The sequence below is a fragment of the Schistocerca nitens genome, chromosome 1, assembly GCF_023898315.1.
Source record: "Schistocerca nitens isolate TAMUIC-IGC-003100 chromosome 1, iqSchNite1.1, whole genome shotgun sequence".
In the NCBI taxonomy this organism is placed as follows: domain Eukaryota; kingdom Metazoa; phylum Arthropoda; class Insecta; order Orthoptera; family Acrididae; genus Schistocerca; species Schistocerca nitens.
Genome location: NC_064614.1, coordinates 199397711 through 200430123, shown reverse-complemented (window position 1 = coordinate 200430123; position 1032413 = coordinate 199397711). Strand labels below are relative to the sequence as shown.

General features: G+C 41.3%; 2 protein-coding genes, 1 non-coding gene and 3 pseudogenes across 3 annotated transcripts; 5 read left to right on the top strand and 1 right to left on the bottom strand.

Annotated features, from left to right (window-relative positions):
* Nucleotides 1-178943: 178943 nt before the first annotated feature.
* On the top strand, nucleotides 178944-823318 carry LOC126235080 (sodium-dependent dopamine transporter). The gene is made up of 14 exons (XM_049943817.1): nucleotides 178944-179066; nucleotides 465761-465939; nucleotides 605686-605820; nucleotides 646752-646906; nucleotides 656808-656941; nucleotides 666952-667090; nucleotides 672365-672499; nucleotides 711009-711112; nucleotides 712808-713045; nucleotides 734902-735030; nucleotides 744123-744222; nucleotides 790574-790674; nucleotides 806302-806469; nucleotides 822775-823318. Exons 2-14 carry the CDS (start codon nucleotides 465786-465788, stop codon nucleotides 822889-822891), a joined length of 1809 nt encoding a protein of 602 aa, XP_049799774.1. The 5' UTR covers nucleotides 178944-179066; nucleotides 465761-465785; the 3' UTR covers nucleotides 822892-823318.
* Trnat-ugu (transfer RNA threonine (anticodon UGU)) lies at nucleotides 244927-245001 on the top strand. The gene has a single exon. It is a non-coding gene; the product is annotated as a tRNA-Thr (tRNA).
* LOC126206817 (5S ribosomal RNA) lies at nucleotides 386407-386524 on the bottom strand (annotated as a pseudogene).
* Nucleotides 606098-606215, top strand: LOC126211112 (5S ribosomal RNA; annotated as a pseudogene).
* A 24611-nt stretch (nucleotides 823319-847929) lies between the features above and the next one.
* LOC126236812 (MORN repeat-containing protein 3-like) lies at nucleotides 847930-985671 on the top strand. Its single transcript, XM_049946445.1, has 6 exons — nucleotides 847930-848105; nucleotides 848154-848302; nucleotides 848406-848557; nucleotides 881248-881407; nucleotides 984911-985098; nucleotides 985612-985671. The coding sequence occupies exons 1-6, from the start codon at nucleotides 847930-847932 to the stop codon at nucleotides 985669-985671; spliced, it is 885 nt and encodes a 294-aa protein (XP_049802402.1).
* Nucleotides 906497-906614, top strand: LOC126208942 (5S ribosomal RNA; annotated as a pseudogene).
* Nucleotides 985672-1032413: the final 46742 nt, after the last annotated feature.

The window sequence follows — 1032413 nt, the reverse complement described above, 5'->3', positions numbered from 1 at the left end:
TGAAAATTACCAAACTATCAGTTTAGTAAGTCAGGTTTGCAAAATACTAACGCAAAATCTTTGCAGAGGAATGGAAAAAAGTGGTAGAAGACGACCTCGAGGTCGTGGTTTAAGTCACATCTACAGAACAGGAAGCAAAAAGTCTCTTTATATGCTTCAAGTGGTTCAAAGGAGTTTGCCACTTCATATAACTGGGATGAAATTACATTAGGTATTCCACAAGGTTCGATCATGGGTCCCCTCCAGTTCTTGATATATGTGAATGACATCCCTTCTTATGTGAAACAAGATGCTGAACTGACACTGTTTTCTGATGATAAAAGCATAATTATTAATCCAGTAAAAGAAAGTCCGATAGAAAATGATACAAATAAGGTCTTTGGAAACGTCAATAATTGGTTTTCCTGCGAATGGGCTTGCTCTGAACTTTGAAAAAAACACAGTACATCCGATTTTCTGCTGCAAAAAGTATAATTCCTTCAATAAACATAACACATCAAAAGAAGTCAGTAGCCAGGGTAGAGCATACTAAGTTTTTTGGTGTACATATAAATGAGAATCTTAATTGGAAAAGTCATATTTTGGATCTCCTAAAGCGATTAGGTTCAGCAACTTTTGCAATCAGAATAACTGCCAATTTTGAGGATGTAGAAATTAGTAAGCTAACATACTTTGCATACTTCCACTCTCAGATGTCATACGGAATAATATTCTGGGGCAACTCAACACTTAGGCAAAAGGTATTCACTGCTCAAAAGAAAGTACGAGGCCTGTTCAGAAAGTAAGCTCCGATTGATTGCCAAATTGAAACCACAGTGAACATCAGAAATGTTTTACTTGTAACAATTAGCTACACCTTTCAGCTACTTCTCTACGTAGTCGCCGTTCTGACTTAGACTTTTGTCATAGCGTTGTACCAACTTTTCAATAGCCTCATCATAGAAGGCAGCCGCCAGTGCTTTCCGCCAATTCTCCACGCTGGCCTACACCTCGTTGTCTGTGTCAAAATGTTGTCTTCAAAGACAGCGGTTCATGTGACCAGAGATGAAACTCAGGGGGAGACAATTGCGGACTGTATTGTGGGTAATCTCACATTTCCATTTGAAAACGATGCAGGTGCATCTTCATTGCCCCTGCAGAATGCGGCTGAGAATTGTCTTGAAGAAGAAACAGCACGACAGTTATGTAATGTTAGCTGCATAGCTTCAGGCGAAATTTCTCACCAGGCCCTCGTACTTGGCGGCAGACACTATTTTCTAGACATCTTTACGCACTCACTGCGAGCTCAGAAATGAGAAGAGCGACGTGATGCTAACTGGGGTTATACTAGAGACACTACCCAACACATCTGTGCAAAGCTTTATCGGATTTTCATAGTCGTTTCCATTTCGCGACCGATCGGAGCTTACTTTCTGAACGCCCCTCGTAGTTATAATAATGTGTGGGGTTTATAGTCGCACATCTTGTAGGCATCTGTTTAAAAGGTTAGGAATTCTTACAACTGCTTCACAGTACATTTACTCAGTAATGAAATTTTTTCTGAACAACATGGACCAGTTTAAAATCAACAGCGACATTCATGATTACTATACCAGAAAAAAGAAAGACCTATACTACCCTTTACTTAACCTATCTTTGGCACAGAAAGGAGTAAAATATGCTGCTATAAAACCTGTTGGTAAATTACCAGATGAAATAAAATGTCTGACAGACAGCAGTAATAGTTTCAAAAATATATTGAAATCATACCTCCTTGACAACTCCTTCTACACCATAGATGAATTCTTGAATATGACTAAATAAATCTGGAGATATAATATACGCATTTTGTGGCATTTAAGGGAATGGGATAGATAATAGAAAAATTTAGGTATAAGGCTATAATGAAAAAAAAATCTTGTTTCCTGTGCACATTTCTTGCGCATTTGACACATTCCACATCATAACGGTTTTTCCGTGCTATTGATCAATGGAACACCTAACTAACTAACTAACTAAGATCAGTTTGGATTTCGGAGAGATGTAGGAACATGCACTGACCCTACAACTTACCTCAGAAGATTGATTAAGGAAAGGCAAATCTATTTTTAGCTGCAGAGTGAAAATCTCATTATGTTTATTGTATTTGTAGACTTAAAGTAGCCTGTTGACAGTACTGACTGGAATACTCTCCTTGGAATTCTGAAGGTAACAAGAGTAAAATACAAGGAGCAAAAGGATATTTACAAGTTGTACAAGACCCAGAAGGCAGTTATAAGAGTCGGGAGGCATGAAAGAGCAGCAGTGATTGAGTAGGGAGTGAGACAGGTTTGCTGCCTATCCCCGATGTTATTCCATTTTCACAGGCTGAGTCAAAATAGACTTTACAGATTTGGAATGATATAGAAATTTATTGAGAAAACTTACAGAATCGGTAAATGCGTCATTTTGTAGCAAACGACTTGAAGTTTCACCTAAAAGTGTCAAGTGTCATTTTGGTGCGATGTGACTCACCGATAACCAATTACTTCCCACATTCGTACAGAAAATTGGGCGTAACTCGTGCAGCGGCATCGTCGATTCGGTTTCGCAGGTCGGCTAAATTTTTTTGTAGGGAAGGAACATACACACGGTCTTTATGAAACCCCAGAGAAAGAAATCCGGTGGCGTCATATCTGGAGAGCGAGGTGGCCATGCGAATGGGCCTTCACGCTCCATCCACCGACCTGGGAAGCGATTATCGAGGAATGCTCGAACTTTCGTCAGTAAATGAGGTGGTGCACCGTTTTGCTGGTGGTAAACCATCCCATCTCGGTCATCTTCATCGTTAAAAAGTTTTCAAACATATCCAGACACGCAATACCGGTGACAGTTTCTCCCTGAAGAGGAAAGAGCCATACACTCACAAAGTTCTTACAAAAGTAAGTTGTAGGCCTTGTTGGAGTTTATTTAGCATATTCGGTGCGCAGTTTGCGCCGAACAGTTGTTGTGGAGTTCGTTTCATGAAACTGAAACACACAACACGCTCCACACCAATGAAAGTAGATATTTTAACTGTGCCCTACACTGGCGCTCATGGTGGCGGAATGGGGTACTGACGCACTACGTAAATCAAACTTGAGGTTGTTATCACAAAAAGACACACCTAAAGGTTTTGTAAATTATCTCAATAGCTCTCTGTGTCATTCCAAAGTTGTAAAGTCCTTTTTTGACTCACACTGTACATTGAGCAAGCCCTAAAGGAAACCAAAGAAAAATGTGGAGTAGGAATTAAGGTCCAGGGAGAAGAAATAAAACAGTTTTGGGGTTTGCCCATGACATTGTAATTCTGTCAGAGATAGCAGAGGACTTGGAAGAGCAGTTGAACGGAAAGGTCCGTCTCTGGAAAGGAGAATATAAGATGGACATCAATAAAAGCAAAACGAAGATAATGGGGTATTGTCGAATTAAATCAGGTGAAACTGAGGAAACTAGGTTAGGAAACGAGATACTTAAAGTAGTAGGTGAGTTTCGTTGTTTGGGCAGCAAAGTAACTAATGATGGCTGAAATAGACAGGATATAAAATGTAGACTGGCAATGGCATGAAAAGCGTTTCTCGAGAAGAGAAAGTTCTTAAGATCGAATATGGACCTAAATGTTAGGAAGTCTTTTCTGAAGTAATTGTCTGGATTGCCGGCCGGAGTGGCCGTGCGCTTCTGGGCGCTGCAGTCTGGAGCCGAGCGACCGCTCCGGTCGCAGGTTCGAATCCTGCCTCGGGCGTGTGTGATGTCTTTAGGTTAGTTAGGTTTAATTAGTTCTAAGTTCTAGGCGACTGATGACCTCAGAAGTTAAGTCGCATAGTGCTCAGAGCCATTTGAACCATTTTTTGAACTGTCTGGATTGTAGCTATGTATGAAAGTGGGAAAACAACGATTAACAGCTTAGACAAGAAGAGAATAGAAGCTTTTGAAATGTGGTACTACAGAACACTGAAATGAAATGTGCTTATGGCATCGTCGGCCGGGAGGCCCTATCTGGGGAAGTTCGGGCGCCAAGTGCAAGTCTTATTTGAGTCGTCGGCACATTGGGCGACTTGCGCGCCGGTGATGAGGATGAAATGATGATCAGGACAACACTACACCCAGTCCCTGAGTGGAGAAAAGTCTCCAACCCGGCCGAGAATCGAACCCGGGCCCATGTGCATCGGATGCGAGCACGTTACCACTCAGCTTAGTAGGCAGATAGAAGAACGCTCAAGATTAGTATCTAATGAATAGGTACTGAATAGAACTGGGGCACAACCTGACTAGAAGAAGAGATCGGTTCATAGGATACATCCTGGGACATCATGGGGTCAATAGTTTAGTACTGGTGAGAAGTGTGTGTGTGTGTGGGGGGGGGGGGGGGAGAGGGTAAGAATCGTAAAGGGAGACCAAGAGACGAATACAGTAAGCAGAGCTATGTAGTTTGCGTTAGCTATTCGGACATGAAGAGGCTTGCACAGGATAGAGTAGCATGCAGAGCTGTATCAAACCAGTCTTCGGACTGGAGTCCACAACAACAGCCACTTAGAACTAAGTATAAGAAGTTATTAAAGATAAAAATTAATTGGAAACTACTACTTGTTAAGTACGGAAATTTGAATATTTATGTCATTTTTTTTCCTTGAGACGATTGAGAGACGACGTTAACAAACTGTTGTACCTTACCCGTAAATGTATTTTTCCTCGATGCGGCTCAATAGCTAATGGTATTAACACGCTATAAATTATCACCGTGATGACGACTCCTGTTAAAATTGAGTCTTTGAGCAAGAGCCCACGTTCACACGCAGGGACATTTGTGAAACGTGAAATTTGCGGTAAGTAGTCGCGAGAGCCAGGAAACATAACATTGCAGAGTTCTTCTGAAATTGCTGGAGAAAAACTCATTTCAGCTGGTCACAAAATTAGTTCCATTCTGGGGAATGGACTGTTTTTCTTTGGATACTAGTCTTTAAATAAGATCCAGGGAGAACGGGAGAACGACCATTCTCACTTGTTACATGGATTTTTAGGAGACAACACGCGGCTCTGCGTTAGCACAGAGTCTTCTGCTCACAGTCAAAGCCCCAATTGTCTTCTCTACTGCGTTTCTAGTCCTTAATCTGAGCAGAGTCCACACAACAAAAATACAGCCCTCAAATGAAAAAAACGTGCCCCAAATTCTGCCCCATGAGGTAATTGTTAAGCCACTGTCTGTTCTACCACCAAACAAACAGTGGGAAAGAGCTCCAGCCAGTTTCCCGCCGACAACATTTCTCGAACATTCTGTCTGGCTGTCCTACGTCATCGATTTCTTTTTTAGTCTGCCAATCCCCAGTTGTACCACATGCAAAATTTCCAGAAAGTCAGCTTCTAGTCTCCCACTCTCATGTACTTTTTTAAAGAACGCCGAATTGGAGTATCTCCCACTTTTTGGCGTAAGAAATACTCATACCAAGTTGGATGGCGTCAGGTTAAGGCAACTTGCTTTCTCCAGGAGACCGAAAACGCAGCAAATATAGCTAAACAGCGTTGATTCCCTCGAAGCGGCAGGAGATAGGAGTCTGTTCAAAACCTTTCCGTTACGCCTTAAGCCCGAGAAGTCATTGGTCTGAGTACATTGCCGTCCGTGAAGCTTGCCTTTACCGAACTGGTCTCTGGTTGTAGAACGGCCATTTACGTGCTGCGGGCGACTCTCTCTACTGTTCATTTTTCTCGCGTTTTAGCGGGACCTGAGTGGTGTGCACTATTTTCCTACAGCAGACGGAAAAAGATTCACAGGTCCGTAAAAACGGTTCCCAGCAGTACAGTGCTGGTCCACAGAGTATCTACGCCCCAGCTGACCATAGGTATTAGCCCTCATCCTGTCGGCAGGAGCCTAGAAGCCAACCCACGTCGTTCTGAACGTATCCCTACAGGGATCCAAGCTCGCAGTACCTGCTGTAGAATATCGCTGATATCCCACACCAAGTCTCACAAGTGGCATTTACTACTCCACATGAAAAAATTCCCAATCAGAACAGAGAAGGTTACATATAGAAAAGGATGGCCTGACCTTTACAGTCACCGACATTTACTGTAATTAGCAAGCAGTATAAGTCGAGTGTTAGAAACATGAGTCTAACTGTGATTAAAAAAAGTTACGGAATACATATGAGATATGTCAGGCTGGGATTGGACTGACCTCTCTCAAGCGATGTATGTGAAATGAAAAGAGCAGTGTGGATGAAGGTATGGTGTGAAATTCAAAGTATGGTGTGTAATTCAACGACGAGCCGCTCTGTTTCGCCCCTCCATGTAATCGACGCATCACTATAGCAGTATCGCCCACCTTCACTGAGACTATGTACATTTACATCTATACCTTCATCATCTTCACTTTCACTCTCATCTTCATCTACACGTACATCTACATCTACATCTCCATAAAGCACATTACAGTGTACGGTGGAATGTACTTTGGATACGACTGTCACTTCTGTTACATTCGTGAATGATGCGATGGAAGAGCGGTTGTCAGCAGGGCCTCTGTGAAACAATTTTATTACCAGCACGGTCATTTCCAGTGAAGCATATGGGAAGGGCGCACTCCCACTAAAGCTTCGACTCACAACACAGCTCCCCCTGTGCCACACGCCCCTAACCACGGGGTTCTTCTTCGTCCAGTCTCGGAATTTTGACTTTAAATCTCTCTAAGGCATACAATACTACACTTATAGCGCCTGCCGCTTGAGATGCCTGACCATCTCCGTGATGCTCTCACGCTTTCCGAATGAACCCGTGGTAATAAGTGATGCTCTTCTTTTGATGTTCTATATTCCTCGATTAATTCTACATTTCAACGGGCCAAACAGATGCGCTATAGGCAAGATTTGTTCGAACTAGGGTCTTGTGGATGAATCACGTGTCTTTAGATGACCTTGATTCCAAGTGGCTTGGGACACGTTCCAGGTACACGGTGGCCTCAGAAATCCCTGAGCAGGGTGGGGACTGTAACGTCCTGTCTCGTGGCCTTGTCTTGGCCTAAGAGTTCAGTAACTCCCTCGGATGTGGTGAAGCTGACATGAAAAGGACCGTCCATGCATGACGTCATCAGGCTAGAACATCCCAGGGCGCAACTTCTGCACCGTAACCTACACTGCAGCTCTAACTCAATTAACAAATGGCGGAGTATGGACTCAGGGGAGTTCTTCCGTACAAGTGGTGAGCCTTATTGGGAACGTTACACGGGAACGCAACCCCCGCACTCTCTACTGATGAACACTACAAACATAAGACCCATGAGTCTTAGATTCGCTGTTTCTCTTTCTGTCGGGCTGTGCGTTTTGAATGATGAGTTGTCTCTTTCTCTCCTCTCTCTCATTGGTTTTTTCCCTCTTCACCTACCCTCCCCGCTACGGTCGCAGGTTCGAATCCTGCCTCAGGCACGGATGTGTGTGATGTCTTTAGGTTAGTTAGGTTTAAGTAGTTCTAAGTTCTAGGGAACCGATGACCTTAGAAGTTAAGTCCCATAGTGCTCAGAGCCATTTGAGCCTACCCTCCTTTCTTTTTAGGTAGTGGGATCCAACCATACTGGCAAGCAAACTAGGGGCATGTGGCACAGGGGGAGCTGTGTTGTAAGCGGAGCCTTTAGTGGGAGTGCGCCCCTCCCCCTACTCCCCCACCATATTAATTAGCCGCACACGGGTAGGCAGGCTATGCTTCCGTCTTCCTGCAATAGTTATGGGAGCAACACGAAGAAGATTGAATACAGCAGTAGTCAAATCAGGTGGGAGGAAGTTTACAACTCCTCTCTGTACACACATGGGGACACTGACGACTACCAGCCAGTGAAAAGTTCAATGATAGGCTGTGCAAATTGTAACAGAGAGGAACTGGGTTCAGATGTACCTTCCATTTCACCAAAGGACGACACCAACCTTTCTGACAGAATGCTAGGGCCAGAAACGTCTGCAGCAGGGCCGAGAATAGTGAGAGCTGACAGGGAAGGAACAGCAACAGCTATCCGGGGAATAACAGACAGGGAACCAACAATGAGTCTGTTTGAGTGGCCATCCTCTGCAGCAAGCACAACAACAGCTGATGTAGAGGGAGGACACAGACTAGGTGAAAACGCAGTAGCAAACAGGAATGTAGGCTCTAGGATCGTGGTTGCCACGTTCCCATTCGAATCAACCCTTTGTGTGGCATGTCTGGAAACACACGGTCCCTGGAGCGAATACCGGAAAGTGAAATCTCTTGGCGAGCACGTGCACGCTGCAGATAAAGGATGCCGGATGCAATACCAATGCAGCTGGTGTGACAGAGCTGGTGAGGGACTCCGTAGCATGAGATCACACTTGGCCAAATGTAAGAGCAGATGCCCAGTAGAGGCAGAGCGTCCTTGCAGGTGCAATGAATGTGGTCTCAGCTTCAAGACCCAAAGAGGTCAGCTCATGAAAGGCAAAAATACCCTGCTAAGTGCAATGAAACCCTCACGGCACAGGCGGAAAGTCCTACGCAAAGCCAGATGAAGATCAGAAAACATGCGCATTCTCATTACAGAACCTCCAGGCGGTAGCTTAACTGGAAATTAGACTGGGGCTTGATGCATAATACATCACCACCACTGTTGCAGCAGAACCAGGGAACAAATTCACCAACAGGAAACTCTCAGACAAGTATAGAGAGGAAACATAGAGAGAATTTGAGATGCTGCACTGAAAGGACTGCAACAACCAACCAACTCAGGTGCAGATCTTGATTTATCGATAGTAAGGCAATGAAGAAGGACAGCTGGGGCTTTCCCCAGCAGTGGTAGTAGTAGCAGCAGCAGCAGCAGCAGTAGAAGTGGGGAGGAAAGCTATCCTGGTACCTCTAGACCCCATTAGGGTGGTTAATGAAGCAGACTAGACCAAGGATAGCATGATGAGGATGAAACAATCAAAAATGGGAGGGCCATCCACCACTGAACTAGATGAGAACGAACAGGGCAGGAGGGATCTCCTCCAAATGTTTCTAGAGGATGATGGGGAGAGCCTGCCTGAGGAAACTAAAACACTGGTACAGAAAATAAGGGACGCCCTGGTCGCAGCCATGTGTGAGGTTCCAGCGCCTGAGCAGAACAATAGGTGATACGCACCATGATAATAACGAACCTGCAAGCCAGACGATAAAAGAGACTCCAAAATCGCCCAGAAAGAGAAGAGGCGCAGGCAGGAAAGCCCATAACAAGTTCACATTTGCCATCACACAGGAACTCCACAAAAAAGATTCAGAGACTCTGGCAGCCCATCTGGTAGAGGACACAATCCCAGCAGGCCAGAGACAGAAGGCTACATCGGATTGGCATCAAGTTAAAGATCTATACGAGAAACTGTGGGGCACAACAATGGAGAAACTTCCTGGCAGATTAAAACTGTGTGCTCGACCGAGACTCGAACTCGGGACCTTTGCCTTTCGCGGGCAAGTGCTCTACCAACTGAGCTACCGAAGCACGACTCACGCTCGGTACTCACAGCTTTACTTCTGCCAGTACCTCGTCTCCTACCTTCCAAACTTTACAGAAGCTCTCCTGCGAACCATGCAGAACTAGCACTCCTGAAAGAAAGGATATTGCGGAGACATGGCTTAGCCACAGCCTGGGGGATGTTTCCAGAATGAGAATTTCACTCTGCAGCGGAGTAGGAGACGAGGTACTGGCAGAAGTAAAGCTGTGAGTACCGGGCGTGAGTCGTGCTTCGGTAGCTCAGTTGGTAGAGCACTTGCCCGCGAGAGGCAAAGGTCCCGAGTTCGAGTCTCGGTCGGGCACACAGTTTTAATCTGCCAGGAAGTTTCATATCTGCGCACACTCCGCTGCAGAGTGAAAATCTCATTCTGGAAACAATGGAGAAAATCGACCTGTCTGTGTTGGAGTCGAATAGCATCACGCGACTCGCCTTTGAGTCCATGTACCAACTATTCTCTCTTCAGAAGGCACATAGATGGTTCTCGTGCCTCAAAAGGAATTAAGCTTCTGTCTTGCAGCACATCATACTTCAAACAGTAACGAAGAGGCCTATGAATAACATATCTAGTGCCCTGTACAACGTCGTTGCCGCAATGGGCGAACATCCGACTGACTGGGGCACCAACAGTATCAAGCTTGTCCCAAAGGCCAACAAAGATCAAAAGAAATCAGCAAATTGGTGACCAATAACAATAAACTCAATCCTAATTAGAGATTTCTTGGGACTGATAGATGAAAGGATTAGGAGTACTATAACCATGAACCCTACACAGATGGGATTTTTAGCTGACTTGCGGAAGTGCTGAGGTGGTGGAAGATCGCAGGAGGCCTGTTGGTGGTATAGCTGGATCCTTTCTAAGGTCCTCGACACTGTGCCAAATGCAGCCACTGGCAGATTTTATGACAAAAAAGCCTTCCACGACTTCTTACCAATATGGTGGCCACCTACAGTGCAGGACAAGATTGAAGATCTAGTGACAGACCAGATAAGGCAGGTGGTATAACAGGGATACCCCCTGTCACCCATGCTATTCTATTAGTAGTGGAGCCCCTACTTAACAAACCAGATGCTATAATGTTTAATAAAACAATAAGCATCATGAATATTATATTCAATACCAAATATATTTAAATGCTCAATAACTAATTATAATAGATAATATTTACCCAACTATTTTGTGAATTATCAAAACCTAACCATTTAACATATCATTTATTGCATATTTTTTCAAAACTTCTGCAACACAATAAAAATTCATTTTCTATAGCTCATGTTCATAAAAATTTCCTTTTAGTTCTTCACCATTTAAGTCTTTTAATTTATATATGACTGGATTAGAAAAAAACCTTTTGAATTAAAAAATTTCTGTTGAACAATTATCAGTGTAACTTTTTTCAAAAATTCTTTTCAATTTACTTATTCTTACTTTATCACCACTTTTATATTTAGTATTAGCATCTATCGAATTTGTTACATAAAGCATTTTCAATAAGTTTTTCATTTTCTTTATTTTTGGTTTGATTTGTGTTGTTGAATGTTTTGTGTTATTATGTTCATCAACTGATTTCGAAACTAGTTGAACCCATTTATAATTTCTTTGTAAGTCAATTTTTTTCGAAATTTTTTCTTTTAATGTTCTACTTAATCTGTCAACAACAGATGCTTTTAATTCACTAAAAGTTGATTAATGACTAGTATTAAATTTTTCATGAATCCTTGAAAATCTTTATTATAGAAATCTTTACCACTATCTGCTTGTAAATGTTTTGGATTTCTTTCTCTAAATATTTTTTAGAGGAATCAACTGCATTTTTCCCTGTTTTTTCTTTAACTCAAATAGCCCACACAAATTTTGAAAAAAAACGTCTATAGCAATTAATAACCATTTACATGCATTACTTATTTTTGAAATTCCTTTATATTTTCCAGAAACCGTTTCGACTAAAGCAGCTTGCTACTAATAAACTATTTCAACTGTAATTACATTTTTTCTTTTAAAATTTTTTGTCATTAGCTTATGTAATTCACTTACAATTTCTTGATGAATGCATCTTTAAGGACGTAGCTCATTTTCAATGAACTTATGTAATCCATTACCTACAATTTTTGTAACAAATGTAAGTTTCTAGTTTTACAAATTGAAGAAAGACCTTCAATTCTTTGTTTTCCATTTTTAGTAATTACTCTATGAGGATTATTTCAATACTCGAAATTGTACTTTTTTCACCCTCAGTCATAAAAGTAAATTCAATTATTTGTACATCATATACTTTTTCTTTAAGACTAATTAACACATTTTAATATGGAGTTAAAGCTGCTTTTGAGAAATAACCAGAAAAAGTTTTTGCAGTTACCTTTTTTGTAATGTAAATTGATAGATTAGTTTTATGTGGTTGATTACTCTTTCCTTTAAATTATTTTAACATAATTATTTATGTATGTCAAAATCATGTATATTCAAGTTTTATAATATATTCTTGTAATATATTGGTTAGTAACAGCATCATAACCATTAACCGGTTCTTTTATATCTGCTATACTTCTTCCTTTAAAATCAACATTGCCCTTAGTTGCTTTAAATATATTACATAATGCATTATGAATTTATTTAATTATAATTTTGGTTTCTGAATTAATTAATGTTCCTACATTTACTGTTTCAACTGATGCTAATTTCTTTTTTGATTCTGCATTGCTGTATTTATTTATCTTATTTCCAAAAACATCAATTTATTACATTTGAAATACCATTTAACTTACAATTCATACATAATAGTTTTATAACAAGTAAACACAAATATCACATTTTACTGTTCTGTACTCTTTCAACGATAGAATATAAACAATTTTTTCCTTAATAATGTGTTATTTGTTTTGGTATAATTTCTCTAAATAAATCATAAATAAGTTATATATTTTTATTCTTATAATAACAAATCCGATGAATGGTCAGAAGTATCTAAATTTATTAGTCCACATTCTAATTTTGGATTATCTGGTAAGTCAGCAGTCATAAAAACGCTACGAAAATATTTAAGTTTTAATTGTTTAACTAATTCTACAAAGTCAAAATTAGATAAACTATAATTAAAGTTTTTGAATTTTTCTTTGAATTCTTTTACTGTTTTCATACATTTTCCTTTATTTTTGATTCCTAAATTATGCATTTTGAGTTCTTCTAATTTTTTGCAGCTATTTTGTTATTTATAACTGGAGATTTACCAGAGAGTGAACGAATAGTTGATAAATATGGCAATGCAGGTTATAGTAATGATAAAAATCCACTTTCGTATTTTGTTTTCATTCCTGAACCTTTTTTCTTTTTAGTTAGCTATTCAATAATTTTTTCACACTAGTAATAGCTGATGTAACAGGTAAATTTCCACCATTTTTTCCCTTTCTTTCTTTTTTGAACATGAGTAAAAATGATTCAGTACTATGTAATTGTTCATTATTCAGTTGGAATTTAATTGATTTAGATTTAGTTTTGCACTAGCTAACAAAATACAAACATTTAACAAATTATTCGTTTGTATAGATTAAAAAATTAATACAGAATTTTATATACCAGATCTCTTTTGATCAACATATCTTCACATTACTAATTTTCTTTTTCCATAAATAATTACTCTAACTGTAGTTGCAGCTAATTTTTCACTAATTGAAGCATCAGAAGCTTGCATTCTTCCTTTTAAATAAATGATTTTTTTTCAGCTTCACCTCTTTTTCTGAATCTTTATTCTGTCTATAAGCATTATCATGTTGTTTAGAAGCTTCATCTAATGGATTGGTAGCTTGATTTTCTCTAGCTATTCTTTCTTCTAATTAGCTGCCTGGATCACAAAATTGAGAGCCTGTATGATCCATTTTGAATTGTAATTTGTTATTCAATGTATTAACTAATTCTTTTCTTTAGTTTTCATGTTGCTAAAATGTGTGAGGAATATTAATCAGAAATCTAATCAAATACACAGTTCCTTTGGAAATAATAATAATTTAATCACAAATTTGTTAGTCAACATTTGCATTATTCCAAGTTTTGATTATGATAGTTTTTATTTCCTGCTAATTCTTCAGCACGACTTACTGTTATTCTATCAATTAGATCTCTAATGTCATTCATTAATTCTCTAAGATAATTAATTAATTAAACTCTCACCCAGTTTACATCTACATTTGAATCGAAATCTGCTTTCAATTTTTCAAAAGATGAAGATTAACAATTCCATTTATCAAATATTTACATTTATTACCTTTACTTGATTGTATTTTGTTTGAATTATCATCAGATTGTATGCTCCTGAGTGAATCGCTGTATTTGTGTAGTTTGATAAATCAGAACTTGTAAATCCATATCATTCATATTTATTTGGTTTTTTTAGTTTTAATCCACGAGTTCCTTCATATGTTCTATTATATCTCATAGAAATTTTAGTAATACTTTACAAACAATTTATATGACCCACCAGCTCTCAATCCAATAACAGTATCTTCACTAGGATCGATAAATTTTAACATTCTTTCCATTACATTTTTTTAATACTAAATTTTTTTAATTTTTAATTCTTTTATATCTTTACTTTCATCAAATTTATGCAATAAATTTTGTATTTGTGATTCTTTTAATGTATTATATCTTTTACCACTTTCATATTATTTATTTGTTGGAATATCATTAAATTAGTCTAAATATTGTTGGTGACTAATATTTTTCCATTCTAAGCATACTGGAGCGAGAACATAATTGCAAATCATTAATGTTGGTGTTCTATAAGCACTTGGTCCTTTTATTGAATATCTAATAGAATTTGGCGAATGTTTATCATGTTTGTTTTTTTAATTTTTTCAGGAATTCTTATTTTTGGTTACCAATCTGTCACTTATTTAGATAAATTTTATTAATATAAGTGAGTGGATTATTTCAATTCATAATTCATCTTTTCTGAAAAAAGGTTAAATGATCCAATAAATGGAACTTTTAAAAATGTTTCACTAGTTTGTTTTTACTCAACTTTTTTAAATCCAAATGTTACAATGAAAACAAAATTATGTACTAATGAAGAAACAATAGAAATTCCTGTTGGTCAATTCAATCGAAAAAATCTAATATACACGTTAAATAAGATAAAATTTTAAATAGAGTTGTTGAAAGTGATATTAAATTATTTATAGACGTAGAAGATTGTATTGTTCAAATTTTAAGATTTTATAATCCAATTATGAAAAATCAGTTGTTAATAATTTCCCAAAATTATTCCTCTTGAATTAAATATCAATTTTAATCTAAGTAATGGAATGACTGATCAACAAATGATAATTTTCTTCATATAAACCAAATGGTGAATTTGGTGGGCCACTAATTTATGAACCAAATTATCTTGGAGATACTAGGAGGTTTCAGATAGATTGTGTAATGGTAAGACAGAGATTTAGGAATCAGATTTTAATTGTAAGACATTTCCAAGGGCAGATTTGGACTCTGACCACAATCTATTGTTTATGAACTGCAGATTAAAACTGAACAAAACTGCAAAAAGGTGGGAATTTAAGGAGATGGGATCTGGATAAACTGAAAGAACCAGAGGTTGTACAGAGTTTCAGGGAGAGCACAAGGGAACAATTGACAGGAATGAGGGAAAGAAATACAGTAGAAGAAGAATGGGTAGGTTTGAGGGATGAGGAATGCAATAGTGAAGGCAGCAGAGGATCAAGTAGGTAAAAAAACGAGGGCTAGTAGAAATCCTTCGGTAACAGAAGAAATATTGAATTTAATTGATGAAAGGAGTAAATATAAAAATGAAGCAGGTAAAAATGAATACAAAAGTCTCAAAAATGAGATCGACAGGAAGTGCAAAATGGCTAAGCAGGGATGGCTAGAGGACAAATGTAAGGATGTAGAGGCTTATCTCACGAGGGGTAAGATAGATACTGCCTACAGGAAAATTAAAGGGACCTTTGGAGAAAAGAGAACCACTTGCATGAATATCAAGAACTCAGGTCTAAGCAAAGAAGGGAAAGCAGAAAGGTGGAAGGAGTATATAGAGGGTCTATAAAAGGGTGATGTTCTTGAGGACTATATTATGGAAATGGAAGAGGAGGTAGGTGAAGATGAAAAGGGAGATATGATACTGTGTGAAGAGTTTGACAGAGCATGGAAAGACCTGAGTCGAAACAAGGCCCGGGAGTAGACAACATTCCATTGGAACTACTGACAGCCTTGGGAGAGCCAGTCCTGACAAAACTCTACCATCTGGTGAGCAAGATGTATGAGACAGGTGAAATACCCATGACTTCAAGAAGAATATAATAATTCCAATCCCAAAGAAAGCAGGTGTTTACAGATGTGAAAATTACCGAACTATCAGTTTAATAAGTCACAGCTGCAAAATACTAATGCGAATTCTTTATAGGCGAATGGAAGAACTGGTTGATGCCGACTTTGGGGAAGATAAGTTTGGATTGCGTAGAAATGTTGGAACACGTAAGGCAATACTAACCCTACGAGTTATCTTAGAACATGGAATACTCTCTTTCAAATTCAGTAGGTGGCAGGGGTAAAATACAGGGAGCGAAAGGCTATTTACAATTTGTATGGAAAGCAGATGGCAGTTATAAGAGTCGAGGGACATAAAAGGGAAGCAGTGGTTGGGAAGGGAGTGAGACAATGTTGTAGCCCCTCCCAGATGCTATTCAATCTGTATATTGAGCAAGCGGTAAAGGAAACAAAACAAAAGATTGGAGTAGGTATTAAAATCCATGGAGAAGAAATAAAAACTTTGAGGTTCGCCGATGACATTGTAATTCTGTCAGAGACAGCAAAGGACTTGGAAGAGCTGTTGAATGGAATGGACAGTGTCTTGAAAGGAGGGTATAAGTTGAACATCAACAAAAGCGAAACAAGAATAATGGAATGTAGTCAAATTAAGTTGGGTGATGGTCAGGAAATTAGGTTAGGAAGTGAGACACTTAAAGTAGTAAAGGAGTTTTGCTATTTGGGGAGCAAAACAACTGATGATGGTCGAAGTAGAGAGGATATAAAATGTAGACTGGCAATGGCAAGGAAAGCGTTTCTGAAGAAGAGAAATTTGTTAACATCGAGTATAGATTTAAGTGTCAGGAAGTCGTTTCTGAAAGTATTTGTATGGAGTGTAGCCATGTATGGAAGTGAAACATGGATGATAAATAGTTCGGACAAGAAGAGAATAGAAGTTTTCAAAATGTGGTGCTACAGAAGAATGCTGAAGATTAGATGGGTAGATCACATAACTAATGAGGAGGTATTGAATGGGATTGGTTCAAAATGGCTCTGAGCACTATGGGACTTAACATCTATGGTCATCAGTCGTCTAGAACTTAGAACTACTTAAACCTAAGTAACCTAAGGACAGCGCACAACACCCAGTCATCACGAGGCAGAGAAAAGAATAGGATTGGGGAGAAGAGAAGTTTGTGGCACAATTTGACTAGAAGAAGGGATCGATTAGTAGGACATGGTCTGAGGCATCAAGGGATCACCAATTTAGTATTGGAGGGCAGCGTGGAGGGTAAAAATCGTAGAGGGAGACCAAGAGATGAATACACTAAACAGATTCAGAAGGATGTAGGTTGCAGTAGGTATTGGGAGATGAAGAAGCTAGCACAGGATAGAGTAGCATGTAGAGCTGCATCAAACCAGTCTCAGGACTGAAGACCACAACAACAACAATAATTTGGGAAGGAGATTTAACAGCAATTTTTAGTTTGTGTTCAAGAAAAGATCAAGAAGATTCTCTATTCTTCGATGGACTAATAATAATGATAGCATAAGAAAGATTTAAAAATCCCAAAGTTCCAATTCCATCTTTGAACTACAAGCAATTGAATTTTCTGGATTAAATGGAAAGAGAAATTTTGAACTAGGTATTATTAATGATTTTAAATTTGCTGAGTTTGTTATGCTTTACTTTATTTTCGTTATTTAGCAAACTAATCGAAAAATTAATCAGTTAAATAATTCTTCTTTATTCAATCATGTTAAATTAGAAATATTAATGCAAAAATGGAAGAAAAGAAGTATTCTCTCAAGAATTATTAAATCTTGCTCCCTCAAACTTTTTAAAACTTTAGGGTACTTTTAGAGGTTTTAAAAGAATAACATGATTAAAAACGATGTTAATGTAAATCTATTCAATTTTATTCCAAATTATCCCATTTATGTCATAAATATGACTTGAAGAATGAATGTTTTAACTACTCAGAAAACAACAATTAAATTATATACATTTTTTTAGGGAAGTGTACAAAATGATATAATTGCATATCTGATTATGTATGGCAAAAATAAAGTAATTTATGATTCACAACATAGAATTTTAAATGAAAATGAATAATTGCACAAATGAATAAAAAATAGAAAATATGTTTTTCAAAAATTAAAACATTATCAAACTTTTTATATTTGAAAACCTGTATTTTCAAATTTTGTAATTTTGCAATACCAAAACCTTAAATTTTTAATAAAAAATATTTTATTCTATATAAATAAAAGAAAAACAAAATGAGCATGAACGACTTTGGCAATAGTCGATTGAATGAACTTAACATTTATAGTAATGGCTCTGTAGAAGTGTTCACTAAATTATGAGAAGTTAAAATAAATAACTCTCACCATATTTCAAAAGGTGAAATTTTAGTAACTAAACGTTGTTAAATCTTTTATCACTGTTATATAATAAATATAAAATTACTCTACCAGACAGTTGTATTAACACTTTCAACGCTGCCCTCTTTACAACCGACACTTGTCTGTGAACTGGCATATTTAATGGATGTTTGAAATTAGATTGCAAAGAATAGAGAAATGATAGGAATATGGTTCTTGCATCATTTAAAAGGAAAAAGTAATAGCCTTACATGAATGTGAGTTTATGTTACAATATAAAATACAAATGAGTCTTATAATTAAAAAAAGAAAACACAAAAATGTCGTGGGTAAAAAAGTTTTACATGATCTCTCTCTTGAGTAATGCCATTATTACTGTATCTAAATTTAAAACAAAACATCACTGGACTGTCTCGCTGCAGGTACCTGTAAACTAGAGTATTTTAATAGTTCAGATATAGTTAGCCTTTGTGTGAAAATCCTGGAAACACTGTGGGACGTAAAGGCCAATGTCACAGTCCTTGCATCACCATCTACTTTCCTTCCTCATGCGCTTACCCGTCTCTTTCTTCCCCCTGTCTGAACATACTTTGCAATACCTAGTAGTATTCACCTTGTTTGCAGTGGGTGGGACCTTCTCTGGAAAGTGCCTTGCAAATGTCCTCTCAATTTGTGAGGATGAAGCCGCATGTTGCTGATAAACATTTCCGCCCTTCTCAGCCATTTTCTTCCCCATTCTGTGAATAAATTCTACTAGGGATACATTCTTCCTAGTCTTCTCTTTATATAAAATGAAACTGTTGACAGTTGCCACGATAAACAAGTGGAAAAACAGCTATTCCACCTTGGCCATCACTTGAATACTAGAGCTGGTAGACTTATGCTTTTTGGAAAGACAAAAAACATCTCGTTTTGACTTCCACTTCACTGCCAGGAGATGGTGTTTCCTTTGAAAAACTATCTTTTTTTTTAGCTTTAGTGTTCTGAATATTCTTCGCAAACCTTTCCTGTTTTTCATTACAGTTCCCACTCCAAGAGCTTTATCTTCCCACAACATGTCCAAAAGAGATGGACTGGTGTAGTACCTATCCATATAAATGCAATGTCCTTTGCCAAAGTACTGTGAACCCAATCTTTTTACAAGGATACTACTGTCAATACTGCCTGCAGAACCTGTATATACATCACAGTTTAGCATATAACCAGTTGATGAACCACAGAGAGCATGCAATTTTATTCCATATTTATTGGGTTTGTTTTTCATGTACACTCTGAAGCTTGTTCTACCACGGGCCGGCCGCGGTGGTCTAGCGGTTCTGGCGCTGCAGTCCGGAACCGCGGGACTGCTACGGTCGCAGGTTCGAATCCTGCCTCGGGCATGGGTGTGTGTGATGTCCTTAGGTTAGTTAGGTTTAAGTAGTTCTAAGTTCTAGGGGACTTATGACCTAAGATGTTGAGTCCCATAGTGCTCAGAGCCATTTTGAACCACGAAAGGGTCACATTGCCTCATCTATTGTCAGATTCGTGCCTGGACGAAAACTAATTTTTCTTTTATTTACAAAGAAACCAAAGAAAGGCCTCACTTTGTGAAGTGGGTTGTGCTTTTCTTCTCTCTGCTAATGAACGTAGTATTGTCATTCAAGTGTAACATCGACAATGCAGCGCAAAATCGATCGTGACTCAACAATTTACTCGCAAATCCCGTCTGCGGAAACGGGTCTGTTGGCCAATAATCACTGATTTTCGGCAATTTGACGACGCACATATGCAAAATAATACTGACAGACCAGTAAATCTCTTGCAATTTTACTGCAGACCACTTATGCCAAACAGAGTTTATTTTCAGGCTACCTTTGCATTTCATTGCCGCAATAACGTTACCAGCGTACCGATTCGTTTCACTTTTGATGAGTCGAATAAGGTCGTCATCAAAGAAATAACTAAAACATCGAAGCTCCTCAGTGGCCTCTGAAAAATGCGATGCTACGCCGACTACTTTCTGGAAATCCGGCAGTGCTGGCTGATCGTCTAGTTCCGACCAATCTTGCTCTTTGTGCTCAGTGAGGCACACACGACCAGGTACCACAGATGGTGTGACTGATGGTCTGTACCATTGTCTGCATAGAAAAAAAAATGCTAAGATTGGTACTACAAGGTACTAAATGCAAGTGAAGTAATGAACTCTTCACTTTATGAACAGTTGAGACATATACATACCTGAATCATCACTTGTACTTTCGTCTGGAGAGTACGAATCCTCTTCGTCAGAATCGTCAATTTCAAATCCCGCATCTCCATAAAGAATATCTAAGATCTCTGCCTCCGTCACCTCGCTGCGCGATATTTTCACGATCGTAAACACCTGTGAATGAACTGCAGGTAACTTCGTCTTTGCAGTGTTCACAGCCGCTCCCAGGATGAGACAGCTGATAAGTACTTGCCCCTTGCGGAAGAAGAATGAACTACCTCCACATTAGTTGACGAAACTGCTACGGAGACCCGCTAAAAGCGCTTACGGAGCCAAATAAAGGCTCGCCCGTACGGTATACGGGCGCCGTCGCCAACGTCAGGGCGGCCGCGCCCGTATGGTGTACGGGCACCGTGCTGAAAGTGTTAAAATCTTTTTAGAAGATGATGATAAATTAGAAAAAATTATAAGGTTAAACTTTATTTATCGAGGTAAAAGACTTAATAAACATTGTTCGATTTGTGTTGTTGAATTTGCATATATTTAAGAATGTTTTGTTTTTAATTTAGTTTTTAATATTAGTTTTGATTTTATAAATTTATATTTTTTAATTAATTTCGTTTTGAGGGTATGGATAAATGTTTGACTAGGGGATACAGCAAAACTAAAATCTTGGTTTGTATCATGGAATATGAAAAAAATGCTTTGTGGTCCAGAATTGGCATACTTGCTTCAGCAATATAATGCCAGATCAGCCATTCAGGAACTACAAAAATGAGCAAATCTTCCTACTCGAGGGAAAGAAGTGATGTCCATAGTACAGAAACCTGAAAGTGGTGTGAAATTCCAGAAATGGATTCTTCTGATGCCATATGCTCTCAGTATTATCTTGCACCTGCAATCAGATACAGTGGGAACAAAACTGCCCTAGCCGGAAGGGGGGGGGGGGAGGGGCGACACAGCATTTGTGCTGATGTGGCCTGCCACAGATGTGAAGTGTTGGGCCATATCCTGGGACAATGCCTTGCAACAAGCTACAAAGAATCAGCTGTCATGTTATCAGAGACATCATAGCAAAGAAAGCTCAATGTAGAGGCCAGAGGGTGGTAGTTGAGATAGAACAACCAATCTGGAGCCATGAGGAGGCTCCTCAAACCGAACCTGGTTATAACCACACAGGACTGGTCTTTGTGGTTGACATCACATTCCACCATAAAGATGGGAACTGCTTCTGGAGGGCGTCGGAAGAAAAATATCAAAACTATGACATACTACTACCTTCTCTCTACCAGGCCAAAGAGCGACCTTGTGGTAAGTTCTCCTCACGTATTGAGAGTCAGAAGGAAGTTACCTAAATCCACAATCAAAGCCTTGATGTCCAGTGTGGCGCTTAAACACTGATTCGTCATTTATCATGTCTTCATGGACTGTTGCATGTCTGATCTAAGCCCTGAAGTCGGTCAAGCATTAGTTCTCCAAGACCACACGAGTGACTTCACTCATCTCTGACCAATCCTTGAAAGCACGAGGCCGCAGATAAGTCCCACTTCCAGATCAGAACGACCAAACCCATCTTCCTATCCCTTTCCCATACACCTCTCAGTTCGAGTAGGCCTTGTGCGACTTTAACTCTTTTCACCAAGAACTTATGAGAATACCAAACATCTGAGAACTCAACATGAGTCGAGACCCTGTCGCAAACAACACCTAGTCAAGGACTCGGCAGTGGTTTAACTATGGCTGAGTGAAGCCTCCACGTGGATTTCCCTGGAAGAGGATGCCTTGCTGCCTCCTGCTAGCGCCCACCCCCTGGAGGGGCCCCCTCGAACCTAATTTTTCGTTGCCCATGCAAAGTTCGCGAACGATTTGTGACCAGTGCTAAGGCAGATATCTCAGTCAAGATCCAAAGGCAAGGTGACATCCACATGTTCATCCATGAGGGTCATAGAGACGAAGAAGACAAACTACACTGCGGTGACAAACGTCGTGGGATACCTCTTAATATCGTGTCAGACGTGTTTCCTTTTGCCTGCCACAGTGCAGCAGCTCGATGTGGCATGAACTCAACAAGTTGTTGGAAGACTCCTGATGAAATACTGAGCCATGCTGCTTCAATTTTTTATTTTTTGAGTCATCAGTCTTCTGACTGATTTGATGTAGCCCACCACGAATTCCTTTCAGTTCCAACCTCTGTATCTTAGAGTAGCACTTGCAACCTATGTCCTCAATTATTTGCTGGATGTATTCCAATCTCTGTCTTCCTTTACAGCTTTTATCCTCTACAGCTCCCTCTAGTATCATGGAAATTATTCCCTGATATCTTAACAGATGCCCTATTATCCTATCCCTTCTTCTTGTCACTGTTTTCCATATATTCCTTTCCACTCCGATTCTACACAAACCCTCCTCATTCCTTACTTGTCAGTCCAGTTAATTTTTAAAATTCGTCAGTAGCACTACATCTTAACTACTTCGATTTTCTTCTCTTCCAGTTTTCCCACAGACCATGTTTCACTAGGATATAATGCTGTGCTCCAAACGTACTTCTCAGAAATTTCTTCCTCAAATTAAGGCCAATGTCTGATACTAGTAGAATTCTCTTGGCCAAAAGCACCCTTTTTGCCAGTGCTAGTAGCCTTTTGATGTCCTTCTTGATCTGTCCATCATGGATTACTTTGTTGCGTAGGCAGCAGAATTCCTTAACTTCATCTATTTTGTAACTATCAATACTGATGTTAAGTTTCATGCAGTTCTCATTTCTGCTACTTCTCATTACTTTCGTCTTTCTTTGATTTACACTCAGTTCGTATTCTGTACTCATTAGACTGTTCATTCCATTCAACAGATCCTGTAATTCTTCCTCACTTTCACTGAGGATAGCAATGTCATCAGTGAATCTTGTTATTGATATCATTTCACCTTGAATCTCAATTTCGCTCTTGAACCTTTCTTTCCATCATTGGTTCCTCGATATGTAGATTCACCATTTTTAATCTGAGCATTTCATTCTTGGTCTTAAACTCTTATTATTCCCGTTTGGTTCTTGTACAAGTTGCTTGTTACTCGTCTCTCCCTGTGCATTGGTGAGCTGTCATTTGTACTAAAGCGACTCGTGTGGAAAGTTTCCTGACATGCCACACAATGGCAATTGACAGACTTTCATCTTGGAATGGTCATTGGAGCCAGACACATGGGCACTCCAGTTCCAAAATCATTAGCAAATTCAATATTCCACGATCTACCGTGTCAAGACCGTGGCAAGTATACGAAGTTCAAGGAATTACCTCTCACCACGACAACATAGTGGTTGACGGGCTTCACTTAACGACCGTGAGAAGCGGTATTTGTCAGTGCTAATAGACAAGCAATGAAATGGCCGCAGAAATCAATGTGGGACATATGGGGAACGTATCCATTAGGTCAGTGCAGCGAAATTTGGCAGCAAATGACTGACGTAAGCACCTTCGGTGACATCACCTACAACACCTTTCCTGGGCTCTTGACCATATCGGTTGGCCCCTAGACGACCGGAAATCCGCGACTTGATCACATGAGTCCTGATTTGAGTTGGTAAGAGCTGATGGTAGGGTTCGAGTGTGATGCAGACCCTTCGAAACTGTGGACCCAAGTTGTCAACAACGCACTGTGCAGGCTGATGGGGTCTTCATAATGATTTGGGCTGCATTTATTTGGAATTCTGTGGATCCTATAGACCAACTATGCTAATCATTGACAGGAAATGTTTATGTTCAGCTACCTGGAGGCCATTTGCAGCCATTCATTGATATTGTGTTACTAAACAATGATGGAATTTTTATGGATTACAGTGCACCGTATCACTAGACCACAGTTGTTCATGATTGGTTTGAGGAACATTATGGAAAATTTGAGCCAATGATTTGGTCACCCAGATTGGCAGACATGAATCCCATCGAACATTTATTGAACATAATAATTTATGGACAAAATCCTGTGTTGGCAACACTTTCGCAATTATGGATGGCTATAGAACCATCATGGTTCAATATTTCTGCATGGGTCTTCCAATTATTTGTTGAGTCCATGGTATCCCACGACTTTTATTACCTCCATGTATAAGCAGCATGAACAGCATAAGATGTTGAGTGATTGCAGGGAAGGACACGGAGATGCAATGTGCTCATGTGAGTGAGCGTTATCAGTGCCTGACGGTTTGGAAGGGGCCTCATCATGGGCCTCCTTTTGGCCAGCTCGTCGAATTATGCATCATCTAGATTTATAGGGTATTCAGATGTGACAGTGGACCGATATTCAACTGCTTGGAAGCTGTGAACAGGTACACCCATCATCAAGATTCTTGTCAACCACATCTGATCACCAAAAGGAACAGTCGCCAAATTGTGCACCAAGTATCGCAGTCCCTTCAAATCTGCGCCTGCCATCCGAGAACAAGAAGCGGGGTCCATGAAACATTCTGTGTCATACTGCACACTGGTCAGAGACTAGCAGCAGCAAAATTTGGAAATTAGGAGAAATTACAATCCCATGTGTAGAGTGTTGTTAACACAACACTGTAAACGACTGCATTTGGTGTGGTGTCGTAATGTGAAATGAAGACTGCTGATGAACAGCATCACTGTGTGATCAGTGATGAATCACAGTTCTACACTACCCCAGATGAACATCCTCGGTACGTACGATGTCAGCTTACAGAGAAGTCCCGTACTTCCAATGTTTTGGAGATGCACAGCGGTGTTACTCCTGGCATCATGATGGTGGTAGTCATCACGACTGGCGGTGGTTGAGGGAACTCTGACATCTCAACGGTACATATGAACTCCTTGCGTCCTTACGTGTTACCTCTCATGCCACAGTATCGTGGTGCCCTGTCTGTACAGAACATTGTTCATCCACACGTGGCAGGTGTGGCTGTGAACTGTCAGACTGATGCTGAGGTACTCTCGTGGCCAACAAGATCCACTGATCTGTTCCAAATAGAGCATGTATGGGAATAGCTCGGCCGTCAACTCCGTCTTAGTGGCTGTATCCAAGAGATGAAAGATCAGTCACAGCAGTAGTGGCATAGCAACGATTTTATAACACCCTTCCCAACCGCATTAGAGCATGCATGCAGGCGAGAAGGAATGCAACGTCGTATTGATATTTGGGCTCACACGGCTAAGGACTTTGTAAATTTCACTCATTTTGTAATCACTGAAATAATGTCATATATCCTCTCAATCCGTGATGTTTCATTTGGTCTCCTGCTTCCTTTTAGGGTGGTACACGTTTTGGTCAGTCTGTGTATATGGCTATAGAGTCACATAAATTAGCCCTACCATATTAATCCTTTATTTGTCTATGCCTCACTAATTTCGACACAGAAAGTGGCTCTTACTGCTAAGAGTGCTGGAACCTTTGCGGTACTTACCTGTGAAAAGTAATTTTTCCTCCTTCGACGTATTTCGAATTACATCCATAGTAGCAACAATTACTTACTATTACTGCTACTGATGGAAAAAAAATCGCATCGCCCAGAAGGAGTTGTGTGACATAAACTAAAGTTGGTAGGCGTATTTCTACATCTGAAAGATGATGTCTGTTCAAACGCCGCACCAGTCGCGTAAGAGCGGTGGTAGTAGCGCCACGATGAGGATGTAAATCAGGTTTGCTTTAAATACGCGCTGTAACGGTCGTGAGAGTTAGTTACCTTTGAGATAGGACATGATGAGTTGATGTTAGGCAAGGATGCCTTTAAGGAGATAAAAAGCACAATTATCGTCTCCTCACTGAGTTTGAAGTTTTGAACGACTTGGCAGGAATATAGCCACTGTGCATGATTGCTGGTAGCGGTGGTCACGAGAACGTATTGTCGCAAGAAGACCGGACTCCGTTCTGCCACTTGGCTCTACCGAGAGGGATAATATCATGTTCCATGTTCTGCTTATAGCTCTGGCACATCGTACTGCACCTGTAGCAGTAATCTGATCAGCAGTTGGCACCACAATGACACAATGAACCGTTACAAAACGGTTACTTCAAGGGTAGCCCCAAGCCTGACGCTCTGTAAAATGCGTTCCACTGACCCCAAACCGTCAGTTTTCGACTTCAGTAGTGTCAACTTAGAGCTCACTGGAGGGCGGGGGGGCGGGAGGGGGGGGTGGTCTGTTGTGTTTTCTGACGAAATCCGGTTCTGCTTCGGCCGTGGTTTGGTTCGGAGGAGGCCAGGTGAGCGCCTGCAACCAACCTACACCTGAACATATGGCCTGCAATGCAATTTCATATTACAACAGGAGCATTCTCGTGGTTATCCCACGACCCTGAAAGCAAAGTTGTACGTCAATCTGATGAGTCGACCTATTGTGCCACTGTTCATTAACATGATTCCAGAGCGTGTTTCCCAACAGGATAACGCTCGCCCACATACCACTGTTGTAACCTAAATGCTCCACGTAATATTGACATGTTATATTGGCCTGCTCGATCTCCAGATCCGTCTCCAACCGAGTACGTATGGGACATCACTGGACGACAACTCCAGCGTCATCCACAAACAGTAGCAACCATCTCTGTACTGACCGCCCAAGTGCAACAGACCTGGAACTCCATCCCACAAACTAACATCCGGTACCAGTACGACACACTGCATGCACGCATGCATGTTTGAATTCAACATTCTGGCATTTACACCGGTTATTAATGTACCAGCATTTCACATTTGCAATGGCTTATATTGCTCTTACATTAACCTGTCATCTTGCAATGTAATCACTTAAATAAGTTACCTGGACAAATATATTCCCGAAATTTCATTACTCTCCATTAATTATTTTTTGGTGTTGCAATTTTTTTGTGTCAGTGTACGAAAAAACAAGCCAAGTATGTGTAATATCAAAGTTTCAGTCTTAACTTAAATATACACAAACTATCGTAATACGTACGCCACGTCACTATTTCGGTTTGTTGGCGACATGCGCAATACGCTACGCTCACTCCGTAGACATTACTCCTCAGTAATTATAATCTGTGTTGGAGTCTCCTCCAAACTTGGGAAAGTTTGAATTTCCTACTGATGTTTTTCCTTTGATAATGCGCTCTTACAAATTCGCAAACTACCTTAGAATATGGATCAGTGATGAAACTGGGAAGTATTTCTCTTTTCCCCTGCAGACCGACCTTTAGCCTTTTGTCTCTCAGTTTATGGCACCGTAAAGTGTGACATTGCGGAGTTGTAATGCAATGAAAGAGCAACTGAGCCACTGCGCTCCGTTACCGGCCGATATCCTTCTTCAAGAAATTTTGTTTTGCATTTTATTGTTAGTCGATTATGTAGACGACTAAAATGTACTGTTGAAATCCATATTTATAAATTACAGTTTTAATCAAATATGTATGCCTCGTATTTCAAAGTGCCACGGTTTTCTGCTTCTACTACTACTATGCAAATGCTAGTAGAATCACAATCGTTTTGCAACTCCGTATACAGTTTCTCTCTGGTAACAGTTTTAATTCTTAGTATCCCTTCCTACTGCCATAAAAGAAGCAAGACATTTCTACCGCCATCATGATCCAGCATGCACGTTATTATGTTTCATAAGAATTACGAGCTGTTAGTGTTGAAACTAACACTATTATTACTGATACTTCTACTTCTGAACATAGTCAATAACTGCTCCTAATACCACTACTGCCTCTTCCGCTATCATAGTTGTGTAAGTAAAAATTACTAACACTTTTACTTCTGTTATGATTACTATTAAAAAGACTGCCTCCTATACGTTTTTGGTACAAGCTACATTACTGTCCCTCACAACATGGTACTCTGACGCCTGTCTGTGCACTTCATGTTTACCATTGTTCTCACTTTATTGGTTAGGGATGACAAACAGCTGGTCAGTACGTTTCACACGAGATGTGCCGTAGTTTCTAGTTCAACGTTACCCTGTTGTACAAAGACCGTATGTAAAGTCATACTCAAAAGTATCCGAACGACCTGAATTTCATTTCGCCTGATTCGCATGCAACCCACATAACGCAACTGTCTAGAAGGTCCTCTAATCGCTCCTTGGTACAGAAATAAATAATTAGTATAAGAAAGGTCACTGGTGATAGAGTTTCTACATGTCGCCACTCCAGACTTTATTGTGGCTCAACCTAACGTCTACTTGGTAGAGAAGGAATATCATTTTTAATGTAAATTTCAGAACACAATGCCATTATATCTTCTTCACTTGGTGTAGCCAGAAGAGAATGGAATCTCTCTTTCCCTATCTAAAATCACTGACGAAAGTCGGAATCGAACACAGACCATACATATATGAACCTCTCATCAGCCCAACAGACCACCAAATCCTCTCCTCTGTGGCTCATTTTTGTATCGTAACGCCATTGTGCCACACTGGCAGAGAATTCTGACACACAGGCTCCCTGTATCAATTTGCAGCATGTTCAGTAAATTCATTTATTTGGTTGACCGAATCATCATGAACTAGCTGCCTCGGCTACCCAGTGCATACATTCAACTTTATTTTGTAATCACCAAAATAAAATCACCTAACTGCCACCAACACAGAACTGCCAACAGTGCAGGATGCATAAATTTAAATAGGAAGTGTTCCTTTCCATTGGAGCTACTCTATTGCGCTATCTGTTTGTTGAAAACGTCGTGCAGTGCAAAAGAAAAGGTATAACTGTTTGTCTCTCATAAGTATTGACCTGGCCATATGCATTATCTCACAGCACTGTGGAATGCAGAAGTTCTGGAGGAATTGTTGTTTACTTCTGGAACTGTTGTAGCTACGTGTCGGCTAGTAGCGTAATGGTAAGTATCGCGCAAGGTAGATAAGATGTCGTGAGATCGAGTACATTCACTGCTATATTTTTTTAAAACGCAATTGTGCTGTCTGCTAAAGTTATCAATCTAATGGAACTTGTAACATAATTCCCTTCACTTCTCAACCCAAAATAGTCGAATGTAGAGAAAGGGCTAAGTTCTGCGACGTTTTGTTCATTTCAGGTTTAACAGACAGCCAGACAGTAGATGCATCTCAAAACTTTTGTACTATATATGGGTAGAGCGCATCGTGCCAAAATACGTCGGAAAAGTATTTTCTACATTAGCTGTCGTCAGGTAGTGGCATTTTATTCTTCTTCAAACCTTGTTTGAGAGCTTTAACTCAGAACAAGTTTTCTACATGCATGTAATCAATAAACCGCATGTACATTTACATACTGTTACAGATAACATCAGAGAATTCGCATATATCGTTGGTGATTAATTTCTCTCTCATGTTTACTATTGTTTTAACAACACTAAAGGAAACCTTACGAAAATTGGGAGCTGTATTATTAGAAATGTAATAAAACTACCCACAATAATCTTCCGACGAAAGTCTGTTTTAATAAAGCTGAGTATCTGTACACAAAGTGGCTCTGTCGACACGAATTGATAAAATACTACTAACATAGATTTTGATTGGGTCTGTGTTTAACTGGTATGCTGTGTCATACTCAAGATGTATGCAAATGTGGCATTTCATAAATAAAGTTATGTATTCCTAGAAACCAAAAATTCCCACCATTGCACTATGAGCCGAAAATATTTTCTTCCGATTTCCTTATCGATATTTGATCTGACTGCTTGTAGCTCTTTCACAGAAGGGATAAAAACGCTACACTCAGTGAGACTGGAACTGCGAACCATAACAGACGCTGTTTCATTGGTGAGCACGTGAACACAGAGCTACCGAAGAAGTATGTGTCTCAGCTTCCTCTTACGAGACCAATAGTGGCTAGAACTCGTAAACCGCTTTTTAAAAGACGAGATTAGTTGCGATTTCCACGTGCAACGACTTTCCTGGACTGAAAACCGTAAATTTACAATCTTTTGTTACACCTCAAGCGATAATAACTCAGATTATTCAATGGAAATGACAGGTAAAATCAAGTGGGCTTTGATGCTTAATTCAGTGCACACCAGGAAGTAACTCGTCGATCACAGAGTTGCCAAACATACATTGCCTTGTTGCCAAATCTCAGTTACAATACCAGCAGGAAGAAGACGAACCGATGGGATCCTACAGCGGGCTGGGAAGTGACCATAGCTGGTGTCTCCAGGTCGCGGCTGCTACGGCCTGGAATACCTAATGCGTCTGATTCGCATTTCTGTAACTAGGTTTAGGAACTGGAGCGTCGTTACTAATATTACTCAGAACTGACTGCAAACTAAGCATCATAAATCAGTAACTCTCATAGTTGTTTTTATATTTCTTTCGTAAGTGTACTCAAAACTAAGAAACTCATTCACAGACGTTTTCGTGCCTCGCCGATAGTCGAGCACAACAAACAAATAAAAATAAAAAAAGAATGTGTGTGTGTGTGTGTGTGTGTGTGTGTGTATGTGTGACAGAGAGAGAGAGAGAGAGAGAGAGAGAGAGAGAAGAAAGAGAGAGAAATCAAAAAGAATGAGAGAGAGAGAGGATAAAAAATTGTAAAGAAATTGAATCATGGTATGAAATAAATTTTTCATTAAAATGACACGTTGCACATCATTACGAAATACCGTATTCATGATTTATGAAACAAGAATTAATTAGTGTAATCTAATCTAACCATATCATATTGATGACTAGCCATGAAGAGTCATGAATTACCGAAGTTTTTGCCAACACCAGTAACTAAATCTAAACTTGAAAATAAAAGACGAAAATTTTTGTAATAAACCGGGACTTCTATCAAGACCCTTTCTTCCCTGTTAATTAACCACGAAAGATGTCTGATATACCTCTATTCTGAAGTAACAAAGTGTGCATGCATTTAAAGATGATGTGCATGATGTGAAGTTCTGTGATGGAGATACGAACCCAGCACGCAATCGGATTGTAACTAAGTAAAATCAAATGTTTCGTTTCGGTTTTTCTTACCAGCTGCTAGGTGTTTGAATCTAAAATAAGGATACAAACTTTTGTTCCTAAGAGACAATCGAACTGCACACCTACCGTGCATCCACGAATATAGCTTAAGTAAGATGTGTACGTGTTTGACCGGAAATAACACCTATTGCGATTGTTGGCAACAAATGAACAGACATTAAAAATGTACGTTAATTTTCACTAACAGGACGGTGTGCACGTGATAGGGCTTGAAATGAAATTATGAATATTTTTGTACTGGATCAGGATTCGGACCCACATACTTACCTTTGGAGAAGACTTGGAGAAGATTGCAGTCTTGAGAAAAGGAACGAAATGATTGAACTAGACTGTTCCGAGAGATTCAGATCTTAGAAAGAGCAGATACGGATTCGAATCACAGTCCAGCAACAAATTTTTCAACGCCTCTAGTTCAATCAAGTACAAGTAAAGTAAGAGCCCTGTTCCTTTAAATGGCTATCGGTTCATCAAATAAAATAAAATTTTCTGATGTAAGTAAGTTTACTGGCGACTATATTTCTGTTTACCATGACTTCCGCTATGTCATTTCCAACGTAAACCGGCTCTGCCCGGTTGGTAATGAAGGAATGTGATGTTTAATGCGGATTCTGGATTATAACGTCTTTCTCATAATGTTACCAGGGGTAAAGTAAATCTGTTTGCGCCTCTTAAAAGTAAATGCCTGAACCCGCGCATTGCACCTGTGATAGTTCGTTCCGCCAGACCATTGTGGCCACATTTCCCAGCCCCAGGAGTGTGCTGTAACAGATGATGTGCTTAGCTTACAAAATTAGTCACGGTGGAAAAAACGCGAGTCTATTAAATGGTTAAGTAGAAGCAAGCTTCTGAAGCGGAGATTATGCTATTCTCATGTGAGCAGGATGTAAAGACTCTTCTAGGCGTCATAGGCTCGATGTGAACAACATGACCTTCCAGTGGGAGACATTTCGTCCCCCTTTTCCTTCTGTAAAATTTGTCAGTAAGACTTTTGCCTTCCAACCAGTGAAATGCGTCAGAGTACGGCCGGTAAATGATTCACAAACCACGATTTAGTGCCGTTAAGACTATTTATTTAAACGTCACAAGACTGCACATAGGTTCAATCGATTTCTAGGAGCAAAATGTTTGCTATATTTTCCTTTTGTGACAGGTCGGAATAAGTGATTTCCAAAGACTTTTTATTGTACTGAAATAATATTTTGTCACAAAGTAACAAGGTAAGTGTTTTATCCGTATATATATATATATATATATATATATATATATATATATATATATATATATATATAGGATTCTGAGAGGAGCACGACTGTATTGCCCACCTTACGTGAACGACTCGGCGGTCAATTTTTTGCTCTAAGACTGTATCTACAACACGTATTGCAGGCTGAAGACCCAGAAGAATTAAAAAGCAAAAGTAGTTTATGAGAGCAACGTTGACTATAGCGTTCGAAGTATTCATAGTATTGTATACGTGTGTGTAAACGCCTTCCAATGCCCACTCAAGCAAGACAAGGATACACAGTCTAGCTTCAATATTATAAATTCGCCTCAGTTTGCAGATGAACTCAGACTTAGGTTGATAATCATTTAGAATATTTAGCAGTACTGTACCCATTGGTGTTAAACTCATTTTCAACCAATGATTCCCACAGCTACAGCAACACTACTTGTAATACCTAATAGACAAAATACTTGCGCAGTACTGTCAGACGAAAAGATCAACCTGACACAAACTGTGGGAACTTTGTTTTACAACCTTCATACCTGGATAATGACCTTTTTTCCTATTTGAGATGTCTGTAAACATTGCTGATTGACACAATTTAAGACGAAACTAAATTCCTTCAGCTACGACAATGTTTAAAGAAATCATCTTAACGGCACTAAATCGTGGTTTGTGAACCGTTTACCGGCCGTACTCTGACGCATTTCGCTGGCTGGAAGGCAAAAAGCTTACTGACAAATTTCACAGAAGGAAAAGGGGGACGAAATGTCTCCCACTGGAAGGTCATGTTGTTTTATTTAAATGATTACAAAATCAGGTAAAACGAACAGTCAGGTTGTCAGTATAAGCACATTACTGTTGTCAGTATGATGTTGCACTGCCCAGGGCCTGTAATGATAAAGGGCCCGTTTACGTCAGGCATATTGTATACAGAAGTGGAAGAGAGAGCACCACTAAATTCTAATTCGTATGTATTGCATACACACGGAAATTACTGTTACAGTGTACTTATGGAGCCCAATGAGTGAACTGGGTAATTTCCGGTGAGAGCGAGCACTGGCAGACAGTATTCGCTACATTAGGTTACTTAATCTGGTGTCACTCTGAGCTAGAATTTATGGTTAGTGACTAAGTGTAAGGTCAATGAGTCGGATGCGAGTTTTGCAACTGTGAAATACTTTCCTACATAATGGAAGCAAATATTAAATTTGAACTAATGTAGCGAAAATTTTGTACTTGGATACTTAGAATGAAAATCTTTCTCTTTATTGCAAAGGAAAACAATTGATTTTCTAAAACATTGTCCGTCATACACAACTTGACACAGGTCATGTCGACCAAATCATATGGAAGAACTGACAGCGACGTATATCGGAAGGCAGTAAGATCTCTTGCCTTTTGGTTTGGCAGTACTCGATAGCCATTTCTAGGCGCAAGCAAATGAAGAAAGGCAGCGCGTTTTCGTTATCAAGTAACGTCTTCATCTCCTACTTTAGTTTTAATGTAATCTACGAATAATTGCTGATGTTTGATATTAACATGAAAAGGATTCCGTAGACGGGGATACAACCGTGTTGGTTAGTATCTCTGTCACACAACTTCACATCATGCACTTCGTCTTTAAATGCATGCACACTTTGTTACTTCAGAATAGAGGTATATCAGTCATCTTTCGTGGTTAATTAACAGGGAAGAAAGGGTCTTGATAGAAGTCCCGGTTTATTACAAAAATTTTCGTCTTTTATTTTCAAGTTTAGATTTAGTTACTGGTGTTGGCAAAAACTTCGGTAATTCATGACTCTTCATGGCTAGTCATCAATATGATATGGTTAGATTAGATTACACTAATTAATTCTTGTTTCATAAATCATGAATACGGTATTTCGTAATGATGTGCAACGTGTCATTTTAATGAAAAATTTATTTCATACCATGATTCAATTTCTTTACAATTTTTTATCCTCTCTCTCTCTCATTCTTTTTGATTTCTCTCTCTTTCTTCTCTCTCTCTCTCTCTCTCTCTCTCTCTGTCACACACACACATACACACACACAAACACACACACACACACACACATTCTTTTTTTTATTTTTATTTGTTTGTTGTGCTCGACTATCGGCGAGGCACGAAAACGTCTGTGAATGAGTTTCTTAGTTTTGAGTACACTTACGAAAGAAATATAAAAACAACTATAAGAGTTACTGATTTATGATGCTTAGTTTGCAGTCAGTTCTGAGTAATATTAGTAACGACGCTCCAGTTCCCAAACCTAGTTACAGAAATGCGAATCAGACGCATTAGGTATTCCAGGCCGTAGCAGCCGCGACCTGGAGACACCAGCTATGGTCACTTCCCAGCGCGCTGTAGGATCCCATCGGTTCGTCTTCTTCCTGCTGGTATTGTAACTGAGATTTGGCAACAAGGCAATGTATGTTTGGCAACTCTGTGATCGACGAGTTACTTCCTGGTGTGCACTGAATTAAGCCTCAAAGCTCACTTGATTTTACCTGTCATTTCCATTGAATAATCTGAGTTATTATCGCTTGAGGTGTAACAAAAGATTGTAAATTTACGGTTTTCAGTCCAGGAAAGTCGTTGCACGTGGAAATCGCAACTAATCTCGTCTTTTAAATAGTGGTTTACGAGTTCTAGCCACTATTGGTCTCGTAAGAGGAAGCTGAGACACATACTTCTTCGGTAGCTCTGTGTTCACGTGCTCACCAATGAAACAGCGTCTGTTATGGTTCGCAGTTCCAGTCTCACTGAGTGTAGCGTTTTTATCCCTTCTGTGAAAGAGCTACAAGCAGTCAGATCAAACATCAATAAGGAAATCACAAGAAAATACTTTCGGCTCATAGTGCAATGGTGAAAAACCTACAATGCTGCACAACAGATAACGCCTCATTCCGCTGCTGACAAGCATATTTTTGGTTTCTAGGAATACATAACTTTATTTATGAAATGCCACATTTGCATACATCTTGGGTATGACACAGCATACTAATTAAACACAATGCCAATCAAAATCTAAGTTAGTAGTATTTTACCAATTCGTGTCGATAGAGGCATGCTTGTGTACTGATACTCAGCTTTATTAAAACAGACTTTCGTCGTAAGGTTATTGTGGGTAGTTTTATAACATTTCTTATAATACAGCTCCCAATTTTCGTAAGGTTTCCTTTAGTGTTGTTAAAACAATAGTAAACATGAGAGAGAAATTAATCATCAACGATACATGCGAATTCTCTGATGTTATCTGTAACAGTATGTAAATGTACATGCGGTTTATTGATTACATGCATGTAGAAAACTTGTTCTGAGTTAAAGCTCTCAAACAAGGTTTGAAGAAGAATAAAATGCCACTACCTGACGACAGCTAATGTAGAAAATACTTTTCCGACGTATTTTGGCACGATGCGCTCTACCCATATATAGTACAAAAGTTTTGAGATGCATCTACTGTCTGGCTGTCTGTTAAACCTGAAATGAACAAAACGTCGCAGAAGTTAGCCCTTTCTCCACATACGACTATTTTGGGTTGAGAAGTGAAGGGAATTATGTTACAAGTTCCATTAGATTGATAACTTTAGCAGACAGCACAATTGCGTTTTAAAAAATATAGCAGTGAATGTACTCGATCTCACGACATCTTATCTACCTTGCGCGATACTTACCATTACGCTACTAGCCGACACGTAGCTACAACAGCTCCAGAACTAAACAACAATTCCTCCAGAACTTCTGCATTCCACAGTGCTGTGAGATAATGCATATGGCCAGGTTAATACTTATGAGAGACAAACAGTTATACCTTTTCTTTTGCACTGCACGACGTTTTCAACAAACAGATAGCGCAATAGAGTAGCTCCAAAGGAAAGGAACACTTCCTATTTAAATTTCTGCATCCTGCACTGTTGGCAGCTCTGTGTTGGTGGCAGTTAGGTGATTTTATTTTGGTGATTACAAAATAAAGTTGAATGTATGCACTGGGTAGCCGAGGCAGCTAGTTCATGATGATTCGGTCAACCAAATAAATGAATTTACTGAACATGCTGCAAATTGATGCAGGGAGCCTGTGTGTCAGAATTCTCTGCCAGTGTGGCACAATGGCGTTACGATACAAAAATGAGCCACAGAGGAGAGGATTTGGTGGTCTGTTGGGCTGATGAGAGGTTCATATATGTATGGTCTGGGTTCGATTCCGACTTTCGTCAGTGATTTTAGATAGGGAGAGACAGATTCCATTCTCTTCTGGCTACACCAAGTGAAGAAGATATAATGGCATTGTGGTCTGAAATTTACATTAAAAATGATATTCCTTCTCTACCAAGTAGACGTTAGGTTGAGCCACAATAAAGTCTGGAGCGGCGACATGTAGAAACTCTATCACCAGTGACCTTTCTTATACTAGTTATTTATTTCTAGTGACGAAACAAACGCTATGTAGGCTCACAGAACACTTATTCCATCTTTTATCTGTGCTTCTGTATGTCGATAAAATTGGTTCTGAACTGGGAATGCAACTCAGACCACCCTTAACGCGGAATTTGTTCCCTTCGTGACAATACAGCTCGGCTACAATTTGTTGTTTGTTCAAAATTGCAGATTCCTCAACATCTCCACATATTGCGCGTGAATGGGTTCGAAACCTGGCCCGGCACTGAAGATTTCATTACGTATTATCAAGATCTATCATGAGAACACCTATCTGCTGGTGGATAATAATTTCAATTTTTAATGTATTTTCATTCGTTGTTAACACTAACGAAATCTAACGTTTTTGACTCGCAGTGAGACACTGAACTATTTGCGAGATCACAGTTAAGTTCAAGATGTTATTCCGAGCTGCTGGTGGAGAAAAATTCGGTAGCTGACGTCTCTTTGCGTGTAGTCAACAACAATATGTGTGGGGCTCTATTCCCAGTCAGCACTGAACTCTTCGTCATATTATTTCTAGGTCAAACATGCTCCCATGTCGCTGCTGGTGAAACAAACCCACATTTAACGTTCGTTTTCTCTAGAATAAAACAGCGATAGGTGCCGGGTTGGAGTCCTGGGAAGGAAAAAATTAATGTTTCGTCTCGTCTTTCAGTTAAAACATCTAGCTACTGCCGAGAAAATGCGATATGTCACAGTTGATTGTGCTTCGATATCTATCCGATTAGGTTCTGGGTTCGAATCCCTGTCCAACACAAAGCTTTACCTCACGGCATTTCAAATAAGTTACTTGTTAAGAAGCAATATTTAACATCTCTCGTAGTTCGTTAACAGGGACAACAGGTGCTGGGTAGGAATTCAGGTCCGTTAAAAATGTTTGCGTTATATAATTTAAAGTTGATATTTGTTAACTGATACTGTCTAAAATCGAGGTATATCACTCTCTGTATGCCTAATCAGGTATGACTGTTAGTTTCCGTCAGTCAAGAAATCTTTGCTTAGTCTGCATGACCTGGGTATGAATCCATATGCAGAACGAGATGGTTCGTCGTGTCATTTGAAGTTCATACATATTCTCAACTAGCTGCTCGTGAATAACTTAAAATTTTAATGTCATTTTGTGTTAAATAATAAGTACGGTATGTTACTTTGAAGAGGATCTCATGAATACGACGAACTTACTACGTGCATTACCTATCTGACGTAATAATGAGAGTGGTGACATTTCAGGTATGTCATTTATTGTAATAAATGTGAGCTAACAAGCCTTAAGGAGAGTCTCATCTGTGATAAGGTGTTCCCTGATATTTGTAGTATCGTAGTAATACTTTACATCTTGAGTTATTGCGATACAGAGCAGTGTTTTCTAGTGGTGACTTGTTGAAACCATTTTCACTAGTCAAACGACTGTACCAAGGAGCGATTAGAGGACCTGCTAGACAGCTGCGTTATGTGGGTTGCATGCGAATCAGGCGAAATGCAATTCAGGTCGTTCGGATACTTTTGAGCACGACTGTACATAGGTCTGATTACTTCCCATCATGCAGACTGAGTGATATTTTGGTCTCACACAATTCAGTTTCTCTTTCTCGCTCAGTGACTGGACCGAGTGACTGTGAGGTCCAACTGTGATAATACTGTATCACAATTTCCTCGATGTTGATGTGACGTTAACCACTAGATCTTCTCTTTTCGTCAGTTGTAATTTCTGCAACAGGCGGTGCAGTTCCGCTAAATGACATGAAGTTTACTGGGGAAAATAAACGGACGTGCAGATAAACAGGAAATATTTGATTTTTCAAGATAAAGAGCTGAAAGAGGCATCAAACGCGTAGGGCTCCAGAGAATGTAGGTACTCAGAACATAGAGGAATTGTGGGTTAAGACCTTCCGCACGCCAAAGCTCTTGTTGGTAGCTCTAGAGAATGCCTTCAACGGATTACGCAAGAAAAAAGACGAAGGAAGGTGTCGTAATGGAATGTGTCCGAAGGCTTTCGCTTTCCTGATTCTGTTATTTTGTTAACCTCTTGTACACATAATCTTCATCAACCAACAAATGACAGAGAAACTTTAGAATGATTATACAACTTAATCTGTATTGTTGATCACCGTGACCTCTAACGATGAAATTCGAAATCTACACAACACGAATTTCTGTGTTGTTATATTTATTATTATAAGACGAAAATAAAATATTATCAGTGCACTGGAAAGTAATTTCTAATAATTAACACCGAACTCATAGAGTGGGTTGTATTTACAGCAGTTGAAGACGGGAGATAGACTGGCAAAACATACTGATGAAATATATCCTCACAACATGAATTTCTGTTTTATTACGTCTGAAAATCAGTTATAATAAATACAACGAATTACCAATGCAGTGAAAAGTCAGTTGCAATATTAAGTATTTCACCAACTTGCTCTTATGAAAGGTGAAAACCATTGAAAAATTAAGGTTGCTTAACGAGGAAAGGGAAGATATATATTGAGAATTACTGGGAGAAAGAAGAAAACAAATAAACGGATCAGGGAACAGATGTAACTACGACTGTAATCAAAAATGAAATGGATGTGAGCTAAACAGGATCCGACAGACAAGAAAACTTCGCAGCGACAGTCGAATGCAAGTAATCGACGTGGTAAAAACATCAATATGAGAGGAGAAGGAAACACTACAGATACTTGCATATTATTCTGACTGAACGATAATTCTTTTTTTCGCGTTATCCTGACTCTCTGAAGACCGCTTAAAAAGCGAAAAACTCGTCTGGAGAAGTACGAACTCTTCAAGGACAGCGACAAAGTACGTCGCCAGTCATCACATTATGAATGTAAAAGTTCTAAATTGCTATAAATAAAACAGTTTAGTGCATCAGTCAGTCACTTGTTTATTTTCCGATTACGCGTTTCGATGGTTCATCCCATCTCTTCAGGTGCAGAACTATGTTGTTACATTATTCACCCGAAGAAGATGGTCCGAACCATTGAAATACGTAATGAGAAAATAATCAAATGACTGACACAGTAAACTGTTTTATTTACATCTATCAACAGTTGGAGCCCTCATTATGCCAACTTTTATCGACGAAATATTGGTTCTAAATTATTGTCAGGGACTATTTCATATATCCCTTACATATATTTATGTCACAAATCTCGTTTAGAGACTTGTTGTTGTTGTGGTCTTCAGTCCTGAGACTGGTTTGATGCAGCTCTCCATGCTACTCTATCCTGTGCAAGCTTCTTCATCTTCCAGTACGTACTGCCACCTACACCCTTCTGAATCTGCTTAGTGTATTGATCTCTTGGTCTCCCTCTACGATTTTTACCCTCCACGCTGCCCTCCAATGCTAAATTTGTGATCCCTTGATGCCTCAAAACATGTCCTACCAACCGATCCCTTCTTCTAGTCAAGTTGTGCCACAAACTTCTCTTCTCCCCAATCCTATTCAATACCTCCTCATTAGTTACGTGATCTACTCACCTTAACTTCAGCATTCTTCTGTAGCACCACATTTCGAAAATTTCTATTCTCTTCTTGTCCAAACTGGTTATCGTCCATGTTTCACTTCCATACATGGCTACACTCCATACAAATACTTTCAGAAACGACTTCCTGACACTTAAATCTATACTAGATGTTAACAAATTTCTCTTCTTCAGAAACGATTTCCTTGCCATTGCCAGTCTACATTTTATATCCTCTCTACTTCGACCATCATCAGTTATTTTACTCCCTAAATAGCAAAACTCCTTTACTACTTTAAGTGTCTCATTTCCTAATCTAATCCCCTCAGCATCACCCGATTTAATTTGACTACATTCCATTATCCATTTTGCTTTTGTAGATGTTCATCTTATATCCTCCTTACAAGACAATGTCCATTCCGTTCAACTGCTCTTCCAAGTCCTTTGCTGTCTCTGACTGAATTACAATGTCATCGGCGAACCTCAGAGTTTTTACTTCTTCTCCATGAATTTTAATACCTACTCCGAATTTTTCTTTTGTTTCCTTTACTGCTTGCTCAATATACAGATTGAATAACATCGGGGAGAGGCTACAACCACTGCTTCCCTTTCATGCCCCTCGACTCTTATAACTGCCATCTGGTTTCTGTACAAATTGTAAATAGCCTTTCGCTCCCTGTATTTTACCCCTGCCACCTTCAGAATTTGAAGGAGAGTATTCCAGTTAACGTTGTCAAAAGCTTTCTCTAAGTCTACAAATGCTAGAAACGTAGGTTTGCCTTTTCTTAATCTTTCTTCTAAGATAAGTCGTAAGATTAGTATTGCCTCACGTGTTCCAACATTTCTACGGAATCCAAACTGATCTTCCCCGAGGTCCGCTTCTACCAGTTTTTCCATTCGTCTGTAAAGAATTCGTGTTAGTATTTTGCAGCTGTGACTTATTAAACTGATAGTTCGGTAATTTTCACATCTGTCAACACCTGCTTTCTTTGGGATTGGAATTATTATATTCTTCTTGAAGTCTGTGGGTATTTCGCCTGCCTCATACATCTTGCTCACCAGATGGTAGAGTTTTGTTATGACTGGCTCTCCCAAGGCCATCAGTAGTTCTAATGGAATGTTGTCTACTCCCGGGGCCTTGTTTCGACTCAGGTCTTTCAGTGCTCTGTCAAACTCTTCACGCAGTATCTTATCTCCCATTTCATCTTCATCTACATCCTCTTCCATTTCCATAATATTGTCCTCAAGTACATCGCCCTTGTATAAACCCTCTATATACTCCTTCCACCTTTCTGCCTTCCCTTCTTTGCTTAGAACTGGGTTGCCATCTGAGCTCTTGATATTCATACAAGTGGTTCTCTTCTCTCCAAAGGTCTCTTTAATTTTCCTGTAGGCAGTATCTATCTTACCCCTAGTGAGACAAGCCTCTACATCCTTACATTTGTCCTCTAGCCATCCCTGCTTAGCCATTTTGCACTTTCTGTCTATCTCATTTTTGAGACGTTTGTATTCCCTTTTGCCTGCTTCATTTACTGCATTTTTATATTTTCTTCTTTCATCAATTAAATTCAATATTTCTTCTGTTACCCAAGGATTTCTATTAGCCCTCGTCTTTTTACCTACTTGATCCTCTGCTGCCTTCACTACTTCATCCCTCAGAGCTACCCATTCTTCTTCTACTGTATTTCTTTCCCCCATTCCTGTCAATTGTTCCTTTATGCTCTCCCTGAAACTCTCTACAAGCTCTGGTTCTTTCAGTTTATCCAGGTCCCATCTCCTTAAATTGCCACCTTTTTGCAGTTTCTTCAGTTTCAATCTGCAGTTCATAACCAATAGATTGTGGTCAGAATCCACATCTGCCCCTGGAAATGTCTTACAATTTAAAACCTGGTTCCTAAATCTCTGTCTTACCATTATACAATCTATCTTCCAGGTATAAAACCTTCTTTTATGATTCTTGAACCAAGTGTTAGCTATGATTAAATTATGCTCTGTGCAAAATTCTACAAGGCGGCTTCCTCTTTCATTTCTTCCCCCCAATCCATATTCACCTACTATGTTTCCTTCTCTCCCTTTTCCTACTGACGAATTCCAGTCACCCATGACTATTAAATTTTCGTCTCCCTTCACTACCTGAATAATTTCTTTTATCTCGTCATACATTTCATCTATTTCTTCATCATCTGCAGAGCTAGTTGGCATATAAACTTGTACTACTGTAGTAGGCATGGGCTTTGTGTCTATCTTGGCCACAATAATGCGTTCACTATGCTGTTTGTAGTAGCTAACCCGCACTCCTATTTTTTTATTCATTATTAAACCTACTCCTGCATTACCCCTATTTGATTTTGTATTTATAACCCTGTAATCACCTGACCAAAAGTCTTGTTCCTCCTTCCACCGAGCTTCACTAATTCCCACTATATCTAACTTTAACCTATCCATTTTCCTTTTTAAATTTTCTAACCTACCTGCCCGATTAAGGGATCTGACATTCCACGCTCCGATCCGTAGAATGCCAGTTTTCTTTCGCCTGATAACGACGTCCTCTTGAGTAGTCCCCGCCCGGAGATCCGAATGGGGGACTATTTTACCTCCGGAATATTTTATCCAAGAGGATGCCATCATCATTTAATCATACAGTAAAGCTGCATGCCCTCGGGAAAAATTACGGCTGTAGTTTCCCCTTGCTTTCAGCCGTGTTTAGAGACTATAGAGATTGAATAACATCGGAGTTAGGCTTAAACACTGTCTCAGTCCTTTCTCAACCACTGCTTCCCTTTCATGCCCTTTGACTCTTATAACTGACGCCTACTTTTGTACAAGATGTTCCACTCACTGTTCTCAAAAGCATTCTCCAAATCCGCAAATGCTATAAACGTAGGGTTGTCTTTCTGTAATGTATCTTCTAAGATAGGTTGTAGGAACATTATTGCGTTGCGTGTTTTAACATTTCTCCGGAGCCCAATTTGATTTTGCCCAAGGTCGGTTTTGCGACGGTATCTAACGGTTACTACTGCTGAGTTGCTCTTCCAAACAGTGTTCCATCCGAGCAAACCAGTTGCGTGCTTATCTGCGGTTACTCAAGATAAATGAATAATTTAATAAAAGGCTTTCTATTCTAACGTCTGTAATTTATTTAGACTGAAACACAGGCAACGGGTTCAGAATAGGAAAGGATGAAACATCAACACATGGAAGGGAGAGCCATCAGATAGTTTGTCGTTTTCACGAATTAACATTTATTTAAGAAAAATATACTCATCAGTTAAATGACAGATTAATATCAAAATGAAAACCATCAGAAATATAGTGACACGTAAAGTAACAAACTACTGAAATTTACCAATATAAGCAAAGGAAACAGTATTCAATGAACACAAAGCATCTGAGTTTATGAACAATACAATTTACAAGAGTTCACGAGTTAATCCCGCTAAACTCCACAGCCTACAACCCTGACGGCAGTCGTTCAATCCATAGATAGCTCCAAGGAACAAGACAGCTACTCAACTTTTGCTGGGTATGACAGGCGACACGGCAAAGCGCTCCCACGGCAGTAGCTTAGACCTCGGGCGCTGGGCAGGATGCCGCCAAGGATGCGGCCCAGAAGTCACGGCTGCGAACACCCAGGTAGACTAGCTTGTTTCGCAGTCAACTGTGAACATAAATCACGCTCAAGGCAGCACCCTCAAACAATAACAGAATATATATATATATATATATATATATATATATATATATATATATATATATATATATATATATAGAGAGAGAGAGAGAGAGAGAGAGAGTGAGAGAGAGAGAGAGAGAGATAATAAGAATGGATTTTGTCGTACACAGTAAATACAAACGCCTCTGGATAAGCGAGTACATGTAACTGACAAGGTTGTAACCTCCCCACAAAAACAATAAAATTTAATAAAAAATATTATTATTATTTGGTTAATGATTCTAATTTTAGTGTAACCTCAGAACAAAACTGGTTCCCATTTGATGTACCCACAAAATTCTTTTCTCATTTAATGTAAGCTCGAAACAGAAAACCTCGTAATAAAAAATAAATTCAGTAACCTGGTAAAATTTGGACGACACCAGTCCTGCGTCATGGCCCTGTAAGATCATTCTGAATAAAAAGCAAAATTTCTCACCTCGATAAAGTCGGCAACTATCTGCTCTTACAATAGCTCTTTCCCGGCACAGCTCTGTGCAATGCTGGCCTATACATTTGTTATTTATGAAAGGAAGCAAATGATTTTTCTTTTGCAACAATCGGAATGATCATGCATTGAAAAAAATATTAAATTCTTTAAATTGAAATGAATGCTTGTTATTATTAGGACATTTTTTTAAAAGATATACATGGGAGTTTACATGATATTACTAGATAAGCGCGAGGCTGCTTTTTTTTACCTTATACAATAATACTCAGGCTCCGGCATCGCTGCTCGCGACTGGCCCAGCCAGCATAATACACCAGACAGGACTGACTCCAGACAACCTCAGACTAGCTACTAGCAACAACTTACTGCTACTGCTACACAGTTCGTACAGTCAACATTACTCTCTGGTCAGCGATTCTCTTATACCGTGCATATCGCAGGCAGCGCATACCTCTTACAAGGTGCAGGTACTAACAAAGCAGTTGCTGATAAACCGCCTGAGGCATGAATAACTATGGTAAAACGCCTTAAGAAACACTAGTTAAGGGGAGCTTAAGCAAAGTAGAAAATTTCATGTAATCCAGTTATTACTAAGACACATCAACGTAGGTACCTAATACAGCACCATGACATTGGCACCGGGTACAGTGCCAGTCACCGGTGTTACCACTTCAGTTCATAACATCGCACCCCAAGCGGGTGCACACTAGCGGTTTACCAATTAACAGAATCACGTGGCTTCAAAGAAGACGCACTAACAACCATTGGCCACTCTCAATCCAAGGCACACTGCAGAACATACAAATACACATTATTCGCTGAACACGACACAGTAATATTGCACCAATTTTCCTTTAAACAATAAAACCACAGGGCCAGAATGTCCATAGGCAGTATGCTCGTTTTTCCCGCGTGCCGTTCGAGAGTGGAACTGTAGAGAGACAGTATGAAGGTGGTTCTTGAACCCTCTGCCAGGCACTTTATTGTGAATAGCAGAGTAATCACGTAGATGTAGATGTAGATGAGATGTTACGGTGCAGTCTCCCCATCGTGAATTATCCTTTTAAATCCTCTTCAAATAACAGAAGGAGGCCCCCGCCACCAGAGCTCCAGAGCACGACCGTTGTCACTTTCTTTGGCGGCTGCCCAAAATTCGAGAAGTCGCTCGGCGATCCGACTGGGTACATGCGTTGTCAAATCCCCGCCGCCAGGCACTGCTGCTCCAGCCCTCCTCTTTCCGTCACGTGCCGTTCACCACTCACTGCCGCCGTGCCGAGCCTGCACACCTCAACCAGGAAAGCCAAAGATAAGTCACAAGGGAAGTGACTATCGATACCGGTGCCAGAGGTAGCTAGGCTAGCAAACCGATCCGCCACGGCCCATAGACGACAGAGAGTTATGTGGAATATTGTTCATTCAAGAAATGACATCTCAACTAAACGAAAAGTGGTCCTACGATATTGAGTTAAAACACAGGCAGAAGATACCCTTATCAAATGCAGTAAAGTTGCATTGAGAGCGTTACAAGAATAGTAGCAAAATTCCAAAATTAAATAGTCATCAAAGTCTCGCGAAAACTAAATCGATTTCGTAACCAAAATAAAATAAATATTCACCAGTTCAAAACTGTTCAGAGTTCAAAATGATGAGTCACAATTAACACACGAGTTGCAAAGAATAGCAACTTATACTCTGTCTATTCTCAGTTCTGTAAATCAAGCGGGAATAGAGTCCTACTCTGGAGCACGTTCACACCTCTCGAAATATAAAGTCCCTTCGGAAGTTAAAGTATGGTAGCGGCCATTCACCACCCAGAATCAATCACCTATAAGACTGAATCATAGGCAGATCTGTCTTCTTCCAGCACTCGACACCAAGTGTCTAGATTCGATCCCTTGACCTCTTCACTCGGAAAGTCCCAGTCTCCACTTGACGTCCATACTGTTCCGCTCCTGTCTGCTTTTCCATTAGCTGAAGGCCATCCTCACCAAAAATGCATCGCTCTTACAGGCTACAGACATGGTTTGACTCATTTTGACCAGTTTCCCACACTAAACTAACATAGTTTAACAATATTTAATTAAAAGAAATGTTATACACATCTGGTTACATTCAAGTCATTTACAGAAAGTGTAAGTAATAATGTATTCATAAATAAATAAGCCACTATTCCGGCGCAGGTGCGCTCATGGTAAATGACTACAGATTATCGCTAAATGTTATTTTAAGAATTTTATGCCTTCTTAACAGATGTGTTTTTGGTTCTCTTTTCAATCGTGGTGTCTGCTAACACATGCGACTGACCGCTTTTAAACTAGCACAGTTTTTAATAGCACTTGCAGTCAACATTTAAATAAGGTTACTGACAAAATAGTAAACTGTTCATTAATAACTACACAAGTATGAGAATATATGAGGTACTCTTACTGTATTCATTAGCTGTTTAAATGTGGAGAATGCGATGTTCTAACAAAGATTTGCATAAATAAGATATAAAGGATCTAATAAATCAATAAATAAAATCGATGAAGATACATAGCTTTCAGTGATGATAGCTGTACTACAATTCTATCATCTGAGATACTGTTTGTTGCAAGCGATTAAAAGTTGTTAATTCAGAGCTTTATTGTGTACGAAGTGCGACAATAAAGTAATGAGACTGATTTTCTTTGCAAGATGTAGCAACCCTGCATGCTTGCTTAGGCACTCTATCTTTGACCTTGGTCTATAAGCTGCTTCTAGTCCACACAGTACATCAATGCAACTGCTCAGTCGTGAGTTGTGGTGTAATAACTTAACACGTGTTTGTGTGTCTCGTCACGGAAATGAAACTGCATAATACCATTTCTTTTTCCGTTAAACTGGGTGAAAACGCGACGACAACATACGGTAAGCTTCAGAAGGCTTTTGGAGAGGAGGTTATCTCAAGAGCTCAAGTTTGTCGTTGGCATAAAATGTTTAGTGAAGGCAGAACGAATGTTGAAGATGAAGACCGCAATGGACGACCATCAACCTCATGGACGGAGTCAACTTGGCCAGGGTGCGTGAATTCGTAAGATCTGATCGAAGATTATCCGTGAAAAGGATTGCAGAAGAACTGAACATCAATCGAGAAACGGTTCGTCTAATAATAACTGAAGATCTTGGTATGAGAAAGATGTGTGCAAAAATGGTACCCAAAAATCTCACAACACACCAGCGAGAAACGTGGAAAAAATGTGACAGCCGATTTGTTAGAGCAAACAGAAATCAATCCAGAAATGTTGAGCCATGTTATCAATGGTGATGAAAGTTGGTTTTTTCAGTACAATCCAGAGACAAAACGCCAAAGTTCGCAATGGTGCTCAAAGGGATCACCCAGACCAAAAAAAAGCTCGCATGTCAAAGTCAAAAGTAAAATGCATGCTTGTGTGCTTCTTTGATTCCAAGGGAAGTGTTCATAAAGAGTGAGTGCGTCCTGGAGAAACAGTTAACCAATATTACTACAAAGAAATTTTAGAAATACTTCTTAAACATTGCTGATAACTGGATTCTGCATCACGATAATGTGCCATCCCATACTGCTCTGTCAGTACTGCAATTTTTAACCTCAAAACAAATTTCAGTACTATCACAGCCACCTTTCTATTTCCAAGAGTCAAAACGGCGGTCAAGGGACACCATTTTCAAACAACACAAGATGTCCAAAAAGCTTGGAGGATATTACAGAAGATGAGTTCCAGAAACATTACCATCAATGGCAGAAGCGCTGGAAAAAATATGTGCAATCAGAAGGGAACTACTTTGAAGGATAATCAAAATATCCACGGGTGTACTGCCGGTCTACAGTGTCCAACGGGCACAATATTTCGGCGATCATACATGTCGCCATCATCAGGTGAACTGACGGACTGAGCTCCTGTGAACGTGCCGGCACGGAGATCCGTACACTATGGCTGCTCAGGGGGAACTGGGTTCGGTCGCGGCGGCGGCCGATTTAAATACCCTCCGCCCGCGGCGCGCTCACTCCGCCGTCCGCGCCCCGCGCCACGGTCGCACGGTGGAACAGATTGCGACGGCGTCTGAGATGACGTCTGAATGATGGATCTGTCCGCCGTGGTCGTCACAACTATACGTTTGCTCGATTTACTCTTGATTAACCCAATCGCTGGTTCCCAAGCCTTCCTAAGATTATAGCCACAGCCACGGTTAATGAGGTCGTCATTGGTGCGAATTTCGATGACCTCTCTAACAACGCTGTCCCAGTATCTCGACGTCTGTACCAGAATCCTCGTGCGTTCATACTCCATAGCGTGATTTTCCGACAAACAATGTTCAGCGACCGCCGACTTGCTCTGATACATCAGTCGAGTGTGCCTCTGGTGTTCACGGCATCGATCCTCGACGGTACGCATCGTCTGACCAATATACGACTTGCCACATTGACACGGAATCTGGTACACACCGGCCTTCCTCAAACCGAGGTCATCTTTGGCGCTCCCCACCAGTGCACGAGTTTTATTCGGACAGTTCCGACCCGGTGTTTCTTCAAAGTGCGCCTGTATATGGGATAAACGCAGTGCCTACCTCCTCCCTCGTGATTTCATCCATCTCCACAGGTTGTGCTGTAAGGGTGGGCGGAGAGCACGTTGAATCTGCCACTCTGAGTACCCATTTTTTTGAAATACAGTTCTCAGATGTTCCAATTCCTGGGGTAGACTCTCTGCGTCAGAGATAGTGCGCGCCCTATGTACTAGAGTTTTAAGCACCCCATTCCTCTGTGAAGGGTGGTGGCAGCTGTCTGCGTGCAAATACAGATCAGTGTGCGTTGTCTTCGGATACACCCCATGGCCTAGGGTGCCGTCAGGCCTTCTCTTGACCAAGACGTCAAGGAAAGGTAGTTTACCCTCCGTTTCAGTCTCCATAGTGAATTTGATGTTGGGGTGTATGGAGTTTAAATGTGTAAGGAAGTCAAGGAGTTTATCCATACCATGTGGCCAGATGACGAACGTGTCGTCCACGTAACGGAAAAAGCAAGTAGGTTTCCATTCGGATGACGACAGGGCTTCCTCCTCGAAGTTCTCCATGTACAAATTCGCTACCACCGGTGAGAGTGGGCTACCCATGGCGACTCCCTCCGTTTGTTCGTAGTATTCTCCATTTGAAGGAGGTAACACTAAACGTGACTAAAAAAATAAGCAACATTTTTTACTTTACTGTCGCACCTCGTAAATGTGAAATATAAACTTACATGGTTTTAAAGATATTGAAATGTTATTATGTCATTGGATACGCTTTATTTTTCTGAGATCGCAGATATATTCAGATTCTCTTTTATATGTAACTGTGATTTATTATCGAAGTTCATAGAGTTGTAACTTAGCGAACTTTAAGATTGTCTGACACTCCGCCATTTCTTGCAGGCTTGTTGACCTCCTGAGCGACTATCTGTCGCGAAAACTCCCTGTACTGGAATTTAGCCACATCCAGTCATTTTCTGCTAGTCTTTGTACATGGACTCGCTCGTATCATCAGATAACAGGAAGCCGGAACTGCCGCAGCGCGACCTGAGACCTGGGGGCTCTAGCGTTCAGCCATACAACAAATTCATACCATCTCGAACCAACAACGGGCGGACGATCAGCTCGCCAAAACATGAGTAACATTACAATTCCTACCATTTTTTCCATTCTTCTGTAAATAATTCGTGTCAGTCTTTTGCAACCATGACTTATTAAACTGATAGGTCGGTAATATTCACAACTGTCAGCACGTGCCTTCTTTGGATTTGGAATTATTATGTTCTTCTTCAAGTCTGCGAGTATTTCCCATGTCATACACTTTGCGCACAAGTGAAATAGTCTTGCTATGGCTGACTCTCCCAAAGAATATCAGTAGTTCTGTGATTACGTCATCTACTACAAGGGCCTTGTTTAGACTTAGGTCTTTCAGTGGTCTGTCAAGTTGTTCCCTCAGAATCACACTCGACATACCCAGTTAATATTCAGCATTCTTCTGTATCACTGCGTCTCAGAAGCTTCTGCTCTGTTCTTGTCTTTGTAGTTTGTCCTGGACATTTCACTTCCATATAAGGCTACTCTCCAGCAAATACTTTCAGCAAAGACCTCCTGACAGTTAGATTTCTTTTAGATGGATGAATATGTACCACAGATTCGCAGAACTGAAACCCTGCTTAGGGATTACCACAGTATACAAGAGAATAAGGAACTACCCATTCATCACGACATACCTGTCTTACGAAGAAATAGACTTCGTCCGAGACACCCACCACTACTGTACACTGAACAGCTATCTGCAAGTAACACCAGGGTAAGAGATCTCTGGAACAAGAACTGCCAACACATCGAAAAATACCAAGAACGGGAATGGTTCGAGAAATATGACTGTGATACTGTTGGTGTCGAACTTGATAGGAAGCTGTCGGTCAAATTAAATGCAATCCGTACTGGATGTGGTCGGTGCTCTGACTCACTGTATAAATGGGGTACTGTGGAGTCTCCGAGATGTGACTATGGTGCACTGAAATAATCTATCAGACATATAAGAGAGGAGAGCGTCCTACTATGCTGTAAGGGCACGTGGAATGATTTTATTAATGCCAGTGCTGCGACGGTGAAATGGATTAGAAACCTAAATATTAATATTTAATCGATTTATTTTTGTTTTAAGCAATGACATTCATTACATATTATAAATGTACTGCATGTGTGTGCCTTACGAATGATGAATTCGATTCAATACGCAGCTGAGATATAGCCACAGCCGCTGCCAGGGGTGCTAAATTTCGCACCATGAAGACATCCAAAGTCTACAAATTTAATCATGTATTCTTCTTACTATATTATATGCGCCAAATGAGTAAAATTGCTATTATTCCTAATGTAGCGTTTATAATTGCCGGCAGTTTAATATGGCTTCGAAATTATCGAAAATTTTCCACTTGAAAGTCGATACTGTTTACACTACAAAACAGTTGCTTTATTTCGTGACAACCAATATAGCAACTACTGGTCCCATTCTTCTCCTTCAATGTTGCTCTCCAGCGAAATTAAGAACTTCCTGCTGAATAAGTTGGTGCTGTACTAGAAATTGAGCCAACGGCCTTGCCACGGTGGTAACACAGGTTCCCGTAAGATCACCGAAGTGAAGCGCTGTCTGGCTGGGCTAGCACTTGGATGGGTGACCACCCGGTCTGCCGAGCGCTGTTGGCACGCGGGGTGCACTCAGCCCTTGTGAGGCAAACTGAGGAGCTATTTTATTGAGAAGTAGCGGCTCCGGTCTCGGAAACTGAGCTACGGCCGGGAGTGCGGTGTGCTGACCACATGCCACTCCATATGACGCCTGTGGGCTGAGAATGACACGGCGGCCAGTCGGTACCTTTGGGCCTTCATGGCCAGTGCTGGAGGAGGAGTACCAGAAACTGAACTCTAATTCTGTAGTGGTGGGACTCAAATTCCATTTTGCTCATCCAGATTTACGATTTGCATGTTTGCCTAAATAGCTTAAGGATAATGTTACGATGGTTCCTTTGGCCTGTTTTCCCCCTTGTATTCATTGGTTTAGAATTGACACTTCATTCCCGATGACCACGTGGTTGACTGGACTTTAAAAGAAAATGATCTTTGTTTAGAAAAATAACAGTAGACTACAAACAACTAAAATATTACAAAACTTTTTCATGATGCCAACAACTAAAATATAACTAAACTTTTTCAAGATGCGAACACAAAATTAACTCAAAGGTATAATGGATGTTGAGGTCTGTCATGTTGTAAAATAACTGTCACTGGACGATTAAAACCGATGTTTCGGTAACTGCCGTACTGGGTTCTCCAGGGTCTACTAATGAAGAAACAGTTCCTTCATTGGTAAACCTAGAGGAAGGCCACTGCTAGTTGCAGACTACAACTGTGCCCCATTTTGTGTGTGTTTATTCATACAGTGACAGTTATTTTACAACATGAAACGACTGTACGCCCAGTTTCAACAGACGCTGCGCCTGTCGTCTACAAACTGACAGGGGTTGAGTGAAAACACGGAAACAGCACAAACGCAACACATTACCACGATAGTGTAGAGAAACTGTTGGCATTTAAAACAGCTTTCAGACGTCTCGGAACGGACAGATACAGGTCCTGCACGGTTTTCAAGGAAATGTTACACCATTCTTGCCGCAAAATAGTGGTAAGTTCAGGTAACGATGATGGAGGTGGATAGTGATCAAGTTCCCTCCTCTCCAAAATAGATATTGAGATCTGGTGGCCACGGGAGGATTACTTATCCTCGTGCTAACAAAACCAGTGCGGGAGGGGGGGGGGGGGTGGGAGGGGGGGCGAGCTGAGTGGACAGGGATCCTGTCGTCTTGGCACAAATACTGTACTGTGGGATGGATCTGATCAGCCAGAACGGTCACATAATCGTTGGCACTAGTGCAACCTTGCACAATAACTGGGGGTGGGGACATGGAATACCACGACAAGGCTGGCCAATTCATCACCGAAACCCCGCTATGTTTCACTCTTGGGACGTAAACTCGGCCAGAAGTTGGAAACAGTGTGAAACAAGATTCATCCGACGAAATGAGTTTCTTCCATTAGTCCATACCCAAGGTTTTAAGGCTGCGGCACCACGTTTTCCTGTTGCGGACATTTGCATCACTGACGAATGGTTTCAGAATTCCATCTCGCCCTGCAATTCCCGACTTATGCTGATCCCTTCGTATTGGTCTGGTGCTAAAAAGTTCGCGAGTGCGACATTCGGTTCTGCAATGACTTTTACAGCTGCCGTCCTCTTATTTTCGCCACAATTCTCTTTAATGAACGTCTATTACAATAACTCATCACACACTTTTGTCCACGTTGTAACTTAGCGCATGATATTTTCCCGCTTTCCCCGTATGCGGTATGAGTATTCGATACGGTGCATCCTGAAACACCAAGCAGTTCGGCTGTCTTGGTTACGGAAGCACCTACCATAGGTGCACCAACAATTTTCTCGCTTTACAAACCAATTATCTCCGAATAGTGCAATCACAACTACACAGAACACTATTCTGACCACAACTGACACGTGCAACGTGTCGAAGACATTGTACAGGTGTCGTTAATGGGAAAATCCAACAGTGCAACCTGACAGCAAGGCTAGCATCTGCATCTATGTTCTCGCATGCGTTTCTTGCAACGTTCCCATATTTTCGTCCAACTCCTGTAAATGAGTGTCACAATGCTTACGAGACACGAAATTCAGAAGGCAATTTTTGAATGTTCAGAATGATTGCGTATTAGTAATCAATGGTATATACCTCATGTCAATCTCGTGAGTAGAAAATTAGATATAATCGCAAACTTTGATTGTAGGTTTCGTGAGAGCGTGGGAAGCACTGGTTTAGCTCGAGAGAACAATTTCTCTGTTGCCTAATGTACTGCGTGCCACCCTTTCATTTGAAAACTAGTGATTCAGAGAGGAAAAACAGGGAAATATAAAGGGGATGGTAGTAGAAATATATCTTTCCCGATTCTGCGGCTGGAAACGAACGGACGTCTGATGCCTCGACGACTAGACTGGCGTCCTAAGGACAGGTTCGTCTATCTTATCGCGAAGCAGCCGCTCGGCGCTTGTTCCGCCTGAGAACAATAGCAAGCGTCCTGCATACAGAGTGATGACCAGCTGCTTTATCACTGGGCCGCCTAGGACACATAGTACGTCAGCACCACCTTTCTCCTCTATAACGAAGCATACATCGAGCAGTAGTTTCTTAGTTTCTGTACTTCGGATTTTACGGTGGCGAGGCAATGCGTTGAAAAACCAGTTTGCTCTTTATAAAAATCTGTACGTTTGTGGAAGTTGCAATTCCAAGAAGGTTACATGTGACTCGAATGCGCTATAGGCTCTCTGATCAAAAGTATCCGGACACCTAATAGAGGACATTAATATGGGGTGTGTTCACCCTTTGCCTCTATGACGGCTTGTCCTCTGCTGGAGAAGCTATCAATGAATTATATGAGGAATGGCAGCTCAGTCTTCCAAAAGAGCCGAAACCAGAGATGGTGTGGAACGAGGTCGATTTTCTGACTCATCCCGTCCATTGTGAGGCCTTCCAAAGAGGCACCTGATGACCTATATACCTGCTGAAGACCTCAGGTTGCTGGATTTTCTCATAAAAAAGGCGAGCAATCTGACGGAAACGGTCTTTCAGGAGTGAGATGCTGGTGTCTTCATGGAGTTGGCGTGTGGGGAGATGTCCACAAGGAGCAAGGTGAGCGGCAGGCTCTAATCAAAATGGTTCAAATGGCTCTGAGCACTATGGGACTCAACTGCTGTGGTCATAAGTCCCCTAGAACTCAGAACTACTTAAACCTAACTAACCTAAGGACATCACACACATCCATGCCCTAGGCAGGATTCGAACCTGCGACCGTAGCGGTCGTGCGGTTCCAGGCTGTAGCGCCTTTAACCGCTCCAGGCCCTAATCCTGCACAACCTGGACTCATTCGATGTTCGTTGTAGTGGCATTGCCCAGCATTACAGCTGTGTACTCCAGCATGATAGGACCAGCACCAGGTGAAGAGTGATGCCACATTGTGGAATCAGTGTCGACACCAGATTAAAAAGGGATATAAAGTGTCAAAACCCCTTGTTCCTGATGTCCCTGGTGAGAGGCTGCCATTTAAACGGCTGTCCAGTGTCACCTACCAGTATGTGGTCATTCTAGACCATGAGATGGAGCCTCTAGAGATGATGACAGGAGCCAAGGCAGGAGGCAGCGCCCGTCTGGTGAACACAAGCACCTGACTCTTGGAGGCGTTACATTTGAGGGGTCACTTTGTCGACCACGAGCCAAGAGCATCGCAGGCGAGCTGCAGACGAATCTCTGCATTCATGCTCCGAATGAATAGCGCTATGTCGTCCCTGTAGAGTGCCAGCTGGAAGTGTGCCACGTCGTAGGAGAACAGCAGGGGACCGAGCACCGAGCCCTGCGACACCCCAACATGTATTGTCACGTCATAGATATCCCACCATCGCAATGAAGTGAAACGTCCTCCTGGAAAGCTGGGAGCGGAATTGGTGGCCATGTGTTGTCGAGACCCCGTGCAGGAAAGGTTTGTGTGTGAGGCTACCACGTCACATGAGCTCAAACTCCCTGAAGATATCCAAGAGCATTGCTCGAAGGTACTCATGACACTCCCCAGCTCCCGTGGCCTGCTTCATCAGTGGCAGCAGCTGATGAGATGCCGAGCAGCCCCTCCAGAAACCAAACTGCTTGTAAAGGATGAAACCCTTGGCAGCAATGTGTTGAAGGTGTCACTTTGTGTAAAGCCTCTTGAAGGCTTTAGAAAGTGAGGGCAGTAAATTTATCAGCCAATAGTTCTACTCCAGCTGAGGATCTTTGCCACTCTTCGAGAAGGTTACCACTTCCATATATTTCCAGATGGAAGGGTAGATGCCAGAGCAAAGGACACTTTTAAAGATGGTGGACAGCGAGTGATGAGTAGCAGAAGGTAGCTGCCACATGATCATGTTGTCAAGCCCATCAGGTCCTCTACTTTTTTGGGATTGAGGTGCCAGTGTTGCTGTGCACTTCATTCTCAGTGACGGACTCGATCTTGTTGTCAACATCTGGTGCCATTAAGAACCAGGGCAGCCGCTCCTCCACCAGGCTGATGTGCTCATGATCGACTAGATCCATCATTGGCGTAAAGTTTTCTGCAAAGGTGTCAGCCAAGACAATGGTCTTTGCATCTGGCTTACTGACAATGTTTCAGCCAGTCTGCAGGGGCAGGATCCATTGCATCGATGAAGGAACCTCCAGATGAGTCTTCAGGAGCTGCCACCTTCAGCATTAACTGTGAAAAAGTTGGCCCCTCCAGTCACAGTTGCGATGCTCTTCCACTGCAGCCCAGATGTCATGACACAGCCAGTTGAGGAGACTGAAGTGAAGAGACTGCAGCCACAACCAGCTGCTGGCCTGTCAGTGTGGTAAGGTAATAGTTCGCTGCATGCTCAGTGCCTCCTGGTTTGAGGTGGATTTCGCTAATGAGTAGATGTTGCTGGCCTCATCACGGAGGTACTGGCAGAACACACCGGCCTGGGAGTGGAGGCTGTTGGCATTCCATGCTCTAATTGTGAATCCATGGATAATTGAGTTAGTCATGTTGCTGCTGGTGGAGTGAAATTTATTTTATTTATTTATCGGCTACTTTCTTTTAGTCTGTTATCTGTATAAAAGAACAGACCAAACGTTGCACGTGAATTGACAGGAATACAGCACTAATATTTTAACATAATTTCAAATGAGTTAATTATAACTAAGCGTTACGCTGCTTAAGGGATAAAAGATCTACAGAGAATCTACATAAAAGGAATAATAATAATAATTATTATTATTATAACTAAAAAAGTCTACATACTGCTCTTTGACTATCTGGCTCGATGATATCTGTTCATTTGGAATCCAGAATGCACACGCTACTGGTCTATTGCACTGTGCAGCCTTGGTAGATGGCCGGCCGGTGTGGCCGAGCAGTTCTAGGCGATTCAGTCTGGAACCGCGAGACCGCTACGGTCGCAGGTTCGAATCCTGCCTCGGGCATGGATGTGTGTGATGTCCTTAGGTTAGTTAGGTTTAAGTAGTTCTAAGTTCTAGGGGAGTGATGACCTCTGACTTTAAGTCCCATAGTGCTCAGAGTTATTTGAACCATTCGAACCTTGGTAGATCACAAATTTTGTAATTTATAATTCTGGAACACACCACTACAATACAACACTACATGACACAACAATACAGTACACTGAATTACACTACTGTGATAAGTATTAGAACCTAGATGGGTTTTTCATTTGTCTGTATAGTTAGTCCTGGCGCATTGATGTGCAACTCAGGATTCAGGGGTGCTGTGCGGCTGTGCCACCCAAGATGCTGAGATTGGGAGATGACAGTCAGGGTGTCAGGAAATGCTTCCTGGCCCTCGCTCAGGCTCATCTCCTCACTGTTTACAGAAGGGTTTGCAAGTAGATATCCTGACGTGGTGCGTACCGTTATCATGATGTGTGGCCTCTTCTCGGTTGTCTCTCAGCCATATAGGCTTGCAGTTCATAAGACGATATTTTAGCTGTCAGCGAGTTCAGCTTATACCACAATTCCTCATTCCTCATTATATTATAGACTGTTGGATTACCAGATATGTTTCTGTCCTTGTCTGTAACACCTTGTCTAATGGTACATTCCCAAACGATGTGATATGCTGTGGTGATTACTCAACATTCCCAAGTGTCTTTGGTGTGCTGTCGTATGTTTAGTAAGTAGCTGGGATATAGACCATGCCCCGACAGCTAGCGTATAGCTCCCTTGGCCAGAAGGAAGTATGTCATTCCTGTTCTTTTTTTTTATTTTAGGAAGGAACTGGTAGGTGCTTCTCCCTGTTTCTGCCCTGTCCCATTCTCTATCCTTATTCTATACGGCTCTTGTGCCTAGTACCTCCTTTACCTTATCATATTTGCGCTTTTTGAGTCAATATTGTGCACCTCTCTTTCTAGATCAAGAGGTAGCAAGCTTAACATTACCGGCAACGCCTCAGTGTCGTTCTATACGCCCCTATCAGGCGCAAGAGTACACTTCTCCTTGCTCGTCGTAGAGCCTGCGCTGTCCTTACCTTTCCGACTCTACCAGACCAACCGCTCGACCCGTAGCCCACAATAGCGAGTAAGATTGCGTTGTGGCACGTTCTTATTGTACTTATTGGCAGAGGAAAACTTCTTTGGCCAATTTTTGCTACTTTATTTATGATATTAATGCCCCTCTGGCAGACGATTTCTACATGTGGATGAAAGTTTTGTTTCTCATCGATGTTCATTCCAAGGCACCTATATACTGCCTTACTTTTCACAGACTGGTCATTTATTGTGATTGCAAGATTCCTCGTCGTTGATAACGTTCCTTTCAGTAACAGATAAACTGTTTTGTGTTCTGCTGTCGTTAGTTTCTTTTCTACCCACCAGTTATTTAGTCTTTCAAGAACTATTCTATTATTCTCCCCTAAATTATCCCTTGTGCTGGCAGATACTATAATCAGATCGTCCGCGTAGGCGATGCAGCCTCTAGTGTTTGTTATACTCTGAAGCTGGTTCAATAATGGATCTATGCCAACATACCACAACTCTGGAAAACAAACAGAGCACTGCGGCAGTCTTTGGAGATATCTTTCACAATTTTCTTTCCAGGATATTCTAACTCCACCTGCCTGTCGGTTCACTGATCTCGTAGACTTTTATAGAGACACCTGGGACAGCCCATCTGTTTCAGTCTTTCGAACAGGGCATGCCACCACAAATTATCAAACGTTGCAGCTATATCAGTCATTATGCCTATAAAATACTTGTCGTCTTAGGTGTTCACAATATTCATTCCGTGACTTGTAGCACCCCCAGTGGATTTCTCTTTCCTGAAAATGTACTGCAGGAGGCTCAAGCCTACTATCTGTCTGTGGTCCCTCAGACGGCGGTGGCTACAGCATTTACGAAACAAATCGGCCTGTAAGATTTCGGTTCTCTTGGGTCTTGGTCTTCCTCTTTTTTTATTATAATGATATCCGAGATTTTCCAGATTCTGGGCAACCGACCCTGCAAAAGACATTCGTTTAGTAACACTGCGTTACACTCAAGAGCCAAAGAAACTGGTACACCTGCCTAATATGTTGTAGGGGCCCCACGAGCACACACAAGTGCCGCAACAAGACGTAGCATGGACTCGACTTATGTCTGAAGTGATGCTGGAGGGAAGTGACACCATGAATCCTGCAGAGATGTCCATAAATCCGTAATAATACGAGGGGGTAAAGATCTCTTCTGAACAGCACGTTGCAACGGATCCCAGATATGCCCAATAATGTTCATGTCTGGAGAGTATGGTGACCAGCGGAAGTGTTTAAACTCAGAAGAATGTTTCTGGAGCCACTCTGTAGCAATTCTGGACGTCTGGGGTATCGCATTGTCCTGCTGGAATTGCCAAAGTCCGTCGGAATGTACACTAGACATGAATGGATGCAGGTGAACAGACAGAATGCTTACGTACATGTCACCTGTCAGAGTCGTATCTAGGCGTATCGGGGGTCCCATGTCACTCCAACTGCACGAGCCCCACACCATTACAGAGGCTCCACCAACTTGAACACTCCCCTGCTGACATGCAGGGTCCATAGATTCGTGAGGTTGTGTTCGTATCCGTACACGTCCATCCGCTCGATTCAATTTGAAACGAGACTTGTCCGATCAGGCAACATGTTTCCAGTCATCAATAGTCCAATGTCGGTGTTGACGGGCCCAGGCGAGGCGTAAAACTTCGTGTCGTGCAGTCATCTAGGGTACACGAGTGGGCCTTCGGCTCCAAAAGTCAATATCTATTATGTTTCGTTGAATGGTTCGCACGCTGACACTTGTTGATGGCCCAGCATTGAAATATACAGCAGTTTGCGGAAGGGTTGCACTTCTGTCTCGTTGAACGATTCTCTTCAGTCGTCGTTGGTCCCGTTCTTGCAGGATATTTTTCCGGCTGCAGCGATATCGGAGATTTGATGTTTTACTCGTGAAATGGTCGTCCGGGAAAATCCCACTTCATCGCTGCCTCGGAGATGCTATGTCCCATCGTCATGCGCCGATTATAACACTACGTTCAAACTCACTTAAATCTTGATAACCTGCCATTGTAGCAGCAGTAATCGATCTAACAACTGCGCCAGACACTTGTTGTCTTATATAGGCGTTGCCGACCGCAGCGCCATATTCTGCCCGTTTACATACCTCTGTATTTGAATACGCATGCCTACACCAGTTTCTTTGGCGGGCTTCAATGTATATTGTACAATTTTGTCCACAAGCTGATGCAACACTTCTGACAGTGTTCTATCAGACCCTGGTGCTTTCTTCTTCTTTAACGTATTGGGTAAGTGGAGTCACAACACTATTGTTCACGTGCTGCTCTAGTAATTCAGAGTGAAGATGCTGATGACACTATGTCTCTTCCGTCGTTGTATCGTTCGGCAACAAAGTTCTGGGTAGGTACTGCATTGATGTCCCGCAGTCTGTCGTCATCGTGCCGTCTGATCGTCTCGTGGTTGATAATACGTTGGGTGATCGAGCCTTGTTTGTTGCAAGTTTGTAGGGAAAACCCCAAACATCTGTTACCATTTGGGCCTTAATGTATGCCTCCATTTTTGTACTCTAGTCTGGTGTAGTAGTTCTTTCTATTGTTGTTCGACTGTTCGATAGAAACTCAGCCTTCTTTTTCGTTCTGTTTCCCCTAAGGATCTTTGGTAGTATCTCCTCACCTGCCTCGCTCTGCGTTTTAATAACTGTACGGCGGGAATTTTAAGTCTTTTTGACTTGCTAAGAAATGTTGGGATCGCCTGGTCTTGAGCCGTCTGCATCGTTCGCACCAATTAGATCGCTTTGCCATCAACATCGAATCCGCCCCTTTGAATGGCTGTATCCTGAATTATGCCTTTAAAAGTTGCCAATTCGCTTTGCGTAGATTATATTGTCGCTCGGGCTGGATGTTAGCGTCTAAGTTATTGTCTGCGTTTGTAATTGTGAAGTAGATGAGATGATGGTCACTTGTTGCAAGTCCATCACAAACCTTCCAGTTGGCAATGTAATCACTGACTGTCGAGTTTGTGAGGGTGATATCCATGTTTGCTGCAGCACCTGCGCGACTCTGGAAAGTAGGTGGGTTGAGAGGCCCATTCATGACATGAAGGCGAAGTTCTTGTATAACGTCCTAAAAGCACGGTCCTCTTTCATCCGTTACTCTGTTATGCCACAACGTTTATTTAGCGTTTGCGTCCATTCCGAAAATTCGTCAGTCTTGTCGATCTAGCATTTTTTTGAGTTTTCTGGATGTGGCTTTATCTCCTGACTGTTTTGAAAATTTTAACTAGTTATATAAAATTTTCTTCTGTGTGTCACCGCATGTTCGTCATTGAGTTGATGTTATCTTTTTCACTATTATGTCTTTATCAAGCACCAAAATGGCGGCCATTGAATGATGACCTGATGTTATGATCTGTGCTGACGGGCGTGTGGGGTAACGCCCCGTTTCTGGAATACAGCTATTGTTTAAATAGTATGTGTAGGTCCAACTCCTCTAATACTTCCTCGAGTTCTTGCATCACCATGGCACAGAACATCACATTCATATGCCCGATTTTAAGATTTTAACCTCTTCATCTCAGAGTAGCATCTGGAAAATACGTCCTCAATTATTTGCTGGATGTATTCCAATCTCTGTCTTCCTACGCAGTTTTTGCCCTCTACAGCTGCCTCTATTACCATGGAAGTAATTTCCTGATACCTGAACAGATGTCCTATCATCCTGTCCCTTCTCCTTGTCAGCATTTTCCATGTATTCCTTTCCTCTCCTATTCTGCGCAGAACCTCCTCATTCCTTACCTTATCAGTCCGCCCAATTTTCAACATTCGTCTGTAGCACCTCATCTCGAACGCTTCGATTCTCTTCTGTTCCGGTTTTCCCACAGTCCGTGTTTCACTACCAGTGATGTGCACCAAACGTACATTCTCAGAAATTTCTTCCTCAAATTAAGGCCTAGGTTTGATACTAGTAGACTTCTCTAGGCCAAGAATGCTGTTTCTGCCTGTGCTCCTCTGCTTTTGATCTCCTCCTTGCTCCTTCCGTCATTGGTTATTTTGCTGCCTAGGTAGAAGAATTTCTTAACTTCATCTAATTCGTGACCATCAATCCTGAAGTTAAGTTTCTCGCTGTTCTCACTTCTGCTACTTCTCATTATTTTCGTCTTTCTTCGATGTACTCTCAATCCATATTCTGTACTCATCAGACTATTAATTCCATTCAGCAGATCACGTAATTCTTCTTCACTTTCACTCAGGGCAGCAATGTCATCAGCAAATTGTATCACTGAAATCCTTTCACCTTGAATTTTAGTTCCACTCCCGAACCTTTCTTTTATTTCCATCATTGCTTTTTCGATGCATAGATATAACAGTAGGGGTGAAAGGCTACATGCCTGTTTTACACCCTATTTAATCCAGCATTTCGTTCTTGGTCGTCCATCACAACCATAGATGGAAGTATAAGCGGCCAAAGACACTACTAGCTAGGGCACAACCACCTATGTCAAGCTAACATACACCAGTGACAAACGACAGCAAGCCCCTGCATATCAGCAAAGTTGACTGGAAATACCAGCTGCTATTAAAGCCAACCAACAGGCTACAGCAGGGAAACCGACGAGCTCGCCCACTGACGCACAAACAAATTGCCCACATCACCCTACACCGTGCCTCTGATATATGACCTATCGGACACAAAACGACGATAAACCTAAGTGTTGCAGGTTGCTGACGCAGACCGAGAGTTCAACACCGTCACCCAGCGGCAGCGGCCGAGCAACAGCACCGCACAACGTCAAGGTATCGACATGCATGATACCAACTACTAACAAAGCCTACCCTTGCATGACCTATCGCAGGCAGCAAGACATCTGCTACTGCTCTTACCATCCGACCTAACTGTTGCAGAGGTTTTCTTCCCTTGGCTCTTGCCTTGGTACTTTTTTTCCTCTGCCCTTCAAACCGCTACCCTTCATTCGACTTTCGACCCAATCTACACTCCTGGAAATGGAAAAAAGAACACATTGACACCGGTGTGTCAGACCCACCATACTTGCTCCGGACACTGCGAGAGGGCTGTACAAGCAATGATCACACGCACGGCACAGCGGACACACCAGGAACCGCGGTGTTGGCCGTCGAATGGCGCTAGCTGCGCAGCATTTGTGCACCGCCGCCGTCAGTGTCAGCCAGTTTGCCGTGGCATACGGAGCTCCATCGCAGTCTTTAACACTGGTAGCATGCCGCGACAGCGTGGACGTGAACCGTATGTGCAGTTGACGGACTTTGAGCGAGGGCGTATAGTGGGCATGCGGGAGGCCGGGTGGACGTACCGCCGAATTGCTCAACACGTGGGGCGTGAGGTCTCCACAGTACATCGATGTTGTCGCCAGTGGTCGGCGGAAGGTGCACGTGCCCGTCGACCTGGGACCGGACCGCAGCGACGCACGGATGCACGCCAAGACCGTAGGATCCTACGCAGTGCCGTAGGGGACCGCACCGCCACTTCCCAGCAAATTAGGGACACTGTTGCTCCTGGGGTATCGGCGAGGACCATTCGCAACCGTCTCCATGAAGCTGGGCTACGGTCCCGCACGCCGTTAGGCCGTCTTCCGCTCACGCCCCAACATCGTGCAGCCCGCCTCCAGTGGTGTCGCGACAGGCGTGAATGGAGGGACGAATGGAGACGTGTCGTCTTCAGCGATGAGAGTCGCTTCTGCCTTGGTGCCAATGATGGTCGTATGCGTGTTTGGCGCCGTGCAGGTGAGCGCCACAATCAGGACTGCATACGACCGAGGCACACAGGGCCAACACCCGGCATCATGGTGTGGGGAGCGATCTCCTACATTGGCCGTACACCACTGGTGATCGTCGAGGGGACACTGAATAGTGCACGGTACATCCAAACCGTCATCGAACCCATCGTTCTACCATTCCTAGACCGGCAAGGGAACTTGCTGTTCCAACAGGACAATGCATGTCCGCATGTATCCCGTGCCACCCAACGTGCTCTAGAAGGTGTAAGTCAACTACCCTGGCCAGCAAGATCTCCGGATCTGTCCCCCATTGAGCATGTTTGGGACTGGATGAAGCGTCGTCTCACGCGGTCTGCACGTCCAGCACGAACGCTGGTCCAACTGAGGCGCCAGGTGGAAATGGCATGGCAAGCCGTTCCACAGGACTACATCCAGCATCTCTACGATCGTCTCCATGGGAGAATAGCAGCCTGCATTGCTGCGAAAGGTGGATATACACTGTACTAGTGCCGACATTGTGCATGCTCTGTTGCCTGTGTCTATGTGCCTATGGTTCTGTCAGTGTGATCATGTGATGTATCTGACCCCAGGAATGTGTCAATAAAGTTTCCCCTTCCTGGGACAATGATTCACGGTGTTCTTATTTCAATTTCCAGGAGTGTATCTCCGGATGAGCGCGTATTAATGGTTAACAGCGCAGTACCCACATCCTGTGACACCTCACTTTAGTGAAAACTAGCCCTTATGCAGAGATGGCAGTAGACCTTTTGAGTTGGCCATCATGCCGGTGTGGGCGTGGAGGAAAAAAAAAAGTTGGTCGTCCACTCTTATTATTCCCCCTTGGCTCTTGTACGTATTGCATATTACCCGTCTCTCCTCTCCCCGGGAACGTCTCATACCAGACGAGAGTAACTCCAAATGTTTGCGTCGTAAAGTAATTATGGTCTACGCGTAAGTGGATACAGTGTTTGCGCAGCAATCGCCGACATAGTGTAACTGATGCGGAATAAGGGGAACCAGCCCGCATTCGCCGAGGCAGATGGACAACCGCCTTGAAAACCATCCGCAGGCTGGCTGGCACACCGGATCTCGACACTAATCCGCCGGGCGAATTCGTGCCGGGAACCGGCACGCTTTCCCGCTCCCTATAGCTTACCCCTATTTTTCTCAGAATTTCGAGCGTCTTGCACCATTTTACATTGTCGAACGCCTTTTCCAGGTCGACAGATCCAATGAACATGCATTGATTTTTCATTAGTCTTGCTTCCATTATCAACTGCAACGTCAGAACTGCCTGTCTGGTGCCTTTATCTTTCGCAAAGCCAAACTGATCGTCATCTGACACATCTTCAATTTTCTTTTCCATCATTCTTGTCAGCGACTTGAATTCATGAGCTGTTAAGCTGATTATGCAATAATTCTCGCTCTTGTCAACTCAGGCAGTCTTCGTAATTGTGTGGATGATATTTTTTCGAAACTCAGATGGTACGTCCCCAGACTCATACATTCTACACACCAACTTGAATAGTCTGTTTGTTGCTACTTTCCCCAATATTGTTAGAAATTCTGATGAAATGTTATCTATCCCTTCTGCCTTATTTGATCTTAAATCCCCCAAAGCTCTCTTAAGTTCTCATTCTAGTACTGGATCCCCCTCTCTTTTAAATCGACTCCTGTTTCTTCTTTTATCCTATTAGGTAAATCTTCCCTTTCATAGAGGCCTTCAACGTACTCTTTCCACTTATCCGCTCTTAACAGCGGAATTCCCGTTGCACTCTTAATGTTAGCACCCTTGCTTTCAATTTAACAATACGGTGTTCTGCTTCTTTTTCGATTTCTTCACGTTTTTCATGCAGCCATTTCGTCTTAGCATCCCTGCATTTCCTATTTATTTCATTCCTCAGCGAATTGCATTTCTTTATTCCTGAATTACCCTAAACATATTTGTACTTCCTTCTTTCGTCGATCAACTGAAGTATTTCTTGTCCTACCAACGGTTTTTCGTAGTTACCTTCTTTGTATGTATATTTTTCTTCCCAACTTCTGTGATTGCCCTTTTTAGACATGTCCATTCCTCTTCAACTGTACTGCCTACTGAGCTGTTCCTTATTACTGTATGTATACCCTTAGAGAACTACAAGCGTATCTCGACATTCCTTAGTACTTCCGTATCCCACTTCTTTGCGTATCGATTCTTCCTGAGTAATCTCTTAAACTTCAGCCTAGTCCTCCTCACTACCACATTGTGATCTGAGTCTATATCTGCTCCTCGGTACACCTTGCAGTCCAGTATTGGATTTCGTAATCTCTGTCTGACCATGATGTAATCTAACTGAAATCTTCCCGTATCACTCGGTCTTTTCCAAGTATACCGCCTCCTCTTTTGATTCTTGAACATAGTATTCATTCACTATTACTAGCTGAAATTTATTACGGAAGTCAATTAGTCTTTCTCCTCTCTCATTCTTTGTCCCAAGCCCACATTATCCTGTAATCTTTTTTTCTACTCCTTCCCCTACAACTGCATAACAGTGCCCCATGACTATTTGATTTTCATCTCCCTGTCGCATTTGTGCGACAAAGGAGTCGCTTATGATAGTGTGGTATGCAGACAATAGGAGTTAGTCTTTTCAGTGTAATCAATTGCGATTCTGGAAGATTGTTTCATAATGTATTTGTCCAAATTAACGAATTAGTGTGCTGAGCTATGCTGCTGGCAAAGAATTAATCAGTGTTTTTATATTCTCTGCTAGCACTAACAGCACCACTATTTCTATTCATATTTAATTATAGTGTATTGTCAGACCAGGAAATCCACCATTTCAGGTAACTTGCTTCTTTGAGTTAAACAAAAGCGAATATTGATCGTAAGTCTGAAATTAGAGTTCATTCTTGTTCTAACGGACGATTCCCATTCCATTTATTTGATGTTATATATTTACGAGGGTTGATTGAAAAGTAATGCCTCCACCTTCGTAACTCTTCAACAGTTCGCAGCATTGGTATGCGGCAAGGACTGGCTTGTTCCATAGCCTCTTCTCTACAGCTCCAGTTAGCGGGATTGAACGGTTGTGTTGTTACAGTGTAAAGTATGGAACCCTGTGCAGACGGTCGGTCAATGCGATTTAAGCAACGTGCAGTCATTGAATTCTTGACAGCAGAAGGTGTCACCCCAAAAGAGATTCATCAGAGATTGAAATCAGTTTATGGTGATTGTGTTGATGTGAGTACTGTGCGTCTTCTTTCTCGTAACGCGAGAAGAGTTCCTGGCAAATTTCAAGTCTGTGCGCTCACATCATCACAGTCACCATAAACTGCTTTCATTCTCTGATGAACCTCCTTTGGGGTGACACCTTCTACTGTCAAGAATTCAATGACCGACCGTCTGCGTACGGTTCCATACTTTACACTGTGAAACCACAACCGTTCAGTGCTAAGGCTTCCCGCCAGCTGGAGGCGTAGAGAAGAAGCTACGGAACAAGCCAGTACCTGCCGCACACCAATGCTGCCAACTGTTGAAGAGTTACGAAAGTGGAGGCATTACTTTTCAGTCAGCCCTCGTATTTGTGTTGCATTTCCATTAACTGTGCCTTATGCTACCTAACTCTTACATAAAGAATTCCTTATGTGCATAACACACCAGCGCACGACCAGGCCCATATGTTAGCAGCGCTAAAAAATTATAACGCGGTTGCGTGCTAGCCCGCCTGCTGTTACGTGGTACCAAAGTGATTCGTTCTGCGATTGATGTCACTCCATTTTTTCTAGTTGCTACAAACCAACCAGAGCACAGGAAGTTGCGTTTTGGTTTGTCTGATCTAGAATAAACTGATGTGGTTACGTATGACTTTTCAGTTTGGTGGGAAAAGCAGAAAAATAAACTGCCGTCTCAAATCCAGAGAGCAGTCAAACCTGAACAGAATCTATACGTATCTATTTCCTATAAATATTATAAATTAAAGTCCCCTGGCGCGTTTTTCTGTCTCTGTGTGAAGGTTATTCTCAGAAACTACTATAGGGATTTTGACACCATTTTCACTTATAGACAGACTGATTCACGAAGAAGCTTTGTGTATTTGCGACGGCTATTCGGAAAGTAAGGTCCGGTCGGTCGCGAAATGGAAACCATAGTGAAAATAAAAAATGTTTTACTATGTTGTATTCACAATAATTTGCTACACCTTCCAGCTACTTCCCTACGTAATCTCAGCCCCGACTTAGACATTTATCGTAGCGTCGTTCCATCTTTCCAATATCCTTGTCAAATAACGCAGCTGCCTGCGCTTTCTGCCACTTCTCTACGCTGGTGTGCCAAAGCGTTGTCTTCAGAGTCAGCGGTTCATGTGAGCAGAGATGAACATCAGAGAGAGCCAAGTCCGGGTTGTATGGTGGGTGATCAAAAACGCTGCAGGGGACGTCCTCATTGCCTGTGGGGTTGCATGAAATCAGGCGAAACCTCGCAGCGGACACACATACTTGGTGGGAGACACTATTAGTCTAGGCATATTTACATGCTCACTGTGTGCTCAGAACTGAAGAGAGCGAGTTGACGCGATCGAAAGGCATATTAGAGGCACTGCCCAGCACATCTTTGCAAAGCTTCAACGGATTTTTACTGTCGTTTCAATTTCGTGACCTATCGGACCTTACGTTCCGAATAGCCCTCGTAATTTATTACCATTGAGCCAGACAAGCCGTCCGGCTGTAATTACTTGCACCTACCAGTGCGAAGAAGTAGGGGCGAGTCACTAGCTCGGGATATGAATGAAAGAAAGGGACATGGAGCTGACGAAGGTGTGAGAGGAAAGGTTAAAGTTTAAAGCAATACAAAAGGAAACTGAAGAAATGTGTACAGAATGTCTGTGTTGGGTGACAGTTCCCAAAAACTGGGATGATGCTGTAGTTGTTCTACCTCATTAGAGAGGAGACAGACAAAAAATTAAAAAAACTACACACCTATCAGCGTCCTCTGCGTAATACTAAGCAAGATTATGCAGCGACTGAGGAACTGGACTAGCATTCGGGAGAACGGCGATTCAAACCCCATTCGGGCAACGCGATTTCTGTTTTCCGTGGCTTCCGTGAATCCCTTAATGTAAGTATCGGGACGGTACTTTTGAAAAGGACACGGCTACTTTCTTTCCCCATTCTTATCTAATCGGAAATTACGCAACGTCTCTAATGACTTCATCATCGACAGGAAGTTAAGGCCTTCCTTCTTTCCCCTCCGCATGGCCAAAGATATTTTATTCGTGCCTAGCATGGACATACGGTAAGCATCCTCTTCTAGTTGCACTGTCGATACGGAACCTGAACGAAAGAGACTGGCTGTATCCAGCAACACTGACGTGATACTGTCGTGTCCGGTGTCATATAGCCGTCCATGAATACGCCAGTGAGAGCCGAACATGGCATTCCGTTATCTTATGATGCTAACGTTTAAGTGTCATATTGACATACGTATTATCAACCTTGTTGTGTTGTGGACTCGTTTTGGAAGTCTGCTAGGAAGGACACATCGTCGCTTATCGACGACATTCGCTGCGCTCAGGTGTTTGTTCTCGGCTCACTGTTCAGTCCGTGAACTCTCTCGTCACTAACCTCTCGGTATTGCCTACCTTGGCGTTCCCTCGGTCACAGCTTAGCTGTCTTCCAAGTGTCGTACAGACAACAAACAAGACGTAAGATTTCTCTAAATTTATTACCTACCACATATAAAATATTCGATTTTAATCGAGCAAAGGAACATGCTGGCTTTAGCAGTAGGAACATCTGTGAATTAAAGAACGGTACATTGAGTATGAATTACCAAGTCAAAGAGGGGTCATGTAAAAAGATTTCATATCAGCAATATTCTCAGCAGAATTAGAGGAAGTTTTCAGATTCCCAAATTTGGAAAACCAAGAAGGAATACGAATTAAATGGAGCTTGTCTGAACCACTTTCCATTTCGTGATAACATTACACTGTTTACTTCTGCTGCAGATAAATTTCGACGACTGGTGGACGGACTTAACACAGCAACCTTGGAATTTCTGTACCATATGCCGTTTTCTGGCTGTTGTTGGATCGGAGTGTCGTCTTAAATGATGAAATACGAATCCTATACGGCATACATTTATTTTCTGCTTTCTTCATCATCTATTAGGTTGGTGCATAAGTTCATAGCGCTTTCGTTTTGCGTGTTGTTATTCCGCTTGCTATCGGTTTATTTATCGATATCATTTTTTATTTGTAGCTCACTGTTGTATCTGAATTTATACAGTGTGAACATTAATAAAACCGAGAAACTGCAGGGACGGTTTCATGACCGGAAACTGTGGAATAGTTCGGAAATGAATCGTTGCCACTGTAGATGGCTCAGATGAATGAAAGTTCCTCTGACCAAGTGCCATGTGTTTCTCGTGTTGCAGGCTGTGTGATTGACGCAGCGTATTGTAAACAGCAGAACGGTCCATTTTTCATGTCGGGAACAAGCTGAGATGGTGTTTGCGTATGGGCAAACAGATGGAAACGGTCGAGAGGAAGCATGTGTTGTAGAACCCGGTCACCGAAATCTCGTGTACCCATTATTCGCCGTCTCCCTGACAAGGCCCATAATCACACAAACGCCCAAAAAGGGCTTCAAATGTTGTGTGAAGTGGTTGGCAAGGGTACTTGTTTTTATATAGCTGTACGAGTTCTCAACCCTATCCATCTGGTTGGCGGTACACAAACACCATTTCGGCTTGTTCCCGACGTGAATACGGATCATTTTGTTGCTTATGGCACGCTGCGTCAATCACAGAGAAACGCAAAGAATAAACGGCACGTGGTCAGAGGAACTTTCATTCCTCAGCGCCATCTACAATGGCAATGATGCATTTCGGGACATATTTTCATAGAACCTTTTTTTTCTCCATTTGAACTTTCATACGTCAGCGCCATCTACACTACTGGCCATTAGAATTGCTACACCAAGAAGAAATGCAGATGATAAACGGGTATTCATTGGACAAATATATTATACTAGAACTGACATATGATTACATTTTTACGCAATTTGGGTGCATAGATCCTGAGAAATCAGTACCCAGAACAACCACCTCTGGCCGTAATAACGGCCTTGATACGCCTGGGCATTGAGTCAAACAGAGCTTGGATGGCGTGTACAGGTACAGCTGCCCATGCAGCTTCAACACGATACCACAGTTCATCAAGAGTAGCGACTGGCGTATTGTGACGAGCCAGTTGCTCGGCCACCATTGCCATTGGACTGAGCACGACGAGAAAATAGTTTTCTCATTTAAAGAGGATCGTTTCGACGTTAGTGACTCTCCATGTTCAAGAAGACCTTAGGGGTTTGATGAAGTTCATTTAAACGTATTAACCCACAATGATCCACATCAGTGTAGTCGATAACTGGCAAATGAGATGAACTGTGGTCATTCCAACATCGTGCATGCAAAGGGGAAGGTTCAAAAATCGGGTTTATGAGTACCGCATGCTCTAAGCCATACTCACAAAAATCAGTATGTGGCTGTATGTGCATCTCTGCTTGCTCGTCATCAGCTGGCTTGCGAACTACACTGCCCATTCCTGTCCTGTATCGTTACTGGTGACGAGAAATAATGTCTGTTTGCTAACAAAAGGAAAAGAAAGGAATGGCTGAGCCCAAACAAAGCAACAATTCCTCGCACAAAGACTTGCGCGCATCCACAAAAGATAATGGTTAATGTTGTGTACTAGGTGGAACAGCAACCGTGGCGTGTACTATGAATTGCTTCCCCGAAGTGAAACTATCACTGCTGACATTCATTGTCAACGGCTGAGACGTCTTGCAGACGCAGTCCAACAACACGATCAGGAAGACTGCGTGAAGTGATGCTACTCCACGATAAGGCCCGCCCGCGTTCTGCTAGACTGACAGAAAACACAATACAGGAGTTAGGCTGTGAAGTCATCTGCATCCACTTTATTCACCTGATATTGCGCCCTCAGATTTTCATCTTTTCCCTTCTCTATCGAACAGCGTTCAAGGAACTTCCTTACCGGATGAGAAAAACCCTTCGATCATGGTTCGATGAGTACTTCGCCTCAAAACGACGTTACTTCTACAGTCGGCGAATAGAAAAGTTACACCAACGTTGGCAGACTATTGTAAAAGTGAAGGATATGGAAATGGCGTGTGGCTAGGGCCTCCCGTCGGGTAGACCGTTCGCCTGGTGCAAGTCTTTCGATTTGACGCCGCTTCGGCGTCTTGCGTGTCGATGGGGATGAAATGATGATAATAAGGACAACATAACACCCAGTCTCTGAGCGGAGGAAATATACCACCCAGCCGGGAATCGAACCCGGGCCGTTAGGTATGACATTCCGTCGCGCTGACCACGCAGCTACCAGGGGCAAAGTGAAGGGTAATATTCGTATATCACTGACGCCTAAAGGCTCTGTTATGTGTATCTGTTGTGTTCATTAAACTTATGGAAAAACGCTACGAACTTATGTAAATCGTCAAAATTTTCTTTAACAGCTCTGTTGTTCCATTTGAGAAATTCATTTCACTTACCTTAAACGCATCTGTAGCTTTTTCTGTTTGCCTAATTAACCTCGTAAAACAAGTTACCTTCCGTCTATGTCTGCATAAACTTAATTTTCAGTCATGCTGACCTTGCTGCTTAAAGTATGCTGTTACACCTTTCCATTCTTAAATTAATTCTTATGATCAACATTTTTTATGTCTCGCGTATGAATACGTTTCTTTAAATCTTTGTTTCCATTTTTACATTCTATCTGATTAGTCTGCGCTCATCTAAAATTATGAAGTGGTTTAGGACCGTCACACGCTGTAAAATGTGTTTATTGTTTTATAAAATGTAGTCAGTTTCATTTTTAATACCATTCCCTCCTTTCCAACTACTTTTTCTATTTGTTTTCTTCTGGAAGAATGTGTTAAGGAAAACGCGTTGTCCTTCACCATGGTTATCAGAATGATGTTGATGATAAAGTACTTGTTTTGTTTATCTCGTAGTCGCTCGAAACCTATACGGACCTTCAGTTTACACTGCCATTAAGTAGCACTTGAAGAACATAAAATCAGCCAGAAAACTCTTCTGATCGCATAACAAACCACCTCTGAATTTCACAACTGCTTATAAATGGCGTGTATAACTTCGGTGACCATCTACGTTATATGGATTTACTGGTCGAGGAAGCGACTTGTCGATTAGAAATTTTATCACCTCGAGAGAACAGGGAATGAATGAATTCATAACACAATGTGGCCATATTTAGTGATGATATTATCTGAAAAACTGGGTCTCTACCATTGCAAAAGATGCATCAGCTATATTGCTGACAGGCCAAGTGTCGACTGAGGCTGTATGTAAGGATATTAGCACTTGCTAATTTTTCCGTTAGGAACGTCTCCCGTTGAAGAGAATATTTTTGGATTGTATACTTTCTCCACATTTGGTTTCAAGGTTGAGGACACTTAGCACTTGGTCTCGGATTCCACTCCCTTCTACGGTCTAGATCGATAATTTGTGGAGTATGCTTCGCTATTTTCTCCAGGTATAGAATGCCCCAATGGGTAGCTCCACTAGTAGTAATTCGTAAACCACGCCAATACTTCGCACTTCAGCGGCGATTTTTAATCGACCGTAAATATGTGATCTCAGATTCTTTTAATATACGTGTACACCACTCGGGAGAGCTATTCTCAAGATTTCTATGAGCTCAGTACTTCTTCAAAATCGTACTATACGGTGTGATTCTTATCAACGTTTAAAAACCCCGAAGCGATGCAGATGACACTGAGACAAGTAATTTATTACAAGATACATGGGGCGCAAATATCGCGAAATACGTCAAAATTGAATGTCAAAATATCGTATTTTACGGACTATAAGACGTACCTTAATTCTTAAGCAATTTAAAAAATAACATTTTTACCATTTTTATTAGTAGATTGCAAAGCCAGACTAAAAAAGTCATAGCTTATAAAACCGAACTAAACTCTAAAATCCCTGTAAATCGTCATTTGAACTTTCTTCTTCTTCTTCTTCTTCTTCTTCTTCTTCTTCGTCATCGTTGTCCTCTTCGTATATAAGAAGTTCTTCACTGCCATCGAGAGCGTTACTTATGCCGCACTTCTTGAAAGAATTAGCAATAATGTCTTCTCTCACTCTAGACCACGACTGCTTTATCCACTGACACCTTGTTTGATTGTAAGTCGTTTTAAAGCTCCCTTCGACATGAATTCATGTTGGGTTTGATCCATCATCCGTTTGTTCCATTCCATATAAACTTTAAATGGTTTATTTATCAAGACATCAGGATGTTGCAATTGTGAAATAAGTCCTCCCGGAATAACAGCAAGCTCTATATTTGCCTATCTCAGTTTCTCCTTCACAGATTTTTCAAATGGCTACTAAACTGATCTAGAACAAGAAGGGAACTCTTCTTCAATAAAACAGCATTCCTTCTCTCCCACACTCTTTTAACCCATAATTCCATACCAGCCTCGTTCATCCAACCCTTGTCATGTACGTGTACTGTAACGCCGGAAATGCATATCCTCGTATTTCCATCTATTGTACTATAATTTTTTCCTTATTTTGTTACCTGAAGATATAACATTTCTGTGTCTTTGTATATTGTAGTTGTTTTACTATTTGTATATATATGCATTTATGTCGATGTATGGTTCAAATGGCTCTGAGCACTATGGGACTCAACTGCTGAGGTCATAAGTCCCCTAGAACTTAGAACTACTTAAACCTAACTAACCTAAGGACAACACACACATCCATGCCCGAGGCAGGATTCGAACCTGCGACCGTAGCGGTCGCGCGGTTCCAGACTGTAGCGCCAGAACCGCTCGGCCACCAGCGGCCGGCTATGTCGATGTATAATTGGTTTGTTTTGTAAATATTATTTGTATTTTACGCTGGGTCTTGCGTAGGGAAAACTATGCTATCGAACGAATACATCGATAGGTCGTGTGAAGAACGAAAGTGTTTAGGATCTTTGGTAGTGTTAACTCTGCCGCGTGGAGCGCGGGGCAGGGAGGGTCGGGCTGGAGTAGTGCAGTGGAGCAGGTGTGTTGTGTGACGCTCCCGCGAGTTGCCGCGCTTTCGGGGTTTGGCAGCATGTAATTGCGCTCGACTTGCTATGATAGTTTCTGACACGGTGTCGCGGACGGGAAGCATTAGCTGGCGCACATCAAGAGCCCGTTTCGCCTGGCGACCGTGTCGAGAAGAAGGCGCGCCAACATCCAGCTTCTGCAACAGCGACGGCCGACAATGAGTGACTGTCGCCACCTCCTCGATCGACGGCTCCAAACTTTCAGTCAACCAACAAGGAAGACTGGTAGCACGTAAAGTTTTAGAACTGTATGGCAGACCTCAGCTTTTAAAACTGTTCAAATCACAAAATTACATTAACGTATCATGAAGCTTTGTTGCTCATTGTCCCAATTGCATTACCAAGCAGGGTCCCTTCCTTTTCCGGAATGAACCCGAGTGTCGTTGAAATTCAAACGCGAGCATTAAAACAATATTATTCTATTTCACTGCTTTAATTTCAAAGTTCAGTTAAAGTATTCATAGCTGGCTACAATATTTAGATTACACAAGCACAAATTATGAGTGCGAGTTTTGTTACCATATTTTAGCTTACCTGTGACTACAGCTCAGCTTGGTACGTACTAAAATTTACTATTCTTAATTGTTCAGAATCATTTAATTCAAGTTCGAAGTTAAATCTCTTATTTCTAAATTGCGTAGATTCAAGTAGCTTTTGAAATGATTGTTGAGGTAGCCCAAGACTAACTGTATTTTACTGAATTTCGATATGCTTCAGAAACAAAGTTCACTATTAATTTCAGTCACTAAATTAACTTTCAATTTTCCGGTTTTATTAATTCTTTTGCTAAATTAAGTCGGAGTGCAGCGAAATTTATTACTTCTGACAAACTTTCAGTTTTCACACTACACGTGTCAACCTTCAGTTGCCACGCTTCTAGTGCTAATTATATGTGTAATAACCTTTCTTTTTCAGTTACTATAGTAATTGTCCTTAGGACTGGCGACCGTGATTTACCCCAAATCTCAAATACGTAATTACCGCTAGTTAATTGTTGACGTAACGGCCGCACATTTACTTTCTTTATTAACTTTATCCCTTTTCAAAATTAATTTCCACCAATTTCATTTGCATTTTTCCTTTCATTTAGATGTAACCCTTTCCTCCCTCTTTACTGACAGATTAACTTCGGTGACGATTGCTTTTCCCAAATTTCCATTAGGTACACGCGGTTTAATTTTTCACTGTCATTATGGTCGATAAGTGAGGCGGAGGTTACAGTACAACAACATGTTGCGATATTTAAGAAGGTTTTGGCACTGTTTTGCGCTTGAACATGGTTATTGGATTAAGGTTTGTACCGTCAGCACAACGTCAAAGGACAACAGTGCGGTGCATCTTTTCATGTCCACTTTTATTATAGTTATAGTTTTAGCACCTTCCGCGGCAATAGTTCTATTATTCTGCACTTCAAATGTCAGAGGAGTTTCGTCCATATTCACTATTTGGCTTAGTTCCATACTGTTTTCTTTCGATGTAATAAAGCGATAAATAGGTTATACAGGGTGTCCGAAAAGTCTTTCCCTGATTACGTAAATTGATAACTCAGGCTAGAAGTAAGATACAAATATGAAACTGGTGTCTAATTGTTTACAAACTATCAAAGTTTTCTTCACACATCAGTAAACTTCCACCTGAGCACCCTTGGTAGCACGTAGCACATCTAGGTGATATTCAATTTCCGTCCTCACATTAGCCAACGTCACTGGAGGGATCGATTCAACGACTGTGGTTATCCGTTGCCACAGGGTTTCAACATCTGGTACACGTGTTCGGTAGACCTCGTCCTTGACATAACCCCATAAAAAGAAGTCTATTGGGGTTATGTCAGGAGAGCGTGGAGGCCAAACCGTTGGCCCATCACGACCAATCCATCGCCCAGGAGAGGTCATATCGAGATAGGCACGGACGTCCAAACCCCAATGAGGCGGTGCACCGTCTTGCTGAAACAAGACATCGCGGTGATACTGAAGCAGCTGAGGAACAGCATACAGTTGCAACATGTCCAGATACACTGCAGATGTGATGGTAACCTCAGCGAAGAGGAATGGCCCGATAATTCGATCGTGCAATAGCGCGCACCAAACATTCACCTTTGGACTGCCTCTGGTGCACTCTATGACTTCGCCAGGGGGTTGTGAACCCCAAATGCGCACATTATGGTGATTCACTACTCCACTGACAAAAAAGGTCGCTTCTTCGGAAAAGGCAATTCGTCCGAGATAACCATCATCGTCCTCAATACGTGATAGCATTTCGACCGCAAAGTCATATCGACGTGTACTGTCATTGGGCAACAAGGCCTGAACGACTTGCACCTTGTATGCACGAGACAATAAACGTTTATGTAAAATGTCATGGAGAGAGCTTTTTTGTAATTCACGTGAGGCCCTGCGCACCGATTTCTTCGGACTTCGCAGAAAAGGCTGCCTTACAGCTTCCACCCTGTCTGCTGAGGTTCTTGGTCGACCAGAACTCGGTAGGTCAGCAACCGATCCTGTGTTCTTGAACTTCTCATACCAGGCTTTAATGCTCTTGACATCAGGTGGTTTGCTTCCAAATGTTGTCTGGAATTGTCTCTGCACTGCCGGCCGCTGGTGGCCGAGCGGTTCTAGGCGCTTCAGTCTGGAACCGCGCGACCGCTACGGTCGCAGGTTCGAATCCTGCCTCGGGCATGGATGTGTGTGATGTCCTTAGGTTAGTTAGGTTTAAGTAGTTCTAAGTTCTAGGGGACTGATGACCTGAGATGTTAAGTCCCATAGTGCTCAGAGCCATTTGTCTCTGCACTGTGGTTGGTGATCGTGTCTCATGGTACCACAGGACTCACTGTGCCTTCTCCTGATTGGTTAACAAGGCTTCTTGGGCACTGCACCTCATTCACTACTTACGTACTGCGAACCTAAAACAGAAAAAAACTTTGATAGTTGTAAACAATTCGACACAAGTTTCATATTTGTATCTTACGTCTAGCCTGAGCTATCAATTTATGTAATCAGGGAAAGTCTTTTCGAACACCCTGTATTTTTCCCTTCCTGCTCTTGCGGCATTTTCTGAGATATTTTGGTTCTGGTTCTGGTTTATGACACTTCATAAACCTGTAGCACAAACCAATTCCAACCTTAAAGTCTTCTAATTTCCGCTGTAGCGCTAGCTTACGAGTGTACTTTTGAATAATTTTTGTATTAATTCCAATGCCATTTTGATGGTGTCCTTGAATCCATTTCAGTACGTTATCCTCTAGTTTTCGCCATTTTTAATTCAGTCCTCTATTTGCACATTTAGTCTTCCTCACTTTTTTCAGTTCTTCCTTATTAGCCAAACAATCACGAATAGTTTCTTTCTATTGGCGGAGGTCCAAAATGGCGCTCAACTGCTGTGGTTCGATGTTCTGCATGGGCTATCACTTTCAATTTATAGCCCGCATCAAATGAATATCTTTTATTTTTTTCGATTACAAAACTAGCTACTAACAAAATGTTGTTGTACTGTTATCGATAACACAAATCACTTTCAGTTCAAGTTCACTGGCACCGTAGACAGCAATGACGCATCATAGGCTAGACAGTGTTCAGGGATTGTGATGGCGAGGCGGGAGGGAGATAGTATTAGCACGCTTGTTAATACCCGCAACTCATGTTCGTCGCATCGATGTACTGTTGCTGCCAGTTGAATCCAATTTTGACAGATAGAGATAAGTTTCTTGCGATGTAATATATGGCCATTTTTAAGACAGGCGGGAACTTTTAATCAAACACCGGCCATATTTACATTAATGTCAAGTGTAAGACGTACCTATATTTTGGAGGCAATTTTTCGAAGAAAGAAGTGCATATTAGTCAGTAAAATACGGTATGTTGAACATGTGACGTCACCAGATAACGTACCTTGGCGCTTGCGCAGCAGTGGAGTCTGTCGGTCTGTCGCGACTTCAGCGCGTGGGGCTGTCCGAAAGTATTTTTTTTTTTGCATTGCGTTAGACAATAATGTGCTTACATTGAGGTAAGATTTGTTAATTTATTTACTATTCTTGCGGTCTCCGGTGGTTTATTGCAAAGTACAGGACAGCAAAAACCTACTGTATTGCGTCAGAAGTACATGAGTAGAAACTTCCAAATTGCTTCGCTACCAGTAAATAACCTACGTTTTTCTTTACTACATGAGGTCTGTAAAGAAAAAAGTGGGATAAAATGAAAGAAACACAAAATAAGAACAGCTTTTACTTGGTTCCTGCGAGGGCAATACTTTTTTGGCTTCTGTGTTTACAACAAATCACATTTATAAAAGGTGTCCGAAATTCGCCCCGTTTGCTTGAAGGCAAATGTTGAAAGTAGTGTGAAGTCATACACATGAGTATCAAAAGAAATCCGATAAATTTCGGTTACACGATAAATCACACAAATCTAAAGGTTGTAAATTCAACTAGATACTTAGGGATTACAATCACAGTAAGTTAAGCTGGAACGATCACATAGAACAATGTTGTGGGTAAAGCAAATCAAAGATTACGGTTTACAGGCAGAACACTGCGAAACTGCAACAAGTGCGCTAAAGAGGCTGCCAACGCTACGCTTGTACGACCTGTTGTGGAGTATTGCTGCGTGGTGTAGCATTCGCATCAGATACGATTGGCGGACACCGAAAAAGTTCAAAGAAAGGCAACTCGTTTTTTACCATCGCGAAATAGGGGAGGGAACGCCACGCACAGGATACATGAATTGGAGTGGCAAAAATTAAAACAAAGGCGTTTTTCGTTGCGGCAGGATCTTCTCGTAAAATTTCAATCACCACCTTTCTCCTCAGAGTGTGGAAATATTTTATTGGCGCCCACGTGCATAGGAAGGAATGAGCATAATAAAATAAGAGAAATCGAAGCTCTCACAGAAAGGTTTAAGCGTTAGTTTTTCCTGTACGTTTTTCGAGAGTGGAACGGTTGAGAAATAACTTGAAGGTGGTTCTATGGACCTTCTGCCAGGCACTTAATTACGAAGTGCAGGGTAATCACGTAGACGTAGATGTAGACTGCATCGCTCAATCATCGGTTACGGCAAGTGCTCGAAAATGTTATTTTGGGTTTCCGCTGCAGGCGTGGCGAGGTACGCTATCGGGTGAAGTCACATGTTCAATATTTGTCATCCACTTTTTAGGCATTCCCTGACATTTGCGGCCCCATGTGCTCTATATTAAATTACTTACCCCAACGTTATCTATGTCGCTTTGGAAGTTTTAAAACGTTAATAAGAATTACCCTGTATGAATACGAATCCCTGTCTTTCGGCAATACAAGCGTTCTTGAGAATTAGCATCATTAGCTGGAATAACTGATTTAACAACTCTGTGTTTGTATGAAAGGAACACATCGCTAATCATTAGACACTATTTATCACTCTTGAGAAAACCTGTCATTAATATAGTCTAATTGTTCCTTGTAACAGATGCTTCAGTACATGGTGTAGAGGTGGTATTTTCATGGAAAAATTTTGAGGACTCGGAAAAATCTAGTTGCGCACATTTTCAAAACCTTGAATCTTGCGAAAATCAGCTATTCCCAAAACGAGAAAGAGGCTCCGCTTTTATGTAAGGAGTGTGGATGTTTCATGTACAAGTGTTAACTGTACATATCCATATTTGAATTTACTGTGAGTGTACAGTTTGATCCCGGCCTCGATTTCTAGAGAGAACCGCCGAGTGGCTGCAAAACGTCTTGAGCAAGTACCAGTCCGAAATTCAAACCCACATGTCAGCTGCTAGCACGGAAACGAGGAGGCTTTGTCTAATTTGTTTATGGGTTCTTATCCTGAATTTCATGCCCAGTTAATCGTTTGTTTAGAAATAGAAAAATACAATAGGTGGTTTTCCTATTATGGACTAACATAAAGCACGATTCACCGTAAGAGGCCACGCGCTACAGCTGGTAGTGTAATTCATTCTAGTGTCTGGAACATCTACAAGCAAGCGCTCCAACAGAAATGCTGACCTACTTCAAGTTGTGCTAGCGCTTAAATGTGGTATAACGCACCACAACTAATAGCGACAAGCCTCGATTAGCACAGAGTGGTTACCTTAGGTCTTTCAAACCAGGATCCTATAACTTCTTCATTGAACATCTACATATATATTGACCAGGAGCAGACGCCAGCATAGAACGCACGATAAGTACTTGTGAAGGATGCGTGAAAATGCAGTGTTAGTGTCGTGTATTTTCTCTTCCTGGCAACACCATAAGAACTGTGGAAACGAAGTAGATGTAGACAACACCAGCGCATTTTTAGAGCTCCGTGCCTCAATTGGCAAAAAAGGAACCGTTATTGGATCACTTGGTTGGCTGTCTGTCAAAACCCTTTTTCCAACTGTTCAAAACCCTTTTTCTCTGGCTCGGATAGGCTATCAAGTTGAAATATATGACGCAGTGAGGTCTACTCTCGCTTGCCGATGTAAAAAAGTGAAACTTCTTAGTCAATGCAATCAAAAGATACCGCCATTTATGTCACATATTTTGACACTCCCAAAATAAGACATCAAAACCTGTAGAGTACTTCCTTTTCAGCCAGAAACAGGAAATTTGCCAAGAACAAAGGTTTCACCTACAACTAAACGAAAAAAACCAGAAAACTGTTAATTTGTAATTAAAATACACGAAAAAATTATTATAATTTGTTATCAGACTGTCTCTCCGTGCGTCTGTTGAGACTTTTTTTTTAGGAACGGGTAGATGTATCAAGCTGAAATTTGTCACACGCTTAGGTCTGTAGCTGTTTGGTGGTGTAAAAACGTTAAGCATCTGAGTCAATGCAGTCAAAAGATATATCCATTTATACACTCCTGGAAATGGAAAAAAGAACACATTGACACCGGTGTGTCAGACCCACCATACTTGCTCCGGACACTGCGAGAGGGCTGTACAAGCAATGATCACACGCACGGCACAGCGGACACACCAGGAACCGCGGTGATGGCCGTCGAATGGCGCTAGCTGCGCAGCATTTGTGCACCGCCGCCGTCAGTGTCAGCCAGTTTGCCGTGGCATACGGAGCTCCATCGCAGTCTTTAACACTGGTAGCATGCCGCGACAGCGTGGACGTGAACCGTATGTGCAGTTGACGGACTTTGAGCGAGGGCGTATAGTGGGCATGCGGGAGGCCGGGTGGACGTACCGCCGAATTGCTCAACACGTGGGGCGTGAGGTCTCCACAGTACATCGATGTTGTCGCCAGTGGTCGGCGGAAGGTGCACGTGCCCGTCGACCTGGGACCGGACCGCAGCGACGCACGGATGCACGCCAAGACCGTAGGATCCTACGCAGTGCCGTAGGGGACCGCACCGCCACTTCCCAGCAAATTAGGGACACTGTTGCTCCTGGGGTATCGGCGAGGACCATTCGCAACCGTCTCCATGAAGCTGGGCTACGGTCCCGCACACCGTTAGGCCGTCTTCCGCTCACGCCCCAACATCGTGCAGCCCGCCTCCAGTGGTGTCGCGACAGGCGTGAATGGAGGGACGAATGGAGACGTGTCGTCTTCAGCGATGAGAGTCGCTTCTGCCTTGGTGCCAATGATGGTCGTATGAGTGTTTGGCGCCGTGCAGGTGAGCGCCACAATCAGGACTGCATACGACCGAGGCACACAGGGCCAACACCCGGCATCATGGTGTGGGGAGCGATCTCCTACACTGGCCGTACACCACTGGTGATCGTCGAGGGGACACTGAATAGTGCACGGTACATCCAAACCGTCATCGAACCCATCGTTCTACCATTCCTAGACCGGCAAGGGAACTTGCTGTTCCAACAGGACAATGCACGTCCGCATGTATCCCGTGCCACCCAACGTGCTCTAGAAGGTGTAAGTCAACTACCCTGGCCAGCAAGATCTCCGGATCTGTCCCCCATTGAGCATGTTTGGGACTGGATGAAGCGTCGTCTCACGCGGTCTGCACGTCCAGCACGAACGCTGGTCCAACTGAGGCGCCAGGTGGAAATGGCATGGCAAGCCGTTCCACAGGACTACATCCAGCATCTCTACGATCGTCTCCATGGGAGAATAGCAGCCTGCATTGCTGCGAAAGGTGGATATACACTGTACTAGTGCCGACATTGTGCATGCTCTGTTGCCTGTGTCTATGTGCCTGTGGTTCTGTCAGTGTGATCATGTGATGTATCTGACCCCAGGAATGTGTCAATAAAGTTTCCCCTTCCTGGGACAATGAATTCACGGTGTTCTTATTTCAATTTCCAGGAGTGTATCATATATTTTGATACTGCTAAACTCACTCATTAAAACCTATAGAGTACTTACCTTTGACGTAAATCATTCATTTTGGTCTTGAAGACAGGTTTAACAGTACAAGTAAAGGAAAAAAATCAGAAAATGGTTAATGTGTAATTAAATAACAAGAAAAAAATATTTCTTTTGTAATTAGTTATGCGACACCAAACCGGAAAATAAAACATTCTCGTAAGTGCTGGAAATCCTGGGATCGATATCTTGCCAGTAACAACCTCGACAACAGGCAAAATTCGATCCCAGGAATGGACGAATTGTCTTTATATATAATTAAATTTGTACGAAACTTACAGTGCGGGAGTCCTGTTCGCACCGTATGGGTAGTAGTATAGGATGCCATGTTAAACTTCCTATACATTGCATCTGAAATGTCCACTAACACAGAGGCCATTATAAATGATTTGCTGAAAATCATCGCCACAAACAGTTCCATCCTGCCTTATGTCAGATAATGAATTGCGTTTTATGGCATCTTGAAACTACGAGGGCAGTTCAATAAGTAATGCAACACATTTTTTTGTTTTTGAAACAGGGGTTGTTTTATTCAGCATTGAAATACACCAGGTTATTCCCCAATCTTTTAGCTACACAACACTATTTTTCAACGTAATCTCCATTCAATGCTACGGCCTTACGCCACCTTGAAATGAGGGCCTGTATGCCTGCACGGTACCATTCCACTGGTCGATGTCGGAGCCAACGTCGTACTGCATCAATAACTTCTTCATCATCCGCGTAGTGCGTCCCACGGATTGCGTCCTTCATTGGGCCAAACATATGGAAATCCGACGGTGCGAGATCGGGGCTGTAGGGTGCATGAGGAAGAACAGTCCACTGAAGTTTTGTGAGCTCCTCTCGGGTGCGAAGACTTGTGTGAGGTCTTGCGTTGTCATGAAGAAGGAGAAGTTCGTTCTGATTTTTGTGCCTACGAACACGCTGAAGTCGTTTCTTCAATTTCTGAAGAGTAGCACAATACACTTCAGAGTTGATCGTTTGACCATGGGGAAGGACATCGAACAGAATAACCCCTACAGCGTCCCAGAAGACTGTAACCATGACTTTACCGGCTGAGGGTATGGCTTTAAACTTTTTCTTGGTAGGGGAGTGGGTGTGGCGCCACTCCATTGATTGGCGTTTTGTTTCAGGTTCGAAGTGATGAACCCATGTTTCATCGCCTGTAACAATCTTTGACAAGAAATTGTCACCCTCAGCCACATGACGAGCAAGCAATTGCTCTTTATGGTGTTCGGTTAGACAACGAGGGACCCAGCGGGAACAAACCTTTGAATATCCCAACTGGTGAACAATTGTGACAGCACTACCAACAGAGATGTCAAGTTGAGCACTGAGTTGTTTGATGGTGATCCGTCGATCATCTCGAACGAGTGTGTTCGTACGCTCCGCCATTGCAGGAGTCACAGCTGTGCACGGCCGGCCCGCACGTGGGAGATCAAACAGTCTTGCTTGACCTTGCGGCGATGATGACACACGCTTTGCCCAACGACTCACCGTGCTTTTGTCCACTGCCAGATCACCGTAGACATTCTGCAAGTGCCTATGAATATCTGAGATGCCCTGGTTTTCCGCCAAAAGAAACTCGATCACTGCCCGTTGTTTGCAACGCACATCCGTTACAGACGCCATTTTAACAGCTCCGTACAGGGCTGCCACCTGTCAGAAGTCAATGAAACTATACGAGACGAAGCGGGAATGTTTGAAAATATTCCACAAGAAATTTCCGGTTTTTTCAACCAAAATTGGCCGAGAAAAAAAATGTGTTGCATTACTTATAGAGCTGCCCTCGTAAATTTACTACCTGACGACTTCCTCGATCTATCAACAGGATAACGACGATGTGGAACGGATGGTGAGGACATTTACGCAGCAGATGTTGAAAATTATTAGAGAACCATCCACTAAGCACTATCCCCACGATTTCCAAAGGCTAAACTCTGATAGATTACAAACGTTATGCAGGCTACAGCACAGTTCCAAGAAGTTCATTTGTGCCATAGACGCCGGTCCAATAACAGCCCCACATTTTCATCTAAGGACTACTGTCACGGTTTACACATTCTAGTTTTGATACCCGCAGTTGTAGTCAACCATTGCACACGAAGAAACGTCATCGCTAATTCATAAGGCGGACGATTTTGATGGACGGTCATTGAAAAAGATTGTGACAGAAAAAAAAAGATTGCTGCTGCTAAAATTATAGCAGAAAAGATTGTCGCACACACGAACCCTGTCAAAACAGCAATAATGGAGCTCCAGAAGCAGGGAATTTCAAGGCGAGGTGGAGTTCCAAAACCATTCATCACTGATTCAAATGTCCGCAACAGGAAAACGTGATGTCGAAGCCATGGAAATTGGACTATGGAGCAATGGACGAAAATAATTTGGTCGGATGAGTCTTTTTCGCACTGTTGCTAACTTCTGGTCGAACTTATGTGGCAAGAGTGGAAGATAGCGGAGTTTCGGTGATGATTTATACAGCCATGTCGTGGTATTCCATGGGCCCCATAGTTACTCTGCAGGGTTGCGTTACTGCTGAGGATCGTGTGACCGTTTTGGCGGATCAGGTACATCCCATGGTACAATCTTTGTTCCTCAGTGGTGGTGCTGTGTTCCAAGACTACAGGGCCCCTGTTCACACCACTCGCATCGTCCAGGACTGGTTGTTCGAGAACGAGGATGAATTGCTATATCTACCCTCGTCACCCCAGTCACCAAATAATATTATTGAGCCTTTGTGGTCTGCCTTGGAGAGAAGCGTTCGTGATATCTATCTTCCTCCATCGCCGTTACCTGCACTTGCTACTATTTTGCAGGAATACTGGTACAATATTCCCTTCAAAACATAGAGAATCTGTATTTATTCATCCCAAGACGACAGAAAGCCGACGGTTTTCCTACGTCGGGTCAGGCACGGCAATGTAAGTAGTTTTGTTGTTTCCGAATTTTTGTACACCCACTGTAGAAGTTTCTCTTGAGCAGCCATTTTATTACTGCAAACATCGAAATTTCTCGCGGACAAAGGAATATAGCTCTCAAGGTACAGATGATGTGTCATTACCGCCTTTTCCTGCAGGCAAAATTATTTCGTCGCCGAAAGGTTTGTCTTCCAACTGAATCATCAAAGGTGGAATGCACACGTCTCAAGGATTCTAAAAACTGGTGATGAATTATTTGCGACGATAATTCACGATGTTTCGTCGAATATTGCTTCCGTCATCCTATTACGATCATCATGTGGGAGGGCGGGGGGGGGGGGGGGGGGAAGATTATTTAGGAATCAGAATCTTTCAGAAAGTTCTGTCTATTACACGCCGAATGATGTGGGCACGGTATGAGATAAATTGTGCATTCACGAAACAAATGACTCAATTGATTACAAGTTCGCTTCTAAGATAACCACTTTGAAAACAGAAACATAATGACATGGGCTGTTCAGGTTGTGGTGGGCAGCATAATATTATGAAGCTGTTTTTATAGCTCATGTATTCCACAACACAATATAATCAAATCGGCGAAGATTCAACGATTACTGTCTCACTGACTATTGTAGTGTTCGTAGTGTTCGGTGCATTCTTCAATGCTTTGAGACATGTTGTCCGAATCTTCTCATTGTTACGTATTCTATCATATACGAAGGGAGTGGATCGTATCAAATAGAAAAAAACAACAACAAGATCTCTATGCACCACATCGAAAGAGCAATATAGATGTCGGAATCTGCCGAAAACTGACTTCATCACTGCACGTTGGTTATATAGAAATGAATAAGTAGTCCATAGATTCGAAACACTGCACTCAGATCAGAAAGGACAAATACTTACAGGCTTTGAATTGCTGTTGATTAAAAAAAACGGATTTTTATTTCTCACTATTTCTGCACAATGACAGAATAGCAGAAGAAAAACCGAGTCGAGCTATCCCCCTTTTCTAAGAGCCACTGCTAAAAAGTTTCCACAAAAAACTCAGTCTTGAAATAATGCGACACAACTTTGACGCCCAGTCGAGTAAGAAAGAGTACGCTGTTGAAACTTCCTGGCAGTATAAAAGTGTGTGCTGGACCGAGACTCGAACTCGGAACCTTTGCCTTTCGCGGGCAAGTGATCTACTATCTTTTTTTTTTCTATCCGCTTTTTTTGTTTTAGTTCAACGCGCTATTTTTTTACGCCTTAACCACTTTTTTTTTATAATAAGCACCGCGGGAGCAGGACAGAGGGTAGGGCAGGTGTCGATAGATGAGGCCTGGCCAGCCCGTCGCCACACCCCACACAACTTACTCTTTAATCTAGGATCAGGAAAGGGAATAGGTAGTTGTTTTTCTTTTTTCTTTTTTCTAAACATAAGACGACCTACTCTACATGGATACAATTGCAGCCTAGTGACTGCTTCAAGTTTGTCTTCTCGAAGAATTGGATTCCATTGAGTCCACTATCATGTCCCGGCGGGGTCAGGGATTTTCTCTGCCTCGTGATGACTGGGTGTTGTGTGCTGTCCTTAGGTTAGTTAGGTTTAAGTAGTTCTAAGTTCTAGGGGACTGATGACCATAGATGTTAAGTCCCATAGTGCTCAGAGCCATTTGAACCATTTGAACCACTATCATGTCCGGAGTGTCCTGTGCGTCGTTTTCCAGATTAAGTTTACTATTTCGGCTTATAGTTACTTGGAGCGCGCCACTCGCCCGATGGTGCTTACTTGAAGTTTCATCGTCGTTGCTCCAGACAATGACGAAGGTACTCTCCTGTTTTTCTGTTCGTTTTGTTTTTGTTTGTAAGAATTTAACTCAAACAGAAATAGTGGTTTCGGGCATGCCTGTTGCCTAAGAGGTAAAGGTGCCTTTATATTTCTCCAAATCAGAAAACGTTATTCTAAACGCAATAACCGTGTGCTGTGCACTTATAAAGAAACAAAGAAACTTGCTGAAAATTGAAACATAGACGTTATGTGAATATAAATAGACGTTGAGATACACTTCTTCCATTTAGGATAAGAATACTAGCGTTAAATCAAATTCCTTCTGTAGTGCGAGAAGGCAGTATCTGTATTTAAATGTATCGTTATCACTTAGTAAATCTCTTAACTAATTTCCAAACTACCATGGATATTAAGTGTGTGAGCTGCAGTAGGAAAGTTAGTTCAGGGGTTTTGGGCAGCTGTTGTGACAGGTGGTTTTATTGGGTAAATTGTAGCGGCGTAGGAATTGGGGAAGCAAACGAGACTCTTCCATTCTTTTGCAGAGTTTGCTCAAGAGATAGGATTATAGCTGAACAGGAGGAGAAAATTAGAGCCCATCAGGCTGATTTGGACAGAGCGCTGGAGGAACTGAGGAAGTTGAGGGGGGAGGAGGGTAAACAGTGGTGGGAAGTGGTAGCTGGGAACAGGGGCCACAGAAAGAGAACAGTGTCTAACAGTTTCCCAATTGACACAACCAATAGATTTGCCTTGTTACCATAGTTAAGTAAGGAAGAGGCTCCAGTAGAAGTAGGTGTAATCAAGATGCAACAGAATCTCATTAGGAAACAACAGTTTCAAAAAAAAAAAAAATAGAAAGTAAGAGGAAAGTTCTGTTGCTAGGTAGCAGCCATGGAAGAGGTGTGGGCCAGATTTTGCAGGAAAAAATAGGAGACTGGTACCAGGTCACAAACTTTTTCAAGCCAAGTGCATGTCTTAGCCAGGTGATAGAGGATATAGGTTCCTTGTGCAAAGGTTTCTCAAAACAGGATCATATGATGATAGTGGGTGGAGTGGTAAACAGTGTTGATAGGGATCAGGGCTACAGTATTGAGTGTGATCTGGTGAAAATAGCCTCTGCAACGACCCACACCAATGTTGTGCTGGTGCCTGCTTTTGTGCGGTATGATCAGCCCCAGTTGGACCACTTTGTCAGGAGGGTAAATATGGAGTTGGATCAGTTGCATAGGGCGGCCACTCTGTCTGACATTGGATTGGTTCCTGTCGAAGCTACAGTAGGGGGGATTTCACAAGGCATGGCCTACACCTCAATAAGAAAGGGAAGGGTAAACTGGCAGGGTTATTAGCGAAATCCATAAGGGGGAAACTAGTACTCATGGATGTACCTCTTTTGTAGACTAATAACAGTGTCCGATGAGAGGTTCAGGCAGGCAGGTGCTAAAGAGGTTCAAAACTCGCAAGATTCTCACAACAGTAAAGTACATAATAATGTTACCATATTTAACCAAAATATTGGTGGATTAAAGAAAAAAGTAGATTCTCACAAAAGTAAAGTAAAAAATAATGTTACCATTTTTCACCAAAATATTCTAGGATGAAGAATAAAGTAGATGAGCTCCTGGTTTGTTTAGATGACACTGAATCTGATAATGTAATAGATATACTATGCCTGTCTGAGCATCACATTGTGTCTGATATGGAAAAGGAAAATATCAGTGGTTATAAACTAGCTGCACATATGAGTAGTGAGAATAAGGTGAGAGGAGGAGTTGCCATATATGTCAAAAGTTATCACTGTGTAAAAAGCTTAGATACAAAAAAGTTTTGTCTAGAGCAACATATAGAAGCATGTGCCTGTCAACTTAAACTGTAGGAGGGCTCTTTTATAATTGTAACAGTATATAGGTCCCCTTCAGGAAACTTTCATTTATTCCTGGCAAACTTGGATGCCTTGTTGTGCTATCTGTCAGATAGAGGAAAGCAAATTATTATTTATGGGGACTTCAGTGAGTCAGTTATAAACTGGAAGTCTTACTCGGTTCTTCCAATTTGACATCTGTCATTAATTTTCCTACTCGTGTAGTAAAGGACAGCAGCACATTGATAGATAACACTTTTATAGACCAAGATAAGTTTAAAAACATAATTATTGTCCTGTTGAGAATGGCCTTTCTGATCATGGTGCTCAGCTAGTTACAGTATATGACATAGCTCCATTCAGTAATTCAAAACTACCCTCCAAAGTTGTGCATTAAATTAATGATTCAACAATTAGAAATTTCTGAGAAAATCTTCAGCAGTTAGATTGGGATGAGGTTTACAAGGAACCCCATGCTAATTTAAAATATAACTTATTTCATGATACACTTGTAAGAGAATTTGAAAACTGTTTCCCCAAGAAAGTAGTTAAATCTAATTATAAGAAACTATGCAAAAAACCTTGGCTTGCTAAAGGAATAAAAATATCTTGTAACTACAAAAGGGAACTGTATTTAACAACAAGAAAGGGTAATGACCCCGAAACAGCAAAATATTATAAAAACTACTGTGCTACATTAAGAAAGGTTATTGAAAAGTCCAGAAGCATGTGCATCATGTCTGAGATTAATACCTCAGATAACAAAATCAAAACAATTTGGAATATTATTACAAGGGAGACAGGGAAACCAAGAGTACAGGATGACGGCATTACCATAAAAGCGAATGGGAACTTGACAAACAACAAGTCGGATGTCGAAAATATTTTGAATAATCATTTTTTAAATGTTGTAGAGAAAATATGATATAAATGTTAATTAGAAGAAGCAAGACAGCTAATGGAAGAGGCCTTACCCACACAATTTGATAATTGAAATTCCACCCACCTCTCCTTTTGAAATTAGGAAGATAATAAACTCTCTCAAGAATGAAAGCTCACATGGAATTGATGATATTTCCAGCAGGATAATAAAAGCTTGTTCCCAAGAGATAAGTGGGATTCTTAGCCACACATGTAATAGCTCTCTGAAGCAGGTTATTTTCCAAGATAGACTGAAGTATGCCATTGTTAAACCACTACATAAAAAAGGGGATACGTCTGATGTCAACAACTACCGCCCAATCTCTCTACTGACTGCCTTATACAAAATTCTTGAAGAAGTAATATATTGTACAGTAGCTTGACACCTTTATAAAAATTTTTAACAAAATATCAGTTTGGTTTCCAGAAAGGTTTTTCAACGGAAAATGCTGTACATACTTTCACTACAGACAACACGAGCCGCGCACATCCTTTCTGGTGGAATGACTAGAACTGATCGGCTGGCGGACCCCCTCCGTCAAATAGGCGCTGCTCATGCATGGTTGTTTACATCTTTGGGCGGGTTTAGTGACATCCCTGAACAGTAAAAGGGACTGTGTCTGTGATACAATATCCACAGTCAACGTCTATCTTCAGTAGTTCTGAGAACCGGGGTGATGCAAAACTTTTTTTGGTGTTTGTACTACGATCGCCGCTTGGCTGAGGCGTCACGATACGGTTGTTTGGCCTTGTCTCAAGGCACGCAGTGCGCAATTGGAGCGGGAAGTGATGATTTTAGATGTAACATTTGTGACGTACCGAAAGGTACCTTGCAAGTGCATATGATGAACTTTGAGCTGACCTATCTGATTTTATCCAGAAAGTCAAATGAGTTGCTAGTAAACTGCGCTGATGACTCGTCTTCCTCACGACGGAAGCTTTGGGAGATTTTGAAGCAAGCCTTCTCATGACAAGCAGAGAGATTACTTTTTGTGTAAGCATCCCATTCCTTGCTGAATCTGATGAATAAATTTCGCTACTCATGCTAAACATAAAAATAAACTTCTTCACCAACATCAAAATACAGAATAAAATCATCCACAGTACCAAAACCATTATGCAACGGTATGAAAAGTCGGGTGTGTACAAACTGTTTTGTAACTCATGTCCAGGCTTCTACATTTAAAAAATTGGTAGAAGCTTTATAACACGATTTAAAGAGCACATGGATGCATTCCGTCTTAACAAACTGAACAAATACAGCTTTGCAACACATCTTGCCCAAGCAGTCATTCTGCAAATAACATAGAACAGAAACTCCTAGTACTTCATCTGTCCAACAAAGGCATGAAACTTCGCCTTTTTGAAGAAACTGAAATCTTGATCAACACAAATGCAGCATCTGCCTAGCGACTCAGTGACCAGATGGAATTAACAACTGTTTCCTTCCAAATTTCGAGGATCTACTTGTTCAAAACTGCTATTCAGCCAACTCTCCCCCCCCCCCCTCCCATATGTCCTCCCTCTATCCCTCTCTTTAAATCCTAACTACGCTAATGTCAACGTCAATAATCTACCATAGAATAAACCCTGTATTAAATGTCTAAATATCCAAGCCTTCTAATGTTAAAAAATAAATTAATACACATTTACGTATCATCTTTTAGCTGCAATAAATAGTATCTGGTCCCACTAATATTTCAGACCATGTTAACAGCATCTTACATTTGGGACAGGCTCTTCAGTGTGGCTGTTGAACTCTTTTTACGTAGTAACTCTCTTAGCAGTTGCAAATAAGTATTCAATTAATAAACTGGAGCCGGCCGAAGTGGCCGTGCGGTTAAAGGCGCTGCAGTCTGGAACCGCAAGACCGCTACGGTCGCAGGTTCGAATCCTGCCTCGGGCATGGATGTTTGTGATGTCCTTAGGTTAGTTAGGTTTAACTAGTTCTAAGTTCTAGGGGACTAATGACCTCAGCAGTTGAGTCCCATAGTGCTCAGAGCCATTTGAACCATTTGAATAAACTGGAAATAGCTTTGCTTTATAAACATGTGCTCATTGAAGTTATTTTGTCTACTCACGTAAGAGACCCGAGGACGTATAATCAGTCTGCAAAATGAAAAGCGGGCAGCACGGCGGATTGCTAAGCAAAGGGGCCCAGGTTCGAATCCTGGCCGCGTCGGAGATTTTTCTCCCCTCAGAGAATGGATGTTGTGTTGTCCTTACTTTCGTATCTTCGTAATGAATTACTATTGAGATGACTGAATTGACACGGGCCGAAAGCCAATAAATTGGGGAAAGAATGAAAAGCGAACAGCGTTCATAGTGGGGGAAGTTGCTTTTCCCGGAAGAATGCTACAATTGCCCTTCAGGATGACTAAGAAACATCCCTCTAGCGGTCTAGAACAGTGTGCAGAGATTTGCTCAGATTCTGTCCATATGAATTTCTTGCGTTAGTACTGTTAGTGACTCATGTCTGCATTCCATGTAGTGTTAATGCACTATGTCGCCAGTGTTTCACACTGCGCGCTATGGAATTATTTGAGGCACTATAGAATTATTTGAGAAAGACATAACAAATGATCTTTAACTAAACACCCCATTCACATGTCTACGCTCTCATCTCACCGGTGCTGATTTTTAGTATGTTGTTTATGACAGTCCCTCCTACCACTCTACAAAAATTTGAGATTATACAATTTCTTCCACTTTTCGACTTGTTATTCATTGATTGGGCTAGAAGACCGGAGCTTCATAATGTCTGCAAATCCTTAGGGAAGCACGCAGTATCACAGCTGTGGCTCCTAGGAGATACCGCTGTTTGATAACAACTAGTCAAAGAACTATTGAACACGGCATTGTTACGCTATGTAATGACGTAAGTGCTGCTAATGTAAGGATGAGATGCCAGGGCCGGTTCGAGAAAATTTTTCCACACAAGCGACATATAATTTGGCGCCCTTCTCGCTTCGCCCCTTTCCACTCGTATACTTTCACCAGTGTCAGTGTGCGCTACTGATATGCACTGTATACAATCTTGCTCTTTGGCTTGACGCCCTAAGCGATCTCTGTTGATTGTGATGCGTCGTACATGGAAATCATGTTTTTGGGGACCCCGGCGCCCCTCCCGGCTTGGCGCCCTGTGAGAGGCACATGCAGGGTGCGATTTGTGCTTTTACCAGTTGGGGGGATGTCTTAGGGGGTTAGTAGAATTATATATGTTACTAGCTTGGCTAAACAGCTACTTATAAATAGATGTTAATGCCGAAACTCACTATTCGCGCGTATGCACTATCAGAAAAGCCATCCCTTGTTATATCTTTAAAAGTACATATAGGTAAAGCTTATTTACAAAATCGTCTATATACAGGTATACGAGGGGAGTTCAAAAAGTAGAGGCACATTTGTGAAAAGCTGTACTTATTCTGATGATAGAAAACTGAAATATATTAGTAATATTATTAGTAACACTTATTAAAAACTTTCAGTGTTCGGCTCCACAAATTTAAATTATATGTAAAGTTTTACTCCAGTGCGTGGGAAATGAACATCCCAGGTTGGGATGCATAAACTAAAACCAGAGGAGGGGATGGTCTGATGCAGAGGGGGGGAAATCCCGCCCCCCATCCCCCCCTGCAAATCGCACACTGGGCCCATGTTCACCCTTTCCATTGATTTTCCAGAAATACTACTGGTGAATGACGTAGTTGTGCCTGGAATACGATCATGGGCGATTTGTTTCTTCTTGTTTCTTATACTGAGTCCTTTGATGTAGATGTGGAGTTAAATTCTAGTCAACCTCATTCTCCATTCTCTGGGGGTGGAGGGTACCTAAATATGAGAAACACTGATTGAAACAGATACCATTTGCATCCACGTGGACACACACGCCCCCCCCCCCCCTCACACACACACACAAACGCATATCAAATAAAGAGGTTTAAATGTCCAGTCCTACAAACAATACAGACCGTTAATGGTCACTTTTCGTGTATTATTGTATCCACTGCGACTGGCATAAGACAGCGCCGAGTGTAAAAATGTGATGTAGTCAGTAGTCTTCAATTGATTCACGAAAGGGGACTACAGTGTGATATAGACGTGAACTTCATGAAACAGTTATCTATAGCATCTTTTATAGAGATTTCCGAAGTTTGATATGTAGTGTTAAAGAGCTTGAAGAAGAGATACTATGCTACAGAGTGAAACTATCTCCTTTCGAAATTCAAATTCTTCTGGACTTAGGAGTCCGCGAAGATAGCTACTCAGAATTTGACAAATCTATGAAGATGGTTACATACTTCCTTCTTCGCACTGCGGAGTTTGAGACAAGCTCCCTTACTGAAATGGCCTACTTTTGTTATGATAAACTATCATAAAACACATCTATATGTTACAGCTTAGTTAGCCTGTGAAAACTGATACCAACGTTTCAGTCTAACAAAAATTGCTTTTTCAAGAAGTTGATCTATCGGAGACTTTGTTTATACTTCCAAGAAGTGTTCTACACTAGCTCTTTTCACTATACATATACCTTTCCAATGTGAAATACGAGCAGATAGTAGAATGTCACATGTGACATTTTCAAAAGTGTACTAAAACGGGTTCCTGAAACGAAATTATAATTATTAGTCACTGTGACATTTGTAGAATGTATATTTTGTACAGAAATAAATCATACAAATCAACTAAACTGAACTCATTTGCCGTCTTCTTAGTAATGTAAGAATATTTTGTGACTTTTACGTCGGCTGCGATAGGAAAGTCCTGTAGAGAACTTCGAGAAAACAATTTTTCATTCAAAACTGCCTGAAATATGTCCAAAATGTCTTTTCAATCGGTAATTTCTTTCCGTTATTTTTTGTTACATTTAAAGTATGTATTTGAAAAATAAGGATGGTAAATCACATGAAAGTGATGTGTGGATCTAACAAAAGAGAAAGAAAGGAAAGAGGACTGTAGACAGCAGAAGTGACGTTCTAGGAGTAGCAACGTACGCGAGAACACACTGGGAAACAAATCTGGAATTAATGACGGAATTATAAATACAATGTATAAGAAATCTCATAGATACTGTCTACAGGGAAATTAAAGAGATCTTTGGAGAAAAGAGTACCACTTGTATGAGTATCAAGGAGCTCAGATGGAAAACCTCTTCTAGGCAAAGAAGGCAAGGCAGAAAGCTGCGAGGCGTACATAGTGGGCCTATACTACGGCGATGTACCTGAGAGAAATATTATGCAAATGGAAGAGGACGTGGATGAAGATGAAATGGGAGATATGATACTGCGTGAAGAGTTTGACGGATGACTGAAAGACCTAAGTAGAAACAAGGCCCCAGGAGTAGGCAACATTCCATTAGAACTACTGACAGCCTTGGGAGAGCCAGCCCTAGCAAAACTCTACCATCTGGTGAGCAAGATGTGTGATACAGCCGAAATACCCCCAGACTTCAAGAAGAATATCATAATTCCAATCCCAAAGAAAGCAGGTGTTGACAGGTCTGAAAATTAAGGAACCAATCAGTTTAATAAGTCTCAGCTGCAAAATACTAACACGAATTCTTTACAGATGAATGGAAAAACTGGGAGAAGCCGACCTCGAGGAAGATCAGTTTGGATTCCGTAGAAGTATTGGAACACGCATGGCAATACTGACCCTACGACTTTTTTCAGAAGATAGATTAAGGAAAGGTAAACCTACGTTTCTAGCATTTGTGGACTTAGAGAAAGCTTTTGACAATGTTGACTGGAATACTCTCTTTCAAATTCTGAAGGTGGCAGGGGTAAAATACAGGGAGCGAAAGGCTATTTACAATTTTTACAGTAACCAGATGACAGTTATAAGAGTCGAGGGGCACGAAAGGGAAGCAGTGGTTGAGAAGAGAATGAGACAGGGTTGTAGCCTATCTCCGATGTTATTCAATCTATATACTGAGTAAGCAGCAAAGGAAACAAAAGAAAAATTTGGAGTAGGAATTCAAATCCATGGAGAAGAAATAAAAACTTTTAGGTTTGCCGATGACGTTGTAATTCTGTCAGAGACAGCAAAGGACGTGGACGAGCAGTTGAATTGAATGGACGGTGTCTTGACAAGAGGATATAAGATGAACGTCAACAAAAGCAAAACGAGGATAATGGTGTGTAGTCGAATTAAATCGGGTGATGCTGAGGGAATTAGATTAGGAAATGAGACACTTAAAGCAGTAGATGAGTTTTGCTATTTGGGGAGCAAAATAACTGATGAAGGTTGATGAAGAGAGGATATAAAATGTACACTGGCAATGGCAAGTAAAGCGTTTCTAGAGAAAAGAAACTTGTTAACATCGAGTATAGATTTAAGTGTCAGGAAGTCTTTACTGGAAGTATTTGTAGCCATGTATGGAAGTGAAACATGGACGATAAACAGTTTAGGCAAGAGGAGAATAGAAGATTTCGAAATGTGGTGCTACAGAAGAATGCTGACGCTTAGATAGGTAAATCAACGTGACTAATGAGGAGGTACTGAATAGAATTGGGGAGAAGAGGAGTTTGTGGCACAACTTGACTAGAGGAAGGGATCGGTTGGTAGGACATGTTCTGAGGCATCAAGCGATCACCAATTTACTATTGAAGGCAAGCGTGAAGGGTAAAAATGATAGAGGGAGACCAAGAGATGAAATACACTAAGCAGATTGAGGAGAATATAGGTTGCAGTAGTTATTCGGAGATGAAGAGGCTTGCACAGGATAGAGTGCATGGAGAGTTGCATCAAACCAGTCTCTGGGCTGAAGACCACAACAAAAACAACAAAGAGAACAATATCCCATACAGACAGAATGGATTACAGCCTAATGTTTGATGAAAGGAAAAGAAAAAGTAACTACACAATTATACACTTTCTCAAGACACTTGCGCAAACTTCGTAGAATGAAAGCGAATTTGATTTAGTGACTTGGTTCAAAATTAGTTTCCACAAAGTTCATGTAATGTGCTCAACCGTATTTACTTCGCGAATAGATGGAAATGACAGATTGAAAATTCGGTGAAGCACGCTGATTAATGAAGATTAGTTGAGAATTATTACAGAAACACACTAATCGGTGTTAGGGAAGTGGTGAGTTCAATGCTGTTCACATACAATGCAACATATGTACTCAATGTACTCACTATATAGAATGTTCCAACGAAAACCAAATACCATATTACATTTAAAATCTATCCTTTGTTGTACTACCTTAAACCTCAGTCTTCCTTCCTTATCCACAGAACGCCTTTGCCCGCTGAGAATAACACATTATGTTTGCACGTGAATCAGTGGGGCCTTCAAGCTGTGGACATGCACTGAGATGCGATCGAATGCTATGAGTTATTATTATCTAATAACTCAGTTTTTCTGAAACTTGGTACAATTTTTGTGCAGATGAGAGTTTATATAAAGTAACTTCTGATATAATAAAATGGCCTTGATAAATAACTTCCTGACATGTTAACGTGTTTTGGATTGTTAACTAAAAACTGATTCTTAAATAAAAAACTAAAAAAAACATTTTGTTAAAAACACTAAAATTTACGTATCATAATAGTTTCGAGTAAATGAATGAATGATGGCGGTATGTACGTGAAGTATGAATCATTGTAATTGTGAATAAGTGTGGATGAGTGTGAGAATCTGGTTATGCAGCCTTGATGTGAGCCACATACATGGAAGAGAATGAAAGTTGTAAAGCAGGAGCTTTTTGTGCCCTTTACACAATTAAAATGGATTTAATTTTTTTTATTTGACTTTTGGGATGTATTATTTTGTAATTCCATGTAAAACAATCTAGGGAAGGGACTGCTCCAAAATGGAAGCGTACCCGGTTATGTGAATAGAATACTGATTGTCTAATGTGCTAGCCGACAAATCAGAGAAGAGATCTTCCACGCGATTTGGTACTGGGATAAGAATCTCACGCGAAAGTCGGGAAGATTCCATGGTCAGCTTTTGGGACCAGACGTAATTGTAAAGCGGACCCTTAGGCATTTTCGTTAAAATTGGGTAAGATCGATATTTCGGAGAAATTAGATTCCCGATAATAGTTTATGATCTCTTGTAGATGACGTCTGCCGAATATTCGGACTTTTTAGTGAGGACTGAAATTGTCTTTCGGAAAGTATAAATTCCGCATTACGTGCAGTGCACTTATTACCGTAAGCTTCCAGATTCGAGTAGTGGTGATCTGCATAATATTTGAGTGGGCGTTCAAAAGTATTAAACATAATACGAATTTTTACAAAATGTTTGTTAAATGATAAAAAGTGCGTTTTTAACAGCATCAGATCTGAGTTAAAACCTCAAAGCGGCTTCTAAAGAGATAGAGATGGAGTGTGCTGAAGAGGATTAGTAAAAATTATCTATGTGCTAGTAGGACTCGCGCACTGAGGTTGACCTAAATTTCAGCTTGATACCTCTACCCATTCCTGATAAGAAGGGGTCTTAACAAACTGACGGACAGTCAGATAACAAATGACAAAACACTTTTTTCGTGAAATATAATTATAAATTCACCATTTCCGGATTTTTTTTTCTTTGGCTGTGCTGTGAAACCTTGCTTTTTGCCAAATTTCATAATTCTAGGTTGGCCGGAGGGTGTTATTGCGCAGTGAGTTTGCGAGTATCAAAATATGTGACATAAACGGTCGTATCTACTGGTTACTTTGACTTAGAAGCTTACATTTACCGTACCGCTAAGCACATATACACCTTAGTGTGCGACACAAATTTCAACTTGCCAGAATGAGATGTTCACTCTGCAGCGGACTGTGCGCTGATATGAAACTTCCTGGCAGATTAAAACTGTGTACCGGACCGAGAGTCGAACTCGGGACCTTTGCCTTTCACGGGCAAGTGATCTACCGTCTGAGCTATCCAAGCCTTACTCCTGCCAGTACCTGTGTTCGCAGCAGAGCTTCTGTGAAGTTTGGAAGGTAGGAGACGAGGTACTGGCAGGAGTAAAGCTGTGAGGACGGGGCCTAAGTCGCGCTCGGGTAGCTCAGATGGTAGAGAATTTGTCCCCGAAAGGCAAAGGTCCTGAATTCGAGTCTCGGTCCGGCACACAGTTTTAATCTGCCAGGAATTTTCAAATTTCATCTTGATACGTCTACACGTTTCTGAGGAAAAAGGGGACATAGCAGACGGACGGACAGACAAGCTGATAACAAGTGACAACTTTTTTTCGTGTGATAAAATTACAAATTAACAATTTTCGCATTTTTTCTTTGGTCGTATAGTGAAACCTTGCTACTGCCAAATTTCATGATTCTAGGTCAACAGTAATACAATAAGAAGAATCAGGAGAATTTAAGTTGCAGTAGCTGTTCGGAAATGAAGGGGCTTCCACAGGATAGAGTAGCATGGAGAGCTACATCAAACCAGTCTCCGGACTGAAGACCACAGCAACTGTAGAACAACGGGAATAACACTATAGGTTTTGATAAGTGAGTTTGCGAGTGTCAAAATTTGTGATGTAACTGGGCGTTTCTTTTGGTTGCTTTAACTTAGAAGCTTACATTTATTACACCGACAAGCAACTATAGACCTTAATATGTGACACAAATTTCAACATGATGCTTCTACCCGTTCCTGAGAAAAAGGGGTCTTAACAGATGGACTGACAGACAGCACTCTCATAACAAATGACGAAAATATTGTTTCAAGTGATAAAATTACAGATAAACAGTTTTCGTATTTTCTCTTTGGTTGTACTGTGAAACCTTGCTTCTTGATAAATTTCATTATTCTGGGTCAACGGGAAGTAGCCCATAGATTTTGGTGATGAGCTAGCGAGTTTCAAAATATGTGACTAAATGGCCGTATCTTTTGCTTGGATTCACTTAGAAGCTTCATTTTTTTATAACGTCAGTGGACTGTAGACCTTAGCGTTTGACGTAAATTTCGACTTGCTATGTACAACTGCTCCTGAGAAAAAGGGTTTTTCATAGTCGGACACAGAAACAGACGCACAGCAAAGTGTTCCTGTAAGAGTTCCGTTCTTATTGATTAAGGTACGGAACCCTGAAAAAGTGTAGTTATTTTCTTTCTTTCGTATCTGGAACTATGTACTAGACGGACTTCTTAACAAATATGTGTACACTAAGTGACAATAGAGAAGAGCTATTTTAGTGTAAAGACTTTTTTTCTTCATTTATCAGTTGCAGCAGGACCTGATGGAATGAATTATACGTAGTTTCATGAAGCCCATACCTCTGTAGACCTCACTAAAGAGAGTACTTACTATATTAGCACGAAGACAGAAAATAAACTGCTCCGTGGCAGAATTTGCGATACACTTATCAGGATTTCAGACAGTCTATGGATAAAAGAAAGTATCGATATCTCAAGTGTCTTTCTCTGAAAATAAAAGAAATCTTGTGAACGCAGCTATCTTGTTTTTCTCTCAGAGCACGTCAAGCAGAGAACCATCTGCAACCAATTCGTGATATAAAGAGCCCAATGGAGGAATATTCGCACGCGGTGTACTTTGCCTTCGTTTCTTGTTCAACAATTCGCGACAGCGGTTGCCAGTCTGTAAGTACGCCCTCCGTGAGAGCGTTGAGAGATAATACACGCTGTCTGACAGACACGATAAGGGACCTGCGACAGCTCAGAGTGACGCCAGAAGTGGCCTGAGTGGAGGACTAGTTAGCGGATGGGCATCAAGTTCAGTCTTTTTTGGGTCATCACTCTTCTGGCTGGTTTGATACGGCCCGCCACGATCTGCTCTCTTGTAACAGTTTCTTCATCTCAGACTGGCACATGCACACAACACCCTCAATTATTTGTTATACAGGGTGGTTATAATTAAACGAAGACAGAAAATTAACCACTCCGTGGCAGAATTTGCTATACACTTATCAGGACAGCCTATGTGGGATACTTCAGATGGCGCCCATGAAAAAGAGTGATCGTAGGACAATGAAACTTTGTGGAAACATTTGTAAGGACATGCGGAAGAGAAATAACGAATAAACCACTGAAAGAATCTTTTTAATTTTCACATGAGGGAATAACATTTATTAATTGCGCGCCGCGCCGGCCGCGGTGGTCTAGCGGTTCTGGCGCTGCAGTCCGGAACCGCGGGACTGCTACGGTCGCAGGTTCGAATCCTGCCTCGGGCATGGGTGTGTGTGATGTCCTTAGGTTAGTTAGGTTTAAGTAGTTCTAAGTTCTAGGGGACTTATGACCTAAGATGTTGAGTCCCATAGTGCTCAGAGCCATTTGAACCAATTGCGCGCCATGTTTACGTTCTAGGTTGCAAACGTTCCACAATGTGATGACCATCTGCATCGACGACGGCCTGGAACAGCACTAGAGACTGCTCTACTGCTGCCCGATACGTCTCAGATGGGCTGTTGACTAATTCACTCGCTATGCTAATCCTCGGTCCCCAATCCTGTCCTTTAACTAGCTATACAACCAGAACTCACACGGATTCAAATCTGATGATCTTGGTGGCCACGCAGTTTGGAACAATCGGCCAATGATACTGTTTTCTCCAACTGTATTACGGAGTAACCGAATGACCTCTCGGGAAATGTGAGGTGGAGCTCCAATGTGCATCAAAACAGTTGAGTCCAAAGCACCTCTCTCCCGTAGATCAGGGATCACATATTGGCGAAGCGATTCACAGTAACGTGTGCTGGTCATGCTGCATGTCCTCGGTTCTTAGGGTCCCAGTTCCTCCAACGTCGCTGCACCAGTACAGGCCCCTAACAGCAGTCCGTCAACACCGACATTGGACTCGTGATGACTGGAAACATGTTGCCTGGTCGGACAAGTCTCGTTTCAAATCGAATCGAGCGGATGGACGTGTACGGGTGCGAACACAACCTCACGAGTCCACGGACCCTGCATGTCAGCGGGAGAGTGTTCAAGCTGGTGGAGCCATTATAATGGTGTGGCGTGTGTGCAGTTGGATTGAAATGGGACCCCCGATAGTCTAAATACAACTCTGACAGGTGACATGTACGTAAGCATTCTGTCTGATCACCTGCATCCATTCATGGCCATTGTGCATTCCGACGGACTTGGGCAATTCCAGCAGGACAATGAGACACCCCACACGTCCAGAATTGCTACAGAGTGGCTCCAGGAACACTCTTCTGAGTTTAAACACTTCCTCTGTCACCATACTTCCCAGACATGAACATTATTGGGCATATCTGGCATCAGTTGCAACATGCTGTTGAGAAGAGTTCTCCACCCCCTCGTACTCTTACGGATTTATGGACAGCCCTGCAGGATTCATGGTGTCAGTTCCCCACAACACTACTTCAGACATTAATCGAGTCAATGCCACGTCTTGATGCGGCACTTCTACGTGTTCGCGGGGGCCCTACACGATATTAGGCAGGTGTACCGGTTTCTTTGGCTCTTCAGTGTATTATAATGCCTGTCTTCCCCTACAATATTGACTCCGCTCCTCCAGTACCGTGATATCGATTCCATGACGTCTTAACACATGTCCTATCATACTGTCCCTTTTTATAGTTACTGTTTTCCATACACTATGTGATCAAAAATATACGGACTCTTCTGAAAATGACTTATAAGTTCGTGGCGCCCTCCATCGGTAATGATGGAATTTAAAATGGTGTAGGCCCCGCCGGCCGCTGTGGCCGAACGGTTCTAGGCGCTTCAATCCGGAACCGCGCTGCCGCTAAGGCCGCAGGTTCGAATCATGTCTCAGGCATGGATGTGTGTGATGTCCTTAGGTTGGTTAGGTTTAAGTAGTTCTAAGTCTAGGGGACTGATGACCTCAGATGTTAAGTCCCATAGTGCTTAGAGCCATTTGAACCATTTGTTGGCCCCCCTTAGCCTTCCTCTCTCTCAGACATACGTTCCATCAGGTGCTGGAAGGTTTCTTGGGGAATGCCAGCCCGTTCTTCACGGAGTGCTGCACTGAGGAGAGGTATCGATGTCGATCGGTGAGGCCAGGCATGAAATCGGCGTTCTAAAACATCTCAGAGGTGTTCTATAGGATTCAGATCAAGACTCTGTGTAGGCCAGTCCATTACAGGGATGTTACTGTCTTGTAACCGCATCTCCACAGACCGTGCATTATGAACAGGTGTTCGATCGTGTTGAAAGATGCAGTCACCATCCCCAAATTGCTCTTCAACAGTGGGAAGCAAGAAGGTGCTTAAAACATCAATGTAGGCCTGTGCTGTATAGTGCCACACAAAACAACAAGAGGTACAAGCCCCCTCCATGAAAAACACGACCACACCATAGCACCACCGCCTCCGAAATTTACTGTTGGCACTACACACGCTGGCAGACGATTTTCAACGGGCATTCGCCATACCCACACCCTGCCATCGGATCGCTACATTGTGTACTGTGATTCGTCACTCCACACAACGTTTTTCCACAGTTCAATCGTCCAATGTTTACGCTGCTTACACCAAGCGAGGCGTCGTTTGGCATTTACCGGCGTGATGTGTAGCTTATGAGCAGCCGCTAGACCATGAAATCATAGTTTATTCACCTCCCGCCTGTCATAGTACTTGCAGTGGATTCTGATGCAGTTTGGAATTCCTGTGTGATGGTCTGGATAGATGTCTGCCTATTACACATTACGACCCGCTTCAACTGTCGGCGGTCTCTTGTCAGTCAACAGACGAGGTCGGACTGTACGCTTTTGTGCTGTACGTGTCCCTTCACGTTTCCACTTGGTTATCACATCGTAAGCAGTGGACCTAGGGATGTTTGGGAGTGTGGAAATCTCCCTTACAGACGTATAACACAAGTGGCAGCCAATCACCTGACCACGTTCGAAGTCCATGAGTTCCGCGGAGCCCCCCCCCCCCCCCAATTCTGCTCTCTCACGATGTATAATGACTCCTGGGGTCGCTGATTTGGAGTACCTGGCAGAAGCCGGCAGCACAATGCACCGAAAATGAAAAACGTATCTTTTTGGGGGTGTCCGGATACTTTTGATCACATAGTGACATAGTGTAAGCTCTATTCCGTTTCTCACCGACTTGGTGAAGAACCTCGTCACTTCCTATTTTATCAGTCCGCTTAATCTGAAGCAGCCTTCTCTAAGACCGCATCTCAAACGCTTTGATTCTCTACTTTTACGGTTTTTGCTGTGCGTGGCGGAGGGTACCTTGTACTACTACTAGTCATTTCCTTTCCTGTTCCATTCACAAATAGAGCGAGGGAGAAATGACTGTCTATTCACCTCCGTACGAGCCAAAATTTGTCTCATCTTCGTGGCCCTTATGCGAAAGTGCGTTGGCAGCAGTAAAATCATTCTGCAGTCAGCTTCAGCTTCAAGAGCTGATTTTCCAAATTTTCTCAGTAGTGTTTTACAAAGCGAACGTCGCCTTCCCTCCAAGGATTCCCGAAACATCTCCATAATACGTGAGTGTTGATCGTACCTACCAGTAACAAATATAGCAGTCCGACTGTGAACTGCTTCGATGTCTTCTTTTAATCCAACTTGGTGGAGATGCCACAGACTCGAGCAATACTCAAGAATGGGTCACACTAGTGTCCTACTCGCCACCTACTTTACGCATGAACCACACTTTTAAATTCTCCAATGTACCGAAGTCGACCAATCACCTTCTCTAGTGCCCGTTCGATTTCATAGCGCTTTCCAGCGTTACGCCTAGACAATTACTCGGCGTGATTTTGCCAAGCAGTACTCTGCTAATGCTATATTCGAACATTAAGGAAATGTTTTTCCTTGTTATATGCATTAACGTATATTTTTTTACATTTTAACCCTTTCAGACCCGAAATTTTTCTGGAGGAAGAAAAAATTTTCTTTATGTGGTAGTGGTCTTAGGTGATTTTTTAATGATTTTAGGAGCAAGATTTATACAAAAATATGTACCCGTTTCCAAAATGTACTTTGTTCACTTGGCCTCACTTTAAGGACTAAAATAACTAATTATGAAATATTCTTTATTGTAATAAATAGTAAAATGATCATTCAATAATTTCCATGCCAAATAACAACAACAGTATTCAGTTATACACTGGAATATAGCGAACCGTGTATTCTGGTGACCACGAGTTGCAGCGGACTGCTACATTGACTTGCTGGTATTTTTATAGTGATGCCCAACGGTTTGCAGCACTTGCACGCGATGAAAAGGTTGATTATTTACAAGTATGTAGCTCAGGTTCGCCTAGGGAAGAAATACTTTTGTTGCAGCTAACAGACTGTAAAAGCTAATGTACACAATTGTAGCCAGAGGGTCTGAAAGGGTTAAGCTAACTGCCGTCGTCACACCAACTAAAAATATAGTCTAAGTTATCTTGTATTCTCCTACAGCCCCTCAATGACGACTCTTCCCGTACACCACAACATGACCAGCAAACAGCCTCAGGTTGCTGCCCACCCTATTCGGCAGATGATTTTTACGAGGGCCGTTCAGAAAGTAACCTCCGTTTGATTTAAAAAAATACACCAAGTTAAAAAAAAATATTTTAATATATACATCTTACAATTACATCTTTGCACTATTTTTCTACATAGTCTCCATAGCGATTGAGGCACTTATCGTATCTCTTCACAAGCTTTGAAATTCCTTCTGCATAAAAATCACCCGCTTGTGCCTGGAGCCAGCCTGTGACCGCATCTTTGAGCTCTTCGTCGTCATCAAACCGCTGTGACCCGAGCCATTTCTTCAAATGCATGAAGAGGTGATAATCACTTGGCGCCAGGTCTGGGCTGTAAGGTGGATGGTTGATAACGTCCCACTTGAAGGACTCAAGAAGGGCCGTTGTTCTGTGAGCAGAGTGAGGACGGGCGTTATCGTGCAAAAAAACGATACCGGAAGTCAGAATACCACGGCGTTTGTTCTGTATAGCCCGTCGTAACTTTTTTATTGTTTCACAGTACACGTCTTGATTAATGGTCGTACCACGTTCCATGAATTCAACCAACAACACCCCTTTGGCATCCCAAAACACCGTTGCCATCACTTTTCTGGCAGAAAAATCTTGCGAGGCTTTTCTTGGTTTGGTAGGCGAATTTGAATGTGCCCACATCTTTGATTGTTCTTTTGTCTCAGGGTTCACGTACTTAATCCAGGTTTCGTCACCGGTCACGATTCTGTTTAACAATGGTTCTCCTTCGTCCTCATAACGTGACAGAAAGTCTAATGCAGAGGCCATTCTTTGAGTTTTGTGGTGGTCGGTAAGAATTTTGGGCACCCATCGTGCACAGAACTTACGGTAACCCAATCTTGCTGTCACTATCTCGTACAAGAGAGTCTTAGAAATCTGTGGAAAACCAGTAGACAACTCCGACATTGAGAAACGTCGATTTTCACGAACTTTTGCATCAAGTGTCTGAACGAGTTCGTCAGTCACCAATGATGGTCTACCACTCCTCTCTTCATCATGAACGTTTTCTCGTCCACTTTTAAATAAACGTACCCATTCACGGACAACTCCTTCACTCATAACTCTTGGTCCGTACACGGCACAAAGCTCACGACGAATAGCTGCTGCAGAATATCCTTTGGCTGTAAAAAACCTTATGACAGCACGCACTTCACATTTGGCGGGGTTTTCTATTGCAGCACACATTTCAAACTGCCACAAAAACTAAACTAGCGCAGGTACGACGTTCACTCGACCACGGCTTGATGCTGACTGACCTGTTGAGTGCGTGAACGCACAGATGACGTCGCTACTCCCCCCACAACCCGCACTGTGACCAATCGGAGGTTACTTTCTGAACCGCCCTCGTATATAAAGAATCAGAGTGGGGCTGCCACACTTCGCTGGTGCACTGTTGACGATACCCTTGTCTTTGTTCAACACTCTCCATTGAGGACAACGCACTGGACTCTATTACTTGAGAAGTCTTCGAGCCACTCACATAAGTGGGAATCTTTTCCGTATGCTTGTACCTTTGTTAACAGCTTGCAGTGGGGCAGCGTGTAAACGCTTTTCGGGAAGCTAGAAATTCTAAAAGGTTTCTTTGTAAAGTTAAGGACGAGTTCAATACCATACCTTTAATAATTTAATTTCGATGGAAAGACGATGTTCTGTTGCTCATTCGTTTTTGTTTCCCCTCGAGAAGCATTTAATCCAGCTGTGAATGAAGGAGTGATCTGCTGAGAAGAAAGGAAAACGGCAAGTCCATCTCGGACTACAACCTCTGAGGTCGGTTCTCGAATTTTTCTAGCGTTCATGGCGAATGTCAACCCCGGAAATGTCTTTTGAAAAAGAAAGATGATCGTATTTCGCACAAAATTCTAGGATCCTCCAGTAATTTTCTGGGTAAGGAGGTTCACAGGTGGAGGAAGGGATGATTATACAACTTCCAGAAAGACAATGCACAGTAAATCACTGCGGTGGTCAGACTGCGAATTCGGTTCGATAAGTTAACTACTGAGAGAATTATAAAATTTTTTGCTAACCCTACTAGCGCACGCGACGGAAAACACTTGGAGGAATACGTAAAAGCCTACTCATATAACTGCGTGAGGGTACATTTCAATAAAATGTTCAGAACTGTAAAAGTACAGAAATTTGGTGTTACATAAGAAGCTCCTGAAAGATGTTCTTCACGTGTACAATCCAGATGGAATGGGAGTGATGGGATGAGGGTGGTGACAATTCTGGTACACTAAGCAGTCCACGCCACACACCGTGACGTCACATGCAGAATACGGAGTACAGATGTAGACGGTGCAGTTCCCAAATATTGGTAGTGTTGTATTCATCGACTCTGCCTTTACAAGGAATCTGTGACACATCTTTCAGAGCACAAATTAGTTCGAAAGATATGGTTTCTTTTTCGATTAAAATCAGCTGTGTTAGGTAAGCTCTTTTTATTTTGATATCTATAGAGCGGTTCCTTCTAGAGTATTTCTGTGTCCGTATCTAATAGTGGTAATGACGTATCCATACAGTATGAGTAACGCCCAGCCGCCACTCAAAGTTTTCACTTGCCTTTATCGCTTATGAGCAGCAGGTGATAGTGCGTTGTCTTGTAGAGAACTGCACGGTTACACGCTACTGCCATTGAACGCAAAAGTTCTGGTTGTTTGTCAGTTTCTGAATGCCTCTCGACGAGATCACGCCACGAGTGGAAGAAGTGTCTGATTAGAGGCGCGTCACGTAGTCGGCCAACACCCGTCATGTTGAGTCAGTATATATTAGTAATATTATTAGTAACACTTATTAAAAACTTTCAGTGTTCGGCTCCACAAATTTAAATTATATGTAAAGTTTTACTCCAGTGCGTGGGAAATGAACATCCCAGGTTGGGATGCATAAACTAAAACCAGAGGAGGGGATGGTCTGATGCAGAGGGGGGGAAATCCCGCCCCCCATCCCCCCCTGCAAATCGCACACTGGGCCCATGTTCACCCTTTCCATTGATTTTCCAGAAATACTACTGGTGAATGACGTAGTTGTGCCTGGAATACGATCATGGGCGATTTGTTTCTTCTTGTTTCTTATACTGAGTCCTTTGATGTAGATGTGGAGTTAAATTCTAGTCAACCTCATTCTCCATTCTCTGGGGGTGGAGGGTACCTAAATATGAGAAACACTGATTGAAACAGATACCATTTGCATCCACGTGGACACACACGCCCCCCCCCCCCCCCTCACACACACACACAAACGCATATCAAATAAAGAGGTTTAAATGTCCAGTCCTACAAACAATACAGACCGTTAATGGTCACTTTTCGTGTATTATTGTATCCACTGCGACTGGCATAAGACAGCGCCGAGTGTAAAAATGTGATGTAGTCAGTAGTCTTCAATTGATTCACGAAAGGGGACTACAGTGTGATATAGACGTGAACTTCATGAAACAGTTATCTATAGCATCTTTTATAGAGATTTCCGAAGTTTGATATGTAGTGTTAAAGAGCTTGAAGAAGAGATACTATGCTACAGAGTGAAACTATCTCCTTTCGAAATTCAAATTCTTCTGGACTTAGGAGTCCGCGAAGATAGCTACTCAGAATTTGACAAATCTATGAAGATGGTTACATACTTCCTTCTTCGCACTGCGGAGTTTGAGACAAGCTCCCTTACTGAAATGGCCTACTTTTGTTATGATAAACTATCATAAAACACATCTATATGTTACAGCTTAGTTAGCCTGTGAAAACTGATACCAACGTTTCAGTCTAACAAAAATTGCTTTTTCAAGAAGTTGATCTATCGGAGACTTTGTTTATACTTCCAAGAAGTGTTCTACACTAGCTCTTTTCACTATACATATACCTTTCCAATGTGAAATACGAGCAGATAGTAGAATGTCACATGTGACATTTTCAAAAGTGTACTAAAACGGGTTCCTGAAACGAAATTATAATTATTAGTCACTGTGACATTTGTAGAATGTATATTTTGTACAGAAATAAATCATACAAATCAACTAAACTGAACTCATTTGCCGTCTTCTTAGTAATGTAAGAATATTTTGTGACTTTTACGTCGGCTGCGATAGGAAAGTCCTGTAGAGAACTTCGAGAAAACAATTTTTCATTCAAAACTGCCTGAAATATGTCCAAAATGTCTTTTCAATCGGTAATTTCTTTCCGTTATTTTTTGTTACATTTAAAGTATGTATTTGAAAAATAAGGATGGTAAATCACATGAAAGTGATGTGTGGATCTAACAAAAGAGAAAGAAAGGAAAGAGGACTGTAGACAGCAGAAGTGACGTTCTAGGAGTAGCAACGTACGCGAGAACACACTGGGAAACAAATCTGGAATTAATGACGGAATTATAAATACAATGTATAAGAAATCTCATAGATACTGTCTACAGGGAAATTAAAGAGATCTTTGGAGAAAAGAGTACCACTTGTATGAGTATCAAGGAGCTCAGATGGAAAACCTCTTCTAGGCAAAGAAGGCAAGGCAGAAAGCTGCGAGGCGTACATAGTGGGCCTATACTACGGCGATGTACCTGAGAGAAATATTATGCAAATGGAAGAGGACGTGGATGAAGATGAAATGGGAGATATGATACTGCGTGAAGAGTTTGACGGATGACTGAAAGACCTAAGTAGAAACAAGGCCCCAGGAGTAGGCAACATTCCATTAGAACTACTGACAGCCTTGGGAGAGCCAGCCCTAGCAAAACTCTACCATCTGGTGAGCAAGATGTGTGATACAGCCGAAATACCCCCAGACTTCAAGAAGAATATCATAATTCCAATCCCAAAGAAAGCAGGTGTTGACAGGTCTGAAAATTAAGGAACCAATCAGTTTAATAAGTCTCAGCTGCAAAATACTAACACGAATTCTTTACAGATGAATGGAAAAACTGGGAGAAGCCGACCTCGAGGAAGATCAGTTTGGATTCCGTAGAAGTATTGGAACACGCATGGCAATACTGACCCTACGACTTTTTTCAGAAGATAGATTAAGGAAAGGTAAACCTACGTTTCTAGCATTTGTGGACTTAGAGAAAGCTTTTGACAATGTTGACTGGAATACTCTCTTTCAAATTCTGAAGGTGGCAGGGGTAAAATACAGGGAGCGAAAGGCTATTTACAATTTTTACAGTAACCAGATGACAGTTATAAGAGTCGAGGGGCACGAAAGGGAAGCAGTGGTTGAGAAGAGAATGAGACAGGGTTGTAGCCTATCTCCGATGTTATTCAATCTATATACTGAGTAAGCAGCAAAGGAAACAAAAGAAAAATTTGGAGTAGGAATTCAAATCCATGGAGAAGAAATAAAAACTTTTAGGTTTGCCGATGACGTTGTAATTCTGTCAGAGACAGCAAAGGACGTGGACGAGCAGTTGAATTGAATGGACGGTGTCTTGACAAGAGGATATAAGATGAACGTCAACAAAAGCAAAACGAGGATAATGGTGTGTAGTCGAATTAAATCGGGTGATGCTGAGGGAATTAGATTAGGAAATGAGACACTTAAAGCAGTAGATGAGTTTTGCTATTTGGGGAGCAAAATAACTGATGAAGGTTGATGAAGAGAGGATATAAAATGTACACTGGCAATGGCAAGTAAAGCGTTTCTAGAGAAAAGAAACTTGTTAACATCGAGTATAGATTTAAGTGTCAGGAAGTCTTTACTGGAAGTATTTGTAGCCATGTATGGAAGTGAAACATGGACGATAAACAGTTTAGGCAAGAGGAGAATAGAAGATTTCGAAATGTGGTGCTACAGAAGAATGCTGACGCTTAGATAGGTAAATCAACGTGACTAATGAGGAGGTACTGAATAGAATTGGGGAGAAGAGGAGTTTGTGGCACAACTTGACTAGAGGAAGGGATCGGTTGGTAGGACATGTTCTGAGGCATCAAGCGATCACCAATTTACTATTGAAGGCAAGCGTGAAGGGTAAAAATGATAGAGGGAGACCAAGAGATGAAATACACTAAGCAGATTGAGGAGAATATAGGTTGCAGTAGTTATTCGGAGATGAAGAGGCTTGCACAGGATAGAGTGCATGGAGAGTTGCATCAAACCAGTCTCTGGGCTGAAGACCACAACAAAAACAACAAAGAGAACAATATCCCATACAGACAGAATGGATTACAGCCTAATGTTTGATGAAAGGAAAAGAAAAAGTAACTACACAATTATACACTTTCTCAAGACACTTGCGCAAACTTCGTAGAATGAAAGCGAATTTGATTTAGTGACTTGGTTCAAAATTAGTTTCCACAAAGTTCATGTAATGTGCTCAACCGTATTTACTTCGCGAATAGATGGAAATGACAGATTGAAAATTCGGTGAAGCACGCTGATTAATGAAGATTAGTTGAGAATTATTACAGAAACACACTAATCGGTGTTAGGGAAGTGGTGAGTTCAATGCTGTTCACATACAATGCAACATATGTACTCAATGTACTCACTATATAGAATGTTCCAACGAAAACCAAATACCATATTACATTTAAAATCTATCCTTTGTTGTACTACCTTAAACCTCAGTCTTCCTTCCTTATCCACAGAACGCCTTTGCCCGCTGAGAATAACACATTATGTTTGCACGTGAATCAGTGGGGCCTTCAAGCTGTGGACATGCACTGAGATGCGATCGAATGCTATGAGTTATTATTATCTAATAACTCAGTTTTTCTGAAACTTGGTACAATTTTTGTGCAGATGAGAGTTTATATAAAGTAACTTCTGATATAATAAAATGGCCTTGATAAATAACTTCCTGACATGTTAACGTGTTTTGGATTGTTAACTAAAAACTGATTCTTAAATAAAAAACTAAAAAAAACATTTTGTTAAAAACACTAAAATTTACGTATCATAATAGTTTCGAGTAAATGAATGAATGATGGCGGTATGTACGTGAAGTATGAATCATTGTAATTGTGAATAAGTGTGGATGAGTGTGAGAATCTGGTTATGCAGCCTTGATGTGAGCCACATACATGGAAGAGAATGAAAGTTGTAAAGCAGGAGCTTTTTGTGCCCTTTACACAATTAAAATGGATTTAATTTTTTTTATTTGACTTTTGGGATGTATTATTTTGTAATTCCATGTAAAACAATCTAGGGAAGGGACTGCTCCAAAATGGAAGCGTACCCGGTTATGTGAATAGAATACTGATTGTCTAATGTGCTAGCCGACAAATCAGAGAAGAGATCTTCCACGCGATTTGGTACTGGGATAAGAATCTCACGCGAAAGTCGGGAAGATTCCATGGTCAGCTTTTGGGACCAGACGTAATTGTAAAGCGGACCCTTAGGCATTTTCGTTAAAATTGGGTAAGATCGATATTTCGGAGAAATTAGATTCCCGATAATAGTTTATGATCTCTTGTAGATGACGTCTGCCGAATATTCGGACTTTTTAGTGAGGACTGAAATTGTCTTTCGGAAAGTATAAATTCCGCATTACGTGCAGTGCACTTATTACCGTAAGCTTCCAGATTCGAGTAGTGGTGATCTGCATAATATTTGAGTGGGCGTTCAAAAGTATTAAACATAATACGAATTTTTACAAAATGTTTGTTAAATGATAAAAAGTGCGTTTTTAACAGCATCAGATCTGAGTTAAAACCTCAAAGCGGCTTCTAAAGAGATAGAGATGGAGTGTGCTGAAGAGGATTAGTAAAAATTATCTATGTGCTAGTAGGACTCGCGCACTGAGGTTGACCTAAATTTCAGCTTGATACCTCTACCCATTCCTGATAAGAAGGGGTCTTAACAAACTGACGGACAGTCAGATAACAAATGACAAAACACTTTTTTCGTGAAATATAATTATAAATTCACCATTTCCGGATTTTTTTTTCTTTGGCTGTGCTGTGAAACCTTGCTTTTTGCCAAATTTCATAATTCTAGGTTGGCCGGAGGGTGTTATTGCGCAGTGAGTTTGCGAGTATCAAAATATGTGACATAAACGGTCGTATCTACTGGTTACTTTGACTTAGAAGCTTACATTTACCGTACCGCTAAGCACATATACACCTTAGTGTGCGACACAAATTTCAACTTGCCAGAATGAGATGTTCACTCTGCAGCGGACTGTGCGCTGATATGAAACTTCCTGGCAGATTAAAACTGTGTACCGGACCGAGAGTCGAACTCGGGACCTTTGCCTTTCACGGGCAAGTGATCTACCGTCTGAGCTATCCAAGCCTTACTCCTGCCAGTACCTGTGTTCGCAGCAGAGCTTCTGTGAAGTTTGGAAGGTAGGAGACGAGGTACTGGCAGGAGTAAAGCTGTGAGGACGGGGCCTAAGTCGCGCTCGGGTAGCTCAGATGGTAGAGAATTTGTCCCCGAAAGGCAAAGGTCCTGAATTCGAGTCTCGGTCCGGCACACAGTTTTAATCTGCCAGGAATTTTCAAATTTCATCTTGATACGTCTACACGTTTCTGAGGAAAAAGGGGACATAGCAGACGGACGGACAGACAAGCTGATAACAAGTGACAACTTTTTTTCGTGTGATAAAATTACAAATTAACAATTTTCGCATTTTTTCTTTGGTCGTATAGTGAAACCTTGCTACTGCCAAATTTCATGATTCTAGGTCAACAGTAATACAATAAGAAGAATCAGGAGAATTTAAGTTGCAGTAGCTGTTCGGAAATGAAGGGGCTTCCACAGGATAGAGTAGCATGGAGAGCTACATCAAACCAGTCTCCGGACTGAAGACCACAGCAACTGTAGAACAACGGGAATAACACTATAGGTTTTGATAAGTGAGTTTGCGAGTGTCAAAATTTGTGATGTAACTGGGCGTTTCTTTTGGTTGCTTTAACTTAGAAGCTTACATTTATTACACCGACAAGCAACTATAGACCTTAATATGTGACACAAATTTCAACATGATGCTTCTACCCGTTCCTGAGAAAAAGGGGTCTTAACAGATGGACTGACAGACAGCACTCTCATAACAAATGACGAAAATATTGTTTCAAGTGATAAAATTACAGATAAACAGTTTTCGTATTTTCTCTTTGGTTGTACTGTGAAACCTTGCTTCTTGATAAATTTCATTATTCTGGGTCAACGGGAAGTAGCCCATAGATTTTGGTGATGAGCTAGCGAGTTTCAAAATATGTGACTAAATGGCCGTATCTTTTGCTTGGATTCACTTAGAAGCTTCATTTTTTTATAACGTCAGTGGACTGTAGACCTTAGCGTTTGACGTAAATTTCGACTTGCTATGTACAACTGCTCCTGAGAAAAAGGGTTTTTCATAGTCGGACACAGAAACAGACGCACAGCAAAGTGTTCCTGTAAGAGTTCCGTTCTTATTGATTAAGGTACGGAACCCTGAAAAAGTGTAGTTATTTTCTTTCTTTCGTATCTGGAACTATGTACTAGACGGACTTCTTAACAAATATGTGTACACTAAGTGACAATAGAGAAGAGCTATTTTAGTGTAAAGACTTTTTTTCTTCATTTATCAGTTGCAGCAGGACCTGATGGAATGAATTATACGTAGTTTCATGAAGCCCATACCTCTGTAGACCTCACTAAAGAGAGTACTTACTATATTAGCACGAAGACAGAAAATAAACTGCTCCGTGGCAGAATTTGCGATACACTTATCAGGATTTCAGACAGTCTATGGATAAAAGAAAGTATCGATATCTCAAGTGTCTTTCTCTGAAAATAAAAGAAATCTTGTGAACGCAGCTATCTTGTTTTTCTCTCAGAGCACGTCAAGCAGAGAACCATCTGCAACCAATTCGTGATATAAAGAGCCCAATGGAGGAATATTCGCACGCGGTGTACTTTGCCTTCGTTTCTTGTTCAACAATTCGCGACAGCGGTTGCCAGTCTGTAAGTACGCCCTCCGTGAGAGCGTTGAGAGATAATACACGCTGTCTGACAGACACGATAAGGGACCTGCGACAGCTCAGAGTGACGCCAGAAGTGGCCTGAGTGGAGGACTAGTTAGCGGATGGGCATCAAGTTCAGTCTTTTTTGGGTCATCACTCTTCTGGCTGGTTTGATACGGCCCGCCACGATCTGCTCTCTTGTAACAGTTTCTTCATCTCAGACTGGCACATGCACACAACACCCTCAATTATTTGTTATACAGGGTGGTTATAATTAAACGAAGACAGAAAATTAACCACTCCGTGGCAGAATTTGCTATACACTTATCAGGACAGCCTATGTGGGATACTTCAGATGGCGCCCATGAAAAAGAGTGATCGTAGGACAATGAAACTTTGTGGAAACATTTGTAAGGACATGCGGAAGAGAAATAACGAATAAACCACTGAAAGAATCTTTTTAATTTTCACATGAGGGAATAACATTTATTAATTGCGCGCCGCGCCGGCCGCGGTGGTCTAGCGGTTCTGGCGCTGCAGTCCGGAACCGCGGGACTGCTACGGTCGCAGGTTCGAATCCTGCCTCGGGCATGGGTGTGTGTGATGTCCTTAGGTTAGTTAGGTTTAAGTAGTTCTAAGTTCTAGGGGACTTATGACCTAAGATGTTGAGTCCCATAGTGCTCAGAGCCATTTGAACCAATTGCGCGCCATGTTTACGTTCTAGGTTGCAAACGTTCCACAATGTGATGACCATCTGCATCGACGACGGCCTGGAACAGCACTAGAGACTGCTCTACTGCTGCCCGATACGTCTCAGATGGGCTGTTGACTAATTCACTCGCTATGCTAATCCTCGGTCCCCAATCCTGTCCTTTAACTAGCTATACAACCAGAACTCACACGGATTCAAATCTGATGATCTTGGTGGCCACGCAGTTTGGAACAATCGGCCAATGATACTGTTTTCTCCAACTGTATTACGGAGTAACCGAATGACCTCTCGGGAAATGTGAGGTGGAGCTCCAATGTGCATCAAAACAGTTGAGTCCAAAGCACCTCTCTCCCGTAGATCAGGGATCACATATTGGCGAAGCGATTCACAGTAACGTGTGCTGGTCATGCTGCATGTCCTCGGTTCTTAGGGTCCCAGTTCCTCCAACGTCGCTGCACCAGTACAGGCCCCTAACAGCAGTCCGTCAACACCGACATTGGACTCGTGATGACTGGAAACATGTTGCCTGGTCGGACAAGTCTCGTTTCAAATCGAATCGAGCGGATGGACGTGTACGGGTGCGAACACAACCTCACGAGTCCACGGACCCTGCATGTCAGCGGGAGAGTGTTCAAGCTGGTGGAGCCATTATAATGGTGTGGCGTGTGTGCAGTTGGATTGAAATGGGACCCCCGATAGTCTAAATACAACTCTGACAGGTGACATGTACGTAAGCATTCTGTCTGATCACCTGCATCCATTCATGGCCATTGTGCATTCCGACGGACTTGGGCAATTCCAGCAGGACAATGAGACACCCCACACGTCCAGAATTGCTACAGAGTGGCTCCAGGAACACTCTTCTGAGTTTAAACACTTCCTCTGTCACCATACTTCCCAGACATGAACATTATTGGGCATATCTGGCATCAGTTGCAACATGCTGTTGAGAAGAGTTCTCCACCCCCTCGTACTCTTACGGATTTATGGACAGCCCTGCAGGATTCATGGTGTCAGTTCCCCACAACACTACTTCAGACATTAATCGAGTCAATGCCACGTCTTGATGCGGCACTTCTACGTGTTCGCGGGGGCCCTACACGATATTAGGCAGGTGTACCGGTTTCTTTGGCTCTTCAGTGTATTATAATGCCTGTCTTCCCCTACAATATTGACTCCGCTCCTCCAGTACCGTGATATCGATTCCATGACGTCTTAACACATGTCCTATCATACTGTCCCTTTTTATAGTTACTGTTTTCCATACACTATGTGATCAAAAATATACGGACTCTTCTGAAAATGACTTATAAGTTCGTGGCGCCCTCCATCGGTAATGATGGAATTTAAAATGGTGTAGGCCCCGCCGGCCGCTGTGGCCGAACGGTTCTAGGCGCTTCAATCCGGAACCGCGCTGCCGCTAAGGCCGCAGGTTCGAATCATGTCTCAGGCATGGATGTGTGTGATGTCCTTAGGTTGGTTAGGTTTAAGTAGTTCTAAGTCTAGGGGACTGATGACCTCAGATGTTAAGTCCCATAGTGCTTAGAGCCATTTGAACCATTTGTTGGCCCCCCTTAGCCTTCCTCTCTCTCAGACATACGTTCCATCAGGTGCTGGAAGGTTTCTTGGGGAATGCCAGCCCGTTCTTCACGGAGTGCTGCACTGAGGAGAGGTATCGATGTCGATCGGTGAGGCCAGGCATGAAATCGGCGTTCTAAAACATCTCAGAGGTGTTCTATAGGATTCAGATCAAGACTCTGTGTAGGCCAGTCCATTACAGGGATGTTACTGTCTTGTAACCGCATCTCCACAGACCGTGCATTATGAACAGGTGTTCGATCGTGTTGAAAGATGCAGTCACCATCCCCAAATTGCTCTTCAACAGTGGGAAGCAAGAAGGTGCTTAAAACATCAATGTAGGCCTGTGCTGTATAGTGCCACACAAAACAACAAGAGGTACAAGCCCCCTCCATGAAAAACACGACCACACCATAGCACCACCGCCTCCGAAATTTACTGTTGGCACTACACACGCTGGCAGACGATTTTCAACGGGCATTCGCCATACCCACACCCTGCCATCGGATCGCTACATTGTGTACTGTGATTCGTCACTCCACACAACGTTTTTCCACAGTTCAATCGTCCAATGTTTACGCTGCTTACACCAAGCGAGGCGTCGTTTGGCATTTACCGGCGTGATGTGTAGCTTATGAGCAGCCGCTAGACCATGAAATCATAGTTTATTCACCTCCCGCCTGTCATAGTACTTGCAGTGGATTCTGATGCAGTTTGGAATTCCTGTGTGATGGTCTGGATAGATGTCTGCCTATTACACATTACGACCCGCTTCAACTGTCGGCGGTCTCTTGTCAGTCAACAGACGAGGTCGGACTGTACGCTTTTGTGCTGTACGTGTCCCTTCACGTTTCCACTTGGTTATCACATCGTAAGCAGTGGACCTAGGGATGTTTGGGAGTGTGGAAATCTCCCTTACAGACGTATAACACAAGTGGCAGCCAATCACCTGACCACGTTCGAAGTCCATGAGTTCCGCGGAGCCCCCCCCCCCCCCCAATTCTGCTCTCTCACGATGTATAATGACTCCTGGGGTCGCTGATTTGGAGTACCTGGCAGAAGCCGGCAGCACAATGCACCGAAAATGAAAAACGTATCTTTTTGGGGGTGTCCGGATACTTTTGATCACATAGTGACATAGTGTAAGCTCTATTCCGTTTCTCACCGACTTGGTGAAGAACCTCGTCACTTCCTATTTTATCAGTCCGCTTAATCTGAAGCAGCCTTCTCTAAGACCGCATCTCAAACGCTTTGATTCTCTACTTTTACGGTTTTTGCTGTGCGTGGCGGAGGGTACCTTGTACTACTACTAGTCATTTCCTTTCCTGTTCCATTCACAAATAGAGCGAGGGAGAAATGACTGTCTATTCACCTCCGTACGAGCCAAAATTTGTCTCATCTTCGTGGCCCTTATGCGAAAGTGCGTTGGCAGCAGTAAAATCATTCTGCAGTCAGCTTCAGCTTCAAGAGCTGATTTTCCAAATTTTCTCAGTAGTGTTTTACAAAGCGAACGTCGCCTTCCCTCCAAGGATTCCCGAAACATCTCCATAATACGTGAGTGTTGATCGTACCTACCAGTAACAAATATAGCAGTCCGACTGTGAACTGCTTCGATGTCTTCTTTTAATCCAACTTGGTGGAGATGCCACAGACTCGAGCAATACTCAAGAATGGGTCACACTAGTGTCCTACTCGCCACCTACTTTACGCATGAACCACACTTTTAAATTCTCCAATGTACCGAAGTCGACCAATCACCTTCTCTAGTGCCCGTTCGATTTCATAGCGCTTTCCAGCGTTACGCCTAGACAATTACTCGGCGTGATTTTGCCAAGCAGTACTCTGCTAATGCTATATTCGAACATTAAGGAAATGTTTTTCCTTGTTATATGCATTAACGTATATTTTTTTACATTTTAACCCTTTCAGACCCGAAATTTTTCTGGAGGAAGAAAAAATTTTCTTTATGTGGTAGTGGTCTTAGGTGATTTTTTAATGATTTTAGGAGCAAGATTTATACAAAAATATGTACCCGTTTCCAAAATGTACTTTGTTCACTTGGCCTCACTTTAAGGACTAAAATAACTAATTATGAAATATTCTTTATTGTAATAAATAGTAAAATGATCATTCAATAATTTCCATGCCAAATAACAACAACAGTATTCAGTTATACACTGGAATATAGCGAACCGTGTATTCTGGTGACCACGAGTTGCAGCGGACTGCTACATTGACTTGCTGGTATTTTTATAGTGATGCCCAACGGTTTGCAGCACTTGCACGCGATGAAAAGGTTGATTATTTACAAGTATGTAGCTCAGGTTCGCCTAGGGAAGAAATACTTTTGTTGCAGCTAACAGACTGTAAAAGCTAATGTACACAATTGTAGCCAGAGGGTCTGAAAGGGTTAAGCTAACTGCCGTCGTCACACCAACTAAAAATATAGTCTAAGTTATCTTGTATTCTCCTACAGCCCCTCAATGACGACTCTTCCCGTACACCACAACATGACCAGCAAACAGCCTCAGGTTGCTGCCCACCCTATTCGGCAGATGATTTTTACGAGGGCCGTTCAGAAAGTAACCTCCGTTTGATTTAAAAAAATACACCAAGTTAAAAAAAAATATTTTAATATATACATCTTACAATTACATCTTTGCACTATTTTTCTACATAGTCTCCATAGCGATTGAGGCACTTATCGTATCTCTTCACAAGCTTTGAAATTCCTTCTGCATAAAAATCACCCGCTTGTGCCTGGAGCCAGCCTGTGACCGCATCTTTGAGCTCTTCGTCGTCATCAAACCGCTGTGACCCGAGCCATTTCTTCAAATGCATGAAGAGGTGATAATCACTTGGCGCCAGGTCTGGGCTGTAAGGTGGATGGTTGATAACGTCCCACTTGAAGGACTCAAGAAGGGCCGTTGTTCTGTGAGCAGAGTGAGGACGGGCGTTATCGTGCAAAAAAACGATACCGGAAGTCAGAATACCACGGCGTTTGTTCTGTATAGCCCGTCGTAACTTTTTTATTGTTTCACAGTACACGTCTTGATTAATGGTCGTACCACGTTCCATGAATTCAACCAACAACACCCCTTTGGCATCCCAAAACACCGTTGCCATCACTTTTCTGGCAGAAAAATCTTGCGAGGCTTTTCTTGGTTTGGTAGGCGAATTTGAATGTGCCCACATCTTTGATTGTTCTTTTGTCTCAGGGTTCACGTACTTAATCCAGGTTTCGTCACCGGTCACGATTCTGTTTAACAATGGTTCTCCTTCGTCCTCATAACGTGACAGAAAGTCTAATGCAGAGGCCATTCTTTGAGTTTTGTGGTGGTCGGTAAGAATTTTGGGCACCCATCGTGCACAGAACTTACGGTAACCCAATCTTGCTGTCACTATCTCGTACAAGAGAGTCTTAGAAATCTGTGGAAAACCAGTAGACAACTCCGACATTGAGAAACGTCGATTTTCACGAACTTTTGCATCAAGTGTCTGAACGAGTTCGTCAGTCACCAATGATGGTCTACCACTCCTCTCTTCATCATGAACGTTTTCTCGTCCACTTTTAAATAAACGTACCCATTCACGGACAACTCCTTCACTCATAACTCTTGGTCCGTACACGGCACAAAGCTCACGACGAATAGCTGCTGCAGAATATCCTTTGGCTGTAAAAAACCTTATGACAGCACGCACTTCACATTTGGCGGGGTTTTCTATTGCAGCACACATTTCAAACTGCCACAAAAACTAAACTAGCGCAGGTACGACGTTCACTCGACCACGGCTTGATGCTGACTGACCTGTTGAGTGCGTGAACGCACAGATGACGTCGCTACTCCCCCCACAACCCGCACTGTGACCAATCGGAGGTTACTTTCTGAACCGCCCTCGTATATAAAGAATCAGAGTGGGGCTGCCACACTTCGCTGGTGCACTGTTGACGATACCCTTGTCTTTGTTCAACACTCTCCATTGAGGACAACGCACTGGACTCTATTACTTGAGAAGTCTTCGAGCCACTCACATAAGTGGGAATCTTTTCCGTATGCTTGTACCTTTGTTAACAGCTTGCAGTGGGGCAGCGTGTAAACGCTTTTCGGGAAGCTAGAAATTCTAAAAGGTTTCTTTGTAAAGTTAAGGACGAGTTCAATACCATACCTTTAATAATTTAATTTCGATGGAAAGACGATGTTCTGTTGCTCATTCGTTTTTGTTTCCCCTCGAGAAGCATTTAATCCAGCTGTGAATGAAGGAGTGATCTGCTGAGAAGAAAGGAAAACGGCAAGTCCATCTCGGACTACAACCTCTGAGGTCGGTTCTCGAATTTTTCTAGCGTTCATGGCGAATGTCAACCCCGGAAATGTCTTTTGAAAAAGAAAGATGATCGTATTTCGCACAAAATTCTAGGATCCTCCAGTAATTTTCTGGGTAAGGAGGTTCACAGGTGGAGGAAGGGATGATTATACAACTTCCAGAAAGACAATGCACAGTAAATCACTGCGGTGGTCAGACTGCGAATTCGGTTCGATAAGTTAACTACTGAGAGAATTATAAAATTTTTTGCTAACCCTACTAGCGCACGCGACGGAAAACACTTGGAGGAATACGTAAAAGCCTACTCATATAACTGCGTGAGGGTACATTTCAATAAAATGTTCAGAACTGTAAAAGTACAGAAATTTGGTGTTACATAAGAAGCTCCTGAAAGATGTTCTTCACGTGTACAATCCAGATGGAATGGGAGTGATGGGATGAGGGTGGTGACAATTCTGGTACACTAAGCAGTCCACGCCACACACCGTGACGTCACATGCAGAATACGGAGTACAGATGTAGACGGTGCAGTTCCCAAATATTGGTAGTGTTGTATTCATCGACTCTGCCTTTACAAGGAATCTGTGACACATCTTTCAGAGCACAAATTAGTTCGAAAGATATGGTTTCTTTTTCGATTAAAATCAGCTGTGTTAGGTAAGCTCTTTTTATTTTGATATCTATAGAGCGGTTCCTTCTAGAGTATTTCTGTGTCCGTATCTAATAGTGGTAATGACGTATCCATACAGTATGAGTAACGCCCAGCCGCCACTCAAAGTTTTCACTTGCCTTTATCGCTTATGAGCAGCAGGTGATAGTGCGTTGTCTTGTAGAGAACTGCACGGTTACACGCTACTGCCATTGAACGCAAAAGTTCTGGTTGTTTGTCAGTTTCTGAATGCCTCTCGACGAGATCACGCCACGAGTGGAAGAAGTGTCTGATTAGAGGCGCGTCACGTAGTCGGCCAACACCCGTCATGTTGAGTCAGCCTGATCCGGCGACTTCAGGCGACTTCATCACAATGACGGAGATCACTGCAAAACAAAGTCACCATGACTTAGTTCGTGGGCAGATTACTTAAGATGAGAAGCTCTCACTAGAATTCATTCTGCAAGCTCGGAACAGACTACCTTCCATTTTCGTTCCGTTTTATCTTAAACAATCCTTGGATGCTTGTAAACGTTATTTATTCGTAAAAAGTTATTGAGTAATTAAACAAAGATACCACGGTTTACTCCAAGCTAAAAGCCTCTTCTCCACATCTTTCTTGACTCTGCATCGTCAGACTGTGTCACTGGAAGTATCTGACATCCACTTTTTTTTTTTATTGGAATGCTTTGTTAAGTGCATTCAGAATATCAGGAAAAATACTGAAGACGCGAACTGTGCAAATGTACCATCGCATTCCTCGGTGTGAGTAACAACTAATAAATCTTCTCGTTGTCACTGAGAAAGTCTCGACAGAAAGACACATCGTTTCAAGAACCACCTGTAAGTGAGGGGCTAGGAATATACTGGACCCTCTTATGTATAGGTTCCTTAGGGAACGCGAGACAATATTACAGTAATTACAGAGCGCACAGACGCGTTTAAGCAATCATTGTTCCAGCGCTCCAAACGCGAATGGAACGAGAAGAAGTCCTAATAAACGGCGGAATGGGAAGAACCCTCTGCCATGCACGTTATGCATGCTTACCAACTGTAGCTAAATAGCGATCAAATTGTGAGTGATCTGCTATACCTCGGTCGTTCTAACCACTATTCACAATCCACGGTAATCAAAAGGGTTAGCTGACATCAGTGCGTACTACCGAAGACAGGTGAGTCTGGCGGCGAGGTGGTTTGAGCTGAAGCCTGCCTAAAAGTATCTGGACAGCTGTTGGTGGACATTAATATGGGATATGTCCACCATAAGCCTTTATGACGGCTTGAACTCTACTGAGGGCACTTTCGACGATGTGTCTGAATCTCTATAGATGAATGACAGCCCATTATTCCTCAAGAGCCGAATCAGAGACAGTTGGACGCTGTCATGTGGAGCGAAGTCGACATATAACTAATCGAAACGCTGTACCATTGGGTTCAAATCGGGACCCCGAGCAGGCTAGATCATTTCGGGAATGTTTTTGTCCACAAACCATTGCCCCACGGATGCTGCTTTATGACAATGTACATTGCCATGCTGATACAAACGGTTACCGTATCCGAACTAATCCTTTACTGCACGCAGTAAACAACGTTGTAGCATTATCTTAACCGCAATAAGGGGACCACACTCTAACCATAAAAAACATCCCCATGCCGTAATACCATCTCTTCCATACTACCATGTAGGCACTACACATGATGGCAGGTAACTTTGTCCAGGTATTCGCCAAACCCAAACCATTCCATCTATTTGTCACAGGCTGTAGCGTGATTCATCACCCTACATCTCTCGTTTCCAGTTATCCACTGTCCTGTGGCACTACCCCAAGCGTCGTTTAGCACTGACTACAGAAATGAGTGGCTAATGAGAAGGTGCTCAACCATTGTATCCTATTATTTTCAACTCTCTATGTACAGTTATTGTGCTAGCAGGGGTCTTGGTAGCACTGTGGAAGTCAGGATTGATTCCTTCCGCTGAATCCATAAGAATTTTTACAGCCACTCCCTCAATGCCAGTACACAAGTTCTCCTTGTTGTTGGTTTCAGAATCAAATGACCAACAGTCAAATTGGGCAGTTTTGAAAGGTTGAAAGATCTCTAATGGATCTGTCAATCAGGTGACGTCCAGTGACTTAGTCTACGTTCTAAGTCACTTAACTCTACCGACCCATGCTGGTGTTACTGCTTTTCTGCTAACGGCATAATACTCCCCGCATCCTTCTATGCTGACGGGCCCGCTTCTCATGACATCTACAGGTCAATTCCACATTACGTAGAGGTGTCCAGATATTTTTGATCAGACTGTGTATGTAGTCGTTATCAGAGATTGAGTATCCAATGCGTCTCGTATTCACGATTTGATTACCATCAGATGGTATAGCGCATCTTGAACTCAGCTCTCATATTGACGGCCTGTACGAGGTCTGACAACGTACGAGCCACATGACACGCCGAACCTTTCCACTTACTATCCCTCAGGAGCTTTCTTTGGTTCAGCTACACCTGAATGTTGAAGCCAGAAACGGGCATTGGATAAACACCCAGGGATGTTTCTACCACCAGGCAAGACTAAGTCGCCGCCTAGGGCGAAAAAATTTTAGGGATGGCAAAGGGCACAAAAAATTAATTTCAAATCAGACAGCGAAAAAATTTGAGCAAATGACAAAAAATGAAAAAGAGGGAAAATTAAAACAGCGAATTGTTTTCAAAACCATACGGAACAATTACTTAATAAGTCTTTACTCACTTTGACGAAAGTAAGCACATTACCTCTATCTGCCTCAAACTAAAGCAGCCACTAATGATTACGAAATGGAAGCAAATATTTTTTTCTTAAATTAGGGTTTAACGACCACCACAGTTAGTGATTCGATGGGCTATATGCAGTCGCCCGTCCCTAATTTAGGGCCACACTGCAGGGAAGGGAGAGAGCCAGTACCCTGAGAGAAAAACAACATCCATGTCTCACCAGGATTCGAACCCAGACCCATCTCCCCAGACCCATCTCCGACGAATGATCAGAAGTCGATCGCTTACACTACCGTACCATCGAGGCAGCTAATAAAAGTAGCAGAGCTCTTAACAGAAAGTACAAACAAGGCGTCATTTATTTATTTAATCGCTGTTTCAATTATTTAGGGAAATTTCAAAAATCGAAGACGAAAAATAAGAAATTGAGGATACTTGTTGTTATCAATCAGCTTTAAAAGAACTAAGGACAAAGCATGAAAACTTTAACGATTAAAAGTATAATAGGAAATTTGCATTGTTGTGCTGTTGGATGTTGGTAGTGGTGAAGGGGGATGGGTTATTGGGGAGACGGATGGTGTTAAAGAGGGGCATCATTTTTCGATTCTCATCTAGGGCGGGAAAAGCCTAGCACCGGTCCTGGAAACACCTAACTTTTTCTCCTAAAACATCTGTTCGTAATTAAAGAAACAATTAACTTGAGGTCATCAGACAAAATACTGGTCACCCCGTTAAAACAGCACATTGGTCGTTTTGGATCGCAGTACATGGTAAAGGATCAGGTGGTCAAGTGGTCCTCTACAGCTGATGTCAGTGGTCCAATGAAGGTGTGTGTCTCATCGGTGAAATAATACGGGTTGGTGTGGAGACAGACAGAATAGCAGAAAACAGCTATCGTGGACGTGTCCATGACCACACCTTACATGAAATTACCGGATTTTATGGTGTATCAATTCGGACTGCCCACGTATCCGTCAGGAATGTTGGACCACTTGCAGCTACGTAACACGGCGTAAGGACGGTGGCAGTAAGGAGACTGTACCGACAGCACCCGGACACGAGTGTCACTCCTTGTGATCTCTTGCCAGAGACAATCAGTCTTAAACGCGAGAGCAATTACTGTTGTCACTGAAGGAAGGACCATCTCAACCAGTTTTCTAGCGAACATTTCGTAGCGCACTGCAGGCAACTAACATATGGAGCCGGGTCCTTTGCAAAAGGGCGTTGCTCACAGTGACACAGAAAACTGCACGCCTTAGATGAGCCAAACAGCCTAGAAACTGAACACTAGCTGACTGAGACGTGTAGTGTGCCGGCCGCTGTGGCCAAACGGTTCTAGGCGTTTCAGTCTGTTTTACTCGATGATTTTGCGTCAATTACTACGAACTGTGACCTCTCTCACAGGAAATCACAAATTCAGTCACATAACTGAGCCGATATTCCATAAGCACGCAATTTCACTACAAGCCGCTTGTGTGGTACAGTGTCAAAAGTCTTCCGGAAATCCAGAAATACGGAGTCGATCTGAAATCTCTTGTCAAGAGCACTCAACAGTTCATGTGAATAAAGAGCTAGTTGTGTTTCACAGGAACGACGTTTTCTAAATCCTAAACGATCAATTCCTGTTTCGTAGACCGCGGTCGACCACTGTCGGATCCACAATCGCACCCACTCTTGTAGTTCCTCATCCGACTGGAACCGACGTCAACGCATGTATTTCTTCAGGTCGCCAAAGATGTGAAAGTCACGCAGTGCAAGATCAGTACTGTACGGAGGATGCTGCAATGTTTCCCAACCAAATCGCTAAAGTGTAGCCCTCATCCGATTGGCAGCGTGCGGAAGGCGTTATCGCGCAATAGCACTCCTGGATGTGTTGTCTTGATGGTGTCTCGCAGTTTCTGCAAAGTGTCTTCATAGCGCTGCACATTGATTGTGGTTGCACGCTGTTCGCATGCTGTTGCACGATAACGAATGCCAATCAGACGAAGGCTAAACTTCAGCCATTTTATTGGTTAAGACTGCTAGACCGTCCGTACAGCCCAGATCTTCCACCGTGTGGTTTTGACATCTCTGGCCCTGAAGAAAGACAGCAGCCGATTGTCTTCTATGTAACAGGAACAGATCGTCTCGTATCCCAGTGGGATGAATGTCTTAACGCGTGTGGTTATTGCTTTTGAATGGAATCATTTCGTGGTCCCACTGTGCGAATGTTTTCTTCTCCCTTGACTACCCCTTGTATAAAAGTACTCACTCGCTACGCCTGAAGGGGCTGATGCCAACAGATCTAAGTGTATCCTAACGCACACGGTATAAACTGACTTAAAATCACATTTCTACATTTCAGCAGAGCACCCATACTCGCCGGGTCCCCCCCAGCAGAGTGCCCTCTAAATCTGTTGCTAGAAACCTCCGATGCAACCCTCGGCGTCAGTTCTCTGTGGAGGGGGCGGCTAACTTACCAAGCTACAGCGACGACCGAAAGTGTGATGCGATGGTCACATAAGTGGGACTGGAAAAGCGCGGGTGTTCGTTGGCTTCAGTACTTTCAGGGCAGAGAAAACTTCAAGAATGTTGAACATTTTACGCAGTAAGCTACAGGACCAATGAAACGAGAAGATATTAAAAACGGTGAGAAATCTGAGCTATGCCGCTGATTCTTGACCTGCCAACTAAGTTTGAAAAGAAATTCTACGTAGCCTCCCGCAGAAGGAAAGCAAGGCAATAATTGCACTGAAGTCATGACTATTATTTTGGTCCCCTCCATGTTACAAAAGTTGGGATGTGAATCTTAATAGCACGTGCGGTCACCACTGACGGCAACACATGCTTTCCAATGCGCTCCTTTGCTGGCCACAAGGCTTGTAAAGAGCTCGTATTCGTGTGGTAGAGCGTTCCATGCCTCCTACACCGCGGCTGACAGTTGCTGCTTTGTCGCTGGTGCATGGGGACGCGCTGCAATACGTTTCCCAAACCCATCCCAAACGTGCTCGATGGGATTTAAGTCGGTGACGGGCAGACCAATCCATTCTTCGCGTATCCTGTCGTTCCAGGAGCTCCTCCTCGAGCGCTGATCGATGCAGTCGCGCACTGTCATCCACTCAAATGAACTCAGGGCTGAATGCACCCATGGAAAGATGCACGTGGAAGGAGAGCAGTGTCACAATAACGTTGAATGGCTGGTCCGTGCACGGCTTGTATTCATGCCATTTATTGTTTGTCATCTTCTCTTACGGTACTGCCGCCTCGTTTTCTTATTCGATTTACTGGCGTCACTAACTTCTGCCTTACTTGCCCGTGAGTGGCAGCAGCAGCACTTGTCGATAAGTGCACTGTCGTAGCATCTCTGGAGCAACCGATAGTATTTCCGGGACGTCGTGTCTCTGGAAGTCAGTTGGAGACAGACCAGGAGTGCAGTCGGGCACGGAGCAGCGTCGGGGACGGAGCGCCAGTGAGGTGCTGACAGACAGTACTTGCCGACAGCTGGGGACACATGCACTGTCCAACGGAAGGAGACAGGAGTGAGAACGAATGCTGGTTGGTCGTACGATCGGTCGTCTCATCGGCCGACGTGTATTTGGTCTTTTGACCGTTTCCGTGTGTGTGGCAGTCGGTTGGTTGGGGTAGAGCAGCAAGGAAGTCTCCAGCGTGCGTGGTCAGGCCGGACCCGCTGACGGCGCGCATGTGCGGTTGAAGTTGTGAGGCGCTTCTTGCGAGGGTCACGAAGTTTGTCGCCCACCGATCCTGGACACTTAATCTACTATCAAGCCTCAATTGCTATCACGTCTCTTCGTTTGGTCCTGGTTGTCGCTTTCTGGGATTTTCCCGCTAGCAACAACGTATGTGCATTGAAGTCAACTAGAATTGAGCCATCTTCTATGTGGTGTTTAACTTAATTTAATTAATTCCTTCATTAATGAAGTGTTCCAGCGGTATCTTCTGCCTTGTGGCCGTTGACAGTCCGGTTACCTGCCCTGGGCGTTGACGTAATTTTCGGCAGTGCATTTTACTCGTCATGTTGATGCTGTCCAGCACAGTGCGCATTTCGACAGCTGAGGTGTGTTGGTAGTTTTGGACGTTTATTCTGACTTGGCTGGATTGGACACCAGTATCCAGAACGTTGTGCTATTGACATCTTGTTGTCATTGCCGGTCGGGTGGAGCAGAACGGATCTTGTTGGTTGGTTCATCGGCTGGCTGTCGGTTGGGTTGCCTTCCGATTAACAGGCCTTAAGTCATTAAAAAAATTGTTTCTTGTTTGGTTTCTTGTTTGGTTTCAACCTTTCAAAATTAAAATTGAAAATTCCTTGTGCCTAGGCCTTAAGCAGTAAATTTGTTTCAAGTTGGTATGTGGCCTTCAGCCGAGTTTTCAGCGTTTTCAGATCAAAAGTTGAAAAATGTTGTCTAGGCCTTAAGTCGTAAGAAATATTTTCTAGTTTGTATATGGCCTTCAGCCGAGTTTTCGAGCTTAAATTAAACGGTGGACTTTAAGCCGTGAGATTGTTTGGGTTTCGTATGTGGCCTTTAGCCTATTTTAGTTGAAATTTAGAAGCTCCTCCCTTTAGGCCATTAGCCATAAAATTGTTTTCTGCATGGTGTGTGGCCTTCAGCCGAATTTTAATCTCTCTTAAATTAAAAATTAAAAATCCTTGTCTTGCCCATAAGTCATAAGAGTGTTATTCTTCAGTATGAGGCCTTCAGCCGAGTTTTACACGAAATATTTTAAGATAAGGCCTTCAGCCTTTTCAAATTGAAAGCTCTTCTTCATAGGCCTTAAGGGGATACGGAATCGGATTTTGGGTTAAAAAATCGAATTTTTTTTTATTGGCGTATTATATTCTGCCATGTTTCCTCTTTAAAATGACGTATCATACATAGCTCTACTACAATTATAACTATTTTATTTTTATATATTTGTGAGATCGGGTATTGCGCTTTAGTTATACACGTCTCTCGTGGCTGACCATGAACTTTTTGGCAGTACCTTTAAAGTGACATGAATTCAAATATCCCGGTTTCCAGCGACTATTTATACACTAGTTGCCCGAAAATGTTTCTCTCTGGTTTCCTCAAGCTACTCTTTGACTTTGTGGCGGGACTGTTTTGTAAACAGTGTGATATAAGAAAGTAGTTGTTGTTGAGTTATTTCGTATTTAGTGCTTCATTTTTCGCAGTGAAAATGCCTAGAGCTAAAGCAAAAGTATTTAAAAAGCGTGTGAACTGGCAAAAGAAAAGAAATAATGATTCATTAGCAAAGCAAAGCAGTTCATCATCATCACTGTTGGAAAATGTGAATCCACTTATTACTGATTTGCCGAACGAACTTACACCAAATGAAAACAGTGCTTCTCATAAAAAACTAAGAGATTTGGAAGAGAAATATAATTTACTTGCTAGAGGGAATGAAGTTTTTGAACTCATTGATACGAATATATTGTGTGAAGCTCTTGAAAACAGTTTGTGCTGCAAAAAATGTCATGGAAACGTTTCTCTGAAAGTAGAATCCCATGTTGGCCTGGCTGCCCAGTTTAATTTAATATGCAGTGTTTGTAAATACAGCTGTAAGTTTCCAAGTTCGGTTTCAGTAACTGTAAATAATGGATACAAGAAAACTGAACTTTATAGTGTAAATATTAGGTTAGTTTATGGATTGCGAGCAATTGGTAAGGGCAAAGCAGCTGGTGATATGCTATGTGGTGTTCTAAATCTTCCAAGTGCACCTTCAAAGTTTGAAGCTTACAATTATGTACTAGGATCTGCAGTTGAAGATGTCGCACAGAAGTCAATGCAGGTTGCTGTGGAAGAAGCAGTGGAAGAAAATGACGGCAGTCGTGACCTCACAGTGGCGTTTGATGGCACGTGGCAGAAAAGGGGCCACACCTCCAACAATGGTGTTGTAACAGCAACTAGTGTTGATACTGGCAAGGTTATTGATGTTGCAATAATGTCTAAATACTGTAGGTGCACAGGCAGGCTGAAAAATGAACACAGTGATGACTGTATTGCTAATTATTATGGTAGTAGTGGTGGCATGGAGGTTGCTGGGGTGAAGAAAATTTTTCATCGCTCTTCACAGTGGTATAATGTTCGCTATGTCAAATATCTGGGAGATGGTGACTCTAAAGCATTCAAAGAAGTTTTGGAAAGCAAACCATATGGGAACAGTGTAAATATAAGCAAACTTGAATGTATAGGACATGTGCAGAAGAGAATGGGTGCCAGGCTGAGAAGGTTAAAATCAGTTATGAAAGGGAAAAAACTAGATGATGGGAAAACCTTGGATGGCAGAGGAAGATTGACTGATTCCATAATAGACCACATTCAGAACTGCTATGGCCTTGCAATCAGGCAAAATACAGGCAATCTTGAAGAAATGAGGAGAGCTATATGGGCTTTATATTTCCACACCGCATCCACGGATGAGCATCCACAACATGGTTTGTGCCCCAAAGGTGAAAACAGCTGGTGTAAATACAATAGGGGACTAACAACAGGAGAGAAATACATTCACCACCACAGTCTACCATCAGCCATCATGGCAGAAATAAAGCCCATTTTCAGAGATCTGGCTGACATAAGTCTTCTGATGAAATGTCTTCACGGAAAAACGCAGAACCCCAACGAGTGCTTGAATAGTGTGATATGGCATCGTCTCCCAAAAACAGTGTTTGTCGGAATTAATACACTACATTTTGGTGTGTATGATGCTGTGGCAACCTTCAATCTTGGAAATATAACTAAATGCCAGGTCCTTCAAAAGTTGGGTATGTGTGTTGGTTCCCGTACGGTACGTGCTATGTTCTTTTTAGATCAGCACAGACTAAGGCATGCTGATAATATAATCAAGACATTAGTGAAAAAAGCAAGACAGGTGCAGAGGGGTGCCAAAAGAAGACTTGAAGATGATTATGAAGACTGTGAAGGGGGTATTAGCTACGGATCAGGAATGTTTTAATCTTCTTTCTCCGTTTCCCGTAAGTTTACTTTTTACTTCATCTAGGAACATTATCTCAGGTACTGGTCAACCTAGAAGTCTGAAATTTTTATGACGTAGTGACATAGGTCCCTATTACATACTGAAACAACGATTTTTTAATTACTTGATTTACAAAAGACTTAGGGGTGATAGTCTAGTAAAAAGCGATGGAAAAAATTTACTTAAAAATAAATGTACAATATCTCTGTAAGAAAATACTTTGACAATAAACTGTTGTTTCAGTATTGTTGTAACATATGAATGCACATACAGTAAAATTTTTACCTCTCTGTCTCCAGTAGTTTGTGAGAAAATGTTCCCTATAGTAGGCATATATTAACATTGCGGGGATAGGTGATTCCGTATCCCCTTAAAGCGTTAAACTGTTTTGTTGATCGGTGGCCTTCAGCCGAGTTTTCAGCCTATTTAGATTAAACATTGAAAATCTTTGTCTCCGCCTTAAGCCGTAACACTGTTCTTGATTAATGTGAGGCCTTAAGCCGAGTTCTATGGGAAAAATTTAAGCTAAGGCTTTCAGCCTATTTATACTGAAGATAATTTTTTTTTCTAAAGACGTGAAACCTCCAGAAGAACTTCTGTATCTCAGTTCCTTGCTTAGGCCTTGTGCCTTGGATTTTCGATGTGGCCTTCAGCCGATCTAAATTAAATCAAAGGAGGTCTTTCGTTAAAACCTTGAAAGTATTTGATTCTCACTTGTGTGATGGTCTGTTTTAAGAAATAAAGTTTATATGTTGAGTGCAACTGACAGTAACTTATTTTGGCCCCTTTCCACAAGTATAACCGCATCCGCTCTGTCCCGCTAGCCCAGGGATTTCAGCTGGTGTATCATATTCAAAGATTTACGAGTAGGAGTCAGTACGTTCATGCAACATTACGCCTCCTCACATCATAACATCTGGACAACCAAAATGATCATCATAGACATGGCTAAACATATTCTCACACGTCGAGATGTAAGAACACGTAATGCACCTTGTCGAACATGATCGTTTATGTGGTCTCGGGCCTATGGTGTGAGGAGGTATAATATTGCCTGAGTGTACTGTACATACCAATGTGGTTTACGCAGAAACAGATCCACATTAGATCACTTATTCTCCCTAAGACAAGTAACTGAGAAGGCGTGGGAATTCAATGTAGATGTCCACATATTATTCGTAGATTTTAAAAAAAAGGCCTATGATAGCATACACCGACAGACACTCCTAAATATAATGAAGGAATTTAAAATACCATCAAAATTAATCAGATCAGTTAAAATGTGTATAGATGAAACTTTATGTCGGATAAAGACATCGGTAGGAGAAACTGAAGATTTTAAGGTGTACACTGGACAGAGACAACGGGATGCCATTTCACCTATTTTATTTAACCTTGTCCTAGAGAAGATCGATAGAGAATTTTCGAAAACCAGTCCACAAGGGATCCAGCTACAGGATGTGAACATTACAAGACTTGCCTATGCAGATGATGTAGCACTAATAAGTAGTTCCAAAAGAGAATAAATCAGAATGATGCAAAATTACTACAAAATTGCTGAGAAAATAGGATTACATGTTCATGAAGAAAAGACAGAATACCTGCCCATAAGGAAGAAAACCAGAAAAGATGCACCTCTGATTGTAGATGGATTCAATTTCAAGACTACTGACCACTTCAAGTACCTAGGAAGTCTTTTTAGTAATAACAACAGAACAGATATAGAAATAGATGCCAGTTTATCAACAGCAAACAAGACACTTTTTAGTTTCATCAAAATTCTAAGAAAAAGATCACTTAGCAGTAACTTGAAAATCCGCTTATATGAATCGACCATTATACCTGTGATGTTATATCGATGTGAAACATTAATATTTAGAAAGAAAGATGAAGAAAACCTGTTAACATTCGAAAGAAAAGTACTAAGGAAAATTTTTGGACCTGTATACGACGAAAATAACATGGAATGGAGAATAAGAAGAAATGAAGAATTAATAGGACTGTACAAACACCGTAACATCGTCGAAATGCTCAAAACGAGAAGGTTGAATTGGGCAGGCCATATAGCAAGAATGACAGAGAACAGGCTACCTAAAATAGCATTCAGCAGAACAATACATGGAGCGAAAGGAAGAGGGAGACCCAGAATCAGATGGCAGGATAACATTCGGGAGGACACAACTGGGATGAACAACAACAGCAACTGGACAAACAGCGCATTGGACAGGCAGAAGTGGAAGAGGCTCATAGAGCAGGCGTATGTTCGATAAGGCCCTTGCCACATGTAAAGTAAAGTGAAGGTACTGACCTCCAAATCTTTAAATACTGTACCCTCACCGGTAAACATTATTGCGGCAGTGCACTCCGTCCCCGTGTGCACCTTTTCAGGGGTGAATTCGGCCCAGCCTTCATTTTTATGGATGGCAGTGTGCGAACCCATCGAACAGCGCACGTGGAGGAGCTGTTGGAATGAGAATATGTTGGGTGAATGGACAGACGCGTGTGGCATGCGTTTGGAAGTCGTATTGCAGCACGTCCATATCGGCTGTCCAGTAATTGTCAACCGCGCTGCCGCAGGAACAGAACGCACCACTACTAGTACTCATTACGAATATGGCCAACATGGGAGTACGTTGCAGAGCGTGCATTATTATCCACGGTTATCACGCACTCTATTAAGGACCATGTCCCACCTTTTGTAATGTACAGTGGAACAACATAAATCGCAGTCACTTCAGTGTATTATTTTCTTTGAATAAAAGTGTCATTTCTGTTCGTCTCTTGCGTATTTCTTTCAGTTCCCTTCTGGTGGGTTATGCTGTAGCAGTTCTTTCTTTACATAATCTATGTTTCATCGAGCTATGACAATACATCATATGGAGGTTACTTTCGTTCTTAAGTAACCTCTGAGCGCTAACATAATGTTAACGAGAACTTCGTTAGTGAACCGTACAATCCTTTCACAAACGATAATGTCTCTTCATTTCTTTGCTGAGTCCACACTTGAGTGAATAATTAATGATAGTTAATGCCAAAATGTTTTGTTGATAAGAAGGTTCTGAAATAGGTTGTGATCGAAACAGGCCGTCACGTATTCACGTATGATGTTAAACATCCCTGTTGCCGTCAGTAGCCTAAAGGAGCACGTGTTCTTCCAACCGGGACCTTGGAAAACGGCTATCGCTAGGGTGACCAGAAGTCCGGATTAATTCGGACATGTCCTCCTTTTTAGCTCTTTGTCCGGGGTCCGGGCGGATTTTTACAGTGTCCGGCTTTTTCGTAAAGTTGAGCGTAATACAGTTAAATTTACAATTCGTCCCGTTCTGTTGCTCTTTTCTTAAATACTTTAACTATTGGCACAGCCTTGGTGATAAACACGCACGAAGGCGGTGTTAGTAGGTGGCATCAGGATCGTCGATGTTGTCGTTGATCGATCTATAAGCGAATGCAAATATCAATTATTTAAAATTTTCGTTTCGTATCTTCGCTTGGAGTTACGTAAAATATTTGGCTATGACTAAACGAAAGTGTACATTTTCTGATGTCCTTCCCTGCAAATATCCAGCTTTCAAGAAAGGGAGTAATGAATTTGAAGCGGAGTGTAAGATATGTGGAGCTGGAACGTACGTCTTAGTGAGTGGCCAATAAAGGTAAGAAATAACTCGACAGATCAACTGTCATGGTTTTATTTCATTGTTTCATAGACATTCAATTTATTCAATTTCGGACAATATGGCCGAATTGTATTCGGAAGGTTGAAGTGCAGTTTACATGTCGTCAGCTGCTGCTTGAATTGTAGATGTTGGTAGCCGTGCGTCGAATGAAGGGAGGTGAATGGTCTTACGTTTTTCGCTTTGTAAACAATTCCGTGTTGTTGACATAACAAAGCAATTGACGCCACACTGTCACCACAATCAATATTTTTAATTTTTTTTTGTGTTGCTCAGTTAACCACCACCTGACCATCAGTAACAATCAACCACTAGTTTTACCGGTAATTCCCGGCAGTCACGTGACTTGTACAAAGGTGACGGCTGGTATTATCATCTGCAGTTGACCCGTTTGATGTGCCCTCTTTTTTCTTCCTTTGTCCTCCTTTTTAAACAATTGTATCTGGTTACCCCAGGTATCGCTCCATCATCCTTCACTTGCACCTGATGTTAAGATTTCTGGAGTTGAGGTGTGGGAGAAGCTCATTGAGTATATTTTTTGCGTGTCGCCAAAACACAAAAACATCGCCCACAAAACGGAAGACGCAGCTAGGATTCCGTCTTGATGACTCCGGGGCACCTTCCTCGTACAAATCTGTGGCTACCGGCGAGAGCACATTGCCGTCCGTGGCTGCTCCTACAGTCTGTTCATCGTAAGCTCCGTAAGAGAAAGAATGTCGGTTTTGGGACATGCTTCAAAAGGTTGGTGGTTTTCAGGTAAAGCTTCTGGCCGACTAGTTCCAGAGATTCTTGTAGTGCAACTCTGGTAAAGAGCGAAACGTCATCAAAGCTTTCAATCATTTTGAACACTTTCAGCGTAAAACTGTTTATGCAACGTACAAAGTCCGAGGTGTTGCAGGGGTGATGTGGGCATTTGTCCACATTAAGGTTGAGCCTGTCTGTCTGCTGGACTTACTGGCGTGAGCGTTGATCTCCCGCTTTGTGTTCCCATCTAGCAGGCGCGGAGTCTTCTCCATGCAGTCCCTCTCCGTACCCCAGATCTCTATTGTCATGGGTTTGGTTTCTATGAGGGCTCGAGGAGTTTCGCGCACGTCAGCTGCTACAAGTGAAAGTCGCGCCGCGACTTATTCCGCCTCCTGTGTGAAGTTAGGAGTGGGTGGCAAGTTGAGTCCCCTCACACGAAATCAAAGAGCATCGTCATCAAGTTACTTCGTTGTAAGGTTAGCGACGGCCTTGCAGGGAGCCTCCTGTGGTTGATTTTTCGAGATTTAACATCTTGTTGTCTTCCTCTGTGTGGAATTCGCAACGTCCTAGGTTACACCATTAATCCAGAGTTGAACCGGATGACTAATTGTTAATGTTGTTGAAAGAGTGCCCTGCTGGTTGTATTTAGTCTCCAGCACGTAGAAGTACTCTGTACCGTACTCATTTCTTACACTACTGGACATTAAAATTGCTACACCAAGAAGAAATGCAGATGATAAACGGGTATTCATTGGACAAATATATTATACTAGAACTGACACGTGATTACATTTTCACGCGATTTAGGTACTTAGATATTGAGAAATCAGTACCCAGAACAACTACCTCTGGCCGTAATAACGGATTTGATACGCCTGGGCATTGAGTCAAACAGAGCTTGGATGGCGTGTACAGGTACAGCTGCCCATGCAGCTTCAACACGTTACTACAGTTCATCAAGAGTAGTGACTGCCGTATTGTGACGAGCCAGTTGCTCGGCCACCATTGACCAGACGTTTTCAATTGGTGAGAGATCTGGAGAAAGTGCTGGCCAGGGCAGCAGTAGAAAATTTTTTGTATCCAGAAAGGCCCGTACAGGACCTGCAACATGCGGTCGTGCATTATCCTGCTGAAATGTAGGGTTTCGTAGGGATCGAATGAAGAACAGCCGCCGGCCGCGGTGGCCGTGCGGTTCTAGGCGCTTCAGTCCGGAACCGCTGGACCGCTACGGTCGCAGGTTCGAATCCTGCCTCGGGCATGGATGTGTGTGATGTCCTTAGGTTAGTTAGGTTTAATTAGTTCTAACTTCTAGGGGACTGATGACCTAAGATGTTAAGTCCCATAGTGCTCAGAGCCATTTGAACCATTTGAAGAACAGCCACGGGTCGTAACACATTTGAAATGTAATGTCCACTGTTCAAAGTGCCGTCAATGCGAACAAGAGGTGACCGAGACGTGTAACCAATGGCACCCCATACCATCACGTCGGGTGATACGCCAGTATTGCGATGACGAATACACGCTTCCAATATGCGTTCACCGCGATGTCGCCAAACACGGATGCGACCATCATGATGCTGTAAACAGAACCGGGACTCATCCGAAAAAATTACGTTTTGCCATTCGTGCACCGAGGTTTGTCGTTGAGTACACCATCGCAGACGCTCCTGTCTGTGATGCAGCGTCAAGGGTGACCACAGCCATGGTCTCCGAGCTGATAGTCCATGCTGCTGCAAACGTTGTCGAACTGTTCGTGCTGATGGTTGTTGTCTTACAAACGTCGCCATCTGTTGACTCAGGGATCGAGACGTGGCTGCACGATCCGTTACAGCCATGCGGATAAGATGCCTGTCATCTCGACTGCTAGTGATACGAGGCCGTTGGGATCCAGCACGGCGTTCCGCTTTACCCTCCTGAACCCACGGATTCCATATTCTGCTAACAGTCATTGGATCTCGACCAACTCGAGCAGCAATGTCGCGATACGATAAACCGCAATCGCGATAGGCTACAATCCGACCTTTATCAAAGTCGGAAACGTGATGGTACGCATTTCTCCTCCTTACACGAGGCATCACAACAACGTTCCATCAGGCAACGCCGGTCAACTGCTGTTTGTGTAGGAGAAATCTGTTGGAAACTTTCCTCATGTCAGCACGTTGTAGGTGTCGCCACTGGCGCCAACCGTGTGTGAATGCTCTGAAAAGCTAATAATTAGCATATCACAGCATCTTCTTCCTGTCGGTTAAATTTCGCGCCTGTAGCACGTTATCTTCGTGGTGTAGCAATTTTAATGGCCAGTAGTGTAATTATTCTGACAGCCGCTGAATTGCGATTGTGCATGACATCGGCGAACTATAAGGCAGGATATAAGATTCCATTAGTACTGTAATAAGACATGAATTAGGAAATTTATTTACCTGTGACAGTATAATTAGTAAATGTTCAGTATATAGCAAATTTTTTTTATCCAGAAACACATAATCTACAATTGAATACTATATATAGTTCAAAAGTGATCATTGTGTGTCAAAGACTAAAAAGCGTCGTTAAAGGTTATTATCTGTTCACGTTACTGCATATTAGAAGCTGTATAGCAGGAAAACCACAGTCACTCTTAAATTAAATCAAATCTTAAATTACGGATTTCGTATCTTGTGGTTGATGAAAACATTAATATGTATTAATTTGTGTGTTTCTTTGTCTGATATACTGATATAAACCGCCTTCGTACTTGCCTTTTTTTGTTTTGTGGTGCAACATAACAACACTGAAATGTTTGTAGATAGTTAATAGTCGGACGTATTTAGAAGTATGTGTTAGCGCGCGAAAAAGAATAAGTCATGATAGTATAGATCCTGATGATTAATTTCTATGTCCGTAAGTGATAGAGGAGGAGGTATACTTGGAAAAGGCCGGGAGATACGGGAAGATTTCAATTAGATTACATCATGGTCAGACAGAGATTCCGAAATCAGATACTGGATTGTAAGGCGTACCCAGGAGCAGATATAGACTCAGATCACAATATAGTAGTGATGAAGAGTAGGCTGAAGTTCAAGACATTAGTCAGGAAGAATCAATACGCAAAGAAGTGGAATACGGAAGTACTAAGGAATGACGAGATACGTTTGAAGTTCTCTAACGCTATAGATACAGCAATAAGGAATAGCGCAGTAGGCAGTACAGTTGAAGAGGAATGGACATCTCTAAAAAGGGCCGTCACATAAGCTGGGAAGGAAAACATAGGTACAAAGAAGGTAGCTGCGAAGAAACCATGGGTAACAGAAGAAATACTTCAGTTGATTGATGAAAGGAGGAAGTACAAACATGTTCCGGGGAAATCAGGAATACAGAAATACAAGTCGCTGAGGAATGAAATAAATAGGAAGTGCAGGGAAGCTAAGACGAAATGGCTGCAGGAAAAATGTGAAGACATCGAAAAAGATATCATTGTCGGAAGGACAGACTCAGCATACAGGAAAGTCAAAACAACCTTTGGTGACATTAAAAGCAACGGTGGTAACATTAAGAGTGCAACGGGAATTCCACTGTTAAATGCAGAGGAGAGAGTAGATAGGTGGAAAGAATACATTGAAAGCCTCTATGAGGGTGAAGATTTGTCTGATGTGATAGAAGAAGAAACAGGAGTCGATTTAGATGAGATAGGGGATCCAGTATTAGAATCGGAATTTAAAAGAGCTTTGGAGGACTTACGGTCAAATAAGGCAGAAGGGATAGATAACATTCCATCAGAATTTCTAAAATCATTGGGGGAAGTGGCAACAAAACGACTATTCACGTTGGTGTGTAGAATATATGAGTCTGGCGACATACCATCTGACTTTCGGAAAAGCATCATCCACAATTCCGAAGACGGCAAGAGCTGACAAGTGCGAGAATTATCGCACAATCAGCTTAACAGCTCATGCATCGAAGCTGCTTACAAGGATAATATACAGAAGAATGGAAAAGAAAATTGAGAATGCGCTAAGTGACGATCAGTTTGGCTTTAGGAAAAGTAAAGGGACGAGAGAGGCAATTCTGACGTTACGGCTAATAATGGAAGCAAGGCTAAAGAAAAATCAAGACACTTTCATAGGATTTGTCGACCTGGAAAAAGCGTTCGACAATATAAAATGGTGCAAGCTGTTCGAGATTCTGATAAAAGTAGGGGTAAGCTATAGGGAGAGACGGGTCATATACAACATGTACAACAACCAAGAGGGAATAATAAGAGTGGACGATCAAGAACGAAGTGCTCGTATTAAGAAGGGTGTAAGACAAGGCTGTAGCCTTTCGCCCCTACTCTTCAATCTGTACATCGAGGAAGCAATGATGGAAATAAAAGAAAGGTTCAGGAGTGGAATTAAAATGCAAGGTGAAAGGATATCAATGATACGATTCGCTGATGACATTGCTATCCTGAGTGAAAGTGAAGAAGAATTAAATGATCTGCTGAACGGAATGAACAGTCTAATGAGTACACAGTATGGTTTGAGAGTAAATCGGAGAAAGACGAAGGTAATGAGAAGTAGTAGAAATGAGAACAGCGAGAAACTTAACATCAGGATTGATGGTCACGAAGTCAATGAAGTTAAGGAATTCTGCTACCTCGGCAGTAAAATAACCAATGACGGACGGAGCAAGGAGGACATCAAAAGCAGACTCGCTATGGCAAAAAAGGCATTTCTGGCCAAGAGAAGTCTACTAATATCAAATAACGGCCTTAATTTGAGGAAGAAATTTCTGAGGATGTACGTCTGGAGTACAGCATTGTATGGTAGTGAAACATGGACTGTGGGAAAACCGGAACAGAAGAGAATCAAAGCATTTGAGATGTGGTGCTATAGACGAATGTTGCAAATTAGGTGGACTGATAAGGTAAGGAATGAGGAGGTTCTACGCAGAATCGGAAAGGAAAGGAATATGTGGAAAACGCTGATAAGGAGAAGGGACAGGATGATAGGACATCTGCTAAGACATGAGGGAATGACTTCCATGGTACTAGAGGGAGCGGTAGAGGGCAAAAAAAAAAAAGTGATAGTTTCATCGGTATCCAAGTTTCTTGTAAACTTCATTTCTATTGAAATTTGTTGAAATAGTGAATCGTAGGTGAGAAATGATTGTAATTTACGTAACAATAGTATTTGCGCAAGACATAAGTAATCTGTCTAATGATAGCTAAGTTGCTTGTGAAAGCCTGTGTCTTCGTGGTCTGGCGATCTTTCTTTTCGATTAATTTCAGTGTACTCGATACTGTATGATTAAGGCCATTTGTTTAAAGACACGTCTCTCGATCCTTGTGTTCTGGACGGCGCCAACCTAGCTTCAATTGAGAAGCAACGCTTACTGTATGATTCATTCGAAACAGGGATGTTACAACTACCGACCAGTGTTCATTTTGCAGAGTAAACGTTCTTCAAACATTTATAGAGGACGGTAAGATAACTCATTTTAGTTTCGCAGTGAATGATGAAATAGTTTTGAGATTTCCTGACAAATTGTTTTGGCCATACTTGCGAGAAACCGCTATCCATTACATTTTCCGTCTTTTGGACATAATTGCTACTAGTGAGTATTCATTACATTTTCTGTCATTATCTGAATTGTTAGTGAGTGACACGTCTATGTGGCGGAGGAGACTGTCAGTATTTAATTTTTTTTTTTGGGTGGGGGTGGGGGTGGAAGGAGAGTCAGTGATAAGAGGCCCCACCTGGGTGCGCACTTAAAACCTACGAAATTTCAGTGTTCGCTGACAATCGCTGCGCTTTGTCACATTCTTGTCAATGTTTGCTATGATAATATCGTCCAATAATCTGTTGTTTAATAGCCCATCAATATGCTTATTACGCTTGTTAACTTTTAGTATCAGCTCTAATTCAAAGCTTAGGATTACGTGCGTCACGATAAAGTTAGAGATGATGGTGATTGACTGAATTTGCTGGCCTCTCCATGAGAAGCTCATCAATTGCTGTCGGCAATTATCTGATATAAATCTCGCTAATGTAAAATATTAAACTGTAGAGTTTGGCTGGCTATAAACTATTGGAACATTTGAGCCACTACTTCGCTCGCTCACAGATACACACCCAAACGCACAGGCACGTATGCAGACATACATAAGCTGTAGGTAGCACACACGGTGTTTCAATCTTGCACCGATAACTTCGAGGGGGTGGCCTATAGTAACAAAATGAGGACAGGAACACCTGTCCGTAAGTCATCCAACGAGGTTAAAGAGCGTCTACGTTATAGGAGCCGCGCTTGTATATGTATTTATATGCAGAGTGAGTCTGTGAGGATGTTACAAACTTTCTGGGATGACGGAGACGGATATATGTATGATTTTCAAGTAAGCGACCCTGGTCCGACAGGAAACGTTTGGAAAGTTATAAGTGAAAACCGTTCTGTTACCTCTGACAGTGGAATACATCTACCGGTACTGTTGTTGCTAAAACTAAAGGGTAGGTAACTTTCAGAGGTGGTAGTATGGACCAAAACAAGAAAAAAATGTCCGCTATACATCTCTCTAAAACGCACTTGTTCGTTTTCTCTATTGTGAAACACATCTCCTGTACTGAACAAGTGTTCGTAACTCTTAAGATATGCGTTTTAGGGGCCATGTTTGCAAGACACTGTTTCCTTCTTTTTGTCCATACTACCACCTCTGAAAGGTGCTTACCCTACGAATCAAAATCAGTACCAGAAGATGTATTCCACTGTCAGAGCTATCAGTACGATTTTCCCTTGTAACTTTCGACTCGTTCTTTTCCGGACCAGGATCCCTTCTCTCAAATTGATACATTTATCCTTCTTACCGTCTCTGAAAGTTTGTAACATTATCACGGGATCACCGTGTATATAAATACAAATACAGTCGCCGGTGCCTACAACTTCGACGCTCTGTAGCGTCGTTGGATTATGTTTCCGGACATGGTTTCCTATCCTCATTTTGTTCCTCAAGACACCTTCCACAGCCCGTCGAAGTTTGTCGGTGTAATTTTGAAGCACCCTGTGTATCTACATCTACATCTATACTCTCCAAGCAACTGAGAAGTGCGTGGAAGGGGGTACTCTCCATTGTACCAGTGATTAGGATTCCTTCCCGTTCCGTACACGTAAGGACCGTGTTAGGAAGGAGTGTTTAAATGCGTTTGTGCGAGCTAATCTTGCTCGCACGATCCCTACAGGAGTGACATATAGGGGGTAGTAGTATATTCCTAGAGAAATCGTTTAAAGCCGTCTCTTGCAATTGAATAAGTAGTTATTCTCGGGGTAGTTTCCATCTATCTTAAAGTGTCTGCCCGTTCAGTTTCTCTATGACACTCTCCCACACGTCAAACAAACCTGTGACCATTCGTGCTTTCCTCCTCTGTGTGGGTTCAGTATCCCCTGTTAGTTCTGTCTGGTACATCCAAGTCCCACGCAAGTGAGCAGTATTCTAGTATGGGTCGCGCGAGTGATCTGCAAGTAATCTTGTTTGTAGACTGATTGCATTTCTCCAGTGTTCTACCAATAAACAGAAGCTGCCACCTTCACTACCTACCTCCGGGGCAATGTGATTGTTCCATTTCACATCCCTACAAATTTTTACACCATGTATTTGTATAAGTTGATCGATTTCAACTGTGACTCATTGATAGGATACTACGTTTTTTCCTTTCGTGATGTGCATAGTTTTACATTTTTGAACATTAGCCACGTTTCTAATCTTTGCACCACTTTGAAATCTTGTCAAGATCTGACTGAATATTTGTGCAGCTTTTTTTCAGACAAACTTTACTTCAGAGACCTGCTTACTATTGTTATTGTCTGCAAGGTTATTAATATACAACATGAACAGCAGGGGTCCCAACACATTCCCCGGGGAACATTCGAAGTTACTTTCCATCTGTCATCGACTCTTCATCCATGATAACGTGCTGCGTCCTCACTACAAAAACATCCTTACTCCAATCGCAAATTGCTCTTGAGATCCCATATCACCGTACTTTTGAGAATTCAGAGTGAAGTATTTCACAAAAACATCACTAGAAATTAACTTCACAAAGGAGCTCCAGCTCACTTGTTGTACTGTTGGAGAACCAAGTAATGCAATACTGGACAATAATCTCTGGAATGAGGGATTAAATTGACTTACGTGGTTACGACATATTGTTATTTTTCCTATTTCTCAGAAATTCTTTACTTGCTATTGCCAGTCTGTGTTTCGTATCCTACTTCGGCCATCGTCAGTTGTTTTGTTGCCCAAATAGTGAAACTCATCTGTTACCTTTAGTGTCTTATTTCCTATTCTAATTCCTTCAGCATCGACTGATTTAATTCGATTATATTCCATTACCCCTGTTTTACTTTTGTTGATATTCATCTTATAATCTTTTTTCAAGACATTATCGATTCCGTACAACTGCTCTTCCAAGGGCTTCGCTATTCCTGACAGCATTACACTGTCATCGGCATAACCTTAAAGTTCTTACTTTTTCTCTCTGAACCTTAATTCCCTTTAATTTCTCCTTGGTCCCTGCACTGGTTGCTCAGTGTGTATATGGATTGAATAACATCGAGGAGATGCTACACCGCTGTCTCATCCGCTTCTCAACTACAGCTTTTATTGTATGTACTTTGTCTCTTGTTACTGCAGTCTGGTTTCTGTACAAGTTGTAAAAAAACATTTCCCTCTCGGTATTTTATCCCTACTACCTTCAACATTTAAAAAAATAATGTACTCAACATTGTCAAAAGGCTACTCTAAAACTTCAAATGCTTTAATTCGTAGGATATATTGTCCCGCGCGATCCTACATTTCTCCAGAAGTCATTACCATTCTACCGTAAATAATGCGTGTCATTATTTTCCAAGGATGACTTGTTGAACTGGTGGATAGGTAGTATTCACACCTGTCAGCGCCTACCTTCTTTGGAATTGGAATTATTAGTTCTTCCTGAGATCTGAGGGTATTTCGCCTGTCTTATATATATTGCACACCAGTAGGAATAAGTTTGTCATTGCTGGCTGTCACAGTGACCCCAATAATTTGAAGGAAATGTCATCTATGCAGTGGGCCTTCTTTCCATTTAGGTCTGTCAATGCTCTAGCAAATTCTGCTCACAGTATCATGCCTCCCTTCTCATCCTCACCTACGTACTCTTCTCTTTCTTTAATATTGTCCTCCAGTATGTTTCCCTTATACATTCAGCTTAAATACGGTTCAATTGATAGGTTTACCTTAAAGTCAATATATACACACAAACTGTGAAATTAAGGCGATAACGTGCACTATTTATCCCTCGCATCTCCCGATGAACAATTGAACATGATACAATAGCTCAGATAGAAAGATGAAATCTGTAGAACATTTTTCCTATTATAAATTTTGTTACATGATATCGTTGTGCACAAATTTAAAAAATCACCCAGTTAAAATGTCACATTCCATAAATAAGTAGACATTTATAAATTTGTGGCAAGATAGCTTTTGTAAATGTTCGAAGAACAAAACAAAGCCTCAAATATCAGTGTACTTGGAGACTGTGGTTTGCTGTCCAGACGCTCATTTCGGTCGTTACTTCAAGACTTGCAGATAAGGCGAGAGTCCATTAAATTCTACAGCGCTGTTTGTTTCTTTCCCACGGCCTCTGCCAGGTAGCAGCGTGCAGATTTCTCAGTAAACATACATACGTAGCTTACCCAGGTGGCTCCCACGTTCCCGTATGCCGTGCGATAAGAGCTAATTTGTCAGTCATTAACTGAACCAAGATAGGTAAATAAACAGATACCACAAGATGAAAATGTTTGTTTATGCTAGGAAAAACAGTAATCGAGAAGCAACGGTGTAGCAGCGTGAGAGAAAGAACGTATTGGGTCACCGGAGGAAGATTCTGCGTGTGTGACACCACTTCCATCATTTGTTACGGCACTACCCAGATAATAAAACTTTTCAGAATGAGATTTTCACTCTGCAGCGGAGTGTGCGCTGATATGAAACTTCCTGGCAGAAAGTTTCAATAAAACTTTTCACACATTCAACCTTCTCTCCTTCCAGTATGATTTTATAAGGTGTGGGTGTCTACTCATCTTCATTGCCACTGTCTTGCTGTTACATTCCATTTGGGTTCTTTAAATTTTTTATTCCAGTGATTCAGCCTCCTCTGAAGCTCCATTTCCGTCTGGGATTGTCATCAGCAAAAGCAAAAGCACTGAGATCTTAATTTTCTGCTTCCTTGATATCTTTCGTGATTGCGTCCATAAGTGCAATGAAGAGTAACAGGGAAAGCAAACTGCCTCGCTAGACACCTCTCTTTGTCTTAAACCATTTTGATCTTCTACCTCCTACTACTACACTGCTTACACAATCTTCATATAGTATCTGAACTTTTTAAATTAATGAATCAGGAACATTATGCTTTCTCAAACATTTCCATATTTTACCCCTTGGTACACTGTTGTATGCTTTTTTACAAAATAGGGAACATTACTATCAGGTCGTTGTCTTTGTTCTCAATATTTCTCCATTAACTGACGGGAGGAAGAAATGATGTTTTGAATCCATGCTGCTGTTATTCGAATTTATGTCCTAAGATTTTCCTCAGTCTCCTCTCTATCATCTTTTCCATTATCTTAAGAGAATGTGATAGCACTGCGATTCCTCGATAGTTAGTGCGCTTCCTATTTACTTCCTTTCTTAAACAAATATAAATTATAAATCACAATAAAAGGTCAATACGCTTGAAAAACAAAAATGAAGTCGACTCTGCTTTTACTATATGGAACTATCACATGTAAACGACAATCATGTGTGTCATCTCTACATGGCGAAACTTGTCTCTTGTAATGAGCGAAAGAAGCCAGATGGGATAATCAACTTCGTCCAGTGGCGTAGGAGCATCTTTTACCTCACTGATTGGTATTTTAGGGGTCGGATTATTGAAGGTAGATGAAACAAAGGAGTCACCAGGCGTTGCTCATGCACAGCAGAGGCAAGTTTGGCACTGAAATGTTAACTCAAGGAAGTCCAAGGGCTGCAACGGGAGCACTGGAAGTAGCGAGGGAAGGTTAGAGAGTAAATTCGAACCCATTAGCCAGAGCAGAGTCCCGCCCTGGACAGGGTTGGGGGTGTCTACGTCCACATGGAACATCATATGGTCTGGAGACAGACTGTACCAGTCACCGAAATACCGATAGCCTGCAGGAGAAGTCTGGTCCGAGTGAGAAAGAGCTCGTGCTGTGGTAGTAATTTAACCCTAGATTACTAAACCCTCGTAAAATTTACGACTGAAATAAGGTACAAAACAGAACATTTAGTACTTAATTTGGTATGTAACATACAACTGGAGCTTTAATAACTGTAATTAACTAATGCATAACCTGTAAATTATGATTTTCATTGAATAAAATGTGGAATAGTAAACTTCACGATGATTTCGTAGCAGTAAGATCACCGCCCCCCCTCCCCCTTTAGTGTTATAGCATTAACATGCAGTGTTCAGAAGAAAACGGTTGGCTGTGCGGGACGTTCTGCTTTTCATAGCCAACTACATCTCCATCACCTGCTTCAATACTCAGCAAGCTGCCTGACGATGAGTGTCCCAGGGTACCATTGGTGCCACTAACTGCGCTCGTCAACCCTGACCCATTCGCGAATGGCAAGTGGGAAGAATTACGTCGGGAAACCTCTCCATTAGTTCTAATTACTCGAATTTTCTCATTGTGGTTATTTCGCGAGACATATATGGGAGGAAGTAATACGCTGTCCGACAGTTTGCTGGAAGTGCTCTCTCGAAATTTCAGCAGTAACCCTCTTCCTGATGCATAATGCCTTTCTTGTAACGTCCGCCTATGGAGCTTGTTGAGCACCTCGGTATGCTGTCGCGCGGACTTAACGATCCTGTGACGAAACGCGCCGCTCTTCGTTGGACATTCTCTTCTCTAATTTCTACCTGGTAAGGTAAAGTGATGAACAATAATCACGAATTGGTCGAATAAGCGCACTGTAAGCCAGTTCCTTAGCGGATTAATTACACTACTGGTCATTAAAATTGCTACACCGCGAAGACGACGTGCTACAGGCGCGAAATTTAACCGACAGGAAGAAGGTGCTGTGATATGCTAATTATTAGCTTTTCAGAGCATTCACACAAGGTTGGCGCCGGTGGCGACACCTACAACGTGCTAACATGAGGAAAGTTTCCAACCGATTTCTCATACACAAACAGCAGTTGACCGGCGTTGCCTGGTGAAACGTTGTTGTGATGCCTCGTGTAAAGAGGAGAAATGCGTAACATCACATTTCCGACTTTGATAAAGGTCGGATTGTAGCCGAACGCGATTGTGGTTTATCGTATCGCTACCTTGCTGCTCGCGTTGGTCGAGATCCAATGACTGTTAGCAGAATATGGTATCGGTGGGTTCAGGAGGGTAATACGGAACGCCGTGCTGGATCCCAACGGCCTCGTATCACTAGCAGCCGAGATGACAGGCATCTTATCTGCATGGCTGTAACGGATCGTGCAGCCACGTCTCGATCCCTCAGTCAACAGATGGGGGTCTTTGCAAGACAACAACCATCTGCACGAACAGTTCGACGACGTTTGCAGCATCATGGACTATCAGCTCGGAGACCATGGCTGCGGTTACCCTTGACGCTGCATCACAGACAGGAGCACCTGCGATGGTGCAGTCAACGACGAACCTGGTTGCACGAATGGCAAAACGTCATTTTTTCGGATGAATCCAGGTGCTGTGTACAGCATCATGATAGTCGCATCCGTGTTTGGCGACATCGCGGTGAACGCACATTGGAAGCGTGTATTCGTCATCGCCATCCTCGCGTATCACCCGGCGTGATGGTATGGGGTGCCATTGGTTACACGTCTCGGTCACCTCTTGTTCGCATTGATGGCACTTTGAACAGTGGACGTTACATTTCAGATGTGTTACGACCAGTGGCTCTACCCTTCATTCGATCCCTGCGAAACCCTACATTTCAGCAGGATAATGCACGACCGCATGTTGCAGTTGCTGAACAGGCCTTTCTGGATACAGAAAATGTTCTACTGCTGCCCTGGCCAGCACATTCTCCAGATCTCTCACCAATTTAAAACATCTCGTCAATGGTGGCCGAGCAACTGGCTCGTCACAATACGCCAGTCACTACTCTTGATGAACTGTGGTATCGTGTTGAAGCTGCAAGGGCAGCTGTATCTGTATACGCCATCCAAGCTCTGTTTGACTCAATGACCGGGCGTATCAAGGCCGTTATTACGGCCAGAAGTGGTTGTCCTGGGTACTGATTTCTCAGGATCTATGCACCCAAATTGCGTGAAAATGTAAACACATGTCAGTTCTAGTATAATATATTTGTCCAATGAATACGCGTTTATCATCTGCATTTCTTCTTGGTGTAGCAATTTTAATGGCCAGTAGTGTACATTTCCTTATGATTCTTCCTAGGAGTTTCAGTCGGGCATCTGCTTTTCCTATTATTTGTTTTATGTGATCATTCCACATAAGGTTGCTCTAGATAGATACTCTTGGACTTTTGCGGTAGTTATAATTTCCAGCAATTTGTCATCAACAGTGTAATTGTACAATAGTCGATTTCTTTTTCTATGTATGCGTAATATATTACATTTATTTAAGTTCTGGGCCAACTGCCAGTTTCTGCACCATTCATAAATCCACTGTAGGTCCTTCTGCAAAGCATTACGGTCTTCTGGCGTTGCTTCATTCCTATGGACAGCCCCATCATCTGCGAACAGTCTTAAAGAGCTTCCGACGCATTTATATACATCGTTAACAGTAACTGTCGTATCACACTTCCTTGCCGTACTCCGGAAATTACCTTCACATATCTTGATTTTGTTCCGTTAAGAGTAATGTGCTGAGCTCTAACTGCAAGGAAGTCTTGAATCCAGTCACAAATCCGGCCCGATGCTCAGTAAGCTCTTTATTTTTATTTTTTTACCAAAAGGAAGTGCGGGACAGCGTCAAATGCCTTTCTGAAATCGAGGAACATCAACCTGATTGCCATTATCTACAGCGCTGTGGATATCTCATGCAGGAACACAACGAAACGAGTTTCGCAAGATTTCTGTTTACGAAATCCATGTCGATATTTCTGGAAGAGATTTTCGTTCTCCAGAAACGTCATAGACGTGAATAAAAACCATGTTCCACAATCCTACAAAAGATTAACGTCAACGGTACAAGGCCGCACGGGGTAGGCGTGCGGTCTCAGGCACCTTGGCACGGTTCGCGCCACTGCCCCCGCCGGAGGTTCGGGTCATACCTTGGGCACGGGTGTGTGTGATATCCTTAGTGAAAGTTAGTTTAAGTTAGATTAAGTAGTGTGTAAGCCTAGGGACCGTGACCTCTGTAGTTTGGTCCCATAGAATGTAGCACAAATTTCCAAAATTTCAACGGTACGGGCCTATAATAATGTGCATCTGTCCTGCGACCCTTCTTGAGAACGGGAATAACCTGCGTTTTTCTCCGGTCCTAGGTACGCTTCGTTGCTCCACCGACCTACGATAAACTGCTGCTAGTAATGGAGCAAATTCTCTCGCATAATCTCTATAGAGTCTCAGAGGTGCCTCATCTGATCCTATAAAGTTACCGTGGCTTGCTTTAGGACTAAGCCGTATTCGCGCACTACGTGATACAAGCAAGTCACGGAGAATGTAAATCAGGATGGTCCGAAGGATTTTAATCTTGGTCTTTCCAATAACGGTGAGATGTCATAGGTACTGTTGCGTATCGCTCGAGAAAAAAGTAAAGCAGCAATCCAAGTTAGCTTACGTTTCGCAACTTCTCTTGAGCAGCCCTGCTCCCACCAGGGAAATGAAACATCTTTCGGTCGCAGAATGGGTGTGACGTGGCGTCTCTAAGAGTTGGCAGCCTTGATAGCGCGTCAGAAGAGAGTTGGTCTCACACCACCATTTCAATCAGCATTTCAAGATTCTTTCTAATGTTCTGAGCATAGAGGAAGAATGAGCGATGGGACGGCATCAACTGGCCGAACAAGGGGCTTTGCCAAGTTTGAGTATAGGAACAATTTCATAACTGTGCCATTCGTCTGGGAATTTGGCTCCTTACTGCAGTGATTGAAAAAGTAGATCAAGATGTGTAATGCTTCATTTGGGAAACTGGCGAGCATTCAATAGTGTATTTCGTCGCAACCAGGAGCAGGAACGCTGGTATCTTTTACGACTTTTCTCAGTTCTGAGAATTGACATGGTTTCAGTAGCGGTCGTATCGAGATCGGAGAAGTAAAATGAACGGCGTCCAAGGTTTAAATTTGTTCTGGGATGAACAAAAAATTCTTTCTCGTATGTTCTCTTGTATAGCTATAGCTAGCCACGTTTTGAAACTTCTCTTGAGAAACCCTGGTTCCATCACACAACTAAACACCTTTCGGCCTCAGGATGGGTTCGACTTGACATCTCTGAGAGCTGGCAGCCTCATTTATTATTGAAATTAACTGACAGTAATGGTCATTTGCTGACCCTTGTGATAAATCTGAACGGAGGAGTTTCAGTGTATATGTTTCATGTGCCTCCCAGTCTGCTTCCTGCACGTTCCATTCCGATTACGGTATGTGTGGTCCCGGAGTGCACTCATTCAGCATTGGTGTTGGTAAAATTCCCATGTTATGTTGGGAAAACACAGGCTGATTTGCATCGCAGACGGGCGTCTTCTGGGCACTGGGATGAGAGTTGGACAACCGCTGTTCAATATAAATAAGTTGAATTCATCACAGTGTCCACAACAACTGATCCATATCTGCCATTCAGCTCGTATTCCCAGGTCGTATAACGTTGTGCCCTGGAATCTCAACAACCATTCATCAGTTTCGAGATTTGTAGAGCAGTATAGTGCCAATATGAAAAGGTCTAAAGTCTCGCAGTTCTACTGCCTCTAAAAGTCTTGTATGTGTGTTGTCTATATATCTAGCTGAGGCTGGAACTGATGAACTATGGAGCAATGATTTTCCATCGTAACCGTCTTGCCGAAAAATGTGAAAGCCTATCAGCGAGAACAATGAACTTGCTTTAAACCAGTTTTCCGAGATGGCTACAATATATACGTCTTACGACATTAATTCTCTTTTCAGGAATTCTCCGTATGATATGATCGACCTAGCGTTTCGTTATAGAATGTAATTGCCATCTTGTTATGTCAAAGTTGCTAGCAACATCTGACGTATCACTGTGACATTAACTGGTCCTTTTTTTTGGTTGATCTCAAAGAAGACAGTCTTCCTGTCTCTAGCTTTGGAACTGAACTTCCGTTACAATAGTTATTCTGCGGAATGGAGGGTTGTCGTTGCGGCGGCTATGGATTGCTACTAATTGGTCCAGGTGACAGGGTGTTGAGGAGCAGATTCCATCACGGTGTGGGCACCGTGCGTGAACCTGACGTCGTTGCTGTGCGACTGAAATTCTGAACGCATAAGTACGTTTACACGGGCTATGAGTATTGCACATCGCCGAAAGTATATCCTGGCAATGTTGTCCGGCAACACTGCGACCACACGAATTGCAGAACGCTGTACTACAATATTACCAGCCAGTGTTGCCTGGCAATGGTTGTGGCAATACGTTTCCGGGTCAGAAGTGTTTGCACGGAGACATTATTGTTAAAAATGGTGAGACGCGAGCAACTGGTGGTAAGTTCCTCTTTTCTTCTGCTTGTAGTAAAAATGAAACAACTGGTTGGCCCAAGCATGATGCATTTCAACACACACACACACAGATACAGTGTTTATGGCAAAAACTTTCAAGTTAAGTGGTATTTATGAACACCCATGATTCAATCTCTGTACTACACTTGGTGAGTGCACAGTGGATCCTTAAATTAAACGTTTTCTCTCCTAAATTTATCTACAGAACGCATGATGCTTGTCAAGTGCCACAATATTAATTCACTTCTGCAAAAATTCGTAAACTTCATTAGCAACAAATTGATCATGTCATGTTATTTCCGCATCTAAAATACCCACCAAAACTGATGCTAAATATGGCTGCAGACTCTCAAATTAAGTTCCCTACTGCTGTTTCCATTTCTAAATTGATACAAAACACAGGTTATAAAAAAATAACATCTTAAGTAGGTAGCTGACAATTTATTTTGAAGCCTACACTTGGTGTAAGGCACAACAGACCCTCAAATTGAATATTCTCACATGCTGATTGTTCTATGAAGCACATGATGCTCGTCAAGTGCACAATGTTATTTCCACATTTAGAGGTCTGCAAAAAATACGCCAACGTAAAAATGCAGTACTTATGTCAAGTATCACAATTTCCACACTCACATATCCGACAAAACTGATGTCTGAAACAGTACTGTGGACTCTCAAATTAAGTGCCCCCATGCTATTTACACATCTAAACTGTTACAACACACAACCCTAAATGAGGTTGTAACAATCTATAATTGCACAAAACACATGTTGGCTATAATGCTATGCTAATCAGGCAATCAGGCAATCGCTCAAACAAATAGGTGGTCTGTATTAATGTCAACTACTGGAAGAATACAATTAAGGCGATTCCAGACCTAAATGAGGGAATAAACAAAAATAAACGTGACTGAGCACCATTTTAGACGGAAAAAGATAATAACACATGCAATGTATATGACAAGTATCACGATGTCATTTTCACGTTTAACATGACCATCAAAATACGTAAAGGGTCTAGCTTGCAGTGTTTCCATGTCTAATACGTTTGTAAAAAAATAGTAGTTTTTCAATAATCTATCACCTCAAAGAGCATCATTCTAGAGAAGAGAAAATAATGCATCATGTTCAATACTAGAAAAATATAATTGATGATACTGGCCGGGTAATTTTACTTTTTACTACATTTGATCTAGTATTACTGAAGGTTATATACAAAAAAAAGCTTTCGAGGAAGGCTGCAACATTTACTGATGGGAACTACGGTGCCAAGTCTCTCTAAAACGTTTACTGACTGTATTTCCAAGATCAACTAATGAATAATTTCAAAATCTAAAAGCAATGCTTCAAAGTATGTGATGTAATACTACACAAAAAGCCAAAGACAAATGAATTGAGAAAGCACCAATTTAGAGGGGATGAAGGTGTTTGACGAGATCTTTATTGTAATGTATCATGTAAGCTAGATATTTTTGTAATGTGCAAATATACGTACATATTTCTCCAAATATGAAAGAAAATCTGACCAAAGACAATGATGGAACAAGGTTCTGCACACAAATATGTAGTTCGATACCTCTTTGCTCACCATATCTCTGATCACAATAGAAAATTCGATCTTTGCACCAAAAGAAAATTGTTTCTCATAATACGAAAACTTCTAGCACGAAACACGTATTATACTACTGTCATAACTAAATTGCACTATAAGATTAAAATAAGTGCACTAGGCTCACATATTGGTGCTGCTTAGAAAACTTACAGGTTAAGATGCAGTGGCAACGATCAAAGTTAAATTATTGTACCATACTTTTCAAGACACAATGGACCCTCAAATATCTCCACATATAAATTGTCTGTATTACTTATCAAAATACACACGGTTTACTTATCCCTACTGAAATAATTTATAGGTTAATCATTGAGCTTCATTTGAGCTTCCTACCACACATTTCATTTATCAGTATACATAAAAATTGCTTCTACAGCATTACAAAACACACATGGGTAATATTGCTGATCTAAGTTATACCTTAACGTGCACTTGTTGTCGAGTATAGTTTTATCTTTGTACCAGCATAAACAGTATTATTCCTATGTCTAAATCAATCAGTGATATTGAAATTATGTTAGCACAACATATGGTATTTAACTTTACCTTCAATATGGAGTTAGAGAAACAACCATTTCAGAACCGAGCAGCCTAAGCAGCCCTGCTCCAGAACCAGGCCACAGCTCGCAGACCAACACAGCAAACAAAGCAGATGTCAGTAAGAATTCCGCTCAAAGCTTATAAAATTGTCTTTCGTGCGGGCCGCTTTTGCGTTGCCCTGCACTGAGCTACCCTGCTGTCATACTGATGCAGGCAAATTTTAATGGATGGGGCACTTCTTCTTTACCTTTCGCTCGCCATAACATTGACGACATTCTCTGAGTAGTAACTTTTGACTAGGGGCGATGGGTATGCCTATGATCTTTTAACACTTTTCACCTGATGAGGCGGCTTAAAGCCGCGAAACCGTTCGTGTTTTAATAAAGAACAATTTTACCAGCTGTGAGCGGAATTCTTCCTGACACCATGCCTTTCAACAGCTGCGGTTGCCTGGAATATAAAATTGTTGGTGAAACACAGTCAGCAGAACTATAACTTCCGCAGTTGACGCCTCTGCGAGTCGACAGGTGGGGACGTCACACAGCCATTGTGGTTTGCGTGACCTATTGTCGGTCACTCCATACCTCAGACATTGCCCCTCTTCAGAGACCTCGACACAATCCCAAAACGCGTCTCTTTCGCAGCAGTCAGCACTAACCAGCAGGATTTAGACTTAACACCAGTTAGTCATGGTTCGACACTGCTGGGCCAACTCATGATGCACAGCCTACGTTAATTATTGCTGTACACAAGACATCGTCGCCATTAAGGCCGTGAACCAGCGACAGCCATCTGGGTGTCCAGGCTCTGGCACCCATGACTCACCCTCTGCTACCCTCCAGCCTGCGATGCCATGTTTGTCACCTGTGTGGGCCATGTGAGTGAGACTGTCTCACCCTGGCTACCAGCTGCGGCACAGTTGTTCCTCCATTAGACTCCAACAGCAGCTGCTCATCACCATGCAGTGGTAACAGGGCCATCCACTACCCAACAAGGAGAACACCTATGTTACCGTGCACTCAGATCCAAGGATCATCTTCCGCCGTCCACAGTGTATCTGCTTTGATAGTGGTTGTCAATACAATGGTCTATCAACTGACTGTCTGCATTCATCGTCCACATGTTCGCCAACCTCCAGCAGAGAGCTTCTAGCCTACGCCTCCAAGTAACGATCAGTTACAATGTCATTAATTTCTTGTATCTGACTGACGAACGATAATGGTGTTCATAGTTTTAACACACACTTTAAGCCCACCTTAGCTGATAACACCATCCACGATAATTCTTGCCACCCACTAGCTCGTAGCAAAGCATTTTACCGTTCTCTTATTCACAGTCTTTTTCTCAAGCACAGCGAAACTGATAAAGAACTGAAAAGAACTTGGAATCCTCAAACTTGCAGCACTGGACAATGGCTTGACAGTGCAAATGATATATAAAATGTTTGCCACAAAATTACATAGGTACTTTATAAGCAATGACATTGTGTTGTAAAAATAAGAGGACGTTAAAGTTAAATACATATCTTTACCTTGTAAGTAGGCAGTTTAGGTTTTTATGTTGGTAACGCCACGTAGCGCTCTGTATGAAAATCACTGACTGTGCTGTGTGCAGTCTGTGGCTGGTTGGACTCATTCTTGGTATATTCGCTATTGTAGTGTTCGGCAGTTGGATGTGAACAGCGCATAGCGTTGGGCAGTTGGCGGTGAGCCGCCAGCAGTGGTGGATGCAGAGAGAGAGATGAAGAGTTTTGAGAGGTTGCTATAAGCGGACGACCTGGATGTGTGTCCGCCAGAAAAAGGAAATTTGTAAAGATGGATGTCATGAATTTATATATATGATGACTTTAGAACATTATTAAGGTAAATACATTGTTTGTTCTCTAGCAAAATCTTTCATTTGCTAACTATGCCTATCAGTAGTTAGTGCCTTCAGAATCTTTTATGTAGCTGGCAGTATTGGCGCTCGCTGTATTGCAGTAGTTCGAGTAACGAGGATTTTTGTGAGGTAAGTGAGTCATGAAAGATATAGGTTATTGTTAGTCAGGGCCATTCTTTTATAGGGATTATTGAAAGTCAGATTGCGTTGCGCTAAAAATATTGTGTGTCAGTTTAGTGATGATCAGAATAAGTAAAGAGAGAAATGTCTGAGTACGTTCAGTTTTGCGCAGCTGTTTGAAAATCAAATAACGTAAGAGGTTTACCAGCACAGTCATTCATAATTTCTCTAAGGGGACGTTTCAACCTCATAGGAGATCTATGTGTGACAAAATAGCTAGACAGTACCAAAACACCAAGGTACGAATGGACTTCAATATTAACAACATATTAGGTAGGACCATATGATACAGCATCAAAAATAACCAACCAGACACTTGTTCTGTGGTGTTGCAAAATCTTTCATATATGACAAACAGGTAGAAGTTTTGCCATTATACTGTTTTTAGAGAACACATTACACCAGTGGCATCTGTAGATCTTCGCTTGGGAACAATCTTTGGACAAGCAAACTCCTTGAAAATTCTTTATAGAAGCAGGCAAGAAGGATAGCTTTACTATTTAGAAGACATCGAAATTTACAGGGCGTTTAGGGAACAGCCAGAAGATATCTTGAATAAACAGACTGACCTCAAAAACAGGAGTTCCTTAGACAGTTTCAGGAACATCTTATTAGACGATGTTTTCATATGTAAATGAAATTTGTGCACTGTTGGTCTTGGCAAGTACTCCAGCCCATACCACACTTTTTACAAATTTATTCTTCCTAGCTAAGTTGACATTTGTGCATAAATTACATGCTATCACACTCTTCTGCGATTGTATGCGCCTGCTTCATGTGAGTGGACCGCGCTATCTTTAATTTGCATTTCGGATTCTTGACCCTGATGCACTCGTATTTTAAGATGTTCTTTTAGTTTTACCAAATAATATGTCAGTTATGATTAGATGTACATGCAGATACGTGTGCTGGTGTTCTCTGATTTTTATTCTCAATCGTTGTGTTATTTACTTACTTTATTTGCTTATGCTTACATCCAATATATGTATCACTCACATTCGTCGTTCGTGAGTACGCTTTCTATGAAACATATGATACAAACTCTACATAGTAACATCTGTATACTTTCAAGCTCACACTCTTTGCACGTTTACATCTTTGTCATTTTTTGGCTGTTGTAATTTGTCCACCACATTGGCTACACAAGCGTTTGCTTTGGTGTAAATGGTGAATGTTGTATTTACTTTCGTGCTAGTTGTTCACTGTTATTGTAAGAGTTACATGGTGTATACTCACATAGTGTGTGGAATAGCAAGTGTATTTACACAATCACATGTATTTGGTTTTAGACTGCTGGGAATTATGTTCCAGCATATCACCACTTACGTTATGTCTTGTTAAAAACTATTTATCACCTGAAGATGCGTCTTCAATCGACGCAAAAACAGTCATTACTCTTAATAACAAATATTTTACAGCCAATGTGGATCATCTCATTCAGAATGTGGAAGTTTGGCTGCTGTTATCCACATTTTAAAATATCATGCTTATGTTATCGAGTAGATTTCAACATCTTATGTATGTATTCTTATGTTTCCAGTTTTAAAGATCTTTTGCTTACATTTTAAACATAGCGTGCTTCATTTGGTGACTGTATGCTTTTAGAATGCTTGACAATGACTACGTTTCTAAACTGCAATCGCAATAAATATTAACAGCCAAATTTGCAATGACGTCACCTAATAATTTACATATTCACCAATGGTGTAGACTTGTAGAAAGTTACGTTGACATCCGACTATTCTTCTGAAGTGCTGCACCTTTTTTTCAGGCAGGGCGTTTAAGTTATTTCCCATGAAAATTAATGAAATTCAGCTATTTGGTCTAGATTAGTAATGTTGGGAGGCTGCGGGTTTCCACATGATTCTTTATTACCTGGTCCTTCTGTGTTAGCATTTTCCGTTGCAATCTGTATCCAAAATTCCAGACCTGATTCCTTTAAACTATTTCTCTACAGAAGGCAGCAAGCCTCCTTTTAATAAGTTTTTAAGGAAAACATATAGCCCTTCATAGCTACTGTTAATGTGAATCTTATTGCAATATATGAGTATTTACCCACTCAAAACTTTATCTGGCTCCTCTATACATCGTGTGTGATAATGCTTGCCACCAGTAACCTAGGATAACAGTATACAGGGTATTCCAGAAACAGTGGGCAATACTCAGGGTATCACAGGAACGATCACTTGAAGCAAAGATGTTCATATGAAAATATGCCTTATTTCGAATGTTTTCCGAGGTAGAAGACATTTAATGTACACAGTTATTAATTTTCTTATTGTTCGTTACATTGTCACTTTTACACATGTACGAACCCATCAATTATAAAACATTACAACATGCATTCTACAAAGTATCAATAGAAAATACATCTTTTAATACATTCACCATTATCGAAGACGTCACTTTACAGCTGTTCTACAGCTCACCATAAATGTTCAAGTATCCCACTACCAACTTCATAACATGTGTGCATTCTTGAAAAAAAATGTGCTGCTAGTCTAAGCGTCTCTGGACGTTCCCTAATAGAGCCAGCAGCGTCCATGATGCGACCAAGCATATGATGTCGCATATTCACCTTTAGTTTGTACACCTCAAGCTTCATGCAACCTCATGAACAAAAATTACTGACGTAATGTCTGACGACCTTGGTGGCCACTTAACTGTGCTACCATGACCAATACAGCGTTTATTTAAATGGAACTGTGATGTTCCCCCACACATCTGATAAAATGTGAAGGAGTGGCGCCATGCTAGGAGTACACAGCGGTCCATGTGGCCAAAGGAACATTCACAGGGTGTTCAACAAAAATTTACCAAAAATTTCAAGTAATTTTGTCCTGTCATTTGCTCTTTTAAAATGACGGGACCAGTCAACATGTTCCCGATCATGCCACACCAAACATTGATCGGAAAATGAATTGGAAATTGGTTTCCACCGTAGCGTGTGGATTATCCTGCGGCCATCGTCGATTATTACGTGTGTTACTGATTTTATTTCGTGTAAGCGGGGGCTCATCAGTGGATAGTATTACCGAAACCAAATGACGATTGCCATTTAATCAGTGACATAATTCACTTTGTGAGGCATTGTCGCCAATGTGAAGATAGTAAACACACTGTATGCGAAATTGATACAAGTTTTCCGTATGTAATTTTCGTCAAACAAGTGTTCGTGAGACACTGCTACTTGCAGAAATCGCCGTGTGCTGGCAGTAGGACTGCTCTGCACCATTTCAACAGTGTGTTGCTGTTCTTGTATAGGTTGTTGAACAGCAGGTTCAGAAGAAAGGTGGGAGCTTGGAACAAAATCTGTTTCACACAGTGTGCTGAAGATTCTAATAAATACTTTACGCTCAGGAATTCGACATCTCGGAAGACGGCAGCGATGTTCATCGAGGGCAACAGGTGCATTGCCATTGCAGAAGCCGTGAACATACACCAGATCTGCATTTTTGTGTGGCATTGTAGCCAGCGTGTGTAAGGCAACGAGGTGGATTGTGTAACACCTCCACATCGATAGAGCAGCGTTTAGAAACCTTTATTTACGCTCTATGATGTATCTCGTTTAAGAAAATGAATGATTTTTTTTACAGTATACGTTGCTACGAAGGAGACACACTTTTGTTTTACCTCTAGTTACGACTAGACGTTTCCATTGCAGGTGCGGTAACCATTTTGTAGCATGTAACATTTACGTAAATATCGTAAAATATGTTAATTGAGTCAGCTGTTCTAATAATTTAAGGAACGTTAATCACTACTAGATTAAATAAGTATTATTACAGCTTTAGATTTTCTGTGGGACTGTCGCCATACGCCGATAACAAAGAGATGCCTATGGCCAGCAGAAATTGTCAGTGCTGTTGGTGCAAATCGTGCGGCCAAAATATCTAAGAACCTCGTCTTCTAGAACATTTATTTCTGGGATTTCAAAGCCCGATACCTTCAGAATATTCTGTCATTACTTCAGTTTCAAATAACACGCCCACAGCATCCCTTTGTTAAATAGGCAATGGCATAGTTGCTAATATTTTCTTAATAAGATTGCAGGTCTTTCAGCTAGTCCCACGCACTTACGCTGTTGCGTAAGTAAGATGCTTCTTTATGACTGATCTTCCCATTTGAGCAAAATTTTATTATAATCACTAATTCCGATCATGGGATCGTCAGGTAAAAATCATTGCCCTCTTTTCATGTCATCCCTTCTTAGTAAAAGAATAGATATACAGGGTGATTATAACTAAAGTTAAACCTTCAAACCTCAGTAGAAATAACACCACTGGTCAAATTGCAACGGAATACTATCGAAGAAGAGGGAAAACGTATGCCAGACGAAAAATAAATAGTTACAAAATATAGCAATAGCTAGCGCTGTAAGCATCATAATTTAATAGTGGTCGACTACAAATGACAAATGAATCGTGCAACAATGCCTAAGGTGTACATTTGACGTTAAGCAAACTGTGCTACTGAGTTTGGATGGTTGTAGAGGTGTGATACTGTTAGTTACGGAAGCCCATCCACCACGGCAAGGTCATATCACACCAGATGGGAAAAATCGGTGTTTAATTGTCCTGAGGCAAAAAACCGCATAAAAAGCATCAATCACGTCGGTTTTTAATTGCCATGAGGCCAAAAAACGCATAAAAAGCATCAATCAAAATCAAATCGGATTATTAATTTCCTTGTGACGGGCGCAAAACATGTTCAATATGCTGTCCACCGTTTTCTGCAACAAGTTGAAATCGAGAAACAACATGTTCCACAACTGATCGAAGTGTTTCCGGAGTCACGTTCAGACTGTGTTGCGCAATGCGTGCCTTCAGTGCAGCTAAGTTTGCAATCGGAACACTGAACACAACATCTTTCAGATAGCCCCATAGCCAGAAGTCACACGAACTAAGCTCAGGTGATCGGGACGGCCAGTCTGTAGGGAAATGGCGGCTGATAATTCTAGCATTTCCGAAATGACACTTCAGTAGCTGTTTAACTGGATTTGCAATGTGCGAAGGTGCGCAATCTTGCATAAAAATGATCCCACCCACCTATCCACGCTGTTGGACAGCTGGAATGACGTGGTTGCGGAAAAGACACCCATTGCGCTTACCAGTGACGGTATAGGTAACAGGACCGAAAGGATCTGTCTCTTCGAAAAAATATGGTCCTGTGATAAAAGATGCCGTAAACCCGAATCACACAGTGACCTTTTCAGGATCATGTGGTACTGGTTGATTTGCGTGTGGATTTTCCGTTGTCCGTAATCGGCAATTCTGTGTATTGATATCCTGTCAGGTGGAAGTGGGCATCGTCTTTCCACAAGATCTTCCACGGCCAATCATTTTCCACTACCATGCGAGCAAGAAATTCTAAAGCAAAGGTCTCTGTTGCTGGCACATGAACAGGAAGCAACTCGTGCAAATGAGTAATTTCGAATGGATAGCAAAGAAGGATGTTTAGTAGGATTTTACGCACCGTGCTCACGGGTATGTCCACTGTTGGGTAAATTCTCCGTGCACTACACGTTTGCACACCTCCACTCGTCTCCTCCTGCATCGCTGTGGTCACTGCTTCCACTGACGTCGAATCAACTCGTTTCCTCCCTCTACCAAAAAAATGGTTCAAATGCCTCTGAGCACTATGGGACTTAACATCTGTGGTCATCAGTCCCCTAGAACTTAGAACTACTTAAACCTAACTAACCTAAGGACATCACACACATCCATGCCCGAGGCAGGATTCGAACCTGCGACCGTAGCAGTCGCGCGGTTCCGGACTGAGCGCCTAGAACCGCGAGACCACCGCGGCCGGCCCCTCCCTCTACTAGGTTGCACACCAAAAGAACCTATCTTTTCGAATTTCCGAATAATTTTCTCCAGACCCACGGCAGTCATAGGACCAACGCCTTTTTTCAAACCCTTCAGTGTCCGGAACTTGTGCACAGTCATCATTCTTGTAATACAGTTTTAGAAGCAGAGCGCCATGCTGCATTGAGACAGACATGGCGATCGTTGCAGACGCGAAAGGAATAAAATCCGTGTACCCGGCGTGTTTATACGAACTTCAATAGGTCGTACGCATGACAGGTGTTTTCATTTGTTTTCTGAGACATACAGCGCCATGTATTGATCAATTTTCACACTATTTTTATTCTTCTGCCATACGTTTTCCCCTTCTCCGATAATATTCCGTTGCAATTTTGATGCCATTCTGAGCAGTGGTGTTATTTCTACAGCGTTTTGAAAGTTTAACTTTAACTATAATCACGCTATAAATTGACGAAATGCGTGAGGGAGAAAGAAACAGTTATAGCTGGGCTGAAATAAAACGTCAATGCACATTGTGTGATTGGATTGAGGAGTTCCTAGATAACAGGACGCAGCATGTCATTCTCAATGGAGAGAAGTCTTCCGAAGTAAGAGTGATTTCAGGTGTGCCGCAGGGGAGTGTCATAGGACCGTTGCTATTCACAATATACATAAATGACCTGGTGGATGACATCGGAAGTTCACTGAGGCTTTTTGCAGATGATGCTGTGGTGTATCGAGAGGTTGTAACAATGGAAAATTGTACTGAAATGCAGGAGGATCTGCAGCGAATTGACGCATGGTGCAGGGAATAGCAATTGAATCTCAATGTAGACAAGTGTAATGTGCTGCGAATACACAGAAAGATAGATCCTGTATCATTTAGCTACAAAATAGCAGGTCAGCAACTGGAAGCAGATAATACCATAAATTATCTGGGAGTACGCATTAGGAGTGATTTAAAATGGAATGATCGTATAATGTTGATCGTCGGTAAAGCAGATGCCAGACTGAGATTCATTGGAAGAATCCTAAGGAAATGCAATTCGAAAACAAAGGAAGTAGGTTACAGTACGCTTGTTCGCCCACTGCTTGAATACTGTTCAGCAGTGTGGGATCCGTACCAGATAGGGTTGATAGAAGATATAGAGAAGATCCAACGGAGAGCAGCACGCTTCGTTACAGGATCATTTAGTAATCGCGAAAGCGTTACGGAGATGATAGATAAACTCCAGCGGAAGACTCTGCAGGAGAGACGCTCAGTAGCTGGGTACGGGCTTTTGTCAAAGTTTCGAGAACATACCTTCACCGAAGAGTCAAGCAGTATATTGCTCCCTCCTACGTATATCTCGCGAAGAGACCATGAGGATAAAATCAGAGAGATTAGAGCCCACACAGAGGCATACCGACTATCCTTCTTTCCACGAACAATACGAGACTGGAATAGAAGGGAGAACCGATAGAGGTACTCAAGGTACCCTCCGCCACACACCGTCAGGTGGCTTGCGGAGTATGGATGTAGATGTAGATACGTGTGCGCCACTACCCCAACACCAAGTGCTCGGAAACCGTTCGGAATTGGGCATATTATGCCCATACGAAGTTTTTTGATTCAAATGAGCGTTCCTGTCATATCCCTAGATAGCGGCCATTCCTCCTGGGATACCCCGTAGATCTCAAACTACACCGAGGTGACAAAAGCCACGGGATGGCGATATGCACATATACAGACGACGGTAGTATTGCGTACAGAGGATACAAAAGGGCAGTGCATTGGGGGTAGTCATTTGTACTCAGCTGATTCATGTGAAAAGGTTTCCGACGTGATTGTAAAGGAACGACGGAAATTAACATACATCGAACGCGAATGGCAGTTGGAACTAGACTGATGGGACGTTCCATTTTGGAAATCGTTAGGGAATTCAGTATTCCGAGATCCACAATGTTAAAAGCGTGCCGAGAATACAAATTTCAGCCGTTACCTCTCACCACAGAATTGCAGTGGCCGACGCCCTTCATTTAACGACCAAAAGCAGCGACGTCTGCGTAGAGTTGTCAGTGCTGACAGACAAGCAGTGCTGCGTGAAATAACATCGGAAGTCAATGTGGGACGTACGACGAACGTATCCGTTAGGACAGTGCGGCAAAATCAGACATTTATGGGCTGTGGTAGCAGACGACGACCGACGCGAGTGCCTTTGCCAACACCTGCAGCGCCTCTGCTGGGCTCGTACCATATCGGTTGGACCCTACAAAACTGGAAAACCGTCGCCTGGTCAGATGAATTCCTATTGCAACTGGAAAAAGAGCTGATGGTATGGTTAGAGTGTGGGGCAGACGCCACAGAGCTGTGGACACAAGTTGTCAACGATGTACTATGCCTGCTGGTGGTGGCTTCATAATGGTGTGGTCCAGATGAACCAATCATTGACGAAATGGTTATGTTCGGCTACTTGGACACCATTTGCAGCCATTCATGGATTTCATGTTCCCAAATACACTCCTGGAAATGGAAAAAAGAACACATTGACACCGGTGTGTCAGACCCACCATACTTGCTCCGGACACTGCGAGAGGGCTGTACAAGCAATGATCACACGCACGGCACAGCGGACACACCAGGAACCGCGGTGTTGGCCGTCGAATGGCGCTAGCTGCGCAGCATTTGTGCCCCGCCGCCGTCAGTGTCAGCCAGTTTGCCGTGGTATACGGAGCTCCATCGCAGTCTTTAACACTGGTAGCATGCCGCGACAGCGTGGACGTGAACCGTATGTGCAGTTGACGGACTTTGAGCGAGGGCGTATAGTGGGCATGCGGGAGGCCGGGTGGACGTACCGCCGAATTGCTCAACACGTGGGGCGTGAGGTCTCCACAGTACATCGATGTTGTCGCCAGTGGTCGGCGGAAGGTGCACGTGCCCGTCGACCTGGGACCGGACCGCAGCGACGCACGGATGCACGCCAAGACCGTAGGATCCTACGCAGTGCCGTAGGGGACCGCACCGCCACTTCCCAGCAAATTAGGGACACTGTTGCTCCTGGGGTATCGGCGAGGACCATTCGCAACCGTCTCCATGAAGCTGGGCTACGGTCCCGCACACCGTTAGGCCGTCTTCCGCTCACGCCCCAACATCGTGCAGCCCGCCTCCAGTGGTGTCGCGACAGGCGTGAATGGAGGGACGAATGGAGACGTGTCGTCTTCAGCGATGAGAGTCGCTTCTGCCTTGGTGCCAATGATGGTCGTATGCGTGTTTGGCGCCGTGCAGGTGAGCGCCACAATCAGGACTGCATACGACCGAGGCACACAGGGCCAACACCCGGCATCATGGTGTGGGGAGCGATCTCCTACACTGGCCGTACACCACTGGTGATCGTCGAGGGGACACTGAATAGTGCACGGTACATCCAAACCGTCATCGAACCCATCGTTCTACCATTCCTAGACCGGCAAGGGAACTTGCTGTTCCAACAGGACAATGCACGTCTGCATGTATCCCGTGCCACCCAACGTGCTCTAGAAGGTGTAAGTCAACTACCCTGGCCAGCAAGATCTCCGGATCTGTCCCCCATTGAGCATGTTTGGGACTGGATGAAGCGTCGTCTCACGCGGTCTGCACGTCCAGCACGAACGCTGGTCCAACTGAGGCGCCAGGTGGAAATGGCATGGCAAGCCGTTCCACAGGACTACATCCAGCATCTCTACGATCGTCTCCATGGGAGAATAGCAGCCTGCATTGCTGCGAAAGGTGGATATACACTGTACTAGTGCCGACATTGTGCATGCTCTGTTGCCTGTGTCTATGTGCCTGTGGTTCTGTCAGTGTGATCATGTGATGTATCTGACCCCGGGAATGTGTCAATAAAGTTTCCCCTTCCTGGGACAATGAATTCACGGTGTTCTTATTTCAATTTCCAGGAGTGTATGTAACTGGGTCGCAATTGTTCGCAACTGTATAACACTATTGCTGCCGTTGCGCGTGCGTTTCCAAATAACGGAACTTTCAAACTTGTCACAAAGAAGCCAAATATAACACTACCGCTGCAATTTGCCTAAATATGACTTAAAAGCACATTATGTATTACCCTCTGGGAGGATTTTTGAACTTGACCATGTGTTGCCTAACAGAAAGAGGGTATCGAACATGAAATTCTTAAGTGTAGCAGTTGGCAGACAACAGAAAGACTTGAATCTTCGTAAGAAATTACACTAAAAGATTTAACGTAAATGAAATAATAGGCGGTCGCCAGCCTAATTAGGCATAATAATCTGAAAACATTATTTACAATAGATTTGTCTTTACTCTTGCAAAAGGGATCTTTCATAAGTACTTTCCTTGTAAGTGCAATGAACACCTGTTACAACTTGACGAACTGTACAGTGAGTAGCAGTGGTTACCAACAGCATATGTAAGTAATCATAGAAACAAATAAAAAAAATATGTGGACTTTATCCCTATTGACCATAATCTTCACTTTTACGTTTCACTGCCTTAGCACAGGAATTGTTCCCAAAAAGAGTTACACAAGATTAAGTGACATGTGATAAGAATTAAAGTTTGGACAACATCCATACACACATCATAAATGCGATAAGATAACACTGAACACAAACCTTTTATATATATTCTTTTAAATGATTACTTCAGGTTTCTTTAGCTAGAAAACAACTATTCAGTTTGATTTCTTCCTGATATAAAAGGATGAAATGGGGACCCACAAACTATACTTTCTCTATATATGCGAACTATGCACACTTTTCGTAAACATTTTGCATTATGATAAAAGCTGAATTACTGCCCTACTTAAGATCATTCATTTTGCAAACTTTTAACGGTATTTGAACTGACAATACTCTCTACAACTACAGAAATGACTTCAAGTAAAAATTCAACTTCATTTAACTTCAAGACCAAATGCTTTATAACACCACTTGTGAAGCAAGTGATTTTCACTGACAATGTTTATACTGCTCAACATTAAGACACTGATATTTGTAAAATGAAAGCAAACCGAAACACATTGGAGATTTTCGTGGATTCAATAATTAATGTCTCCGTTTATATCATTGAAATTAATAATCTAACTACTCAGTTCTATATATTTTTGCATTCAGAACTATACTTTGTTAAATAACACAGATGAATATTATTTTTTCACACACAGGGTACTCGAATGTTGGTCATTATGAGGAGAGAACCCTGACAGGTACCTTGAAAGGAAACAATTCATGGTTCGAACACAAAGTTTAGTATTATTTGCATTATTATTGCATATTAATTCACACAGATACACTGGTTCATACTGATATACAGTTCTAAACTCTGGAATCTGATGAAGTGGTGACGCAATAGCGGTGGCGAGCACGTGGCGGCTACCTGGTCTCTCCTTTAGCGGTAATATGCTCTATTTAGTTCTTCTTGGTGAGGTGAATATCATTTTTACAGCCATTTCCAATGCGAGAGCACCATTTTACAGCCACAATTACAGCCGAGGCCATTCCATCTCAAATTTGATATTGAATGCCTCGGTCGGCACCTGCACTGTTGTCTCATCGGATGCTGGCTACTGACTCCTTACTCTGCTCTCTCGCTTGCCACCCAGATTGAGCGCCAATTCCACCTTTTGGCGTGCGCCAACTCACTTCCGTTGCGGAGGGGAAGTACTATGCCTTTTTCATTATACAATGCAAGTTCCTAAGTATGGACCAGTCTTTAATTGTTATTTCCTTTACATAAACAAAGCTATTTTAGAAATTCTCATTATTTAAATACACAGTTGTTGTTGTTGTTGTTGTTGTGGTCTTCAGTCCTTTGATGCAGCTCTCCATGCTACTCTATCCTGTGCAAGCTTCTTCATCTCCCAGTACCTACTGCAACCTACATCCTTCTCAATCTGTTTAGTGTATTAATCTCTTGGTCTCCCTCTACGATTTTTACCCTCCACGCTGCCCTCCAGTACTAAATTGGTGATCTCTTGATGCCTCAGAACATGTCCTACCAACCGATCCCTTCTTCTAGTCAAGTTGTGCCACAAACTTCTCTTCTCCCCAATCCTGCTCAATACCTCCTCATTAGTTATATGATCTACCCATCTAATCTTCAGCATTCTTCTGTAGCACCACATTTCGAAAGCTTCTATTCTCTTCTTGTCCAAACTAGTTATCGTCCATGTTTCACTTCCATACATGGCTACACTCCATACAAATACTTTCAGAAACGACTTCCTGACACTTAAATCTATACTCGATGTTAACAAATTTCTCTTCTTCAGAAATGATTTCCTTGCCATTGCCAGTCTACATTTTATATCCTCTCTACTTCGACCATCATCAGTTATTTTGCTCCCTAAATAGCAAAACTCCTTTACTACTTTAAGTGTCTCATTTCCTAATCTAATTCCCTCAGCATCACCCGATTTAATTTGACTAAATTCCATTATCCTCGTTTTGCTTTTGTTGATGTTCATCTTATATCCTCCTTTCAAGACACTGTCCATTCCGTTCAACAGCTCTTCCAAGTCCTTTGCTGTCTCTGACAGAATTACAATGTCATCGGCGAACCTCAAAGTTTTTACTTCTTCTTCATGAATTTTAATACCTACTCCGAATTTTTCTTTTGTTTCCTTTACTGCTTGCTCAATATACAGATTGAATAACATCGGGGAGAGGCTACAAGCCTGTCTCACTCCTTTCCCAACCACTGCTTCCCTTTCATGCCCCTCGACTCTTATAACTGCCATCTGGTTTCTGTACAAATTGTAAATAGCCTTTCGCTCCCTGTATTTTACCCCTGCCACCTTTAGAATTTGAAAGAGAGTATTCCAGTTAACATTGTCAAAAGCTTTCTCTAAGTCTACAAATGCTAGAAACGTAGGTTTGCCTTTTCTTAATCTTTCTTCTAAGATAAGTCGTAGGGTTAGTATTGCCTCACGTGTTCCAACATTTCTACGGAATCCAAACTGATCTTCCCCGAGGTCGGCTTCTACCAGTTTTTCCATTCGTCTGTTACAATTGTATAAAACATATTTCATAAAACTCTATTTCCTTCCAGTAAATCAGTGACATTAAGCATTATGGAGAAAACACTTTACAATTCACATCATTAATTACGCTGAACAACTACTCCCTATCGATCATGGTGTTACAACTAGTTTGAAAAGCATTCTGGACAATTTGAGCGCCTGATTTGACCACCCAGGTCACCCAACAAGAATCCCATCGAATATTTATGGGAAATAATCGAGAGGTCAGTTCGTGTACAAAATCCTGCCTCGGGAACACTTTCGCAATTATGGACGGCTATAGAGACTGCATGGCTCAGTATTTCTGCGAGGGACTACCAACAACTTGTTGAGTCCATGCCACGTCGAATTAGTGCACTACCCTGGGCTAAAGCAGATGTGGCGCGATATTAGGAGGTATCCCATGACTTGCGTCACCTCAGTGAATTTAACGTTGAAGCTGTATTAAGGCTTGTTACTAGGACGAAAAGTCTGACATACCTAGCATAAAATGTTAAGTTTCACAGAGGAAGACTGCACTGTAGTTCCTTCTCTAGATTTTCGCACAGATGACAAAATGGTAGATATCGAAATAGACGACAGAGGGATAGAGAAACAATTAAAATCGCTCAAAAGAGGAAAGGCCGCTGGACCTGTTGGAATACCAGTTCGATTTTACACAGAGTACGCGAAGGAACTTGCCCCCCTTCTTGTAGCGGTGTACCGTAGGTCTCTAGAAGGGCGTAGCGTTCCAAAGGATTGGAAAAGGGCACAGGTCATCCCCGTTTTCAAGAAAGGACGTCGAACAGATGTGCAGAACTATAGACCTATATCTCTAACGTCGATCAGTTGTAGAATTTTGGAACACGTATTATGTTCGAGTATAATGACTTTTCTGGAAACTAGAAATCTACTCTGTAGGAATCAGCATGGGTTTCGAAAAAGACGATCGTGTGAAACCCAGCTCGCGTTATTCGTCCACGAGACTCAGAGGGCCATAGACACGGGTTCCCAGGTAGATGCCGTGTTTCTTGACTTCCGCAAGGCGTTAGATACAGTTCCCCACAGTCGTTTAATGAACAAAGTAAGAGCATACGGACTATCAGACCAACTGTGTGATTGGATTGAAGACTTCCTAGATAACAGAATGCAGCATGTCATTCTCAATGGAGAGAAGTCTTCCGAAGTAAGAGTGATTTCAGGTGTGCCGCAGGGGAGTGTCGTAGGACCGTTGCTATTCACAATATACATAAATGACCTTGTGGATGACATCGGAAGTTCACTGAGGCTTTTTGCGGATCATGCTGTAGTATATCGAGAGGTTGTAACAATGGAAAATTGTTCTGAAATGCAGGAGGATCTGCAGCGAATTGACGAATGGTGCAGGGAATGGCAATTGAATCTCAATGTAGACAAGTGTAATGTGCTGCGAATACACATGAAGAAAGATCCTTTATCATTTAGCTACAATATAGCAGGTCAGCAACTGGAAGCAGTTAATTCCATAAATTATCTGGGAGTACGCATTAGGTATGATTTAAAATGGAATGATCATATAAAGTTGATCGTCGGTAAAGCAGATGCCAGACTTAGATTCATTGGAAGAATCCTAAGGAAATGCAATCCGAAAACAAAGGAAGTAGGTTACAGTACGCTTGTTCACCCACTGCTTGAATACTGCTCAGCAGTGTGGGATCCGTACCAGGTGGGGTTGATAGAAGAGACAGAGAAGATCCAACGGAGAGCAGCGCGCTTCGTTACAGGATTATTTAGTAATCGCGAAAGGGTTACGGAGATGATAGATAACTCCAGTGGAAGACTGTGCAGGAGAGACGCTCAGTAGCTGGGTACGGGCTTTTGTTGAAGTTTCGAGAACATACCTTCACCGAGGAGTCAAGCAGTATATTGCTCCCTCCTACTTACATCTCGCGAAGAGACCATGAGGATAAAATCAGAGAGATTAGAGCCCACGCAGAGGCATACCGACAATCCTTCAAAAAATGGTTCAAATGGCTCTGAGCACTATGGGACTTAACATCTATGGTCATCAGTCCCCTACAACTTAGAACTACTTAAACCTAACTAACCTAAGGACATCACACAACACCCAGTCATCACGAGGCAGAGAAAATCCCTGACTCGGACAATCCTTCTTTCCACGAACAATACGAGACTGGAATAGAAGGAGAACCGATAGACGTACTCAAGGTACTCTCCGCCACACGCCGTCAGGTGGCTTGCGGAGTATGGATGTAGATGTAGATGTAGACGAACGAGACTTCGGGCCGGCACGACAGGTGCTGACTGCTGGGTAGGTCTCAGTCTGAGCAGAGCAAAGCTGATACACAAATCGGAGGCTAGTGCGGTTACCTCGTCCACGGCAGCCAGAGGCGGGTCCGGAGAGCGGGAGAGCAATTAGCGCAGCTTCCGGGAGGCAGCGGAAACGGCCGCAGCCGGTCTCCACGCCACGCCATGCCGAGCTTCAGAGTCCAGCACTCGCACACAGTTCCCGTGTCGTGTTTTATCACCTCACCCCACATCAGCATCACTGCTTCTGTGACGGCAGTGAATGACTCCAGCCACTTTCATTATCTCGTCAAAAGTATCCGGACCCCTTTTAGTGTACGTTACTACGGAGTGTGTCCACGTTCCGCCCTTTAGATGACTTGGACTCTGCTGGGAACATTTCCAGTGAGGTATCTGAATGTCTGTAGAGCAATGGGAGCCCATATTTGCTCAAGATCCAAAACGGGAGAAGGTAGTGATGTTGGACGCTGGGATCTTGGAGCGAAGCAGACCTATGTCATCCCAGAGGTTTCCAGAATGAGATTTTCACTCTGCAGCGGAGTGTGCGCTGATGTGAAACTTCCTGACAGATTAAAACTGTATGCCGGACCGAGACTCGAACTCGGGACCTTTGCCTTTCGCGGGCAAGTGCTCTACTAACTTTTTTTTATATCATTTTGTTTGCTTCATCTGCTCGGGGCGGACGTCATAAGACATCCGTTTAAGTTCGTTGTTAATCGATTAACTCAGTTTTTTATTACAGAGGGCAGTTAAACACGCTGAGCTACCGTGCCGGCGCCGACTGAGCTACTCAAGCACGACTCACGCCCCGTCCTCACAGCTTTACTTCTGCCAGTACCTCGTTTCCTACCTTCCAAACCTTGCAGAAGCTCCCCTGCGAAACTTGCAGAACTAGCACTCCTCAAAGAAAGGATATTGCGGAGACATGGCTTAGCCACAGCCTAGGGGATGTTTCCAGAATGAGATTTTCACTCTGCAGCTCTGAAGTTTCATATCAGCGCACATTCCACTGCAGAGTGAAAATCTCGTTCTGGAAACATCCCCTAGGCTGTGGCTAAGCCATGTCTCCGCAATATCGTTTCTTTCAGTAGTGCTAGTTCTGCAAGAGTCGCAGGAGAGCTTCTGTAAGGTTTGGAAGGTAGGAGACGAGGTACTGGTTGAAGTACAGCTGTGAGGAGGGGGCCTGAGTCGTGCTTGGGTAGCTCAGTTGCTAGAGCACTTGCCCGCGAAAGGCAAAGGTCCCGAGTTCGAGTCTCGGTCCGGCACACAATTTTAATCTGCCAGGAAGTGTCATCCCAAAGGTGTTCCTTGGGTTCAGATCGGGATTCTGCGTAGGCCAGACCATCTCACGAAAGTTATTACCCAAGCACTATTGGCTCACAGATGCTGCAGCATCATGCTGATACAATCAATCATGGTCTTAGAAGCGTTCCTCTACTGCTCACAGTACACAACGCTGTAAAATGTTTTCACATCCTTCCGCATTTAACGTTTTCTTAAGTACAATAAGGAGCTAACCCTAAACACGAAAAACACTCTCATACGTTTACTCCTACGTACTTCACTATTGGCATTACACACGATGGTAGGCAACTAAATACTTAGGGATTACAATTACATATAACCTAAATTGAAACGTTCACATAGATTATATTGTGGGTAGAGCAAACCAAAGACTGCGATTCAATTGCAGAACACTTAGAAGGTGCAACAGGTCTACTAGACTGCTTAAACCACGCTTGTCCGCCCTATTCTGGAGTATTGGTGTGCGGTGTGGGGTCCGCATCAGGTGGGACTGACGGATGACATCGAAATAGTACAAAGAAGGGCAGCTCGTTTTGTATTATCGCGAAATAGGGGAGATGGTGTCACAGACATGATACGTGAATTGGAGTGGCAATCATTAAAACAAACGCGTTTTTCTTTGTGACGGGATCTTCTCGTGAAATTTCAATCACCAGTTTTCTCCTCCGATTGCGAAAACATTCTGTTGGCACCCACCTACATAGGCTACATAGGCTACATAGGCTATTCTGGTACTGCGAATGGCTGAAAGCAAGGGGAAACTACAGCCATAATTTTTCCCGAGGGCATGCAGCTTTACTGTATGGTTAAATGATGATGGCGTCCTCTTGGGTAAAATATTCCAGAGGTAAAATAGTCCCCCATTCGGATCTCCGGGCGGGGACTACTCAAGAGGAAGTTGTTATCAGGACAAAAAAAAAAAAAAAAAAAAAAAAAAAAAAAAAAAAAAAAAAACCTGGCGTTCTACGGATCGGAGCGTGGAATGTCAGATCACTTAATCGGGCAGGTAGGTTAGAAAATTTAAAAAGGGAAATGGATAGATTAAAGTTAGATATAGTGGGAATTAGTGAAGTTCGGTGGCAGGAGGAACAAGGCTTTTGGTCAGGTGAATACAGGGTTATAAATACAAAATCAAATAGGAGTAATGCAGGAGTAGGTTTAATAATGAATAAAAAAAATAGGAGTACGGGTAAGCTACTACAAACAGCATAGTGAACGCCTTATTGTGGCCAAGATAGACACGAAGCCCACTCCTACTACAGTAGTACAAGTTTATATGCCGACTAGCTCTGCAGATGCCGAAGAAATTGATGAAATGTATGATGAGATAAAAGAAATTATTCAGGTAGTGAAGGGAGACGAAAATTTAATAGTCATGGGTGACTGGAATTCGAGAGTAGGAAAAGGCAGGAGAGGAAACATAGTAGGTGAATATGGATTGGGGTAAAAATGAAAGAGGAAGCCGCCTGGTAGAATTTTGCGCAGAGCATAATTTAATCATAGCTTGATTTTAAGATCATGAAAGAAGGTTGTATACATGGAAGAACCCTGGAGATACTAAATGGTTTCAGATAGATTATATAATGGTAAGACAGAGATTTAGGAACCAGGTTTTAAATTGTAAGACATTTCCAGGGGCAGATGTGGACTCTGACCACAATCTATTGGTTATGAACTGTAGATTAAAAGTGAAGAAACTGCAAAAAGGTGGGAATTTAAGGAGATGGGACCTGGATAAACTGACTAAATCTGAGGTTGTACAGAGTTTCAGGGAGAGCATAAGGGAACAATTGACAGGAATGGGGGAAAGAAATACAGTAGAAGAGGAATGGGTAGCTTTGAGGGATAAAATAGTGAAGGCAGCGAGGATCAAATAGGTAAAAAGACGAGGGCTAGTAGAAACCCTTGGGTAACAGAAGAATATTGAATTTAATTGATGAAAGGAGAAAATATAAAAATGCAGTAAATGAAGCAGACAAAAAGGAATACAAACGTCTAAAAAATTAGATCGACAGGAAGTGCAAAATGGCTAAGCAGGGATGGCTAGAGGACAAATGTAAGGATGTAGAGGCTTATCTCACTAGGGTTAAGATAGATACTGCCTACAGGAAAATTAAAGAGATCTTTGGAGAAAAGAGAACCACTTGTATGAATATCAAGAGCTCAGATGGAAAACCATTTCTAAGCAAAGAAGGGAAAGCAGAAATGAGGAAGGAGAATATAGAGGGTCTACACAAGGGCGATGTACTTGATGACAATATTATGGAAATGGAAGAGGATGTAGATGAAGATGAAATGGGAGATATGATACTGCGTGAAGAGTCTGACAGAGCACTGAAAGACCTGAGTCGAAACAAAGCCCCCGGAGTAAACAACATTCCATTAGAACTACTGACAGCCTTGGGAGAGCCAGGCCTGACAAAACTCTACCATCTGGTGAGCAAGATGTATGAAACAGGCGAAATACCCTCAGATTTCAAGAAGAAAATAATAATGCCAATCCCAAAGAAAGCAGGTGTTGACAGATGTGAAAATTACCGAACTACCAGTTTAATAAGTCACAGCTGCAAAATACTAACGCGAATTCTTTACAGACGAATGGAAAAACTGATAGAAGCCGACCTCGGGGAAGATCAGTTTGGATTCCGTAGAAATATCGGAACACGTGAGGCAATACTGACCCTACGACTTATCTTAGAAGAAGGATTAAGGGAAGGCAAACCTACGTTTCTAGCATTTGTAGACTTAGAGAAAGCTTTTGACAATGTTGATTGGAATACTCTCTTTCAACTTCTGAAGGTGGCAGCGGTAAAATACAGGGAGCGGAAGGCTATTTACAATTTGTACAGAAAGCAGATGGCAGTTATAAGAGTCGAGGGGCATGAAAGGGAAGCAATGGTTGGGAAGGGTGTGAGACAGGGTTGTAGCCTATCCCCGATGTTATTCAATCTGTATGTTGAACAAGCAAATTCGGAGTAGGTATCAAAATCCATGGAGAAGAAATAAAAAGCAAAGGACTTGTAAGAGCATTTGAACGGAATGGACAGTGTCATGAAAGGAGGATATAAGATGAACATCAACAAAAGCAAAACGAGGATAATGGAATGTAGTCGAATTAAGTCGGGTGATGCTGAGGGAATTTCATTAGGAAATGAGACACTTAAAGTAGTAAAGCAGTTTTGCTATTTGGGGAGCAAAATAACTGATGATGGTCGAAGTAGAGAGGATATAAAATGTAGACTGGCAATGGCAAGGAAGGCGATTCTGAAGAAGAGAAATTTGTTAACATCGAGTATAGATTTAAGTGTCAGGAAGTCGTTTCTGAAAGTATTTGTATGGAGCGTAGCCATGTATGGGAGTGAAACATGGACGATAACTAGTTTAGACCAGAAGAGAATAGAAGATTTCGAAATGTGGTGCTACAGAAGAATTCTGAAGATTAGAAGGGTAGATCATATAACTAATGAGGAGGTATTGAGCAGGATTGGGGAGAAGAGAAGTTTGTGGCACAACTTGACTAGAAGAAGGGATCGGTTGGTAGGACATGTTCTGAGGCATCAAGGGATCACCAATTTAGTACTGGAGGGCAGCATGGTGGGTAAAAATCGTAGAGGGAGACCAAGAGATGAATACACTAAACAGATTGAGAAGGATGTAGGTTGCAGTAGGTACTGGGAGATGAAGAAGCTTGCACAGGATAGAGTACCATGGAGAGCTGCATCAAACCAGTCTCAGGACTGAAGACCACAACAACAACAACAGCAGAGTAATTCACGTAGATGTCACGATGATGTAGAATATTTCTTCAGGGGCTTCCAACGGTGAGTTGAGCCCATGCTAAGCAGAGATGTTGCTCTACGCCGGGCAAAAGTAGAGGTATCCCGTGACTCGTGTCACCTCAGTGTGCAAGACATATGGAAAGGGAAGTGGAGCAGCAGCTGAGCTGCGACACAGGAGGGTGCCTTGGAGCGCAACGAGGCGAGCGTGTCCACGGTAACGAGCCGGCGGATAGGCGGAGGGCCTCCGGCGCCGGAGCCGTGGGGCTGCCGGGGGCGGCGCCGGAGGCTGCGCCGTGAGGCGGCGCGTGCGCGGGGCGGCGGCGGCGCGTGTATAGGGCGCGCGGCCGCGGCGGCAGCCCTCACACGGCGGCGAGCGGCCAGGCAGCGGGCAGCGGCAGCCAGAGCCAGGACAGGCCAGCATGCGCGCTGGCGCCGCCCCCGGACAGTCCGACTCCAGCTTCAGCCTGCTCATCACGCTCTGGCGCGCCATGCCGCCCCTCCTCCAGTAGCCGCACCGCCGCGCTCCACGCTCAGGTGAGTCGCCGCGAAACCGCGACAAAAAGAAAAACAATTCGCCAGGTGCGAGCGGGAGTCGCACACTGAGGGTTACGTACAAACTTTATTATATACATAAATATATAATTCTTACATTCCGGCACTCGAGAACCTCGGCCAATTTTGCCTGTTACCCACACTGGTACCGGCAAGATATCGGTCCCAGCGATTCCAAGATTTTGTAGAATAATTTCAACAATATAAATGTGACATAAAGTCATGCAGGAGGCAAGCGATCATTATTATAATAACCAGTAGTTCTCCATTCAGGCTGACTGGGTAGCAATGGCAATAGTAAAACATCAGGCAAAGAATGATTTTATTGCTCATATGACGCATTTCGGAATTTAGCCATCATCTGGTACCCAGGAACGATTACTGGAAGTTTTATGTATGCAAATGTTTGTTTCACAAACAAATTGTAACGCCATATCCACGTGCAATAATCGCTCCTGGATATCTCAAGATGGATAAATTCCGAAACGCTTCATATGAACAACGATGTCATTCCTTGAAAGATGTTTGACTTTTACGATTGCGATGCAGTCAGCCTGAATGCAGAACTACTGACTGTTTCAATTTCAAGTCTGACATCGTATAACAAATAACAAAAAAATTTTTCGTCTTATATTATTACAAATTTACAGTTTTTGGATTTTTTCCTTTGGTTGTACTTTGAAATCTTGATTCCTGTCAAATTTCATGATTGTAGTCCAAAGGAAGTGTCCTATAGGATTTGATGAGTAACTTTCCGAGTATAAAAATATGTGACATAAATGGCCGTGTCTTTTAATTGCACTGACATAGAAGCTTCAGTTTTCTTACACAACAAAGGAACAGTAGGCCTTAGTGTGTGTCAAAACTTTCAGCTTGATACATCTGCCCGTTCCTAAGAAAAAGGAGTCTTTACAGACAGATGAGCAGACAGAGTCAGTTCAGAAATCACAAAAAAAGTTTTTGGCGTCATATAATTATAAATTTACAGTTTTCAGATTTTTTCCTTTGGTTGTATTGTGAAACCTTGCTTCTTCCCCAATTTTATGATTATAGTCCAACGGGAAGTACCATATAAGTTCCAATGAGTAAGTTTCCAAGTATCAAAGCATATGACATTATTGACCGCGTCTTTTAATTGCTTTGACTTAGAAGCTTCAGTTCTTTTACACAGCCAAGGGATCATAGGTCTTAGTATGTAATAAAAATTTCAACTTCATATGTCTACCCATTCCCAAGAAATAAGGGTCTTAACGGACGAACAGACAATACGTCAGATAAGAAATGAGAAAAACATATTTTTTGTGTGATAATTACAAATTTACAGTTTTCAGATTTTTTCCTTTGGTTGTTCTGTAGACTCTTACTTTGCGCCAAATTTCGTGGTTCTAGGCAACGGGAAGTTCCCTATAGCTTTTGATGAGTGAGTTTACGAGTATTAAAATATGTGACGTAAATGGCCTTATCTTTTGATTTCATTGAATTAGCTTACATTCATTACACCGCCAAGAGACCGTAGACCGCACTACGTGACTTAAATTTCAACTTCATATGTCAACCTGCTCCTGGGGAAAAGAGATTTTAACACTCGGACGGACAAACTGACAGACAGACGAACAACAAAGTGATACTATAAGGACTCCGCTTTTAGCGATTGAGTCAAGAGTGGAAATTTTAAACGTTCTAACTGCAATTTTTTCACAAAACGTCTTTTCAGTGCTGTTGCTTTTTCTCTACCTGCATGTTCCCTACACTTATTCCTACTGCCGAATCGTGGAGAATATCTTTCAGACATTCATTATTTCGGAACTCGCCCAAATTTATGGTATATGCAGGGCTTGACTAGAAATGAAAGTGGCAGAAGTGGGAACTCCAGATGGCCGAACGTTTAGAAGAAAATTGTCCAAATGCGAGTAGGTCTCACACACTGACGGGTCCACCCGAACTTGAAAATGTATATGTGTAGTTAATCTAGCCTGGGAATCAAGAAACTTCACGATTTTTGCCTGTTATTGAAATCGATATTGGCATCATATTGGCCTCAGGGATTCCGTGAACGTATTAAAATCTCTACAGCTACTCAGACTAGTCCGGACTTACAAAAAGAAGCGAACAGGGAACTTCAGTTTACGATCTAGAGGGAGAAGATTTAATAAAACATTTTTGTTTGCTTACTAGAACATGACTACAACTTAGTTTTATGTTTCCATGCAATAATGTTCTTCTAGGCTTTTGACGGATGATGGATGGAATGTATCTTCAAAAGGCAAAAAGATATTTTTATATGATGTAACTATAATTTAACAAGTATCAGATTTTTTGCTTTACTTGCACTGCTAAATCCTTTTTCCTGCCGAATTTCATGATTCTAGGACAACGGGAAATACCGTACGGGTTTTGATGAGTGAGTTTTCGATTATCAAAATGTGTGACAAAATGTAGTATCTTTTGATTGCTTTGACTTAGAATCTCAGAATTTTTATATCGCCATGAGAGCATAGATCTTAACATGTAACATAAATTAGAACTCGGAACGTCTATCCATTCGTGAGAAAAAGGATTCTTAACAGTCGATTAGACAGACAGACGGACACACAGACAACAAAGCGATACTGTAAGGCTTCCGTTTTTACGGATGTTACATATGGAGGGGCGGAACCCTAAATACAGAAATTTTGGTACAGGTCGGGCAATAAATGAACCATTTAAGTTAGCGTGGTTTCCACGCAGCGCTAGGCACAATGGTAAGGGAATGGAGCGATAATCCGAAGGTCGTGGGGTCGACTCTCTATGCGGAAGCTTTACTTTTGTTTTCAGGTTTTAAGTGACTTATACCGAAAATAAACAGAAATAATCGTCAGTATATTGCATTTATTAATATTTTCATGAAAGTTATTGAAACGAAAGGTAAAGGAAAAATTTGAAGTTGGTAATAAATTTCCAGGGACGGTTTGTAAGGCGTACACGAGAATTATTTTAATTTGGGGTGATATTTATGGTAAAAAAGGGGAAACAGTAATTTTCTCAGCATTGTACACATGTTACACATGGAGAATTTTCACATCTACATGGGTGTTTTAAAGTTGATACAGAAAAACAAACGTGGTTTACATTCGTAAAAGATTCCCTCTCTTCGGAGAGATGGCAGCAAACCAGGTCGAAGTAACTCCTGCATGGTTGAATTACAATCCCTAGTTGGGAAATTATTTGGAGAGCCTCGTGTACGCCGCAAGTATAATCCCTTCCTGGAAATTTTCCTTTGCCTTTCCTTTCCAGGCATTTTATGAAAATATTAATAAATACAATATACTGAGCATTACTTTGGTTTATATGCAGAGTTGAGAGTAAAAAAATGTTTCTGCACACGGACTCGACCCCACGACCCTCGGATTACCGTTCTCTACTCTTTCGGCTGCGCCAATCGCTGCCTGAAAATTACGCTAACATAAATAGCTTAGGTCCGCCCAATCCGAGCGGAAAATGCTATATTTTTTCTAAATGCTTGGCCATCTGGTGCTCCTTCTACTGTCACTTTCATTTCTGGTCAAGCCCTGCGCATTCCATAAATTTGGATAAAATCGTCGATGACTAGTAGATGCGGTTCCGTTGTTAGTGCCAAGCAGTAACCTCTGCAGTTCGGAGTGCCATGCGTTACACTCTCCTCCGTTTTAGCTGATGGACAGTTCGTGTAGCAAGAACAATACATGTAGGCTTCTTTTGTATCAATGAAACACCTCTTTAATGAAGGAGGTAATTTGGGTTCTGAAAATACTAAAAGCGGTTGGAGAAATGAACGACAAAACAACTTGTGTCTGGAAAACGTTACGAATACCCAAAAAAATGGCTCTGAGCACTATGGGACTTAACGTCTGAGGTCATCAGTCCCCTAGAACTTAGAACTACTTAAACCTAACTAACCTAAGGACATCACACACATCCATGCCCGAGGCAGGATTCGAACCTGCGACCGTAGCAGTCGCGCGGTTCCGGACTGCAGCGCCTAGAACCGCTCGGCCACCTTGGCCGGCTTACGAATACCCATTTCTTCTTCAACAGCACAGGGAGTTCCACAGCAAACTGTGCAACATGTGATCCAAGAATGGAGTTGTGTTAGAAACAAAAGTCAGTACTGAATTATATTTCCATGGAATCAGTCTTATTATTCTTTTTGTAAAAAATTTAAAATATATGGTTTTCTGACGGTTGTAGTAGTTGAAATATTACTGCTCAGTTTCTGTACTTTATTATTAAAAAAATAAATCTAGTGTCTGAGTATTAACGGGACTTGAAACAAAAGCTTTCTTATTGGCACTTCCAACGTTTTTAATAAATTATTTATTTTATATTTGCCTGATCATTTTCTCCAGTGATGACGAGAGCATCATAATTCTGTGGTATCAGAATATCTTCTCAGTTTTTTAGATACAAAAATGTTATAAAGAAAAGGAGATACACTGGTTTTTTATTCTCCATACAAATGTGAGATTAGGCACTTACTATGTTTAACGTTTCTACATCTACATCTACATCTACATTTATACTCCGCAAGCCACCCAACGGTGTGTGGCGGAGGGCACTTTACGTGCCACTGTCATTACCTCCCTTTCCTGTTCCAGTCGCGTATGGTTCGCGGGAAGAACGACTGCCGGAAAGCCTCCGTACGCGCTCGAATTTCTCTAATTTTACATTCGTGATCTCCTCGGGAGGTTTAAGTAGGGGGAAGCAATATATTCGATACCTCATCCAGAGGAAATCTGGGCAGCAAGCTACACCGCGATGCAGAGCGTGTCTCTTGCAGAGTCCGCCACTTGATTCCTACAGAGTAGATTCTGGGTTTCCAGAAATGACATGATACGCGAGCAAAAAACATGTTCTAAAATTCTACAAAGATCGATGTTAGAGATATAGGCCTATAGTTTTGCGCATCTGTTCGACGACCCTTCTTGAAAACTGGAATTACCTGTGCTCTTTTCCAATCATTTGGAACCTTCCGTTCCTCTAGAGACTTGCGGTACACGTCTGTTAGAAGGGAGGCAAGTTCTTTCGCGTACTCTGTGTAGAATCGAATTGGTATCCCGTCAGGTCCAGTGGACTTACCTCTGTTAAGTGATTTCAGTTGCTTTTCTATTCCTTGGACACTTATTTCGATGTCAGCCATTTTTTCATTCGTGCGAGGATTTAGAGAAGGAACTGCTTATGTCTGAGCATTTTAAATAAATTGTTTCATAACGGTTGCCATAACTAGAAATTTATTAAAAAACAAATCCATTTTCCACCGGGCTGGACGTTCAGCTAGGTATCCATTCTTAATGAATGGATACCTATGACGCTCAGAATCATATTGGCGTGACGGGGTGACGAAAATTGATGGAATGTGACGGCATGCCACCAAATATGAAACAGTCTGTCGTGGAGCTTATCGTTAAACTGGCTATCCTTTAAGGCGCAGCTGCAGATAGTGTGATAATATGTTTTATATACTCGGAAAAAACAAACATCCAGAGGCTGAATAGGTCGAGTGGTTCCACGTGTTATCAATTCCAATGTCACACACTTTTTAGAAGGGATAATTTGCTCTGAAGGACTATGATGTTTATACGCAGACCAGGAATCAAACAAAAGCAAGTTATTTTGACCAGGTATTGGCCAAAAGCAATGCTCGTACCATAGTTATACTTCTCTTACGCCCATTTTGCCACTCTTTCTTGCTGTGACAAATATTCCCTACTGCCCTTCCAACATCACGCACACGAGGAAGAATCGTAGAGGGCAGAGCACCTCCATCTTTTCACAGCACAATAAGTAACTTTCCAGCCAATTTACCATCCGGAGTAACAGTCGGCATAATTGTATATGAATGCGATAAGACATTGGTGTTAGTTAATCTTGATACAACTCTCTTGGTACCTCTAATCCCAGGGTTCCTTACATATGCATTTCCTCTTCAAGTCCCGGTTGTTCGGAGTTGAAACCAAATTCCTTACTGAACGGTGGGATAAGTTTGTTTATCTAACTACAAATTTTCTGGCCGATTCCGCATTTTGTTGTGCAGCGTCAAGGTGACACATTGTTTGAATTTTAGTTACCTTACATCGTCCATATCTGTAACACTGTATGAGTTTTATACAACCTTCCACTGCTTCCCTTGAAATCACTGTATTCTATGTCGCGCACAATTTGATGCGCATAACGTAGTAGGTCACTATCAGTCACGTCCTGTAAACTGAATCGAGCATCATTGAGACGTGGGAACAGAAGTTTTTGTAACAAGTTCGCCTTGTCCTCCCTTGAATATCCATAATTTTTGTTATGCACTATACGGTCATATTGCTGCGAACTTATTCGAAACCTGTTCATAATTATTTTTACTATGCTGCGGATGATCTTTCATGTACGTAATTATGTTTAGTTCAAATGGCTCTGAGCACTATGGGACTCAACATCTTAGGTCATAAGTCCCCTAGAACTTAGAACTACTTAAACCTAACTAACCTAAGGAGATCACACACACCCATGTCCGAGGCAGGATTCGAACCTGCGACCGTAGCAGTCCCGCGGTTCCCGACTGCAGCGCCAGAACCGCACGGCCACCGCGGCCGGCAATTATGTTTAGTACCCTCTCCTTGAACAAGCAGTGTCCTTTAATACATTTCACTGGAGTCAGGATTTGTGGCTCCCTGTCGGATAATGATGATGGACTGCATGGCTCCGCACCTGCTTCAGTATCTCTTTCATTTATTAAGCACGTTTCGCCATCGTTGTACTCCTCATATTCGTTGACCGCACAGTCGAGCTATACGGCACCACATAGTCCACTGACTCATTTTGCAGGAAAGCTAATATTTCTTCTGCCACTTCTTTCTCGCTCTGAGAAATTCCTTGGGTTCCTTTCTGACGAAATGTCAACATTTCAACCACGGCAACTGTTGTTGTAGATATAATGCAGTGTTTGCTTTGTTCATAGTTGCCATTGCCTGCTTCGTATCAACGCCGCTAACATTGCAGCACTGTTGTGATTTATTCGTCGGCTAAGCAGTTTCATCTGCGCTCCGTAGCCTCGTACTTTGCTCACCATTAGACATCTGCAATCCCGGCCCCTTTTGCCATTGGTAGCCAATATTGTGGCTGAACGGTAGACAATATGTGGGGCGTCGAACGCCGTGAACATCATTGGCCTTTTGTGACCTCGCACTCAAGGGGTCCCTTATTAGTTCTCTAGGAAGATATGAGCTGCAGTACGTCATTATAAATAGTGCATTATGTGTTTTATTCGGTAATCCACTTTCTCTCCTCAAGACCTGTAAAAAAGCGTTATCACAGCGTGACATACTCGTGAATTCCACATCTATATCTGTACAACGTAAGTCACCTTGCGGTTTGTGATGGAGAGTGTTATTGCTTCACCATTTCCCTGTTCCATTCACGAATGGACAGCGGGAAGAAAGACTGCCGGTGAGCATCCACACCCGCAACATTAATTTCTCTGTTTCTACCGTCGCGCTCGTTTCGCAAGGCGTATTGTGCTAAGGTAGTAATAGGCTGCCTGACCATTCTTCACACTTACTCTCTGGCAAAGTTAACAATAAACCACTCCGCGATACACAACCACTCTCTTGGAGTGTCTGCCATTGAAGTTTGTTGAGTAAGTTTTTTTCCTTCTCCTCCATTAATCTTTAACTTGTATGAGTCCCAGAATGTACTCAAGAATCGGTCGAAAGAGGATTTGATAAGCTACTATTTTCATGGGTATATTACATTTCCTTGCGATTCTTTCAATGAATATCATTCTGGTACCTGCTTTTCCTGCGCCTATTTTTACGCGCTCGTTCCACTTTCAATAGCTCCGAACGCTTACTCCTGGATATTACGGGGGGATATAATGGATTTTGGTCCAAAAAATCGATTTTTCAAAAATATTATCTTCTTGATCTATACAATTTAATCTATGTCGTGTGTGAATTTTATCGTGATAGCAGCTTTAGAAATGCCTTTAAATTGTTAAACTGATTAACTCTGCCGGCCGCGGTGGTCTCGCGGTTCTAGGCGCGCAGGTCGGAACCGTGCGACTGCGACGGTCGCAGGTTCGAATCCTGCCTCGGGCATGGCTGTGTGTGATGTCCTTAGGTTAGTTAGGTTTAAGTAGTTCTAAGTTCTAGGGGACTGATGACCACAGCAGTTGAGTCCCATAGTGCTCAGAGCCATTTGAACCATTTGATTAACTCTGCACTGGCGGCCACTACCACCTTTTCCGACGTTTGGGAAACTGCTTGCTTCAGCGGAATTTCTGTCAATATGAAGACTATTTTTTTCGATATCTTTGCCTGACATCTATATCTCTGGCTGACATCTATATCTTTGCCTGAAAACTTTCTTGGCTGTGGTTTATTTACGTTTCTTTCTGACACATATTAGTAGGTGGAAGGTTGAATTCGCAAACTTTTAAGTGGAAGTCAAGATTTATGCATATTGGGTGGTGGAAAAACTGTGTTTAGGAAATGGAGGTTTCATGGAAATCGGTTTACCAACAAAAAAGAGGAATCATTTCGAAAGAAGCTTCAGCATCGAAATTTGGGACAGCAACATTGTACAGGTGCGTGAATGATGTTGATATGGATTCCACTGGATTCAGACTTATTGATTTAGAGCTTCTCTGCCAGGCTATAAAGTTTTCATGTTCATGTGTTAGCTGTAAAAATACGGAATGCATGGTTGTTGTTGAAGAAAGAGGAGTGGGAATAGCTTCTGATTTTAAATTAATTTATAATTCCTGTGGCCATGAATTGTCATTTGCCTCCTCCAAAAAGACTGACACTGGTGCCTATGAAAGCAATTTTAGGTTAGCATATGCGCTGAGATTCCTGAACATGGCTCCACCTTGTGCAAGGTTTGAAAAAATAAATAAAGAAACGTCTTATGCTGTATGCGATACTGCCAAAGTTTCTTTGAAAAAAAAAAACAGTGGAGGAATTGTTGGAAATAAACGAAAAAGAAATAGATCCTTGGCTAGATATTCATGACAGTGAATCTCCTACAAATGTTACTGATCTGTGTGTGTCTGTAGATGGGACCTGGATAAGAGGGGTCACACATCTCTGTATCGAGTTGCATCTGTTATTGGTATTGACTCAGGTAAAATTTTAGATGTAGAAATTACTGCTAAATACTGCCAACAGTGTGCAACAAGGAAAACGTCCAACAATGAAGACAGTGACAAACTGCATGAAAAGCATGCAGTAGTATGCTCTAAAAATTATAGTGGCTCAAGTGGGGCCTTGGAGGCTGCTACAGTTGTGAGGATGTTCTCCAGATCTAAGGATCAGTATGGTGTTAAGACATACTAAATACCTTGGTGATGGGGACTCCTCTTCGTTAAAGCTGTAACAGATAAAAATCCGTACAATACAACAATTGATAAGTTGGAATGTGTTGGCCACATCGAAAAGAGGCTTGATGGTGGTCTCCCTCGCTTGCTGAAAGAGATGAAAGGTGAAGTAATTGAGGATGGAAAACCACTAGGACGAACAGACAGGCTTACTCTGAAAGAAGTTGATTTTCTTCAGTTATTTTATGGGAGAGCTATCAGGCAAAATACACATAATTTAGAGGCAATGAGGCGTGTTGTGTGGGCAATTTTTTTTCCACAAACGTGTTGTGTGGGCAATTTTATTCCGCAAACAATCCACTGACCAAACATCAATGCACAATCTGTGGACGGTGGTGTAAGTTCAACAACAGAAATGAAACGTATTCACATAAACACTCATTACCAGAACCTGTTATCAATTCAATTAAGCCCACGTTCAGGTTTCTTGCAAACACAAAAAGTGTCTTCACGGAAAGACACAAAATGTAAATGAAAGCCTCAATAATTTAATTTGGATTAGATGCTCAAAAAGGACATTCTGTATACTTGAAGTGCTCGAAATAGGTGTCTATGAAGCAGTTTTATGTTACAATAACGGAAATAATGGCAGTATTGAAGTACTGAAGAGAGTTGGTATAGATCCTGGTGTGTTTACAACAGAAGCATTTTACACCATCGACGAGAGCAGGGTCAAGAAAACTAACAGAACAGTACCTTACCTGCAAATACAGGCCAGGCAGATTCGAAGAGGAGAGAAGAGAAACCTGGAGGATGAGGAGTATCAGTATGGAGGATTTTAAAATTGAGGGAAGCTTATTACATGTAGAAATATGAGAAGAAAATCTTTGAACCGCATTTTCTCTGTTTCACATTTTTTACTTTATTAGAAGTCTTTTCTCAAAAAGTATATGCGCTAATGCTATGAAATTATCAGGAACTGTTCGTAACGTGTTGCTGTCTTGCTGGAACTAAAAAATAAGAAATCCTGCAATTACAACCTGATTTTTAGATGATTGTATGTAGAAAAAGTTAATTTTGGATGAGCAAAATTAAAAACTCTGTTAATGATATAATTTGTACCATAAATTAAAAACTGTAGTTCAGTGGTCTTATAACATTCTCAGGAGACTACAGTAAAATTCTCAGATTAATTGCATGATTAGAATTAGAGTTATGGCTTTGTATAAAAAAAACAATAACAAAATTGAAAATTCAAATTTATGGCAAAATATTAATCCTGCATATTAAATATACGAAGTTAATTTGACATCTGACAAATTCCCCGTCTGCTAGTAACCCCTGAATCCAATCATAAACCTGGTCTGGTATTCCGTAAGCTCGTCTTTCGTACATTAGGCAACAATACAAAACTGTACTGAATACCTTCTGCAAGTCACGGAATACAGCGTCAAGCTGGATGTCATGGAATAATAAAGCCAACTACACTCCTGGAAATTGAAATAAGAACACCGTGAATTCATTGTCCCAGGAAGGGGAAACTTTATTGACACATTCCTGGGGTCAGATACATCACATGATCACACTGACAGAACCACAGGCACATAGACACAGGCAACAGAGCATGCACAATGTCGGCACTAGTACAGTGTATATCCACCTTTCGCAGCAATGCAGGCTGCTATTCTCCCATGGAGACGATCGTAGAGATGCTGGATGTAGTCCTGTGGAACGGCTTGCCATGCCATTTCCACCTGGCGCCTCAGTTGGACCAGCGTTCGTGCTCGACGTGCAGACCGCGTGAGACGACGCTTCATCCAGTCCCAAACATGCTCAATGGGGGACAGATCCGGAGATCTTGCTGGCCAGGGTAGTTGACTTACACCTTCTAGAGCACGTTGGGTGGCACGGGATACATGCGGACGTGCATTGTCCTGTTGGAACAGCAAGTTCCCTTGCCGGTCTAGGAATGGTAGAACGATGGGTTCGATGACGGTTTGGATGTACCGTGCACTATTCAGTGTCCCCTCGACGATCACTAGTGGTGTACGGCCAGTGTAGGAGATCGCTCCCCACACCATGATGCCGGGTGTTGGCCCTGTGTGCCTCGGTCGTATGCAGTCCTGATTGTGGCGCTCACCTGCACGGCGCCAAACACGCATACGACCATCATTGGCACCAAGGCAGAAGCGACTCTCATCGCTGAAGACGACACGTCTCCATTCGTCCCTCCATTCACGCCTGTCGCGACACCACTGGAGGAGGGCTGCACGATGTTGGGGCGTGAGCGGAAGACGGCCTAACGGTGTGCGGGACCGTAGCCCAGCTTCATGGAGACGGTTGCGAATGGTCCTCGCCGATACCCCAGGAGCAACAGTGTCCCTAATTTGCTGGGAAGTGGCGGTGCGGTCCCCTACGGCACTGCGTAGGATCCTACGGTCTTGGCGTGCATCCGTGCGTCGCTGCGGTCCGGTCCCAGGTCGACGGGCACGTGCACCTTCCGCCGACCACTGGCGACAACATCGATGTACTGTGGAGACCTCACGCCCCACGTGTTGAGCAATTCGGCGGTACGTCCACCCGGCCTCCCGCATGCCCACTATACGCCCTCGCTCAAAGTCCGTCAACTGCACATACGGTTCACGTCCACGCTATCGCGGCATGCTACCAGTGTTAAAGACTGCGATGGAGCTCCGTATGCCACGGCAAACTGGCTGACACTGACGGCGGCGGTGCACAAATGCTGCGCAGCTAGCGCCATTCGACGGCCAACACCGCGGTTCTTGGTGTGTCCGCTGTGCCGTGCGTGTGATCATTGCTTGTACAGCCCTCTCGCAGTGTCCGGAGCAAGTATGGTGGGTCTGACACACCGGGTCAATGTGTTCTTTTTTCCATTTCCAGGAGTGTATTTACAAAAATCCATGCCGTTTCCTACAGTGAAGATTTTCGCTTTCCAGTAAGGTTAGGTTATAATGACCAGAATTGTGTCGAGCCACCCCCAAAGACTACACACAACACGTAGAAGAAGGCCACACCCGTGACTCCAACCCACGACCAAATGGTTGACGAAATCTCTGCGAGAACGGCGTGGCGAGAGCGGCTAAATGAGGGCGCCGCAATGGTTAACGATTTTTATTGACTTTCCATCTCCTAACTGTTTGCTTATATCTGCTTTATAACGCTAATTCCTTACCTGTTACTTGAGAATAATTTCAGAACAAGATGAAAAACTTTCTACAGCAAATTATTAATTTTGGAGTAGAGTTGCAGTACTTAGCAATACTTTACAATATACTCTGATGGATATGCTTCAACACTCTACGTATCTCGAAAATATTAATTTTCATTGCCTGTGCACGTAACAGCGCAACAAAATATGTTATCCTAGCTTTCTGGACAGTAAAAGCAAAGAGACAGCATTTCAAGCAGAAAATAAATGCTAATGTCACAACTAAATGTGTTTATTGTTCAAAGAAGTATTAGCAATACGTATAAAAGAGACTATTGTAAATCTGAAGTGAAAAAGTGAAGTTCTTTCTAATGTTGAACTGAAATGAAAAAAATTAGACTTTTAAACTGGCATTAAGAAAGCAAAAATACATTCAGCGCTGTTTTGTCTCCCATGTAAATTTAATGTCAGTTAATTGTAAAGAACGTACACATCAGGAAGGAGAAAAAAACAAACCTTGTTGTTTACATCAGCCGCGCGGGATTAGCCGAGCGGTCTAAGGCGCTGCAGTCATGGGCTGTGCGGCTGGTTCCGGCGGAGGTTCGAGTCCTCCCTCGGGCATGGGCGTGTGTGTTTGTCTTTAGGATAATTTAGGTTAAGTAGTGTGTAAGCTTAGGGACTGATGACCTTAGCAGTTAAGTTCTATAAGATTTCACATACATTTGAACATTTTTTTGTTTACATTAGTTACAGATTAAAGAAAGGTTAGACAACATATTGATTGACACGTTTGGCATTATTCGTTAAGGCGAGTCGTCGGTAATCAAAGGGTTAACGCTCTTATGCCACTGGTGACATTAGTTTTCTGTGCATGGTTCGTCTACATTATGACCCGCTTTGTCTTTTAGTGATAGTTATGTGTGATCGCGACCATACACACAAAGAGATCAGCCGCTCTGTCACTGGCTAGTGAAGTGTTGAGGTACCTCGTGGCCGGCACTGAATCACTGCAGAATTTCACCGTTCAAGGCGTCAACGTCAACACTTTAAACTGCCTGCAGGATGAACACTGCTCTGGACTAGGTAGCATTTTGTGGAAAACTTTGAGTCATGAAATTCTGGAAACGTTTTTAAACTAGCTATTGAGAACTGCTTACAGTTATTTACTAGATACGTCAAGTACGTCTCGACCTAAGGCTATGGACACTTGACTCAAACCTGTGGCGTGGAATTTGTTACAATTCTTCATTAGTTTTCTTTTTTTAAAAGGGGTAGGGGGGTATAGTAAGGACTTTTTAACAGCACACTCACACACACTGAAAGTAACGTCGTTGTTCCATTAGCCGCCTCTGTTCAAGAACTTCACACTATGACGACGCTTTCGAATGAGGACACAAATAAATAATTACAAAATGTTGTATGTGTATTCCAACACCATTGCTACCATTGGACACATCAAGTTAAAATTTAAGTCATGAATAAAATTTCCTTATCGCAAATTATAATGCATTTCTCTACATGTTAGACCCCAAGCGTTCCATATCAGATTATTTCCTCCACAGTCACATAATACGTTAGGAACAGGTGTAAACAATATTTTCATGCCTAAAACTACGGCACATCAACGACTTAATTCTCTCTTTGCTGTATTGAAATGTATGTATGCTTCTCTGTCCTGGAAAATTTTTCTCGATTGTGTCGCTCGTGTGCAAATAACTGTGTGTTAACAGAGTTTATGTCTCTACCTCTTGCAATATTACAGAGAATGCTGTAAACTTCCAATATCTAAAAATAAAATAAGCAGGAAGTTCTGATTAATTTTCAGATCATACATATCCTTCCAATGGCACAATTTGCGTCCAATGAAATCCGACTACCGTGTTCCTGTTAGCTCGCTCATTTCATACTATCAGTCCCCACTGTGTGACACAAACTGCCTCATGTCAGGAGCAACCTACCACCTCAGCTACAAGAAAGGAATACACTTTTCCTAATTTTTTTTGCCTTAGAATCATGATTATTTATAATATTAGAATGTGCGAAATCTGACTTTGTGATTAAAGATAAGTTTTAGTTGAGAGGAAAATGAAAAAAAAAGTATTTTTTCCGCATCCGCAAAGTTATATAAACATGCAGTTATGTGTATTTTAAAAAATGCGTTGTAAATACCATTATTATTTACGGAAGGATTCCTGGTTAGTAGTCAACACATTATTAGCAGTATTTTAATTTTAGCTATAAAATTTCAGCTGTGTATGCAGAGTTTTTTATATAATAAGAATTGACGATTATTAAAACTGTTTTAAAACGCAGTTTTTGTTTTATAACCTACACCTGAAATGTTGGTCTATGAATACAAAATAAATATACTCCTGAGACTAATAAAACAATAAAATTAGAGAATGAAATTTTCACCCGGCAGCGTCGTGTGCGCTGATACGAAACTTCCTGGCAGATTAAAACTGTGTGCCGGACCGAGACTCGAACTCGGGACCTTTGCCTTTCGCGGTGGTAGAGCACTTACCGCGAAACTCAAAGGTCCCGAGTTAGAGTCTCGGTCCGGCACACAGTTTTAATCTGCCAGGAAGTTTAATAAAATTGGACGTTTTATGCGTTAAATTTTATCCTAATTGAGAATTATGTTTTAATTTGCACACAAGAATACCACCATTCAAAAACAGTTTTTTTAATTTTTTTATTTATAGTTATCACTCATCCCGCTAGTGTTATGGCGTCATCTACCTCACTCTACCTCATGTAAATCTTCGGATTATTAAACAACTTTCACAACTAAGATCCGCAATATTCCATTTCAAATATTTCTATGTTTTAGGGACTGGTTTATTACTTGACCTGTTTAGAGTGGCTGCGGAAATAGTTTTGAGCACATTTCTATAAAATAGCAGCAGCGGGACTCGCAGGATACAGATTTAAATAGAATAAAGTATTACGTATTTAAATCACTCAAACGAATTTGGTCTCTATGTTATTCTGTATCACAACAGTCCAGTTATTTCCAATTCAGTCTTCAACAGTTTTGCCACAATCTGTGTTTCACTTTTACATAACGCTGTGCTCCAGACACCAACACATTCCTAAACTTCAGGTCAGTATATGACGTAACCAGATGTATATTCCTAATAAAGCGTCCTTTGCCTGTTAGCTTCATTGCTACGACCAGCTGAAAGAATGTTAACTTACTAATTTTACTCTATCCAAAAATTGCAATAACACGAAGTGCAGCAGTGACTGAAATGACCTATTTAAGAAGCCCTGAAACGAGTATTTTCCAGTTTAAATTCTCATAAATACATACACCAAAAATTCAGTTGTGTTGTTTCTTGTTTAACTATATTCCATATATATTTAATTCAGTCATCCAAATTATTAATTTCGGACGTGGTGTGCATACATGTTATAAACAACTTGGGGCGATGCTTGTTCTTGTTAACATATTTCGTTTGCAAGATACTCTAGTCCCATTAGTGACGCATAGTTTCTGGAACTATTTGTTAGTACTATTTGTAGTTACTTTCCTGGAAAAACTATTTTAAAATAATGACAAAAAGTTTTCCTTCATCTGAAATGTCAGCACCCCTTGCGGTTGACTGCGATTGTAAATTCCAAATTCTGTAAATGAATTGAAAGTTTTAAACAGTGTGCTTCATTAACCTAGTCGTTGAATTTCCGACGTCCTATCAATGAGAGGATACGTGGTTACCAAGGGAATCTCCGTCAGTTTATTATTGATAATTGTCGCGTTCCAGCAGTAATTCATTACTTATAGAAGATGCCAGCGACATCTTTGTCTACTTGAGTTTCCTTCTACCGACCTTTATTGGAAAGCTTCCTAACCAAAGCATAGAGTAGACGTCGGAATTACTTTCTCAAACTTTTATTACCTGAGAAAGACAATATGAAAATGTTGTTAGTATTTCCAGCCATTCTTTCTCAGTTGTTGCTTCAGTTTTGTTTATCACAAATTTCGTCTTTTTCAAATGAAAATTTATTTTGTTTCTACACAAATACAAACATTGAGTTGCAATAGACGGAATTTTTCTTAACTCCTTGATAAACAGAAGTGACAATATGAGAACTTGCCTTTTACTCAAAAATTATTTTCTCAGATCGTCACCTATTGTGCTGTCTCTCTTGGAGCACCCTTTAACTGCACGTTGACATCCCCTGTCTGCGTTTTAGCACTCGCGCCTCGCTGCCACGCAACAGAAATGGGACAGCCATCGTTTTGTAGAATTTCTTGTTTCTTTTCTGCTGTTCCTGTCCAGCGTCCTACATAATGTGCCATACATTTTTATATTGAAAAATGCAACCTTGTGTGCAGACTTTCCTTCACACCTGTGTCTGACACTATGTCCAAGACATTCGAAGTGTATGGCTGTTCTAAAATCACCTCAGTACTAATGCAGTCTTTCTACAGAAACGTCATGGTCTTGATTTTTGGAATTATATCTTTCAGAAATTTTGTTTAGCAGATGAGCGACCGTTTTCTGAGACTGCTAAAACTGCCAAGTCATATCCGACTAAGACGACATTCACTGTTTCTGCTGACTTAGCTGAATCCCAGTAGGAACTGTTGATTTACGTTCTCGAAGCATTTAGTCAATTTATAGAGTGAACGATACTGTTTACAGATGCCCAACTTGCCTAACTCTCTAGTTTACTGTGAGTATATTTACTATACATGACTTGGAAAGCCATGGCGAAAAGCATTTTGCACAGATTTTGTCTTATGACTCTATCGGACGTTTTATGCAGTCAATGAATGGGATGTGTGTTTCCAAATTATATTCTCAGCGTTTCTCAATCATATGTTGTATATTGTATACAGAGTCGACACACGAACCATCTTTGCGGAATCCATTTTGATCTTCGTCTAACAGTACATCCGCAGCTTTTCTGACTCGCATTGTAATCATTTTGGTATAGAGAAAATATCTCGTGTTCAGTAAACTTGTTTGTAGTTCTTCGGACCCATTTCACCGATTGAGAGTTCACCAAAAATTTCGTTAGCAGCTTCTGTACAAGTGCGAACAATATATGCACCGCATTGGGGAACTGCACTTCCGTCGTTGATAATGCTAGGCGAAGTGAGAACATCTCGTGGCTCATGTATAACACCATAGGCTTCCAAACACTGACGTCTCAAATAACGTACCCAATCACTTGAGCAGGTATCATACGGTTCTCCGAAGCATGCTCTTGTGTGCACTATGTGTATAACTAGACCCGTATTTACGCTCTTTAGACCTCTAGGCCGAGCCTATAGTGCGGGCCCTGCAACGGAATAACAAACCCGCAAAAATACCATTTTAGATCACTTATGTTTATAACTAGCTCTATCCTCGTGGTTCCGCTCGTTTGCGCATACTTCACATATATTTCATACACGTATTTCTCAGATATTTATTGATTATTTCCTCTGTATCTGTACGCCCGTGTTCCCGGGTTTGATTCCCGGCGGGGTCAGGGATTTTCTCTGCCTCGTGATGACTGGGTGTTGCGTGCTGTCCTTAGGTTAGTTCGGTTTAAGTAGTTCTAAGTTTTAGGGGACTGATGACCATAGATGTTAAGTCCCATAGTGCTCAGAGCCATTTTTTGAGCCTCTGTATCTGTAGTGAATTTCGCTGTGCGTTTTCTTCTGACACTGAGGAAGCTTATAGTTTACCTGGGTAATAAATATGAAAAAATGGGTGTACAATGGTTCAACTTTTTAGGTTTGAAAATGGAACCAACATTTTTTACATTTGTTATTTCCTCTCATTTCTTGACATTTTTAACAGGGTTTTCCATAATCTTTGTATGCACCACTCCTCATCCCCCCTCCCCCAGGGTAGTATTGGTGTTTTACTCGAACAGAACTTCTACACAAATAATGAGTGATGCATACACCAAATTTTGATGATATTTTTCCAGACATGCCTGAGCTATGCTTTTACGTCACCACTTTTTACGTCAATAGTGAGCCATTAGTGTGTTAATAGTGCTCTACTCCCAAAGTAATTTTTTCAGGATAGCAGATGATACATGTCCCAAGTTTAATGGAAACTGCTTCAGGCATTACAGAGATGCACTGTGTGATTAAAAGTATCCGAACACCTGGCTTAAAATGACTTACAAGTTCGTGGCGCCCTCCATCGGCGCTGCTGGAATTCAGTATGATGTTGGACCACCCTTAGCCTTGATGACAGCTTACACTCTCGCAGGCATACGTTCAATCAGGTGCTGGGAATAGCAGCCCATTCTTCACGGAGTGCTGCACTGAGGGGAGGTATCGATGTCGGTCGGTGAGGCCTGGCACGAAGTCGCCGTTCCAAAACATCCCAAAGGTGTTCTATAGGATTCAGGTCAGGACTCTGTGCAGGCCAGTCCATTAGATAGATGTTATTGTCGTGTAACCACTCCGCCACCGGCCGTGCATTATGAACAGATGCTCGACCGTGTTGAAAATTGCAATTGCTCTTCAACAGTGGGAAGCAAGAAGGTGCTTAAAACATCATTGTAGGCCTGTGCTGTGATAGTGCCATGCAAAACAATAAGGGGTGCAAGCCCCCTCGATGAAAAACACGACCACACCATAACACCACCGCCTCCGAATTTTACTGTTGGCATTCGCCATGCCTACACTCTGTCATCGGAATGCCACATTGTCTACCGTGATTCGTCACTCCACACAACGGTTTTCCGCTGTTCAATCGTCCAATGTTTACGCTCCTTACACCAAGCGAGGTGTCGTTTGGCATTTACCGGAGTGGTGTGTGGCTTATGAGTAGCCGTTCGAACATGAAATCCAAGTTTTCTCACCTCCTGCGTGAGGATCCTGATGCAGTTTAGAATTCCTATGTGATGGTCTAGATAGATGTTTGCCTATTACACATTACGACACGCTTCAACTGTCGGCGGTCTCTGTCAGTCAACAGACGAGGTCGGCCTGTACGCTTTTGTACTGTACGTGTCCCTTCACGTTTCCTCTTGACTATCACATCAACAGTGGACCTAGGAATGACTAGGAGTGTGGAAATCTCGCGTACAGACATATGACCCAAGTGGACTCAATCACCTGACCACATTCGAAATCCGCGAGTTCCGCGGAACGCCCCATTCTGCTCTCTCACGAAGTCTAATGACTACTGAGGTCCCTGATATGGAGTATCTGGCAGTAATTGGCAGCACAATGCACCTAATATCAAAAACGTTTGTTTTTGGGGGTGTCTGGATACTTTTGATCACATAGTGTATACTGATATAGAGAACTTTTACATTCACAGCTTATGACCCTCAATCCCCCTCCCAGGGGTGATAGGTCTGTTTTAGCCTCCACCCCCACAGTATTTTTATGTACATTATTATACAAATAACGAAAGTAATGAGTTGCGTATAATGTATATAAAAATTTGGTTTAAATTGCTCCAGCAGACGTTCCTGAGCTAAGCTTTTACGTCACCCCCCCCCCCCCCCATCCTTTCTTTCCCACCCATACTCCTATGGGATGCAAATGCTTCATATTCCCACAACGCTTCTTTCCAGATAGTAAATGATGTGTATTTCAAGTTTCGTTGAAGTCGATCCAGTGGTTTAGAAGGAGACGTGGAATGCACATACATACACACGCAACTGATACAGATTTCATCAAAATTTTCCATGCAATTGTGTGACTTAGCGAATTGATAAGATTAAAAAATAAAAAGAACTGAAGTCATTATGCTTTATTAACATTACTATGAAGAATTATGTATTAAAAAAGGTGCAAAAAGTTGAATTTCACGTCCACGCAAAATCGGTATTTTAGTTTTAAAAAATGTCACGTTGTAAGAATAAACAATCGGCAACAGTGTAATTACTACGACTAAAATATTGTTGAGTAGAAATTATTCGTATTTGTATAAAAACGCTTTTGTTTCTTTAGTCTTAACACAGTATCTTGTTAGGAAATAGCTTTACCTCAACACGGATTTCCCCAGCTCCAAGAGTTAAAGAATTAGCATTTTTCAGCAGGAAGTAAAATATTTTGTGGGTCTTGATTTGGAAAAATGAGGTATGGAGGAAATTACCTTTTCACAAAATCGAAATCACTTCAAACAGCGAGGAAGCGCGGAGTTCGAGAGGGGAATGCTGAACTGTCCACTGCAATATTCAGCCGCATAAGCTCAAACAAAATAATCACGCACACGTCTTTAATGAATCTGACAAGGAGAGGTATCCAGGGATGGGATCAAGTTTTTGAGCCCCTCTATATGGTAATGTAAGTCAGGGTCCCACGTATCTCATCCTGCAGCCTTTCACGCTGGTGGGCGCTCGTTTATCTGTAAACGGCGAAAAAAAAGGTATAATAATTTTGAGTGTTTGCTACAGCCGTAAAATTCATGGTAAATGGTGGCGTTGTACCGTAGTGGCTTGACGTGCAATGGTCACGGGTTCGAAACCTCTCAGATGCTTTGAAACTTGTTTTGTATATTTATTGAAATGACTTTTATCATTATTCTTGTTCAGTTACTTGGTTTAAATGTATTTTTTTAAATTTCTATTCCTTTGTTAAGTCACTTTAATTATCGAAGTAACTTTTTAGATTTGCTCTTATTTTTTTTCGTATCTTTTTCTATATTTGGAATCTTTATGCATGTGATTTCCATTATTTTTTCGTATTAATTTCGACTTAATTTCTTTCGTTTGATCATCTTACATTTTCGTCCATATTATTACATTCATATGCGATTGCAGGCTTTCTCGGCGTCTTTCAGCTATGAGATCTTGACGAGTTATCACGGCTGATAACCCGTGAAGATTTCATTATTACATTCATTATTTCAATTTCTCATTTCGATTTTTAATCCTTTCTTTCGTTTAAATCTTCATCTGTCTTATTTTGTCCATAGCGCAACAGAAATTTATTTTTTCCACCTCAATTTTTCGAATTTGTCGGCTAATGACTCTGTAAACTGAGAACTGGTCAACAATTTATCTCTGTGAAACAAACATACTGTGTCAGTAACATTTACAAAAAGAAGTCATTGTAAGTACACCAAAGAAGTACACTTTAAGCCGATTGCTGCAAGAAGAAGTGTCCTAACGAATAACACATCGGATTATTTCTCTGATAAGTAGTCTTCACGCCACAGTTGATCAAAACAGACATCAACAAATTCAACGACTAGATTTTTATAGTGTCTGTCGAATAAATAAACTGATGATCGAACAGTTTAAAACGAGATCTAATAGCACATTTTACGGCCACAAGTAGTACTCATGCTACAAACGTGCTGCAAAAGGTTTCAAATGACAGATGAAAGGTGCATAGTGAGTAAACTTCCTCTTTAAGGAAGGAGAGCGGAATAATCCTAGCATTACTGAGATCTAGCTTTCCACCTACAGCATATAAATCATACGGTAAAATTGTAAATAAAAGAGTAGGAACAGACTATGATTCTGTTTTAACTTAGGAACAATCACGAAACCGGACGTTCTTATGGTATTCAGTGTAAAACAAACAACAAAAAAAGAGGAAATTTAATCTCAAGATTCGATTAAAATTTATAAATTTGGCGAAAAAATCCACTGTGTAGGCAGAAACAAGCTGACGACCATCCAAAGAGCCTATACTAACACCATGATTATTGTATGGAGCGGAAGAAAGATGCCACCTGAGATACAGACAAATCAGGGAGCAAGATAAGGGTGTAGTAATCTTCAGTGATAGTTAACATCTAATTTATTATAAACCTAGAACAAAAATAGGTCCCCCTTGTATACAAAAATTGGAAAACACACACACTACATGATCAAAATCAAGTAATGACAGAAAAAGTGAGGATAATCTGCAAATGAGTGTGTACAAACTACATCTCTTAACGTCCCAATAGAATTTAAAAATTTCAAACTAAAGTAATTATGCTCTTAGGAAAACCTTGGAGGAAATAACACATTTCCAATATCTTGAGCGTGGTATAATTAATGAGGGACAGATATACATAATTAATAAGACTAGAATATAAGCCGTACTCTCAAAGAAGAAGCAAGAAAATAGACTTAAATGAAATTTTGGCAGTTCCTACGTTATAATGTGGGCCGAGGATGAAATACGAAATACAAACGTCCGAAATGATGTTCCGCAGACTGGTAAATGGAAAAATTAGTAATATCTCTATCGGGAAACGAGAAGAAATGCAACCGACAACAGAAAAGAAACAATAAAGACAATAGAGGAAAAAAATGAAATGTGCATGTATTCTGAATGTCGGAATCAAGGATTTCAAAGGAAATCTTGCATTTAAATCCTGAGGAAGAAGACAATATGTGGGTAGACCTAGATGACGAAGCCTGAACAGTCTATCGCAGCCTAAACCAGGCAGGTAAGGTGAAAAACAAGAAGTCAATGACAGGCTGTATCATGAAACATAACTTGTAACAGTTCTGTAATATTTCAGAAACGGATCAATATTGAAATATTTCAGTTTATCGTTAGTAACGGAAAACATGTCAACTTACTTTAATTTCAGCGTAGCCTACATCTTCTTACTTTATACTAAAAAAATCACGTGTAATAGCAAAACTTTGTTAAAATCTTATTACAAAGGTGAATTTTCCAATATTCCGTGTCTAAAGAAACGTTGTAAAGGACGATCGTTGTCCAAGGCGCGGGTACCAAACATAATTACGTACATGGAAGATCATCCGCAGAATATAAAAAGAAAGCTGATTTCGAACAAGTCCTCAGCAATTTTACCGTATAGAGAATACGAAAAACTTCGGTTATTCAAGGAAGGAAGAAGTGCACTTCTTAATGAAACTGAGTTTACGTGTTTCAAGGCTGCTCGACTCAACCTACAGGATGTGCGCGACACAGATTACAGTGATTTCAACGTAAGCACTGGATGGTTGCATAACTTCAGACTGTACTGCGGAACTGGAAGACGTAAGATAACGAGATTTCAAACAATACGTCAACTTGACGATGCACAGCAAAGTGCGGAATCGGTTCGACAATTTGTAGATGAGATAAACAAACTTATCTCGTCATTCAGTAAGGAACTCGTTTTCTACTCCGAACAGTCGGGATTTGAAGAGGAAATGCATGCAAAAGCAACTCTGGAAATTAGAGGTACCAAGAGTTGAATCAAGATCAACTAATATCAGTGCCTTAACGTACTCGTATACAATTATGCCGAATGTTAATTTGGATGGTAAATTGGCTGGAAAGTAATTTATTGTGCTGAAAGGAATTGGAGGTGCTCTGCCCCCTATGATTCTTCCTTGTGTGCGTGATCGTGCAAGGGCAGATGGGAATATTTATGTCACAGCGAGCAAGAGTGGAGAGAAATACAACTATGGTATGAGCTGTGCTTTTGGCAATTAGTTTTTCAAAATAACTTGCTTTTGCTTGATTTCTTGTCTGCATATAAAAATCCTCCTCCTCTAGAGCAAGCTATCGCTCAGGAAAAGTGTATGATATTGTAATTCCTACCACCTTGAACCATTGGACAAATTCAGTCTCTGGATGCTTGTTTTTTTCCGTGCCTAGAAAACGTAGTGTCGCACTATCTGCAGCTACGCCTTAAAGGACAGCCGATTTCACGATAAGCTCCAAGACGGACTGTTTCGCATCCGGTTGCATGCCATCACATTCCATCAGTTTTCATCACCCCGTTACACCAGTATGATTCTATATGCAATCTTTAGCAGTGGATACCTAGCTGAACGTTCTGAACGATTTGTGTTCGCCTTCGATCTTGATGGTGCGAACCTTTGTGATAACTGTCACGCGGAATTTTTCATTCGTTAATGGTGCAAGTTAATGGATTGTTTTGACCTTTTTGAAATGTCTTCGGTGTCCATTTTGTGAACTGTAGGACACACATCCCATAGAAGGCTGATCTCTGCACCTCCAGGACACTCAGTTTCTGTCGCCCTCCTGATGTATATGATGAGTCATCAGCAGCAAATATTTTTCCTGTCATAACTTTCCAAGGAGCCTTACTACAGTTTGTACTCTCGACCTCGCGCCCATGGATTTTTTTGTTGCTAACATGCTGAATTTGACTTTTATTGATCTAAATGTTGGACAACAGGTATTTATGGAAATTAGCGGTACAATTACGTCCACATCACTTAATAAAAAGGGGGAAGTCAATGTATTTATGAAATTTTTGAAAGGAAGCAATGCATAAAGCTACATTACATTTAGTAAAAACGTGAAAGTATTACGTGAGCAATTTTGGAATTGTCATTTTCTCTTTTTACAATAAAGTGACCCATCCCATCAAAACGTCACTATCCAGAACTTTCTTCCTAGAGGTCTGCGACAGTACTGATCTGTTAATGTTGCTTCTTGCATCGTGTCCAGTTTTCAGATATGACGTGGCAATGTACATTCGAATATCTTTGATACTTCCAGAATGAGATTTTCACTCTGCAGCGGAGTGTGCGCTGATATGAAACTTCTTGGCAGATTAAAACTGTGTGCCCGACCGAGACTCGAACTCGGGACCTTTGCCTTTCGCGGGCAAGTGCTCTACCATCTGAGCTACCGAAGCACGACTCACGCCCGGTCTCACAGCCTTACTTCTGCCAGTACCTCGTCTCCTACCTTCCAAACTTTACAGAAGCTCTCCTGCGAACCATGCAGAACTAGCACTCCTGAAAGAAAGGATACTGTGGAGACATGGCTTAGCCACAGCCTGGGGCTGGCAGAAGTAAGGCTGTGAGACCGGGCGTGAGTCGTGCTGCGGTAGCTCAGATGGTAGAGCACTTGCCCGCGAAAGGCAAAGGTCCCGAGTTGGAGTCTCGTTCGGGCACACCGTTTTAATCTGCCAGGAAGTTTCATCTTTGATACTCTTAGCCTCCCGAGATGCTTTGTTGTAGAATACATTCGTATTTATCACTGGAATGTCAACAACTATAATAGAATTTGGCCAATACTTCCACGAGCTAAGATTGTAAGATTTTCCGCCCATGGAGATCTGCGCGACACATATAATTGTTGTACTGACTCACCAAATTTGTTTTCACCGTTTCACAGGTGATGTCATAACATTCTATCGAGGTGATGTGATTGTGTCAAAACAGAAATAATAATATCCTCGGTCTTTCTTTACTGAAATCTTGTCTGATTCAAACGGGAAATGAGCAGTCCCATTTGGTCTTGTAGTGCCTGTGGCACTGAATCGCACTAAAAAAATTATGAAAATATGCTGCATGGGTGTTCGGGTCAACGATAGAGTCTATAATTCCTATTCTAACTCAAGTTCTAGAAGTTGAGAATCTTCTGTGACATCCCTCCGACAGTAAAGATCAAAGTTATAATAGTAGCCACCACTTCCACCAAATCCCAAAATTTACACCCAAATACAATGTGTTTCCCTTTTAGAAATTGCTTCAGGTAATGGCGACCATAATACTTGAGTTCATTTCATCCATGGAAAGATTTGGAAAAAAATTCCATACTTCTGGACTTTTTTATTCTAGAGGAAATCAGATATCCGGCTTAGAACTCGCGATCACTTTACTGACATTGGTTTCATTACTATCTACAAAATTAAGCATTGTTTTTAGCACTATTTATTTATTACGTGGCATGCCACTTTTTACAAGCAGTAACATCATGATGTCATTTTCCGATCAATAATCTCTGTGGTTGGGCAATGTGTGGTACCTTGATAAAATTATCAAACTAATAAAGATTATCATTTACTCAGGTAGAATAATGTTTTTTCGCTGTTTTACATACTTTACAGCCGTTTTCATAGCACTATACAGCATCTCATAACTAAGAGACTCTACGAAAGTGTTCCCTGGGGTGTAGTTTTGTAGGTCGTTCACAGTATATTTCACGTTAGTTTGTGCCAGAATACCTGTAAATAGGATCTGTCTTAGATAAAGTATATTGCTGTTGCCTCATAGTTTTTCTGTTTGGACGATTGATTTGCGTTGGGAGTGAACTTCGTTTTCGTTGTCACTAGAGAATGATCCTCCGTAATGGCTTGGACTGTCGTCCTCTGGTACGTTGATTTCTACTCTCCCTGGAATACCCAGGTCCATAGGGCATCCTATTTCATCTGTCAATTCTTATTGGGTGATGAAGACATTATATCATGTCTCTCTACTCAGAACACAAGTATTCTGCAGCCTCCTCGATCAATGGGTAAGTTTTCTCGCGATATATATTACGATTTCGGAAAGAAAAGGAAATCGGACTCAGGTATTATAATAGCCCAGGATCCGATTTATGTGATACTATTTTCAATTTGATCTTTTAGCACTAAGTTATGAGTTCTCACTGGAAATTTTGTGCAGCTGCTATGACTTTCAACATTTAAATATAAAATAATGTAATTTACTTACTCTCCTATTTCTTGCAAAGCGTAAAGTAAATCATGTGCACTGGAGCACATCATTGATATTGTCATGAAGCGTAATAAACATGGAACAAGAAGTTTAATCTCGGAATAGACTGTAGTTACAGATGGAAGTGAGGGAGTACCAATGAATGAAGTTTTTTACTATGAAGCGTTCATTGTTGCATAATTCAACAATGAAAGCCACTGTACAAATAGGACGCTGTGCGCTATTGGACCATATATAATTCACACGTTTCCGTGGACTACCAAGTTTTAACGCGTTTTCGTAGTCCCATGTGGCCTTCTACTAGCTGCAACCTTTCAGAAGCCAGCCAAGGTCGGTACCGCTCTCGCTGCTGTGACCATGGAGCGGATACCGAGAGAAACCGCATTTCTCACGGCTTTCGTAGCACGGGATTGTTCAGCTTGGACAGGTCCGTTGGGGCCACATTAGCCGCCCACACAGCACGCAAAGTTAACTATAATGTAACACCCGCTAAGTTAGCCACTAGGAGTAAGAACAAAACATTTCTTAGCTCCATTTATGACATTCACTTGCATTCTGGGCAATCCAAAAGCGAAAGAAAAATGGACATTATTTAAAAATATGCCAGTAAAGCTATACGGCCACCCAGCAATGTACAAACGTTCTTGGGATTTTAACACATAGCACGTAGAAACTGCTAGGATTCAAATCCAGCTTTTCAAGGAAATCACCTAACAAACTGGGCTGTAGAAATCATTGAAAAAACGGAAGCAATGACTAACACCGAAGATGCCCGACAGAACCCCGGACGAAATGTGGAGACATAAGTAGAGAAGGGAACTGTAGGTTTTGGAGTGTATTGATAATTTTTACCTTTGTCTAATTACAACTGAATGCAACAGAAGCTTTGTGCCATACGCGTTTCGCCTTTATTCATTGCAAAGCACCTTCAGTAGCCTGGGATTTGCCACTGAACACGCCTTGCACAGAATAAAGGCGAAACGAGTATGGTAGTAAAATTGTGTTTAACTCAGCTGTGATTAGACGTACCAAAAGTAAAAATTATCAACGTATCGTAATATTATAAGCAACTGACAACGACAGGACTATAGAAGTCGAAAAAAACTGACTTGCCTGCTTGAAGTCATTATGAAAAAAGGACAGGACAAATAAGCACTTCAGAAACGAAGATTTTAACTTCAAATTGCCTACCAACTTCGTCGACGACCTGCAACAATAAAGTACTGCACAAAACAATAAGATTCATCACTATGAAGTAGTTCTGAAACCAGTAGTTATATATGCAGTTGGAACACTGACAATAAATGCAAATAAAGGCCTCCTCGAACAACGGGAGAAAGAAGAGCGCAGAATGAGAAGAAAGATCCAACAAGCAAAACTATGGCGAAGTGGAGAAAATTACAAACACAATCCACATAAGACCTCTATGAACGTGCGGACAGCTAAAAATGGACGGCAACAGATTGACCCAGAAGATATTATACTTTTGTTATTCACACCCGAAAGCCAGACTGCCCTGGTTTAGAAGTACCAAAGAAGGCTTCCAGCTCCTGCAAATCAAACCTGAAGACGTCTGTGAGAACGATCTGTTCCGCAAGAAGATAATGATGAAAGGGCTACACCGAGACGAGCAAGCAAAAACAAGACACCGTGCTCCTGGCATTGAGCTAAGCAAGCTCACTCAGAAAGATTAAGAGGAAACCTGAGCTTCAAAGAAAACTAAGCTCACTGCCAAATGTAACAAGCCCTAACGTGCTCCTATATAGTCCCAGCAAAATAAAGAAATAATAATAACAATAGAAAACAACAACAGTATGTAATAACGCATATATAGAATTTAAGAAATGCCAGCGTCATTTACATTGTGTTAAGCAATTTTCTCTGCACCCTCTTGTCGAATGTGAGTAATGACATCTAACAGAAATGAACGGCAGCTGTACAGAAGGAATAAATGAGCAGAAGAAGTTGACTGATCATAAGAAGAGCGAGAAATAACAGTGTAAGATTAGCAGATGAGACGGTAGGAAGAAAGATATAAAAAGAGATGGGTTTGCTATGTGACCGAGGTATTGGTTCCACGGCGTACAGAAGAAAGGTAGCTGGGCCATACCGAGAGGGAATCTGCGACGATGATGACATACAGAGTGGTTATACTGTAATTAAACTTTCGCTACTTGAGAGAGTGTAGACGGAAAACTGTTTACCATATGGATACCCAACTTTACTGGAATGATGTTCAAACTGTGATCTGCATGATTGGCGTTGTTAGTAGTGTTAGTGTCATGATTTACCGTTAGGCAGCGGTTCTGGTACGGCGACTTAGCGAGGAACTCACAGTCAGACCCCAAGGACCAAGAACATGCAGCGTGAACGGCACAAGTTACTGTGATCTGCTTCGCCAACGTGTGATCTCTGTCTACGGGAGAGAGGAGCCTTGAACTCAGCTGCTGTCATGCACGATGGAGCCCGACCTCACATTGGCTCGTGAGGTCACTCGGTTACTCTGTAACACATTTGGAGAAAACCGAATCATTGGCCAATCGTTCCAAACTGTGTGGCCACCAAGATCACCAGTTCTGAACCCGTGTGATTTCTGGCTGTGGGTTATCTGAGGGACAGGATTTATCAGCGGGGCCCTAACACATTTGTAGGATGAAGATGAGCGTAGCGAGGAAGGTAGCCAACATCCCACCTGAGATGTTTCAGTCAACAGTAGGGCAATCTCTAGTGAGGGTCCGGGTTGCCGTGGATTCAGATGGTCGGCACACTGAGCAACGTTTGTAACCTGGAACGTTAATTTGGTATTCAATAAACAAACGTTACCCAATCATGTAGAAATTAAAATGTGTTTCTTTCAATGGGTCCGCCCCGGTAGCTGAGTGATGCCGGCACGGTAACTCAGCGTGTTTGGTCAGAGGGCTAGCTGCCCACTGTAATAAAAACACTGAGGTGATGGATCAACAACGAACTGAAACTGGTCTCTTCCGACGTCCGCCCCGAGCAGATAAAACGAACGAAAACAGAAAAAAATGAAATTAAAAAAAGAAGGTGGTCAGCGCGGTGGTCTGTCATGCCAAGGGGCCGGGGTTCGATTCCCGGCTGGATCGGAGATTTTTTCCGCTCAGGTACTGGGTGTGCTGTTGCCCTCATTATCATTTCATAATCATCAGTGGAAGGCAACGGGAAACCACCACTGGAATCACTTCCCTACACGCTCATGCGGTGGACCTCTCTGACGAGGCTGCCCCCATGACAAGACCTGCCGTAAGGTAGAACACAAAGCTTTTTTTTCTTTCATTGGTTTATTCGTCATTTCTCTTCCGTATGTCTTCACACAGTTTCATTATCCTACGATCACTCGGTTTTCACGGGAGCCCTCCCAAGTAGCGAAAGTTTAATTATAACCACCCTGTATAAAGCCTTAATCTCCTCTCGGGCACAGAATTGTTTTTTATGAATCACAGCTGACAGCGTAATTTGTTCCAGAGCCGTATGGCTGTGAAGAAGGGGCAGATGGAGAAAGATCCGACATACAGCAGACAAGAGCTGGACGTATCCGACCTGTTATTACAGTTATTTAATGACGATAAGGGTTTCATATACACTCCTGGAAATTGAAATAAGAACACCGTGAATTCTTTGTCCCAGGAAGGGGAAACTTTATTGACACATTCCTGGGGTCAGATACATCACATGATCACACTGACAGAACCACAGGCACATAGACACAGGCAACAGAGCATGCACAATGTCGGCACTAGTACAGTGTATATCCACCTTTCGCAGCAATGCAGGCTGCTATTCTCCCATGGAGACGATCGTAGAGATGCTGGATGTAGTCCTGTGGAACGGCTTGCCATGCCATTTCCACCTGGCGCCTCAGTTGGACCAGCGTTCGTGCTGGACGTGCAGACCGCGTGAGACGACGCTTCATCCAGTCCCAAACATGCTCAATGGGGGACAGATCCGGAGATCATGCTGGCCAGGGTAGTTGACTTACACCTTCTAGAATACGTTGGGTGGCACGGGATACATGCGGACGTGCATTGTCCTGTTGGAACAGCAAGTTCCCTTGCCGGTCTAGGAATGGTAGAACGATGGGTTCGATGACGGTTTGGATGTACCGTGCACTATTCAGTGTCCCCTCGACGATCACCAGTGGTGTACGGCCAGTGTAAGAGATCGGTCCCCACACCATGATGCCGGGTGTTGGCCCTGTGTGCCTCGGTCGTATGCAGTCCTGATTGTGGCGCTCACCTGCACGGCGCCAAACACGCATACGACCATCATTGGCACCAAGGCAGAAGCGACTCTCATCGCTGAAGACGACACGTCTCCATTCGTCCCTCCATTCACGCCTGTCGCGACACCACTGGAGGCGGGCTGCACGATGTTGGGGCGTGAGCGGAAGACGGCCTAACGGTGTGCGGGACCGTAGCCCAGCTTCATGGAGACGGTTGCGAATGGTCCTCGCCGATACCCCAGGAGCAACAGTGTCCCTAATTTGCTGGGAAGTGGCGGTGCGGTCCCCTACGGCACTGCGTAGGATCCTACGGTCTTGGCGTGCATCCGTGCGTCGCTGCGGTCCGGTCCCAGGTCGACGGGCACGTGCACCTTCCGCCGACCACTGGCGACAACATCGATGTACTGTGGAGACCTCACGCCCCACGTGTTGAGCAATTCGGCGGTACGTCCACCCGGCCTCCCGCATGCCCACTATACGCCCTCGCTCAAAGTCCGTCAACTGCACATACGGTTCACGTCCACGCTGTCGCGGCATGCTACCAGTGTTAAAGACTGCGATGGAGCTCCGTATGCCACGGAAAACTGGCTGACACTGACGGCGGCGGTGCACAAATGCTGCGCAGCTAACGCCATTCGACGGCCAACACCGCGGTTCCTGGTGTGTCCGCTGTGCCGTGCGTGTGATCATTGCTTGTACAGCCCTCTCGCAGTGTCCGGAGCAAGTATGGTGGGTCTGACACACCGGTGTCAATGTGTTCTTTTTTCCATTTCCAGGAGTGTATGAAGAAAGCTATTGAGGACACTAGTGACTAAGAAGTCTATGAAGAAAGCAGATGCTCGAAAATCACGGTACATGACCAGCCAAATCTCTTACAAGAGAGTATAGGGACGAATGACGAACCGAACGTTGCACACAATCACTTATGAGACAATCGCTAATGAACCAAAAACTTGTGACTACAGCATGGTGTCATTGAGAGCACTTGACGCGGTGATGTACGGGGAGCAGAGATGAATGGAAATCATTCTAGTGACGATACTGATCGCAGATGGGGAAGTCCACTGCCGTAAGCAGCTTTGACGGAGGGCCACCACATGGGAACAAACATCTCGGAAAAGACAAAGGTGGTCATCCGTCGCGAAGTACTGTTGTGAGCATCTATGGAAAATGGCTGAAGCACTCTGAAACCAGGAGTACCCGACAGTGTGTTGCACGTCCACGCCCCATCACAGAGCATGGGGGTCAGAGACTTGACCGCTCTGTAAAGCAGCATAGGAGGCGATTTGTAGCAGATCTGACGTCAGAGGACAATGATGGTCCACACACAAGTGTTTATGAGCATGCCATTCGCTGCGCATGATGAACACAGGGAATCCGCGGCAGACGTCCCTCACATGTACCCAAGCTGACTCAGCGATATCGTCAGTTACGACTGGAATGGGCATGGAATCATCAAGATCGGACCATGGATCAATGTAAACGTGGCGGCTGGATAGATGAATCTCTTGTTACACCAGGTCAATGGTAATGTTTCGCGCCACTGACGCAGAGTGATGGGGGGCACTCACCTGGGCTTCGATGGGACTTGGGTAGTAAACGAAGGCACCATGGTAACTGTGGACTACGTGAACATGTGGTCACCTGCATCCCTTCATACTTGATGTCTCCCCCGACGGCGACGGCATTTTTCAGCAGGTAGTTATCCGTGCCAGAAGGCCAGAATCTTTCGACGATGATTTGAGGAGCATGTTGGTAAAGTCATGTTGACGCTTTGGTCACCAAATTCGCAAGATCTGAACGCGATGGAACACATCTGAGATGTTATCGGGCGCCAGCTTCGCGCCTAAAAACCATCGGCCCCTTAACCTACGATCATTGCGTGACCTGTACATATGTCTGGAAACCTACCAGGGACCCGTCGACTGCCACGCAAAATCCTGCTGTACTGCGTACCAAAGGTCGACCAACACGCTATTAAGCATGCGTCATAAAGCTGCATCTCAGGCTCTCGTTCATAGCCAGATGGAATCGTCGGGAGTGTCCAGTATTTGTACTATGTTGAACTACGTCACTGTAATGAAGGTTTTGAGCTAAAGACTGGATTAATGTCTGTTTAATCTGAGATGTTAATATTTTGAAATTTTTGCTTTGCATACAGGCAAGAGAAATTTGCTACATATTGCAACAGACTGCTCTTCCCAATTTAAATGTTCATGTAAGATTTTTGACGGAATACATAGTTTCCATCGTTAACGCACGCTTATACAGTGGTGACCTTTTCCGCCGTAAACAACTCGAATTATGGCAGTGAAATAAATTTTCGACGTCTGGATGTGGTCTGCAAGGGATGGAGGGGATGGAGGCGTAAGTGTTCTCGTCAGAAGAATCAGTACCTATGTGCTGCATTATGTTCCAAACTTCTCCTCCAGAATATCACATGGAGTGAGCGTAAAGATGCAGGTAAGCTAGAGCTCTGCGTTCTGGGCCTAACCGAGTCAATCCGGCCAGGCCGATCGTCCTGTCATCCCCTGATAATAGCGTCACCGGATCCTGTATGGAAGGGCATGAGGTCAGCACGCCGCTCTCCCGGTTGTCGGGTTTCTTGACTTTGAAACCGCTCCTAATCGTAAGTCCATTTTTTTAAAAGATGCTAGTTGGAATGTCGGCTGGTCAGTTTGAAGTAAACAGCGGTACACCTTCAGCCGTAAATTTCGAACTCTTTATTAAGCTGCCGGCCGGTGTGGCCGAGCGGTTCTAGGCGCTACAGTCTCGAACCGCGCGACCACTACGGTCGCAGGTTCGGTTCCTGCCTCGGGCATGGATGTGTGTGATATCCTTAGGTTAGTTAGATTTAAGTAGTTCTGAGTTCTAGGGGACTGATGACCTCAGCAGTTAAGTCCCATAGTGCTCAGAGCCATTTGAACCATTTTATTAAGCTACTGGTTTCGATATTACATTACGCGTCATCAGGCTCCTTAACAAAAGTAGACTGGACAAAATCCAATTGCGTGTAGTCTTTGTAGGAGCCACAATAAGATAACCGGTGTTCACGATCTTTATATCAGATTTCTGCAGAAGACGGTTATCTTATTGTGGCTCCTACAAATACTACACACAAATGGATCTCATCCGATGTACTTCCGTTAAGGGACCTAATAACAATGTAATGTAACATCGAAACCGGCAGTGTAATAAAGAGTCCGAAATTTACGGCTGAAGATGTAGTGCTGTTTACTTCAGTACTAATCGGTCGAGTAGCTCCTCAGTTGGTCTCACAAGGCTGAGTGCACCCCATACCAGTCCTCCCACCACGGAAAAATCCGAAGCAATAACGCGAATCGAATCAGTGTCCCCGCATAGCATTCAGACACGGTGACAACACAGGTTCGGACGTGGTCAGGAGTGGGGGTATAGAGCACTATTTGTGGTGGTCCGTACACCAGAGGACGACGCTAAGGTCGGTGGCTCCATCGATATTACTATTATTATTACAAATTTTTTTTGTAAGAGAAGGGTATATTTCAGCACTGGGTTTCAGTATCTTCCTTCTCTCATCTCATGCATTCTTCACTGACATAATTAGAAGACAGTCGAAGCACGCAAGCTCGCCAAGTGAAGGCAACTGCTTTGTTGGCCAAACCATGCAGGGTCTCAGAGTCGCCTCATGAGTAGTGCCCTAAAGGACAGACACGGCCATGCAGGAAAGTACAATCATATCATGTACCTGAGTCAGGAAATGGGCCAGTTGGCCGCAGGACAAGTTTCCGCACGGGTTGTGCGACCACGCCTGGAGCTGCTGATTTCTCTGACAGGAGACAGACGTCTATTACCACTTGGGTCTGTCATACCCACAACTGCAGCAACGAGCAACGGCGTTTCGGTAATGGAATTCTCCAACCTAATAGATGATTCCCCATGGACGATGGCTGTTAAATTAATTGATAATACTTTTTAGTGGAAGCAGCTATTCGGACTCTCCGTCTTTACGCCTCTCTCCCCTACTGGATAGGAATTATCGCTATTTTTGGGTCCCTCGTCATGCACTAAGGTAGCGAGTTACGTTTCTCAGGGCCGATGTTTTCAGAATCCACCCTGGTTGCACTGTACATGGTCATAATGCTTTAGGTACATAATTTACGTACAGACTTGACAATGAACTTTAACATACACTTTAATGAGGACTAGTCTGATGAACATCCCATGGGCAGAAGAGACGCATCCTTCATCTAATGTGAACTAGTGTCCCAATTGAAGCACCACCAGTCAGCGAAAAATGTAACTATTGTGGTAACAGACGTTTCATTATTAAATAAAATCCCATGACCTACTAGGATTTTGTGTGGAACGGAGTCAGTCTATGAGCAATTTTGTTTTCAAAATATTGAATTCTTTACGCTTTATGTTAGTTTTGATTCTACTATGTTGGGTCACCCTTCCATCAGAAGTGAAGGCAAACGCAGGTGGAAATTGTTTGTGTGGATATGGAATAACTACTAAATCTATCCTCAGTCTGCCCAGGTAATATCACGCATTTCTTTTTCTCTGCCTGACACGATCGCAGTAGGTCTTGTTACTATATATGGACGAATACTTAATACGTATTAATGAATCTACTGCATAATCGAAATATCCACGGGTGTACTGCCGGTCTACAGTGTCCAACGGGCACAATATTTCGGCGATCATACATGTCGCCATCATCAGGTGAACTGACGGACTGAGCTCCTGTCTACATCTATATCCATATGACTTCTATGAAACACACAATAAACGGTCTCGCAGAATGTTCTTCGAACCATCTTCAAGCTATTTCTCTACTGTTTCATTTTCGAGGAGCTCAGTCCGTCAGTTCACCTGATGATGGCGACATGTATGATCGCCGAAATATTGTGCCCGTTGGACACTGTAGACCGGCAGTACACCCGTGGATATTTTGATTATCAAATACGCCGGGAGAAACTCAAGAATCAATCTACTGCATAGTTTTTGTCCTTTTTATGTTATTACAGTCTTATTTCCAATTTGCTAAGCTTTATTTAGAACGGAATAAACAAATTTTCATAAGTAAATAATTTTCATTTATACATATAACGAATTTTCTTCTTTACTTTTTAATAACGAATCGACCAACAGCTAATGTTTTTCCACCGACCGATCTTACTGTAAACGAAGAGCCAAAGAATACTCTATTACCTATTGTCTCACGGAATATATGGAGCTACAGATAGCATAAAAGACAAGGTTTAATTTCTTTAACGGTGGGTACCGACGATACTTGCAGATGAAACATTTTGTGGTTTGCAGTTTTAGCAGAAGCATAACTCTCTTTTCTATCACTTTTATTTGGCGGTATACGCTAAATACCTTATTATTGTGAAACTAGTAACCGACTACACACGATTATTTAAAGAGTTAAACGCCATTCTATAAATCATACTTTTAACACATCTCAGTGTTTATGACGTCATACCTCCTGAACTATATCTCGTGCAATGACATAATTTTGCAGGTAATTTCAGTAACATATGTGGATACTTTTGCAAAATGTTTTGTGAATAGATTTAGTAGTAAAGAAGTTATAAACTCAAATGTAATGCTGACGCTTTACTGCATGAACGGGGATAATATAATACATCTATATCTATATGACTACTCTGAAACACACAATAAACTGCCTGGCAGAGTGTTCTTCGAACCATCTTCAAGCTATTTCTCTATCGTTCCATTTTCGAAATGTGCATGGGAAAAACGAACACTTCAATCTTTCCGTGAAAGCCCTGATTTTTCTTATTTCTTTTTTTTTTTTTACAATGATCATTTATTCCTATTTAGGCAGGCGCCAACAAAATATTTTCGCATTCGGAGAAGGTAGCTGGTGATTGAAATTTAATGAGAAGATCCTGTAGCAATAAAGAAAGCCTTTGTTGCAATGATTTCCATCTCAATATGCGCATCATATCCGTTGGACTCTATCTTTTACGCGATAATACACAATGGACTGTCCTTCTTTGAACTTTTTAGTTGTCCTCCGTCAGTCTTATCTAATGCGGGTCCCACAGCACCCAGTAACGCTCCAAAAGAGGACGGACAAGCGTAGTGTAGGCAGTCTCTTTCCCATTTGCATCTTCTCTGTGTTCTGCCAATTAATCGCAGTCTTAAGTTCGCTTTCCCCACAACATTATCTATATGAAATTTGGAAATTTGTCGTAAGGTCTTATGGGATCAAACTGCTGAGGCCATCGGTCCCTAAGCTTAAGCAGTACTTAATTTAACTTAAACTAACTTACGCTAAGGACAACACACACACCCATGCCCGAGGGAGGACTCGAACCTCCGAGGGGGAGAGCCGCGCGGACCGTGACAGGGCGCCTAAGACCGATCGGCTACCCCGCGCGGCATCTACATAACCGTCTCAATTTAAACTATGTGTAATTGTAATCCCTAAGCATTTAGTTAAATTCGTAGCCTTTGGATTTGTGTCATTTATTGTGTCACCGAAACTTAGCGGATTCCTTTTAGTACTCACGTGGATGACTTCACACTTTTCATTAAATAGTCAACTGTCACTTTTCACACCATACATATACCTAGACTAAATCATTTTGCAACTGGTTTTGATCATTTTATGACTTAACGGGTCGGTAAATGACATCCTCTACAAACAATCTAAGAGGGGTGCTCAGACTGTCTCCTAAATCGTTTATGCAGATCAGGAACAGCAGAGTCCTATAACACTTGCTTGGGGAACGCCACGTATCACTTCTGTTTTACTCGATGGCGTTCCGTCAGTTACTACGAACCGTGACCTTTCTGACAAAAAATCACGATTCCTGTCCCCAATACCACATAGGCACGCCTTCTGGAAATATAAAAATATGGAATCAATTTGACTTTTATTGGTTATTTGTTTGGTTATTTGTCAATAAGCAGTTCTCTTCGAGGTAATTCATAATGTTCGAACACAGACTATGTTCCAAAATGCTACGGTAAATCGACTTTAGTGTTATGTGACAAACTTTTCTTCTTTAATTATTTTGTGGGGGTGTCACGTTGATAAAGTTTCGAAACGATTTGAAATTATGTTTAAGTTTGTTGGAAGTCATTGCCTTTTTGTGGACTTCCAAAAACATATGATAGTGTGAATAGATAAGCAGTATGCCAAGAACTCGAAAGGGCTCAAGTTCCCAGATAACTCATAAAACTGACACAGAATGCACCCAGGAGACAACATGTATGGTGAAAGTAAATGGAAACAACCAAAGACGTTCAAGGTGAGAACTGGAGTGCTACAAGGAAACTGCCTCTCCCCTCTCCTGTTTAACCTGATACTGGAGAGAGCCCTGAGAGAGGTAGCAAGCCTAGAGACAGGAATACAGCTGGGAAGAAGGATCATATAGTTTTAATGATATAGTTTTAATAGCAGAGAAAGAGCAAGACCTGGTTCAGATGACAAGAACATTAATGGAAGAGACAATGAGAGCAGGCCTGAAGTTGAATATGGATAAGACAAAATACCTCGTAGTCAGCAGAGAAAATGATGGCAGACCCCTGAAAGTGGAGGACAAAGTCTTTGAAAGGGCAAAAGACTTTAAATATCTTGGGGCTATACTCAATGAAAGGAACGAGACAGACCAGGAATTTACCGCACGAATACAAGCAGGAAACAGGTCAAGGTTTGTTCTGCGAAAGCTGTTAAAGTCCTGACTTTTATCGATATCCTCAAAGACCAAGATCTGCAAGACAATAATACAACATGTAGTCTTACATGAAGCAGAGAGCTGAACCCTCACCAAAAAGATGGAAAGAAAACTCCTGACATTTGAGAATGCCATCCTCAGACAGATTTTTGGGTCAGTGAAGGATGGAGATGAATGGAGGAAAAGAAAGAACCGTGAATTGCAGGATCTGTACAAGTGGCAGTGATCAAAGAAAGAAGACTGAAGTCGTATCGACACGTAATGCGCCGAGAACGCCAGATCATCAGGCAGGTAGTGAAGGAAGATATTAGAGGCAAAAGACCATAGAGAAGGCCACGACTCCGATGGACTGATCAGGTCAGAGAGGATATGAGTGCGCTGGGGCTGTCTGAAGAAGAATACATGGACCAAGGACACTGGAGGAGGCTGATTGGTGAGGCCAAAGACCGACTGCGGTTTGTGTTGCCAACGCAGTAAGTAAGTTTGTTGGAAGTCGCTAAGTGCTCTCTTTCTCAAATATTGGATGGACATAATCTGGATAGTTCGCAAGCCGTGAGTTATGCTGCCTGAAGACGTACACGCATCTTCTAACTTAAATACTTGACTTATAGTGTAAAGCCTTTAATGTAAAATTTTACCTCTTAAGGAGCTGATTATGATAGTATCTTAAATTTTTAAATTCGGTCAATAATTATATGAAATACTGGAATAATACTATATTTTTTTTACCAATTCGATGCAATCTATACTCATTTCTTTTTCGAGCTACCCATCTAATCTTCAAAACTCTTTTACAGTACCACAGTTCAAAAGCTTCTACGTATTTTCTTCCTGTCTGAACTGCTTATTATCCACGTTTCACTTCCATGCGAGACTACACTCCAAACAAATACCGAATAAAATATTTTGTAGCACTTAAACTGATATTAGATGTTAACAAGTTCTTCTGCTTCAGCGATGCTTTTCTTGCTATTGTCAGTCAACAGTTTATTTCCTTTCTACTTCGGCCATAATCAGTTAGTTTACTTTTCAAACAGCAAAAATCACCTACTACTGTAGTAAGATTCCCCTAGCATCACTTGATTTAATTCTACTACATTCCATTACCCTTGTTTTGATTTTTGTTGATTTTCATCTCATATTCTCTTTTCAAGGGACTGTCCATTCCATTCATCTGCTCTTCTAATTCCTTTGCCACCTTTGAAAGAATTACAGTGTCATTGGGGAAAATGTAAGTTTTTATTTCTTCACAACGAAGATTAATTCCGTTTCCAAATTTCCTCTTGGTATTCTTCACAACTTGCCCAATGCACAGACTGAATAGTATTGTTTCCCTGCCTTACCGACTTCTATCAACTACAGCTTCCTTTTCATGTCCGTCGATTCTTGTAACTGCAGTCTGGTTTCTGTACAACCTGCAAATTATCTTTCGCTCCCTGTATTTTATCTCTGCTACCTTCAAGTTTTCAAAGAATGTAATCCAGTCAGCATTTCAAGAAGCTTTTTATAAATCTACAAATGCTGTCTTCTAGGATAAGTCATAGGGTCAGTATAGCTTCGCGTGTTCTTCCATTTCTACAGAACTCCAAATGATCTCCCCCGATGTCGACTTCTACCAGTTTTGCTATTTCTGTAAATAATTCGTGGTAATGTTTTGAAATCACGACCTATTAAACTGAAAGTTCTGTAGCATTCACACCTGTCAGCACCTACCTTCTTTGGAATAAAACTCTTCCTGAAGTGTGAGGGTATTTCGTTTGTCTTAAGTATCTCGGACACCAGGTGGAATGATTTTGTCATGGCTGGCCCTCCCTAGAATCTTAATAATTCTGATGGAATCTTCAGGAGCCTTGTTTCCAATTGGGTCTATCAGTGCTCTGCCAAATTCTTCTAGCAGTATCATATCTGCAATTTTATCTTCACCTTCTTCCTCATCTCATTCTATAATACTGCTTTAAATTCATTTCCCATATACAGATCATCAAATTTACTGCTTCCACCTTTCAGCTTACCAGTCTTTGCTTAGTAATGGCTGAGCTCTTATGTCCATACAGCTAGTTCTCTTTTCTCCAAGTGTTTCTTTAATTCTTCTTTAGGTCGCATTTATCTTTCCCCTAGTCGAGACTGCTTCCACAGCCTTTCATTTATCCCCTAGACGTTCTTGCTTAGCACTTTCTGCCAAGCTACATTGTTAGACGTCTGTATTGCCTTTCGCCTGCTTTATTTGATGCCTTTATAATATTTTCTCCTTTCATAAGTTAAATTCAATGTCTCTTGTGTTAGCCAAGGATTTCTAATAGGCCTTGGATTTTTACCTATGTGATTCTCTGTTGCCTTCACTATTCCATCTCTCATAGCTACTTATTCACCTACTATTGTATTCCTTTCCCCTGTTTCAGTCCAACGTTTCCTAATGCTTCCTTTGAAACTCTCAACAACCTCTGGTTCCTTCCGATTGTCCAGGTCCTACCTCCTTAATTTCCCATCTTTTTGCAATTTTTTCTCTTTTAATCAACAATTCATAACCAACGGCCAGGGTCCACAACTAACCTCGGCAATGTCTTGCAATTAAAATTTGGTTTCGAAAAGTCATTATGTCAACTTCAAAATTCCCAACGTCTCTTTTATGTACACGACCTTCCTTCTTTGTTGAGTCTTAAACCAAGAGTTAGCGATGATTAAATTTCTCCGTGTGTAAAATTCTGCCACTTGGCTTCCTCCTTTATTTCTTTCCCCCTGTGTATGTTCTCCTACTACTTATCCTCCCGTTTCTTTTTCTACTATCGAATTCCAGTCACCCATCAAATTAAATATTTGTCTCTCTTAGCTATCAGAACAATTTCCTTAATCATATCGTGCGTTCTTTCATGCTCTTCGTAAACTGCGGAGCTAGTTGGCATACAAACCACCATACAGTACAGTACATCACAATATTGATATGGTGGCTTTTGGCTTCGTGTCTTTCTTGGCTACGATAATGCGTTCACTATATTGTACACAGTAGCTTACTCGCGTTCCTATTTTTCTATTCATTATTAGGCTCACTCCTGTATTATCCCTATATGATTTTGTGTTGCTAATCCCGCAGTCACCTGACAAGAAGGGCCGTTCTTCCAGCCAGCGCATTTCAGTAGTTCCCACTACATACAGCGTCAATCTATCCGTTTCCTTTTTTAAATTTTCTAGCCTACCTACTGGATTATGTGATGTAACATGCAAGCTTCGACCCATAGAGTGCCAATCACCAATACGGCCATATTTCCTACATGGTCGTGTGTACCCTGATTTCCTGCAACACAGTCTAATCTACTCTTTGGATAATGCTCGTTACGGTGAAAGGGTACGTATGTTGTACATCATGATGGTGCACAGGCACACTTTCATGTGCCTGTCAGAGAATCTGTAGTACGAATCATGGACAAGTGTATCGTGTTTGTACGTGAGTGCGTGCATTTATGTGTGTGTGTGTGTGTGTGTGTGTGTGTGTGTGTGTGCGCACATGGATATTAAAAACCTTTAATGTATTCCAGCTCTGCTGATAGTGTCGATGAACTTCGGAAGCGCACTGTAGATCGCTGTCAATGCATTTAGAATGTCTGGAATTTTTGAACGTGTGCTGTAATCGAGGAGGAGGCTACTGAATCCCCCCTTGACGTGAACTGTGGCCATGTGGAACACTTGTTGTAATGTGTTTGTCCCAAGCGCATGTCTGCAGTTTGGATCCTCTTTATAAGGTGTTCATATACTCAGTACTAATACACCGCATCCAGTAAACCATTCATTTCCGGACCAAGCTTTATTACTCGTAGGATTATCTGCATACATACATACCTACATACATACAAACATACATACATACTTTCATCAATCCTTGTTCCATAGATCATGAAAACGACTTTTCGTAATGATGTGGAACGTGTCACTTTAACATAAGTTTTATTTACACAAAATGATTAATTAATTAATTAATTTAGTTTTTACAGTTACTACTTCATATCTAAGAATTCATCTATTGAGTAGAACGAGTTGCCATTCAGAAATGCTTTTAATTTGCTTTTAAATGTTGGTTGGCTATCTGTCAGAATTTTAATACTATTTGGCAAATGACCAAAGGATTTTGTGGCGGCATAATTCACCCCTTTCTGTGCAAAAGTGAGATTTAATCCAGAATAGTGAATATCATCCTTTCTTCTACTGTTGTAGTTATGCACGTCGCTGTTATTTTTGAATTGGGATGGGTTATTAATGACAAATTTCATAAGTGAATATATGTATTGCGAAGGTACTGTGAATAACCCGAGTTCCTTAAATAAATGTCTGCAAGGTGATCTTGGGTGGCCTCCAGATATTATTCTGACTACACGCTTTTGTGCAATGAACACTTTCTCTCTTAATAACGAATTGCCCCAAAATATGATGCCATATGAAAGCAGTGAATGAAAATAGGCGTAGTAGGCTAATTTAGTGACATGTTTATCATCAAAATTTGCAATAACCCTAACAGCATAAGTAGCTGAACCTAACCGTTTCAGCAGATCATCGATGTGTTTCTTCCAATTCAATTTCTCATCAATGCACACACCCAGAAATTTTGAGTATTCTGCCACAGCTACATCTTCTTTCATAGTCCTCTATTCGTTCCTTTCGTTTGTATTTATAATGTTCACGCAACCTACACAAATTCTTTAAAATACCAACACATTTTGTGCTCAGGCATCAAGGGACGTTAGTAAAGTTTCATTGAAACCAAGCTAAAACATTTCTCAGTATCTCAAACACAGTAGTAATTCATTCTCGTTACTCTATCCTATAATTTAGTTCATCACTTGTAAATGCTCCATTGTGCTATATCCATTTCGAAGATCGATATTGTTCTTTGGGTGATTAATATGTCTTGCTTTTTCTGTTAGGTTGGTATTAATTTTATGGAATATCCTTTAATTACTGGTGGAGGCTTATAGGATTACAGTTTTTATGTCTTGTCTCTCTCCTTTCTAGTTAAATAGAACAATTACAGTATTGTTCCAGTGTCCAGCAATTGTCTTCCTCTCTAGACATTCGGAAAGAATATTTTAAGTTCATATTTTATTACCTTTTCTCCACCTTTCATTATTCCTAATAAAACACTTTTGAGTCCAGGTGCATTCTCTTGCTTAATACTCCAATAGGTTTATACATCGCATCAGGTATTATTTCTGGAATGTCATTATTACTCATCTGTATTTCTGATTTATATCTTTGACTATACAACCATTGAAATAAATCAAGGAATGTGCTGACATTTTCGTCTCAGTTGTTAGTTACTTTGCCATCTGCCAACTTATTTGATGATGTAAGCCAACGTAAGTTTCTGTGTTGTTTCCTTCATACTGTTAGCGTTTTCAATTTTTTCTGTTACGTAATATTCGTTCTGTTTTCTTACTTTCTATGTTTAAAATGTTTTGATGTTTATTCACTAGAAATTTTTTTTCTCTATTATGTCTTCCATGCTGGAGTTAGTCTCCTTGGATGCATTAGCACATTGTGCTTATCTTCCATATTTTAGTAAGCGATCTTCATCGGTTTCCGTCCTCATCTGTAGTCTCTAATTTGGTACTATATCTCACCACTCCATTTTTCTCATCTGTAGTATCATATCTCATATGTTTTTTTTGCATGCTAATTAATGAGGAAACAGTTCAATATTTCCATGAAACTACCCAGTCTTCTGAAGTCAGCTTTTAAAAGTTAGTAGATTTTTCTTAGAACTATCAAGTGTACAGATCCCCACTGGGAAATTTTGAACTGCTTATGAGGAATCTGGATTCCTTACTGTGCAACCTGTCAGACAACATGAAGCAGTTAATGGTTTGTGGTGACTTAAAACGTAGATTTTCTAAAGGACTCTGATAGGAAAAATGATCGGAAACCTTATTTGGATCCTATAATTTGATCTCAGTAATTAATTTTCCAACATGAGTAGATAAAGGCAGTAGGACTCTAATTGATAATGTTTTCTATGGTGAATTTCAAAACAAGAAAATAATTGCTTATTCAGTAACAAATGCTCTCTCTGATCATGATGCACAGTTAGTTAGGACAATAACACAGTACCTCACTTTAAGGATACTCCTCACTAGACATCAGTTAGAATAATGGAAGATTCCAGGACAAATGTTTTTAAGAATAGCTTACAGTAGATGAGCTGGGGTGAAATTTATAATTAACCAAATGCGAATATAAAATTTAATGTATTCCACGATAAATTCATATAATTTTTTAAATAGCGTTCCGCACAACTTAATCAGAGACAACGCTAAACAGCCATCTAAAAACCATGGATCACTAGGGGGATTAAAGAATTTTGCGAAATGAAAAGGGAAATGTATCTTCTGGCAAGAACAAGCAGGGTTCCTGTAGTAGCTGCATACTACAAAAACTACTTTAAAGTGCTACGAAAGGTTATTAAAAATCAAGGAACATGCACATGATGTTAGAAATCAGTAATTCCGACAACAAACTTCAGGCTAAATGGAATGTAGTGAAACGAGAGACAGGACAACCAGCCACAGAGCAAGATAACACTTAACACTACTGAACTGAATGGAAAGACTATAAATGATGAGTCGCAGGTAACAAATGAATTTAATAAATATTTTTTCAATATAATAGAAACCATACTGACACATAGTTCAAGAGAAAAATCACAGCAGTATGTTGAAAAAGTGACTCTCATAAAATTCAATCATATGAATTTATCACCAACTTCCCCCTATGAAATTAGGAAAGTTATACAGTCTCTCAAAAATAAAAGCCCCATCTGGCTTTGATAGTGTTTCCAATAGAGCACTTAAGATTTATTTCCTTGTAATAAGCCCAGTCCTACCCCAAATATGTAATGTGTCACTAACAAAGTATTTGCCAGAGAGATTGAAATTTAAGTTAACAATCCCCTCTTTAAGAAAGAAGAAAAGAGAGATACCAGTAACTACCTACCTGTTTCACAGCTGACAACATTTTCCAAAACTTTTGAGAAGGTGATATATTCTAGAACAGTATCTCACCTTAGCAACAATAATATCTTCAGCAGATCACAGTTTGGTTTTCAGAAGAGTTACTCCATTGAGCAAGTTACATGTTGACTCACCAGGTTTGACAAACACTAAATAATAAAATAGTGCCGGTTGGTATTTTATGCGAACTATCTATGACATTTGACTGTGTGAATCACGGTATTCTAGTAGATAAATTGAAATTCTGTGAGATTGATGGTACAGTGTGAATCACAGTATTCTAGTAGACAAATTGAAATTTTGTGAAATTGATGGTACAGCCAATCAATGGATGCTGTCATAGCTAACAAAAAGAATGCAGAAATTTGTACTTAGTAATTTAGGGAATATAATCCGGGGACATAATTCTGACTGGGGAGAAATCGCTTATGAGGTTCCCGAAGGCTCAATGTTAGGTCCACTATCGTTCCTTATATATGTAAACGTTCTTCTGTCTAATGTACAACAAACAGAATTAGTTGTTTTTGTACATGTCAGTAGTATTGTAATCAATCCAAGCATATGTGCAGATACATAAGAAATGGTAAAGAAAGTTCTTAAAAGTATCATTGACTGGTTTTCTGCAAATGGTCTCATCCTCAATTTTAAAAAGACACATATTCAGTTCTGCACATCTAGAGGTACTACACCAGTGATGAATGCAACACATGGTGAGGAAATAACAAATAGCTTGGAAACTTCAAAATTATTGTGTGTCCATACTGATGAGAGTTTAAATTGGGGAAAATTCCTTTTGGAACTCATAGAACAACGTAGTTCAGACACTTTTGTTCTTACCATTATTGCAAATCTGGGGAAGAGACAAATCAACACGTTGGCATATTATGCATATTTTCATTCAATAATTTCATGTATTCATGTTCTGAGGCAATTCATCTTTAAGAAATAAAGTCTCCATTGCGCAAAAACGTGCAGTAAGAATAATGTGTTGTGCTCATTCACAGTACGTTTATTCTCTCATGACATTTTTTCTAAGTAATCCACTGCAGTTAAAAAGGAACAGTGATGTTCATAATTACGATACCAGACGGAAAACTGACATTCATTACTCCACGTTAAGGTTGCCTTTAACACAAAAACGGGTGCACAACGCTACAACAAAAATTTTTCATTACTTTCTCAATTATATAAAATGTCTGACAGTAAAGTAAAATTTGAAAATAAACTGAGAAAGTTTCTTCGTGACAGCTCCTTCCATTCTACAGAAGAATTTCTGTTACTGTAATGTGTAAAGAGTGGTGGGTAGGAATTAATAACTGACATCTGTATATATATTCAGAATGTAACCATATGTACAAATTAATTTGCGATGTGAATGTAAAATGACTGGTTCCACATCGTTACGATGTATAGTGCAAAATGATCCATGGAACATGTAAATAACGAACTAATTAACTCCTGATATAACCTGTTCGCTACTTTATTTGAATCTACATTAAGTACTACGAAGTTTTGAAACAATTACCTGAAAAAAAAAGACAACCGGCTGTTACGGGGTGAAGCAATGGCTAAAAGTGAATGCTCTCATATATTTTACTTCAAATCAAAATAACACCGCTTGAACGCAACGAGCAAAACAGCGCGAACAGTTCGGCCGCGCCCAATACCGATAAACAAATACTCATACAGATTTATGTCGCTATGTTTCGACGTTTCCGTGATAATGTGGGAGGAAATAGCTGACAAACCGTTCGAGGTTTATGACCAGAGGTCCTTCCCCTTCCATACTTTATCAATCGTAACACTTTACGTTATCGTCATTTACATAGGCGAAATAACAACAGTCATGGTAATCGCTGCACTTTCCAACAAAATACACACTAGAAATATTAACTTCCAAATGGGTAAAAACAGTTGCAAGCGTTATATATGACTATAAACGTGAACTCCTTAACGACGCAGCCTTATATTTCGAAAAGGTTTTAAATCAAATTCACACTAATCGAGGGAGCCTACGAACGGGTTCCTGCTTAGTAGGCTGTCATCTGGTAACAACTGATTAATGTCCACAAAACGCAGAAAAAAAGCAAACCTTGAAAACTAAATATATTATCGAGGCACAGAATTCTATTTCTCTGGAAAGAACCTATGTCCGGAAATTAATGGTTTGATCTCTGTGTTTATAAGACGATATTCTATATTCCGCTCAGAAACTCACTAAGAGCGGCACACAGTGTAGTACGTAACGAAACGGGTTCCAAACTATATCTCCAACTTTGCAGAGTATCCATCATTGTTATATAGACTGGCGTACATGGTGAGATACGAGGTCAAAAATATGGAAACATACGTAAATGCAGATGCCAGGTAAGCCCGCAGGTTGCGCTGTCGTATTTGACCACAAACAGTACTGTGCAATGTCCTCAACACGCAGCAAGTGTCAGTGTTGGACAGAACATCTACATCTACGTTATTACTCCTGTATTCACAATAAAGTGCCTGGCAGAGGGTTCAGTGAACCACCTTCAAGCTGTCTCTCTACCGTTCCACTCTCGAACGGCTCGCGGGAAAAACGAGCACTTAAATTTTTCTGTGCGATCCCTGATTTCTCTTATTTTATCGTGATGATCATTTCTCCCAATGTAGGTGGGTGCCAACAGAATGTTTTCGCAATCGGAGGACAAAAGTGGTGATTAAATTTCTTATGAAGATCCCGTCGCAACGACAAACGCCTTTGTTTTAATGATTGCCACTCCAATTCACGTATCATGTCAGTGGCACTATTTCTCCTATTTCGCGATAATACAAAACTAGGTGCCCTTCTTTGAACTTTTTCGATGTCATCCGTCAGTCCCACCTGATGCGGGTCCCACGCCGCACAGCAATACTCCAGAATAGGGTGGACAAGCGTGATTCAAAAATGGTTCAAATGGGTCTGAGCACTATGGGACTTAACTGCTGTGGTCATCAGTCCCCTAGAACTTAGAACTACTTAAACCTACTTAAACCTAACTTAAACCTAAGGACAGCACACACATCCATGCCCGAGGTAGGATTCGAACCTGCTACCGTAGCGGTCGCGCGGTTCCAGACTGTAGCGCCAAGAACCGCTCGGCCACTCTGGCCGGCCGACAAGCGTGGTGTAAGCAGTGTCTTTAGTAAACCTGTTTCACCTTTTAAGTGTTCTGCCAGTGAATTGCAGTCTTCGGTTTGCTATACCCGCAATAGTATCTATCTGATCGTTCCAATTTAGGTTGTTTGTAATCGTAATCTCTAAGTATATAGTTGGATTTATAGCCTTCAGGTTTGTGTGACTTAATCGCGTAATCGAAATTTAGCAGATTTCTTTTAGTATTCATGTAAATAACTTCACACTTTTCTTTATTCAGGGTCAATTGCTACTTATCGCACCATACAGATATCGTATCTACAGCATTTTGCAATTCGTTTTGGTCATCTGGACTTAACAAGACCGTAAATGACATTATCATCTGCAAACAATCTAAGAGGGCTATTCAGATTGTCTCCTGTGTCGTTAATATAGATCAGGTACAACACAGGGTCTAAAGCACTTCGCCGGACGCTGTGGCCGAGTGGTTCTAGACGCTTCAGTCCTGAACCGCGCAGCTGCTACGGTCGCAGGATCTAATTCTGCCTTAGGCATGGATGTGTGCAATGTCCTTAGGTTAGTTAGGTTTAAGTAGTTCTAACTCTAGGGGACTGATGACCTCACATGTTAAGTCCCATAGTGCTTAGAGCCATTTGAACCTATAACGCTTCCTTGGGGAATGCCGGATATTACTTCTGTTTTACTCGCGGACTACTCTATTACTACGAACTGTGACCTTTCTGACAGGATATCACGAATCAAGTCGCACAACCGAGGCGATATTCCATAGACACGCAGTTTGGTTACAAGACGCTTGTGAGGAACGGTGTCGAAAGCCTTCTGGAAATCTAAAAATATGGAATCAATTTGACATCCCCTGTCGATAGCACTCATTACTTCATGAGTATAAAGAGCTAGTTGTGTTTCACTAGAACGATATTTTCTGAATGCGTGCTGACTAAGTGTCAATAAATCGTTTTCTTCGAGGTAATACATGATATTCGAACACAGTATACGTTCCAGAACCCCACTGCATATCGACGTTAGTGATATGGGTCTGTAGTTCAACGGATTACTCCTGCTTCCGTTTTTGGGTATTTTTACGACTGGAGCAGTTTTAGAGATCCGCACTTATCAGTGCGGATCTTTCTGTGAGCGAACGGTTGTACATAATTGCTAAATATGGACCTATTGTATCAGCATATTCTGAAAGAAACCTGACTGGTGTGAGAACAGTGTTCTTCGTAGTAGTGAGTGCATTGTGTCGGAGCTCAGTGCATTCGAAAGTGGAGAAAGTGTTGATGCTCGCAAGGTGGGTGCTTCCATAACTCACGAAGCCGAAGTGTCTAGAGGCCTCACATCGAAGGCTTATACCACATACAGGGAAAGCGGAGAAATATCATCGATTAAGCCACTACGCCGACCAAAGTGTGTGTTGGGTGGCTATGAGGGGCGCCCATTGAAGTAGATTGTGACGAAAAGTAAGATATAACAGCTGCAGACGTCATTGCAGAACTGAATGTCCCACTTGTGAATCCTGCCAGAACCAAAACAACATGAATTGAGCTCCACAAAAAGGGAATTACAGCACGAGTTGGAATTCCTAAATCACTCATCAGTGTTGTAAATGTCCGTAACAGGGAAACGTGGTGCCGATGCCATAAAACCTGGACAGTGGAACAGTGGAAGAACTCATTTGATCGGATGAGTCTTATTGCACACTGTTTCCAAATTCTGACCGAGTTTGCGTCCAAAAGTGAAACATGGCGAGAGTTCAGTGACGATTTGGACAGCCATATGGCGGTATTCCATGGGCTCCATGGTTACTCTGCAAGGTCTCATTATTGCCAAGCATCGTGCGACAATTTTAGATGATCCGGTCCATCCCGTGGTGACAATTTTGCTCCCCATTGGTGAAGCTGTGTTCCAAGACGACAGAGGCCACGTTCACGCAGCTCACGTTCAGGACTGTTTTGTGAGTACGAGGAAGAGCCGTCGCATTTCCCATGGCCACCACAGTTACCAGACCTCAATATTATTGAGCCTTTGTGGTCTACTTTGGCTAGAAAAATGGTTCAAATGGCTCTGAGCACTATGGGACTTAACATCTGAGGTCATCAGTCCCCTAGAACTTAGAACTACTTAAACCTAACTATCCTAAGGACATCACACACATCCATGCCCGAGGTAGGCTTCGAACCTGCGACCGTAGCGGTCGCGCGGTTTCAGACTGAAGTGCCAAGAACCGATCGGCCACAGCAGCCGGCTTTGGGCTAGAAGTGTGCATGATTGCTATCCACCTCCATCATCATTACCTGAAGGTGGTGCTATCTTACAGGAAGAATGGTATAAGATTCGCTTGAAAAACCGTAAGAGATCTGTATTTATCCATTCCGAGACGACTGGAAGTTGTTTTGAATGTCTTCGTGTTTCCTACACCGTATTAAGCATGGTAATGTGTTGAGTTTTTGCTGTTTCCATATGTTTGTCCACCCCCTGTAAGTCCGACTGTGCGTTAAATATTTCAGTTGCAGCGTAGATTTATTCGATAAGGCCCTCTTCTGATGTTACTGGAGTGACATGCGCAAATGGTTTCATAATACCCCATAAGGATAGTCAATAGATGTAAGATCTGGTAACCGCGTTGGATATGGAACTTGTCTCCAAACACCACGCCGTCAGTTTTAGTGTGTGGCTTCCGTGTGATGCTACACATTTCGATATAAAAAGAAGTAGAATTTTTCGTTTTACAACCACCTCGTCTTCCAGCCCATAATGGCATTTCATGTCTGTGTTGATTTATTATTACCACTGTCATATCAAATGGTCAAAATGTTGACCTTGAGCACTAATATGCGCTATCAGTCGTTACCGTACAGACAATACTTTACATTGAATTTCTTCTGGACCTACCGCATCACAGGCTCGTGTCATGCTGGCAATATACTATCTGTCTTTGGAGTCACCAGCGTTTCCTTGTAGACCTCTTGTTTTATTTACTTATGCATTTATTTTACCTGGCAAGATTAGGGCCTTCAGGCCCTCTCTTACACCTAACCAGGCATACTCAGATTGAACGAATTTCAGTTTGTACAGAACATTATGGACATACCACGTCATATAGTATTAATGTTAAAGAAAAAATAGAGATTATAACAGTAATACAAGGATAATTATAGCAATCAAAAAATAATTATAACAATAAAGAATAATAGTAATAAAAATAATAGTAATGACTATGTGTATGAAAGTATGCATATTTTTCTTTTATGAAAGTCAGTACTATTGCTAGTTGGGAATTTTCTCGTTATGTTCTTGCAGCTTGTGAGTTTTTCACATCGAGCAGAGATATAAGACGATAGAATGGGGTGAGAGAGATATAGAAGAGGTAGCTAGGTTAGAGGAAGAGAAATAGAATGGTAAAATTCGAAGTTATGATGGAGAGGAGAAGGAAAGAGATGAGAGGGGCACCACAGTGGTGGCTATACCGTCCCTAATATGTAAGTTTTGAGTTCCCTCTTGAATGTTGAGTGGTTCTGGATAAGACGCAGATCACAGGGGAGCGCGTTCCATAGTCGTATGGCTGAGACGGAGAATGACACGGAGAAAGATTTTGTGTTATGTAAAGGTACAGCCAAGATGCTAGACGTATCCGATCTGGTATTACGGCTGTGGAATGATGATAGGTGTTTAATGTGAGAAGATAAGTATTTGGAGCACCAGTGAATAAGAAATCGATGAAGTAAGCACATCGTGTGGAGATCGCGTACCTTATGTGCGCGTATCCAACATAGCTGGGAGTATGAAGGACTGATATGATCATACAACCGTATATTGCACACGTATCTAACGTAAGCATTCATCACTACCTCGAGGATTCTCGAATTTTCACTTTTTGTGCCGTGTTGAACTACATCACAGTAGTAAAGATTAGGCAAGACTAGTGTTTTGACTAATTTTTGTTTAACATGGGTTGGAAATATTTTTCTAAATTTTTGGATTGCATGTAGGGAGGAGAGCAATTTCTGGCAAGCTGTGGCTGTTCTTCCCAGTTTAGGTGCTCATCCAAGATTATTCCAAGGTCTTTTACTGTTTTATGGTATGGTAGTTGGGTACCATTGAGGAGTATTTGAGGGACTGTTTCGCGAAAGTACCGGCTGATTAACTTTGGATGAGATATAAGAATGACCTGGGATTTCTTGGGGTTTAGTTTCAGACCTAGGTTCTGTGCCCATCGAGAAACAGAGCAAAGATCTGCGTTCATACTCGGTAATTTTCCCCGCGGATAAAAGTCTGGATATGTTGCTTCTGGGGGCTTCTCCCGATTGACCAATCCAACGAATTCCGAATATTCTGCAAAAGTGACCTGTAATTGTTAGACGGAATGTGTGGCGTATTCAAGTTGATACTACACAGATTTACTTAGGTCCATTGAGATATTTTTCAATAACAGAAGCAGCATATTTGTTAGGAACTTTACATATCTGTAGCTGTTTAGATTCTGTCGATAAAACAGGGACCAACAACGAAGAAATACTTTAAAAGTTCGCACCGTACGTAAACAAACGTAGAGGGAGAGAGAGAGAGAGAGAAAGAGAAAGAGAGGTCTAGATAGCTGCAGCTATTTAGAGTCCTGTCGATAAAACGGGGGTCAACGATGCGATACTTTAAAAGTCCGCACCACACGTAGACAGACGTTGAGAGAGAGAGAGAGAGAGAGAGAGAGAGAAAGAGAGAGAGGGACAAAGACAGAGAGGTCTCTCAGCCACATTGAATTTTCGACAGACGAGTAGTGAGCATGGCAAAGGTTGATTTCCCCACGATTTGTAAACGATGGTACATCCGTAAACCAACTCTTGCGTAGAAACGTCGCATCGCTTTGCAGTTGTAGACATCATTCCAAGAACTGGAACTCTTTTTAAAATTTATTGCCTAAGAGGCATTGATGAAGCGAAGTACGGGATGAAATGTGTTGGACCGTTGTATTTGGAGAACTGGTCTTCGGCTGATCCAACTCGTATCTTGAAGCTGTCTCGATATGGAATGTGGTTTGCGTGTTACCGCAGCTAAGATATTAGTTATATTTGAGTTATAAACAGCTGTTGTTTTTGTTTTCATCGTTTATTCTTCACGTTTTCAGTTATATAAAAATTTTTATTATTTTTGAAAGTATGGGTTTAACACGAACAGGGTACTTTTCAACATACAACAGTACCGCTGCTCTGATAATTTTCGTAAACAAAAATCATATCCACTTTTTCGATTGTATTTGCACTGTGAAAAATTGAGAGCCTTTCGAGTAAGTTGTCCGATCGCTACAGTAGTAAAACACGGAATGATGGGCATCAAGGGCAGAGGTAAACACACTAGCAGAACCTGAGTTGCATGTGGGAGAGTAAGGCAGACCTTTCTGGCACCTCGTCTCCTTACGGTGTGACACTGATTTGTGACCCTGTTAACTTGTTACTATTTGATCCAGTTCCCACACATGCTATATTACTGAAGTCCTCCTCCAAGGTTTATTCCAAGGCAGCAGAAAAAGTACATTGAAAAATAAATAAATAAACAAATAAATCGGTGTCGTTATTCGACATGAATAAACGTACGTAAGTAGAACTGAAAGTTATACGTATTTTCCGTTAAAAAATAGCGGAAACCATAATCCGATGCTGAGTATGGATATGTTTTGGGTGACATGGGTTCGTATGAGAGGACTATATTACTCATCTTTTTGCAGACAAAACAACGCATAATGAAACTATTGTGGTAAACTACCTAAAAGGTCCAAGAATTACAAAAGAAGAAATTAAGAATGCTTTTTTCTCAATGAAAATTAGTAAGACAAGTGGCCCAGAGGATGTTGCAGTAGAGTTTTTCAATCATTTTGATGAAGAAAAAGCATTACTATCCTCTAAACAATATTCAATATTAGATTATTATATTAGCCAAGCAGGACGGAATTTTGAGAATGAGATTTTCCGTCTGCTGCGGAGTATGTCCTGATATGAAACTTCCTGGCAGATTAAAACTGTGTGCCGGACAGAGACTCGAACTCGGAACCTTTGCCTTTCGCGAGCAAGTGTTCTAAGAAATTTTAACGTGAGATATAAAGAACACATTAGAGAGAGCGATTATAATCAGTCGAGCTTCTTGCTACACATGAAAAATCAAAATCATACTGCTAATACGATCTTAAATGCACTGCAGATTCTGCACAGAATACCAAAAGGTTTTGCAATGAACATTCTTGACGAATTAGAAATCTGTATGTACACGAGAAAATATGTACAAGAAATATTAAAAGAACATTCAGAATTTAGATACAAATACTACCTCAAAAACTTTATTAAACTTTTAGAACACGAAAATGGGTAAACCGGAAGTAACGTATGCGACAACCAAAGAAATCGTAAAAAATTTAGTTAATGAAATAATATCGCTGTTCTTCTGCACAATCTTTGTAAACTTATAGCGTCGTAAGAGTGGAACTGTCAAACTGCTGTCACATCGTAATCGACTTTTATTTTCAATATCTTAACATCATTTACCATCTTATTGAAGCACTGAAAGTTATAAAACAGAGCACTAACGACGTAATATGGACGTCACTTCAATCAAGACGTGAGTAAAATACAGCTACTTTAATATAAATGACATTGGCACCCATACATGTTCTCACAAAAAATTGTTATTGCAGGTACCTAAAAAAGCCGATCAAGCCGAAACAGTCTGTCGTAAATAAAGATTACTTACTATACGCAGCTCTCTGGTGTACCCACTCTAATAATCATGTAGTTATCAGACTTATGTTATGCTGCTGGCCCTAAATAAGAAAGAAACTTTAATATGATTTTAGTTAGTTAGTGAGCTATTTTCTAAGAGTTCTCTAAGAATTTTTCTCAAAATTATTCACCATGTATTATTTGATAAATGTGAAAATATTCTCAGTGACTCAGTTTTGCTTTACGTAAAAGTTAGGCACAAGGGAGTTTATAGTTGCGACACGGTTGCTGGTGCAAAGTTTACTTGATAAGAACGTAGGCATGTGTCCTCGTTTTATTGATCACTATAAATCTTATGATAGAGTACAGTGTAACTGAAAATCTTAAGAAAAGGACATTGACCCGAAACATCTTAGGTGCATAAAAATTAACACTGGAAACCAGAAGTCTGTCTTAACAACATTCGATGTTCTGATGATACTTTGCTGATCGCAAACAGTACAAAAGTTCTAGGAAGATTACTGAACACTGTGGCTGAATGTAGCGAAAACTGTAGTCTGCATATCAATGTTATGAAAAAAAATACTTGCTAATGACAAGAGAAACTAAAACATTTATAGGGACTGATGACCTAAGCAGTTTGGTTCCTTAGAAATTCACACAAATTTGAACATTTTAAAACATTTAATAACGCCACAATGTCAAATAATACTCTGCATATCGAACGAGAAAGAAAGTTTAAGCATCTTCGTACACGATGTTCTGATGACTGGACATCGAAAAGAGACCGCTCGCAATACATTTATGATACTTCATCAAGTTAATAACAGGGCTGCAACCTAATTCTGTTCAGTGTTGGAATTCCACAAATTTTTAGAGTTCGATTCATAAAATGTAATGTCTGGTCAGCGCTGTTGTACGAAATGGAAGCCACGTTGTTAAAAGCCCTTACCATGAAAAACAAAAAAACATATAGGCGTTTGAAATGTGGACCTATAGCCGATTCCCCAAAATTCCATGCGGAGCACGACTGCCAAATGAAGACATTCTGCGTAAAAAAAAACTGTTTTTAATTACATTTAAAAGAACAAAAACTGCTTATTTGGGTCACCTAATGAGAAATTTAAAGCAGCAATTACTGCAACGGCTCATTGAAGGGATAATAGAAGCCCGATGTGGAAGCGGATGCTATAACTGTGGCATGGATTACCGTGTAAATGCAAGGAACAAGTTGTAGAAAGCCGAAATGGCATTTTTCGCCGCATATGTCATATGTACGAACTGCGCTTGAGTTCGTTTTGGTCGCATTTAATTTTATCAGAGCATGATTCGCCGAAGACAAATCTGCTTTGCAGAAACTGTTTTACTGGAATTTTAATTCAATGATTTTTTACGGCCGTAGAAACGGGAGCTAAATAGCTGTGCTGCACACTAGTTAAATTGCCAACAATATGTTCCACACCGTTTAAGAATCCGTGTAGCTGCACACGTAATGTGAAGATATAACTTTGAAACATGAGGGGTTTCCATGAAATAAACGCCCTCATTAGCAATGTATTAAAAGGATGAAAGGATCTCTGGTGTGTTCATATGCAGCAGATGCTCGTAAAAATCGTGGAATGAACCTGAATGGACATTATTAATCTAGCTCGGAACCAGCTTTCGTCTGTTTAACAACAGCATTTCATCGTTGTGAGTGTCCTTCACCTCTCGCTATTGCAACGGCATTTTGTGTTATTTGTCATCTTAAGTGGTACTTAATTCGATGGCAGATTATAGAACAAGGGAATAAGATTAAGGTCTACCTTTCTGTCGATGACGCAGTCATTAGAGACGGAACACTAGCTCTGATTGGGGAAGAAATAAAATGGACCAAAGCAACATCCCGGCATTTATCTACACTCCTGGAAATTGAAATAAGAACACCGTGAATTCATTGTCCCAGGAAGGGGAAACTTTATTGACACATTCCTGGGGTCAGATACATCACATGATCACACTGACAGAACCACAGGCACATAGACACAGGCAACAGAGCATGCACAATGTCGGCACTAGTACAGTGTATATCCACCCTTCGCAGCAATGCAGCCTGCTATTCTCCCATGGAGACGATCGTAGAGATGCTGGATGTAGTCCTGTGGAACGGCTTGCCATGCCATTTCCACCTGGCGCCTCAGTTGGACCAGCGTTCGTGCTGGACGTGCAGACCGCGTGAGACGACGCTTCATCCAGTCCCAAACATGCTCAATGGGGGACAGATCCGGAGATCTTGCTGGCCAGGGTAGTTGACGTACACCTTCTAGAGCACATTGGGTGGCACGGGATACATGCGGACGTGCATTGTCCTGTTGGAACAGCAAGTTCCCTTGCCGGTCTAGGAATGGTAGAACGATGGGTTCGATGACGGTTTGGATGTACCGTGCACTATTCAGTGTCCCCTCGACGATCATCAGTGGTGTACGGCCAGTGTAGGAGATCGCTCCCCACACCATGATGCCGGGTGTTGGCCCTGTGTGCCTCGGTCGTATGCAGTCCTGATTGTGGCGCTCACCTGCACGGCGCCAAACACGCATACGACCATCATTGGCACCAAGACAGAAGCGACTCTCATCGCTGAAGACGACACGTCTCCATTCGTCCCTCCATTCACGCCTGTCGCGACACCACTGGAGGCGGGCAGCACGATGTTGGGGCGTGAGCGGAAGACGGCCTAACGGTGTGCGGGACCTTAGCCCAGCTTCATGGAGACAGTTGCGAATGGTCCTCGCCGATACCCCAGGAGCAACAGTGTCCCTAATTTGCTGGGAAGTGGCGGTGCGGTCCCCTACGGCACTGCGTAGGATCCTACGGTTTTGGCGTGCATCCGTGCGTCGCTGCGGTCCGGTCCCAGGCCGACGGGCACGTGCACCTTCCACCGACCACTGGCGACAACATCGATGTACTGTGGAGACCTCACGCCCCACGTGTTGAGCAATTCGGCGGTACGTCCACCCGGCCTCCCGCATGCCCACTATACGCCCTCGCTCAAAGTCCGTCAACTGCACATACGGTTCACGTCCACGCTGTCGCGGCATGCTACCAGTGTTAAAGCCTGCGATGGAGCTCCGTATGCCACGGCAAACTGGCTGACACTGACGGCGGCGGTGCACAAATGCTGCGCAGCTAGCGCCATTCGACGGCCAACACCGTGGTTCCTGGTGTGTCCGCTGTGCCGTGCGTGTGATCATTGCTTGTACAGCCCTCTCGCAGTGTCCGGAGCAAGTATGGTGGGTCTGACACACCGGTGTCAATGTGTTCTTTTTTCCATTTCCAGGAGTGTATTTAGGGAAACCAACGGAAAACCTAAATTTGAATGGGTGGGAATTTGAAGCTTTTCCTCCTGACGTGAGTCCACATCGCTAAGTTCGAAGAAGTCTGAACCGGATTCCCTTTTCTGAAAACGACTAGATATTCGATGCCGTTCATCTCGGATACATGAGGGGACCAGAGTGGTAATGATACAATGCTCGAACGGAGCTACCAGTTCTAAATAAGAACACTATACCGCTTAGACCGTTTAAGAATATGTCATCCCTTCCATAGTACTTTCTTTTTTTGGGTCATCAAACTTCTGACTGATTTGATGCGGGCCGTACGAATCACTCGTGTTCTCTTGTGCCATCACCTCAATCTATTACTTCGACCCGATGTCATTAATTATTTGTTGGATATATTCCGGTCTCTGTCTTCCCATATAATTTTTACATTCTACAGCTCCCTTAAGTACCAGACAACTTAACACATCTCCTATCATCCTGCCCCCTTGTTCTTGTTAATGTTTCCTACGTGTTCTTTTCCTCGCCGATTCTGCGGGGTACCTCCTCATTTCCTATCCTCCTACAGCGAGATGCGAGATATGTCAAAGGCTTCGATTCTCTTCATTTTCGGTTCTGCCACAGTCCATGATTCAATTCCATCCGATACTGTGATCGAACGTACGTTCCCAGAAATTTCTTTCTCAAATTAAGGCCGATATTAGTACGAAGCATGTTCAGAACGTAAGTGTACTGTGATCATAACGGCCTGTGGTTTTTTATTTTCTTGAGTGTTGGAAACACTTTGTGGTAGAGGGGGATCATCGCAGGGACCCGGTAGTACGTAAACTCAAGCCCGAGCCACGTCTTGTGTTCCTCTTCCTACTCGTGGAAGGGATAACACCTACCCAAATATCTGAGCGACTCAAAACGGTTTACATCCAAGGTGTTATGAATACAATGAGTATGTTTAAGTGATGTGGGGAGTTTAGTGGAGGCAGAACAAATGTTCATGGCGAAATGAGGAGTGGAAGACCTCCCATTAACACTGATGACATGACGCAAAAATTCGAGGAAACTATCATGAAGATGGCCGATTGATAGTGGATGAAATGTCTGCAATGTTTCCACACCTCTCCAGAACTCTGTTACACGAGGCACTCACAGAACCTCTGGCATGCCGGAAACTGTGCGAAACACGGATCCTAAAACAACTGACAGAGTAGCGCATGAAAAAATGGTTCGGTAGTGCCCGCGAGTTTCTTGAATGATTCGAATTGGAAGAAGAGGATTTTCTGAGCTTTACTGTAACTGGAGATGAGATGTGTGTGCCTCACGTTTGAGACAAAAAGACAGTCGTCACAGTGGCGTCACACCAATTCACCTGCATCTACATTTCTACTCCGCAAGCCACCCAACGGTGTGTGGCGGAGGGCACTTTACTTGCCACTGTCATTACCTCCCTTTCCTGTTCCAGTCACGTATGGTAAGCGGAAAGAACGACTGCCGGAAAGCCTCAGTGCGCGCTCGAATCTCTCTAATTTTACATTCGTGATCTCCTCGGGAGGTATAAGTAGGAGGAAGCAATATATTCGATACCTCATCCAGAAACGCACCCTTTCGAAACCTGGCGAGCAAGCTACACCGCGATGCAGAGCGCCTCTCTTGCAGAGTCTGCCACTTGAGTTTGCTAAACATCTCCGTAACGCTATCACGCTTACCAAATAACCCTGTGACGAAACGCGCCGCTCTTATTTGGATCTTCTTTATCTCCTCTGTCAACCCGACCTGGTACGGATCCCACACTGATGAGCAATACTCAAGTGTAGGTCGAACGAGTGTTTTGTAAGCCACCTCCTTTGTTGATGGACTGCATTTTCTAAGGACTCTCCCAATGAATCTCAACCTGGCACCCGCCTTACCAACAATTAAATTTATATGATCATTCCACTTCAAATCGTTCCGCACGCATACTCCCAGATATTTTACAGAAGTAACTGCTACCAGTGTTTGTTCCGCTATCGTATAATCATACAATAAAGGATCCTTCTTTCTATGTATTCACAATACATTACATTTGTCTATGTTAAGGGTCAGATGCCACTCCCTGCACCAAGTGCCTATCCACTGCAGATCTTCCTGCATTTCGCTGCAATTTTCTAATGCTGCAACTTTTCTTGGAACCGCAAGACCGCTACGGTCGCAGGTTCGAATCCTGCCTCGGGCATGGATGTTTGTGATGTCCTTAGGTTAGTTAGGTTTAACTAGTTCCAAGTTCTAGGGGACTAATGACCTCAGCAGTTGAGTCCCATAGTGCTCAGAGCCATTTGAACCATTTTTGCAACTTTTCTGTATACTACAGCATCATCCGCGAAAAACCGCATGGAACTTCCGACACTATCTACTAGGGTCATTTACATATATTGTAAAAAGCAATGGCCCCATAACACTCCCCTGTGGCACGCCAGAGGTTACTTTAACGTCTGTAGTCGTCTCTCCATTGAGAACAACATGCTGTGTTGTGTTTGCTAAAAATTCTTCAATCCAGCCCCACAGCTGGTATGATATTCCGTAGGCTCTTACTTTGTTTATCAGGCGGCAGTGCGGAACTGTATCGAACGCCTTCCGGAAGTCAAGGAAAATGGCATCTACCTGGGAGCCTGTATCTAATATTTTCTGGGTCTCATGAACAAATAAAGCGACTTGGGTCTCATACGATCGCTGTTTCCGGAATCCATGTTGATTCGTACAGGGTAGATTCTGGGTTTCCAAAAACGACATGATACGCGATCAAAAAAATGTTCTAAAATTCTACAACAGATCGATGTCAGAGATATAAATCTACAGTTTTGCGCATCTGCTCGACGATCCTTCTTGAAGATGGGACTACCTATGCTCTTTTCCAATCATTTGGAACCTACCGTTCCTCTAGAGACTTGCGGTACACGGCTGTTCGAGGGGAGCAAGTTCTTTCGCGTACTCTGTGTAGAATCGAATTGGTATCCCGTCAGGTCCAGTGGACTTTCCTCTGTTGAGTGATTTCAGTTGCTTTTCTATTCCCCATCGTCAAAAAATTCAAAACCATAATTGCGCGCAAATAAAGGGCTCATTGTTTTGCGGCCGGAAAGGCATCTTTCTCTAATTTCTGCCTAAGGGGGGAGACCATCAATCCACAACTACACTCCTGGAAATTGAAATAAGAACACCGTGAATTCATTGTCCCAGGAAGGGGTAACTTTATTGACACATTCCTGGGGTCAGATACATCACATGATCACACTGACAGAACCACAGGCACATAGACACAGGCAACAGAGCATGCACAATGTCGGCACTAGTACAGTGTATATCCACCTTTCGCAGCAATGCAGGCTGCTATTCTCCCATGGAGACGATCGTAGAGATGCTGGATGTAGTCCTGTGGAACGGCTTGCCATGCCATTTCCACCTGGCGCCTCAGTTGGACCAGCGTTCGAGCTGGACGTGCAGACCGCGTGAGACGACGCTTCATCCAGTCGCAAACATGCTCAATGGGGGACAGATCCGGCGATCTCGCTGGCCAGGGTAGTTGACTTACACCTTCTAGAGCACGTTGGGTGGCACGTGATACATGCGGACATGCATTGTCCTGTTGGAACAGCAAGTTCCCTTGCCGGTCTAGGAATGGTAGAACGATGGGTTCGATGACGGTTTGGATGTACCGTGCACTATTCAGTGTCCCCTCGACGATCACCAGTGGTGTACGGCCAGTGTAGGAGATCGCTCCCCACACCATGATGCCGGGTGTTGGCCCTGTGTGCCTCGGTCGTATGCAGTCCTGATTGTGGCGCTCACCTGCACGACGCCAAACACGCATACGACCATCATTGGCACCAAGGCAGAAGCGACTCTCATCGCTGAAGACGACACGTCTCCATTTGTCCCTCCATTCACGCCTGTCGCGACACCACTGGAGGCGGGCTGCACGATGTTGGGGCGTGAGCGGAAGACGGCCTAACGGTGTGCGGGACCGTAGCCCAGCCTCATGGAGACGGTTGCGAATGGTCCTCGCCGATACCCCAGGAGCAACAGTGTCCCTAATTTGCTGGGAAGTGGCGGTGCGGTCCCCTACGGCACTGCGTAGGATCCTACGGTCTTGGCGTGCATCCGTGCGTCGCTGCGGTCCGGTCCCAGGTCGACGGGCACGTGCACCTTCCGCCGACCACTGGCGACAACATCGATGTACTGTGGAGACCTCACGCCCCACGTGTTGAGCAATTCGGCGGTACGTCCACCCGGCCTCCCGCATGCCCACTATACGCCCTCGCTCAAAGTCCGTCAACTGCACATACGGTTCACGTCCTCGCTGTCGCGGCATGCTACCAGTGTTAAAGACTGCGATGGATCTCCGTATGCCACGGCAAACTGGCTGACACTGACGGCGGCGGTGCACAAATGCTGCGCAGCTAGCGCCATTCGACGGCCAACACCGCGGTTCCTGGTGTGTCCGCTGTGCCGTGCGTGTGATCATTGCTTGTACAGCCCTCTCGCAGTGTCCGGAGCAAGTATGGTGTGTCTGACACACCGGTGTCAATGTGTTCTTTTTTCCATTTCCAGGAGTGTATATTGGGAGCCCTAAAAAACTCAAAAGGAGCATTTGAAACAAAATGAGGGGAATGCTGACGAGAGGAGAGTGCTCATTGCACGACAACGCCCTACCTCACACAGCCTTAGCCACCAAGCCGCTCTTGAATTCATTTGGCCGGGATGTTTTGAACCACTTCCCAACTCCCCTGACTTTGCGCCTTCAGATTCATCTTCAGAGCTTCTCAGGTAAGGGAAGTAGCTGCCGGGAGAGTTCTTCGAGGGCATAAAGAAGCTTGTGCCATTTCTCACCACATGCGCTGAACGGGATGGCTATTATGTGAAAAAGTACTCAAAACGTTTATCAACAATATCCAGTAACTTTTTCAAATACACTTTTTCTAAAAAAATATAAAACTCTGGCGCAGTTACTTTCTGAACATGCCTCGTAGATACCAGCAGACTCTTTTTGGATCGAAATGCCCTTTTTAGCTTTGCTAGTCTGCTTATTATGTTCTCCTTGCTTCAACGGTCATATGTCGTTTGCAGATTACCTTCAATTCTTGTACTTCGTGGTCTCAAATTTTGATAAGTTCCTCGCTAATCTGATTTCTGATGTTCTCCACTACTTTCGCCTTTCTTCGGTTTGCTCTTAATCCGTAGTGAGGTGGCGATTGGTGGGCCTTCGAGTATGCTAAAGCGATCATCGCGTGAGGCGCTAGTGATACAGTGTATGTCACAGGAAATGGGGTTTTAGTATCTCTAATTGCTCGTGGGATGCCTATGCAGCCTACATCACTTACGAATCGTCCTATGGTTCGGTTGATCTGTTGGGTAATAACTCCATTCTAAAACCCAAGGTACCTCGTTAGTTGGTTGATTTGGGGGAGGGGCCCAAACAGCGAGTTCATTGGTTTCATCGGACTAGGAAAGGACGGGGAAGGAAGTCTCCCATGCCCTCTCAATGGAACCATCCAGGCATTTGGCAAGGTACCTCGCGTGACTAGTCCAGCACGAAAGTCGTGAAATGCTGGAGACAATAACCTTAGTAAAACATAAAATTCGATGGTAAATTAATGTATTTATTGTTTTAAAATTGAAGGAAGGAACTTCTGAAAAACTGTCGCCTTTCTGCTTGTAGTAAAGCATTAGAGGATTAGTAGGATCACAATAATCTTTAGAAATAACTATGTAAGTAAGCAGTTAAACGCTAGAATGTTAGGAGAATGTACTATAATTACTGAGAGATAAACCACCTTAAGTGTGTTTATATTAAATGGGTAGTTATCAGCAAGAAATTATTGTACTTAGAAAAACAGTGTATATCGTAAATAATATTTATCAAATGGTTCAAATGGCTCTGAGGACTATGCGACTTAACATCTGAGGTCGCCAGTCCCCTAGCCTTAGAACTACTTAAACCTAAGGACATCACACACATCCATGCCCGAGGCAGGATTCGAACCTGCGACCTTAGCAGCAGCGCGGTTCCGGACTGAAGCGCCTAGAGCCGCTCGGCCACAAAGGACGGCTTAACATTTATCGGTGACCGGTTTCAGTCTAAAGGTGGACCATCTTCAGACTGTATTCCAAAGTTAATGTGTGAAGATAGATCCACGGAGCACGGACTGCAGAGGACTCAAGTCTGAAGACAACATCTGGAGACTTCTGCAGTCCCTGTACCGTGGAGCTGTCTTCAACATCAGCTTTCGAATACGGTCTGAAGATGGTCCGCCTTTGGACTGAAACCAGTCACCATTAAAGGCGATTTGTGCGATATACACCGTACTTCTACGTCAGTTTGAAACTGGTCACTGTTCTCAGTTCAACTTATGTAGCTACAAGTGAATGCTAACTCTATATGCCATTCTGTGAATGTGTCTATGTCAGTGGAGACTGCCCTCGGTTAAGAGTACTTTGTTCTGTGTTAATTTCAAAATATATCTCTTTGTGCTAATTTCTAAATCTCTTATTTGTGAAGCGATTTCTACCATCTTCAGCCAGTTTCCATTCAAATCAGGGGCTCGCTGTAAATAGGGCCGTAGTCCACGCCTTCCCAAGATCTGATACTGGGCAGAATAACAACATGAGAATCCGATGGCCTATTAATATTTATCTCCGCTAATTAGAGAAAGCTTTTTTCATTGATGTCGCCTGGAATTCGAAAACTACGGTTTCCAATTTAGATGTGATAGCGCAAGTGTATACAGAAAAGGCCCGCCGGTGTGGCCGTGCGGTTCTAGGCGCTTCAGTCTGGAACCGAACAACCGCTTCGGCCGCAGGTTCGAATCCTCTCTCGGGCACGGATGTGTGTGCTGTCCTCTCACGGGAGGCGTGCAAGGGATAAGTCCCTGCAGTCGCGCTATTCATCTGTGTCGTCGGTGGCTCAGATGGATAGAGCGTCTGCCTTGTAAGCAGGAGATTCCGGGTTCGAGTCCCGGTCGGGGCACACATTTTCAGCTGTCCACATCGAGGTATAACAACAACACCTGTCGGCAGCTGAGGTTGTCAGTCAGTCATCATTTATTCCAGGGAAAAGCTGCACGGTCATCAACAGTAATTGTTCTTTCGAGAACAAGTTACTTTCTTCATATACACTCCTGGAAATGGAAAAAAGAACACATTGACACCGGTGTGTCAGACCCACCATACTTGCTCCGGACACTGCGAGAGGGCTGTACAAGCAATGATCACACGCACGGCACAGCGGACACACCAGGAACCGCGGTGTTGGCCGTCGAATGGCGCTAGCTGCGCAGCATTTGTGCACCGCCGCCGTCAGTGTCAGCCAGTTTGCCGTGGCATACGGAGCTCCATCGCAGTCTTTAACACTGGTAGCATGCCGCGACAGCGTGGACGTGAACCGTATGTGCAGTTGACGGACTTTGAGCGAGGGCGTATAGTGGGCATGCGGGAGGCCGGGTGGACGTACCGCCGAATTGCTCAACACGTGGGGCGTGTGGTCTCCACAGTACATCGATGTTGTCGCCAGTGGTCGACCGAAGGTGCACGTGCCCGTCGACCTGGGACCGGACCGCAGCGACGCACGGATGCACGCCAAGACCGTAGGATCCTACGCAGTGCCGTAGGGGACCGCACCGCCACTTCCCAGCAAATTAGGGACACTGTTGCTCCTGGGGTATCGGCGAGGACCATTCGCAACCGTCTCCATGAAGCTGGGCTACGGTCCCGCACACCGTTAGGCCGTCTTCCGCTCACGCCCCAACATCGTGCAGCCCGCCTCCAGTGGTGTCGCGACAGGCGTGAATGGAGGGACGAATGGAGACGTGTCGTCTTCAGCGATGAGAGTCGCTTCTGCCTTGGTGCCAATGATGGTCGTATGCGTGTTTGGCGCCGTGCAGGTGAGCGCCACAATCAGGACTGCATACGACCGAGGCACACAGGGCCAACACCAGCCTTCATGGTGTGGGGAGCGATCTCCTACACTGGCCGTACACCACTAGTGATCGTCGAGGGGACACTGAATAGTGCACGGTACATCCAAACCGTCATCGAACCCATCGTTCTACCATTCCTAGACCGGCAAGGGAACTTGCTGTTCCAACAGGACAATGCACGTCCGCATGTATCCCGTGCCACCCAACGTGCTCTAGAAGGTGTAAGTCAACTACCCTGGCCAGCAAGATCTCCGGATCTGTCCCCCATTGAGCATGTTTGGGACTGGATGAAGCGTCGTCTCACGCGGTCTGCACGTCGAGCACGAACGCTGGTCCAACTGAGGCGCCAGGTGGAAATGGCATGGCAAGCCGTTCCACAGGACTACATCCAGCATCTCTACGATCGTCTCCATGGGAGAATAGCAGCCTGCATTGCTGCGAAAGGTGGATATACACTGTACTAGTGCCGACATTGTGCATGCTCTGTTGCCTGTGTCTATGTGCCTGTGGTTCTGTCAGTGTGATCATGTGATGTATCTGACCCCAGGAATGTGTCAATAAAGTTTCCCCTTCCTGGGACAATGAATTCACGGTGTTCTTATTTCAATTTCCAGGAGTGTAGTTAAAGGCTACCCAGCCATTGACCTTCGTCTGTGCGAATGCGCACAGGTTGCCCAAACTCTTACGGGAATCGCCAAAGCGTGCGCGAGTAATGAGTGGATGGGCAAATGTCTATAAGGTACAATACATATGTAGAATTGTGGACAGCTGGGAATGTGAGTCTCACGGGAGGCGTGCAAGGGATAAGTCCCTGCAGTTGCGCTATTCATCTGTGTCGTCGGTGGCTCAGATGGGTAGAGCGTCTGCCATGTAAGCAGGAGATCCCGGGTTCGAGTCCCGGTCGGGGCACACATTTTCAGCTGTCCACATCGAGGTATAACAACAACACCTGTCGGCAGCTGAGGTTGTCAGTTAGTCATCATTTAGTTAGGTTTAAGTAGTTCTAAGTTCTAGGGGACTGATGTCCTCAGATGTTAAGTCCCATAGTGCTCAGAGCCATATATAGAAAAGCAGGAAGAATAAATTATTGAATTTGTAAGTGATCTGGGGGTGTACAGGGCGTGAAATTTCTTCTGGCAGGAACAATGACAGTAATTAGACTGGCCAAGTCGAACTGAGTTTGGATGACAGACACAGCTATACTTTTCCATGTTGTTTCAACACTATGCCAGATAATCTTTAGTAGTGGTTGGTGGATGGCAGGTTGCTAATCTTTCGACAAACCACGACCAGATGTTTTCATTGGGTGAGGGATCTGGAAAACGTGCTGGCCAGGGCAACATTCGAAGACACTCTGTATAGCGAGACAGGTCAAGATATGGCGAGCAAACCGCGGTCTTGTCTTATCTTGTTGAAAGATAACATCAAGAAGAGCTCGTAAGTAAGGCAAAATATCCGGCCATAACACGTCAGAAGTGTAACGGCTGCTGTCCAAATTACCGGCTATTTGAATCAGAGTTGATCGTGTTCTGTACCCAACGACATCCCATACCATCACGCCAGATGCTGGATCAGTATGACGATGAAGAATGCCATCGTTCTCCTCGATATCTTCATACGTGGGTAGGTCCACGATTCGGAAAGCAGAACTGATACTCTTCTGAAAAGAAAATGCCTGCACCTTGTTTCGTCGTTGAGCGCACCGCTATGGCGCGCCTCTCTCTGTTACGTCAACGAAGTCGAAAAACGGCCACCATGTTAACAATCCGTGGTCTCCAGACGTTATTCCACTGTTCGTGTGTATACTTGTCTTTCTACACATTGTTTTACGATCCTGCACTCCTGAACGAACAACATTGTCCTCTCTGGCGTTACACGCTTGGGGTCGTTTAGATGGCATTACGTATGGCTCTGTTGAAACCGACCATTTCATATTCACATAACGGCCATGGGTTCCTGACTGTTGCGAGCAGCAGTGTCTGGAAACAATAAACAGTAGTCTAAAAATGGCTCTGAGCACTATGGGACTTAACACCTGAGGTCATCAGTCCCCTAGAACTTAGAACTACTTAAACCTAACTAACCTAAGGAGATCACACACTTCCATGCCCGAGGCAGGATTCGAACCTGCGACCGTAGCAGTCGCGCGGAAACAGTAGTCTCTACAGGCCACTATTGCGCAGGTGTCGTATTTCTGCACGGGCTGATAGACGTTCGTATTCCACACAAGAGGCATAACGCCATAATCTCACGAATAACATTCGTATGCGATTTCTGAATGACAAACGCTCTGCACAATATTTCCTTATACTCTGCCAAAAGAAAGATCACGGCGCAAAGAAGGAGTTCTGGGACGTAAACAAAAGTTGGTAGTCGTGTTCCTATATCTGAAAGATGATGTCTATTCAAACTGCGTGGCAGTGGCACAAGAGTGGCGTTAGTAGCGCCACTATGAGGATGCAAATTAGGTCTGCTTTAAATACACACTGTAACGGTCGTGAGCGTTATTTACCATTGAGATCGGACCTGGTTAGTTGATGTTACTCAAGAATGTCTTTCAGGTGACAAAGAAGCTATAAACAACATCTCACTGAGTTCGAATGAGGTCGTGCAATAGGGCTATGAGAAGCTACATGTTCCTTCGGCTATACTGTAGAAAGATTTGGCAGTAATGTAGACACTGTACATGATTGATGGCAGCGGTGGTCACGGGAATGCACGGTCGCAAGAAGACCGGTCTCCAGACGGCCATGAGGCATTACCGAGGGTGAAGAACATCGTGTTTAGCGTATGGTTCTAGCGTATCGTACTGCACCTACAACAGCAACCTGAGCAGCAGTTGGCACCACAGTGCCACAACAAACTGTTACAAATCGGTTACTTCAAGGATAGCTCTGAGGCAGTGTGCATTCCACTGACTCCAAACCACCGTCATTTGTGACTTTAGTGGTGTCAAGCGAGAGCTCACTGGAGGGTAGGATGGAGGCCTGTTGCGTTTTCTGATGAAAGCTGGTTTTGCCTCGGTGCCGTTGTTGGTTAGTAGCAGGCCAGTTGAGGGTCTGCAACCACCCGCCTGCGTGCTACACACACTGGACCTACGCCTGGGGTATGGTCTGGGGTGTGATTTTGTACGACAGCAGGAGCACTCCCGTGGTTATCTCACTCACCCTGAATGCAAATTTGTACGTTAATCTGTTGATTCGACCTGTTGTGCTGCCGTTCATGAACAGCATTCCAGGGGTTGTTTTCCAACAGTATAACGCTCGCTCACACACCACTGTTGTAACCCAAAATGCTCTACAGAGTGTCGACACGTTGCCTTGGCCTGCTCGATCACCAGATCTGCCTCCAATCAGGCACATATGAGGCATCATAAGACGACAGCTCCAGGGTCAACCAAAACCAGCCGACTGGTTAGTTGCAGGCCCTGAACCGGCATCCTTTTAATCGACACATGGCCGTCACTGGCACCGAGGCAGAACCAGCTTTCATCAGAAAACACAACAGATCTCCACCCTGCTCTCCAATGAGCTCTCGTCTGATACCACTGGCGCAAATGATGGTGGTTTGGGGTCAGTGGAATGCTCGCTATAGGACGTCTGGTTGCCTTGAAGTAACCGATTTGTAACAGTTAGTTATGTCACTGTGAGGCCAACTGAAATCATACGCCAAACTGTATGGTATTCCCTCTCGGCAGTACCATGTGCCCGTCTGGAGCCTGGCATACAGCTGATCATATTCAGGAAAATAAGTTCTGATGTTATCCATTGATACACCTGAAGATGGGTGTGTAAGCACTCGAAACGCGTCGTGACTGAAACAAATAATTGTTTAAAACTGTCACAGCAGTCCCAACAGTCACAGTTTTCAAGTCACAGTCCAACATGGGTGGCGTAAGATTGTCTGACTCCCGCATATCTTGTTGAACAAGCATATGTCATAGAATGACGTAGCCACAGCCTCAAGACTATGCTTGCATAGAGAAACATTCACTCGGAAAGTGAGCTGCAATGAACGTCCAAGACCGATTGAATCTGTGTATCACACGGAATTTTGAAAAGAAGTCATAAGTAGACACGTCATAGCTGAGTTTGAATCTATCATGTGAAGTATACGATCTTATCAAGGCCCAGATCATTTTCACTTATTGATCAGTATTACTAGCTTCTTTCCCATTAAAGCAATTTACGATTAACAGACGATGTCAAACTGTATCATATATGCCATTTTATCTATACATTCCATTTTGCATTTAATCGATGTGTAATAATGGTATGACAATATCTCGCATTTTTGATATTTTGGTGGTATATTCTCTCTAATACACGGTATATCGTCAATTGTTAAAGGCAGTTGTCCAATTCCTACAGAAAATAAGAACGTGATTTAAGCTGCTCAAGAAATGTAAGATCAAACTGATACATTATAGCCACAAAAACTGCTTAGAAAATAGTGGCTGGAACAGACATTTTTGCTCATAATACGGAATAGGTTTAGATTAGGCGACAAGACCAAGATATTAGCAGTCAATAAACTAAGGTTATTTATGATCACAAAAAATAAATTATAGCACACCTAAAAAAGATCTCAATTTCACCTGCTATTAACCAGTTTTCAGTGGCTACTGAGCTAGCTGCCCTTGAATGTATATCAATACGATTATAAGATTCTTAAAAATGTAGGCAATGAAATTATTTACGTTAATTTTGAATGAACTCGGATACAAATCAGAGCGCGCTTCTGACTTGTAACCTCTCGAAATGACTGCTACACGACAAGAATAATATCTTTGTTTTTATTTTTTAATCGTAGTTCAATGACAAACAGAAAGGACTCGGCAGCAAAGATATATTTTGCTCAAGTGACCGCCTAATTGATTTCCAGAAGACGTTAAAAAATGGAATAATGCTCCGAATAGACGAAAAATGGCGAATTCTTTCGTAACTATGGACGTAGGAAAGAAAATGAATTAATTTGCGTAGTAATTGCTAAAAGATCCAGACAATAACGTGCTTACATTCAAGCAGAAGCTAAGAAGAGCTCCGGTAAGTTTATCTCTGACAAATTCAGGATCTCATTTAGACGTCCGCTTGAGAAGGTAAGATTTCAAGAGATTTACATTTTAAAGCAAGTCATTATTGACAGCTGTATTTCAACAGACGTTTAGCTTTTGATTACAGGCAGGCAGTTATCTAAGGTCCATTAGCGTATTTTTCTTTCTGATTCGCGTATTTCACTATCTATGCAGTTGCGTTTTTATTACGTACCATATGTTAAAGAATAGCAAACAAAATACTACCTTTTCATATTTCTTTGAGTAACACAATTTTCGTGTGTTACACAAAGAAAATGTATTAGATCATACGTGTGATGCACTACGAAGGATAAAAATACTCTAACGTATAATAACTGAATGAAAGATCTATTTGTATAAAGTTATGTAGGAATTTTATTGTTTTCATCGTGTGGGTTACCTGTCCTACAGCTTTCAGCTTGCAGGTGCATGCAATAAGATTCGGCTATCAGTGGCGACACGTATATGCAATCATTACAGCCATATCCCCCAATTAATATACACAGTAAGTAGCTAAATGATCGCCGAACAAAGAAAGCTTCGGACTCACAGAGAAATTAACCATTCTGTCATCTGTATTGTCTCGTTTTTCCGACGATCAAACTTTTTATGAACGAAGCATTAGTTCAGGCGACTAAAAACTTGTCAACTGCTAACAGTAACTTCACTTAGTGCTGCTACTGATGTTCACGTCTTAGTACAATGAAATATTTTACTGGCCATTCACTATGTCGGGTTAGCAAACACAGTTACTCGAAATAAATCTTTTACACCAGTATACTTTCTGTTTAATACTTTATCATACACTTTCGTCCTAAGTAGAATGTAATGAAGAAAGAAAGGAGTTAATTATCGAGGAGCTACACAGATCGTAATTTGTTATCCTTTCTTTATTTCATTCGTTCGTGTGTTTAAACCTATAGTTCAGCGTTACTCAATCCGGAGAGCAGGATAAAAGATGTAGGGTGCTTCAGAAAGGTTCATATGATTTCGTAAGACTATATCTTCTTCATGAATGGAGAAAGACACTTCGTGTGAATTTTAAATTACGTATCGAAGCTCGAAGTTTGCCTTCGTGCGAGTCGTAAATCGTCGGTTGTTTGTTGTGGTTGCCGTTACAGGTGCCTCTAGACCAGATAACTCGCCAGCTCGTTCATTGCCTGCTATGTGTCAAGTCGAGATGGAACAGCAATAATAATAATAATAATAACAATAATAATAATAATAATAAAATAAAATAAATAAAAAACAAAGGCCGTTCTCCATTTCAACAGGTGCAGTTCATTTAGATCTGCGCTGCCTGATTTTCGTGGAGAGCACGGCTCTACACCTCCTAAGCCCAATGCATTCGGCGATGGTACCATCATTTTCAAGATTGTGGTTGTTTATGTGAAGGAAATTGACATGTCACTACCGTCTGCACATTCATGTCGCAGAGGGCATTCAACTGACAGGGCGACCCCGCCCTCTCGTCATCACTGATTTCGCTCAAATTTATAACATGTGTAGGGTTTGGCCAGAAATGAAAGAGACAGACAAGGGAGCACCAGATGCGAAGCGTTTAGGAAAAGGAGCATTTTTGACACGGGTCGGGAAAGGCATGAGTCATCTATTTTAGCGTATTTTCCAGGCAGCTGTTGGCGCTCTGGAAAGTGTCTAGAACGATAACGTGAAGGTCGTGGGGTCCAGCCATATGCAGAAACTCCTTTTAGTTTTAATTTTTACGTTACTCACACTGCAAATAAACCGAAATATGAACAAAATAACCCAATCGTATTCAACGCAATACGCTATAACCCTTTCTGGAAAATTACTGCCAACAGTCTACGTATTCCTACAAGAGATTACTGGCTCTTTTAGACAGCAGGTTCAACGAACGGAGATGAGAAGGCGTCAAAATACTGGACTATCGCCATTACTCCCTCAAAATCTGGGAGACTTAGAACAGCCTTATACAAAAGTTTTTTCATTGATGCAATGAAGCCTTGCATACAGGAGAAGAAATTTCTTCTGTTAATTGACTCGAAGGGATGACAAACAAATCCATATTAGACGAGGAGATTTTTCAGTATGAAGGAGGATTGCCATCATGCAGTATTAAAGTGGTTCCCACCAAGCGTCCTCCACTATTGCAACCCTGCGATATCTGCTTTTATCATCAGCTAAGGAATTTGATCACAAGGCGTCAAAACAGCTGTTATCAATTCGAGAGAGAAAAACAAATCAACATCCCGAGAAGACTGATCAAAACAGTTCAGTTGTACATCACCAGCTATCCTGCCCATTATTCGGTGAAATGATGAGTTACACGTGGTTTGTGGCCAAACTGTGCGATGAGAGCGAACCTTTTATGTAGTTGATTGAACATTTATAGCTCTCCAAAAGGCTTTTGAGACCATTCCTCACATGCGGCTTCTAATTAAATTGCGTGCGTATGAAGGATCACGTCAGTTGTGCGAATGGACTCGTGATTTGTTATAAGGAAGGCCATAGTTCGTAGTAATTAATTGTAAATCGTCGAGTAAACCAAAAGTGATATCAGGCATTCCCCAAGAAAGTGTTACAGGCTCTCTGTTGTTCCTAAACAATTTAGGAAACAATCTGAGCACGGTATTAGATCGTTTTCAGATGTTGCTGTAGTTTCCCGTCTAGTTAAGTCATCAGAATATCAAAGCAAATTGCAAAACTTTTCAGACAAGTTAACTGCATACTGCGAAAGATCCTCTATAATAAAACAAAAACAAAAATTCGTTAAATTTCCGTTATACAGTAAGTGACACAAATTTAAAGGTTAATGATTCACTTAAATGCGTAGGAGTTAAGATTATGAGGAAATTAAATTGGAACCATCAAACAGAAAATCTCACAGGAAAATTTTTATTGGCGGAACACTTACACGATACTATAAATTTACTAAAGAGATTGTCTACACTTCAGGTTGTCCATCCTCTTCTGGAGTACTGTTGAGCGGTACAGCATTCCTTTCCAGAAGGGATTGACAGAGAGCACCGAAAAATCCAAGAAAGGCATTTCATATGGTATTACCACGAAATAAGGGAGAGAGTCTCGCGGACATGATAAAGGAGTTGGGGTGGCAATCATTGAAACAAAGGCACTTTTCGTTGCGCCGAGATGTTTTCTAAAAACTTCAATCACCAACTTTCTCCTCCGAACGCTAAAATATTTAATGACTCCCATCTACATAGTAAGAAATGAACATAGCAGTAAAACGAAAGAAATAAGGGAAACCAGTGCTCGTGTGGAAAGATTTATGTGTTCATTTTTCTGAAATGCTATTCGAGTGTGGGCTCGAATAACAACTACGGCAGAGAACGGCTTCCTAACATATGGTTTATCACTCTTTGTTCTGCCTGAAAAGAGTCAGCAGTCTCTGTTAGTACAGTTTCCACGGTAGCAGCTAATATAAGAATGGAATGTTTTACTTTGACCTCATCATAGCGAAGTCCGCCGGAAACATCAACAAGACTTTTGATCCTACACACTACATGAACGGAATATATTTTTTAAATGTTTGATATAGCGATAATACACTTGTGAGTGAGCGGCGTGGGTGTTCATCAGCTGTCATTGATAAAAGCGAGTTACGGGTGCTGATAGTGTACGGTACTGTAAGAACGCAGAAGTGGCGTTGGAGCTATTTATTTAACCATTTTCTAGCCCCTCAAAGTGTGAAAAATATAATATGGCTGGACCACTTCCACTTGAGTTTCTTGAATTAGCGATTTCGTCTGATTTCCTGGAAAACCTGTGGAAAAGGCGAAAATCCATGACGATGCGGCAAACGTCAGATTGTCCACGTTTTTTGTGGATGTTGTTGATGACGTCATGCCTGAGCGTAGCCCCAGCTGTTGACAAAATGAATGGAACTAATCGGCGGTTAGTAATTGACCATCAATAAAATTCCTATTTCCGAGTTTCGTCATCAGGTTGACAGTATCCCACCTGCTTAATGAAGGGGATGCAAGTCGTGTTGATGTATTTTTTGTCATGCCCTTATCTGTGGATGACTGACATGCGCTGAGGTTTTTCAGGTGCTTGTCGAAAGATTACGTTCTAAATGCAATAGTCCACTCTCCGATCGGTTTAAATTCTTGACTGTGTGATCATGTATCTAAGGATTTTGCAAGCAAGCTTATAGGTACAGAATACTGCCGAATGGAAATGGAGAAACGTTTACAACTCACTGTCGAGAATGATAATTCACTCATCTGCGATAGTATTTTTATGTGGGTTTATTAATGAACAAAAAGGAGTAAAGCTGGTACTGGTCTTTCACGGAAATAAAATTTTGCCTTGGGTGAATAATTCCTTCACTTGAAATGAACTTGTATTATTTTGAAATAATATGGTCGCCAGTCTAACTGCACAAACTTTACCACAAAATCAATTGATAACAGGACTCGTGTATGTGGTCTACAATACAGCGTGAACAACTCGATTACATAATGAGATTTTCACTCTGCAGCGGAGTGTGCGCTGATATGAAACTTCCTGGCAGATTAAAACTGTGTGCCCGACCGAGACTCGAACTCGGGACCTTTGCTTTTCGCGGGCAAGTGCTCTACCAACTGAGCTACCGAAGCACGACTCAGGCCCGGTACTCACAGCTGTACTTCTGCCAGTACCTCGTCTCCTACCTTCCAAACTTTACAGAAGCTCTCCTGCGAACCTTGCAGAACTAGCACTCCTGCCAGGAAGTTTCATATCAGCGCACACTCCGCTGCAGAGTGAAAATCTCATTCTGGAAACATCCCCCAGGCTGTGGCTAAGCCATGTCTCCGCAATATCCTTTCTTTCCGGAGTGCTAGTTCTGCAAGGTTCGCAGGAGAGCTTCTGTAAAGTTTGGAAGGTAGGAGACGAGGTACTGGCAGAAGTACAGCTGTGAGTACCGGACGTGAGTCGTGCTTCGGTAGCTCAGTTGGTATGGAGGGCTACATCTAACAGACATCTACCTTAAAGCGCAAGCGCTATACGTTAGCAAAACTTATAAACAGTGGCAACGATCACCGCGGACCTTAGTGGCTCATCTCTTACGTGAAATCACCCCAGTCAGCAGAGATCCACCAATCGATGTGCATCACATCTCCCACGCGCTGTACCACTATAAAAACTTTCTTGTGGAATACAGCTATGTACGCCATAGAATACCGGAGAAGGACATATATCAGGTTAAGGAGGTTTACAACACCTTGCTGGGAGGAACATTGCGCAATCGAATAGAAAACAAGTTTCGACATTATAACTGGAAAAACATATGGGAAAACATATCTGACCCCCATCTACCATCCAATGTGCGATCGACGTGGTACCTCGCAGTCAATAGAAAAATCCCCACCAACTCTAAACTGCACGCGATACGTCTGGCACACACACCAAACTGTCCCAGCTGCGATGTCGTCGACACCGAAGAACATCGTTTCGTCTGTGACGATGTGAAAGACGTGTGGAATCTCTTCAGGCAAAAACTAGCACGTGTGCTCCGCACGTCACCTAACACCATTACACCGACACACGTCCTTCTGCCAGATGACGTGCCATATCCTAACACTAAAAGAAGGTCAGCCAACTGGCTCAAAGGACTGACAGTCCATTACATCTCAACGGCTGTGACGAAGAGTGTAGAAGACTATTGGATGTACCTGATGACAGAACTTCAAAAGCTCGAACGACAAAAGAAATACAAAGAAAATTACGCAAATTTCTTGAACCGAACTTTGTCCTACCGACAGAGCTGATGAACGATTAAACGATATTTTTTTATTTTTATTATTTTTTTTTATGAAATTCTCTATTAAGTTTCTCATTCCTTTTGCGCCAACAAGGTGGCTATTTCGTTTACCCTTTGCCCTCGAGTAGCAGCACTAATAGGTTGCTGACGCAACCCTGAGACGCCAGCGGGCTGAAGTACGCCTGGCTCTCCTATAAAAATCGCTCCCGCACAATGATGGAAGAATGTAGAGGACCTATTTTCTTTCCACAACTCCAAAAGAAGGGATTTTGTTCACTTGTACACATTTACTTCGTTGGTCAACTATCTCTTATGGAACAAACATAGCACAGAAGCTCGCCGAAGAAGGCACAAATGGCGAGCGGAAGGACGGGCTGTAGGGGAGGAAGGAGGCCCAAAAAAAAAAAAAAAAAAAAAAAAAAAAAAAAAAAAAAAAAAAAAGTTGGTAGAGCACTTGCCCGCGAAAGGCAAAGGTCCCGAGTTCGAGTCTCGGTCGGGCACACAGTTTTAATCTGCCAGGAAGTTTCAACTCGATTACGTAATTTTGTATCTTCCCTGCTGATATAAATAACTCTGCGATTACTGAATGTATCATGTCTGAATCACCCTACTTACTAACTTTTATGGAACATTTGTAATACGTAAAACGTGTTGTGATTCCTGTAATACTGGACTGACCTTGAAGACGATAATACATGAATGCTGCAGCACATTAAAGCTACTCTTCACAAATTTATTTTTAGAGAAATAAGCGCAACAGAGATAAAACTTCCAAACTACTGAAACTCACCATGAAAGATCAATTGCTAGAACAACGCTGAAATACTGCGCACCAATCCATCAGTACATAAAAATTTAGAAACAAAAGCAGCAAGCATTCAAATAAAATGAAATAATTACCTCCAAATAAAAGAGTATTAAGATGAAGGGTTGTTACTATGAAAATTTAGATTTACTCATGAGTTTTTCAAAGAAACTATACTTGATATAATTCTATCAAATTCTGCTGCACGTTTATGGTAGTCGGTTATGCCAACAGGAATCTTGGCATCAACAACCTTACCGGGTAACAGTGTTATGGATCAGTAATGTAGTCTACAACACAGTCTATACTGATACAAAAAATTATATATTAGGAAAAATACTGTTTTCAGAAGAGCCTACAGTTTGAATTATTGATCATTCTAAGTGTCAATCTTGCGGACTTGTTGGTGTCGTCGAACGTCGTGATTTGTGGAGAGGTTGGTCAGCGACAACAATGGTCCAGAACCGCTCCATTTCCGAAGTTTGAGACAACTTACTGATATTATGCAGTGACGTAAACTGTTGTCAGAGTTTCCTTGAGACTCGATGCTCCCCACGAGCATCAGGCTTGCGAGAAATCACACGCTGTCAACTCGCTCACTGCAAATGCCGGCACCGTGGCTCAAACCTCCTGCTAACGAGGCGTCCAGCGGTCGAATCCCATTGTTAAGAGAACTTACCACTCGCAACCTTTACGATTCCCCTTACACTATCGTATCTCAGCAATTACAATAGTTACATATTACCAGGTTGTAATGTTCTTTATAAATAATAATTGAATGAATGCGTGACTGTGGAATGGATACATAACTCGAGTTATCGTGTAGCGTGTTGTAACTGCAAGTGGCGTGCTTACTCAGTGTTATTGTTAGCAAAAACTTTATACGAACTGATTGAGGAATGCAAATCCCGAAACCAATAAAGAAATACCGTCACTACAAAACACATTCAGTCCCTTAGGCACTGAACCCTCTGACATAACAAATTAATTACACTGTCTTACCTCTTAAGCAGCGACGGTGGAACGCGATATGTTCTGACCGCTCATAAAAAAAAATGAATGCCAGCTACAGACTCAGCAGTGCGCAATGCGGGCCATATTGCTTGAAATGCACACGAAATTCTTTTGGTTGATAAACGAAAATATTAAAGAAAAAGCCAACTTCTTTGGAAAACATATGACCTGCACAGGGAGGTGGTACTGATTACGGTGAATTACTAACACCGAGTATTTTTAGCAAAATTATATTGCAATTTAACTTCATCTTTTCAAGAAACATCTAGCAATTGAAGTTACATATTAACAAATATATTTACTAATTGATTCACGAACAACGAGATTTATACAGTAAGTAACCTCACAAAACCAGCAAAATGCAAATCATCAAATTACATATAGCTCTGTTAACAAATCTTAGAAACAATACAAAAGTGTAATATTTAATTAGCCTTTTTACCAAATCAGTTTACGTACGTTCTGGGGTTTCTCAATAATTACAAATTATCAGCCAACTCATCTATACTAACGCGCTGGCAAAACAAAAATCATAATTATTTAACATCTTTACCTTGCTTGCATGAAGACTCTGCTTCCCTGTTCAACAATATTGATATACCTACATTAATCTAACACCTTGGTGGCTTCACAGAGCACACCACAAAAACTGCCTACTCCGTCTTCTTTCACTCACAGAGAGCTACCTATAACTATACGCCAAGCGATCTCTTACTCCAACACTACCATCTCAGACCAGAAGCAGTATCTTTGGCTCTGTAATCGTGCACAGTCAGCGATCCGCTTTATAAAACCTATCAGAGATGTACATCGTTTATTATATTATTATCATGTTCGGGTGCCACATACAAGTGTACCCGAGTAGACTCCTGTCACAACCCTCCAGCGGGGTTTAACAAATTTAGCACAAATTTTTGTACAACAAATGTGTGGTAAATTTGTCTCATTACTGATAAGTGGAAAGCTTAAGTTGTATAGAACAATTACAGTGTAGACCTAAGGACCATTATCAAGTAAAATGTTATGATTGTATAAAAAATCTAACTGCATAACATCATTAAACTTGGAAAAAATTGAAAGTGTTCAGGTGCACTGTTACGAATCATAATCTCGTTATATTATGAGCAAATTGTATCGTAAACAGGTTGCTGACAAATAAATCATATGAGGCACAATAAGTATACAATGCTAATCGTCAAGATAATGGTATAGGGTTGGGCAAGGGAAAGGAAGAGTCATGGCTGAAGCCTATGAGCATGTTGAAGTGACTGCATCATAAAGACATTTCTTTTTGCTTTTTGAGGGTTCAACAACTTAGTAGTGAGCAATGTGGATTGCATTCAGTGTACCAAGTCATCTAAACTACTTATTATGTTCTTCAGTCACGCGCAGAGATACAATAGGTACTCGGCAACAAAATACTAACAACCATAGTTTGCAGTTATCACAATGTCAGTAATGTGATGATCTGTATCATTACTGCTCCGTAGTAGACATTCGTCTGACATCCAGCGACATATGTAGTCACTTATGTTGAAGGATGAATACCAGTAATAAATTACTCCAATACCATGAAAAGAGATAGGAAACTGGATAATGGATGGTATGAAAATGTAGCAAAGGTAAGGTATGGAATATAACCGTTTCTTCCTATGTCAACATCAAGTAATCTATCTGATCATAAAAAGTTCAGGATCCTAACGAAATTACAGACTGGATATAGCAACAATGCTTTATATGAAATTGAATAGGCAAAATTGAAAGTGAACTAAGAATAAGAGAACATCAATAAGTGTGGTATCAGGCTGCCAATTAGACATAGAATAGCCTAACACGACAGAAACATCACTGGCTCATAACATTATTCTGTGGTTCTCAGTGGCCTTGTATATGCAATATTGTGACGTAATTACTTAAGAAAACCTAACTGTAAAATCAAGAATTGAATGGCTCCAGGTGGCCTTGTACTTGGAATACATGCAAATCTTTATATTTAAAACAACTGTACATAAAACATCAATCAGAGGCTCAGAGTGGCTTTTTTACATACATGAATGCTGATCTTAGTAGCTTTAAAATGATTGGGACTCCAAGTGGTATAGTACATGATATACATGCAAATCTTAATATGTAAAACAACTGAATAGAAAATATCAATAGACGCTCCAAGTGGCCTTTCTGCATGCATAAATGCTGATCTTAGCAGCTAATAATTGTTACATAAATCGTATTTGTGGCTCAGAGTGGCCTGGTTTCACATGAAATAAATGCTGACGTTAATAACTAGAAATGTGACAGAAAACACCTCTGTGGCTCAAGGTGGATCAGTTTTACATAGTGTAAACATCAAAGCTGCGAAAGTATCGTAAAATATCATTTACTTATAACTTTATATGGCACTCGGAGGCCTATGCATAATTCATAATGAGAATATGTAACTCGACGTGGCTTTTACAAGAACGAAGTGCATAAACAGCAGTATTATGTAAACGTATGGCTCCGTATGGCATGTAGGAGTACATATTAGAGAAACAGAATCAGGGAATCAAAGTATGGCATCGTGTGAGTAAAGACGCGATATTTATAGGTTGTGTATCACCCTCAGTGCTTCATAAACTTCAGTTGCAAAGATGACTGTGTGGACGATGTGGCCTATTCTACACCTTATTTTAGATCTACACTCCTGGAAATGGAAAAAAGAACACATTGACACCGGTGTGTCAGACCCACCATACTTGCTCCGGACACTGCGAGAGGGCTGTACAAGCAATGATCACACGCACGGCACAGCGGACACACCAGGAACCGCGGTGTTGGCCGTCGAATGGCGCTAGCTGCGCAGCATTTGTGCACCGCCGCCGTCAGTGTCAGCCAGTTTGCCGTGGCATACGGAGCTCCATCGCAGTCTTTAACACTGGTAGCATGCCGCGACAGCGTGGACGTGAACCGTATGTGCAGTTGACGGACTTTGAGCGAGGGCGTATAGTGGGCATGCGGGAGGCCGGGTGGACGTACCGCCGAATTGCTCAACACGTGGGGCGTGAGGTCTCCACAGTACATCGATGTTGTCGCCAGTGGTCGGCGGAAGGTGCACGTGCCCGTCGACCTGGGAGCGGACCGCAGCGACGCACGGATGCACGCCAAGACCGTAGGATCCTACGCAGTGCCGTAGGGGACCGCACCGCCACTTCCCAGCAAATTTGCGACACTGTTGCTCCTGGGGTATCGGCGAGGACCATTCGCAACCGTCTCCATGAAGCTGGGCTACGGTCCCGACCACCGTTAGGCCGTCTTCCGCTTACGCCCCAACATCGTGCAGCCCGCCTCCAGTGGTGTCGCGACAGGCGTGAATGGAGGGACGAATGGAGACGTGTCGTCTTCAGCGATGAGAGTCGCTTCTGCCTTGGTGCCAATGATGGTCGTATGCGTGTTTGGCGCCGTGCAGGTGAGCGCCACAATCAGGACTGCATACGACCGAGGCACACAGGGCCAACACCCGGCATCATGGTGTGGGGAGCGATCTCCTACACTGGCCGTACACCACTGGTGATCGTCGAGGGGACACTGAATAGTGCACGGTACATCCAAACCGTCATCGAACCCATCGTTCTACCATTCCTACACCGGCAAGGGAACTTGCTGTTCCAACAGGACAATGCACGTCCGCATGTATCCCGTGCCACCCAACGTGCTCTAGAAGGTGTAAGTCAACTACCCTGGCCAGCAAGATCTCCGGATCTGTCCCCCATTGAGCATGTTTGGGACTGGATGAAGCGTCGTCTCACGCGGTCTGCACGTCCAGCACGAACGCTGGTCCAACTGAGGCGCCAGGTGGAAATGGCATGGCAAGCCGTTCCACAGGACTACATCCAGCATCTCTACGATCGTCTCCATGGGAGAATAGCAGCCTGCATTGCTGCGAAAGGTGGATATACACTGTACTAGTGCCGACATTGTGCATGCTCTGTTGCCTGTGTCTATGTGCCTGTGGTTCTGTCAGTGTGATCATGTGATGTATCTGACCCCAGGAATGTGTCAATAAAGTTTCCCCTTCCTGGCACAATGAATTCACGGTGTTCTTATTTCAATTTCCAGGAGTGTATGTGACGATGCTGTGCTGAATACATTTATATGTTTTGACGATGCCTTATCACTTTAGGACATGGTGTAGAAAAAGATCTGAGGATGGTCATTACTGACTGAAACCGGTCACCGTCAAAAGAATTGATATTGTGATCAAAGGCTGGAATAAAAATATTTAACCTGACATTGTACACATATCATACATATGTCATTTGGAAGAGAAACCCTGAAAGTTTTTTTTTCTTGTATACCTCCACAGCGTAGTTTGGTAACTTGCCGATAGTCAGCGCTAGTTGCAAACATGGCGAGTTGAGGCGCGGAGCGAGCTGTTACATGAAATGGCCTGCTCAGTCACCACATCTCACTCTGTGTGTCTTTTTTCTGTGGCGACACATTAAAGATCTGGTGTATGTACCGCCTCTACCACGTGATGTGGGAGAGAATACGGGAAGCTAGCCGCGCGAGATTAGCCGAGCGGTCTGAGGCGCTGCAGTCATGGACTGTGCGGCTGGTCCCGGCGGAGGTTCGAGTCCTCCCTCGGGCATGGGTGTGTGTGTTTGTCCTTAGGATAATTTAGGTTAGGTAGTGTGTAAGCTTAGGGACTGATGACCTTAGCAGTTAAGTCCCACAAGATTTAACAAACATTTGAAACAAAAATTTTTTTTTGATCGAGAAGCGACTGCCACAGTGGACAGTGCCATGCTGGGTCGGGTATGGCAAGAATTCGATTACCGTATTGACGTCTGCCAGGTTACTCATGGTTCGCATATCGAATGTTTGTACAAAAAATTTTCAGAGTTTCTCTTCAAAATGAAATATGTATGACATCTGTACAATGTTTAGTTCTTGTGCAATAAATAATTGAAAGTTTTTGTTTGTTTGTTTTGGTTTTAGGGCGTAAAACTTCTATGGTCATTAGCGCCCGATAATTGAAAGTGTTCTCTGACTTTATGTACACCCTGTATTATTATCATATTCGGGTTCCCCAGTAGACTCCTTTCAACGTAACATCTCATTTCGTGGCAGTACTTGTGTGCCATCCCTTTGGCCATTGTCAGCATGGAGCTAATGGGTCGGTTTTTCCACTAATGCTCTTAAGCCTTCTAGCACATTGCAAATATATATCTCCCTTGTTTTCCAAACTATTATTTTTAAATTATACTGCTAAGCCAATACATTATGATCACTGCCCACCACAACGTTGGGTGCCGCCTGGTTGAGCTGCGTGCACGTGGCGCGGTAAAAAAGTGTGTAAGCGGAGCAGAGACGGACGGGAATCGCCCTAGCGAAGATATGCGCTGCAAATGGGGAAATCCATTGAGATAAGCGACTTTGACAAAGGGCAGCTTATTATTACGCAGAGTCTGTTAACGAGTATCTCGAAAATTGACGTGCTACTTTCGTGAGCATCTACGAAAAGAGGGAGGACAGTGAAACTACCACTAGGCGCTATATGGTTGGACGTCCACGACTCTCCGCAGCCGGCCGTTATGGCCGAGCGGTTCTAGGCGCTACGGTCGCAGGTTCGAATCCTGCCTAGGGCATGGATGTGTGTGATGTCCTTAGGTTAGTTAGGATTAAGTAGTTCTAAGTTCTAGGGGACTGATGACCTCAGATGTTAAGACCCATAGTGCTCCGAGCCATTTAAAGAAAGATAAAAAAGGCTCTTCGCAGAACGTGGGGTTCGGAAGTTTGTCTCCTCTGTAAGATAGGGTAGATAGTGATCTGTGGCATCTCTGCCGAAAGAGCACAATGCTGGTGCACGCACAAGTATTTCGGAGCACACCTTTCATCACACATCTTTAAACATGGACTCCGCAGCCGACCACCCCTACGTGTTCATATGTTAATCCAACGACGCTGTCAGTTACGATTTCAGTGTTGCACAGGACCATCGGTATTCGACCGCCGATCAATGGAAACGTGTCGGCTCTTCGGGTGAATCACATTTTTGCTGCACTAGGTCAGTGGGCGTCTCCACTAACGTAGTCATCGAGGTGAACGGCGGCTCGGAACATGCAGCGCGTCAAGGACGCAGGCTAGTGGGAACGGTATTGCGGCATGGGAGACATTCTCCTGCCCTTGAATGGGACCTACGGTAGTAATCGAAGGCATACTGACAGCTGCGAACCACCTGCATCCCTTCATGCCTAATGTCTTCCCGGACGGCGATTTCATCTTTTAGCAGCATAATTGTCTCGATGGCAGATCGGCGCTACCGTAATTTGAGGAGCGTTATAGTAAACTCACATTGATGTCCCGACGACCAAATTCGTCTGACGTAAATTCTGTGGAACTCATCTGAGACGCTATCGGGCGCCATCACCGTGTACGTGAATTAAATAACCTGTGCGTAAACATTAATGCCACATACCTCCCAAATCTAGCGACAAACTGTCGGATCTCTGATACGCAGAATCAGTGGCAGTTATAAGAGTCGAGGGGCATGAAAGGGAAGCAGTGGTTGGGAAACGAGTGAGACAGGGTTGTAGCCTCTCCCCGATGTTATTCAATCTGTATATTGAGCAAGCAGTAAAGGAAACAAAAGAAAAATTCGGAGTAGGTATTAAAATTCATGGAGAAGAAGTAAAAACTTTGAGGTTCGCCGATGACATTGTAATTCTGTCAGAGACAGCAAAGGACTTGGAAGAGCAGTTGAACGGAATGGACAGTGTCTTGAAAGGAGGATATAAGATGAACATCAACAAAAGCAAAACGAGGATAATGGAATGTAGTCAAATTAAATCGGGTGATGCTGAGGGAATTAGATTAGGAAATGAGACACTTAAAGTAGTAAAGGAGTTTTGCTATTTAGGGAGTAAAATAACTGATGATGGTCGAAGTAGAGAGGATATAAAATGTAGACTGGCAATGGCAAGGAAATCGTTTCTGAAGAAGAGAAATTTGTTAACATCGAGTATAGATTTAAGTGTCAGGAAGTCGTTTCTGAAAGTATTTGTATGGAGTGTAGCCATGTATGGAAGTGAAACATGGACGATAACTAGTATGGACAAGAAGAGAATAGAAGCTTTCGAAATGTAGTGCTACAGAATAATGCTGAAGATAAGGTGGGTAGATCACGTAACTAATGAGGAGGTATTGAATAGGATTGGGGAGAAGAGAAGTTTGTGGCACAACTTGACTAGAAGAAGGGATCGGTTGGTAGGATATGTTTTGAGGCATCAAGGGATCACAAATTTAGCATTGGAGGGCAGCGTGGAGGGTAAAAATCGTAGAGGGAGACCAAGAGATGAATACACTAAGCAGATTAGAAAGGATGTAGGTTGGAGTAGGTACTGGGAGATGAAGAAGCTTGCACAGGATAGAGTAGCATGGAGAGCTGCATCAAACCAGTCTCAGGACTGAAGACCACAGCAGCAGCACCTCCCAAATCTAGCGACAAACTGTCGGATCTCTGATACGCAGAATCAGTAATGTATTTTGTTCCATAGACAGACAAACAAGCCATTGAGCACGTGGTCATAATATTTTGGCTCATATCGGAGTATGTGACTTTCTTCCTCTGAGTCAATTGTATCCCATGATGTTTAGTCCATTTTTTCTTTACAACACATTAAAATTTATAACGGTTTTTGAGCTGGATACCACTGGGATCAATATCACCCCAATTTAAATTCAATGTTCATTTCTTGAATGCAACATATACTAAAATAGAATGATGACTGTTACGATGATACACGAGCAGCGATAAAAATAATAGGAAAATGTGAACATCAAGTTCTAAACGCAGCTACTGAAGACATTGTATCTCGAAACAGCTGTCGTATTAATGAGTTTCGTTGTCGTCTCTATGTTCACACGAGTACCTGTGGTGAATTCATTACAACTTACAAGAGCTACGTTTGAGGAGGACATCTCATATCGATTCAAACACGTGCTTACCTCGACTTAGTTTTCATTTAATGAACAATATTTTGGGCAAACTGACGGTGTTGCTATGGGTAGCCCTTTGTCTCCCTTGTAGCTGACCTTTTTATGGAAGACTTCGAGGAAAAAGCACTTCAGTCGGCGGTCTTGAAACTTAAATGTTTTTATAGATATGTGGATGATACATTTGTAGCAAGGCCACATGGAGCATCAACGCTTACTGGGTTTCTGAAACACCTTAACTCATTCCATCCGAGCATTTGCTTCACCATGGAAGTGGAGAAAAATGGAGACCTCCCATTCTTAAATGTCTTGGTCTTCAGAAAAGAAAACTGTTCCTTGGATCACAATGCGTTTCGTAAATCGTCTCACACTGAACTATATCAACTGGCTGCTAGTTGTCAGTACCCATCTCCACTCAGTGGCTTATTACGGAATCGTTCATATGGCTAGAGTTATCTCAGATGCTGAGAGCTTATCAGCAGGGCTTAGGCATCTTCGCTCTGTATGGCTACGAAGTCTTTCGCGACGTATTTCTTGAATAAAAATCTCTCGGTGTACATGCCGCGTCAATTCAGGATAAAACTCCAAGCTTTCGACCACTACCTCCATGGTCGTCGTCAGGGCTAAAACTGACTGTCGTAAACTAGCGAGGCTCCCACTTTTATATGCAAAGGACAGCTTCTGATTGGCTGGAATACGTCATAGCAACAGCGATATGGCGCGTAGTGAAGTGGTGCCCTCTACTGCCATAGATGTAGTTTCTATCCCGCGTTGCTTGCAGCGCCATTCCTTGAATCAGGAGGTAAAGTGCGGGAAGTTTTCCTCTGCGATTTTTCTTTATCCAGCGCACTCTTCCAGGTGTTGCTAAGTGCACAGCCGTTGTCTCTGTTTTTGTGCATGCTGTGTACTGTTAAAGACATTCTAGGCCTAACGAGGCCAGGGATGCTAAAAACCCCAGGCGAGCATCGTAAAAAAATGTTTTGAATGTGTGTGAATTCCTAAGGGACCAAACTGCTGAGGTCATTGGTCCCTAGATTTACATACTACTTAAACTAACTTTAAACTAACTTATGCGAAGAACACACCCAAGCCCGAGGGAGGACTCGAACCTCCAGCGGGAGGGTCAGCGCAATCCGTGACGTGGCGCGCGCGTCTAACCGCCACTCCGTGCGGCTGGGGTATTATAAATACCTGTATATGTCAGGGTGTCAGAACCTCGGTCTTCAGCAAGGTCCTGGAATCTATCCTCACCCGCCGCATCCACCAGCATCTCCGCCAGCACCGCCTTCTTCCCGTTACCCAGTGTGGCTTTCGGCCGTCCTTCTCTTCCGACGACCTTCTCCTTCACCTCACTCATCTCCTTTCCGAACAGCTTAATTCCCGTCGCTCCGCAATCTTCCTCTCCCTGGACCTCGAACGTGCCTATGACCGCGTATGGCATTCCGGTCTCCTCTTCAAGCTCCAGACCTTCGCCCTTCCCATTAACTACGTCCGTCTGATCGGCTCCTTTCTCTCCCGCCGTCCTTCCTATGTCACCATCCATAACGCAGATTCCTACACCTTTTTCCCCTCTGCCGGTGTGCCCCAAGGCTCCGTCCTCTCCCCCCTTCTGTACCTCTTGTACACGGCGGACATGCCGCCGCCGCCAGCCCCCGTCCACCTTCTCCAGTTTGCCGATGACACCGCCTTCCTTGCCCTTGCCCCCACCCTGCAACGCTCCCAACACCTTCTCCAATCCCATCTTGACCGGTTCACCGCTTGGTGCAACCAGTGGTTGCTCAAGGTCAATCCTTCCACAACCCAGGCGATCATTGTAGGCAAAACCACCCCTTCCTTCCGCCTCCTTGATTTCTATCTCACCGTTTATGGCCGTCCCATCGCTCTCACCCCCACCCTTAAGTACCTTGGCGTCACCCTCGACCGTCGCCTCTCCTGGACTCCCCATCTCCAGACAATCCAAGCCAAGGCACGTTCCCGACTCCGTCTCCTCAAGCTCCTTTCCGGCCGTACGTGGGGTCTGGACCCCTCCACCATCCTCCACACCTATAAGTCCCTCATCCGCCCTATCCTCTGCTACGCCCATCCAGCCTGGATCTCCGCCCCCCCTTCCTTTTATAAATCCCTCCAAATCCTTGAACGCCATGCTCTCCGCCTTGCCTATCGCATCCGTCTCCCCTCCCCCACGCGGATCCTGTATGATCTTATCCCCTTCCCCCACCTCCTCCTCTTCCTCGAAAGGATACGAATCCTATACACCTCCCGTAAACTCGATCCTCCTCACCCGCTCGTCTCCCCGATCCTCTCCCACCCCCGCCCGCTGCCGCGCCTATACTCCCATATCCCACCCGGTCTCCATCTCTCCACCCTCCTTACCCTCTCCCAAGGTGGCTTCCGCCAGCTCCCCCTCCCTGATGATGTCCTCCTTCCCTGCATCTACCCCTCCTATCAACTTTGATCCACCCCCCCACCTCCTGTGTCCTATCATTTAGGCACCCTCCCTCCCTCCCTTCCCTTCCCTTCTCTTTCCTTTCCCCCTTCCCTCCTCCCCTCTCCCCCGGGCTTCCCCTCCCCCTTCCTCCCTCCTCCTCTCTCCTTTACCCATGGCATCTCTGCTCTCCCCTCTCCCATTGCCCTTCCCCTTCCTCCTCCTCCACCTCCTATCTTGGCAGGTCCCCGGACTCGTACACGCTCAGTGAACATTCGCGCGCCGGAGATCATCGCCGTCAGTGTTTCGTGTGTGTGCCTTCGTTTGTGTGTAGTGTTGTTCGCCGTCACGCCACCACCGTTAACGTGCCGTCGCCATCATCATCCGTGTTCTGTGCATCGTGTCGCCCAGTGTTAGTGATGTTTCTCGTCCGGCGTGAACGGCTCCATGTTTTTTCGTTTTTAGTGTCTACATTTTTTGACCACCGTTTTTACTGTCTGCTCTGTGCCACCTTTCTGTACTACTTGTTGCCAAACTCGAGGCTGAAGAGCAGCGTATTGTGCTGCTGACAGCCCGCCTTTGTATAAGGTGTTAAAATAACAATAAAGGAAAAAAAAAAAAGGGTGTCAGATTCAAACTACAGACTCTTTTGATTCAGAGAATGAAAAAAACGAGTGACGCAGACTTAGCGCGCACCGGAATTGTACTAGTTTCTCCAAACAATTGTATGTATCTGCACACCACAAGAAATTGAACACATTAACTGAAAGTCTGTACAACCGACTCATAGAACTTGCAAATCCGTATGAAACGCCCTGTAGGCTAATCAACCAAAACTCTTGTTTCGAAGCTACAAAACAACTCGAATAACATACAGTAAGAAAAACAATGAGAAATCTATCGAGTTGAACTAGGAGCTTTTGCAGCTTCTATGAGTCTCACGAAGTCCAGAATGGAAACATCCGCCAGGCTAAGCCAGGTCTCCGAAATATTCTTTCTTCCAGGAGTGCTAGTCTGCAAGGTTCACAGAAGAGCTTCTGTGAAGTTTGCAAGGTGGGAGACGAGGTACTGGCAGAATTGGGGCTGTGGGGACGGGGCGTGAGTCGTGTTTGGGTAGCTCAAATGGTAGAGCACTTGCCCGCGAAAGGAAGAGGTCCCGAATTCGAGTCTCGGTCTGGAACACAGTTTTAATCTGCCAGGAAGTTTTACTCACGAAGTCTTTCGGAAGACGGATTATATTCTCAGTACTGTGGACTAATGTTTTGAAAGAATGATTGAATTCCCAGCGAAGAAACTGTCAAAGCCGCCAGACGTCTACGTAAGGAGCATTAAATAAAGCAGTATTACCGCACTGGAAAAATGTGCAGCATCAAATGACATCAATATTTGTTGACAAAAATATCTTTGCTCCGGCACTGGGTTATCGGAGTGGCATTAAACAATAGATATTTTATTTCCAATAATTTTAAAAGAGAAATGAGACATTTTTCCTGTTGTTCTCGAAGAAATGTGGTTGCTATGTCATCCATGCACTTATGACACCTCAGTTTCTTCAGTCAGGACAATCTCCGCAACAAAGATGTTAGGCGGACAGAGTTCCACCGAACATAAGCGACTCGAACTTTCCCGACAGCCGAGATACAGATAAATTGCCAGAAAGGCGTGGCACCACGTCACTGGTATTAATGAGAATGAAAGTCACTCTGTTTACCATACAGCATACCGTGGGAATGTGATAGCACTCTGTTCTATCTGTAGGCACTCTCGCGTTTGCGATAACATTGTGTAATTATTTATCAGCAAACAGATCCGCACACCGCTATGAATCAGTACAACATCATTTCCTTTCGCTCGGAAAAACAACAAGGCTGGCTTGTGTTACACACAGTAACAAAAGTTTTTCATCAGTCCTTTATTTCGAAATTCAAGACACTGGCTCTGGGGCGTGTATATATATTCATTTGTGTCCAGATCATCACCATCAAAATTGTGTACCGACCAAATCTTCTGTTTCCCGTGGGGGGGAGCAGGTTTCACAGCATTTTTGACCAAGGTCAATATTTGTGGAACGTTCCCTTAATCGGATGCAGGCACGGGAAGAACGTAGATACAGGATCCATCGGTATAACAGTTGTAAATTGTTGCAGCTGTGTTTTGGTAAAGTACCAGAGCTCCAAGCGCTAATAGAAAGCACTGATGCTCAAATCGCTATAGGCGCTGGGAGCTGGCTAAAGCCGGAGATAAGTTCAACCGAAATTTTTGCAAAAAATCTAACAGTGTTCCGAAAGGGTAGGCTAAACACAGTTGGCAGTGGCGTGTTTGTTGCTGTTAGAAGTAGTTTACCTTGTACCAAAATTGAAGTAGATAGTTCCTGTGAGTTACTACTGGCAGAGGTAATTCTTGGCAACCGGAATAAAATAATAACTGGGTCCCTTTACCGACCTCCCAATTCAGATGCTACAATTGCTGAAAGGTTCAAAGAAAACTTTAGTTTAATTTCAAACACATACTCGACTCATACAATTATATTTGGTGGTGACTTTAATTTAAGCTCCATATGCAGGCGAAAATACATGTTTAAATCTGGAGGTTACGCATAAAATACCATCCGAAATCGCGCTAAATAGATTCTCCGAAAGTTATTTCGAGCAGTTAGTTCACGAGTCCACGCGAATAGTAAACGGTTGTAAAAACATACTTGACCTCCTAGCAATAAATAATCCTGAGTTAATAAAAAGCGGATACCGGGTTTAGTGCACACAGTGTTGTCGTAGCGAGACTGAATACTGTAACCCCCAAATCCTCCAAAAATAAACGAAAAACATACCTATTCAAAAAAGCAGATAAAAATTCACTTGACGCCTTCCTGAGAGACAATCTCCACTTCTTCCAAATTAACAGTGTAATTCTAGACCAAATGTGGCTTGAATTCAAAGAAACAGTATCGGCAGAAATTGAGACATTTATACCAAATAAATTAACAAACGACGGAGCTGATCGCCTATGGTACACAAAATGGATCAGACAACTGTCGCAGAAACAACGAATTTAAACGGACGCAAAATCTCCGAGATTGGCGACCTTCCACAGAAGCTCGAAATTTAGCGCGGATTTCAATGCGAGGTGGTTATAATAGTTTCCACAACCAAACTTTATCTCGAAACTTGGCAGAAAATCCAAAGAGATTCTGGTCGTATGTGAAGTATGCTGGTTGCAAGACACAATCAATGCCTTCTCTGCGGAATAGCAATGGAAATACTATCGAAGACAGTGCTGCCAAGGCAGAGTTACTAAACACAGCCTTCCGAAATTCCTTCACCAAAGAAGACGGGGTAAGTATTCCAGAATTCGAATCAAGAACAGCTGCCAACTTGACCAACGTAGAATTAGATATCCTCGGATTAGTGAAGCAACTCAAATCACTCAACAAAAACAAGTCTTCCGGTCTAGACTGTATATCAGTTAGGTTCCTTTCAGAGTATGCTGATACAATAGCTCCATACTTAACCATATTATACAACTTTTAGCTCGACGAAGACTGGAAAGTTGCACAGGTCAAACCAATATTCAAGAAAGGTAGTAGGGGTAATCCACTAAATTACAGGCCCATAGCATTAACGTCGATTTGCAGCGGGATTTTGGAACATGGATTGTTTTCGAATATTATGAATTACCATGAAGACACACAGTCAACACGGATTTAGAAAACATCGTTCTTGTGAAACACAACCAGTTCTTTACTCGCATGAAGTGTTGAGTGCTATTGATAAGGAATTTCAAATTGATTCCGTATTTCTAGAAGGCTTTTAACACTGTATCACACAAACGGTTTGCAGTGAAACTGGGTGCTTACGGAATATCGTCTCAGTTACGTAACTGGATTCGTGATTGCCTGTCAGAGAGGTCACAGTTCGTAGTAATTAAATGAATGTCATCGAGTAAAACAGATGTGATTTCTGGTGTTCCCCAAGGCAGTGTTATAGGGTGAGTCAAATGAAAACCTTAAATATTTTTTTAAGTATTATTTATTGTGCAGCAGTGGTACAAAGCTGTATCACTTTTCAACATAATCTCCCCCACGCACAATGCAAGTCCTCCAGCGCTTACAAAATGCATAAATTCCTTTAGAAAAAGAATTCTTTTGGTAGTCCTTGCAACCACTCATGCGCCGCGTGGTGTACCTCTTCATCAGAACGAAACTTCTTTCCTCCCATTGCGTCTTTGAGTGGTCCAAACATATGGAAATCACTTAGTGATGAGGAATGTCGACATTCCTTGCTCGCTCTCTTCGTTTCCGGTTGGTGGAAGAGAACCCATGTTTCGTCCCCAGTAACGATTCTTGCAAGGAAGCCATCACCTTCTCGTTCAAAGCGTCGAAGTAGTTCTTCACAAACATCAACACTTCGTTTTCTCATTTCAGGAGTCAGCTGCCGTGGCACCCATCTTCCAGACACTGTGTGAAACTGGAGCACATCATGCACAATGTGGTGTGCTGACCCATGACTAATCTGGAAAACTGTTGCAATGTCATTCAGTGTCACTCGGCGGTTTTCCTGCACTATGGCTTCAACTGCTGCAATGTTCTGTGGAGTCACAACTCGTTGTACCTGACCTGGACGAGGAGCATCTTCCACTGAAGTCACGCCATTTGCAAACTTCCTACTCCATTCGTAGACTTGCTGCTGTGTCAAACATGCATCACCGTACTGAACCTTCATTCGTCGAGGAATTTCAGTACGTTTCACACCTTCACTACGCAAAAACCGAAGAACAGAACGCTGTTCTTCCCTGGTGCATGTCGCAAGTGGGACGGCCATCTTTATACTGATACTGCGACGGTATGTGTGCATATGCACTATGCTGCCACCTACAGGCCATTCTGCATGCTGTTTGTAGCACGCTTACCAACTTACGGGATAACGGCGCGAAATTTCGATTTGTTATTACAAATTTAAGGTTTTCATTTGACTCAACCTCGTATAAACGATTTAGGGGACAATCTGAGCAGCCGTCTTAGCTTGTTTACAGATTATGCTGTCATTTATCAACTAGTAAAGACATCATAAGATCAAAACAAATTGCAAAACGATTTAGAAAAGGTATCTATATGGTGCAAAAATTGGCAGTTGATCCTTAATAACGGAAAGTGTGAGGTCATCCACATGAGTGCTAAAAGGAATCTGTTAAACTTCGGTTACACCATAAATCAATCAAATCTAAAGGCCGTAAATTCAACTAAATATCTAGGAATTACAATTCGAACAACTTAAATTGGAAGGAACACATAGAAAATGTTGTGAGGAAGGCTAACCAAAGACTGCGATTTATTGGCAAGATACTTAGAAAACGTAACAAATCTACTAAGGAGACTGTCTACACTACGCTTGTCCGTCCTCTTTTAGACTACTGCTGTGCGGTGTAGGGTCCTTATCAGACAGTATTGACGGAGTACATCGAGAAAGTTCAGAGAAGGTCAGCACGTTTTGTACTATCGCGAAATAGGAAAGAGAGTGTCACTGAAATGATAGTGGATTTGGGGTGGACATCATTAAAACAAAGGCGTTTTTCATTTCGGCGGAATCTTCTCACGAAATTTGAATTACCAATTTTTTTCTCCGAATGCAAAGATATTTTGTTGACGCCAACCTACATAGGGAGAATCGATCATCATAGTAAAATACGGGAAATTAGAGCTCGCATGGAAAGGTATAGGTGTTCGCTTTTTTCGCGTGCTGTATGAGATTGGAGTAATAGAGAATTATGGCGAAGGTGGTTCGTAGAATCCTCTGACAGTCCGTTACATGTCATTTGCAGAGTATCCATGTAGATGTAGATGAATCCGTCAGGTCATATCACTGATGAGATGGATAAGCCAATCCACGTCCAAACTATCAAACTCTTCAATGGCAATTCTGCGTAAGTTGTGCAGAGTATGTGGTCATTGTCGACGCCCAAAAACAGCTCGTTTCAATCAGTCCTCCGCATGTTTGATTGGGGCCATGTCCGAGGAACAGGCAGGTTACTCCATTCTGGGATCCTAGCAAACTGAAGGAACATATTCACGGAAACAGCACGATGTGCATTCGTGTTATCATCCAACGAGATGAAATCAGCACCAATGTTGGCAATACGGTGTCGCTATTTGTTGCAGAATTTCGTCCCTATACCATAGAGCAGTCAGATTGCTCTCAACAACGACAACAGGTGTACGGTGCCTCCATGTACTGCCATCCGAGAACATCAGTCCACCACTGCGTTGTTCTACATGTGGGACAAAGTCATGGAGCCGTTAGATATTACCAGGTTGTCTCCAAACACATTGAGATTATCAGGGTAAAACTGATCCGAGTTTCGTCCATAAACAACACCCAACGCCATTACTGGGGCGTTCATTCTGCATGACTTCTTGCTCATCTGTAGCGGAGCCCAAGGTGTTGTGGTGTAAGACATGGTGCTCGCCGTGGTCGTCGGGACTGGAGATTCGCACCATGCAACCATCTCCTAACAGTTTGATGCGATACATGACAGCCTGCAGCCTCTTTGTATGCCGAAATCAGTTCTGGAATTCACGGTTCCTTTGACTCAAAAGTAGTAGGTATCGTCCATCCTGTGCAACTGCAGAATGTTTACGGTCCATGCGATGTACGTCTTCAACACTAAGTGTCAATTGGAACTGATTTCATGTCCGCACCACATCAGTTTGACTCCGGTGCACGCGCCGAGCTAATTTCCTCGTTGATAAGCCTCCTGCGCTTACCGTGATGATGCAAACCCAATAACTGGTTACCTTCTTGGCATTATGGATATTCACATTACAGTTCCACGGACGTCTCTAATGAGACCCTACTGGTGGTTTATTTTCAACTGACACACTGGAATCCTTTCGAGTGCGGCGTTCCGTCCGTAGGTAGCATTAAAGGTAACTTTGTGTATCCAATATGAGATTTTCACTTTGCAGCGGAGTGTGCGCTGATATGAAACTTTCTGACAAATTGGTACTGTGTGCCGGACCGAGACTCGAACTCGGGACCTTTGCCTTTCGCGGGCAAGTGCTCTGCCAACTGAGCTACCCAAGTACGACTCACGACCCGTCCTCACAGCTTCAATTCTGCCAATACCTCGTCTCCTACCTTCCAAACACAGAAGCTCTTCTGCGAACCTTGGTAGAGCACTTGCCCACGAAAGGCAAAGGTCCCGAGTTCGAGTCTCGGTCCGGCACACACTTTTAATCTGTCAGGAAGTTTCAACTTTGTGCATGTTTGCAAACAACATCAGACGTGGGGATCCGATCCGTACATGAACAGTCACAATAGCAACACTCCTGCACGTCGTATCGGGGTGATGCAAAACTTTTGTCGATGTGACTATTTCAGATTTTCGGGTATGATTCATTTTCCTTTTCTTCTGATTATTTTCTCGCGACATGCAGCAGGTTTTTTATGTGTACGGAGCACATGTTGTCAAATTGACAGTCTTCGGATTTGATATTTTGCACTCGATTATTCCATTTTTGTACGCACTAGCAAGTTTTTTTAATGAATAAAGGCGTCTGGATCGCTTAATACATATCGCTGAGTCAAAACATCATGACAACTGTCCACTGCGAGATGGAATGTCGTCCAGTGGTGTTGGGGACATGTGACGTCGTAAGGAAAGTGTAGTGTATAAGCGAAGTGGAGACGGATGGGAATTTTTCTGGTGTCGATACAAGCTGCAAATTAGGAAATCCACTCACATAATCATGTTTCTCAAGGGGCAGATTGTTATATAGCCTGGGAACGAACATCTCGGAAGCCGTGATGGTGCCCTACTATTGTAAGCACCTACCTAAAGTGGTTGACGGGTGATGAAACCACGAGTAGGCGACAAAGTGTTGGACGTCCACGCCTTATCATAGAACATCGAGGTCAGAAACTTGCCCGGTCTGTAAAGCAGGACAGGCGGCGATCTGTGACAGACAAGAATACAATGCTAGTGGTGGCACAGGTGTTTCGGACCACATTGCTGAACATGGAGCTCCGCAGCAGGCAATCTCTACACTGAGGTGGCAAAAGTCGTGGGGCAGCGATATGCACATTAACAGATAGCGGTAATATTGCGTGCGCAAGGTATAAGAGAGCAGCGCATTGACGAAGCTGTCATTTGTACTCAGGTGATTCACGCGAAAAGGTTTCCAACGTGGTTGTGGCCGCATAACGGGGACTGACAAGCTATGAACGCAGAATGGGAGTTGGAGCTCGACGCATGGGACTATGCCTGGTGATATAATACTTTTGAGATACATTTACTGTGTGGACTATACATTGAGATACACATTTTGTGTTTGTTAGTATATGAATTAAAGCCCGCCCGGTTAGCCGAGCGGTCTAACGCACGGCTTTCCGGAGTGGGAAGGAGCGCCTGGTTCCCGGCACGAATTCGCCCGGCGGACTTTTGTCAAGGTCCGGTGAGCCGGCCAGTCTGTGGATGGTTTTTAGGCGGTTTTCCATCTGCCTTGGCGAATGCGGGCTGGCTCCCCTTATTCCGCCTCAGCTACACTATGTCGGCGATTGCTGCGCAAACAAGTTCTCCACGGACGCTTACACTACCATTACTCTACCACGGCCGGCCGCGGTGGTCTCGCGGTTCTAGGCGCGCAGTCCGGAACCGTGCGACTGCTGCGGTCGCAGGTTCGAATCCTGCCTCGGGCATGGATGTGTGTGATGTCCTTAGGTTAGTTAGGTTTAAGTAGCTCTAAGTTCTAGGGGACTGATGACCACAGCAGTTGAGTCCCATAGTGCTCAGAGCCATTTGAACCATTTGAACTCTACCACGCAAACATAGGGGTTACACTCGTCTGGTGTGACACGTTCCCTGGGGGCGGGCCGAACCGCACAATAACCCTGGGTTCGGTGTGGGGCGGCGGAAAGGTGGATTGCGGTAGTGGTCGTGGGGTTGTGGACCACTGCGACTGCGGCGGGGACGGAGCCTCTCCGTCGTTTCTAGGTCCCTGGTTACCATACAATACAATACAATGTGAATTAATGAGTCATGTTTATCTTGTTTATAGAACTTAATAATGGGAACTTAATAATGCGATCATGTCTATCTGAAACATATTGTGCATTTCTAATTAAATAAATGTGTCATTTGGACAACTGATACTTCATTAACTCCGGCCTTGCAGCGCATTACAGTCGCACTATAGCATCGTAACAGTTAATCATTGTTATTGTTGATCATTCTAGCATTTCTCCTGTTCATTAACTGGGGCATCTTATTTCGGTATCACGCTATTTTTTTCCCATGTTATATAGTCCTTCAATGTTAATGGAATATCAGTTTTTCGTAATGTTCATGGTTCACTCACACGCACTATGAAGTATTTTAAACAGTACATGGAGAGTGGTCGGCCTTTTCACTCAAACGTTTTCCGTAAATCTGCAGGAACAGCTCGACGACAGTACAGCGCTCACTGAGTGAAGCTGCAGTCTCGGAACTGCTCGGAACAATGCAAATTCCTCAGACAATACTCCCCTGCTGATAGCGGCGCATACAACGAAGAGTTCCAAAACTTCTTACATTCCTCGGTCAGAAGAATGCGGAATTCTTATTTGTAGAACTTCGAAATTTGTGAAAAATGCTTTCCGGCTGAATATTCTTCAAAAGTCCTTGTTTTACGTTGTCACTCACCAGAAAGACCGCAGTCAGTGGCTAATGTAATCAGCAGTAACCACAAAATACATATTTATGACGAGTAACGCTTCTCAACAATCGACAAAAGTATTGTAACTTCAGAATATACGTAGAATTCTATTTCTGTTCCTAACTTCGCATCCTTTTTCACACACGGTGCTGAGTAACGATACGGGCGTGTGCTTTCACTTCAACAGCTGTTTTTTTTTAACAAACAAGTGTGAACAGAATAATTCTTGTGAAAATACTACAATAAGTCACAAAATAAATTTTTCTTTCTCGACGTGTTACTAAATATTCAAACGTTGTACTTATATTTCGGAGTACTCGCTGTTCAGGTCAGTGTACTTTTCACAGCGATTCTGTAATGAGATAAGACTGATTCTCATCCTTCATGCCTTTTTGTGTATTGCCTTACGGACTACTGTGATGAAAGATTTTTTTTCTTGAGTTAGTAGATGGACCATCGTCTCAGACACAATAACAAATCGGCACAAACAAAGATTGATTCTTTTTAATATAATTCAGACTTGGCTTATCAATTCGTTTTTTTGCCATCATTCTCAAATATGGTGCCCATTTTGTAAAAAGTTTTTTCGTAGTTCATTCTTCATATAAAATGTACATTACTTTCTTTTATTATACCTGCCTATGTAATCAGTTACATAAATTTTCGTTGCGAATCGTCCAGGACTGTACTGTGCATTTTTTGATGTTTTCTTCTGGGATGAATGTTTTGGAATGTCCTTTACGTTGATTATCTCAAACAGTAGCACAGTCACATTTGAAGCCAGCCCCCCATTTACCGACCTTCATAAATGAAGATGCAGATTGTTTATAAACGCTCATCAGCTTTGACTGACCATCCGGTAATGGTAACGACTCAAAAGCAAAGATTTTTGTGACAGTATGATGTTCCAGTTCATATACTTCAAAATGACGTGTAAACATATATCTTTGCTATAAATCAAATTGACACGTGACTTACATTATTGTGCAACATGACATAAACAATATTTCATTGGTAACATGTGCAATGACGAGAAATTTTAGCTTTTCTGTAATATGCTAAGTCATGTTAAAGGGTGTTGTGATTTACACACTCAAACATCTCGGACAGATCACACAGTATACGAGTTGCTTGTAATTTATTGGCTAATGAATTAAATACTTTCTCGTTGCATGTATAAATAGTCTTCCAAATAGTGGAACTATTTAGAAATCCAAACTGTGATTTTGATAATATATTGTTTGTAGTCAGATTTTGGCAAACCCACTTCTATATTATCTCTTCTACAATTTTCGAGAATGATAGCAAAAGTAAAACTGGATGGCTGTTTGATATTTCTTTATCTTCTTTCTTATACAGAGGCTTAAATTCAGTGTTTTTCGGCCAGTTGGAAAATAATCCAGAGATGGATGACACAAATAGCTTAATGTTACTAAATTCAGAAGAACACCCTTTAATTATCTCTGTTGGTATTTTATCGTAACCACTGGAATTTTTTTGATTTTAAAGATTTTATGGTGGACATTATTTCATCTGCTGTAGTGGGAGACCATATTAATGTTCTTCAAATTATTTTTAATGACTAGCCTGAGATATTCCGTCTACTGAACTAACGAACCTATCGCTTCGATAACAGTGATAAAATGTTTGTTATCCAGTTTTACGGCACAGGACACATCTCCTCCTCATCTCTGGTTCTACCAGTCTGTTCCTTTAGTATATCGCATAGTGCCTGCATTTTGTAACTAACCTGATGTGACTATTTTTTTCTCACAATGCACTTCGTTTGCTGTCTGCATTATTATCATCAATTGTTTGCATAATTTCTTGTAAAGAGATACAATATCAACCTCAGAGCTATTCTTGACTGACAGGTACAGTGTCCTTTTTGTCCTAATAGATGCCTTTGTTCCTTGAATAACCGATGGCCTTTTCTTAGACCTGAGTCTAATCTGGCTTATTTTTAGTGTAAATATTTTTCAAATAAAGTAAATAAGGCAATTGATACATACGCTATTTTTTCATTAATATCATGAGCACTGTATACAGCATTATAGCTCATTTCTTTGCGGAGATTCCTAAAATAATGAATTTTTGGCTTACTGGATATCCTCTTGAACTCAGAGATTTAGTAGAAAAATGGTTCAAATGGCTCTGAGCACTAGGAGACTTAACTGCTGAGGTCATCAGTCCGCTAGAACTTAGAACTACTTAACCTAACTAACCTATGGACATCACACACGTCCATGCCCAAGGCAGGATTCGAACCTGCGACCGTAGTAGATTTTGTGTACTAATCTGCACAGTATTTCACATAAGACAATGCATGTATCTGATCTGACAGGTCATTGACTCTTGAATTTGTAACATAATTTAGTTCACAAAAAGTTTGCTATAAATATATTATAATGACTGTTTTTCAACAATTAATTACCATAATTGACAAGTATTCAGTAGGATTTAAATTGAAACGTAAAATAAGCGACTACATTAAATACTTTATGGAAGAGTTTTCAAGGAAATGTATACTAATTTCTTTAGTGTCTTACTGTTAGAGAGATCAATAAATCTTCAAAATGCTTTATGAATAGATTACACTTTTCTACTGGTGCTCGCTATACACTTACTATTATAAAGAACTTGTAATGAAATCCTGCTTCTGTCGTACATGCTTCCACACGCTGCTACAGGCTACATTTATTTGTGTCCATATTCTTAAATTTGAAAACTCCTCATAGCCGTGGCTAATCCTCTTTCTTCCGTTTCTGCTCTACTGAAGGAAGATGCTGATCTACATCGTACAACACTGAACACATGGTGTTCGGAGAGACTGTTTTCATCAATGAAAATAAATAGTTCATTAACTTTAATATTTTCTTCTTGAAACTTCTAATGCAACAAAGACCGATATATAACTGGGTGGAAATAAAATTCATGGTGATTTTTGGAAAATTTTTAGTCAATTGCTGTTTATGCAGATGTGGTATGCTAAAATTATCATGTATAGTTTCTTTCTCAAAAACTATTTGTTTAAGTCTTTGTGTCTCTTAAAACTTTATTTCTATTTTTGTCCTTCCTGTCCCAAAAATCATACTGCACTGGCACCTGTAACAACCCCTCCATCCCAGTCCGCCCTCCAGCTGCTATTAGCTAGGCCAATTTAGCCTCCCATTTACTGTTGAGGTGACTACCATGCCTAAAATGGTCACACCTACTGATAAAACGAACAGGAACCACACGCCGACATAAGCAGTCGTTCCAACTCCAAAAGAACTTCTGATAAAGGAACTCAAATGAAGTTAGTCATTAAGTCCCAAACCAGATAAAAATTCAACACCAGGAGGTCTCTATGCTGATGCTATCTCTACACTGTACTCAAGATCTCTGTCATACTATTGCCTGGCCAACCTACTGTGCTCCAGATATTTCCTTTGTGAATTATTTACAAATTGAGCCTAAATCCTCTGAAATATGACCCAGACCACCACTGTTTTTTTTTTTTTTTTAATGTGATGTGGTGTTCTGATCCTAGTTTATTCTGCAACAGAGGGCCTACACCCCTAGGATGAGAACCACCTAACAACGAAAGTTTCGGTCTCTTAACCAACTTTCTTGCATTCTTATTGTACTTTTAAATTTCTAGGTGGAAGTTTGTTGTGTCCTGTCTACACTTCCAACTGCCTGGGGCACATCTGTTTGTAACTGAAGCAACAGGTCAAACTTATTTTTCACATTTACCACAAAGTTGTCAGAAGAAGTCCTATGCCTTTCTTTCTATTACCCGTTGCTAATTCCCATCTTTCTTTGCCCTTCTCCCTACTTAACCTGCGGAGATCGTTCAGACACCTATCTGTTTACGCCTGAAGGACAGCAATTTCCCTTCCTGTTCCGCTATCTCCTTGTCTCTACTGCATGTCCTGCAAAACCAATGACGAGCCTCATTTACTACCCCAATTCCAGGTCGCTACAATCACCCCAGTGGAGAAAGACTATTGGAACCAATAAATCTAAGCAAGAGAGGCACTTTCCACTCAGAGCAAATAATGATTTGACAAGAACATGTTAATTAAATTAATGAGAAATGAAAAACACATTTACAAAAATTTGGCTTATACGCAACTGTATATAATCAAACAAATTGTGCTAATTTGCAGACTCAAACAAATTAATTGGTGGCACGAAACAAACACTAATGCAGCTATTTACTGTACATACTGAACAAACTGAGATACCCGTGACTATTAAGACCAGTATGTCAAGAATGTAAATACCTCTTACACTGATAGAGTAAATAGGGCTCTTGCAAAGTATTAGCTAGGTATATCAAGCATGTTTGGTGTGACAATGTGTAAGAATAATATTCATCATTTTGCTTTGCAGCTCCTTGTATTGGCCGTGTTTGCAGTTAAAATTGTTGGATGTGAGGTCCTCCAGCTATGCAAAACACCGTTTTTTCTCAGTACCCAAACATGTTTCGGCACCACTGTGCCATAATCAGTGGGTTTTCGTTTTTATTTATTCTGCAATGTGAACAATGAACACTGACTGGGCTGGGACACACAACAAACCACAATCACACTGTGTTTTGGTGAAGTGAAAAGTGTTTTACTAAGTTATTTGTGGAAAATACTTGTTATAGTTACGTGTGCATCACAACACCTCAGCATGATGCGGAGAATGGAAATACTTGCCACACGAAAACGTAAGTAAAAACGAATATAGCGGCGAAAACATCGCGACAAACTAAATTACATTCTAGAAGATAGGTTATCTCCCAGCAAAATATTTTCTCACAACATCGTTTGGTTGCAGATGAAAATCTACCTGTAGTAATTAACACACAAGTGATCCAGAAAATTCATGCACACCAAATGTAAAGGTATTTACAAAAAGAAACGAGTGTTGTATCAACTAAAGATGCACATAATTTTATAATCATTAACAAAAATGTTCACATTGCAGAATAAATAACAACGAAAACCCATAGATGATGGCACAGTGGTGCCGAAACATGTTTGGGTACTGAGAAAAAACGGCGTTTTGCATAACTGGCGGACCTCACATCCTACAATTGTAAGAATAATGGTTGAATAAATATTAAAAGTTTATTGAATAGTAAACTAAAACGTTTCTCTACTTTCCCAATGCAAACATCCCCTCCAGAGAGATACATTTCCATTTTGTTTCTAATCTCGAACGTTGTCCACAGACACACATGAAAGCTCATGCAATAAGATTTGTGAAACAGACTAAACTTCGTCGCGAAACAAGCAGCTGCCGCAGCCCTTTGGCTCGTCACGCGTTTTAAGGAAGCCAATATCGCGGTGCCTTGCTTCCGGAAATTGGTTAAATCTCGGGAGAGACGCATTAAAGACTTGAGGCTACATCGAGCGCTCGAAGTTCCCGCGGAATCACTTAGGTCGCGCTGTTTACCGCGGCCGCCGCGACGCTTGCTCCTAATGCTCGCGGCACGTTTCGGGTTCCAGCTCCGTCCCTGAGGACGACCGGCATTGGGAGTGCATTAGTAACCGCTTCTCAAACAAGTGTGCCCCTAACAGCGTTTGGCAGACATAATAGCGTGAGATCTGCGACAAATAGCTAAGATTTCAATAAACACCATTCTGAGATGGACAGTTTCTACAATTCAGCTTCTGTGACGCACGTTGCGGACTGTCTGTACAGTGTTCTTTGATCATTAAGACGTATGATAGTAATTGCGGGTCTCTGTTTACGAGCCGCCACTGACTTCAGTATGAAACCAGCAAACTACGATTCTTTGAAGAATCGAACTCCCACACATAGAACAACTTCAAATGTCTGATTACATACGCGTTAATGTGTTAAATATTTGCCTTTAAGCATGTAAGCGAGAAAAGTTTCGGAACGGTTTGAAATTATGCTTAAAGTTTGCTGGAAGTCGGTAAGTGTTCTCATTATCAAACACTAGATGAATACGAGTGGCATTCAGAAAGTAATAACTCAACACTTGTTAAAAACCGAAAAAATTAATATATTTTAATGAAACTTACATGGTATATGTCAAAATATGTTATTATTTCTCCACATAATCACTGCTGAGATCTTGGCACCTTAGAAGCCTCGGTACCACTTTTTGTATACGCTCATCGTATACCGCCTGCTCCAGCTCCTGATGTCACTTAGTCACAGTCTTCATGACTTCCCATCGTTAGAAAAGCACTGTCCACCAAATCAAGAATTTAGTGAAAATATGATAATCCGAAGGGGTCACGTCGTGGGTGTAGGGTGGGTGATTGAGAAAGTTCCATACAAACGACACAATCTGGTCATGGGTGACCTGGACGGTATAGGGTCTGGTGTTTTCATGAAGGAATGCCACACCACGAATCACCAATACCCTCCTTTTGTCTTCGTTTTTTTATCGTAGCTTTTGTACGGTCTCAAAACATGCAGTAGCATTAATGGTGGTACGTTTGGGCATGAAATCGACCAACAAGAACCCTTTCCGGTTCTAAAACATGGACGCCACGGTTTTCCTCTCGGAAGATTGAACTTCGAAATTTTTGGAGGATGGAGGATGGGTATGCGTATGGCACCACTGCAGAGACTGCCCTTTTGACTGAGGAGTATAGTGACACATTAAGTTTCGTCCCCAGTCACAACTGAGTCGGTATAAGATTCACCGTCATTTTGAAAATGTTTCAGAAATTCGCGTTTTTCACGGTGTTCCCGAGTCAACATTTTTGGCAGCCCCCTTAGACACAACTTCTTAAACTCAAGTTTCTTTTACACGATTTCACCTAGGATACTTCGTGAAACTTGTGAAAACTTTATTTAAGGGACTCAAAAGTAATACGACGATCGTAGCGATCTTTTTCTTCAATGTGCTGCACAAGCTCTTCTGGAATGAAAGACGGTCCTTCTTTGTCGTGGGTGTTGAAGCATCCCCAACTCTCTTGTGGTTCCATTTTTAGGTACTCCACGTCGACGTCTGCTCGTATATACGTATCGTCGGTAGGTTTTCCGGCTTTACTTCCCTGATTAGTACTAAGTAAATGAAATAAGTACAACACTCTTGTATTTCACTTTCAATCTATATTCAAGGATTAAGATTGTGATGGATGATGGTCTATTTAAAAGGTTCCTAGCCTGGAGGAATCTAAATAGTCCGCAAATGCCGATATGCACGCACTCTACGTCCAGATTCGCAACTAACGGCACACGACACTTTAAAAACTCCACACGTTAATATCTGAATACCGGTACCTCTGAATTCACTCGTATCAGCAGATAACTTGAGGTTATGTCGTCTGTTTGTCCGTAAAGCTCCAATCTAGCACTTAAGTCCTAAAATCCCCTTAATACTCCGTTGCTACCAACAGTCAGAGATTGTACACTACATCACTTTTAATCTCCGTAATATTCTAACAGTTATCGCGAATCTTAACACGATAAAGTCCAATCTAATTATTGTCTCGCTGACTGACACGGGTTCACCGCCCTTTAACGAAACAATCAAGGAAAAAAGGCGGCAATAATGACGATCAGGCCTTTTTATAGGTTTTTCATCACAAGAGTTTAACGTCACTGCCTTCTCCATGACGGAGCTTCCGTGGCTTTGCTGTACTTAGACGTTGAACTACTTGCTGATATACTATAATTTTGATCTGCGGTTACCGGACTCTGATTCTACACTATTCTCCCCTCTAAAAATTCTATTCTTAATTTTAAATTATTCTTTCTATAGATTTTATCACTGTAAACTGAACCGAGGTGTTACAGTGCCGGTACGGCCTTGCTTAAACAACTTAACCCTTGGTAACATTATGATGATCCATTACCTCGGATTCGTTGTTTTCGTCAAGCTTTCGATGGATATTAGCCGCCTATTAGTTACGCAAGGTGAGGAACTAAATGACTGAAAGAATCACGCACCTTCTGTACATGAAACAAACGAAGGGCACATTGGATGACGTGTTATGCTGCTGCGACATTTAGTAACTGACAGAGGCGCTCGATTGCTTCATTCGTCTGTTGCGAACCCCTGTACACCTCACGGTTTCAGCTTTGTAAAAGAAGTCCTTGTGTCTTTCACAGCCCTTGGATGCACTTAGTATAATGTGGGTAATTTGTTCTCTACTTTAAGAAAAAACTAGTTTTTCAAGCATCTCATTGTTTTGTTGCGAATACAGTTAGTAGCAAAAAAGTAATAAATTAATGTCCGATGCTGAAGTTTGACTGCATGAATAGCGAAAATGTAGTAAGCAATAAACTTATTTTCCTTTTTTTCTGGAGGGGGGGGGGGCGTCAGCGAGGAAAATGTCCAAAAAGGTTTGAAATTATGTTTAAGGGTTGTTGGAAGCCGCAGACTGCTCTCAGTTCAAATAGTGGATGAAGGAAGTCGATGTATTTGCGCGCCGCCATTTACGCTGCCTAAAGACAAACACGTAATTTCCTACTGTAATACTTACGTTAGTGTTCTAAACTTTTAACATAACGTTATACCTCTTAATGATTAGTTTATGACAGCATTTTAAATTTTTAGATTCGATCAATATTTTTTTGTGGAGGGGGGAGGGGAGCGGGGTGTTCAGGGGGATCATTAGTCTGAGTGGTCTGATGCGATCTGCTACGAAATTCTCTCTTGTGTCAGCCTCATCATCTTCGAGCATCACTTGCACCGAATATCTTCAGTTATTTGCTGGACGTATTCACCTCTCTATCTTTCCCTACAGTTTTCACCCTCTGCAGCTCTCTCTAGTGCCACAGAAGTTATTCCAGATGTCTTAACACATGTAATACCATCATCCTGTCCCTTCTTCTTCTTAATGCTTTCCACTATTTGCTCTCCTCGCCGATTCTGCAGAGAGCCTTCTCATTTCTTATCATTCCACTTAATTTTCAACATATTTCCATATCACCACATCTCAAGACGCTGCGATTGACTTCTTTTCCCATTTTCCCACAGTCAGTGTCTCACTGCAATACAACGCTGTGTTCTAATGTACACTCTCAAAAATTCCTTCCTCAAATTAAGGCCGATGTTTGACACTAGTAGACTTTTTTGGGCAGAAATGTCCTCTTTCCTAGCACTCGTCTGCTTATTATGCCCCATTGCTTCCACCGTCATGTGTTATTTTGTTTCCAATGTACCAAAATCCCTTCACTTTATCTACTTGTTGGTCTCCAATTTTGATATTAAGTTTAGCGTTAATATGATTTCGGGCACTCCTCATTAGTTTCGCCTTATTTAGGTTTACTCTCGAGCCACAGCGTGTTCATTAGACCAATCCATTGGACAAGTCCTGCTCCTTTCTTCGTCATTTTCGCTGAGCTGTACGTAAATATTCTAAAATCATACAGCTCCATGTTCTCTGGGTCAGGAAAAGTGGTACATTTAAAAGACAGAATTATTATCGTATTTATCATACTCGATTTATGGCACAGAAAGCTATTTAGATGTAACTTGTACCGAATTTAATAGAAATACATCACGCCTATACAGTGCGACATACGATGACCAAACATGTATTGTTCATTTGTTTTGAAATAACTAGTTAGCATCAACTGAATAACTTAATTATAGGCTTTCTTACGGAACTTCTCTTACGAAATTTATACGCTGGGGACACTGTGCTTAACTGGTACACGACAGGGTAATACAAAGACACATTTAGATGGCAAAAAGTCAGTCTGAACGCTACAGGAATCAAATGTGAGACAGGAAGCGTAGGCAATGTAAGCATTTCCCAGTCGAAAGTATCAAGTAGACGAAAAAGCTTCAAGACAGATTAGCATACAGTAACACACAATGAGAAGTTGAATGGAATGGGTGGTCTCTTGAAAAAGGTTATAAGATGAACATAAACATAACTAAAACAAGGTTAATGGAATACAGTCAGCGAAATCAGGTAACGCTGAGGGAATTAGATTAGTAAATTAAACACTAAAATTGGTAGACCTGATAAACTGCTATTTGGACAGCTAAATAACTGACGATGCCCTAGGTAGATAGGATATAAAGCGCACAGTGGAAATAGCAAGAAATCATTTTTTGAAAAAGAGGAATTCGTTAACTTCTAATGTCAATTTGTGTCCCCCCTGAACCATGGACCTTGCCGTTGGTGGGGAGGCTTGCGTGCCTCAACGATACAGATAACCGTACCGTAGGTGCAAACACAACGGAGGGGTATCTGTTGAGAGGCCAGACAAACGTGTGGTTCCTGAAGAGGGGCAGCAGCCTTTTCAGTAGTTGCAGGGGCAACAGTCTGGATGATTGACTGATCTGGCCTTGTAACACTAACCAAAATGGCCTTGCTGTTCTGTTATTGCGAACGGCTGAAAGCAAGGTGAAACTACAGCCGTAATTTTTCCCGAGGGCATGCAGCTTTACTCTTATGATTAAATGATGATGGCGTCCTCTTGGGTAAAATATTGCGGAGGTAAAATAGTCCCCCATTCGCATCTCCGGGCGGGGACTACTCAAAAGGACGTCGTTATCAGGAGAAAGAAAACTGGCGTTCTACGGATCGGAGCGTGGAATGTCAGATCCCTTAATCGGGCAGGTAGGTTAGAAAATTTAAAAAGGCAAATGGATAGATTAAAGTTAGATATAGTGGGAATTAGTGAAGTTCGGTGGTAGGAGGAACAAGACTTTTGGTCAGGTGAATACAGGGTTATAAATACAAAATCAAATAGGGGTAATGCAGGAGTAGGTTTAATAATGAATAAAAAAATAGGAGTACAGGTAAGCTACTACAAACAGCATAGTGAATGCATTATTGTGGCCAAGATAGACACGAAGCCCACGCCTGCTACAGTAGTACAAGTTTTTATGTACACTAGCTCTGCAGATGACGAAGAAATTGATGAAATGTATGATGATATAAAAGAAATTATTCAGGTAGTGAAAATTTAATAGTCATGGGTGACTGTAATTCGAGAGTAGGAAAAGGGAGAGAAGGAAACACAGTAGGTGAACATGGATTGGGGCTAAGAAATGAAAGAGGAAGCCGTCTGGTAGAATTTTGCGCAGAGCATAACTTAATCATTCTTGGTTGAAGAATTATGAATGAAGGTTGTATACATGGAAAAACCCTGGAGATACTAAAAGGTATCAGATAGATTGTATAATGGTAAGACAGAGTTTTAGGAACCAGGTTTTAAATTGTAAGACATTTCCAGGGGCAGATGTGGACACTGACCTCAATCTATTGGTTATGAACTGTAGATTAAAACTGAAGAAACTGCAAAAAGGTGGGACTTTAAGGAGATGGGACCTGGATAAACTGAAAGAACCAGAGGTTGTACAGAGTTTCAGGGAGAGCATAAGGGAACAATTGACAGGAATGGGGGAAAGAAATACAGTAGAAGAAGAATGGGTAGCTTTGAGAGATGAAATAGTGAAGGCAGCAGAGGATCAAATGGGTAAAAAGACGAGGGCTAGTAGAAACCCTCGGGTAACAGAAGAAATATTGAATTTCATTGATGAAAGGAGAAAATATAAAAATGCAGTAAATGAAGCAGGCAAAAAGGAATACAAACGTCTCAAAAATGAGATCGACAGGAAGTGCAAAATGGCTAAGCAGGGATGGCTAGAGGACAAATGTGAGGATGTAGAGGCTTATCTCACTAGGGGTAAGATAGATACTGCCTACAGGAAAATTAAAGATACCTTTGGAGAAAAGAGAGCCACTTGTATGAATATCAAGAGCTCAGATGGAAACCCAGTTCTAAGCAAAGAAGGGAAAGCAGAAATGTGGAAGGAATATATAGAGGGTCTATACAAGGGCTATGTACTTGAGGACAATATTATGGAAATGAAAGAGGATGTAGATGAAGATGAAATGGGAGATATGATACTGCGTGAAGAGTTTGACAGAGCACTGAAAGACCTAAGCCGAAACAAGGCCCCCGGAAACTACTGACAGCCTTGGGAGAGCCAGTCCTGACAAAACTATACCATCTGGTGAGGAAGATGTATGAGACAGGCGAAATACCCACAGACTTCAAGAAGAATATAACAATTCCAATCCCAAAGAAAGCAGGTATTGACAGATGTGAAAATTACCGAACTATCAGTTTAATAAGTCACAGCTGCAAAATACTAACGCGAATTCTTTACAGACGAATGGAAAAACTGATAAAAGCCGACCTCGGGGAAGATCAGTTTGGATTCCGTAGAAATGTTGGAACACGTGAGGCAATACTGACCCTACGACTTATCTTAGAAGATAGATTAAGGAAAGGCAAACCTACGTTTCTAGCATTTGTAGACTTAGAGAAAGCTTTTGACAATGTTGATTGGAATACTCTCTTTCAAATTCTGAAGGTGGTAGGGGTAAAATACAGGGAGCGAAAGGCTTTTTACAATTTGTACAGAAACCAGATGGCAGTTATAAGAGTCGAGGGGCATGAAAGGGAAGCAGCGGTTGAGAAGGGAGTGAGACAGGGTTGTAGCCTGTCCCCGATGTTATTCAATCTGTATATTGAGCATGCAGTAAAGGAAACAAAAGAAAAATTCGGAGTAGGTATTAAAATCCATGGAGAAGAAATAAAAACTTTGAGGTTCGCCGATGACACTGTAATTCTGTCAGAGACAGCAAAGGACTTGGAAGAGCAGTTGAAGGGAATGGACAGCGTCTTGAAAGGAGGGTATAAGATGAACATCAACAAAAGCAAAACAAGGATAATGGAATGTAGTCGAATTAAGTCGGGTGATGCTGAGGGAATGAGACACTTAAAGTAGTAAAGGAGTTTTGGTATTTCGGGAGCAAAATAACTGATGATGGTCGAAGTAGAGAGGATATAAAATGTAGACTGGCAATGGCAAGGAAAGCGTTTCTGCAGAAGAAAAATTTATTCACATCGAGTATAGATTTAAGGGTCAGGAAGTCGTTTCTGAAAGTATTTGTAGGGAGTGTAGCCATGTATGGAAGTGAAACTTGGACGATAAATAGTTTGGACAAGAAGAGAATAGAAGCCTTTGAAATGTGGTGCTACAGAAGAATGCTGAAGATTAGATGGGTAGATCACATAACTAATGAGGAGGTATTGAATAGGATTGGGGAGAAGAGAAGGTTGTGGCACAACTTGACTGGAAGAAGGGATCGGTTGGTAGGACATGTTCTGAGACCTCAAGGGATAACCACTTTAGTATTGGAGGGCAGCGTGGAGGGTAAAAATCGTAGAGGGAGACCAAGAGATGAATACACCAAGCAGATTCAGACGGATGTAGGTTGCAGTAGGTACTGGGAGATGAAGAAGCTTGCACAGGATAGAGTAGCATGGAGAGTTGCATCAAATCAGTCTCAGGACTGAAGACCACAACAACAACAACAACAATTTGCGTACTAGAAAATCTTTTTGGAAGCTATTTGCTTGGAGTGGAGCTTTGTGTGGAAGAGGAACGTGGACGATAAGCAGTTTAGAGAAGACGGGAGAGCCGGGCGCTGTGGCCGAGCGGTTCTAGCGCTTCAGTTGGGAACCGCACTGCTGCTACGGTCGCAGGTTCGAATCCTGCCTCGGGCATGGATGTGTGTGATGTCCTTAGGTTAGTTAGGTTTAAATAGTTGTAAGTCTAGGGGACTGATGACCTTAGATGTTAAGTCCTATAGTGCTTAGAGCCAATTGAACCATTTGAACCATTTTTGAAGAAGGGAGATTTTCAGGCTTGATTCTATAAAAGAATGTTGAAGATGGGATGGGAGGTGGTTCTGCATCGAATTACGGAAAGAAAAAATTAATGGCAGGACACATCCTGAGACGTGAAGGAATCGTCAGTTTGTTAGTAGTGGGAAGTGTGGGAGGTAAAAATTGTAGAGCGAGACCAAGAGATGAACACAGAAAACTGGTTCAAATGGATGTAGGTTGTAATAGTTATTCGAAGATGACGAAGCTCGCACCGAATACAGCAGCGTGAAGATCTCTATCAAAACAGTCTTCGGACTGAGGGTCACAACACAACATGACACTGTCAAGGAATTGTAAGTTAGTACAGTGCACAGGAGTACTATCTCTCGGTAAGGAATTTTCTCTGCTTCCCAGTACCTAATTTAACTATCATTACCAACGGATTGGAGGTATGTGACGCTGTGGTCTTAACATTGGACTCTACTCAGGTGGAGTGGTGGTCAAATACCCATTCGGCCATCTACCAGGTTTCTCGTGATGTCCGTAAAACAATTATGCAAATACGTAGTAAAGTGAAACACCTGCAGCAGTCGTTTTGATATTATTTTGCTATATGCACCAAGTTTCAGTGACTCAATGCATCATCTTCAGGGCTTAACTAACGGTGAGGGGATGAACTCCAATCGTATACACGCTCCTATCAGTGGCCAACATCTATGAACTGGCTTCCGTAGAATACTGTAACAGCGATGTTGTGTTGATGGTTGTAGACACAAAATCGCTGTTACAGTATTCTACGGAAGCCAGTTCATAGATGTTGGCCACTGAAGGAATCTTCTACACGATTGGAGTTCACCCCCTCAACGAGAGTTAAGATCTGAACATTGTGTATTGGGTCACCGAAACTGGTTGCGATGTAATAAAATAACATCAGAACGACAGCTGCAGGTGTTTTATTTTATTACCTAAGTAAACGGCCGAAATCCCGCAAGCCGACAGTCAGAAGAATGGACATAAAAAAATTATACAAATGCTGGAATGATTCCTCTGTAAAGAACACAGCCGATTTCATTCATCATTCCGAGATTTTTGTGTATGAGAAATCGGTTGGAAACTTTCCTCGTGTCAGCACGTTGTAGGTGTCGCCACCGGCGCCAACCTTGTGTGAATGCTCTGAAAAGCTAATCATTTGCATATCAGAGCATCTTCTTCCTGGCGGTTAAATTTCGCGTCTGTAGCACGTCATCTTCGTGGTGTAGCAATTTTAATGTCCAGTAGTGTATTGACCCCATCGTCGACAGGACGTTAAACCCTAATCTTCCTTGTTTCATCTCTTCTGTTCTTTGGCATCGTGACTCGATTTGTCTGTAGACAGTCGCACCGAAAAGTGATGTCGACCAGGTTTTTTTACTTCGTATTACACAGTTTCCGGAGATGTGCATCATTTGTTTCCTCTTCCTGTTTCAGTTCGTGGTTTTTAAGGGTTTTTGTGCCAGCAACACTGGCACTAAGTTAGTGTGAGCGCTGAGCACGACAGTACGGGCGACTGAGTGTGTCCGCTGACACAGTGGCTGAGGAGCCGCCGCCGTCATTTCCCGTTTACGGATAGCGCCAGGCCTCATCAGCCGGATTAGCCGCGCTAATAGCGCTGCCCGCCGGCGACGAGGTGGGCGATGGGTGGAAGGAGGGGGCAGAGTAAGCGGCGGGGGCTGGGTGTGTGTGTGCTGGAGGAGGAGGTGGATCCGCAGGACGACGTGTAGCCACATACTACCAGAGTTAAGGTATCTCTCCTACAGAAGCGTCATTCGGGCAAGGTTACTAATACACTGCCTGACGTAAAAAGCACGGCACGCACGAGGAGAGGAGGAAACGAAATGAAACTTCACTGTCTGAGAGGGTGTGTCACGTTATTTCAGTGATTACAAAACCGATTCGAATTTACACGAAACTTTTCAGTACGAGCCCGCTTATCGGCTTCGCTTCGCTCCATGCACTGATTCGTTTGTACCCTATCCTGAGGCAACCTGGCCCACAACTTTTGTAATTGATCCTTCATACGCCGAATACCGGAACTAGGGTGGAACTGACGCCCGAGTTGGCTCCATACATGCTCTGTTGGTACAGGTTCAAATGACTCTGAGCACAATGGGACTTAACGTCTGAGGCCATCAGTCCCCTAGAACTTAGAACTACTTAAGCCTAACTAACCTAAGAACATCACACACATCCATGCCCGACGCAGGATTCGAACCTGCGAGCGTAGCGGTCGCGCGGTTCCAGACTGAAGCGCCTAGAACCGCTCGGCCACAATGGCCAGCTGGTACAGGGAGTAGAGAGTTCATACACCTACACTACTGGCCATTAAAATTGCTACACCACGAAGATGACGTGCTACAGACGCGAAATTTAAGCGTCAGAAAGAAGATGCTGTGATATGCACAAGATTGGCGCCGGTGGCGACACCTACAACGTGCCGAGATGAGGAAAGTTTCCAACCGATTTCTCATACGCAAACGGCAGTTGACCGGCGTTGCCTGGTGAAACGTTGTTGTGATGCCTCGTGTAAGGAGGAGAAATACGTACCATCACGTTTCCGACTTTGATGAAGGTCGGATTGTAGCCTATCGCGATTTCGGTTTGTCGTATCGCGACATTGCTGTTCGCGTTGGTCGAGATCCAATGACTGTTAGCAGAACATGGAATCGGTGGGTTCAGGAGGGTAATATGGAACGCCGCGCTGGATCCCAACGGCCTCGTATCACTAGCAGTCGAGATGACAGGCATCTTATCCGCATGGCTGCGATGGTGTACTCAACGACGAACTTGGGTGCACCAATGGCAAAACGTCATTTTTTCGGATGAATCCAGGTTCTGTTTACAGCATCATGATGGTGGCATCCGTGTTTGGCGACATCGCGGTGAACGCACATTGGAAGCGTGTATTCGTCATCGCCATACTGGCGTATCACCCGGCGTGATGGTATGGGGTGCCATTGGTTACACGTCTCGGTCACATCTTGTTCGCATTGACGACACTTTGAACAGTGGACGTTAATTTCAGATGTGTTACGACGCGTGGCTCTACCCTTCATTGAATCCCTGCGAAACCATACATTTCAGCAGCATAATGCACGACCGCATGTTGCAGGTCCTCTACGCGCCTTTCTGGGCACAGAAAATGTTCGACTGCTGCCCTGGCCAGCACATTCTCCAGATCTCTCACTAACTGAAAACGTCTGGTCAATGGTTGCCGAGCAACTGGCTCGTCACAACGCGCCAGTCACTACTCTTGATGAACTGTGGTGTCGTGTTGAAGCTGCATGGGCAGCTGTACCTGTACACGCCATCCAAGCTCTGTTTGACTCAATGCCCAAGCGTATCAATGCCGTTATTATAGCCAGAGGTGGTGTTCTGGGTACTGATTTCTCAGGATCTATGCACCCAAACTGCGTGAAAATGTAATCACATGTCAGTTCTAGTATAATATATTTGTCCAATGAATACCCGTTTATCATCTGGATTTCTTCTTGGTGTAGCAATTTTAATGGCCAGTAGTGTATGTGTCATGTTTGGGCGAGCTTTGTGCTGTTGAAAAATGGCACAACTAACCGTCGCATGAGAGGTATCACACGAGGGCACAGGTGCTGTGATGTACCGTTTTACTGTCAGAGTTCTTTCAGTCACAACCAGCGATGACTTGAAGTTCTACCCGATGGCTCCCCACCACGACGCCAGGAGTAACACCGCTGTGCCTCTCCAATACATTGGAAGAATGGGACCTCCCCGTGGGTCGCCACTATCCTACCAGACGATGGTCATCTGGGATAGTACACAATCACAGTTCGTCACTGATACAATGCGACGCCATTCATCAGAAGCCGATGCTTCCTGGTGACGGCACCACTCTAAACTCAGCTATTTGAGTTGTGCTGTTAATGACAGCCTACGCATGGGTTGGTGATTCCCTAGTCTGGTTACTGATTGTCTCGAACCAATTCTGTGGGATGACTCCTTCTCGGATAGTAGGCGTAGACGTGGAGGGCTATGGTGCCTACCTTCACGTTACCATGCAGTCCAACATCGGTCCCACAAATCTGCATATTGCACTAATTCTCAGTCAATATACTACGGCGTTTACGCCCCTTATATACCCTACAAGGCCTGGTAACTTCACTAAACACAAACAACACTACTGCACTGTGGCTGCTGTTCTACCTGTAACTCTAATGATTTACACTACTGGCCATTAAAATTGCTACACCAAGAAGAAATGCAGATGATAACGGGTATTCATTGGACAAATATATTATACTAGAACTGACATGTGATTACATTTTCACGCAATTTGGGTGCATAGATCCTGAGAAATCAGTACCCAGAACAACCACCTCTGGTGGTAATAACGGCCTTGATACGCCTGGGCATTGAATCAAACAGAGCTTGGATGGCGTGTACACGAACAGCTGCCGATGCAGCTTCAACACGATAACACAGTTCATCAAGAGTAGTGACTGGCGTATTGTGACGAGCCAGTTGCTCGGCCAACATTGACAGACGTGTTCAGTTGGTGAGAGATCTGGAAAATGTGCTGGCCAGGGCAGCAGTCGAAAATTTTCTGTATCGAGAAAGGCCCGTATAGGACTTGCAACATGCGGTTCTGCATTATCCTGCTGAAATGTAGGGTTTCGCAGGGATCGAATGAAGGGGTCGTAACACATCTGAAATGTAACGTCCACTGTTCAAAGTGCCGTCAGTGCGAACAAGACCCAATATCATCACGCCGGGTGATACGCCAGTATGGCGATGACGAATACACGCTTCCAATGTGCGTTCACCGCGATGTCGCCAAACACGGATGCGACCACCACGATGCTTTAAACAGGATCTGGATTCATCCGAAAAAATGACGTTTTGCCATTGGTGCACCCAGGTTCGTCGTTGAGTACACCATCGCAGGCGCTCCTGTCTGTGATGCAGCGTCAAGGGTCCATGCTGCTGCAAACGTCGTCGAACTGTTCGTGGAGGTCGTTGTTGTCTTGCAAACGTCCCCATCTGTTGACTGAGGGATCGAGACGTGGCTGCACGATCTGTTACAGCCATGCGGATAAGATGCCTGTCATGTCGACTGCTAGTGATACGAGGCCGTTGGGATCCAGCACGGCGTTCCGTATTACCCTCCTGAACCCACCGATTCCATATTGTGCTAACAGTCATCGGATCTCGACCAACACGAGCAGCAATGTCGCGATACGATAAACCGCAATCGCGATAGGCTACAATCCGACCTTTATCAAAGTCGGAAACGTGATGGTACGCATTTCTGCTCCTTACACGAGGCATCACAACAACCAGGCAACGCCAGTCAAGTGCTATTTGTGTATGAGAAATCGGTTGGAAACTTTTCTCTTGTCAGCACGTTGTAGGTGTCGCCACCGACGCCAACCTTGTGTGAATGCTCTGAAAAGCTAATCATTTGCATATCACATCATCTTCTTCCTGTCGGTTAAATTTCGCGTATGTAGCATGTCATCTTTGTGGTGTAGCAATTTTAATGGCCAGTAGTGTATGTACTTTACAATGGTGTCTACGTGACGTTCAAAGTCACACTGACATCCGACCTTATATCCTGGGACGCTTCACTTTTCTTGTCATGGAGATTCACTGTAATCAGACAAAATGCGACGGCGTTCATGCCCCTTATATGCCCAACCAGGCCTGGAAACACCCACTAAACGCGAGCAAACTACTGCACTGTGACGGTCGTTCTACCTGTCATTGTAATCATTTACATACCTGCCAATGGTTTGTACACGACGTACAAAGTTACATTGACATCCGAACATGTACCCTGGCGCTTCACTTTCCTTTTCATGGAGCCCCACAGTGATCAGTCTATATTGCTCTGAGCACTATGGGGCTTAACTTCTGAGGTCATCAGCCCCCTAGAACTTAGAACTACTTAAAACTAAGGTTACCTAAGGACATCACACACATCCATGCCCGAGGCAGGATTCGAATCTGCGACCGTAGCAGTCGAGCGGTCCCGGACTGAAGCGCCTAGAACCGCTTGGCCACCGCGGCCAGCAATCAGTAAATATCCGATGGCGTTCACGCCTCTTATGTACCCTACCAGGCCTGGTAACAACACTAAACACGAACAAAGTACTGCACAGTGGCGGTCGTTCTGTCTGTCACTCTAATCATTTACATACCCGTCAGTGGTGGGTGCATGTACAAAGTTACACTGACTTCCGACCGTGTATCCTGGGTGCTTCGCTTTTATTGTCATGCAATATACGTAGGTAGGACGCTGAAAACATCATCATCGTTCGCTGTGTGTGGCACTGACATAATCACATTCACATGTTCATAGACACAAACAAATACATCTATATACACAAACATTTTCATATTTGTTGTCCTGGGGGATATTGTTCCAGAACTTGATTATAAATACGACTCATCCCTCCGATTTTTACCAAGGTTTCCAGAGGTTTTCCTTGATTGATGCTGGATCTGGCAATTCCCTCCTGGAGTATCCCAATTGGGACTCCATGTGTTCTGTTAAAGTTGGTTTGTATCATCCATGAGGCTGGAGATATACCATCACATTCCCGGAAAAATATCACACACACATTTTCGAAGATCTGGAGGACTGATACTTGCTAGAGCTGCCGCACAATCAGCTTAACTTCTCAAACATCCAAGTCGCTGGCAAGAATAATATACAAAGGAATGGTAAGGAAAATTGAGAATCTCTTAGATGACCATCAGTTTACCTTTAGAGAATGTAAAATCACCAGAGAGGCAATTCTCACGTTGCCTTTGGCAACAGAAGCACGACATAAGAAAAACAGAGACACGTACATAGGATTTGAGGAACTAGAAAAAGCGATCGACAATGTAAAATGTTGCAGAATGTTCTTAATTCTTAACTCTCAGGAAAAACGATGTAACCTATAGGGACAGACAGTTAACATACAGTATGTACTAGTACTTAGAGGGAACAATAAGAATAAAAGACCAAGAACGAAGTGCTAGGATTAAAAAGGATGAAACAGACATACAGTCTTTCGCCCCTAGTGTTCAATCTATATCTGGAAGAAGCAGTGAAGGATATACAAGACTGGGATTAAAATGCACGATGAAAGGATGTCAATGATGAGATTCGCTGATGACATTGCTATCTTCAGTGAAAGTGAGAAATAATTGTAGCCCTGTTAAACGCAATGGATAGCCTAATGAGAACACTACGGAGTGAGAGTAAACTGAGCAAGGACAAAAATAATGAGGAGGAGCAGAAATGAAATTAGCGATAAACTTAACATCTAAATTGATGACCACAAAGTAGATGATGTTTTTCAAAACATCTGACGACTGAAGTTACATTACACAGAAAAATTAAATCCTTTTTTACTAAATGAAAACCTCTCTTTCCTGACGTAGTCACAAACAATGAGATTTGTATAGCAAGTATCATCACGAAAAAGCATAACGACAAATCATCGGACTACGTATGCCTGTGTTAACAAATCTAAGAGTCACTACAAAAGCAGTATCTTTGGCTCTGCTGTTGTGCAAAGTCAGTGATCCACGCTGTAGAGCCCATCAGAGACACTCGTACGTCGTTTAAAATATAATAGTTTAATTTTAGTATACAATATTATCATTATAATATTCGGGTGCCACATATAAGTGTACCCCACTAGACTCCTTTCAGAGTAATGTCCCAAACGCAAACACACACACACACACACACACACACACACACACACACACAAAGGGAAAAGCCGAGAACCGCTCCAGACACATTCTTCATTCTTCGAAGGATGTCTATCGGTATTTGTCCTTCAGCAGCCAAGAAAAGAGTAGCCTAATAGCACGTTGGTCTCGTTTGGGAGCATTTGGTAATAGCGTCGCCACAATTCATGTTTACGCATCTACCACACGCATGTCGGAATGACACGAATGCCACGCTAAACCCTTACGTTCATGCCGGCGCTACGTTGCATATACACTGCAGCAAGGCCCCCAAATGGAAATTTTTTGACGGCCTCTTATATTAGTTTTTTAAGGTTATTTGCGCTAGATAGAAGCAATACCATGATACCAAAAATATGGAGGTGGCTAAGACATGTTTCATTAGCAAATGTTGCCTCTTCTTTTTCCCAGTTTAGAGATCTGAAATCTTCCATCACAGTGGATAGATACACATGGCTGAAATGTCAGAAGCCATGTTCGGATTAATCGGTTGTCTCAAAACACATTCATTCCGACATATTAACCGTTTTATTAAGTCATAAAGCTCAGCATTCTCTTGCCTCTCCGTTTGTGTATGTGAATGTGTGTGTGTGTGTGTGTGTGTGTGTGTGTGTGTGTGTGTGTGTGTGTGTGTGTATGTGTGTGTTTGTACGTTTGTTTGTTTGTCTATGTGTGTGTACATGTTACTACGCCGTATTTAATTAGGCCTTTCATAACACACACATGAGGCCCGTTATCGCTGCACCCAGCCTCTCTGGTTTAAGAGCAGCCTTGTGTGTAGCGAACCTGAACGCAGCGCCGCGCGCTAAGGATTCCTTAATCCCGATTTAATTTGTATTATTCTGAGAACCAGAAGAGAACGTTACGTTACATTTCCATTTCAGAATCAGAATTTAGGTGCTGTTTGCTTTATAGTTACTGGAGCAAAGAGTCATCTTGGTGGCTGTACAGAGCAGAAAATGTAAAGGATAAACTGATTCCCAGTAAACTGTAAAATCAATACTAACACTCATTTAACCGCCCATTTCACCCACAGAAAACAGCTGAAGGTATAACACAAAGACAACCTTGAAACTCTGTAGCAGATTTCAGGTCAGCGCACACTCCGCTGCTGATTGAAAATTCATTCTGGAATGAAAACTTTGCTCCCTAGACGACTGAAGCTGTAGTGTTTATGCATATGGAGTCCCCCCGTCGGTAGCAACCGCTCTTAAAATATGTACTGCCAGTACATACGACAAGCTATTTTGTACTACTGACGACTGCTTAGCTAGCACAACTCAGTACAGCGTTCTCAGTTGAGAGACGCCATAAAGAACCATCGGGCACATCTCCGGGAAATGTGAGACGATCGTTCTAACTGACGCTTTTGAATAAAGTCGATAACTCTCCGAGACTGTTCACACTTAAAAAAAGTCGTGTAGCCTAGAGCATATTATGAAACCCGTTTCCAACTGTACTTCACAATATGTCACTGGCTTATATATCAGGACCCAAAGCTCATGCTTAGAATTGTTTTGGATAAGAATGTAATCGGCCATGACTTCCTTTGCTCAAAGACTGACAGCTGACAAACAATGCCAAAAACGTAATAAATGTAAGAAACTCTGGGAAATACTCGATATGTTTAAATTATGCCACACCCGATCAACAATTTGAATAAATTCTAACCATCAAATACACTATCTGACAAAAATTATCCGGAAACCTAAAAGTGGACGCTGTTGTGGGATGTGTCCACTCTTCGCCCTCATAACGGGTTAAATTCTTCAGAAGACGCTTTCAATGAAGTGTCTGATTCTATGTGGAGGAATGGCAGTCCATTTTTCCTCAAGAACCGAAGCCAGAGGAGTTAGTAATGTTGAATGCTGGGGTCTGGAGCGAAGTGGACCTTCTAACCGATCACAAAGGTGTCGGGTCTGTGGGCAGGACGGTCCGTTTCAGAAAAGTTATTGTCCACAAACCTTGACTCACAGACGCTGCTTTAAGACACGGTGCATTGTCATGCTAATAAAACCATCGCTTCAGAAATTTTTCTCTGCTATGCACAATACACATAGCTGTAAAATATGTTCATATCCTTCCGCGTTTAGCGTTTTCTTAAACGCATTTGGGATCACACCCTGACGAGGAGCAAACCCATACCGTAACACCACCTCTTTCGTACTTCGCTGTTGGCACTACACATGATGGCAGGCAACGTTCTCCAGGCATTCGCCAAGTCCAAACCTTTCTACCTGATTTTTACAGGGTACAGCATGATTAATCACACCAAATCATTCGTTTCTAGTCATCCACTGTCCATTAGCGTCGCTCTTGTTACCACCTTAAGCGTCATTACAAAAACGTGTGGCTTATGAGGAGCTGCTCTACTACTGTGTCCCATTATTTTTAACTCTCTGCTCACAGTAATTGTGCTCGCTGGACTGTTGGTAGCGCTTCGGAACTCACGAGTGATCCTTCCGATGGTATCATGCGAGACTTTACAACCAGCGTCCACAATGTTCGACGGTCCCTGTTCGTCAGAACATGAGGCTTGCTTTTTACTACTGACGACTGCTTAGCTAGCAGAACTCAGTACAACGTTCTCAGTTGAGAGACGCCATAAAGAACCATCGGGCACATCTCCGGGAAATGTGAGACGATCGTTCTAACTGACGCTTTTGAATAAAGTCGATAACTCTCCGAGACTGTTCACACTTAAAAAATTCGTGTAGCCTCACAATCACATCATCAACAGTAGACGTGGGCAGCTTTCGAAAGGGTTGAAATGTCGCTGATTGATATGTTCCTCCTGTGACATCCAGTGACTAATTCTGAGTCGCTGAACTCTCCCCAATGATCCATTCTGCTGTAACTGCTTCTCCCTCTTTCTTTTATATCGGTAGGGCCACCTGTCTTGATGTCTAGTGGCCAATTCTATATTAATGGGGGTGTCTTTTGATCATATAGTCTACGTTTGTTTAATGATTTCTCTGCCGTTTCACCGGGAGTGACATGGCTTTCGTCTTGGCCCACGTTTGTTTAATGATTTTTCTGCTATTTCGCCTGCATGAATGGTTGGCTTTCTCAAAGGTTCGCCCTCCATCGCTGGTGGCGAATCGTCAGAAAAATCATTAAACAAATAGTATCCGAGACGAATGCCAACAGGCAAAACAACATAAAGTGAACGCAAAAGCCTCAAAAGTTTTGCTGTGACGCTCTTGTTGGGTATCTTAACGGAAAGTGGAACGTGCGGATCAGTGTATCTGAACCGTTTTCAAACTTTGACGCCCCACAGATCCAAACCATGAATTCCCAAACACTGGATTGTAAAGCGCCAGTTTATAATCGCGCTCAAGATACCGAGCAGGTACAGTACGTTTACAACAATAAGGTTGTCACACACGGGTAGCCTATTAGGCATGAGTCCTTTTTGCCTTGGTCCAAATTAGAGGGAATCTTCTGAAGAAACACGCTAAGCAGCACCATCTGACCGCAGTGGTCTGTGACCACGAAATGTGAAATGTTCACAGTAAATGACTGTGGCTATAAACGAGGAGGACTTCGTTGATTTAGCTACCATTGCTACTGTCGTTTATGTGGAGAAAATGGGAGAAAAGACAGCTTTCAACTGGATAGCAGCTGAGTACTTTATAGTTTGTCCAAGAACTCTTGTTCACAGCTGGTGACTGACGAAATTATTTACAAATTAATGAGTCTACATACAGTACACTGCCCCATTGATTAGAAGAAAGGACACAAATATGAGGCAGGCAAAACTCCGCACATGCGATTGACTGCTGCTCATCTCAACACTGCAGGTGAGTGTGCTTATGAGGAACTGAAATTCCTACAGATATTTTACTTGGTCTTTGAGGTAGGTAAATCGTGCGCCCTGTCAAGTGCATTTCTACTTTACACAAAAACATAGGAGTATACACTGAAGAGCCAAAGAAAGTGGTACACCTGCGTAATATGGTGTAGGACCCCCGCGAGCACGCAAAAGTGCCGCAACACGACGTGGCATGGACTCGAATAATGTCTGAAGCAGTGCTGGAGGCAATTGACACCATGAATCCTGCAGGGCTGTCCATAAATCCGTAAGAGTACGAGGGGGTGGAGATCTCTTCTGAACAGCACGTTGCAAGGAATCCCAGATACGCTCAATAAAGTTCATGTCTGGGGTGTTTGATGGACAGAGGAAGTGTTTAAACTCGGAAGAGTGATAGCACTTCTGGACGTGTGGGGTGTTGCATAGTCCTGCTGAGATTGCTCAAGTCCGACGGAATGCACAATGGACATGAATGGCTGCAGATGATCAGACAGGATGCTTACGTACGTGTCACCTGTCAGAGTTGTATCTAGAAGTATCAGGGTTCTCATATCACCCCAACTGCACACGCCCCACACCATTACAGAGCGTCCATCAGCATGAACATTCCCCTACTGACATGCAAGATCCATCGATTCATGAGAATGTCTCCATACCCGAACACGTCCATCCACTCGATACGATCTGGAACAAGACTCGTCCAACCAGGCAACATGTTTCCACTCATGAACAGTCCAATATCGGTGTTGACGGGTCCATGTGAGGCGTAAAGCTTTGTGTTGTGCAGTCATCAAGGGTACACGAGTGGACCTTCGGCTACGAAAGCCCATATCGATGATGTTTCGTCGAATGGTTCGCACGCTGACACTTGTTTATGGCCCAGTATTGAAATCTGCAGCCATTTGCGGAAGGGTTGCACTTCTGTCTCGTTGAATGATACTCTTCATTCGTCTTTTTCCGGCCGTAGATTTGATGTTTTATCAGATTCCTGATGATGTTACATAATTACAATCTCAATATAAACTGGTAATGGCGCCTTGCTAGGACGTAGCAAATGACGTAGCTGAAGGCTATGCTAACTATCGTCTCGGCAAATGAGAGCGTAGTTGTCATTGATCCATCTCTGGCAAAGTCGGCTGTACAACTAGGGCGAGTGCTAGGACGTCTCTCTAGACCTGCCGTGTGGTGCCGCTCGGTCTGCAATCACTGAGAGTGGCGACACGCGGGTCCGACGTATACTACCGGACCGCGGCCGATTTAAAGGCTACCACCTAGCAAGTGTGGTGTCTGGCAGTGACACCACACCTGATATCCACGGTACACTACTAGTTCTAAGTTCTAGGGGACTGATGACCTCAGATGTTAATTCCCATAGTGCTCAGAGCCATTTGTGGCGCCACATAAAGCCCAAACTATTCATTTACGAGCAGGGTTTCCTCTTGAAAAATGGCCAGTTTGTCATCCGTTATGTACCCTACCAGGACTGATAACAATACTAAACACGAAAAAAACTAATGCACGCTGATGGCCGTTCTACCTGTCACAGAGAATAGCGACGGTAATCACTTACATACTCACTGATGGTGTGTATGTGTGCGAACTTAACATTGAGATCGGAATACGTTTTCCTGGTGCTTCACGTTTTTGGTCACACAGTATAAATAGTAATTCTGGGAGTACCTGCGCTACATGTTACATCATCGGTCAACTTTCATTCTCGCAAACAACAGGAAAATTTAAAAAAAGAAAAGAGATTAAGATACTGAGGAACAATTTTTCCAGATGAATAAAGTTTAATGCGTATTATATACGGCTCATTCACATTAAGGTGATCGCCGTCCATGTTCGACATCAATGTGCAATAACCATTCACAGACAGCAGGCTGAAGCACTAGCTTTAAAGCATGTACTCTTTGTGGGGCATCCAAAGCTGTTCTGAAAATTTTTCATACTGAATAAACGCGCGGCAGTTGAACTTGACAAAACTTTTATTTGGATAAAATCGTATACGTGACTCGTGTTTCAGGATGTAAAAGGATGTAAAAAAGGACGGGTTCTTCATCAAAATGGTTCAAATGGCTCTGAGCACTATGGGACTCAACTGCTGTGGTCATAAGTCCCCTAGAACTTAGAACTACTTAAACCTAACTAACCTAAGGACAGCACAGAACACCCAGCCATCACGAGGCAGAGAAAATCCCTGACCCCGCCGGGAATCGAACCCGGGAACCCGGGCTTGGGAAGCGAGAACGCTACCGCACGACCACGAGATGCGGGCTCTTCATCAAATTAGTCAACATTAAAAGTGATCAAACAAACGTGAACATCAGGCTACACCTTGATTACGCACGAGAAATTCGTACGAGTCATGCAAAAATCCAGCTAATTTATCAAGTAGTATGCGAGATCCCGTACGCGTGAGGCATGAAAAGGTTATCTGAGTCAACCAGCACCACACCGGGTAAACATGGCATAACCGAAGAAACGCGAGTGTAACAGCAAATAAGCACACATTGACAGCCTAATGTAGCCTATATACCAACTGCGAACGGCATGGGCTTAAGAAATTAAAATGAAGGCGTAAAAGCAGTAGAATGCCAATTTGTGAACCACAAAAGTAGCTTATCACATATGTGCCCAGCCCGCCGCGTATCGTGGAAGCCCAGCAAAACAATTACATTATGCAATGTATATCTTGCTTTTATCGTTTCTTTGGAGGTCCCCCCTGCCCTCAGTATTAGTTCCAGTAGCGGGCGCTCTCTGACGTATTTGTGGACACAGGAGTCCCTGTGCGGTTCTCATGGCAGTCTGTTGACAGGTCTTGTCGGGCTTCAAAGCATGCATCTATCCTTAGGGACCATGTCCACCCGTACATGCAGCCTGTTTTTCCTCGGCACGATGGCATCTACCAGCAGGACAATGCAACACGTTACTCCGCTCGCAGTGTACGTGCGTGGTTCGAAGAGCACCAGGGTGAGTTTACACTACTCCTCTTGCCACCATATTCTCTGTATTTAAACCCAATCGAGAATTTGCAGGACTAACCAGTTCGGGATGTTCGAGCCATGGATCCTCTACCGACAAACCAAGTGCAGCTGGCCACGACACTGGATTCCGCGTGGGACCACACCCCTGTCAGCACCTTACAGAACGTCAATGATTCTCTTCCTGCCCGTCTTGCACTGCAAAGTCTGTTTAATTAGGCTTTTGACAGGCGGTCACTTTAACGTGACTGGACTATGTACTAGTTGTACACTCTGTGTGGTCAGTACCACATGATCATACACTGATCGACAAATTAGTTGGGATAAGGAGTTTATTATTATCTTCTACGGCCTCCTCTAGCGGCATCGCTGCTCCGCATAAATACATCGAGACGATGTTGGAGGTATTAAAAAGCACCTTTAGTTTCTTCTTAGGCATTTACGAGACTTGTTATGTATCACTTATAACAATAAAATCGTCTATTTTAACTGTTTAATAAATCCAAACTGCCACCATTCCTTCATCTATCGGTCTACATTGTAATATTACGTGGGTTGGACCTTTAATAGTGGCAACTATTTATTTACAGCTCGTACAGTATAGATGCGTGTTTCAAAGTTTTACTGAACTTCAGGGTAGGCACCAGCATTTTGTATAACCCGTTGCCAGAGATGTGGAAGTTGTATGATACACTCAGCAGTGCGAGTTGTGTTGACAGTTCGAGCGGCGCGGTCTATTGCCCGGCGAATTTGTAGCAGTTCTGAAGCGAATGCCGTAAGGTCTTTCCTTCAGTTTAGAAGGAACTCACGAGGGCTTAAGTCAGGGGAGTACAGTAGGTGGTATAGCACTTAGCAGCCCGCATCTCGTGGTCGTGCGGTAGCGTTCTCGCTTCCCACGCCCGGGTTCCCGGGTTCGATTCCCGGCGGGGTCAGGGATTTTCTCTGCCTCGTGATGGCTGGGTGTTGTGTGCTGTCCTTAGGTTGGTTAGGTTTAAGTAGTTCTAAGTTCTAGGGGACTTATGACCACAGCAGTTGAGTCCCATAGTGCTCAGAGCCATTTGAACCATTTGAACCAAGCACTTAGCAGCCCCATCAGTCAAACAAATCGGTATCAGCTTGCACTGTACGTGCTTGAGCATTGTCCTGCAAAATGATGGTCAGGCCCTGCAGAAAGTTCATCACTTCTGTCTCTAAGCTGGTCGTAGGTTGTGTTCCAAAAATGAACAGTATAGAGGAAGAAGAGATGACTCTGCAGGACCTGACCATCATTTTGCAGGACAATGCCCAAGCACGTACAGTGCAAGCTGATACTGATTTCTTTGACTGATAGGGTTGCTAAGTGCTATACCACCTACTGTACTCCCCAGACTTAAGCCCTCGTGAGTTCCTTCTAAACTGAAGGAAAGACCTTACGGCATTCGCTTCAGAACTGCTACAAATTCGTCGGGCAATAGACCGCGCCGCTCGAACTGTCAACACAACTGGCACTGCTAACAGTATCCTACGCTTCCACATCGCTGGCAACGGGTTATATATAATGCTGGTGACTACTTTGAAGGTAAGTAAAACTTTGAGACACATATCTATTTTGTACGAGCTGTAAATAAATAGTTACCGCTATTAAAGTTCCAACCCTCGTATATGAAAGATGCAATAAAAACGCGTATATATACATACAAATGACAGCTACGACAATTATGTTACAAATGCAAAAATTAGCAGTCACTATTCTTCTGTGCCTGCTTCTTCTCCATTTCGTCTAATTGGCAGATTATTCTCCGTTACGGTCCTCGTCTTTTCCTTGGATTGCCACGTTTTCTTTTCATTTTGGCTCGAGTCTTTTCTTCTTATTGGCAGCTTTTAAAGCCCACCTGCTATAGATCTCAATTCCGTCTTCTTCTGATTTATTATAAGGTTTGATGTACGGTTATTGGATGAAGTTATTTCCTAATTTTCCCATTTTTGATTGCATCTGTTTCTTTTAAGTCTCAGTCCTGCAGTATCAATATATCTCTAGCTTTTTTTAACACTTAGACTCGTATTTCATATCCTTATAGTAACGTTGGGTGAGTAGCCATCGCGTAAACTTTCATTCTTATTTCTTTTCATGCTTTAGTTTATAAGTCCTTGTCGATTAGTCCACATAACATGGTAATGTGTTTATTTATTTATTGCGCTTTATCATAGTCATGAGACATATCCCAATGAAGTCAACTAAAATGATTTATCTTATAAAATTTTCTGTTGGCTACACAACAGGTTGGAGTTTTGCGAGTATTTCTAAGCCTCATTCAGTCCGTATTTTGTTAAACATATGTACATTAGTTGTTGTTCATCTCCTATTCTAACTCAAAGGATAAGATTACCCATTTGAAAACGTGAACTCAGAAGTGAAGAGTCATTCATCTCAACCACTATGTTAATTATACTCGCGGAAAATTTTAAAAAAAAAAGAATATCATTTGCATATAACATTATGAATATAAATAAGTAATTTTTTACCAGCAGCTTCACCCAAATACATGTATGTCATATATCTTGCAGGTATATACATCTGAATCTCTGCTGTTTTAAACCATACGACTGCAGAGAGGAAGTTATATTTGTCTGTGGTATTCAGCCCTCTGGATTGGTCTTTGGTCCCAAAACACACTGACGAAAATGTTTGCTTGCTGTAGTGATCATTGTTACGGCCTGGTCGACACAATGAACAGCATAAATAAGAAACATTTTGTACTTCATGCATTTAAAGTACTCCAAGGCAACTAAATACAGAAAAGAAATACCAAAACCCTGTCCCTCTTCCACATCCCTCTTCACACCCTGAACACCTCTTCCACCTGTCTCGTCACACACTGTCACTCTTCTGTCTCACACCATCTTCCTCTTCCACCTACCTCCTCACACCCTCTCCCTTTTCCACCTGACCACTCTACCCCTCTGCTTCTCTCACCTGTCTCCTTCACCTTCTCCCCCTCCCTTCTCTCTCTCCTTCTCCTCCTCCCTCTTTCTCTGGCCACCTCCTACGCCGCCCTGCCCCTCCCCCACCTCAACGAGATGTAGGAGTTTCCTACCCCATAGAGCTTCTTTATAAAAATAATTTTGTATTTGTACCAAGTTTCACTGAAATCGAACCAGTGGTTTGGAAGGAGTTGTGGAACATACCTATCTACATACATTTTTATAATATGCTAGTCATTTCCTCATGGCTTTGCCCGCAAACACATTTGACGCTTACATTCCACACATCTCTTCCTCCACACCTCTCTTTGTCCATTCTGCCGCCCCTGTCCTTTCCACCTCGTCCTCCCATCTCTATCTGTCCATCTCCACCTCCCAATTCTCTCTGTCTCACCATCTGCTTCTCCGCCCCTCCCACTATCCATCTCTTGCTTTCTTCTCTCTCTGCTCAGCTGTGCCCATCAACATGTGTAGCCCCTGCAAGGGATGCTGAAACTACCACACAATATGCCTCAGTGCTCCACTCACTCTGTCCATCTCCTCCTCCCTGCTGTGTCTGTTCATCTCATGGTCCCCTCTCTTTTAATATATCTCCTTCTCATACCCTCCAACATTACCTCCTCCTCCCTCTCTCTCTGTTTATCTCCTCCTCCTCCTTCTTTCTCAGCCCACCTATTCTCCCCCATTCTTTGTCCACCTTACCCTCACTACCCATCTTCCTCCTCTCACTCTGCTCTGCCATGCCCATCTGCGTGTGTAGCCCCTGCAAGACTTGCCAATACTACCTACACAACATGCTCTCTACCCTATCTCTCTGTCCATATCCTTCTCCTGTCTGCCCAAATTTTTCTCCTCCTCTCTCTGTCCATATCCTCAAGCCTGCCCTGTGTCCATCTTCTCCTGCCCCTTATCTCCCTATCTATATCCCTCACCCTATCTCTCCTCCTCCTCCTTCCTCAGTCCATATTCTCCTTCCCCACTCTTTTCCACCTCCTTTTTCCCCTCTTCCTGTCCACCTCCACATTACCACTCTACATCTTCCACCTGCCTCTTGCATCTGCTCCTCCCTCCTCAGTCTTCCCCCTCTCTCTGTCTCATTCTCTCCCTTGTTCTGACCATCTCTCCTACCACTCTCTCTGCACATCTCCTTCCCCTCTCTTTCTGAATAGATCCACACCTCCCCCTCTCTCTGTCCATCTCCTCCATCCCCTTCCCTCTGCCCATCTTGTACTCCTCCACACTCTTTCTGTCCATCTCTTCCTTCCCTCACTCTTTGTCCATCTCCTCCAACCCACTTCTCTCTTCATCCTCTGTCCTACCCAACTCAAGCGTCCTCTGTGTAGCCTCTGCAAAACAGCTCGATAAGGCAGGACAGTACTACCAAAATGCAACACACCTGTTGTGCAGGGCAGCCTACATTTTGAGTCGGAAAATATATGGGCTGATGTGTAAGTTACCATGAAAGGTACGTCGACAAGGCAGGCCAATACTATTCCGACACAACACAAGTGTCATAGAGGGAAGCCTACACATTAGGGCCTGAAAAAATCTAATTTTCCGCATGTCTCCACTCCTACTGGAGATAGGAAGTTATAACCACAGGTGTTCATACTCCTGAAATTCTCTGATATACATACATATGTATGTGTGTGTGTGTGTGTGTGTGTGTGTTTATTTTTTACTGCCAATAAATTCTACAAAGTTTGTGAAGTGCATCAAAGGAATAGGAAATTAAATTTGATGATATTTGGGTGGGAGATGCCTGCTGTAAACATGGTACACTTCACATGCTTGAGGCTGCTGAAATACGACCGTTTGTTCTTATTACGGTAAGCTCATCGTCTACATACACTGCAAGTGGCATTGCACTTGCAATTATCTGTGCTATACGAGGTGAAATGCACTGGAAACTGTGGTCACTTATTCTGGTAAAATTTTACACATAGTATCAAGCGGATATTGTTCTAATTGCATTGCCCACATTTTAAAATTCTCATCTGTCAACAGCTTACTTTCTTTCCATACACAGCCTGATATCACCAACAATTGTCATGCTACCTTCTCATTTCGGTCATAATGAGAGGAATTACAGGAGACAAGAAATCGCCATAATTGCTTTCTGTAGCATTTTGATAGTCCTTGAAAGACTATAATCAATACAATCGCGCTGTCACTGTAATCTATATTAACAGCTTCCCATAACTGACTGCAGCTTGCCTGATTGTTGATACTGCAAACACTCGAAACTGGTAATAATTCAGTACTTCAGTAAGAAACATCCTCGGGTAATGCTCCTACCGACGTTCATTACTGATTTTACATAAAGTTTACACATTCATTGTTCTATAAGTATTCATATTTGTCAATTTTTTTCGCTCTATTGTTGAGTAATTTGGCACATAATTACCATGAACATACAACTCTGTGTTTATTACGATAATTTTTCCAATCTCGTACATGGATATTATAATGACCTTTTTCCACTGCTTTGGTATAATTTCTGACTCCTACGCAAATTACAAAACTGTTCTGTATAAGTTTTCTACCATATTTAGTTGAAAACTCCATGAATATCGTCTAAGCCTGTCAGTTTCCAGTTTTGTATACCTTCAGTGCTATCGTCACGTCATCTGCAAAATGTTTTCCTCTAGATCATTTGCATCATTTTCTAAAATATTTTCTTCATGTTTTTTTCCTGTTTTAATCAAAGTAAAGGATTTTACTACGTTTACTTGCATTCTTGTTCAGAGATGCTATTTAAAGACGGAATGTTTTCAATCATTTATACAACATTATTTCCTGTCCATGTATATCATACTATATGCTGGCAATGCAATGTTACCAGACGTGCTGATGGGTGATCCAAAATACGCTTGCTATATAGTTTTTTCTTCTCTCATAAATTTCGTGATTGTATGGTAATATGATTTCGTCAATTTTTTGTGACAATTTCTTTTTCTTTCATATTTTTAAAGTTTCGTTTCCTGCTTTCCTTATTGCATGTTGAATGTCTGACATTTCGTCTCCAATATTTTCCTGAGATTTATGAGTCACTCATGTCTTTGTTATTATGTTCTGATTTAAAATTTCAATAATTCCTCTTGGAAAATACACTTTCTAAACTTTTTGCAATTTTTTCGGTTTATGATATTTTAATCTAACAAGGAATCATCAATAACTTGACATCAGATTTAAGGAGAAAGAAGCACATTGCAAGGTATCAGTCCTATAAATCGATACGGAACGAAAATTTAGCACATTGCAAGGTATCAGTCCTATAAATCGATACGGAACGAAAATTTGGGCCATTATTTCTGATCCTATTGTGTGTTATGCCCTTTGGAATTTAAAGCTGCCGCTGTTAAAGTGAGACTACTGTTAAAATAATATTAAATGTATATATGTGTGAAACTGACATTTTCTTCTTCTGCTTCTTCTTTTTCTTGTGCTTCTGTTTCACATCGGCACTGGGTCGGCATGGTTAGTAACGGATTTAGGAAGTTTAGTTTAAGGCAGAGGTTCCCAACCTTTTCCTCTGACGGAACACTTTCAGAAACATGGTACTTTGATGGAACACATTGTTTATTTCGAAAGCTAGTAAAACTTTTAAAAATGATAATTTATTGTATCTAGTGATTACTTCAATTTAAAATCATAACTAAATAACATAACAGTCATAACAAAATTTTAAAAAATTAATTAGTATCATCAAAATGCCGGAAGAAACCGCCATGTTAATAATACTATTTCGCGGAGCACTTATTCCTTTCTGCGGAACGCCAGTGTTCCGTGGAACACAGTTTGGGAAACTGTAATTCAAGAAGTGTCCCTACACTATTCTCGTCGCCACCCCTTTCCCCCCGCGGTTGAATATGGAATATGTGTATACCAACTGCCTGCGCGTATTGCATTTCAAGTGAAAGCGAGGGACAGTTATCTAAATTTTTGGGAGTCACTTGACTGAGGAGGAACTTGGGTACCACTGCGGTATTGTCTTAGTGGGCTATAGAAAACCGCCTAAAATACTATATATAGGCTGGACGTCACACTAAAACTCGTCGTTAATCCACAAGGTGGATTCTATCCGGGGTCTACATCTACATGTGCATGGGTATTCTGCAAATCACATTTAAGTGCCTGGTAGAGGGTTCACCAAACTACTTTGACAGTTCTCCATTATTCCTATCTCGTATAGCGTACGGAAAGAACGAACACCTATGTCTTCCCGTAAGAGCTTTGATTTCCCTTATTTTTATCATGTCGATCTTTTCTCGCTCTGTAGGTCGGTGTCAATAAAATGTTTTCGCATTTGTAGGAGGAAGTTGGTGATTGGAATTTCTTGAGAAGATCCCGAAAAACGCCTTTGTTTTAATGATGTCCACCCGAAACTCTGTATCATTTCAGTGACACTCTCTCCTCTATTTCGCGATGCTACAAAACGTACTGCCCTAATTTGAATTCTTTCGATGTTCTTCGTCAGTCCTATCTGGTAAGGATCCCACAGCACGCAGCAGTATTCTGAAGGAGGATGGACAAGCGTAGTGTAGGCAGTCTCCTTAGTAGATCTGTTATATTTTTAAGTATCCTGCTAATAAAACACAGTCTTTGGATAGCCTTCCCCACAACATTTTCTATGTGTCCCTTCCAATTTAAGTTGTTTGTAATTGTAATACCTACGTATATAGTTGAATTTACGGCCTTTAGATTTGACTGATTTATCGTGTAACCGAAGTTCAACGACTTTCTTTTAGCACTCATGTGGATGTCCTCACAATATCTTTTCAAAATCGTTTTGCAATATGTTTTGATCTTCTGATGACTTATTAGTCGACAAACGACAGCGTAATCTGCAAACAACCTAAGACGGCTGCTCAGATTGTCTCCCAAATCTTTTATATAGATAAGGAACAGCAAAAGGACTATAACACTACCTTGGGGAACGCCAGAAATCACATCTGTTTTAGTCGATGACTTTCCGTCAGTTACTACGAACTGTGACCTCTCTGACAGGAAACCATGAGTCCAGTCACATAACTGAGACGATATTTCTTAAGCAAGCGATTTCACTACGAGCCGCTTGTGTGGCGTTGCGTCAATAGCCTTCAGGAAATCCACGCTACACGGTCCTGGAAACGGCGCTTTATCACGCGCGGGTATCCGCACGGGTGAGTTTGGCGTATTAGGTACTCATATTAATCACTATTTTTCGCTTAGAATAACGTATTCTCAAACAATATTTCAAAAATCGTTGGGCAGATGCGTCCACCTGCCAATCTAATCTTCCATTGCCATTAACATGCAGCCAATAGGGGACCCTGGTTGGCACTCCGCCGAACAGTACTTCGCGTACGGGCATCAGGCGGCTGCAGTGGGCTGGAGGGAGTAACAAACAGTCGGTGAGCGAGAAAGTAGCTGTTCTTTCAGAAGGTCATAACTGAATACTAAACGAATTATCGCCGAAATTTTCATGCTGTGTCAACTGCTGGGGCTGAAATCTGGCCTTAAAATGTTGGTGATGTTTCCCCGTAATAGATGACGAGGAAAAGAGTTTGATTGTACAGCGTAGGTTTGATATTCTCTTCTGTCTTTTAGTTACAGTTGTAATGTAATACATTTTTGATTAGTAGTCCCACGTTGTCCATATATTTTACGAACATCATTTTGTTTGAAAGATCGAAATGATCTGATAAACTTAATTAAATTTAAGCATTATTTCTTGACACTTTTTCATCAAAGGTATGCTTTCATTATCTTCACCCTCTTAGGTGCAGTATAATGCTATCATGTTCAAGTTATCTCTCTGTTTTAATGGTTACTGTCATAGATACAAATATTGAATTTAAACGTTCATAATCGTTAAGCATTTATTTCATTGCATATGCTCTGACATTTTATTTTCAGTAATTGCTTCAAAAACTATTCCTTGGTGATTGAATGTATTTGAAATTTGTTATTTTTTGTGATAATTCTTTTGAAACTGCAAGTGTCCAGTTTAATTTTGTTTCAAATTCACTTGTGTCTCTCCATTCGTATTGAGCGTGTGTAGTCGTCATAGATGTATTTTTGTTTTTATTTGCTTCTGAAGCAAATTTGTGAACTGCAAGTAACTGTAGTTTTACGAAAAATGCCTACCAGCCACCTGCTCACCCACCAATGTGGCGGTCAAGGATTTGTGATTGTGATTGTGATTTACTCCCTCTGGAGGGTTGGTTTCGTAATGCTTGAAGAAAATCTTTAAGCTATGGCACACGTTTTGTTTGGTTCTACCTGTAAGGCCTGTCAGATTTGACTGTGCTTTCTTTAATACGTTATTTTTTCTTTGCCGATATGTAGTGTACATACCATGTAGCTTTATTATATAAATAATACACCTGATGACTACAATATTTGTCTAAGGATATACAAAAAATGGTTCAAATGGTTCTGAGCACTATGAGACTTAACATCTATGGTCATCAGTCCCCTAGAACTTAGAACTACTTAAACCTAACTAACCTAAGGACAGCACACAACACCCAGCCATCACGAGGCAGAGAAAATCCCTGACCCCGCCGGAAATCGAACCCGGGAACCCGGGCGTGGGAAGCGAGAACGCTACCGCACGACCACGAGATGCGGGCTAAGGATATACAGAGCACATATCAGATAACAGATATACTAACATGTGTTGGTACTTTTAGATTATGAAGAAAGAATGCTAAATAATGCTCAATTTTTACGGATTTGTTTTGGCACAGTAAATGTACCTTATGTTCAGAATGATTTCATCTAAATAAATTTGATTTGTAGATTATTGAGGTTCAGTTAGTTATTGCCAAGATTTCTAAGGAAGTCCACTTTATGAGGTAAACATGTAACATTTACATTTATTCCCTTATGGGGTCCACATCCAACTGTGAGGTCTTCTAACATGCTCACTTTATTAATTCTGTTTCCGTTTAAGTACATCAAAGTTCACCTTTCAGTAATTTCTGTGATATGAAATATTTTTCTTTTTGGATTACATATGTTGTTAAACAATTCAGTCCAAAATGTAACTGCTGATACTCCACACACTGCTTTCCTTTCCCTAATATTTGTCGGTGTGTTTAAATTTATCCAATAACAATTTGCAGACTAACCTTGGAGCTCTGTTGATTTATTTTAATTAAATATTTATTACTTTATTCATTAATATTGTTGATTTATAAAGAATTTAAAACAATGTGAAAAGAAAAATAGATTTGTTAATACCGCTTCTGAGACACACCCGAAACAAGCGCAGAAGAAAAGAGTCATACAAACTCGACCTTATAGTTTCTCATCAGGAAATAATGAATTTGATTAACTTGGATGTGCTTTGGACAACGTGCCTTGCAGCTGCATTAAAGAAATATGTGCGGCAACTCATGCACCACCTCCCCTCCTCCCTTCCCCCATTACACAGAATATAACCATAAAACGTCAATACACACCAAAGTGCACTGTTTGTAAAATGGAAGGATAGCATGATGTACTTTTGAAATAAAAACTGAAGAGTGCTCGCTGAAGTAATTATTTCACATCAATGATACGCACTCTGTCCCTATGGATGCATTTTTCCCGAGACTGTTGTTGGAACTCATTGAATAATACTGGATTTAGTACTAAGGGGTTTGGGAGATGCCTAAAACAAACAGATCAGAAAATAACACCAGGTTCTGCACAGTTGCTGGTGGAAAGAAAAGCCGCCGCTTTATACAGAAATACGTGGACACAAAAACGCGAAGCAAGAAACGCAGACGCTATGACGTAGCTGTGATTATTGTCTACTGCCGCCTGTGTTATATGGACAGTAAATTTATATTTTTAGAGACAAATAAATAAACACGTACAGTGTAGGGCCAGTATGTTGTATGGCTGTGTCACATTTCCGTATCTCGGCAGGAAGCAGAGCCGTTATTGTTACAGAGTATACGCACCGCTTCCAGCAATCTACATTTGTCAATATATTGATACTGCTGAATAAATGAAACAATGCGACGCTTGTCGACACGGTTCATATTTCATCTGCCGCCCGGACGATTAAAAATTCATGGACAGGTAATGGTAACCTGTAAATTATTGTCTGTCAAACAGCAAGTGGTTTGTAGCTCCCAAATGAAGCTAAGTTTTTCAGCGGTGCAGATATGTAAAATTATACGCCGTTTCTAAAGCGTGAAAACAAAACAAAAGCAAAAAAAGGGTCGGTCAAAATAGATTCAAATAATAGCAAATAATCCGGAAGCATCGGCTGACTAGCTGGGTGTGAACTAGATTCAGAATACTATTGCGATCTCTTGATTTTGAAGCCGTTAACGAGTAGCGCCGAATAAATTTACGTATCCAGAACGAAAGCGGAGGGTAGACATTAACATGTCTGACGGGCACGTAAAATGACGACTTACTCGAGTTGCACAGTGCGATGGTAAGCAGGTACCTGCTAGAGGTGGGAACGTTTTTGATGTTGCACCGGTTATGAACTGTATGCTCTCTGGCGTATGTGGTCGTTATCTGGCAAATATCATCATTCAGAATAACAGATATGGGAACAGTAGAGAAGCAAGTGCCTTTGATATGAGACGCAGACATCAGGAATAGAGGCAAATGAGAAGAGAGTGACACATTGCCAGCATGCCAACAAAATGAATACATCAACAATAGACGTGAATGACAATAGAGTGGTACATTGCCAACAAAATGAATCGAGTAACAGTCAGGTTTGTGTCTTCATTTACTGCCACCAATTTATTTATAGACTCCTCTGTGTGAATGACTTGTATGAAAATTACTCATCAAGACGACAGAAGTATTACTAAGCCTTGCTCGTCTATAATCGCTCAGCAATCGTCCAACACTCAGGAGATTTATCCGCGCATGTTTAAGGCGGTTGCCTTGCTCTCGACGGGATACGGATTTCAATAGGATTTGAGTATATCTTTTATAGCAGGGGCAATTGAGTTTTACTGTTGGGAAGATATATGTTGATAACATCCTCTGTGTACGCCTGATGTGTTAGAAAATGATCGGAAAAATTCAAGATCTCCATTTGATGTTTGTTGATATAGAAAATACCTATGATTCTGTGCCAAGGAAATTACTATGGACAGCACTGGAAAAGGTTGGAGTGGATGGTGCTGGTATGGTGGGAGCTGTAGGAAGTGATAAGGTGCCGGGCTAACATTAATTCTGACATGTTTTTAATACATATTTATTAACAAGAAATACCTACTCTATGTTTACAAAAAACAAATTTTGCGGAACTCTTTTTTTAATGGTAACCATTACAACACCCTTGATTAAATGTTAACCTTGATCCAATACTGATAACAAATAGCGGTGACACAATGATGTCGAATTTAAGCTTAAGACTATAACAAGGACATCAATTAAAAAGTTTCAGCCTAAACTATGTAACTAATTGACATTATATATGAAGATACTAACTGTTCTCGAAAGAACAGATAATGATAATTAGTTGAAACTCTCAGCTGACGACAGGTGTTGTTGATATACCTCGATGGGGACAGCTGAAAACGTGTGCCCCGACCGGGACTCGAACCCGGGATCTCCTGCTTACATGGCATACGCTCTATCCATTTTTTATCTAATTTTTGTTCGTTAGTGTTCGTTGTATTTGTTCAGGGCGGACGTTCCATGATTCTTGTTCGAGTTCATTGTTCATCCATGAACTCAGTTTTTTTATTGCAGAGGGCAGCTAACTCTCTGACCGAATACGCTGAGCTACCGTGCCGGCATGAAATGATGATGATTAGGACAACACAACACCCAGTCCCTGAGCGGAGATCCTCCTGAGCCACCGAGGACACAGATGAATAGCGTGACTGCAGGGACTTACCACTTGCACGCTTCACGTGAGACCCACATTCCCGACTGTCCACAATCTACATACGTAATGTTCCTAATAGATATTTTCTCATCCACTCATTACTCGCGCACACTAAAGTGAACAGTTACTATCTTCATATATAGTTAAATGGCTACCCGGTCATTGACCTTCAACTGTGCGAGTGCACACAGGTTGCCCGAACTCTTACGGGAGTCGTCACCTTGCGCGAGAAATGAGTGGATGGACAAATATCTATTAGGAACATTACGTATGTAGATTGTGGACATGTTGGGTATGTGGGTCTCAAGGGAAGCGTGCAAGGGATAAGTCCCTGCAGTCGCGCTATTCATGTGTCCTCTATGGCTCAGATGGATGCCGGCACCGTAGCTCACCGTGTTCGGTCAGAGGGTTAGCTACCCTCTGTAATAAAAAAAACCTGAGTGAACGGATCAACGAAGGACCTGAACGGTTGTCATCGGACGTCCGCCCCGAACAAATTCAACGAACATTATCTACATCTACATCTACGTGATTACTCTGCTATTCACCTTCAAGCTGTCTCTCTACCGTTCCACTCTCGAACGGCAGGCGGGAAAAACAAGCACTTAAATATTTCTGCGCGAGCCCTGATTTCTCTTACTTTATCGTGATTATCATTTCTCCGTATGTAGTTGGGTGCCAACATAATGTTTTCGCAACCGGAGGAGAAAACTGGTGATTGAAATTTCATGAGAAGATCCCGTCGCAACGAAAACCGCCTTTGTTTTAATGATTGCGACTCCAATTCAAGCATCATGTCTGTGACACTGTCCCTCCTATTTCGCGATAATACAAAACGAGCCGCCCTTCTTTGTACTTTTTAGATGTCATCCGTCAGTCCCACCTGATGCAGATCCCACACCGCGCAGCAATACTCCAGAATAGGGCGGACAAGCGTGGTGTAACCATTCTCTTTAGTAGACCTGTTGCACCTTCTAACAAGGGAACCTCCCCATCGCACCCCACTCAGATTTAGTTATTAGTTGGCACAGTGGATAGGCCTAGTAAAAATGAACACAGATCAATCGAGAAAACAGGAAGAAGTTGTGTGGAACTATGAAATAAATAAGCAAAATATACAAACTGAGTAGTCCATGCGCAAGATAGGCAACATCAAGGATAATCTGAGCTCAGGAGTGCCGTGGTCCCGTGGTTAGCGTGAGCAGCTGCAGAACGAGAGGTCCTAGGTTCAAGTCTTCCATCGAGTGAAAAGTTTAATTTTTTATTTTCAGACAGTTACTATCTGTCCGTCCGTCCGTCCTATGCGAGGTAACTGCGCCGTAGTATGGGGACCCTACACCTCAACAACATATTCCTGTCATGTGATGCACATGCCGTCACCAGCGTTGTATATAATATATCAGACGTGTTTTCCTGTGAAGGAATCGGTTGACCTATGACCTTGCGATCAAATGTTTTCGGTTCCCATTGGAGAGACAAGTCCTTTCGTCTACTAATCGCACGGTTTTCGGGTGCGGTCGCAAAACAGACACTAAACTTATTACAGTGAACAGAGACGTCAATGAACGAACGGACAGATCATAACTTTGCGAAAATAAAGAAAGGAAACTTTTCACTCGAGGTAAGAATTGAACCAAGGACCTCTCAGTCTGCTGCTACTCACGCTAACCACGGGACCACGGCGCTCCTGAGCTCAGACTATCCTTAATGTTGCGTATCTTGCGCATGGACTACTCAGTTTGTATATTTTGCTTATTTTTTTCATAGTTCCACACAACTTCTTCCTGTTTTCTCGATTGATCAGTGTTCAGTTTTTCAAGGCCTATGCACTGTGCCAACTTGTAACTAAATCTGAGGGGGGTGTGATGGGGAGGTTCGCTTGTAAGTGTTCAGCCAATGAATCGCAGTCTTTGGTTTGCTCTACCCACAATATTATCTGTGTGATCGTTCTAATTTAGGTCATTTGTAATTGTAATCCCTAAGTATTTAGTTGAATTTACAGCCTTCAGATTTGTGTGACTTTTCCTTATTCAGGGTCAATTGCCACTTTTCGCACCATACAGATATGTTACCTAAATCATTTTGCAAGTCGTTTTGATCATCTGATGACTTTACAAGACGGTAAATGACAGCATCATCTGCAAACAATCTAAGACGGCTACTCAGATTGGCTCCTATATCGTTAATATAGATCAGGAACAATAGAGGGCCTATAACACTTCCTTGGGTAACGCCGGATATTACTTCTGTTTTACTCGATGACTTTCCGTCTGTTACTACGAACTGTGACTTTTCTGACAGGAAATCACGAATCCAGTCGCACAACTGAGGCGATACTTAGTAGGCACGCAGTTTGGTTAGAAGACGCTTGTGAGGAACAGTGTCGAAAGCCTTCTGGAAATCTAAAAATATGGAATCAATTTGACATCCCTGTCGATAGCACTTATTACTTCATGAGTATAGAGAGCTAGTTGTGTTTCACAAGAACGATATTTTCTGAAGTCGTGCTGACTGTGTGTCAATAAATCGTTTTATTCGAGGTAGTTCATAATGTTCGAATACAGTACATGTTCCAAAACCCTACTGCAAATCGACGTTGATGATATAGGCTTGTAATTCTGCGGATTACTCCTACTTCCCTTTTTGGGTATTGGTGTGACTTGAGCAATTTTCCAGTCTTTAGGTACGGATCTTTCTGTGAGCGAGTGGTTGTATGTAATTGCTAAATATGGAGCTATTTTACCAGCATACTCAGAGGAATTTGACTAGTATACAATCTGGACCGGAGGCCTTCCCTGTATTGATTTAAGCTGCTTTATTATGCCGAGGATATCTACTTTTATGATTCTCATCTTGGCAGTTGTTCTTGATTGGAATTCAGGAGTATTTACTTTGTCTTCATTGGTGAAGGAGTTTCGGAAAACCGTGTTTAATAACTCTGCTTTAGTGGCACTGTCATCAGTGACTTCACCGTTGTTATCACGCAGTGAAGATATTGATTGCGTCTTGTCACTGGTGTTCTTTATGTATGACCAGAATCTCTTTTGGTTTTTTGTCAGATTATAGAACAAAATGAGATCTACAAAAAAAAAAAAAAAAAAAAGGATAGAGCGTCTGCCATTAAGCATGAGATCCCGAGTTCGAGTCCCGGTCGGGGCAGACATTTTCAGCTGTCCCCATCGAGGTATATCAACAACACCTGTCGGCAGCTGAGGGTTTCAACTAATAATCATTAACTGACATTAAAATTTAAATCTCTAAATCCATCTTAAAAATGCGTACAGTAAACCTTTAAACAAAATTGGTAATGGTAAACTGACTTCAATTCAAATTTCAAAACAGTCTTCAGATAAAATCAATTTAACAACATAACTTAAAATACACAGTAGCAATTCAAGCGGGCCCCCGCTCACAAGTTTTACGGACACCAGTTTCGCTCGTGTCACAATTTCAGATTTTCTCAAGTACTGTGCCGAAGTACCACACAATTTCAAGACAAGCTTAGGCGCTGAACGCCTTCAGACGAACGCCAAATAAGAAGACACGAATTGTTCAATTACAAAAAGTGATTACTTAACTCGAAGATTAGTCTGCAAGCCGGCCGAAGTGGCCGTGCGGTTAAAGGCGCTGCAGTCTGGAACCGCAAGACCGCTACGGTCGCAGGTTCGAATCCTGCCTCGGGCATGGATGTTTGTGATGTCCTTAGGTTAGTTAGGTTTAACTAGTTCTAAGTTCTAGGGAACTAATGACCTCAGAAGTTGAGTCCCATAGTGCTCAGAGCCATTTGAACCATTAGTCTGCAGAATCAGAATTCATCCAGGACTACCACAGTGGGTTTACAGTGCCGTAAGCTTGCAATCATATTTTATTTCACACTTCAGTCTTGTGTACACTTCTTAGCGATACATTATGCACTCCGTGTTCAGGTCACAAGTGGCCCATCGGGACCATCCGACCGCCGTGTCATCCTCAGTGGAGGATGCGGATAGGAGGGGTGTGTGGTCAGCACACCGCTCTCCCGGTCGTTATGATGGTTTTCTGGCGATACATTATACACATCATTAAATTGGCATGATAAAACCTGAAACATAAATCAGTTACCACCGATCCCACACATATACACAACACAAAATAGCGCAACTACTCTGCTTCCTTGGAGCGAAAAATTACTTGTCCATAAATGCAACCAGGGTGCAGCGATAGTGTTATGAAGGCTGTACGGACCTTCTAGTTTTCCTTTGACCGCCAGTCTCTTCCGGACAACGGATACAGGATACGAAAGCGTATAGACTGTTCATTGTCAACATGTCTATAAACACAAGTACTGCGTGACCAGCGAACACTTGAATCTAGAAAAGGTGACTTTTTTGTTTCGTAATGGCCCTCAACCCCAACGAGGCCGGGATGTCCCTACAGGTGCAGACAAAACGTTTTCCGACACGAAAATGGGTCTGTTCCCATCCCCGGCCCGGCTCGCCACATTCCACATGCCGCTGCTAACCCAGAAATTCTTCGCTTAACCGCACGCGCCGCCTAGCGGACCACGTTCTCATGACATGTTACTTTCTGGCAAAGGGAATCTATACAACCACCGACTCCACCAGAGGGGCACAAAGTCGGGAAAATACAGAATAACTTTCGGAGAGTTGGTGAATAGGATATACCAAGAATACGAGGCAGCTGTGATGGTAAGATATCGGGAGGTTTTTGAAACAAGTGAAGGATTAAGACAAGGGTGTTCTATGTCACCAACCCTACTTAAGTTGTATTTCGAAGTTGTTCTTGGTTACTGAAGTAGATAGTGCAGACGTTTGCGTATCACACTACAGCATCAAACTTCACGTTCGTTACTGTTTGTCGACGAACAAACACTTATGACTCCAGATAGAATGATGCCATTTATCAACTGAACTATTTAAAGCCGTTTTTTAAAACTTTCCGCAGAGGAAAATCGCACTGCAATACCTCCCTTAAATCGTTAACATGGGATTGAAAAGCGAACGAAATCGCCCAACAGATAAAAGGCCACTGGACCTGATGGGATACCAATACGATTCTACAAAGGGTTTTTCTGCTGACTGGAAAAAAAGCACAGGTCATTCCCGTTTTCAAGAAGGGTCGTCGAACAGGCACACAAAACTACAGGCCTATATCTCTGACGTCAAAGAGCTGTAGTTTTTGGAACGTGTTTTATGATCATGTATTACGACAATCTGGAGACCGAAAATATTGTCTGTAGGAATCAACATGGCTTCTGAAAAATACGATCGCGTGAACTCCAGTTCGCTCTGTTCGTTTACGCGACCCAGAAAGCAGTAGTTACATGCGCCCAGATACTGTAGATGCTGTGACCCTTGATTTCTGGAAGGCGTTCGATGCACTTCCCACTGCCGCCTAATGAACAAAATACGAGCTTACGGAGTATCAGACCAACTGCGTGACTGGACTGAAGAGTTTCTAGCAAACAGAACACAGCGTGTCATTCTGAACGGTGAGAAGTCATCAGACGTAAAAGTAACTTCGGGCGGTATTATATGACTACTACTACTTTTCACAATATATATAAAGACATAGTAGACTACGTCGGAAGTTATGTGAGCCTTTTCGTGTATGATGCTGTCGTATAGAGTGAAGTCGTAACGGTAGAAAACTGTAGCGAAACGTCCCTGATAGAACTTATGCAGGACCAGCTCAGACGTCAAGTCCGTCCATTGCCTTTTTCCAAGGTATCAGTTACAACAGTTGTAGGTAAGCTTCCCTCAGGAGAGAACACAAAGGCTTTATAGTAGCCTTCCCAATCGAATTAGCGCATGCAACCATGCAAAGGAGGTGTAACGTAATGCTGCTAAGTGCTTTGTAAATTTCACTTGGTATTGTAATCACTGCAATAATGATAGGTACCCTCTCAATCGTGATTTCACTTGATACTATAATCACTGCAATAATGTTAGGTACCCTTTCAATAGTGAAATTTCATTTCGTTTCCTCAGCCCCACATTCTGACACAATGGCTCCATACTAAGCAATCATATACAAACGATCACACTTCGAAAGATCCGTACCTAAAGACTGGGGAATTGCACAGGTCACACCCATACCCAAGAAAGGAAATACAAGTAAATCGCTGAATTACAGACGTGTATCACTAATGTCGATTTGCAGTAGAATTTTGGGACATTTATTTTGTTCGAACGTTATGAATTACCTATTGGAATAGGGGTTCATTGATAAATAGTCATCATGGATTCAGAAAATATTGTTCTCGTGAAACACAAATAGCTCTTTATTCTCGCGAAGTAATGAATGCTATTGACAAGGGATATGAAATTGATTTCATATTTTTAGATTTCCAGAAGGCTTTCAACATCGTTCCTCACAAGCGTCTTCTTATCAAATTGTGTGTCTATGAAGTATCGCCTCAGTTGTGTGTGGATTCGTGGTTTTCTGTCAGAAAGGTCACAGTCTGTAGTAACTGGCGGAAAGTCATCGAGTAAAATAAAAGTAATATCTGACGTTCCCCAAGGAAGTGTTATAGGCCCTCTGCTGTTCCTGATCTACATAAACGATTTAGGAAACAATCTGTGCAGCCCTCTTAGATTGTTTGCAAATGATGCAGTCATTTACCAGCTTATAAAGTCATCAGATGATGAAAACCAATTACAAAATGATTTAAACAAGACGTCTGTATGGAGCTAAAAGTGGCCATTGACTCTAAATAATGAAAAGTGTGAAGCCATCCATTTGAGCATTAAAAGGAAGCCGCTAAATTTTGGTTACACGGTAAACCACAGAAACCTAAAGGCTGTAAATTCAGTTAAATACTTAGCGATTAGGATTACGATAATTTAAATGGGAACGGTCGCATAGATAATGTTGGGGGCGAAGCAAGCCCAAGACTGCGATTTATTGGTAGAACAGTTAGAAAATGTAACAGGGTTACTAAAGAGACTGCTTAGATTACGCTTGTTCACTCTCTTCTGGAGTACTGCTCTGCGTTGTAGTATCCGCGTCAACTGGGACTGACGAAGGAGGTTGAAAAATTTCAAAGAACGGCAGTACGTTTTGTAGCATCGCGAAATAGGGGAGACAGTGCCACAGATACGATATGTGAAATGTGGTGGCATCATTAAAATATAGGCGTTTTTTGTTGCGGCAGGATCTTCTCGTGGAATTTCAGTCACCATGTTTCTCCTTAGATTGCGGAAATATACTGTTGACGCCCATCTACATAGGGGAAATGATAATCATGATAAAAGAAATCAGAAAGACTTAAGTGCTCGTTTTTCCTGCGCGCCGTTCGAGATTGGAACGGTAGGGTAATAGATTGACGGTGTTTCGATGAGCCCTCTGCCAGGCACTTAATTGTGAATTACAGAGTAATCATGTAATGTAAATGTGGGTATAATTGGGTGAGTCAACTTTTTTTATCGGGCAGTGTAATACCTGCTCCTTACGAATGCAGTCGGTGACACTCATGCAATAACGACAATAAGAAAGTGTCAGAATTGTCTGAAGCGACGCTGCGAAGCTTAGGAGGAGAGTAACCAGCGCCACACGTAAGAAGCGCCAGCCGCAGCCGTCCCCGAGACGGAGCACGTGACCCGTGAAACGGCACGTGAGCGTCCCGCCTTAACAGCCTAAGCGCGGCTGCCGGCTGGCTCTTTTCACGGGGCCGCCCGACCACTCAGGGCGATTTGCGGAGCCGAGGGCCATCGCCGCCGCGACAGACGTCGCCGCCGCCTCAGCGCCCGCGCCTGTGAGTACGAAAGCCGCCACCGCTGAAAGAGTGTTCCGATTATTGCTGAAGACGCGCCCACAGCTGATTTGCTGACGTTCACCGCACGTCGTTGCCCGCGACTACTAGTAAAGGCCGCCTTTCATCTACGGTTTCATATGTAAAGTCCCCCTGCACGATCAAACCATTTGTCAAACTTTATTTTGTCTGACAAATATTTGACCTTGTAAAGTGCTGTTTGAAGTGTTTTCCAGAAATTTTGACAAGATGGCAGACATTGTTTGTCTCGATGTTTCGCGGCATATGTTTAGCGAAAAATGGTTTTATGACATTGTATCGTGCGTTTCCAGAACGATGATCAAGAATAAAAACGAAAGAGCATTGGCAATTAATAAAACGGTAGCGGCGTCACGTCTTTCACAGCCAAACACCGAGGTGACAAAAGTCACGGGATACCTCCTAGTATCGTGTCGAATCTCCTTTTGCCTGATGTAGTGCAGCAACTCGACAGGTCGCACGGGTTCAACAAACCGTTGGAAATCCCCTGCAGAAAAATGGTTCAAATGGCTCTGAGCACTATGGGACTCAACTGCTGAGGTCATTAGTCCCCTAGAACTTAGAACTAGTTAAACCTAACTAACCTAAGGACATCACAAACATCCATGCCCGAGGCAGGATTCGAACCTGCGACCGTAGTGTCCCCTGCAGAAATACTGAGCCATACTGCCTCTGCAGCCGTCCATAATTGCGAAATTGTTGCTGGTGCTAGATTTTGTGCACGAACTGACCTCTGGATTCTATCCCATAAATGTTCATGTCGGGCGATCTGAGAGGCCAAATCATTCGCTCGAATTGCCCTGAATGTTCGTCTGACCAATCAGGAACAACTGTGCCTTGGAGACATGGTGCATTGTCATCCATAAAAATTCCATAGTTGTTTGATAACATGAAGTCCATGAATGGCTGCATATGGTCTCCAAGTAGCCGGACACAACCACTTCCAGCCAATGATCGGTTCAGCTGGACCAGACGACCCAGTCCTTTCCATGTAAACACAGCCCACACAGCATACAGCCATCACGAGCTTGCACAGTTCCTCGTTGACAACTTGGGTCCATGGCCTCGAGAGATTTGCGCCAAACTCGAACCATACCATCAACTGTTACCAACTGAAATCAGGACTTATCGACCATGCCAAGGCTTTCAAGTCGTGTAGGGTCCAAATGTTTGAAAAGGTCCTGTAGCCACCTTTCATTGCCAACTCTCGTAGTGGTCAAGTCGGCAAAGAGGTTTCCGCTACTTGTGAGAAATCCACCTGCGTTAGGTTGGTGGCGGAAGTGGCATCTTGGGGTTTTCCGGTCCACGCGGAGCGTGGAAGAGGCTGGAGAAGCGGGAGGCAGTCTGCCGCCGGTACGGGAAGCGTACACAGCTGTGCTCCAGTCGAAGAAGGGTGAGTTGGACTGACCGCGTGGCGCGTTGTCACATAGAGAGGGGAGCTTTTAACTTTTGGTCTCGAATTTCGTCTTATAAAGATTTATTTGCTGGGTTGCAGCAGGGAATGCAAGGCTTTTGTAGACTTTCAGTTTGATTCCCAATGCAGTCTTGACTTTGATCCGTGAGAGGAACGCAGCACAAAGGAGTTGCATATGTTGAAGTGCCCTCGGTTCAGTGTGAATGTTTATGTGCCTACAACTGTGTGTGTATGCTTCTAATCTTTTCCGGATCTTGGTAATTTTTGTGTATTTGTGAATTTTCTTTGTCTCATGTGATTAAAATTTGGCCACGGTCCATAGAAATTGTCTCCGCGGACCGAGTGGGCACGCGAGTCTGTTATGAAACGTATAGTATTTCACAAGCAATTGTACATAGTTAGCATGCAACAGCAGTCTATAGATGCACTACATCAATGTTTTAAGGAATAAATAATTCTGCCTTCAATCTTATCTTGTGTACCGATGTTACGTCGCCGTTACCTTCGCCATTTTACCTTGTAGTTTTCCTTGTTGGCCCACCTATAGCGTTTCCATGTTCACAGGTGTAGTGATTAGTGTCCCTTTTTTTTATCTGAAACAAATGCTCTGGAATAGATCGTGTTTTCACGAACCTTGCTGCAGGTTGCACTTACGCATGGTGTTCACGCCCTATTTACTTTACTCAATATTTGATTCACGGGAAGAATGCCTGGATCATATTAATAACTGCATCCCATTCTTTATCAATGACTTTACAATGAATGTTCTTTTGTGAGTTTTTCTTATTAATAAATTAAGTAATTTTCCGACTCAGTGCTACCTCTTCTTTGTCGTGTGGCTAGAGTTGGTGGCGACCCTATCTTTTATATTGATTTCAGTGTCAAATAGCATTTTCTTATTCAATGTGCGCGTGGCTCTTTTAGCTATCAGGATACATTCAAAGGGCGCTTCATGCTTCTTGCACATGGCGTCCTTTTATTCACGCTACTTACATGTTATCGTCACTAGCGCAAGAGAGGCGCTGCAGATGTCGCGCTGTTAGCAAAGACACTGTCGCCGGTCGTCTGTTGCCATAGCCCATTAACGTCAAATTTGACCGCACTCTCCTAACGGATACGTTCGTCATACACCCCACATTGATTTTATTTCACGCAATATTGCTTGTCCGTTAGCAATGACAACTCTACGGAAACGCCGATTCTCTCGGTCGAAGGTGGTGAGAGGAAATGCCTGAAATTTAGTGCTCTCGGCACACTTTTGACACTGTCGCTCTAGGAATATTGAATTCGCTACCGATTTTTGAAACGGAATGTCGCAGGCATCTAGCTCCAACTAACATTCCCCGTTCACGTCCTGATACCCGTCGCATGGCCATAATCACGTCTGAAACCTTTTCACATGGATTTCCTGAGTACAAATGACAGCGCAGCCAACACACTGCCGTTTTATACTTGTGTGCGCGATACTACCGCCTGCTGTGTATGTGCATATCGCTATCCCACGACTTTTAACACCTCAGTGTTGGATCAAGGATGAACGCAAAATACCATAGGCAATTACCAAAATGGTAGCGGCGTCGCATCTCTCCCAGCTACACATTACGCAGAAAGAGATTAAAAAGAAAAACAGTATTCTACTCATAGCGTACAAGGGGGAGTGCAATGAAATAAAAAATCGAAGTTCTCCGGTTCTTCCATTAGACGATGTGGGCTATATATTCCCACGTTGCGGTATTTTAATGAACTGTCATTAGAGGGCCAAGTAGAAGAGAATAAATTTTCGTTTACTTGTATCTTCAGTTTCAATGTGACAATGGAGTACCGCTAGACAAAGCAAGTTACTAAAAGTTTCACTGTCCATCTTCGGAAAGTTGAGGTAATCATAAGGTTTTCGTGTGTATATTTCTCTCTCATTTTAATCCATTCCCAGTACCAGCGTCTTGTTTTCTTCTTCTACGTTACACAGTGACACAGTCCATATTAGAAAAGTTTTATCTGCATTTGTTGTCATTCTCACTAGTTCAAGAACTCAACAAACACGAAAAGCGTCTGCTTCAAAAGTAATGTTAAATTGACAAACTTTGTTGGTATATTATGGGCCTGTTTCACACATCCGTTACTAGATAGGAGGGAATTTGGCAAACAAGTTTGCTCTTTTGCGAGAACCTCAAGAAATTATAAAAATTTCCTTGCCCATTCGAAGAAAGTTGATGCAATCTATGTCCCATAGTGTTCAGAGCCATTTGAACCATTTTTTTTTTGATGCAGTAAGCGGGTTCAGAGAGTAATATCTCCTTTAGCAGATTTTCATGGATTAATCTGTATCATTTTAAGCCCTTGCTTGGATTACCGTCTCGTTTGCTTCTTTAACAGTGCCAAAGTCATCGACAGAAATACTTTGCAACTGAGGCCATTCTCGCTACTGTCAAGATACGAACACGAACAGCATCCGCTTCAAAGTCAGATTAAACCGGCACACTTTATTTTTACGTGTACGGGCTTGTTTGACAAATTCAGGGCTAGAAAGGGTAAATTTGATGAATAAGTTTGCTCGTTTAGGGGGCCTTAACTTTTGTGTCAGTTATTTGTTGGAAAAAATAATCCGGAGCAGTCTTAGTAACGGTGTATGAATATAACAAAATCGTGTGGGTATACTGTATATCTTCCGCTACAAAATTTACAGTGGTTTTCGAAACGCAACTGTAGACGAAAAATCCGCAATATGCGATGAGCAGACGGGAAAATGAGCGGCCTGACCTCGTAGTTGAATATTACAGCAGAAATATAACATGCCAACGAGTTTGCAGATTGCCACACTATGAGTGCAAACTGACCAGAAAGCAGCCACTAGTAAGCACCGTCAACACGAGATCGCTTCCTTAAATAACAGCGCTTAGGTCATTTCCAAGGTATTCGGGAATAGCTGCTGCTATTATGTAAGTCCATGCTTTATTGTCATGTAAGTTGAGCTATCATAACCTAATTGCCACACCACCGTAACTAATCACTTTATATTACACACATACTTATAATAGTCACAGGGAAAACAGACTATTAAAACGCTTCTCATGCATAACTGAACTGGAAGTATGATCAGTGAAGCGTCAGTTTTCAAATGAATAATGCTACAGAAAAATAGATTATATGTGGTAAATATCTATCAGTACTGATGTATTCATAAATGAAGATATGATAAGATAAATGAGTCCAAACTGTCTTTTCTAGCGTATTTCTCATCTTGCGGGTCCTCTGATTTCTTAATTTGGCTAAAGTATTGTTATTGTTAGGTGTTTTGGACTCAATGGGATCACGCAAAGCTACAATGTTTCAGTCTTCGGACTTTCCAAGCGGCTCTCATTTTTTTATGTGGATTCTTTTTCTTTCTCCAGTCCACTTTGTCACCAGTCTGGCGATGACTGTGTTCGCTGGGAGTACTTCCCTGTCGCTAATTTTTTGTCTGCTTTAGTTTCAGTTGAAAACATGTGATGGACTTAAAGGAGCCTTTTGTAATTCCTTTTTGAGTTGATTTATCAGTGGGTGGTTTTGTAAGTGAGTCTTCTTGTTGGAGTGTGTGGCTTTGCCCATAAAACTTTAATCTTATTTTTAGGATTTCTGCAGTGACATTCGATACTTTTTCGATTATTTTTCGAGGCTGTTGTCTGCTTCCATCTTCTATTCTTTTAGGGCCCAGTATTTTCATGCTTGATAATTGCGTTATTGGCCTGGTTTTCGTGTGTATGGACACACATTTTTTTGTAGCTATCGTAGCTTTGTTAAAGGGCCTGATTTTCGTGTGTATGGACACACATTTTTTTGCTGTAGATATTATAGCTTTGTTACATGGCCTGTTTTCGTGTGTATGGACACAAAAAAGTGTCTGTGAAATCTTATGGGACTTAACTGCTAAGGTCGTCAGTCCCTAAGCTTACACACTACATAACCTAAATTATGCTAAGACAAACACACACACCTATGCCCGAGGGAGGACTCGAACCTCCGCCAGGACCAGCCGCACAGTCCATGACTGCAGTGCCTTAGACCGCTCAGTATGGACACACATTTTTTGTTGTAGACATTGTAGTTTTCAGTATAAGCTTTCTCAAATTTTGGCATCCGAATTTTCTAAGCCGTTTCCTCTCTCCCAGTAGGTTCAAGAATTTCGCCTAAATACTTGAAGTATTAAGGTCTGTCGATTTGTCATATTTTGTGATCAGTTTTTGAGTAGATTGTTTTGAACAAATGTAGGCCTATTTGATTTTATGGAATGACGCTTGGGACCAACTCTTTGAGCGCCTTCCATTAGAGTTTCTATTTATTTGATTGCTGTCATCTTGTCGTCTGCTAGTATTGCCAGACAGCCCGTGAAAGCTAGGCAAGAAATTTGGATGTCAGTTTTACGTATCCCAAGTCGTATGGGTTTCCAATAGTTTTTGTTTGTAAGGTCTTTTTCCCCCTCTCGGGTCCCATTCTCCATAACCAGTTAAAGAATACTGGAGACAAACAGTCGCACTGGCGCACACCAGTTTTGATGACATGCTTTTAACATCTCACCCATGACTTTTACTTTGGAGGTTTTGTTGGTGAGTGTTTGTAGGATGAGGTTTAGGATTTTGGGGCCGAGTTTTTATTCTTCGAGGATAATAGAGAGGGACTGGCGATCGACTGAACCATTCGTCTTCTTACAAGTCCAAAAAGGAGCATGTGAACGGGCTGAACCATGTATTTTAACGGAGTTTTTAAATTGAGTACTTGTTCTATACAATCTCGCTCAATGCAGGAGACTGCTCGGTATTCACCAAATTTGTGAACGATTTTTCCTGATCTCTTTGGAGGAGGAATACTAACAGAATTTTGTACGTAACTGGAAGAAGGGAGGTTGGTCGATAGTTGTTTAATCTATTTTATTGCCCTTTTTATGCAGTTGGTGAAAGAAGGCGCGTTTCCAACTGTCATGAGGTTTTTCGGTCTGCCAAATGTCTGTCATGATTTGTGTGAGTTATTTGAGAGAGTTTTTCAGCAGTTCAACGGCGATAACATCTACTACCGAAGCTCTGTTACTTTTAAGTTTGAGGATATGTCTGTGATCATTTTTTGTGAGGGCGGTGGGGATTCGGTGGGGGTGTAAGTGAAGATTTCCTTAGGGAATGTTGAGGGTATTAGTGGCAGCTGAGGAGTTCAGAAGAATGTCTTTCCAGTTCCCGATACAGTTTGCCTAATTCTTTTTATTTAAGGGGAGTTGGAATGCCCTACATCGTCAATGTTAAATTTTGTTACCCGTATTTTAGAAACCACTGTAGCAGTGGGCATGAAACTTTTAGAGGACATTACACGTCGTGTTCTATGTGTATGGAACTAAGATCATTGAATTTCATCCATTGGTTTGTGAAATACAATTTTTAAATATATGGTTTAAATATTGCATAATGTTTCGTACTTTCTACAATTATACCTAACATTATGTTTTTACTTTTCCTGATTGTTCCAGGCAAGCCCTCGGTCTGGTTTGCCTAATTCTTTTTATTTAAGGGGAGTTGGAATGCCCTACATCGTCAATGTTAAATTTTGTTACCCATATTTTAGAAACCACTGTAGCAGTGGGCATGAAAATTTTAGAGGACATTACACGTCGTGTTCTATGTGTATGGAACTAAGATCATTGAATTTCATCCATTGGTTTGTGAAATACAATTTTTAAGTATATGGTTTAAATATTGCATAATGTTTCGTACTTTCTACAATTATACCTAACATTATGTTTTTACTTTAGTTCAATAAACTCAGATTATATGTGTTGAAACTTCCTGAAAATTTGAGTATTCTGCTTCAAGCGGTTCCTTAGATTTAGGGGAAAACGCAGCTGAAAATGTATATTTCAGAAGTAGCTACTGAAGTTAGAAATCACTAAATCTTACTTTATTTATATTTCATGATTTATTTTTCCCACTCAGAAGCACCCTGGAACACACTGTGTACCATCCTCTTGATAAACGTCCAGGGATATCATTATATTCTTCCTCTCGGAATGCTTAATGGCCATTTCCGCTGCATACTGTGGTTTATTGATGCGTAACTTATCCATCAGTTGAAGTTCTCTAATGCAGTTTGCTTCAGGAATAATTTCCATACGCTGTAGCAGTAATGTTGTCATCGTTAAAAGCAATAACAGAATTATATACCCCATCCAATTTTAGTGCCGTTCTGGTTTCCCCCAACACCCCCACCCCTTCCCATCGCGGATGTTTTTGTGGTCTTCAGTCCTGAGACTGGTTTGATGCAGCTCTCCATGCTACTCTATCCTGTGCAAGCTTCTTCATCTCCCAGTACTTACTGCAACATACATCCTTCTGAATCTGCTTAGTGTATTCATCTCTTGGTCTCCCTCTACGATTTTTACCCTCCACACTGCCATTCAATGCTAAATTTGTGATCCCTTGATGCCTCAGAACATGTCCTACCAACCGATCCCTTCTTCTAGTCAACTTGTGCCACAAACTCCTTGCCGGCCGCGGTGGTCTAGCGGTTCTAGGCGCTCAGTCCGGACCCGCGCGACTGCTACGGTCGCAGGTTCGAATCCTGCCTCGGGCATGGATGTGTGTGATGTCCTTAGGTTAGTTAGGTTTAAGTAGTTCTAAGTTCTAGGGGACTGATGACCACAGCTGTTAAGTCCCATAGTGCTCAGAGCCATTTGAACCATTTGAACAAACTCCTCTTCTCCCCAATTCTATTCAATAGCTCCTCATTAGTTATGTGATCTACCCATCTAATCTTCAGCGTTCTTCTGTAGCATCACATTTCGAAAACTTCTATTCTCTTCTTGTCCAAACTATTTATCGTCCATGTTTCACTTCTACACATGGCTACACTCCATACAAATACTTTCAGAAACGACTTCCTGACACTTAAATCTACACTCGATGTTAACAAATCTCTCTTCTTCAGAAACGCTTTCCTTACCATTGCCAGTCTACATTTTATATCCTCTCTACTTCGACCATCATCAGTTATTTTGCTCCCCAAGTAGCAACACTCCTTTACTACTTTAAGTGTCTCATTTCCTAATCTAATTCTCTCAGCATCACCAGACTTCATTCGACTACATTCCATTATCTTCATTTTGCTTTTATTGATGTTCATCTTATATCCTCCTTTCAAGACACTGTCCATTCCGTTCAACTGCTCTTCCAAGTCCTCTGCTGTCTCTGACAGAATTACAATGTCATCGGCGAACCTCAAAGTTTTTATTTCTTCTCCATGGATTTTAATGCCTACTCCGAACTTTTCTTTTGTTTCCTTTACTGCTTGCTCAATATACAGATTGAATAACATCGGGGATAGGCTACAACCCTGTCTCACTCCCTTCCCAACCACTGCTTCCCTTTCATGCCCCTCGACTCTTATAACTGCCATCTGGTTTCTGTACAAATTGTAAATAACCTTTCGCTTCCTGTATTTTACCCCTGCCACCTTTAGAATTTGAAAGAGAGTATTCCAGTCAACATTGTCAAAAGCTTTCTCTAAGCCTACAAATGCTAGAAACGTAGGTTTGCCTTTCCTTAATCTTTCTTCTAAGATAAGTCGTAAGGTCAGTATTGCCTCACGTGATCCAATATTTCTAAAAATGATAATTGATAGGGCGTGTCCAAATCATATCGTTGAAAGATTAATTTGGATTCTGAGTCTAGACATTTCAACAAGTTAGGACGAGTCAGTTCTCTGTAAATAGGTTGTATGACTTCCATGACTATTTCTGGAATGGATGTTTTTGGCTGTAAGAAGTGTTAGAGAATTGGGCTTTCCGTTACTTACACCATGAATCTGTTCCAGGAGGACAAAGTTGATGTATTAAGTAATCACCTGTTTGTGGAATACTACCATATCTGAACAAATCCTCAATGTTATTCCTAATGGTCATCCCATAGCGTTGTTTCAGTTTAACAATAATTTCCTGTGCCTGCCTACCTCTTATGGTTTTACCATCAGAAAGTTTCTTATTTCTCAGACATAATTTCAACTTCCTCAGCCTGGTGCCCATCCTCTTCTGGACGTTACCAACGCGTTCCTGGTCTGTGATAATCTTATCACCATAAGGTCGAGCTGTTACCAAACTATTGTATGCTATTGAGTCCCTATCACCTAAGAACTTACAGTAACAAACAACTGTTTCATTCATGGATTGTCTAGAAATTTCAGTAGCTGCTTAGGCCCCCATTCTACCTTTTGGTCCTTCATAGTTCCCATCACAGATATGTTCTGCTTGGTTCACTGATTTACATGTATAACAATGTTTTGTCATGATTTGAATGTCGATTACCTTTCCGGTAACCATACTGGTGACCACAGAAACAGAATTCGTAGAATTTCTAATATTACATAGGTTTATATTATGCAAAGCGACTATATTGTTTTTATCCGCCTGCATAGCTGGGTGGTAACGTGCTTGCCTCCCCTGCACTGGCCCCGGGTTCGATTCCCGGCCGGGTCGGAGATTTTCACCGCTCGGGGACTGGGTGCTATATTGTCATCACCATTTCATCCTCATCATCGGTCGCAAGCCGCCCAATGTTGTACCGACTGAAATAACACTTGCACTTGGCGGCCGAACATGTCTGGGACATCTCGGCCAACAATGCCACACGATCATTTCATTTCATGTTGTTTTTGATAGTAGTACCAATAGAATCCAGTCGCATTAATGTGACCGCCTGTCAAAAGCCTGAATAACCATCTTTTGCAGCGCGGACCGTTGCAAGATATGCAGGAAGAGAGTCAGTGAGGTTCTAGAAGGTACCGACAGGGGTTTGGAGCCATGCCGATTCCAGTGCTGTGCCCATCTGCACAATGATTCTCGGCTGATGATCCATGATGCAAACAGTGCGATCGATGTGCTCCCACAGATTCTCGATTGGGTTTAAATCCAGGTAGTTTGATGGCAAGGAGAGTACAGTAAATGTATCGACGTGCTCTTGGAACCATGTACGTACACATTGCATTGTCCTACTGGTAGCAGCCGTCGTACCATGGAAAAAGAAATAGCATGTAGGGGTGAACATGGTGCCCGAGGATAGATCAAACTTGTGTTGATTCATTGTGCCTTCCAGAATAAAGAGATCACGAAAACATTCCCATACCATAGGGCTCCCTTCTCTGGCCAGACACTTCCGATGATTGTTGCAGGTTATTAGCTTTCAGACGTTTCACGCCGATGGAGCATAAAACGTGATTCGTCTGAAAAGGCCAGCTGATGCCACTCAGTGGATCTCGAGTTGCGGTATTACAGCCTTCGTCAGTGATGAACAGCAATCAGCATGGGTTAGTCAACCACGCTCCTGCTGCAGAGGCCTGTACACAGCAACGGTCACTGAACGGTCGTTGAGGAGACAGTGCTCGTACCACGTAGTTCATCTGGGCAGTCATTTGCTCAACAGATGCACGCCTATTCGCCCGCGCCGGCTGAAGTGGCCGTGCGGTTAAAGGCGCTGCAGTCTGGAACCGCAAGACCGCTACGGTCGCAGGTTCGAATCCTGCCTCGGGCATGGATGTTTGTGATGTCCTTAGGTTAGTTAGGTTTAACTAGTTCTAAGTTCTAGGGGACTAATGACCTCAGCAGTTGAGTCCCATATTGCTCAGAGCCATTTGAACCATATTCGCCCGCGTACATCTGTGCAACTCTCATTCATCCTTGTCACCCGCCGGCCAGAGTGGCCGAGCGGTTCTAGGCGCTACAGTCTGGAACCGAACGACCGCTACGGTCTCAGGTTCGAATCCTGCCTCAGGCATGGATGTGTGTGATGTCCTTAGGTTAGTTAGGTTTAAGTAGTTCTAAGTTCTAGGGGACTGATGACCTCGGAAGTTAAGTCCCATAGTGCTCAGAGCCATTTGAATCATTTGAACCTTGTCACCCATGGCCCGTGCTGCACCACAGTTGCCTCGGCGCTGGTTTTGGATAGTACTATTTTGCCTATCACGGTATACTTTAACTACGGCGGCATGCGAAAAGTTTACAAACTTAGCTATTTCGGAAATGCTTTGACGCTTGGGCCGGAAGCCAATGATCATGCCCTTTTGGACGTCAGAAACGTTGCTCCGTTTCCGCATAACGACAACGACTGCACTGTTTTCTGCGCCCCCGGACATGCTTCATATAGCCTCCACTGCCAGTGCTGCCACCTGACGTCTGTGAGTTGTAGACGATATTAAAAAGGAACAAATAGAATACTTCCCATTCGAGTTTATAAGTGATTCATATACCATAGAAATTCTTCCAATCCATATGTGGCATACAGAAACCAGTGCTTAACAGTATTGGTTAAAAACGGTCTTGGTTGCAATTTTAGTTTTTTATTTTTCAACTACGCGTTTCGCCTTATTTAGGCATCTTCAGGTTATCTTAATTTGGTATTTCTTAGAAGGACCCTTTAGTCGGCGTAGCCAAATTAAGATAACCTGAGCATGCCTAAGTAAGGCGAAACGCGTAGTTGAAAAATAAAAAACTAAAATTGTAACCAAGACTGTTTTTAACCAATACTGATTCATATATCAGTTTATTAAGAAAATTGAAAATGTTATGATCTCTCTCTATGTATACATATAAGGCAAAACACCGGCTGAATGACTCACTCACTCATTGACTCATTATCGTCCAGTCCAAACCGCTAAGGATAGAAAGTTGAAATTTGCTGAAGATGTAGATCTTATACAGCGCGCGTCGTTTAACAAGGGATTTTTCGGCATTCCATTCCTAAGGGGGTGAAGTAGGGGATGAAAGGTTTTTTGAAACTGTGTCACTATTAAGGCAGTTTAGAAGTCAGACCTACAAAAACTGGTATTTCGTTTCTCGATCAGAAATAAAGAAATATGTGTTCCAGTATTTTCTGAAATTTAACCCCAATGTAAGAGAAAGAGTTGGTGAAGTTTCTTTTTATGAAAGTGCGTCATTATTAAAGACTACTAAAGTATGCTTAGAGCTGCACCTGAAAATTGCTGTTGACTTCTCGCTTACAAATAAAATGTTACATGTTTCATTGTTTTCTGGAAATTCCACCCCTCATTAGGTGAAATAGGGTATGAAATATTTCATCGTTAAAGCATTTTTAAAGCTAAGTAACTGAAAATTGGTATTTGCCTTCTCTTTTGGAAATCAAAAAATACTTGTTTTTGGAAATTCAACCTTTACGGGTGCGAAATAGGTCCAGACTGATTCACTGGTTCATCATCACCCAGTCCAAACCGCTAGGTAGAGATACTTGAAATTTGGAGAAGATTTGTATCTTATACTGTAGCCATCGTTTAAGAAGGGATTGTTCGAATATACCCTCCTAAGGGCTGAAATAAGAATGAAAGGCTCTCTGAAAATACGTCGCTATTAAGGCAATTTTGAATCTATAAATACAAAAATTTGTATTTGGTTTCTCGGTCAGAAATAAGAAGTACATATTCCAGCATTTTTGAAATTCAGCCACTAAGGGGGTAAAATAATGGGTGAAAGTTTTTTTGAAACTGAATCTTTATAAAAGAACCGCATCTATGGAAATTGGTATTTGACAACTTAGTTTAAAATAACAAAACACTCGTTTCAGAATTTTTGGAAATTCAACCTCCTAATGGAGTGAAATAGGGGATGAAAAGTTTTGTGAAATTATTTAATTATGAAAGCATTTTCAAAGTTAAATCTATGAAAATTTGTGTTTGGCTTCTCTGTTAGAAATTAAAAAAAACATGTTTCACTGTTTTTAGAAATTCCACCCCCAAGGGGGTGAAGCAGGGGATGAAAAATTGTAAGAAAATATTTAGTTGTATTGAAAATTTTTTAACGTTACATCTATAAAAATTGGTATTTTACATCTCGATTAGACATAAAGACATAAATGTTAGGGGAAGAAAGTTTATACGGAAATATGACCACAAGAGCGCAAAAGGCAGGATTAACAAAACATTGGAAAACATTGGACTCCAGCTGCCAGAATCACTTTTTTGTCAGAAGTACATTCGGAAATGACCATACATCGATGGCCTTAAATAAACCGAAAAATTTAAAAACTATTGCAATTTGTGAACAACATAAAAATTCTATTCAAGAAACCATGCAGTTTATGCGAGTAAACCAGTGGGCGCTAAGCTAGTAAAGGTATAATACTCCGAAAATGTGAAAAAAATTTTCTTTTCTACCTTCCCTTACCTTTGCAGCCAGTTAGTTTTATTGTCGCCACATACGTCAGTTAATCTAAGGGAAGGAGATTGTATGCTCCGTGTGTGTGTGTGTGTGTGTGTGTGTGTGTGTGTGTGTTGTGTGTTTTATCGTGTTTTCTGAGGCCAGGATATTGGACCAGCTCATAATTTTCCAAAATAGCGGAGAAATCTGACTACAAACCACATTCAAGCCAGCCAGTATACCAAAATAATGGGCGCTATCAACCACGGTGGTTCGATTCAGCTTTGACTTGCTTTGCTGTCTCGCAAGCTAGCACGCCCCGCATTAAGATATGTTGTTGTTGTTGTTGTGGTCTTCAGTCCTGAGACTGGTTTGATGCAGCTCTCCATGCTACTCTATCCTGTGCAAGCTTCTTCATCTCCCAGTATCTACTGCAACCTACATCCTTCTGAATCTGCTTAGTGTATTGATCTCTTAGTCTCCCTCTATGATTTTTACCCTCCACGCTGCCCTCCAATGCTAAATTTGTGATCCCTTGATGCCTCAAAACATGTCCTACCAACCGATCCCTTCTTCTAGTCAAGTTGTGCCACAAACTTCTCTTCTCCCCAATCCTATTCAATACCTCCTCATTAGTTACGTGATCTACCCACCTTATCTTCAGCATTCTTCTGTAGCACCACATTTCGAAAGCTTCTATTCTCTTCTTGTCCAAACTGGTTATCGTCCATGTTTCACTTCCATACATGGCTACACTCCATAGAAATACTTTCAGAAACGACTTCCTGACACTTAAATCTATACTCGATGTTAACAAATTTCTCTTCTTCAGAAATGATTTCCTTGCCATTGCCAGTCTAAGATATAAGGTTACAAATATTTTCAAACTGTAGAACAAGGAAACAAAACTGAAGATTGTATTGCGTAGACGTCACATTTAATCAGTTCATAAGCCAGATGGCAGAGGTGTAAAAACAAAGAGAAAATTTAGACACAGCGCATACCTTTATGGAGCCACCACCGTCCCTCTTGACAACTTAGCCAAAAATTGTGCAAATGGCTCTGAGCACTATGGGACTTAACATCTGAGGTCATCAGTCCGCTGGACTTAGAACTCCGTAAACCTAACTAACCTAAGGACATCGCTCACATCCATGCCCGAGGCAGGATTCGAACCTGCGACCGTAGCAGCAGCGCGGTTCCAGACTGAAGCGCCTAGAACCGCTCGGCCACAGCGGCCGGCGGAAGAAAAGTGATACAGAAAGAGGTTCTACAGAATGTAAGTGAAAGAAACCGGTTTCCTTAAACTAGATAAATGCAGTAGTTGTTCTGTCTGACAAGAAACGACACAGACAAGATACAAAATACCACAGACTGCTTTTGGAAAAATAATTGCCAAAACTAAGATTCCAGTGTGTCTCAAACAATATGAATCAGTGCATACTACAGTTATTGATTTATGGCTGTGAGACCTGTAGTTTTCATCTGAAAATCTTTCAGATACTGACGGTTGTCCAGCGAGAAATTGAGAGTTCAATTTTGGAAACAACTAGGAGAGGCAGACAACTAGGAGAGGAACAGATGGAGTGGAATGCATAATTATGGCTGCAAGGAAACGGAAATGGAGTTGAGTAGGGATGTGTAGCCAGGCGAATCGATGGCAGATGGAACAAGTGAACTGGCCGCCAAGAGACAAGAAAAGACCGAGATGACGTCCTGATGGAATGTTGCCAGATGATGCTAGAAATCATGGACGCATTTAGCTGAAGACATTAATGCATGGGGTTTTTGGAGAAGGCGTTTCTCCAGCAGTGAGCATGATGTATTACCACAGTCGCGACACTCACAGCTGTAAGAGTTGTTACCATCTGACAGTTGGATCCACACTTCCGCACCTAGCGGCAAGAACCAGCAGTCTCTTATTGCTTTATGCACTGTGAGAAGGAAATTTGTTTTTAAATTCTTTTCTACGTAATTTACGAAGTAGTTAGTATATTTTTGAATGCCGGCAAAATATAACAAGACATGAATTATCATAAAATAAATGTTCCAGGCGAAAACTCGTACATGAAATAAATTAAGCTAATTGCACCTTACCCAGCAAAGACTATTTCAACGAGGAGCATGTATATGCAATTCCAGTTGTAGAAAAAGAATCGACACATCATTTCTTGTTTTGTTCTAGTTATTAGGTCATCCATTGCCAAAAATAAAACTTTCGTCCTGTTATACGAGGACGAGCTCCAAAGTAATGTCTAAGAAATTTTTACGTGATAACTCTTAAAGATTTTTAAATACAAAACTTTAATAGCATTCTGTATCTTTATACCTCATGACCACACATTTATTTCTCATTGTACAAGGGAATGGTCCATTCCGACGTGTTGCAACTTGCCTTGAATTTTTCACACAGGAAGAATACACCGAAAGAAATGCATTGTCAGAATTTTAGCTGTTAAGTATTTTTAAAAAAGGTGAAAGCTACTCATTTTTCTCGCACGAAGAACCCCTTTTAAGAGTGGTTTGTGCAGTCCTTTCTGCCTAGCGCCGAATCGGCAAATAAATAGACGCAACCGTGACAAGAGGACGTAGTGCTGCTTAGCCCTTTGAGACCTGAAGAGTTTTTAAGAAGTGGTTTCATTTCCCAATGCTTTTTCTTATTCGTTTAGCTTTAAATGTTACAACACAAATAAGAAAAAAATTCGCGAGTTCAAAATTTTGGGAGAGGGCACCGTTACGATCATGAGGGTCAGATAAATACTATAGTTCAATTCTTTTTATCTTGGCGGTTCGCGCATGCCCGCCCAGACGCGGGAGATGGCTGCGTTGCCAGTTGCACGCGCCAAGCAAACTTACGTTTAGGGGGGAGCGCGCAGTTTATGAAGTAAAGCTACCACGGCCACATTAGCCCTTTCGCTGCAACAGAGACGTGCTCCCCGCATTCCGCGCTGTACGCGATTTTGTCATCACTGCACTGCTCGCCTGTGTAGACACATGGTGTTCCGACTGCTTTGATACACTTATCATTCGATTTCACAAAAACTATTTGCCCAAAAAATTTGATTTTTACACATCTTCTTGACTGATACCTTCCCCCTATAAATGACTTAATTTTGTTTTGATGTTCAATGCAGTTATTGTGCAGCATTAAATAGAGTAAACCACTGCACGAAATTTTGAAGAGTTTGCAGAGGTAAAAGTCCATAGCACATACTTTCCATATGGTTGATTTCAGTTGCCACTAGAAGTTTCAAAAAATTACATTCAAACGAATAAAATTCATGAAGTACGACACTTCGATATTGTTTTCAAATAAAGAAAATAATACGCATCGAACAAGGTTTGAACTTTTTTTTGTAACCATATATATTTATTTAAATATATTAACAACGATACATTAAAAAAGACATTTTATTCTATTAACCTATTATATTCCTAATAATGGTTAATATTACTGTTTTTATAGGTTTTCCTTTTTATATTTTTCCTTTTTCGTTATTCTCTTATTGTTGTTCCTTAAACCCTTTTACATGGTCATTTATCATTTTTTTTGGGTAGACATTGCAGGACAGGCATAACAATTTATATTTAGCATCGATGCATTGATTTTGAGTTCATGTTTCTGTATGTGATGCACTTGTGATGCCACAGCCACATTGTGTATTCTGGTTTCATCTCTTCCTCTAGTTTACACTGTTAGGTGAGACAGTATGAGGGAAACATCACCATGATAGATGGAGCAGAAGTGGAAGAAACTTTTTTACATATACTACAGATTATACCTAAATTGAAGAAGAGAGAAAATTTTGTCATATTATATAAGAGAAGCAGAAAGGAGAGTGTGAGTAAACAATAGAATTCGGAACCTTCCGCTTAGCAGCCAAACACTTTCACCATTACGCTAACGCGGCTCGTCGTTCAACAGACATCCTGAAGGACTGTAAACTAGGATGCAAAATACCGACAAACACTGTTTGTATGACTGTGAATTACTCACGTTTCGTAGAAGTACAATAGGAAATAAACAATTACCGCTACTCTTTATTGCGAAAAAGCGGTTAGTGAGAATGATACAAACACCTTTCCTTGCTATCGCCTCAATTAGGAGGCTTATTGTTTGTTTGGTTTAATTAATTAATAGAATATGAAGCAGTTGGTATAAAGAATGCTTTTTCCAAACTTTCTATAAAAGAAATTCTGCTATCAAGACGTTGCTTTCGTTCAGTTACTTTATTTATGACTGAATGTTTCTAAAACTGAAGACACTCGTCTGTGCTCTGTACTGCAGTCGAACTCTGGCAACGTCGTTCTCTGTTGATTGGCTGACTGTGTTTTGTGACGTCAGATGCGCAGAACGAAACTAAACTCGGCCGCCGTCATAAATGACGCGCACTTTAATATAAAATACTTTACAGAACTCAAAATTTATTGCGCAAGCAAAAATGCACGACATTTAACTTTGAAGTCCAACTTTAACTGTAGTTATTTTAAATGCAAATTTGTCTTCATAGTTTTTAATTAAGTGAAATTAAAATATGTCTTGTCCTTCGATAGGCGCAAATATCCATTACACTTTTTGCACCGTATTTTGCTGCAACTTTTCATGGCTCATATCTGTAGGTACATGGTGCTGGAATATCATCAGCATGTTGTTCAATCTGTATATTGAGCAAACAGTAAAGGAAACAAAAGAAAAATTCGGAATAGGTATTAAAATCCATGGAGAAGAAATAAAAACTTTGAGGTTCGCCGATGATATTGTAATTCTGTCAGAGACAGCAAAGGACTTGGAAGAGCAGTTGAACGGAATGGACAGTGTCTTGAAAGGAGGATATAAGATGAACATCAACAAAAGCAAAACGAGGATAATGGAATGTAGTCGAATTAATTCGGGTGATGCTGAGGGAATTAGATTAGGAAATGACACACTTAAAGTAGTAAAGGAGTTTTTTATTTGGGGAGCAAAATAACTGATGATGGTCGGAGTAGAGAGGATATAAAATGTAGACTGGCAATGGCAAGGAAAGCGTTTCTGAAGAAGAGAAATTTGTTAACATCGAGTATTGATTTAAGTGTCAGGAAGTCGTTTCTGAAAGTATTTGTATGGAGTGTAACCATGTATGGAAGTGAAACATGGACAATAAATAGTTTGGACAAGAAGAGAATAGAAGCTTTCGAAATGTGGTGCTACAGAAGAATGCTGGAGATTAGGTGGGTAGATCACGTAACTAATGAGAAGGTATTTAATAGGATTGGGGAGAAGAGAAGTTTGTGGCACAACTTGCCTAGAAGAAGGGATCGTTTGGTAGGACATGTTCTGAGGCATCAAGCGATCACAAATTTAGCATTGGAGGGCAGCGTGGAGGGTAAAAATCATAGAGGGAGACAAAGGGATGAATACACTAAGCAGATTCAGAAGGATGTAGGTTGCAGTATGTACTATGAGATGAAGAAGCTTGCACAGGATAGAGTAGCATGGAGAGCTGCATCAAACCAGTCTCAGGACTGAAGACCACAACAACAACAATGGAAAATGTTCATATCCATTATATGGCTTATAACTGCATGGAAGCTTAGCAGGTGGATTAAAGAATTCAGACCCTTTGGCCGCAGGAAATGCATATTCTTCTTGTTTAGTCTTACTGTCATTTAACACTCTTTTATGCATAGGTGGAATTGCAAGCATTCCTCCTACCTAGAAATATAGAACAATATCAAGTAACATTTGTGTAAACATAAAATAATTTGGTATTGCACATTATCCCTTACTTCTAATTTGAAGGGCACTAAATCTTTCCGTTCTTTTCTTGGAATATTACCCCCTTTGAGGATTCTCATGTATTGGTTCCATGCATTTACCACAGCGAGGTCCGCAAAGTGCAAAATTACTTTCCGTGTCCGGTTTTTACTTCTGAACCAGGTCTTATAGCATTCCATCTGCTGGTTGCAAACATCAACTCCACCCACGTCTTGATTAAACTTTCGCACTACACATTGATTCCAGTGTGTTTGTTTTCATTTTTGGACCGACTTTGCACAGGGTTCAGAGACAGGTAAGCCCTTTATTCTGTTCGCTATAATTGTTCCACTTTCATAGAGCTTCATTTCAGTCAATTTCTCCAGTATAGGGAATGACGTGAAGTATCTATCAGAGTGGATGAAGCTTTCTTGAGGTAAAGTTTGTGCCAATCTTAATATCACAGAAGGGCCTAATGTAAACTCCTCAATTCATAGAGCAGCTGAATCACCTTGATATATTTCGAAATCTAATACAAGACCAGCTGATGTAGTAAGTAAAAAATTATTTAATCCAACTGGTCGAGGTTTGTTTCTTACAAACTGCCTCAGTGGACAACACTTGTAAATGGTATCGTCTGTTCATCAACTGAGTATGTTACACCATTCCATTGAAGACGCCTGCATTTATTACTGCATCAAGAGCTGGCTGTACTTTCCACAATTTATTATTATTATCTGGGGGAGAGGAAGCCTCAAACACTTGAAAAGCATTTCTCAGTGCCAGAATTTTGTCTCTTGATATAACTGTTGAAACTGGAGTGTAGCCGTACATAATTCTCCAGTATAATTTCAGTGGAGGAAATCTGGTGCAACCCACAATAAGGTTAACACTACAGATTTTCAAAGTTCATTTGCATCTGCTTTAATGCTTTTTCCATGCTTCTACACATTATACTGAATAGTATGTTCTTCAGCAACCTTATAGAGTTCATCTGTAAAATATGCAGTAAAATACTGGAGGAGAGTGCGCAATGGCACTGGAAACTGAAAAGAAAATTGATTTGCAAACAGGCGGTGGTGGTGGTGGTGGTTAGTGTTTAACGTCCCGTCGACAACGAGGTCATTAGAGACGGAGCTCATGCTCGGGTTAGGGAAGGATTGGTAAGGAAATCGGCCGTGCCCTTTCAAAGGAACCATCCCGGCATTTGCCTGAAGCGATTTAGGGAAATCACGGAAAACCTAAATCAGGATGGCTGGAGACGGGATTGGACCGTTTGCAAACAGAACAAAATACATTGCAGTAACCCAGAGACAAGGGGTTTACTGTACATGCATTGTAGAAAAATTCAACGGTCCTGGGTGATGCTTAAGTTTAAATAAATTCTTCTTCCACGCGTATATTTCGCCTGATACATTCTGTTTCTTAATTACTTCTGGAAAGTTAACTTTTGTGACAGTTTCTGCTTTTGGTTGATTATTATTCCATGAGATTGTGGTGCAGTCTCAACTGGGTTTCATGTGTATCAGAATCTGAAGGTGATGCACCAATGTTCTCTATCACAAACAAATCTTCAGAATTGTCTTTATCATTTATTTCTAAATCTGATCCGTTAAGCAAATTCAATATATCTTCCTCAGTAAGTCCATTCATTATCTAAAAATGTTTAAATACATTCATTACACCATGTATAATTTCAAGACAGTAGTCTATTTGAAAGTACATACAATTCATTCTATATAAGACTGTAATATTGCATTAATCAGCATGCAAGGATGCAAAAAAATGTAGCTGAGCAAAATTAACCTCAATAAATGAAGAATGCAGCAACGCCTAACCCTCTGGAATGTGATGGTAGAGAAACATTCTACAGCCACTGTCGCAACAGCCGCGCAAAACAGATATTTCGGTAACACACAAATATTTAGGAATGTCCAGATACAAACAGAATCCAAGTAGTTTTTTCAGAATTGTACACTAACACAACTGCTACAGATAAGATGAAGCCAGTACGTTTCATGCAACGACATTGGAAGACAAACAACGTCGCAGTGTGGACAAAGCTGCGATCTAATGGCGTCCTACGGTACTACATGAACTAAAGTAACCCTCGGGATTGTACGTTTGTGGTTGCAATTACATTCAAGCCCCAGGGAAAAAAAGGTACAATATCGTACCTGTTCCTCACGATCGTGAGGATAGAAGTGTAAAGGGGTAGCACGAAGTTCAAAGTGCGCACAAACCAGTTTTAAACACTTAATCCTATCAAAAATGTCTCCATTCATAAATTTTTCGAATAACTATCAGTTCATATCGACAGCTAAACTGTTGGAAATGTAATTGCTACACAACTGACTAGCAGAGGGAAGAATATCAAGGCAATGGATAATACTACATAACAGATGACTCCCATCAATCGGGACTTTATTGACATTATACATTTTTACAACAATTTCTGTAACACAGATATTACGATAACTTTTGAATAATGTATGTATCGCTAACAATTAAACCCTTCCTTGTTTATTCCCTGTAGTCGTTACAGAAGTGCGAAATGTCTATTGGATGAAGAAAATAAACAATTTCCCGACAGCAGACACACCCGATCAAAAATTAATGCGTTCTTTCACTTCACAGTATTTACATTTCACAGTACTGGGAGCGGTAAGAAATGATCATGGCCGTTGCTCTGTGTATTGCGCTGCGTACCAGGCGTACTTGATCAAATTCATAAAAATGTGGTGATGCAGACTGACAATGCAGAAATGACTAAATTTTGAAAATGCTGCTAATATAGCTAAAGGAAATTCTATTACCTGACGATTTTATGAACAATGCTTTAGAATGTTGAAATTTTTTTATCGTGAGGCTGAATCAGTTTCAGGTGGACTCCAAACTAAATTAACAGTTTTTTCATCGTCCTCCTAATGAAAGAGGTGTAGTTACGTCCAGGCTAAGAGTTTAAGAAATGAAAGAGGTGTAGTTACGTCCAGGCTAAGAGTTTAAGAAAAGAAGTGACTTCTTGTCTCCAAATGGTAAGAAGATGTTTTGAATGTAACATTGAAAATTATTCTTTCCCATTTTTTCAGATTTTGCTACGTCTATTACAACATTTTTGCTCGTAAACAGCCCTCTTTTTAAATTTTTGACCCTAATATGTCTTTATGTTCCTGAAGACAGAGATAAAGACTTCGTCTTTTTTCCGCTCGAAATGATAAAGCATGTATGCAGTATTTTAGGCAATAATATGCAGCTTGGTCTTTACGTCAGCTATGATTTCCACTTGACTCACAAGCAGTTCTAAATCTTTGAAATAGTTTTCCTTTCACACCTTAGCGAATATTATTTTGGCACATATTTCGTACTTGTTTAAATCTGTCATCCAGTTATACAATTCGTATTCAGATTTTACGAGACGAAATCAGCTTCGTACACTGCTTTTGTATAAGCATTTTCTCTCTCCTTCGCTTGTCTTTGGCCGTAATTTTTCCCAAGGGCATGCAGCTTTACTGTATGATTAAATGATGATGGCGTCCTCTTGGGTAAAATATTCCGGAGGTAAAATAGTCCCCCATTCGGATCTCCGGACGGGGACTACTCAAGAGGACGTTGTTCTCAGGAGAAAGAAAACTGGCGTTCTACGGATCGGAGCGTGGAATGTCAGATCCCTTAATCGGGCAGGTAGGTTAGAAAATTTAAAAAGGGAAATGGATAGATTAAAGTTAGATATAGTGGGAATTAGTGAAGTTCGGTGACAGGAGGAACAAGACTTTTGGTCAGGTGAATACAGGGTTATAAATACAAAACCAAATAGGGGTAATGCAGGAGTAGGTTTAATAATGAATAAAAAAAATAGGAGTGCGGGTAAGCTACTACAAACAGCATAGTGAACGCATTATTGTGGCCAAGATAGACACAAAGCCCACGCCTACTACAGTAGTACAAGTTTATATGCCAACTATCTCCGCAGATGATGAAGAAATAGATGAAATGTATGATGAGATAAAAGAAATTATTCAGGTAGTGAAGGGAGACGAAAATTTAATAGTCATGGGTGACTGGAATTCGAGAGTAGGAAAAGGGAGAGAAGGAAACATAGTAGGTGAATGTGGATTGGGGCTAAGAAATGAAAGAGGAAGCCGCCTGGTAGAATTTTGTGCAGAACATAACTTAATCATAACTAACACTTGGTTCAAGAATCATGAAAGAAGGTTGTATACATGGAAGAACGCTGGAGATACTAAAAGGTATCAGATGGATTGTATAATGGTAAGACAGAGATTTAGGAACCAGGTTTTAAATTGTAAGACATTTCGAGGTGCAGATGTGGACTCTGACCACAATCTATTAGTTATGAACTGTAGATTAAAACTGAAGGAACTGCAAAAAGGTGGGAATTTAAGGAGATGGGGCCTGGATAAACTGAATGAACCAGAGATTGTACAGATTTTCAGGGAGACCATAAGGGAACAATTGACAGGAATGGGGGAAAGAAATACAGTAGAAGAAGAATGGGTAGCTTTGAGGGATGAAATAGCGAAGGCAGCAGAGGATCAAATAGGTAAAACGACGAGGGCTAGTAGAAACCCTTGGGTAACAGAAGAAATATTGAATTTAATTGATGAAAGGAGAAAATATAAAAATTCAGTAAATGAAGCAGGCAAAAAGGAATACAAACGTCTCAAAAATGAGAGCGACAGTGAGTGCAGGGATGGCTAAGCAGGAATGGCTAGAGGACAAATGTAAGGATGTAGAGGCTTGTCTCACTAGGGGTAAGATAGATACTGCCTACAGGAAAATTAAAGAGACCTTTGGAGAAAAGAGAACCACTTGTATCAATATCAAGAGCTCAGATGGAAACACAGTTCTAAGCAAAGAAGGGAAAGCAGATATGTGGAAGGAGAACATAGAGGGTCTATACAAGGGCGATGTACTTGAGGACAGTATTATGGAAATGGAAGAGGATGTAGATGAAGATGAAATGGGAGACATGATACTGCGTGAAGAGTCTGACAGAGCACTGAAAGACCTGAGTCGAAACAAAGCCCCCGGAGTAGACAACATTCCATTAGAAGTACTGACAGCCTTGGGAGAGCCAGTCATGGCAAAACTCTACTTTCTGGTGAGCAAGATGTATGAGACAGGCGAAATACCCTCAGACCTCAAGAAGAATATAATAATTCCAATCCCAAAGAAAGCAGGTGTTGACAGATGTGAAAATTACCGAACTATCAGTTTAATAAGTCACAGCTGCAAAATACTGAGCGAATTCTCTAAAGACGAATGGAAAAACTGGTAGAAGCCGACCTCGGGGAAGATCAGTTTGGGTTCCGTAGAAATGTTGGAACACGTGAGGCAATACTGACCCTACGACTTATTTTAGAAGAAAGATTAAGGAAAGGCAAACCTACGTTTCTAGCATTTGTAGACTTAGAGAAAGCTTTTGACAATGTTGATTGGAATACTCTCTTTCAAATTCTGAAGGTGGCAGGGGTAAAATACAGGGAGCGAAAGGCTATTTACAATTTGTACAGAAAGCAGATGGCAGTTGTAAGAGTCGAGGGGTATAAAAGGGGAGCAGTGGTTGGGAAGGGAGTTAGACAGGGTTGTAGCCTATCTCCGATGTTATTCAATCTGTATATTGAGCAAGCAATAAAGGAAACAAAAGAAAAGTTCGGAGTAGGTATTAAAATCCATGGATAAGAAATAAAAACTTTGAGGTTCGCTGATGACATTGTAATTCTGTCAGAGACAGCAAGGGACTTGGAAGAGCAGTTGAACGAAATGGACAGTGTCTTGAAAGGAGGGTATAAGATGAACATCAACAGAAGCAAAACGAGGATAATGGAATGTAGTCGAATTAAGTCGGGTGATGATAAGGGAATTAGATTAGGAAATGAGACACTTAAAGTAGTAAAGGAGTTTTGCTATTTGGGGAGCAAAATAACTGATCATGGTCGAAGTAGAGAGGATATAAAATGTAGACTGGTAATGGCAAGGAAAGCGTTTCTGAAGAAGAAAAATTTGTTAACTTCGAGTGTAGATTTAAATGTCAGGAAGTCGTTTCTGAAAGTATTTGTACGGAGTGTAGCCATGTATGGAAGTGAAACGTGGACGATAAGTAGTTTAGACAAGAAGAGAATAGAAGCTTTCGAAATGTGGTGCTACAGAAGAATGCTGAAGATTAGATGGGTATATCACACAACTAATGAGGAGGTATTGAATAGAATTGGTGAGAAGAGGAGCTTGTGGCACAGCTTGACTAGAAGAAGGGGTCGTTTGGTAGGACATGTTCTGAGACATCAAGGGATCACAAATTTAGCATTGAAGGGCAGTGTGGAGGGTAAAAATCCTAGAGGGAGACCAAGAGATGAATACACTAAGCAGATTCAGAAGGATGTAGGCTGCAGTAGGTACTGGGAGATGATGAAGCTTGCACAGGATAGAATAGCATGGAGAGCTGCATCAAACCAGTCCCAGGACTGAAGACCACAACAACAACAACTTTCTTTGGACTTAGAAGGTACTATGTTTTTGTTCTGTACATTAACTGCAACAACAGCAATCGTTCGAACCACAATTCGCGGAATCTTCCGGGTTATTTTCTTCTTTGCTCTGTTGATGTTCTGTAAACCGCTAGCACTCGGCGACAAGTGGCGGTATTGACCTTGGACGACCGTTAACAGACTAACTAGCAAATATAGTTCAGTCGCTATGGAGCATTGGTACATAGAGCATCGTGTGTTCGCGTTAAAGCAGTTCCATAGAACCAAGATTCTGTGGTCGCGGTTCAGTGTCTTTTCTATGGAAAGTTTAATGCGTCGAGATGCTGACCCAGATGGAAACAGTAAACGACAATGGGTTGCAGCGTTTAGAAGTACTGAATCTGTGGTAGAAAAGACCCACCTGGCTCTCCCCGTTCAGTCCGAACTCCAGAAAACGTAGACAGGGTGAGAACGGCAGTTCTTGCTAGTCCGAAACAACAGCTAAGTGACAGGCTTTATGGCTGGGTTTGTCACGCTGTTCGCTTCATCGCTTCTTACATGATGAGGTCGAATTTCATACGAACAAAATAATCACTCTCCAGCAGCTAAGTGAAACGGATTTTGCGCAATAGACACACATTTGTGACGCTAGTCCTACGAAAGTTGCAGATGGTCCAGTATGCATGAGTGACGAAGCCCATTTTTATCTGGATGGTTATGTTAACGTACAGAAATGTAGGTACTGGGCATCAGAGAAGCCACCTGAACTACTCCAAGAACCTCTCCACAGCTCATAAGTGACAGTGTGGTGCGGTATCTCCAAGACAGGGATTAATGTGATTCTTCAGTTTCTCCAGGCATATTTGTTGATCGAATATCAATCTGATTGACAAGGAGCTGAGTGACGATGTGGTTTCAGTTCTGCAGAAGGGACTTAACTTTGCTCGCATCCCTAACACACCGGTTGCGGACATCTCAGCGCAGTTGAACAAGTTGCGACGCCTGAAGCAGTGGAAGAAGTACGTCGTGAAACCTGCCGTGCTCTGACGAGAACTAAGCCTACAAAGTCAAGCATTACCAGTAGAGAGCGAGCGGCGATTCGAGACCTGAGAGAGTCCTCTGAGATTGTTGCCTTACCTGCTGACAAAGGCTACGCTACTGTTATTGTTTCCCACAAGAACCACATTGGGAAGATGCAGAGGCTGCTAAATGACTCCTCCTACAGGAAGATCAACGCTGACCCCACAAAGAAGGTGGAGAACAAGATTAGGGTCTCTTCAAGGACACGCATTTACCAGAGGGTGTCGCCAAGAAACTGTTACCTCAAGTACCCGTACCGCCAAGACTTTATGGAATCCCTAAAGTTCATAAAGATGGGGGTCGTTGCGCCCCATTGTCAGCAACGTTAGTGGACCTACCTACTTGCTGGCAAAATACCTGACGGAAATCCTAAGCCCTTACGTGGGTAAATGCGCTCATGATATCCGCCGTTCTGTGAATTTTGTAAAACGCCTCGACAATTTCAGGGTGAAAGACTCAGATATCCTGGCGACTTTTGACGTCGTTTCGTTATTCGCCGGGCTACCTCTACGAGGGCCACTAGTGCTTGGTTATAAGAAAGTTGACGAGAAGACTACCGAGCTTTTCAGGCATGTTCTGACCTCCACGTATTTTCTATTTAATGGAGAATATTAAGAATAAATGGAAGGAGTCGCAATGGGCGGCCAACTCTCGCCTGTGGCCGCGAATTTGTATGCGGAGTACTTCGAGGAGGAAGCCCTGGTGTCATTCAAATGGAAACCCACATTTTTCCGTTGCTTGGATGACACGTTCGTCATCTGGCCCCTTGGAATGGACAGTCTCCTTGACTGCCTTACACATTTGAACTCCATACGCCCCAACGTGGATGACACGTTCGTCATCTGGCTCCTCGGAATGGGCAGTCTCCTTGACTTCCTTACACATTTGAACTCCATACGTCCCAACGTGAAATTCACTATGGAGACCGAAGCAGAGGGAAGGTTACCATTCCTGCACGTCATGGTCAAGAGAAGATCTGATGGCACCCTAGGCCACGGTGTGTATCGGAAGAAAATGTACACTGACCTGTATTTGCAAGCAGAGAGCTGCCACCACCCTTCGCAGAGGAATGGCGTACTAAAAACACTTGTACACACAGTGCGCACCTTTTCAGATGCAGGGAGTCTGCCTCAGGAGCTGGAACACCTCAGAACTGTACCCTGAAAAACCGGATACCCAGAATGGAAGATTATGCGTGCTCTCTGCCCCACCACAACAGTGCAATCTGTGGAGACGGAAGAAGCCAGGGAGGAAGAGGCAGCCATTGCCTTTATGCCGTTCACTGGCGCACTATCGGAAAAAATCGGGCGCATATTGAAGAGGCACGGAGTAAAAACCGTCTTTTCCCCGTACAATAGAACACGAGCATTATTTGGAGTGTCAAAGATGATCTCGGTTTGCGGAAAGCCGGCGGATGCCAGATTCAATGTCAGTGTGGGAAAACATATATTGGACAGACAGTCCGCACCGTCGAAGATTGTTGCCGAGAGCGCCAGAGGAATACACGCCTGATGTATCCCATCAAGTCAGCGATCGCAGAGCACTGTTAGTCCGAGAATCACGCGGTGGATACTTCCAAATACTGGGAGAGCGTCACTAGAGAGGCCATAGAAATTCGTATCAGGGTATATCTCATCAACTGAGATTGCGGCTATAGCCTTAGCTAGGCTTGGGTACCAGCACTGAATTCAATTAGGAAGACTCTCAGAAAAAAAAAATAACGATCTGGCAACCAGGGCGGACATAAATAGGGATTGTTTGATCTTACTGTTTTTAAGAGAGAGGAACTTTAAATGCGAACATTTTAGGTTAGACTTTACCGTAACTATTATTGACATTAAATGAAACAACAAGTTTACTGTTACCAGTCACTGTTTATTTATCTCCACGACGCGTTTCAAAGGTTGAAACCTCTATCATCAGGTGGATTTAAATTTGTTAATATGACTTTTGTGAGTGTGTTGTGTTACGATTTTTTGGAGGAACTAGTGGCACTGTCTAGTGGAGAAACAAAACACTATTTCAGAACTTGGTTTTGGGTTTCTTTTGACAAAAAAATAAAAGTGTATCTATCGGTAAACATAAAATAAGTAAAACAAAGTACCTGCAGTGGTCACAGGTTCCTTTCACAGGCGTAACGCATCTCTTGTGTACTGTCATATTTTGTAAACAAATATGGCGTCGGAATCTATTGGGTGCATGGATCGTATAGCAGAAGAGAAAACAATGTCACAAAGTCCAAAGAATATACGTCCTAACAACATTATTACAGAATAAATTTTTTAAAGGATTTGGAGGTGTTGTTTGAGGTGTTGAATACATTCGTTGGAATGAATACTTCAGGTGGTATATAAATCCGATTTTGACAAGTTAAAATAGCTTATCATATTGGCTACAGTGGTAAAATTGTACACAAACAACAATTTTGGTTCTGACTCATAGACAGATATGAAAGGCTGGAGGCAGATGGGGAGGAAGAGAAAGAGAAAGTGAGAGGGAGCGAGAGGGTGGAAAGAGTGATTGTATGAGGGCAAACTTTATAAGGCAAGGGGTCTTAAGATTATATCTGTTACATGTAATAACTGCCTAAAGGTTGCGGTAATACAATGGTTAATGCTAATATGCAGATGAATGTGAAATTTATGCCAGTAGTTGTACGCATAGTTTCAAGCTGACAAGGGGTACAACATGATATATCTGTAAATGAGGTCAATCTCTAGTACACTCGGGGGCTGTTGTGGTAAATTAACTAAATATTTATGGTAAATATTAGGATCTGTGTGTGTGTGTGTGTGTGTGCTTTGCAATTTTTAATGACGCAGCCAGTTGCTAAAAACAGAGATGATACTATTGTAAAGATTATCATTTGTGTCATTTAAGATCGAGGAACTGCTGTTACTGTGACATCAGCGCACTACGTCAAAATGTTAAAAGAACTTTCTTCGCCCAGAAACATGAAAGAATTCGAGTGAATACGAAAGAAATGTGGTTCCAACAGGTTGGCATCACAGCTCACACGACGAGAACATCCGAGGAAGTGGTTCGACAAATGTTCCCAGGACATGTCATTCCACGATATGGTGAGGCTGCTTGACGTCCACGCTCACCCAGTCAATCGATCAGTGACTTATTTTGTGGAACTACTTGAAATCAAGAGTTTACGTGAACAACCCCTGCACAATCGGTGACCTCAAGACTTCCATCTATCAGGAAATTGAGTTGTGCCGAATGTACAGTTGGAGAGAGCCGTCCGTAACTTTTAGGAGAGGATCCAAATTTGCGTCCGGCAAGAAGGACATCATTTCAACGACATTATGTTCCGAACCAAACTAAGTTACTTAGATTTCAAAAGTGCAGTAAAAGTACTACTACTAAGGAGCGCAAGATTTTTTTCTCTTTAATAAAACTAGATCTCAGTTATTCAATAGTGACAAACATACGTTTCCTCTGTTCCACCCTGTATAAAGCATCCATGTTTTCTTTGTGCTGGGCGTTGCAACTGTTGCTGCCCCGTTACTCGAAAAGAGCTAGATGGGGAAGCCACAGAAAAGAGACTCAGGCTCTGTCTAACTCTGAGCACTATGGGACTTAACATTTGAGGTCATTAGTTCCCTAGACTTAGAACTACTTAAACCTAACTAACCTAAGGACATCATACACATCCATGCCGTAGGCAGGATTCGAACCTGCGACCGTAGCAGCACCGCGGTTCCGTACTGAAGCTCCTAGAACCGCTCGGCCACAGCTGCCGGCTGCGACTCAGGTTCTATTTCTGCAGTGTTCTACAAGGATTCGTCTTTCGTCTTCGCCATGTCTCAAAAACAGCACCGAAACTCCGTCGCGTCACAGAAATGACATTATTTAGTTTCAATATGCTGACTGACAGCTAGACTAACTCAAGCAAACCGTGCTTGAAGCCACTGTGGTTCCCAGTGATTCGGCAATGCTTCATCAACCTTTTTGTAGACACACAGGCAATAATCATAAAAACATTCGAGGGTTCTATAATTAATAACAAAACAACTTCTAAAGTTCATGACGCGATATCGACTGAGAATTGACTGCATCGATCGATTAATGATAACCGAACAATTTTCATCAACCTATATGGGGTTCGCTAACACACTTTTCCCATATATCGAGGAAAAAAACTTTTTCGGTTGCCATTTATGTACCCATAAGCTAAGAGCTGTTCAACGAAAGCGCCGCTGATGAAGCAACCAAGAAATGCGGCTGCAAAGCGGAAAACTGTGTTCGAGTCCCAGTTGCATTTTTTGTGGTAAGTTCCTGTGGGACCAAACTGCTGAGGTCATCGGTCCCTAGGCTTACACACTACTTCATTTAACTTACGCTAAGGACAACACGCACACCCGTGCCCGAGGGAGGACTCGAATCTCCGATGGGGGTAACCAGTTGCATTCCGCAGGCTCCTTTTTTTCGTTTTGAAATTGGTTGGAATAGGAGGGCTAATAAGGTAAATAAAGTAAAAGAGATTAACGACAAGGTAGGAAAATAAATTGCTCAAACGATTTGTATTAGTAAAGAATCACAAATTTTGTTCTGGTCGCCTTACAATGACCCTTCCACTCTTTGTGTTACATGCCTTCAAATTTCACCATAATTCTGCCCAACGCTACCGTGGACGTGTCACGTGATGGGAAAGTCGTCGCACCACTTCCTAGCCAGATTGCATCCCTTCTTTTTGACGCCTCCGCGATGGAGATCAGAACCACGACGCCCTGCGTTGCGATCACGCAGTTTTCTGGGTGGCCGAGGAAAACGTTGCAGACACATCGCGGTTCAGAACCGACACGAAGTGTCTCAGGGGGTGGAATAAATGTCGTCAATGAAAACACGATGATTCCCATATATTTGGTGGTTGAAAAAGACAATTCGCAGTGCGATGAGCTATAGGACGACTTCCTTGACAATCTTCAACACTGCTGACACCCTACGTACGAATTAATCCTTCTCTATGGACATTGTGGGCTAGCAACCACACCCGTTAGGAGTTTAGTACGACCCGAATTTTTGTTGTGGTGTGACTTGTGGAACCGCAAAGGACCGTTGAAAACCATTCGACGAAATTTGAGCGCGATCCGAAGCAGCAAAGGTTACTTGTTTTATCGTCACCGCTTTTAATTTGAGTTTTACATTCTGTCTTTAATTGTGATTTAATTAATTCAGATCTCAATTGGCACGTAAAATACCATTGCACGCCATTTACTGCACCTGCGGCAACGATAAAAGTAATACTGGCTCTCAAATGACACGTAAAATGCCAACGCATGCTATTCACTTCACTTGCGGAAACGATAAACGTAATAACTGGAGCCCAAAAATTATCTTTGACTTAGTCATTGAATTCTGTCTTTAATAAAATTGTTGAATTATTGAAAAATTTCAAGTGGTCCTTTACTGTTACTTTTCGAATAGCGATGGCCCCCAGTTTACTTGGAAACAATTCGTTAGGTTTAATTCTCTGACTTCATTAATATTGACTTTAACTGTATGGTTCTCAAAGTTCAGAAAGAGACCAGGTTTCTGAACAAATGAAAGTGAACGCAGGTTGTGTCGTATTTAATGAACGAAAGTTAATACTGCCATAATTGGCAATTGGAATTAAACACTACACCCACTCCAAAAGCTCCGTATATAATTATCTTACATTTTGTAATCGTTCTCAACTTTCATCTGCAAACAACTGGAAAAGAATTCTGAAGGATAAAATCAGATTAGAATTAAACTCTTTCACTTTCATTGTTTCACACAACTATCTACAAAATATAGTGCGATATCTCACGCTAAATCTCATGAGATCAACAAATGCGAATGAAAATGGAATGGCAGATTTCGCCATTGTTTCTTCCTTTTATAACAGAGGACACATAAATATCTTTGTTCTCTTTATTTTACTTTACAGTGATCGAAGTGCTATACTTATGATTGTCTTCTTTTTATGCAGACAATAAATATTTCAGATTTTAATTACTATTTAACTTCATTTTAATTACAATAGTGGTGACTTGAATAAAAAAGGGGAGAAAATGTCTTTAAATGGGTTGGCATAAAGGGCGTCAGTGACACCGCCCTTCCCTTGAGGTGTTGATTCTCACATATTTTGAGTCTGTAAACGACAGCTCACAGCAGGACGACGTTCTTAACAGTCTGACACCCTACGGACGCGTCAAACATTCTATAAAGACATCGTGGGCTAGCAAACATACTGAACATGACAGCATCCTTTTGGAGTGCAGTGCCACCGCAATTTTTGCTGTGTGGTGCATTGTGGAACAACTAACGACAGTTCAAAACCAGTCTTCGAAATTAGAAAGCGATCCGAAGCAGCAAAGCGTTCTTATGATTTTCGGCGCTCCTGTTTTGCGTGCTCCTGTGGCATGATCACTAAGGTGTGCGACATTGACACATACTTGAATAAAACTCAAAGGATCCCTCTAAGTCCCCACAGTTTGGCAGTACTGTCAGTGCCACATACTCACGTTAATTGAGCACTTTAAAACTGCACCTTCACAGAAAAATCCGTGAGAGAATCCTGGACACTGGGATGGAGAGGTGTCGAGTGGTTGCCTACCTGTAGGCGCGTAGGACTCTTGTATGTGGATATATAGATCGACTGTGAGAGAAGCAAAGACGTATTTCATCGTTACATGTCGATGAGTTAGCGTAACTTGTAGAGACTGATGGTACGCTGCGAACACGTTGTCTCCTTTTAATTCGAAATGTCTCTCTAGGAATTTCTGACCTGGTATCACCATTGGCACTGCAGCGAGGAACTCGCAATTCGGCTTTAGGAATAATTCGATCCCGTGCCTCGGATTTCCTCTCCAGATCGCTCTCCACTTTTTTATTTTTGGACTCCGCCCTGCGCGGCGCGGGGTAGCGGGGTGCGGCGTGCGGGCGATCGAGCTATTTAGGTGCGGTGTGGTGGCAACAGTGGGTGGCAGTGACGCGCATGTGACGCCGACAATGGCGGGCTGCGGCGCGCGACAGCTGGCGGTGACGAGCGCATTGTGCGGCCGAGGCGAGGGCCCTCGGTCAGCGCGCCGGCCGCCCGCCGCCCACGCGCCTCTGCCGCGCTGCGCCGGTCGCGCCACCTGCCCTGGGCTGCCGCCGCCCACCACCGCCGCCCACCGGCCTATTCGGCGCGAAAACTCTTGAGCGGCCGCTGGAGAGGTGGCGGCCGTGTCAGCCACAGAGGCTGCAGGCTGCAGGCTGCGCCCACGCGGGCCAGCTTCCCCCACCTGCCGCCGGCGCCGGCGTCGCCACGCGTCTTCATCGGACGAGACCGACTGGTGGCTCCCTCGTGGCGAGGCGTCGTTCAACTACTGAGTAACTGCAGCACCTATCGAGAAAACAATTTAAGGTCTATTCACACTGGACCTCATGCAGCTGAAATACAGAGCTGTATTTAGGATGTACAGGCTCCAAGACTGAATCTGTGCCGTTTGTGCTGCCAGTGGAAATTTTGCGACAACTAATCTGTGGCGAAGTTTCCGAATTAAAACTCTACAGGGTGAAAAGTATTTAAACCGACAAACTCTGGGAGGTTGTAGGGGACTTCAAAACAAATATTTTTCCCTAATGTCATTTTTTCCTATGAGGATTATTTAAACCGGCGGAGGCCGTATTACGCTCTTCAGTTGTAGGCAACTGCTGTCCACCAGGGCAGTAGGATCCCTCTAAAACCCCACAGTTTGGCAGTAATGTCAGTGCCACATGCTCACGTTTATTGAGCACTTTAAAAAGTAATATAGAGATCGACTGTGAGAGAAGCAAAGACGTGTTTCATTGTTACACGTCGATGAGTTAGCGTAACTTCTAGAGACTGATGGTAAGCAGTGAACATGTGGTCTCCTTTCAATTCGAAATGTCTCTCTAGGAATTTCTGACATGGTATCACCATTGGCAGTGCAGCGAGAAACTCGCAATTCGGCTTTCGGAATAACTCGATCCTGTGCGTCATACGACCTTTGCTGCTGTGTACCAACGTCTGCATGAGACCGGGTCATTTAGCAGATTAGCTGGACAGGGACGCCGTCCGCCGTCGCACGGTAAGAACGCTGCAATTTGAGGAAGCTGTCTTCCAGCATGTGGAACGGGATCCTTCAATCAGCACTCGTGCAATTGCACGTAACACAGGGAGGAATCAGACGAATGTAAGAACAGCCCTTCGAGAGCAATTGTTACGTCCATTTCACTTACAGCGTGTCCACAACCTGGAACCAGTTGATTATCCACCCAAAGCATAGTTTTCGCAGTGGTACCTGGGACACTGAAATGCATCCTACATTTCCATTCTCTGTGTTGTTTACCGATGAAGCAACGTTCGGGCGTGATGGAGTCTTCAGCATGCACAATTCGCATGTTTGGAGTGAGGATTACCCACATGCCACAGTTACTAGCGCTCATCAAGTGCGGTTCTTCGTTAATGTGTGGGTCGGTGATGTTGGGGGCTGTTTAACTGGGTCGTATCTGCTACCTAGGCCATTAAATGACAGGCACTAATACAATTTTTCTCGCCAGAGCATTGCCAAAATTCTGGAAAACGTCCCGCTCCCTACAAGACAACGCATGTGGTTCCAACATGACGGGGAGCCGGCACATTTCAGTCGTCATGTGCGTCTACTCCTGGACCGACGGTTCCCAGAAACGTGGATTGGCAGAGGTGGTCCTGTTCCATGGCCTGCTCGATCCCCAGATATGTCCCCTCTGGACATTTTTGTTGGTTTAATTAATTTGTCGCCAGAGAAATCTTCCTCTATCCGTTTAAATACTCCTAATCCGAAAAAATGATATTAGGGAAAAACATTTGTTTTGATGTTCCCTACAACCTCCCAGAGTTTAAATACTTTTCACCCTGTACAGCCGATCACAACTACCGAAGCGTTGCCGGTGCAGGATGTGGTGCACGAACTAACCTCTCGATTATGTCCCACAAATGTTCGATAGGATTCATGTCGGACCATATGAGCAGTCAAAATTATTCGCTCTAATTCTCCAGAACGTTCTTCAAACAATCGCGAAAATTGTGGAGCGGTGGCATGGCGCATTGTCATCCACAAAAATTCCATCTTCATTTGGGAACATAATTGTCCTTGAATGGCTGCAAATTGTCGCCAAGTAGCCGAACTCAACATTTCTCATCAGTGGGACCAGAGTACATAACTGCATTGCAGTTAGTCACACTCTTAACTACACTCCTGGAAATGGAAAAAAGAACACATTGACACCGGTGTGTCAGACCCACCATACTTGCTCCGGACACTGCGAGAGGGCTGTACAAGCAATGATCACACGCACGGCACAGCGGACACACCAGGAACCGCGGTGTTGGCCGTCGAATGGCGCTAGCTGCGCAGCATTTGTGCACCGCCGCCGTCAGTGTCAGCCAGTTTGCCGTGGCATACGGAGCTCCATCGCAGTCTTTAACACTGGTAGCATGCCGCGACAGCGTGGACGTGAACCGTATGTGCAGTTGACGGACTTTGAGCGAGGGCGTATAGCGGGCATGCGGGAGGCCGGGTGGACGTACCGCCGAATTGCTCAACACGTGGGGCGTGAGGTCTCCACAGTACATCGATGTTGTCGCCAGTGGTCGGCGGAAGCTGCACGTGCCCGTCGACCTGGGACCGGACCGCAGCGACGCACGGATGCACGCCAAGACCGTAGGATCGTACGCAGTGCCGTAGGGGACCGCACCGCCACTTCCCAGCAAATTAGGGACACTGTTGCTCCTGGGGTATCGGCGAGGACCATTCGCAACCGTCTCCATGAAGCTGGGCTACGGTCCCGCACACCGTTAGGCCGTCTTCCGCTCACGCCCCAACATCGTGCAGCCCGCCTCCAGTGGTGTCGCGACAGGCGTGAATGGAGGGACGAATGGAGACGTGTCGTCTTCAGCGATGAGAGTCGCTTCTGCCTTGGTGCCAATGATGGTCGTATGCGTGTTTGGCGCCGTGCAGGTGAGCGCCACAATCAGGACTGCATACGACCGAGGCACACAGGGCCAACATCCGGCATCATGGTGTGGGGAGCGATCTCCTACACTGGCCGTACACCACTGGTGATCGTCGAGGGGACACTGAATAGTGCACGGTACATCCAAACCGTCATCGAACCCATCGTTCTACCATTCCTAGACCGGCAAGGGAACTTGCTGTTCCAACAGGACAATGCACGTCCGCATGTATCCCGTGCCACCCAACGTGCTCTAGAAGGTGTAAGTCAACTACCCTGGCCAGCAAGATCTCCGGATCTGTCCCCCATTGAGCATGTTTGGGACTGGATGAAGCGTCGTCTCACGCGGTCTGCACGTCCAGCACGTACGCTGGTCCAACTGAGGCGCCAGGTGGAAATGGCATGGCAAGCCGTTCCACAGGACTACATCCAGCATCTCTACGATCGTCTCCATGGGAGAATAGCAGCCTGCATTGCTGCGAAAGGTGGATATACACTGTACTAGTGCCGACATTGTGCATGCTCTGTTGCCTGTGTCTATGTGCCTGTGGTTCTGTCAGTGTGATCATGTGATGTATCTGACCCCAGGAATGTGTCAATAAAGTTTCCCCTTCCTGGGACAATGAATTCACGGTGTTCTTATTTCAATTTCCAGGAGTGTAGATAACATGTACAGCGCAACAGATTTAAAGGATCAATTTTTCGACAACTCGTAATTCCCAACCACTGCGACGCTCTAGTTTAAAATTTGGCTCCAAAATGTCTGCAGCTTTCCTCCGTGATGGTACAAAAGCCCTTGGCTTCGAAGAAACTTCAGACAACGAGCTGTCGACACATGCAGAAAAAAAGACCACATCTCAGAAGTTCATGTGATGTGTAATATGGGTTGATGGTGACACATTGGCATCAAAGTTAACCAACATTCCGCCCAACGCCACTGTGGATGTGTCACACGATGGAAAGGTTGTTGCACCCCCTGTTACCCAGATTTCATCCCTTGTTTGGACAACCGTTCTCCAAGGAAATTATGGAGCTGCAGGCTCAATGACCGCTCTGGAATGTAGCGCGACCGTTATTTTTGCATTCTCGTACGGGTTGGAGCCACTAGTGACTGTTCAACACAATTCGGCAATATTCGCACATGAACCGAAGCAGCAAAGTTTACTTATGCTTTTCCACCCTCCTATCTCGCGTTCTGTGGTGTGATAATTGGGGAGACAATGACACATGTAGAAATAAAATGGCAAAGGTTTCTGTAACAATCCCCAGTTTGCAAAACCCTCAGTCACATCCAAAAATGGTTCAAATGATATGAAGATAGTAACTGTTCTCGAAACAACAGATACTATTGATGACCGTGCAGTTTTTCTAGAATAAAAGATAATTAATTGAAATCCTCAGCTGCCGACAGGTGTTGTTGATATACCTCGGTGGGGACAGCTGAAAATGTGTGCCCCGACCGGGACTCGAACCCGGGATCTCCTGCTTACATGGCAGACGCTCTATCCAATAGGAAAGCATGTAAGGGGTAAGTCCCTGTTGTCGCGCTATTCATCTGTGTCCTCCGTGGGTCAGAAGGATAGAGGGTCTGCCATATAAGCAGGAGATCCAGGGTTCGAGTCCCGGTTGGGGCACACGTTTTCAGCTGTCCCCATCGAGGTATGTCAACAGCATCTGTCGGCAGCTGAGGGTTTCAATTAATTATCATTGGTTCAAATGGCTCTAAGCACTGTGGGACTTAAACTCTGAGGTCATCAGTCCACTAGACTTAGAACTACTTAAACCTAGCCAACCTAAGGACATCACACACATCTATGCCCGAGGCAGGATTCGAACCTGCGACCGTAGCAGTAGCGCGGTTCCGGACTGAAGCGCCTAGAACCGCTCGGCCACATTGGCTGGCTCAGTCGCATCCGCCCACCTTTCTTGAGCACCAGTGAAGTGCTCTTTCGCTGCTACACAACCGCTCTTGCGCCTGATTTTAGGCCATCCAGAATCAGAGGGTGTCAAAGGCATTCGCGTGACCGCTACGGTCGCAGGTTCGAATCCTGCCTCGGGCATGGATGTGTGTGATGTCCTTAGGTTAGTTAGGTTTAAGTAGTTCTAAGTTCTAGGGGACTGATGACCACAGATGTTAAGTCCCATAGTGCTCAGAGCCATTTGAACCATTTTGTCAAAAGCATTACCAGTCTGCAAGCACCTAGGCATTCGTGACGGGTTCTGTCTGTATAGGTATAATTTTAAAGCTGTCAATAAAGGTGGGCAGGTGCCGAGTGTTTTGCAGTACTAGGGGGAGTTAGAGGCACCCTTTGCCGTTTTATTCATGCGTGTGCCAATGTCGCATCCCCCAATAATCACTCCACAGGAGGACACAAAATAGAAGCACAGAAAAGCATAAGCACCCTTAGCTGCTTCGGATCATGTTCAAATTTCGTCAAATGGTTTTGAACAGTCACTAGTGATTCCAACCTGTGCACGAGAGCAAAAATTGCGGTTGCGCTTCGCTCCAAATGGGCACGATCACCTTCGATGGGGATGTAGCCCAACAGTGACCTTAGAGAAGGGTCGAAGCGAGCGAGGATGGTTGCTCGTCGCACTGTGAACCGTCGTTGGGAAGGGGTGCTCTCATTGATGCTCTTTATGCCACCTCCTGCGACCGTTTCGAACTGATTCTGAATGGCGATGTGTCTGGAATGTTTTCCTCGTCCAGTCAGAAGGAACGGTGCAAATGCAGTGTTGGGCGTTGCGGTTCCGACCTCCATCGCACAGACGCAAAGGAAGGGGTAAAATTTGGTTAAGAGGAGCTGTGACGACCTTCCAGTCGTGTGACACATCCACAGTGGCATTCAGCAGAATTGTAGTGAAATTTGGTGCCAATGTCACATGATTAAGACACCTTACATGTCACACGAACTTCTGAGTTTTGGCCTCTTTTTCGCACGTGTCGACACCTTGCTGTATGAAGCGCCGTCGAGCCCGAGGCATACCATCCTTTTACATCGATACAGAGGAAGGTTGTACGTACCTTTGAGCCAAATTTCAAATCCGAGTGTAGCAATTGGTGGAAATTACGGGGTTTCGAAAAAGTGATCATCTAATTCTGTTGCACAGTGTATAATGAAAATATTTTTAATTTAAGATTCTTAAATTAGTATCTGACTAAGTACACCATTCATCCAAAAACTTCCGAGACTGATTTTATTCCTCGCGTATATTCGACGTCAGTGCAGTAAGTACGGTGGTAGCTTGAACTCACAATTCTAAACAACAGATCTGCATTTTACCAGTCATTTGTGTGCGGGCGGTGTTAAGCAGTGGATAAGTAACTGTAATGTGACATCATTGTTGTGTCATAAATCGCAATGCAAAAACATATCTACATCAAGTATTTAAGACATTCTCCAGAATATTTTGAAGAAAAGAAAACTGTGTACAAAGTTTGTATCACACAACTTGACTTTCAAATAAAGTAAAATAAAAAAAAAAGACACGTAGTTCTCCGCTGTTAATTGATTTAAATACAAAACGCAGACAACTCTCTTCCGAAAAAAGTCATCACGGGTGATAAGATTTGGTGTTATCAATATGAACCAGGACAAAACAATAGAAGTGAAGAAACTCAAACACAGGGTCAACACTTTGACTACATAACTGACATTGAGGCTAAGCGAGTTGAACAACTTCTCAAACAAAAACTTCTGTGAGGAAATTGAATAATTTTTTATCTCGTCCGTCTCAGCGGCACTGATAGAAACTTGAGCTGTAGTGGTTACCGGTTCAGGCTTATATGCCCATTCTCAAACCACACACTTTGCTATTAATCGTAATTATTTTTACAGCATGGTGCTAAAAGGCATGAACAGCTTCTGTACAGCAAAGTATACAGTGGGCAACACGTACCCTCATTGTTCTTAGCCTCTGTCTCAGTTGCAACTGACGACGCAACCAAACTGACATTAGCTGAATTTTATATCGATGCAACTGAGACGGACGAAATAAAAAATTATCCAGTCTCCTCAGTACTGATCAGTTGCGGACCTACCATCCTGTGGCAGCATGTCTCGAGTAAGAAACTTTTCTGACAGTTTCACATGGTTGCGAAAATTCTGTGCATTTTACTCAAGTGGGGTGGGCGGGGGGGAGGAGACAAAGTAGAACTTATGAAGCACTAAAACCACTGTCTTAACGTTTCTCTATTTTTTTTAATCCATTCTCTAAACTTTTTGGACTGGTGGGGTAGATGATATCGACTGAAAATATTTAAAATTTAAAATTCTACAAACTGTAGTTCATTAATAACAAGTGTGAAAAGTCAAATTTCGTAAAAAGAACGTAGTCTAAGCTGTAAAATAAAACTCGTGACAAGATTAATTCGTATTCTACTAGATCCACTTTACATCATACAGATCCAAGCGTCATGGATTACGGATAAGGGAGTGAGGAAGGTGCGAGGGGGAGAGAAGAGGCACTAATACCGTGCAGTATGAAAATGTAACAACGATATTGTCTAAAAGAAGTAAAACTAAGAAGCAATTTGGATAATGCAATTAATATTGATATTATTTACTTACTTACTTTACGCGATCAGGCCGAACGGACCGCGCGCTGCTTTGAGAGATAGCCTCCACTTCAGCCTGTCTTCAGCTCCTTTCTGCAATCCTTCCATCAGTCCCACTCTCTGAAGGTCTTTGGATACACAGTCACTCCATCGAGTTCTCGGTCTTTCTACGGGCTTTCTGCCTGTTGGCTTGGTGCTGAGTACAGTTTTCGGCCATCGGTTTTCCTGCATTCGAACAACATGCCCTGTCCACTGGAGTCGTCGTGTCTTCATTATAGTCACGATGTTCGACTCTTTGTAAATATTTTACAGCTCTGTATTGTGACGAATCCTCCAGTTTTCACTCTCATTATCGTAAACTGGTCCAAAAATCTTCCGAAGAAGTTTCCTTTCAAATATCACCAGTATATATATATATATATATATATATATATATATATATATATATATATATATATGGCGGCAATCATCGTTTTTTTATCTATCGCATCTTGTTTTTCTTTTAATTACCTAATAAGAAAAAAAAAGAACTTCCTTTCTCTCCGTCGATAGAGCTGTTAAGAAACTGTTTTTCCTGTTTCATTGAAAGAATAGTTTCTTCTTATGCACACCGTAGAATAGCATGAAAAGCTGCATCAAACCAGTCTCTGTACTGAAGACCACAACAACAAAAAAGTGGTTCAAATGGCTCTGAGTACTATGGGACTCAGCATCGGAGGTCATCAGTTCCCTAGAACTTAAACTATCTAAACCTAAATAACCTAAGGACATCACACACATCCATGCCTGAGGCAGGATTCGAACCTGCGACCGTAGCGGTCGAGCGGTTCCAGACTGAAACGCCTAGAACCGCTCGGCCATCTCGGCCGGCCCGCAGGGGCACAACAACAACAATGATGATTACCGCCTTGTATATATATACGGCTGCGTTTGGATTGGTGCCGTGATCGGTTCAAATGGTTCAAATGGTTCTGAGCACTTTGGGACTTAACATCTCAGGTCATCAGTCCCCTAGAACTTAGAACTACTTAAACCTAACTAACCTAAGGACATCACACACATCCGTGCCCGAGGCAGGATTCGAACCTGCGACCGTAGCGGTCGCGCGGTTCCGGACTGAAGCGCCAAGAACCGCTCGGCCACTAACAGCCGGCGCCCTGTGATCGCAAAGCGTGGACTGCTATCAGCATGACGTCGCAATGTATTCAGCGATGAATCGCGGTACTGTACTATACCGGATGACTATCGTCGGTGAGTATGCTAGCGACCTGGTGGGAGTTTCCATTCTTCAAATTTTTTGGAGAATTACAGCGGTGCTACTCGTGGCGTCGTGGTGTCAGGCAGATAATGGGTGGAAGTGGTTGAGGGCACTCTGACGGCGCAACGGTGCGTCACAGATGTCCTCCGTGCTTGTGCGTTACCTCTCATGTGACAGTACCGTGGTGCCATATTTTAACAAGATAATGCTCGTTGACACACTGCACGTATCTCTAAGAACTATCTGCGTGATTCTGAGGTACTTCCGTGGGCATCAACATCCCAAGATCTGTCCTGTATAGAACACTGGTGGAACAGCTCGGACCTCAATTTTGTGGCAGGATCAGTATCCCGGATATCAAGGACCAGCTACAACAGTTGACGACCAGCTTGCCTCGGAAGATGATACAAGGGCTTTATAACACCCTTCCAACCGAATCAGTATGCATCTAGGCCAGATATGGTGCAATGTCATACTGATAACTGGCTTGGTCAATTTGATTCAACTTTGTAATCACTGAAAAAACATGATATATCCTCTTAACCCGTGGAGTTTCATTTCGCTTTCTGCTCCCATTCACATTTTTTTTTTTTTTTTGTAAGGCAGTGTGTCAGCAGTGTAAAGATGACAATAATGAATTAAGGATTGGTCCATCATTTTACAGGTACACAAATTAATGTTTTGTTGTAACAGTCACACTTGCTTCACCATAGTTGTGGCATCCTTAGTGGGTTTTCTTCTCTTATGTTTTTAATTTTACATTGAGTGTGTCCTGTGACTGCCAACCGAAATCAGCCTCTGGTCGAAATAAGTACATTATGCCATCATTGTAGTATTTAGCTGGTCCTGAGCCGTGACAAGTTTGTTTTTGTGCGTGTTTTTCTGTAGTTGAGATGAACGTTTTCTCCCGCTCGTATGTGTATACTGAGGTTCGCTATGTTGCTGTGGTTGTACACACAGATTTTTTGCAACATACCAAGCAACATAGCAAGAAGCGTTACTCACAAACGAGCGGGAAAAAACGTTCAACTCAACTACACAGAAACACATTTGGCACAGAAATAAACTTTTCACAGCACAAGACTAGCCAAACACTGCAATGATGACATGGTATGCTAATGTAGAGCTATGGCTAATTTCGGTTAGTAGCCACAGGACACACGCAATGTAAAATACTTATTGAGAATGCCCCAACTGTGGTGAAACATTTTTGAGTAAAACATGATTTGTGTGCTTGCAAAAAGGCAAGCCCATTCTTAATCCATTATTATTTTCTTCAAGCACGGGAACGGATCTTAAAACTCAGATATATAGATGAAAAGATTAGCACATGATAGGAAAGATGCAAGACAGCATCAAACCGATCGGAAGACTTGTGACTGAAATGTGAAAGTGATAGATGAAGTCTGCTCAAGAAAATCATGGAAAGAGTGGCTCTTTTACTTACACAGGCTAGGACAACAGAGGGTAGCACAATACGACCAGAGCAGGTGACACGCATTTCAAAGCATGCTGTAATAAACTTCAAATGTTTCAAATGGTTCTAAGCACTATGGGCCTTAACATCTGAGGTCACCAGTCCCCCTAGACTTAGAACTATTTAAACACAACTAACGTAAGGACAGCACACACATCCATGCCCGAGGCAGGATTCGAACCTGCGACCGTAGCAGCAGCGCAGTTCCGGATTGAAGCGCCTAGAACCGCTCGGCCACAACGGCCGGCCAATAAACTTCGCCCCAGAAAACTTCACATTATTTAAAATGGGAAACTGTATACGACAAAGTCTAATACGAAAAACTTACTATCGAGGCTATCGGCTCAGACAGTATCAACATCTTGTTCAAATGATGACGGTTTATCACGATGAGTGTTATTATATGGAGTTAGTATTTTTATTGTGTTTGCATTTGAATTTCTAATCGGTCTCGTCTGTGAAATCTACATATAAATATCAACGTAATGTTGTAAAAATCTAAACAATAACAAGCTGTGGTATTAAACCTCCACAGAACAGCACTTACATAGCGCACAAATGATTCCTGCGTCCATGCTTTGTTCAGAATCAAAATTCTAAGTAAGGTCCTGTCCTATGTGAGCGACAGGACCGAGTGACAGCGCGCGACAGCTTCAGGCGACAAAACACAACCGCAGGGAAAGTTACGGAAGTGTCCTATGTGAGCGACATCTGTTGCGCTGCCTGTCTCCCGCTGCAACTAGAGACGTTTGAATTCAAACGTGTTTGAATATTGTCGCTGCAGCACGCTCGACACAGAGCGACAGCCACGTGTCTTCTTAGCAAAGCAGTGGAGCGTACCCGATGGCAGCTATGAATTACTTAACATCCGATTTTAAGAAAACTATTCGGTGAAAAAATTTGATGCTTCCGCAAGCTGTAGCTTGATATCCTTAAATGATGAAGGTCAGAATTTATTTTAGTTATTCGTCAGTTTCAAAAATGACCGGTATATTTGAAACGGCAATACAAACTAAACGAGCAGCGATAGAAATACACCGTTTGTTGCAATATGCTTGGGACAACAGTACATTTTCAGGCAGACAAACTTTCGAAATTACAGTAGTTACAATTGTCAACAACAGATGGCGCTGCGGTCTGGGAAACTCTATAGTACGATATTTTCCATATATCCACCATGCGTAGCAATAATATGGCGTAGTCTCTGAATGAAATTACCCGAAAACTTTGACAACGTGTCTGGCGGAATGGCTTCACATGCAGATGAGATGTACTGCTTCAGCTGTTCAATTGTTTCTGGATTCTGGCGGTACACCTGGTCTTTCAAGGGTCCCCACAGAAAGAAGTCACAGGGGTTCATGTCTGGCGAATAGGGAGGCCAATCCACGCCGCCTCCTGTATGTTTCGGATAGCCCAAAGCAATCACACGATCATCGAAATATTCATTCAGGAAATTAAAGACGTCGGCCGTGCGATGTGGCCGGGCACCATCTTGCATAAACCACGAGGTGTTCGCAGTGTCGCCTAAGGCAGTTTGTACAGCCACAAATTCACGAAGAATGTCCAGATAGCGTGATGCAGTAATCGTTTCGGATCTGAAAAGCCGGCCGAAGTGGCCGTGCGGTTAAAGGCGCTGCAGTCTGGAACCGCGAGACCGCTACGGTCGCAGGTTCGAATCCTGCCTCGGGCATGGATGTTTGTGATGTCCTTAGGTTAGTTAGGTTTAACTAGTTCTAAGTTCTAGGGGACTAATGACCTCAGCAGTTGAGTCCCATAGTGCTCAGAGCCATTTGAACCAGCCATTTGGATCTGAAAAATGGGCCAATGATTCCTTTGGAAGAAATGGCGGCCCAGACCAGTACTTTTTCAGGATGCAGGGACGATGGGACTGCAACATGGGGCTTTTCGGTTCCCCATATGCGCCAGTTCTGTTTATTGACGAAGCCGTCCAGGTAAAAATAAGCTTCGTCAGTAAACCAAATGCTGCCCACATGCATATCGCCGTCATCGATCCTGTGCACTATATCGTTAGCGAATGTCTCTCGTGCAGCAATGGTAGCGGCGCTGAGGAGTTGCCGCGTTTGAATTTTGTATGGATAGAGGTGTAAACTCTGGCGCATGAGACGATACGTGGACGTTGGCGTCATTTGGACCGCAGCTGCAACACGGCGAACGGAAACCCGAGGCCGCTGTTGGATTACCTGCTGCACTAGCTGCGCGTTGCCCTCTGTGGTTGCCGTACGCTGTCGCCCTACCTTTCCAGCACGTTCATCCGTCACGTTCCCAGTCCGTTGAAATTTTGCAAACAGATCCTTTATTGTATCGCTTTTCGGTCCTTTGGTTACATTAAACCTCCGTTGAAAACTTCGTCTTGTTGCAACAACACTGTGTTCTAGGCGGTGGAATTCCAACACCAGAAAAATCCTCTGTTCTAAGGAATAAACCATGTTGTCCACAGCACACTTGCGCGTTGTGAACAGCACACGCTTACAGCAGAAAGACGACGTACAGAATGGCGCACCCACAGACTGCGTTGTCTTCTATATCTTTCACATCACTTGCAGTGCCATCTGTTGTTGAAAATTGTAACTACTGTAATTTCGAAAGTTTGTCCGCCTGAAAATGTACTGTTGTCCTAAGCATATTGCAACAAACGGTGTATCTCTATCGCTGCTCGTTTAGTTTTTATTGCCGTTTCAAATATACCGGTCATTTTTGAAACACCCTGTAGTTAAAGTTACATTTGGAACAGTGTAACCGTTAGGGCTTTACTTGATTGGCAATAAAAATTTGTAGGGGAATCAGGCGTCAATGGAAATCTGCACATCTTTCCTTGGTGTTTACAGTGCTCAATCACAGCTGGCAATATATTTTTGGATTTCATGTTTGACAGTGTACCGATTACTCTACTCTGTGCCCCTTTGTTCATAGCACTCTCCATTAAACAGAAAATAAAGTAGTGGTCAAGACATACCTGTTGAAGTCGATGGTCTTCAAGTAAAATTTCTGTCCAATGAGTTCCAGTAACTCTCTTAGTGGCTCCATGGTGAATGGCGAAACGACATCAAACCTCACCAGGATGTCTGAGTCCTTGAGCCGGAAGTTGTTGACGCCTTTTCATAAAGTCCACAGAATTGCGGACGTGTGCGGGCATTTACTCACATAAGCATTGGGTCTAATTAAGAAGACACTCAGCGAACACAAGGAGGTGACGGGTGGGGCGGACAGAGTGCCTACACCCACGCTGCTGCGGCCGGGTTGTGCCGATGGGAGTCGCCGGCCACGCTGACGCAATCGCTCGTCGCCCGCCGACGCGCTCGCTCGGGAGCGAACCGCTTATGGAGGACGTATAAGTCGACAGTGCGCCCGCAGGACATCAGCTGGCTAAGAAATTACTCCACAGCCAAACGTTAAATACCTCGGAATCCATCTAGATGAACTCCTAAATTGGCAGAAAAACGCTTCTGTAAAGATTAAACAAGCCGAAAGCTGACTTAACGTAATACATCTCATGAAATACCGAACACGTGGAGTGGAACAACCAGTTGCCCTTCTCACATACAGGATATTTGTCCGCCCCATTCTCGATGGATCTCAAGCATGGATTACGTCATTTAACCGAACTAACAAAATTCTGTCTGCTGATTGGAGAATGCTCGGAACAGCTGGAGATCTACGCTGTGACTTCCCAACAAAAATTTCCTTTACGAAATGCATAAAATCCAAAACATGCTAGACACAATAAAATAACAAATCACTAGATTCTGCAATGGGCTTACAAAATCACTCTTGCAGCATTATCCTACAGGTTTTAATTTTACGAAACTCAAATATTCTTTTCCTCCCTGTATTATTTTCGAAGTAGTATCGAATTCACTCCAACAGAGTCCTCTGCAAAACGAAGAAATCAACAGATTGTCAACAGATCAAGAGTACCAACAAGGATTTGGGATGATGTAATAGCCTGATATAGAAAGAACAAGCAATCAGTTCTCTACAATGACCAAATTTTCAAGTTATTCATCTTCTACAGAATTAGACAAAAATTTTCTACGTAAACAAAATTCCAAGTTCACGATGTCGCATTATCAAGAGCACTGAGATAATATGAAGGCATATAAGCCAGAACAACAGGCAAACAATTCCACCTGTGGTTTCTTCTGACGAGAATTTTCTCTCAGCTGTAAGGCGTATGTCGGGATTTGGAATCAAGAAAACTTAAATAACATCTTCCTCCCAATTGTCCATTTATATACAATTAAAAATCCTACAAAATTAAATAAGCGCCCAAACTCTCTAAATAAATGTTGCCAAAACAGAACAAACTACAACTACTGGCTGAAATGGGCCATGCTCCCCTACAGCAGCCCACCATCTCCGTTAGAGGTGGAATAAAAGATTTAAAACACAATTTTAAAAAAATAATGTTCGTCAGCGCACCGGGAGACGGCGCCATGTCTCCTCTCCGAATATTATGTCCGCTGGACGCATGAACCGAAAGTGTTCGATCAACAAAATGTGTGTTTACAAAATCGGTATGTGATTAGATTGAAGACGTCTTATCGAACAGATTTCAGAACGTACCGGAAATCGTACTGTACCACTATCCTAGGCTGGGGTAAACCTCTATTATGACTACTTCGTGATCATCGTATACCATCAGGCACAAGAAGCTTTTGAACTGTGGTAATGATATATATATATATATATATATATATATATATATATATATATATATATATATATATATATATATATATATGAATATGAGACATACTCTAAATAACGTCAAAAACGCAAACTGTGAGATCTAATCATTGTTTAGAAAATATTCTGTCGTCTATAATAAAGCAGTACAGCACACTCAACTTCAAAAATCATGTGAAGCGTTAGAACAGATAGCTATTAGACGTCTATGGCACGGTTCAGACAGATCGATATTCCTCATCGACGTCAGCGGACGCAGTATCTGTATGTTAGTTCGAAAGCTCCAGAATAGTCGGTGGCCGGAAAATGTGTTTGCGTTCGATGACGTTTCGATTCGTAGGGTTTCAACAGTTCTGCTTTATCCGATACATGCTATGCTAGTGGTACTCATTCCACTGCCTCGATTTCCATTGTCCATAACAACAAACGCTTCAAACTGCAGTGGTCAACGCCGTGCTGAGTATTTTCGAATGAGTATCAACTGGTACTCTGTTGATAACAGCACACTTGTTGGACAGCTGTGGCGACGGCAGTATAGCGGACAGACTCCAACAAGTCACTTTAATGTAAAAGATGAAACGCCTCTGGAGAAAATAAAATACACTGCAGCAAAATCAAAGCTTTTCAATTTATAAAACGAATATCCAACAAAGTGTGTTGATTAGGAACACCTTTAAAAACAAAATGTGATTAAGAGATCAGCATACTGCTTCAGTAGTACTCTCAATAACAACAGCTACACGAGGAGAATTTACGGAGGGAGGTACAGATTCTCCTTCACCCTGCTATAGATCGCTGATTTCACCTGGAGAATGCCACAACATGTGCAGTAAGGAAACGGAAGCCGCCTTCGATAAACGATGTTTAAAACTTCCGTGTTCTTCGCGTTTGCCAGGAATTTCTGCCACCGAATATGTCTATCTGTCACGGTCCTCCAGCAACCACTACTGATTCTTTGTGTATTCGCTTACAGAACACTCGTAGCAACGATTCTTTAGTGTTGTTCGTCGATGTGGAAGCCTTAGAAAGTTTGATAACTGGAGGGAGTGACAGATAAAAAAATGGCTCTGAGCACTATGGGACTTAACTTCTGAGGTCATCAGTCCCCTAGAACTTGAACTACTTAAACCTAACTAACCTAAGGACATCACACACATCCATGCCCGAGGCAGGATTCGAACCTGCGACCGTAGCGGTCGCGCGGTTCCAGACTGTAGCGCCTAGAACCGCTCGGCCACCCCTGCCGGTGGAGTGACAGATAAATAGATAGATAGACAGGTAGATAGATAGATAAGGATAGAGAGAAAGAGAGACAGAGAAAGACAGAGAGAAAATTCTTAGACATCCAAGGCTCATCATGGTATGTTTAGTCGACTGAATGCATATAAGACTGCTCGACAATCGGCAGTAGAAAAAATAACAGAGTCTTGTGCGCAACTTGAAAACTGGCAGGAGTTTTACTCCTAGAGGGTAAGTGCCAAGAAATGTTAACAAATATGTCATCGTCTCCTATCCGCATCCCAGGTAGTGACGACGACCACTAAATTGGAAAAATCCGATGGGGTTCAGTCAATCATTCTTTACGAGTAGATAAGCTGAATTACTGCCTGGAAAGGAAAAATGTAAAATAATTACTGAGTAACATCTCATCAAGGGCGCCCATACCCGGGGGCAAGAAGGGCCACCTCCCACCCCACTCCCTAGCTCTCAGGCAAAGAAAGAAATGTAGTGTAGTCAGATGTTTTTCTTTCGAGAAAATGATTTAAAAGCCGGTATTATGCCGGCTTTTAACAAGGTCAGAACTGGGATTTTTTTATGGCTGCTTACAAGTCGCCATATAAAATATTAAAAATATTCCATATCCCCAAGTCTAGATCCCCCCCTCCCTCCCGCTACAAATTACCGTAATGGTACCCTTTCTTCTCATGGATGGGATTCTCAGTCATGTAGAACTTTATAAAAGACATCATATTCGCTATTGATTTATTTCCACAATTCTAGATTGGGCCTCAAGGCCATTATCAAGTGATATGCTACAAAAGGAAACGAAAATAACGATCTGTGAATGTACCTCCGAGCCAACTGCCTCGCATGTAAACACTAGTTTACTGGGATTTGTGTTAAGGATGTTAACATAGTTATAAGGCTCAGAAGCGATGATGACATGAAGTAAGATTTTTAAAGTTTGACATGTCATGAAGCACAGTCGCTTGAAGTATACCACATGACAATGTCCTCAAGGCCGAAACTGAAATTGTGAAAATAAATACTTTCTACAGTCAATGGCGAATATGAGATCTTTTAAAATAATACTGGTATATCACACATCTTCTGTCTTGCTTTTTACGGTTGCTTGTAGACTAAAGTTATGAATTTGTGCTGCTTCCTCCTCTGGACTTCGAACACCTGACGTCACTTCACGTTATCGGAGCTTTTCCCAGCATCGCATGTGCTACCAAGTGACTGCCTTTTTTTTTTTTTATTTCCGTTTCTTAGAGTGAAACCAGACATGCTTCCAGCCACCTTGCCTGAAACCCAGCGTCGGCGAAGGGTGGCCTGTGTTTGGAATCAGAGCTCACCTGTATTGTCGCTCTTCCAGCTGGTGAGCACGGGAGTCATTTGAGCCTGAGGACAATCGTGTTACCGCAGGCGCCATCACAGCGGTTCCCATCCAGCGTGCCGTAATGCACGGCTCCGGCGTCCCAGCGAAACGCCCCGTCCCTCAGCAGCCTCGGCCCCCAGCGACAGATCGAAAATTTCGGCCGTCCTCGGCCACGTTTATTGCGTGCTAACGCCGTTCACTTCCGCATCTCGTCGCTGAGTTTTTGAAGGGGAAAAGCTGTTAACAGCCAAGATGAATCTGAGATACATTCCACGAAATACGCCCCGTTTTAATTTTCTTAGTGTAGTAACTATTGCAGCAAGGCGTACCCTTATTATTTATCAATCAAAACACGAACTATGAATGTTCTATACTATTATTTATCTTGTTAATCGGGTTCGGATTACAAGGACCGTGTCAGACGGTTTCCTACAACGGCCTCTAATACGATAGCATGTTGGGTGTACAGAGATTAGATTAGATCTACATCTACATCTACGTGATTGCTCTGCTATTCACAATAAAGTGCCTGGCAGAGGGTTCAATGAACCACCTTCATCCTGTCTCTCTACTGTTCCACTCTCGAACGGCACGCGGGAGAAACGAGCACTTAAACTTTTCGTGCGAGCCCTGATTTCTCTTATTTTATCGTGATGATCATTTCTCCCTATGTAGATGGGTGCCAACAGAATGTTTTCGGAATCGGAGGAGAAGACTGGTGATTGAAATATAATGAGAAGATGTCGTCGCAACGAAAAACGCCTTTGTTTTAATGATTGCTACTCCAATTCACAGATCATGTCTGTGACACTATCTCCCCTATTTCACGATAATACAAAACGAGCCTTCTTTGTACTTTTTCGATGTCATCCGTCAGTCCCACCTGATACGGATCCCACACCGCACAGCAGTACTCCAGAATAGGGCTGACAAGCTTAGTGTAAGCAGTCTCTTTGGTAGACCTGTTGCACCTTCTAAGTGTTCTGCCAATGAATCGCAGTCTTTGGTTTTCTCTACCCACAATATTATCTATGTGATCGTACCAATTTAAGTTGTTTGTAATTGTAATCCGTAAGTATGTAGCTGAATTTACAGCCTTCACATTTGTGTGACTTATCGCGTAATCTAAATTTAGTTGATTTCTTTTAGTACTCATGTGAATAACTTCGCACTTTTCTTTATTCAGGCTCAATTGCCACTTTTCGCACCATACATAAATCTTATCTAAATCATTTTGCAAGTCGTTTTGATCATCTGATGACTTTACAAGACGGTAAATGACAGCATCATCTGCAAACAATCTAAGACGGCTACTCAGATTGTCTCCTGTGTCGGTAATATAGATCAGGAACAATAGAGGGCCTATAACACTTCCTTGGTTAAAGCCGGATATTACTTCTGTTTTACTCGATGACTTTCCGTCTATTACTACGAACTGTGACCTTTCTGACAGGAAATCACGAATCCAGTCGCACAACTGAGGCGATACTCTGCAGGAACGCAGTTTGGTTAGAAGACCCTTATGAGGAACGGTGTCGAAAGCCTTCTGGAAATCTAAAAATATGGAATCAAATTGACATCCCCTGTCGATAGCACTTATTACTTCATGAGTATAGAGAGCTAATTGTGTTTCACAAGAACGATATTTCCTGAATCCATGCTGACTATGTGTCAATAAAACGTTTTCTTTGAGGTACTTCATCATGTTTGAATACAGTATATGTTCCAAAACGCTACTGCAAATCGACGTTAGTGATATAGGCCTGCAATTCAGCGGATTACTCCTACTTCCCTTTTTGTGTATTGGTGTGACTTGAGCAATTTTCCAGTCTTTAGGCACGGATCTCTCTGTGAACGAGTGGTTGTATATAATTGCTAAATATGGAGCTATTTTATCAGCATACTCTGAGAGGAACCTGACTGGTATACAATCTGGACCGGAGGCCTTGCCTTTATTAAGTGATTTAAGCTGCTTTGTTACACCGAGGATATCTACTTCTATGTTTCTCATCTTGGCAGTTGTTCTTGATTGGAATTCAGGAGTATTTACTTTGTCTTCTTTAGTGAAGGAGTTTCGGAAAACCGTGTTTAATAACTCTGCTTTAGTGGCACTGTCATCTGTGACTTCACCGTTGTTATCGCGCAGTGAAGATATTGATTGTGTCTTGCCACTGGTGTGCTTTATGTATGACCAGAATTCCGTAGATCAATAATGAATTGATCTTCGAAGATCGGGAATATTTAGGAAAAAATACATAATACATATTTACAACGTAGTTGGAATGTTAATGGTTGTTCCACAAAGCCTAAATGAAATGTTAAAAAGAGTAAAATAATTCCGAATAATTTGATTTAAAATTAATACAAACTTCAACATAATAATTGATACATGCACAACAAAGTGCGTACGATTGTTCCTAGGCTTTTTACCTAAGTACCGTCAAAAGAAAAAGTTTACATTCACTAATTACACATGTCCTATTACTGAACAGAAGATGTGCACAGGTCAGAAATTACACAGCACTTAAGTTTACACTAAGGTGACAAAAGTCATGAGATATCTGCTAATATCGTGTCCGACCTCCTTATGCCCGGTTAGTGCAGCAACTCATCGTAGCATGGATTCTATAACTAGTTGGAAGCCACCTGCAGAAATATTGAGCCATGTGGCCTCTACAAAATGTTCAAATGTGTGTGAAATCTTATGGGACTTAACTGCTGAGGTCATCAGTCCCTAAGCTTACACACCACTTAACCTAAATTATCCTAAGGACAAACACACACAACCATGCCCGAGGGAGGGCTCGAACCTTCGCCGGGACCAGCCGCACAGTCCACGACTGCAGCGCGTTAGATCGCTCGGCTAATCCGGCGCGACTTGCCTCTACAACCAACCATAACTACGAAAGTGTTCCCGTTGCAGGATTTTGTTCTGTAACTGACCCCCGCCGCTATGTCGGGCGATTTGGGTGGCCAAATCTTTCGCTCAAACTGTCCAGAATGAGTCTCAAACCATTCACAAACGATCGTCCGGTGACATGTCGCACTGTCTATCATAGTTGAGAACATGAAGTCCATGAATGGGTGGAGATGGTCTTGCAGGATTTCAAATATGAATAAATGATGTGATGTGGTGGCCCTCAACCACGTACCCTCAGACTCAAAGTTGAAATGTTAGAAGTTTTGGTGGTGGTGGTGGTGGTGGTTAGTGTTTAACGTCCCGTCGACAACTAGGTCATTAGAGACGGAGCGCAAGCTCGGGTTAGGGAAGGATTGGGAAGGAAATCGGCCGTGCCCTTTCAAAGGATCCATCCCGGCATTTGCCTGAAACGATTTAGGGAAATCACGGAAAACCTAAATCAGGATGGCTGGAGACGGGATTGAACCGTCGTCCTCCCGAATGCGAGTCCAGTGTGCTAACCACTGCGCCACCTCGCTCGGTAGAAGTTTTGGCTGGTTTAGTTGTCTAGGGGCTGGGATACGTAGTTGCCGCATTACAAGCCAAATACTGCTGAGTCTACAGTATACAATATGAATATACATATGAATCGAATGGTCAAAGGTTCCTATCACTCGGCAATTGCGAATGTAAGGTAGAAATTTATAAATGATAGATTGCAATGAAATAGAATCTGCAGGTACTATCTTAACGACTTTCAATGATGAGTACGATAGTAGAAGTATTTTTAAGAATGCGGTATATTTATGCAAAACACTTATTGGTTTCGATGGTCCAGCAATTAAATAAAATATACGTTAAATTACAGGGAAATAATAGATTCCTACTTCATGTAATTAGTTATGAGCAACAACATAGCTCGCGAGATATTCACTTCCAAACGCATACTACGTCTTCACTGCATAAACCACGGAAATTTCACACGTGCACAAGTCGGCACTACGAAATATTTCTATCTCCCGCGGCCACGCGCAAACTGCTCCACACTCCAAGTCTATTCCGCGACTCTCCGTCCAGCACCGTACTGTCAGCACTTCCCGTGTGCTGTGCCATACTGTCCAGAACTCCTCTTGTCCTGTGCGACTGACCTCGCGCCGCACTGGTCCAAACTGCCCCACCATTCACTTCGGTAGTCGCCTCCCTTAGTAAAGAGCGCTGTGGTTGGCTAGAGCGCTCCCTCCATGTTCAAATGGTTCAAATGGCTCTGAGCACTATGCGACTTAACTTCTGAGGTCATCAGTCGCCTAGAACTTGGAACTACTTAAACCTAACTAACCTAAGGACATCACACACATCCATGCCCGAGGCAGGATTCGAACCTGCGACGCTCCCTCCATGTCTCCAAGCCAATGTACACTCACGAACGTATTGAAACACATACGAAATACTGGATTTACATTTAAATAACTTAAAATTAAATAAATATTCCTACGGCTGGACCGTAAACACGTTCTAACACACATCATTATATACGTAAACAAATTAAATGAACATATATCAAAGGAATAGAACAAGAGGTAGGCCAGTAGCCTAATGTCTCTGTGCTTTCTAAAACACAGTAAATATTTAACCAATTTCTTCATGTATAGTATATATCGGATATAAACAAAGACATAGATGAATAAATATATTTATAAGCATTTTGTCACCGTTTTTTCGTTTCACTGTGGAGTACTTATGGCCTGACGCGATTAGTAGTAATCGGAAATTTTGACCTCCAATAACTCGAGTACTATTCAAGTTACATGCCTGTAATTCATACCAATTTAGGTTTACATTAATATTTTTCTAAAGACACGTCGATTGACAAAATCGGATGAACCGTTTAGATTTTGGAAATTCGTTGCAGGGTATTACTTGTATAATTTATCAGCAGATACTAAACTTTAAACTAATAAAGACATTGAAAATCTGATAACACCATCAGAATCGTTGTTCAAATAATGGTAATGCACATGTTTCTTTTTGAGGTATCATGATTCATCTGGCTACTATGAATTTCTGTACGAACTGTGAAATATCTGCCATTAAGGTTTCACAAAGTCCGCCATCTTTGACACTCTCGGCATACAAGTCTCTTTCATCGACACAGCATCACCAAGGAATTCCCAGCCACGTGGTCGATGGACCACACGCTGGGGCTGCCTCTCATGCTCAGCTAACATTCGGCACCATGTGGTTGCTGCCGGGGCGTGGTCCGCCGAGAAGCCCCCACGCAGCCACTCCAACTCCGAACTTAGAATATTTCCAGGGCGCCACAACTCGCCTGTTACCTCACACGCCTCCACTTATTAACATTCTAGCTTGCCAGAATATTCAGAAGTAGCACCCTTCAGTTCATACAAGTACATGTAAAACAAATTCAAAGAACAGAATTTAATGATTAAAACGCCAGGCCAATAGTGCTTACAAATTTTTTGTAGTGGTGTGGGAGCAGCATGAATTTCGAAATAAACTTAAACTAACACAAATTATGAACGAAACGGCGTATTAAATAAATATGTAGCCTTCAAAATGGCGTCTGTAACGGAAGTGCGTTTCAAACAGAGAGCTATTATTTAGTTGGTTCAAAATGGTTCAAATGGCTCTGAGCACTATGGGACTCAACGGCTGAGGTCATTAGTCCCCTAGAACTTAGAACTAGTTAAACCTAACTAACCTAAGGACATCACAAACATCCATGCGCGAGGCAGGATTCGAACCTGCGACCGTAGCGGTCTTGCGGTTCCAGACTGCAGCGCCTTTAACCGCACGGCCACTTCGGCCGGCCTATTATTTAGTTTCTTTTGCGCAAAACCAGGCGTTTGCACAATGTATACGCAGATCTGGCAGTGAGCAAAAGCACGGTGGGTCGCTGGATGAGGCGTCTGTCTTCATCGCAACAAGGTCGCGCAAATCTGTCCGATCTCCCTCGAGCCGGACGGCTGCACGCAGTTGTGACTCCTGCAATGTTGGAACGTGCTGACACTCTCGTTTGAGATGATCGACAGATCACAATTAAACACGTCGCCGCTCAATTGGACGTCTCTGTTAGTAGTTGATACACTGTGTAGTTACTAGAATAAAATTTTCACTCTACAGCGGAATGTGCGCTGACATGAAACTTCCTGCAAGATTAAAACTGTGTGCCGCACCGAGACTCGAACTCGGGACTTTTGCGTTTCGCGGGCAAGTGCTCTACCGACCGAGCTACCCAAGCACGACTCACCCCCGTCCTAACAGCTTCAATTCCGCCAGTACCTCGTCTCCTACATTCCAAAATTTACAGCAGCTCTCCTGGGAACTTTGCAGAACTGCACAACCCCCAGGCTGTGGCTAAGCCATGTCTCCGCAATATCCTTTCTTTCAGGAGTGCTAGTTCTGTAAGGTTCGCAGGAGAGCTTCTGTAAATTTTGGAAGGTAGGAGACGAGGTACTGGCGGAATTGAAACTGTGAGGACGGGGTGTGAGTCGTGTTTGGGTAGCTCAGTCGGTAGAGCACTTGCCTGCGAAAGGCAAAGGTCACGAGTTCGAGTCTCGGTCCGGCACACAGTTTTAATCTGCCAGGAAGTTTCACATTGTGTAGTTGTCCACCAGTTGGGATATTCCGAGGTGTGTGCTCGCTCGGTTCCTGGCCATCTAACAGAAGACCATAAGGAGCAATGAAGGGCAATCTGTGCGGAGCTGCTTTCGTGTTACGAGGTTGATCGTGACAATTGCTTCGCGAACTTCATCACAGGTGATGAAACATGGTTTCATTACTTCGAACCGGAACATATGGAGTGGCGCCATACCACCTCTCCTCCGAAAAAAAGATTCAAAGGCACAACCTCAGCCGGTTAAGTCGGGGGCAACGGTTTTCTGGGAGTTCTAATGGGTTATTCTGTTCGATGTCCTCCCTCGTGGTGCGACGATAAACTCTGAAGTGTATTCTGCTACTCTCAGTAAATTGAAGAAAAGACTTCAGCGTGTTCGTCGCCACAAAAATGCAAAAAAACTGCTTCTTCTCCATGACAATTGAAGGCCTGATACAAGTCTGCGCACCCGGCGGGAGCTCACAAAACTTCATTGGACTGTTGTTCCTCATCCACCTTATATAGCCCGGATCTCGCTCCTTCCAAGTTCCATCTGTTTGGCCCAATGAAGGATGAACTCAGCAGGAAACATTACCTGGATGATGGGGAGGTTACTGATGTAGCAAGACGTTGGCTCCGATTTCGATCAGTAGAATAGTACCATGCGGGCATACGGCCCCTAACAGTAAGGTGGCGTAAGGGCGTCACATTGAACGGAGATTATGTTGAAAATCGAGTTTTCTAGCCAAAAGATTTCGGAGTAATATAGAGTAGTGGAATCCTAAAAAAAGCCAACCTCCTCTCGCACATGCCATGAAGACCCAAAGGTACCGACCGGCCGCCGTGTCATCCTCAGCCCACAGGCGTCACCGGATGCGGATACGGAGGGGCATGTGATCAGCACACCGCTCTCCCGGCCGTATGTCAGTTTCCGAGACCGGAGCCACTACTTCTCAATCAAGTAGCTCCTCAGTTTGCCTCTCAAGGGCTCAGTGCACCCTGCTTGCCAACAGCGCTCGGCAGACCGGATGGTCACCCATCCAAGTGCTAGCCCAGCCCGACAGCGCTTAACTTCGGTGATCTGACGGGAACAGGTGTTATCACTGCGGCAATCCCGTTGGCAAAACCAACCTACTTTCAGAAAAAAAATTGTTGCGTTACTTGTTGAAAGCCTCTCGTAAAAAGTTTAAAACGTTTTCACTACTACAACACGCTGTTCCTTCATGAAGCGATCCATTACTTAAAAAGAATTAAAACTGTGCAAAATTAAATGCTACCAACTTACTGGAACAGAAGTGGCGGGCTTTTCAAAAGTTATGTTCTTCATAGGACGCCTTTTTAATGTTTTCTTCTTCCTCTAAACAATTGGGAATTCGGTTCCTAACGGTAAAGTATTACAAAAATCATCATGTGTCACAGCGTAAAACTAATCTTAGCTCTGTTTTTACACCAGAGCGAACACAGGCTACTGGGCACTTGAGAACGAGAACATTCTCCACGATGTAAACGGTAGGCGAGCGATCAGCATTCGATCTTATTTGGTTCGCATTCACTGTGTTAGCACATGTTCCATTGCTTGTCGGTCATTCAGTGAATCGTCAAAGGATGTTGACGAACGCTCCTCTCAGTGCTCGCCTTCGTTTGCACAGCACACAGAATATTCGTATTCGCAGTCTGTTGTCCTCCGCGCGCAAACTACCTTGTTATTAAAAGCGAGTTGTGTGAGCGATGGAATCATCAGAAAAGAATTTTACGACCCTAAAGTAAGGTATCGATGCCACTTCTGCGTATAAAAACTGCAAAATGAGACAAACGATTTTTGGCCGGAAGTTGCCAAACCACATAAAGATCAAGCTGAGGCAGAAAGATAGATGATAAATTGTTTACCTCTTTCATTCAGGCATGGGCGAAACTAAAATGGCACAAGCTTTGGGATTTCATTTTGTAAAAGGAGCAGTATAATACTTATCCTTAAAAGTAAACAAATATGAATAGGTACATATTACAGGGTGTTTCAAAAATGACCGGTATATTTGAAACGGCAATAAAAACTAAACGAGCAGCGATAGAAATACACCGTTTGTTGCAATATGCTTGGGACAACAGTACATTTTCAGGCGGACAAACTTTCGAAATTACAGTAGTTACAATTTTCAACAACAGATGGCGCTGCAAGTGATGTGAAAGATATAGAAGACAACGCAGTCTGTGGGTGCGCCATTCTGTACGTCGTCTTTCTGCTGTAAGCGTGTGCTGTTCACAACGTGCAAGTGTGCTGTAGACAACATGGTTTATTCCTTAGAACAGAGGATTTTTCTGATGTTGGAATTCCACCGCCTAGAACACAGTGTTGTTGCAACAAGACGAAGTCTTCAACGGAGGTTTAATGTAACCAAAGGACCGAAAAGCGATACAATAAAGGATCTGTTTGAAAACTTTCAACGGACTGGGAACGTGACGGATGAGCGTGCTGGAAAGGTAGGGCGACCGCGTACGGCAACCACAGAGGGCAACGCGCAGCTAGTGCAGCAGGTGATCCAACAGCAGCCTCGGGTTTCCGTTCGCCGTGTTGCAGCTGCGGTCCAAACGACGCCAACGTCCACGTATCGTCTCATGCGCCAGAGTTTACACCTCTATCCATACAAAATTCAAACGCGGCAACCCCTCAGCGCCGCTACCATTGCTGCACGAGAGACATTCGCTAACGATATAGTGCACAGGATTGATGACGGTGATATGCATGTGGGCAGCATTTGGTTTACTGACGAAGCTTATTTTTACCTGGACGGCTTCGTCAATAAACAGAACTGGCGCATATGGGGAACCGAAAAGCCCCATGTTGCAGTCCCATCGTCCCTGCATCCTCAAAAAGTACTGGTCTGGGCCGCCATTTCTTCCAAAGGAATCATTGGCCCATTTTTCAGATCCGAAACAATTACTGCATCACGCTATCTGGACATTCTTCGTGAATTTGTGGCGGTACAAACTGCCTTAGGCGACACTGCGAACACCTCGTGGTTTATGCAAGATGGTGCCCGGCCACATCGCACGGCCGACGTCTTTAATTTCCTGAATGAATATTTCGATGATCGTGTGATTGCTTTGGGCTATCCGAAACATACAGGAGGCGGCGTGGATTGGCCTCCCTATTCGCCAGACATGAACCCCTGTGACTTCTTTCTGTGGGGACACTTGGAAGACCAGGTGTACCGCCAGAATCCAGAAACAATTGAACAGCTGAAGCAGTACATCTCATCTGCATGTGAAGCCATTCCGCCAGACACGTTGTCAAAGGTTTCGGGTAATTTCATTCAGAGACTACGCCATATTATTGCTACGCATGGTGGATATGTGGAAAATATCGTACTATAGAGTTTCCCAGACCGCAGCGCCATCTGTTGTTGAAAATTGTAACTACTGTAATTTCGAAAGTTTGTCTGCCTGAAAATGTACTGTTGTCCCAAGCATATTGCAACAAACGGTGTATTTCTATCGCTGCTCGTTTAGTTTTTATTGCCGTTTCAAATATACCGGTCATTTTTGAAACTCCCTGTATATCGACCAGTGTAACATTAAGAATATACCAAAGACCTCATCATTCTTGTGGCTTACATTTAAGGTAGTTCTAATGATTTCACAGATGTGTGGCTATTATTTTAGTAGCTTTTGGAATAATTACCAAATAAATAAAAATCATGTTGCCCTCAATTCTCTCTCTCGCCACCAACAAATGGTTCAAATGGCTCTGAGAACTATGGGACTTAACATCTATGGTCATCAGTCCCCTAGAACTTAGAACTACTTAAACCTAACTAACATAAGGACATCACACAACACCCAGTCATCACGAGGCAGAGAAAATCCCTGACCCCGCCGGGAATCGCCACCAACAAACTACACTACAAATTTTATCAGTTACCCCATATGGCACATCAACTGGACACTTTTACAATACAGTAATGTCACTTTATCGACATTATATCTGTTACCCTTCCTTTAATAAAATCTCTGAGTACATATCAGAAACTGAGATATAACACCTGCTGAAATGTGAAATAAGTTAAAAACTGAAATACGCAAAATTAACCTTCCACAATAATATTTAATTTTTGTTTTGTTGCGAACTGGCTTTCGGATTTCTAGCTCATCATTAGAAAACTTAAAACTCAACAAAAAACTCCACACATTTGGGGGAGCTTCTAGCTGGTACTCAATGTTTTAGACTCTAAAAATATATCAGTCCCTAAACTCAGTTTGACTGACCTAAACGTATTGTACTACATACGTCATATCTCGTCGAGGCAAAGATTTTCGTGACAGAATAATCCATGGAGTGTCTTCTTGAGGTAAAATGCTCGGCTATGGCTGACTTAGTGGGCTGCGAAAGACGAGTGCGGCAATCATTTTTAACACACCTTTTACGTACTGTCCGCGTTGTTTGACGATTGTAGGCTTTGCCACACAGGGAAAGTATTCTGTAGATTCCAGCACTCTGCAATACCAGATCGTTCTTTGCCGAAACGAAAAGACCACAAGTCTTTGTAGGTGGGCTGAGGACTATTTGACATACTGTTTCCTAAAGATTCTGCCTAATTTTTCGACGAAAAGTTGTCGAAGTGCAGGAAAAACGCCCTGGGCTTGAACCGCTCCTTCCTCTCTTGATCTTGTGGGTGGTCACGTTGCTTCTTCCTTATAGCGGCGCTGATCTGATGTGAAGGATATGTAGTATCTTTGAAGACAGATTGTAGGTATTCCAGCTGCTTTGAAAGACTGTCTCCATTAGACAGAACAAGTGCCCATTGCACCAACGTTCGAAGGACAGTCAGAGTTTGTGATGAGCGGTGGCAGGTCTGTATGTGTGGGCTTACGGTAAACGGAATAACCCAATGACTCATCCACCTTCTGACTGACTAAGACGTCGAGAAATGCAGACAGACTTCAGATGCTGCAAAAAGCGTGACAGTTGATCGCCGAGGGGCCACACTACAGAAGTATCATCCACATATCGCCAGAAGACTTATCGTTTCAGTTCTGCCTAGTCAAGTGTCCTCTGCTCAAAGTCTCCCATGGGGAAGAAGACTACCCATGGCAACATAGTCAGTTTGCTCAAAATATTCATCTGTAAAGAAGATCATACAGGTCGCTAGTGCTACCTATTCTTGAATACTGCTCGAGCGTTTGGGATCCATACCAGTTCGGATTGAAGGATGACATCAGAGCAATTCAAAGGCGGGTGCTAGATTTGTTAACGGTAGTTTCGAACAACACCTGAGTGTTACAGGGGTGCTTCGGGAACTCAAATGGGAATCTTGGAGAGAAGGCGACGTTCTTTCAGTGAACACTATTGAAAAAACTTAGAGAACCAGTGTTTGAACCGAGCGAGGTGGCGCAGTGGTTAGACACTGGACTCGCATTCGGGAGGACGACGGTTCAATCCCGCGTCCGGCCATCCTGATTTAGGTTTTCCGTGATTTCCCTAAATCACTCCAGGCAAATGGCGGGATGGTTCCTCTGAAAGGGCACGGCCGACTTCCTTCCCCATACTTCCCTAATCCGATGAGACCGATGACCACGCTGTCTGGTCTCCTTCCCCAAACCGACCAACCAACCAACCAGTATTTGAAGCTGACTGCCGAATGATTGTACTGTCACCAACATACATTGCGCCTAAGGACCACGAAGACAAGATACGAGAAATCTAGGCTCATACACAGGCATATAGACAGTCGTTTTCCCTCGCTAAAGGAAAGGAAATGACTAGTAGTGGTACAGGGTATCTTAAATCATATTCCAGATATCCACTTATTTTCTTACGTCAGTATGCTTGCTTTGTCACCAACGGCATGCTTGCCCTACCAAATAATCCCATCTGAATATCATAATTTTGCATTACTACCATTTCTTGAGTTGCATCGAATGAAACCTATGTGCCGACGACGCAGGCGCAATAAGAAATAAATAAAAAGATCGCGGCGTTTCTCGTATTCCCAAGCTTCGATGGTGGATCTCCCACGTATATTCTTTTCATTCTAGTGTGAAAGCTTCTAAACAGGCATATGTGAACGACAGTGAACACTTGTTAATTGCTCCGTGAATACTCGTTCGAGTGTGTCCGTTTCCATTCGTTTCGGTGTAAACCAGACATTGTGTGTTCTATGCTTACCAAGTATGAGTAGTCCGTAGAAATCAACAGAACGGATATATGACGGTCACCATTGGTCAGCGCTCCGGAATCCATACGCGCAAGCTTTTCAAGTTCTTTGTTAACGTCATTAAAGTCAGAGAACTCAGACAAAGACAAATGCGAGATTAGAAATCGCAGGAAGCGTGTGACGTGATACCTGCACTTGACACTGTCACATTGCTGAAGAAATTATCAAAAACCGGCCGGTAATCCACGCGCGATAACACGCTGCTTCCGGGATTCGGGAGGCGCACCGGACGCGGACCACCTCAGTTACACAATTCACGAACACTTATAGATCGGTCGCACACTTTCACACGAAGTAACATTAGACGCAGGCAGTTGTGGTGCACAAATTCTGTTCTGGGTAGGGGGCGTGGGGTAGAGGATGGGAGGGGGGAGGGGGACTGGCGACAGGAAGGGTATCTGGTCACCCTCTGCCAATAAAATTGCCAAGTCCAGTAACTAACATGACGATCCCCTGAAAATAGTGGATAATGTCAGCAAAAATCAGAAGAAAGATTGACGAGATTACGACGAAATCACTCGCTGTGGTGCTTAAGTAACATATGGCGTAATACACTCCTGGAAATTGAAATAAGAACACCGTGAATTCATTGTCCCAGGAAGGGGAAACTTTATTGACACATTCCTGGGGTCAGATACATCACATGATCACACTGACAGAACCACAGGCACATAGACACAGGCAACAGAGCATGCACAATGTCGGCACTAGTACAGTGTATATCCACCTTTCGCAGCAATGCAGGCTGCTATTCTCCCATGGAGACGATCGTAGAGATGCTGGATGTAGTCCTGTGGAATGGCTTGCCATGCCATTTCCACCTGGCGCCTCAGTTGGACCAGCGTTCGTGCTGGACGTGCAGACCGCGTGAGACGACGCTTCATCCAGTCCCAAACATGCTCAATGGGGGACAGATCCGGAGATCTTGCTGGCCAGGGTAGTTGACTTACACCTTCTAGAGCACGTTGGGTGGCACGGGATACATGCGGACGTGCATTGTCCTGTTGGAACAGCAAGTTCCCTTGCCGGTCTAGGAATGGTAGAACGATGGGTTCGATGACGGTTTGGATGTACCGTGCACTATTCAGTGTCCCCTCGACGATCACCAGTGGTGTACGGCCAGTGTAGGAGATCGCTCCCCACACCATGATGCCGGGTGTTGGCCCTGTGTGCCTCGGTCGTATGCAGTCCTGACTGTGGCGCTCACCTGCACGGCGCCAAACACGCATACGACCATCATTGGCACCAAGGCAGAAGCGACTCTCATCGCTGAAGACGACACGTCTCCATTCGTCCCTCCATTCACGCCTGTCGCGACACCACTGGAGGCGGGCTGCACGATGTTGGGGCATGAGCGGAAGACGGCCTAACGGTGTGCGGGACCGTAGTCCAGCTTCATGGAGACGGTTGCGAATGGTCCTCGCCGATACCCCAGGAGCAACAGTGTCCCTAATTTGCTGGGAAGTGGCGGTGCGGTCCCCTACGGCACTGCGTAGGATCCTACGGTCTTGGCGTGCATCCGTGCGTCGCTGCGGTCCGGTCCCAGGTCGACGGGCACGTGCACCTTCCGCCGACCACTGGCGACAACATCGATGTACTGTGGAGACCTCACGCCCCACGTGTTGAGCAATTCGGCGGTACGTCCACCCGGCCTCCCGCATGCCCACTATACGCCCTCGCTCAAAGTCCGTCAACTGCACATACGGTTCACGTCCACGCTGTCGCGGCATGCTACCAGTGTTAAAGACTGCGATGGAGCTCCGTATGCCACGGCAAACTGGCTGACACTGACGGCGGCGGTGCACAAATGCTGCGCAGCTAGCGCCATTCGACGGCCAACACCGCGGTTCCTGGTGTGTCCGCTGAGCCGTGCGTGTGATCATTGCTTGTACAGCCCTCTCGCAGTGTCCGGAGCAAGTATGGTGGGTCTGACACACCGGTGTCAATGTGTTCTTTTTTCCATTTCCAGGAGTGTACTTCCATTAAAAGTCCACCTTCAGTCGCAGACCGATTTTTTCCAAGATGCACAATGCATATCATGTCCTCTCTTTCTAAGTCTTTCCATCAGTTTTTCTTCTATCACTGTAGCAGCAGTTTTCATTGGTCCTATTACATGTACCTGGGTTATTTACTACCCCTCACAGAAACAAGTAACTGACATCACGTAGTAATGCTATTGTACGTTACTGTAGTTTTATTACTCGTGTTAGTAGTTTGTCATTGCACACATTTTCAAATATAAATGAACCAGTGAGTACCAGCATACAAATACTCTGACAAAAAAAAGTCACAACACCAAAAAATAAATAATGTATATTAATGAAATTTCTTGTATTTGTTTAGGCAATATAATTAAGTGATTAACGTTCCAAAATCACAGGTTAATGTACGTGCGAGATAAGCCATAGCAAATGTGAAATGTTGGTACATTAAGAAGCAGTGTAACCGCCAGAGCGTTGAATGCAAGCATGCAAAAATGGATGCGTTGTGTTGTACAGGGCGCGGTTGTCAGTTTGTGTGATGGCTTTCCGTGCCAGCTGCACTTAGTTGGGCAATACAGGGACGGTTAATGCTGGGGTTGTCCGATGACGTCCCATATGAGCTTTATTGGAGACAGATCTGATGATCGAGCAGGCCAAGGCAACATTTCGAGATTCTGTAGAGCATGTTATGGTTACAACAGCGGTATGTGGGCGAGAGTTATCCTGTTGGAAAACACCCCCTAGATTGCTGTTCATGAATGGTAGCACAACAGGTCGAATCACCAGATTGACTTACAAATTTGTAGTCAGGGTTCGTGGCATAACCATGAGCGTACTCCTGCTGTCAACGAAATCGCACACCAGACTATATATAACTCCTGGTGTAGGTCCAGTGTGTCGGGCAAGCAGACAGGTTCGTTAAAGGCCCTCAACTGACCTCCTTCTAAGCAACGCACAGCCATCACTGGCACCGAAGCAGAAACAACTTTCATCACAAAAACACAACAGAGCACCACCCTGCCTTCCAATGAGCTCATGCTTGACACTGCTGAAGTAGCAAATGGCAGTGGTTTTGGGTCAGCGAAATGGATGTTACAGGGCTTCAGGCTCGAAGCTGTCCTTGAAGTAACCGATTTGTCAGAGTTCGTTGTGTTATTATGGTGCCTACAGTTGTTCAGATCGCTGCTACATATTTACTTCAAGGATGGCTCCGAGCCAGCCGCCCTGTAGTCTGCATTCCACTGACTGCAAACCACCACAATTTGTGACGTCGGTGGTGTGAAGCGAGAGCTCACTGGAGGGCAGGGTGGAGGTCTGTTGTGTTTACTGATGAAAGCTAGTTCTGCCTCTGTGCGACTTGTGGTAATATTTCAGTGCCGGGTCAGGATTCGGATCTTGGGCTCCTAAGGTGTTGGCAACCTTGGGGGAAAACAACGAAATTATGGAATTATATAGTCCCTAGAGGGTCAAACCCACGAAAGAGGAGGTCTGAATTCGAATCTCACGAGGAGAACACGGCAAGTACCATAAACCGATTTCCGAGAAATTTCGCACAGTGGAAGAGGAGCTAAAACAAGCAAAAACGTTTCTCGGATTTTCCGTACATACTCGACAGTTTCTGAGAAAACGACTGGCAAAGTTTTCGCGTAATTTAGATGCTTTTTACCGCGCGATGTGTTCGGCCCAACTGGTGACATAGTGGCTAGTGTCGCGGTTTCCCACTTTTGCATCCAGTGTTCGAAACCAGGTTGATGTTTTTACTTTATTTTATTTTTTTATTTATCTGCCCATGTCAATAAAACGCCGCGACACGAATATTTATTATCAACTTAAGAGGTACAAGTGGGTTATATTCTCAAATTACAACTGGCTTTCACAATAAGTGTCATACATGTATAACACATGTGTGTATGATATTTAAGCCGTTACGTTGTTTTTAGATCATCATATTTTTATATTTGATTCTTACATCAATTCTTAATTCTTATATTTTATTCGTACGTTTGTTTTTCAGGAAGATTTGGTGCACTTCCTTTGATGGAACCTATCGTAGAAACATTCGAAACATAGAAATTCCGAACACCACGAGTATCGCACGAAGGCACGTTTGTCACAGCGACATCTCTTCATATGAACCTCACTATGGAAAGAAACGTCGTTAACATTGCTGAAGAGTTCATGTATTGGCAATAATTTTGTGGCAAACCACGAATAATGGATCACTTTTCCGAAAACTAGCGCTTGCAACTGATGATAATAAATCAAAGATACGCTACGGGAACTTCACCGACAGCAATTTCAAATAAATTTTCCATTCATTTATTTTTTTTCTTTTATTAAAATCATTCACCAGACATACAATTAGCCGATGAATAAGGAATTGTTATTTCAGTATACACTGGAAAACATTTGCCTACTAATCTTCTACAGAGATGGGTAGGTACTCGTAAATGAACAACAAAAATAAAAATAATAATCGGGATTCGAATGCGGGGCGCAGAAGTGTGAGGCCGTGAGCTTACCAACTGTGTTAGCGCTTCGGTTGGACCGTTTCCTCGGTAAAATGCACATAAATTACCTAAAAGACTGTTGTTTTCTCAGAAAAGGTCGAATATCTACGAATAAGCTGAGACACGTGTTCCCTTATTTTGACCCCTCTTCCACTGAGCGAAGTTTCTGAGAAATCGGGTTGTGACACTTGCTCCTCGTCAGAGCAGCAACAAAATTTTCGACATTTCAAGATCGAATAAAATAAGAAATAAGTGCCCTGTGATATTACAGGACGATTATTACATTAAATAAAATTAAATTTCGAGCGTAAGAAATCTTACTGGTGACTGTTTCTGTTTGCTGCGACTTCCACCTCTCTCAGGAGGTGCTCCAGTCGCTGGCGAAGGAGGTCGAATTTATGTGGATTTCGAAAGACTGTGCAGTTCGACGTTTTTCACTTGGCGTTACAAGAGATGCAGGAAATCTGTTCCTTTGTGTGAAAAATGAGTGCCTGAAGCAGGAACCGAACCCTTACCTGACGCATAACAAACTAGTATCAGTCTACCAGATCACTGTAGCCCACAGTTGCAAACCCGTTATTGTGCTGTATTGGAAGATGCACCACACGGTAAGAGAGCTCTTCCTCTCGGACTCTCTGGAGGTTTGTTCCAGCCTGTTCAATACACTCATTCCTGGCTGTGTTTTAGTTTTGTTCGACCACATCGTCATTCACCAGCTGTCTCGCTTGTTCATGCCTAACACTTTCACAAATCCCACAGTGCAATGATATTTTGTATCATATTGAAATAAGCGCTAAACCAATTTAAATGCGGATTCAACCGCTAATCGATTACGGTTAGTTTCTGACACTAGCACTGAAAAGAGCTTCCATGTTAGACGTTATGAAGCCTCATCGACACTGTTAACGAGTGAACTATCAGCGAGCTGTTGACACGGACGTTATGCTGGTCTCGTGTTAATGGAATATAAAGACGCTTCTTGCCATCATACCTACGATTCGGAGTCGCTTGGAAATTTTCACTATTTCAACAAATTTATTTCTTGGAAATTTTCATTCCTTCAACAAATTTCGGAAAAAGCCACAGCAGAGTATGAAATTGCCAGATAATTCGATTATTACTGTCATTATTACTATTATTTTCTTAATTCGGCTGCTGCGCAGATGAGCCTGCAAGAAGCACTTGACGGTTTTTAGTCATTTTTAGAAACCGTTGCCCGAAAACGTAATTATTTAGTTCTTTCCATATACAGAGAATAATTCTGAGGTTAACACCAGACATCTACAAGTATTCATAGCTCACACCAAAACTAAACGCAGTGTTGCAGGTGATGCGTGATAAAAAAAAAAAAAAATAAATAACAAAATAAAAAAAATAAAAAAAATGGTTTCAACGGCTCTGAACACTATGGGACTCAACATCTGAGGTCATCAGTCACCTAGAACTTAGAACTACTTAAACCTAACTAACCTAAGGACATCACACATATCCATCCCATGCAGCAGTCGCGCGGTTCCGGACTGAAGCGCCTAGAACCGCTCGGCCACAGCGGCCGGCGTGATAACAGAAACAGTATTTATTAACTCATTTTTTGCGCTTAGTAAAGACGCTTATAGAATGGTAAAAGTCGGAAGATGTTAATGTCTTCCATTAAATATCGTAGTCATTCTGTCCAGATAACTTGTTGGATTTGATGGACATCACCTATTCCAAGTAGTATAGGAGGAAAATATTATAGAAGATCCCCTGTTTTCGTGGAAATAAACTCAAATTCAGGCCTTGAACGTAGTCCAAGTTCACAATTTCGCAGCATTAGCTGAAACTGAGTGTCGACTTCAACTATGTAAAATAATTTTGCCCAACTGGAAACCACACATCTGACTCAGTGGGCTTAGATTTAGTTGCCAACCAAAAATCTAGCTTTGGAGAGCTCCAGGTTCAAACTGTGGTTTGCAGTGCGCTTTCCTTCAGAGAAGTACGCGGTTGACTTACTGGGCTCGATAGCTACACTATGAAAGTAATTTCGCCTGACAGCAGTAAATAAGTATTTTGCCCAATAGTTACCACTAGCTATGTATCTATAGTTGTGGAACTCACTCATTAAAACCATGTTTGACGCGTAAGGTTATCCTAAAACATACAGGACCGATTGTCAATCGAAGGTAGAGTGCATCCTCAAACTGATGCGTATTTACAATACTGGAGTTAGTTTAGACTGATTGTCGTTACCTTCCTCCGGCGAGCGTTCGAAGCTTACATAAATGTACGTAACACCACGAATACTTTTGACTTTGTATTCCTGAAGTAAAATTTCACTGTTTAAAGAGATTAAAAATTTCAAGTACTGACAGTATTTGAACTCAATATCTACGCTATTCTAGGACCGATGTACCCTGAGATGATGTGATACGATTTGTGATTCCACACCTTTGCATAGACGCACAAAATAGCCAAAGGAACATAGTCTGGATCGCCACGTGAGTCTAAATTTCTCTTCTAAATTATCACTCCGAGATAATTCGAAACAGTGCCGTTTTTCACGAAAACATGAAGCTTACGGGCAGCCTCGGCAGCTGCCAAGACCCAACCTATTCGTTAGGTGGCAACAGACATAACTCTCCTCAGAGTTGTATGTCTGGCAGTCGACACGAACTAGTCGCACTGCAGAATGCGGCAGTTGGTAGACGAATGTTATCATCTGATAGTAAAGAAGCGCGTAGAAGTCTACTCATTATTCGCATTTCCTCTGTATACTAACATTATTGGGTTGGTGTATAAGTTCTTAGCGCTTTTCCATAAGTTTAATAAACACAACAGATACACATAACGGAGATTCTAGTCATAAATAGCATATTCTCCTTCAAGATTTACAACAGCCTGCTAACTCCGTGGTAACTTTTCCATTCCGCGACTCCAGAAATCAGGTGGTTTCGAGGCGAACCACTCTCGAGCAGTGTTCGGAACGCATCTTCATTCGGAAAGGAAGTTCCTTGAAGGTTACTCGATGTTGTTGTTGTTGTGGTCTTCAGTCCTGAGACTGGTTTGATGCAGCTCTCCATGCTACTCTATCCTGTGCAAACTTCTTCATCTCCCAGTACTTACTGCAACCTACATCCTTCTGAATATGCTTAGTGTATTCATCTCTTGGTCTCCCTCTACGATTTTTACTCTCCACGCTGCCCTCCAATGCTAAATTTGTGATCCCTTGATGCCTCAAAACATGTCCTACCAACCGGTCCCTTCTTTTTGTCAAGTTGTGGCACAAACTCCTCTTCTCCCCAATTCTATTCAATACCTCCTCATTAGTTATGTGATCTACCCATCTAATCTTCAGCATTCTTCTGTAGCACCACATTTCGAAAGCTTCTATTCTCTTCTTGTCCAAACTATTTATCGTCCATGTTTCACTTCCACACAAATACTTTCAGAAACGACTTCCTGACACTTAAATCTATACTTGATGTTAACAAATTTCTCTTCTTCAGAAACGCTTTCCTTCCCATTGCCAGTATACATTTTATATCCTCTCTACTTCGACCATTATTAGTTATTTTACTCCCTAAATAGCAAAACTCCTTTACTGCTTTAAGTGTCTCATTTCCTAATCTAATTCCCTCAGCATCACCCGATTTAATTTGACTACATTCCATTATCCTCGTTTTGCTTTTGTTGATGTTCATCTTATATCCTCCTTTCAAGACACTGTCCATTCCGCTCAACTGCTCTTCCAAGTCCTTTGCTGTCTCTGACAGAATTACAATGTCATCGGCGAACCTCAAAGTTTTTATTTCTTCTCCATGAACTTTAATACCTACTCCGAATTTTTCTTTTATTTCCTTTACTGCTTGCTCAATATACACATTGAATTACATCGGGGAAAGGGTACAACCCTGTCTCACTCCCTTTCCAACCACTGCTTCCCTTTCATGCCCCTCGACTCTTATAACTGCCATCTGGTTTCTGTACAAATTGTAAATAGCCTTTCGCTCCCCGTATTTTACCCCTACCACCTTCAGAATTTGAAAGAGAGTATTCCAGTTAACATTGTCAACAGCTTTCTCTAAGTCTACAAATGCTAGAAACGTAGGTTTGCCTTTTCTTAATCTTTCTTCTAAGATAAGTCGTAAGGTTAGTATTGCCTCACGTGTTCCAACATTTCTACGGAATCCAAACTGATCTTCCCCGAGGTTCGCTTCTACCAGTTTTTCCATTCGTCTGTAAAGAATTCGCGTTAGTATTTTGCAGCTGTGACTTATTAAACTGATAGTTCGGTAATTTTCACTTCTGTCAACACCTGCTTTCTTTGGGATTGGAATTATTATATTCTTCTTGAAGTCTGATGGTATTTCGACTGTCTCATACATCTTGCTCACCAGATGGTAGAGTTTTGTCATGACTGGCTCTCCCAATGCCATCAGTAGTTCTAATGGAATGTTGTCTACCCCCGAGGGCCTTGTTTCGACTCAGGTCTTTCAGTGCTCTGTCAAACTCTTCACGCAGTATCTTATCTCACATTTCGTCTTCATCTACATCCTCTTCCATTTCCATAATATTGTCCTCAAGTACATCACCCTTGTATAAACCCTCTATATACTCCTTCCACCTTTCTGCCTTCCCTTCTTTGCTTAGAACTGGGTTGCCATCGGAGCTCTTGATATTCATACAAGTGGTTCTCTTTTCTCCAAAGGTCTCTTTAATTTTCCTGTAAGCAGTATCTATCTTACCCCTCGTGAGATAAGCCTCTACATCCTTACATTTGTCTTCTAGCCATCCCTGCTTAGCCATTTTGCACTTCCTGTCGATCTCATTTTTGAGACGTTTGTATTCCTTTTTGCCTGCTTCATTTACTGCATTTTTATATTTTGTCCTTTCATCAATTAAATTCAATATTTCTTCTGTTACCCAAGGATTTCTATTAGCCCTCGTCTTTTTACCTACTTGATCGTCTGCTGCCTTCACTATTTCATCCCTCAGAACTACCCATTCTTCTTCTACTGTATTTCTTTCCCCCATTCCTGTCAATTGTTCCCTTATGCTCTCTCTGAAACTCTCTACAACCTCTGGTTTAGTCAGTTTATCCAGGTCCCATCTCCTTAAATTAGCACCTTTTTGTAGTTTCTTCAGTTTTAATCTACAGTTCATAACCAATAGATTGTGGTCAGAGCCCACATCTGCCCCTGGAAATGTTTTACAATTTAAGACCTGGTTCCTAAATCTCTGTCTTACCATTATATAATCTATCTGATACCTTTTAGCATCTCCAGGATTCTTCCATGTATACAACCTTCTTTTATGACTCTTGAACCAAGTGTCAGCTATGATTAAGTTATGCTCTGCGCAAAATTCTACCAGACGGCTTCCTCTTTCATGTCTTCCCCCCAATCCATATTCACCTACTATGTTTCCTTCTCTCCCTTTTCCTACTGACGAATTCCAGTCACCCATGACTATTAAATTTTCGTCTCCCTTCACTACCTGAATAATTTCTTTTATCTCATGATACATTTCATCTATTTCTTCATCATCTGCAGAGATAGTTGGCATAAAAACTTGTACTACTGTAGTAGGCGTGGGCTTTGTGTCTATCTTGGCCACAATAATGCGTTCACTATGCTGTTTGTAGTAGCTTCCCCGCACTCCTATTTTTTATTCATTATTAAACCTACTCCTGCATTACCCCTATTTGATTTTGTATTTATAACCCTGTATTCACCTGACCAAAAGTCTTGTTCCTCCTGCCACCGAACTTCACTAATTCCCACTATATCTAACTTTAACCTATCCATTTCCCTTTTTAAATTTTCTAACCTACCTGCCCGATTAAGTGATCTGACATTCCACGCTCTGACCCGCAGAACGCCAGTTTTCTTTCTCCTGATAACGACGCCCTCTTGAGTAGTCCCCACCCGGAGATCCGAATGGGGGACTATTTTACCTCCGGAATATTTTACCCAAGAGGACGTCATCATCATTTAATCATACAGTAAAGCTGCATGCCCTCGGGAAAAATTACAGCTGTAGTTTCCCCTTGCTTTCAGCCGTTCGCAGTACCAGCACAGCAAGGCCGTTTTGGTTAATGTTACAAGGCCAGATCAGTCAATCATCCAGACTGTTGCCCCTGCAACTACTGAAAAGGCTGCTGCCCCTCTTCAGGAACCACACGTTTGTCTGGCCTCTCAACAGATACCCCTCCGTTGTGGTTGCACCTACGGTACGGCCATCTGTATCGTTGAGGCACGCAAGCCTCCCCACCAACGGCAAGGTCCATGGTTCATAGGGCGGGGGGGGGGGTTGCTCGATAGAGAGCGGAAAAGATGATACTCTGACGGCGCAAGACTAGGTGAGGAAGGTGGGTGTGGAAAGACTTACCTACCCAACTCCCGTAAATGGTTTTTTGTCAGTCTAGCAGAATGCAGACGGTTCATGCAGTCTTCCTGGTCGTTGTACTTGTATTACGTCTGCAAGACGTCTCAGTAGTTGACAATTAATGTCAGCAGTGATGGTTACACCTCGGGGAAGCAATTTGTAGTACACCAAACCGTCGGGTGCAGCTCCGAAACCTACCGCGGTCAGAAAAATGGTACCGAATCCTCCCAAGCCCGCATGGGTCTGAAAAACGATGGGACCGAATCCTACCGTTTCAAGCAGGTAGAAGTTCTATAAGTTATGAATACTCCAAGCAGGCAAAGGAATGCATATGAAGTTACAGCAGAAGATGTAAAAATTTTTCGCGTGTATTGTATGTTTAAAAGTTTTATCTTTTATATTATTGAGATGAAGTACAGCCAGCACAGTCCCGCTCAAGGTCACGCGCAAAGCGTGCACAAGTGAATCAATATTTTTTTGTTTAAAACGTGGGAGGTGTAGGAGAAGAGATAAGAAACATGGCAGACAGAATTATATTACTGTCTATAATACAACATACAATGTGTCAGTTTGAGAGGATTCGGTCCTGTTACCTGCTTACCTACCTGGTTTCGGGAGGATTCGGAGCTGCTGCCAAACCGTCGCTGTTTCACTAGATGCATAACGTTTTCTACATCTACATGAACACTACAAATCACACTTAAGTGCCCCCATACTAGATACGCACAGGTCTTTGTACGGGGAGTTGCTGCTTTGTTTGGCCTCAACCATTTCTTCTCTTCCTTATGTCAGCATAAGTACACAATTTCTGGTCTACAGTAACGACAAAGGATTGGAATGGTCGGTGTAGTTCAGTAGCCAATTGATGCGAGCAAGCAGAGATGTAAAAATGACCACCCACCGATTTTTGTGCTTTTGGCTTAGAGCATGCGGTAACCACACACCTGCTATTTGAACATTCCCCATTGCATGCAAATGTCACGTGATGGTGGAATGGTGACTGTTTATCACATCTGCCAGTGCCCGAGTACGCTGATGTGTATCATTGTGGATTGTTGTGTTTAAACGATCTTCATTAAACCCTATAGGACTTTCTGAACGTGGAGTGTCACTCTGTCCAACGGCACTATCCACTTTCTGGCTGCCTCCGCTGCTGTCACTCTTGTACTAAACCGAAACAGAAAATACTTCAGCCGACCACTGTGGCCGAGCGGTTCTAGGCGCTTGAGTCCGGAACCGCGCTACCGCTGCGGTCGCAGGTTTGGATCCTGCCTCGGGTATGGGTGTGTGTGATGTACTTAGGTTAGTTAGGTTTAAGTAGTTCTAAGTTCTAGGGGACTGATGACCTCAGACATTGTCCCATAGCGCTCAGAGCCATTTGAACCATTTGAAATACATACATTTCGTAAATGTTCCGTTTCTCCACATGACATTCCATTTTCTGTCTTCCACAGCTCCCCTCATTATCTCCAAATGACAAAAGAACGATATGTTAACTCAGATTTCAACAGTTTACTACAAATAAAAAACAGCACTCGATAAATAAACACATAGCAACCGGAATAGCAACATGCGAAACAAAATCTCTTCGAACTAATGCATCAACCTATTATTTGTTTAAATGGATACCATCATTATTTCAAATTATATAGCGCCACTAATATCAGTCTATTGCAAAATATTTTCGAGGCAGAGCTCTAGGCCAGATACGTACTAGTGAACGCTTTAGTGCTCCAGAGTCCGTCCCTGAAACGGCGGCCCCAGCCATTGGCTACGGCGATCCGCCGCTAACCTACGTCTTTTTGAACCTGCTTAAGTCATCTCTTGGTTTCCCTCTACAATTTTTATCCACTCCCCGTCACACACACTTCCCTCCAGTACTAAATTGGCGATCTCTTGATGTCATTAATGTGTGCTATCAACCGATCCTTTCTTAAGTCAAGCTGCGTCATAAACCTCTGTTATCCCAAACCTTTATCAGTCTACGTTTGATATCCTCTCTACTTCGGCCACCATCAGTTATTTTACTGCTCAAATACCAAAAATCGTCGACTACTTTTAGGTATCGTTTTCTAATCTAATTCCCTCAGCTTCGTCTGATTTAGTTCGACTTCATTCGTTTACCTTTATTTTGCTTTTGCTGACGTTAATCTTTTATTCTCTGTTCAAGACACTGTCGATTCCGTTCAGATACTCTTCGAAGTCCTTTGCTATCACTGATAGAATTACAATTTCATAAGCAAACTTCAAAGTTGTTTTTCTTCTCTCTGAATTTTCATTCCTTTACCAAATTTTTCTTTGGTTCCCTTTACTTCTTGCTCAATGCACAGATTCAATGACATCGGAGATAGGCTTGAAACGTCCCCTTAAAAAATTGTACAAGACTGTGCTTAAACTGAAACACAATATTTTTAGCGCAACGCAATCTGACTTTCAATAATCCCTACAAAAGAATGGCCCTGATTAACATTAACCTATACGTTTCACAAATCACTTACCTCACAAAAATCTTCGTTACTCGAACTACTGCCAATACAGCGAACGCTACTACTGCCAGCTAAATAAAAGATTCAAACTACGGAAGTCACTAACTACTGATAGGCATAGTTGGCAAATGAAAGATTTTAATAGAGAACAAACAATGTATTTACCTTAATACTCATAATATATATAGCAGTTCATGACATCCATTCTTACAAATGTACTGTTTCTGATGGACACACCTCCAGATTATCCATTCTCAAAAATCGGCCATCTCACTTCCCCACATCCACCACTGCTGGCGGCTCGCCTCCAACTGCGCAACGCTACGCGCTGTTAACAGCCAACTGCCCAACGCTACAATGGCGAGTATTACAACAATGCAAGGCAGCCACAGACTGCACACATCACAGCCAGTGATTTTCATACAGAGCGCAACGTGGCGTTACCAATAAGAAAACATAAACAGCCTACTTACAACAGCCTACTTACATAGCCCCCATGCTCCCCACAAAAAATTTTACATATTGTTTTGGGCAGTGGCCAATACAGATTTGAAAAATTTTTTCATAATTACAATAACAAAGACATCAAATGCACACACTTATTGATACAATGTTGGTCAAAAGCTAAAATTTTTTTACAGTCCATAAAGACAGTCCTGATCGTTCATCACAGTAAAATTGCAATGTTTTTCTCAAAGTCTCAGCAGTAAAAGAAAATGCACATGGAAGTAGTGGATTTCCATGCAGTCTTGAAGAAGTAGCGGTGTCCTTCCAACGGAAAGACAGTGCTGACTCTCGACATGCAGACAGGTAATGGGCCACAACAGAGCAAACCCACAGCAGATCAGTCGAAGTTTTGAAGAATAGTGGTAGGTAGGTCATCACAGAGCAGACCCACTGTAGTCTGGTACAGATTGTGGTATTGGTGGGCCACCAGAGGTGCAGACCCACTGCAGTCCTTGTTGAAATAATGGTATTGGTGGGTCACCAGAGATGCAGACCCACTGTAGTCCTTGTAGAGACGGCCAGCAACCATCTGTTGCGACTGTGCAGGTGCACAATCACCATAGAAGAGTCTTGCAGACAATATAGCAAGTCCATAAACCACCACTTGTGCACCCACAAAAATTTTTTTTGAAATGTCCTTAGAACCAGCAATGCTGTTATCCAGTCCCTTCCTGAATTATCAACACACGTGCAAACACTAACAGTCCCAACTTCTCACATACTGTGCATATATTATGACCAACAGAAACGTGTGCAGTGAAATGATACTTAATTTGAAGAACTGGTAACAATTACAATTTGATAACATAAAAATACAATAACAAAGGTACAAAATACATCATTAAAGAACATAACAATACAGATAACATTTGTAGTAACACAGGCTTTACAAAAGAATAGAAATAAACATATACATCAGTGTTACAAGAATAATGACATAAGTACATACATAAAGATTAGAATAACTTTTGAAACATCACCTTCACATATGAGCAACAAAACAGAATAAATAATGTCTAAACATCTTTACAAAGTAAATAACATAGTGTTAGAAAAATTCTACAACATAGCTCTCATCAGCTAAACACATAAAGACAGGAAAACCACAAATATACAAGGGTACACAAACACATAGAGGGATGACACAAAAGGAAAGGACAGGGTTTGTTTTACTGCAGTATTTTACATGGAGATCTCCCTTCGTTCATCATTATTCCCAAAAAGTCCTATCTAAGCCTGCTTTCTGTATTCTGTTCACATCCTCCTTCAAAAATAGTTTCCTCCACTGTACACTACCTTTTTTTTTGGCCAAAACATTTTCTTATAGCTTCTCAATACATTTCTTCCAATTCATCATAGTTAGTTTTTTATATACTCTACCCCCTCTTAAGCTAACTTAAATCTACTGAGCTCAGATATATATATACCAAGGGACGAAGCAATGCAGCAGCACATAACAAATTAACACAAACAGCAATGACAAAAAAATGCAAATTGTCAAAGCAAGCAGCAGTAAATGCAATAACTTATATCTAAACATGACAAACCCACAAGCAGAAAAAATAGTACACTAAAGACAACAATGCAGATAAGGAAAATGTATATTCACATCTTAATGTCTATGTAATTAAAGTGGTGCACCACAACAACTTATTGTAAAAAAAATATTACCATGTACTTGAAAAGAAAATTATGTATGCAGTTACTGTTACTAGTCCCTTCTTATTGTTCTTTCGTATCCAAGTGCTCCTTTTTTGAAGAATGTGGATCATAAAATTATTATTTAACAGATCTGTTGACAGAAAGTTTTCACATTAGCAAATGCATTTAATTTTATTTTATAAAACCAATGTTGTAACACAGCTGGAAACCCGATATCAAATGAAATAAGGAACTATGTACAAAGCATAAAAATGTCATTCAATAGTCATGAGGCATTTCATAAGTGAGTAGAAATTCTCTCAATTCTCGTAGAAAGACACTTGTCCTAAACAGGTGTCCAGATGTAAGAATGCTTCCAAGTAATGAGCGTGTCGTATTTGCGGTGCTTTCTACAAAGGAATGTCAATAGTGAGGTTAATGGCCTCCTTTTTTCTCCACCTGTGCCTCTGAAAGGCACACACTAATGGCTTTTTCCCAGGCGACTGTCGTGCAGCTGGGTGCTTACAGTGACCTATCTTCCTTACCGAAATATTTACGACATCAGTTTCCGCTACAGTGACAGTTTGATAGAAATAAGATTTCACAGGTCGAAATATTTGCGTTCCAAATCTGTAGAAACAAAATCCTATAAATATAACAATGTCCAAAAAATTTTTGCCGGCATTGTGATACATTCACGCATTTACACACATTTCATAACTCTTAAAGTACGATTCTTGGTTTCCAACATCCTTTTTCACTAGTCAGAGTCCCTAACAACTACTCATTATTCCTTACCTTATTACACATATACATATTCATCAACACGTCTTTAATATTTCATCACAATAAATACATAGCATAATCAGATTCCTCATATAGCATCATCTCATTGATAATAAACATACCACAACAACATAATACACATCGTCGTCTTAGCTTTCTGCAATAATGTCAAAACCTAAACAAAATTCTTTGCTCATTTAAATAGTGTCATCTACCTCAAACGTACTTTAAAAATCATGACCCCATACCAAACACATCATTCAAAGCTCACATAGTATCACAATGGTTCCGAAAAAATATGAAGAGTTCACAAAGTACAGACAAAATACAATTTCGTAAGTGTGAAGTTATCCAACTGTGTAATTGCGTAAAAATGTTTGTCTCTCTCAGTTAAATGATCAAACAGCTGTGTAATTACGTGTTAGAGAAATATGGTATCGATGTGTAAAGTTGTATAAGCAAATACCATATTAGCTATGGCTCCTTGTGCTTGCCAAACACATGGTACACCAAGTAAGCATGTACCCCCTGAGGATTAATGTAATTATACCCTCAGATGTTACAGATTACAGCAATGAAATGAAATGTATCACGGAAAAATTTCTTTGTAATTCAAAAATCTTTAAAAATAAATGTTTTAAGTACAAAATTAATCACTCAAATACGTGTACTGTAGCGCTAAACTGTGCGTCTTGTTGTAAGATAATCTCTGTGGAAGTGTCGTAGTTATCATCCTCTGTAAGCAAAGTTCTGCTGAAATCAGCGTACTTACCTCATCATAAACGAAAGTGAAATGCTTTGCGTATAGATATCGTAGTTATTACGTACCTTACCACGACCAAGAAAGTACTATAATGTAACGTATTGTTGTGCTACGAAAAAGGCTGTCTCATTGTAGCTATACCACAAAAGTTACTACTAAAACATGTTTTACTTTCCAGAAGAATTCAGAAAAACTGTGCAGATATAAAACAGAAACACCGCAAAAGCAACAGTTCCTTCTCTAAATCCTCGCACAAACGAAAAAATGGCTGACATCGAAATAAGTGTCCAAGGAATAGAAAAGCAACTGGAATCACTCAACAGAGGAAAGTCCACTGGACCTGACGGGATACCAATTCGATTCTACACAGAGTACGCGAAAGAACTTGCCCCCCTTCTAACAGCCGTGTACCGCAAGTCTCTAGAGGAACGGAGGGTTCCAAATGATTGGAAAAGAGCACAGGTAGTCCCAGTCTTCAAGAAGGGTCGTCGAGCAGATGCGCAAAACTATAGACCTATATCTCTGACGTCGATCTGTTGTAGAATTTTAGAACATGTTTTTTGCTCGAGTATCATGTCGTTTTAGGAAACCCAGAATCTACTATGTAGGAATCAACATGGATTCCGGAAACAGCGATCGTGTGAGACCCAACTCGCGTTATTTGTTCATGAGACCCAGAAAATATTAGATACAGGCTCCCAGGTAGATGCTATTTTTCTTGACTTCCGGAAGGCGTTCGATACAGTTCCGCACTGTCGCCTGATAAACAAAGTAAGAGCCTACGGAATATCAGACCAGCTGTGTGGCTGGATTGAAGATTTTTTAGCAAACAGAACACAGCATGTTGTTATCAATGGAGAGACGTGTACAGACGTTAAGGTAACCTCTGGCGTGCCACAGGGGAGTGTTATGGGACCATTGCTTTTCACAATATATATAAATGACCTAGTAGATAGTGTCGGAAGTTCCATGCGGCTTTTTGCGGATGATGCTGTAGTATACAGAGAAGTTGCAGCATTAGAAAATTGTAGCGAAATGCAGGAAGATCTGCAGCGGATAGGCACTTGGTGCAGGGAGTGGCAACTGTCCCTTAACATAGACAAATGTAATGTATTGCGAATACATAGAAAGAAGGATCCTTTATTGTATGATTACATGATAGCGGAACAAACACTGGTAGCAGTTACTTCTGTAAAATATCTGGGAGTATGCGTGCGGAACGATTTGAAGTGGAATGATCATATAAAATTAATTGTTGGTAAGGCGGGTACCAGGTTGAGATTCATTGGGAGAGTGCTTAGAAAATGTAGTCCAGCAACAAAGGAGGTGGCTTACAAAACACTCGTTCGACCTATACTTGAGTATTGCTCATCAGTGTGGGATCCGTACCAGATCAGGTTGACGGAGGAGGTAGAGAAGATCCAAAGAAGAGCGGCGCATTTCGTCACAGGGTTATTTGGTAACCGTGATAGCGTTACGGAGATGTTTAATAAACTCAAGTGGCAGACTCTGCAAGAGAGGCGCTCTGCATCGCGGTGTAGCTTGCTCGCCAGGTTTCGAGAGGGTGCGTTTCTGGATGAGGTATCGAGTATATTGCTTCCCCCTACTTATACCTCCCGAGGAGATCACGAATGTAAAATTAGAGAGATTAGAGCGCGCTCGGAGGCTTTCAGACAGTCGTTCTTCCCGCGAACCATACGCGACTGGAACAGGAAAGGGAGGTAATGACAGTGGCACGTAAAGTGCCCTCCGCCACACACCGTTGGGTGGCTTGCGGAGTATGAATGTAGATGTAGATGTAGATGTAAATGGTCACTCATTAGTAGCGTCGTGATAAAATCGTGTAGCTGTCACATAAACTAACCACTGTGTCATGTGGTATCTCACAGAAAGCACTTTAAATCCAGAATATATTTTCAAGTAAACCAAAACGTTGCATTAAAATCTCATTAGCAGTGCCAGTATATATTCTAAGTATGTAAGCCTGATAGTCGTTACGTAATCGTGCAACCAACAAGCAAGAATGTACAAATAACAACATTGTCTCGTCTGTTCGCTATAACAATGCATTTGTAATTTCTGTTTAAAAATGTTCCCTAGGTTCTAGGCTGGATAGTTAACTTCAAAACATTGTTGCATGTTAACAGTTTCTCAGTGTGACAAATTGTGCTAGTAACGAGAAGTGAAAAATTTTATAGCAAAGCCTAAGTAAAAAAACAGATTATCTCTCAATAAGCGGTTTTACATGTGAAATGTGGTGCAATCCTTTACTCTTCCTAGTATGCAGAGTTTCAACTTGAACGCAATTCTCATGCAGTATACGTCGGTAAAGAATACTGGAATTTTTCTCAGGGATAGCGTCTATGTATTTTTCTCTGAGCCAGCCGGCGCACGTGGCTGCCTTCGGTGCGAGTCATTGTCTGTCTCTTTGTTGGCGCGCGTCGTTATTGGGATTAAGAGACCTAACTTCTACAAATTCACCTTGCCGAGAGCGCCCAGCCCTGTTTGAATCACGCCAGTTCTGATGAAATTCAGGTCTGTCGTTATGATTATATCGTCTGTCGTCATGTCGGTAGTTCCTGTAGTTTCTTTCTTGTTTCTTAAGTGGTGGAGAATTTCTCCCTGAATTATCACTGCACGGTGGACCGTTGCGTCTGAAGTTATTCTGTCTCCTGTAATAATAATTGTTTTGGTTCCCATATAGTCTGTTTCTATGGTTGTCTCTGTGATAGTCATTACTATGGAAATGCGATCTTTCTCTGTAATTATTTTTACTGTGCCAACGGTTGTCATATGGATGGTGTCTGTTTTGGTCACGATTTGAGTCATTACTATGGAAATGCGATCTTTCTCTGTAATTATTTTTACTCTGCCAACGGTTGTCAAATGGGTGGTGTCTGTTTTGGTCACGATTTGTGTTGTGGGAATAACCTTGTCGTGTCCAGTTATTATTTCTTTCATCGCGGATTTGCGACGGATATGACCTGTAATTGTTATGTTCCTGTTTTCGCGTTCCACGATTGTCAGTGTCAATTTCTAATTCTTGTAACAGTCCCTGAAAAGCTTCAATGTCGTCTTTGCAACGTCCTGCCAAAATAATGTCGTAAATGTTCAGGTAGTTTGATTAAGCAAATGCGGATGAGTTCTGAGGGGCTGTATGGGTTTGACAGGTACAGATTCTTGTGCAACATGTCTTCAAAATATTTCACAAGACTGGGAAATTCAGATTGTTCGAAATGTTTCATCATTATGATGCTATGATTTACTCGGTCTTGTGTAGCTTGAGACCAATATGCTGAGAGGAAGGCATGATAAAATTCTCCTTCACTGTGACAATCGTGAATGACCGATCGCATTCTTTCAGCTGGTTCATTCTCTAAGTAGCCACACATAAATTCTAATCTGTGCTTTAATGACCAGTTGGGAGGAAAACAATGAGAGAATTGATGGAGCCACGCTTGTGGATGAATGTCGTTGCCAGAATTCTTAAATGTTTTGAATTTACGTGTAGTAATGAACAGCTTATAGTCAAAATCATCGTGTCGGCGAGCCCGTGGTCTTGCGGTAGCGTTCTCGCTTCCCGCGCACGGGGTCCCGGATTCGATTCCCGGCGGGGCCAGGGATTTTCTCTGCCTCATGATGACTGGGTGTTGTGTGTCTTTCATCATCATTTCATCCCCATCGACACGCAAGTCGCCGAAGTGGCGTCAACTCGAAAGACTTGCACCAGGCGAACGGTCTACCCGACGGGAGGCCCTAGCCACACGGCATTTCCATTTCCAGCATATCGGTCATTGTTAAGTCGTGTCGGCGGTTCCATCTCAAAATTCGGTGCACCTTGCCAATTTCTTTCATAATTTCCGAAATGCCCTGTGTTATTATTTTGTGGCTTTTCCGTATTTCTAAGTCCCTCTTTCCGTGTTGGAGCGCGAGTGTCCTATGTAATTTTTGTATTACTTGTGCCAACTGATCTTGTACTTCCCAGATTTCTCTTTTGTGTTGCGTATTAATTTGATTTTGATTTTGTTTGAATTTCTTAATTTGTTCATACTCTTCTGTGTCAGTGAAGGCTACAGGTCTTGTGTCATTCAGATCATCATCTACCTTTGCAGATAAGTTTGTGAATTGATCCGAAAGTTCGGCTACTTTCAACGATAGTGTACTTATTTCCTCAGTGTGTTTTTCTGAACCAAATTTCAGAGTGTCCATTTGTGTTGAAATCGTATCTACTTTGTCCTTTAAGTTTTCCTGTGTTTTTGCAAGTTGCGTAACTGAATCGGTAGATGCAACTGAGTCAATTTTAGCTTGCAAGGTCTCATGATTTTCATGAACAATTGTTTGCAGTTCTTTTATGGCTAATTCGTGATTCTGTAATGTATTTTCATGCCGCGAAAAAATAGGTTGGAAATGCTCACAAATTTGTGTTTTTAAGTCATTACAGACTTTTTGACATTTCGATTCGATTTTATGTACCTCAGTAGTTAAATCTTCACGTGATTGTTCAAGCGTATGTTCCACTGAGTCTACCTTTTGAAGCTTTTGTTCCATTGTGTCTAACTTTTGAAGCTTTTGCTGTGATTGTCTCTGATTTTGTTCCATTTGTTGCATTAATTGCAATAATAATGTATTAGTGTCTGGAATCTGTTCCTCTATGCTTTGCGGCAGTGCATTTGCACCGGTAATATTTACATTTTGACAAGCAGAAAATGTGTCTTGACTTATTTGAGAAAACGGTGAGGACGCAAAACCTAAATCTACAGTATTTGCAAGATTGTGTCCTGTTATTTCGGATTCCTGAGGCGAGCTGTTGCCGACCGATCGATCGATAATGCTTCCCTGTTCACTAATTGTTTCACTGTTTCACTGCCTACACCATTATTTGCAGCCTGCTCCATTTCCCTATGCACAATTACCAAATTACTACTTTGAACATTAGTTAATTCATTACTCGGCGGCGCTAATAAGCTACGCTCTTCGTCACTATTATTTCTCAGTTTACTTTGGAACCTAGTGTTACGTTTTTCACACGCCATTATTGTCACAATATTTCACACGACAACACAGAAAAGCACAATTTGAAGAGCAAAATAAGGAAACACATTAACATAGCACTGAAAATAATATCTACACTCCTGGAAATGGAAAAAAGAACACATTGACACCGGTGTGTCAGACCCACCATACTTGCTCCGGACACTGCGAGAGGGCTGTACAAGCAATGATCACACGCACGGCACAGCGGACACACCAGGAACCGCGGTGTTGGCCGTCGAATGGCGCTAGCTGCGCAGCATTTGTGCACCGCCGCCGTCAGTGTCAGCCAGTTTGCCGTGGCATACGGAGCTCCATCGCAGTCTTTAACACTGGTAGCATGCCGCGACAGCGTGGACGTGAACCGTATGTGCAGTTGACGGACTTTGAGCGAGGGCGTATAGTGGGCATGCGGGAGGCCGGGTGGACGTACCGCCGAATTGCTCAACACGTGGGGCGTGAGGTCTCCACAGTACATCGATGTTGTCGCCAGTGGTCGGCGGAAGGTGCACGTGCCCGTCGACCTGGGACCGGACCGCAGCGACGCACGGATGCACGCCAAGACCGTAGGATCCTACGCAGTGCCGTAGGGGACCGCACCGCCACTTCCCAGCAAATTAGGGACACTGTTGCTCCTGGGGTATCGGCGAGGACCATTCGCAACCGTCTCCATGAAGCTGGGCTACGGTCCCGCACACCGTTAGGCCGTCTTCCGCTCACGCCCCAACATCGTGCAGCCCGCCTCCAGTGGTGTCGCGACAGGCGTGAATGGAGGGACGAATGGAGACGTGTCGTCTTCAGCGATGAGAGTCGCTTCTGCCTTGGTACCAATGATGGTCGTATGCGTGTTTGGCGCCGTGCAGGTGAGCGCCACAATCAGGACTGCATACGACCGAGGCACACAGGGCCAACACCCGGCATCATGGTGTGGGGAGCGATCTCCTACACTGGCCGTACACCACTGGTGATCGTCGAGGGGACACTGAATAGTGCACGGTACATCCAAACCGTCATCGAACCCATCGTTCTGCCATTCCTAGACCGGCAAGGGAACTTGCTGTTCCAACAGGACAATGCACGTCCGCATGTATCCCGTGCCACCCAACGTGCTCTAGAAGGTGTAAGTCAACTACCCTGGCCAGCAAGATCTCCGGATCTGTCCCCCATTGAGCATGTTTGGGACTGGATGAAGCGTCGTCTCACGCGGTCTGCACGTCCAGCACGAACGCTGGTCCAACTGAGGCGCCAGGTGGAAATGGCATGGCAAGCCGTTCCACAGGACTACATCCAGCATCTCTACGATCGTCTCCATGGGAGAATAGCAGCCTGCATTGCTGCGAAAGGTGGATATACACTGTACTAGTGCCGACATTGTGCATGCTCTGTTGCCTGTGTCTATGTGCCTGTGGTTCTGTCAGTGTGATCATGTGATGTATCTGACCCCAGGAATGTGTCAATAAAGTTTCCCCTTCCTGGGACAATGAATTCAAGGTGTTCTTATTTCAATTTCCAGGAGTGTAGTTAATTCCAAGCGCAGCTGCAAAATACTTGGTGCAAATCTACATGCATGCCACAACTGTTTTACTGTACCACAATGAAAACCTACAACTGCAAAGGAAATTCTCTCTATAATTACGCGCTAGCAATAAACAATAGCTACACTAATTACAGAAACTACAAGGAAAAAATCAGAAGATTCCAGTGAGGTATCCTCAGCTAAGGGTCGACATATGAAACGTCCCCTTAGAAAAATTGTACAAGACTGCTTAAACTGACACACAATATTTTTAGCGCAACGCAATCTGACTTTCAATAATCCCTACGAAAGAATGGCCCTGATTAACATTAACCTATACGTTTCACAAATCACTTACCTCACAAAAATCTTCGTTACTCGAACTACTGCAATACAGCTAGCGCTACTAATGCCAGCTAAATAAAAGATTCAAACTACGGAAGTCACTAACTACTGTTAGGCATAGTTGGCAAATGAAAGATTTTAATAGAGAACAAACAATGTATTTACCTTAATAGTCATAATATATTAAGCAGTTCATGACATCCATTCTTACAAATGTACTGTTTCTGATGGACACACCTCCAGATTATCCATTCTCAAAAATCGGCCATCTCACTTCCCCACATCCACCACTGCTGGCGGCTCGCCTCCAACTGCGCAACGCTACACGCTGTTAACAGCCAACTGCCCAACGCTACAATGGCGAGTATTACCACAATGCAAAGCAGCCACAGACTGCACACATCACAGTCAGTGATTTTCATACAGAGCGCTACGTGGCGTTACCAATAAGAAAACATAAACAGCCTACTTACAACAGCCTACTTACAGGCTGTAACTCTGCCTTGCTCCCTTTTTATCCATTGCTTTGCTTTCATGCTCCTCGACTCTTATAACTGGAGCCTGGTTTCTGTACAAGTTGTAAATAGCCTTTCATTCCCTATAATTTTACTCCTTATAGCTTCCAAAATTCAAAGAATATATTCCATTCAACATTGTCTAAAGTTTTCTCTAAGTCTACAAATGTTATACATGTAGGTTTGTCTTTCTTTAACCTCTCTTCTAAGATAACAACGCCTTGCGTGTTCCATTATTTCTCGAGAACCCAAATTGATCTTCCCTGAGGTCGGCCTCCACCAGCCATTCTTCTGCAAATAATTCGTGTTATTGTTTTACAACCATGCCGTATTAAGCTGATAATTCAATAATATTTATCGTCAGAACCTGCCTTCTTTCTAATCTTTATTATTACATTCTTCTTGAAGTATGAGGATTTTTCGACCATCAGTGGAATCCTGCCAGTTTACTTCACAGTGGTAAAAAGTAATTCCTGTGTTCACACTGTAGAAGCTTTTACCATATTAGTAATGTGAGACACGTCTTCTGTCCGATGCTACCCCTCGGCCATAATTCTTCTCTTCCATTAATTGTTCTAAAAACAAAGTGGTCTACTTCAAATGCAGCGATATTGCTTCGTTTTTTTTATAATCAGAAGTATCTCGAAAAATTGGTTCTGGTGTATAGCGCTCTCTGATATATTCAGTCAGCTGCCTTTGTTTGTTATATGGGTATCTTTCTTCAAATACATGTAACAGATAAGAATAATTAATTTTTTTTCTGATAGTGTATTCACATTCCGCAAGATTATTTTTGTGGTTGCTGCCCTTTTATTTCATCGAAGAACAGCTGACACAGATCAGAATTAATCGGTGTAGTATCGTCACAATGGATAAGTGCAACGTATTTTAAGTTTCATATATGTGTACATTAATCTATGAAAATTGCTGAGCATAAACACGTCTGCAAGATTGAGAAGGCCAGATTCTCAATTGAATGCCTGATTGTTCATGTTCGGTTCAGCAGGCTAGTCTGAGAAGGACTACTAGAACAACAGACACATAGACACGTCATGAAATTTGGAAGGATCGTCTCTAATCTGCTAAAGCAACACCTAAAATTGGAGATAATTTCTTAGCTGAGATAGGAAAAATACGAGTACATGGTGTTAATCATAAGTAAGTTATTGAAGTATTTATTTTTAGGACTAAAGGAATATTCATAATAATCAAGCACTTCAGAAATGGTTCGAATATCAACAAAAAAACTTATGATTTCGTCTAACGGTAGACTAAATAACACTGAGGATCTCCAGATGAACGTTGAAATAGATAGATGATGAGCCTATGCTACCGACGGATTTAGCATCATCCAAGCACGGAGCACTTCCAGCTACCTTACTGAATGAATGTAGATAGATTAACTATTAACACTAATGTAATTATTTCTCTAGTTATATAATTTATAACTGTTGATGTAGGATATGTGGTATGCGATATTTCCTGCTAGGCGTTGGGTGATGCTTTAACGTAGCTCTCTGGTTGTGAAGAACTTTCAGTCTACTTTACATTGTTTTCACGCTTGCAGAAAACATGGAAATATCTGTTTGTGACCAGCTACCGTATAAGTGAAAGGTCATCTAATTGTCGAGTGGCTGCCTCCTTTCTTTTGTAGTACTAATCGGAACTGAGGACTACCGTTTTTGACACCTGGGAAGCGTTCTCAGACTACTAAATCCACGTACGTCGGTGCAATCTTTTGTTCCTTGAACTTCTTATCTTCAGAATGGTGGTAGTACCCCTTCTTTATATGTGAGACAAATCATCTTTTTCCAATTACAAGAAGAATCAGACACAAAGAAGTTTGTTGTCTCATGATTGGGTCTGAATATAACGAGAGTATGGTGATAGAAATAAGAAAATTTCCGATAAAGTATTTTAACAGAATATTGACGACTTACTTGATCAACAGACGCTCTTGACACTCACTGTCGATGAGTGGTGTAATTAACCAGTGCAAAAGATGACATGATGTGTTTGCGTCCATTGATCAAGGAATGTGATGGAAACGAATAGATAGGGACTGTGTGTTCGGATATCTGAAGTAATGAGAGAAAGTCGACACTGTATAAGCAGGTCTAATAGATTATCCACTTAAATTTCTACCCCAAGATAAAAGATAGCCTCCCAGAGATACTATGACATACTAATAAAATCAACGAATTATAGAAAAAGAATTCAGGAGCTATTGTGGAAGAAAAAGGTCACCGTTGCTAAAAGGGTTTACTGATATGTGTGTAACTCGCTTCCTCCTCCTATGAAATAAAACTTGTTCCGCAACATTTCAGAAAATACACATTTTCAGGATTCTGCAGCTTTAGATCCTTATGGTAGAATATTGGAGTTATACGTCTTACCGACAACGAGTTTATTAGTGATGGAGCACAAGCTTAGACTGATAGACAATGGAAAAGGAAATCTGTCGTGTTTCATTTAACTGACAACCAACGCAACACTTGGTGAAATTTATTGTTCTAGGCAGCAGTCAGAACACTTCGTAATTAATTCACTAAGCCGCTTGACAGGTAGACAAATTAAAATGGCAATCGCCCACCAAGCAATTCGTTACATACTAGTATTGTAAGTACAACTTGATTACTCCCATATAATTTCACACTGACCAATACTTTTAAGCATAATAATTCAGGGTAAGTAGTGGCTGTTGAGTGAGAATATGAAACTGTAGTATCCTTAAACCGAAAGAAAATAGTTGTAACCACTGCTGCATAGACGTTTCCTGCTCTTAATTTATGGTGTAGGTTGGGAGAGTTGTCGAAAACTATATTCCTTTCTACGGTTTACACTCTTAGTCTAGTTACTGAGGTGGTAGTAAGACACGGAGCGAAGTTCATCCAGCTGCTTCGCACCATCGCGGCGCATGACCATTTATCAGTTTTGTTTAGGGCTGACCTGGACTAACTCAGCTCACAACCCCCTAGGATTACTTCACGAAAAAGGCTCTGAAAAGACTTAAAGAGATCATTGACGATAATAATTTGTGACATGTTTGCATTTAGGGAAAAGTCATGGAAGGAATGAAGACAATAAGTAGAGTTTTTCAATAGTACGTGAAAAACGTATGGAAGGAAAAAAATGCGCTCTTGTTCATCCTTTCATTTTTGAGTCTGTGTCAGAAGATATACATATATTTTTCTTACGAATACACGTTTTAGTAACTGCTTGTTTATCGAGTTTCCTTATGTCTCTACTTCCAACACTATGTTTCACATTATTGCGTGAGCCCTGAAATGCTTTCTGTATGTGACACCAGATCACGCAGTCATTGTTGACGTTGGGTGAGTTTATTCTGCAGTCTTTTCTCTTTATACGGGCAGACAGAATGCCCTTTTCTATTTTAATGTTATGGCAACCATAAGTACGACAAATGTGACGGATTCCATTGAAAAAAAAAAAAACACGTACAGATGTGAATATGGGCTCCAGCGGCCGAAAACGGCGACAGCAGGAGGGGGAAAAAAACAAAAAAACAAAAAACGAACATCACCATCGAGATACAAACACAAACTGCCATCACGTCAAATTTTCCAGAAATTAGGTACCCAACAGCAGTAAATATTATTCCACAACGCACTGAAACAGAAAACCAAAGCAATGCTTCAAGAAAGCTGAGCAAAACCACGTGGCTTTTGCACATTTGTTACACAGTTTACAAGAAGAAATATAACCAGAAATAAAGTAATGAAAAGTCATACAAAGAAGCACCAAATACAATAAAAAGAAAATTAGAATTGATTCCGAGATTTTAGGACTTCCTTCAGTACACAAGCTAACGACAGGATCCATATCAACCGCCTACGCAGAGACAAATTACTAACAGAAGTAGAACATAAGACTTAGCAATAGGAAGAAGGATCCTACCCAACATGCGAGAAAACGGAATGTCAACAGTATATCGTAAGGTAGAACAAAGCACCAAAGAGTTACATTATTAACGCATTTCAAGTAACTGACAGATAAAAAATAATGTGTGTTTTCACCCAGGAAGTTGAAGTGGCATTTTTGTGAATAGCACGTTCAACTTCCATGTTTCTCCTCCTTTTTCATGTAAATTTGGCATTCCCACTGCAGACGGTGGCAAGTGATGATCGACACACATGGGCTGATCACAGGGAATAATACCACCTTAAAGAATGCACCTGCTCGCTCTTCTCGGCCATATGCCCCATCCCGTGGCTACAGCAGATGCACGCCGTAGATATTGACGTTCAATTCCTTCGCCGACCGTTGTGGCCGAGCAGTTTTAGGCGCTTCAGTCTGGAACCGCGCAATCGCTACGGCCGCAGGTTCGAATTCTGCCTAGGGCATGGATGTGTGTGATGTCCTTAGGTTCGTTAGGTTTAAGTAGTTCTAAGTTCTAGGGGACTGATGACCTCAGATAGTAAGTACCATAGTGCTCAGAGCCATTTGAACCCTTTGGGCCAATTCCTTCGAATGTGTAACAGCAGAAGTCTGTTGTCAGTAGCCCTCTAGTAATCTTGTTTAAATATATTGGTTACAGCATCCATAACTAAAAGTTTTTACTACAGTCTGTGAACAACACAAAGCTGGACATTTATGCATCTGGTCATCACTGTCTGAGTTTGACCCATCTCTAATTTTCCAATGGCCATCCATTGCTGCTCGTCTGGCAAAATAAACCACTACGCCAATGGACCAAGTTATCAATGAAGGCCATTCGGAAAGTAAGATCCGATTGGGCGCTGAATGGAAATCACAGTGAAAATCTGATGAAGCTTCGCACAGATATGTTGGACAGTGTCTCTAGTAAACCCATCGATCGCATCACCTAGCTATTTTCAGTTCTAATGTACAGTATGCACGTAAAGATGCCTACGTAATCAGTGTCTCCGGCAAAGTATGAAGACCTGGTGAGAGATTTCCCCTGATGTCATGCAGCCCACATAACATTACTGTCATGCGTTTCCTTCCTGATGAAAATTCACGGCCGCATGCTGCAGGGGCAATGAAGATGCTCCAACATCGTTTTCGATGGGAGGTGTTTGATCACCCACGACACAGTCTGTAGCTGGCTCCCCCTGAGTTTCCTCTCTGCTCACATGAACCGCTGGCAATGAAGACAACATTTTCGCACAGGCAACTACCTATAAACCAGCGTATAGAACTGTCGGAAAATACACTCCTGGAAATGGAAAAAAGAACACATTGACACCGGTGTGTCAGACCCACCATACTTGCTCCGGACACTGCGAGAGGGCTGTACAAGCAATGATCACACGCACGGCACAGCGGACACACCAGGAACCGCGGTGTTGGCCGTCGAATGGCGCTAGCTGCGCAGCATTTGTGCACCGCCGCCGTCAGTGTCAGCCAGTTTGCCGTGGCGTACGGAGCTCCATCGCAGTCTTTAACACTGGTAGCATGCCGCGACAGCGTGGACGTGAACCGTATGTGCAGTTGACGGACTTTGTGCGAGGGCGTATAGTGGGCATGCGGGAGGCCGGGTGGACGTACCGCCGAATTGCTCAACACGTGGGGCGTGAGGTCTCCACAGTACATCGATGTTGTCGCCAGTGGTCGGCGGAAGGTGCACGTGCCCGTCGACCTGGGACCGGACCGTAGCGACGCACGGATGCACGCCAAGACCGTAGGATCCTACGCAGTGCCGTAGGGGACCGCACCGCCACTTCCCAGCAAATTAGGGACACTGTTGCTCCTGGGGTATCGGCGAGGACCATTCGCAACCGTCTCCATGAAGCTGGGCTACGGTCCCGCACACCGTTAGGCCGTCTTCCGCTCACGCCCCAACATCGTGCAGCCCGCCTCCAGTGGTGTCGCGACAGGCGTGAATGGAGGGACGAATGGAGACGTGTCGTCTTCAGCGATGAGAGTCGCTTCTGCCTTGGTGCCAATGATGGTCGTATGCGTGTTTGGCGCCGTGCAGGTGAGCGCCACAATCAGGACTGCATACGACCGAGGCACACAGGGCGGTGTGGGGAGCGATCTCCTACACTGGCCGTACACCACTGGTGATCGTCGAGGGGACACTGAATAGTGCACGGTACATCCAAACCGTCATCGAACCCATCGTTCTACCATTCCTAGACCGGCAAGGGAACTTGCTGTTCCAACAGGACAATGCACGTCCGCATGTATCCCGTGCCACCCAACGTGCTCTAGAAGGTGTAAGTCAACTACCCTGGCCAGCAAGATCTCCGGATCTGTCCCCCATTGAGCATGTTTGGGACTGGATGAAGCGTCGTCTCACGCGGTCTGCACGTCCAGCACGAACGCTGGTCCAACTGAGGCGCCAGGTGGAAATGGCATGGCAAGCCGTTCCATAGGACTACATCCAGCATCTCTACGATCGTCTCCATGGGAGAATAGCGGCCTGCATTGCTGCGAAAGGTGGATATACACTGTACTAGTGCCGACATTGTGCATGCTCTGTTGCCTGTGTCTATGTGCCTGTGGTTCTGTCAGTGTGATCATGTGATGTATCTGACCCCAGGAATGTGTCAATAAAGTTTCCCCTTCCTGGGACAATGACTTCACGGTGTTCTTATTTCAATTTCCAGGAGTGTACATGACCTGCCTTCTATGACAAGGATTCTGGGAAATTGGTACACCGCTACGACAAATGTCTAAGTCGGAGCGGCGACTATGTAGATAAGTAGCTGGAAAGTACAGCTGACTGTTGTAAATAAAACTTTTTTTTAATTTTCACAGTGGTTCCCATTTCGCGACCGATTGTACCTTACTTTCCGAATAGCCCTCGTACATCTACGTCTACATCTACAAACATATTCCACAAACCACCGCACTGTGCGTGGCGGAGGGTACCTTGTACCTCTACTAATCATTTCCTTTCCTGCTCCACTCGAAAGTACAGCGAGAAAAAAACGGCTATTTGTCTCCGTATGAACCCTAATTTCTCGTATCTTGCCTTCGTGATCCCTACGCGAAATGTATGTTTGCGGCAGCAGAATCGTTCTAGAGTCAACTACAGAGGCTGTTTCTCTAAATTTTCTCAATAGTGTCTCGAAAAGAACGTCGCCTTCCCTCCAGGGATTCTCATCTGACTACATTCCAGTGCCTGAATAGTTAAGAACAATGATGAAACGTTCCTTCAGACATGCATGCATGTCCGAAGGAGCAGGCAATGTGGTGACTACAGCTGGTATGAAATACATTTAATCTGTTCGCAGTTGAGGATACGAACAACCATCAGCTGTATAAGGGAATGACAACTCCGAAAATTTGTGCCGGACCGGCGCTCGAATCCGGATTTCCCACTTTGCGCTAGCTGTCTCCTTAACCGCTTTGGTTATCCTGCACGATTCACGGCCACACCCAAACTTCCATACGTCGTCGTTCCTGTGTCCCAGCCTGTACTCGTAAACACATTATGTAATTCCTGTACAGGGGAGGACATTTTAACTGAAAGTTAATGCCTGGTATCTGCGGATAGATACGATATTGTAGTGCTTGTGTTGTTAAGAAGGATGATGTAATGTTCGTTCAGATATGCATGCGGAAAATACGGGTTCGAGTCCCGGTCGGGCACAAATTGTCGTTATTCCCTTATACAGCTTGTGGTTGTTCGCATTCGTAACTGCGAGTACATTTCATGTATTAATTCCCGAAGCATCTCCGTAACACTTACGTGTTGTTCGAACGTACCGGTAACAAATCTAGCAGCCCGCTTCTTGATTGCTTCGCTGTCTTCCTTTAATCCGACCTGGTACGGATCCCAAACATTGGAGTAGTACTCAAGAACAGGTCGAACAAGCGTCCTATAACTGGTCTCCTTTACTGATGCACCGCACTTTCCTAAAAAATTCTCCCAATACACCGAAGTCGACCTTCCGCCTTCCCTACTATTACCTACTACAATCCTCACAAGCCCGTTCCATTTCATATCGCTTTGCAACCTTTCGCCCAGATATTTAAACGACATGAGAGTGTGAAGCAGGACACTACTAATTCTGTATTCGAACATTACGGTTTTTTTTCTACTCGTCCGCATTAACTTTAATTTTTCCACATTTAGAGCTAGCTGCCATTAATGACAACAACTAGAAATTTTGTCTAAGTCATCTTGTGTCCTTCTACAGTCACTCAAGCTCTTCCCGTACTCCACAGCATCATCAACAGAGAACCGCAGATTGCCGCCCACACCGTCCGTCATATCATGTAACAGCAGTCCTATCACACTTGCCTGGGACACTCCTGACGATACCCTCGTCTCGATGAAAACTCACCGTCGAGGACAACGTACTGCCTTCTATTACTTAAGACGTCTTCGAGCCACTCACATTTCTGGGAACTTTTTCCACATGCTCATACCTTCGTTAACAGTTAGCAGTGGAGCACCGTGTCAAATACTTTCCGGAAATCTAGAAATATGGACTCTGCCTGTTGCGCTCCATGCTTAGTTTGGAGTATATTATGTGAGAAAAGGGCAAACTGAGTTTCTTACGAATGATGCTCTGTGAAACCGTGCTGATTCGTGGACCTAAGCCTCTTGGTTTCAAGATAATTTATTATATTCCAACTGAGAAAATGTTCAACGATTCTCGTGCAAACCGATGTTACGGATATTGATGTGTAACTGTTCGGGTCCATTCTTTTACCATTGTTATATATCAGCGTTCTTTTCCAGTGGCTTGAGACTTTGCGCTGGGCGAGAGATTGTCGATAAATGAAAGCCAAGTAAGACGCCTAGCTCTTCTTTGTGAAACCGAACTGGAATTCCATCCGGACCTGACGACTTATTTGTTCTCAACTCTTTCAGTTGTTTCTCCACGACAGGGATCTATACTACGGTGTCGTTCGTACTGAACTCTGTGTGATGATCAAACGATGGTATGTTTGTACGATTCTTCTGCGTTAACGACTTCTTAAACGCGAAATTTAAGACTTCGGCTTTCGTTTTGCTATCTTCAACTGCCACAACAGATTGGTCAACGAGTGACTGGACGGAAGCCTTAGACCCGCTTAGAGATTGTACAGAGGAGCAGAATTTTCTCGGGTTCTTGGCCAGATGTTTTGCTAAGGTATGACTGTGTTAGTTGCTTTATGCTTCACACACCTAACTCTACTAACCTTTAACTGTCCTCATCTAACTGTCTTCATTCATTTCCCAGGACCAAGTGCCATCCTAATCTAAGCCTTGTGTACAGAAATAAACTGCAGCGGCCCTAGTTTGTTTGCATTTGTTGAGCACAACACTACTTTGCTACCCATGTGAATTTGGTGTCAATGACTCCATACTGGTGGGAATATTTTAATTTTCTGTTAATCTGCGGAAACGAGGGCGTATACTGCAGTTTAGTAACTTTTAGGTGTATCTGTTTCAAAATACATTTTTTATTTTATTTTGCTGCCGATACAGAGACCCTTTACCTCTTTGAGTACCAGTGGTTTCTCCCTGAAACCACTATTTTATTTATTTATTTATTTATTTATTGAGTACTCCTGCCTTCCGCATGGCACCACCGATGCTACTGCAAGGCAGAGACATCTAGTAGTACATATAATGAGATACTTCTACGAGTATAGTTGCACTGTAGCAGTCACATACAGCTTTCAAAGTAACAGTCTATGTGGAGATTTTGCTCCGTGATTGTCGGTGTTGCGACATGTGTTTTTTTTTTTACAGTAATCATTTGAAGTAGATCGTTGATAGTGAAAGTAGGTATTTCTAAGGTTACAGTAACGTAAATCTGAGTTTTTACTATCGCTATTATGAGTGGGTTCGAAACGAAACTACTGGAGCAGCATGTACTTCTGATGTAAATTTATTAAATTTTAGACCCATTTACATGTTATATACGACAATGATTCGTTTTAGGGATTCTGAGTTCATAGAAGTGACCAGACGTCGAACTGTGTCTAGTAAAATCACGCAATTTCTTTCGTATATAGGAGTGGTTCAAAACTGTATGTCCCATTGATTCCGATACCACAACTTAAAAACAATTGATGTTTACTTTTTACCTATTTCTTCTTGTATTCATTGCTTTCTATGATAATAAAGGTTAATTTTGTGAAAATTTTTAAATTTTTAAATTACATTCCAAAGTGAAACCATTGTCTTAAAATAAATGTTTACTTTTGGCCAACATCTTATATTCGTTGCTTCCTATAATGATGAAGGCTAATTATGTGAGATGCAGCTGTATGATCAAGAGCTCAGGTGACGAACTAAAACTGAGCAAAGAAGGGAAAGCTGTAAGGTGGTAGGAATACATAAACAAACCTACTAACTATACTATAGCATTAAAAGGGGAAGTAGTTGAAGATGAGATGCGAGGTGTGATACTGCAAGAATAATTTGACAGAACACTGGAAGATGTAAGTGGAAATAAGATCTATGGAACTGACGAAATTCACTCAGATATTAGAGATCCTTGGGAGAGCGAGGCATAAGAAAACTATTTCACCTTGTGAGCAAGATTCATGAGAAGGATACAATAGCTTCAGACCTGAAAAATAATCCAAAATTCCTGTTCTGAAGAGGGAAGATGCTGACAGATGTGAATACCATCGAAGCATTAGTTTAATAAGCCACGGTTGGGAGTTATTTACACGCTAGCTGCGCCCTGTGGTCTTACCGGCAGATAAACAGTTATTTTTAAATAAATGTTAGTGCCGAAACTAACTCACTACCCACACGTATGTGACGTCAAAAATTTATCTCATGGATGTACTGAGGCGCGAGCCACTTGTGGGCCAGCTGACAACGCGACATTCAAAAAGCACCAAATTTTGAGACGACGGTAGAAGCTGACAGAATACGTACCGCTCACAACTTACCTGTTTCCGTAAGGAAAAAACTAATCCCTGCGCTGAACTTATTGCATCCATTTGGTAGTTAACTTCCATTGATGAGCTTTTCAGCCACGTTACGCATCCCACAGGAACAGTAGTCACGTTGAACATCCCATGCCAATAGTGATTTTTTTTTTTTTCGAAATAAAAGGTAGCCTAAATGCTGATTCAGGGTATAGACTGTCTCCATTTCAGAGTACATCCAAGTCCGTCTAGCCACTTCTGCGTGAAAGAGTAACAAAGACTAACACGACGAAGAAAGAAAACAAGCAATTTCTAGTTCGGTGCAGCGCAAATTTTATAATACAGTATTTGTACGTGCAAAGTCATCTGTCCTAACGTGCGTGCCTATTACCAGCGGATACGTTCGCATATCGTAATCAACTCCAGCCTCACTAAACACCTACCACGTTTTACATGTAAAGGCACGGTGATTCTCTGTCGTACAGCCTTTAAATTACACCGTAGTTGGGAGTCTTCAAGCGTCTCAGAAGGTGTAAGATATGCCTGACGCTCAGTATGGAAGTATGGAGGATTGTATAAGGATTGTATACATTACGTTGAATCGTATTGTGTAGCGCATATGAAACAATGAAAGTATTTTTGCAAATACGATACAGTTCAAAAGACAAAGAGTAAATAGCTTTTTCTGAGAGTAATTATTGCTCAACATTTCGCGTCATATTATTCAAATCAGTAAATATATTGTACTGCACACTTTCGAAAGAAGCCTATGAGTTAATTCAGGGTATAAGCTAATCCCATTCCAAATTTCTTCCAAATCTGTCCAGCCGTTCCAGCGTAAAGGAGTAACAAACATACAAATTTTCGCATTTATAATGTATACGGGCAGAATGGAAAAGCTCTAGAAGCCGACCACGGATAAGATCAATTTGAGTTCCAGAGGCCGGCCGGTGTGGCCGTGCGGTTCTAGGCGCTTCAGTCTGGAACCGCGTGACCGCTACGGTCGCAGGTTCGAATCCTGCCTCGGGCATGGATGTGTGTGATGTCCTTAGGTTAGTTAGGTTTAAGTAGTTCTAAGTTCTAGGGGACTGATGACCACAGATGTTAAGTCCCATAGTGCTAAGAGCCATTTGAACCATTTTTTTTTTTTTTGAGTTCCAGAGAAATGTGGGAATACGCGAGGCCATGCTGACACTAATTTTTATCAAGGAAGACGGACTGAAGGAAGGCAAATTTGTAAGTTTAGAGAAAGCTTTTGACAATGTTCGCTTCGAAATTTTGAAACCAGGAGAGATAACATACGAGGAGTAAAAATTTATTTACAACTGAACTTACTGGAGTTGAAGAACATAAAAAGAAAGTAGTAGTTAAGAAGAGAGTGACGCGGGGTGGTAGCCTATCTCCTATGTTATTCAATCTGTACATTCATTAAGCACATTGTAAGTAAACCAACGTAAAGTTTCGAAAGGGGATTAAGGTTCAAGGAGATGAAAGTTTTATGTCAATGACATTGTAATTCTGTCAGACATGGCAGTTGAACGGGATGGATAGCGTCAGTAGGACGTTATACTATAAGTATCAACAAAAATAAAACAAAGATAATGGAATGCAGTCCAGTTAAACCGGGCGATGCTGAGGGAATTAGTAAATGAGACACTAAAGAAGTAAATGAGCTTTTTTTTCTATTTGGGCAGCCAAATAACACGATGGCCGAAGTAGAGGAAATATAAAATGCTTACAGACGATAGCAAGAAAAGCATTTCTGAAAAAAAGAGAGATCTGTTAACATCTAATATAATCTGAAGTTGAATTATGAAATAATTTCTACAGCTTCATTCACGTTTTACTCAAATTTAGTAAGTACGACGCGTTCCACCAGTCTTTTTCTGAAGGTGTTTGGAGTTAAGGCTTGTACAGAAGTGAAACGAGGGCGATAAGCGGTTCAGCAAGAAGAGAGTAGAAACTTTTGAAATTTGTTGCTACACAAGAATTGTGAAGACTAGGCTAGTAGAACGAATACCTGTTGTTGTACTGAATCAAATTGGGGAGAAAAGAAATTTATGACTCAACATGAGTAAAAGAAGGGGTCGTTTAATGGGCCACGCTCTGAGGCGTCAACGAATTATCAGTTTCGTAATGGAGGGTAGCGTGACGTAGGGATGGGGAAAACCGACCGGTTAAAACCGATGCCGGTATTTTATTTCTCAAAAACCGGTATTTTTCGGCATTTGTTTGATCTCGGTTATAACAGGTGTTTTTATTTTTTACTAATAACCCAGTAAAAAAACGAAATATCAATTAGCCACAGCAGCAATGTTAAATTTTTCGTTTTTAAATAAACTGTTTTGAAAGAACGAGTAATTTTTATCCGCCAAATTTGCATTGCGTGAAATATTACATTATTATTGAAAGTGGTCAAAGCGACCAGTGTTATTATAATAACAATGCCGACAGAAACGAGCAACAAATATATGGTACAAGAATTGCTACAGCGTTGCTGGGACAAGAATGTGGCGTGGTGTGTTAGAAGGTACCCTCGCATATGCAGTGTGCAAGAGTTGCCCCAGACTTATCTGCAGTGGTAGTTTCCCCCTGTCGTTGTCGGACGTCAGTTGTATTACAGAATGGCATCATCCCTAGTCTGGAAGTATTTTACGAAGTGCGGTATCAGTGAAATACAATGTCCCATTTACTTTAAAATATTAAAAAATGGGAGGTGCCACAACAAACTTGGGACATAAAGTCAGGAGGAAACTTAAAACTTAACGGTTCATTCAGAGTTTACCGTAAAAATAGAAGGCAGCTGATCTGCTTCGCCGGCCGCGGTGGCCGAGCGGTTCTAGGCTCTTCAGTCCGGAACCGCGCGACTGCTACGGTCGCAGGTTCGTATCCTGCATCGGGCATGGATGTGTGTGATGTCGTTAGGTTAGTTAGGTTTAAGTAGTTCTAAGTTCTAGGGGACTGATGACCTCAGATGTTAAGTCCCATATTGCTCAGAGGCATTTGAACCTTTTTTTGATCTGCTACACAGCATGTCTTTATCTGCTTTTAGCTCCTGAAAACGGACAAATTTACACGAAAAATGGAGATCTTCAACCTCATATTTCACCTTTTCGCACTGACTAATCGTAATGTCCAACTAGCGGTATGATCTCCGATTACAACATGATTTTTTACAGAGTTCAAAAAAAAATTAAAATCAATAGAAGAATACTGCTGACTTTTTGTAGTAGTCAAGCACTTATCACTTTTCGAGGAAAGCAGCGAACAGTGGACGGATTAAGTTTTTTATTTGCATATTTAATTTAATACTTTGATGTTACTTATCATCTTGAAACTCAGGGAGTTAAAACTTTACAATCTTTGCTCTATTTCTACGTTTATTGCAGGTAATCATAAGAATAAAGAACCAAAAATCGTTTATCTCAGAAACCGGTTATTTTGAGTGGTTTTAACAGTCCGATTAAACTGGCGTTGAAAAGAAACCGATATAATCGAAATTCCAACGGATAAATGGCATAAGCAGGTTCAAATATATGCAGGTTGCAGTAGTTGTTCTCAGAAAAAGAGACCTGTTCAGGATCAACTAACGTGAAGCTTTTCACCAAACCAATCTTCGTATTGAGGACCACAACAACAACAATCCATACAATGCCGATGAATTCAGTGCTAAAAGACTTTTCTAAAACAAAGCCCTGGAGTTGACAGAGTCACTATCAACTGATCGTTGGGGAGGCAACTACGCTTGGGCTCGTTCCTGTCAGCTAGCTTAAAGAAGCGTCCGAGACAGTGTGAAACGTCCCCTTAGAAAAATTATACAAGACTGTGCTTAAACTGACACACAATATTTTTAGCGCAACGCAATCTGAGTTTCAGTAATCGCTACAAAGAATGGCCCTGACTAACATTAACCTATACCTTTCACAAATCACTTATCTCACAAATATCTTCGTTACTCGAACTACTGCAATTCAGCGAGCGCCACTACTGCCAGCTAAATAAAAGATTCAAACTACGGAAGGCACTAACTACTGATAGGCATAGTTAGCAAATGAAAGATTTTAATAGAGAACAAACAATGTATTTACCTTAATAGTCATAATATATATAGCAGTTCATGACATCCAGTCTTACAAATTTCGAAACTCCGCCATTTCTCTCCCCACATCCACCACTGCTGGCGGCTCACCTCCAACTGCGCAACGCTACGCGCTGTTAACATCCAGCTGCCCAACACTACAATGGCAGACAACAACGCAAACTAGCCACAGACTACACAGCACAGCTAGTGATTTTCATACAGAGCGCTACGTGGCGTTACCAATAAGAAAACCTAAACAGCCTACTTACATAGCCCCCATGCTCCCCACAAAAAATTTTACAAATTGTTTTGGGCAGTGGCCAATACATATTTGTTAAAATTTTTTCACAATTACAATAACAAAGAAATCAAATGCAAACACTTATTGATACAATGTAGGTCAAAAGCTAAAATTTTCTCACAGTCCATAAAGACAGTCCTGATCATTCATCACAGTAAAATGGCAGTGTTTTTTTTTCTCAATGTCTGAGCAGTAAAAGAGAATGCACACGAAAGTAGTGGATTTCCATGCAGTCTTGAAGTAGTGTTGTCCTTCCAACAGAAAGACAGTGCTGACTCTTGACATGCAGACAAGTAATGGGCCACAACAGAGCAAACCCACAGCAGAGTCAGTCGAGGTTTTGAAGAATATTGGTAGGTAGGTCATCACAGAGCAGACCCACTGTAGTCCTGGTAGAGAGTATGGTATTGGTGGGCCACCAGAGGTGCAGACCCACTGCAGTCCTTGTAGAAATAATGGTGTTGGTGGGTCATCAAAGGTGCAGACCCACTGTAGACCTTGTAGAGACGGCCAACAGCCATCTGTTGCGACTGTGCAGGTGCACAATCACCATCGAAGGGACTTGCGGAGAATATAGCAAGTCCATAAACCACCACTTGTGCACTCACAAAGTTTTTGAATTGTCCTTAGAACCAGCAATGCTATTATCCAGTCCCTTGCTGAATTATTAACACATGTGCAAACACTAACAGTCCCTACTTCTCACATATTGTCCATATACTATGACCAACAGAAACGTGTGCAGTGAAATGTAACTTACAAGTTAATAATATGATGAACTGGTGTCAATTACAATTTTATGACATAAGAATACAATTACAAAGGTACAAAATACATCATTAAAGAACATAACAATACAGATAACATTTGTAGTACAGGCTTTAAAAAAGAATCAAACTAACATATACATCAGTGTTACAGGAATTATGACATAAGTAATTAGATAAAAGATCAGAATAACTTTTGAAACATCAACTTTACACAAGAGCATTAAAACAAAACAGAATAAATAATGGCTACGCATTTTTACAAGGTAAATAACATATTATCAGAAAAATTCTACAACATAAATCTTATTAGCTAGACACATACAGACAGGAAAAACACAAATTCACATAGTGTAATAACACAAAAATACAGGACAGGGTTTGTTTTCAGTGTAACATTTGTTACTGCAGTCCAACCCAAAACTTCATTCCATGGATCTTTCGTCTTATTTCAACATTTGTTTCCACCAAAAAAATCCTATCCAAGCATGCTTTCTGTATTTATATGTTCACATATTTCTTACCTCATTATTTATTTTCCATTATCTTACCTCATGATTTATTTCCAGGAAAATCCTACCTAAAGCTGTTGTCCCTAAACCCTACTTTTTTGTTCATATCCTCTTTTAAATACTTTTTTGGCCAAACCATTTTCTTATAGCTTCTCAATGCATTTCTTTCCATTCATCACAACTCGTTCTCTTATATAGCCTACCTCATCTTAAGCTAACTTAAATCTACTGAGCTCAGATTTTAAACTAAGGGACGAGGCAATGCAGCAGCGAAAAACAATTAACACAAGCAGCAATGATAAAAAATGCAAATTGGCAAAGCAAGCAGCATAAATTAGCAAAACAAATGCAATATTACAATTAATATAAGACAATGCACAGCAAACAAGAAAAATAAATTCGTAGTAAAACTGGCATAACAGAGTAATACAAAGTCAAATTCAGTAACATTATGCCTGGCAAACAGCAGCAGCAAATGCAATAACTTATATCTAAACATGACAAAGCTCAAGCAGAAAAAATATTGCAGTAAAAATGGCCATGTTTAATACCTATGTCACATCTTAACACTAGGGTGATGCATCACCTTAACTTACACTACTAAATAAGTTACCCAGTCATTGACAAAAATTATGTAAGAAACTCCTGTGAAGGGAAATGTCTTTTTGTGTTCCCTTGTTTTTTTGAAGTAGATTATAAAGTTATTATTTACTGGATCTGTAGGCATAAAGTATTTATATTAGTACATCTATAAAATTTTATTTTAACCAATGCTGCAGTGCAGCTAGAAACTAGATATTAAACAAAATGAGCAATCTCTCAACTGCAAAGACAATAGATGTAAAATGTTTCTCATCATTTCGTTAGGTATTTTAGTAAATATCGTAAATTAAGAGCTCCACAGTGTAATCATATGTTTTCAAGTTTGAGCGTGTCGTATTTGCGATGCTTTCAACAAAGAAATGTCAATAGTGAGGATAATGGCCTCTTTTTTTTCCCACCTAATGGCTTTCTTTTGTCAGACGACTATCTCTCAGCTGGGCGCCCAAAACGCATTACATCAAGGTCACTTACCTTTCTTACTGAAATATTTACGACAGCAGTTTCCGCTACAGTGACAGTCTCATATAAAAATATTTTCACAGGTTGAGAATTTGCGTTACAAATGTGTAGAAAATAAAATCCTATAAATATAACAGTGTCCAAAAAATTTTCGACAGCACTGTAATACATTCACACATGTACACACATTTCATAATTCTTAAAGTACGATTCTTGGTTTCCAACATCCTTTTCCACAAATCAGAGTCCCTAACCACTACTCATTATTCCTTACCTTACTATACATATACATATTCGTCGGCACTCCTTCAATATTTCATCATAAGAAATATGTAGCATAATCAAATTCCTCATATACGGTAGCAACATCTTATTGATCGTAAACATATCTCAACAGCATACTACACATCGTCGTCGTAATAATATCATAACATCTCAGTCAATTCTCAAAATCGTTGTAGCTTCCTCCAATAACTTCAAAACCTAAAAAAATTCTCTGCTCATTTCAATAGTGTCATCTACCTCAAACGTACTTTAAAAATCATGATCCCATACCAAATACATCATTCAAAGCTCTCATAGTATCACAATGGTTCCGAAAAATATGAAGGGTTCACACAGTACAGACAAAATACAATTTCATAAGTGTGAAGTTATACAGCTGTGTAAATGCGTAAACATCTGTCACTAATGTAGTAAAAAAAATGTTTGTCTCTCTCAGTTAAATGATCAGATAGCTGTGTAATTTATGTGTTAGAGAAATATCGTACCGATGTGTAAAGTTGTATAAGCAAATACCATATTAGCTAGGGCTCCTTGTGTTTGCCATACACATGGTACACAAAGTAAGCGTGTACCCCCCTGAGGATTAGTGTAATTATACCCTCAGGTGTTACAGATTACAGCAATGGAATGAAATGTATCACGGAATACTTTCTTTGTAATTCAAAAATCTTGAAAAATAAATGGTTTAAGTACAAAATTAATCATTCAAATGTGTGTCCTGTAGTGCTAAATGAGCATCTTTCTGTAAGATAATTCTGTGGAAGTGTCGTAGTTATCGTCCTCTGTAAGCAAAGTTCTGCTTTAGTCAATGTACTTACCTCATCATAAATGAAAGTGAAATGCTTTGCGTATAGATATCGTAGTTATTACGTACCTTACCGTCATCAAGAAAGTACTATAATGTAACATATTCTTGTGCTATGGAAAAGGCTATCTCATTGTAGCTATACCACAAAAGTTGCTACTAAAACATGTTTTACTTTCCAGAATAATACAGATAAACTGTGCAGATATAAAACAGATACACCGCAAAAGCAACAATGTAAATTGTGTCACATATTAGTAGCGTCGTGATATAATCGTGTAGATGTCGAATAAACTAACCGCTGTGTCATCTGGTATCTCTCAGAAAGTACTTTAAATACAGAATGTATTTTCAAGTAAACCAAAATGTGGCATTAAAATCTCATTAGCAGTACCGGTGCATGTTCTAAGTATGTCAGCCTTATAGTCGTTACGTAATCATGCAACTAACAAGCAAGAATATACACACACAATAACACTGTGTTGTCTGTTCACTATAACAATGCACTCGTAAATACTGTCTAAATATGTTGCTTGGGTTCTAGACTGGATAGTGAACTTCAAAACATTGTTGCATGTTAACAGTTTCTAAGTCTGACAAAGCATACTAGTAACGTGATGTGAAAAGTTTTATGGCAAAGACTAAGTTAAAAAAAAACAGATTATCTTTCAATAAACGGTTTTACATGTGAAATGTGGTGCAATCCTTTACTCTTCACAGTACTCAGAGTTTCAAGTTGAACGTAATTATCATGCAGTATACGTCGGTAAAGAATACTGGAATTTTTCTCAAGGTTAGCTATGATATTTTTCTCCCAGCCAGCCGGCATACGTGGCTGCCTGCGGTGCGAGTCATTGTCTGTCTCTTTGTTGGCGTGCATCGTTATTGGGATTACGAGACCTAACTTCTACAAATTCACCTTGTCGAGAGGGCCCTGCCGTGTTTGAATCCCGCCAATTCTGATGCAATTCAGGTCTGTCGTTACGATTATATCGTCTGTCGTCATGTAGGTAGATTCCATAATTTCTTTCTTGTCGGTTAAGTGGTGGAGAATTTCTCCCGGAATCGTAACTGTACGGTGGACCATTGCGTCTGAAGTTACTCTGTCTCCCTTGATAATAATTGTTTTGGTTCCCATATTGTCTGTTTCTATGGTTATCTCTGTCATATTCACTACTGCGGAAGTGCGATCTTTCTCTGTACCTATTATTCTCCCAACGGTTGTCGTAAGGGTGGTGTCTGTTTTGGTCATGATTTGTGTTATAAGAATAGCCTTGTCGTGTATAGTTATTATTTCTTTCATCACGGAATTGCGACGGATGTGACCTGTAATTGTTGTGTTCCTGTTTTCGCGTTCCGCGATTGTCAGTGTCAATTTCTAATTATTGTAAGAGTCCCTGAAAAGCTTCAATGTCGTCTTTGCAACATCCTGCTAAAATAATGTCGTAAATGTTCAGGTAGTTTGATTAAGCAAATGCGGATGAGTTCTGAGGGGCTGTATGGGTTTGACAGGTACTGATTCTTGTGCAACATGTCTTCAAAATATTTCACAAGACTGGAAAATTCAGATTGTTCGAAATGTTTCATCATTATGATGCTATGTTTTACTCGGTCTTGTGTAGCTTGAGACCAATATGCTGAGAGGAAGGCATGATAAAATTCTCCTTCACTGTAACAATCGTGAATGACCGATCGCATTCTTTCAGCTGGTTCATTCTCTAAGTAGCCACATATAAATTCTAATCTGTGCTCTAAGGACCAGTTGGGAGGAAAACAATGAGAGAATTGATGGAGACACGCCTGTGGATGAATGTCGTTGCCAGAATTCTTAAATGTTTTGAATTTACGTGTAGTAATGAACAGCTTATAGTCAAAATCATCGTGTCTGCGATTCGCATGTCGGTCATTGTTACGTCGTTTCGGCGGTTCCATTTCAAAATTCGGTGCACCTTGCCAATTTCTTTCATAATTTCCGAAGTGTCCTGTGTCATTATTTTGTGGTTGTTCCGTATTTCTATGTCCCTCCTCCTGTACTGCAGCGCGAGTGTCCTCTGAAATATGTAATTCTTGTATTACTTGTGCCAACTGATCTTGTACTTCCCGGATTTCTCTTTTGTACTGTGTATTGATTTGATTTTGATTTTGTTTGAATTTCCTAATTTGTTCATATTCTTCAGTGTCAGTGAAGGCTACAGGTCTTGTGTCATTCAGATCATCATCTACCTTTGTAGATAAGTTAGTGAACTGATCCGAAAGTTCGGCTACTTTCTCCGATAGTGTACTTATTTCCTGAGTGTGTTTTTCTGAACCAAATTTCAGAGTGTCCATTTGTGTGTAAATCGTATCTACTGTGTCTTTTAAGTTTTCCTGAGTTTTTGCAAGTTGCGTAACGGAATCGGTAGATGCAACTGAGTCAATTTTAGCTTGCAAGGTCTCATGATTTTCGTGAACAATAGTTTGCAGTTCTTTTATGGCTGCTTCGTGATTCTGTAATGCATTTTCATGCCGCGAAAAAATAGGTTGGAAATGTTCACAAATTTGTGTTTTTAAGTCATTACAGACTTTTTGACATTTCGATTCAATGTTATGTAACTCAGTAGTTAAATCTTCACGTGTTTGTTCAAGCGTGGTGTCTAACTTCCGAAGATTTTGTTCCATTGTGTCTAACTTTTGAAGCTTTTGCTGTGTTTGTCTGTGATTTTGTTCCAAGGTGTCTAACTTTTGAAGCTTTTGTCCCATTTGATGCATTAATTGTAATAACAATGCACTGGTGTCTGAAACATGTTCCTCAGTGCTTTTCGGCAGTGAATTTGCACCGGCAACATTCACATTTTGACAAGTGGAAAATGTGTCTTGACTCATTTGAGAAAACGGTGAGAACCCAAAACCTGAGTCTACAGTATTTGCAATATTGTGTTCTGTCATTCCCGATTCCTGAGGCGAGCTATTGCCGACCGATCGATCGATAATGCTTCCCTGTTCACTACCTGTTTCACTGTCTACACCATTATTTGCCGCCCACTCCATTTCCCTATGCACAATTACCAAATTACTAGTTTGAATGTCTGTTAATTCATTATACAGTGGTGCTGATAAGCTACGCTCGTCGTCACTATTATTTCTCAGTTTACTTTGAAGCCTAGTGTTAACGTTTTTCACACGCCATAATTATCACGTATTTCACACGATAACACAGAAAAGCACAATTTGAAGAGCAAAATAAGATAACACATTAACATAGCAATGAAAATAATATCTACTTAATTGCAAGCGCAGCTGCGAAATACTTGGTGCAAATCTACATGCATGTCACAACCGTTTTACTGTACAACAATGAAAAACTACAATTACAAAGGAAATTCTCTCTATGATTACGCGCTAGCAATAAACAAAGGCTGCACTAATTACCCAACTACAAGAAAAAATCAGAAGATTCCAGTGAGGTATCCTCGGCTAAGGGTCGACATATGCAACGTCCCCTTAGAAAAATTGTACAAGACTGTGCTTAAACTGACACACAATATTTTTAGCGCAGTGCAATCTGAGTTTCAGTAATCGCTACAAAGAATGGCCCTGACTAACATTAACCTATACCTTTCACAAATCACTTACCTCACAAAAGCCCGCATCTCGTGGTCGTGCGGTAGCGTTCTCGCTTCCCACGCCCGGGTTCCCGGGTTCGATTCCCGGCGGTGTCAGGGATTTTCTCTGCCTCGTGATGGTTGGGTGTTGTGTGATGTCCTTAGGTTAGTTAGGTTTAAGTAGTTCTAAGTTCTAGGGGACTCATGACCATAGATGTTAAGTCCCATAGTGCTCAGAGCCATTTACCTCACAAAAATCTTCGTTACTCGAACTACTGCAATTCAGCGAGCACCACTACTGCCAGCTAAATAAAAGATTCAAACTACGGAAGGCACTAACTACTGACAGGCATAGTTGGCAAATGAAAGATTTTAATAGAGAAGAAACAATGTATTTACCTTAATAGTCATAATATATATAGCAGTTCATGACATCCAGTCTTACAAATTTCGAAACTCCGCCATTTCTCTCCCTACATCCGCCACTGCTGGCGGCTCACCTCCAACTGCGTAACGCTACGCGCTGTTAACATCCAGCTGCCCAACACTACAATGGCAGGCAACAATGCAAACTAGCCACAGACTGCACACAGCACAGCTAGTGATTTCATACAGAGCGCTACGTGGCGTTACCAATAAGAAAACCTAAACAGCCTACTTACAAGTTGTCCCAGAAGACTAATACACAGATCGACCCCTGCGGACACCACTTGAAAATACGCTATCCAGTTGCAAATATTCATTTTTGGTGTCAACAGCTCCTTATTTCCCAAAAACGTTTCTTTGACTTCTCATTAAACTTATGGAAGCCAGATGTGCTAACAAGGGGCGGCCACGACATTGGGATTTACTTCAAACTTTGTACACTTTTAGTAGACCATTGAAACAACATAATTTGCAATAGTAAGGTGCACTACTATTGAATTTGGGGGGAAATCAGAAGAGACGTTCTGCGTGTCAATTATGTAAGTGTTGTATCTGCGCTAAGGTGCAGCCCGCAAAAAGTCATGTTAGACAACTGGCAAGGGTAAACTCTGTGCGAGAGGATCGTGAACGAGGCGACGATTCGAATTACTGCTGACGTTTATTTTTTAATCTACGTTTTTTTTTTTCATCACTACCAACGGCATTGCCGCAGTGGTAACACCGGTTCCCGTCAGATCACCGACGGTAAGCGCTGTCGGGCTGGGCTAGCACTTGGATGGGTGACCATCTGCCGAGCGCTGTTGGCAGGCGGGGTACACTCAGCCCTTGTTAGGCAAACTGAGGAGCTACTTGATTGAGAAATAGCGGTGTGCTGACCACATGCCCCTCCATATCCGCATCCAGTGACGCCTGTAGGCTCAGGATGACACGGCGGTCGGTCGGTGCCGTTTGGCCTTCCCAGGCCTGTTCGGACGGAGTATACTTTAGTTTTTTTTCATCACTGATCACATTATTTAATTCATATCAGATTTGAGAGTTAATATAATTGAAAAAAACCACGTGCATTTCCATGAAGTTGTGGATTTCATATTTTATTTGACTGTTTACTACTCGCAATTAAATTTTCAAGGACGAGGGACAGGCTTCAAAAGCCCAAGTCAAAACTCGATGAATAATGACGCGAATGGCATTATTCACAATCAATAATACAGTAACCACAAGGTGCCAGATCACAAGAGTAATGTACGAGCGTTGAGTGAAAAGTAATACCTCCAGCTTCGTAACTCTTCAACAGTTCGCAACATTGGTATGCGGCAGGTACTGGATTGTTCCGTAGCATCTTCTCTACAGCTCCAGTTGGCGGGAAGCCTTACCACTGATCGGTTGTAGTGTTACAGTGTAAAGTATAGAACCCTACGCAGACGGTCGGTCAATGCGATTTAAGCAACGTGCTGTCATTGAATTCTTGACAGCAGAAGGTGTCACCCCAAAGGAGATTCATCAGAGAATGAAAGCAGTTTATGGTGATTGTGTTGATGTGAGTCAGGGGGGCGCAGAAAGCTATGCGCAGAAAGCAACGTGTTTTCTCAGTTGTGCGCATGACGTCACGGTGGAAGCAGCTGTGCCAAACAGTACACAGTTCGAATTGTGTGTGATTGTTTTTCTTGTGTTGTTTTGTGTTTGAAGGAGTATTTTGATTGAGTTCTTTCTTCTGAGGTAGTCAACAGCGGAAACATTCGGAATTCGGGAGTGTTAACGGTTTTTGCTGTAATTGATATTTGATTCGGAACTGAAATAGTTTGCGATAGTGAACAGCGGAATCAACATTGTGTTCGCCAGTTCTATAGTTTATGGTTCGTCCTGTGAAATTCTTATTGGAGAATCTACAAGTGAGTGAGAAAATTAATTTTTACATTGCCAGGCTGTGCTGTAAAGGCCTGTTTTTCGTACAACTGGAGCACAAAGGGATGTTTCCCGCGTAATGAAACATTACAAAAACCATGGTTGTCGAAATGTTGTAGGAAAGACAGTGTAAATGTTGCGCATGCAAGAATATGTTCTCACCATTTCGCAGAAACAGATTACTTAAGGGATTTACAGTCTGAATTGCTTAATTTGTCCCGAAAAAGAATGCTCAAGCCAGATGCAGTTCCTTCGTGCAATTTGCCGTGCTGTAGTGCGACTGTCAATGTGTCACCCACAACAGAAGACAGAACCAAACGGTATAAGAAACGAGAACTACATAAGAGATCTCTGGGAACTCTGGAAAAGCTGTCACCAAATAAGAAACATCATAATAGGAGCACATGTACAGATGACAGGTTTTTTTTCAGACACAGATAAAGTTACTTTGATGATTACTATAGCGGCTTTAGAAAGAAGGAATGCTGTTCTTACAAACAAGTGTGTGCAATTTCGAGCTCTTAAGTAAATTCATTTCAATGCGATTAAATGAATAGTTTCTGATTTATTTGAGCCGAGGTTTCGAATTTCAAGTGTGTGTCAGTGTGGTTGTGATCTGACATTTTACCGATGTGTGAGGCATAAGCTGCGAAAGAATATAACTCATCAGTTTTAACTGTAATATTTTAGCTGCAGAAAAGCAGTTTAGACATCTCATTTCTGGTATAAACAAAATCTTCCGCCAAAAACTTGACGTAAACGCGCATTCCGTGTCGTCTGCTTGTGAGCGCTTGCTTCCACGCTGACGTCACTAGGCCAGCCAATGGCAGAGCAGAGCGCTTACTGTCCAACCTTATTATTTAGTAACCTTGGATGTGAGTACTGTGCGGTTTTGGGCGATTAAGTTCAAAGATGTTGAGGTGGGAACATCTGACCTGCGTGACAAACAAAGAGTTGGACGTCCTGTGACAGCAACCACAGAGTTGCACAAGCAAAATGTTGACAGATTGATTAAGGACGATCATATCACTCAGAGAGAAATTGCAAGCACAATCGGTATTTCACAAGAACGTGTGGGTCACATTATTGCTTTGTTTGGCTATCAGAAGATCTCTGCACTATGGGTACCCCGGATGCTGACTGCTGAAATGAAAGCGCACAGACTTGTAATTTGCCAGGAACTTCTCTCGCATTATGAGAATGAAGGTGAAGGCTTTCTCCGTTCAATTGTGACAGGAGACGAAACGTAGGTACACCATTACGACCCGGAGACGAAACGTCAGTCTATGGAATATCGACACAAAGACTCGCACCAGAAAAAAGAAATTAAAGACGCAGCTGGAAGAATCATGGCCACAGTGTTCTGGGATGCAGATGGCGTTATCCATGTTGATTTCCTTGATCGTGGAACAACAATAAATTCAGAGCGTTACATCACAACGCTGCGAGCTCTGAAACGACGGTTAACAGGGGTCCGAAAGGAAAAGGGAAATGTTTTCCTGCAGCATGACGATACGATACCACACACTTCACGTGCCACCACAGCAGAACTTCAGAGACTGAAACTCACCACCGTAGGGCATCCTCCATACAGTCCAGATTTAGCACCGTCTGAAAAAATGGCCCTGAGCACTATGGGACTTAACATCTGAGGTCATCAGTCCCCTAGAACGTAGAACTACTTAAACCTAACTAACCTAAGGACATCACACACATCCATGCCCGAGGCAGGATTCGAACCTGCGACCGTAGCGGTCACGCGGTTCCAGACTGAAGCGCCTAGAGCCGCTCGGCCACAGCGGCCGGCTAGCACCGTCTGACTTCCATCTGTTCCCGATAATGAAAGATGATGTGCGAGGACATCATTATGCTTCTGATGAAGACGTTGAGAGAACTGTGAGACTGTGGCTGCGGAAACAGAGTGTGCACTTCTTCCGTGACGACTTCAGAAAGTTTGTTGATCGTTGACAAAAATGTATTCAATTGGCTTGTGATTCTGTGGAAAAGTGAATATTGGTAATTAAAGATCACATTCTAAGGATTATTTCTGCGTTCGATTTATTAAAATATTCCCATTCAAAACCAATTAACGAAGGTGAGGCATTACTTTTCATTCAACCCTAGTTCAATTACTCTTCGGATGTGCATTCGACATCACACGTTGCAGGATGGTATTTGTCATACAGACATGGAAAACATAGATTAAAACTTCATGCAAATACATGTGGCTTTTTTCATTATATTACATCTCAAATGTCATATTAATTAAATAATGTGACCAGCGATGAAAAAATAGATTAATGAGGAATTTTGAACAAGTTTCGAACTGCCGCGTCATACACATTCGTCTTATGAATCTCGAATGACAGTCACCTGTCTTTCAAGAGCTCTAACGTCCGGCACCTTCGCACAGATACATAAGGCACATGACAGACACGTAAAACTACTCAGAGTAGTGTACCTTATTACTTGCATACTAAGTTGCTTTAATGGCCTACTAAAGGTCTACAAAATCTGAAGAAAATCGGTGATGCTGCCCTTGTAAGATTCTTGCAAAATACTCGTATATCTCTGCTCAAAATTCAGCACTATGCTCCGCCTTCATGGTCGTTAGCTGTGAAGTGAACACAGAATAAAATCTCTGAAATACGAGTACAATTCCCGAAGTCGTTATCTGCGAATATACACTGCCGGCCATTAAAATTGCTACACCACCAAGATGACGTGCTAAAGATGCGAAATTTATCGGACAGGAAGAAGATGCTGTGATATGCAAATGATTAGCTTTTCAGAGCATTCACACAAGGTTGGCGCCGGTGGCGACACCTCAACGTGCTGACATAAGGAAAGTTTCCAAATGATTTCTCATACACAAACAGCAGTAGACCGGCGTTGCCTGTGTAACGTTGTTGTGATGGCTCGTGTAAGGAGGAGAAATACGTAATATCACGTTTCCGACTTTGATAAAGGTCAGATTGTAGCCTTTCGCGATTGCGGTTTATCGTATCCCGACATTCCTGCTCGCGTTGGTCGAGATCCAATGACTGTTAGCAGAATATGGAATCGGTGGGTTCAGGAGGGTAATACGGAACACCGTGCTGGATCCCAACGGCCTCGTATCACTAGCAGCTGAGATGACAGGCATCTTATCAGCATGGCTGTAACGGATCGTGCAGCCACGTCTCGATCCCTGAGTCAACAGATGGGGAAGTTTGCAAGACAACAACCATCTGCCCGAACAGTTCGACTATGTTTGCAGCAGCATGGACTATCAGCTCGGAGATCATGGCTGCGGTTACCCTTGACGCTGCATCACTGACAGGAGCGCCTGGGATGGTGTACTCAACGACCAACCTGGGTGCACGAGTGGGAAAACGTCATTTTTTCGGATGAATCCAGGTTCTGTTTACAGCATCATGATGGTCGCATCCGTGTTTGGCGACATCGCGGTGAACGCACATTGGAAGCGTGTATTCGTCATCGCCATACTGGCGTATCATCCGGCGTGATGGTATGGGGTGCCATTGGTTACACGTCTCGATCACCTCTTGTTCGCATTGACGGCACTTTGAACACTGGACGCTACATTTCAGATGTGACACGACCCGTGGCTCTACCCTTCATTCGATCCCTGCGAAACCCTACATTTCAGCGGGATAATGCACGACCGCATCTGGCAGTTCCTGTACGGGCCTTTCTGGATACAGAAAATGTTCGACTGCTGGCCTGGCCAGCACATTCTGCAGATCTCTCACCAACTGAAAACGTCTGGTCAATGGTGGCCGAGCAACTGTCTCATCACAATACTCCAGTCACTACTCTTGATGAACTGTGGTATCGTGTTGAAGCTGCATGGGCAGCTGTACCTGTACACGCCATCCAAGCTCTGTTTGACTCTGTGCCCAGGCGTACCAAGGCCGTTATTCCTGCCAGAGGTGGTTGTTCTGGGTAATGATTTCTAAGGATCTATGCATCCAAATTGCGTGAAAATGTAATCACATGTCAGTTCTAGGATAATATATTTGTCCAATGAATACCCGTTTATCATCTGCATTTCTTCTTGGTGTAGCAATTTTTATGGCCAGTAGTGTATGTGGCTTTTCTGAGTCATGGGGGAAAGGTTTCGCCGCAGGGCGGAGGTAGCACGGCGGGCCCCGGATGGAGTGCAACGACGGCAGCGCCCGACCACGGCAGTGCCGGCACTCGGCACTCGCCAGAAATTGCATTGGAGCAGCGGCGCAGGTATTGAGTTAGGGCCGATCAAAGACGCGCCACATCCGGGAGGCCCCGTAATGGCAGCTGACCGCCTCGTAAACACCGCCTTCCTTAACTTTGCCGCCGCATCCGGGCCTCGCTGCCACACTCCGGAAATCCCCGCTCGGGCGCTCCTGACAGACCACCAATAGGCAGATAGTTGTTTTGTTTCAGTATTTTATACTTATTAAAATCGTGAGACGCCGTCGTTTGCAACACACGCAGCAGCTAGACGAGGCAGAACTGGCTGTCAGATGTCGACGAGTTTCTAGAAAGATGCTGCCTGTCCTGCTTCCCGCAGCTTTTAAGGTACGCCTGGAGGAGGATTCATGCCGCAATTGTAGACCTACAGTTATTCAAGCTGAGTAATTGGAAAACCTAATAGTTATACCAAGTACACTGAGGTGACAAGAATCATGGGATACTTCATAATATCGTGTGCGACCTCCTTTTGCTCGGTGTAGCACAACAACTACCGAGCCAGGTGGTGCAGTGGCTAGGACACTGGACCCGCATTCAGGAGGACGACTGTTCAATCCCCCGTCTGGCCATCCTGATTTAGGTTTTCCGTGATATCCCTAAATCGCTCCAGGTAAATGCCGGGATGGTTCCTTTGAAAGGGCACGACTGACTTCCTTCCCAGTACTTCCCTAATCTGGTGAGATCGATGACCTTGTTGTCTGGTCTCCTCCCCCAAAAAACCCAACCAACCCTCACAACAACTCGACGTGGGATGTACTCAACTAGTCGTTGAACATACCCTGCTAAAATATTTTGCCATGCTGCCTCTATAGCCGTCCGTAATTTCGAAAGTGTTGCCGGTGCAGGATTTTGTGCACAAACTGACCTCTCCATTACGTCCCATAAATGTTCGATGGGATTATGTCGGGCGATCAGGCTGGCCAAATCATTTACTCGAACAGTCCAGAATATTCTTCAAATCAATCGCGAACAACTGTGTCCAGGTGGCATGACATCGTTGTTTTGGAGGATGAAGTCCATGACTGGCTGCAAATGATCTCCAAGTAGCCGAACATAACCATTTCCAGTCAATGATAGTTCAGTTAGACCAGAGCACGCAGTCCGTTGTGTGTAAACACAGCCACACGATCATGGAGCCACCTTCAGTTTGCACAAGGCCCTGCTGATAACTTTGTTCCATAGCTTCGTGGAGTCTGCGCCACATTCGAAGCTTACTATAAACCCTTATCAGCTGAAATCGGGACTCATGTGACCAGGCCATGGTTGTCCAGTCGTCTAGAGTCCAGGAGAGCCGCTGCAGGCGATGTCGTGCTGTTAGCAAAGGCACTGACATCGGTCTTCCGCTGCCATAGCCCATTACTGCCAAATTTCCTCGCGCTTTCCTAAAGGATACGTTCATCATACGTACCTCATTGATTTCTGCGGTTATTTCACGCGATGTTGATTGTCTGTTAGCACTGACAACTCTAAACAAACGCCACTGCTGGTAGTCGTTCAGTGAAGATCGTCGGCCACTGCGTTATCTGTGATGAGGGAAAATGCCTGAAATATGGTATTTACAGCAGTCCCTTGACACTGTTGATCTCGGAATACTGAATCCCTTAACGATTTCTGAAAAAAAAAAATGTTCAGATGGCTCTAAGCACTATGGTACTTAACATCTGAGGTCATCAGCCCCTAGACTTAGAACTACTTAAACCTAACTAAAGTAAGGACATCACACACATCCATGCACGAGGCAGGATTCGAACCTGCGACCGTAGCAGCAGCGCGGTTCCGGACTGAAACGCCTAGAACCGTTCGGTCACAGCGGCCGGCTAATGTTGATTGTCCTCTATCAAATTGTTAAATACATGTGTACCTATGCAGGCGACTCCTTTCTGTACGAATGTAAACCCACTGAGGTCTTTGTCGAGTTTGATTATGGTCCCACTGTTAAATTCAAGCTTTTCAATTTCTTTTGAGAAGTGAGAAATATTGGTGACGACAATGGACATTAATGGATAAATATATTGTAAAATATGTGTCAGACTACCAAATTTTATAAAGAGGTTTTTGCAGAATGTTCTCTAATCAACACCATAATTCTTACAACACGCTTCTGCAGACTGAAAATACTGTCCCTATAACTACTACAGACGCAGCAGAATTAAGATGCTTTATTAATTCTGGGCATTGCGTTTTCCCATTAAGGTTGTGATCTATCTGTAGCCGCAAAAACATAACACTTTCTACTTCTTTTATTTCATTGCTTGAAGAAGTAAAATGTCGTGTGACTAGGGCCTCCCGTCGGGTAGACCGCCGGCTGGAAGTCTTTCGATTTGACGCCACTTCGGCGACTTGCGCAGCGATGAGAATGGAATGATGATGATTAGGACAACACAACAGCCAGTCCCTGAGCGGAGAAAATCATTGACCCAGCCGCGAATCGAAACCGAGCCGTTAGTATTGACATTCTGTCGCGCTGGCCACTTTTTTTTCGGTATTGTTCATTGCGTTTGGTCTGGGCGGACATCACAGGACGTCCGTTCAAGTTGATCGTTGATTCCTTTACTCAGTTTTTTTTTATTTACTACAGAGGGCGAGCAGCCCTCTGAGCGAACACTTTTAGCTACCGTGACCACTCAGCTACCGGGGGCGGACTGTTTGAAGAAGCTTAGTTTTTACAACTTGTGGAGTTCTATGAGAACTCTTGAACTGTGTGGACGAGGGGCGTTCAACAAGTAATGACACGCATTTTTTTCTTAAACCCGGTTGCTTTTATTAAGGATTCCAGCACACAATATTATTCCCCACTCTTTTGGTTACAAAACCCCATTTTTCAACATAATGGCCGTTAAATACGTCTGTCATACGCCACCTTACTGGTACGGCCTGCATGCACGCATGTTACCACTCTACTGGTCGACGTCGGAGCCAACATCTTGCTGCAGCAATAACTCAGTTGCCAGTTGTGCAGCGCGGCATTTGACTGTGATCCGTTGCGCTGCGAATGAGAGTGTCCGCACGATCCAAAAATGCAGCGCGTGGGAGACAGGACAAGTTTGCGCAATCTTTTTGCGATGATGACAGACACCTCTCCGAACGACTCACCGTTCTTTTATTCACTGCCAAGTCTCCATAGATACTCTTAAAGCGTCTTTGAATATCGCCATACTGTGGTCTTCCACCAAAAGAAACTCATTGACAGCTCTCTGCTTGAAACGCACCTCAGTTACAGACGCGTTTTTGAAGGCTACGTACTGCGTAGCCACTCATCGGATCTTTATGATTCTATAGGAGCTGAAGCGGGAATATTCCACGATGTTCCACAACAAATTCCGCAATTTGTCAACCGAAATTGGACGAGAAAAAAAGTGTGTTGCATTACTTCTTGAACGCCCCTCTTGCTTAGTCAGGATTGAGTGATAATCCATTTTTCTTGAACCATCAGTTGATGTTTTCGATTATTTCATTAGCTGCATTTTCAGCAAGGGGACTAGTACTACTTTTATTCATACACTATAGAAAATTTGCATCAATATATAAGAAACTATCAGCCTCGTTTGCGGTAATGAAACCAACCTTTACCTAGGTCTCAGTCCAAATAATTGAGCCTTCTTCAGAAGACATACCTGAATCTATAATTTGTCCAAGAGGTCATGGTCTAGAAATAAAACCTAAACCCCCTGAATAGACGTAGTCACAGGTACATAAGTACTAAGTCAACACCAAGACTTAAGCTCTGGCGTGCGCCTCGTCTCCATGGACGCCGGGCGGTGGGCCTCGGGAGCTCACGTGGAACTAAGTATGACTAGATAACGCGCTGCAAATCAACGTGGCGGGGAACATTGCGCATGTCTAACTGAGACCATGACTGTCATAGATAAAAAACCAACACAGTTATATCTTAAAACAAATAACCTATAGAAAGGTTGAAAATCTTAAACATAAAGCCTCTGCACCAGGTTATGGCTAAAATGTAACGAACTATGCATAGATTTATATAAGTTCGAACACACTACCCCGACTTACACTATTAGAATATATCGGTCCTTTCACAACGAATGCTGCATAACGCACCCATCGTTATTAATGAAAGATGACATAGGACATAAAACAGCGAAACTGTAGTATGTAAATACCATAATGCAATAATCTCGGTTAACCTGTACACAGATGGTCTAGTAGGTGTTTTTATCAGTTGATGTAGACATACTTCTTATTGCTGACACGCACTGAATTAAGAATATTGCAAAGATCAATTTTTTATCTTATTACTAAAAATAACGCGTGAGTGAACGAACAACGCCACTTCATCGCCATGTAATAGAAAATGACCAGCATAAGTCAAATTATGTTTTACGTGTAAAAAATATGGTAATTTGCAGTGCGTTATCTAGTCCTACTTAATTTCATGTGAGCTCCCGAGGCCCACCGCATAGCGTCCATGGAGACGAGGCGCAGGCCAGAGCTTAAACTAAGTCTTGGTGTTGACTTAGTACTTATGTACCACTCTTTAGTTTTATTTCTAGACCATTACCTCTTAGAGCCGGCCGGGGTGGCCGAGCGGTTCTAGGCGCTACAGTCTGGAGCCGCGCGACCGCTACGGTCGCAGGTTCGCATCCTGCCTCGGGCATGGATGTGTGTGATGTCCTTAGGTTAGTTAGGTTTAAGTAGTTCTAAGTTCTAGGGGACTGATGACCTCAGAAGTTAAGTCCCATAGTGCTCAGAGCCATTTGAACCATTTGAACCTCTTAGACAAATTATTGTTTGAGGTATATCTTCTGAAGAAGGCTCAATTATTTGGGCTGAAACCTAGGTAAAGGTTGGCTTCATTACCGCAATCGACGCTGATAGTTCCTTATATATTAGATTATCACGATTGCTGACTGGGCTGCAGTGTTGAAACTGGAAAAAATTTTCATCTTCTGAAGCAGAAAGTCGAGCGTCATTTACGAGTATGTGTGTCAGTAAAGCTGTTGGAACACTTGTACGGAATGACATTTCTACCGAGAGACATTTCTACGGAGCCTGCGGCTCTTGCTAGGATAATCTGCTTTCGCAGGTACAGGCACACTGAGAAGTCTACCAGTGGAGCAGAGCGCACTGTAGTCTGTGATACGATGCGATGGTTCCCTAGAAGAGACGTGGCCTTTGAAATAGTCTTGTCGGTCTTCATTAGCGAATAGCTTACAGATTTCAAGAAACATTTAGGCGACTTTGTGTCGTTTCCAGAGAACATCGGGAGGATGAGTATTCAGAGAACTGTGACTGACGCCCGAACAACAAGGAACTAACATGCATCGGGATTAAAAAATAGTGCGTTGATAACGGCTAGGCACTAGCCGAAATCTGGATTTGCATAATAAAACTTGCAAAAAAAAAAAAAAAAAGGACGACTGATTGCTGCGCTCTATCATCTAATATCGGCAGGAGTTAGTCTCTTTTTGTCCCCCGTTAAATTTAGTTACAATATTTACAAGATTTTCATTAGCGTGACGTGCATTACATTACTTTTTAACATTTACATCATTTCTAAAGGTTGTGACGTTTTCTTCTTCACTGTAATTCTTGTCTTTAGGCCACACAAGTTAGAAATGATTTTAAGTTGCCGTTAATTTCGAGTCATTTTAACGCCTTTGCAATGGTCTCATCTGTCTTAACAACTGCTTTCTTTCCCCATCTAAATTTAAAATTAATCGATCAAACTGGTGGTTCTGGTACTTTGTGTCTCCTCGATGATCTTATTACTGACCAGTAAAAATGTTTAACGGTTCCATCCATATTAATGTGATGGCACCTTCCACTGCAGTTCCACGTATCTCTTGGCATGTGCCTGTTATCGGGCCACTGATGCACAAAATATTCATAAAAGTCCTGAAGCTTCTGGTTTTCAAGCGTGCTCTCCTGAACAGACAGCCAACCATCATCCAACACTTGCAGGGGAAGATGTTCTAGAACCGGAAAAAATTTTACGTGACAGCGTGTTTATTCGTTTACCTTCGCGAACAAGACCGCAACGCTGAAGTTGTTTCCATAAAAGGGGGGTGGGGTGGAAGGAGAGGGTGCAAGGGGAGGGGTGGCATACGATTAAATTAAATTAAAAAAAGTTGTAGTAGTGGATTTTCCGTGTGTTCTGTAAGCCACTAACACAAATACTCGACTGTTCCTTAGAAACAGACACCGGCGATTTCTTTTTCTGTCCTTGTCGAGCCTGATCTTGTGTTCCCTCTGCATTGATCTCAATGTCAAGGGTATTTTGGAAACACACCATTCTTCCTTGCTTTTCGTCACTGTGCCGGGTCATGATGAATAACTAGCACTGCCAAAAACCAAATGCGTAATGGTGCAGGTTTTATCCGGACCACGGATGGGAATGGGTGACTTAGAACAGCCTGACATACAGACTTCGAAAAATCAATTAATAAGTCTGAGCGTTTGCAAGTGATGTGTGAGGACGTACTTCGCACGCCGACGGAAGACGTCAGACGTCCGGGTGCGGCCGCCTCGTCGCCTGCCTGGCGGACCGGCTCCCGCCTTAACGCGCTTAGCCAGGTTGTCGGCGACTCCGGCAACGTAATTTGCTGTCGGAACACCTTGCCCTCTAGATATGGCGAGCCAAGGTGACGCTCCCGCTGCTTGCCTGACTGACAACAGAACGGCGTCCTGCAAGAGGGCACCCATTACTAAACTACTGGCCATTAAAATTGCTACACCAATAAGAAATGCAAACGATAAACGGGTATTCATTGGACAAATATATTATACTAGAACTGACATGTGATTACATTTTCACGCAATTTGGGCGCATAGATCCTGATAAATCAGTACCCAGAACAACCACCTCTGGCCGTATAACGGACTTGATACGCCCGGGCATTGAATCAAAGAGAGCTTGGATGGCGTGTACAAGTACAGCTGCCTATGCAGCTTCAACACGATACCACAGTTCATCAAGAGTACTGACTGGCGTATTGTGACGAGCCAGTTGCTCGGCCACCATTGATCAGACGTTTTCAATTGGTGAGAGATCTGGAGAATGTGCTGGCCAGGCCAGCAGTCGAACATTTTCTGTATTCAGAAAGGCCCGTACAGGACCTGCAACATGCGGTCGAGCATTATCATGCTGAAATGTAGGGTTTCGCAGGGATCGAATGAAGGGTAGAGCCATGGGTCGTAACACATCTGAAATGTAACGTCCACTGTTCAAAGTGCCGTCAATGCGAACAAGAGGTGATCGAGACGTGTAAACAGTGGCACCCCATACCATCACGCCGGGTGATACGCCAGTATGGCGATGACGAATTACACGCTTCCAACGTGCGTTCATCGCAATGTCGCCAAACACGGATGCTGTAAACAGAACCTGGATTCATCCGAAAAAATTACGTTTTCCCATTCGTGCACCCAGGTTCGTCGTTGAGTACACCATCGCAGGCGCTCCTGTCTGTGATGCAGCGTCAAGGGTAACAGCAGCCATGGTCTCCGAGCTCACAGTCCATGCTGCTGCAAATGTCGTCGAACTGTTCGTGCAGATGGTTGTTGTCTTGCATACATCCCCATCTGTTGACTCAGGGATCGAGACGTGGCTGCACGATACGTTACAGTCATGCGGATAAGATGCCTGTTATCTCGACTGCTAGTGATACGAGGCCGTTGGGATCCAGCACGGCGTTCCGTATTACCCTCCTGAACCCACCGATTCCATATTCTTTAACAATCATTGGATCTCGCCCAACGCGAGCGGCAATGCCGCCATACGATAAACCGCAATCGCGATAGGCTACAACCCGACCTTTATCAAAGCCAGAAACGTGATGGTACGCATTTCTCCTCCTTACACGAGACATTACAACAACGTTTCACCAGGCAACGCCGGTCAAGTGCTGATTGTGTATGAGACATCGGTTGGAAACTTTCCTCATTTCAGCAAGTTGTAGGTGTCGCCACTGGCGCCAACCTTGTATGAATACTCTGAAAAGCTAATCATTTGCATATCACAGTATCTTCTTCCTGTCGGTTAAATTTCGCGCCTGTAGCACGTCACCTTCGTGGTGTAGCAATTTTAATGGCCAGTAGTGTATTCAAGCTTCATATCTCAGAAGCACAGGACAGCAGGTCGTGAAGGTTAATATCTTGCAACACAGTGTAATCTTTGGACATCAGTCTTCGAAGACTGGTAATGATACTTGACAATATTTACTTCTATGCCACAAAGCATGTCTACATATACTGACGGAAAAAAGTCCTAACTCAAAGAAGGTTCAAAAATGGCTCTGAGCACTATGGGACTTAACTTCTGAGGTCATCAGTCCCCTAGAAATTAGAACTAATTAAACCTAACTAACCTAAGGACGTCACACACATCCATGCCCGAGGCAGGATTCGAACCTGCGACCGTTGCGGTCACGCGGTTCCAGACTGTAGCGTCTAGAACCGCTCGACCAGCGCGGCCGGCCTCAAAGAAGGAATTGTGTGACATAAACGAAAGTTGGTGAGCACGTTTCTACATCCGAAAGATGATGTCTATTCAGATTTCACACCAATAGCGTAAGAGTGGCGCTAGTAATGCCACTATGAGGGTGCAAATCAGGTTTGTTCTAAATATACGCGGTAACGTGTAACCTCCCCCTCACTTATCGACCTTAATGACAGTGAAAAATGAAACCGCGTGTACCTAATGGAAATTTGGGAAAAGCAATCGTCACCGAAGCTAATCTGTCGGTAAAGAGGGAGGAAAGTGTTACATCTAAATGAGAGGAAAAATGCAAATAAAACTGGTGGAAATTAATTTTGAAAAGGGGTAAAGTTAATAAAGAAAGTAAATGTGCGGCCGTTACGTTAACAATTAACTAGCGGTAATTAGATATTTGAGATTTGGGGGAAATTGCGGTCGCCAGTCCTATGGACAATTACTATAGTAACTGAAAAAGAAAGGTTATTACACATATAATTAGCACTAGAAGCGTAGCAACTGAAGGTTGACACGTGTAGTGTGAAAAGTGAAAGTTTGTCAGAAGTAATAAATTTCGCTACACTCTGACTTAATTTAGCAACAGAATTAATAAAACCGGAAAATTGAAAGTTAATTTAGTGACTGAAATTAACAGTGAGCTTTGTTTCTGAAGCACATCGAAATTCAATAAAATACGGTTAGTCTTGGGCTACCTTAACAATCATTTCAAAAGCTACTTGAATCTACGCAATTTAGAAACAAGAAGTTTAACTTTGAACTTGAATTAAATGATTCTGAACAATTAACAATAGTAAAATTTAGTACGTACCAAGCTGAGCTGCAGTCACAGGTAAGCTAAAATTCGGTAACAAAACTCGCACTCTTAGTTTGGGCTTGTGTAATCTAAATATTGTAGCCAGCTATGAATACCTTAACTGAACTTTGAAATTAAAGCAGTGAAATCGAATGATATTACTTTAATGCTGGCGTTTGAATTTCAACGACACTCGGGTTCATTCCGGAAAAGGAAGGACCCTGCTTGGTAATGCAATTGGGACAATGAGCAACAAAGGTTCATGCTACGTTGCTGTAATTTAGTGAGAAAAATTTAACAGTTTGAAAATCTGAGGTCTGCCATACAGTTCTGAAACTTTACGTGCTACCAGTCTTCCTTGTTGGTTGATTGAAGGTTTGAAGTCGTCGATCGAGGAGGTGGCGACAGTCACTCATTGTCGGCCGTCGCTGTTGCAGAAGCTGGATGTTGGCACGCCTTCTTCTCGTCACGGTCTCCAGCCGAAACGGGCTCTTGATGTGAACCAGCTAACGCTTCCCGTCCGCGACACCGTGTCAGAAACTATCATAGCAAGTCGAGCGCAATTACATGCTGCCCAACCCCGAAAGCGCGGCAACTCGCGGGAGCGTCACACGACACACCTGCTCCACTGCCCTCCTCCAGCCAGACTCCCCTATGCCCGCGCTCCACGCGGCCGAGTTCACACTACCAAAGATGCTAAACACTTTGGTTCTCCACACGACCTATCGATGTATTCGTTCGATAGCATAGTTTTCCCTAGGCCAGACCCAGCGTATAAATACAAATAATATTCACAAAACAAACCAATTATGCATTGACATAAATGCATATATATACAAATAGTAAAACAATTACAATATACAAAGACACAGAAATGTTATATCTTCAGGTAAAAAGATAAGGAAAAATATTTGCAGTGCAATAGATGGAAATAGGAGGATATGCATTTCCGGTGTTACAAACGGACGTGACCGTTAGTTACCTTTGAGATTGGACGCTGGCGAATTGATATCAGTAAGAATGCCTTTAACGCGACAAAGACGCTATTATTAACATCTCTCTGATTTTGAGTGTGGTCGTGTAATAGAGCTACGAGAAGCTGGATGTTCCTTCTGCGATGTTACAGAAAGACTTGACGGGAATACAGCCTAGATGATTGCTGGCAGCTGTGTCACGAGAATGTGCGGTCGCAAGAACATTGGGCTCCGGGCGGCCACGTGGCACTACCGAGACGATAGACGGTCGTGTTCGGCGTATAGCTCTGGCGCATCTTACTGCATCTGTAGCAGCAATTTGAGCAGCAGGTGGCACCACAGTGACACAACGAATTGTAACAAAACGGTTACTTCTAGGACAACTCCGAGCCAGACGCACTGTAGCGTGCATTCCACTGACACCAAACAACCGCCATTTGCGACTTCATTGGCGTCAAGCGAGAGCTCACACTGGAGTGCAAGGTGGAGATCTGTTGTGTTTCTGATGAAAGCTGGTTCTGCCTCGGTGTGAGTGATGCTCTTGTGTTGGTTAGAAGGAGGTTAGTTGAAGGTCTTCAACCAACCTGTCTGCGTGCTAGACACACTTATCCTACATCTGGAGTTACTGCCTGCGATGCGAATTTGTATGACAGCAGAAGCACTCTCCTGGTTGTCCCACGAACCCTGACTCCATCTGGTGATTCGACCTGTTGTGCTGCCATTCGTGAACAACATTCCAGAAAGTAATTTCCAACACGATAACGTTCACCCACATACAGCTATTGTAACCCAACGTGCTCTACAGAGAGTCGGCATGTTGCCTTGGCCTGCTCGATCACCAGATCTGTCTCCAATCGAGCTCATATGGGACTTGATCGGACGACAACTGCAATGTTATCTACAAACTGCATTAACTATCCCTGTATTGACCGACCAACTGCAACAGGTTCAAATGGTTCTGAGCACTATGGGACTCAACTGCTGAGGTCATTAGTCCCCTAGAACTTAGAACTAGTTAAACCTAACTAACCTAATGACATCACAAACATCCATGCCCGAGGCAGGATTCGAACCTGCGACCGTAGCGGTCTCGCGGTTCCAGGCTGCAGCGCCTTTAACCGCACGGCCACTTCGGCCGGCACTGCAACAGGCATGGAACTCAAACCTACAAAGTGACGTCCAACACTTGCACAACATAATGCGTGCACGTTTGCATGCTTGCATTTAACAGTCTGGCGGTTACATCGGTTATTAATGTACCAGCATTTCCTAACTGAAATGGCTTATCTCGCGCTTACATTAACATGTGATCTTGCAGTGTTACCCACGTAAATACGTTACCTAGACAAATGTAATCCCGAAATTTCATTATTCTACATTAATTATTTTTTGGTGTTGCAATTTTTTCCGTCAGCGTTGTACGTAATTGGAGACGAGTTTGTGACGCTGGGAATCCGTATACAGAATTTAATGCGTGTGTGCGTGTGCGTGCGCGTGTACACGTGTGTTGCGTATGGTCTGAGCTATTGATTACGAGTAACAGATAGCAACATTCCTGTTCGAACGAGATAATATGTTGGACAAAGTTGTTAATTTATTGTTTCCCTGTAGAAACACAGGCATGAACAAGAACTTCTTATTACAGCTGAAAGAGTCAGCATGGCCGCAGATACATAACGTAAGTTATGTAACAGCAACTTTCGTAATAGGTTACCCATTCTCGTTTTCAAATAGTATAGTGTTTGGCAGCATGTATCGCAATGTGCAGTTTATTACGTTCGTCACTTACACAAAAGTATCCCATGTTTTACTCATAGTTGACGGCTATACGCAACTACAGAGAAAAACGAATATAAAATTGTTATACTTCCCTGTAGTATACTACATTTGCGTAATACTGAATACAGGACTGCAGTGAGGAACCCACAACATATTTGGATCTGTAAACGTGCTATGGCTTCCTCGCTCGACTGGTGACACTGTCTGCTCAGTGGAACGTCTCTGCACTTGGCAGACCGCAGCTGTAAATTGCGACTGAAGGAACGATAGCGTCACAACCACGATCTACATCCAAGGAGGTTCCTATAGAGGGAGATGCCGGTACATTTGCACAGGCATTGACTGACGCCATGGGGAGTGGCAGCCCGCCAGCTTTTCGTGACCAAAACAAAGATTTATCCCTTAAATCCTTGTGTGAAACTTGCCCTTTTTACTTCAAGCCACTGAATTGACAGTCACATCTAGGTATACTTTCGTGGAGGAATACTCATAATAAGGCAGAAATTAATTTGTTGATGCGAAATTTCATTCGCTAAGCATTGACTACGTCGCGGCAAAACAGCCGATGATTTTAAGTTGGACTAATAGCTGTAAAGCTTAAAAGTACAAACGGCACAAGATTATTCCGATCCTTTCACTACCAAAATATAAGATTTTCAGAATGTAGGCAGTGCTAACAAGAATAATATACAGAAGAATAGAAAAGAAAATTGAGCATTCATTAGATAACATTCAGTTTGGCTTTAGGAAAGGCAATGCCACCAGACCGGCAGTTCTGACGTTGCCGTCGATGAATAAAGACTGAAGAAAAATCAAGACACGCTCATGGGATTTGTTGACCTGGAAAAAGCCTTCGACAATGTAAAATGGTGCAAGATATTCGAAATTCTGAGAAAAATAGGAGTACACGTTAGGGAAAGACGGGTGATATACAATATGAACAAGAACCAAGAGGTAACAGTAAGGAAGGAAGACCAAAAACGAAGTGCTTGGATTAAAAAGGGTGTAAGAAAGAGATGTAGTCTTTCGCCCCTACTGCTCAAGCTATACATCGAAGAAGCAATGACGGAAATAAAAGAAATGTTCAAGAGTGGGATTAAAATTGATGGTGAAAGGATGTCAATGATAAGATTCGCTGATGACACTGCTATCCTCAGTGAAAAGTGAAGAAGAATTACAGGATCTGTTTAATGTTGTGAACAGTCTAATGAGTACAGAACATAGATTGAGAAGAAATCAGAGAAAGACGAAAGTAATGAAAAGTAGCAGAAATGAGAACATTGAGAAACTTGACATCAGAATTGGCGATCATGAAGTTAAGGAATTCTGCTACCTACGCAGCAAAAAATTCTGCTACCTATGCAGCAAAGCCCATAACGAATGGAGCAAGGAGGACATAAGAAGCAGACAACCACTGGCATTAAGGCTATCCCTGGCCAAGAGGAGTCTACTATAATCAAACATGGGACTCAATTTGAGGAAGAAATTTCGAAGAGTATACGTTTGGAGAACAGCATGGTAGTGAAATGTGGACTGTGGGAAAACCGGAACAGAATCGAACTGAATTATTTGAGATGTGGTGTTACAAAAGCATGTTGAAAATCAGTTGGACTGATAAGGAATTAGGAGGTTCTCCGAAGAGTCGGCGTGGAAAGCAATGTACGGAAAACATTGACAAGAAGAAGGGACAGGACAGCAGGACATCTGTCAAGGCACCAGGGAATAACTTAAATGGTACTACAGGGAGCTGTTGAGGTAAAAACTGTGGAGGTAGACAGAGACTGCAATACATCCAGCAAATAATTGAGGATGTAGGTTGCAAGTGCTACTCTGAGATGAAAATGTTGGTACTGGAGAGGAATTCGTGGCGGACCACATCAAACCAGTTAGAAAACATTACAATCACTAGTGCACATATATTCAGCTACTATGTCTGTGAAAAGTACTTTCAACAACAAATGAGTTATATGTGGTGTCACCGCCAGACACCACACTTGCTAGGTGGTAGTCTTTAAATCGGCCGCAGTCCGATAGTATACGTCGGACCCGCGTGTCGCCACTATCAGTGATTGCAGACCGAGCGCCGCCACACGGCAGGTCTAGTCTAGAAAGACTCCCTAGCACTCGCCCCAGTTGTACAGCCGACTTTGCTAGCGATGGTTCACTGTCTACATACGCTCTCATTTGCAGAGACGACAGTTTAGCATAGCCTTCAGCTAGGTCATTTGCTACGACCTAGCAAGGCGCCATATTCAGTTACTATAATTACTTTGTGACTCATGTACCGTCAAGAGCGACGTTTATCATTAATGGATTAAAGTTAAGTATCAAACTAATTACGTCCGCTTTCTGAATTCTCATTCCTTGTCATGTTCCAGACATCACATCAGTACAGTTCTTCCCTCCTCACGCCAGCCTGCGTGAGCTAAAACGCGTGCATTTCGGCCTCCACTCGTAACACGGTGTTGGCTCTTCTGCCAACATAAAATTACACACTTAAATGATCATTTTATATGCAACAAAACAATACTCCAGTGCTCTGTGAAAGTAAATCTTTATTTTACTTTCACAAACAAAACAAAATGGTTCAAATGGCTCTGAGCACTATGGGACTCAACATCTGTGGTCATAAGTCCCCTAGAACTTAGAACTACTTAAACCTAATGACATCACACACATCCATGCCCGAGGCAGGATTCGAACCTGCGACCGTAGCGGTCACGCGGTTCCAGACTGAAGCGCCTTTAACCGCACGGCCACACCGGCCGGCAAACAAAACAAACTTGCAAATTATCAACAATGTAGTTTGTGTCAAATCTAGTTCACTGTCTTTCAAAAATAATTAGGTTTATGTATTTGCGCTTACTGTTGTTTCTGTGTGAAACGACTTTCAGCAGTCCCACTCCAACTGACACTTGATTAGAAACAACTGCCAATTGCTACAGAAGATCCGGAAATTGCTAGGGAACGTCCGACCAATGATAGTAAAATGAAATGTAGAGGGCGGGACCAGTTAACTGAAGCAAAACCTGTGCACGAACGCTCTGTGTGCAGTGGACAGTTTATGTAGTACGGGGTTTGACGAAGGTTATTGTGGAACCGATTAGTGTGACATTCCGTGTGGTACTGAAACATGTCTACAAGACGTCGTTTGAGTACTTACGATCGTGGATGAGTAGTTGGACGGCTCGAAGCTGGTCAACGTGTCACTACAGTGGCTAAAGTAATGGGTGTGTCCAAAAGTGAGCACTATGGGACTCAACATCTGAGGTCATCAGTTCCCTAGAACTCAGAACTACTTAAACCTAACTAACCTAAGGACATCACACACATCCATGCCCGAGGCAGGATTCGAACCTGCGACCGTAGCGGTCGCGCGGTTCCAGACTGCAGCGCCTAGAACCGCTCGGCCACCTCGGCCAGCCCAAAAGTGTCATCCCGCGATTAAAAAGGTGGAAATGCTAGGCGAAAGCACGCCGGTGGCTGTACACGGACTACCACAACGCAGAGCAAAAAAATGGCTCTGAGCACTATGGGACTTAACATCTATGGTCATCAGTCCCCTAGAACTACTTAAACCTAACTAACCTAAGGACAGCACACAACACCCAGCCATCACGAGGCAGAGAAAATCCCTGACCCCGCCGGGAATCGAACCCGGGAACCCGGGCGTGGGAAGCGAGACGCTACCGCACGACCACGAGATGCGGACACACCGCAGAGCACCCATACATAGGCCTACTGGCGGAAAGGAACACACATCTCATTCCTAGGCAGGTCGCTGCAGACCTTGCAACTGTTACTGGGCACGCGTATCTCTCACAGAACCAATTCACGACGATTAAATCGGCTGGTTTGTATGCTCTGAAGCCTGTTAAATGAATTCCACTTCACATGTGCTATCGTCGAGAAGAGGCCGTTGGTGCAGGGAGCATGTTGGCTGGGTTTCGCATCAGTGGTCCAGAGTGATGTTCCCCGACAAATCCCGCTTCATTGTGGCTGGCGATTCTGGCCACCATTTAGTGTGAAGAGGAAGCGCAACCACGTCGTAGGTATGGCCTTGGCGTTATGGGACGGGTAGGCATTACGCACAATGGCCGAACAACGCTCCATATCTTTCCGCGAGGGACTGTTCCAGTACAGAGGTATTGCAGCGAGAGTATTGTGAATCACGTCCGTCTGTTTAGGCGTGCAATAGGTCCCTACTTTCTATATGTAGACGACCTTGTCTACTCACACAGGTCAGCTGATGTGTCGCACACACTGTAAAGTGAAGATTTTGAATGTATTGAGCGGGCTGTATACTCCGCAGACTTAAACACTACAGGGCTTGCCAGAGATACTCTTAGCAGAGGAGTTTCTCAACGAACACATTCTGCCCGAACCGTGCAAGAACTAAAAACCGCATTGAGAGGGGAGTGGGACAATGTACCCCAAGGAGTCCTCAACAGTTTGATAGCCAGCAAGAATAACAGGTGCAAAGTGTCCATTAGTGTCCGAGGAGGGCATATTCGTTATTGAGAGTCCGATATCGACCTTAATGTTTGGAGTCTGATCTGCGTCAAACATAAGCGCTATTTATGTCTATTATCGTACTTTCCCATGTGGTGAAATCTGTACCACTCTTCGCCATAAATTTACTACTCCACCTCTATTGCGTATTTACTCTGTCTGTTCCATGTCGTCCATCATTCTCTGATTATTCATGTCCAACAATGCCTCTGTTTCTTAGCAGTTGTCAAGCAGTGTAGATTATAATACCATGTGATTATCAAGCGATCACTGATGTCGAGGGTAAGAAATTCAAGTTCAGAAATATAGTCTTGTTTAAACACTTATTCATAACTTCACTAACTACTAAATCAATAATATTCTGTGGACATACATATTGCATCACTTGTGAAACCAAGTGCCCCACTTTCCTGAGACTTATTTTTCTAGAATGTGGCAAACAATTATCAAATATAACCTTGACTTAATCATATGCTCGTGTAGAATAAAAACTAAGCATTGCTGCAAAAGTCCTCAAAGCTGAGCCATATTTTGCGAGAACAACAACTATTCATTGACATTACATACAGCGTTAAGCACTGAAATATTCTTTCTATATGTAGGTCGTCTTCTGCAAGGCTTTTATCACATGATTCAAATAAGTATTTCGCTGCTTGAGACGACAGTTTGGCTGCTAATGAAGCTTGATTTTCTTCATGCTTTTCCTGTTTACTTCACACAGTGTATAACTATCTGTTGATATGAACTAGAATGCCATGGGATAGAACGTCTTTTGGCAACACTAGAAAACAAACAGATGCATAAAATTATCTCATACGTAAACATTAAAGTAAAATATACAATGCATAGACAGCTGCTGTGACACAAGCTGCCAACAGCAAAGGCAAACAAGTTTAATATCAAATTCTGTCAAATGAGTAAGCATCATGCACTGAAACATTACAACAATCATTTATGTTAATAAAAGTTACTGTAACTTAAATTCTGCATGTATGACAGAAACGATGAAAAAATTCAAGGCTCTGATGCTAACACATGACGCTGATGTTTGATCAAACTGAATTTCTTGGAACCGTTCTGAATTTATTGAGCTGTATTAGACTGGTGTGCTATATTTCGTCGCAAAGCCTTCTTTTACAAGCTCTTCCTTGTGCTGTCCTTCGTGAAACGGCATATTGTAAACACAAAAGTCACTGAGTGAAAACCAAAAGTATTATTTTAGCTAAAGCATTTGCCTGTAGAAAGTAATAAAAGACTTCCCGCTTCTGTTTGTTCATCCGTAGGCAGCGAAAGTACACAAATTTACGTTCGTATTTCGATGAATAACAATACAGTACACACATGCTAAGCGCAATGTTTTGGTTACAAAAATGTGCAGAGTGTGTAAGTTGCTGACTTCAGTTTTGCAGCTTTAGGATATCTCCATAGATGCTAATCTGCTTGGTTACACCCCGTTCCGGCAGAGCTATTGATGAGTCAGAGATGTTGCACGGAACAGATGTGATGGAATGTTCGGAGGGAACGAAGACTTTGTAGACACTAACACCCAGTAGGGCGAATGTATTAACGAGTCACTGTTCTACTGCAGAATGGCTGCGATGGACTGTTCCAGTGGAATGAACGCTTTGCAGGAGTGCGAATAACACTTTGAGCACACAGAATTATCTTTGTGTAGTAAGTTCAGCTCTCAGGCTTAATATTTTGAGGACAAAGCATGAATGGTAGTGATAGATTTAATATTACTGAAATTATTACAACAAAAAGAAAATCATTGTAATAAAAACTGAATAGTTCTCATTGAAATCCAAAAACGAGATGAATCGTTGTTGAATTCTACCCTTTTACAGATTTAATAGTGCCCAGCCCAATATCTGCTCGATAGTGTCCAGTGCAATATCTGCTCGATAGGTACGAATCGGCAACAGTGTTATTTTAATCTTACAACTACGATTAACGTATCTAATGGGGTCTTCATCCTTAATGTTCAATGGTATGTCTTCAAAACAGACTTCGATTAATTATTTTAAGTGAGTTGCATCGAACCCATCATCGACATCTGTTGTTGTTGTGGTCTTCAGTCCTGAGACTGGTTTGATGCAGCTCTCCATGCTACTCTATCCTGTGCAAGCTTCTTCATCTCCCAGTACCTACTGCAACCTACATCCTTCTGAATCTGCTTAGTGTATTGATCTCTTGGTCTCCCTTTACGATTTTTACCCTCCACGGTGCCCTCCAATGCTAAATTTGTGATCCCTTGATGCCTCAAAACATGTCCTACCAACCGATCCCTTCTTCTCGACATCTACAGTTATAAAATATTATTTTCTCGTTATTTCGTTAGTGGTCTGGTTCTCTTCTGTGGGATATGGTACTGCTCTCGAATCCTATTTTCGATACGAAGAAGCATTAACTGGCGAAAGAACTGTGTTATTCGTGTGACTTCGATTATTGAAAGAAATAAAGTTTCTGAACTCTGAAACAGCTATATTCACAACAGTCGCACGCACTTAAATATGAACGCTGAATACTTCTGCCTTCAGAAGTATTCTGAAGACACATCAGCTCGATTTACAATAGCTCTTCCGCGAAGAGTGTCCATTTTCAGCTGCTCTTCCGCCAAGGCTGTCCATTTTCAACTAATCTCCCGCCAATACTGTGCACAACGAAGAAGAGCGGAGATATAATATAAAATCAAAGAGTTTACAACTTTTTCGATGATAATCGCTGGTACAGCTTTGTAATAGTAAAACTGAATTTTAAAAAAATTTAAATGAAATGCTTCAACGTTAATACAAATTTGTATAATATGAATGTTTAAGTATGAAACAACTATTTTCTTATGAATATGTGTATATGTGAAGTTATTTGTATTAAACTTTAGATATCGATACTCAATGGTATCGTACATTACTTACTCACTCACTGGTCATACCGGACTCGAGAGTCCATTACCACAGCAACGTATTTTCGCCATCTGTCTCTGTCTTGGGCTATTTCCTTCCATTCACCTTCAATACCTAGGCTCCTCATATCAGCCTTCACATTGTCCTCCCATCTACGCCTCGGTCTCCCCACAAGACGTTTTCCCTCTAGGTGCCCTACCCGTACTCTGCGCGCTGCTCTGCCTTCATCCATTTGAGCTACGTGACCCGCCTATCTCAGCCTACGTGATTTAATAATACTGATTACGTCAGGGCTTGAATAGAGTTCGTGAACCTCTTCGCTATGCAATTTTCGCCACTCTCCGCTAATGTCATCCCTTTTTGCTCCGAAAATTTTCCTCAACATTTTGTTTTCAAATACTCGAAACGGCTTTTCATTTTGCACAGTGAGAGACCAAGTCTCACACCCATACAGCATAACTGGTAGAATAATAGTTTTGTATATTCAAATCTTTAAATTCCTAGACAATATCCATGATGAAAGTAATCTATTCAGTGAGAAGTAGCACGCATTTCCCGCCCGTAATCTCTTCTTCAGTTCGGATTCAATCTCATTTCTCGAAGTGATGTCCACGCTTAGAAACTTAAATGTGTTCACTTTTTCAAACTGCATGTCTCCAACTCTTAACATTTCCCGATCTACTGCTGTTGGCATTCTAGTAGTAACTAGGTATTTAGTTTTGTCTTCACTTATCAAATGGCTCAAATGGCTCTGAGCACTATGGGACTCAACTGCTGTGGTTATCAGTCCCCTAGAACTTAGAACTACTTAAACCTAACTAACCTAAGGACATCACACACATCCATGCCCGAGGCAGGATTCGAACCTGCGACCGTAGCAGTCCCACGGTTCCGGACTGCGCGCCTAGAACCGCGAGACCACCGCGGCCGGCTCTTCACTTATCCTTAGACCTACATCTTCACTAGCCCTGATTAACGCATTCGCATTTGCTGTTACAGATTGTTTCCTATTGCTAATGATGTTTAGATCATCTGCATACCCCAATATCTTAATATTTCCATTTAACTCCACACCCTCTGAATTATCTGTTCCCATTCGTACAATATATTCTAGGACCAAATTAAAAAATAGCGGAGACAGGGCATCTCCCTGCTTAAGTCCGTTCTTTATTACAAATTCGTCTGACTCCAATTTCCCCACGCGTACTCTACCTTTTGTGTTTTTCAAACTCGCTTCTATAAGTGTAACATACTTCTTTGGTATTCCAAGTTCCAAAAGAATTCTGTACAATTTTGATTGTAATACTGAATCATATGCTTTTGTCGTACTTTTCTTATTGTGTTAGTGACTTGATTTCATTACAAGTGCAAATAGTGATCCATAACAGAGTTGTATATGAGGAAGTGAGACTGCTGTAACTGAGAGTGCTGTGATTAACTGTGAACTGGGACCGCTCCACTGCAAGGCGCTGCGTGCTGACCACGTGACGTGTGTGTTTGCAGCGCGCGGCCGCGGGTGCTGCCCGCCATGGAGCCCAAGAGCAGGTCGGCGGTGTCTGGGGAGGAGGACGGGCGCGAGACGTGGGGCAAGAAGGTCGACTTCCTGCTCTCCGTCATCGGGTTCGCCGTCGACCTCGCCAACGTCTGGCGCTTCCCCTACCTCTGCTACAAGAACGGCGGCGGTAAGTACACCTCGCCGATGCCCGGCTCCACTCTCTCCGATGATGAACAGAAAGCGCTGGTCCGTACCAACTAGTGCGCACAACACTACCCCATGAAGAACTTAACCATTCATTCAGAGGCAGTACTTATCGACCACGCTATGGATTGTCACTGTGCGAACACATCTCCAGTCGCTAAACCACACACAAACCTGTCGACTCCAATGAAAGACATGACGAGTCCGCGACCGTAATGGCATCTGTTGTTGTTGTTGTGGTCTTCAGCCCTGAGACTGGTTTGATGCAGCTCTCCATGCTACTCTATCCTGTGCAAGCTTCTTCATCTCCCAGTACTTACTGCAACCTACATGTTGGATAGAAAGTTTTCTAACAGGCAGAATGGGGTGGCTTCAACAGAAACAATCGTGGCTGCAGGTGTGCCCCAGGGCAGCGTAATAGGTCCGCTGCTTTTTACGATTTACATGAACGATCTGGTTGGTGATATTGATAGCGGCATTAGACTGTTTGCCGATGATGCTGTAGTCTACAGGAATGTAGTACCACGCGAAAGTTGTGAACAAATCAATGAGGATTTGCAGCAAATTACTGGCAGCTATCTCTCACTATTAGTAAGTGTAACCTACTGCGTATAGCAAGGCGAAAATCCTCATTAATGTACGAGTACAAAATAAATGCCCAGTCTTTGGAAGCGGTAACATCCGTCAAGTATCTGGGTGTGACTATTCGAAATGATCTCAAATGGAATGATCAGATTGCACAAGTAACGGGCAAGACGAACTCTAGATTGCGGTTTATTGGCAGAATCCTGAAGCGATGCAGTCCTTCAGCAAAGGAAATTGCTTACAATACGTTAGTTCGTCCAGTCTTCGAGCACTGTTCGTCTGTGTGGGACCCTTACCAATTGGGTCTCATTCAAGAGATTGAAAAGGTCCAAAGAAGAGCGGCAAGATTTGCGACTGGTACATTTAGCCATCGTGAGAGCGTTACAAATCTCAGAAAGTTTGAAGTGGGACACACTTGCTGATAGACGACGCGCTAAAAGGAAGGGGCTGCTCACTAAATTCCGAAATCCGATCTTCGCCGAGGATGTAGAGCATATATTATTACCACCAACTTTCAAATCGCGCAATGATCACCATTCAAAGATAAGGGAAATTAGAGCTCGTACTCGTCTGTGCCCTAGCGCCATGTCTGTAGTCTGACTGGAGTGTTTAGATATGGTTGTGTCATAACATTCTGCGCCCTAGTGGATCCACTCTCAATCACACTGCACAAATTAGTGACAAGATGAACTTCCGTAGCGTCACAGTAAGTTTTAGGAGTAAAGATCGGATCAAGAGCTACATTGAAACTTTTGCAAAGTAATCACTGCGAAGTACAAGACTTCTGGGGTACAGCACTATGTTCGAATGTGGGAAAAATCAAATCTCTTCAAAAAAATTGCTAAAGTAGCTTACAAGGGAAGTATTGCGGCTCCCTAGCGGTTTGGATTTTCTTCCAAAATCACGCTAATGTTCGCTCTCGTCAATATGCCCACGGCACTCACCCGGGTCATATAGTCCTTCCTCCCACAGCACATCTCGCCTTTGAAATTATGCGTATGGACTGAGGTGGTGTTGGGCAGTCTGTGATGTGAGAAGTTATTGTTTCCAACGTAATCTAGATGTTCTCAAGAAAGGACGTCGAATGTTCGGTACTGGACCGTGCTTATTTTATATTTCCGATAGAGTTTTTCTGTGAATAGTTTCATAAATCTCAAAAATTGCTGAGAAAACACAAGAAGAAAAACCAAGTTTGAAAACAGCTTCCGATGAAAATATTGAAGTTGCTTGGTTTTCAGTTTAAATCTAGAGCTCTGTTTTTGAAAATTCATTAACTTCTGCTTCAATAGGAAAGAAAATATAATGAGATTGCAGGTAAATTTGAAATAAACACAAACTTTAAATCAACATTAAATGTCTTTGGGACGTCAAATTACATCCCAATCCAGCCAAAGAGGGTTAGCTGGTTTCCTAAAATATTGCATGAGTAACCCTTGGTAGTATAGTAAACACGCTAATGCAAAAACATCGTTTTTTATTATTTTGCGCAAAAATTTAAATATTCAAAGAAACTCACTTGAAAAACGGATGTATAAAAGTTTTCTTTTGAGGCACTACAGATGACATTAGGGTCGGAGATAGGCTAGATACACATTCCAAACCCGAGAACTTCGCGGCTTCACCCGGCCGTACATGGTGACGATAGCAGTTACGTGGTAATCGTTACAGTTCTCGGTTCTCAGATACGTATTCCATTCCTTTTGGTTCTCAAGAGCAGAGTTGTCGATTCCTTACTGTCTTTCCTAGTCTGAGGAGCACCAGTAATGCAAGCTACAACGGACGTGGCGCGCACCATCCGTACGTCGTGGTAGGGGCGGCAGAAGGCGGCGTGGCAGCGTGGCGGGCCCACGGGCAGAGCCGTGGCTGGCTTTTACCGCCGCTGTCGTGGTTCCGGTCGCAGCCTTTCTGATTGATAGCGCCGCGGCCGGTCGATGACTGTGCCGCCATATCGCATGCACACATATCAATCATTGTTCCTCTGCCTCCTCATCGTAATTAATATTACTTGCCGTACTTCATTCTGTAAAAAAAGAAACGCCGAAGTACACCTTTATCATTAAAAAGTAATCTTGATACTGTCCAAGTCACTTGGTAAATGAGTTCGGTTAAATCATCTTGAAACCAAAACGTCTACAGTGAGGTGGCAGCGCTGGCAGCGTTTATGAAGTAACACTAGTGCCTTAACCGGACGCTGTGACCGAGTGGTTCTAGGCGCTTCAGTCCGGAACTGCGCTGCTGCTACGGTCGCAGGTACGAATCCTGCCTCGGGCAAGGATGTGTGTGATGTCCTTAGGTTAGTTAGGTTTATGTAGTTCTAAGTCTAGGGGACTGATGACCTCAAATGTTACGTCACATAGCGCTTAGAGCTATTTGGAGCCATGTTAAGTCCCATAGTGCTTAGAGCCATTTGAACCATTTTGAACTAGTTCCTTGTACGAACACTTTGTTTGCTTGTTGTTTACTTTACGCAATTGACTGTGTTAGTCACTAGTCGACTGGTACCTCGTGTACGCTACTACTTTATCGATGCCGCCAGTGCCTAAGGTGTGAGAATGTTTTCTTCACATGTAGTAGCCACGTTCAGATAACAAACGCATTTAAGAAAAGAAGTAATTACTTTTCATGTTTCTGGCAGGGGTAGAGCCAAATCTGACTCCATAGCAGCGGTCGCTAACGCATGGTTGTGCTATAGTGTTTAGCCTGCAGGAATCGACTCGAATCCACATGGTGTAATAAACTTCTCCAGTTTATCATTGGCACGATAGAAGTGTACACTTTCCCATCACGAGACTGTGCACAAATGCGTTATGTCAAATTCTAAACCTATGCTCAGTGTCTCATCTGAGAACTTTGGCGCCAAACAGTGTTACTGAGAGATGCGGGCCCTAGTTCCTTGTCAGTAATCGTCCAGAACATCGCAGACACCATCGGCACTAGCACTAAGCGAGGCCAGACCTCACTACCTGAGTAACGCCCGCAGATCCCATAAAGATGTGGTCCAAGTTCAGATTTGAGTTAGTTAATGAAATCAAAACAATGCAACATCGTTTTGCGTTACTTTCTATCTATACTTAAAACTGAATGTTTGTGCACCTTGAAGAAATCACTATACGTAATTGCATCAGATTGTCCACAGACGCAGGATATGATAATAGCAGAGCCAAGAAATAGTTATCATAATAAAATTTGTCATTTAGAGATACGTTTAATACGGTATCACATTATAATCACACAAGCGTGCATGGTGTCACAAAGATATCCTGAAGAAAGTGGTAGACGCAAACGTTGTTTCATAACATTCGTACTACATTAATGTGAAGAATATCACCAATTGTGGCTCCAGACGTATCTGACGACAGGGAGGCGTGTGGGCCGAGACGATTTGATATGAAGAACATATTCAAGAGGCATTCGTAATGTACAGGTGCGACTGTTATCCCGTTACAACGAGTGTTTCTGGAGCTGTCCTACGAAGAAAAAACCAGAATATTGCTGTATCTTCTTGTCATACCATGTTCCTCCTCCAGAAGTAGTGGGAGTCACTAATCATACATTTACAGCGCCAACTGTTAGAAATCTCTATGCGATCCATTGCTACAGTGAAAACGGGATTCAACACTGAACACTACTTGTCACCATCCTAAAGATGAGAAATATGTTATATACCACCTAATTAGAAATTTAGCGTTACATCAGATGGCGAAAAATAGTGGAGGAAAAAGGCCATGACTTCAGTAACAAAACCATTCGCTTAAAGTGATTCATGGAAACGGCGCTCCATCTAAATAAGGTGACAGCAGTCTGTTGGTGTCCTCCAGAGCTGAATGGATGTCCCACATTTCCACTACATTTCCAGGAGCCGTCCTTTAATCAGAACAACTGCTGTAGCCAGTTCGCAGGAACGATAAACACGAGTTCCCGAGTCCGTACAGCGATGTGTTTCATAAACAGAAAGCTGATCGAAATATTGTCAAATGTATCTACTGTGCACTGCAGTCTTAACTGCACACACTCAGGATGGTCATATGTCTACGACTGCCTTAAAGTCTACATTTCACATTGAAGTAACTAAACGTCATCGGAATGTAATCAGTGATATAATTATCAATAAATGTATTATATAATACTTTTGTTTGGTCATCCTAAATTCTGTTGTTCACAAGTCGCTTCACCACTAGCTAAAATCACGTAATTTCACTAAATGTTGATTTCGTTCGTTACGTCATGAATCATAACCTTGATTCTCTAACAATTTTACTTTGCATTCATTTTGCATTTCTTCTATTCATTCTGAAGGCCAGATTTACCTGTAAAGGTTTTAACACCTGTTTAGCGAATGTATTTCCATTTTCTTTTCATCAGCAGTCCGCAAAATTTACGAAACATTTTTACGTAAGGGGATAGCCCTCTCTCAACGCATGAAAAATAAGCGATTTTTGTGATTTTTTTTCAAGTAAAGTAAAAATTAATGCTAAATATGATTATATAAGTTTCATTACTTACAGGTTTGTTCCTAAGAAAACATTTTTATGTCCAAATCGGACGCTCCTTGTAATCGTTCCACCAGGTGGAAGGACTCCTTTGCAGCCAGAAAATTGGTCATCGGCGGGAATTCCCGAAGCCCCCCTATTGGATTACAACAAAATAATTTACTGTAAGTCATTTTCAGTATATTTTCTGTCAGCATACATAAGATAATTGAAAAATATTACGTTCTAACAACATGGTCATGTGTTCAAACAAATTTTATTTTCTTCGACTACGAAGTCCGGTCAAAAGCGCGCGCCGAAAACAAACTTTTGAAGACATCGCAAACGGCTATGTAACCTGATAGAGAATTCAATTTAGAGTGATGGCATCAAATTTTGATCGAAATCGTATGTACCGTTCCCAAGTCATGCTTACCGTCGATTTGAAAAACTCAGTTTCGAGAAAAATGCGTTTTAGGTTTTGTGTTACTTTTTTGTATTTAAGTTAAAGATGCCTCCAGTCAGCGATTCCTGGACCATACAACAATCCTTCCAGATCCAAAAGGCGGTCCTCCTCCATATTCTTCTTGACCATGGTGGACCTGCGACCCTCTTTGGCAGCTTCTGTCGTCTTCTGCTCTGCTCGTTCGATGTATTTTTCGTCCGCTTTTGTGCAGAAGCTGTAATAGGCTGGTCGGACCTCCAAGTTGGGTCACGTTCAAAATTTACATAATGCCTGTTAGGCAATCATTGAAATTATGTGTTGACCATTTCTTTCCCCACTGTGATTCGTTTTCGGAGACTTTTTCACAAATCGCCTTGTAGCTCGATAACGGAATTTCTGGCGTGTTTGGTATGAACATTCCAATAAAGAAGAGATTCCACAGGACAATTAATGCCAAAAAAAAAAAATAGATTTTTTGAAAGTTTCAAAGAAGACTACCCCTTTAAGTGCTCTGCTGGCCACTGCACTGGAACACCAGGAAGGACAGTAAATAATGAAATTTCACTAGGATGACATATACTTACGGGTATGTCATTTTATGTTGCTTCAAATTTATGCCATAGTGGGTGGCGAGTGATTAGCGCCTATCTGTTGCGAATCTGCGACCAGACGTTTGCATTGGGTGAAATATCTGGAGAAAATGGTAGCCAGAGCAACGGTTGAACATCCCTGTACAGCGCCGGATCCACAGGCGTCGTCGTACAGTGGGCCAGAACCCTGAAAACCTGGCCAAAATTGCATAATCTGCTCCAATACTACCAAAAATGGGTATAACGGGGTATCTGACCCTTATGGTAACGATTTTTATACCAAAATTGGAAAATTCAAAGTGGTGGGTCCAATAAGGCGAAAAAATCTTGGAATAATTAATGATAGGGACAAAAATTCTTTAAGATGAGTATTTATAATATGAATGGTGCGTCTTATTACAAAATTACCTCTGTCACTGTTTTATTGCAGAAAATATATATTAATAACAAAAATTGAAAGTGTTGTGTGTTTTCCTAGTCTTATTCCTCGAGTGGTTCTTGTTTTCCATCTTCTTTCTCACAAACATCTGTATCTCTTGATCATTCTCAGCATCTGGTCCATGCTAACGCTCTGCAACAGGTACCAAGAGAGCAGCAGCTTGCGACGGTAAAGTTTTCACTTTCCTCAGAGTTGGTTTCGAGAAAGAAGAAATTGTAAGTAGGCTGTTTAGGTTTTGATGTGGGTAACGTCACCTAGTGCTCTGTATGAAAATCACTGGCTGTGCTGTGTGCAGTCTGTGGCTGGTTGGCATTGTTGGAATATACGCCATTGTAGTGTGGGGCAGTTGGATGTGAACAGCGCGTAGCCTTGCGCAGTTGGAGGTGAGCCGCCAGCAGTGGTGGATGTGGGGAGAGAAATGGCAGAATTTTGAGAGCGGACGATCTGGACGTGTGTCCATCAGAAAGAGTAAATTTGTAATATTGGATATCATGAACTGATATATATATATATATATATATATATATGATGACTTTGGAACATTATTAAGTTAAATACATTGTTTGTTCTCTATCAAAATCTTTCATTTGCTGACTATGCCTACTAGTAGTTAGTGCCTTCAGTAGTTAGAATCTTTTATTTAGCTGGCAGTAGTTGCGCTCGCTGTATTGCAGTAGTTCGAGTAACGAAGATTTTTGTGAGGTAAGTGATTCATGAAAGGTATAGGTTATTGTTAAAAAAAATGGTTCAAATGGCTGTGAGCACTATGCGACTTAACTTCTGAGGTCATCAGTCGCCTAGAACTTAGAATTACTTAAACCTAACTAACCTAAGGACATCACACACATCCATGCCCGAGGCAGGATTCGAACCTGCGACCGTAGTGGTCGCTCGGGTTATTGTTAGTCAGGGCCATTCTTTTGTAGGGATTTTTGAAAGTCAGATTGCGTTGCGCTGAAAATATTGTGCGTCAGTTTAGTGATGCTCAGAATAGGTAAAGAGCGAAATGTCTGAGTACGTTCAGTTCTGCTCAGCTGTTTGAAACTCAAATAATGTAAGAGGTTTATCAGCACAGTCATTCATAAATTTTTCTAAGGGGATGTTTCAAAATACATAATAGTAAAATATAAAGTAACAAAATTAAATTTATCAAGGAAAAATTTATACATATGAAATAATGTAATAATTTTTTAAAGAGTACTTTTTATATTATTGACATATTTAACATATATTTTATATTTTCATTTCGTAATAGCTTATTAGCAATTTTATAGTGACAACAAATGTCTGATAATATGTGCATGTGTGTGTTATTCGTATATTAGTAAAATTTTCAGTTCTTTTTTCTCAGTGTAGATAACAGCATTTTGCAAACATCGCTAAACTAATGACTCAAAGCTGGAGTCGCGGCTAGTGGGTGGATTTTAAGGCTGATTCGCGAAGATAATAGGAGATACTTAAGGAGGTAACGAAAATGTAGGCGGGATGTCGCAGAATCTAAAACATGTGTCTTTTTTTCGCTCGCATTTTACAATTTGTTTGGTCCCATTCCGATAAGTTAATTAACGAAAACCCATTATCAATTTATGATTAAATAATGAAATGTGTTCCTAATTAAGCACATGCTCGCCTCTGGTAGCTGAGTAGTCAGCGCGATGGAATGTCATACCTAACGGCTCGAGTTCGATGCCCTGCTGGGCATTTTCTCCGCTCAGGGACTGGGTGTTGTGTTGTCCTTATCATCATCATTTCATCCCCCTCGACACTCAAGTCGGCGAAGTGGCGTCAACACGAAAGACTTGCACCAGACCAACGGTCGACCAGGCGGGGGGCCATACGCACACGGCATTTCCATTAAGCACATAACATTCTGTGGTAGCTTCCATTTAAGACAATTTCGGCCTGATTTCGCTGAACAAAAATATTTCATCCGAACGAAATTCAACTTTCGGAAGAAACAGCTGGCCGCTTCTAAGACTGGGATTCGAGAGCCCCAACACTACTCTAGCCAACCTATTAAACGAAATTTCTTAACTCTGAACTTCTCTTTTATTTACAACCACTTTTTCGGGATTCTGACCCAATGTGCTGCGCCCTGGCCCGCCTCCCCCACTCCTACAGTGACACCGCTAATGAATTCCGACAGGTGCTGGTAAATGTTCAAAAATGTGAGTGAAATCTTATGGGACATAACTGCTAAGGTCAGCAGTCCCTAAACTTACACACTACTTAATCTAAATTATCCTAAGGGCGAATACACACACCCATGCCCGAGGGAGGACTCGAACCTCCGCCGGGACCAGCCACACAGTCCATGACTGCAGCTAATCCCGCGCAGCTTCTTATACAAGGTATCACACGACATTCTCAAATACAACCGACATACAGATTCGGTTTTTGAATGACGAACACTCTGCGTAATCTTTCCTTACATACAGAATGTAAATAGTGTTACTCCTATTATCCGTGCAAACCAAGTGGACACTCGGCGCGATGGCTGATGAGAGAGGCCGTACGCCTTTACAGTCGCTCCCATCAGTCACTGTGCCGAGTGTCAACTTGGTTTGCGCGGATAATGCCTACTTTGCGCGTTTGCCTCGATGTGCTAATCTCTATATACAGTGTAAAAGACAATGACCTGGCTGACTGACTCACTCACTGACTCATCATTGCCCAGCCAAAACCATTAAGGAGAGAAACTTGAAACTTGCAGAGGGTGTTAATCTTACACTGTAGGCGTCGTTTAAGAGAGGATTTTTCGAAATTGCACCCCTAAGATGGTGAAATGTGGAATGAAAGGTTATCTGAAAGTTTGTTGCTAAAAAAGCAAATTTGGTTTCTCAGTCAGAAATAAAAAATAAATATTTCAGCATTTTTGGAAATTCCACCACGAAGGGGCGAAAATAGTGTTTGAAAGATTTTGGAATATAAATCCTTATTAAAGAAATACCAAAACATTTTTAAAGCTACATATATGAAAATTGGTATTTGACTTCTCAGTCGGAAATTTAAAAAAACTTTTTAATTTTTTTTTGGAAATTCAACATCCTAAGGGAGTGATATAAGGGATGAAAAGTTTAATGAAATTATTTAATTATGGAAAGGTTCTCAATCTAAATCTATGAAAATTTGTATTTGGATTCTCTGTTAGAAATTAAAGAATAGGTGTTTGTTTTTGGAAATACAATCGCTAAGGTGGTGAAATAGGAGATGACAATTTTTAAGAAAATATTTCGTTATATTCAAGGGTTTTGAAGCTAAATCTGTGAAAATTGGTATTTCACTTCTCGATTAGATAAAAAAAATATATGTTAGGGGATGAAAGTTTCTATTGAAATGTCACTACGAGAAAGCGAAAAGCATGATTAACAAAAACCTTGGACTCCACCTACCAGAATCGCTTTCTCGTCAGAAGTACATTCGGACAGTACAATGATAGTTGCTAGATAGGTTTGGATAAAAACTGGACTGAGTAAAAACTGGGACTTTGTAAGGGCGCTGATGACCGCGCAGTTGAGCGCCCCACAAACCAAACATCATCATCCGACATTACAATGCTTCTCTGGCCATAATTAGCCAGAAAAGTTTGGAAGGTGATGCAATTTGTGAACAACATAAGGCTGGCCGGTGTGGCCGAGCGGTTCTAGGCGCTTGAGTCTGGAACCGCGCGACCGCTACAGTCGCAGGTTCGAATGCTGCCTCGGGCACAGATGTGTGTGATGTCCTTAGGTTAGTTAGGTTGAAGTAGTTATAAGTTCTAGGGGACTGGTGACCTCAGATGTTAAGTCCTATAGTGCTCAGAGCCATTTGAACAACATAAAAATTCGATCAAAGAAAAATGAATAAAATCAGTGCAGACCGTACTCGTATAGTCTTCGCAAGCGAAGCAGCGGGCGCTAAGCTAGTCATTTACTTATTCAGTCATGTAGTATACACCATGTCAGTTTTACGTTTGCCGCATGCCTTCTTTACGGTGTTGCAAAGTTAGTGATGAGCTGTGTATAACACAAGAGAATGCTGAAAATAAGAAGACAGGGAGCTCCGCGACAGAGAGTATTCCTGGAGCGCGTGTGTCCTGTGTGGATGACGCCTACGCGGGGGGCGCTATTTGAGGGCTGGCACTTGCTCATCACGTGAGGGGGCGGCGGCGCCTGTGAGGCGGGCGTGGCCCTTGTGGCGGTCAGTCGCCGGCCGCCCTCAGCGACGGCAATCGAGTTATCGCGGCCCAACTTCCTGGCCACACGGCTGCTCTTTGTGCAGCGCCGCCGCGCCGCGTCCTCTGCCGCCGCGCCTACTCTCCCCCCTAGTCCTGCCATTTCGCACCGGCGCATTTCGAATCTCACACCACATACTTCTCTCTACTTTTTTGCGCAGTTGTGCTGATTTACCAATCCTACAGGCTGTTTCCATGATGATAATACATGGTGTCATAAATTACCTGTACAACTCTACACTTAAACGACATTAAAACAGTAATAGTTTTTAAATATATTCCAAAATATGATACGATAATGGATAAACTAACGCGAATTCTTTACAGACGAATGGAAAAACTGGTAGAAGCTGACCTCGGGAAAGATCAGTTTGGATTCCACAGAAATAATGGAACACTTGAGGCAATACTGACCGTACGACTTATCTTAGAAGCTAGATTAAGAAAAGGCAAACCTACGTTTCTAGCATTTGTAGACCTAGAGAAAGATTTTGACAATGTTGACTGGAATACTCTCTTTCAAATTCTGAAGGTGGCAGGGGTAAAATGCAGGGAGCGAAGGGCTATTTACAATTTGTACACAAACCACATGGCAGTTATAAGAGTCGAGGGACATGAAAGGGAAGCAGTGGTTCGGAAGGGAGTGAGACAGGGTTGTAGCCTCTCCCCGATGCTATTCAATCTGTATATTTAGCAAGCAGTAAAGGAAACAAAAGAAAAATTCGGAGTAGGTATTAAAATCCATGGAGAAGAAATACAAACTTTAAGATTCGCCGATGACATTGTAATTCTGTCACAGACAGCAAAGGACATGGAAGAGCAGTTGAACGCAGTGGACAGTGTCTTGAAAGGAGGATATAATATGAACATCAACAACACCAAAACGAGGATAATGGAATGTAGTCGAATTAAATGTGGTGATGCTGAGGGAATTAGATTAGGAATTGAGACACTTAAAGTAGTAAAGGAGTTTTGCTGTTTGGGGAGCAAAATGACTGATGATGGTCGAAGTAGAGAGGATATAAAATGTAGACTGGCAATGGCAAGGAAAGCGTTTCTGAAGAAGAGAAATTTGTTAACATCGAGTATAGATTTAAGTGTCAGGAAGTCGTTTCTGAAAGTATTTGTATGGAGTGTAGCCATGTATGGAAGTGAAACGTGGACGATAAATAGTTTGGACAAGAAGAGAATAGAAGCTTTCGAAATGTGGTGCTACAGAAGAATGCTGAAGATTAGATGGGTAGATCACATAACTAATGAGGAGGTATTGAATAGAATTGAGGAGAAGAGGAGTTTGTGCCACAACTTGACTAGAAGAAGGGATCGGTTGGTAGTACATGTTCTGAGGCATGAAGGGATCACCAATTTAGTATTGGAGGGCAGCGTGGAGGGTGAAAATCGTAGAGGGAGACCAAGAGATGAATACACTAAGCAGATTCAGAAGGATATAGGTTCCAGTAAGTACTGGGGGATGAAGAAGGACAGAGTAGCATGGAGAGCTGCATCAAACCAGTCTCAGGACTGAAGACCACAACAACAACAATGGATAAAGCTTTGTTTCCTCATTAATATACCTCAATGCTTTCACCACTGGCGACATTGACAACGCCCAATCATTACTCAGTTTACTCCATTAAATCTCATACCTGCAGCCTCATAAATTCCACTTCTACTGATATTTCGACTGTCTATCATTCCTCCATCTTCAGAGTGAGTCGAATGCGTAGACCATAGATAATAGAGAATGCGTATGACGTCATTTTACTGAAACCAACATCTAAGCCACGTGACTCGGGGCAAGTAACCGAGAATGTCATCACGCATTTATAGTACACGATTTATGACATCTTTGTTACAGATTAAATGTTGTGCTTTTTACTAGAAGTGGAAGTTTTGACCTTCACATATGCTCAGATAAGTCTTGTTTTGTATCCTGCATATTACGTAAACACGAAAATCTCAGTTCCGAAAGTGAACTACTTTAAATTACTTGCAGAGATTACCTTGAGTTGAAAGTTAGAATGTGTGCAGATCCTCAGATATACAACCCGATGAAAGACTAACGTTTTAAAATGACAGAACGTTAATACACTACTGGCAATTAAATTGGCTACACGAAGAAGAAATGCACATAATAAACGGGTATTCATTGAACAAATATATTATACTAGAACTGACATGTGATTACATTTTCACGCAATTTGGGTGCATAGATCCTGAGAAATCAGTACCCAGAACAACCACCTCTGGCCGTGATAACGACCTTGATACGCCAGGGCATTGAATCAAAGAGAGCTTGGATGGCGTGTACAAGTACAGCTGCCTATGCAGCTTCAACACGATACCACAGTTCATCACGAGTAGTGACTGGCGTATTGTGACGAGCCAGCTGCTCGCCCACCATTGACCAACGTTTTCAATTGGTGAGAGGTCTGGAGAATGTGCTGGCCAGAGCAGCAGTCGAACATTTTCTGTAACCAGAAAGGCTCGTACAGGACCTGCAACATGCGGTCGTGCATTATCCTGCTGAAATGTAGGGTTTCGCTGGGATCGAATGAATGAAGGATAGAGCCACGGGTCGTAACACATCTGAAATGTAGCGTCCACTGTTCAAAGTTCCGTCAATGCGAACAAGAGGTGACCGAGACGTGTAACCAATGGCACCCCATACGATCATGCCGGGTGATACACCAGTATGGCGATGACGAATACACGCTTCCAATGTGCGTTAACCGCGATGTCGCCAAACACGGATGCGACCATCATGATGCTGTAAACAGAACCTGGATTCATCCGAAAAAATTACAAAATGACGTTTTGCCATTCGTGCACCCAGGTTCGTCGTTGAGTACACCATCACAGGCGCTCCTGTCTGTGATGCAGCGTCAAGGGTAACCGCAGCCATGGTCTCCGAGCTGATAGTCCATGCTGCTGCAAACATAGTCGAACTGTTCGTGCAGATGGTTGTTGTCTTGCAAACATCCCCATCTGTTGACTCTGGGATCGAGACGTGGCTGCACGATCCGTTACAGCCATGCGGATAAGATGCCTGTCATCTCGACTGCTAGTGATACGAGGCCGTTGGGATCCAGCACGGCGTTCCGTATTACCCTCCTGAACCCACCGATTCCATATTCTGTTAACAGTCATTGGATCTCGACCAACGCGAGCAGCAATGTCGCGATACGATAAACCGCAATCGCGATAGGCTACAATCCGACCTTAATCCAAGTCGGAACCGTGATGGTATGCATTCCTCATCCTTACACGAGGCATCACAACAACGTTTCACCAGGCAACGCCGGTCAACTCCTGTTACACGAGGAATCGGTTGGAAACTTTCCTGATGTCAGCACGCTGTAGGTGTCACCACCGGCGCCAACCTTGTGTGAATGCTCTGAAAAGCTAATCATTTGCATATCACAGCATCTTCTTCCTTTCGGTTAAATTTCGCGTCTGTAGCCCATCAACTTCGTGGTAGCAATTTTAATGGCGATTAAGTGTATGTAACTCACTACAGGAATTCTCTAAAATATTTTCTAACGCAGTATGTCCATTGTTTTGGTGTCTGTACTGGATTTAGCAGAAGTCATAAAATATAAACGATTATTATGGGAGAAACGGACATAATGGATTTAAACGAATTTCATTTCTTACAAAAGCGCAGGAAATATTTCATACATGTGGCTGAGGAATCGTCCGAAAACTAATGCTGCCTGCCACACCGATAGTTCGTCTTCTGCTTCTATGGATGCGATGAATTACGACTGACAGTGCAACAAAAGCATGCATTCACCAAATAACTGTAATCCTGTCGTTTGTGAAAAGAATTGTCAATACATTTCAAATGGCGACATCGCAGTATTATTGTGTATTTCGGAAAAATTAGGTTAAGTGTACCAGCAAATGACGTATAATAACAATACAAGTCATTTTATTGTCATAATATATGCTTCATTTCAGGTACAAATGAGAAATACTGTCAGCTTCGCATAGCTCGTAATGACAGAGATTCGGGTTGCTGCAACGAGTTTAGCTTGCTGCCCCCAATCACGTGACTTATCTGTTGGTTTCGAACATCAGTACGGCAGAGATGGTGCGTGCGCGATCTAGGCCTATGTTATTTATGCTCTATGGCCAAATGACTGACGCTCCCAGTACTCGCGCGTCAGCACCACTGCGCATGCGGCCACAGATACACAAGGCGCCAGATTCGTTGATCGGCGGCAAAGAGGTACAACACATGCTGTGGCTCCGCCGTCTGTACACGCTGGGATATCGATGTATCACTGCGAGTAGTACTGTGACGACGGCATTGTAGGTTTATTACAGAAAGTGTCGGATTCCATGATTTATCCAAGCTGAAGCAGCTATCTCTATTAATTAAATTCGTCGCCTACCGAATTTCAATTACTTCTTTCACTACTGAGTCCCATAAATTCGAAATCCAGGTTAAAATTTCGACGTTTTCGTAGAGCATAGAGTGCCTAGTGTCAGTACAGTGCTCTGCCACAGCCGATTTATTAGGTTGTTAGAGCCGGCTGTAGCAGCGGTGTTCTGCGAATCTCTCATGGGCTATAGGTGTCGTCTGTTCGACGTGTAAAAAGCCACACTCACTGTGAATCTTGTAAACCGTAGGTTTCCGAAGCTCGAAATCACATTTAGTGGACTCCCGTCATTACGATGCAAAATCATGAAGATGGTATTCAATTTTTCTCCGTACACGCTCCAGGAATTCAAAGGTGACATGCTCGAATGCAATGCGAATGCCTTCCTGACTTCAAGTCCTTTGGGTCTGTAACGCTTTTTAGGAACATCTACTCCTTTTTTTGTTTAAATTAAGATGTAGCAACAGGTCTAGTGGTTTTAAACCAGGTGATTGTCGCACCCACTGGATTGGACCGTCTCGTTCAACCCACCTCTCCGGAAACCTTTAATCCAGACTTTGAGGGACATTTAGTGACCACTGAGGCGATGTCCTATACTACTAGAATATGACGTCAGCTGCAGGAGTTCCATTTGTGCTACAGGAAACTCTTATAACTTTTCCAGGTAAACATCGCTGTTGAGATGAGATTCGCTGAAAGAGAATGGACCAATGATGCAATTGCGCGTAAAACCACACCACAGATTGACCTCGTTAGTGTCTGAATGCTGCGAAAAATGGCAATTGTTTCTCAATATGGAAAAGTGTGAGTTCGTTCACATGAGTACAAAAAGAAATCCGTTAAATTTTCACATGATAAATCACACAAATTTAAAAGCTGTCAATTCGACTGAATACCTAGAAACTACAATTACAGACAAATTAAGCTGGAAGGATCACATAGATAATGTTGTGGGTAACACAAACCAAAGACTGCGTTTTACTGGCAGAACACTAAGAAGGTGCAAGAAGTCTTCTAAAGAGACTGCCCGCAGTACGCTTCTTCGTCCTCTGAAGGGTTTCTGTCGTGCTGTACGGGGTCTTTATCAGATTGGAGGATTGATGGAGGACATCGAAAAAGTTCAAAGAACGGCAATTCGTTTTGTATTATCGCGAAACATCGGAGAGAGAGCCACGGGCATGATAAGCGAGTTGGGATGACAATCACAAAAAATGTGTATTTTGATGCGGCGAAACCTTTTCACGAAAGTTCAGTCACCAGCTTTCTCCTCAGAATATGAAAATGTTTTAGTATCATCAACCTACATAGGGAGAAATGATCACCATAATAAAATAAGAAGAATCAAAGCTCGTACAGAAAGATTTAAAATATTCATTTTTCCCATGCGCTGTTAGAGTGTAGAGCGATAAATAAATAGTTTGGAGGTGGTTCGAAGAACCTTCTGCCCGGCGCTTCAGTGTGTACTGCAGAGTATTCTTGTAGATATATATTAGGTGTATCTCTTTCTGCTTCATTTGTAACTAGAGGACACTCTGAGCCCCATATACGAACGATATGACGGTTCTATTTGCCGGGTGCATGAAAAGTTGATTCATTGGAGCAATAAATATTTTCCAAAATTTATTTGTCAAGTTTAGTGCCAGACGGAGCTGTACCTTGCACGCATAAAGACGTAACCTCTTATGTGGGACTTCGTGACATTTCAAACTCTGCCCGTCATACGCATTAATTTTGCCAAACTTCTTCCAAACACCTGTCATACTGTGACCACTTTGGTCTCTGAAACAGACGGCTGAACCGCGCCGCGGCATGTTGAAAGAGAACACTACTTTTTTCTATAAATGAGGTGCACAAACACCGAGCAGCCTTCCGGTACGTTTGTTTTCTTACATACTCTATTCGAAAGTTTCGTTGGCTTTCGATATCGGTCTTCGTCTCTGTTAACCAAGCTACACACTAAATTTTCTCGTGTGATTCCCACATTTCATGTAAAAACTGTGACCCTTGGAAGATAAGACAGCTTTATGAGATAGCCTGTCACGTGCTGAAAAATCATCTAGCATAGTCTAGCACACTTTAAAAATTTAATGAAAAAATTTTCCGTTACGAATGTGGAACACCGTGAATAAAGTATTCCAGAAATAACTGCAATTAATCGCCTTTTCTGATGCTTCAATTTTTATTTACAATATGCTGAACCCGCCGTGACATCCTATGCCATGCGGCGTCATGCAAATGCAGTGTGGAGGGGCATGAGTTCAGCGCACCACTCTCCTGGTCGTTGTTGACATCCAGACCTTGGGGCCACTATTACTCGGTCAAGTAGCTCCAAAATGGTTCAAATGGCTCTGAGCACTATGGGACTTAACATCTGAGGTCATCAGTCCCCTAGAGCTTAGAACTACTTAAACCCAACTAACCTAAGGACATCACACACATCCATGCCCGAGGCAGGATACGAACCTGCGCCTAGAACCGCTCGGCCACTCCGGCTGGCTGAAGTAGCTCCTTAATTAGCATCACGTGGCTGAATGGATACCTTTCTAGATCTGCTAGCAAAGAAAAAATCCCTGACAATACAGGGAATTGAATGAGGGTCCTCCACATAGGAGACAAAGGCGCTGAACTTATTTTTTTTGGTCGTAGCGTACGTGTCACATAACATCCGTCGAAGTTCGTTGTTGATCCCTTCACTCAGTTTTTTTTTATTACAGAGACCGGCCAGCTCTCTGACCGAACACGCTGAGCTACCGTGCCGGTTTTAAAAGTTTTGGTTAGTAATTAAAAACACTATCCTTTTTTTAATCTCATTTTGTTCGATATTAATCGTTGGATTTGTTCAGTGCGGACGTCCCATGGCACCCGTCCGAGTTCATCGATGATTCATTCACTCAGTTTTTTTTCCTTTTTATTACAGAAAGTAGCTATCCCTCTGACCGAACACGCTGAGCTACCATGCTGGCACCATTCGGCTACAGAAGCGGACTAGTTACATCAGGGGCGATCAAAACTTTCCGTTTGAGGGCGTTCTGCAGCGTATATGTAATGTAGCGTGACTCCGATGCGGATAAAAATGGCTCTAAGCACTGAGGTCATCAGTCCCCTAGACTTAGAATTACGTAAACCTAACTTAACCTAAGGACATCACACACATCCATGCCTGAGGCAGGATTCGAACCTACGACCGTAGTAGCAGCATCACGGTTCCGGACTGAAGCGCCTAGAACCAAAACGGCCGGCCGATGCGGATATATAAACACAAACATGCAGGCAAGGTATTATTGTGGCATTTATATCTTTCCGAGTTCCGCGCGATAAATGCGGAAAAAAGAACTATGGCGTCGTTGTTACCAAATTCGACCAAACGGGGCCAGCGTGATGTCATCCTTTCCTTGGCTGCCGAGGGAAGACTCGTGTAGACACCTATCGGAGAATGAAGAATGTATATGGCTGTCAAAAAACAACATTGTGGAATGGTACGTCAAGTTCCGAGCTGATCGCAATTCGACACAAGATGCCGGTCCATCTGGGAGGCCAGCCTTATCGATTACGCCAACTCTAGTGGAAGACACTCGAGCAGCCGCCCTTAATCCTGATATCTCGCCTCGCGATTATCATACCTTCTGTCCTTTAAAAAAGGCCTTGAATGATCGACGATTCGTATCGGACGAGAATGTGCAGCAGGCAGTTACGGACTTCTTCACACAGTAGGACACCGTGTTTTACCAAACTGGTTTCTTCAACCTGGTGCGTCAGTAGGATAATTTCCTCAATGCTCACGGCGATTTTGCGTGACTGGCATAACGATTCTGGAATGTACGACCTCCGAACGGAAACTTTTTGATTGCCACTTATAAAATGATGGTAAATGAAACGCGTTGGGAAGTTAGCAGGATCCTTTTGTTGCCAGACGGGGCACTTTCGTACACGTCTTAAGCTGTGGTGACCGAACTGAAGCTCCAGATGTCCCAGTTGATCGACCATCCTCCCTATTCACTTGAAAAGCCCGCTTCAAAACACTATCTGTATCCTTACTTGTAAAACGCCTGAAGGGCAGGGAGAGCGATGTGTCCGCTCGGCGTCTGAACCAGTCTACGTCGGAGACATTCAGAACGGACATGACCTTCCTGGCCACGACCTGGACAAGTGCGCAGCCGTCCATCGTACATGACGACAGCTCTGCAGCCGGCAGTTCAAAAGTAGGAAGGCACGTGCTTCGACAGTTCAATTTTTATCTGCCAGACATAACTGAGAACATGGTATGTATCGAATGTCTTCCACGTTTCAGCAACCTGACTGGCGACGTTGCCGTAAGGTTTAAAAGAGGCCAAGACAACCCGCAACTTTCGGAGGCCGAAACCAGCGTGATCAAATTCGACAGCTCCGTCAGAGCATCGGAACTTGAGATTGTTAGTAGCGTGGCGCCGCAAAAGTTGGCGCACAGCTCTTCAGTCGCCAGATTTATGTACACAATAGTATTACGAATCGAACAATGAATTCCAAGATCTTTCGGCGGGAGACGCAATTCTTCTGGTGTAAACCGCTCAACTTCATGCGCTTTGAGTCGTTCATGATTCAAAGTAAATTTTAATTTAGTCGTGGCTTGGCGATAGGAAAATGCCATGATCGTCGGTCAATTCGGATTCAAAGATAAGCCGCTAACCGGAACTAAAGAAACACTCGCTCGCAAGCAGTTCGACAGGCAAGGCGCAAACAAGGCGTGCTCCCTCGCCATTGCTGAAAACATACTACCCCCAGATAACCGGTGCAGTCGGCGGCCAAATACTAGAGATGAAAATTTCTTTCACCACCGGTATTCGAATCGGCCACCTGAGTCGAAAATCGCTGCAAAAATGTGCATTAGCGACGTCAACAACAGGTGCTGGTTTTGGAGTGGGTCAGGGGCTAATTGAATAAATGTAAACTGCAGAAGTCTGACTCTATTCGTTGTGTGCCAAACCAGCAACTTTTCTAATCCTCTCTTGTAAATTGTACCTGTCCACTATTCACCATTTACGTCCTTCGATTCCAAAGAGGAAACAGACAGGTTGTTGCTCCCGAGGGAGCCCTCTTCTAGACTGAAGAGCCAAAGAAACTGGTACATCTGCCTAATATCTTATAGGGCCCCCGCGAGCACGCAGATGTGCCACAACAAGACTAATGTCTGAAGCCGGGCTGGAGGAAATTGACACCGTGAATCGTGTACGGCTGTCTATAAATCCGTAAGAGTACGAGGGGATGGAGATCTCTTCTGAACTGCAAGGCAACCCACATATGCTCAATAATGTTCATGTCTGGGGAATTTGGTGGCCAGGGGAAGTGTTTAAACTCAGAAGAGTGTTCCTGGAGCCACTCTGTAGCAATTCTGGACGTGTGGGGTATCGCATTATCCTGCTGGAATTGCCCAATTTCGTCGGATTGCATAATGGCCATGAATGTAAGCAGATGATCAGACAGGAGGCTTACGTAATACGTGTCAGAGTCGTATTGAAACATATGAGGGGTCCCATATCACTCCAAATGCACTCGCCCCACACTACTGCAGAGCTTCCCCCAGCTTGAACAGTCCCCTACTGATTTGCAGGGTCCATGGATACATGATCTTGTCTCCATACCCTATACGTCCATCCGCTCGATATAATTTGAAACGAGACTCGTCCGACCAGGCAACAGGTTTCCAGTCATCAACAGTCGAATGTCGGTGTTGACGGTCCCAGGCGAGGCGTAAAGCTTTGTCTCGCGCAGTCATGAAGGGTACACGAGTGGTCTTTCGGCTACGAAAGCCAATATCGAAGAGGTTCCGTTGAATGGTTTGCACGCTGACGCCCAGCATTGAAATCTGCAGCAATTTGCAGAAGATTGCGTTCTGTCACGTTGAACGACTCTCTTCAGTCGTCGTTGGTCCCGTTCTTGCAGGATCTTTTACCGGCAGCAGCGATGTCGGAGATTTGATGTTTTACCGCATTCCTGATATTCACGGTACACTCTTGAAATAGTCGTACGGGAAAATACAACACTTATGACTGCCTCGGGGACGCTGTGTCTGATCTCTCGCGCGCCGACTATAACAGCACGTCCAATTGCACTAAAATCTCGATAACCTGCCATTGTAGCAGCAGTAACGGATCCACCAAATGCGGTAGACAATTTTTGTCTTATACATGGTGGTCCATTGAACGTGACCGGGCCAAATATCTCACGAAATAAGCATCAAACGAAAAAACTACAAAGAACGAAACTCGTCTAGCTTGAAGAGGGAAACCAGATGGCGCTATGATTGACCCGCTAGATGGTGCTGCCCTAGGTCAAACGGATATCAAGTGCGTTTTTTTAAATAGGAACCCACATTTTTATTACATATTCGTTTGTACGTAAAGAAATATGAATGTTTTAGTTGGAGCACTTTTTTCGCTTTGTGATAGATGGCGCTGTAATAATCACAGACATATGGCTCACAATTTTAGACGAACAGTTAGTAACAGGTACGATTTTTAAATTAAAATACAGAACGTAGGTACGTTTGAACATTTATTTCGGTTGTTTCAATGTGATACATGTACCTTTGTGAACTTATCATTTCTGAGAACGCATGCTGTTACAGCGTGATTACCTGTAAATACCACATTAATGCAATAAATGCTCAAAACGATGTCCGTCAACCTCAATGCATTTGGCAATACGTGTAACGACATTCCTCTCAACAGCGAGTAGTTCGCCTTCCGTAATGTTCGCACATGCATTGACAATGCGCTGACGCATGTTGTCAGGCGTTGTCGGTGGATCACGATAGCAAATATCCTTCAACTTTCCCTACAGAAAGAAATCCAGGGACGTCAGATCCGGTGAACGTGCGGGCCATGGTATGGTGCTTCGACGACCAATCCACCTGTCATGAAATATGCTATTCAATACCGCATCAATCGCACGCGAGCTATGTGCCGGACTCCATCATGTTGGAAGTACATTTTCCATTCTGTCATGCAGTGAAACATCTTGTAGTAACATCGGTAGAACGTTACGTAGGAAATCAGCATACATTGCACCATTTAGATTGCCATCGATAAAAAAGGGGGCCGGCCGCGGTGGTCTAGCGGTTCTAGGCGCGCAGTCTGGAACCGCGCGACCGCAACGGTCGCAGGTTCGAATCCTGCCTCGGGCATGGATGTGTGTGATGTCCTTAGGTTAGTTAGGTTTAAGTAGTTCTAAGTTCTAGGGGACTGATGACCACAGATGTTAAGTCCCGTGGTGCTCAGAACCATTTGAACCATTTGATAAAATGGGGGCCCATTATCCTTCCTCCCATAATGCAGCACCATACATTAACTCGCCAAGGTCGCTGATGTTCCACTTGTCGCAGCCATCGTGGATTTTCCGTTGCCCAATAGTGAATATTATGCCAGTTTACTTTACCATTGTTGGTGAATGGCGCTTCGTCGCTAAATAGAAAGCGTGAAAAAAATCTGTCATCGTCCCGTTATTTCTCTTGTGCCCAGTGGCAGAACTGTACACGACGTTCAATGTCGTCGCCCTGCAATTCCTGGTGCATAGAAATATGGTACGGATGCAATCGATGTTGATGTAGCATTCTCAACACCGACGTTTTTGAGATTCCCGTTTCTCGCGCAATTTGTCTGCTACTGATGTGCGGATTAGCCGCGACAGCAGCTAAAACACCTACTTGGGCATCATCATTTGTTGCAGGTCGTGGTTGACGATTCACATGCGGCTGAACACTTCCTGTTTCCTTAAATAACGTAACTATCCGGCGAACGGTCCGGACACTTGGATGATGTCGTCCAGGATACCGAGCAGCGTACATAGCACACGCCCGTTGGGCGTTTTTATCACAATAGCCATACATCAACACGATATCGACCTTTTCCGTAATTGGTAAACGGTCCATTTTAACACGGGTAATGTATCACGAAGCAAATAGCGTCCGCCCTGGCGGAATGTTACGTGATACCACGTACTTATACGTTTGTGACTATTACAGCGCCATCTACCACAAAAGCGTAAAAGTGGCCCAACTAAAACATTCATATTTCTTTATGAACTACACGAATATGTAATAAAAAATGGGGTTTCCTATTTAAAAAACTGCAGCTGATATCTGTTTGACCTATGGCAGCGCCATGTAGCGGGCCAACCATAGCGCCGTCTGATTTCCCCCTTTAAGCTAGACGAGTTTCGTTCTTTGTAGTTTTTTCGTTTGATGCTTATTTCGTGAGATATTTGGCCCGGTCACTATCAATGGTCCACCCTGTGTAAGCGTTGCCGATCGCAGCAACGTCTTCTGCCTGTTTACGTATCTCTGTATTTGAACGCGCATGCCTATACCTGTTTCTTTGGCGCTTCAGTGCATATTGCGTGGGCGTTACTTGTCCAACGTCTGCAGTAGTCTCTCAAGGTGCAGCGCGAAATGTGGGACAGCCAGTAAATCACTTTCTTCGGCGAGCAGCCGGGAAGCGAGATGGCGCCCGTGTCGCGCTCCTTGGCGTCGTGATCGCAGAGAACGGCGCCAAAAATAGCTCGTTCGGCGAGTGCGGCAGGGTGTGACGGCACGGCCGGGCGTAATTGTGCGCGCTAACAGCGTTACGCCGCCTGATTGCCACACTGATAGCTCATTGAAACTTGCCGCCCCGCCCCCTACCGGCGCCGCTACCGCCCCCACGCACCGCCCCCACTGTGCCGCCGACACCTCGCCGCATCGGAAGATTAGCGGTGCCTGAAGACCTGGTGGTACAGAGTGCCGCCACAGTATCCTACATGTTCGCGATGTTCCGTCTCACTGCCAACAGCCAAACGTAGAAGTGTTACGTTCCCACTTCTTTTTCGCGCTCGAGACAAGCGCACGGCACAAAGTATTGCTTAGTCCAGGGGCGAGCAGGAATCCTGCACGTGTGCGGTGCACTTGCACGCGTGCAGTTAACAGGTGTACTGCGTGCACATAGGGGCAAGCTGGCCACCCGCTTATCTCCCCTCCCCACCACACCTTCTGTCCACTCCTTCCTCTGTAATGCGTTTTGTTTCCTAGTTTGCTTTATTGAATGAAGGAATAAGGTTAGTAGGAGTGCTTGAAAGAAATCATGGTTTGAAAGAGTACCTATTAACTACGTTACGTTTTATTTAATTATCCCAGGTGGAGTTTACAATACGTTTAATATCTGGAACAAAATTTCTACGTACAGACAAGCGCAAACAGTTACGTAAATTTTCATCACTTATGTTTGCTCTTAACCGAGGCTTATTAATTCAGCAAATGGTTTTCCAGCTCTCGCGATATTAAGCGCAATTTTATAACTTGCACGTACCGCTGGGCTATTATTGTTATCGTCCTGAAAAATTGAAAACAGTGCTCCATAAAATGTTTAGATGAGAGACACGACGAAAGAAAGTCGCAGATCTCTCGTGACAACAGCAACTAGGACAGATTCATCAAATATCGTCAGATCGCTCTTCTTAAGCTCAGTCAATTTCCCCATCCGCTCAGAATCCGACAATAAATTGTACTCGTCCTTGTGAAATTTATTATAATGGCCTTCAATACTAAACTTCCGCTGACCAGCGAGAATACTGCCGCATATTAAACATTTCGAATTTTCACGTTTTTGCACAAAAAAAATTATTCTCCCATTACTTTTTAAAAGATAGCAAATCTCCACTTCTCCGTTTCCTTGTTTCACTCTGCATTTTCCGGTTCTTGAAACACAACTTTCACTACGTAGTGGTCGCTTCGCATCAGCGTCCGCGACTTAGCCTGGCACTACACTGCCGCAACCTGCCGGCTGTCGCCACTGCCCCAGTCGACGATTGCACGCGAGCAGCACACGTGCAGCGCTGTGCGCTCATGAGCCGCGTGCAACGTTTGCCCGCCCCTGGCTTAGCCCCTTAAAAATGCACACTCATCGAATCAGGGCGCTGTAGCGATTCCTGTACGGAGTATAGGGATGGCGGTTACACGGGTTCTTTTCGTCCCAAGTTGAACCTGTTAAAACCGCTCAAAATAACCTATTTGTGAAATAACCGATTTTCGGTTTTTGTCATTACTTCCAGTAAAAAGCATAGACTTGGAACAGAGATTGAAAGAATCTAATGTGAAGTAGTTGGAGATCACGATCGTTATGGGGTTGAGGCTGCTGCAGAAATCGCTCTCACTGTCTCCAGCGAAGACTTCGAAGGTGAAGGCGACGGGCGCGGAGACAGCGAGACCGAAAGGTCACAAGTTGACGACTTCCCTGCATCGTCACTTTTGGCTGGCGTCAATTTCTCATCCAGAAGCAACCACAAAATTCTAGATACATCAGTCAAATTTACCTTCCCTTCCAAGGAATATTCTGGATGTTTTTTCCGCATATGATGTCGTACGGATCAGTATGTCGTCCTGAACGGGGTGACTTCAACAGGAAGAAGCGTAACTTCAGGTGTGCCCCAGGGCAGCGTAATAGGTCGGTTGCTTTTTACGATCTACATAAACGATCTGATTGATGATATTGACAGCGGCATTAGACTGTTTGCCGATGATGCTGTAGCCTACAGGAAAGTAGTATCACACGAAACTTGTGAACAAATCAATGAGGATTTCCAGAAAATAAATGCGTGGTATAATGACTGGCAGTTATCTCTCAATATTAGTAAGTGTAGCCTACTGCATATAACAGGGCGAAATTCTCCATTAATGTACGAGTACAAAAAAAAAAAAAAATGCCCAGTCTTTGGAAGCGGTAACATCCGTCAACTATCTGTTTGTGACTATTCGAAATGACCTCAAATGGAATGACCAGATTACACAAGTAACGGGTATGGCAAACTCTAGATTGCGGGTTATTGGAGGAATCCTGAAGCGATGCAGTCCTTCAACACAGGAAATAGCTTACAATACGTTAGTTCGTCCGGTCTGTACGTTGTTAGTCTGTATCGGACCCTCACCAGTTGGGTCTGATTCACGAGATTGAGAAGATCCAAAGAAGAGCGGCAAGATTCGTGACTGGTACATTTAGCCATCGCGATAGCGTTACAAATCTCATAGAAAGTTTGAAGTGGGACACACTTGCAGATAGGCGGCGCGCTAAACTGAAGGGGCTGCTCGCTAAATTCCGAAATCCGATCTTCAGCGATGATGTAGAGCATGTATTATTACCACCAACTTTCAAATCGCGCAATGATCACCATTCAAAGATAAGGGAAATTATAGCTCATACTGAGGCGTTCAGACAGTCGTTTTTCCCTCGCGCGATCCGCGAGTGGAACAGAGGGAGGGGAAATATGACTTTGGCGCGAATTGTGCCCTCCGCCACAAACTGCCTGGTGGCTAGCGGAGTATGTATTTAGATATGTAGAAGTTTATTACGCCTTCTCTGGTTTTTAATCTCTTAAAGCAATTGAAGCGTTATACTACATTTCTACCGCAGTTTGAAAGTATTTTACAAACTAGGGATGGTACCACTCTGCAATAAAACTGATGCTCGAGGACGACAGCGAAAAACTGCCGTACAGACCAGGAGGGGACAAGTCTTGCACCCTGCCAGCCAGAGACGGCGTCGCCAAACGTGTCCTTCGTTTGGTTTCCTAAAATCGAAAAGGAGAACGATACACAAATTGGACATGGGGCGGTAGTAAGAATCGAACCAGAACCAAAGGATGAGCAATCTCCTGCGCTACCAATTATGCTAAGAGAACAAATGGTACTACTTGTATCTGGTGGATCGCTTGAATTTGTGCGCACAACGTCCATATTGCCTAACTTCATTTCTAATTAACTCGGGAACAGCGCAAAGAGCTAATTTTTTCTTACCTATTATTTCTCAGCACATCCTACCCTGTAACACCCTTACAAGCTTTTCAGACCTTTTCTGACTACCCTCTATATGCCATACATTATCCCTTCCTTCTCATATCACCGTCTTCACTTGTACTTACTTTATTTTCACAGCGACATAATGGGTTTTGTGGGGGATAACTTCCATGAACCAATCCCACGGAGAGTAATGCTCAACTTACTTTTCAAAACTCTTGAGAAAAAGTGTTCTGAAGTAACTGAGCTATCACAGTCGACGTACGACTTCAAAATACCTCTGTACAGGTAACTCGTTTCAACAGAATGACTATGATATAATTAATAGTACTTTATTAAGGAATCGATACAATTTGCATTGTTAAAATCTGAGTCCAGGTGCAATTTTTTCGCATATAAATGAACATGGGAAGTGGAAAACATCCTAAGTGCCATATCCCACATCAGTCACGAGCATCAGAAAACAATGTATCTCTTTTTGTACGTAACTTATTTGTATACAAAAATTGAGAAGATATTTTGATACCACAGAATTATGCTCCACACCTCACCTCTCCAGGAAATAATGAGACAAATCAGAAAATAAATGATTTATTGCGAACGTTGTAAGTGCCGTGCTAGGAAAGGGAAGGACTAGTAGTGGTGCAACGTAGGCATGGTGACTTTCGTAGTGTGTAAGTATATGTAGATGTGGTGAAGTCTCATGTAAGTCGTGTCAGTGAAGGGGGGGGGGGTGGGGGGGGACCAGACGTCTCATAGTCTCCTTGTTAGCCTAGAAGTCCAGTTCTGGGTGACAAAAGCTCTGAAATTTTTGCAAAGTTGCTACGTCTTTACGTTGTTCATACGAGTAATATCGCACAATTTACCGCTTAACAACACACTTATCCATATCGTTAATGGTATATTTCATGTGCCCACCTCGCTTTTTCTTCTTCTTTTGGGTATAACTTATACACTATATGTTCAAAAGTATCCGCATACCAATTAGTGGACATTAATATGGGTGTGTCCAGCGTTCGTCTTTATGACAGCTTAAACTCTGCTGAGGACATTTTCAGTGAGGTGTCTGAACGTGCGTGGAGGAATGGCACCCGATTATTACTCAAAAATCGAAACCAGAGAAGATAATTGATGTCGGATGCTGGGATCTGTAGCGAAGTTGACGTTCTGATACATCCCAAATGGGTTATATTGGGTTTGAGGAGGAGACAACGGACAGGTCAGTCTATTTCAGGAATATTATTGTGCACAAACCATTGCCTCACAGACGCTTCCTTACGACATGTTGCATTATCATGCTGATATGTTGTCTCTGAACCGTTCCGCTACTGTAAACAGTACATAATGCTGTAAACTATGTTCATATCTTTCGGTACTGAGCGTTTTCTTAAGCGCAATAAGGGGACCGCACCCTAACTACGAAAAACTCCCCCAATACTGTAATACCACCTCCTCCGTATTTCACTGTTGGCCCTACATCTGATAGCAGGTAACGTTCTCCAGGAACTCGCCAAACTCACACCCTTCCATCGTATTACCACAGAGTATAGCATGATTCCACATAACCCATTTCATGTCATCCACTGACCAGTCGCTAACCACTGACTAGACAAACAAGTGGCTTATGAGGAACTGTTCCACCAATGTACCCCACTCTTTTCAACTCCCTACGCAGAGTCAGTCTGCTAACTTGACTGCTACGAGCATGTTGGAATTCACGACTGATACCACAGCCCTGCCTGGTCTTGGTTTAGTTGTGGTTGTTCCTTCGTGTTGCTACTTCGCAGTCACATCACCAACAGTCGACCTGGGCGTCTTTAGAAGTGTTGAAATGTGCCTGATGGATTTGTTACCCAGATGGTATCCAATGACTAGTCCACATTTTAAGTTAGTGAGCTCTCCTGAGCAACACATTCTGCTGTTATTGCTTCTCTACTGGCAATGCAGTACTCCCCGCCTCCTTTTATATTGACGGGTCCGCCTCGCAAATCATCTAACGATCAACTCCGCTTCACATAGGAGTATCTGGATACTTTGGTTCAGATAGTTTATTTATATCAAGAAGTAAGCATTGTCTCTGAATTATTGTTAGTTTGTTCATCACATCTGTTGGTGATAATTGGTACTCAACTTACCCCCTTAATCGTGTTAGTGTAGTCTGTGTTGGGCCCTGCTGTCTGATATACACACATCAAAAAAAGTTTTGCATCAGCTCGGTTCCGAGAGTTTCGGAACCTGTACAGAAAATTGGAAGAGAGATCAACATAAACATCATTTCCGCCATTTTTATTGCTCATGAAAACTGCACATTGCATGTTGTACTACCATACAGCGAGACCTTCAGACGCGGTGATCCAGATTACTGTACACACCGGTACCTCTAATACCCAGTAGCAAGTCCTCTTACAATGATGCATGCGTGTATTCGTCATGGCATACTACCGAAAAGTTGCTGGCAGCTGTGGCCCAGCGGTTCTAGGCGCTTCACCCGGAACCGCGCTGCTGCTACGGTCGCAGGTTCGAATCCTGCCTCGGGCATGGATGTGTGTGGTGTCCTTAGGTTAGTTAGGCTTAAGTGGTTCTAAGTCTAGGGGACTGATGACCTCAGATGTTACGTCCCATAGTGCTCAGAGCCATTTGAACCATTTTGAACCCACAAGTTCATCAAGGCACTTTTGATCCAGATTGTCCCACTCCTTAACGGCGATTCGGCGTAGATCCCTCAGAGTTGTTGATGGATCACGTCGTCAATAAAGATCCCTATTCAATCTATCCCAGGCATGATAGGGTTCATATCCGGAGAACATGATGGCCACACTAGTCGGGCGATGTCTTTATCCTGAAGGAAGTCATTCACAAGATGTGAACGAAGGGGTGCGAATTGTCGTCCATGAAGACGAATGACTCGCCTATAAGCTGCTGAGATGGTTGCACTATCGGTTGGACGATGGCATTCACGTATTGTACAACGATTACGGCGCCTTTCATGACCGCCTGCGGCGTACGTCAGCCCCACCTAATGTCACTCCAAAACAGCTGTGAACCTCCACCTTGCTGCACTCGCTGGACAGTGTGCCTCCAAACACGTCTCCGACGATTGTCTGGTTGAGCCGGCCGAAGTGGCCGTGCGGTTAAAGGCGCTGCAGTCTGGAACCGCAAGACCGCTACGGTCGCAGGTTCGAATCCTGCCTCGGGCATGGATGTTTGTGATGTCCTTAGGTTAGTTAGGTTTAACTAGTTCTAAGTTCTAGGGGACTAATGACCTCAGCAGTTGAGTCCCATAGTGCTCAGAGCCATTTGAACCATTTGAACCATTTTTTTGATTGTCTGGTTGAAGTCATATGCGACACTCACCGGTGAAGAGAACGTGATGTCAATCCTGAGCGGCCCATTCGGCATGTTGTTGGGCCCAACTGTACCGTTCTGCATGGTGTCGTGGTTGCAAAGATGGACTTCGCCATGGGCGTCGGGAGTGAAGTTGTGCATCATGCAGCCTATTGCGCACAATTTGAGTCCTAACACGACGTCCTGTGGCTGCACGAAAAGCATTATTCAACATAGTGGCGTTACTGTCAGGGTTCCTCCGAGCCATAGGTAGCGGTCATCCGCTTCAGTAGTAGCCCTTGGGCGGCCTGAGCGAGGCGCGTCATCGACAGTTACTGTCTCTCTGTATCTCCTCCATATCCGAAAAACATCGCTTTGGTTCTCTCCGAGACGCCTGGACACTTCCCTTGTTGAGAGTCCTTCCTGGCACAAAGTAACATTGCGGGCGCTATCGAACCGCGGTATTGACCGTCTAGGCATGGTTGAACTACAGACAACACGAGCCGTGTGCCTTGTTCCTGGTGGAATGACTGAAACTGACCGGCTGTCGGACCCCCTCGTCTAATAGGCGCTGCTCATGCATGGTTGTTTACTTCTTTGGGCGGGTTTAGTGACATCTCTGAACAGTCAAAGGCACTGTGTCTGTGATACAGTATCCACAGTCGACGTCTATCTTCAGGAGTTCTGGGAATCGGGGTGATGTAAAACCTTTTTTTGATATGTATATAATGTTAGTGGATGTTCAGAAGTCCAGTCTAAGTATACTTCTGAGTAGGTGTCGTTCTGGCCTTCCTGGACATTCTTATCTTGTAATTTTTGAGAACATTTCTCGTGGAGAAAGAGTCGTCTGACTAAAAGTACTTTGAAACTGGATTAAAAACACATTTTCGACCGCAATAAAATATTTATTTGCAATGGTTACCGGTTTCAGTCAGAATGTGACCATCTTCAGACCTTTTACAACATGGTGGTAGGGGGTATCAGTGGGTGGAGCGGTTGTTATGACTGCAGTTGACGTTCTTGGAGTTATAACACCTGCTCCGTCGACTGACACCACCTGCCATTATGGTATAAAAGGTCTGAAGATGGTCACGAGCAGTTGACGTTCATGGAATCATGACACTTGTCCGCTCGTCGCCACCGCATGCCGGCATGGTGTGGAAGATCTGAAGATGGTCATAGCAGTTGACGTTCCTGGAGTCAAATATATCTGCTCTGCCCAATGTTACTGCCTACCATCATGGTGCAGAAGGTGTGGAGACGGTCATAGCACCTGCTCCATCACCGTCACCGCCTACCATCTGGGTGTAGAACATATGAACATGGTCACGAGTGGTTGATATCCGGGGAGTCGTAACACATGCTCCGTCCACCATCACTGTTACCATCATGATGTAAAAGGTCTGAAGATAATCATAGCACCTGCTTCTTCCATCGCCACCAGCTACCTTCATGGTGTAGAACGTCTTAAGACAGTAAAATTCTGACCGAAACTGGTAACCAATGTAATGTTTTATTGAAGTCGAGACTGTATTTAATTCATTTTTGAAATTCTTATCTTGACCAGATGGTCCGATTTCGTGGTTCCCCGCCTCCGTCTGCCGACCTCCCGTCACAGAGCATGTAAGGAGGGTAATCTGTCAGGAAGTCTGACATTGTTCCTACTTTGCAAGAAGAAGAGGAGATGAAACCCCACACATGTAGCAGCAATAATTTGATGAATGCAGCTCCTGGGCGCACCTACAAATCGAGCATCAGAGCGACAAACATTGAGCAGCAAAACCCGACGGGTACATTTTTTTCTAATCAGTATGCCTCATAAAACCTGTCCGGACAAGTAGTGGACAATTTATCTAACTGAATTCCCAATTAAAAATCAGCGCTGCGCAAACACGGTTAAAACGAGCGTGGCGGTCACGTAATTATCTTGTGCGTGCGGGAGCGCCTGTCACGTGTGGTGCGGCGCAGCGCGCGCGACGCATAATCACAGGCGTGCAGCCGCCGCGCTGGCGCCAGCCGACGCGACGCTCCAAACGAACGCCGCTAGTCTTCTGCTGAAGCCAACCTGTTAGCGTGTTCTCCCTCTGCCAGCGCCCGCGTGTTGCTGCAGTGGTACAAAAGTCAAACGTTTATGAGACTTAAGTCTACTACAAGAATTTTCGGGAAAGTATCTCGAGAAGTTAAACAGTTCTGATAATTTTACGGTGCAAGCTACGCCAACGACTGGGACTTCTGATGTTTTGTATACGACATAAAACATCGTCATCAATCACGATCGTATCTAGAACAACGGCCAACATGATTAACTTAGAAGTACATATCCTCATTGTTGCGAAGTAGCTTAACAATACTGTTTTCCTAGGATCAGTACGACCCGAAAATAAATTCATTTTTCAGTTACTAATTTAAATGTAATGTCTGGGCCGGCCGCTGTGGCCAAGTGGTTCTAGGCGCTTCAGTCCGGAACTGCCTTGCTGCTACATTCAAATTTGAAGGATTTGAATTTGTAATGTCTGGTGCTTGTAAATTTACTATTTCTTTCTATTCATAATCACTTCCCATAGTTTCTTTTCAACAATAGACACTATGTTGTTGAAAATGTAAACGTTGGAGAGTAAGAAACTGGTTCCGTCCGATCGACTGTTGAAGTAAATAGCGGTTTACTGTTATCATGGCAAAATAATGGAAAACAGAAAATTAATTACAAGTACTAGACAATGCATCTGATATTGGGGAGGATATTTCAGAAGGAGGAAATCATAATAGTGAATACAGCATTCACCCTATGTCAGAATCGGAAGACTGTGCTTCAGATAATGAGGTTAGAGGTGGCACTTTGTAAACTGTAGAAGTAGTTCAACCGAAAGATAAGAACAGATTCCGCAACAACGAGGAGGTTAAAGAATTTGATGGGAATGTGGTTCAAATAACAAGATAAAGGCTCCTTTGCATCAGGTATAAAAAAAAAACTGTTTCATCGTTGGGAAGCCGGCCGGTCTGGCCGAGCGGTTCTAGGCGCTTCAGTCTGGAACCGCACGACAGCTGCGGTCGCAGGTTCGAATCCTGCCTCGGGCATGGATGTGTGTGATGTCCTTAGGTTAGTTAGGTTTAAGTAGTTCTAAGTTTTAGGGGACTGATGACCTCAGATGTTAAGTCCCATAGTGCTCAGAGCCATTTGAACGATCGTTGGACAAGTGTATTAATATTGGGGATTACTTCGCGATGAAGTGAAAGTCTCATTTTGTAAAAATACAGTTTTATTGCGTATGTAACACACCCGGGAGTTACAAATGGGTGGGGTACCTTAAGCTGTTTTCACTTCTGGTTTTCTTGACCGTGCGCCCTGTCCACACCACGTACCTGATAATCGCACGGCGGTCGTACTGTTCTGCTCCACACTGCTGCTGGCTTGCCTGAAATTATCTATCGAAATCCCCAGGCGGGTTTAGGGGAGCCACTCAACGTTAAAACACAACACTGTGCGACGTCTGGTATGAGCAACTATATTCTGAGACGATTAAAGAAAATCGCAGGTTGCACTGTTTACATTCTAATTCATAACTGTTTATCCCAATTAATGGATGATTACCAGTCCACAATATCACTCAGACGAGCGTACGCGTAACCGACCGACGCGGGTGATTGTTGATGATGCGGAAGCCGAATGATCGCACGGAAGTTCTTACGCTCGTCACGCATACACACATTTCTTTTGGTACCAGTCCTCCTTGACACTAGTAATGATATAACACTGATTATAGAGTTAATTATTCAGTTCTCAGTTCTCACTTGTACGAGCGTGCGCGTAACCGTCGCGGCGCGGCTGATTGTTGATAATGCGGAACGCGATTACCGAACGCACGTTCTCAAGCTAGCTACAAGACACTGGCACTTGACTGCACTCTTTTGTGGTAACAAATTTTTTTTTATTACATTAGTTCATTCTGGGAGACCGAACACGGCGCGGATGATTGATACAGTACGGTACGACACGCAACGAGAGGACGCACAAATACGTTATGAGCAGCACTGCACATTTTTAAATTACTTCTTGACGCACTTTCCTCTGAATCATTTCCTTATTTTATCACTTTACTGTAGTAGTACTTGTAGTAACACTTCAATTTTCATACTAACAATGCCTCTCACATGCAGAACCACCCACAACACAACTCGACAGACGCGGCTGCCCGCAAGATTCTCTGCAACCAAGCCAGCGATATGACAGTACCGAGCGAGGTGGCGCAGTGGTTAGACACTGGACTCGCATTCGGGAGGACGACGGTTCAATCCCGCGTCCGGCCATCCTGATTTGGGTTTTCCGTGATTTCCCTACATCGCTCCAGGCAAATGCCGGGATGGTTCCTTTCAAAGGGCACGGCCGACTTCCTTCCCCGTCCTTCCCTAATCCAATGAGGCCGATGACCCCGCTGTCTGGTCTCCTTCCCCGAAACAACCAACCAACCATATGACAGTACGCTTACATGTTTCAGTTTGTCTCTAATTATTGAATGTCTCTCATAGCTGATTGTAATATTCATGAAACGATACCAGCATTTAGACTTACAAATTGTTCTCCAAATAGCACGTTGAGTAATAAACGGATTAAGACAGTAAATGATTTGCTGTTTGTCTTCTAAGCTGAGTGGTGAGCGTGTCTGACTGCCATAGAAGAACCTGTGTTTAATTCCCGGCACTGCCAGCGATTTTTCCTTGGGGGATGGTTCATCTGGGGTGTATTCAGCTTCGTGATGGAAAGTGAGGAATTAAATAAATGATAATTAGTGTTGCGCAGGTCTGGAAAGCTGACAACGGCCAAGAGAGCGGTGTGTTGGCAAAATGTCTCTCGACGCAGCATCTAAATTATGCCATTGACAGAGAACGACACGGCGGCCGGTCGGCTCTTTGTGAACCTTCGGGGCGGAATGTGGAGTATGTAATAAAAAAATATAGAACATTTTACTGAAATCCACTCTGGTTGTTGCTATGTACGCACTCCTCAGGATAAAAAGACTATTAACAAACAATCCGGACCAAACACCCCATTGAAACCAGCATGGATTCCGAAAACAGTAATCATTCGAAATCATCAGATGAAAAAGTCGGGAGAACACAAATGGAACGCTCTAGGGTCGTTATTCACCACGATATATATAAGCAATCTGGAAAATAACGTCGGAAACTGGGAACGTTCAAATGGTTCAAATGGCTCTAAGCACTATGGGACTTAACATCTTAGGTCATCAGTCCCCTAGACTTAGATCTACGTAAACCTAATTAACCTAAGGACACCACACACATCCATGCCCGACGCAGGATTCGAACCTGTGACTATAGCAGCAGCGCGGTTCCGGACTGAAGCGCCTAGAACCGCTCGGCCACAAAGGCCGGCAACTGCTAAGGGTGTTCGCTGATATTACTGTCGCATACAGGAAAGGCGCAACGCCAGAATAGTTTTGCGAACTGCGGGAAGCGTCGGTATCACGAACAAGGACTAACACTTAATTCTCAGTATAAATAAATGTTACGTGCACTGAGGTGACAAAAGTTCTGAGATAGCGGTATGCATCGCCTGGATGAGGTATAAAAGGGAAGAGCATTGGTAGAACTGTCATTTGTACTCAGGTGACTCATGTGAAAAGATTTACGAAGTGATTATGGCCGCTCAGCAGGAATTAACAGACTTTGAATGCGGAGTGGTAGTTGAAACTAGACGCGTGGGACATGGCATTTCGGATATCGTTCGTGAATTCAGTATTCCTAGAACCACAGTGTCAAGAGTATGCCGAGAAGACCAAAATTTCATGCATTACTTCCCACACGAACAGCGCAGTGGCCGACGGAGTTCACTTAACGACCGCGAGCAGCGGCGTTTGTGTAGAGTTGTCTGTGCTAACAGACAAGCAAAGCTGCTCTTCCGGGCTTGCGATCATATCAGCTGTACCTCGATGATTGGAAAACCATGGCCGCGCCAGAAGAGTCCCGATGTCAGTTGGTAACAGCTAATAGAAGGATTCGAGTGTGGCGGAGGCCCCACGAAGCCATGGACCGAAGTTGTCGACAAGGCATTGTGCAAGCTGGTAGTGGATCCACATTGGTGTAGGCTGTGTTATATGGAATGGACTGGGTCCTCTCGTCCAACTAAACCGAAGACTGACTGGAAATAGTTATGTTCGGCTACCTGCAGACCATTTGCAGTCATTCACAGAGATGCTCCCAAACAACTACGTCATGTCGTCGTGCCACATTTGGTCGCAATTGTTTTGAAGAACATTCTGGGCAATTCGAGCGAATGATTTGGCCACCAGACCACCCGGGATGAATCCTACCGACCGTTTATACGACGTAATAGCGATGTCAGTTCCTGTACAACATCCACCACAGGCAACAATTTATGGACGGCTATAGGGACAGCAAGGCTCAATATTCCTTCAGGGGATTTCCAACGACTTGGTGAGTCCATGCCATGTCGAGTTTCGGTACTACGCCGGGCAAAATACGGTCCGACAGGATATCATAAGGTTTCCCATAAGTTTCGTCACCTCATTGTATTTGACTAACAGGCGAAAAGATTCATTATTGTTCTTTTATACTTTGTCGATAAATTAGTGGAAACCGCAACAACCATAAAATATCTATGAACGACCACATAAAAATTAGTTGTAGGAAAAGCAGATGTCCGCTTGTATTTCGTTGGAAGCATCCTAAAAAAATAAAATTCACCTACGAAACAGGTAAGTCACAGAATCCCCGTTTCACAGATTCTGTAGTATTGCTGTTCAGTTTGGGATCCTTCATAGAAGATCCAAAGCAGAGTAGCACGTTACTCCGCGGGTTCGTGTGGCAAGCTCGAGTCACAGGGTACTCATCGAACTCCAATGGCAGACGCTACAAGGGACATGTTATGCAGCAAAAGGAGGTTTCCTGTTAAAATTCCGTGAGTAAGGTTCAGGGCACTATTACTGCCATAGATGATGCAGTTATATATGAAGAATTGCTAGCTGATAACAATAGTCGTAGCATCCAAGTTTGGCAACGTACGTACAGCTTCATGCAGTGACTGGTGACTATCTTTCAAGGACGAGGAATGTAAATTTGTGCAAAACACAAAACAGAGAGATTTATTAATTTTCACTAAATAACCAGGTTTACAAATTATTTTTCATCGCTTTACGTTACTCTAATGTTTTTGATATGCTAAATTTAGAAATGTTAAGGATTTCACTCTATCACGTAAGATTTTTCACAAAGTAACGGTGAAGATCCAGAAAATTTATACAAAACACATACATTCAAAAAACTTTATTAAAAATCATGATAAAATAGCTCACTCCTAATATTATAATGAAGTATTATGTTCTTCAGGGCTAATCCAAAAGCAAAGATTTCAATGTTTCTTCTTCCCCCCCCCTCCCCCCCTCAAATTTCCATTGCGGTTTCTTCTGTGTCCAGAATGAAGCAGTAGGCAGCCAGCATCCTGATACCCCAGTCCATTTGCTGAATGTCTTCATGGAACCTTTCTCCCCGCTCCTCATTCACAGCACCTACATTTTCTAGAAAGTAGCTGACACGGGACTGCAGAAAGTGCAGCTTCAACCTCGCTGAGACATCCAATACTTTGAGGTTATCCTGCAGTCTTCTTATGAATGCCCGTAATCAAGGTCTTTGCAGGTGCCAAGAAACCTGTTGACAACTTGTTAAAACCAAACCTAAGATGATCATTAAATTTATTCATTTTGTCTTCAAATGTTTTGTCTTTCATTAGTTTGCGAACGTCAGGGCAAACGAAAACCCCTTTCTTTCATCTTAGCTAATGTTAGCCACGGTAACTTACTTCCCGCATACATGAATGTGTCATATCTTCTGGTAGCGCTGTAATAAATTGGTTCATAATGCCATGTTTTATGTAAAATAGAGGAAGAAGTTATGTTCTTGTGTCCATCTTTGAACCGAATAGTACGTTTTTCCCTCCAACTTTTGGAATTTTAACAGGCCAGATCTCTTGAGACCAGTGTTTATCTTTTATACGAATGTCCCATTTGCACGGGAACACTCGATGTGGTGCCCATACTTGTTTTGATCTCCAGTCTTCACGCCAAAGTAAGCAAACGGCACTTCTCTGTCAAAGTCTGAGATAGTCAGCTACAGTTTTTTCACTAAATATTTGCCACAGACGTCAGAAGTGGTCGGGAGAATTAATATAACCTCTTGAAGCCACGAAATTCGCAAAAGCAGGCACCAGTCGATTTATACCCGTTGCTGGTTTGTGTGAAAGACGATACGAAAAACAAGATATATACGCTTCTACATTACAATTTCATCGAAATGTATGGGTAGCCGTTTTATTGATTATAAAATTAAACACCTTTTTGTATCAGATTATAGAGCAGACTTTCACAAAGCAATACTGTCCTTATTATAACGATGAAATACATTTTGCATACCTCACAGAAATTCTGAATTTGTGTGACTGAACATTCTAAATACTTTAAGTGAAACCAGTATCCAAAAAATACACCAGAAGAAACCTTTACCTTTAAGAAAAACTTTCATTGTCAGGTGTAATCTACTGCTCACTATTAGTCATAGCTTGTAAACACCTTAGCTGAACAATAGCTAAGTCTCAGTCGTAGATAAGGTAAATGTCAGGATTCATTCATTGATAGCTTTTTGGAAACTCTTTTGCGATTGCTATGAGTGTGATGGTAATGGCGAAATTTTTAAATGTCACGGACTCTTAAGAAAGATGTCAACATTAATACATTTTCCAGTCACCAACGCGCTCCTTAAATCGCACTCAAGCATGCCCACATCCAAATTGCTAATACTGATGCGGCTGGGCAAGCTACATTCCGCCACCCATTCCGCAAATTCATGAGAAGGAGTACTTTTACTGCTATTTTAAGAAAGATGCAACAACCTGCCTGTCAAGGTATGTTGTATTTCTGATTTTTTTTTCTTTTATATTGTACCTGATACTGTATATTACAATTTTTTGTATATGTTCATACTGTATAAATGCTTTCCAGATATGAAGATGGTAACACTTTTTACCGAGACCGGTTATCGTGAATAAAGGTTATTATTAGCGATCTTGGCAGAAGTTTTTCTTCTCTAATGTATTATCACAGATCGCCCCTTGCGGCTCAAAATGAGTTAATTAAAAGATGGTAGCTATGTAGGTTCCATCTGGTACAGCGGTAAGCATTCAGTGCAACACTGCGCTAGACTAAACCGCACAGGACGGGTATCAGGTCGCTAATGAGAGGCCAGGCCGCGCACGGCAGCGGCGGCCTATGTGGCTGCCCCTGGCTCTTATGCCTCCCGCACTGCCTCTTTGCTTCCCCGCCAGCAGCACACGCACGAGCGGTTAGCTGATGACGCCCTATGGAGTGCGCTAATAAGGTACATTCACTTCACGGTATCGATCCCGCGGTCAGAGCTCAGCCGTACAGCCCTGGCAGTAAACTACTAACATTCCTTTTCTTTCTCTTTTACGACAAATCAATTCTGCTTCATTGTTGCGATCGACTTGTCAGAATATATGAGGTACCGACTGCAAACAAGGCTGACGTTGACAGGCGTGAATATCACCTAAACATCGATTTAATATGTCCTGGTTTCAAAATACAGGGTGGTGCACGAAATGTGTTACCAATTGTTTCTTTCACAATTTACGACACACATTAGATATCGCGCTGGGATCTCTACAGCAGTACCAGCAGAGCTTGGAAAAACAAATGAGTTACGAAATGTCGTGTAATTCACGATACTGCCGCTAGGAGACTAGTAAGCAGCAATGGCTGACAATGGAAGACTGACGACACAGCAACGATCGGCAGTTGTGTTACTTTTTCATGAAACGAAAAGCCTTGTTGTGACTCAGAGGCGTTTTCGACAACAGTTTAACACACGATGGGTCCCTTGCAAGAAGACCAGCCACATGTTGTACGATAAATTTGTACAGGAAGGAGCAGTATTGGAAGCGAAGCGACCTCGGCCTAAGCCTGTTTGTTCGCCAGAGAATATTGAAGCGGTACGAGTTGCTGTACAGGGAAGTCCCGGGAAATCGTGTAGGAAGGCAGCAGTGCAACTGGGAATATCCAGACGCTCCGTTCAACGCATTCTTAAAAGTGACCTCCATATGTACCCATACAATTGACCTGTGCACAGAAGCTCACTGAAGAACACAAGCAGCAGAGACTACTGTTTGCTCAGTGGGTGGAGGATAGGGAAGAAACTCTCAACAACGTTTGATTTTCAGACGAGGCGCATTTTCATTTAGACGGTGTGGTTAACAAACAAAATGTACGCTTTTGGGCCACTGAAAACCCACAAGTGCTTCATGAACGACAACATTATGCTCCCAGGATTACAGCGTCGGCAGCAATTTCCAGTCACGGACTTATTGGACCCTTTTTCTTTGAAGAAACTGTGAACAGGGAGCGTTATTTGAGCAAGCTTCGCAACAGCTTCATTCCACAGCTTCTTACCCTTCAACACGCAGTGGTTCATGCAAGATGGAGCAAGGCCACATACTGCAAACACTGTGTTGGAGCTTTTACACGAGCATTTCGACATGCGGATCATTTCACTCAGGTTATTACGTCGCTTCAATGACGGACAAAATTGGCCCCCCAATAGTCCAGACCTCAATCCATGTGACTTTTTTCTTTGGGTGTACCTAAAGAAAAAAAATTTCCCGAAACGTCCACGTGATAAAATGGAGCTCAGAAGACTTATTCTTCAAGCTTGCAGTGAAGTTACGAAAGACAAGTGTCGTAGAGTAATCACTAACTTCAGTGTTCGTTTGAAGAAAGTCAGGAAACGAAATGGTGGACATATTGAGAATGTGCTGAGTTAGAACAAATCTCCATGGACATTGTAGTATATGTTCTTTTCAGATTGTATTGACAATAAAGTTTATATTCAAAAACAAAATGGTAACACATTTCGTGCGCCGCCCTGTACTATCACGAATTATTTACAAAAGAATGGAAAAACCGTTAGAATCCGACGTCGAGAAGGATCAGCTGAAGTTTCGGAGAAAGTTTGGAACACATGAGGTATGCTGACCCCACTATTTCCTTTACAAAACAGGTGAAGAAAGACAAATCTACATTTACGGTATGAATTTTAAAATTTTTCTATTGGTTTCTAAAGAAGAAATGAGAAGAGAAACGTTTCGTGCACTTCTGAAATCTCCTATAGTCAGCAACAGGTTGCACTACGAAATCTTCGACAGGATCCTGATATAGTGGTAATGAAGGCCCACAATGGCAATGGAACAGTACTGGTACCTAGTAGTCTGTATGTGAATAAAACGTATAAACTATTAAGTGATTCTACCTATAGGGTAGTCATCGACCAAAACAGAAGTAATATCTGGGGTTGCCCAAGGATGTGTTACAAGCTCTCTGCTGTTCACCTACATCTACATCTACAAGGATACTCCGCAAATAACATTTAAATGCCTGGCAGTGGGTTCATCGAACCACCTTCACATTTCTGTCTTATTCCAATCTCGTATAGCGCGCGGAAAAACGAACGCCTATATCTTTCCGCGCGAGCTCTGATTTCCATTATTTTATTATGGTGATCGTTTCTCCCTATGTAGGTCAGCGTAAACAAAATATTTTCGCATTCGGAGGAGAAAATTAATGATTGAAATTTAGTGAGTAGATTCCGCCGCAAAGAAAAACGTCTTTGTTTTAATGATGTCCACCCCAAATCCTGTATCATTTCAGAGACATCCTCTCCCCTATTTCGCGATAATACAAAAATCGCGTTCTTCTTTGAACTCTTTCGATGTACTCCGTCAATCATATCTGGTAAGGATCCCACACCGCACAGCAGTATTCTAAAAGAGGACGGATAGGCGTAGTGTAGGCAGTCTCTTTAGTAGATCTGTTACATTATCTTAGTGTTCTGACAATAAAACGCGTTTTTGGTTAGCCTCCCCCACAACATTTTTTATGTGTTCCTTCCAATTTAAGTTGTTCGTATTTGTAATTCCTAGGTATTTAGTTGAATTTACGGCCTTTAGACCTGACTTGCAACCGAAGTTTAACGGATTCCTTTTAGTACTCATGTGGATGACTTCACACTTTTCGTTATTTAGCATAAATTGCCAATTTTCGAACCATACGCATATCTTTTCTAAATCGTTTTGCAATTTATTTTCACCTTCTGATGACTTCACTAGTTGATAAACGACACCGTCATCTGCAAACAACCTAAGACGGCTGCTCAGATTGTCCCCCAAATCGTTTACAGAGATAAGGAACAGCAAAGGGCCTATAACACTAAGTTGGGGAACGCCAGATTTCACTTCTGTTTTACTCGATGACTTCCCGTCAGTTACTACGAATTGTGACATCCCTGACAGGAAATCATGAATCCAATCACATAACTTAGACGATATTCCATAAGCACGCAATTTTACTACAAGTCACTTGTGTGGTAAGCGTCAAAAGCCTTCCGGAAACCCAGAAATACAGAATCAATTTGAAATCCCTTGTCACTAGCACTCAACACTTCGTGCGAGTAAGGAACTAGTTGTTGTAAGTAGGCTGTTTAGGTTTTCTTATTGGTAACGCCACATAGCGCGCTGTATGAAAATCACTGGCTGTGCTGTGTGCAGTCTGTGGCTAGTTTGCATTGTTGTCTGCCATTGTAGCGTTGGGCAGTTGGCTGTTAACAGCGCGTAGCGTTGTGCAGTTGGAGGCGAGCCGCCAGCAGTGGTGGATGTGGGGAAGTGAGATGGCGGATTTTTGAGAATGGATAATCTGGAGGTGTGTCCATCAGAAACAGTACATTTGTACGAATGGATGTCGTGAACTGCTATATATATTATGACTATTAAGGTAAATACATTGTTCTCTATTAAAATCTTTCATTTGCTAACTATGCCTATCAGTAGTTAGTGCCTTTAACGAAGATTTTTGTGAGGTAAGTGATTTGTGAAACGTATAGGTTAATGTTAGTCAGGGCCATTCTTTTGTAGGGATTTTTGAAAGTCAGACTGCGTTGCGCCAAAAAACATTGTGTGTCAGTTTAAGCACAGTCTTGTATAATTTTTCTAAGGGGACGTTTCATTGTATTTCACAAGAACGATGTTTTCTAAATCCGTGTTGATTGTGTGTCAATAGACCGTTTTCTTCGAGGTAATTCATAATGTTCTAACACAATATACGTTTCAAAATCCTGCTGCATATCGACGTTAACGATATGGGCCTGTAATTTAGTGGATTACTCCTACTACTTTTCTTGAATATTGATGTGACCTGTGCAACTTTCTAGTCTTTGGGTACGAATCTTTTGTCGAGCGAACGGTTGTATATGAGTGTTAAGTATCCAGCTATTGTATCAGCATACTCTGAAAGGAACCTAACTGGTATACAAATTGGACCGGAAGACTTGCTTTTGTTAAGTAATATAAGTTTCGTCACTACTCCGAAGATATCTACTTCTACGTTACTCATGTTGGCAGCTGTTCTATATAAAAGATTTAGAAGACAATCTGAGCAGCCCTCTTAGACTGTTTGCAGAAGTCTTGTAAAGTCATCGGATGATCAGCCATTTGCAAAATGATTTAAACAAGACAGTGTCTGGTGTGAAAAGTGCAATTCACTCTAAATAATGAAAAGTGTGAATTTATCCACATGAATAATAAAAGGAGTCCGTTAAATTTCGATTACACGATAAATCACACATATCCGAAGACTGTGAATTCAACTAAACGTTTTGGATTACAATTGCGAATGACTTTAATTGGAACGACCACACGGATGATGTTGTGGGGAGAGCGAACCAAAGACTGCGATTTATTGGCAGAACACTTCGGAACTGCAACAGATCCACTAAAGGTACTGGATACACCATGCTTGTCCACCTTCTCTTGGAGTTTTGCTTCATGTGTCAGATCGAATTGACGGATGACACCGAAAAACTTCAAAGAAGAGCAGTTTATTTTTTAATATCGTGAAATAGGGGAGAGAGTGGCATAGATATGATATGCGAATTGTGGTGACAATCATTAAAACAAAGCTGCTTTTCGTTGTGATAGGATCTCCTCATGAAATTTCAATCACCAAACTTTTTCTCCGAATGCGAAAATATTTTTTTTGACCACCAACATTGGGAGAAATGATCATCATAATAAACTAAGAGAAATAAGAGCTCGCACGGAAAGATTTAAGTGTTCGTGTTTCCCACGCGCTGTTCGAGGGCGGAACGGTAGAGAAATAGTTTGAAGGTAGTTCGATGAACCTTCTGCCAGGCACTTAATTGTGAATCACAGGGAAATAATGTATATTTAAATGTAGATGTAGACAGGATGATTGATTATATCCTTAGAGGACGTGTACGGCGGGGAACTTCAGCACTGTTGAACTCTTGCACGTTATCTCAAGAGACCATCAAGAGATTAAGACCATATAGTTTCATATCACCAAGATTGTACAGCCTTCTAAAATTCATAAAGAGATCTTTAAGGCCGATAGTAACCAACACTGGTGCCCGTACGTATGATTTGGCCAAAAATCTTGCTTCCTTGCTGGGACCATTGGTGGGTAAATGCTCACATCATATACGTTACTCGGCCTATTTTATCAGTAAACTGCAAGCTATTCATCTAAGCAGTTGGAGCTTTTAGGTGGCTTTGACGTAACATCACTTTTTACCAAGATCCCTCTCGTAGATTCTTTGGCATTAACTGATCACGAATTTCAGGTTTTGATCGCTCCTTGCTTCCACAGTCTCTTTCTTAAAAAAATGTTATGTTCCATCGATATTTTTTTTTTTTTTAGAGTAAAGGGATCACCATGAGCAGCCCTCTTTCCTCCCTTGTGGCCCACGTTGGTTGTCTGCCCTTCCTGGATGTTTTGGGCATGCGCAGAAATGATGGCTCTCTGGGGCATTCACTTTAAAGACAGTGTTCAGAGAAAAGGGCTCTTTTAGTCAACAATCTGTTGATGCACCCATGGTCTAGGGCTAGCGTCCTCGGTCCCGGTTTCGAAACCCGCCACTACTTAAATTTTGATTAATAATCAGCATTGGTGGCCGAAGACTTTCCCTCGTTCTACCAACGGCCTTGTGAAAGAGGGCGGAGGAGAGGGCAGAGGTTCAAGGCACTCTCTTGCCTTCGAGTGGGAAACCGCCCCTACAGGCAGAAGAATCAGCAAGGATCAAAGGCAAGAGGATGCAGAAGCCTATGGAAACCACTGCATTACAGACATGTAACGTGTATCCACAGCACATGTAGCCTGTAATTGAAAAAGTTTCAGGATGATCTCTCGACTGGCAAAAGATTCGGAAATAGTCGCCTATTTGGATCTCCGGGAGGGGACTGCCAAAGGGGAGGTGACCATGGGAAAAAGACAGATTAGTCAACGAAAGTCTACGAGTCGGGGTATGGAATGTAAGAAGCTAGAATGTGGTAATGAAGCTAGAAAATCTGGAAAGGGAAATGTAAAGGCTCAATCTAGATATAGTAGGTGCCAGCGAAGTGAAATGGAAAGAAGGTAAGGATTTTTGGTCAGATAAGTATAGGGTGAATCAACAGCAGCAGAATATGGTAAAACGGGAGTAGGATTCGTTATGAATAGAAAGGTAGGGAAAAGAGTGTGTTACAGTAAACAGTTGAGTGATAGGGTTGTTCTTATTAGAACCGACAGAAAACACCGACAACGATAGTTCAGGTATAAGTGCCGATGTAGCTGAAGATGAAGAGCTGGAGGAAGTATATGAAGACATTGAAAGCGTAATACAGTACATAAAGGGAGATAAAAATCTAATAGTCATGGGCGACTGGAATGCAGTTGTAGGGGAAGGAGTAGAAGAAAAGGTTACTGGAGAATATGGGCTTGGGACAAGGAGTGAGAGAGGAAAAAGACTAATTGACTTCCGTAATAAATTTCAGCTAGTAATAGCAAATTCTCTGCTCGAAAATCACAAGAGGAGGAGGTATACTTGGAGAAGGCCGGGTGTTACGGGAAGATTTCATTTACATTACATCATGGTCAGACGTTGCTAAATTAGAGCCGGCTGGGGTGGCCGAGCGGTTCTAGGCGCTACAGTCTGGAACCGCGCGACCGCTACGGTCGCAGGTTCGAATCCTGCCTCGGGCATGGATGTGTGTGATGTCCTTAGGTTAGTTAGGTTTAAGTAGTTCTAAGTTCTAGGGGACTGATGACCTTAGAAGTTAAGTCCCATAGTGCTCAGAGCCATTTGAACCATTTTTTTTGCTAAATTAGATACTGGATTGTAAGGCGTACCCAGGAGCAGATGTAGACTCAGATCAAAATGTAGTGGTGATGAAGAGTAGGCTGAAGTTCAAGAGATTAGTCAGGAAGAATCAGTATGCAAAGACGTGGGATACAGAAGTACTGAGGGATGACGAGACACTGGAAGTTCTCTATAGATACAGCAATAAGGAGTAGCTCAGTAGGCAGAACAGTTGAAGAGGACTAGACGTCTCTAAAAAGGGCAGTCACAGAAGTTGGTAAGAAAAATGTTGGTACAAAGAAGGTAACTGCAAAGAAACCATGGGTAACAGAGGAAGTACTTTAGTTAATAGATGACGGAAGGAAGCAAAAAAATGTTCAGGGAAATTCAGGAATACAGAAATACAAATCGCTGAGGATTGAAATAAATTCCTATTTATTCCTAAGCTAAGACGAGAAGGCTGCATGAGAAATATGAAGAAATCGAAAAAGAAATGATTGTGGGACGGACTGATTCAGCACACAGGAAAGTCAAAAGAACCTACGGCGACATAAAAAGCAAGGATGGCAACATTAAGAGTGCAACGGGAATTTCCCTGTTCAATGCAGAGGAGAGAGCGGATAGGTGGAAAGAGTGTATTGAAGGCCTCTATGAGCGGGAAGATGTCTTATGTGATAGAAGAAACAGGAGTCGATTTAGAAGATATAGGGGATCAAGTATTAGAATCAGAATTTAAAAGAGCTTTGGAGGACCTAAAATCAAATGAGACAGAAGGGATAGATAACATTCCATCAGAATTACTAAAATCATTAGAGGAAATGGCAACAAAACGACGATTGACGTTGGTGTGCAGAATGTATGCGTCTGGAGACATGCCATCTGACTTTCGTAAAAGTATCACCCTCACAATTCCGAAGACTGCAAGAGCTGGCAAGTGCAAGAATTATCGCACTATCAGCTTAACAGCTCATGCATCCATGTTGCTGACAAGAATAATGTATAGAAGAATGGAAAACAAATTCGGGATGTGCTAGATGACGATCAGTTTGGCTTTGAAAAAGGCAAAGGCACCAAAGAGGCAATTCTGACGGTGCAGTTGATATTGGGAGCAAGATTAAAGAAAAATCAAGACACATTCATAAGTTTTTTCGACCTGGAAAAAGCGTTCAACAATGTAAAATGATGCAAGATGTTAGAATTTCTGAGAAAAATGGGAGTAAGCTAAGGGAGAGGCGGGTAATATGCAACATTTACAAGAGCCAAGAGGGAATAATAAGAGTGGATGACCAAGAGTAAATTGCTCGGATTAAAAAGGGTGTAAGACAGGGATGCAGCCTTTCGCCTCTACTGTTAAACTTGTACATCGAAGAAGCAATGATGGAAATAAAAGAAAGGAAGTGGAATTACAATTCAAGGTGAAAGGATATCAATGACCCGATTCGCTGATGACATTGCTGTCCTGAGTAAAAGTGATGAAGAATTACATGATTTCCTACATGGAATGAAGAATCTAATGAATACAGAATATGGACTGAGAGTAAATCGAAGAAAGACGAAAGTAATGAGAAGTAGGAAAAATGAGAACAGCGAGTAAATTAACATCAGAAGTAGATGAAATTAAGGAATTCTGCTACCTAGGCAGCAAAATAACCATTGATGGACTTAGCAACGAGGACATCAAAAGCAGACTAGTACTGGCCAAACGGGCATTCCTGGCCAAGAGAATTCTACTAGTATCAAACATACGCCTTAATTTTAGTAAGAAATTTCTGAGGATGTACGTTAGGAGCACAGCATGTATGGTAGTGTAATATGGACTGTGGAAAACCGGAACAGAAGACAATCGAAGAATTTGAGATGTGGTGCCAGAGAAGAATTTTGAAAATTAGTTGGACTGATAAGGTAAGGAATAAGGAGGTTCTGTGCAGAATCGGAGAGGAAAGGAATATTTGGAAAACACTGACAAGGGGAAGGAACAGGATAATATGACATCTCTTAAGCACTCCGTCTTCAGGCCACGAGTGGCCTACCAGGACCATCCGACCGCCGTGTCATCCTCAGTGGAGGATGCGGATAGGAGGGTCGTGGGGTCAGCACACCGCTCTCCCGGCCGTTATGATGGTATTCTTGACCGAAGCCGCTACTATTAGATCGAGTAGCTCCTCAATTGGCATCACGAGGCTGAGTGCACCCCGAAAAATGGCAACAGTGCATGGTGGCTTGGTTGGCCACCCATCCCAATGCCGACCACGCCCGACAGCGCTTAACTTCGGTGATCTCACGGGAACCAGTGTATCCACTGCGGTAAGGCCGTTACCACATCTGTTAAGACATCAGGGAATGACTTCCATGGTACTAGAGGGAGCTGTAGAGGTTAATAACTGTAGAGGAAGACAGAGATTGGAATACATCCAACAAATAATTGAGGACATAGGTTGCAAGTGCTACTCTGAGATAAAGAGGTTGGCACAGGAGAGGAATTCATGGCGGGCTGCATCAAACCAGTCAGAAGACTGATGACCCCCCAAAATGTGGCACTATTAGTTAAGGCCAAAAGCCAGGAAGTGGATACAGGAGAAAGCACGCAGGCAAAATCCCAAGGTTTTGCTCCTTTCATTGAAGATAGCCAGAATCCACCAGAAATGTCTGGTTTAATTGGTTTACCACCCACCATCTAGAATTTCAGACGTTCTGGGATCAGTGAAGTACGATTTGCTATTGCGCAAAACTGGAATTTAGAAAATACCTCGCCAGTGTATGGCGTACATAGCCCAGAGCACGTGAACCGTGGAAGAACGGTGTACTGAACATCAACGCTGCCCTTGCCTTTTGCAATCAGTTAAGTATGCTTCTGTTGAATTTTTTGTGACTCACTTGTTAAAGAACCCGTGGCAGTACTCGTGGCGGAAAAAAATGATGAACCGTGATAACGGCAACCAGTTCGATAATAGGTGGAACCGGAACATCTCGATGACTTTTTTCAAACGAAGGCGACAGAAAGCGCCGACTGCAATAGAGTTCAGTAATTTACTGGCAGAGCTGTACAGCTGAGCTTTGACCAATGGATCGATATTGTGAACTGAATGCAGCTTATTAGCATACGCCACAGCTGAGTTTCGCAGTTCCACCATCGAGGGCGCTGTCCGCCGGCTCATGTGGTCAGTGTGCCAGCAGGATCTTAATGCGTGCGCCGAATATACACAGCGAGCTAATAAATTGTGGGACAGAGGATGTCTCCTTCAGTCTTGGGTAGTTCACGTGAAGATGACTAGCAGGTGCCCTGTTGAAATATCGTGCAGTGTAACAAACGTACTTGCAGATTCAAAGAAAACTTGAAATCATAAAGTAAGTAGGAATAAAATACAGGAAGCAACAGATTACCTACAATTTTTACAGAACTAAGACCGTAATAGGAGATGAAAATGAAGCGGTAGTTCAGAAGGGGTCGAGACAGGTATCGAGCCCTGCCCCGTTCTTAGTAGGAACAAAATACAGGAAGCAACACATTATCTACAATTTTTACAGAAATAAGATCGTAGTAGGAGACGAAAATAAAGCGGTAGTTCAGAATGGGTTGTGACAGGTTTTGAGCCCAGCCCCGATCTTGTTCAGTTTGTACAGAGTAAGCAGTACGGAAACCAAGGAGAAATTTTAAAGGAAATGAAAGTTTAGGATTAATGAGATAAAAATTTTAAGGTTTTGCGCTATATTTTTGTCAGATATGCCATAGGGATTCGAAGACCATTTGAAGGGAATAGACAGTTCCTTGAGAAGAGATTATAATATTAGCATCAAAGAAAGAAAACAAAAGATAATGGAGTGTAGTCGTATTAAACCAGGTGATGAGGAAAGAAAAGTATTATGAAATGAGACAGTAAACGTAGTAGATTAGCTTTGCTGCTTCAAATGTCTCTGAGCACTATGGGACTTAACTTCTGAGGTCATCAGTCCCCTAGAACTTAGAACTACTTAAACCTAACTAACCTACGGACATTACACACATCCATGCCCGAGGCAGGATTCGAATCTGCGACCGCAGCGGTCAATCAGTTCCAGACTATAGTGCCTAGAACCGCTCGGCCACCCGGCCGGCTTAGCTTTGCTATTTTGACAAAAAGATGCCTGACGAGGGCTGAAAGGGAGAGGATATAAAATGCTGACTGAGAATAATAAGGAAAGTGTATCTCAATAAGTGAATTATTAAAACAGCTAACACATATTTAAGTGTACGCAAGCGTTTTCTGAAAGTATTTGACCGGAGTGTAGCATTACATGGAAGTGAAACATGGACGGTAAGCAGTATAGACAATGAGAGAATGTAAGCTTCTTAAATGTGAATGCTACGGAAGACTGCTACAGAAGTTTATAGGGTTAGGTCGAATGATGGAAAGGTAGCGACAGTGTTGTATCTCGTTGCACGTGTCACACTTCCGTCTCTGGCGTGCCGTGTAATACAAGTTTAATATATCTTCTTATTGTATTTTTAAATGATGGCATTCACTTTTATTTACTGCAGTCTTTCCTAAAATGACAGAAGTTATTCTGGGAAATTGAAGTTTTCCCAAATTATAAAAAATGTTCCAAAGCAAAACATGGTCATGTACCTAGGACATTCGATTTAAAATCAAAAGCGTTAAAGCCGAGGAAATCTTTTCGCTACTGTATTAAATAGTCTGTTACATTACTAACCTAAGATAAACAAATAAACAGTAAGTGAAATCAAATTAAGCGGAAATACACTGACGGCAAAAAAAAAAAAAAAAAAAACAAAAACAAACCGCATCACCAAGGAGGAGTTGTGTGACATAACCGAACGTTGGTGGGCTTGTTTCTGCATCTGAAAGATGATGTCGATTCGAATTTCACACCAGTCGCATAAGAGTCGCGCTAGTAGCGAAACTGCGAGGATGCAAACCAGGATTGCTTCAAAAATACGCTGTAACAGTCGCGAGCGTTACTTACCTTTGAGATTGGACGTGATGAGTTGACGTTAATCAAGAACGCCCTTAAGGCGACAAAGACGCCATTATCATTACCTCATTGAGTTTGAACGAGGTCGTGTAACAGGGCTAGGAGAAGCTGGATGTTCCTTCTGCGATACTGCAGAAATATTCAGCAGGAATGTAGCCAGGAATGGATCCTTTATTGTATGATTATATGATAGCGGAACAAACACTGGTAGCAGTTACTTCTGTAAAATATCTGGGAGTATGTGTGCGGAACGATTTGAAGTGGAATGATCGTATAAAATTAATTGTTGGTAAGGCGGGTGCCAGGTTGAGATTCATTGGGAGGGTCCTTAGAAAATGTAGTCCATTAACAAAGGAGGTGGCTTACAAAACAATCGTTGGACCTATACTTGGGTATTGCTCATCAGTGTGGGATCCGTACCAGGTCGGGTCGACAGAGGAGATAGAGAAGGTCCAAAGAAGAGCGGAGCATTTCGTCACAGGGTTATTTGGTAAGCGTGATAGCGTTACGGAGATGTTTAGCATACTCAAGTGGCAGACTCTGCAAGAGAGGCGCTCTGCATCGCGGTGTAGCTTGCTGTCCAGGTTTCGAGAGGGTGCGTTTCTGGATGAGGTATCGAACATATTGCTTCCCCCTACTTTTAGCTCCCGAGGAGATCACGAATGTAAAATTAGAGAGATTCGAGCGCGCACGGAGGCTTTCCGGCAGTCGTTCTTCCCGCGAACCATACGCGACTGGAACAGGAAAGGGAGGTAATGTCAGTGGCACGTAAAGTGCCCTCCGCCACACACCATTGGGTGGCTTGCTGAGTATAAACGTAGATGTAGATGTAGCCACTGCACATGACAGCTGGCACCGGCGGTCACTAGTATGGACGGTCGCAGGAAGACCGGTCTCCGGAAGGTCACGTGGCACTACCTAGAAGGAAGACCATCGTGTTCTGTGTATGGCTCTCGCGCATCGTACTGCATCTGCAGCAGCAATTTAAGCAACAGTTGGCACCACAGTGACACAACGAACTGTTACAAATCGGCTATTGCAAGGACAGCTCCGTGCCAGACGCCCACTAGTGTGCATTCCACTGACCCATAACCACCGCCATTTGCGACTTCAGTGGTATCACTGGAGCGCAAGGTGGACGTCTGTTATGTTTTCTGATCGTAGCTAGTTCTGTCTCGTTGCCAGTGATGGCCATAAGTTGTCTAGGAGGAAGCCAGTTGAGGGCCTGCAACCAACCTGTCTGCGTGCTAGACACACTGGATCTACACATCGAGTTATGGTTTGATGTACTATTTCGTATGAGAGCAAGAGCACTCTTGTGGTTAACCCACACACCCAGACTGCAAATTTGTACGTCAGTCTGGTTATTCGACCTGTTGTGCATCCATTTATTCACGAACAGGATTCCAGAGGATGTTTTACAACAGGACAACGCTCGCATACACATCGCTGTTGTAACCCAATATGCTCTAAAGAGTGTCGACATGTTGCCTTGGCCTGCGTGATCACCAGATGTGTCTTCTCCAATTGAGCACAAATGGGACATCATCGGACGACAACACCAGCATTAACAGTCCCTGTATTGACCGACCAGGTGCAACATGCATGGAACTCCACCCCATTGACATACGGCACCTATACAACACAATGCATGCACGTTTGCATAATTGCATTCTACATTCTGGCTGTTACACCGGTTATTAATGTACCAGAATTTCACATTTGCAATGACTTATTTCGCGCTTACACCGATCTGAGACCATGCAATGCTAATCACTTAAATATGTTAACTAGGCAAATGTATTCATTACTCTATTTCAACTATTTTTTCGTGTTGAGATTCTTTTTCCGTCAGTGCATTATCAAAAGCCAGTTACAAGTTAAGTACATTTTGCAATAGAAAATGTGGGAGACTAACACAGTTGCCATTTTTAAGGCAGATAAAATCGTTAAGACAGCAATGAAACTCAATTCAATTACAAGTATCACAAGATTCGTGGTAAAAGACCTTCTCTTTCAAAGTACATAATGGTGCACGAATGACGAAGTATGACTTAACTGTGCACATTTTAGATAAATAGTTTAAAAATTTGTAGCATTTTACTCGTCATACCTGAAGAATTAACAATATATTCCTAATAGTTGTAATACGTTATGTAGCACTTAAAAGTGTAGAACGCGAAATATTTACAAATGCATCGGTTAACACAACCCCATGTCCAACAACAACAAAAACTGTAGAAAATGTCGAAACTGCTTATTACGGTCTCTAGACCGCATTCGTTCGTACGATTCTAAAATCAATCCCTAGTGGGAAGTATCGACCAAAACACATCGTATGTTCCTTGGTACACTATCCTCTAGATACATCATACTGGACCTACCTGGAGAGAAAAGAAATTTTATGTTACAACTTGACTAAAGTAAGGAATCTGTTGATAGGACGTACTCGTATACTTAGTCATGGAGGAATAGTCAATTTATGCATGGAAGGGAGGCACGTTTTGTGGACAGTAAGCAAGTTCGAGTGGACAAAGGCTGTAATAGTAATGCCGTGATGAAGAGGCTTGCACTGCTTGAAGAGGTAAATCTTGTCTTAGGACTGAAGGTCACAACAATAACATGATATCTTATTCAATATTCCTCACCGCATAAACCCCTATAAAGGATAACTGACTGCCTGTTGACCGAAACTGGTTTTACAGAAAGTAATCAACAGCAGCTCTTGGCGGTGAATCATGTCTTTTTTTTTTTTGTCAGATACACTCGAAGACGAAAAACGACGCAAAACGAAGGGATTATCCGAATGGGACGCAAACAGGACGTACATGTAAGACAAAAAAATGATAACAATTTCAGAAAAACTGGAAGACTTATTCAAGACAAAGAGCTTCAGAAACTGAGCAAGTCAATAACGCGTTGATCCACCTCTGACTCTTATGCAAGCACTTATTCGGCTTGGCAACGATAGAGTTGCTAGTTGTTCTCCTGAGGGACATCATGCCAAATTATATCCAATTGGCGTGTTAGATAGTCAAAATCCTGGGGTGGAAAGAGGGCACTGCCCATAATTCTCCGCCGTTTCTGTATTGGACAGAGATCCGGCGACATTGCTGGCCAAGGTAGGGTTTGGAAAGCACGAAGCAACAGAAACTCTCGCCGTGTGCGGGCTGGCATTTTCTTGCTGAAATCTGATATAGCTTGCCATGAAGGGCAACAAAATGGGGCGTAGAATATCATCGACGTACCGCTGTGCCGTAAGCGTGTATCTGATGATAATCGAAATGGTCCTGCTATAAAATGAAATGGCACCCTGGACCATTACTCCAGACTGTCGGTCGGTATTGTGGGTGACAAAAGAAATGGTTCAAATGGCTCTGAGCACTATGGGACTTAACAAAAAGATTCAAATGTGTGTGAAATCTTATGGGACTTAACTGCTAAGGTCATCAGTCCCTAAGCTTACACACTACTTAACCTAAATTATCCTAAGGACAAACACACACACCCATGCCCGAGGGAGCACTCGAACCTCCCCCGGGATCAAAATTGTTCAAATGGCTGTGAGCACTATGGGACTCAACTTCTTAGGTCATCAGTCCCCCGGAACTTAGAACTAGTTAAACCTAACTAACCTAAGGACATCACGCACACCCATGCCCGAGGCAGGATTCGAACCCGCTGTGGGGCGGCTGGTGGAATTTATTGTAGTTCTTTAAATGATGAATGTAATGTAGAAAAGATGCATTTCCCGGCCGATGAACCGTATGTGGTGCGGCGGGTGGAATTATTGTTATTTAAATGAATGTAGAATGTAGTGTAGAAAAGATGCATTTCCCGGCCGATTAGCAACATATGTGGGGTGGTGGGTGAAATAATTGTTATTATAAATGTTCCTATTATTTATTTAATGCTGTTGTTTGCCGTTCTCAACACTGGCTCTCTATCTACAATATTGGCAACCAGAAAGTGATTTAGCAAAACGTGAAGCCTGTAATTGGAATTCCTAGTGCCCACTTCATCTGAGAAATACACTTATAGCTACAGCTTATAGCTCTGAGGAATTAGGAGATTGTCTGGGATTCATAATCAAAAACGATTCTCTAAAAATGTTCACTATATTCTGAAAGTCACAGACCAAAAAAAAAGAATCTACACAATCCAACTACCAGAGCAGTTCAGAGTCTAATGCGCTGATGCAACTATAACTGTCCAAATTAAATGTTTAAGTGAATGCTCGCCATAATTTGATGATAATGTTCATCAAACGCCACGCTAAATAATGGTAGAATGTCTGTCCCTCGGCGGCACGTGAAAATACGACATACGCAAACTGAAGATAGATCATTAAAGTCATCCCAGAATTAACACTTCACTCGAAAACGATTTCATAGTTACGCGTATCCCGAGTAACTTATTACGGCATCCGAGGCTGTTTATAGCAATGATGCCGATGCGACGCGACTCCCGGCACAGATGGTGCGCTAACAGCGTCTGGAGAGAACTGGGGCCTTACTTCCTCGCGCAGCGTTCTTATATATAAAGCCGCGGTGCGGATGGCTAAGGGAACGCCTGATCAAATCGGCTCTCCCGACTAGCCGCTGGGCTAGTAATGCACCACTTTAAGTTTTCGAATAAATCATTGCTTCCTTTGCTGATGGCCGATGAAGCTCTCAATTTAAATGTGCAATCAGCACACAGGTAAGTAATTATGATAAAAGTCTGACGTGGCTAAGTCAAATATTTTGGGTGAGAGAATTAATTTAATTACACTACACGCAGTAGACGAGCTCTGAACTTGCCCTTTGGAGATACACTATTGCTATAGTTTTATAGTTATTCAATTGAAACTTCTCACATCTTTATGATTATAGCGGATCTCCCTTCTACTTAAATTTAAACACCCTAGCCTTATTTATTCGCCTACTTAATCTATCTTGCTTCCTTAATTTCTAAGACAAAAACCAGAAAATCATGAATTTCAACAAAATTTTTAATTTGTGAGATCCAGAATACTGTTTCTACTAAATTATTATGAAAAAGGAATCTAAATATAAATTTTTAAGTCTCTAGCTCTTTTCTGTTGCGCCAATGATTTTTACAGAAAAACGTCCAAATTTCGAAACTGGTTAAAGTTATTGAACTGATATTCAAGACACATTGATTTAGTATTACTCCTGACATGCTAGAAACGTTTCAGGTTATTTACTTGATTTTTAAAGTATTGCGCAACATTTATGACGTCAGAGCTAGGCTGGCACACAATGGAAAGACTGATATGAATTTTATACAGCGTGAGTAGGCTGGCACACAATGGAAAGACTGAAGTGAATTTTATATGGCGTGAGTAGGCTGCTTCCCTATACTGCGACCGTAGTGGTTGCGTGGTTCCAGACTGTAGCGCCTAGAACCGCTCGGCCACCCCGGCCGGCTCCGCCGGGATCAGCCGCACAGTCCATGACTGCAGCGCCTGACCGCTCGGCTAATCCCGCGCGGCAAGGGACTTAACATCTGAGGTCATCAGTCCCCTAGAACTTAGAACTACTTAAACCTAACTAACCTAAGGACATCACACACATCCATGCCCGAGGCAGGTTTCGCACGTGCGACCGTAGCAGTCGCGCGGGTACGGACTGAAGCACCCAGAACCGCTCGGCCACCACGACCGGCTTTGCGGGTGATAGTCAGGCTGGTATCCCACCACCATCCGGGCCGTTTCCAGTAACCTGTCTGCTGGTTCAGAAGTAAGATGCAGAGTTCCCGCATACATGTGAATAACACAGGCATTGCCATATCGTATACGTCGCCGAAGGAGGAAGTCTTAACGGCTTCAGGCCGGGCTAGTACCGACCGTGCCCCGTATCTGTGAATAGGAGCAATTTTCAAATCTCCAGTTAATTGCAAATTTCGAATCGTGTTCTTCAACCCCGGTTCGAAAAGAAGACCTCTCCGTATTCCTTCAGAGCGTCGATACTCGCTAAAAGCAGCAGTACTGTTGTTGTTGTTTCGATAAAACAGCTTTACCAGTAAAGCCCTGCTCATCTTGTACCGACCTACGTTGACTGTCCGGAACTGTAATAATGCTTGCGTTTCAACCCTACGTCGCCGTATGAGCACCGGCACCTTACGGCAAGTCGTGGCACTAACACTACTAACAACGCAAATCTAGCAGCGCACTGTCTGAGCATCATTCCTTACGGTATCCATACGGTAAATAGGTTTTCGCCTACGCTGGCCCAAATAGCGAAAGCTTACTTATAGCCATTCCGTATCTCTTGCTACTGGAGAATTACGGCCAGAACATCAAACGTGTTGGAACATCATAGTCAGAAAACGTCTGACAATTTCTTATAACAAGGGCGAAGTATTTATCAAAAAATGTGTGTGCTTTTGCTCGTTGAGGACCGATCACGTGCTGTCCGGTTATGCAGATTACGGCAAACCACACATTCATATTCAACTCTCGTTGATTAACTACCTGAGAAAGCCAAAGGAGTTTTCCGTTGACCAGTAATGCATTTTCCTCTAATTTACATTTCCTTGATTTTCATGCATGGTATCGTCAATTTATTTATTTATTCCTATGGCTAGGGCTCCCTGTCGGGCAGACCGTTCGCCTGGTGCCGGTCTTTCAATTTCACGCCACTTCAGCGACCTGCAGTCGATGAGGATGAGAGGATGATGATGAGGACAGCACAACACCCAGTCCCTGGGCAGAGAAAATTCCCCGTCGCACCCGGGAATCGAACCCGGGCCCAAGGATTGATACTTCGTCACGCTGACCATTCAGCTACCAGGGGCGGATAATATCGTCTATAAACAATATTTTCTCCACAAAAGTATTGTCTTTCTTGAGAACCTTCTGACTGTATTCGACACGACGTTGAAAACCAATGCCCTGTAGCTCTTAGAGTAGAGGAATATGGAACGGGTGATATTTATGCCTATGTAGAATCAGCAGAACGCTTCTTTGGCTGACATCTATCTCTGTTTGTACTGGACGAAAACTGGAATGTGAATTTACTGCAGCAGCTGCAAGATCACTACTTTTACAGCTTCCTTAGTAGTCTTTCGCAGTACGCATTTTCTTGGAGCAAACTTCCAGCCTCACGGAGTCTTTCGATGGTTTCAACAAGAGTGGGACGAGATGGATGTCATCTACCTGGGAAGCGTTCTGCATACTGCTCTGCTGACCTTGATGTATGCTGATAACATTCGACATGTCGACCAATTCTTCATTAATAAATACCACTGTGCTCCAGAATATAGTTTATGGATTATAATTATTCGAAAATGTGAATGTTCTACGTAGAGAGTGATCCCCCTGCACATAAATCCTCTCAAGGGCAACACTCAACTGACAATGTCTGTCTTGCCTCGACAACAAAGTTTCCATCGAGAGTAACTTAAATATCACTTATCTATTGCTTAGACGGCGCTGGTTACCGTGGAGAGTGGAGTAAACGGCCGTCTGGCGGAAATTCAACGGACGTAACAACAGCACAAAAATTCCTATCGTCAGTGAATTTGTAGTGCGTAATTTCTTGCTAGAACTACAAAAGTGTTATGTCACTAAATTAGTCTCATCGATATCTGCCATTCTAGCGGAAAAAATAGCATAGCTCTATCCTTAAAAAAAGTTGTCACCTGTTTCTCGATTACTGATGGAGTTGTGAGATTGTATTGCTGTTTGTTTGATGAGGCTCTTGTCCCTGGTTGTCGAGGTACAACTGATTACAATTGTCTTTAACGGATCAAAGACAACTACAGGTGAATACAATCGGGGCCTCATCATGTATAGTAAATAAGCGTGCCGTGAATTTTCAGTTTTTGAATACTGTTTCTACGTCCTTATGGATCGGGTTTACAGCATAATACTTTATTAAACTAAAACTGCATTTTTCCAGAACTAAATCTTATCTGCTACGTTGTTAATGTGCAATACGAATAATAGAGTGTCATAACACTGTCCGGAAGTAAACTTCGTGCTAGGTAATATAATCTGCAGCGATATACTGACCTATATCTGTCAAAAAATGAATTAGCCGTATAGCTGGGCAGATATTTCTTAATGATTTGTGACAGTCGCAGCAGATAATTCTGGAAGACTTTTTAATAAACACATTTGCCAATTGGAAGCTGGCAGTGCTAGACCTCTCTCAAGCAATTAGATCGAATCCCGTAGACGTTTTAGCAAGCGTGCTCTCGTTTCTAGAACGACATTGCACTTCCGTAAGCTCGATACGGTTTTGCGCATACAAATCGTTTCCCTCGAGCTTCTCTGAAATTGCAAAATGGATTTTCCGTAATATTTCGCCATTATTTTGTATTGGTTTTCTGGGACAGCGTCTTCATGCGCCTACAGTAAGATGCCTAGGGAGCACCCTGCAGTTCACCGGAAGCGAAGCATTATTTTGAGCCCTGCGATTAAAATGTAATTTCCTGTGCTTCGGCTTCGCGTAGGGAGAGCCTCATTAGTTGTGGGATAAGCATAAGATCAGGTTCTCTGGCGTAAGTTTCCAATCTCTACAGTTAGGAGCTCGGGGTTACCTAGATACAAAACGGTAAAGTGAAACCTCTTCTGTTCATCAATTTAGAACTCCAGTTCTCTTAAGCTGGATATGCGTTTGTATCGTTTTTATTTGGTGCGGCAACAGACCGAGGTCATTCATTACCAATTATTTCGAGTGTTGTGATTACAAACATAGAACTTATCATATCTGCACAATGTATTTTGCATTTGTCAGATAATGAAAGCACAATATTAAGTAAAGAAAACGTACAATTTCGATATTGGATATTATACGCTTAGTGGAGGAAGAAATACAGCCGAAATAGATAGCAAAAAAATGGCTCTGAGCACTATGGGACTCAACTGCTGAGGTCATTACTCCCCTAGAACTTAGAACTAGTTAAACCGAACTAACCTAAGGACACCACAAACATCCATGCCCGAGGCAGGATTCGAACCTGCGACCGTAGCGGTCTTGCGGTTCCAGACTGCAGCGCCTTTAACCGCACGGCCACTTCGGTCGGCGAAATAGATAGCAGCATTTGTGTTTTCTACAGGAAGAGAGTTTCGATATCCAGTGGGCAGACTGTGAAAGTAAATTTGGTGATCTAGTATAATGTATGGTTAATGGACAGCAGAGGGAATATCTATAGTCAAACGATACAACGCCTCTGTTGTTTCTTAGTGACTTCGTCACAGCCATGTACTTGCAGTTGTCAACAGTGCTGAATTCGCCGAAACTGAATCGATGCTGGATCATGGACGTATCCGACACCTAATTTTCTTTCATTTCCATAGTGAAACAACGTCGTGAAAGCTATTGTATCATCGGAATGATCACTACTAAAATGTCGTCAACAAGCAACAGCACAGCTAATATGTCGCAGTACTTCTCAATAAAAACAGCCAGCTAGCCAGTGGTTAGCGACGAAGGTTTCGCCTAGGATAAATATGTAATTGTCGTATGGCATTGTTCGCTGGGATATCCATGAGAACAGTGACCTTCAAACGTTTCTGCTCGAGAGCTGCTTATGTACCTACCTAGCTATTAATGGGTGATCTACGTAAATAAGTATGCTATAAGCCCCCAATAGAATAGCAATAGTAAGGGCGCGATAAGTTGGCGGCCAGCCCCCAAGTACTGATCGTTAGAAGTCGGCGCCATTCGGAACACTTCGTGCCAGCTGCCCCCTGTTTCAGACTGCTGCCCGCCCACAGAGACCTCAGAGTAGTGACACTGTAATTGCCTGGCGTCGTCTGTGTGAGCGGATGATTAATTGATTAATAACAGTAATTGTAGTGATATTTATGGGGAAGTTTACTATCTTTGGCCCAAAAAAAGCATATTCTTTGCGAATATTTTTCTCGGGATGTGTTATAGACATCAATGTCAAATTTGGTCAATATTTTTATTGACAGTTCCTCTATAAATTAGAAGTTTTTCGACCGGAAATGCCGAAGAGCAGGCGGAAGTGTCGTCGGAACGAAACAAAATTTCGATGTAGACCTCCACGCGCGATATGTCACAGGTCAGCCGGCTCGTATGAAATCAAAATTGAGTTGACGTTAGCGAAGTATATAAGGTTCTTTAGGATTTGTACCTCGCTTAAGTTAGTTGGATCATAGGAAACCAAATGACGACCATTTGAAAAAAAAGGGTTTTTTCATCATTTTTCGACTGCGTCGGCCAAGTAAAAATATTTATAGTTGATGGGTCGGAATAAAAGTGGTACTACTCCTAGACAATCTAGTTAGCTTCGTCGGAAACAAAGAATCATGCCAATCGGTTCAGCAGATTTGAAGCTACCATACAGCGCGGTAAAAAAAAGTCATTTCGAGAAAAACGCGTTTGAAGTTTTGACTACATATAAATGCAATATTATGCAACTTACGTTCAATCTGCTATTCAGGGTCCATAAACTAGTCCTTCCTCTTCCCCATAGAGGGCGTTCCGCTCGATCTGGGCCGTCCTGCGCTGCTCCAGAGCCGCTCGTACGGCCGGTGACAAGCGGTTTTCGACCGCTTGAATCCGGTTGTCCTCCGAATGCTTGGCTAACTGCGTTGAATAGAGTCCCAGGGTGACGTCTATCGTTGTCATGGTCTTCAGGATTGCTGAATACCCTTCGTTGAAGCTGCTCACTGCCAGTAAAGTCGCAATCTCCACAGTCTTCGAACCAGAATGCAAATGCTTGGGGACTAACTTTCAAACACACGTGTTCAAACTTTCATTTGAATTTTGTGTTTCCTCCCAAGCACCGGTACAATAACTCGTCCTCCGAAAGAAAAAAACTGGTGTGTGAAAAAGGCCGATTTCAGGCAGGTGCATTTTTTTGTTCAACCGCGAATAACAGACATTTCCGCCCCGTATTCGGAAAAACCGTTTCACGGGTGGATTCTAAACGCTTTTATGGATCCAAAAATGCAATTTTTAAAAAATCGATTTTTTGAACCAAAAGATAGTAAACCTCCCCTTAAACGCATTATGCAACATGAGAGACTATCACAAATTTTTACTAAACGTTTTGAATGTCATTTTCCTTCTTCTCAATGCGTTCTATTACAATAGCCTTAATTTTGATTTTATATTTCTTGCGGCACATGTGTGCCACATTTCAAGATAAGCGTTACTATAATGACCATTTACGAAACCAAGCTGCTGCCGTTACACATTCACACCACAACAGGTGATTGATACGAAGCTAGGATGACGAAACGTTCCACAAAACGGGGAGCTCCCTGTTTCTCATTATACATATGATGTCCCGAAAAATAGTTTCGGAACACTCAAAAACAGCAGAATTCTGTTTTTAAAATATTTCATGAATCTATATAAGATTTTAGAGATTTTGCTTGATTAAACGTAATACGACACAATAAGTTAATACGTTTTACCTCGTTTCTCTAACCTTTTTAGTCCCGCAGTAATCACAGTACCAATATTAATACAGCGAAACAATTTATTTTGAGCGGTCCTGTGGCTAGAGAGTAGTAGTTGTATTTTTGTAACAGTTCCAGGTGCTACAACTCGAGAACAGCTATGAAACCAGTCTGATTATCAAGCCTCTTAACATTAACATTGTCAGAATAGTTTAGTTGTTGATGTCTGTCAAATAATCCGTAAGTTGGCTTTTCGTATTAGTCGTTTTTGTTTGCAAAAGAATGGTTCAAATGGCTCTGAGCACTATGGGACTTAACTCTGAGGTCCTCAGTCCCCTAGAACTTAGAACTACTTAAACCTAACTAACCTAAGGACAACACACACGTCCATGCCCGAGGCAGGATTCGAACCTGCGACCGTAGCGGTCGCGCGGTTCCAGACTGAAGCGTCTAGAACCGCTCGGACACCCCGACCGGCTTTTGTTTGCAACATCAGCCCATAACGCCAATATAGAAAGAGTATTTTCGGTCATGAATATCCAATGAACTAATGAAAGGAACACAATGGTCATGAACTCTCTTGAAGCACTCCTACAGACCCTGTACAACTACAATATCGACGTACAGAAATCAAGAAGGCTGGAAGCAGTGAAAAATGCCATTTTCTCCAAGGACAATCAACCCCATCGAACAAGGGCTCAGTGATATTTAAAGCTTATGTTACTGCTACTTTATTAAAAGTTCGATAGTTATAATATTTTGAAAAATCTGTTATATAAATTTCTTTCTTGTTATATACGTTAAATATCATTAATTAAACAGATATTGTAGAAATAAATCAGATTACATTTGTTTTTATCCTTTTTATTAATAGTAAATAGAATATCATCGTGTTAACAAAAGATTAATATTAAAAATTAAAAACACTTTTTTCATTTTTTCGGGGGAGGGGGGGGGGGGGAGGGCGACGGAGGAGGATGGGTGTCATTGGAGCCCTACTGGTTTGTTGTATTCCGGTTTTCTCCGAAAATGATTTGGTCACCCTATACGAGGCACATGCGCCCTGGAGTTGTCACCTCTGAAAAACAAACAAGAAGATATTCCCCCTATCACCTCCCCTCACACCGCGACGACGTATCTATCTGTCCCTGCACCCAGCTTCGCCTATGAAGTGACGGGCCAACTTCTCGCGCGCCTGCTATTAATATTCCTACAGTATACTTTTGATTCGACGAAGAAGTCAGCAACAGCCAACAGTTGCAAGTGGTAAGTACTTATACTCAACCGGATTGTGACGAATGTAAGTTACCGCAAGACCGCTACGGTCGCAGGTTCGAATCCTGCCTCGGGCATGGATGTTTGTGATGTCCTTCGGTTAGTTAGGTTTAACTAGTTCTAAGTTCTAGGGGACTAATGACCTCAGCAGTTGAGTCCCATAGTGCTCAGAGCCATTTGAACCATTTTTCGAATGTAAGTTATCCTCCTTCGGAACTGCAACATTTTAACACCTGTTACAAATGGAAATATATATTCGAAACCAGTAAAGAATAAATTTTTACCACTCAAAAATGTTGGCTCTACCTAACTCCGTCTAATAAAATTATTGTGCAACTGCTGAAATGACCAGCCATGTTTTGTGATATTGAAATCCTCCAATACAGAATTTTAAATTAGCACACTCTCGGTTAACAACAGTATTGGATTTCGATGGATTTCTTCACAGAAGTCGAGTGCTGGTATTCGCCGTTTTGACAACAATTCGATTTTTTGCAATGTATTGACGGGAACTGAGTATTCGTGTTTAATTCAATAATCGTTGTGATAGCGTCGACCAACGACGGGATTCACAACTGACAGAATATCTCCGAATGAGTGCCACCGTGTTTGCGAGAGTAGAAAAGATCGTAAAATGCTGCTGATCAGCTTTTAACAAACTAAAAGAAAGAATACAGTGCGCCTGTATAACTGGGTCCAGTTCATCCATGGAATTAAATTTCATCTGTCGTGTGTAGTCTTATAGTGTTCATGTCGCTTGACAGGTGCAAGAAAGAAAAGGATTCATTAATAATTTGATCATTTTGAGTCACTATCAAAAGTGAGTCTGGTATCAGAGTATTTTGTCTCTGGAGTTGATTTGAAAGTACCTTTGTGAAAGAGCAGCTAGTTATAACATTAAAAAAATCATGTAATATAACTCAAATTGCCACATAAAATATTTTCTAATGCTGTTAATGTCAAACTTTCAAAATGACAAAAAGTCAATGAGCTCCTTTATTTCTTCTACTCCTCACGCCCTGAACGCTGTATAACAAACTACAGTTTTGTTATTAAATCTGCATTTCTTTTATTCATTCCTGTTGCAAAGCAAACTTAAGTACAAAAACGAAAATGTTAATTAATGTCACTTGAGATATACTTGTTGTTTATTTTTGCGTCGTTTCGACTGCATACAAGCCTCGCAGCATCTTCTAAATGACTGGACAACCAATTACGATATTTATTTTTGAGGTAATTCATTCTGGAAAACGGAGCTTCACGAATATACGTTGAATGGAAACAAATAGCGCACAGTCTCACACATTTTTATAATTGCTGCAGATAAGTACCGTACTTAAAGATGTTGGTCTCTGTAATGTACATTAACTAACCCATGTTACTTCCGTGACAAAATTTATACCATAGCTGATTATCGGTACGAGTCGCACCGGCCAGAGTGGCCGAACGGTCCTAGACACTACAATCTGGAACCGCGGGACTGCTACGGTCGCAGGTTCGAATCCTACTTCGGTCATGGATGTGTGTGATGTCCTTAGCTTAGTTAGGTTTAAGTAGTTCTAAGTTCTAGTACACTGATGACCTCAGAAGTTAAGTCCCATAGTGCTCAGAGCCATTTGAACCATTTTTGGTATAAGTCGCGCACGCCCTTGAGTTGTCCGTACCGGAAGACAAACAATAAAACATACCCCCTCTGACATCCTCTTACCTCCTAGTGGACACGTTGCTTGCTCCCCTGCCCCTGAGGTAAATGGCCAGCTTATCTCAGCTCACACCTATCAATTAAAATTAAGCACGTCTTAAAACTGTCGCTGTCAGTATTTTTGTTTGTTATTGAGCAGGAAAACCACATACAAAGAAGCTTTCACCGTTAGTTGACAGTTTTGGATTGAGCTGTTAGTTGTTAGATGGATATCATTATAGAACACGGTTGAGAACTGCGAACTGCACGAATACAGTACTTGATTCGGGGTCGCAAGCGGCCTGCGGGGCTCAGTTTGAGGACCACTGCTCTAGGAGCCCCACCGCCTGAGTCGGAAAAGGCTTTCTTATTGTTATTATTCGAGACCAATTTCCTTTGTGAATCCTGAAAGTTGTCTCTCGTACGTAAGTAATAAAATGACTATGGTGAATGCGTACGTTGAGTAGTTTCGTGTTTCGTTGTTGATGATAAACGAGAAGAGATAATGTGAAACCAGGTGCCCTTGCATAGTCTGCTCGTCTAGAATAGAAGCAAAGAGTTCGACGAGCGTAACAGTCCCATCCGACGGGTGGATCATCATCAGCAGTACAATATTCTCTTACTACATCAGACCCTGCGAAGATATTTGAAATTTACTTCAGGACTTTGGCGCAAGTCTGCTGATTGCTGATGAGGAACTTCACATCATCACGTCTCCTCTTCTTTCCCGCCACGTACTGCAAGTGTAAATTTCTTACACCGCTGGTATTCGAACTGGATAAGCCAAAACGGAGGCTGATGCTTAAGGATTTTTTTTTTTAATTTGTGTTAAGATCATCGGTCCCTAAGTTTACGCACTACTTAAACTAACTTACGCTAAGGACAACACACACAACCATGCCCGAGGGAGGACTCGAACCTCCGAGGGGGGAGCAGCGCGGACCGTGCCAAGACGCCGTAGACCGCGCGGCTACCCAGCGTGGCGATGCCTAAGGAATTGAGCGACTGGCATATCGTGTTCCTGAAAGCAATACAAATTTTCGAAATCTTTGCGAAAGATACGGAGGAAAACTATCAAACTACAGGAAGCCCAAATTTATTACTTGTACACTGGAGCCATTCAGGCAAGTTTCACAGCTATTACCAAAAAGAATGTTCCTTGTGATTTCAAGTTGTGTTTCAGACAAGGAATGGAATTCACATACGTGTCTTTCGTAGCTAGTGCACTACCAATATCGTTCCCGAGCACGTCTCACGGCTTAACACCAAGTCTTGCCTTGTCCCAAAAGGTCAAGGATGTGTTTGTCTTCATAGTTTGCAGGAGGCTCTTGCTAGTCCTAGAAACGTAATAGCATTACAAGAATAGAGATGAATGAGTGTGAGAAACAATCATTGAACTGGTTAATATTTACATAATTTCTGTTTGTTTCTGTTTTAGTAATTATGAAACCACAAGTTTAACAGAACTGAAGATTTGCTATATACACTCCTGGAAATGGAAAAAAGAACACATTGACACCGGTGTGTCAGACCCACCATACTTGCTCCGGACACTGCGAGAGGGCTGTACAACCAATGATCACACGCACGGCACAGCGGACACACCAGGAACCGCGGTGTTGGCCGTCGAATGGCGCTAGCTGCGCAGCATTTGTGCACCGCCGCCGTCAGTGTCAGCCAGTTTGCCGTGGCATACGGAGCTCCATCGCAGTCTTTAACACTGGTAGCATGCCGCGACAGCGTGGACGTGAACCGTATGTGCAGTTGACGGACTTTGAGCGAGGGCGTATAGTGGGCATGCGGGAGACCGGGTGGACGTACCGCCGAATTGCTCAACACGTGGGGCGTGAGGTCTCCACAGTACATCGATGTTGTCGCCAGTGGTCGGCGGAAGGTGCACGTGCCCGTCGACCTGGGACCGGACCGCAGCGACGCACGGATGCACGCCAAGACCGTAGGATCCTACGCAGTGCCGTAGGGGACCGCACCGCCACTTCCCAGCAAATTAGGGACACTGTTGCTCCTGGGGTATCGGCGAGGACCATTCGCAACCGTCTCCATGAAGCTGGGCTACGGTCCCGCACACCGTTAGGCCGTCTTCCGCTCACGCCCCAACATCATGCAGCCCGCCTCCAGTGGTGTCGCGACAGGCGTGAATGGAGGGACGAATGGAGACGTGTCGTCTTCAGCGATGAGAGTCGCTTCTGCCTTGGTGCCAATGATGGTCGTATGAGTGTTTGGCGCCGTGCAGGTGAGCGCCACAATCAGGACTGCATACGACCGAGGCACACAGGGCCAACACCCGGCATCATGGTGTGGGGAGCGATCTCCTACACTGGCCGTACACCACTGGTGATCGTCGAGGGGACACTGAATAGTGCACGGTACATCCAAACCGTCATCGAACCCATCGTTCTACCATTCCTAGACCGGCAAGGGAACTTGCTGTTCCAACAGGACAATGCACGTCCGCATGTATCCCGTGCCACCCAACGTGCTCTAGAAGGTGTAAGTCAACTACCCTGGCCAGCAAGATCTCCGGATCTGTCCCCCATTGAGCATGTTTGGGACTGGATGAAGCGTCGTCTCACGCGGTCTGCACGTCCAGCACGAACGCTGGTCCAACTGAGGCGCCAGGTGGAAATGGCATGGCAAGCCGTTCCACAGGACTACATCCAGCATCTCTACGATCGTCTCCATGGGAGAATAGCAGCCTGCATTGCTGCGAAAGGTGGATATACACTGTACTAGTGCCGACATTGTGCATGCTCTGTTGCCTGTGTCTATGTGCCTGTGGTTCTGTCAGTGTGATCATGTGATGTATCTGACCCCAGGAATGTGTCAATAAAGTTTCCCCTTCCTGGGACAATGAATTCACGGTGTTCTTATTTCAATTTACAGGAGTGTATCTGGATCGCTAGCTTATACGAGTACGCTTAACAGTGAGCAACATCGTTTCTAGTTCCCACGTCTGTGCTCCGGAAATTTTGATATAGGTTAATAATCCATAAAGCCGATGTTCCAGCAGGGCATTACTGGAATTTGGCTGCACATCTTTTCATGTGGTAAGAACGATTTGAAGAATGAACCGTTGTAGTCCTAGCAGGCAATCTAATAGGAATGCATTCGTATTTCGAACTGCAGATACGCTGAACCACCAGCAGTAATACAAACGAAAGAGCTTTGAGGCAGTGAATGGAACAATCATTCGAAAATTCCCAGAATGTTACAGTCACGTAAGATAATATCATTAATACGCTGCCCAGCGCAGTGCTATCCGTAGGACTCCTGTTAGGTTGTATCAGACAGTTTGGTCGGTTTCGGAATGTGGCTACATCGGTATCCTGCTGTATTAATTGTGATACAGAAATATACGAAAGCTCCAAAAAAATACACAAACACAGATGTGTACAGAAATTTATATTTTCCACTGGCCATGGTAATTCTTTTTCCGAGAAGCGAACTTTTATGACATTGCTGAATCCACACAGCTCCACTTGAACAATAATTGACTCTAGACAGTACGTAAGTTCATGCACCTGTGGGTACGCATTCGCTGGCCGGCTACCATCGCTACACTATAACTCATTATGCCTTACTTTACGTTCGTTCATAGACCCCGTTTCTACTTGTTATACGCATCTACATCTACATCTACATGATTTCTCTGAAATTCACAATTAAGTGCCTGTCAGAAGGTTCATCGAACCACATTCAAGCTATTTCTCTAGCGTTCCATTCTCGAACAGCTTGCGGGAAAAGCGAACACTTAAATCTTCCTAAGCGAGATCTGATTTCTCTTATTTTATTGTGACGATCATTCCTCCCTATGTAGGTGAACGCCAATAAAATATTTTCTCACTCTGAGGAGAAAGCCGGTAACTGAAATGCCATGAGAAGATTCTGCCGCAACTAAAAACGTCTTCGTGCTTATGATTGCCACCCCAACCGACGTATCATATCCGTGGCGCTCTCTCCCCTCTTTCGCGATAGTGCAGAACGCTCTATCCTTCTTTGAACTTTTTCTGTGTCCTCCGTCGATCCTCCCTGATGCGAATCCCACATCGCACAGCAATACTCCAGAAGAGGATGTAAAAGCGTAGTGTGGGCAGTCTCTTTAGTAGACCTTTTGCATTTTCTCAGTGTTCTACAAATAAATCGTGGTCTTTCGTTTGCTGTACCCAGAACAGCAGAATGAATTTCCGCCATGTGATCATTTTACTTTGGACTATCTCCTGTACTTCGTTTCTCAGTGTCGCGCGGGGTAGCCGTACGTTCTAGGGCGCCCTGCCACGGTTCGCCCGGCTACCCCCGTCGGAGGTCCGAGTCCTCCCTCGGATTTGGGTGTACGTTTTATTCTTAGCGTAAGTTAGTTTAAGTTAGATTACGTAGTGTGTAAGCCTGGGGACCGATAACCTTGGCAGTTTGGTCCCATACAAACTTACCACAAATTTCCAAAAAATTTCTTTTCTCAGATTACTGTTCCAAAAACAGTCTCTAGAATTCCTGATTATACTTTAACTGATGTGAAATCTTCTTGCCTGACTCCCTTGTCAATTCTGAATTGTTCACTGTTCTAATGAAGTGCGAGGGTTGGAACTTAAATAGTGGCAACTATTTTTTCACAACCGATTCAAAGGAGTTACATGTTTGCACCTGTTACTGTCCTTCAAAGTAGTCACCAGCCTTGTGTAGAACCCGTTGCCAGCGATGTGGAAGGCGTATTTTTTTTTTTTTTTTTTTTAGGGCGCAAAACTGCTATGGTCATTAGCACCCGGTACGTGACTTAGGAAACAGTAAAAATCGAAAATGGAAACCAGCAGCAATGGGAACGAAACTCAAAAAATTGGAGAAACTAAAAGCAGAAGGAAGGCTTAAAAATCCACTGCAGAAAGGGGTTGGTTGTCCCCAAAAAAAGCTTCAAATGACTGACGTCATTACAGTGGCACTAATAAACTCGAGAACGCGATCGGCCGAGCGCGTGTCATCTGCTAAAATTGACGATATATCAGGCGACAGCTGTAGACGGGCGCGTAACGGAGTAAAATAGGGGCACTCAATTAAAAGGTGTCTTACCGTCCACAGCTGAGAGCAGTGGGGACTGAGTGGGAGAGGATCGCCGCTTAAAAGATGTCGATGGCTAAAAAGACAGTGCCCTATCCGGAGTCTAGTTAAAATTACCTCCTCCCGACGACGCGTTCGGGAGGAAGAGGTCCAAGCACAAGGAAGAGCTTTCACGTCCCGCAATTTATTATGGGGAAGTGTCGACCAATGTGCGTGCCATAAAAGAACAACAGGACGACATAAAACGCTCCGTAGATCGGCGAAGGGAATCGATTGAATATCCGGCCGAAGAAGAGAGACTGCAGCCTTGGCCGCTATATCGGCCGTCTCATTTCCACAGACACCAACGTGTCCCGGGAGCCAGAGGAACGCCACCGAGACACCCCCCAGGTGGAGCAAGCGCAGACAGTCCTGAATCCGGTGGACCAGAGGGTGGACAGGGTAAAGAGCTTGGAGACTGAGGAGAGAGCTGAGAGAATCTGAACAGATAACATACTGTATCCGCTGATGGCGGCGGATGTAGTGGACAGCCTGGAGAACAGCGTAAAGCTCCGCAGTATAAACCGAACACTGGTCGGGAAGCCGAAATTGATTTGGGGTGTCGCCAACAATATAGGCACTCCCTACACCTAACGATGTTTTCGAGCCATCAGTGTAAATAAATGTGGCTTCCTTCATTTGTGAACATAGAGCAGCAAATGCCCGACGATAAACAAGTGAAGGGGTACCATCCTTGGGAAATTGACAAAGGTCACGGAGCAGGCAGCTCCGGGGACGGAGCCAAGGCGGTGCTGTACCCCAAGTTGTCAAGAAGGTTTTAGGAAAGCGGAAGGAAAGAGAATGGAGCAGTTGATGGAAGCGGACTCCCGGTGGTAGTAGGGAGGAGGGGCGGCCTGCATACCCTACATCAAAGGAGGCGTCAAAAAAATGTCATGGGCTGGATTAGCAGGCATGGAAGACAGATGGCTAGCATAACGACTCAGAAGGACTGCTCGCCGATTGGACAGCGGAGGTTCAGCAGTCTCAGCATAAAGGCTTTCCACAGGGCTGGTGTAAAAAGCTCCAGACACTAAACGTAATCCACGGTGGTGGATAGAGTCGAGACGACGAAGAATAGACGGCCGAGCAGAGGAGTAGACTATGCTGCCATAGTCCAATTTCGAGCGCACTAAGGCGCGATAGAGGCGGAGAAGGACCACTCGGTCCGCTCCCCAGGAGGTACCATTCAGGACACGGAGGGTGTTGAGGGATCGCAGACAGCGAGCCGAAAGATAGGAAACGTGGGAGGACCAGCACAGTTTTCCGTCAAACATAAGACCCAAGAATTTAGCGACGTCCGAAAACGGAAGGTTGACAGGTCCTAGATGTAAGGAGGGTGGAAGAAACTCCTTACGTCGCCAAAAATTAACACAAACGGTCTTACTGGGAGAAAAGCGGAAGCCGGTTTCGATGCTCCAAGAGTGGAGGCGATCGAGACATCCTTGAAGACGTCGTTCAAGAAGGCTGGTTCGTTGAGAGCTGTAGTAGATCGCAAAATCATCCACAAAGAGGGAGCCCGAGACATCAGGAAGGAGACAATCCATAATTGGATTTATGGCAATGGCAAACAGTACAACACCCAGCACGGAGCCCTGGGGTACCCAGTTTTCTTGGGAGAAAGTACGGAAGAGAGTAGTGTTCACCCGCACTCTAAATGTGCACTCTGCCATAAATTCGCGATGAAAAAGGGGCAGCCGACCTCGAAAGCCCCAAGAGAACAGTGTGCGGAGGATGCCTGTCCTCCAACAGGTATCGTATGCTCTCTCCAGATCAAAAAGTATTGCTACTGTTTGGCGTTTCCGGAGAAAATTGTTCATGATATAAGTGGAGAGAGCAGCAAGATGGTCAACTGCAGAACGATGCTTTCGGAATCCGCATTGGGCAGGTGTTAAAAGACTGCGGGACTCCAGCCACCATGCTAAACGGCAATTCACCATACGCTCCAAAACCTTACATACACTACTCGTGACAGAAATGAGGCGATAGCTAGAGGGTAGATGTTTGTCCTTTCCAGGTTTCGGAACAGGAACGACGATAGCTTCCCACCATCGTCTGGGAAAAGTACTGTCGGTCCAAATTCGATTATAAAGGCGAAGGAGGTAACGCAGACTATGGGTTGACAAATGCAGAAACATTTTGACGTGGAGACCATCCGGTCCTGGGGCGGAGGAGCGAGAAGAAGAGAGTACATGTTGGAGTTCCCGCATGGAGAAAACAGTATTTTGAGAGAAGAAAGCAAGAGGTTGCACTTCCGCTGCACGTTTCTTCGGGAGAAACGCTGGCGGGTAATTTGAAGAGCTCGAAATCCCAGCAAAGTGTTGACCCAATGAGTTAGAAATTGCGACGGGGTCCACTAATGTATCATGCGCGACAGTGAGCCCAGAGACTGGGAAGAAACTAGGCGCGCCTGATAACTGTCGAATCCGACTCCAAACTTCCGAGGAGGGAGTGAAGGTGTTAATTGAGCTAATAAAGAATTTCCAACTTGCCTTCTTGCTGTCGCGGATGACGCGACGGCATCGCGCACGGAACTGCTTATAGAGGATACAGTTGGCGGAAAACGCGAAGAGCACGTCGCCGCTCACGTATTGCGTCACGGCATGCCTCGTTCCACCAAGGAACTGGGGGGGGGGGGGGGGGCAATTCGGAGGTGCGTGGTATTGAACGGTCCACAGCTGTAAGAATAACGTGTGTAATATGTTTGACCTCATCGTCGGCGCTAGGAAAGTGACGGTCATCGAATGTCGGTAGAGACGAAAAAAGTGTCCAATCGGCTTGGGCAAACTTCCAGCGTCGCGGGCGCATATATGGCAGTTGAGGCTGCAGTCTAAGGACACATGGAAAGTGGTCACTCGAGTGTGTATCATCAAAGGCGAACCATTCGAAGCGCCGAGCTAGCGGAACAGTACCGACCGAAAGGTCCAAATGAGAGAAATTTGTCGTGGAGGCAGACAAAAATGTAGGGACCCCAGTGTTGAGGCAAACTAGATCCGCTTGGTGGAAGACGTATAGCAATAGTGAGCCACGTGGACAAGGATGTGGAGATCCCCAAAGCGGGTGGTGGACATTGAAGTCCCCAACCAGCAAATAGGGGGGTGGAAGCTGACCAAGAAGATAAAGGAGATCAGCTCGTGCCATTGGTGTGGACGATGGAATGTATACAGTGCAAAGAGAAAAGGTATATCTAGAAAGGGAAAGACAGACAGCGACAGCTTGGAAGAAAGTGTTTAAGGGGATTGGGTGATAATGGAGAGTATCATGGAGAAGAATCATGAGTCCTCCATGGGCTGGAGTGCCTTCAACAGAGGGGAGATCAAATCGGACGGACTGAAAATGGGGGAGAACAAAGCAGTCATGGGGACGCAGCTTTGTTTCCTGAAGACAGAAGATGACCGGCGAGTAGGATCGTAAGAGGATCGACAATTCATCCCGATTGGCTCGAATGCCGCGGATATTCCAGTGGATAATGGACATAGGGTGGACAGAAAATGGAGGAATGTGACCAAGATTGCCGTCAACTCAACGACTGCTCAGAGCTTGCGACCGACAGCATGGAGTGGCATTCAGCCGAAGGCAGAAGATCCTGATCCATAGGTTGTTCAGGAGCAGCTCCTGCCACCAGCGATCGGCCGGTTGATCGGCCGCCAGCAGTGCGCCTCGGCGACACAGAAGACGGCCGAGGGCGATTTCCGCCAGGTGGTGCTGTAGATGAGACACGCCTTGGCGGAGAAGGAGATGAACTGGGCTTCTTAGTAGCCTTCTTGGAAGCATGATGTTTAGATGAAGGAGGAACCGAAGGTTGTGAAGTTGGGATACGTAAAAAATCTTCACGAGTATGCTCTTTTTTCGAAGTCTTGGTGTCTGACTTTTGGGCTCGAGATTTAGCAGAACCCGATGAAGGGAGAGCCATAGAGTGGGCAGGCGAAAGTGGTGAGGTTGAACGGGCGATCTTTGCACTGGCCGATCTGACGACCGTGGCACTAAAGGTGAGGTCGCAAGCCTGCGTGGCCACCTCCTTTGTTGGCCGAGGAGAAGCAAGGACAGTGCTGTATTTGCCTGTCTGAGGCACGGAGGGCTGTCGACTGGCGAATAATTTTCGAGCAGCAAAGGTCGAAACCTTTTCCTTCACTCTGATTTCCTGAATGAGCTTTTCGTCTTTAAAAATGGGGCAATCTCGAGAGGAAGCAGCGTGGTCACCCATACAGTTGATGCAACGAGGGGATGGAGGTGAACAAGCACCCTCATTGGCATCCTTGCCACATGTAACACATTTGGCCGGATTGGAACAGGACTGGCTGGTGTGATTGAACCGCTGACACCGAATGCAATGCGTACGGTTTGGGACGTAAGGGCGAATGGAAATTATCTCATAGCCTGCTTTGATTTTCGATGGGAGTTGAACTTTGTCAAATGTCAAGAAGACAGTGCGGGTTGGAATGATGTTCATGTCAACCCTTTTTATAACTCTATGAACAGCCGTTACGCCCTGGTCAGACAGGTAGTGCTGAATTTCTTCGTCAGACAATCCGTCGAGGGAGCGTGAATAAACGACTCCATGTGAGGAATTTAAATTGCGGTGCGCTTCAACCAGGACAGGGAAGGTGTGGAGCAGTGAAGTACGCAGCAATTTTTGTGCCTTGAGGGCACTGACTGTTTCTAACAACAAGGTGCCATTCCGTAATCGGGAACAAGACTTTACAGGACCTGCAATTGCGTCGACACCTTTCTGAATAATGAAAGGGTTGACCGTGGAGAAGTCGTGACCTTCGTCAGACCGAGAAACAACAAGGAACTGTGGCAACGATGGAAGAACTGTCTGTGGCTGAGACTCAGTGAACTTACGCTTGTGAGCAGACATAGTGGAAGATGAGGAAACCATTGCGGAAGAATCTCCCATGATTACCAGCGTCTCCGATGGCGCGCTCCTCCCTTGTGGGGGCCCTCTCTGAGGGCACTCCCACCTTAGGTGATCGTTCACACCTCAGGTCATACCTCCCGACAAACGGATGGAGGGACCAATCGGCACTTTCGGAAGGTATCAGCTCGGGTAATCACCCCTCCCTGGGCCTGGCTGTTACCAGGGGGTACGTACGTGTCCTACCTGTCTACCCGGGGTGGGGAATTACGCGTTACCCCGTCACCGGCTACGCACGAAAATGCGTAGGTTGACCTTCAGACACGCACAGGGAGGAAGAAAGAGAAAGGGAAAAACAAAGAAAGGGAAAGGAAAGAAGAGAGGTCTCAAATGCCGCAGCGGAGAAAAGGGTAAAGAGAAGAGGTAAGGAAAAGAGAAGGACAAAGGAAGGATGAAGACATACAAGCAGAGAAGGCGAAGAATGCGTTACATTTACGAGCGTCCGTCTCCGGACGTAGGCACAAACCATACTCCCAGAGGGGGAGAAAGGGAAGGAAAGAGCCAGAGGTGAGGGGAGGGGGGGCGAAGATCGGGGATAGGGAAGGATGCGGAAAAGGAAGGTATGCAGCCTGGAAAGGAAGGAGGGCCACATTAGCTCGGGGTCCTGTGCTCGCTACGCACGTATCCACAAAAGAGTTGTGGACCCCCTGGGGGGGGGGGGGGTGGAAGGCGTAGTATACCATTAGCAGAGCCTGTTCTGTTGATGGTGCGAATGGAGCGGTCTACTGCCTGTCGAATCTCTGGAACAGTTCTGAAGCAAATGCCACGAAGTGGTTCCTTCATCTTCAGAATCAAATCAGAGTCACTAGGCCTTAAGTCAGGGGAGTATGGTGGATGGTACAGTTTCTGGAGGGTCTCAAAAAGAAAGCGTACAAGCCATGTGTTTTACCAGTTTTGACATACAGCAGTGACACGTATTGAGTCTGAAAAAGAAAGCATTAACTGCAATCAGGGTTCTACACTACGGTGGATGACCATCATCGGCGAGTGTGGTGGCGACCTGGGAAAAAGTTTCATTCTTCCAATATTTTGGAGAGACACAGTGGTGTTACTCTGACATTATGGTGTGAGGGGCCATCGGGTATGACTTCAGATCAAGGCAAACATCCTGGGTCCTCATGTGTTACCTCTCATGCTACAGAATTGTGGTGCCTTTTTCAACAGGACAAAGCTCGTTCGCACATGGCACGTATCTCTATGAACTGTCTGCGTGGTGTTGATGTAGTCCTGTAGCCAGCATGATCTCTAGACCTGTCCCTGATAGAACATGTGTGGGATCCACTTAGACGTCACCTCCGTCATAGTACCAGAATCCAGGACATCAACGACCAGTTACTATAGTTGTGGGCCAGCTTGCCTCAGGTGAGGATACAACGGCTTTCCCAACCGAATCAGTGCATGCATGCATGCATGCGAAAGGAGGTGAGACGCCATACTGTTAAGTGAGCTCATACTGTCAAGTTCTTAGTACATTTGACACTGAAATAACATGGCGTAGCCTCTCAGCCCGTCAAGTTTCATTTCATTTCCTTCTTCCCTTCTGGATACTTCAATTTTATTTCATTCAGGACGTGTAGTATAGATGGACGCCGTAATGAACGGCAAAATCTAATGGAGACCTTTATCCAAACTAGTTAATGTCAAATGGCTAATAATTTTTGCTGCGTTTGAACTGCTCGAGCAATTTACGTCACAGAAATCTTGGGTTCTGCTCGAGCTTTCGATCACGCGGCGATCTAGCAACTTTTGTTTGTATCTCCACAGCATGTCTTAGCATTATTTATGTACTGCATTATCTGCAGGGGTGTAAAATATACGTAAAAACAGCTACTAAGAAATAAATAAAAAATGCAATCACCGTTCAGCCCAGTTTTCGAACGTTCGCACTTCCAACGATTTAGTGATAATTAATTTTTGCTATGGGTCTTGACACAGAAATTTTTTTCTCACGATAGCAATTACAGTCAGTTTAAAATATGATTCATTTTGTTTATTAGTAATTTAATCCTCAATTTATTTTCTTCCTCGTTTCGTCTGAATGTTACCTTCATGTTTTCAATCAAAATATCCACGGGTGTACAGCCGGTCTACAGTGTCCAACGGGCACAATATTTCGGCGATCATACATGTCGCCATCATCAGGTGAACTGACGGACTGAGCTCCTGTCTACATCTATATCCATATGACTTCTATGAAACACACAATAAAAGGTCTCGTAGAATGTTCTTCGAACCATCTTCAAGCTATTTCTCTACTGTTTCATTTTCGAGGAGCTCAGTCCGTCAGTTCACCTGATGATGGCGACATGTATGATCGCCGAAATATTGTGCCCGTTGGACACTGTAGACCGGCAGTACACCCGTGGATATTTTGATTATCAAATACGCCGGGAGAAACTCAAGAATCACATCATGTTTTCAAGTTTATTAAAAGCTGGTAACTTTTTTACCTGTTATTCTAATATGTGAACAGGGTGCGAAATGCTCGTTTTCAACACACTTGATAAATCATTATAGTCTCTAGTAACCAAATGAAATGTTGTAGCGGGATCAGAATCAGATAACGTTTTTTAAAGGACGACATTTTCATCTTTCACTGCAAGCTTTGCTTAAAAATCACCGTAAATGTTTATGTATCCTACACGCCGTACAAGGACTTTTATTGCAAATTTTTAAATTACCACAGAGATTATATGGTGATAGCATTTAATACTAATTCCTTCAGGGTTTCACGAAACAATCAGATTTCAAGTAGAGTTACTGTGTGCTGTTGTGCGTCCCTCGTAGTTTGTTGCACATTACTCGCTCTTGCGTCGCACGTATCAAATGTCGCGTGATGTTCGAGCAGCGCTTAGTAATGTATCGAACTCTGTTGCGTATAGGGTTCAAAAGGGTTCAAATGGCTCTGAGCACCATGGGACTTAACTGCTGTGGTCATCAGTCCCCTAGAACTTAGAACTACTTAAACCTAACTAACCTAAGGACATCACACACATCGATGCCCGAGGCAGGATTCGAACCTGCGACCGTAGCGGTCGCGCAATACCAGACTGTAGCGCCTAGAACGGCTCGGCCACTCCGGCCGGCTGCGTATAGGGAAACCTCGATCCCATTCAAAAGCGAGCATCGTTTGCCCAGATCTACTGATGGTGGTGGTAATGATGATGACGACGTTGATGGCGATGATGACGACTATCCTGTATATTATCAGGCCACCACTGAAGACAACGATGTTAATAGTTCTTTTCTGATAGGCAGACGACTGGAACATGATGACCAATTAGGATTAAATTGCAAGTTGTAGGTAAAAGTACTGATGACATATGAGAGTGCTAACAAGACTTCTTGGTATTTTCAGTCGCTATTTAGTTACTGAGAATTTTAAGTCCCTCTATGAAGCGCGACAAAAAACAAAAGAGGCTCAACTGGGCGGTGTTGCCGCCAGCAGCGGTATGGATCGGCCACGCGACTTTCCCTCTGCTGCAGGGACAGGGGTGAGGGGACACGCCCCCTAATTGCAGGTCCATTACGCTCTCTGGCGCCCAAGAACAATGTCGCTCACATCGTCAGCCCACTCCTGACGCTCCTCAAAAGGTACGAATTTTTCAAGCCCTGCGGCTTCCGCGCGAACAGATAAATTGCCAGCGTCGAATTACGCCCACTACCGTGTTATTAGTCATTTCGATCACATTCCCGCGTTCATCCTCCTTGCCGATATATAGGGTCGGTGTGTAAGTCCGCGATGTTCTTTGTTGTGTTGGCACCACTGCATTGTTAAGTCTTCATTTATCGTTATTCAATTGTTTTTCTTCAGTCTAGAGTTCTATTGTTGCCAACAGGGACTTACATGTTGTTATCAGCTCGCTTTGGCCATTTTCAAGGCTAATTAGTATGAAGTGTCAAGTAGAGGAAAATAAACTTACAATTTTACTCTTCGACTTTAATCGACGTTCTAGCGCTGCAGAAGGCACGAGAGGAATTTGTGGTGTCTACGCGAGGGATACATCTGACGAGGGGACGGGGCTGAAAATATATCTATTTAAAACAGCAATAAAAATTCGCTTGATGCCTTCCTAAGAGACAGTCTCCATTCCTTCCAAGCTAATTATGTAAATGTAGGCCAGATATGGCTCAAATTCAAAGATACAGTATCGACAGCAATAGATAGATTCACACCGCACAATTTAATAAGAGACGGGATTGATCCACAATGGTACACAAAACACGTCAGAACACTGTTGCAGAACCAACGAAAAAAAGTGTGCCAAATTCAGAAAAACGCAAAATCCCCAAGACTGACTAAGTTTCACGGAGGCTCGAAATTTAGTGTGGACGTCAATGCGATATGCTTTTAATAGTTTCGCCGGCAGTTGTGACCGAACGGTTCTAGGCGCTTCAGTCCAGAACCGCGCTGCTGCTACGGTCGCAGGTTCGAATCCTGCCTCGGGCGTGGATGTGTGTGATGTCCTTAGGTTAGTTAGGTTTAAGTAGTTCTAAGTCTAGAGGACTGATGACCTCAGATGTTAAGTTCCATAGTGCTTAGAGCCATTTATTTAATAGTTTCCACAATGAAACATTGTCTCAAAATATGGTAGAAAATCCAAAGAGATTCTGGTCGTATGTAAAGTACACCAGTGGCAAGAAACGTCACTGCGCGATACGATGGAAATGTTACCGATGATTGTGCCACTAAAGCGGAGTTACTAAATACAGTTTTCGATAATTCCTTCACGAAAGAAGACAAAGTAAACATTACAGAATTCGAAACCAGAACACTGTTAGCATAAGTAACATAAAAGTAGATATGTTAGGTGTTGCGAAACAACTCAAATCACTTACGAAAGGCAAGTGTTCCGGTCCAGATGGTATACCAATCAGGTTCCTTTCAGAGTATGCAGACCCAATAGCGCCTTTCTTAGCAACCATATACAACCGCTCACTTGACGAAAGGTCTGTTCCTAAGGACTGGAAAGTAGCAGCCGGCCGGAGTGGCCGAGCGGTTCTAGGCGCTACAGTCTGGAGCTGCGTGACCGCTACGGTCGCAGGTTCGAATCCTGCCTCGGGCATGGATGTGTGTGATGTCCTTAGGTTAGTTAGGTTTAAGTAGTTCTAAGTTCTAGGGGACTGATGACCACAGATGTTAAGTCCCATAGTGCTCAGAGCCATTTGAACCATTTTTTTTTTTTTTTTGGAAAGTAGCACAGGTCACACCAATACTCAAGAAAGGAAATAGAAATAACCCATTGAATTACAGACCCATATCACTGACCTCAATTTGCAGTAGGATTCTTGAGCATATACTGTACTCGAACAATATGAATCACCTTGAAGAAAATGACTTATTGATACATAACCAACACAGATTCAGAAAATATCGTTCTTGTGCAACACAGCTAGCTCTTTATTCCCATCAAGTAATGAGTGCTGTCGACAAGGGATCTCAGATCGATTCCATATTCCTAGATTTCCAGAAGGCTTTTGATACCGTCCCTCACAAGCGACTATTAATCAGATTGCGTGCATATGGAGTATTGTCTCAATTGTTTGACTGGATTCGTGATTTCCTCTCAGAGAGGTCACAGTTCGTAGTGATAGACGGTAAATCATCGAGTAGAACAGAAGTGATATCTGGCGTTCCGCAAGGTAGTGTCATAGGTCCTCTGCTGTTCCTGATTTTCATAAATGATCTAGGTGATAATCTGAGCAGCCCCCTTAGATTGTTTGCAGATGACGCTGTAATTTACCAGATAGTAAAATCATCAGACGATCAATTCCTATTACAAAATCATCTAGAGAGAATTTATGTATAGTGCGAAAAGTGGCAATTGGCACTAAACAAAGAAAAGTGCGAGGTCATCCACATGGGTACTAAAAGAAATCCTATAAATTTTGGGTATACGATAAATCGCACAAATCTAAGGGCTGTAAATTCGACTAAATACCTGGCAATTACAATTACGAGCAACTTAAATTGGAAAGACCACATAGATAATATTGTGGAGATGGCGAAACGAAGACTGCGCTTTGTTGGCAGAACACTTAGCAGATGCGACAAACCCACTAAAGAGACAGCCTACATTACACTTGTCCGTCCTCTGCTGGAATATTACTGCAAGGTGTGGGATCCTTACCAGGCAGGATTGACAGAGGACATCGAAAAAGTGCAAAGAAGGGCAGTTTGTATCGTGTTATCTCGCAATAGGGGTGTGAGTGTCACTGATATGATACGCGAGTTGGGGTGGCAGCCACTGAAACAAAGATGTTTTTCTTTGCGGCGAGATCTATTTACGAAATTTCAATCACCAACTTTCTCTTCCGAATGCGAAAATATTTTGTTGACACCCACCTATGTAGGGAGAAATGATCATCATAATAAAATAAGAGAAATCAAAACTCGAACGGAAAGATTTAGGTGTTCCTTTTCCCCAAGCGCCATTCGAGAGTGGAATGGCAGAGAAGTAGTATGAAAATGGTTCGATGAACCCTCTTCCGGGCACTTAAATGTGAATTGCAGAGTAACCACGTAGATGTAGATGTAGAATAGTTTTCCCATTTTAGAGAAGGAAAATTAGACTTGTGTGATGAATAACATTCTGGAAGACCGTCTCTTTTTAATGAAACAGTCTAAACCAATTCGTTCACAATGATCCTCGGCAAACAGCGTGAGAATTGGTACGAATTATGGTTTGCGATCTCATGATCATTGTGCCCCATATTCAGTCATGGATAAGGTGCAAAAATCGCATACATAGGCACCATATATTTTAAGCCACCAACAAACATGTGCGGATAACCATATGTTTGTCTTTGCTGGCCTGAACGTTTGGCTTGTCGTAGGCACAACATATTCCTTGGTATCACCGTTACAGGAGACAAGAAATGAAGCCTCTATGTGTATTTAAAGAAACACCCAATGTGAATGATGGTGCACACCCTCAAAAAATCATGTTGTGCGTTTGGTGGAACCAAATATACTTGTACAGTCTTCATCATGGACAGCTGCTAAGCCATGGAACGATAGAAGCTGCTTCTTATGAGAACACCTAAGATGAATTTCTATTGCTACGAAAACAAAACACTTGGTAAAGATGCGTTGTTTCTACACGACAATGCATGGCGTCATACGGCCAGAATCATCACAGATGTGATTGCTGAACTTGGTTGAAAATCGTTTCCTCACCCTCCATATTCACCACACTTAGCCTCTTCTGATTATCTTTTCCGGACTCTCTAGCAACGTTTAGGAACAAGTGTTCCGTGATGAAGCTTCTCGTGCCAACTGCCTGACAAATTTCTTCATCTCTAAACCACAGTAATTCTATAAGAGAGGCATAGATTCCTACTTGAACGCTGGCAGTCGGTCAATGACAAAGATGGTGATTACATAATTGAGTGGTCTTGTTGTTGTGTGTTGTAATGTAATGTAGTGTATTTTGTGCTAGTAAAATAAGATCATGGCGCTGTAAAAATGGAACCAAGTTATGCAGCGATGCAAGACAATTCCTGAGACCTCCCCACTCTGCCAACTGTAGCCCCAAATGAAGGTACCAATGCATATTCTATCAGGCTAATTAAAATCCTTTCATCTCCAGATTTCTACATTCCAGCTAACAGTTTCGTTTCCCATATAGAACCCACATCCTACTTCATATCACGTCTTGTCCAATACCTTCTTCACCACCATCACCAACATCACCGAGCAGAGAAACACACATCACCGACTTCAAGTCACGTGTCTTTACTATTTTATAAGCATTGATTTTAGTTTTGTATTCATTTTATTTGTAACCAAAGCCTGATGGGCGGTTTGTTGGCCACTGCCAGATAGCTTCCCAAAAATGAAAAAATACTTATTTTACGACACTATGAACAGTGCAAGTAACTAATAATGCAAAAATTTCACAGCTCTTCACGTATATGCTGCATTTCAACGATAGCAAAGCAACTTTGGAAAAAATTAGTCTCTACGTGGGATCAGTTTTAAACAGATATTATGAAAAGTAAACAATCATGTACAAATTCACAGATGCGAAGGGAGCACAAATTCATAAAATAAATAAAGCATTGGAATTAAAGGGTTGTAGCTGTCAGCCTATAAGAAGACTAGAGCATACACTGACGCAATGACTATCCATCCCTTTATTTCGCGACAGTCCTGTCACGCTACCCACGGCCTATGTTGGTCTTGTCGTGCAGTAAATGGTTATTACTGTTACTTTTAAGGATTCTGTCCAAAAATCTTCAGAAAGCAGTTCTACCTGTGAGAACAAATGCCGCCAATGCACAGCCCTTTTATACCTTAGGCGATACTGCCGTCACCTTATATGTGCATATGTCTATCCCATGTCTTTTGTCACTTCGTTGTAGACAGACCTATAATCATTTGGATTTAAAAACAGTTAAGCTTACCAAATTGTGAGACATTGAGACAGATGTGGATGGATAAAACAAAAGTCATAAAACTGGGCAAATCTGTAAGAAAGTTATAACTGTGTGTCATAAAAAAGCACGTTGTCAGCTCATCATTGTGACAGATGAATTTAACACTACTTTCGCTACCTTAGACTTCATGTCACAACGTTATCCTGAGCTGGGGGGATGCGTAATTTTGGACAATATTCCAAATATCGAATATCTCTTTGCACATGAAAACTTTACAGCTACATAAAAACTTTATTGCTGTCACAATTATAAAGGATAGTGATAATCAGATTCCATATACGTGGAAATTAAAAGCCGCAGTATATATTTACGTAAGTTCAGGCAACAAGAAATGCTAAACTTGTCACAAAGCTGTCCAGTTTTAAGAGTATGGAAAACTAATATTTTATTTATCTGTCTCTTTATGCTCCTCCTCCCTCCAATTAGACTCCAAAAGGAAAATGAAGCACTTTTCCGAAGAGCCACAGGGCCGATGGCGTTTTTGATTGGTTGGTTGGTTAGGGGGAAGGGACCAAACAGCGAGGTCTTTGGTCCGATCGGATGGGGGAAGGGTGGAGGAGGAAATCGTTTGTGCCCTTCCGAAGAAACCATCCTGGAATTTGCCTGAAGCGATTTAGTGAACTCACGGCAAACCTAAATCAGAATGGCCGAACACGGATATCAAACGTCGTCCTCCCGAATGTGAGTCCAGTGTGCTAACCAATGCACCACCTCGCTCGGTACGAAAGCGTTCTTAAGCCCTTGTGAATATGACTGCACTGTCTTAATGATGGTTTCCCTTGGCGGTTTACTAACTGATAGGTATGACAGCCGATTTTTCTTAGAATGCTGGTGTTGGTGCAGAGAGTTTTAATGTGCCCTGGCCACTACAGTGACGTCCTGCCGCGCAACAAGATTTCGGTGGACAGCGGCCGCCCAACTGCAGCAGCATCCCACGAAATGCAACCAGTGGCGCGTGGGCGTTTGCAGAAGCGGCTGTGCCGCGGGAATCCTCTGCCAATCAGATGCGGATTGCCGTGCGGAGCCTCTGGGAGGCGTCAGCAGCACGGACGCTGCCGGGAGGGAACAGCTCCTCGCCTCGAGGAACACCGCCGATTCCAAGGGCTGAACTCGGCTCAAAGCCGAGTGCTTCAGGTTGACGGGTCGGATGAACTAGATACTTACACGTAACAAATCACTATGAGGCTCTGCAATTTTTATCGAAGCCGAGTGAGACCCAAGTTTCTCGCGCGAAGACGTTCTTGCATAAAATACACTGTCGGAAAAAGAGATAACACCAAGCAAGAGTTTTGCGATATAAACGAAAGTTGGTAGACACGTTTCTACATCTTAAAGTCGCATAAGAGTGCCGCTAGTAGCACCGCCATGAGGACGCAAATCAGGTTTGCTTTAAATACACCCGTGGTTTCCAACAGGTGGTCCGCGGACCCCCAAAGGTCCGCGAGCTTTGCCAGAGGAGTCCGCAAGATGCTATTAGAATAAAAAATACATTAAATATATTTCGTATGAGAACAGATTTTTTTTGGCCGCTTCCTGCATTAGCAGAGCCTTAGCGAACGCTAATTTCTGCGTCTAGCGTCTTCCTAGAGCCAACTGACACTAGCACACTCTAGCGCAAAACTAGAATTAGATAGAGGCAAATAGTTCTACTGTATGTCGTTAGACATAATGAATATGTCAATGTTTTTTCTAAGTACCAAAAATAGAAAACGTAAAAAAACCTCTTAATTTGGCTTTTTTAGGTACTTGATACTGTGATATGACAAGGTACCAATCAAGCTCGATGAGGGGGTCCTCGAGAAAATTTTGTTGGTAACACCTGAAATACACGCTGTAATGGTCGTGAGTGTTAGTTACTTTTGAGATTGGACGCGGTGAATTGATGTTAGAATGCATTTAAAGCGACAAATACGCCATTAGCAACACCTCACTGAGTTTGAACGAGGTCGTGTAATAGAGCCACGAGAAGCTGCGTGTTCCTTGTGCAATATTGCATAAAGACTTGGCAGGAAGGTAGCCACTGTACATGATTTCCAGCAGTGGTGGCCACGAGAGTGTAACGGTCGCAAGAAGACCGGGCTCTGATGAAAGCTGGTTCTGCCTCTGTGCCATTGATGGCCTTGTGTCGATTAGGAGGCCAGTTGAGGTGCTGCGAGCAAACCTATCTGCGTGCTAGACACACTGAACCTGCATCTGGAGTTATAGTCTGGGGTGCGATTTCCTATGACAGCAGAAGCAATATCGTGGTTATCACACGCACCGTGACTGCCTTGGCCTGCTCGATCACCAGATCCGTCTTCAATCGAGCACATATTGGACATCAACGCCAGCATCATCCACAAGCAGCATTAACCCTTCCTGTATTGACCGATCAAGTGCAACAGGCACGGAACTCGATCCCTCAAACTGACATTCGTTACCTGTACAACACAATGCATACACGTTGCGTGCTTGCATTCAACAGTCTGGCGGTTACACGGGTTATTAATGTACCAGCATTTCACATTTGCAATGGCTTATCTCGGTCTTACCTTAACCTGTTATCTTGCAATGTTAATCACTTAAATATGTTACCTAGAAAAATGTATTGCTGAAATTTCATTACTCTGCATTAATTATTTTTGGGTGTTGCGATTTTTTACCATCAGTGTAGTTTGTCTTCTTCCTGTGTCGATTTAGAGTAAAAATTGTTGCACTTCACAGCATCAAGAATGCAAGTAGCAATGGATTCAATGAAACAAATATATTGTCCCACTCATTATCCAGTTGGGAATTGGTCTCAAAGAGATTACTCATGTTAAAATGTGAAGCAGTAACTACAGTTCTGGATAACAGCTATTAAGCAGCACATTGACGCGTGTGCTCTCGTCGTTAAGATATTACAGAACACTCGCCGTCTTGTTCAGATTCAAACGAACGTGGAAGTGTCATTAGCATCGCAGTTGTCGAACGATCTCTTTCTGCATGACGTCACCATCACGAAGATCGGAGAATCACAGGAACCATTATTCATCACAAAGCCACAACAGCAAAAGATGCGATTGTCAGTCGTTCCTGACGAAGACGAAACCTCGAGCTCTTACTCTAATTTGACGCAGGAAGAAGACCAATAGTACAGGGTGGCTGTAATTAAACTTCCGCTATTTGAGCCGACGTGAACGGAAAACCATTTACCTTATCGGTACGGCAAACCGGGAATGCTTTAACCACCATAGCTACTTTCTACTTTGACCAGTCAAACACCAGAGGTTTTACAGCTCTCTGCTGGCTCTTAGTTCTTTGTTGAATGTATACTGTTTGGTGGTAAAGTTTCATTAATATACGCTAAATGGCACCATGTAGTGCCAATTTTCTTCCACTACAGTTGGTGAACGTCCTGTGACTTACATACGAAAAGGTATCTTAAAATCTGATTGTGCAAAATCTAGAGATACCATTTAACTGCAAAGCGATCGAGGTTTTCAACCCTATATTGTACGTTACTCGATCATTTCTCAAGACAGACCCCCGATTAGTTTTTCGTTCACATGTCACTATGTTACGAATTCTGAGGTCACGTACATGAATTCTCTTTTTCGGGGTTGCTTTGACCGCTGGTCATTGTTACCCCAGGGTCACAGATACACGATTTGTTAAACGGTGCTGATGCTAGTGACATCGTGGAACTAATTAATGCATACATTAATCATCGTTATACACAAGGAGGCTCATTTGTAATTGTTAATATTCCTACAAAGAAGAAAAACGTGCCAGTCGTACATTACTCGAACTGCAAACTCTTGCGGTTCAGGCAATGATTCAAAAATTACATATAATGTCAAATAACTCCGGAAACAAGGAATGAAGTTTGTTTAGCGACAAATGCCAGATACTGTCTCGATAAAAAAAGGACAAATAACCGTAACTCTAACCGCAGTGGGTGTTTCGAAAAGATGATTTATACCTAAGATGGATGAAATTAAAGCTATTATGCTCAGGCAAATTTGTAGCTATGTGTGTAGTAATCCATCCTAGTACTTTTCATTATATTCGCATTTTGATGAAGGATCACATTGTTTTGCACTAGGTTTTTTTCTTTTATGAGGCTTAATGAAGCACTTAAGAAAACTTTAGATCAATGTATTTATTTGTGGGCGGTGGAAGTTTCTTTGTATTCTTGAAATATTGACCACTAATGGAATGGTAGCTGATAGGTGTGGTGGAAGTACTGGTCGGTCGATGTATTCTCAAATCCATGCAAACTTTGATCACCTACATTTTTTCCATTACTTCCTCTGCATTTCAGAAAATGTATTGCACTAATGTAATCCTTTCAGGGAGGTCCATATGTTCAGTAACGTAAAGTTCACAGAAGTAACAAAACAGTAATCATATCTTCTGGTAAACCTTCCGGGATGTAAGGTCGTGGTCCATGAAACTCTTCAGCTCCTAACGTTTCGTCCAGAGCTGCGCTGGACATCTCTGAAGATGTCCAGCGCAGCTCTGGACGAAACGTTAGGAGCTGAAGAGTTTCATGGACCACGACCTTACATCCCGGAACGTTTACCAGAAGATATGTGATCCGGTCGTGAAAGCCTTCATACTAAAAACAGTAATCACATTTGAATCTGAAAACCGGTTGTAACCTCCCCACAAAAATTAAGGAATGATAGTTGACCATTAAACCTCACAATAATATTAATTAAATAATGAACCATGAACGAAATGTAACCTCCCAACAGAAATAATAATATCTGGTAAATTTTATAAGGACAGCAGCGCTGACCTTCGGCCCTGTATTCTGAATAAAAAAAGCAAAAATTCTTACCTCAATAAAACTGCAATTATATCTGCTCTTAATTAGTCATTTTTCGACACAGCTTCGTGCAATGCTGGCGTATATATATATATATATATATATATATTGATTCTTGGAAGCAATGATAATGCATTGGAAATTGAAATGAATGCTTTTCTTTAAAAAAGTTAATTTATATTATAAAAATTATTATTTGGGCATTTCTTTCTGAACAAATTAGATTACAATTAACATACATTATTAAATATGCGCAAGGCTGCTTCTTTACCTTCTACAACAATACTCATCCTCCAGAGTCCTGACCAGAGTCGCGAGCAGAGCAGACAGCCGACGCATACCGACTCCCGCAGACTACTACCGTCCACTCGCTACTAAAGCCGACCGACAACTACTGTATCCGACTGACTACTACTGTCGACTCGCGCAGAAAAGCGCAGACTCGCGACAAGCAACAACTAACAATAAACTACTCTCTGGTCAGAGATTCTGTCATGCCTCGCCCATCGCCGGCAAAGCATACGTCTTACACGGTCAAATTATATCTGGTTTATGGTACCCAACTTTAGAGGAATGCTGTTTATATTGTGCGCTGCAGGATTTGCGTTGTTAGCAGTGCTCGCGTCATGACTTGCAGTAAGGTGCCGGTACTCATACAGTAACGTAGGGTTGAAACACAAGCATCACTGTGAATTACAGTTGCAGCCAATCAACAGGGCTTTAGACGTAAAGCTGTTTTATCACAACAGCGATAGCGCTGCTGCTATTCGCGGGTATCGACCAATTGAAGAAACGAAGATAGATCCTCTTTCCGCACCGGGATTGAAGAACATGATTCGGAGGTTCGAAATAGCTGGCGATTTGAGAATCGCACTGGAAGAGGCCGACGGCCAATTGAGCCACAAATTGTTGAAGATGTTACTGTTGCCATGGACGAGAATTCTGGACGCAAAGTGCGACATTCAAGCAATGCACCCGCTGTCTTACGGCAGCTGAACATTCCATGGTCCGTCGTTCGAAAAGTGCTGCGAACAGTTGTGAAATAGTGCATCTATTGCGGTTCTGGGATGCCGTGGATGCAGATCGTCGTCTGGATGAGTTACGTTTGTAACCTGGAACGTAAGCAGCAAATGAAGCAGGCAGTCGGGAATACGGACGTCTAAAAATTGAGATCGGCCGTAAGTAGCAAAACGGAATGGCTAGACAAGAAATGCAGGGCTGTAAAAACGTGCATGAGTATCATTAAGATAGATGTAACACATAGGAAAATTAAAGAGATATTTGGAGAAAAGAGAAGCACCTGTATAAATATTAAGAGATCGGATGACAGACCGGTATAATATGAAGAAAGGTAGAAGAAATATATAGAGGGTCTGTATATGGTTAATGAACCTCAAGGTAATATTAAATATAGAGAAAAGGTAGTAAAAGGAAGTGAGATGGAAGATATGCTGCCGGCCGCGGTGGGCGAGCGGTTCTAGGCGCTTCAGTCCGGAACCGTGCGACTACTACGGTCGCAGGTTCGAATCCTGCCTCGGGCATGGATGTGTGTGATGTCCTTAGGTTAGTTAGGTTTAAGTAGTTCTAAGTTCTAGGGGACTGATGACCTCAGATGTTAAGTCCCATAGTGCTCAGAGCCGTTTGAAGATATGCTACTATAAGAAGAATTTGACGTAGCAGGAGAAATACCCCCAGACTTCAATTAAAATGTAGTAATTCGTATTCCAAAGAAGGAAGATGCTGACAGATCTGTATATTACCGAAACATCAGTTTAACAAGTCATGGTTGCAGAATACTGACTATAATTATTTACAGAAGAATGGGAGAACTGGTAGAAACTGATCTCCAGAAAGATCAGTAATGGTTACGGAGAAATATAGGCACACGTGAGGCGTTACTGACCCTACGACCTATCTTACAAGATAGACTGAAGAAATGTAAACTTACGTTTTAGCATTTGTTGATTTAGAGAAAGATTTTGACAGTGTTGACGAGAATACATTCTCTGAAATTCTGTAAATAGCAAGGGTAAAATACAGGGAGTGAAAAATTGTGGAAAAAACGGGAAGCAGTTACAAGAGTCTATGCACATGAAAAGTATGCACTGGCCGAGAACGAAGCGAGACGCGGTTGTTGCCTGTCCCCCATGTTGCACAACCCGTACACTGAGCAAGCAGTAAAGGAAAACAAGGAGAAACTTGGAAAGATAATTAAAGTTCAGTGAAAAGAAATACAAACTTTGATGTTGGAACAGATAGTGGGTAGACTTAGCACTGAACGGTAAATTGTAGTAGCTCTGTTGGGAAAGGTACAGAGCTCCAAATGCTAATACACTCCTGGAAATTGAAATAAGAACACCGTGAATTCATTGTCCCAGGAAGGGGAAACTTTATTGACACATTCCTGGGGTCAGATACATCACATGATCACACTGACAGAACCACAGGCACATAGACACAGGCAACAGAGCATGCACAATGTCGGCACTAGTACAGTGTATATCCACCTTTCGCAGCAATGCAGGCTGCTATTCTCCCATGGAGACGATCGTAGAGATGCTGGATGTAGTCCTGTGGAACGGCTTGCCATGCCATTTCCACCTGGCGCCTCAGTTGGACCAGCGTTCGTGCTGGACGTGCAGACCGCGTGAGACGACGCTTCATCCAGTCCCAAACATGCTCAATGGGGGACAGATCCGGAGATCTTGCTGGCCAGGGTAGTTGACTTACACCTTCTAGAGCACGTTGGGTGGCACGGGATACATGCGGACGTGCATTGTCCTGTTGGAACAGCAAGTTCCCTTGCCGGTCTAGGAATGGTAGAACGATGGGTTCGATGACGGTTTGGATGTACCGTGCACTATTCAGTGTCCCCTCGACGATCACCAGTGGTGTACGGCCAGTGTAGGAGATCGCTCCCCACACCATGATGCCGGGTGTTGGCCCTGTGTGCCTCGGTCGTATGCAGTCCTGATTGTGGCGCTCACCTGCACGGCGCCAAACACGCATACGACCATCATTGGCACCAAGGCAGAAGCGACTCTCATCGCTGAAGACGACACGTCTCCATTCGTCCCTCCATTCACGCGTGTCGCGACACCACTGGAGGCGGGCTGCACGATGTTGGGGCGTGAGCGGAAGACGGCCTAACGGTGTGCGGGACCGTAGCCCAGCCTCATGGAGACGGTTGCAAATGGTCCTCACCGATACCCCAGGAGCAACAGTGTCCCTAATTTGCTGGGAAGTGGCGGTGCAGTTCCCTACGGCACTGCGTAGGATCCTACGGTCTTGGCGTGCGTCCGTGCATCGCTGCGGTCCGGTCCCAGGTCGACGGGCACGTGCACCTTCCGCCGACCACTGGCGACAACATCGATGTACTGTGGAGACCTCATGCCCCACGTGTTGAGCAATTCGGCGGTACGTCCACCCGGCCTCCCGCATGCCCACTATACGCCCTCGCTCAAAGTCCGTCAACTGCACATTCGGTTCACGTCCACACTGTCGCGGCATGCTACCAGTGTTAAAGACTGCGATGGAGCTCCGTATGCCACGGCAAACTGGCTGACACTGACGGCGGCGGTGCACAAATGCTGCGCAGCTAGCGCCATTCGACGGCCAACACCGCGGTTCCTGGTGAGTCCGCTGTGCCGTGCGTGTGATCATTGCTTGTACAGCCCTCTCGCAGTGTCCGGAGCAAGTATGGTGGGTCTGACACACCGGTGTCAATGTGTTCTTTTTTCCATTTCCAGGAGTGTAGATAGCACTGAAGCTGAAATGGTTGTAAGTACTGAAAGCTGGCTAAATCCGGAAATAAGTTCAGCCGGAATTGTTACAAAGGGCCTAACGGTATTCACAAACTCCATCGGAACAGGCCTCAGTAGGTACAAAGGTACCGACCGACCGCCGTGTCAGCCGATAGGCTTCACTGGATGTGGACGTGGAGGGACATGTGGTCAGTATACCTCTCTCCCAGCCGTTGTCAGTTTATGTGACAAGAGTCGCTACTTCTCAGTGAAGGGCTGAGTGACCGCACTTGCCAGAAGCACTCGGCAGACCTGGGCGATAATCCATCCGAATGCTAGCCCAGCCCGACAGCGATAAACTTCGGTTATCTGACGGGAACCAGTGTTACCACTGCGACGTGACCGTTGGCGGCATTCGGAAAGAGAGTTTATTGCTGTCAGATATAGTTTACACTGTCGTTTAATTGAAACAGATAGTTGGTGTGAGTTACTATGAGTAAAGGTTATGCCCGCACACCCACCGTCGTCGCGACTGCACAGATATCGCTTCGCCGTTTCCCCCGGCAGCGGAGCTGATCTCAAAAGTTTGTGTATATATTGTGCCGGCTAGTTAACAACCATTCCCCGCCGTGTGGGTCGCGCATAAAACATCTCTGAATCACGTTGTGAATCTAATTGTGTGAACTAGCAGTTGAAAATTGATCTCGTTTTCTATTTCCAGAGATATTTCATACACTTTCAACCACGACGGATCCAAAGACAGAGATTTTATTTATTACTCGAGAATAATATAGCAATCGGATTCCAGTCTATTTTTTCTTATTTTTGTTTCCCAAATAATTTGATTTAGTTACCTTCGTAGTCAATATGCCTTCGTTAAATCCTATTATCTGTTTGTAACAGGTTGATCAGCTTTTCTCAATACCCCCTGAATATTCACAGCTACAATTGTCTATGTACTAGCTGATTTTTTGGGATTTAGAAAACGGGGAGAAAGTTCGTATATATTCTGTTTTATTGACACCACTCACTTCTTAAATTAATGAGAGATGGCACTGGAGAATCAATGAAGAGGGAGTTGATCCTAGTGTGTATCGTTTCGGTATAATACCAGTCAGTGCGTACCACATTTGTCCTTTACCATTAATATCTGATAAATCATAAATATGTCTCTGGCTTTACAATATCTAAGCTTCTTAATTCTCACGACACGATATTAATTATAAGTTCGAGTTCTTTCAATGTCTTTTCAGCACAAATTTAGTCTTTTCACGGGCACTATATCCTAAGTCTCGTTTATTAGCAGAATCGCCTTGACAACGATCGGCAAAGATATTAGTATGATAAGGTCCAACTATTTTCTGTCCCAATATCTCAAAATAATCTATCATCCACCACTCCAATGTCTAATCCAGTTATCAAAATCATATTTAATTAGGCTTATAATCCCTAACTTCCGACTACCACGGAAGACTGCGAACACGCACCATTGAAAACCAAGACTCAAGACAGCTAAGAATGCTGCGCATTGGTTTACATATTATATTCCAAACAAAACGCAGCTCTGTTATGTCTTCCTTGGATTCCCTTTGTACTACTTTGCGCTACTCTATTTGAAATATCTACTCTTTGTAAAATTTTAACTAACTGTTACTTCGAAATAAATCTACCCTTTTTTGGCTCTTGGGTCATTTCCTATTACAGAATTTAATCTAGTATTTGTTCTGAATGCCCACTCTCTAAAGAGCGGTTACAAGGTTATACTCGATAAACGGAAAAAAACAAAATTCCTTTTACCGACCTCTCAACTCAGATGATACAGTCGCTGAAAGATTCATGAAAATTTGAGTCCCATTTCGAATAGGTACCCACTCATACAATAACAGATGGTGGTGACTTCAACCTACACTAGATATGTTGACGAAAACACACGTTTAAAGTCAACGGTAGGCATAAAACGTCAACCGAAATTGTACTAAATTCTTTCTCTGGAATTAATTTTGAACTGTTACTTCAGGAGCCCGCACGAAGTGTAAATGATTCCGATAACATACTACTACACCTCATAGCAACAAACAGTCCTATACGAATAGAGAGCCTCATGACGGATACAGGGCTTAACGACCGTGAGGTCGTTGCAAAGGGACTGAATACAGTCACATCCAATGTCAGCAAAAATAGCCGCAAACTATATCTGTTTAAAAAAGCAGATAGAAATTTGCCTGACGCTTTCTTAATAGTCTCCGTTTCTCCCAAACTAGCTATATAGGTGTAGAACAGATGTGGCTTAAATTCAGAGAAATAGTATCGCCGGTCGTTGTAAATTAACATCCTCCATGGTAAAAAAAAAAATCAGAATACTGTTACAGAAGCAACAAAGAAAGCATGTCAGAATTGAAATAATGCAAAATCTCCAAGGCTGGCAATATTTTACAGAAACCTGAAATTTAGAGGAGACATCAATGCGAGATTCTTTTAATAATTTCCACAATGAAATTCTGCCTCGAAATCTGACAGAAAATTCATAGCGATTCTGGTCACACGGAAAGTACAGAAGCGCCAAGAAACAATCAATACCGTCACTGCTCGATAGCAGCGGTAATGTTACCGATAACAACTGCACTGTAACGGAGCTACTAAAAGCCAGAGAAGATGCTGTAAATAGTCCAGAATTCTAATCAAGAACAGCTACCAACATGAGTAACTTAGAAGTAGACACCGTCAGTGTAGAAAAGCAAATTAAATCATTCTATAAAGGCAAGTCTTCCGGTTCAGTTTGTATGCAGCAGGTTCCTTTCGGAGTATGCTGATGAAATAGCTCCATTTTTAGCAATCGCATTCAACCGCTCGAGCGACGTTCTCAGCCCACACCAATACACAAGATCGGAAATAAATGCAAGTCTCTGAAACATAGATCCATATCACTGGCATCGATTTGCAGTAGGGTTTTGTATCATATACTGTGTTCGAACATTATTAAATAGCTCGAAAAAATATTCTGTTGCCTCATAGCACGGATCCAAAACACATCATTCTTTTAATATTGTTAGCTTTTACGAAGTAATGAGTGCTATCGACAGGGGATGTCAGATCGATTCCATGTTTCTAGGTTTCCAGACACCGTTCTTCACAAGCGATTTCTAATCAAATTTCTTGACTCTTTGTGCCACTGGGTTTGTGATTTCATGACCCTAAAGAATAAAAACAATGAGGTCTTCCACATGAGTACTAAACCTAATCCGTAAAATTTCGGTTCAAAAATGGTTCAAATGGCTCTGAGCACTATGCGACTTAACTTCTGAGGTCATCAGTCGCCTAGAACTTAGAACTAATTAAACCTAACTAACCTAAGGACATCACACACATCCATGCCCGAGGCAGGATTCGAACCTGCGACCGTAGCGGTCGCTCGGTTCCAGACTGTAGCGCCTAGAACCGCACGGCCACTCCGGCCGGCTAAAATTTCGGTTACACGGTAAATAACACATGTGGCCCGTAATTGAAAAATGTCTGGACGATCTCTCCATTAGCAAAAAATTCTGAGCTAAGGCTCATTCGGATCTGTGGGAGGGGTCTATCAAGGGGGTCTGAATAACCAACGAAAGGTTAACGTTCTATAACGCGAAGCGTAGAATGTCAGAAGCTTGAACGTGGTAGAAAAGTTAGAAAATCTGAAAATTGGGATACTGGGGCTCAATCTAGGTACAGTGGCGGTCAGTGGAGTGAAATGGAAAAAAGTTAACGATCTCTGGTCTGATTAGTACAGGGCAATATCAATAGCAGCAGGAACTGGTATGTCAGGAGGATGATTCGTTATGAATACGAAGGTAGGACAGAAAGTGAGTTCCTGTTAACAGTTCAGTGACAGTGTTGTTCTCATCAGAGTCGACAGCAAACCGACAACAACAGCAATTCGGGTGTAGCAAGCAGAAGATGAAGAGATGAAGTATATTAGGATACCGAACGGGTAATTCAGTGTGTAAAGGGAGATGAAAATCTATTATTCGTGGGAGGCTCGAATGCGGTTATGGGGAAGGAGTGGAAGAAAGGGATACGGGAAACTGCGGACTTCGTAGTAGGAATAAGAGAGTAGGAAGACTAATTGAGTCCTGCTATAAATTTCAGATGGTAACAGCGAATACTATGTTCAAGAATCACAAGAGGAGAAGATATGCTTGGAGAAGGCCGGGAGATACAGGAAGATTTCAGTTAGATCACATTGTGGTCAAGCAGAGATTCCAAATTCAGATACTGGATTGTGAAGCGTACCAAGGAACAGATATGGACTCAGATCACAATTTAGTAATGATGACGAGTAGGCTGAAGGTTAAGAGACTACTCATGAAGAATCAGTAGGTAAAGAAGTGGGATACGAAAGAACTAAGCAATGAAGAGACAGCTTGGATATCTTTCGGGCTACAGATACTGCCATAATGAATAGCTCAGTACGAAGTTCAATTGAAGAGGAATGGTAATTTCAAATAGGGCAGTCACACAAGCTGGAAAGAAAAATCATAGGTACAAATAAGGTAACTGCGAAGAAATCATCGATAACAGAATAAATACTTTAGTTGATCCACGAAAGATGGATGTACAAAAATATGGAGAAATGTGAAGAAGCGGAAAAAGAAATGATTGTCGGAAGGACTGACCCATCGTACAGCAAGATCAAAACAACATCGCGTGAATTTAAAAGCAAAGATGGTAACATTAAGAGTGCAATGGGAATTCCACTGTTAAAAGCAGAGGAGAGAGCGACAGGTGAAAATAGTTCACTGAAGGCCATTATGAAGTGGACGACTTGTCTGATGACGCGGTTGAAGAAGAAACACGAGTCAACAGGGTAGAATTGGGGATTCCTCTATTACAATCAGAATTTAAAACGGCTTTGGACGACTTAAGATCAAATAAGGCAGAACGGGATAGATAAAATTCCATCGCAATCTCTGCAAACAGTGGAGGAAGTGGCAACAAAAGGACTATTCAAGATGGTGTGTAGAACGTATGAGACTGGAGACGTACCATCAGACTTTCGGAAAAATGTCATGAACACAATTCTGAAGACAGGAAGGACATGTAAGTGCTTAACAGCTCACGCGTCCAAGTTGCTGACCGGAATAATATACAGCATGATGGAAAAGAAAATTGAGGATCTGTTAGATGACGATCAGTTTGGCGTCAGGAAAGGTAAAGGCACCAAAGACGCAGTTCTGACTTTGAGTCTGATAATGGAAGCAAGACTGAAGAAAAATCAAGACGCGTTCATAGGATTTGTCGACCTGCAAAAATGTTAGACAGTGATAAATGGTGCAAGATGTTTGAAATTCTGAGAAAAACAGAGGTAAGCTAAGTGAAAGACGGGTAATATACAATATGCACAAGAACCAAGAGGGAACAGTAAGTCTGGAAGAGCGAGAACGAAGTGCTCAGATTAAAAAGAGTGTAAAACAGGGATGGAGTTCAAATGGCTCTGAGCACTATGGGACTTAACATCTGAGGTCATCAGTCCCCTAGAACTTAGAACTACTTAAACCTAACTAGCCTAAGGACATCACATACATTCATGCCCGAGGCAGGATTCGAACCTGCGACCGTAGCGGTCGCGAGGTTCCAGACTGAAGCGCCTAGAACCGCTTGGCCACCACGGCCGGCAGATCTTAAGGGACCAAACTGCTGAGGTCATCGGTCCCTAAGCTTACACACTACTTAATCTAACTTAAACTAACTTACACTAAGGACAAGACACACACACACACACACACACACACACACACACACACACACACACACACATGACCGAAGGAGGACTCGAACTTCCGACGGGGGGAGCCGCGCGGCCCGTGACAAAGCGCCCTAACCACGCGGCTACGCCGCGCGGCAGTTTTCGAATAACGTTAGTTGTAATAGTTACGCAGAGATGAAGAGTCGTGCACAGGTAGGCCAGCATGGAGAGCTTCATCAAACCTCTCTTCGGCCGGAAGAGCACTACCTCAGTACCTAAAAACTTCTTGAAGCAGCTTTTGATGTACAGAGCATTTCATTACGTAATAACTGAGTTCACAAGTTGTAGCCATGGAGTATAAATATATATAGAGAAAGCATTCTGATGCGCAGAACGAGAATCCTGCCAGCAACATCTCCTGCAATTCAAGTCGCTTGGTTTTGGGACGTCAATTCAAGAAGTTTTTAGGTGCACTTAGCATAGTTTGAGTGTTATTACTTCACAGCTACTGACAGATCATCTCCAGAAATACCGCGAAACTTCGTACATGCGTTTAAGAGACTTCTTAACAAACTGATACCGGAAACTGAAGTTGGTTTAAAGAGGTGAAGAGCAATGGTACTGTGCTTTTTCGCTATAGTATCGTAGTTGAGATTCCACTTTATTTACTTTTTTTCGGTAACGAAGTAAGAAGTGACAGCTAAGAATATTGTCGAGTCTATTCCAATCATTTACGTTACACTGACACTGTAGGGGAAACCGTCTCATACAAAAATTCTTAGATACACACAAGGGCTTGAGAACCTGCATAAACTGGAGGAAATTAGACTGTCATGCATAAATTATATCTGCATATAGATATAGCACCAATGTGTATACACTATCTGGCAGTTTACTCAAACACACTTACAAATTTATCTAGCGCTTGGCTTGTAAACACGTGGCTATGAAATCGCAGAAGTTATCTCTACAGTGCAAGACTGTATAATACAGTTTTTCGATATTTTTCAATATGTAAAGTGACTTTACCTTAATCCTTGGAATAGCCTTGGAAACGTGATGTGAGCTGCATGTCTTCCATGAGGGTATTTGGTCCTGTACAACCTTTCCGCTTCTCTGCTGCTTCCATTTGCTTGCCCATACACGAATATCAAGACTTCCAATACTGTTACTGGGTACAACTCCATTTGGTAAGGTCTGATCAACGTTAGTACTCCAACTAGTAAACACTGATTGCACTCTACAACAGTGCAGACAGTGTACGCCAGGCCTGCTCATGTCAGTACATGGTACGCCATCTGCATTGCATTAGTGGAGCTACAATCCCAACCTACACTCCTCAGCACTCCTCGGGACTGCATACTCTACATTCTAAGCAACAACAGTACCGGGGCACATTTTCCAATGTTAGAGGTATCATTAATATTTTCGCTTATAACTTCCGACTCGCTAGTTTCCGGACCAGAGTCCCTTACTTCAGATCGATACATTCAACTTTATTCACCACCCCCGAAAGTTTGTAACATCACCACGGAATCACCCTGTAGCTTAAAAAGACATTCATGTGCATGAGCATTTGTATGCTCATGGAGAGACATGTAAAGTCAAACTCACCAAGCTGAAACACATGTGTCCGCTACTGCCTGTCGAACGAAGCTAGCGTGAACACTCTCGAGAGACTACCATGGTATAACGTATGTGAAATACAGCGGTAGAGACGTGTACAATGTTACTTAAAATACATTGAATATACTGAGATGATAAAAGTCATCTAATAACTACTAACGAGGGTACTACGAGGGTAGTGCAAACAACTCAAGCTGACATGGCCTCAATAATTCGTTGGAAGGTCACTGGAAAAATATTGAGCCATGCTACCCTCTATAGCCGTCGATAGTTGCGGAAGAGTTGCCAGTGCAGGGTTTTGTGCACAAAAGGACCTCTCGATTATGTCCCATTAATATTCAATGGGATTCACGTCGCGCGATATGGGTGGCCGAATCATTTGCTCGAACAGTTCAGAATTTCTTCAAACCAATCGCGAATAATTGTGGACCAGTGACATGACTCTGTTGTTTAGGAACATGAAGTCCTTAAATGGCTGCAGAGGGTCTCCAAGTAGCCAAACATAACCACTTCCAGTCACTGATCGGTTCAGCTGGACCAGAGAACCCAGTCCATTCCATGTAAAGAAAGCCCACACCATTATGGATATGGAGCCACCAGCAATTTGCACAGTAGCTTGTTGACAACGTGAGTCCATGGCCCCATGGGGGGGGGGGGGGGGGGGGGGCGCCACACTCGAACCTTACCATCAGCTCAAACCTGGACTCATCTGACCACACCACGGTTTTACCTAGGGTCCAACCAGAATGGTCACTAGCGATACCGTATTGTTAGCTAAGACACTCGACGTGGTCGTCTGTTGCTATAACTTATTACCGCAATATTTCGGCGCTCTGTCCTAACAGATACGTTCGTCGTACATCACACATTGATTTCTGCGGTTATTTCATGCAGTGTTACTTCTCTTTTAGCACTGACAACTCTGTGCAAGCGCCACTGCCTTTGGTCGTTAAGTGAAGGCCGTGGCCATTGCATTGTCCATGGTAAAGCCTGAAATTAGGTATTCTCTGCAAACTCTTGATACTGTGGATCTTGGAATGCTGAATCTCCTAACGGTTTCTGAAATGGATTGTCCCATGCGTCTAGCTCCAACTCCCGTTCCGCGTGCAAAGACTGGTAATTCCCGTTGTGCAACAATAACGACGACGGAAAACTTTTCACGTGAGTCACCCGAGTTCAAATGGCAGTTCCGCCAACGCGTTGCCCTTTTATACCTCTTGTACGTGATACTACCACTTGCTTATGTGCATGCAGCTATCCCATGGATTTTGTCACCTCAACATGCTGCGTGCATCAAACACGTTCACAGTTGTGGGGACGACATTAATCACTCCAGTGTACCGAGCTCCTATTCAGAGCAAAGTTACAGTACTACGAATGGCAACAAAAGGGTACACATGTCAGAGGCAGCATAGATTGGTTCCGGTCCTTTCACTGAGCGCTGAGCGGATAGATGTGTTTCGTTAACGTACACCGGGACAACGAAACGCTTAACGCAGCCGTACCGGGCAACGCGGTGTCGGCTGGCAGCAGATTATGCAGGCGCCACTGTGCCGTTAGAAAGCGGGTCCGCGCCGGAGGGACAGGGATCGCTGCGGCGGGGGCATTGTTCGGCGGGGGGTCGCGGCGCGCAAATTGCCCGGTAATTGAGCTCTTTGACTTGAGTGAGGCAAAGGCGCTACGCGGAGAGCCTGCCAGCGGCGCGCCCGGCAAATGGGGTGGTGCGCGGGCGCGCCGCTGGGGGCAGCACCGCCGCCTAAAAGCCGCGACACCCCGCGCCGACACACTTATTGTTATTGGATTTGATTCTTTCAGTTAAGAAAAAAAGACATCGAGGGAATACACAGAAAGGAGAAAGGGGAAAAAAAGGGCCGACCGCGAATAACGCTTTTTCGGAGTGCTCGTATAGCTGCCGCGTTAAAGGCATCGATTTTACAACCCTCGTCTTAAGAGCGGAACACACTTCGCCTCTTAAAGACATTTCGTATTCATCGCGAGCAGAAGTCAGCACAACTTCTCCTGCGGCTCCGGTCTTAACTCCTCCCCGCACTCGGCACATAAACCGGGGCGAAGGAGTGCTGCCCTCGAAGAAGGATGGCAAGGCCTCAGAGAGTCACGAGTGCGTAAGCGAACCTGTCTTCAAGGTTTCTGCCTCGAACGTTCCCTTGAGAGATGCCGGTTTGCCATATCCCTTTCAGACAATATGGGTTTCCGTTTTAAACCACGTAGAATTGCTCATTTCGTAGCAGATGCACTGTAGCTACATCTGTAGCCATCATTTACCTTGTAACCTCCCCACACGTAATAATATAAATGTGAATAGTAAATGTGATTCTAATTTAATGTAACCTCTGAACAAAATTGGTTCCCATTTATAATCTCTGTGCAGAAATGCATTCACATTTAATGTACCCACAAAATTCTTTTCTCATTGAATGTAAGCTCGAAACAGAAAAATTCCTAAACCCCAAAATAATAAAAAAAATTCAGTAACCTGGTAAATTTTAGGACGACAGCAGCGCTGCGCCACGGCCCTGTATTTTGAATAAAAAAAGCAAAAATTCTTACCTCAATAAAAACGGCGAATATATCTGCTCTTACCTAAAAAATTTTCGGCACAGCTCCGTGCAATGCTGGCCTATACATTTGTGATTCGTGAAAGGAATGATCATGCATTGGATAAATTCTTTAAATTGAAATGAATTATTTTTAAAAAAATTACTTTATATTATAAAAGTTATTATTAGGGCATTTTTTTTAAAAAAATTGGATGACAGTTCACATACATTACTAGATATGCGCAAGGCTGCTTCCTTACATTATACAATAATACTCATCCTCCAGAGTCCCGACCAGAGCAGACCGCAGACAAGCGTAGACACGCGCACACTAGCGCAGACTAGCGACAAGCAACAACTAACAACATACTGCTCTCTGGTCAGAGACTCTCCTATGCCTTGCCTATTGCAGGCAGCGCATACCTCTTACAACCTCTTCAGTAGTGCTGCCCTATAGAGGCTGCAGCTTGAACAACTTTGTATATTTTGAATCTTAGCAGTTAGACGAACAAATATAGGAGCCATTTTTATATTTGGTGCACGATTATCTTTGTTTTCATATTGTTATTGTATCTTTCTCCACAAGGCTTGTTTTGTGCATAGATTAGGTACAGAAAATTGTCCTGTTCAAATTTGTACACTGTGTATTGCGGCAAAAATTATATTTATGTATTTATTTTCGTAATTATTGCGGTGGTTTCTTTTGAAACCACTGCTTGTAAAACTGTTGTTCCAGTTAAAAAAACATAGAACGAAAGCAAAGCATCTGCCAGTATATGGCACCTCAAGGAATTGTATACAGTGTAGCATAAAGAAGGAACATCACAGACGCAGATGGGAGTGTGCTCTCTGTCAAGTAGCCCTACGGCTAACTGCAGAAAGGAACTGGATTTTGCCTTATCACCAAAAGTAACGACATTTCATGTACAGTTCAAATGGTTCAAATGGCTCAGAGCACTATGGGACTTAACATCTGAGGTCATCAGTGCCCTAGAACTTAGAACTACTTAAATCTAAGTAACCTAATGATATCATACACATCCGTGCCCGAGGCAGGATTCGAACCTGCGACCGTAGCAGTCGCGCGGTTCCGGACTGAAGCGCCTAGAACCGCTCGGCCACCGCGGCCGGCTCATGCACAGTGATTCCATTTGAAACCACACCATATGTGTTCAGTTAACGCCTGTAACATATGTTTTTCACATTGCTCTGTCTCAAAGTGTGTCTACTAATCCGATAAAACAAGAAATTTCAAAAAAATAATTTTTTTATTCCGGGACTGAAATGGTTAACAGGTTGCGACAGCCACTGCTTTTCTACGTAGTTATTTTTTAGATTACTTATTTACGCAACACGCTCCACTACATTCAAGACTCGCAAGCTGGAAGATAAATTGAACCTCTAAAGAAGACAACTACATCTGGTTTGTGTATGAGATTTGGACGTTGTGATCTCAACCAACCTGTTGTACTGGAAAACGCGTTGGACTGCAGTCTGTCGGACGAAGGCATCGCATCACCCATACTGGAATCGCATACTTCATGACAGTTAGCTTTATACACCAGCCGTTCCAGGTATGGTTTTAAGTCGGCTTTCCAAAATCTGCAAATGGCAATCTACTTCTATATCTTGTCCTCAGAAGTACAACGTACTTCAAATTAAAACATGAAAACTCACAAAACGAGTTTACACGGTTCACAAATATATGGAGATTATTATCATATTGTTTCGTGAGAAAGGCTGTCGGCTAAAGAAAGGCTGACTATATCAACAATGAAGGAACGTTGCAACGAAAACTGGAAGTATTTAAAACGTTCGACACTTGTCCCACAACTCAGACATCAGCTAACAAGGAACCCCTTGAGTGCGAGGTCACAAGTTCAGTCATTAGTAAGGCTCATTTGAGAGTTTTCTGTTAACAATTATAAAATATTAGCTGCTAATGACTCACCACGTGCATCAGGAGGGCGATAGAAAATGAGAGTCCGCAGGGTGTAGAGATAGGCATTCTGTGGGGTGTGTATATTACAGTTCAGAAAATGGACATCGTCGACATTCAAGAAATGTTCAAAACAAACCAAGAACAAAGAACGAAAAACAGCGCGCCACAGTGATCAAAAAGGTTTGCACCATCAAGATCGAAGGCGAACTCCTTGGGAGTTACAAACCATGCACGACGTTCAGCTAGGTGTCCACTCTTAAAGAATGCATACAGAATCGTTTTGGTGTAACGGAGTGATGAGAACTGATGGAGTTTGATGGTATGCAACCGAATGCGGTACTGTCAATTTGTCGTGGAGCTTATCGTGAAACTAGCTATACTTTAAGGTGTAGCTGCAGATAGTAAGTATTTTTATCTCATCTACAGATTCAGAGAAGTGACAATTAGCAGCCCACGAAGCTTCGCAGAATTTATTTCTCTTTCTTCCAATTTATCATGGAAGTGCAATACGCAGTGTATCTAGAAACTAGAAAGATGGAACAAAGGCTGAAATTGGGGCACTGATAGTTGTAAAACATTATAATGAACGCATGGGTGACGTAGATAAAGCTGAAATGTTGAGGTCTCTTTGTGAAATTTACAGAAACTGAAAAAGGTATTAGTACAACCTGTTTTATGCAATGGTGGAAATGACCCTTATGAATTCCTATATTTCATAGTGAGACGTAAAAGGAACACTTCTATTGATTGATTTCAAACGTAGAACTACGCTTGACCGACCCACACTTGGAAAGTAAACGTCTAAAACCGTTAAAGGGCCAAAACGTACCAAAATTCTCCTCTCTCAATTCCAAAGAGAAGAAATACAGCATTTTCGGTAAACGTACCAAAATTCTCCTCTCTCAATTCCAAAGAGAAGAAATACAGCATTTTCGGTACCAAATGATGTACGTTTTCCGATTACAGGGTCTCTGTGACCAACATTAGTCAAGGCAGACGTGAACTTTGCTCATCTGCAAAGGTAGAATCGAGACCCCATTCAAAATATTCAGTGCGCAATATTTTTTGAGTGTTAACGATAAAAAATGCTTCATAAGTATCATCACAAGCAATAATCCTAGCTATATGATTTATTTGGGACTTCTCAGTCCCTATTGAACCTCGCCTGTAAAATTCTGTCAGGACTTAAAAGTGCTCTGAACACTCAACGCATTCTAAAGACTTTGTTTCACTTTTAAATAAAATAATTTGCTATTCATTCAATAACAGTTCATCAAGTACTAAAATAAAAATTTTGATTTCACATTTTACATTTTTTACAATTACTGTAAATAAATGGTTAAATTATGGAGTGTTATAAATGAGACCCTATGCGTCTGCTGATGCATATGTTCTTTGTTATTCATCTGTGCATGTTCTTTATTCTGTTTCTGATATGTATATTCTGTATATTCTGTGTGTGTTTTAGAGTAATAAAATATTTTTCGTGTGTTATTTCAAATCTTGATCACTTTACCGAAAATTAAAATAACACGTTATAGGCCCATTAAATGCAGTTTCCTAATAATTACGAAGCAAAGAAAAAATAATGAAAATAACTAAGTTCAGCAATGTATTAGAAGCTCTAATTGTGGCATGAAATTCATTAGCGCTTATAAAAAAACTGAAAGGAAGAGAAAACTACAGTAGCTGTCGTTTTGTAATGAAAACGTTTCGTCAGCATGAAACGTTGTGGGAATGTGCATCGGGAGAACTAAAGGACGAGGCGAAAGTATGTGATGCTAGAGCAAAAATAACACCGTGAGTTGGTTCAGCAATTTACGTGTATCTGTAGAACACAACCACAAATGAGGCTGGAACAAATTAAAACAGGTGCATAAGACTCAACACTTTACAGTAGAATTGTTTTGCCGACTATGCTCCTGACAACCCGCCTGGAGAACTGTTTAGTAGAAGAATAAGTATATAAAGCAGTTAGCGCTTCTAGTAAGTTAAACGCTTTGAATTTTGGAGGGAAGGATGAGTGGGCAGGATAAATTTTAGTTGCAAGAGTACCGGATGGCTAAAAACCAACGCTTATGGGCCAAGAGAATTTCAATATACCTATAACCAGAGACTCCATAAAAATTAAATTGTTTACCGGGAGCGAAGGACGAAAATTGTTGGCATTCTATGAACAGTGACGTAGCTCATCAAGCGAACAAGAAAGACAACAGAAACTTTGCACACAATTCCTCCCAAGGACCTAGATGCTATAATTGTTATAAGTGTGGTCATACTGCACGAAACTGTCGCAGCAAAATCAAGGGAAGTAGCAAGTCATTGGAAGGCACTTCAAATTACAAGACATTACTCACTACCGCAGGTAAAGCTATAAATAATGACTGGTGTAATCATTCTGATGCTTCAGCATACAATTCTCAATTCCTGTGTTCAATGAATTCATATGGATCGATGTTAACTTCATGATTGGTAGCCACAAATGATGAGGATTTACCTGTTGAAGGAATTGGTGACATACATATTGTATCACTTGCCAGGAGAGAGAAAAGAGAGAAATTAAAGTAACGGATGTTCTTTGCGTGCCACAATTAAGTACACATTTACTTTCTGTATGTAAGATAGAGGAAAAGGAACATTCCATCACCTTCAATAAACGAGGGTGTCGCAATTACAATAACGAAAGGAATCTATTTGCATCAAATGGTTCAAATGGCTCTGAGCACTATGGGACTTAACATCTGAGGTCATCAGTCCCCTAGAACTGAGAACTACTTAAACCTAACTAACCTACGGACATCACACACATCCATGCCCGAGTCAGGATTCGAACCTGCGTCCGCAGCGGTCGCGCGGTTTCGGGCTGAAGCGCCTAGAACCGTTCGGCCACCCCGGCCGGCTATAGTAGTCATTATGGCTGCTTACCTCATTAATAGAGCGCCTACAAAATCCTTAAAAGGCGTGACACCTGAAGAAACACTTGTTGGGAAAAGCCCAGACTTTTGGTATATAAAAATATTTGAAAGCTAGGCCTTCCTTCCCCCACCTAAAGCAAACAATGCAAGTGCGATGAGAAGAACATACTGGTAGGATATTGTGAACAGAGCGAGGCATACAAGCTATTTCAGCCCAACCAACGAAAATTAATAAAGGCAATAGACATGATATATTGTTCAGGGAACTGATGATGTAATATTGCCTACAATATTCTCAGCGAGCGGAAAAGTTATTTATTCACAGGAGACGGAAGATACGAAATTAAGCAAGATGACAGAAATAGTTTATCTGAGCCTATTACTAATAAAAATAACGAAGATTCGAGATGTACTGTACACCACCGAGGTCAAATACTTGAAGGTCATCAAGAATTCCGAAACTAATAAGAATGAATGATTAAGTGTCTTATCACTCTACAGACGCGCAAAATTCAGATCGTTCATTATTAAAAGAAGCTTTACGACGCAAAGTATCGTAGAAATGGCTTCAGGCAGTTAAAGAAGGGTTGCAATCACACGCTGAAAATCAGACACGAGAAAAGTCACCTTTTCCATCAGATAAAAATATAACAGAGTCCAAATGGATTTTCAAAACTAAAAAGACTCTCCAAGGACACACTCTTAGATGCCAAGCACGGCCACCAGTTAAAGGATGCGCACAAACAAAGGTTTTAAACTGTCCCAGTAATCCTCTGTAATCCCGGTTTATCTACTAAGTATGACCTAGACACAGATCACGTAGAAGTCGTTACAGAATTCCTGCAAGTGGATCTGAAACAGGAAATTTATCTCAAAATCGTAGAGATTGGTTTTAGCACTAAAACTGTTAAGGACAAATGTATTATGAGGCTTAGGGAAGCAGTTTACAGAATAAAACAGGTTGTCATAACTGGAGTATTAAGCTCAAAGAAGCACTCTTAAACTTGACCTTTTCTTTTACTTACAAAATTCCCGTATGTTTATCGGAAGAATGATATAAACAACAAATTAATTGCTACAGTATGTTGTTGACGGCTTATTAATTTTCAGTAATAGCCCACAAAGGAAGGAAAGCTTCATAAAGAAATTCAACGCGCAATTTAAGTTGAAAGAGCTAGGGGAAGCGTCAAATTGCTTGAGCAGCAGAATCACAAGAGATCTCGAAAGGAGATTATTATGGATGGATCAGTCTCATTACATAAAAAAAATCCTAAGTACGAGTAAATACAACATTAAGGACTGCAATCCAGTGTCGACACCGCTGGACAGCAATCAAGTTAACACACGATATGATCTTCAAGACATAGGAAGAGAGAACACCCACGAAAATTGTCCCTTCAGAGAGTCTGTAGATAGTTTGACGTATGCGCGATTGAGAATAAAACCTGATCTCGCATGTGCAATCGCAGTCACAAGTCGCTTCAATAATGGTCCTAGCATTCCTCACTAGCAGAAAATCGAAAGGGTTATGAGAAGGTTGAGAGGAACTTAAACAGCAGTTTTCTAGGGAAGTCAACCACAATGTCACTGGGTACAGTGATGCACCAGGCAGGAGACAAAGAGGACAGTGAGTCAGACACTGGTTTCTGTTTAAATCGCAAGGAGCTGTTATTTCCTGTTGCAGCAAGAAACAGCCCACAGTGGCTCTATCAACTACTGAAGCTTGTCAAACGCCACTCTACAAAGGTTTAAAAAAAGGAACTCCCTCTATGCCGTGAAAGTAGACCAATGTTGATGTTATAGTGATAACACAGGTGTTACTGACTTATCCAAAACAAATGGTTACAGTGGAAGAAACAAGCAAACCGATATCAGACATCATTTTATTAGAGAAAAATAGACTCAGATCAAATTATAGTACAGCAAATACCGACTGAAAAGAGGCTCTCTAATGTCTTAACTAAATCACTCTTGAAAACAAATCACCAATGACTAAGGAATTTGGACTGATAATATGAAGTTCCTACAGACATTGATTCTATGGGAATGTTGTAAGTGAGAAGCTATGCCCCTGATTTGTCGTTAATTCTAGGAAGGTTCTCTATTCTTGTTTCAGATGTGTGTGTTCTGTATATTCTGTGTGTGCATTAATGCTACGAGCTCTTGCGGGTTACCTCAGACCGTGGTCACTTAACTGAAAATTAAAGTAAAACCAATAAAGAAAAACTATATGCTTCTGGAGCCACAAATTATAAGATTCAAAGAGGAATTGCACATTACGTCATGGGTTCGTCTGGTCCGAGCAAGAAAGCCAGGAATATGCTCAACCAACTACAACTGTAGATCGTGCAAGACAGCGGATGAGCTTCATGAAGAGACTTACCGTGCAAATTCCGAAAGTACGCATTCCAAAAACAATAAAGCAATGTGGTAATTCTTCCCAAAATATCTTACTTAATGACTGTGACGGCGTAACCTGAATAAATTTGAATCTTTACACACAGTGAAGAATGGTAGTGATGCACGATTTGTCTTCCACCACACGCAATTTTCTTTTGCGATTTTTGCGATTGCGTAGCACCGATGTAATGAAATGGCACTGTAAGAGGAATTGCGATTACCTCATTTCCTTGCCGAAAACAGCATGCAAATTAACGAGCAACACGCACAATTCATTAGAAATGTTAGCGTTTCACGTCTCGCAAACGATGAAGGTATAAAAGGCGGAGCAGAGACACTTAGTCGAGGCAGATAACTCAAAAAAGGCCACAGCCTGTTTAAGTGACCATTGTAACATTAGTCTCTATTTCCAATATAATATTTCTTCAAACTTCTGATATACAGTAACCATTTACTTAACAGAGGAAATGTAAATTTGTTTTGCAACTACCCTGTAGTTCATATACACATTACACCAAGGCCATTTGGTGTAATGTTTGGAAATATAGCACTTTATAATTATCTAGAAATAATGAAACGGAACTGAAATACATATACATGTCCATTTGTGGACGCACCTACGGTACCACTGTCCGTATCGTTGAGTCATAGTAAGACCGCCTTCTGGCATGGTGGGGCTGGGAGGGGGCGGCTTGTTCATTAAAGTAAATATCTACTGCCGAAATACTAAATTTGGGGCCAACCCAGATGCATTGTAGACAGAAACAAAAATTTATTTGTTTAGCCTATGCAAAGAAATAGCGTGAATAATCATGGACACGCGCTTGGGAGAGCGTAAAAAATCACACACCAAGTTGCAAATTAATCAAGTTTTTTGCCGTACACCAGTTTCCAAGAAATTTTTTGTAACTTTTAAGAATAATGGTGGCTAACCGTTGCACGAGATTCAATTTTATTCGTTTCATAATTTCTGAGGTATTCAAAATTACCTGTGATCTAGGTTTTATAACTTTCTGTTACAAACAACTTCCAAATAAGTTAAATTTTTGTTTGTTTGTGAATACATCAGAGAATGACTTAAGCTCAAGACCTTGTTGATAAATGAATAATTAAATAGCTTTCTTTTCATAAAAATGAATGTTACATAATGTTTCCAATTTCAAACTAATTATTATTTTCAGATATTTGAGAATAGTATTTTCGTTTTTTACGTTGCCAGAATGAGTGAGGGTGTGAATGCAGCATGTAAGAGACGTATAAATCTTGGATTTATTAGTAATAAATGATGACGTAGCGTGTGAATCACGATCTGTAATCGTGCAGTAGGTCACATACATGACATGAAATGCTCATTGTAAAGTAGTCAGTTTAGGTATTCTAGAAACAAATTCTTTACCACTGTCTTTAAAACAAGTACAGTTAGTGTTGTTTCGAGTTCATCTGTTTTTCGGAAAATGTAATGTTTAGCACATGATTAAATTAAATTCGGGGTCGAAGATTGATCAAGAAGGAAATTGCCGTGCTCTCCGGCAAACTGTATGTCTACAGAATGTCGCAGCGAGTCTGAGAGGGTAACGATAACGTGTTCTGGACGTGAGGAGAGTCGCATGCGACAGTGTCGACGCCGTGATTCAGCTCTAGCGGATCTGGTAGTTTTGTGGAAACGTTCCAATTAGATATTGAGGAGAAGCTGAGTCGTTCGGAAACTGATGAGATCCATTATAAATGACATTCCGGAAGGTTTGGGGTTTTTATAGAAAATTGTGATTTTCTTCATGAAAGTTTTAGGATTTTTATAGAAAATTACAACTTTCTTCCAGTCTCTAAATAATTCAGTGTGGCTTATTGTGCAGTTGTATTTTAAAAACTTCGAATAACTGGATAATTGGCAACTGTACAGGACTGAGCGGGCATTCTAAACTGATAAATATCGCGTGAACTTTCAAACTCTTCACTGACTGTTTGGAGTTGCGGTCCATTGGCCAGCAGGTCGCGAGCTGTATGTTTATTCTGGCTACTCGTGAGAGAAATTCCTGTGTGAGTGAATGGAATAGTACTAATTTTTTCACCTCAGTATCGGTGTACGAGGGAGTCTCTGAAAGTTATTAGAATGCCGTGGTTCCAAAAATAAATTAAATTTGTTTATTTTTGGCAGCTACTTTGTAATGTTTTGCATGTTGATTGCTGTATACTTTGTTCGATTTACTCTAACAGTTTGTAACTTAGCATCATACAAAGGTATGAAATGAATCTGAGTACAGAAATTTCCGGGCTATAAATCTTTATGATTTTAAATCGTCATTAATGTATAAACGTTGTGAAGATCAGCTTAGAAATGTTTTTGCGAAGAAATGCCAATTCAAAAGAGATCGGTCCTTCTTTAATTATTAGTTTCGTGAAGAACGTCCAGGAAATGGTGTTACTGATGCCGCTTTTCAAGAAGTGCTTGAAGAAGATCGACGGACGTCTTATGCCTTTATTCGGATGACATTTGACATTGGTATGAGTTAAATCCAAAACATTTTACATCAACAGACGTGAGAAAACTTTATTGTCGATGGATTCCACATTATCTGACTCTCGATCAAAAACGACAGCGCACTGATTGCTGCAGAGAAACTCTGGAAAAATTCCAACGCGGCACACACATTTGGTTTGGAATATCTTTACTGATAATGAATCTTGGATTCATTCATATGATTCCGAAAACAAATGCCAATCGACTCGATGGTTTTTTCGTACAGAACCTAATCCTAATAAAGTCTGACGAACTCGCGGTGCTGTTATGAAGATGGTTGTTAATTCTTTTTTCTAAAACTGGCCGTATTTTTACTATGGCATTAGAAGATAAACGTAACGTTACTGCCGATTTGTAGACAACTGTGTTTATCGACCCAATACAGATAGAAATGAAAAAAAAAAATTAATCATTATGGGTAACAGTAGGTTCGTTTAGGACTATTGTTTCCTGTTGTAACATTTCCCCAACAGTCTGTGGTAAATCTACTTAAAATTATTTTTATAGTGGTCAGTGAATGAGTCACTCGCTCGATAATTCGGTTACAGAATCAGATTTGCGCCTGAAGTCTCATACATTCGATCGTGGAAGTACGCGTATCATGCGCTCCTCTGCCTGAGCCTGTCATTAAGGGAAGGATACGACAGTCCCAACGATTGTCTCAATTTGCTAGAAAAAATTCTTACCTCTCTGCGACACACGGACGTCCCCTCCTTCAGTCTAGAATAAACTACATTAGTACAGAAGTTACTAGCTCCATCACATTTCTTGACCTCTTCACATGGTTTGACATCACAATTTTGATTCACTGCGACTTGGAATATGGTGTAGTGCTGTATTCTCTGTAGAGAGTTGAAACAACTGGATTACATACTTCGTAATTTAAAAAAATTGAAGCTCTGAAAATAGGTAAAAGTCATCCGGTCATTTTCATGATTTTCGTACTATAACTTCCACGTTCTTCATCCAAATGCACTGCGTTTCTTTTTTCACTGCGCGTAAAACTGACAACATCTCGGAAAAAATGGGAATACAGCAGTTTTTCTGGTAAGTGTGAATGCTACTTGTTACATATTGTAGATCTGAACAACCACGTACCATACGCTTTACGTTCAGAGAGCTAACAAGGCCGCCACCCGACGTCTTTTGAGTCTTCAGTCAATAACCGAAGAACTCGGATCGCTTGCAGACGGCCTAAGCTCTGCGGCCCGTCCGCTGCACAGCTCCTTTGACATAAACCGCTGCGGCCGAACACTGCCGATCAAAGGCTGACAACTCAATAGCTTTTGTCAGGACCGCGCCGACCACATCACTGCCATATGCGGCAAAATTCGTTGGCCTCTGACAGTGAAAGAGAGCCGTCGACGAGTTCTCTTCTGATTCACCTGATACCACACAAATTATTTCAATAAACTGGGTGAAGGACTCTCCTACAACGAAATTTAAGTCAAATATTCTTCATAGAAGAAACTGTTGTTTCCATACTTGACGATGTTTCAGTATTTCCAACTAACGTGTGTATAGGCTTGCAGCTACAAGCTCTCCGCTACTTGTCACGTATGTTATTCTTCGTCTTCCTCGTGGTGGCTTTCTACCTACCGTTGGCAAGACATGCCTCGGCGTCTAGTTGTGATTAGCGACCGTCCATGCGAGGCTGTCGTCGGAGATGTGTAAATCCATCGCATCTGAATCCCATTACCCTTGCTTCTTCAGAGATGTCCTTTCCCTGCAGTGGAAGCGCACTGTCGCGGTCTCGAGCATAAGCGACAGGTGTAGCGCTGTAACGCAATATTTGGAGGAAATTCTTAATTACTTCGCTTGCATTAAAGAGCACACTTTAACTTTTTTAAGGGATTCCATTTAATGATTCCTGTGGTTTTTCACACTTAATACACTGCACCATATTATTTTTCAATACCATTCTGCAATTGTGGGCAGATCTTTAATTACTTCCATTGCACATACGCGACCGCACTATAGCTAAAGGCCAGCCCGTGACAATGCAATCATAAACAATGTTTTTAATGATATTTCGTAACAGGTAACGTAAATCACTACACTACCCCCCCCCCCCCCCCCCCGGCTGCAGGACTGCTTTTATAATGCAACAATAAACATAACTGTTAGGAACCTGCACCGATACGTCTGTTCCTGCCGACATAAGGGAGCCTCTGCGTCACTCGTTCCAGCCAATCCCAGACCAGGAATTTTTATTTACTATGTGTATTGGAGCCTTACTCAGCCAATAGCAAGCTTCTGACGTGGGTGAGGCCGTGACACCAGGCCACATCACTCAGGTGCCATGCCGGAGCTTCCAAAAATGGTTCAAATGGCTCTGAGCACTATGGGACTTAACTGCTGAGGTCATCAGTCCCCTAGCACTTAGAACTACTTAAACCTAACTAACCTAAGGACAACACACACATCCATGCCCGAGGCTGGATTCGAACCTGCGACCGTAGCGGTCGCGCGGCTCCAGACTGTAGCGCCTAGAACCGCTCGGCCACTCCGGCCGGCTGGAGGTTCCATTCCGGCGCCATATCATCCCTCATGCAGACAATAGGCTTCATGTGGTACTGCACAATCTTATAACGTTGTAGATACCTGATATCTAGCATAATTGTCACAATTTGCGGAGAGATGTGGCACATTGTTTGAGTCATTGGACTGTTATTTGGAGGAACATGAAACACAATGTAAATTCGAAGGCTTCAACGGCCGGTAATATTTTGGATAAAATAATTTTAGGCATTGGGCCGTGTCATTGTAAAGTACTGAAACAGCTCAACTGCCGACGTGTCGACCGACTTGTTGCGGTCCTCTTCTGGGCGGCTCACCGTCCCCAAGAGGACGCCAGCAAGTCGGTCGATACGTCGGCAGTTTAGGCAATTTAGCTGGATCAGCATTTTACAATGACGCGTCCCAATACCCAAAATTATTTTATTCACAATGGTCCACAATTGGTTCGCAACACAGGTGCCCGTCTTTAACTGCCGATATGTTACTACTTAAAAATAGGCAATTTTTATAGGAAAAAATGAGTCGAGCATATTTTATAACTATGTACGTGCCTTCGTTAGAGTAATTAATGATATCGAATTAAGTGTTAGACATTTAAGTTATCACGAAGTAGTGTCAAACGTAGTAGGCTGTATTTTTTCAGTAATATATGTTGTCAAATATCAATTAATTCCGTGATGAATTGTGTTTAAAAGTCATTGTCAATAAGTTAATTAACATATACTGCATTAAGTGAGTGCTGAGGATTTGTTTTAAATGGGAATATCACATACTTGAAACGCTAAGGTGTAGAGCTAAATTTTTCAGTTCGTAATTATCAAAAATGGTTCAAATGGCTCTGAGCACTATGGGACTTAACATCTATGGTCACCAGTCCCCTAGAACTTAGAACTACTTAAACCTAACTAACCTAAGGACATCACACAACACCCAGTCATCACGAGGCAGAGAAAATCCCTGACCCCGCCGGGAATCGAACCCGGAAACCCGGGCGTGGGAAGCGAGAACGCTACCGCACGACCACGAGCTGCGGACTCGTAATTATCGAAAATTGGTGTGGTGTATAGTGTGTTAAGTGATTTAATTCCAGTTTTGAGCTTTTAATCTGTAGTGGAATCCGAGATAAGTGTGGATGTTGCCGTAGAGTAGTCAGACACGGAGTGGCATGTGAAGTCTGTGAGTTGGAGTTCCTTGCGGTGGCTGTAGTGGAGAATTGAAAGAGTAAGTCGATAGGTACCTCATAGAAGAGTAGGCTCTGCAAAAGGGATGGGACAACCACTGAACAGGGAGGAAAAATTAGTGCCCTCCGGGCTAAATTAGATTACGCAAAATTTGAACCAGAAAAGCTGAAAGGGGATAACACTGGTAAAAGTAACAAGTAACGGGCGAAAGGAGAACAGCTCTCCAATTCCTCATTTATATTTGATCTTCCAGTAGCCAGTAAGTTTGACATTTTACCTGAAGTAGGAGAGGAAGAGCCCCATTCAGCTGTAGGTTACAGCAGGGTGCAGCAACTAAGGGTAGATCAGTAAAAAATAAATTAGGATGAAAAGAATCACACTAATACGCGTTAGACATGGTAGGAGTGCAGACCAGATTGTAGTGAAACTAGAGCTGTATCGTGTGTGAGATACAGAGGCGAGCGACTGTGCCGGGACTTACCCCATTTCACTGCTAGTAGCGCCACGTCACCACATGTCTGTTAAGAATAAAATTAAAAGTTAAAATTGCTTTTTCAAATTTCGTCAACATATAATTTAATGCAATAATGTTTTAAATGTCAAGTCTTACAGAGATTAAATCAGTAGTTTTCATAAATACACTATGTGATCAAAAGTATCCAGAGACTACGTTTTTGATATTAGGTGCATTGTGCTGCCACCTACTGCCAGGTACTCTATATCAGCGACCTCCGTAGTCATTAGACATCGCGAGAGAGCAGAATGGGGCGCTCCGCCGACTCACGGACTTCGAACGTGGTCGGATGACTGGGTGTCACTTGCGTCATACGTCTGTACGTGAGATTTCCACACTCCTAAACATCCCTAGCTCCACTGTTTCCGATGTGATAGTGAAATGGAAACGTGAAGGGACACGTCCAGCACAAAGTCCTACAGGCCGATCTCGTCTCTTGACTGATAGAGACCGCCGACAGTTGAAGAGGATCGTAATGTGTAATAGCAGACATCTATCCAGACCATCACACAGAAATTACAAACTCCATGAAGATCCACTATGACAGTCAGGCGGGAGGTGAGAAAACTTGGATTTCATGGTCGAGCGGCTGCTCATGAGCCACACATCACGCCGGTAAATGCCAAACGACGCCTTGCTTGGTGTAAGGAGCGTAAACATTGGACGATTTAACAGCGGAAAAACGTTGTGTGGGGTGATGAATCACCGTACACAATGTAGTGATCCGATGGCAGGCTGTGGGTATGGCGAATGCCTGGTGAACGTCATCTGCCAGCCAGTGTGGTGCCAACAGTAAAATTCGGAGGCGGTGGTGTTATGGTGTGGTCCTGTTTCTCGTGAAGGGGGCTTGCACCACTTGTTGTTTTGCGTGGCACTATCACAGCACAGGCCTACATTGATGTTTTAAGCATCTTCTTGCTTGACACTGTTGAAGAGCAATTCGGGGATGGCGACTGTATCTTTCAACACGATCGAGTACCTGTTCATAATGCACGTCCTGTGGCGGAGTGGTTATACGACAATAACATCCCTGGAATGGAGTGGCCTGCACAGAGTCCTTACCTGAATCCTATAGAATACCTTTGGGAGTTCTTGGAACGCCGACTTCGTGCCAGGCCTCACTGACCGCCATCGATAACTCTCCTCAGTGTAGCACTCCGTGAAGAGTAGGCTGCCATTCCCCAAGAAATCTTCCAGCACCTGACTGAACGTATGCCTGCGGGAGCGAAAGCTGTCACCAAGGCTAAACGTGAGCGAACACCATACTGAATTCCAGCATTACCGGTGGAGGGAGCCACGAACTTGTAAGTCATTTTTAGCCAAGTGTCAGGATACTTCTGATATCATAGTGTACATCGTTTTAAGAAAAAAATAAGTGGCGCTAGATAATAAAGCTAGAAAGCCAGAAATTCATCATAATGTCCCAATGTACGTCAAAATTAACTGGTGCAAGTGTCAACATGATAAAATAAAAATTGTGGTCAGAATCCACGTTTTTAAGAAAAACTGAAGGCGCTAAATATTAGACTCAGAAATGTAAAAATTTATATGATGCTTCATTTCAACCTAAAAGTAATAACTACGTGACCACATTAAGCTACCTCTAATACTTTTCGAGTAATTTAATAAAAACTAAATTTGTAACTAAAACATTATTATTTGTAGTAGATTAAGTACCTGTAATTTTAATGCTAGAAAGCTTTGGTTGCAGCACATGATAAAACTTATTAAATAATAGAGCTATAACAAGTTTTAGGACCGTAATGTTAATAACAACCAATACAAGGTCTCTTAAAGTTATAGTTCAAAGGTAATGATCTACTGTCAGTTCCGACCTAAAAATTCTAGAAGGTAAAATTTTTATGCATGCAAGCTGAAACTTTTTCTGTGATTTCAACTAACTTACCTACATGCATGCAAAAATTAGGAGGATTCTAAATTAATTCATATATTTGTTATTAAATATTGTGTGCACGAGAAAGCGGCCGTTTAGAGACTGCTGGCGTGTGCATTGTGCGAATTACAGCAGATGTTCCCTTGGCCGTCCGCTGCACCACATATATAAATACAGTCCGAGAGGCAAGACGATGCTTCACTTCACACCTAGCCAATGTAAGATCCGCGTCTGTCAAACGCCGATGACGTCCGAGACCGACAGAATGTGTATTTTTTGTAATAATCTATAGTGAACTCGCGAGGACTGTACATTGTCCTGGATCGCTTAGATTTCGCAAAAGTAACTGTTAGTGTGCCGTCCGTGGTATTTACAAATAGGTGTGGCAAGTGGTGACGATTATTTGCCACTTTTTTGGCGAGCATTCATTTGGAGTATCTAATTGGAGTATCAGTAGTCAGGGTGAAAGACAATTTGGTAGGAACTTACCGTAGAGGTCGCCTCTGAACTGCTTATTGTGCTGTTTAGGATAGAGAGATTTAATCTCAGTATGAGCATAATAAATACTTCATGTCGTGCGTGAGAAACTTTACTAAATATATGTATCAATTAGAATTCCAAATCTTCATTTATAATCATAGTCGTAATCCCGCTAAGCAAATAGAGAATAGAAACATTTCTTTCAGTGGGCTGGACAAGAATGTGGACGTGCAGACTGGAAACTATGATCATTATAGAATGAAATTTTCACTCTACAGCGGATTGTGCGCTGATATGAAACTTCCTGGCAGATTAAAACTGTGTGCCGGACCGAGACTCGAACACGGGACGAGACGAGGTACTGGCGGAATTAAAGCTGTGAGGACGGGGCGTGAGTCATGCTTGGGTAGCTCAGTCGGTAGAGCACTTGCTCGCGAAAGGCAAAGGTCCCGAGTTCGAGTCTCGGTCCGGCACACAGTTTTAATCTGCTATGATCATTATGTTCTCCATCGCTTTCTGGCTGACCACAAAAATAGTTGTCAGGCTGTTGTACAAAGACGGCGAAACAACCAAATAATTATTATCATAAACCCGCCGCCCACAAGATGGTTCAGGATGAATTAACAACAGGGCACCAGTTCACAAATACTGTGAAATCAATTCTAGCCTTAGTCATGTGATAGACTACATATGAAAGGATTTTGACAAAGACATGCAGGTGATCATAGCAGGTAGAGCCTAGCTAAATAAAGAACTTAACAGCTAGGGTGATTTGGATGGATTAGCAGTGGCAATTGCTCACACAAGTGTGAGGCTTATGGAAGTCCTGCAGCCGTGTGTCTACACTACAGTAAGCCATGTAAACACGGAACTGAGCAGACTGATGCTGAATGTAATGAAATCTCAGATGAGTGTAGTGTTATTGTTACAATTGGGAGATGAAAATATGCTAAACCATGCCTGCATCGGAATAAGAGAGGGAACGACAAGTTGACTGAGCTCCATGCAGAAAATGTATGGGGGTCACTGTCCCATAAAGTAAGATTCTTGTGGTGATTAGTTTCAGAGGAGTCGTTTTTAGGATAGAGTCAGGATTCAGGCACAACGTTGTGAAAAACGTTGCAAAAACAGAAGAGCCTCCTATAACCATTAAGAATGCACGAAAAGGAAGGTTAGCATGTTTCATCAGGATATTGAAGGATTCGTAAAAACTGGAAGATCTTCTTGTCTGTTTGACAAATTTACAGAGCTCTGAAAAGGTAGATATCATGTGTAGATGTACATCACATAACTACAGGGTTAGGTAAGTTAAATGTAAAAGAAAACATTCGAGCATCTTACCTGTATGTAACTAATATGGGAAATGGAGAACTTGTTACATATATCTAAAGTCCAAAAGCACTAAAGCAATTAGATTTTGTACAGACCAGCACTCAGAAATATGTTCATGTGAATTAAAACTTAAAAATCATTTTAATTGCTACGGTATACAGACCTCTTCTGGGAAATTTTGAACTCATTGTGAGGCATATCAATTGCTTACCATGTTATCTGTCAGACAACAACAATCAGTTAATAGTCTGCGGTGATTTTACTGTAGATTTTATAAAGGATTTTGATATGAAAAATTATCTGGAAACCTCACTTGGAGCCCACAATTTGAGCTCAGTAATTAACTTTCCAATATGGCTGGGTAAAGACAGTACAACTATAACTGATTTAATCTAGTCCTAAATTTAATCTAATCCAAAATAAATACAAACCACTTTCTGAAAATAGATTCCTCATAAAACAATTACAAAGCACATTAAACAGCCATGTAAAAAACTAGGGGGACTGAAGTATCTGTTGGAAAGCAAAAGCAAAGGTCCTGCAGTAGATGCCCACTGGGAAAATTACTCAAAATTATTATGAAAACTCATTAAAAAGTCAAGGAACATACACATTATGTTAGAAATCAGTGATTATAACAATAGACTAAAGTCTATGTGGAATATAGTGAAACGAGAGACAAGGCAACATGTCACAGAACAGGATAACATCACTACTTATTTAAGTGGAAGGACTATAAATCTTCAGTATATTTAACAATCATTTCTTAAATGTAATAGAAAATATAGAGACCAGCCGTTCTAGAGAAAAATCAAAGCAGAATACTGAAAACCAACTTCAATAAAATTCAATCATATACATGTCTCAAACACTTCTCCTGTTGAAATTACGAAAATTATACATTCTCTCACAAATAAGAGTTCATCTGGCTTTGACGGTGTTTCTAATAGAGGACTGAAGAGCTGATCCCATATAAGAAGCGAATGGTTTCTAGCAAATGGCCGCACTCTCAATTTCAAAAAGACACCCAAAATCCTATTCCAAATATGTAGAAGTAATACACCAATGATAATTAACACATATTGTCAAGAAAGATGCCCAGCGTGGAAACTGCAAACTTCTCAGGTGTCCATATTAATGGGAATTTAAACTGGAGAAAACAAATTATTAAACTTCTAAAAAAAATCAGTTCAACCACATTTGCTCTTCGAATCATTGCAAATCTTGTAGAAAGATAAATCAGTAATTTAATATATTTTGCTTTTTTCGTTCAATAATATCAATTGGAATAACGTTCTGGGGTAACTCATCTTTAAGAAAGAAAGTTTTCATTCCTCGAAAACGCGCTGTATGAACAAAATGTCGTGTTCGCCCACAGTTATCTTGTAGATACCTGTTTAAGGAATTAGGTATTTGACTACTGCTTCGCAATATACATATTCCCTCATTGAAATTTGTTGTAAATTACTTACTAGTGTTCAAAAGTAATACTGACGTACATAATTAAAATAAAAGAAGAAAAAATTACAGTCATCATCCCACATTAAGGTTGTATCTAGGGCAAAGTGGTTATCAGTTCTACCACTCAAAGTTTTTGTCACTTACCTTATGATTTAAAATATTTAGCAGAAAAGAAAGCTAAATGTGAAAACGAACTGAGAAAGTTTCTTCTTGACAACTTCTATTTCGTAGAAGAATTTATATTTACGTATGTAATATATAAAAGGTTGTTCGTGGGAGTTACTAAGTTACATCAGTATTTTTTTAAAAAATTGTAAATGTTCAGCACGTAACCACACTTTCATATGAATCCGTAATACGAATGTAAACTGATTCGTTCTACATCATGATGATTATACAAATCAATAACACAAATTATCCATGGAACTTAAAACCAATTAAAAACCCAGTCCTTTCATCGAGCTTAGATTTTCCGTGGTTTCCGTAAATAACTCGAGGCACGTGTCCCGCCGATGTCTTCAGCAGATGACGCCTAATTTACTGTCAGTCCCTCATCCACCTGCTCGAGAGCTCCTTCTCTAAAATCTCACAGAGCGAAATGCTTTGGTGGGTCGAACAATGAATTCGCATTTGGGAGGATAAAGGCTCAAATTTTCTATCCTTAAACTGATTTTCTTTGGTGCTCCTAAATTGTTTGAGCCGAACTCCGGGAGGGTTCCTGAGATGCATAAACACTGATTTTGTCTACATTGCAATATGTACATCAATTCTTACGATGCGTCCTAGGCGTAGTCATAATATAAAAATTATACCAGAAGTACTGATACAGTGTATCACATCAACAACTAGTTATGGTGTTCATTACTGGCTTAAGTGTCATACTAAGCCTTCCAGAGCTTGTGAAATAGTTTGATAAGTATATCACTGCTACTCGCCCCACACCACTGATTGCAACATTGTAGCAATCGGATTATCTTTAACAAGATTCCTGTCCAAAAATAACACATTCCAAACATCTCTAAATAATACACGATGATTCACTAACCATTGCCACCTAGAATAACTCCGAAAGTATGATAGCAGCTGAAAAGTTTGTGGCCCAAATGTTGCATGGGACAAAGGGGGCCATAATATGACGTTGGTTCTTTGTCGCTTGATGGGGTCACGTCACAGATATGAAGGTCAGCTTTATTTTTTTAAAAATGGGATACTATAGTTTGGTACTTATTTTCTGATAGTGCCTATCGATACGAATCCAATGATGTGTAACAGTGAGGTCTTTGAAGGTCAACGAAGGTCAAAAAGGTGGCATGAACGTCCATTTACAGAAGGTGTTCGAAGTGATGTCCACTGGTATCATTGCGGTGCTGCAATCTTCTCATCATGGATTGAGTGGTATTCCTTGTCACTTCGGCAGTTATCGGAGCACATGCTCTGACAATTCTCTCTCGTATATCGTGCAAATAGTAAATATTCGCCGAATGTGGCGTATCCATCTAACGTGCCATTGACATGCAAGCACAATACGACGGTTTCCCAGTACAACACTAATAGGAACGGTAAGACTAGTATCGTCGAATCAAGTGAATGTGAATAATGTGTTCCTTCGAAGAACAAGTCGATATGCTTGTCATTTCCGGAGAATGCCAACGAAATTCAGTGAGAGCTAGAGACATACGCTGAAAGATATCCTCAGCCTACTCACCCTACACGTCGAACATTTAAATATGTGTATGATAAATTGAGAACAACTGGATCTTTAACGCATCGGAAACATATCCATCAAAGGAAAGTTACTAACGAAGAAGCGGAAATTGATATTCTTGCCACTGTGGTTCGAGATCCTTGTGTTAGTTAGCGTCAGATAGAAAGGGAATCTGGCATGGGCCAGAGTAGTGTTGTTGGTGTTCTGTATCGTCATAAATATCATCCTTACATATCAGTCTCCACCATGAATTAACTAGTACGGATTGTATGCATTGCATTGAATTCTGCCGATGGGTTCAACATCAGATTCAGAGGAATGACACATTTATTAATTTGATTTTATTTACTGACGGGACTACATTCACGAACCATGGAAATGTTAATTTGCATAACATGCATTACTGAGCAACCGAAAATCCATGTTGGCTGCGGCAAGTTGCGCACCAAAAATCGTGGTCGGTGAATTTATGGTGTGGGATTCTGGAGGACAGAATTATAGGCTCCCATTTCATCGAAGGAAATCTTAATGGTGGGAAGTACACTACATTCCTGCAAGAAACATTAGGACTATTATTGGAAGAAATACCTTTAGGAACAAGGAACAGAATGTGGTATCAACACGATGGGTGTCCGGCATATTTTTCGCTGATGGCTAGAAATGGGTTGCAGAGACAATGAAAGGTGGCTACACTGAGCCACAGCGCCAGAGATCGCTAGAGAGCATTGTTCCGCCCGCCTCCACTGGCAGTGATTATTGAGATGTCGTAGTGGTGAGTGCTTGTCGAGGACTGGTAGCAGTCAGTTCGTGTTGAGATGTGCTAGTAGGGAGTGCTTGCTGAGATGTGATACTGAAAAGTTCTTGTTGAGATGTGGTAATAGCGAGTCGGTGTGGAGATACATTGTAATTATGAGAGTGATTTTGGTCAATATATGAAGGTACGAAACTTGATTTATTTTTCATTATTTCCATGTTTTAAATAATGCGTCATTACAGGTTCAGTCAACAAGCATCTGGCTTGTGTTCTTGGATTAGAGTGCAATTCTGGTTTTCTTGAGTAATTATGGTATTTCTATTTTCTTTAATTAATTCAGTATAAATGATATTTAAAATTTCTTGTGTTGTTGAAGAAGAACCGTGCCAGATGCGTACGTTGAGTCATACTTCCACACACAGAACAGTTACACTTGTGCTTTGGTTTCGTAGGTTTTATAGTTGCTGGGGACTTAATTAATTAATTGTGTTAATGAAAATTTCCATTTCATTCTTTGTTATTGTTCTATGCAGTCAGATAGCGTAATAATACTAGTCAGGGCCAACCGTTACGAGACTTCGTAACCGAACAGACAGCTACTAAAGCAGAAATTAAAATTATTTGCATTCCATTTAATTGAGCCCCCATGCACGTGGCGACCGTTGCCTCGGATCGTCCCTTGGAATTCTTCTGATTGTGTAGACAGTAGTATTGTTGTAGTAATTGGTAGTTTAGTAATTGTAGTCTATATTGCATGTGTAGATTTGGTAATTGTCATTCTTCTAATGGTATTTATTTTGCAAAATTTCATTTCTGTTGTCTTGTCTACGGGTTTGACAATTAGTGCAATTATTTCAATTGTTCGATTAATCGTGTTTGAGGGAAACATTTCGTGTGAATGGTATTGTTGGAGATAAAGTGTCATTGTGTGTAATTTTCATATAGTGACGAGTTTGTATGTTTTGTAAATGATTACGCGGTCGATGAAAAAGGCAAAAATGATGGACAGTGAGAATGACGAAATTGTTAACATGGCGAACTCGCCAACAGAGGAAAACAGTATGATGGATAATGAAGTGGAAAACAATGTAATAAGTCGGGAAAATAGTCCGGAACCATTTCAAAATTCTTCTCAATCAGAAAATTTACAGAATACGAGATTAGCGACAGAAGATATGGAGCAGTTGATGAGTGCTATATTAAATTTGGGAGCACGAATGGAAACACGGTTTGACTCACAAATAGGAACAATTAAAACAGAGATTGGAACAATTAAAACAGAGATGGGAACTTTGGGATCTGAATTAAAAACAGTGGGATCACAGTTACGATCTGAAATTAAAACAGAGATGGAAACAATGGAAACACGGTTAGATTCACGAATAGGGACTTGTTTCAAAAACATGAAAGATGAATTAAAGAAAGAAATCAGAGAAGAAGTACAACCGATTTTGAATTCTCACAATAATAGATTAATTGCAGTAGAGATTAGACAAAGGGAACAGGATAGAGAACAGGAGGAGAGAGATCGCGTGATAGTACAGAAATTTTCAGAGTTAAATTTACAATGTGCACACGATAAGGATGAGATATTTGAGAGAATCGAGGAATCCGTACCAAATGACAGAATAAATAATCTAACACAACAATATGAACAGTTAACTACCAAATGTGTCAACACTGAAACCCGAGTCGCGACACTTACGGAAGACGTAAATAAACAGAAAGAAAAAATAGGTGACTTATCGGAAAGAGTTGAAGAGATTTCAGATAAATTGACAAGTCTTAGTTTACATGGGGGAAGAGATTCGGATGATACAGCTCCATTACCATTTGCAGAAACCGAAGAGTACCAGAACATAAATAAGCATGTTGAAAATCAGGGAAAATTTAATGAACGCGTTAAAAGGGAAGTTGAGGCATTACGAAAGCAAGTCAAACAAATTGAAGGGGAAATTGTAGGAAAAGACCGCAAAAGAAATTTGGAATCACAGATAGCAGAGGGGTTTGAAGAAAATAATTTGTTTCATTTACGGGATGCAACAAGAGAGCGCCAGGCGCGCGAACTTGACAATAATCGACATTCAAACTGGGACAGACGCGGTAGGTCTTTGTCGCCACGAGGCGAAAACTTTGACTGTAAACATTTCTTGACTGTTCGGAAATTTAAGATCTTTTGCAATTCTAGGAATGACATACATCCATGTGCATGGTCAGATCAATTTACGTACGCACTTCCGCCAAATTTGCCACTAAGTCACAAACTGAAATTTATGTGCAGCTATTAAAGCCCTCAGGGGATTCACTACACTAAGTGAATATGTGCCGTAGCACTCACAGGGCCCCGAGCTGTAGTGGTGCTATTTCCCTTTTAGTTTTCTGCACCGCTGCCTACTCTTTCACTATTCTTTGCATCTATAAAAACAATTCTTCTACTATCCATCTATCTAGACAGTAGGTAAAGAATAACTGTTTTACTCAAAAGTGACTTTGGAAATTACCGTTTGGATTTACTATATTTTCTGCAGCATTCATTCGTAGTTTAAATGAAATTTTACCTGTTTATCTTCGTGACAATATTACTTCTTATGTTGACGACATTCTTATTGCTAAACGTTCTTGGAGTGAGCACAACAAAATTTTGGATTCATTATTACGTATTTTTGCACGAGTTGGCATGACAGTGAACTTGGAAAAATCAGAATTCGGTCGTTCTCAGGTGAAATTTCTCGGTCACATTATTTCTACAGAAGGTATTCTTCCCGATCCAGAGAAACTAGATGCTATTCGTAATTATGCTGTTCCTACCACAAAACGTGATGTTCGTAGTTTCCTGGGTGTCTGTAATTTTCTTAGACGCTTTGTTAGATTGGACAATTTGGCCACACCTCGTTTATGTGAACTATCTGGAAAAAATTCTAATTGGTGTTGGGATGAGGAAGCTCAGTCAGAATTTGAACAACTTCGTGATGCTTTAGTTGCTGCTCCACTTCTTTCACATCCGGATCTATCTAAAGATTTTTGTTTGGCGACGGACTCATCATACAAAGGCCTAGGTGCACATTTATTTCAAGAGATAGAAGCAGACGGCGTTGTAGTACAGAAGACTATTGCATTTGGAAGTCGTGTTCTCTCTAAATCAGAGAAGAATTATTCGATTACGGAACTTGAAGCTTTGGCTGTTGTTTGGGCTTTCACAAAATTTCGCACATTTTTGTTTGGCAGACATACTAAGGTTTACACCGATCATCGAGCTCTGGAATTTCTTATGTCAACAAAATTAACTCACGGCAGATTGTCACGATGGGCGTTGTATCTACAGGAATTTGATTTTAGCATTGTTTACATAAAGGGATCTTCAAATATTGTTGCTGATGCTTTATCACGTGCACCTATGGGTTTGAAACAAAGAGCTGAAGAGGACTGCAAAGAAAACCATTATTGTTTGATGTATATTCAAGGTGTTGCGTTTGAGAACTTTATTTCGTCTTCGCTCCAGGACATCGCTAAGGAGCAAAACAAGGATCCAATCTGGAAGGACATTAAGGAGAAGTGGAGGAGAAAGGAAAGCGTAGCGATTAGACAGCATTATTTAGTTCGCAATGATATTCTTTTTAAACGAAAATCGGTCGAAAACTCTGTTTGGTTAGTTTGTATTCCTGATGAGTGGGTCAATAAATTGATTTGGTACACACATTTCAGTTATGCGCACTTTGGTCCCAGAAAATGCTTTCATAAATTACGAGAAAATTGCTACTTCAGTAATATGGAAAGACGTATTCGATCTGTTCTTGCCAAATGCAAATTATGTCAAAAGGCTAAGCCGCCAACAGTTTCGCACAGAGCACCGTTGTTTCCTATCATTCCAGCGAAATTAAAGGACATGGCTGCAGTCGATTTGTTCGGTCCAGTGGTTCGTTCTACTAATGGTTTTGCGTACATTTTCGTAGCAGTGGAATTGACATCAAAATATGTGTGTTTTACACCTTTACGCAAGGCAACAGCTCGTTCAGTATCTAATGCTTTCATCAAACATTTTCTTAAAGAAGTTGGTCATGTTGATAAGGTTATATCAGATAATGGATCACAGTTTCGCTCTAAAATTTGGCTTCGTACTCTACGGCGTCGGAAAATTACACCAATCTTCATTTCACTTTTTCACCCTCAGTCTAATGCTTCAGAGAGATGGATGAAGGAAATCAATAAATTGTGCCGTCTTTATTGTCATCAGAATCACAGAACTTGGGATCAGTATCTTCATATTTTTCAAAACATTCTGAATGAACTTCCTAATGACTCAACTTCTTTACCGCCTCTATTGATATTAAAAAATAAAGTACCAACAAATCGCATTTCTGAAATCGTTCCTTTTCCGCCTTCACGGAAACTGCGGCATTCTGAAGTTGTGAACCTGGCTCTGCAAAATATTGCATCTGCAGCTGCTAGAAGAGAGAAATCAGCTAAGCGTCCTGGTCGTTTAAAAACTTTGTCAGTTGGCCAGAAGGTGTTAATTAAGTCCCACCGTTTGTCTCATAAAGGAAAAGGCTTGTGTCGCAAATTTTTTCTGCTTTATAACGGTCCATATAGAGTTCGCAAAATTATTCATGATAACACTGTTGAAGTAGAAACTCTTAAATCACGACGCTCTAAAGGAATACATCATATATCGAACGTAAAAATTTTTGTGGAATGACATACTTTAGAGAAACTAACAGCTACATGTAAACATGCGGAGAATACAAGGATACCGCGCCGTGTTCCGGCGGCGGCGCCTACTCAAAGCAACAGTCAGTCTGCGCGCCGCACGAGGCAGTCGTTGACCGCAAACAATGAATTCCTACGTCACGCGCCTACAGCTGATCGAGCGCTCAGTGCGAATGCACTGACAGACGTAAACAAATACACAGTCTAATTTCTCGGATTAAATTCAGTATAAAGCTATGGTGACCTCATAAATTATGTTATTAACGTTCAGTATTTTTCAGGATACGGTTGTATAAAGTATTTAAGACCTTCAGGTAAATTCTGTGCGTGTCCGACGTTAAGACGACTTGCTTTGGAGAAAATTTTCAGGAAGAATGTCATTTCGAAGAAGAAAGTAATAGACAAAAAAAAAGGTAACGGTTAATTGAGTTTATTTTTCAGGTAACATAATTCCACTTAGGTACGTACTTTAGACGTAATTTGCTGCTCGCGATTACGTGACTCATACTTTGTGCTAAATTTTATGTTCTATGAATTTACTTGTGAAGCGACGTGCTTGTGTACATTTACTGATTTTGACAATTATTGATTAATGAACAGTGTTATTACTTGTGTATATTATGCATCGCTTGGCTGCTATGCTTTTTCACTGATGTCATATTTTTTTTTTTATTATGTGCCTGCTGTGCTTATGTATTTAAATTATAATTGTCACCTGATTAGTTGTGCTGTTATGTATGTAGGTTACACTTTGTGATTTATCTGCTTGCGCCTTCATGTGTACTTATTAAGATTACATATGAACATTTATTTGCTTATGTCGATGTGATGCTAATGACCTGTTTATTGTGTAAGGCATGTTTGCTGCTGTGCGTATGGATTGCATATTTACACATTTCTGTTTTGTTGTCATAACTACTCTTCAATTTAGTATATAGCAATGCTGATGTACAGTGTACGAACATAGAGTTTAGGTTACACTGTGGTATTAATTATAGATTGTTCGCTTGGCAGAGCCTCGTTGTAGGAATTGTGCTGCATCCACTTGTTGACTTTCTGTTCTCTACTGGTATATTTACTCGCTATTGCATGTTTTACTTACGCTCAGTGCCTTATATTCTTAAGATAAGAAAATGAACTGCTATAATTCGACGAACGACATTAATACGAGAAACTTCATAGAAGTCACATGAGCTGGAGGTTTTATGGAAGCTGTATAAATTTATGCTAATAGGAAGGAAGCTAATGACATGACATACCAAAACTAGGTTTAGACCATTGACAGTTATTACACTGCCTTCTTCGTGAGCAATTGAAATAGGAAGTGACACTTGACACAAAAAATACTCCACATGTTTGCTTCTGCTATGATTCTTGAAGTGGTGTACACACTGTGAAATATTATGATCATTCACACTCCGTAATCGTACTTAATTACTGAGAGTTATTCGAACTAAAGTCTGTTAGAGGTCATGTATGCATTTCTTTTATTTAATGATGGACAAGGAACCAAAATGTATCTTATAATTTATAATGAGTAGAAAATTTGGGTCAGATGGATTACACAGAGGTTGTGTGTGGACACTGTGTCTTCGGATTGTATGGGATGCTGAATTGAAGCTGCATTAGGATTTTATGAGTACTTGTTCGAGGAGACTGACTAGAGGAAAGAGTTGTTATGGAAGTGAAATGATATTGGTGCTGAGGTTTATATGTATCAACGTATTATTGAGGTATTGAGAGTATGTGAAGTAGATGATTATTGGAGTTTTCGTGGACAAGAGGTAAGGTAAATGATATTGATGATCGACGTATTGAAGAGGTATTAGTGAAGTATTGAGATTATGTGATGCTGAGGTTTATGGGAGTTTTGGTGGATAAGAGGTAAAGTAAATGAGGAGTATATTTTTTTTGTTGGTCCATATGGAACAAGGAGGATGAAGATGGCAGACTAGAACACTAAAGTGGAAGGAAGATTGTCTATACACACACTTTGTTAAATCACTAAGCAGTATATACTTTTTTTTTTGAGAGAGGAAGCATTTGCATATCTTGGTACACTGACAGTTGTTCAGCAACCGTACATTTTGATCTGGCTTGGCAAACATTGGTCTTGACATGATGACTATGACGTTGACTTAACTATTATTGACTGTTATACATTGCTGCCACTACTACTTGATACACAGGATGAACATAAAATTTTGACAGAATTGCATTTACACAGTTAACACTATTCAATTACACAGTAGCACTAATGTGGATGAAAGATGAGTGAGTGTGTTTTGTGTGTTTTCCTTTTATAATCCCAGAGAAGCGATCCCAACCTATCTCCTAAATATTATTTCACTTGTTTGTTGTGGCTTGCACTGACACCCATAAATGTTATAGGTTTACTGGATTTGTGTATTGTAATAGTTAATAGGACAATTATCTGATATCATTTGTGTGTTTATTATGATTTGTATGTTTAGTGTAAGAGCATTGATTATATTTTGTTAAAGAAATTGTATGTGCATTCAAACTATTGTTCATGACTGAACTGTCTCAGTAGTTATGGTGAATAGTATGGACTGTTACTTGCACCTTTTCTACATGATTGGTGCTACAAGGATATGTTTAATTTCTGCTGATGAACTGTGTGATCAGTGATTGTAAAAAAATTATGGACTGTTACTTGTACCTTTTCTACATGATTGGTGCCACTAGGACATGTTTAATTTCTGCTTATAAACTCTGATGAACAGTGTGATCAGTGCTAGTGAATTTTATGGAACTGCTTCTGCTGAGAAATGTGACTTGTTGCTGTGTGTACCTACTCAACATTGCTGGGTGCCACTGATGGATTGCTTCTACTGAAATGGAGTCACCTGTTGCTGTGTGCACCTGATCAACATTGCTGGTGCCACTGATGGACTGCTTCTACTGAAATGAAGTCACCTGTTGCTGTGTGCACCTGATCAACATTGCTGGTGCCACTGATGGACTGCTTCTACTGAAAAGATGTCACCTGTTGATGTCTGCACCTGCTCAACATTGCTGGGTGCCACTGATGGATTGCTTCTACTGAAATGAAGTCACCTGTTGCTGTGTGCACCTGATCAACATTGCTGGTGCCACTAATGGACTGCTTCTACTGAAATGGTGTTACTTGTTGGTGTCTGCACCTACTCAACATTGCTGGGTGCCACTGATGGATTGCTTCTACTGAAATGAAGTCACCTGTTGCTGTGTGCACCTGATCAACATTGCGGGTGCCACTGATGGACTGCTTCTATTGAAAAAATGTTACTTATTGGTTTTTGCACCTGTTGACCATTGCTGGGTGCTACTGCTGGAACTGTCAACTGCTTATTCTTGAGCTATGGAAAGCGTTTATGTGAATATTTGTATAAACTGATTTTTTGTGTATTACTGTTTGTGGATAGTTATGAGACTGTTACCTGCACATATTCGTCATTGCTGACGCTATTGATTGAACTGTTTAACCACATAATACTTGTGTAAACTGTTATGTAAAGTCACATGTATGAAAGAATTTGTATTGCTTACTGTATTTTATATATTAGGGAAAGGTCAGTGCAAAGCCAAAATTTTATCTAGTTATATGATATTTACGTATTAATATTATCTTTCATTTTTGTCTGTATTTTTTTTGACGAATTTGGTGGCATTTTCACCACCAATGCTGGCAAAAATACCATCAAATTCTAGCCGTGGAGGAAGGGCATATGAAAGGTGGCTACACTGAGCCACAGCGCCAGAGATCGCTAGAGAGCATTGTTCCGCCCGCCTCCACTGGCAGTGATTATTGAGATGTCGTAGTGGTGAGTGCTTGTCGAGGACTGGTAGCAGTCAGTTCGTGTTGAGATGTGCTAGTAGGGAGTGCTTGCTGAGATGTGATACTGAAAAGTTCTTGTTGAGATGTGGTAATAGCGAGTCGGTGTGGAGATACATTGTAATTATGAGAGTGATTTTGGTCAATATATGAAGGTACGAAACTTGATTTATTTTTCATTATTTCCATGTTTTAAATAATGCGTCATTACAGGTTCAGTCAACAAGCATCTGGCTTGTGTTCTTGGATTAGAGTGCAATTCTGGTTTTCTTGAGTAATTATGGTATTTCTATTTTCTTTAATTAATTCAGTATAAATGATATTTAAAATTTCTTGTGTTGTTGAAGAAGAACCGTGCCAGATGCGTACGTTGAGTCATACTTCCACACACAGAACAGTTACACTTGTGCTTTGGTTTCGTAGGTTTTATAGTTGCTGGGGACTTAATTAATTAATTGTGTTAATGAAAATTTCCATTTCATTCTTTGTTATTGTTCTATGCAGTCAGATAGCGTAATAATACTAGTCAGGGCCAACCGTTACGAGACTTCGTAACCGAACAGACAGCTACTAAAGCAAAAATTAAAATTATTTGCATTCCATTTAATTGAGCCCCCATGCAACAATTCCCAAATCGTTAGACTGGACGCGGACGAGATATGTCGTGGCCGGCTCGTTCGCCAGGCTTGACGCCTCTGGATTTTTTCTTTTGGGGATCGTAAAGGACATTGTTTATTAAGACGTTCCAACTATACCTGAAGATACGCAAGAGAGAATGTCAGAACATGTGCTTCGATAAGTGCCGATGTGATAAGGAATACCACTCAATCCGTGATAAGAAGATTACAGCACTGCATTGATACCAATGGTCATCACTTCGAATACCTTCTGTGAATGGACGTCCATGCCACCTTTGTGACCTTCGTTGACCTTCAAACACCTTACTGTTACACATCATTGGATTCGTCTCGATAGCCGCTATCAGAAAATAAGTACCAAACTATAGCATCCCATTTAAAAAAACAAAGTTGACCTTCATATCTCTGAAGCGACCCCACCTAGCAACAAAAACAAACGTCATAGTATGGCCCCCGTTATCCCATGCAACTTTTATCCCATAAACTTTTCAACTGCTATCATACTTCCGGAGTTATTCTAAGTGGCAACAGTTTGTGACTCACGTTCTGTACTATCTCTGTTAGGACGAGGAGAAATTATTGCCTTTTGCATTTCGTGAAGGTCAGCAGCCAACTTTATGGTTTCACGAATTCCAAGATCGCTAATGTAAAAGTTTAATAACTAAGAAGTTTATTCAATAAATGCTGTAGCTACAGGCTGACCAGCTGTTGCCTCAGTCATCCGCGTTCCCATTGGTCCTACGCTTTCTTCCTCTACCTGGCAGGACCTCATATTCACAGATATTCCATGATGTCAAGAGAAAACGTCTCACTACTTTAACGTACTCAGAAAACCGTTGGAAAAGTACGATTTGTGCACTTGAAACTTCCAGAACTCAACTCAACATGACCTAGGGAAACGCTAGCCCGTCAGTTACAGGTTGCAGAAAAAGGAAGTGTTTCACAGGAATCGCTCGAAGGTACTTCTAGCGCAGGGATGTAAATCCATCGTACGGCGAGTGGGTTCAGAGTTGAGGAAATTATAGATATATAGAGGTGATCTTTTGCGCCACTTTTCATGTTCGAAAAACCACTGTCCGATCGAAAAATCTGGGTTGAATAACGTAGTGCCAAGAAAAACTGTCATTCCACGACCAGAAAATAGATGTTAGAAACCATAAAATACATATAATCGAACATCATACTCCCGCTGCAATTATTCACCACATACGTTGCCTTCTAAAGTGACCGGCAGGTGAAAGGCTAAATGGCTAAAATGGCTCTGACCACTATGGGACTTAACATCTGAGGTCATCTGTTCCCTAGAACTTAGAACTACTTAAACCTAACTAACCTAAGGACATCACACACATCCATGCCCGGAGCAGGATTCGAACCTGCGAGCGTAGCCGTCACGCGGTTCCAGACTGAAGCGCCTAGAACCGCTCGGCCGGCTGGTGTAAGGCTAAGCGCGTAGTATTGGCGTTGCATAGGATATGACCAAGACTAACACTGTTTCTTGCTTTCCACTACGTTTTGGTTAACCAACAAAAAGAAAGCTTTCAGTTAGTTCAGATATCATCCTATCGTTTACTTCACTGTGTCCGCCGCGGTAGCTCAGTGGCGCGAATTCGCTCAGTGTTAGCTGCCCTCTTTAATAAAAAAACAATGTGAACGGATCAACAAAGAGCCTGAACGGGTGTCATCAGACATCCGTCCAGAACGAATTCAACGAACTATATAGAACAAAATGAGATTAAAAAAAAGTGGTCAGTGCGGCGGAATGCTGTGCAAAGGGGCTCGGGTTCGATTCCCGGCTGGGTTGGAGGTTTTCTTCGCTTAGGAACTGAGTGTTGTGTTGTCTTCATCATCGATATATCATCCCCATCGACGCACAAGTCGCCGAAATGGCGTCAATTAAAAGGCATTGCACCAGGCGACCGGCCTACCCGACGGGAGGCCGTAGCCCCACATTTCATTTCACTTCACTGTGAAAATAACGGAGAAAACTGCAGTTCTATTTTTTAATATTATCCTTCATGGTTACGGCCCAAGGGTACGACGCAATTGTGAGCTTAATTCCTTATGTTTCTATTACATCCTTAACTATTTTATTGTACCGCACAGTGGTACATACTTTGTTGTTACCAGGTGGCTAGGCGACCAGAAAAGCCTGGTAATGGTTGTCGGCTGGTATTAGGTGATCTCGAACTTCTCCCATTTTCAGTAATTAGTCACCGATGTTTCTTGAAAGTACATCAATCTGCTGACGATTTTGCAAAGATTTTTCAGTGAAATGCAAATTGCTCTTTGGGCCCTGTTTATGAGACAAATTATGGGAAACTTTAACTTTTTTACTTTCTAAGAGCGGATTGGGGGCGGGGGGATTCCAAATGTATGTGGATTACGTTTAAAAGGGTCGATAGTTCATGTAGTTTTACTCAGAAATCACTCACTCAAAAAACTGTGTATTACACAGGATAGTCGACACAAGAATGTTATCAGAAGTAGACTGGCACAAGAGAAAAAAGATAATTTCAGTAAAATAGCCATGCTGATAGTAGATATTGATATGGGACTGAAGTAGTTCTTGAAAGTATACTGCTAGAGCACAGTATAGTATGGAAGTGAAACGTAGTGGAAAATAAGAAACAGAGTTACTATTGGTCATCTCCTATGCAACGCCGTTACTACGCACCAGTCGGTCACTTTAGAAGGCAACATTGAAAATCAAGACAAGAAGAAATAGAAAAAATTCTAAAAGTGTTAGAAATAATAAATGAGGATTAAACTTCTATGGATACTTACCACAAGAAAGAATATGTCAGTGGCACACCCGCTACGGCATCCAGAAATAGTTCGCGTAGGGTGAAAGAAGAAGTATGAGGGGGGAGGGGGGGGGGACACAGGCGGTAACAGGTAGGCTATATGGACATGAGAAGGTGGAGGTAGATGCCAAACTATTCGAAGGACTAGAGAGAGAGAGAGAGAGAATTTATCATCTTTGCAATTGCAAGCAGTTCTGCAAACCCTCCCATATCTGCCAATGTTTCACAAAATATAGTTCAAATAAAATTACCCTCCCTACTGCTTGAGTAAATAAAACTGTCGCTATGCTATACACAGCAACGCATACTTGGACAAAACTGGGTACTATCCAATCAGGTTTTCAGTATTTCGTCCCCGATGGAAACAAACTGCAGAGAAATTATTATTTATGCGTCTTACTATATATTTGATCGAAACACGTGTCATGCAGTGGGAGCAACTACATGAAATTTACTATACAAAATCACATTACGAAATTGTGAAGTATGGTTATATGAGAAAAGCATTTCTTCTCCTCTGGGGTTTTGCACTGATCGTCTTAGTGATACGCTCCTGCAGACTATGTTTCGAATTTTGCACCTCAGTCGGAGACAAGATCGTGATTGTGAAACTAAAATCTGGGTCAACCACATGAAGTTCGTCATAAAAAAATCGGGCTTCATCTTTGGATATCTTGTATCGCATTTTCTGCTGTGTGTTTAGACGGGTGCGCCAGGATGTTGATCAAAGTCTCCCAATAAATAAGCAGCAGAACACGGGTTACGTGGTGGTTGTGCCAGCCAATGTGAGTTTAACGGTACCAGCAGAATATGAAGAGATGAGAATGTAAAGTAAGACAGAGAGTGGTTTGTCTGACGGTTTTACTGGCATTTTAGCAATTTTAAAAACGTACTTGCATATCTTACCTGAATATGAGAGCCTACATTCGAAAAAAGTAGTGTGGTTTTGTGAAATTACCACGTAACCTAATATTTTACTACGTTGTCCTCTTACAAATCTAGTAACTTGTCTTTGATGGAGTTTGGTCTGCTTCGTCACTTGGACTTCCTAGACACCTTAGCTTCCTCCCCCCCCCCCTCCCCCTCCTCCCTGTGTGGAACTCAATGAATGAGAATGCATCCCTACCTGAACACCACAGACAAAAAGCAGGATCAATTTTCATGAAGACAGGTCGGGATAGTATTCAACATTGTAACAAAAACTGCCACAGCGTCTACAAAAATGCATCGACAGAAATGGTTCAAAATGGTTCAAATGGCTCTGAGCACTATGGAACTTAACTTCAAAGGTCATCAGTCCCCTAGAACTTAGAACTACTTAAACGTAACTAACCTAAGGACATCACAAACATCCATGCCCGAGGCAGGATTCGAACCTGCGACCGTAGCGGTCGCGCGGTTCCAGACTGTAGCGCCTAGAAGCGCTCGGCCACCACGGCCGGCGACAGAAATGGTGATTATGTCGCAAAATAGCTAAATGTTCAAGCTGTAAACTGATGTAAACCATTGTAGAAATAAACAGATCTATGTACTTTTAAAAAAAATAGGAGACCCTACTTTTGGGATTACCCTCGTAGGTGACTTATGTATGCCCATGTGGTGCCAACTCCCTCCAGCGACCTACCAAAGGTCTCATTGCTTACATGCCACGACGCGTCCAGGTGACTATCGCACATGGTAGGGACTTCAGTATAATTAAGACACGAGGGGATTAAAGACATTAGATGCTAGTGAGCGTGATCTACATCAGCGGGACAAGCTGAAAATTTGTGCCACACCTGGATTCGAAACAGAGTCTCCTGCTTACTAGGCAGATGCGCTGACCAGTGGTCATCATAGCTGAACGGACTACCTTTAGCACGCTTCCCATCAGCCCAATTTCTCAACACACTACTGATGTAGCGGCCTACTCATTAGCCTCATTACTCAAAGCAACTTGCTGACCCCCATAAGAGTTCGAGGTTAGTTGCATCTGCATGAAGGGATCAATGGCCGTCGTCACCTTAATTATACATGTAGTGCCTGTTCTTTCGGACATGTCCGAAAGGACAGGTATCACATACGTGTTCAGCATAATTGTCACATGGATCCAACTAACACATGCTTTTTGTGTTAAGCCAAAAAAAAGACTGAAGGAGCGTGCTGTTCTATGTCACAGTAACACTTGTGTTAGCAGTGTCATCTAACCACAGCCATAAAAGTGTTATTTCTGTTCGTGTCTCATTGCGTATTTTCGCCCTTGAGTTTTGTACATCAAAAATTGCTGTTTACGGCCTTGTTCAACTAATGAAAAGTACCGAGGTTATAAGTCTGAGCGCGCATACCAGATCCCAGTAGACAAACAGGGCGTAGCGCTGCTCCACCGGTTCCAAGTCTGCTAAATGAAGGAGTTCACCGAACGATAGTGTCGTTTGCGTTCCTCGGTAGCATACACTGATCCATACTTCCTTATAATGCCAGCTGGCTGCTGTAATACGTAAGATGCTATGAATGACAACAATATTAACATGGATGGCTCTGAGCACTATAGGACTTAACATCTGAGGTCATCAGTCCCCTAGAACTTAGGACTATTTAAACCTAACTAACCTAAGGACATCACACACATCCATGCCCGAGGCAGGATTCGAACCTGCGACCGTAGCAGTCGCGTGGTTCCGGATGGAAGCGCCTAGAACCGCTCGGCCACACCGGCCGGCTATTAACATGGATGTAAGAGCCGTAAATGTTATGCATTTCTCGCATATACGTAGCATTTTCGGACATGTGAGTTGCGTTTAGTACCAGACAAGTACATAAGATAAGCCTTGTAGCACCGAGCGAGGTGGCGCAGTGGTAAGACACTGGACTCGCATTCGGGAGGACGACGGTTCAATCCCGCGTCCGGCCATCCTGATTTAGGTTTTCCGTGATTTCCCTAAATCACTCCAGGCAAATGCCGGGATGGTTCCTCTGAAAGGGCACGGCCGACTTCCTTCCCCATCCTTCCCTAATCCGATGAGACCGATGACCACGCTGTCTGGTCTCCTTCCCCAAAACCAACCAACCAACCAAGCCTTGTAGCAGAACCTGTGTCATCTTTGTGTTATAGAAGTAAAGACTCGTTGTTCCAACTCTTATACCCTCGACAAAAGAATTTGATAAAATTTTTTCGCCAACATGTCTTCCAATATTACTCTGCAGCACGATTTTTCACATGGATCCAGCCATCACATGCTTTTTGTGTTACGCCTAAAAAGAGACTAAAGGAGCGTGCTGTTCTATGTCAAGGTAACACTTGTATTAGCAATGTCATCTAACCACACCAATAATGTGTGATTTAAATAAATAAATAAATCAAACTAAAAAGTGACAGAACTGAAGAGTAAGAAAAATGACCCGACAAACGATATTTTAAAGCAGCTGCTTAATAGCTGATGTGGCCTGTTGCAGGTGCTTTCCTGGTACCGTACTGCGTGATGCTGTTCGTGGGCGGCATCCCGCTGTTCTACATGGAGCTGGCGCTGGGGCAGTTCCACCGCAAGGGCGCCATCACCTGCTGGGGGCGCATCGTGCCGCTGCTCAAAGGTGCGTACATCACGTCCCCACCACGTCCGGCTCCTTTTAAACCCTTAAAACTGCTTGACGAAGTGAGACACGACTTCAGGTATCAATAAGCTGTAATACTAACAAGTAGCTCTTACTGCGCTCTATCACTCCACTAAAAAGTCTCATAAAGATGAAAAACAAGTGATATACAGCTTTACTGTTGTCAAAAAATACAGGCCGGACTCGAACTCCAGCACAAAATTTCGGAGGCTGGTAAGAGATATTTTTGATTACTTTAGTATAACCTTCTCAGTGGGGCAACGGCCTTGCCGCAGTGGATACATCGGTTCCCGTGAGATCACCGAAGTTAAGCGCTCTCGGACGTGGTCGGCACTTGGATGGGTGACCATCCAGGCGGCCATGCGCTGTTGCCATTTTTCGGGGTGCACTCAGCCTCGTGATACCAATTGAGGAGCTATTCGACCGAATAGTAGCGGCTTCGGTCAAGAATACCATCATAACGACCGGGAGAGCGGTGTGCTGACCCCACGCCCCTCCTGTCCGCATCCTCCTCTGAGGATGACACGGCGGTCGGATGGTACCCGTAGGCCACTCGTGGCCTGATGACGGAGTGATAACCTCCTCAGTCCCGAGCTTACAAAGCAATGATCCAATCCGACAAGTTGATACCTACCCTGAAATTTTTCACACAGGAAGAATACACCGAAAAAAACGCACTGTCATAGTTTTCTCTACTAAGGCACACTGCAAGTACTCTTAAAAAAAAGTTACTCATTTTTGTCGCACGAAAAACTGCTTAAAACGACGATCTGTACAGCCCTCCCTGCCTAGGGCGCGATTGGCGAATAAGCAGAAGCAGCCGTAACATGAGAACGTAGCACCACGTAGCCCGAAGTCTGAAGTGCACACGGGTGAATTTCAAGCACTTAAACCACACTGAACACGTCTCAGATCATTATTTTCTTTAATAACTTGCAGTTCATATCGAAAGCTAAACTGTTGCAGATGTAATTGTCTCACAAGTGACAAGCAGAAGAAAGAAAATCAAGGCAATGTATGATGTTACAGTACAGACGACTTTCCTCGATCGGGACTCTAATTTGTTTAAATTAAGTATTTTATAACGATTCCTGCAGCAGAGTTCTTACGATAGTTTTTGAATAATGCAAATTTTACCAACAATGAAACAGTTCCCTTTTTGTAATCTGTAATTGTCACAAAAAATGCAGCCGGCCGTTGTGACCGAGCTGTTCTAGGCGCTTCAGCCCGGAACCGCGCTGCTATTACGGTCGCAGGTTCGAATCCTGCCTCGGGCATGGATGTGTGTGATGTCCTTAGGTTAGTTAGGTTTAAGTAGTTCTAAGTTCTAGGGGACTGATGACCTGAGATGTTAAGTCCCATAGTGCTTAGAGGCATATAAACCATTTTCAAGAAAAATGCAACGTGTCTATTGGGTGACGAAAAGAAATATTTTCCTTACACCTGGCACACCAGACAAAATATTAATGCACTCAGACACTCCACAGTAATTACTAGTCTTATTTATACAGAACTGGAATGGAGTAAGAAATGGTCGTGGCTGTCGTTCTGTATATTGTGCTGCGTACCAGGTGTATTTGATCAAATTCGTTAAATGTGGTGATGCAAACTGACAAAGCACAAAGGACTGAATTTTAACAAAACAGTTCATCTGATAAACCTGAAATGACAAAGAGATATTGGAAATTATATTGTCCGACAATTTTCTTAAAAATGCTTTGTACCGTTGAAAACATTTTTTTACCGAGAGGCTGAATCACGCTATTAGTTCCGGGTCGAACCCGAAATGCATTAACAGTGTTTGCGTCTTTCTCCTCGAATGAAACACTGAAAATTATTCTCTTCCAGTTTTCCAAATTTTGCTACACAGCTTACAAGATTTTTACTTGTAAACAGACCTTTTTTTTATTTTTAGTCCTAATTTACCTTGATGTTCCTGAAGACAAAGACAAAGTTGCGGAAGCAGTCGTCCACTGTACTTATCGTTGGCAGTGCTGTATTCGAATGTCTCATAGTTTTCATCGACTGCACGAGCGATTCTCTTTTTTTCCGCTCGAAATGATAAAGTGCGGTGTGCACGAAACGGGACTGATTGGCTTTATATGCATACGGTAGGGTATAACAAGTAGCTTCATCTTTACGACAGCAACGAATTTCTCTGTAGTGTTATCTGTTAATGACATCTTCTCTACAAGTTTACTTGAGGTAAACTGTGTAATTTTACGACTTCCTTTTCCGTGTAATTTCCTGAATCTGTCTAACGATGTCGCAGAAGCCTGGTAATCAGTTATGTTCATCTCACTTATAGTTCAGAGCGCCCAGTTTAATAGATCTCCCTTGGTAGCAGTGCACTGCAGTTGTAAATCTATCGAATAGCTTTTCTTCCAGACTCTTGCGAGTTTTATTTTGGTGCATATTTCGTACTTCCTGTAAGTCTTTCTTCATTTATATAGTGATGTTCAGATTTTACGAAAGAAAACCTACTTTGCACACTACTTAAGGTTAAGCGTTTTCTCCTACTTCGTCTAACCAAAAAATTTACAGCGTTTGCTTTGTCACTGAAAGGTACACCGCACATGTTTTCTTTGGAACCGAAAACCTTGGAAGGTAGTCTGTTATCGTCCTGGACTTTAATCAACGCAACAAAAAAATGGTTCAAATGGCTCTGAGCGCTATGGGACTTAACATCCGAGGTCATCAGTCTCCTAAAACTTAGAACTACTTAAACCTAAATAACCTAAGGACATCACACATATCCATGCCCGAGGCAGGATTCGAACCTGCGACCGTCGCGCGGTCCCGGACTGAAGCGCCTAGAACCGCTCGGCCACCCCGGCCAGCTCAGCGCAACAATCATTGTATGAATTACAGTTCACAGAATCGCAGAGTTATTTCTTGTTTTTCTTTTTCTTTTTTTTTAAAAAAAAGCTTATATTTCCACAATTTCTAACGAAATGTCGACATTCTTCGAAGGAATGTCCAAGAAATTAACCAATAAATAACACATATGTATGTCTTTAGCAGAAGTTGGTGATTTCATTTGCACACTACATTCTTCACATTTCATCTTTGGAAAGTTGAAAACATTAATTGTATTCTAGATTTTTGTGAAACTCTGGAACTGCACAAAGACAGATACTATTAGCAATCACTGCTAATTATTATGGATATTAAATGAGTTGCAAATTTGAGTTGATAGTAACTCTGAACAATTGTGTCAGAGACACTGTCAATGGAAAGTGAAATTAGCTTTACAAATTAAGATCGCGTTGTAGCGTGTTATTTGCTTACCGATGTGCCATCAGCCAAGGATATGTGCCTGCCGTGTTGCGCATGCACTGCCTACTACAGCTACGGTAGGGATGTACATTTCTCGCTTAGTGAGCTACGAATTTGGCAGTTTTAAACATTCTTTGAAAAATACTTGCTGTGTGTCTTAGCAGCAAAAATTTTGACATTGTATTCTTTTCGGTGCATTCTTCCCTATAAAAAATTTCGGGGCAGGTTTCAACATGTTGGACTGGATCATTCTCTTGTTAGATTTCATGACTGAAAAGTACATTGCTCTGGGTCAAAATGAGATTCAAATAACTAAATATAACATGGATGTGATACACTAAAATTTTAGAACGTGTTCTAAGTGGATACTATTTCTGTTAGAAAATAACTGAAATACGTGCAATATTCAGGCAACTTCCACCCCGGTGAAAACATGAGAGCTTTTTATCAACAGTACACGCCGGAAACTCTACATTCACATATACTCAGAAAACTCAACATTAAATTTAAAAACAAAATATGAAAACAGTGCCACTGGACTGTGAAAGTATGGGTCGTGTAGTCCCACCATTTCAGAGAAGAAATTATGTCGCTGTAATGTTGTGATGAAATAAACAATCACTTATTCGATAATGTACAGCAGTGTTTCTCACGGCCGTGTCTCAGCACATTGGTGAGTCGCGAGAATTTTAATGCCCTCTAAGCTTCTGCAGATAAAATATCTAGAACATAAAAATTTTATCGCCAAACCGTTTCTTGGAGTAGCCCAGTTTGCAAGAAATCGCCTGCCCACGCATAATAACAATAAATGTATTGCGTGTACTTTATGTGCGTGGTTTTTTGCATCTAGAAAAAAAAAATCGCATGCAGGTGTGTCGTGAAAGTGTGAAACGTACGTTGGTGAGCTCCAAAGGAAAAAAAGGGTGTAGGGTAACATATTACTGTATATTCTACACACATTCTAATCCAAAATTACTAAAGACAAATAGAAATTATGTTTATTTCTGGAATACGTGCCGACACTGCAGTACCAGCTTTCTTTAAGCAGATGCTGCCGCCTACTGGGAATATGCAGAAACCAAAACAGGTAATGCACTAAAAGCATATGGTGTAAGGTACATGCTGGAGTCATACACATCGTTTTTGGTTTATTCTCTGAGCTAGGAAAAAATAAAATTTGGTTGTAGCAGTTACACCGTCAATTAAAAAAGTTTCGAGACTGATTTTATTCCTGCCGCATAAGTGGCGTCAGCGCAGTGACGTGACAGCTTGAACAACAGTAAGCAACAGATGTGCCTTCCACCAGTCTCTTGTGAGCAGGCAGTTTTAAGTAGTGGACTTACGACCGTAATGTGTCAACGTTATTGTGTCACAAATCGCATGGGGCAATGTTCGAAACATCTCTAAATCAAGTGTTCAAGACATTATGCTGAACGATAATATGAAGAAAAGAAAAAATGGTTCAAATGGTTCAAATGGTTCTGGGCACTATGCGACTTAACTTCTGAGGTCATCAGTCGCCTAGAACTTAGAACTAATTAAACCTAACTAACCTAAGGACATCACACACATCCATGCCCGAGGCAGGATTCGAACCTGCGACCGTAGCGGTCACGCGGTTCCAGACTGAAGCGCCTTTAACCGCACGGCCACACCGGCCGGCCAAGAAAAGAAAAACTGTTTGCTAATTTCGTTCTGCACATCTTGACTCCCAAATAAAAGCAACGACGCATGGACGCCTGCCGCAAATTGATTGAAACGCCAAACGCAGAGAAACACCGGGTGATCAAAAAGTCAGTATAAATTTGAAAACTGAATAAGTCACGGAATAATGTAGACAGAGAGGTGCAAATTGACACACATACTTGGAATGACATGGGGTTTTACTAGAACCAAATAAATACAACAGTTCAAAAAATGTCCGACAGATGGCGCTTCATCTGATCAGAATAGCAATAATTAGCATAACAAAGTAAGACAAAGCAAAGATGATGTTCTTTACAGGAAATGCTCAATATGTCCACCATCATTCCTCAACAATAGCTGTAGTCGAGGAATAATGTTGTGAACAGTACTGTAAAGCATGTCCGTAGTTATGGTGAGGCATTGGCGTCGGATGTTGTCTTTCAGCATCCCTAGAAATGTCGGTTGATCACGATACACTTGCGACTTCAGGTAACCCCAAAGCCAATAATCGCACGGACTGAGGTCTGGGGACCTGGGAGGCCAAGCATGACGAAAGTGGCGGCTGAGCACACGATCATCAGCAAACGACGCGCGCAAGAGATCTGCCAAGCGTCTAGCAATATGGGGTGGAGCGCCATCCTGCATAAACATCGTACGTTCCTGCCGGTGTTTATCAGCCAGGCTGGGGATGATACGATTCTGTAACATATCGGCGTACCTCTCACCCGTCACGGTAGCAGTTATTTTGCTGTACAGCGCCATCTGTCGAACATTTTGTGAACTTTGTTTTTTTTTGTTTTTTTTGTTTTTTTTTTAAGAAAACCCCATGTCATTCCAAGCATGTGTGTCAATTTTTACCTCTCTATCTACATTATTCCGTGGTTTATTAAGTTTTTAAATTTATGCAGACTTTTTGATCACCCGGTATTTTCTGGGAAACATCATCACGGTTGACGATAGCCTACTTGTTTTTATCAGTGCGAACTTACCACAAAAGGACAAAGTGCAAAATGGGTCTCTGATCTTTCGCCAAGGCCGATGAAGGTGTGAATGTGACTCTTGAGTTGAACGACATTCCAAAGAGAGGCTTTTCTGAAGTTTCGCATAGCTATATCAACGTTCTGTGCTTTGTACTCAAGTAAGGGTAGGCGATTTGGAACACATGAAGCATTAAACCTATCATAACTTTCATCAATTTTTTATTAATCCAGTCTGGAAACTTTTTGGGCTGAGCAAGATAAGGGGCTTGTGGTCTCTGGTGACACCTTATAGAGTAATAATGTAATAATTTATTCGGTTTTTTCCTCTGTTTACCTTTATTTCAGTGAAACTACCTTTACAAAATGTCCTGTGTCTGTAAGACGCTATTACCAAAACCTACAACGCAAAATACAGCGAAATGCAACAACGCTTGTACGCAAATGTACGCTCATGTGGTTGCCGTCACTGCTGGGAGCAACTCAGCTTCGTCGTGCCATTCTTCCATTGCATTCGGTTCAACTCTTCACCAGCAAACCTACACAAACAGCCCTGTATCACTGTTAACGCACAACTAACACCGTCAGAAAAACCAACCCGAGAGAGATTCCGCAAAAAAGAAAAGGAATGAAAGCAGTAGGTATAGGTATCGGCAGCACAAGAATACGACGTCTAACAATTTCGTGACAAAGTTCGCGTTTGTGTCCTGAAGGCCATGTTGTTAAACGGCGAGCATAATCTGTGACAGCAGCAGTGACGCTTATTGCAAGGCTAACACTGTCAGCCGCTCCAGACAACTGTTATCTGTACAGGATAACTTGTATTAGTGTGCCGCTCTCCTTTGTACAGTGCCAGATATTGCTTTGGAAAAACTTGAGACAGCATCACATTGGTCATGCAAACATCATCCAAAGTGCCATGCGATCGCCCTCGATGTCCAAATTTATGGTATATGCAGGGTTCAAAAATGGCTCTGACCACTATGGGACTTAACATCTGAGGTCACCAGTCCGCTAGAACTTAGAACTACTTAAATCTAACTAACCTAAGGACATCACACACATCCATGCCCGAGGCAGGATTCGAACCTGCGACCGTAGCGGTCACGCGGTACCAGACTGAAGCGCCTAGAACCGCTCGGCTACAACGTATATGCAGGGCTTCACCAGAAACGAAAGTGTCAGTGGGGTTTCCAGATGGCCAAGTGCTTGGAAAAAACAGCATTTTTGGCACGGGTAGTGACAGGCATGAGCCAATTGTATTACACTAGTCTCTAGGCAGCAACTGGCATAAGGCCAAGTTTTCAGAACTGTAATCCGAACCTGGCGAGGTTGAGTCCGTATGTGGATTTTTTAATTAACACTTATTATATCACATATACTTCAAATTAACCGAAGTAATGCTGAATATGTTGTATCTATTAATATTTTCTTTAAAGGTATGAAAAGCAAATGAAAATGGAAATTTGTGATTGCAAATAAATTTGCAGGTGTACGCGAGAAGTTCATATACAATATTAAATTATTTTGTTCTTTTACATGCTGAGATTCATCTTCAAACTCGGGAACCTATCGTTTCAGCTGTCAAGGGCTGCTCGGAGGCCAAAATGAAACTAAGGAATATGAAGTACTGTACGTTTCAAATTCTGTCCCTTCTTGGAAAGTTATAAGAACAATCCATTGCAAATTGCAAATCTCTTTTGCTTTTCATTTTCATGCATTTTATGAAGGTCAATAAATGCAGTATATTGAGCATTATTTCGGTTTGTTTGCAGCGTAACTTAAAAACTGAAAATACTGAGAATACCGTCCTATAATCTTTCCGTTGTGCCAACTGTCTGGAAACTAAGATAACATAAATGGCTGATGTCTCGCCCGATCTGCGCCAAAAATGATATATTTTCCAAACGCTTGACCATCTGGAGCTCCCACTTCGGTCGCTTTCATTTCTGATCAAGCCCTACATATACCATAAATTTGGACGAAATCGGTGATGACGAGTAGGCGCGGTACTCTTGTTAGAGGAATGAACATAGTGGTAGATTGTGAAGATGTAAGGAGGCATAAACACCCTAACTGAAAGAAAGCCTGCGCTAAGTTCGAAGAACGCTCATATGCCATGCTAATGCTCGGTAAGCATTGCAGACTCAGGTTTATCCTTCAGCCTTATTTTCACAAGTAATGATCATTTTAGTTCATTACCCATTAAATTATACTTTCTCTTCTAAGATTTTTTGTTTAGTTTGTCTTTAGCAGCTCTGCTGAATGAAATCAGTTGTCACCATGTCATTTTAGTCCAATAAACCTCTATTCCGATTTTTCTCTCGATAAATCCACATACACATTCTTGCAAGCATGGTGAGATAGGTATCATAATATTTTTTGTTTGCAAACTCTCCAATTTCGTTCCCCATAGGAAATCGATATTAATCAATTGCCAGAGTTTAGAGATTATAAAAACACAATCTAAAGCAACTTCTCCTTGCTCCAAGTGTATACTGAGGCTAATAATCCAATATAAATAATACTTCTCTGGCACAGGTAAATATACACAAATATTCTGGTAACAGGAATAAGGAGTGAGAGTTGATGCTATGAAACGAGTAACGGCAGGGCAAATTGACTAGTCCAATGTGAGCGTGTAGCTCTAATGACACACTAGAGCTCTGAGCTGACACGGAGATGACTAGCATAGGATGTATCGTAACAATTTAGTAGTATTCTCAGAAGCCGACCCGTAGTTCAATGGACCACAGAGGTATAATGCAGACATAGCTTCGAAAAAACCATATTCTAGCCTGTGAGTATTAACACTGTTGTATGATTTCTCATATTTTATTACGATGGCTTGCTTCATATGTTGGAATAGAAACAGAAATAGTACAATTAATTATTTTACATTTTTACATTTTACATTATAACAGAACACTCGCGGACTTGAATTACACTTTGTGTAGACACGGTTGACGCTGATACAAGGGCTCTTCAGAAATTACTTAGCATGGAGAAACCCTCGTTCATGTTTCTTGTACTGTGGGCTTTTTTCCGGATAGATGGAAATTCACCGGAATCTTAAGCGACGTAGCGAGTTCTTGTTCACCTTAGTAATCATGCAGATATTACTGAACAAGAACCAGCAATCGCAAAAACCACCAGAAATGCCACGTGTCAGATAGTAAGAGTGATGGGTAACACCCTAAAATTCCATTTGACTCGTAGACGTACTCGAATTTTCCTTCAACGAACCTCGGGATTGCACGTGCCCTTCTCCTGGTACATACCTTCCAGAAGCTAATAGATGGTTAGATAGAGTGGAAAACGAGGTCTTCAGTTCCTGATCTCAAGAACAACAACATCCCACATGAGTGAAGCGTCGCTGACGTGTTGCCATTGCCCCAGCCGCGTTTTGATGTTCATACACATCCGTCGCCTGCACCATTCGCGTACACCTGGTTGAAGTATCATGCATTGTACCTGCTCGATGTCTCCATAATTGAACCAAACCGATCGTTATGAAACGACTTATGTGTGCTCGAGCACAGTAGCTCACCCCTACCGTGACATCTACCCGGAAAACGGCCCCGAGCCTGTTTCAATCAAGTTCACGTCAATAACCGCACTTCAAGTTTCTATGCAATTTGCTGTTTCTAATTTATGAATGCATGCGTCTCTGGCGTCCAGGAAAATAAATATTTATGATATTTTATCATTAATAAATGAAATGATGTCTTTATCATCTCTATAAATATTTTCCTTTTCATTTCAGTTAATTTAAGTGAAATAAGTAACCACTCTCTTTTGACTATCCTTTGCCTAATTGGTCAGAACAGTGTCAACAACATTAAATTCCTAAAACACTCCACATTGTTGTTTAGCTTCACTCAACTGAAGTTGCCAGTCAATACACGGCATCGAGCATTGTTACCTAAAATGTCTGGTGCTAGTACAATGGGACAGTCATCCTAACTTAATTTGTAGTCTTCATAACAGAAATAATCCCATCCTCTCATGAATGAATTCACATGGTTCATTTGGTTCCAAGTTATTGTTTACTTGGCTGTAAGTTAGTTTCGCTAATTTCTACCATTATTCACACAGATCAAAATGAGTAGTATCAGTGATTTACAAGGCACTGAGAGTCCTTTTGTAATATTTCTAGACACGCTTTCATCCTGTCTTGCTCATTGTTAGTAATGTCAAATACAATTCAACATCAAATTTACGATGTTCGCAAATTACCCGAAAGCAAGTTAATTTTTCTGTACGGTTTCCATATCGTCTTCTAGCTGTCGAACAATGCATGAAGCTGATGTTTTCTCACCCATCAACTCCTCAGTTGGTGTTTCCACACTACACCGGTTCAACAAAAGTGATGGCGATACAAGAGAACCAACTGCGGAGTTTCACATCTTACCCAATTGCACAAAGCAATGCTTCGCAGCACACCTGTGTTATCGTTCTTAGATCTCACTCCTACAACCTACGTTTGATAATCTTCATCGAACCCAAACCATCAATGTTCATTATGTGATTCACTCACTTATAAGGCTATATGTATCCACAGACATGAGCATGCCATGTTACCAGTCTCTTAAAGTGGAAACGTGAACCAAATTACAAGCCGCCCATTGTGGGATTTCTGTGGTGTAGGCACCATTTAATCATAGGGCGTTTTTTCCTCCATTCTAAAAAAAAAATGCAACCCATTTATTTCTTACGAACTTGCCTTGGCTGGTGGCCGGATTCCATTAGTGTCAGATCATATCACGAGATCTCTTGGTTCCAGAGCCGATTGGTCCGTGGCTTTTTTGTGACTCATGACCTTCACCCCTTGTCTTGTTTTGCTGGAGTGCATAGCGGCAAGTCTCAAATCAGAGCTTGGGTACCCCGTTAAGCAGACTGTTTGCCCATAACTGACTGATAAGATGGTCGGAGACCTTCAGCAGGGACATGCATGGGAAAAGATTGAGGTCTTCTTACCAAAATTTGTGTTGATCACTACGTTAGTTTTCAGCTTTGTTGCGTTATTCTCCCACTTTTTCTTGTATGGAGAATGAAAGAGGAAATTTTTAAGTCTCGCGGCATTACTTATCCTTCTAAAATAAAACTTTCAACCTAGCGTAATCAGAAAATTAACATCTCTAGCAGATTAAACTGTGTGGGGAACCAGGATTCTGATGCGATAGCATGGCAGGAGCCGCGAGAAGGGACTTTCCGAGCTAGAATCTCGTCCTGATATATGCAGAATTATATGAACATGTTTGATCGTATCCGATGACAAAGTCAGTTTGTCCACATGTTAAGAACATTTTTCGACTCCTTCGTGCTACTAAAGAGAAGTTTTGCTACAACAGAGTTTCTACGTGGCGTAAAATAAAAATATTTTTATCACTGCGAGTATTCCATGACCTGATATTCTATATTCATTTTTAGTTGTTTAGATTTGAAATTTTTCTCCAATGAATTCGTCTTAATTAGGTCTGAGGTAAAAGAGACGCAATATCTCTCCGTTACTGTTTCGACCTGGAATTATGACACTGTGTCCGTAAAAAAAAATCCATCAAACTCATACTGAACGGGGTGATACAATCTAGAAATATGATTCTCGTTGCCGTTGTCTGAGGTTGACACACCTTAACAGCAACAGGTGCGAATGCAACAAGTGAGGTGTCGTCCTACATCCGCCTCGCGACAACCTGTGGATGAGAGGATACGTTCTGCATTCAGAATAACTTGTTGCACAGTTGTAGGTTTTCGTTTTGCCCGCAAGCAATTACCCCAAACAAGAAAACGGACAACCTAAAGTTTCAAGAGCAAAGGGCACGACAATTCTTGGAACTGCATACGGCTTCTCACGAAATTTCCAGTAGCTCAAATGGGTCAAATGGCTCTGAGCACTATGGGACTCAACTGCTGAGGTCATTAGTCCCCTAGAACTTAGAACTAGTTAAACCTAACTAACCTAAGGACATCACAAACATCCATGCCCGAGGCAGGATTCGAACCTGCGACCGTAGCGGTCTTGCGGTTCCAGACTGCAGCGCCTTTAACCGCACGGCCACTTCGGCCGGCTTCCAGTAGCAATTATACTATTCACTTTCCGTCTTTAATTGCTTCCCAGCTTACAAGTGCACATACATACACACACACACATCTATATAGAAGTTTGGCATCACCCTGGTTCCCAGAACTCCTGAAGGTAGACATGACATTGACTGTGGATATTGTATCACAGACACAGTCCCTTTGACTGTTCAGAGATGTCACTAAACCCGCCCAAAGATGTAAACAACCACGCATTAGCAGCGCCTATTAGACGGACGGGGTCCGACAGCCGATAAGTTCCATTCATTCCACCAGGAAGGAGGTACACGGCTCGTGTTGTCTGCAGTTCTACCATGCCTAGACGGCCAATACCGCGGTTCGAACGCGTCCACGTTGTTACTTTGTGCCAGGAAGGGCTCTCAACAAGGGAAGTGCCCATGCATCTCGAAGTAAACCAAAGCGATGTTGTTCGGACATGGAGGAGATGCAGAGAGACAGTAACTGTCGATGACATGCCTCGCTCAGGTCGCCCAAGGGCTACTACTGCGATGGATGACCGCTACCTAGGGATTATGGCTCGGAAGAACCCTGACAGCAACGCCACCATGTTGAATAATGCTTTTTGTGCACCCACATGACGTCGTATTACGACTCAAACTGTGCGCAATAGACTGCATGATGTGCAACTTCGCTCCCCACGTCCATAGGGAGGTCAATCTTTGCAACCACGACACCATGCAGCGCGGTACAGATGGGCCCAACAACATGCCGAATGGACCGCTCATTATTGGCATCACGTTCTCTTCATCGATATGTGTCGCATATGTCTTCAACCAGACAATCGTCAGAGGCGTGTCTGGAGGCAACCCGGTTAGGCTGAACGCCTTACACACACTGTCCAGCGAGTGCAGCAAGGTGGAAGTTCCCTGCTGTTTTGGAGTGGCATTATATGAGGCCGACATATGCCGCTGGTGGTTATAGAAGGCGCCGTAACGGCTATACGATACGTGAATACCATGCTCCGACCGATAGTGCAACCATGTCGGCAGCATACTGGCGAGGCATTCGTCTTCATGGACGACAATTCGCGCCCCCATCGTGCACATCTTGTGAATGACTTCCTTCAGGAAAACGACATCGCTCGACTAGAGTGGCCAGCATGTTCTCCAGACATGAACCCTATCGAACATGCCTAGGATAGATTGAAAGGGCTGTTTATGGACCAAGTGATCCACCAACCACTCTGAGGAGTCTACGCTGAATCGCCGTTGAGGAGTGGGACAATCTGGACCAACAGTGCGTTGATTAACTTAGCATGCCACGACGAATACAGGCATGCATTAGTGCAAGAGTACGTGCTACTGGGTGTTAGAGGTACCGGTGTGCACAGCAGTTTGGACCACCACCTCTTAAGGTCTCGCTATATGGTGGTACAACATGCAATGTGTGGTTTTCATGACCAATAAAAAGGGCGGAAATGATGTTCATGTTGATCTCCATTCCAATTTTCTGTACAGGTTCCGGAACTCTCGGAGCCGAGGTGATGCAAAACTTTTTTTGATATGTTTATATACACCCCCTAAAATTGCATCAGCCTCCACTTACAGTCTTGGACAAAAATAATTAATAAAATGGAGAGAATCCTATTCTTTGACGTCTACTGTTAAAGCTCTAAACCTTTCAGATCCTTTTTTAAAAAATTGACTACAGAAAGTATTACAATAGTGCTGAAAATTTCAGTATTTATTTACTACGTACATTAAACTTTAGAGGCACATGGATTGTTAAGACTAGTCCTGCGTTAAAATTGTTATTCAAATTTATTATTGATTATAACATTCAGTCCAGGCTAGTACTCCAGGTTGAGTCACTAACTATTGCCACCAAGAATAACTCCGAAAGTATGATAAGAGCTGAAGAGTTTGGGGACAAAAGTTGCATGGGACAACATGGGCCATAATACGACTTTGGTTTATTGTTGCTAGGTGGGTCGATGCAGAGAAATGAAGATCAACTTTGTTTTTTTAAATGGGATTCTATAGTTTGGTACTTATTTTCTGATAGCGGCTATCGAGACGAATCCAATGATGTGTAACAGTAAGGTCTTTGAAGGTCAACGAAGGTCACAAAGGTGACATGGACGTCATTTACAGAAGACGTTCGAAATGATGACTGTTGGTACTGTTTGTATCAATGAAGTGCTGCAATCTTCTTATCAGGGATTGAGCGGTATTCCTTATCACATCGGCACTTATCGATGCACATGCTCTGACAATTCTCTCTCGCGTATCTACAGGTGTAGTTGGAACGTCTTTATAAACAGTGTCTTTTACGAATCACCACAAGAAAAAATCCAGAGGCGTCAAGTCTGGCGAACGAGCCAGCCACGACACATCTCCTCCACGTCCAATCCAATGATCTGGGAACTGTCTCTGCAACTCATTTCTAGCCATCAGCGAAAATTGTGCCGGACACCCGTCGCGTTGATAAAACATTCTGTTCCTTGTTCCTAAAGGTATTTCTTCCAATAACAGACCTAATGTCCCTTGCAGGAACGTGGTGTACTTCCTACCGTTCAGATTTCCTTCGATGAAATAGAAGCCTATAATTCTGTCCGCCAGAATCCTACACCATACATTCACCGACCTCGGTTTCTGGTGTGCAACTTGCCGCAGTCAACATGGATTTTCAGTTGCCGAATAATGCATGTCATGCAGATTAACATTTCCATGGTTCGTGAATCTAGTCTCATCAGTAAATAAAACCAAATTGGTTAATGTGTCATCCGAAGTTGAGGCTATCGGCAGAGTTCAATGCAAGCATACAATTCGTACCACTTAATTCTTGGTGGAGACTGATATGGCAAGGGTGATATTTTTGGCGATGCAGGAATCGAGCAACACTACTCTGGCTCATGCCAGATTCCCTTGCGATTTGATGCGAACTAGTACAAGGATCTCGAACTACAGTGGCAAGAGTGCCATTTTTCGTTTCCTCGCTAGTAACTTTCCTTTCCCGGAAATGTTTCCGATGCGTTAAAGATACAGTTGTACTTAATTTATCACACAAATATTTAAATGTACGACGTGTAGGGTGAGTACGTTGAGGATATCTTTCAGCGTATAAGTCTCAAGCTCTTACTGAATTTCGTTGGCATTCTCCGTAAATGAGTGGCCGAGCGGTTCTAGGCGCTACAGTCTGGAACCGCGCGACCGTTACGGTCGCAGGTTCGAATCCTGCCTCGGGCATGGATGTGTGTGGTGTTCCTAGGTTAGTTAGGTTTAAGTAGTTCTAAGTTCTAGGGGACTGATGACCTCAGCAGTTGAGTCCCATAGTGCTCAGAGCCATTTGAACCATTTGAATCCGTAAATGAGAAGCATATCAACCTCTTCATCGAAGAAATACATCATTCACATTCGCTTGATTCTTACCTCTCCTATTAATGTTGTACTGCGAAACCGTCGAATAGTGTGTATATGTCAATGGTAGGTTACATGGACATGCCGTATTCGGCGAATATTTATTATTTGCACGATATACGAGAGTTCTGTTAATGGACGTTCATGCCACCTTTTTGACCTTGGTTGACCTTCAAAGACCTTACTGTTACATATCATTGATTTCGTCTCGATAGCCGCTATCAGGAAATAAGTACCAAACTACAGCATCCCATTAAAAAAAAGAAAAAGAAAAAAAAGTGGACCTTCATATCTCTGACGCGACCCCACCTAGCAACAAAAAACCATTGTCATATTACGGCCCCCGTTGTCCCATGCAACATTTGTCACACAAACTTTTCAGTTACTATCATACTTACTGAGATACTCTTGGTGGCACTAGTTAGTGACTCACCCTGTACATTCGGAACAGCGAAGGCTAGATCAGTGAACGGTTCGACTCAAATGAAGAGCCAGAGAAATGATACACCCGCCTAATATCGTGTATGGCTCCAGTGAGCACACAGAAGTGTCGCAACACGTCGTGGCATGGACTCGATTAGTCTGAAGTACTGTGGAGGGAACTGATACCATGTAACTTGCAGAGCTGTCCATAAATCCGTAAGAGTATGAGGGGGATGGAGATCTCTTCTGAACAGCACGTCTCAAGGGATCCCAGATATGCTCAATAATGTTCATGTCTTGGGAGTTTAGTGGCCAGTGGAAGCATTTAAAGTCAGAGGAGTGTTCTTGGAGCTACTCTGTAGCAATTCTGAACGTATGGAGTGGCGCAGTGTCCTGCTAGAATTGCCGAAGTCCGTCGAAATGCACTTTGGACATGACTGGTTGGAGTTGATCAGGCAGGATGCTTACGTACGTGCCACCTGTCGTATCTAGACGTATCAGTGGTCCCATTCCACTCAAACTGCACGCGCCCCACACCATTACTGAGCCTCCACCACCTTCAACAGTAGAGATGGGTCGAACTCGTTCATTCCAGTGAACTACTTCATTCATTTCACTCTTTGCCGTGAAGCGTTCAAATGAAGTAGTTCATTCGTGAAGTACGGAAGCCTGTCGAAGTTGCCCAGTTCGCCGCTCAGCCGCTGCTACGCTCGCTTCGCGTCGCTCGTACGATGAAGCTTCGTAATACTTCATAATTTTACCAACAGATGGCCGAACTATGCAGTAACGTACACGCAACGTTTTACGCTCTCACAGCGTCTGAGTTCACGTAAATAGAGCATGGTCGAAGGGGACAAAGGAAAGATAAACAGAGAAGCCTGTCACATATAAGGAAGGTATTACATTTAATCTTGCTCGAAATTTTCTCATGAAGCGTCCAAAAAAGTCTTTATCTGCCAAATGAAATATTATTTGTTGTATTCATGAACTGAAAAATAGGGCTACCAACGAAATGCAGTCCAATTTTATGTTCCTTGTAAAATTTAATCCAAAATAGAATGAGTATGTTTACCACTGTAACAGTCTATATACCTACGTTAAGTAATTATTCAGAAGTTTTCCTGTAGATTTTATTTTTGTTGAGAATAATAACCCTCCAGATTTAAAACGTAAACTGTCACCTGTAGTCATTGTTACGATTTCAGGTAAAATCCCTTTTATTTTCATGTTGGCTGTGCGTGCTCACACAACCAGCCCCTTCGTTTATATCTTTAATATTCATTTGTCCGCAAGCGCTGCCAACGGTAGGCTACCCGTAGACGCGAAGTATAACTGCACAAATAGTCACGAGTAATGTCAGCACTGCACGTAGCAGCTGACGCTGCCTTCCTCTCGCCCCTCACCGTCCCAACCCGTCGTAAACCTATCGTTCCCTACAAACTCCGCGCGATTCGTCGACAGGCAACAAAGGGAGGACTGAAGTGAAGTGAGTGACGTAGCGCCGATGTAGTGGGAGAGGGAGAGGGGAAGAGAGTGAGTGAACTAGAAAAAAGTGTGGAGTGTGCTATCTGTGAAGAGTTTGAAGTACCAGTTCATTGAAATTGAGTGGTTAGTTCACACTTCACTGAAGTGAAGCGTTCATTTGAACGACTCATTCACGAGCTCCCCATCACTATTCAACAGTACCCTGCTGACATGCAGGCTACTTGGATTCATGAGATTGTCTTCACAACCGTACACGTCCATCCGCTCGATACAATGTGAAACAAGACTCGTCCGACCAGGCAACATATTTCCAGTCGTCAACAGTCCAACGTCGGTGTTGACGGGCCCAGGCGAGGCGTAAAGCTTTGTGTTACGCAGTTATCAAGGATGCACGAATGGGCCTGGCTGCTCAGATAAAATAACAACTGGAAATTTAGACGGCTGAAGAAGTTTTGATTCGACATTTTACATTTCTTCTATTTCCGCCATTGCTTCTTCGATGTAGAGACTGAACAGTAAAGAATAAAAACTTCAGCCCTATCTTACAGCCTTTACCATGCGAGCACTTCATTCTCGGTGTTCTATTCTTATTGTTCCATCTTAATTCTTACACATATCGTGTGTTCCCTTTCTTTTTACAAAATTTTCTCAGAACTTCGAACATTTTACACCATATCACACTATCGGGCGCTTTTTTCTATGTCGACATATCCTATGAACGTGTCTTGATTTTTCTTAAACCTTGCTTATATTACCAAGCGCAACGTCAGAACTACTTCTCTTGTGCCTTTACCTTTCCTAAAGCCAAGCTCATTGTCAACTAAGAGAACCCCAGTTTTCATTTCTATTCTTACGCACATTATTCTTGTCAGCAACTTAGATGCATGAGCTGTTAAGCTGACTGTGTGACAGTTCTTGCACTTACCTGCGCTTGCTGTCTTCGGGATGGTGTGGATAATATTTTTCCGAAAGTTTGATAATACAGCTTCAGACTCATACATTCTATAAATAAGCTTGAATAGTCGTTTGGTTCCCACTTTCCGCAATGATTTTAAAAATTCCGAAGGGATGTTATCTGCCCATGCCGCCGTATTTGATCGCTAGTCTTCCAAAGCTCTGTTAAAAGTCTGATTCTTGGACCCGGATGCCCTATGTCTTCCATATCGACTCCCATTTCCCCATTTATTCTTCCGTCACGTAATCAGACATTCCCCCCCCCCCCGCCACCCCCCCCTCCCCCAGCAGTGTACTTCTAACTCCTAACCGCTTCCTCCTTTTCGTTTATCAGTGGTATTTCCACTGCACTCTTAATATTACCACTTTTGCTTTTAATTTCACTGGAAGTTGTTTCAGCTTTTCTATATGCTGAATCAGCCCCTCCGATGAACTTTTAACTTTCTATTTCTTCCCAATTTTCCTGCAGCCATTTCGTCTTGGTTTTACTGTACTTCGTATTTATTTCATTCCTAACTGATTTATAAAACCTCAATTTTCCTGAGTATTTTTCGCCGGCCGCGGTGGTCTAGCGGTTCTGGCGCTGCAGTCCGGAACCGCGGGACTGCTACGGTCGCAGGTTCGAATCCTGCCTCGGGCATGGGTGTGTGTGATGTCCTTAGGTTAGTTAGGTTTAAGTAGTTCTAAGTTCTAGGGGACTTATGACCTAAGATGTTGAGTCCCATAGTGCTCAGAGCCATTTGAACCATTTTGAACCTGAGTATTTTTGTACTTCATTACTTCATCGATCAATTGAAGTATGTCTACTATTACCTTGCTTGTATATATATTTATCCGTCCAGCTTCTGTGATTGCCCTTTCTGGGATGTACATGCCTATTCAAGCAAATTGAATATCGTGGTATCCATTATCGCAGTCTCTAAAATACTAGAGAACTTCAAACGCACCTCACCATTTTCAGTACTACAGTGTTCCCCTTCTTTTCACGTTGATTCTTCTGGACAATTATCTGAAACTACAGCCCACTCTTACTAAATTGTAATCTGAATTATGTATCTGCTACTGGGTATTCTTTACGTTCTAATACTTGATTTCGAAATCTCGGACCATGATGTAATCCAGCTAGAATTCTCCTGTGTCTCCAGGCCTATTCCTATCTTATCGCCTCCTCTTGTGATTTCTGAACAGTGTTCGTTATTACTAATTGAAATTATTACAGAATTATATTGGTCTTTCTCCTCTCTCATTCCTATTACCGAGGAGATATTGTCCCGCAACCATGTCTTCTATTCCTTCTCCTAACACAACCAACCAATGCCCCACGATTATTAGATTTTCATCTCCAATTACCCACTGAATTATCAAAAAATGGCTCTGAGCACTATGGGACTCAACATCTTAGGTCATAAGTCCCCTAGAACTTAGAACTACTTAAACCTAACCTAAGGACATCACACACACCCATGCCCGAGGCAGGATTCGAACCTGAATTATCCATTCTATATCTTCATATACAGGGTGTCTCAAAAGGTACGATACAACTTTAAGGTGTTATAGCATCCAAACTAACTAAGATATTCGCACCAAGTTTGGTTTATATTATACACTGACCAGCCACTTGCCTAACAGCCAGTATGTCCACCTTTGGCACGGATACCAGCGGCGTCGCGTCGTGGCATGTAAGCAGTGAGGCCTTGGTAGGTCGCTGGAGAGAGTTGGCACCACTTCTGCATACACAAGTCACCTAATTCCTGTAATTTCAGGGAAGGTGAGCGATGTACTCTGATGCCATGTTCCATCACATCCCAGAAGTGTTCGATTGGGTTCAGATCATGCGAGTTGGAGGACTAGCACAGCAAATGGAACGCTCCGCTGTCTTCCCTGGAACCACGCAGTCACACTCCTGTTCTTGTGACATGGCGCAACGCCTTGATGGAAAATGTCAATGGCATCGGGAAACATGGTCGTCAAGATGGAGTGTATGTGGTCTGCATCAGTGTAGGATACTCCTTGCCGTCATGGCGCTTTGCACGAGGTCCACTGGAGCCATTGATACCCACGTGAATGTTCCACAGAGCATAATGGAGCAGCTGCCAGTTTGTCTCCGTCCCGTAGTACCAGTGTCAAAGAGGTGTTTCCCTGCAAAAAGATGGTATCGCGTCCTCCCATCGACACGATGAAGAACACTTCGGGATTCATCAGACCATGCAACACTCTGCCAAAGCGCCAACGTCCAGTGCCGATTGTCACGTGCACATTTCAGTCGTAGTTGTCGATGTCATGGTGTTAACATTGACACATGCACGGGTTATCGGCTACGGAGGCCCATCGTTAGGAGCGCTCGGAGCACTGTGTGTTCAGACACACTTGTACTCTGCCCAGCATTAAAGTCTGATGTTAGCCTGTTTTACTAGTCTGCCCAGCATACGACGTCCGACAACTGTAATGAGGGCTGGCCGCCCTTTTGCACGACGTCTGGACGTGGTTCCACCTTTTCTTCGCCACGTGTTGGAGATAATCACTACAGCACACCTCGAACAGCCGACTGTGCAGTTTCCGAAATGCTCGTGCTGAGCCTCTAGGCCAGGCTGTTCCAACCGAGCTCCAGGGAGCCGGAGCGCTCCGGAGCCGCTCACTGCGGCAGCTCGGAGCCCGTGTGGAGGCGGAAAGCGAACTCACTGCCCCCTGGCCGCATGCAGCCGTAATAATCCGAGCTCAATGACAGCTATGACTAGCCGCGGGAGCTCTGTACCTCTATTGGAGGATACCTTTCTATTCATTGAGAGGGATGGTCGACCGCAGTGTTTTGTATGTCATAAAGTATTTAGAATGAGATTTTCACTCTGCAGCGGAGTGTGCGCTGATATGAAACTTCCTGGCAGATTAAAACTGTGTGCCCGACCGAGACTCGAACTCGGGACCTTTGCCTTTCGCGGGCAAGTGCTCTACCAACTGAGCTACCGAAGCACGACTCACGACCGGTACTCACAGCTTTACTTCTGCCAGTACCTCGTCTCCTACCTTCCAAACTTTACAGAAGCTCTCCTGCGAAACTTGCAGAACTAGCACTCCTGAAAGAAAGGATATTGCGGAGACATGGCTTAGCCACAGCCTGGGGGATGTTTCCAGAATGAGATTTTCACTCTGCAGCGGAGTGTGCGCTGATATGAAACTTCCTGGCAGATTAAAACTGTGTGCCCGACCGAGACTCGAACTCGGGACCTTTGCCTTTCGCGGGCAAGTGCTGTACCAACTGAGCTACCGAAGCACGACTCACGACCGGTACTCACAGCTTTACTTCTGCCAGTACCTCGTCTCCTACCTTCCAAACTTTACAGAAGCTCTCCTGCGAAACTTGCAGAACTAGCACTCCTGAAAGAAAGGATATTGCGGAGACATGGCTTAGCCACAGCCTGGGGGATGTTTCCAGAATGAGATTTTCACTCTGCAGCGGAGTGTGCGCTGATATGAAACTTCCTGGCAGATTAAAACTGTGTGCCCGACCGAGACTCGAACTCGGGACCTTTGCCTTTCGCGGGCAAGTGCTGTACCAACTGAGCTACCGAACCACGACTCACGACCGGTACTCACAGCTTTACTTCTGCCAGTACCTCGTCTCCTACCTTCCAAACTTTACAGAAGCTCTCCTGCGAAACTTGCAGAACTAGCACTCCTGAAAGAAAGGATATTGCGGAGACATGGCTTAGCCACAGCCTGGGGGATGTTTCCAGAATGAGATTTTCACTCTGCAGCGGAGTGTGCACTTGCCCGCGAAAGGCAAAGGTCCCGAGTTCGAGTCTCGGTCGGGCACACAGTTTTAATCTGCCAGGAAGTTTCATATCAGCGCACACTCCGCTGCAGAGTGAAAATCTCATTCTGGAAACATCCCCCAGGCTGTGGCTAAGCCATGTCTCCGCAATATCCTTTCTTTCAGGAGTGCTAGTTCTGCAAGTTTCGCAGGAGAGCTTCTGTAAAGTTTGGAAGGTAGGAGACGAGGTACTGGCAGAAGTAAAGCTGTGAGTACCGGTCGTGAGTCGTGCTTCGGTAGCTCAGTTGGTAGAGCACTTGCCCGCGAAAGGCAAAGGTCCCGAGTTCGAGTCTCGGTCGGGCACACAGTTTTAATCTGCCAGGAAGTTTCATATCAGCGCACACTCCGCTGCAGAGTGAAAATCTCATTCTGGAAACATCCCCCAGGCTGTGGCTAAGCCATGTCTCCGCAATATCCTTTCTTTCAGGAGTGCTAGTTCTGCAAGTTTCGCAGGAGAGCTTCTGTAAAGTTTGGAAGGTAGGAGACGAGGTACTGGCAGAAGTAAAGCTGTGAGTACCGGTCGTGAGTCGTGCTTCGGTAGCTCAGTTGGTAGAGCACTTGCCCGCGAAAGGCAAAGGTCCCGAGTTCGAGTCTCGGTCGGGCACACAGTTTTAATCTGCCAGGAAGTTTCATAAAGTATTTAATTCCGCGAAGAGGTACAATATACAGAATTAAATACAGTTAGGTAGAAGGCGTTGCACGCAGAGAACTGGTAGCCAGGCTTACGAACGACATACCAGCAGACGTATGTTTAAAAACGGATTCGTAATACGGAGGGTATCAAAACATGCAATATAGTTCGTGTTCTGTAATGCACCAAGAGGCACTGTGTGCTGAAACAGTAGAGCCAGGTGGCGTAATGAAAGATGTCGTGAACTGTGTGAATTTTGTGCGTCGTCAAAGGATTCCTGAAAGATGTGAAAGCGGAGTATGGAGATATATCTTACCACAGTACAGTTCGTTGGCTGAGTCGGAAAAAAGTTCTTGATGTTTTCTTTGCCATTAGTGAGGAAATACCCATTTTCTCGAAATGAAAGGGGAAGAAATGCGTTATCTGAAAGATATAAAATGGATATCAGACCTGGCGTTGCTAGATGACATAACTATGCATCTGAATAATTTAAATCTGTCATTGCAGGGCAAAGGGCAGCTAATCGTTGACATGCACGACCAGATCAAAGTGTTCATGGAAAAGTTACGTTTGTTTGAGAGACAGATGAGTAATGGACATCTAACGTTCTTCAATCATCTTGCTGCTTTAAAACTACCTGAAGGCACTACTTTCGGCGATTACCAAGCAAACTTAAAGCAGCTCATCACGTCGTTTGAAACACGATTCCGAGACCTCACTAGTTTGGAATCGGAACTTACGGTGTTCAGTACTCCTTTTTCAGTTTCCACCGATGACTTGTCATCGTCACTTCAATTGGAGATTATTGATTTGTAAAATTCAACTTTGTTGAAAGAGAGGCACTACAACACGTTGTATTTGTCACGATGGTAGTGTTCATTACAGAAAAAACATTTCCCAAACTTCACAACAATGCCGCTCAGATCATGTGCATGTTTGGATCTACGTTCTGATGTGAGCAGCTTTTCTGAGCAATGAAAACAGTTATAAAGTAAGGAACGATCGCTTCTTCAGGATGCAACAATGAAGGCCATCCTCCGCATTAACGCTGCGAACACTTTGATGCCTGATATTTCCGATCTTGCAATGAAAAGAAAATTTCAAACTACAGAGGCCCAATAAATTTAGTATGCAATTTCTTGTAAAACAGTTGTTCCTTATTTATTTCCTGAAGATCGTATTTCCTGGTGTAGCACGTCACCACGTCTTAGCAGCTAAGAGTGTGAGGTTGTCGATCTTGTAAGACGCAGCTGGCACATCAAAACCGTTGCCTTGCCGCCTGCCTCAGCCAGCCGTGCCACGTGTCGGCGTGCCGGCCCACTTGACTGGTCGCAGCGAGCGACGCGGCTCCCTGGAGCAGGGAGCGCTCCGCGGCTCACAGCGGAGCCCACGAGCTGGAACAGCCTGCTCTAGGCCATCACAATCTTCCCTCGATCAAACTCAGATAAACTCATGTTCATAAATTAATGATACTGCTGATACATGGTGAAACAACGCTCTGGTGGGCGGTTTGCGGATTTAAATCACCTCGGGGTATGACCATGCGGTGCATTTGACCTGCGGTCGTCGTACGTTGGCTCTGGCAGCAGTCCACATACGCAGTGGTGTGTTGGTGCATGTCAGAGTACGGTGCAGCGAGTAAGTGTGCAGACGTTTTCAGACGTGCTAATGACGACTGTTTGCCGAAAATGGCTCAAAGAACACATATTGATGACCTTATGCGCGGTAGAATACTAGGGCGACTGGAGGCTAGTCAAACACAGCAGGTCGTAGCACAGGCCCTTCGTGTGCCACAAAGTGTGATCTCAAGATTATGGCAACGATTCCAGCAGACAGGAAACGTGTCCAGGCGCTACAGTACGGGACATCCACAGTGTACAACACCACAAGAAGACCGATATCTCACCATCAGTGCCCGCAGACGGCCACGGAGTATTGCAGGTAGCCTTGCTCGGGACCTTACTGCAGCCACTGGAAGAGATGTCTCCAGACTCTGCCTCGTGATGATTGGGTGTTGTGTGATGTCCTTAGGTTAGTTAGGTTTAAGTGTCGGAAGTTCCATGCGGCTTTTCGCGGATGATGCTGTAGTATACAGAGAAGTTGCAGCATTAGAAAATTGTAGCGAAATGCAGGAAGATCTGCAGCGGATAGGCACTTGGTGCAGGGAGTGGCAACTGTCCCTTAACATAGACAAATGTAATGTATTGCGAATACATGGAAAGAAGGATCGTTTATTGTATGATTATATGATAGCGGAACAAACACTGGTAGCAGTTACTTCTGTAAAATATCTGGGAGTATGCGTGCGGAACGATTTGAAGTGCAATGATCATATAAAATTAATTGTTGGTAAGGCGGGTGCCAGGTTGAGATTCATTGGGAGAGTGCTTAGAAAATGTAGTCCATCAACAAAGGAGGTGGCTTACAAAACAATCGTTCGACCTATACTTGAGTATTGCTCATCAGTGTGGGATCCGTACCAGATCGGGTTGACGGAGGAGGTAGAGAAGATCCAAAGAAGAGCGGCGCGTTTCGTCACAGGGTTATTTGGTAACCGTGATAGCATTACGGAGATGTTTAATAAACTCAAGTGGCAGACTCTGCAAGACAGGCGCTCTGCATCGCGGTGTAGCTTGCTCGCCAGGTTTCGAGAGGGTGCGTTTCTGGATGAGGTATCGAATTTATTGCTTCCCCCTACTTATACCTCCCGAGGAGATCACGAATGTAAAATTAGAGAGATTCGAGCGCGCACGGAGGCTTTCAGACAGTCGTTCCTCCCGCGAACCATACGCGACTGGAACAGGAAAGGGAGGTAATGACAGTGGCACGTAAAGTGCCCTCCGCCACACACCGTTGGGTGGCTTGCGGAGTATAAATGTAGATGTAGATGTAGATGTAGTTCTAAGTTCTAGGGGACGGATGACCATAGATGTTAAGTCCCATAGTGCTCAGAGCCATTTGAGTCATTTAGATGTCTCCCGACATACAGCCTACAGACGACTGAACAGACATGGTTTATTCGCCTGGAGACCTGCAAGATGCATTCCACTCACCCCTGGTCACAGGAGAGCCCGTAAAGCCTGGTGTTAAGAACACAGTACATGGTCATTGGAACAGTGGTCCCAGGTTATGTTTACGGACGAGTCTAGGTATAGTCTGAACAGTGATTCTCGCCGGGCTTTCATCTGGCGTGAACCAGGAACCAGATACCAACCCTTTAATGTCCTTGAAAGGGACCTGTATGGAGATCGTGGTTTGATGGTGTGGGGTGGGATTATGATTGGTGCACGTACACTGCCGCATGTCTTTGACAGAGGAACTATATCAGGTCAGGTGTATAGGGACGTCATTTTGCACCAGTATGTCCGCCTTTTCAGGGGTTCAGTGGGTCCCTCCTTCCTCCTGATGGATGGTAACGCACGGCCCCACCAAGCTACCTTGAAGCAGAAGATATCAGGCGAATGGAGTGGTCTGCCTGTTCTCCAGACCTAAACCCCATCGAGTACGTCTGAGATGCTCTCGGTCGACGTATCGCTGCACGTCGTCAAACCCCTAGCACACTTCAGGAGCTCAGACAGCGACTGGTAGGCCTACAAGAATGGAATGCTATACCCCAGCAGCTGCTCGACCACCTGATCCAAAGTATGCCAACCCATTGTGCGGCCTATGTACGTGTGCATGGTGATCATATCTCATATTGATGTCGGGGTACATGCGCAGGAAACAGTGGCGTTTTGTAGCACCTGTGTTTCGGGAGGGTTTTCTCAACTTGTCACCAATTTTGTGGATTTAGAGATCTGTGTCGTGTGTGTTCCCTACATGCCTATGCTATCAGCGCCAGTTTTGTGTAGTACCACGTTTTGTGGCACCACATTCTGCAATTATCCTTAATTTATGAGCATGAGTGTATATCGCGCGCCTTCCCCATTCTATACACGGAGGGCACAGCACGCTCACTGATACTACAGTATATGCACGTGCACGAGTTTCACTAACAGTCATTCCTCGCCAGATGAAGCTGCTATCGCCTGGACATGTTTATATTGTCAGTGGGTCGGTGGTCATAACGTTCTGACTGATCAACGTACATGTGAGTGGTGTCTGTTCTGTCGGATATATCTGGCGGAACAGACACCACTCATATCTATAATTCTATGGGCGCGACGGCTGTTTCACGATAAAGTTTCAGTGCGGAGGCACAACCAATTTTCAAGTAGGGAGTTAATAAAGGGGGGAGGGGTTCGTTGCAGTGCTGCGAGCGGGAAGTACGAAATTTGGATCCGACGGAAATAGTGTCCTGATGGCCGATGCGGTTAAGGCAACCGTTTTAGAGAAACAGAGCATCCTGGGTCGAGTCCGGGTCTAACACGAATTTTCAACTCTTGCCGTTGCATTGTCGCAATTTCCTGTGCTGCTGAAAGTCATTACTTCCTTCCTATCTCTTTCCCATTCCGTTTCCTTTCAGTTCCATTCACCCTAGGTTATTTATATTTTGCTTATGTGACACGTAATCTCACTGAGTTTTTATGTCATTCAGTCAGTTTCAACATGTGCGCCTTTGGCGGCACGCACAAGGTCCAGTCTGTATTCAGGCTCTAGCTACACTCGGCGCAACACATCCGCTGCTACAGTGCCAGTGGCAACAACGAATTCGGTTATTTAAATCGTTTATGTGACTACATCGTTGACATACCCTCACAGAAAGGAGTCCAGCGGTGTAATGTTATGACCTAGGAGACAAGGGAAATGGAACACCCCTGCCAACCCAGCAATCTGGAAGCATCTGGTCTAGAACAATTCGCACAATCTGAGCCCAGTGTGGTGATGCACCAACTTGTTGGAAAGCGACTGTGTTTTGGCGCTCAGCCAGTTGTGGTAACGGTAACAGCTCCAGTACGAGTATATCAAGGCGGTTATTAGAATTAACTGTTTTTTCTGTGAAAAAATGGTCTTGCGACGCGATCAGTCACCAAACAACAACACCACACTTTCACTTTCGGTCTGTCACCGTACATCTTCAGTCACAGTATGCCGATTGGTTGTGTTCGAGATGCGAACATCGTGTTTGTTTACCTTACCACAAACGTAGAAAGTTGCTTCGTCAGAAAATCCTGTGTTGTTGAGAAAATTTCCATCGTTCTCTAAACGGTGAAGAAAGTACACAGCGAGTTGTATACGTTGTGGCTTGTCGCCTGGTTTGATGTGTGCAACAGTTGCCATTGGTATGGATACATCTGAAAATTTTTGGAAATCCCCGGCGCACAGTCACCCTCGGGTACTTCTGCGGTGAGCAATGAAAAGCCAACTGTATCCGTTCTGTGTTGGCTTCACTTGTTCCAGGTAATCCAGTATGATACTTCACATCAACGCTCCGTATCACCGGCGTATCCACATCCTTATCTTCTTTCCATTTAATTTCACTAATCTCACTACATCTATACTGAGCCTTTGCATTTCCTTTTACAGGCTTTTTGCCTCCCTACAACAGTATCACTTCTGACATTTCGCAATGCGTCTCGTAGAATATAACCCTTTCGTTGGGTATACAACCATTTTTCATAGTCACGACCCATTTGGCTATCTCCCTCCCTGAAATCCGAATGGGGGACTAATCTGGAAACTTTTGCCAATGGAGAGATCAACATAACTCTTTTTCTGTTTATATGTCCTGTCGATACATATTGTGTGTCTTTAATTGTAGTGATTTTCATTGCTCTCTCTATCCTCATGACGTTGATCATTCGTCCGCATTTTAGGGTCGGTTTTCTATCCCAGGGGCAAGAGGGTGTCCCCAAATCTCCATGCGCTCCTTCGCCCTATTTGACAAGGCCGTTGGCAGAACGAGCGTGACTTCCTAAGTCAGAAGTCGTCGGCTGGCGTTGCTGATGATTTTGATTCAAAAGCAGTGGCTGGGTCCGATACTCGGATCCAGTACGTTTTGATCAGTAGTCAAAGACGCTATCCTTAACACGGTGAATTCGTTATAGTGTTCTAAAAGAAGACCATTTTCTGAAAATAGGTCCCTGATATTTTCTAATTCGGTTTTGTTCTTTACTATAAATTCATTCTTCTGCATCTACAACCTCAAGAACATGACCAGATACAGGACAGACTGAACGAACGGACGTAGGGGAGGCACAGAAATCTTTCTCAAGAAATCCGTCACTCATGCACCAGCCACCCTCCCGCCGCTGTCTGCTTTGGAAGCCACAGCGGTCACTGTATCGACTTCCTACCGGATCTTCACATTGGTTGCTGCCTACCTTAACCCCCAGCGGACGTTTGAAAAGGATGATTTTCAAGCACTCTTTAACCATTATCCGAAGATGCCATTGTGTTGTGATCTTAAGCTGGCCGCTGTGGCCGAGCGCATCTAGGCGCTTCAGTCTGGAACCGCGCTGCTGCTGTGGTCGCAGGTTCGAATCCTGCTTTGGGCATGGGTGTGTGTGATGTCCTTAGTTCAGTTAGGTTTAAGTAGTTCTAAGTGTAGGAGACTGATGACCTCAGATGTTAAGTCCCATAGTGCTTAGAATCTTTTGAACCATTTGTTGTGATCTTAACGTCAAACACTATACTTGGAACTCATCTTTAAAATTAGAGGAACATCTGGAAGCGATAACATTTGACCCAGATGACCTACATTCAATAGAATCCAGCACACAATCCTGATGTTTTCGATCTAGCAGTGTTAAAGAACTTGAGACTGAATCTCCGTTTACAAACATTAAACGATTTGATGTCTGACCACCATCCTGTAATTGGTGTGAAATCAGAGGCTTTCTTCCATCTGCCTACCCTATCATCAACTCTAACCGACTGGAAAAATTTGAGCGATGGCTTAACAATAATGTTAACCATACCGAAGATGTCTCTACAACCGAATAGATAGTTGATGCCATCTCTACTCTATTAAGAAAAATACAACACTCTTCCCAACGGGTGTCTGTCACAGTGGAACGACATACACGATACCGCAACACCAGTTCATCACTGTGGTAAGAGCCGAAAACCCTCAAGAACAGAGTGAAGTGACGCTGGCAACGGCTTCGAAATATGGCTGACCGGAGAGAAGTAAAAAGACTCACGCAAGAAGTGCACAGACGGGCAGTGGGATTATGGGAAGATAAGATGGTCGCCCTTGAGCTTCAGTCATGCGGTCACTGGTGCTTGGTCCACTATCTTCAAAATCCTAAATCACCTTCGAGAGCTCTTCAAGGTTAAATAGCCTCATCTATGACCTATTGGGGAAAGAAGAAATCTTTGCTTCCAACTTTGAAGCTCAAAACACGCTAGACGACTTGGGAAACGATGTGGATGCTGAACAGAATAGTCAGAGAGTTCAAGAAATTACGGACGCGGACCAGCATATCGACCCAAACATTACAATGCCTACAGAACTCTGGAAGGTCATCAGACACTTGGGATCTCATTCTGCCCCTGTGCCCGACGTAATTACAAACGCTCAGTTTAAGCACATCCCACAGAAGCCTCTCGTGTTCATCACAAGGATCTACACTACTGGCCATTAAAATTGCTACACCAAGAAGAAATGCAGATGATAAAAGGGTATTCATTGGACAAATATATTATACTAGAACTGACATGTGATTACATTTTCACGCAATTTAGGTTCATAGATCCTGAGAAATCAGTACCCAGAACAACCACCTCTGACCGTAATAACGCCCTTGATACGCATGGGCATTGAGTCAAACAGAGCTTGGATGGCGTGTACAGGTACAGCTGCCCATGCAGCTTCAACACGATACCACAGTTCATCAAGTTGGTGAGAGATCTGGAGAATGTGCTGGCCACGGCAGCAGTCGAACATTTTCTGTATCCAGAAAAGCCCGTACACGACCTGCAACATGCGGTCGTGCATTATCCTGCTGAAATGTAGGGTTTCGCAGGGATCGAATGAAGGGTAGAGCCACGGGTCGTAACACATCTGAAATGTAACGTCCACTGTTCAAAGTGCCGTCAATGCGAACAAGAGGTGACCAAGACGTGTAACCAATGGTATCCCATACCATTACGCCGGGTGATACGCAAGTATGGTGATGACGAATACACTCTTCCAATGTGCGTTCACCGCTATGTCGCCGAACACGGATGCGACCATCATGATGCTGTGAACAGAACCTGGATTTATCCGAAAAAATGACTTTTTGCCATCCGCGCAACCAGGTTCGTCGTTGAGTACACCATCACAGGCGCTCCTGTCTGTGATGCAGCGTCAAGGGTGATCGCAGCCATTGTCTCCGAGCTGATAGCCCATGTTGCTGCAAATGTCGTCGAACTGTTCGTGCAGATGTTTGTTGTCGTGCATACGTCCCCATCTGTTGACTCAGGGGTCGAGACGTGACTGCACGATCCTTTACAGTCATCTCGACTGCTAACGATACGAGGCCTTTGGGATCCAGCACGGCGTTCCGTATTACGCTCCTGAACCCACCGATTCCATATTCTGCTAACAGTCATTGGATCTCGGCCAACGCGTGCAGCAATGTCGCGATACGATAAACCGCAATCGCGGTAGGCTTCAATCCGATCTTTATCAAAGTCGGAAACTTGATGGTACGCATTTCTCCTCTTTACACGAGGCATCACAACAACGTTTCACCAGGCAACGCCGGTCAACTGTTGTTTGTGTATGAGAAATCGGTTGGAAACTTTCCTCATGTCAGCACGTTGTAGGTGACGCCACCGGCGCCAACCTTGTGTGAATGCTCTGAAAAGCTAATCATTTGCATATCACAGCATCTTCTTCCTGTCTGTTAAATTTCGCGTAGGTAGCACGTCATTTTCGTGGTGTAGCAATTTTAATGGCCAGTAGTGTATAATGGTTGAATGAGGATTGGCTGCTTCCCAGAATCCCTGGAAGGTCCCCATTTCATTCCGCTCCCCAAGCCAGGGAAAGACCCAAGCCATCCCGCCAGTTACCAGCTGGTTAGCCTCTTACCGACATTATCAAAACCTTTAGAACGACTCATCTTGATCCACTTACGACCTATCATCATGGACCACGATGTTATCGGAACGGGTCAGCTTGCTTTTCAACCTTCCAGCGCTTATGAGTCATGGAATAAATCACATACAACGTCAACGTCTCCATCTATATGGCTGTCGTGTTTCTTGATGTTGAGAAAGCTTTTGACTGAGTCTGGAGGGATAACCTGCTCCTAAAACTCCATGATCTACAACATCTCCCAGGCTACTGTATACGATTAATCAGCAGCTTTTTACACAATTGGCTGATTATTGTTAAACTCAACAGGCAGCAATCGAATTACAAACCTTCAGGAAGACTGTCCACAAGGATTGGTCTTGTCATCAACTCTCTTCCTTGTGTAGGATAATGATTTACATGTTCCACCTCAAGTCATCTTAGCCGAGTTTGCAGATGACACTGCTCTCTTAACTAGCAGCAGATAGATAATTGCGGCAATTGGTCGACTGCAACGACAACTAATTCTAACAGAACAATGGGCCACAGCCAACCCCATTTGTCTCAAGACTGACAAGATCACAGCAATCATTTTTACTCGCCAGAGGCCCAACCTGCGAGATGGACTCGTCCTCCAGAGCCACGAACTCCCATAGCCCATCAGAGTAAAGAACTTAGGGCTTACCCTTGATCATAAGTTACCTTTTAAACCACACATCCAGGCCAATACAGTTCAAATTCTTCATATATTGCACCAACTACATCCTATTCTGGCCAGTGGAGAAATGAATTTTTGAACAAAACGAAAGGCTTTACAAAGCAACGATCCTACCTGCGCTGTTATTTGGCTGTTCAACATGCAGTATTACCAGTCCCTCAAATCTGAGTCTCCTACAGATAACTCAAAATCGTGGTTTCCAATTTGTCTTGGGTGCTCCGTGATGGGCGTAGATCCACGACCTACAACTTCAACTGGCGATGATCAGAGGACCAATTGTGAAGTCGATGCGGATACTCTTGACAAAAATCTATGCGCTACACCCTACAGCTCACCACCTCGACTACACTGTCTCGGTAGTTCCTGCACTGTGGCATCACATAAAGGTGCCTCGTGCCATTGTGGAGGCACTCCAATAACTACCAGACTGTTGAAACCACAGTCTCGGCAGGGCTCAAGGAGCCTGAGCCCAAGTCCCTGCTTAAGCTTAAATAAAGTTTACCTAGACCCCCTAATCCTGTTCATCCCAGAAGTCCAGCATCAAGGAAGATAGCACTTTGGAAACACTAAACACACATTTAAATAAAGGCTCAATAGGCTGCAAATGGGCAAAGCAAGCAGCAGGCCACAGAGATGCCCTGTGGTTGCTAAAGCCAACTGAACTAATTTGAACAGGTCAAATTGTGGCCTTCTTAGAGGTGGGATGGTCCTTTTGGAGAATTACCACGTGCTGCTCAGTTGTGCAACGATGCTGGTATCAGTTGTCATGTGAACATTTCCACACGTGTAGACGAAGTTCTGGATATCCATGCAGCACAGACGCCCGCCAGGATAGTCGTAATATAAGGGTCACAGTGGCAGATCGTACAGCAACCACAGCACAAATAAGACAGCTTGTTAGCCAAGACGTGTCAACACGAACTGTTGAGAACCGGTTATTAACAGTGGGACTATGGTCTCACACAGTTCTAGTCTGTCTACTACTCACACCACAGCATCGACGTACACGGCTCGATTGGTGACATCATGGGATCACTTGGAAGTTGGAATGGCGCACCTTGGTCTTCAGCAATGAAAGCATATGCTGCCTGCACACAAGTGATGGTTGTTTGTGCATATGACGTAGACCTGCTGAGCGCTGTCTCGTAGAGTGCATTCGTCCAAGAAGCCCTGGTCACACCCCAGGCCTCATGGTCTGGAGTGCGTTAAGATACAACCCTCTTTCACCTTTGGTGTTTCTGGAGGGGATCTAATCAGTGCTCGGTACATGCAGAATAGTGTCAGATCCATTCTTTTGGCGTTCTTGCAACAAGAACATGATGATCGCTCCAACAGGAAAGTACTTGCCCACACACTGCCCGTGATACTCAACTCGATCTGCAAGACGTGGAGCAACTTCCCTGGCCAGCACGATATCCGGACTTGTCTCAAATGGAGCATGTGTGGGTTGTGATGGGACGAGAAGTGTCTCGTGTGACTCGTCAACCAACAACTCTTGCAGAACTGCGAGGGGCGTTTGAAAAGTCCGTGCAAAGTCCGAGAGATGGCACCACTGGCTTGTATCGAGGTCATGTTTATCTAGTAGCATCTTTGGAAAGAACGCACACCAAGTTTCAGTCATATTGGTCATTTTTTTGTGTTTGGCATTCGTGTGAATCAAGGAAATCGAGTGACTATCAAAAAATGGATGAAAAAGAATTTCGTATGGTGATTAAACATTACTTTATGAAAGGCAAATCGCCTCAGGGGACTAAATAGAAGCTTCATAAACATTACAATGACTCTGCACCTTCGATTAGAACAGTTTATAAGTGGTTTCAAAATTTTTGGAGTGTCCATATGGGCACAAGTGATGCTGAACGTTCTGGGCGCCCTGTGGAGATTACAACTCCAGAAATCATTGATAAAATCCATGATATGGTGATGGATGACAGAAGAGTTAAGGTGCGTGAGATTGATAGTGCTGTGGGCATCTCGAATGAATGGGTACATAATATTTTGCATAAACATTTGGACATGAGAAGGCTATCTGCAAGATGCGTTCTGCGATTGCTCACGCTTGACCAAAAACGGAATCGTGTGAAGTGTTGCAAGGGTGGTCTGCAGCTGTTCAGGAAGAATCCGCAGGACTTTAAGCGTTGTTTCATCACTGTGGATGAAACATGAATAAATTACTATACTCCTGAGACCAAAGAACAATCTAAACAATGGGTTACCAAGGGAGAATCTGCACCAAAAAAGGCGAAGACCATTTTTTCGGCCGGAAAGGTTATGGCGACTGTCTTTTGGGATTCGCAAGGGATAATCCTCATCGACTATCTGGAAAAGAGTAAAAGCATTACATGTGCATATTATTCATCGTTATTGGACCGTTTGAACACCGAGATGCAAGAAAAACTCCGGCGATTGGACTGCAAAAAAGTCCTTTTCCATCACGACAATGCAACAGCACACACCTCAGCAATTGTGGTCGCAAAATTAATGGAAATAGGATTCCAAATCGTTTCACATCCTCCCTGTTCTCCAGACTTGGCTCCCTCGGAATACTATTTGTTTCCCAATTTGAAGAAATGGCTGGCAGGACAAATATTTTATTCAAACGAGGAAGTGATTGCAGCAACTAATAGCTGTTTTACAGACATGGACAATTCCTATCATTCGGAAGGGATCAACAAATTAGAAAAGCGTTGGACCAAGTGTGTAAGTCTAAAAGGAGACTAAGTCGAAAAATAGAAAAGGTTAACCCCAAACATGTAAGTAGTTTTTATTTTTGCACGGACTTTTCAAACGCCCCGCGTACGTGAACAGGTCGAGCAGTGTGTGGCATAACGTATCCGAGGACAATATTCGCCATCTGTATGACTGACTGGATGCTGGAGTCAGCGCTGGCACTGCTGCCCGTGGACGTTACACCACATATTAATATGAGTGTTTCCACACAGGTCGATACCTGGTACCTGACAACCGCTTGTGTTATTGAACTGTAAATGTATTCATTTCATGTACTCCACATGCACTGTTGCAGCAATAGATCTTGATTGAATTGGAAACTTCTAAAAGGGTGTATTAATTTTTTTTCCGGCAGTGTGTTTTAGCTTAGTAATAAATTAGATAGGATGGTCGTAAATTATTAGACATGTTCCAGGTACGTATTTTGCCATATAACATCTAAGTATATTTTCAAGAGATTTATCAAATTTCTTCTATTGACAGACAGTTTCGATTTTGGGATTTCCATAACGTTTTCCCCAGAATCAAACATGCCTGTAGTTATTTGTGCTACCCATCTTTGCCTACTCTAGATGCCTCCTGTTATTCCAACCTGACATGGCAACACCACTCTCAAACAGTACTATAGAAAGTCTGTACATGTGTTTTGAAATAACATCTTACATAGACATTTGTAGTTTCACAGTAGCCTTGAAAACAGAATGAGATGTATAACTTTGAACATAGCTGCTAAGGTTCAGTGACCGTGTCAGAATTATATTAGAACAAAGAAGCACTCGGTCACAAATATTAAGTCAAAATTGACCAGGTTATAACTGACATTTTTTTACGTTACAAAATGTATCTCTATTTAAAGCAGATAAATATGTAACTTCATCCTATTATTATTAGTGCTTACGTTATGCCTGAATCAGCTTGATCACAATTTCATGTGTCTAATTTTGAATGTACAGTAGCCTAGTTGTTTCTGCGGCTACTAGATGGCGCTCGTAGCAACACCATGTTTACTTGCCCACACTTTCTAACGTGGGCACCTCAGTCTTGTTGCAACTCTCGTTCACTCAAGTACGAGCAGCCCTTAGCGGCTCGCCATCTTATTTACAACTATTCATGACATCGCCTTTCCCGCTGGGATTTTTTTAAAAATGTGACTTGTAAGTATTGCATCTCTTTCCAGTCAGTACAAGCTGTAATTTTATTAATGTATTATACACCTAATATGTTTTAGAACAGTTAATTTAATTCTGAAGACGACGCTCATAGTAGCGCCGAAACCTGGTGAATTTTGACTTAATATTTGTGACCGAGGGCTTATTTGTTCTAATGTTACAGAATGTGATGGTTCATTGGTCTTTTTGTGATCACTTTGGGCGCATTTCTTTAGATGCGTCCTTTTCCACTTTTCTGTGAGTGTGCTACCATTGCGTTTCTAATGAACTTAGAGTGTACTCTTGTCTTCCTTCCCTCACGTTCACCAAAAAGCTCCGAGCTTTAAGGGGAGCTGGAGGTGGTCAAATCCAAAAAATAACGATTTTTTTTCCACCGAAAATTAATTTGAACATTCCTCTTTAATGTAAACTTTGAATTAATGTTGTACTCGCCCTAGAAGTGGAGTTATTACCATTTTCCCCCACGCCTGCAGAGTAAATGGGCGGCCGCTGAATGCATCTAACACCCTCTCGTGACTTCCTGGCGAACTGCTTGGGATATTTCTCGGCCTGTGACGCATACAGAGCCTTATGTTACGCATACAGCGAGTGTGCAAGGGTTGGTTACATTGTTTTCTGTGACAAATATTACCCGTATTTCCTTACAGCTTACTCCTATTTTCCTCAGAATTTCGAACATCTTGCTCCATTTAATATCGTCGTACACTTTTGTTCTGGTTACGATGCCACGTTTTAGTAACCGTGTATATAAGAAGAGGAAGAACGTAGGGAAAAGAAAATTAACACTAATACCAAGTTGCGATACTACAATGAATAAGAGCGCGGAACATCGTCTCTTTGCTGTTTACCGTTTCGAATTAGTTCAGTGTTGCGCCTGTTGTTGGTAGTATTATACTTCTTGTGTAAAGCGGGTAATATGCAGTATGTACAAGAATCAGGAGGGAACAATAAAACCAATTTTTCATGACTTAGCACAGCCAGAATTGTTACAAAAATGTCTACACGGAAAGACGCAGAATCCTAATGAGAGCGTAAACAATTTGATTTGGAAAGTGATTCCTAAAAGGGTGTTTGTAAGCGTAAAAACACTGCACTTTGGCATTTATGATGCAATAGCAACCTACAACCAAGGGAACAGTGTGAAGTTCTGAAGGCATTAGGATTTACAGCTGGGGTGAACACTGTACGAGCGCAAGAAATATTGACAGAGAAAGGATAAGAGGAGCAGAAAGAAGAGAAAGGCATATGAAGTATGATGGAACAACAGGCCAGAAAAGAAGACAGAAGAGGAAGCTCTTGGAGGATGAAGAAGAAGACCCTGACAATCCATCCTATAGTGCAGGAATGTACTGAGAAACTTTGATAGCCATTTCCCGTAAATTAGAATTTTTCGAATATAAGGAACATTTTCTTAAAATCCACTCAAGCTAGAGAGATGAAATTTTTATACAGCACTCCAAGTGGTCAAACTTACATTCTAACACAGTCATTTGGCAATATGTTCAGTAGTTTCATTTCAGTTTAATTATAAAGCAATTATTTGTAAAAAAAATTTGGGTCTTTAATAAAAAAAATAATTGGAAGGAAACTAGAAAAGATACTCCAAAATCCCTCTGTCATAACTGCAATACTAAACCACTCTATATGTAAAAAAAATTCAAATTTTTCTATTTGGTAGTTTATTCATAAATGTTCCTCAAATTTAGTGATTTTAACATGGGCAGCATAGGCACCTCCGGCTCCCCTGGTCTTTTTGTGATCACTTTGGGCGCATTTCTTTAGATGCGTCCTTTTCCACTTTTCTGTGAGTGTGCTACAATTGCGTTTGTAATGAACTTAGAGTATACTCCTGTCTTCTTCCCTCACGTTCACTAAAAATCTCCGAGCATTAAGGCGCCAAAAATAGTTGTCACGCAGTATTAATACCACTGAGGTGACGTCCTGAGAAGCTCCTCTCGGGGACGGCCGTGCGGGCGGACGGCGGGACCGGGAGAGAGTGCGCGAGGAGAAAGAAGAAGTTTATCCGCGAGTTCCGGCCAGATGAATCCGCGTCCCGCGGGGCCGCTAAGGCGCTTTAGCTGCTCGGGCCAATTACGCGCGTGCCGGAACGGGAAGCGGGGCCACGGCGCCGGCCATTACGGGCCGGAAACGGCCTCGCGGATCGCTGCAGACGCTGAATTATGGAGGGCGGAGGGCGACGCGACAGAAAGCAGGTCGCCGGGGCCACCCACCGAGAACGCAACCGCTCTCCGCAATAATGCGCCGGCAGCGCGCTTCGTGAGATACTCTCGATACCTTCTTCGACTTTCCTCTTCCCTCACCGTCGACGGTGTGGAAAATACGCCGGTACCGGACGACATCTCTCAAGTTCTGTACCGAATATGCGTACCACTAGCGAGCGATGATTCTTCTGAGACCTAACGAAACAGGTGGTGGAGTTGGGCCCAACAGATAAAGGTTCAGAATCAGAGATTCAGCGTCATAATCGGAAACGAGGAGGAAGCGGATGAGGCGGTAATTTAATCAAAGACAACGGACCGATCTTGACAGTATGTGTTCTAACATACAGATGAGCCAAAACGTTATGACCACCGCCCACAGCGAGACTGAATGCCACCTGGTAGCGTTGTGGGCAGGCTACGTGGAAAGGAAAGTGTATAGGAGGAATGCGGAACCATCCTAGCTACGATATGGGCCGCAACTGGGGAAATCCATTGAAGTAAGTGACTTTGACGAAGGGTAGATTGTTATGGTCTGGCGCACTGGAACGAGCATCTCGTAAATGGCGAAGCTGATCAGCTGTTCCCGTGATACTGTCATAAGTACCTATGGACTGTGGTTGAATGGCGGTGACACCACAAGGTGGTACCACAGTATTAGACGTCCACGTAGTATCACAGAAGGTGGAGGCGGAGAATTGCCCACTCTGTTAAGAAGGATAACCGGCCATCTGTGACAAATCTGACGAAGTAGAGCAATTCTGGTGCAGGTACTTTTCGGAGCACACTGTTCAATACGCACTGTTGAACATCGGCTCGGCAGCAGAAGATCTTTACGTGTTCCCGTGTTGACCCAACATCATCCATTACGAGTGCGTCGGCCGCTGTGGCCGAACGGTTCCAAGCGCTTCAGCCGGAACTGCGCTGCTGCTACGGTCGCAGGTTCGAATCCTGCCTCGGGCATGGATGTGTGCGATGTCCTTGGGTTAGTTAGGTTTAAGTAGTTCTAAGTCTAGGGGACAGATGACCTCAGATGTTAAGTCCCTTAGTGCTTAGAGCTATTTGAACCATTTGAATTACGAGTGAATTTGGCACGGGACCATCGAGATTAGACAGTGGATTAATGGAAACCTGTTGCCTTGTCGGATGAATGACGTTTCTTGTTAAACCAAGTCAGCGGTCTTGCCCTTGCGGGCGAGTGGCTGCTCGAAACACACACCTTGGCACAGATGCAGGATGGTGAGACAGTGTAAGTTATGGTGGACATTCACTGGACTCCCATGGTATTGAAGGCACCATTACACTGTGGACTACATGACCGTTAATGTAGATCGTCTGTAACCTTTGATGTTTGATGTCGGGCCAGCCGGAGTGGCCGTGCGGTTCGAGACGCTACAGTCTGGAGCCGAGCAACCACTCCGGTCGCAGGTTCGAATCCTGCCTCGGGCATGGATGTATGTAATGTCCTTAGGTTAGTTAGGCTTAATTAGTTCTAAGTTCTAGGCGACTAATGACCTCTGAAGTTAAGTCGCATAGTGCTCAGAGCCATTTGAACCATGTTTGATGTCTTCCCCAACGGCGATGGTATGCCCCGTGTCACAAGGTCAAAATCATGCCCGAGTGATCTAAGAAGCATGATAGTGAAATCACGTTCATGTTTTGACCACCAAATCGCCATGAACTGCACCCAAAGGAGCACATTTGGCACTCTTTCTGGCTCCAGCTCTGCGCCCTCGAAGCACTAGCCCATAATTCACGGGAATTGTGTGACTGGTGCTTAGACATGTAGTGCTACATACCTTTGGAAAACTACCAAGAAATTTTGGAATCTAAGCCGTGCAGAATAGTTGCTGTTTTGCGTCCCAAACGTGGACCAACAAGCTATCACCAGAAAAGTTTCAGCAAACTGAGGAGCGCAGACTGCCAGCCAGCGTATCCGTTCTCAATGTATGTATACAAGTAGTGTGGGCTGCATAACCCCTAGGGAAACATGGGCTGCATAAGCCCTAGGCAAACACTTCCTCGCTTTCATCGGTAAGCATGAACGTGAGACATTATCCGGGGCTGACTAGGGAAGTCTTACACTTCCAGAAGGAAGGAAGGGAGTTTAGAGTTTACGCCCAGTCTTCAACACACTCATTAGACACAGAGTAGAGGCTCGGACTACTAAACGATGGGGAAGGAAATAGGCCGTGCCATTCGCAAAGGAACTATCCAAAGGCACTTACCTGGAGCGACTTGGGAAAATCACGGAAAACTTAAGCCTTGATGGCTTGACAGATATGTGAACCGTCGTCCTCTCGAATGCGAGTCCAGTGTGCTAACCACTGCGCCATCTCGCTCGCGTACACTCCCAGTGCTGAGACTAACTTTAGCAGTTAGACAGTTTTTTCTCTAGGTTCTTCACTGTGTGTCCGCAGGTATAGGATACGCAGTGGTGCTGATCGCCTTCTACGTAGACTTCTACTACAACGTCATCATCGCTTGGGCCCTACGCTATTTCTTCGCCTCCTTCACCAGCCTGCTGCCGTGGACCACTTGTGACAATGCCTGGAACACTCCCTACTGCCGACCAGTGAGTACTAGTAAACCACCAGTTCTTTAAAGAATCTAATTTCCACGTATAAAACAACTTCAGACTTCTGATTACTTTACAAACGAGTTAACGTATTAAACATTTGACGTCGAGCATGTAAAAGAGAAAAAGTTTAGTAAAGGTTTGAAATTATGTTTAAAATTTGTTGGAAGACGCTAAGTACTCTAATTACAAAGCACTTGATGACTATAGACAGGCAAACTTCCAATCCGTTTTAAGGAAAACTAGTTTTTCACGCATCTCTTTGTTTATGACGTCATATCTTCTGACCTATCTGTCGTACAATGATATAATTTTGCAGTTAGATTCAGTAATATATGTGTACACTATCTGTAAAATGTGTTGCGAATAGAGCTAGTAGTAAAATAATAATAAATCAAAACGTCGTCCCCGAAGCTGATGGTTGATTGCATTAACAGCAAAATTGTATTAACTGATAAACTTTTCTCCTTTCGTCGTTTTGTGGAAAGTTTCGAAGAGAAGAAGTTCCGTAAACTTTTGAAATTAGGTGTTGGTATATTGGAAAGGAAGTCGCCGAATGCTGTGATTTTAAAATGTTTTATGAATAGAGTCCGGATATTTGCGTATCGTGAGATATGCCGTCTCAAAACTTATACACAGTTTCTAACTGTAATACTTGTCTTACTGTATTAAACCTGTAACACAAAATCATATCTCTTAATGAGCAGATTATTGAAGCATATTAAATTTTTAAATTTGGTCAATAATCAGCCGAAATATTAAAAATCAAACTTTTGTTGCCCCTGGAACTAGGAATAGGTTACCGTGCCGTGGGTCAGTCACATTGTAAGATGGATATACCCTTTCAGCTCAGTTTTTGATAGTAACAATCAACGTGCACAGAATTGGCTAGCTGTTCTTTTCGGTGCTGTTACATAAACCGGGCTTCTACATGCAACAACGGTGTCGATACGCGAGTGGTGACATCAGAGTTGCACTGGAAAAACCCCGATTCCGGTGGTCACTCGTTTTATGTTTGTGACACCAATGGCCATCCCGGGTAGCAAATAACGTTGTCCGACTGACAAGAGGCTGCATTTTGGAATATCGTCAGCCTAATCCAGTTTTCGTTGGGTATGCCTTCTCGCATAGAACAATCTATTTCCTTCCTCTTAGCACTGTACCCATTTCTTGATAATTCGGACATTTCATTACCTCAAATAGATCACCTTTTTTCCTGGCCTCAACTTCTTTTCTGTGTCAATTTTTCTCAAAGTAATACATTTCTTAATATAAGATGTTGTGTCTTATAGCCAAAAAAGTATTGTTTTCCTTTTTTATTAGTTTCTATGAGGTTTCTTCGCAAAAAATATATTCATTGGATTTCCTTTCTGCCCAGTTGGTCCTTTTTAGCGTCCTCCAAAGCCACATTTTTATCGCTACTGAACGCTTTCTGTTTTCCTTCAACATCGTACGACTTTTACAGCCGTGTTGGAGCACACTCAAGATGATTTCATTCTGACTTTTATTTTTTTTATTCTTCCGCGTTTTGTGGACAGAATGAGATTTTCACTCTGCAGCGGATTGTACGCTGATATGAAACTTCCTGGCAGATTAAAACTGTGTGCCGGACCGAGACTCGAACACAGGACCTTTGCCTTTCGCGAGCAAGTGCTATACCATCTGAGCTATCCAAGCACGAGTCTCGGTCCGGCACACAGTTTTAATCTGCCAGGAAGTTTCTTAACGTTTGGTTCTCGAATAATTCTCTCATTTCCTCATTTCCATGTAGCGTCTTCTTCCTTCTCTAATTAAGACGTGTTAAAAGCAAAATTTATTACTTGCTATTATTCTGTTACTTCCACTTTTGATGTAAATGTTCTTCTCATCCTTACTTTTTCAGCTTTGTTGCTAATTTAGATAGTCTGTTATGTGTAAGTTTTTCACCCTCATCTGTTAGGGTAACATTATCCACAAGTCTTATGTAATAAATGGAAATCTGTTCACGCTTTTTTAAAGATTTTTATAGTTTTTCCGGTGACAATGAACAACCTTGTCTTATCTCTCCTTTAATTTTGGCATTATGCTCCCCAATTTTTTAATCTGTGTCCTCATGCTGCGGTATTTGCATATGTTTATGCTGCGGTATTTGCATATTTTTATGAAATGACTTTCACCTTTCCCATCTAGGTATGTAACTCTCAATATCACGAAGAGTCTCTTTCCAGTTAGCGCTGTGAACAATGAAGGCTACGCACATCCTCTTCTTCTTCTCCTTCATCGTCCCGCAAAGTACAGCGTGCCCATTTTTAGGATTTGGAATTTTTAAAAATTTTGTTGTAAAATTTTTGGTCGGATGCCCTCCATGATGCTACAGTCGTCAAGGTAAGCTAAGGAAGGAAAATCGGTGCGATAACTGTCTGTGAATCGTGTAAACTTTGTTGTGTGTCTCCTCAAGTTTTAATGATTTGTGTATCATATTCTCAGAGGCGGAATAAGTGATCAGCACAGCATTTCTCTAAACGAGCGTGAGAAATCGCATAAAACCACACACAGAGTGGCCGGCTAACCAGTTCACATAGTTAATCTGCAGCACCTGTGCATCGCTCCTGCCTCGCTAGCTAGCAAGCTGCGCGTTAAAATACACTGAATGAGTAGATAATGAAGGTTACGTAAGTATCCTGGTTAAACTCTAGCTTGCTAGCAATTTTTGAGTTTCATGATGGCCTATTTCTAGTTATTTTTGTGGCCTATGTAATTAGGCTTCTCATTCTGTAATTATAGCTGTCTATTGTAACCCCATTTAATGAAAACTGTTGTCATCCCTTCTGTAAAATAATTCGGAGGGACCCGCATTCATAACAGCACTTCATAATTTCGAAAAGTTGTTCAATAATTTTTCCTCCACAATTCTGCCAGAGCTCAGCTGGACGCTCGTCAGAACATGGAGGTTTCTTTGGTCTTCAGTAATGCTTTAAATTTGTCTTCTATTTATATGTATTAGTGCTCCACTGCGATGTCTTTCTTTTATAATGTGCTCCAATTACTTCTTGAATCTGGTTACTGTTTATCTGCATTCAGTGGTACGTTTCCTAGTTTATGTCTGACAACACATTTCCTTGTTTTGAAATATATCTTTTTAATCTATGCGTATGATTAGTTGATTACGTATCCGTGTGTGTTTCCGTATCCCAACATATACAATCTGTCCACTGTTCCCCGGTCTCTCTGCAGTTTTGTGTATTTACCTTCATTATTAATATGTCTTTTACGTTCCATGTAGTTTTTCTGAATCTAATCTCTTCCTGATAATGCTTAACATACTGACAAGCATCCACAGTTTCCCATTTGTTTTTCCCAGTACCTCGTCAGCTGTTCTTCCTTTATTTTATTCCAAGATGTTAAGGTGTTACTATTATTGTTTAGGATGTAGATACGAGTGCCATAAAACATGTTACAGAATGATTTACTGGGAACAGCTTGTAATTTAATTTGAAACATTCAGTTTTCAATATTATAAGAAGAATAAACTACATTTCTAAAGAGAAAATCTTGTTATTGTTTTATTTTCTTAGAAATTATTAAAATAGATATGAGGTAATTTTTGCCAGCTGGACAAACATTTCATTTGCTGTTGTTTGTAATCGTAACCAAAACGAGCACGTGGAAATGTGAGCATTTTATTTTCAATGATAACATACCAGCAATCATAAAACTAAATGATATAGCAAGTTCTTGTATTTTTCTGCTACCAGTCACATTCATTTACTTTATTTCTAATTTAACAGGCTGCAACACATTTCCAGCATGTTTTACTCATCATCAGGCGCTTATGCCTACAAATGTTACTTAAAGATAAAATGTCTTAGTTTAAATTAACCTGAAACTGTTTTGATCACTTGCGATGCTGCTAGAAAGATTACTGGGATATTCGGGGACAGGGGGAGGGCAGTGGGTAGCCAGAAATCGATGCCCAGTGTAATCTTCTACTGGTGTGGAGCTACGCTTCGTCGTTGTGATTATTACCACAGCCTGTGCAGGATGTAGATAGTTTCGCATCAGTTGTTATACCGTAATAATCGTGTGATATGCTGACGTCCTTTACAAAAATAACGTCCACTTACGACTTTGACGCCCCAAAGCTTCATATGCATTCTTAGTTCACTGACAGAGTTGTTCTTCATTTTTACACTACTTATTTTAGGACAGTTTTAGGATGCATTCTTACTGCTCAACGTTTCTCCAAAGATGCAAGCGGAATGCCTTAAGGACAATACAGTGGTCTTGTGGTGCGTGGATGCGTGTCGACTATCGTTTGTTTCATAAACATTCACGATACTGACAGTTTGGTAGTCCCATTACTTGGAAAAATACCTCCATGATAGAGGCAGGCGACCATTCAGATTTAACACAAAAATGGTTCAAATGGCTCTGAGCACTATGGGACTCAACTGCTGAGGTCATTAGTCCCCTAGAACTTAGAACTAGTTAAACCTAACTAACCTAAGGACATCACAAACAGCCATGCCCGAGGCAGGATTCGAACCTGCGACCGTAGCGGTCTTGCGGTTCCAGACTGCAGCGCCTTTAACCGCACGGCCACTTCGGCCGGCTGATTTAACACAACTTGGAAATATGGAAAAGTCTTGATTGCACAATTCATTATCATACTTTTTTTTAGTCATCAGTATTCTAACTGGTTTGATGCAGAACACCACGATTTCCTCTCCTCTCCTAAGGAATTCAGCGTTGAGCGTTTCAAAATTTCACCATCAGACAGACGCTGTTGAATAAAGTGTACAAAGAAATTAATGATGACAAATATATATATATATACTAACGTAAGCGATGTAATATATTAAAATATATCTTTGTATAAAAAGAAAAGCTTTCTGACAAATTAAAACTCTGTGCCGGACTGAGACTCGAACTCGGGACCTTTGCCTTTCGTGGGCAAGTACTCTACCATCTGAGCTACCCGAGCAAGACTCACGATCCCTCCTCACAGCTTTACTTCTGCCAGTACCTCGTCTCCTACTTTCCAAACTTTACATAAGCTCTCCTGCGAACCTTGCAGAACTAGCACTCCTGTAAGAAAGGAGTAGCTCCCGGCACACAGTTTTAATTTGCCAGGGAGTTTCATATGAGCGCACACTTCGCTGCAGGGTGAAAGAAAACCTCATCCTGGAAACATCCCCCAGGCTGTGGCTAAGCCAAGTCTCCGCAATATCCTTTCTTTCAGGAGTGCTAGTTCTGCAAGGTTCGCAGAAGAGCTTCTGTAAAGTTTGGAAAGTAGGAGACGAGGCACTGGCAGAAGTAAATCTATGAGGACGGGGCGTGAGTGGTGCTTGGGTAGCTCACATGGTAGAGCACTTGCCCGCGAAAGGCAAAGGTCCCGAGTCCGAGTCTTGGTCCGCTAAAAAGTTTTAATTTGATAGGAAGTTTCATATCAGCGCACACTCAGCTGCAGAGTGAAAATCTCATTCAAGAAAAAACTTTTGTTGACAATCGATATTTGTTTATACACATAGCAACGAACTACATGCCATAACGTATCATCGTGGACGGCTTGACGATATCTTATGCTATTTTTAAGGAGAAGAAACTCATATGTTGACGTTAGAAAAAATTTACATAGCGTCAAATGTGCATTGTAAGGGAACTACAAGTACAATGTAAGATATACTCGTTAGTCATTGATTTTAACAGAAGACGTGTTTGCAGCCATTAACTGGTGTAGTATAAAGTACACGTAAAACCGATATAAATTGCAAAATAAAGATAAAATATAACTGGTAAAGGATTGAGTTTGTAACCATCACAAGCTAAAACGTTACATGATTATGACCAAATATAGTCACATTACAGTAATCAAACATATAATTAATTACATACAGCAGAACCATTTAGGTTAGCCTATATGAGCAGCAACAACTTGAAATAAAGTAGAAGCTGATATTAACATTAAAATTTTATTAAAACAGCTTAAGGATACAGGGTAATTTTCCAGCTCAATATTATGTAAAAATCAACATCTATTTCTTTCAGTCACTGTTTATAATGTATATGTTTTACAGATTTTTGGTTGATATCAGGTAATGCAGCACATTTTGAATATTTTTGAACCTGCTTAGGGTTATTAAAAATTACAAAGAAATTGATGCAGTTTTTTTTCCAAAATGCTTCCTCAAATTGAGGTACCATTTAATCCAATGTTATACATTTGAAGGAGACCAAATTTTTACCAGATATGCATTATATGATGACTGAGGTACTATACCTATTTAATACCACATATTATGTGTATTTCAAGGACAAAAAAATGTCATATCTTACATCTTAATTTTTATAATTGTTTTCCTAATAAAATGTTATTTTTTCTATAATTTAGTTGATTCTGCAATAAAGCTTAGGTCTGCTACACAAGTACGGACTATTGCAAGTTACAGAAAAAAATAGAGCAATGTTTTATAAACTTTAGGAAATATTTGTACCTGAATTCTAAAAAAATACAACTTGCGAGAGATTGCGAATGAAGATATGAGTCCAATTAAACTGTGCCTCAGAACATTCCTGAAGCATAGTCTTCATCCTGCAGCATTTCTTCATCTTCAAGCTTCCTCTTGTCATTCCTTTTAGCACTTCTTGCTTCTTTAGTAACTTGAAGAGCGAATCTTTCAGCTTCATGCACCTGTTGTCTGTCACACGCAAACAATTGAACTTCCGTATTAGAGCCACATTTTATGCCTAAATTTCTCAGGATTTCCAACCTTCCTATCACTCTATCATGGCAACATATCACTGCATCTAATACACCAGCTTTTAATGTATTTAGTTCTACCACAACATTCTTGGGTAATCTTTCCCATATGCAATGATTCAAACCTTCATTTGTATTCTGAGTGCCCCCATGAAGACATTTACTAAGCAAAACAGGGTCACTCAGGTCTCTAAAAACTGGTTTTATTTCATTCATAACAGGTTCAGGAAGAGAATGCTTATGATGGTGTATTTGACCACTTTCTTTTGCTTTTTGGTAACCACACCAAGAATCCGCTCCTTTAAGACAAAGTCCGTGAACAGGGTGGTCATCTGTGGACAATTTATGAAAGTAGGTGGCCTCTACAGCTTTTCTCATTACTGTAACGTCATTCAGAGGTGAAGTTCGTCTAATGGCCAGTCCATAATAATTCTGAAGAAGGTCTATTTCAGTTTCTGTTAATCTGCCTCGGCCAGACAGAGATTTTCCAGCAGATAGCAACTTTCCTTTCATTTCTCTTCGTCGCTTCCTAAATCTAGCACTCATCCTCTTTTGTACATGTCTACAACACTCAAGTTTTATTACCAAGATATAACCATAAACATTGAACTGCCGGCCGTGGTGGCTGTGCGGTTCTAGGCGCGTCAGTCCGGAACCGCGTGACTGCTACGGTCGCAGGTTCGAATCCTGCCTCGGGCATGGGTGTATGTGATGTGTTTAGGTTAGTTAGGTTTAAGTAGTTCTAAGTTCTAGGGGACTGATGACCTCAGATGTTAAGTCCCATAGTGCTCAGAGCCATTTGAACCATTTGAACATTGAACTCATTAGCTTTACGGAAAGCTTTAGAGTCTCCATCGCCTAGATACTTCTTATATCTAACTTTATGAGCGGGCACCGACCTCTGAAATATTTTTAGAGCTCCATCACATTCCATACCTCCACTTTAACCATCATAATTCTTAGAAAACTGGTCTTCAATGTGTCCTTCAGTGTTACCATGGCAGGTGTGGCAGTACTTAGATAAGCACTCAACATCAACAACTTTTCCATTCTCCAGAGAAGTAGCACTTATATTGGACAGACAGTGCGCACCGTCGAAGATCGTTGCCGAGAACATTAGAGGCACACTCGACTTGGGTACCCCAACAAGTCGGCGGTCGCAGAGCACTATTTGTCCGAAATGGACTTCTAACATACCAGGGTCTGGGCAGAGACATCTAAATACTGGGACAGCATCGTTAGAGAGGTTATCGAAATTCGTACCAGGGACGAACTCATCAACCGAGATTGCGACTACACCTCAGCAGGGCACGGGAACCAGCATTGAGTCAAATTAAAAAGACGCTCATCAAAGGAAACGAACGGACGACTAGGGAGGACGAGGCAATTACACCGACGCCACCACAGACGCCGACGCCAGCGTCTCACCGACCGCTGACGCTCGGGCGCAGACCGCGGAGAGAACGCCTCGCGAGGGGAGGGGATTTAAGACGGCCGCCATCCCTCAGGAGTTCAGTTCGTCAGCGCACCTGACGAGGGCGACATGTCTGATCGCCGAAATATTGTGCCCGTTGGACACTATGGACCGGCAGTCCACCCGTGGTCTCTTCGAGCAATACATAACTTGAAACTTCCTGGCAGATTAAAACTGTGTGCCCGACCGAGACTCGAACTCGGGACTTTTGCCTTTCGCGGGTAGAGCACTTGCCCGCGAAAGGCAAAAGTCCCGAGTTCGAGTCTCGGTCGGGCACACAGTTTTAATCTGCCAGGAAGTTTCATATCAGCGCACACTCCGCTGCAGAGTGAAAATCTCATTCTGGAAACATCCCCCAGGCTGTGGCTAAGCCATGTCTCCGCAATATCCTTTCTTTCAGGAGTGCTAGTTCTGCAAGGTTCGCAGGAGAGCTTCTGTAAAGTTTGGAAGGTAGGAGACGAGGTACTGGCAGAAGTAAAGCTGTGAGTACCGGGCGTGAGTCGTGCTTCGGTAGCTCAGTTGGTAGAGCACTTGCCCGCGAAAGGCAAAAGTCCCGAGTTCGAGTCTCGGTCGGGCACACAGTTTTAATCTGCCAGGAAGTTTCATATCAGCGCACACTCCGCTGCAGAGTGCAAATCTCATTCTGAATACATAACTTGTGTTTACAACAAGCCGTCGCAAGCGATGGGCGACATGCAGTAAGTCAGAGTCCTTTGCTATATACAATGTTCATGCAAGTTTGTCACACAGTCTGTGATCACTAATAACTGCTGTCGTAGCGCTCTTTGCTACGGCTGTCCGAATACTAAGCGGCTGAGGCTGCAGGAACGGCGCTTATATTCTCTTCTTGTAGAGGCCGCTCCTGTCGTGGTACGGTCCTAACCAGCGCATCATTGGCGTCGTTTCACCGCCTTCTTTGCTCTTGCGAACCGAAACAACACTCAAATGTGATTTCTTAATGATGAATCCGCTGCATTATTTTCCTTGTATACGGAACATAGATGCCGTTATTCCCATCGACTTTCTGCAATTGTGCCGCGCGGGATTACCCGAGCGGTCTGGGGCGCTGCAGTCATGGACTGTGCGGCTGGTCCCAGCGGAGGTCCGAGTCCTCCCCTCGGGCATGGGTGCGTGTGTTTGTCCTTAGGATAATTTAGGTTAAGTAGTGTGTAAGCTTAGGGACTGATGACATTAGCAGCTAAGTCCCATGAGATTTCACGCACATTTGAACATTTTTTTTCTGCAATTGGCCTGGAAAGCTAATCACTTGCATATCGAAGGATGTAATACGCTTAATACCAATATGACATGTGTTGAACGCCGCCTGCATAGCGTTGTAATTTTAGTCACCAGCAAAATAGTTCGAAAAATGCAATCAACATTTGAAAAATTTCCCCGTCCTCCATTGCCCCTGCTGAACATGTCAGGGACAACCTCATTCGCCGCCTTCACTCTGTTATTCCTCTGAAGACATCCTTCCACAGTTGTGGGAAGTACCGCAGCTGGAATGGTTCCAGTCTCTTATGGAGACCTATTATGGACTCGGCGAATCACTCATAGCTCTGCTGGCTGCTGTGCTTGACGTATATGGCGTTTGCTTGAAATACTAGCATGTGGTCTAATACTAGGACTCCAAAGTAGAGATGCTGCCTAGTGCAGTGTAGTGACGGCGCCTGTGCCCGCAGCTGGACCTGAACGCGCTGCCCGAGCACAACTCCAGCCACGCCCTGCCTTTCCGAGAGGACGCCGCAGACTCCAGCAACGGCAGCGCGGCCATCACCGGCATTAGGTACACCTCCGCCGCATCTGAGTACTTCAAGTGAGTATCCAGCTACCTCGCAGACGTACTATCCACGGCGAAATGCATGTTATTTTCACTACTAGTACATATAATCCGTTGAAGAACCTCTGGTAGTAGTGTTGTAAAATCGTTGTTGTAAACAACAGTGACGACGAAAATTTGAGTCAGGCATGGAGGCAGGCTAAGACAGACAAACTGTTACACAAATTGCAAGACACAATAGAACATAGACAGTCAAGTCACCAAACACCGACGATAATGGACGGAAGAAAAAAATCTGTTAGAATGAGCACATTCTCACACAATACCCATGGAGGATACACTATCCGATCAAAAGTATACGAACACCCTCATGTGATGCAGAACTGACCACTAAATGTCATAAGAGGTGGGCCCGCCAGTATAAAAAGAGTCAAGGAGCATTGTGTTATCAGAAGAGAAGCAAAAACAGCCGAATGGGTCGATAAGCAGAAATCAGTGACTTCGTATGTGGACTAGTCTTTGGATGTCTACACCTGCATACATAGTCCACAAGCCTGCGTATGGTGCATGACGGAGGGTACCTCGCACCTCTGCTAGTTCTTTCCTTTCCTGTGTCACTCGCAAATACAGCAAGACAAAAACAACTTTCCATGTTTGTTCTGACCGCCAATTCGCAATTTTTCACAAAACACAACTTTTATTGATACAAGTTCACAAGATTGATGATTGAATAACAAACGAAAGGTAACAATAACGATGTCAGTAAAAGTCTCCTAATGGAGGCAAACAAAAGTGCACTTCTAATTTTTCACAAAGGTTCGTGGTAACACACACACACACACACACACACACACACACACACACACACACACACACGAGTAACAGTCCAGTTCAGAGACAAAGTCGTCATCTTCAACGGTCGCAATACACGAGGTCAGTATCCGGCGTGAACTGAACTTCGGGGCTGGTTCTAGCCCCTAAATAGCTGTCTCCAGCCAGTCAGGTTTTGGCGTAGTGATACTTCCTGCAGGACGTGGCTCGAGCTCCCCCTGCAGGAAGTAGTGCTCGAAATGTCTGTTTCCATTATCTTGTATGTAAATAATCGGTGTTTACCATGGTGCTTTTGGTACGCCTTGGGCATAAACAACCTCATCATCTGTGGTGTAATATGGGTTGCCAGCCCTCAGGGGCTACCTAGGCTCTGGCATAACAATATTCCTCTTCACGAGACCGAATTTCTGTTATCTTCGTGCTCCTCGAAATTTACGTTGGTGGAAGTAGAACCGTTCTGCAGTCAACTTCAAACGTCGGGTCTCAAAATTCTCTCAATAATGTTCTGCGAAAGGTATGTCTTCAATCCTTCATGAAGCGTCTTTGTAATACTCTCTTGTTGATGATCGAACCTAGCTGTAGTAAATCTAGCAACCCGCCGCTGAATTGCTTAGATTTCTTCCTTTAATCCAATTAGGTGGGGATCCCGAATACTCGAGCGGCACTCAAGAACGAGTCACACCAGCGTTTTATATGTGTTCTCTTTTACAGATGAACCACACTTCCAAAAATTCCCCCAATAAACCGAAGTTGACCATTCATTTTCCCTACTACCATACTTACGTGCTCATTCCATTTCATATCGCTTTGCACCGCATTAAACGCCTAGATATTTAATCGACGTAACTGTGACAAGCAGCACACTGCTAACGCTGCATTCGAACATTACGGGATTGTTTTTCATATTCTTCTGGTAACACATTTTTCTACACTTAGATCAAGCTGCCATTCATTACACCAATTAGAAATTTCAGTCTATATTGTTCCTTTGTGGACGTGGGACAGCGGCTTGTCAGATATTTAACAAAGGAATTCACCAAACAGCCGCGCAAATTGAGAAGTTATTTTATTTTATTTTTGCTACCGGTTTCGGCAATTCAATATGCTATCTCTTTCTGAAAGTCGTGAATACTCACCTCAAATGCTTCCTTCGGAGGAAGTTTTCGAAGGAAGCACCTGAGGTAAGAATTCACGACTTCCAGAAACGGATGGCCGCAGTATGCCAAAATCGACAATGTTTGAGAGGTGCATATGGGGCCTGATGATAGCATACTGAATTGCCGAAACAGGTAGCGAAAATAAGAATAAATCAATTTCTCAATTCGCATGGCTGTTGGGTGAATTTCTTTGTTAAATATAAAAAATTAGAAATTTTGTCCAGCCCATGCTGTATCCTTATACAGTCACTCGACAACGACACCTTCCCGTACAACACAGCGTCATCAGCAAACAGCCGCAGACTGCTCCTCTCCTTGTCCGTCAGATCATTTATGAACGTAGAAAATAAGACCTGCATTATCACACTTCGCTGGCGCGTTCTTGAATATAGCCTTGTCTCTGATGATCACTCGTCAGCCAGGACATCGAAGTGGCTTCTGTCACTTAAGAAGTCTTCCAGTAAGTCACTTATATGGAAACCCATTACATATACTCACACCTTCGTTAGCAGCCCGCAGGGGCACCGTGCCAGACGCTTTTCGGATATCCAGGAACATGGAATCTTCCTGTTGCCCTTCATCCAGGATTTAAAGTCATATCCAGATATGTAGGCGAGTCATTGAACAGTAATGCTTCCTCTCTAAAATTGACTCTTGGTTGGTAATTTGAGAGCCTATTGTCCAGGTGAAAAGTAGATACCTCAATTTTGTGATGGTTCGGTTTCAAACGCCATTTATTAAAGTATTCATCCAGGAGTACAAGGTCTTTGTTGAGGACATTCTATACTTCTGCAGAATTTGTGCATTGAACAGTGAGGTTGATATCATCCGCATATATGAATTTGCGGGAGAGTGTGTTAGGCAGATCATGAGTGTATAAATTGAAAAGTGCTGGAGAGAGGACCGGACCTTGTGGTAGTACTGCTCTGCAGTATGGCTTAATAGCTGCCATACTCACCTTGTGGACATTCAACTTCATCACACTATGCGTATCACATCTGGAACATTACTTGCTACTCCAATCCAATGGCTGCCTGTGTTGTGTAATATACCACCTCCTCACATCAGAAGACAAAAACATCTTGGTCATGTGTGGTCAAGAATACTGAATAACCCGTCACTCCCAATTCGCGAAGATGTGAGACAGCTAGAATCATCCAGGTTGAAGTCCTGTAAACCGGCATTTAAAACGGCCATGGAATTGTTAAGCAACCATTTCGACCCCAAAGACAGCTGGAGAAATGAATGGAGATCTTCTACTTCACAGGGAATCTTGAAAGTTGAAGATCCAACAGTAAGGCTCAATGGTTTCAGCTTGCCAAGATACGCTTGTAGCAGGCTTAACCGCTTCAGATGTGGTGTGGGAAGAAGTGATTCGATTCTTCATAAATGGGGTTGGGTGGACACCCCATACTGTGACTGTGCTGACGTTCCACAAACAATGAAGCATATAGCAGTGGACTGCCCCCTCCGTGCCTTTCCTGGAAATCTAGTGGATTCGAACCTGGTTACTTCCGAAGTGGTGGATTGGATCAATGGCCTAGATATAAAGATCTAAACTGTATTTTAATGTGTCTGTGTATTGTATTTTATGTGTTATTGTGATTGTTACGTATCATACGCTAAATAAATAAATAATCCATGATTCACACAGTGTTTTGCGAGAAAAGGGCAAGCTGGGTTTCGAACGAGCGATACCTTCTAAATCCTTGCTAACATGTGTCATCCGAGCAACAAATCCATCAGGGACGTGTCAACCATTCTCCCCAAGTCGACTGTTGGTAATGTGACTGTGAAGTGGCAATGCGAAGGAACTAACATCTAAACCTGGACCAGGCAGACCTCATGTAATGATGGACAGGGACAGTCGAGTGCTGCAGAGCTTGGTTGTGGAATGTCGCAGGAAATCAGCGAAAGGAATCACTCGTGAGTTCCAAAGTGACAATAGGCCCAGCTTGCACGATGACTGTGCGTAAAGAGTTAAAAACAATGGAGTATAGTAGTCGAACAGCTACTCATAAGCCACATTCTTCTCTAGTCAGTGCTAAGCAACACTAGAGGTGATGTAAAGAACAACGCCTCTGGACGCTGGGTGACTGGAAACATGTGATTCAGAATAACGCCCTGTGGCAATTCGGTGGAAGGATCTGAGTTTGGCGAATGCCTGGAGAATGTTCCCTGCCATCGTATGTTGTGCCGACAGTGAAGCACGGAGGGAGTAATGTTGCAGTGTGGCGGTGTTTTTCGTTATTAGGGTTTATGCTTAAGAAAACGCTAAATGCTGGAGAATATGAACACATTTTACACCATTGTGTATTGCGTGCAATAGAGCGGTAGTACAGAGACGATGATTGTTGGTTGGTGTCAACGATACAATGCACCCAGTCATAATGCTGCATCTGTGAGGAAATGGGTTTCGGACAATAACTTTCCTGAAAGGGACTAACCTGCCCAGAATCCCGACCTGAACCCATTGGAACACATTTTGGATGAGTTAGAATGTCGATTTCGCTCCAGATTCCAGCGTCCAACATCACTCTCTTCTTTGATTTTGACTCCTGAAGAAAAATGGACTACCATTTCTCCACAGACATTCAGACACATCACTGAAAATGTCCCCAGCGGATCCGAAGCCGTCATAAAGATGAAAGATGGACAGATCGCTTTTAATGTCCATTAATAGATGCCCATATAGTTTTAGTCACACAGCGTACAACATAACTTGATTATAATTATGCCGTACTAAATTCTTAATGCTGAAAGTGATGAAGCACAATTACGGGCAATAGAAACACACAAACAACTCGCAGATGCTCCAATGGAATCGTGGCTACAGAACTCATACCCAGAGAAGACAAACAAGATGCTTTAACTATCCGGTTATGTCGAATTCAGTTTCATTTTGACTTTACTCCACTATCTTCGGGCTGTAACTCGTTTTTCTGTACTTCGCAGCATATAAAACTGTTGTAACTAGGAACAACACTTGCACGTCGAAGCATGAAAATGGCACTCTTTAACTACTAAATAACGTACTAGAGATGTTCGTTTTTAACTTTCAATATATTGACAAAATAAAACAAAAAATTATGTTTCCTCATGCTTGCTGAATTAATGAAAAACCGCTACAGTTGCTGTTGAGAGACTCCATTACCTTTATATTAGGCAATTTCAAGTGGTTCTGAAAAATACTGCTGTAGGAAAACAGCTTCCAAATGATAAAAGTAGAAGCCAGATGGGTTTAAAATGTTACGTGCCCAGTGATCTTGACATATCCATTTTTCTCACAATATAATTGTACAAATAACATTTTAAACATATGTGGTTTGTATTTTTATCATTTGAACGTTGTTTCTCTACACCAAAATTTTTCAGAACCATTTGAAAATGGCCAAATATAAAGCCCGAAACCGGTAGTGGACCCAGTAAATGTCTCAACATGAAATGGAGCGACTTTTCATTAGGAAAACCAAAAAAAAGTTTACATCGATCTTCAAAAACCATTATACTTATTGGCACTGACTGAGCTCCAAACTGGCCGCACAAAGACTGCCCACGCAGTCTCTGCCACTTCATCCTAAATACCTTCCCAGTAATCACGTGCAGTATTTTAATCACTGTAAATATTATATTGACTTATTTACAATTAAAATAGGTTTGCAAAAAATTATTCAGAGAGCATTACAGCTCATTATACGAATTTTTTTTATAATCTCAGCCTGGAATACGTTACAGTTTCATGGGCAATTATATTACGTTCCTAGTATTTCTGATTACAGTTTAATTACTTTGAAAATTTCATTACTCTCATAATTGTGGTGTTTGTTTTGTTGGATGTAAGGTCCGCCACCTATGCAAAACACCATTTTTTCAAAGTTTCCAAACATGTTTCAGCACCTATGTACCATCATCAGTGGTTTTCTGCTTTATTTAATTTGTAATTTGAACATTTTTACTAAATGATTACAAAATTTCAAACAACTCTTTGTTTTTGTTAGTTAATACCTTTACATTCGGTTTGCATAGTTTTGCAGGACCACTTACGTTTTATTTCGTACTGGCAGCTTGTCACTTGCAACCAAACGACGTTGATGAGAAATTTTGTTGGAATTTAACCTATCATTTTATGCTTTAAACGTAATTTATTTTGTCGCGATATATCGCGCATATATTCATTTTTACTTACGTTTTTGTGTGTCAAGCCCTTTTTTTTCAGCATCCTGATGAGGTGTGAAGCACACATGTTTTCAGAAATTTCATCGTAAGAATCACTGTTCACTTCACCAAAACACACTGTCATCGTCGTTATCGTGTGACCCAGTCCAGTCAGTGTTCATTTGTTCACCAGTGAATTTGGCGCCAAATTTGAATTTTGTTAACATTTTATCTTTGTGGTTCGACACAACCACCCATTGACACATAAACATGCATGCTTCAGATTCATGCTGAATAGATTAAACAGAACACCCATAAGCAAATAGAACTACACACAAAAACTAAACACAATAAAACAAGTAGCAGTAGAAAATGGCTGTGATATCCATATAGTAGACAAATTAAACCAAAAAAGTATGTAAACAGTACAGAAATGAACATACCACACACAGACAAGTCCTCACCCAACACAGAACAACACAAAACACAATGACCACATGCAACACACAACAGAGCAACAACATACACACGAAACGAAATGGCACATACTCACCTACAATTAGAAAATTTTTCACAGGATGGACAACATATTAAAGAAACTGGGATTCCAAATAAGATACAGGAGAGAGAACATAACACTGAAAAAGATGAGAACACAAGATACACCCACAGATAAATTTAACAGGAAAAAAATTATGAAATTTCACATGTAAAAAAAATTATTTCGTTATGTTCCTGAACTTCCACTGCTATGAGTGTGAATTCTGAATTCTTCCTGGTGATGCTTTCAAAGTTTTATGAATTTTTTTTGTAAAAGTATAGACAGTGTAAATTAAAATGTCCTGTGGTGCCTCTTCTGCTCCAAGTCGGTCCGTTTGACGTCCTACCCCCCTTAACAGGATGAATGAGGTATCGTCATAAAGATTTTTTAACAGTTGTACGTGTTGAGAAAAACGGATGTCGATTTTGGAAATAACGTGCATGATTTAGACCTTGGCAGTTGTCTGCTTTGAGCATAAAAACCGATTGCTGTGTCATGCGGAAGTTCGTGGTTTCATATGCGAGTGAGCAAATACTTCACGTCGGATAAAGAGGAAAGGGTACAGGAATCACGACTCGCCGGTTTTTCTTTTCTTACTGAGAACTTTTTAGCCTCTAGCCTGTAGCTAACGACGAACGCAGGCTGTCTGTGAAAGTTAAAACGATATTATGTGATCTGAGGCTTTCCCGGCGATTGTGCTGTATCCAAGGTTCTCGGGTGTCCAGCCGGATCAGATCGTCGAAGTTCCACGATATTTCGGCGAATAACCGTTCCGCCATCATCAGGTGGTGCTGATGGAATGATCTGCCTGCTGCTGCTGCTCTCCTCTGTTACTTTCCCCTCTTTGTTTGTAGCCTTTCGGCTTTTACTCCCCTGTGTACGTGTGTGTGTAATTTTTTTCTGTAGTTTTTTGGTGTCTGTGAAATGTCATGATTGTTCTGTTTGTATCTGGTACTTGCCTGAGGTTGGCGAGATGTTTGGTGTTTATATCGGAAGGAGGAGGATTAGGGATTGGATATTGGGATTTTCTCGTCGACTTAATCGTCGAAGATCGTCATGGGACGCTTGTGCTTGTCGCGGGACGTGTCATACCGACCTAAGGAGTGGATGAGAGCGTTTCCTGATCTGGAAGAACCTTCATAGAAGGCCCTTGCCAGATCTTGGAAACGCTCTCTCAGGAGTGGGATTTCAGCTGCGGCGTGCAGATCATCTACGGGGAATCCGAGAGGTAAATGCAATGCCTTCCTGAGGGCGCGGTCCTGCAGCCTCTGGAGATTGTCCAGGTGCTGCTTTGCCGCGTATCCCCAGACAGGGCACGCATATTCCATTACTGGCCGGATCAGAGCCTGGTACACGTTTACTCCTACCGGGCAGGAAAGGGATATATGAACTGACATGCAACTCTTGCCAGTCAGTATACATAGGACAGACATGCAGAAACTTCAAAACCAGATATTCAGAACATCTAAGAGCTTCAAAAAGCAACAGCTCCCATAGCACATTTGCTGACCACCTAATAGCCCACAATCACGATCCGGGAACACCACGTAAAATACAACACAAACAGCTAAGAAGCGTACAGCACACACACGCACACACACACACACACACACACACACACACACACACACACACACACACACACACACACAAAGATAAAATATAAAAAAAAATCAAGTTTGGCACCAAACTCACTGGTGAACAAATGAACACTGACTGGGCTGGGACACACAACAACCATGGTTACAATGTGCTTTGGTCAAGCGTAAAGAGCTTTTTATGACCAAATTTCTGAAAATATGTGTTGTATTTACGTGTGCTCCACAACACCTCATCAGGATGCTGAGAAAAAAGGGCTTTACACACAAAACAAGTAAAAACGAATATATGCGCGAAATATCGCGACCAACTAAATTACGTTTAAAGCATAAAATGATAGGTTAACTCCCAACAAAGTTTCTCATCAACATCGTTTGGCTGCAGATGACAAGCAACCAGTAAGAAATAAAACGCAAGTGGTCATGCAAAACCATGCAGATCGAATGTAAAGGTAGTAACTAACAGAAATTGACCGAGCGAGGTGGCGCAGTGGTTAGACACTGGACTCGCATTCGGGAGGACGACGGTTCAATCCCGTCTCCAGCCATCCTGATTTAGGTTTTCCGTGATTTCCCTAAATCGTTTCAGGCAAATGCCGGGATGGTTCCTTTCAAAGGGCACGGCCGATTTCCTTCCCCATCCTTCCCTAACCCGCGCTAGCGCTCCGTCTCTAATGACCTCGTTGTCGACGGGACGTTAAACACCACTAACCTAACCTAACCTAACTAACAGAAACAATTAGTTGTCATAACTGTTTCCATAGTTTTGTAATCATTTAGTAAAAATATTCACATTACAGATTAAATAAAACAGAAACCCACTGATGATGGCACAGAGGTACTGAAACACGTTTCAAAACTTTGAAAAAACGGTGTTTTCATAAGTGACGGACCCTACATCCAACAATTTTAACTGCAAACACGAAGTATACAAGAGCTGCAAATCCATATGATGAATATTTGGTGTTTGTGCACGATGTATGTGCTATCGCAAATAAATTCTTTGGTTTGATGAAATGTTAAGATTCAATTCCAGAACTATTGACATATTAAGTACAAGAATGTTCTTTGAGCTCCTAATTTGCAGAATAAAACTGGATACTTACAATTAGTTGAAAGTTACATAAACGAGAAATAGAAGGCAGATTAAAGTTCATACAAAGAATCAAATGAACATACGAATCAGTCATTACACACAACCTGCAGGTAGGAAACACGACTGTGGAATCCGGTGTGCTAGTTGGCTGCATGTCGGTCAATAAAATCAGCGTTATCCCACACTGCCATGTTATAACGAGTGATAGGTAGAAGACGTACTCTCACATTTTCGATACTGAAATATACATATGTTAACAATGTACATTATTATTATTATTATTTATAAAATGAGCATGATTGCTATTATTGTAATTTAATTGTATAATATTTTATTTATGAAAAAGTGTTGCGAAAATCTTTGAGCAGCCTGTTGTTGATAAGCAGGTAACATGGGTTCGAGTCACGGTATGGCACAAACTGGCAGCTGTCAACACATTTTCATGTTTTGTATCTGGCTAGTGGTTACATTTAGTGCCTGCCCTTGCTGAGAATATGTTCATACAGTTTGCAACCAACGCCAATCATTTATTATGAAGCATCAGTGTGACCAAACGCTACATTCAGAAGTTCATTGCGCGAAATGCATCATTGATAGTTTATAGTTACTTGACAGCTGTGGCGGTAGCTATAAACAGCGTTAATAAAGTATCTTTGATTTTGTTGCAGTCGCGCCATTTTGGAATTGCACGAGAGCGGAGGGTTGCACGACCTGGGACAGATCAAGTGGGACATCGCGCTCTGCTTGCTCGCTGTGTACTTCATCTGCTACCTGAGTCTCTGGAAGGGCATCTCCACGTCAGGCAAGGTAAGAAGGCCGCAGCGGCACTGCGTCATTTCCTTTTAACCTGCATGTGGAAGTGATGACGACCGTTATTACACAATATATTGTGCTATAGTCGAACTGTCAATGTTGATGTGCTAAGTTGTTTTTGAATCCAGCTAGTATACCCTGCTGGCCATTAAAATTGCTACACCACAAAGATGACGTGCAACAGACGCGAAATTTAACCGACAGGAAGAAGATGCTGTGGTATGCAAATGATTAGTTTTTCAGAGCATTCACACAAGGTTGGCGCCGGTGGCGACACCTACAACGTGCTGACATGAGGAAAGTTTCCAACCGATTTCTCATACACAAACAGCAGTTGACCGGCATTGCCTGGTGAAACGTTGTTGTGATGCCTCGTGTAAAGAGGAGAAATGCGTACCATCACGTTTCCGACTTTGATAAAGGTCGGATTGTAGCCTATCGCGATTGCGGTTTATCGTATCGCGACATTGCTGCTCGCGTTGGTCGAGAGCCAACGACTGTTAGCAGAATATGGAACCGGTGGGTTCAGGAGGGTAATACGGAACGCCGTGCTGGATCCCAAAGGCCGTTAGCAGTCGAGATGACAGGCATCTTATCCGTATAGCTGTAAAGGATCGTGCAGCCACGTCTCGACCCCTGAGTCAACAGATGGGGACATTTGCAAGACAACGACTATCTGCACGAACAGTTCGACGACGTTTGCAGCAGCATTGACTGTCAGATCGGAGACCATGGCTGCGGTTACCCTTGACGCTGCATCACAGACAGGAGCGCCTGCGATGGTGTACTCAACGACGAACCTGGGTGCACGTATGGCAAAATGTCATTTTTTTTTCGGATGAATCCAGGTTCTGTTTACAGCATCAGGATGGTCGCATCCGTGTTTGGCGACATCGCGGTGAACGCACATTGGAAGCGTGTATTCGTCATTGCCATACTGGCGTATCACCCGCCGTGATGGTATGGGGTCCCATTGGTTACACGTCTTGGTCACCTCTTGTTCGCATTGACGGCACTTTGAACAGTGGACGTTACATTTCAGATGTGTTACGACCCGTGGCTCTACCCTTCATTCGATCCCTGCGAAACCCTACATTTCAGCAGGATAATGCACGACCGCATGTTGCAGGTCGTGTACGGGCCTTTCTGGATACAGAAAATGTTCGACTGCTGCCCTGGCCAGCACATTCTCCAGATCTTGCACCAATTCAAGACGTCTGGTCAATGGTGGCCGAGCAACCGGCTCGTCGCAATACGCCAGTCACTACTCTTGGTGAACTGTGGTTTCGTGTTGAAGCTGCATGGGCAGCTGTACCTGTACACGCCATCCAAGCTCTGTTTGATTCAATGCCCAGGCGTATCAAGGTCGTTATTAGGGCCAGAGATGGTTGTTCTGGGTAGTGATTTCTCAGGATCTATGCACCCAAATTGCGTGAAAATGTAATCACATGTAACTTCTAGTATAATACACTTGACCAACGAATACCCGTTTATCACCTGCATTTCTTCTTGGTGTAGCAATTTTAAAGGTCAGTAGTGTACATTTTTATTTCTGCCACTTGCCTACATTATAGGCAAAATATACACTGTCTTTCACGTACGATAAATCTCCATATAAAACTAAAATATAAATATTTAACGCTCCAGGAATCTGAGAAATAAGCTACAGGTTTAGGCGTCAACAAGCTGACATTGCAGGTACGGGGCGAGCCAACTAAAACAAGCAATACCAAATACACGCAGATGCGGTTTTCGCAGAATTACAGCTCAGGCCTATGATGTAAGGAATTTTCTGACATCCGAGAGTAAATTTTAACGTTTAGAGGTCATGAATTTTGATCTCGATTTTATCTTTAAAGAAACTGTATTTTTTCTGTGCCACAGAAAAGAGCCTTCGGAGACTTCATCGAAGTAACATTTATAGAATTTGATCAAATAGTAACAAAGGGACAGCATCGGAAAGCATTGTTCCGCGGTCAGGAGCAGAAGTTCCACGAGCGTTGCCCAGGGGCACTACATGTAAGCAAACATACAAATTTAACGCACCAGGAATCTGAGAATTAAACTGCAGGTTTAGGTATCAACAAGTCAACAAGCTGGCATTGCAGGTACGGGGCGAGCCAACTAAAACAGACCGCACCAAATATATCCAGACGCGGCTGCACCTGTGCGCTAGAAGTCTGTCAGACGGTATTATGCTGTTGTAGCCAAAGGATAACTTGAGTGTGAGGTGATTTAGACTTTCACAACGTTAGGACAGTCAAAAAGTGTATATGCTTTCCGTTTATAGCGGAAGTCGCCAAACTATTAGAGCAGCGTTGAGATTTTATGCTGAAAGGGCTTTCGAAGAGGCCTTCAGCAACATAAAATAATTGCAAATATTATTAAAAATTTTCAAGAAACTGGAAGTGTGAGGGTTAAAATACGTCAATGAGAAAGAACAGGAAGCTATGACAGAAATGAAAGTAACATATCGCTACGAGGCAACCTGAATGAGCGAGTGATGTCTAACAGAGGAATGTTCTGCGAACATTGCATTCCAAACCATTTCATTTTTTTCCATATTTCGCTTCATAACAGCTTAATGGCAATTACTTTCAAAATCAGTTACTGTCCTCCAAATGGTGTCTACCAAAACAGTAGATTGATGTGGCGTGTCTATGTAAGACTTTGTTAACAGATGAACATCGTTTACAAAGAAGGGGCGAACGAATCTTTGCAAAATGCACTACTGCTCAGGCGAAAATCCACGCTTGATGAGAGAAGTGGGTAAACAAGAACCTTTGTCTGCTGATGAATGGAGCGCGCTTTCTATTGATGGCATTATTCGTCCCTGTTTTATTGATGGAACTCTAAAAGTACAACTATTTACATTTACCAAGAGGCGCACTATATTATCAAAATATCGGGACATCTATTAATGGACATGAGCCGTGTCCACCTTTCGCCTTTATAACGGCTTGAACTCTGCCGGGTACACAAGTTTTATCTTCTGCATTGTCGTTCTGGAATAGTATTATCAACAAGGCCGCATGCATCCATACAGGAGACAATCTTATCAACAGGCATCCTGAATTTCGAGTAAGGCTTGTCTTGAATCCGGCAGTGGCTGCCATTCAGTTACAAGGGAGAAACAAGAACCTTCGATGCGGCACTGGCATTGCCCTCTGTGCATGCGCGTAAGGCCTCTCTTCGAATCCAGACGGGGTCACTGTGAACGCTACTTCCATCCAACTCTGAGTACGTCCCCGTGTATTCGTAATTTCTGCTTGTGGTTCCAGTTTGACGCCGCTGTGAGAGTATCACTATTGCATCTTGCAGCAGTGACGACAGCAACTATCACCGTGCTGTACAGATGTTTCGACGAAATATTAAGGGACTTGCAGAATGTTACCTGGCAGAAAACATGAGAAGTGTATTTGCACCTTCAGACATGTTTATCTTGTTAAACTAGTACATAAAACATAAAAATTAAAGCCGAGATAGGCACAGTCAAAACTTGTACAACAAAACAGACTGTTTGATAAACTAATACAAATGATCCAGGGATTGTTTCAAATCTTGTAAACTGAATCACTTTGTTCTTCACTGTGATAACGTCGCAGTGAGTCCTATCTCTCAGTCTCGTACAACAGATAAACACATTTTAAAAAAATGTACGCCATTATCGTGCATACGTTGAGACTGAGGGTCGTCTCTTTGAACAATTGTTTAGTCTGTTACTATAACATGTAAGTTGTTCATATGCATAAAAAACTAAATATTCATTGCCGGATAGTAGTACCTTATATCAAAGTACTGTTTCTTTTAAATTCTGTCCACTATAAATCGTTTTTTGAAAGCCTCCGACCCACATGGAAAACATTACGAAAAAATGGCATAATACAAAGAAATACACACTTGAAAATGAGAATCATTTCCCGTAACGCGTCGTGTGAAAGTAAATAAAAAATCATTACTGGTAGCAGGAAGTTATTTATGAACAAACCCAAATTACTCTCTCTATATGAACCTGTACAATATGTATTCTAGAATTATAGTGCTACTGTTAATTGTACTATAGCGTGCTATATTAATTTTAAGAGTTTTTGTGAAGAAACACACCACTAAGGCAACAACACAGACGACTGTCAACTGTTTTTAAAGGTAACGCCACTAACGTCGATGCAGAAACTTGTTTATAAACACATGCCTCGCACCCACTAGCCGTTCTAGTCATCGTGCCACCCTAAAAATTCGTATAAATTTAAGACCGTTGGTTACTTGTCTGCAGCGCAGGATTAGCCGAGCGGTCAAGGGCGCTGCAGTCATGGACTGTGCGGCTGGTCCCGGCGGAGGTTCGAGTCCTTCCTCGGGCATGTGTTTGCGTGTTTGTCCTTAGGATAATTTAGGTTAAGTAGTGTGTACGCTTAGGGACTGATGACCTTAGCAGTTTAGTCCCATAAGATTTCACACACATTTGCACATTTTTTTGTTACTTGTCTCAAATTAGTTAGTTAAAGATCATCTACCGTCCGTGTAATATTGATTCTAAATCTTTAGGACATCCTTAGTGGTCTTTCAGAAGGTTAAGTCATTTCATAAGATTGTATCTAAATAAAATCCTCATCCTCAATGTGCTCGTATGTCCAAGAGACCCATCACCGCTAAATCCTTTCAATATGACTCACGTAATTTAAAATAATGAATCGATGGTTCTCTACAGCCGTAGGTCGTTCAGCGAATTTTCGCCCCCTTAGTAGTATATTTCCACTGCTGTGGGTAGTAAACATTTCTGTGGCTCATGCGCAGATTTTGCACAGGCTATATAACTGCTTGGGTGATGCAAAAAAAAAATTTCCAGTTTAGCACTGATGACGCTGTAGCAGTGTGTTTAATGGTTCAAATGGCTCTGATCACTATGGGACTTAACATCTTAGGTCATCAGTCCCCGAGAACTTAGAACTACTTAAACCTAACTAACCTAAGGACATCATACTCATCCAGGCCCGAGGCAGGATTCGAACCTGCGACCGTAGCAGTCGCGCGGTTCCAGACTGAAGCGCATAGAACCGCTCGGCCACTGCGGCCGGCTGTGTGCTTAATGTGTCGCACTTTCTATTGTCGCCTTCTCCTTTTCTTATTAATGAACATACGAAGACAGTTTTACAGGTGGTATTATCTGCTTGTGTTGACTGTCTCAGAAAGTGTTACGTGTGCGGACGGTAATACTGACCTTCAACACGCCATTTCTAGGAAGTGAAATACTCGAAACGTTCTGCGTTGCAGGTGGTGTGGTTCACAGCGCTGTTCCCGTACGCCGTGCTGCTGATCCTGCTAGTGCGAGGCGTGACGCTGCCAGGGTCAGCCGAGGGCATCCGCTACTACCTCAGCCCCAACTTCGCAGCTATCAGAAGCGCCGAGGTGAGTGCGATCTCTGGTCTCTGCTTCCAGCTGCACTACCCACTCCCATCTGGACTTACCAGCTATCACCTCAATATCAACTTCGCCGCCATTAGCAACACTGGGGCGATAGCCAACTCTGACCTATCCTTCCATGCACCCCCGTTACGTACACACCACTACCTCAGTCCTAACTTCACAGCTATCACAAGCAACACTACTCTGTATCCCCTGTACTTATCCACTACATCAGCATCAATATCGCAGCCATTAGAAACACCTAGGTGATAGCCAGTTCTAACATCTTCTTATGTATGCACTACCACCTCAGTCCCAACTTCTCAGCACTACACTCCACTTTCCAACATCGCTATGCTGTATCACTTGATTTTGCCTACAACTAAGCCCCAACCCCACAGTCAACAGAAATGCTGAGGTACATACCAGATCAAACCTCTCCATTCCACCATCACTATTCGAGAATTACCAGCTACCATCTCAGTCCCAGCTTCACACCATAAGTATCAACATTCTGTGTTACCTAGGTGTACTCGCTACCACCTTAGTTTAAACTTTGCATCTGTCAGAATTTCCAAGGTATGATCTAGCTCTGGCCTCTCCTTACCAGAACCAGTACTGTGTACCGCCGGGGCTTACCTGCTACCAACTCGTCCCCAACTTCGCAGCCATCAGGAGTGCTGACCACTCTTTACCAGCGCCACTATTCTGTACCGACTAAGTTTATCCCCTGTTACTTCAGCCTTGGCTGCCCAAACATCAAAAGCTGTAAAATACTGAACAGTAGGGATGCAAATTTAAAAAAAATATTGATACATGTTGTGTCGATAAATATTATGAATATCGATATTTTTGCAATAAGAATATCTGTATATTAATATAAAGATTTTTTCGCAGCATAAGCGAGAGGAATCTTGGGAGTGAAACACTTCTGATATGTTCCCGAAACATTGTACTTACCACATAAATTTCAGACAACAAGAGTCCATTTTCCATTAAATAGCCGTGCAGTATTGCGCATGAATTTTGTACCGACTCTACGTTACTTTCACAGTGAGTCTATCTTTTCTTGATCCAGGCGCTCAGAGAGTAAGGAGAGCGCACTTTCTGCCTCATAGGTATGAGCGGGAAGTGGTAATTTGCAACATTCACGTACAGTTCTGTCACTAAAGGTCTACCTCTCGCACCTCGTACCTATCATTTGCAATGGTAGAAATGACAAATGGAAGTAACAGACTTTCATGAATAGTCAGTATAGATACATTCATCCCAGATCTGGTGCTCATTTGCAAAACAGCATATGAAATTAAATTAAGTAAGTAGTATACTGTTACAGTTCAAAGATTGGTAGTTGCAGGCTGGGGAAGAAATCTGCCAGTAAGAACCATAGTGCCTAAGAGTCAAGAAAAGACAGATAAAAAATATCACTTTCAATATCTAGTTTCTAGTATCGATTAAAGGACATATCGACAATACGGATATCGACGGAATACTTGCAATACCAATGGAAATGCATCGATATTTTGATATATCGACATTTTAACAAAAAATGGTTCAAATGGCTCTGAGCACTATGGGACTCAACTTCTGAGATCATCAGTCCCCGAGAACTTAGAACTACTTAAACCTAACTAACCTAGGGACATCACACACATCCATGCCCGAGGCAGGATTCGAACCTGCGACCGTAGCGGTCTCGCGGCTCCAGACTGTAGCGCCTAGAACCGCTTGGCCACCCCGGCCGACTACATTTTAACAGAATCCCTACTTAACAGCTCAGGGCTCTCCTTCCCAGCATCAATATTCTGCAACATCGGGACCTAGCGCCGGTATCAGTTTCTGCCACAACAACAATGTTGTTCAGACAGAAAGCACTATTACAAATTATTTGAGAGGCATTTTAGTTATGACCACAGAAAACGATATGTCTGTGACAAATGGGCATTCTCAAGGCAAAAGTGGGCCTATCTGAGGCAGCTGAAAAGATTTATTTAGGTATTAGATTTTGCTCAGCGGAAGAGGAGAAGGTGAGTAAGTGGACCTTCAGAGATCGTCGACCAGGATAGATACTGATCACTTATTTAGGTTCGTTAAGAATGTAAACATTCCAAACATCTAATAAATCCCTGATTGTACAGTAGGTCATTACTAGAACAGCCCGTTCAATCTAGAGAATGAAATAGAAATATGGAAGATCCCACTGACATCAAAGTTATTAAAAACAGAATACGAGGTCAGTTGCTCAGGGTGACAAAAAAAAAAATCGAAAAACAACGGTATAGAACTTTTTCAGGAACCATCTATGTCAGCCTGAAATCCATACGTATTATAAAAATGGATATATGTTTGTGTGTATGTATATATGTATTTTCCACGTTTTCTTCTTTCTTCTAAACCACTGGACAGATATCAACCAAACCTAGTACACATATCCTTTAATGTCAGGCAGCAAATGCTGCGGGGATAAGAACCGCCTACGTGTCATAGTTCAGGAGAAATGACTTCGTAAACAATGAGATTAGTGAGAAACTGCCGCATCATGCATGACGTTTAAATATATTACTTCTGTGCTAATAACTGTATTTGCAAACACATTTCGCTGACAGTATCCACATATGCCGCTGAATGTACCTATACAAATACGCTGCCCGAAAAAAAAATAGTAGGCCTGGAAAGACGACGTCGATTTTGATCCGATGACGGCATATGCCACCTGGGGCATAGTAGAAGTACCGATAATGGTTTCAACGTCGTCCGGCGTAGTAGCATAGCTACCAGAGCGCCATCTGTGTCGACATTTTAAGAGGGAAATCACACAGTCAGAGGACTCAATGTGGTCCAGAAATGTGGAGCAAGCAGGCAGTCATGTGGAATCTCCTCGTGCTTCGTGCAGCCAACAAAGCGAGTTTGAAATGGGGTCAAATTGTGCCTTTCGGAGAATTGCCATACAAGTTGAACATGCTGCTCAGTTGTGGAACGACAATGGTATCAACAGTCACGTGAATGTTCTCATACCCGAAGACGAATTTTTGAACGTCCAAATAGCACAGACGACCACCAGGAACCTCGACCCTCCTCACCCGCTCGTCTCCCCGATCCTCTCCCACCCCCGCCCGCTGCCGCGCCTGTATTCCCACGTCCCACCCGGCCTCCATCTCTCAACCCTCCTTACCCTCTCCCAAGGTGGCTTCCGCCAGCTCCCCCTCCCTGATGATGTCCTCCTCCCCTGCATCTACCCCTCCTATCAACTTTGATCCTCCCCCCCCCACCTCCTGTGTCCTTTCCTTTCGGCACCCTCCCTCTCTCCCTTCCCTTCCCTTCTCTTTCCTTTCCTACCTCCCTCCTCCCCTCTCCCCCCGGGTTTCCCCTCCCCCTTCCTCCCTCCCCCTCTCTCCTTTGCCCATGGCATCTCTGCTCTCCCCTCTCCCATTCCCCTTCCCCTTCCTCCTCCTCCACCTCCTCTCTTGGCAAGTCCCCGGACTCGTACACGCTCAGTGAACATTCGCGCGCCGGAGATCATCGCCGTCAGTGTTTCGTGTGTGTGCCTTCGTTTGTGTGTAGTGTTGTTCGCCGTCACGCCACCACCGTTCACGTGCCGTCGCCATCATCCATATTCTGTGCACCGTGTCGCCCAGTGTTAGTGATGTTTCTCGTCCAGCGTGAACGGCTCCATGTTTTTTCGATTTTTAGTGTCTACATTTTTTGCCCACCGTTTTTACTGTCTACTCTGTGCCACCTTTATGTACTAATTGTTGTCAAACTCAAGGCTGAAGAGCGGCTTATTGTGCTGCTGACAGCCCGCCTTTATATAAGGTGTTTAAAATCACAATAAAGACAAAAAAAAAAAAAACACCAGGAACGTCGTATTGTAAGGGCAGCAGTGGCAGATCGTACAGCTACCACAGCACAGATACGAGGGCTTGTGAGCCCAGACGTGTCAACACGAATTGTTGCGAACGAGCTATTAGCAGTGGGGATAGGGGCAGGGACGCCTCTAGCTCGTCTCCCATTCATGCCGCAGCAACGACGTGCATGGCCTGACTGATACCTTCAGAGGATCACTTGGAAGATGGAATGACGCGCCGTAGTCTTCAGGGATGAAAGTAGATTCTTCCTGCATGCAAGTGATGGTTGTTTGCGCTTACGACGTAGGTCTGGTGACCGCTGTCTCGTAGAGCGCATTCGTCTGAGACACACTGGCCCCCCACCTCAGGCCATATGATTTGGGGTGCGATAAGCCACGTCTATCGTTCACCCTCGATGTCTCTAGAAGAGAGGCTAATCGGCGCTCGGTACCTACAGAATTTTGTTACGTCCATTCTTTTGCCGTTTCTGTAAGAGGAAGGTGATGTTTGTTCCAACAGGCTAACGCTCACCCACACAACGCCCGTGAAACTAAACGTTCTCTGCAAGACGTGTAGCAACTTCCCTGACTAGCACGATCTCCGGGTTTGTCTTCAATCGAGCACGTATGGGATATAACTGGACGAGATGTGACTCGTATGACTCGTCAACCAACAACTCTTTCGAAACTACGTGAACAGGTCGAGCAGGCGTGGCATAACGTATCCCAGGACAATATTCGGCACGTGTACGATCGACCGGATGCCAGAGTCAACGGCGGCACCCCTTGTAGTCTGCACCACGAACTAATATAGGCGTTTCAGCATGGACTGATAACTGGTACCTTAGAACCGCTTATGCTGTTGCTCTGTAATCATTTTATTACTTCTACATGCGCCGTTGCAATTGAATGACTTGAATGTTTTGGAAACCTCTAAAAGGGTGTACAATTTTTTTCCGGCAGTGTACATTATTGTACTATTCATAGTCCAAGAGATATGACGTCATAAGCACTGAGACACGAGAAAAATGCCGTATAATACATGAAGTTTTAATGCAGTTATTCTTTGAAAATTTGTGGTAAGGTCTTATGGGACCAAACTACTTAGGTCATCTGTCCCTAAACCTACACACTACTTAATCTAACTTAAACTAACTTACGCTATGGACAACACACACTCATACCCGAGGGAGAACTCGAACGCCCGACGGGGCGAGCCGCACGGACCGTGACAAGGCGCCTCAGAGAGCGCGGCTACCCCGCGCGGCAGATTATTCTTTACTACTGAGACACTCCTACAGACGAATTAACTTAAGGAAATCCCTGACACCTGGCAGCGGTTTTGAGAGCTTTGTCAAGTGAAGCACAAACGGCTGTAGGAGAAAACGAGGGCCTTCTACAGAGCTATGAAAAGAGATTGCCATAGAGACGTTAATAAAATCGCGTTGTAGACACGCGATGCAGCTGCGCCCGGCGTACAGAAAAATGTCCGGACTCATGTTTGTTAGTATGGATACTGTAATTATACATTTGCACTTTATTCAACTAAAAAACGAACGTTTGGCGTCATTGGCAGGGAGGCCCCTTGCGGGGCAGGTCCGGCCGCCTTGGTGCAGGCGTTATTACAGTCGACGCCACATTGTGCGACTTGCGCGCCGGATGAGGATGAGATGATGATGAAGGCAACACAACACCCAGTCGCTGAGTGGAGAAAAATCTCCGACGCAGCCGGGAATCGAACCCGGGCCCGTAGGACGACAATCCGTCACGCTGACCACTCAGCTATCTCTTTTTTTTACTTTTTTTATTTGCTTATTTTTTTCGCTGACCACTTTTTTTTATTTTATTTATTTTTTTTAAGTAGATGGGGGAGGGCGGGGAAGGCAGAGCGATCAGGGGTCGTAACCCGAGGCCTGGTCGCAGTGTCCCCCTCGTCCGTGAAGGGGTCAGGGATGGGAAGGGGAAATCTTTTGTGGGAATTATTATTTATTTATTTATTTTTATGTGCTGTTTTTAATACATTCTTAATGTGGTTTTACTTTATACCACAACAAAAATAAATGTATCTAGCACCGCATCGTGCTCTGAGAAAAAGAAAACAATATCTCGGCACGTTCCTACACCGAGGTAATGTATATGGGGAAAACGAAAAAGAAAAGTGCTTCATACAGGATGCAGAAGGGTGTGTCGCTACTCTCCTTACGCTTCTTCATCCAGGTACGTCTTCACGTATATCATGTTGTTCCACCGAGAATCGAACTTAGTCATGTCAGCTCACTCAATGGGTATCTTCTCCTACCTGTGGATGATCCAGCTGCGTGGAGGGTCGCGTAAGGCACTCCCTAAGTAATTAGAAAAATACTGTCTGTATTTTGGGTTCCGTACGATCTTGCAATGACGTTCTTGTAGGTAGTTCCAAAAGTCTAATATATCTTTAGGTCCATCGTGAAATAAGTAGTGTACCGCATGCGCACGGATCCACGTGACAGCGTTGGTCTTGTCGCGCGGGAAATACTGTTGATCCGGAAATAGTACAAACCGAGGTGTAATGTGTTCCGGAGTCACTCGTAGAAAATACGAGAAAATTTGTCCCACCAAGCGCCATACGTCTTCTGCCGCGCCACATGTGAGACGGTGTTCTTCCGTGTCTGGCATCCCGCAGTCTACGCAGAGAGGCGATTCCGCCATGTTTATCTTGTGGAGGCGCGATCGGGTGATCTGTTTACCATTGACTGTGATGTACCATGTGGATCGGATGGCTGTGTCCAGTGGAACCGCGTGAATCGTCTTCCACACCACCTTCCAATTAACCTGAGGGCTTTTGGTCTCCACGATGTTTCGTGGGCGCCTCTGCTGTAGGACATGATATATATCCCGCGCCGACGCCTGTTTCGTCGGTGGTACTGCGATACGGACATAGCTGTGTTCAATGTAAAATGGCTCTGAGCACTATGGGACTTAACATCTATGGTCATCAGTCCCCTAGAACTTAGAACTACTTAAACCTAACTAACCTAAGGACAGCACACAACACCCAGCCATCACGAGGCAGAGAAAATCCCTGACCCCGCCGGGAATCGAACCCGGTAATCAATGTAAAAGTTCCCGAAATAGTAGAAGGGTGGGGGTATGTCTTGCGTCGTCAGTGTGGGCATAAGGGAGGGCGGAGCTAGGGACTCCAACAGCAAACCTGTCAAACTATCCGGGTGGTGGCGCCACAGCTAAAGAACTTGCCCCCTTTCTATCAGCAATTTATCGTAGATCTCTGGAAGAACGTAAAGTACCTAGCGACTGGAAGAAAGCGCAGGTCGTTCCCATTTTCAAGAAGGGTCATAAATCAGATGCGAATAATTATAGGCCTATTTCGCTTACGTCAATCTGTTGTAGAATAATGGAACATGTTTTATGTTCTCGTATTATGACGTTCTTAGATAATACAAATCTCCTTCATCATAACCAACATGGATTCCGCAAACAGAGATCATGTGAAACTCAGCTCGCCCTATTTGTCCAAGACATTCACAGTGCCGTAGACACTGGCGAGCAGATTGATGCCGTATTCCTGGACTTCAGGAAGGCATTTGATACGGTTCCGCACTTACGTTTAGTGAAAAAAATACGAGCTTACGGAATATCGGACCAGGTTTGTGATTGGATTCAGGATTTCCTAGAAGAAAGAACACAACATGTCATTCTTAACGGTTCAAAATCTGCAGATGTAGAGGTAATTTCGGGAGTACCGCAAGGAAGCGTGATAGGACCTTTATTGTTTACAATATACATAAATGACTTAGTTGACAACATCGGTAGCTCCGTGAGGCTATTTGCAGATGACACGGTTGTCTACAAGAAAGTAGCAACATCAGAAGACTCGTACGTACTCCAGGAAGACCTGCAGAGGATTAATGAATGGTGCGACAGCTGGCAGCTTTCCCTAAACGTAGATAAATGTAATATAATGCGCATACATAGGGGCAGAAATCCATTCCAGTACGATTATGCCATAGGTGGTAAATCATTGGAAGCGGTAACGACCGTAAAATACTTAGGAGTTACTATCCGGAGCGATCTGAAGTGGAATGATCACATAAAACAAATAGTGGGAAAAGCAGGCGCCAGGTTGAGATTCATAGGAAGAATTCTAAGAAAATGTGACTCATCGACGAAAGAAGTAGCTTACAAAACGCTTGTTCGTCCGATTCTTGAGTATTGCTCATCAGTATGGGACCCTTACCAGGTTGGATTAATAGAAGAGATAGACATGATCCAGCGAAAAGCAGCGCGATTCGTCATGGGGACATTTAGTCAGCGCGAGAGCGTTACGGAGATGCTGAACAAGCTCCAGTGGCGGACACTTCAAGAAAGGCGTTACGCAATACGGAGAGGTTTATTATCGAAATTACGAGAGAGCACATTCCGGGAAGAGATGGGCAACATATTACTACCGCCCACATATATCTCGCGTAATGATCACAACGAAAAGATCCGAGAAATTAGAGCAAATACGGAGACTTACAAGCAGTCGTTCTTCCCACGCACAATTCGTGAATGGAACAGGGAAGGGGGGATCAGATAGTGGTACAATAAGTACCCTCCGCCACACACCGTAAGGTGGCTCGCGGAGTATAGATGTAGATGTAGATGTAGATGTGTGAGCTGACATACAGGGCCACAGCTCTGTCGTGGACATGGACTAGGCCAAGACCTTCCCTTTCTGGGGGAAGGGTCAGTGACTCATAACTGACTTTGAAGAGCATGCCGGTACTGACGTAGGCTCCGAATGCCGCTAATAGACGGCGAGCCATCAGTAACGGTATTGGGAGAACACGCGCTATATGTGGAAGGCGCGATGCGAGGTAAACATTGACGAAGTGTGTCCTTTGGAGAATGTCGAGTGTCCGCAGACGAAGGTCGAAGATCTGGACCCGAATTTGTTGTAATAAGCGGCGGTAGTTAAGAGCCGCAGTGCGCCGTATGTCGTCGTGAAACTCTATTCCGAGACATTTGATAGTGCCACGAAGCTGTAGGGGTTCGACACACGCTGGGGTCAACCCGTCTCCTATGGCCATGGCGACCGATTTGGCGACGTTGAGACAGCTGCCGGAAGCCACACCGTACGTGGTAATCCATTCTAGTGCTCTGTTGACATCGTCGCGATTGCGGAACACGAGAACCAGGTCGTCTGCATATGCTGTACAGCGAAATGTGACATCACGTAGGGTAAGACCGGTGAGGCATTGACGGAGGCCACAGAGGAGCGGTTCCAGTGCCAGAGCATATAGTAACGTCGACAAGGGGCAGCCTTGGCGCACGGAGCGGAAAATCGGGAGGGACTGCGAGAGACGCCCGTTAACGAGCACTTTGGAAGTCGCCCCTCGGAGGAGGCGCATCACGACGTCTGTGAATTGCTGTGGGTACTGCATGTGCTGGAGAACGGACGTTAGGTACGCGTGATCCACTCGATCAAAAGCTTGGCTAAAATCTAGTGATGCCAGCGCTCCCGGGATGCGGCGTGCCCTGGCTAGGGCTATTAAGTCACGGTATCGACACAGTGCTGTGTGGATGTTGTTGATACCCCCTAGGGAAGTCTGATCTGGCGAGATGACGTAAGGTAGGGTCGGTCGTAGACGGTTTGCTAACAGTCTGGTGAATATCTTCATGTCGCAGTTGACGAGTGTTAGCGGGCGGTAATCTTGTATTCGAGCCCCACCTTTAGGTTTGTGAACCGGTATAATTATTCCTTACGAAGGTCGCAGGGAGCGGCACCGCGGGGGACATAAGCTCCCGACAGATGTCTGTTAACTTGGGAGCCAGTAAATACTGGAAAGTTCTATAAAACTCCACAGGGAGCCCGTCGGGGCCAGGAGACTTATTCGCCGCTCCTTTACCGATGGCGTCGATAACTTCGTCTTCCGTAATGTCGTTCAATAATTCAGTTTGTAAATCCTGTGGGACAATGCCGTAAACCAGTTGTGAGACTGCTGTCACCGTCGTCGGGTCGGAACATTGAGCAGAATAAAGTCGTGCGTAATGGTCGAAGAAGGCTGCAGCAATATCGCGTTGTGCGATGTGATGACGGCCGTCCTCAGTGGTGATGGCATGTATCAGCGCTCGTCTTCGCAGTGACGTGGTACATGGTGGGTCGTTCCGTTGCGAGTCTGTCTTGTGTCCGCGCTCGGACGATCGTCCCTTCGAGGTGTCGGCGCATATGGGCTACGATCTGTGCTTTCGCACGCTGAACTGTCAGCTGTCGTTCCGGTGTGGGTGGCAAGGAGGCGCATTCGCGAAGAACGGTGAAATAAAAATCAAGGGTCTGCCGCCTCCAAGCAGCAGTCTCACGACCATACGCAATAAAGGTTCGCCGTAGGGCCGGCTTGGCGCAGGTTAACCACCAACTAATCGACGTAGGATACGTTGGGAGACGGCGGACGCACAAAGTCCACGTGTCTTCGATGGCGCGTCGACAATCCGGAGAAGCGAGATGAGCAAGGTTTAATTTCCAGGGATGTCGGCTGCGCCACACCCGTTGGCGACGAAGGGTAACGGCACATATATAGGCCCCGTGATCAGAAAAGGCTACTGGCCACACCTCCGCGTCACTCACCGTTGCCGCGAGAGAACGGGAGACGTAAATCCTACCGATGCGACTAGACGAGTGACTCGTGAAATGGGTGTATCCCGGTCTATTTCCTCGGGCATGTTCCCATGTATCTACCAGCTGGAGATCGCCGATGAGTGTCCCAAGTTCGGGGCACGGTGAATGGCGTGGCAGCTGATCTTTAGGTGCTTGGGTGCAATTGAAATCGCCCCCTAATATCAAGTCATCGTGCCTGCCCTGAAAAAGCGGTGCTATTCCTTCTGCGAAGAAGAGCGATCGGTCACGACGGCGATTCGTCCCGGAAGGGGCGTACACATTGATAAACCGGACGCCTTGCACCGTTACGGCCATTCCTCTAGCGTCGGGGAGATATCGGACTTCGTCCGCCTCGAGGCCCTCTCTGAGGAGAATGGCGACTCCACTGTTAGTTGGCGAGGCGTGGGACACATGAGCCGTATAACCATACATACCCGGGAAATCGGCGACGAAGACTTCTTGGAGAAAGACAATGTCAACATCTGCTGCATTGAGCATGTCTTGGAGCAGCGACAACTTCGTACGTGTCCGAATGGTGTTAATGTTGATGGTCGTTAGGCGATAGGTCTGTAGATCGTCTCCTGCGGTGGGGGCCGCCGTCGGTGTCGCCGTATAAAAGGTGGGGCCTGTGATCTGCTGGCCGCGTCCGCGCCATCATCTGTTGCTACTCGGGAGGGGCCGAGGTGTGGGAGGAGAGACCCCTCTCCTCATCCACCACAACGGCCGTAGAATCGTCTTCAATGTTATCCGCCCAAGGTCCGTAAGTTAACGGTGGCTGCGGTAGAACACTTATGGGCTGAGTGACTAAGGGTGAATCCGCAGTTGTTTCCGGTTGTGTACCAACGGCGGGCGCTGTGCTGGCCATCCGTTTGTCCGAGAGAGCGGAATCGGGTTTGTCAAAATCAGACAAAGCGACAGGTGAGGGCGATCTCGTGTCATCCATTTTCCTCGTCGTTTCGTCGGCCGTCCGGTCGTCAACTGGAGAAGACGTCCGCCGGAGGCAATCGTCTGAGGGTGTGCGACGTCGCTTTTTATGTTTTCTCGGTGACCTTTGTTTGCGGACGTGGGTTTCTGTGTCCGAAAGAGTTTGTGGTTCCCGTATAGCATCCCCCTCAGGTAGAAAGGCAGAGGTCGGTACAACCCTAGCGTCGAGTTCCATTCTCTCGTCCGAATCTTCATGTGGAGTCGATGGGCGGCGTTCTTCAACCCCAGCAGACACCGTAATGGTGTTGGTCAATCCAGGACCGGCGACAGGTGCGCATTCTAACGCTTCCTGTCTTCCGGGGGGGTTGTCGTCTGTCATGACGGTCAATCGTGTCACCTCTGCGTAATTGAGGGGGAGGGCCGTGAGCGTAGGAGGTGGTGTCGTGTCATGCAATGGAAGTTGTGTAACCCGACGTTGAATACACGCCGAGCGCATATGACCCTCCTGGCCGCAACCAGAACAAGTACGAGGTTGGCCGTCGTACATTATTATTGCTCGACAGCCACCTGTGACTAAGTAGGACGGCACATGTTTCTTTAATTCAATTTTCACTTGTCGGACGCCGTTGAGGACTTGGTACGTCTCGAAGGTGTTCCATTTTTCGGCCACGTGGCTAATTACCGTCCCATAAGGGCGGAAAGCTGAGGTAACGACGTCCGGTGGTACTTCGAAAGGGAGTTCGAAGACTCTTAGTGTGCGTAATCCTAGTCCAGCATGGTCAACAGTAACCTCTCCGATGTGACCATCGGAGTGTTTGAACTTGAGAGTGTTCGCGCATCTGTTCACAACTGCGTGACATAACTCGTCATCGACCATCTTGACGTAAACGACGCTACTTGTGATGGATAGGTGGATACCGATGATGTGCTGTGTTGGTATTTGAACTACGTCACGGATGAATCGTTCAACTTCAAAGGCACGTGGTCGTGCGTAGTCGGGCTGGAAGCTGATCTTGATGGTAGCTTTTCTGGACGAATGAGCCATGGCGACTCAGTGTTAACGGACGCGAGTATTAGCTGCGGCGAGGAAGTAAACAAACTACGCGCGCTCGCGACTCTGCTGACGGGACCGCGACTCTGCGGACGAGACGTAAACAAGACGTCCTCGCCGCTCACCGGCCGAAAACAGACTGCTATCGGGGCAGACATTATGCAACTTGTCCGTACGAACTGTTTCATATTTTAAAGGTGTTTTCACGAATACATGGAAACGAAGTTTTTTCGATATTTCACTACAAACACAGTTCATATTTTTGTTTTCCTTTACTAATAGAAAACTGGCGAATTGATTACTCAGGCAATGCAGGTTTGTTCGCTAGAACATTACTACAACGCTAGACAACGTAAATCAGACTGACCGACAGAAGTTTTCAGTCTTGTCCAAAGCACAAGTCCAGTGTGGCAACCACCGCGCCCCTTCATTCATAATGAAATGCTGCGTGCTGAAGGTATCACATGAAAAGGTGCCATAATATTTACGTGAGTAGTATTTTAACTTTACGTGTAAGGATTTTTCAGCACTGGTGGTCGCAAAACTATCCCATCGACTGCCATGTGACTCGCTAGGACTAGGTCTCCCCAGAGCCGTTTCGTAACCCCTTAGTGTAGCACGTCAGTTATTTGTGACTGATATCAATATTCTGCTGTAGGCAACGTCAGACAAATTGACGTAAATATCACAGATATGAAATCTACCACGTTTATCAGAATGTTACTTACACGTGAAACGCTGATTTTAACGGTTTGGAATCTTTGCCCAACCTCATTGTTGGCAAGAGAGCACTCACATTATTTGCTATGCTAGTTCACGGACCAGGTTCAAGCTTTCAAAATTATTAGACAATAAGTGTCTGTCACGATTTCAGTCACGTAAGTCTAACGCGGCCATTCTAGGGAAGCATCACATTACAGCACAATGATGGTCGCTTATGACTACATGTCCTGTTAGTTATATTTACTGTTCTAAGATCGAAAGAAGGGTAAAATGCAAACATATCTACTTCTTTCAAGGCTACGAACAAAAGGGCTCTGAGCACTATGGGACTCAACTGCTGAGGTCATAAGTCCCCTAGAACTTAGAACTACTTAAACCTAACTAACCTAAGGACAACACACACACCCATGCCCGAGGCAGGATTCGAACCTGCGACCGTAGCGGTCGCGCGGTTCCAGACTGTAGCGCCAGAACCGCTCGGCCACCAGCGGCCGGCGGCTACGAACAAGTTTCAGACTATATGCCAAATGGCCCCAGGATGATCTACTTCCACACCTCGTGAATACACCGTAGAGCATCTATCTGATGTGGCCTAGCACGAAAATACTGATGTCAGTTACATATGACTGATACGACAGTCAAAAGGGTTAAATATTCCATTTACTGTTATGAGTGACCTAGACCGCTGTTGCTTCGAACCTCCCGTTTAAGAATGTTGTATGACTTCACCTCTAGATTCGCTCATAAAAGAAGGAAATCACCAGCAATATCGTTACTCATAACCTGACTGAGAATTCTGGAATAATATAACTTATCACAATAATTTTATTGTACATCTAAGACATTTGGTTAACAAAGACGTAGCACACGAAGCCACAGAATAGTCAATAGCACTAGCCAAAATGGAAGTATTTCGACTAAGAGCCATAATATAATGCAGTCCCTCAAATTCGCAGCAAAAAAGTGTTATTGTGTCGGATACTCGGAAGATGTCACAATGCAAAATCAATAATTAATAATCAGAGTAACAACATCTGAACAAATTTACAAGCATCTCACACATGGAACTAGTCAGGGGACGTCGAATATCTCAACTGGTTTCCAACTGATTTTTCTCTGAAATTGTAAAAGTGATATATGGCTTTTTAGCATCGTTCATTATACTGTAAGGGTATGAAATAAACAAAATCAATTGCATAAATAAGCTTGAATCGCCACAGTGATACATATATTACTGATGGACTAGCGCGTGGAAGCGTAGTTGTAACGCTACAGTCGTATCAAACAAATTTGTGGGGACACTTAAGACAGGCTTCTGGGAATTGGACTAAATTGTCTTAAGAAAGACTCAATAGATGAATATTTTATAGATTACTAATATAACGTACACATTTATGCTACTAGAACTGTTATTATCGCAGTGCCAGATGCTACACTTACAATTAGTTATCGTCCGTGAGAAGGAACTGATACCGTACTGCAAAGGAACTTGTTTTTCACCTTATTCAGATATATTTATTTTAAAAATATATCTTTCTTCTCTTACCTTGGTCGTCATGATGCTCGACAGTGCTAACCGAATGAACAGTGAAATCTGGAGAGCTGAAAATAAAATTACTGACTGTGGAACTCTCTCGAATAAACACAGTGTTAATGCGGTACATCAACACGTAATGCGGTGTTATGTGTTATTTATTTCACGGACCTAAAAGCCATCAACAACATACAGTTTGTGAAAATGGCGTCATTATTTACTCGTGAACAATAAAACGATTATGCCCCGATCTTTAAAAAAAATAACGCCATTCGTCCGTGCTTAACCACGAGCTACTAAAGACAGTTGCTCGTCAGAGATAAAACGCGATTTTCCGGTGCTCTAGAGATACTGCAAAAGCTCCGGACCCAAGGGGTGAAAAAAGAAGGGAGATGGCACTACAGACTTACTCCGTTGTTTTGAAGCCAAAGTGGGCGGGGATCCGCTGCCATCTTAAATAGCGCAAAACATTAGTTGACTACTGTCTACGATTGATTCTCGTTCATTATTTCTGTCGTGTGCAAGCTACAACTGTTTTGGATACTAAAATTTGCAGCGCTTACGTGAATAACGTAATTTAAGGAAGGTAATTTCGAACCTTTCTTTGTTCTTCAATGCATACTTACTCTAGTAAGACGATACATTTGGCCTCGTTAATTCACCTTGTTTTTTATTGATATATTTCCAATAACCAAGAAGATAAGGCCGTTATGGGAAAAGGATGCTTTCGTAATGCATTTTATTCCACTTTCATTGTTTTTGTATCGATAGCAAATAAAGCTAGAGCTCCGAAACCAATGCTTATTTGCTTCCTGGTACAGCTTCATGTTCATCACATTTTCAGCTTTCAGCTTGTGTGCACAACATTTTTAATGTTCACGTTTGCAAAAAAAAAAAAAAAAAAATAAAACAAAAAAACTTCCTACATGTTTTTTTGCTAGCACATAAACGTGCGCAGTTAGGAAAGAAGCAACGCATGCCACCGTATGTTGTAAATGTCAACAAAGTGAATATTTGTTGACATGTTAAAGAAACAGAAGAGGTATACTACCATGCAAAACAGAGTTCCTGTTTTATTAGACTGTCAGTGCATCTCCTCACTTTGAAATCTTACTTATGATGTGGTGTGTAGCCAATAAATCAGTTTAGTGGATAAAAAAAGATACAGTTTTTTAAAACATGTTCTAGCATTGGCAGCTTTATAAATGTGACTAAGAGAGTGTGTGAAACGCTTAAGACCTGTAACTTGTATGAAAGTCATTTTTAAGTAATGATAGCCTAGCCAGTGTAAAATGTAGACCTAACTTTCCAATATTAGGCTATTTGCTTCTTTTCCTGGAATATTTCACGCCAATAACTGTCAGTTTTTCAGGAATAACCGAACAAATCACAAATGGAATGCACGTCTAATTTGATCACGTGTTTCATTTTACTTCTGAATTTCATTCGGTTATTTCCAAAGTATATAAGCATATATCACATTTTGTGATATACCAATAATTAGTTAGTTAATGTCCCATGTATCATTTGCACATAAATCGTAATGATGTGGAGCGAGTCACTTTGTATTAACATTATTTTTTTTTTGTAACCGTGCCTCCATGTTGAATACTTATTACTTTCGTTTATGTTTTTAATTAAAGACAGACAGAAGGTTGTAATTCCTACCCATCACCATTTACACTTTACAGCACTAGATAGTCTTCCGCGGAGATGTAGAAGTAACGTTTTCAGTTTTGTTTCAAATCTTACTTTGCTGTCTGTCGCGCATTTTATATTAATGGGTAAGCATTGTAAACCCCTGTTTGTGGTACAGACAACCGTAATGTGGCGTAATGAATGCCATTTTATCTTCTGGCATTGTAATTATGTACATTATTGTTCCTATTGAAGTGCAGCGGATTATTTACAACAAACTTCATGAGAGAATTGCTATACTGGGAAGCAGATGGATTGCTACTCACACATCGAGCAGCAGACAGGCACGATGTAAAGAGTGTTCACACAAGTTTTCAGCCAAATCCTTAAGAAAGGAAGCAAAGCACACACGCGCATTCACACACACGTAACCGCTGTCTCCGGCTGTTTTAGCTAGAACGTTTTAAAAGACGGAGGAAATGTGAACAATGAATTATTATCATCGGGAGGAATTTAGGGCACGAGATGCTGCACCAATAATCAGTCCGGTTATGAAGCCGTGTGTTGAGGGGGTACGAGACCGCTGATACAGTGTGACTCGGATGTCTGAGCGTTTGCGATTTTGGAAAGCAATAAAAAACAGAGGAAAGAAGAGGAAGAATGGACACTGAGTAAAGTAAATCAAATCTAAAGTCAAAGACAGAAATAAAACTACTACAATAAAAGTAAAGAGCGCAACCATAATTCATGTATACAAAAGAAAATATTGCTTGAACGGCTCCACTCATGAAAGAAATGTGAATCCTTTAAACTTTATAATACGACCGGATCGATTAATACACCCGTAAACGACACAAACTGGCATTTTTGATGAAACAACTATGTCTCCACACAATCAAAGCACCTAACATGGTCGAAACAGGGCACGGGCACGTCAAAATGGCGTCATAGGGAAGTATCACCACGGTGAACCATGGAGGTTGTTTGTTGTTGTGGTCTTCAGTCCTGAGACTGGTTTGATGTAGCTCTCCGTGCTACTCTATCCTGTGCAAGCTTCTTCATCTCCCAGTACCTACTGCAACCTACATCCTTCTGAATCTGCTTAATGTATTCATCTCTTGGTCTCCCTCTACGATTTTTACCCTCAACGCTGCCCTCCAATACTAAACTGGTGATCCCTTGATGCCTCAGAACATGTCCTACCAACGGATCAGTTCTTCTAGTCAAGTTGTGCCACAAACTTCTCTTCTCCCCAATCTTATTCAATACCTCCTCATCAGTTATGTGATCTACCCATCTAATCTTCAGCATTCTTCTGTAGCACCACATTTCAAAAGCTTCTATTCTCTTCTTGTCCAAACTATTTATCGTCCATGTTTCACTTCCACACATGGCTACACTCCATACAAATACTTTCAGAAACGACTTCCTGACACTTAAATCTATACTCGATGTTAACAAATTTCTTCAGAAACGCTTTCCTTGCCATTGCCAGTCTACATTTTATATCCTCTCTACCTCGACCAATATCAGTTATTTTGCTCCCCAAATAGCGAAACTCATTTACTACTTTAAGTGTCTCATTTCCTAATCTAATTCCCTCAGCATCACCCGACTTCATTCGACTACATTCCATTATCCTCGTTTTGCTTTTGTTGATGTTCATCTTATATCCCACTTTCAAGACACTGTCCATTCCGTTCAGCTCCTCTTCCAAGTCCTTTGCTGTCTCTGACAGAATTACAATGTCATCGGCGAACCTCAAAGGTTTTATTTCTTCTCCATGGATTTTATTACCTACTCCAAATTTTTCTTTTGTTTCCTTCACTGCTTGCTCAATATACAGATTGAATAACATCGGGGATAGGCTACAACCCTGTCTCATACCCTTTCCAACCACTGCTTCCCTTTCATGTCCCTCAACTCTTGTAACTGCCATCTGGTTTCTGTACAAATTGCAAATAGCCTTTCGCTCCCGGTATTTTACCCCACCACCTTCAGAATTTGAAAAAGAGTATTCCAGTCAACATTGTCAGAAGCTTTCTCTAAGTCTACAAATGCTAGAAACGTAGGTGTGCCTTTTCTTAATCTATCTTCTAAGATAATTCGTAGGGTCAGTATTGCCTCATTTGTTCCAGTATTTCTATGGAATCCAAACTGATCTCCCCCGAGGTCGGCTTCTACCAGTTTTTCCATTCGGCTGTAAAGAATTCGTGTTAGTATTTTGCAACTGTTGCTTATTAAATTGGTAGTTCGGTAATTTTTACATCTGTCAACACCTGTTTTCTTTGGGATTAGAATTATTATCTTTTTCATGAAGTCTGAGGGTATTTCACCTGTCTCGAACATCTTGCTCACCACATTGCAGAGTTTTGTCAAGGCTGGCTGTCCCAAGGCTATCAGTAGTTCTAATGGAATCTTCTATACTCCTGGTAGCCATGTTTCGACTCAGGTCTTTCAGTGCTCTGTCAAATTTACAACGCAATATCATATCTCCCATTTCATCTTCATCTACGTCCTCCTCCATTTCCATAATATTGCCCTCAAGTACATCGCCCTTGTATAGACCCTCTATATACTTCTTCCACCTTCCTGCTTTCCCTTCTTTGCTTAGAATTGGTTTTTCAGCAGAGCTCTTGATATTCATAAAGGCGGTTCTCATTTCTCTAAAGGTCTCTTTCATTTTCCTGTAGGCAGTATCTATCTTACCCCTAGTGATATATGCCTCTACATCCTTACATTTGTCCTCTGTCCATCACTGCTTAGCCATTTTGCACTTCCTGTCGATCTCATTTTTGAGACATTTGTATTCCTTTTCACCTGCTTCATTTACTGCATTTTCATATTTTCTCCTTTCATCAGTAAATTTCAACATCTCTTCTGTTACCCAAGGATTTCTACTAGCCCTCGTCTTTTTATCTACTTGATCCTCTGCTGCCTTCACTATTTCACTATTTCATCTCTCAAAGCCATTCTTCCCCTACTGTATTTCCTTCCCCCGTTCTTGTCAATCGTTCCTTAATACTTTCCCTGAAACTCTCCACAACCTCTGGTACTTTCAGTTTATCCAGGTCCCATCTCCTTCTTCACTCGCCGAGAGAAGACGCGACTTGTAACGATGTTCGTCCCCGTCGGTATGACGTGGAACAGCACCTGTAACACAACGAGGATGGAATTTTGCTGTCTGCTATTTCGTTGCTATGCCGTTGCTACGTCCTGTTATTAACAACGGACCGACGTAACTCCAGAAATAACTTATGTTGGAGTAAATGTTTCTTTTTTTTAACACGCCGAAATACTGGTTTAAACCAATCACTCTTCACTGTCCACTATTCATGTACTCACCTAGTCACTTAAAATGTTTAAAGAGTCAATCAACTTGCATTAATACGCATTGTGTTGTCCGTTTAATGAGTTAGGCGACACGTAAGATTTACCTTTTGACCCAGATTTTATTGTTTTTTCTGTAGTTAATTGTTTGTCCCTACAACACACGCACGCCGATATGTCATTCAAGATTAACTTTTGTCCAGTTCAGTAATCGTGACGCTGACGACAACTTTTGACTAATCGGCGTACTTGTCTTTCTTCGTGTCTTCGTTTTATTGTGTCCTACGCAAGACTAAGAGTTGTTTTTCTGTCGTTGATCCATTGCTCTCATGGTTTGTAACTGTTCATCAGTACAAAGCCTAAGTCCGATAAACCAGTATCACTCAGTTGACGTCTAACACTCGTCTTACTATACCGTCGCGTTGTGAACGGTAAAGATTAACTTTCTTCAGTCGAATGACTGAGGAATACTTCAATCTCTATCTCACGAATTATCAAACTTCCAAAACTGAAACAATCTAATAGCGTTTGCATCCAGACAACTATCGCAAAAGTACTTTAGAGTGACTCAAGAGCAACTAACTTACTGAACATTTCCATATCAGAGTTGCATTGTAGACGTATTGAATTTCCGTTTCGATGCGGCTGCAATTCTCTTCCATGGTAAATGTGATCTTTGACTGAATTATCTTCTTGGATTTAACCTTCGTTCATCTGATTTTGAATTTATTCTATAGATGTTTGATAAAGGAATTATGATAATCCTTTCCATTTATCTCCCCTTTTTGTGTGCTACTCTCAGTATTTAAATGATAGAGGTGCTACTCAAAATGTTACCAGTGTAGATTTTGTCGTCAATAGTTGCCGTCACTGACAAGATGACTCACTTCCCTACTTTAAGTTTCCACAAAGTTTGTTAATTGGGGTTTTCTGTCCTTGGAGCGTTACACTGTAGATCTCATTTTTGAGACGTTTGTATTCCTTTTTCCCCACTTCATTTACTGCATTTTCGTATTTTCTCCTTTCATCAATAAAATTCAACATCTCTTCTGTTACCCAAGGATTTCTACTAGCCTTCGTCTTTTTACCTACTTGATCCTCTGCTGCCTTCACTATTTCATCTCGCAAAGCCACCTATTCTTCCCGTACTGTATTTCGTTCCCCCGTTCTTGTCAATCGTTCCTTAATGCTCTCCCTGAAACTCTCCACAACCTCTGGTTCTTTCAGTTTATCCAGGTCCCACCTCCTTAAATTCACACCTTTTTGCAGTTTCTTCAACTTCAATCTACAGTTCATAACCAATAGATTATGGTCAGAGTCCACATCTGCCCCTGTAAATGTCTTAGAGTTTAAAACCTGGTTCGTAAATCTCTGTCTTCCCATTTTATAATCTATCTGGAACCTTCCAGTAAATCCAGGCCTCTTCCACGTATACAACCTTCTTTCATGATTCTTACACCAAGTGTTAGCTATGATTAAGATTTTCTCTGTGTAAAATTCTGCCAGGCGGCTTCCTCTTTCCTTCCTTACCCCCATTCCATATTCACCTACTACTTTTCCCTCTCTTCATTTTCCTACTATCGAATTCCAGTCCCACATGATTATTAAATTTTTGTCTCCCTTCACTATCTGATTAAAGTTCACATTTAAAAAATGAATAATTTCTTTTATCTCATCATACATTTCTTCAATATCTTCGTCATCTGCGGAGCTAGTTGGGCTACAAACTTGTACTACTGTGGTAGGCGTCGGCTTCGTGTCTATCTTGGCTACAATAATGCGTTCACTATGCTGTTCGTAGTACCTTAACCGCGCTCCTATTTTTTTATTCATTATTAAACCAACTCCTGCATTACATCTATTTGATTTTGTATTTATAACACTGTATTCACCTGACCAGAAGTCTTGTTCCTCTTGCCACGGAACTTCATTATTTTCGAGAATATCTAACTTTAACGTATCCATTTCCCATTTTAAATTTCCTAAACTACCTATCCGATGAAGGGATCTAACATTCCACGCTCCGATCCGTAGAATACCAGTTTTGTTTCTCCTGATGACGACGCCCTGTATTTATTAATTTTAAGGAAATGGGGTAGTAGCACTGTCGTATCGTACCCTGGTATCCACCATAGAGCGGTAGCTCAAATCTCTCTCTGGTCTTCCTTTTTTCGTTCAATATCTTTCAAATATAAAATTCATCAAATATATGTTAATTAAAGCATGTCTAATCATATTCAACTTTTGTAGTCCTGCCGTCCTCAGTTGCAAATAATATTATGGTATGTTGACAATCCTAGAATAGCAAACTGCCAGAACATTTTATAACCTAGACAGGGTGATTCACGTAGGTATTCAAATATTTTAATATGTTATTCTACAAGAAAAACTAAAGAAAAAGTTCATATAAACATAAGTCCGCATATGTTTAGTTACGGAGTTACGGCTAATAACAGATTTTGCCTGAAATTTAGCAACTTCGCTAATATGAATCCATCGCAAAACTGTACGAGGTTAAAGTAAAGCATGATTTCCATTTATTTTGTTGTTACTGGTCTGGTGAATCTAATAAAACATGTTCCAGACGTGTATCTGCAATAGTTCTTCAGAACATCCAGAGAAGCAAAGATTATTATACAAGTAAATTTGTTTACTTTCCAATAAGAATGTAGAAACGTTTGTGTCATTGCTGGCAACCGTTAGCGGGTTGTTTCAGACGTTCCATAAACTTGAAACGAGTGAGTTTTCCGTATTGTTCAGTGAAATAACATAATAATAAGAGGGTATTTAAGTGAAACCACATAGTAACTGTTGTAGTTTGTAGATTATTTATGAAACAGGAATGCCTTTCAAGTTTACGACAGAGGTATACGCCGATATGGTGTTTGTTTATGGCAAATGTGATCGTAACGCTACGGTTGCAGTTAACGAATATCGCGAACATTATCCAACTCGGAGGATTCCGATTGCACGAACCATTAGTGGAGTATTTCGAAAGTTACCATTTTATTTACTGATGAGACACAGTTTACTCGAGATGGTATGGACAATTTACGAAACTAGTACGTATGCTCTTTTATCGTACTCCGTAACTAAATGTTTGCGGACCTATGTTTATATGAACTTTTTTCTTTAGTTTTACTTGTAGAATAACATATTAAAATATTTGCATATCTTCGTGAATCACCCTATATATACATCGTACCAAATACAAAGCGAATAGTATAAATAAAAATATGTACATATTCTGGGCCATTGAAGATACCTTGCAAAGAATAAAGACGAAACGAGTGTGGCACAAAAAATTGTGTTTCATTCAGTTGTAATTAGATGGTCCAAAAGAAAAATCAAAATACCACAATATCTAATCATTTTTTATGAAAAATGCAGTATTCTTGTTTTTAATTAAACGCTGCACGCGTAATTCCAGTTTTCATCGCAAATATAAATTCTTGATTGTCTACGACGGTCTGAATTAAGGAAACATAAATTAAATGTTAGGCCAAAATGAAAAATTGAATACTATTTACACTCCTGGAAATTGAAATAAGAACACCGTGAATTCATTGTCCCAGGAAGGGGAAACTTTATTGCCACATTCCTGGGGTCAGATACATCACATGATCACACTGACAGAACCACAGGCACATAGACACAGGCAACAGAGCATGCACAATGTCGGCACTAGTACAGTGTATACCCACCTTTCGCAGCAATGCAGGCTGCTATTCTCCCATGGAGACGATCGTAGAGATGCTGGATGTAGTCCTGTGGAACGGCTTGCCATGCCATTTCCACCTGGCGCCTCAGTTGGACCAGCGTTCGTGCTGGACGTGCAGACCGCGTGAGACGACGCTTCATCCAGTCCCAAACATGCTCAATGGGGGACAGATCCGGAGATCTTGCTGGCCAGGGTAGTTGACTTACACCTTCTAGAGCACGTTGGGTGGCACGGGATACATGCGGACGTGCATTGTCCTGTTGGAACAGCAAGTTCCCTTGCCGGTCTAGGAATGGTAGAACGATGGGTTCGATGACGGTTTGGATGTACCGTGCGCTATTCAGTGTCCCCTCGACGATCACCAGTGGTGTACGGCCAGTGTAGGAGATCGCTCCCCACACCATGATGCCGGGTGTTGGCCCTGTGTGCCTCGGTCGTATGCAGTCCTGATTGTGGCGCTCACCTGCACGGCGCCAAACACGCATACGACCATCATTGGCACCAAGGCAGAAGCGACTCTCATCGCTGAAGACGACACGTCTCCATTCGTCCCTCCATTCACGCCTGTCGCGACACCACTGGAGGCGGGCTGCACGATGTTGGGGCGTGAGCGGAAGACGGCCTAACGGTGTGCGGGACCGTAGCCCAGCTTCATGGAGACGGTTGCGAATGGTCCTCGCCGATACCCCAGGAGCAACAGTGTCCCTAATTTGCTGGGAAGTGGCGGTGCGGTCCCCTACGGCACTGCGTAGGATCCTACGGTCTTGGCGTGCATCCGTGCGTCGCTGCGGTCCGGTCCCAGGTCGACGGGCACGTGCACCTTCCGCCGACCACTGGCGACAACATCGATGTACTGTGGAGACCTCACGCCCCACGTGTTGAGCAATTCGGCGGTACGTCCACCCGGCCTCCCGCATGCCCACTATACGCCCTCGCTCAAAGTCCGTCAACTGCACATACGGTTCACGTCCACGCTGTCGCGGCATGCTACCAGTGTTAAAGACTGCGATGGAGCTCCGTATGCCACGGCAAACTGGCTGACACTGACGACGGCGGTGCACAAATGCTGCGCAGCTAGCGCCATTCGACGGCCAACACCGCGGTTCCTGGGGTGTCCGCTGTGCCGTGCGTGTGATCATTGCTTGTACAGCCCTCTCGCAGTGTCCGGAGCAAGTATGGTGGGTCTGACACACCGGTGTCAATGTGTTCTTTTTTCCATTTCCAGGAGTGTATTTAGATTACAAATGGTTCAAATGGCACTGAGCACTATGGGACTCAACATCTTAGGTCATAAGTCCCCTAGAACTTAGAACTACTTAAAGCTAACTAACCTAAGGACACCACACACACCCATGCCCGAGGCAGGATTCGAACCTGCGACCGTAGCAGTCCCGCGGTTCCGGACTGCAGCGCCAGAACCGCTAGACCACCGCGGCCGGCATTTAGATTACATCCATTGTTTTATACCACAGATGCGATCTCACACGAACCGAAGTGATACGCATTGTAGAAACATGGGAAACAATAATTTTCACGGCAACTAGCACCATTCAACTGTTGTATTCTTACAGCTGCCACCGTATCATTGCAAAATGGCTCTGAGCACTATGGGACTTAAAAGCTATGGTCATAAGTCCCCTAGAACTTAGAACTACTTAAACCTAACTAACCTAAGGACATCACACAACACCCAGTCATCACGCGGCAGAGAAAATCCCTGACCCCGCCGGGAATCGAACCCGGGAACCCGGGCGCGGGAATCGAGAACGCTACCGCAGTATCATTGCAATATGAACCCAACAGAACTGATCTGGTACCAAGTTAAGCAATTTGTCTCGAAAAACAAGACATTTAAGCAACCAGACGTACTGGAACTAATGCACGAAGCTTCGTCACACGTCAATGCTGAACGCTACCGGATATGGAACCGGACGTCATAAAAGGAGAAAATGTGGCGCTTGGATAGTTTCGTTGATTCTATTGCTGATCGACTCGTTATCAATGTGGCAGATGACAGTTCCTCTATTGATATGTACTTCTCGGATTCGGATATGTAAAGAGTTCAAAATTACCAGATCACTGACACTAAGTAGTTCCTCCAGTGGCTTCGGTATTTAGCTGTACGATGAAATCTATGCAATACTCTTTTGAGTCACACCGAGAGCGCGCAGAAAAAATACCCTGTGTTTAAGTTAGCAATTTTTATTACTCTTCTTTTTAATTTCAGTACTATGTTAGCTAAGTACGAGAGTACGTTATGCTTTCCGTCTGGTCCCCTAAGAAAAGTGAGAATTGCTGGAATGTTGTCAAATATTATTTCATTCTGTTTAAAAATCAAATGACATTCGAAGCTATATAGCTTCCTCAGCTCGTCTCCTTTTACATTTTAACTGCAACTGCTCACTGTAGTTTATTTAGACCAGCTGGTTGGCCAGTGTTGTTCAAATTAAATGCTCTGGTAAAGGTGTTGCTCGGTATTATCTCTCCGTCGATGTGTATATAAAGCACAGCATAAAACTTACCCCTATTATTGTACTTGACTGTACTCGAGACAGCTCAAATTCCGCTCTACGTGTAAAGAAATCCAAAGAGATTTCAAGCAAACGCGGAAGAATACATGAGTTAATGTTTACATCGGGTTTATTCTTACGATGAACATAGTACAGTATCGGATACACAAGATTTAAAAGGGCAGTGCATTGGCGGAGCTATCATTTATACTCAAGTGATTCATGTGGAAACGTTTTCGACGTGATTTTGGCCACACGCCGAGTATTAACAGACTCTGAACGCGGGATTGTAATTGAGCTAGATGCATGGGACATTCCATTTCGGAAATCGTTAGGGAAAGCAATATTCTGAGACGCACAGCGTCAAGAGTGTGCTGATCATATCAAATCTCAGGCATCACCCCTCACCATAGACAACGCAGTGACCGACGGCCTTCACTTAACGATCGAGAGCAGCGGCATTTGCGTAGAGTTGTGCTAACAGATAACCGACACTGTGTAAAATACCCACAGAAAACTAAGCTGAACGTATCCGTTAGTCCAGTGAGGCGAAATTTGCCGTTAATGGGCTGTGGCAGCAGACGACCTACGCGAGTGCCTTTGCGAGTAGCACGACATCGCCTGCAGCGCCTCTCCTGGGCTCGTGACCATATCGGTTGACGCTAGACGACTGGAAGACCTGGTCAGATGAGTCTCGATTTCAGTTAGTAAGAGCTGATGGTAGGGATCGAGAGCGCCGCAGACCTCACGATGCCATGGACGCAAGTCGTCAACAAGGCACTGTGCAAGCTGGTGGTGGGCTGTGTTTACATGGAATGGACTGGATCCTCTAGTCCAACTGAACCGATCATTGACTGAAAATGGTTATTTTTGGCTATTTGGAAACCATTTTCAGCCATTCATGAACTTCACGTTCCCATACAATGATACACCATGCCACTGGGCCACAGTTGTTCACATTTGGTTTGAAAAACATTCTGGACAATTCGAGCGAATGATTTGTTCGCCCAGATCTCCCGACATGAGTCCCATCAAACAGTTATGGGACACAATCGAGATGTCAGTTCATGCACAAAATCCTACACCGGCAACGCTTTCGCAATTATGGACGGCTAGAGAGGCAGCATGGCTCAGAGTTGATGCAGAGGACTTCCAACGACTCGTTGAGTCCATGCCACATTGAGTTGCTGCATTACGTCGGACAAAAGGTCTGGTAAGATATTAGGAGGTATCCAATGACTTTTGTTGCCTCAGTGTAATATGTACGTATCCAGGTTACTTGTAAATAAGCCACTACCATTACAATTCTTACGCTTCATTCGACAACGGGATAATAGTCCGGAATATCGTTTGCTTGTACTTCTGGAATGCTGATGCTCGGTTCAGTACTGGAAAATCTATTCCAAGTACCTATGCAGGGGCACCACGTGTAGGAATCAGCTTCAACCTGGACACATGGAGAAAGGGGTCATCTGGAAGTCCTTTAACAGACTACGGACCGAAGTCGCAAGATCGAGGGACAATCTCCTTAAATGGAACTTCCAACTGCCAAATGCCAACACAACACTGTGCGAATGCGGTGGATTGCAGACAACCTGGTATCTCTTCAAATGTAACTCATGCCCAACCACCTGTAGCATGAACGACTTAACGGCTGAAGCACCCAATGCTACCAAAGTTGCCCAATTCTGGGTGAATACTGTATAGTTTTCTTTGTATGTATTGTACATGTTTTCATTTTAGTGTATCTCTGACACGAATAAAGAAAGAAAGTCCGGAATATTTTAAAAACTGTAGAACAAATTATTTTCTACACATCCTTCAGTATCAATATCACTTGGAACCTTTGCATGGAATGTAAGCGTATTAGTTCTTCTGCAAATATACGTGTTATATTTTCCTTTTTCTAACATGTTCCACAGCCTCGACGATCTACTATCTATATTTTTACGGAACAAATGGCATATCGAGTCTAATCTGAATGTGTTTCTTCGAAGTAACGCTTATAGTTTCAGGTTATTGAGTTGATCCAGGACTCCCAGGTTTTCCAGAATGGGAATTCTTTTACATCGAACGGTCACTAGCTATAAATAATTATTTGCTTGCCAGGACATGCATCAGCGCCACTTTGGCAAACGTGTGCAGTGCGAACGGGAGCTGCGCCCACGGTCCGCTAGAGCATTCACATCACGTTCACGTCCAGCCCGGCACCAGTAATGGAAGAGTGTTGTTCCTCGGCGAGAGATGGTCCTGATTTATTACGCAGCCAAATGCAAATCGCGTGCGTGTGTTAGTGACTTGGCAGTGCCACTGCGGCCTCGCAGCCATCCTTGCCGTCAGTCACTAATGGTAGTAATCGCACACTGCCGCGGCAAGGCTTCATCTGTAGCTTCATTGACACACGACTCATTTGTCAGTAGTTTGTTTATGGTGCACGGCGATTCTCGCCCTTTGTTTACCACTTTTCTTGGCAACAATGGAATAACCGGCAGCTCCGCGGTTTATTCGACATCGACATACCTCACTCTAAAAATTATAAGGGAAATTCGGTCTTGTAACAGTACGCAATCGGGATTTTTCCGTGTTGCTCCACCTGGCGGGAAACAGACATCGTCTCACCATTAATCAGCGCGCAACGATACTATAACCGTACGTTCGCTCTTGTTCCTCTAGTCTTTCTTAATATTGAGATAAGAAAGCATTTTTGTTAGGACCTGAGTTATGCAACTAGTAATTTAAACGGTTTTAACCAAACAGTCACTGCAATTTAATTAATTGACTTAGCTGTTAAATCTGTACAGTATTGCTCCCTTGACCACATAGCAGGAGCTAACGATACATGTGTCAACCATATTTTTCTTCTTGTTGGTTACAACAGCCTATATTTGTTGAAAGACATTGTAAAGGTTCCATTTCGGTTGTTACTAATGAATGAAATTTTGTATAGGAGTACTCACCACCGCCGCGGTTTATTTAGAAGTGACTACTGATGGACAGCAACACTTGAGAAGGCAGCAGAAGCATTTGAAGTAAGGGGTATATTCCCATACAAGCCTAATGTCTGTTCAGAGAAAAATTTTGTTCCTTCGCGTGCTACTGCGAAAGTCGAAACTGCTGTTCACACGATAGGGTATAAAGACACAACTGGAGATAGTGCCCCAGCGAAGTAAATACAGTCAGTAACTTCTACGGAAGCACTAGAATTCAGTGCTAGAACCGTGAAAGCTTGCTAGTTCATTTCTGACACGTCTTCTGCCAAAAGTGTCGTCAGTTGACAGAAGGAAGCTGACAACCAGTGAAGAATGTTCTCGATCAGAAAAAGAAGGAGACCGAAAACCGAAATGAGGAGAGGAAAAGTAAAAAGGTTCTTCTACAACAGGACAAACTCATTCTGCAAAATGTTAAGCGCTCACAGCTTTTTAAAAATATATATACACTCCTGGAAATGGAAAAAAGAACACATTGACACCGGTGTGTCAGACCCACCATACTTGCTCCGGACACTGCGAGAGGGCTGTACAAGCAATGATCACACGCACGGCACAGCGGACACACCAGGAACCGCGGTGTTGGCCGTCGAATGGCGCTAGCTGCGCAGCATTTGTGCACCGCCGCCGTCAGTGTCAGCCAGTTTGCCGTGGCATACGGAGCTCCATCGCAGTCTTTAACACTGGTAGCATGCCGCGACAGCGTGGACGTGAACCGTATGTGCAGTTGACGGACTTTGAGCGAGGGCGTATAGTGGGCATGCGGGAGGCCGGGTGGACGCACCGCCGAATTGCTCAACACGTGGGACGTGAGGTCTCCACAGTACATCGATGTTGTCGCCAGTGGTCGGCGGAAGGTGCACGTGCCCGTCGACCTGGGACCGGACCGCAGCGACGCACGGATGCACGCCAAGACCGTAGGATCCTACGCAGTGCCGTAGGGGACCGCACCGCCACTTCCCAGCAAATTAGGGACACTGTTGCTCCTGGGGTATCGGCGAGGACCATTCGCAACCGTCTCCATGAAGCTGGGCTACGGTTCCGCACACCGTTAGGCCGTCTTCCGCTCACGCCCCAACATCGTGCAGCCCGCCTCCAGTGGTGTCGCGACAGGCGTGAATGGAGGGACGAATGGAGACGTGTCGTCTTCAGCGATGAGAGTCGCTTCTGCCTTGGTGCCAATGATGGTCGTATGCGTGTTTGGCGCCGTGCAGGTGAGCGCCACAATCAGGACTGCATACGACCGAGGCACACAGGGCCAACACCCGGCATCATGGTGTGGGGAGCGATCTCCTACACTGGCCGTACACCACTGGTGATCATCGAGGGGACACTGAATAGTGCACGGTACATCCAAACCGTCGTCGACCCCATCGTTCTACCATTATAGACCGGCAAGGGAACTTGCTGTTCCAACAGGACAATGCACGTCCTCATGTATCCCGTGCCACCCAACGTGCTCTAGAAGGTGTAAGTAAACTACCCTGGCCAGCAAGATCTCCGGATCTGTCCCCCATTGAGCATGTTTGGGACTGGATGAAGCGTCGTCTCACGCGGCCTGCACGTCCAGCACGAACGCTGGTCCAACTGAGGCGCCAGGTGGAAATGGCATGGCAAGCCGTTCCACAGGACTACATCCAGCATCTCTACGATCGTCTCCATGGGAGAATAGCAGCCTGCATTGCTGCGAAAGGTGGATATACACTGTACTAGTGCCGACATTGTGCATGCTCTGTTGCCTGTGTCTATGTGCCTGTGGTTCTGTCAGTGTGATCATGTGATGTATCTGACCCCAGGAATGTGTCAATAAAGTTTCCCCTTCCTGGGACAATGAATTCACGGTGTTCTTATTTCAATTTCCAGGAGTGTATATATTTGCCGGTGGTGCGGATGTGATTTCGATTATGACTTGATACAGTGTGATAAACGTAATAAATGGTGGCATGATGAATTTACTGAGTACATAGGTGTTGTATCTTATCTCTGTGACCGTTGCAAAAGTATTTCACCTGCGTATCCTTGCTCAACTGAATGCGTACTCTTATCCACCTATGCAGGTAGAATAAGCAGTTTGCTTTTGCACGCTCGCTCTTGTTGTGTCTGTCATAAGGCCATAAACGCATTTATTTTTATAAAGTTTCACTTGTAGAAGCTTAAATGACAGATTGGTGGATAAATAGATTACAGTAAAAGATTAAGTGCATCCTCGCATTTTTTCCTTAACTAAGTAATAAATAATTTTTCCAAGACATTATTCTCGTGTGGTACCACAGTCTTTGCACTTCATTATTAAGCTGTACTGTTTGTCATGGAACGCCTCGTCATCAACATTATCTCACATTTTTCGAAGGCCTTTGCCTCCCCGATACAAACTACTGAACTACTGAGCGAGTCGACGCAGAGGTTAGACAATTAATTCCATTTGGGGGGACGGAAAGCAACGGTCCCAATACACTTTCCTCAGGGACAACTGAAGTTACTTCTACATCTATCGATGACTCGCCATCCAGGATAACATTCTGCGTACTCCTTATCAAGAAATTCTCAGCCCTGTCGCATATTTCATGTGATACCCCATACGATCGTACTTTCGATAATAAGCGTAGGTGTGGTACTGAGTCAAATGCTTTTCGTAAGTAGAGAAGTACCTCAGCTATCTGACTGCCTTGATCCGTTGCTTTCAGTACGTGTTTGTCATGTGAGATAAGTGCGAGCTACGTTTGACATGTTTTCGGAATCCATGCTGGTAGTCATAGAGGAGATCATTTTGTACCAGAACCTCGTTACGTTTGAGTTCGTAATATCTGTTTATTGTAAAGATTTCATATTACATAGAAACGAACAATATCGACTGAAAGAGTAATACGTATGCGAGAATTTTCGAAACACGATTTAGCAAGTAATATGAAAATGCAGTGATTAAGAACGTTAATGCAATGAAATAAGTAGAACAAAGGATACTAAATGGCTATGAACAAATAGGCATGCAAATGATGTCTACAAGTGTCTGCAAGAAATTTGGACTCTAACGAATTTTCAAACAGTGGCAGTTAAGTCATACTGAATGATGGCAAATATTTCACTATTCAGTACTTAATATCTTAAAATGTCATTTCAATAGCTTTTAAGGACGGGGAAAAGCAGAGTAAGGAGAGATAGAACTTTTCTCACAGACAGGCTCCCCAAAAGTTATGGGGGGATCAGGAAACTGGAGTCCGAAAGTTCAAAAGTAAACTGTCAACTTTAGTAATCTACCATGTCACTTTCAGCCTTTGATAATAACAAGGCAACTCGCTAATGGAAACGACGCTGTCGATTGTCGACTAGTAAAATCGTCAGAAGATCAAAACAAATTGCAAAACAATTTAGAAAAGATATCTGTATGATGCGAAAATTGGCAATTCACCCTAAATAACGAAATGTGTGAGGTCATCCACATGAGTGCTAAAAGGAATCCGTCAAACTTCGGTTACACGATAAATCAGTCAAATCTAAAGGCCGTAAATTCAACTAAATACCTAGGAATTACAATTACAAACAACTTAAATTGGAAGGAACACATAGAAAATGTCGTGGGAAGGCTAACTGAAGACTGCGTTTTATTGGCAGGGCACTTAGAAAATGTAACAGATCTGCTAAGGAGACTACCTACACTACGCTTGCCGTCTTCTTTTAGATATTGCTGCGCGGTGTGGGATCCTTACCAGATAGAATAGGAGGAGTACATTGAAAAAGTTCAAAGAAAGGCAGCTCGTTTTGTATTATTGCGAAATAGGGAAGAGAGTGTCACTGACATGATACAGCCTTTGGGAAGGATATCATTAAAATAAAAGCATTTTTTGTTGCGGCAGAATCTTCTCACGAAATTCCAGTCACCAACTTTCTCCTCCGAATGCGAAAATATTTATTTGACGCCGACCTACATAGGAAGAAGTGATCGCCGTGATAAAATAAGGGAAATCAGAGCTCGTACGGGAAGATATAGGTGTACGTTCTTTCCGCACGCTATACGAGATTGTAATAATTGAGAATTGTGAAGGTGGTTCGATGAACCTTCTGCCAGGCACTTAAATATGATTCGCAGAATATCCATGTACGTGTAGATATAGATGTAGACTCTGTTTTACTTTCTTGTGACGTCTGACTAATCAAATCACACACAACCATACACAATGTTGACCACGAAAATTACATCATGAAATGGTATTCAATAAACATCAAATTGGCATGCTTAGATATTAAAGTGACCAGCATATAGCGAAATTACGTGAAGCAGATAGGAGTAACACCATCTACATTCTGTGTCTAAGGAAATATCTGGTGTTTCAAAATAAAAATCTGGGTTTCAAGGCTTTGTAGCATTTTTTACGTTCAGTTTACAATTAAAATTAATGTAGAAAATGAAAGATCAACTCAAACAGCCTTGTTTGTATACCTGTGTGCATGCATATGCACTGCTTCCTGTGTCTTACGTTATAAAGCGCTTGTGGTAAAGATGGCGATTACTGAATAGAAAGATTTTTGTGTTTTGCAGTTTGCAAGGACTGCATCTGTTGTTACTGCAACATGCATTCCACATTAAGTTCCACTGTAATCATTTTACTAAGGTTTGAAGCTCCTCTTTAAGTACTTCCTCGTTTGCGATTTGAAAACTGGGTTGCTTTGAAAATTAGCCTGATCTAAACACAATTAGTTTATTTTTATATTTACCCAGACATGTTTCGACACCTATGTGTCATATTCTGCGGGTCAAATTTTTACTTCTTAAGATTACATCCCTAACTGAATTGTATTATTATACACTGGCTTTAGTGCTCGTTTTTGTTGTTCTTTTCGACAGCATGTCATCTGCAAAATTTTTCGTCCTGTTTTTCACTGGTTGGTGTCTCGATCAACTGCTATTTTGTGCATTGTTTTCACTCAGTTTTTCACAAATATCCGCTCACTGCTTCACCTCACATGCACTTTCACAAAATGTGGAGAAACGTGATCTGAGCAGACGCTTCTAACAAAATACAACAGGAAAAAAGTTAACCCAAAGAAGATGACATATAAGTGTCGAAATATGTCTGGGTAAATATAAACTAATTGTGTTTACATAACGCTGATTTCCAAAACAACCCATTGTAATCCTCCAAGTGGTAACAATATCCCTAGACTGTATCATCAGTTTGATGACATCGGCTATCTTTGTAAAGGGAAGAGTGCAGGACGGCCAGGAATGACTGAATAATGTATTTAGCGAGTGAGACTCTTCCACACATAGCCTCAAGAAATCAATCCAGAAGGCTAGGTGTGAATTAACGGTTCCAGTGGCGTCTGTGTGAAGACTTTTAGGGAGATGGTTACAACTATGGCCTTATCGTTTGCAGCTGTTACAAGCTCTAAAGCCTACAGACTATGGTTTACGTGACAACTTCATAAACGAAATGTTGCTGCATGATGATGAAGTGGAAATGTGAACACACATAATGGGTGCATCTGGGGGTCAGCAAATCCCCACGAAATGGTAGACTCCCACAAACAGAATTTTTTTTTGTGCCATATTCCAGGGGAAAGTAAACGGATCTTTGTCGGTGAAACAATTGTAACCGGTATTTCTTGACCTACTAGAACTATGACTCTTTCCTCAGTTGGAAGAAGCTGAACCACAGAACTTTATTTGGCAGCAAGATGGTGCGCTGCCTCACTTCCATCAACATGCGACTGGTTAAACGATGTTGTACGCAACCGCTGGATGACAGAACTTATGCGTGACCCCTCCCGCCGGAGGTTCGAGTCCTCCCTCCGGCATGGGTGTGTGTGTTATTCCTAGCATAAGTTAGTTTCAGTAGTGTGTAAGTCTAGGGACCGATGACCTCAGCAGTCTGGTCCCTTAGGAATTCACACACATTTGAACAGACCTTGTTCCGCAGAACCTCCATGTACGCCCGACCTGACACCACGCGATTTTTACCTTTGGGGGTTCATAAAGAATCATATGTGTGTGCCTCCGCTACTAGCTGATCTACCCAACTTAAGAAACAGGATAGAAGCAGTTGTTTGCAGCAATTATTCCAGACACGTTGATCAAGGTTTCAGAAGTACAACTCCCTAACGGTTCAGTATGTCCTTTGTGACGAACGGTGCTCACACTAAACGCTTGTAAGAAGAACTGTTTGAATTGTTCTTTCATTTGGCGTATTATTTATAATTGTAAGTTGAGTGTAATAGATGCTAGAACGTCTTAAAACCCCAATATCCATTTTGAAACACCTGATATAGCGCAGTGAGTTTTTCATACAGAAATCCCATTTGAATGTTGGTTATTTGTGAGAAGATCGTGTTATGCGTCGTGCTAGAAGGAAGAAAGTCTAACACCACGTGTTGGATTCCGCCTGTTTACCATTGCACTCCAACAGCCTTTTAGCTAAATCCATGTTTCGAGACTTTATATGTATTATCTCCAAATAACCCCTATTAACTCTGCTTTCCAGAGTTATACAGTCATTATCAAATGTCACAAACATCACTCCTTATGAAGCCATTATCAAACAACATTAAAAGCCGTTGGTATATAGAGAATATGAACCACATATGCGGTTCTACAAGACGATGCACATCGACATCAAAGAACAAACTCTACAAGTCGTGGTAATAATGCAGATCAGTTGCGAAACATTTGAGCACATTAAAACGCACTATTATGTTTATTACTCGAAAATCTATAAACTGCTAATTTTGTTAATATACCAGTAGTAATGATTCTACCATCAACCACAAGGACAGTTGTGCTCGTCTGCTCGACTGCTGGACTGTATAATTAGCGCAGCTGACACTTGGATGTCAACATACACCAATACGAATATAGTTCGTACTCTCCTCTTAAATATTACTGTGCTACAATGGTTTGTAATAATAGCTTCAGAGCAAGTGATCTACAGTGATTGGACAAATATATGGAAACATCACGAGAAATGCATGCTTGAACATAAATGTAAATGCTAGCCAAGCCTCCAGATGGCATTGTTGTACCACAAACAGCACCTGTGCAGTGTCCTCAATACGTTCCATATGGTGGGTGCTTCCTTAACCAAGGTAGCTGAAGTGTTTGGTGCTTCAAGGGGCACCTATACTGCATACAAGGGAATCAGAGAAACATCATGCGCTAAGTCACAATGCGTACCAAAGTGTGTGTTGAATTATTGTGATGGATAGTTTTTAAGAGGACTGTCACACCAAATAACATAATGACAATTGAAAACGTCACTGCAGAACTGAACATCGCACTCACAAACTCTGTCAGTACCAAAATAACACGAAGGATGCTCCATAAGGAGGGATTTACATGACATGCTGGAATTCCAAAACCACCCATCAGTGTTTCAAATGTCCATAATAGGAACACATGGTCCTGGAGTTACACAAATCAAAAAAGTTTTACATCACCTAGGTTCCGAGAGTTCTGGAACCTGTACAGAAAATTGGAATAGAAATTGACGTAAACATCATTCCCGCCCTTTTTATTGCTCATGAAAACCACACATTGCATGTTGTACCACCATACAGCAGGACCTTCGGAGGTGGTGGTCCAGATTGCTGTATACACCGGTACCTCCAGTAGCACGTCCGCTTGCATTGATGTATGTATGTCTGTATTCGTCGTGACATACTATCCACTAGATCATCAAGCCACTGTTGGTCCAGATTGTCCAACTCCTCAACGGCGATTCGGCGTAGAGTGGTTGGTTGGTCACGTCGTCCTTAAACAGCTCTTTTCAATCTTTCCCAGGCATATTCGATAGGGTTCATGTCTGTAGAACATGCTGGCCACTCTAGTCAAGCGATATCGTTATCCTGAATGAAGCCATTCACAACATGTGCACGATGGGGACGCGAATTGTCGTCCATGAAGACGAATGCCTCGCCAATATGCTGCCGATATGGTTGCACCATCGGTCGGAGGATGGCATTCACGTATCGTACAGCCGTTACGGCACCTTCCATTACCACCAGTGTCGTATGTCGGCCCCACATAATGCAGGGAACCTCCACCTTGCTGCACTCGTTGGAGCCGGCCGCGGTGGTCTAGCGGTTCTAGGCGCTCAGTCCGGAACCGCGCGACTGCTACGGTTGCAGGTTCGAATCCTGCCTCGGGCATGGATGTGTGTGATGTCCTTAGGTTAGTTAGGTTTAAGTAGTTCTAAGTTCTAGGGGACTGATGACCACAGATGTTAAGTCCCATAGTGCTCAGAACCATTTGGACCATTTTTGAACCACTCGTTGGACAGTGTGTCTAAGGCACTCAGCCTGGCCGGATTGCCTCCAAACACGTCTCGACGATTGTCTGGTTGAAGGCATATGCGACACTCATCGGTGAAGAGAACATGATGAGCGGTCCATTCGGCATGTTGTTGGTCCCATCTGTATCGCGCTGCATGATGTCGTGATTGCAAAGATGGAATTCGCTGTGGACGTAGGGAGTGAAGCTGCGCGTCACGCAGCCTACTGCGCACAGTTTGAGTCGTAACACGACGTCCTGTGGCTGCACTAAAAGTATTATTCAACATGGTTGCGTTACTTCAGGGTTCCTCCAAGCCATAATCCGTAGGTAGTAGTCATCCACTGCAGTAGCAGCCCTCGGGCGGCCTGAGCGAGGCATGTCATCGACAGTTCCTGTCTCTCTGTATCTCCTCCATGTCCGAACAACATCGCTTTGGTTCACTCCGAGACGCCTGGACACTTCCCTTGTTGAGAGCCCTTCCTGGCACAAAGCAACAATGCGGACGCGATCGAACCGCGGTATTGACCGTCTAGGCATGGTTGAACTACAGACAACACGAGCCGTGTACCTCCTTCCTGGTCAAATGACTGGAGCAGATCAGCTGTCGGACCCCTTCGTGTAATAGGTGCTGCTCATGCATGGTTGTTTACATTTTTGGGCGGGTTTACTGACATCTTTGAACAATCAAAGGAACTGTGTCTGTGATACAATATCCACAGTCAACCTCAATCTTCAGGAGTTCTGGAAACCAGGGTGATGCAAAACTTTTTTTGATGTGTGTATAAAACCTGAACTATAAGGGACTAGAAGAAGTCATTTGGTTGGATGAGTCTTGTTTCACATTGTTTCCAACTTCTGGCCGAGTTTACGTCCCAAGAGTGGAACATGGCAGAGGTCCGGTGATGATTCGGGCAGCCATGTCGTGTTGGCTGATGAGGTCCATCCCAGCTCGCGTCATCCATAACTGGTTTTGTGAGCACAAAGGTAAATTGCCACATCTCCTCCGGCCAACACAGTCAACAGCTCTCAATATTATTGAGCCTTTGTTCTCTACTTTGGGAGTAGGCTACATGATCGCTATCCACCTCCAATGTCGTTACCTGGAGTTGCCACTCTTTTGCAGGAAGAATGATAAAAGATTCCCTTGAAAACTATACAGGACCCGTATTTATCCATTCTGAGACGATTGGAAACTGTTTTGAATACCAGTGATTATCTTACACCGTATTAGGCATGGGAATGTTTTGTGTCTGTTTCCATATTTTTGTCCACCCCCTTAAATACGAAGAATACGTTTCTTAAATGATTCAGATAATGAAACTTAAAGAGTTGAAATTGCTTCATTTGTTCTAGGTGTGGGTTGATGCCGCTACACAAGTGTTTTTCTCTCTCGGTCCTGGTTTTGGTGTCCTTCTGGCTTATGCATCATACAACAAGTACCACAACAATGTGTACAAGTAAGTATGAAATACAGAAGAAATATATTACTGAATTATTATTTTTATGGGCTAAACTCAAGTTATTTTGCAACAGGTTATCAAATTTCTATATTGAATAAAAATAATTATCTTTACATAAAACAGATTTTCACCGTACAATACGGGTATTCAAGAATGCTTTTGCAAAATTTAGGGCAGGTTCCTTATGCCAAAACAAAAATACAAGTTCACATAAACATCTACCCGAAAATACTTCATTTTCGAGTTACTGATGAAAGTTAACGTTCAACAGCTTTCCAGGTACAACCCAACAACTTCACTTACCTATGCACCCGTCTGACTCATTGTATCCTAGACAGCATTGTGTTGCCAGGGAGACTTGTTTAATTCGTCATTCGTCTGTGTTTAACCTGCCCATTGTGTATATATACTACAGGTAGTACGTTAACTGAAACTGCTCTGTTGAAACATGACAGGAATTCATTTCGTGAATGAGCAGACGTAATTTTTATGTATGGTCACCTGAATGGTAATGGAGAAGAGGCTACAGGGCTGTATCAGACAGTGTTTCCAGACCGAGGGCAGTCGAGTCGTCGAATTTTGGTGTTATGTATCGCCACGTCGCTGAGACAGGATCCATGGCATAACAGACCATTGAGGAAGGAAGAATTTCTCGTATGCCTGACCAGAAAGAGGGTGGTCTGTGGGCTGTCGAAGAATAGCCTGGTATCAGCGCAGGGCAAGTGGCTCTGGCATGTGATACGTCGCCAAGTTCATCACGGAGGATACTTCACGAGCAACTCGTATATCCATATCATCTTCAACGTGTGCAAGACCTTACGCCTGCCAACCACCCACCAAGGGAGAACTTTTGCCGACTGTTTGTTGCACAAATTGCCAATCTGTTGTTTGTGTCTTCAGCTTTGTTTACAGACGAGGCAATGTTTGGAAGAGATGGAATAACAAAATTCCACAATCAACATATATGGGCCAGTCACAATTCTCATGCTACAGTACAGGCATGCAGTTTAAGATTAATGTGTGGGCTGGTCTATAGGTGACTGCCTGGTATGGCCTTACGTTCTCCCAGTATGTCTTACAGGTGCTGTCTACAGGAACTTTATTCAGAACACACTCCAAGCCCTACTAGAAGATGTGCCCTTGTATATAAGAACAAACACATGTTATATGGATGGTGGTGCACCAGGACATTTCAGTCTCAGTGTTTGAGATGCAATGGATGGTATCTACCATGACAGATGATAGGTAGAGGAGGACCAGTCCCATGACCTGCACGTTCCCCTGACAACATCCTTTGGATTATTATCTCTGGGGCACATTAAGCAATTGGTCTATGCAGCAGACCACCTGGATGCAGGAACTCTCCACAACATTCCTGGGGCACCGTCCAAAAGAATTGGGGAGTATTTGAAAGGCTGCGACAATCCATGATTCAATGAATGCATGCACATTTGAAACAAGAGGAGGGCATTTCGAGCATTAATAGTTTCTGTGTTGATGAGCTCGAATCACCTAAATTACAAACTTTCATTAATAACTCAAAACGAAGGATTTTCGGACGTGTATCTGGTTTATATGAATTTTTTTCTTGTTTTGGTGTAAGGAACCTATCCCCAAAGTGTTATAAGAGAAAATTTGCGTAGCCTTTATTAATTACGACTTTATGGGAAGATATTTTTTCTTATTTTACAGGGATGCTCTGCTCACCAGTCTGATCAACTCGTGCACAAGCTTCATAGCAGGTTTTGTTATCTTCTCAGTCCTAGGATATATGGCTCACGCATCAGGACGCCCCATACAGGACGTAGCCACTGAAGGTCCTGGTCTTGTATTCATCGTGTACCCAGCTGCCATCGCCACTATGCCAGGATCGATCTTCTGGGCCCTGATTTTTTTCATGATGTTGCTCACATTGGGTCTCGATAGTTCGGTATGTACTGCATTCTTTTCTTAATTATTATCGTTCAGAGTACAAGTAATCTTCCGAATTGATGTTGTTAACAGTTGAAAAATCTTTTAACGGTAGATAAAACACGATTCATTCAGTCAGTAACACAATTTACTGTATAATAGGGTTGGTTGAAGGTCGCACTGGGACTGTAGCAGTGCAAGAACATGGGGTCCCCTACTCAGCAATATGTACTGATAGTTTTTAAACATATTATTTTGCTTCTTTATAATATGAGAAGGTAACCTCTAACAAAATTTTCATTACTAATTTAAGCACTAACAGATGCTGGACACTTTGATTTTTGGATTATTATCTGGCCAGGATAATAAATAGTCAAGACACTAAAACTACCCTGGTAATTTTTGTTTTTATGGGTCTTAGGCCGTGGTGAAGGCGTACTTCTCTGTGTAACGTTTCGGCTTCCAGCGGTGAAAACATCATTAGAAGCTGTAAAAATACAGTTAGAAAACAAATTTAAGCAGGCTTAGCAAGCCGAACTGTTTATGCAGGATGGAGAAAAATTGTGACATGATGCCAGTAGGAACCAAAATTACTAATATTGTGTAGGTCGACAACGCACCATTTTTAAACTACGGAAACTTGCACCATGCGCTCCGATTGGCCGTGGGATTGCCCTGTTGCCGTTCGTCGGTTGACGGGCAGTGCTATGGTTGTCGGGTCACACATACAAACGTCTCTCGCAGGCAAAGCAATCGCTGTCATGCGTTGTCCAGACCATCTGGCAACATTGCAATACCGCAGCCAACCGGAGTGCATGGCGCCAAGTTTCCATAGTTAAAAATTTGCGTTGTCGACCTCCACAACATTAGTAATTTTGGTTCCTACTGGCAACAGCTAACCAGGGTTTAAATTTCGTGACACAATTTTCTCCACCCTGTATATATCCATGCAAATGTCGATTTGTGCCGAAGATCGCAGAGTCGGCCGACTTGGGTTATAGCTGTCACACACGTAACTGCGTAGTGTAACTGTGTGCATGACGAGCACCCATGCACAAGTGTGCTTAAGTGTGTATAGGGTAAATTTGCACAAGCATCAAACTGTATAAGCAGCTTGGTGCTTGATCGAATTACGTCATACATGCTTGTGCCAGTATTCACGTGTGTGCAATCTTGAGTGTGTGTCCCAAGAATAGGGAGGCTTGTGCAAGCATCCGTCAGGGATTTAATTTTTGTGTGTTATTACCAAACTACACCTCCCCCCATCAACCATGGACCTTGCAGTTGGTGGGGAGGCTTGCGTGCCTCAGCGATACAGATGGCCGTACCGTAGGTGCAACCACAACGGAGGGGTATCTGTTGAGAGGCCAGACAAACGTGTGGTTCCTGAAGAGGGGCAGCAGCCTTTTCAGTAGTTGCAAGGGCAACAGTCTGGATGATTGACTGATCTGGCCTTGTAACAATAACCAAAACGGCCTTGCTGTGCTGGTACTGCGAACGGCTGAAAGCAAGGGGAAACTACGGCCGTAATTTTTCCCGAGGGCATGCAGCATTACTGTATGATTAAATGATGATGGCGTCCTCTTGGATAAAATATTCCGGAGGTAAAATAGTCCCCCATTCGGAACTCCGGGCGGGGACTACTCAAGAGGATGTCGTTATCAGGAGAAAGAAAACTGGCATTCTGCGGATCGGAGCGTGGAATGTCAGATCCCTTAATCGGGCAGGTAGGTTAGAAAATTTAAAAAGGGAAATGGATAGGTTAAAGTTAGATATAGTGGGAATTAGTGAAGTTCGGTGGCAGGAGGAGCAAGACTTCTGGTCAGGTGACTACAAGGTTATAAACACAAAATCAAATAGGGGTAATGCAGGAGTATATTTAATAATGAATAGGAAAATAGGAATGCGGGTAAGCTACTACAAACAGCATAGTGAACGCATTATTGTGGCCAAGATAGATGCGAAGCCCACACCTACTACATTAGTACAAGTTTATATGCCAACTAGCTCTGCAGATGACGAAGAAATTGAAGAAATGTATGATGAAATAAAAGAAATTATTCAGATAGTGAAGGGTGACGAAAATTTAATAGTCATGGGTGGCTGGAATTCGGTAGTAGGAAAAGGGAGAGAAGGAGACATAGTAGGTGAATATGGATTGGGGCTAAGGAATGAAAGAGGAAGCCGCCTGCTAGAATTTTGCACAGAGCATAACTTAATCATAGCTAACACTTGGTTCAAGAATCATAAAAGAAGGCTGTATACATGGAAGAAGCCTGGAGATACTGACAGGTTTCAGATAGATTATATAATGGTAAGACAGAGATTTAGGAACCAGGTTTTAAATTGTAAGACATTTCCAGGTGCAGATGTGGACTCTGACCACAATCTATTGGTTATGAACTGTAGATTAAAACTGAAGAAACTGCAAAAAGGTGGGAATTTAAGGAGATGGGACCTGGATAAACTGAAAGAACCAGAGGTTGTAGAGAGTTTCAGGGAGAGCATAAGGGAACAATTGACAGGAATGGGGGAAAGAAATACGGTAGAAGAAGAATGGGTAGCTTTGAGGGATGAAGTAGTGAAGGCAGCAGAGGATCAAGTAGGTAAAAAGACGAGGGCTAGTAGAAATCCTTGGGTAACAGAAGAAATATTGAATTTAATTGATGAAAGGAGAAAATATAAAAACGCAGTAAATGAAGCAGGCAAAAAGGAATACAAACGTCTCAAAAATGAGATTGACAGGAAGTGCAAAATGGTTAAGCAGGGATGGCTAGAGGACAAATGTAAGGATGTAGAGGCTTGCCTCACTAGGGGTAAGATAGATACTGCCTACAGGAAAATTAGAGAGAACTTTGGAGATAAGAGAACCACTTCCATGAACATCAAGAGCTCAGATGGAAACCCAGTTCTAAGCAAAGAAGGGAAAGCAGAAAGGTGGAAGGAGTATATAGAGGGTCTATACAAGGGCGATGTGCTTGGGGACAATATTATGGAAATGGAAGAGGATGTATATGAAGATGAAATGGGAGATACGATACTGCGTGAAGAGTTTGACAGAGCACTGAAAGACCTGAGTCGAAACAAGGCCCCCGGAATAGACAACATTCCATTGGAACTACTGACGGCCTTGGGAGAGCCAGTCCTGACAAAACTCTACTATCTGGTGAGCAAGATGTATGAAACAGGCGAAATACCCACAGACTTCAAGAAGAATATAATAATTCCAATCCCAAAGAAAGCAGGTGTTGACAGATGTGAAAATTACCGAACTATCAGTTTAATAAGTCACAGCTGCAAAATACTAACGCGAATTCTTTACAGACAAATGGAAAAACTAGTAGAAGCCGACATCGGGAAAGATCAGTTTGGATTCCGTAGAAATGTTGGAACACGTGAGGCAATACTGACCCTACGACTTATCTTAGAAGCTAGATTAAGGAAGGGCAAACCTACGTTTCTAGCATTTGTAGACTTAGAGAAAGCTTTTGACAATGTTGACTGGAATACTCTCTTTCAAATTCTGAAGGTGGCAGGGGTAAAATACAGGGAGAGGAAGGCTATCTACAATTTGTACAGAATCCAGATGGCAGTTATAAGAGTCGAGGGACATGAAAGGGAAGCAGTGTTTGGGAAGGGAGTGAGACAGGGTTGTATTCTCTCCCCGATGTTATTCATTCTGTATATTGAGCAAGCAGTGAAGGAAACAAAAGAAAAATTCGGAGTAGGTATTAAAATCCATGGAGAAGTAATAAAAACTTTGAGGTTCGCCGATGACATCATAATTCTGTCAGAGTCAGCAAATGACTTGGAAGAGCAGTTGAACGGAATTGACAGTGTCTTGAAAGGAGGATATAAGATGAACATCAACAAAAGCAAAACGAGGATAATGGAATTTAGTCGAATTAAGTCAGGTGATGCTGAGGGAATTAGATTAGGAAATGAGAGTAGTAAAGGAGTTTTGCTATTTGTGGAGCAAAATAACTGATGATGGTCGAAGTAGAGAGGATATAAAATGTAGACTGGCAATGGCGAGGAAAGCGTTTCTGAAGAAGAGAAATTTGTTAACATCGAGTATAGATTTAAGTGTCAGGAAGTCATTTCTGAAAGTATTTGTATGGAGTGTAGCCATGTATGGAAGTGAAACATGGACGATAAATAGTTTGGACAAGAAGAGAATAGAAGCTTTCGAAATGTGGTGCTACAGAAGAATGCTGAAGATTAGATAGGTAGATCACATAACTAATGAGAAGTATTGAATAGGATTGGGGAGAAGAGAAGTTTGTGGCACAACTTGACCAGAAGAAGGGATCGGTTGGTAGGACATGTTCTGAGGCATCAAGGGATCACCAATTTAGTATTGGAGGGCAGCGTGGAGGGTAAAAATCGTAGAGGGAGACCAAGAGATGAATACACTAAGCAGATTCAGAAGGATGTAGGTTGCAGTAGGTACTGGGAGGTGAAGAAGCTTGCACAGGATAGAGTAGCATGGAGAGCTGCATCAAACCAGTCTCAGGACTGAAGACCACAACAACAACAACAACCAAACTACACTCATGCTCATAAATTAAGGATAACTGCAGAATGTGGTGCCACATAACATGGCACTACGCAAAACTGGCGCTAATAGCATAGGCACATAGGGAACACACACGACACAGATTTGTAAGTCCACAGTATTGGTGACAAGTTTAGGAAACCGCCCCGAAACACATGTGCTACCAAACGTCGCTGTTTCCTGCGCATGTACCCCGACATCAATATGGGATATGATCACCATGCACACGGACACAGGCCGCATAACGGGTTGGCATACTCTGGATCAGGTTGTCGAGCAGCAGCTGGGTTATAGCCTCCCATTCTTGCACCAGTGGCTGTCGGTGCTCCTGAAGTGTCCTAGGGGTTTGAAGACGCGCAGCGATACGTCGACCGAGAGCATCCCAGACGTGCTCGATGTGGTTTTAGGTCTGGGGAACAGGCAGACCACTCCATTCGCCTGATATCTTCTGTTTCAAGGTACTCCTCTACGATGGCAGCTCGGTGGGGCCGTACGTTATCATCCATCAGGACGAAGTTGGGACCCACTGCATCCATGAAAAGGCGGACATACTGTTGCAAAATGACGTCCCGATACCCCTGACCTGTTACAGTTCCTCTGTCAAAGACATGCAGGGGTGTACGTGCACCAATCATAATCCCACCCCACACCATCAAACCACGATCTCCACACAGGTCCCTTTCAAGGACATTAAGGGGTCGGTATCTGGTTCCTGGTTCACGCCAGATGAAAACCCGGCGAGAATCACTGTTCAGACTATACCTAGACTCGTCCGTGAACATAACCTGGGACCACTGTTCCAATGACCATGTACTGTGTTCTTGACACCAGGCTTTACGGGCTCTCCTGTGACCAGGGGTCAGTGGAATGCACCTTTCAGGTCTCCAGGCGAATAAACCATGTCTGTTCAGTCGTCTGTAGACTGTGTGTCTGGAGACAACTGTTGCAGTGGCTGCGGTAAGGTCCTGAGCAACGCTACCTGCAGTACTCCGTGGTTGTCTGTGGGCACTGATGGTGAGATATCGGTCTTCTTGTGGTGTTGTACACTGTGGACGCCCAGTACTGTAGCGCCTGGACACGTTTCCTGTCTGATGGAATCGTTGCCATAATCATGAGACCACAGTTTGTGGCACACGGAGGGCCCGTGCTATGACCTGCTGGGTTTGACCAGCCTCCAGTCGCCCTAGTATTCTACCCCTCATAACGTCATCAATATGTGTTCTTTGAGCCATATTCAACGCGCAGTCATCATTAGCACGTCTGAAAACGTGTGCACACTTACTCGCTGCACTGTACTCTGACATGCACCAACACACCTCTGCGTATGTGGACTGCTGCCAGCGCCACCGTGCGGCGACCGCAGGTCAAATGCACCGCATGGGCATACCCCGAGGTGATTTTAGCCCGCAAACCGCCCACCAAAGCGTTGTTTCACCATGTATCAGCAATATTCTTAATTTATGAGCATGAGTGTACATTCTGTACAAAGGTTGTGCTCTAATGCAGTATAAGTCAAAGAATACAACATTATACGGAGAAGTGAAGAAATACGGGAATATTGTGAGTCAATTTCCATAGTGCAGATAGTTAATAGTAATATTTTCGTTCCCTTAACCACTCTTTACTCCACAAATCACATTCCGTCTTTTTTTCGTAACACAAGCAAAAAGGCTGTCAAGGCCACTGTATCGTCGTCAGAGCTATACATTTTTTCATTAACAAAATGATGCTTGTACAAGCATGCATGAGCCGTGTGGAGGCGCGCGAAGTGTGTGCATGCTTCTGCAAGAATGCTTGCACATTTATGCATGTCAAGAGCAGTTACATGTGTGGCCGCCTTTATGGAGCTTGTAGTGGGAAGGAGTTGACGATGTTTGCTTTAGGTACGAGAGTGATCCCAAAAGTAAGGTCTCTAATTTTTTAAAGTATAAAGAAACATTTATTTACAGTAAATTGTACATAGTTTTGAAGATTGAATATTTTTCTGTTTTTCCACATAATCGCCATTTAGATCGATAAATTTTTGTAAATGCTGTAGCCGTTTTTGTATGGCCATGTCATACCAGCCCACTGTCTTGCTTATCGAAGAAGCGCCGGATCTCATCTTTCACCTCGTCGTTAGATGGTTCAAATCTCTCTACGCAGTAGCCATCTTTCTCCTACTACACTCTTGTATTTAAATTTCCGACTTACCTGAAACCAAGTCAGAGTTCATTAAGCATACCAAAGGATCCCAAATTCCTCAACTCAATCTCAAATGAAGTGCCTTTCATGTCATTAAAATTCTTCAATTTCTATAAGTGATCAAGAACTTCTTTTTAAATTAATATTTCAGCAATCAACTTGAAACTTATAGTAACCAAAATTGTTTGTAAAACAAAACGAAATACACAAATATTAAAAGATGCAGTTTTGAGATCTTAATATTGATATTCACACATTGATTTCAACTACATTTGTAATGTATTCAACGGCACAAATGAGTTTCAGTTTATCCATGATAAAGTGGTTATACATTCTTTGTTGCTAACAAACTCCAGTGTGATTTACAATGTACGTTATCGCTTGTATAATGTTTATTTGCAAATACGTTAAAGACGTGACTTTTTGGCTCACTGTTCCAAGGTTATTACGGACAAGATATTTCACAGTTCAACGTCTGTCTTACGGTAAAACTTGAAGACATGATACAACGCAGTCCAGAATTCTGTCATCTTTAAGCACAGTTATAAAGTATAAAATGACCATCACTAGCTGCCTTCCAATTTAAATACCGCTGAACTATGCATATTGTCGAAATTTTACTCTAACCAACATTTATATTAACATTTCAGAGACCATGCACTTGGAGGAATATTGGGCCTAGGAAACCAGCCGTTTCTGCCGTTACTTAAAGCGTTTCTGGCACGCATGTAATTGATGGATCTTAAAGAGTAGTACATACTAAAAGGGAGCCATGCATCAAGATTTATTTTTCATATTTACTTTAGTTCTTCGATAGGTCTGAAATTTTAAAATAATGGCAGAAAGTATAATAATTCCCCCCCCCCCCCAAAAAAAAAAAATTTTGGCGAGATTTTGAGCAAATTTCTTCCTCTTGAGCTTCCAAAATTACTTGCACACTCAACAAACGTGACGTATTTGTAGCAGAATTACAGAGAACTACGGAACCTATAGAGTACACGCAAAAAATTACGTCAGTAATCATATTGGCTCAGCATTAACGACAGTAGCTCTTACGTTAATTCTAGAAATGGACAAAACAAGGCAGCACCAGTCAAGAGGTGGGTTGCGAGACTTCCATACATTGTTGTTATATGAAATGATTCCAGTTTTAAATAAATAACTATTCCACAAATGAAGATAATAACTGGTATAAAGGTAACAAAAAAAATATTTTTATACAATTGTTTCTACAACTTAAGAAACATCGCATTTTGAAGATAATAATAGAACACCTGTAAACACTTCAGTCATCATAGTTTTACTAGAGCGTAACTAGATTATGGTCGAAAGGGCAGGGGTTGGGGGTGAGGGCGACGATGAAGGGCACAGCCGCCTCGGTCGAATTGAAGCAGCCCCGCGAAAAAATCTTTTGGAAACGAACGAATTACAGAATATACAGTCATCACATACTCCTTCTGCTTTCCAGAAACCCCACCACTTCTTATCCAGACTGATTTCTGATTTCCATACTTGAGTACCGCCTGGGCGACCAGATCGGGGCATATTTTGCTATTTGGATTACTAATGACTGAATTTTGAGCAAATTTTTAAAAGAAATGCAACTATCGCCGTTTGGGCGATATTTATGTTGATCAACACAAGTTGTGAGTGACATAGGCAAATCTTTATGCACTGATTTTAATTTAACCTTCCGATAGATGCGCGTATCTGTGAGATATGCAGCGACAATGTTCGTTTCCTTTCCTTGGAAAGCGGGAGGGAGGGAAATCCCCCCTTTGTTCTAGCCTCCTCTTCAGTCCTTCCCGCTGCCCGCTACGGTTAACAGCAAGCTAGTAATACGTGTTTCGTATCTGAGGAATACGCGCAACCCTCGGTGTAAGTTTGTAACTTTTCATTTTCCATTATTTATTGTTAAATGTTTAATGCTTATTAGTAATTTAAGGGGAGCCGGAGGTGGTCAAATCCAAAAAATTACGATTTTTTTTTGCTACCGAAAATTAATTGGAACATTCCTCTTTAATGTAAACTTTGAATTATTGTTCTACTCGCCCTAGAAGTGGAGTTATTACCATTTTCCCCCACGCCTGCAGAGGAAATGGGCGGCCGCTGAATGCATCTAACACCCTCTCGTGACTTCCTGGCGAACTGCTTGGGATTTTCTCGGCCTGTTACGCATACAGCGCCTTATGTTACGCATACAGCGAGTGTACAATGGTTGGCTACATTGTATTCTGTGACAAATGAAGCGCTAAGATCGTATGGGTGCACGGCTTCGAAGGCTCAAACTAACTTTGGGTTCAAGTAAGCTCAGTGATGGAAAGACAATAGGAGGGAGAGGCAGGCTTACTGATGAGGTGATTGAACGTCTACAGAGATACTATGGGTATGCTATAAGGCAAAATACTAGTAATGTTAGTGACATGTCCAAAAGATTCCTGGTGCAAATGTAATGCAAAGAAGGACTATGATCACAAACATGGTTTGCCAGCAGCTGTGGTAAATGCAATAAAACCAATTTTTCATGACTTAGCATGATTGTTACACAAGTGTCTACACGGAAAGACGCAGAATCCTAATGAGAGCGTAAACAATTTGATTTGGAAAGTGATTCCTAAAAGTGTGTTTGTAAGCATAAAAACACTGTACTTTGGCATTTATGATGCAATAGCAACCTACAACCAAGGGAACAGTGTGAAGTTCTGAAGGCATTAGGATTTACAGCTGGGGTGAACACTGTACGAGCACAAGAAATATTGACAGAGAAAGGATAAGAGGAGCAGAAAGAAGAGAAAGGCATATGAAGTATGATGGAACAACAGGCCAGAAAAGAAGACAGAAGAGGAAGCTTTTGGAGGATGAAGAAGAAGACCCTGACAATCCATCCTATAGTGCAGGAATGTACTGAGAAACTTTAATAGCCATTTCCCGTAAATTAGAATTTTTCGAATATAAGGAACATTTTCTCAAAATCCACTCAAGCTAGAGAGATGAAATTTTTATACAGCACTCCTAGTGGTCAAACTTACATTGTAACACAGCCATTTGGCAATATGTTCAGTAGTTTCATTTCAGTTTAATTATAAAGTAATTATTTGTAAAAAAATTTGGGTCATTAATAAAAAAAAATAATTGGAAGGAAACTAGAAAAGATACTCCAAAATCCCTCTGTCATAACTGCAATACTAAACCACTCTATATGTAAAAAAAATTCAAATTTTTCTATTTGGTAGTTTATTCATAAATGTTCCTCAAACTTAGTGATTTTAACATGGGCAGCATAGGCACCTCCGGCTCCCCTTAAAGTATTGCACATGGAGAATTTACATGCGTCTCGAATCGACAATGAAACTGAACTAAATTGTATGTGTCAGATACGCGCGACCTTCAATGCTTGCATCACGTTATTTATTCAGTTTCGTTTCATATTTATTTCTTAGGCGCTATGGGGGACCAAGAAATGTACAATTTAAACAATCCTTTGGATGTTGAAGCTGCGATAAATGCAATTCTGCGCGATACCGACGATGAGGATGGTCAGGACAACAGTTTTATAAAGGACAGTGACACTGATGATGAAGAAGAGCACTTATCGGAAAGAGATGGAGACTCGGGATTCTGATACGGACCTGAGTGCTCAGTTCAGCTCACAATATGACGAGGATGAGAGACATTTCAAGCTGTTCAAAGGAAAAATAAAAAAATTGTCGAGGTTTGGTCATGGCAAAAAAAAGGCAAGGAACAGGCAAAGACGAGGTAAACAAAATATTTCACTTCATCTGCCCAGAGTAATCGGACCTGCGAAAAACGTGACTAATACTGTAGATTCATGGAAATGCTTCATCTCTTATGCAATGATTCAACGTATTGTAGAAAATACAAACAAATTTATTTTTACAATACAGGGTAACTATTATCGTTCAAGGGACTCTCAACAGACAGACACAAAAGAAATGAAAGCCTTATTCTGGCTGCTTTATCTCATTGGGGCGTACCACGCGAATCGTCTGAATCTCGTCGACTTATGGCGGGTGGATGACCTCCTAATGAACGAACGTGTGCCGGAACATCTTAAAAGGAGACGTGATAAAGTAACTGGACACCTCCGTATAAAAGTTTTAAATGTGTTCGCACACAGAAGGTGAACACCAACAGCGGCAAGGAAGAGGAGAAGAACAGCAACCTCAGGAGCCGATGAAGAAAAGATGCAGGCCATGTTTAGTTGGTAAGAAAACGAGAATCACCCGTTTCAAATGTGAAATATGTAGACAGTTTATTTGTTTACTGCATTCAAGAAATGTTTGCAATGATTGTTTTTCAGCTTTTAAATAATCACCCGTTTCAAATATCAAATATATAGACGTATGATTTGTTTATGTCATTCAAGAAGTGTTTGCATTGATTGTACGTCAACATCTAAATAACTTTAGTATAATGAGAAACCAAAATCTCAAGCATAATCCTGTATAAATTTGACACTCGTACATGGAAAGTAAGTATCAGTACCTCGAGAAGCTGTGGGAAGAAAATGTGTGTTTTGAAACATAACTTTATTTTTAATTAATTTTTTTACCTGGCTTTTGTTTGTATAACCCATGAATAATATCTAATATTACTTTTATGATAAATATTTAATGTTTAAATAGACATGAAATTTATTTACAACAAATGGTATCTGCGAGATACGTGCGACTGCCCTTGTCCGACTAGAAGGAGCGCCTGTCGGAAGGTTAATCTCATTTGTGGCTATGTTTACCACTCCGCTGCCTTGTGTAACACTGAAATATTGCAACTCCAAAGTTATACCAGTCTCCAAATGAAAACTCCAGTGCTAACTTTAAACTGCAGCAGATAGGTAATTAGGCTATTATAGTAGCACATCCATATTTTTACAATAATACTAGTGTACGAATTAAAATTAGTTTTCCTCTTCTTTCATGTTACAAATTTACCTGTAATTACGAACCATCACAATAGCACTTTGAACAAAAGCAATAAATGGCAGCACTTACATTACACTCAGCTGCAAGTAAGAAGTGAACTGATTAACAAAATGAAATAACTGAGCTCAAGTAAGGCTAAGAACGTGAAGCAGCAATGTCGATACATGGAAGAACTTTGTTGTGGTGTGTGCCACCAACACTGGCAGGACATGAGAGACTGATTGTGCGACATCCGGTAGACGACCCATGAGGGAGGTGTGTTGACTGCTCCACCATTTCCACACATTGCTCATAGAGACGACAGCTGCCCGTGCCTGGGCGTTAACCAGTCCCAGCCCTCCATCATGCTGGGGGAGGGTGAGAGTGTACTAAAACACTTTAAATACTTGTCCTGTGGATAGGTGGCAACCAAAGTCTGTCTGAAGCCTACAACCTATCACTGCCAGCAAGGGGTGGGCTTGTGCAACCTGATTGAGTTTTGACGCCACATAGTGGCTCAGGTATTCCAAACGCTGCAGCTGTTTCAAGGCCCGGGTTAGGTTCTGGTGTACCAGCAAGTGTACGATCTGGAGATATTGTCGATAGTTTGCCACAGTCATTCCACTCACATCCTTCATGAAAGTCTCTCCCAAATATCTGTGATCAGTAACTGGTGGGAGAGGGTGACAGCATCCAGCCCGAGACCATGTCCAGTATTCAATGCTGCCAACTTGTTGATGTTCAAAAGACTGCCTGCGACCTGTCCGTGCTGCTTGATCCATTTTATTATGCCGCGGACTATGTCGGTGAACAAACCAGCAGTAGCAGGTCATTGGTGTACACCCTATGCAGAAGGTGATATCCTGCACTTTGACGCCAGATAGCCTGTGGTTGAGAACCTTGAGGAGCCTCATAAAGGTAGGTAGAAAGGGGCAACATTGTCGTAGAGACCACTTAATGGGTACTGGACCAGCGTCTGTCCGTTGCCATGGATCTGAGAGGAAAACCCATATAGTCCATCACCTGGAGGAGAATGTTCTGGTGTGCTCTGTAGGAGGCCCGATCGAAACCGATGGAGATGAGCGTCATTCTCACGCAGTACGCCAAGGTGATTGCTGCTAAGACCCTGCAGTCGCCAGTGGCCATTTGTTCAAAATGGTTCAAATGGCTCTGAGCACTATGGGACTCAACTGCTGAGGTCATTAGTCCCCTAGAACTTAGAACTAGTTAAACCTAACTAACCTAAGGACATCACAAACATCCATGCCCAAGGCAGGATTCGAACCTGCGACCGTAGCGGTCTTGCGGTTCCAGACTGCAGCGCCTTTAACCGCACGGCCACTTCGGCCGGCTGGCCATTTGTATGCTGGCATCTCTTCACTGTGACATCTGTTCTGGGGCAAGGATCATTGGCAGTGTCATATTATTGCATCCTGCCAAAAGCGTGGTGAAGATCTTGTAGTCAGCATTCAACATTGTAAGTGGCCGATAGCCATTGACCAATTGGCCTCCTGCCGGCTTGTGTACTGGTAGGAGAAGTCCTTCAATGAAACTAGGCAGTCCAATGCATTCTGGAGACCTGAGTTTGCAGAACATTATAAGGCAGCGGAGCGTCATGAAGTTTGGAAGGTCTGGTAAAGTCCAATTAGTAATCCATCAGGCCCTACAGATTTTTTGATCGCACCATTGTCCAAGGGAACCGTCATCTCTTCAGCCAAGACTTCCTCTGTCAACGCTGTTACTGTTGCTGTGTTGATAGTGTAAGCTCACCTGGTCGTGACGTTTGGTGGTGCCTAACAGTGCATAAACATTAATTAATGATCCAGAATGAGATTTTCACTCTGCAGCGGAGTGTGCACTGATATAAAACTTCCTGGCAGACTAAAACTGTGTCTCGGTCAGAGACTCAAACTCGAGACCTAAGCCTTTCACGGGCAAGTGCTCTACCATCTGAGCTACCCAAGCACAACTCACGACCTGTCCTCACAGCTTCAGTTCTTCAGTACCTCGTCTCCAACCTTCCAAACTTCACAGAAACTCTTCTGCGAACCTTGCAGAATTAGTACTCCTGGAAGAAAGGATATCCTGTGATGGTGGGCAGAAGCATACATTGCAAGTGTCATAACATCACAACGAATGTGGCCCTTCCAGTGTTGTTCAGACCTCAGTAGGCCTAGGACTGGGTCCCGCCCAGTTTCGATGTCCTCAGCCCACAACACAGGCACAGAAATCTGTTCATGTTCCATAAGGTCCTACTGGTCAATAGGAGGGACTGACCTTCCTGCTGATCACTGTTCACAGCAGAGGACTGGCAGTCAGATGCTGCCTTTACTGCCACGTGTTCCACAAGGGTGTAATCAGTATCAGTGGTGTCAGCCTCATGGTTGGCATCCTGCAGGATCAGTTCTTCTTCTTTCAGCGAGTTAGAGCTGTCGTGTTTCGACCCTGTCGTGTGACGTCACTTTTGGCGTTTAGATGAAAATTGTTTTCATGTGTAGCCTTCTGTGTCAGACAATGGCATTGATTAACGTGTCACTGGCACAATGGCTTCAGTTGGTACGATAAGTGACTCGATTGCTATCCTGCTGTCAGCAGTGTCTATAGTGCTCACTGGTATCGAAGGCATCGTAGAGTGTTCTGCCACTAGCGAAGCTGACTGATAACCCAGGTATCAGTACACGGCAGGTTGTTCCGGTACAGCAACATTGATCTGTTGTGCAACTTCAAAGGGTATACTGTAAAACATGTCAGTTTTCACTATTACGTGTGATCCACCTTGTGTATATAATAACTAAATTTTTGTTATTTTGTTCGTAGATAAATAACTAATAAATCTCATATGTCTCACAACTTGGTGCAAATATTTTAATCTGACACATGTCAGTTTAAATTGATGCTGTCACCTGCAATCGAATCCAGGTCCAATGCATGAGTTATCTTTTGTATTACACCCAAATTAATGTTTCCTTTGGATTTTTATATAAGATAAATTTTCTAAAATGTCGTACTTACTTACTGATTTCATCCCAGATGACTCCATTCATTTCACTTCAGTTACTTTAATTCAGCTCGTATATATTCCTTGTGGCAGGGCAAGTCAGAGTTCTCCACTAAATATGTTCCCCCAGTGGTGCTATTGCCATATATCCTACCTCGTCGGTGAATCTCTTGTTGTATATCATAGGTGGAAACATCAGTGAGACATGGACATTTATGTTCAGCAGAGATAGGCAATATTTAACCTAATTATTAAAATAACGCTGTTACTGAGTAGTACCTAATAAACAAATAATTCCATGCCGGAACCTATTAGACTTTTAATAGGATAGGACTACCAACAGGAAAACAAGTTTTTGCCAGTTATCTAGTTTCTGGATACTCATACAGAGACTATTTTGTTCATAATAAAATGCTTTCTTTGTGCCATCAGATTTTCTATATTTTAAAACAAGATAAATAAACTGTGTATTATTTCAAAAGTAACTGCCATAACTGTTAATACATTTATCCCACTGTGATGGTCAGTGCCTTCATGGAAAAATATTTTGCAGCTGCCTACAGAATTATGATTGTACCAAGGCATGCACCTCTTTATCTGAAGCAAATCAATGGCCATAAATGTCTTTCTTTAAGGCTGTTTTAAGAATGCTGCAGAAGTTTCGCTGGGAGGCCCTTACACATCCTCCATTATAGTTCCGATCTGTTCCAATGTGATACCCATATTTTGGAGGCCTGAAGAAATACAGTTGTGCCCTTTTATTTGCGTCAGTTGAAGAGTTGCCTCCCTGGATACAATAATAGTTTCATAGGCAACCATGAGCTTTTCGTCCTGAAGGCAATGACCATTTTGTCTCACAGTGTGATAATTGTACAGGGTGTTCCATTTAGCTGATGATCACTTGCATGGGGTTGCATTTTCTGGCCACTGGAGCTGCACAGTCTAGTCGAATGGGTCTTGCATCTCCCTGTTAACACTGCACTACATATAATTTAGGCCGGTGTCATTAGAACAGTGAAACAAACATCATGAGTCTAACAGTGAAGTCTCAACAAAGCTTCACGTTTTCCAACAGGATTTGGCAAGGGCTTTGCACACAATTCACAATGTGTTCCATGACAGAGTTATTAACAACAATATCTGGCTCACTCAAAGTCCCAATTTAACCACCTGCAATTTCTGTTTGTTGGGAAAACTAAAGGATAAAGTGTACAAAACAAATCCACATACAGTACAGGAACTCAAGGATAATATCTGCGAGTCAGTTAATTCAGTTTCTCAAAGAGAATTACATTTTGTGATGAACAGTTTCTTGAGTAGATGTCAGAAATGCATGCAAAACCCTGGTAGGCTGTTCCAGCATCTCCATGCATAACATGGATCAATACAAAATTTATTTGCATATATTTTAAATTTGGTACTGCGGTAGAAGATGGGCAAAACAGCATCTGATTCACCAGGCAACAAAGCGCTCACTGCCCATCATCTACTGTGCTGTGCATGTGGTCATCAGATAACTGGAACACCCTGTATTAACAGTTATGGCAATTAGTTTTGAAACAATAAACAATTTACTTACCTTTTTCCATATGTCTCATTTCCATTTGAGTTCCCCTTATAGAGCAAAGTAAAGCATAGCAATTTTACTTTCAATTTTGTGTACACCTATCAAAAAGATTTTGTTTTTAAATATGATTTCTTATCAGTTGAAGGAAGCATTAATACGTTATTTAGAATCTTAACTAAATCTTAAGTGAACCAAAATTAAAATGAGTTCCTCACATCTGCATCTACATAAACAACCACATAGAACCCTTGTAAAATATTGCTTCATTATTATGAAGTATTTCACTAGTTTGAAAGGGGGGCCTACTTCACTGCTATCTGCAACCTACAAACTGATTAACTGGTCCTGGAACCTGCTCCATAGTTGTAACTGGAACATTGGAATTATCACTTTTAATTAAGAGGTTAGACTATCAAGAGTGCTCTGATAGCCCAACAGTTAAGGTACTGCTCACAAAAAGCATGAAATCTGGGTTCGAGTCCTACTGGGGCAAGGTTTTCACTTGCCACCACATTAGTCACTTTATTAATCTGTGCATCAACTGCAATCTCTGCAAGCCTATAGAAGCATGTGCAACATATGCTACTCAAGTATTTTCTACATTACTTCACCAAAAAAGATCAGAACACAGTTCCTACTTTCATATGGATTCGTTAATGACAGATAGTGGAAACAAGAAATGAAATGAAAAGGAACTATGAGTGCTCTATACGAAAAGGGTCACTAAGATTGATGGCACACCAATTAGTCTACATCAGATATGCGGATGGACTGGGGCCTCTTCCAGTAAGTGATAGGTCACCAAAATAATGGAACCTCTCAAGTATAAGAGAAGGGTGCAGGTTACATTAGTCTTCAAGAAGGATCAAAGAATAGACTTGCAGAACTACAGACCCATCTCACTTATGTCACTCTGTTGGAGAGTTATGGAACACACACTGCATTACACAAAAAGTAAGCAATGAGAAGATGTGGTTGGATGTCACTGTAATTGTAGTGTCAGATGTTGGGTGATCACTGTTAAGGACATGGAGGTGCCATGCACTTGTGTGAGACAACATCACCAGAACCTGATAGATTTTGAAAGAGATCTTGTTATTGGTCTCCATTTGTCCGGCTTGTCAAATTGTGAAATTTCCGCATTTGTAAGGCATTTGGATGTGACAGTGGGCAGCTTGAGAGCAGGCTCACTTGTTGGCAAGGTTCAGTTCAAACACATCTGACCATGACAAGGTAGGACTGCCGTATCTTGTACCAAGTACATCATAACCACTTTACATATGTGCCTACCATCTAAGAACAAGTAATGGATTGACTGCAACAGTGTGTCATCTCACACCATTAGTTGGAGACTAACAGCAGCTGGACTAGGGAATTACTGCCCCATATGAGGGCTGCCATTAACACCACAAAACAATCAGCTGCATTTGGAATGGTGCATGACCAAGAATCATAGACTGCTGATGAATGGCATGGCATTGTGTTCATCACATTCCAGTGCCAGTATCTTGGACATCCAGCACATATTACAAGAGTTGTGGGCCAGCTTGCCTCAGGAGAGAAATTTTCAACCAAATCAGGGCATGCATCCAACCTGTGGGGAAGGGCGGGGGGGGAGGGGGGGGGCTTAGGGAGGAGGGGGGGGGGAGAGTGCAACATCAGAATCGGAACCATGTTCATACTGCAAGTTCTTTGTAAATTTGACTTGATTCATCACACACACCATCGACCCATGAAGTTCCATTTTGTTTTCTTGTTAAACAATAAACTGGCAGCCAAGATTGCAGGAATTCTTTTTATTCCATGATTATCGGTTTCAGCGAAACTAAAGCCGCCATCATCGGATCTAGGGAGGACAGAAAACACTATAAAAGTGGGCTTGGATTCCACTTATATAACATGTATACATATAAATTTAGTTGCATACCTTATGCCACCTTACGTGATTGCCACGTACACTACAGAACAGGGTCTTTTACAGCTACATAAGTACATAGTTTACATAAGGTGGCATAACTTTTTGATATTGGTTTTGTTAGATGACTGTGGTTCATTTACATGAGGCTGGCACACATTTATACTTCTTATATTAAGTGGTTCTTAAGACCAAAATCCGTAGTCTCATAAGCAGTGTGTGTATTTTATCAGTATGTTTTTTAATGTAAAACCAGACGGATATGCATTTGTGTGATCCTGCAGTGTTCTTAAATTTGTAGATGACTTTTGGTAGGTTTTATATATGACCAGACAGATGTGCACTTGTGTAACTCGGCAGTCCCAGAAAATGTGCATTTCTTTTCGGTATGTTTTATATGTAACCAGGCAGATGTGCATTTGATATGACTGGAAAAATCTGCACTCATACGCAAGGTGTGTTTTATTGGTATTTTTATTTATGACCAGACAGATATGCACTGTGTAGCCCTGTAATGTTCTTAAAATTTGTATATACTCTCGATAGATTTTATATATCACCAAACTGATGTGCTGTGTATAACCCTGCAGATCCCATAAAATATTTATGTATGTTTGTATCTTATTACGTATAGGACCATTCAGATGTACATTTTGTAATTCTGCAGTTCTCAAGAAGTTCACATTTGCTTTTCGATATGTCATATATGTGACCAGGCAGATGTTCACTTGTGTAGATCTGCAGCTTTCATAAGTTTTGTATATGTTTATGTGATACAGTAATCTCTAGAATTATGTACAAGCCCTAATGACGTAGTGTTACCACACACACAGAGCCTATTATGATGCGAGCTGTGACATTCATTGGCACCTCTTCTGCTAGCGCCATCTCGCGACACAGCCTGTAGTGTAAGAACAGAGCCGGAGTTGCGGTAGTACCAAGCTTACGCTTGTATGTGATGGAGACACTTAACATTTATAATGTCATCTCTCTTGGACGCCTATGTGCTATATATGACAATTTTGTAAGGCCTGCGTGTTATAGGCAACTATTAATATCACCATTGTTTGCCTTGATGTTGTAACCTGTAGGTGTCCTAAGGTATGCAACTAAATTTATATGTATACATGTTATATAAGTAGAATCCAAGCCCACTTTTATAGTGTTCTCTATCCTCCCTAGATCCGATGATGGCAGCTTTAGTTTCGCCGAAACTGGTAATCATGGAATAAAAAGAATTCCTGCGATTTTGGTTACCAGTTTATTGTTTTAAAAGCATCTAGATTGCTCCTACATGAGCACAATGTGCTCCCTACATTTTGTTTTCTCCTCTCCGTCTTGATGCAAGACTTTTTTTGTCATACAGTGTATTTTGTGTCCACAATGAAGGCTTTTTTGGATTCCTAACAGTTCCTCTGTGGGAATCAGCACAAATTAGGAATCAGCATGGATTCTATAAGCACTTATCATATAAAACTTTCTTAAGCTTTTGGTGAAAAGGTAGCAAGGTCTAGTTTTATGTCATGTTTCTTGACTTCCAGTAATGTTGAACAAATCAGAATGTCTAGGAATTGGGACATCCATTTTATTTTCTAGTAGAATACTAATTAAAGAAGAATCTAAGTAGCACACTTGGGCTTTCCATCAACAGGAAGCGATCATGTAAATGTCTGTCTCTAAATGATATGACATTTCACCGTGCAGTGCATCACAATGTTCAGGAAGAAAGAATACAAATGTTGTGATTGAAAACTCAGACTGTTCTAGAAGAACAGACAATTTTAGAGAGACTGGGTAAAAGTCATGAAGGAACCTGTACAACAAATAAAATAACAATAAAAATGAAGTAGCTCATGAAAAAGAGACAGCAAATGAAAATTTAGACGAAGAAAAATTCTACTGAGATGTTCAAACAACAAGTTCAGTAACTTTTGTCCTTCATATAACTGCTAGTTTTGAAAATATACAAATCACTCAACTTCTTAACATATTTTGCATGGCCTTTTTTTAAAATCTACTTAACCAACCGTTACTGGGTCTTGCTGGTGGGGTGGGTCTGTAAGCACTTGAAGGTATTGACCATCCTTATTTTTTCCATGGTTTGTGAGTGTTGTCTGAAGTGTATCTGTTGAGTGTAGGTGGCTGCAATCTGTGTGTGTGTGGGGGGGGGGGGGGGGCGGCAGGGGGCGGTGTCATGATGCTGACAATGATGGAAGAAATTGAGGATGAAGCACAGTGGTGACCTCTCCTCTCCTTACCAGCCTCATGCAGTAAAACCTTAGTAATTCAGTCTAATTGTGGTGAGTTTCAGTTCAAATTATTGAAAGTCTGAATTGAAAATATTTATCTGAAGCTGAAATTAAGAATATAACATAAGTTGTATGTAATGACAATTTTTTTGAAAAGGATAAATTGTTACTCACTGTATAGTGGAGATGCTGAGTCACAGACTGGCTCAACAAAAAGACTGCTAAACAAGTATTCTTTTGGCCAAAAGGCCTTCTTCTGAATTAGGCAAAACACACACACACACACACACACATATTCATGCAAATGCTGCTTACACACACGACTCCTGTGTCTGGCTGCCAAGGCCAGGATCAGCAGCCAGAGACAGTGGTCATGTGTGTGTGAGTTGCATAAGCGTGACTCTGTGTGTGTGTGTGTGTGTGTGTGTGTGTGTGTGTGTGTTGTCTAATTCAGAAGAAGGCCTTTTGGCCAAAAGCTTACTTTTTTAGCAGTCTTTTTGTTAAGCCTGTCTGCCAATCGACATCTTCACCATATGGTGAGTAGTGGTCTATCCTTTTCATAAGGTTGTCGTTATTCCAAACTGGATTTTCCATTGTTTGGTGTATGTAGTGAGTATGCTTTGAGTCTGTTACATGCTCATGGCCAACAACTCACTCACAGGTGAAGCAAATGGGAGGTAGGGAACAAAATTAACATTTCACAATAATGAGCTTGACATGAAGGATATCCACTTAAGCATTCAGCAGTTCACTTTGTGATAAAAAATCAGCCTGAACTATCAAAAATTCCACATTAGTGAAATCTGAATTAAGGAGGGTTTGCTATGCTGGCGATGAACATTTTTCCCACCCTGAGTTTTTGAATCGGCTACCTCCATGTCGAGCACCATCACATCTGCATAAGCTAGTGATGTTGGTTATGGAAGCAAGATACAGAATATGTGGAACAATCACTTAAGGTAGTTGTCAACAAACAGATTCTTATTCTATTTCTCTAAACCTTTGATCAAAGCCATTATAAGGATAATTTTTATTGGCAGTCGCAATGCTTAACAAGGTCTCCCAGACACAACAATCTGCTCTCATACTAGTGATGAATATTTCCTCCATTACCAATAATCAAATTAGCTATCTCTAGGTCCAGTGACACCACATGTACATGTGTTAGCAACAGAAATATAGTCCAGATTCCTAAATATTTTTTTAGTATTTTTGAATTTATTGGACTTTGTGCATTATGTTATTATCTCAATCTAGAAGGCAGCCATTAATTATCAAAAGCAGTTACTTCTCCTTTAAATGATGTAAGTAACTTACATCATTTAAAGGAGAATTGCCCAAAATATCTACAGCTCACCAAACTGACTATGTGCAACTGGAGACATGTTAAATATTGGAGTTGTAGTTTAATTTTAGTGAAACAACTTATGAAGTGTTCCTAAAATGATCTGTTTGAATCTAAATTATTTGCTTTGGTTTCAGTTTGGAGGCTCTGAAGCAATAATTACTGCACTGAGTGATGAATTTCCCCTGATTGGGAACCACAGAGCAATTTTTGTAGCCTGCTTGTTCACTTTATATTTTATTGTTGGACTGGCTTCCTGTTCACAGGTACAATTTAATTATTTTATCTATCCTTTTCTTTGTCTCTATTTCAATTTGTTGCTTAAAACATGATATTCAATACAAACTGTAAGAACAAAGAGTTTGCAAGAAGAATCCACCTCTACACATGTTGTATAAATATCATGGAACTAACACAAAAGCCAACATATTCAACACAAGAATAATAGACTGGTGGTAGTCCACTATGCACAAGTCAGTTGACAGATGTCACTACAGTTTGTAGTGAATGTGTAGAATATTTATTTATTTTCTAGCTTCCTGCCCAGCTCACACAGGTGGTACTAAGTATCTATGGCCAGTCAACTTATCTGATGTAGCACTAACAAATTATAAACACAAACCTTCCTCATGAATCTGTGGAACTATGTAGGCCTATGACTGTTTAATAGAAACCATTATAAAATTAGTATTGTACAACACTTTATTTTTGCACATAACACAATCATGCATGTGTTACCAAACCAAAAACATCGCGATGGAATGGGTGTCAAAGAGGTTCAGTCCGAAGAGGCAACTATCATGTATCAATAGACACCAAACAGCCCCCACCCCCTCACTACCAGCAGTGGAGCATAGAGAAATGACAGTCCGGTGGGGCTGAGGAGGCAACACCAAATTGTCAGACCTGTTGCGTGGAGACTTGACCATTACGGCGGACACCGTGAAATCATGGAGCCATCAAGGAGGAAGAACAGAATGACCCGCTCTAGTAATGGACATAGAGTGTGGTTACGATGGGGTGGGGTTGGTGGAAGGAGTCTTGAGAGAGCATGGGTGAGCGAGGAGGATGAACAGCAGACCATCTTGCAGTTGAAGAGAAGGATCACCAATGGGATATGCTGAGACATCGACAATGAATCTCATTATGCCCGAGTGGGTGGAAGAGGCAATGGTTTTCGAGGCACGGTGGCAGGCACACCCAAGGAGGCAGCGGTCAAGTGGGTTTCCACTTCAAAATGGGTGAATGGCACAGCACAAGACTCACTTTCACTGAGAGGTGAAGCACACAGCACTGCACACGCACCACTTTCACTGAGAGATGAAGCACACGGTGTCAGTTAGTTGGTACTATGGGATGGGGAATCCACACCAGATGAAGGCTCGGAAGAAGCTGATGGAGAGAGAACAGAATCATTCAGGATCCATGCTGGTTTAACACAGTTGACTGACACCATATGGCATTTGCCTTGAAAATAAATGTCAATAGTGTTCACAGCACTAACAATGACCTTGTAGGGGCCTGAATATGGAGGCTGAAGGGTGGGCTGAACAGAATCATCATGAAACATAATGTACTCACAATGTGGTAGGTGTGGCACACAACGTGTAGGAAAACTCGAGGTGTAGAGTGACAACTAGGAGAAGATGGTCACATGTGGACCACCTGTGACCACACAGGCTCGACAAAGGTGGGCAACTCAGTCTAATAAGGAGGAATGCCATCTGCAACGACTTGGATGGAATAACAAGAGGTTACCCATAGACCTCAGCCAAAGAGGCATTTAGGTTGTCTTTGAAAGCAGTACCGATCCCTAAGAGGACCCACAGCAGGGCCTGCAACCAGGAGGCATCATGGCACAGAAGAGCAGTTTTTAGAGTCCTATACCAATGTTCCACCAAGCCATTGCTTTCAGGATGATGTACCATTGTGTGGAATTTGTTAGAGCCACACAAATCACAGTTCAGTGAACAGTAACAACTTGTATTGCCGCCGCCGGTCAGTTGTGACAGAAGGATACCCAAATCATGCGAGCCAGTTACTGATGTAACCTCACGCCACAGAGTCGGCCATAATATCAGGTAGAGGGACTAGTACAACCCGCCTGATTGTGTTATTGATAAGGGATAGTATGTACTGACAACTGCCTGAAGGGGGTAAGGGTCCAACGAGGTCAAGATGAACATCGCGAAATCTGTCCTTAAGGGTATCAAACTGTCCTAGTGACAGATGGGTGTGCCGAACAGTTTTGCTACATTGGCAAGGGAGGCAGGCCTGGGCCCAAGTATGGCACTCCTTGTTAATGCCCCATCATACAAAACACTCCAACCAAATAGTAGCCTTAATGCCAGGGTGTGTAAGGTTATGTAAGGCCAAAAAGACTTGAAAGTTAAGAGATGCAGGAACCAGATGTCTGGGAGTGCCTGTGGATACATCACACAAAATAAGAGATGTTGAGATGGGAAAATGACATGATTGTATGATCAGGGACAAGGAAGGGTCATTGATCATGTCCTGCACCTCTGCATCCAGAGGCTGTTGCCTTGCTAGTTCATTCAGGCCAATGACAGAAGAGATAGCATACATGCACATGACATGTAGGCTCCCATGATATTGTCAGACCCTTTAATGTAATGGATATTGCTTGTATATTGACACACGATATCCATATGGCGGAAGCAGGGAAGGTGTATATCAGGCGAGGAGTTGCAAAGGGCATCAGCCAGTGGTCAGTGGTCTGTAAACACAGTGACTTTTCATCCCTCAATGTCCTCTCAGAAATAATGTATAGCCTTGTAAATGGCCAGGAGCTCCTTGTTGAAGGTGGACCATTTGCTCTGGGAGGCTGAAAGTTTTTTGGAGAAGAAACACAGAAGTCGAGAGAGATCACCAACATGCTGCTGTAAGACAGCTCTGATGGAGGTTTCACTCACATCAGTAGTGATGAATAGGCGAGCATCAGCAGTAAGAAGTGCCAATGTGACTTCTTTTGTAAGAGCCGTCTTGATGTCACGGAAAGAGAGCTACATGCCTTCAGGCCACTGAACCTTATGAGACCCAGAAGTGTCCTTTCCAGCCAAAGCATCAGTTAAAGAGGCTCGAAGAGAGGTGGCGCGGGGAACATGACATTTAAAAAAGTTCATCATCCTGAGAAACCATCTCAGTTCCCAACAGGTTTCAGGGAGAAGGAGGTTATTGATGAAACTGATGTGATAAGATGTTGGGCTGATACACTCGGGTGACACAAAATGTGCAAGAAAGGACATGAGAGCACCAGAGTTGTGATTTTTTTGTGTTTGATTTCCACACCATGGTCAGAAAGTACTTGTAGAACCTGTTGAAGATGACGTTCATGTTGCTCAAGAGAGGGAGAAAAAATGAGGGTGGCATCCAGGTAAGTGAAGCAAAAGGGGAGCAAAAACAATAGATTGCTGTCAAATCTGAGCTGCGTTTTTAACACCATACGGCATGAACCAGTATTCAAACAATCCAATGGTGGTAGCGATTGCTGTTTTCGGAATGTCATCCTCAAATATCAGGATCTGATGGTACTCTTTGGGGCAGTCCATCACGCTGAAAACTTGTGCACCATGAAGGTACTGTAGGAAGTCCTGAATGTGGGGAATAGGGTAACTGCTTAAAGATGTACAAGCCTTTGGTTTGTGGTAGTCCACACACAGGCGGAAAGAACTGTCTTTTCTTGGCACCAGATGAATAGGGGATGACCAGGTGCTATCGAAGGGGCATACAGTACCTGCAGCTAACACTTCCTGTACCGCAGCCTTAGCATGACATAGCTTGGTAGTGTTAAGGCAGCGAGGTCTGCAATGGACTGGGGTTATGCCTGTGATATGCAATTACTGTTAGTAATTGGGCCACTGTGACATGCAAACTCATTAGTCAAAAGAGCAGGCGATGTCGAGAGAGAAGTCTGAGGCAAGGAACACGAAACACAAGAAGCGTTAATGTCACTAACCTGAGAAATGGTGAAGGCGTCGAAGGTGAATGCACAGAAACCTCACTAGAGGGTGCCTTCAAAATAGAAAACTCTTCAATCATCTGGTGAGCTAGCTGCAATTTATCCATCATGTTGATGATCTGTCAGCGAGTGTTGTTGCTGGAGTGAAGAGCAGAAATGTCGCAATGCTGTGACACAATGACGGTGAAAACAGCTGTGAGAGACACAGCTAGGTGCATACATTTGGTAGATGCACAAACCAGTGTCTCAGACAAATAGCCCAGAGAGGCCATGACAGGGAGCAGAAACAGTGGATAGTCTGGCATGATGAGTAGTGCAGTAACACTGCCATATGGGAGTCAAGGAAGAGGCCATGGCAGCGAAAGAAATCTATCCTGAGAGCCAGAACATCCAAATCAGCCACTTGAAAAGTCTAGCTAAGAAGCTAATCAGGCGAGAACTGCAGTTGTAGAGTCACAGTAATGGGAGAGTGTTTAACAGTATGTAGAACCATCAATGGTGGAAGAAGGTCTGTTGGAGCAAATGACTTCAGAATCATGTTCGAATAGGCGCCAGTGTTGACCAGAAAGGAGGCCTGCATAGTGAGATCCTGCACGTAAAGCCTACCAGAAGGCAGGTAATCCAGAGATAATGACTGATTTGAGAGGAGGCGCTGAGGAGAAACAGCGTGGAGTAGGGAACCTAAACTGAGCCACATGGCACATTTGGGTCCCACGCACGTTGAGGACGGCATTCCTTGCTGTGTCAGCAAACATGACGTGGAACCAGCATAGAGGATATCCTGCATGCAGTGCACAGCGGGATTCACATGCATCATCTGTTGTGCTGTGCTGGGTACCAGAAGCGGGAGGTTCTGTGGGAGGGGGAGCCAGCTATGCTCAAGTCTGGCCAACAGGTGGCAATGGTGTTGCCTCATGCAATGTGCGGCACCCTCATCTGCGAGGAGGAGCGGGTGTCGGTGAGGCAGGTGAGCCAATCATGTCAGACAAAGAGAGCTTGGTAGAGTGTAAGAGAAGCCAGTGGTGGATAATGTTGTATACCCTATCTGCAAAGCGGAGGCAAGCATCCAGGGGGGGCAAGCATCTAGGGGGTCGGTTACGTGTGACGACAATTGCAACTGAAGGTCATGTGGTGGGAGCTTGACCATCCAGAAAGTCCACAGGGTGGAATCAGGCTGCACATCCGAATTGACAAGGGCATTCAGCTGCCTCCAAAGTTTCAAAGGAGTTTTATCTCCTAATGCTTCCTCATAACTGACATAGGGCAAGGCATCTTGAGGAGAGTGAGAGACACACTTCATGATAATTGACTTGCTGTTTCTGTACTTTTGGAAAGAAGATGGGGAGAGTATAGGTCACTGATTAGGTCAGTATATTCATGGAGATGCGAGATAAGACACATGAATTTTCTGTCATCACTGTGCACATCTTTTATGTTGAGGGTGTTATCTAATAGCATGAACCAAGTCTTCAGGCAATCAAAGGAAGTGGCCAACTTGGGCCGATATCACCACCAGAGCACCGAGGGTTGAATGGATGGGTGGCGGGGTAGTTAGCTGGTGCAGTGGAAAGTTGTCACTGATCTGTGTGCTGTCCTCAAAGGAATCACGTGGGAGAACTGACATGGTGAGCACAAGCAGACCTAAAACAAAAGTAGGTGCAGTAGCGACCAGCACAGCAGACGAGCCGTAGCCTGAGGTCTGTGCGGAATCCATAAAAATGGGGTGCAAAAATCCCAACATGGCAGGTGTGCATGGATGAGAAGCTGGCAGATGCATGTAAAAGTGGGCAATGCGTCGATTGACATAGGCGCGAGAGACAGTGGTGCAGAAAGTGGTACGTCGCCCAAGGTCTCTGTGGTGGCCAGCAGAGTGCAGCATAAAACAATGTAGTGGTAGGAACAGATTTTGGCAAAGTTTCAATTCTGTCAGCGTATAACAAACCAGTGCAGAAGGCATGGGTAGGCTGGTAGGCAAGCTAATGGTAGTAATACTGGCACTGGGAAATGAGTAAGCATCACATGAACCAACCGTCACAGCTGTGGAACCCTCTTGCTTAACTGGTGGAGAATTGGGATATGGCCAAATCGATGCGTTGTATGGTCCAGTCGACATAGTGTCACATTGCGGCAGTGTGACTTGGCCTTCGTGCCACAGAGCCATGTACACAGACAGCTTGCCACAGAGCCATGTACACAGACAGCTTATAGGCACCATTTGTGGGTCCAGAAGCATGAGTAGATCAGGTGTGACTGAAAATTCTACTGCAAGCAACAAACACAAAACTTGCAAAATACCCAGTACACACAAATGGGAATAAACAAAGCCTCTATTAGAATCCATTGTCTACAATGATTATGTGAACATAACTGTGTAGATTGGTGAAGAAAATTTGAGAACCACATGTAGTTGGGGTCACCAATGTGTAACTATGTATGAATATTTAATAGTAACCAATATACAAATAATAGTATAAGACAATTTAGTTTTTCGCTTAAAACACAATATAATACGATTATGCACATGTCATCAAACCAAAAACATCACAATGGAAAGAGCATTAAACAGTCCCAGTCCAAAGAGGCAACTATCATGTATTGATATTCACCACAAATCAATCTGTCTATTAGTAAAACCCATATCAAAATCCCTATAGTAATTCCTGTGATTAGCCTTCATGCACAGACAGAAAAATGTGGCAGGGGTCTATAATTTATAATATTTGTAGATTCTAGTCAAGCTTCATTGCTCTCTGGAATTGCAGCAGCTGTTTACTGCTTTTCCCACTAGGTGCCGCCTCAACCAGTGACCAGCTCGCAGCTCCCACCACTGCAATAAATGTCACTCCAGATGGCAACTAAATATGGAACAGACAACAATACATTTATTATATGCACATCATTACCATTTTTATAAATTATATACACAAACCTTGCCCGTGGATCAGTCTACCCATTAGTGAAAACCACTTCAAAATCACTACAGAAGTTCATGAGATTAGCTTTCACACACAGGCAGAAAACTCAATGGGGGACTTTAATTTATGATACATATAGATTTAATTACATTTCCTTCATTAAACTCCAATACAATTACTCTACAAACATCATACATTTGGCTCTTAGTGGTACAGGTAGTAATTACAACAATCAATAATACCCATCATAATTCAGTACAGTCTTTACACACATTACTGTTGCAATGATCATTAGTGTACCACATGCCATAAATCCTAATTTTTATGAAACTGTTTCACTTATTTATAAAACACTTGAAACATCACATGTATGGCTTGTATACATCTTACGTGCATTCTTATTATTTGTTGTTTTAAATTCATTGAATGAACACAGGTAATTTTTAACTAAAATTTTTGTCTTTGATTTGAGCAGTCTATAGTTACTATCTTTCAGACACTCTGGCAGATTATAATACCATATCAACCCATTAATGTATGGGCTGTTGTCCATCATTTTTAATTTTGTTCTTTGTCTGAAGTAGTTACACTTGTACCTGGTATTGTGGTTGTGTTCCTCACTATGTTTGCTTACTTAACTATGCTGACAGACAAAAAAGAAGTAATAAACTTACTAAGGTACAGGGAATAGATTGTGAAGTATTTGCACTGTATGAAAACTTCATGACAAGATGCTCTAGAGCCTAGTTCATGTATTATCCTTAATGCTTATATTTATAGCAGAAGAAATCTGTCACGATGAGTGTCTGCAGCACAACTCCATTAGTAGCTGTAGATATTTCTAAATACAGCCACCTTAATTATACTGTCTATGTTCTTGAAACTAGTTATATCAATAAATAATAATTACAAGATAAACAAATCTGTATGCACTGTAACTGTTCATTGCACATTTTGGACATGGTTTTCACATCTTCGGAAATACCATTTTTAACAATGTTTTGATGATTTGAAAACGGGTCTCAGCCCAAAATTAGTTATTGAGTGAATAAAAAAAATTAAATTTGCATCTTTGAACTGGTTGTTCATTGTACTAGAAAACTAGAGTTGTAAATTGGTGAAGCTCTTCTACTGCTTATCTTGTGCATTGGACTGTTATGTCTTTAAATATACCACTCTCAAAACAGGTAAAATGTGCTCCAAACTTAACAAATATTCAATTTGGATCTTCATGAATAGTGAATTAAATGAATTTTCTTAATATTTTTGATTTGTATAAAATCAACAATGAAATCATTGTTAGGTGAATAGATTTGTTGTGAATCATTCAGATCTTTGTATATATTTTCTCCAAACAGCCTTTCAAATGTTCTTTATTTTTGTTTATCATAAAAGCTTTAAAGTTATTTGGTTTTGTACCTAATAATTTCAAGAAACAAGCTCATAATATTCTTATAATATTTATGAAGTTGATTGTCCCATCTTATACTGAAATGCATGTTTTCAGTTTTTACACTGAACGATAATTTGAGGAAACCCAAAAGTCGCTGTCATGATACAACAGGAGGACCGTCTCTCAATCTTCAAAGTGAATTTGTCATTTTTGAAATATTCTCCACTTTTGTATGTGTGCACAAATATTAGTGGGAAATATTACACTGTTCAGTTACACATGACTTCATGTGCAGATATTCACCATTAGGGATAACAGTTAACAACATTTGCTTGGTTATAGTCATGCGGATATGTCCTATCAGATAATAGACTCCAGTTTTTGGTTCTCAAACTGTTAAAAAGCTGTCTGACTCATTTCAGCTTCCATCTGAATTTCTTATCCTCCACATGAGAAAAAATGTTGCCTGCTCAAATATTACATCATTTGGTAGAGCTGAGACCTCATGTGCGGTACTGTTTGAGCAGATGCAAACAAGTAGCAGATCCAACTAGGCAGCACCATCTCACAAATGATCTAAACGACTTCAATATAAAGTTAAGGCTTACAAATTTTTATCTCTGCAAGAAACTAACATTTGCAAACTGCTTGTCATTTCATTGCTATATTTGTTTGTGTGTCGGAAACTTTGAAGAAAATTTCTTTGATTGCTGGAAAAAGGGGACAAATATTTCTGTACTCTTGGAGTCAATGTTCTGTCTGTTTCAAGTAATGGTAAACCAATGATTAAATTTTTCATAATAATATGGTGTAGAAGCGTCCAAACACCAATGCAATAGACTGCAACACTTACCAGCCATGTCTCAATTTGACTAGACCAAAAAACCTGTATACGTACCACACACTTAAGCTGCAACAATGAAATTAACTAGAGAAATCAATTATTACTTAACAGTGTATGAAACTAACAAATGTAGATTACTTATGAAGTTTTTGATAACATGTGAAATCTATTTTTACAACACATTAACCAAAGCATAACATTATCAAAAAAATATAATTTCATTTTAGGGAGGATTTTACTTCTTCCATCTACTTGATCGTTATGCTGCTGGTTATTCGATGTTGTTTGCTGTATTATTTGAATCAATTGCAGTCTCATGGATATATGGTAAGTAATTCTATTTCTCCATGTACTGTATAAGTTTATTGGCTTAATAAGTTATTGAAATTTGTTAATGCTAATTTGTTGTAAACTGACATTGTGAGACTGTTACTGTATAAAAAACAAGGTAATCCTTACAAGAAGTAAAACAAGCAAGTACTGCTATAATTCTGTTTATCTGATTAATAATTGTTACACAATATGTGACTACTATACAGGAAAGCCTGTTTAAAACTGAAACATTTACGGGTCTCCTTCATTAAGCTTGCAGTTCACATTTTTTTTTCTTCACGTGAAGAATATAAAGCAATGCATTTGTTAACTGAAGACATAATTTTAAAAATTACAACATGAAAAATACAAAGCCATAAACAGCAGGGATGCATAAGAAAGTATGAGAGAAAATAAGCAGTGAGATATGTAGGAAAACAGAGGAGGTTCCCAAGAATAAATAATAGTAGAAAGTAACAAGAGAGGAGAGAACAATGGAGTACTGCACTGGAAGTCTAGTTGGATGATGAGATGCAGTATATATTGCTAAACTATGTTTCATTTAAGAGGATTAAAATAGCTGGTACTAAATAAGATAATAGGGGAGAAGAAGTGGAGACATTTCAGTTAAGACAACAGTGTGAATAAAGGAAAACAGCGTTAAAGATAGCAAGTTATAACTTTACACCATGTAAAGTGAGAATGAAGAAAAACATAGTTAAAAATATGTAGTTCAAGGGTGGCTAGAAGAGACTGTGATTGAGGTCCCATATTATTTCTTATCTATATAAGTGATATATACATGCAGATAGTGTAGCTAATGTTATGCTATTCGCACATAAATGAGGCAAAGCAATTGCTGAGTAAAACTATTGATATAATCCTAAAGTATGTCCACTCTTGATTTAATGCAAAGAAATTCACATTTTTTAAAATGCAAATAAAACAAATTACAGGCAGTTTGGGAAAATAAGTCAAAATGTAACTCTAGATGTGCTCTTGAGTGACAAAGCCATAGAAAGCGTAACATATACAAATTGCTGGGAATTCATGTTTATGAAAACTTAAATTCTAATGACAATGCAATAAGACTTGCACAGAAACTCAATTCAGTCAGTTATGTTCTTAGAATTATTGTAGATGATTGTACCTCTGAAGGTGCTAGAATGGCATACTTCAACAATTTTCAGTCTCTTGCAACATATGGAATAATATTTTGGTGTTCCACCACTTGTCGTCTAACTTACTTTACTGTTTCATGTCTGGAAAATTTCTTTTAAAGTTTTGCAGTGCAATTTCTGGCCATGTCCAGTGCTTCTTTCTTGTCAAGCCATAGGTCACCAAGGGTACATCTCGTAGAGCAGTTGGGTCATTCTAAATGTTCCATGCCCTGGACTTCATCACAATTGCATTTATTGTTTCCATCATTGTTAACACTTCATTTAATTTGATTTGTTTTGACTGGTGCTACATCTGTTCTGATTTGATACAAATCTTCCAGCTTGATAAGTTACCGCTGTGCATTTGTAATCTCCTCCCTCCTTCCTTCTTCCAGCTATTGTCCACATTAAACAATGCCCAGTCCAAGTAATTAATAAGCAAAGTCTTTATGAAGATTTTGAGGGCAGCAAAGATTACAATAAACTTTCAAGTTTACTTAGCTTGTCATGTTGAGATGGCTCCAGTTCTTCTTGTCTATAGGTTTGATTCTTGAAGCTGAAAATCTCTCATCATGTCCTCATGGTTGGTTTGAACTAAATAAATTTGAAGATTGTTGTTGCAGAATTTTTTTTACGTAAATATATTTTCTCACACTTAAGTATATTATACAGTCTTCTAATTTGTCATATTAACAAAGCCGAGATTACATTGTTCATATCTATTATACAAAAATACATCCGATCACATCAGAGGCAAGCTTACAACTCTCTCACTCCATGGAAACAACAATATTCCAAAGGGTTTACAATTTTTCTTAACAAATGAATTCCTAGTAGCTTTCATTACATTATTAATTTTGACTATTATTTCATAAATGAACCAGGAATAAACATAGTAAACACTACAGGTTTGCGTAATTAATAATACAAATTTTAAGTGTGCAAATATTTTGCAATTTCAAAAGTTTCTACAAAAAAAGTAATTTTGACTGTACATTCAGAACTAGTACTTATCAATTATAACTTCGAAAATAAAATATTTTATAAAGTAATTTCTTTTCATATATTTTAGCTTGAAACATAACATACTGTTTATAAGATTATATGGAAATTCTCTGAAAAGCAATTGAGATAATATTCACCTGTCCAAAATTCAAAAAATAATGATGGTATTGACAACTACTATTGAGGAAAAGTAAAGCTAGAGGAGGATGACCCATTACGTCACCCACTGTCACATAAATGGAAACAATGTGTTTACAATATTTTGTGATCTACTATAAGGTTTGCTAGATGATGTAAAAATGATGCCAAAAGATAGAATACCGGTTGTCAATGTTAGATTCCAAAATTACAAGAAAATTTTAGGTTGCATGATCATCACTTTCCTATGAACATAAGTATATGTTAGTTTACAAAAAACAGCAAAAGTTACAGAAGGAAATACAGAGCAGCTCACAAATTTCTGATTACAACAAACAGAGTTCTTGCTTACAAGTTGTCTGTAGTCCAAATAAGTGTGAAACCTGAGTAGTGAAATGGCAAAATTAACCTAGGGTGTCAATTTCCAAAATTATGAACAAAATTCACATGAAGTTGCTCAGAACATAAGAAAAATATCTACTATACAAATCACAATCTGTACATATATGAGCACATGGCATTCAAATTTTCAGGTCTGTGGAACACTCTGTCGCAAGACAAATATACAAAGTCAAAACTGCAACATTACAACACTAGACTATAGAAATAAGTTTGAAGGCAATGCAAATTACTAGAATTACAAATTGCAAGTTTACATCTATGAAGTCATACCTTCAAACTCATCAAAAGGGAAGAAAAAATACAGACCCTAAGTGTATGACAAGTGAGCCAACCAAAATACTCACGAATAATACTGACTAGAAGAATATACTCAGTCACAAGTAGAAGTATAGCACAAAATCAATCAGCCACATAAACTGGAGTATGTAAGGATATGTTGACTCATGAAAAGAGAAAATAATGAAAAAATATTAGGGCCTGTGCTTACGATATGGGTACCGGCCCATGAATACAAACCACACCGGGTACACACTAGCAGAAATGTTTCAAAACAACAAAATGAATAAAGTTCATAATTATATATCAATACATTCAACCATATGTAAAGAATAATTAGAGGAAGCATCTAGCCTCAACCAGTAGTTGCACGCTCTCCTTGAGTACATACACACAGTCTCGATGACTAGGGGCACCCAAAACAGAGTTAAGCATGAATTTGCACACAACTCAAGTTCCAATGAGATACAATAATGCAGTACTCAGGATAAACATAAGTAAACAGTGTCATTAATAGCTTGGAATGATGACATAATTCAAAAGCATGAGGACCAAAATCAGTGTGTGAAATCAGAAATGTATACATCCTGTTATACAGTCTGTACACAATTTATGATCACAGTCATAAATGCCTTCCATACTTTTTGATAATTGTCATACAGATTAACCTATGTACATAAATACGTAGAAGAATCATTTACAACTGATAAAAAATACATACTGAGTATTGAGGTAGGAAAATTAATTGAAATGTATGGCTACTAACCTAACAGTGCCTAATTTTTTCAGATTCTGATAATTATTTAAAACATGGTTCATAGAACATATGCCTGAACTTTTTAAGTTTTCACATTTATATGCTGAACGTAACAAATCATCTGTCGTAGAACATCAATGTTCCACAGCATTATACACTTGTCGAACCAGATTTAAAGTTACATAATGTATTGGGAAGTTGATTCCCCTACCTGAAAAAACATACATTTATGTTGAATAACACTATCCTTCACTTAACAAGTAGTAGATTAAAAGAAATTATGTACACAAGCAAGACAAGTTGGACTGGACTGACGCAGCATCTGAGAAACACCTGCAAAATGAGGTATGGACCATAGTCCACGATGTACTGATATAAGAATTCTGTGTTTAACATACACATGTGTTTGGTTTGCACATATGAAATTTCAAGATACTATTCGTAATATTTACAGCGCACAAAACGAGTTTTCACTCAATTTACCACAACACCCATGACTTTACCCAAAAGAGTCCGTAGCAATAAAATTAATCACTTTCTGCAGAGTACACAAGAATAAGAATAATATTTAACACTAATAGCACTCTAAAATAAGAAATCTATCACTAAATATTTAATGGCATTGTCACATTTCAAAATTGTAAAAGGATCTACCCATTTAGTCACATGGCATATATCTATCAAAATCTCATGGCATATATGTATCAAAATCTAAAGTACAAATCTATTACATAACAGAATTATATAGTTGTATGAACCTGCAGATATACCATCATATCTCTGCTTCTTCCTATTCCTTTGCTTTTTCATCATCTCCCTAACACGCTCTTCTCTTTCTTATGCTGACAGAATTTTACATGGTGGAAACTCAACATCACCAGAAATAAAGTTAGCTGGTCTGTGATTTAACATGATTTCAAACCTGTTGAAGAATGGCTGTTCATCCTCAGAATCACTTATATAATCTATTCAACTGGTATGATTCTTACTACAATATGTTTGCAACAGTCTTCCAATTTCTCTCCAGGGTTACTTGATGGATGGTACACAGAGGGTAGAATATGGCTTATTTTAGAAAGTCAACAAAGTCTTTCCAAGCTTGTGATGTAAACTGAGAAGCATTGTCAGATAAAATTATTTAGGAATACCCACCTGATGAAAATATGTGTTTTCAAACATAGAAATGATTTACTTACTGGTAGCTTTCTTAAGAGCAAACAGCCTTATGAACTTTGAAAATACATCACCCACCACAAAAACATAACAAAATACATTCTTAGACTTAGGCAAAGGTCCATAGATGTCCACAGACACAAGGTCTAGGTTATTATTAGGCAGTATGTTTTGCATTTGACATTTACTTGTTTGGTTGTTGGTCACTCTTTGCCATCTTCTATTTGACCCTCCTTCCTATGATATAAAAACAGATGTTTTCCTGAATCTATTGTGTACATTTGGTTGATCCACAATGACCAAAATTGTAATGTGTATAAGTTTTTAAACTATCAGTACATTGTTCTGGCTAATATAGTTTCCAATCATCGGAGTCAGTCTTATGTCTCCTGAATAAACTACCCTTGTGTACCTTATAATATTGTTCAATCTTTTCTCCTCCTTTCTTACCCAACATGCTCTTAACCAAGTTCCAATTTTGATACCTGTGGATATGTTTGCAAATTTTCAATCTTTTTCCTCTTTCACACCTCTCAAGCACATAATTTTAAACTCTTACTCCCCTTCTCCAAAGCTGTTAGATGAGTCACTCCCTGAAGATAGCCTAGACAAAGCATCAGCAACTACATTGTACCCTTAATGTTTCTGATTTCATAATTGAATTACTGTAAAAACAAGACCCTATGAGTAATTCTGTTATGGTTATGTTTCTGATTTCATAATTGAATTACTGTAAAAACAAGACCCTATGAGTAATTCTGTTATGGTACAGCTTACACTCCTGGAGATAACATATTGCTTTGTGATCAGTATAGATGATGACTTTGTGACCTAGTAAACAATGTTTGCTACTTTATTGGAAAAATTCCTGCACGTTTTTAATGAAACTTTCCCCCTTACTGTACATCATAAAAAAGTAGGAAATAAAGTAAAGTGGATTACTGAGCGAAAAAAAATCTCGAGTGCAAGAAAAAGACATCTACAAAGGGAACTTAAACATAATGAAAGTCCTGATTTTGTTACCTATGTAAAAGATTACAAAAATATTTTTAAAAAAATTGTAAAGGCAGCCAAATAACTGGCAAATAATAGATTTAAATTGGATAATGAAAACAAATCAAAGGCAATTTGGTCAGTGATCAAAGCTGAAACAGGTGCCACAGGTAGAGGCCATGATATTTCTGAATTCAAGATAAAGGATAAACTATTGTAAACCCAGCTCAAATTTCTGAATTGTTTAATGAATTCTTTATAAACATAAACAAATCTAATGTCAATCTAGCAGAGTGCCCTGACAAGGTAAATTTCTGACTTTGACACAACTGTCCTTTGATCTCATCAAAAGCATCCTGACATTCCTCAGTCCAATCTCAAACAGTATTCTTCTTCAAAAGTACACACATATATGAAGCAGCCAAAGCATGGCATCTACAAAATTTCCTATAGAACGCAGTTAACCCAAAAAAATGATTTAAGCTGTTGTTTTGTTGTGAGGAGTAGAAAAATTACCAATAGCATTAAGTTTCCCTTTATCAGGTGCAATTCCTTTCTTAGATATAACATATTCTAAAAATTTATCTATTTTCAAAGTCATACCTCCTTATTCCAATTTTGAAAAACATCTCTTAACAGATCCAAATGTTGTTCCCAAGTCTTTTCAGTGACAAAAATGTCATCAACATACACAATTAATTTTGAACTCACTTCACTTCCCAAGACAGAATCCAGAGCTCTTATCAATTCAACTACAGATACATTTAGCCCAAATGGCACCACACAGTATTGAAAACACTTACCTCCATACAAAAATGCAGGATACTTTCAAGAGTTAATTTCACGTGGAATCTGGTGAAATCCAGAGGTCATGTCCAAACTGCTCATGAATTTTACATAATCAAATTTGTGTCACAGCTCGTCCATGTTCTCATGATGGTCATTCTCTCTGATAAGAAACTTATTTAAGATGTCTAGAGTCCAAAACAAGTATCACTCCACCATTTCTCTTACTTACCACAACTAAAGGATCATTGTAAGCACTCCTATGTCTCTCAATTACTCCCCAAATTTCCATTTTCTGAATTTCTTTCTCTACATTTTTCCTTTTTGAAAATGGTATACTATATGGCTTGAGACAGAAAGGTTAATGATCTCTAAGGTAAAGCATGCTCCGATAGCCTTTCACTCTCCCTGGTCTTTCACTGAACACATTTCTAAGCTCCAATAACAAATTCCTAAGTTGTTCCTTTTGTTGGTCATTAAGAGTTTTAGCTTCCCTCACTTTAGAACCTACTACACTTTCAAAATCCTGATCCTCAGTCTCATCACAATTTATATCGTTGTAAATCATCTGGTACTCACCTTGTTTCACTATGTTTGCAGATAGTCACAACTTTTCTCACAGTTTAAAATACAAAAATTAGTTTTCACATAAGTATTACCTTTAGTTTTCAAAATAAACAATTCTTTAGCACTCCATCCAAAACAAGCCTCAACTTTCTCTGTCCAATCCATATCGATAATTATACTTTCTTCCAAACTAGGGATCACCAAGCATCCATGTTCAAAGGTCTGGTCTTCTACACTAAAAGTTAAAAGTACCTGAGATTTAACCAATTTGCTTTGATTACCAGTAGCTCCTCTTATCCTACAACTACAATGGGATACCACAAATTAGGCTACCTGATCAATCTTAATTTTAATGTAAGGACACCCAAAATCTGATCATCCTCTCTGTAGTCAGACACTTCATGCAAAAGATCACTTTCAATTTCATCAAATTATCGGGTAAAGATTGAACACAATGAATAGATTCCATGACACAACTAACATCACTTGTTACAGAAGGAACACAAAACACATTACTGTCAAAATTACACTTCCTGCTTAGATTCTCTTTCACTTCATTCCATCAATTGGGATACAAATTCTGACTAACCACAGCTAACTTATTCCAGAATGCACCTTTATCTAATTTATCGTTAACCTGGTCCCAAACAAACTTAAAAAAATGTAGGCTTTCATGGCCGGTATTGCCTTCACTTAAAACTTCTGGGCTGATAGACCTGAGGAGAGTTTTATACGTCAACCACGGCCTATCAGCCCAGAAGTTTTAAACGAAAACTTCAATAAGTTTTCAGCTTTATTCTCCAGGCTCACAGATACCTCACCTTTACTGTGTGGATCATTACTCTGCATGACATTAATGAAAAACTGTTTTTACTGGACTGGTATTCCATGACCCTCATTTACAACATCACATACCTTACCTGTATTGTCAATACCATTCACAAATAACTCTGAAACTTCATTATTCTTAAACACCGCTAATACCTGATACAAATCATCATCATCATCATATTCCACCAAAATTGCTTCATCAATAACTTCACTGACAGACAACTCTCATTTCCATCAGAGTCACTTACCTCACTTACATTCATTTACAATAAGCCACCAGCCTCAGTTTACCAACCTCAGTTACTTCACAGCTTTCATTCACATCTACATCAAAAATACCACCTAGTTCAGATCCAATACAGTCATCACCTGATTTACGTACATCAACAATACTGTTTCCTGCCCAAGAGAAGAAATTCTTTGTACATACTACACCAAAATTCTCACTACTCTCACATTCTGGTTTGTGATTAGCACTTACAACATGATTATTGAACATAGTATCCTAAAACATTTGATCAAAACATAAATGAGAAATCTGATATTCCTTCTGTTCAATTTCAGATACCTGTGCCATGTCATTAACACTGTTATTATTGTCTAATTGCAAGTGTAACTTAGGGTCCTGTGCTTGTTATGTTGCCTCACCCCAGAACTGTGAACCTTCCTTGGGCTGAACTCCCCCAAGTAGTTACTTCTGTGATTGTTTCTTCTAATAAAATGCCCATGGTTATTCCCATTATTCCTAATCTGCTGCTGTTCAAAATTTGTCTCCCTATTGTCACTTTGATCTCAGTGGAAGTAACCATTATCTCTGTTTCTGTGATTACTCCCATTGTTATTTCTGTCATTCCTATTATTATGGTACATACTTCTTTCTACTGCCATATCCAGTCTGTTAACATATCGTAAAAAATTTTCAAGACAGTCATCAGGTCTGTGTACCAAATTCCACTGCAATGTTCCTGGTAATTTCATCCATCCAATGGGTTGTCAAGATATACTAATTTTTGAAGTTTATTCTTACAAATCTCTTTCAAAGTACCGCCCCTATTCCTATGTTTAGGACTATTCAAAAATTCACTTCTGATTCTCCCCTGTTCTGCTTCCAACTAAAATTTATTTAAAAAACTTTTCTTGAGACTCTGATATGTTCCTCACTGACTTAAATTTAAATTCACCCATGACAGAGCTTCGCCTTCAACAAATCTTTTAACAAATTTAATTTTTTTATTGACATTCTTGCCTGACGCAAAGCTATCTTTGCAGAGGTGCTGAAAATCCACTGGCTGTAAATTATTTGGTGGAAAACATTTGATAAGAGTCTTGGACCATGGACTACCATTGTTTGCACACAGATTTTTGTTAATGCAACTTTAATGAACTGCTGACATTTTTTGATCTAAAACAGTTACATTGTTTTATGCATTTAAAAATTTTTGGTTTAAATTGGTGACATTTTGTTGGGTGGTAGCTCCCAACTCACACAGATTTTCTGCTACATCCTTCTGTCCAACTTTGATGTCATCAACATTCTTTAATTGTTTTGCTAACTCAGCTACAAACTCATCAGTAACATCAAGTTTTTCATTTACACTTTTTAAACCCTCTGACAACTTATTTTTTAACTAAGGAACTTTATTACTAAGTTGACCTATCTGATCTTGTACGTTGTCCATTTTACTGTTGTTATCTGTTCATATTTTAGATAACTGATCATTAACTGCACTAAATTGGCTATTGTTATCTGTCTTCATTTCCTCTAGTTTTGACAAAATTAACTACTGCAAAACATCACTATTTACTGTTTCTTTACAGTCACCAATTTAACTCAGCTCAAACATTTCTACCTCACTTTTGTTTTTGTCCCTAGTCTTTTTGTTAACAAACACGAGACCACAATAAAACTAAATTCACAAATGGTTTGTACTTATCTTTCCTTTTTGATGTCCCTGGTTGTAGTTATAAAGTCCTCCTCACTTTCATTAGATCTGGTCCATCATTATTGGTAGTGCATCTTCACTGTTGGTGTAAAGAGCCTTGGTTGGGCAGTCTTCAGTTTTGCACCAGGTGAGCGAAAATTTATTCGTACATAAATTTCAAAGATCAATGAAATAAAACAATTTCTGCAACAGACAAAACTTCATTATTAGTCAGTTAATCACAGACAATGCCCCCACTTGTAATCTCCCCCTCCCCCTTCCTTCTTCCAGCTATTGTCCACATTAAACAATGCCCAGTCCAAGTAATTAATAAGCAAAGTCTTTATGAAGATTTTGAGGGGAGCAAAGATTACATAAACTTTCAAGTTTACTTAGCTTGTCATGTTTAGATGGCTCCAGTTCTTCTTGTCTATGGGTCTGATTCTTGAAGCTAAAAATCTCAGATCATGTCCTCACGGTTGGTTTGAACGAAATAAATTTGAAGATTGTTCTTGCAGAATTTTTTTTACATAAATACGTTTTTTTCACATTATAGTATATCATACAGTCTCTTGATTTTTCACATTAACAAATATGAAATTACATTGTGTGCACCTATTATACAAAAATATATCCAATCACATCAGAGGCAAACTTACGCCTCTCTCACTCCACGGAAAAACATTTTCCAAAGGATTTACAAATGAATTCCCACTAGCTTTCATTACATTATTAATTTTGATTATTATTTCATAACCAAATCCAGAAATAAACATAGTAAACAGTACAGGATTTTGTAATTAATGATAGAAATTTTAAGTGTGCAAATATTTTGTAATTTCAAATGTTTCTAAAAACAATAATTTTAACTGCACATTCAGAACTAATACTTGTCGATTATAACATTGAGAATAAAATATTTTTTAATATAATTCCTTCTCATAAATTTTAGCTTTAAATATAACATACTGTGTATAAAACTATATGAAAGTTTTCAGAAAAGCAACTGAGATTATTATTGACCTGTCCAAAATTTGAAAAATAATACTGATATTGACAACTACTGTTGAGGAAAAGTAATGCTAGAGGAGGATGTCCCATTACAATCTCTTGTGAGGCAGGGTAGTCCTTCAGGGGTTGTTTAGTTTGTTACTAAGGAATCTGTTGTGGGATTGAAGTCTGCTAGGTCTGCTTGAAGCACTGTGTAGGGGGTGGTGCTTGTCGAAGGTCTGTTTATATTTTTCTGTATGATCTTGTGCAATTCTTTGGGATTCAGGATCTAAGAATCTGGCTGCTTTAGGCAGGGTGTAACTAAATACCCTTTATAGATGTTGAGGACTTGTAGTGGGGACCAAGACACTTAAGGTTAGCATAGAAACTCATGTCCAGAAACGTACCACTCCCCTGCTACATGCAGAATACCACAACACAAGTTCAAATCTCGCAAATTTTTGGGATCAGTGACTACAATATTATGTTTGTAATTCACTAATCACATGATGTCCTGTACCAATTAGAGGTTTGTTTATAAGCCATTCAGTTGAGTTTCTGATCTGCCAAGAGAGGTTTGTATCTGCTGTTGTGCTTGTTCTTGTGGTCTTCATTCATGCTGTATTACTGTACCTGCCCAAAGAGATTCCTATCCACTGTTGAGCTTTGGCATGGGTTATGGGTGCAGTGGATGCTGGAGGACCAATTGATGATCATATGTACCAGAACATGATATGGAGGTACTGTGGTGGTCATCCCATCAAGCCCTATTTGTAAGAAGACCCTGCTGACAAGCAGCAGGAGACAGAGAGCAACTTGTGTTGTGGTATTTTGCATGAAGTGGGAAAAAAGTATGTTTCCAGGCATAAGACCCTATGCGAAACTTAACCATCTTGGTCCCCACTACAAGTCCTCACAGTCTGTAAAGGGAATTTAGTTACATCCTGTAAAGCTTCTAGAGTGGTGTGTGTTTCATCACTACCACCTAAACAGAAAGCTGTGCATGTTATTGTGATGTTATACAGAGTGAGCCAGCATTTGCAAGGCCCTCTGCTGACAGAACTGAGGTGCACATCCTGCAATCTTCCTCAAATGATTTTACAAAATCAATTTGGTAAAAAAACTTGATTTCTACATTACACTTAGATTTATATGTCAGCTTCATTGTGAAGTGCCCATCATTTTGTTAAAGGACATAGTTAGTGTTATATTTCAAACAATGGAAAATCCAGGATGGAATGTAACAATATTGTGAAAAGGAAAGTTGTTACTCACCATACAGAGGAGATGCTGGGTCGAACATAAGCACAACAAAAATACTGTAACAAATATAGCTTTTGACCAGTAAGGCCTTTGTCAAAAGTAAATGACAAACACACACATACACCCTCTCTCAAACACAACTCACACGCACTACTGCAGTCTCAGGTGGTCTCAGATGCCTGAGACTGCAGTCATGTGTGTGTGAGTTGCATTTGCATGAGTGTGTATGTGTGTGTTTGTCGTCTAATTTTGACAAAGCTATATCTGCGACAGTCTTTTTGTTGTGCCTATCTGCGACTCGCTATCTCTGCTATATGACAAGTAGCAACTTTCCTTTTCACACAACTGTTAGTGTTATATTTCACATATAAGAACAAATTTTGAAAATATTGCAATGGAAAAAAGGGGTCACTATGAATTTTCGTTTGGTGTATATTAGATCATGTATTGCTGTGTGTGAAATGTAGCTAAGATTTTGAACTTTTCTTTAAACTCAGGAGGGAACAAAAATCTGCCTCCATTCATGATAAAATGGATTTTATGCAGCATGTTCCTTCCAAATGCATGGGTGCGAAAATGAAATATTAATAAGATCCCTCTTATCTCATAAACCATTCAAGATATTGAAACAAGATTCTGGCAAATAGCAGCACACAAAGAGGAGAGTTGTTTGCCATGTGGTGAACATACAGAGCTTTCCTGTCTACAGTGATATAGCAGGATATATATATATATATATATATATATATATATATATATATATGTGTGTGTGTGTGTGTGTGGATATATGTGTGTGTGTGTGCGAGTGTATACCCGTCCTTTTTTGCCGCTCCCGGGATTGGAATGACTCCTTACCCTCTCCCTTAAAACCCACATCCTTTCGTCTTTCCCTCTCCTTCCCTCTTTCCGGATGAGGCAACAGTTTGTTGCGAAAGCTTGAATTCTGTGTGTATGTTTGTGTTTGTTTGTGTGTCTGTCGACCTGCCAGCACTTTCATTTGGTAAGTCACATCATCTTTATATATATATATAGAGGGAAACATTCCACGTGGGAAAAATATATCTAAAAACAAAGATGATGTGGCTTACCGAACGAAAGCGCTGGCAGGTCGACAGACACACAAACAAACACAAACACACACACAAAATTCAAGCTTTCGCAACAAACTGTTGCCTCATCAAGAAAGAGGGAAGGAGAGGGAAAGACGAAAGGATGTGGGTTTTAAGGGAGAGGGTAAGGAGTCATTCCAATCCCGGGAGCGGAAAGACTTACCTTAGGGGGAAAAAAGGACGGGTATACACTCGCACATACACACACATATTCATCCACACACACACACACACACACATATATATATATATATATATATATATATATATATATATATATATATATATTTCCCACGTGGAATGTTTCCCTCTATATATACTCCTGGAAATTGAAATAAGAACACCGTGAATTCATTGTCCCAGGAAAGGGAAACTTCATTGACACATTCCTGGGGTCAGATACATCACATGATCACACTGACGGAACCACAGGCACATAGACACAGGCAACAGAGCATGCACAATGTCGGCACTAGTACAGTGTATATCCACCTTTCGCAGCAATGCAGGCTGCTATTCTCCCATGGAGACGATCGTAGAGATGCTGGATGTAGTCCTGTGGAACGGCTTGCCATGCCATTTCCACCTGGCGCCTCAGCTGGACCAGCGTTCATGCTGGACGTGCAGACCGCGTGAGACGACGCTTCATCCAGTCCCAAACATGCTCAATGGGGGACAGATCCGGAGATCTTGCTGGCCAGGGTAGTTGACTTACACCTTCTAGAGCACGTTGGGTGGCACGGGATACATGCGGACGTGCATTGTCCTGTTGGAACAGCAAGTTCCCTTGCCGGTCTAGGAATGGTAGAACCATGGGTTCGATGACGATTTGGATGTACCGTGCACTATTCAGTGTCCCCTCGATGATCACCAGTGGTGTACGGCCTGTGTAGGAGATCGCTCCCCACACCATGATGCCGGGTGTTGGCCCTGTGTGCCTCGGTCGTATGCAGTCCTGATTGTGGCGCTCACCTGCACGGCGCCAAACACGCATACGACCATCATTGGCACCAAGGCAGAAGCGACTCTCATCGCTGAAGATGACACGTCTACATTCGTCCCTCCATTCACGCCTGTAGCAACACCACTGGAGGCGGGCTGCACGATGTTGGGGCGTGAGCGGAAGACGGCCTAACGGTGTGCGGGACCGTAGCCCAGCTTCATGGGGACGGTTGCGAATGGTCCTCGCCGATACCCCAGGAGCAACAGTGTCCCTAATTTGCTGGGAAGTGGCGGTGCGGTCCCCTACGGCACTGCGTAGGATCCTACGGTCTTGGCGTGCATCCGTACGTCGCTGCGGTCCAGTCCCAGGTCGACGGGCACGTGCACCTTCCGCCGACCACTGGCGACAACATCGATGTACTGTGGAGACCTCACGCCCCACGTGTTGAGCAATTCGGCGGTACGTCCACCCGGCCTCCCGCATGCCCACTATACGCCCTCGCTCAAAGTCCGTCAACTGCACATACGGTTCACGTCCACGCTGTCGCGGCATGCTACCAGTGTTAAAGACTGCGATGGAGCTCCGTATGCCATGGCAAACTGGCTGACACTGATGGCGGCGGTGCACAAATGCTGCGCAGCTAGCGCCATTCGACGGCCAACACCGCGGTTCCTGGTGTGTCCGCTGTGCCGTGCGTGTGATCATTGCTTGTACAGCCCTCTCGCAGTGTCCGGAGCAAGTATGGTGGGTCTGACACACCGGTGTCAATGTGTTCTTTTTTCCATTTCCAGGAGTATATATATAAGGAGGGAAACATTCCACGTGGGAAAAATATATCTAAAAACAAAGATGATGTAACTAACCGAACGAAAGCTTTAAATATGTCTCCTTGTGTCTGTATATGTGTGGATGGATATGTGTGTGTGTGCGAGTGTATACCTGTCCTTTTTTCGCCCTAAGGTAAGTCTTTCCGCTCCTGGGATTGGAATGACTCCTTATCCTCTCCCTTAAAACCCACATCCTTTCGCCTTTTCCTCTCCTTCCCCTCTTTCTTGATGAGGCAACAGTTTGTTGTGAAAGCTTGAATTTTGTGTGTGTGTTTGTGTTTGTGTGTCTATCGACCTGCCAGCACTTTCATTCGGTAAGTCACATCATCCTTATATATATATATATATATATATATATATATATATATATATATATATATATATATATATAAAATTCAAGCTTTCGCAACAAACTGTTGCCTCATCAGGAAAGAGGGAAAGACGAAAGGATGTGGATTTTAAGGGAGAGGGTAAGGAGTCATTCCAATCCCGGGAGCGGAAAGACTTACCTTAGGGGGAAAAAACGACGGGTATACACTCGCACACACACACATATCCCAACGTGTGTGTGTGTGTGTGTGTGTGTGTGTGTGTGTGTGTGTGTGTGTGTGTGCGAGTGTATACCTGTCCTTTTTTCCCCCTAAGGTAAATCTTTCCGCTCCCGGGATTGGAATGACTCCTTACCCTCTCCCTTAAAACACACATCCTTTCGTCTTTCCCTCTCCTTCCCTCTTTCCTGATGAGGTAACAGTTTGTTGCGAAAGCTTGAATTTTGTGTGTGTGTTTGTGTTTGTTTGTGTGTCTATCGACCTGCCAGCGCTTTCATTCGGTAAGTCACATCATCTTTGTTTTTATATATACGAGGTGTGGCTAGAAAAAAACCGGACTAGTACTGGTGAAACAATAAAACGAATGCAATAAGGCTGAAAGTTGCGTGGCCTGTCACGTGACTCTTGCTCCGCCTACTGCTCTAGTTTCATCTGCCTCCTGCACTCAGTCTGCCCGTGGCGTCTGTTTTAAGTAGTTGACGTTTTGTCTGTGCGTCGGAAAATGTTGAGTGTACAGAAAGAACAACGTGTTCACATCAAATTTTGTTTCAAACTAGGAAAATCTGCAAGTGAAACGTTTGTAATGTTACAACAAGTGTACGGCGATGATTGTTTATCGCGAACACAAGTGTTTGAGTGGTTTAAACGATTTAAAGATGGCCGCGAAGACACCAGTGATGACACTCGCCCTGGCAGACCATTGTCAGCAAAAACTGATGCAAACATTGAAAAAATCGGTAAACTTGTTCGACAAGATCGCCGTTTAACAATCAGAGCAGTGTCTGAGTTAACAGGAGTTGACAAGGAAAGTGTTAGGCAGATTCTTCATGAAAGTTTCAACATGAACAAAGTGTGTTCAAAAATGGTTCCAAAGTGTCTCACAATTGAACAGAAGGAACGCCGAAGAATGATTTGTTCTGACATCCTGGAAAACATTGAAAGTGATCCCACCTTCTTACAAAATGTTATTACTTGCGATGAATCGTGGTTTTTTACTTACGATCCCGAAACTAAACGCCAATCGATGCATTGGAAAACTCCTGGTTCTCCACGACAAAAAAAGCACGAATGTCAAAATCGAAATTCAAGGCAATGATGATTGTTTTTTTTGAAATCAAAGGGATTGTGCACATTGATTGGGTACCAGAGGGACAAACAGTGAATCAGCATTACTACATTAGCGTCCTGGCTACCCTACGTGAGCGAGTACGGAGAAAACGGAACGATTTGTGGAGAAAAAAGTCATGGATCCTTCACCAAGACAATGCCCCAGCTCACAGTGCGTTGTCAGTGAAGACGTTTTGGCAAAACACAACATTCCCATCTTAGATCATCCACCCTACTCACCTGATTTGGCCCCCTGTGACTTTTTTCTTTTCCCTAAAGTCAAGTCAGCTTTGAAAGGAACTAGATTTGATACTGTTGAAGCAGTAAAAGAAAAAGCGACGGAAGTAATGTATGGACTTACCGAAAATGATCTGCAGCATTGCTATGAACAGTGGAAAATTCGTATGGAGCGGTGTAGAGACCGAGGAGGAGAGTACATTGAAGGAGATAACATGAAATTGTAAATAATTGTAAATAAATGTTTTTTCCAGCATCAGTCCGGTTTTTTTCTAGCCGCACCTCGTATATATATATATATATATATATATATATATATATATATATATATATATATATATATATAACAGAGGGAAACATTCCACGTGGAAAAAATATATCTAAAAAGAAAGATGATGAGACTTACCAAACAAAAGCGCTGGCAGGTCGATAGACACACAAACAAACACAAATATACACACAAAATTCAAGCTTTCGCAACAAACTGTTGCCTCATCAGGAAAGAGGGGAAGGAGAGGGAAAGACGAAAGGATGTGGGTTTTAAGGGAGAGGGTAAGGAGTCATTCCAATCCCGGGAGCGGAAAGACTTACCTTAGGGGGAAAAAAGGACAGGTATACAGTCGCACACACACACATATCCATCCACACATACAGACACAAGCAGACATATTTAAAGACAAAGAGTTTGAGCAGAGATGTGTTGAGGTGGAAGAGTAGAGGCAAAGAAGTTTTTGAGAGTTGCCGCCACTCATACCTCACCTGTCTCTCAAAAACTTCTTTGCCTCTACTCTTCCACCTCGACTGACATCTCTGCCCAAACTCTTTGTCTTTAAATATGTCTGCTTGTGTCTGTATGTGTGGATGGATATGTGTGTGTGTGCGACTGTATACCTGTCCTTTTTTCCCCCTAAGGTAAGTCTTTCCGCTCCCGGGATTGGAATGACTCCTTACCCTCTCCCTTAAAACCCACATCCTTTCGTCATTCCCTCTCCTTCCCCTCTTTCCTGATGAGGCAACAGTTTGTTGCGAAAGCTTGAATTTTGTGTGTATATTTGTGTTTGTTTGTGTGTCTATCGACCTGCCAGCGCTTTTGTTTGGTAAGTCTCATCATCTTTCTTTTTTATATATATATATATATATATATATATATATATATATATATATATATATATATATATATATATATATATATATATATATAAAAAACCAAACGAAAGCGCTGGCAGGTCGAAAGACACACAAACAAACACAAACATACACACAAAATTCAAGCTTTCGCAACAAACTGTTGCCTCATCAGGAAAGAGGGAAGGAGAGGGAAAGACGAAAGGATGTGGGTTTCCCACGTGGATTGTTTCCCTCTATTGTATATATACAGGGTGTTTCAAAAATGACCAGTATATTTGAAACGGCAATAAAAACTAAACGAGCAGCGATAGAAATACACCGTTTGTTGCAATATGCTTGGGACAACAGTACATTTTCAGGCGGACAAACTTTCAAAATTACAGTAGTTACAATTTTCAGCAACAGATGGCGCTGCAAGTGATGTGAAAGATATAGAAGACAACGCAGTCTGTGGGTGCGCCATTCTGTACGTCGTCTTTCTGCTGTAAGCGTGTGCTGTTCACAACGTGCAAGTGTGCTGTGGACAACATGGTTTATTCCTTAGAACAGAGGATTTTTCTGGTGTTGGAATTCCACCGCCTAGAACACAGTGTTGTTGCAACAAGACGAAGTTTTCAACGGAGGTTTAATGTAACCAAAGGACCGAAAAGCGATACAATAAAGGATCTCTTTGACAAATTTCAACGGACTGGGAACGTGACGGATGAACGTGCTGGAAAGGTAGGGCGACCGCGTACGGCAACCACAGAGGGCAACGCGCAGCTAGTGCAGCAGGTGATCCAACAGTGGCCTCGGGTTTCTGTTCGCCGTGTTGCAGCTGCGGTCCAAATGACGCCAACGTCCACGTTCGTCTCATGCGCCAGAGTTTACACCTCTATCCATACAAAATTCAAACGCGGCAACCCCTCAGCGCCGCTACCATTGCTGCACGAGAGACATTCACTAACGATATAATGCACAGGATTGATGACGGCGATATGCATGTGGGCAGCATTTGGTTTACTGACGAAGCTTATTTTTACCTGGACGGCTTCATCAATAAGCAGAACTGGCGTATATGGGGAACCGAAAAGCCCCATGTTGCAGTCCCATCGTCCCTGCATCCTCAAAAAGTACTGGTCTGGGCCGCCATTTCTTCCAAAGGAATCATTGGCCCATTTTTCAGATTCGAAACGATTACTGCATCTCGCTATCTGGACATTCTTCGTGAATTTGTGGCGGTACAAACTGCCTTAGACGACACTGCGAACACCTCGTGGTTTATGCAAGATGGTGCCCGGCCACATCGCACGGCCGACGTCTTTAATTTCCTGAATGAATATTTCGATCATCGTGTGATTGCTTTGAGCTATCCGAAACATACAGGAGGTGGCGTGGATTGGCCTCCCTATTCGCCAGACATGAACCCCTGTGACTTCTTTCTGTGGGGACACGTGAAAGACCAGGTGTACCGCCAGAATCCAGAAACAATTGAACAGCTGAAGTAGTACATCTCATCTGCATGTGAAGCCATTCCGCCAGACATGTTGTCAAAGGTTTCGGGTAATTTCATTCAGAGACTACGCCATATTATTGCTACGCATGGTGGATATGTGGAAAATATCGTACTATAGAGTTTCCCAGACCGCAGCGCCATCTGTTGTTGACAATTGTAACTACTGTAATTTCGAAAGTTTGTCTGCCTGAAAATGTACTGTTGTCCCAAGCATATTGCAACAAACGGTGTATTTCTATCGCTGCTCGTTTAGTTTGTATTGCCGTTTCAAATATACCGGTCATTTTTGAAACACCCTGTATATATATATATATATATATATATATATATATATATATATATGTGTGTGTGTGTGTGTGTGTGTGTGTGTGTTTTATATATATATATATATATATATATATATATATATATATATATATATATATATATAAAACACAGATGATGTGACTTACCGAACGAAAGTGCTGGCAGGTCGATAGACACACAAACAAACACACACAAACATACACACAAAATTCAAGCTTTCGCAACAAACTGTTGCCTCATCAGGAAAGAGGGGAAGGAGAGGGAAAGACGAAGGAATGTGGGTTTTAAGGGAGAGGGTAAGGAGTCATTCCAATCCCGGGAGCGGAAAGACTTACCTTAGGGGGAAAAAAGGACAAGTATACACTCGCACACACACACATATCCATCCACACATATACAGACACAAGCAGACATCCTGCTTTCTTTCCTGATGAGGCAACGGTTTGTTGCGAAAGCTTGAATTTTGTGTTTTCGCAACAAACTGTTGCCTCATCAGGAAGTGATATATATATATATATATATATATATATATATATATATATATATAAAAACAAAGATGATGTGACTTACCAAATGAAAGTGCTGGCAGGTCGACAGACACACAAACAAACACAAACATACACACAAAATTCAAGCTTTTGCAACAAACTGTTGCCTCATCAGGAAAGAGGGAAGGAGAGGGAAAGACGAAAGGATGTGGGTTTTAAGGGAGATGGTAAGGAGTCATTCCAATCCCGGGAGCGGAAAGACTTACCTTAGGGGGAAAAAAGGACAGGTATACACTCGCACACACACACATATCCATCCACACATGTACAGACACAAGCAGACATATTTAAAGATATATATATATAATTTTTTTTTTCCTCTCCAAACCATAGTCATTGACAGCTAGTGAAAAGAGAATGTCCTAGTATGCAAAACATCAAATTGCTTCACTTATTTACTGTAAACTGACATAATGAAACTTACCAAAGGATTTTCTTTCTACAATTCAGTGATCGTTGACATATGAAAATTACAGCAAATAGTAGACCATCTTCCCATTCCTATCACTGTACAGAGTGAGGGAGTGAATCTTTTTACTACAAGTTATCTCTTACCAGGTGTACCGGTATGAAATGAGCGTTAAGATACAAATGTGTCAATAGGGAACGTTTGTTGTGAACGATCCTTCATTTTGTTTTTGTTCTTTTTTTGTTTGGTTACTATGACATCTGTCAATGATATTTAGTATACATCAAGTCATGGAACAAACAACATCATATGTTTTCATCGTGTTAACAATGTCGAATTTTGTACCAGAAAGTGATGATTTGCGGAAAGCATTAATTTTTTGTTTTCATTTGAAAAAAAGTGCTGCAGAATCGCATCGAATGCTTGTCAAGGCATAAGGTGATCATGCTCTATCAGAAGCAACATGCAAAAGATGGTTTCAATGGTTCAGAAATAATGATTTTGATGTAAGAAATGAAGAACGTGGAAAACCACCAAAAATGTTTGAAGAGGCTGAATTGCAAGCAATATTGGATGAAGATGATACTTTGAGTCAGAAGCAAATGGCAGCAATGCTAAATGTTGTACAACAAACAATTTCTGACAGTTTGAAAGCTATGGGAAAGATCCAAAAGTGTGGAAAATGGGTGCCACATGAATTGAATGAAAATCAGATGGAAAACCGAAAAACCATTTGTCAAATTTTGCTTCAAAGACATGAAAGAAAATCAATTTTGCATTGAATTATTACTGGCGATGAAAAATGGATTTATTTTAAGAATCCTAAATGGGAAAGATCATTGGTTAATCCAGGACAACCATCAACATCGACTGCAAAACCAGATCGATTCGGTGGGATCAGAAAAGTGTGGTGTATCATGAGCTTCTAAAACCCAGTGAAACTGTGAATACTAATCGTTACAGACAACAGAATGGGCCAGAACACATGGCAAAGTAATTTTTTTTACACAACAATGCCCCTGCACACAAAGCAAAACAGGTTCAGGATACAATCAAAACACTTGGCTGGGAGCTGCTACCCCATCCGCCGTATTCACCAAACTTGGCCCCTTCCGACTACCATTTATTTTCATCAATGGGACACGCATTGGCTGAGGAACACTTCGATTCCTACGAAGAAGTCAAAAATTGGGTGTCTGATTGGTTTGCTTCAAAAGACGAACATTTCTATTTGCGTGGTGTCCACAAAGTGCCAGAAAGGTGGTCAAAATGTTTAGAAAGCAATGGTCAGTACTTTGAATAAAATGTTTTTACTTTTCAATTAAAAATTTGTGTTTCGTTTTCACAAAAAAATGCTCATTTCATACCAGTACACCTGGTAATTCATCAGAGATATTAACTTTGGCAAATAGTTGGCAAGGTACTGCAATTTGTCAGTTTGTTCACAGCTTAAAAATTATAAAAGAGTTTTACTGAGTCTGTTCTAGACTGCAGCAAAAATGAAGAATTGTTGGGTTAGAAATAAATTTCATGTCTCCTTTTATGTGGTTAAGAAGATTATAAAAACATTGTTAACAAGCTTACAAAAACATAACAGCAATTATTTTATGGACTGTTTGAGACAACTCATTAAGATTAAAATAGATTATAAGTATCTTTAACACATCAAAAGATAAGTAAGGTAAAGATGTTCACCACTTAACTCTGAATGGGGATAGGAACAAAAAAATGGTATAGTATTTGCTATAAATTATTTTCATACTTCTCAGGTGAAGAGCAAGAAGAAAATCCTTTGGTAAGTTTCAGTCCCAGCTGCCCACTATTGAAAATATGATGAGTTATGGGATTCTGCCAAAATTTCAGCAGATTCATAATTAATTTTTGTCTCATTTGAAGAAGCATCATCAATTACGAGTAATGGCTACATTTCTCTTGTTGACAGGTTCAATTTTGCTTCTTCTGTGAAGCAGTGCAATTTCCACAAAATCATATTGCAGTAGCTATTGCAACAGAATCCTGAAGCTGACTGCCTTAATAAACAAGAAATTGGCAACCAGAGAGGTCAATAGCTTCTAGTAAACCTCATTGTGTCCATTTACAGCTTCTGCTATGTCACGATAGATAAGGGTGTTAACCATATGGCAAAATACTCTCCTCTTTGTGTGCTATTCTTTGTCAAAATCTCATTTCAGTGTTTCAAATGGTTTACAAGATATGAGAGATATTATGAATATCTCATTCTCATGTGTGTACGGTCAGAAGTGAACGTGCTACATGTAATCCATTTTCTCAAGACTGGAGGCACATATTGATCCACTCCCAAATTCAAAGAAAAATTCAGAATTATGAAGGTTTCTCGGGTCTCCAGCTGGGTGGTAGCGCCGATATCTTGCAATGTTTCAGGAAGTGTCACACTACCCATCTTCGCCAGAGGATGGGTAGTATGACACTTCCCGAAACGTCACGAGATATCAACGCTACCACCCGGCTGGAGACCCGAGAAACCTTCATCAATAGTTTACGCCGAGAAAGCCTACAGTCACATATAAAAATTCAAAATGTTAGCTACATTTCACACCGAGCAGTATATGATCTAATATGCATCAAACACAAATTAATAGTGACCTCTATTTTTCATTGTAATGTTTTCAGATTTTTTGCTTGTATGTGAATCATCACAGTAACTATGAGCATTTCAAAATGAAGCTGATAGATTTTTTTTTTTTTTTTTTTCACAAACAGTTTCTGTAAAGTAGTCTGAGAAAGACTGCATGGTGTGCACCTCGATTCTGTCAACGCAACATCTCACCATGGTGTGTTCTATATGACATCATGTGAACATGCCACAGCCTTCTCTTTATGTGGTGGAGTTATCATGCATCATGTTGCTATTGTTCATGGGTCATGTAGGCTTGTATTGACTTTTTTGGCATGTGTGGATTTGGACCATACAGGGTATGTTATTTCTGCTGTGGGAAAGCAGAGTGCTTGGGCAGTTCTTAATACATTTGGTCTGGCTCCTCATTTACTATTCACTAGTTTGCTCAGGATGTTGCTCCTAGTGGCATCCTTTGGCAGGTCTCTGTACATCAATAATCTGTCCAGAATGACATACAGGTATGTTAATTTATCTGCGTTTTCCAGTTTGTTACCATTGCAGGTGAAGTTTAGCTTTCTGTTTGCCTGTTTTGAGTGAAGGTGGAAAGCACTAACTTGTTCTTGTCTTTGAGGGTTTGGTCTGAGGCCATAATTCATACATGTAGTTAAATGAGTTTTCCAATTTCCCTTCTTCTTTGTCAAAGCTCTTTCCTTGTGCAGTAATAGCCAAATTATCAGCATACATGAAATGGGTAGTATGGTCTGGTGCTGGTTCATCATTTGTGTACAGATTAAATGAAAGGGGGCCAGAAAAATGCACGGGGCAACAGCATTTCTTTTGTTGATGTCATCCTACCATTTAGCATTACATAAAACAGGCAATTTTATGTAATGTCTGTCTGTAATGTCTATTTTGTAGAAGAGACAATACTTTTGTGAGCTGATGGCCTTTAAACGTGAGCATTCTGTGGCTGCCAATGCTGTATGCAGAACTCAGGTTTACCAGATATATAACTGTTATTTGTTTGTTTTCAATCCTTTCCTCTGTGTATTTGCTTGGTGCATGATTTTCTAGGTCTGAATCCAGCTTGTTGGGGAATGAGCTTCTGCTCTGTGAATATTTGCTATGAAATTTAAGATCATTCAGTCATATAGCTTCTGTTGATGGCTTAGGAGTACTATTTGATGATAGGCATTGAGTTGGTCTGTATCTCTCCCTCATTTCAGAAGTCCTACTATCTTTTATTTGCTCCGTATATTTGGGATCTCGCATGTTTTTAGGAAGTGGTTAAACAGTTGTAAAATCCATTGTTTGGCACTAGAACCAAGGTTTTTGAGCTGTTCCATCGTGTATCATTGACTCCAGCAGATAGAAGAGGTTGACAGTCTTAAATTCCTGGGATTACAACTTGATAATAAATTCAGTTGGGAAGAGCACACCACAGAACTGCAGAAACGCCTTAACAAATCTGTGTTTGCAATTCGAGTGTTAGCAGACATAGGCGACATAAAAATGAAAAAGCTTGCATACTTTGCCTACTTTCATTCCATAATGTCATATGGTATAATATTTTGGGGTAACTCTTCAAGTCAAACAAAAGTTTTCAGAGTCCAAAAGCGTGTAATACGTATTATTTGTGGAGTAAATTCATGGACGTCCTGTAGAAACCTCTTCAAAGAACTGGGTATACTAGCTACAGCCTCTCAGTATATTTACTCATTAATGAAATTTGTCCTAAATAATATATCTCTTTTTCCAACAAACAGCTCAGTTCATACATACAATACCAGGAACAAAAATGATCTGCACAAGGACTTAAAAGCACTTACTTTAGTTCAAAAGGGGTCCACAACTCAGGAACACTCATCTTCAATAATTTGCCAGTAAACATAAAAAATTTAGTTACAAATAAAGATCAGTTTAAAAGGGGCCTGAAAGACTTACTAGTGGCCAACTCCTTCTACTCCATTGACGAAATTTTTAATAGAAACAAATGATGTATTGTATATATTCATGCTATTAGTATTGTTATTTCAGCTAAAAAAAAAATTAACATGATCCACATCCACAAGGATCTCCTCAGCATGGATCTATGGAACGAAAACTAATCTAATCCATTGCTTTCCCATTTTTCATCGACTTCTGTCAATTATTAAGTTCTTTTACAGTAAATGGTATTTTGAAAGTGTTTGGTTCTCAGCTCTGGTTTCTGATAATTTTTATTTTCTTGTTAGATTTTCCATTTAATAGGAGTAGTTGGGCAATATGATTGGGTGTTATTGTAGGAAGTTGAATGATTATCCTAGGATCACAGTTACATTTTTTGGCTAGGTTCCAGGTCACTTCACTGCCATTTGTCTTGACTTGCTAATCATTTCCATTAATGTTTCTCCGCACAGGGGTACCTCTTCACTGAAATGGCCCCATTCATAGTTACCCCAGGCTGTTCATTGGAGAGATCTGGGATAAAATGCTCTCTGAAACTTCATAGTATGTCTCTCCTAGAAGTCTTCTGAACTGTCTCTATGAAGGTATGGTAATTTTCCAGGATTGGGCAGAGATATTTTATTTCTGCACTCAGTTTCTCAGCTTACTCTATCCATTTAGCTTTTTAAAAGTTGAACCTTTTGCAGAATGGTATTTTTATTGTTCTCACAGCAGCATATATTTGAATTACAAAAGACCATTGTCGTGTTTTAGGAAAAGGTGCATATGGGCTTTCAAGCATTGGTCTTCTATGTTTGCACTTACAAGACAATTTTCAGGGCTAGCATCATGGTTCCAGAACTTCATGCTGAAAGAGCATAGTAGCTTGGATTCATGAAGAAAGATAAGTTAAAGGTGCACTGCCCTACTATATGCCTATTCCCACCTGTGTCTGTGTACCCCCTTGATGCACTGTGGCAATTAATGTCTGCTAAAATGAACTGCTCCCTGATTGTTGAATTTTGCTGTTAAGGTCAGGCTGAGCTTCTTTCCAGGGGGCTTTTACACTGTTGTTACAGTGAAACTGCTACATTTGACAGTCAGTAGTTCTTTGTTGTTGTTGATAGTTCTATTTGTTTATGGATGGCTATCTCTGGTTTTATGAAGATAGCACTGCCATATATAGGATTTGGGATTTCTACAGTTAATTTCATTTCCTCTGTTTCTGATCCTATTGCCCATTCTTTTCCATGTGTTTCTTAGATACCCAGTATGTCCCATTTATGCATGCAGCAATTTTCTGCCAGAACTTGTTGTTTATTTTTGCTCATACACTCTATGTTTAGGTTTGCAGTCATCAGAATTGGCTCTGACGAGGAAACATTGCCAACTTGACCTCATATTTTAAGGATAAAAAAGCACACCTGCAAGATATCAGCCCTAACAATTGATCCCACATGAAAAAGTGGGCCATAGTTATGATAATATGCAGATATATGATCTTCTGGAAGTACAACTTTTAAACTTTTGTGCACACCATTTGTTTGTCACTCGCTCCCGCCACTGCAGCTGCTTAATGCCCAAATGCAGAGTACTGTACAGTGGAGTGAATAAGAGGTTTGTAAAATACTCTTTTGACACTGCTAACATGCTTTGTTTATTGTGTCAGTTTGAACGGTTTATACTATAGCTGGTGCCAGAGATGTCTTTGCTTTGAATGTTCTGATGGGCTATTCACAAATTCAGTGTAAATGATTGAAAAGAATGAGTGTGTCATTAAAAAAGTAGCACAGCAGTATTTATTTATTAACATCACTGCTATGCATTATTTTCTTTGGCATTCATAGCTCGCACACTTAAACTGAAGTACATCTGCAGCAGATGTGCTATTGTTTAACATGACTGACAAGATTAAATTGTAAATCAAAAATCATTAACTTCATTTCATAAAATTCTTCATTTGCTTAGGCATATTCATTTTATGATTAAGGCATTTATATAGTTGCAGAATAATGATATGAGAATATTGTTAAAATAACACTGAAAGTATCTGCGCACGAGGTTGACACTTTGCTTACTTAAATTACTATTTTTCACATAGAATAAAGTGTTTGAACAGGATTTCAAAATGAATCCTGCAGATGTGTCCACCTTCCCACTCATCTTGTCTCACTTTCAACATAACGTGAAAAGGAGAGTTCTGGTTGTGACTCCACTGTACATTACCTCACATTCAGGTATTAGGCAGCTGTGGTGAGGTGGAGTGACTGACAAACAACTAGTTATTTGGAAGTTTAAAAGCTGTACTTTCAGAAGGTCACACCCATGTACTGTCAAAATTATGGCCCAAAGTTTTGTGCAGGTTCAATAGGTGGGGCTAAAATTTTGAAAACGTGTTTTGTCGCCTTAAAATGTGAGGTTGAGTTGGTGAACCTTGTGAGAAGCTTTTTTTCTTGCTTTTCCAGTGTTGGAAGGACTTACAATCACCTTTTATTGCAATGTTTTTAGGGGACACCAGCATTATCTCATAGATGTTTGTTGGTCTCTTACCTTAGATAGTGCACACACTCCTTCCTTGTCCCCACCTAAAACTAACTTTTATGTGACAGAAGAGGGCTAAACTACACAGTCCTCCACAGGCACACAGCAAACCCTTGTTAAAAAAGCTTAAAATACTAACAATACCTTCACTATAAATATACAAACATATGTTATAGATCAGGGCCCACCTTAAAGATTTTCAGACGATGCTGACTCTCATAGCTACAGTACCTGAAATAGCATAGGATTCCAATACCTGGTGAACAAAACTAACTATCACACAGAGGCATATGAACCATATCAGTATCAAACTTCACAACAGATCGCCAATCTATGTCAGAAATTATAAAGACAAAACTAAATTTATATCAACATTTTAAAACATTCTGCTCAAACAATGCTTTTATATGGTAAGTGACTATGCAGCCAGTTACATTTTTCTGGTAATGTTTATATTAAGCCAAAACCAGAAACTCTGTTTATGCCCCTTAACATTTTCACTATGTCTACATATGTGACTGACAGATGTAGTCTGATGTAAAGCCTTTACCGAGTCAGTGTTGCGCATAAAAGGATTTTCTAACATGGGAAGATACAAGTAAACGCATGTGAAGAAGTGTCTTTTTAATAACGGAAACAGTATAAACAGTTTAACAGTGGGAAGTCTGGGATGGAGTGAATAGCATTCTATCCCTTTCCTAATACTGTTATTACTATACATTGTATCATTTTGTATTATCTGCTTGTATTATTTAATGTATATATTTATATGTTCCATTTATGTGTAACAATTTCACATAGAATTTACAAATACATTTGAACAGTATCCATACAATATGTACTGTCTATGGATGGATAAATAGATAAAATAAACAAATGGAAGATAATAGGCCAAGTCCCTGGATTATATTTAACAGGTATTCAACAAAAACATTGCATGTTGTCAGTGTAGGCTGTTTATGCAAGATCACCTAGTTTTAGTGAGAGAGAAAGAAGGAAGTTCAGAGTTTAACATCACTCATGGGTATTCCTGGGTGGAGCAATACTTAGAATAAGGAAAAGGCAACCACTCACCTAGAGTGGACCAATACGTGGAGCACAGAAATATGTAACAGGACACAGCATTCACACTAGCTTACAAGCTGTTGCTCTTTTTCTAGCAATAGTACAAATATCTACACATACAACCTCACAGACATCCAAACATCTCTGTATAGTGGTGTATGTGAATGTATGCAATCCTGCTATATAAAAAAATACCTCGAAAGCTAGCATGAGTGCTGTTTCCTGTTATGTACTGTTGTGCTCAGCACACTGGCCCATTGTAGATAAGTGGTTGCCTTTCTCTTTTTAAAGGAACCATTGTGGTATTTGTATTAAATGATTCAGAGAAAAGGGAAAGCTAAATGTGGAAGATCAAATTCTAAAATGCAAATCAAGTTCTTTAACCGCTGTGCCTCTTTGCTAATTTTTCTGAGAATTTTCAGTCTATACATAAATATAAAACACTTATATTCATGGAATATAGCTCTTTGCTAAACTGTTAGCTTTTTCAACTAGTTGGCTGGGCTGGATAGACAGTGTCATAGAACAGATTTTGTACAGTGAGAATTTATATAGGAATAGAACATAAGATAGTTAGCAGGGATGTGTCTCTTGATCAGTACATTACAGAAGCTAGGTGAGTGAAAGGCAGTTTTTTGAAGGAAGAGAAGTCTATTGGACATAGTGATTTTGATTTGAAAGCATGACACACAAAAACTCATACCCTATCATGATAGTTTGCGCATTTTAAATATCTATACACCATGTCATTCACACCATTTTACTGCTGCATCACTACTGCCCTCTTTCATTGCTCTTAAACATGTCCACCACTTGACAGTGAATGATGTCCATGGCAGTTCTACAGAAGAAGCAATGTATGGAAGAGCTCAGCATATAAGACTCACCCCCTTACCAACAAGTATAAGTGCTGCCTGAAATTGACAGTAGATCTTAGCCAGTGTGATATTCTTCTTCTGCTGGAAAGCCAGTATCAGGTCAAAGCAAATGCAGAAGATGAGGACTCTAGTAGTCACTGGTAGTTCAGACGTATGGTGAATAATGGCACCCCTTAGAGAAATGGCAGCTAGCGATGAAGAGGAGAACCTGGTGCACTAAGGGTGTATGCCTGTTGAACAAATTCAACATATTGAGGAAGCCACCTCATCAGCATTTGAAGACACAAAGGGTACAAACAACTGCAAACTGTTGCCCACGTCATAGTGGTAATTATGGGACAACATAAGCTGTGACTTCATAGAATTGTGACCAGAGATGCAATATATGCTAGTGGATACAACTGAAGTGGACTGTGAATGGCATACATATTTTTTTTTAGCATGGATGGATCTCCAGCCAATCTGCAGAAAGCTTCAAAACACTCATATCAAACCTCTAGAAATGACCCACATAGATGAGAAAATAAAGATATTAATGGTAGATTTTAGAACATTTTTCACAAAAATTTGCCATAGTTTGAAGCACTATTGAAAACTTTGCAGACCATGTAATAGGGCCTTCTTGGCACTGAGAGCTGGCTAAAACCACAAAGTTGTTGTAGTGAGATCTTTGAGGCATGCCTGAGAGTTCATCAAATATACAGGCTCTAGGGGAAGGGGAGGGGTAAAGTGTTTATACAGTGAACAAGACTCTTAAGTCAACTGAGATAGAAACCAAGTTTACATCTAAAATCGTTTGAGTAAGAATAATAATCAAAATGGGATTAAAGTAGTAGTTGAATCATTCTACAGAGAGCTCCTGCGTGAAGTCAGGATGGGGGAACCTCTGATGCATCAGCGACATCAGTAAAACATCATTTCCAATGTTTACAAGTTCTCATTCTTCTGCAGCAGCTTTGGCTGTTGCTAATTCAGCTATGTGTTGGACTCTAGCTGATGTCCATCGAGTCATCTCTGTGTTTGAAGCCTCAGGAGGTGATGTCAGCAGCCCTGGCAGAGCAGTGGCTGCCAGCGAGTGGGGTGGCAGCTGCCCAGCAAGGTTCTCATGCTGACTGTGGAGTGTATGTACTCAATCCCAGTCCAAATTCTACAATGATCCTTTATGTCCCATCATAATGTATCTGGTGTCCGTAGTTATGTGGTCAATTGATTCCCCCCCTGCCACTGGTAGTTTACAGCACCTGAAGGTGCCCGAGTGCTGGACAGGAAGGTAGACCCTAAGAAGCCCTGTTGGTGGCTTCTGTGTTGAAGTCTGGTATTAGCAGCACCCTGTGATGTGGTATTGTCAAAAACAGTCAGTTTCTCCACAGTATATGGTAGACAGCGAGTAGTATGAAGTCCATCCAGTGAAGGCCATCATCTTGAGTACATCTTTGGCTATTTCATAGACTGTGCTGGAGCATCTAGGACACTGATCCACTACAGTATTGTAATTATGGAATCGAGTGCTATTACTGTGAATGTCATTCATCCCAATGATCAATTCACGACAAGAGCTGTAGTATTTAAAGGGAGCTAATGTGAGGCTATGACACAAAGCTCAGTTTGTAATGACCAGATGTGTCCTCCTTATTCTGCCTCATTGACTTAAGAGGCTGTTTACTGCTGTGTCAGTCCCTGACTCTGTGTTCTTATGAAATAGATACAGTTCCTTGCAACATGCCTTATGAGCTAACAAATACATATGTCTCACTTCCTTTGGTTTTCCATACTCTTTTGTGCTGAATGCTTATTCCTTACTTGGCACTCAATGTCATCAACTTGACTCACTTGTGACATAATGGCTTGCTTCCTGCTTAGGCCTCCGTCTCTGGCATGACTTGAATTTATCTGAGGCAGTGTGAGTGAGTTTTAATGATTTTTTTCTAATTTCTATTCCTTACTATTCTGTGCTGTAACAATTCTATCAGCCACAAGATTGACCTGAAGAAGTATTTGGTAACTTCATTCCCTAGTATGTATGTTTCCTAGTCATACTGTAATTGTTGGAGGAGATTTTACTCACCCCAGCTGGTAAGGAAAATTACAACAGCATAAGTAGAAGATCACAGACAACTTCTTGCAAACCAATTACAAAAACTATCTCATAAAATTCAGTGGTTCCTGGCATCAGGCATGATCTGCTACTTTTGATAATTGAGTTGCCCAGACAACAACTGCACTTGTTTTCTCTGAGCCAGGTGTTGATGCTTCATTTGGTACGCCCACTTACATTTGATGGCATTTGCATTTAGCTGGTTCTTTTGCACCACACATTCCATATCCTTTATGATGTAAAAGAAATTAGACAATTTATGGCCCCAGCACTAAATACAGCAAACAGCACCAACTCTTCAGCAGTGTGAGTTCCATAACACATATCGGTGCAAGTCTGCAATCTTTGGCAGTGATCAGATAATGTCATGACCTGACTGTTATGGGATTATGTATAAACAGTTCAGCTTGCTGAGCTTGGGTGAATTTGAAAATCAACTAATGAAGGCTTTATAGCCTCTAGGGAAATGTTCAGCATCAGGAGGTGAAATGTTAGGACACAAACATGACTTAGACTACAGCCTTATGTCTAAATAACTAAATTTATCAAATCTTGCTAGTCATACACGATATCCTCAGTGCCGTGGACAGAGAAAATCATTTTGTAATGCAGCAAGTTTGCTCGATGGAGTCATCTACAAACACTGATGTTATATCCAGTATGCCCCAGGAAAGTGTAATACAATCATTATTGTTCCTGTTATACAGAATTGGTGAATAATATCAGTTGCAATCTCAACTTTTTGCTTGTGTTGTATTTATCTGTGAGTAAATTCCATCTATTAAAAATTATAATTACTGGCAAACAAATATCAGTTTGGAGCAAACACTGGTAACTAGCTCTTAATGTAGGGAAATGTGCACATAACAAAACATATAATTTCAGTATCTGTTGACTAAAGGATTAATATTGAGCAATCTCTTGACTAAAAGATTAATGTGAAATATGATGTGTGAATCATATTAGTCTCTGTCATGTCATAAAGATATTTAGGGGTAGCAAATGTGGATCTGTGAAGTTGAATGACCACATTCGTTCCGTTGTAGGTAAATCAAATGGCAGACTTTTATTCATCAGTAGGATACCAGGAACCTACAGTTTATCTACAAAATGGATTGCAGGTGCAGAAGCCTCTAGTTTGGCATTCTTTTCCTGATATTGACATTGTTACCTCCATGTAAAACCCAAGGATTATCTTGAAACTGTATACCTTCACAAAGGAGTCAAGCAGTATATTGCTCCCTCCTACGTATATCTCACGAAGAGACCATGAGGATAAAATCAGTGAGATTAGAGCCTACACAGAGGCATACCAACAATCTTTCTTTCCATGAACAATACGAGACTGGAATAGAAGGGAGAACCGATAGAGGTACTCAAGATACCCTCCGCCACACACCATCAGGTGGCTTGCGGAGTATGGATGTAGATGTAGATGAAGTGTTCTTTTTCAGACCAACCTTTTGCAACCCAGGGCTTGTGGCTTTTTCATGATCTATGCAATTGCATCTCACCCTTATGGCAAAAACTACTGTGATTTACATAGCTGAAGCTGTTATTGAATGTATAGGCTATACTTTTCATAGCTTAAAAAATAATTAATGTTAATGCACTGTGAACTTGAATGTCACTTTCAGATAATAAACAGATATACAAACAGATGAAGGCTCTAAAAGTAGATTATCAATTTTACTGTTTCATTTCTTCCCAACCAACTGCATTTTTACTTTGTTAGCTTCTTTTTTGACACTTGTTGATAAATTACACTATATTGGTTTTTATTGTATTTTATTAGACTACAAATCATTCTAAGCATTACAGATGCCATAATTTTTTAATATAGGACAACTCAATGAAGGGATATTATGGGTTATGCCATTTAATTGGACCGATCTGATGATGCAGCATGTGTGGTCACTTGAGGAAGTAACCACAAAATATTTGTAACATACTACATTTATCAATAAAATATAGTAAAATATTTCTAAATGTAACATTGCAATTAAACAATGAAAAATCCAAGATGAAATAATGACAATATTATGAAAAGGATACCATAATAGAGGAGATGTTGTCACTAACAGGCACAACAAAAAGAGCTAAACATGTGAGCTTTCTGCCAAAAAGCCTTCTGGCTTCAGTGGCCAGAGACAATGGTCATGTGTATGTGAGTTGTGCTTGTGCGAATCTGTGAGTGCTGCCTGTTTTAGAAGAAGGCCTTTTCAACAAAAGCTCTCACGTTCAGCAGTCTTTTTGTTGTGCCTGTATGCGACTCAATATCTCCTCTGTATGATGAGTAACAATATAATATTTTTATTAACAATAAAATTAGACATTTTATTCACAAGAATTACATAGATACTTCATTCTTATAGAATATGACCACATGTATTTTAAATGTTCTATTTTTATTGTGTTTTATGATGCTCCACTTTTGCCTAAGTTTAAGTCACTAGCTTTGATTTTTATAAAACAGTTCCATAATATTCTTCTATAGTTTATAACCATTTTTATAGTGAGTGAATTTTATTCTATTTTCTTCTTGCAATGTCAGAATAAACATCTTTATTAAAGAAGTACAAACTTCTTAGCTTTTCTTAATTAATAACCTTACTTCTGGGATGGAAATACTGGAAAATGGAAAAAATCAGTTTCCTAAATAAAGTTTTGCAACAAATTCTGCTTAATTTTCTCTTGTAATTTTCTTTCCGAGATTTGCTGACTAATGAATTTCCCCAGAAGACACCATGTCGCAGAAATGACTCTACTTCAGAAAAGTAATTGTTTTTACCATATTCTTTAATGTCAGTCTTAATAGAATTCTATCAACAACAGATACTATTTATTTGCAATTTTCACATTGTGCATGTTGGTTCCATTTTACATGTTCATAGATCCACATGTTTCCAAAATTTTATTGAATAGCCCTACAGTTTCTGCTAATGTGTGTCTAATCTGCACTGTATATTATGTCTGTGTGTTTGTGTCCTTACGATCAAGTTGATTGGAGAAACACCATCTTCAGTGTGCAGGCTGCACTTTTCAATTTCACTCTTGAACTTTTTCAGCCAACATTCATATGATCAGAACATTGTTGGCATTTGCGCATTTATTATACTTAGGATCCGCATAGATCTAAATCATTTACAAAGACCCAAAGTAGTATTAGTCATAAAATGGTGGTGCATATTTTGTCTTCAGAATTATGGAGGCTTACATTAGCCCAGTTTGGATACATGACTGTTTTGTGTTTTTAAGAAATTAGTTTATCCACCCATATTCTGGCCTCCTAACAAGTAAAAATTCCAGTTTATTTAAAATGTTCTTGCAATATTTAACATCATAAGTTTCTGAATGGTCTCTTAAGTATTATAGATGTATGCTCTTTATTGTCTATTGTGGTTAGACCTCATTATGGGGAAATAAAAGAAAAAAACCAGGGCTTCTACTTTTCTATGTGCCTTAAAATTAATAAGTAACAATTTTTCATTTCTTTGGTCACAAATGTTCTAACATGATTAAAATCTTACCAAAATATTCCTCATCTTTACTGAGGACTCAGATTTTCATTTACATCTACACTCTGGAAACCACTGTAATGTACATGGCCGAGGGTACGTCCCACTTTAATAGTTATTAGGGTCTTCTCTTATTCCAGTCACATAGGGAAGGCAGGAAGAATGATTGTTTAATTGCCTCTGTTTGTGCTGTAGTTAACCTAATCTTGTCCACATGAACACTATGGGAGCAATATGTAGGGAGCTGTAGTATATTCCTAGAGTCATCATTTAAAGCTGGTTCTCGAAACTTTATAACCAGGCTTTCTCAGGGTCGTTTCCATCTAACTTCAAGAGCCTGTCAGTTCAGTTTCTTCAGCATCTCTGTGACAATCTCCCATGGATAAAAAAAAACCTGTTACCATTTATACTGCTGTTCTCTGTATTCATTCAATATTCCCTGTTAGTCCTGTTTAGTATGGGTCCCACATGCTTGAGCAATACTCTAGGATGTGCTGCACGAGTGATTTGTAAGCAACTTCCTCTATAGACTGACTACATTTCCCCAGTATTCTAACCATAAAGTGAAGTCTATCACCTGCTTTACCCATAACTGAGCATATGTGATCATTCCATTTAGTAGACCTATACCGTATTACACCCATGTATTTGTATGAGTTAGCCAATTCCAACTATGACTCACTGATACTACAGTCATAGGATATTAACTTTTGTGAACTGTACAATTGTACATTTCTGAACAATTAAAGCAAGTTGCCAATCTTTGGCCAACATTGAAATCTTATCAAGATCTGACTGAATATTTACACAGCTTTTTTCAGACAGTACTTCATTATAGATAACTGCATCATCTACAAAAGTCTGGGGTTACTATTAATACTGTCCGCAAAGTCATTAGTATAAAACATGAATGGCAAGGGACCCTACACACTTCCCTGGGGCAGACCCAAAGTTACTTCTGTTTATGTCGATCACTCTCCAGTCATGGACAGGTGTATAAGTCACTGCAGGGGTGCCCCAGGAAAGTGCATTGGATCCATTGCTATTCATGTTATTATATTAATTACATAATTTATATATAATTATATATAGCTTGTGTGTGTGTGTGTGTGTGTGTGTGTGTGTGTGTGTGTGTGTGTGTGTGTGTGTGTGCGAGTGTATACCCGTCCTTTTTTCCCCCTAAGGTAAGTCTTTCCACTCCCGGGATTGGAATGACTCCTTACCCTCTCCCTTAAAACCCACATCCTTTCGTCTTTCCCTCTCCTTCCCTCTTTCCTGACGAGGCAACCGTTGGTTGCGAAAGCTAGAATTTTGTGCGTATGTTTGTGTTTGTTTGTGTGTCTATCGACCTGCCAGTGCTTTCATTTGGTAAGTCACATCATCTTTGTTTTTACATATATTTTTCCCACCAATGATTTCAGCTGTTTCTCAACGCCGCTGACACTAATATATATTTCATTCATCTTTTCAGAGGTACAAAAATTAAACTGGGGCAGTTCTCCTGGTTTTCCTTTCCAAAGGAGCATTTCAAAATTGAATTAAACATTTCTGCTTTTGGTTTGCTACACTCAATTTCAGTTCCTGTCTCATCCATGAGTGTCTGGAAACTAGCTTTGATGCCACTAACAGCCTTTACATATGAGCAAGCTATGGTAGCCATTGATGGCACCACGCATTTCTCTCTTCAAAGTGACATGTGTTTCATTCAGAATCTTTCTGTCTATAGCACTAAGCTTTGTTTTGCAGCTATTATGAAGTAGTCTCTGTTTCTTTACAGTGACTATATATATCACAGAGAGTCCATCCCATTATGACTATTTCACTGGGTACATATCTATTCAGTGCATGGTCAACTATTCTTTTGAACTTGAGCCATACCTCCTCTGCATGCTTCTGTTGTGTGCTAAAAGTTTCAAGTTCCTCATTGACATATGGCACTATTGATTTTTTTAATCTAGTTCACTGAAAATTTATATCTTTCTGCTTGTTTTAGTTGCCCTTTGTATTTTAATAATAATTGTTGCTACAACTGTGTCATGGTCACATACCAGTTTCGATGTGGGCATCCTCAAAGAGGTCAGATCTATTTCTTGCCATTAGTTCTAACATATTTCCATCATGAGGGGGTTCTGAAACATCCATTCTAGGTAGTTTTCAAGGAAGGCACTTAGTAATGTTTCACAGGATGTCTTTTCAAACCTCTCACTAACAAAACTGTAGTTCTTCCAATTGATTGTTGGGTGATTAAAGTTGCTATAGCCCTGTATGTAATACCTGAATATGTGCTGTGGCAGCAGGACCCTGGCATGCAACACTTTGAATATACTGCCAACGGCATCTGCATGGGATGGCCACCAGAGGCTGCCTGCAGTAGGCCACATGACTTGTGCACATGGCATGGCATCTGCCGTGCCCTCTACTGCAGCTCTCCTCTTTATAAGCACAGTGCAGCAGGCACTCATTCTCATATTGTGTTCATGCTTATTGTCAGCAACTGCTTGTATCAGTACCTGGATTGTTTCTATATTTATGTCTATGTTCTCAACTGTTATTTACTTATCTGTGAAAGAAGAATAAACTTTGGTTCAATGTGACTGTGCTGTTGTTTGTGTCTTACAGCACAATACATTTGGCGAGGAATGTGGCGTTCACTTTCACATGCTCAGTCTATTTGGTTGTTCCTTCTGTTCTTCTGTCAATAGAGGCAGTGCTCCAATCTCTCCTCAACCAGCAGCTAGCACTTAACAATTTCTATCATGAACTTGCTGGCCACATTGACTATGTAGGCATGCTGTCAGCATGCCAGCTGTCCTTTCCCCATTACAATGATGTGACCAAATACTGAGAGGTTTATGAGAAGAGGCTTCGGCAACACTTCCTCACTAATGGTGTCACTGATGCAGACATGTGTGAGTCTTTGTTCCTTTGTCAGATTTCACCTCGGATCTACCATTTGTTGTGCCAGTTAGTCCTGTTTCAGGAAACTGCATTGTTTTCATTCAATGATATGTGTAAGTTGTTCTTCGGTTATCACTGTAAATTCATGCATGTCACTGCAGCACACCTAGAATCTATTGTTGTCATATACATCCCCATCAGTTCTACCAGGCTTGGGCAGCCAAACTCCCATAGCCTCAGTCGCAAATGTTGGTTTGTGACTGGTGCTCATCATGATTCCTATGCTGATTCTGTGGTCCATGATGCCATCATTCAGTTGACATCTGACAAGGAGGTGCACCAATGTGTGAAAATCCATCATTGGCTGAAGTGTTAACTACAGCTCGATCTCTTGAAGTACCTCATACAGCTTTTGATCATATTAATGCTTCATATGACATCATCACTGTGGCTCTTGTTCCTGACCATCGGGTGTTGCTCAGTTCTCAGGGGAGAAGGACAACATGGTAGCCATACAAACACAGCCTCGGTGCTACACTGGACAGTGACTTGGCAAACAACAACCACTTCAAAGGCAGAACTCCCACCTTGACCATTCTGTTTTGCACACCATGAAAGGGCTGTGTGTCCTAAACACTGGATGACTTGCAACAACTGTAGGGAAAAAAGGACATTTGGCATCCGTATGTTGTTCCCAATCCCCTCCTGCAGACATCGACATAGTTGTTGATTGTTTGTCTCCAGTGCTTACGAATCATAAGAAACTGTTTATTGAAGTATGAGTAATGGACAAAGTTCTCAGACCACTAGTGGACATGGATGCAGCTGTGACTTTACTGAACTCACAAACTTGTGTGGATCTGGGATCTCTAGCGTTTTCTCTGGTTAGTTGACATTTGGTGAGTTACGACAAGCAGCTCATTCCAATTTTGGAACGATTTATGGCTCCCACTATGCTTAAATCTGTGGTTCAGTTCTGACTTTTGTGGTAGTGAGTGATATTGGTACTACAACTTTGTTTGGTCTGGGTGCTTCCAATGCTTTTGATTTTACCATTTTGGATACAGTGCACCTCATTTCTGAGCAGGTCCCATACCAGCCATTAAATTCTCTGTGTTCTGAGTTCTAGTCTCTCTTTTCAGATGGGTTAGGATGTGCCACTAATTTTGTGGCCCACATTACCACAAAACCTAATATGTGGTCACACTGTTTCATTGCATGCCCTATTCCAGTGGGTCTGCGTATCAAGTGAAATCAGAATTGGACAGGCTGATGTCGTAGGGGTCATACAGCCTATTACAACGAGTGAGTGGTCTACTCCCCTCACGATTGCTAAAAAACTGACTGGTCAGCTTCACCTCTGTGGTAACTTTAAAGTTTCAGTCGAAGCTCAATTTATCATTGACATCTACCCTTTGCCCTGCCATCCATTGTCTATTTGGGGTTTCAGGTTTCTCGGGATAGTGTTAAACCAGTACAACATCATGTCACTATGGTCATTTTTGCGCTTGTCACAGCATTTGCTACATGACTACTCCTCCTCTTGACCCCCAATCTAATGGCAAGGCGAAACATCTTGTCTGCACTTTCAAGGTGAAAATGAAAAAGCATGTTGCGGACTCCTCCAAAGATGATGATTTGGCACACTTCTTGAGTTATTCCACACGAGTGGGGGCTCCAAGTCCAGCTGAGTTGCTCCATGGTTACCAGCCACTCACCCTCCTGCATCTGCTCATGCCACCCCACCAATGCCTGTTAGTGCAGTTCTTGTCGTGGTTTCCTCCTGGCTCCCAGTCTGGTCTGAGGGGATTTTGGCCATGGTCCACAGCTGTGGCCACTGCCTCTGTATTGTGCACACCAATGATGGGCTGGCAGTGCATCAGTACTATCAGCTGTGTCCTCACACCATAGCGAGGGTGTCGGGTCCACTGCAGCCACCTCAGCCTCTTCCCTGAGCTCCTGTCCCAGTCTCAGAGGCTGTGGCGTGAACCTGCCCTCCCTGTAGACGTCACCACCTCCTGCCTCTCCTCCAAGACTTAGCCTTTGGATGCCTGCTGCCAGACCCTCCTGTGATCCTTCGCTGTCACTGATGAATCTGCTACCAACTGGGCCAGTAGCTTCAGTCCTTCAACACTGGTATTCCGAGCACGCACGACAGAGCAGCCAGTGCCTTCATCATCAACACTGTTACACCAGACACCAAGATGCTGCCAGCACCTTTGTCACTGGTGCTCTCTGGTGGAGGAGTAGCTGCCCATGTCCACGGCCATAGCTCACCCATTCTTACTCACCAGTTCCGGTCCAGAATCTCTTCCTGTCACCACCATCACTGCCTCAGGCATCCATCACAGAGGCCATGGATGTTTCAACAGTTGCTCCAATGCCTGCATCAGTGGAGCACCCTTTCCCCAAGGGAAGAAGTTTGCTGTAGCCCTGCATGTAATACTAGGATACGTGATGTGGCACCAGGCCACTGGCGCACTACACTATGAATATTCTGCTAATGCCATCCACGCAGGCTGGCCACAAGAGGCCACCTGCAGTGAGCCACATGACATTTGCTCATGGTATGGCATCTGCCATGTCCTCTACCAGAGCCCTCCTCTTTATAAGTGTAGTGCATCAGGAACTCACCCTCATATTGCTTTCATACTTACTGTCAGCAACTGCTTGTATCAGTAGCTGGATCGTTTCTGTGTTTGTGTCTGTGTTCTTTCAACTGTTGCTTCCTTGTATTTGGAAGAAGAACAGACTTTTCTTCATTGTGGCTGTGCTGTTGTTTGTGTCCTACAGTATAATACAAACTTCTCAACTGATGATTGTTGTTGTTGTTGTGGTCTTCAGTCCTGAGACTGGTTTGATGCAGCTCTCCATGCTACTCTATCCTGTGCAAGCTTCTTCATCTTCCAGTATCTACTGCAACCTACATCCTTCTGAATCTGCTTAGTGTATTCATCTCTTGGTCTCCCTCTACAATTTTTACCCTCCACACTGCCCTCCAATGCTAAATTTGTGATCCCTTGATGCCTCAAAAACATGTACTACCAACCGATCCCTTCTTCTAGTCAAGTTGTGCCACAAACTTCTCTTCTCCCCAATCCTATTCAATACCTCCTCATTAGTTACGTGATCTACCCACCTTATCTTCAGCATTCTTCTGTAGCACCACATTTCGAAAGCTTTTATTCTCTTCTTGTCCACACTAGTTATCGTCCATGTTTCACTTCCATACATGGCTACACTCCATACAAATACTTTCAAAAACGACTTCCTGACACTTAAATCTATACTCGATGTTAACAAATTTCTCTTTTTCAGAAACGATTTCCTTGCCATTGCCAGTCTACATTTTATATCCTCTCTACTTCGACCATCATCAGTTATTTTACTCCCTAAATAGCAAAACTCCTTTACTACTTTAAGTGTCTCATTTCCTAATCTAATTCCCTCAGCATCACCCGAATTAATTTGACTACATTCCATTATCCTCGTTTTGCTTTTGTTGATGTTCATCTTATATCCTCCTTTCAAGACACTGTCCATTCCTTTCAACTGCTCTTCCAAGTCTTTTGCTGTCTCTGACAGAATTACAATGTCATCGGCGAACCTCAAAGTTTTTACTTCTTCTCCATGAATTTTAATACCTACTCCGAATTTTTCTTTTGTTTCCTTTACTGCTTGCTCAATATACAGATTGAATAACATCGGGGAGAGGCTACAACCCTGTCTCACTCCTTTCCCAACCACTACTTCCATTTCATGCCCCTCGACTCTTACAACTGCCATCTGGTTTCTGTACAAATTGTAAATAGCCTTTTGCTCCCTGTATTTTACCCCTGCCACCTTCAGAATTTGAAAGAGAGTATTCCAGTTAACATTGTCAAAAGCTTTCTGTAAGTCTACAAATGCTAGAAACGTAGGTTTGCCTTTTCTTAATCTTTCTTCTAAGATAAGTCGTAAGGTTAGTAGTGCCTCACGTGTTCCAACATTTCTATGGAATCCAAACTGATCTTCCCCGAGGTCCGCTTCTACCAGTTTTTCCATTCGTCTGTAAAGAATTCGCGTTAGTATTTTGCAGCTGTGACTTATTAAACTGGTAGTTCGGTAATTTTCACATCTGTCAACACCTGCTTTCTTTGGGATTGGAATTATTATATTCTTCTTGAAGTCTGAGGGTATTTCGCCTGTCTCATACATCTTGCTCACCATACGGTAGAGTTTTGTCATGACTGGCTCTCCCAAGGCCATCAGTAGTTCTAATGGAATGTTGTCTACTCCCGGGGCCTTGTTTCGACTCAGGTCTTTCAGTGCTCTGTCAAACTCTTCACACAGTATCTTATCTCCCATTTCATCTTCATCTACATCCTCTTCCATTTCCATAATATTGTCCTCAAGTACTTCGCCCCTGTATAAACCCTCTATATACTCCTTCCACCTTTCTGCCTTCCCTTCTTTGCTTTGAACTGGGTTGCCATCTGAGCTCTTGATATTCATACAAGTGGTTCTCTTCTCTCCAAAGGTCTCTTTAATTTTCCTGTAGGCAGTATCTATCTTACCCCTAGTGAGACAAGCCTCTACATCCTTACATTTGTCCTCTAGCCATCCCTGCTTAGCCATTTTGCACTTCCTGTCGATTTCATTTTTGAGACGTTTGTATTCCTTTTTGCCTGCTTCATTTACTGCATTTTTATATTTTCTCCTTTCATCAATTAAATTCAATATTTCTTCTGTTACCCAAGGATTTCTATTAGCCCTCGTCTTTTTACCTACTTGATCCTCTGCTGCCTTCACTACTTCATCCCTCAGAGCTACCCATTCTTCTTCTACTGTATTTCTTTCCCCCATTCCTGTCAATTGTTCCCTTATGCTCTCCCTGAAACTCTCTACAACCTCTCGTTCTTTCAGTTTATCCAGGTCCCATATCCTTAAATTCCCACCTTTTTGCAGTTTCTTCAGTTTCAATCTGCAGATCATAACCAATAGCTTGTGGTCAGAATCCACATCTGCCCCTGGAAATGTCTTACAATTTAAAACCTGGTTCCTAAATCTCTGTCTTACCATTATATAATCTATCTGATACCTTTTAGTATCTCCAGGATTCTTCCAGGTATACAACCTTCTTTTATGATTCTTGAACCAAGTGTTAGCTATGATTAGGTTATGCTCTGTGCAAAATTCTACAAGGCGGCTTCCTCTTTCATTTCTTAGCCCCAATCCATATTCACCTACTATGTTTCCTTCTCTCCCTTTTCCTACTGACGAATTCCAGTCACCCATGACTATTAAATTTTCGTCTCCCTTCACTACCTGAATAATTTCTTTTATCTCGTCATACATTTCATCAATTTCTTCATCATCTGCAGAGCTAGCAGGCATATAAACTTGTACTACTGTAGCAGGCATGGGCTTTGTGTCTATCTTGGCCACAATAATGCGTTCACTATGCTGTTTGTAGTAGCTAACCCACACTCCTATTTTTTTATTCATTATTAAACCTACTCCTGCATTACCCCTATTTGATTTTGTATTTATAACCCTGTATTCACCTGACCAGAAGTCTTGTTCCTCCTCCCACCGAACTTCTCTATTTCTTACTATATCTAACTTTAAACTATCCATTTCCCTTTTTAAATGTTCTAACCTACCTGCCCAATTAAGGGATCTGACATTGCACTCTACTATCTTTAGAATGCCAGTTTTCTTTCTCCTGATAACGACGTCCTCGAGTAGTCCCAACCCGGAGATCCAAATGGGGGACTATTTTACCTCCGGAATATTTTACTCAAGAGGACACCATCATCATTTATCGATACAGTAAAGCTGCATGCCATCGGGAAAAATTATGGACGTAGTTTCCCCTTGCTTTCAGCTGTTCGTAGTACCAGTACAACAAGGCCGTTTTGGCTAATGTTACAAGGCCAGATCAGTCAATCATCCAGACTGTTGCCCTTGCAACTACTGAAAAGGCTGCTGCCCCTCTTCAGGAACCACATGTTTGTCTGGCCTCTCAACAGATACCCCTCCGTTGTGGTTGCACCTACGGTACGGCCATCTGTATCGCTGAGGCACGCAAGCCTCCCCACCAACGGCAAGGTCCATGGTTCATAGGGGGGGGGGGGGGGGGGAACTGATGATTAGAGCACTTAATTACAAGTGACTTGAGGTTTTCTTTAAAGTTTTCAGCTGCATCAAGAGGTGAGTCTGGTGGTAAATAGAAGGATCCAATTACAAGTTTATGCTCAGCCATGGTACTGAGTCTTGCTCAAACAATCCTGAATGCAACTTCAATTTCTATCTTGGTAGATCTGAGTATCTTGTCTACTGTGACAAATACATAACCTCCATTTCCCATTAGCCAGTTCTTTCAGTATACACTTAAATTTTCCCAGAAATCTCACTGCTATTGACATCAGGCTTTAAACAGCTTTGTTTACCTATTATTATATGAGCTTCACTGTGTTTCAAGAGCATTTCAAACTCTAGCACTTTGTTGCTAATGCTGTAGCATTTAACTACTAGAATTTTAATACTCTTGCCTGTGTGAGACATTCCTTTGGATCTACATTAATACTTCTTGGTCTCCTACAGCTGCCATTATCTGCACTGGATGGAGAGCTGCTTAATTTAAAAAACCCTTGTGAGCATGCATACACACATCAGCTACTTGGGCAACAGCCTTTGATGTGTAATGTACACCTGACCTACTAGGGGGACACTAAAGTTCTCAATCATATAGCGCAAGTCCAGGAAGTCAGAACTTATCTTAACTACAGAACCTTCGAAGTCTCTGGTTCGAACTTTCAACTCTAGTCAGAATCGGGAGGCCACAATCAGTTTTGGGAACAATGCAAAGGTGGTGTTTTCAATGTTCTTTGCCTCAGAGCCCAGATGACAGGCACTGTTTGTTCCAGAGAGTGCTGTAATCTGCAGTTAGTTGTGCTCTGTTCCCTCAATGGATATCACAATAGCCTCTTCAGCATGTCAAATGAGGCCTTCATGCAGACACACTGAGTACAGCTGATGGTCCATTCTGTCCCTTGGTGCCATTTCCCTGAGGAATCTATTATTCACCATATTTTTGAACTGCTGATGATAATAGATCCCTACCCTTTTGTGTTTGCCACCTCTTGATACAGGACAAAGCAGGTTTCCCAACAGGTGAAAGTCTCACTGGCTCAGTTTCCTGTTTCAGTGAAAGGCAACACATCAAACCTGATGATTATGTGGATCATTATAAGACCCCAAATCCTCCATGGTCCCTGTCTACCCTGTACAGACACCCAGTCCTAACATGGACATGCCACTCACAGTCAAGTGGATGAGTAATGACAGATTCCATAGTTCCCACAGAGGAGGACGAATCCTCAGGAGAGATAGTAGTTGAGGCACCTGTGGTGCCATTGATACATGACTCTTGGGAGCTTTCCCAACACACCCACTCACAGCAGCAACCAATCATTTGACAGCAGTGTAGGTGATTTCCAACTGCTTACAAACATCAATTAACTCATCCCATGTTTGAAAATCTGCATCCACTGACCATTTATTTGCTGTCTTACTTTCTCTACTACATATGATAATCATAATACTTTTATTGTTGCTAGCTTTACTAGTAATTCAGTATCCTTTTTTTTTAAGTTTTGCATGTGGAGAACTGAAACAGCAATCTAACTCAAAATGTTCTACAATAAAAACTGACAGATGCACAGACTGTAGTTGTTGTAGTGCCATATCAAATTGACTTCAGAAAGAAAAATAACTTGTTTGCTTCACAAACATCATATTAGTAAAATGTTATTGTGTGTTATTATTTTCTACATATAATTAATTCATAAATTTTATTATCATCTTCATTTGACAACACCTATGCAGATCTGAACCTGTTATTAATTATGTAAAATCAATTATTGTTGTAATTGTTTTAAGGAACACAGAGGTTTTGTGATGACATTCGAGATATGATTGGTTTCTCACCAGGACATTATTGGAGGATATGTTGGAGGTTTATGGCTCCAGTTTTTCTAATGGTAAGAAATAAATCAATGAAATAAACAAAGTCATAGATTTTATAGTGTCATACTGTAATGTAGTTTTCTTACAGTGTTATATATTGAGCTGCAGTTACTGATCAGATATACAAATGAAATTAAAGGAGACTGATGCCACACATTCTTGAGCATATTCATCAGGTATATATTGTGGGATGAGAAGTGGATATGCCTCAAAGAGATGCATTATTGCTGACTACCGTCACTTATTCAGGTCTCAAGGCTTTGGGAAAATTCTGGATTCTACATTCAAAAATCAGAAAACTAGTGATGAAATGTATGTCAGGGTGTTATAACATTCCACTGTCAACCATAAATGTAAAAATTACTATTACTGGTATCACCAACATGTAACTGAGTCAAACCAGCAAATTTAAAAAGCACATCTGTGTACTTCTGATTGGTGCTTGAACTGATGATGTGACAAACTTCATCAATAAATGTTTGAAACATATATTTATATAGTAAGTGATATCTTACAAACAAAGGGTCATGAAACAGAACTCAGTTGTAGTGGAGTCTAAAGTGAAGTAAAGACTGTTTCTGTTGGATGTATCTACATCTGGTGTATGCCTGTTAGTGGCTGGAGTGCACTATCTCCATTGTGAGTTTTGCCATAGTAGGTACTGTGATGTACAGTTGTTTTTCACAATTTAATCTTCATCAGTTAGTTTTGAGTTTGCAGACCACAAATGCTCAGGCCTCTGAGACCGTAATTATGGCTACTCATGTTTCAGCAAGAGTTCAGAAATAAGGTTCATCATGTTCAACAGCAAATTGCTCATATTTGTAAAGCAAATATGATAACTAAAGGCTATGCCAGTCTGAGTCAATGAAAGATGCAGTCTCAACGCAACTGAGCTTCTCTGCATTAAGTACAGAATCAGTAACAGCAAGATCATTGTAATGTCACTTAAATATTCCTTGTGTTGCAGCAAGTAAATATCTACCAGTATGTACTGCAATTTGGTGGAAAGTCTTCCTAGAAGTATATATGGGTGGTGGGAGAGAAAGCTACACCTTTGTCATATTGACACATCCTAAAACAGTCTCCTATGGATGTCTGTTCATTAATGGCAGTAAACATGCTTAGAGTAGAAACCTATTTCCTGCTCGCCATATGATTCTTGAATGGGAATGCTGATCTTATATGTCTACAGCTTATCTACCACAAATAAAATTGTTTTCATAGTCTTCGATATAAACTTTTTGGTAGGATGCAAATTAAATGTGTGACTTGCTGGCTAAGTGTCAGATTACCAAATATCAACAATGGAAAATCCAGGATGGAACGGAACAATATTATGGAAAGGATAGTTGCTACTCACCATATAGTGGAGATGCTGAATCACAGATAGGAACAACAAGAAGACTGTAAAAAAATGAGCTTTCGGCCAACAAGGCCTTCATTGGAGATAGAACACACACACACACACACACACACACACACATATGACTGTACTCTGGTTGCTGAGGCATCAGCAGCCAGAGACTGCAGTCATGTGTGTGTGAGTTGCATCTGTGTGTGTGTGTGTGTGCGTGTGTGTGTGTGTGTGTGTGTGTGTGTGTGTGTGTTCGCGCGCGCGCATCTTCAATGAAGGCCTTGTTGGCCAAAAGCTCGTTTTCTGACAGTCTTTTTGTTGTATCAGTCTGTGACTCAACATCCCTGCTATATGGTGAGTAGCAACTATCCTTTTCATAAGATTACCAAATACGTCAGTCTGGAGTTCAATAATCAGTCAGTGCTAGGATTTTTTCTGTAACTTTATCACCTCTGGCAATGGTGGGTTAATGTGAAAAATGATAAGCTGCACAGTTGTTTGGAATCAATGTTAAAGGATATGCCACCATGAATGGATGGATACATCACATCAAAGATCTGAGGAAGGTAGTGGCACTTGCATTTGGGAGAACAACGGTTCAATCCTGCATCTGGCCATCCCAATTTAGGTCTTCCTTGATTTCCCTAAATCGCTTCAGGCAAAAGCCGAGATGGTTCCTTTGAAAGGGCATGGCTGACTCACTTCCCTATCCTTCCCTAATCCGATGAGACTGATGACCTCGCAGTTAGGTCTCCTCCCCCAAATCAACCCAACCCAAGGTAATGGCATACCATTTCCAGTAGGTCACAGTAGCTCATGCATAATAAAGCACTGCAGCTTTGAAACCAACCTTCAGGTTGAGAAACACTTTACTTGTATAGAATATTGAAAATAATTCAGTTGTTCACTGACAATTAAAGCAACCAACAATCCCCCAAAATACTGGCATGTGAATTTAATGTAGGTCCCTTTCATAAATGTTGGCTTCCTACCAATAAATTCCAACTAAAGTTTATCTGGCCTATGTTATGAATAACATAGGCTACACACAACAGGTTTCTGTCTCTATCTCCCTCCTCTCATATATAGATTATAATGAAAATGAATGGAAGATACAGAAATGCACAAGGAAAAAATCTTATATTACTATGGGTATGGAAAGGCAGAATATAAGTAATGGAAGGAGAAAAGGTAACAACTCACTACACAGTTGAGTCATTGGCTGGCACATGAAGAATACTGAGAATGTTGTTGAGCTTTCGGCTGAATCCTGTTTCAGAGCTAATAAAATACATATTCACACACTGCAAGGTTACATTGCCCGTCTGGCAAAATTGTGCCAACACTGCAGCTTGACTGGGGGGGGAGGCTTAGTGTTGGGTGGAGTCGACGAGAGCAAAGAGGAGCCCAAGCTAACAGTTTGAAGGCACAGGCAGAAAAATGGCTCCATCAAGCTTTCTTTGGTGCAGGCAGAGGAAACTGTGCACAGCTTACTATCATGTGAAGGATTGTATTGAGTGGGAAAGATAAAACGGGGGAAGAAGGCAAATGTGGTGCAGGTTCAGTGTAGAGGTAATGGGGGCTAGGGTAGAAGTGTGTGTGGGAGAGGAGCTAGCAGAGATTGAGGCCAGGAGGATTAAGAGACCGATGGATGTGTTGCATGGACAATTCCTATGGTAGAGGTGTGTGTGGGAGAGGAGCTAGCAGAGATTGAGGCCAGGAGGATTAAGAGACTGATGGATGTGTTGCATGGACAATTCCCACTTATGTAACAGCTACTGATGGGGAAGGATCCAGGTGCCATAGGTTGTAAAGCAGCTAGGGAAGATGAGTATGTTGTACTGAGCAGTGTGTTCTGCCACTGGGTGGTCAATTCTGGTCAGTGCCACAGTTTGGCAACAGCCATTCATTTGGATGGGTAGCTGGTTGGTGTTCACATGTACTAAAAAGCTGTGCAGAAGTTACAGCAGAGCTGATATATGATGTGACTGCTTTCACAGGTGGCCCTGCCTCTGATAGGATAGGACATGTCTGTGGCAGGAGTTGAGTAGGAAGTGATAGTTGTGTACACCACAGTAGGTGTCACTAAGGGAGGATCAGGATCTTTTGGAGAAGTAGTGGGTGATGGAATACCGCTATGGAAGAGTTGTGAAGGTTTGTGGATGTAAGAGGTTTCCCATATTATTACATACGATGGAGTGCATTACACATTCCAACAACTTAACCACAGACACATGTCCATGTCCTCCTAGTGCATTTCTCTTATCAAAATTTGCCATTTATAAAAGTCCAGTTTATTAAATATTACGATTCTGACTAAGAAAAAATATACCATTTCCTATAAAAGGACACTATTGAATACAATGCACTAATTATTCTATGAGGTAAGGCACTTCAGTGGTATAAAGTTACATCATCATAAAAAATAAAATAGCAAGAAAAATATCAAACACATCTAGTATAAGAGCTTCCTACACATCTTTCAATTTCAACTTAAGCTACTTGTCAATTTGTGCAAAAACCAATACATTTGATTACTTATCAAAAATCAAACAGTGTACAATTAACCCATTCTTTAGTTAAAATATGGACATGAAGCAAAAATGTACACAACGAAACACATCTGTAGTAAATTGTCAACACTTCAGCCTATATGGAGTAGCGGTGCATATTCTTCACACCACACATAAAACTCAAAAAAATTGCACAAAATATATAGAAAAATCACCTCAACAAGGACTGAAACTTAAATAAAAGATAACTGCATAAAAGAACATAAATGTGAGGACCACATCAGTGACAAATTGTTAACACCTATCACATGAAGACAACTACATTCATTCCCCATCAACAATATTATGTAAGAACACAACAGCTATGGCAAATTCTGTCGACAAGGTAGCTAAATCCGACGGTCTGCTTTCACTCATACTCGACCTTAAGTAGTTTCTTATAACAGTTAATTTGCTGAAACTACATTCGCAAGATGCTGCAGTCACTGGGATTGTCATAAATATCCTCAACTCTAGTTCGGTGTCTCCATAAGCATATCTTAAGCTCTTCCTCGAAGAAACCTTCAAAATATACAAATGGGAAGCCGTGTAAATGCTCTTCACCATCTCTTTCGCCTGGAACTTGACTGCAGCTATGTTGTTAACTAGCTCCGCTGACCATTATCCCTGCTATACACTGATGGGAAAAAAGTCGCAGCACCAAAAAAAGAAATGATGTAGAGTAATGAAAATTTGACGGTACATCTGGCTAGGTAACATATTTCAGTAGTGATTAACATTGCAAGATCAGAGGTTAATACAAGCATGCGGAATACCAGTTTGTGGGGTGGAGTTTCATACCTGCTACGCTACACAGGTTAATGCTGCTGGTGGATGGCACTAGAGTTGTCGTCCGATGATGTCCTATATGTGATCGTTTGGAGACAGATGTGGTGATCGAGCAGGCCAAGACAACATGTCGACACCCTGTATGGCAGGTAGGATTACAACAGCGTTATGTGGGCGAGAGTTATCCTGTTGGAAAATACCCCCTGGAATGGTGTTCATGAATGGCAACACAGCACGTCGAATCACCAGATCAACGTACACATTTTCAGCCAGGGAGTGTGGGATACCCACTAGAGTACTCCTGCTGTAATGTGAAATCGCACCCCTGACCATAAATCCAGCTGTATGTCCAGTGTGTCTAGCACAGACACGGATTGGTTGTAAGTCCTCAATGGCGGCCTTCTAACCAACAGACGGCCATCACTGGCACCAGCTTTCAACAAAAAACACAACAGATCTCCACCCTGCCCTTCAATGAGCTGCTACTCAACACCATTGGAGTGGCGTGGTTAGTGGTCAGCAGAATGCAGGCTATAGGGCATCAGTCTCGGAGCTGTCCTCGAAGTAACCGATTTGTCATTATGTCACTGTGGTACGAACTGCTGCTGAAATTGCTGCTGCAGATGCTGTCTGTTGCTCCAGAGTCATACGCCAAACACAATGGTACACAACGAAACACATCTGTAGTAAATTGTCAACACTTCAGCCTATATGGAGTTGTTGTTGTTGTTGTTGTGGTCTTCAGTCCTGAGACTGGTTTGATGCAGCTCTCCATGCTACTCTATCCTGTGCAAGCTTCTTCATCTCCCAGTACGTACTGCAACCTACATCCTTCTGAATCTGCTTAGTGTATTCATCTCTTGGTCTCCCTCTACGATTTTTACCCTCCACGCTGCCCTCCAATGCTAAATTTGTGATCCCTTGATGCCTCAAAACATGTCCTACCAACCGATCCCTTCTTCTAGTCAAGTTGTGCCACAAACTTCTCTTCTCCCCAATCCTATTCAATACCTCCTCATTAGTTATGTGATCTACCCACCTTATCTTCAGCATTCTTCTGTAGCACCACATTTCGAAAGCTTCTATTCTCTTCTTGTCCAAACTGGTTATCGTCCATGTTTCACTTCCATACATGGCTACACTCCATACAAATACTTTCAGAAACGACTTCCTGACACTTAAATCTATACTCGATGTTAACAAATTTCTCTTCTTCAGAAACGATTTCCTTGCCATTGCCAGTCTACATTTTATATCCTCTCTACTTCGACCATCATCAGTTATTTTACTCCCTAAATAGCAAAACTCCTTTACTACTTTAAGTGTCTCATTTCCTAATCTAATTCCCTCAGCATCGCCCGATTTAATTTGACTACATTCCATTATCCTCGTTTTGCTTTTGTTGATGTTCATCTTATATCCTCCTTTCAAGACACTGTCCATTCCGTTCAACTGCTCTTCCAAGTCCTTTGCTGTCTCTGACAGAATTACAATGTCATCGGCAAACCTCAAAGTTTTTACTTCTTCTCCATGAATTTTAATACCTACTCCGAATTTTTCTTTTGTTTCCTTTACTGCTTGCTCAATATACAGATTGAATAACATCGGGGATAGGCTACAACCCTGTCTCACTCCTTTCCCAACCACTGCTTCCCTTTCATGCCCCTCGACTCTTATAACTGCCATCTGGTTTCTGTACAAATTGTAAATAGCCTTTCGCTCCCTGTATTTTACCCCTGCCACCTTCAGAATTTGAAAGAGAGTATTCCAGTTAACGTTGTCAAAAGCTTTCTCTAAGTCTACAAATGCTAGAAATGTAGGTTTGCCTTTTCTTAATCTTTCTTCTAAGATAAGTCGTAAGGTTAGTATTGCCTCACATGTTCCAACATTTCTACGGAATCCAAACTGATCTTCCCCGAGGTCCGCTTCTACCAGTTTTTCCATTCGTCTGTAAAGAATTCGCGTTAGTATTTTGCAGCTGTGAGCTGTGACTTATTAAACTGATAGTTCGGTAATTTTCACATCTGTCAACACCTGCTTTCTTTGGTATTGGAATTATTATATTCTTCTTGAAGTCTGTGGGTATTTCGCCTGTCTCATACATCTTGCTCACCAGATGGTAGAGTTTTATCATGACTGGCTCTCCCAAGGCCATCAGTAGTTCTAATGGAATGTTGTCTACTCCCGGGGCCTTGTTTCGACTCAGGTCTTTCAGTGCTCTGTCAAACTCTTCACGCAGTATCTTATCTCCCATTTCATCTTCATCTACATCCTCTTCCATTTCCATAATACTGTCCTCAAGTACATTGCCCTTGTATAAACCCTCTATATACTCCTTCCACCTTTCTGCCTTCCCTTCTTTGCTTAGAACTGGGTTGCCATCTGAGCTCTTGATATTCATACAAGTGGTTCTCTTCTCTCCAAAGGTCTCTTTAATTTTCCTGTAGGCAGTAGCGGTGCATATTCTTCACACCACACATAAAACTCAAAAAAATTGCACAAAATATATAGAAAAATCACCTCAACAAGGACTGAAACTTAAATAAAAGATAACTGCATAAAAGAACATAAATGTGAGGACCACATCAGTGACAACACCTATCACATGAAGACAACTACACTCATTCCCCATCAACAATATTATGTAAGAACACAACATACTACCTCATGGGGTAACAGTGCTTTCAGACATGGAATATTGAAATACTTAGGAATACATGTAAGAGATACATGTATTGAATCTCACATCTGCATCAGAGTTACGCTGTACCTTTAACTTGTATGCATCACTGGAAAAATGCCAATACAGCCAAATATTAGCGACAATCTTAGGGCATCAATATGTATCATGTCTATTATACACCAGCCGGATGTACCACGAATGGCCTGGCATGAAGTTTGTTGTTTGTCATCGAAGAAAATGTTAATACACCATACAGAAAGACAAAATAATAATATGTGGGAATATAGCTGGTGAATATTGCTTCAACGAAGCTGTCACAGATACTGCTTTATTTTATAACTTCATGTGAAGGAAAAGAAAGAATGCATTGAGCCTAAGAACAACATACCCAGAATATGGCTCGACATGGCAAGAGATGGAACAAACATCAAGCTGACAAGAAACTGCCATACGGGTGCATGATGGGGAAGAAGACAGGTGTGTGACATCGCTAAAACACAATGCCAGCAAATATAAAAAATTTAGTTACAAATAAAGATCAGTTTAAAAGGAGCCTGAAAGACTTCCTAGTGGCCAACTCCTTCTACTCCATTGACAAATTTTTTAATTTAAACAAATGATGTTTTGTATATATTCATACTATTAGTATTGTTATTTCAGCTTTAAAAAAAAAGTGACATGTTCCACATCCATGAGGATCTCCTCAACATGGATCTATGGAATGAAAAACTAATCTAATCTAATCTCATCTAATGGCTGCTCCAGCATAGGTTGGTAAGGAAGGGGTACTTTTTGTAACACTAAGTGTGAGTTCCATGGGAGGAGAAAGGAGTGGAAGGATAGAGGAGGTGCAGGAGCTGTGGGGAGACAAGAGGTACAGTGCTCCTGCAGAAGGTGGGAGGGAGGGGAGGCAAGGCTGGTGTGGAAGGGGGGTGAGAGGAGAGGGTAGGGTGGTGCACCCAGTGCTCACAGACATGTATGTGTCTGCCAAAAAAACAAAGAAGAAACTGTGCACTTTACGGTACAATGCTAAATATGTATAAAACAGTGTGAGACAATGATATTTGACAGAAAATCGACCATTTATGTTAACTTGTAGAGGCATACTTGAAGTTAGAACAGTATTAGTTGACATGAAATAATCAGCAGAGAAAAATTTTCCATCTTTACAATAAGGCCAAGAGTAACAGAATAAGCAGGCAAAACAGAGAGTATGAAGGCTTTGTTCAAATGGACAGTATGGACTTTATATTAGTTTGGAATGCAAATGATAGAAATAAGGTGGTAGAGTGTATCTCTACTTTAAGATTCTCATGTCAGCTTACCACATCCCTAAGTTGAATTTTGGCAAACATAAGTTTCCAGGAACATTGGCCACCTGTCTTAAGAATCTATCATCTGCATGAAAACCACAAAAAAGTCACACAGAGATGTCAGAAATTTTGATATGAAGAGAACCGACGTGAACAAAGAATACAGTAATTTAGATTTCAGATGAAATTATGATAATTAAAGTGAGTGAGGGTGGATAGAGTGCATATTAATATCACCAACCAAAGAGCAGGAAACTTTTATAAAGAAATGCAGAAGGAAAAAGAGTTAGTTCAGCTGACATAAAAATTAAAGAAAAGTACTAATATTTCTTAACCTTATGAATGATGCCTTGAAAGAAAAGAGCAGAAATAAATGCTTCCAAACAGGAGTTAAACTTATCTCATCTGTGGAGCAGAGCAACATTAGCTACAAAGAATTAATTGGAAATTCCAGGTATGAGAGTCCACATACGATCATAAAAATAAAAGAAAACAGAATAGACTTCACAGAAAGAGGGGCTGCAACTTCTAGGCATGTCCCCAAAGCATAACACTCAACAAAGTAAAATTCTAGGAGGTAGACTTGACATATTCTCTCTAATCTCAGGAACACATAAAAACTGGAAGGGGGTTCTTAGCAATTAAAATAGGCAAAGCAAAATCTTCATCTATGGCAAGGAGTATGAAAGAACATCCATGCCATAGCCTCTTCAACTGAAGTGTAAACTGCTGAATATAATATGAGTAAAATGGCACTGTTGTACAGGTTCTTGCAGTTTGCCTTTACAATAAATGAGTGGCTACCTTTGACCACCTAAAAAGCCTGCATTCTCATTGGCTTACATAAATTTGTAGCTAGAGAAAAACTACAACTTAAAACATGTGCAGTTCAGATCCATAATTTCCTCATACTTCTGATGTGGTCTCTGTGAATAAAAATCATTAATGTTTATGGTCACTTAAAATGTATACACAATATAAAAACCAGATAAATAAGTTTACTGACCTATTACTTTTTACAGCTTGTTTCTTGACATTATCAGTTATTAGATGCTGTTTCCTGCAACTTTTCCATTCATTCTTAAAAATAGCAGACATTTTTAATCACTACTTATGAAAAATATGGTTATAGCAATAGGGACAGAATAAAAGTTGAAGGCATCATTCAATTAAAACATCAGGATCAGGAAATACTCAGATACGCTGGAACTCACTACATAGGAGCTAACCAATATTACTTCCTCATTGAACATGTATCTTGGTGTGCACTGGTAGCCAACAGCAGAACATACAGGTGCAATTTACAACGACTAATCATAAGTTTGAGTCACTTTACCCTCAGTACTCATCTTCACATTATACATCTCATACATACCTCGTCATGTTATTACCTCCAGTATTCCTCTCATCATAGTACCACATTAACTTCACGTCATAGCATTTGTATTCATTGTCTGGCATAAGATGTTGTATTCTAATACAGTGTGTGCACTTCATCTTATGCTCACAACTTACAGGATGTCACAAGGTCAGTTCATCTATAACCTCTTGAAAACACATTATCACTGTGTGTGGAGTTGTCCAGTTTGCGAAGCAAACAAAAAAAGAAAAAGATGACAACTACAGAAAAAAGACGTAGGAAGAAACAGAGTAACTATGACCCAGGAAGTGGAGGGGGAGAATGTAATCCTTTAATACCACAATCTGCTAGGTCACACAGAAGCCTATTGGCTTTGGTGAAACAGGTGATAATTGTACTTGGTGGCCGTATGGGCACCTGAGGCCTGAGTCATTCCTACTTTGCCCTACATTACTTAACTAAAATAAGGTAGGTAGTACCATTCTGTCATAACCATAAATTTTATAAAATACCCTTGCATTTCTCAAGTTTCATCTCTAAGCACATACCCAAATACTCTTACTCAACAGATAAAACAGTTAATTCCCTAATGTCACTTCATTTATACTGCAGCCCACATTTTATCCATCCACCAAAATTACAGTTAAAATTTGACTGAAATTCTTAAGCAAAAATGCAGTTTGTTGTCGATGCAATGCCTCACTGGTTGAAGCACAAAGTGGTCACAACACTTAGTTTGATAGTCACAACATGATGTGATGAAATGGAGCATTGTGCATCACAACATGCATGCAGGCAGCTGGATGGTAGGCATGTGGCACTCACGCAGGGTGGTATGGATCCAGCTGCAGCTGCTGGCTGCATGGCGGCAAGGAAGAGAAGCCCCAGCAGGACCCTTGGACTGAGAAGGTGGACTGCTTTGATGCGTACGCAGCAGGCTCTGAGTATTGCAGGCTGCACAACTGGGTGGCAGCATGACCAGCAGCAGGTGGCCACTAAGTTGACGAGAAAGCCACAGCTGCAGCTCAATGGTGAGTCAATAGAACCCCAGAAAGGACAGCACGTAAGACTATGGCATGGGGGCCCCATGGCTACAGGTTGCTGTTGGTTGGTATGGCCCTGGAGAGGGCAGCACAATGCTGCTAACAGATAGACCGTGGCATGAGATTGGCAGTAGCAAATGGGTCTTGTGAATAAGTTGCAGTAAACAGAATGGCCTGTGGCACAGACAATTTGCCCAGGAGGGCCAGGCAGCATGGCTGGCATGTTAAGCCACACACCAGTAAACAAGCAGCATCAGTGGGTGACAGGCAGCTAGTCGATGATGCCTTTGGATGGCGGTGGCAGGTGAGCCACGCCAACCATACACAGCTAGCTCATGCTCTCTGCCCTCAGAGGCAGATGCTGGCAAGCATGGAATGCATAGTGTGCTGCAGCACGGCGGGGGCTCATCGGACTTGTATCAAGAATCTGACTGCATTGTGTGCATACCCCCCCCCCCCCCACACACACACACAGTCTTGGCTACATTGTTCTAGACACTGCAGCTTGACTGAGGTGAGGGCTATTTTGGTTGGAGAGGATGAGGAGGAAGGGAGGCTGCTAGTGGAAGGCAGAGTTTGGAAAGGTTAGCCGATGGCTAGGAGGGAGAAGCAGCAGGGGCATATGGTATGTATGTGACCCTGACACCAGGAAACTAATGCTGTGCACAAGCATGGGGAGCTGTGCACAGTGCATGATGACACAGAAGAGTATATTCGTAAGGGAAAACAGAACAGAGGAAGAGAGACTGCCAAGAAGTGCGTGTGGGTGCAAGATGAGTGAAGCTAGGGTCCTGCAGCAGGGGTGGAATTGCTTCCTGCAACAGGGTTGAGTTGGATGTGGAGCAGGGGCTTTGATCTGATAATTCTCGTGGCCTCAATCTCCATTTCAAAAAGTGTCTCTGTACATCTATTATTATGTACAAGTGGTGAAGCCTATTTCATCATACCCAATCTATGGAAAGTAAAGATTCTTGAAAGTTTCATTCCATCTCTTATGAAGATTCCAGCAGCACCATTCAGTCTCAGTCTACACAGAATCTTTTCTGTGCCATCTCCATCAAGAATTAATATATTTAATTGGAGTTTTGTCAGCAAGTATTCAAATATTCATGTAACACCACTTCAAACATCACTTAGCACTGGCTACAGAAATATGTGGCTTATGAGGAGCTGTCGTATTATTGTATCCCATTCGTTGTAGCTCCCTATGAACAGTTATTGCAACCGAGCGAGGTGGCGCAGTGGTTAGCACACTGGACTCGCATTCGGGAGGACGACGGTTCAATCCCGTCTCCAGCCATCCTGATTTAGGCTTTCCGTGATTTCCCTAAATCGTTTCAGGCAAATGCCGGGATGGTTCCTTTGAAAGGGCACGGCCGATTTCCTTCCCAATCCTTCCCTAAACCGAGCTTGCGCTCCGTCTCTAATGACCTCATTGTCGACGGGACGTTAAACACTAACCACCACCACCACCACAGTTATTGCACTAGCTGGGCTGCTGGTAGCACTTTGAAACTCATGAGTGTTTTCTTCCACTGATTTCATGCAGGGTTTTACAACCACACTCTGCAATGCTCAATGGTCCCTTTCCATTGATACATGATGTTGCCTAGCCTTGGTTTTGCTGTGGTTGTTCCTTCACATTTGCACTTAACAATCAATCACAAACAGTTGACTTGGGCTCATGCTGCTGTTATTGCTCCTCTTCTGACAACAGAATGCTTCCTACTTCCTTTGATACTGGTGTACTGATACTCTTGTGACACCTAGTGGTCAGTTCCCTGGTACATAGCTGTGTCCAGAGACTTTTGATCAGATATCATGTATAAGTACTCTGTAGCTCTGAAAAAAGATTTGTCCAAAAGCTAGCGAAGTTCTTAATTTCGTTTATGTAGTTTTTGATGACTAAGTGCCTTCATTATTCAATGAGTTTGTGACATTCGCCTGCTTTATTTCTTCATTGACAGTCCATGGTGTCGACGTACTGCGTTGTTATATTGGCTCAAAAAATGGGGGGGGAGGGATGGATGGAAGTTCAGCACTGACTACTGTAAATGAAGTAGCCAACAGTTGGACAATTGTGTTTCACAGTTCTTTACTTTAACTGTTCATAACCCCCCAGTATTACACAAATTATATAGCCAGTTCACTATCAGTAAATGTTGGTAAGCCTCATTAATAGGTTGCAGGCAACATCAGCCTACTGCTACAATAGTTTGCTGTTGAACATCTATGAACAGTAAAATCGAACCACACAGTTCACATTTCCTGCAGTGTAAAGTGGTACGAGTGACACTATTTTTCAAATAAATTAAACAGACATTGTCATTAATTGTTCTAACACACAGCCTATTTGTGTTACTCTTATTCCACTCTTAAGTTGATGCATTGTTGTTAATCTAACCAATACATGTTTCACATCAAAATTGGCCACGGACTGACTGACTTGTGACCAAAAATCAGTTCTTTATATATCCTCACAATAATAGGCACTGAATCTATACATTGTTCAGTGTTTAAGTTTTAGAAATTACAATTAAAACATAACTGATTCAATTAACTGAATACATTGAAAAAATCCTTCTTTTTAACACTTCCTTCTATCACAAAGGTTAGGCTGAATTATTTGTTTAAATAATGAATTTAAAAGATATAGTTACATAAACAATACTTTTGACAAACCTGGTAACTATTTTGGAAATAGTTAAGGGCTGGCTTCACTCATGTATTTTCGAATGGAACCAAATAAATACATAGTTCTTCCAAATGTTTATAGTTGGTACAGAATTTATATTTCTTTATAAGTCAACAATAGAATCTAAGTCATGAAACAATTACTGATTTCACCCCATAGCAAGAGATATTGAGTAGGAATGGTCAAAATAAATTACAAAATTAATTATATACTCAAAATTAGACCTGGTGCTATATTCCTTAAGGGGCTCCGGAACGCCCTATACTTGCAATGTTAAAATAATGCTTATAAATTACATCTTTCCTCACAAAGTATTTGAGGTAGGAAGTTGAACTTTTTACAGATTATTTATTGGAATATGGGCTACAACTTAACACAGGGATTTTACAAAATTTTAGTTCAGTTATTAAAGATGATTTTTTTCAATTGTAATGAAAATTCACAACATTTTTTTGCAATTTTTTATTTATATATTCAAAAATATACAGTTTTTTGGAAAAAGGCTGTGTTAAATTATGCAGAAGGTACTGTGTAACATTTACTGAAAGTTTGAAACAAATATGTTTGGAAGATCCTTAGAAAACATGTAATTAGTATGAGAAAATAAAAGTTTTGGGAATCGAGCGACAAAGATTGGATTAACTTCTTAGTGCATTCCAGGTCCATAGAATGGATTATCTTCATCCTCTGCAAACTCCTCCTCCAGCTTCCTCTTGTTCCTCCTCCTGTTTACTCTTGCTTGTATTTCTAGACTCTTTACAGCCCTGTCTGCAGCCCGAAGGCGTTCCTTGTCTAAAGCAAGCATCGCTCGTACCATGTTAGAACCTATCTTCATTCCCATATTTCTAAATACCTTGCACCTTACAATGTTGCCATAATTGAAAGTCGGAACAGCATCATACACACCAAAGTGAAGTGTTTCTATTCCAACAAATACAGTCTTGGGGATTCTCGACCGTATAACACTATTTACACTTTCATTGGGGTTTTGAGTTTTTCCGTGAATACACTTTTTCAACAGTTCAGGTGTTGCTAAGTCTCTGAAAATAGGTTTTATACTTTATCTCACATCACTAAAATGTACCTGATGAACACGGACGTTAATAATAACACCATTTGACAGCAGTTCAACAGCGCCACAGTGGGTCACGCCCATGTAGAACACATTTCAAAAAAAATTTAAAAATAGTTGTAGTCTTCGGAATTGAATAAATTATATATCTATTAAAAGGTAATAGTCTGCAGATTCAGAAAACGCAAAAAAAGTCAAAATTGAACTTTTCATGATTTTGATCCTTTCCGGAGCCCCTTAAGACTGAGGGCCAACTGTTCACTTTTATGGAAATTTGGGTTATACATGTTAATGGTAATTAGGCAAAAATGAAAATAAAATGAATTTAAGGATGCAGATGGCAAAACAAGAGAGGAAGTAAAGGGATCCCAGCTTGCTTCATCACAAGTTGTTGCCTTTACTCCTTACATTATTTATATTTCACCAAGAATTGCCATTATTATATTCATTAAATAAATGTTATGTTTGAACACATTTAACTGAAAACATGTAATATAAGGTTAAAACTGCCAATTTTCATTAATTTGTTTCTAGTATTTCTTAATTTCTGTACGTGTTTTGATATAACAGTGAAAAGGCTTACGCTGACCAAATCTTACCTTTTCCTGTTGTAGAGTAATACAGTGTTTTACATACAAAATTTCCCTTTTGCAAAATGTTAAATACTGATAAAAATTGTAAGATTTTATTGCAATATGTTAATAGGAGATGGATGACATGACACTGTTCACAATTTTATAATGGCATACTATAGTTTAATTGTTACTACTTTTGCAGTTCATCATTGTTTATGGACTTATAGACTATGAACCTCTGACTTATGATGACTATGTGTATCCAACATGGGCAAATGTATTAGGTTGGATCATTGCTGGCTCTAGCATTTCCATGATTCCTGGAATGGCTGTCTACAAAATTATTACTACACCAGGTACCTTTCTCCAGGTAAGTAACATTTTATACTTACATTCATAAATAAAGTCTACTATTTCATTAACACTCATTTAAGTTTGTTTCTCCATGTATCTCGGACTAGGCAAAAAATGTGTAATTTTTAATAAACATTTTCTTCAGTGAAGTGCTGGTTTTAGAAAATAAAAGCAAGTCAAATCAGAAGTAACAATAATCTGAATATAAAGAGTAAAGTTAGTAAAAGAACAACTTACAGAAGCCTTTTGAAGGAACTTGCTATTCTTATACACATTATATTCATGTGCCACTGCATGTATTCCTTAATGACATTCGTGGTTACTAATAAGAGTGACTAGGAATGTACTGTTAAGTTCACAATGACAGTACGATAAATAATAGTAATTTTACAGACTCTGCGTTGCTGTCAAGGATACAGAAAGAATTTTTTTCATTCTCATGCAAATACCTGTGATTGTTTGCTGCCATACATATGGTATGAAATAGGATTTCCCAGATATTAAAAAAAAAAAAAAAAACTAAAAGATACCTTATTACCTATTCCATGTACAATGTATCAGAATATTTCGATTCAGCATGTACATTCCAATTAACAGTAATATTCATATAAAGAGATTTTCACTTTTCCAGTAGACAGATAGCTAATAACATACCCTGAGTCAGTAAAATTACAGACATGGTCATCTCAAAATAGTAAATATAAACACAGCATAGTAGCTTAAGAGCCAGAGCAGCCCCCCACCCCTGCCCCCCTTCTCCAATGTGGCTGATACTATGCCAGTACATGTAATATCCTGATTTATAATGCTATTAAAAAGAAAAAGAGAATAATGCAGAATGAATATATTTCTTCTTCCCACTTTTCCTAGTGTCACTGCCTCAGCAGTTAGTGGCAACAGTGCTAACATTGATATTTCCTTGCCACTGGAAACTACTGAGTCACTAGCAAATCTCTGGTTTTGAAATCCTATTGAGTAGGCATCATGATGTCAAATTCTTCCTTAGTGTATTTGAAGTAACTGGATTGGAAACTGTTTCTCTAAAGTCAAAGTTCATATGCTTTGTATAAGGACAGGTTCCATGTACCTGGCTATGTTGCAGGGTGGTTCGTGCCACAACTGGCTGCTGGCTTCTTGACTTTAGTACACACTGGTGTGGGTGATTTTCCTCTGTTGCCATGCTCCCCCCGCCTTCGAGGTCACCAGCTCTCACAATGCCAACAACACTGCAAAAACTGCAGGAAAGAGTCATTGCTACTATGACGGACATTGACGGAAACATGCTAGTGAACACTTGGATGGAACTGGATTACAGTCTGGTTGTGTGCCAGCTGACCAAGGCACACACATCAAACATTTGTAGATTGTACCAGAAAGTTGATGAGCGTATCCATCTTTTCATGTACCACCCATTTTTGTATGTCATATACTTGTAAAAAAACAGTGCTTTGAAACCTAATGAATCAATCACACTAACCTGATATTATGTATATAAAATACTATCTTTGTCATATTATCATTATGTAGCTAGGATACCCTATTTGTGAACTGAATGAATTCATGAACTGCATATACCTAATGAAGCAGCAATCCTTAAGTGCTGCAAGTCATTTTGAATATACTGTTTGTTCCAAGATCTTTGCTTGAATTGCAGTTTTCTGCTGGCCCAACATACAAGGAATTTTAGGAACATTAACACTTGTTCTAATGAGGAATGGGTCCAAGCAGTAGTTTTATTATTGAATGTAGCCATTCCACATATGGCTGTAAGAAATATTTAATATGACTGCAGTTTTGATAATTTGGTATTGTAAGCATCGTGGGATATTAAAGCTTGACTACAATGTTAATTTGTGACATGCTTGAACACAGTTCAGGTAGCTGGGCACTATGATCCAGCATATCACAACTTAGCATTATAGAGTGCGCTTTAACATCCCACATTGTTTGACAATAGCAAAATGTCAAAACTGTAATCACAATAAATATTTCTAACAGCCATACACAGAATGATTTGAGTAAATAAATACTTATGTGTCAAATTTTTGTGTGTTTCATTGGGCACTCTCATTGCAAGATACATTTCTGTATAAATAATTTCCTCTACTGGGCACATCATGTCATTTTTTTCTCCTCTCAGCAGTAGGGTATCTTAACATGTTGTAATTATTACTTTTTGTACAACCCCAGTTATCAGTCACCATGTGGGCATCAACAAATTAGTATTTTTATTGTCTTTTTTCTTGTTAAGATTTTACATTCAGTATCCAGTCATTCTAGCTAGGTACAAGCTTGAGTTCTGAGCTGATGAAACAGAGTCCAAGGGCAGTACTGAATCCAGACTAAGGTAGTTTGTTATCTAGTTAGTGTTCCATAGATCATCTGAATGGTTTTCTTTTATCAGAATTAAGTGGAACAAGTCAGTACACAGGATACTTATACATGACTATCTTAGTACTTGGCACTGCATTTAATTCAGTTCTATTAGTCCCTCTCCTCCTTCCCCTTCTCTCTGTCCATCTCCTCCACCCCCTTCTCTGTCAATCTCCTTCTCCCCCATCTCTCTGTTCACATCCTCCACGCCCCCACTCTTTGTCCATCTCCTCCCATTCTCTTCCTCTGTCCATCTCCTGCTACCCTCGTAACTCCTGAACTATGTGTCGTAGTATGATACAATTCTACAGATACATTCAACAGGATTTGTAGATACTGTCTGCTAAATGTGTTGTGAATAGATTTAGTAACAAAGACGCAATAAATGTAAATGTCATGTTGTCTTGCCTGATGCGACAGTTTTACAGCATGAACAATGAAAATGTAGAAAGAGATATACTTTTTCCCTTTCATAATATTGTGGAGGTAGTCAGTGAAAAAAAATTTCATAAAGGTCTGAAATTACACATAAAGTTTGTTGCAAGACACTAAATTCTCTTATTCTCAAATACTTGATAGTGTGCATAATAGCTACACATTACGCAAATTTTACATTATATAACAAATAGTGCAGAAGTGTGGAATAAACACAGTGAAAATTGTATAAGTTTTATATAAATTACTTTGAATCGTATCATGTAGTACATATTGTTGTTGTTGTTGTTGTTGTTGTTGTTGTGTTCTTCAGTCCTGAGACTGGTTTGATGCAGCTCTCCATGCTACTCTATCCTGTGCAACCTTCTTCATCTCCCAGTACCTACTGCAACCTACATCTTTCTGAATCTGTTTAGTGTATTCGTCTCTTGATTCCCTCTACGATTTTTACCCTCCACACTGTCCTCCAATACTAAATTGGTGATCCCTTGATGCCTCAGAATATGCCCCACTAACTGATCCCTTGTCCTCGTCAAGTTGTGCCACAAATTTCTCTTCTCTCCAATTCTATTCAATACCTCCTCATTAGTTATGTGATCTACATATCTAATCTTCAGCATTCTTCTGTAGCACCACATTTCGAAAGCTTCTTGGTTGGTTGGTTGGTGTAGGGATGAAAGGGACCAAACTGCAGAGGTCATTGGTCCCTGAAAGCTTCTTGTCTAAACTATTTATCGTCGATGTTTCACTTCCATACGTGGCCACAATCCATACAAATACTTTCAGAAACAACTTTCTGACACTTAAATCTATACTCGATTTTAACAAACTTCTCTTCTTCAGAAACGCTTTCCTTGCCATTGACAGTCTACATTTTATATCCTCTCTACTTCGAACATCATCAGTTATTTTGCTCCCCAAATAGCAAAACTCCTTTACTACTTTAAGTGTCTCATTTCCTAATCTAATTCCTGCAGCATCACCTGATTTAATTCGACTACATTCCATTATCATTGTTTTACTTCTGTTGATGTTCATCCTATATCCTCCTTTCAAGACACTGTCCATTCCGTTCAGCTGTTCTTCCAACTCCTTTGCTGTCTCTGACAGAATTACAGTGTCATCGTCGAACCTCAAAGTTTTTATTTCTTCTCCTTAGATTTTAATTCCTACCCCAAATTTTTCTTTTGTTTCCTTTACTGACAGATTGAATAACATCGGGGATAGGCTACAACCCCGTCTCACTCCCTTCCCAATCACTGCTTCCCTTTCATGCCCCTCGACTCATTATAACTGCCATCTGGTTGCTGTACAAATTGTAAATAGCCAAATTGCCTTTTGCTCCCTGTATTTTACCCCTGCCACCTACAGAATTTGAAAGAGAGTATTCCAGTCAACATTGTCAAAAGCTTCCTCTAAGTCTACAAATGCTCTCCTGGAAATTGAAATAAGAACACCGTGAATTCATTGTCCCAGGAAGGGGAAACTTTATTGACACATTCCTGGGGTCAGATACATCAAATGATCACACTGACAGAACCACAGGCACATAGACACAGGCAACAGAGCATGCACAATGTCGGCACTAGTACAGTGTATATCCACCTTTCGCAGCAATGCAGGCTGCTATTCTCCCATGGAGACGATCGTAGAGATGCTGGATGTAGTCCTGTGGAACGGCTTGCCATGCCATTTCCACCTGGCACCTCAGTTGGACCAGCGTTCGTGCTGGACGTGCAGACCGCGTGAGACGATGCTTCATCCAGTCCCAAACATGCTCAATGGGGGACAGATCCGGAAATCTTGCTGGCCAGGGTAGTTGACTTACACCTTCTAGAGCACGTTGGGTGGCACGGGATACATGCGGACGTGCATTGTCCTGTTGGAACAGCACGTTCCCTTGCCGGTCTAGGAATGGTAGAACGATGGGTTCGATGACGGTTTGGATGTACCGTGCACTATTCAGTGTCCCCTCGACGATCACCAGTGGTGTACGGCCAGTGTAGGAGATCGCTCCCCACACCATGATGCCGGGTGTTGACCCTGTGTGCCTCGGTCGTATGCAGTCCTGATTGTGGCGCTCACCTGCACGGCGCCAAACACGCATACGACCATCATTGGCACCAAGGCAGAAGCGACTCTCATCGCTGAAGACGACACGTCTCCATTCGTCCCTCCATTCACGCCTGTCGTGACACCACTGGAGGCGGGCTGCACGATGTTGGGGCGTGAGCGGAAGACGGCCTAACGGTGTGCGGGACCGTAGCCCAGCTTCATGGAGACGGTTGCGAATTGTCCTCGCCAATACCCCAGGAGCAACAGTGTCCCTAATTTGCTGGGAAGTGGCGGTGCGGTCCCCTACGGCACTGCGTAGGATCCTACGGTCTTGGCGTGCATCCGTGCGTCGCTGCGGTCCGGTCCCAGGTCGACGGGCACGTGCACCTTCCGCCGACCACTGGTGACAACATCGATGTACTGTGGAGACCTCACGCCCCACGTGTTGAGCAATTCGGCGGTACGTCCACCCGGCCTCCCGCATGCCCACTATACGTTTCGCTCAAAGTCCGTCAACTGCACATACGGTTCACGTCCACGCTGTCGCGGCATGCTACCAGTGTTAAAGACTGCGATGGAGCTCCGTATGCCACGGCAAACTGGCTGACACTGACGGTGGCGGTGAACAAATGCTGCGCAGCTAGCGCCATTCGACTGCCAACACCGCGGTTCCTGGTGTGTCCACTGTGCCGTGCGTGTGATCATTGCTTGTACAGCCCTCTCGCAGTGTCCGGAGCAAGTATGGTGGGTCTGACACACCGGTGTCAATGTGTTCTTTTTTCCATTTCCAGGAGTGTAGGTTTGCCTTTCCTTAATCTATTTTCTAAGATAAGTCATAGGGTCAGTATTGCCTCACGTGTTCCCATATTTCTACAGAATCCAAAATGATCTTCTCCGAGGTTGGTTTCTACCAGTTTTTCCATTCGTCTGTAAAGAATTCGTGTTAGTATTTTGCGGCCGTGGCTTATTAAACTGACAGTTCCGTAATTTTCACATCTGTCAACACATGCTTTCTTTGGGATTGGAATTATTATATTCTTCTTGGAGTCTGAGGGTATTTCACCTGTCTCATACATCTTGCTCACTAGATGGTAGAGTTTTGTCAGGGCTGGCTCTCCCAAGGCTATCATTATTTCTAATGGAATGTTATGTATGCAGTAAATGAAGCAGGCAAAAAGGAATACAAACATCTCAAAAATGAGATCGACAGGAAGTGCAAAATGGCTAAGCAGGGATGGCTAGAGGACAAATGTAAGGATGTAGGGGCACATATCACTACGGGGAGGATAGATACTGCTTACAGAAAAATTAAAGAGAAAAGAGAACCACTTCCATGAATATCAAGAGCTCAGATGGAAACCCAGTTCTAAGCAAAGAAGGAAAAGCAGAAAGGTGGAAGGAGTATATAGAGGGTCTACACAGGGGCGATGTACTTGAGGACAATATTATGGAAATGGAAGAGGATGTAGATGGAGATGAAATGGGAGATACGATACTGCGTGAAGAGTTTGACAGAGCACTGAAAGACCTAAGTTGAAACAAGGCCCCGGGAGTAGACAACATTCCATTAGAACTACTGATGGCTCTGGGAGAGCCAGTCATGGCAAAACTCTACCATCTGGTGAGCAAGATGTATGAGACAGGCGAAATACCCTCAGACTTCAAGCAGATAATTCCAATCCCAAAGAAATCAGGTGTTGACAGATGCGAAAATTACCGAACTATCAGTTTAATAAGTCACGGCTGCAAAATACTAACGCGAATTCTTTACAGACAAATGGAAAAAGTGGTAGATGTTGACCTCGGGGAAGATCAGTTTGGATTCCATAGAAATGTTGGAACACGTGTGGCAATACTGACCTTACGCCTTATCTTAGAAGAAAGATTAAGGAAAGGCAAACCTACGTTTCTAGCATTTATAGACTTAGAGAAAGCTTTTGACAATGTTGACTGGAATACTCTCTTTCAAATTCTAAAGGTGGCAGGGGTAAAATACAGGGAGCGAAAGGCTATTTACAATTTGTAGCCTCTCGCCGATGTTATTCAGTCTGTATATTGAGCAAGCAGTAAGGGAAACAAAACAAAAATTTGGAGTAGGTATTAAAATCCATGGAGAAGAAATAAAAACTTTGAGGTTTGCCGATGACATTGTAATTCTGTCAGAGACAGCAAAGGACTTGGAAGAGCAGTTGAACGGAATGGACAGTGTCTTGAAAGGAGGATATAAGATGAACATCAACAAAAGCAAAACGAGGATCATGGAATTTAGTCGAATTAAGTTGGGTGATGGTGAGGGAATTAGATTAGGAAATGAGACACTTAAAGTAGTAGAGTTTTGCTATTTGGGGAGCAAAATAACTGATGATGGTCGAAGTAGAGAGGATATAAAATGTAGACTGGCAATGGCAAGGAAAGCGTTTCTGAAGAAGAGAAATTTGTTAACATCGAGTATAGATTTAAGTGTCAGGTAGTCTTTTCTGAAAGTATTTGTATGGAGTGTAGCCATGTATGGAAGTGAAACATGGACAATAAATGGTTTGGACAAGAAGAGAATAGAAGCTGTCAAAATGTGGTGCTACAGAAGAATGCTGAAGATTACATGGGTAGATCACATAACTGATGAGGAGGTACTGAATAGAATTGGGGGGAAGAGAAATTTGTGGCACAACTTCACTAGAAGAGTGGATCGGGTGGTAGGACATGTTCTGAGGCATCAAGGGATCACCAATTTAGTATTGGAGGGCAGTGTGGAGGGTAATAATCACAGAGGAAGATCAAGAGATGAATACACTAAGCAGATTCAGAAGGATGTAGGTTGCAGTAGGTACTGGGAGATGAAGAAGTTTGCAGAGGATAGAGCAGCATGTAGAGCTGCATCAAACCAGTCTCTGGACTGAAGAACACAACAACAACAACAATGGGGTTTGAACTATTGTGCTACATGTTAGACAAATGGTTATTTTTTACCTATATTAAACTTGTCTCTGAGCCAATGATAGCTTTAATAATCAGCAATCAAGGTAATTTTCTTGGATATCACAACTCTTCACTATTGGTGATGGATTATTTACGATAAATTTTATTAGCAAATATATATGTATGTATTTGGTGAAGGTGTAGCTAAAATGCCTGACTCCTTGAAGAGGTGCCTGCAAGATGGTTGCAGGTAAACATCCCATACCATTCTCACTGCTTGCTTTTGTGCAATCAACAGTTTCTTTTTACGTGATGAGTTTCTATAGAAAATTATTCCATAATGCATTGCATTATGGACAGTTTCCAGCAACTGGCTGGGTCTGTCGGGAACACAAGCCTCTCCATCGTGTTCTGTCTTTCCACCATTCCCCCTCTTCCACCTTCGTCCAGTTCTCTCCTCTTCTCGTCACACATTCCTTCACTCCCTTCACCCATCTATCTCTTGGTCTTCCTCTGGGCCTCTTCCCCTCCTGTTGCAGATCAAACATCCTCTTTGGAATTCTTCCCTCATCCATTCTCTTCATGTGTCCATACCACTGCAGTCTTGATTTTTCTATCCTGTCCTGTACTGGTTCCTCCTTTAGTCTTTCCCTCACATACACATTTCGCAATCTGTCTCGTCTTGTTACACTCAACCTGCTCCTCTGGAACTTCATTTCACTAGCCTGTATTCTACTTTTGTCGCTTTTGTGCATTACCCATGTCTCACTTCCGTATGCCAATATGGGGACAAAGTAGGTTCGGTATATAATTCCCTTGGATTTCTGTGGCACCTCCTTGCTCCAAATAAGCCCCCTAATGCATTTGTAGAACTGCCCTGCTTTTCTGCACCTTTCATTTATTTCCATTGCGTTTCCCCCCTTACTTTCAATCATGCTTCCCAGGTACTTGAAGTTCTCGACCACTTGTAGTTTTTCCCCTCCACACGTTATATCCACATTTGGCCTATTCTTCTTCCTTATTGTGACAATTATTTCACTTTTCTTTGCAGAGAAATGCATTCCATATTGTGCTGCCGTTGCCTCCCATACATCTAACTGCTCTTGCACCTCCTTCTCGCAATTTCCCCACAACATCAGGTCATCGGAAAAAAGCACTGCTTTCATTTTATGATCTCCAATTGCATCTGATACTTGCTGTAGGATTTCATCCATAACAATAATAAACAATAATGGCGAAAGTGCACTTCCCTGTCACAGCCCATTTTCCAGCTTGAACCATGCAGTACGTTCCCTCCCCACTTTCACACAACTCTCACTTCCCTCATACATTTTTCTGACTTTTCGTGTTATCTCTTCATCTATCCCTTTTGCGTTCAGCAACATCCCAGAGCTTGTCCCTACAGATACTGTCATACGCCTTCTCAATATCTAAAAAGGCCATGATTAAGTCCTTCCCGTACTCATAGTGCCTTTCCTGCAGTTGCCTTACCGCAAATATGAGTGAAAATATGCAAAATATGTTAGGAGCTTAATTTGTTTGTTTCAAAGACTAGCAATTATATTAAGATCAAAAGTCTGTGAGCTTCATTATTTGATCAACTCAGTAATACACTTCTTCCAGTTCAATTTTTCATCAAAATTTTGAGCATACTACCCTGTTTACTCACTCACACATTCATGTGCATCAACAACTGTTGGTTTTGTGTGAACACTATATTGTGGCAGTTTTAGATGGGGGGGGGGGGGTATTTTGAACTATGGTTGTGTGGGATAACAGTAAAGGATAGGGCTGCACTACCACTGCCAACCACAGCAAACAACTGCTGCATAACCACTACCACACGCTTTGTGTACTCCAGATTTTTTGTGTTGTGGATTGCTCATTTTTAAAGGTTCCGAACCTCAGTCAGTAAAAACAGAACCCTTATAGGATCCTTTTGTTTTCCCTTTGTCTGCCTGTCCACCTGACAACACACCTTTCTGTAAGGAACGGATTGAAGTATCAAGTTGAAATTTATATCACATAGTAAAGTCTATGGTCCCTCAGTGCTGTAAAAGATTTAAGCTTCTAAGTCAATCTAATCAAAAGATACGGCCATTTATGTCACACACTTCAATATTTGCAAACTCACTGATCAGAATGTATAGGATACTTCCCATTGACCTACAATCATGAAATTTGACAAGAAGCAAGGTTTTTCAATACAAATAAAGGGTAAAAGTCCAAAATTGTTCATCTGTGACTGCATCACATAAATACTTTTTAACATTTGTTGTCTATCTACAAAGACCCCTTTTTCTTGGGAACTGGTAGAGGTATAAAATAGAAATTTATGTAAACTATCAAGGCCCCTCAGCAGTGTAAGTAACTTAAGCTTCAAAGCCAATGCAGTCAAAAGTTATGGCCACATAAGTTACGTACTTTGATACTCGCAAACTCATTTGCCAAAAGTCGAACATCGCTGACACTGTAGCTGAGCATATGTGTACAGTGTGCTGGGTGTCCTCTGTAATAACAAAAGTTGCATGAATTATTCAGTGATAAACTTGAAGGGATGTCATGTGATGTCTGCCCAGACCAAATTCTGACAACAATAACAGGGAAATAAAAAACAACAAAGAGAGTGCAACAAAACAGGGAAAGTGGGAGAAAATCTTGGCCAGACCATGGATTTTTCAGTCTTCATTTTAACCCAGCCTTCACCTTTCAACAGTGTGAGGAGCCACCAGGAACAACACGTGATTTGGATTCCACATCAAACTGTAGGTCCACTTTCCCCAGTTGCGTAATTGGGTTAGATTAGGGTCACACAAGTTGCAAAATTGGCATCCAATAAAAATACTTGCATGAGACCACTGAGCTACATGAAATTATCTGCATACATGATTAAGTTTGTACCCCTAGAGTGCAAGTCCTATTTGCAATCACACACGATGTGGTTTTTTTTTTTTTTTTTTTTTTTTGAGTGAACAGATTACTCGTGGTGCATAGAACATTTCGAGTGCCACACTAACCACACAAGAGATGAACATTGATCCCAATGACTGTTATGTCAGTTCTGCTTTTGTAGATGCACAGAACGTGTGTATAAGCTGGCAGCTATGTGAGATGGAGGCCAGAGTTGTTCCCCTGCAGTGCTCTTCCCCCTCAGGCAGTCTAAGTTCTTGTTTGTTTCCACTTGCTGCCGACTGCCATGACATACTTCCATATAATATGACTTCATTTGTTGTACAGAACTTAATATAGTGAGTTTTCTCAAAATTTAGGGAGACTCAGTTAAAGAACCACTTGATCATTTTCTGTTACTTTATCTCTGATGTAGTTAATTACAACACCAACATCATCTACAAAAACTACCAATTCTGCTTGATGAATGTTAAGTGGAAGGTCATTCTCACACATATATGGAATAGGAATGGACTCAAATTTGAACCCATGGGACTCCCATTGTGATTTCTCCCCGGTCACTAAAATTTATCCTCTTACAACATTTTTTTGAATTATTCCATACAACATTTTGCATTCTGTTTGTTAAGTATGATTCAAACCAGTTGTTTGTAAAGCCATCAAACCCATAAAACTTCTACGCTATCTAATGCATTCAAAAGAAAACAAAAAAATACTAACTGGGGTACTTTATTATATAAGCCATATAATGTTTAGGGAGTGAATGTATAAATTATCAAGCAGTTGTTCTGGAATCCAAATTGTGATGTGCTAAGTAAAGTAAATTTGTTCATACTAAAGTGATTATTATTTGGGTCTTGTACAGGTTCTACCAGACTTGAGTATGGAAGCTTTATATAGAGAATATGCTTTGTTACAAAATGAACCTGGTCATGTGCCTAGTATGAACACTTTCCAAATATTAAAGTATTTATAACTGCATAGGCTTCCATGGCCATAGTCAATTGCCTTAAAAGTTTTCTGAGTATCATACCACATCATAAAGTAAATAAACTATACTGGAGAAACCAACGTTTCAGCATCGGTTAATGTGGCCTTCTTCTGGATCTATTAATGACTGGTCATTGGTTTCTCCAGCACAGTTTTTATTTCATTATGATATGGTATCATACTCATATAATTGAAAATTGGAAAATATCACTTTAAAATATCGACAGTGCAAGTCATATTACTTTGTTTTATTGTCACTTTAGCATGTAACACACTTCCCAAACAATGCCTAAGCTCATCCAGTATCACATTAACAGTTATTCTTGTTTCACATTCACACTGAAGTAACCACTCCTATGCTGCATTTCCACATTGATTAAACACTTAATCATTTATTTGAGAAGCCTTTTCATTTTTGTTCTATCATCTACATGTTTCTCCATGAAAATTACTCATCCACAAACACATTACTGTTTCAACCATAAAGCTCACAACTAACATCATGAGCTTTTCCATGAAATGACTGGATTACTCAAACACTTTTCTCCTATGAACCAGATGTACAACTTTATACAACTTTCCAATCTTAATTATACTTTCTACCAATTTCTACATACTGCTTATCTGTGTTGTGGCTGTGCATGACTGCTCCTTGTAGGAGCTCAACAATGAATCTTCTGCACACACCAATATGGCATGTGACCGCTACTACAATGCTCCCTGGAGAAAAGGCATGATCAACTTCAAAAGTTCCAGAAACCAGTGATAAGTACAGAGTACAATTTCAGTACATTACAATCACTTTTCAGAATTCTGTTTTATTCCATAAACACCACAGAAACTTTTATTTTGGGAACTTTATGATCCTATTAATTTTAGTGGATGATGTTGGCGCTTCTTCTAGTTGCTTAAAGTTTTGTGGAAGGACATTTTTGATATATTCTCTTGCTTCTTCAACTGAACCACTTATCAGTAGAAAGCCTCAGTGCTTTGTATGAGCATGCCTCATACCTTCAAGATGCTGTACTGTTCATTTCCATTAATTGCACACCCTGATCAGTCAGTCCAGTAACAATTGGATACATATTAACTGTTTCAGCCTGAGCCCTGTCTATAAGAATTTTATCAGTCAAGGTAATGATACACTGCTCTACACAAGTAGGAAAATGCACTACTCAAATCAGACTGAACCAGCCAAATAATGATTCCAATTCATTTCTCCTGTCAGAATCTTTTAAGAAATCTACATGGAAATCTCCACAAGCTACTAACTGATCCATCTTGCCTGACAGACATCTCAGCAATGAATCTGTGTGCAATAACAACTCACAAGCACATGCTTCTGGGTTCTGATCTGCACAGAAACTGCTTTTTCCAGTGTTTTTAACTCTATGTCCAATTTTTACATATGTTGCAACTCCCTTTTTCCATAATAAATGAAAAGCACCAGTTCGCTTTTGTTCCGTTTTCCATGTTAACCCTGCATAAAAATGATACTATTCAGTAATCCCTGACATTCATCTTCTCTATCACTGTCATTACACAGTGTTGAGAGAAGCACAGGACACCTGTCACTTCAGAATTTTCCACATTTCTAGATACACAAGAAGCTCACCTACCTCTAAGATGCAGCATAGCCCAGCATCCTTTGAATAACCAATCAGGAGGCATGGAGGAGAGGTCAAGTGACTGCCTTCTGCATCTGTCTGGAGAGAGATATAAATGAATTTCATTCTCTTGTACATTAGCTCAGCTACCAGGCAGATGGTTCAAAGCACTAGCGCTCTCCTATTTAGCATACTCTCCACAGCAGATGGCTCTGACCATATGCCATTGCTCTCTTGGTACTTGTGTCTGCCTCAGTCTCTTTCCATTATTCCACATTCACTCTGAAATATTACTATTCCTTTCTAGTATCTTTTAATTTTTGCCCATCCACCTCTATTGGCCATTGCAATTGGCATATGGTATAACTACATGCTTCCTTGTGGAGGGAGGAGGGGAGATGCTACTGTAAACCCTAATTTGCAATAAATATGGACTTTTTAGTATATGGCTTATACTAGTGGTAGCAAATATCTATTTACAGAATCTCAGCTAGAATATCTAATGTGCTGTTTTTAACATATTCTATTAGATTGTTGTATTATTTTATTAACATCTTTTTTAATTTGGTGTCCAAGGCTGTAATGATGATGCAAGTAAAAATTATTATTATTATTCAAAGGCTTTCCAATTGTCCATGTATCCCCTTGATCAAACATTACAAACTGACAAACCAAAAGTCAGTTCTTAAGTTTTATCTGTTCCTTTACCCATAAGTACTGCTACAGATATATGGATTTGCAGCCTCTAAAACTTGTTCATTTTTGGGAAAATGATGGATCAGTTTTGACATCTTGTAAATCTTATGAGTTAAATATGGAAGTAGGCACAGATAAAAAAGTTAGCTTTTGCATTCAGAGATTCATTCATCTGAAATATGAAAGGAGGAACTTGGAGAAAAAAGGCAGGAGTTTGTGAATACACTATGCAGAACTATAAAGGGATAAGACAGGAGTGCAATAAGTAGTTAAATGCTAGTAGAAGACAAGATTTGGAATCCCAAAAAGTTAATTAAGAGTGGCAATCAACAAACCAGAAATACAGTAACGGCAGACTGAATCTGGAAGCATAGATTACACAAAATTAAGCGTCTACAGAAAAAAGGAAAGCAGAAAAAATGATGGAGGAAAAAAAGTCAAAGGACACAAAAGACAACAATATAAACAGTAAAGAAGTTGAAATGGAAAGAAAATGTCAGAAACAGGAAGGAGGAATATGAGGAGAGAAAAGGAAGTAGGCAACAACTATAGTGATTTGTGTAACCTGAAGCCTGTTAGGTGATTAGAACAAAGTGCATGGTGTGTAACAAGTTCCCAAAATATTCTCATATTCTGCTAAGGATAGTCTATCTCCTGTACCTGCTGCTCTCTTGTATCATAGTTTCATTTTGGATACATTTCTCTTTATAGAAATTAAGTTTCCCTCTATCATTTCTTCTAAAACCCATTTCATAGTCTTCTAAATCAATGTGAACACATATCTTATGTACAATGAAATCTTCTTGTGTTTCTTTGCCACGACAGTCTCCATAATAACTGTGAAATTTTTTAAGACCTATACTCTCCTTCCCACTTCTGGTGAAATGCTGGTGTCTGTTCTACTTGTGCATGCTGTCTAGCAGTTACCAATTAAATCCAGAATGTTACCATTCCAATCATACTGCTTCCAATACACTGTTGCCAAGCTGTACAGGACAATTTTGGCATGTTAGATGATGTTCCATGTTTAGTATTTCAGTCACACTTATTATCAGGTTCTAATAGGCTCCACACTATCTCGATTTTAGTCTTTTTAATCCGTAAAGGTTGAAGTGTAGTGAATGGTGCTCATCAAATGTCTTTTTGAATTGCCCAGTATGTTCATGCAATTTGTGACTGCTGAAACCTGAAGCTTGGTAGGTCTTTTCCAGTGGAGTGGGTCTCATGCTTCCTGTGACTAGCCTAGAGATTTCATGAAGGCTTATGTTGATCTACTTTGCATGTGCCGATCTAGACCAGACAGGACACGAGTACTCAACTGTGGAAAAGCAAAGAGCCAAAGTGGTAGTTTTAAGCACAATAGATTTGGCACCCTACTTACTACCAGTTAACTTTCAAAGGATATTGATCCTTGCAGCTACCTTACTTCGGGTTTTTCACAGTGATGTTTGTGTGTGAGGGACCTGTCAAGAGTCACTCCAAGATATGTCAGCTGGTCTGTGTGCTCAATGGTAGACCCATTCAGTCAATGTGCAGCTTTATATTTGCTAGGCTTGGGTGCAGGTGAAAAGTGCATACTTTAGTTTTTAGTTGAATTTGATTTGAGAGAGTTGTCATCATAATATGTTGACATGGGTACTAGGGTATTCTCCTAAACTTTACATCTACTTCCTCAAAGGTTCTTCCTTGCTCTATGATACCCAATCATCAGTATAGAGAAAATGTCTTATATATTTGGGTACTGGCTGATTATTTGTGTGTATGTTGAACAGGATGGGGGCTAGAACACTTCCCTGAGCAAGGCCATTTTTCTACATCCTCCAGAGACTTCTGTTGCCTACTAGCGTGACATAGACTTGTCAGTTCTGCAACAAGGATTCTATAATTTTTACTAACAGGCTTCTCCAAATTTCTCAATATATTAAGTTCACCATGGCAGGTAATACAGGTGAGCCAATTTTAAGCCCCATGAACTTGCTTATAGTCGTTCCAACATGAAGGAAGTATGTCATCATTAAGCAGTGACTTGAGGAAGTTTAACATATGATGTTAAAATTGTTGCTTCAATAAAGACAAAGTTTCTTGTGGATGAACCCTGGTGAAGTGTGAAATGACATCAAAACTGCCCAGTAAGCTATTGTGATATGAATTTATTGTTCTTAGAATGTCCACAAATTGTGATAAATTTATGTCTGTTGTAACTGCTGCATTATTTATATAACTTTTTTTCATGAATGTTAACAAATTGTTTTACTCTTACAAGTACATGGAAATATAATGAGCTCCTATTAGAAGGCTTAGTGACTACTGAACAAAATAAATTTGACCGCTTGTTACAGAGACTGAAATTCCTGACAACTCCATGGCGAGATCAGCAGAGGATGGCAGTCAATGGCATACAGAGTGATCCTACACAAGTAAGGCTCACATCAAGCCCTGTTGCTGAAAATGTCTAAGTAAGTAGAGCAGTTTCATACAATATAGAAAAAATTGCCACTAATCATAGTTTATACATAATGTACATTAAAATGGCTTCTTAAATATTTATCACTGAATTTATGTGATGTTGCTACAGTCTTAAATACTGAAATTGCTCCAACATGACCATTAAAGTAGACCCTAGTTTACAGGTTATACGTATAATGTCCATGATCTATAAAAGATACTGATTATTTCCAGTAGTGTCATAAGCAAACAACACAAAACTGACCAATATCTTTGGAAGTTATATGAAAAAACTGTATTTCACTTTCACTGCATTCATGTAAATGTTACAACCCTCAACTAAAACTCATTTAACATGCTCTAATGCACTTTTACATCTAAAATCTGTGATCTGTCAGCTTTGAATACTTCTGTTACTGGCTTCCAGTCGTTTGCATAACATTTTATTTGAGTCAGAACTTTGAGGGAATTTAGTATGTTGAAATCAGCATTCATTCAAATCAAATATGCTATCTATCAGATTATCTCATATCTCATATTCAACAATACAGTAAGGTTGTTAGCAGTGTATTTAGGACACTTACAAAAGAGTACTTTTGTCTTTTATCTAGTTCTTACAAGTATAATAAACCCATAAATGGTTGTGATGTCCAGTAGTTTGTCTCCCATACATAATGCTGTAAACATTTTGTGATGTAAAGTTTATAGCAAAATAAGTATTATATAATTGCCAGATTTACACTATCTTGCCAGTTAGTAAAAATGTAGCAGTAACTATTGATAGTTATAGAGACTCAATAAAGATCTGAGAACCAAAGATAGTCAAACAGTGAGTACTTTGTAGAAAAACAATTTATCTGCTGTAATTAAATATATTGGTGTGGAAAGATCTTTAAATATGAGTGTAACAAAGGAAAATATTATGTGTGTACTAACCAGTATAAAAATAAATGTGATGTACAAACTTTAGGTCTTGCCAAACAGTTAGGTAACTAAAACAGTAGCATAATAGAGATTGGAAGATGATATTTTAGTGCACAATATACCATTGCTGTTAGTAGGTATAATTTTAGAAACAAAAATGACACCACAGTATTATAATCAAGTTACTGTAAGTGTGCTGTTATTGTAGTTGTACAGAATGTAAAAGGCTAATTTTTTAACAAAATGTAAACAGTGTGTGTTTTCATGTAAAATAACATAGAGTGACAAAATAAATGCTAATTTTTTATAACAAAAAATGCCTGTGCAGTTCAAAAATAGCCAGAACAGCCATTGGATATTTTTGAATGTGTTTACTTGCAACACTTGTTCTCAAATTTGATACAGTTTATTATGGTGCAATGGAAGAAACTAAAATGTACATAGTTTGTATAAATATGTACAAGAAAAGGAAATATGTAAAGCAAACATTAGATGTTGTTGTGAAGTTGGTAGTTAAATGCTGTAGAATAGATTATGAACCAAAAGAGACTGTAATACCAGCAGGATTAACTTATTTGATATCTCAAATGCTTGTAAGGCAAGTAGTAGTTATATTTTTTGCAATGATGTGGCTATACTATTAGTTAAGAAGTTATAAGTACAATATTTTTATTTAGACTGATGTTTTACATGCAGTATTTTACAATGGAATTGCTCGGAAAAACAGGTATTTTGAGAAATACCCATCACATCATACAACCAATAGTATAGAAACAATATATGTAATAGATAAAGCTGTACAGGGAGCAATAAATTGTACAAAAAGATGTTACAGTGTGTAAAATTTGTTTAATGAGCTTTTAACGTTCTATTAGTTGGCATTTTTCTGTGAATAGTATTCAATAAATTATTGGAAGATGTAACATGTTTTGTAAATAAAGAAAAAATACAAATTAATGTTCCACATATTTTTTGTCACTCTGGTTCACTGCTGGAAGTACAGGGTGTAATAATTATCTGCTGTCTATGATTTTTAATCATTCACACAGGCACAATGTAAAACAGTAATGTACTACCATTCCATTCATTGTTGATGGAGAATCAACATTCAACTACCTATGTTGAAAAATAAATGTCATGATCACTTTTATTGTTGTTAATTTTTAATTATTGCTTATGTTTTTAGTAACAAGTATGTGAAACTTTTTATTAACAAACAATAAAAAAGATTTATTTAAAGAAGTTTTTATCATGACCTTCTCATTTTTTGCTTATATTATTTAACATCCTGACCCACTGCACATATGGGCACTTCTTAAAAGTGTTCTGGTGTCATAACTTGAGGTACTTCCAACAGTGCTGTGAAGTGAAAAATGTGGAGCCATAACTAATACTGGTAATTTGCTGACATGACATATCTGCATCTAACTACATACCCAGCAAAACCACTGTAAAGACCATGCAAGAAAGTACTTACCATTTTATGTATTTAATGATCACTAAAAAGAGCATGGCAGGATGCAGACCAGATGGACTTCCTACAAAGAGGTGGTGGGGCCAACTAAAGAACACATAAGAAGGAGAGACGTGGGATACTGTGTTGAGGGAGGAAATCTACCAACACAGAAACACATGTTGGCAAATCATTTGAAAACATATAACTTGATGTTGATGGTGGTGGTGATGATGCTGACTGATCACAGTGTGGTAGTTCTCATTGTTTTAAATAAAACAAACTGCTTGAAATGGATCATCTACAAGATGGGTCATCTAAAAAAAAAAAGAGAGAAAGAGAGAGAGAGATTAAAAAAAGATTAAAAAATTGTGTTTAACAATGTAAGAACATTGCTTCCTACTGTAAAGACTACATGTTAAGTTGCAGGGAGGCACAGCAAAAAAACGCTTACACATCAGCTTTTGGTCGCAGCCTTCACCAGAAAGAGAAACACACACACACATTCATTCATTCACACAAGCAAGCACACCTCATGCACAAATGACCATCGCCTCCAGCAGTTTGGAGCAGAATGCAGCTGTCACACAGAATGGAAGCAGCAATCTGGATGGGTGGGGAAGGGGGAGGGATAGTGATGTACAGGCATGGTGAGAGAAGAGCAGCTTCTGGCAGAGTATGCAGGGACTAGAAAGCCAACAGGTGCAGTGTCTGGTAGCTGTGGGGCAGGGAGGTGCAGACAAAGAGGACAGACAGGGGATGAAAAAGGAGAGGAGTGGGGAAGAGGAAAGATGGGCAGGTGCACTGGCTGAGGGCAGCACACAGAGAGGGTGGGAGATGAGAATACAGAAGAGATAATATGACACTGAATGGAAATTGTTGGTTGGAAGGTGTGGGGACAGTATGTTACTGAAGGGTGAGGCTGGGATAATTTCAGGAACAGAGATAACTCCTGTCTCCACAGTTCTGGAAAGCTGGTGTTGAAGGGGAGGATCCAGATGGCTTGGTTAGTGAAGCAGCCATTTAAATCAAGCATGCTATATTGAGCCACAGGGTGGCCTACTTTGCTCTTCACCAGTTTGGCAGTGGCTGTTCACCCTGGTGGACAGATGGTTGGTAGTCACATCAACATAAAAAGCTGTGCAATGATTCCAGCAGAGCTGGTAAATGACATGGCACTTTCACAGGTGGCCTGACACCTGATGGGGTATGATAAGCCTGTGACAGGACTGCCATAGGAAGTGCTGGGTGGGTGGATTGGGCAGTGCTTTCCACAGGGTTATGATCCTTGTGGCTATGCAGATGCCATTGACTGTGCTACGGATTTGTTTGTATATCTTCCCTTCAAAGGAGAATTAGTTGTGAGTTAGTATAAAGTCAGTAAGTTGTGTCATGAATGAGGTGTTGGTTTGGAGTCTGAGGGATGTTGGTAAAGGTAGTGTTCAACAGTGGTAAAGCCATGGGCATGAGGGATCTTAGTGTATAGGGAGACAGTGTCAACAGATCTTTGATCTGGGAGTCTAGATTATGGGCAATTGGTTGGAGGTGTTGGGCAGTGAGAGCCAAAATTCTTTCAGTGGAGGCACAATAAGCAGCCACAATGGGGTGTCCCAGATTGTTGGATTTGTGGATTATGTGGATCATGTAGAAGTTGAGTGTTCAGTGTGTAATAGGAGTGAGGAGAGAAATGAATTCAGGGTAGAGGTTCTGGGAAGGGCCTATGCCTGCCACCACTGAAAGAATTTTGGCCCTTGTTGTCCAACACCTCCAAACAATTGCTTGCAATATAGCCTCCCACATTCAATTTATCTACATGATATAAATTAAATTCCTGCAAAAATACTTCCAAAATATGTCATTCAGTAGCAACATCTAATAATACCAGGCAGATAATGGTAGGTTTTAGAAATTCCTCTTAGACTCATAAAACCGTTTTCTTAAAGAGATTACAGGAAATTGGAGTTCATAAACTTTCACCACAGTTACAGAAAGGTGTTCAGATGAGTAATGTTTGCCTCCAAAAGAATCAGTGACTGAGAAAATAATATATTGTACAGAGAATAAAACCAAATCAACTTGGAAGAACATAAAAAAGAAATGAAGTAAGTCAAACAAAGAAACAATATAAAGATAAAGGAAAGCAATAGCATAACAGATAACTAACAGAAATTAATAAATTTTAGAATTTACTCTTTTTCCTAATATTTTAGTTATAACACCTGAAAGGTATGTAAGTATAACAATTTTGTTCCCCAGCATAGATTATTAAGTCATAAAAACAATAAAATACAAAACTTACAAGTTTAAAAGTCAGCAGGCCGAGATGAACAGCCATCTGTGTTATGAAAGAATGCATATACTGCACACAAGTTTCTTTAACATAATGAGAGTTCAGGCAAAGTGTATTATCAGAATAATGTGCCTTCTCTAAAGATATACTCATATAAAATTATAGACCAATATCTCTGATGTCATCCATCTCTGGAAGATCAAAGGCCTTCTTGATAAGACAATGTTTGGATTTTTGTAAGACCAAAAATATGTCTGATGCATGTAAATGTACACACACTGTTCAAAATGCAGTTAAGCTCTAAATGAGTTTTACTTTGTGTTTACATAATAAACCTGCTTTCAGTATCAAATGTTGGCTTTCATTGACAGGTAAGCTCTCACATTAGATACACAATTCCCGTGACTACGTGACAAACTGTGGGACTTACTAGTTACTTCACATCAACAACACCATTATTCCATTTTGGCTCTGAAATAGTCATTAACTCTATAATCAGAATCCCAGGTACAAAAACACATAAGACCAATGGATACTGAAATGACAAACAGGCAATTTCACATCAGGCTTCCAGCAGTATTTTTAGGAGACACTCATCAGGGTCAGATGAAATGTTAAAGAGGTTTGGCTGAATTACTAAGTGCAACAAATACTATAGTATGATGTGTGGCATCAATACCTACTTTTACTTGGGTGGTAAAGCTCAGCACTGGTTCAATAACAATGTAAACAAACTCAATAATTGGGGTAAATGAGAGGAGGAAATTAAGAAACCTTTTGGCCATAACCAGTGGCAAGTCGATTTGATGGAATAACAAGTAAAACACAGAGCTCAGTATCAAGGAAACGCTACATAATCACGTTTACAGAGGATTTTAATATTTTGTCTCACAGTGAACCAAAATATGATGGAAGCCAATATATAAAGGCCAGTTAAATGAAAACCAAACAATTGTCACAACAGGACCACAGAATGTTTCTGTTCAAAAGTAATGGCCACATGCATGAAGACATTTATCCCATTGGGAGATGAGATGACAAATTCCTATCTTGTAGAATGCAGTCATCTGCTGACAGATCCACAACCGCACCCACTCTTTCACTTCCTTGTCCAACTGAAACCAACATCTGCACATCTTTCTTCAGGTAACCAAAGATGTGAAATTACATGGTCGAAGATCAGCTGTGCAGAAGATGTTGCAGTGTTTCCCAACCCCTGCCTTCATCTGACTGGCAGTGTGGGGGTGGGTGTCATTGTGGAATAGGATGATTCTGTCTGACAGCATTCCTGGAGGTTTTGACTTTATGGCATGTCACAGTCCCTGCAAAGTGTCTTCATAGTGCTGTGCATCAATCGCAATTTTACACTCAAAGAACTTTATGATCAGAGGGCCCCTACAGTCAAAGAAATAGGTCACCATGACACTACTAGAACTTGTGTGAACAACTTTGGATTTGTTTGGTGGGTGAGGTGTGGCATGTTACCACTGTTGGCTTTGCCATCTGCCCTCAGGCTGACAAAATGCTGTTGGACAGAATCATCCTGTTGTGTGAGAATGCCTGCTATCATACTGCCATTTAGATGAAAGTATGCTTCAATGATTTGGTTGGGCAACACTGCAAGATCCTGCATACAGCCCAGATCTTTCACCATGTGGTTTTCACGTATTTGCTGACCTGAAGAAAGACATGTGGACATCAGTTTCAGTTGGATGAGGATGTGCAAGAGTGAGTGCAGTTATGGATATGTCATCAGCCAAACACAATCTATGAAACACTAATTGATCACCTCATCTCCCAGTGGGATACACGTCTTAATGCATATGGTGATTACCATTGAATTGAGCCATCCATGGTCCCATTGTCATTGGTGTTCAGTTTTAATTTTACTGCCCCTCATAGTTTCATCAATCATGAAATGCATAGCAGAAAATGTGTATCTAGTACTCCTGCTAAAGAATGTTGCAACAACAGAGGACTAGTCAAGTGGTTCCATCATATTGCAGTAATGCCTCAAAAATAACACAATGAAAGAAGTGCTAACAACTCCCAGATAATATAATTATGGGAGTCATGGACGACTATCTGGATCTTGTGTTGCTCATACAACACATACAAAGGAAAGAAATACAGATCGTCTGTGAGCACTATGAATGTTGTACCAAGCAGACAGTATCAACTACTGTTGAAGAGGAAGGACATAATTCTGACACGGGAGAAAACATCTGTGGGGTACCTCAATGCTCGAACTTAGGTCTGCTATTGTTCTTCTTGTATGTAAACAATCTTGTGTCTAATGTACAACAAGCAGAATTAGTTATTTCTGCAGATGACACTGATGTTGTAATCAATCCAATAATACATACAGAAACAGAAGAAATGGTAAACAATGTTCTTAAAGGTATCATTGACTGGTTTTCCATGACTGGTCTTGCCCTAAATTTTAAAGACACAACATATTCAGTTCTGCCCACCTAAAGGTATTACACTAGTAAGAAGTGTAACACATGGCGAGAAAATAATAAATAGAATGTAAACTTCAAAATTCTAAGGTGTTCATACCGATTGGAATGCAAACTGGAGAAAGCATGTCTTGGAACTCCTAAAACAACTTATTTCAGCTACATTTGCACTTAGAATCATTACAAATCTTGGGGACAGTCAAATCAGTAACCTGACATATTTTGCATATTTTCATTCAGTAACGCCATACGGAATAATGTTCTGGAGTAACTCATCTTTAAGAAAGAAAGTTTTCGTTAGGCAAAAACATGCTGTGTGAATAATATGTGGTGCTCGTCCATGATAATCTTGTAGACATCTGTTTAGAATTGCGCATACAGATTACTTCTTCACAGTATATTCATTCCCTCTTGAAGTTTGTTGTAAATAATCCATTACAGTTCAAACGGAACAATGATGAACACAAGGGAAAATGACATTCATTTCTCCAAATCAAGGTTGTCTTTAGCATAAGAAACTGTACACCATGCCGCAACAAACAATTTTGATCACTTACCTAGTGATGTAAAATATCCAACAGACAACTACAGCATGTAGCCATCTTCACAAATTAATTTGTAATGTGAATGTAAAATGCTTCATTCCACATCATTATGATTTATCATACAAAATGATCCATGAGACATGTGAATAACTAATCAGCAATCTTTAACATCAAACTGTACAATCATGTGCAAGACTATTTTGAAGGATAAGATTGACCATTATGGCTTACACCACAGATAAGAAACAACCATCAACTTATCAACAGCCAAAATTCAACTGGTCTCGTCATAACATCAAACAACAAAGAATACAGCATTTATTTTGAGAATGGAAAAGAAGACACCTGCACTTTTCTAATGCGGATGCCCTGTGCACGTCATTCACTACCTCCAAGGAAGCAGAAGTGTATTCACTGAATATTATGCCATCCATATCTACAGCTACATCAATACTTTGCAAGTCATGGTCTTTGGGAGAGGGTATTCTCCCCTCTTTCCTATTCTAGTTGCAAATGGTTCCTGGGAAGAATGATTCTCTGTAAGCCTGTGTCTGACTCGAACCTCTCTAATTTTACCCTCACGGTCTTTTTACAAGTTACTCATAGGTGGAACCTACTCCACTTGATTCCTGATGGGGTACCAGTTTTTAACAGGCAAAAACATACCCTCTTCACCTCGAGTAATGCAATGTCAAGAACAAAGGACTCTTTCATGGTTCCAGATCAACATTAAACATGTCCATTCGCTACTGACTGGAACTGGGTTGGATTAGTTTTGGCTGTCAGAGGCGGAATTTGCTGCTTACAGAATCTCTGTCTCTAGTAATCTTTCTTACACTAGCGATGTTATTTTAGTTCACCAACCAATCGACGTTAAATTCTTATTTTAAGTGTCCTTGAGATTTTGAAAATATTGGCACTGGTCTAGGATTCAGTCTCTGATTCCAATTTTTCTCTGTATTTCAATCCTTCAAGATGATACTGTTACATCATTTCACATTTTCTCACATTGCCAAACTCCTCCAAGTCTCTATGAATGGTGCAATCCTAACTACTAGTGAAAGAGAATTTGGTAGTTGACACCTCTTTGCGTGTGGTAAACAACGACGATATGCACAGGGTTGGAGTCCCAGGCTACATAGAATATTTGTTGTTTTACCTCTAGTCGAAAATCTGTACAGCTTGCTGCTGGTGAAGAAACAATAACTATTTCATGTCTGTTCATAGTTACAAGGCAGTAGTGAAAGATGCCAGGTTCGTAACCCTGCCAGGCTAAAATCATCTGTATCATCATTTCAGGTTAAATTATCATGCAGTTGATGAATGTATTTAATATGTGACATCTGATTGTGCTTAGTTGACAATTCATATAGGTACTCTGTTCTAATCCCTGTCCATCACCACTACTTTACTTGATGGCATTTCACACTTGCTCATTACACATTATTGCATACCATTCGTGGTTATTTCTCAGGAGCAATATAAGAGTCATGGGGTTCCCAGAGCAGTGCTAACCACGTCATCATTCATTTTCAGCATCAGACATTTGGCCCTGAAAACTGATGTTGGTGAACACTTTGATATTTTAGGTCTCTTTATGCTTAGTCAAGTCTTGATCAGAAATACAAACTTTGTTTGGTTAACAGTGGGTTCAAATTCGGATCATGAACAACAACTTGTCATAGAATGAGATTTTCACTCTGCAGCGGAGTGTGCGCTGATATGAAACTTCCTGGCAGATTAAAACTGTGTGCTGGACCGAGACTCGAACTCGGGACCTTTGCCTTTCGCGGGCAAGTGCTCTACCAACTGAGCTACCCAAGCACAACTCACGCCCCGTCCTCACAGCTTTACTTCTGCCAGTACCTCATCTCCTACCTTCCAAACTTTACAGAAGTTCTCCTGCGAACCTTGCAGAACTAGCACTCCTGAAAGAAAGGATATTGCGGAGACATAGCTTGGCCACAGCCTAGGGGATGTTTCCAGAATGAGATTTTCACTCTGCAGCGGAGTGTGCGCTGATATGAAACATCCTGGCAGATTAAAACTGTGGGCTGGACTGAGACTCAGACTCGGGACCTTTGCCTTTCGCGGGCAAGTGCTCTACCAACTGAGCTGCCCAAGCATGACTCACACCCCGTCCTCACAGCCTTACTTCTGCCAGTACCTCGTCTCCTACCTTCCAAACTTTACAGAAGTGCAAGGTTCGCAGGAAAACTTCTGTAAAGTTTGGACGGTAGGAGATGAGGTACTGGCAGAAGTAAAGCTGTGAGGACAGGGCATGAGTCGTGCTTGGGTAGCTCAGTTGGTAGAGCACTTGCCCACGAAAGGCAAAGGTCCTGAGTTCGAGTCTCGGTCCAGCAGACAGTTTTAATCTGACAGGAAGTTTCATATCAGCGCACACTCCACTGCAGAGTGAAAATCTCATTCTGGAAACATCCCCTAGGCTGTGGCTAAGCCATGTCTCCGCATATCCTTTCTTTCAGGAGTGCTAGTTCTGTAAGGTTCGCAGGAGAACTTCTGTAAAGTTTGGAAGGTAGGAGACGAGGTATCAACCTAAAAGCTGTAGCATTCCCAAAGGTGATGTCTCCCACTTCATCTTTAGTCTTCCCTTGTCGTAACAACAGATAGAGCCCTTTCAAAGTGGGATCTAAATGATCTGCCACTCTTTCCCAACCTCCCAAACTTATGCCTCTATCCTCCCTGACAAAAGAACTATTATTTCCAAAAGCTAGGAATAGTTTTCTCTATTTTAAATGTGTGTATCAGTAATTCTGTGGCTTTTGGAAGTGAATTTTACTTTTGTTGCTTATTATTGTGTTCCATTAAGGCCTACAGTAAACTATGGAGTTCTTAAGTTTGGCAAGCTTTCTTCTTAGCCCAGTATTCACCCATTCTGCTGCTGTGTATGTTTTGCGTTGCCTGGGTCCACTTCACTCCAGTTTCCAGACACTCTTTTACTTCTGCTAGCGACTGGAGAGATTGTGGTCAATATTCCTGGATGCATCATGTGTTCCCACCTGTCATTATACGAGGGTACATCTAGCAATGTCGAACAAAATTGTTTTGGTGGTCCAAGTGGTATGGTGTTGGGAGATACAATGTTGCATGGACATACTGACCTCAGAATCTTTGAACATGGTACGCTCACCTGAGAGTGTGTACGTCTTTTCAGGAATTCAATTGCCCTGATTTCATTTGTGTGTGTGTGTGTGTGTGTGTGTGTGTGTGTGTGTGTGTTTCTGCTCCTTTCGCAATTTTGACTTGTCCTATATTCAATGTACTGTTTAAGTATGTACTGAATCAAATGGACCAATAAATAAATGAATGAATGAATGAATGAATTTTTATGATGACAGTGCACGATTGCGCTGAATGGCAGAAGTGGAGCAGCTCTCGGAATGAGAAGATATTTGGCAAATGGACTGGACTGCCCATTTCTCTGAGTTAAATTGCATTTGAGCACATGTGGGATTCATTGGGGAGATGTATTGCACCACATCCACATGTACCAATGGCCATCCAGCAGCTGTCAAATGCACTGGTGGAAGAATGGAATGCCCTACCACTAGAACTCCTTATCACCCTTATGGCCACCAGGAGAATATATTGCAGAGCATGCATTGCTGTCCACAGAAATCATACATCATATTAGAACCATGTCCCAGTTTTTCTAATGTCCAGGGGCCATCACGAATTGTTGTGACATCAGAGTAATTATTGTCTTTGAAAAAAAGTGTCATTTATGTTTTTCTTTCAGTTACCTTCTGTACCACACTGTAGCAGTTCTTTCTATGTGTGGTCAAAGTTTTATCAAGCTACGTAACTTGACAGTGCCACATCATGAGGAAGTTACTTTCATCCTTAAGTTTTGTACACTAGTGTACGTAACTATTTGTTCGGTCTCCATCTCACATCTCAAACGCGCACGCATGCACACGCACACACACACACACACACACACACACACACACACACACACACACACACACAGTTTTAATCTGCCAGGAAGTTTCAATAACTTGTCATGTCATTCAATGAGTGTGATAAAACTTCTGAAGTGTCACTTATTGTAATGAAATTTAATTTACAACCATTAGGGACTATCTCATCTCTAGTAACTATTTTCTAATATTTGTTGTATGACAGTATTAATTTATATCCTGATTGACTGCCATAATGAGCAGTGTGCTGTAGCGGACTCTTGTGGTAACCATTGTATATAGTCAAATGATTGTACCCAACAGGGTTTCAGCATTTAGAGAACCTGCGACACAGCTACATTATGTTGATTTCATTCAGCAGTGGCCCACTTTTTTGCTGTCAAGTGTACATAGTTACACTGATATCCAACTCATCTTAAGGGTGCTTCTTTCTTTCGCTGGCAAATTATTTTCTCAAAAATTAATAGCTGGTTCTCTGCAAATGGACTGTCAGTGAATTTAGATAAAACACAATATGTGCAACTCAGTATAGCATAAAGCTTGACCACAACATTAGATATGATGCATGAAGATAAATCACAAAATGAAACAAAATACTATAAATTCTTATATGTTTATATTGATAAGAACCAGAACTAGTAGTCACATGTTACATACCATAAACGTTTCAGCTCTACAATATTTGTGTTATGTCTACTATCAGATTTTGGAGATAAAATATCAAAACGTTGATTTATTTTTCTTATTTTCATTCACTCCTGACATCATAAGTGTAGGTTGCACAAAAGTGTCTAACAAGTATAATGTGTGGTATCCACTCTAGAACCTTTTGCAGCCAGCTTATTGAACAGTTAGGCATACCGTCAGTAGCCTCAAAATACATTTACTTGTTTATGAAGTTTGCTGTCAACAATCAGCCACACTTTGTAAACAGTACCATTCATAAATATTATACTAGACGGAGAAAATATTTACATTATCCGTCACTCTATATTAGTGTGCATCACAAACAAGTGGTGTGATCAGCTACAAAAATCTGTGCAGAGATGTAAGAATTTAATATGATGCAAATTTAATAGATATCTACATTCCCACCACTGTACAGATTTTGATATGGTTTCTATTAACAGATAGAGCGATTTGCAAGGAAGGTTTGTGTGTATCTAAACATGTAAACTTAAGTCCCATGCTGCATTTTTCTGTCTGTATGTGAAGGTTAATCTCAGAAACTACTGTAATGATTTTAGAATGATACACGAGAAAGGTTTTGTGTATTACCGCATATTATACAGAACTTGTTTGGCCATATGTACTTAGTGCAACCTGTGCAATGCCAGGGCACGTGGATAGTAAAAATTAATTTTAAACACAAACTGAAATTATATCTGCTCAACAACTCCTTCTGCTCCACAGAATAATTTTTCGCAATGTAATAATACTTTGTGTGTGTGTGTGTGTGTGTGTGTGTGTGTGTGTGTGTGTGTGTGTGCGCGCGTGTTTGAGATGTGAGATGGAGACCGAACAAATAGTTACGTACACTAGTGTACAAAACTTAAGGATGAAAGTAACTTCCTCATGATGTGGCACTGTCAAGTTATGTAGCTCGATAAAACTTTGACCACACATAGAAAGAACTGCTACAGTGTGGTACAGAAGGTAACTGAAAGAAAAACATAAATGGCACTTTTTTTCAAAGACAATAATTACTCTGATGTCACAACAATTCGTGATGGCCCCTGGACATTAGAAAAACTGGGACATGGTTCTAATATGATGTACGATTACTGTGGACAGCAATGCATGCTCTGCAATATACTCCCCTGGTCGCCATAAGGGTGATAAGGAGTTCTTGTGGTAGGGCATACCATTCTTCCACCAGTGCATTTGGCAGCTGCTGGATGGCCATTGGTACATGTGGATGTGGTGCAATACATCTCCCCAATGAATCTCACATGTGCTCAAATGCAATTTAACTCAGAGAAATGGGCAGTCCAGTCCATTTGCAAAATATCTTCTCATTCCGAGAGCTGCTCCACTTGTGCCATTCAGCGCAATCGTGCACTGTCATCATAAAAATTCATTCATTCATTCATTTATTTATTGGTCCATTTGATTCAGTACATACTTAAACAGTACATTGAATATAGGACAAGTCAAAATTACGAAAGGAGCAGAAACACACACACACACACACACACACACACACACACAAATGAAATCAGGGCAATTGAATTCCTGAAAACACATACACACTCTCAGGTGAGAGTACCATGTTCAAAGATTCTGAGGTCAGTATGTCCATGCAACATTGTATCTCCCAACACCATACCACTTGGACCACCAAAACAATTTTGTTCGACATTGCTAGATGTACCCTCGTATAATGACAGGTGGGAACACATGATGCATCCAGGAATATTGACCACAATCTCTCCAGTCGCTAGCAGAAGTAAAAGAGTGTCTGGAAACTGGAGTGAAGTGGACCCAGGAAAGGCAAAACATACACAGCAGCAGAATGGGTGAATACTGGGCTAAGAAGAAAGCTTGCCAAACTTAAAAACTCCATAGTTTACTGTAGGCCTTAATGGAACAAAAGCAAAATTCACTTCCAAAAGCCACAGAATTACTGATACACACATTTAAAATAGAGAAAACTATTCCTAGCTTTTGGAAATAATAGTTCTTTTGTCAGGGAGGATAGAGGCATAAGTTTGGGAGGTTGGGAAGAGTGGCAGATCATTTAGATCCCACTTTGAAACGGCTCCATCTGTTGTTACGACAAGGGGAGACTAAAGATGAAGCGGGAGACATCACCTTTGGGAATGCTACAGCTTTTAGGTTGATACCATGATGTCATGTTAATGACACAAGTTATGTTCCACACAATCAATGGTAAATCCAGAATGGAATGTAACAATATCATGAAAAGGAAAGTTGCTACTCACCATATAGCAGAGATGCTGAGTTGCAGATAGGCACAATAAAAAGACTGTCACAAATAAAGCACACACACACATATGACTTCAGTCTCAGGCAACTGTTGCCAAACTGTGAGCAGCAGCACCAGTGCATGTGGGAGTGGTGACTGGTTAGGGATAAGGAGGAGGCTGGGATGTGGAGGGGGAGGGATAGTAGGGTAGGGATGGCGGACAGTACAGTGCTGCTGCAGAGTGCATGGGGATGAGGTGGAGGGAGTAGGGCAGCCATGTGCAGTCGGGAGATTAGACGGAGGCCAGGGGAGAAGTGGTGAGGCTGGAGAGGGGGGGGGGGGCGGAAAAGGAGAGAAGTAGAAAGACTGGGTACAATGGTGGAACAAGAGCTGTATAGTACTGGAATGGAAAACGGGAGGCTGGATGGGTGAGGACAATGACTGACAAAGGTTGAGGCCAGGAGGGTTATGGGAACATAGAATATACTGGATGGAAAGTTTCCACCCGTGCAATTCAGAAAAGCTGGTGTTGGTGGGAGGGATCCACATGGCACAGGCTGTGAAGTAGTCATTGAAATGAAGGGCGTCGTGTTAACCGGGTGGTCCACTTGTTTCTTGGTCACAGTTTGTCGGTGGCCATTCATGCGGGCTGACAGCTTATTGGTTGCCAGCCCCACATAGAATGCAGCACAGCACTTGCAGTTTAGCTTGTAGATCACATGACTGGTTTCCAGTGGCAGCCACTGAGGCATTCCATTGGTGGTGACAAAAAGCTTAGTCTGGTAGCATCGAACATATTACGGAATTTTGTGGATAATTCATATATTTCACAAGATATTATGTCCAACAAAACTTATAGAGAAACATAAATAAACACTTATTACAAGAGCGCCCTTCTTATGTGCAGCAGGAGATTGATATATTCCTGTAGAACATGACAGCAAGTGTTTGTACAAGAGAGAGAGAGAGGGAGGGCGGGGGAGGTGGAGAGAGACAGAAGTTGCGTTAGCTATCTTTTTCGCATGTCTGCGTGATGGGGCCTGAATTACCACACAACGACACCACCAACCTAAGCTAACAATTGCACTCTATACGTTACCAAATGATTTGTGTGCTCCAGTTTGCTCTGAGTTGTGCTTCCTGTTTGTTTCCTTTGCTTATTTTGAAATGAGTGCAGAGAGAAGTCTGTTTTTGCCACAGGGTTCGAATACGACTCTCACAACACCAGATGGAATCAGCGATCCATATTTACATTTTTACATCGCTCCAGGAGCACAGAACACGGACGTAGGTTGCCAGCCCTGTGAGAATGAGGCGTGGCTTGTCCCCCCAGTCTGCTCTTCTCCCCTTGACAGCCAGAACTAATCGTTTGTTTTACGCTCGCGGCCGACTACCAGAAAAGTGTCCGCCACAACCTGATAGCCAGTACGAGAAATAATATAGCATGTATAAATTATTCGAAGTTGTAATCTGGATTTTGGGAAGCAAATTTAATGAAATTACCAACATTTAAAACTAAAAGCATTGTACTTACCATGACTTTCGGAAGACAGCTTCAAAATAATTAGTAGGAACGATATCGTAAATCGATTCGTCGCTCCTTCTTGCTGGCAATAAATCTGTGGTCTCAGATTGAAATGTTCAATTTTACACACGAACGACTTTTCACGGGATAGCATTCCTAAGGCACTCATTTTTCTAACGCTTCAATGTTCTGGTTGTCTTGCGTTGCTGTGGACGGTTCGGTTATCTTCTTCTGAAGCTGATTCAAAAGTACGTCTGCATGAGGCATTTTCTTATAGAGAAATGTTAGACAGAAAATGACTTCGTTATCTTGCAGTCTTTATTTGTAGGAACCAGCTTTTTCAATAACAGGAGATAGTTTTGTGATCTCGCTTGTTTCAATGACTTCCATTACATTAATACGATTTTTCCCTGTTTTCAAAAACATATTTTACTACTCGCGAATGGTAATTCTATTTCGTCACACAAACGAGGCAAGCTTTTTTGAATAATGCCGTGCAACACTTTTATCTCTGTGGAGGGTTAGAAAAGAAAGAAGAATTACCAATAAGTTGTGCAAAAAAGATGCGGGTTTTGTGATTAACAGTGGCTGCCGTAGACATAACGTTGAACTGATGAGCATAACAATGGATGCAGTTTGCATTTGGTTGTCTTTAATTTGTGGACTGCGTTCGACTTGCCACTCATAACGGTTGCACCATCGTAATTCTGAGCTATTAGTTACGCTCGATCATCGCCAATTAATGGTTCAATTTCTTTCAGAGTACTCGCAGCTGTAGAATAAGCATCCTGACTTTCTGGATTAAGAAAGTTCCAAAATCTTGCAACAGGTTTTCTCTCAACAACCTAAGGCAAAACAATAACCAATTGAAATTTGCAAGACACATCTGTTATTACTGCAACATAATCAGTATGTTCTATTTCTTTACGAACTTCATCATGGTACGCAATGCATTGCAGTAGTTCGTTCTGAATAGTCTTAGAAATGTCTTCGAACACTTATGCTTGAATGAGATGAACTTCAAGATGTTTATCCAGTTCCGTGCTGAACTGAATTAGCTCGCGAAAAACCACCTTATTTTGAGAGGTATCAGATTCATCATGGCCCCTGAGAGTCAGTTAATACAGCTACAGAATACGCTGCGCAGTCAGATACAAACCTCACAGAATGAAACAGCATGGCATGGAAATGCTTCGCCAGAACAAATCAATGATTTGCGCATCACAGGCTCCACAGTCGACAAAACTACGAGAAACAGTGATTCATCTAGAGGGTGTATGAAGGTGCACACGCCTCAGTTCCTGCCTGATAAACTGGAATTCTGGTTTTTGATGTTATAGTTGGTGTTCACCCATAATAAAGTAACAAATGATCAAGAAAAGTTCGCAATACCAATCAACAGTCCGGACACCAAAGCACTAGTAGGCGACGAAATTAAGCATCCACCAACAACACAGCAATATATAAGTCTAAAGAGGATTTTGATAAACAGGCTTAGAAAACTGTTAACATAGCAGGCAACGAGGTGACAGATCCCCATCAGAATTCTGATGGCAGTTACAGGGGTTCTGACAGAGGCAGAATTTTCGGATGTTACACTCCAGTAGGTTTGAACATCACAGCTTCCCACAGCAGTAAGAGTGGCAGTGGCTAGTATGGGTGCGGCACGACCACTATTCTCCAGCTGGCTGACAGAATTTATGAAACAATGGAGACAGCAAGTACACTGAGCATCACAGATTCAGTAGTGAAGTCGGAAGTGTATCAGGTGGCGGAAATTCGCAAGGGTCAACAGACGGATACAACCACACAATTTCAGAAAATAAAGGAATATCTAGACAGGCTACGGAGACAAATCGAGGCTAGGAAGACCACTGGTTTGGGGGGACCTACGTAGCAGCCATAAGGTCATTCTGTCTGAATTCTGGATATTTTCTAGAATTTTATTACAAGTGTCAGTGAGTCATATGGAACATCACTGGTTCAGCAGCCGTTTTTGTAAACCAACGTGTTCTATGGTTCTTACTAATGAAAGGGAATAATTTCCTTTCTAATATGTATTGTAAGACACATTATATTAGCTTTTAAGGATTTTTAAGTAAAGAAAAAACCAAACACGTGTACCCCTAGACTCTATTGTTATTTGCAAATATGTCCTATAACTCGTTAGCAATGTTATAACACTGAATCAAATATAGTACCCTTCCTTGGTAAATATCTTAATTCTAGACGATTGTTGTGTTGGTTTGCAACATCAAGTACTGTTTGCAACATCAAATACTGCTTGCTACTTAGGACGATACTGAGCGAGCTCCTCCCAGTTTCCACAATAATTCCCTACTTTTTGACAGAATTTTTATATATGCCCAGTGCCATTTCATTTGTAATACTATTTTGGGTTTAATCACAGCAATTAGAAATGCTTCTGAAATTCCATCATCTCAAGTCTTCTCAAATTCTTGCAGTGGTACGCACTTGTGTGTGCCAGTTCCTTGCACTTCACTGAATTGATTATGTACGTAATGCCATGTAGATCTGCTCACTAAACTGTATTGTATTGTATTGTATTGTATTTTTATTGATCCAGGCAATCATAGTATTGTACAGCTGTACATATGATATTGGATAGGTCAAGAGAGCTATTTACAGTAATTTTTACAAATTGATGTTTACATTATTTTGTAGCAAGGAAATTATCTATCTTCAACAAAACTGTTAATACAAATCAAAGAGATGTAAGATTTTACATACGATATTGGATAGGTCAAGGGAACATATTTGCAGCTAATATTTAATAAATTGATTTTACATCATTTTGCAATGAGGAAGTTAGCTATCTTTAACAAAACAGTAAATGCAAATGTTGTATGGTAAAATACAAACAGTCAATACAAATGTAATAGTAAAGTAGTCCAGTGTATTTCATAGACATGCACAGTATATAATTTTCAGACCTAATTGAACATTTATCATATTTTTTACATTTTTAACCCCTTTCAAAAAAATGATCAACTGCATAAAAGCAATGGTCCAAGAGATATTTTTTTAACTTATGTGTGAAGGCTCTTGGGTTCTTTGTTGCTTTGATTTCATTGGGTAAATTATTATACATTTTTATTCCAACATTTAAAACACTTTTTTGGTAGCAGGTAGTTCTGGACTGAATCATATGTAGGTCAGATTGCTGCCTTGTTGCATAGTTATGAATATCTCCATTGAATTTTAGTGTGCAGTCATTGTTTAACAGGTATGTCTTGACAAATGAGACGATATTATAAATGTAAGCAGAAGGCAGTGTCATAATGCCATTTGTTTTGAAATGTTGTCTGCATGATTCATTATGTCTAAGATTACATATTATGCGTATTGCCATTTTTTGCATTTTGAAAATATATCTACCTCCAGGTGAGTTCCCCCAAAATATGATTCCATACTGTAATGTAGAATGGAAGTAAGCATAATATACATGTATGAGAACAGATTTTGTGACTGATTTTTTGAGTACCCTTAAAATGTAACACACAGTTGAGAGCTTTTTTGAGATATAATTTGTGTGTGTCTCCCACTTAAGATTTTCTGCAAGCCATATGCCAAGAAACTTGACGGAGTCCACACACATAAGCTCTTGGTTATTTAGAATCACATCAGGCATTTCTTGTTTTTGGGATGAGAGTCTGAAGTTGATGTAGGTTGTTTTCTGTATGTTTATAATCAGTTTGTTCTCGTTGAACCATTTGCTGAGTGACGACATAAGCGGTTTAATTTTTTGGTTGTGGTCCTCTGTATCAGTACCCGTTATTAGAATACTTGTGTCATCGGCAAATAGTGTGGTATGTCCTGTAGTAAGCTTTGTGCTTATATCATCAATGTATAGCAGAAACAGTATGGGTCCCAGGATTGAGCCTTGTGGCACACCATATCTAATAGGCATTGTGTCAGAGGAGTGGACAGTAGATTGATGGGTGGTTGTATTCTTTTTTTCAAAATTAATTTCAACTTTTTGAAATCTGTTTGACAGGTAAGATTCTAACCATTTGTTTGCAATTCCTCTTATACCTTTATTTGCTAACTTCTTAAGGAGTATGGTATGGTCAATTACATCAAACGCTTTGGATAAATCTAAAAAGATACCAGTAGTGATTTCCTTATTATCCAGTGCTTTTAAGGTTTCGTTGAGATACTCATAAATAGCTGTGGTGGTTGTCTTTTGCTTTCTAAAACCATGCTGGTGTTTTGTCGGTAAGGATAGTTTATTAGTAAAGTCTTCGAATCTGGTGTAAAATAATTTTTGAAATATTTTTGAGAATGAGCTGAGCTGTGCTATGGGCCGGTAATTGGCTACATCATTTTTAGAGCCCTTTTTGTGAAGTGGGGTAATTTTAGAAGTGTTTAGTAGGTCAGGGAAAACTCCATTTGTAAAGGATGCATTTATTATGTGGGTTAGGGGTTCTACAATGGATTCTCCACATTTCTTTACAATTATATCAGGAATATTGTCACTACCACTGGAGTACTTATTCTTTAGTCCTTTTATAACTGTAAGTACTTCAGGATTGGAGACTTTGTGAAGAAACATTGATGCCTGTACCGGTGCGGTTTCTATTAGTGTTTGGTGTTGAGCATTTGGTCTGTGGCAGTTGTTCTTTATCAGGTTTTCTGCTATCTTGCTAAAATAGTCATTAAAACCATTTACTATTTTTTGGGGATCTGATGTGACTTCATCATTTAGGTTTAGTTTTAATGTTTTGTTTATGACATGCTGCTTACTGTTTGTTTCATTTTTTACAACTGTCCACAAGCCTTTCATTTTATTGTTAGATTCCTTTATAAATTTATCATTGTATAATTTTTTTGCTTGTTGGATAACTTTCCTATAGATTGCAAAATAAGTCTTACAATATGACCTAAACTGATCATCGACGTCATGGTGTTTCATGTGATTTTTTAAGTCACGCTTTTTTTGGCTGGAAATCCATATCCCTTTTGTTACCCATGAGTTTGTGTGTTTGTTTCCGATTTTCCTGGATTTCAGTGGAAATGCAGTATTGAAGTGGTGGAGAAATGTTTCATGGAAGGAATTAAATATGTAGTTTACATCATTTTCTTTATAGACCTCTGCCCAGTTTTCAGCCCTTAACAGATAGTTAAAAAGCCTTATATTATCGTCATTAAATTGCCTTTGCATTTTAGTTATTGTGGGATATTGTCCTATGTAATTTAAATTCGCTGTTAGTATTTGGGCTTCATGGTCACTGTAACCTGTGCTGATGACTTCGATTGAGTGGTGCAGTTTGTCTGTGTTTATGAAAAGCTGATCTAGAGCTGTTTTTGAATTTTTTGTGATCCTGATTGGTGTGTTTACAGTTGGAGATAGGTTGAATGAATTTGTAATATTCAACAATTCGTCTTTGTTTTTTCCAGGTGTGAGGAAGTCAATATTAAAGTCTCCACTTATTAATAGATTTTTGGTGCAGTTTTCTAGCATGTCATGCGTGTGCATTCTTAGAACTGTTTCCTGACATCTCTTACAAGTAAATAATGAGATTTCGTTGGGATCTATGGGCCAAGATGGAGGCATCATTGTTAACGATTTCTAGACTGTCATCACCCGATGATGCATCTTCTTTAGGAACTGGTGCAATCATGTTTGTGGACATAATGGATGTTTCAGTTGCTACTCTAGTTACAAGGTATTTGCCTGGAGAGATCTTAGGTTACAGACTCAGTAGGCCTGCAACATGTAAATCTGGGTGTAATGGGTGAGGAATGTTAGGAAAGGTTTCTGTGTTAAACTGAAATGAAAGTGAACCATAAACAGGGGCAAGAAGAGAATAGAAGCTTCTGAAATGCAGAGCTACAGACAAGGGAACCTATATGATGAAGTATATTTAATAATCTGAAAGACGAATGGTGATTTGTAAGTAGCCATAAAAAAGTTCCAGTTGAAATCCATTTTAAAAAATCTATGTAATACCAACTTTAAAATCATTTTTCTTGAATGAAAAACACCTGACTACACTATATTTTGTCCTTTGCCTGAGAGCTAAGGGGTGTGTGGTTATGAATGGTACACTACAGGCCATTAAAATTGCTACACCAAGAAGAAATGCAGATGATAAACGGGTATTCATTGGACAAATATATTACACTAGAACACATGTTATTACATTTTCACGCAATTTGGGTGCGTACATCCTGAGAAATCAGTACACAGAACAACCACCTCTGACCGTAATAACGGCCTTGATACACCTGGGCATCAAGTCAAAGAGCTTGGATGGCGTGTATAGGTACAGCTGCCTATGAAGCTTCAACACGATACCACAGTTCATCAAGAGTAGTGACTGGCGTATTGTGATGAGCCAGTTGCTCGGCCACCATTGACCAGACGTTTTCAGTTGGTAAGAGATCTGGAGAATGTACTGGCCACAGCAGCAGTCGAACATTTTCTGTATCCAGAAAGGCCTGTACAGGACCTGCGGTCGTGCATTATCCTGCTGAAATGTAGGGTTTCGCAGGGAACGAATGAAGGGTAGAGCTACGGGTCGTAACACATCTAAAATGTAACGTCCACTGCTCAAAGTGCCGTCAATGCGAACAAGAGGTGACAGAGACGTATAACCAATGGCACCCCATACCATCACGCAGGGTGATACGCCAGTATGGCGATGACGAATACACGCTTCCAATGTGCGTTCGCCGCGATGTCGCCAAACACGGATGCGACCATCATGATGCTGTAAACAGAACCCGGATTCAGCCGAAAAAATGACTTTTGCCATTCGTGCACCCATGTTCGTCGTTGAGTACACCATCGCAGCGCTCCTGTCTGTGATGCAGCGTCAAGGGTAACCGCAGCCATGGTCTCCGAGCTGATAGTCCATGCTGCTGCAAACGTCGTCGAACTGTTCGTGCAGATGGTTGTTGTCTTGCAAACGTCCCCATCTGTTGACTCAGGGATCGAGACGTGGCTGCACGATCTGTTACAGCCATTCGGATAAGATGCCTGTCATCTCGACTGCTAGTGATACTAAGCCGTTGGGATCCAGCACGGCGTTCCGTATTACCCTCCTGAACCCACCGATTCCGTATTCTGCTAACAGTCATTGGATCTCGACCAACGCGAACAGCAATGTCGCGATACGATAAACCGCAATCGTGATAGGCTACAATCTGACCTTTATCAAAGTCGGAAACGTGATGGTACGCACTTCTCCTCCTTACATGAGGCATCACAACAACGTTTCACCAGGCAACTCCGGTCAACTGCTGTTTGTGTATGAGAAATCGGTTGGAAACTTTCCTCAAGTGCGCACGTTGTATGTGTCGCCACCGGTGCCAACCTTGTGTGAATGCTCTGAAAAGCTAATCATTTGCTTATCACAGCATCTTCTTCCTGTCGGTTAAATTTCGCGTTTGTAGCACGTCATCTTTGTGGTGTAGCAATTTTAATGGCCAGTGGTGTATATCAAAGGCACAGGACCAGGCTGGGGTAAAAAGAAATTTATGGCACAACTTGACCAAAAGAAGTGTTCAGTTGATGATACACATTTTAAGGCGTAAAGGAATCATTAGTTTGGTAATGGACAGAAGTTTGAGGTAATAAATGTAAAGGGAAACCAAGACTTGAATACAGCAAACAGGTTGAAATGGATGTAGGTTGCCATAGGGATGTAGAGACTTCGAAAGGACTGACGAAGTAAAATGTAGAAACAACTGCAACATAAAATATCTTTGCCTTCATTCAGAGGTGGAAGCACATTCTGTGACAACTTATTGGCAGTATCCATTTGATATAAAGTTGATGCAATTCCCCACTCCCCTCATGGGCAAACATATCAAGCTAGCAATAATTAGAATGGTATCTACCACATTATCACATTGTACATGGCTTATGTTCCTTGAATCCTACACAACGGTGTGTCTGGGACTTGTAAATAAGTCAAGGGTGTGGATTTTATTTAGGCGCAACATAATTAAATGCTATAAGATCATGCAATAAAACAGTATTACAGTGCTAATATCAATTACTGGTGCAAACCAATACATTGCCAGTATGGTATGTTAAGAGTTTCTATTCTTCCGTGGAATTCCATACCGCAATGTCTTGGGATGCACCAGTAATTGATATCAGAACTGTAACACTGTTTTATTACATGATCTTCAAACATTGAATTATGTTGCACTTAAATAAAATCCACACCCTTGACTTACTTACATGTCCCAGACACACCGTTGTGTAGGATCCAAGGGACATAAGCCATGTACAATGTGATAATGTGGTAGATACCATTTTAATTGTTACTAGCTTGAAAAATTGGCCCATGGAGGGAGTTAGGAGTTGCATGAACTTTATATCAAGTGGATGCTGCCAAAAAGGTGTGACAGAATGTGCATCCACCTAGAATTAAGTGTTTAATATAATTCACTCTTATAGGTTGTTAAAAACGCGTGTATCGGCACTCGTGTACCATACTTCTCACTGTTCCATTGTTAAGCACTTAAGTATTTCTAGAGATCACTATAGGTCGTAGTATAATATTCATGTATCACAGTATTTTTTTCGAAATAAAAAACAAGACAGACACACTGGTCAAGACGAAGGAAATTTATGAAAACCGGTTTATGTACCAGCAGCGTTAATGTGAAACGCCGATAAATTACGAAGATATCTTAGAAAAGAGATCCCTGCAAGACGTTCTAGAACTAACAACAGATTATTACATGAAAATGAATGTTCTAAAGATGCTAATTAGAGACGACTGCATTATCTTTGCTTCAAAATAAAAGTCACGTCTTCAAAATACTCCAATTTCTTCATTATTTACTCCCTTGCATTTACATCACAGTATCGTATTCGCAAGGCTTTGAAATAAATGATTAGCCTAGTCCTTTTCGTTTACTAATATGTCTTCTTAAAAGAAATCGTTTGCACAGAATCAATTTAATAACAGAACTGTTGCTAACCCTTTGTGCCATGACGCAAGTAGCAGTAGTTCCGAGTCTTTCGTACCTACCATTCTATTCAGTACTGCACTACCAAGTACCAAGCGAACTCGATAATACCGCGCAGTGGATTCGATTGTTAATTGTGATGCTTATTTTATTGTCATGGAAACGTTCTCGTGCTTCTAAAGCTCTAATAGTAGGTAGGTTACATTCCTGCAGTTAACATCTCTTGAATCAAAATTCTCGTGCCAGTGGAATGCCATTTTTAAAAAGCACGGAGAAGAAACTCTCTGTTAGTCAACGACGGGAAATCGCGTCGTATAAAAATGGTCTTCGCTGTAAAATTTTTAATATTTCCGGCAACACTTACAAGGGAGAGTGGAAGAATAACGAGAGACACGGTGAGTGTATTTTCGTATCTTACTGTAACGAAAATAGTAAACCTATAATAATAATAATAATAATAATAATATAGATTTCACATCACCTTTAATTATTCTCCAGGCAAAGGAATATTCTTAGAGACATCGGGGAAACGATACGAGGGCGATTGGGAGCATGGACTTCGACATGGGTATGGTATCCAGAGCCATATGGAACCCCATTGCTTACACGCAATAGAGTACACTGGCGAATGGTACGAAGGAAAACGACAGGTAAAATGTGACATGAAGGTGGGCTTTTAGTGTAAGAATCGTCTTTTTTTAAGATTCGCTTAGCAATATAATTTTTGTCTCCATCAGTAAGTGACTGCGCTTCAGTCAGTATCATTTCACAGTATGCCCTCTGACGGAAGCAAAGGATTAGTAGAAAAAAAATTCTCATTTTTTTCTTCCGAAATCTGCTGAAGATCGTCATGAAGATCGTCATTGTTTTTCTCTTACATAATCGGTATTTGCTTTATATTTTTTCATTTTTAATTTTCTGCGTGTCAGAATGACGGAAGATTGCTGCTGGTTCTTTACAGGGTGACAATGGCGCTTTTCAGCCAGGATAATGCTGTGTTTACATCTGTTTTGTTTTTTGGGAAAATATTCATATTTGTTTTGAACTGTCTTGTACCCCTTTTGAAGGGACAGAGAAGGAGACTACAGAGATCCCAGTTAGGGCAAATGTTATATTGCACAGGTGCTGTATTGTTAGCAAGTTTCTCAGTTTCATTTTGTTTCGTTTTTACAGGCTTGTGAATGTCGTCTAAGATTGATAAATTTAGCTTATCTTGGAAAGGTTTGTTTGATCTGGACGGCTACAAGTCTGCAGTATTCGTTTTGTTCGACAGTTGTACCACCAAATTTGTTTGTCGGAAAGTATTTTCATGAGGCCTCGCACTTGCATCCGTTACACTCCATTTTATTTGTTTAGTAGTGAAATAATTTGCTAGAGAGAGCGATGGTTTGATTGCCAATTAATAATGTTTTGCAGCCAATTAATAATGTTTTGCAGAACAAGAAATTGTGTCCTGATTCTTTTTAGCACTGAGGCTGCGTATTGAAATTCTACTTGTTGGATGTTTTTAGAATGGGGTGCAAGAAGTGAGAGAGACAAGCTCAACCTTGCAGATAGACTTCCCTAGAGAGAGAAATAGTGCGGAGGGAATAAACTTAGCCACCGTTGTGGAGTGTTGCCTGTAAATGTATCGTTTATTTTGTGTGTTATGGTCAGTTGGAGTAATTTGGGGTAACGAAACAGCATTTTTAAGCTTAATGTCTTTATGTCTTATTAACATGATACAATTTTCCAGTCAATTCTTCATTTGTTAGTAATGTGACCTTGTAGAATGATTCTATTATATTTTCATGTTTGGTGACCCTGTGTTATCGTAGTGTTGTCCCTGAGTTGAACTATATACAGTTTACGCCATGGATGGGGAAATTGGATATTTAGAGTAAGGTTCAAGTAAAACATATTTTGGGTCCTAATGTTCTAATATCCTACAATTATCCCAACCATTGATACGAGTAGACCAGGAAACCCGCAAAAAAGTAGAAATAAGTCACCAAAAAGTTTAATTTTTAAAAATTTTTTTTAAATTTTATTTTTATTTTTTGTAATTATTGATCCAGGCAATCATAGTATTGTACAGCTGTACATATGATATTGGACAGGTCAAGAGAGCTATTTACAAGTAATTTTTACAAATTGATTTTTACATTATTTTGTAGCAAGGAAATTATCTATCTTAAACAAAACAGTTAATACAAATCATAGAATTGTAAGGTTGTACATACGATATTGGACAGGTCAAGGGAACATATTTGCAAGTAATATTTAATAAATTGATTTTACATTATTTTGCAATGGGGATGTTAGCTATCTTTAACAAAACAGTAAACACAAATGTTGTATGGTAAAATACAAACAGCCAATACAAATGTAATAGTAAGTAGTCCAGTGTATTTCATAGACATGCACAGTATATACAGGGTGTTTCAAAAATGACCGGTATATTTGAAACGGCAATAAAAACTAAACGAGCAGCGATAGAAATACACCGTTTGTTGCAATATGCTTGGGACAACAGTACATTTTCAGGCAGACAAACTTTCGAAATTACAGTAGTTACAATTTTCAACAACAGATGGCGCTGCAAGTGATGTGAAAGATATAGAAGACAACGCAGTCTGTGGGTGCGCCATTCTGTACGTCGTCTTTCTGCTGTAAGCGTGTGCTGTTCACAACGTGCAAGTGTGCTGTAGACAACATGGTTTATTCCCTAGAACAGAGGATTTTTCTGGTGTTGGAATTCCACCGCCTAGAACACAGTGTTGTTGCAACAAGACGAAGTTTTCAACGGAGGTTTAATGTAACCAAAGGACCGAAAAGCGATACATTAAAGGATCTGTTTGAAAAATTTCAACGGACTGGGAACGTGACGGATGAACGTGCTGGAAATGTAGGGCGACCGCGTACGGCAACCACAGAGGGCAACGCGCAGCTAGTGCAGCAGGTGATCCAACAGCGGCCTCGGGTTTCCGTTCGCCGTGTTGCAGCTGCAGTCCAAATGACGCCAACGTCCACGTATCGTCTCATGCGCCAGAGTTTACACCTCTATCCATACAAAATTCAAACGCGGCAACCCCTCAGCGCAGCTACCATTGCTGCACGAGAGACATTCGCTAACGATATAGTGCACAGGATTGATGACGGCGATATGCATGTGGGCAGCATTTGGTTTACTGACGAAGCTTATTTTTACCTGGACGGCTTCATCAATAAACAGAACTGGCGCATATGGGGAACCGAAAAGCCCCATGTTGCAGTCCCATCGTCCCTGCATCCTCAAAAAGTACTGGTCTGGGCCGCCATTTCTTCCAAAGGAATCATTGGCCCATTTTTCAGATCCGAAACGATTACTGCATCACGCTATCTGGACATTCTTCGTGAATTTGTGGCGGTACAAACTGCCTTAGACGACACTGCGAACACCTCGTGGTTTATGCAAGATGGTGCCCGGCCACATCGCACGGCCGACGTCTTTAATTTCCTGAATGAATATTTCGATGATCGTGTGATTGCTTTGGGCTATCCGAAACATACAGGAGGCGGCGTGGATTGGCCTCCCTATTCGCCAGACATGAACCCCTGTTGACTTCTTTCTGTGGGGACACTTGAAAGACCAGGTGTACCGCCAGAATCCAGAAACAATTGAACAGCTGAAGCAGTACATCTCATCTGCATGTGAAGCCATTCCGCCAGACATGTTGTCAAAGGTTTTGGGTAATTTCATTCAGAGACTACGCCATATTATTGCTACGCATGGTGTATATGTGGAAAATATCGTACTATAGAGTTTCCCAGACCGCAGCGCCATCTGTTGTTGAAAATTGTAACTACTGTAATTTCGAAAGTTTGTCTGCCTGAAAATGTACTGTTGTCCCAAGCATATTGCAACAAACGGTGTATTTCTATCGCTGCTCGTTTAGTTTTTATTGCCGTTTCAAATATACCGGCCATTTTTGAAACACCCTGTAATAATCCAGTATATTTCATAGACATGCACAGTATATAATTTTCAGACCTGATTGAACATTTATCACATTGTTTACATTTTTAACCCCTTTCAAAAAAATGATCAACTGCATAAAAGCAATGGTCCAAGAGATATTTTTTTAACTTATGTGTGAAGGCTCTTGGGTTCTTTGTTGCTTTGATTTCATTGGGTAAATTATTATACATTTGTATCCCAACATTTAAAACACTTTTTTGGTAGCAGGTAGTTCTGGACTGAATCATATGTAGGTCAGATTGCTGCCTTGTTGCATAGTTATGAATATCTCCATTGAATTTTAGTGTGCAGTCATTGTTTAACAGGTATGACTTGAAAAATGAGACGTTATTATAAATGTAAGCAGAGGGCAGTGTTATAATGCCATTTGTTTTGAAATGTTGTCTGCATGATTCGTTATGTCTTAGATTACATATTATGCGTATTGCCTTTTTTTTGCATTTTGAAAATATATCTACCTCCAGGTGAGTTCCCCCAAAATATTATTCCATACTGTAATGTAGAATGGAAGTACGCATAATATACATGTATGAGAACAGATTTTGTGACTGATTTTTTGAGTATCCTTAAAATGTAACACACAGTTGAGAGCTTTTTTGAGATATAATTTGTGTGAGTCTCCCACTTAAGATTTCCTTCAAGCCATATGCCAAGAAACTTGACAGTCCACACACGTAAGCTCTTGGTTATTTAGAATCACATCAGGCATTTCTTGTTTTTGGGATGAGAGTCTGAAGTTGATGTACGTTGTTTTCTGTATGTTTATAATCAGTTTGTTCTCGTTGAACCATTTGCTGAGTGACGAATAAGCGGTTTAATTTTTTGGTTGTGGTCCTCTATATCAGTACCCATTATTAGTATACTTTTGTCATCGGCAAATAGTGTGGTATGTCCTGTAGCAAGCTTCATGCTTATATCATCAATGTATAGCAGAAACAGTATGGGTCGCAGGATTGAGCCTTGTGGCACACCATATCTAATGGGTATTGTGTCAGAGGAGTGGACAGTAGATCGATGGGTGGTTGTATTCTTTTTTTTTTTTTTCAAAATTAATTTCAGCTTTTTGAAATCTGTTTGACAGGTAAGATTCTAACCATTTGTTTGCAATTCCTCTTATACCTTTATTTGCTAACTTCTTAAGGAGTATGGTATGGTCAATTACATCAAAGGCTTTGGATAAATCTAAAAAGATACCAGTAGTGATTTCCTTATTATCCAGTGCTTTTATGGTTTTGTTGAGATACTCATAAATAGCTGTGGTAGTTGTCTTTTGTTTTCTAAAACCATGCTGGTGTTTTGTCGGTAAGGATAGTTTATTAGTAAAGTCTTCGAATCTGGTGTAAAATAATTTTTGAAATATTTTTGAGAATGAGCTGAGTTGTGCTATGGGCCTGTAATTGGCTACATCATTTTGAGAGCCCTTTTTGTGAAGTGGGGTAATTTTAGTAGTCTTTAGTAGGTCAGGGAAAACTCCATTTGTAAAGGATGCATTTATTATGTGGGTTAGGGGTTCTACAATGGATTCTCCACATTTCTTAACAGTTAAATCAGGAATGTTGTCACTACCACTGGAGTACTTATTCTTTAGTCCTTTTATAGCTGTAAGTACTTCAGTATTGGAGACTTTGTGAAGAAACATGGTATGGTTTCTATTAGTGTTTGGTGTTGAGTATTTGGTCTGTGGCAGTTGTTCTTTATCAGGTTTTCTGCTATTTTGCTAAAATAGTCATTAAAACCATTTACTATTTTTTGGGGATCTGATGTGACTTCATCATTTAGGTTTAGTTTTAATGTTTTGTTTATAACATGCTGCTTACTGTTTGTTTCATTTTTTACAACTGTCCACAAGCCTTTCATTTTATTGTTAGATTCCTTTATAAATTTATCATTGTATAATTTTTTTGCTTGTTGGATAACTTTTCTGTAGATTGCAAAATAGGTCTTACAATATGTCCTAAACTGATCATCGACGTCGTGGTGTTTCATGTGATTTTTTAAGTCACGCTTTTTTTGGCTGGAAATCCATATCCCTTTTGTTACCAATGAGTTTGTGTGTTTGTTTCCGATTTTCCTGGATTTCAGTGGAAATGCAGTATTGACGTGGTGGAGAAATGTTTCATGGAAGGAATGAAATATGTAGCTTACATCATTTTCTTTATAGACCTCTGCCCAGTTTTCAGCCCTTAACAGATAGTCAATAAGCCTTATATTATCATCATTAAATTGCCTTTGCATTTTAGTTATTGTGGGATATTGTCCTAGCTATGTAATTTAAATTCGCTGTTAGTATTTGGGATTCATGGTCACTGTAACCTGTGCTGATGACTTCGATTGAGTGGTGTAGTTTGTCTGCGTTTATGAAAATCTGATCTAGAGCTGTTTTTGAATTTTTTGTGATCCTGGTTGGTGTGTTTACAGTTGGGGATAGGTTGAATGAATTTGTAATATTCAACAATTCATCTTTGTTTTTTCCAGGTGTGAGGAAGCCAATATTAAAGTCTCCACATATTAATATATTTTTGTTTAGTGATCGAATTTTTGTGAGTAGTGCTTCGAGGGAGTGTTTGAAGGTTTGGATGTTCCCATCAGGGGCTCTATATACATTCAGTATCAATAGGTTATAGTCTGTTAAGATAATTAAGGAGATTTCAAAGTCTGTTTCTATTTGCATATTATTGTACTTTGTGAGGCTTTTGCATCTTAAATATTTTTTGACATAGATTGCTGTACCACCTCCCTTACTTTTGTTCCGACAAGAATAACCAGCTAGAGTAAATTCGCCAAGTGCCGTTTTTTTAATTTTGTCTTCTGTTTAACCAGTGTTCAGTAATACAGAGAACATCTAAGTGTGGCTTTGTTTTTAGGAAGAGATCTATTTCTAGTAACTTATTAAACATTGACTGCACATTATGGTGTAATATTTTAAAGGATAATAGTGACTGTTTCCCAATGGAATGATTTTTGACACCACTCACTGGGTTTTCTTGTAGTTTTGGTTCATGAAGATTTTGCTCTGCACCTGTTTTCCTTTGGTTTGCTGCTAGCAGGGAGCTACTGGTGTTCTTGCCCATAAAAAATCCTGGCTGTAGGCTGGAGGTCTGCGTTTTCGTGTTGAAGATCTTGTCACAGTTTCCAGTGGTACTGATTTGGAGTGTGGCTGCACATTTTTTGCTGTTTCCAGTTGGATGTTGTGGGCTGACTGATTTGTGGCACTTGACGAGATATTTGCATAGGATGTTGGTGGTGACTTAGTGCTGACTGTGGATACCTTCTTCTTTTCTAAAACTGTTTCTGGTGTTTTCCTTGATGACCCTGACTGCATATTCATTTTTGGTGTTGTTAGAAGTCAATAACGTGGGTTACAATCGACAAGATAAACAAATAATTCTACTTCATGCCATTGAAGTACATTTGAAATATCTCCCATTAAAATCAGGTAGCTACACAAAACAGTTCAACTATTTGTCCTAAATCGATCCATTATATGTCATCTGTCTCCTGGAATGGGTAATGATGACCATCCTCCATACTTTTGGATAAATATTTCACTGAATATTGGTGGATCTTGTGCTGTTATCTGTCACTTATACTCCTTCACTATCTAACCACATCCACTTTGGTAATGCACTGTAACCCATGATCCTGTTATTATGTTTGAATTTGAGTTAATTCTTGTAGTAGAACCACGGCTTTCTTCTTTGTGTTAAGTTTCTTTGCTTCCATCACTAGGTTTAGCAAAGACCGCTTTTCTTCTTCTTCTTCTTCTCCAGACTGAATGTCTGAACTAATACAGTACTCCCTGGTGATTATTAATTCTGAGAAAATAATATTTTTATCCATGTGCAGGGGTTATGTGTGTCACTTGTGATTTAGGACCACTGAGGAATGATCTTGTTGAAGATTATGTCGCGATTATCGGGGACTATGGGAACAGTTTGGACTGTATCCTCAGTTACGAAATTGAGAATATCAGACATGTTACAACAAATGCTCTTGATACAAATTGATTCCAGTGCTACTCTTTTAGCAATAAGGCAAACCCTAGATGATGTGCTTAATGTAACTGTTGCTTAGTTACATAAGGCAAATGGGAATCTGAACCAAACTGGTAATTAAGCAAGGGAAAGACAGACATTGGCTACCAGTAGGCATTGAAATAAATCAGTGAAGAAGGTTGAAAATTTGTGCCAGACCAGAATTCACACCCACATTTACCACTTCTCATGAGCAGTTGCCTTAACAGCTTCAGCCATCTGGACATGGTCCCTGACTGACAGAAATTTCCAACTTATCCTCACACTACTGATATAGTGGTAGTGTCCCCATCCATTAAGCCTCTATACTCACAGCATTTGCTGATTCCCGTATGAGGTTGAGAGTATGTGTGCATCTGTACAATATACAAATTTGTAATTGTTTGTGCTCCCCAGTGAAACTATGCTTTGAACAAAAAATGTGCACATGGAAATTCATTACTGCATATGCAATTTAAAAAGCCTTCTTCTTGATCCATGAATAATTCTTTTGTGCTGCTAGCAATGTTCATGATGCAGGTGAAGCTGGTTGTTCTGTACCATCTGCATTGCTGTATTTGAGAACTGTGCCAACATGTGGCTGTGAAGTACAATTGACCAGCAGAAATTGTTTGTGGGGGAAGAAGTATCTAAATGCTATAAAAGGTTCTTGAAATTGATGGAAACTTGCCAATGTTGTTTGGATCCCACATCACTCCTTTCTTATGTAGGTAGTTTCAGGCACACAAGTTGGAGGTGGGCCATAAAATGTACTCGGCCAAGTAGCACAAAAAGCTCTTTTAGCTTGTTTTCTGTCCAATTCCGTGTGGGCAGAGCACAGTTTCTGATCACTTACACTGGCAGTAAGAGATAGACCAGTGGAACAAAATAGATTGTTGCATTGGTTGATGATGGTGGATTTCATGGAGTGAACAGGTAGCCAGAAGTAAAGCCCAGTGTGTAGCAAAAGTTGTAAAAATGCCCACAGTCCACAGAACAGTCTGGATTGAAGTACGTAAACACAAGCAAAGTCAATCACTCTGCTAAACAATGGCTCATATCAAAGGTTTCAGTGAATAGTGAGACTGAGGTACAAGTGCAGGGCTGCAGTATTTACTAGTGCTCTTACACCAGTGGATGTGCCCGTGTGGCTGCAGGTGTACCCTCCACAAGAGCAAGCTGCTTCCATGGTATGAAGCCCAAGTATCTCTGATCTTTCCTCCATATCAACATTTGTGCTGGGCAGGGAATCTGAATCACTCTTGTATACAAAAAACCATCCCCCTTTAATCAGCACATAGGGCCAGAAATGACCCAGTCCAAAGCAACTTCATGGAGGAGGGGGGAGGGAGAGCTGCTGGAATTCCCGAAGAAGTCTCCCGCTGTAGTTCCTCATTGAGATCGGCCACGTCAGATGTCTTTCCTGGCTGGTCGGTGGGTTCTGGGGCACTGCTTGATCTTGCCCACTGGTCAGTGGATGCCATCCATGATTGAGTCCAATGCAGGCAACTTTGGGCAGGCTTGACCTGGGTGTGATTATGTAGGTCATTCCCTGTCAGCTTTTGAGGCTATGAGAGGCGGCCGATACACCTCATTTTAGTCGGAGCTGATCTTGATGCCTGACTAGATGCTCCTGGCTGGCCGCAACATAAAAAATTTCCTGCTCACTCTTGTCAACAACCGATGCCTTGGGTTCATCCAGGGTTTCAACCAAAAGTGCAATTCCTTTATGTATGAGCCCATGAGGTATTACTGCTGTGTGCATGTAAGTGGACACAATGAGTTGAGTGCAGAAGGTCAAAGAGAGTGTGGGTTCTGCATCAATATAAAATTTTTGCTTGGCTACATTCTTTTATGGGGTAGGGGTATGTGGTAGGTGGGTAGGTGGTGAAAAAGCTGGTAAGTGCTTCCCTGGAGTCGGCTGTCTTCATTATTTGGAATTCTATGCTTTTAACATCCTGACTATCTGCTCAGCTTCCAAATTGGACTTTTACAAAAGTCCTGTAACACAACACAGATACCGTTGTCAGAAACCAGGATGGTATAGATGGTAAACTGCTGTAATGGTAGTGGTAGCCACGTGTGCAACATATGGAAAGTTAGAGATTGTGTCGACAACTAGCAACCACATTGCTCCTCAGAATTGCCCAGTGAAATCAACAGGCCCTCTTTGCCAGGAGTGGTCAGGGTGTGGCCAAAAGTTGAAACACTGTGCTGGTGCTGATTGATACAAGGAACAGGCTTGGCAGACCACATGTTCTATGGCAGCATCACCACCAGGCCAGTATACACAATGCACATTTTGCAGTGTGGAGAAGTTCAGCATGAGGGAGCAGAGTTTAGCTGGCATTACCACCCAGTGTTCAGATTTGTTCATGTCTAACTATATGATATCATCATTTATATTAAGAAAATATTGTAATGAAAAATTTATGCTTCAAGCCAAGACTTTTCCTTTAAGCAGGTGCTCTAGCCAACCCCACTGTACAGCAGACAAACAATCTGGGAATTTGTAGAGGTGTGTCATTAACAGGCTTTGTGCCTATCAGACTCTACATCTGGGTCACATGGCAAGACAATACCAAATCCATGTGTTAGTGTTGTTCAGGGGACCGATAATGGATCTGTACAACATTTGTAGATTTTGCAGGTAGTGCTCTCACATGGCCCTCATAATTATCAAGTCATCAGTTTGATTAATGTAGTTGAGAATACCTTGGATAATTGCTCAAGGCATCACTGAATGATTGTGAGAGTGCTTGCAACCCCAAATGTAATCTCTTATAATGATATGTGCTGAATGGCGTATTAAGTACTAAAAGACCTATTGCAACTGAAAACAGGGATCAGCGCGATATTGGAAAAATAATGACTCCCAGGCAATTTAGCCAACAATTTCTCCAGCCTAGGAATTGTATAGTGATCAGCACTTACTTGAGCATCAATGGTAAATTTGAAATCACCACAAATTCTAAGTGATCCATTTGGCTCCTTAATTGCTAGCATGGATGTTGTCCAGTGGTTAGGCAATAGTGGGGTATTACTCCCATACTTTGTAACGTATCTAATCCCACTTTAATACAATTGCATAGGGCCAAAGTCACAGGAAGTAAGTTCAAACTGTTGCTTATATTTCACACCATAAAGTGCAGAAGTGTCTAAGCCAAAAATATTAGTTGTTATCCAAGAGTTTACTACCGGAAGGATTAGTTACTGTGCTACAATTGTATATTTAGCTTGGACTGCATCCTGACCCCACTACAGAATTGACTGCCCATTGTACATCACTATTCTGTGCTAATGGAAATGCCGTGTGGCTAGGGCCTCCCGTCGGGTAGACCGTTCGCCTGGTGCTGAGAATACCAAAGCTGTGGGTAGCCAATGGACCATTACATTTCCACATTAATCAGAGACATGGCCATGGCTATGTCCAACTGGAACTCTGCCATTGCTCCATCAGTTTCCAGCAGCAGCATGAGCTTCTGCAACGGGTACTGGTAGGATTGCATGGAGCACATTGGCAGCCCAGGGCCAAGGCAGGCATTTGTTAGATGTCCCCGTTTGCAACATACAAAACAGGTGACATCATGGAATGGACAGTGACGTCACAGATGCCTTGGGTCACAATCTGGCAGTGATGTGGAGGAAACTTTTGTATGTCAGCAGTGGACAAAGTGCTTCTGTTCATGCACCTCTACCAACAATCACGACAGTGGATCACTAAACACTGCTGTAACTACTGAATCCCTCTTCATCAGATTACTGGACAATGGTAGCTCAGTGTGTCAGATGATGACATTGATTAGGTGTCATCAGTCGATCGTACAACACAGTGGTGACTACTACTGCTAAGGAAGCTGACACTGTTACTTCATGAGCATGGGGAACTTTCAGCACATTACTCAGGTTTGCATCAGATGACTAAAACCCTCACACTAACTTCTCTGTCTGGAGAAACACATCAATCAATCAATCAATCAGTCTCTTTATTCATCCATTAACAATATACATAAAATAAAATCATGGATTAGTGATACTGCATATGATGCACCACTCTGTTTACAGGTAAAATCAAAGTTGCATGCTAAGGCTTGCAAGTCAGCATCCCTTGCTGCTTGCATTGCTTATCATATTGATTAAATTTGAGCCTATTTTATTTATTTATTTATTTATTTATTGTTCCGTGGGACCAAATTAAGGAGAAATCTCCATGGTCATGGAACGAGTCAATACATGAAATTATAACACGATATTAGAAACAGATAAAATGAAATATAGAAAAAAAAACATATTCAGGTGACAAGTCATAAGTTTAAATGAAGACAATCAACAATGTAACACTGGAATTTGCTTAATTTTTTAGCTCTTCCAGGAGCTCCTCGACAGAATAGAAGGAGTGAGCCATGAGGAAACTCTTCAGTTTAGACTTAAAAGAGTTTGGGCTACTGCTAAGATTTTTGAGTTCTTGTGGTAGCTTATTGAAAATGGATGCAGCAGAATACTGCACTCCTTTCTGCACAAGAGTCAAGGAACTGCATTCTACATGCAGATTTGATTTCTGCCTAGTATTAACTGAGTGAAAGCTGCTAACTCTTGGGAATAGGCTAATATTGCTAACAACAAACGACATTAAAGAAAATATATACTGTGAGGGCAATGTCAGAATTCCCAGATTTTTGAATAGGGGTCGACAAGAGGTTCTCGAACTTACACCACATATAGCTCGAACAGCCCGTTTTTGAGCCAAAAATACCCTTTTTGAATCAGAAGAATTACCCCAAAAAATAATACCATACGACATAAGCGTATGAAAATATGCGAAGTAGACTACTTTTCGTGTTGAAGTGTCACTTATTTCAGATACTGTTCTAATGGTAAATAAAGCAGCATTTAGTTTCTGAACAAGATCCTGAACATGGGCTTTCCACAACAGCTTACTATCTATCCGTACGCCTAGGAACTTGAACTGTTCCGTCTCGCTTATAACATGCCCATTCTGTCTGATTAAAATGTCAGTTCTTGTTGAATTGTGAGTTAGAAACTGTAAAAACTGAGTCTTACTGTGATTTAGCATCAAATTATTTTCCACAAGCCACGAACTTATTTCATGAACTACATTATTTGTTACTGTTTCAATATTACACACAAGATCCTTCACTATCAAGCTGGTGTCATCAGCAAACAGAAATATTTTTGAATCACCTGTAATACTAGAAGGCATATCATTTATATAAATAAGAAACAGCAGTGGCCCCAGCACCGACCCTTGGGGAACGCCCCACTTAACAGTGCCCCATTGGGACTGAACATCACTACCACTCTCAATATTGTGGAGAATTACCCTCTGCTTTCTGTTCTTAAAGTAAGAGGCGAACCAATTGTAAGCTACTCCCCTTACTCCATAATGGTCCAACTTCTGCAGTAATATTTTGTGGTCAATACAGTCAAAAGCCTTCGTTAAATCAAAGAAAACACCTAGCGTTCGCAATCTTTTATTTAATCCGTCGAAAACCTCACAGAGAAAAGAGAATATAGCATTTTCAGTTGTTAAACCATTTCTAAAACCAAACTGAACATTTGACAGCAAATTATGTGAATTTAAATGCTCCAGTAACCTTGTATATACAACCTTCTCGATAACTTTAGCAAACACCGATGGCATAGAAATAGGTCTAAAATTGTCAACATTATCAATGTCTCCCTTTTTATAAAGTGGCTTCACTACCGAGTATTTTAATCGATCAGGAAACCGACCACTCCTAAAGGAAAAGTTACAGATATGGCTAAGTACTGGGCTAACATACATAGAACAATACTTCAGTATTCTGCTAGATACCCCGTCATATCCATGAGAGTTCTTGGTCTTTAGTGATTTAATTATTAACTCAATCTCCCTCTTGTCAGTATCATGGAGGAGCATTTCAGGTAACAGTCTCGGAACACTTTTTTCTAAGAGCGCTATATGATTCCCTGTTGGAATTAGGTTTCTATTTAGTTCACCTGCTATATTCAGAAAGTGATTATTAAATAGTGTACATATATGCGACTTATCAGTAACACGGACATTCCCACTACGCACTGATTCTATATCCTCGACCTGTCTCTGCAGACCAGCAACTTCCTTTACGACTGACCATATGGTTTTAATTTTATCCTGAGACTTAGCTATTCTATCTGCATACCACATACTTTTTGCCTTCCTAATAACATTTTTAAGCACCTTACAATACTGTTTGTAATGGGCTGCTGCATTTAGATTTTGACTGTTTCTAACGTTTTGATATAATTGCCACTTTGTTCTACAAGATATTCTTATCCCTCTAGTCAGCCACCCAGGCTGCCTGTTTGTGCTAGTACCCTGTTTTAAACGTTGTAATGGAAAGCAACTTTCAAAGAGCATGAGAAAGGTCTTTAGAAAAGCATTATATTTATCGTTTACTGTCTCAGCGCTATAAACATCTTGCCACTCTTGTTCCTTTATAAGGTTTACAAAGGTCTCTACAGCAACCGGATCAGCTTTCCTGAACAGCTGATGACTATATTTAACACGAGTTGCAGCATAAAAATCTTTTAAAGTTAAAATTTGCGCATCATGATCTGAAAGGCCATTCACCTTTTTCCTAACAGAATGCCCTTCTAGTAATGAGGAATGAACAAAAATGTTGTCTATGGTTGTTCTACTGTTCCCTTGCACTCTCGTTGGAAAGAATACGGTTTGCATAAGATTATATGAATTAAAGAGGTCTACCAGCATCCTCTTCCTTGCACAATCACTTATACAATTAATATTGAAGTCACCACATATAACTAACTTTTTGTATTTCCTATAAAGTGAACCAAGAACCTCCTCTAGCTTTAGCAAAAATGCTGTGAAATCGGAGTCTGGGGATCTATAAATAACAACAGTTACAAGTTTAACTCCGTTAAATTTAACCACACCTGCACAACATTCAAACACCTTTTCAGTGCAGTACTTTGAAACATCAATTGACTCAAATGCGATGCCGTTTTTCACATACATGGCTACTCCCCCACACCGCAAAGAGCTCCTCGAAAAGCAGCCAGCCAACCTGTATCCTGGTAAAGGAAGCCTCTGAATTATCTCCTTATTTAAGAAGTGTTCAGATATACCAATAATTTCAGAGTCAACATCTATAAGCAGTTCACTAACTTTATCCCTAATACCTTGTATATTTTGATGAAATATACTAATTCCCTCATTACTCGGATACCTAAGCTTTGTCAAAAGTGATTCCCTTGTTAGAGAGACTTCCCTTAAGCAGGAATACCTATCAGCTGACTTCAATCTAAAAAAGGTGCAGCTCTAACACACACTACTGCAGGAATTTTCCCATGAGTGATCCCACCAACCCCACCTATGCTGTCACCTATAAGCTTTGCCAACCTCCCCTTCCCATACCTGTTGAGGTGCAGGCCGTGTCTAGTGAAACCCGTCCTGCTGATAGACTCCACCGACACCACTGAAATGTGACCCATGCTTTCTGTCATCAGCGCACCCCCAAGTCTCATGTTATTACGCCTGACGGATGTATTAAGATGAGGCCGATCGTGACGCTGAAACAGTTCCACGAAATGCACATTCGTGTTGCCAGTCTGAGTGGCTATCTTTTCCAGGTCACCATCTATGTTATACTCCCCATCCCTACCAATACTATTACCAGCCCCACCCACAATCACTACCTGATCCTCTTTAGTAAAATCCCTACATAACCCCCCTATGTTAACAGTCACCTGAGCCAACCCTGCATTAGGCTTCACAATGCTGGTGACCTGGTACTCACTTCCCAGCACTTCCTGCAACTGCTGGCCTACACCTCTGCCATGTGAACTACCTAACAGCAGAACCTTCTTCTTCCTCTTCGACTTTGCAACTGTTCTAGGCACAGTAACTACTGAGGTCTGCTGCATACTTCCTACATCTACAGCTACTAGAGATTCCTCTCCACTAGACTCCGACAGTTGGTCATATCTATTGTAAACACCAATAGTAAAACTATCTGAAAATCTTCTTCTCCTAGCAGATCTCTTGCCAACAGCCAGCTCCCATTCCCCAACCCCCTTCTCCCTCCTCATCCTATCTAGCTCCTCCTGTGCGTTTTTCAACTGCACCTGAAGGGCACAGATCTTACGCTCCTGCTCCTCTATCAGTTTACTCTTGCTACATAACCTGCAGTTCCAGGAGAGGATCTCACCAGAATGCCCACTGGCTTCCCCACTGCATTCCCCCCAGTGAAAATACTTCGAACAAGTGTCACACCGCAATCCACTACTCACGAACCTACGGCAAAGCCCACACTTCTCACTCATGGTAAAATTTTACTTTTTCTAAGTTCCACTACTACAATAAGAAGATGCTAAAAACTTGACTACAATAATCACAAACTTACTCTACAAGGGAAGTAACTACTATTATTAACAGTATTAATAAACAACAAATGTGAATAAAACAAAAGACTAATACAGAAAGAGAATCAAACGTCTAATCACACAGTAACGAGCTGTAAACAGTTCCCAAAAGGTTCTTCTGAAATTATTTCACCAGAAAACACCACGAACACCGGTTGAAGACTACTAAAGTTCCTAAATAAATCACTATGCACAAACAATTAATTAGTACTTAGCTTTCGATGCGCCGCTACAGCTGCAACTGGTCAGCGCGGAATGTAAACACAGGCAAGAGGTTAAGTTGCTCGATACGAAACACTCACAAATATCACGTCACAACAGAAGAAAGGCAGAGCTGAATGAAGAAACCACTAATACGTCACTTATATAGTAAATATTATCACAAAAACCGTTAAAATATGTATCTGGAACCTAAAAATATATGAAAACTTAGAGAGCGATCTCACACGCAGTCACTCGCTTAGCATGCAACTATTTGGGTTTGGTGAGGATAACAGTCAGTCAACAAACCACAGACATCAGAAGAGCTCAAACTACTGTGGCCCAAGAGTAGGCATAGTTTTTGTACCAAAGTGTTATTAGAAGACAGAAAGAGTGCATTCCGATGGTCAGGATCAATAATTTGACTCACCTTGTAGTGAAAAACAAAATTATGTAAATAAACCTACCAAGTCTTGTTTCTTGTTTGCCTCTTTGAAGCAGGTGAATGACTGATGGGGAGGTCATGATACTGCACCTATGGTCTGTCATTGGTTTTGCAGTAGTTATAACAGTAATGTTGGTGCCTCACTAAATAGTTTCACAACGAGAAAATCCTTGTCGCAACTTTCTGTCCTACTCTGTGTAGGTAGAACATAGTTTATGATCACTCACATTGACGGTAATTCAGAGACCGATGGAACAAAACAGGTTGTTCTAGTGGTCGATGACAGTGGAGTTTACAAAGCGAATGACAAGCCAGAAGCAAAGTACAGAGCATAGCAAAAGTTTCTGCAACCATGTGCAAACAGTCCTGTGAGCAGTCCGAATTGAAAAACACAATCACAGGCAAGGTCAGTCACCCTAATAATCAGTGCTGTGTATTGAAGGCTTCAAGGAATAGCAAGACTAAGGGACGAGTGCAGGGCTGTGATATTTACCAGCACTATGGACCCATGTGACACGCCTACAGCAGGTGCAGTGCCCTCCAAGGGAGCAAGCTGCAGGCCATAGTATGAAGAGTAAGTATTTGTGATCTTTCCTCCATATCAATACTCGGTCTGGGCTGGGAATCCAAATCACTTGCAGAAATAGAGTTTGTGAGTTATGACAATCTACCCATTGCTTCCAAGTGGTGGGACATACCTAAACTTCTGTCTTAACTCAAAATGTGCCTCCAATACTCCACACAATCTCGAAACAAAGAAATTTATCCAACCTATAATTTAGCATGTGTTTTGTAACAATATGAGTTGTGTAAAAATTTTAAGAGGTTTTGGGGTGCAGTGCCTTGTTGAATTATGGGATGTTGGTGATGACATTCTGGCCATTACACTGTGTTGTTCCAGTGGCAGCTAAATTTATTTTTACAATAGTGCTAACAGTGCTGATTATACTTTTCCTTGTTTCATTGTTGTTATTGTAGTTGTAAATGTTGCTCCATTTGTTCCTGAAATGTTTGAGGAGTAGCAGGGTCAAATCTCCAGCATTTCAATGAGTATCATACCCATCATCTGGTGAACTACCAAGACTGTTTATAAACTTATAAACTTGTTGAGAGACAGATGTGTTCTTTCCCTTGTAGTTACACTTATTGTCAAAAGTACTATCATATGGGGTATCAAGTGAAATTTGTGACTGGATTGAGAGGACTTATTGATAGGGAGGACACAGCATGTTATCTTGGATGGGGAGTCATCGTCAGATGTAGAAGTAACTTCGAGTGTTCCCCCAGGAAGTGTGTTGGCACTCTTGCTGTTCATATTGTATATTAATGACCTTGACGGCAATGTTAATAGTAAAATCAGGCTTTTGCAGAAGATATCGGTAATGAAGTACTATCTGAAAGAATCGTAAATAATCAGTCATCTCTTGATAAGATGTCAACGTGGTGCAGAGATTGGCAACTTGCTTTAAATGCTCAAAAATGTAAAATTTTGCACTTCACAAAATGAAAAAATGCAGTATCCTGTGACTGCAATATAAATGAGTCAATGTTGGAATTGGCCAGCTCACACAAGTACCTGGATGTAACACTTTTTAGGAATATGGAATGGAATGATCACTTACGTTCAGTTGTGGGTAAAGCAGGTGGTATACTTCAGTGTATTGGTAGAATACTGGGGAAGTGCAATCATTGTACAAAGGAGATTGCTTACAAATCACTCGTGTGACCAGTTCTAGAATGTTGGTCAAGTGTGTGTGACCCATACCAGATAGGACTAACAAGGGATATTAAAAATATACAGTGAAGGGCAGTACAAATGGTCACACATTTGTTTAAACTATGGGAGAGTCTCACAGAGATATTGAAGGAGCTGAACTGGGACTCTTCAAGATAACCCTAAATTATACTGAGAAAGTCTATTAACAAAGTTTCAAGAACCAACTTTAAATGATTAGTCTAGGAATATGCAACGAACACCATGTATCACTCACAAAGGGATTCTGAGGATAAGATTATAATAATTACTGCATGCACTTAGGCATTCCCACCCAATATGTGAATGGAACAGAAAGAAACTCCTAATAACTGGTACAATGGGGCATAGCTTCTGCCATGCACCACATGGTGGTTTGCAGACTATAGATATAGCTGTTGATGTAGATGTAGTGGATTATTTACAACAAACTTCATGAGAGAATAAGTATACTGTGAAGCACTAGCCAGCATGCCCAACTCCTTAAAAAGATGTGTACAAGATGATCATGGTGAGCACCACATATTATTCTTACAGCATGTTTTTGTACAATGAAGTTTTCTTCCTTAAAGGTGGATCACACCAGAACATGATTCCATATGAAATTGTTGAATGAAAACATGCAATGATTCTTAGTGCAAATGTGACTGAAGTAAGTTATTTTAGGAGTTCCAAACTTCTCATCAGTATGGACATCTGAGAATTTTGAAATTTCCATTCTGTTTACTATTTACTCACTTTGTGTGTGTTAGTATAGTGCCCCTGGATGTGCAGAGCTGAATATGATGTGTCATTTTAAAATCGAGGATTCAAAAATATACGTAACACGGAGATTAACACTAGAACAGTGGAAAAGGTAATATCCTAGAAAAGCAGGAAAGACTGAGATTTGCATTACAAAAAAATTTTATGTCTATCCAGAAATGTGATTTGACCTTCCGTCAAAGCTGGCTATAATGACATCGAAGAGACTGACGGTTCATGGTCATTATAGTCAATAGTGCACAAACTGGGTTTCTGCTTTGTGTTTTGATAAAAATTTTGTGTCTGTAAATTTTAGACTGCCAGAGTTAACCCTTCAAAAAGGAGCAGTAATACAGTACACCAACAATATTTGTGGAGAGGGACTGAAGACGAATATATTTATGTTCATGTAGTATGTTCAGCAATAAAATGCCAGTAAAATGTAAAAACCTTTAAAAGGTGAAGAGAGAAGCAGCAACAATGTAAATTGTTCACTAGTGTCAAACACAGTCATGGATAATGACAAGATAAAATGCTCAGCATGTTTAAGACTTGCTGTAAGTGTTGTATAGCACATAGTTGTGAACAACACACCTCCTTTCTGGTTACTGTATTGCAAAATTTAATCAATAGTACCGAAATGAAAAGACAGTGTTCTATAAGTAAATTACATGAAGGCTTACAATTTTGTGTTTGATGGTGTATTCATTTTGATGGTGGATTTAAAACCAACAATCTGCAGAAAACAAGAACTTGAAAATAAACATTACATTGCTGTTAGTAATTCTCAAATACGTAACAAACAAAAATGAACATTGGACATTATTACTGATATATTTCTCGGATAATAGAATAAAAATACATAATTTTATACAATAAATTGCAATAAGCAGTGTCATGCGACAGGACTGTTAGATTTTGCTGTTTTGTGTATCATTAAAAGTAATGGCACTATAAACGGTATCAACTATATTTGCAAAGTTCCTAACATTTCTTTTATTTGTTTCATTTGTTTAATTATAACCATTGAAATTACACTGAGCGGATTATTGGAGCTTTCAAACACATTTTCTGCAGATTGTGTTTCTGCCTTGCTCACAGGTGCTGTTGGTTTTATTTTTTTTATTCTTTTGCCTTTTTATTTTTCCAGTCCAATAGCTACTTTTTCATTCAGTTGGCTTTCTCACTTCCATCCTACTCTTTTTCCATCCCACTCTTTATTAATTCTCATTTGTAAGTTCATTTTCCAGCTGATGAATGAATGCCGTCCTCTTCAGGTAATTTTTGGTTATTTGATTGTAGATGATCTGAAAATTATTTACTCCCTATGTTGGATATTGTAAAAGGCATGCACCAGCCACCTCCTGCAAATAAACTTAGTTGAATGTTTGTGAATAATTTGATCAATAATATCCACACCAAACTTTGTGGTGTTATGGAAGATAACTGTTTCTGATTTCTTTTTTCTTTCTTTGCACACTGCTACTTCAGGATGTAGTGTGCTGAGAATTGTGACATTTGTAGTCTTCTTCCCTTGGCACACTGTCAGGGTGCACTCTGGCTTATCTGTCTTTCTCAAGTCAATGGTGAAATGTAATTCAGAATTGTTCTTCTGCACACAATTGGGGATTCTTGGCAGATCTTGTTCATTGTTCCCACTAAATAAAATTTCTTCCGTTGAAGTTTCTTGACAAAACTGAAGGAATGTGAAGAAGTTGTCTGTCGACACATTCTTCCTTGGTTTAGAAATGGTTTCATGAGATGAATAATGACATACTCTCCCAATGTCTCATTGACCTTCCTCCTTACCAAGGTATGTGCCATTGCAAATAGACTCAGCTGACATTATTGCAGTTATCCATAATTAGAGTCCATTTTTGTCAGGTTTGTTTCGAATAAATGGGGTAAAACTGCATCTTGCTTGCCTGGAAATAACTACTCATCACTTATAATATTTTCAGTAAGGCAATAATGGAAGAGGCAGCTTTTCAAAAGCTTGCCCCATATTACAGAAATAAAAGCGAACTTGTCAGCAGGGATGGTTTGAGCGTGGGGTGATTTCTCATTGAACTTAAAGAATCTGATAAGTTTGTAGAACCTGTCTCTTGTTATTTCATCTCTTTTAAAATTAGGATCCCAAGAATGTGACCCAAGGTCATCCAAGAAAATGCCTTTAGCATATGAAATCATTCCCAACATACATGATACCAATTCCTCTAATTATGCGGTCCAAGTTATGTATGTGTATTTTTACTTAAGTGTGAGCATTTGATTCAGTGTGCTTTCTATATGATACATATGTCAATGAAAATAATCAGGTTTTAAAAATATAAGGAATTGGATAGATAAAAAAAATCTAGTCACCAAATGATTGTAGGAGAACACAAATAAGAGATACTACAATTTGCTAGCTTTTGGAGCCAGTGGCTCCTGGCAGAAGGGTTGAAGGGGAAGGAAGAGGGGTGAGGGAAAAGGACTGGTGAGGTTCAGGAAAAGGGGTAGAGTTCAGAAAAGTCACCCAGAACCCCAGTCTGGAGAGGCTTACCAGACGGGATGAGGAGGAAAGACCTTTCCTTCTCTTCAAACCTTCTGCCACAAGAAGGAGCCACTGACTCTGAAAGCTAGCAGACTGTAATACCTTTTATTTGTGTGTTCTCCTTTGTTATAATAGCATCAATTCATCAAAAGAAGTTGGTAGGCAATGATGACAGAGTCATCCAGTGCCTCGTGGCAGGCATATGCATTGGGCTATCCTCTGTCCCTCAGGATGACAAAAGCAGCCTTTCTTCCTGGCGATAGCATGTTGCTGACCTTCTGTTCTGTTCCTAGCTACCATCTTCATCGTTGTACCAGATTCTTGAATCTGTGGTGGAAAGAATTGAGATGAAGAGATGTTTACTGATGATAACTCCTCCTCAACCATGTTATCTTCATCATCAGTTATGTCATTTTCTGATTCAATATCTGAGTTCTCCAGAATACGTGAAATCTCTTCATTAGTAAGACCATGCTGGCATGACAATTGGTAAAACCCCACTGCTCCAGGTATACTTCATAAAAGTTGCAATGAAATTTTCAAAAATCAGCCGTCAAAAGTAGAAGAAATGAGGAAGAGTCACAAAGTTTGATTGTAAGGTGAATTTTTTATTTTGTAAATAAACGTGAAAAGCTTCTTTTAAGCCCTTTTGCTGTTCTTCTGTTGATGACAATCTCCTCATCATGCACAAGGGCTGTCAGCTCACTTTGTCATGCAGTTCTGTTGTTAGTGGCAGGTATATGACAAGAGTGACCTGGCAGTGGATGACACATAAACCACAACAAAACACATTAAGAATGTAATAACTCCCTCAAAAACAACAACTCTCATTGAGTTGATAATATCTCAAATGAAGTACTAAACATTGTTTCTTCACACATATGCAGTGTATTTAACCACATGTGCAATACATCACTACCATAGAGGATCTTTATGGACAGACTGAAATTTTTTGTTGTCATATCCCTTTATTAGAAAAGTAGGAAGACAGAAAATAATTACTCTGAGCAACAGTGATGTAAATTGCATGAGACCATTTAATTTCTACCAGTTCATTGTGCTAATAATAAATACCACAAATAAAATAAACACTGAGCTCTGGTTTTTGTTTTACAAAGATTTTTTTACTAAATGCTTCTCTGAAAACTACCTAGAACAGATAGTTAGGGACCCCAATCATGATGGAAATATATTGAATGTAATAGCAAAAAATAGACCTGATCTCTTTGAGGATGTCCTCACTAAAACTGGTATGTCCAGATCAAAACTGGTATCACAGACCATGATGCGGTTGTGGTGACAGTGAGTACCAAAGTACAAATGACAACTAAAACAAGCAAAAAGATGTATATGTTCAGTAACTAGATAAAAAATCAGTCATGTCTTACCTCAATGAGGAACTTGAAACTTTCAACGCAGGGCATGAGCATGTAGAGGAGCTACGTCTACCAAGTTGAAAAGAATAGTTGACCGTTCACTGGTTAGATACGTGCCCAATAGAACATTCATAATGGCAGGGACCCTCCATTACATACAGTCACTATAAGAAAACTTCCAAAGAAACAGAGGTTACTGCATAATAGGTGTGAAACAAAGCATAGGGGTATAGACAGAGAGATGCTGAATGAAACACATTTGGCCGTGAAGAGAGCAATGCATGATGCCTTCAATGACTACCACAGCAGAATGTTATCAAGTTATCTTCCACAGAACCCAAAGAAAATCTGGTTGTATGTGAAAGCTGTTATGGCACCACACCTAGTGTCAAATCTGAGACAGGAACAGAAATTGAGGGTAACAAAGCAAAAGCTGAAATGCTTAACTCTGTTTTCAAATGTTACTTTATTAAGGAAAATCCAGGAGAATTGCCCCAATTTAAACCTCATACCACTGAAAAGATGAATGAAGTAAGTATTATTGTCAGTGGTGCTGAGAAACAGCTAAAATCATTAAAATTGTACAAAGCTCCAGGCCCCAATGGAATCCCTGTCAGATTCTATAGTGAATTTGTGGCTGAGTTAGCCCCTCTTCTAACTATAATCAGTCATAGATCCCTAGAACAAAAAACCGTGCTCAGTTCTTGTGAAAGGCACAGGTCACACCCATCTACAAGAAGGGTAGGAGAAGAGATCCACAAAACTACTGTCCAATATCTTTGACATCGATTTGTTGTTAGAATATTAGAACATATTCTGAGCTCAAACGTGATGAGGTATCTCGAACAGAATGACCTCCTCAATGCCAAACAGCATGGATTTTGAAAATCGATCATGTGAAACCCAACTTGCACTTTTCTCACATGAAACACTGAAAGCTTTGGATCAAGTCAACCAGATAAGTGCAGTATTTCTTGATTTCTGAAAAGCATTTGACTCAGTAACCTCACCTAAATTTATTGTCAAAAGTATAATCATATAGGGTATCAAGTGAAATTTGTGACTGGATTGAGGACTTTTTGGTAGGGAGGACACAGCATGTGATCTTGGATGGAGGGTCATTGTTAAATGTAGAAGCAACTTCAAGTGTGCCCCAGGGGAGTGTGTTGGGACCCTTGCTGTTCATGTTGTATATTAATGACCTTACAGACAATATCAATAGTAAAATAAGGCCTTTTGCTGATGATACAGTTATCTATAATGAAATACTATTTGAAAGAAGCTATATAAATATTGAATCATGATAGGATTTCAAAGTGGTGCAGAGGTTGGCAATTTACTCTGTATGTTCAGAAATTTAAAATTTTGCACTTCACAAAATAAAAATAAAAAATTAGTATCCTATGGCTATAATATCAATGAGTCTGTTGGAATCAGCCAACTCATACAAATACCCAAATACCTGACTGTAACACTTAGTATGCATATGAAATGCAATGATCACATAGGTTCAAGCAGGTATAAGATTTTGGTTTATTGGTAGAATATTGGGGAAGTGCAGTCAGTCTACAAAGGAGATTGCTTAAAAATCACTTGTGTCACCAGTTCTAGAATATTGCTCAAGTGAGTGGGACCCATACTAGATAGGACTAATAGGGGTTATTGAATTTTTACAGAGAAGGGCAGCACGAATTGTCACAGGTTTCTTTAATCCACGGGAGAGTGCCACAAAGATACTGGAGGAACTGAATTGCAAGACTGTTGAAGTTAGATGTAAACTGTTACGAGAAAGTCTATTATCAAAGTTTCAAGACTGGCTTTAAATAATTACTCTAGGAATATACTACAATCCTGTATGCATTGCTCTCACAGCAATCTTGAGGATAAGATTAGAAATATTACTGCATGCACAGAGACATTCAGACAGTCATTCTTTCTGCTCTCCATACATGAATGTAACAGGAAGAAACCCTAATAACTGGTACAATGGGAGATACCATCTGTCATGCACCTCTTGGTGGTTTGCAGAGTACAGATGTAGATGTAGAACTATATCGTCATATGTTACCTGTACTCCTGTAATTATTTGCTAGGTTAAAAGACTTTTCAAAGTTGTTAAATGGTCTTTCTGAAACTATGTTTGACAGGACCATACTGGTCAAGCGTGGAAAGTCAGCCATCAACCCTACAGGACATGTCAAAAACAGTCTCTGAGCTGGATGTACATTTTCACTGACAACCCATTAATGTTATGTACGTAGTGGCAGATGAACTGAAAAGGAGCAACATAAGTGGAAAAGGAACAGTGTTTTAAGGATATCAGCTCTTTTGCAATTACTGCTTTGTTCACCACTGTTTTGAAGCATGTCTGTAGTATGCATGGAGCATCAGAAGATTAAACATGGTAGGGAAGCTAGAAAATTTGAAAAGGGAAATGGTAAGGCTCAATCTATATATAGTGGGGTCAGTGAAGTGAAATGGAAAGAGAGCAAGGATTTCTTGTCAGATGAGTTGAGGGTAATAGAAGCAGCAGCAGAAAATGGTATAATGGAAGTAGGATTCATTATGAATGGGAAGGTAGGGCAGAGAATGTGTTACTGTCAACAGTGCAGTGATAAGCTTGTTCTCGTGAGAATCGACAGCAAACTAACACTGACAATGATAGTTCAGGTGTACCTGCTGAATTTGCACGCTGAAAAAAAAAAAAAAAAAAAAAAAAAAAAAAAAAAAAAAAAAAAAAAGAACGTATATGAGGATATTGAATGGGTAATTCAGTACATAAAGGGAGATGAAAATTTAATAGTCATGGAGGACAGGAATGTAGTTGTCAGGAAAGGAGTAGGAGAAAGGGTTAAGGGAGAATATGGGCTTGAATTGAATTTTATGTGATCCTGTATGATTACATTGTGTACAGTAAATGTACGTGTAATATAGGACATGTCAAAGAATTAACATTCATTATCACTTATTTTTCTACACCTTTAGCTTACATTTTTACATCATTGATAATGAATAACAATATGTACAAATTTAATGGCATAAGTATTCTGCAACGCTATAAAACTCTTTTTCAATGAGATAGTCTTTAAGTTTATTTGGAAAGTCATTGTGAAGTACAGTATCTTGCAGATTTTTAGGCAGACTTCTTAGTAGTCTGATACCAGAGTACTGGGGTCCTTTTTCTAGCATTGCTAGTCGGTGGGGTATGCTCTGTACTTCTTTCTTCCTTCTTGTATTGTGGGTGTGCACACTAGCATTTGTAATACAGTCCTCACTACCTTTTGTGATGTACATTATTGTTTTGTATGTATACAACGATGAAAAAGGTGAGATACCTAAATTCTTGAAACAGTTTCAGCACATTTCAGAGGTCTTTCTTCTTAAAATGGTCCTAATTCCTCTTTTTTTTATTTATTTTATTTTTTTTAATGTGAACACTCTTTTTATCTCTTGTTTATTTGAGTTTCCCCACACAGTCACTCCATACTGTAAGTATGGTTCGAAAAGCCCATGATACACTGTACACAGAAGGCTCTTGTCTGAATACTGTGATAGCTGCGTCATTAAGAAAATGACAGAGCTCAGTTTCTTACAGACATTATTAATATGTTTTTTCCCCATTTCAGTTCATTATTCACAAGAAAGCCTAAGAATCTAGCAGATTCTACTTCTTCCAGCCTTGTTCCATCAGCCTCTAAATCCATGTCTAAAGCCTTTTCCTTTTTTTAAACACTGCATACATAGTCTTTTTTAGATTTATAACCAGTTCATTTTCCAACAGCCATTGAGCTGTGACATTTGCAGATATGTATGCCCTTCTCTCAAGCTGTTCCATATTTTGGTCACTATTTAGTATTGTCATGTCATCAGCATACAATAGTTTCTTTTTTTCCTCCTCAACACCTATATCATTAACAAGCACATTAAATAACAATGGCCCCATTACCGAACCCTGCAGCACTCCATATTTGATGGGTTTGGTTTCTGACTGGTATGAGTTTCGTAATGATACATACTGCTTGCAGTTGCACAAGTATGATTTTATCCATTCACCTGGTTGCCCACAAATGCCATAGTTGCTTAATTTTTGTATCAGCATTTCATGGTCAGTGGTGTCAAATACCTTTGAAAGATCCAGAAACAGTGCAGAGACAACCTTTTTCTCATCTAAGGACTGTAAAATGTATACTGTTAGACTGGAAATTGCTGATTCTGTAGATTTACCCATTCTGAAACCATGTTGTGAGGACATGAGAATGTTATGTTTGTCCAAATAGTTAACTAATCTGGTATATATAAGCATTTCTAGGATTTTTGAGAAACCTGATATCAGTGAAACTGGTCTGTAGTTGTTGGGATCATCCTTATACCCTTTCTTGTACACTGGCACTACCTTCGTTATCTTCAGTTCTTCTGGAAAAATTGCATCTCTGAAAGAAGTTTGCTATGTTCAGCAGTGGTGTTATTATCTACTCATTTACCAGCTTTATTACATGATTTGATATTTCATCATCACCAGCTGATTTCTTGAACTTCAGTTTCTGTATAGTTTTCCGCAATTCATCTTCCATGACTGGTCTTAAGAACATAGTACTGCATGATCTTTTTGGTATCTTAATGCCCTTCTGTTTTTGACTATTTCTTTCCAATTTTAAGTTTTCTGCTACACTGATATAGTTATTATTCAGTATGTTTGCTATTTCCATACCATCTGTGACCACTGTGTTGTCTATTTTAATTGACTTAATACCTTTTTCTTTGTTTGACCCATCTTTTTCCTTTCTTTCAGCATTGATTGCATTCCAAGCTGCCTTTGCCTTGTTTTTTGAGTTCGTTATGGTGGTGTCAATTGCTCTTGCTTTGGCTTCTCGTATTTTTTTTCTATACTTCTTTTTTAACATTTTATAGTTTTCAGCTACGCCCATCCATCTCATATCCTGAAGCTTCCTTCACTGTTCTAGTATTTCACTGGTAATCCACTGTTTTTGATCTTGTTGCGTTTCTTGTCTATTTACTTTGGGAAATGCTACATTAAAATGTTACTTATTTGTTGAAATAAATGCATCATATTTTTCATTTACACTCTGGGCCTGTAGGGTTTAATTCCAGGTTTCCTTACTTAACATTGTTCTAAAGATGTTGATATTTTGTTCACTGATGATCCTAATTTCTTTGGTTGTTTGTTTTGGTTCTGATGCTGTGTCATTACTTCTACAAAAGCTGATTAATTGTCCATGATGATCAGATATTTCTGTATGAACTACATGTGATTCATAGTTACACATATTAGTAATTATGTTGTCAAAAACTGTCTCACTTTGTGACGTCACTCTTGTTGGTGCAGTTATTGTTACTTTCATGTTATGCTGTATTAACAATTCTTAAAAATCCTGTCTTATTTTTGCGTCTTTTCCCATGTCAATGTTGAAGTCTCCACATATAATAAGATTTCTCTTCACATTCATTCTCAATAAGCTGGCAATTTTTTTCAGAAAGGTGCTAATACTGCCACATGGTGACCTGTACACACAAAACACTCCAAAGTCCTCTGTCACTATATCAGTAACTTCAAAGTCTTTTTCTCTAGCTATGGGCAATGTAGCATCTTCACTGTTTACATTCTTTGATCGAGTACCGGTTTTAATATATATACAGACGCCACCACCCTTATATTTAGATCTGCAGAAGTAACTAGCTATTATAGTTTGTAGTCCTTTGTTGCAACATTATGTATTTTACTTTCAGTTAGTCCATGTTCACTTATGCATAACATGTCTGGTCTTACTTCACTCAGGAGTACTTCTGCTTCTAATTTTTTGTTTCCCAAATACCGAATATTTTGATGAAGTACTTTTATGTAATTTTTCTTTTGTTGGTTTACCTGTTGTGAGCTGTATTCTGGGGCAAATTCTTTAGTATCGTCTATTTTTGTATGGTGCTTATATTTTTCTTTTCCAGGTAGAGTTCATGATTTTTCACCCCCTTCAGGCCATATTAATTTTCCTTGCTTCTAATGATTTTGCAGACATATGCAAACATTCTGCTGAATGTTACAGACCCCAGTCTATTTAAATGCAAGCCATCCTTCGCTAGTGAGTTTTCACATAGGAATTTGTTTGGGTCTATAAAAATTGTCCCAAGACGATCACGTTGTTCTTAAGAGCACAGTTTATTTTGGCGATATATTTTTCACTCACCGACCTTCTGTTTATAATTCCGCTAAGTATCAGCCGAGATCCTGCATACATATTTCTTGCAGAACGATTCATGTTTCTTGTTTCGTTTGCCATTTCTTCCTCACTGCTGCTCCTTAACGAATTCGTTCCAATATGTATAAACACCCCTTTATAATTATGTCTGGTTTCAGAATCTGGTTCTGTGGTATCTTGTCTTGCATTTACCATATTTTTAAAATGTTTACCGAGTTGTTGCGTTCTAATTCCAGGTCGTACGTCGATCTTGCAATTGGGGACAGTGATATTCTTCAGCAGCGAACTGCCAATTATTAAAAAGTCATTTTCCTTTTGTTGCGTATCTGTCGCCTTGTTTTCCTTTTGCTGTATGTCACCACCTTCCATTTATATTTATCTTCCGGTTTTTGGCTTACTGAGTTTACCGAGACATCGACGGGAACACTTGAAATGTTTTTAAAGTCCGATCGGTCACTCGTATTTTCGCGATCTTCTTGCTTTTCCGTTTGATGGCTTTTACACACACAGGACTTCTTTTCTTGTCTTACTGTATCTTTTTCTTTCTTGATGGAAGAAAGTTCGGTTTTTAATGCCTCAATGTCACTTTGTAGTAACTTTATAATTTAGTTTTTTGTATCAACTGCGGCTACAAGATCGGCCGTTTCGTCACGTAAACAACCGTGACGTGTCCACGGAAAATCCTCGCTGACGAATTTTAGATTTACTTTCGCGCACTTTTCGTGTAACCAGTAGTTGCATTTGATACACAGAATACCCTTCATCACACGCTTTTTACATTCTCTACACGAAGAACTGTTCATTTTTTGCTTTTTTAACGAGAGAGAAGCGTCACTACACTTTCCTATCGGCGCCATCTTACAGTAATCTGGTACTAGGAATGAGAGAGAAGAAAGACTAATTGAGTTCTGCAATAAATTTCAGCTAATAATAACAAATATTCTGTTCCAGAATCACAAGAGGATGAGGTATACTTGGAAAAGACCACAAGATACTGGAAGGTTTCAGTTAGATTACATCATGGTCAGGCAGAGATTCTGAAATCGGGTATTGGATTTAAGGCATACACAGGACCAGATATAGAATCAGACCACAACATAGTAGTAAAATAAGAGTAGGCTGAAGTTGAAAACATTAGCCAGGAAGAATCAGTCTGCAAAGAAGTGGGATGCAGAAATACTAAGGAATGAAGAGAGAAGCTTTAAGTCCTCTAAGGTTCTAGATAGTGTTATAAGGAATAGTTCAGTAGGCAGCTCAGTTGAAGAGGAATGGGCATCTCTAAAAAGGACAATCACAGATGTTGGGAAAGAAAACATAGGTACATGGAAGGTAACTGTGAAGGAACCATGAGTAATAGAAGAAATACTTCAGTTGATTGATGAAAGAATGAAGTACAAAAATGTTCAGGGAAATTCAGGAATACAGAAGTACAAGTCACTTAGGAATGAAATAAATAGGAAGTGCAGGGAAGCTAAGGCAAAATGGCTGCATGAAACATGTGAAGAAATCGGAAAAGACATAATTGTTGGAAGAACTGACTTAGCATATAGCAAAGTCAAAACAACCTTCAGTGAAATTAAAAGCAAGGTTGGTAACATTAAGAGCGCAGTGGGAATTCCACTTTTAAATGCAGAAGAGGGAGCATATAGGTGGAAAGAGTACATTGAAGGCCTCTGTGAGGGAGAAGATTTGTCTGATGTGTCGAAGGAGGAACAGGAGTTGACACAGAAGAGATAGGAGTTCCAGTATTAGAATCAGAATTTAAAAGAGCTTAGGAAGAGTTAAGATCAAATTAGGCAGTAGCGATTGAAAACATTCGATCAGAATTTCTAAAATCATTGGGAGAAATGGCAACAAAATGACTATTCACGTTGGTGCCTAGAATATATGAGTTTGGCACTATGCCATCTGAATTTCAGAAAAATATCATCCACCCAATTCCAAAGAGTGCAAGAGCTGACAAGTGAGATATTTATTGCACAATCAGCTTAGCAGTCCATGCATCCAAATTGCTGACAAGAATAATACACAGAAGAATGGAAATGAAAACTGAAGATGTGTTAGATGGTGATCATTGTGGCTTTAGTAAAGGTGAAGATATCAGAAAGGCAGTTCTGACAATGTGGTTGATATTGGAAGCAAGACTAAAGAAAAATCAAGACATGTTCATATGGTTTGTTGACCTGGAAATAGCGTTCAACAATGTCAAATGGTACGAGATGTTCAGAATTACGGGGAAAATGGGGGTAAGCTGTAAGGAGAGGTGGAAGAATGAAGTTCTCAGTTTAAAAAGGGTGTTGGACAGGGATGTGATCTGTCACCCATAGTGTTCAGTCTATGCATTGAAGAAGCAATGATGGAAATAAAAGAAGGGTTTGAAAGTGGAATTAGAATTCAAGAGTGAAAGGATATTGATGCTAAGATTCACTGGTGACATAGCTATCCCCTGTGAAAGTGAGAAAGAATGACAGGATCTGCTGAATGTACTGAACAGTTTATTGAGCACAGAATATGAACTGAGAGTAATTCAAAGAAAAATGAAAGTAATGAAAAGTAGCAGAAATGAGAACAGTAAGAAACTTAAACATCAGAATTGATGGTCTTAAAGAAGATAAAGTGATGGAATTGTGCTACCTGGGCAGCAAAATAACCCATGACAGATGGAACAAGGGGGACATGAAAAGCAGACTAGCACTGGCAAAAAGGGCATTCCTGGCCAAGAGAAGTCTATTAGTATCAAACATAGACCATAATTTGAGGAAGAAATATCTGAGATTGTATATTTTGAGAACAGTATTGTATGGTAATAAAATAGAAGCATCTGAAATGTGGTGCTACAGATGAATGTTGAAAATTAGATGGGCTTATAAGGTAAAGAATGAGAGGGTTCTGCACAGAATCGGAGAGGAAACAAATATTTGGAAAACACTGACAAGAAGAAGGGACAGGATGATAGGACATCTGTTAAGACATCAGGCAATGACTTCCATGGTACTAGAGGGAGTTGCAGATGGTAAAAACTGTAGAGAAACACAGAGATTGGAATACACCCAGGAAATAATTGAGGACAATGACTGCAAGACCTACTCTGAGGTGAAGAGTTTGATACAAGAGAGGATTTCCTGGTGGGCCACAAGTCAGAAGATTTATGACCCAAAAAGAAAATAAAACAAAATAGTAATATGCCTTACAGTCTTTGTTAGTAATATAACCAAACTAATATTATTGATTGTTAGTATATCTTATATTTTACATTTATGATTGTTGCTTTTCTCTATTACCAAGCAGGGTGGTGGAGTGGTTAGCACACTGAACTCGCATTTGGGAGGACAACTGATCAAATCTTTGTTCACCATCCAGATTTAGGTTTTCTGTGATTTTCCTAAATTGTCTGAGGTAAATGCTGCCAGAATAGTTCCTCTAAAGAGGCACAACCAGTTTCCTTTCAGGAACAGCGGCAGAAGTGGTGAAAATAGTAATAGTGAAAGAATTTTTGCCTTCAGATTGAGGGATGTAAAGCACAGTACTCATACGGAATCAGAGTAATAATTACAGTTAACTAATGAAAGTAACTCTCTGGAAATTTTTGGTGATAATGCATAAATATTATAATATATTGTAAGTTGCTGGTTGCAGGGTCAGGGAATAAGTTATTATGCTGATGGGAGCTATTATGATGGTGCTTGGTTAGACAACAAACGCCATGGCCATGGGCGTATGTGGTTTGCTGATGGAACATTCTATGAAGGTGAATGGAAAAATGACCAATTTCATGGCCTTGGACTTTTTGCCTATGGTAATTACATTTTGTTCTCTTTGATGTTGTTTTATAAAGCTCCAAACAAAATAAATTAACTAGATGAATGCTACATTTTTTAACTTATATAATAAAACAATATAACAAAACATTTTCCTTTACCAGAAAACTGGCATGCTGAATCCAGAGAAATCTGCTTAGACAGTGACGTAGTTGGTAACTTACCAACCTGGTTCATATGGCTGTGCCTCATAAGTTTCCTAGAATTTCTAATTTATTCTTCTTCTTGTGGTTGATGATGGTGGTGAGCTGTTATTAAATGATTGCTAAACAATTTAGTTTTAATTTCTCTTCACATTTATTGACACCCAGTTTAGTTTGATGATCAGATTTGTTGACTACAGGGCATCTATGGTATATCGTAGTGCAGTTCAGTAAGCTACTCAAACTGAGAGAATGTTCAAAATGTTCACAACTGGCAGAAATCAACAAAACAACTGTAATGTATTTTGTAGGGGAGTTCTGGTAGAATATATGTTCTATATATCAGCAGCATTGAGTCATCAACAGATATACACAAAAAAAGAAAGAAAAGTGTTAGCTTATGGAGTGATACTCTTCGAACTAGAGTACAAATATGCACAGAAAACACACACACACACACACACACACACACACACACACAGATGTGCATACATATGCCTATGCCTCTACGTGGTACCGGCTGGACGCTGCGTTTTGGCAGGTGGACCATTGGTTTGGGATTTGTGTCAGTGGGGTGGGTGGAAGGAGAGAGAGGAAGGGGACAGGAAGAGGGGTTGGGGATGGGTGGCTAGTAGCTTGGAGGGAGGCAGCCAGTGTGCAGGCAAGGAATGTGGGAGGAAGATGTGGCAGATGTATGGGGTAGGTATGTGATGCACAGATGTCGGAGCTGGTGGGGAGTGGTGCATACTGGGAAGGAAATTAGGAGGGGGTGATAGGATGGAGGGAGAGGAACCTGTTGGGTGGAGGGTGTTTGGATAGTGGGTTACTGGAGATCAAAGCCAGTATAGTTACAGGACTGAAGGATGTGTTGCAAGGATAATTTCCACCTGCATAATTCATAGAAGCTAATGGGGGTGGGAAGGATCCAGAGGGACTGGATTGTGAAGCAGTCATTGAAATTGAGCGTGTTGTGGCACTGGGTGGTGAACTTTGTTCCTGACAACAGTTTGCTGTGATCATTAATTCTAGTGGACAGCTGGTTGGTAGTCATATTGAAATAACATGCTGTATAGTGTTTGCTACAGAGCTGGTACATGTCTTGGCTGCTTTCACAGGTGGCCCGATCTCACAAAGGCCGTCACAGATAGGTACTACCCCCAAACTTAGTCACACCCTCTATGCTCCCACCACCAACAAGTATCAGCTACAAAGGAGTGTCCCCCTTATCACCCAATACCACCCCGGACTGGAACAACTGAACCATATCCTTTGTCACGACCATGGTTATCTACCATCATGTTCTGAAATGAGGGACATCCTACCCAAGATTCTTCCCACCCCTCCTAAAGTGGTGTTCTATTGTGGACAACGACAAACCACAAGCCCCATGCTTCAGTGCCCTATGTGCTACAGTAAATTTGTATTTTCTGACTCGAGAATAAAAAATTGCCCACCCAACCTACACAGCTTCCTAGTCCATCTCTGTGCCACTATTCCCCACTCCAATTCACTTCCCCACATCACCTTTAGTGTACAACATTCACCACCAGCTCTGACACGTGTGCATTGCGTGCCTATCCCATGCCCCTGCTATCCCTCCCTACTCATTCCTAGCGTGCAAGTGTATATATGCATGTGCAGGTTTGTCTGTGTGTGTATGTGTGTTTTCTGCATATATTTGTACTCTACCTTGAGAAAGGATTACTCCAAAAGCTGACAGGTTTCCTTTCTTTTATGTGTATGCCTTTCAAAGATTTAAAAATGTCACTGCTTTTTGGTGAGTGGCCTCCTTTGCTATTGAAGTATGTTCATGTTATGAGATTCACTATGACAGACATGCATATAGATGCACACGTAGCCTACTGCACACTGATTGACTCACATAGATGTTTGCATTTTGACTGCCAAATGTGAATTGACTGGCCACACTGCTTATTTATAGACATGCATATTAAAAAGGTTACAAACTGGTAAAATACTAAGCAATTCCATTTTAGATATTAACACAAATGGCAGGAAAATTAAAAGAGAGAAAGATACAATTTTCAGTGAAGTTTGCTTAACTACTAGCTATATAATTAGAAAATGATTGGTACAGTTTAATCTGAAAGGGTTTCCAAAGTTCACCCAAATTAACAAACTAACTGATAATTTAATTAAAGGTATATATTTTTGGAAACATAAAAATCATTGTTACATAACTGTGGTTCTGGTTTAGAAAGAATATCAATTTGAAATTCTAGAAAATGAAAATTTTGAATACAATTAGCTTGTAAATTTTACATTTTCAGGAAAATACTATGTTTGGTGAAAAGAGAAGAATGGGGGCTTTTATATGAGCTGTGTCAATCTTAAAACAAACAATTTCTAGTATCATTGAGTGGTATCTGCCTGTTTACTGTTTTTTGATTTACCCTCTGCCGTGCACTGTGCAGTGGTTTGCAGAGCAGGGACATGGATGTAGATGTAGTTGTGTCCTCCCCACACCACACTGCCAAAGGGACATGGATGAAGAGCTTTCATCAAAACAGATATTGTCTTTGTATGGCCCAGGCTGTTTACCACAGAGTTATGTCACATTCACAGTGTCTGGGGGCACCTACCTTGCCAATAGCAGCGTGCTTATCACAACAGAGAGCGCTGTCATCAGGGCACTATTTTGCTATGCCACACCACATGCCCTCGCAGCACCATCTGGGTATCCATCTGTGCCTGACTAGGCTACTGCTGGACCATGTTAAGTTGGTTAGGCCCTACGCCTTAAGTTGGCAGTAGCAGAAGTTCACTTCCAGTACTACAAATCGGCAGTACCAGCAGTTTCTTCTCAATACTCCACATTGGCAGACCTGGCCCATTTTGTCCTGGTCCACACCAGCAGCACATCAGCTGTCACATGCCAGCAGCACCAGCCCAATAATGTCCCAAGTTTTCATGCCATCGCCTTCACAATTCTGGGGTTCATTGTGTAGGCACATCACAGACATGTCACATGAGAGATATTTCTGTTGTATGTAGTTGTGTGAATATTCATCCAAGGACATTGCAATTGAATTTCATCTTGTCAATAAAATTCTTCTTTTAAAAGTATCTTTGATCACTTCTCAGAATGAGAGTTCTTTATTGGCAATGAGGATTTTTTTTTTCCTCTCTCCATTGGATTGTTGTCGTTTTCTCCTCCTTTTGACTTCATACACTATTGACCAGAGTTTGTCTGCATGTGTGTTAAAGTACATTGTTAGTGTTGCGCTGTCTCCTCTTGTTGCCATACTTCAGTGGTGATACGCTAAAACTGTGTTCTGATGTTATCATCTCTCACAGGTATTGTATTTTAGTGTTCATTCAATCTGCATTTAGAGTTTTTCCACTTATCGGTTTGTTTATCAGAGCCAGTTTTGTTTATACATTGTTCATGTGTGCTAGTTAGTTATGTTGAGGGCAGTGTTTTCCCCGCATGTTCTGTTTCCTCAGTCAGTGGGCAGTGTTCTTTGCATTCACAATACTTACACTTGGATATGGTTTTCATTCTAAGCAGCAAGTTTCCTAGTTGTTGTCGTCTTTTCTGCATAGTTCAGGTGTTTCGTTAATGTGTATACAACAGTGCTGCTGCTGGTCTAAGTTGTTTTCAGTGTTGCAAGATTTGAGCTTTCATTTGCTGGCAGTGTTCCCACACCCAGGTCACATTTTCAAGTGTATCACAATGTCTGTCTCGTCATCAGAGCAGCTTTTGCCTCAATTCATTCACTTGCAGGAGCAGCAAATCTGGAAGTTGTTACAGGGTGTAACTCAGCTCTCTCAGGTTTTGCCTAATATAGCCACAGTTCGGCATGCTGCTTCTGCATCTGTGCCACTTTTTCTTGTGTTTAGTGGTCAGAAAGAGTACTGAGTCCTGTACTGTCAATAGTTGGAGTTGCATTTTATTGTGTATGGCATCAAATGTACGCAACACATTGCTTGTTTTCTTGCTGGTGTGGTTGCAGAAATGTTTGTTTATATTGCCAGTTTTCCCCTACCTTGTGCCTGGAGAGCTTAGACTATGATTTGTTAGTGGAACAGTTGAGAGTGCATTTTCATTGTGTTAGTTGCATCTGGCCCAGAAATACACATGCCATGTCCTTAGTAAGTGTCGAATAGTCTTTTTCACAGTGTTTAAGTGAGCTTGTTCATGAATAGAGTTGAGACAGGCATCCATAAGTTTTGTGTGTGGCAAGCCAGCCCCCATTCAGTCCAGTTGCTTACAAGGTTGTTGTTGTGCCATGCTGCATTATGTGTCTTGTTCTCAGAGTTCTACGGCAGCAGTTCCGCCGCTCTCAGTCCAGTCTTTGTGACACCATCAGATACTGCCTCTTTCATCTTTGGTGTCAGTCTTGTCAGCACTGAACATGTTACAGCTTGTTGGTGTCACTCCTTTTGGGCCATCCTTATCAGGGGTCCCTAGTGTTGTCATCAAGTCTGTCTGTGGTGATGTCAGCCTTGCCGTCAGACCGCACGTCGCCTCCCCTGTCCTGGCTGACTCTCCTGTCATCGCGAAGTCTGTCTGCAATGATGATAGTCTTGTTGTCAGTTTGCCCTTCCTTGGCTCTGTCTAGGCCAGTCCTTGTGTCGTCGACCATCCCGTTGGTGCCACTGCCAGCTATCTCATCCGTTCTACCATCACTGGCCCTGTTCCAACCAGCTGTACCATCAACACCAAGTCTGTCTGTGATGACGCCAGTCCTGTTGTTCATCCATCCGCCTATCACCAGCCTTGTCCCAGCCGACTCTTGTGCTGTCACTGACCTTGTTCTGGCCAGCAGCTGTCTGGGACATTGTCTGTCCGTTCTTCAGTCTTCTCGCCATCGGGCCTGCTTTGGCCGGGGCTGCCATCCCTGTCAATGCCTACTCCAGCTGTCTTGTCAGTAAGTTCAACACAGACTCTTGTGCAGCCAGTTCTCTTGCCACCGCCATTGTCCCTGGGGCCAGCCCAGACATCCAGTACTTCTATTTCTTTGTAAATACCCAGTCATTCCATCAGTTATTTCCATTGAAGTACATAGAATGCATTGTAATTTATCTAAATCTACATCATATGCCACAAGCCTCCTAATGGTGTGCAGCGGAGGGTACTTTGTGTACCATTGAGTCCTTCAACCCTGTTCCACTCGTGAGTAGCGCATGGGAAAAATGATTGTTGGTAAGCCTCTGTATTGGCTCTAATTTATCAAATTTCCCCGCATTGTCATTACTAGAGACATATGTGGGGGGAAGTAATAAGTTGTCTGACTCTTGCTGGAAAGTGCTCTCTCATAATTTCAAAAGTAAATCTCTCTGTGATGCGCAATGCATCTTTTGTAACTTTTGCCAATGGAGCCTGTTGAGCATCTCCGTAACACTCTCGTACTAACTAAATGATCCTGTGACGAAATGTGCTGCTCTTTGTTGGATCTTCTCTGTCTCCTCTATCAGTTCTATCTGGTAGGGATCCCAGATAGAAGAACAACACACAAGAATCAGTCAAACAAGCACCTTATAAAGCACTTCATTTTTTTTCCCCTTAAGATTCTTCCTATGAATCTGGGTCTGGCATCTGCTTTTCCCAGTATTTGTTTTATGGGGTCATTCTACTTAAGGTTGCTTGGGATGGTTACTTGTAGATATTTTATGGCAGTTACTGTTTCCAGCAGTTTGTCATCAATAGTGTAGTTATACAGTAGTGGACTTATTTTCCTATGTGCGCGCAACATGTTACATTTATTTACATTCTGGGTCAACTGCCAGAGCCTGCACCATTCAACAATTATCTGGGGTTATTCTGCAAATCGTTACTATCCTCTGGTGTTGCTACTTAGTTATAGACAACTGTATCAGCTGTGAACAGCCTTAAAGAGCATCCGACACTTTATCCTTCCTTGGGGTACTCTGTAAATTAGCTTTACATCTGTCAGTTTTGTTCTGTTAAGAGCAACTTGTTGAGTTATGTCTGCAAAGAAGTATTGAAGCCAGTCACAAATCTGCTCTGGTGCTCAATAAGATCACATTTTTTTCCCCTAAATGGCAGTGCGGGATGTTGTCAAATGCCTTCCTGAAGTCAAGGGGCACAGCATCAATGTTCTTCTCATGGAGGAACCGAGCAGGCTGAGTTTCTCAGGATATGGAATCCATGTTGATTTTTATAGAGGTGATTTTCCTCCTCCAAGAACATCGTAATTCTTGAGAATGAAAAGCGTTCCACAATTCTACAACAGATTGACATCAGTGATATAGGACAATAATTGTGTGCATCTGCTCTACAATCCTTCTTAAAAATGGGAATGAGCTGAGGGAATGACCTGAGCTTTCTGTCAGTCACTAGGCATCCTTCATTGCTCAAGTGATCTATGATAAATTACTATTAGAAGGGGAGCAAGTCCTTTCACATAATCTTTGTAGATTCTTATAGGTTTCTCATCTGCTCCTGATGCCTTTCCACTGCTAAGTGATTGTAGTTGTTTTTCTATTCCATGGTCAGTTATCTCAATATCTGCCATTTCGATGTTTGTGCAACAGTTGAAAGGAGGGACCATGCTACAATCTTCCACAGTCAAACAATTTTGGAAAACCGATTTCAGTATTTTGGCCTTCTCTGTGTTATCTTCCGTTTTGGTGCCAGTATTTTCACTGAGTGAATGAATAGATTGCTTACAGTTACCTGTTACTAGAAACTCTTAATTACTCGAAAGCTACTGCACGATATAAATAAGCCAACTAGAATGCCATGATCTAAACTATATGCTGTGTACCAGCATGAGATTTAAACCTAGTGCCATGACATTATGGTCTGATGATCAAAATTTTACATTAGGAAGCTGCCTTACACAAGGATATGCACCAAGATTAATCCAAAAATAAAAACTTAGAGTAATTCGCTAACCACTAGTCTACACAGTAAAATACACAAGTATGGTTCACTCGTTTGCAAAAGCATGTGGCAAAAAAAAACCTAACTAACTAAATTACTGTGTATCAGACAACTGCTGCTCTGCTACTGCTGCTGGTGCATCTGCTCGGTTAGGTGTCTGTCAATACACTAGCTATTTGGAGCAAGACTCAATTAGAAGTACAGTCATCAGCAAACAGATGGCACACAGTACTAGCAGTTGCTTGCCAGTTATTTTGATGGTAGTAGGAACATCATATGGTAAATGTATTCGTTATTCATGACAAGACAGCATGCGACCAAAGGGGCATATGATAGACGCACATTGGGAGATGAAGTGCAGTAATTGAAATAACTGTGTGATATACCCTCCGGCCCTCTAGTGATTGCACGGGGTAGGATTTGCAGTGGGGATGATTGCACAACCAGAAAACTAGGGATTAAAGATTTGGAAATGTCGTAAAGCGTGACTAGGAAGTTACGGTGGTTAGGAGGGTGACAGAACATGGCATTGGTTAGATCAGAGAGAAAGGATCTCATTTCAGCGCATGGCTTGAGAAAGTAATAGTGTTGGCAGAGTAAACTGTTGAGGCGTTCATGGTTTTTGTGGTGCTGGGTTTCAAGAGGGACGCTTCTAAATTTTTTGGCAGTGGGAATTGTACTAGTCAGAAGGTGAGAGAAGGATACTGTCCAGGAGATTCGTTTGTGAATAAGATCTTTGGGTCTAGTTGTAGAAGAGAATAGCCTGGGCAAAGTTGCCAGTGTACTTGCTGAGGGTTTCGATGATGCAGCAGATAATTTGCCATGGATACTGAGGCTGCAAGGAAGGGAACATTTTATGCAGAATGTGTGACAGCTGTTAAAGTGTAGGTATTGTTGTTATTGATTGGTGTTATCTGGACTGAGGTTTGGATGTGGACTTAGGTGATGGTCAACTTCAATGAAGTTGACTTTGGACTTGGAAAAGGTCCAGGTGAATATGAGTTAGGAAAAAAAGTTAAATTGTTGTAAGAAGGAGTTCTCCTTCACCATGAGTCTAGACCACAAAGATGTCATTAATAAATCTGTATCAGGGACCCAGCTTCTGGGTCTTGAGGAATGCCTCTTCCATTGTGATCATTGAAAAGGTTAGCATAAGATGAGGCCATTCTGGTTCCCATGTGTGGTTACCTGGCTGTGTGTATGTGGACTGTTTGTATAAAGTGAAGTCACATCAATGGTGACAAGAATGGAGAGGGGTGAAAATGGATTTGATACATTCCAGGAATCACTGGTGTCTTATTTGTAGGATGAGAAGCTTTGTGTGATGGATGCACATGGTATCTCAGCCCATGAAAATTTCCTCTCCAAATGGTCCCATCATTGTTGCCCCTTTTATGGGTGTGTGTGTGTGTGTGTGTGTGTGTGTGTGTGTGTGTGTGTGTGTGTGTGTTTTCCTCTCCAAATGGTCCCACCATTGTTGCCCCTTTTATGGATGTGTGTGTGTGTGTGTGTGTGTGTGTGTGTGTGTGTGTGCACGCACATTTGTGGAGGAGGGCAGGCATTCACACACTTACGCAAGTTTAGAGAAACAGCATAAGCCTGAAAAATATTGCAATTTATGATTTGTTACATATGTTTTGTGCCACCTGTCAAATCATCTGCAGCTGACTGGTTGCCTTATTTTTATTTGTTGTTGCAAGTAGGGTATAGCTTCTTTTAAGTCAGTCCAGTTTTCCTTACTCACAGCTCACTTTGTAAGACTGTTCCCTCTCTCTACATCTACATCTACATCCATACTCCGCAAGCCACCTGACGGTGTGTGGCGGATGGTACCCTGAGTACCTCTATCGGTTCTCCCTTCTATTCCAGTCTCGTATCATTCGTGGAAAGAAGGATTGTCGGTATGCTTCTATGTGGGCTCTAATCTCTCTGATTTTATCCGCATGGTCTCTTCGCGAGATATACGTAGGAGGGAGCAATATACTGCTTGAATCATCGGTGAAGGAATGTTCTCGAAACTTTAACAAAAGCCCGTACCGAGCTACTGAGCGTCTCTCCCGCAGAGTCTTCCACTGGAGTAGTTGCAGGGGCAACAGTCTGGATGATTGACTGATCTGGCTTTGTAACACTAACCAAAACGGCCTTGTTGTGCTGGTACTACTGAGGACTGCACACTTCTACACATTTGTATATGGATTTAATAACACTGGATAGACACCGTTACACCGTAACATATTTGCCTGTGGTAATTAGCATACTGTATGTGAGAATGTGTCCACAGATCGTGGTCTTCCAGTAGCGTTCTTGCTTCCCACATACGGGGTCTCGGGTTCAATTCCCAGCGGGGTCAGGATTTTTCCCTGCCTCGAGATGACTGGGTGTTGTCATGTTGTGTTCATTATCATCATTCATCCCGATTATGGTTGGAGGAAGGCAATGGCAAACCACCTCCGCTAGGACCTTGCCTAGTACGGCAGTGTGAGTCTCCTGCATCACCCCCCTACGCTCCTCGGAGTATGGGACCTCATCATCATCATGTGAGAATCTAAGTGTAATTAAGTACAAAACCAAATTTTGAGGGCACACACTCCTAATACTCTTAACAAATTGACTGCAGACATATCATAAGAGGCCTTCATGGCAACTAGAGATGTCAGCACCAACGGCCAGATGATGTCAGTTTCTTGACTTGTTGAAGTTCCACACAAACAACGTCCTACTTAGATCATGAAAGGAGCCACTGTCAATCAGGCAGTAATGAAATGCCAAAATATACAAGGTTATCTTCCCATGGAAAACAGGTTGCACTGCCATGCTACTCTTGTCAACTTTTATGAACAAAACTTCTATGCCAAGCAATTTCTTATTCATATTTTTAATGATACTATATTGTTGTTCCGCCCCATGAACCATAGACCTTGCCATTGGTGGGGAGGCTTGCGTGCCTCAGCAATACAGATAGCCGTACCGTAGGTGCAACCACAATGGAGGGGTATCTGTTGAGAGGCCAGACAAACGTATGGTTCCTGAAGAGGGGCAGCAGCCTTTTCAGTAGTTGCAGGGGCAACAGTCTGGATGATTGACTGATCTGGCCTTGTAACACTAACCAAAACGGCCTTGTTGTGCTGGTACTACGAACAGCTGAAAGCAAGGGGAAACTATGGCCATAATTTTTCCCGATGGCATGCAGCTTTACTGTATCGATAAATGATGATGGCGTCCTCTTGGGTAAAATATTCCGGAGGTAAAATAGTCCCCCCATTTGGATCTCCGGGTTGGGACTACTCGAAGACGTCATTATCACGAGAAAGAAAACTGGCATTCTAAGGATCGTAGAGTGCAATGTCAGATCCCTTAATCAGGCAGGTAGGTTAGAACATTTAAAAAGAGAAATGGATAGTTTCAAGTTAGATATAGTAAGAAATAGAGATGTTCGGTGGGAGGAGGAACAAGACTTCTGGTCAGGTGAATACAGGGTTATAAATACTAAATCCAATAGCGGTAATGCAGGAGTAGGTTTAATAATGAATAAAAAAAATAGGAGTTTGGGTAAGGAACTACAAATAACAAAGTGAACGCATTATTGCGACCAAGATAGACACGAAGCCCACGCCTACAACAGTAGTACAAGTCTATATGCCAACTAGCTCTGCAGATGACGAAGAAATTGAAGAAATATATGATGAGATAAAAGAAATTATTCAGGTAGTGAAGGGAGACGAAAATTTAATAGTCATGGGTGACTGGAATTCAATAGTAGGAAAAGGAAGAGAAGGAAATGTAGTAGGTGAATATGGATTGGGGGGAAGAAATGAAAGAGGAAGCCATCTGGTAGAATTTTGCACAGAGCATAACTTAATCATAGCTAACACTTGGTTCAAGAATCATAAAAGAAGGTTGTACATGTGGAACAAGCCTGGAGATACTGACATGTTTCAGATAGATTATATAATGGTAAGACAGAGATTTAGGAACCAGGTTTTAAATTGTAGGACATTTCCAGGGGCAGATGTGGACTGTGACCACAATCTATTGGTTATGAACTGCAGATTAAAACTGAAGAAACTGCAAAAAGGTGGGAATTTAAGGAGATGGGACCTGGATAAACTGAAAGAACCAGAGGTTGTACAGAGTTTCAGGGAGAGCATAAGGGAACAATTGACAGGAATGGGGGAAAGAAATACAGTAGAAGAATAATGGGTATCTTTCAGGGATGAAGTAGTGAAGGCAGTAGAGGATCAAGTAGGTAAAAAGACGAGTGCTAGTAGAGATCCTTGGGTGACAGAAGAAATACTGAATTTAATTGATGCAAGGAGAAAATATAAAAATGCAGTAAATGAAGCAGGCAAAAAGGAATACAAACGTCTCAAAAATGAGATCAACAGGAAGTGCAAAATGGCTAAGCATGCATGGCTATAGGACAAATGTAAGGATGTAGAGGCTTATCTCACTAGAGTTAAGATAGATACTGCATACAGGAAAATTAAAGAGACCTTTGGAGAAGAGAGAACCACTTGTATGAATATCAAGAGCTCAGATGGAAACCCAGTTCTAAGCAAAGAAGGGAAAGCAGAAAGGTGGAAGGAGTATATAGAGGGACTGTACAAGAGCGATGTACTTGAGGGCAATGTTATAGAAAGGGAAGAGAATGTGGATGAAGATGAAATGGGAGATACGATACTGCGTGAAGAGTTTGACAAAGCACTGAAAGACCTGAGTCGAAACAAGGCCCCAGAAGTAGACAGCATTCCATCAGAACTACTGACAGCCTTGGGAGAGCCAGTCCTGATAAAACTCTACCATCTGCTGAGCAAAATGTACGAGACAGGCAAAATACCCTCAGATTTCAAGAAGAATTTAATAATTCCAATCCCAAAGAAAGCAGGTGTTGACAGATGTAAAAATTACCGAACTATCAGTTTAATAAGTCACGGCTGCAAAATACTAATGCTAATTCTTTACAGACGAATGGAAAAACTGGTAGAAGCCAACCTCGGGGAAGATCAGTTTGGATTCTGTAGAAATATGGGAACACGTGAGGCAATACTGACCCTACAACTTATTTTAGAAGCTAGACTAAGAAAAGGCAAACCTACGATTCTAGCATTTGTAGACTTGGAGAAAGCTTTTGACAATGTTGACTGGAATACTCTTGTTTCAAATTCTGAAGGTGGCAGGGATAAAATACAGGGAGCAAAAGGCTATTTACAATTTGTACAGAAACCAGATGGCAGTTATAAGAGTCGAGGGGCATGAAAAGGAAGCAGTGGTTGGAAAGGGAGTGAGACAGGGTTTTAACCTCTCCCCGATGTTATTCAGTCTGTATATTGAGCAAGCAGTAAAGGAAACAAAAGAAAAATTTGGAGTAGGTATTAAAATCCATGGAGAAGAAATAAAAACTTTGAGGTTCGCCGATGACATTGTAATTCTGTCAGAGACAGCAAAGGACTTGGAAGAGCAATTGAACAGAATGGACAGTGTCTTGAAGGGAGGATATAAGATGAACATCAATATAACACCATCATCCAAATCTTCTGTGAAATCACTGTGAGGCACACAAGTGCAGCATTGTCCATGACAGTTTTTGCACATTGTTGTGCAATGTAGGCCAGCCTTCTTACATCAGCACTTTCTTCCGCAGCATTGAGTGCAGCTGCATGAAATCAGTAGCAATATTTTGTCTGGAGCAGGTGGTCATTTCAGGTAAATTGGGGAGAGGCATGAGTTTGATTTCCTCCAGCCCCTGTTTCTGGTATCCAAATTGTTCCCCAGCCATAAACTCAGTAAGAGTAGAGGTGTCCTGCATCAGTAGTGGGTGGTAAATGAGAGAGTATGAAAGCATTGTTTTCCTTACCCACAAGTACATTAAAACATCTAAATCAAATGGCATTTAAGTTATCATCAGGTCTTTCTACTGTTTTTGTGTAGAGAGAGTGTATAAATTTCTCTCCTGCTTTTGCAATGGTATCAGGAGAGGAAGCAGGATTGTTTTGAATATCTGTGGAATATTATGAAGTTGGGGACACCGGTTGAATAGTTGGAGAGCTTGCAGCTTTCCTTTCCTTAACAAGGCTGAAGTGCTGTCGCAACCACGTACTGCATGAAGAAACAGCACTGAATTGTTGCAGTCATGAATGAGTGAGGAGTTACACATATTTTTAAAACCGTAACACCTTGTTCTGATGCTGCCTTTACCTTCCTTCATCAGGATTATGTCTGTGTCATCTGGATCAAGAGCAATGAGTAGCACAAGAAGATCTACATCTTGACCCATTATAATCACTTGCTAGTAAAATTTTGAGGAATTTATTGCTTTTGCAACAATTTCAACACCTGCATCATCATCCGCAATCTGGTTTTAGTACTGAAACTGTCTAGTTTTTGCACAAGCTGTATAATAAACATTTCCTTACCGCTGAGGTTACCTAGAAAAACAGACTGTGGTTCAACACATAACGTCATGTCATTAAAGAAAATTTCTTGTGAGGTCCTCTTCATCGTTCGCCTTTGGCATTCAATAGTGTTTATGTTCAGAGAGCTTTCTGAATATCTGTCAAATACAACAGCAACATCATCTTTATAATATCTCTAAATATAGGCTGTTAAGGTCTTATAAATGTCACCAAAAGTTCCATTCTGAGGCCACACGACGTGGTGGATAAGAAACCCTCCACCTATAACAAAGAACTTTGATTCTTGTTGTCAATATTCCTTTCAGGTACTTGACTAAAGAATGTACAATGACGACCTTTTTCTTTTTTTTTTTTTTTTACCCCACCCCCCTCACCAATTCACTGCTGTCAAACAGAGACATTGGTACACTTGATAATTTGTATGTGAAGCAATCCTTTAAACTATCAGGTGAATGAAATGTGCACAGCATTCTCTGAAAGAGCTAAGTTGTATCTACTTCAGTTATATTTTTTCAAGCCTAACAGTTGACACCCCCATTCTCCTAACCATGCTGGATCACCTAAGCTTCAGAGAACCAAATTTTGGCGAGACAGTAAGTGTTGTTCGAAGAGCTTCTTCACCAACAGACAGCTTTGTAGCAGTTTACTTCCTGAGAAGCTACTAATCCAGATCATAATGAATACAATTGCTCTTTATAAGCAAATGGAGTGTGTTGTTACAATCACAGCTGTAATCTTCTGCGAATTTTCTCATCAATTTCTATTGTCCCACTCCTCAGTTTGACATATTGATCACTCGAAACTGAATGTAAATGCAGAACTGTTTCATAGCTTCACATATGAGATGGGCTATTGGTATACCGCAAATCCATCGGTTCAACACACTATATGTGGAACCTCTTCCGTGTGAAACACCTCCAACACTCTTCAGTTTCCTCATAAGCATTTGTTGTATCATCGTGTTTGTCCATACTCCACACCGAACCATGAAGAAGCTGTCCTTGGTGAATTTATCGAACTCCGCGGGCTTCATGATTTCTTTCAGTTTTTCCATGCCCTAGAGGTACAAATGACAAACTTTAGCGTAAGGAAAGTGTCCAGTTTTTGGAATATTTGGAGCATAGCTCTCCCACAATCTAAGCTCTCACACAATCTATATGGAGCTCCCAATTCCCCATACGCTCTGCTTGGATGAAATTCAGTGCCAAGATGACAAGCTAAATGTATTGTATCCATAACTGGGAAGTTTTCCCTCTTTGCATCATCCATTGTGTTGACAAATTTATTTTTCACCTTTTCAATCACTTGATCTTTTTCCAAATCGCTGAAAGATGCACTGTTTCCACTCATATCAGAAATACAGTCTTTAATATGTTGCTTCTCCTCCTCCATGACTGCCATTTCCTCCAGCATCATGATGGAAAGGGCACACATGACTGCAGTGTGAAATATGCTCACTATTTTTATATACTTGAATGTAGCATATTTCGTGACAGTACTCACTTTTCCGTGGATGTTTATAAGATGATATTTGACTTTTTTGTGTTGGCTTCAGTCATCTAGTGAAAATATGATTCCATAATGCTGCTTCGTCGGCTGCTGAAATGTCCTGGTTCAATGCGTTTGCCTCATTTTTGGTGCTTTGAATACCATTTTCAAAATGTGCTTCCTTCTTGATGTTTATATAAAAATGTAGTAGAATAACTCATTTTTTTCTGGTCACTTGCAAATTATTATAACGGGGACCTGTACCTTGTTCCACTGTCACATACTGAGTGTTCACTGTCAACTGACTATGGTCAAAGACGACTCCAGCGTCAAAGACATTTCACACATCACACTTCCACTTGTAACCAGTCTCTTTGATATTATTTGTCACATCTACTAATATTAATCAATATGCTGTCACTCTCGAACATATGAGCAAATTAGCATAAAATAGGCAAATTACAATTCACAAAAAATATTCTGACAAAAATATAAGAAAACATTTACAACCTTCCTCATTAGATTTGGTATCTACAAATCCGGTAGAAAATAATGTATCTCCCAGATCCATCACAAGAGTGAGCCTGAATTGTCTCCAAAAGTTGAGATTCCACTGTCTCTCATTAAGAATCCTATTGCTCCTAGAAAAGACTTTACCAAGTGGGAGCCTCCTAATCGAATAACTACATTAGTGAATAGCTCATTCCCTCCATTAGCCTCCACTGCAACGATATCTTTAGTTTTCATGTAGAGTGGTTTACCAAACGTCACAATACATATTTGCTGTGTGGTCTTCTTATGCTCTGTGATGGCATAAGTTAAAGCAGTTAAAGTAGTGCTATAATCTGTGGGCGGATTGTTGATGAGTGGAAGCACTAATACATTTGATAATGTATAAGGTTCTTCAGTAGTGATTTTTTTCCATAAAACCTTACCATGTAGGAATAGAAAGCTGCACAAACTTTCCCATCATCCAAGTAAAATTTGTGATTGGTAGGCACTATTGCTTTAGTGAATGATGGTTTTGAGTAGACATTATGCAGAACAATTTCTTCAATTCCAACTCTACTCTGCCTTCGGAATGTTAGCACACTAATTATTTGGGCACTTGTTGTTTCAGTAGAGCTTGGCATGACAGAGTTTTGTTACTTTCTGATGTTCTATCGCTCTCCCTGGAGTCGCAAACCTGATTCCACCCATAGCATGGAATGTAACTTTGCCCTTCACTGTTGCAATATTGAAGTCAGTATTATCGAAAATGAACTGTGAGAATGAATCACTTGAAATATTTGGTTTCCAGAACTGAATGGCAGAAGCCTGAAATAAAGCCACAGTGCTATATGAAGAGCAGAAACCCATATTCGAGAGAATTTCAACAATGTTTTTTCATCCCACTTTATGAAACAAGTACACTGCAAGACCAAGTTGCAGTGGGGAGATAAATGAACAAGGCCTGGTAGCTGACACAATCGCAAGGGATATTGCTGTACATTTTTTAAAAGAGGACTGTTCACTACCTTTCTTTTTTGAGAAAACCACACCCTTCACAAATTCATGTAAAGTGTCAGGAACCATAACTTCAGCATTCTCTGTTCAACCATTGATATCTGGATAATTGGCAATACTGTAAGGAGTCATATCTTCACAGACGATAGCTGCTGCTGCTTCTACTATTCTCTCTCTCTCTCATCATTTTTTCATTAACAGCTTGTTCATTGTACCATTGATTCAAAAGTTTGTGGCCACTGCCACGCAAAGATACAACTGGGGGAGTTTTTGGCATTGTGGCAAACAAGGCCCCATCACCAATGTGTTCAGTCAGTTTGTTTTTCAGAGTTTTTACAGTCATTGTATCTCCTTCTGGGTGACATTCATTAACTTTCTGCAACAAATCGAGAAATGAAAATTGACATTCCTCTGAACTATCTATAAATTTGCATAATTCTTGAAAAGGGGTATCAAAGTTTGTGTCTTGCGGGTGGCCTCTTTTTCAAACAGAGGAGGGGTTCGACACTGATTTAGCATGGCAGTCTTGATGATAATGGGCTTCTGCAGCTACTAAACACAAAACATAGTTGATGAGTTCAGCAACCTTTCTACAAAATCATCATCATGTTTCTCTGCTTTCTCAAGCAGTGTATGTTTCACAGTTAAAGAGCGAACTTAAAACACTCCACGGCGTTTGCGTAGTGGTTTTTTTTGTTTCCACCTTTATGTCACACTGCTCAGCACATATGAAACAGATTTTTTTTCTTTAATTGAGTGGATAAGAGGAAGAGGATCTCAAACTTTTATCATCTGCTTGTGCAACATTCTGATTAATTAGTTTCCTTATATTACATTCCTTAATATATTCATGCCAACGTATGTTATGCACTTCAATAAGTCCAGCATTCTGTTGAAGATTGTGAGCCCCATCCGTCCATTCCTTGCTGACGTGTATCAGAGATTCCAAGCCCTTTGTCACTATTGATGTCTCTCCTTCTGTTACCACAAATAAAACAAGTAGTGGTGTCCAGCACTTGTGTTTCCTTAGTCCAGACAAAAGAAATGAGACTAAGAAGAAGCACTTCGTAACACCACAAACTGATAAATACTGTCACAAAACAGAACTTTATGGCACTACTTTAACAGTTCACAACATTAACTCAACTGAACTGGACACTGGCTGGGAAGAAACGGCAGAGAGAATAGTGGTAGGGGAGCGCTGAGTGAATGGGAAGGGGAACTTGACATTTTCATTGTTGGCATGTACTTCTGATTTCAACAATACTGATAGTAAAAGAAATATCATTAATTAGAATATATAAGCTACAAAATATTTCCATACACTTAATTACGCTTTTCATTTAAATACTTTGCTAAGCGACAAAAACTACAACCTATTACATTAACAGTATTCTGTTCCAATTCTTATACCTGAAACCCCATTTGTATAAATGAAAAGATGCACAAGATCTTTTTGGTGTACAATTTTGCTAGGAATATATTTACTAATAAGAGCTCTGTTTGAAAAATGAGTCTTTTTGTGTATAAATTTAAAATATGGTACAACTTGACTTTTGGAGGGGATAAAAGGGGAACACGCCCCCCCTCCCCCCCCCCCCCCCCACACACACACACACAAAGGGGAACTTTTCTGTTTCTTATTACTAATACCCCATATGACTCTTTTCCCGAAGTTTCAAAACTTTATAAAATTTTTTTCTCATTTGCTGATTTTCTTACTAATTTGCATGCGGTATAAGTAGTTTACATTTTCTCCCATGACTTTCACTTCCTGTTTACCCAGTTTCTCAAATTTTGTCTGTCTTCACGACTTCATTGGTCAAATGGCTCTGAGCACTATGCGACTTAACTTCTGAGGTCATCAGTCGCCTAGAACTTAGAACTAATTAAACCTAACTAACCTAAGGACATCACACACATCCATGCCCGAGGCAGGATTCGAACCTGCGATCGTAGCGGTCGCTCGGTTCCAGACTGTAACGCCTAGAACCGCAAAGCCACTCCAGCCGGCCAGCCTTCATTGGTCATTTTTTTCTCTTTATCATTTTACCTATCAATATAGATCGCCCACTCATTACCTCTTATTAATGATTTCCGTACAAATTAGAACAATTTTTTCTGACCTTTTTCCGTTTTATCTTTTCCACTTTCTGGGTATTTATTGTTTTGCCACTCTCATGATTTCTAACACTCCAAACTGTCCTCTCTTGCCATGATGAATCCCATCTCATATTACATACGTTCTTTTTGAAAACATGCCTTTGCACTATCAAAACTGAGGTCCCACATTCTGTTTCTTGAAACCTGCTTGTTCCTTGGAGTTACTCCAAAAGGCCTAACATTGAAAGTCCCCATTTCTGTATGCAATCCTACCCTACATCAGGCTCTTTTACAGTTTCAAATACAGCAATCTCTTGCTCTTACCTGGCTCAACTGTGACCTACATGCCTCATCAGCAAATTCCCACTCTACCAGACTCATCTCCTTCTACAAAATCCTGCAGTTATCACCCCTCATGTTTCCTTGAATGGTATCACCTGCCAAGCCAAATTCAAACTGCAACAACATGCCAGACTTCAACTCAAAAAACTATCCCACCTTCTCCTAAACTATCTGAATAGTGGTGTTCCCCTTCTTGCCCCTCTGCAGCTCCCTAAACAGCCACACCATCAACCACCACTCCTCTCCTACAAACCAAGTTTGGCCAACCTCCCTAACATCCCACAGTCTTCACCACTGCCTCCCAGACCAAGAATAACCCATAACCCCAAGAACCAGTCACAGCAGTGCAGTGTCCTTAACCTGTCATCTAAAGCACTCTCCCCTGACCCGCTGTTCTGGGTGACTTCCCTAAACCTACCCCTTGTACTAGACCTCTCCAGTCCTTTTCCTTCACCCTTCTTCCTTCCCCTTCAACCCTTCTGCCTGAAGAACAAGCCACTGGCTCCGAAAGCTTGCCAATCACAACAGTGTGTGTTCTGCCACTGCTTGGTGAGTAAATTTTTTATCTATCCAAATAAATAATTATACCGATAATTGATTGTTTTTGTTCTTAGTCCTAATGGAGTCATTTGAAGTGCTTTAAGGAAAACATAGCAAAATACCATAGATCACAGAACAAAATTAATGTACTTAGTCAGAAACTTACTCCTTTTGCTTAAAACACAAATGAAATGTTTTGGCAACAACATTTTATAATGTCTTTTACATTGTTCACTAATATCTTCATGGCCTTCATAATGCCTTACATCATCACCAGGTACGTCACTTTGGAAAATAGTATTCATCAGATTTCAAGCCCATTTCTGAATTTTTTTCTGTCCAGTTACTAGGATCCAATTCTCTCCCCATCTCACTTTCACACATACTTACTTACTGCCGTGTCCACACAAACTGCAGTCGGTCTTTGGCCTCACCAATCAGCCTCCTCCAGCGTCCTTGGTGCATGTATTCTTCTTCTTCTTCAGACAGCCCCAGCTTACTCATATCCACTCTGACATGAACAGTCCATCGGAGTCGTGGTCTTCCCCGTGGTCTTTTGCCTCTATTATCTTCCTCCACTACCTGTCTGATGATCTGGCCTTCTTGGCGCATTATGTGTCCATACCACTTCAATCTTCTTTCTTTGATCACTGCCATGATGTCCATCGACTTGTACAGCTCCTGCAATTCACAGTTCTTTCTTTTCCTCCATTCATATCCATCCTTCACTGGTCCAAAAATCTGCCTAAGGATGGCATTCTCAAATGTCAGCAGTTTTCTTTCCATCTTTTGGGTGGTGGTCCAGGTCTCTAACATAAGACTACAGGTTGTATTATTGTCCTGTAGATCCTGGTCTTTGAGGATCTTGATAGAAGCCAGAACTAACAGCTTTCCCAGAGCAAACTTTGATCTGTTTCCTGCTTGTATTCATGCAATAATTTCCTGGTCTATCTTGTTCCTTTCATTGAGTATAGCCCCAAGATATTCAAAGTCTTTTACCCTTTCAAAGACTTTGTCCCCCACCTTCAGGGGGCCTGTCATCATTTTCTCTGCTAACTACAAGGTATTTGTCTTATCCATGTTCAACTTCAGGCTTGCTCTCATTGCCTTTTCCATTAATGTTCTTGTCATTTGAACCAGGTCTTGCTCTTTTTCTGGTATTAGAACTACATCATCTGCTTAGGACAGGGTGTTGATCCTTCTTCCCAGATGTATTCCTGTCTCTATGCTTGCTACCTCTCTCAGGGCTCTCTCCAATACCAGGTTGAACAGAAGAGGGGAGAAGCAGTCTCCTTATCGCACTCCAGTCCTCACCTTGAAATTCTTCCATTTGCTTTCACCATGCATGTTGTCTCCTGGGTACATATCTGTGTCAGTTTTATGAGATTTCTGGGAACTTGAGCCCTTTCAAGTTCTTGCCATATTGCTTGTCCATTCACACTATCATATGCTCTTTGGAAGTCCACAAAAAGGCAGTGAACATTTTTGCAGAATTTCCAGCTCTTTGCTAGCTTGATAAACATCACTGTGACTCTGCATCTTTGATTAGAACAGTTTATAACTGGTTTCAAAATTTTTGGAGTGGCCGTATGGGCACAAGTGATGCTGAACATTCTGGATGCCCTGTGGAGGTTACGACTCCATAAATCGTTGATAAAATCCATGATATGGTGATGGATGACAGAAGAGTTAAGGTGCGTGAGATTGCTAGTGCTGTGGGCATCTCGAATGAATGGGTACATAATATTTTGCATAAACATTTAGACATGAGAAAGCTATCCGCAAGATGTGTTGCGCGATTGCTCACGATTGATGAAAAACAGAATCGTATGAAGTGTTGCAAGGATGGTTTGCAGCTTTCAAGAAGAATCTGCAGGATTTTAAGCATCATTTTGTCACTGTGGATGAAACATGGATACATTACTATACTCCTGAGACCAAACAACAACCTAAACAATGGGTTACCAAGGGAGAATCTGCACCAAAAAAGACGAAGACCATTCCTTCCGAGAAAGGTTATGGCGACTGTCTGTTGGGATTCACAAGGTATAATCCTCATCGAATATCTGGAAAAGGGTAAAACTATTACAGGTGCATATTATTCATTGTTATTGGACCATTTGGAAACCAAGCTGCAAGAAATATGCCGGCGATTGGACCACAAAAAAGTCCTTTTCCATCACGACAATGCACCAGCACACACCTCAGCAGTTGTGATTGCAAAATTAATGGAAATAGGATTCCAACTCGTTTCACATCCCCCCTGTTCTCCAGACTTGGCTCCCTCAGACTACTATTTGTTCTCCAATTTGAAGAAATGGCTGGCAGGAAAAAGATTTTATTCAAACAAGGAGGTGATTGCAGCAACTAATAGCTATTTTGCAGACTTGGACAATTCCTATTATTGGGAAGGGATCAACAAATTAGAACAGCTCTGGACGAAGTGTATAAGTCTAAAAGGAGACTATGTCAAAAAATAAAATGGGTTTACCCCATAGTCGTAAGTAGTTTTTATTTTTGCACAGACTTTTCAAATGCCACTCGTACATTCCAAGTGCCACAGTTCACTGTATATTTGTTCTGTGGTCTCCTGGCATTAACCTTTGACTTGCTGGGGTCATTTCCATTGTTCCATGCCGAATCCGAGGCTATTTCTTGGTGTTTGTGACAATCTTCTATTTTACGGTGTAGGGGTGTTGGCCCCACGCCCAACCCCCAACCTGGAGGACCAAGGTGTCCCATTTAATCTGGATCATCACCTTTGACCTATCTGGTATGGGAGACCCTACTAGTAGCAAACAAACCCCACCACCACGACAAGATAAGGACTCCAGGGGAGGGGGGAGGGCTCACTTTCACACATGATTTAACAAAATAAATGTGCCTGCTCAACACTTATTCATGCCACATGCAACAGAAATGACATCATTAAGCTACATTTTATCTCGTACAGCTTCAGCTGTCATAACAACATTAACACCTTTTCTGCCACATAAACCTTTCTTATTTCCTTAAAGTAAGCACCCTTTTGTGCTTTACCATTTCAACCACATAATATGACACAGGAACCTCTGTCTGTTCATCGTAAATTTTCACCTCTTTATTGGAGTCAACACTCCTTTTTGTGCGTTACTACATACGAGGGCAGTTCAGAAAGTAACCTCCGATTGGTCACAGTGTGGGTTGTGGGGGTAGTAGCGACGCCATCTGTGCGTTCACGCACTCAACAGGTCAGTCGGCATCAAGCCGTGGTCGAGTGAACGTCGTACCTGCGCTAGTTTAGTTTTTGTGGCAGTTTGAAATGTGTGCTGCAATAGAAAACCCCGCCAAATGTGAAGTGCGTGCTGTCATAAGGTTTTTTACAGCCAAAGGATATTCTGCAGCAGCTATTCATCGTGAGCTTTGTGCCGTGTACGGACCAGGAGTTATGAGTGAAGGAGTTGTCCGTGAAAGGGTACGTTTATTTAAAAGTGGACGAGAAAACGTTCATGATGAAGAGAGGAGTGGTAGACCATCATTGGTGACTGACGAACTCGTTCAGACAGTTGATGCAAAAGTTCGTGAAAATTGACGTTTCTCAATGTCAGAGTTGTCTACTGGTTTTCCACAGATTTCTAAGACTCTCTTGTACGAGATAGTGACAGCAAGATTGGGTTACCGTAAGTTCTGTGCACGATGGGTGCCCAAAATTCTTACCGACCACCACAAAACTCAAAGAATGGCCTCTGCATTAGACTTTCTGTCATGTTATGAGGACGAAGGAGAACCATTGTTAAACAGAATTCGTGACCGGTGACGAAACCTGGATTAAGTACGTGAACCCTGAGACAAAAGAACAATCAAAGATGTGGGCACATTCAAATTCGCCTACCAAACCAAGAAAAGCCTCGCAAGATTTTTCTGCCAGAAAACTGATGGCAACGGTGTTTTGGGATGCCAAAGGGGTGTTGTTGGTTGAATTCATGGAACGTGGTACGACCATTAATCAAGACGTGTACTGTGAAACAATAAAAAAGTTACGACGGGCTATACAGAACAAACGCCGTGGTATGCTGACTTCTGGTATCGTTTTTTTGCACGATAACGCCCGTCCTCACTCTGCTCGCAGAACAACGGCCCTTCTTGAGTCCTTCAAGTGGGACGTTATCAACCATCCACCTTACAGCCCAGACCTGGCGCCAAGTGATTATCACCTCTTCATGCATTTGAAGAAATGGCTCGGGTCACAGCGGTTTGATGACGACGAAGAGCTCAAAGATGCGGTCACAGGCTGGCTCCAGGCACAAGCGGGTGATTTTTATGCAGAAGGAATTTCAAAGCTTGTGAAGAGATACGATAAGTGCCTCAATCGCTATGGAGACTATGTAGAAAAATAGTGCAAAGATGTAGTTGTAAGATGTATATATTAAAATATTTTTATTTAACTTGGTGTATTTTTTTAAATCAACCGGAGGTTACTTTCTGAACGGCCCTCGTATAAAAACACCAACTTCAGGCCGTCACTGACTTTCACTGAAGTAAACTTCTTCAATATTGTTACGGTTGCCCATTTTTAACCACCTGTCACCACAATACACATTCATTTTACCCAGCTCCACAGTTGATTCTAATTTATCATACAGATAGGATACTAGAATCTTCTTACTTTCAAATTTAACTTTCATACAGAACACCGAACCCTCGGCGTATAAAAATAATCTACAACAAAAATTATTTCTTTCCCTACTTTGCAAGAATTTTTTTTGCACAAAGTGGCAGATGCTTCAAGTGTAGAATTGTCAGATCACTTCATCCACAGAAGTTGTAGCCACATAAAATAGGTAGACCCTGAATAGAAGAGAGTAAAAAAAAATAGTCATAGACCCGCTACCATAATTCCATGTGCAAGACCGTCAATTTTAACACCCACGTTGTCCTTTAGCCTCTGATTGCTACAAACATTTTGTATTAATTAGTTTTCATGTCACATAATAGATTACACAATATCATATGAAAAATTGCTTTTCAAGTCTTTCAAATTATGTTACAGGATGGGACACTAGCTTATTCTTCAAAATTTTCCTGAAAACTGAGTGATTTAATTACTTATATAAAAAATATATAAATAAAATTGGCCATAAATTATGTCAACAACACTGAAATTTGCTGTTAAGTGCTGTTCATTAATTATGTGTCACTGTCATATTTAAAATCTTCTTTCACATCCACATAAAGCACACTGATTCAATGGAGCAACATGAAAGTTCAATACATTTTCAGAAATAATATTTAACATCAGAAAAAAATATTTGCTGTAGTTAACACAAGTAAATTGTATACAGTTTAAGAAGTTGCTGTTAATCTGTGAAAAAAGTTGTGGTGATTGATAGATTGATTAATTTTATTTCATGTTCCATAGGTTCAACTTTGTTGGGTTCACAAGGATGTGGAACGAGACAGTTTTTTACAAATACATTATGATAATCTTATAGCATGTACAGGCATTTTAGTGCATAATTATATAAAAATTTATACAGTAATTTCTTTGAGCAGAAATACAGAAAAAAGACGATACAAATTTTCTTAGAATCATTAAAGCACTACAGAAAAACAGATAGAGAGCACAAGTGGATACAGAGCTCAAATTAAATAACATTCTTAGTGGCAGTATGTCAACTTGGCAATGGCCTTACCACAGTGGATACACCGGTTCCCGTGAGATCACCGAAGTTAAGCGCTGTCGGATGTGTTCGGCACTTGGATGGGTGACCATCCCGGCCGCCATGCACTGTTGCCATTTTTCGGGGTGCACTCAGCCTCGTGATGCCAATTGAAGAGCTACTCGACCGAATAGTAGCGGCTTCAGTCAAGAATACCATCGTAACGACTGGGAGAGCGGTGTACTAACCCTACGCCCCTCCTATCCACATCCTCCACTGAGGATGACACAGCGGTCGGATGGTCCCGGTAGGCCACTGGTGGCCTGACGACGGAGTGCTTTTTGCTTTTTTTAGTATCTCAACTTGTATTACATAATATTAAAATCTTAACAATTTATTTATTTAAAAATTCATCTAGACTGTAAAAAGCTTTTTCTAACAGAAATACTATTAATGCTTTCTTAAACTTACTCTTGTTATGAATCTCTGTCTTTATTTCACGAGGAGGAGCATTGAAGAGTTTTGTTCCAGTGTAGTGGACACCTTTTTGCATCAAGCTCAGATTTCTGTGCTCGCTGTGTATGTCATTCTTCCCCCATGTGTTATGCTTATGATAATTACTGATTGGTTGAAACATCTCTATATTTTTACAGACAAAACACATGAGAGAAAAAATATATTGGCGTGTAGTTATGTATATTTTAAGTTTTCGAAAGCCATTTCTACATGAGTCTCTTGGGTGCATTCCACATATAACTCTTAAAGCTCCCTTCTGAGCAATGGTCAGTTTCCTTGCTAATGGTTGGTTGCCCCAAGAAATAATGCCATATTCAATGAGTAAGTGAAAACAGCCATAGTATGCCACTTTTGCAGTTTTAGGTTCAACACATGTTGTGACAACCCGTAAAGCATACATAGCAGACCTAAGCCTCTTACAGAGATCTATAATATGCGAAGACGAGTTCATTTTCTTGTCAGTGTGCACTCCAAGAAATTTTGTTGTTTCTATTCTTCCTATTGGCTGATAACCACACGTCACACTTGTCTCTCTCTCTATTTCTGTTTTTTGGCGGAACTGAATAAAGCTGGTCTTCCTGGAATTTAATGAGAGACCATTCACCTTGAACCAATTAACCACATCTGAGAGTATGTGATTAATGGATTCCTCAAGATGACTATATGTTCTGCTGCTCATAAAAATTGTGGTATCATCAGCGAATAATGTAAATTTACATGGCAGTCTTGTACGTGATGGTAGATAATTCATAAAAAGTAAGAATAATAATGGCCCAAGAATTGAGCCCTGAGGCACTCCACATGTAATGGAAGTCCATTCAGAATGTGCAGAAACATCACATACTCCACCTGAGCTATTCAAGACAACGTTTGTTTTCTGTCTTGGAGAAATGACTGTAGGCAATTACCTGCAACACCACTTATTCCTACTAATATTGATTTTTGCAAGAGAATCTGGTGATCAACACAGTCAAATGCTTTAGACAAATCATAGAAGACACCAAGTGCTATAATTTTCTCATTAAGGGTTTCTAGGACTTCATTTGCAAGTGCATAGATTGAGTCTTCTATTGAACAGTCCTTTTGAAAGACAAATTGGCTCTTGCTGAGAACTCCATTCTTCATGAGATGATCAGTAAATCTTACCTGAGCTATTCAAGACAACGTTTGTTTTCTGTCTTGGAGAAATGACTGTAGGCAATTACCTGCAACACCACTTATTCCTACTAATATTGATTTTTGCAAGAGAATCTGGTGATCAACACAGTCAAATGCTTTAGACAAATCATAGAAGACACCAAGTGCTATAATTTTCTCATTAAGGGTTTCTAGGACTTCATTTGCAAGTGCATAGATTGAGTCTTCTATTGAACAGTCCTTTTGAAAGACAAATTGGCTCTTGCTGAGAACTCCATTCTTCATGAGATGATCAGTAAATCTTACATGTATTAGCTTTTTTAGAATTTTAGAGAAAGCTGGCCTTTGCAGTTCAGTTCCATAAGATTTCACACAGAGAAAGCTGGCAGCAAAGAGATAGTTGATCGTTAGTTCAGTTTTATCGCCCTTTTTGTACAAGGGCTTCACAATGGCATATTTAAGTCTACTGGGAACAGCACCTTTTTGAAGGGCAGAATTGAAAATATGACAAGAGAATGTCCCTTATCCACACACAAGAATATTTCAGTAAATGATTAGAAATATTGTCAACCCCTGCAGAGTTTTTATATTTTAGAGACATCATGATTTTTTTAATGTCATATACAGTGACGGGATTAAGGTGCATTTCTGGAATTGTGTTTGAATATACAGCTTGACAAAGAGTTATGGCCTCATCAACATCAGGCTTTTAACCAATGTGTTGAGTTACTGATAGGAAGTGTTTATTAAAAATCTCAGACACACTTTTTGGGTTATCTACTAGGATACCTTCATATCTGATTTTATTTACATCTTCTTTGCATGTTGTATCTCTTCCTGTTTTTTTTTTTTTTTTTTTTTTTTTTTTTTTTTTTTTTTTTTACAGTGCTCCAAATTGTTTTTATTTTATTATTAGAATTATCTTTTTTCTTCTCATAATAAAGGGCTTTTGATTTCTGTATTAGTTCCTTTAAAATTTTAGTGTCTAATCTATAGTGTTCCCATTTTTCTACATCTTTAGAAAATCTTATTGTAGCATCAGTTTCCCTTTTGGTTTTACATGACTGTTTTATACGTTTTGTAATCCAGTGCTTACTTACCGAATTGGAAGCACTGTTTCTGACCAATTTCTCTGGAAATATTTCTTCAAAAAGAGCACAGAATTTATTTATAAAGCAGTTAAATTTACAATTAATATTATCAAGGTTACACACTGAAGACCAAACCATTTGCTGCAACCTATGGTTGAAAGTTTCTTTTGCCTCTTTGTTCATTACTCTTATGAACTTCCATTGAGGAAATTGTTTTTTGAACAGATTAACATCATAAAGAGTGAGAATTTGTCCATTGTGATTTGAAAGCCCACTTATAACCTGCCTGACAATATAATTTTAATGTCTACTTACATCTAAAAAAAATGTTAACTGTCATAGTTTGGGACTCGGATGTAACTCTTGTTGGAAAGTTTATTACTGATATCAGATTATATAAGGTCATCACAATCCCAAAGTCAATTTTATTGTTATTTTCTGTCATTAAAGTTTATACTGAAATCATCTTTGCCTGCTTTTGCTTTTACCTGTAACCCTGACAGCAGGAGTTCCATTATACAGAGGGGTCCGAAAAATGTATCCACTGTTTAAAAGTCCATAACTTGCAAACTAATTGACAGAGTTGTCTCATTTTTGGTAAAAGTGTAGCTTAAAGTCCAACTTAAAGATATCATTGTAGGTGTTCAAATTGGTCACCATTAACATCCACACACAAATGATGCCTCCGAACTGCAGCACGAACTACTGAATGCAATGTGTTCATTTGGGTATTTGCACATGAATGTACGATGGATTCTCGAAGATGGATTCTCAAAGTTCATCCAATGTGCGTGGCTTTTGTCAATAAACGACGTCATTTAGTGTTCCCCACAAGTAAAAGTCCAGAAGAGTTAGGTCTGGGGAACGTGGTGGATAATCCACAGCACCTTTACGGCCTATCCATCTTCCTGGTAGATTTTGGTCGAGATACGCCCTAACACGATTTTGGTAGTGGGCTGGGGCACCATCTTGTTGAAGGTAAGCTCTTCCTTCCGTCTCCATACAAGTCTCGGATGGCAGGTAAAATGGATGTCTGAAGCTTCTGAAGCTCATCGAATGTAAGCCTTGCACCAGCCATGTTTACTGGAGTAACTAGGTGCAACTAAGAACAAAACACTGATTATCTGGCGACTGTCATCTTACAAAACAAAACAATGCAATACAACGCTTGTGTGGCAATTGCCGGGACTACAAACTATTACACTTCCAAAGATGAGACAACTCCGTCAATTAGTTTGCCAATTATGGACTTTTAAACAGTGGATACATTTTTTTGGACCCCTCTGTATTTAGAAAAGTTTTTATGTCACCTGAAGGTGCACTGTGGATAGCCAGTACTATTATTGTGTAGAAATTAGTTATTATTTCAGTTGCACATGCCTCAAATTGTTGTTCCTCACAATGTTTCTTAATATGAATAGCTTTGCATGCTACACTATCCTTAACATAAATTGCTACACCACCTTTGTCTTTACTTTCCCTATAGTAGTATGTTGCTAAACTATAACTTACTCCTGTAGAGGTCACATCTATTTCTTCTTCAGATGATGTTAAAGTTGTAGGTGAAATCACAACTTCAGCATAGGAGAGTGTTTTAGACTGACCTTGCGTTTCGATTTGTACACCAACTGACAAGTTATTTTTCTCCATTTCATTTTCAGCACCTGGGTGTCCTTGTATTCCCATTTCTATGACAGTTTGTAACTTGTTTTCCTTAGTTATATTACTAATATGTTCTCTAATTTGATGACACATAAATTGCTTTCCCTTGTTTAAGTGCATGCCATGCCTGCTATAATGATGCATTTCATGGGAATGACAGTCAAGGAAAGATGCATTAGGAAATGCTTTACCAATTTTCTGTAGTTTCCTATCGCTATTTTTCATTTCTTTGTTGACCCATGATGTAGGAATTAAGTCATATCTTGTTGGTCTGCTCGAGAGGATCACATTTACATTTCGTAAATCGTTTAGGGCTTTCACTGTTTCTCTGACAGTCTGTTTAGCATTATTATGGTACACATCATTAGAACCTCCTATTAAGATAACAACATCATTTTTTGTGAGTGTCTCTGATAATTTACTGCAATCCTTTGTTACTTCATACATAGGCACACCTGATTTTACAAAAGATGTTATGTTAATGTTCATTTCACTAAGCGTCTTCGAAATATTTTGTGCATGTCTATCAGCTAAAACTAGCACTTTTCTGTCTTCATAACTTACGTCTTGGCGCTTCATTCACTGAGGGGAAATGTACTGTCCTTGTTATTCAATTTTGTATAATTTCTTTTTACTTGTGGAACTTTCATGGGAATATTCACAGTACCTAAAGAATCACTTGGTTTTTGCAATGTTTGAATTACCATATGGGTACATTTATCGTGTGAAATCACTTCAAAGGTGTTTTTGGTAAACACAGCCGTTGTAAACACCTGCTGGTATTGTTTTACGCGTGAAGGCACAATGCAACAGTTCTTATTTTCACTACCGGTAATGTCCCTCGACATGTTCACTGTGAGAGATTTTATGATTGTCTCCAAATTACGAACACAGCTTCTCAAAACTACTACACAAGAAATATCAAAGTTTTATTAGATGACAAATAATTCTAGACAGCAAAACAAAATGTTGTAATGGTAATTTTTCAGATTCGTGAGTCTTTTTACACAAATGACATGTCTAAAAATAACATGGAAATGACATGAGTATAATTCATTATATACTACAGAGAATGTTTGTTATATTAGGAACTGAATAATTGCTCAGCGATTGACTGAGATTTGTACTTCAAACTTCAGCTTTTCAAATGATTAGTTACTTAAAACGTTACTCTAGACATTGAGAAATAACACTGTAAAAAAACTAAAAAACAATAAAACACAAATCATGACTTATTTAAAACCTGTAGAAAAGTAACCACAGCGTAAGCAAAAATAATAAGTTACAACATTTGAAATTGTTGCCCAAAAATTTGTGAAATACTGTAACTGCATAGTTCTTTACGTATGGTAGAAGACATTTTGTTTCTACAGCATTCCAGCAAGAGTTGTTTTCATTAGTTATCTTTACTTTTTTGTTTGTATGGCTTCAATGAGGTAACATTTCTTAGCCCAAGAAGGGTTTTAGATTTAGGATAAATCAACCGGTAGGCATTTGGATGTGGGTTTTCAGTGACCTCAAATATAGATATCGAAAACTTTTTTAACTGAGGTGTTAACGTTTTAGATTTCTCATGTGATTTAACAAGAGCATAGTCTCCATTGTTGAACTTAGTTATTTTGACCTTATCATCGCATCTTTTCTTTTGCATGTCTCCCTGCTTTTTATGGTTTCTCTCACAACTCCCTTCACATTTCTTGAGTAGATGTGACAGTAGATTTTGGATAATCTACTAATCCAGAGATAAAAATTGGTGGTCAGTTGTAAAACATAACTCCAAAAGATGAAAATCCTGTGGAACTGTGTTGCAAGCTATTCATTACATCTTCAAACTCACTGATGTATTCATACCAAGTAGGGTGTGTGTGGCTACAGTATGTGCAACATAAACAATTAATTTCACTCGTGTATCTCCCTGCTGGATTTGATGAAGGATTATGAACTGAAATTAAAATTTGTCTGATACTAGATTGTTCTATGAATGACTTCCAGCACTTTGATACAAACTGTGATCCACTGTCTGACGGTATTACTTTTAAGTTTTCCTATATTTTCGAAGTAATCATTTTCAATTTTAGCAATAATTTCCTAACTTGTAGCTTTTCTGACAGGATATAATTCTATATATTTCGAGAAAACATCAACTGTAGCAAAAATACAACAATAACCATTTATACTTCCATAAAAATGCACAGCAACTAAATTCACATGTTTCTCAGGTGTTATATTTTGTATCTCACCTTGACAAGTTCTGTTATTTACCTTGACTCTCTGACACCTGTCACACATAGACAGTTCTTTCCTAACCTTTTAGCCATATTATAGAAATAAACATTTTCTAGTAGATTTTATATACATTTTTGATACCACAGTGTTCATAACTCTCATATGTACTTAACCAACTTCCCAGCTTCTTTCTCTGACCTACATAACTTCCAATCATCAGAATCCACATCTGTTCTCCTGAAAAGTGTTCCTTTATATATTTTATAATACCTGTCCAATTTTTCATAACCTCTTTTGCCTAAACAACTCATTACTAATCTGCAGTTTGAACCCCCTTCCATCTGATTTTGTTACACATTGCTCTAATAATTTTGTCATCATGTGTACTCTTCATATATCTGATTTTAAACTCTTTTCCTCATTTTGATCAAAATTTTCATTACTTGCTCCCTATGGCATCCTTGGCAAAGAATCTGCAACAACATTGTCAGAACCTTTAATAAATTTAATTTCATAATCAAATTGTTGCAAATATATTCTCCGTCTGGTAAGTCTAATGTGATACATTAGATACAAGTCTTGTACGTAGTTTAATGCTTTGTGGTCCAAATACACAATTACTTTATGTCCCTACAAATAGGTTCTGAATTTAGTAAATGCTCAGTAAACAGCTAATAATTCTTTGTCTGTAACTGTGTAAGATTTCTCATGTTTTAACAACATTCTACTTGCAAGGGCAACTGTGTCGTGTATGATTTCCCCATCAACTTCTTTTTCCTGAAATAGTTCTGCTCCTAAACCGTAATCACTAATATCTGTGATTAGTAATGAAAATGGTAGGCTGAAATCTGGTTTGTGTAACAAATTTTGATTATTCAATTCTTTCTTAATATATTCAAATGCTTCCTGACATTATTGAGTCCAAGCCCAATTAGAGTTCTTTTGAAGTAAGTTGCTAAAACAGGATGCATTCAAACCTTGTCCACTCACAAATTTTTAATAAAATCCACATAAACCATAGAATGACTTCAGTTGTTTTCTACTATGTGGTGGTGCAAAATCCGAAACTGCTTTAATTTTGTCAGGATCTGCAAAGATTCCTTCCCTAGTCATTACATTACCTAAGAATTTTAGTTCAGCGACAGCAAATTAACATTTTTTGAGTTTCAGTCATACCTCCTTGTCTAAATTTTTTGCGTACCTGTTTTATCAATTCAAAACGCTCTTCCCAGTTTTGCCCTGTTACCAAAATGTCATATACATAAACAGTAAGTTTTCCTACCAGTTCTTGGCCAAGTACATAATCTAATGCCCTTATAATTCAAATACAAATGAGTTCAAACCAAAAGGTACTACACAGTGTTGGTAACATCTACCACTGTAAAGAAAGGCAATTTATTTATGTGATTCTGAAGGTAAAGGTACCTAATCAAATCTAGAAGTTAAATCCAAACTAGACATAAAATGAATGTTTTTAAATATGTGTAAAAATTCATCGGTGTTTTCAGGGTGATTTGTTTCTCTGTACAAATGCTTTTTCAAATGCCTAGAATACAGAACTAACCTCACTCCTCCATCTCTTTTTGAAACAGTGACCACAGTGATATCACACACTTCCATCTTATGCAATTCCTCCTCAACTGCAGCTCTTTAGCTATAGGTACACAATACGGCTTTATGAAAAATGGTTGGTGTAGTTCTAGGTGTAAAGTACACTGATATCCTCTCACTCTATCTGGAATATTACTGTACACATTCCTTTACCCCCACAACAAAAATTTCAATGCCTGTTTCTGATTATCAGGTAACCCTTTTGCTTCTGAAATCTTAGTGCCTACAAGTTCTTTAAATTCTGCTTCATCTGTATCTAATTCTGGCATATATATAAAAAACAAAGACGCTGTAACTTACCAGACGAGAAAGTGCTGGTAGATAGACACAATAAAAAACACACAAACACACACACAAATTTCAAACTTTCGCAACCCAAGGTTGCTTCATCAGGAAAGAGGGAAGGAGAGGGAAAGACGAAAGGATGTGGGTTTTAAGGGAGAGGGTAAGGAGTCATTCCCATCCCGGGAGCAGAAAGACTTACCTCAGGGGGAAAAAACGACAGGTATACACTCGCACACACACACATATCCATCCACACATATACAGACACAGGCAGACACATATCTCTGCCTGTGTCTGTATATGTGTGGATGGATATGTGTGTGTGTGTGTGCGAGTGTTTGTGTGTTTTTTATTGTGTCTATCTACCAGCGCATTCTCGTCTGGTAAGTTACAGCATCTTTGTTTTTTATATATATTTTTCCCATATGTAATGTTTCCCTGTATTATATTCATATCATTAATTTTAATTCTGGCATATCTTTGACTACAAATCCACTGTCTTTTAAAAATTGTATACTATTTATTTTATCCTCCTCATAAGATATAGTTTGCTTTATAAAATTAGTACAAATAACAATCTCCTCCATCAGGTGCACTGATAATCAACTTCTGCTCTCCCCAATCAAAACCTGCATTCACACTAACTATCCATTCCCACTGAGGATAAGATCCTCACTGAGATCTTGCATTATTAAACATCCATGTATAAAAGTTAGTCCCTCAATTGTAAAAGTTATTAATCCCTGAATTTTAACCACTTTACTATGTTTCCCAGTTGTACCTTTAATCTGTACTCCAATTACAGGTAATTCTACATACTCCTCATTATATGTTAATTTTTTACCTAAGGATTCAGACACTCCTGAAATTTGGCTGCCTTTGTCGCAAGACACATACCTTCTCACGATCCTGTTATGACTTTAATGAATGGACAACAAACATCAGTACATGTATCAATCTTAACATCCTCATATGACAGGTCATCTTCTATATCTTAAAAACTGAAATCTACAAAATCACTGTTGTTCTTACCATTTTCATTGCCTTGGCACACTTTCATTAAATTAACACAGACACCATTATCACTGTCACTGAGTATTTCATCAATCCATGTACACTTATTTGTTTCACGTAGATCAGCACTCTGGTACTTACTTTTCAGTTTTTTTTACAATGACATATTTAATTTTATTCCACCAGTCTGGATATAAAGTTAAACATCAATTTTTATCATGATTCTAAAGCTTTAATGTTTCTCAATAGCATCACTATTTAACAACATATTATATGAAAAAGATTTATCATCGTTCATAACATTAAGCATCTTACTGTCCCTGTCACAACTGGTAACTGAATTTGTATGAACATTTATACATGCTTCCTTACTAGTAATTAAATTAAAGAGTTCTTTTTTGCTGTGATACTGTCATTAATGTCCCTTAACCCTTTAACAGTGTACCTCTACAGAAACATAACCACTATTACATATTTTCCTACTGATACCTAATGCCTCCCAATTCTTCTTTAAAACAAACAAAATACTTTTCTTCTTCATTACTGTACTCATAATCACTTACCTTCAATTTATTATATTCAGTAATACCACAAACATTATCAATATCAGCACACAAATTACCAACAACATCCTTCCCTACTTCCTTACTGTTTAAGTACCCTGTTTCACTTAAGTTTATGTTCATTAATACAGTATTCACTTTTATCTTGCCTGTTTGTTCCATTAGTTTCTGAATTCCAAAAATCATCACAAAAAACAGTTACTTTAGCATTTAACAAATGGGGGATGTATCTTAATTGGAAAAAATTTAATAACTATTCTTGACTTATGGGGAATATGGAATATGTGCTTAAGCTGTTGTGGCTCAGTTATAGAATTCTGATAAATTAATTTCTTCTGTCTCCTCTTTTCCAATTACTGTGCAGTCACTCAATTTGTTTCCATATGTTGCCTTACTTAACTTACTCAAGAGGATGTCGTTATTAGGAGAAAGAAAACTGGCGTTCTACGGATCGGAGCGTGGAATGTCAGGTCCCTTAATCGGGCAGGTAGGTTAGAAACTTTGAAAAGGGAAATGGATAGGTTAAAGTTAGATATAGTGGGAATTAGTGAAGTTCGGTGGCAGGAGGAACAAGACTTCTGGTCAGGTGACTACAGGGTTATAAACACAAAGTCAAATAGGGGTAATGCAGGAGTAGGTTTAATAATGAATAGGAAAATAGGAATGCGGGTAAGCTACTACAAACAGCATAGTGAACGCATTATTGTGGCCAAGATAGATACGAAGCCCACACCTACTACAGTAGTATAAGTTTATATGCCAACTAGCTCTGCAGATGACGAAGAAATTGAAGAAATGTATGAGGAAATAAAAGAAATTATTCAGATAGTGAAGGGAGACGAAAATTTAATAGTCATGGGTGACTGGAATTCCAGTGTAGGAAAAGGGAGAGAAGGAAACGTAGTAGGTGAATATGGATTGGGGCTAAGAAATGAAAGAGGAAGCCACCTGGTAGAATTTTGCACAGAGCACAACTTAATCATAGCTAACACTTGGTTTAAGAATCATGATAGAAGGTTGTATACATGGAAGAACCCTGGAGATACTAAAAGGTATCAGATAGATTATATAATGGTAACACAGAGATTTAGGAACCAGGTTTTAAATTGTAAGACATTTCCAGGGGCAGATGTGGACTCTGACCACAATCTATAGGTTATGACCTGTAGATTAAAACTGAAGAAACTGCAAAAAGGTGGGAATTTAAGGAGATGGGACCTGGGTAAACTGAAAGAACCAGAGGTTGTACAGAGTTTCAGGGAGAGCATAAGGGAACAATTGACAGGAATGGGGGAAAGAAATACAGTAGAAGAAGAATGTGTAGCTTTGAGGGATGAAGTAGTCAAGGCAGCAGAGGATCAAGTAGGTAAGAAGACGAGGACTAGTAGAAATCCTTGGGTAACAGAAGAAATATTGAATTTAATTGATGAAAGGAGAAAATATAAAAATGCAGGAAATGAAGCAGGCAAAAAGGAATACAAATGTCTCAAAAATGAGATCGACAGGAAGTGCAAAATGGCTAAGCAGGGATGGCTAGAGGACAAATGTAAGGATGTAGAGGCTTATCTCACTAGGGGTAAGATAGATACAGCCTACAGGAAAATTAAAGAGACCTTTGGAGATAAGAGAACCACTTGTATGAACATCAAGAGTTCAGATGAAAACCCAGTTCTAAGCAAAGAAGGGAAAGCAGAAAGGTGGAAGGAGTATATAGAGCGTCTATACAAGGGCGATGTACTTGAGGAGAATATAATGGAAATGGAAGAGGATGTAGATGAAGATGAAATGGGAGATACGATACTGCGTGAAGAGTTTGACAGAGCACTGAAAGACCTGAGTCGAAACAAGGCCCCCGGAGTAGACAACATTCCATTAGAACTACTGATAGCCTTGGGAGAGCCAGTCCTGACAAAACTCTACCATCTGGTGAGCAAGATGTATGAAACAGGCGAAATACCCTCAGACTTCAAGAAGAATATAATAATTCCAATAATTTGGTTTGACATTAATGCATCTTCCAATTGTGTATATTTAGTGTGTATATTTTCTACTTTTGTATCTACATTAGTGGTATACAGGTTGTATTCTTGTTTAAGGTTTTCTGATGTTTTGTCTATTCTCTGATCTAATCTTTTAGCTTCAGTATCTACTCTGTTGTAGATGACAGCAATGCTGTCTGTGTTCGCTTGTATGTTTTCATTTAAACTTTCAACTTTAACTTGAAATTCTTTTCTGAAGTGTATCAACTGTTCACTAGTGTTCTTACTGAGAGTAGTTTTAACTTCCTCACACTTCTCATTGAGATGAGTACTTAATAGATCAAAATCCAAACTTAACTTATCCAGTCTGTCTGTGTTTTCTTTAAGTTTCAAACTTACTTGTTCATTTGATTGTTTAAAATCCAAACTTAGCTTATTCAGTCTATCTGTGTTTTCTTCTCTTGATTGTTTAAAATCCAAACGTACTTCTTCAATTGATTGTTTAAGTTGTGAGCTTATTTGGCTTGCAAACCCTGCTAGCCACTCTGTTAAGTTTAATTGTTCACCACCCCCTGGTTCAATTTTTACATTTCCTACGATCTCATCCCTCTCAGGTAGAGACATGTTAACAATTAATTATTTTAAATGACAACAACAACAAAATACCTTGCTTTATGTCTATGCTATGATGTTGTGGTCGGTGTTCTTGTTGGCTTTCTTCACTTATATTCGGTTTTATTGAAGCTGAAGTCTTGATTGATGAAATCCATTGACATAATCCAGACGTTAATCTTCCGAGCGGTGTGATGATAGTTTTTCGTAGTCGCACAAACACAATTTATTTATTTATTTTTGACATATTTTCACTGTTGACACACTGCACAAATAAACTTTTTTGGAATGCTAAGTACTTACGAAATTTATCGCTGCACTATTATCATCGATGCACTTAAAGATCCCGGACGAGCCCCCACTTTTGTAATGGTCCACCTGGTCGTCGTTGATATCGCTAATTGCTGTAAACGCACTATTTCACTCCAATTTACGGAGCTTGTTAGCACTTGATGTTAGGTTGGCGCCATTACAATGTATTGTATTGTAGTAATCGCTGCTGCTTGCTGGATCGCTGCTGTGTCTCGATGCTGATGCTGGCTCTAAATCTGGTTGTCTAGGGTAAACACATGAGGTCCCGTATTTTTCATGTGCTTTTGATGATAAAGAACGAGCGAAACCAACACGTATGTAAACATAAAATATTTATTACTTTAGTCGCCATATTAATTCCACTGTCCACCAAAGACCATAACACAACACAAAGTAGTACTTCCTTTACATGTTCTTTGCCTTGTTTTGCCAAACAATAACACAGAAACACACTTCACCAAAGTGACATTCCGACTGCCCGCCTCCGACTGCTCTCCGACTGGTTTTTCGACCCTTCTTGCTGCTTGTATTTATAACATTGTCAAAGAACTACTAAAAAGAGATATAGTTTATAAGTCACATGTACATCTGTTGTTATAATTTGTGCAGAAAAGTTATTAATTTGCATCGAGTGACATAATTTAACATGTTATTAAAATGACAGACAGATTTGTTGACTTGACAGAATAATTCTTTGTTACAAAAAGGTCGTTTTTTAGAAGTTTGTCAATTGACTTCTCTAATTTGCATAAATAAGTAAGTAACGTGAATTATGAAGAATTACATTGGTTTTCGTCTAAAATAGGATTGATTACGTGAATACTGAGTGAAAACGCTCCTAGTGAACAAATAGGTTTCACTGGGTGATTTTTATTTAAGGAGATCCAAAATACCTAAGTTGGCCACTATTTTTCGTACTTCATATTAATTATTTAAGATAAACTTAGTGTTTTTCATGATGACATTTGCTGTATCAGTGATCAAGTGATACAAACCTTTGTGTGGGTTAGTTATTCAGTATAATTTAATGGGTTGACTGTTTATGGAGACATGTTGTGCAATCATTGTTAACATACACAATAACTTTTCTATAATCATAAATACTCATTAAACTGGTTGAATTTGGAAGGGATCGCATACTTCATTAAAGTAAAGCCTTTAATATGTTCCGTTACAATACCCCCCTCGGGTAATATCATTTACAGAATGTTAAAGATATTAGCCGACTAGGACAAATGTGTCAATTACTATGCATAATGTGTATGTATACAACAACTGTTACACCGTTTCAAAATGACTTTTTCCTGAAAAAATATTTTAGTTGTGTTGTTTCAAATGCACTTTGTGTTATGTCAATCAGTATGACAGCATAATAAAAATATTTAGTAATACATGAAAGTAAAAAAAAATGTTAATCTTTGCTCCCAGTGAGCCACATGGAAAATGATCAGAAACAGACACAAATATATCACATGCGATTTTAAGATATATAAAGATATATGTAAATTATTTCAAAGTCAGTTCTCATTGAGTCACAGATTAATCAAGATAATAGAAGGAACATAAATATATTACATAGATGGACAGGTCAGATGTCCATAGCAAAATTTTGCAACTGTCTGCTCGTTTTGAGCCACATAAAGGAAATGAAAACAAAGAACATAATTATAAGTATGGACATGATATATAAATACACACACTAGTGAAGTCACATGTATGGATATAATATGCATTTAAAAAAGAAACGAAATATTTAAAACACTTGTCTCCCATTGAGACACATAGTCGAGACAGTACAAGAACATATGAATACTAAAATTGGACACTTAAATTGGTCACAACATAACACAAACATCAAACTTGGTGAACATCTGATTAGCTGTAGAAAATTGTCCACAAATCTTATGTCTAAGAAAACAATAGTAACACAATGATGGGTCTTGCACCACAATTTTTTACATTGTCTTTTATTTGGTGCAATCATGTCCCATATTCAACAATACAAAAAGAAAGTAATAAATGTTGGTCACCTTCTTGCCCATTGCAAGTAAAGAAGATATCACAATATTTAATATTCAATAGTGACAATAAAAATATAAAAACATTGTCTCAGATATCTGGAACTTTTCCAGGGTCTATAGGATGAGTGGTAGTTGCTATCTGACACACCCAGTAAAAATCTTTGCTGGTAAAATGCTTTACGGAAAATGGGTAAGTGACTGTATTCAAAGAGGGAAATGTGCTTAATCATGTTTATATGGTTTCAATTCAGTGATGTTTCTTAATCCAAATAACCTTCTTGATCTGGGAAAGATAAGTCTATACGCATTAGGATGTGGGCTTTCTTTTATTTCAAATGGACAAATGTCAATGTTTACTTTAACATATAATACATCATTTTCAATTTCTTTAGTTCCTAAGTCTAATGTCTCTTTCCTACACTTAGACACACCCCTCTCTGTTTGCAAAGCATTGACATTTTAACATAAACCTTTGTTTTCATCTGTTCCTCTTAACACTGTGTTGCCACTCAACAAATTATTGTTTTCACCCCATTTTTTATAAAGTCCGCTACGGATTCTTATCCACCATATAGGATACAAGATTGCACTTACCTTTGCTAATTCTTTCCAAAAGGCATTTTTCTTTATACAGTTTCCATAGTTGTTCCACAAAACTTCTAAAAACTTTTCCCCTTTTTCTTGAAAACACACATTTACATTCCATCCGTTTATATTTCCTTTAATATTATTATTATTACCATTCTCATAGATTAGCGTTTCATAGTTCCCAATAGGCAATAGCTTGTCCTCAGATACACATTCCCTAGTCTGCATTTCACTTAAATTAACCTCATTATTACCCATGTTTGTCACATCACTTACCTTTACCACATCACTTTTCAATTCTACAAATACTTTTATTTCTTCCTCCACACTCTCATCAATAACATCACTTGATTTAGGATCATTATTTAAATGTCCCTCTATTACTTCTTCCTCCTCCTCAACAACAACCCCATCTGCAGTTTCCCCCCTATGTATCTGAATCTCAGCAATTGAGTCTTTGGCTCCATTAAACACTTCGTCATCCCCCTTCTTATCAAATAAACCCCCCAAAATAGATTCTACTTGTGGTGTGTCTGACTTGTTATTCACACCAGTATCCTTTTCAGCCCAACTATGGAACTCTGCAATACCTTCAACTTCTGCACTTTCACTAACTACCTGTGCTTGAACACAGTTTTTATTAACTGTATCACTTTTACTCATAGTATCCCAAAACCTTTTATTAAATTCTAATTTATTCATTCTAATAACTTCAGTATTTTCATGGTAATTACTCTTTACATTGTATCCTCTCCTTTTCCAGTTTCGGTTATGTGTTGTCCTGTCATAATATTGTCTAGCCCCAAAACTACGGACATCTAGTGGGACTGTCCACCGTTTCCCGGCTGGTTTCCTCGGTCTGTCCGTTTGTAGCTGTCGTTTTGTTCACTAGTTTCAACAAACCCCCTTCTATCTTGTTCTCTTCCCCAATACCTATTTCTATCATTCCTGTTATCTCTCCTCCATCCTCCCTCCTGCGTATTGTTTCTGAAATCATTTTCATATCTCCTATCTCCCCTATTTGGAGCATTATTTCCAGAATTTTCAAAGTCTCTCCTCCAATAATAATCTCTATTTACATTCCTGTTCCACCCCCCATACTGGTTGTTGCCAGAGCCAAAACTTTGGTTACTTTCTCTTTCCAAGGCCCTATCTAATCTATCTACAAATTTCAGGAACTCTTCCATTGAATCGTCTGGTCCATGGACCAATTCCCACTGCAGTCTCTCTGGTAATCTTGTTTTTAAAACATCAATTTGTGTCATAATATCAAAAGAGTTATTTAAATGAGCAAGTTTTTTCAGTTGATCTCTGCAAAATTTTTGCATTCCCCCTACTTTCCCTCTATACACTGGTCCATTTAGAAATTCTGACTTTAATCTGGCTTGTATGGATTGTGACCAAAATTTGCAAATAAATTTAGCTTCAAACTCTTCAAAAGTATTCCAAGAATCATTATTCTCATTTGCCCAGGATAGGGCCTCCCCTTCTAGAAACCGTTTTACTAACTTAATTTTTATGTTATCTGACATTCCTACAACAAACATATCCTTACATTGGTGAATAAAGTCAATAGGGTGCAGATTTTCACCAGGAAAGCATTTCACTTGGATGTGCCCATACATTGTATTTTGATTGTAAAACATTTGGTTTGACATTAATGCATCTTCCAATTGTGTATATTTAGTGTGTATATTTTCTACTTTTGTATCTACATTAGTGGTATACAGGTTGTATTCTTGTTTAAGGTTTTCTGATGTTTTGTCTATTCTCTGATCTAATCTTTTAGCTTCAGTATCTACTCTGTTGTAGATGACAGCAATGCTGTCTGTGTTCGCTTGTATGTTTTCATTTAAACTTTCAACTTTAACTTGAAATTCTTTTCTGAAGTGTATCAACTGTTCACTAGTGTTCTTACTGAGAGTAGTTTTAACTTCCTCACACTTCTCATTGAGATGAGTACTTAATAGATCAAAATCCAAACTTAACTTATCCAGTCTGTCTGTGTTTTCTTTAAGTTTCAAACTTACTTGTTCATTTGATTGTTTAAAATCCAAACTTAGCTTATTCAGTCTATCTGTGTTTTCTTCTCTTGATTGTTTAAAATCCAAACGTACTTCTTCAATTGATTGTTTAAGTTGTGAGCTTATTTGACTTGCAAACCCTGCTAGCCACTCTGTTAAGTTTAATTGTTCACCACCCCCTGGTTCAATTTTTACATTTCCTACGATCTCATCCCTCTCAGGTAGAGACATGTTAACAATTAATTATTTTAAATGACAACAACAACAAAATACCTTGCTTTATGTCTATGCTATGATGTTGTGGTCGGTGTTCTTGTTGGCTTTCTTCACTTATATTCGGTTTTATTGAAGCTGAAGTCTTGATTGATGAAATCCATTGACATAATCCAGACGTTAATCTTCCGAGCGGTGTGATGATAGTTTTTCGTAGTCGCACAAACACAATTTATTTATTTATTTTTGACATATTTTCACTGTTGACACACTGCACAAATAAACTTTTTTGGAATGCTAAGTACTTACGAAATTTATCGCTGCACTATTATCATCGATGCACTTAAAGATCCCGGACGAGCCCCCACTTTTGTAATGGTCCACCTGGTCATCGTTGATATCGCTAATTGCTGTAAACGCACTATTTCACTCCAATTTACGGAGCTTGTTAGCACTTGATGTTAGGTTGGCGCCATTACAATGTATTGTATTGTAGTAATCGCTGCTGCTTGCTGGATTGCTGCTGTGTCTCGATGCTGATGCTGGCTCTAAATCTGGTTGTCTAGGGTAAACACATGAGGTCCCGTGTTTTTCATGTGCTTTTGATGATAAAGAACGAGCGAAACCAACACGTATGTAAACATAAAATATTTATTACTTTAGTCGCCATATTAATTCCACTGTCCACCAAAGACCATAACACAACACAAAGTAGTACTTCCTTTACATGTTCTTTGCCTTGTTTTGCCAAACAATAACACAGAAACACACTTCACCAAAGTGACATTCCGACTGCCCGCCTCCGACTGCTCTCCGACTGGTTTTTCGACCCTTCTTGCTGCTTGTATTTATAACATTGTCAAAGAACTACTAAAAAGAGATATAGTTTATAAGTCACATGTACATCTGTTGTTATAATTTGTGCAGAAAAGTTATTAATTTGCATCGAGTGACATAATTTAACATGTTATTAAAATGACAGACAGATTTGTTGACTTGACAGAATAATTCTTTGTTACAAAAAGGTCGTTTTTTAGAAGTTTGTCAATTGACTTCTCTAATTTGCATAAATAAGTAAGTAACGTGAATTATGAAGAATTACATTGGTTTTCGTCTAAAATAGGATTGATTACGTGAATACTGAGTGAAAACGCTCCTAGTGAACAAATAGGTTTCACTGGGTGATTTTTATTTAAGGAGATCCAAAATACCTAAGTTGGCCACTATTTTTCGTACTTCATATTAATTATTTAAGATAAACTTAGTGTTTTTCATGATGACATTTGCTGTATCAGTGATCAAGTGATACAAACCTTTGTGTGGGTTAGTTATTCAGTATAATTTAATGGGTTGTCTGTTTATGGAGACATGTTGTGCAATCATTGTTAACATACACAATAACTTTTCTATAATCATAAATACTCATTAAACTGGTTGAATTTGGAAGGGATCGCATACTTCATTAAAGTAAAGCCTTTAATATGTTCCGTTACAATACCCCCCTCGGGTAATATCATTTACAGAATGTTAAAGATATTAGCCGACTAGGACAAATGTGTCAATTACTATGCATAATGTGTATGTATACAACAACTGTTACACCGTTTCAAAATGACTTTTTCCTGAAAAAATATTTTAGTTGTGTTGTTTCAAATGCACTTTGTGTTATGTCAATCAGTATGACAGCATAATAAAAATATTTAGTAATACATGAAAGTAAAAAAAAATGTTAATCTTTGCTCCCAGTGAGCCACATGGAAAATGATCAGAAACAGACACAAATATATCACATGCGATTTTAAGATATATAAAAAATATATGTAAATTATTTCAAAGTCAGTTCTCATTGAGTCACAGATTAATCAAGATAATAGAAGGAACATAAATATATTACATAGATGGACAGGTCAGATGTCCATAGCAAAATTTTGCAACTGTCTGCTCGTTTTGAGTCACATAAAGGAAATGAAAACAAAGAACATAATTATAAGTATGGACATGATATATAAATACACACACTAGTGAAGTCACATGTATGGATATAATATGCATTTAAAAAAGAAACGAAATATTTAAAACACTTGTCTCCCATTGAGACACATAGTCGAGACAGTACAAGAACATATGAATACTAAAATTGGACACTTAAATTGGTCACAACATAACACAAACATCAAACTTGGTGAACATCTGATTAGCTGTAGAAAATTGTCCACAAATCTTATGTCTAAGAAAACAATAGTAACACAATGATGGGTCTTGCACCACAATTTTTTACATTGTCTTTTATTTGGTGCAATCATGTCCCATATTCAACAATACAAAAAGAAAGTAATAAATGTTGGTCACCTTCTTGCCCATTGCAAGTAAAGAAGATATCACAATATTTAATATTCAATAGTGACAATAAAAATATAAAAACATTGTCTCAGATATCTGGAACTTTTCCAGGGTCTATAGGATGAGTGGTAGTTGCTATCTGACACACCCAGTAAAAATCTTTGCTGGTAAAATGCTTTACGGAAAATGGGTAAGTGACTGTATTCAAAGAGGGAAATGTGCTTAATCATGTTTATATGGTTTCAATTCAGTGATGTTTCTTAATCCAAATAACCTTCTTGATCTGGGAAAGATAAGTCTATACGCATTAGGATGTGGGCTTTCTTTTATTTCAAATGGACAAATGTCAATGTTTACTTTAACATATAATACATCATTTTCAATTTCTTTAGTTCCTAAGTCTAATGTCTCTTTCCTACACTTAGACACACCCCTCTCTGTTTGCAAAGCATTGACATTTTAACATAAACCTTTGTTTTCATCTGTTCCTCTTAACACTGTGTTGCCACTCAACAAATTATTGTTTTCACCCCATTTTTTATAAAGTCCGCTACGGATTCTTATCCACCATATAGGATACAAGGTTGCACTTACCTTTGCTAATTCTTTCCAAAAGGCATTTTTCTTTATACAGTTTCCATAGTTGTTCCACAAAACTTCTAAAAACTTTTCCCCTTTTTCTTGAAAACACACATTTACATTCCATCCGTTTATATTTCCTTTAATATTATTATTATTACCATTCTCATAGATTAGCGTTTCATAGTTCCCAATAGGCAATAGCTTGTCCTCAGATACACATTCCCTAGTCTGCATTTCACTTAAATTAACCTCATTATTACCCATGTTTGTCACATCACTTACCTTTACCACATCACTTTTCAATTCTACAAATACTTTTATTTCTTCCTCCACACTCTCATCAATAACATCACTTGATTTAGGATCATTATTTAAATGTCCCTCTATTACTTCTTCCTCCTCCTCAACAACAACCCCATCTGCAGTTTCCCCCCTATGTATCTGAATCTCAGCAATTGAGTCTTTGGCTCCATTAAACACTTCGTCATCCCCCTTCTTATCAAATAAACCCCCCAAAATAGATTCTACTTGTGGTGTGTCTGACTTGTTATTCACACCAGTATCCTTTTCAGCCCAACTATGGAACTCTGCAATACCTTCAACTTCTGCACTTTCACTAACTACCTGTGCTTGAACACAGTTTTTATTAACTGTATCACTTTTACTCATAGTATCCCAAAACCTTTTATTAAATTCTAATTTATTCATTCTAATAACTTCAGTATTTTCATGGTAATTACTCTTTACATTGTATCCTCTCCTTTTCCAGTTTCGGTTATGTGTTGTCCTGTCATAATATTGTCTAGCCCCAAAACTACGGACATCTAGTGGGACTGTCCACCGTTTCCCGGCTGGTTTCCTCGGTCTGTCCGTTTGTAGCTGTCGTTTTGTTCACTAGTTTCAACAAACCCCCTTCTATCTTGTTCTCTTCCCCAATACCTATTTCTATCATTCCTGTTATCTCTCCTCCATCCTCCCTCCTGCGTATTGTTTCTGAAATCATTTTCATATCTCCTATCTCCCCTATTTGGAGCATTATTTCCAGAATTTTCAAAGTCTCTCCTCCAATAATAATCTCTATTTACATTCCTGTTCCACCCCCCATACTGGTTGTTGCCAGAGCCAAAACTTTGGTTACTTTCTCTTTCCAAGGCCCTATCTAATCTATCTACAAATTTCAGGAACTCTTCCATTGAATCGTCTGGTCCATGGACCAATTCCCACTGCAGTCTCTCTGGTAATCTTGTTTTTAAAACATCAATTTGTGTCATAATATCAAAAGAGTTATTTAAATGAGCAAGTTTTTTCAGTTGATCTCTGCAAAATTTTTGCATTCCCCCTACTTTCCCTCTATACACTGGTCCATTTAGAAATTCTGACTTTAATCTGGCTTGTATGGATTGTGACCAAAATTTGCAAATAAATTTAGCTTCAAACTCTTCAAAAGTATTCCAAGAATCATTATTCTCATTTGCCCAGGATAGGGCCTCCCCTTCTAGAAACCGTTTTACTAACTTAATTTTTATGTTATCTGACATTCCTACAACAAACATATCCTTACATTGGTGAATAAAGTCAATAGGGTGCAGATTTTCACCAGGAAAGCATTTCACTTGGATGTGCCCATACATTGTATTTTGATTGTAAAACATTTGGTTTGACATTAATGCATCTTCCAATTGTGTATATTTAGTGTGTATATTTTCTACTTTTGTATCTACATTAGTGGTATACAGGTTGTATTCTTGTTTAAGGTTTTCTGATGTTTTGTCTATTCTCTGATCTAATCTTTTAGCTTCAGTATCTACTCTGTTGTAGATGACAGCAATGCTGTCTGTGTTCGCTTGTATGTTTTCATTTAAACTTTCAACTTTAACTTGAAATTCTTTTCTGAAGTGTATCAACTGTTCACTAGTGTTCTTACTGAGAGTAGTTTTAACTTCCTCACACTTCTCATTGAGATGAGTACTTAATAGATCAAAATCCAAACTTAACTTATCCAGTCTGTCTGTGTTTTCTTTAAGTTTCAAACTTACTTGTTCATTTGATTGTTTAAAATCCAAACTTAGCTTATTCAGTCTATCTGTGTTTTCTTCTCTTGATTGTTTAAAATCCAAACGTACTTCTTCAATTGATTGTTTAAGTTGTGAGCTTATTTGACTTGCAAACCCTGCTAGCCACTCTGTTAAGTTTAATTGTTCACCACCCCCTGGTTCAATTTTTACATTTCCTACGATCTCATCCCTCTCAGGTAGAGACATGTTAACAATTAATTATTTTAAATGACAACAACAACAAAATACCTTGCTTTATGTCTATGCTATGATGTTGTGGTCGGTGTTCTTGTTGGCTTTCTTCACTTATATTCGGTTTTATTGAAGCTGAAGTCTTGATTGATGAAATCCATTGACATAATCCAGACGTTAATCTTCCGAGCGGTGTGATGATAGTTTTTCGTAGTCGCACAAACACAATTTATTTATTTATTTTTGACATATTTTCACTGTTGACACACTGCACAAATAAACTTTTTTGGAATGCTAAGTACTTACGAAATTTATCGCTGCACTATTATCATCGATGCACTTAAAGATCCCGGACGAGCCCCCACTTTTGTAATGGTCCACCTGGTCATCGTTGATATCGCTAATTGCTGTAAACGCACTATTTCACTCCAATTTACGGAGCTTGTTAGCACTTGATGTTAGGTTGGCGCCATTACAATGTATTGTATTGTAGTAATCGCTGCTGCTTGCTGGATTGCTGCTGTGTCTCGATGCTGATGCTGGCTCTAAATCTGGTTGTCTAGGGTAAACACATGAGGTCCCGTGTTTTTCATGTGCTTTTGATGATAAAGAACGAGCGAAACCAACACGTATGTAAACATCAAATATTTATTACTTTAGTCGCCATATTAATTCCACTGTCCACCAAAGACCATAACACAACACAAAGTAGTACTTCCTTTACATGTTCTTTGCCTTGTTTTGCCAAACAATAACACAGAAACACACTTCACCAAAGTGACATTCCGACTGCCCGCCTCCGACTGCTCTCCGACTGGTTTTTCGACCCTTCTTGCTGCTTGTATTTATAACATTGTCAAAGAACTACTAAAAAGAGATATAGTTTATAAGTCACATGTACATCTGTTGTTATAATTTGTGCAGAAAAGTTATTAATTTGCATCGAGTGACATAATTTAACATGTTATTAAAATGACAGAGAGATTTGTTGACTTGACAGAATAATTCTTTGTTACAAAAAGGTCGTTTTTTAGAAGTTTGTCAATTGACTTCTCTAATTTGCATAAATAAGTAAGTAACGTGAATTATGAAGAATTACATTGGTTTTCGTCTAAAATAGGATTGATTACGTGAATACTGAGTGAAAACGCTCCTAGTGAACAAATAGGTTTCACTGGGTGATTTTTATTTAAGGAGATCCAAAATACCTAAGTTGGCCACTATTTTTCGTACTTCATATTAATTATTTAAGATAAACTTAGTGTTTTTCATGATGACATTTGCTGTATCAGTGATCAAGTGATACAAACTTTTGTGTGGGTTAGTTATTCAGTATAATTTAATGGGTTGACTGTTTATGGAGACATGTTGTGCAATCATTGTTAACATACACAATAACTTTTCTATAATCATAAATACTCATTAAACTGGTTGAATTTGGAAGGGATCGCATACTTCATTAAAGTAAAGCCTTTAATATGTTCCGTTACAATACCCCCCTCGGGTAATATCATTTACAGAATGTTAAAGATATTAGCCGACTAGGACAAATGTGTCAATTACTATGCATAATGTGTATGTATACAACAACCGTTACACCGTTTCAAAATGACTTTTTCCTGAAAAAATATTTTAGTTGTGTTGTTTCAAATGCACTTTGTGTTATGTCAATCAGTATGACAGCATAATAAAAATATTTAGTAATACATGAAAGTAAAAAAAAAATGTTAATCTTTGATCCCAGTGAGCCACATGGAAAATGATCAGAAACAGACACAAATATATCACATGCGATTTTAAGATATATAAAAAATATATGTAAATTATTTCAAAGTCAGTTCTCATTGAGTCACAGATTAATCAAGATAATAGAAGGAACATAAATATATTACATAGATGGACAGGTCAGATGTCCATAGCAAAATTTTGCAACTGTCTGCTCGTTTTGAGCCACATAAAGGAAATGAAAACAAAGAACATAATTATAAGTATGGACATGATATATAAATACACACACTAGTGAAGTCACATGTATGGATATAATATGCATTTAAAAAAGAAACGAAATATTTAAAAAACTTGTCTCCCATTGAGACACATAGTCGAGACAGTACAAGAACATATGAATACTAAAATTGGACACTTAAATTGGTCACAACATAACACAAACATCAAACTTGGTGAACATCTGATTAGCTGTAGAAAATTGTCCACAAATCTTATGTCTAAGAAAACAATAGTAACACAATGATGGGTCTTGCACCACAATTTTTTACATTGTCTTTTATTTGGTGCAATCATGTCCCATATTCAACAATACAAAAAGAAAGTAATAAATGTTGGTCACCTTCTTGCCCATTGCAAGTAAAGAAGATATCACAATATTTAATATTCAATAGTGACAATAAAAATATAAAAACATTGTCTCAGATATCTGGAACTTTTCCAGGGTCTATAGGATGAGTGGTAGTTGCTATCTGACACACCCAGTAAAAATCTTTGCTGGTAAAATGCTTTACGGAAAATGGGTAAGTGACTGTATTCAAAGAGGGAAATGTGCTTAATCATGTTTATATGGTTTCAATTCAGTGATGTTTCTTAATCCAAATAACCTTCTTGATCTGGGAAAGATAAGTCTATACGCATTAGGATGTGGGCTTTCTTTTATTTCAAATGGACAAATGTCAATGTTTACTTTAACATATAATACATCATTTTCAATTTCTTTAGTTCCTAAGTCTAATGTCTCTTTCCTACACTTAGACACACCCCTCTCTGTTTGCAAAGCATTGACATTTTAACATAAACCTTTGTTTTCATCTGTTCCTCTTAACACTGTGTTGCCACTCAACAAATTATTGTTTTCACCCCATTTTTTATAAAGTCCGCTACGGATTCTTATCCACCATATAGGATACAAGGTTGCACTTACCTTTGCTAATTCTTTCCAAAAGGCATCTTTCTTTATACAGTTTCCATAGTTGTTCCACAAAACTTCTAAAAACTTTTCCCCTTTTTCTTGAAAACACACATTTACATTCCATCCGTTTATATTTCCTTTAATATTATTATTATTACCATTCTCATAGATTAGCGTTTCATAGTTCCCAATAGGCAATAGCTTGTCCTCAGATACACATTCCCTAGTCTGCATTTCACTTAAATTAACCTCATTATTACCCATGTTTGTCACATCACTTACCTTTACCACATCACTTTTCAATTCTACAAATACTTTTATTTCTTCCTCCACACTCTCATCAATAACATCACTTGATTTAGGATCATTATTTAAATGTCCCTCTATTACTTCTTCCTCCTCCTCAACAACAACCCCATCTGCAGTTTCCCCCCTATGTATCTGAATCTCAGCAATTGAGTCTTTGGCTCCATTAAACACTTCGTCATCCCCCTTCTTATCAAATAAACCCCCCAAAATAGATTCTACTTGTGGTGTGTCTGACTTGTTATTCACACCAGTATCCTTTTCAGCCCAACTATGGAACTCTGCAATACCTTCAACTTCTGCACTTTCACTAACTACCTGTGCTTGAACACAGTTTTTATTAACTGTATCACTTTTACTCATAGTATCCCAAAACCTTTTATTAAATTCTAATTTATTCATTCTAATAACTTCAGTATTTTCATGGTAATTACTCTTTACATTGTATCCTCTCCTTTTCCAGTTTCGGTTATGTGTTGTCCTGTCATAATATTGTCTAGCCCCAAAACTACGGACATCTAGTGGGACTGTCCACCGTTTCCCGGCTGGTTTCCTCGGTCTGTCCGTTTGTAGCTGTCGTTTTGTTCACTAGTTTCAACAAACCCCCTTCTATCTTGTTCTCTTCCCCAATACCTATTTCTATCATTCCTGTTATCTCTCCTCCATCCTCCCTCCTGCGTATTGTTTCTGAAATCATTTTCATATCTCCTATCTCCCCTATTTGGAGCATTATTTCCAGAATTTTCAAAGTCTCTCCTCCAATAATAATCTCTATTTACATTCCTGTTCCACCCCCCATACTGGTTGTTGCCAGAGCCAAAACTTTGGTTACTTTCTCTTTCCAAGGCCCTATCTAATCTATCTACAAATTTCAGGAACTCTTCCATTGAATCGTCTGGTCCATGGACCAATTCCCACTGCAGTCTCTCTGGTAATCTTCTTTTTAAAACATCAATTTGTGTCATAATATCAAAAGAGTTATTTAAATGAGCAAGTTTTTTCAGTTGATCTCTGCAAAATTTTTGCATTCCCCCTACTTTCCCTCTATACACTGGTCCATTTAGAAATTCTGACTTTAATCTGGCTTGTATGGATTGTGACCAAAATTTGCAAATAAATTTAGCTTCAAACTCTTCAAAAGTATTCCAAGAATCATTATTCTCATTTGCCCAGGATAGGGCCTCCCCTTCTAGAAACCGTTTTACTAACTTAATTTTTATGTTATCTGACATTCCTACAACAAACATATCCTTACATTGGTGAATAAAGTCAATAGGGTGCAGATTTTCACCAGGAAAGCATTTCACTTGGATGTGCCCATACATTGTATTTTGATTGTAAAACATTTGGTTTGACATTAATGCATCTTCCAATTGTGTATATTTAGTGTGTATATTTTCTACTTTTGTATCTACATTAGTGGTATACAGGTTGTATTCTTGTTTAAGGTTTTCTGATGTTTTGTCTATTCTCTGATCTAATCTTTTAGCTTCAGTATCTACTCTGTTGTAGATGACAGCAATGCTGTCTGTGTTCGCTTGTATGTTTTCATTTAAACTTTCAACTTTAACTTGAAATTCTTTTCTGAAGTGTATCAACTGTTCACTAGTGTTCTTACTGAGAGTAGTTTTAACTTCCTCACACTTCTCATTGAGATGAGTACTTAATAGATCAAAATCCAAACTTAACTTATCCAGTCTGTCTGTGTTTTCTTTAAGTTTCAAACTTACTTGTTCATTTGATTGTTTAAAATCCAAACTTAGCTTATTCAGTCTATCTGTGTTTTCTTCTCTTGATTGTTTAAAATCCAAACGTACTTCTTCAATTGATTGTTTAAGTTGTGAGCTTATTTGACTTGCAAACCCTGCTAGCCACTCTGTTAAGTTTAATTGTTCACCACCCCCTGGTTCAATTTTTACATTTCCTACGATCTCATCCCTCTCAGGTAGAGACATGTTAACAATTAATTATTTTAAATGACAACAACAACAAAATACCTTGCTTTATGTCTATGCTATGATGTTGTGGTCGGTGTTCTTGTTGGCTTTCTTCACTTATATTCGGTTTTATTGAAGCTGAAGTCTTGATTGATGAAATCCATTGACATAATCCAGACGTTAATCTTCCGAGCGGTGTGATGATAGTTTTTCGTAGTCGCACAAACACAATTTATTTATTTATTTTTGACATATTTTCACTGTTGACACACTGCACAAATAAACTTTTTTGGAATGCTAAGTACTTACGAAATTTATCGCTGCACTATTATCATCGATGCACTTAAAGATCCCGGACGAGCCCCCACTTTTGTAATGGTCCACCTGGTCGTCGTTGATATCGCTAATTGCTGTAAACGCACTATTTCACTCCAATTTACGGAGCTTGTTAGCACTTGATGTTAGGTTGGCGCCATTACAATGTATTGTATTGTAGTAATCGCTGCTGCTTGCTGGATTGCTGCTGTGTCTCGATGCTGATGCTGGCTCTAAATCTGGTTGTCTAGGGTAAACACATGAGGTCCCGTGTTTTTCATGTGCTTTTGATGATAAAGAACGAGCGAAACCAACACGTATGTAAACATCAAATATTTATTACTTTAGTCGCCATATTAATTCCACTGTCCACCAAAGACCATAACACAACACAAAGTAGTACTTCCTTTACATGTTCTTTGCCTTGTTTTGCCAAACAGTAACACAGAAACACACTTCACCAAAGTGACATTCCGACTGCCCGCCTCCGACTGCTCTCCGACTGGTTTTTCGACCCTTCTTGCTGCTTGTATTTATAACATTGTCAAAGAACTACTAAAAAGAGATATAGTTTATAAGTCACATGTACATCTGTTGTTATAATTTGTGCAGAAAAGTTATTAATTTGCATCGAGTGACATAATTTAACATGTTATTAAAATGACAGACAGATTTGTTGACTTGACAGAATAATTCTTTGTTACAAAAAGGTCGTTTTTTAGAAGTTTGTCAATTGACTTCTCTAATTTGCATAAATAAGTAAGTAACGTGAATTATGAAGAATTACATTGGTTTTCGTCTAAAATAGGATTGATTACGTGAATACTGAGTGAAAACGCTCCTAGTGAACAAATAGGTTTCACTGGGTGATTTTTATTTAAGGAGATCCAAAATACCTAAGTTGGCCACTATTTTTCGTACTTCATATTAATTATTTAAGATAAACTTAGTGTTTTTCATGATGACATTTGCTGTATCAGTGATCAAGTGATACAAACTTTTGTGTGGGTTAGTTATTCAGTATAATTTAATGGGTTGACTGTTTATGGAGACATGTTGTGCAATCATTGTTAACATACACAATAACTTTTCTATAATCATAAATACTCATTAAACTGGTTGAATTTGGAAGGGATCGCATACTTCATTAAAGTAAAGCCTTTAATATGTTCCGTTACAATACCCCCCTCGGGTAATATCATTTACAGAATGTTAAAGATATTAGCCGACTAGGACAAATGTGTCAATTACTATGCATAATGTGTATGTATACAACAACCGTTACACCGTTTCAAAATGACTTTTTCCTGAAAAAATATTTTAGTTGTGTTGTTTCAAATGCACTTTGTGTTATGTCAATCAGTATGACAGCATAATAAAAATATTTAGTAATACATGAAAGTAAAAAAAAATGTTAATCTTTGCTCCCAGTGAGCCACATGGAAAATGATCAGAAACAGACACAAATATATCACATGCGATTTTAAGATATATAAAAAATATATGTAAATTATTTCAAAGTCAGTTCTCATTGAGTCACAGATTAATCAAGATAATAGAAGGAACATAAATATATTACATAGATGGACAGGTCAGATGTCCATAGCAAAATTTTGCAACTGTCTGCTCGTTTTGAGCCACATAAAGGAAATGAAAACAAAGAACATAATTATAAGTATGGACATGATATATAAATACACACACTAGTGAAGTCACATGTATGGATATAATATGCATTTAAAAAAGAAACGAAATATTTAAAAAACTTGTCTCCCATTGAGACACATAGTCGAGACAGTACAAGAACATATGAATACTAAAATTGGACACTTAAATTGGTCACAACATAACACAAACATCAAACTTGGTGAACATCTGATTAGCTGTAGAAAATTGTCCACAAATCTTATGTCTAAGAAAACAATAGTAACACAATGATGGGTCTTGCACCACAATTTTTTACATTGTCTTTTATTTGGTGCAATCATGTCCCATATTCAACAATACAAAAAGAAAGTAATAAATGTTGGTCACCTTCTTGCCCATTGCAAGTAAAGAAGATATCACAATATTTAATATTCAATAGTGACAATAAAAATATAAAAACATTGTCTCAGATATCTGGAACTTTTCCAGGGTCTATAGGATGAGTGGTAGTTGCTATCTGACACACCCAGTAAAAATCTTTGCTGGTAAAATGCTTTACGGAAAATGGGTAAGTGACTGTATTCAAAGAGGGAAATGTGCTTAATCATGTTTATATGGTTTCAATTCAGTGATGTTTCTTAATCCAAATAACCTTCTTGATCTGGGAAAGATAAGTCTATACGCATTAGGATGTGGGCTTTCTTTTATTTCAAATGGACAAATGTCAATGTTTACTTTAACATATAATACATCATTTTCAATTTCTTTAGTTCCTAAGTCTAATGTCTCTTTCCTACACTTAGACACACCCCTCTCTGTTTGCAAAGCATTGACATTTTAACATAAACCTTTGTTTTCATCTGTTCCTCTTAACACTGTGTTGCCACTCAACAAATTATTGTTTTCACCCCATTTTTTATAAAGTCCGCTACGGATTCTTATCCACCATATAGGATACAAGGTTGCACTTACCTTTGCTAATTCTTTCCAAAAGGCATCTTTCTTTATACAGTTTCCATAGTTGTTCCACAAAACTTCTAAAAACTTTTCCCCTTTTTCTTGAAAACACACATTTACATTCCATCCGTTTATATTTCCTTTAATATTATTATTATTACCATTCTCATAGATTAGCGTTTCATAGTTCCCAATAGGCAATAGCTTGTCCTCAGATACACATTCCCTAGTCTGCATTTCACTTAAATTAACCTCATTATTACCCATGTTTGTCACATCACTTACCTTTACCACATCACTTTTCAATTCTACAAATACTTTTATTTCTTCCTCCACACTCTCATCAATAACATCACTTGATTTAGGATCATTATTTAAATGTCCCTCTATTACTTCTTCCTCCTCCTCAACAACAACCCCATCTGCAGTTTCCCCCCTATGTATCTGAATCTCAGCAATTGAGTCTTTGGCTCCATTAAACACTTCGTCATCCCCCTTCTTATCAAATAAACCCCCCAAAATAGATTCTACTTGTGGTGTGTCTGACTTGTTATTCACACCAGTATCCTTTTCAGCCCAACTATGGAACTCTGCAATACCTTCAACTTCTGCACTTTCACTAACTACCTGTGCTTGAACACAGTTTTTATTAACTGTATCACTTTTACTCATAGTATCCCAAAACCTTTTATTAAATTCTAATTTATTCATTCTAATAACTTCAGTATTTTCATGGTAATTACTCTTTACATTGTATCCTCTCCTTTTCCAGTTTCGGTTATGTGTTGTCCTGTCATAATATTGTCTAGCCCCAAAACTACGGACATCTAGTGGGACTGTCCACCGTTTCCCGGCTGGTTTCCTCGGTCTGTCCATTTGTAGCTGTCGTTTTGTTCACTAGTTTCAACAAACCCCCTTCTATCTTGTTCTCTTCCCCAATACCTATTTCTATCATTCCTGTTATCTCTCCTCCATCCTCCCTCCTGCGTATTGTTTCTGAAATCATTTTCATATCTCCTATCTCCCCTATTTGGAGCATTATTTCCAGAATTTTCAAAGTCTCTCCTCCAATAATAATCTCTATTTACATTCCTGTTCCACCCCCCATACTGGTTGTTGCCAGAGCCAAAACTTTGGTTACTTTCTCTTTCCAAGGCCCTATCTAATCTATCTACAAATTTCAGGAACTCTTCCATTGAATCGTCTGGTCCATGGACCAATTCCCACTGCAGTCTCTCTGGTAATCTTGTTTTTAAAACATCAATTTGTGTCATAATATCAAAAGAGTTATTTAAATGAGCAAGTTTTTTCAGTTGATCTCTGCAAAATTTTTGCATTCCCCCTACTTTCCCTCTATACACTGGTCCATTTAGAAATTCTGACTTTAATCTGGCTTGTATGGATTGTGACCAAAATTTGCAAATAAATTTAGCTTCAAACTCTTCAAAAGTATTCCAAGAATCATTATTCTCATTTGCCCAGGATAGGGCCTCCCCTTCTAGAAACCGTTTTACTAACTTAATTTTTATGTTATCTGACATTCCTACAACAAACATATCCTTACATTGGTGAATAAAGTCAATAGGGTGCAGATTTTCACCAGGAAAGCATTTCACTTGGATGTGCCCATACATTGTATTTTGATTGTAAAACATTTGGTTTGACATTAATGCATCTTCCAATTGTGTATATTTAGTGTGTATATTTTCTACTTTTGTATCTACATTAGTGGTATACAGGTTGTATTCTTGTTTAAGGTTTTCTGATGTTTTGTCTATTCTCTGATCTAATCTTTTAGCTTCAGTATCTACTCTGTTGTAGATGACAGCAATGCTGTCTGTGTTCGCTTGTATGTTTTCATTTAAACTTTCAACTTTAACTTGAAATTCTTTTCTGAAGTGTATCAACTGTTCACTAGTGTTCTTACTGAGAGTAGTTTTAACTTCCTCACACTTCTCATTGAGATGAGTACTTAATAGATCAAAATCCAAACTTAACTTATCCAGTCTGTCTGTGTTTTCTTTAAGTTTCAAACTTACTTGTTCATTTGATTGTTTAAAATCCAAACTTAGCTTATTCAGTCTATCTGTGTTTTCTTCTCTTGATTGTTTAAAATCCAAACGTACTTCTTCAATTGATTGTTTAAGTTGTGAGCTTATTTGGCTTGCAAACCCTGCTAGCCACTCTGTTAAGTTTAATTGTTCACCACCCCCTGGTTCAATTTTTACATTTCCTACGATCTCATCCCTCTCAGGTAGAGACATGTTAACAATTAATTATTTTAAATGACAACAACAACAAAATACCTTGCTTTATGTCTATGCTATGATGTTGTGGTCGGTGTTCTTGTTGGCTTTCTTCACTTATATTCGGTTTTATTGAAGCTGAAGTCTTGATTGATGAAATCCATTGACATAATCCAGACGTTAATCTTCCGAGTGGTGTGATGATAGTTTTTCGTAGTCGCACAAACACAATTTATTTATTTATTTTTGACATATTTTCACTGTTGACACACTGCACAAATAAACTTTTTTGGAATGCTAAGTACTTACGAAATTTATCGCTGCACTATTATCATCGATGCACTTAAAGATCCCGGACGAGCCCCCACTTTTGTAATGGTCCACCTGGTCGTCGTTGATATCGCTAATTGCTGTAAACGCACTATTTCACTCCAATTTACGGAGCTTGTTAGCACTTGATGTTAGGTTGGCGCCATTACAATGTATTGTATTGTAGTAATCGCTGCTGCTTGCTGGATCGCTGCTGTGTCTCGATGCTGATGCTGGCTCTAAATCTGGTTGTCTAGGGTAAACACATGAGGTCCCGTGTTTTTCATGTGCTTTTGATGATAAAGAACGAGCGAAACCAACACGTATGTAAACATCAAATATTTATTACTTTAGTCGCCATATTAATTCCACTGTCCACCAAAGACCATAACACAACACAAAGTAGTACTTCCTTTACATGTTCTTTGCCTTGTTTTGCCAAACAATAACACAGAAACACACTTCACCAAAGTGACATTCCGACTGCCCGCCTCCGACTGCTCTCCGACTGGTTTTTCGACCCTTCTTGCTGCTTGTATTTATAACATTGTCAAAGAACTACTAAAAAGAGATATAGTTTATAAGTCACATGTACATCTGTTGTTATAATTTGTGCAGAAAAGTTATTAATTTGCATCGAGTGACATAATTTAACATGTTATTAAAATGACAGACAGATTTGTTGACTTGACAGAATAATTCTTTGTTACAAAAAGGTCGTTTTTTAGAAGTTTGTCAATTGACTTCTCTAATTTGCATAAATAAGTAAGTAACGTGAATTATGAAGAATTACATTGGTTTTCGTCTAAAATAGGATTGATTACGTGAATACTGAGTGAAAACGCTCCTAGTGAACAAATAGGTTTCACTGGGTGATTTTTATTTAAGGAGATCCAAAATACCTAAGTTGGCCACTATTTTTCGTACTTCATATTAATTATTTAAGATAAACTTAGTGTTTTTCATGATGACATTTGCTGTATCAGTGATCAAGTGATACAAACTTTTGTGTGGGTTAGTTATTCAGTATAATTTAATGGGTTGACTGTTTATGGAGACATGTTGTGCAATCATTGTTAACATACACAATAACTTTTCTATAATCATAAATACTCATTAAACTGGTTGAATTTGGAAGGGATCGCATACTTCATTAAAGTAAAGCCTTTAATATGTTCCGTTACAATACCCCCCTCGGGTAATAGCATTTACAGAATGTTAAAGATATTAGCCGACTAGGACAAATGTGTCAATTACTATGCATAATGTGTATGTATACAACAACCGTTACACCGTTTCAAAATGACTTTTTCCTGAAAAAATATTTTAGTTGTGTTGTTTCAAATGCACTTTGTGTTATGTCAATCAGTATGACAGCATAATAAAAATATTTAGTAATACATGAAAGTAAAAAAAAAATGTTAATCTTTGCTCCCAGTGAGCCACATGGAAAATGATCAGAAACAGACACAAATATATCACATGCGATTTTAAGATATATAAAAAATATATGTAAATTATTTCAAAGTCAGTTCTCATTGAGTCACAGATTAATCAAGATAATAGAAGGAACATAAATATATTACATAGATGGACAGGTCAGATGTCCATAGCAAAATTTTGCAACTGTCTGCTCGTTTTGAGCCAAATAAAGGAAATGAAAACAAAGAACATAATTATAAGTATGGACATGATATATAAATACACACACTAGTGAAGTCACATGTATGGATATAATATGCATTTAAAAAAGAAACGAAATATTTAAAACACTTGTCTCCCATTGAGACACATAGTCGAGACAGTACAAGAACATATGAATACTAAAATTGGACACTTAAATTGGTCACAACATAACACAAACATCAAACTTGGTGAACATCTGATTAGCTGTAGAAAATTGTCCACAAATCTTATGTCTAAGAAAACAATAGTAACACAATGATGGGTCTTGCACCACAATTTTTTACATTGTCTTTTATTTGGTGCAATCATGTCCCATATTCAACAATACAAAAAGAAAGTAATAAATGTTGGTCACCTTCTTGCCCATTGCAAGTAAAGAAGATATCACAATATTTAATATTCAATAGTGACAATAAAAATATAAAAACATTGTCTCAGATATCTGGAACTTTTCCAGGGTCTATAGGATGAGTGGTAGTTGCTATCTGACACACCCAGTAAAAATCTTTGCTGGTAAAATGCTTTACGGAAAATGGGTAAGTGACTGTATTCAAAGAGGGAAATGTGCTTAATCATGTTTATATGGTTTCAATTCAGTGATGTTTCTTAATCCAAATAACCTTCTTGATCTGGGAAAGATAAGTCTATACGCATTAGGATGTGGGCTTTCTTTTATTTCAAATGGACAAATGTCAATGTTTACTTTAACATATAATACATCATTTTCAATTTCTTTAGTTCCTAAGTCTAATGTCTCTTTCCTACACTTAGACACACCCCTCTCTGTTTGCAAAGCATTGACATTTTAACATAAACCTTTGTTTTCATCTGTTCCTCTTAACACTGTGTTGCCACTCAACAAATTATTGTTTTCACCCCATTTTTTATAAAGTCCGCTACGGATTCTTATCCACCATATAGGATACAAGGTTGCACTTACCTTTGCTAATTCTTTCCAAAAGGCATCTTTCTTTATACAGTTTCCATAGTTGTTCCACAAAACTTCTAAAAACTTTTCCCCTTTTTCTTGAAAACACACATTTACATTCCATCCGTTTATATTTCCTTTAATATTATTATTATTACCATTCTCATAGATTAGCGTTTCATAGTTCCCAATAGGCAATAGCTTGTCCTCAGATACACATTCCCTAGTCTGCATTTCACTTAAATTAACCTCATTATTACCCATGTTTGTCACATCACTTACCTTTACCACATCACTTTTCAATTCTACAAATACTTTTATTTCTTCCTCCACACTCTCATCAATAACATCACTTGATTTAGGATCATTATTTAAATGTCCCTCTATTACTTCTTCCTCCTCCTCAACAACAACCCCATCTGCAGTTTCCCCCCTATGTATCTGAATCTCAGCAATTGAGTCTTTGGCTCCATTAAACACTTCGTCATCCCCCTTCTTATCAAATAAACCCCCCAAAATAGATTCTACTTGTGGTGTGTCTGACTTGTTATTCACACCAGTATCCTTTTCAGCCCAACTATGGAACTCTGCAATACCTTCAACTTCTGCACTTTCGCTAACTACCTGTGCTTGAACACAGTTTTTATTAACTGTATCACTTTTACTCATAGTATCCCAAAACCTTTTATTAAATTCTAATTTATTCATTCTAATAACTTCAGTATTTTCATGGTAATTACTCTTTGCATTGTATCCTCTCCTTTTCCAGTTTCGGTTATGTGTTGTCCTGTCATAATATTGTCTAGCCCCAAAACTACGGACATCTAGTGGGACTGTCCACCGTTTCCCGGCTGGTTTCCTCGGTCTGTCCGTTTGTAGCTGTCGTTTTGTTCACTAGTTTCAACAAACCCCCTTCTATCTTGTTCTCTTCCCCAATACCTATTTCTATCATTCCTGTTATCTCTCCTCCATCCTCCCTCCTGCGTATTGTTTCTGAAATCATTTTCATATCTCCTATCTCCCCTATTTGGAGCATTATTTCCAGAATTTTCAAAGTCTCTCCTCCAATAATAATCTCTATTTACATTCCTGTTCCACCCCCCATACTGGTTGTTGCCAGAGCCAAAACTTTGGTTACTTTCTCTTTCCAAGGCCCTATCTAATCTATCTACAAATTTCAGGAACTCTTCCATTGAATCGTCTGGTCCATGGACCAATTCCCACTGCAGTCTCTCTGGTAATCTTGTTTTTAAAACATCAATTTGTGTCATAATATCAAAAGAGTTATTTAAATGAGCAAGTTTTTTCAGTTGATCTCTGCAAAATTTTTGCATTCCCCCTACTTTCCCTCTATACACTGGTCCATTTAGAAATTCTGACTTTAATCTGGCTTGTATGGATTGTGACCAAAATTTGCAAATAAATTTAGCTTCAAACTCTTCAAAAGTATTCCAAGAATCATTATTCTCATTTGCCCAGGATAGGGCCTCCCCTTCTAGAAACCGTTTTACTAACTTAATTTTTATGTTATCTGACATTCCTACAACAAACATATCCTTACATTGGTGAATAAAGTCAATAGGGTGCAGATTTTCACCAGGAAAGCATTTCACTTGGATGTGCCCATACATTGTATTTTGATTGTAAAACATTTGGTTTGACATTAATGCATCTTCCAATTGTGTATATTTAGTGTGTATATTTTCTACTTTTGTATCTACATTAGTGGTATACAGGTTGTATTCTTGTTTAAGGTTTTCTGATGTTTTGTCTATTCTCTGATCTAATCTTTTAGCTTCAGTATCTACTCTGTTGTAGATGACAGCAATGCTGTCTGTGTTCGCTTGTATGTTTTCATTTAAACTTTCAACTTTAACTTGAAATTCTTTTCTGAAGTGTATCAACTGTTCACTAGTGTTCTTACTGAGAGTAGTTTTAACTTCCTCACACTTCTCATTGAGATGAGTACTTAATAGATCAAAATCCAAACTTAACTTATCCAGTCTGTCTGTGTTTTCTTTAAGTTTCAAACTTACTTGTTCATTTGATTGTTTAAAATCCAAACTTAGCTTATTCAGTCTATCTGTGTTTTCTTCTCTTGATTGTTTAAAATCCAAACGTACTTCTTCAATTGATTGTTTAAGTTGTGAGCTTATTTGGCTTGCAAACCCTGCTAGCCACTCTGTTAAGTTTAATTGTTCACCACCCCCTGGTTCAATTTTTACATTTCCTACGATCTCATCCCTCTCAGGTAGAGACATGTTAACAATTAATTATTTTAAATGACAACAACAACAAAATACCTTGCTTTATGTCTATGCTATGATGTTGTGGTCGGTGTTCTTGTTGGCTTTCTTCACTTATATTCGGTTTTATTGAAGCTGAAGTCTTGATTGATGAAATCCATTGACATAATCCAGACGTTAATCTTCCGAGTGGTGTGATGATAGTTTTTCGTAGTCGCACAAACACAATTTATTTATTTATTTTTGACATATTTTCACTGTTGACACACTGCACAAATAAACTTTTTTGGAATGCTAAGTACTTACGAAATTTATCGCTGCACTATTATCATCGATGCACTTAAAGATCCCGGACGAGCCCCCACTTTTGTAATGGTCCACCTGGTCATCGTTGATATCGCTAATTGCTGTAAACGCACTATTTCACTCCAATTTACGGAGCTTGTTAGCACTTGATGTTAGGTTGGCGCCATTACAATGTATTGTATTGTAGTAATCGCTGCTGCTTGCTGGATCGCTGCTGTGTCTCGATGCTGATGCTGGCTCTAAATCTGGTTGTCTAGGGTAAACACATGAGGTCCCATGTTTTTCATGTGCTTTTGATGATAAAGAACGAGCGAAACCAACACGTATGTAAACATCAAATATTTATTACTTTAGTCGCCATATTAATTCCACTGTCCACCAAAGACCATAACACAACACAAAGTAGTACTTCCTTTACATGTTCTTTGCCTTGTTTAGCCAAACAATAACACAGAAACACACTTCACCAAAGTGACATTCCGACTGCCCGCCTCCGACTGCTCTCCGACTGGTTTTTCGACCCTTCTTGCTGCTTGTATTTATAACATTGTCAAAGAACTACTAAAAAGAGATATAGTTTATAAGTCACATGTACATCTGTTGTTATAATTTGTGCAGAAAAGTTATTAATTTGCATCGAGTGACATAATTTAACATGTTATTAAAATGACAGACAGATTTGTTGACTTGACAGAATAATTCTTTGTTACAAAAAGGTCGTTTTTTAGAAGTTTGTCAACTGACTTCTCTAATTTGCATAAATAAGTAAGTAACGTGAATTATGAAGAATTACATTGGTTTTCGTCTAAAATAGGATTGATTACGTGAATACTGAGTGAAAACGCTCCTAGTGAACAAATAGGTTTCACTGGGTGATTTTTATTTAAGGAGATCCAAAATACCTAAGTTGGCCACTATTTTTCGTACTTCATATTAATTATTTAAGATAAACTTAGTGTTTTTCATGATGACATTTGCTGTATCAGTGATCAAGTGATACAAACTTTTGTGTGGGTTAGTTATTCAGTATAATTTAATGGGTTGACTGTTTATGGAGACATGTTGTGCAATCATTGTTAACATACACAATAACTTTTCTATAATCATAAATACTCATTAAACTGGTTGAATTTGGAAGGGATCGCATACTTCATTAAAGTAAAGCCTTTAATATGTTCCGTTACAATACCCCCCTCGGGTAATATCATTTACAGAATGTTAAAGATATTAGCCGACTAGGACAAATGTGTCAATTACTATGCATAATGTGTATGTATACAACAACCGTTACACCGTTTCAAAATGACTTTTTCCTGAAAAAATATTTTAGTTGTGTTGTTTCAAATGCACTTTGTGTTATGTCAATCAGTATGACAGCATAATAAAAATATTTAGTAATACATGAAAGTAAAAAAAAATGTTAATCTTTGCTCCCAGTGAGCCACATGGAAAATGATCAGAAACAGACACAAATATATCACATGCGATTTTAAGATATATAAAAAATATATGTAAATTATTTCAAAGTCAGTTCTCATTGAGTCACAGATTAATCAAGATAATAGAAGGAACATAAATATATTACATAGATGGACAGGTCAGATGTCCATAGCAAAATTTTGCAACTGTCTGCTCGTTTTGAGCCAAATAAAGGAAATGAAAACAAAGAACATAATTATAAGTATGGACATGATATATAAATACACACACTAGTGAAGTCACATGTATGGATATAATATGCATTTAAAAAAGAAACGAAATATTTAAAAAACTTGTCTCCCATTGAGACACATAGTCGAGACAGTACAAGAACATATGAATACTAAAATTGGACACTTAAATTGGTCACAACATAACACAAACATCAAACTTGGTGAACATCTGATTAGCTGTAGAAAATTGTCCACAAATCTTATGTCTAAGAAAACAATAGTAACACAATGATGGGTCTTGCACCACAATTTTTTACATTGTCTTTTATTTGGTGCAATCATGTCCCATATTCAACAATACAAAAAGAAAGTAATAAATGTTGGTCACCTTCTTGCCCATTGCAAGTAAAGAAGATATCACAATATTTAATATTCAATAGTGACAATAAAAATATAAAAACATTGTCTCAGATATCTGGAACTTTTCCAGGGTCTATAGGATGAGTGGTAGTTGCTATCTGACACACCCAGTAAAAATCTTTGCTGGTAAAATGCTTTACGGAAAATGGGTAAGTGACTGTATTCAAAGAGGGAAATGTGCTTAATCATGTTTATATGGTTTCAATTCAGTGATGTTTCTTAATCCAAATAACCTTCTTGATCTGGGAAAGATAAGTCTATACGCATTAGGATGTGGGCTTTCTTTTATTTCAAATGGACAAATGTCAATGTTTACTTTAACATATAATACATCATTTTCAATTTCTTTAGTTCCTAAGTCTAATGTCTCTTTCCTACACTTAGACACACCCCTCTCTGTTTGCAAAGCATTGACATTTTAACATAAACCTTTGTTTTCATCTGTTCCTCTTAACACTGTGTTGCCACTCAACAAATTATTGTTTTCACCCCATTTTTTATAAAGTCCGCTACGGATTCTTATCCACCATATAGGATACAAGGTTGCACTTACCTTTGCTAATTCTTTCCAAAAGGCATCTTTCTTTATACAGTTTCCATAGTTGTTCCACAAAACTTCTAAAAACTTTTCCCCTTTTTCTTGAAAACACACATTTACATTCCATCCGTTTATATTTCCTTTAATATTATTATTATTACCATTCTCATAGATTAGCGTTTCATAGTTCCCAATAGGCAATAGCTTGTCCTCAGATACACATTCCCTAGTCTGCATTTCACTTAAATTAACCTCATTATTACCCATGTTTGTCACATCACTTACCTTTACCACATCACTTTTCAATTCTACAAATACTTTTATTTCTTCCTCCACACTCTCATCAATAACATCACTTGATTTAGGATCATTATTTAAATGTCCCTCTATTACTTCTTCCTCCTCCTCAACAACAACCCCATCTGCAGTTTCCCCCCTATGTATCTGAATCTCAGCAATTGAGTCTTTGGCTCCATTAAACACTTCGTCATCCCCCTTCTTATCAAATAAACCCCCCAAAATAGATTCTACTTGTGGTGTGTCTGACTTGTTATTCACACCAGTATCCTTTTCAGCCCAACTATGGAACTCTGCAATACCTTCAACTTCTGCACTTTCACTAACTACCTGTGCTTGAATACAGTTTTTATTAACTGTATCACTTCTACTCATAGTATCCCAAAACCTTTTATTAAATTCTAATTTATTCATTCTAATAACTTCAGTATTTTCATGGTAATTACTCTTTACATTGTATCCTCTCCTTTTCCAGTTTCGGTTATGTGTTGTCCTGTCATAATATTGTCTAGCCCCAAAACTACGGACATCTAGTGGGACTGTCCACCGTTTCCCGGCTGGTTTCCTCGGTCTGTCCGTTTGTAGCTGTCGTTTTGTTCACTAGTTTCAACAAACCCCCTTCTATCTTGTTCTCTTCCCCAATACCTATTTCTATCATTCCTGTTATCTCTCCTCCATCCTCCCTCCTGCGTATTGTTTCTGAAATCATTTTCATATCTCCTATCTCCCCTATTTGGAGCATTATTTCCAGAATTTTCAAAGTCTCTCCTCCAATAATAATCTCTATTTACATTCCTGTTCCACCCCCCATACTGGTTGTTGCCAGAGCCAAAACTTTGGTTACTTTCTCTTTCCAAGGCCCTATCTAATCTATCTACAAATTTCAGGAACTCTTCCATTGAATCGTCTGGTCCATGGACCAATTCCCACTGCAGTCTCTCTGGTAATCTTCTTTTTAAAACATCAATTTGTGTCATAATATCAAAAGAGTTATTTAAATGAGCAAGTTTTTTCAGTTGATCTCTGCAAAATTTTTGCATTCCCCCTACTTTCCCTCTATACACTGGTCCATTTAGAAATTCTGACTTTAATCTGGCTTGTATGGATTGTGACCAAAATTTGCAAATAAATTTAGCTTCAAACTCTTCAAAAGTATTCCAAGAATCATTATTCTCATTTGCCCAGGATAGGGCCTCCCCTTCTAGAAACCGTTTTACTAACTTAATTTTTATGTTATCTGACATTCCTACAACAAACATATCCTTACATTGGTGAATAAAGTCAATAGGGTGCAGATTTTCACCAGGAAAGCATTTCACTTGGATGTGCCCATACATTGTATTTTGATTGTAAAACATTTGGTTTGACATTAATGCATCTTCCAATTGTGTATATTTAGTGTGTATATTTTCTACTTTTGTATCTACATTAGTGGTATACAGGTTGTATTCTTGTTTAAGGTTTTCTGATGTTTTGTCTATTCTCTGATCTAATCTTTTAGCTTCAGTATCTACTCTGTTGTAGATGACAGCAATGCTGTCTGTGTTCGCTTGTATGTTTTCATTTAAACTTTCAACTTTAACTTGAAATTCTTTTCTGAAGTGTATCAACTGTTCACTAGTGTTCTTACTGAGAGTAGTTTTAACTTCCTCACACTTCTCATTGAGATGAGTACTTAATAGATCAAAATCCAAACTTAACTTATCCAGTCTGTCTGTGTTTTCTTTAAGTTTCAAACTTACTTGTTCATTTGATTGTTTAAAATCCAAACTTAGCTTATTCAGTCTATCTGTGTTTTCTTCTCTTGATTGTTTAAAATCCAAACGTACTTCTTCAATTGATTGTTTAAGTTGTGAGCTTATTTGGCTTGCAAACCCTGCTAGCCACTCTGTTAAGTTTAATTGTTCACCACCCCCTGGTTCAATTTTTACATTTCCTACGATCTCATCCCTCTCAGGTAGAGACATGTTAACAATTAATTATTTTAAATGACAACAACAACAAAATACCTTGCTTTATGTCTATGCTATGATGTTGTGGTCGGTGTTCTTGTTGGCTTTCTTCACTTATATTCGGTTTTATTGAAGCTGAAGTCTTGATTGATGAAATCCATTGACATAATCCAGACGTTAATCTTCCGAGCGGTGTGATGATAGTTTTTCGTAGTCGCACAAACACAATTTATTTATTTATTTTTGACATATTTTCACTGTTGACACACTGCACAAATAAACTTTTTTGGAATGCTAAGTACTTACGAAATTTATCGCTGCACTATTATCATCGATGCACTTAAAGATCCCGGACGAGCCCCCACTTTTGTAATGGTCCACCTGGTCGTCGTTGATATCGCTAATTGCTGTAAACGCACTATTTCACTCCAATTTACGGAGCTTGTTAGCACTTGATGTTAGGTTGGCGCCATTACAATGTATTGTATTGTAGTAATCGCTGCTGCTTGCTGGATCGCTGCTGTGTCTCGATGCTGATGCTGGCTCTAAATCTGGTTGTCTAGGGTAAACACATGAGGTCCCGTGTTTTTCATGTGCTTTTGATGATAAAGAACGAGCGAAACCAACACGTATGTAAACATCAAATATTTATTACTTTAGTCGCCATATTAATTCCACTGTCCACCAAAGACCATAACACAACACAAAGTAGTACTTCCTTTACATGTTCTTTGCCTTGTTTTGCCAAACAATAACACAGAAACACACTTCACCAAAGTGACATTCCGACTGCCCGCCTCCGACTGCTCTCCGACTGGTTTTTCGACCCTTCTTGCTGCTTGTATTTATAACATTGTCAAAGAACTACTAAAAAGAGATATAGTTTATAAGTCACATGTACATCTGTTGTTATAATTTGTGCAGAAAAGTTATTAATTTGCATCGAGTGACATAATTTAACATGTTATTAAAATGACAGAGAGATTTGTTGACTTGACAGAATAATTCTTTGTTACAAAAAGGTCGTTTTTTAGAAGTTTGTCAATTGACTTCTCTAATTTGCATAAATAAGTAAGTAACGTGAATTATGAAGAATTACATTGGTTTTCGTCTAAAATAGGATTGATTACGTGAATACTGAGTGAAAACGCTCCTAGTGAACAAATAGGTTTCACTGGGTGATTTTTATTTAAGGAGATCCAAAATACCTAAGTTGGCCACTATTTTTCGTACTTCATATTAATTATTTAAGATAAACTTAGTGTTTTTCATGATGACATTTGCTGTATCAGTGATCAAGTGATACAAACTTTTGTGTGGGTTAGTTATTCAGTATAATTTAATGGGTTGACTGTTTATGGAGACATGTTGTGCAATCATTGTTAACATACACAATAACTTTTCTATAATCATAAATACTCATTAAACTGGTTGAATTTGGAAGGGATTGCATACTTCATTAAAGTAAAGCCTTTAATATGTTCCGTTACAATACCCCCCTCGGGTAATATCATTTACAGAATGTTAAAGATATTAGCCGACTAGGACAAATGTGTCAATTACTATGCATAATGTGTATGTATACAACAACCGTTACACCGTTTCAAAATGACTTTTTCCTGAAAAAATATTTTAGTTGTGTTGTTTCAAATGCACTTTGTGTTATGTCAATCAGTATGACAGCATAATAAAAATATTTAGTAATACATGAAAGTAAAAAAAAATGTTAATCTTTGCTCCCAGTGAGCCACATGGAAAATGATCAGAAACAGACACAAATATATCACATGCGATTTTAAGATATATAAAAAATATATGTAAATTATTTCAAAGTCAGTTCTCATTGAGTCACAGATTAATCAAGATAATAGAAGGAACATAAATATATTACATAGATGGACAGGTCAGATGTCCATAGCAAAATTTTGCAACTGTCTGCTCGTTTTGAGCCACATAAAGGAAATGAAAACAAAGAACATAATTATAAGTATGGACATGATATATAAATACACACACTAGTGAAGTCACATGTATGGATATAATATGCATTTAAAAAAGAAACGAAATATTTAAAAAACTTGTCTCCCATTGAGACACATAGTCGAGACAGTACAAGAACATATGAATACTAAAATTGGACACTTAAATTGGTCACAACATAACACAAACATCAAACTTGGTGAACATCTGATTAGCTGTAGAAAATTGTCCACAAATCTTATGTCTAAGAAAACAATAGTAACACAATGATGGGTCTTGCACCACAATTTTTTACATTGTCTTTTATTTGGTGCAATCATGTCCCATATTCAACAATACAAAAAGAAAGTAATAAATGTTGGTCACCTTCTTGCCCATTGCAAGTAAAGAAGATATCACAATATTTAATATTCAATAGTGACAATAAAAATATAAAAACATTGTCTCAGATATCTGGAACTTTTCCAGGGTCTATAGGATGAGTGGTAGTTGCTATCTGACACACCCAGTAAAAATCTTTGCTGGTAAAATGCTTTACGGAAAATGGGTAAGTGACTGTATTCAAAGAGGGAAATGTGCTTAATCATGTTTATATGGTTTCAATTCAGTGATGTTTCTTAATCCAAATAACCTTCTTGATCTGGGAAAGATAAGTCTATACGCATTAGGATGTGGGCTTTCTTTTATTTCAAATGGACAAATGTCAATGTTTACTTTAACATATAATACATCATTTTCAATTTCTTTAGTTCCTAAGTCTAATGTCTCTTTCCTACACTTAGACACACCCCTCTCTGTTTGCAAAGCATTGACATTTTAACATAAACCTTTGTTTTCATCTGTTCCTCTTAACACTGTGTTGCCACTCAACAAATTATTGTTTTCACCCCATTTTTTATAAAGTCCGCTACGGATTCTTATCCACCATATAGGATACAAGGTTGCACTTACCTTTGCTAATTCTTTCCAAAAGGCATCTTTCTTTATACAGTTTCCATAGTTGTTCCACAAAACTTCTAAAAACTTTTCCCCTTTTTCTTGAAAACACACATTTACATTCCATCCGTTTATATTTCCTTTAATATTATTATTATCACCATTCTCATAGATTAGCGTTTCATAGTTCCCAATAGGCAATAGCTTGTCCTCAGATACACATTCCCTAGTCTGCATTTCACTTAAATTAACCTCATTATTACCCATGTTTGTCACATCACTTACCTTTACCACATCACTTTTCAATTCTACAAATACTTTTATTTCTTCCTCCACACTCTCATCAATAACATCACTTGATTTAGGATCATTATTTAAATGTCCCTCTATTACTTCTTCCTCCTCCTCAACAACAACCCCATCTGCAGTTTCCCCCCTATGTATCTGAATCTCAGCAATTGAGTCTTTGGCTCCATTAAACACTTCGTCATCCCCCTTCTTATCAAATAAACCCCCCAAAATAGATTCTACTTGTGGTGTGTCTGACTTGTTATTCACACCAGTATCCTTTTCAGCCCAACTATGGAACTCTGCAATACCTTCAACTTCTGCACTTTCACTAACTACCTGTGCTTGAACACAGTTTTTATTAACTGTATCACTTTTACTCATAGTATCCCAAAACCTTTTATTAAATTCTAATTTATTCATTCTAATAACTTCAGTATTTTCATGGTAATTACTCTTTACATTGTATCCTCTCCTTTTCCAGTTTCGGTTATGTGTTGTCCTGTCATAATATTGTCTAGCCCCAAAACTACGGACATCTAGTGGGACTGTCCACCGTTTCCCGGCTGGTTTCCTCGGTCTGTCCGTTTGTAGCTGTCGTTTTGTTCACTAGTTTCAACAAACCCCCTTCTATCTTGTTCTCTTCCCCAATACCTATTTCTATCATTCCTGTTATCTCTCCTCCATCCTCCCTCCTGCGTATTGTTTCTGAAATCATTTTCATATCTCCTATCTCCCCTATTTGGAGCATTATTTCCAGAATTTTCAAAGTCTCTCCTCCAATAATAATCTCTATTTACATTCCTGTTCCACCCCCCATACTGGTTGTTGCCAGAGCCAAAACTTTGGTTACTTTCTCTTTCCAAGGCCCTATCTAATCTATCTACAAATTTCAGGAACTCTTCCATTGAATCGTCTGGTCCATGGACCAATTCCCACTGCAGTCTCTCTGGTAATCTTGTTTTTAAAACATCAATTTGTGTCATAATATCAAAAGAGTTATTTAAATGAGCAAGTTTTTTCAGTTGATCTCTGCAAAATTTTTGCATTCCCCCTACTTTCCCTCTATACACTGGTCCATTTAGAAATTCTGACTTTAATCTGGCTTGTATGGATTGTGACCAAAATTTGCAAATAAATTTAGCTTCAAACTCTTCAAAAGTATTCCAAGAATCATTATTCTCATTTGCCCAGGATAGGGCCTCCCCTTCTAGAAACCGTTTTACTAACTTAATTTTTATGTTATCTGACATTCCTACAACAAACATATCCTTACATTGGTGAATAAAGTCAATAGGGTGCAGATTTTCACCAGGAAAGCATTTCACTTGGATGTGCCCATACATTGTATTTTGATTGTAAAACATTTGGTTTGACATTAATGCATCTTCCAATTGTGTATATTTAGTGTGTATATTTTCTACTTTTGTATCTACATTAGTGGTATACAGGTTGTATTCTTGTTTAAGGTTTTCTGATGTTTTGTCTATTCTCTGATCTAATCTTTTAGCTTCAGTATCTACTCTGTTGTAGATGACAGCAATGCTGTCTGTGTTCGCTTGTATGTTTTCATTTAAACTTTCAACTTTAACTTGAAATTCTTTTCTGAAGTGTATCAACTGTTCACTAGTGTTCTTACTGAGAGTAGTTTTAACTTCCTCACACTTCTCATTGAGATGAGTACTTAATAGATCAAAATCCAAACTTAACTTATCCAGTCTGTCTGTGTTTTCTTTAAGTTTCAAACTTACTTGTTCATTTGATTGTTTAAAATCAAAACTTAGCTTATTCAGTCTATCTGTGTTTTCTTCTCTTGATTGTTTAAAATCCAAACGTACTTCTTCAATTGATTGTTTAAGTTGTGAGCTTATTTGACTTGCAAACCCTGCTAGCCACTCTGTTAAGTTTAATTGTTCACCACCCCCTGGTTCAATTTTTACATTTCCTACGATCTCATCCCTCTCAGGTAGAGACATGTTAACAATTAATTATTTTAAATGACAACAACAACAAAATACCTTGCTTTATGTCTATGCTATGATGTCGTGGTCGGTGTTCTTGTTGGCTTTCTTCACTTATATTCGGTTTTATTGAAGCTGAAGTCTTGATTGATGAAATCCATTGACATAATCCAGACGTTAATCTTCCGAGCGGTGTGATGATAGTTTTTCGTAGTCGCACAAACACAATTTATTTATTTATTTTTGACATATTTTCACTGTTGACACACTGCACAAATAAACTTTTTTGGAATGCTAAGTACTTACGAAATTTATCGCTGCACTATTATCATCGATGCACTTAAAGATCCCGGACGAGCCCCCACTTTTGTAATGGTCCACCTGGTCGTCGTTGATATCGCTAATTGCTGTAAACGCACTATTTCACTCCAATTTACGGAGCTTGTTAGCACTTGATGTTAGGTTGGCGCCATTACAATGTATTGTATTGTAGTAATCGCTGCTGCTTGCTGGATCGCTGCTGTGTCTCGATGCTGATGCTGGCTCTAAATCTGGTTGTCTAGGGTAAACACATGAGGTCCCGTGTTTTTCATGTGCTTTTGATGATAAAGAACGAGCGAAACCAACACGTATGTAAACATCAAATATTTATTACTTTAGTCGCCATATTAATTCCACTGTCCACCAAAGACCATAACACAACACAAAGTAGTACTTCCTTTACATGTTCTTTGCCTTGTTTTGCCAAACAATAACACAGAAACACACTTCACCAAAGTGACATTCCGACTGCCCGCCTCCGACTGCTCTCCGACTGGTTTTTCGACCCTTCTTGCTGCTTGTATTTATAACATTGTCAAAGAACTACTAAAAAGAGATATAGTTTATAAGTCACATGTACATCTGTTGTTATAATTTGTGCAGAAAAGTTATTAATTTGCATCGAGTGACATAATTTAACATGTTATTAAAATGACAGACAGATTTGTTGACTTGACAGAATAATTCTTTGTTACAAAAAGGTCGTTTTTTAGAAGTTTGTCAATTGACTTCTCTAATTTGCATAAATAAGTAAGTAACGTGAATTATGAAGAATTACATTGGTTTTCGTCTAAAATAGGATTGATTACGTGAATACTGAGTGAAAACGCTCCTAGTGAACAAATAGGTTTCACTGGGTGATTTTTATTTAAGGAGATCCAAAATACCTAAGTTGGCCACTATTTTTCGTACTTCATATTAATTATTTAAGATAAACTTAGTGTTTTTCATGATGACATTTGCTGTATCAGTGATCAAGTGATACAAACTTTTGTGTGGGTTAGTTATTCAGTATAATTTAATGGGTTGACTGTTTATGGAGACATGTTGTGCAATCATTGTTAACCTACACAATAACTTTTCTATAATCATAAATACTCATTAAACTGGTTGAATTTGGAAGGGATCGCATACTTCATTAAAGTAAAGCCTTTAATATGTTCCGTTACAATACCCCCCTCGGGTAATAGCATTTACAGAATGTTAAAGATATTAGCCGACTAGGACAAATGTGTCAATTACTATGCATAATGTGTATGTATACAACAACCGTTACACCGTTTCAAAATGACTTTTTCCTGAAAAAATATTTTAGTTGTGTTGTTTCAAATGCACTTTGTGTTATGTCAATCAGTATGACAGCATAATAAAAATATTTAGTAATACATGAAAGTAAAAAAAAAATGTTAATCTTTGCTCCCAGTGAGCCACATGGAAAATGATCAGAAACAGACACAAATATATCACATGCGATTTTAAGATATATAAAAAATATATGTAAATTATTTCAAAGTCAGTTCTCATTGAGTCACAGATTAATCAAGATAATAGAAGGAACATAAATATATTACATAGATGGACAGGTCAGATGTCCATAGCAAAATTTTGCAACTGTCTGCTCGTTTTGAGCCAAATAAAGGAAATGAAAACAAAGAACATAATTATAAGTATGGACATGATATATAAATACACACACTAGTGAAGTCACATGTATGGATATAATATGCATTTAAAAAAGAAACGAAATATTTAAAACACTTGTCTCCCATTGAGACACATAGTCGAGACAGTACAAGAACATATGAATACTAAAATTGGACACTTAAATTGGTCACAACATAACACAAACATCAAACTTGGTGAACATCTGATTAGCTGTAGAAAATTGTCCACAAATCTTATGTCTAAGAAAACAATAGTAACACAATGATGGGTCTTGCACCACAATTTTTTACATTGTCTTTTATTTGGTGCAATCATGTCCCATATTCAACAATACAAAAAGAAAGTAATAAATGTTGGTCACCTTCTTGCCCATTGCAAGTAAAGAAGATATCACAATATTTAATATTCAATAGTGACAATAAAAATATAAAAACATTGTCTCAGATATCTGGAACTTTTCCAGGGTCTATAGGATGAGTGGTAGTTGCTATCTGACACACCCAGTAAAAATCTTTGCTGGTAAAATGCTTTACGGAAAATGGGTAAGTGACTGTATTCAAAGAGGGAAATGTGCTTAATCATGTTTATATGGTTTCAATTCAGTGATGTTTCTTAATCCAAATAACCTTCTTGATCTGGGAAAGATAAGTCTATACGCATTAGGATGTGGGCTTTCTTTTATTTCAAATGGACAAATGTCAATGTTTACTTTAACATATAATACATCATTTTCAATTTCTTTAGTTCCTAAGTCTAATGTCTCTTTCCTACACTTAGACACACCCCTCTCTGTTTGCAAAGCATTGACATTTTAACATAAACCTTTGTTTTCATCTGTTCCTCTTAACACTGTGTTGCCACTCAACAAATTATTGTTTTCACCCCATTTTTTATAAAGTCCGCTACGGATTCTTATCCACCATATAGGATACAAGGTTGCACTTACCTTTGCTAATTCTTTCCAAAAGGCATCTTTCTTTATACAGTTTCCATAGTTGTTCCACAAAACTTCTAAAAACTTTTCCCCTTTTTCTTGAAAACACACATTTACATTCCATCCGTTTATATTTCCTTTAATATTATTATTATTACCATTCTCATAGATTAGCGTTTCATAGTTCCCAATAGGCAATAGCTTGTCCTCAGATACACATTCCCTAGTCTGCATTTCACTTAAATTAACCTCATTATTACCCATGTTTGTCACATCACTTACCTTTACCACATCACTTTTCAATTCTACAAATACTTTTATTTCTTCCTCCACACTCTCATCAATAACATCACTTGATTTAGGATCATTATTTAAATGTCTCTCTATTACTTCTTCCTCCTCCTCAACAACAACCCCATCTGCAGTTTCCCCCCTATGTATCTGAATCTCAGCAATTGAGTCTTTGGCTCCATTAAACACTTCGTCATCCCCCTTCTTATCAAATAAACCCCCCAAAATAGATTCTACTTGTGGTGTGTCTGACTTGTTATTCACACCAGTATCCTTTTCAGCCCAACTATGGAACTCTGCAATACCTTCAACTTCTGCACTTTCACTAACTACCTGTGCTTGAACACAGTTTTTATTAACTGTATCACTTTTACTCATAGTATCCCAAAACCTTTTATTAAATTCTAATTTATTCATTCTAATAACTTCAGTATTTTCATGGTAATTACTCTTTACATTGTATCCTCTCCTTTTCCAGTTTCGGTTATGTGTTGTCCTGTCATAATATTGTCTAGCCCCAAAACTACGGACATCTAGTGGGACTGTCCACCGTTTCCCGGCTGGTTTCCTCGGTCTGTCTGTTTGTAGCTGTCGTTTTGTTCACTAGTTTCAACAAACCCCCTTCTATCTTGTTCTCTTCCCCAATACCTATTTCTATCATTCCTGTTATCTCTCCTCCATCCTCCCTCCTGCGTATTGTTTCTGAAATCATTTTCATATCTCCTATCTCCCCTATTTGGAGCATTATTTCCAGAATTTTCAAAGTCTCTCCTCCAATAATAATCTCTATTTACATTCCTGTTCCACCCCCCATACTGGTTGTTGCCAGAGCCAAAACTTTGGTTACTTTCTCTTTCCAAGGCCCTATCTAATCTATCTACAAATTTCAGGAACTCTTCCATTGAATCGTCTGGTCCATGGACCAATTCCCACTGCAGTCTCTCTGGTAATCTTGTTTTTAAAACATCAATTTGTGTCATAATATCAAAAGAGTTATTTAAATGAGCAAGTTTTTTCAGTTGATCTCTGCAAAATTTTTGCATTCCCCCTACTTTCCCTCTATACACTGGTCCATTTAGAAATTCTGACTTTAATCTGGCTTGTATGGATTGTGACCAAAATTTGCAAATAAATTTAGCTTCAAACTCTTCAAAAGTATTCCAAGAATCATTATTCTCATTTGCCCAGGATAGGGCCTCCCCTTCTAGAAACCGTTTTACTAACTTAATTTTTATGTTATCTGACATTCCTACAACAAACATATCCTTACATTGGTGAATAAAGTCAATAGGGTGCAGATTTTCACCAGGAAAGCATTTCACTTGGATGTGCCCATACATTGTATTTTGATTGTAAAACATTTGGTTTGACATTAATGCATCTTCCAATTGTGTATATTTAGTGTGTATATTTTCTACTTTTGTATCTACATTAGTGGTATACAGGTTGTATTCTTGTTTAAGGTTTTCTGATGTTTTGTCTATTCTCTGATCTAATCTTTTAGCTTCAGTATCTACTCTGTTGTAGATGACAGCAATGCTGTCTGTGTTCGCTTGTATGTTTTCATTTAAACTTTCAACTTTAACTTGAAATTCTTTTCTGAAGTGTATCAACTGTTCACTAGTGTTCTTACTGAGAGTAGTTTTAACTTCCTCACACTTCTCATTGAGATGAGTACTTAATAGATCAAAATCCAAACTTAACTTATCCAGTCTGTCTGTGTTTTCTTTAAGTTTCAAACTTACTTGTTCATTTGATTGTTTAAAATCCAAACTTAGCTTATTCAGTCTATCTGTGTTTTCTTCTCTTGATTGTTTAAAATCCAAACGTACTTCTTCAATTGATTGTTTAAGTTGTGAGCTTATTTGACTTGCAAACCCTGCTAGCCACTCTGTTAAGTTTAATTGTTCACCACCCCCTGGTTCAATTTTTACATTTCCTACGATCTCATCCCTCTCAGGTAGAGACATGTTAACAATTAATTATTTTAAATGACAACAACAACAAAATACCTTGCTTTATGTCTATGCTATGATGTCGTGGTCGGTGTTCTTGTTGGCTTTCTTCACTTATATTCGGTTTTATTGAAGCTGAAGTCTTGATTGATGAAATCCATTGACATAATCCAGACGTTAATCTTCCGAGCGGTGTGATGATAGTTTTTCGTAGTCGCACAAACACAATTTATTTATTTATTTTTGACATATTTTCACTGTTGACACACTGCACAAATAAACTTTTTTGGAATGCTAAGTACTTACGAAATTTATCGCTGCACTATTATCATCGATGCACTTAAAGATCCCGGACGAGCCCCCACTTTTGTAATGGTCCACCTGGTCGTCGTTGATATCGCTAATTGCTGTAAACGCACTATTTCACTCCAATTTACGGAGCTTGTTAGCACTTGATGTTAGGTTGGCGCCATTACAATGTATTGTATTGTAGTAATCGCTGCTGCTTGCTGGATCGCTGCTGTGTCTCGATGCTGATGCTGGCTCTAAATCTGGTTGTCTAGGGTAAACACATGAGGTCCCGTGTTTTTCATGTGCTTTTGATGATAAAGAACGAGCGAAACCAACACGTATGTAAACATCAAATATTTATTACTTTAGTCGCCATATTAATTCCACTGTCCACCAAAGACCATAACACAACACAAAGTAGTACTTCCTTTACATGTTCTTTGCCTTGTTTTGCCAAACAATAACACAGAAACACACTTCACCAAAGTGACATTCCGACTGCCCGCCTCCGACTGCTCTCCGACTGGTTTTTCGACCCTTCTTGCTGCTTGTATTTATAACATTGTCAAAGAACTACTAAAAAGAGATATAGTTTATAAGTCACATGTACATCTGTTGTTATAATTTGTGCAGAAAAGTTATTAATTTGCATCGAGTGACATAATTTAACATGTTATTAAAATGACAGACAGATTTGTTGACTTGACAGAATAATTCTTTGTTACAAAAAGGTCGTTTTTTAGAAGTTTGTCAATTGACTTCTCTAATTTGCATAAATAAGTAAGTAACGTGAATTATGAAGAATTACATTGGTTTTCGTCTAAAATAGGATTGATTACGTGAATACTGAGTGAAAACGCTCCTAGTGAACAAATAGGTTTCACTGGGTGATTTTTATTTAAGGAGATCCAAAATACCTAAGTTGGCCACTATTTTTCGTACTTCATATTAATTATTTAAGATAAACTTAGTGTTTTTCATGATGACATTTGCTGTATCAGTGATCAAGTGATACAAACTTTTGTGTGGGTTAGTTATTCAGTATAATTTAATGGGTTGACTGTTTATGGAGACATGTTGTGCAATCATTGTTAACATACACAATAACTTTTCTATAATCATAAATACTCATTAAACTGGTTGAATTTGGAAGGGATCGCATACTTCATTAAAGTAAAGCCTTTAATATGTTCCGTTACAATACCCCCCTCGGGTAATATCATTTACAGAATGTTAAAGATATTAGCCGACTAGGACAAATGTGTCAATTACTATGCATAATGTGTATGTATACAACAACCGTTACACCGTTTCAAAATGACTTTTTCCTGAAAAAATATTTTAGTTGTGTTGTTTCAAATGCACTTTGTGTTATGTCAATCAGTATGACAGCATAATAAAAATATTTAGTAATACATGAAAGTAAAAAAAAAATGTTAATCTTTGCTCCCAGTGAGCCACATGGAAAATGATCAGAAACAGACACAAATATATCACATGCGATTTTAAGATATATAAAAAATATATGTAAATTATTTCAAAGTCAGTTCTCATTGAGTCACAGATTAATCAAGATAATAGAAGGAACATAAATATATTACATAGATGGACAGGTCAGATGTCCATAGCAAAATTTTGCAACTGTCTGCTCGTTTTGAGCCACATAAAGGAAATGAAAACAAAGAACATAATTATAAGTATGGACATGATATATAAATACACACACTAGTGAAGTCACATGTATGGATATAATATGCATTTAAAAAAGAAACGAAATATTTAAAACACTTGTCTCCCATTGAGACACATAGTCGAGACAGTACAAGAACATATGAATACTAAAATTGGACACTTAAATTGGTCACAACATAACACAAACATCAAACTTGGTGAACATCTGATTAGCTGTAGAAAATTGTCCACAAATCTTATGTCTAAGAAAACAATAGTAACACAATGATGGGTCTTGCACCACAATTTTTTACATTGTCTTTTATTTGGTGCAATCATGTCCCATATTCAATAATACAAAAAGAAAGTAATAAATGTTGGTCACCTTCTTGCCCATTGCAAGTAAAGAAGATATCACAATATTTAATATTCAATAGTGACAATAAAAATATAAAAACATTGTCTCAGATATCTGGAACTTTTCCAGGGTCTATAGGATGAGTGGTAGTTGCTATCTGACACACCCAGTAAAAATCTTTGCTGGTAAAATGCTTTACGGAAAATGGGTAAGTGACTGTATTCAAAGAGGGAAATGTGCTTAATCATGTTTATATGGTTTCAATTCAGTGATGTTTCTTAATCCAAATAACCTTCTTGATCTGGGAAAGATAAGTCTATACGCATTAGGATGTGGGCTTTCTTTTATTTCAAATGGACAAATGTCAATGTTTACTTTAACATATAATACATCATTTTCAATTTCTTTAGTTCCTAAGTCTAATGTCTCTTTCCTACACTTAGACACACCCCTCTCTGTTTGCAAAGCATTGACATTTTAACATAAACCTTTGTTTTCATCTGTTCCTCTTAACACTGTGTTGCCACTCAACAAATTATTGTTTTCACCCCATTTTTTATAAAGTCCGCTACGGATTCTTATCCACCATATAGGATACAAGGTTGCACTTACCTTTGCTAATTCTTTCCAAAAGGCATCTTTCTTTATACAGTTTCCATAGTTGTTCCACAAAACTTCTAAAAACTTTTCCCCTTTTTCTTGAAAACACACATTTACATTCCATCCGTTTATATTTCCTTTAATATTATTATTATTACCATTCTCATAGATTAGCGTTTCATAGTTCCCAATAGGCAATAGCTTGTCCTCAGATACACATTCCCTAGTCTGCATTTCACTTAAATTAACCTCATTATTACCCATGTTTGTCACATCACTTACCTTTACCACATCACTTTTCAATTCTACAAATACTTTTATTTCTTCCTCCACACTCTCATCAATAACATCACTTGATTTAGGATCATTATTTAAATGTCCCTCTATTACTTCTTCCTCCTCCTCAACAACAACCCCATCTGCAGTTTCCCCCCTATGTATCTGAATCTCAGCAATTGAGTCTTTGGCTCCATTAAACACTTCGTCATCCCCCTTCTTATCAAATAAACCCCCCAAAATAGATTCTACTTGTGGTGTGTCTGACTTGTTATTCACACCAGTATCCTTTTCAGCCCAACTATGGAACTCTGCAATACCTTCAACTTCTGCACTTTCACTAACTACCTGTGCTTGAACACAGTTTTTATTAACTGTATCACTTTTACTCATAGTATCCCAAAACCTTTTATTAAATTCTAATTTATTCATTCTAATAACTTCAGTATTTTCATGGTAATTACTCTTTACATTGTATCCTCTCCTTTTCCAGTTTCGGTTATGTGTTGTCCTGTCATAATATTGTCTAGCCCCAAAACTACGGACATCTAGTGGGACTGTCCACCGTTTCCCGGCTGGTTTCCTCGGTCTGTCCGTTTGTAGCTGTCGTTTTGTTCACTAGTTTCAACAAACCCCCTTCTATCTTGTTCTCTTCCCCAATACCTATTTCTATCATTCCTGTTATCTCTCCTCCATCCTCCCTCCTGCGTATTGTTTCTGAAATCATTTTCATATCTCCTATCTCCCCTATTTGGAGCATTATTTCCAGAATTTTCAAAGTCTCTCCTCCAATAATAATCTCTATTTACATTCTTGTTCCACCCCCCATACTGGTTGTTGCCAGAGCCAAAACTTTGGTTACTTTCTCTTTCCAAGGCCCTATCTAATCTATCTACAAATTTCAGGAACTCTTCCATTGAATCGTCTGGTCCATGGACCAATTCCCACTGCAGTCTCTCTGGTAATCTTGTTTTTAAAACATCAATTTGTGTCATAATATCAAAAGAGTTATTTAAATGAGCAAGTTTTTTCAGTTGATCTCTGCAAAATTTTTGCATTCCCCCTACTTTCCCTCTATACACTGGTCCATTTAGAAATTCTGACTTTAATCTGGCTTGTATGGATTGTGACCAAAATTTGCAAATAAATTTAGCTTCAAACTCTTCAAAAGTATTCCAAGAATCATTATTCTCATTTGCCCAGGATAAGGCCTCCCCTTCTAGAAACCGTTTTACTAACTTAATTTTTATGTTATCTGACATTCCTACAACAAACATATCCTTACATTGGTGAATAAAGTCAATAGGGTGCAGATTTTCACCAGGAAAGCATTTCACTTGGATGTGCCCATACATTGTATTTTGATTGTAAAACATTTGGTTTGACATTAATGCATCTTCCAATTGTGTATATTTAATGTGTATATTTTCTACTTTTGTATCTACATTAGTGGTATACAGGTTGTATTCTTGTTTAAGGTTTTCTGATGTTTTGTCTATTCTCTGATCTAATCTTTTAGCTTCAGTATCTACTCTGTTGTAGATGACAGCAATGCTGTCTGTGTTCGCTTGTATGTTTTCATTTAAACTTTCAACTTTAACTTGAAATTCTTTTCTGAAGTGTATCAACTGTTCACTAGTGTTCTTACTGAGAGTAGTTTTAACTTCCTCACACTTCTCATTGAGATGAGTACTTAATAGATCAAAATCCAAACTTAACTTATCCAGTCTGTCTGTGTTTTCTTTAAGTTTCAAACTTACTTGTTCATTTGATTGTTTAAAATCCAAACTTAGCTTATTCAGTCTATCTGTGTTTTCTTCTCTTGATTGTTTAAAATCCAAACGTACTTCTTCAATTGATTGTTTAAGTTGTGAGCTTATTTGACTTGCAAACCCTGCTAGCCACTCTGTTAAGTTTAATTGTTCACCACCCCCTGGTTCAATTTTTACATTTCCTACGATCTCATCCCTCTCAGGTAGAGACATGTTAACAATTAATTATTTTAAATGACAACAACAACAAAATACCTTGCTTTATGTCTATGCTATGATGTCGTGGTCGGTGTTCTTGTTGGCTTTCTTCACTTATATTCGGTTTTATTGAAGCTGAAGTCTTGATTGATGAAATCCATTGACATAATCCAGACGTTAATCTTCCGAGCGGTGTGATGATAGTTTTTCGTAGTCGCACAAACACAATTTATTTATTTATTTTTGACATATTTTCACTGTTGACACACTGCACAAATAAACTTTTTTGGAATGCTAAGTACTTACGAAATTTATCGCTGCACTATTATCATCGATGCACTTAAAGATCCCGGACGAGCCCCCACTTTTGTAATGGTCCACCTGGTCGTCGTTGATATCGCTAATTGCTGTAAACGCACTATTTCACTCCAATTTACGGAGCTTGTTAGCACTTGATGTTAGGTTAGCGCCATTACAATGTATTGTATTGTAGTAATCGCTGCTGCTTGCTGGATCGCTGCTGTGTCTCGATGCTGATGCTGGCTCTAAATCTGGTTGTCTAGGGTAAACACATGAGGTCCCGTGTTTTTCATGTGCTTTTGATGATAAAGAACGAGCGAAACCAACACGTATGTAAACATCAAATATTTATTACTTTAGTCGCCATATTAATTCCACTGTCCACCAAAGACCATAACACAACACAAAGTAGTACTTCCTTTACATGTTCTTTGCCTTGTTTTGCCAAACAATAACACAGAAACACACTTCACCAAAGTGACATTCCGACTGCCCGCCTCCGACTGCTCTCCGACTGGTTTTTCGACCCTTCTTGCTGCTTGTATTTATAACATTGTCAAAGAACTACTAAAAAGAGATATAGTTTATAAGTCACATGTACATCTGTTGTTATAATTTGTGCAGAAAAGTTATTAATTTGCATCGAGTGACATAATTTAACATGTTATTAAAATGACAGACAGATTTGTTGACTTGACAGAATAATTCTTTGTTACAAAAAGGTCGTTTTTTAGAAGTTTGTCAATTGACTTCTCTAATTTGCATAAATAAGTAAGTAACGTGAATTATGAAGAATTACATTGGTTTTCGTCTAAAATAGGATTGATTACGTGAATACTGAGTGAAAACGCTCCTAGTGAACAAATAGGTTTCACTGGGTGATTTTTATTTAAGGAGATCCAAAATACCTAAGTTGGCCACTATTTTTCGTACTTCATATTAATTATTTAAGATAAACTTAGTGTTTTTCATGATGACATTTGCTGTATCAGTGATCAAGTGATACAAACTTTTGTGTGGGTTAGTTATTCAGTATAATTTAATGGGTTGACTGTTTATGGAGACATGTTGTGCAATCATTGTTAACATACACAATAACTTTTCTATAATCATAAATACTCATTAAACTGGTTGAATTTGGAAGGGATCGCATACTTCATTAAAGTAAAGCCTTTAATATGTTCCGTTACAATACCCCCCTCGGGTAATATCATTTACAGAATGTTAAAGATATTAGCCGACTAGGACAAATGTGTCAATTACTATGCATAATGTGTATGTATACAACAACCGTTACACCGTTTCAAAATGACTTTTTCCTGAAAAAATATTTTAGTTGTGTTGTTTCAAATGCACTTTGTGTTATGTCAATCAGTATGACAGCATAATAAAAATATTTAGTAATACATGAAAGTAAAAAAAAATGTTAATCTTTGCTCCCAGTGAGCCACATGGAAAATGATCAGAAACAGACACAAATATATCACATGCGATTTTAAGATATATAAAAAATATATGTAAATTATTTCAAAGTCAGTTCTCATTGAGTCACAGATTAATCAAGATAATAGAAGGAACATAAATATATTACATAGATGGACAGGTCAGATGTCCATAGCAAAATTTTGCAACTGTCTGCTCGTTTTGAGCCACATAAAGGAAATGAAAACAAAGAACATAATTATAAGTATGGACATGATATATAAATACACACACTAGTGAAGTCACATGTATGGATATAATATGCATTTAAAAAAGAAACGAAATATTTAAAAAACTTGTCTCCCATTGAGACACATAGTCGAGACAGTACAAGAACATATGAATACTAAAATTGGACACTTAAATTGGTCACAACATAACACAAACATCAAACTTGGTGAACATCTGATTAGCTGTAGAAAATTGTCCACAAATCTTATGTCTAAGAAAACAATAGTAACACAATGATGGGTCTTGCACCACAATTTTTTACATTGTCTTTTATTTGGTGCAATCATGTCCCATATTCAACAATACAAAAAGAAAGTAATAAATGTTGGTCACCTTCTTGCCCATTGCAAGTAAAGAAGATATCACAATATTTAATATTCAATAGTGACAATAAAAATATAAAAACATTGTCTCAGATATCTGGAACTTTTCCAGGGTCTATAGGATGAGTGGTAGTTGCTATCTGACACACCCAGTAAAAATCTTTGCTGGTAAAATGCTTTACGGAAAATGGGTAAGTGACTGTATTCAAAGAGGGAAATGTGCTTAATCATGTTTATATGGTTTCAATTCAGTGATGTTTCTTAATCCAAATAACCTTCTTGATCTGGGAAAGATAAGTCTATACGCATTAGGATGTGGGCTTTCTTTTATTTCAAATGGACAAATGTCAATGTTTACTTTAACATATAATACATCATTTTCAATTTCTTTAGTTCCTAAGTCTAATGTCTCTTTCCTACACTTAGACACACCCCTCTCTGTTTGCAAAGCATTGACATTTTAACATAAACCTTTGTTTTCATCTGTTCCTCTTAACACTGTGTTGCCACTCAACAAATTATTGTTTTCACCCCATTTTTTATAAAGTCCGCTACGGATTCTTATCCACCATATAGGATACAAGGTTGCACTTACCTTTGCTAATTCTTTCCAAAAGGCATCTTTCTTTATACAGTTTCCATAGTTGTTCCACAAAACTTCTAAAAACTTTTCCCCTTTTTCTTGAAAACACACATTTACATTCCATCCGTTTATATTTCCTTTAATATTATTATTATTACTATTCTCATAGATTAGCGTTTCATAGTTCCCAATAGGCAATAGCTTGTCCTCAGATACACATTCCCTAGTCTGCATTTCACTTAAATTAACCTCATTATTACCCATGTTTGTCACATCACTTACCTTTACCACATCACTTTTCAATTCTACAAATACTTTTATTTCTTCCTCCACACTCTCATCAATAACATCACTTGATTTAGGATCATTATTTAAATGTCCCTCTATTACTTCTTCCTCCTCCTCAACAACAACCCCATCTGCAGTTTCCCCCCTATGTATCTGAATCTCAGCAATTGAGTCTTTGGCTCCATTAAACACTTCGTCATCCCCCTTCTTATCAAATAAACCCCCCAAAATAGATTCTACTTGTGGTGTGTCTGACTTGTTATTCACACCAGTATCCTTTTCAGCCCAACTATGGAACTCTGCAATACCTTCAACTTCTGCACTTTCACTAACTACCTGTGCTTGAACACAGTTTTTATTAACTGTATCACTTTTACTCATAGTATCCCAAAACCTTTTATTAAATTCTAATTTATTCATTCTAATAACTTCAGTATTTTCATGGTAATTACTCTTTACATTGTATCCTCTCCTTTTCCAGTTTCGGTTATGTGTTGTCCTGTCATAATATTGTCTAGCCCCAAAACTACGGACATCTAGTGGGACTGTCCACCGTTTCCCGGCTGGTTTCCTCGGTCTGTCCGTTTGTAGCTGTCGTTTTGTTCACTAGTTTCAACAAACCCCCTTCTATCTTGTTCTCTTCCCCAATACCTATTTCTATCATTCCTGTTATCTCTCCTCCATCCTCCCTCCTGCGTATTGTTTCTGAAATCATTTTCATATCTCCTATCTCCCCTATTTGGAGCATTATTTCCAGAATTTTCAAAGTCTCTCCTCCAATAATAATCTCTATTTACATTCCTGTTCCACCCCCCATACTGGTTGTTGCCAGAGCCAAAACTTTGGTTACTTTCTCTTTCCAAGGCCCTATCTAATCTATCTACAAATTTCAGGAACTCTTCCATTGAATCGTCTGGTCCATGGACCAATTCCCACTGCAGTCTCTCTGGTAATCTTCTTTTTAAAACATCAATTTGTGTCATAATATCAAAAGAGTTATTTAAATGAGCAAGTTTTTTCAGTTGATCTCTGCAAAATTTTTGCATTCCCCCTACTTTCCCTCTATACACTGGTCCATTTAGAAATTCTGACTTTAATCTGGCTTGTATGGATTGTGACCAAAATTTGCAAATAAATTTAGCTTCAAACTCTTCAAAAGTATTCCAAGAATCATTATTCTCATTTGCCCAGGATAAGGCCTCCCCTTCTAGAAACCGTTTTACTAACTTAATTTTTATGTTATCTGACATTCCTACAACAAACATATCCTTACATTGGTGAATAAAGTCAATAGGGTGCAGATTTTCACCAGGAAAGTATTTCACTTGGATGTGCCCATACATTGTATTTTGATTGTAAAACATTTGGTTTGACATTAATGCATCTTCCAATTGTGTATATTTAGTGTGTATATTTTCTACTTTTGTATCTACATTAGTGGTATACAGGTTGTATTCTTGTTTAAGGTTTTCTGATGTTTTGTCTATTCTCTGATCTAATCTTTTAGCTTCAGTATCTACTCTGTTGTAGATGACAGCAATGCTGTCTGTGTTCGCTTGTATGTTTTCATTTAAACTTTCAACTTTAACTTGAAATTCTTTTCTGAAGTGTATCAACTGTTCACTAGTGTTCTTACTGAGAGTAGTTTTAACTTCCTCACACTTCTCATTGAGATGAGTACTTAATAGATCAAAATCCAAACTTAACTTATCCAGTCTGTCTGTGTTTTCTTTAAGTTTCAAACTTACTTGTTCATTTGATTGTTTAAAATCCAAACTTAGCTTATTCAGTCTATCTGTGTTTTCTTCTCTTGATTGTTTAAAATCCAAACGTACTTCTTCAATTGATTGTTTAAGTTGTGAGCTTATTTGACTTGCAAACCCTGCTAGCCACTCTGTTAAGTTTAATTGTTCACCACCCCCTGGTTCAATTTTTACATTTCCTACGATCTCATCCCTCTCAGGTAGAGACATGTTAACAATTAATTATTTTAAATGACAACAACAACAAAATACCTTGCTTTATGTCTATGCTATGATGTCGTGGTCGGTGTTCTTGTTGGCTTTCTTCACTTATATTCGGTTTTATTGAAGCTGAAGTCTTGATTGATGAAATCCATTGACATAATCCAGACGTTAATCTTCCGAGCGGTGTGATGATAGTTTTTCGTAGTCGCACAAACACAATTTATTTATTTATTTTTGACATATTTTCACTGTTGACACACTGCACAAATAAACTTTTTTGGAATGCTAAGTACTTACGAAATTTATCGCTGCACTATTATCATCGATGCACTTAAAGATCCCGGACGAGCCCCCACTTTTGTAATGGTCCACCTGGTCGTCATTGATATCGCTAATTGCTGTAAACGCACTATTTCACTCCAATTTACGGAGCTTGTTAGCACTTGATGTTAGGTTGGCGCCATTACAATGTATTGTATTGTAGTAATCGCTGCTGCTTGCTGGATCGCTGCTGTGTCTCGATGCTGATGCTGGCTCTAAATCTGGTTGTCTAGGGTAAACACATGAGGTCCCGTGTTTTTCATGTGCTTTTGATGATAAAGAACGAGCGAAACCAACACGTATGTAAACATCAAATATTTATTACTTTAGTCGCCATATTAATTCCACTGTCCACCAAAGACCATAACACAACACAAAGTAGTACTTCCTTTACATGTTCTTTGCCTTGTTTTGCCAAACAATAACACAGAAACACACTTCACCAAAGTGACATTCCGACTGCCCGCCTCCGACTGCTCTCCGACTGGTTTTTCGACCCTTCTTGCTGCTTGTATTTATAACATTGTCAAAGAACTACTAAAAAGAGATATAGTTTATAAGTCACATGTACATCTGTTGTTATAATTTGTGCAGAAAAGTTATTAATTTGCATCGAGTGACATAATTTAACATGTTATTAAAATGACAGACAGATTTGTTGACTTGACAGAATAATTCTTTGTTACAAAAAGGTCGTTTTTTAGAAGTTTGTCAATTGACTTCTCTAATTTGCATAAATAAGTAAGTAACGTGAATTATGAAGAATTACATTGGTTTTCGTCTAAAATAGGATTGATTACGTGAATACTGAGTGAAAACGCTCCTAGTGAACAAATAGGTTTCACTGGGTGATTTTTATTTAAGGAGATCCAAAATACCTAAGTTGGCCACTATTTTTCGTACTTCATATTAATTATTTAAGATAAACTTAGTGTTTTTCATGATGACATTTGCTGTATCAGTGATCAAGTGATACAAACTTTTGTGTGGGTTAGTTATTCAGTATAATTTAATGGGTTGACTGTTTATGGAGACATGTTGTGCAATCATTGTTAACATACACAATAACTTTTCTATAATCATAAATACTCATTAAACTGGTTGAATTTGGAAGGGATCGCATACTTCATTAAAGTAAAGCCTTTAATATGTTCCGTTACAATACCCCCCTCGGGTAATATCATTTACAGAATGTTAAAGATATTAGCCGACTAGGACAAATGTGTCAATTACTATGCATAATGTGTATGTATACAACAACCGTTACACCGTTTCAAAATGACTTTTTCCTGAAAAAATATTTTAGTTGTGTTGTTTCAAATGCACTTTGTGTTATGTCAATCAGTATGACAGCATAATAAAAATATTTAGTAATACATGAAAGTAAAAAAAAATGTTAATCTTTGCTCCCAGTGAGCCACATGGAAAATGATCAGAAACAGACACAAATATATCACATGCGATTTTAAGATATATAAAAAATATATGTAAATTATTTCAAAGTCAGTTCTCATTGAGTCACAGATTAATCAAGATAATAGAAGGAACATAAATATATTACATAGATGGACAGGTCAGATGGCCATAGCAAAATTTTGCAACTGTCTGCTCGTTTTGAGCCACATAAAGGAAATGAAAACAAAGAACATAATTATAAGTATGGACATGATATATAAATACACACACTAGTGAAGTCACATGTATGGATATAATATGCATTTAAAAAAGAAACGAAATATTTAAAAAACTTGTCTCCCATTGAGACACATAGTCGAGACAGTACAAGAACATATGAATACTAAAATTGGACACTTAAATTGGTCACAACATAACACAAACATCAAACTTGGTGAACATCTGATTAGCTGTAGAAAATTGTCCACAAATCTTATGTCTAAGAAAACAATAGTAACACAATGATGGGTCTTGCACCACAATTTTTTACATTGTCTTTTATTTGGTGCAATCATGTCCCATATTCAACAATACAAAAAGAAAGTAATAAATGTTGGTCACCTTCTTGCCCATTGCAAGTAAAGAAGATATCACAATATTTAATATTCAATAGTGACAATAAAAATATAAAAACATTGTCTCAGATATCTGGAACTTTTCCAGGGTCTATAGGATGAGTGGTAGTTGCTATCTGACACACCCAGTAAAAATCTTTGCTGGTAAAATGCTTTACGGAAAATGGGTAAGTGACTGTATTCAAAGAGGGAAATGTGCTTAATCATGTTTATATGGTTTCAATTCAGTGATGTTTCTTAATCCAAATAACCTTCTTGATCTGGGAAAGATAAGTCTATACGCATTAGGATGTGGGCTTTCTTTTATTTCAAATGGACAAATGTCAATGTTTACTTTAACATATAATACATCATTTTCAATTTCTTTAGTTCCTAAGTCTAATGTCTCTTTCCTACACTTAGACACACCCCTCTCTGTTTGCAAAGCATTGACATTTTAACATAAACCTTTGTTTTCATCTGTTCCTCTTAACACTGTGTTGCCACTCAACAAATTATTGTTTTCACCCCATTTTTTATAAAGTCCGCTACGGATTCTTATCCACCATATAGGATACAAGGTTGCACTTACCTTTGCTAATTCTTTCCAAAAGGCATCTTTCTTTATACAGTTTCCATAGTTGTTCCACAAAACTTCTAAAAACTTTTCCCCTTTTTCTTGAAAACACACATTTACATTCCATCCGTTTATATTTCCTTTAATATTATTATTATTACTATTCTCATAGATTAGCGTTTCATAGTTCCCAATAGGCAATAGCTTGTCCTCAGATACACATTCCCTAGTCTGCATTTCACTTAAATTAACCTCATTATTACCCATGTTTGTCACATCACTTACCTTTACCACATCACTTTTCAATTCTACAAATACTTTTATTTCTTCCTCCACACTCTCATCAATAACATCACTTGATTTAGGATCATTATTTAAATGTCCCTCTATTACTTCTTCCTCCTCCTCAACAACAACCCCATCTGCAGTTTCCCCCCTATGTATCTGAATCTCAGCAATTGAGTCTTTGGCTCCATTAAACACTTCGTCATCCCCCTTCTTATCAAATAAACCCCCCAAAATAGATTCTACTTGTGGTGTGTCTGACTTGTTATTCACACCAGTATCCTTTTCAGCCCAACTATGGAACTCTGCAATACCTTCAACTTCTGCACTTTCACTAACTACCTGTGCTTGAACACAGTTTTTATTAACTGTATCACTTTTACTCATAGTATCCCAAAACCTTTTATTAAATTCTAATTTATTCATTCTAATAACTTCAGTATTTTCATGGTAATTACTCTTTACATTGTATCCTCTCCTTTTCCAGTTTCGGTTATGTGTTGTCCTGTCATAATATTGTCTAGCCCCAAAACTACGGACATCTAGTGGGACTGTCCACCGTTTCCCGGCTGGTTTCCTCGGTCTGTCCGTTTGTAGCTGTCGTTTTGTTCACTAGTTTCAACAAACCCCCTTCTATCTTGTTCTCTTCCCCAATACCTATTTCTATCATTCCTGTTATCTCTCCTCCATCCTCCCTCCTGCGTATTGTTTCTGAAATCATTTTCATATCTCCTATCTCCCCTATTTGGAGCATTATTTCCAGAATTTTCAAAGTCTCTCCTCCAATAATAATCTCTATTTACATTCCTGTTCCACCCCCCATACTGGTTGTTGCCAGAGCCAAAACTTTGGTTACTTTCTCTTTCCAAGGCCCTATCTAATCTATCTACAAATTTCAGGAACTCTTCCATTGAATCGTCTGGTCCATGGACCAATTCCCACTGCAGTCTCTCTGGTAATCTTCTTTTTAAAACATCAATTTGTGTCATAATATCAAAAGAGTTATTTAAATGAGCAAGTTTTTTCAGTTGATCTCTGCAAAATTTTTGCATTCCCCCTACTTTCCCTCTATACACTGGTCCATTTAGAAATTCTGACTTTAATCTGGCTTGTATGGATTGTGACCAAAATTTGCAAATAAATTTAGCTTCAAACTCTTCAAAAGTATTCCAAGAATCATTATTCTCATTTGCCCAGGATAAGGCCTCCCCTTCTAGAAACCGTTTTACTAACTTAATTTTTATGTTATCTGACATTCCTACAACAAACATATCCTTACATTGGTGAATAAAGTCAATAGGGTGCAGATTTTCACCAGGAAAGTATTTCACTTGGATGTGCCCATACATTGTATTTTGATTGTAAAACATTTGGTTTGACATTAATGCATCTTCCAATTGTGTATATTTAGTGTGTATATTTTCTACTTTTGTATCTACATTAGTGGTATACAGGTTGTATTCTTGTTTAAGGTTTTCTGATGTTTTGTCTATTCTCTGATCTAATCTTTTAGCTTCAGTATCTACTCTGTTGTAGATGACAGCAATGCTGTCTGTGTTCGCTTGTATGTTTTCATTTAAACTTTCAACTTTAACTTGAAATTCTTTTCTGAAGAGTATCAACTGTTCACTAGTGTTCTTACTGAGAGTAGTTTTAACTTCCTCACACTTCTCATTGAGATGAGTACTTAATAGATCAAAATCCAAACTTAACTTATCCAGTCTGTCTGTGTTTTCTTTAAGTTTCAAACTTACTTGTTCATTTGATTGTTTAAAATCCAAACTTAGCTTATTCAGTCTATCTGTGTTTTCTTCTCTTGATTGTTTAAAATCCAAACGTACTTCTTCAATTGATTGTTTAAGTTGTGAGCTTATTTGACTTGCAAACCCTGCTAGCCACTCTGTTAAGTTTAATTGTTCACCACCCCCTGGTTCAATTTTTACATTTCCTACGATCTCATCCCTCTCAGGTAGAGACATGTTAACAATTAATTATTTTAAATGACAACAACAACAAAATACCTTGCTTTATGTCTATGCTATGATGTCGTGGTCGGTGTTCTTGTTGGCTTTCTTCACTTATATTCGGTTTTATTGAAGCTGAAGTCTTGATTGATGAAATCCATTGACATAATCCAGACGTTAATCTTCCGAGCGGTGTGATGATAGTTTTTCGTAGTCGCACAAACACAATTTATTTATTTATTTTTGACATATTTTCACTGTTGACACACTGCACAAATAAACTTTTTTGGAATGCTAAGTACTTACGAAATTTATCGCTGCACTATTATCATCGATGCACTTAAAGATCCCGGACGAGCCCCCACTTTTGTAATGGTCCACCTGGTCGTCGTTGATATCGCTAATTGCTGTAAACGCACTATTTCACTCCAATTTACGGAGCTTGTTAGCACTTGATGTTAGGTTGGCGCCATTACAATGTATTGTATTGTAGTAATCGCTGCTGCTTGCTGGATCGCTGCTGTGTCTCGATGCTGATGCTGGCTCTAAATCTGGTTGTCTAGGGTAAACACATGAGGTCCCGTGTTTTTCATGTGCTTTTGATGATAAAGAACGAGCGAAACCAACACGTATGTAAACATCAAATATTTATTACTTTAGTCGCCATATTAATTCCACTGTCCACCAAAGACCATAACACAACACAAAGTAGTACTTCCTTTACATGTTCTTTGCCTTGTTTTGCCAAACAATAACACAGAAACACACTTCACCAAAGTGACATTCCGACTGCCCGCCTCCGACTGCTCTCCGACTGGTTTTTCGACCCTTCTTGCTGCTTGTATTTATAACATTGTCAAAGAACTACTAAAAAGAGATATAGTTTATAAGTCACATGTACATCTGTTGTTATAATTTGTGCAGAAAAGTTATTAATTTGCATCGAGTGACATAATTTAACATGTTATTAAAATGACAGACAGATTTGTTGACTTGACAGAATAATTCTTTGTTACAAAAAGGTCGTTTTTTAGAAGTTTGTCAATTGACTTCTCTAATTTGCATAAATAAGTAAGTAACGTGAATTATGAAGAATTACATTGGTTTTCGTCTAAAATAGGATTGATTACGTGAATACTGAGTGAAAACGCTCCTAGTGAACAAATAGGTTTCACTGGGTGATTTTTATTTAAGGAGATCCAAAATACCTAAGTTGGCCACTATTTTTCGTACTTCATATTAATTATTTAAGATAAACTTAGTGTTTTTCATGATGACATTTGCTGTATCAGTGATCAAGTGATACAAACTTTTGTGTGGGTTAGTTATTCAGTATAATTTAATGGGTTGACTGTTTATGGAGACATGTTGTGCAATCATTGTTAACATACACAATAACTTTTCTATAATCATAAATACTCGTTAAACTGGTTGAATTTGGAAGGGATCGCATACTTCATTAAAGTAAAGCCTTTAATATGTTCCGTTACAATGGGTAGATCACATAACTAATGAGGAGGTACTGAATAGGATTGGGGAGAAGAGGAGTTTGTGGCACAACTTGACCAGAAGAAGGGATCGGTTGGTAGGACATGTTCTGAGGCATCAAGGGATCACCAATTTAGTATTGGAGGGCAGCGTGGAGGGTAAAAATCGTAGGGGGAGACCAAGAGATGAAAACACTAAGGAGATTCAGAAAGATGTAGGTTGCAGTAGGTACTGGGAGATGAAGAAGCTTGCACAGGATAGAGTAGCATGGAGAGCTGCATCAAACCAGTCTCAGTACTGAAGACCACAACAACAACAACAACAACATGTTGCCTTACTTGGTGAACATACTTCTTTCTCAACACATATAATATTAACAGGACAGCAAACATCTTTAAGATAGCTCCTAATCAGTTCACTAGAGTGTTTTTCTTGTGTGTCAGTATTTGTGTAATTTCTGGTCCATTTGTTACTTGTTCCATGAGCTTGTTGTGGACCATCAATGGAGCATAAGCTAGTTTTTTGTTTCCTGAAATAATATCCCATCCTGTTTCCTCATGTTCCTGTTTTCATGTTTATTCCAATTTCTGTTCTATATATTGCCATGTTGCTCTCCAGAATGAGAATTGTTACCATTTACCCTATTATGTTCGGGTCATTCCACATCAAATCATGCTGGTCATGTCACCCATCATCCCAGATTTTCTTGAAACTTTGCACATTTGCTTATACTTGTAACATAAGAAATTGTGCAAAATGTTTTTGCTCTCAGACTAAAGTTTTTTGTTTTATATCGAATGTAGTGATATTCTGCTAACTGGGCTTTGCAAGAATGTCAGTGCAAAATGGTACTTATCTCCATAAATGCCCATCTCAGGTATTTTTGAAGCTTTCGATTGGAAATTTTTTCACAAGTTAGGGGAAGCACATACTTAACAGACTTGTAATTATTTAAGCAGTAAAGTTACAAAGAACAAAACAATAAAAATTAATATGTGTCACGTTCCAATTTCTGGAAAAATTAGACACATTGAGAAATGCATATATCAGATTTCTCCAACCTGGTGGGAAGCTATAGGTTCTTAAATAATTCCCAAGACAGTACACATTGTAATAAAAAAATTGTTAATGTGTTTTCTATGAATGGACATGCAAATAAATCTGAAATCACAACACTTCGTGTTGTGACGGAAAAAAATAATTCTAAGTAAGATCATCCATTTCTGACACCCACTGCTTCAGATTTTCACTAAACTTTTTCTTATTTATTTATTTATTTATTTATTTAGCAGCTTATGATGTACATCTATGGATTAAGTCCAAGTACATATTTGCTTTGTCAGTTTTCCAATAAAATACATTACTTTTACTGATTCTAACTATAGTTTTGCTAAGATAACTAATAAATTTTAGCCACAACATTTCTAGAAATTAACATCATAGTTATAAAATTTTAGATACTGTAAACTGAATGGATTTTATGAGGCATACATAATCTGTGTACCTAAATTACAGAACATTTATTTGCAATAATTTTATACTATGGGTCCATCATTTTATATATACATTATAATACAGTCATATAGCACATACAAATTCTAGATCCCGTTTTGTTTACATTTATAAAAAAATTTAACAGCAATAATACTGTAGAAAACAAAATATTCAGATAAAACAATGCTGTTAAGAAGTTCACACATTTTACTTTTTCTTTTTCTCTGTGCTTGTGTACATTTTTTTAGTGTACTATGCATGTTTGCTTGAGTTATTTTCGTTTGAAAGAAATTCTCTGATTGAATACAAAGGGGTTTCTAATAGCAGTTTTTTGATTGACTGTTTAAACTTACCCTTCGATTTGGCATTGTGATGTGTGGTGGTAAACAGTTGTACAACTTTATACCGCCAAGTCACCACTGTTCCTCTCATATTGAGCTGAGTTATGCTGCGCAGAATTCTTAATTTCTTGGTGTTTCTGGTGTGGTGGTGGTGTACATCTTCATTATTGTTGATTTGCATTGACTTTCTCTAAGAAGTGGAAAAAAAAACCATTTGACAATATTAGCTTTGCAGAAATCATAAACGTCAGATCCAGTAGATATTTGTGCATCATCCACTAGTTGAAGACTAGCTCTTCTCAATATACGTTTTATAGTTCATCCCAAACCATCGCACACAGATTTACGATGGCTAGTAGCAAAAAAGGAATGTTCAGCATCAATAGAAAAATCTTTTTTGTGCTCACCCAAAATTTTAAAGCGTTTTCTATTCTTATATTGAGCAGCACATCCATCAGTGAAATAATGCACTTTCTTCACTTGTGGATAATACTCTGCCACCACTTAACCATTTCTTTCTGGACAGTATTTACAAATCCTACACCATGTTCTGTATCATCACTTATAAAGCAGTAGGCACTATTACCAATTTACTTCCTTCATTTACCACATAAACACATACGAGATGGATTGTGCAGCTGCTTCTCGTCCAGTGGTAACTCTGAATTTCATTCTGAATTACAAAACTGTAGTTTTCGGCAAAGTCCATTAACAGAATTGCTTTTTCCGGGTTCAGATTTTCTTACAATTTTTCAGTGATTTTAACTGACACTTAGATATAAATTAGTGTGGTTTAATCACCTGTAATTTTGTTACCAATGAGTCTATGTGTTCACCAACAGTTGCAGACTGCTGTACCAGTTATACCCAATGATCTGTGTATATCCCCTGGCTGAACTCAATTTCATTATCAGCATCTTTGTAAGCTAATTTCTGTTTTAATAATTCTGACAGTTTATCATCACTGGGACAATCAACAGCGTGATTAAGCATGCAGTCATAGTTTTCAGAATCTCATACAAGAAATTTTATAAGTTCTTTTTATGTTACCTGAAAGTATTCTGCATTCAAAACCAGTTTTACATTTTGGTGGATACTACGCGACTTCGGTCTTGGCAAACAGAATTTAGAAAGACCAATGTTAATGTCTGGTTTCCCCATTTAAAACAAGAGTACAGTTCTCTTGAGTTGCAAAGGATGAGTCTTTTTTGCATACACACTTTCATCTGAAGGCTAACTTTGTCTTTTGCTCCTGGTAACATTTGAATACATTTATCATTCCCTCTTTTTGGTTTAGGAATTGATAAAATACCCTTTCCCATTTTTGATCTTTCCTGTTTTCAGTTTCCTCACTTGTGGAACTACATATTCAATAACATTAAATTCTGACATTATGTTTTCTTTTGCCCAAGAGGGTTGAGCTAAAGTTAAAATTTGAAATTTTTCAGGTACTCTTAGACTAGCCACTTTTTCTTTCATTAACAATATCATGGCATCAAAATTTTAGGCTTCCTTAACAATTTCATCATCAAATTTTTCTTCTCTATGGTCAGAATCTTCAATACTGCAATCTAATGCCTGATACACTTTGCTTTCCGAAAAATGCTTCACTTTTTCAAGCTTCTTTTTGCCATATGAAGCCTTGCTGTGATTTAAAGTGGAGTGAAGTTTTAAGGGAGAGCACACCAAATCATGTAAAGTTTTATTTGAATCCTCAATACTTCGACTTTTTAGTACTGATTCGTGAAGTATCACCTCCTGGTCATCTGCAATACTTTCATTTCTATCACTGATGTCAGTTTTCTGTTCACAAATCTTATGACATGTTGTGCACAGTTTTTCGCCCTCCTTTTACATAGATTTTTTTTAACACTTAATGTTTCAGACAAAGACAATCAAACCAACCTCTTTTTAACTGTTTGTCTGTGTTTGAAAAGATCGCAAGTTCTTTGATGACTTTCAGACACTTTTAAGTAATAATATCTGTGATGTCCACATATAGTTGCACTTTCTTGATGCTGTGGAAAGCTTCTATTACATTGCAGCAATATTAAAGCTCATTGGTCTTCACTCAGCTCTTCTATTTTTTGTTGAGTTTTTACTAAGGTATAGGTTGTCAAATGACATGGTGTTTTTAGTAATTTTCCAACAGTGCATGAACTCACACTTTCCATTGAAATTAACTGAGCACTAATTCACTTAAAACGTACTTTATACAAGTGGAATGATAGGGCCGCACCACAAGCAGATATGACCTGTCCCACAGAAAGACAAAGAGCAACTGAGGCCAAATAGAGCAATTGTTGCATGCCAGCTATTTTCAATGATGAATTTCAGCAATTGTTGCATTGTTTTCGTGCCTATAGAGATTTCAAACTAGCTACTGCTGTCGAAGAACACTTTTTTATCACTGTGAGCTGATGATTGGTTGAACAGGTAAATCATATACAGGCCATACATAAAGTCCAGGAACACTTTCAATTATTTATTGCACAAGAACCAAACATTGTACAGATATTATACATATGTCATTTTGAAGAGAACCCTGAAAGTTTTTTTTTCATATGTGCCGCCACAGCGTGGTTTGGTAATTTGCTGATAGTCATCGCTAGTCACAAACATGGCGAGTTCAGGTGCGGAGGAAGCTTTCTGTGTGTTGGAGTTCGACAAAAACAAGTGTGCTACAGCTGTTCAATGGATGTTTAGAACCAAGTATGGTAAGAAGCCACCAACAAGGAAGGCCATTTACCACTGGCACAATAAATTCGTTAAAACAGGTTGCTTGTGCCCAGCAAAGAGAAGCAGACATCCCAGTGTGAGTGAAGTGAATGTGGAGCACATATGAGAGACATTCATAAGGAGTCCAAAGAAACCGGTGCATCATGCATCCCATGAACTCTCTGTTCATCTTTCATCATGAAGTTTGTCGGTACCTGAACGCTACATAAGGGGACAGCTGTTTCATGAAATGGCTTCCCCGATCACAAGATCTCATTCCATGTGACTTTCTTCTGTGGGGACACATTAAAGATCTGGTATATGTACCGCCTCTACCACATGATATAGCAGAGCTCTGGGAGAGAATATGGGAAGTGACTGCCACAGTCGACGATGCCACACTTGGGTGGTTATGGCAAGAATTCGACTACATATTGACATGTGCCAGGTCACTCGCATATTGAATGTGTGAAAATAAAAAGCTTTCATAATTTCTCTTCAAAATGCAATACGTATGACATCTGTACAATGTTTAGTTCTTGTGCAATAAATAATTGAAAGTGTTTCCGGACTTTATGTACACCTTGTATATTATAGTCTTTAAAAAATAACTGAATTAGTCAAATGAAAGGAAATAAATGTTCACATGTAAAGCGTAGAATGAGTTATATTTAAATATGCTAATTTGATACCCTTGCATTTTTGCAAAACTGTTTCATGCTAATATACCCTTCACTGTAACTTGGTCCTTTGAGAAATTCACTTTTCATTCTAATTTGTTCAGTCACTGCCCAAAATGTATCTAAAAATCCTTTCCCAGAATCTGCATAAGTTATGTCATCATTAGTACACTGATTAGCACAGTTTAATGCTTCACCTTCCAGAAACTTCTTAACAAACTTGATTTTCATTATATCAGTCAAATTAGACACGAAATTATCCCTGCAATGCTGCAGAAAATCTGCATGATGGAAACTACCTTCAACTGAGAAATTCTTTACGGGAGTGTTGCAAAACATGATACCAGCATCGTTTATAAGATTTCTATGAACTACATCACTGGAAAATTGTTCAACCTTTTTGCACAGAACAGGGACACTACTTTCTAGGGCACTGGTTTTGTTGTTACTTAATAATACATTCTCTGTGAATTTGCTGTCTACTGTCTTCACCTGTTGAACGGAACTGCTTTCAGCAAATGCCAATTTGGTATCAACATTAGTTCCTAAAGTCGATATTCAAACATTTACATTTTTGTCAACAGTACTTATTTCCTCGTACTTTTTGAAAAGCAGTTTTGTTTTCTTGTTCCCCTGTCTTCAATGATCTCATTTTGACATTTTTGACTTCAGCGTTAAATTTAAGTTCAATTTCTTTCATTTTAGACTCTACAGACTCTACTTGAACATCTAATCTATCAATTGTTTGATTTATATTGTTTAGTTGAGCTGTATTTTTACATATACAATCAAATAACACTTCTATGGAATGACAAAATTCTGTGAACTCATTTCTTGCTTTCTTGTTTATGATTTTCAAGTTCCTCATTAATTTTCACAAACTGGTCATTATTCAGTTTTATTAAGTGATCCTTATAATCATTGCTCATTTTTATTAACAATGCCAACATGGAACTTATGTCATTATTATCATTCGTTTTACTAATATACTTGATTTATCAGAATCTTTTTTCTGTTGTACTGCTTCATCCATAAAGTTTTCTTTTTTCACAATATTACTTAAGTTTCCCATATCTTTGTTACTCCCCACTGTTTCAGTACTTAACTTTGTTGTTGGACATCGACGTTGTTAATTGTACACCTCACGTTTTATTTTTCAACCTTTTCTTCTTCTTTTGGTACTGTTGTTGCTGTTTCATAGCAGTGGTTCGTATTTGTCTGACCGTTCACATAAAATTTTCACACACAAAAAAATTATGTATATATGAACACACACTCACACTCACACACACACACACACACACACACACACACACACACACACACACACACACACACACACACATATATATATATATATATATATGTGTGTGTGTGTGTGTGTGTGTGTGTGTGTGTGTGTGTGTGTGTGTGTGTGCGTGTGTGTGTATAATGTGTGTGTGTTTTCTACTTCTTAAAAAGGCCCTATGGCTGAAAGCTTAAATGTATAGCAGTCTTTTCAATCCGCCTATCTGTGACTCAACGTCTGTATATGGTGTGTAGCAATCTTTTCTTTCCATAATTTTGTTTGTACTGGAAATCTTATAACCCAAGTAGGCTGCATGAAAGTAAAGAAAGAAGCTGACAGTTTAATGTGCTGTCAACAACACAGACATTAGAGGCTGAACTCAAATTCAGATTGTGGAAGGAAACCATCTGTCCACTTACTTTATAAACCATATAGAGAAATTATGCAAAACTTAAGTCTGTGTGGTCAGATGGGGATTTGAACTGCCATCTTCCCGAATGCAAGTCCAGCATTGTACTAGAGCATTACCTTGTTTGGTGAGTGCGGGAGAGACATTATGTATAAGGGGTTGGTAGTGGGAAGTGGGAAGGCAAGATGACATCACAGTTAATAGTACTAAATATGCATGTGTGTGCACATACACACTTGCGTACTGTATGTGAGCTCAACATGTGTGTCTACATATGCACAGTTTCCAGTGGCAGCAAGCAACTCTTTCTCATAACAGCATTCAGCAATATACTGGAACCACTACTGTAAGAGCACAAATAAAAATTTGTAATCTAGATTATTGTTAAATAACATTTGTTATAAATAATACAAATATAAACTGGATTGCTTTTATATTGCATTTGTTTCATTGAAGAGAAATGGTAAAGTATCGTACTCATTAAAAAATATGTGTGTGTTCAAGCTAATGGAAATCGCTATGAAGGAGAATGGAAATGTGGTCTTAAGAATGGATGTGGTCGATACTATCATTTGGACAGTGGACAGTTGCAAGAAGGAGTGTGGGTTAATGGAAACTGTTCCTGTAGTACCATGACCGATATATACTATCGGCAAACAGCTAAGGATCCAACACAGTATCCCATTCCAGAGGTAACTTTATACTCCCAAACATCCATTTGTGCCATTTTTGTACTAGCTTCATGCTCTTACACTCATTCATTTTTGCCACTGCAGAAAGATTGCTTATGATGTAATTTACCTATGTTGTCCACTGATCTGCTAACACAATGCTGCAGTGGCTATGAAAATCAGTTCCTGGTAGTATTAAGCAAAACAAAACTGATGTACATGTGTAGCCATTATCTAGAAACACATCAGCTAATTGAAGTTGAGTTCTCTAGAGTTATTGTTTCATGACCTGATCTCTCTTGTAACTCCTCCAAATAGGAACTGATAGTTGACTAAGTAACAAAAGTTAAGTGAACTAATGAAAGTTATCTAGTTGACTAATTTTCAAGATTTATTGACAAATATTAAATGAGCAAGAGAACTTCAGTTTATTTCTTCAAGTTTATTTCTGAAGAAACTTAAAAAAATGATGCATATACTTTATTGCTGAATGCTTACTGTACACAAATTTAAATAGGTAAATGTGTGTTTTAGAATATACAGTCATTGGTGTATGGATTTGCTCCAGTCACTACAGTGCAGCAAATTATATAAATATCTGTCTGAAGTCAGATAACATTCATAGAATAGGGGAGATATTATGCAACAGATAAGCATGTAGCATATGACAATCCAGTGTATTGTTTCTGCTCTCAGTCAGGACGTAAATTAGCTGACAATTTTAGTTTAAATTGCATTTCCTTCAACAGCTAAATGAGCTGTTTTGCAGGCCACAGAAATTTGAGTGAAGGGAATGAAACTTTCATTTTGTGCACTGACCATGAAGAATTCAAGGGTGACAATGATTGTTGATCTTGATTGTACCTCATTTTTATCCACTGCAAATGTCGTATGTTTGTTACTTTTTCGACTGTGCTTTATTCTTTAGGAACTCTTACGTTTTTACTTTTTGAAATAAAAATTGAAAACCCATGATCTTGTAGTTTTCTTTGTTTATTCATAAAAGACGCCTTCCTAACCACAGTAACTCTATTACAACTGCCTTACAAGAGCTGAGCGACAACTACACTGAAGTGCCAAAGAAACTGGATAGGCATGTGTGTTCAAATACAGAGATGTGTAAACAGGCAGAATACAGTGCTGTGGTCACCAGCGCCTGTATAAGACAACAAATGTCTGGTGCAGTTGTTAAATTGGTTACTGCAGCTACAATGGCAGATTATCAAGATTTAAGTGAGTTTGAATGTGGTGTTATAGTCGGCGCAAGTGTGATGGGACTCAGCATCTCTGAGGTAGCAATGAAATGGGGATTTTCCCTTATGACCATTTCATAAGTGTGCCGTGAATATCAGGTATCCAGTAAAATATCAGATCTGTGACATTGCTGCGGCCAGAAAAATATTTCTGCAAGAATGGGACCAAAGATGACTGAAGAGAATCATTCATTGTGGCAGAAGTGCAATCCTTCTGCAAATTGCTGCAAATTTCAATGCTGGGCCATCAGTAAACCATCAACAAGTGTCAGTATGTGAACCATTCAACAAAACATCATTGATATGGGCTTTCGGAGCCAAAGGCCCGTTCGTGTAACCAGGATGACTGCATGACACAGAGCCTTACACCTCGCCTGGGCCTGTCAACACTGACATCAGACTGGAAACATGTTACCTGGTCAGACAAGTCTTGTTTCAAATTGTATTGAGTGGATGGATGTGTGGAGACAACCTCATGAATCCATGGTCCTTGTATGTCAGCAGGGACTGTTCAAGCTGGTGGAGGCTCTGTAATGATGTAGCATGTGTGCAGTTTGAGTGATATTGGATCCCTGATACATCTAGACACTACTCTGATAGATGACAGATACATAAGCATCCTGTCTGGTCAACTGCATCCATTCATGTGGTTCGTACATTTGATGGACTTGGACAATTCCAGCAGGACAATGAGACACCCCACACGTCCAGAATTGCTGCAGAGTGGCTCCAGCAAAACACTTCTGAGTTTAAACACTTCTGCTGGCCACCAAACTCCCTAGACATGAACATTGTTGAGCAATTCTGGGATGCCTTGGAACGAGTTGTTCAGAAGATATCTCCACCTCCTTGTACTCTTGGATTATGGACAGCCCTGCAGGGTTTATGGTGTCAGTTTCCTCCAGCACTAATTCATACATCAGTCGAGTCCAAGCCACTTCATGTTGCAGCACTTCGGCATGCTTGCAGGGACCCTACACGATATTAGGCAAGTGTACCAGTTTCTTTGGCTCTTCAGTTTATTGTCTTTAACCGCAGCATCTACCCATTAACAACTACTACTCTGTACATAACTGCAACTAACTTGTCTCCGTAACAACTGCCCCTGTGGTTGCAGCCATAGTCACTTGTACAAAATCTTGACAGTGCATTATATTCTCAGTATTACTACTATTTATATTCTGTGTAAATTACAATGAAAAAATTTAATGCAGTTAATTTGCACATGTGACAACAAGACCAGAAGAGAACACAGATACACACTGTCTGAAAAAGAAAAATATCCAGACACTTATTAATGGACTTCAATATTGATGTGTCCACCATTCACCTTCTTAATGGCTTGAATAATATAGGATGTGTCCACTATTCACCTTCTTAATGCCTTGAATTTCACTGAGGACACTTTCAGTTATGTGTGTAAATGTTTATGGAGGAATGATAGCCCTCTTCCTCAAGGTCCAAAACCAGAGAAGATAGTAATGTTAGACACAGGTGTCTGGAGTAAAGTCGATGTTCTAACTCATCCCAAAGATGGTCCATTTGGTTCTTGCTGGGAGTCTGGGCTGGCCAGTCCATTTCAGGAATGTTATTGTACACAAACCATTGCCTCACAAATGCTGCTTCATAACAGGGTGCTTTGTCAGTTGATACAGTCAATCATTTTTTGTGTCTACATCTACACCCAACAAACCACTGTGAAATACATCACAGAGGGTACATCCCACTGTGCCAGTTATTATCGCTTTTTCCCATTCCATTCCCATAGAGAGTGCAGGAAGAAAGATAGCTTGAATGCCTCTGTGCTCCTTGGAGTCTTTAATGTTATGTCGCATCCGAAGCATGAGTTTTGTTTGAGATTGAGCGACACGGTTCGTAACCACGGCAATAGCTGGTTGGCTGTAAGGAGAGTGAGTCTTTTGACCTAGTGAAGAAGTTACAATCTATGTTGTGAAGGTACAAAGGCTGGGAGGCAATTGAAATAACTCTCCAGAAATGTTTAAAATCTGAAGTTTATTCAAAATTACAGTGAATGGAATTCTAACTGCTCTGGCTGAGATGTTTCTAATGAGCAGCCAAGTCTGATACATATATGGTGAATGACAGTCGTCAATCTGTCTGCTGTAAAAATGTGACACACGTGACTAACTCAGAATCCCACGGCTGCTGCCTATCTGACCATCAGCTCCAGTTGCTAATTCCGCAACGAACCCTGGCTCTCCTTGCAGTGCCTCGCGTCAGACTTCTCTCTAGCGCTCTCCAACCAGTCTACTCCTTTCAGAGTGTCTTGCTGCCTTTGTGTACTTTTCCCCTTCAATCCTGCTGGCTATTTCCATGATGTAATGCTGAGGGCTACTTCCCTCCTTATTGGCTGTTATTGTGCACTATTCTTCAGTGGTTCTTCAGAGGCATCTCTTAATACGGTCACACACTGTGACGTAAGCCCTGTATTTGATTCTCCCTCTCATCCTGCGCACCCTGTCTAATCAGAAGAGCTGTTTGCCTATTAACTGTAGCTCTAACTCTTATCAAGGACACTGTTGTCAGAAGTACACAGAGCCTTTATGGCTTATAGCTTTTAGCTTGTTATCAAATGCCGTTGCCCATCAGCACGGCATGGGTCAATGGCACCTCTCGCCTGTTATTGACAGTGGATTAACAGTTCCACATGTTGTTATTAACAATGCAATCCAGACTTGGCTTTACTCATGGATATAACAGTTAACATGCCTGAATAAAACCTCAGTTTACAAGCCGCTCCATTTTGAATGTAATGCTCGAGCTTTCAGTGACGATCTCTGCCCTCATTGTCAGGAGTAAAAAACAACTGGCCGCCAATGCTCGTACAAACTGGTGCAGTACATTGATGACACCTTCCTTATATGGCCTAGCTGTGAAAACGTACTGCAGCAGTTCACTAAGCACATGAACAATGTCCATCCCAACATTAAACTTACTTGAGTTGTCTTGTGACAGCCAGAGCGAGAGCACCAGCAGCAGCGAGTACTGTTTGTATAAAGCGTTTATTTTGCATTTTGTTTACGACCTTCCACTAAGGAAGGGATTCTATTAGTGTTTATCTGCTCTGCATAGTAACTAACAGTTCTTGATAAAACTTTACGTAGTTTTCGTGTTAGATTTCTTAGTGTTTTCTTGATCGTTTAGAACAGAAAGCGCCCTAAAACCGTCTTTTGTTTGTTTCGCGGCCGTTAGCCACTAGTCACTTGAATCAGCAGTTGTCTTGTGACAGCCAGAGCGAGAGCACCAGCAGCAGCGAGTACTGTTTGTATAAAGCGTTTATTTTGCATTTTGTTTACGACCTTCCACTAAGGAAGGGATTCTATTAGTGTTTATCTGCTCTGCATAGAAACTAACAGTTCTTGATCGTTAGGAGAGAAATTTATTTTGTACTTATTTGCTGCGCTTAGCTTTTAAATAGTTTTTCTGGGAAAACCTAGCGTAGTTTTCGCGTCTCGTATTTCAGTGAGTGTTTCTTGATTATCAGAGTAGCTCATCAGAAGATTATCTTGGGAATTTGTCACCGTATAGAGTAGGGTAAACATAGTCATGTGTAGGGACTGTGGTTGTTGTGAGCGGACGCAAGGAGAATTGGCCACTCTTCGGGGGCAGGTGGAGGCTTTGTCTGTTAGGCTCATCGAGCTCGAGGCGCAGGCGTCGGCTCGTAGTGGCGTTGGGGCAACTGTGGTGAGACCTATGCCTACTTCGGTGGCCTTGGAATCACATGGAACCCCTGATGTCGCTGCGTCTTCCGGCAGTGAGCATCTTACCGGTCAGCCATCACTCCAGGGTGAATGGCGGACAGTGGTGGGCTCGCGCGTGCCTGGCCGAAAGGCGAAGGTGGGATCTGGCCGCGTGGCAGCTGCCTTACCCCTTTCCAACAGGTACGGGGTGCTTCCTAGTGGTGATGACATCGTTTCCGAGCCACCACAGGATGCCTCGCCTGTTGGGCCAGTGGCCGATTCTCCGGCAAGGTCCCGACAGTCACAGAGGGCGGGCCTATTAGTTATAGGGAGCTCCAACGTTAGGCGGGTTATGGAGCCCCTCAGGAAAATAGCGGGTAGGTCGGGGAAGAATGCCAGTGTGCACTCGGTGTGCTTGCCGGGGGGTCTCGTCCGTAATGTGGAGGAGGCCCTTCCGGCAGCTATTGAACGCACTGGGTGTGACCGGCTGCAGATAGTAGCACATGTCGGAACGAATGACGCCTGCCGCTTGGGTTCTGAGGCCATCCTTGGTTCCTTCCGGCGGCTGGCTGATTTGGTGAAGACAACCAGCATCGCACGCGGAGTGCAAGCTGAGCTTAATATCTGCAGCATAGTGCCCAGAGTCGATCGCGGTCCTCTGGTTTGGAGCCGTGTGGAGGGTCTAAACCAGAGGCTCAGACGACTCTGCGACTATAATGGTTGCAAATTCATCGACCTCCGTTATTGGGTGGAGAACTGTAGGGCCCCCCTAGACAGGTCAGGCGTGCACTACACACCGGAAGCAGCTACCAGGGTAGCAGAGTACGTGTGGCGTGCACACGGGGGTTTTTTAGGTTAGAGGGACCCCCCCTTGGGCGAAACGATAAAATACCTGACGGCTTACCAGAGAGAACATCAGCATCGTTGATAAAGAACGTCCGTCCTCAGAGACCAAAAACAGGAAAAGTTAACGTAATATTGGTAAACTGCAGGAGTATCCAGGGCAAGGTTCCTGAATTAGTATCGCTTATTGAAGGAAATAGTGCGCATATAGTATTAGGAACGGAAAGTTGGTTAAAACCGGAAGTGAACAGTAACGAAATCCTAGACACAGAATGGAATATATACCGCAAGGATAGGATAAACGCCAATGGTGGAGGAGTATTTATAGCAGTAAAGAATTCAATAATATCCAGTGAAGTTATTAGCGAATGCGAATGTGAAATAATCTGGGTTAAGTTAAGTATCAAAGGTGGGTCAGATATGATAGTCGGATGCTTCTATAGACCACCTGCATCAGCAACCGTAGTAGTTGAGCGCCTCAGAGAGAACCTGCAGAACGTCGTGAAGAAGTTTCGTGATCATACTATTGTAATAGGGGGAGACTTCAATCTACCAGGTATAGAATGGGATAGTCACACAATCAGAACTGGAGCCAGGGACAGAGACTCTTGTGACATTATCCTGACTGCCTTGTCCGAGAATTACTTCGAGCAGATAGTTAGAGAACCAACTCGTGAAGCTAACGTTTTAGACCTCATAGCAACAAATAGACCGGAACTTTTCGACTCCGTGAATGTAGAAGAGGGTATCAGTGATCATAAGTCAGTGGTTGCATCAATGACTACAAGTGTAATAAGAAATGCCAAGAAAGGAAGGAAAATATATTTGCTTAACAAGAGTGATAGGGCACAAATCGCAGAATATCTGAGTGACCACCATCAAACGTTCATTTCTGAGGAAGAGGATGTGGAACAAAAATGGAAAAAATTCAGAAACATCGTCCAGTACGCCTTAGATAAGTTCGTACCGACTAAGGTCCAAAGCGAGGGGAAAGATCCACCGTGGTATAACAATCATGTACGAAAGGTACTACGGAAACAAAGAAAGCTTCATCATAGGTTTAAGAGTAGTCGAATCATAGCTGATAAGGAAAAGCTGAACGAAGCGAAAAAGAGCGTAAAGAGAGCAATGAGAGAAGCATTCAACGAATTCGAACATAAAACATTGGCAAACAATCTAAAAAAGAACCCTAAAAAGTTTTGGTCATATGTAAAATCGGTAAGCGGATCTAAATCCCCTATTCAGTCACTCGTTGACCACGATGGCACCGAAACAGAGGACGACCGAAGAAAGGCAGAAATACTGAATTCAGTGTTCCGAAACTGTTTCACTGCGGAAAATCGTAACACGGTCCCTGACTTCAGCCGTCGCACGGACGCCAAAATGGAAAATATTGAAATAAACGATATCGGAATTGAAAAACAACTGCTATCACTTAGTAGCGGAAAAGCATCCGGACCAGACGAGATACCCGTAAGATTCTACAGTGATTATGCTAAAGAACTTGCCCCCTTTCTATCAGCAATTTATCGTAGATCTCTGGAAGAACGTAAAGTACCTAGCGACTGGAAGAAAGCGCAGGTCGTTCCCATTTTCAAGAAGGGTCATAAATCAGATGCGAATAATTATAGGCCTATTTCGCTTACGTCAATCTGTTGTAGAATAATGGAACATGTTTTATGTTCTCGTATTATGACGTTCTTAGATAATACAAATCTCCTTCATCATAACCAACATGGATTCCGCAAACAGAGATCATGTGAAACTCAGCTCGCCCTATTTGTCCAAGAAATTCACAGTGCCGTAGACACTGGCGAGCAGATTGATGCCGTATTCCTGGACTTCAGGAAGGCATTTGATACGGTTCCGCACTTACGTTTAGTGAAAAAAATACGAGCTTACGGAATATCGGACCAGGTTTGTGATTGGATTCAGGATTTCCTAGAAGAAAGAACACAACATGTCATTCTTAACGGTTCAAAATCTGCAGATGTAGAGGTAATTTCGGGAGTACCGCAAGGAAGCGTGATAGGACCTTTATTGTTTACATTATACATAAATGACTTAGTTGACAACATCGGTAGCTCCGTGAGGCTATTTGCAGATGACACGGTCGTCTACAAGAAAGTAGCAACATCAGAAGACTCGTACGTACTCCAGGAAGACCTGCAGAGGATTAATGAATGGTGCGACAGCTGGCAGCTTTCCCTAAACGTAGATAAATGTAATATAATGCGCATACATAGGGGCAGAAATCCATTCCAGTACGATTATGCCATAGGTGGTAAATCATTGGAAGCGGTAACGACCGTAAAATACTTAGGAGTTACTATCCGGAGCGATCTGAAGTGGAATGATCACATAAAACAAATAGTGGGAAAAGCAGGCGCCAGGTTGAGATTCATAGGAAGAATTCTAAGAAAATGTGACTCATCGACGAAAGAAGTAGCTTACAAAACGCTTGTTCGTCCGATTCTTGAGTATTGCTCATCAGTATGGGACCCTTACCAGGTTGGATTAATAGAAGAGATAGACATGATCCAGCGAAAAGCAGCGCGATTCGTCATGGGGACATTTAGTCAGCGCGAGAGCGTTATGGAGATGCTGAACAAGCTCCAGTGGCGGACACTTCAAGAAAGGCGTTACGCAATACGGAGAGGTTTATTATCGAAATTACGAGAGAGCACATTCCGGGAAGAGATGGGCAACATATTACTACCGCCCACATATATCTCGCGTAATGATCACAACGAAAAGATCCGAGAAATTAGAGCAAATACGGAGACTTACAAGCAGTCGTTCTTCCCACGCACAATTCGTGAATGGAACAGGGAAGGGGGGATCAGATAGTGGTACAATAAGTACCCTCCGCCACACACCGTAAGGTGGCTCGCGGAGTATAGATGTAGATGTAGATGTAGATCAAGATGGAGAAGGCTGGCAAGATTGAGCAAAAGGAAGGAAGGTAGCTTGGTCATTAATTGTACAGGAAATCGATGCACACTGGTCAATACTTGAATGTCAGTAGTTTTCACCACCCTATACTCAATAAAGCAGTCCTCAACACATTAGTACACAGAGATTATATCTGATGGTGACCACCCACAGACCGAATTTCAGCATTTGAAAGCTGTGTTCAGAGAAAATGGTTAAAGCAGGCGAGACATTGCATATGCTTTCAGGTGACACAAACAAAAGATACCCTGTGAATTGGCAGAAGAGGCCAAGCTGGCTGCTTTCCTGCCGTACTGTGTGCTGCAGAGACGTGGACTAAGACCAGTGTTCTGGCCCAACCCCAAAATACAATATATGCTGTATCCTGTTAAAGACTACATAACACTTTGTGTGACCCTTGTATATGGTGCCCTCTGACAATGCGGCAGCATCTGTATAAGGTGAACATTAATAAAACTGACAAACTGCAGGGGTGAACTGGAAATGGAGGAGAAAGGGTCCTATGAACATGTGTCTGGAAATGCATCATTGCCACAGTAGATGGTGCTGACGAGTGAAAGTTCCTCTGACCACATGCAATGTGTTGTTCCTTCCGTATTTCAGGCTGTATGATTGACGCAGCATACTTTGAGCATCAGAATTGTCGGGTATTCATGTTGGGAACAAGTGTTTGTGTATGGCCAAGAAGATGGAAACGGTCAAGAGGCAGCATGATTATACCAAAAAAGTACCCTCACAGACACCAACCACATCACACAACATTTCAAGCCCTATTTGGGCATTTCTGTGATCATGTGTACTTCCAGGCAGACAAATGTGCAGGGAGACAGTGGACTATGCATACACCAGATTTTGAGGACCAGGTTCTACAGGATATTGAGATGAACCCTGGCACAAGCCCCAGCCAAGTGGCCCGTCAACATGGTGTAAGACAAAGTATGATTAAGTGTATGCTGCATGACAAGCACTTTTATTCCTATCACCTGCAATGAGTACAGGGATTCCCTCCATGGGAAGTACTTTTTTGATGGATTTTACACCAGACCATCACGATTATGAAATTTCTGTCATAATTCCTCTTTACTGGTGTAACAACCTTTACCAAAACTGGCATCATCAGTCTGCATAATCTTTATCTGTGGGCTACAGACATGGAATGTAGTCAGAGGAACTTTAATTCATCAATGCCATCTGTCATAGCAATGATTCCAGACAAGTGTTCATAGCACCCTTTTTCCTCCATTTCCAGTACAGAATCTGAACCTGCAGTCTGTTGGTTTTATTAAAGTTCACCCTGTATAGATTAAACAGTTCACCCAATCGCAGAGCATTGTACTGAGCACAAGCAACTTATTAAACAAAGGGAGCTTGACAAATCAATAGCTGAGCAGTGCATGGGAAATGAACATAAAATACAATTTGGAAAGACAAGAGTGTTGGCTCAAGCGTCATAATATTGGGATTCTGTTATAAAGGAAGCTTCCTAAATTAAGCAGCAATAGTTTTACCATAGACCAAGGCTACACACTTAATAGAGTGCAGGGGCAGGCTTTTGATATCAAAAGAAACCAAAGGCAGATGCTTGATGCTTGCAGGGAGGTTGGAGCAGCAGTTTCAGATGTGGTGCCAGCCTGTTGCACCCCTGATGTCACTGTCCCTGTGGGAGAGTGGAGCTGCTAGGAGCTGTGCAACTCATCTTCTGCATACACATCATTTTTGACCTCCCTAATTGTTGCCAGATGCTGCAATTGTGCCCATATAAGTGGAAAATCATGCCAACCGCGGCAATCAATTGTATAACTGCTGACGACAATGGCAGAGATAGCCATGAAATGCTTGAGTGTTTTATTTGAAATGATATGGCTTGTAAACCAAGAAGATTTTATTTAGTCTAATCTTATCTTCACAATCCTTATAGGACCAATATGTAGCGGGTTGTGTTGTGTTCCTAGATTCATTAGTTAAAATTGATTCTGGAAACTGTACTCTACAGTATACAGCACAAAATGCTGTAAAACCGTATTAAGGGTTTCAGCGACAAGAGAAGCAGTGCAAAACTGGATTGCGAACTTCACTCTTCTCTTACTACAGTTGACTCAACTTGAAACGTGTAGCCAATCCTCTTCTCTGGATATGTGGCTGCGTCAATCTCCCTAGCTTCTTCTTCGAAGAAATAATGCTGGTTAGAGGAACCAAAAAATTGCTATCTCTCTCACTTGAAATAACTCAGTATTCTCATACTTTCAGTTCAGCTCAGGTGTATTTTCATTTCCACAAGTATCATATAAGAATGCAAACTCTTGCAAGTCAACTACACCGATACCCATTAGCTACAATTTAATATAATCACAAATGCCTGGTTTTAACAACCAAATAATTTGTAGACATCTCATGTGTCTTGCTTCGTTCAGAGCTATGACGTGAAGTAAGTTAAAAGTCTATAGTCAAATGTTCATTTTTTTTTTAAATCACATTCACTAACACAGCAAAGAATAGCATTTAATTACTCCATGTCCTCTCACACAGCGTCTGTGGCTCTTGCAGCAAACACTTGTCGGCGTCATTCGACTGGCCCGCTTATCGTCTTCTCATTACAAACTTCCAACCTGCACACAGAAACTGGCGGCACAGTAGATATGTTTCCACTCTCTTACTTACTTTTAAAATATCAGGTGTTCGAGATGGTGGAAGGCCGAGTGTCTCTAGAATTTACACCGAAATCCTTGCTACAGCATTCTTCCACATTGAGTGTTTTCTTTTGCGTAATGAAGAGTCGATACCCTAACCGTGAAAAACACCCCCATAATGAAACACCACCAGCTCCGTACTTCACTACACATGATGGCAAGTAACAATCTTCAGGCATTCCCTAAGCCCAAATGCTACCATCAGATTGCCATAGGTTGTAGCATTATTCATCACTCCAATTAAAATCAAATGTGTGGCTCAACTATCGTACCCCGCTCTCTTTAAGTGCCTATGAACAGTCATTGTGCTAGCTGCATTGCTGTCAACACTTGGGAATTTAAGAGAGATTCCTTCTGCTGATTTCATGTGACTTTTTTATAACCACCCTCCACAATGCTGTCCATCAGTACATGAGATCTGCCTGATCTTAATTTCTTCCAGTTCACAACCACATTACAGACACTTGACATGGACAGCTTTAGAAGGTTTAATCAGATGACATCCAATGACCTGTCCACATTCAAACTCACTGAGATCTCCTGACTTACCCACTCTGCTGTTACTGTTTCTCTACTGAAAACTCAATATTGCCCTCCTCCTTTTCATGCTGGTGGGCCCAGTAGTTATTTCCACATTACATATGGATGTCTGGATGCTCAGGTAGCATATCTCCCATTAACTGATTTTTGGCGACTAAAGTTTTCCCATACTAAATTTGGTAAAATAAATCCCTTTAACAATTAATGTTACAGTATACAACTTTTCATTAAAATTAAATTGCTATTGAAAACGCAGCATCTGTGAAAACAAGTCAATGGAATGCAAGTAGCTGCGAAGGACACTTAAGTGAAAATAAAAGTTTGTTATATGGCCTTATAAAAACCATAGTCTACAAACATCAAGTATTTCGTGCAGATCATATATAAGACCAGGAGAAGTTGCTGCTATGTACCAATAAAAATTGGTTGACTTCGGCAAACTGCTGAATAACCAGTCCATTTGCTAAAAAAATGTTTTTATTGTACTCCATGATCAGGTTTGGCTCTTACATTGAAGCAATTTTCCAGTTCAGTACAAAAGCTTTGACTCACTATATTGATGTGTTGAGGCCCATAATATTATATTGTACTTGAACAAAGATACAGGTTTAACAACAGTAAAATTTTCATGACCTAGTGTAAGAATTTACAGAAGTTATGGGGCCTCTAACATCAAGAATATTAAGTATGCAGTACAGGTATTTTGCTAAACAATGAAAGGTACTTCTTATCTTAAATATCTGCTAAATGAATGTAGCATATAAACTCCACATACTCACTGTGACTAAATAACTGTGGCCATGGAATATGTAAATGACAAAACATCAGTGACTCTGTGACAAACAATAGATACAAATCATGAAATCTTCTCGGGCTTCCATCCGGGTAGCTGTGTCGAAAATCAGCGACGTTTCGATGAGTGTCATTTTCACCATTGGTGGCCGTCCCTTCCCACCCATACTACTGGCGCTGGGCCGGTGGTGGGGGGAGGAAGCCATGCGGGACCGGGCAATGCCGGAAGCCTGCTGCGTTAGTCTACCTTAGAATCGCGGAGTGTTAGCAGCTGAGCACAGTCCCGGCACATAGCTGCTATTGCAGAGTTCCACACCAAACTTAAAAGGTTGCCCTCATCCCTGTTGTGATTGTCACGTAATTTTGACTGATTCCTTGATTATGCTCTTGCAGAAGCCACGGGCTTGGCAAAGCATTTTCGTTGCTTCGGATTGGAAGGTGTGTCCCTCACCGAGGCTGTGTTCTGCCAAGGCCATTTGTCCTTGTGCCCCAGCCACATGCATCTAATGTGTTCCTGGCAGCATTGCAAGATGGAGCGTTGTGTTCGACCAGTGTACTGGAGTCCACACTCACATGGTATACTATATATACTGCGAACTTGTAGCTGCAATGCCGTGCTAGTCTAGCTTAGAATCACAAAGCATTAGCAGCTGAGCATGGTCCCGGCATACAGCTGCTATTGCAGGGTTACACACTGAACTTAAATGGTAGCCCTCATCCCTGTTGACGAAATTGTCAAGTAATCTTATTTCGACTGATTCCTTGATGACGCTCTCCCAGAAGCCACTGGCTCAGAAAAGCATTTTCGTTTCTTCAAATTGGAGGGTGTGTCCCTCATTGAGGCTGTGGTCTGCCACGGCTGATTTGTCCTTGGGCCCCAGCAGCATGCATCTAATGTGTTCCTGGCAGCGTTGCGAGATGCAGCATTGTGTTCGACCAATGTACTGGAGCCCACACTCGCACGGTGTACTATATACACTGGGAACTTGTAGCTGCAATTTGTCCATCACCGAGCCCAGTAACTCGTTCTTTTTTGGAGGTGGTCGAAAAACTGCTTCGATGTTGTTTTCTTCCCCACTAGAAACAGCACAGCTTAAACCTAAACACTTCTTCTGTTATGTTGACGACACAGTCATTGTGTGGGAACATGGAAGAGAAGCTCTGAGTGAATTCCACAAACAGCTGAACAGCATTCACAAAAACATACAGTTCACAATGGAGTTAGATATCCTCATAAGGAGAAAAGCAGATGGCATGCTAGGACATGCAGTATACAGAAAGAAGACCCACACGGACATATATCTCCATGCTTCGAGCTGCCATCACCCAGTGCAGTGGCACACCATTCTAACGGTGCTGGTTCACAGAGCAAGAGCCATCTGTGACATAGACAGTCTTCCAGCTAAGCTGCAGCACCTTAAGGATGTGTTTTGTCAGAATGGTTACAGTGAAGCACACATTAGACGTGCATTGAGGAAGAAAAAGAGTGACACAGCCATCCACAAAGAGAAGAGGAAAAGAAGCTCGCCTTTATCCCCTACATTGGCCCTCCATCAGCCAAAATTGCGAGAATAATGAGGAAAAAACAACATCAGAGCAATTTTATGACCACCTCCAAACACAAAAGAGTTACTGGGCTTGGTGAAGGGCAAATTGCAGCTACAAGTTTTCAGTATATATAGTATACCATGCGAGTGTGGCTCCAGTACATTGGTCAAACACAACTCTGCATCTTGCAATGCTGCCAGGAACACATTAGATGCATGCGGCTAGGGCACAAGGACAAATCGACCATGGCAGAACACAGTCTCAATGAAGTCCAATTTGAAGAAATGAAAATCCTTTGCCAAGCCAGTGGCCTCCGGGAGAGCATCATCAAGGAATCAGGTGAAATAAGATTATGTGACAATCTCGTCAACAGGGACGAGGGCTACCATTTAAGTTCAGTGTGGAAACCTGCATTAGCAGCTATACTCCAGGACCGTGCTCAGCTGCTAACGCTCTGTGATTCTAAGGTAGACTAATGTGGCAGGTGACCAGCGTTGCCCAGCCCTGCATGGCTTCCCCACCACCACCGGCCCAGCGCCAGTAGTACGGGTGGGGAGGAACGGCCACTGCGTGATGCTGACTAGCTTTATATAGAGGATGACTGCGGTTCATCGACACTTCGCCAGAAGATTATGAGGATGACACTCATCGAAACATTGTGGATTTTCAACACTGCTACCCGGGTGGAAGCCTGGGAAGATTTCATCAGCAGTATACACCAGGAAAGCCTACATTCACATAAATAGATACAAATGTGTACATAGTTATGATACATATAAATGTATAAATACATTTGAGAATGGCACTCATGACAAGTGGAAGCAAAGTTCATGTAACGTTGTACTCCTACTATAAAAAGTGGAAACAATGTTTATGTAACTTTGTACCTCTGCTCTGAATTTTTTAGGCTTTTTACAATTTTCTGGCAACTTGCAGTGCTTAATCAGAATTAATTTATAACCAGATAGGCTAATGAGGATAAAAATCATTTAATTAACATTTTGGTAAGATTATTTGATTAATTAAATAGTTTATAACATGGGATATCTTGTACTTTCCAGATTTATAATGATGAAAGACATTTTTTGCATGTTGTTTTGAGTGTGTGGTTTCAACAATCTCATTACCTGAATGTAGGTAATTAAATTAATTGCACTCAGTCAAAAAGTCACTAAAGCCATGTCAGTATTGAATTAAGTAATGGTACACTGGTGTCAGATGGCTTCCCTTGAGGAAAAAATCAAACTAAAAATCAACCAGTAAATTTTATTCAATCAGTCTCGTGGTTAGTCATTCAGCAATCTCCATGGTAAAAACGAACTGTGGTGTTACAAGATTGATAAATGATTAGGTCCACTCTTGTTCTTACTGCATAAAAAATTATTGCAATCATATTGATAAGAAGCTGAAATAGTTTTCTTGCAGATCACTATGACACATCAGAAAATCTATAAATGAAACAGAATTTTATAAAATCTTGCATGTTGATATTTCTGTGAACCTCCTCTAGAAATCACGTTAACTTCAAGTACATTTACTCTCATATACAGTTTGTAACGAACAATCAGTTATATGTCAGTAGCAATAATACATGTAACAGTAGAAAGAAAAATGACACAAGTCTATCATTTAGCTTTCATGTGGCATAGAAATGAGTGAAGTATTTCATCATAAAAAATTTTAACCACTTACCCTAGTGATATAAATACCCTAGTGATATAAAGAGCCTAACAGATAAAAAATACTGCAAACTTAAAGTAAACTTTTGCATGTGTGATTTGATAGGTATTAGTGCATGTGTTTGTGTGTCTGTGATTGTACGTTGAGTAAAATGTAGTTTAAAAAATAAAAATATGAAGGTTAAGATTAATGTCAAAGCCAGTTATGTAAATGGTCAGCCTATAGTGGTATGAAATTGACAATTGAATGTAACACTTAAACAGGAGCTAATAATTTGTCATTTGTTAATTTATAATTGTGTCTATCTTACAGTGCTGTATGCAGGAATCTGACAGTTTGTATCAGAACTGGAAAGAGTCCCTTCTTTAAAAACATTAGCTGTGATGGTAAGACAATAATACACATAGAAGAAGTAGCAGCAGATGGAGCACTTGCACACTGGAGCTGTTCTGTGAAGGTACAGAGGCCATTAATTGTCTTGGACACTTCGTAAATGAAGCAACATACTTGATTCTGATTACACTAATGATGTCTCTGAGTGAAGACCATTGTTGCTCCTAAGGGCCATAGTTATTTTGTATGTGTGAGAAGTAGGTAACAAATATAAATATTGGGGAGATCCATGTGATTTAAATGTATAAGTGAATGGCATTTTGTCTTAGTGGTGTTCATTTTTGTATGTCAGAGGAACATAAATTAAAGTGTTATTAATTTTTTGAAGCAAGAGACATGCAGTAAGTAATATTTGTGGTACTGTTGTGTGGTGTGATATAAATTTCAAGTTGTGTCAGATATAATGGGATTTCAGGCAACAATTTTTGTATTAACCTTGTGATACATCTTGTTATTGTTGCTGAAACACTATCATTCTTGTAAACATATTATAAATAGTGACTATCTGATAAGTTTTACTATTGTTACCAGTTACTACCATGTAAACCCAATAAATATCATAGTTTTCTTTCACAAAATTACTTGTGACTAAAGAAGTATAATTGTAGTCATCTACAAATGGCTCTGGTTTATTATCTTCATTGATAGGTGTAATTGTATATTTAGAGTTTGACACAATAAGGCCAGTAGTACAACTGGAAGCTGTGTGTTTGTCTTGAGGCAGTATAAATGATGGTGTGCAAATACTTAGACTATTCATCCAGTATTTGAGAATGAGGATCCATAGCAATTTCCAATGAACTTTACATATAATTTCAAAACTTTATGAATCAGCTGATGAAATCTTCTCGGGCTTTTATTCGGGTAGCTGCGTCAAAAATCCACGACGTTTCGATTAGTGTCATTCTCATCATCTTCTGGTGAAGTGTCGATAGACTGCAATTGTTCTCTATATATAGCTGGTCAAGTGGCGCACGGTGGCTGTCCTTTCCCACCCGTCCTACCAGCGCTAGGCCGGTGGTGGGGGGGAACTGCGAGGGGTCAGGCAACTCTGCCAGCTGCCACCAGTCAAGGGCCGCCACATGCACGCGCCGCTCTGCTCTGCACGGCCCACAGCAAGCAACTTTGCCATGTTCCAGCACTCTTTCGGTTGCGTAGTGCTTTATTAAAGAATAAAACACTGCGCACCTGATAGATAGGGACTTTGCGAGCCAGGGCCCCCTTCGCATGGGACAAGCCCACGCTTGCAGAGGCCAAGGCTAGCTTTCCTTCTTCTATGCCAAAACTTTCAACACTTCCATTGGCGTTATGGCTGACGCGCAAAATGCATCCCACTCATCCGAGGCTGCGGAGAAGAAGCAAGGACGTAACACCACAAGAGTCACTGACCTGCATCAGGCAGGCATTTCAACGTCCAGCAATGCCATGCTGGATCCAAATGAAAGCCCGAAGCTTTCACTGGCTTAATGCCAACTGCTACCGCATGTTCCATGCCAACAGAAGAACGTCCTGTGCCTGTCAAGAGGAAAAAAGACAAATGAGACAATTCCGAACTCGTCAGCTAACTAAAATCGACACAAGAAGTCTTGCCCCGTTCCAGATGAGGACGGATTCATCTCAGCCACCCAGACAGTTCCTGCTCACAAGATCACGAGAACTGCTCTGATATCAACAAATAACTCTTCGTGGCTGTGGATGCCGACCCAACTGACCAAAATGACACCTCGGCCACTGCGGCCCACATTACTACAAAGTCACAGAAATCTCCTCCCATGACCATAGAATTCAAGGAGGTGTACAAAATCCTCTTGCAAACTGTCAAGGGCCTTCTCAGTAACCCTTTCCACTTCAGAACAGCCGGTAAAGATCTTTACAAGCTTCAGACCAGAACTAGCGCGGATTTCGTGAAAGTCACGAAGGAAATCTCGAAAAGGCTATGGTGATTCTACACCTATTCGCCTGACAAACCCATCAAAAAGGCATCTGAGGGTTCCCCTTCAGTTTCTTGTGCGATGATCTGAGGGAAGAACTTGAAGCCATTGGAATTGTTCCCAGGTCTATCTCCAGAGTACAATCGCCTACAACACACAAAGACACCCCCACCTTTATGGTAGTGCTTACCAATACACCAGACAATCGAAAATTGCTGACACTGAAGACCGTAGCGAACATGGACGTCACAATTGAGGAACCTCGGGGCAAATGTGGCCCCACCATCTGTTATCGATGCCAAGGCACCGACCATGTGGCCTGACACTGTGCAATGTCCATTTAGAGTGTGAAATGCGGTGAAGAACATACCTCCAAAGAATGCCCCCCACATGTGTCCGATGCAACAAATCTCACCCTGCCAGTTACCTCGGTTGTGAAGTCATCAAAGCCTACAGGACCAGAGAAAAGGCAACCACAAACCAGGGTCTCACCTATGCTGCTATCGCAGCTGTCAGAAGAATCACAAATGTCGCAGCAACCAACGCCAACACTGCCCCATCTTCTAAGGCCAATGCCACCCTTGCAGGTATACAGAGAACCAAGCCCCACTACCACAGGCATGCTCAGTTCATTCCCCATCATCCAGCTCCACCCACTTCGGCCATTACTGCACCCCAGTAGCACACAACAGATTTCTGCTGCAGTTCAAGTTGCCTTACAGGCAATGCCGTAGCCAACCTCTAACACCCAATATGGCAGCTAGATTTAGACTAACTGTGTGCAAGTGGAACGCCAATGGAATCCGCACTCAAGTGGCAAGTTTCGCCAATTCCTTCAAGACGAAAGAATCGACGTGTGCCTTGTCACTGAGACACACCTGAAACCTGATATCCATGTATGGGTCACTAACTACAGCTGTTTCTGGATGGACCGGCCAGCTGCTGGTGGAGGAACAGCAGTCTACATAAGAAACTCCCTGATGCATCATCAACTGCCACTCCCAGCACTAGCCACAGTAGAAGCCACATTGGTTGCAGTCCAAACATCAAGAGACCGCATACAATTCATTGCAGTCCACAGGCCCCCCACCCCCGTGGCCATCTAGAAGAAGCAGACTTCGCTTCGAGGCATTACTGTCACAAGAGGGAAACCTTTTTGTCGCAGGTGACCTTAATGCAAGAAACACCAACTGGAATAGCCACATCACGAATATCAGTGGAAGCCGTCTCCTACAAGTCACAGAAAGAAACCATGCCATCATCGTGGGACCATATGACCCCACATGCTTTCCAAACAGAGGCCAGAGCGATGTACTGGATATAGCCATCATTAAGGGATTCCCCAATGATGTTACTGCCACCACCAGAAGGACTCTTACCTTAGATCATGAACCGGTCATCTTTGATGTTGACCTTGTTGGCATCAATAAACCGCCAAGACACCACCTCGATATCTGAGGAACCAGCTGGGAAACATGCTGCCAACTGCTCAAAAGAGACTTCGGACACACCAGACCCGGAGAGAGCAGGAGCAGAAGCCACACTACTATACATAACATCCAAAGCACTGGACGCTGCAACAGAAGCCACACCACTGAGACGACCTACACAACCAAAAACTCACCAACTGCCTCCACCCTCTACAGCAACCATCAGAGAAAAAAACCGTGCACTCAGAGAATGGCACCCAATGCGCAACCCAGCCACAAAGCACTGAGTAACCGACTGCAACAAGAAATAAGGGTAGCAGTAGAAAAACACAAGAACCAAGTTTGGGCAGATAAGATCACGGTGCTACAGCTACAAGACCAATCGGCCTGGAAGGGACAGAAGTTCCCCCCACTAAACGTGGGCAACAATATTGTCAGCAAACCAGATGCCAAAGCTAATGCCCTGTCAGATGCATTCGCAAAAAATTTCTCTCCGATGAACAACGCTTCCGAAGCAGCCCACATTGGCCTAGTTAACGAGCACCTTCCAAGATTCCTCGCCAGCTGAGTTGAAGAAAACCACATCCAACCGATTTCCACAGCAGAAGTAACAAAACAGCTTGAAGAACTAAATGGAATAAAAAGCAGGAGGACCATACCTCCTAAGAAATGAGCTTCTGAAGCAACTACCACCCACCGCAGCACCACTAATAGCGGCGGCTTTCAACGAGATCTTGGCAACAGGCGACTTCCCCATCACATGGAAACATGCTGAGGTTTTCACCATACCGAAGAGAGGAAACGACCCTCGATCGCCAGCAAGCTACAGACCAGTCAGTCTCTTACCCGCTGTATCAAAACTCTTTGAACGTCTATATATAAAGAGATTTCAGCAACATGTCGAAGCAGAGCACCTGATACCAGACGTCTAGTTCGGCTTTCGCCGAGGCCACTCCACTACCCAGCAGCTACTACACCTAATTGAGGAAGCATTCAGTGCCATGGAAAGGGAGGAATTCTTCAAGGCTGTATTCCTGGATGTCTCACATGCCTTTGATTTCGTGTGGCATGAGGGCCTCCTGTATAAACTTCTAGATAGGAGAGTCCCCGTGACACACGCGACACTCCTGAAAAGCTACCTCGAAAACTGAACATTTCATGTCCGCACTCAAGATGGTACATTGTCCACCAGACTCATCAAAGCAGGAGTATCTCAGGGCAGTTTATTGGGACCACTGTTATACACATCTGACCTACCATCGACAGCCAGAACATACCTGTCTCTATATGCCGATGACACAACCATCTACTCCTGACGCATGAATGCTGCACACCTCCAGGCAAGACGGCAACAAGCGTGTAATACGCTGAGCGAATGGGCATTGAAATGGTGATTGTCTTTCAAAGCCATGAAGACGTAGGCAATAGCTATTTGCAGAAGACATTTTCCACCAAACATCCAGCCCATCGAGATAAGGGGCACTCCAGTACATGGTCAAAAGCCGCGAAATACCTGTGTGTGACCCTCAACGGGTGTCTGACATGGTGCCCTCATACAGAAAACATACGAGAGAAAGCCAGGAGAACAATGACAGTGCTTTACCCACTACTAAATCCATCATCAACACTAGACTGTGGGTGATATTGTTCCTTACATTGGTCTGGCCAATCCTAGACTACGCTGCTGTTGTGTGGGGCAATGCTGCACCAACCCACATACAACCTTATTGGAAATGCTACCTAGAAGTGTTCCAGATAGAAATGCGACCAACGAAAGGAATTGAGCAGAGCAAACACCAAGCACAGGCTTCATACATCGTCATAGTTGTGCATGCACAATAATGCCTGTTTTCTGCCATTCTCAGCAAATCCTTTTACATAAGAAGAATTACGTTATGCGTTAGAATGTGCAATGAATTTCTTATATTGCAGAGCATTTAACCCTCATTCAAAACTTTGAGGACCAGTCACTTAGAAAAGTTTCAGCCCAGGAAGATCAGCAGCCATTTATGTGATTTAAAATTTTACTGGCGCATTTGTATTTCATGTATCTGAAAGGGTAACACACACAACAAAGACCAATATTGTATGTGAAAGCTTAGCTTTGCATGTAGCTATACTATACGTATATTAATTTAAATAATCAACTTTTCCTATTTGTGTGTTCACATTAAGACTACATCACATGACATGAGCTGTGATTGGCTAACAAAAGTGCATCACAATCTTGACTTACGGTTTGGAACCTAATGTGCTCTATTTAGCAGAATTCATATTTATACTTTCGTAATAAGAAAATATACAGTGTACATGTTGCTGCATGTCAAAGAGCTTTCCAAAACATGTATTTTTGCTGTATTTTGTTTCCTAAATCACTCACAAGTTCTGTGCCAGTGTATAAAACCTCTGCCATTCAAAGGATTGATAAGTTTTACAGCTCTAAGGGAAAGTATGCCATTACGTAATACCAAAAAAGTGTATTTTGATCCAGGAAAAAGAGTATTTTCACCCAGGGAAAAGTGTATTTTTAACTGGGAAATCCGCAGAAAAATCTGGGATTATTTCTTCTTGCCCAGGTTATACACTGTGATAAAATGTAATCAGCTGGAATTGTTTGTCACACATCTAAAGCATTTGATGTGTGGATCACAAAATTCTACTTCCAAAGGCTGAGCACTATGGCTTATGTGGTAAAGTAGGCATGTGGCTTGAATCATTCTAGATCACAGAAGGCAGAAGGTAGTATTGAATAAATCTGCAGTGGTACCTGCGTGCTCTGACTGGGACACAGTGAAATGTGGAGTACCACAGCACTTTGTGCCTGGTCCCTTATTTTTCGCAATCTTTGACAATAATATGCTTTGGTGTATAACACAAAAAGCACACTTTTCTAGATGACACAACCTCAAAGTGAAGTCTAGAGAAATCTGCCACCACTCTATTCAAAGAAACTCTAGATTGGCTCACTTCAAATGGTCTGTCCCTCAATGTCATCAAGAATTAATTCATTCATTTTCCCACAGCAAACAAAAAACTGGAAAATATTGAAATAAAATGTGGTGACAAAGAAATATTGAGAGTTGAGTCTTCCAAATTCCTGGGATTACACATTAGCAACACTCTAAACTGGTCACTTCACATCATCGACCTATGTAAAAGATTGAATTCAGCAACATTTGCCATTCGCTCAATTTCATCTGTTTGTGACTTTGGAAACAATCAAAGTTTTAGATATTTCCATTCACTTATGACATATGGGATAATTTTCTGGGGAAACAAATCATGAGCAAATAAAGTCTTTACTGTACAGAAGAGAGTCATCAAAATTATTGGTTGAGTGCACCCTAGATGGTCTTTGCAGAAATTTATTCAAACAACTGGGGAGCCTCATCATGCCATGCCGATACATTTTTCCATTAATGTGCTTTTTGAGGGATAATCATATAGTTTACAGAACAAATGGTGAATTTCATGATCATGACACAAAAAGTAAACATGATCTTCACAAAGATATAACAAATCTCAACATTTTACAGAGAGGAGTACATTATTCAAGCATAAAAGTATACAATAAACTACCAGTTCATGTTAATCAGTCATTGGGTATAAGAATAAATTCAGAAAACAGCTAAACTTTATCTTTTGAATAGTTCATTCAGTTCTTTACAGGAGGTTTTTGATAATGTGTGATAATTAGTGAAATATGCTTAATTTTAAGCATTTCTATAAGAAATGACAATGTAGCATTGATATGTCAATTATTAGCAGATTTCTTCTTATATGAAGTAGAATGTAAGCCTTATAATTTGTTTGTGTAACTGTCATTACTACAGTAATCTGTGGTGTGTGAACATGTGAACCTCGTGTGCTGTTATGATTTATATTCTAGGCTTCATGACCATTTACATATGGTTATTACTGTAATAATCTGGCATGTTCTACATCCTAGTAGTACACTTGCATCAGGATCCATAGCACTCTGTCTTCAGGCCACAAGTGGCCCATTGGGACCATCCGACCATTGTGTAATCCTCAGCTGAGGATGCTGATAGGAGGGGCGTGTGGTCAACACACCGCTCTCCCGGTCATTATGATGGTTTTCTGTGACCGGAGCCACTACTATTTGGTCAAGTAGCTCCTCAATCGGCATCATGAAGCTGAGTGCACCCCAAAAAATGGTAACAGCGCATGGTGTCCGAGATGGTCACCCATTCAACTGCCGGCCATGCCGAACAGCACTTAACTTCGGTTATCTGAGGGGAACCAATGTATCCACTGTGGCAAGGCCATTGCCATCAAGGATCCAATGAGCTCAAAAATTAATAAGGAAAAAATGAATTCTATTCAAACAATTTGTAGACAGTTCCCACATATTCCACTGAGTGTTCCTGCAAAATTATATCATTGTATGGCACACAGTTCTGCAGATATGACATCATAAACATTGAGATGCATGAAAAACTAGCTTTTGCTTAAAATGCAACACAAATTATCCAGACTATATTCATCTAGTATTTCATATTGTGACCACTTCATGCCCTTTGAAAAAAAAAAAAACACTTCAAGCATAATTTCAAACATTTCTTAAACTTTTTCTTACTTACATGCTTGATGTTAAATATTTAACTCATCAAGTCATTTGGAAAGTAATCAGGTGTTCAATTCTCTAAACAATTGGGGGTTTACTGGTGTCACCACAATCTAGTATACAACCACTTGTATCATTTGTCCATTCCTTGATTATGAAGTTAACTTGGATAATTCAGTTCCCATGTACACATAATGCAGATTATCAACAGTAATGCCTGTTTATAAATTGTACTTACATCTTCATAGAGTCATTGTCTCATTTGTAGGAGAGGTTATGGCTCTCTCCATGAACCCAGCAAAAGATTTTATTATTTTTCTCTACACACCTATAGTATGAAAAGTAATGGTTTTAATACCAATGTTTCTTAATATTTTCCATGGTCTACTTATTTAACAGATATCATTTTCTTACTGAAGGAAAAAGAGAAACAGAAAATACTGTCAGCATAAGATGACCCTGGGGATGGAAATGGCAGTGAAGTGATGTAAAAACAATAAAAAACACAAACAGCATTGGCATTAATACTAAATTCTTGTTTATTAGTTTGCTGATTGGTGACAGTCTTGATGATTTTTAAGATAAGTTAGTTGAATATACCAAACAAAACACTGTAGAGCTTCACAATATTTTAGAAATGTTTTCCCATGTTTTCATGTTCTGAGAAATTCATCTTCCTATACATATTCATACTTATGCCTACATTTAAATAGGGAGATTGGAGTGGCCATGAGGAAAGGGTTATAGCCAGTTGGTGCAGTTAGTTTGTAGTTCCAAGCATTCCAGAGCTACAGTATAACACACATACACATTTTCATCACCAACAAAAAATTATTTTTTCTTCCTACGGAAGGAGATAAAGACATTGTTTACAGTCAGAAATCTTTCAAGTGTTTTGGAAATGATATTGATTTGTAATTTAACAATGTACTTTTAAAGCAAATACATAAAATTACTTTCAATCCTATGGTAAAGATGGGTTTCAAAATTGTCATTGTATAGTAAAATGCAGTTTATTTTACTAGTATTCTACTACTATAGTACTGTTTAGTACTTTATTCCCATAACCCAGGTATTTACTTGATTTTGTGAATTAATAGGCAGTAAACTGCTAGAGAGTGTAAACTGTAAAGAAACACCAAGAAGGAATTGTAAGAAATTTGTGCCACATCCATTGCAAATCAAAGATCATAGTTTCAGAGTAGCACAGCTATAAACATTGCATTTTTTCTCCTGTTTCCCAAAAGATACCAAGACAGTGAAGATATTTCCATAAGATGTTAGGAGAGCTATTTAGTGATACCAACAAGACTATTAGTGTCTGTTTGCTTTGCTTCATATTGAAGATATACCAGTGGCTGTGATTAATAGCTAATTACCATTTCAGTGTTTCATTCAGTTGAAAAAGTTTTTTTTTCTCAGGTGAGCCTCATGGCTGAACTGTTCCTAACATTCTTCTTCACATGAAACACAGCACAATAGATAAAGTGCAGTGTGCCATTGTACTTGCTAATGTGTTGTTATGTAATTGGCACAAGCTGAGGCAATTGCAGGGCTTACATGTCTCTAAAATTTTGTGATTTCTACCAATTCAAGAGCAGGAATTACAGTACCAAAGAATGAATAGTGAATATATCTTGATCCTGTCTACTTCAACAAATTATACCTGAAAATGCCTGCACAGTGTGTAATGGAACTGACAAATAGACGTCATTTTATTTTATTATACACTAAAGTCGTGTAAAAAAAGCTTTTGCTTAAGATAATACTAAGTTAGGTGTTGCGATCAATAATCGATATTGGAATTGTATGTTCTTTGTAGCTTATGACCGTGATCTTTGGTCTACAACGGGTTTTCGGCCACTTGAGTGTTGGCCGCGGTTGAGTGTAGTTGTGTATATAGTTTTGGCAATAAATGTGCTTTTGATACAAAGAAACCGTGGAATACTGCGTCATTTTTTGATAGTCCAGTAATAATTAAAAAATCGCACCTTTTCTTGGACCCAGAGCAGCAAAGGAATCATCGCCTAGACAACGAGAAGCCACATGGACAACGCAGACTCAGCAGCAACAACAAAGGAGACATCATGGCCAGCTCTATTAAAGTACTATACAGCCATTAGCCACACCCTAACGGTGTCTTTATGGAGATAACTTGTCCTGCACAGTAGAGCAGGTTCGTGACAACTGGGGGCTCTTTGCCGGGGTTAAGACATTTATATGTACTGGATTGACCAAATCTGTTGTACAGAAGTCTAATGACCACGTGGTACGAAGAAGTGCTATACATGGAAGTCAAGGGAGACGAAACGAAGCAGTAAAGTGGACTGACCACATGTGTGAGGACCCAGACTGAAAAGATAAGTACATTTGTGTAGTGCTGTTTATTCCTTTTATTATTTTGTGTGTGAAATTTCACGAAAATGACCATTGTGAAAGAGGAAAGTGGTGCTGAATCCGGGCAGGATTGTGAAAATTTGTTAGTCTTTGGAGACGTAGACATGCCGATAAAAACGGAAGATGAGTCAGTCAAAGAAGCGGATCAAAGTCTTAATTCATCAGAACGTGAGACGTCGGACATTAAATCACTGTTACAAATGATGAAACAATCGTTAGCTTTAAATCAGACTGTTGCAGCCTGCTTACAAGCTAATGAAGAACAATTGCAAAGCATGAATCGGACGGTCGTGGACAGTTTTCGTGTTATAAATCAGAAAGTGTCGTGTCTAGAGGGAGCTATGAACAAAAAATTTGATAATGTCTTACTTTGGGGTAATAAACTTCGCAACAATATGTCAAAGATAGACAAGAAACTTAAAAAGGCAGAAACAAAGATTTTGGCAGTAGAATCTAAAGTGGGAGAAGTAAAATCAAGTCTGAATAACAAAATTCAGTCTGTAAAAAATGAACTGGTCACAGACAGAGAGAAAAATGCAAAGTGTTTTGTTAATGTTAATAGTCAAATAGATACAGTTTGTGTAAATGTAAAAGCTATGGCAGTAGATTTTGAAAGTAGAGTAGACTCGAAACTAAATGTTGTGAATGATAAATTGGAAACAGTCAGCAACACAGTAAAACTCCACGAGATTGAAACTAAGACAGATGTTAGTGAATTAAAAAGTACAGTATCAGAGTTGAACCAAAAGTTTGAAATATTTAGCAATGATGTAGCTAACAAAAATTTTTCTATGAACACATGTACCTTATTATCCAATATTCCAGTTAAGAACTTTTCTAATGAGTGTAGTTTGCATCCCGTTGACTTTCTGCAGAGTTGTAGAGACAATTTTTTGCCCAATATGAGTGAAAATTTCAAAATTAAGTTTGTTAAAAAGTTTGGATTCTGCCCACAATCTATTGGTTATGAACTGCAGATTGAAACTGAAGAAACTGCAAAAAGGTGGGAATTTAAGGAGATGGGACCTGGATAAACTGAAAGAACCAGAGGTTGTAGAGAGTTTCAGGGAGAGCATAAGGGAACAATTGACAGGAATGGGGGAAAGAAATACAGTAGAAGAAGAATGGGTAGCTCTGAGGGATGAAATAGTGAAGGCAGCAGACGATCAAGTAGGTAAAAAGACGAGGGCTAATAGAAATCCTTGGGTAACAGAAGAAATATTGAATTTAATTGATGAAAGGAGAAAATATAAAAATGCAGTAAATGAGGCAGGCAAAAAGGAATACAAACGTCTCAAAAATGATATCGACAGGAAGTGCAAAATGGCTAAGCAGGGATGGCTAGAGGACAAATGTAAGGATGTAGAGGCTTGTCTCACTAGGGGTAAGATAGATACTGCCTACAGGAAAATTAAAGAGACCTTTGGAGAGAAGAGAACCACTTGTATGAATATCAAGAGCTCAGATGGAAACCCAGTTCTAAGCAAAGAAGGGAAGGCAGAAAGGTGGAAGGAGTATATAGAGGGTTTATACAAGGGCGATGTACTTGAGGAGAATATTATGGAAATGGAAGAGGATGTAGATGAAGACAAAATGGGAGATAAGATACTGCGTGAAGAGTTTGACAGAGCACTGAAAGACCTGAGTCGAAAAAAGGCCCCGGGAGTAGACAACATTCCATTAGAACTACTGATGGCCTTGGGAGAGCCATTCATGACAAAACTCTACCATGATGTATGAGACAGGCGAAATAGCCTCAGACTTCAAGAAGAATATAATAATTCCAATCACAAAGAAAGCAGGTGTTGACAGATGTGAAAATTACCGAACTATCAGTTTAATAAGTCACAGCTGCAAAATACTAACGCGAATTCTTTACAGACAAATGGAAAAACTGGTAGAAGCGGACCTCGGGGAAGATCAGTTTGGATTCCGTAGAAATGTTGGAACACATGAGGCAATACTAACCTTACGACTTATCTTAGAAGAAAGATTAAGAAAAGGCAAGCCTACGTTTCTAGCATTTGTAGGCTTAGAGAAAGCTTTTGAGAGTGTTAACTGGAATACTCTCTTTCAAATTCTGAAGGTGGTAGGGGTAAAATACAGCGAGCGAAAGGCTATTTACAATTTGTACAGAAACCAGATGGCAGTTATAAGAGTCGAGGGGCATGAAAGGGAAGCAGTGGTTGGGAAAGGAGTGAGACAGGGTTGTAGCCTCTCCCCGATGTTATTCAATCTATATATTGAGCAAGCAGTAAAGGAAACAAAAGAAAAATTTGGAGTAGGTATTAAAATTCATGGAGAAGAAATAAAAACTTTGAGGTTCGCCGATGACATTGTAATTCTGTCAGAGACAGCAAAGGACTTGGAAGAGCAGTTGAACGGAATGGACAGTGTCTTGAAAGGAGGATATAAGATGAACATCAACAAAAGCAAAACGAGGATAGTGAAATGTAGTCAAATTAAGTCAGGTGATGCTGAGGGAATTAGATTAGGAAATGAGACACTTAAAGTAGTAAAGGAGTTTTGCTATTTGGGGAGCAAAATAACTGATGATGGTTGAAGTAGAGAGGATATAAAATGTAGACTGGCAATGGGAAGGAAAGCGTTTCTGAAGAAGAGAAATTTGTTAACATCGCGTATAGATTTAAGCGTCAGGAAGTTGTTTCTGAAAGTATTTGTATGGAGTGTAGCCATGTATGGAAGTGAAACATGGACGATAACTAGTTTGGACAGGAAGAGAATAGAAGCTTTTGAAATGTGGTGCTACAGAAGAATGCTGAAGATAAGGTGGGTAGATCACGTAACTAATGAGGAGGTATTGAATAGAATTGGGGAGAAGAGAAGTTTGTGGCACAACTTGACTAGAAGAAGGGATCGGTTGGTAGGACATGTTTTGAGGCATCAAGGGATCATAATTTTAGCATTGGAGGGCACCGTGGAGAGTAAAAATCGTAGAGGGAGAGCAAGAGATGAATACACTAAGCAGATTCAGAAGGATGTAGGTTGCAGTAGGTACTGTGAGATGAAGGAGCTTGCACAGGTTAGAGTAGCATGGAGAGCTGCATCAATCCAGTCTCAGGACTGAAGACAACAACAACAACAAAAAGTTTTTGGAGGGGGAATCTTTGTCATGGGCCAATCAAATTTTTTCTATGGACATGTCTTATTCAGAATTTGAAATTGAGTTCTTAAAACGGTTCTGGTCAGAAACTGAACAAGCCAGGATAAAGAGTGAGTTCCTGAATGGACCAAATTATAAAGAAACACAGGGTACTATGAAACAGTTTTGTAAGAATCAACTGAAGAAACTTGTACATTTGAGTAAACCCTTTGATGAGCTCACACAGATAGATGCTTTAAAGAGAAGGTTGCCAACAGATGTGCAATGGGACCTAGTGTATGGACCAGATGACAACATTGAACAGTTTTTAAACTATGTGGACAAACTTGACAGGATTATAGACAAAGTGGGGAAACCAAAAAACTATTTCAATCACGCACAAAGATGTGGGGATCATAGTTGGGGAAACACGAATTTTAACAGGAGGGAAACGGTAGGCCCAACAACCATAGTTTTCATCATAGGGAACAAAATAGTCACAATATTAATAATAATTTCCATTGGCGTGAACATAGTGACACCAGGAGTCAAAATGCTATGGGAAGTCATGAAGTAAAAAACTAGCATGTGCTCCATTGTCGGTCCACAAGGTAGGGGCGAAAAGCATAGATAATAGATGAACCAATAACAGTGACTATGTTGCACCAAGAGATACGACTCAAGTAATGAGTAGTTATCTTATGAATGTGTACTACCCTCTAACCACAGTACCTGTTAAGAACGAACACATTGGTTATAATAAAGAGCCAGAGAAAAGAATTGACTTAGTTGAATTTTATGAATGGGCAGAAGCTTGTAGTTTGTCAGAGGACCAGCAGGTTAACGATTTAAATGATTTAGGAATTGATGCACTGATGAAGGAACCAGGTGAGCAAATTGTTAACACTGATTTAACGAGCAAACTTGGGTGTGAAAGCAACGTTTTGAGTTTTCGTGAGGGAGAGGTTGATGATTGTAGTATTTGGGAAAATGAAGATTTAATGATACATGATGATGGTGAAAAATATTTTGTTTGCTTGAAAGAGGAAATGGAGGCATTAGGTGTTGTGGGAGAAACTGATATGCATGTTGTAGATGTACCCAAGGATGTTATTAACAGTTTAAGTGGTGTTAATGCCAGTGTCACAACCAATAGGCTCTGTAATCCAACATCTTATGAAGGAACCTGGGCAGTTGATAAAGATTCCCTGAACAGTAAAACTGACTGTGCAAGTAGGCTACCATTTGCAATGAACAAAGGTGAATTATTCCTTTATAATATGTGGCTAAATAGTGATGCAATTAAAAATGATAGCAATTTTAGAAAAATGATTCTTAATACGTCTCAAATATTATAACCTGATTGGTGGCAAAACACTAAACATATTATTGTTGAACAACTGAAGGATAAATACCTTAGTGGTGAGCAATGTTATATGGGTGAAAATATTTGGATCAATGAAATTATCATTGCAAGCGACAGTGCTAATGATGTGTGTGTTAATGTAATGACCGTAGATAATAAAGGTGACAGTAATATAGGTACTTGTAAGTCAGAAAGTCATTGTTTCAGTGAAATTCAAAATGATTTATTGTATGAATATGTTCAGCCTGAAAAAGGTGATGATATAGGTAGTCCGTTCGTTAGAGCAAAAGTTGGTACCTGGGAAGGCAAGTGCCTTATAGACACAGGGAGTCAGGTGTCAGGAATATCTGAAATTATAAGCAAAAAGCTGAAGTGCGAGAAAGATTACATTGAAATGCCAGTCATTGGGTTGAAAATAAGAGGGACTACAGGAAAATACAGTAAAACTGTGAAAAGACAAACTTTGTTATCTTTTACAATTGAGGGAGTCACATTTACACATGGATGCCTAATTATACCAGGCCTCAGTGAGGACTGTATTCTTGGGATGTCATGGATTCGGAGTGTAGATGCAAGATTTGACTGGGGAGGACAAAAACTTATCATAACACCAAATGGGGGGTGTATCTCCACCGAGTTTGTCAGATCAAATACAGTTTTATGTAATGATAAATTTAACACTATAAATCTTGTAAAGGAGAAAAGATATGTTGACAAACACATAACAGAGCTAGATTTAAGTGAAGTAGATTTCAACACACTGGTAAACACAAAGATTGCCGAAGCTAGCGGTCTAAACAATGAGCAAAAACAGGAACTAGAGTCTTTGTTATGGGAATACAGTGATGTCTTTAGCAACATTCCAGGGAAAGTTAGGGGTTACGAATGTACTTTGCAAGTAAGACCACATGACCCATTTTTCATAAAACCATATGGTGTGCTCATAGCAAAACGTACAGCAGTTGAGAAAGAATTACATAAGATGGAAGTGTGTGGCATCATTGAAAGGAGTATCAGTGCTTATAATAACCCTCTGGTAGTTGTGTCAAAGAGGGATGGGGTAGTGAGAATAGTTCTTGACTCCAGGCCTTTAAACAAGATCTTATACAGGGAAACAGACCACCCTGAAAACATTGATGAGCTGTTGCATAAGTTCAAGGACATAAAATTAATGTCAAGTCGAGACTTAACTTCAGGCTTTCACCAAGTACCCCTGGCACCCAAATCTAGGAAATACACTGCTTTTCTTTACAATGGCCGTTGCTATCAGTATTGTGTAGTCCCGTTTGGCTTGAACTCATCGGTAGCAGAATTCATTAGAGCTTTAGACCATGTGCTTGGGCAGGAACTTGTATCCAAATTAGTGATTTATGTAGATGACATTTTAGTAACTGGACAAGATTGGAATGAGCATGTTGGGCTTTTAAGACAGGTGTGTGAGAAACTTAGAAGAGGGGGAATGACACTAAAACTAGAAAAGTGCAAATTTGCAGTACCTGAGTTAAAATTTTGGGACATGTCATAACAGAAAAAGGAATTTTGGCTGATCCAGACAAAATTAAAGCTGTTGCAGAGTTTCCTATACCCCGTAACAGAAAACAACTGAAATCATTTTATGGGCTATGTGGCTTCTACAGAAAATTTGTAAGTAAACAAAGCTTAAACACACCCTGTCTAAGTAACTTGTTAAAGGAGGACACTGTTTGGATATGGAGTAAAGATTGTCAAGAGGCTTTCGACATAATAAAAAAGGAACTGAATAACCAGAACCTGTTACACAGACCAGATTTCAATTTACCTTTCTGTTTACATACTGACAGCAGTGATTATGGGCTAGGTGCTGAATTATTTCAAGTAAAAGAAGTCAACGGGGAGACAGTTCATGCTACAATTGCATTTGCAAGCAGAATGTTACTGAAGCATGAAAAGAACTATACAGTAACAGAAAAAGAGCTATTAGCAATACAGGGGTCATTTTCAAAATTCAGAACCTATTTACTTGGACATAAGGTAATAGTGTACTCTGATCATAAAGCCTTAAGCTATATACAGGAATGCAAGCTCTATCATGATAGGCTTACAAGATGGGCATTGTATTTACAACAATTCAACTTTGAAATTAAGTATATTAAAGGCACTGACAACATAGTTGCGGATGCTCTATCAAGGCTACCAGTAGGAGGGGAAACTGAAATTTTTGATCAGAATGAAGAAAAACAGTTTAAAATGAGGTTTATTAAAGGGGTCACAGATGAAAAAGTTGTTAGATCATTGTGTGATAAAATCAGGAGGAACCAGAACCGTGATGCAAATTGGAAATTAGTAAAGAGCTGTTTAGGGAAAAAGAACTATGAAAAATTAGATAAGTACTATAAGGTGTTTAAAGGTACTCTGTTTAGGAGAACTGACGAAGACTCGGACAATTGGAAACTATGCTGGCCTGAGGAGGAAGCTGAGAGGTTAATTAGATATACTCATGAGAGCTATGGTCATTGTGGCATACAGAAGTGTATGCAGAAATTACAAGAAAACATATACTTCTACAATATGGCCAAGAAAGTTAGAAAAGAATTGTCAACTTGTGATAAGTGCCAACGAGTCAAAGTAAGTAACAGAAAATGTCAAGGTGAAATGCAAAACATTATTCCTGCACAACCTCTAGACTTAGTCGCTGTTGATTTCTATGGGCCTCTTCCAAGGAGTAGGAGTGGCCACTGCTACATTTTTGTCATGGTGGATGTATTTTCTAAACTAATCAAGTTGTATCCTGTCAGAAAAGCCACAGGTAAAGAGATAGTTACAAAAGTTGAAAAAGACTATTTCTTAAATGTTGGGAAACCAAAAGCAATCTTGTCGGATAATGGTTCTCAGTTTTTGTCAAAAGTTTGGAAAGCCTTTGTTGATAAATCGGGAATCAAACATGTTCAAATACCTGTATATAATCCATCGTCAAACCCAGCTGAGAGGTATATGCGTGAGATTGGTCGCTTATGTCATACATATTGCAGTCATAAACATCCTACATGGTACGACCATGTACGAGACTTTGAAGATGTTATGAACAGCTTGCAGCACACTTCCACAGGATTTTCACCTTATGAAATTATGTTTCATCTAAAACCAGACAACATTATCACTGAACTCGTAGAATTTCCACCATGCACAATGATGACTATGCATGAACGTGAAGCCATAGTCAAAGATACAATGATAAAACGGGGAAATTAGAAAAGGACGACATGATGGCAAGATCAAAGCATCCAAGTTTAAAGTAGGAGATTATGTTTTAGTAAAATCACATGAGAAATCAAAAATTCTAACTTCTGAAATAAAGAAATTCTTTTATATATACATGGGTCCATTCGAGATTGTAGAGCATCCACACCCAAATGCATACCGGTTGGTGTATCCTAAATCCAGGAAAGTTCTCGGGCTGAGGAATATTGTTTTGTTGAAATTGTATAAACAAAAGGGGTAAGACTAGTCTGAGAAAGTTAAAAGGTGACTCAAACAAAAGTTTTTCACTAGAAATTTTGTATATAAAAAATTGTCTGATTTTGATACAGTTTTGTGCCCTTGAAAATGTTTATTATTTGTTTAATATGTATTCACTGTATGAAGTGTTTGCAATGAATTTTCTGTGTAATATGCTAGCCATGTTAGTTTTTGATATTTCTGTATGTTTATGCAATTTGATTGATGTTTAATAATTTGTGTAATTTTAGTTAGTGTAACTCTCACACCACACTTGTTGAGACGTCATTTAAAATGCAAGCCACTAATCAGCACTAAATCTGTCTTGCAACAATTAAGTTTTTTAAATTTTTTACTCTTAAAGGCAGAGTCCTAATTACTACACACTTATGTGCTTGAAATGTCCAACTCTACAAGGAGACAATCATTTTCAGTAAACCACATGAATTACTGTATATTTCTCTCTCAACCACTGCAAATGCAAAGGCAGTAATATTTTTTAATTTTGATAAATACATACCATTCCAAAACTTTCATCCATGATTCTACCTTTGCACTTTTATTGTGAATATGAACCCTCGTAACAAACTGCCTGTAATTTTACTTTTGAAAACAATTGATTTTTTTATCCTTGGAGTAATGTCTCTGTGATAAGATATTTTACACCCAATATGTTAATGCATTTGTATTACATGTTTATTGAATTTATCAGTATTTAAAGAATCTTTTTTTTGACCAGTTCATATAACCATGTACTTACATATAAACATTATGTAACCAAAGGGTGATCTCTGTATGTGATTTTTAGATAACATGGCATTATAGTCAATGAAGCGATACAAACAGCTAAGCTTTGGAAACAGACGCACTGCAGGACAAGCAGAAATCAGACCTTTTAATAGAAGCCACCTATGTGCAGATGGACAATGTGGGACAGACTGTGAGTAGTGTGAAAAGTGGGCAACAAAAGAAAATAAAACAAGCCTGCAGTTAAAAGTTACAGTCTTTCAATGGTTTCATGTGAAGTGCTACAACATTATGGACTCTTCTAAGTGAAAATTGTGAATCTTCTTTCGTATTTCATTTACTCTAAGGTTAAAAATTGTATGTTTTCCTTTACTGAGTATAACAATTTCAGTGTTAGCATAATTCAAAGGAAACAGTCCTATTAAAAATTTTAATTTATTTAAAAACATATTCTAGGCAGTTCCATTATTCTGGTGTCAGAATTTTGTTCGCATTTTCATACTTACAAAATCCTTGGGGGGCTATTGTAATGGAACTGACAAATAGACATCATTTTATTTTATTATACACTAAAGTCGTGTTAAAAAAGCTTTTGCTTAAGATAATACTAAGTTAGGTGTTGCGATCAATAATCGATATTGGAATTGTATGTTCTTTGTAGCTTATGACCGTGATCTTTGGTCTACAACGGGTTTTCGGCCACTTGAGTGTTGGCCGCGGTTGAGTGTAGTTGTGTATATAGTTTTGGCAATAAATGTGTTTTTGACACAAAGAAACCGTGGAATACTGCGTCATTTTTTTATACTCCAGTAATAATTAAAAAATCGCACCTTTTCTTGGACCCAGAGCAGCAAAGGAATCATCGCCTAGACAACGAGAAGCCACATGGACAACGCAGACTCAGCAGCATCAACAAAGGAGACATCATGGCCAGCTCTACTAAAGTACTATACAGCCATTAGCCACACCGTAACGGTGTCCTTATGGAGATAACTTTTCCTGCACAGTAGAGCGGGTTCGTGACAAGTGCCAGTAAATAAATTTAAAACTGGTCTTTTGAGGTTGATCAAAAGTAAAGTAATTTACTCTGTTCAAGAGTTCCTTGAGTATGTGACAAATGACCCACTTTCCTTATGAGAATGAACTATAAATTAACTGCAAACTATACATATGCCATACGGTGCAACTATTTTATTTTTATTACTTATTGTTAATTATCTGTTTCATTATTTATTTGTCATTACTGAACTATGTAGTTCATTTATGTTGTAGTTGATCTATTTGGAAACTTCTTGTTGTTATTTACATTTGCACAAATATGTATTGCATCCATCCTGGATTATTATATTGTAGTTAATAATATTTGTCATGTCGAAGTTTATATTATTATTATTGTGTAAACACTGACGACACCAATTGCATGTAAATATGCTCAACGGTGGAATAAAACATTCGTATTTGTAAAAAATCTGGTATTCCAAATCCCACACCTATTTGAAGGAATGCCTTTACATCTAGTCATTAAAACAGAGAAACATTTTATATGTTTTTGAGGTACCAAACAATGAGCAGGTCATGGCAGAAATGATTTGTGTTGTATTGTGTAGAAACATTTTTCATTCCAGGAAATGAGGCAGCACACTGTCTTGTTGGACTGTGAAATAATTAGTTTGCCAAAGTAAAGACATATGTGTCATCAACTTCTTGATACAGTGCTGAAGTACTTGTTACGGGCTACATTCACATTACACACCATGACTCTTGTTGTTATAGTTTAATCCTCTATAACATATGCAGAATCACTGCAACCATTTGCCGCATTCGGTAGTACAATTGTAACCTACAGAAAGCTGCAATGTGGCCTGTTTCCCCCCTCCCCCCCCCCCCAACCATTTGTCATTGGCCGTATTCATATGCACACTGTTGCCTTGGGTGCTATCAGTCAGGTACGATATCCTGGTGTGTGTTTTAAAATATAATACAGGGTAAAAATATGTAGAATGCTGTAGGCCATGATACAAGGGTTGAATGAAAATTAATGCCTCCACCTTCATTAATTGGGTTTTGATGGGAATATTTTAAAAAGTCAGATGCAGAAATAATCCTTAGAATGTGATCTTTAATTACCAATATTTGCTTTTCCACATAATCACCAGCCAATTGGATACATTTATGCCAATGATGAACAAGTTTCCTGAAATCGTCATGGATGAGGTCAACACTGTTTCCACAACCACAGTCTCACAGTTCTCTCAACGTCTTCATCAGAAGCATAATGATGTCCCCACAGATTGTCTTTCATTATCAGGAACAGGTGGAAGTCAGATGGTGCTAAATCTGGACTGTATGGAGGATGCCATACAGTGGTGAGATTCAGTCTCTGAAGTTCTCCTGTGGTGGCACATGAAATGTGTGGTTTGGCATTGTCATGCTGCAGGAAAACGTGTGGCCCACATATTCTTGTGAAATGCCAGTTTTGCTTGCAATTCCTCTGTGAGTGGTACGACAATCATCCTGAATCAATCTGTCAACATTTTGCTTGTGAAGCTCAGTGGTTGCTGTCACAGGACGTCCAGCTCTTTGTTTGTCACACAGGTCAGATGTTCCCACCTCAATATCTTTAAACTTACTCACCCAACAACACACAGAACTTACATCAACACAATCACCATAAACTGCTTTCATTCTCTGGTGAATCTCCTTTTGGTTGACACCTCCTGCTGTCAAGAATTCAATGATTGCATGTTGCTTAAATCGCACTGACCAACCATCTGTGCAGGGTTCCATACTTTACACTATAACAACACAACCGTTCAGTGCTAAGGCTTCCCGCCTACTGGAGCTGTAGAGAAGAGGCTAAGGAACAAGCCAGTACGTGTCGCATATTAATGCTGCCAACTGTTGAATAGTTAAGAAGATGGAGGCATTACTATTTAATCAACCCTCTTAGTTTATCTCCTGACATTATGGTGCAAATCACAAGTAGTATTGATAAGCAGCACTTCCTGAGGTTTTGTACATGCTAAAGTTTTATACCGTCTTCTGCACACTATTGTCTTGTAATTCCAACAAGGCAGTTATCATTTACATAATATTCAAAATGCAAACGTCTTCTCCGCAAGACAACTGAAGGCATCCATTCCTTAACATACACATACAGCAAAAATGTCACTCTATGGATTATAAATATGGCTTATACTCATTCAGCAAATCTTCCACCACTGTCTCTCAGTATGAAGTACCATAAAATGTGGATTGAGGTTGATGCAGCCAAAACCTCATAAACACTGCAAGAACGTCTTTGATATGGTGATGTGCCCTGTAGGTGCTTCTGTTTCAGTTTGTGGAAATCATATGAAAAGCTGACCTTGAGGCAATTTTGGTCATATTCGCATGCAACATTATTTTGGCTATGATAAATCAGCGAACTCTGATAGCTTTACGCTGATAACAATTGTTTGCGGGTTCTTAAAATCATCTTTTTATTGCTCTAGAACTTGAATCGTTATATCTGTTGAATGACTTGCCAGGACTTCACTTCAGGGGGTGGAAATCCAAGAACTAGTGACAGAAACATTTAATATTGGTAAAAAAGCGTTCATCAGCAGTACTTGGAATTTAACTTTCTGAACAAAGTGCTTGTCACCCATTCTGTCTCAAATGTTTATAGTTTCCTCATGTGAATTATCCTTTGATACAATTATTGGTCAGATGTGTTAGTATTATTTTATTCCCCCGATGATTCCTTGAAGGTACCGCATCTTCATTACATTTTCTCTGTCACTGTATTTATGGGGACTTCTAATGCCCTGCCTTAAGTCTATATTAAAAGAGGTTTTTCACCATAGTTCAAAACAACACTTTGGTCCCTAGGAAAGATTGCTAGGCTTATACAGTAATTACTTTTGTCTTCTGGCCACATGTGTCACATTTCATCTGTTGTTGTTGTTCAGCACAAATGCCCCCAAAAAGTATATAGATTTAATACATATTTGCCTATACATATATTTCATGTGGCAAGATTAGGGCCTTCAGACTCTCTCGCACATCTGCCCAAACATCCTTGGTTAGTTAATATTACAATATGGGTAGTATATGGGCAATACATAAAACATATTCATAACGATAGCTATAATAATCATTACAATATGCATGTTGTTGTTGTTGTTGTGGTCTTCAGTCCAGAGACTGGTTTGATGCAGCTCTCCATACTACTGTATCCTGTGCAAGCTTCTTCATTTCTCAGTACCTACTGCAACCTACATCCTTCTGAATATGCTTAGTGTATTCATCTCTTGGTCTCCCTCTACGATTTTTACCCTCCATGCTGCCCTCCAATACTAAATTGGTGATCCCTTGATGCCTCAGAACATGTCCTACCAACCGGTCCCTTCTTCTTGTCAAGTTGTGCCACAAACTCCTCTTCTCCCTACTATTCAATACCCCCTCATTAGTTATGTGATCTACCCATCTAACCTTCAGCATTCTTCTGTAGCACCACATTTCGAAAGCTTCTATTCTCTTCTTGTCTAAACTACACTCCTGGAAATTGAAATAAGAACACCGTGAATTCATTGTCCCAGGAAGGGGAAACTTTATTGACACATTCCTGGGGTCAGATACATCACATGATCACACTGACAGAACCACAGGCACATAGACACAGGCAACAGAGCATGCACAATGTCGGCACTAGTACAGTGTATATCCACCTTTCGCAGCAATGCAGGCTGCTATTCTCCCATGGAGACGATCGTAGAGATGCTGGATGTAGTCCTGTGGAACGGCTTGCCATGCCATTTCCACCTGGCACCTCAGTTGGACCAGCGTTCGTGCTGGACGTGCAGACCGCGTGAGACGACGCTTCATCCAGTCCCAAACATGCTCAATGGGGGACAGATCCGGAGATCTTGCTGGCCAGGGTAGTTGACTTACACCTTCTAGAGCACGTTGGGTGACACGGGATACATGCGGACGTGCATTGTCCTGTTGGAACAGCAAGTTCCCTTGCCGGTCTAGGAATGGTAGAATGATGGGTTCGATGACGGTTTGGATGTACCGTGCACTATTCAGTGTCCCCTCGACGATCACCAGTGGTGTACGGCCAGTGTAGGAGATCGCTCCCCACACCATGATGCCGGGTGTTGGCCCTGTGTGCCTCGGTCGTATGCAGTCCTGATTGTGGTGCTCACCTGCACGGCGCCAAACACGCATACGACCATCATTGGCACCAAGGCAGAAGCGACTCTCATCGCTGAAGACGACACGTCTCCATTCGTCCCTCCATTCACGCCTGTCGTGACACCACTGGAGGCGGGCTGCACGATGTTGGGGCGTGAGCGGAAGACGGCCTAACGGTGTGCGGGACCGTAGCCCAGCTTCATGGAGACGGTTGCGAATGGTCCTCGCCGATACCCCAGGAGCAACAGTGTCCCTAATTTGCTGGGAAGTGGCGGTGCGGTCCCCTACGGCACTGCATAGGATCCTACGGTCTTGGCGTGCATCCGTGCGTCGCTGCGGTCCGGTCCCAGGTCGACGGGCACGTGCACCTTCCGCCGACCACTGGCGACAACATCGATGTACTGTGGAGACCTCACGCCCCACGTGTTGAGCAATTCGGCGGTACGTCCACCCGGCCTCCCGCATGCCCACTATACGCCCTCGCTCAAAGTCCGTCAACTGCACATACGGTTCACGTCCACGCTGTCGCGGCGTGCTACCAGTGTTAAAGACTGCGATGGAGCTCCGTATGCCACGGCAAACTGGCTGACACTGACGGCGGCGGTGCACAAATGCTGCGCAGCTAGCACCATTTGACGGCCAACACCGCGGTTCCTGGTGTGTCCGCTGTGCCGTGCGTGTGATCATTGCTTGTACAGCCCTCTCGCAGTGTCCGGAGCAAGTATGGTGGGTCTGACACACCGGTGTCAATGTGTTCTTTTTTCCATTTCCAGGAGTGTATTTATACTCCACATTTCACTTCCACACATGGCCACACTCCATACAAATACTTTCAGAAACAACTTCCTGACACTTAAATCTATACTTGATGTTAACAAATTTCTCTTCTTCAGAAACGCTTTCCTTGCCATTGCCAGCCTACATTTTATGTCCTCACTACTTCGACCATCATCAGTTGTTTTGCTCTTCAAATAGCAAAACTCATTTACTAATTTAAGTATCTCATTTCCTAATCTAATTCCCTCAGCATCATCAGATTGAATTTGACTACATTCCATTATCTTCGTTTAGCTTTTGTTGATGTTCATCTTACATGCTCCTTTCAAAACACTGTCCATTCCATTCAGCTGCTCTTCCAGGTCCTTTGCTGTCTCTGACAGAATTACAATGTCGTCAGCTAACCTCAAAGTTTTTATTTTTTTCTCCATGGATTTTAATTCCTACTCCGAATTTTTCTTTTGTTTCCTTTACTGCTTGCTCAGTATACAGATCGAATAACATTGAGGATAGGCTACAACCCTGTCTAACTCCCTTCCCAACCACTGATTCCCTTTCATGCCTCTCGGCTCTTTATAACTGCCATCTGGTTTCTGTACAAATTGTAAATAGCCTTTTGCTCCCGGTATTTTACCCCTGCCACCTTCAGTATTTGAAAGAGAGTATTCAACTCAACATTGTCAAAAGACTTTCTCTAAGTCTACAAATGCTAGAAATGTAAGTTTGCCTTTCCTCAATATATTTTCTAAGATAAGTCGTAGTGTCAGCATTGCCTCACGTGTTCCAACATTTCTACGGAATCCAAACTGATCTTCCCTGAGGTCGGCGTCTACCAGTTTATCCATTCGTCTCTAAAGAATTCATGTTATTATTTTGCAGCTGTGGCTTATTAAACTGATAGTTCGGTAGTTTTCCCATCTGTCAGCACCTGCTTTCTTTGAGATTGGAATTATAGTATTCTTCTTGAAGTCTGAGGGTATTTCGCCTGTCTCATACATCTTCCTCACCAGATGGTAGAGTTTTGTCAGGGCTGGCTCTCCCAAGGCTATCAGTGGTTCTAATGTTATGTTGTCTACTCCTGGGGCCTTGTTTCGACTTAGGTCTTTCAGTGCTCTGTCAAACTCTTCATCTACATCCTCTTCCATTTCCATAATATTCTCCTCAAGAAAATCACCTTGTATAGATCCTCTATATACCCCTTCCACCTGTCTACTTTCCCTTCTTTGCTTAGAACTGGGTTTCCATCTGAGCTCTTGATATTCATGCATGTGGTTCTCTTTTCTCCAAAGGTCTCTTTAATTTTCCTGTAGGCAGTATCTATCTTACCCCTAGTGATATATGCCTCTACATCCTTACATTTTTGTCCTTGAGCCATCCCTGCTTAGCCATTTTGCACTTCCTGTCAATTTCATTTTTGAGACATTTGTATTCCTTTTTGCCTGCTTCATTTACTGAATTTTTGTATTTTCTCCTTGCATCAAAAAAATTCAGTATCTTTTTTGTTACCCAAGGATTTCTATTAGCACTCGTCTTTTTACCTACTTGAGCCTCTGCTGCCTTCACTATTTCATTTCTCAAAGCTACTCATTATTCTTCTACTGTATTTCTTTCCCCCATTCTTGTCAATTTTTCCCTGATGCTCTCCCTGAAACTCCCTACAACCTCTTGTTCTGTTAGTTTATCCAGGTCCCACCTCCTTAAATTCCCACCTTTTTGCAGTTTCTTCAGTTTTAATCTACAGTTCATAACCGATAGATTGTGGTCAGAGTCCACATCTGCCCCTGGAAATGTCTTACAATTTAAAACCTGGTTCCTAAATCTCTGTCTTACCATTATATAATCTATCTGAAACCTTCCATTATCTCCAGGGCTCTTCCATGTATACAACCTTCTTTCATGATTCTTGAAGTTAGCTATGATTAAGTTATGCTCTATGCAAAATTCTACCAGGTGGCTTCCCCTTTCATTCCTTATCCCCATTCCATATTCACATAGTACGTTTCCTTCTCTTCGTTTTCCTGCTGTCAAATTCCAGTCGCTCATGAATATTAAATTTTCATTTCCCTTCACTATTTGAATACTTTCTTTTATCTCATCATACATTTCATCATTCTGTTCATCATCTGCGGAGCTAGTTTGCATATAAACTTGTACTACTGTGGTAGGCATGGGCTTCATATCTATCATGGCCACAATAATGCGTTCACTATGTTATTCATAGTAGCTGACCCGCATTCCTATTTTTTTATTCATTATTAAATCTATCCTGCATTACCCCTATTTGATTTTGTATTTATAACCTTGTATTTACCTGACCAGATGTCTTGTTCCTCCTGCCACCGACCTTCACTAATTCCCACTATATCTAACTTTAACCTATCCATTTCCCTTTTTAAATTTTCTAACCTACCTCCCCAATTAAGGGATCTGACATTTCATGTTCCAATCCGTAGAACACCAATTTTCTTTCTGCTGATAATGTCGTCGTCTTGAGTAGTCCCCACCTGGAGATCCAAATGGGGGACTATTTTACCTCCAGAATATTTTACCCAAGAGGACACCTTCATCATTTAACCATACAGTAAAGCAGCATGCCCTCGGGAAAAATTATGGCTGTTGTTTCCCATTGCTTTCAGTCATTTGTAGTACCAGCACAGCAAGGCCGTTTTGGTTAGTGTTACTAGGCCAGATCAGACAATCATCTAGACTGTTGCCACTGCAACTACTGAAAAGGCTGCTGCCCCTCTTCTGGAACCACACATTTGTCTGGCCTCTCAACAGATACCCCTCCATTGTGGTTGCACCTACGGTATGCCTATCTGTATCGCTGAGGCACGCAATCCTCCCCACCAGCGGCAAGGTCAATTGTTCACGGGGGGGGGGGGGGGGGGGGGGGGTGTCAATATGCATAGTACATGCAAATTTCATATTAGTAATATTGTATGTAAGTAATGAATACATGGTATTTCAGAAAAGCCAGTCTAATAAACATTGTATTAACTTATTTCCATATTACGTTTTTGTTGATTGTTAGTAATGACATGTAACAGAAATATATAGCAGTAGTAGAGAACAAGTCAAATGTGGAGAATGAAGTCACTGGTCTTTAGAAGAGAAAAAAATGGTAGAGTGATGGAGGCAGGGAAATAGATAAGGGATAAGTTTGGTACCCCAAGTGGATGCTTGTGTCGCTTGAGCCTTAGGCCGGACCTACTGGCAAATGCATTTGAATTGACACATAACAGCAATGTTGTTTACTTCTTTTGGCAATATCATTACATTTTACATGTACAATACCTGATAAGAAAAAATGCTAACATGTTATTTTCTCTTTTTGCTACTGTGATACGTATCTACTATGAGAATAAAGCCATTCTGTGTTTTTTTTTTTTTTTTTTTTTTTATTTGCAATGTGAGAAATGCCCAAAGGCCATCAATTTGAATCATCTTTCCAAGAGTTGACACAAGAAGGAACTGTTGTTTAATAAACGTCCATTTCAAAGGTATGTTTTCTGTCCAATAGATTAGTGTTTCAGATGTTTGCCTAGGAATAACCAAATAAAAATATAAAATAATGTATCTAATATGTTGTTTTGTAAGACAAGTCACCATTGCAATTAACAATGTGATTTTTTTTTATAAATTGAGTAAGAAGCTTTATTTTACATTACCTGATTTCTTCTTCCCAGGGCTGGTTCTGAGAAAGTAAAATGTTACACTCGTACTAATGTTGCGAGGTACCAGTGTGAAAGAACTTAGACTGAATTATTCAGAACCAAGCAGTAATAATATTTATTCATAGTGTCAGATGTTAACTTTCATTCTCAAACCACTGCCTACAGAAGTTAAATTTTATCAAAGACAAAGTATGCATAATGTTACAACAGTTATCAATATGCAGTGTGCACAATTCACTGTAATGCAAATATCGAATAAAACATACCTGCATTTAAGTGTCTGGAGGCATATGTAAGGAGAGATTTAAAGTGGAACTTATTTCAGGAAATAGAAAAAATCCAAAGAAGAGCATCATATTTGATTACAGGTTAATTTAGTAAGGAGGTGTTCAGCCAACTCGAGTGGCAGATGCTGTAAGGGAGGGATCTTGCATCATGGTGTAAAATTTCTGAGAGGGTAAGTTCTTAGAAGAGTCACCCAACATATTTTTCTTCTTATGTATATTTCACGAAAGACCACAAGTGTCAAATTAGAGGAGTTGAGATCACAGAGGCTTACCTACAATTGTTCTTCCCATGAACTGGAACAGGTAAAGGAGGGGAGTGATAGTGGTACAGAACTCCACACCACAAGGTGGATTCCGGGGTGCAGATGTAGAAATACACTATATTTGGAAGCAAAGCTCTCCCAGCACTTACTTAGTTTCACAAAATTGTCAAGTTCTTAAGGATTGGAACCTCTTGGAGCAAAAATAATTCCAAATTGTCACTGTACTTGCCACTCAGATCTGTTTTCGCTGTAGAAACATAGAACAAATTCAACGTCAAAATGCAGCTGATTGCAGAAAATGTCTTGGATTCAAATCATAATCACGTTTACTAATTTGGAATAAGTGAAACTGCTGAACTACAAAAATGCCAAACAAATATCCAATGACAAAATCAGCACAAAATAATATAAGTCTCTTAAATGAATAATTATCAGTGTGTATTAAATAAAATTTTCACTTGATTTGTAATTGAATTTTTCATCACAGACATGAAACATATCTGAATTTGTGCATCTAAAATCATTTAAATTGAAACATGGTTCACATTTGCATTTTAGTCAATTGGGACAGATCACACAAAATTCTTATTCAAAATATTATGCCCTGTAGAAAAATTTGTAAATATAATAACTACTGTCTATGTAATTTCAACATTTTGTTGGTAAAAAACCAGCAAATTAAATTTGATTATTTGTTCAGATTTCTGTCACAGTTCGATAAAATTTCTTGGTGATGACTAGTTCTAAATGTTAATGTTCATTCTTAAACAATTCCCTACAGAAGTTAAAATGGTATTAAAGACAAAGAATGCATAATATTACAATAATTGTCAATATGCAGTGTGCACAGCTCATTTTAATGCAAATATTGAATAAAACATACCTGCATTTCAAGTGTTTATTAGGGCATCATTCCACTGATACACTTGCATGACATTTACGTAATACAGTTCCACAAACTATCCGCTATGCTTATGAAAATACAGAAGCTACAAAAAACTCCAAAGTTATGATGCCACCCTACACAGTACCATGATATTTACCTGCTAACGTATGGTCATCCGACAATTACCATAATGGAACGTACATCACACTGGCACTGGTACAAGGTGCTGTCATCATAGAATTTTTACCTATCTTATTTAGGCAACTACCTGTTCATAAAAAGCATCATAAAAATTACGGTACTGCATATTCAATTATTATAAAAACAGAGATAGTGTCATTAAAAGACTTAGCTTTTAACCTTGTTGTAAGTTTCTAATACAATTATGTCATAATAGCTTTGTAACAATTTGATTTTATAAAAAGCAGTAGTCAGCTGAAGATCATAGTACTATCACACTTTGACTTGCAAAGTGTGGCAACTAGTTATGAATGCATTTTAATGACATGTTGTCTGTTTGTTTTAAATATTAACCAAATATTCATACACCAATTTCCATATACGAAGGTGGTTGTGTAAGTAAAATTGAAAAAATTGTTTAGGCAGCAGCGCCTTGGTCTAGTGCTAGCATAATATGATGCCATTGGTACTGCTGCCACAAATTTTTTCCAATCATATAAACATGCAATAATGGGTCTTTCTACTTATTTTATGCACAACATATTACATTTATTTTTGTTGAGTGTCAATTGTCAATCTGTGCAGCAAGTACCAATCCTCTGCAGGTTTTCCTGCAGTTTTTCTATAATTTTCTAGTGTTGTTACTTCTCTGTGTAC

Excerpts from the sequence above, each read along its gene's own strand:
- LOC126235080 (XM_049943817.1), top strand. The coding sequence starts at position 465,786 with ATGGAGCCCAAGAGCAGGTCGGCGGTGTCTGGGGAGGAGGACGGGCGC. Across the intron at positions 605,821-646,751 it reads CATCGTGCCGCTGCTCAAAG|GTATAGGATACGCAGTGGTG; the intron begins GTGCGTACATCA and ends GTGTGTCCGCAG. Across the intron at positions 735,031-744,122 it reads GACTGGCTTCCTGTTCACAG|GGAGGATTTTACTTCTTCCA; the intron begins GTACAATTTAAT and ends ATTTCATTTTAG.
- LOC126236812 (XM_049946445.1), top strand. The coding sequence starts at position 847,930 with ATGACGCAAGTAGCAGTAGTTCCGAGTCTTTCGTACCTACCATTCTAT. Across the intron at positions 848,106-848,153 it reads AAAGCTCTAATAGTAGGTAG|TGGAATGCCATTTTTAAAAA; the intron begins GTTACATTCCTG and ends TTCTCGTGCCAG. Across the intron at positions 848,558-881,247 it reads GGTACGAAGGAAAACGACAG|GGTCAGGGAATAAGTTATTA; the intron begins GTAAAATGTGAC and ends TGCTGGTTGCAG.